This window comes from Podarcis tiliguerta (assembly GCF_965153285.1).
Source record: "Podarcis tiliguerta genome assembly, chromosome: 7".
Lineage (NCBI taxonomy): Eukaryota > Metazoa > Chordata > Lepidosauria > Squamata > Lacertidae > Podarcis > Podarcis tiliguerta.
In genome coordinates this window covers 22,638,388-23,747,625 of record NC_139540.1, presented here as the reverse complement: position 1 = coordinate 23,747,625, position 1,109,238 = coordinate 22,638,388, and the positions used below count along the sequence as shown (strand labels likewise).

At 42.0% G+C, this 1,109,238-nt stretch overlaps 16 protein-coding genes and 11 long non-coding RNA genes across 71 annotated transcripts in view; 12 read left to right on the top strand and 15 right to left on the bottom strand.

Annotated features, from left to right (window-relative positions):
• The window catches only part of NIPAL2 (NIPA like domain containing 2), a 37,206-nt gene extending 5,698 nt beyond the window's left edge, over nucleotides 1–31,508 (bottom strand). The window contains exons 1-8 of the mRNA XM_083450306.1: nucleotides 31,044–31,508; nucleotides 25,813–25,881; nucleotides 23,089–23,260; nucleotides 20,573–20,632; nucleotides 15,754–15,875; nucleotides 11,472–11,568; nucleotides 5,482–5,617; nucleotides 6–30 (exon numbers count right to left, since the gene is read on the bottom strand). Coding sequence (XP_083306432.1) covers nucleotides 6–30; nucleotides 5,482–5,617; nucleotides 11,472–11,568; nucleotides 15,754–15,875; nucleotides 20,573–20,632; nucleotides 23,089–23,260; nucleotides 25,813–25,881; nucleotides 31,044–31,136 — 774 coding nt within the window. The 5' untranslated portion in view covers nucleotides 31,137–31,508. The remainder of the gene's footprint in view (nucleotides 1–5; nucleotides 31–5,481; nucleotides 5,618–11,471; nucleotides 11,569–15,753; nucleotides 15,876–20,572; nucleotides 20,633–23,088; nucleotides 23,261–25,812; nucleotides 25,882–31,043) is intronic.
• An 8,028-nt stretch (nucleotides 31,509–39,536) lies between these two features.
• Nucleotides 39,537–41,763, bottom strand: LOC310682673. The gene is made up of 2 exons (XR_014514093.1): nucleotides 41,624–41,763; nucleotides 39,537–39,895 (listed from the first exon to the last, which is right to left on the bottom strand). It is a non-coding gene; the product is annotated as an uncharacterized lncRNA (long non-coding RNA).
• A 54,394-nt stretch (nucleotides 41,764–96,157) lies between these two features.
• Nucleotides 96,158–99,492, top strand: KCNS2 (potassium voltage-gated channel modifier subfamily S member 2). Its single transcript, XM_083449878.1, has 2 exons — nucleotides 96,158–96,546; nucleotides 97,198–99,492. Exon 2 carries the CDS (start codon nucleotides 97,240–97,242, stop codon nucleotides 98,671–98,673), a length of 1,434 nt encoding a protein of 477 aa, XP_083306004.1. The 5' UTR covers nucleotides 96,158–96,546; nucleotides 97,198–97,239; the 3' UTR covers nucleotides 98,674–99,492.
• A 15,847-nt stretch (nucleotides 99,493–115,339) lies between these two features.
• Nucleotides 115,340–228,588, bottom strand: STK3 (serine/threonine kinase 3). 3 transcript variants are annotated; one of them, XM_083451215.1, is made up of 11 exons: nucleotides 228,204–228,588; nucleotides 220,932–221,012; nucleotides 219,594–219,722; nucleotides 214,835–214,949; nucleotides 211,963–212,127; nucleotides 210,688–210,855; nucleotides 189,271–189,408; nucleotides 185,553–185,678; nucleotides 175,636–175,834; nucleotides 164,194–164,369; nucleotides 115,340–120,137 (listed from the first exon to the last, which is right to left on the bottom strand). In XM_083451215.1, exons 1-11 carry the CDS (start codon nucleotides 228,224–228,226, stop codon nucleotides 119,979–119,981), a joined length of 1,479 nt encoding a protein of 492 aa, XP_083307341.1. In that variant the 5' UTR covers nucleotides 228,227–228,588; the 3' UTR covers nucleotides 115,340–119,978. The 3 variants fall into 3 exon arrangements, with proteins under 3 accessions (XP_083307341.1, XP_083307342.1, XP_083307343.1); XM_083451216.1 differs by lacking the exon at nucleotides 115,340–120,137 and adding an exon at nucleotides 154,834–154,872; XM_083451217.1 differs by lacking the exon at nucleotides 115,340–120,137 and adding an exon at nucleotides 155,216–155,248.
• A 5,689-nt stretch (nucleotides 228,589–234,277) lies between these two features.
• On the top strand, nucleotides 234,278–235,929 carry LOC310682585. Its single transcript, XR_014514024.1, has 3 exons — nucleotides 234,278–234,372; nucleotides 234,668–234,740; nucleotides 235,213–235,929. It is a non-coding gene; the product is annotated as an uncharacterized lncRNA (long non-coding RNA).
• Nucleotides 235,930–250,678: 14,749 nt separating this feature from the next.
• Nucleotides 250,679–262,180, top strand: OSR2 (odd-skipped related transciption factor 2). Of its 2 annotated transcripts, none has more exons than XM_083449764.1 (4): nucleotides 250,679–251,122; nucleotides 257,625–258,409; nucleotides 259,906–260,005; nucleotides 261,702–262,180. In XM_083449764.1, the coding sequence occupies exons 2-4, from the start codon at nucleotides 257,703–257,705 to the stop codon at nucleotides 261,774–261,776; spliced, it is 882 nt and encodes a 293-aa protein (XP_083305890.1). In that variant the 5' UTR covers nucleotides 250,679–251,122; nucleotides 257,625–257,702; the 3' UTR covers nucleotides 261,777–262,180. The 2 variants fall into 2 exon arrangements, with proteins under 2 accessions (XP_083305890.1, XP_083305889.1); XM_083449763.1 differs by having other exon boundaries at nucleotides 250,703–251,122; nucleotides 261,620–262,180.
• A 10,947-nt stretch (nucleotides 262,181–273,127) lies between these two features.
• On the bottom strand, nucleotides 273,128–279,199 carry LOC310682598. The gene is made up of 3 exons (XR_014514039.1): nucleotides 278,836–279,199; nucleotides 276,495–276,690; nucleotides 273,128–273,459 (listed from the first exon to the last, which is right to left on the bottom strand). It is a non-coding gene; the product is annotated as an uncharacterized lncRNA (long non-coding RNA).
• A 1,231-nt stretch (nucleotides 279,200–280,430) lies between these two features.
• On the top strand, nucleotides 280,431–662,948 carry VPS13B (vacuolar protein sorting 13 homolog B). 9 transcript variants are annotated; one of them, XM_083450859.1, is made up of 62 exons: nucleotides 280,431–280,508; nucleotides 317,644–317,810; nucleotides 325,736–325,879; nucleotides 351,321–351,438; nucleotides 351,649–351,816; nucleotides 352,232–352,413; nucleotides 355,096–355,270; nucleotides 359,844–360,100; nucleotides 362,407–362,502; nucleotides 363,359–363,481; nucleotides 363,951–364,088; nucleotides 366,931–367,018; nucleotides 369,652–369,849; nucleotides 371,457–371,626; nucleotides 371,892–372,086; nucleotides 373,173–373,297; nucleotides 384,250–384,431; nucleotides 421,528–421,662; nucleotides 424,414–424,587; nucleotides 455,841–455,950; nucleotides 468,062–468,206; nucleotides 474,512–474,642; nucleotides 482,553–482,787; nucleotides 490,262–490,482; nucleotides 497,307–497,513; nucleotides 504,157–504,328; nucleotides 505,396–505,510; nucleotides 508,429–508,570; nucleotides 511,112–511,520; nucleotides 515,287–515,398; nucleotides 531,853–532,056; nucleotides 536,622–536,748; nucleotides 538,411–538,554; nucleotides 555,304–556,006; nucleotides 562,873–563,010; nucleotides 568,452–568,856; nucleotides 584,765–584,967; nucleotides 588,150–588,357; nucleotides 588,660–588,844; nucleotides 597,862–598,058; nucleotides 602,407–602,588; nucleotides 605,658–606,007; nucleotides 617,175–617,336; nucleotides 625,179–625,334; nucleotides 626,242–626,505; nucleotides 627,134–627,217; nucleotides 627,381–627,556; nucleotides 628,017–628,187; nucleotides 628,812–629,013; nucleotides 630,719–630,907; nucleotides 631,704–631,850; nucleotides 633,934–634,217; nucleotides 635,962–636,089; nucleotides 636,404–636,603; nucleotides 641,511–641,626; nucleotides 642,732–643,555; nucleotides 647,414–647,590; nucleotides 648,360–648,530; nucleotides 655,040–655,216; nucleotides 659,447–659,549; nucleotides 660,169–660,418; nucleotides 660,511–662,948. In XM_083450859.1, exons 2-62 carry the CDS (start codon nucleotides 317,664–317,666, stop codon nucleotides 660,757–660,759), a joined length of 12,090 nt encoding a protein of 4,029 aa, XP_083306985.1. In that variant the 5' UTR covers nucleotides 280,431–280,508; nucleotides 317,644–317,663; the 3' UTR covers nucleotides 660,760–662,948. The 9 variants fall into 9 exon arrangements, 7 of the variants coding, with proteins under 7 accessions (XP_083306985.1, XP_083306986.1, XP_083306984.1 ...); XM_083450860.1 differs by lacking the exon at nucleotides 280,431–280,508 and adding an exon at nucleotides 316,030–316,315 and having other exon boundaries at nucleotides 628,815–629,013; XM_083450858.1 differs by lacking the exon at nucleotides 280,431–280,508 and adding an exon at nucleotides 316,030–316,315.
• LOC310682606 lies at nucleotides 426,279–435,115 on the top strand. Its single transcript, XR_014514047.1, has 2 exons — nucleotides 426,279–429,524; nucleotides 430,063–435,115. It is a non-coding gene; the product is annotated as an uncharacterized lncRNA (long non-coding RNA).
• Nucleotides 655,268–657,709, bottom strand: LOC310682547. The gene is made up of 2 exons (XR_014513978.1): nucleotides 656,549–657,709; nucleotides 655,268–656,516 (listed from the first exon to the last, which is right to left on the bottom strand). It is a non-coding gene; the product is annotated as an uncharacterized lncRNA (long non-coding RNA).
• A 2,369-nt stretch (nucleotides 662,949–665,317) lies between the features above and the next one.
• COX6C (cytochrome c oxidase subunit 6C) lies at nucleotides 665,318–672,194 on the bottom strand. Of its 3 annotated transcripts, none has more exons than XM_083451490.1 (4): nucleotides 672,045–672,194; nucleotides 666,396–666,523; nucleotides 666,083–666,208; nucleotides 665,318–665,436 (listed from the first exon to the last, which is right to left on the bottom strand). In XM_083451490.1, exons 2-3 carry the CDS (start codon nucleotides 666,507–666,509, stop codon nucleotides 666,089–666,091), a joined length of 234 nt encoding a protein of 77 aa, XP_083307616.1. In that variant the 5' UTR covers nucleotides 666,510–666,523; nucleotides 672,045–672,194; the 3' UTR covers nucleotides 665,318–665,436; nucleotides 666,083–666,088. The 3 variants fall into 3 exon arrangements, with proteins under 3 accessions (XP_083307616.1, XP_083307618.1, XP_083307617.1); XM_083451492.1 differs by having other exon boundaries at nucleotides 672,052–672,168; XM_083451491.1 differs by lacking the exon at nucleotides 672,045–672,194 and adding an exon at nucleotides 670,236–670,369.
• An 8,163-nt stretch (nucleotides 672,195–680,357) lies between these two features.
• Nucleotides 680,358–752,855, bottom strand: RGS22 (regulator of G protein signaling 22). Its single transcript, XM_083450802.1, has 28 exons — nucleotides 752,181–752,855; nucleotides 750,169–750,197; nucleotides 744,125–744,187; nucleotides 740,942–741,166; nucleotides 738,073–738,158; nucleotides 734,466–734,631; nucleotides 732,814–732,958; nucleotides 729,537–729,602; nucleotides 727,889–728,528; nucleotides 727,124–727,285; nucleotides 726,295–726,469; nucleotides 725,583–725,737; nucleotides 724,611–724,707; nucleotides 722,355–722,480; nucleotides 719,487–719,588; nucleotides 711,896–712,090; nucleotides 710,209–710,301; nucleotides 708,413–708,585; nucleotides 706,219–706,381; nucleotides 702,616–702,774; nucleotides 701,119–701,187; nucleotides 694,949–695,110; nucleotides 691,435–691,614; nucleotides 688,351–688,491; nucleotides 686,560–686,670; nucleotides 684,579–684,687; nucleotides 682,975–683,088; nucleotides 680,358–680,454 (listed from the first exon to the last, which is right to left on the bottom strand). The coding sequence occupies exons 1-28, from the start codon at nucleotides 752,203–752,205 to the stop codon at nucleotides 680,438–680,440; spliced, it is 3,948 nt and encodes a 1,315-aa protein (XP_083306928.1). The 5' UTR covers nucleotides 752,206–752,855; the 3' UTR covers nucleotides 680,358–680,437.
• A 4,959-nt stretch (nucleotides 752,856–757,814) lies between these two features.
• Nucleotides 757,815–767,118, bottom strand: FBXO43 (F-box protein 43). 2 transcript variants are annotated; one of them, XM_083450821.1, is made up of 6 exons: nucleotides 766,135–767,118; nucleotides 764,110–765,893; nucleotides 761,146–762,659; nucleotides 760,222–760,324; nucleotides 759,139–759,324; nucleotides 757,815–758,350 (listed from the first exon to the last, which is right to left on the bottom strand). In XM_083450821.1, exons 3-6 carry the CDS (start codon nucleotides 762,633–762,635, stop codon nucleotides 758,102–758,104), a joined length of 2,028 nt encoding a protein of 675 aa, XP_083306947.1. In that variant the 5' UTR covers nucleotides 762,636–762,659; nucleotides 764,110–765,893; nucleotides 766,135–767,118; the 3' UTR covers nucleotides 757,815–758,101. The 2 variants fall into 2 exon arrangements, with proteins under 2 accessions (XP_083306947.1, XP_083306948.1); XM_083450822.1 differs by lacking the exon at nucleotides 766,135–767,118 and having other exon boundaries at nucleotides 764,110–764,178; nucleotides 765,209–765,408.
• A 2,602-nt stretch (nucleotides 767,119–769,720) lies between these two features.
• POLR2K (RNA polymerase II, I and III subunit K) lies at nucleotides 769,721–772,793 on the top strand. Of its 2 annotated transcripts, none has more exons than XM_083450856.1 (4): nucleotides 769,721–769,808; nucleotides 770,227–770,290; nucleotides 771,731–771,823; nucleotides 772,633–772,793. In XM_083450856.1, exons 2-4 carry the CDS (start codon nucleotides 770,230–770,232, stop codon nucleotides 772,653–772,655), a joined length of 177 nt encoding a protein of 58 aa, XP_083306982.1. In that variant the 5' UTR covers nucleotides 769,721–769,808; nucleotides 770,227–770,229; the 3' UTR covers nucleotides 772,656–772,793. The 2 variants fall into 2 exon arrangements, with proteins under 2 accessions (XP_083306982.1, XP_083306981.1); XM_083450855.1 differs by having other exon boundaries at nucleotides 769,728–769,862.
• A 2,206-nt stretch (nucleotides 772,794–774,999) lies between these two features.
• On the top strand, nucleotides 775,000–803,300 carry SPAG1 (sperm associated antigen 1). 4 transcript variants are annotated; one of them, XM_083450805.1, is made up of 19 exons: nucleotides 775,000–775,273; nucleotides 777,586–777,727; nucleotides 778,400–778,559; nucleotides 778,686–778,811; nucleotides 779,560–779,627; nucleotides 780,409–780,521; nucleotides 781,305–781,410; nucleotides 782,794–782,924; nucleotides 784,816–784,922; nucleotides 786,401–786,563; nucleotides 788,038–788,457; nucleotides 788,819–788,918; nucleotides 791,947–792,099; nucleotides 796,522–796,697; nucleotides 797,053–797,194; nucleotides 797,838–797,964; nucleotides 798,255–798,419; nucleotides 801,396–801,755; nucleotides 801,899–803,300. In XM_083450805.1, the coding sequence occupies exons 2-19, from the start codon at nucleotides 777,588–777,590 to the stop codon at nucleotides 802,028–802,030; spliced, it is 2,889 nt and encodes a 962-aa protein (XP_083306931.1). In that variant the 5' UTR covers nucleotides 775,000–775,273; nucleotides 777,586–777,587; the 3' UTR covers nucleotides 802,031–803,300. The 4 variants fall into 4 exon arrangements, with proteins under 4 accessions (XP_083306931.1, XP_083306930.1, XP_083306929.1 ...); XM_083450804.1 differs by having other exon boundaries at nucleotides 801,387–801,755; XM_083450803.1 differs by having other exon boundaries at nucleotides 775,009–775,273; nucleotides 796,522–796,703; nucleotides 801,387–801,755.
• Nucleotides 786,739–842,025, bottom strand: RNF19A (ring finger protein 19A, RBR E3 ubiquitin protein ligase). 19 transcript variants are annotated; one of them, XR_014513844.1, is made up of 18 exons: nucleotides 841,760–841,906; nucleotides 841,097–841,176; nucleotides 837,826–837,975; nucleotides 824,086–824,866; nucleotides 818,722–818,930; nucleotides 816,642–816,786; nucleotides 815,462–815,624; nucleotides 814,930–815,044; nucleotides 813,445–813,606; nucleotides 812,722–812,935; nucleotides 811,792–811,935; nucleotides 810,132–810,331; nucleotides 806,524–806,602; nucleotides 805,225–805,414; nucleotides 799,861–800,095; nucleotides 796,157–797,036; nucleotides 795,846–796,048; nucleotides 786,739–786,851 (listed from the first exon to the last, which is right to left on the bottom strand). XR_014513844.1 is itself a non-coding variant. In XM_083450811.1 (14 exons), exons 4-13 carry the CDS (start codon nucleotides 824,679–824,681, stop codon nucleotides 806,568–806,570), a joined length of 1,983 nt encoding a protein of 660 aa, XP_083306937.1. In that variant the 5' UTR covers nucleotides 824,682–824,866; nucleotides 837,826–837,975; nucleotides 841,097–841,176; nucleotides 841,760–841,906; the 3' UTR covers nucleotides 786,739–786,851; nucleotides 806,524–806,567. The 19 variants fall into 19 exon arrangements, 14 of the variants coding, with proteins under 14 accessions (XP_083306937.1, XP_083306934.1, XP_083306936.1 ...); XR_014513845.1 differs by lacking the exon at nucleotides 786,739–786,851 and having other exon boundaries at nucleotides 795,788–796,048; XR_014513846.1 differs by lacking the exons at nucleotides 786,739–786,851; nucleotides 796,157–797,036 and having other exon boundaries at nucleotides 795,788–796,048.
• Nucleotides 842,026–848,548: 6,523 nt separating this feature from the next.
• LOC310682304 lies at nucleotides 848,549–852,075 on the top strand. Its single transcript, XR_014513854.1, has 2 exons — nucleotides 848,549–848,673; nucleotides 851,188–852,075. It is a non-coding gene; the product is annotated as an uncharacterized lncRNA (long non-coding RNA).
• Nucleotides 852,076–863,083: 11,008 nt separating this feature from the next.
• On the top strand, nucleotides 863,084–868,738 carry LOC310682302. The gene is made up of 2 exons (XR_014513852.1): nucleotides 863,084–863,825; nucleotides 867,950–868,738. It is a non-coding gene; the product is annotated as an uncharacterized lncRNA (long non-coding RNA).
• Nucleotides 868,739–895,751: 27,013 nt separating this feature from the next.
• On the bottom strand, nucleotides 895,752–911,829 carry ANKRD46 (ankyrin repeat domain 46). 3 transcript variants are annotated; one of them, XM_083450837.1, is made up of 6 exons: nucleotides 911,421–911,759; nucleotides 908,899–908,997; nucleotides 908,338–908,477; nucleotides 904,506–904,842; nucleotides 901,539–901,697; nucleotides 895,752–898,138 (listed from the first exon to the last, which is right to left on the bottom strand). In XM_083450837.1, exons 3-6 carry the CDS (start codon nucleotides 908,405–908,407, stop codon nucleotides 897,922–897,924), a joined length of 783 nt encoding a protein of 260 aa, XP_083306963.1. In that variant the 5' UTR covers nucleotides 908,408–908,477; nucleotides 908,899–908,997; nucleotides 911,421–911,759; the 3' UTR covers nucleotides 895,752–897,921. The 3 variants fall into 3 exon arrangements, with proteins under 3 accessions (XP_083306963.1, XP_083306964.1, XP_083306965.1); XM_083450838.1 differs by lacking the exon at nucleotides 908,338–908,477 and having other exon boundaries at nucleotides 911,421–911,829; XM_083450839.1 differs by lacking the exons at nucleotides 908,338–908,477; nucleotides 911,421–911,759 and adding an exon at nucleotides 911,059–911,413 and having other exon boundaries at nucleotides 908,899–909,043.
• LOC310682311 lies at nucleotides 898,145–900,393 on the top strand. The gene is made up of 2 exons (XR_014513863.1): nucleotides 898,145–898,416; nucleotides 898,459–900,393. It is a non-coding gene; the product is annotated as an uncharacterized lncRNA (long non-coding RNA).
• A 1,927-nt stretch (nucleotides 911,830–913,756) lies between the features above and the next one.
• SNX31 (sorting nexin 31) lies at nucleotides 913,757–935,415 on the bottom strand. 3 transcript variants are annotated; one of them, XM_083450829.1, is made up of 14 exons: nucleotides 935,234–935,415; nucleotides 933,764–933,838; nucleotides 930,394–930,508; nucleotides 927,836–927,900; nucleotides 922,762–922,872; nucleotides 922,197–922,287; nucleotides 921,681–921,768; nucleotides 921,105–921,174; nucleotides 919,335–919,427; nucleotides 917,684–917,887; nucleotides 917,039–917,137; nucleotides 916,082–916,159; nucleotides 915,208–915,264; nucleotides 913,757–914,602 (listed from the first exon to the last, which is right to left on the bottom strand). In XM_083450829.1, exons 1-14 carry the CDS (start codon nucleotides 935,297–935,299, stop codon nucleotides 914,504–914,506), a joined length of 1,311 nt encoding a protein of 436 aa, XP_083306955.1. In that variant the 5' UTR covers nucleotides 935,300–935,415; the 3' UTR covers nucleotides 913,757–914,503. The 3 variants fall into 3 exon arrangements, with proteins under 3 accessions (XP_083306955.1, XP_083306956.1, XP_083306957.1); XM_083450830.1 differs by having other exon boundaries at nucleotides 915,208–915,261; XM_083450831.1 differs by lacking the exon at nucleotides 935,234–935,415 and adding an exon at nucleotides 934,756–934,902.
• A 58-nt stretch (nucleotides 935,416–935,473) lies between these two features.
• Nucleotides 935,474–952,836, top strand: LOC310682303. Its single transcript, XR_014513853.1, has 5 exons — nucleotides 935,474–935,580; nucleotides 943,910–944,043; nucleotides 946,079–948,170; nucleotides 948,255–952,328; nucleotides 952,414–952,836. It is a non-coding gene; the product is annotated as an uncharacterized lncRNA (long non-coding RNA).
• PABPC1 (poly(A) binding protein cytoplasmic 1) lies at nucleotides 946,679–959,894 on the bottom strand. Of its 4 annotated transcripts, none has more exons than XM_083450823.1 (15): nucleotides 958,999–959,894; nucleotides 955,165–955,358; nucleotides 954,952–955,067; nucleotides 954,314–954,453; nucleotides 953,154–953,248; nucleotides 952,126–952,263; nucleotides 951,796–951,891; nucleotides 950,916–951,188; nucleotides 950,551–950,641; nucleotides 950,330–950,440; nucleotides 949,992–950,146; nucleotides 949,681–949,765; nucleotides 948,767–948,897; nucleotides 948,568–948,661; nucleotides 946,679–947,109 (listed from the first exon to the last, which is right to left on the bottom strand). In XM_083450823.1, exons 1-14 carry the CDS (start codon nucleotides 959,189–959,191, stop codon nucleotides 948,569–948,571), a joined length of 1,911 nt encoding a protein of 636 aa, XP_083306949.1. In that variant the 5' UTR covers nucleotides 959,192–959,894; the 3' UTR covers nucleotides 946,679–947,109; nucleotide 948,568. The 4 variants fall into 4 exon arrangements, with proteins under 4 accessions (XP_083306949.1, XP_083306950.1, XP_083306951.1 ...); XM_083450824.1 differs by having other exon boundaries at nucleotides 946,679–947,106; nucleotides 958,999–959,892; XM_083450825.1 differs by having other exon boundaries at nucleotides 954,323–954,453; nucleotides 958,999–959,892.
• Nucleotides 959,895–966,185: 6,291 nt separating this feature from the next.
• LOC310682309 lies at nucleotides 966,186–969,843 on the bottom strand. The gene is made up of 2 exons (XR_014513861.1): nucleotides 969,583–969,843; nucleotides 966,186–966,502 (listed from the first exon to the last, which is right to left on the bottom strand). It is a non-coding gene; the product is annotated as an uncharacterized lncRNA (long non-coding RNA).
• A 23,656-nt stretch (nucleotides 969,844–993,499) lies between these two features.
• Nucleotides 993,500–1,019,125, bottom strand: YWHAZ (tyrosine 3-monooxygenase/tryptophan 5-monooxygenase activation protein zeta). Of its 2 annotated transcripts, none has more exons than XM_083450841.1 (6): nucleotides 1,016,484–1,019,125; nucleotides 1,012,904–1,013,207; nucleotides 1,001,802–1,001,925; nucleotides 995,017–995,180; nucleotides 994,834–994,929; nucleotides 993,500–994,548 (listed from the first exon to the last, which is right to left on the bottom strand). In XM_083450841.1, the coding sequence occupies exons 2-6, from the start codon at nucleotides 1,013,195–1,013,197 to the stop codon at nucleotides 994,489–994,491; spliced, it is 738 nt and encodes a 245-aa protein (XP_083306967.1). In that variant the 5' UTR covers nucleotides 1,013,198–1,013,207; nucleotides 1,016,484–1,019,125; the 3' UTR covers nucleotides 993,500–994,488. The 2 variants fall into 2 exon arrangements, with proteins under 2 accessions (XP_083306967.1, XP_083306966.1); XM_083450840.1 differs by lacking the exon at nucleotides 1,016,484–1,019,125 and adding an exon at nucleotides 1,016,205–1,016,443.
• An 80,079-nt stretch (nucleotides 1,019,126–1,099,204) lies between these two features.
• LOC310682312 lies at nucleotides 1,099,205–1,107,592 on the top strand. Its single transcript, XR_014513864.1, has 2 exons — nucleotides 1,099,205–1,101,587; nucleotides 1,102,872–1,107,592. It is a non-coding gene; the product is annotated as an uncharacterized lncRNA (long non-coding RNA).
• The window catches only part of ZNF706 (zinc finger protein 706), an 11,493-nt gene continuing 9,500 nt past the window's right edge, over nucleotides 1,107,246–1,109,238 (bottom strand). Inside the window, exon 4 of the mRNA XM_083450854.1 lies at nucleotides 1,107,246–1,109,238. This exon is cut by the window's right edge and continues 194 nt beyond it. The gene's annotated coding sequence lies outside the window, so the exon portion shown is untranslated.

The following is a 1,109,238-nucleotide window of genomic DNA, read 5'->3' as shown; positions in this document are numbered from 1 at the left end:
CCATAGAGCTTCATTGCTTCATTTAAAAACCTATGAGAAGAAAGTCAATGCACTTTTAGAGTCACGTCAATAAGAATTCACAGGTCAGGGCAGCCAACATTTATCAACAACTGGGCAGTTGGCATTCCAACGCTCCAACGAGACGCAATGCATACTCTTGAGATCAGCTCTTCCTGGCTGCTTTTCCACCATTACTAAAAACCAGAAAAATCCAAAGTATCAGCATTCGTCATATATGCAACAACCAAGGTGACCAAGGGTCTGGAAACTAAGCCTTATGAGGAGCGCTTGAAGGAGCTGGATATGTTTAGCCTGGAAAAGAGGAATCATAGAATCATAGAGTTGGAAGAGACCACAAGGGCCATCGAGTCCAACCCCCTGCCAAGCAGGAAACACCATCAGAGCACTCCTGACATATGGTTGTCAAGCCTCTGCTTAAAGACCTCCAAAGAAGGAGACTCCACCACACTCCTTGGCAGCAAATTCCACTGTCGAACAGCTCTTACTGTCAGGAAGTTCTTCCTAATATTTAGGTGGAACCTTCTTTCTTGTAGTTTGGATCCATTGCTCCGTGTCCGCTTCTCTGGAGCAGCAGAAAACAACCTTTCTCCCTCCTCTATATGACATCCTTTTATATATTTGAACATGGCTATCATATCACCCCTTAACCTCCTCTTCTCCAGGCTAAACATGCCCAGCTCCCTTAGCCGTTCCTCATAAGGCATCGTTTCCAGGCTTTTGACCATTTTGGTTGCCCTCCTCTGGACACGTTCCAGTTTGTCAGTGTCCTTCTTGAACTGGACTGAGGGGAGATATAATAGCCATTTTCAAATATCTTAAGGGCTGTCACATGGAGGAGGGAGCATGCTTGTTTTTTCCTGCTCTGGAGGGTTGGACTTGAACCAATGGCTTCAAGTTGCAAGAAAGGAGATTCTGACTCAACATTCGAAAAACTTTCTGACAGTAAGAGCTGTTCAGGATGGAACAGACTCTCACAAGAGGTGGTGACTCTGCTTCCTTGGAGGTTTTTAAACAGAGGTTGGATGGTTATCTGTCATGGAGGCTTTAGCTGAGGTTCCCGCACTGCAAGGGGTTGGACTAGAATGACCATTGGTATCCCTTCCAACGCTAAGATTCTATGATTCTATTTCCATAGACCTCAGTCCCCCCCCTTTTTTTTTGTGCAGATGACATTCTGATCTTTTAAGTTTGACCTGGAACCAAAGCTCTTCATGTTGCATAGGCAGTGGTTCTCAACCTGTGGGTCCCTGAGGATGATGTTGTTGGACTACAACTCCCATCATCCTCAGGGACCTCAGGGATGATGGGAGTTGTAGTCCAACAACATCTGGGGACCCACAGGTTGAGAACCGCTGGCGTAGAGCACGGGTAGGCAAACTAAGGCCTGGGGGCCGGATCCGGCCCAATTGCCTTCTCAATCTGGCAATTGCATGGTCCGGGAATCAGCGTGTTTTTACATGAGGAGAATGTGTCCTTTTATTTAAAATCCATCTCTGGGTTTTTTGTGGGGCATAGGAATTCGTTCATTTCCCCCCAAAAAAATATAGTCCAGCCCCCCGCAAGTTCTGAGGGACAGTGGACCGGCCACCTGTTGAAAAAGTTTGCTGACCCCTGGCATAGAGAGTTGGGACACACTCCTCTGTACATCAACCAAGGTGGAAGTCCTTCTGTGCTCCTCAGAGCTTGCTCCTAGATAAATGTGCGCAGGATCGCAGCCTTGCAAAACTATGGGAAACTCTTAGGCTTTGAAGTTTATTTTAACAAGTCCTCAAAAAAAAAGGGGGGGGGATTAAATAAAAATGTTTTTAAATCCACAAACTACATTAGGTTAAAACCAAAATATCAAATACTGCAGCCAGGGGTCTAACAGGCTTGGGCAGCATGCTCAGTTGTTTTTAAAAATGTCTTTCTTTGAACAGCAAACCTCCAGGCTATATCATAAGCGACTCTTGAATGTTTCTAAAGTGATTTGCCTGGCAGTATCAGCTAGTATGGTATTATCAGTAGAATCTCAGCCTAGGAATGAGGAGACTCAGGTTCAAATCCATACTCAGAAGTGAAGCTCAGTAGGTAACTTTGGACCAGTAGGTAACTTTGGACTGCATATATACCATACACTTAAAGCACACACACACCCCCCCCCCCAAATCCTAGGATCTATAGTTTGTTAAGGGTACTGGAAATTGAAGCTCTGTGAGGAACTCTTTGGGTGCTCTTCAAATGACTGGTGTGTTTACAGCCACTATCTCTGTCAACGTTATTGACTTCACAGGGATCTTATGCTGATAAAAGGGCAGTGAGAGAAGCAAACAGAAGAACCAAGGCAGGATATGAATGTAATAAATAAATGCTGTTTAAAAACCCAAGCCAAAAGCCTCTTTGAGTATATGGAACTTGTTACAAAATACTCTGGTTCCTGGCAGGTACTTCAAAACATGAGCATTACTCAGTGCAGAATAACACAGAGGAACAAGCCTGTGAGCAAAATCACCACACCCTCCCACCCTTCCCATTACTTATCTTTCTAGGGAGGAAACTAAGGAAATCACCCACGTTCTTCAGCCTTGGGCACCTTTGGCCATGGACGGCACGGAAAAACTCATTTAGTGCAGTGGCTCAGGAAATTCCTGGCGAAGATTTCACTTCTGCCACAAACTCACCAGGCAGGCTCAAGTCAAGCCACTGTCTAGTACAGTGTTTCCCAACCTTGGGCCTCCAGCTGTTTTTCGAACTACAATTCCCATCATCCCTGACCACTGGTCTTGCTAGCTGAGGATTATGGGAGTTGTAGTCCAAAAACAGCTGGAGGCCCAAGGTTGGGAAATGCTGGTCTAGTAGACCCAATCTTACAGAATGGGGATCCTGCCTGAGATCTTGTGAGGTCTGCTATCGGTCAGAGTAGACAATGCTATGCTAGATGGACAAACAATCGTGTTATAGTGCAGCTACCTATGTTCCCAAGGTAATGTTTGGCCTACCTTAAAAGGCTGTTGTAAGAATTACTCTGTATATTATTATTATTATTTATTGAATTTATATACCATCCAATACCTGGGGGTCTCAGGGCAGTTCACAGAATAAAATCAAGATATAAAACCACAAAATACCTAATAAAAATAAAAGCAACCCAATATTTATATTTAATAAAAGTATTTCTGTACTGCCATTTCATAAAATAACAGAGGGTTGCACATCACCAAAACATAAAAATGTTGATGTATTTTAAGAACAGTAGTTATATTATATTATTATTTATTAGGGTAGGCACGGCTGCTCGTTTCAAAACCTGTTATTTAATATTTAGTCCTGAATTTAAATATTTTATTTTGTGAGGAAATGTCGAATCTTTTCTGACCATCAGAGCTTCCAACCATTTCTGCCTTATCAACTGACAAAAGAGCCGCTTAAAAAAAAAATTCACTGGGGGACACCCACCACATCCCCAAAAAGCTGGATCAGCAGCTGAATATAGAAGTCTTAATTTCATGTAGAAAATGTTGTGCATCCTTTAAAAAGAGCGATCCTCCAAATGGCCTATTGATACAACATTAAAGTCCAGCTTCTAATCTGTTTTAGACATTAGGAGTGACTGCAAGGTTATTTTAGCAACCGTTGAGCAGTCTCCATGGAGCTTTAAAAATAAAATAAAAAATCCTGCATATTCATGGCATAGTCAGGATTTCAAAATCACTGCAGACACCTCATTACTTTTGGCCAGTCATACCAATGACACTCCGGGAAAAAAAATCCAACATAAATGCATGAAGATGCTACCCCCTCTCCTAAAATAAAAAAGGCTGTTCAAATGAGTCACTAAAAGAGGGATGGCAGAACTTTGGCTCTCCAGCTATAGATAGATCACAAATCCCATCATCCCTAACCACTGGCCATGCTGGCTAGAACTGATGGGAGGTGTAGTTCAGTAACGTACCGAAGGCCACAGGTTAGTGACCCCTGCACTAAAATATGTTTTGAGTTATGTTTGGCTACAAGAGGAAAAGCTGTAAAAGTGTCAGCTGCAAAGTTCATGGTTTGAATCTTAATTCTGATATCAGTGCACCAGGTGGTCTTAGGCAAGCCACCATAAAGGCTGTATACGTACCATACATTTAAAGCACACACACACCCAAGAATCCTAGGAAGTGTAGTTTGTTAAGAGTGCTGGGAATTGCAGTTCTGCGAGGGGTAAGCCACATTTCCCAGGATACTTTCGAGAGACGGAGGTGGAATAGAGTTGGATTAGAGAGTTTAGAGTTTGGATTTGATATCCCGCTTTATCACTACCCAAAGGAGTCTCAAAGCAGCTAACATTCTCCTTTCCCTTCCTCCCCCACAACAAACACTCTGTGAGGTGAGTGTGGCTGAGAGACTTCAAAGAAGTGTGACTGGCCCAAGGTCACCCAGCAGCTGCATGTGGAGGAGCGGAGACACGAACCTGGTTCACCAGATTACGAGTCCACCACTCTTAACCACTACACCACACTGGCTCACATGCGGTTTAAGCCTAAGAACATTAGAAAATGCGGTTTAAGCCTAAGAACATTAGAAAAGCCCTGCTAGTTCAGACCAAAAGTCCATCTAGTTTGTTTATTAAATTTTGCGTTCCACTTTCCCATAGATATATGCTCAAAGCGTCTTATAACAGAAGAACAAAAATGCTAATAAATGCTATTATTAAAATAGCAACGTCAGGTTGTGTTCACATGGCCTGCAGTTGGTGAGAGTGGGGAAACACAGGGCATAATGATACCAAAGCATAGAGTGAGTAGTTTGACAGTCTAAAGGTTTGGGGGAGAACCAGACACGGAAATGCTATTATTGGCAGCAGCCCCCTGTCTTCTGTGAGAACTATCGTCACAGCCAGGTTAATCAATGAACAGACCTTGAAAAGACAGGAAGGAAATCCCAGTTGGAAGAAGAACACTTTTGAAGACATAATTATATGAGTATTCTGGGGAGATTAAGCCCCTTCCCCTTTAATAGTAATAGTAAAAAAAAAAAAAACAGACAAGGGAAATTGTGTTGCTACAACCTGCGAATACAAAGCAGCACGGGGGAACGAAATGGTGAAATTAGTGAAAGCAGAACAGGGTGTTAGTTTTATTAGTGACTGGCAGTGGGTGTAAAAGCTGTGGAAAATGTCAGAATGAAAAAGCAGCAGGAAACCAGCAAGGTTCATCTGGTCTGAAATCCTCAGCAAATGTAAAAGTGCATTTAGGAAAACCTGCATGGCTAGTTAACAGCAAAATAAAGCATCGCGCTCATAAATCAAAACTAGAAGTGAGAGCATAATAATGCATCTGGCCTGAAACCATCAGCGCTGAGTTGGGCCAAGAGGGCCTGTTAGAAGTTGGCTGTATAAGCTACGCTATGACACGAAGCATTAACTAGAGGAACAGAAATTAGCAAATGGCTGTTAATAGGGTAATAAGATGGTAGGTGAATATGTTAGAAACTTACTTGACTTGGAAAGCACATGTTACTGCCATCAGAATGAGCATGATATAGAAAACAGGGTAGGTTAGCTGCATGTTCCCTCTCACAGAAAGTGTAATCATGGTTGCCACGGCTTTTACTGAAACGACGTTCAGAGATGCTGGAAAACAAAACAGGCTGATTCATGCATGCACATTATCTGAATATCTTCTCTCTCAGTGACTCCTGCCTCAATGTCTTGAATAGGTACTGCTGAAAAGTGTTGTGTTTTAAGTGAGCGGAACCAATTGTGTTTGAATTCATTTCTGGTTGCTTTCATTTGTATTTATTGTTTACTTGGAAATGTTAGAAACTGCTTGATAAAAAAAGTGGTGTGCAAATAAAATTATAGATAGAACACAGCTAAAATCCACAAACCAGTTAAAAAAACCATAATCAAAATTGAATATAAAAAATTAAAAATCAATATAGGTAGCTAAATCACGTTTCTGGCTAGGCTGGGCATCCCACCCCCATCCCAGGTTGACAGCAGGCATCTAAAACAATATAGTGAGGGTACCTGCCAATAGGATGTTTTTAAAATATCTATCAATGGGCAGGCATATATTATTCATTGGTTTCTTGGCCTAATTTCTCTGGATTGGATCCAGACTTAGGCTGTGTGCACATTACCACTTACTCTGGCTCCAGCATGCTCCCAACACTGGTGTCTAAAGCTAAATGCACATGACATTAGCCACAATTCATTCATATCCTGTAGTTTCTTGAGAAATATTCCCCTGAGACCAGCTTCCATCCAATTATAAAACAGAAGCCTCAGTTAAGGCAAGATGTGTACATTTCAAGCAGCCATTGCACATGTGCAGGTGACAGTACATGCGCAGATGACAGCTATGGTGAACTGGAATTTGGTGTGGGGAAACAAATCAAGTATTGGGCATTGGGTGAAGACATCTCTGCCCCCTCTCTAGTGTGTACAGGAATCCAAGAAAGCAGTGTTAAACTTGGGGGAATGATCTCACCGTGTTTCAAGCTGCTAATGTATACACACCCTAAGGCTGGCATAACCTACACACACTTATATAAGAGCAAGTCCCACTGAATTCAGAGGGATTGATTTCTGAGCAGACAAGTACAGGATTTCCACATGTTAGCTGCACTTCACTACCACTGAAATCAATGGAACTTATGTATGGCTAACCTGTTCCATTGACTCCAATGGGAACTGGATCCAGTGCTATATAGTTACCCATAAACCTCTGGATATCTTATTTTTTGAATGACTTGAAATTCACCCACCTGATCTTGATATTTTGCCTTAAGAAAGTCTCCCATGTTACCAGTCAGCCTTTCACATTTCCCTGTACAACATGGTATAGCTCACTGGAAATATTTTACTAAGCCTAAATTCATCCTTCACCAATGGTGCACACAGGAAAACAAGTAACTTGCTTGGATCCTAAGGGTTTGTCTGAATCAGAACAAAAAGCAGACGTTGCCCCACTGTTGTTCTGAACCTTTCCCCCTGTAAATGCGGAGTTTCTTGATCCTGGACACTTTGGACTTTCCAAGGATCAGCACACACACACACACACACACACACACACACACACACCTGCATTTAAAGAAGGAAAAGTCCAAGACAAAACTACAATGGGGAGGATGTCTTGTGGACCCTCCTGTATCAATGGGGAGACTGGTGGGTGCAAATCCACATTTTGCTCTAGTGTGGACAAGCCTTATGTCTTCTAGGGACTATCACAAATACATGGTGAGAAGTAAGTGACATTGTTAATATATGTGACGTGGGCAGATACGATGGGCATATCTGGGTAAAGAGGAGAACAAACCTCTTAGCAACACAGCTCTATGGCTGCTCTATGATTTTGTCATCTACAATTACCCTTTTTTTTCACAGAGGCAATTACACTGTTCTGTACCTCATCTGTCCAACACAAGCGCCAAGGTAAAACAATGGGAGATAAACTCGGCAAGTTCAGTGCTGGCACGAAGCTATGTGGAAACGGAGTCAAATGGTGTAAAATAAAAGTTTTCCAATAAAACCCGCCATTTCCGTCCTTCCTGCTGACAGCTATATTGCTGGAAGGTGAATATATTAAAGCTGACAGTATTATCAGAGATGGCGGGACTCTTTCCACCCAGATTCTATATAAGTTTAACAATCAGGCATAGGAAGCCCCTAAGAGCCTCTTTAAATATTAAATGCAGAAATTGTTCTTCTGGTTAACGCAGCACCAAAGAGGGACAAACGGCTTTTGCTGACTCCGATAACAGATCCCCTTTAGCTAGCAATGCAGCAGCTGAAAAGTGACATCATCTGCAACAGCAGGAAACGCAGAAATCCTGCTCAGTCTCTCCCATTTCACCCCTCCAGTCTACCATACTGTAAATTCCAGATTAGGCATGAAGCAAGGTGCTTCTCGATGAGTCAGTTTCCAGAGCTGCATCGCCCAAAGCGTTTGCAGATTTATACCAACACTTCCCTGCTCCTATTCCGGGGGAAATAAAAGTGAACCCAAATGTATGAAACACAGATCTCTCTGCTTATTAAGACCGATGTGACAAATATATGAAAGTATCCACACACCACACCACACCTCTAGTGAGTTGTACATATGGGTAACGGAGGACAGACACTAAAACAACACTTTCACGATAAAATATTATAGCATAGTTCCTTGCTGGTTTACACATCATGCCCTGATGGGAGGCGGAATGTAGGAAAGTGTGTTGGTCTTAAATGGCTCTAAAGGGTGATTAGATAAATCCGTGGAGGTTTATCTATGGCTACACTGAAACTTACATGTTCTATATCCCAATGAACTCCAGCTGCAGGGTATCAACAGCAGAGGGAGGCTATTGATTCCATGCACTGCATATGGGCTTCCCAAAGGATGCTAGACTAGATGGAGTTGGTCTGGTTCAACAGGACTCTCCTTAAATTCCATTTTAAAAGATATCCAAATGGGGACATCATCTTAACACATTTAAAAGGACTAATTCCCAGCTCTGGGGTTTTTAGCTGCTCATATTAAAGATACTATTCTTGAACGACTGGGAAAGAGATTCACCCTTCCTTTGATGGTTTACAAAGCAAAGTGCTCTTTGACTGGCAATCAGAAAACAAGTTGGAAATGTCAGAAATTGCAGTCAATGACTTTGTCAAGTGGTTCTATCTCCTCACCCTCCAACCTAGAACAATGATTATCCTCAGTGCTATTTTTCCTGAGGTGCCAGAACTGAATTCCGGCAAGTTCCGGCTGGAAAAAAAAAAGCCCTGATTATTCTACTGCTTCAGTTGCTCCTGGCAGCTACTGAATGACACCCTGGTCCAAGCAAACTAGCAACAACACCATACAGATATCATATTTATCATGATTGGTACATATTTGGCTAGCTGTGACATCAGAAAGCAAACTGAATTTGCTTGTGAAGCTGTGGCAGGCAACTCCAGCCTGTACTTTATGCAACAATCATGTCTGCCACAGATCAGGTCCTCTCTTAAAGCGAGCACGTGTTGCGGTGGGGCCTGGCAACCTAACCCTGTGTTGTGGGTGGGTACATTTGGATAGCAACACAACCAACAATTGGTAGGTCCCTTGATGCAGGGTTCAATCAGGCCAATGGGACGCAGGCTAAATGGATCAAGGGACCTATATATACCTATGCACGTGGCCCAGAGCTTCCTCTTTCGGTGCTTGCATCGGAACACCCACCCGTCTCTCCCTATATTTAGGGCTTGTTGCGCTTGACCTTGCTATGCCGTCGTGTGTCGTCTGTCATTGGGGTGGGGCCCGGCAGGAATTTTCCCCATTTGGCTGAATGGCTGTTGCCATTTGGGTTTCGCCTGCCGCGTAGCAAATCGTCACAACTTGTAAGGTTGCGGATAGGCTCTGGTTCAGGTGACAGGGATGGGAGAATGCTCTCGCCATCCCTATGTGAAGGGTATTCTGTTTAAGGAATCAGGGACTCAATGGTTTGGTCAACCCCTGTGAGGGGGTTGTGCCTGTGCATGACTCCAGGGGGGCACTTGGGTGGCGGAGATAGCCTGTTCCGGGATTTCCGCTTATCCAGGTGTTCACCCTTGGCTGACCTATGCTGGTCAGCGTTACCTGCAACGGTGCAGGGAGCTAGTTGAACCAGAGCATATGCAACCATTCACTTGCTGTAATCAATAAAGTTGTGGCCTAAATTCTGCCAAAAACCAAACCAAAATTTGAGTCTTGTCTGAATTTATTTAGGGGGGGAGGTTTAAAGGTCTCAACACGCAAATGCAGTGATGTTTCTTGTAGCAAAGTGCAAAAGACAGGACATGTGCTCTTAAAAGCTGCTCTACATGTTTTGGCAACAGACCTATCAGAGCTCTCACACATGGGTGCTTATGAACACGTGGCTGTTGTTCACACTCTGCGCATGTGTTTTGCAGGAAACAGCAGCACACCAGTTAATTTCTAGGCATGAAATTCTGTGTAAACTGGAGCTATTCTGAGATCGTGATGTCTTGCTCTGGCTGAATTCATCAGGAGAGGATTAATTCAGCATAAAAGATACAGATCAATATTGGAATCCTATGCATAACTACTTAAAAATCCCTTAGAGTTCGATGGGACTTATTCCGGGGTAGAGATGTACAGTGTAAGGCCCTTAAATGTCTTCAAGCACTTTCCAAACTGGGTATCATTATAAAGGGGGAAGAAGCAAACCCAGAGTCTCCAAGAAAATACTGAGACATGAGAACTTCTAATGCACACATAAATGTTGTGTGAAATGTACTGCACTGAGTCACCTAAATCCAAGCTGGTAATTGCAATGTGTGAACATCATTAATACGACCAGTTTTTTAAAAAACCCTGTAGCCCATGACCATAGCCCACCAAGTCCAATCTCCTCCAGAAGGCATAGTGTATAACTTGTATTCCATTAAATTCAATGGTTTTTACTAAGGAATGTTCTCCAGGGACTGTGGCATATATCCATAATTTTTATTCTTCTAGGTTGAAGACTGTTTTACTGTGCAAACAATGGAATATGTTTCAGCTTGAGTGCACCATGAAGAAACGCAAACAAATGTACAATACTAAATTTTTTATTTGCTTTGACTCCATCTCTAAGGGGAAAATATGTATGCAAATGAGAGACGAAAACTGAATAGGTCTCCTGTTGCCCATCTCGACACACAGCTTATATACACTTCCACAAAGTGCTTGGATAGGCTTGGGTTTTTATGCTTGAGTTATTGGTTTGTTTACTTCAGCTAGTGCTGGTCGAAATCTCTTTTCAAGCAACAAGGAATTTCAGACAGACTCTCTAATTCACTCTCTCTGGGATCAAGTGGTCCAGAACAGCCATAACTGTCTTACCAACTAAAGCTGATAAAAGGTATCCCTAGCCACTGTGCCCCTATGTGCTTCAAGTGACAAAGATGGATCAAGGAGCATCCCCAGAAATGCTCAGTGGGGCAAATGTTCATGACATGTCATAGCTCAGAGAAGGCAACAGTGGAGTCTTGGCACCTATGTTCCATGAACTGACTTGCCCTACGTATAATCTCTCCCCAAGTGTATATTTGCAGCAGAAAGATGTGGACAGAGTTCCGATTTGACTGAATGGTCTGCACTCTTCAGACTGCAAGCTGGACATACAATTTATGGATGTTCATCTGTGTTTAAAATTTCCCTGCAAATAGAAAGCCAGCAGGAACCTGTCCCCTTCTGTGCTCTAGCTTTCTACTCACAAAGAGATTGTGATGTGGCATAGGATTCAACAGCGGTATTCTCCACCTGTAGCCTAACGTAGAACCAATATCTAATGTGGCATTCTGCTGCATGGATACTCGAGACCCACATAAGTTAGCATGAAGAAGTGGGGCAAGGGGGGCAAAATTCTGGAGCCCTGCAAGAGGTTTCGGGATCAGCCACCACAAAATAAAAGAGAACAAAGGAACAATGTGCACAAAATCAGCACAAAACATTGCAGACGAGCCGTGTTCTTACCTAGCACTGCTACCATTGTTAGCAAAATCACAATGTGATTCACTTTCTTTCTTTTATGGAAATACAAAAGAATGCAGAATGCTATTACTGCCAGGATCTGAAAAGAAAAAGCGTAAAAGGCTTAAGTTGCTAAAATGCAGAATAAAAGCTTCAGACAAAATCTTTAACAAGATGTCACATACTTATCTCCCCCTTTAAAGGGATGAGTAAGAGGGGTAAACTCACCACCATTTATCAAACAATTATTCCTATAAACCTTTCCTAAGAAATGTTCACATTTTGCTGTCTAGTTCTCTTACCCTTTCAAGTGCCTACTTTATTTTTACAGCCTTGAAAAGATTTAAAACAAAGGAGAGAGGAGAGAGAGTTCTTGCAGTAATAATCTGGCAAGCAAAGGCATCCAATTTTAACTATGTATAATCACGTTGAGCCACCACTGTACGTAGCAGTGCCTGCCATCCTCCAGTTGCAACGAGACTACTCTGGTGTAGGTGACTTGAAGATTGCAGCCCAATCTATGGCTTATCTTACTTACCGCTTGCATTAATTACCTTCACTTACTCTTCTGTTCCTCCACCCTCATCAATAAAACTTGGACTGAACGCGCAGTTCTGCTCAGAACACCTGCAATGCATTTGTAACTCTGCACTGGTTTTCAATCACTGCCTAGCCAACTACCTGTCAAAAGGTTGCATAAAATAAAAATATACCAGCAGAGTTAATGGTACGCGAGGAGAGGCTGCTTTGCAAGACATTCTGCAGATGGGATTTCCTTAACGCTGCACGCAGACTGGGCTTGCTGCTTCATAATCGCCAGCGACACCCCCACATGCATTGCAGCCCCGCTCCAAAGCGGCTTCCATATGGGCCAGAGATTGCTGCTTAGTAGACACATTCCATGGGGTGAATTTCCACTTTCCAGTGCAGATGTTGGGATGTGGTGGGTGCTTCTTTGACCTGGAAGCGGTGGGTATGCATACATAAAACTCTTTTGCGCTGGCCCTGACCTAATATAGTATTACCTAGTATTCCCTTCTGCTAGGTAATACTATTCACCCGTCAAGCCCTTTTACATAGGAACACAGGAAACTTTTTTATATAGAGTGAGGCTATTGGTCCATCTTCTTTTTCTTCTTTGGCGATCCCTCGTAGCCAAGTAAGATTGACTTCCATAAACATGGTTTTAACAGTGGGTCCCTAAGTGACTGTGGAGGCCAATTCTGGATCCACACGTCCTTCCACGGTGGGAACATAGGTTTCCGGGCGGGAGTTGATCATGGTGAGGGTTTGCCAAGCATGCCTTCCTCTTAGCACATCTCTCCCTTTCATCCTGAGTTGGAGCGTCTTCAAAGCCCACAACACCTTCGGTAAAGGCTGTTCTCCAGTTGGAGCGCTCGCAGGTCAGTATTTCCTGGTTGTCAGTGTTTATACTACATTTTTTAAGATTTGCCTTGAGAGAGTCTTTAAACCTCTTTTGTTGACCACCAGCATTATGCTTTCCATTTTTAAGTAGTTGCTTTGGAAGACGATAATCAGGCATCTGCACATCTAACTTGATATTGTCCACCTAACTTGATATTGTCCATCTAACTTGATATTGTCTACACTGACTGGCAGCAGATCTCCAAGAGTTTCAGACAAGGGTCACTGCAGCCCTACCTGAAGATGCCGAGGAAAACTGAACCTTGGATCTTTTGCAGGCAAAAGAGTTGTTCTATATCGCTGAGCTGTTTTGAGTAAGAATATTTGTCCACCAAGCCCTGTTGCACTCTTACGAGCAGCGGCTCTCTGATCCTTTTAGCTGGAGATGCATAGGGACCCAGTACTGAGTCAGACCATTGGTCCTACACTGACAGTGGATCTCCAGGGTATCAGGCAGGGGAACATTCCCAGCCCCACTTAGAGATGCTGGGGATTAAACCAAGGATCTGCATGCAAAGAGATGTTCTAGCATTCAGCTATGGGAAAATACAGTACTACCAATTAGGTTTCTTCTACAACAGCAGATGGCACAGGCTTCCTGGCCTCATCTGCCTTCCCTCCCAGCACACAAGTCTTTCTTAAGGAACCCCAGGGAAGGTGGAGAACAGCCCCCACTATGTAAGGGGGGGGGAATCGTGCTTTTCAACTTTTATTACTGATATTTATTTCTGAAGCCTTTTTTTATTTCCTGTGAGTAAGGAGAGTTTGGTAACTGAAAAAGTTGCCTCTTCCTCATTTGCACAGAAAAGCATGTGGTTAGATTCATTTCTTTAAAAAAACAGTTGATTTTAATCATCTGTGTTTTGTTATATGATTACTCTGTTCCATTATGATTTTAGACATCTGTGCTGCATATTCAGTTTTGTTATGGCTTATGGTCAAACTATAAAACCTAAAGAAAATACATAAATAAAACAGCCAATCAGGTATGGGCATTCCTTGGTTTCCCAGCTTCCAAATCTGGAACTGTAGGTTTAAAATTCTAAAATTGCCCTCAATCTGTTCAAGTCAATAAAGAGCAGCAAGTTACATTTGGAAACTCCCCTTTTTACTTCTCGCAGAAAAAAAATAGGTCGCCAGTAAATGTTCTGAAAACATGTTCAAATGGGTGTTCTAAGTGCTTCCCTGGACTGCAGCCTAAAGCTTTAGAAGGTGAGGAAAGGTATTTATCCCCAACAAGTCCATGATTTTAAGAAAGTTTTTTTATTCATTGAGAAAGAAACGACACTGGACATGTTGGCTGGGCACGGCGCTTGCTTAAAATAATGGGGAAACAAAAGCAGAATAGTGGATATTTTGGCTCCAGGCTTTTAATGACGGCTAGGAAATTGTTGAGTGGGCTTGCTGGCTTCCTTCTTCTGATATGCAAATTTCCCTTCCCTTCCCTTTATAGAACTAACCAAGAAGTTGCAGAGTTGTGCTTTCACCAATCGTATTTTCAAGCCAGACTATGCAACTGAAGTTTGAAACGTTGCATGCTGTTGATCACAGAAGCGATTCTGATACTGCTTTAAAATGCCATTGCATGTTTATGAATGGGAAGCATTTTGTGACAGCGCCCACCACACTTTATCAAAATTCCAGATGCGTTCACCAGTCCCCAAAGATTAAGGACCTCTGAACAGATGTGAGTAAAGAAACAGTTTTGAGCTACATTTAATCCATCCACCTAGAACAGTCTTTCTCCCACAAAAAAAACTAAAAACAACCTCCTCTTGTCTTTCAGGGGTGGATTACAAGACATGAAGGGTCTCTGCTGAACTGTACCCTGAATCCTATGCATTCCTGACTCATAAATCATGTTTTCCACTCTGTCAAGATTCCCATAAACAGGCATTTCCACTCAAAGGCCACCTCAAGCAGAGCCTCCCTCTCTGACATCTAGCACATCATGCCATGCTTCTAAAAGTATGGATTTACTCTCACCCTTTCTTGAATGCCAGAAAGTCCAAGGCAGCCTTTGCAGAGTCAGTTTCTGCAGCTAGTGCAGAATGCTGCAGCATCTTTGGGCCAGCTCTCTCATTTGAGAGCATTTTACATAAAACGTATCAAACCCAAACTTACACTACATGCAAAAAAAAACTAGCCTTTAGCTAACTGCGGAGGCGGCCTTGCCTTTTTTTCTATGCTCATTTCCCTATAGTTTGGAAAGGCACTCTTAAATTCACACTCCGTTTGACCCAAGGAATGTGGAAGGAGTAGAAGCTGAAGTAAGCAAACAGAAACATCCTTGACCGAAAGAACAATCGGTTCCCACACGAGAAATACCTGTTGACTCTGCAAACCAAGAGTGCCTGAATTACCCTGTACAGTGGATGCTCGGGTTGCGAATGAGATCCATATGGGATGCACGTTCGCAACCCGCAGCGTTCGCAACCCACGTCTGCGCATGCGCAGGTTGCGATTCGGTGCTTCTGCGCATGCATGACCGCTGAAACCCGGAAGTAACCCATTCCGGTATTTCCGGGTTTCAGCGGTCCGTAACCCGAAAAAAGGCAGCCTGAAGCGTCTGTAACCTGAGGTATGACTATACTGAGAGGGAACTCATTCTCTGAGTGCTGATCGTTATGTGGTCGAAAATGGTACCTTCCATGCACAACAGGAAAGTAGCAGTGGACTTGTGGAAACGGCAATGGCCACAGAATGCCAAATGACTGTTGCGCAGAGGGGAAGGTGGGCTATATTGGAGGATGCTGGAAGGAGGCACAACTGGCTGGGTTCCAGAATCACAGCACTTCTCGCTGTGACGTTGTGTTCTAGACCCCACTTGCAAACAGCGACTTTTGCATACTGTACTCACCACATAAATCAGGAACTGCCAGTTAACTAAATCATTCTGTATCTTTCTTGCCGTGACTTCCTGGGTAACGCGGGGAGCAAAGGTCACCACCAAAAATGTTCCTGCCATCGTCACAGTTCCACCTTTCAAAATAAATACATGTAGACAAACATGTTGTTCTTATTATTATTTTTTACAAAACACGTAACTGGAAGTCTCCAGAGCAAACCTTCTAAACAGCAGCAGTTTGATCAAATTTAGGAAACCATGATTATGCACAAACTCCATTTATCTCCTATGACCTGGTCACATTCCAACCACAGAGGCAGCACAATTCTATGCATGTCTACTCAGAAGTCCGCCAAGTTCAATGGACTTTACTACCAGGACTGCAGAAATGAGAGCATTTGTTTTCCTGACTATGATTCGGCTGCATATACATCCAAACTGTCTTAGGCAGTTTTACTCCCCAAGTTTACCCATGATATACTAAGTAATATAATCAATGAACTTCCCTTTCCTCTAATTTGGTGGTCTTTCCGTTCTGCTTTGCATGTTTTTGATTCTTGTTGCTTGCATTTTAACTTTATTTCAGAACACAATTCCACAGAATTATAGAGTTGGAAGGAACCTTAAGGGTCGAGCCCCCTGCAATGCAGGAATCCTGTCCACAGCCATCCCTGGGTGGGCTCGAACCACCAACCTTCTGCTTAACAGCAAGACACACTGACTCATTGAACCATCCTCCTTCTGACATGCTGGTAGTCTCATTGTCCAGTATTTGTATCTACCTGGTGCAAACTGGTTAGCATCATCAGGTATGCTAACCCTCTGTCATAATACTGCCTCTAGACGCCAGGATGATGTGAAACATTGACACATGCCGGGCCAGGTATCTTAATTGTGGGCTGAGGGTCATTTGGATTTGGGGGAAAGTAAATATCACTGAAATCAGGGATGCAACCGCATATGTAGCAGTTGTTTGAATGCAGAGCTGGTAGTTGCATAGCACAGCTCTGATGCCTTGGGATAGTTACATTGCCCTCCTACCTCTCACCACTAATAGCTACTGCTTCTACAAGTGGCCAGAACTCTTCCTTAAGCCTGCGGACTCTGGGGAATTCCCCAGGCAGCAAGATGTATGCACAGAGCCTTCAGAAAGCACTCTGATATCTCAAGATCACTTCCAAGGGAAGCGGGGAGCAGTGTGAAAATTAATGATCGCAGCACAGGAAAGTGAGGAATTCTGCTCCCCTTCCTTCGGTAGCAGTTTCTTTCTTTACATCACTTGTGGAAGGGCTGTGTGGTAACTGCAGTCATTGAAAAGAGGATGTGGGCTTGTGACAGAGTGTTCTTGAACGTGCAAGCGCATACAGACATGTGCTTTTCTTCATGAGTATGTCTTGTGTTCTTCGGTGCTGCCAAATGCCAATTTTAAATTGGTCTATGCGGTTTCTAGGCTGCTTTTTAATTTTATTTTAGAGGTCCCATCCCATAAAAATAAAATAAAGCAAATCAATAAATCAATGTGGAACGTGAGTTTCTGGGGCACAGACTACTGCAAAGAACATCAATGGGACATAATAGCACACTCGCAATTTAGAGGTGGGGGGGGGGGAACAATCCCCACAGTGTTCTATATTTATGTATTTGCACAAACCTCCCAACAATCACCGTATCTGCCATGGTACAGCTAACTCCAATGGAATGCAGCAACATTGTTAAAAAACCTCCATGGCAAGACAAACTCGCAGAAATAAAATAAATCAGCCCAGAACTCTAGTTAAAACATTGTGCAGCGTACAAGACTGAAGGGGAACATGATCAGCTGAGGGATGAATTCTCCATGTATCACTTGGACCAAATAACTAAATATTATAGGGCTATTGGAGCAGCACTGAATTTCTTTCTCCAAACGCCCACAACAGCTGTGCAATTACCGTACAATCATTACACTAACAGCCTGCATCATCTGCCTGCTTATTTGCGCAGGGAGCCCAGTCATCCTCTTCATTTTGCACGAATGACAGGCACTCCAAACAAGATAGACATTCCCACACAGATAGCACTTTTGGGTAGGCAAAAAGTATGCAAATCGTCACTAGGGATGGGTGAATTCTGTCAGTTTTGGTTATTCCCTGTTTCCTGTTTTTCTAATTTGTTCACAATTAAAACGAAAACAAAAACCAGCCTCATGAAAACCCACCAGCCTTTTAGTGCAAATATCCCCTACTATACACAATTTTTGTCTGACATACACATTTTTTGCAAAGAGTTATATGCAATATAGTGCATTTTGTATGCTATTTTTACTAATATATATCATATAGAGGTCAAGCTTGGTCGTAAACTGATCTGGCTGGTTTGAACCCTCCACACCAACAAATTACCTCTGTGGCACTTGTTCACAAGCAGTTGATGGGAAGACCTTGTCTAACAGCAAGTGGACAGGTATCACTGCTAGACATTGCTATGGAATTTGAAATTGATCCTTCACCCACCAAACTCCCAGTTAGAGAGCCTCTTGCTTCACTGAGTGACAATGTCATAAGGGATCTGTCTACAGATCAAGCATATGGGTACTGGATCATACAGGCCGTAAGGACAGGGAAACCTTCCCATGGATTTGGCCCTTCTTGAAATTGGTCCAGTGAGCCATTCAAGGTGGTTAACAACAGCAAACAGGTTTTACAGCATATGGGCTCCAATGGCTTTAAAGGCAAATCCCACAACAGCTTAAAGGCTGTTAATAGAATACATCATTTGTGTGTAGTACCCCTGCTGGTTCAACAGCAAAGTAAAACGCTCCTTGAGTAGAAGGCCCACACCACTTCTTGTTTCAGCTGTGGTGTGTTAGGCTGCAAAAGAAGACTGTGGTAGATGCTGTTTTGACAACTGCCTGGCGCTCAGCATGGTATGCATTCAGTGAAATAATCCATACACTCTCATGCTCCTATGACAATGAGAAGAGGAGAGCTGGTGCTCAGAAGATCATTGACCTGAGGAGCAGAGATGATGAAACACTGGGAGATCTTTCTGTATGTCTAGAAAGACACCTTTCACCAGTGCTTTGTCCCTGTTGGAGCTGATAGACTGGTCTAACAGGATATATGAACCTCCTTTGACATGTAAACTTACTACAGAGGAAGTAGAGAAGTTCACTGATGAGCCCATGCAAATTCCACAGTGGCCCTAACATGTTCAGTCTATAGAGAGATGTGTGAAACAAGTTGCAGAGGCAACGGCCAGGGTATATGGACATAAGAAATGTGAGGGCTAAATCAGGCCAAGAAGCAAGTCAGAGGCTGATGTCCAAGAGCAAATCAAAGCAAGACTTAATGAAACTTATTTAAATTTCTTATTAGCTGAAGTCATTAGTTTCTAATGTTGTTTTATGATTACAGTGTATCCTTAGTAGCATGTGCTTTCTGCAGAAAAACTAAAAATTTTACAGCATTACCCAACATTTTCAGAAGGTAAAATTAAAATTATTTGGTTTTCCAAGAGTAGTTGATGTGCTTTTTAATCAAATGAAGATTTGCCATGCTAAATGTTGTCCAGTCACAAAAATAATAGCATATTTGAATTCCTCACGCCCCAAAACCCCCCTCACTGAATAAATTTGCAAAAACCAAGTTTCACCCCTTGAAATGACACATCCCATTGTGGTAGACCCATCCATAATCTTAGTGGAGACCAAGACCAGAATGGGCTGACTTGTCTGCCCAGCTGGTTTCCTGAATTTGGTGCCAAAGCTTTTTGTTGGGTGAAGGTTAGTGAGTGAAAACAATACTTTTCTCAGGAATACATCCTAGTGTTCTGGTTGAGTTTTAGAGCACAGGAGCAGAACTATGACTATGGACAGTTGCTGTGGGAATAAGCATTGTGACAAAGTTTGAGAATCACAGCCATCTCAAATATGTCAACAACATTTATGCAGCAATTGGCCAGAGTAATCTCAAATGCCAAAAATAGCTATAGACTCATTGTCTTACATAAAGCAACCAAAATATCCACTGGAACTAGTCACATATCTAATAAACGAACCGTAGAGCAAGGCAGATTTAATTTGCAAAAATGTTTTTGAGGCAGACATAAAGTCCAATGTTTTGTGCAACTGAGATCATGTGTGCCAGCAAAACATTGCTGAAATGCTCTTGGAAATAACCAAATTACTATAAAAGGAACAAACAGTTACTATTTTTTAATGTTATAAAAAAGAGCTTGTGTGCAAATATCAACATTAAAAGAGCTGTGAGCAGAATGATCAAGCAATTAGATGCCTTGTTTTTGATAGGACTCCTACTGTTGTCAAACATATCAAAATATGTAAAATACTGAAGTATTATCTCCCGATTTAAAAACTGGAAGCAAAAACATGAGCATAAACAGAAAATGCCCATTTAATTGATACAGATAAAAGTCTACCTAGGACAGTTCAGTCAAGAATGAGACTCTTAATCTCAGGGTCGTGTGTTTAAGCCTCACATTGGGCAAAAGATTCCTGCATTGCAGGGGGTTGGACTAGATGACCCTTGTGGCCCCTTCCAAATCTACAATTCTATGAGTCTATGATTGGAACAGGAAGAAAACTTACCAGAAAAAAATAGATTCAATGGACTTTGGGGTTTAAAATCCAGGCTTGCATAACATTTTTTGGAGCAAAACTGGATGACCCTGCCTATTATTAAAACTATGTTCCAACCTATTTTAAAATAAGCATATTTATCTCCAGCTGACAAATGTTGGGGGCATAAATATATCTTGCTATTAATGCGGCATTATTTCCCCTATCAAAACAGCACTCCAAGTATTAGACTGGCAGCAAGCATTTACTTACCTAATATACCTTCGGATCTTATGTACTCTTTTAGGAATAAGACAGAAATAACTGCACTACCTGGGGAACAAACAGCCATTGTTAAATGTTACGTAATAAGAGAATATATTAAAGATGATGAAGTCGCCTGCGATAACATTGCTTAACAATAATAACAAGAAAAGCACCCATTTGCCTCCACATCAGCAATATAATCCTGGCAAATCCTGGTGCTGGAACTAGACTCCTAGTTTACTTCCACACACTTAAAAAAAATAAATTCCATGGAAAATTGGCTACAATCCAAGAGACAGGGCTTGTGAAAGGAGTGCTCTGCATAGCACATCCCTCAAACACTGTTATTTGGGGGCTCTTAAACTGCCACTAATACTACCCACTTCTCCTTGTGTATACATAACTTGGGCACCCTCCTGGCAACAATTGGTTGTGGAGTTTCAACAGTGCCTTCCACATGACTTTACAGGCTTTGATATGTGCCATTCCCACCATGATTTCTGCTTCTTTCCAACTCTAATCCCTGCCATACATGAACAGGGGCATTGTGGTTCCCATTGCTCAATAGAATTTAATTCCCTTTTACAGTGGTACCTCAGGTTACACACGCTTCAGGTTAAAGACTCCGCTAACCCAGAAATAGGGACGCGGGTGGCGCTGTGGGTTAAAGCCTCAGCGCCTAGGGCTTGCCGATCAAAAGGTCGGCGGTTCGAATCCCTGCGGTGGGGTGCGCTCCCGTCGTTCGGTCCCAGCGCCTGCCAACCTAGCAGTTCGAAAGCACCTTCGGGTGCAAGTAGATAAATAGGGACCGCTTACCAGCGGGAAGGTAAACAGCGTTTCCGTGTGCGGCTCTGGCTTGCCAGAGCAGCGATGTCACGCTGGCCACGTGACCCGGAAGTGTCTTCGGACAGCGCTGGCCCCCGGCCTCTTTGAGTGAGATGGGCGCACAACCCTAGAGTCTGGCAAGACTGGCCCGTACGGGCAGGGGTACCTTTACCTTTACCTAACCCAGAAATAGTGCTTCAGGTTAAGAACTTTGCTTCAGGATGAGAACAGAAATCGGGCTCCAGCGGCGCGGCAGCAGCAAGAGGCCCAATTAGCTAAAGTGGTGCTTCAGGTTAAGAACAGTTTCAGGTTAAGAACGGACCTCCGGAACGAATTAAGTACTTAACCTGAGGTACCACTGTATTGTGGTCACGCCTCAAGAATATTCTTACGAGACCTTGTTAGGTGGTACATATACATGTCACAACAGGGATGTGAATAATGCACCATGGGAAATTCCTTTCAGGCAGTATCTCAGCCCCACAGAGACTTGCTTAATTTACAAATGCAGCAAAATGAAGTGGTTAAAATCCTGAAGTAGTTCAAATAAACAGCACAGATATTCTGGTGCAACCCACTACCCAGTATTTGTAGCGAGTTTTTTGTCTAATGGCACATTTTTAAAAGTTTCTCTTTTCAAAAAAATAAAAGTAAATCTAGCATATTTCCACTTTGTCAATGACCCATAGAAACAGCCAATGAAGAAAATGGCATTTGCAGCAGAAAACACACATATGGTTCTTCCAAGCATTGCAAAACATTTGTTAAAATCAGTGTCCTGTTTCAAATGCTGTCAAGGGATTAAAAAGAGATAAACAGCAGTGTGTACACTTGCTTCATCAGCAGGAAACCTCCCCCTGAGGACTCATAACTTTCTTCTCCCTAGAAATAATTTAAGTATAATTGCTATAACGAGCTACTGGGGGCTGTATAAATTATGACGAAGATAATAATAGCAAAGGCCTTTTTAAAAAGGAGTTACTTGAAATGCACTTAAGAAACCCATCAACTTAAGATTACCATTTCATGTGAAATATTAGGATGACAGCTTTTGTGAGCAGAAAGTGCTAGTATCCAAGCAACATCTTGTAACACTGCAGCTCTCTGACTGAAAAATAGCATGTGTGTGTTGAGGCAGGGGGAAATGAACCCACCTAGAATATAAATTACTTCTCTCAATGATGCCTCATGGTGGTAGACTTCTGTCTCACTGGTACCACTTCAGACTGTGGTTGGGGAGGGATGGGGAACACATGACTGAATGCTCTGGTATGAAAAACAGACCCCACACTGGGAGAAAGGGACAAACTTTCACCCTGAAATTCTTATACTCTGTGTGGAAAAACTAGGCCTGAAACTGACGCTGGGTCTTTCAAATATCACCAAGGTACCAAGACAGTTGCTATAACGATTATCTAACTGACACAGCGTTTATTTGCTCAAGCATTTCTGTCCCCAACACAAAAAGTACCCTGTCGATATTGAGCCAGTCATTTGCACCCTTTGACTTAACTGTGACATAGCAAAAAGCTACCACGGATGAGCTGCTTTGCTCATTAGACCTGACACTTAGCTGAGTCTATGAAGTCATGTTTTTGGTAATAAAGAGTTAACTCCAACTTTGAACTGTGTGAATTATTTCTGGCTCATTCTTTGACAATGAATAAGGGATGGGGTCAGGGGTCGGGTCATCTTACCTATGACAGCCACATTTCCTAATGGAGCAATGAGCATGACTGAAGCAAATCCGTAGGCAGCGAAATTCCCAATTTCTCCAGTCCCCATGAGTATAATGCCGAACCACCAAAGCTTGCTTCTGTAAAAGGGCTTCTGACTGCCTTGACGCATGAGTCGAAGATGACAGTATTTCTAAAAGGTAGATGTGATGGAGAACATGTGAATGAAAGACATGGCTTTGCATGCATGTAACAGATATTCTACTTGACATCAATATGGCACTGCAGAAGGTTTGTGCATTCTGCTATCAGTGCTGAAGAAATTATATAAATCTCCAGTCCCTAAATAAACACTCCTGGAATAAAAATGACAGCATGAGCTGAAGTTAGCATTCTGTGTAGGTGGTTTGCAATGCATGACTTTGGAGCTACTTTCAAAATAATGAATTTTTCAGAAGACTCTTCGAATTCTTAGGGACATCCAGGTGTCAATGCCAAGAAACCCAAAAGAATGAAAGACCCAGCCAGGTGCCAGTCTGAATAAGACTGATAAGACATTAGCTTCACTTAAGTGGGGAAGGTGGGAAACTGCATGTAACCAGAAATACAAAGAGACCACCAAATGACCAAAATTAATATTTGATTTCTTCGGCAGCAAGCTCTAGGAATTATTTAGATTTGTATTTAGATCTGGACAGAGGAAACTCGGTTGACACAATCAGTAATTAGAATTGTCTGTGATTCGTTGAGGGTTTTCCCAGACTTTTCTTTTGCCCTGTGGCTTTCACAGTGAAAATCTACTCTTTAAAGCTCAATTGGAGGAAACATTCATTTGCAGAAAACCTGAATTGGCATTTGCTCCCATTTAGCTTTAAAGAGTAGGTTTTCACAGGGAAAGCTTGGGGCAAAAAACCCCACCCCAAATCGCTCAGACACAAAGCTTTTAAGTGTGGACCTGTACCTGCAAAGAGTGGGGCAAAAGGTAAGTCTGGATAAGCTCTGAAATAGTGCTTTCAAAAATTATATTACTCATGAAAAGCAATAATCAGCTACTATACTAAACTGCTACAGAAGGGGCACAGCTTCTTGACAGACACAGTGGGCCCCATGCAGTTCTCTGTTTTACCCTCCATTTCATACACATAAAGGTAAAGGTACCCTGCCCGTACGGGCCAGTCTTGACAGACTCTAGGGTTGTGCGCCCATCTCACTCAAAGAGGCCAAGGGCCAGCGCTGTCCGAAGACACTTCCGGGTCACGTGGCCAGCGTGACATCGCTGCTCTGGCAAGCCAGAGCCGCACACGGAAACGCCGTTTACCTTCCCGCTAGTAAGCGGTCCCTATTTATCTACTTGCACCCGAGAGTGCTTTCGAACTGCTAGGTTGGCAGGCGCTGGGACCGAACAGCGGGAGCGCACCCCGCCACGGGGATTCGAACCGCCGACCTTTCGATCGGCAAGCCCTAGGCGCTGAGGCTTTTACCCACAGCGCCACCCGCGTCCTTCATACACATACCTGGCCCTAAATGGGCAGAATGATGGCAACATGAGAACACACCTTGTCAGTGGTGGCTTCCCCACACTCCACAAGGAGACACGTCCTGAGACATTTTTGGTTTTTAGCTGCCAGGCAAAACACTTCCTTTTTACCCAGGATTTTGGTCCTTAATTTGAATGGCTTCAGATATTTGAACCTGGAATAGCTCAGTCGGTACAGCATGAGACTCTGAATCTCGGGGTTGTGGGTTCTAGCCCCATGTTGGGCAAAAGATTTCTGCATTGTGAGGACTTGAAATGGCCCTTGTGGTCCCTTCCAACCCTACAATTCTATGTTTTGTGGCTTCTTTTAGTGGTGCAGGATCTGTAAGACCTGACTTATATTTGCATACATGTGTTTTTTGGGCTTTTATTGGTTGTGTTTTGTTATAATTGGTTATAGTGTTTATGCTATTTTGGTAAGTTGCTTTGGGTCGCCTTGGTGAGGAACGCACCACCATCATCATCATCATAACAACAACAATCTGAAGACTGGAAAGAGAGGGGATGGTGGCAATATGAAAAGCTGCTTTCAAATGGTAGAGCGATTAAGCCAAGCGCTCGCATACAGAATCAATTTCCATTGGCTTCCACATGGGAGCTGTAACATTCAAATTGGTAGTCAAAAGATCTTTACTGCGGGACAAGGATTACTGAGTGCGTGGTGAGCATTGATTTCATGGAAGGGTGGTAATCCGATCACTGCTCTGCGCTGCAAGCCAATGCTCAGCTCACTTTCAGACGTTTTGCCTTAATATGGGCAAAGTATACGGACCGAAGACAAGGAAATGTGGCAACTGTTAAGGAGGCACAGGGATGTGGCTCTTGTTTATACGGAAATTTGATATGGTGGCTCCTATGCTTAGGAACTTTTGCCTAGCATACAAAAAAAAAACTCCCAAATAAATCACAATACTAAATACGATTCACAGTAAAAAGGTTGAAAATAAGTTGTGTAGTCAAATATCAACGAATTAAATATAAATTAAATTAAATATAAATATAAAAGTCGCAGAACTTTAAGTGTGCTTTTATGCCTGAACAGAGGAATAAAACTCAAAGCATATTGTAAGGTAATCAGTAGCTCGGTGCTGTGTTATGTAAGTGCGCTATTAACCAACAAACATTAAATATTATGGCTGGAAGCCTGTGCACACAGTTTGCTGCTTAGATCTCATTACCAATCACCATTCAAAGGAGATTTTTCTTACCTGCAGATTCAAAGAGATGCTAATGAGAATGTTTCCTGCGATTGCCAACAAGACGCCTAAGAGCAAAGTCTGCAGAAACAAAACATTTGTGTACAGTAATACAGATAATTAGTGGAACAGCAGGCAAATATGAACACAGTTTCATTCATTTATAGAACAATTTGCTGGGGATTGGGGCTGCAATACTTCCTGCTCTTTCAAGGGTAGGGCTGAGCTATGTTGCCTGCTATTTACAAACACTCTTCCGTATCCTAACAGCAGAGCCTAAATGGTAAAAGTACCCGAGACATGCTGAATATTCATCTACAGTACGCATCTTGCATACCAGCCGCCCAATTTCCCCATCTTGCCCACAAAGAAAATTATTGAAAAAGAAGAAAAAAGACTGAGAATCCTAAGGAGCTGCCAACATTGATTCCCACCCCACGCCCGAATCACACAGAAAGTAGAATTGGTTGTTCATGTGAGACAATGCCAACATACTGGAGCAGTTCAGCAATGGAACCAATTGGGGTGCGGTCGTCTCTCATTGGAAGCTCCCCATTGGCTAGGTCTTCTCAGAGGTGCTTCCCCATTTGTAGAATCCCCTCCCTGGTGAGATGTGTCTCGCTCTCTCATTGCTAACTTTCAGGAGGAATTTTAAAACATCCCTGTTAACCCCCAGGTATTCAGTGGCTGAAAGATACAGCTCCTAGCAACTTGAAATTATTGGGTGTGAAAATCTGTGACTGTTTCACATATTTTTATTTGCTTTAAGTATTTTATTTTTAAAAAATGATTTTTAATTGTATTATTTTATCTGTGGTTTGCCACCCTGGACTCCTTTGGGAGAAAGTGCATGATGTGAATTCAATAAGTAAATAAAAGAGTTCTGGATTTCTAGCAAATACTAAATTGGAAAAAAATATAAAAATTATGCAAATCTGACTAAAAGTATGCAAAACCAGCGTAAGCTTAAGATTCTGAATCAACTTGGCAAAACACAGTGTTCTCTCTATAGAATGTTATTATCTCATCAATTACTTTATTGCCAAAGGAAAATGTGCAGTTTTTGCAACTATATACAAATCTGTTCCAGGTATTGCTTTCTCAAAGAAATATATAAAGGACAGTATATAACAACATGTAGAAAGTTTTCGATTTGGTTAAAATTACAAGGAGAGATACATTCAAAGTACAGTTGTGCCTTGGTTGCCGAACGCCTTGGAACTTGTACGTTTCGGCTCCCGAATGACCAAAAACCGGAAGTGAGTGTTTTGGTTTTCGAACAATTTTTGGAAGCCGAACATCTGTCACAGCTTCCGATTGGCTGCAGAACACTCCTGCAACTGTACGGCACATTTCTATACCTTCCTTCTAATGCAGCTTAAGTCAACAGATCTAACCAGGCTGCTTTGTAACAGCCATCCTCTCGCTCTCTTTCTCTAAGTCCTTAAAATCACAAGGCAGCAGAGTAGAAATATTTATACAATGGTGCTACTTTAGATGCTGATATACTATAGTTACTCTGTCCATCTAAAGAGATGCATTAGACAACCTCTGCTTCAAGAGGGTGGATTTTTTTCTAGCATGCTCCATTCCTAAACTTCTAACATACTGTTCAGATAAACTTAGCTTCACTGCTTAAGCTTGAAACAAAACCTTTCCAAGATTGACTGCTCATTTCCTCTAAGGCTACTCAAACAGCTCCCTAAAGATAGTTTTATAGCCAAAGGTTCTATAGCAATAGGGATGAAGAACCAGAGAAAGGGCATGACTCAATGAAATCACTTACAGCATTTTGTTTCAGATCCCACTTGTTTCTCACCAACAGCACACTCAATATTTTTATGCTATATGCGGTCATCAAAAAACTAAAAGAACATGCCGTTGACTCTCACGGTGTTACCCAAATAGCCACATTTCCGTAATGTCAATACAAAGTGATATAGATAGCGCAGGCATGGGAAACCTGTGGCCTTCCAAATGTTGTTGAACTACAGTTCCCATCATCCTGAGTAACTGGCCATGAGGCTGTGGCTATTGAAAGTTGGAGGCCAACAACATCTAGAGAGCCACAGGTTTCCCACTCCTGGCATGGCAGAGTAACAGGCCTTTCTCATCGCACCAACATTATACATATACAATGGTATCTCAGGTTAAGAACCTGAAACTGTTCTTAACCTGAGGTACCACTTTAGCTAATGGGGCCTCCTGCTACCGCCACGCCGCCGCCACACAATTTCTGTTCTCATCCTGAAGCAAAGTTCTTAACCTGAAGCACTGTTTCTGGGTTAGCAGAGTCTGTAACCTGAAGCGTCTGTAACCTAAAGCATCTGTAACCCAAGGTACCACTGTACACAAGAGATGATTTAGGCAGTATATATCCTGCTGCTCAGATATGCTTCCAGTCTGATGGAAGAGACACTGCCACAGGATAAACCCAGTAGGCTCTGATGTAATGGATAGGGTCCACCAGTTCAGTGCAGCTGAGCCTACACTCCAGATGAACGTCAGCCCACAATGGTGTGCCACTGGACAGTACTGAATCAGAATTGGCTGTACAATCCAAGAATGGTTCACCTGTCATGGAAGTGACCCCTGAGAAAAGGTAAATTCTCCTTTGACACCACATCACACCAGTGACACAGGAAACTTGCTACTTTGGGGTTTTAATCCTGTTATGGATATTTATTTCTGCTGGCGGAAATGGGCTTAAGCATGACTGAATATAAAGTGAATATTCTCTTCTAGAGAGAATATGAAGGTTCCGTGCCAAATATCTGTGTTCTGTCACACTTCCTAGGCTCCTAACTATATTTCAAAAGCAACAGATCAGTTTAAATCCAAGCACCACCTAAAAGGAAAAACAACAACAACCCTGGATTAATTCCAGCTTTAGTTTTGTATTGCTTAAGTCTTCCAGCTTTTGCTGAATACAGTGGTACCTCGGGTTACATACGCTTCAGGTTACATATGCTTCAGGTTACAGACTCCGCTAACCCAGAAACAGTGCTTCAGGTTAAGAACTTTGCTTCAGGATAAGAACAGAAATTGGGCTCCGGCAGTGCGGGGGCAGCAGGAGGCCCCATTAGCTAAAGTGGTGCTTCAGGTTAAGAACAGTTTCAGGTTAAGAACGGACCTCCGGAACGAATTAAGTACTTAACCCGAGGTAGCACTGTATAAGGTACCTTACTAGATTTGACACGTAAAAATATCAAGGCTGAAACCTTTCCGAATGAACCTTTCCGAATTTTTATAGAAGTTTGGAGGAAAAAAATTAGCTGGCTTGAACTAAACCAAGGTTAGAATATTCGAAATGCCAACAAGATCTACTTATATCCAACGATACTTGGAACAGACCCACTGAAATCAATCAACTGGAGTGATTTCAGTTTCAATGGGTCTACTCTGAGTATTACTAATGTTGAGGATCACCTATAGTTAACAAAGCAACAGCATACAAGAAAAATTTAGGGCAGTACCATGCTGTGTTATCATAAAAAGGGAAACATCTCATCAGGTGTGGTTTGGTTAAGTCCACAACATCATTTTCAATAATAAAAAGGACAAGGCACCTAAAAAAACTTATGTAACTAACAGTGGCACCTTTGAGGATCATGGAAGATAAATAATAAATACACACATAATAAGATCTGGTGTAATAAATATTGCAATTAAGCTTTCGCACGAATTCTTTACAAATAATGTGAGATCTAAAGGGAGGTTGTTTCTTGTTTCTGCTTTGCATTAACAGAAATACCAACGGGATAATGTATGTATACTAAATGCAAGCATTTCCTAGCTCCTCTGGCAACACAATAGTCACCAAATGTGCATTTAAACAACCTCTCTAGACCATCACAAAAAAATTATTTCATGTATATTACACCCCATCCCAATGGACTGAAGTTCAGAATAATAACATCTGTCACAATAATTACAAAGGAACAATAAAAACAAGATAAAGCCAAGAAGATAAAATGCCAATTTCGATTTAAAAAATAATACTGTGGGCATAATCCAGCCAAATTTAAGTACATTTACATCCTGCTGATTTTAATGAGCAAGGGTTAAGCATGTGCTGAACTCCCATGCAAAGCAATGTGACCTCAGTCTGGGTGGAACTAGATCTCAGACTTTTGATAAGTCCCCAAGATGGAGGGGTTAGCCATCAAAAAACCTCTCTCTTGGAGCCCTTGTTCACATTTTGGGTCCAGAGAAAGTTGATCTCAAAATGCTAATGCTGTTTACTCACATTCTACAGTTTGATTAGCATTTGGTAATAATCCAAGGTTCTACTGTCCTAAAAAAGGCTTAACTAGACATTACTGAGTAGACGTAGCTATGGCCAACAGCATAGTCCCCGTGCATCACCATGGTAACATCCGGTAAAACAAAAGTGGTGTGACCTGACATCATAACACTCAACATTTCCCCCACCTCAGCTCACTGTCTGCCCCTTGCAAGAGAATGAGGGACACGGTTTGCAATGATGCCACACCATGTGTTTCATTTCTGAAGGATACAGCTGCCACCGTCACCTCCACGTATGTACTTTATGTTGTTAGGGTGGCAAAACCACTTTTGCCTGGGGAACGAAGAGGAGAAATGTTTTTCTCATTGGCTAAGTCATTTTGAACTAGTCACTGCCTCAGGGAAGGGCTGTAGCTCAGTGGTAGGCCAGCCTTGCAAGCAGAACGTTACCACCCATAGAAAGGGAAGGTGAGGAGAAGTTCTTTGCCTTCCTGCACTCTTTCCCACAATTCCAAAGGGCGCAGCATCTGACACCACTGGTTCCACATTTCGGGTATTCCTATCACTCCACAGAAGACCTACCGCAGCCACCCAGATTTTGAAACATTTCCACTAGCCAAATCGCTCTCTGAAAACAGCCTCTGGTTGTTTCTGGTGTCCCAGTGGTTGGTTGGTTTTTGCACACTGCCCACAAGGTTTGCACACTTAGCGCACCCCTCCTCCAAAGAATTAATGGTTCTCCTTTGCCCTATAGCATCGTCACAACCACCTCTCTGATGTAAGAGTCCTGTATGTAACGTTGACTATACATTTATGGTGCTGGGTGCAAAGAGAGGGACAAAACGAGGCTATCTTGCAGTAGGGAATTGCGGAGGTCTTGTTGTTGCTTTACTGGCCAACATTAAACATTATCGGTGTGCCAGATGCACACTTCTGGCCCTAAAAGTCGCTTATTTAGGGCAGAGGTGAAGACTTCTGTGTAACATTTTGCTTACCTGGTTTGAGTAGTACCACCCGCTGGAAAGAAACCCGCTGCTGCTCTCTTTACGCGCGAGGGTGGCGTTTTGCGCCAAGCGCGCCTTCGCCATTGTCAAGGCGACCTTTTGGAAGCTATCTCCGGGGTCTTCAGCTGCGCGCCTCGGACAACCGGGTCGCCCCAAGCAACGCCATCAGCGATCGCAGCAAAGGAAACCGGATTTCAGACGTTTCGCCCACTTCCTGGTCTAGGATTGTTTGGGGAGGAGGAGGAAGAAGAAAGGACTGTTTGTTTTTTGAGAGAAGTGGTTACTGTTTTCTTTTGCCCGGAAGTTCACAGGTGCTTTAAGGAGCTCTTGGCAAAAGAGAGAACCTTTGCTGAGATTTGGGGGGCGCGTTATTTGTTTGTTTGGGTGATTTCCTTTTATTCTTTTTGCGCGAGGGAGGAAAATATTGCAAGTAGCTGTGGACAGTTCTGCAGCAGCGCAAGAGTAGATTTGAAGGCTGCTTGTGTGTTTCGTATATCCCAGCCCCACCTACCTCCTGTTTGAGCTGCGGCAGCCTGCCATTTAACTCTTTCAATACTAACGGAGGACACAATAGAAAAGAATCACACCGAAAGGCCGTTGGATCAGAGGGAAGGGGGCATGTTCAAATAAACAACCAATGAAATGCATCGGTTCCTTGCGAACGGCCATAGGGTTGCAATGGATTTCCCAATGGTCATGGGAACGCAAGCGCCCAAGACGTTCCTTCTGAATGGGGGCATATTGGACTGCATTAAGGCTAAGCCAAGGGACAATGCACTGTTTGTAAGTCCTCAGCAAAAAAAGAAGAAGAAAAAAAGGAGAGATCCTGCAGACTGGGAGCAGAAAAGCAGCGATATGTAGACTAAATCCAGAAAGTATTATCAAAGTATTGTGTTTTGGCAATGGATGAGTTTAAGTTACTATGCTGAATTCTGCTTTCTTGTTAGTTCATAGTGCCTTGGGCAAAAATATTTTTCCCTGGACAGTGTCGGATTAATAATAATAATAATAATTTATTTATACCCTGCCCATCTGGCTGGGTTTCCCAAGCCACTCTGGGCAGCTCCCAGCAGAATTAAAAGCACAACAAAACATCAAACATTAACTTCCCTAAACATGGCTGCCTTCAGATGTCTTCTAAAAGTCAGATAGTTGTTTATTTCCTTGACATCTGAAGGGAGGGCATTCCACAGGGTGGCTGCCACTACCAAGAAGGCCCTCTGCCTATAACCTCACTTCTTGCATGGAGCGAAGCACCAGAAGGCCCTCGGTGCTGGACCTCAGTGTCTGGGCTGAACGATGGGGGTGGAGACGCTACTGGGCCAAGGCCATTTAGGGCTTTAAAGGTCAGTACCAACACTTTGACACTCATTTGAGCATGAAGACCACATGTTCATCATCATATGTAAAAATCCAATTGGATCTGGCACATGGGGCAATCTGGCCAGCACCACTGAGTTGTTTCACATGAAATGCCTTTAGTTTCACTCATCGTGCCTCTTGTATGGTTATTGAAAAGATCATGCTGCAACACCCGCATGATGTTGTACAAATCCCACCAATGGGCCAGTCCGATGGGAGTCTTTTCAGCTGAAAAGCAGGTAAGAAAGTTCTAAATAAGTAAGAAGTTGCTGTATGTGCACTCACATGTGCACACAAGTGCCAAACAGCAAGCTGGTTGATAAGGTGAACTGGACACACTGGTATCCAATCAGTATAAGCCCAATGTCATTGACCGGTTGGACGCAGAGGAATGGTGGGAGGAAACAGCTGGGGGGGGTCCCCCTCCTGCTGCACAAATCCCCCCCAGGGTTGGATTTCCAAGTTATCTCTAAGAACTGAAACCCGTGGAAGGGCCATGGCTCAGTAGCTGAGCATCCATTTTGCATGTAGGAGGTCCCACAGCATCTGCAGTAGGAGTGGCAAAGACTCCTGGTCTGAAATGTTGGAAGACCACTGCCAGTCAGTGTAGACAATTAGATAGATCAACGCTCTAACCCAGTCAGCTTCCTATGTTGCGCATTTAATTACTGGGAGAGATCTGATGCTCTGTTTTGCATGCGGCAGAGAAGTGTGAAATGGGGAAGTATGGAGAATTTCACTTTCTGTACACCCACCTAAACGTGTCAATCATGTCCAAAGCTTCTCCAACTGTTCTATAAATGGAGCCTTAATATTTAAAGGGACACCAAGGGGATGTGGTTACAAGTAGGGAAACCTGTGTTCTGAGATTGCTGGACTCCAGTTCCCATCAGCCCCAGCCAGCAACGTCAATAGTCAAGCAGGATGGGAACTGTAGTCCAACAACATCTGGAGGACCAGAGATGCCCTACCCCTAGGTTACAGCATAATGAAGGCAGCCATTGGCGTGCTTACTGGGAATGGCAGGTTTATATTTAGGTATATTAATATTTCTCTCTTTTTTGTTTGTTTGTGGGAAAGCTGCCTGAAAAGGGTATGAAACCTTCTGAAGAAGTGCCCATTTTCTTTGGCCCTTAATGTTTAATACCGCCCACCTGTAAGCCTTCTGCGGCTCCAAAGCCAGAACGCTGCTGCCATTTCCTTAAACTGGCACAGGAGGGAGACCATATTTTCAAGCAAAACTCTTTGATTGAATAATTAGGTTGGCAGCCTGCACTCTTTCTCTGCTCCACTCCAGGTTTGCTTATTATTATTACTGGGCAATAGTCCAAGAAACACAAGCCATTCAGCCGTAATAATAGCAGCATGCCCTTCTAGTACATCTCTGCTCATTTACTGTGAGAAAAGACTCATGGCTCCACTGGCAATGAAGGCACATATTACTATTGAGGAATCGCCGCGAGAGCAATTTGGATGGGAAACAGAGAGGAAGGAGAACAGAAGAGAACAAACAAAAGGAAGTGCTTTCGTTAGGCAGTAGATGATAATTGCGCTAGCTTAGAAGGGTTTTTAAAGGATTAGACAAATTCAGGAGAGGCAGGCCTGTCAATAACTGATAGCAAGTGGAACAGACTATAGGGAATTGTTACCTCTCACACACTCACTACCTGAGCTTCCCAGAGCTACCTGGTTGGTTGTGGCCAGTGTTGGAGACCTGTGCTCACATTAAGCTAGGCAGAGAGCCAGTGTGGTGTAGTGGTTTAGAGCGGTAGATTCGTAATCTGGGGAACCAGGTTTGCGTCTCCGCTCCTCCACATGCAGCTGCTGGGTGACCTTGGGCTAGTCACACTTCTTTGAAGTCTCTCAGCCCCACTTACCTCACAGAGTGTTTGTTGTGGGGAAGGAAGGGAAAGGAGAATGTTAGCCGCTTTGAGACTCCTTTGGGTAGTGATAAAGCGGGATATCAAATCCAAACTCTTCATAGGCAAACTCGCCCCTCCAGATGTCTTGGGACTACAACTCCCATCATCCCTAGCTAACAGGACCAGTGGTCAGGGATGATGGGAGTTGTAGTCCCAAAACATCTGGAGGGCCGTGTTTGCCTATGCCTGCATTAAGCCAAGTTTCAGTCTCAGACATGACCCAAGAAACCATGACTTGTTCTGGCTAATCCCGGCTCCTTTTTCTCGCACTCTCAGTCCCCTCTGACAATGCCCTTAATGCTTTTGAGGTTTTCCTGTATTGAAGCGTCCTCAATGCATCATCACCTTGCTCATCGTTGGCTGCACAAATTGGGTGCTGAATTCTCAGCGATTTGTGGCACTCAAGCAATAAATAAATGCAATACATTTAAAAAAATACACAAAGGTTAATTCCCTGCCAGAAAATGCCAGTACATTTCTTGGATATGAAAGGCAAAGAATATAATCCTGACCCAGCAGTGTTTTGTAGGGGTTTGAAATCCAATGCATTCAAGGAACTTCTCTACCTGCAAAGGATTTCTCAGTTGCTTCAACAGCCCCAGATGTGCAAAGGGATGTTTGTATAGGGCTGCTCCCTTCATTAAAGTGCATGGGGAGATCCACTTGTGAAAAGGACCCTTATTTGCAAGACTGCACATTGACCTCTGGATTGGAGAAGGACAGTACTGTACTTTTTAAAAACTTGGTATATTCACAGGGAATATTTGTTTTTAGGGTGGCAAGTCAGAAGAAAAGTTACTTCTGGTGTAACAATGGTGGCTCCCACCCTGGCTACAATTCCATTGTGTGAATACCTTTGAAGTTTATATTTCTGTTTACACATTTTTTTAAAACATCAAAAAATGCATTTCGGTGCTCTTTTAAATTAAATAAAAAGTCAGTGAAAGGTTATTCAAAATCAAGAAACACAGAGCCACTTCTAATATGTTAATACTGACCGACTCGAAATACTGGTTAGGTTGAATTTTCCACCAGTCATACAGTGGTACCTCGGGTTAAGAACCTAATTCGTTCTGCAGGTCCATTCTTAACCTGAAACTGTTCTTAACCTGAGGTGCCACTTTAGCTAATGGGGCCTTCCGCTGCTGCCGCTCTACTGCCGCGTGATTTCTGTTCTCATCTTGAAGTAAAGTTCTTAACCCGAGGTACTATTTCTGTATTAGCAGAGTCTGTAACCTGAAGCATCTGTAACCCGAGGTACCACTGTACTGTGAAAATAGTAGAAAGTGTGTAAACAAGGAGTGTACACACACACACACACACACACACACACACACACACACAATTATATGTAGTAGAAAGCTCTGTAAAATCGCAACTTTAATGCAGATAATGTTGTTCTGAAACAGAATATTCCTTTTGCCTTGATCTACCAAAACCACCAACATTTGTGTTGTGGGGTTGGAAGTCCAAAATCAAAAGGGAAAGACAAAAACAGCAATACTGTATTGCCCCCTTAGACTGCAGTCCTTTACACGGTTAACTTGGAGTAAGTCTCATTGAATAGGGTGGTGAGATCTGATAGAAATGGTCAGTGGTAGGTCATGCAGCTGGGACTGGAGGCGACAAACTAAAAGTCCCCAATGTCAACTATATATTACAAGTTGCCAGATTCATCAGACAACATTTTGCTTTCAGTGAGATATCACTAATGAAGTTGACTTCAAACCATTAGTGTAACCTGAGTTCAGGTACTTCAGTCCCAGCCTCCTCGCTGCTAAAACCTTGAAGGTATTCTGACACTTTTAAATTGAATCTGGCACCTTATGCAGATTAGTTTCAAAACTGTGTTAATATATTCTTAAGAGAACCAGCTTATGACCCCAGAGGAGGGTCACATTAACTTTAATAAACCGCAGGCTATTTGGCTCCAGTCATGGCTGCCCTTCCCTGCAGCATTTTCTACTGCCCAGGCATATTAAAAGGTTTGCCTTCTTGTGCCTTATCTTATGCTGAGCATAACAATAGCCCATTAAATGATCAAGCCTTGACCGGGATATTGTATTCTCATTTTCATTTGTACAGCTTGCCGTGTCTTCCTACCCAGGGCAGCCAATGTCACTCCACAGTGCCTGCTGAACAGAGAGGATATTAACCACCCCTTGCACTGCTAAACTGTGTACACCTTCTAAACATGGAGGCAGTGATACTCTCTGTCCAATACATTTGCATAGCTAAACTAGGTGCCCCTGAAATTTGACACCTCAGGCAAAGTCCTACCTTGGACCAGTTCTGTCAGCTTTTATTAAACTCCTGTCCTTGCAGCTGCTGTATCTAAAGCGCCTCGTTGTTTTAAATACCCTTCTTCTCCTTTTGGAAAATCAAGCCAAACTTAGAGGTTAAAAACATAAAGAATGTGAGAAAAGGATGAAAGGGTTTTTCATTTGCATCCTCCTTTTTACCATTTCATTGAAGCACATTGATGCCACCAAAAACAGTATTTCTGTTGACGGTGGTCCCTGCCCATCCCATGAGGTGCAATCAATTACCTGGTCTTTTCCACACCTGCATTGATTAGAATGCATCAGAAGATTGACTCTTATCTAGTTAATCTGTGCGGTCAGGAGTGCCAAATTGGCCCCACGACTGTGGGTGCCCAGAGCCATGAGTGCCATGCAGCATGGATGGCCCTGGTACTGGAATTTGTGGATGCCCGGACCCTTCATGGGGAATTATGTGGGTGCTCAGGTACCCAACGCTCCAGGGAGTTGGCAGCTATGCTGCAGGTAGTATCAGGAACCTGGCCAACAGATTCCAGTTAACTTAGTACAGTGGTGCCCCGCAAGACGAATGCCTCGCAAGACGGAAAACCCGCTAGACGAAAGGGTTTTCCGTTTTGGAGGTGCTTCGCAAGACAAATTTGCTATGGGCTTGCTTCGCAAGACGAAAATGCCTTGCGATTCCTGGGGTTTTTTTCCCCTCCCCCCCTTTTTCCCAAGCCCCTAAGCCGCTTAACAGCTGTTCACTAAGCCGCTTAACAGCTGATCGCTAAGCCGCTTAACAGCTGATCTAAGCCGCTTATCAGCTGATCTAAGCCGCTAATAGCCTTTTAGCAGCTAATCCGCTAATCCCTTAAGCCTTTAATAGCCTTTAATAGCCGCTAATAGCGCTAATAGCGCTAATAGCGCTAATCCGCTAATGGGCTTGCTTTGCAAGATGAAAAAAACCGCAAAACGAAGAGACTCGCGGAACGGATTCTTTTCGTCTTGCGAGGCACCACTGTACCTGAGTCTAGTAGCTGAGTCAGATTTGTGAGATCTTTTCTTTAGCCAATTGGAAACTGAAGTCACAGCTAGGGAGGGAATCTACATCAAAAGTAAATGGAAGGGAAGGTCACAAGGGACACAAAGATGGAACGGTTGCACAGGCTTAGGCAAGGAAGTTCTGTTTTCTTTGCAAGGAGATGCAGAGAGAACATTCAGAACTGAAGCTGACCCAGAAGGGTTCCTGCAGGGCTTCTTCTGACCAACCAAAAGGTCAGGATGGACATGAGAGAACTTGAGCTTGGTAAAGCACAGATAGCTAACCAAGATCAGCTTGACTTTCAAGTTCAAGGATGGTGACCTTCCAGATGTTGTTGGCCTTCAATATCCATCAGTCCAAGCCAGCATGGCCAAAGGTCAGGGGTTATGGGAGCTGTAATCCATCTAGAAGACCACAGGTTCCGCATCCTGCTCAAGGTGCATCTAAAACAAGGAATGAGAAAAGACCGTTCTTCAAGAGCTGATTATATTAGATTTCAAAGCTCTTTGTTTCTGGCTAGTCCTTGCATTGTTTTCCTCCTTTGGCTAATGCCAACAGCAACAGATCTCAATGACAAACAAATGAAGCAGATTATAGTTCTCAAGCATCCCGCCATCAAGCGACTAAGGCTTACCTGATAGTAAGGCTTATCAAGCTAAATGGGATTTACTTCTGTGCAAATATGCATATGGTTGAGTTCTAAGGCTGAAATGTCACATGCAGTTGGATGGAAGTAAACCGCATTGTACTCGATACAGTGGAACTTACTTCTGAGTAATCTTAGGTTCTGACTGTATGAAAATGATCTTTCTCTCCCTAACAGTCATGTAGCATTTCCCCCCCAAATGTGTATGCTACCTGTGAAGCTGAACAGCTATTATGTGGTTTTTATTATTCCTGTAGTAGACTACAGTATCCAAAGTATACACCATGCATACTTCTTCACTTAGAAGCCAAACACAGCTATGTAAAGTGAGCAGCTTGTTTACAGTAGACCCTTATACTGGTAGGGACCTATGCTATCAAATTAGTGGGAAATCAGTATTCTAGTAAACAGAGGTCAGAGATCAAACCCACAATTTCATATAAAATTCCAGTCCATGTACACAAAATATTAAAATTTAAAAAATCCAAGTCACAAGACCATCAGCTACTCTTAAAGCTAATCAAAAGCAGGGTAGGAGTGAAGGAAGTGATATTTAAATGTAACGTTAATCCAAAATTTAATGCAAGAAACAGTCCTATAATGGATCTCTTGTAAACCTTGACAACTGATTGTCAAACAAGCAAAATGGTTAGGTTCCTTCTTATTCAGATGGTGTCTTAAAACGTCAGTTTGAATAGTATTATAAATATATTCCTCAAACTGTACTGCTTCTTATCTGATAATTATTTGGGCTTTGTTGGGAGGTTTTTGTTTTGCCATTAATTTTATGTAAACTTGAGAAATTGTAACCTCCTTGATGTCTTTGGTTGCCTTGTTTTATCAATGCACGTTCAGGGCTCCACTTTTCCAGAATGGTTTCACAAGCAACACCTCTTCCAAGGGAACGTTAGGAACTTTGTCTGCAAGGGATACAGGGGCCACCTGACAACTCACAGCATCCTTAGCAAGCTACCATTCCCAGCATCCTTTGTCTCACTTTAGATTGCAGGTGTGCAGTCCTTTCATATATACCGTAACTGAATGCTCCTTCCCAGCAAAAATTCTGTTCTAACCGATGTCATGCATTCAGCTGAAGCTAGTTGGATTTGGGGCAATTTACTCTGTACTATCATTAAGCTAGTTCACTGCTTCTAAGCACAATGCAGTTAACATCGCAGCACTAAGTTCTGAAATCAATAACAAAAAAAAGGAACTGCTGAATAATAAATGAGAAACGGATGAAGAACAGGAGCCTCTGAAAGCCTATCGTGCTCTTTTCTTTACCAAAGACCTGGTTCCCCAGTGCCACCAGATGTCAGCATACACTACTTGACTAAAAACAAACATGGGACTTTCTCACAGTGAAATCCTAAAAGCAAAGCAGGTTCCATCCATGCAGAGTTGTGCAAATTTGTCCCTCTTTTTGGACAAACTGGATTGTTTCTGTGCTGCCCCACAGAGAGAAGATTGCCTCAGTCCCATATATCAAATGCCACACATTATGTAGCCTGAATACATATGCAAAACAGTCCAGGTAGATTTCAAACCAATGCTCTCCCAACCTAAGCTTTCTCAGCTGATGCCTTCATGTTTTCCGGCGAAACTCCAATCTGCAAAACATATTCGGAAGTTCTACGCTTCTGCTGAAGAATACGGAGATGATAAAATAAGAATAGCTTTGCAGAAGGAGCTATAGAGCCATATGGCAGGCATATAAATACAAGCCATATTGTCTATCCTGGTGGTTTTCAAACAATCTGCACTCAGAGAATATTTTTCTACATTTATTTGTCTACTGAGGAACCCCTGCATGTTTGCCACTGCGCTGGCAAGGATTCTCAGCTGTTTTCTAGAATGGTGAAAGTTCTAGGACTGAGCTCTCCATTTGCCTCACAGAGTGAAGACCAGGGATGTTGCATCCAACTCTTCATCTGCTCAGATCCCTAGTGCACCCTAGAACATGCCCAGCTCTCTTCTGTGGATCTGCTATTGCTAAGGAAACTTGGCTAATGGCAAGTGATTTCCCTTTCAGGACGCTGCTAATTAATGAGCCCCAGTAATGGGCTTGGGCGGAACATGGGTGGCGCCGTGGGTTAAACCACAGAGCCTAGGACTTGCCGATCAGAAGGTTGGCGGTTCGAATCCCCGCAATGGGGTGACCTTCCGTTCCTCGATCCCTGCTCCTGCCAACCTAGCAGTTCGAAAGCACGTCGAAGTGCAAGTAGATAAATAGGTACCACTCTGGCAGGAAGGTAAACGGCGTTTACATGCGCTACTCTGGTTTGCCAGAAGCGGCTTAGTCATGCTGGCCACATGATCTGGAAGCTGTACACTGGCTCCCTCAGCCAATAAAGCGAGATGAGCACCACAACCCCAGAGTCGGTCACGACTGGACCTAATGGTCAGGGGTCCCTTTACCTTTAATGGGCTTGGGCAGCCTGAAGGGAGTGGGCCAGATTAATTTAGGAGTCCAGCTATAAGAAGCCTGTGCAAGGACTTCCCTAGCTCAATGGGGCTTTCCCCTCCTCCCTGTGTGCCCCCTATGAGCCCCAGGTTGGCTTGCAGGGGTCAGGAGAACCCACAATGCAGTGCACAGTGGGAAGAGAGGGGGAATTGTTCCATCTGGCAAGCTGATATGCATGCACTGATGGAGCAATTGCCATAGCATGCCATTGTACTCCACCCACTGCGCAGGCAAAGTAGCAAGAGTTTAGCTGCCTTGAGAGATGGTAAACACTGTCGATCTACCTTGATCACTTCTCGGTGAAACCAAAATGCTTAAATGCTTCCTGAAAATACACAATTCTTCAGCAACTCAGTCTTTTTTAACTCTGATTCAGCAGTTAAACCTGGTGGAATGTGCTTAAACGTAGTCCAGAGCTAACTTTTAAAAGGGTAAAGCTTTGAAATATAGAACACAGAAAGCTGCCTTATACATGGCAGATCTTTGGTCCATCTAGCTCAAAACTGGCCACACCAGCCTCCCCCAGCTTGGGGCCCTCCAGAAATTTTGGGTTACAACCCTGATCAGCCCCAGGTACATGGCCAACGGTCAGGGATGATGAAATCTGTAGTCCATAATATCTGGAAGGGAAAGCCTGGCCTACTTTGACTGGCAGAGACATGGCATTAGCTCTGTTTAGACATAACACCAAACCATAGTTCGACATTACTTGAATAAGCCTTGGGCTCACAAAATTCCTTCTCCTCTCTCACATACACACCAATTTGCTCTTGCACTTTTACTTTTGTGGCCAACAATAGCTTGCCGTTACATCCAAATAATTTGACTAGCGTTTCCAGTGTTGGTTTACAGGCAAACTATTGTTTGTACAAACCATGGTTTACATCTGTAGATTATTATTTTTTGCATCCGTTGTTGGCTCTGGTTCCATCTACTTTTGGTCTCCTTGGCTTCTGGCCCACCAGCCCCAATGGGCAGTAGCCTCTTAGGGAGGCTGTAACATTCTGCTGCCTCCGCAGGCTACTCATTTCTTAAGCTTTGGTTACCCCTCTGTTATGTCCTGCTTGCCACATCCCTTTGTGACATTTGAGTGGTTCAACCAATTACTGCCAGGGGGATTTATCATGTCACTGACACTACCATAATATTTGTTAGTACACGGCAATCAAAATGTAGATACATACTTCAGGTTATACTGTCTGCTCCCTTAAGGCAGAGTACTTTCTGATCAGCCCACTGTAAGAAACCAAATGAAATGACTTGGATAGGTGCATAATTTGCTTACTTCACGCACACATGTGCAGACACACACGCACTCAGACACACAACCCACACACCAGTTTTCTGTTAACAATGTTACTGAACCCTTTTTGAAAACAATTGGTATGTAAAATATGTTTTGCAGAAATGCCACGCAAGATTTACCTTCCTTCAGGGGAGGTAAATCTTTTCTTGTCATGAATTTGATTCTGTGTTTAGAATCTGCAGAACATTCCTTATCATATTTATTATGTTTCCACCATATTATAACAATTTTAAAGTTAAAAGGTCAGTGGTTTATTCCATATTTCATGGCTGTGTCCCCTTTCTGGCTTGTTCTGGCATCAGGAACTGATCTTTCTTTTGAAAATAACTTTTTGTGTGTGTGTATTAAAGGTCGTTTGATATACAGTATTTAGAGATTGGCTTTTTACTGTGGGTATAAACATGATGGAAAGAATAATGTAAAAGAGAGAGAGAGAGAGAGAGCGCTAAATTGAAATCAAGCTGTACCAGACAAGGAAGTTGATTATAGATGGAAAAGATTTATGGGGATTTCAATCAGAGAGGCTTATGGGCGTAACACATAGAGCTGGTTGTTGTGGATCATCTTGTTCCATGTCCAGTTTTCACACATATGGAATAAATGGAATCTACCCAAATTCCAAGCCCCCAAGGCTTTCTTTAGCTTTGTAATTTATTCTTACAAGAAAAAGTTTTTGTGTGTTTTTTGAAGGACAGTAATCCCACCACATATGCATAGTGGGGTGGGGCGGGGGAGGCAACTTCACTTTCTAGTTGATTGAGAATTTTTGGGTCGGGCTTTAAAAACAATAATAACAACGCAGAGCAGTTTGGAGAAATACATGACGAATCTATATAATCCAGTGCAATAGTTTCTCTTCCATAAAACAGGCACAGCTTGGCGAGTTCAAGAATTTCTCATTTGATTATCATAGGTTATAAAATCACTATTGAAGTATGGAGTATATATAAAGTAAAGTTATTAAAGTTGGTTTTGTTTCAACATTAGGGGTGAGTGCTGCCCTCTGGAAATGGGATGGCTATCAACTCTAGTCTTGCTGGAGAACACACAAAGAGAGCGCGCCGTGTGGGAGTCTTTGCAAAAAGACAATTGTGAATTGGACTTTTCCTTATTCGTTTGCAGAAAGCGTTCGTGCTCCCAGTTGGTGGATGACCTTGTGTTTTGCAGTCTTCCTCTTCCATTTGGGATTTTGACTGATGGAGAACCAAACTAAATGTCTTGAGGCAGTTGTTGACATTTCTATCACATTCACATATGAAGCACATGAGGTTCTGTTTATAAAGAGGTGGGGAAACACTGTTCCTCCAGCTGTTGTTGGACTCCAACTTTCAGCAGCAGCCAGTGAGTATGTTCGGGGTTGGTGGAAGTTGTTGTCGTTGTTGTTTAGTCGTTTAGTCGTGTCCGACTCTTCGTGACAGTTGTAGTCCAACTGGTCCACTAGCAGAAGGGAGGGAGAGGTGATTCCATTCTTACCTCACGCTACTTCATTATTGTAAGCAATGGAGCAATGTAAGCTCAGTTCTTCTATTTATTTTCTTTATTTACTATATTTAAATAGAGCCACCCAATAAAAAATTTCCCTGGGTGGCTCACAGCATGAAATAATAACATCCAATTAAAAGCACAATATCATAAAATAACAATTTGCAGGATAAACGTTTCCATCACAGAGAAGAATAAAAGCAGATAATTAATGAAATAAACAGCACATAAACAGTGGTTCAGAATGCCAAAGTCAGAGCCCTGTGAGGATTTTATTTTTAAAACGCCTCAGCAGAATCACCAGCTTTGGGTGAAAGAAAATCAATCAGAGGCTTCAGGATTCTGTCTAGTTCTACATATCTCAGGAGGCAAACCACCTGAAGTGGTTCCCCATCCCTCCTGTGCAGGGCTGTCTTAAGCATATGCGGTGCTGGGGTGCAAAGATCTGCCTGCCCCCCCCCCCCAGGTTGCCCAACCCCAGGCACGCAGGAGGGTGGAGCTGGCCAACCGCCTCAGTGTCTCGCTGGCTGAGTCACCTCCAAACTCACAGTGCAGAGCTGCCCGCAGCAGAAGAGCCCGCCGCGGCACTCTGACTGACGGACGGGCTCTTCCCCGGCCTCAACTCTCAGGCCCCAGACTTAATAATAATAATAATAATAATAATAATAATAATAATAATAATAATTTATTTGTACCCCGCCCATCTGGCTGGGTTTCCCCAGCCACTCTGGGCGGCTTCCAACAAAGATGAAAAATACACTAAAATGTCACATATTAAAAACTTCCCTGAACAGGGCTGCCTTAAGATGTATTCTGAATGTCAGGTAGTTGTTTATCGCTTTGACATCTGATGGGAGGGCGTTCCACTGGGCGGGGGCCACTACCGAGAAGGCCCTCTGCCTGGTTCCCTGTAACTTGGCCTCTCGCAGTGAAGGAACCGCCAGAAGGCCCTCGGAGCTGGACCTTAGTGTCCGGGCAGAACGATGGGGGTGGAGACGCTCCTTCAGGTATACTGGGTCAAGGCCGTTTAGGGCTTTAAAGGTCAGCACCAACACTTTGAATTGTGCTCGGAAATGTACCGGGAGCCAATGTAGGTCTTTCAAGACCGGTGTTATATGGTCTCGGCGGCCGCTCCCAGTCACCAGTCTAGCTGCTGCATTCTGGATTAGTTGTAGACTCTTGGCCTGGTGCCCCTGAGAGCCCGGCGCACAGGTGCCCCTCACCCCTAGTGCCTATGGGTAAGACGGCCCTGCTCCTGTGAGGGGACAGGGAATAGGAAACTGCTGTCATAAGCCAAAACGTTACCAGATAGTGCTTTGGCCAAGGCAAGGGGATGTGCTTTATCCTTCCAATAGCCAGACCACCCTCCCACTTTCTCTGAAGTGAAGACCAAATCAAGTGTGTGCTCCTCCCTATGTGTGGTCTACTGACAACATGGGACAGCCATGAAGTCCCGAGCTGCTCCAGACAAGGCAGGCTCAGCATGAACGTTGCCAGTTCTACAACACTGACTTGGGGTTATACAACACTGCACTCAAGTTGACCTCTGCCAGCTCAGTAAAGGAGACCATTGGGTAGCACCAACAGTATCCCCAATCTTTCCCACAACAGGTAAAGGTATTCACAGCCAACTCCAAGACAAAGGGGCTTTCTGGTAAGCAGAATAGATGTCTTATGGGCCACAGCAGCCTTCTAGCACCAAGTACCCTGGGGGTAGCTGGAGGCAGAACTGAGTAAAATCTGCTCCACCCAATTCACCCACCCAGGTCTCAGCTATGCAAGTCGGGTGAGCTCCCTCATTCATAGCTAAACTATGGCCTTATTATGTACTGATGTGGCACATTATAAGAATTGCAGCAGCACCGGACCAGGAGCCTCTGTAGCCAAGTCACCAAGTTACCTGCAAGCCACTGCTGCCCCCTCTGCTTTTCTGAAGGCTATAATTTACCATAGTATACCGTATTTTTTGCTCCATAAGACGCACCAGACCACAAGACGCACTTAGTTTTGGGAGGAGGAAAACAAAACAAAAAAATATTCTGAATCTCAGAAGCCAGAACAGCAAGAGGGATCGCTGCGCAGTGAAAGCAGCAATCCCTCTTGCTGTTCTGGCTTCTGGGATAGCTGCACAGCCTGCATTCACTCCATAAGACGCACACACATTTCCCCTTACTTTTTAGGAGGGAAAAGGTGAGTCTTATAGAGCAAAAAATACAGTACCTTCTCCTCCCAGAAAAATATTGCAGAAGGATACCTCTATAGCACACCCTTTACTCCAGCATCTCCCATCCCTTCCATCCTGCACTTGCAAACAAGTGAATGCTTCCCACTTACCCCATTTTAATTTTTAAAACCCCTGGGAATCGACAGCCTCATAGCGGACCATGGTAATCTTGGTGCTTAAAACCATGGGGACATAACTTCAGTACTGAGAGCTGCAGCAATATTTGCATCTGGCTGCTCCCTTGGAATCCTGTCCACCACTCCCAGGCCTTGAAAGCATTTGCAATCACGGACTTTCAGTTTGGTTTTGATGCCTTTTAAGGACTCCCTCCGTGATGCATTGTTTCCTCTGCTCTCCTACCCCACCCCTCCCATCACACATAGATGTTTTCCAGTGCATGCGAGCGCTGCTGAAGCATGAGAGATGATGTTACCATTGTAAAAAAGGGGGGAACTGTCTTTGAAGTGGCTTTTGATGAGATTCCTCTTGATGAGATTGTGCATGACACTAACCACAAAGGAAAAAAGCAGATTGAAAAGAGAGAGTGGTTTTAAGTCAGAAGCAGCAGCCATATGAGCTCAGGGGTAGAACAGCATCATTAAAAACTTAAAGCGCTGATCACAGCTGTGCAGATGCGAGGAAGGGGCTTGCTCCCATGTTTTTAAGCTGCTGGGAATTATTCTTGGAGGCCCTAAATCCAGATTTTCAATGTAAATGTAGCTCCCATGAATCCACCCCCACAAAAACAAAGGCCCCATTTATCTTTTAAAAAAAACAAAACCCCAAAACTTGGCTTCTACAGCTATTGCGTAGGTGGAACTTAGCAAAATGTCTTTTTTATTTTTAATAAATTAATTGCCTTAAGGAGATCTAAAGGTACTTTGAGAATCTACCACTTATGGTAAGGGAATATATTCCCTAAAATTGTGAGGTGATGATTTAAAAAGTCATTTCTTTGGAGTCAGTGCCCAGAAGCAAAAGGGGCGACATGTTTTTAGATCTTATCACAAACCAGCCGCCAATTAGCTGTGGCTTCTCAGACGTCCATATGTGTTTAAAAGAGACAATCTGCACAATGGCATCACAGTATTTCCTGCACAAGAATGTTTCCCCTGGGTAATGTGGAACACTTGAAGTGGCCCATAGTTGTGTATGTTACATGTAAAGATGTCCTCTTGACATCTTGGACATAATCTTTTATGGGTTCCTCACAGCCATGTATTCTTTCTACACCCCAAATTTAATTTGTGGGTGGGTACTTTGCAGATATCCATTGGAATTGGCCGTATCTGTCTAATGCAACCTGGTGCTCTTCAAATATTTAGGACTCCAATTCCCATCATCCCTGATCATTGACCATGTTGGCAGGGGCTGATGGGTGCAATATGGCGGATATCTCTTTCCCCCATACTGAAATGTCACAGCAGTCTCTATGATCTGTGCCTTAGTCATGCTAAACATCTTGATACCCATATTCCCTCTATTTCACCTTGTAATCTATTCTCAACATAACATCCATCTAGAGAACAATGCCTTTCCCCCTGAAATCTGTTCCTCTTAATCTTTTTACTATCTGGATGGATGGAGTTGTACCTACATTTGTCTTAGCGTCTGTTCATTTATCTGTTCATTTAAAGCATCTATGCTAACTACTCTTGGTCTCATCAAACAAGCGAAGCACATTTGTAATCTTTACAAATATATACATGGCAGTCATTTTTTATCTGATCTACATCTTTCTGCATCTGATGGAACCTTGGACTTGAAGAGAACTACACATGTGCTTTGCTGTACCCAAGCCATATTTCTGAGCTGTCTTCCGAGCTCACAACTACTTTCATCTTTCCCCTTAAAACCTTTGCTGTGCACCTTTTAAATTATGCACATGTTGAGGGGCTAGGAAAAGAAAAGGTGCTATTTCACGATCTTTCATGACGGTAGTATGAAAAAATGTGCATACACAAGCACATTCAAGCTCTATTATGTATATTGATGCTGTGATAATAACTTCCCTGTTGGAACAAAACAAGGCCCATCTATCCTAGTATTTCTGCTTCCAAAAGCAGCCAGCCAGATGCATCCAGAAACCCACAAGCAGGGTGTGAAGGCCATCTCTGGGTGTTTCTCCCATCATCTGGTGCAGGGAAGAGCCAATCTCAGTGGTAGAGCATCTGTTTCCCATGCAGAAGGTCCCAGATAGATCTTGCTGAGCAACTTCCAGGCCACTGTTCTTGTGATTCTTTATCATGGGCAAACCAGACTTGGACAAAGAGGGGAGCCCTTCAAATCTCTGACATCTCCAGGTAGGGCTCAGACAGGCTTCCTGTCTGAAGAGCCACTGCAAGTCAGGGTAGACAATGCTAAAATCTAATGGGTCTGACTCAGTACAAAGTAGCTTCATATGTTCCAGTGGTATAGAAACACTGCTTCTGTACTTCTGTGTTTAATTTAGCTATCATCACAACTAGTTGTTAATGATTTCTGCTCTGTGAAAAAAAACTATCTAAACATCCTGTTATGATGTACTATGTCAAGAAGTATTTTCTGTGGTTTGTCTTCTCCTGCCTTCTCCAAGATCCTGCATAAGTCCTCCATGTCCTTTACAGTTCTTGATTTGAAGGACTGTCAGGAGGGCAGTCCTCTGTTTGAAGGGCTGCCCTCTTTGCCCCAAGTCTGGTATATATTTAAGCACAGGAACTTGGTTAGAACATGTTCACCAACTATTAGCACGCGAGAAGGCCCACATGTCACCTACAAGAGAATGATAATAATAATTTCAAATCTGCATTCATTAGCATGTGGAAATATTTATGCAAATCTGCATTCCTTTTGCCTTTATCATTTTTGGGTGATGTATTCCCTCTTTTTCCCCCGGCAGTCCATTAGCGGCAACCCTGATGGCCTCATCCCCATTTCATCTTGATGCTCTCATTGGTTAGGGAATACAGGAGCTGTAGTTCAAGATCTGAGTGGGGGGACGACGACACAATATCCCAATCCCTATTGTAAAGAACTATTCAGATTGAGGGTGCCTAATAAAATGAACAAACACAAAAATAAATGGGCATTCTGTCCAATGTGGGCTTGCATTTCAATCACACATCTGACTGGAGGGATTTAATGCTCGTTTGTGAAAACAACCTGTTTGCCTACTTCTGTATTTCTAAACCAAATGAAAAGTAGGAAGGGCTGTGGCTCACGAGCAGAGCATGTGATTTGTAGGCCAAAGATCCCAGGTTCAGTCCCAAGTATTCCCATGTAGAGCTAGGAGAAACTTATCTCTGAAATCCTGGAATGCTGCTGGAGAGCTGGAGACCAAACTGATCTAGATGGACTAATGCAGGCATAGGCAAACTCAGCCCTCCAGATGTTTTGGGACTACAACTCCCATCATCCCTGACCACTGGTCCTGTTAGCTAGGGATGATGGGAGTTGCAGTCCCAAAACATCTGGAGGGCTGAGATTGTCTATGCCTGGACTAATGGTACGACTCAGTCTAAGACAGCTTCCAATGTTCCTGTGTTCCTAACTAAAAAGCTTAAATTGATTAACCTTTCCTCATAGAGAAAGCTAATTGGGATAAAGGATCAGTGTTCGCCTCCCATGATACATATGAGACGTAATTAACCTAATATAAACAGATCTCTTGTTACCCAACTTTGTTGTTTGTTTTTTTAACCATACATAAGAACCCCATTTAAATTGTAAATTGACAGTACTTGTACATGCAATTTTATTTTCTTCACAGCTGCCAGATGGTGTAGAGCAGATGATGCTTTGCCACTAAAGAGGGTCTGAATTTTAAACAGTCGAGATCATAGCAGGCTGCTTCACAGTATCCCCCGCCCCACCCACTTTAATCCTTGACTAAAAGGACTGGGTGCCCTTTTGATCCCAGCACTGAGCAGCCAAAACCCAGACACCACTTCTTCTTTGTTTTAATCAGCGCCAGACAAAGAGCGGAAAGGACCAAATGATCTTCTCTCATTTGTCTTCGCTTTGGGAGACAAACAAGCAAAGGTTGTTCCATTTCAGATATAAATTGACTTGGTATTGTGTGGTCACAAATCACAGGACATTTTCCTTCTGGAAAGTTTGCTGACCATCTCTACTGGTGTCCTTGGTCTGGTGTCACCTGCTGCAAGATGACGTAGTGGTTCTGGCCCAGAAGAATAAGGTATTTCAAGATAGTATGGAAAGTGAGCACACTGCCCATATGTAATTTGTGTACATGCTGTTGCTGACATTGCCTACCATTCAGTGTTTGATAACCACATAAACCTACCATGTCTTATTCTCCACTCCTCGCTTTTCCAAACTGGACACTATCCTCTTCCCAACTGCACAATTTTCCCCACAACTCTGCATTTCATGTCCAAGTGGACACTAAAAGAAAATATTTATTTCATGATAAGTGCTTTTGTACAGCTGTCTGTCTTTCGGAGCTTCAAAAGAGTGTGCTTCAGTGTAGATTGTTTAGGGTTTGGTTCTCCATTCAAATAATAGTTCAGTCATAGTAAGAATCCATCATCTCAGCTACATCTTCAGTAGAAAGGGATCGATAATAAAGTTCATCTGAGGAACAGAATTGGGAGAAGGATGAAATTCATAAACTTTGAACACCATTCTGAGAACTTTTCTTACAGTGGTTTATGGGGTTTTTAAGAAAGAAAAAATGAATGGTCTCCCGTAGAGTTATGGAAGGGCTATAGCTCAGCATTAGAAGGAAAGATTCAAGCCCTGCCATCTTCAGGTAGGGCTGGGAATGCTCTCCCCCCCACACACATCTGAAACCCTAGATAGCAAACAATGCTGAGCTAGATGAAGCATTGGCCTGACTTACCCAGGCCCACTCAGTCCTACGTAAGTTCTCGATGTACCTGTACAATATGTTGGTGTCAGTTTTATCCCTCAGATCAACAATTGCCAAGGTATTTCAGTGAAATTAGAGCCTACACTCACCTGAAGGAAAATCTTCCCTACGAATATTAAACCTCCCTAAAGTTAAATAACCAAAGCAAAGGACTTATTTAATAGTTAAAACAGGTTCTCTGTTCAAAAACCAAAAGTCACTAAATAGCAATATTAGGTCACCTCCATGCCATACATTTAAAGTATTTGGTTTACCCCAATGAATTCTGGGAGCTGTAGTTTGCTAAGGATGCTGGGAATTGTAGCTCTGTGGGGGTAAACTACATTCCCATTATTCTTTGGGAGGAGCCATATGCTTTAAATGTATGATATGGACTGACAATGAAATTTCACAAAGAATCTCACAGGATTTTTCTTTTCACATTATTGACATAAAAAGCCTCTGCTTCCTCTCCCATAATGTAGGTGGTTCCATGCAACCGAAAGCCCTAACTTCCTCCTAGCTTTTTGTTCCTTTTTGAAGAACAAACAGAAAAACCTTCAAGGTCATACTTTCATTTGTACATTTCTACAGGAGTCCTGAGCCCTCATAATCCCAGAGGTGCCCTACAGATATTGTTGGACTACAACTCTCATAATTTTCGACCATTCACCATGTTGGCTGGGGCTGGTGGGTGTTAGAAGGCACCACATGAACTCCCCTTGTACTAGACTGTCTGTTGCTTTCACTACAGAAGATTAACGTGACCACCTCTGTAGAGTTTGGCTTACAAGCTTGGGAGTTGAACACAATGACCCATCTTCCAGAAGAGTAATGGCAGAAGCTGGTCCCACTGGAATCCAGTGATTATTATGATTATTTTCATGGTCTCTTCCAACTCTACAATTCGATGATTCTATGAAGTATAAAAGTCAAATGAGTTGTTGGTGGCAGAGACCTCTTCCCAAGATGTAATAATGGAAAATTCCCTTCAAGAACTGGTGTTTAGACCTCACAAAAATGCGCAGCAAATTGCACTGTGATTTATTTGTCAATGTCTTTATAGGCTGGGCGTTACTTTACCCCACAGCTGGAGTCAATTTTTAATATTTAAAAGTGGAAAGAAAGCAAAACCTAAACACATACAGATTTGTCTGTTTTAGATTGTGCTTTCCCCAAACATTACCGTTTAGAGCTGAACCCTGAATATATTTCACTGGGGGAGGGGACAGCTGGCATCCTAACTCTAGCTGGGCAGATTATATAGAACGGCCTCCTAAACTGCACTTTATCTGATCTGGGATCCGTAACCACTTCAAGGGTCAGGAAATTGCTTTTGCATTATGCCCCTTTTCCCTGATAAAGAACAACAGTCTGTGTGTACGTTTGCCTTCAGTATCCAGTCTCTTGTGGGGCAAACACTAACGGCATCAGTGTCACCCAGGAGATTGCAGCCACAGAGATAAGAAAAGAAGAGTCATTCCGTTGTCTGGAGAGATCACTTATCAGTTCATATGGCGAAGGCGTTTTCAATGAAGCACACAGCTAGATTGAGGCAGCACCTGGGGCTGAAATCTTGCACCCTTACGATTTTTGTATATTATTTTCACTAACATGTGCATTTTTATGGGCACTTTACCTACTATATGCATTTCTCTCCATGTTATTTGGCTGAAGAACTGCATTGCAAAATTCAGAAAAGTGTGAATTTTGAAGGATGGTTGTGTTTCAGTTCTTGAATTGTACCAGATAGTGGAGATTTGACAGGCTCACCTTTAAACAGGAAGTGAATCAAATTTCTACCCTGTCCCTACTTTGCAGAGCAGGTGCACATAGATCCAGCAACTCCTCTCTTCTCAAAGAACCCGTGGGGCACCCACTTTGGATTGGGACTGTGGTGAACGGATGGTCTAACCCTTTTCTCTCCCTCCTCATGGCCTCCGCTACCCAAATAGTCCCTTGCCTAGAGTTTTTATTAGCCGCAGAGGGGGAAACACACAGGCCCTTGCACCTGTATGTTTCCTGCTCTGTGGCTAATAATTGTTTTCAAGGAAAGGTTTGAATTATGGTTGTGGCATGCACACACTGTAGCTGCTTTTAGAAAAAAGAATGGCACATTTGGGAGTTCCAGTCATGGCTGTCACATGTCCTGAAGTGGGAGAAGGAGTAGCTTGAGGTGCTCCATCTACTGCTGGGCTGCAACTCCCTTCATCTCTGACAATTGTTCATTCTGGCTGGGGCTGATGGGATTTGGAGTCCAACAACATCTGGAGGGCCACAGATTCTTCATCCCTGTTGTAAAGGTCTCTGCAAGTCTATTTCCAGCCCTTTCTTTAATGCCAACAATGTGCATGGACCTTTATTGAGTACAAAAGGAAACGTCCCTGCCTCAAGCAGCTTACAGTCTGAAATTCTGTGGTAAAAAGGTAAAAGGTAAAGGACCCCTGGACTGTTAAGTCCAGTCAAAGGCGACTATGTGGTTGCGGCATTCATCTTGATTTCAGGCCAAGGGAGCCAGCGTTTGTCCACAGACAGCTTTCTGGGTCATGTGGCCAGCATGACTAAACCACTTCTGGCACAATGGAACTCTGTGAGGGAAACCAGAGCGTATGGAAATGCCATTTACCTTCCCGCCACAGCGGCACCTATTTATCTACTTGCACAGGCATGCTTTCGAACTGCTAGGTTGGCAGGAGCTGAGACAGAGCAACGGGAGCTCACTCCGTCGTTGGGATTTGAACCGCCGACCTTCTGATCAGCAAAACCAAGAGGCTCAGTGGTTTAGACCACAGCGCCACCAGCTTACAGTCTGCAGTTCTGTACAGGGAATATGACAGAGGAAGGGTGCAGGGGGGAGTAGCAGAAATGAGTGAAGTATGGGTAAACAGAGAAACAACATGAAGATATTTCAGTTGCATGTGCTCAGTCTTAGTTACAGTAGAGAGCAGAAGGAGTCAGTGAGTTATATCCTGCTTTTCAGCCAAGATTAGCTTACAAAGTCACTTGCAATTAAAATCCACACAGATGTACAATAAAATCATGGATATGTTGGTATGTGTATGGCAGTCTCTTCTAGCTCCTGGCGGTTGATGACATAGTCCAGGATCCAGCCTCTTCACCCCTGAGCGGGAAGGCGGAAGGAGCTGGAGCTGGACTCGAGGGCTGCCTGGTGGTAAAGAGGCCAGCCCACAGAAGCAACTGTTTAGTTAAGCTGCAGAGTATTTTGGCCCCTGGCTCTGCGTGACACAGTCCAGGTTCCAGACTCTTCCCTTCAGAGGGAGGGGACTGGAAATGGACTTGGGAGCTGGTTTACGGCGAAGAGGCTAAGCCACAAAAGCAGCCCTTATCTGTGTGTTTAGCCCATAAATACTGTGGGCTTAGAGCCGACCCAATACACCTTGCAGCCTGAGGCAAAGGAGAAGATCATGCCTTCCCCTGTTCTGTATACAAAAGTCAACAGTTGAATCTCATTTCTACACTGGCAGTGGAACTGTGTGCCCTCTGCTACAGCTGAGGTAAGCAAGCTAGCTTAGTGGCTAGCAAGGGATACCTCATTGTACATACAATTCTTCTCTTCAACACCTTTCCAGCATCTGTTGCCTAAGGCAGTCACCTCACTCTGCCTAATGGTAGGGCTGGGCCAAAGTGGAACACATATCCTCAACCAATCTTCTTCATTTGCCCTGTCCTAGCTATAGTATCTACTCCCCCATCAACCTACAATCAGCAAGTGCACAGAGTTGTTCCCCAGGGATTTTCCTCTGGCTGCCTCCACTATCTGAGATAAGACTGGGTGCTGGCTGGGGAAGGGCCTTCGGAATAACGATGTCCTACATATGGAATTCTTTTTCCAGGGAGGCTTCCCTATCACCTACATGAATTTCTAATGGCACCAGACCTTTCCATTTTCCCAGACCTTTTAAACTGATGTTATATTTTATGCTGTTTTGTTGTTGCTGTTGTTCTGCTCTTTTATTTATTGTGGTTGCTTTATTGTATATTTATTGTTTTCTGACTTTTAATGTCAATCAACCTGGAAATACTTATTGTTACAGGATGCTAAATGTTTTTGGTTTTTTAAAACATTAAAAAACCATATATACTCGATTTCTGAGCTGAAAAACAAGGATCAATCTTTCAGGTTTTTGTCCAACCTGGAAGGATCTGAGCATTTCCAGCACTTCATTCCCAACAGCCGTCTTTTTGAAAGGACTTTAATGAAGTGAAAAGGAAAAGGGACGGCAGCCTACTGTATTTAAGAGTGTGACATTATGATATTACTTCACACTGAATGCTAATCGAGAACTTTGCATTAAAATTTGTTGTTGTTTAGTACACACATTTTACTATTGTGCTGAATAAAAGTAATTAAAACAACAACAGCCATCAAACATATGCATATGGCAACAAACCATCCCAGATGGTAACCACAGGAGAAATTACTGAAAATGCATGATCCTGAATAGGGTATGTAAGTGGCATGTGGCCTCTGGAAATAATTCATGAAGGAATGCAGCTCTTTCCCAACTCCTGTGCTAGAAAATAGCCATCACACAGGAAGCTGCTGCATAGAAGAGGCCAAGGTGAGGAACTGTCTCCAAATTACCACAAGACATCAGCCCTCACATCAGTTCCTATAAAAATATACTGTAGGAAATGGAAATCGACCCATCAGGCTAATGCTAGAATCATAGAATCATAGAGTTGGAAGAGACCACAAGGGCCATTGAGTCCAACCCCCTGCCAAGCAGGAAACACCATCAGAGCACTCCTGACATATCTGCTTAAAGACCTCCAAAGAAGGAGACTCCACCATACTCCTTGGCAGCAAATTCCACTGTTGAACAGCTCTTACTGTCAGGGAATAGCTCTTACTGTCTTACTGCTACCTGACCACTTGTTTCTTGTGTAACACAACTTAGCTGATATGTTGATTCTGTCAGTATTAAACCTAATTGTGTAACAGACATTAGCTGATGTGATAAGAGCTGCCTCACCCACTTTCAGGTCATTGGTTGCCTGAAACAACAGAACTCTGTGTGAAAATTGCAACTCACGTCTGAACATGCCTTGTGTCTCTAAAGCCTGTCTATATATGGTGCAGAATGAAGCAGGAATAGAACCCCAAGGCAATATCATTGGTTGTACCACTCCAGATCACGGGTGGTCAATCGCATTCTTTAATTTGCCCTCCTATTTTATTGATTTGTTTTTTAAAAGAAAAAAATTTCTACAGATAGAAAGCCAGAAGAGCAGCAACTTGGCGAGGTTACATCCTTTCTCCTGACATGTTATAATTTACTTAGAGGAAGCTGCTGCTTTTTCACACACACAACAGCATGAAAACGGACACCCAGTGACTGTGGCCTGAAGTTGTATGGCATTCTACCACCTCATTCTGCTGCATGACTAGACCAGGCCTCAGATCAGGGATGGTGAACCTGCATCCTTCCACATGTTAGGAACATGAGGAGAGTTCTGCCAAAGACCCATCTAGCCTAACCTCCTCTTTTTGCAGTGACCAACCAGTTGCCTCTGGGGAAACCCACAAGCAGCAACAGGTCCCATCATCCTTGGTCATTAGCCCATGCTTACAGAGGCAGGTGGGGCTGTAGTCCAGCAACATCTGGAGAGACTCAGGTTCTTCATCCTTGTGGTAACTTGATGTGTGCCAACTTAGTGTATGTTTGAACAGGTCCTTGCTTCCAATGCATAAAATGTGAAGCACTGTATTTCCATCTTAGGTCTCTGCCCCCTCTGCTTCACACACTTCCCTAACCCTTTCCAAATCAAAAGCAAATATGTGTCCCACAAACATGTTTTGAGGGATTCTAGCATCCGCAAAGAGCCTTGAAAAACCTTCCGCTGGGAGGGAACAGAGTGTTAGTTATTATTGTCATGGAGATGATAGCATGCAAAGAAACACAAAGCATTACACTCATTCTCAGGCTTCCTCTTTTCCCAGACTGATGCTCTGTTTGGTAGAAGGCTCTTGGCAAATGACAGCCGCTTCCAGCTCCACAGAGACGCTCTGTGTTTTAGTAAACTGCATATGGAAACATGAACACATTTGGAAAAACAAAGGCATGCGCCTCTGCATGGCATATCACACTTCATGGCCAATTTCAGCCTCAGAGCTCTATTGTTCTGCTGGTGATTGGCACCAGTCCCCCTGAAGGCTGCCATGGGTGTGTTTACCAACATAGCTCTCGTCTTTAACATACACCATATGTAGGAATCACAAAGAAGAAGAAGAAGAAGAAGGATCCCATTTGGTAATGCTGATTGGACCTTTTAGCTTTTCTGGTCTGCATATTGTCTTTCCCCCTATGGAGTCGAAATGGATGCCAAATGGAGCCAAGGATACATAAGGAAAGCTGCCCGCTAGCCATAAATTTGTCTTGCTTGAGCTGGGGAGAACTGCAGAGAGCAGCTCTTTTTTCAAAGTTTTATACATACTATTGGAAGACAGAGGTTTAACTTCCTACTGGCCTGGCCAAAATATTGCTCTTTCCTGCCTCAGTCTGGCAGAGCTGTTGACCACGGACCACACAATTTGGTGGCCTTGGAAGCAAATGCAAATAGGTGGCTCACAGAATCCAAGATGGTGGCACTATGTTTTGTCTGTCTCCTGGGTCTGCAGGCCTCTCAAAAGCAGCCATGAGGTTTCAAGTCCCAGCCACTTCTATACCTGGCCATTCTTAATTAATATGTCTAATCACTTTTATACAGGGTGGTCAGGTGTCCTATTTTATAGAGGAGAGTTCATTATTCAAAGGTCTGTCGAGTTCCAGTTCAATTTAAAGATAAATGCTATAGGTAGGGGAGAGCAGAGGTCCTGAATTCCCCCAGTTAGCACCTGGGAAAATTCAGCACATTGAGCAGGCACACAGGCCACCTGGTCACAGACTTCCCCAATACGGTGAGATGTAGTACATTTCTATTTTAATATTATATCTTATGTCTCAAATGAGTAGAGAGGAAAGTAAAGCATTTACATAGTGCCACAGTCTTAAGAGGACATGCCAGACAAGAAGCCAAGACAATAACTTTATTGCCTCTGTCTAACAAGTACAGAAATAAGAAAGTTTTTGCGCCGGACAGTTACACCAATGCCACCTAGTGACTAAACCATATAATGACACTATCCACCCACCCACCCACATGGCTTGAGTTTTCAAGGCAAATAGCAGTTTGGGGGAGGGGGCAATTCTTGTCAGCAGCATAGCAGAGGAAAAAGACTTCCACTTCCTCACTCCACCCTACTGTCTTGATGCTACCCCCCAGGACTGCTATTTGCATCCCCCCCCAAAAAAAGAGCTTATTGCATTCATGCAGTCAAGGGCACATCTAGTGTCAAGCAAAGCACGGCAGCCACTAGTTTGTGCAAGCTCTTCCTCCTCACCACACCCTGCCCCAGGGTGCCAGTGTGGTGTAGTGGTTAAGAGCGGTAGTCTCATAATCTGGGGAACCGGGTTCGAGTCTCCGCTCCTCCACATGCAGCTGCTGGGTGACCTTGGGCTAGTCACACTTCCCTGAAGTCTCTCAGCCCCACTCACCTCACAGAGTGTTTGTTGTGGGGGAGGAAGGGAAAGGAGAATGTTAGCCGCTTTGAGACTCCTTAAAGGGAGTGAAAGGCGGGATATCAAATCCAAACTCTTCTTCTTCTTCTTAGTCATCTCCATGCCTCAATCCAGAAAGAATGTAAAGATAATCATTTTGAGGTGGAAAGAATCACTTGATATTTTTCCTACAGCTTTTGCCTAGGAGTAACTTGAGTTATGAGGTGTATATCTTATGAGTCTGCAGGGATGTATAGTTTAGAATGCATTTAAATGCCTTCCACTTTCCTTACCCAGTGAGATATTTGCTGACAGCTTAGGCGGGATGAGGTGCTCAGCAGCTCTCTCGCTCTGGGAGGGCTTTAGGTATATTTCATTTCTGCTGCTCCATTTCATTCTTGCAGCTGTAATTGTTATCTTTTTCCCCAGCATCCATCCCTTGGATATCATCATCGCCGACCTGATCTGAAGGTCTTAAAATACTACCAGTCACATTGACCTCAGTCATGTTCCTGCAATCAATGCACGAAGGAAGAACTCTCTTTCCCTCAAAAGGTCTCTGGTCTTTCTTTCTTTCCCCTCTTCTATTATAAAGAGAAATTAGGGTTGTTGTATGTACTTGTGGTTATTTTACCTTAGCCTGGAAGACATCCAAGGTTCAGAATGAGAATTGTGGATTGAAGGGATTTAAAGCACTCCCAAAATGCACCAGGAGAGCAGTAGAAGGACTTGTATAGGGCAGGATTATTTGAGGAAAGCCACAACTGTTTAAAGTGGCGTGATACTGCTTTTAATATTGAAATATACTCAGAGTCGCAAAGTGATTTCATGCTCTTTATTCAGCTCATAGTGGTGAGGAGGAATGAATCAAAGTCCCCTCAAAGTACCTGCCTTATATACATTATTTACACAATGGGCTGCACATGATTGGCTAATTCCGGAATTCTACTGTAAGCCAATCAGGTTGTGGATTCACTTCTATATGGAGCATGATTGGGTGGTTCCTGCCAACCAATCATACTGCTGCATTGTTCTAGGACCAATCAGACTGCTGCAGTTTGGATCCTATTCAGCTCAGTACATAACAAATATATAGTTTGAATGAGACCTAAGGATGCTTCTGAGGTGACGATCTTACCAATGGTTCCCTGACTTCTATAAGAAAACAATTAGGGAAGCGTTTTATAAAACTTCCATTTGCAAAATATGCTTCAAAACAAATCTGGATGGCTGGAGCTGGAACAGAGGGAGCTTTGCTTACGCAGCCTCATTTTATGCAGTTCCTGACATCTTCTGAAGCCCCTCCATTCTTCCATCTGATCAAAGTTATTTCCTTCTTGTTTGTTTCAGACTTCTTTTTTCCGGATATTTCAAAAGTATTTCCCTTTATTTCTGCGTAATTTCAGAACAACTGCCAGGGGCAGAATTTTATTTGATAAAAAAAAAATACATTAAATAGGGTTCTTTTGTCTGTTTTTACTTTCTTTACCTGGTTTTATGTCTTGGGGAAAATTAGTTTTTTCTCCAGATGTGCGTGAACAAATTGGTACGTTTCTGTTACGTGCGTGTACATCACACTAAAGTCAGAAAATAATTACTTCCACTTGTTTTGCAGAGCAGTAGTTGTACAGGCCTGTTGTTAAAAACAAAACAAGTAATCCCTCTGTATAATTTGAAGAGTTGCCCCTTCTAAAACAGCACGACCTGTATATGATGGGGAATTCTAATTCAAGGTAGCAATGGTGAAAATTAAAGCATGGTGGGCTTTGTTTTCATATTGAACAACTCAAGACACTGGCTTTGCCCATCATAACTTTTGAACCACCCACTGCTGGGATTTCTCCCAAAGAAATATAAATCTCGACAGAAAACATGTTGCCAACCCTGGCATATATGAAAACAGAATTAACTCATGGAAACGAGAAATCTTTTTTTTCCCCCACTGAAATTTTAGATGTGGAGTGGGGGCGGAAGAGAGACTTTTGCATTGTTCCTATTTTTGCAAAACCCCAAAATTTTGACCTAATACAACTTGACAGTGTCCCTTTAAGCTTTTCATGATGTGGATTCTTTGAGTTATTGTTCACTTGTCTGCTTTTCATTTATATACGTTTTCCTTCAATGCAACAACTGGCTGGTTTACTTTTAATATCACTGTAGCACGCAAGCAATAAAAGAATGACATCGCTTTCAAACCTACAAATCTTTTTAGTAAGAAAAGGGAAAGGAAAAGGAACGGGACTTGCAAGAATGTAGCAGGAACGGTTGCACCTGTGGGTTTTCTGCAGTTTAAAAAGAGTGACAGAGCATCACGTTCTGAAGAATCAGACATAAAGCTACCTGCTAATTTATTTTGGCAAAATACCAGGGTGGATAGTGGATGAGATTGCCTTGAAGTTGCTTGTCTATTTTTTTCAGAGAGTAGCTCAACTTTCAAGGGACTCAGCTATACAGCTGCAAAGAATACAGCGCAATATACAAATGGGACACTAGATGGCGATGGTGAGCTAAGGCAAATTCAATATATTTTTCAAAACTTTTTTTAAAAAATAATTTTCACAGCATTTTTTTAATATGTGTGTAGATTCCACCAAGGAGATCTAAATGAATCCCCACTATAGCAAAGGTACAAGGGAAAGTACAGGAGAAAGAGTGTTATGTTTTTTCTTTTCTTTGAGCAGCACTTTTGTGGAGGGGGAAAGTGAGATATGAATTGAAATAAATAAAATAATTTGAAATATTAAAAAAAACCAAGAAGGATGTTACCCAATTAACTAATTTTGTTAGCATAAGGATTTGGACTATGGCCCAAAGAACGAAGCAGTTTAATTTGGCACAGTCTCACTTGCCTGAGAGACCAATAGCTTCTACAGGCTGTTGTAGAAATAACCATTTGTGTATATACCTCTCTCCCGGTTTAAATGTAGAAAATGTCAAGGCCATCTTTATCATGAAACAAAGTGAAATAACTGCTTTAGGTGACAGAGTGGAGGCCCTTTTCATGACTCTAGTTTTCTTTCTGCATCTTTAAAACACACACAGTAAATTTAAAAAAAAATCCAGGTGCAAAAAAAAAAAAGGCTCTGACTGCTGCTGGAGAAAGAATGTGACATATTTCTCCCTTCTACACACCATATGCTGTCTTGAACTTCGCAGGCACGTGTGGAAAAACCCAACATGAGGCATAGGTGCCAACTCTATAGGGCTGAGGAGTCTTCAGCACCCCCGACCCAAGTCTGTTGGGATGGGGCTGAGCCCCATAATCTTGAGGGGCTGAGTCTCACAGTGGTGGGCTTTCTCAGGCCTCACGACATGACACGTGCGAGATGCCCTCCCCCCGCCAGTGTTGGGGGGGAACTTGGCCCCTCTTGCATGAGGACACCTTGGAAGTATTCTGTTCATCTTGGTTCTCAGTCCTGTCGAGATTCAGGAGTGTTCAGTCATGTGAGTCCTACCTGCAGTCTATGGCACATCCCTGACACAGATTTACAACATTCACAATGACAATGTGGGCATATGACCTATAAAGCTGCCTTATGCAAGGTTAGACCATTGATTCATCTAGCCCAATATTATCTACTTTGACTGGCAGAGTGAAATATACTCGGAGTCGAGTGTGGATTTCATGCTCTTTATTCAGCTCATAGTAGTGAGGAATGAAGGTTTCCCCAAAATATCTGCTTTATATACATTATTTACACAATGGGCCACACGTGATTGGCTAATTCCGGGATTCTCCCATGGGCCAATCAGGTTGCAGATTCACTTCCACCTGGAGCTGGATTGGGTGGCTCCTGTGGACCAATCATACTGCTGCATTGTTCTAGGACCAATCAGACTGCTGCATTCTGAATCCTATTGTTCTAGGACCAATCAGACTGCTGCCTTTTGGATCCTATTGAACTCAGTACATAACACAGAGCTTCTCCATAGTCTCAGGCAAAGAGTCCCCCCCTCCCCATTACTTGCTGCCTGGTCTTTTGAAGGAAAGGCCATATGCCAAGATCAATTCCCAACACCTCCAGGTAAGGCTGGGAGAGAACCATGCCTGAAATCCTAGAACGTCCCTGTCAGTCACTGTAGACAACACAAGCTAGATGGACCAATAGTATGACTCAATATAGTTCAGCTTCCTAATTTCCCACGTGCTCCTGAACTGGCAATATCAGGAACTGAACTTGGGACTTTCCTCAAGAAAAGCAGGCACTCTACCACTGAGCTATGGCCTATCTAACTGCAGGCTTGACTTATTATTAATACACGTTTTGGTTTTAGATTTTTTTAAAAGGAATTGAGAAAGCATTGGCAATGCAATTTGCAGAAAGTGTCGCACGTACGTTAGCATCCTCTGCAAAATGCATTATGCATTTTTGGTGTAACAGCTCTCAGGTCTGAATATTTCTCAGCTGAACGCAGTTGTGTGCTTCATTGCATAGGGGAAGGGGAAGAGGAGGGGAAAGTATCTCTCCCCCCCTTTGCGTAGCAGCTGATGGAAACCACATTGATGGCAGTAGGTAACTTTTTGATTCCGAAATGCATACCATTTTACTTGCTTGGAGATTATGGTCAGCTGCCATTTTCTTGTTATTTTTAAGTTACAGATATATATATATATATATATATATATATATATATATATATATGATTTCTATGTTGATTTTATTTCAAGACCAGTGTGATTGCATGTTCACTGCACACAGCTTTCTTTGATTGGAGGGGCTCGCGTCTGCATTATATCACTGACAGCTACGGCATTTACTGCGCAATGGTATGGAAAGGGTCATGATTACCCAGAGAGAAACATAAATGTGTATGCACTTACTGGCTTATTTGACTTGGAAGCCCACTGCTAGGTAAGGGTACCCTGAGCGTTATAATTGGTATAGGGAAAGCTGCTCGAGGAGTGCAATCAATTTAAAATATTTAAAGAGAAACATGCATGAGTAGGCAATCCATCGCTCTTGCCTTCAACAGGCTGGCTGTTCCACATTACATCGCTAGAAGCAGTAACAGCCTCTTACAGGATTTACTGGGGCCCATCATTGCACAAAGGGCAGGGAGTTTCGTGTAAAACAGGGTCAGTAATAGTAAAACCATTGACCTTTCTGCTCTCTCCTGGAGTTCATATTTATTAAGATAGAGTAAGCGAAAGCCATGGTCTTGGTTCCCCCATCACATTTGTTTGTGTGTGAGCCTTTCATCTGCAAGCAACCGATGTTATGGACAGGGTTTTGCATTTGTGTTTTCAGTGTGTGTGCATGTGTTCTTGCAGCTTTTGTAATATGTTGGGGCTGTTGAAAGGGAGGAATTATTGATGGTAGAAATGCTTAAAAATAAGTTAGAAATTTAAACTTTTCTGGAATATGAGGTGTTGTTCATCATCTAAGATGTTCAGTACTGAGTGTATATAATACAGTGGCACCTCAGGTTAAGTACTTAATTCGTTCTGGAGGTGTGTACTTAACCTGGAACTGTTCTTAACCTGAAGCACCACTTTAGCTAATGGGGCCTCCTGCTGCTGCCGCACCGCTGGAGCACAATTTCTGTTCTCATCCTGAAGCAAAGTTCTTAACCCGGGGTACTATTTCTGGGTTAGCGGAGTCTGTAACCTGAAGCGTATGTAACCCAAGGTACCACTGTATACTGTATTTGAGTCCTCTAAGGAGCAGACTTAAAACACGATAGGAAAACTGATACAACAAAAAGCAAGGAAAAACAAAAAATAATCGTAACATTCCTGAGATTATTGCCACTCTACTTTCTAATGCAGAGTAGTGAAAAGGATAGCAGTCTATATAGCAACTTCAGTCACTGTTTTATTGAATTATGCTAAATTTTTGGGTTAAGCCTACAGTTCACTCTGTACAACTGTACACATTTACACCCCCACATAGAATTTCTGTGTTTTTGAAGTCTGATGACCATCAGTGAAGTATTCTCAGCTGTTATGAGCTACTAGAAGAAACCTTTCGTTTTGCAGCAGAACTGCTCAGGGGTGAGTACAGTGATGTAGGCAGGCTTATGGATGACAAAAAATTATTTGGAATTTCTGGGTGGTGAAAATGAAGACCTCAGAAAGGAATCTCTTTGGTTTGGGTGAATGAGCAACAGGCCTGCAACTGTGGCAAAGGCTCCGTACACACCATACATTTAAAAAAACAGTTAAAGCACATGAGTTTCCCCCAAAGAATTATGGGAACTATTGTTTGTTAAGGTTGCTGAGCTCTATGGGGGGCAAACTACAATTTGGTCTAATATACACATTTTCGCAAAGCATATTTTCCCTAATATTTATGTTATCCACACACACACACACACACACACACACTTTTATGCACACTTGTCTGTAGAGCTGAACTGAACTGCAAGATTCAGAGAAGTGCAAATTTCAGTCTGCCTTGTGCTTCAGAAAGTGCACACTAGGTAGATTCACCTGTAAACGTGAACTGAATCCTATTTCTTCCCTCAGCCCAAATTGAGGGACCTCCTTTGCACATGTTTCTCTGCAGACCCAACATTAGTTTAAATACAAATAAGCACCCACACAGTCCAACAGCGAAAAAACGAAACAAAATGAAAACCTACTGTTTATGTTTTCAAAACTACTGCCACAGCTTTATTTGAAATGCCTTGCACTCCAGCTGGGCAAAAAGACTGCCTTTCTTAATAGAACCTGACATTGCTTTTGAAATCATCCTTGCTCTGTGCTCTGTGAGCTTTTGCACAGCCCAGCAGCACAGAAATAGCCTCTGAGTTGAAGCATGATCAAAAGGGGACTTCTATTATTTAATGCATCATTGTGTACGTGTAACACACCCTGGGACCTTATGGTGAAGGGCGGGTAAGAAATCTTATAAATAATCAATCAGTCAGTCAGTCAGTCAGTCTAGACAAGGTACTTGCCAGATTATGCCAGTCTTAGCTGATGAAAGCGTTATGCATTACCATCTTGGAACATATCTACGGTGAAAGCTTTTAACAGAAATAATAGCAACTATAATGGAACTGGAAATATTTCTCTATTTCCATGTATGTACACACATAGAATCACAAAGCTTTATAAGTCAGGTGTGGGGAGCTTTGGGCCATCTAGTTGTAGCTGAACTACCAGTGGCGTAGCGTGGGGGGTGCAGAAGGGGCCGGCCGCACTGGGCGCAACATCTGGGGGGGGGCGTGCTCGCACTCACAGCTCTCTGTCCCTACCTGGCTCACTCACTTTCTCTCACTGCAGTGCTGGCTGTGCGAATCCGATCCGAGCCGCCGGGTCGCCGCCCACTATGGAGGGGAGGGTGCCAGGCGTGCGGTGCGGTGCGGTGTGGAGAGAGAGCGAGGGACTATCTGGGGGAGGGGCAGTGCAGCGGGGGGGGGGCAAATTACTTGCCTTGCCCCGGGTGCTGACAACCCACGCTACGCCACTGTGAACTACAAATCCCATCATCCCTGGCTCCTCCTCCTCCTCCTCCTCCTTCTCCTTTTGAGCCCAGCCCAGTTCTTTTTCTTCTTCTGCACTGACTCCCATCACTTAGCTCTGGAGATACGGAGGGATGGGAGGAGGGGAAACCTTCTGGAGAATCTATGCAATAATTTGCAGAGACTGGTGTTAACTGGGAGAGGGGAGGAGGACAGCCCCTCCCTCCCCTGAGAGTCTTTGCAATAATTTGCAGTTGGCTCCCAGCAAGCTTGCAAGCTGCACACAGAGCACAATATTCTTAATAACAATAAAAACCAATTTTAAATGGTGCTTTTGCCCACCTGGAGATTCAAGAACTTCACCTACCAGCTAGAGCACACCCTCCAACATTTCTTCAATGAAAATAGGGACATCCTATTCCATAATGATAATTTTACTATTTATACTCCACACGTCTTACTGGGTTGCCCCAGTCACTCTGGGCAGCTTCCAACATATATAAAAACATAATGAAACATTAAACATTTTAAAAACTTCCCTATACAGGAATGCCTTCAGACGGCTTGGGGGTCGGATAACTCCATACCCTCCAACATTTCCCCAGTGAAAATAGGAAAATCCTACCATACCCTCCAATATTTCTCCAATGAAATAGGGACATCCAGTGGTGTAGCGTGGGTTGTCAGCACCCGGGGCAAGGCAAGTAATTTGCGGCCCCCCCCCACTGCACTGTCCCTCCCCCAGATAGTCCCTCGCTCTCTCTCCGCACCGCACCGCACGCCTGGCACCCTCCCCTCCACAGTGGGCGGCGACCCGGCGGCTCAGATCGGATTCGCACAGCCAGCACTGCAGTGAGAGAGAGTGAGTGAGCCAGGTAGGGGCAGAGAGCTGCAAGTGCGAGTGCGCCCCCCCCCAGATGTTGCGCACGGTGCGGCCGCCCCCCCCCCTGCACCCCCGATGCTACGCCACTGGGGACATCCAAAGAAAAGTGGGACATTCCGGGATCAAATCAGAAACCAGGACATTTCTCTAAATCAGGGATGTCCCTGGAAAATAGGGATACTTGGAGGGTCTGCTGCTAGGGGCCAAGGTCCCTTCGCCTCTCCCCAATAAAATATTTAAGGGGCCCAGCACTGCCATTCAAGTGGTGTGTGCATCGTGTGATCTATTATATGGGGCAGGGCTTATCTCCCTCCCCACCCCCAATATTTTATTCAATTTGGCACCCCTGCCTAGAGGCAAACGTGGAGACTCCAGGTCAGACCTCGAGATCTAGCAACCCTGGTGATCGCAGCAACAGCAATGATGAGACACCACAGGAGGCTCTTCTATGGGGCATTCCTTCTTTCCTTTTATCTCAAACACTGAAACAGTAGCATCATAGACAGCAGGGATCGGGGGAAATATAGGTCTCCAGGGTGCTTGAGGCCTTGTATGGATTGTAGACACCCTACCATTAATCTATGACCCAGATGCAAGGAGTAACTGGAGCATATAGCCATACTTAGAACTTGGGCATCAAGAGGAAATACAAATCCCAGGATCCCTGATGCTTGGGATGTTGTTTCAGCATCCAAGGTCCAGGGAGGACCTTTCCATTGCCACAAACACAACCAGTTTAAGCTTAGGAGGAAGAAACTGGGGCAACTGCAGTAGCAGGAACTCAAGACCTTGCTGGCAAACCCACTGCCAACAAAGCCTGAACACCATTTATGTTCAGCCTAAGCTGGGGGAAAGCAAACTCTTATCATGATGGAACCCACCTGTTTCCAAACCACCACTAACCTTCATGCCAGGGTCAACATGGGGTCCACTAAGTCGGGTGCAGCCAAAGCAGATGCTACAACCAAGGTCAGTATTATATCTCATCATATTTTGGTGCAATCCACAAAGCTTTTCATGATATGGGGAGCCACGGTCTTGATATGTGTAAAAATGGGCAAGCCATACAGACTTTGTCTCAGCATCGCCTCCAAAACCGCTATGTGGATTGACTCTCCGCCATTTGAGCTTTGGCTAATGGGAGCTCTAGCTCTATTTATTCTCTCAAGTCTTTGAGGAATGGAATTTACAATATGTATTGCAAGTTAATGCTCATGGACACAGGGGGATAGCTTTGTATCAATTACCCAAGATTTCAGATATTGCTACACCATTTAATGGTGCATAATAAGTATGTAGCATTAATTATATAAGTTAATAGTCAGAAGGCCACATGAATTTTTTATGGTGGAGTTGTGTCTATCTGGAAACTTAATGATTATGTCCTCCTATTTTTTAATTAATCACATCAGTTCCACAACTAAACACCTCAAGGCAAGAGGCCTAATTGTTATGCTTATTTTGGAAGGGTCCTGGTTTTTCTGGAAAGGTAACAGTATAAATACTTTAATAGCCATGAATAAAACATTTTCTAAATACATGCAATGGGAGATGCAGCTGTTCATGGCAGAAGCAACAATGCAGTTTTGTCTTCAGGAATGCAAAAGGATTATAGAGCCCCTGTGCTCAGCTTCCAGAGGTGTAACAGCCCTGTTAGTTTGTCACAACAGTATAGAATATTTTGACACTTTAAGGGCTAACAGATTAATTTTAACTTAAGCTTTTATGGTCTTGAGTTCACGTCATCTTATGTGTCGGATAAAGTGGACTCTAATCCACCAAAGCTTATGTGACCACAAATCTGTTAATTTTTAAGGTGCCAGAAAACTCTTCTCTCTTTCTAGCTCAGTTAGTAGCAAAAAATGAAGTAGGGCTGCATTGTGGTTAAGAGAATCAGCTATGAGCCAGACATCTCTCGGCACATTCATGAATTCATTGTGTGCAAATCCCTATAATTTTATCCTCAATGTGTAATATAAAAATGCTGACCATCTTTGCAGGGTTGTAGTAAACATTCCCAAAATACTGACTTTGAAATGGTTCGATCACTTAGGGGAAATGTTGTTGAAACAGTAGTAGTAATTTCTTATCTGGGGATTTCCCCCCCAGCTCTTGTCTTTCCTGTTAAATTAAGATCCAATGACCTGCTTTACACTCAGTCACACCAAGGGCTGTAGCTCACTGGATCTGTTTTGCATGCAAAAGGTCCCAGGTTCATTCCCAGCATCGCCAGGTAGGGCTAGGAGAGTACCCTGTAGTGAACATTGGAGAGCTGCTGCATGTAGACAATACTGAAGCAGATAGACAAATGGCCTGACTCACTATGAGGCAACGTCTTGTGTCTTAGGTTAATGGGCCATGGATTAAACCCACTGCTGCTTGTGATCTACAACTCATGGACCTGAACCTCCCCCAATTACTGCAAGGCATGAAGCCTATATTCCTGATATAACATTATAGCATGTAGCTGAACAGATATAAACTGGTTTTGTACTTCATCACTCAGGAACTCCCCTGAGATGGCAACAGGAAGATGATTGTGCAGAATGCATAGCTTCTACTGACCCATGGATAAATACTGAAACCAATGAGGGCAGAATAATATAAGGACTCTGGAGATCAGGTTTGGTTATAGGTTACATTGGGTTGCCTTGGGCAATGTAAAGTGACTAACGAATTTTAATAATAATAGTAATAGTAATAATCTGCATGCATAGAATAAGCAAGGCAGACTTCTCCTAAAGTCCAAACAACAACACCCACTTGTACACATGGTGGCATGCCAGGGTTGGCTCAGTTGTGACACAATGCATTGCACTTCATGTTGCTGCTACTGGGGCTTTCTGATGAATGAAGATGTGTTGCTGTCTGTCACTTGATCGAGCTCCTTCCTAAACTCAGGATTCCTTGTTTTGAAAAGCAAGTGAGAGTCTATTAAACCAGGAGGCCATGTCACCCTCACCTCTGCATAACCTTTGTGAAATTATTCCTAATACACTGCTCAAACCAGGGAGAAGCCATTACCTCCCTCCAAACAAAAATTCAATCTGCAAACAAACGAGGGAACTCAACCTATGGAAATTGGTTCAAACTGAACAGGCAGCTTGGCATTCCTTACCAAAGAGGTGATTTGTTTTCATAACCTCTTTAACTAAACAGCCCTTAACCCTTAAGGCATGAAAGCATCCATCAACCTGCAGGGAAGAGTTAGCTTAAAACAATTACTCACACAGATTTCTCCCTCGTCTCTGGAGCGTAATGCTTATCATTTGGCATTTGCTACATCCTTAACCTTTGGAAAGGCTGCCAAACTGCACGAGAAGCCTACAGAGGCTACCCGCCCCCCTCCAACCCACCTCCCTTTCAATAGGGGGCCTCCTTTGTTTGTGTTTATGGTGACTCCACGTTGCTCCAAAAAGGTATCGAAAATTCCACACGGGCTTCCCCAGAGCAAAGGCCTGCTATTGCCGGGCATTGTACAGGTGCAAAGTTATTCTAAAGCCTCCCTTTAGAATGGGGAAGAGAAAGAGCAGAGCTCTCCAGCTCAGCTGTCATTACCGCAGCTGTGGTTACAACACAACCAGAGGTTTCTGGGAGCAACACAACAGGCCTCTTTTAAAGGCAGCAGCCTGTGCTCACAGTCCCTGAGAGGATAAAGTCACTGAGACTGGCCTGAGCACAAGTCTTTTAATAGCATTTGCAGGTCAGGCTTGTTCAAACAGCTTTTAACAGTTGGGTAATTTTACATTTTTAAAGACGAAAACGTCAACAATCCGATCCTCTGTGAGCTGACCCTTGGACTCTTCATAAATTCGGTCGGAGAGCATACTCTTATTTATCCGCGTAAGAGGATGGTTTCTCTGCCGCAGCTGACTTCCCACTTGGAAAGGCAGGGAATGGGTCTGTCAGTGATCTGGTTACAGTTCCCTGATTGTTTGCCCAGGCTGAGCAGGGCTGGCGTCAGTAAATGTAGCCTCTCATACATAAGAATGCCATAAGAATGGCAGCAACAGAGCTCAAGGGACCAGTGGGAATCCATTATCTGTAACAACAACAACAGAGCATCTACAGTTCCTCTTGCCCTCAACTTTCAGGGAAGGAATGGGGATCCAGCTCCACGAACCTGACACCATACTGTGTAAATGGTATCACCTTCTAGGAGGCTTCATGCATCCATGGGTGTCAAGCAAGGCTTGTAGGACAAGAACTTTATTGCACCTCTCCAACAAGAATGAAATAGTAACGGGAAACTCTCGACTCTCCTCAGCCACAACTAAATCCAGTGCCACTAAGGAGCAAATGATGCACAGTAGATATCTTTAGGCTAGTGGTAGCCAATGTGTTGCCCTCCAGGTGTCGTTGGACAGCAACTCCCATCATCCTTGACCATTGGCAGTGCTGACTGGGGTATTGGGAGCTGTAGTCCAACAACTGGAGGGTTACCCCTTCTTTAGGCTGCGGTGAGTACTGCCTTCAAAAGGCAGTAAAACCACTACTGCCACATTTTCCCACAGCTCCCCTCTACTGAAACTCACTACCCATGCAAGCCCCTCTTACAGTCTCCAATAATAAATATAGCATTCATCTTCTGAGGGCAGGGTGCCTGTGAACTTCAGGTGCTGGAGACAAGTTGCCTTTCTACTAAGCTTCTCAGAAGGTTTTGATTGGACACAGTAGGATACAGGCTGCTGGACTAGATGACAGCAAGTGTCTTGCCAAAGCCCCAAACTAAGGACTAGGCAGAAATAAGCGTGACCTTGTATTATAGTTAGGAGAGGGGGGATTATTATCTATGATGATGATGATGATGAAGCCAAATGAATCAAATTTGCACTTTCCGAAGCAATACGAGAACCGAAACACAGCAGTGTACAAAATTCACACTTGTCCAAATTTTGTGATGCAGTTCTCCAGCCAAACAATGAGTACAAAATTGCATATATTGGGGTTAAGTGTGCATAAAAATGTGTATATATTGGTTGAAATAGCACACAAATGTATTGGGGGAGCGGTAAATACATTTTGCAAAATTGTGTGTGTTATGCAAAATTGCATACAAATGTATGTATTCAGAGAAATTCATACTAATATGCTGATGAATTGTCATGAAGACTTTTTAAAAATGCAAAGTGATGTGGAAATATGGAGAACTGAAGAGTGGGGAAATGAGAAACTGAGAGAAATTGAAACCAACAGCTCTGCCCACCCCTATGCAGGGATGCCAGTGTTTGTGGCAACCCTGTGCCCACCATAACTTCTAGCTCCCTCCTGAGTGCATCCCATACCAAGGTGTGTTTGTGCTACTCTGGCTGTTAATACAGTAGAGAGAAAATACCCTTATTTTCACATGTGTCCAATGTGAGACAGAACAACACACAAAAACAATGCACCAAAGTGTGCACCAAACTGGCACAATGAAAGGCAAGGAAAGCTATGCAGAGGTCCTGTTGCCATCTCATCCTTGACTGCACCGTTGTGCAGCAAAGGCTCGCTTACTTGAAGGTTTAACATTCCACAATTAACATTCTTACAAGTCAAGCAGCAGCTTGAAAGGGGATCTGTCAGCTAGTTATATTCTTGTTTGTCTTCCTCCACATGGCCACAGAAGAAACGGTATTAAACCTGATACGCCAAAACTATTCCCAACAGAGATACGGCTGAACTCCTGGAATAACAATGTAACATAAACACAGTCAAGTACAGAAGGAGAAGGGAATGGGAGCCCCGACCTTTTCTCTTCCCTTTGCTTTAGTGCAGCTTTCCAAGTTGAAATCTGGCACAGCCAAACCTGTTACTAGCTACGTTTACTGTCACAATGGGATAGAACGTAATATGCTCTGCTGGAATTTAGCTATGCGCGCCAGGCCAAGAGCTGTTCCCGTGAGAGTCACCATACCTCACCTTGTCCTGGAGACAGCTGCGGGTCAAATCAATCCCTGTTGGAAGCCAGAGCAGCTGACACAGAACACATTCGCCGCATGTTGATTGACGTGCAGAAACTGCAGGCCCTGACCCAGAATCTGCACTTTTTGTTGGTAATAATGCTCACCCTTCAAATGACCAAGCCACAGAAATATGGCCTGAAGGAAACAGACAGAGAGCCTCAAGTCTCAAGGGAACAGTCGTTAGGCCTGCCAATTGAAGAGAGTGCTTGGCTGTGGCCACGTTGCATCTTGAAAGTCTAAAGCGGTGAGGATTCGAAACCTGCGGGGCCAGAGATTGGAAGAAATATATGGACTATTTGAAGAGCAGCTGTAAGCGACAAATTCCGCTAGTAGGACTACAATAAGTTTTGTAAGGAGAAATATATGAAATATTGCAAAGAAGAGAAAGAAGAGAGACATTAATTGTAATATTTCAATGTAATAGTGAAAGTAAGAAATGTAAATTAAGTGATAAGATTGGAAAATGTTCAGATGTGATTAATGGAAGTAAAAAAAAGTGCATAAGATATAAAAGTATGTTTAATAATGGTTGAAAATGTTATGTTTTGTGTGTGTGTGTGTGTGTGTGTGTGTGTGTGTAAAGTGGTGGTTCTCAAACTTTTTTTCTCTAGGCCACACTTTAGAATAAAAATTTGCTCACACCAAACCAAATATTGTATCGATAAGAAATACACTGGAAAACAAAAAGAAGCAACACCCAGCAGTGCTTGATTTATAACACAGAACAAAACTACTTTGTAATATGATCATGAGACACCCAGAAAGTGTAAAACAATGCAGCTGCATAAGAACATGAATCATTCCCGAAATATTTTTATAAACAATCCTTTTACGTATGTACCTTAAGTGAGCTCAAAATTTTCTGTAGACATTGATGGGAGGTCAATATTTTCTACCAGCGTCGCTAGATGTTCCTGAATGAGGCCATAGAATTCATTGCTCATCTTAAAACTATATACCAGTGGGAACATTTTGAGGTTATGTTGCATCACTCTTCTGCACCAGCACTGAAGCCTTTTTAAAAATGCAATTAATTTGTGTGTAGTTGTGAGGATATTATCATCGGGGCCTTGCATACAGGACTTGAGCTTGTTCAACTAGGTTGAATATTGGCCAAATTTGCCAACTTTGCACAACAGTCATTGTCATCCAGTTGATTGTAAAATGGGTTCCCTTGATTCGTTCTTCAGTTCCAACACCATATTATTTCGCCCCCATGGGACAGCCAATGAATCTCCAAGTGCCGGATTAGGTATTGATGTTTTGATTCCATGTATTTGCAGAGCTGAGCAAATAGCAGTGTCTTCTAGTGCTTTTGCTTTGATGAAATTCACAATGCGCATAGTCTGAGCTACAAGGCTCTTGGTCAGGGGTCAGCAAACTTTTTCAGCAGGGGGCCGGTCTACTGTCCCTCAGACCTTGGGAGGGGGAAATGAATGAATTCCTATCCCCCACAAATAACCCAGAGATGCATTTTAAATAAAAGGGCACGTTCTACGCTGATTCCCGGACTGTCCGCAGGCCAGATTTAGAAGGTGATTGGGTCGGATCCAGCCACCAGGCCTTAGTTTGCCTACCCGTTCTTGGTGATTAAGGCCTCTCTGTGTAAAAAGCAGTGAGTTGATATAACATCTGGATTTTTCTGTTTGATGAGTGCCACCAAGCATCACACATTCCCTGTCATACATGGTGCTCTGTCTGTAAAGATTCCAGTACAAGAATCCCATGAAATCTCACATTTTCCCAAATACTCAGATATGGTTTGGAAAACATCTTGTCCTCTGGTATGCTTAATTAGTTCATTGAAAAGTAGAACTGTGTAATAATTTTATCATTGTGAATGAATCTGCTTTGGGCAGGGAACTGTGCTTTTCCACTAATGTTGGTGGATTCATCAACTTGAATGGCAAATTTAGAATTCTTCATACTTTCGGAAACATGCTTCCCAATATTAGCTGACAAAACTATTCTTCTGTGAGTTGTATCATCAGACAAAGGAATTTCCATGACTTGTCACTCAGCATCATTGCCAAACAATTTGTTCACAATCAAGCCACAGGCAGGCTTAATCAATTTTTCAGCTATCATATGTGATTTTCTTCTGTTGAGCAATCACTTCACCCATTTGGTAAGATATAATTTGCCTCTTATCTGAGAATTTTGCTCATTTTTTGAAATATTATTGTTGGCATTTCTGCTGTTCCAAAAGCCTTTCAAAATATTGAACATTCTTGTTTGCCAGATTTCCATGTTCTGACAACAGATGTCTTTTCCTCTTGTTTGGTGCCATATTGGAATGCTTCTCACCACACATTAAGCACATAGACTGAGGAACGTTGTCATTTTCAGTCTGTGTGAAACCAAGACTCAGATGGCTGTCCACATATTGTTGACAAACTTTCATTTTTGGAGGTTTGCTTGGGCCTGCTACTGGTGCCGAATTAAATGAGACTTCTCCAGCACTCTGTTCAAACGACGATTCTGGATCGCAACTAGGATTGTCCTCAGTATCATTTGCTGCTCTTGCTCTCATTTTGAAAAGCTATCTATCCATATTCTACAAATAATAAAAAATATGCTATGCTATTCTGAAATGTTTCTTTGATTGCCTGTGATTCTTCCTGTCACACTTGCCATCCTCTCCTGTCGCACCGGTGTGGTACGCTACACCCTTTGAGAACCACTGATCTAAAGGCTTGTATAAGCTTCACCAGCTTTTCCATAGAACAGAGATGAGGAACCTGAATCCCTCTAACTATTGCTGGATTACAACTCCCATCACTCCTGACCATTGATCTGGCTGGCTGGCTGGGGCTGATGGGAGTTACAACATCTGAAAGGCCACTGGAAAGTGGCATCCCCTTTATACCTTTTTACCTTTTCCCAGTCCTTCCCCTGTCTTGCTTATTTCCAAGTCCTAATCTCTGCTGCTTAGTTTGGAGTATGTCAAGGATGGAGGAAGTGGTAGACTCCAGGCAAGATCCTCTTTTTGTCATTCAGTGAGATCATCAAGAGAACAACTAAGTTTGAGTGATAGTCAATTAAGTTTTACTCAGCATAGATCCATTGAAATGAATGAACATGACAGAGTTAGGTCCAATATTTTTGTGTGTGTGTGTACTCTGAGTAACACCTAGTTGAATACCACCCAGTAGATCACTCAGAAAATTCTGAATCTCCCAAAGCAGACTAGCATACATAAAACTATCTGACATCCATAGAGGAGCACAGGAAGGTAGGAACCAAAACTCTCCAAACAAAATGATCAGAGCATGCAAATGTCTTCTCAAACCCCAAATGCCCACCCTAATAACCGAAAACACCCTTTTCCAAACCAGCAAAATTTCAGACATAGCAACTGCTTCCTGGCATATGGCTATGATATATCCTGGTGAATAATTGTCTTGAAGTCCACGAAAATCTGTGCCAGCCTAGATACCATACGTATTGGTGAAATTACATAAGCCACTAATCTGTGTCCCACCTCTGAGGTTTCAACTCTGCAAACATGGTCAGGCAGCTCTCATGAAGCAAGGGCATTGGAGCATCAAAAGAATCTTCCACCTTGAAACTGATACACTTAAAAAAAAATACAGAAAAGAATATGGCACACTAACTAGAGATCCCCACACATTTCTGGCTAAGAAGTTGAGTCCTTTTTGTAAGCTATTGTGAGAATCTCTGTGCTGAGCATGACTAACCTTTGCCTGTATGGTTCCTACCTTAGCTGGAATAAAATTTAGAACTGTAATTATACAGGATGATAGGGTAAATAACCACAGAGCACTAAATGCACAAGTGACTTGTTTAAAACAAGAACAATGCAACAGTGCCTTTGAATCCAAAGAAAATTAGACAACTACTGCTTGCAAACTTTGTAGTGAGTCAGTCCAAATACACCTCTAATTCGCCAAGACAATGTGAGGAGAGAGTGTTTCATGCCACTCCTCATATTAGAAGCTTGGTGGGAGGGGCAGGAAAACTTGTTGACTTCCATCTAGTTCAGACCTTCTTGCCCTGCTCCTGACCTCCTGAACGGTGACTTCTGAGCACTGTGTCTGCTGCCGAGTCTGTGCCGTTACTTGCCTGAATAAAGATTTCTTTCTTTCTCGTAAGTAAGATCCTTTATCTGCATGTTTTGGACAGGAGCCAGAACAAGCCACTCATAGCTACTATTTTAATTTCCAACAATTCCCACGATATAGTGCCACTTTGGGGTCACTGTGAGAAATCAAAATGGTGGCTCCAAACTTCGCGGCATGTGGGCCCAGGGCAGGCATCAGCTTGGGCCCCAACAGCTGCCCAAAAGTAACCCAAGTTGACATCGGGCATGCTGTTCAGATCCACTGAATTAACGGAACTGATAGGTAACTAGAACTTAGCAGATACAACACAGGGAAAACTGAATGGAGCTTCTGGGACAAATGGTCCTCTATAAAAATTAATGCAAATTGGCTGAAAGGCAAGTACTGTCATATAGATTGAAAACAGGCTGAGGTGCATAAACAAAGAGTAATGAATGATAAGCAGCCAGGCACAGAGTTCACCAGGAAGTATCCAGTGGGATACCAGAGGGATCTGGATTGGATCTGGTTTTATTTAACATCCATATTAATGATCTGGACGAGATGAATAAACAGCATGCTAACTCGGTTTATATACATTGTAGAAGATTATAACAAATTGGAGGTGTTGCAAAAAAAGTAAGAAAGAAAGGAAATAAAACTAAAATCCATACACACCACCACAGTGCGGAGAATCACTACCAAGCAACTGGTGAGACTTAGCAAATCTGAGCTGAAAGTGGCAGGATGTGAATGATGCTGAATGTAATTTGGAAACAGGGACATCTGAAAAACGGTTACCCACTGGGAAAGAGAGATTTGGCAGATGTTGGTGCAAAGAGTTCCAGTCCCACTGTGATGGGCAGCAAGCTTGCTATGGAAATTCAGAACAAGGCACATCTCAGGGTGATAAGCCAGAAGGATTCACTGATGAGGAATGGAGAGAATTGACCGGTGAGTGATGCAGTGAATTGATTTATGAAGTACTTGCATCTACAGCAACAGCAGAGGCAGGCCACGTGGCCGTATTCTTTCCTTTGCTTTGCTAGGCCTCAGACACTGATGGAAAGCACTGCCAAGAGAACTTTGCATGGCGCAGTTCATGCACAACAGTACCCACCACAGTGAGCTGGGCTGTGACTATGACCATATGAACAAAGTAACATATAAACTAACAAGACTATTAGCCTAAGACAAACCTGGCTGCATTAGACCTAGTCCAACTTTGTGCTTCCCAAGAGTGTCATAGGTTTTCAGGAAGCCAATGTTCCTCTCCAGCAACTAATATCCAGTGGCTTGCTGTCTCCGAACTTTGAGGTTCATATTCTCAGTGAGTGTGCATATTTGTGTGCATGTGCACATACTAATTGTCATAGTCTAATACAGGGGTCAGCAAATGTTTTCAGCAGGGGTCCAGTCCACTGTCCCTCAGACTATATTTTTTTTGAGGGGGGGTGAACGAATTCTTATGGCCACAAATAACTCAGAGATGCATTTTAAATAAAAGCACACATTCTACTCATGTAAAAACACGCTGATTGCCGGACCATCTGTGGGCTGGATTTAGAAGGCGATTGGGCCGGATCTGGCCCCCAGGCCTTAGTTTGCCTACCCATGGTCTAATAGCTATCACAATACTCTTGAGTGTCAGTCAATATGCACTCAAAGCAGTAGCATCCACAAGGTGGAGGTATCGGCATTGGGGGAAACCCTATGGGGGGTGGGAGACAAAACACAACCCAGTGAGGACTGAGCATGCTCAGAGACCACAGAATGCTGACTGACAGTGGGTAGGGAAAGAAAAACCAAGGAGGAATGGAATGTCCTGAACCAATCATCATCTTGAACCAATCAAAATCATTAAGTTCTTCAGCTCTCATTGTAATGCCATGTGGTTACATATAATCATTTTTCAGTGTCTTTATAAAGACTTTGACTAATTTTCCTATTCATTAAATGCCACTCAATATCCTCTTTCTTCTACTTACAAAATAATTCAAGATTAATCGCAATTGCTATGCCAAGCCGATTGTCTTTTCATGCATACAATGGCCGCCATAGAGTCTATTCTTTTCAGCGTTCTGGAATGAATGTTTGCTATGTACAGTACCTAAAAGCAGCTAGTTCAGTAATGTAAAAGGTAGGAAGACACAGGCTCAAGAGGAAATGGAATAATCAAAACCATAGTTTTATGGAATTATTATTTTCTCCCTCAGCATCTTACTGAAAACCACCCAAAGAAAAAGCTTGTGTTATGGGGCAGCATATAAATGCCCAAAATGTAACAAATTTAATTTAATTAAAAAGATGTTGTTGTATAACTGCTGATCGGAAGTGAGTCATCCTAACATGTTTTTATATCTAGATATATGGGCTTGTATGTGTTCAGCTGAATTCAGACAGTGTAAGAAGAGATTTGTTGTAGCTGTGCTCCCAGATATAGCACCCTGGGACCAGCTTTGCAGCTACACCAAAGAGATAAGGAAGTCAGGGACAAGTGAGGCTCCTTCTAATCTTGTTGCTTTTTATGGAAATGCTTTATTTCAGAAATGGCCAGGCTGCTTCTTAAAGCGACAGCCGTCGGCTAATTGAAACAATATGCAAAGAACTCTTAACAGTTTTGAAGAAGCAGTGTTAATTAACATGCTTTGCTGCCATATGCCACAGTGTGGGTGAAGCAGCACAACAACAGATGTTTGGCAAGGCAAGCCTGGAAGGGCAGAAAATAATATGGGTTTCTATTGTTGGTAGCCACGCCATCTGAAAGTGCAAGTCCCAAGAAGACAGTAGCTGCCTCTACGCGCACATTCAGGTACTTTAACTTAGTGGGGCTTTAAAATAAGAAAGTCAACAATACCTCACAGCTCAAATCATGCGGGTGCACAATGGAGTTGGTCCAATGTGGGCAAAGCTCGATTGGGTCAGAACCACCAGATTCTATGGTTAAATGCATTTGCAATTGATTTCTGTCTGTACCATCGAGACCAGAGCCTAAAGTTATTTAATTGCATTATTGTACTACTGCAGTCTCCTTTTCCTTCTATGCAAGTTAGAGTGGCTGTATACTCAATATAAGGAAATCAGCCCTGAGTGCTCACTGGAAGGACAGATCATGAAGCTGAGACTCCAATACTTTGGCCACTTCATGAGAAGAGAAGACTCACTGGAAAAGACCCTGACGTTGGGAAAGATGGAGGGCACAAGAGAAGGGGACGACAGAGGACGAGATGGCTGGACAGTGTTCTCGAAGCTACCAGCATGAGTTTGACCAAACTGCGGGAGGCAGTGGAAGACAGGAGTGCCTGGCGTGCTCTGGCCCATGGGGTCACGAAGAGTCGGACACGACTAAACAACTAAACAACAACAACAAATATTCAATATGGAAGGTTTCTTTTCAAGAGGGAGAGAGAAGGAACCATTTCAGCACATGCTAATTTCCCCGCAAAGGCAACTCTATTATGACAGTGGCATCTGTGGTGGCGGGGAAGGTAGAAACTTCCTTTTTGTGCAATTAATAAAGCATCAAGAATCCTGTTCTGTATTAAAATTGACCATAAAAGAACCTGACATTCTAAAGCTGTATGTGAGGTTTGCATATAAGCCGCCTAATCCTGTGAAGTTAGCTACCACACACCTAATCCCATTGATTTCCATGGACTTAGGCATTTATTAATTGATTTACTTATTTGTTTATTTGGGCAATTTATATATGACTTATATTTGAACAAAATTCAAAGCCATTTACAGCATAGCTTGAACTGTCTTACACAAACAGCATATACAAAAAGTATCAGGAAATTTCCGCGTTCTATAAAACACAATTAACAACCGTCATGGAAACTTTTGTTGAGATTTCTGCATTGCAGGGGGTTGGTATAGATGACCCGCAAGGTCCCTTCCAGCTCTACAGTTCTGTGATTCTATATGAAACAGAGAATTCTCTGCGGTATCAAAATTAACATGGCACATAGAAACCAGTTACAAAAATACAAGGAAGATTCCTAATAAACAATCAAGTAAGATATTACAAATGAAAAGCAACTAAAAAGCATAAGTTCAGCTTTTTAAAACAATATGATAGATAATTGGGGGGCAGATTCAACGCATTTCCCAACCACCATACATCAATGTGTCAAACCAATCCAATTTAATTCCCAGCCCACTGTGTAGCAATAAACACAATATAATCTAGGCTAGGTTAATATTTCTACATACGCAGCAGTTCTTGACAACAGATTGCAGTGAGATACAAGGGGCCTGATCCACAAACAGCGTATTGGGTGCAGGTTGACTACTTCTGGAGCAGGGTGGTGTTGGTTGCTGCTGCCTATGGTTATGGCTTTGTTAATTCTAGTGCTTTTAAAAGATGTAATTCATTTTTAACATTGCTTTTCTCTCTTTTTAACGCTGCTCTTTTTAACGCTGCTCATCTTAACTTCATAAGTTCCTTTCCAAAGTGATCATTGTGGATTGGAAGAGCATTGTAGAAATATTAGATAGACCGATAGATGATAGATCGGTGATAGATGATTAGATATAGATAGATAGATAGATGATAGATAGATAGATGATAGATAGATATAGATAGATAGATAGATAGATAGATAGATAGATAGATAGATAGATAGATAGATATAGATAGATAGATGATAGATAGATAGATGATAGATAGATATGCTCCAGGGGTTAAAATGAAGAGCCCGGTCTTCAGGAAAGCAATGCCTTTATCCCTGAGTTTACTCATCTGCAGTTCAGCTACAGCTGAATGCCTATCTGCAAGGTGTTTACTGTTGCTAACGGATGGAATTGTTGCTTGGAATGTTTAATTCATAGCAGAACGTGCAGCGTTTGCTCTGTGCAACCCAGCTTTCATCCAATGATGATCGTATAAATAAACAAAGAAATACTCAGAGAAAACAAATCACCAGTCCATCAAAATGCCTGATAAATTAGTTCAACAGTCTGGACTACAGACATATTCAGTGAATCATCATCTTCACCCAGAGTAAATAAATTCAGATTAAGCCAAACTTGATTGAACCCTGCTGAAGTTTGGCACTGGGAACACAATGGATCAGTCTGAAATCTCACATTAGGAACACATAATCTCATAAGATTTATGACTGTTATTGCTCACCACATATGTTTCTAGGTTACTGTTTGCTGTGTTAAGAGTGGGATGCTCAGAGTTTATAAAGGTTTCCTGGTTGTTATATGCTTTAATCGTGTTAAAAGTGTGTGTACTTTGCTTAAGCTCACACACTTTCAAAGGTGGAAAGCAAACTTTAACCTTTGTCACATACTTGAGTCCCACTCTTTCTCTTGTTTATATCATCGGCTTCTAATCCACAGGACTTTTGGATCAGAATTCTTGTAAACTGGTTTTGGAGCAATGAAAATGTGCAATTATCCTGTATACCTGAAGTTTCTCCTGAGGGGAGAGCTAAATTCAGAGACTTGGAGATAATCTTTTAGAACTTGATTGCCCATGAGGAAAGTGTGTGTGTGTGTCCCACAACAGTCTCTGGTTAAATCTGTGTTTCAGGAAAACAGGAACAAACATTGGTGTTCACAGGACATGTTCATTTTGCTGTGGCTAGTACGAGAACCTTTGGGAAAGGCCTAAAATCAGTTGCTTAAACAAAAATGTTTTTATGGGGCCCTGAAAACAGTACAGCGAAGGCACTGGCCAACTATCAATGAGCAGTGAGTTCCAAAGTGTAGGATCAATTCCTTGCAAGTGCAGAGCAAATAGTATGTGGCATTTCCCACAAATTAAAGTGGTTGGGTGAGTATAGATGGGGAAAGGTGATCCTTCAGGTAAACAGGTCCCAAGCTGTTAATGCTGGAGGATATTCATTACTCACAAGGGATAATTCATGGCTGAATTATAAGTGTCACCTGCATTAGATATGGCATTGATTCTAGAGGATTATGTAGGCTTGCATATAAATGTTGTGGTCAAGGAGGAGGTTCAGTTCTAGGTCATTGCAATCGCTATGCAGTCACTACTATGGAGAGGCTTCTCCCCTAATAAAATGATACAAGGCTTCAGCTTATACTTTGTTTGAACGTCCTTTGATTACATGCACTATCGCCATTCTCACTGCTCACAGCAAAACCAAACTAAACACCTTGGAGCATGCGCAGAGTCCTAGTCAAACCTAGCTTCTCATATGCACCTGGGCTTTCTGGCCCATGGCTATTGAGAGCTGAGGTGGTGTAGGTGGCTAGAGTGCTGGGAGTTGTTGTTGTTTAGTCATTTAGTCGTGTCCGACTCTTTGTGACCTCATGGACCAGAGCACGCCAGGCACTCCTGTCTTCCACTGCCTCCTGCAGTTTGGTCAAACTCATGCTGGTAGCTTCGAGGACACTGTCCAACCATCTCGTCCTCTGTCGTCCCCTTCTCCTTGTGCCCTCCATCTTTCCCAACATCAGGACCTGGGAGACCAGGGTTCAAATCCCCTCTCAGCCATGAAGTTCACTGGGTAACGTTGGGCGAGTCACTCAGTCTTAATCTAACCTACCATGCAGGATTCTTCTGAGTATAAAATGGGAAGGAGGAAAACTATGATATTGAAAGGTGGGATGTAAATGTAAAACAAACCAACACTGTTTTTATTGAGCTCAGTGGTGGAACATCTGCTTTGCATGCAGAAGGTGTCCGGTTCAGTCCCAAGCATCTCCAGGCTGGGCTGGGAATCCTCCTCTGCCTGAAAGATCTACTGCCACTCAGGGTAGGTAGTACTGAACTAATGAACCATTGGTTTGGCTCAGTATAAAGTGACTTCCTTTGTTCCCATCCATATGGATTGTGCATTATTTACTGGTGGGTTTTTTTTTAATGGTCAACCTTTTAAAGTTCAATACTATATGCTGTAACTTGCTAGTATGAGATATCCCCAGAAATATGACTTACAGGTATATCGCCAGCCAAAAACGAGATATACTGACCTTTTAAAAAATACTCTGCAAAACAAAAGCTGCTCAGTTATGGCCTTCCAGGATTTGCTCCAGCCATGAGCCTTGGCTTGACTTTTCGGCTTCCATTGTGTTTCTGCCTGCCAGTCCTGTTTCTGTTGCAAGGCCTTGAGAAGGTCTTAGAGGACTTGGCAGCACAGCAACATCCCACAAAGTCAACACTACAGCTCTCTTTCTCTCCAGCTGCAAGGAGAGCTGAAACCATTTCTAAAGGGGGGGGGGGAGCCCCTTTTTAAAAAAAAAAAAAAAAAAACATCCATGATCTCGCTCTTTCAATGCTTGAGCAACAAGTTCACAGCAATCAATTTTTTTCAACATTTGGTTGCGTTTCCTCTCCTAACCCTATCTTAGTTTTCAAGTAAAAGCTGCAGATTCCAGTGAAAGCAGTCTCCAAGGAAGGGTCCTTAGATTAGAGCTGACTTTGTGTGTGCACAAAGGGATGAAATGCAGCCTGCACAACTTCACTAATACTGCTTTACCCTGGTGGGAGACTGTGCCAACCCGCCAACCCCCAAATGAAGATGGGAGTGAGAGGATGTGACTGGATTTTGGTGTGACTTTAAAAGCTCAGACTCTCCCTGTCAGAATACTTAAAGGTCTCTTATTATCTGTACGTAGTAGCATTTCTTGATAACCAGCACCAAGGTATTGCAATTATGTGATCAAAGTAAGAATGAGGCACTTTTGGAACAAAACTAGAACTTTATTTACACTTGATGAGGGTTACAGCTTAATGGCTACCCTATTAAGGTTCGTTTTAGACAAACACTATTTACAGAGATGGGACACGGGTGGCACTGTGGGTAAAACCTCAGCGCCTAGGACTTGCCGATCGCATGGTCGGCGGTTCGAATCCCCACGGCGGGGTGCGCTCCCATCGTTCGGTCCCAGCGCCTGCCAACCTAGCAGTTCGAAAGCTCCTCCAGGTGCAAGTAGATAAATAGGGACCGCTTACCAGTGTGAAGGTAAACGGTGTTCCGTGTGCGGCTCTGGCTTGCCAGAGCAGCGATGTCACGCTGGCCACGTGACCCAGAAGTGTCTTCGGACAGCACTGGCTCCGGGCCTATAGAGTGAGATGAGCGCACAACCCTAGAGTCTGGCAAGACTGGCCCGTACGGGCAGGGGTACCTTTACCTTTATTTACAGAGATAATCAAGAACTTTCTTAAACTCCTAACTTTGAACCTGTCTCTGAATAGAATAATTCCTCCTACAATGACTATAATTTGTGTCCATGCTGCCCCTGACATTGCCTGTCACTGAAGTGATTAATAAACACATATGCCTAACAGGTTTAATTTCCCCACCCACCCATTTGTTAAACTGCACATTATCAGCTTTCCCACTGCACCATTTCCCTGCAACTCCACATTTTGTATCTGAAAAAAACAACAGCCAATAATATCCTTGCTGCTGCATTAAATATATCAGAGGATGTTGCACTGTTGCAGACCCTCCACGTGTCCCTATTTTCCAGGGACAGTCCTAGATTTACAGAAGCCTTCCCAGTTTCTGATTTGATCCTGGAATGCCCTGCTTTCCCTTAGGAAGTCCCTATTTTCATTGGAGAAATGTTGGAGGGTATGGTAGGATGTCCCTGTTTCAATGTTGGAAGGTATGGAGTTATGCAACCCCCGAGCCGAGGAGATAAGCAACTATGCAACCTTGAAAAAACATCTGAAGACAGCCCTGTATAGTGATTTTTTTGACTGTTTAATGTTTTATTATGTTTTTTCTCAGTGCTATTTTTCTAGAAAAAGAGGTGCTTTTCACTCACCATGAACTCACTCTTGTTGTCTTAAAACGGCCCTCACCTGAGAGGTGCTGGAACTGAGGTCCAGTGAGTTCCAGTTGGAAAAAAAGCTCGTGAAGTCTCAGAAACACTGTTTTTTAATTATTATTACTGTTACACTACTGCTGCTTCTGCAGCTGCGGGATTAGGGATAGTACAATATCATCTGAGAACAGCAATGCTCTTCTGGTTTCTTTTTCAATTAGTAATGAGATGCTGCTGCATTAAAATAATATACAATGTGACTGTAGGATGGAGATGTAGAATCTGCAGCTCTCCAAATGTTGTTGGGCTACAACTCCCATCATATCTGACCATTGGCCAGGCTGACCGGGGCTGATGGGAGTTGTAGTCCAACATCATCTGAAGGGACATAATTTCCCTATCCCTGTTGTAAGATAAGGGACTGATTGCATCAGGGACGGTTCTGCTGAAATAGGAATCCATCTGTGCACCTAGCCAGCTTTTGGGGAAGCCACAAATAATGTTATGTGATGGGTCGTCCTGCTAACCTTCTTACAGGCATTATTTATGTTATATGGCATTAAGCATCCCCTCGGAGGCATGCATTAGGACCAAGCTAATTGATATTTATAAAGCTCTTTGGAGATCTTGAGCAGGGAGCCACGAGCATTTTGATTCACCCCGGGACCACCTGCCTCGAAAAAGGATGCATTAATTTAAATGCTGCCTGGCCCAGTGCAGCCACCAATCTGATATCACTCCAGGAAATCCACAGAACAGATGCAGCTGTCACATTCAATTTCTCTCTCCCCCCCAAACACAGAGGACAAGGAACTCCTTGAGGTGGAGCAAAATAAAACAAATGAAAAAGGAGCACATTCAAAGCAGGAGCAGAAGGAAACCCCATTGTTTCACTCTAGCAGCTTATGAAGGTACCACCCGTGTTGCGAGAGAGAGAGAGTGAGTCATTTTTCCTCCCACAGAGCAAAAAAGACCTGGACTCAGCCCCCTCTTCCTCCTCCTTTTTAGCATGTGCATTGGATAGCAGCGTGGCGTGGTGTTTTCACCTTCCCCACACATGCCTGCATTTTGAAGCAGGGAAACCATTGTCAGATATTCCTTGTCGCAGCTTTTAGAGCTCCCTCACCTTTCCCAATCAATCAGTATCAATCAGTGGGCGCCATGCAGCAGCGCCATACATTCATTCCACTGCCCACCCATTCAGTTATCAGATTGCCTCTTCTTATTCTGTAACTAGAGGCGGGTTTAGGGGAACACAACCAGTTCGGTCGCACTGGGTGTGAAGCCTTGGGGGCACCACAGGGGACGCCACAACAACGATGTGGAATGGAAGGTGGGGGGGTCAGGGGGCACCAAATTTTAGTGTCACGCAGGATGCCCCTAAAATTTGAGATGCCCATGGACTACCACTGTGTGCTTTTTATCATATGTTTCAGGCATCTTTCTCAGCATGGGTCACAGTATTCTCCTCAGCATTTCATTTCAATTGAAAAAGAACTATGAAAGTTACTAGTCCTCATTGTTGCTTAAAATAAACAAATGGAGGATGATAGATGCAATCAACCTCTCCGTAGGGAAAAACCTACTGACATGCCTTGTTTGATTATTTCCACTTGTATCCTCGCCAGTCCCTTGGGGTTTAAGCAGGAATGTTATTAAAATTAAATAGAAAAGAGGGATTTTAAATTTAACATACAGATGTCCTGGTTATAAACAACAAGGAAGTATTGAGTGGTATCCAACTAACTCATTCCATTGGTGATTGTGGAATGGAAATCCCCCCTCTCCACCCTCCATGTGCCTCCTAAACCTGTTCTGGGGGTTCCCTTATCACTTTGGAGCAGAACTTAGGAAGCTATACATACAGGGAGTGGATGGTGAATTTCATTGCACAATGAGAAATCCTTGCACTGAATAAAAGATTTGGTTGGATGCCATCCATTCTTTCTAAAACATCAGAAGCTTTGGTGAAAGTTCCACAAGAGGGTATTGCTGGGAGTAAAGCAACAACACGTGCACTAAGTTACCAGAACCAGGGGGTGGTATCTCAAATTTCAGTGGTGCCCTGTTCAACGCCAAAATTCTGCACCCCTGCCTCTCGCCGTCCAACCTGCATCATATTTGCAGTGCCCTCTAAGGCATCCCTGAGGCTCTGTACCCATTGCAACCAATCTGGTGGCACTGCCCCAAATCCACCTGTGGGTATGTTATAGGCAGAAGGACAACCTCTTGTTTCTCCTTACTGATTCTATCTTGAGTAACACTACCTGTAGGTTGCTTTTCTCTTCCTTCCTGGTACTTCATCAGTATTAGTGTCAGACTTTTCTTTTGTTAACATCATAACCTCTGCAATGGCCAGATGTGCTCAGAATTGCTTTGATTGCCAGGAGTAATAAATCTTAAATTCATTTACTCTTGCAACTAGCAGTCTTACGAGACTCTTTGCTTTTGCACCCCGTTGCTATATACACCAGCAGGAATTTCATTTTAGTATTCAGCTGATCAGTGGAACTCACAGCTGCGAGAGGTGGATAAACCCATTTTCAGATCAAACAAGCTAGGGAAAGGGAAATTGCTGTACGATTGATGATGAGCAAGTTTCAAACTTAGGGCCTGCAGTAATGGAGTATTCTGAAACACACTCCACAGCTCAGCTGGAAAAAACAAGGAGATCACATTGCAGGGATGAGAAACAATTGCTTTGTTCGAGACTGCAGTAAAGAATAACTCTCTGAAGTTGCCTTTATTGTGCTCGCGCTGTGTTAGCATTTCTATAGCAACTGCATGCTTCCTTCCTCCTCAAAGAAAGCAAAAGGTGAATTCAGCAGCAAAGTTTACTGCTTAATTAGAAAGATGTGTCTGAACCAACAGGTGTGCACTGAAGTCTGACTCCAAGGACCGGTTACGTGGACATTATGATGCAAAGCATACGAGATTTGTGCTATCGGGAGAAGAAGGCAGATTGCAGCAAGGTTTAGAGACCTATTCTTGAATGTAATTCAGGTTTACAGTGCAAAAAGCACTGTGTTGTAAAAGCATTGTGGATAATGTAGTGTCCGCACTGACTGCCAGTGGCTCTGCAGGATTTCAGACAGGATTAACTTCCAGCCCTGCCTGGAGTTGCTTGGGATTGAACCTGAAACCTTCTGCACGTGAAGCAGGTGCTCTCACTGAACTCTCACTGAACTATTTTACAGGAAGTGCAAGACAACCTCTAGTGCATTGTGGATTTCTGAGCGGATACTTAAAGAGGCCTTTCATGGGCATCACAGGAGGTATTAGCAGGTCCATTGGCACCTGAAGGCACCACCTTAGTGACCTAGGAGCTAGAGCGAGCATCAGCACAGAGTGTGCCTGGTTGCTCTGCTCAATGCCATCAGATTATACAATATGATTCTCTCCCCCACGGATAATTAGGATAGAATATTCTTCATCACCACGCCTTCTTCTTTTTCCATCGCCAGCTAGAATTATCTCGCTATGGATCGAAATAGATTGAAACTAGAAAACAAAGCTGTCATATCCACAATACGCAATTAAGACATTTCTAGGTAAAGACCAAAAATTCCCTCTGCTATTTAACACTCTTCTGAATTTAGAAACTGATGCTCATGTCAAAAATATGAAGAGAGAAATGAGAAGTCAGCTCAGCTATTCCGCCCGGAGTGAAGGGTGTGAATTAGCTGGGGTATTTTTTTCACAGTTACAGAGAACAACTTGCACGTCCCAATCTTCCCTCTGCCCCCACAACTGCATTTTTTGAGAGACAGAGGCGTGTTAAGCGCACAATAGCAAAAAGAGAATCCCGGTGAAGAATCTTCATGCTTTATAGACTTTATTGTAATGTAGATTGTAATCTCCTTGCTGGAAGGGACCTATAATGAAATTTTTAAAAGCATAAATGGTGCTGTAGTAGTGCTGTAGTAATAACATGCCACCACAGTGATTATTGCTGCTCCTATTTGATTCCACCCCGAAAGGAATTTCAGTGGCTGTACACTAATAAATTATTTGATGTTACCATGATCCTATTGGCTAAAATCAACAACCCCACACAGCAGTAATGGGGGAATCTGTGGTCCTCCAGATGTTGCTGGACTCCAGCTCCTGTTGTCTGTCCATGGTGAGTGATGCAACATCTGGAGGGCCGTTACTGCTCTGTGGGGTTGTTGAGCCCTATCATAGAGGATGCAATACAGGCCCAGGTATTGAGTATGTTTAGCAGTACCAGAGTCACCATCTTCTTGATGTTGCCTGCACAACGTCATGAGGAGCAAGGGGGTGTTGCCAAAAGCCCTCTGAGCTTTGAGGGGGTCTAGTCCCCTAAAAAATAATAATGCCTTGGGCCCTAGGAGCTGGCACATATGAACAGCACATGTGTTATAGTGTTGCTTGCAGACGTCTCTGTGGAAGCATATTATTATGATGGTGATGATGATGATGACAAACGTATAAAGGTAAAGGTAAAGGGACCCCTGACCATTAGGTCCAGTCGTGACCGACTGGGGTTGCGGCGCTCATCTCGCTTTATTTGCTGAGGGAGCCGGCGTGCAGGTTCCGGGTCATGTGGCCAGCATGACTAAGCCACTTCTGGTGAACCAGAGCAGCGCACGAAAACGCCGTTTACCTTCCTGCTGGAGCGGTACCTATTTATTGACTTGCACTTTGACGTGCTTTCGAACTGCTAGGTTGGCAGGAGCAGGGACTGAGCAACGGGAGCTCACCCCGTCGGGGGGATTCGAACCGCTGACCTTCTGATCGGCAAGTCCTAGGCTCTGTGGTTTAACCCACAGCACCACCCGTGTCCCTTCAAATGTATAATGGTCCCCAAATCAGGATGGTGACTGCAAGAAGGAGCTCATGTCTAGACCTATCCAGTAACCCTTTCAGAAGAAGAAATTCTGCTCCTGTAAAGAGGGCCTGTCAATTGTTTTCTCTCTGGGAGCAGCTCAGCAATCATCATTGCTGGTCTGCTGCACTTGTGGGCATTCTACCAGCTACAGATTGGATTGTCCTTGTGGAGGGCATGCCTGGCCTATTCTCTCATATGCTGGTAAGTGCCTCTTGGGGGGATGTTTGCAATTCAGGTCCAAATCCTCAGCAAAGTTTCTATTGACGATAGTAAGGCATACTGCATATATAAAAACCCAAAATGTCAATGCTGATGTCAAACTTGTCATCGTCCCCTGTCAAAGTGCGCTGGATGTCTAAGGTCTAGTCTAGTGATTCAAATGCTACATCTGATCAGAATAAAGAAGAAGAAAAAGTAGGCAGAGGCCTTAGACACAGTAATGAATAATAGAGTTTTAATGCCCTGTATACAGTAGCACTTTAAGGCTATTAAAAGTATTTCGAACCCTGGCTACCTGTAGCGATGGAAGGACCTCCACCCGTTCTCTCCGTTTCTCATTTATCCAATCTTAAATTTAGTTATTCACACTTCTACATCAATGTGAAAATTTCTTTTTTAAATCCTCCTGAAATTTCTCCAGCATTTTAGTGTGAATTTCTGTTTGTACAGTTTTGACTAATACACACGGTTTTGCAAGCAATTTCTCTAAATATAATGCATTTTTGCTTGCTATTTTCACACACACATTTCACTCCTTCCCCAAATATGTGCATTTTTTGTGAACAATGGTTGGTTGGCGAGCAGCAAATTTCAGATAAGTGAAAATTTTGAAGGATGGCTGCATTTCGGTTCTCATATAGTGTCAGAAAGTGTGAATCTGATAAATTCAGCTTTAAGTGTGAACCAAATCAGTTTTCTCCCGCATCCCCTATCACCCGCAACTCCCATCAACCCTGCCCATTAGTCTGTGTGGCCAGGGCTGATGGGAGTTGGAGTCCAGCAACATCTGGAAGGTTGGCTGCCACTGGACTAGCGAGACCTGGGTTCGAATTCTGACTCAGCCATAAAACTAACATACAGGGCGACCAACAGCCAGCAACTATCTTTCAGCCTAGTCTAGCTCATAGGTTTGTTGTTTAGATAAAAGCAGGGACTATTTATGTTGCTCTGACCTCGGAAGAGGGGCAGATTAAAAATGCAATCAATAAATGCAAAATGCTCTGCTGAAGATCGTTGCTTTTTTTCCCCCAGCAGGTGTTCTCAGACTACCCCAGTGAGCTCTAAGATGAGAAACATTTGTTCCGTCCTCTCCAATTGCACAAACACAAACACTTTGATTGCCAGAACTTTCAACGGTGAGCCCAGGAAGGGACCTGCCAAGGCAAATGCATCTGGATTGTAACCACATGGGCTCACGGAGCGCTTACAGCTCAGGGGCTCTTAGGTAGGAGTATTGGCATAGTAATGAACCTGTTTTCCAAAAAGAAAGCCGTGAAGCTAGCTGGGGGCAAGCTCCATTGAAGTCAATGGGACTTGCTTCTGAGCAGACTGTAAGAGATTAGCCCAGTGGACCACAGCATTATTGGTCAGGGTAAGGAGAATAGGAAAGTGTGGGGAGGGGAGAAGGGGGCAGACTACTGAGCAATTTCCAGTGTAAGTATGACTGTTGAATGTAAGCTTTGCCATTCCTGCTGCACCATCAGTGCAGTCTGATCTCCCTAATGTGTATTCCGCTTGTGAAGGACAGAAAAGAGATATGACTCATGGCAGGAGGGGATGCACAAAGAAAGGTCACTGTACGTCTAGATAATTTACGAAGAAGATATGAGTCTGCTCTGATACATGCAAACAATTTCACCAACTTTATCCGAATAAACACAAGGCCCCAGGGTGATTGCAGACAGGACTGAATCACATGCATTGCTTGCCCAACCCACTGTTTGTTTGTTTGTTTGTTTGTTTGTTTGTTTGTTTGTTTGTTTGTTTGTTTAGGGAGTGCTGCCCCACCCCTCAGAGAACTTCCCAGGATAGCTTACAAAAATCTCTTAACAGAATAAAATAAATTAAAACATACGGAAATGTACAAAAGCCACAGTGTACAAGCCAAGATAAAATGAATCAGTCTGCATTGAAAAGCTTGAGAAAGTGAAAAATGAAGTATTTTCCTGGTGGTGAAATGACAGGCAGTCAGGTTGTGTATCCACAGCAGTGACCAGAGGAGGAATGACCACTGGGAGGAGTGCAGAGAGAAGAAACGCCATGGTGCATCTGCAGCAGCACAACCAGACACCTTCATCTGCCCCAGCTGCAACAAAACATGTCTCTCCTGTATCAGTCTCTACAGCCACAGCAGGTGCTGCAACCTTCCAACAGTTTACCTTTACCCCCATAGGCACATCCAACAACAAACTTTCCTAGGGAGAGCATTCCACAACCAGGGTGCCACCACTGAGAAGGTCACCTTCTTCCTATGGTAGAGGACTGAGTATGCTCACTTCTTCCTCTGTACACGTAACATATGGGGTATGGGCACTCAGATATCATACTAAAGAGGTGACATTCCGGACTATATCTGTATTGGGGTTGTGGAGGGAGATTATGGGTGCTTTTATTGTTAAATCGTGCCAGGATGTTTTAGGGGAAATGACTCATAAATAAATAGTGTGCGTGTTTTTTAAAGGAATGCACACACCTCTACCTCCAGCATGAAATGTTTCCAGAGGGGTAGCCCCACAAGTCTCTTGCAGCAAAAACAACAAAGGCGGTGTACTTGATCCAGCTGTGCACTTTTTATGTTCTATTGTGCGCCTGGTGAGATGTTAAACCAAGGTGACATCCACACCAGACATTTAAAGAACATAACTTCCCTCTCAAAGAATTTCGGGAACTGTTGTTTATTAAGGCCACCAGATATTGTAGCTTTGCAAGGGATAAACTACAGTTCCCAAAATTATTGGGGGTGAGCCATGCGCTTCAATTGTCTGGTATGTAACTAGCCAAACAATCTTGTCTCACCTTCAAAGCTAGCACTATGTTTATAGCATAAGCCTCCACTAACTACACCCCTCTTCCTGCAAGGCATCGGGTAGGGTCCTCCTTTGTCAGACAGATGGGCAGAAATTGTGTGGCAGGCAGAAATTGAACTGATTAAGCCTTTTCTGGTATGGAAATACAGTGATGGAAAACTCTTCACCTGTTGATATTTTGACTGTCAGACATCTTATGACACATGTGTAGTCCCCAATCTATTTTGGGATCTTACATCCCACCTGTAAAAAAAGAACACAAATGCACACATGACCTGAAGTATATGCACATTTAATGCAAATTTATACCCTCTTTTGCAACTGAGGCAGAGAAACTAATCCATATGCTAGGTCCAGAAAATCCTGCTGAACCCCCTCTCCTGCTCCTCTCATTTTGGAGAGGGGGAGACCTTGACTTTTACCCCAAAATCCTGCCCTAGCAACACTGCTGATCCTGGTCCATGATACTTTCTACTAAAATTACTCTCTTCTGCCTGGTTTTTTTTGGGGGGGGGGGAGGTATGACAGCTGTTTCTCCAAAATAAAGGTTATGCACTCATGTTTAAACAGGTTTGCCCCTCATTTATACCACTTGTGAACAATATTCATCCTGTTACAGCAAGAAAGGCCAAAGAACTATCAAATTCTAGGCAACAAAATATTACCATTAATGATCTGTGTAAGCCGACTCTGTGAAAATGCCATATTAATGTGAAAAGCAGTCGTTAGCAACTACTACTATTAACATACCAATGAGCGTGGAGACTTGCTTTCTCAAGTAAGGGACATAGAACTAGATGGTGGGCATGGCCCAACATGTTCTGCTGAATCAAGGAACAGAGTACTTTAGCCTTCTCCCCCAACCTGGTACTGTACAGATGTTGAACTACAACTCCCACCAACCCTGATCATTGGTCATGCTACTGGGGCTGATGGGAATTGGAGTCCAAAACATCTGAATGGTGTCAAGCAGAGGAAAGGTGGTCTAGTCCAACCTTTGTCAACCTGGCACCCTCCAGATGTTTGGGAGAACAGCTCCCATCATGCTGGCTGTGGTTGATCCGAGCTGTAATTGTGATGATGATGATGATGATGGAGCAGTTGAATCTCACTTTTCAGCCAAAAAGGTGACCAGAGTGGCTTAAGGGTAAAGGTAAAGGGGACCCCTGACCATTAGGTCCAGTCGTGACCGATTCTGGGGTTGCAGCGCTCATCTCGCTTTATTGGCCGAGGGAGCCGGTGTACAGCTTCCGGGTCATGTGGCCAGCATGACTGAGCCACTTCTAGCGAACCAGAGCAGCGCATGGAAACGCCGTTTACCTTCCCTCTGGAGCGGTACCTATTTATCTACTTGCACTTTCGAACTGCTTTCGAACTGCTAGGTTGGCAGGAGCGGGGATTCGAACCACCCACCTTCTGATCGGCAAGTCCTAGGCTCTGTGGTTTAACCCACAGCACCACCCATGTCCCCCAGAGTGGCATACATACCACCAATTAAAGCAAGACAGTTCCTGCCCACAGGCTTACAAGCTAAAACAAATGACACACGTGGGGAAAGGGGCAGGAAGGAAAGAGTGGGATGGAATAAGAACTCAAACACCAATTGAGAGTTCAGAGTGCCTGATGGAGCTGGTCTGTCACAGCAGAACTGCTGGAGTGAGCCCTGCTTCCCACCTCTCCCACTAAGGGAGAGATGTGGTGGCATTTTCTAAGGAATGTTTCTGTAATCCAAAGCATCCTGAGGCCACCAGATAGGCAATGAGTGGTCTAATGCAACACCCTTGCAACAGTGACCAGACAGGTATCTCTGAGAAGCTTAAACCTTCCCAGTTGTGTGTCTCGAAAACATCTGTGATTGGCATAGGCTGCCTCTGAACCTGGAGGTCAGACACTTTCCCCCTTGATATGCAGCATCACCACCTACCCACAGACACCTGAACATCTGGCTGAACATCTGGTGGTAGTGTGATGGCTTACACACAGAGAGAGAGACAGAGAAGTGAATAGGAAAGGTGGCCAGCCGGTGTCCCGAGTGTGCGGACTACCTCTGAATGCACAAGGATTGTGAGAGCAGCGAACTCACTGGAGACGGAGGGAGAACCATGAGCCGTTGTGAACCAGCTGCCAATCCGTTTCGGCAAGGGTCCATTTCTGAAAACGGACGAGACGCTCGCGGATCTCCCTGCTAAGACGGGAAAGCATTACAAAGCAGGCAATTTCTGGACACGGAAGCGTGACTCGCTGGCTCTGGGGCGTCAGCGCGATGGGCTCGATCGCCACTGAGGGCAAGAGAGCTTCACGCTGTGATGAAAGCATTGCTCATGACAGATACTCTTATCTATACAGAAGGAGGCTGGCATCTGTGGCAGAGCTGTGTGTAGGTGGGGAAGAGGAAAGGCACCCCCCCTCCCCACACTCAGGCAGGAATCAGTTCCCCTCGCACACGTACGGACTGGCTGCCTTGCCTGCCCGCGCCCTATTTTCCCCCACCATCGATGCCCGCAGGCGACGGGTCTTCTGTCGGTCAGCTCGCCAGCACAACACGCCCATTCCCTGCCTGCGCGCAGATCGAGTGAGCGCCCATCAGATAGTGTCGCCTCGTTGCCAGCGGTGCCAATCGCAGCCCCGTCCCTTCCTGTGGCCCAAGAGCACGATGTCTTTGCGAACTTCGACCTTTAAGAGCAAAAAAGGTGTAGGGGGAGATGTTGACTGTAGGTATTGTGGATTATGATTATGATGACTATTAGCAATCTGCACGGGGATGTGGGGTTAGGGGAGACAGGTGGGTAGGTGGGTGGTGGCTGCAGTCGCTCTAGAGCGATCGGTCCCATTCAGTCCCAAGACACGGAGCCAGGCTAGTTTTTGTGCACGCGGAGCCCCTGCAAAACCTGCCTTCCCTAAGAAAAGGTGTGCATGGAGCGCATCCCTCTGTGGATCCCCTCCTCAGGTACCTCTCAGCTGCAGCCCGATCGGAGGAAGAAGCAGGCGGCGCCAACCTTGGGTCGGGGTGCGGGGAGGCGTTCAATCCTCAGGCAGGGCTTGCCTGGAAAGTGGGGGGATGCCGGTGGTCGCCATGACTGCTGCTGCTGCAGCAGCCGCCGCCGCCGCCGCCTTCAACTGAGTCGGGAGGCGCGGCTGGAGAGGAGCTGTCCATTCAGCACCACGGCGCCGCGGCTTAGCTCTTGGTAGTAGCTCAACTCTCGGGCGTTGTAGGCGCTCCAGGATGTGAGCAACGCCCGCTGACACCTTCTCCGGGAAAGGGGCTGTCTGCCTACTTCCATCACACAAAAGGTTAGGCGGCGGATCGGTTCCTGGCGCCAAGACATCTTCAGCCTGGATGAAGGACCCCGCCCCAGCGATGCTCGATTGGTGCTGGGGGAAGTTTCACGCTCCCAAACGGGGTCGCAACAGCAAAAGCAACAGCAGCTCTTGAGGTAAACGGGGGTATGAGTATTTAAACGGCGGGGGTTCCTATTTTGGTCGAACCTAGGGAGTTGGCCGTCGGAAACCACTGTCTCTCCTCGCCCTTTGTTATGATGGAGAGCGAGAGAGACCCACACGCTTACTGAGAGGTACCTGGGAGGTAGAGAGAAGGCAGCAAGAGAGGCTTGCCTTCACTCCACTCGCCAGCGCTACAGACTTTGGGGGAAGACGCCTGCTAGTCTGTCACCTGGAGCTGTTTTGGCTGCCCATCCAACCATTAAAATCCATGCCCTATTTCCAGCAGCTCCACTCTTGCTAAAGGAGGGGCTGTGGCAGTCAAGGGCTATGCATGGTATTGTGCCAGTTACAGCACTGCCAGAGGATGTGCACGGAAAGAAAAAGAGGGGAAAGGGCCAAGGAAGCACAGGGTGTCCATTTGTGGATTTAGCACACACTAAGCGATCCCCTCATCTGTAGTGGAGAACAAAAGCTACACCTTAAAGAACGGAGCCTCTTTGTGGTAATCTGTTAATATGTGTGGGGTGCTTTGGGTGTAAGACTATTTTTTGACCCAAATTAAACACAAAAGAGTGGGGGTAGGAAGAATTAAGATTCCCCTCACTACTGGATAACACTGAATGCCTCCTTTAATTATTCCATAGGTCTTCTCTCCCTGCCCCATATAGATTTGGAAGACACTCACTATGACAGGGCTGAGTCTGAGGGATTTATCAGAGGCTGATTTTGAAGACAGTGAAATCAGCATCAATGTCGGAGGCTTTAAGAAAAAGATGAGATCCAACACACTGTTGAGATTCCCTGAAACGAGGCTGGGTAAGCTGCTGAGCTGCAATTCAAAGGAGTCGATTCTAGAGCTTTGTGATGATTACGACGACACTAAGAACGAGTTCTACTTTGACAGGAACCCTGAACTTTTCCCTTATGTGTTGCATTTTTATAACACTGGAAAGCTGCATGTGATGGGTGAGCTCTGCGTGTTTTCCTTCAGCCAGGAAATCGAATATTGGGGAATCAATGAATTCTTTATTGATTCTTGCTGCAGTTACAGCTACCATGGGAGGAAAATGGAACCAGACCAAGAAAAATGGGAAGATCACAGTGATCAGGAAAGTACCACCTCTTCCTTTGATGAGATCTTGGCCTTCTACAATGATGCTGCTAAGTTTGACAAGCAACCCTTTGGGAAAGTCAGGCGGCAGCTGTGGTTAGCTTTAGACAACCCTGGCTACTCTGTCTTGAGCCGAATATTCAGTGTCCTCTCCATTGTGGTTGTTCTTGGATCCATAGTAACCATGTGCCTCAACAGCCTCTCAGACTTTCAGATTGTTAATAGCAATGGGAACTCTGAGGAAGACCCTCGATTTGAAATTGTGGAACATTTCGGTATTGCGTGGTTCACTTTTGAGCTGGTGGCAAGGTTTGCCGTGGCCCCAGACTTCTTGAAGTTTTTTAAGCATGCACTCAATCTAATTGACCTAATGTCCATCCTTCCATTTTACATCACTTTAATTGTTAACTTGGTGGTGGAAAGTAGCCCTGCTTTAGCTAATTTGGGTAGAGTAGCCCAAGTGCTGAGACTGATGAGGATATTCCGTATCTTAAAACTTGCACGGCACTCAACAGGCCTTAGATCTCTTGGAGCCACCCTCAAGTATAGTTACAAGGAGGTAGGGCTTCTCCTGCTATACCTGTCTGTTGGAATCTCTATATTCTCTGTAGTGGCTTACACAATTGAAAAAGAGGAAAACAGGGCCCTGGAGACCATCCCTGCTTGCTGGTGGTGGGCTACAGTTAGCATGACCACAGTTGGTTATGGAGATGTTGTCCCAGTGACCACGGCAGGCAGGCTGACAGCTTCTGCATGCATCCTTGCTGGCATCTTGGTAGTGGTCCTCCCTATCACACTCATTTTCAACAAGTTCTCCCACTTTTACAGGCGCCAAAAGCAGCTAGAAAGTGCCATGAGGAGCTGTGATTTTGGGGATGGGATGAAAGTTGTCCCTTCAGTCAACTTAAGGGACTACTATGCCTACAAAGTTAAATCTCTTATGGCCAGTCTCACAAACATGAGCAGGAGCACCCCAAGTGAACTAAGTCTGAATGATTCACTGCATTAGTCTCTGGTTCTAAGACCAGTTTGCATGATGGAAAGCCAAGAGCTGTATTTATGTGTGTTGTTTTTCCTCACCCCGGCATCTAATATCATCAATTAAGCACCATGGGCAGGTCCACATAACCATTCTTCCTCCACCACCATCCTTTTTTTGGCAGTAATCTTTCAGTAGCAATTCATATGCACTTGAGTCTTGTGAATGGTTCATCGTACATTCGGATTTAGAGACAACATGCATTTTGAAGTTTGTTCAGCTTGTGCTAGCTTGCAATTGGAAGTGTGTTGAACCCATCACAAAGCCATGGTGCACATAAATACCAACACATGCAAAGGGCCACCTAATGGGAAAAATGGTTGTGGGAATACACGTACTTTGGCAATTGTGAAGAATATAAAGTTTACTTACAGAACGATACGTGGTGCATTTTCATCTAGCTACATAGAAACAGCCTCCTGGTTTTTTCTATGCAGCTGTATTTGTCTCCATGACATTTAGTGCTGGTGATGTTGAGCTTCTTTGTCACATGCATATTTTGCTTTGGAAGTCCTTGTGAGAGAACCGAAAAGAATATTTCCAGGAAGACTACAGAAACAAATCACCTGCAAAGCTGGAAATGTGGCTATCCCAGTTCCATGCACGCTTGTGATACAGTAAAAAGGCCACACAGTTAAATCACTCCTTTGTTTAAGGCCATTATAAAGCAGCTATAACACCCAGATTGCATTTCCAAAACCACTTGCTGCTATCATACTTTACTAGTTAATTGAGAATTCACTTGGGGAATCACTGCCCGTTTATGAGAAGTAAAGCTGTTGTAGCCATAATTGTGCAGCTTCAATTGAGTTTGATTATTCTGAAGAAATGGGAAGCAATTGTCAGCAACCCCTACCCTAAAGTGTGATAGAATATTGGGAGAGAGTGACAGAATGTTGGGGATCGATCAATAAATAGACAGACAGAATGATTTCCAAGACCATCCAGTAAGTGCATATTTTTATTTCTTCTGGGTGTCATTGATAAGACTCTCATTCACAGGAACTGATCTGTGATGACAGATTTCAAAAAGTTATCTCCCATCAGCTCCTTCTCCTGAAACATGCATTAGGCCACCCTCTCAAAAAGAGCCTTAAAAAGAAATAAAATACCCACTTTTGTGCTGAAGGAAATATTTAAGGCCTAATCTTCCTAGACATCAGAAACTGATACCAACTCTTAACTTCAGTATAATCTTTCATGCTCAGAATTTACATCACACACACACACACACACACACACACACACACACACACACACAATGTCTGAGCTAAGGGATCAACATTAGAAGATATTCTTACAGCTGACTAGTAAAAAGAAATACACCAAATCCAGTGGTAAAGGCAGCAATGTGATATGCAAGCTGACAACTTGAATGGCTTTAAAGTAGATTAGACAAATTCATGGAGGATAATGTTATCAGTGGCTACTAGCTATACTCTGCCTCCACAGAGTATTGTGGACACAATTCTCTGCTTTCACAGTGGGAGGCATATACTTCTGAATGCCAGTTCCTAGAAACCACAGAAGCAGAGAGTGCTCTTGAACTGAGGTCCTGCTTGCTGGTTTCCCACAGGTGTTTGGTGGTCAAGCATTGTGAGAGCAGGATGCTGGACTAGATGGGCAATTGCCCTGATTCAGCAGGCTTTTCTTATGCTCTTTGTTTCTGAGAGGGAGCCACAGGTTGCAATGAGAAGGATGGAGAGGACACATTATATTTTAACATTTGAATGGGAGGCCATTTCCTAAGGGGACCTAAATTCATGTTCAGGAGGCTTACTATGAAACAAATAAACCATACCCATAAAGAGAGCACAGTTCTATAAATCTCTACTCATATGTAACACCCACTGAGTTCAATGCGACTTGTTTCCAGGTAAGTGGTTATAGGACTGTAGCCTCAAACAATTATCTCAAGCAACGGTTCCCAAACTGTTGTCTATGGACCACCACTGGTCCACAAAGTTCATTCAGGTGATCCACAGTAAAAAGACAATAAAAAAATCATACAGCATCTAACACAGAACATTACAATTGCTACAACTGGCAGAAAAACAATTGACTGGTCGTCAAAGACCCTCAGCATTTTACAAGTGGTCAGAGGGGAATTTGGGAAACCACTGATCTAAAAATTCTGGTTGAAGGAACCTAACTGATCTCTTAGGGGAGGCGGTTCCACACTACAATGTCATAATATATATGTTAGCCAGTCCTACCATTAGACAAAGTGAGTCATGCTCCCAGCCATTTTCCTCTGCTAGAGGTCAAAGCGGCATATGCTCCATGATTTGTCTTGCCACTGCCACCATCCTCTTGGAGGATATGGAGGATGCTATAAGCTTACCAATGATGAAACAAGATTCAAGCGCCTGTCGAGTCAGCTTTTGTACAAGGAAAGGAGAGGGGAAACCATCTTGTCCTTTACCTCAGGCGGCAAAATACTTCGGGCCAGCCCTGCACACACACACCTTCTCAGCTGGTGGTCCTCTCTCAGCTTGCGACAGCGTTCAAACCATATTAGATCAGCATTCAACTAGATTGAAAGTTGTTTGCATTGTATCCTGGAATCTGGATGGTCTCAGAGAATGTTTAATGCTAAATACTCCAACACCATACATTGCGTGGAAATAAGTCTCACTGATTTCAGCAAGACTTATTTCTACATCATGGACACATCCCCAATCTGGGGAATAAATTCTTCTGCACACACACACTTCCAAAACATCCCCCAACTCTGAAGTGACTCTTACCAATATGTGTAATTCTGGGTGCTTATCAGGATCCTTGCAGAGCTTTGGATCATGGTGCAAGATTAGGCAGCTTTCCTATTTAAGAACTTGTGTTAAAAGGACTGAGTCACTACTCCTGATTACTCCTATTTCTGATCAGGTGCAGGAGCGTGGTGTGATTTACCCTCCGATGTGGCAGGACCATAGAGTCTGCCGGTTTACATGAACATTATGGTAAGGCTACTACTTGTTAAATGATTGTGTGTATTCACGCAAATAAATGGTTCTGCTTGTGATTTGTTGGATTTAGTGTTTTGATAGGTAGCACATAGAGAGCTGCCTTGGACCATGTCAAACCACATGCCCTTCCAGCTCAGTTATTTGTCTATTCTGGCAGTGGTTCTCCAGGGTCTCAGGGAAAGTATTTCCATCAGGTGCTGCCTGATTCTCCTAAAAATGGAAATGCCAGAGATTGAGCCTGGGACTCTCTGCATGCCAATTGTGTGCTCTACCCACTAGGGTAGGATCTCTCCTTATTTATGCCTCTGTATTAAAAGTCAATACGTTCATCAAACTAGAAGGACTTGCATTATTTACAAATTAAATCTTTCTCAAACCATGTCCTCAGAAGAAAAATGTGAGTGAGAGATCGGGGTGAAATCATTGAGGGTGTTGGGAATTATCCTGATGCAGCTGGAGGTTAAATGAGAAGTTTGTGTTTCTGATTTCCGCCCCCCTAAGAAACCCTACTCCCATTTTACCACTGAAGGGTTGAATTCAAAGTGTATATAAATAGTACAGCAGGTAGAGTTTTAGTACAGTATATATGGGTTATATACTGACCAAGCCATCCTAGTATGTAACCCGTATATACTGGGATAGGTTGGTCAGTGGAGTATGAGACTCTTATATATATAAATAATAATAATAATAATAATAATAATAATAATAATAATAATAATAATAATAATAATAATAATTTTTTATTTATACCCCAGCTCCCAACAAAATATTAAAAACATGATAAAACATCAAATATTAAAAACTTCCCTAAACAGGGCTGCCTTTAGATGTCTTCTAAAAGTCAGACAGTTGCTTATTTCCTTGACATCTGATAGGAAGGCATTCCACAGGGTGGCTGCCACTACCGAGAAGGCCCTGTGCCTAGTTCCCTGTAGCTTCACTTCTCGCAGTGAGGGAACCGCCAGAAGGCCCTCGGAGCTGGACCTCAGTGTCCAGGCTGAACAATGGGTTGGAGATGCTCCTCTTAATCTCAGGGTCATGGGTTTGGGCCCCACATAGGGCAAAAGATTCTTACATTGCAGGGGGTTGGGCTAGATGACCCTCAGGGTCCCTTCCAATGCTATAGTTCTGAGATTCTAAATGATACATACTTGGATTATCTGATCTAGATGTGTGGAAATTGCCAAAATCCTTGTGGCAAAAATAAGGACCACTTACCGGCTTGAACCCAGGAGCGGCAACTGCGATGCGGTTCAGCAGTCAGGAGTCAGGGGTGGTTCCCTGGTCTTCCCACACGATTGATGGATGATGTCTAATGCAAGCCTCATTCCAAAGGCAGTTAAAAAAATTAAAACCCCTTAGATTTTTCCTCACTGCTCTTTTGGCCAATGGCAAGAATTAATTTCTTTGGTATTAAAACAAAAAACTCCCTGGATTCTTAAACCAACTATCCTTTTAACTTCTAGCCCAAAGGAGTTGCAAGTTCCCTCCGGCTCACAGATTCCTGCAGCTTTAGTCAGGAACACAGGGAAGCTGCCATCTGCTGAGTCAGACCATTGCTCCACCTAGTTCTACATTTTTGGAATGGGTTGGCAGAGGCTTCACGGGCATCTGTAGGAATTTTTATGGGGTGCGGGAGTGACTAAAACACTGAAAGTTTCTCCTTTTTAAAAACCCGAGAAGAATAATGGCTGTACATTTTCCTCGTATCTCAGGTTCTACAGGTGCTAGAAACTTCCTTTTTTAAATAAATGAAAGCTTGAACTATTGAGATTATGGTTCATCAAGAAGGGGTATAACAACTGCCCCACCCCCTCTTTGCAGACACCCATAAGTGGCTCATCAGAGTTTCAGACAGGATTGACCCCTGGGCACACAGGACACATGCCCTGATGCTGAGATATGACTATTCCCCATTAGTCACATTTCGGTCACATAAATTAGTTTCAGATTATTCCCTGTTATAGTTTGATTATTGACTGAGGCTAGGCTTCGTTGAAACTGCAGAAATGGGTTGAAATATTATCAACGTTGCATTTTACTACGAAAACTGAATGGCTCAACAGAGACCAGTGTCTGTTTTTATTGCATTGTTTGGAAGAGATTTTCATTAATGCTTTTAAACGCATTCAAGTGCTTTGATTAATATGGACTTAACAAATAAAACATGTTGCAGTTTAGCATGAAGTCACTGTCCCAGTTCAATAGAATAACAATGCTACAGTGAAACTTCTCACACCATGAGTTTAGAAAGTGATGACTCATTAAGACTTTATTTTGCCAGTGGAACTGTTGGGTTGAAATATGGAAACTATTTTAAAAGAACAAGCCAAGCACACATCTATCAAAACTGTAGCAAACTGGACGCCCTGAATGCAAAATTCCCCAAACCTGGAGAATGACAGAAGAAAATAAACCACAGGCCAGTCTATGTTTTCTGAGAAGACCAAAGTGAAGACTTAGCCAAGTAAATGATCCCATTCCTTTACAAGTAGTAACTGATGAAGCAGGAAAATAACAGGGGGTGGGGAGATAGATACTTGTGTCACATCCATACCATACTGTCAGGGAACTGCCATCAGTGCCGGAGGGAGAGAGCAAAATCCAGAGGGATTCCGGAGAGCGTCCCGGGATTGGGAGAGGCAGCCCATCTTCTGGGGAAGAGAATCAGCGTAGCACCAGTGGAGAAGGGGGGCAGATGGGGGAAGCGGCGAGGCGGTCCCATGACTCCTTGCCGGGGACCAGCGGGGAGAGTAGAGGTCCTCCGCTGCCTATGCCCTCCTTGCACAGAAGGCTTTCGCGCAGAGAGAGTAGGAGGAGACTAGGCGTCAGAGCTTCTTTGCTGGAAGAAGTTTAAGAAACGCCCACTGACGGATTCGGCCAGCGATTGAGACAGCCACGGGTGAGTGGCTGTCTGGACAGAAAAGGTTCACTCAGGCAATCCAGCCAGGTGTTTGCACCGGCTTACGCACAAGCAACCCCCTAGAACCATTACACATACATTTAAAGAACATTTATACCACCTTAACAGTCATGGCTTCCCCCAAACTTGGTACCTCAGGTTAAGAACTTAATTCATTCTGGAGATCTGTTCTTAACCTGAAACTGTTCTTAACCTGAGGTACCACTTTAGCTAACGGGGCCTCCGGCTGCCGCCGCACGATTTCTGTTGTCATCCTGAGGTAAAGTTTTTAACCCAAGGTACTATTTCTGGGTTAGTGGAGTCTGTAACCTGAATTGTCTGTAACCTGAAGCGTCTGTAAACCGAGGTACCACTGTAGTCCCCAGGTTTTAGTCCACTAGAGCAGGCTGGGTCTAGCATCAGATGCAACCGAGAGGAGCTATAAGTCGACAGAGCGGGAGACAAGAAAGGCAAAGGAGGATTTCTACCATTTTGGCCAGTCCTGTGTGAGGCACCGTTTCCATGTAGCAATCGCTGACAGAGTCAAACTACCCTATGTATAAACAGGGATCCTTCTCGTGCTCGTTGGACATGGCTGGGGCGGTGCTGCTGCCTGTTACATCTTTGCAGTGTAATCGCTGATCCGCTCATTGGTGTGTGCATGCTTGCCCTCTCCCTGTGTGTGCCATTTAAAGGACACATATCTGGCCTCAGTGGAAAACACTGAGCACATGTGACTATGACTGAATCTGTATAGAAATAGGATCTTTAGCATATAAGTGTATTCAGATCAAGGCATTTCCAGCTGAGCAACTTACTTTGTAAAAAGGATTACAATTTGTTATGGAACTGAGGTTTCTAATATAAAGTCAACTTGTGCCACTGGGGGGAAAAACATATCATACATCCCTTTTGGCAGCCTAGGAATTATTTTAGAATTTGCAGTGAAGTAATTAATACTTGCTCAGGTTTAGTGAGAGTCAACATTAATTATATTAGCTGCTAATTGTACTTTTCAGCATACTTAAGGATTTATTTTTTTTTTTTTGTAGTGGCTTAACAATGTGTTTTCACTGATTAATTGATAAAGCAATTTGCAAATTCAATTCTATACCACCTTAATGCACTTCCTGGAAGTTCTTGTAGTTTCAAATATCAAGAAATTGATCACAGATTAACCCCCATACAATGTCTCCTGAATCCAATTACATGAGTCTATAGCCAGTACTAAATGGGTGCTTTCCTCTGGAAAAAGGAAGAGTTAAATCAGTTGTGACTCATGAGTCTTTATTTATTATTGCACTTATTATTTGCGTTTCCATTACAAAATGCACCCCAAAGCAACTTACTCAATGCATTCTTACCTCATTCTTCAGCAGAAAAGGCTTCCAGAGTAGTTTACACCAGATCAGTAACTAACAAGACAGCCCTTGCAGGCTTACAGTCTAAAAGACACAACACAAAAGGAAAAGAAGAGAAACAAGCAACCTCAGGCAACAGTTCTTAAAGTTACAAGGTTCTATATAAACCAGCTGAAATGGTAATAGTTCAGGGAGAGGAGAGCTGGTCTCTCAACACAGCCAATGGAATGCCTCGCTTTTCCATCCCTCCTTCTGACGGCTGATCCTAGATGACCACTGAGATTTTACATGCCTTAAAACTGGCCTTTGGAGCTAGTTTGCTAGCAGATTGGTTGGGAGGCAAGTCTGAGTTATAGCAGAGGTGGACAAATTGTGGCCTTCCAGATGTTGCTGCACTACAACTGCTCCCATCCCTCCCTATTGGCCAAGCAGGTAGGAGCTCATGGGAAATGGAGTCCAACAACATTGTTTTGTGTGTGTTACTATGTTGTGTGTTCTTTCCCAGCCAGCCAGATGGGCGGGGTAGAAATAAATAATAATATTAATAATAATAATAATTTCTGTTTATATTGTAAAATGCCCTGTGATCCTTGGATGAAGGGCAGCACCTCAAGGACCAACATCTGCCCACCCCTGAGATTCATGGAGCTTTCTGTCTTTCTGTATATGCAAGTTTGGTTTTTCCCTTTTCCTCCAGTACTGGAAATACTTATTACCTTATTTAAGGGACCTGGGCCTGACACTGAATAGAAGCAACAAACTCCTTCATACTTGCAGGAAACTACTGTAATGAAGCAAACACTAGAAATGTGTTCTCTATAATCAGTTATGGCGGACCGTGGGCTCCACAGTCGCAGAATAAAGTCTTACCCAGGCCCAGATATAGTCACAAGGGGCAGACAGTATGCACACTTTCCTATCCAAAGAATCCCATACCTTGAAATCTGCTATTGTCTAGAGAGTGAAGTAGTTGGATAATGGTTCAGAGGAGACGAATTCCTGGTGGAACAACCCAATGCTACTGAAAGTGACATGTAGCAATCCAAAATTGTAATAGATACAAAAATAAAAATAATTATCACCACCCACCCCTCACTTGCACATCCCAGGGCAGGTTAAAACAATTTAAAATTCAGTACAGTGGTACTTCGGGTTAAGAACTTAATTCATTCTGGAGGTCCGTTCTTAACCTGAAACTGTTCTTAACCTGAAGACCACTTTAGCTAATGGGGCCTCCCACTGCCTGAGCACCGCTGCCACACGATTTCTGTTCTTATCCTGAACAAAATTCTTAACCCAAGGTACTATTTCTGGATTAGCAGAGTCTATAACCTGAAGCATCTGTAACCCAAGGTACCACTGTATTATAACAGTTAAAACAGATTACATTAACGAGAATAGGGTGGGCCCTGAACATACTAGTATACTAACATATATTAATGTTCAATAAACATGCTAATTTGCCAGGATGTGGACAGGAGGAGCCAACAATGGGGGGGAAAACCAAGTTTTATACATGGATATAGCCAGGATTAGGGACGCGGGTGGCGTTGTGGGTTAAACCACAGAGCCTAGGACTTGCTGATCATAAGGTTGGCGGTTCAAATTCCCGCGACGGGGTGAACTCCCTTTGCTCGGTCCCTGCTCCTGCCAACCTAGCAGTTTGAAAGCACGTCAAAGTGCAAGTAGATAAATAGGTACCGCTCCGGCAGGAAGGTAAACGGCGTTTCCGTGTGCTGCTCTGGTGTCGATGTTCTGTTGCGCCAGAAGCGGCTTAGTCATGCTGGCCACATGACCCGGAAGCTGTACGCCGGCTCCCTTGGCCAATAAAGCAAGATGAGCGCTGCAACCCCAGATTCGGTCACAACTGGACCTCATGGTCAGGGGTCCCTTTACCTTTATAGACAGGATTTATTGGGGGGGACAGAACCGAGTTGTCTGTGATGCAGTTGGTCAGTTAAGCTGGCATTTCCATTTATTTACTTGATTTGGGGGGGGGGGCAGCTACGGCCATGGCACTTCCTGATTGCTGATGGATAACAGTGTGAATGAGCTGATAGCCTCATGTCCAGCTTGTGGACTTCCCGTAGGCATTTGGTCAACCAATGTGAGAACAGAATGCTAGACTCATTTACTGACAACAGCAAAGAACTCCAGCAGAATCTTAACTAAATTGTCTTTCTGGAGGGGGGTTGTATTTTATTAAGCTGAGTATTAATGAAAAGTGGCCCCTTCTGTTCCACACCCTCCCCCCTTGCCAGTAAACAGAAGGCACAGAGTTCTCATTTTCTCTTTGGCAGATTGGGGACTAGGCAAAGCAGCAATAATACTCAGAGGTGCTAAATCAATATGACATGACCTTTCGGCTCTTGCACAACAAGTCCTCTCCCCCCAGGCCCAGCTGTGCAATTGTTCCTAGTGACGTGCTTCTCAAACTGACTGTCCTTTACTGTATCGGTTATTTACTTTCATTCACAACAGGCTTTGTGGTCGTTGTTGTTTTAAGTTTCCTAACTTTGTCTAACGGCACTTGGATAGCATTCATCCTGCTGTCACCATTTCTGTTCCTTGGAAAGCTCTCACACCACAGCTCTTCCTTTGGTTAGCTTGCCTGACTTTCAACAGAATTTCACCTGGGGCGAATTTGGTCCAGTGTTTCTACTTTCCAGCTGTGTGCAAGGAGGCAGGGATGTAATGACATCCCCTCCAGGCTTTTAGAAGTATCTTAAGCAAAATGTATCGTAAAGAGAGAACAAGTATTTTCCATCAGAGAATAATAAGGTACTGTATTAAGAAAAGAGACAGCACATAAAGAATTATATAGAACAAATTGCTGGCTTCTTTTCTATCTAAGAGTCTCCCCTAAGCCTTCTATTGTTTTGTTTTAAACACTGGATTCTGTGCTGGTCCAGAAGAAAATTTTCATAATCCACAGACAGGCAAGACCAACCAAAATATCACAAAAATAGTGAGCCAGCTTTTGAGTTCTCTGCAAACCTTATGTTAAGCAAAATGGGGGAGGTGTTGGGTTGATGTTGAAACCTCAAAGGCTTCACTTAATGCAAGGCTGAAGGTGGCATATGAGAGGAGAGTAAACCCATGAAACTCCATAGAACTTACAGCTAGGCAGACACCAAAAGATCTGCACTGTTAATTGAACTACAGTGGAACCTTGGTTGTCAAACGTAATCCGTTCTGGAAGACTGTTCGACTTCCGAAATGTTCAACAACCGAGTCGCAAAGTGCTGTCAGCAATTTCCATTGAGAAAATTGAGGAAAGCGCCTCGGAAGCCATTCGACGTCCGAGCGCGTTCAAAAACGGAAGCAATTACTTCCGGATTTTCAGCATTCGGGTTCCAAAACGTTCAGCTTTCAAGATGCTCAAAAACTGAGGTTCCATTGTAGTTTCTACTATAAGAATGGGGAACCTGTGGTGTTCTGGAAGCTGTTGGGCATTGACCACGATCATATAGAATCAAATTCTATTTCAGCCAGGAAGCTCACACAGGAGCATGGTTGAAACAGCCACTTTTGCACCACATTGAGGTGCCTCTTTGGAGCTCAGTGTTGTCTGGCTTTCAATTTCATCTGGATATTAAAAAAAAAAAAGTTTCCTGAATATATTTACAAACAGAAGCATTCTGCTGGGTAACAGCTTGTAATACAGTCCTTGTGGCCTGGATGAGATATATATCAACTAAGCTACATATACTCAAATCCCTAAATAGTTTGGTTATAAATTCTGCAGTTTTAAGGAGGAATAATACCCTCTATATCTATTACACAAACACTCATATACACATTCCTGTTAACATTCCTGATTATTTCCCCTCCACATTTGACCATGGAACACCTGACAGCTTTGGGTATATAAACAGAGCTGATCATTTCATTTACCAGTCGAACAAGGTTTAGGTTCAGCAAATCCTTGCACAGAACAATCGAGTAGCTACCAGTAACTTAAGGAATATTGCATTATGGAAGATAAACAAACCTGGATGCCATCGGATTTCCCTTAAAGTAGAGCAATCAAGTCTTCAATATCCTTGACTAATAGAAGGGACCACTACGAAAACAGCCTATGGTTACATTCAGTCAACAATTTGTATCATATGTGCACAACCACAATCATCACACTTAAAACTTTTCCCCTGTTCAGAAGGATTTTCTACCAACAGGGCAGACATTTCTCATGCCCAAGGACAAATGAAAGCTTATAGTCACAACAAGATATTCAATTTTTATTGATTACTAATTAATTATGACTATTGTTTTTTATTTGCTAAGCAGCAGATCCTCAGCAAGCATTGCATTGGGCCTCCTGTTACCCTTCACACTAGCATAAAGGCAGGTATCTGAAAGAATTACCATCAAATGGCATTAAGTTGTTTCAACTTTACAAATGTATCCTGAGAAGTATATGGTGCACAGTGGCTCTTTCCCATCTCTACATAAAGGTAAAGGTAAAGGGACCCCTGACCATTAGGTCCAGTCGTGACTGACTCTGGGGTTGCGGCGCTCATCTCGCTTTATTGGCCGAGGGAGCCGGCATACAGCTTCCAGGTCATGTGGCCAGCATGACTAAGCTGCTTCTGGCGAACCAGAGCAGCGCACGGAAATGCCGTTTACCTTCCCGCCGGAGCGGTACCTATTTATCTACTTGCACTTTGACGTGCTTTCGAACTGCTAGGTTGGCAGGAGCAGGGACCGAGCAATGGGAGCTCAGCCTGTCGCGGGGATTCAAACCACCAACCTTCTGATCAGCAAGTCCTAGGATCTTGTGGTTTAACCCACAGCGCCACCGTTATAGAAATGCTCAGTTCAGCATTCCTTGCTGAGCTAGGAAACGGAAAACAGTTTAAGGAAATCCAAGAAGCACTGCAAGTATGTGGTGGGAATCTACAAAAAGCCATACAAAAGAATGGTACCCTTTGGCTGTATCATTTTATACCCCTTGAGTGTTTAAAATAACAAACAGAAGGCTGTAGATACAGTGCAACAATGGTGTACAGTCGTACCTTGGAAGTTGAACAGAATCTGTTCCGGAAGTCAATGTATGTGGTGGACATGTGGGAAAGGGCTCCATTCTGAGAGGAAATATTTGTTGAAATGAAAATAAGTACCAGACAAAACCTTTTTACATGTGCAGATATGGCTCTGCTCAACCTTTTTACAGGAGATAACACTAACTTGCCTTTCAAAGCCCTAATAAGTTCTCTTTCACTAGCGGCCAGGCTTGTACTAATGAGATACTGGGAGGGTGCTTCTTTGACAAATTGGTGTAATAAAGGATGGCAAATAGCACTTGAAGAAAAATGGACTAATAAATAAAATTAGCACAAGGTTTGAACCATAAAGACTCTTGAACTAGATTAGAACAGCTTTATTACATTCATGGCTAAAAATGGAGGACTCCCCATTATAAAAAAATTGTTTAGCATAAACTTTATATTACCTGCTCTACAAATGGTTGTCTGGGATAGGAACTTACTACCTTGGATGTCGTTTTTGATGTATTGCCAAAACTTCATCTTCTGCATCAGTATGGGGTATTTTATTGTATGTTTGTACAATGTTGTAATATGATGTCATAATTTAACAACACCATTTATGTATGTAAAAAAAAAAAAAAGACGCTATTTCAGGGATGATCGAATTGTAAAGCAAGAATGTTTGGAAGGCCACAGATTCCCCACCCCCAACCTATCGTTGACTAAAGTGAAAATGGGCCTGCTTTTTGAGAGCACTTCAGAAAAGGAACATTTCGTTCCCTGTTTTACTTCCTTTTTTAAAAAAAATGATGTTCCAAATTACCATTTCCCTGCTTTTACGTTTAGCTGTTAACTGGTATACAAATAAGCACCAACAATTCTGTTTTATACTAGGGGGGTGAAGAGAAAAGGCAACACAAATTATCTCTGAAAGAAAAATGTAGGCTCTCAAACTTCCAACATGTATACTGTTAAAATGTCACAGTATTCTCGATGGCAGATTGCATTTTTAATACAGGCAGTCTTGTGCAAAAAGGTATAATAGTTATCTGAAGGGAACAGGCACACCAAATAAACTATAAATCATCCACCTACTTCTACATGTTGCAATGTAATTTAACCACTAAAATCATCATAAAAACTTGATCAGACAATGTAATCACAGCTTCTTTCACTTTGCAGAATAGGCTTTTGGAATAGGTGCTTCTGACTTGATTTTGCTTCAAATTCAGGATAGAAAATTTGTTATACCTTCTAATGAGCTTCAGAAGTAGTTGTTGGGGGGTGGTTTTGAGGCCACACAAATTCCCTGCATATTGTAGCATGCAGTTCTACTGTGCAGTTACACCTAAGGAAATTATTCTCAAACAATACTTTAAAAACAGGGCAGTAACCCAAATTCATAAGCTTTAATAGCAACTGAGTGAGATCCAACAGAGCACAAGGTGGTGTCCACTCATCCAACACAGCTTCTTCTTACTCTCTGCCCCCACCCACCCACCTGCAGCTCCCTGCAGGCCCCAAAGGGGTGGGGCTAGAGGATTTCCGTTTGATGTTACCCATTGTGTGATAGAACTCATGATCACACCTGAACTCCACTATCAATTTCCCTCCTCCTCAAGTTGAATGGAATTGACTTTCTCACCAGTATGTTTTCCAAGTCATATTTTGGCTTTGTATTACCAAGCCTCTGCCTTTTGTAAGATGGGCAAACTAAGAATAGAGGAAATGTGTTATTTTTCTGATCATTATAGTCTCACTTTTTGCATAGGTCTATTTAAGGGACTTAAGCAAGGTAGCAGAACATTCCTATCCAGAGAGAAAATAAATATTTCTAATTTCCAGCCGCTATGTACAAATTACAAGGGATGGCTCTACTGGGCCCTACCTGTAGGCTCTGGTCTGAAGGCACAGTATATCACCTTGAGTTCTACTGAAGAAAAGGGTAACACATACATATGAGCTTCCCAGGAACATTTCATTGACTGTGGCAGATGTTGGAATAAATGTTGGAATAGATGTTTGATCTGATCCACCAAAGCCATTCCTATGTTTTTAGGCTGGGACATCCCCTTACTCAAGACAAGCCTTCACTTCCAGGGTTGTGTTATGAATTCAGAACCAAAATCAACTACCCAGTGATAGTCCATCCTTCTGGCTTGTCCAATGTGTCTGACAACTTTAGATAAATAAGGCTTTATTACAGAATACACAAAACAATGAGTACATCATTTTAAGCATTTTTCAAAAGAAAGTCCTTATGTCCAGTGTTGTTTTAGACTTTGTGCAAACTATTCAAGGTCTTTGTGACTGAAAATTATTACAGGGTAGGGTGGTTTTGTTCACAAGACTAGGCTAGATTCCTCTATTCAGCAGATATCTCCCTGATGAGTGGTTAGATAAATGACTGTGGAAGAAGTTTTAAATGGCTACAACACATTTTGTAAGATAATCCATCATGCATCCATATTGTGTTAGCAGCCTATAATTATGTTTTCCATTGTTAATCAAGTCAGTCTTATTCTGGGATCTGTTTTCATCAGCTTAATAAATAATCATGTTATTGAAACTAGTGTGTGTAAGAATAAAACTGCATTGTTGTACAAAGTAGTTAGTTGGCAAGCAAGATATATGTCTGGAAATGCAGTAGTCTCTTGTTCTTCTAAATGACTTGCCGATGTTGAACAACAAATTGGGACATAGGCAGCTGCCATATGCTGAGTCAGACCAATGGATCCATCTAGCTGAATATTGTGTAAATCAACAGTAGCCAACATGCCACTCTCCAGCTGTTGTTGGTATACAACTCCCATACAATCTTTCCACAAGGGGAGACATTGATGCTGAAATCCAGCATCGCCTGAGCTCTGCGAGTGCAGCTTTCTCCTGATTGAAGCACAAAGTGTTTGAGGACAGGGACATTCACAGGGAAACCAAAACACTTGTTTACAAAGCTATTGTACTTACCAACCTTACTGTATGCTTGTGAAACATGGACCATCTCCAACTCCTTGCAAGATTCCATCAATGGTGTCTCTGAAAATTTTTACATATCACTTGGGAAGACAGGCAAACTAATGCCAGTGTACTGGAAGAAGCAAAGATCAGTGTCAAAGCAATGATTCTTCCACATCAACTTCATTGGACTGGTCTTGTTGTTCAGCTGCCTGATGATCATCGTCCAAAGCAACTACACTATTCCAAACTTTAAAATGGAAAGCATAATGCTGGTGGACAACAAAAGAGGTTTAAAGGCTCTCTCAAGGCAAATCTTTAAAAATGTTGACAATTGGGAAACACTGGCCTGCAAGTGCTCCAATTGAAGAACAGCCTTCACCATATGTTTCATGGAATTTGAAGACACTCGAACTCAGGACGAAAGGGAGAAACATTCTAAATCCTCACCATGATCAACTCCTGACTGGAAAACTATGTCCCCACTGTGGAAGGACGTGTGGATCCAGAATTGGCCTCCACAGTCACTTACAGGCTCACTTCTAAGACCGTTTTCATGGAATCTTACTCGGCTACGTGTAATCACCAAAGAAGAAGACAACCACCATTATTCCTGATCATTGGCTGCAGCAGATGAGAGTTGGGAGTACAACAACATCTAGAGAGTACTCATAAGCTACTCCTGGGTATACTGACTGGTAGCAGTTTTTCAGGGATTCTGGCAAGAAACAGCCCTGCCCGGAGACTATGATGACTGAACCAGCAAATTTTTGCATGTGGAGTATGAACTCTACCTCTAAGCTATACTCTTCCCCTTGAACATGCATTTATTTTGCCCGTTCACTGTGTAATTTCCCTCTTTCAACTTTTTGTTTGAAGGGGTCTTTCAGCTCATGTATCTTTTCTACACAACATTCTTCAAAAATGTTGTGAAGTGTGTCCAAGAAATATCACAGCCTACTAAATGGCCAAGGGAGAATTTCTGGAAGCCTCAGATGGACATCTACCTCCAGGCTGATCTGTCCAGTACTTGGTATGGGATAAATGGACACCATAAGAGCAATTTCAGGGATAAATGGACACCATAAGAGCAATTTCTAGGCTACTAAAAAATAAGCCATACTCTGATTAATCTGGAAGAGAATTCTTAATCTGATTTTCAGAATAGCAGCTAAACAGGCCTTCCACTGATGTCTATTAGAGAAAACTTTTAATTCAAGCCTTAACAGTCAAGCAAATAAAGAAAACAGAGACAACAGAGTGTGTTAATTCCAAGACACACACACACAAACACACACATACATGAGTGGAAGACTGCTGAAGACTGTAGCCACAATCCTAAGCATAGTTACTCAAAAGTAAACCCCCTCAAAGTTCAGTAGGACATGATCTAGTAAGTGAGTTTAGAAATGCAACCTAGCAAAGCTAGAATGAATAGTATGACAAATTGAGGCATAGATGGAAAATAACTTTTATTCAAAATGTTTGGTAACAAACAATTTTTTTTCCAGAGTTTGGGGCAATTGTACTTTAAAACTTTTATATACAAGACAGGAAACAAACCATAAACCAAGCTGGGTTAAAATTTCACTAAGGTTAATAATAATCAACTCTACTAGATTTATTGCAAGTTTTAGTAAAATAAATACTTTACCAAATATGTATGTCTTCAGTGGAAATAAAAGTTAAGGACATTAATAGTATATGATTCAGTAAATATTAATAAATATGAACTAATAAAAGGCCAATTGCATATAAATTCTAACCCCAAATTCAGTTTGTAGCATATAGCTTGTTGTTTGATCCAATAAACAACTTTTCAAAGTTGCTATATTCATTTCTGTACATATACAATTCCAATGGCATGTTTTGTGTGCCACTTTGCAGTCTGATTTAAAGGTGTATTAACTGTAGTTTAGTTTAACAAAATAAAATAAAACTGAGAGATTCAATTCAGTTCCATCTTTCTGGAGGAAAAGGCTATTGTGAAACTGAGTGGTTGAGTGTGGACATATATATCCTCGCTTCATAAACTGTGATATATACACAAGCCCTATGCTTGCATATTCCATCTTCATATCTCCCATTCCTTCTTTGGTACACCATGATTAACCTGAGGAGTCTTCCATGAAACTCAGTCCCATTATTTCCAAACTGAGAATCTATAGTTAACTGGCTTGGAACAAGTCATGATCTGAAACCACAGTTTGTAGTTGATTTAACATACTGGCTTGTTCCAAGCCTGGAAATCATATGTTCTCAAACTGGACAGAGCAAGAAACTATGGTTAACTTCCTGGACTAATCAAGGAATGCTGAAAAGCGAGGAACAAAGGGGCAATATAAGGCAGGACTATGTTTGTTTATTATGCAGATCTTTGTACATTCAAAATGGGCCAGTATGTGAACATAGATTTTACAGATTCTTTGCATGTGTATTGACCTGCTCACTGGTTCTTTAATACTGTCTTTCCGGGTTACAATGTGCAACAGTAATCAAAGCAACATCAAGCGAGGAAGTCAGAGAATGTCCTATTGGTCAAAGTCAATTATGCATAAGGCACACCAGAGGAAGAAAAGGCTGATCTTTTTAGTAATTCACTTTGCTTAATTGAAAAAGGTGTGACTTATAAATTCATTAAAAACTTTAAGACTTTGGTGCTGCTCTGAAAAACTGATGGGGGCCTCTCTTGACACCCCTTGATATAATGATGCCGAGTAACAGAGGCACTCACCTTTTTAGTAAACCCAGTGGAGGACAAGTGACTTGCTGTTAGTGGCTGGCGGGGGTTCTCACTGAACTAAAGCAGAAGCAATAAATAGTGCTGCTATTTCAGTATGGAAAAGCCTTTCTCAGGGCAGAAGCACAATTGGACCCATGCATTCCATTCCCAATGCCCACAGCCTCCTAGCTTTTGTACGGCCATGCATTAGCTAGGATCTGCATCAAGGAATTATTCTTTACTGTAAATATATCTGTGCAGCTCTGCACTGTTCATCTCATACAGGATGTTGCAAACACATGCTAGCTGCTATTGTGGAGGATGATCATACTGCCAATGAAGCAGTGTGCATGATTCTTCTGTACTGTAGATTATTATAAAGCGTATAAAAAGAACGGTTCTGGAAGTCATGCCGTAATTACCTATAATTAACAACAAATCTGTATTTTATTTAACAAAAGGTTTTAGAAATCTGATTTACAACTAAATGACCAACTATACTTTCACAGAACATCACAACAACTCTGATGTGATGAAAAATAGTGGCATACCAGGAGCGCACATTTCCAATCAAGGTATCTATTCCAATCAAGGTTTGCAACCACAACTTTCCCCGCCTCCTTCACAAAAGCAATTCAGGGTTTGCAAGAGCATTTCAGGAGAATATAAATTATATTATATTATTTTAAGGACAGGTACACAGAGCATGTGCTAAGATCATACTCAGCTGAAACTTAAAGATATGGTCTCTCTCTCTCTCTGCTGATCAAGTCTTTTGATTGCTTAAAGGCTTTTCGGAATGTGTGCTGTATGGTTTGCACGGTACATATGGAGTATCTGGTGTAAAGCCCAGAAATATTTGCAGAATAATATCTACATAGTGGTCACTATTAAAATCTTTACCAGCACTGTGTACGAGTCATTGTCAATTATAGCAAATGTTCCGGGAGGTATAGAAACACTACAGCTACATTAATTGTTAGTCAGGGGGGAAAGTCAAGATGAAATAAACCTGTGATCAATATGAAAGTAATTGTACAATGACTTATGAAATGGATTGCACAGTTGTACAGAAGGAGCTTACTCTACTGATTGCAATAGGATACTTCTCCCCTACCATATATAAGCAGAAATCAAGGACTGAAAAAAGTAATAGCAACTTATTAAGAGGCAAACAGCCTGGTTTCCTGGCTGGCTAAGAAAAGCTCCTGCTGCCACAGGGAAAACTCTAGCTGCCATGGGACCTCACACATGTGGGTTACATGAGAAGTGCTTCTTCACACAGCCCATGGTTAAACTATGGAAATCGCCAGCTACAAGATGTGGTGATGCTACCACCTTAGATGGCTTCAAAAGGAGCTTTGACAAACTGATGGGAGGGTAAGGCTGTCAATGGCTACCAATCACGATGGCTAGATGCTGTCTCCAGGATCAGAGGCAGAGAAGCCAGTTGCAGCTGACCTTGCGTCCTCTTGTGGGTGTCTCATGGGCATCTGATTGGCCACTGAGAGAAACAGGATGTTGGACTAGGGCTCTACTTGCACTAAGCAAAACCCGTTGAGGTTGCACTGTTCCAAGAAAACCCCAGACAACAAGGCTGCAGTACCTGTGCTGGTAGCAAACCTGTTACTTTGCAAAAGCCAGATTGCCTAACAGTTACAGGAATTTTGCTGTGCTTTTTATCGTCACACACACACTGTTATGCAAGGCTACCTGTCTCTTAGGATACTGCATTTTTCTCGCAGTGGTACTTCCCTACAGAAAATGTATTTCCTATAAGAAAATACAACTGCAAATATGCAGTTAGGATATTTAAAAGGTACTGATATGCTCTGTCTCCTTAGGGGGGTTATTAAATTAGGATTCCTATTTATTGCTCACAATGCAGCAAGGTAATTAAGGCCACAAACCTATGACCACTTACATGGGAATAAGACCCACTGAACTCAATGGGACTTACTTCTGAGTAGACATGGATAGGATTGCGCTGTAAGACACATACTTGCCCACAGCTATTTCCTTTGCTTGAACAGCAAAATGCAAAATGCATTTTAAAACTCAGCAGTTGTTGTTTTTTTAATGGCTTTGGCATTTGTCGTGAAAAGCTGCCAAAAAGGAGAAATACTAAGGGGAGGAAGCCACCTGTGCATGCTTGTAGCTATGGACCAGAATAATTTTCTTTGGCTTTTCAATTAGTGTTTCTTAACGTATGTTTATAATAAAAATATTTCCAATACGAGGAGGAAAAAATGAGTGAGGGTATTGAAAAAATAAGAAAGGGTTCAAAATGGTCCATTCAGTGTAACAGTTTAAAAAAAAAAAACAAAAACTGTGGAACCAAGTAGAATATTAAAATAGAGTTTATAAATGAAAAGCAAAGGCAGGCAAAAATGTGAAACAAGAATGAGTGACCTGAATTTTTCCTGCATAATGTGGGGGGGGGGGGGGAGAGAGAGACAGAGAGAGAGAAAAAACTACCTAGGCACTTGTCCCTTATTTTGTAGGATCCTTTTCAACAAAAAGCGAAAGTGGCAAGCTTAGGGGGAAACCTGCTGGGGACGTTTCATATTCAAATCTTTGGGTGATGAATGGAAGTTGTTTAAGAGTGCATAAGTCCCATTCATATAAAAAAAAAATTGCACAGGAAAACCTTTTAGTGGATTGTGCCCTATGTCCCTATGTGAGCATTTTCTCTAGCACTGCCAGTGTTATCACTAACCCCCCCAAATCTCCACAGTGCTTAAAACGCATGAACTTCAAGCTCAAAGAAAAGAAGAAGCAAAAACAAAACCAGGAATCCCAAGTGTGCACTTACAAGCCAAGGAGAGCTAACACTCGAAACCTGAGCCTGATCTTAATATATAGCTGTAACTTTTGTTTAGAGTGTGGCCGCACACATACATTTTACTTACTCTATCACGGCTTCCACTATTAGTATCTGCAATCACTATTTATAGCTAAGAAGCACCAAGCATAAAAATAAATAAGATCACCTACGTGTACACAATAAATATGCTTTTAAATGGAGGAAAATATATTGCAACTTAAGGCCCTGCATTATTGTGCAATTAGGAGATAGTTTTAGGTCTTAACAGGAACTAGACACTACTCCTTATTGTACAACACACATCATTACTGCAACATAGCCAAGTAAAATATCAGGAAGTGGAATGTGAAATTTCTATTGTATTAAAACATAAAAATAGGACAGGGTTTTCATTCAGGCTGCCAAACATACAATGTGCCTTCTTTAAGGACTTCAGCTTAAGTTGTTGTGGAGCTCAAAGTCGCAAATTTTCAAGACTTGTAGTTATGTACAGTTTTCACCAGTGTCCACTTCGCTTTGCTGCATTATCTTGCAATGTAGGAAGATCAGAAGTTCTGTTGCCTTCGTTTTTTTGCATCCATAGCATCCAGAATCGGCTGCCTCTTGGCTGTGTATCTTTGACGAAGTTCTTCAATTTCTCGTTCCATCATTGGATCCAAAGCTTTTAACCTCATCTGCAGCTCTTCCAAACTCAGGTTTTTCAGCTATCCAGATAGGAAAACAAAAACAAAAGTCATAAAGCTTATTTAAAATAAGAGTAAGACTGAGCAATAAATAAAATAAGGGTAAGACTGAGCAATAGCTGTGCACAATGCAGCAAAATGCATAACAAAAAACCTAAAACTTGACAACATATGAGCATATGAGGTTCCCCTGTATCTTAGCTTGTTTTTAGCTCCAGTTTTCATATAGTTTAATGGTTAACAAACCATGAGTTAACCACAAGTTGTCCTACAGTAGATCAAACAAACCATGGCTTTTTTGCCATTTGGTTTGGTTTGCAGTTTCTCTCACCTCGAGCCTTTGTAGTTTCATGAGTATATGGCAGGGACATCCAACTCCCAAGAGACTGCGATCTACTCCCAGGGAGGGGGAAATGGCAGTGGGGGGGGGCAGGTCAAAGTTGTGAGCTTTTTTTAAGGGGGCACATCAAAGTTATTTACCGTTTGGGGGGTGCCGAATTTGCAGTCCTAATTTGATAATGGGAACACCGAATAATGCTCACCAAAAAAAGAGCAGGGCAGCAATTTTTGTGATTCTGCACGAATGAACGACACAGCAAGGGGGCAGGGCTGGAAATGAGCAGCGGTTGACCACGATCAACCAATATCACCCGGGGATCGACCTGTCGATCGCAGTCGACTGGTTGGACATCCCTGGTATATGGGATGGGGTGCTCAAACAAGGCATGGTTAAGTAAGGGTTTTGAGTTTACCCTAAATCTCAGTTGGAACAAACCAAGGTTTGTTAACCAACAACAAACCATGGTTTCATACTGTGGTTTGTTGATAGTGTACAAACAACAGTTCAGCTTCTGGGTTAGGTTCACATGCTATCTAAAAATTTGGGAGCTTGTCATGCCTAGTTTGGCCCTAAGGCAGCTCCGTATGTTAGGAGGCAGAAACTTCTAACTTTATTGTGATGCAAAAAGCAACTATTTACTCTTGCCTTACTCCTAATTTGTTTCCTATTATCTTTGTTAGCAGGGAATGGTCTACTCACTGCTATACAGAAACAGCAAGCTATTTTCAACATGCTCATATGGGCCTTCTGACAAAAATTCAGATCCTTCACTGGATCACTGTTGCACCTACTCAAGGCAAGTGGCCTTGGATGATCAACACTGCCTAAAAACAATGGTCTGGATTCAGAAAAAGGAGACTGTTAAAATCAACTTCCTTACTCTCAGGGCAGTAGTATATTAGCATTTTTGCAAAAGGAGTGTTTGATTAATTTCTCAGGAGCTATCCAAACATTAATAATAATGAGGGCTATTTACAAAGAAAATGGCTCATTTGCATGTCGGCTAGCTGCAGTGAACGATGAAGCTGGATTCTTGCCAGCAAGGGGGGGGTGCTTTAAGTGGGGGCTCCTCCACCTGTACTCGCAGGAAATAGTACAGTTTCAAAACGGGAAATGAACCCTGGGGTTCATATTTATTACATCATCCATCAGAGCTGCTGCTGTGTGTGCAGGCATACCAATCAGGTTTCACTGATGGTAAAATTTTGCCTATTTTATGGGAAACAAACCATCTAAAAGAATCAAGACAAAATCATACCATTATATGGGGGGGAAACAACAAAAGTTTGATTTTGTAGTAAATTCCCTGACATTTTGAACACATGGGCCTAAGAAAGAAGCAAATGAATAAAAGCATGGTATCTGAATCGACCTGGTTGTGAATCAATACTAAATTCAGTGTACTTTTCCATCATCAAAGTTGGACCTCTTTCCGTTGAGGATATAAATATTATCTTCAACCTTTACTTCTATTGTCATCTGCAGCATACAGATTCGCAAGAACCACGAGTGTTGGGCAAGCAAAATACCACGTGGTCCTGTAGTACAGCAATGTACACAAGAGTGCTTTAGGATTGGGTACAAGTACCCTACCCAGTAGATCTCGGAAATTTGCCACTGGCAGGCACTCCTGGCGAAATTCCAGAGATTCACCGTCTATGCCTACTACAATGAAAAGGGCCAAAACGAGCCGTGTCAGGGACATGTCAAGAGAGGAGGGGTAGCAACATGACAAGAACAACTGTAGTACACAATGATTAAAATATTTTAAAACAGAACAGCTAAAGTAATAACATTATGCAGAGGTTTGACAATAACGCTAGTTAGGACCCAGGGCAAAACTCATGTCCCCAAAGTCAGGGTGAACAAAAATGTTTTCAGTTGACACCTGAAACTTAGCAGCATGTAGAATAATACCCTTCCCCAGGGACTGCAGTACTGGTTTTAACCTCTGAGAAGGTCCTGTCTTTAGTCACCACATCATGGGCCACTCCTGTTGGTAGGAGCACATGTGGGACCTCCCCAGTCAATCACAAAGCACAGGCTGGGATGGTGATCGTTCAAGTTCTTGGATCCTGAGCCATGAAGGGCTTTGTGTACTAATACCTACACCATGAACACTGATCACAGACTGGGAGCCAGTGCAGTGTTTTAAGGATCAGTGTTATACAACCCCATTTAGCTGCTTTACTTAATAGTCAATAAGCGGCATTCGGCATAAGCTGCAACTTCTAGATATTCTTCAAGGGTTGCCCAACATAGAGGGCATTGCAGGAACTGAGCATAGGCATTCCTCACCACCAAGGACAGTTGTGTTTCCTTTTAAGAACCCCCAAGCTATGTATAACCTGTTCCTTCAGGGGAAGTAAAACACCACCCAGGATAGGCCATCTTCCTAATTCCTGGACATGAGAACCACCCACCCACATTAGGTAGATAGAAATAAAAAATAGCTAATGTTCACGCTGTCAACCATGATTTGTGCATACCTCATTTCAAAGGGCCAGTCAAAATATGTGCTTTGCCTCAATAGAATGTTTTTTGGCTTGATGTGCACATGTGTGTGTGCATACATGTGTGTGTACACCTGAAACAATGTTATTGTTAACAGGCACTCTCAGAAACGACAACCTTCCATGAATGAAGGATTGAGCAGAATGCACGAACAAATCGACTTTACTAAAGGCTCTCATGCAGAAAATGTACAAACATTTATTAAAACATTCAAGCTCATAGCTCATTCGCTTCCACTTTCCGTTTGCTATTAATTAAGTAAAAGCTACAAATAAAAACCCATAAAACCCTTGGTTCAGCTTGGGAAGGGTAAGCTAAAGCTATTGATTTGATTATTTTCGTCATGATTACTTAGGAAGGATTAAACAGAAACTCTGTTTCCTGCTGAACAAAACTCTCTGGCATCGAATACGCCATTGCTTCATCAGATAAAAACAATTTCCTGGTGAAGCTACTCTGTAGTCCAAAAATATCCTTTGTCTACAAAATTGAAAACACATATCATACTTTAATTATGTTGTTACACTAGAAAACAATTCTGGAATGCCAAAAAGTCCTTTGTTTTTGTAAAATATCAATTGAAACAATGAAATTGCTGTTGAGAATCTCCTAGGGCAATCAACTTCTGCTACAAGAAGAGAGTGTAGAAGCATTCTCTTCCTGTGAAGGCCGCGGGAATAGGAAAGTTCTTTAAATGACATTTTTATAGCTTTTTTAAAAACCCGACTAACCACAACAACTCACACAGACCCATGTATCTTTCCTAAATCAGACAACAGCACTTGGTGCTACCTATCCCAGCTATGAAACCATTTTCCCTTTCAATATTTTTCAGGACTGAAAGTCCACAATCCAATAATCCAGTGGCTGGGCAATGTAAACTACTGGCCAATGTGAAGAAAACAGCAAACACAGCACAGAGCAATGTTCAGTACTATTCTGTAAAAAGACATGTAAATCTTGCACATAGGCCTGCAAGGCTTTTGTGTACCTCCCATCAGAACTTTTTTTTGGTCTTATCTCCAGACAGCACACTAAATTTAGGCAGCGGTCTTCCCCCACATGCATGTTCTTTGGGTTACAGCGACCAAGTCCACCTAGTTAAGGTTCATCTCATTTTGCCTTCAATGGCAGTCCCTAGAAGATCATTATATTACATGCTTATTTGCTCCCCTTTTTCAAAATCTGCAGAAGAACAGACATTACTATTTTCTGGTTAAAATGGTCCGTGGCCTAAATAGGTAACTTCCCTTGATATAGCTGATGGCCGTTTCTGGTCTCTCTCCTGCTGCTATCTATCTATCTATCTATATATATATATATATATATATATAAGCACTTAAGAAGGGCCACTACTGTTTCTCCTTCTTCTGCATTAAAGGGTAGAGAAAGGGGAAATTACATACACATTCATTTGTCATTTGTTTCTGGAAGCTAACTAGTGTAGTTCATAATATTAATGCCGCACGTTTTGAAAGTAAATGCTAGCTGGGAAGAGACAGAATTGTGGAAATGAGTCATTTTCCTATTTGGAATCAGCAATATGTGTTTTCAAAAAACCCTCCAAAGCAACGCTTGTAGCATTCAAGTGCCAGGGAGGTGGGCAGAACCAAAACACAAGGGAAGCCAACATTTGAGTGAAAAGTGGCACAATGTGATGCACACAGATAGACTGTTTTGTTAACAGCAGCAATGGATTTATGAAATTAAACATGGAGCTCCACAGCCAAGAGCAGATTGTTAAAAATGACATTTAAAAAATGTTAGATTCCAAGTAGAGCAATATACCCCAACTCATCCTGACATGGTTTGAAAATTTCCCAAGATACTGCTCATGAAAAATTTACCCATCCCCAGTAATGCATTTTTTTCTTGTGATAACGAGCACAGGGTTCTAAAATTTAAAATGAACAGAATAATCCACAGTTGAGAGGTTGGCTGAATATTGTATTTAAGAATAGCACTGTGATCCCCATTTTCACCATCTATTTTGCATCTTGCAACAATCCTGCCTTCTATATGTAGCCCCTTCCAGCACAATGAGACAGTAGTTACTTACATGAAACAAACCAAGTTATGAATTAAATATTGCGTCTTATATGCAAACTATTTAAAGACATTTCCATGCCTGGAACCCCAATGGAAGAGTTGAATGATATTAAAATTACAATATACTTAACAGTAATAACCTTTGCTTATAAGCAGAAATCTCTTCATTATCTAAATGATCCAATTTGCCCTGCCTTCAAGAGCCAACTTGTTTCTTCTGCAAAACACTATTAGGAAGGTGATACCAACTAGCATCTCCCTGGTAGCCTCTAGCAGAGAAAGCACGTGAAGTTACATCAACACATTCTTAATTTATCTGCCATCTGCAAGCAACAGCCAATGAACTGGGAAGATGATAGGGAAATGCTGGAACATAATGATGTTTTTGTCATGATTTTATATTGATAGACATTACTAGGTAGATGTGGGATTTGGTAGTAGTCATGGCTAGCACAACATCCCATTAGGCCTTCATTTCATCCAACGCGGGTAGCGCTATGGTCTAAACCACAGAGCCTAGGGCTTGCCGATCAGAAGGACGCCGGTTCGAGTCCCCGCAACGGGGTGAGCTCCCGTTGCTCAGCCCCTCTGCTCCTGCCAACCTAGCAGTTCGAAAGCACGTCAAAGTGCAAGTAGATAAATAGGTACCGCTCTGGCGGGAAGGTAAACGGTGTTTCCGTGCGCTGCTCTGGGTCGCCAGAAGCGGCTTAGTCATGCTGGCCACATGACCGGAAGCTGTACGCTGGCTCCCTTGGCCAATAAAGCAAGATGAGCGCTGCAACCCCAGAGTCGGTCACGACTGGACCTAACAGTCAGGGGTCCCTTTACCTTTACCTCATCCTCAAAACTATCCTGAAAGGTATGTTAAGGCCAAGACACTAAGTGAGTTTCATGGCTGAACGGGGATTGGAACCCACAGTTCCCTTGTTCAGCACATAATGGTTGCCAAAGCTGCCATGTCTGAAAAACATTCAAAAACTTGAACAAATTATTCAAGTTTAGGACATTTGTCTAGGTAGTTAGAAAATGTGACAGTTGTATACCATCTCAGCAAATCAGAATAGTTTTCTACTTACCATCATAACTTTAGTCAAACAAAGCTGAAGTCATCCAGAATTCAGCTAGGATTGGGTTTTAAAGTTTTATATACAAGGTGGTTAGCATGGTCTCATAGGAAAAAAGGGGGGGGGCTGTATTAACTAGTCAGTGATAAATTAAGTAGACTCTGATTGGAGTTGTATACTATTTGCCTCTATTCATCCATGTTACAGCAAATTTCCAGGGAAAGAAAGCAAAAATAAATGAATAAATAGTGAGTTGAAGAGGCGGTTCACTCTTCCAGAGATTAGTAAAATGTACTGAAGAAAAATTGGTGCAACTCCTATTTTTGGATCAGCTTGGATCAGATCAGGAAATAAAATGTCCATATATATCTATATATCTATATTATTTTGAACCCACTTATGAATGTCTTGTTAAAGAATGTTCTTTAACTCTAGGGTGACATTTCTTTCTGGTCAGTTAGGCAGAAGGTTGGCTATTCACCCTTCCCAGCATGCAAACAAGTACTGAGGTCTTTTGCACTCCGTCTTTATTACAAAACTTTTGATAAATTTCTTCTTAAAATCTGAGTATGTCATACTTTCACTTCAAAGGAAGTAAGGCATTCTCTATGATATAAAACCTTTTGATTAGATGTGGCTAGTTATCAAGTAAGAAATCAGATCAATTTTGAGTTAGACAGCTATGAATCAAAGCAAAGCAGCTGCCATCTCCAGCAACACAAATACTGGTTAATTCTTGTCAATCCTACAACTTTTTGATTTGATTTATTCAGTCCCACCAGCATAAAGTTACTGGGAGGCAGAGCACAGAAATTGTTTGAACCTCTTTGTTTGCAGTCTTGAAACACACTTACTTGGAAGTAAGCCTCAGTGAATCCAGTGAGATTGATCTCTGAGTAACCATGCAGAGGATCACACTGGCAATCAATACACCAATTGTCACTGAGGAATTTCAAGATGCTTATGAATCTCCAAATAGTTTTTTAAATGTTGCTCGCTTATTGTTTAAAACAACAATGGCAGGAATGCACAGAAGCTCCAGTCCATTTCAGCAACATTCACAAATAATCGATGTTCTGATTTTAGATTAGATACTGTTATTAAATGGAAGACATGGAAGGCATCAGTTCACATTTCCAAAATAACTGGTGCTTAAATTTTTAAACAAAACAGACATTCACTAAGAAACAAATTATATAGACAGTGTTTTGTTTGCTTCAAACACAATTTCTTCCTAGCAACTGTTTAAATGAATCTCACAGATGCTACGGGCTTTATTAGAGGCCTTTGATTTAAAAAATATGGATAGCTAATACTGTATTTCTGAGTCATCTATTTCCCCATCTGCTAGTAATTCCAACAATGTGAACTATCAACATAACGACTAACAATAATTTTCTATGGCAATTGCAATGGTGGGTTGCCTGTAGCACTTTCTAAGATTTAACTAGTGCATGCCTCAGATTGTTTTGAGTTGTTAATAGATTCAAGTAACAGGCAGCCTTTTCTTTCTTTCCAAATCTCCATTCTAGTTCATTCCTTTGCTGCTTGTAAGAAGAATATGGTTTTATTTTATGGAGTTTAGTCCATCAAGGAGCTCATTTTATTAAAAACTGTGCTTGAAACAAGAAAAAGCAGGTTAAAGGTCAAGCAGTTTATTTCTTGATCTGAGGTCAAAAGCCTACAGCCAGAACCTGCTTACTTATAATGCCATTAGTCTCATCCAGCCAAGGACATTTCTACAAGAGTTCACACGATAACAGCTAACTGTGGCGGAGGTGACAGGGATAATGATGTAAATAAAAGCAAGGCGCTATTAGATCTTCTAAAAAGCAGTATGATCTAAAGATTTGCTGACAATAGGGAAGCACAGTACTAGCATTAACTACAGCTTCAACCCAGAAACACAGGCACCCCACAAAGAAGCCGCCCACACAATTCTGCCAGGATGTGTCCAAGTGGACCTATTCACCTGAAAGATGTTTAAGGCTGTCTATCTGCATTGATAACAACTATTTCCTGTTAGGAACTGATGGAAGGCTGACCTCTGTCAATGGTGCACAGTAGGGGCAAGGGATAAATTTAGTTAATCCTCATATATACAGTGGTACCTCGGGTTACAGACGCTTCAGGTTACAGACTCCGCTAACTCAGAAAAAGTACCTCGGGTTAAGAACTTTGCTTCAGGATAAGAACAGAAATCGGGCTCCGGCGGCAGCAGGAGACCCCATTAGCTAAAGTGGTACCTCATCTTAAGAACAGTTTCAGGTTAAGAACGGACCTCCGGAACGAATTAAGTTCTTAACCCGAGGTGCCACTGTAAGATTTACACTGATCTGTTACTTTCCTCAGTACCGTATATTGTGCATGGTTCCTAATCTGCTATCAGGAACTCCATCCAGCCTCAAGTGTTGGTTACAGATCTAGTATTGCAAACCCTGCACATTACTTTTTGGACCATGCATAGGGCACATCTTCCATGCATTCTAATATGTAAAATGGCTTTAACTGCAACCAGGAATGAAGCTGCAACTATGGCAGGAAAACCATGTGAATTCTGGAGGAGTGCAGTAAATTGGTGAGAAAAGCAAAGGTATTCGACTTCCAAGTGACTTCAAGATGAATTAGTAGAGCAAGTTGCTGCAATAAAAATATTTTCATTAGCAAATTGAGCATATTAATCTGCAAGCTAAATCAACATGAGTCTCTGTGATGGCCTTATTACAAAGGCCACCGATCCCAAAATCACATTATAATAGACATTGCTCTTTCTAAATCCTTCCCACGTTCAATAAATATACTGAGTAGTGTAAGATATTCAACTGGATTATATGAATCCTAATATAAATTAAGGCTAAGCTTTCAGTCCAAATCTATAGCAAAAAGAAGAGAGACTTGCCTAAGGCCACTTAATAAAGAGAGATTCAAATCAGTGATTTCTAGATTCACAGCTCAGTTAGCACACACTTAGGAGATTAATAGTTAGAAATAACTAAGCAAGCAAGCCTTGCATTATGGAGACTGTATTTCAATGCATCATCAAGTTAGCTTGCAGCTTGGCTCAGCATAAAGTTGTCACTGTATAATTTTCAAAATTATAGTTTACTACTATACTGTTATTTCTCCAAGTAGAAATTCAAGAGTTGTTAAGTTTCTCAAACATAAAATGGAGGGTTGTCAATAATATTACAGATCAACAGAGAAATAGTAATGCTTACGGAACGGAGTATTCTGAAATAGGTGGCTAAAATTCCTGTTCTATGTTGCATTTCTTAATACTGTTAAAGTTTGTTTGAAATTCCAGACCAGTTGCTACCTCAGCATTCAGCTGTCAACACCTGAAGTTGAGCTGAAAGCAAATAATTTTGTCTCAGATATGTTAAAAATGTCTAATAAGGCTTTCTTCAAAGAAAGCTTTAGGGCAGGGATGAGTCACCTTTTGCAGTCCAAGAGCATCATTCCCTCCTGGGTGACCTTCCAAAAGCCATGTGGTGGGCAGGGCCAGAGAAACAAAACGGGCAGAGAAACATGTAAATTTTGCTATTGTCAGCAGGTTAGTTTCCTCACACACTCATACAGCCCTCTCTATCCTCCATCCAGGAGTCCAGCAGAGAAACATGCCCAACTGGCATGTTTTCTCCCTCCTGGTTGGTCATTCAGGAGATTCAAAATCTTTCTCCACATTCTGAATGTGGAATAAGTGAACCAACAACCATAGATGAGCATTAGGTTACATCAGTGCTTTAGCTGTGAACAACAGAAGTTTGATTTTAAAAGCACAAAATGCTCATCTCCAAAAATGGATAAAAAAAATTGTTACAGTAAATCTACCTCATCCTAACTAGGAATGCTTGCTGGAGATCTCTCTCAAGTTCTTCTGAAAACTATTTGAATATACAAATGTATCTTAGTTACTATGACAAATCTTGACTTATAAGGAAGTAGGAAAAATCAGCACAGTTTAAAATCTGCCAATTTCAGAAGGGTCTAGGAAAACAAAACTTAATTTAGGCAATGTTATCTACATATTGTTTGTTAACTGCACTTTATACAGAAAGCCACTGGTGGTCCCTTAGAATATGATCTTCTGTAATAAATATTCCAGATGCCTACACAAGTCAGTCTACGACTCCTGGATCTTTTTAAGCACAAAAGATGAGGGAGAAGGATAGAGGGAAATGAACAGATGAGATGGAGGGTTGAGTACAGCAGCAAAGACAGTTAAATGGAAGGAGTAGGAAGGATGAAAGAAAGGCAAGGGATGAGATGAGAGGGGATGGTGAGCAGGCCAAGACATGGAGAGGACAGGAGTAATAGTGATGGTGACAAGTGTATGGACTCCATAAGCAGAACAGGGAACAAGCTAGTCAACTACAAAGCTAAGCTATGCTAGGGAATACAACATAGCTGCAAGCATTACACTTCAGTGGGACAAGGTCTATGGCTTCTGGTGACTTCTGTTTCTATCGTATCTTGTTGCATTTTTATTGACTTGATTATATGTTTTTAGATTATAGTCTTATTCTCTATTTTGTTCACCACCCAGAGAGCTCAGAGGCTGAAAGAATAATAAATAAACCCATTTTCCTTCAGAAAAAAAAGCTTATGGGTAGAGGGGAAATTCAAATCCAGATATGCAGTCATTGTGCACAGCCCAAGTTCATCCTCCAACTACCTAAGGAGCCCAATCTTTCTTTGGCCTCACTAATTTTCATGGGTGCCTACTTATAAATGACTCACTTGATGCTGATTTCCAAATGACTTCAGGATGGCAAAATGCCCCCAGTCCTGTACCTGGTATGCCTCTTCCCTTCCCAATTCTGTGCTGTTACATTCTCATCACACACTGGTATGTTACAAATCTTAATTGTGCCTATGGTCAGCAGAATGGCACCTATTAATCTTGGTGCACACTGCACATTTGATTGCTTATTTGGTATTTTAATGGACAACAAGAACAGAAGATGCATAAGGTGAAGAAAATGCTAAACTATGGTTTTGAATTAAGAATTAAAACTGTTGTTATAAAATAACCCCTCAACCACTTTATACAATAATTTCCATGGGACAAGGTAAGAAGGCACTGCTTGCAACTGTTGCTAAATGAAAACAATAGTATTTAACATTTTAGCACAATTCTTTCATTAAAATATAATATATGTTGGGATAGCCATTTACATATAGGGTTGTGGGGCAAGGGTTCCAAATCCAGAATTATAATACCATTATTATCTGTTATATTTGTCTCTGACTTAAACCCAAATGAGCAATCCATTCACAAGCTCTCATCAGCTGGCAATTGTGATGCTTTATTTAGAATTAATTCTTTGAACGCGGCATATTCTATCTGACAACTTATTCAATGAAGTACAAAATAACATCACTTTGTTTGATTAGCTCCTTTAGATTAAATTCTGTAGATACATTAGTTACTTGGAAGGATGGGGCAGGAATCATACTCAGCTGAAACAAATGTAATACAGGCAAAGCCAGTTTTTGTTTTTCTACATAAAAGCATGAATCGTAAGAATATAAAAATGAAGAGAACATAAATATCTTCATTTTCCTGTAGCATTATTGCTCATGAATTGATATACTGATAAAGTTATAAAGGTTTACTGCAAGTATATAAAACTGAACAGGAGGTAGGTTTGAGCCCTACCTAGATAACTGACTGCAACACCCCTCTCATATGCACCCAGTCATTTCATTCATTCTCTCTCTCTCTCTGTGTGTGTGTGTGTGTGTACACACACTATTCTTTCAAAATGATCGTGGATGTTTTAAAGGAAGAAGAAGAATAAATATTCCTCTCCTGCCACTTTTCGATCTTGCACAAAAGCAAGCAATTAGGGGTCTCCCAACTCAGGGACAGAATGCATTTCTCCCCAAGAAGCCACCAAAGCCACCATACAGCAAGTGATGGGGGGGGGGAATCATCAACATATACAGATTACTTGCAGCTAGGGATGAAAAAGAATTTGATTTGGTTGACACTTTTAAGCAATCTAATTCACGCCTCCCACACTCTTACATGGCTCAAAACATAATAATCTTTTGGATTTCACAGTTCTCTGAATTTTAGGATATAATGCTTAGCTCAAAAAAGTACCAAAATGCATATTTTAGGGTAAAATGTGTTTACAAATGCATATACTGAGATGAAATAAATATCTAAATAAGTATTTTGTATTAAAATAACATTTAAATGGGAATTTTGAATAGATTAATATGGAAATGGGATGGATAGGGCTTATGAATGTGAAATTGACATAGACAGGAAGGAGACTGACCTGTCCATCCCTAGCCTGATGATGAACTTAATGTGGACACAGCTCAGTGGATGACAAGGGGACAGTTTGTGGTTCCATCTCAGGCATATCAAGTCAAAAGGCTCTCAGGTAGCAGGCTAGGAAAGGTTTTGTCTGAGACCTTGAGAAGCCATTTATAGTTGGCCATTGCCCAATAGTCTGACTTGTTATTAGGCATTCATATGGCCTGCAGTGATGACTCTGCTAGCAAATGCCTTAGTTGGAGGTATTTAAGCAAAGGCTGGGGGGGGGGTCATCTGTATGAGATGCTGCAGTTCCAAGATTTCTGGACTGAGCAGAGGATTGGACTAGATCACTTCCATTGTCCCCTTTCAACTCTAGCATGGTATGATAATGTTCTTAAGTAGGTATTGTAGGGGAAAGCTGGGAACAAGGATCATGTCACAGCAGTGACTTAAACTTGGATCTCCCCTGTTCAACATTTTCAATACTATACTACAGATGAGCAACACTGGAGGGGGGACCCAATTCTCCTCTTCAAGTAATTTTCTCTTTTAAAATTTTAATCTGGCAAAACTCATACCTTCCTGACTTAACAGTTTCATGCCCCCGCCCCAGGGCATGAAACGTGCAGAAAACAGCTCATGTCTACCTTTTGGAGAAATAGGCCCAAAGCTTTCAGAACTGACAAACAAAAGGAAAAGAAAAGGAAAGAAGCTCTGCTTCTACACTAAGAATTACCTTTGCCTCTATTTTTAGCTTTCAAGCACCTGATTAAGGATGACTCATCTTTCACCTTCCTAAAACAGCCATAGAGAACCTCAAAGCTCCAAAACAAAAAGCAAACCCTCTCCACCTTTTCATCCAGAGGGACCACCGTATCCATCTTCATCACAAACTCAGGCTATCTAGATCTTGGGTATGTCACAGGATCAAACCCTTCCTCAGGCAAAATACAGCTCATGTTCAAGCACCATTGCATCAAGTAACCAAACTGTGTCTACCACTTGGGAAACTTCAAACAGCTGTCTGGGGGAAACGGAGGCATCTTCTGAGATGTACGTCCTTGGGAATAGGGCAAGTACGCACCCACTCCTCTGGTTTTCAGCTTTAATTATTCAACTCCACAGTGTGTGAGGCAAACTGAGCATCATTCACCAGTCTGAAAATGATATTAGAACCTGAGGAGTGATTTAGCCTATTTACAGTTGCTATAGAAACAAAAAGGCAGCTATCTGTCTATGGCAATAAAGCAGCAAAAGGAGCTTGACACAGCAGTTAAAATGACAGGAACAGAACAGGTTGAACCAGGAGCCTCTTCAGTTCTGCATCAAAATGTTGTGTAGAAATACATCGTGAATTACAGATCTTACAACAACTGCATATATTAAACCAAGAGTGTTGTTTATGTGTCTGTTTCTGTCTGTGCTGGGGGATATCGACACTGGGAGCACATAGAAAACTGCACCAAGGAACAGCTTCCAAGCACATTCTTTTTCTTCAGTTCTAGACCTTGTTTAATCTAGATGTCCCAAGGGTAGAATATTGGCACAATCCAAGTAGTCAGAAGTTGGATGGTATGGAGGAGGAGAAGCTCCAATGTACATGACTCCTATAACAACAAGGCCAGGTCTACACAAACCCAGAAACAAGCAAATTCCTTCCTCACCAGTCATCCCCAGTATGGGTGATGGCAGCAGAACAGTCATGAACTGGTGTCATCGGAGATGAGGAAAGAAAACAAATCAAATATAAAATGCATAAATTGAAAAACACAAAGAAAGAATGCTGTGAGAACAGGGCCTTTGGCAGAATACTATGTACTATCTTCCCCTGTTGAATGCCACTGTAAACAAAAACGGCTTACTCAGCCTAGTTCACAGTCCATCTTGGTAAATCTTGTTTCCTATAAACTCATAAGAGAGCTGTTCTTTGGAATCCATTTCTCCTCCAATTTAATTTGTTCATCTGCTTTTCTGAGGCTGTGCCTGTACATTTAGTTAAGACATCAAGTAATCTGCTTACGCCTGGCTCAGAGATTCACAAGTCCCTGCTGACCTGCACATATCCTACTGCTGTGTATTTCAAATGACAATGATCATATGTAAAAATTACCGTTGAACGTGAACCAACATAGTTTGGGATGAGTGTCAAGGTTGTATAGTTCTTTCACACCTCTGCGTATTGTGTATAGAAAGAGAGAGATCCCACATTTATTTGAATGCAGAATTTTACTTGCAATATACACAGAACCTTCTAATAAGGTAAATACTGAGATCTGACAACTGTTATGTTTTCTATGTGCCATCACACTCTGCCCTCATATGATGCAGAGGGAGAAACAATTTGCGAGGCGCCAATACAGCTTGTTCCTCCCTCTGCATCTTTAAACTGCTATACTGAGGAGTGTGCAGCTGCCCTTACCTCAGCCAAGCAGTTAAAGGAGCCCACAGATTGGTTTTGGCTCCTGTGAGCCAGTGGGGGCTCTGTGAAACTGCTAAGCAGAGGGGAATGTTGTTGGCACTCCCCGCAGCGAGCAGTTAAAGGAGCCCTGGTGCTCTGCCCATGAGCAGGGGGAGCACTGGGGCTGAATCAGCTGGGGAGGGGGAACCTTCCCGATCCCCAACTGAGCTGCGCAAACAAGCTGCGCTGTCCCAGCCCATGAGCGCATGGGTGGAACTGCCTCAGTTCCCGAGGTGAGAGCTGAGGCAGTTTCACCAGGTGCAGAGGCCAATGCAGCTTGTTTTTTCAACATCGCGGCATATCACCAAACCGCGATGTTTGGCTGGCGATGCAGTGTGATGTTGAAAAACTGATATCTCCCAGCCCTAGCAAGTGGAGGCCACAGAGGTGTGTGCAGTTCCAGCATTGTGGCCGTCTACAAGAAAAAAGGTGACTGCCATGGCTGGAACAACTTCCATGGAATGCCAAGAGCAGAAATGCTTGGACATTGGACATTGCCTTCATAGACCTGACAAAGGCCTTTGACTTCATCGGGCAAAAAACAGCCTAACTGTATTAGAAATCAATTTATCTGTATGCAAAACAAATAAGATATACCCTAATAATCTTTCTCTGAGTTCTTTTGTTAGAGCAAACTCTCAAACTCTCTGAAGAGTAAAATGCAGGTCTCAACACTTGAGGTGGCAATGTAGCTCAATGATACAGCGCATGACTGACATACAGAAAGTCCCAAGTTTAACTGCTGGCATCTCCACTTTAAAGGACAAACAGCAACTGATAGGAAAGACTTTGGCCCAATACCCTTCAAAGCTCCTACAAGCTGCTAATAGGCTAGATGGACAATTAGTCATAAGGCAGCTTCCTAAGCTCCACATTATGCATTCATCATCTTTTTTATAATCACCTGACTTGATTCATATGTGACATATTGTTGCTGAGTCTTTCTTAGCTCTCTTTCATAGGCTAATTCCATCACAAACTGCATAGGACAACTGCTCCACGTGGCTAACCATTTGTGTTCATGTTGCCATACCATTGCTCTTGAGTCGAGATGCCAGCTTGCGAAGATGATGAGGGGAGAGAGACAACATGTCCGGGACATTGGGAGGAGCTGGGGTCAGAACTGAGCATGGCGGCTGTGCGGCTCAAGGGCTGGCAGCTCCTCCTCCACCTCCTCTTGGCGCCACCACTGACAGGAGGCTGCTTCAACCCTCCTTCCCCTCCATGGCAGGAGGAGGAGAAGGAGCTGGGCCCTGGAAGCACGCCACACTGCTTTGCTCTTTGGCTCCATGCTTTTGGGGCATGGGGAGCCTAGCCCCTACCCCAAAAATATAGGGGGCCCCAATAGGGCTTGGACCCTAGGAGCCAGGGTCCAAGGATTGCTGCAAAGGATTCCTCTGGATACTAATGCAATATCTATGGAGAAATATATGTATTACAGACTGAGGTGTGGCAAAACTGCCATGTGGAATTAATGCAAAGCAGCCTCCATGCTGATTGTTGTTTGTGTGAAATGAGACTCACCCTATGAAATCATAAGTTTCTCCTTGTGTTTCACCTTCACTTTCCATCTCAGACTTCACAAACTTCCTTCCATGTGAGGCCTACCAAATTGACAAATGCAGCTAGAGCGCTTCATTCAGCCAATCAAGATTATTAATGGCAAAGATCACCAGCTGGTTGTTATTTGACACAACTGTAGCAAAACAGGAAACTTCTCTGAATAAATGGTGCTACAGAATGATTCTATAACAGAAAATTATTTCTTATGATCCTTAAACTTGCTTGCAACAGCATAAAACGGGAGCTAGCCAACCGTTGCTGAAGAAAGCAGAATTGTGATACAGCAAGTCATGGAAATCCCAGGCAAGAATCAGCTCTGAACTTATTTTTTCCTAAAAAAACAAAAACCCACTGTATTTTGTCTTCAGCAACATCGTTCTTGCTACAGAATGATACATATAGTTAATGGCATTCAAAAACACAGCAAAGGAATAAACTGCTGACAGTTCAGCATGGTTCTCTACAATTCCCTCCAGCTGAACGAACCAACAAGTGGCTTAGGAAGTTATGAGGAAATCCAAATGAAGTGATTTTTCCAGGTTGCCCCACTACTAACACTGTATAATAAATGTAAACATGAAGAGCGATATCATTTCATCTCTGCTGTTCACCTTTCCATTGACCTTTAAGAAAATACCCTGCAGCCAAATTTGGAAGGGAAAAAAAGCATACGAATCATGCAGGCTGGATAATATTACATCCTTACCTACCAGCGAAACACCTTTAATACATTAATCTCTCCTGAAATAAAAATAAATATAGTAATATGTGAAAGATGGAACTAACACATAGCCATGTTAATTAAAACAGAACTTGTGCATGCAAGCATTTTGAATTCTATTTATTTAAGCATCTTTGCTGAGGCAATTATAATCTATTAGAAGGATCATTTTTAATTTCATTGCATTTATTAGTAGCTAGAGATGGGTAGAACATTTTGAAAAGAATGGTGAAATCAAAACTAAATGGGTAGCATCCAAAACTCTGAAGATAAGTGTCAGGGGTTCAGGAGCAGAGTCACTGGAGAGGGAAGAAACAGAGAGCGAGGGGGAGGAGTCGGAAGGAAATGTCAGCGGCGACAGTAGTCCAAGATCTCTGAGTCTCTCCAGTGACTCGGAGGATTCACAGAAAGGGGCCCCCATGGTCAGGGCAAGGGGAGTGCCCAGGGGGACACCTCGGGAAGAAGGGGACTCAGAGAGTAGCAGCTGGAAATCCGGACCAGCGTCCCCCCCAGGGTGCAGTAGGGGGGAGGAGTCCAAGGCATCGGGATCAGGGAGCGCGCAGGCAGAGGGAGAACGTGAGGCAGGAGTGGCCACACCCTCGTCAGGGAGCGAGGAAACGGTCATCCGGAAAGTAAAACGCGCGCGCGCGCCAAGTTCAAATGTACAGGAGGGCGGCAAGGTGGGCAGCCCGGGTAAGGAGCCAGGTCCTAAAGCCCGCCGAAGAGAGGGGGAGGAGTCAGAGGGGTCTAGCTCCGCGTCGGAAGAGTCCAGGAGGAATGAGACCCCGGGGGGTAGTAAGACCCAGAGGAAGAGAGAGAGAAGGAAGAGGTGGAGTAAGATTAGAGTCTTGAACTGGTGCACGGGGGGTGGAGATCCAGACAGAGCTTCGCCGGTCTAAAGTCCAGACGTAGGGCTGGGACGCTGAGACTTGTAAATGGAGACTATTCTTCAATAAAGACTTTGATACTGTTCTATCGGCTAGCGTTGGTCCTTGGTGAGCTGGGACCCGGAGCCAGCCCTGACAGTAAGCTCTGTCTCCAATTTTAAAGTTTTGGCACCAAGAACCTCGCCACGTGAGTCGGCGCAGCGAGGACAGAGGAGGGGTGCTTACAGAGCTCACAAAACTCAGGCAAGATGACGACGGAAGAGCAGATAAAAGCCCTGCAAGAAGCGGTGACACAACTCAGCACTGAGGTAATTGCATCCAGGAAGAGAGAGGAGGAGATGGTTACCTCCTGCCGGGATCTCCAGGCCAGGTTGGACGTGCTTTCCAAAGAGGGGCAAACGGGAGCCAAGGCAGAAGGCATAGGTTTGGGGAGAAGGGGAGGAAGCCTTGTATCGCATTTCGACGGGAGTTTGCAGCAGTACCCCAACTTCAGAGCAGACCTGCTGTTTGCGCTGGATTTACTTGACAAAGACTTTAGAGATGAGAGAGAGAGAGTGGGGTTTATCTTGTCCCATTTGCATGGGGAAGCCAAAACGTGGCTGCGGAATCTATGGAGGGACAATGATCCAGCGCTCCAAGATGCGAAGGCTTTTATTAAAGCAATGGACTCCTGCTTTTTATCAAAGGTAGACGTCGATATTGCCAGGAGGGACATACATGGACTTAAACAAGGCAAAGCCAGCGTGCGGCAGTACCATACTCGATTTTTCGGACTGGTTCATGCCCTGGGGTGGGAAAAAGATTCTGCGCCAGTCAGAGACCTCTTTTGGGAGGGGTTGAATGCAGATGTAAAAGCGGAGATTGGAAGAGGGGAGAGACCAAGGAGCACCCAGCAGGTAGTCCAGAGGGCTCTGGAGATCGGGGTGCATCTGGAAGAACGTCCTTGCAACAGGGAAGAAGGGCGTTGGGGAAGGGCACCAGCCAGAGCACCTCCCTTCTTTCCCAGAGAAGCAGCGCGTGCGCACTCCACACCCTCGCAGGGAGGGGGAGAAGAGCCGATGGAGATAGGAGGTGCCAGGGCTCAGTCAGCTAACAGAGCCCTAACACCGGGAGCAGCCAAAACGAAGCCTCCTAGAGGGAACAGGAAGTGCTACATCTGCGACAGTGCTCAACACATGGCGAAAGAGTGTCCCCAGAGGCTCCACAAGCACACTGCAGCCTCCGCAACAGTCGCTGAAGCAGCTCAATTGAAAACGCAGCAACAGTTAAACGACAGAGTCTGGCTGGAGGAAGAGGCACTGGGGTCCAGTCAGACAAGTCAATGAAACAATCCCCAGCACTTTTGCAACCCACAGACCCCCTCCCACCCAAACCAGTGGTGCAGCTTACAGCGTCTCTCCAACTGCCCAATGGACGCACTCTGGAGGTGCCGATCACCATTGACTCCGGCAGCAACGCTGACTTTATAGGACTGGAATTCATTCAGCAGCACAATATACCACTGCTACCAGCCACGCTGCCCCTGAACGTTGTCACGGTGGATGGCAGAGACTTGTTAGGGGGGCAGGTGGTGCAACAAACGCAACCAATGGTGATGCGGATTGGAAATCACCGAGAAGTCATCAGCTTTAATGTCACACACCTGTCGGACACGCCTGTAGTCCTCGGCATGAGTTGGCTGCACAGGCACAGCCCAGCATTGGCGTGGTACCAACGCCAACTGACCTTCGGCTCCTCCTATTGCGCGGAACATTGCATCCTTCCTAGCCCGGAAGAAGGAGGGGACGACCCGCAGCTACAATTAGGCACGCTGCAAGCAGTGCCTCGCAAGTATGCAGCGTTTTTGGAGGTTTTCTGCGAGAAGGAAGCGGACAAGCTGCCCCCCCACAGGCCCTATGACTGCAAGATTGACCTCCTGCCAGGAGCGACGCTGCCAGCCGGGAAACTGTATTCCATGTCTGAGGATGAGCTGCAGGAGCTCAAGGAGTTCATAGACCTCAACTTGAAGCGCGGTTTCATCCGGGAGTCGAAGGCAGCGGGGGGCAGTCCTGTATTCTTTGTGAAGAAGAGGGACACGCCCCAAAAAAGACTTGTGGTAGACTTCAGAATTTTAAATTCCAGAACCAAGCCCGCGGCCTTTCCCATGCCCAAGATAGATGACCTGCTGGCGACGGCGAGGAAAGGACGCGTTTTTACAAAGTTGGATCTGCGAGGGGCGTACAACCTGATTCGCATACGGGAAGGAGACGAGTGGAAGACTGCCATGTTCACGCCCCTGGGCACATATGAATACAGAGTTATGCCCTTCGGTTTACAAAATGGCGCCCACTGTTTTCAAGCTTTCATGCATCACGTCCTGGCGGGTCTCCTCTACAAGACATGCGTCTGCTTCTTGGACGACATCCTGATATTCTCAGAATCTGAGGAGGCCCACGAAGGTGACGTCAAGGAAGTTCTGCAGAGACTGCAGGAGCATCGGCTGTATGCCAAGCTGGAGAAGTGCCAGTTCGACAGGACGGAGGTGGATTTCCTAGGCTACAAGCTGTCGGACAAGGGGCTTGCCATGGACAGCGCCAAGGTTCGCGCAGTGTTGGACTGGAAGAGCCCGCGCAATCGGAAGGAGGTCCAGCGGTTTGTGGGGTTCGCCAACTTTTACCGCAAGTTCATCAAGGGGTTCGCGATGCAGACGGCGGCCATTACTGACACGCTCAGCTCTAAGAAGAAGAAGTTCATCTGGACGGAGCAAGCGGAGCAGTCCTTTCAGAACCTTAAGCGTCTCTTCTCGTCCGAAGGGCAGCTACTGCATGTGAATCCCAGCAAACCGATGAGGGTTGAAACAGACGCCTCAGACAGAGCCGTGGGCGCCGTACTGTTGCAGGAGGACCCGCATGGGGACTGGAGACCGTGTGCCTTCTACTCTAGGAAGCTCAGCAAGTCGGAGCAAAACTACACCATCTGGGACAGGGAGTTGCTGGCCATTCATGCAGCATTCAAGGCGTGGCGACACTTCCTCGTCGGGGCCAAGCACACCGTGCAGGTCCGCACGGATCATAAGAACCTGGAGTACTGGCGCACGGCAAGATTCCTAAACCAGCGGCACATCAGATGGGCGGAATTTTTCGCGGATTTCGACTTCAGGATAGAATACATCCCAGGCGACAACAACATCATGGCGGATGCACTGTCCAGGAAGCCGCAATACCTCGAAGAGACGGCACCAGCAGCGGCCAAGCACATTTTCGCTCCGAAAGCGTGGGCGTGCGCTGCAGCAACCGTGGACTTGGAGGCGGTCCGTCGAGCACTGCAGAGGGACCCCTTTGCACAAGCCAAGATGGAGGAGGTGCACAAGGGCACGGTGAAGGACGACGAGTTCCAAGTACGAGACGGATTGCTCATCCGCAGAGGGGCCCTCTACGTACCGGGAGACGACCTCCGGGCGAAAGTACTGCAGCAGTTACACGACGCACCCACCGCCGGGCACTTTGGCAAGGAGAAGACGGCAGAACTCGTTGCCAGAGATTTTTGGTGGCCCAAGATGCGGGGGGAAGTCGCGGAGTACGTCTCGAGGTGCGACACCTGCCAAAGGGCCAAGTCAGTCCACAAACCTCCGGCGGGACTGCTCGAACCGCTGCAGACTCCGAGCGAACCGTGGGAGAGGGTGGCCCTGGACTTTGTCACGGATTTACCCAGCTCAAGGGGTAAAACGGCAGTGCTAGTGGTGGTGGACATGTTCACTAAAATGGCCCACTTCATTCCGTGCGCGAAGGTCGCCACGGCAGAACAGACCGCCAAACTGTTCATAGACCACGTCTTCAGAGTGCATGGACTGCCACGGTCTATCTTGTCCGACAGGGGGCGCCAGTTCATTTCGAGCTTCTGGCAGAAGCTGATGGGTTTCCTGAACGTCAAGATCAACCTAGCGTCGGCGAGACACCCGCAGACCAATGGACAAGCGGAACGCGTCAACGCCGTCATGCAGCAGTACCTGAGATGCTACGCAAATCAACAGCCGACGACATGGGTGGACTACCTGCCGCTCGCTGAGTTCGCTTACAACAACACGAAGCACGTGTCCACAGGGGTGACGCCGTTCTTCGCCAACAACGGGAGGCATCCCAGAACCTTCCCGGGATTAGAGAGACTGGGGGAGGGGGAGCCACAGGCAGCGGAAGTCTTGGCGGCGGAATTGCAGGAAGTCCACGAGCAGCTTAGGAGGCAGTTAGAGCTGGCAAAGCACGCATACAAACTGCAGGCTGACAAGCACAGGAGGGTTGGTGAAGACATACAGGTGGGAGACTGGGTGTGGTTAGCGGCCCACGCAGTGCCGACCAGAACCTTAGCTAAGAAGAAACTCGGACATAAGCAGCTAGGACCTTACCTAGTTGAGGCACAGATCAATCCGGTGGCCTTCCGGTTGACACTTCCGGAAGGATCCAGAATGCACCCAGTATTCCATAGGTCGGTGCTCACGCCCTACAAAGCACCTCACCGATTTCAGGCGCAGGGCACGGCACCAGACCAGTATAAGGAGATCCCCCCAAGGAGGGAGTCGCCAAGAAGGGAACCCATCAACCAGGTCACAGAGATTTTGGACTCGAGATGGGGGGAAGAGGGAGTAGAATATTTTCTCGCAAGGGAAGGTACCCCGGCCAGCGCCAACAGTTGGGTGCCGGACTATGCCCTGGACGAGCCTCTCCTCAAAGAGGAGTTTCATGCCTTGTTCCCACACAGGCCCATGCCAGCCGAGTATTTCGACGACTGGCTTTTCACACCCACGCTTTCTACCAGCACGTTCCAGGGATTCACCTCGGACGAAGAACCACCATTAGACACACGTTCACCGGAGGGCTCGCCCTCGGGGTTTGCCTCAGACCGCTCGTTTTGGTGGGACAATCGAGGAGAGGAGAGGTGGCTGAGGGGCCCTTGGCAGGCAACGGACCCAGAGGGGAACGAGGGTGAGAGGGACATGGACGTGATGGGGGAGGACGTTGGGTTCGAGCATGGCGGCACGGAGATGGAAGCAGAGGAGAACGAGGTCGGCGAAGACATGGAGGACGAGCCGGATTTCTCTAACTGGATGCACGCCACGGGGGACGAACTGTATCCACCATTCACCCCCACAACGACGGAGCACCCAGCACCCCCGCCGGAGGAAGGGGAGGGGGGAAGGGGGGGCTTCGAGGGGGGGATGGATGTCAGGGGTTCAGGAGCAGAGTCACTGGAGAGGGAAGAAACAGAGAGCGAGGGGGAGGAGTCGGAAGGAAATGTCAGCGGCGACAGTAGTCCAAGATCTCTGAGTCTCTCCAGTGACTCGGAGGATTCACAGAAAGGGGCCCCCATGGTCAGGGCAAGGGGAGTGCCCAGGGGGACACCTCGGGAAGAAGGGGACTCAGAGAGTAGCAGCTGGAAATCCGGACCAGCGTCCCCCCCAGGGTGCAGTAGGGGGGAGGAGTCCAAGGCATCGGGATCAGGGAGCGCGCAGGCAGAGGGAGAACGTGAGGCAGGAGTGGCCACACCCTCGTCAGGGAGCGAGGAAACGGTCATCCGGAAAGTAAAACGCGCGCGCGCGCCAAGTTCAAATGTACAGGAGGGCGGCAAGGTGGGCAGCCCGGGTAAGGAGCCAGGTCCTAAAGCCCGCCGAAGAGAGGGGGAGGAGTCAGAGGGGTCTAGCTCCGCGTCGGAAGAGTCCAGGAGGAATGAGACCCCGGGGGGTAGTAAGACCCAGAGGAAGAGAGAGAGAAGGAAGAGGTGGAGTAAGATTAGAGTCTTGAACTGGTGCACGGGGGGTGGAGATCCAGACAGAGCTTCGCCGGTCTAAAGTCCAGACGTAGGGCTGGGACGCTGAGACTTGTAAATGGAGACTATTCTTCAATAAAGACTTTGATACTGTTCTATCGGCTAGCGTTGGTCCTTGGTGAGCTGGGACCCGGAGCCAGCCCTGACAATAAGCAACTGTAATTCAAAGATAAGCAATTGTAGCTACAAAAAATAGGACTGATAATCCAAGAGGCTAAACAAGCTAGTACTATGGAAACAAAGAAAGACACGCTTTGCCAGTATCAAGCAAGAGAAGCAAACTATATCAGAGAGATAATACAGCTTTCGATCCTACCCCCCCCCACCAACAGCATTTAGACATCCTCTCCAAAAGTAGTGCTGTTATGTAGCTCCAAGGACGAAAAACAGTCTACAAAGAAATTTGTATATTATTCATAGCAGAAGTGACAGCTAAGAAGGGACAGAGCAGCAGACCACTCACCTATAACCACAGTTTGCAGACAATCTTTATGCATTATTTTCATTCATGATTTTTAAAATAATTTTATAAAGCAAAATATTTTCTAAAGGTGCTGCCTACTATCCTGACATAACTGTTTCTTATTTCTGAAACTATTAAATTTTTTTTGCAAAATTGGTCACAGCTATGTCTTATCTACCTATCATTTGCTGATAATGTTTTTATGTGTTGCTTATGTGTATCTTAAGTATTATAACACTTACAACACTGTCTGTAATGTTGGCGGGCACAACATCTGTTTTACATGAGTGTACATGAAGTACACTCTGAGTATTTTCTTTTTTATCATTTTTGATGCTGTTAAATCAAATAAGGGGGGATGAAGGTTTTATGGCCATATTTGCAGGGGTTGGAGTAGATGACCTTTGGGGTCCCTTCCAACTCTACCATTCTATGGTTCTGTGGTTCTATAATATTTGGGGGGGGGGTTAATCCTGGTGTTTATTTTGCTCTAGGAGGCTTAGTTTGGTCAAAATAGAGTATAAACTTCCAGAGTTAATGCAAATTACATTGTTGTTGTTTAGTTGTTTAGTCGTGTCCGACTCTTTGTGACCCCATGGACCAGAGCACGCCAGGCACTCCTGTCTTCCACTGCCACCCGCAGTTGGTCAGACTCATGTTAGTAGCTTCGAGAACACTGTCCAACCAGCAAATTACATTACTTTTGTTAAATGAGTCACCATAGCTGCTAGAGGGCTGTGAAAATTTGTGTCCCAGGCTTTTTAGACTTGTCTACCCATGTACTATCTGGAACCAAAGTGTTGCATTGGTTTCCAGATGTGAAATATTTTGGCATTATTTTCAGCTCTCCCACCCCACTAAAGTACCTGCTGAGAGAACTAGTCACAAAGTGGGAGCTCTCCAAGGTCCTGCAGGTACTTTGGGTGCCAGGAACACATGATGGGACACAGCTGGGCTTCTGCTGTAAGCCTTAGAGCAGGGCAATAGCAGATGTTCTTGCACAAACTTTGCAGTTTCCTCATTTGTCAAGGTCAAACTTTCATATCTCTCAGTCATAAAAAATGGTTTTGTTATTGTCTCTATTCCAAACCGGAATCCACCTGGCAGTGTGCTACTAATCATCCTTGTCTCTGATCCCACTCAGATACAACTTTGTTTGAAATAAAATATTGTCAATCTTTGTTTACACATAAACTTATATCCATACATTTAAAAAGCATGTGATACCCCTTCTAGAACAAATTCTCAGAGCGCTATATACTATTGAAGTTATTATCATTTTGCTAAAGATGAAATCTAAAAAACTATAGGGCCAAAGCATGGTTGTGGAAGCTAGCCAATGACAAAAATCTGACAAGTTAATCAACTCACATTACCCCAATGTATACACACCATGGCTGCTTTTATGTCAGATGACTTTTGCCACTCTTAAAGGTCAAGCTACAATTGACAAATATTTATAGCTTCAAAAGGAATATGGTTTCACTAGAAGGGAGTTAACAAGTCTGTTTCTTACTTTGTAGACTTGTTACACTTTTTCAAATTCATTTTATTATTTTCAAATGGCACACATATGTCTTGATTAAAATTTTAACAAATTGTGACACACACTGATATTATATACATTTAACGAGCGACCCAACAAGATGATGTGCCAAAAGTTTTATCTGTTACAGATTTGCTATTTGTGGCCTGAAACTAATTGAGCTTTTAGAACTGAACTGTCAATTTTTGAACTTTAACTGGGTTGTTCTTGTTCTCTGAGACGTTATTAATATAGCAACATATAACAGAGGCCATGTTCTCAAGCAATGTGCTAGTAAAGGTAAAGGGACCCCTGACCATTAGGTCCAGTCGTGGCCGACTCTGGGGTTGCGGCGCTCATCTCGCTTTATTGGCCGAGGGAGCCGGTGTACAGCTTCCGGGTCATGTGGCCAGCATGACTAAGCCGCTTCTGGCGAACCAGAGCAGCGCACGGAAATGCCATTTACCTTCCCGCCGGAGCAGTACCTATTTATCTACTTGCACTCTGACGTACTTTCGAACTGCTAGGTTGGCAGGAGCAAGGACCGAGCAACGGGAGCTCACCCTGTCACAGGGATTTGAACCGCCAACCTTCTGATCGGCATGTCCTAGGCTCTGTGGTTTAACCCACAGCGCCACCCGCGTCCCTCAAGTAATGTGCTAGAACTAAATTATTTGGGATGAACTTACTGCACTGTCATTTCCATGTCAAAGTTATACTCAATTATATCAATTTAAACATTGCTTTAAATTAGTTCATTCACCTAACTTGAATGAACTAAAATTTCAAAGATTATTCGTTGAAGGCAGAGGGTGGGAATTACAGCATCTTATCTGAAAGAATGTTTTAATGCAATACAAGTGCATGTTTTAGTAAACTGCTATTATGATTATTACCCATTTAGATATGGCTGAAAACTACATGGTCTCCAGCTTATGTTCAGGAAGAGATACAAGAACATCATTTTTACAGGTATGCTTATAAAAATCTGTGAGTAGTTTAATTTGGAAGTCCTGGACAGTAACTCCAAGCAATCCTTGACCATGTAAAATGTATTATAAATAGTTCCATGTGCAACATTCATTTGGAAGCTCACTGGAGACGAATAATGACCTTGTATTTTGTTCTCATTTACTCTGAATTAGCCAAACCTCCTGTTTCCAATACACCTGGCATGGTTTAATTACAGCAAACAAAACATCATTTAAACAAAAGGTGACCTTGAACATAATCTATCAAAACACTAGTTAGCTTTAAAAGTTCGCAGTTTTTAACAAACTGCCAAGACATGCAAGAGCAATTTTCTATATAAGTTCATACATCTTTTAAAGCAACAGATTTACCACATTTAAGAAACATCTGTATATGCTTTTTAAAACTGCAAGGGTTTCTTCTTTATTAATTCAAACCCTTAGATTTCAATAGCCATATAAAATACAGCTTGTGTGTAAATATTAAGGTCATACTAAATACGGTTCAAAATGTTGTAGAGTGATGGTTTGTTAACCTTGGTAACCCCTTAAATAGCTTTAGGGTTTTTGTTTTTTATAAAAAGGCAGTCATGCCCCTTACCCACATACTGGAATCCCTGTTCTCCAATGAGACATTAAAACTTAAAGGAAGTAACCAACATTATTTCGGGAATATATCTACTTTGGTTCAATGCATAAGCAACAAACAGTGATGTTAACAATGTATCAGCCCTTAACAAAAGTAAACAAAACAGATCCCTGCTGAAAGTTTGTATATGGAACCTAGACAAGGAAAACACAACAGAGGGGAATGGGGGTCAGAGAAGCAGAGGGAAATTTGCACAGGGTTATGACAATGCAGTTGTACCACCTGAAGGTAAGTTTACAGTGAACAAAGATCAGTACTTCTGTAATAGCTACCTCACTTGAGTACTGCGTACATGTTCTAAATTACATCAATAATATCATGGCAATCCATGGCGAGCTATTTATTTCCATGGTGGGCTATTTATTTGCATCTGCACAATAGGAAACTACTCATGCATGTCTACACCTTAATTCTGCATATTCTGACAGATGCATATAGGATTTGTCCATATGTGGCCAGTTTAAATCAGTGGGAAGTGCAGCAGCCAATCTGAATGTAAATGGCTCATTAACTGTAAATCCTAGGCAGGAGATGGCCGTGGCCTCCAGCAGTCTGATTTGCTTGGTTGAGCTTTTGTCATTGCTTAAGGGTGCAGACAAGGCCCTTAGGATTTGATCAACTACCTGTTCACTTGATCTTTACCTTTTGTGGCTGGTTCATGCTAGGCTAGGAAGCTTGCCTGAGATGGTACACAGGTAAACATCTCTCCAAGATCAAAGGAATGGCAATACCGCTACTGAAAAGATCACTGTTAAACCCTGACCCAAAATAACTATCAGTAAATTTCCAACCTACTTTTTAAAATCAAGGTAGTGAAGTTTTCATAGTCAATCCTTCTCCTCTCCTCCCTCCACCTCATAATTGTTCACAGCACTTTAACTATGTGGTCTTTATTACTGCTACATGGAAATCCATTGGTGCTGGCATAGACTAGTTGGTTTATTCTGCACATATATTTGTCTCCAAGTTTGGCTCAAAGTATTACTTGGAGCTGCAAAGACTAAAATTCAAGCTAAATTATGAGAGACAGTTTCAAGGCAGCTCTTAGATTCTGCTATTCCAGGCACTACCAGCAGCTGCCAATCTCAAACAGTTCCCAGGAGCAGTTGGAGGGGGGCTTTCTGTCCATTGAAGTCCTGGGACAATTGCTGTTTACATGCTATTGGGCTCTCATGTTTACGGTTAATTAGTACAGCAGATTTGAAGCATTAAAGCTTCTAAACAACCACGGGTATGTTTCCGTGGGAAATCTACCCATATGCCGTGTGACTTGCAGGGATCAGGTACACATCTAATCCTCACACATGACATGGTGCCCATTTCCTAGCCATGGTAGAGCCAATATGGATAGTAGAAGCATCATGGGACTTTGTCAGGCACAGCAACCTCCTCCTCTACCTGAAGTGCTTGAACACGCAAGAAAAGTACTCTACGCATGCTAAGCATCAATATACCACCTTTGCTTCTTCCCTTCTAATAAATGGGACTTCTACCGCATTTCCTGTGGAGTACTGGAGTGCAACCTGGGAACCCACAATTCTTCTATGTAGATGATTGTTAGAAATGCAACAAAGCCACATGCCCCACAGCAGGAAGCTGTGAAAGGGGTTCAAACAGATTGCAGCAATATGGCAGAAGGGCTAAGAGCTGTTATTCAGTTCCTCGCTCTCCCCACCCTACACCGCCCCCGCGAAAAAAAGCAGGCTTCAACTTGGTTTCCAACTTCTAACAGTTAAATGTTATGAAAATAATTCTGAGCTGGAATCATTAGGAAATATGATAGAGCAAGATTTGGACTGGGCATTACTCAGACAGGACATTACTATCTCACTATAGAAAAACTAATTGCCCCACTGTAGGTGTTCACTGCTTTCTATCTCACTGCTCTAATCTGTCACCAGTAATCACCGGTTGGAGAATGAAAGTAAGCCACGCCCACTCCAAGTGAGTGGCCAAACAAATCATAGTTTTAAAGCAAAGCTGCTGGGTTCGGGCATAATGCCAACCCATAGTTCATAAGCCTAACAACAACCCATGTCTTCACATCATGGTTTTGTTTCCAGAAAACAAACTATGGCTTAGCATTATGTGTAAACTAGGCCAATGTACACAAATTCATGAGGTTAAGAAGAAGAGAGGGGGGAATTCAACAGGCTCACAAAAGGATATTCACATACGGATTCTCCTCCTCTCTCTGGAAATGTTAACACATTTTATAAAATGCAACTCATTGGTTACCTAATAAATTAAAATGTGACAGAAAAGGTAGGTCACTGATATTTTAATTAATGTTGTGAATACCATTTGATTAGCTGCCTCTTCAAACAGTAATCAGCCTGGCAGGTTTGAAAGCGATATTTTTGACAAGCGATTATACAACACTAATAGAAGACAATTACCTGTCACAGAACAGAGTACCAGGGTGCTGTCGAGAAGTACCTGCAAGCCTTCAGGTACATTTCAGATTAAGGAACTTATGGTCCTTAAAAATACTAGCAGAAAAAGTAGCTCAGTGCTATCAAGACTTTGTTTCCATTGAAGAATTTAGAATCCTTGGGGAAGTCATTTAATTAGAAATACTGAAAACAGTTTTCAGCTGATGGCTTATTAGCAAGCTACCTGAGCCTGGATTAGAAAGCAAAGATCTTTCTAGTGGAACTTGTTTAAATAGTTTTCTTACTCTCAAGCATGAAAGCAAAGGAGCCAATTTAAAATTTTATTTATTATAGAATTTATATCTATACAGCATGTCCTTATACCTTATTGTCACTAAGCCAAAGTACATGTAATTGAAATAATTGTATATTCTTCTCCTGCCTCCCCATTCCTCCATTTCCCCCTTTTTCTGTTTTGTTTCCTTATAGCTATTTTAATCTGTAAACACAGGCCTGTCATAACTGTTATTTGTAAAGCACCAGGCACATGGGTGGCCCTGAATAAATAAATAAATGCAATTTTCAATCATTCCCCAACTTAAGAGAAAAAGGCAGCTAAATTTGACAAGTAATTTAAACAAAGACAAGGTCTAAGAAAGGATCCACATTGCAGTCTTTATTTCAGGTTTAATGCTACAATTTCTTTTTGTGCAGTACAACAGATGGATAATGTAATTACTTCTCTCAATCAGTGCAGATTATCACAGCAAATCATTGCAGCGGTTAGTAATTTTTGCCCAATCAGCATCTGCTGCAATCACACCAAAATTCACCGTTTCATGAAGTGCCTTGTATTAGGGCTTGCTTACACCTCCATTTTCAAATCAGCTGCCATTTGCAATTCAGGACAAGTAGATTGATCTTCAAGGTTCTTCCTATACAGTGGTACCTCGGGTTAAGTACTTAATTCGTTCCGGAGGTCTGTTCTTAACCTGAAACTGTTCTTAACCTGAAGCACCACTTTAGCTAATGGGGCCTCCTGCTGCCGCCACGCCACTGGAGCACAATTTCCGTTCTCATCTAAAGCAAAGTTCTTAACCCGAGGTACTATTTCTGGGTTAGTGGAGTCTGTAACCTGAAGCGTATGTAACCTGAAGTGTATGTAACCCGAGGTACCAGTGTACTGGACCTTTTTCTTTAAATTCTTAATATGGTGTGAGAAGCTTTACTCCAAAGGCGGGTAACCTCCACTCTGCAGGCCTAATTAGGCGCTGATCCCAAAGGCCATTTCCCCCAAACCACACCTACTTTTCCCTCACCAGGTGTCACATGGGAAATCGAATGTGGACCAGGTAAACTCATGACTCTGAAGGATAAATCAAGAGCTTAAAGCAAGCTCCCAATTGTTCATTGTTGCAAGTGACAATCTCAAACAACTAACAATGAGCCCCACTGGGATTGGCTGCAGAAGCAAATTCCCTGCCCAGTTCATTCTGGGCCAATTATTCAACTGGTGCTGACAGTGTGCCTTCAAAGGGGCCCCTTCGAAGTTGTCACCTGGTTGTTGTCCCTGGGGTGTTAGAGGAAAGGATCCTGCCCACCCACCCACTGGATCCCATTCCCCTCCCTGCTTCACACATTGGGCTTCTGCACAGGAAGAGTGAAAACCAATATAGCTCAGCCCAAAACAAACAACCGAGCTTGCCTGCGACGTGGCTCCAAACTGCCATGCCACATAGATTCCCTGACATGGCTGATACACACACACACACACACACACACACACACACAAGCTAGAATTTTACTATGGCAAGCAAATAGGCTGACAGAGCTACTGAATAATGTGTTTCAGATATTCTGCTAAGCAAGAATTAAACTGAATCAGGTACAAAATATTGGTAAAGGGAGCTAGAAAGAAAACAGCCTAGCAGTGGGCACCACTTCGAAATCAACTCCCTTCTTATCTCTGCTAACCAAGAAGATGAGTCCAGAAACTTCATTCTCTTTGCTCTGCTGGAAATGGAAAATAGAAAACCCTGTTAAATTCTGCTAAATTTTAAAACGGCAAACTCACTCTTAATCTCTGTACTCAACAAGAACACAGATAGAAAAAATTTGCCCTGCCTCCCCCTGGATTAGGCACACCACCCCAGGTGCTGCTGGTTTCCAGAAGCTTTAAGGCTCAATCAGTACCAGACATATGCAAATCACCAGTCAAAGGCACAGCAGGCCATACACATCTCTTCTCAAAGGCATAGGTATACAAGGGCACAAGCAAAGAAGCTGATCCAGCAACACATCCCTTGCTTTCCTGTTAGGCACAACTTAGCACAGCAATTTAGCACTGCCCTTGAAAGCTGTTCTGTTCATGTCTGCACTAGTGTCGCCGGGAACTGGGTGATGGGGGCGCTGTTCCCACTTCCAGAGAGACAGCATTCCCCTCCGAAGAGACAGGGGCAGACCCTGTATCTGACTCCAAAGGTAGGGTGGTCGGGGCAATAGGCACAGTAAGAGCTTCAGAACCATGGAGCTCGCAGCTCTCCACTCTGATTGACAGGGCAGGACAGCAAGTTGAGGGAAATCCCCCCCCCACACACACACACTTTGGGCCTCCCTAGGACCCTCAGCATTGAGCGCCTCTGGGTCAGAACACAACCTCCCAAGCCCACTGGAGCTGTCCCTGGGGTCCACAGCAAACCACCCCTTTGCGATATCCTGACTTGACCACCCTGTGAGGTCTTATGTTCTGTTTGGTGAAAAGACTTTCACAAATTGCTCCTGGGCTACCACTCCGTGGTATAAGAGTCTACAAAAATAAACCCCAAAGCACCCAAAATACTTGGAGTTCCTTTAAAAAAAAGTTTGTGTGCTTTTCTTTTCTTAAAAAACCCAAAACTTTATAAGGGTTATAAGCATGATGAGATATGTATATATATAAAGTACAGTAACTGTGATGGAGTTTGCAAAACAAACTTTTTTCCTAGCTGTCCAGTTTAGAAATGAATTTAAACAGATTTTTAAATAGATTTTGAGTTATTCTTCTTTGAAAGGCCTCCAGCAAAAAAGCAGCTCTAGGTGTATGGATTTGAGATAAAACAGTTCTGAAAATTCCTGGCAACGGCAAAAATATATGCACAAGGAAGTTTTATCCTTTATCCCCCAACTTTTGAAAAGAATACATTTTAAGTGCTTGATCATAAGTATTTTAATAAGAAAGCTGTTCACCTACACTATAGTAGAATTCAGGAAGACATAGTAATCAGCATTTTTCCCTCTCTCTGACAGGAGTGAATGAAGAAATAAGACTACTGTTGTGCACAAATTCCAAAGGAGCGAGAGGCTGAAACAGTTACTTGGGTGCAGGACCAGTTATTTTGCTAATCAGGGATTCCAGGCTAAAGAGGAAGGTGTTGAGAAAGTGACCAAGAAAATACTTGTATACCACAATTTCATAAAAATATCAAAGCAGTTTACAACAAGCATATATATACACAATAAAACCACATAAAAATCTTACAGGGCTGGATATCTCTTCCCTTCCTTTGATGGTAGCTCCTTCAGCTTGTTTACAGCAATTCAAAGGATGCACTGCAGCTAGTAAAAGAGCTTTTCTTAAGTAAATGTCCACTGTGCTTTACATCCTAGCCAGAAGTAAGCCCCGGAGTTCAAAAGAGCTTACTCCCATGGAAGTGTGCATAGGATAGCAGTCTTAGAGGAATATGGTAAAGAGCCAAAATTTGTAATCAATCAGTACTAATGCAGCAACTTTCTCCACTCTTCAAAAACAGGCTTTTAATCATTTTAATTGAATTTTTGGAGTATTCTTAAAACCCTAAATGAACCCTAAATGAAAGATTTTACATGCCAAAGGGTTAACCATAAATTCTGATTTTTTAAAAAGTCTAGAACAGCTTTTACAAGCACTGTGTAAGCAGAGTTTCACAGTGATCTAACTTTAAAAGCTGCAGCTATAGACTATAGCATAGCCTGTGAAAATTCACAAGTTTTTCTTTAAAGTGTCACAGGACTTTCACTTCTTCAAAAACTCATCATTAGCTGGTCCAGAACAGAGGCACAAGATTATTAATGGGGACAGGGCAGTTATACATTGGGAATATTATTGCCTGAGTTTTGTCAGCTACTCCAGCTCTTAGTCCATCTCCTGGTCCAATTTAAAATGTTGGTTTTAACTTTAAGAGCCCTCAATGGCTTGGAATTTAGTTACCAGAAGGGCACCTACTCAGTCCTGATCATCATCTTTTCAAACACAGCTCTGAATGTCGCCATCAAACGATTTTTGGTGGTGGCACTCTGCTTTCCGGAATGGTTGCCTGGCACCATCTTTGTGGTCTTCCGAGCCTTTTAAATAACATGCATCTCATTGTCTGACCTCATTTTAAAATATGTTATGTTTTTGTTTACTTTTAATAAAGTTTATTGATTTATGTTGTATTTTTATTGTTGTATCTGTTTTGTGAGCCACCTATAAAACATATTTAAATATAAGACATAAATATTTGAGCCTAATATGATATATTTGCAAGAGCCACAAAAAGCCATAAAAATAGAAATAACACAGTTAAAAGCTTAAAAAATGAATCATGGTTTCAAAGTTTTAAGAAAGTCATATGCTCATTAACACAGATAAAGCCTATGTTATTAATATATCCATACAGTCAGAAGAAACTGGAATCTATTCTGAAAATGCATATAAATGTTTTGGCAGTGTCATGGTGGAATTGGACATCACAGATAATAAATGTTGACTACCAGGGGCAGCCAGTATTTTCTGGAATGCTGTAGATATAGCTATATAGATGCTGTGCATTGTTTCTCTTGATAGACATGATTAGGACAGTCAAGCAAAAATTCAAAATAAATCTCGACTTGCAGTGCCAATTAATGTGGCAACTCCCCTATGACTCTGCAAAGCCTGTGAAAACTTAAACTAGCATTCTGTTCTCTTCTGGCTGCTGTTCCCATGACAACAGCTCTCTAAATCACAGAAAACAGGTCAGGTTTTTAAAACTACCCACAGTTTCCCCCACTAGTTTTATACTAACCAACCTGTTTAAGATCATCAGAGGACTTGTTGCCATAGCAGCTGCGGGAGACAGTGGAAAAAAGAAGACCATTATGTATTCAGAGGGACAAAAGAGAGAGGCAGCTGCCTATATATTTGCCACTTCCTCCCTCATCATCTTTTCCCCCGCCCTCATCTGTAAACCTCTCTAGGCTCTTCATTACTTTTCAATTTTAAATCCAGTATCCAAAGCACGCCAAGGAAAGGTGTAGACTCCCATGCCCTAAATTTAGCCTGGAGATGAGGATCCCAGTGCTATTAAAACAAATTTACAAGCCATGGTCCCTCACGAATCCTTTTTGTGCATATATACTGAAGAATGCTAAATATAAGTTACTTTCCATACCATTTGCACTAGAGCTGGTCTACTTTCTCACTGTCAGTTGGTTTTGGAACCCTAAAATGGGAGAAGGGTGGCAGCAAAATGTGAATTCTTCCATTTCATTTTGGGAGCAGAGGGGTGGGAAGGGAAGCTTCTTAATCTACTTCACTTAAAATCTGCAGATTGTGCAGCACAGCAGCAGATAAGCTCTGGTCCACCACAGTCACAGTCTTTCCTTCTCAGAGTGTCACCTAATGATATATAAATTATTTTAAAGGTGAAATAAATAAAGTGTTATTCCTTTAGCATCTTTCCCAGAGGCACCCGAGGAAGACAAGATGGCAAGCAGTTCTAACTGCTACTGCCATAGTACCAAAGTTGCCAGTATAGTGACACCTTTTATTTAAAGACAGAGAGAAATATAAGCATCCTCCCCACACCTTGAAACTATTTTAAGCTCAATTTATGCTCTCCAAAATGCCCACCACCAGTTAACTACCTGTAAGTAAGAGTGGCAAAGGGGGGCAACCATTTTGATCCATCCAAAATACTTCAACACAGAGAATGGGATTCGCCTCTCACCTGAATAACTTAAAAAAGATCTGGAGCCATAATCTTTTACATTTGGTGGCAGAGTATGGTCTGAAGGTACATGAGGATAGCACCTTGATGAAGCTAAGCAGGCCAGGGTCTGGGTAGTTCTACTTTGGGTTCCATGACAGAAGAAAGGTGAGATATTAATGTAATACAATACAAATCAAGTGGGGACTACTAGCTTCTGGGAGCCAAGAGGAGGGAAGCAAATTCAGGCAAATACCGAGGGCCTTCTGGGTAGGGGCGCCCGCCCTGTGGAGCGGCCTCCCATCAGATGTCAAGGAAATAAACAATACCTGACTTTTAGAAAACATCTGAAGACAGCCCTGTTTAGGGAAGCTTTTACTGTTTGATGTTTTATCGTGTTTTTAATATTCTATTGGGAGCTACCCAAAGTGGCTGAGAAAACCCAGTTAGATGGCCGGGTTTAAATAATAATAAATTGTTGTTGTTGTTTGCAAAGCTACATTAAAGAATGGTTAGAGAATAATGTTGCTTCCAAGCTCCTAATGCATTCTTATGTAAGACATGGTGATTCTGGTCCGAGCCTTTAACGGTGTAAGAACTATGTATTAGCAACCACTAAACTGGTACTATACTGGTATAGTAATTCATATTATTATAAACCTTTTAAACTGGGGTGGTATTGTTTTTGTTTGTTACTATGTATTAATATTTTTGTGTTTTTATATTGTAAACCGCCCTGTGATCCTCAGATGAAGGGTGGTGAATGAATGAATGAATGGTTGGGCTACAGATTCTATGCTACGTGGATTCATAATATGTTTTTAAATGTGAAAATATATATATATAAACTTGAAGACAACAAAGTAACACACGCACAGCAACAATTAAAAAAAGCAAAACTAATTCAGCTAGAACACATCCAATGATGTACATAATTCAACTTAAAAAGCACAAGTTCATTTAAGATGTAAATTATCTCAGAACTAGGCTCATGATAGTCAAATTGCCTGAAGTCCAAAACCCAAATCACACTGGTGTGTAGGGGGCGGGGGCGGCTATGAAATATCTAGTCTGGTCTAGTTACTAACATTTCAAAGCTGTCCCTGAACTCAGAAGGCTACTGAGCTATGTGCATGAGATGTATTAATATGAACAATTAGTTACCAAGGCAACGAAGACAAATATAACTGCTGCTTCATCACACTATTCTCACCATTTTATTTTATTCATTAGAGTCCTCAAACTATTCATGAATTATGAACCTGTTATGCAACTAAACAGATGTTAACAGAGCTGGCCAGCAACCTTCACAACCTACCGATTCTCCTAAGAGTTAATTCACTACAAAAACCATTCTAGCTTGTCTTATGCGCCCAAGGCCTTGTTTTCATTTAATCTTGATGTTCTAGGAAAGATAGCATTTCTGAACTTTGTGTTGAATCTTAAAAGAAGCAGGAAAGGACTGTGAAATTTGTTGCAGGAAAACCTGCCTTATCTCATAAGTGAGGAAGGAAACACATGAGATGGAGTGAAAAAGGAATCCAAAGTTTATTTCTGAGCAGAAACACATGAGATGGAGTGAAAAAGGAATCCAAAGTTTATTTCTGAGCAGAAGATCCAGCGGGATCACTCCTCGAAGACTGGACCCTGAACACACCTACAAGCCATCTTTTATAAACATCCCAATCAGAACGCATGAGTCCTGTCTTTCCCTTATACAGTAAGCAAGCTTAGGCTATGCTGTCAGCCTGTGATTGGTTCCCTTTTGCCACATAGCAAAGCGTGCGCACTGAGTCGTGGCCTCTATGTCTACATATCAAATGCCTAGCTTTCCTGTACTTTCAAGCTATGGTGCAAACAAATCATCACCTATAGGAAAGCTTTTATACATCAAAAGCAATTTTCTAGACATTGTAGCTTCTACGGTAGATTCTATCATGAGCCTAAGGGCCTGCAGAAACAAAGGTATAATACATGGCAGAATCAACAACAACAAAAACATAACCAATAATCCTCCTATCAAGGTTTTAGGCCTCCCATCTGGGGAAGCCATGAAGACAACCAATCCAGATTCCAATTCTCCCAAGTCTGTACTGGAACATGGGCTACTGCTTCCATATGATCAGCTAGAGTACAAATAGCCACACCATTATCAGATACGTTGAAACAACAAACATCTTTTGTTAAATTCAGTGCGTTACACATCCTGCCCTGTTTGACCAGGACATAATCCAGGCCCATTTTGAGTTGCAGAATGGCAGTTCTACTTTCATCTAATTGTGGAGCCACCACCCGCAGAGCCTGAGCGGTTGTGTTGGTGACTATTTCCATTACAGCCTGCAGCCTAATGATGCAGTTCAGATTATAAATAGGCTCCTGGAGCCCCGCCACCAATTCATGAGGGTTTCATGTAACTAGGCCATAATGTTGTATTATCCTTTCTGGAAGCCAACCATTAGTCCCATACCAACTTTGAGCCGAGCCTCCAGCTACCATCTCTATAGCCCCTGCCACATTCTGGATAGTTCTCCTCCTTCGGTGGGTCAGATAAGGGAGAACCCACATGGGGGGGAAGAAGGGTGGCTAGATAACAATCCCCGTGCCAACTGGGGGGAACTTCCTTATATGTTCACTGTCTGCACACCCACCACAGAAAGGAGGCATTCCCTCGGAAGATAACTCTGGCTTCAAATATGACCTTGTGGGTGACGTTGCCTCTTGGGCAAGTCCTGGAAGTGCTATTGATATCTCCACTAGGATTCCAACAGATTTTCCAAATGTAGCTCAATAATTTTGAACATCTACAATAATCAAATGTCTTTTGGGTCTGGTTCCCACATGTCCAGTCGTTAACATCATGGTGCCACCAATTGTGGGTGCATGACAAAACTCCCACCCCAATGCTGTTTTAGCCCACCTTTTAAAGGCGCTACTTTAATTCTTTGCCTTGTTACACATTGGGGGCCATTCTTTGAGGTTCCCTGTGGTGAATTCCACATCCAATACTAATCCAGTGGCATTTAAAGGATATAGTAGGAGAGGCACACCTCCCGACAAATCATAGAGTCCTAGGGAGAAAACTAGACACTTTCCCCCATTCGTTGCTTCCTCTTCTGCATTGCTGCCCATTTGTGATCTTTTGCCAACTTTCCCACTGCTAATCTTCTCTACCTCCTTCCTTCCACCTTATAGAGAAGAATAAAACTACAATACAGAGTAAAATGAAAATGAGGAGACAAGCATCTTGCTTCCAATCTTCCCCTGTGCGTTGATAGCCAGTGTCCGGAGTGGCTATTGCAGAGGGTCGTCGCCCATGACCCAGTCAGCTCCCGGTGTGACTAGGTACAAGGAGTTTCATTCCTTGTCAAGATTACCTTTAAATCAGTTTCTGGATGTTGGGCACATGACCACATGCCTTCAGCTCTCTTGATACGTGTGTGGTGGATCAAGGGCACAATCCCACTACCCTTACTGCAGTTGGTGAGGTCAATAAGGCAACGCATGGGCCACACCAACATGGTTCAAGTGGGTTTTCTCTCCACTCTTTGACCCACACTTCGTCACCAGGCTGGAACGGGTGCACAGGCTCCGTTAGGCTAATGGGGGTGTGCTCAATGGTCCACCTGTGGAGAGAATACATGACATGGAAGAGAGACTACACTTGCTTCTTTAGCACATGGTCACCCCATTCCATTGATCCATGGTATAAGGGCTGAATAACAGGTGGCGGTCCGCCATACATCAATTCAAGTGGTGAGACTTTTAATTTTCCCTTAGGGGAACACCTAATGCAGAATAGGGCAAAGGACAACACTTCAGTCCATTTTAAATGAGTTTCTTTGCACAGTTAGGCTAGTTGAGTCTTTATAGTCTGATTCATATATTCGCTTTTTCTCGAACTCTGGGAACTCCAGGCCAATCACATCTCCCAGTGGGCTCCCATCCACCTTCTCTCTAGTTGGTTAGTATCCAACTTCCACGCCACTGGCCTTGTCCTCTTCTTCTTCCTCTCACTACAATTCCTCTATCTCTCACTGAGCCACGTCCTCCTCTTCCTCCGCATTCCACTCTCGGGCATTCATTCTTCCAGTGTCCTTCTTCTTGGCATATAGTGCTTTGGTTCGGGCCTAAGCCCCCACTTCGCCAACCTCCTTTTGCTCCCCAGCCTCACTGGTATGTGGGAAGTCTGGCTGCTATGGCCGCTGTCAATAAATCCATTTCCCTTTTAAACTTCCTTTTTGCTTCCCTTTTCTCTTCCAAATCTCTATTCGTATATACTTTCCTAGCTACTGCCACCAACTGTTCTGGATTCATTCCAGCGAATCCTTCCAGTTTCTGAAGCTTCCTTCTAATGTCTGGTGCACTTTGCTCCACAAAACTCATATTCACCATTCTGCAGTTTTCAGGAGCCTCTGGGTCTAATGGCCTTTAGTTCCTATAGACTTCATGAAGTTTCTCCAGGAAGGTGCCCGGAGACTCATCTGTTCTCTGTATGATTGCCTTCACCTTGCTCCAGCTTTCAAGCCTTCTATTATGGCCTGGTGGTGTCACTCAAGCTTCCTTCTTCCCCCCCCCCCTTCATTGGGGTCCCAATGGGGGTCTTGATCTGGATAATTCTCCGCCACCCAGGCCTGTGTGTTGGCTGCCCCATGCCTCTCTGCTTCTCGCCTGAGCCATTCCTGTGCTTGTTGATCGACCCTTTGCCTTTCCTCAGTACTGAGAAAGGTCATCAGTAATTGCCTGCAGACCGCCCAAGTGGGATAATGTATTTCCATAATTGAACTAATCAAACCCGTTATGGCTTTGGGCTTTTCAGAATAGAGTGGGCTATGTGTTTTCCAGTTCAATAGATCCATGTATGAGAATGGCACATATGTCCATATCCTAGGGTTATATTTTTCCTTATCATCTAGAGGAGTTGTTAGATTAGGCACTTCCTTTAAGGGGAAGATTCTTGCCCCTGGTATCTTGTTGCATGGACTGCCCAAGGATTCCAGTGCCACAGCACTTGGATGGGATCTGGGTGGAGACCATATTCTGAATTTTCTCGTCGCCCTTCCTTTTCAGTTTGCTCTGCCGCCCCTGTAGTCCCAGCCTCTTTTTGTTCGTTATCGCCCGATCCTTCCTTTCCTTTACATAGTTTTGGATAAATGAGGGCATAGGGAAATAGCCATTAGGAAAACTTCCAGTGTTCCTGGTCAGGGTGAGCTAGGATAGCAGGGGCTATAGGCTGTAAGAAGGATTAAGGATTAAGCACATAGCAGGTAACTTCAGAAATGTGTGTTGCTAAATAGCCATCAAACCCTGTGCAGCTTACTTCTGAATATATCTGCATAGAACTGGGAATATGGCCCGACAAGGGAAGGCAACTATCAACAGAAAAAGTTGCCCACCCCTTGTATAGTGTTAGGTGTGTAAGCCTATATATGCCCTGGATCTGCACACACACGCGTACACACACACACACACACACACACACAAGCACACACAGAGTGCAACATGGCTATAAGATCAGAAGCTTTTGCTTCTGCTTTTAAACTAAATTTATCTACCACAGATTTTTTTTTTTAAGTTGTGCAGAAACGTGCTTACAGAAATCATTGCATTTTTAAATTCATTAGGGTAACGGCAGCTAAGCTATAATACAGTAAGACTCTAATAAAATACCAATTTACATTGTTTCTGAGATTTCTATCTAAATGCTGTATATTATCCTTAATCATTTTAATGATTAAATCATGTTATTCTATTACCTAATCAGCTGTCACATTTAACGTTTGTAGCACTAATTAAATACTTGCTATTTGCAATGTCATCGTTTTGCAGTGATTGTTATGTTTTAATGTATTTGTTGTTCTAAGAATACATTAAAGAATCATGCCTTTTAGTAACAGATGGCTTTAAAAAAAAATGCTCAAGGCATCAAAAGTGTACTTAAACAACAGCGTAATGCCGACACATGATATGCACGTTCTGTGTTTAATGTTAAACAATCTGGATACCAGACCTGTTTCGTAGTAAGTTTAGCAAAGGCAGGAATCTTTCCTTTGGCACTGATGTAAAATGCATTTGCCTTCTCTATTTGAATTATTCTACCCAGGGAGAAAAAGAGGCACTTCACTTAACATGTAGATGCAGTTAAGATAATTGATTCAATCAGCACTGATGAGACTTTTAACAGTTATCTTTCTAAATTAAATCAATTCCTAATACTAATGCCTGCATTTTGAGCCATTAGAAAAACTTATCTCTTTTGGGGAATGTAGACTCTCATTCATCTGTTAGAAAAATAATGCAAAATTTAATAACTTTTATTAAATAATGTGCTTTTAAAATAATACTATACTAATTCATGATCTAGCTAGCATGTTGACTGTTTTATTTTTCAGCAGCTTTTAGATTATAGATTAGGTGGTATTCTTTTATCATTTTAAAGCAGTAAGCAGATGGGGAGACGATCTCTGCTAGCCAACTACAATCCTAAAAGGCAGGCAAAAGAACATCAAGATACTTGCAATTAAGTTTTCTTTCAACCTCCGTACTGCTATCACTGATGTCCAATCCTCTGAACTGACTCTTATGCTTGCACTCAGAGGTGCCAGCTTCTCTGGATGATTGTGGGGGCCCAATGCAATGTCCTGATGTCACATGCACGGCATTGTGTGACATTGCAAGGAGCCAGGGGGCAGAGCCCAACACCCTCTGAACACTGAGGGGGCCCAGCACCCTAAAATAATAATAATAATAATGAGGTCCCCAAGTGTCTTGACCGTCAGGAGCTGGTGCCTATTCTTTCACTTAGGTGATCCTGGGTGAAACTCAATCCTTCATTTTTAGAAAGAATGAGGATATTGACCCCTGTAATGGTCTGACAAGAATTAAACTTGTATCTTGCTAAGAGCAGCTACATTGTCCTAAAATAACACTGGATGCTGATTCATTTTTTACATTTTGGAATTTAAACTACTACCCTATTCTTTTAGAACACACAAAATTAGTCATTCCTGATTGCATTCACTGATAAAATCCTTAACTAGATCCCATTAAGGCAAAATCCAACAGAGATAGAACAGAGTTCCTTAGAACTGAAAGTTATCCATTATTTACAATTTTCATGAATTACTTAAAGACTGTATGTCAGCAATCTAAAAAATTGATGTCAATATTAGAAAAGCATGAAATGCATGCTCCACAATGAGTTATCCTTTAACAAGTGTCAGTACCTATAGCCAATAATATGAGTAACGCAAACAACTAGAGTAAAGCAATGAGTAAAGCAAACAACTAGAGAAAATAATTGAATTTTCCACATACTGTACTACTCAGAACACCTACAACGATTATTACAATCTGTCAGCTCATAGGAAGAGCTACAAAGTGTGATGGTTAAAATAACTGATAACAAAATCTATATACTTAATGCATGACTACTGCTATCACAAAAAATAGATAATACTTCTTACACAAGTTTAACTCAATTTTCTAATGGGTGGCCTTAATGTATACTCCCATACAGTTAAGGTGGACAATACAAGTAAAATGTTGATCAATTAAGTTAGCTTAAAGATGTATATACAACAAACATTTGCCTGGTTAACACACTGAAAAGTGGGCGTTTGTTTTTACACTACAAAGTGTGTACAGAAAACATTCAGCAGGATAGAAGGAACAGACCTATGATTGAGTACAAGTGAAACTGAAACAGGGTCTAATAAGCAACTAGTCATAGTATGTTCACAAACTTCCTAAATGGCTGAGAATGTAGAGTCAGATTCATTAGTTATTTCAGTGGTGATAGAGAGAGAAAAAACTGATGGATCACAAAGGTTTCACATGCCAAATAAAGAATTTTATCAAAAAACTGCAGTTTGCTATTCAGAGAAGATGGGAGATGCTGTCAGAGACAAGAAACCAAAAAGATAAACTAGGCCACTTCTACATTGCTAGGTTCAAGTTCATTTGATAATATGTAATTTTGCATGCAAATTGGGAGAATGCACACAGTGGCTGAGACAAGTCTCTAATAGTACAGAAAACGATGAAGAGCAGGGACCACTAAACTGCAGAACACGGAATTCACAGTCTGAAAAACCCTACAATGCATCCTGGATCAGTGTTTGAAACTCCCATTGTTCTAAGCACATTTTGCAACAGGGAATTTCATTAGGGAAACAGTTTCTGAGCTCTGGGCACAGTACTGCACCTAAGATTTCAGATTAAAACAGCAGAGTGGAAGGAAAGGTGGACTTTTTTCTGCCTCCCCACTTCCAGCTACTCTCTGAAGACTGGAGAAGAGACCCTCTGATACTGTCCTGGATTATGCTATGTAGGTGGCCATATTCCTAAGCGATTGCTACACTGCTAAGAATTCTGTATAGTGTTCATGTTCGATGAACCTCAGTTAGAATTACTACACCATGCAAAGATACCAGGAAAGCAAACCATACAGCAGTACTTACAAAATCAAAATCGCCATCTTGAGGAACCTTCCAGTTATCGGGAAAGACATTCTTCGATATATGGTAAGATTCATGCATATTCTGGTTGCAGTTTTCATGGCTTTTATTCTTGGAATCCTGTTTATCAAAGTAGTCCATAAAAGAAGGTCGTTGAGCCTGTGGTGATGTTGCATTTCCTAGTATGAAAATTAGAAGGCTGTGGTTAAAATTTAAAAGAGAAAAGCAGTAAGTTCCAAGTAAATTGTGTTTATAACGGAGCTGCTCAAAAGATACCAATAGGCAGAGTTAATGTTTGTTTCCTAGCAATTGGGTTCCCAGGATAGGGTGACAGGGCAAACAAGAAAGAGGCATGTAATCAGAGCGACTGAAGCCTAATGAAATACCACTGTGATGCAAATGAGTGCAAAAAGTGGCTTATGGCTCAGTTAACTCAGGATACATCTACAGAATTAAACAAAGTTGAACTACAGTGGTACCTCTGGATACAAATGGGATCCATTCAGGAGCCCCGTTCACATCCAGAAGCGAATGCAACCCGCGACTGCACGTCTCGCGATTCGCCGCTTCTGCGCATGCACGTGATGTCATTTTGACCGTCTGCGCATGCGCAAGTGGCGAAACCCAGAAGTAACACACTCCATTACTTCCAGGTCGCCACGGAGCACAACCCAAAAGCACTCAACCTGAAGCACATTTAACCCAAGGTATGACTGTAATATAACTCTTGCAAATCCTGCAATTGGAGTCCAATATTTCTTTTCAGTTTTTCACATTGACACTGATATAAATGTTCCTCACATGAACAGAAACACTCCAGCTTCACCCACAGCATATAAAGATTCTGGCAAAACAGTGCCTCCAACTCCCATCCCAGCAAGGGTAGTACAGAAGGATACCATGGTTGATTATATCAAAAACTGCTGAGAGGTCCAGGAGAACCAACAGGGACATACTCCCCTAGTCCAGTTCCTGGCACAAGTCACCCACCAAGGTGACCAAATCCATCTCTGTCCCATAATCAGGCCTGAAACAAGATTGAAATGGATCTAGATAATCAGTCTCCTCTAGAAACCCTTGGAGCTGAAATACCACCACCATGCTTCAGTACCTTGCCCAAAAATGGGATATTGAAGACTGGCTGATAATTATTCAATACGGTGGGATTCAGGGATGGTATTTTCCATGGTGGTCTTATAACTGCCTCCTTTAGGCATGCCTTGTTGTAAGGAGAGGCAATGACCTCTCCCTTCTCCCACTCAACCAGTCCCCTGCTGACTCTTTTGATGAGCCAGAAAGGGCAAGGATCAAGCACACATGTGGTAGCTCTCACATTTCCAAGGTTCCTGTCCACATCCTCAGGCTGTACAAATTGAAAAGTATCCATTAACTCCGGACTAAGGTTGTATCCAACAGCGTGTGAGGGAAGTTCCATTCATGCAATGGGTCTTCTATTTCCTTTACTCTACTCCATATGCCCCCCCCAAATCTGCTCTAGAGGGGCTCCCAATCCCCCGGAGCAGATTTTAAGGGCATGTCTGGAGCATGGAGAGTGGAGGTGGCTTTCTCATCATTCCCAGAAGTATGTTGCATTAGCAGAGCTGCAGCATTGGATACACCCCTAATATTCCCTCTTACAAGTGGGACAACTCAATGAGAACATTCTAAGAAATGCAGAGGTGCAGATCAATCACATTCCATCTATGCTGAAAATTTACAATTCAGTCTTTGTAAATAACTGCATTGCCAGGATTTTTGCTTCTCATAGTTAAGTTTATGGCTTTACAAGCTGATCTTTAAGAAACTATTCACGGGACAAAAAAAATGTCTACTTTACCTTAAAGAAAAAGAACCAACTAAGAATCTCAAATTTGTGTATCAAACCGTATAGCAGTCAAGAAGACCATAGAAAGCAAGAACTAATAGCAGCATCCTCCATATGTTGTGAACTACAACTTCCATAATTCCTGATCTTTGACTGTGTTGCCAGAGCATGATGGGAGCTGATAGCCGACAACAGCTGTAGGACACTACGTTGCTACCCTTCCATAGAGTAAGGACAATTATCTCTTAAAGAAAGGGAATCATAGGCTCATGAGGAAACTGTAATAAATTGGTCTGACACATGTTATAAGGTAATCTTACAAACTATTTAAGCGATCGTTTGGAATACAGCTTTGGTAGGAACAGCTAAACATTGCTGCAGGAAAGGAAAGTCATGCCTCACTAACTTCTTGATATTCATTCCTATTACTACAATAATCCACAAGAGAATTGCACTGACATCACTTGATTAGATGCTCAGAAAATGCAGAAGTTCCACATTAAAGGATAATCTCTAACTTGCAGAGTTTCACAATCATTTGCAGAATTGGCTGATTACTATCTTAAGCATAGCTTGGGAGAAAGATTAAGCATTTTCAACTCCAAAGAAGCTTCCAGATACAAAGTTTTTCAGAAAGAAAGAAAGAAAGAAAGAAAGAAAGAAAGAAAGAAGACCAACATTTACAGAGAGTTCCCTACCTGCACCCTGAAACTGTATTGCTAATTTCCCCAAAATGTGTTAAATTGTTGCTACACTTTGCTAGATATAATGGTTTAGGTTCTCTCTCTAGCACAGGGGTTGTCAACCTGGTCCCTACCGCCCACTAGTGGGCATTTCAGGATTCTAGGTGGGTGGTAGGGGGTTCTACGGCACAAGTTGAATCCTCCTTCCATCAAGCACTGGTGGGCGGTAAGGAAATTTTACCATAAAGAAAGATGCATTAGTGGGCGATAGGTATAAAAAGGTTGACAACCCATGCTCTAGCATTTCCATTTAAAAGGACTGCAGGGATGGGAAAGATCACCACTGGAGACCTTAGAGAGCCACTCAAGGTCAGAATAGTCTGTACTGTGCTAGATGGGCAAATGGATGGACTCAAAATAAAAATGCAAAATCAACTAACACAATTCTGGTTGCCAGAGATGTCACCTTGACATGACCTTAATCCTATGCCCTTGAAGAAGGCCATCATCAACTGAAAACACACTGGATATTTTATCAAGACTATCTTAATTTTATAAAGGTTTGCCTTTTAGTGCTGTTGTGAGATTTCCCCTCAATTTTCTCTCGCACACAAAAGCAGTCACTTTGGGGGAAACTGGGGGGGGGGGGGCAGAAAAAGACCCTAACCCTAAAAGGTGGGAGAATGAAAACCATTGTGGAAAAATGCCTTATGAAAACATAAACTTGCATAAGCGAACTAGCAAGCGTATTTAGTAAGGATGTGGGCTTTCCAAATTAAAGCCAGATGAAACTGTAGAAAAGCAAGTGCAGGTCAGTCAAACTGTACCACCATAGAAGGACTCTAGTGCCTACTTGATTTTCCAGTCTTCCAGGTTCTGTTTTCTTGTATTGATATAGTGCATCCCTTTCTCACCAACAGCTTACCCACACAAGCCCCTACTCCTGAAAAAATATAAGGCCAGAAAACACAATGCTATTTATTGCTAGGCTGTGTATTAAAATGTTAGGTTAGAATGTCAAGCTTTGTTTTGTTCCAGATCTCAGCTTTATTTGGGCACAAGTCCCTATTTGTTGGGGGGAAATATGTTTTTACTTATTTTTTGTCATAGCGCCCAGGGGCCTCCAAGCATGGGCGCCTATAAATAAAAAACTTATTATTGTTACTTATTTTGTCCTTGAGCAGGAAAATAGAAAGTTGAGGGAAATATATATACAAAATCTAATGTTAGCAAAGTTTTAAAAGATGTCCAATAGTTTTGCATTGCTAGGAGAGGAAGAAAATTCCCCCTCTGTCTAAACACATTTATTTCTGCAGTTGTGTGGCTTGCTGCAAAAAAACCATCTGAGAATGCGTCACCCAAAAATCTACACATTTTAAGCAATCTGAAAGGGAGATCTGACCCAAACTAAATCCCAGTATGTCTGGGGCTACTCCTCCCTTAGTAACATTGGAAACCATTGTTGTAAAGCTCTCTGATAATTTTTATGATACAGCAGTATACAAAGACCACCAGATCATAGGTCCGTCCAAATGCATCATCTATAGGTCGCCTTTTGCTTCTACTAGAATACAATTAATTCCAACATGAGGAATAAAAATGCTTTCCCCCACTCATTTCTGAACCCACCCTATTCCTGTGATTGTGGTTTGTTTTAATGTTGCATTTTTTATTATTTCACCATGCCCAGGGACCTGCTGGTGAAGGGTGGAAAATAGGTTTAACAACAACAACAACACACAGTACTGGGCTGAGAAAAAGCAATCCTGCATCACTGGTGGAGTAGAATGAATGATTTTTAGGAATATTTAGGGTTAGCGACTCTGCAGATTTATCAGTCACAGCGTTTCACATCTTCATTGCATCCTAAAAGAGCTACATTAAGAGACAGAGAACAAACAGATACAGAGGGCTGCCAGTGAAGGGATCACAGCAACTTTGCTTCTACCCAGTCGTTTTTCACCTCAAGCCAGACCTCATGGCTTTGTTCTCTCCAGACTAACTATGAGCCATAGCCAATAACAAACCTTGTTCACAACATGATTAGTCTGGAGAGAGCTAAACCATGAGCCTGGTTCAGAGGAGACAGTGAGCCAAGCAAACTATGAGGGAGAAATGAAGAAGCTGCATGAAACAGGCCAATGAAATCATCTAAAAACATCCTGGGGTTCTCATCTCATGCTCTGATTTCCAGAAAGGGAATAGTCTTTCAGCTTACGGTGGGCAGACACCATAGGGACGGGAAAGTTCCTTCCTCGTAACATGCACAAGACCAAACAGATCACATGTTAAGAGACTGTATGAATTCCTCTCTCAAACTCAATTCACACATAACTCATGAGCCATGCTTACAACCAAGACCCAAACTGCATGAATGCAGGAGGCAATGCCCACATGGGCTGGTATAATTTTTAACGTATTTAAGAGAACCATCTGAAAATAAGATATTTCACAGTCATTAAAAAAAACAAAACTGCACCAAACCAATCCTAAGAGCTGCTTTACTGAACTGCTTCCCCGGCCTTTTAGCATCTAAATCATATTTCAGCATCATTATTAATATTTTAGCCTCTACTTCTATGGCAGCTGGGATAAATTTTAGCCCTTATGGGGTTGTTTTTGTTCTCTCTTGATTAAGACATGTTTGTGGCTCGTATTGTGTTTATTTTCTATTTTGGTACTGGCCTTTGTCTTAATGGACTTGAGTGTTGAACTCTGATTGTTTTATGTGGATTTTATGCTTTTAAATTTTTTTAATAACTGTCATCTTGAGAACTTGGGTTTTGGAGTGACTGATAAATACGTTAAATAAATAAATAAGTTCCAATATAACACAACTTAAAATGTGGTGGCTTCAAAACAGAACACATGTCAAAAGATGCATCAATAATTTGTGAAGTTGAAGTAACATCCACGTTCCTTGGACACAATTTGTTATTAGGGGCAGATCATTTCTTTCCAGTGCAATGACATAGTTTAATGATTAACACAGAAACCAAGTATACTGCTGAAACAGCACAAAACTATTAAAGAATTTCACATATGACCACACTGCATTATGTGGAAGAAATTTATCACATACTGGGAGGAGATGAAACGGTAACACTAATTGAGGACACACCAAAATCACAACGATGACTCATTCCAGTTTTTCTACACAGAACAGAGTCCTCTTTTCAAATAGGCAGAACAAAATCATATTTCCAAAAGCTGGAGAACTACCTCATCAAGTTTCATTATTAAAGCTAAGCAGTTTTGAGCCTGGTCAATACCTGACTGGGAGAATGTCTAGCAACAAGATGTTGGTAGCTTCAAGTTCAGTGTAGGAAGTGAAAGATGCATATGTAAATAATAGGAAAATTAAATAATTCCTTATACTATATAATAGTGAAATTAAGCATTTTATGACAAAGCTGCATGATCAGTCCAGTTCACTACTTTTTATACTTTCAACAGAATCTGGTGTCACCTCTTAACTGAGGAGGCAACAGTCCTCCATAAAGTATGGTTGGTAGCTATCTGAAGGGTAGATTTCCTTTGGCTTAGGCAGGGATGGTATGTTGGGTTATGGCTGCACATTCTGGGCAAGGCAGGAAGTAGGAGGATGCTCCCATGATGCTCTAGTTTGCAGACTCACCAAGCTTGATACAAGAATCATGAGCCCATGAACTTAAAGAGAAACCTAAGAAAAACAAGCACCAGAAAATAAACAGTAGTGGAAAACCTGCTTCCAATACTATCAGCAAAATAGCTTAACAGATCAGTGGATGTATGGTCCCTATAAAAATATGTGTAGTCAAATATGACAGGGTGCAGCCATACCATCCGTGCTAAAGCGAAGGAAATCTACTGTTCAGGTAGGTACCAATCAAACTATTTATCTTCAGCTATCAGGGATGGTATGTTGGGATACACCAAAGCTAATCTTCTTCTTTGGAGATCAATCGTAGTCGAGTAAAATTGTCTTCCATGAAAAATAGGGCAGGTCCCTGGACTGCATCCAGCTGTGCAATGTTCTATGGAAGGACCTGCTGAATGGCATATGAAATTATTTGGCGAAGCCCATGCAGTCACTTCACAAACATCAGGAAGAGGCCTATTAGCAGTGAAAGCTGAAGAAGAAGAAGCAGCTTCTTCAGTCTCAAAGGCGCTGGTATCTTTAACACCTCATAAGCCATCCATTTAGACAAAGTGTGCACACAAACCTTTCTACCCAGAGGTGCTGGATGGAAAGACACAAAAAGAGAATCTGCTTGTATGAGCAATTGGTTCTGGCTATGTACATTTTAATGGCTCTCCGTACATCCAAGAGATGTACCATGATCAATTAGATCCATTAGATCCTCAAAGATGAAGCTGAGAGAGGAGAGGAAAAACACTCAAGATGAAAGTCTGAATACAAGACAGAAGAAAGATCAATAGCAACTAGCCTGAGAAGATCACACAGGTGCCAACAGTGATCATAATTGAATTCATCATAACAAAGGCAGGAAATGAACTAGAGCATCATAGGAGCCTCAGTCTGCTTCCAAAACCTTCTTTCCTGCCCTGAGGCATAATCCAACACACATTCCCTGCTATTTGGAGGGAACTTTTCCAGCCTAAATAATATAAACAGAGTACCGATTAAAGAAGGGCTCTGTGTTCAGTGAAATGTAGTGATGATCTACAGGATAACTAGTAAGTGACACTCAGTGCAAAAGGGGGGCTGTTTTAAAGCCTGTTTCAACAAAATGTAAGTGTGGGCAGGTTTGAGGCATCCAAGTGGCAGGCTCTGTTCCTGACTTCATTAAAACACTTACAGAGAGCATCCGCTTACACTGTTATATGTGCAGAATCTTCTATCTAGGCCAGAGGTCAGTAATATGGCACCCATAGGGGCACCTGCACCCATAGAGACCTTCCCTGGTGCCCACAGGACCCTCTCCCCCCAATGAAATTCAGCTTGAAATACGCTTTCTATTGTAGCAAATAAAATAGGTTGTAGTGTGCAAATATGCACATGGGTCCAAAGGACTGCTGAACCCTGGTCTATGCTATCAGGAACACTGCTTTTCAATTATGCCCAAATGCCCAGAGAGAATCCTAAGACTTCCTAAGATGTACAGCTACATGCAGGGCAGCATTCTACAGAAATCTCATGAAAGTGCAGAAGTTCAGAGGTAGACGGACTACTTGAAAAGTATTTGTGAAGATCAGACAACATTTGTAGGTTTGCAAGAAGTTTTGTGAGGAGTATTATTGGAAGTACTGCAAAAATGGAGAAGGGGAAGGATGATTTGTTAAGAGATGTAAAAGCAATATAAAGTTAAGAAATGCATAAGAAGTGGTTAAAACGGTGGATCATGAGAGGTGCTGATGGAAGTCTAAAAAGATTGTATAAGTGATAAGTTTTGTGGTACGTTTTATAGTGTGTGTGTGTGTGTGTGTGTGTGTACATACATACACACACACACACACATACACACACACACACATATATATATATATATATATTTGCTTTCGTAGATTTTCACGGGTACAGGAATGCAGGTTTTGGTGTCCTCGGGTGTCTTCCCGTGTAAAAGTTGGGGTGTCTAGGCGACGTTTCGACGAGGTCTCACTCGTCATCTTCAGGCTGGTGCTTTCGGCTTCTTGTTACTGGAACAGAGCAGGATCTCAGTGTTTGAGTTCCTATAAATACTGTTGAGGAGGTGTGGTGTATAGCCTCCAATGTTCTGGGCAGAGAGGAGGTTCCCAGGCTAGTGTGCCTTTTCTTCTTTTGTTCCTTAATTACTTGAGGGATATCTTGAGTGATTTCTTGAGTGATTTCCTGAATCCCACTTAGCCAAACCAGGGTGGCACCTCCGGATGCTGCACTCCCCTGCAATCCCTACACAGATCTGGCTGGCACAGGCCACAAAACCACAGCTCGCCCCTATACACGAAGCCAAGCCAGAGCACAACCAAGTGCAGTACAGCCATCTTCTCAGAAAAACTCTTCACAAAGTTCAAGAGTTCAAGACACGAAGGCTTTAGCAACTAATCCACACCTAATGACCCACCTAAGTGGGATTCAGGAAATCACTCAAGAAATCACTCAAGATATCCCTCAAGTAATTAAGGAACAAAAGAAGAAAAGGCACACTAGCCTGGGAACCTCCTCTCTGCCCAGAACATTGGAGGCTATACACCACACCTCCTCAACAGTATTTATAGGAACTCAAACACTGAGATCCTGCTCTGTTCCAGTAACAAGAAGCCGAAAGCACCAGCCTGAAGATGACGAGTGAGACCTCGTCGAAACGTCGCCTAGACACCCCAACTTTTACACGGGAAGACACCCGAGGACACCAAAACCTGCATATATATATATATATATATATGAAGTTCAGAGGTAGAACCTGCCACCACAATACCACACTTTACAGACTTTTACAAGTCTGTAAAAGGTTATAATGGACCACAAACCCATGGAGTTGTGTATATTTCCAAAAAATGAGAGAAGCTAGAGTATGTATGGGAAACTTAACATTAAAAGAGGGTACTCATTCTGCAATTAAAAGAAATGTTTTCTTAAGAGTTGCACAGCGCATCTTGCACATAAAAGACTCCAGTCAACGGTGACTATGGAGTGCAGCGCTCATCTCGTTTCAGGCCAAGGGAGCTGGCGTTCGTCCGCAGACAGCATTTGCGGGTCATGTGGCCAACATGACTAAACCGCTACTGGCACACGGAAGACCATGACGAGTGCCAGAGCACACAGAAACAGTGTTTACCTTCCTGTTGCAGCAGGAGCTATTTATCTACTTGCACTGGTATGCTTTCAAACTGCTAGGTTGGCAGAAGCTGGGATACTGCAATGGGAGCTCACCCTGACATGCGGATTCAAACCGCCAACCTTCCAACTGGCAAGCTCAAGAGGCTCAGTGGTTTAGACCACAGCGCCACCCGCATCCCTTCTCTTTCACATATACCATGGACTGGAAAGTTGTGCCTATCTCTTTGTGAATATATTTCCATCCAGAATAATTCATCCATTATTCTTCTTGGAACTCTTACATTTGCTTTACATAACATTATCTTCATGATGTTTTATAATACCCTTCTACCATATGTTAAATATTAGTTCAAGATTTTGATAATAAATCTCTCCATTATCCACAGAAGTTTATAAAGCAAATACCTATTCCAGCATCGTACACAAATTAAAACATGTATTAAGTGTTTTATGGATTGAATCATTCTACTCAAGAGTCATCACTCATCAACAGAACTGTTTATTATCTTTTAGCTGGAGATAAAAATCCCTGGTCTACTGTACATAAGCACTGCAAAATAAACAAAATCCTGTCTTAAATTGCCAGCTCCACTTCTACAAGTCACAACAAGCATGTTTCTAACATTCAAAGAAGTTAAATCTTTTCAGACTTTAATATGGCACATAAAGCTGCTTCAGTTCATCCTAGCAATAGATTATATTAGGCTAACTTTGTCATATGTGTATGGCAAGATAGCCATCAGATGGGCAACTGATGTTTCTTCTGCATTTCTGGAGAGAAAATATTAAGACACTTTACATTGCCAGGAGTTATGACTGAACAGTCATACCACCAATGTTTTAACTAACTTCCAGCAGTGCTTTTGCAAAACTTAATTCATTCAGCTGAATGTGTTGGGAGAGACGAAATGCTTTTGGAAACCTCAGTTAATATTTGAAGGCACTGGGCAAAAGGCAAGCAGTTATAATAGCAAAAGACAGAAAGTTTGTGACAAGGAGTTAGACTAATGCCAAAATTGTGCATTTACCTTTTGAACAGATAGTGAACACATTAGACATCTCACGACACATTAAGCCATAAGCTATAATAAAATGTGTTTTTTCACCAACTGGCAGCATGCTAATGCATACTGCTCCATTCTAAGTTTTAATTTATATATTTTTTAACTGTTGCTATATCTCTATTGTCCCCGTTATACCTAACTGCAAATTCAAATGTATCCCTATTGTGATTTATGACTTCCTTGATACTGTATGTAGGCTGGAACTACATACTGCTCCATTGTGCCTCTTTTGCTCCTCCCCGCACCTCCTTTTCCTCAGCCAGACTCCTTCCCTTATTTCTTCTCAGCATTGCAAGACAACCAGCACTTGTGGTTTGTTTCTCTTCAAACAAATCACAAGCGGAAACCAAAGTGGCCAAGCCAACATCCTGGTTTGTTTCCCCCCAAGTGCAGAAAAGGAGGGAAAGGGGAGGATTGAAGCGAGCATGATTGAGCAGCGTGCACCAACACACTTTTTCGCTTGCGGTAAACCATAGTTTATTTTTAACCATGGCATAACAAGATGTGCAAACCAGGCCAATGCTTTATGACATCATTTTTAAAAATATACCCTTTACAACCATTAACTCCTGGCTATAAATCTATATGACTATCATAGAACTGGCTCCAAATGGCTCTGGGTTTGACTCATGTGCCCTTAATGAAAAGTGTTCTATAGTTCTAAAATATATTTTGATTTTTCCAGTTATCCTACGTGAAATGTTATGTGAATGACTTAAATAAAAATGAAATCACACTTAAAACTTACATTTAGTTCCATAATATAGCATGAAGTAAGCACAGTATTTATAACTAATATTACTAATAAAGGCAATCCAGAGGTTGTAAGCCGTCTTGCAGAAGAGATCTGTGAGTTCATGAAATTTTCTGCCCAAGGGCAGACATGTTGTCAGGGAAAACTAGCTCAAGTACACATGTGAATCTCATCTGCACAAACCACAAGAATGTAGCCAATATCTACATGGACAACTTCCTTTCCCAAGGTTTTAACTCCAACATTCTTTTGTAGAATCCATAACATAACTGATTTTAAGTGCGTATTTATTGATAACAATTTATATATCTAGAGGGAAAACAGAACATGCTTTAAACAGAAAGGAAAATTAAACATACTTTTCATAGTTCCGTCTTCATCTTCATCATCATCATCATCACTGTTTATCACCATGGTCCCCAAATCGGATTCAAGCATGGTGCTATTATGTTCAATCATTGTCTGAGCACTGTCACTCATAGTACTTGTGGCTCTCATTGTGCCGGCACTTTCTGAATTTGTCTTCACCATGGTATGGGAGTCCAGCTCATCCTCATCCTGTAAAAACGTTTAAATAGAAATTACTTCCAAAGAATTTCCAATCACACACTCTGAATGCCTTAGTTCTTTCTTCACATTATGGCTTGTCACATTTAAATTCTGGGTGATACCCAACTAAGTCCTGCTTAGAATAGAGTCATGGAAATCAATGGACTTGTGCTCTATAACACTGTGAAACACTGTAACATTTCTTGTTTCTCATATTGAATTTTGGGGCATGACAGATTTAAGATTTATGGTCATTTTCATGGATAGGAGAAGGGCTGTAGCTCAGTGGTAGAGCATCTGCTTTGCATGCAGATGGTCCCAGGTCCAAACCCCAGGAGAGAATGCCGTCTAGAATCCTAGAGAGATGTTGCCTATAACTGTAGACAGTGCTGAGCTAGATGGACCAATGCTTTGACTTGGTATGTGGCAGATTCCAATGTTCATCATTTCCATTCTTCTCCTTCCCCATCCCCACTCCACAACTTGAAGCCAAATAAATGTTTAGTTGTTTTGCTTGGTACACCTTTTAATTCTCACTTTCTCTCTCTCAAATATTAAAGGAGCTCAGAGCAGCAAACACACAAGCAGTAAAAAACCTAAAAACCATTCCAGTACAGATGCAGTAGGGAAAGATCTCTACTTAAAAGGCTTGTCGCTTCTCCAACATTGTTGTTCCTTCCTCATTGCTCCTCGATAAATTAGGCTTGGTTAAATGTTACACGGGACACGGGTGGCGCTGTGGGTTAAACCACAGAGCCTAGGACTTGCCGAGCGGAAGGTCGGCGGTTCAAATCCCCGCGATGGGGTGAGCTCCCGTTGCTCAGTCCCTGCTCCTGCCAACCTAGCAGGTCGAAAGCACGTCAAAGTGCAAATAGATAAATAGGTACTGCTCCAGCAGGAAGGTAAACGGCGTTTCTGTGCGCTGCTCTGGTTTGCCAGAAGCGGCTTAGTCATGCTGGCCACATGACCTGGAAGCTATAAGCCGGCTCCCTCGGCCAATAAAGCGACATGAGTGCCGCAACCCCAGAGTCGGCTACGACTGGACCTAATGGTCAGGAGTCCCTTTACCTTTACTTTAAATGTTACACAGAGAGAACTAACATGGTAATTGGGGACAACGAGCAACGTTAAGGAAAAATTTAACGCTTTCCCCTTTTTTGTAATAGCTACCTGAAATATAACCTACAAGGATTTTTTAAAAATATGTCATGTTTTCCACTGTATTTTATTGTCCTATCTACCTAGATAATTCTTCAAAACTTTCCCTAGTAAGCACCAAAGCACACTTGGTTATGCCCCACACTGCCCTGCAGCCCCAAGTGCATCCTCAAAAGGGGGAACCCCCAGGTGCAGATCGGGGGGAGTACAGTGGTACCTCGGGTTACATACGCTTCAGGTTACACACTCCGCTAACACAGAAATAGTGCTTCAGGTTAAGAACTTTGCTTCAGGATAAGAACAGAAATCGGGCTCCGGCGGCGCGGCAGCAGCATGAGGCCCCATTAGCTAAAGTGGTGCTTCAGGTTAAGAACAGTTTCAGGTTAAGAACGGACCTCCGGAACGAATTAAATACTAAACCCGAGGTACCACTGTACTTGATACAACCCAGTTTTTACACATCACCAGCAACACGACAAAAACAACTGGAAAGCATTCTGTGAAAGAAGAATCTCAAAAACAGAAAGAGGATATATGCATCCCCCTTACTGTTAATTCACATGACTTGCCCACCTTGCCTGTTGTTTACTCTCACTAATACTAGCTCTTCAATGCCTCAGGCAGCAGCCTGTTACACAATGTAGTTTTAACAGAAATTTAACAAGAACTTAGAAAGCTGCCTTATAGAGTCAGGATGTTGCTTCATCTAGCTCAGCACTGCCTTCACTGAGTGGTAGCAGCTCTGCAGGATTTCAGACAGGGGTCTGCCCCACTCCTATCTGAAGATGCCAGGGTCTCAACTGCAGCCTTCTCCATGATAAGCAGTTGCTCTACAAGTGACCTAAGGCTCCACCCCTAGGGACATGTATAAAAACCTCAATAGAAATCAGTCCAGGAGATCAAAAGGGCATTGCATATCATGTAAAAAAAATTTAAAAAAAAAAAATCTCAATGGGCAAAGGCAATTCCTTTCATTTGTATGTACTTAAAGGGTTTGTTAAGCTATGATAAAAGGGGGAAGAAGAAAACCCGTTGATACTTTGTAGAGAAGTATCTGCTGAGCAGATGCTTCGGGACCGTGGAACAGAGTTAATTCCAGCAAAGGATACAAAAGCATTTCCAATCAGTGGCAGTAATGTGCCAGGAATGTAAAACAGAGAACTGATGATAATCCAGTTCATGAATCATAAAACCCATATGGAATAGAAGTATTTGAAAACATTATTAGGAAATCCTACTCTCTTTCTGAAGTCAGATTTAGAGGATGTGCACAATATCCCAGCTATTTAAGGACTAACATGCTGTTCTGTGCCTCAAGTCCTGTTACAAGGGCACATTCTACAACCCACAAAAAAACATCAGAATGCAAAAGAGCTGCTTGTTGATTGTATAAAAGCTTCCAATTAAGTGTTTAATTTTAGGTGACTCAATAAAAAGCAAATTCTTTGATTTGTAGCCCTCTTTGAGGGCCAAATAAAACCAGCCAAATATGCTTCGAAAGTCTATCCTAACATCGAGTTTACAAAATAGCCCTACGGATTTCAATGGCTAATGAAAAAGCCACGTACCACTAATCAGTGCCATCATGAAGAAAACAATCCTGCTGTCCTGGGGGGAGTAAACTTATGAAGCACTGACTGTGTCTGATGATACCCATGACACAGACTAAAACTATAAAAATCAGGGTTGCTGGCATTATTGTATTTATTTTTTTTAAGTTGCAAGTTAGTAAGATAAATTCAGCTTAAAGTGCACTGGCTGTCTTTCAGGAATAGATATTTTTCTCTAGCCTATTTGCAGAAAGATAGACTAATATTTTCATATGCAAAAATATATGTGGAATGTAATTCAAATGCCTAAATGTGTGTTCTACTGATTTATAAATCAATAAAATCACGACCTTGTTTCCGGGGGGGGGGGGGACCCCTAAATACCACATTGTTAACAAAGTTTCTTTTGAAATAAGTGATTAAGTGAGCCACAGCTTCAGAGATAAGTCTCAGTTTATGGGCCATAATGAAAATCAGCAATTAACAACAGCAGCACAAGAAGAAAGTCATGGTAACAATTTGCTACTATTCACAATTCCTTGCTGAGTTTGTCTTATAAATCAAATTTCTACCATTTCCTTTTCCCCCTTGCTGTACATGTCAGTCCTCTAACATAAGATCTCTTTCAAATGTCTCCTTCCACACTTTTTAATATCTCTACCGCCATTTCTTCAGATTCAAATACCTTCAGGACTTGTATACTCTCCTTTATATAAACAATAATCAGAGTTTTCTATTTCACGTCCACGGAATAGAATTAATACAATTTGTTGAATTTGGATCTAAATCCATAAATTCAAGCAAATTTATTTACAGGTAATTAAAAAGAACTGTTCAGGACTATTGTAACCACTGGAAATCCCTAAATTTCTCTCATTTCATGTTTCACTATAGAAAGATTTGCAGAACCCTCTAGGTCAGGGGTCAGCAACCTTTTTCAGCTGTGGGCCGGTCCACCATCCCTCAGACCATGTGGTGGGACAGACAATATTTTTTGGGGAGGGGATGAACAAATTCCTATGCCCCACAAATAACCCAGAGGTGCATTTTAAACAAAAGGACACATTCTACTCATGTAAAAACATGCCGATTCCCAGACCATCCACAGGCCAGATTGAGAAGGCGACTGGGCCACATCCGGCCCACGGGCCTTAGGTTGCCTACCCCTGCTCCAGGTTTTCGCTCCATCATGAATGGAAGGGGCTTCTGTTCAGTGGCTGTATCACTCACAAAGGGGGCCTTCAATGAATGCAACTCTCCTTCAGTGAAAGCTGTATTACTGAACTATGCTAAATTATATTAATCTTGCTTATCCTCTCCAAAAGAAACATGGAATCAACAAGAAATATTGGTTGAGTGAGCAAGAAAGCAATGGGTTTTACGGGCCTCCTTGCTGATGGATGATTTCTGTTGAGTGCTCCAAAAACAAAACTTTTTGTTTCCAATTTGTTTCTACTCAAAATAAATATGTTCACAAGCCTATGTGTTTGTGCTCTTCCCAAGGGCAAGTCTGCAAGACTGGCAAGCCAGAAAATTACATGGAACCATGCACACTCCATAATGCACTGTTAATCGCACGGTGAAATCCATGCCTTGTCAACCAGAATACCTACATTTCAGACGAAGTGAAGAAGGTAAGGAGGACAACAATACCACCTACAGAAAGCAATTAAGTCTCCCATTTATCCTAACATAGCTCCTCATTACAGCATCAACATGCTGCACCCCTTAGTATTGGATTTCCTTCCATTTTAAGCAGGAAACGCATAGCATTTCTAAAAGAAAATTCAGTTGCTTCAGATGTTTTGGAGAAGCCTTGTCTTTTTGTCCAGGCTTTCCCTGACCCATAAGGTTGGTACATGTTTGAGTCCTCTGAATTTCTGTTTTATTTGCTTTCATCTACTTTTATGTGTTTTTATACTCCTGCTTTATTGGTTTTAGGTTGTGTTTTTGTTTTAATAATACAGTGTTTGTTTTTTAGACTGTACACAGCTTATAGATTTTTGAAATATGTAGCAGCCTATAAATGCTTTCAAATGAATTAATGAATCAATATGAAACTCTTTACATACTAATAAACAGAATATCATGTCATAAAAAAACAAGTTTGGACATTCCCTCAAGACATGTTTAATGCCTCAGTACTACACCAGGTAGGGCCACTATTTTCCTTATACAAGGAATGTATATGCACTCCTCCTGATGGGAGAAAAATTAAAAATATAATTGTAAGTTCCCTTATTTATAAATTGCAGTATTTCTAAAATTATATCTGTTCTAGCATGTTAGAGACAATTATTTGGTTGGGATTTTTTTAAAGCAGTATGCCCACCACATCTACAGCAGTCACATTAAATTTAATATTAATTATATGTGACAATCTTTTCCCATTAATTTTCATATTAATTATATATTAAAAAAACCTTTTCCCATTCAGATGCCATGTCTTTTATGCTGTACAGCTGGGAGAAAGTTTGCTGATTTTTAAGTTTTCTGCAATTCGTCTCTCTACTCTTTATTTCTGATCTGAAGTATTCAAAATTTTCTATAAAAGCAATGATAGCATCTGCCAAGGAATTTGGAAATGCTTTTCTAGATCACTGGGCCAAAAGGGCAACATAATTTGAGTGCCTTGATGTAAAGCTGGAATCTTGTTGAATAAACAGCACAGAAAAAAAGTGAAAACAGATTGTAGAATTAATTACTCTACCCGATACGGTTGTAAGCAGTCAAGATGGCCGATATATGCAGTGCAACTCACAGAATTGTAGAGTTGGAAGGTACCCCAAGTGTCATCTAGTCCAACACCCTCCAAGGCCGGAAACTTTTGCCCAGCGTGGGGCTCATGACCCTGAGATTAAGAGTCTCACTGGAGAGTTGCTGCCAGTCAAAGTAGACCATACTGAGTTAGATTGGCCAGTGGTGAAACTCTGTACAGCGGTACCTTGGGTTACATACACTTCAGGTTACATATGCTTCAGGTTACAGACTCCACTAACCCAGAAACAGTGCTTCAAGTTAAGAGCTTTGCTTCAGGATGAGAACAGAAATCGTGCTCCGGCGGCGCAGCGGCAGCAGGAGGCCCCATTAGCTAAAGTGGTGCTTCAGGTTAAGAATCATTTCAGGTTAAGAAAGGACCTCCAGAATGAATTAAGTACTTAACCCAAGGTAGCACTGTATAAGGCAGCTTCCTATGTTCTTCCTGCACATTCTTTTAAAACAATTGTGTTCTGTAACTTAAAGTAATTAACAGTTAATGGACTGGATGAACTTGTGCTTTTTAAAAATACACACATACACAGACATGTATTCTAGGAGAGATTTCAAGAAATTTGTACTGTGTTCATTATTAGGGTCAGGCATTTTTTTCTAGTCAGGAAAACGTTTGAATAGGTTAGCTTGGCTACCGATAGCCTTTATCTTCCCCTACAGTATGTTCATTCTATTAGTTCAACAGGCAGAACCTTGCTTTGTAAATATCTGAAGGTTCTCGGAAGATGTAATGCACAGCACAATTTAACAAAACGTATCTCTCCCCACCCACCCCTTATCGTTAGTAAAGAGAAAAGAATTTGAGATCCATCTTGGATCTCAGTATCAATTTTAACTAATCTCTGTCTTATATACGCAAGATCACTAGAGGGCAGCAAAGACAAGTAGAGTGTAACACACAACTTTGCGGACTTAAAAGAACTAAATTTAATACTCTATACAATAAACACCTCATCACTGCTTTGGGGTGGGGAAAATGTGAATATAATTACAGTTTGCTTTTTGAAAAATTACTGGAGTAGCCTATGATCGCATAAAAGATGAGGAAATTCAGGAGCTCTAAAAACTGAGCATTTGAGCAAGTTTTTCAACAAATATGACAACATGTACAAATACTGTAAAGTGAAAGAGAACTATATATCAGATTCACTACTTCCGTGGGTTAATCATTATTGTCAATTAGCACATAAAAAGTTATTGTGCTATTTTACAAGCTATCGTAATAATGGGCACACTTCAGTGCTAGCTAAAATCGTACTGATTTCTCTTCCTCAAGAAGTCATAGGGATCCAATTATTTGATTAACATTTAGAAAAACTTAAATGAATGGAGCCATAAAATGTATATGGCACTACAGCAAAGGTGTGGAGGAGGGGGACTCCTGCTCTTTATTAAAAATAAAAATTAATTACTGGCCATAAGAAAATATTTCATAAGAAAAGGTTGCCTTAAGCAACAACTGGACAGCATATTTACTCACATCTTTTGAAAGGCACACAAAATTCAAAGAATCCTGGCCTGACTTAAAAATAAGTAGGTTTCCAGCTATAATAGTTTCAGAAACACTTTTGAAAAACATGATGGCAAAACAAGAAGGCTTGAAACAGGAAGATGATTCAGCTCTTTTTAAACTTTCCTGATTTCTAACTCTCTCAAGAGTTAATATCAAGTAATTAGATAGATAAGGAAGTTGAACTGTAGGAATTAGTAACATGGAAGCAAGCATACTACACCAATAAAGCGTACTGTTTTTTTGTTCTTTGTTATTACCATACAAAGCACAACATTTTATTTTTGTCATTAGGAAGTGTTTTCAAACAATGTGGTAATGTAGATATTGAAATGTGAAGCAAAAAGATACACTAAGAGTTGACTATTAGTTCATTTCTTTAAAGATCCTTTGAAATAAATATTTGGACATGTTTCTTGGGCGCTGCCAGGCAACGAGTTGCTTTACGTTTCCATAATACAGCTGCCTGACATCAGAATCAAATTTGCATCACACTTCAAAAATGCATAAAAGAAGAGATAGATCATGTTTAGTAATGCTTAAACCAACATTTAAACTTTGATATTGGGATTAACCTTCTGTAGAGTACTCAGCTTGGACTTTTTACTTAATTAAAAAAATCTGTAAAGTTACCTCAACACCTATCAAAACATGTCAGTTTGTCAGAATACATTCTCATCAGACAAGCTATTCTTGTAACATGCCTAAACTCAACTTCATGAGCTCTATTATTGACCATATTCCACATAGCTTTCAAGGAAGGTAGACACTGCTACTTGTTTATAAAAGTTGCCCAGACTACAGGTGTGCCAGTTGAACTTTTGAGGATATACGATATGCTGAAAACAACAGGCTTGTGGCACTAACAAATGAAGTGTTATCTGATGAAGTGGATTGCAGTCCCAGAAATAATATGCCATAATGAATGTGTTACTCTGTAAGGTCTGCAAAACTGTTGTTTTTGCTGCAAGAAACTAATGCAGCTACACCTCTGGGTAAATAATTACCACGGGTTATTTTTCTGTAATAAAATTCTAAAGGGCAATAGATCATTTCATTTTATTTATGAAACCTGACATCAAGCAGCTCAAAATTTTGCAGCCTTTTCTTCAATCAAAGTACTAGTTTTAAATAACTTTGCAGCTGGTTTGTCATAACTGTTTCTTTAAAGGTATCTAATAAGAGAAGCACCGCAAGCTAACTTTTCATAAAATTCAGTATCTCAATAGCTCAGTTTTCTCAGTATTACATGAATGGAAGTGCTAAGAAAGATTTAGCGTGTCTGATAGATGAAGAGATGGTTCTAAACACTGTCCTCAAGGAAAAGATGTCCAGCGAAAGAAAAAATGACCACTGATCATGCTACTTGAATTTCTCTTTCTAGATAGAACGACAACTGGTGAGAATGCTGTGTGTCACAATAAATGCTCTTGTCTATATAAGCAGTCCAACGAGGGCCAGATTTGGTGAAGTGAAGGGCCGTGAGGGCCGACCAAAGGGCCAACCAAAGTTGTTGAGCTTTTTTTTTAGGATTTTACCCTAGGAAATGAACTGCCACAGAGGCCAGATTAAACCGACCGGCAGGCCCGATTAGGCCCCCGAAACAAACTTTGGACATGCTTGGGATATAGGAACAGGTAAGCAAATCCCTTTTACTTGACAAATTGAAGAATGCACACATTTTCAATTTTTTGCAGAAGTCTCTGTCAAGCCAAAGGGGAAAGCAGATACCAGGAGAAAACTATTTACTAATGTAAATGCTTTGAGTCACCTCTGATAAGATTAGTCACCTAGTCACAAAAGACACAGCACAAAACACTGATAGACAGACATTCACAGACTGCTGCTATACTCCCATTAGCCCTTAGATATCTACTCAAATTGTTGCTTGTATTTGGCAAGGTTATAAATTTAATTCTCTAACATGTTCTTTAAAGGTTGTATAGCCAATTATTATTAAAACAAGGGCCAGAACAGGTAAGATGGTCATACTAGAGTTACTAAATGTCCACACACACCATGCCTTTGTTTATAGTAGTTTTTCTATGAGAAAGAATATATTTACAATCTCAAGCACGTTTATGTTTTGGCCATGAGAAACTGAGCAATCACTTTTCCCCCATAGTCTTGATTCTATCTGCTCCCGAATGCAGGTAAAATATCAAGACTGCATTCCCACTAAAATGGAGACAGACTGCTTTTGAGCCAACTGCCCACCCCTTTCTAATAATTAAAAACTTACAACAAACCTACAAACTGCTTTTGCAATCTGGGGTTTTACATGGCACTTGCCAGGAATAAAACTCAGAAAAACCCAGGGGCAACTCTCCTGATCACAACTGATCATTTAAATATGTAGATACTGGCTGGTTCATATGCATCACTAAACCATGGTTTAGCGTGGCATGACCAACCTCAGCAAGCCTGAGCAAGCATCAGCTTGTGTATTCCTCCTCCTGAACAGCTGGGAGGAGTGCTGGTGAGATTATTTTCATTTTGGAAGAAAAAATTGAAATGGTTTTTTAAAATAAGCTAGCTTCATAAACCATGGCTTGAAGATGGCTCATTTAGCAACCACTGGCTTGTTTTAAAGCAGGATTCCCAATGCTAAGCCACAAGGGGGGAAAGCAAGAGGGCGGAACACAATGCTTCGCTAGCATTAAACCATGGTTTAGTACCGCGTGCAAACCAGCTCCATGGAACTGGCTATAAAATACACAATTAAATTCTCACACACCGAGTTTTCGTCTTCTTCTTCAAGTTCCCTCTGCTGTTCTTCATGTCTTTTCGCCTTAATTTCCATAGCTTCAGTAATCAAGTCTCTCAGGATTGAAACTGGTTTTGCATTCTTAATAAAAGGATGCTAGAAAATAAAACTATATAGTTATACAAAACGGAGCCCACAGACACTGCACATATAGTATAAATATGGTGTAACATGTTAAAACAACATGTCAATCAACTTCACAGACCAGTGCATGAAAGAACATTTCCCTTTGGACAGCAATTAAAATTTGGAATAAAAGAACATATGATCTGTTTAACCGCTTTGCAGCTAAATAGGATTTTCCATTTTGTTTGTTTAGGTAAACAGCAACCATGAGAAGAATGTTACTACAAATCACAACTGCTTTACAGTTAAGGATATAATTGTCCAAAGGAAATGTGAATTAGGTGGTAAATAAACAAAGAGAAGATAGCCTGACATAGAAAAATAAACTTTTTAATGCATTCAGTTACAGTATTTAATTCATCTTAACAAGCTGACAATGCAAGTTAGTGGCCATAAGCAGAGCAGGCAATATAATGATCCACATAAATTGAATCACTGAGCCACTGAACTGGTTCACACCAGCCATGGTTTGGCTTAGCATTCCATTAAAACCCAGGCTAGTGGCTTGTCTTGCTCCAGGCAAACCATAAGCTGTAACCAAAGTTTGTTCCTGGTTTACCACCTGTGATTTGTCTGGGGAAAACAAACTACAAGTCAAGGTTAAGTTGTGACATTACACCAAACCATGGTTAGCCATGGGTAGCAGAACTGGAGGGAAAGTGCTACAGCCACAATGTGTAATCTGGGAACCTCCATGTTTTATCATTCTTGCTAAGCCACAGTTACATGAGCGCTGGGCCACCTACAATGATGAAATAAAAATGAAGTAAAATTAAAACCCTCAGGCTGTCCAAATGATATTGAAGAAATCAAGAAAACCCACCTATTTTGATATAATTTACACTCCCGTTTAAGAACTGGCATGTATTCTGTCACTAATGTGAATATGGCTGTTTACAGATCACCTGCTTTCCTATTCTTTCTATTAACATTTGTACATTAAAATTCCAACTGGAATTTTAAACCAATTTATCTAACAAAAACCCAAGAGAGAAATTCAGTGTTGCATTATGTCAATTATACCACCCATCAGGGCAAGCATGTCACCTTGCCAGATTGAATGGTCCCCCTCTCCTACCCCCGCACACTGTTCTGGGGTTTTTCCCAACCCCCAACAGCCAATTTCAGGAGCATGCAGAGAGAAGATGGAGGAAGTCCCCTTGTGCTAGTTTCCACTGATGGGACTTTATTAGTGGACTCCTGCCCCATAGGGTTTGGTGCTTGTTTGTTTTCTGGTGTGTGTTTTTTAAAGGAGAAAGCTCATAAATTGTGCTTGATATGTCCTAATAGTCCTTGATATGTCCTAATAGGCTGTGCTCTCAAAAATATATTTTGCTTCGCTATTAAAAGTTGCTAAAAATATTGCTGATTTTTTTTCTTACAAAAGTCAGAGCAAACTCTTTTTGTAACTTCAGCACAGGAACTTCCCACACAATCACATTTTAGTGCAAGTAATGCACCATTATCCATTTTCTGCACAAAGCCTGGATGTCTCTCCTCAAGGCTGTGTTTTTATTGCACAGATATCACCTTATTCCCAGCATCAGATTTGTAAACTATAAAATGAAGTTCTTCTCCCATATCCCATGCCACATAGAACATGGTTCCAGGACTATTGTGGTCACAGGGTGGTAATAAGAGAGATGACCATTTTCAGTGGCGGCATCTCTCCTCTTTTCCCAGGCATTTTTCAACTGCTGGTTTTTATTGCTATGGTTGAAGGGGGGGGTGAATTTTAGCTGAATAATTTATAGCAAGCATGTCTGTGTCGTTGGGAAGAGGATTTGGATCAATGAATTGTGACTTATTTATACATATGATCATTGAGGTTATTTTAATCTGTTTTAGTATTTTAACCTTTGTATGTTTTAAAGTCTAAACCACAGAGACTAGGGCTTGCCAATTGGAAGGTCGGCAGTTCAAATCCCCACGACGGGGTGAGCTCCCGTTGTCTGGTCCCTGCTCCTGCCCACCTAGCAGTTCGAAAGCACGTCAAGTGCAAGTAGATAAATAGGTACCGCTCCGGCAGAAAGGCAAATGGCGTTTCCGTGCGCTGCTCTGGCTCGCCAGAAGCGGCTTAGTCATGCCGGCCACATCATGAGCCAGTGTGGTGTAGTGGTTAAGAGTGGTAGTCTCGTAATCTGGGGAACCGGGTTCGCGTCTCCGCTCCTCCACATGCAGCTGCTGGGTGACCTTGGGCTAGTCACACTTATTTGAAGTCTCTCAGCCCCACTCACCTCACAGAGTGTTTGTTGTGGGGGAGGAAGGGAAAGGAGAATGTTAGCCGCTTTGAGACTCCTTAAAGGGAGTGAAAGGCGGGATATCAAATCCAAACTCTTCTTCTTCTTCTTCTTCTTCTTCACCTGGAAGCTGTCTGTGGACAAATGCCAGCTCCCTCGGCCTATAGAGCAAGATGAGCGTGCAACCCCAGAGTCGTCTGCAACTGGACCTAACGGTCAGAGGTACTTTACCTATGTTTTAAAGTACTGTTGTAATTTTTTCTTGATTATCTTGTTTTATCTTTAAATAAGTTTCTAGTGGATTGTTGTAATTGTGTTTTTAATCTTTTATATGTGATTTTGTGTGTTGGTTTTATTATCTCTCTCACTGTAAATCAACTTGAGACTTCTTGTAGAAGGCAATTAATAACAAAAATAGTAATAATTATGGCTTTCATCTTGTTTTAGCTTTTTATGATTTTACTGTCTGGTTTTACTTATTTTTGCTGCTGCTGCTGCACCACTGTGATAATATTTTTATGATACAATTGTATATAAATATTTTTACAAATAAGTATAAATAAAAAGAAAAACAGTACAGGGATATTAATTCAGTTCCATCTAGAATAAAAAGAGTTACAGCGCTATCCTAACTATATCCTAACCATAAGCAGGGGTTGGATGGCCATCTGTCAGGGATGCTTTAGCTGCAATGCAGGGGGTTGGACCTTGAGGTCCCTTCCAAATCTACAATTCTATGATATCTACCCAGAACTGAATTTAATGAAGCTTACTCCCAGGTAAGCATGGTTACAATTACAGTCTTAATATCCATCTACAAAGCTGCATGAGGACAGGACAGTGTGCTTGCTCCCTGTGCAGAAACAAAGTACTAAAATGAAGTTGGGCCACACTTGGATTTGTATTTTTTCACCCGCTATCACAAAAGAAAAGAACTAAAACCCAAAATTATACTGCAGCAAAAGTATTCAAGAATGATAAAATTAGGAAAGATGGAAAGCAGAGGGTTGGAGAGGACAAGGAGGGAGAAACAGTTCAAATAAAGCAGACTCAGATTTGCTAGCTGATAGAAATGGTTTGGGGAGTTCCAGAATGAAGGCAAGGAAGAATGAAGGAGGCAGCAGCATGCAAAATTCAACAGTGACTAAAACCAATACCAAATTTTTTAAGTTTTTAAGAAAGCTGGGTAAGTGGAAAAGGTTTCCCAGAACTGTCTCTCTGGATCAGGGAATAGCCAATATAGTGCCACCCGGACTCTGTTGGATTACCTCTGCTGGGGGCATAAATCCAAGCTTCCCTAGGGGACACAGCTGAATACTAACCTGCAAAAGTTGGGTTGCAGTTGCTCTCTGCTCAGGATTCTTCACCAAACATTTTTTCACGAAATCAGTGAATTCATCAGACCAAAGCTCTGGCTTCCGGAATGTTGGAGGGGGGTTCGTAGGAATCATAAAAATTGCCTGGTTTTTTTAAGGGTGAAAGAAAAGGTAAGGATATCAGTATTTCAGCAAATTAAAACAACTTTGTTCCTTTTATCTTTATTTTTCAAGCTGAAACTGGAAGGGGGTGAGGGGAGTTTAGCTAGTCTTGAATTTCCAGTATCACCAAGATAAAGGAACCAAATCCATCTGCTACCAATGTAGCTACTTCCCATTACAATTTCCTCTATTTAAACCGTACCTCATTGTGCACATCATTCTTTATTTTATCTATTATTGCTAATCAGTCTCAAGAGAAGATTTTGTATTTCACAGTCTTTTGGCTAAGAAGCAAAAGCACTTCCTGGTTAAGCACATAAAATGTGATCTTGCAGCTATTATATGCCACTTTCATACATACAAAACAGTAAACTGGGTAAATCAAATGGGTAATATTTTAGAGCACATAACAAATCGATTAGGTTTCTGTTAATCTGCCATTGCAATAAAAACCTCACTACATAAAAATAGATAAAGAATGAGAGGTTAATTGTAAGGTAAGCAGGTAAGCTTGGAACCAAACTACATATTAATCAGAATAAAGTGGTATGCCAAGTCCCTCTATCTTACATTATATTGTGGGAGCTCCTTTTGCATGACTCCTTCAGAGGCTAAAAAAGAAGGTAGCACAGGGCCATTTCCCCCACAAGTTTTGTCTTTCCTGGAAACAGAAATAACAATGGGAGGGGAGAAGCCACAACCTGGATTCCTCCAACATATCTAGGGCTCCTCAGTTTATTCCAAAGGCAGAGGAAGGAATTGTGATAATACTGCAGCTTCCACATCACCACCATAATGGGTGTGGGGGAATGGGGGAATGATGCAATAATAAAATGACTGTAATATGCAAAATTGCAGGGTGTGTGCTTTTACTACTTCCCAATGTAAGAATCTCCCAGAAGCTGCCAAACTTTCCTAGAGATAAAGATTTAGCAAAACACTCTCCCTAAAGTGCAAGTTTATTGAACTTCTATGTGGGCATGCATAGAAAACACACATTCACTGCAAAAAAGGGAAAAAGAAAGTACTTATTTGTGAAGTGCACAGTTATGGAACTTTCTCCTATAGTAGGCAGTGACGGTCACCAACTCAGATGACTTTAAAAGAGGATTGGATAAATTCATGGAGGACAGTACTGAAAGCCAGTAGTCATTATGGCTATTGCTCTGACCCCACAGCTGGAGGCAGTAATGCTTCCTAATACCAGCTGCTGGAAACCACAGGAGTGGAGAGGGCTCTTGCGCTTGGATTCCGCTTGCAGGTTTCCCACAGGCATAAGGACTGTCTCTCCCCATATGTACCAACCCAGACTCTGCAATCATCATCTGAGGCCCTTCTTCGTGTGCCACCACCACAAGAGGTCCAGAGGGTGGCAACATGAGAACAGGTCTTTTCTGCAGTGGCTCCCCATTTGTGGAATGCTCTCCCCAGGAAAACTCGCCTGGCACCTTCATTACGTATCTTTAGGTGCCAGGTGAAAACATTTCTCTTGAAGCCAGGCTTTGGGGGGCTCATTAACATTCCATGGCCTTTCAAATGTGTTTGTGGGAGGGGGGTTATTGGATTGTTCTTGTTTTTATTGTGTATTCTATTTTGTGTTCTCATTTTGTATTTTTATCTTGTGAACCACCCTGTGATCTTTGGAGGAAGGGCTATATACAAATTTAATTAATATAGTCATCGTCATCATCTGGTGGGACACTGTGAGAACAGGATGCTGGCCTAGATCTGGCAGGTTCTTCTTGTGTTCTGATGTTACACCCAAAATGTACAAACGTTGTGCACAGTATGTAGCGCAACCCTGAGCCTTAAGCATAACAACTGTGAAAAGGTCTCAGAAAAATTGTGACTATTATAACAGTCACAACATTTTCACAAATGGGAAAAGCTGCCATCAACATAAAATGTAACTCCATTCAAGTATTTATTTTTCATGAATAATTCAGATAAACTATTAACTTGAGAGAAATCTGGCAACAAGCCAAGCTGTCCATCTGGTATAACATAATAATCCCTTCTACAATGATTTTCTTTATCATGTTTAATAAAGATACTCTAATTTAAGGCATAGTATCTTCCAGTCAGAATTTCAGAACGGGCTTAGCAATGATCAACAGATTCATCTTAGAAAGTCTGCAAATCTAAACAAATTGTTTAGCAGCATACTTGAATTTAAAATTAAGGACATGCCAAGATAAAGTATTTGCTTGTGACCTTGACAATAACCAACATTTGAACCTGGAAAGTTGGAAAATTGTCATATAATGTTCAAGTTAGAATGGCAGCTTTGCAGTAGCTTAAAAAAAAACCTAAAGGGGGGAAATGGTCTAACTACTGTTTTCTTTAGTATCATCATCATCACAGAGTCAGCTGAAGTTCCATATAGTAATTAACAGTGACCTATGACACAACGACTCACTATAAAACTTATTATATAAACCACTATATACAGGATAATTAGAGTATATTCCAACCCTTCAGAGTTTATTTCACTTTACAAGGTTGTTTGAGAATCAGCTCCAAAGCAGCTCAGAACCACACTACAAAATTGCTTTGGCCATGTGAAGGAAACAAACATTCATTACAGTTAAATGCTCAATATACATTGCTCAGTTTACTACAGAAGATAGCTGAGTTACTAAGCTCGCACATAAAAGTTGATAAAAACAAATCCCGTTGCTAGACTGGAAGCGGAGTTGGGGCCAAAGCTTTCCTCTCGCCGTAAATAACCAGTGTGGGGTAAGAAGGAAGATTCTGAACAGGAATGCAGCAGGCTCAAAGGATTAAAAAGCCCACCTCTCTCCACACCAGTGATGATCCCACTTATCCCCCAGCCCACATAAAGAGTGTGTGTGTGTGTGTGTGTGTGAGAGAGAGAGAGAGAGAGAGAGAGAGAGAAACACATACAGTGGTACCTCAGGTTAAGTACTTAATTCGTTCCGGAGGTCCGTTCTTAACCTGAAATGGTTCTTAACCTGAAGCACCACTTTAGCTAAGGGGGCCTCCTGCTGCCGCTGCGCTGCCGGAGCATGATTTCTGTTCTCATCCTGAAGCAAAGTTCTTAACCTGAAGCACTATTTCTGGGTTAGCGGAGTGTGTAACCTGAAGCGTATGTAACCTGAAGCGTATGTAACCCGAGGTACCACTGTATATACACACGCTATAAGACGAGGGGCTGTAGCTCTGCATGCAAAATGTCCCAAAATGAATTCCTAGCAATTCCAGATAGGTTGGGGGGGGATCCTTGTATGAAAACATGGGAGAGCTGCTGCCAGTCAATGTACACCAGAGAAAGCTAACACTGTGCCTCCAAATGTTGCTTAACTCCCAACCCCCATTAGCCCGTCAGCATACCCAATTATCGGGGATGATGGGAGTTGTAATCTACCAACATCGAGGTGGATAACTTATTGGCTATCTATGCTGCAGACAGTACTGAAGCAAGAGACATCTCTCAGTCTGGCTCACAAGGCAGCTTCCTTGTACAGTGGTACCTCGGGTTACATACGCTTCAGGTTACAGACTCCGCTAACCCAGAAATAGTACCTCGGGTTAAGAACTTTGCTTCAGGATGAGAACAGAAATCGTGCTCTGGCGGCGCGGCAGCAGCAAGAGGCCCCATTAGCTAAAGTGGTGCTTCAGGTTAAGAACAGTTTCAGGTTAAGAATGGACCTCCGGAATGAATTAAGTACTTAACCCGTGGTACCACTGTACATCTCTTTTGACCCTTAGCAACCTGGCCATCCCAACAAGTGTGGAACATGTATTATGTGGCACCTGTGACAGCAAGAGTTCTGCCAATCAAAGTGGCTGAAAGGGCTTATATAGGGTAAGTAAGGCAATCTCATATGTTAAACTGGTCCCAAGTTGTTATGGCCTTTATATACTAATAGTAACACCTTGAACTTGGCCCGGTAGTAAATCGGCAACCACTGCAGATCTCTGAGAACAGGTGTTATATGCTGACAAGGCCTCACTCCTATCATTGCACCAGTAGTTTAGCTGTCCATAATTTGCACCCATAAACTGCAAATACTCTTAAAATTATGACCTTTGGATATTATTTAATGCAAACTATGATAGGATGGTACAGCAGAAAATGTCACAGGAGGAGGAAAAAGATAAGGGAACAATTGTCACATGATTAAGAGCAAAGATTACCAAAGGATAGGCATTTTATCTTCAACTACAAGATTATTCTGCAGTTTTGCACATGCTATGATAACAATTCAAGAGGTCAAATGTGTAAAAGTAGCTTTCTAGCACTTTTCAAGCACGATACTTTCAAAGAAGCTCAATTTGATTAACTTTAGTTATACATGCTAGCCACAATGGACATGTTCTACGTCTGTGTGCTAATTGTTGGTAATTACCTGAGACCACAGGATATAGGGTGGTATATAAATTCTAACAACAACAACAAGTGGGGAGAGTGTAAGATGCACTCAGGTACATATTGCAGATGTCCTATAGAAATCTGGTTGGCCACTATGAGAACAGGATGCTAGACTACATGGGCCTCTGGTGTGAGCCAGAACGACTTTTTTAAAGTTTACACTAATGAAGCTGTCTAGAGACGGGTTTGAATCAAACTATATGTGAAGGCAAAAGAGCCATTCTCTGAGAATGGATTTCCCCTGATCATATGTAAAGCAGAGGGTAAGAGTACAGAAAGGGCTCACAGGTTGAGGGTGTTGAATTTTTGCCACTTTTTCATATCTGGCTCACTCACCTGCCCAACCCCTGGGACATCTATTCTGCAACTAGACTCCAATACCAGAAATGAGCCTGCAATAAAGGAAGTGCTATGGGGAAGAACAGTGTGTGGGGTCTGTCACAATCACACATTGTCTGGCCCACAGTTTCTGCATTATTTCTTGCATATCAAGAACAACAGTTTTCTTTTCTCTCTCTTTTATTCTTAACTGAATGATCTAGCTTCCATAACTACAAATAGAAACCTAAGCACCTGTGTGTAAATATTCCCCATGTGATCTTTAATAACGCCTAAACAAGCCTGTCGCATGTTGGCTACAACACACAAAAGAAATCTCACTGATCTCCCTAGGGATCAGTGTACTTAACTTTTTGTGGATTGTACATGGATCAATTGCTATTAGTGGGTTTCAAATAATTACAGAATTACAACATTCTATCCCGGATCTCTGCAGAGATTCCCTGCACCAGTGACTGTTCAGGCTTCATATAACCAGAACTATAGAACCAAAAAGCCAGAAAAAGACACTGTTTCCCTATCTCTTCTGCCCCTACCTTCTTCTGGCAAAGTCAATATAAACTGCACATGAAGATAAAACATGCCACTTGTATTTGTACTAGTCTTCTTAAAACTACTAACAGTATTCACCTGGCTCTGGTCTAATTTATCTCTCAAATTGACCATTTCTTGATCACCTGCCTATCGCTCCTAGGGGGGGCACTGCCTAGGACTGAGCCTCTTGCATAGGTAACAGACCCTTCTTGCAGGTGTTTGCCACACTCCAACCTACAAGTCCCTTTTTAAAAAGGATTAAATTGGCTAAAATAACCCTATACTGATGTGAGACAGTCAAGTAAGTTTGAGGGAGGAAATGTTTTTTTCCAATAGTGAAGAATAAAAAGTAAAAATTTAGTATTTTAAAGAGTCCAAAACAGGTAAAACAGATGTCTAAACCTGTTTCATATCTCAGATTTTATTTATCAAACAGGGAATTTTTTCCAACTTTCTCCTTTCCTGTATGAGACCCAAACTATGTGATATTTTGTTTGTGTTACAATTATACTAATTCAATGCAGGTCATTTGCTTTTTACTGAGTCCAGATGACATTTAGTAAACTAAACATGGAACAATTAGCTTTGAAAAAGTAAGGATTGCAATTGCCGTTGGGTAGGTCATACAGTGGCTACAGAACACTTGCCTTGGAGAACACCAAAACAGAAGAATTAAGAGCAACTAATATTTCTGCATTGTTTTCCTGTTTCTCATCTTCAAACTGACATTTAAACTGAAATTGCTTAATCGCTTGACAGGCAAGAACAGTAGCTTTATACAATATTTTCTTTTATATATCTTGGCTTAAACATGGATTGTTGGTACCTCTAGGACACGAATAATGTAATTTGCACTTCTGTTTAAATGTCAGGTGACTACCTAATTTTCAAGCTACTCTAATAAAAGGGGGGGTCAGATTCAGTGACCATTAAGAACAACAATAGTCTAAAGCTTGCGCCCTGCTTTTCCAATAACATTTGTACTTTTAAGTCAACCTAAACAACTGTATTAAATAATTAGGAATCTAGTCAGTTTTACTGACATCACTGGCTATCAACGTGGGAGGGTGATATTCAAGCTTATAAGCTTTGAATGAAATGATGTAAGTAGCCTGGAAGTTGAAACTTAAAATAACACCAGCAAAGGCTAGCACGCTAGCTTAGGAGGCACACAGAAGGTTGGGTGACACACCGTTCTGTCTGCTGCCATTCTTCCCACATCTGCTGTCTGAGGCAGCTGCCTCACTTTACCTAACAGTAAGGTAAGGCACTTTGAGGCAGCAGCAGTAATCATAATTTTACATATAATCTAAAGTAACTCTTGGTCATTCAAATAAAAATTGGTCAGCTGTGAAGGAAGATAGTCACAGCGTATTTTGATTTGAATACACAAATCAACTTTCAGGTTGTGCTACAATTACAATTACAATTACATATATAATCTTGCAGGAAAGCATCAACACAGATAGCAACTATTTGGAAACAATTAAGAAGCATGTTCTTGACCAAGAAGCCTTCCTGCTGACCAACACCTTTACATACCAACTTAAGATCCAGGTAAAGAGCTATCTACTCTAAATAAGTTTAGCAAAAATCACCTAGTCTCCATTACTTTCCAAATATATATTTAACCAGTACAAAGTCTTTTCACTTCTGAAAAAAAGTTAGAAAAACCACTCTTATCTTTATAATCAAACACAATAGGAAATAGTGTGTTTTATATAAACACCAATTTCTTAAGAACAACTGTTTCAGCATCCTGCAAGTCTTGTGCCAGCTTTTGAATAAGGTTGAAGCCATCCAAGTTCAGAAATAAGACTTTCACTATCAAACAACATACGCAGTATAGCAAAGAATTTTAAATCTAGAGCCACCCATCATATGCAGTTTTTAAAAATGTGTTAAATACAAATCTATATCACAGAAAGAAGATTTCAAAATGTGTTTAACTGAACTCCCTCAGCAAAGTTGCATTAAATTATAAATTGAATAAAATTAAATTTAACCTTAATGCTAAATTCAAGGAGCACTCATTTTACAATTCTGCTGGTTATATTTCAGTATGTCTTACTGGCAGATCTCTGCCATTTGGACTTAATAACATCTCATAAATGATCCTCAAAAAAGGAAGGAAAAGACATCTTTAGTTGACTGTCATTGAAATGGTTATTTAAACCTAAGCAATCACACAGTTCTTTCAAATTCTTATCATATTACCAAAATTTCATCAGAAGCATATGTTAGCAGCACAATTTAGCTAGAATTATTGAACAACTTTTCTTTCACTTTCATAACAAATTAGGCAATGCATAGTTGATGCATCTGAAAAAAGTTACAGAATCACAGCCGTAAGGCAAAGCACTGGGTGTCATAATCTAAACCATCTCTGGCTAAAATTCAAAGGGAAAGAAAATCAACATATTACTTCGTACACTAAATTACTTTTATTGATTATCTTCTTTATTTGCTAATCCCCAATGGGAAACCATAGGCTGCCATTGAAGCATTAAAAGCTTAAAGGAATTCTGAAAATCTAATGCAAGACTCAGTAAGATTCATAAGCAAAGGGAAAACCAGAATCTACATAGCAGCTCAGTTTACACACAGTGTTAACCCAAACCGTGGGTAAATGTGAATGTGTCAATGTACAGGTACTCTCAGCAAAAAAAAAAAAAAAAATCACAGCCACTTCACTCTTCTCTGCTGCTGTTGTACCACCCAGAATTAAGCCATGGCTTAATGTGCCACAAGAACACTGAGTATGTTGTTATTCCATTAAATTTCAAAGCAAAGCTTATGGGTCAACCAAGAAATTCCAACACCCATCATATGACACCTTGTATACACACAAATAAATGCAATGCCTGACCAGACCAGAGACAAAATGAATACAAGTTTTGATTTAGATGCCTGAACACCACTTTACCACCTCAGCAAGGGAATTTTGTAACTGATGCAAAGCTTTGAAGAGGCTTGCAGCACTCTTAACAACTCTCATAATTAACCCAAAGTAGAAGCAGATACTATATGTATGTTGCAATGAGATGCTGATCAGTTTGAAACAAATGGGTATACTTTTCAAGTTAAGGCATCCTACAGAAAACATAACTTTCTATCAAAATACAAGAGCAGTCTCTCATACAAATGTGGTTTTAAGACTAGTATCAAATTTATGTTTTGAGAATGTGATTATGCTTGAAGGTAGGTGCAACATTCCCCATAGAAAACCTTTTTATGTGTGTCCAGTGCAAAAATTATGGGCAATTAGTATTGCTACTGCTAAAACCCTGCTTTTCAAAGCAAAAGCCTTACAATATAAATAAAATAAATGCAGACCTACTACAAGCTAAGAGCATAACCCAGCCAAATGTTGGCTGGATGACACACAATATGAGATCTAGTTGGAGAAACTATTTGAATTGTTTTGCTTGTTTCCAACAGATAAAATTAGATATATAATATAATTAGGTGGGCCTGGCTATCAATGCATTTATTTACCATTTAATATTTCTAAACTTTCCCCATTGCAAAGGAAAACAAATGCTACAAAAATGTAACAGCAGCAGATACAATGTGACATACTTTACCAATATTTTATTTAATGCAAAATAACCTGCTAGAAATTTTTTAGACACTGATGCAGCACAAACTCTGCTCCAAGTACTACACATCAGAAATAGACCATTAGGATATCAGCAGAATTCAGAAAGGTGGTCAAACCACTCTTTGTGACATAGGAACCTTTTATTCAGAGTTAGGGCTAGCAACTGGAAAAACAACTCCGTGGCAGTATCTTCCTTTGTCTCGAAATTAGAAAATGGGTAGAAAAAAATTGGAAAACACTGGCTGCCAGTTTACTACCGTGCTGAGTTCAATGTGGTATTATTGAATTAGGACCAGTTTACTTAAGGGATCACCTTAAGCCAACATGCTGACTCGATCACTTAAATCTGCAGAACTGGCACTTCTATAAGTGCCACACATTGTCCATCCCGCAATTTGGAACTCTCTACCTATTTACATTAGGGAGGCACCACAACTGTATTCCTTTGTAGTCCTTTATTGATGTTTCTATGGATACTTTTTGCTGATTTTATTCTTCTGTGTTATATACTGCCTTGACATGTTCTTTTACGAAAGTGTGGGTTATAAATATGCAAATAAACAAAATAGATGCCTGCTGAAAACTTTTGCTCTTTTGCTGCAAGTATCCAGACTATTTGGTTGCATCAGTCTTTAAATTCGCTTCAGGTGTTTTATTGTTTTTATCAGTTTTTAAATGTTCTAAGTATGTGGGGGTTTTTTATTCTTAATTGTATTTTTATCACCAAGTACTTACTGCCCTGGGCTCCCTTAGGACAGAGGGCAGGATATGAATTAAATAAATAAATTATGTAGCCAAGCAAGACCATATGCCCTCTGCCTTCAATATGCAGATTGTAGGGGCTGGATCGTGCCCAAAATTCTACTGGGCCAGGCTTCCCCAACATGGTGCCTTCCAGTTGTTTTAGACTGTAACTCTCACCAGCCCCATCTGGCATGACCAAGGGTCAGGAATTGTAATAGGTAACATCTGGAGTGCACCAGGACAGGGAAGGCTGTTCTGGGCCAAGTAATGCCTGAAAATACTTGCTCCTTAATATAACTGGGTAGCCTGGAACAAAACTGGAGAGCAAAAATGGCCCTGAGCCAGGCGCAGCAAGTGTTTTACACATGATGGAATCAGAGCAGATCTGCTCCAGACCAAGCAAGGGAGTAGCTAACTTGGCTGATTTGGGAAAGTAGCAAGAGCAAATTACATTAGCAGAGAACTATTCTTCCCAAAGGGAAGGGAAAAACCCAACACATACTATATAAGAGATCAGTTCACCCATGACTGCTATTTTTTAAGGGACAATTCTGGTGTTATTTAATACTGCAGAAGAGTAATTATTATTTTTAAAAGGAATAATCCCCTGTCCAATTTCCCTTTGGCCACCAGCATACACTTAGATACCATTTTTAAGGAGGGGAAGCATATGCTATACAAAATCCGTGTGGCCTTTAAGACAACGTGGCATTTTCCATTTTACTAGTTTATCACCGTCGTTGCAAAGAGAATTCTTCAACAACAACAACAAAAATGGTACCTGGAATGGCAGCCAAGGTTTTCCAGGTTTTACTGTCCTTCCCTGCCCCTGCCTTTTCTAACATACCACCCAAAAAACAAAGCTAGGGACTCATAATGCTTAAAATTCCATACACATCTTTAAACATTTTAACCCATGCTCATAGTCAATGTAAACTTACTGACACTGTCAAAAAGGCACAAGAGCAAAACTCTGGAGGTAACATTTGTGTTGGCTCTCTCTCTTTCCCATGGGAACCTCAATAATGAAAACTAACTCACATCTGGAAGCAACCTTGGATTCATACAATGTTAAAAATAGACCATGCAAGCTAAAAATATGAACTTTTAGGTCTATTTCTCAGGACAAGAGCTGCTTATTGCTTTAAAACACACATTCTTACTTCTTGCCTTGTAAAATGTAAATCATAGTTTAATTCTCTTTTCATTTAGAGTGCTAAACATGAAGACAATTTTAAGATTAATCTGTGTTTAAAAAAAATTGCAAATTATGCACCACAAAGTCTTGCTCTACAGCTATGTCACAAACTATAACAGATGTGTTATACCTCTGTTTAAATATTTAGTCAGCAAACTAAAGGAATAAAAAGAAAAGGCCAGAGTGATTTCATCCTTTGCTTAAACCAGGGTGGTCTGCTGGTAACTTTTGGTACCAGTGGTGTTGCTGGGGGAACAAAAATGAAACCAGGTGCCATCAAATTCAAATTAAAGATTTTGTGTTCTTTTAAACAATCCTAAACCAAGTTTCCATAAACTCCTTAACTGATACTACTACAAAATTTGACTATTTTATAACAAGAAAGGAATGATAAGTTATCCTTAGACCATCAAATTCTAGCTACAACAAATTTAGATTGATTGGCACCTCTTTTTAAATAAGACTCTTACATTTAATATGCATCATATCCAACAAAACATAACTTGGAATTATGTTGTCTTTGAATGAGCACAGACATTACATGTGTACAAATTTTAAATAGACTTTATCCCAGTCTTATATTTTAACCAACTTGCAGTCCAAATAACCTTAACATTTCAGAAAAGTCAATCATTATATTAAGTTTCGTAAAGAAAATGTGGTATGGAAGCTTTAGATACTCTTTTGACTATAGTTTTTTCTCCTTTGAAATTTTACAATCTTAGGGGGTAAATAAGTGTACTGCTACATTTTAAAAGCATAGTGTTTTGAATGTGGATGTTTGCTAGTCAAGTCTCTGTACTTTGCTTTCCCAAATAATCAGTTATTCTGACAGAAATACTTAAAATGCATAATGAAAACACTGAAGAATCTCACTTTTGATCTACGTTTTCTATGATATTGACCACAGAAATCTCGGCACTCTATCTCCTAACAATGAAATGCCATATTGTTCAACAGAGTTCATATAACAAGAGTACCTGGGCAATTCATAGAATCATAGAATTGGAAGAGACCACAAGGGCCATCGAGTCCAACCCCCTGCCAAGCAGGAAACACCATCAGAGCACTCCTGACATATGGTTGTCAAGCCTCTGCTTAAAGACCTCCAAAGAAGGAGACTCCACCACACTCCTTGGCAGCAAATTCCACTATGGAACAGCTCTTACTGTCAGGAAGTTCTTCCTAATGTTTAGGTGGAATATTCTTTCTTGTAGTTTGGATCAATTGTAGTTTGGATCAATTGTGAATCAATGAAAGGTTATTAACAAAACACATATATAAAAGGTTACAGAGAGTAAATACACATAAACACTAGCTGGGAGAGCAATCCTATAAACAAGAAGATGGCATAAAGCAAGCCAAGGTAAGCTGGCATAAATTTACAGTGGATCCAAACCAAATTCAGGAGGATAGAGGGAAATCAAGCCTTTAAAAATAATGTTCTGCGCTGGATTGTCAGGTGACATAATCAAGCTTAGCATCCAACCACTCTGGTCCCCCATGCCACACCCCTGGAATGCCCCTTTTGCTGGCTGGGCAAGTTGTGCCAGCATATCATTGGCTGAGCCACAGTTAAGAGACTTAACACCAGCTGAGTCAGGAATCATCTGGCTAAGCTGGAGATCAGCTGCATTCTAAGCTGCTCATCCTGGTGAATCTTGCCATAGGATTTCACAGTCTATCACAGAACAGTCTACTCCAGAACAATAGGCAGCAGAGTCCTCAACTGTGAGTTGAAAGAGGGGCAAACAGCTGATTCACACATGTATATATGTGCATGCACACCTGCTGTTTCTTAATGATCTTCAGAGAATTCCGTGTTCCATGTTGGTCCCTTTCCATGAAAATAATAAAAGATCTTGTGCCATCTTAAAGACCAACACATTTATTACAGCATAACTGTTTTGTGGACTCAAGCCCACTTTGTCAGATGAATGAAGTGGAAACTTAGCTGGCATGTACGTAAAGGAGAAACTTGTAAAGGTGCAAGTATACTGGCAATGAGATGCAAAAACTGAAGTCAGTGATTATTACAGCTGAAACTTATGTTAAATATCACATCTTTTATGGTCTCAGATTAGCAATAATTTATTCAGCTGAGTAAACTGCCATGTTGCAATGAGCAAAGTGTGCTTGAGTCCACAAATGCTTATGCTATTATAAATATTTTAGCCTTTAAGGTGCCACAATGGCTAAATGTTTCAGCCAACAGGGGTGATATAGAATCTTTATCTGTAGTGTTTTTTTGCAATGACTATTTTACAATTGCAAGTAATAATAGGATAGGGAGGGGTCTCTACTGACTACTGACGGAAACAGAATGAACTGCATCTTTGCGCCAGAAATCAAGGAAAGCAACCCACCTTTCAATCATCTTAAAGGCATGCCAATCACACCAGAAGAAGAAGAAATTGAAATGCAAGTTAATGGGACTCCCTATCAGTACTGCAGGGTGAGCAATGGACTGTTTGCTTTCTTGATTTTCCAGTTGGCCTCCAACCCCCAGCCCAGTCAGATTTTCTGCACCATCAGGAGTTCCCAAGATTACAGATTACCTTGAAGGTGTAAGCAAGCAGGCAAGGACATCTGCTATAGCCTTACCAATCCATGAGATCAAAAAGTTACACTTTGTAAATGGCCAAGCTGAAGAGCACAATGTGGCAGAAGATCCTGGTCACAAGCACCTGTGGCCCATTTTGACCTTCATGTTGCAGAAGAGTTTTGTCTTGCACTTTGATCCAAAGGGAGACTTAACTCTTTCTCATTACAAGCAATTATGCTCTGTAGCAGTTTTAAATTCTTTCAGCTTGTTCAGAGTTTTATTTATAACTTTTCTCCTGGGAAAAGGAAACTAGTGCATTACCATACAATAATAATTCACAATGAGCAAGATTTGTTGAATACTTTAACCACAATGACTGTTCCATCAAATATATCTTCAACAAAGCTTAAAAGTTGTAGGTCCTGATCCAATGTGTATAGAAGACCAAAGCAGACATCTATCGACATCAATGGAGGTTGAATAAGCTCTTAACTATTGCTGCAGTGCCTTTGAAATTAATATTCCCATCTCAAACAATTTCCTATTAAAACATCCTGAAAATAAATGAATAGAACCATGGAACTGCTCTTTTTTCAGATTAGCACTTGTAAGTATTTGAATTATGTAACAAAAATATACAGCATCACATGAAACTAACCAACATCATACTTCCTTTACAGTTATTTTAGTTAAGGTTTCAAGTTAACTCACTGGCGTGTAATTATGAAATTATTGTTCTGATCCTCTGCTTACTTTGAAAGTGATTAATCAAAGTCAGAGAAAGCCAACCATCAAGTCAAGTATGTTTCAAATTTCCTATTCAAGGATAAAACTAAAAAGATGAGCTAATTTTACTTTAATTAAATCCTCATTTAGATGTCTGAAATAAATGTTTTCTATTTAAGTTTCAATTAGACTCAAGCTGTAGTCCAAATTTCATATATTCTTTCCTTCTGCTACTTTATTACACATTCCCAATTAAGTTTTCCTACTTATGCACTCAACGACATAAAAGGTTTAAAATATTTTTCCTTGACTTTGTAACAATACAGAAACACATTTTGAAATCCTGCAATAAGGTCTTTTTTCTATTCTACTCACTACCTGTGGATGGTTGCATGAAGTCTCCTCTAAAGGAATTCAATGGGAAATTCCTGCCCATAGTCTGTCATACCCTAGTTCAGCCTAGCAGGCACTTCCCCACTATGGACAGGAAATGGGGAGGGGAGCATAGTAGTGAATGGAACCCCAAACAAATCAAGAGTTACAGATTCAGGAGAGAAAATGGTCACTTGTTGGTAAGTCTGATTTTTCAGAACAATCTTCCTTGAAGGTGTTACAAGTATAATACACTAGTATAATACACTAGAGAAAGACTGCACTTTAGAGAATGGGATTCTTTCATCCTTTTTCCAGTGTCATTTGTTAAAAGAAAAAAACACTCTGCATGGAATCTGGGAGAAAGACCATGGGTGAAAAAAACATAATCTCGTGTTAAACAATTTCTGCAAAACTGTAGAAAAAGAAATGTTGGAACATTAATATGGGAATGTTCACTATACTTACTAGACTACAAGCACAAACTGTATGTCTGTATTGGCCCAATTGGCTAGTTGTATTAAGCCAGGGGTAGGCAACCTAAGGCCAGGGGGCCAGATGTGGCCCAATCGCCATCTCAATCCGTCCCACAGACGGTCCGGGAATCAGCGTGTTTTTACATGAGTAGAATGTGTGCTTTTATTTAAAAGCTTTTATTTATGCATCTCTGGGTTATTTGTGGGGCATAGGAATTCGTTCATATTTCCCCCCCCCCAAAAAAAAAATATATAGTCCAGCCCACCCCATGGTCTGAGGGGCGGTGGACCAGCCCACGGCTGGAAAAGGTTGCTGACCCCTGTATTAAGCAATAGATAAAAACAGTGATTTAATGTGAATGAAAAGTTCTTGCTCTGCTATTCTCCCACTTCTGCTGCTGCTGCACTGCCAGGAAACAAGCCAGCATCTGGCTTGCTGGGATGTTCAAACCCAGGCTTGTGATTTGTTTCTCTCCAAACAAACCATGAACAGCAAGCCAAGAGCAAACCTTGGTTTCTGCTCATAATTTGTTGGGGTTTGTTCTTCAGTGCCATGGCAATTGCCTGTGTTGCACCTTCTTGTAAGCTGTCTACTTACATATATCAGGCACCTACTCTTTGGAATTCTTTTCCTTTAAAAATCAAACAGGTGCTTTTTCTGTTCTTTTTGTCACCTACTGAAGGCCTTTATCTTCCATCAAGCTTCAGGGGGTCTTTCCCAGCCAGAAGTGAGACATTTATTTATATAGAATAGAATAGAATAGAATAGAATAGAATAGAATAGAATAGAATAGAATGTTGAATTTTGTAACATGGTGGTAACTGTTCCTAATCAATTCAGCAACACTTACATCTCACACCAGCTCATGGGCACCACTTAACATTAAGTCCAGGGTTGCTGCCTTTGGTCGGTTCCATGCCCAGCTTTTCGTGGGCACAGTCATTTAGGGTTTCAAGACATGTTACCTCTTTGTCACAATTGGAAGATATACCCAACTAGCCTATGTGAGGGTAACTGAAGGCACTCATAACCAAGAAACTTTCTCCTTTGGATGCCTGCTTTATTTTGTTCTTCATCTCAAGAACACCCTGGATGTTTTGGCCAGAGGGGCAATAGTGTATCACCAATACAAAATTACTTTGGGGACCTGGTATTGCCACTAACAGTGTTTCCATGGAGGAGTATGCCCTGTTTGGGATTTCTAGCTACTTGGGCTGTGCACTCTATAATGTAGAGTTGCACACCACCTCCAGAGTACATTCTTCTCTATATTTCCTATAGAGTTTGCATCCAGAGATAACTGTGTCCAACTTAATTTCTCCATTCCACCAGGTTTCCATTATGCTCACTATATATCCGCACTCCAGCTTACCCATCTTGGTATGAAAGCTTCTAGTGTTAGTATATCAACAGCCTCTAATCAAGGGAATGTGGCCATGAGAGAAGAACATTTGTCCACCCTTGTTTTAGGCAATCATGTAACAGACATGATCCAAAACCACCTTGGGGATGTTGAAGTGTATTTAGTTGCCAGGTGCTGTCTTGCTTGTTGAAAAAAGGAAAGGGTAACATTCAATGGCTAATAATGTTCAAAGTAAAAAAAAAAAAAAATGTTAACTTTTCAGTTTATACAGACACTGATCCCCAGCAGAATGCCCAAATCTAGACTAAGGCTATATGGCAATATAAACAGCATCAAGAGTTCTGTGGCAAAAGGCAGCTGCTTGTAAGATACATTGGAAAGAAACTGATCACAAGCAGATTAGTCCATGGTGGCAGTCACACAAGCTAAGCAGGAGGTATGGATAATCTGGGTAAGTGCCATGGAAAAATAAATATCATGATTGGACTTAAGGCAAATGGAAACATTTCAAATTGGCTTCCTACGGTATTTTGTGGAACATATGATGTCCACATGTCCATTACCAACAACTTCAGCATAGAAAACAATAAAGGCAAACGCTGGATATGTTTTCAAGAGCTTACATTACTAGCCTCTCCCAAGACAAAACAGCATAAATTAGAAGGGGGGGGACAAATTTGCAATGCTAGATTGCTTATACAAAAGGTTGGCAATGTTTTCTTGGAGTGCCACCAGGGCTGAAGCCTTCTTGGAAAGCTTATGTGGGTGTATTCTAAAGGATAAAGGAAGGAAAAGGAAAGTAAGCCCAGGGTTAGGTTCCAGCTGGGCTTCAGAGGCCTCCACGGTGTTCCTCACTTTCCAAAAGATTTGTTGGGTGACACTAGGTAAAGCACAAATGCTCTAGACAATATATGTGAAGTACCTACTTCAAAGTATAAGATATACAGATATAATTATCTTGGGGCCATATACATAGAATCACCAAGGCTTCAAAAGAGGATTTAGAGATCATGTTTTATATTTTTATTGCAAATTTGTCTATCAGATCTAATCCCCCAAACCATGAAAAGCAAGTACTCATCATGAAAAGGCATAAACTATAAGAAAAGTGAGAGCTAAGTAAAATACTAAGGAAGCAGTTCTGGGTGTAGAAACATAGAACTGGCCGAAGCACTGAAGAAGAGTAGGAAGGGGGTTCAATTTTAAAAGCAAAATGTGGGTACTGCAGAAAGAGTGAACTGACTGTGGAAATGTTGGAAGTTTTTTCGCTCTATCACAAGTTTTGACACAGTGGACATTTCCACATACTACAAGTCACAGAACCATACAATTGGAGGGAGGCATTGGAGGCCATCCAACAGCCTGCTTGATACTAGAAATTCAGAGCTAGAGAGCATCCCCAACAGAAGGCTGTCTAACTTCAGCCTGAAGACCTCCAGTGAAGGATAACCCAACAGTCCTTTAGGTAACTGGTTACACTGTTGAGCTGATATAACTACAAAGAAGTTCTCCCAATATTCATTCATTCATTCATCCTGCCCTTCCTCTCAAAGAAGCCCAGTGTGGCAAACACATCAATATATATTTAAGTATTCTAAAAAGAGTTTAAAACATTATCTCAATCAGTGATCTGAGGTTTGCCAGGAACAGTGTATTTCAGACATCAAGTGCCTAGGGTAAACAGGAATGTTTTTTAATTCCTCTTGAAAGTTAATGAAGAGGGAGACAGAAACACCTCACCAAGGATGGCATTCTGTGAATGGGGAACTGCCACTGAAAAGGCCCTGTCACAGGTCAATTCCAACTGGGCAGCCCCCATTGGTGACAGCACCAACAATATTCAACCAATGTAATTAAAGCAATCCAAGTTGGCAGCTATCAAGAATAAGACAAATTCTTAGACTATAAAGCTGTCAACAGCTACTAGACACAATGGTTATGTTCTCCCCTCCACTGTATATGTGTATGTCTGAATACCAGTTTCTCAGAATAACAAACATAGAGAGTGCTATGGCACTCAGGTCCTGCTTGTGGGCTTCTCATAAGCATGTGGTTGGCCAGTGTGAGAGCAGGATGCTGACCTAAATGGCCCTTTGATCTGATCCAACAGGCTCTTCTTATGAAACGGACCGTCTTGTAACTGAAGTCTTGATAGATCTAGTTTTGCCCTATAAGGCAGCAGAGAATGAGACTTTGCCCTCTTCTGTGTGAGAGGCCTTCAGATATATGAAAATAACCGTCTTCTCCAGGCTAAAAAGATCCTTCAGTCTTTCCTCACAGAGTTTGTTTTCCATACTGCAGACCATCTTCATTGTCCTGCTCTGACCCATTCCTATTAATCTATAATTTTATTAAAGTGTAGGGACCAGAACTCATAACACTATCTCAAATTTAATAGCACAAATTTACCCTGCCCTATTTCATTGGCTATGATTTGCGGGAGCAGGGGAAATTGCAGTCTGGTGATGTCAAGCTGTATGTTTGGTCATACTAAACCATGCTGATGAACCTGTGAGGCTCTTCAGATGCTGTTGAGCTCCCAAACAGCATGGCCAATGGACAAGAACGATGTAAACCATAGTCCAACCATATCTGGAAGGCCGCAAGTTCCCTACCCCTGTACAAGAGATGCTGGTTTTTGGTGGCAGCCCACCACATAGAGTTGCCACAATACTGGAACAGAAACATTTATACAATGTCCCCATTATAGCCATCTTTCATATTTCAATCTGCTTCACCATTACTTCAACTCTGATATATGAACAGGAACTCTGAAGCACTTCCACTAGAGATTGCAATCTACTACTTACACCAAGTAAATCTTTTCCCCTTTGAGACTTCCTGCCACAAAAAGTTGATACTTTAAAGGTTTTAAACATCTAAAAAGAACATTCACTGATGCCAACAAAGCAGGTGGCCCTTACATCTGACATTCCTAAAACTACTAGTAACATTAGATCAAGTGTGGAAAGTAGCCCCAGGCATACTGCACAGATTTTAAAATATAGTAAATAGCCTACTGCATTGGCTGATTGTCAACACCTTTCCAACCGCAGCAAGAATGGGTTGGTTTTTGACAAAGATCTGATATATATTCCCAAATACTGAGCCCTAAAGTACTTTTATTGCCATCTTTCAACCTGAAATCCTTTCCTTACCTTCGCACTCTCACAAGATTTAGTACAACTCCTTGAGTAGCTAGTGTGTGGTTAGGGAGAGGAAGCTATGCTTGTTTGCTTGGAATCTGCCATTTCCGCCCCTGCCAAAACACTTGTTTAAAAAGTCATGTAATATCTCTATTAGATTGTAAATGCAATTGACAAGGAAATGGCCTACTGGCAATGCATTACCTTTGTGGCAGTGCCAACCAGCCTACAGCAAAATAGCATAAGGAATAACTTCAGCATGCATTCCCAAGTAACAAAACAGTGTTTTACATAAATACCACAGAATCTAAGCAAGATCCAGAAAAAGCAATGAAAATTTGCCCGAGCTTTCATGCTTGCCTATATCAATTGAATGTCTTAACGAAAACAAAATAGAAAAGCATCTACATATGTCCAGGAATCTTGTGAAGTTGGATCATATAACACTGGGAAAACTATCACAACTGAAATCTGTGTATTTCTTCTCAACCACTGTAACAACTCCCTAATAAAAATTAAGAAGAACTGTAGGGTATCAAATATACAAAAGAGTATTAACTGCTTACAAGCCCTTAAAAACCAGAACACAAATTATTAACAAGAACATGTGCACCATGTAAGCCAGAATTGTTATTTTTAAAATGAATTTGCCCTTTTGATTTAATACGACTGATTACAAGCATTACAAATATTCACGTTCTGTCAAGTTAAAACACTAACCCTTAGTTTAAAAGCAGCTATTATGCTTAGAAAATATTCTCCAATAATTTAAGCTCCTACCTTTCATTACCAAGTGCAACTACAAGCAATTATGTCAAAGTTATCCCAGATGTAAAGAGGATGATATCATTAAATTTTAAGAAACCATTGTAGTCATCACTAATCATTATGTCTCCAAGAATAAGGGTACATATTTCTTTAAGATTCAAAAAATCATTAAAAAAATATGTTTCCTTTTCACCCTAAACATAAGACCAAAATAGCTTCATTATATAAGAAAAATCAGCTGCTTCTGTAAGATAATTAATAGTTCAAGTTCCAAACTCAGTTCACGCACTACAAAATACACACCATTACCCTTTAACAAGACACATGAGTGAGGGAATAACCTTTTTCACAGCTGATCCCTTGACAAGCCGGAATGATCAAAGGTATCACCAAAAAGCCAGAAATACAGATTGCCTATGCATTTTCAGTGCCATCAAAAGTAGCAGCTGCACTGCCTTTTTCACATTCCGTGCACACATAAATAATAACAGACAATAAATAAAGGTTTACAATTAATTATATCATGCATAGTATGTCCATAGTTACAACTTTGTTTGTTTCCTATTGGAACAAAAGAGGTGACATCGCATAGATATACCTAATCCAACAACATCTGGAGAGAAACAGGTTCTCCACCCCTGTGCAAAGTGATTAACTCCTAAAATGCCCAAAAGAGCAGAATCATTAGATAAGCAAACATCAAAATATCCTTGGTGACAGTAGCTGTCTTTTTGGGGGAAATCAAAGCAGCAGGTGTAATTAAACTTAAGATTTTAAACCATGTCATTAACAGCAACAGCTGCCTATTAAACGACATGAAGTAAAGGATCACTTTTGGGCTATATTAACTGTTGTGTAGCATATTTTAGTGCCTTCGACCACTATAAAATTTACACTTTACTCGCAGCAGTTTAGTTTTAAATCTCCAATCAAAGTAGCAACTGGACATTCAACTCAAGATGACCAATGTAACCACTTGTCCCACTTTTCCAATGAGCAACATTATACAGCGTGTAATTAATAACAAAGTCACAGTGTATGATTCTTACCCGCATTGGGTGTATATCAGCGTACGGAGGCTTTCCTTCTGCCATTTCTATTGAGGTAATGCCAAGGGACCAGATGTCTGCCACACAATTATAACCAATCTCTTGTATTACCTCTGGAGCCATCCAAAATGGAGTACCTATGACAGTGTTGCGTTTTGCCATTGTATCCTGTAATGACATTATTAAGAAGCTTAACATCTCTCAATGTATTTTCATCTCTCTCTCCCATTATAATATCACATGGAATCTGTGCAACTGAACTTTAACACTTGTGCCTCAAGAAAGCTCAGCAATGCGCTTTCTCCTAAAAGGCATATTTCCAAGAAAAACAGCCTTATTTTAGATAGGTACAAAAAAGTCTAATACAATGTTCTGGAGGGCATGTTTGTGCCTTCAATAATTAAACAATATTTGAAGCCGCAAACACGTGCATAGTTTTTTCATACATTACACATGTTTGTTTGTGTGTGTGTATAAATGTGTATATATATATATACAAGAAGCCGAAAGCACCAACCTGAAGATGACGAGTGAGACCTCGTCGAAACGTCGCCTAGACACCCCAACTTTTACACGGGAAGACACCCGAGGACACCAAAACCTGCATTCCTGTACCCGTGAAAATCTACGAAAGCAGATATATATATATATATATACACACACACACACACACACACACACACACACACACACAAATACACAACCTCTGTGTGTAATTGCAATATGTGCTTACAGAAAATGTGCATCTAAGCACCAAAAAATTACAGTCATATGCACCAGGGCATTGGGACCGGCCACAGCTCTCTACACAAATACATCTGCCACCATATAATGTATGAAGCACCCTAAATATCTGATCCCACATTCAACTTCAACAGTCCATAATCCAGTGTATTTTCCAGTACATGGTCTATTTGCAACTTGGATAGAGAAAGTATTGTCAGAAGTTAGGCCTCCATCTCTAAAGGCAAACCATTGTTCACATTACTTTCCCAGCCAAGTGACACATGCGGGACTGGTTCTGTGAATGGTTCAACACATGCTCTGAGCATAACAAAAAGTCTGGGCTCAACTCACTGTTCAAAAGCTCTGCAGGACACTGTTTGGACAAGATTCAAAAGGCACACACAAGAAAAGCTGACTTCAGTAAGCAAAGACTGCCAAATTAACTGCACCTTTCAAATGGGAAAAAGCTCCATCTCTACCTACAACAGACTGTAGGAAGTGAAGTGCATATATATAAAATATGACTCTACCCATACACTTTATACTTACAGTTAACTGTCCAGCCACTCCAAAGTCAGCTAATTTAGCATGCCCTTCGGTGTTTAAGAGAATGTTTCCAGCCTTTATATCTCTATGTATTTTTCTCATGAAATGCAAATATTCAAGTCCTTTAAGCGTAGATTTAAGAATGGTTGCAATTTCATCTTCTGTAAGCTATGGAGAAACATAAATAACATTTTCTTCTTCTGTGTGTACACACACTGATTACACACTTACGTAAACAATTTGAAAGACTGAGAAACTGTAACACAAAATTATGCAAACTGCCTTATAATTATTATTTATATGGCACGCATAAGGTTATGCAAAATGTTTTACAAATGCAGAAAGCAAGACCCCCAATCAAAGTCCCACTCCTGCAATCCAATCCACATGGCTTGACCTCCTCGAACATGAATTAGAGCCCACAAAAATCAACAAGCATCAAACAGGAGCAGAGGTCCCACAAAAAAAGACTGTGGACGGAGGACCTAAACAAACAGGACATGAAAAGTGAGTGTAAGAGTTTGTAATGTACTCAAAGCCTGGCTTGTGTTTTATTTTGTTATAGATACAATTCTCTCTGTCTTCCCAATTTATCAAAACAGGATTGTATTACAAACTTTTCTGACAATATGCCCTTTGGGTTGTGTATTTACTGACTGCAGTAGAGTTTGAATTGCTGGTTTTGATCTTTAAGGTCCTTTATTGCTTAGGGCTGGGGTACCTGAAGGATCAGCTTGTTCTATACACCTGCCTAAACTTTAGGATCTACTTAAGGTAGATAATAAGAGCCTTGAACACATTCAGTACCAAGCAAGTAATTTTTTATTCCCACCCACCCCAAAAATTTAAATATATTGCTGCTTTAAGTTTCACATGGCCCGTGTTTTTTATGCATTTTTAATGTGTTTTGTTGATTTATTGTACATAGCTTTAATATTTTTATCTCTGTTGTAAACTGCCCTGAGAATATGGTTACAGGGCAGCAAACGAATAGATAAAACAGGGCCCAAATACGCAAATTCATGTGCATCATTAAAATACAAGTAATGCCATTTTCATCAGTCTAGATTGTTGAACTACTCCATCTCTGATTACAGAATTCATGGTCTAACTATGACGGCCCACATTTTCAGGACATCTTACTTCAGCCTTAGGATGCTTCCACCAGAAGTCAGACTGTGAAAATCTAAGTAAATGCTATGTTGCTGGGATTCTGACTAACACACAGCCTCCAAGACACAGGAGCACAGGACTGAGCTCACAACCACACTGATTCTGGTGACTGCACTTAGGAAACACTAGTCTGTGAGGACATATCCATGGACAGCTCTATAGAAGAAATATGACTGGAAATGTGAGAAGAGGCTCAGTCCTTCCTAGTCATATGTATGCTGCAAGGCTAGTCTGACTTCTAAGCTCCAATTCCTTGTGATGGATATAATACATGTGCTTCTAAAGATGAAATCATAAACCAGTCAGTCCATCATTTTCTCTCTTTCTTCCCACAACACTCAAGCATGTCTCAAGCGGACTCTCCATCCTTATAGGATTTTAAACAGAGGTTGCGGGGGCATCTATCATGGATGCTTTAGTTGAGATTCCTGCATTGCATTGCATTGTTGGACTAGATGACCCTCAGGACCCCTTCCAACTCTATGATTCTATAAAATTCTTGACTAAACTAAAATTGTTGATACTGAGTTTACTTCTACTAGGTATTTTCTAGTGGTTTCATTATTTCCTTCATGGATAATTAGCAACAGGAAAGAAAGGAGGACAAACTGATTTTGTATTTTACCATATCAAATAATTTTAAAGAGAATAAAGAGAGGAGAAAAGGTAAAACTATCATTCTGAACCAGATACAGGTCTGATTTATGTATAATAATAAGTCACTGTTTTAAATAAACCATGGTTTAATGGTAGATAGCAGGTCCTGACAGAGGAACCTACGCCGGTGGTTTGTTTTCCTCCAAACTGTGACTGGAACTCAAGAACAAGCACTGACATCCAAATGTAATGTGTGTGTGTTTTCCAGTGAATTTTACATTTAAAAACAAAGGTCTAAGAGCCAAATAGCTTATGAACTACAGTCAGAATCTGTTCAATGAAAGTTTATGATCTTTAAACTTTTAAACTATCAGCCTGGCAATAAATATAAATATTAATGTTAATAATGAACATCAGCTTATAAATACAACTGAATTTGCACCCTCATCCTAGCAGCCAATTCTTGCAGCTCCTTGCCAGCAAAGGGTTTCCTCTCTTGCCAGTCTGCCCCTTCCATGACCCAATGATCCTGTGAGTCAGGATCACAACCACTGACTGAGCATCAGCTTCTCAGACTCAAATTCCTACTTTATGCATCCCAGTTCATGTTCCTACCAGCCCACAAATATGGTTTTTTACTTTAATGTCCTCTACAGCTTGAACACCACATAAAAGAGAGAGAATATCTTCTTCCTTATAAACAGCCATGAAGATTGGTTGATGCAGGCCTGCTTGACATTCCAGCAACCCAAGACTTACTCCTCTGACATGTTGGTATATACTAGTAATATGATTTGCCAAGGTTAAGTCTGTGGTTCTCTGAAAAAACAGTGGACAAATCATATTTCCCTTTCATAAAATTCTTACATTTTTATTAGACATGGTCTGAAAAGATTATTAGACTCTGTCATGGCATGTTATTGTACTTTAAACAGCAGCAGGAGAATCACTATCACTAACAACTAATATAAAAGTAAACAGGGAAAGAATGGGGCCCTTATGAACATCCTCCTCAAGTAACCAAATCTTTGTTGGGAACACTTTTTTATGCATGCAAACAACTGCAAGGGTAATAATATTTTATAAAAAATAATTAAAGACTTACCGTTTTATTACGTAATCTAATTATGTCTGAGACAGAACCAGCTCCACAGTACTCCATAACAATCCACAGGTCTGTGTTCTTAAAATAGCTGCCATAGTACTTGACAACGTAAGGGCTGAACACAAAAAAATGGGTTATCAACATACAGATGTGAACCTTCAAGAATATTAAGAAGCAGTCGTGTCCAGGATAAATTTAGCTAGAATCAGAGCTTGGTATCATTTTTCCAAGCAGCTGCCTGAGTTTTATGATAGGATTTTATTAAAACTTCAGCAAGATAGAAAACAGAACTAAAGATGTTGGTGCACGTGCTAATAATTAAGAGTGCAAAATAGATAGGTAAAGGTAAAGGGACCCCTGACCATTAGGTCCAGTCGTGGCCGACTCTGGGGTTGCAGCACTCATCTCGCTTTATTGGCCGAGGGAGCCAGCGTACAGCTTCTGGGTCATGTGGCCAGCATGACTAAGCCGCTTCTGGCGAACCAGAGCAGCGCACGGAAACGCTATTTACCTTCCCGCCGGAGCGGTACCTATTTATCTACTTGCACTTTGACGTGCTTTCGAACTGCTAGGTTGGCAGGAGCAGGGACCGTCGCGGGGATTCGAACCGCCGACCTTCTGATCGGCAAGTCCTAGGCTCTGTGGTTTAGACCACAGTGCCACCTGCGTGCCTTGCAAAATAGATAACCACACACCATTTTTGTATATGAATGAAAAAGTCACACACAGGCCCAGTGGCCAAATTAGGCCTCCTAGGCCTCTCTATAAGCATTTCTCGAGGCCACACACCTCACCAGCCTCCTTCAGTGTTTCTGCCTAGCCAGAATGAATCCTTGAATTCTGATAATGTTGCCTACTTGCCTGCCTGCCTAGATGACGAACAGAGAGGGTCATGTGACTGTAGAAACTAGCCTATGGTAGAAGCAGTGCTTTTTTTTCTTTAAAAATGTTTAGGGGTACTCTCATTTTGACTCAAGAAAATCACCATTTTATAGTTCAAATCAGGAAAAATAAATACTGGACAAAGGACAAAGATTCAATAAATGTTTAGGGGTATGCGTACACCTGCTTACCCCCAGAAAAAAGCACTGGGTAAGAGGTACAAATCGTATTCACTTTTTCCCCCAGCTCCATTCTCCAAGGCCCCCAGAAGGGAATGTGGCCCTCAAGCTGAAAAATGTTCCCCACCCATGTCACATACCAAACTAGAAGAGAAGAAAAAGAATCCTAATTCGGTTTCCCCAGCAGATCCCAGAAATATCTGTTCTGGTTACTCCCCCAACCCTTCATAACAAATTTTCAGGGACAATGGAGGCTACAAGGGGAGGGGGAAATTAGCAAAAATCACCTCCCAAGCCTCTTCCATTAATGGCCACCTTCACTGGATCAAAAGCCCTTGAGCTCACAAAACACCAACGGTTAGATACAAGCCAGTATGTTCCTGCCCCCAATCTAAAAATCTACATCTTACTGCTCATGCTTGCCAGCCAAATTGTTGGTTAAAAGCATGAGCATGGATAATGGCAACCATTTGCTTGGCACTACTTATTCATTCCCAGGGGAACGTCGTATGTAACCCCTCTTTTTTATTCATACTCCCAAGCAGCAAGCGATCCACTTACAGACACCTGCTTCTGCACTATATTAAATGTCACCTGATTAAGGTAACTGTATCTTAAAAAGCCCCATAAAATATGTATTTGAACATACAAGACAATATTGCAATCTATTCATAGGGAAATTATCTCCACTAATTAGGAATTTTAAATACATAGTGCCACCACGCTACATTAGTCTCTTTGCTTAAGAGAGTTTAAGACTTCCTTTTCTCCCTAGGTCAAGGAGCTCTCGTTGCCTCTAGATTTTAGTGCTTAACTTTTATCTCTCACCACTACTGAGTTAAGCACAACTACTACTACTGACATATCAGTGTCAACAGGACATCTCCATCCAAATCCAACCCGGAGATCTACCAAATTCTGAATAAATACATCATAAAATCCCATTTCATCCTTATCAGCGATATATGACGGACTTTAAACCTTGCCCCTTACAATTGTGCTATTCCTAGGATACAATATTTTGGGACAATCTCCATAACAAATTCTGAAGACCTTACACTAAAGATTAACAAACTGCAATAAAAACAAATGATAAAAGCTTGCCGAAGTATATATGATATTTAAATATTTAGAGCTGAGCAACATTCTTGCAGTCTTCTAATTCAGGTCAGTTAGTCTTACTTTAACTACTGTGTGTTTTGGGGCATTTGCATTTGTCCATAAAGATCTTCGCTGATAAGAAAGCAAGCCTCTAAAGAAAGGGAGGTATTCTCCACACAAATATTTTACAAGGGAGTGATTCACAAATATTTTACTAAGGGCACACCCTTATCTACCTATCACTGCCAACCTTCTGCATGGATGGAAACCCCACTTAATCCCTCTTACTGCCTCATCTGAAGAACCAAGGCTCTCATCACCAGTGAATAACTGCAGTATAGTTTAAAGGAGTTCCAGCATCTTGATGCTTGGCTCCTCTGCCTTGCCCTTGCTAGCTAAATAGAATCCCCAAAGCAGCTGAAGAAAAATTCAAGCACATGAGCCTACACCAAGATACGACCTGCTCTCAATCCATGAGATAGGGCAGACTGTAAATATTTATTTGAAGGAGGATATCCTCTCTGCTCAAACTACTCCAGACATATTTCCAGCTTCTTAGTCCAAGGAAATCTATTCAATGCCATCTCAAAAACAGAAACACCCAAGCACCACTACTAAGGAAGACCACAAATGAGGCGTAGTGGACCCCACTATATCACTGATGAATGGAAAGGGAGATTGGGATTTTTTGTTGACCACCCTACATGCAAGTTTCCTAGACAGCATTTACCGTACTTTTCGCACCATAGGATGCACTTTTTCCGTCTTAAAAACTAAGGGGGAAAGTCTGTGTGTCCTATGAAGCGAATGCAGGGGGGAGGCAGGCAGGAAAAGCCCCCAAGAGCCCCACACAAGCTTTGCGTGGCTCTTGCGGGCTTTTCCCGCCAGTCAGTCCCTTCTCCCTCCTCTAGAAAAGCCTTGCACAACCTCTCCAGCCGGGGGGAGGCTGCGCAAGGCTAAAGAGGAAGCCAGGGCAGCGAGCGCAATCCATCCCACACGCTGCCGTGGCTTCCTCTTTAGCCTTGCGCGCCCCTCCAGCTGGGGGGGGGGGGGGAGAGGCTGCGCAAGGCTAAAGAGGAAGCCAGGGCAGCAAGCACGATCCATCCCGTTCGTTCGCTGCTCTGGCTTCCTCTTTAGCCTTGCGCGCCCCTCCAGCGGGCGGGGGTGGGAGGCTGCGAACGCGATCCACCAGAGGTAGATCTTAACCCTTGCCTCACCTGGGAGCTTCTCTGGGCAGGAATTCCCTCAGCTTAAGTGGGGTGGGGGAAGTGTGGCAGGTAGGGGGGTACCTACCTAGACACTGAAGCCACCTGTCTCTCCAATGAAAATTGGGAGTGGGCATTGTGTGAAGTGGCTGTGGATCTCCTGCCGCAGAACTGTAGGACTGTATAGAGTTGGGAGGGGCCCCCGAGGGTCATCTAGCCCAGCCCCCTCACAATGTAGGAATCACAGCTAAAGAATGCCAGGCAGATGGTCCCCCAACCGCTGCTTAAAAGCCTCCAGTGGTGGAAACCCCCAACACCTTCCGAGGTCATAGAATTGCAGGGTTGGAAGGGAACCCCAGGAGTCATCTAGTCCAGCCCCGGTGGACAGCGGGCACGATCCATCCCATTGCGCAAGGCTAAAGATGCTGCGCAAGGCTAAAGAGGAAGCCAAGGCAGTGAGCGGGATAGATCGCGCTCGCTGCCTTGTCTTCTTCTTTAGCCGCGCTGGAGAGGTTGCGCAGCTATGGATCCTGCTCGCTGTCTTGGCTTCTTTGCTCTTTGGGGCTGGGGGGGGGAACCCGGGCTTCCCCCGCACCCCCGAGAAGCTCTGGGAGAAGCGCAGCCTGTCCACTGCTCTTTGGGGCTGGGGGGAATAATATTTTTTTCCTTGATTTCCCCCTCTAAAAACTAGATAGAGCGAAAAATACGGTATGTATTCATACATCACCTTATTTGCTGTGCTAAACAGCATTCTTCAAGGAAACCTTTCTTTAAATAAAAACAAATTGGTCCACTATTCGTTTCATTCCAATATTTACCTTGCATCTAACCTGAACTGTAACTACCTGGTGTCAATTCTGAGATGAACTGTGGAATTCATTGCTTTTGTATATTAGACAGGGGTCCTCTGTGTTCAGCCTTAGAAGTCAGCTTAAAACAATTTTGTTTACACAGTACTACCCTACCGTGCAACCTTGTTCTATGTTCTTTTGATCTTTGCACTTTTGTGCATATAGCCTTTGAGAATATTTTTCCTTCATTCAGCAGTAATTTATGCATAAATAAATAACGAACATGAAACATGATCAAGCTTTGTCAGAGCACCAGAGTCAGTACCAAGGCATAAAAAATACTTCAAAGAAAGAAGAAAGGATGCATCAGTCCTCTTCCACTCACCCAACTGCATTAGCCAGTAGGTAGAAAAGGCGTGTAGCAAGATTAAAAACCAAATAAAACATCCACATTTCTCATAACTGAACTGTGAAGACTTTAAAAGAGACTTTGAACTTCAGCTTGAAATTCTCAGCAGATTCAAACTTACACTATCAAATATTTTAGGCAGTTTTTAAAAAAAAGACAGAAGAGCTCTCACAATAAGTATGTACTTCATACCTGTCACATTGTTGCATTATAGAAATTTCCTTAATAATTTCCTGAAGATCTGATTCAACAGGGACTTGCTTAATTGCCACTACTTGACCAGATTCCTTATGAATGGCTTTAAATACACTCCCATAAGACCTAGAAAAGAAAACAGTTTCCAACTGATTTAAGCTCTGAATAATAAAATTGCAGTTCATTCAAACCAACCTATAAATAGTTAATGCAAAAGCCACGGTTGCTCATTGTAGAGGCTTCATTTTCACATGCCTCTAAAACAGGATGCCCTGGCTTTAAATGTTTGTTTGTTTGTTTGTTTGTTTACTGCCTTTTTTTATCTGAGGATCACAGGGTGGCTTCAATATAAAAACATAAAAACGCACAGCATAGTAACAAACAAAAGTAATAACCCCCCCACCCCACCCCACACACAGTTTAAGAGGCCGTATATTGTTTAATTAGCCAAAGGAGAAGAGGCATGTTTTCGCCTGGCGCCTTACGGTGCCTCCATAGGGAGAGGACTCCACAAATGGAGAGCAACCACAGAAATAGGCAATAGAAGTAATGAATATAAAGATCTCAATAGTATTCCCTGATTTTAGGAAGTACCTCATTTTCTTAGATGGAACCGATACCCAAACAGCAAATTGCTGCCAGTGAAACAGGCCTCAGTCAATGCTTTTTCAGTAGAGCAGGCTTCCTCAAACTTGGCCCTCCAGCTGTTTTGGGACTACAACTCCCATCATCCCTACCTAACAGGACCAGTGGTCAGAGATGATGGGAACTGTAGTCTCAAAATATCTGGAGGGCAGAGTTTGCCTATGCCTGTAGAGTGTGAGCATTAACACATTCCCTTGCTCTGTGAGAAATGCTAGTTAACCTGCAATAGGTCTTGTTGATGTTTCAAGGAGAAAGGAGGATAGGGAGGTCACATAGTGACAGCTTCAGCTATGACAGCAACAGAAGCTGACTTGAGGGGCAAAACACCTGTTTGGAAGCATGCAAAGGAAAAGAGTTGTGGAGATGGAGGAAGAAGAAATGCAATCTGGAACATAAGCATAGCTAACAGGAGAAAAGATAACCACCCCCTTCTCCACTCAAAATCACCAAATCGTGTTTTCATTTTATTTTTTATTTTTAAATCCCTATCAGAGCATTGTTACACTCACATGGGTAATATGGAGCTTTCCCACAGCTCCAAAATATTTCTTGGCTGTGGGCACTACTCCAAATAAAGAAGCATTTCCAGCTCTAGGTCAGTTGTACTATTCTTGTCTGTGTTTGTGCGATGTTTTGTTTAGAGTCTTCCCAACCATCCCACCTCTCTGCAGCACATAAAGTAATACATACCCTTCACCGAGCTTCTCCAATACATCAAATACTTCTTCAGGCTGTTTAGTCAAGCTATCTTCACTTAGCTTTTTCAGTTTGCTATCAAAAATATTTTAAATAAACAAAAATTAGTGATTTGCTATTTCTTATTGTAGAGTCATTGGGTTGTATTCAACAAAGCACTGTGCAAATGTGCAAGGATTTTTCCTTGTGCAACAGAACATTTTCTCCTTCTCCTCCCCTGCACACCCCCTAGATCCATGTTTCCCAACGTGGGGCAAACAGGAATGTGTGGGTGGGTTGGGGGAGTGTATAGGCTAGTGAGATGTTGGAACTTGCTTGCAATGCTGCTTAATGATTTGATTCCTACTGTTTAATTCTAAGTTCTTATCAGCACACCAATGCATGCCAGCCTCATGAGCACATGTATGACATGTGCTCCTGTTGATGACTAGACAACAGTTAAGAACCACAATACAGTCATAACTCATGTTATGTCCGCTTCCTGTTATGTTCTTTCAGGATACGTCCTGCGGTGATGTACCAGAAGTACCAGAAAGGGTTACTTCCGGGTTTCGCGGCTCGCGCATGCGCAGATGCGCAAAATGGCATCCTCGCATGCGCAGAAGCGGCGAATCGTAACCTGCGCATGCGCAGATGTGCCGCTCCGGGTTGCGTTCTGCTCATGTTATGAACGGGCCTCCAGAACGGATCCCGTTCGCAAACAGAGGTACCACTGTATCCCCTACAGAAAGGCATTATACTGAGTCTGTCTAACCTCATACCCAGAAGTTCTAGACCCTCCTCTGCTCTTCAATTCTTACAAAAGATTCATGTTCTGGACACGCAGGACAGAACAGTGCAATCTCAATATTTTATACTTCCAGTCCCAGAAAAGGTGAGAGCCTATTTTGTAAAATGATTAAACTGAACACTTGAAGCAGCTGCCAGATGAGTCTTAGTTGCCACCAGAAATTCAAATTCAAATGTTTGGAGTGGGGAGACCCTCCCAGTCGAAGATGAGGAAATTGTAGTCTGCTTTCGTGCTTCATAAGAGCGGGGGGGGGGGGAGATGACAACTAAAAAACTAGTACAATAATAGTACAGAGCTACAGAGTAGCACCACAACTTTGTTTACTGATGACCAGAAACTAGCTAGCTCTAAACGTGTATATCCAGTTAATCTTTTATGTTGGTTTTAAAATGAGAACTAGGGTTTTCAAGTGTTAAGGAGTTGAATGAGGGCCAAACATGGAAAGGGGAACTGTACAGTAGAGGTCTTGGTTTGAGGAGGCAGCAGTGGAGGAAGAAACATCTGTCCAAGGAAAAAGCAAGGACAGAAGAACAGTCATCCCATTGGTATCATTTCCCTTTCATGTACATGCACCACTAAGTCCCCAACACAGATATTTGTCTTCTGTATTGCAAGTTCCCTCATGAAATCAGGAAGCTAAGTTGATCAAAAACGAAGCTAATTGAAGAAATCAACCAATGAAAAGTTTGCCCGAAATCCCCTTGCAAGTTGTATAAGATGTATGAACATTCAGAAAAAGTACAAAGAGCTGAGATGCTTCTTCTATAATACTACCCAGTCCTGCCCACATAACAATGCAATCTTATCACAACATGGTGCTTTGATTTTAAAAAAGAAAAAGGATGGCATTTACTTTGCCGTTTTATTTAAGGAACACTATTTCCGTTCATTCACATGTAACGGACATAAAAATTAAAATAATTCATGAGAGCCTGTGTAGTCTAGTGGACATCAGATCAAGGCTTCACAATTAACTTCACAATTAAGTTGGTGATAAATAGAGCTCTTCACCAAAGCACATGCTTTGCATGCATCAAGTCAATCCCTGCCATTTCCAGGTGGTGATGGAAGAGTCACTACCATGCATAGTACAGTGGTACCGCAGGTTACATATGCTTCAGGTTACATACGCTTCAGGTTACAGACTCCACTAACCCAGAAATAGTACCTCGGGTTAAGAACTTTGCTTCAGGATGAGAACAGAAATCGTGCGGCGGCGGCACAGCGGCTGCGGGAGGCGCCATTAGCTAAAGTGGTACCTCAGGTTAAGAACAGTTTCAGATTAAGAACGGACCTCAGGAACGAATTAAGTACGTAACCAGAGGTACCACTGTACAAGGGCTATGTGGACAAATAAACTGGACCTCATATAAGGCAGCTTCCTAAAAACCATGGTTGTCCTCAGTTTTATACTTTTTGGGGGCTGCAAAAACCAATCACAGCTCTTTAATCAGTATGCCGTATAACACATTTCACAAACAAATCTTTGCTATATTCACATATTAATATTCTATAGGCGTATGCAGAGGATTTTACATGTAAAAAAGTAACATGATCAGGGCCCAAATCCCACATCTGGGTGCTTTTATAATTGTTACTGAACTGAATTTCTGCATTCTTTAATAAATTTTATTGTGTTTTGTTGTATTATATATATCGTAAATAGCTTTGGGACTTTTAATATACAAAATTATATACAGGTCTGGAAAATCAACCTAACACTCACTATATTGACTATATTCCTTTGTCACAGATTAAATACCTCCTCTCTTCAAAAAAAAGAAAATACAGTGGTGCCTCGCAAGACGAAAAGAATCCGTTCCGGGAGTCTTTTCGTCTTGCGGTTTTTTCGTCTTGCGAAGCAAGCCCATTGACGGAGTAGCGCTATTAGCGCTATTGGCTAAAAAAGGGCTAAAAACAGCTTTTTTTAGGGGGGGGATTAGCGGTTTTGCTGCTAAAATGCTTTTAGCAGCTTAGCGATTCAGAATAAGGGGTTTTGGAGCAAAAAAAAAATTCGATTTTTTCCCGTCATTTTTTGTCTTGCGAAACAAGCCCATAGGGAAATTCGTCCTGCGAAGCGCCTCTGCAGACGGAAAACCCTTTCGTCTTGCGGGTTTTCCGTCTTGCGAGGCATTCGTCTTGCGGGGCACCACTGTATACTTATCTCTTACTACAAAAGCACCACACATAGGGACTATACGGCACTATACCTATTTTAACAATCTACATTATTTTACCAGTGGAAGTGGTGGTTCTGAAACCTTGCACCTCTTGGGAAGCAGCAGATTCAAATTCACACACAAAAAAATCCAGCTGAGTTACAGTGGTACCTTGGTTCCCAAATGGCTTAGTTGATGAACAAATCGGCTCCCAAATGCCGCAAACCCAGAAGTAAGTGTTCCGGTTTACAAACGTTTTTTGGAAGCCGAACATCCATTTTGGCTGTTAGCATTGTTTCTGGGGCCAATCAGCTAATGAGAAGCCGTGCCTTGGTTTTTTAATGTTTTGGAAGTCGAACGTACTTACAGAATGAATTGAGTTCGAGAACCAAGGTAAAAAGGTAAAGGTAAAGGACCCTTGACAGTTAAGTCCAGTCGCGAACAACTCTGGAGTTGTGTCGCTCATCTCGCTTTACTGGCCAAGGGAGCCGACGTTTGTCCGCAGAGTTTTTCTGGTTCATGTGGCCAGCATGACTAAGCAGTTTACCTTCTCGCTGGAGCAGTACCTATTTATCTACTTGCACTTTGATGTGCTTTCAAACTGCTAGGTTGGCAGGAGCTGGGACAGAGCAACAGGAGCTCACCCCGTTGCGGGGATTCGAACCGTCGACCTTCCGATCGGCAAGACCTAGGCTCTGTGGTTTAGACCACAGCGCCACCCACGTCTATTCTATGAAGATGCAATACATTTGATGCAGTTCATACAGAACTGGGTCCAATGTAGCATTGATTTCCCCATTTTTCTGTCAGGCTTACGGAATGACTTGCCAGATGACTAGTGCCCAAGGAATCATTCTAGACCTCTTCTTACAACCCAACTTCATTCTTCTTACTTGCTTGGGGGAATCATTTTGTATATTTGATCCTTTGAATCTGCTTTGGCCAAACTGTGTTTTATACAGCACACGAAAGTATGCAAACCGGGAGAAGTTTTTAACATAGCCTACATGCCAAAGTTAGCTAAAATAAACTGTATTTAGTTTCTAAATGAAGCTGGGGAATTTCCATTAATTGCTGTGCTGTCTATATGCTCACTACAAGGATCTGTTGCAGACATTTGTTGGCCCATGTTCATTTTAAATTAAAAGTGGCATCTGACCCAAGAAATGGAGTTAAGAAAACTAGTCTACAGCAGAACAAATTGCTTATGAATACTTGAATATTTATAACCACATGTAAAAACAAACAACTTCCTTAATTTAAAAACATAGGAAGAGAAGAGAATATATATGGAAATCATAGGCAGTTCTCATGTTTACAAAAGCCAGGAATGAATATTTTCTTCCTAAATGTAAAAAAACAAACCTTGAATCGAAGTTTATATAAGCTTATGGATGAAAAAAGGCATGAACTACAAAAAAACCTCTTGATGATTAATAATTTAAGCATTGCAATTGTAAAATAACACAACACATTGAAAAGTAAAGACAAGTTAAAGAGGTGCAATCTCAAAAAAGCATATTATGTTTTGCCATTGTTAGAAATGCTCAAATTCTACCCCAAATAAAATTAAAATACTTTATACTGCATATAATTCTAACCACATCTACCATTCCTATGTAAGCCAGTAACAAATCTTGGATACAGTGCATGGTTTCTTTACAGAGAGACAAACCACAAGCCCAGGTTCAGACATAATGCTATGCCTAGCCATGGCTTAGCACAGGAGTGGGAGAGAAGCAGCTGTGATTTCTCCCCATGCACCAGCATGCTGCTCATTTAACTTTTAAACCATAGCAAGCTTAACTGCCAAGAGGCTAGTAATATTCCAGGAAAGGGTTTTTCTTCTTCCATGGCTAGCACAGAAACCAAGTACAGTGGTACCTCAGGTTAAGAACTTAATTTGTTCCGGAGGTCCGTTCTTAACCTGAAACTGTTCTTAACCTGAGGTACCACTTTAGCTGATGGGGCCTCCCACTGCAGCCGCGCCACGCCGCTGCCGCACGATTTCTGTTCTCATCCTGAAACAAAGTTCTTAACCTGAGATACTATTTCTGGGTTAGCGGAGTCTGTAACCTGAAGCGTCTGTAACCCATGATACCATTGTATGAAAAGGGAAGGGGAAACAAAGTCTTCCATCTCTCCTCTGTCAGGCTGCTCCTCGCCTGCATAAAACTTCTAGTCACCAATGGCTACCAAGCAAGTTGTTGCTAAATAAAAGGCTGCCATCTCACAATAACAGCATCAATGCTGGCAGCCCTAACATACCTTACTATGATTGCAAAGTGGGTTTGCTAGCCATGTGTGGATCACAGCACCAGCCATCACTGAACCTCTTTCCGCTGCAAGTTACTTTAAGCTTGCAGCTGTTACTTTAATGTTGGGGAAAGAACATAGCTCAATAGTAGAGCACATACTTTACATGCAGAAGGTTCTAGCGCCAATCCCTAGCATTAAAGAGATCAGGAAGCAGGTGATGGGAAATACTATCTGTGGACAGCAACCAGCCATCCATGTAGCCAATATTGGACTAAAAAACAGCTAGGAAATTGTCTGAATACGGTTTAAAATCAGCATCTCCCCAACCCAAAAATACGGCAGACGTTTATTATGTATCAATTACAGGAAAAAATACATAATCTGTTTTTTAGTCCTGGTCAACTTGAAGATTCAATACATCCTAAGAAAGTGCACATAACAGGGCATTCAGAACACCTACAGTCTGCTTCCTATGTAGATGCTGGAAAGGGAAGCTTGAGATCACTATCTACCCAACCCAACAGATCACCACAGATACAATGAGGTAAAATATACAGTAATATACCAATAAACATAGCTTTTAGGGTATGTATGTTTTTACCTCCTATAATCTTTCAAATATAAAATAAGTTGTGTGTATTACAAGATTCCCAAAATCGTGTTGTTTTTTTTAAAATAGATGCTGTCCCTTCAGGGATTTCATTTCTCACAATTTAGCACTCTCTCCTAAATCCATAATTTGAGTAAACGAAATCCAATAGCCTAAATTGAAGCATGTTCTTGACAATGAGCCAGAACCTACTGTCGTTGTCTGTTTCAAACATACACTTCCAGAAGGATTTGTAATAATGCAGACAGGCCGTAATTCCCCAAACTTCTATTCCCACACCCCTTCACTAAGATACAGGTCAGATGTTTCAGCAGACCTCTTCCAAGGGGACCAAAGGAAGGACATTCAGAAAAATGCAACATTCTCTCTGCCCCATGGGAAGAACCGGCAGGGAGGTCTAAAGTGGGTGGCGTACATGCAAGTATGAGAGAGAAATTAATTTCTGCCCCACTCCCACACAAACTACAGATGGGACCACGTGTGGGGTCTTTATCCCTCTATTGGGACTATGAAGACTATATACACCGAGGGGGCATGTCATCAGACTGACCCAATGCAAACCAGTCATGTCTTAATGTCCTCTAACAAAACTGTCAAACCCACAAGCATCATAGTACAGTGGTACCTCGGGTTACATACGCTTCAGGTTACAGACTCCGCTAACCCAGAAATATTACCTCAGGTTAAGAACTTTGCTTTCAGGATGAGAACAGAAATTGTGCTCCGGCGGTGCGGCGGCAGCAGGAGGCCCCATTAGCTAAAGTGGTGCTTCAGGTTAAGAACAGTTTCAGGTTAAGAATGGACCTTACAGTGAGGTACCACTGTAAAAGAATGGCAAAGGGGGGAGATGCCACAATTCCTGCTATGAAAGGCAAGCAGTACACATCCCACGTTACTAGTGCCTACCTGGAAATATTAGCCCAAACCTGTGCCACTCTGAGGCACAGAGATCTGGGGAAGGCATGATCCAGGCCATCATGTCTGTGTGTGTCTGTGTGTGTTTAACAGACATGATGGGGCATCCCCTGCTTTCCCACATGGGGCATCGGCTTGGGGGAGGGGGAAATGTACACGTGTATTTACACGCATTCACACAGCAAAACTGTGACAATGATGGGGCGTCCATCGACGCTTAGCTAATGCTATAATAGATGTCTTTAAGAGATGGGAAGTGTACATTTGAAACACACACACACTCAGGATCCCTCCTCAGAGGGAGGCCTGGAGCAGGGGGATGCGGGGAGGAAATGGTGGCCAGAGGGGACGAATCCACCGGGAAGCCTCCCCGGGAACCCGGAGCCGGAGCGTCAAGGGAGGCGCCCGGGAGCTGCGCGGTGCGGCCTAGCCTGGCCTCCTCCTCCTCCTCCTCCTCCCTTGCGCCCAAAATAAACCTCGCCCCCGCCCGCTCCCGCGGCCTCTCGGGAACCGGGGAGGCCCTCGGCCGTTACCTTTTGGGCGCTGCCTGCTCCATGGCTGCGGCCGGCGGCTCCTGGGATTATTCCCGCCCCCCTTCCCCACAGCCCACCAAAGGCAAGGCGCCGTTTAAATACCCCTCTGACAGGACCTAACAGAAACTCTCCGCACAACTTTCCTTCCACAGCTGGCCCTTTAAAAGCGACCCTCCCCTCGCGCCGCGTCCGCTGCCTGACTTCAGCGCTACGCACAGGACGGGGCCTTTGCTGCTTGGGACGGAACGCGCCGCCCACCCAGCCTCTCTATTGGCTGAGGCATAGGAGATGCGAAGCGGCCATTGGTCTCCCCGAAAATCAATCGGGAAACCCAGAAGACGGAAGAGAAAGTTACACTTTACGTCGGCTGGAAGCGAAGCGGGAGCGTTTGCTATAGTGGCACGCAAGGGGAGTGGGCGGGGGGGTGGCGAGCAGAGTGCGTCATGACGGAGGCACGCAAGTGGGGAACGTCCCCTTTGCGTCGCTAGGGTCCCTGCGTGAACCAGTGCATGTTGGATTATGTAGTATTCTGGGCCACATGTGTTCCACTGCCTCCCGCAGTTTGGTCAGACGCTTGCTGGTAGCTTCGAGAAGACTGTCCAACCATCTCGTCCTCTGTCGTCCCCTTCTCCTTGTGCCTTCCATCTTTCCCAACACCAGGGTATTTTCCAGGGAGTCTGGAAAGTATTGGAGCCTCAGCTTCAGGATCTGTCCTTCCAGTGAGCACTCAGGGCTGATTTCCTTAAGAATGGATAGGTTTGATCTTATTGCAGTCCATGGGACTCTCAAGAGTCTCCTTTGCTGTTGTTTAGTCGTCTCCGACTCTTCATGACCCCATGGACCAGAGCACACCAGGCACTCCTGTCTTCCACAGTTTAGTCAAACTCATGCTGGTAGCTTTGAGAACACTGTCCAACCATCTCGTCCTCTGTCGTCCCCTTCTCCTTGTGCCCTCCATCTTTCCCAACATCAGGGTCTTTTCCAGTGAGTCTTCTCTTCTCATGAGGTGGCCAAAGTATTGGAGCCTCAGCTTCAGGATCTGTCTTTCCAGTGAGCACTCAGGGCTGATTCCTTAAGAATGGATAGGTTTGATCTTCTTGCAGTCCATGGGACTCTCAAGAGTCTCCTCCAGCACCATAATTCAAAAGCATCAATTCTTCGGTGATCAGCCTTCTTTATCGTCCAGCTCTCACTTCCATACATCACTACTGGGAAAACCATAACTTTAGCTATACAGACCTTTGTCAACAAGGTGATGTTTCTGCTTTTTAATATGCTGTCTAGGTTTGTCATCACTTTTCTCCCAAGAAGCAGGCATCTTTTAATTTCATGACTGCTGTCACCATCTGCAGTGATCATGGAACCCAAGAAAGTAAAATCTCTCACTGCCTCCATTTCTTCCCCTTCTATTTGCCAGGAGGTGATGGGACCACTGGCCATGATCTTATTGGTGGGTTAATCCTTAGTTATGGCTACCATCGGACACTTGCTGGAAAGTTAAGCTTCATTGAATGTAGTGGCCCTTCTGCGAGTAAATAAGACTTAGGATAGTGCTAGAAAGATTCTGTTTCATAAAGGTGCTAGACCAGCAGGCATGGCCAAACTCGGCCCTCCAGATGTTTTGGGAGTACAACTCCCATCATCCCTAGCTAACAGGACCAGTGGTCAGGGATGATGGGGATTGTAGTCCCAAAACATCTGGCTGGCCAAGTTTGGCCATGCCTGTAAGAGCAAAGGGGTCTTCCACTTTTTCTCCGGGGGGAATTTGGCACAGAACTTTTCCTAGCATCTTGTGTAAACAGTGCAATGCTATACTTCTACTCCAATGTAAGCCCCACTGAGTTCAGTGCATGTATAGCTGCTGCCTAAGTGATGAAATGAGCTTCTGCTTGCCAACAGGGAACTTACTCTGAAGTTGTGTCCTACCTTTAAACAAAAGAATCCCTAAGCATCTTAACGATTTGTACAGTACAACATATGATCAGTTTTTTGCATTTCTTCTTCATTTTTTAATGCCTGTGCCAATTTCATCCTGTTTTAGGGCTCCATGGTTGCAATCTGGAAAACCTTGCTTTTCCAAGAGGAATAATGGAAGCAAGTGTGCCTTCCTCCCCACCTCATTCCTCACCCCACTGCACCCGTATAGCAAAATTATATTCAGCTTGATTTTCAGGAAATGGGATGGGAGGATGAGCAAAGAAAACTGGTCAAGAAGTTACTGCCACATCCTCTTGCAGGGTTGCAGGGCTATTTGACAAAAGCATTCTTCCTATCTTCGCAGATATTGCAGTGACTCCAAGTATCACACTGGAAAACTTAATTATTTGGGGGGGGGGTTAATCTCGCCAGGGGATTGGAGTGTGTATGGAAACCTCTGTTACAGGAGTCATCTGAAATACTCTGAAGCAAAACTTTGACAATATACAAGTGCTGACATCAATTTTAAATATCACGTGAAAAGCTGTGATCCTGAACACTTGACATAAATGGATGGGCTAGAGAGGGTTGTCAAAACTAGCCTACTGAGCCTGAAGGATAAATTTTACATTCATTGTTTTGCCTCTGGCATCATGTGCTACTGACACATAGCCCTCAGAAGGGAATGCAGTGTTGGGAATCTGAGGTGAGATACCCATGTAGCAAAAGTTGCCCCAAGTTCCAATCACCACACAAAGGCAGCTTAAGGTCCAAAATAGTTTACTGCTATAGAAGATACAGTTCCAGACACGCAGAGAGAGAGAGAGAGAGAGAGGGAGAGCTTGTCGACTTTTGACTTTGGCAGATGCAACAGAAAGTATTTCTGTTGCTCCAGCTTTAAGACGTAACACAGACTCAGACTCCCAGGGGGAGGGGGCTCACTGACTGACCCCAACACACAGCGCAAGACCACAGATGCTATTGAAATGACATGCCTTAATTACTTATATAGACAACACTAGGTTGTTACTACAGTGGTACCTCTAGTTACGATCTTAATTCGTTCTGCAGGTCCATTCTTAACCTGGAAATGTTCTTAACTAGAGGCGTGCTTTTGCTAAGGGGGCCTCCTGCTGCCACTGCGCCGCGGGCAAACGATTTCCGTTCTCATCCTGGGGCAAAGTTCTCAACTCGAGGTAACTCTTCCAGGTTAGCAGGGTTTGTAACCTGGAGCATTTGTAACTCAAGGTACCACTGTATAGCAACTGACTAGGCTGATCTTGCACCTGTTGACTTATCTCAGACCATGGGGTGAGTTATGCTCATTAAGGAAATTAACCCCTTCCTCCATGTCCAGTTCCTCCAACATGCAGCCCTCGGTTTGAAAAGGTTACTCCACCCCTACAGGAAATACTGCCAAGAAGAAAATTAGCAGTTATAATATGAGATAGGTAACCACAGGAGGGAAGAGTAATCTTGCACTCAGGTCTTGCCTACACTGTTCCCATAGGCCTGTGGTTGGCCCCAGTGAGAACATGATGCTGGAATAGATGGGCTACCTGCCTGATTCATCAGGCTCTTCTTATGTTCTTAACTGCCTTTAAATTATATTTAATCTATACAGATTGTGAATTATACATGGTTTGATGTCAAGTTAATATTTCAGGTTCTTGTATTTCCAAATAGTCAGTAATGCTGAAGATAAGCTGTTGGCATTTTATTCAAGGTTTTATCTTGGAGATAAGAGAAGCATATTTCTTCCTCTCTTTTGTATTTCTCCTCAGAGGGGGTAAATTCCAACCATCCTGTCAAACACAAAATAACCTTGCAAGCTTATCTTAGCATGTACATCCTTAACCCTGGTTATAAATATTACTGTTGCAATCAGAATCTGAAGGCTCTTCAGGGAAGAGATTGCCCTTCAATATTTCACACAAAAATTAGGTTTGATTGAAACAAACTGTTGAAGAACCTTAGGATTATATTGAAACTGATCCATATAATTTGTACCTGGCTGTCCCTTACTTTCACATTGGCCATTATGACTGATAGAATGGCTGCTGATTCAGGATTAATCCAGCTCTAAAGCAATAACAGCCACAGGTTGCATATAACACACACTGATTTGCAGTGTACAAGCAGCCTGCAATCCATGGGGAGAAACAAGTTTTCTTTTAAAATATTTTTAAAATTATACGCTTTTTTTAGTCCCATCATGGATATGTTGTGCAGATTTTTGTTCTTAATTATCACACATTAATGGTGGTTGGACTATTAAGGTAAGTGTAAAATTTGGAGGAGAGGGAATCCTAATTTAGAATGCAGACCTAACCCCAGTTAGCTGAGAGCAGAGAAGAGAAGACAGCTTGACCTATGACTAGCCATTCTATTCCAACTTGTTGTTACAAGAACTCTGTAACTAAGAGCTAGTGTCTGAGCTTGCTGTTTTACTCCTTCTCCCTCACAATTCCCTTTCCTTCTGAGTTGTGTCTTTTATATTGTAAGCCTATGAGAAGGGATTGTCTCACCACTGACATTCGTAAGGTGCTCTGGCAGCTTTGCTTGGCTAAAGACCAGAGTTAAAATGTTTGAAATAAATTAAGAGCTATGGTGGAAAGCTCAGCTAAAATGCTGTCCAGAGTGCAATACATGTGGAAAAGATTAATTCCATCCTGGGAGCCTTTAGGAAAGGGAACAAATATGTAACTGCTGATATAATGTTTTCATACAAATCTGTGGTGTGGCCACATTTAACAAAAACTATGTCCAGTTAGATGCCTCTTTTCAAAAAGGTTATTGTAGAGCTAGGAAAAGTGCATAAAAAGTCAGCCAGTGTTATCAGGGACCAGAGCATCTTCCACAAGAGGAAAAGCTAAATCATGGGAGGCTTTTTAGTCTATTTAAGAAAATGCAACAAAGTAGAGACATTATAAATTTATGCATAGTGAAAGTGGAGAAAGAGAGAGGTCTTTCGGACCTTCTCATTATAATAGAACTGGGTGTTGGGAGTGTCAGGTGTGCAACTCTGCTTGCACTGTTGGGTGATATACCTGCTTGGGGAGGGCAGAAGAGAGAAACCTCCTCGCTTCTTAGACTGTCCTTCCCATGCTGACCTCTTGATCTTCCTTCAGTGTTAAACTGGCACTCTTAGGGTTGCTGATCTGACCTCCCTTCTTCACTTCCTCTTTCTTCTTCATCATGCCTTCCTCATGAGAGGAGACATACTTGAATCTCTTCAGCCTAATGCACAAGAGCAAGCATGGCTTTAGGCATCTCCAAGAACTGGATAACTTTCCTATCAACAGTGGTACCTCAGGTTAAGTACTTAATTCATTCTGGAGGTCTGTTCTTAACCTGCAACTGTTTTTAACCTGAAGCACCACTTCAGCTAATGGGGCCTCCTGCTGCCGCTGCACGATTTCTGTTCTCATCCTGAAGCAAAGTTCTTAACCCGAGGTAATATTTCTGGGTTAGCAGAGTCTGTAACCTGAAGTGTATGTAACCGGAGGTACTACTGTATTTCCGGTAATAAACATTGCTTTCTTATTTAACAAACTCAGAGTTCCAGTGTGATTGTATGTAGCGTACGGTGTGTTCTTTCTGCAGGGATTTCGTAGCAAGTTTATGTCTGCTGATAATGTAAACTCAAAATGCCATCACTGGGATCATCCAGTTAATCTGACTGTGTTTCATGACATGGCACATAATTCGTTTATGGAACGCTGTGCCACAAGATGTCACATCCAAGATGTACATCACTACATCTTAAAAGGGGAATAGACAAATTAATGGAGAATCAGGGCATCAGTAACTATTTGTCATGATAGCTGTAGAGCACCTCCTTGTTCAGAGGCACTGTGTGGTGTAGAGCCAGTGTGGTGTAGTGGTTGAGAGCGGTAGTCTTGTAATCTGGGGAACCGGGTTCGCGTCCCCGCTCCTCCACAAGCAGCTGCTGGGTGACCTTGGGCCAGTCACACTTCTCTGAAGTCTCTCAGCCCCACTCACCTCACAGAGTGTTTGTTGTGGGGGAGGAAGGGAAAGGAGAATGTTAGTCGCTTTGAGACTCCTTAAAGGGAGTGAAAGGTGGGATATCAAATCCAAACTCTTCTTCTTCACTGTCTTGTTTGGTTGGTCACTGCAGAAAAGAGGATGCTGGACTAGATAGACCTTGGGTCTGATGGTGTTGCAGGGCTCCCCTTACACTCTTAAGCCTGTGGATCATCCATACAAGGAATTCAGGAAGAAGAAGCAGGTGGGAAATGGTGTCCAAAAAGTTAATATTTGTGTGCAATCTATGTATGCAGGAAGTGGGGTGCTGGTTACATGTCTTTAAGTAATTCCTGATCAATTATGTTGCTGATTGTGCATCTTCCTTTCATCCCAGTTCTGTGTTCCTTCCAGTTTTATTCTTCTTTGTATTTCTTTGTACAAGCAGGCTGGAATAACTAGCCACAGTTATTTTCAGTTTAAATCAAGACACTGCTGTAATGATTGGTCCGCTCTCCTTTCATACAAAATATTTAAACTTCTTCTTCTTCTTCTTTAAGGGGATGGAGTTAGTTTATCTGAGAACTGGAGTTTGACTTCAATGTCAGAAACCTGCAGCTGCAACAATAAGAGGTAGAAATTTGACCCCCTCCAGGTTGAAGGTGATGTGGATTAGAAAAATAGTGTTAGAGAACCTTGCCCTGTGAAATTGTAGCCACCGCATAAATCAGCCAATAGCCTTGGCTAGCTTTTCCACAAATAACATGAAGATCTGCAGTCTCCCTGCTACTATCAGTACTGGTCATCTTGTTCACTCATACTGAGACACCAGATGTAACTAAGGGGCCCAGAGGGAAAGTAGGAGATGAGTTAAAATTAATAATTGCAGTGGCAACAAACATGTGCTATTCTGATATGAAACGGAAACCTCTGTGATATTTGGGGGCACATTAAAAGCTCCGATAGTGCAGAAAACCTGCTGCCGACTTCAAAACAACCCCACTTTCAAACACTGCTGATAACAAGAGAGCAGATGAAACTTTGACTGGATTTATGTTTTCTTCTGCTCGTTCATTCCTAGATCACTTTTTCTTTTTTCTTGCAGCCGCTTTGATCTACACTTCAGAAGTCCTTGTACATCTAACGGGGGGAGGGGGGGAGAGAAGAGTTAGCAATACATATCAGCCCCATTCGCTTCCTAGATGTGGTGTTTCTGTCACTGTGAGGTGGATGGCATTTTAATGAATGAAAAGGACGGGGGTTTTCTTACATTTCAGTGTTAAGCCAGTTCAGGTTGTTGTGAGAGGTTTCATTTCCTGCTTCTGCATACTGAATGAAAGAGCCAGGTAGACCAGAGGGGAAATTATAATCCTCACCACCACCAGCATGTGTTACTCGGGATACCGCCTTGTGCATCTGATGAAATCTGTTCCACAAAAGTTTATGCCATAATGTGTTTGTTGCTCTTTAAAGAGCCAAAAGACTCTGCTGTTTATGCATTTATAAATATATCCCTGCATCCAGAAGAAACAAGACTGAAACATATGATAAAGTGGATTCTAGCCCATGAAAGCTTATGCCATGGTAAATTTACTAGTCTTTAAACTAGTGCCCCAAGATTCTGTTGGTTTTGCTGAAACAAGCTAACAGTGCAATCCACAGGAGCCAACTCCTAGGGCCAAGGTCCCTTTGCCCCCCCATAAAATATTTGAGGGGGCCTGGGGCCCCCAAAGTTAATGGGCATTGGCATTCAAATGGTGTTTGTGTGCCGAATCTTGTGACTGATTACCTGCCTCCTCCTAAAATATATTATTCAAGTTGACACTCCTGGTGCAGTCCTAATCCCATCTACTCAGAAGTAAGTCCTTTTGAATTCAGTGAGGCTTGCTCCCACGTAAGTGAGGCTAGGATTGCAGCCTAATGGGGCTGCCCCTCTGGAAACGAAGGTTGAAAGGCATACTTAGCCTCCACTGAGAAATCAATAAGTATTCATGACCCACTAAGGCTTAGTCCTGCTAATATTACTTTTAGACTGAAAGCTTAGAAGGAATAACTGTGCTGTTAGAGCTATTAAAAATGCTCACTCATAAACAACAGTAGGGTAATACTTTCATTAGGACCAACCAAAATGTCACAGCAAGGTTTCACCTTTTCCATAACTTTACTTCAGCCTTGGATGTTAAGCAAAAGTTTCAGCCCTTATACACCCAGTCAATCACAGTAACTCTGTGGGTGAGGGCCTCTTGCAGATATCACCTTATTAGGAGGTCTATTCTGATGATACAGGGATTAGGAGTTGAGTGTGGAGACACCTACACTTTACATACTGGAATTCCCTCCTGTTATATATTAGACAGGTGCCGTCTCTGTGGTCTTTTCAATGTCTAGTGAAAACCTTCCTCTTTCAGCAAGCCTTTCAAGTGGAGATCTTTATCCCATACCTTATTCATATTGGAACTATTTTTAACTTTTTTAATGTGGAAGTGGTTTTAAGGATTTTTTTTTATATATGGATTGTTCTTAATTGTTATATATATGGATTTTAAATTATTTTAACACTTGGTTTTATGGTTGTATATGTTTTCATTTCATCTTATTATACATCTGTGTATTCTGTTTATTGTTTAAACCTGTCCAGGAACCTTATGGTAGAAGGCAGGTAAGAAATCTAATAAATAAAGATAAAAATAAAAGTTTGTTCACCATTCCACAACATTTGGATCAGCTCTAAATACTTAATAATGGACCAACATGACTACTTTTGTTGACCATACCTACTCTTCATGATAATCCTGTTTCTCTTCAACTGAGGAGATTTCAAACCTTTCTCTCCTGGAATGTAAATTCACAGTATGACCATGGCTGCTCTCAGGAGGTGCATAGCACAGCAGAATCAGAGTCTGGGAACTAGGAAATAAGAACTAGGAAAACTTGGGAATACCATGTGGGAAGCTACTCTAGGTGATCATATAAGAATAAACAGTAGGTGGAGACAGTAGTGTCACCAAGGCAGGACTTTGAGGCAGATGTTGAGGACCTCTCAAAAAAAAAAAAAACCCCAAGAAGAAAGGCCCTCAAATTTAGTACTGGATTATTTTATTTTATTATATTATTTTATTATATTTTATTATTTTTTAAATTTTATACACTGTTTGATTGTACAAAAGCCTCAAAGAGGTTTACAAAGAAGATGAAATTATCAATTAAAAATTACAATAATTTAAAGCCAATGCATGCAGAAAATGAACAGCTGCTTTCAGAGTAATTTCTGAAGTAAGTGGAATAATAGACACTATCATTAAAAGAGGCCCCTCCCGTAAATGCATTAGGTGTAAAAGTAGTCCATAGTAGTCTAATTGCACCACTGGGTGGAGGAAGCAACCCTGTCTACTTCAATTCCCCTTTCTTAAAGCTTCATTCTCGAAGGAAAAGCAATCATTAGTCCATCACAGTGGGAGAGAAGTACTGAGTTCCCTCTTCAGATGTTATTATATGCACACACACAAAAGCAATTTCATATGTTAGCCACTCATATATTTGCTTTCCCCCATAACATTTAAAGTCACTTAAAATACCATAGTTACACTTGCACAGCACTTATAAATTTCCTACATTGGAATCACTACCCTCTAGAAGAGAAGCACGCAAAACATATGTAGGTTGTCATGTATGATTATCACACAAGCACAGAGTTTGCAAGATGCACATGGAGGGCACACATGCTGCAAAGCTGAGACCAAAGGTGGTTTCTGGTGTGTGCTTATTCAGAAAAAATAGATGTGAGTGGAGGTGATTGTACGCAGGGAGCAGAAAACTTGTAACATATGAGTGGCCCTTGGATGCAGTTGCTTCGGGGGGGGGGATGATGCTTAAAAAATAATAATTAAGCCACATCCTATGCACCAGCTATCCGACTTCTGAGGATTTTTTAAAAATAATTTAGGAAATGTAGCTTTGAAATGTCTCCAGCACCTCAATCTTTTTACATCTTTACTTGACATTGCTTGAAATTGGCATTGATTGAAGTTACTTCCAAGAGGACATGATAAAAGTGACATAAAAACTATTCCACCGTATAACCAATCAAACGGTAAACCTAACAAATCAAGTGCCTAAGCAAACAAATAAACAGAGCCTTCCACGCTGCATGATGTTACCCAACTTTTCTTTTTGTTTAATTCTAGTACAGTATGTTGAATTGTGGGGGGTGGGGGGTGGCATAAATTCAGACAGGGCGCGCGCTGAAACTTGCAACGATTTCCTTTTGCTGAGCGATTCCACTTCCCGCTACAGAATGAAGAACTTTAACCCAAATGGCAACAGTGGAGAGGCTCGCTTTGCCCCAGCCATGTGCTGTGGAACATGGAACAAGCGGTATCCCCTACGCTGATATACTGTTCAAAACAATATTTGTGCGCAACGCGGACAAAATTCTACCGGATCTCCTCGTCGTGGGTAAGAGCTGGATTCAGGAGGACCAGGGAATGTGGACTTTTTGCATGGCAATGCATCTCCCTGCTGGAGTTGTGGTCTTTGCACATCCGAATATAATAACCAAAGCACGGGTGCATAAGGTGTACAATGATCAGCGTTGCCTCCTGCAACATCTCTGCAACCCCAAGAGCAGAAGCCAGGAAGCCTGGAGAATTTGAGACGTCTCACGCGATTGGCTGCGCGCCCCTTTCTATACGTCCAATGCTACGTCCTCAACTTGTTTCTCTCGGTGAAAGTCGCTTAAGCGAATAACAGGAGGCGTGCAGAGACTCGCAGGGCTTCCATCAGATAAGGTGCCCAAATACTTCGCTCCTCATCATCCCATACACGCATAAGGTTCATCTCGGCTCGTTTGTCCTGGGATAGATCCGTAGCCGCCCAGCTGATTATGGGCCGAGATTAAGATGGCATTAATCAGCTGATCGGTTAAGAGTCATATAGCGTATCTGAAGTGATTTAGCAACGTGTGGAGCAAAGGAAGGTCGTGGCTACCAAATGCCGATCGTTTTTATTGTCTCCATAATTCATAAACGCTGGGGAGGTGGAGCATCAATCCAGTGATTGGAAGCATTGATTCCTTAACGCCTAAATTAACATTTTGATCTGAACTGTTTTGCCCCATTTAGAAAGTTTTGCTACTTTCGCTCTCTTTTTCTCCTCTACAGATCGGATTCCTCTTTCCCCTGCTGTTGTTGTGGACTCCGTAATAAAAAAAAATTGAAATAGTCAGGTGCTTTGGCGTCCCGTGGCCATTTTAATTGACTAATCCACCAGGCAAAAACTAGATCCTTAATCTCCGAACATTTTAAGGGATAGGTAGAACTGTAATAATAATAATAATAATAATAATAATAATAATAATAATAATAATAATAGCAGCAGCAAATCAGCAGCCTAACAAAGTTAAATAGTTGCATCGCCTTGTTTTTGCATAAAACAAGTATTTGTCCATCAATGATTTTTATCTTCTTCTTTTCTTAGTTCTGCGCACAGACCACTTTAGGGCAACTACACTTTGGGTTTCAGCTCTCTCAAATCCCAGCCGTCCCGTTTAACTACCTGGTGGCTCTGTCTTCAGGGGTGTTGAAAGATTCAATTCCTAGTGCTCTCCGTATTCAACCTGCTTTGCAGAGTCTCTTTTCCTCGACTCTTAAAGGAGAGAAAATAGAAGGTGAGATCGGACGGGATAAAACTGCGGAGCTTCGGTTCGCTTTCCCCATTTCCCACATCGACTTGTTTCCAGGCTGGGCCTTTCTGAAGTCCAGACCCAGGCAAATTCCTACCTGAGCGCAAAAAGCGCAAGGCTCCTGGAGCCCAATTCTCGTAAAGCAATGCTACCAGAATGTATGGATTATGATTCTTAAACGGATCTCACATTCGCCCTCGGCTGTGTTTTCCCCCTGAGCCAAGACGCAGCTGCAGGTTCGGGAGGGCTGCGCTCCTGGAACTCTGCCCTAAATCTACTCGCAGGTCGCTCCCTGCTAAGTTTACTCAAGAGAAATCCCATGGATTTCCATGGGACTTGCTTAGGTTTGCAGTATATTTAGGAAACAAATCCCACTGAACTCGGTGAAAATCTATTTAGGAATGGTCTGTGGGTGATCTTGGTCCGAATGGTACATTCAGAAGGATTAACAGCGCACAGCTATCCAAATGGTTAGCGTAGAATTAGGGGCGCGGAGGGGGTGCTAATCAGATCCATGCCTTTTGCGAGTATGGGGGGCGGGGGGGCTGGCGGAGGAGTTAGGAGAGACTTGCTTCGAATTCATGGTTCACGGTAAAAGAAAGCAGCCCTTTCCATGTCTTCCTTTCCCAATAGGAATAAATAAACCTAAAATATTTTCATGCTTCTGGGACGAGGTCCAGAGATTATACAAATGTTGTTGTTTTGAAAACTCAATAAATTGAATTAAAGTAGCAAAGCTCTCTTGCAGCCTGCAATGCACGTTTCGCAATGTAAAGGCTGCATTCTTAGTTGTGCTCTCGAAGGACGCGGGAAGCAACTTAAAGGCAAGCGATTCGATTTAACGGGGTCTGACGTCGATCTGGATTGTTCAGTAGAGTGGTACGTTAGGAGCAACAAGCGCGGAAAGGCAAGTAACTACAAAGTTCCCGGGATTTGACTTCACCAGAAACTCGAACGCAGGAAATACGTGTAAATCCAGATACTCCGCCTGGACTCATTTGGGGATCAAAGGATGAGTTATATAGGGAAGCTGCGGGCTGTTCCGGGAGCCTTTTTCCTCTCGGGAAGGAGGCGGCCAGGTGGGCGAGGATTTTAGCTGTAGTGACAGATTCTGCGGCGCAGGAGCTTATTTACATTCGCCATAACCACGCCCCTTCTAAGACTATATAGAGCAAAAGTTAATCTCCAGCCACGTAGACATGAAGGCTTCAATATCAAGCCAAACTTTTTCTCATCGCCATCCCTCCTCCAGCTTTACTGAACATCATCCCACCTGGCGAAGAGTTCTGATAGTCTCGGAAGCTTGCTCCCTGTTTTGTTACATTTTCATTGGTGGTAATAAAGGCGCTGGGGATTTCCCAAAGTAAAAGTAGCAGTTTAGCTGGGGACCAAGAGCAATCTGCAGTCGCTCCTCTTCATTTTGAATATCCCGGGGGAAACTGTGGTCTCCTTTCTGGGTGAAGAAGGTGTTAGTCCTGCTTGTTCCTAACTCAATCCCATCCCGAGACCACATAATACCGGTCTTGAAAGACCTACACTGGCTCCCAGTACGTTTCCAAGCACAATTCAAAGTGTTGGTGCTGACCTTTAAAGCCCTAAACGGCCTCGGTCCAGTATATCTGAAGGAGCGTCTCCACCCCCATCGTTCTGCCGGACACTGAGGTCCAGTGCCGAGGGCCTTCTGGCGGTTCCCTTGCTACGAGAAGCCAAGTTACAGGGAACCAGGCAGAGGGCCTTCTCGGTTGTGGCACCCGCCCTGTGGAACGCCTTCCCACCAGATGTCAAAGAGAACAACAAATACCAGACTTTTAGAAGACATCTGAAGGCAGCCTTGTTTAGGGAAGCTTTTAATGTTTGATGCATTACTGTATTTTAATATTTTGTTGGAAGCCGCCCAGAGTGGCTGGGGAAGCCCAGCCAGATGGGCGGGGTATAAATACAGAAGAAGAAGAAGAAGAAGAAGAAGAAGAAGAAGAAGAAGAAGAAGAAGAAGGGACCCTACAGACCGTGGAAGGTCCGCTGCTGCACCTCGGGACCAAGAATGGCAGGTGATGGGAGCAGGCAAACAGGCCGGACCTCAACATCTGGTCCACTGGCCTGATGTTATCACAGCGCCATCTTTTATTTCTTCACCGTCAGGGATGGAGACGCTCCTTGTGTTATATTTTTTTTTACTTTGAAAACGTTTTATTATTTTCTACAACAGATTGGTGCTGCCACCTAAGAGACCCAGGTTCAAATTCCCCACTCAGCCATAAAGCTCTCTAGGCGGCCTTGGGCCAGACACAGTCTCTCTCCGCTTCGCCTTCCTGGCAGGGCTGTTGTTGTGAGGATAAAACTGGAGAGCGGGCATTCCGTGTGTCGGCCACCTTTGAGCTCCTGGGAGGAAAGACGGGAGTATTAAGAGAAATCATAAATGTGCTTAGCCTCGGGGCAGCAGAAGCAACTCAGTTCTATTCCTCTAGTCTACAGAGTGCGATGATTTATGCGAGAGCAAAAGGAGAAGCTGTGTGCGCGCTCAGAGTGCGCTTTTTTTGCAATTTCGGGAACGAAGAAGCAGTGGAACGGCTGGGGAGAAGATAAATGTTAACGGTGTGCTTCGCCAGTGAAGTAATGCGCGTGGGTCACCTTTAAGGGAGGAGCCGTCAAACCACTAAACCCAGAATTACCTATATGCGCCACGGATGGGATTGGGTCCCGTTGTGCTAAGGACCGCAGCCTGCATCAGACACGCCTCTCGGTTTTTTGCTCTCTCATCTCTGAATCGCCGACGCTTCTGCAAGCTAAATGTGTGAACCTTCCCCCTGAAAAGCACAGCAATGATTTCATGAAAAAGGCTACACGTGGTGTTTGACCCTTAAGAGGTATTTCGCCCTGTATCACCGGGCGACTTGGCAAGCCGTCTGGGCATGTGTGAATAATCAGCTGTCGCCCTCGTGTAAGTTGAAAGAACGGCACCGCTTCTCACAAGCTCTGAATCCCTCGTTTCCTTTTGATTTCACGACACACACAGGTCTATGAGAACTGTAATGCACTTAAGTAATTTTAGATTGGGAACTTAAAAGTCTAAAAGCCCCCTCCCATCTTAATATGGCAACGGATATTGTTTCTCTTGCTTCAAAACGTAACCAGACAGCCCTGCTGCGGGGCAGAGACCTGAGACGCAAATCGAGTTCCTTCAGAAAAGTCTCAGTTGGGTAAATGAAGCTGCCTCAAAAATTATTAGGTGTCAAAGTGCTTGATTTGTACCAGCGCCCAACCACATAATCTGCTTTCCGCACGAGAGCCCAGTTCTGGGATATAGGAAGAGCGTATCTGAGCATGGGCAGAGAGCACTTGTGACCACCATACTGGCTTAAAATCATCTAACTTTGCGCAAGTCCTGATGGGAAAATCTAAACCCTATTTAGAGACCCAACACGGGTGTTTAAGCCACGAGCAAATGTGGTTGAATGTTGTTTTTCCTTGGGCAAGTAGTTTGAGAGTTTTTATTCAAACGCAGCTTGGCAGCGCTATGAAATCGAAAGCGTGGAGGTTCTTCTAAGAATCTCTGTTTGAGTTGCAGCAGAAGCCGGGAATCTGGATTCAATGGACCAGAAGCAGGTTAGGGAGCAGATGGGACCTCTGCAGCTTGTTGGTTCCCAGGCTGTCGCGCTGGGAGTTTTTGCCGGAAGCGCGAACTTTTGAGGTCTGCGCAGGAGAGGCTTCAGCGGAGCTCCACGCGCTGAGACCTAGATCCAACCTCCCAAGCAGAAACGCATCTGGGAAACGCGCAAAGCTTCAGCGGAGACAACAGGTCCATTCAAAAGACAACGTGGGATGAACTGAGCTGCAGTCCACGGGTGTCCCTCTGGGCAAATGAGCCGAGGCCATTTTGCCTTCAGTCATTACAGCTTTATACATTTTGACACTTATTCAAACCCACGCATAAACTAGCCCTGAATCATGTTGCTATAGGGAAAAATTGGTAGCAAGAAACGGGATAACAGACGCCAGAGCTTCTATACTGTATTGGATTGTTGCTACAGCGCCATCAAAGTAGGACAGGGCAGTCAGATTAATTTGTTTGCTTTCACACGTGTATATGTAATGGTTATTTCTTCACAGTTCTTTTCTATGCGTGTTTATTTCGAATTCAGGTCGCTGTGTATAATGGGATTAATTCCTAAGGGAGTAAGCCTTGTGTGGCGACTTTTATTTCTACGGGTATTTACTTGGGAGTAAGCCCTCTCGAGCTCAGTAGGGCCTGCTTCTGAGTAGGCACGTTTAGCGTAAGTCATTTTCAGAGTAGGCCCATTGAAATCAGTTGCCTTAATTTAGTCATGGCTAACTTGATTTCAGTGGGTATGAGTATGGCTTAGTCGGATACCACACTATATGTGGAACGGTCCTGCTCCTGTTGTACTGAAAAACAGCCACGTGTGTTTATCATATTTAACCGTTTCCAAATATTTTAAAAATACATTTTTATTTGTATTATAAAGAGAGTAAAAGAGCTGTCACGACACCCCTTTTAGAAAGGAACTCAGGGGGGTTAATAAGACCCAACTCGGAAAGTGAAGTTCAGGTCACCAGAGTTTGGTTTTAAAACTGAAGGGGACTGGAGTTCAGCCAGAGGTGCGACCTTGCTCTTCATTCCAGGTGTCTGAGGAGGACCGGGTTTGTAGAAAGAGAGAAGCACTCTGCACATGCCTGGATGCACGCCCATCTTTCTTAGGCCCTCACGTCTCCCTCCAACTCAAAAGGCGGTCTAATCTGAGGGCTGTGCTCTGGGTCCTTACCTGGAGACGAGTTCACCTGCTGTAGGAATTGCCACACCTTTGTCCCGGGTTGGCTAGCGAGAAATAGCATTTGCGTCATTGGCTGCAGGGCAAGGAGCTACTACAGTACTGTATATAACCGGGCACACCCAGTTGGTGCCCTCGCTCTGTCCTTAGGGCTTGTTTCCCCCCCCCCCCATCTGTCCTTCAATCCGCTCATCAGTCCCCATGGAAAGTCTTGTGGTACCTTAAGAACGTGGAACAGAAGAAAAGCCCGTTGGATCCGGCCAATGGCCCTCCTCCTCCAGCGTCGTGGTAGCGCAGTGGTCAAGCAGATGCCGGTGGGAAAACCCGCAAGACGACTTCGAGCACAAGAGCCCTCTCTCCTCCTGTGGTTTCCATTTTATTTATTAGATTTATATACCGCTGTTCATCATAAGATCTCAGGGCATTGCTGCCTCCCAGCTAATAGTAATCGATAGCCCCCCTCTTCCTTGGATGTACCTAAGCATCTTGTAAAGTCGTTTAGGTTGGGGGCCATCACTGCCTCCCATATACCGTAGTTTAACTATGAGCTGCCCTGAAGAAATATACTGTACCGCCTTTTACGAGTTCTAGGGTTATGAGAGAGGGAATAAAGCTTTTCTCTAACCGCTTTCTCCATGCAATGCATACTTTTGCAAGCTTCTATCCCTTCACCTATTTCACAGTAGGCGTCGATCCTTGCAGAGCATCCTTTCGGGGCTGCTTCAGAACAGCGTTTTTGTCTTGCTCAGATATGCCATCCTATTGTCTATTCAGAAGTAAGCCACTCCGAACTCAATGGCTGCAATCCTAACCCCACTCTACCAGAGAGTAAGCACCATTGAATTCGGTAGGATTAACTTCTGAGTAGACATGTCTAGGATTTTGCGCTTGGCACATCAACTCTATGCCCTGCCAGCGTCCAAACGAAGAAGTGTTTACTCAAGAAGTAATTAAGTGGCACTGAAATCAATGGGCCTTATTGCTCCAGGAGAAGCAAGCACAGCAAAGCAAGGCGCACTCAGCTCAGTCTGCAACCCCAAATGCACTTTATTGGGAGTAAGATCCAGCGAGCTCTGTGGGGCTTACTTCTGAGTAGGCATTTATTGGAGCGCGCTGTCCGAGTCAGCCCTTTTGAATTCCATAGGATTTATTTCGGAGGGGATCGCGCTGTCCCATAGTCCTGCGAAATGCTGGTCCCGCGCCCTTCTTTATCAATATCTATGTAGATAAAAGTCTCTATAGAGTGGCTCGATTCTCTCTGCTTTGGATCCTTAGTCTTTCGTGCCGTGGTTTTAAATGCACACAACTCCCCGCGCCGCAAGGGGCACAAAATAACCTAAATACAGTGACCGGGGATCCTCAATCATAGTATCATTTAGCGTGGAAGTGCAAGAGTGAGTCGGAGCTCCGCCCAGCCGCTTCTTTCTCGCGCGTTAGGGAAGCATCCTGAGCCTTTTCTGCCCCTTCCGCGAGCCGCAAAGCAAACAGATGCCTCCAGGGGGCGCTGGAGCTCTTCGTTTCCCTGCTGCTGCCGCTGCTTCCTAAGCAGACCTCGACGGCCGCTCACCTCCCCGCTTCCCTGCCTTGGCCCCCCAGCCGAGCTCCCCGCAGGCATTTCGTGTCCCCCAGCCCACCCTGCGGGCTCCGTCCCCGGTGCTCAGGAGTCGTCCTGCTCCCCTCGCCGGCTTCCTCGGGTCCTGCCTGGACCCCTGCAGAGGAGGGCAGGGGCGAGAGGAAGGGGGCGCGCGCGCCGGCTCTGCGCAAAGCAGGCAAGTAAGTGGCCGCGTTGCGCGCGCCCGCCGCACCAGGCAGCTTGGCAAGCCGGGGAAACCACGCACCGGGAAACTGCCCAGGCGCCGGGTGATTCCGCCTGAGACTTTTTTATTTTATTTTATTTTATTTTATTTTATTTTATTTTATTTTATTTTTTTATTTTGTCGGAGGCTGATGTCCCTAGCCACGATTTATTTGGGCCTAACCACCTTGGGCAGCTGCCTACTCGCAGCCTGCCTCTACAGCCGTCCTCCTCTCCCTAACTGGTGTCCCACTCACCCGGCTCAGCCAGCGTGCCTAGTGGTCAGGGATAATCGTCGTCAGTGGAGCCCAGCAGAAAAGGTCTTGGAAGGTCACGCAGGTTTCCCCACGGCTGGTCTTGCAAACGGTGAGCCTTCCAAGGCCTAGAGCGCGTCGCTCCGACCCAGTGTCTCCTAGCTTTTAAGAAAAGCGTAGCGGCGAGAGAGCTTCCGAGCATGGGCAGAGCGCCTTCCGCTCGTCGGGGTGCGAATCCCACACCGCACGCCCCATCTAGGAGATCAGGGCAGAAAGTGGAGCGAGGAAAAGGGCCCAGCGCGCGCCTTCTTGATCTTGCAAAACGAAGCAGGGCGCTTTTCGGTTTGAAACCCCCCTCCCTCCCTCCCTGCTTCCCTGCAGGACTCCGGATCGGGCTTCCTGGGTGGCATCACCAAAGGGGGAAACACCGGCTCGGCGAGAAGGGGGTCCCGCTGCGCTTGCATTGCTGCCCCCAGGCTCGCGGGGGGGAGGGAGGGAGGGAGAAGAGGGCTGGAGGCGAGCAAGGGGTGTGCGCGCTGCTTGGATGGGAAAAGTCAGCCCCAGCGAGCGAAAGCGGCGGGTTTAGAATGGGATGCCCTTCCCACCCCTTGGAAAGGAACGCAGCCAAGGCCAGATCCGCTCCCGGCGGGTCTCATCCGGCTCCTGATTCCCTGACAGCGGCCACCGGTGAGGACTTGCAGCCGCTTCCGCAGCGCGCGGACTCGGCTTCGGGAGCGCCTTCTTGCTTGGAAGTAGAAAGCTCTGCTGCAGCCAGAGCGAGCAGTTGATTCCTGGTCCTGGGTTCCAATCCTGGGCACATGAAGTTCCTCGGGTGGCCAGGGGCCTCTCTCTCTCTCTCTCTCCCACCCCCGCCGCAATCCCCTCGGCCTAACCTACCTCACAAACTTGTTGTGAAGATAAAACAGAGACACACACCGCTCCCTCTGCCATCACCCGCAGCTCCCTTGCGCACTCAAATGCCCCGCAGAGATTGCGCACCGAGAGAGTGCGGAGTCTTCCTCCCAAGGTGTAGGATGCCGCCGGTCTCGACTGCGCCCAATGGGGCTTCCTCGCAAGTAAGTGTGCGGGCTCAAGCTTCGTCCATTCAGAACCAACAGGACAGGTCCCAAATCAACTCTACAGTATTGAGGGACTGGGAGGCCGAAGCAGTCGTGCATTTGTTTGCGTGTTTGTATATTTGCTTGTGTTTGTCTGTTGTCGTTGCTATTCAGCGGCAGGCCGTAGGAAGCACACATCCAACACCATTTTAAACGTGGAATGGATTCGACCCGACTTTGCACCAGATGCTGGGAATCGCTTTTAGGGTCTGAAAGAGTGAGCGGAAAGTCTCTGGGAAACCAGAGAGAAGAAAAAGCAAAATTTGCTAGCTCTCACCCAGCTTCTGCCCCGCGGAGGCACCTGTTGTGCCTTGTAAATGAAAACAGTCTCAACCCAAGGATTGGGGCCCAAAACATTGTGCTCTCATCGTCGCCGTTGCTCTCTACTACTTGCGACTTTGATAGTGGCATAGAGGCAACGGCAGATTATTATTATTATTATTATTATTAGCCTCAGCAGCAGCAGCAGGAGCAACCTCGTGAATTGTTTTGCAGATTCCTTCTTTTACTCCAGTGCCAATACCTTACCCAGCCACTGTAATCCGTGGGTGATTTTGTTTTCTATTATTGCTGAACCTGCATAATATGGAATCTAGAAAGAACAACGGGGAATATGTTTCCTCTCAATATGTTTCCTCTCTCTTTTCATTTGGGGGGGGGGACCCAACCAGCATGGAGCGCCGATGGGAATTTAATTTATTATGGATAAGGGAGTCAATATTGCGCGGGGTGCGGGGCAGAGACATTTGCCGGCGACGGGAATTTCGCTCAGATCCTGCTGCTCTCCGGACATGGGTCATATTTTTAAGATGATAAAAGGTAGGGATTGTTCTTCCTAACTTACGTAGCCATGCCAACACGTTGCAGCTATGGCCACGCATGCATTTATCGAATAAATATAGCCTCGCCGGTGGGTCGCTCCTGTTTCTCCGCGCCGTCCTCCATTCACCTTTGGAGTCAGCCGTCGAGGGAAGAAGTCTCACTCTGCGCCCATGGTGCTTTTGCTAAAGGCCGCTGGCGCGCAGGAGCAGAGCCACCGAGTCCCACTGCTCTCCATGGAACTGAATTAGAAGGTTCCTTAGGACTGCAGCCATTGGGGTCAAGGGGCCAAGATGATGGCCAGGGAGTCCCTTTAACCCCGAAGTTGGGGACGAGAAAATTGTCTCGCTGCCTGCCCTGATCGTGCATTCACATCCATTATTATTTTTCTTCCCACCCCTTATTTTCCTGCTCATTGCCATTCTCCCCCTACCGCCCCTGCTCCCTCCGCCCTCTGCATCTTCCTTCTCAGTTTCTAATCATCTCCTGTTTTCTTTTCTGTGCAGGGAAATTCAGGAATCCTAACTGCTCTAGGACAGGAACGAATCCTTCACTGCCCACTCAGTTTCTTATCAATAGGAGGCTGGAAACAGAGAGATCTGGCTTTTTTTCGTTGCCTCACTCAGCATCTCACATTTTCCAAAGTTTCCATCGCTTGGCGTGTTTGTTGAGAGTATTTGTTTCGCGCTCATCGTTTGAACCAAACGCGCTTTCGCATCTGGCCCATTTGCCGAGATCTCCCTTTCTCTCTCTCTCCCCTAGCTCTTAAGCAGCACGATCTTGCTCCAAGTCCCGGAGAGGTGGAGGGTGATGCGGGTGTGTGTGTGTGTGTGCCTTTTAACGTCATTTCGCCATGTGGATTGTTTTAGGTTTCAGGGAGCCGGTCCTGCACGGTTCCGTCTGGGGGGCATAATCAGCCCTCCGCGCTGCGCTCCGTGCCATTAATGAGTAGTTAACAAATATTCGTCTAAAACGCCGCTTGCATGCAGGGGAAAAGGAGCCCGACCGCAACTTAACCACGAACAGTAATGTGTTTCTATTTATCCAGGGGCTCAAGTTAAACAACCTGTGATTGGTCACTTGGGATAAGTAAAAACAACAACAACATTAAAAATCCCTCTTAAACTGAAAAGGAGGAAAAGTGGTAGCAAAAGCCCCCGAGGTCCCTATAATCTGCATGCATATGCTTCCAACAATTAAATGTATATAAAATATATTTTTATGTATATATATTTGGGGGAACTTTCTCATCTAACAGAGCAAAAGCATTTCCGAATTATAGTCACTCAGGAAGTTTAAAAACTACCTTTCAATATTTTCCTAGATGCCAGATATTTTTATTTATTTCGCCCGGGTAATGTTGGCGGTTCCTTGGGATTCACCTGTTTCGGGTAGAAGAAAATCGTTTGCTCACGAAAGTCAGGTTTTGAGAGAGGATTTCTTCAGCTGGGAGATGATGATGATGATGATGACACTAATACTTTGAAATGGCTATGACAAAGTGGCGCCCTATAATTTTGTTTTAAAAACACGATTCTCTTGGGAACCTTACAGTCTAACAAATTAAATAAAGAAGAGGCAAAGGAATGGGGGGGGGGAGAGAAAAGAGGGGAGGGAAAATATAGGATTAGATAATTCAAAGAAGCCTTCTAAACTATCGCGTTCACATAGATCTGCTTCACATGAAGCAGGAAAAAAACGTTAATGGTCTGAAGGTATTACTCGGAGTGTATAGAGAACATATAGCTAGCATATTTAGTCCATGAAAACGGTGTGTTGGACACGTTCAACTTCTGGGGCTTAGCCTGAGAGAGAGCTACCGAAGTTTCTGCAGTTGGAGTAGCCAGAAGCATTAAGGAAGGAAGATCTTGATTTATGCACTGATCGTGTTTTCTCAAAGGGGAAAAAGTCACCTTAGGTAACGTTGGGGGTGGGGAGCGAAAGTGTGGAGCGGGGGGGGGGTGCAGGGGGAGAGAAAGGAGCTCTTCCCCTTTAAAGCCAAGTTGCTATCCAAACAGAAGTAAACAGTGGTGGTGGTGGAACAGGGAGGCGGGGCTTCGAGGGGCGGCCCTCGGAACGTTCGCAACCTCTCGAGCGTTCGGAGGGGGGCGTGGCTTCGAACGCTGGGGCGGCGAGCGTTCGAATTGCTGGGGCTCGGGGAGGGACTGCGGGCGGGGACAGAGCCCGCGCCGCGGCGAGCGCTGAAATGCGATGGACCCGCGAGGGGGAGGTCCAGACTCGCGCCGAGCTCCGCCGGAGCCGAAGGCAGGACGGGGCTCCCGGGGAAGCTCTATGCCGGCACTTGACTCGCCGCCTCCCAGCCGCCGGAGGAGCCTGAAAGCCCGGGCCGGAGGCCTCGTGGAGCCGCCCCTCTGACTCCTCGGAAGCCGCCCCTCGGAACATGCCCGGAGCCCCCGGGACTCGACGGCTCCACTGAGCGAGCTCCTCTCCCGAGTGGATCTAATGACGCCGCGAAGGCACTTGCTGGCCTGAGGAGCGCCGGGAGGACGTGGGTCCGGGGACGAGGCGGAGGCCCCGTCGGAAGAAATTGGCAAGGGGCAGGTAGGTAGTAGAGTGACAGCTCCGGAATGGTCGCCCTGCTTGGGAACGGGGCACCTGCGGGTGGGGAGTGAGGGATCTGGGCAGGAAGGGGCTTTAGCCGGGCAGAACAGGGGAAGGACCCGATTTTAAGCTCCGCAGGGAACCCCAACCCGGAGAATTGCCCTCGGAACCGTCCAGGAACGGGCTTCCCCAACAACCAGAACCTTCTTGCACTTAGTAATGTGACTGTTGGGATCCTTTGCGCGTTTTACCTGGGAGTAAGGCTCGCTGAGCGCAGGGAGACTTCCTTCCGAGTAAGCGCGCGTGTAGACCTCGGGCTGGCCGCAGAGGGCTTTGTCAGCCAGCTCGGTCTCTAGCTGAGGAGGAGCGAGCAACTCTTCGCCTTTACTTTCGGTTTGAATCCCGGCGGCTCACACCAGAACAGGGGCAGACCTGTCTTTCGGTGCACAGAGCCGGCTGTGTTCTGCGCGCTCCATAACGCAAGTGGAAGGGCCTCCAGACCCCCCCTTAGAAAGTTCGCACTCCAAAGGCTTCCAGGAAAGCCAGGTGAAGTCGCAATGCTCGTTCAACAAATCTTGGGCGAAAGATTTCCTTTCCTCCTCTTGATTTGTTCGAGGTAGCCTTTGGGAACGCCGGAGCGGGACGGAGGTCTTGGTTTTGGCGAGGATAAACAAATGCAAATCCGTAGGATCTGGCAGGGATAGTTTCCCCCAACTTCAGCCGGCGTTTGCCTACCTGATAGCTGAGACCCTCGGCGGGCTCTTAGCCTTCTCCCACCAAGAGCGGTTATTTATTTCCCTCTGACATCCAAGCAAAAACTCCTTTCAAGTCCTTAGCCGTCGGAAGCCCTTGAAAAAGCAAGGCAGAGCCAGCCAAAGATCACGCCGGGAAGACTCTTGTTTCTGCAGACACTGGCCTTAATTAAATTAAGGATTCGGAGTGAAAAGGGAAGTGACAGTGTGTCTAAATAACATCCGTGTTTGATTCGCACCCTGACTACTAGTGGGCTCTCAAAGGAAAACACTGCACTTTCTGGCCTAATTTATCCCCCCATCCCACCCCCACACTTTCTCATTGTCAAGTTTGGCACCTAAACGTATTTACTTTGTACTGCGCTGCTTGCTTTCCGTGGAAGGAAGGTTGTGAATATAGGACTGCAGCCTGCAAGATGGCTCAGAGAGCAGTAAAGTCTATATCTAACGTTGTTCGGGGTGCAGTCCTACGCCTTGTTTTCATTCGATTCTGTGAAATACTGCCTTATGCAGGTTCAAATAATTACATCAGTATGGATACAGCAGGTAGAGAAATTCTGATATGTCTTATTTTAAAAAGACACCACCTTTGGGTTGTGCTGAAGCAAAAACAAGATCGTTGTGAATATTACACAACTTAAACACGTGGTTTTGAAAGTAAACTTTAGCATTTTTAAAAAAACTTATAGGCTGTAATGGATATCCCATTGAATCAAAGAGCAAACGTGGGCAAAATCTTGTAGTAGAGAGGCGATCCCATGTAAATGAGCAAGTTCTCCTAAAACCTGCGCTATTATTTTTCACGTAAATTTATAAAATGTACGCCTAAAGATCATACTTGGATGAACTCTTACTAGGGAATGAAGTTGCAGTGGTTTAACTAGATCAAGCCCCATTGAATTCAACAGAACTCATTTCTGAGTAGCAATGTTTAGGATTGTGCTGAAATAAATGGAACCTACTTCCAAATAAACATTAATCGAATTGTCTTTTTTTCTTGCAATGGGAAGCTCTGAATATATTTCCTTTTTTAAAATAAAAAACTAAAATTATATTCGAAAAGTGACGTATTTTTTCATCATATGCCTTTAATCAGAAACGAAAATGTCGGTGTTAAACAAAAAACCCTCAACTTTGTTGAGAACAATTAATATAAAATAAACCATAACTGGATTTTTATGTGAGCGGCCTAATCTCCGAGTCCTGGCCCTCGGTCTTAAAACAGGTTAACATTAAAAGTAGCTCTCGCTTGATTCGTTGGGATTGTTTCACTTAATGTGTATTAAGCAGCACAGCAGCAGGAAGTAAACTCTAATTAGATCAGTAGCACTTAAGTTTCTGATGGATGTGTTTTTAGGATCTGTGAGGGAATCATTTAAACCGACTCAAATTTTCAAGCCGCTTGGAAGGAAAATGCCAAAACGAAATTGGAGTCTCTAGCCTTAGCACATTTGCATGGATGTACACAAGGACCATCGAAATCCGCAGGACTTCTAGAAAATGTGTGCGGTGAAAGTGTTTGGGGACAAATTGCATCGTGGGCGTGTAAAAGCTGCACTCTGAAATATAAATATCAAGGCATAATACTAGTACTTTGGTGCTATGCATTACAGCTATTTTAATACAGAAGAGAAAGAGTTTTTTAAAATTAAAAAATCACGTGCTTTCTGAGTGTCCCCCCCCCATTAATCTCCAAGAAAACATCTTTTTTTTTTTGTCAAGCGTACATTTCAATTTATTGTGTCAAGGTCCTGCTGCATGATGTTTTATCTAAATCAAGCAGTCCAGCCCAGATGGAGAGGGGATCCCCTCCCCCCCCTCGTTAGGAAAGGACCCCCTTGAGTAATTCTGGAAGCCCCTTGACCCTGGCACGATGGGAACTCCAGAGGAAAAAATAAACGAACCTCTTTCCTTTTTGCTTCCCATCTCTGCGTGGCGATGTCTCTTATCAGGATAGCCAGCCCTTGTGCAGTCGCGTTGCAGTGTCGAGGGGTGGGGGTGGTGTGGGCGCCATGATTTGTGCATTTATTTATTTATTTGCAAAAGGGAAAGTGATGAGTGGTGGGAAAGTCGTCGGGGGGAACGGGAGTTAATAGTTTCGGTTGAACGGGCTGAGTGAAACCCTCTGACTGTCACACACCTCTCATTAACTCCCTTCCCTGCGCACTCGGATCGCATACCAGAGGCAAGGAAGAGGCTGCGTGTTTTGTTTGGGGGTTTTTTTTTTGCTACCCCTTTTTAGCGCTGCATTAATTTAGAAATGGTCCGTCCCCTCCTCCAACCCCCAGAAGCAAAGCTCTGCTCGGCCCGGGCGCGAGCGGGAAACCGGGCCGAAGGCAACCAGGGCACTTCGGCCCCTTTGGCCCATCAGATGTTGATGCAAGAGAGGAAAATAATGCACGATCAAGTGCGCTTTACGTTGGCACACGAATAAGACCCTGATGGTCTCTCCTCCTCCTTCCTTCTTTGCAAACTGGCGGTGCAGAGGCCTACAGCTGCCATTGGAGAAATCAACGAAGGCTTTTGCGCCCAGGAGCGCTTCTATCCAAACTGGTTACCCCTGCAGACTCATAACCCAGCCTCACGATCCTCTATTTTTTTAAATACAAAAACAAAAGACGATGCCTTTAAAGAAGGGGGGGGGGGTCAGATTATTTCCACTTCCCGCCCCGGGTTTGTTAATGGGTCGCAAGGCGCAATTCAGGGATAGAGAATCGGTAGCTTTTTTCCAACCAGGCATTTGAAAGAAAGCTCAGTTAAGCTCCTGTGACCATCTTCCAACCGGATTATTATTGTGTTTTTTTTTAGGGGAAAGTATCTGGGGATGCCTAGAAAGGAGCATCTGAAGGCTTTATTTCTTTTCTTTCGAAAATGGCCTTGTGAGAGCGAGCGGGACTAACAGATGTGGCCGAGCCCAGCCCGTCCCAGAAGCCCGTTTAAATGCTTAACTCCCAATTGGATTTTAGGGCCGCTTTTATTTTTCTCGAAGTATCACATTTCCCACACTCCTTTCGGGAGGCTGCAGGGACGTTCCAAATGCAATAAGAAAGCGGAGCAAGGAAGAGCCGCCAAGATCCTGGGGCAGGAATGGCCGCGAAACTGCAGTGCTGGATGAGAGAAGGGCGGGGGGCGAAAGAGTAAGCCTCGCCCGCCTCCTCGAGCGAGCAGGGCAGCGCTTGCCAATGCTGCTTCTGCGGGGCTACAGCACCCCCCCAAAATAACCTCGACCCCAGATTAAGGTCCGGCTGCCTGCTGGAAGCCTGGGAGCTGAATCCCATGTGGGAGATCCTCGGGGCAGCGCCCTGGTGCGCTTGCCTGTCGCAGAAAACCATCTCCGAGCGAGGTGGCTCTTCCTAAGGGCTCTCAATGGAGGGGGCGGGTGTTTCCCCTTGCAAAAAGCGGCCAGCTGGGCCCTTGGCCAGGGCGCGCGGCTACCACTCGCCTTTCCCTGAAGGCCGTTTGGAAGAGTCCCTGGGGGTGTCCCTCTTGGGTGGCGCCTTGGCCAGCTGAAAGGGATCTGCGAGAGAGGAGGAGGAGGGAGGGGGGTATTCCGAGCCTGGAGCGCTTGGCGTCGAGGGGCGACGGGGGAAGTGTTGCTTTTCTCTCTTTCAATTATCTTGATTAATGAGTTGTCGCTGAGGGAAGAAAAATAAGCGCAGCAGCACCGGGGAGGGCCAAGGCGGGCAGCCCCACCGCGGAGAGCCACCAGCCCCTCCTCTCCAAACGCCCCCGCCTTTCCTCGCCTCCAGCATCGGACCTTTGCTTCCCCGCCCATGGAGACCCCTCTGCTCCCCTCCCCCTGACTTAACCCCGCCAGGCCAACCTCAGCCGACGACTTCCAAGGCCTGGGAAAAGGCGCTATATCAGTTCAGGGCCCCTGATGCTCGCCACTGAAACCTCGTGGACACTTCCGACGGAGCCGGTGGAACCGACTTCCAATGGGGAGGAGGATCCCAGGCGCTGACCCCCCCCCTATATAATCTGTAGATGCAACGAAAGAAACAGCCCCCAACGTGAGAAGCGCGTTGCAATTGTTCCCGCCCTTTCATTCAGCACCGACCGGCCCTGATCGGTTGGCGTTTTCTATCGCCTTTGCTCTCCTGAGATGACGGGTGTCTCGGGCAAGCGCGCCAATTCGAGGCCCAGGCTGCGATCCTGGGCCCACCTGCTTAAAAGCAAGCTCCGCCAAGGCGAACAAGCCTTCCACCTATGTTTCCTCGGAAGTCACGTCCATTCATTTGAACCGGATTTCTCTTCCATGAAAGCATGGGCCAGGTCATCGGCCTTACCCGTAGGTGGAGTTGCTTACTTGGGAGCAAGCCCCCTTGTAGTCAATGAGACCCCTATTTATTACATAATAGGATCCTTTGGTGGGAAATGCACTGGATCGGGCTGCGCGCGTTTGGAAGTGTTTCAAGGTGGGGCATCGGCGCCTTCATTCAGTCTTACAACCCAGGCCAGCTTCCCAAAGGATTGCTGGTAGTAGGTAGCTGTGATCCATAATACAGCCAAATTCAAAGCAGCTGCCATCGTGCCGGTTGGACCTAGTGTGCCCTTCGCATGGTGGAAGGAAGTTAAATCGACCCAACTGAGCCTTACTCTCGTGTAATGTGTTTGGGATCGGGGCCTCCTCCGTTTTCACTGGTTAAATGAGTCGGGAGCCATGTTAGATGCACTGTGCTCGCCCTTATTTCCCTGTGAAGCGAGGGAATCAGCAAGTATTTATCACTTTCCCCTCTCCGCCCCCTCCCCCGCAAGCCCCTGACATGACTTATCGCTTCTTCAGACATCATGAGCTCTTAAAGAGCCTCCTGCTCCCCACCTAGGCGCATAAAAAGTCCATTCGAACAAGCAGGATTGCAGCCAAACGCCTTAAAAAAAATCTATTTGTGAAGCTCGCTCATGTTGGACGGGAGTCAGTAGCTCGCTTGTAAGGGCGCGCGAACTTCCCTGCTTACACCACCACTGTGTGCGCTATGGCAAGGACGCAGAAACCGCACACCAAAGCAGCCCCCGCTTCCAAACGGCTCCTGTCCTGAGCCTCCAGCCTTGCAGGACACCCGCTTCGAGGGTTAAGTGGCCGGCACATCGCGCTCCTCCTGGGTCGTTTCAAAAATATGGACTTTGTAGTCAGTTCTGCCATCAGTACAACTCGCATTCAGAAGTCGATGAAATGCTGGATCTGGAATCCCCCCGCCACCGCCGTTTTCAAAGATTCTAGTCTTCGTGACCTTGCCCGCAGACGCAGCCCTTGCCAGGGAACGCGGCTTTGATTTCTTGATCCATCCACGATATTGGAAAGAAAGAGTCACTCTGCCTAAACGAATTGCTGAGTGTGTGTGTTGCAGGGATCCGTGCGCTTAATTGATATTTGATATTTTCAAGTGATATTTTATTTGGGTCGGCCTCTTCCAGGTAATGCCCTTCGCTCCCAACTTTCCTTGCATCTCTCAACTTTATATATGATTCCGCCGGTTTGGGGCCCGCTTCACCAGCGAGCTCAATTCGGAGTCTGAATTATTCGCCGCTCTAACGACAGCCCTCTCATTCGGGTCCCCCAATTATTTATCCTGGTTGCGCATTATTATTGCTGTGAAGGTTGTTTAATTCTACTGTGCTTCGTCTTAAGGGGACCTGCAACTGTATTAAAACCAGGCCCCTCTTGTCAAAGCCACGTGTAGACGCTGCCCTTGCAATAACCTGCCTCTTGTTTTGTTTCTGTTCCCCTCCCTCCCTCTGTCCCTGCTCAGGACCTGCGCCCGTGCGTGCGCCCCGAGGAGCCGCGGGTCGCCTCCGGCCCTCCACGGCCAGGCCCGGCCGCTGGGACGATGGGGAGCAAAGCCCTGCCGGCGCCGATCCCGCTGCACCCGTCTCTGCAGCTGACCAACTACTCCTTCCTGCAGGCCGTCAACACCTTCCCGGCCGCCGTGGACCACCTGCAAGGCCTGTACGGCCTGAGCGCCGTGCACACGATGCACATGAACCACTGGACGCTGGGCTGCTACGCCGCGGCCGCCGCCACGGCCGGAGGCGGCGGCCCGGCCGAGATCAGCCGCTGCTCGGCGCTGAGCGAGATGGCGGCGGCGCAGGGCCTGGTGGAGCGCTTCCCCTTCCCGGCGCTGCCCTTCGCCACGCACCTCTTCCACCCCAAGCAGGCAGCCGCCATCGCGCACGTCCTGCCGGCGCTGCGCAAGGAGCGCCCGCGCTTTGACTTCGCCAACCTGGCGGCGGCGGCCACGCAGGAGGACCCGCCCAAGGCGCACCAGGCCGCGGCGGCGGCGGCGCACGGCGAGCTGGCCAAGCTGAGCGGCCCCCTGTCGGCGGCTCTGGGCAAGCTCTCCCCGGACCGGAAGCCGGCGCGCGGCAGGCTGCCTTCCAAGACCAAGAAGGAGTTCATCTGCAAGTTCTGCGGGCGCCACTTCACCAAGTCCTACAACCTGCTCATCCACGAGAGGACCCACACGGACGAGCGGCCCTACACGTGCGACATCTGCCACAAGGCCTTCCGGAGGCAGGACCACCTCCGCGACCACAGGTCAGCTCCGCTGGAGATGCAAAAGGGGCACTGTTGGGCTACTGCCCTCACTCCAGCCTCTTTGGAGAAAAGGGTGCCCATGGGGTTATGCCATGCAGGATCCAGCCCCTCCCCGACCCTCCATTTCCCTTGGAAATTAAGCATTATGATAGATGGCCTAGTAGTGGTTCTGAGGTTGAGCCGCATAGCTGTCAACTTTTCCCTTTCCTTGCGAGGAATCCTATTTGGAATAAGGGAATTTCCTTTAAAAAAAAGGGAAACGTTGACAGCTATGGGTTGAGGTGCCAGCCAGCAAGTCCTGGGCTCCAGTTTCCCCCTAAACCCACTTAGATAGGCCTAGAGGAGAAAGGGCTGTGTTTCTCAGCCTCTTGTCTGCAATAGGGAGGTGGTTGGTGTTATTAGTATACTGCCCTAGATAACAGGGCTGTTCTCAATATGTAGGAGGGGCGCTGGTAGCATTTATTTCCAAGGGGTGGCTTCAAGGTGGTTGGCTTTCATGACACTTATTTCCAGGGCTCTGCATCTGATCCGTACCTTCCGATGGGCTTTCCAATCTTTTCCCTTTTGCTTTCTTTTCTAGTCTGTAGGATTTGATAAAGGCTTGGTGATCCCAGCAAAAAAGCAACAACAAACTACTTTGCCTCTGTAGAAATAGCATTTGATAGAAGTCCAGTTAGGAAGCTGCAGAAAAAATTCAGTAGATTTATAGCCTAGCAAATGTGGATCAAAACTCAAAGGGGAGGGGCAGAGAGAAGGCAGTATGTTCCTTGAAATCAAGATTTCCTAACACTAATGGGATGTTTGTTCTTTTCTGTCCCATACATGCCAGAGAAACAACATTTACAATGTGTTTGTAACAATGTACAAATGGCCCTTTTCCTCTGTTGCTTGCTCTGAGAAGCTCAAGGGCTTTCTGCCTTTTCTCATCCCATCAAATGATAATGAACTGTGGGCCAGATCCTGTGGGGCTCTATAAACTTAGTAAGGCAAAATTCCAGCTGACCTCAGCTGGAACAAGTGGGACCACAGCCTTTACATGTTCACCTGAAAGCAAGTCCCAGTGCATGCATGTGAAAGATTGCATACTTACATAGGACTTTTGCGCATTGCTACTCAGAAGTAAGTTCCACTGTTCTCAGTAGAACATACACTGTAGTAAGAGTGTCTAGGATTGTCTCCTTAATTTGTTAGCAGAAAAGGGCAATGAAGCCCTTTGGAGAAACTACTGTCAAGTGGCTGCGGAAAAAACCTATGAAAAGAAAATTGGAAAAGTAGATTTCAGTGTTGAGTTAGGCTTAGGCTGCAACCGTGTACCCTTACCTGGAAGCAAGCTTCATTGACCTCAGTGAGACTTACTTCTGAGTCAACATTTATAGCATTGTCCCATTAGTATAATTTCACCCCAGATACTTGAGCTACATAGAGACTACTGTTAACTGTTATGGCTCTTTCTGTGTCTACACATACTGATTCCAAATGCCTGTATTGGCTTTTAGGTATATCCATTCCAAAGAAAAACCGTTCAAATGTCAGGAATGTGGGAAAGGATTTTGCCAGTCCAGGACTCTAGCAGTTCATAAAACTTTACACATGCAGGTAAGGTTAGATCCATTTTTCTTTGGACAGTTTATTTTTATCTTAATTCTGTTTCAACTCTTTATACATAGCAATATTCATTATGAATAAGTAAAGACATGTAACTGTACCAGAGGAGTGGTGTTGATGGTTATTTAAATTAGATAATTTATCCACTACTGACCTCCACTTTGCTTCATTGTGCAGAAACTATGACACAGTCTGAACTTTTATTTCAGTTGTTCAGAGTCATTTAATTCATTTTGGGGGAGGTGTAAATTGTCTTGACTCATTCTTTATGGTAAAGAAAATAAGCACACTGGGATCTTAGAAGGATTAAAGAAGCCTGCAGAAGTTGTTTATGGTTGTGATCCAATGCACAATTACTTGAGAGTAAGTCACATTGAATTTAACAGGATTTTATTCCGAGTAAACGTGTGTTGGCTTGAACATCAGTTCATTTAAAACTTGCATATTCCATAGCTGGAAAAGATTCATTGGGAAGCCTGACACTTCTGAAGCAGATGAAATGTATGCTCTGTTTTTAACAGCTCAGATTAAAAAAGACTTGCTTTGTGGAAAGCTTTTCACTGATAGAGATGATGCAAGTATCCCTGGGAAGCTGGGTGGATTAGCAAGAAGCATTTTTCAGTAGATCCTAGAGATGGGGAAATGTGATGAAGTGAGGATTGTCCTTGACAGGCAAGAAGATATATCCGTGCTGTTAAGGCTGTAATCTTAAGCACACTTACCGGGGAGTTAGTTCCAGTCAGCTCAGCTGGACTGACTTCCGACTAAATGTCTATAAGGATCAGACTGCAAAGAATTGTGATCTTGTACCTACAGCAGATACATGAGCTACCCCTGCCCCCCCCAATGCATTTACTGGGAAGTAAACTGTTAATAAGTTTAGTAGAACTTGTCTTCAAGTAGGGCTGAACTCCTAAGCATACTTGTTTCCTCCCTCTTTGTTTATTTTTATCTTCATAACAACCTTGTGCTGTAGGTTAGCTAGAGATATAGGGGATTGGCAGAAGTTCACCTGGTGAGCTTTCTGGCCGAAGAAGAATACGAATCCACATCTCCCTGGTCCAATCCAAGCTTATATGTATTATCCCTGCAAGCTCTCTATTTTATTTTTAGGGACTTACTCCCAGTTAAATGTGCTTATGACTGGGCAGCAAGCATGCTAGGATCCTCACCTTACTTTCAGGACTCTAATAATCTTCAAACTTATGGATATTTACTTTGGAGTAAATCCCACCGAATGCCATAGGATTTACCTCTAAGTAAACACACATAGGATCAGGCTACAAATGCACATACAGCCTAATCCTGTTTTGGGTTTATTTGTTGTTGTTTTTTAAGAAGTAAACATTGTTTTCCGTGGTGTTTACTGCCCATTTAAATGTGCCTAGATTTGCAGCCTTATGTGGAAACCACTTCCATGGCATTTAGGCCTGAGAAGGGGCACTTAAAATTTGTGAAGATTTATTTCCCGCTATGGCATTGGTGTTTTGAGGGGTAACGAAACTGGGGAGGGTGTGTGCATATAACGAGAGAAGTTTCGAGAAACTCAGTAAACCAGGTAGTTTGTAAAGGGTTTAATCCTTTGCTTGCTTCAAATCTGAACAGGAATCTCCACACAAATGCCCCACATGTGGAAGAACCTTTAATCAAAGAAGTAACCTGAAAACTCACCTTCTCACCCATACAGACATCAAGCCCTACAACTGTGAGCAGTGCGGCAAAGTGTTCAGGCGAAACTGTGATCTGCGGAGGCACAGTCTAACTCACACCCCGCGGCAGGACTTCTAGAACCCTCCACAGGGAGCTAACTCTGGCTCAAAGGACTTGAACTGTAGAGAAATCTTTAAGCCCATGCACATGTGGACAGATGTATGCAGGGCCCCATCCTCTCTCCCTTGGCTCCTGCCAAAAGCAGCTGGGGTGGGCAGCACAGGGCAAGTGACAGTAGCCCCAAGCTGCTTTCCTCGGCCCAAGAGCACCTCTTGTAGATAATAACATCGCAGCTCATTTTAGAGCTCTGTACAGAAACTGTGGCGTCGTGTGTTTGTGTACTTCCTTTTTTTTTTTTTTTTTTGTCTTACCAAATGCACATTGGTAACAAGGACAACGAGAGTGAAAAAATATTTTTAAAAAGTGTATTGCAAAGTAAACCAGTTTTCCCCCCAACTCTCTCACGCTTGATAATTAATGATTCCACGGACAGTGTGGTTATTCAGTCCTTCTTTCTGTGTCAGTTAAAAAGAAGGAGAGTACAGTAACTGAAAGGTAAATGGCGTTTCTACTTAAGCTGGGTTGTTGGTTTCTTTTTTTTCTTCTAAAAAACGGTTTTGATTTCTAAATATCGTCTGTATGTTTGTAAAAGGGATTTACATTTTCAAGTGTTTTAATGGTGCAATCCTTTGCATGTTTATTCAGAAGTGAACTATTATTAAGAACAGTTAGACCTCAAGATCAGTTTAACAGTACACCTCAAGACATGACTCCTCTTGAGTAAGCTCACTTGTGTTATATAGGATTTACTTTTAGGTAATGGATTTAAAGGTGCATATTGGGCACTAAGCCTCATTGAGCAAATATACAGGGGAAAATGCTGCAGAACTGCTGTTTCTTTACTTGAGAAGACATTTTACAAGCATGCATACGCACAGAACATTTAAAGTACACCCCAAAGAATTCTGGGGACTGTAGCTTTTAAGGGTGCTGGACTTTGTAGCCCTGTGAAGGGCTAAACTACAGTTCCCATGAGTCTTAATTTTTTTTGGGGGGGGGGGCGTTAAATGTATGGTATGAATGGCACGCATAGGGCCAGGCTGCATTAAATCTGTAATGCAAAAAGCAAGCAAGCCGGGTATCTTTCCTTAAAACATTAGCACGTTTACCTATATATTTCCTCTCCTACGATTCCCCATGCAAAGCTTTGAAAGAAAGAGAAACGGCAGGACGGGTGGTGGGCTGGCTGGGAAAGGCTTCAGAATCCTAAACCCTGAAGTTATTTATTAGTAACCTATTGGCAATCGAGCCTCAGAAGCAATAATCAGCTCTTCTCTACAGATTGCCTGAGATAGCGCCCCTGCTTAGACTTTGAACGCGGGCGGCGATTTGCCCGGTTTGAGACAGGGACTTTACACCGCCCAAGACGAGGCTGCGGGCCTGGCAGCTCCCTCGAAAACAAATACAGCGCGGTGGGGTGGGGAGGAAGGACCCTGCCCCCTCCTACCCTCCCGGCAGCCGAGCGGGGCTCCGCGGGGCCGCATCCGACGAGGCTGCCCAGGGGGAGCGCGCGGGAGCCACACGATCGCCAAGGCGCAGCAGCGGTGCTCACGCAGATCGCACGGGGCTGCCGTGGGGAAGGGGAGCCCATTTCCAAAAACGAGGATCGGGGCGGAGGGAATCGGCGATCACGAAGCGGAGGAAGGGATGCAAAGCGAGCACAGCGGCAGCTGCCGAGGGAAGCCAAGCTGACAGCTCCGGGCAAACGCCTCTAGGCGGAAGGCTGCCAAGACGCGCTCTGGCCGGCTTCCCGCGCTGGGAAACACGCGGCGGGGGCGGAGAGCGAGCTCGAGGGAGCCTCGGCTCTGCCCGGGAACGGCGGAGAGGTGGAGGGTTTGGTTGCTATTGGGTAGAACTGGGTTGTTATCGAAGGTGAGTTTTCTGAGGTGGGTCCTTCTATATTCTTAAGAATAGATTCGGTTGCACTGCATACCATTTCCCCCTAAAACATGTGCTGCGGTTACTTGTTTCAGCAACTATAGTATAGCAAAGTTATCAATGCAGGCCTAGACATGGGCGCAGCCAGGATTTTTGTAAGGGGGAGCAGTCTTTTTGTTAGAGGGGGAGAGCCTCAGTTAGCTATTTATTTTTTAATATATATATTGGGGGGGGGGAGCTGCTCCTCCCTGCCTCCCCCCCCCCTTTGGTTACACTTATGGGCCTAGAAGCCCCCTGTGGAAGGGAGGGGTAACCAAAACAGCTGTGTGCCAAATTTAATGGCCTCACAGCCTGGGTGTCCCCAAATGACCGCCCAGAGAGCGACCAATGTTGGGGGCAGAAGCATCCAGGCCCCACATAAGTACCTGGACTGGCATCTGGGCACATGGGATCCAGCAGGGCCTACGCTGATTGGCGCAGCATCTTTTTTATAAAAAATAAATAAATCCCACATTTTATAGTTCGGTGGGGTTGATGGCCATGTCTCACTCTGACCAGGCACATACATGCTAATGGATGCCTATTTTATAATTTTTACTTTAAATCCGCACTATCATTTTCTACAAAGTGGTTATTACTCCCAAGTGGTTTTTACCAGATGCAGAAGCAAACCCCATTTTGTTCAGGATGGTGCTATGATTTAAGCGAGTTTAAAATGAGAAACTCCATGTGTTCAGAGTATTTCCCCCCCCCCCCATCACGGCTGGCAAACTTTTTTATTTGCTCTAATGTATCAGGAATGCAGAAGCAGCTGTAAAACATGAAGTGATGGAGGAAGTAGAGTCATGTTAATTTTGTGCTTCACAACCAAAACAATACACGTAAAGGAGGGAAAGGCTGTAAGACCACTGAGTCTGGGGACTAAAATTTCTGAGCTGTATGGGAGGGTGGGAGAAGACCAGAGGGATTTGGGCCTTTGACATGCATATGTAAACTCATCTGACATATGTATAACCATATAGGTCTACTCTACGCATTCTGAAGTGGTAGCAAGAAGGGATTGCTACCTATATATATGAAGCTGCCTCATATTGAGTCATTCTGAATTGTCTACACTGAAAATTGAAACTGGAGTTTTTTCCAATCCCACCTGAACATGCTGGCTAAAAAACCAGGGACCTTCTGCACATAAATTATGCATTCTCCCACTCAGCTAATGCTTATCTGTTTTTTTCCTTAAATTTTTTTTTCTCTGAAACTCGAAATCTCACACAACAAAGAAGCAGGATAGAATACATGTCTCCCTAGTCTGATATGTTTTTGCTTTCAGATTTTTAGTGTGTGGTGGTGGTCATGTAAAGTATGGGAGCATATAAAAATGGCACACACACACACACACAACTGCAGTCTCAAAAAGTGGTAACAGTGTTCTGCCACCTCATTCTGCTGCAGGTGTAGACCAGGGCCCAGTGTGAAGAACCATTAAGTTGTCCCAAAATCTAGATGCTTCTGTGAAACGATGCCATGAGATCTGAAAGACACCTGTGTGTGACATTGCTGCAAATCGGTGAGGACAAGATGTGGTTACTCAGTAATGAGGGGGCAGGCTATTCACGTGCTCAGAATACTGTATTATGACTTCACATTAGTGAAAGCTGAGCCATAGTGTGGAAAGAAGAAAGATTATCTTGGAGCCCTGTCTCAGATTAAGTATAATAGTCACAGGGTCAGTAAAATATTACAAGCCAATGTTCCCAAAGTCAGCTTTGGCGTGACAAACTCAGAAGCTCATATACTAGCTACATAACTGACACTGCTTTGTCCCTGTAAGTGCATTATTTTACAGAGTGACCCTGCAAACACTACCATGGTTGCCAGTGAAGATGTTTGCCATATCTCCATATTATAGATTTAACACAAACGTGTGAAGCATTTTACATTTACACTTTAAAAACTTAAGCAGGAACCGCAAGGCAACTCTTTCCCTCCACACCCAACATTTCAAACCACACTTACTTATTTCTTGGGTACTATATATAAGACATTAAAGGTAAGCACAACAATATCACTTAAAATGCAATATTTTGGGACTGTTTAATCCTGGGTATAGTCAGCCTTTGAACGCTGGCCATTGAAATCTCTTCTTCGCCCATCAAAACATCAAAGAATATCGTTGCATCCAAACTAATCTGCTCTGTAGTTCCACTGAAATCAACAGAATAAAGACTCTGTGACAGCTAAATTGTCAGAAAGCGTGATGAACAATCTGGATCCAACAGATTTCTCCTCCTTCACTAATCTAGTTCTCTCCCTCTCTGTAGATACTGATTCCTATGTTCAGCCTGCATTTGAGGAGTTAATAAATATAATGGTATAAAAGAGAAGGAACATTTGTGCTCAATATCTTCTTTAGCGTGGGTATTATGTAATAGCCTCGAGGACAGACTTGTATACTTGGCAAAGCACCTTGACACGAGCGGAATGGAGCTGTCTTCTCTGTGTAGTTTGCTGTTTCATTTACAACACTAGGTTTACAAGGCTTATGTTTGCAATGCTGACCTAAACATTTAAACCTCACATAAGACCATTCAAGTGCCCTTTGCTAAAAATATTCACACAGCTGGGAGCAGCAGTTCTATGAAGTGCGAAGAATAAGCCACTCATCCCCCTGTAAAATAATTTTTTTGCGTAATCCTAAAATATGGACCTTTAGGATAAAAGGTAAAGGGACCCTTGACCATTAGGTCCAGTCGTGGCCGACTCTGGGGTTATTTATCTATTCGCAGTACCTATTTATCTATTCGCACTTTGACGTGTTTTCGAACTGCTAGGTTGGCAGGAGCAGGGACTGAGCAACGGGAGCTCACCCCGTTACGGGGATTCAAACCACCAACCTTCTGATCGGCAAGTCCTAGGCTCTGTGGTTTAAGCCACAGCGCCACCCACGTCCCTTATGGACCTTTATGATACATGTTACCAATTTTAATCACAAATGTGTGCTATATGGGGAGACAGATAGCAGAGCATTCAGCATCCCTGGTAAAAATGGAGGGCAGGACCCAAATCTGATGATTGAAAATTATTACTGTTATTTTCCCACACTTTACACTAAGATCCCTGGATAGGTTACAACATCTGGGGGGGGGGATATTTTTAGCCCCCAGAAATGGGTGAGAAATGTTGGTTGGACCTGGAATGTTTTGAATTTGGAAGAGGGAAGGAGAGTCTTTCTACGGGAACGAACAGCAGTGGTTTCCTCTCTCCGCCTAAAAAAATGTATAAAATATATATTTGTTGCTCCCTGTGACAGTGGCAGCTGAAGAGTTCTTCTCAGCAGTCACCAAGAAAAGCTATGCAAAAAATGCATTTTAATATTTTTTTTCAAGAAAGGAAAGCACTGTCGCCTGCTGCTAAAATTTCCCACAAAACTAGGGGGGTAGTCCCATTCCTTGACAATCTACAAATCCCACCCCTCCAGTCTGCCACTTTTTAGCATAGTGGTGTGATGGAGTAATTCATTTCAGCCCTAGTACAGTCAGGGGGATTCCAGAGGAGTATTGGTACAGATTATGAAACATTTCAAGGTGCTCCCTCTTTCTATTCTAATGTTCCATAAAAGTAACACATAGGGGAGCAGCTAGAACTCTTTAAGAAAAAGCAATCTGAAACTGACAAGTTTTAAAGGCATCCTTAAATGCTTATAAATAAGAGGCTAGGCACAATTAAGTGGAGAGGGGATTCCATAGCTATGGGGCCACCACAGGGAAGCTCCTGTCTCTCAGGCCTGCAAACTTCATCGATCTTACTAAATGTTGCATTGTCTTCAACAGGCAAGGAAGAGCAGATATTTCACAGCACATATGACAATGGAATCCTCATATATTCACTCAAGGTTCAGTCTAAACCACTTTAGAATGTAGGTAGGATGGCTGTCTTCCATGGAAGAAAACATCCTTGCACATAGAAAACTAATGTGTCACAGAGAGGGCTGGAGGGGGAGAGTGACTCAAACCTCTCTAGTTGATGTTTTGTGTTCTGAGGAGTTAGTCAGTTATAGGAAACAGTATTCCATCAGGGAGCCACCACCTTCAATCTGAAATAGTGCAGCCTAGACCCACGTTTGCTATTTCAATGGGCTCAAGGATAGGACTGCACCAAGTCATGCTGTTTGAAAAATGCAGAGCAATTTGTCCTTGACAATCACTCCATAACCATGGAGAGCAGTCATCCGGGATGAATAGTGCAACCCGCCTTAACAAGTGCTTCCAGCTAATGGATGAAGCTAATTTTCTGTGTCCTGAAAGAGAGAGGTTAAAAATTAAGAACCAGAACAGCAGGCTTTATCACACCGAAGTGAAAAAGAATAGCAGTGACACAGGCTATCTCATAGAGTGCCTAAACAGTGCAACTACACATGACAAGGAACCAAATCAGTCTCAAAAAGAATATATTGAACCAGTGGGCTATTGAATGAATTATCCAAACAGAGAAGCAGCATATCCACTTCAAATGTGAATTCAATACTATGGATTCTAAAGTGAGAAAGATTAGCAGCTGTAGCAGAATCACACTTCTGCCAAATTATAAAAAAATTAAAGGTATGAGTATCAAGGACCTTTAAAGCCTCCTGCTGCTACAATTACAGCCCTACTAGACAATTTTCAAAAGAGATGTAGTTGGCCTCAAATCTGCTATCGGGCAAGTCAAGATTTCTTGCAGCAGATCTGGGGCACAATTAAAGGAGATAATGGTTCTGTGTGTGGAGTTGGTTAGATTTTCTGTCCCTGGAGTTGAAGCACCTCCTGCTTGGCCCTTTTGGAATGTCACAGTCTTTGAGCTGGAAGCCTTTCTCTGTCATCTGAAGCGTTCTGCAAGCTGTGGTTGCTCAGTGATGACAGGAAATGCTTTCTGCCCATGTTTAGAAACACACTTTTCTGAACTACCGCTGTGTAGTCTGGTATCTAGTTTTCAGCCTAAAAGTTTCTCCTCTTCCTGCTCCACTGAAACACACATTTAACAGCAGGCAATTCTGAACCAGCAGGCCAAGTGAAGTTATATTTTTTCCTCCAAATTCTTCACATCTCTTTGGACCAAACTCTCTTACAATTCAGTGGATCAAAACATGAGTTTGATAGCTTACTCAGCATGATGCCTGTGTCATTTTAGATCGCTTCTCACACTGTGGGCAATATAAATGACATGAATTTGTTAGGACAGTGGTTTTCAGTCTCTGGTCAATGGATCAGGGCCAGCCCACAGACTGCTTGTTGCTGGCAGTAGAGGACTCACAGTTTTTTGCTGCCAGATGGAAACTTCACTTCTCTCTCATTTCTGTATTCTAGTACCAGAGATCAAGCACTCAATATCCTAGCACTGGGAATCTGAACCAGCCTCTATTGATTGGCTGGACTGAAGCAACACGTTTTCTCTCATTAAAGAGGACCACTGCTGTATGGGGAGAGTGTCTAAGATAGGGATGGTTGACTATGTCAATTTCAGTTTCTCGTTATTCTACACTTAAGTTCAGAATAATTTTTGCATCAGTTTGTGATTTTTATACCAAAAAAAGAGAACTGGCACAAAAGTTCATATACATTTTCCTGTGCATTTCTCAGCAGACCAATAAGCGCGGGAAGGATTCACTGAGGCCAGGAAGTCTTAAAAACACAGTCATATTTCCATGCCAATGAAGAATCATATCCAGTCCTCGTCCTACTCAGACTAGACCCATTGAAATGAATGAACATGACTACCTTAGCTCAATTAATCTTAGTAAGTCTACTCTAAGTGAAACTTAGTTGGATGCAATCCAAAGTCATTATGGCTGCAACCCTATCCTTTACCTGGGAGAAAGTCCCACTGAACTCAATGGGGATTGCTTCCAAGTAGCCATTATAGGATTAGACTGTTTAAGGCTTACAATCAATGGAACTTGGCTGTCCTGCCCCCCCATCCTTAAATTTCCCCAACCACAAACATAAAACAAAGGGAAATATTTTAATTAAAAATCAATAGAATACTGGAATAGGATACTAACACCTTTTGCCTACCATCATTTTACACTGAGACCTCAATAAAACTCCACTGCTTAAGCTCCACCATTTAGAGCAATGCTTTTTTGACATTGAATGCACTGGGTTGCAATAATATGGTAATATCCTTGTTGCTCATTTAGAGAAAATGGCTTCTGTCTCAAGCTTCAGTAGCTCTTAATTATGAGGTTAAAAGGTCTCGTCATTTTCCAGTAGTGGGAAACCTTTAATGTTTTGTATGTACACATAAGTGAATGGGGCTGAGTGATTTTATTAAAAAAAGAGAGGAAAGGTAGCATTTTTCTTAAGAAAAAATAATCTGCAGTGGTTTACAAGGTGCAATCACTTGACTTGTCAACCGACATCCTTTGGAGCATTACTCGCTTGGTGAAAGGGTCAGGATCATTGCCCGAGGTGTTCGGAAGGTGCTTCAAGGTGTGTCAGCATATTCATGTCAATTCTGCACCTCTCTGGCATGGATTGAAAAGTACAGTTTCGAAATCTTCCCGTGACCCATTATCTATGGATCACTGATAAGAGAGAATGCAATTGCTCTTGTCTGTCATATTCATACAAGTTTGCCTCTGTGCAAAGCAATGCAGCTGCATTTCAACCTTGTATCTGGAGCTTCAAAGCCAAGGCAGAAACGTGTGAATTTATTTACAGACTGTGCATTAAGCAGTTTCACTTACATTATGCAATGTTTAGACTAGCTGTTGCATAAGTAAGTAAAACAGACTCCAGCTCTAATCCTAAACATATAATTTATTTCTCACATGTGCCTCTGCCGTTTTTCCAGTGAACTCTGGGTGCTGCACACTTCGTTAATTTGTCTTATACTCTCAACACCTCAGGGAAATAGGTTAACGAGAAAAAGTAATAGTCACGTGCCCAAGGCAATCTAGATTGCTCACAGTGTAGTAGGGATTTCCCAACTTCCTGGTTTCCAGGTTTACCCCTTCCTGGTCTAATGCTTTAACCTAAGGTTGGCCATATGTTGTTGGTTCCAGATGCTGCAGAACTACAACTCCCATCATTCCCCATCATTGGCCATGCTGTGTTAGGCTAAAGGGAACTGGAGTCCGATGAATCTGGAGGGTGCCATGTTGGTTATCCCTGCTGTCACCAGTACTGTACACCACACCAGCATCAAATACTCACTTACTTGAAAATCTTATTCAATGGAATTGGGGCTGAATCACATGACCACCTCTAGCATGGTTACTACCTGTGTACGCTCACTGGTACCATGTGCTAAGATGGTCATGTAACTCCATGGATTTTTGCACATGCTTACAAGAGCTTTTAAAGTCTTGTTCAACAGTACAGGTGTCAACAGGATTTTCTGGACCTAGCACACTCTATTATACGGATTAGGCCTTGAAACCCACTTGCAAACAAGGACACACATTTGCATTTGTTTTGTACAGTATTCAAATTTATGTCCTCTTCGGCAGGTGGATTGGAGGAGCAAAAGATAAATCAGGGGCAACACATGTAATATATTGTCTGACAGACAGAATGTGAAGCTTTTCCTATAACATGTTAAACTTTTGCCTGCCACATACCGGTACGTACTGTAGGTGTTAGAGGCATAAGAACCCTGCTTTCCCCCAATGCCAACCCTAAACTAAAGTTTAGGTTGCAATCTTGTGGCTGCTTACCTGGAACTAATCCTCATTAAACACAAAGAAACTTACTTCTAGGTAAACATGTTTAACAGTGTACTATATTAACTATACAGTGAATTCTTAATGAGTGTTTGATCTTTAGCTCCTACCTGGGAACTATAATAGCAGGAAATATGCCTGAGCCTTATTGCAAAGTTTTCATATTTTGCACTTTCTGTTGGAGGGGAAAATTCTTTAACATCCCCCCACAGTTGCTGTATAGCAGTATTTGAAGAAAATAACTTTTCCCTTTTTAATATATTTTTATTGATTTTCCAATATAAAATTATAAAAAGAAAAACATCCACATTATCACCAACATCATCGTTTTTAGACTTCCATCAGCTCATCTGATAATTCTCCGTCTTAATCACTTCTTTCACATTCCCTAATTGATATTGCAATATAATAATAACTTGACCTGTCAAGTTCAAGTTCATCCGAGATCTCCATAAAAGTTATTTTCTTCAAGACAGGACAGAAGAAAATAACTTTTATGGAGATCTCGGATGAACTCACCACGAGAAAGAGGTATATTGGTTGCTATAAAAAAGGAACTGCAAATTATGCAGCTTCCAATGGCTAGAAAATAAGACAGAAGCAGGAAACATTCACGAAAGGAAAGGTGGGAAAAGACATCTCTTTGGATCCCAGGGATTCCTGCTGGGTAGCTGATGGTTCTCAAACCCTCTGGTGGATTGAGATGATGAGACCAATAGTGGATCCAATGGTCAAAAAGGGGGTTTTCTGCACATGCTATAGAGGGAAGTGAGGGGCAGATGGGACTCGTCAACCTGGGAAGATAGCCCCTCTAGGAAAAGGAAAACTCTGATCCTAAGCCTCCACTGCCTTGCAGGACATATTTGGGAAAAGAAAAGGCTAAGGAATAAACCCTACAGAAATCTGGAGCAGAGTTCCTAAGATGTTTGGATGGCGCCTTGTACAGTGGTACCTTGGGTTACAGATGCTTCAGGTTACAGACGCTTCAGGTTACAGTCGCTTCAGGTTACAGACGCTTCAGGTTACAGACCAGAAATAGTACCGCTAAACCAGAACTAGTACCTCAGGTTAAGAACTTTGCTTCAGGATGAGAACAGAAATCGTGCGGCGGCGGCACGAGGCCCATTAGCTAAAGTGGTACCTCAGGTTAAGAACGGACCCCCAGAACGAATTAAGTTCTTAACCCGAGGTACCATTGTATGCCTCCTTCCAGCGATTCCTGCAGCCGAGCTAGTGCCAAACATCTTGCTCTGCTTGCTTTCATTTGGACCACATCAGCGAGGCTGAGGGGGGGGGGGTATTGTTCTCTGGGCAGCCCAGGACCTCTACACACACTGCCTGGGTTTGTGCTCTGAAGAGGTCACTTTGGTGCTGCGAATGCAGTGGTTTAACTTCACTCCCAAAGGCGCACTCCATTTTCTCTAGAGAAAGATGGACGCCAATAACAACTGGTGTCCAAACAACTCACTTATCATTGACAGCTCTGCCTTCTCTCATTGGCTAAAAACGCAGACAGGTGACAGCAGTCAGACTGGCTCATCTCGCAGTAATCACTTAGAATAGTATCTACATTATACCCGCCTTTCAGCAGCCCTGCTCAATAGTAGCATTAAGAAGGCTTTTCCGTGGGAATTCCTGGGCCACCTCCCTGCGTAGTACCAGGAAATATATTCAGTGCTTACCATGCCAATGATGTTTTTGTGTGACCCATCTCTTCTTCCCATGCAGTTAGTTAGGATCTAGCTATTGCTCCAGAGTCCTTTGAGAGATTGAACCACTGATAAGCTGCACTTGTTACAGTAGTGTTGACAAGCATCTTCCTTCAGCCCCATGCTAGTAGTGAACAAAATTCAAGCCCACTTTTGACCAACTTGTTTGGTGGCTCCACCTCTTCAAGACTGCTGATATGAGCATTTTTCTTTTACCTGGCTTTTTTTCCACACTTTCCATGACTTTGAAAGGTCTTGTTTTATTTGTTGCTACTCCTTTTGCTGCACACTGCTATTTTGCATTTTGCCTCATAGTGACACATCTTGATTTATTGCTCTTGATTGTCGTCAGGCACCTTGTGCACCTCTGACTGGAATAACAGCCTCTAGACATGTAAGAAAAATAAAAAATAAAAAGTTGTATAAGGATGAAATGGCACCAACGGCAGGTAATTGCCTTCAAGCTTCATATCCGGAACACTTCTACTCTGGATAAAAAGTCATATCACTGAATACCTTGCTCTTCTGACAGTGCATATAGAAACTCTGGCCACATCTAAGCAAGGTCCGTTGAATCACTCAGCTTCTTTGTCTCTCCACTACAAGGTGCCAAGTTGCCCCACTCTGGCTGCAATCCTGTGCACACTTACCTGGGAGTAAGCACCACTGAACACCCAGTGGCACTTACTTTCAAGTAAGCATTCAAAATAATTGGACTGCACAACTTGATTGCTGGTAGCATTAAAGAGCCATTATGTCAGTGTACAGATCTATGTAAACAGCTGCCTTTTAAAAGTCAGACTCCTTGTCGATTTCCCCATATTGTGTGCTTTCTTTGTGTGCCTCCTCTGCGAGAGGTCAGGAGGACGGCAGCATGAGAACAGGCCTTTTCTGCAGTGGCACCCTGCTTGTGGAATGCTCTCCCCAGGGAGGCTTGCCTGGTGCCTTTCGTTCATATCTTTAGGCGCCAAGTGAAAACATTCCTCTTCTCCGAGATCTTTGGCTATTTAAACAATCGATGGCTTTTTGAAGAATGGCAGATGAAGGTGATGGACTATATGGAACTGGCCAAAATGACTGGCAGAATCAGAGACCAGGGAGAAGAGACGGTGGAGGAAGATTGGAAGAAATTTAAAGACTACTTACAGAAATATTATAAAATTAATGAATGTTAGAATGACGTCGGATGGAGGTTAAGGGGTTATTAGCAATAATGTGGTGAAGGAGTACGGAAAATTCGAAGGTTAAAAATGAAGAATTAAAAATATAACATATTAAGTTAAAGATAAAGATAAGACAGAGGGAAGGGATTTGCTGAATAAATATCTGATTTGGAATACAGAGAGGGGAGGGGAGGGGAAGTCGGGGAAACAAGCAAATGTAAGAAATATTATGAAAATGGAACTGTTTTTACCTGTTTTTCTTTTTCTTTTTGTATTTTTCTTTTTCTTTTTCTATGTGAAACTCTTAATAAAATATTATATATATAAAAAATAAACAATCAATGGCTTTTTAAAGTGTGTGTGTGTGAGGGGTATTGTTTTTGTTTGTTACTATGGTATGTATTTTTGCATTTTTATATTGTAAATTGTCCTGTGATCCTCGGAATAAGGGTGGTATAGAAATTTAAACAACAACGATGATGATGCTTACTCTGACAGGCAGCATGTCTCTGTTGCAACCGTATCCTTTTAACTGGAGACACATGAAAGGGTATGCTCTACCACAAAGCAATGGTCTCTCCTCAGCTTAACACAGGGCTGAGAATCCTCATTGTATTTGTTCTACCTGCCCCGCATGGCAATCCTTGCTCTGATCCAGTACGATTCCTCATGGTGGGTGAATAGAGGTGGAACACTCACAGATATGTTGAGACCTGTGCTTTCAAAGCAATGTGTCTTGTATCAAAGGTGAAGTAGCTGAGGGCTAGACAGCAAACCTGGTGGGCCTCTTCTGTCAAGCCCTTGCTGCAGGTGGATGAAACACGGCCCCGTGCTTCCATTCTCACCTTTTTACCTATTGTTTTTCATCCTATCTCTGCAGATCAGCTTTGATCAAATGTCCTAACATATTACTATAACACCTGCCTCTTCCTCATCTCTTTTTACATATTTCGCTGTGATTTGCCCCCCGCTCACTAGAATGAAAGCATTTAATTTTTAGCAGATACTAATGAATGCACAGTGTGATTAACAGTGCAATCCTATGTGTGTTTACTCAGAAGTAAGTCCCATTGTTTTCAGTGCAGCTTGCTTCCCGGTTAAGTGTTCAATTTACAGGAGGTCAATTTGCAATCTTGCAGATGTTTATCAGGGAATAAACCTCAGTGAAAATAGCAGAAATTGCTTCCAAGCATCGGTCATACTGTGTGGAGGCTTTTTCTAGCAATGATTTTCTTTTCTTTTAAAGCACTTTTAGGGCTGATTTTTATCATCTGAGGTCCATCTCTTTGTGCCCTCACCAAGGGAAATGTGGAGGGTGGCAACAAGAGAATGGGCCTTTTCAGTGGTGGCTCCCTGCTTAAGAAATGTTCTCCCCAGGGAGGCATGTTTGGTGCCATCACTGGCTACTTTTAGACACCATAACAACAACGACAACGATTTTATTATTTGTACACTGCCCATCTGGGTTTCCCTAGCCACTCTGGGCGGCTTCCAACAGAATATAAAACCACAGTAAAACATCAAACATGAAAAGCTTCCCTTCAGGTGTCTTTTGAGGCAAAAACATTTATCTAGGCAAAAGCATTCTCTTCAGCCAGGCTTTTGGCCTTTCACATAGAGGGTTTTAGATATTATGATTCCTTTAATATGTAGGATGTGTTAGATAGCCTGTATGAATTGTTGTAGTTTTTATTTCGTTTTATGTTTTATATTATAACTCACTTTCAGTTTACTCTTTGAAAATATGTGACTAATACTATATGAAAGAGAAGTAAGCATAACTGTCAACGTTTCCCTTTTCTTGCGAGGAATCCTATTCGGAATAAGGGAATTCCCCTTAAGAAAAGGGAAATGTTGACAGCTATGGAAGTAAACGAGATGGATTGAATTGTGGCAGCGCTAGTGGTGGACCACCAGGGACAGGTCTGGACCCCCCGCAAACCCTGAGAGCCAATGACATTATAATAACCAGCAACATTTGGGGTTGGCTATTCTGCTTCAGTTAGAGGAAAGCTTCTGGCAGTCATGTCTGCCATATTTTATTCCCCAGGGAGCTCCTGGGTCCCATTTGGGTCCACTGGCACTCTGAGAAAGGAACATAGAGGTGGCAAAGAATCTAGAGCTTGGCTCCACTTGATACAGCAAATCTACTCTCTAAAGGACTTTTTAAAAAGGAAAATGAGTTGTGGGGGCCCCCCTTCATCACCACTGCCATCGCCTGATAAACAGGAGGGGAAAGAGAGACTAGGGAGACCGACCAGGCAAGTTTTGAGGTCAAGTGAGGTAATGAGCAGGTCATCTGGGACATCCAGGAATTTGGAGTCAACATGTAGACCACACCCAATTCTATCTCTTTGTTCTATTGGAGCTGGGAGAGGCATGGCTGAGGCTCTTGGAGGCAGTCCTTGGAGATGGTGATGGGCTGCATGTGGGCCAATAAATTGAAGCTGAATCCTGAAACGACAGAGGTGTTATATTTCCTGAATTCTCAAGTCAGGGAGGTGGGGAGATGGCCTGTCCTGGAAGAATCAGGTCTGCAGATTGGGAGAGGTTCTGGATTCACTGGAGTCTCTGGTGTCCTCGGTGGCTAAGAGTGCCTTTTTCAGCTGTGTCCAGTTTGCCAGTTACAGTCCCTTTTGGACAAAAATGACTTCAAGTGGTCCAAAACGCAGCAGCTAGGTTACTGCCTGGGGGTTCTGTTTAGTACAGTACTAGCATAACCTCTGGCTCCATTGGTTGCCAATTAGTTTCTGGAGCCCAAATTAGTGTTTAAAGCCCTAAGCATCTGAAAAACCACTTACTTCCCTACAGAACCCCTCAGGTGTTAAGATAGAGAGAGGTGGCCCTCTTAGTAGTTCCACCATGCTCAGAAGCTCAAGGTGTGTAGCCTAGGAGAGGACATCACTGGCAGACATTGGGCTCTCAAATTTCAGCATTGCCCCATAACAACAACAACAACAACAAAAATAAATTTTATTTATACCCCACCCTCCCCAGCCAAGACTGGGCTCAGGGCAGCTAATACCAGATATAAAAACAATTGATTAAAATACAACTTAAAGACAAGATTAAAATACAACATTAAAATGCAGCCTCATTTCAGTAGAAACTCAAATCAAAAACTTTTTGGGGATGAAAACGTCAAATCTTCACCAAGGCCAACAGACTGGTCCTACGTGGGCCAGAAAAAAGCCAGGGAAGTCCCCAATTAGGAGTTCCATCACAGAAGGAGAAAGGAGAAAGGAAAGAGGGGGAGGGGGAGGGGGATCAAGTTGATCCAAGCCAAAGGCCAGGCAGAACAACTCTGTCTTACAGGCTCTGCAGAAAGAAATCAGATCCTGCAGGGCCCTGGTCTCATGAGGCAGAGCGTTCCACCAGGCCGGAGCCAGTGTTGAAAAGGCCCTGGCTCTGGTTGAGGCTAATGTAACCTCCTTAGGTCCCGGGACCTCTAGGGTGTGACTATTTATGGACCTTAAGGTCCTCCGCGGGGCATACCGGGAGAGGTGGTCTCGTAGGTACGAGGATCCTAGGCCATGAAGGGCTTTAAAGGTCAAAACCAGCACCTTAAATCTGACCCTGTACTCCACCGGGAGCCAGTGCAGCTGGAAAAGCACTGGATGAATATGCTCCCATGGCAGAGACCCCGTGAGGAGTCTCGCTGCAGCATTCTGCACCCGGGGAAGTTTCTGGGACAGCTTCAAGGGCAGCCCCGTGTAGAGCGAATTACAGTAGTCAAGCCTGGAGGTGACTGTCGCATGAATCACTGTGGCCAGGTCGGGGCGGGAAAGGTAAGGGACCAACTGCAATACTGAAATTACTTCCCCCACCCCGGCTTCCACTCGTGCTCCATTCTACAGCATTGTTTACTGCCCCTTGCAGTGTGGTGCCCTGTGTAACCACACTAGTCACATTAGCCTAAAACCACTTCTGAGGGTATTCCCTGTGGGAGCCCCTAAATTGTGAGACTCCCTCTGTATGGTTGTACATCTGGCACCTTCACGAAACAACTTTTACCTTCGCCTTCCTGCCATTTGCTCTCACAAAATAACCCCTCCTGAACTGTATTGCCCCCATAGGAGAAGAAATTACGAGGTTTCAGTCAGGTAAGTAGAAAGTTATAAAGGGGGGGGGTGAGAGAAGGGTACATTTTGAATGAACAAGGAAATGGTTAAACAAATCCTTACCTCTACCATTATGAATTCAGCATCCCACAAGTGATTTCAATTTTTATTTTTATTTTTACTTAAAAAACAAATCTTGACAGGAGGAAAAACCACTGAACTGCCCATCACATGAAGTTCAGCCCTACATTTTTAGTTTTTATTGGCTTGTTCCATGTGCGTTTGTGTGGAACTTCAATTCCAGATAATCATGATACAAATAAAACATTTCCTCACTGGAGTGAGGAAAATGAGTCAACTGAGATTTGAGGCAGCCTGTCTAACGTTATTTTGATATGCAGCAGGCCCAGAGTCCCTGTTTTTATTACCTGCAAAAGACTATCAGAGAAAGCATCAGCTATTCTTACACTTCTGAGGTTTGGCCCGTTCATTTGCTATTCCAGAAAAAGCAGTTAGATTGCAATTTCTCAATCACTACCTTCACAAGATGCTGCTTCAGAGGACTGAGCAGTTTCGTATGGGCTCCATCTTGGAAACATCTACACACACTTTGCTGATGGGACCAAGGAAATACAAAGGAAAAATTTGCATGACAAACAGTAGCTAGACAGGTGTACATGGGACCAGGAAAAGACCATGTCAAAATTCTAATGCATTTTTAAGAACAGGTGGTTGGGCTCCTACCTAAATCATTACAAGACCAAACTAGGCAGAACTTTAGCTCCATATTTGTGCCCTAAAGCCAGTGCTTTTGTTTCCTCTCTAAAAAAATGTTTAGGGGTGCTCTCATTTTCCTACTCATATTGAAATACTGCCCCTCAATGAGGCCAAGCTTAGATTCACAAAATGTTTAGGGGTACACGTACCCCTGTGTCCCCCCAGGGAAAAGCCCTAAAGTGCAGAATTTTTAAAAACATAGATTGCACCTCTCTCTGTGTGTGTGTGTGTGTGTGTGTGAGAGAGAGAGAGAGAGAGAGAGAGAGAGAGATCTGGATTAGGGGGGACTCTAGTGTATGGCTCTAGTGTATGGCTATGTAGTCCAATCTAGATCACACCTCTTGCACAGAAGAATAAAGGTAAAGGACCCCTGACAGTTAAGTCCAGTCGCAAATGACTCTGGGGTTGCAGCGCTCATCTTGCTTTACTGGCCGAGGGAGCCGACGTTTGTCCGCAGACAGTTTTTCCGGGTCATGTGGCCAGCATGACTAAGCCGCTTCTGGTGAAACCAGAGCAGCGCACGGAAACGCCATTTACCTTCCTGCCGGAGTGGTACCTATTTATCTGCTTGCACTTGACGTGCTTTCGAACTGCTAGGTGGGCAGAAGCTGGGAATGAGCAACGGGAGCTCACGCCATGCGGGGATTCGAACCACCGACCTTCCGATCAGCAAGTCCTAGGCTCAGTGGTTTAGACCACAGTGCCACCCGCGTCCCTTGCACAGAAGAATAAGCTCCTGTTAAAGAGAATGGGGCTTCCCCTCCTCCGTGCTTGCCAGTATTTGAAGTACAGTGGTACCTTGGTTTTTGAACGTAATCCGTTCCGGAAGACTGTTTGACTTCCGAAACATTTGAAAACCGAGGTGCAAAGGGTGGTCTGCAGAAAACTGAAAAAAATAACAGGTGCATTCGAAAACAGAAGCATTTCCTTCTGGGTTTTCTGTATTCGAAAACTGAAACGTTCAGCTTCCGATATGTTTGAAAACTGAGGTACCATTGTATTCTGAACTAATATTAAAGGGGGGCAAAGGATTAAAGTCCCACTACCGACATCCAGATAAGGCATCCTGTGCAGCCAAATTGTGTGTTTTAGAAACCAAACAATCCCTGTAGTTAAGAAGCTAACATTATCAGCTAGTGTAGCCCTTCGCTTCGGGGCCCTGATTTTAAAAATTTTAATGCTGACGAGCACAACTTAATAATTAGATAATAAGGCAGCACACCATGTTGTTATCGTTGGGTATAAGCAACCTTTCATACCCCCGGCCAGTAGAGGGCAGGCTTGAGACTAACAGATAGTCAGGTGAGAATACACTGTGGTTTCCCATTAGCTCCGCCCCTTCCTCCCATCTCTCTGCTTGATGAAGCAGCCAAGAAACTCGCTCCCACTTGTAGGCTTAGAATATGAACTCATCCTTGTAAATATGAAGAAACGGTAAGTAAAGAACCTGTTTTCTTCTTCTTCAGTGGGACCTCTATGTGTTTTATTTTACTTTTCTAAGCAGTGCTGGTGAATTAAATAGAATGTGAGATACACTGCCATTTTGGCAGCAAAACAGCTGCCATATCTTATACCTAAAAAAGCGGGGGAAATGGCAGATATCCTCACAGCATCCATGGGAACACAACCAAAGCCCACCAGTCAGGGACTGTGTTGGTGACAACACCCACACATAGCGAGAGCCAATGAACCCGCAAGAGCAAGGGACACGCCCACTAGCCCAAACTACAAAATGACACCACTGCATCACGAATCCATCAACCCCAACAGTATGAGAGCGAGAGAGCCAGTGTAGTGTAGTGGTTAAGAGCGGTGGACTCGTAATCTGGTGAACCGGGTTCGTGTCTCTGCTCCTCCACATGCAGCTGCTGGGTGACCTTGGGCCAGTCACATTTCTTTGAAGTCTCTCAGCCCCACTCACCTCACAGAGTGTTTGTTGTGGGGGAGGAAGGGAAAGGAGATTGTTGGCCGATTTGAGACTCCTTAGGGTAGTGATAAAGCGGGATATGAAATCCAAATTCCTCCTCTTCTTCTTCTTCTTCTTCTACCAGCCACAAGCTAGCTACATCTGAAGGCAACCCTGTATCTGGAAATTTTTAATGTCTAATGTTTTACCATTTTTTATGTGCTCTAAGCCTCCCAGAGTGGCTGGGGAGTGGCAGGTGTGCTTCTTCCCTGGGCCAAACCTATCTCACCCACAGCTCCACCCTATTTTAGCTGTGTCACCAGCACATCTTTGCCAGTAGAATCACTATCTTTTTAGAGCGTTCCACCAATGCATCTGTCATGGTGTCCAGGGATAAATGTGATGGCCACCAGATTTTGTTGGACTACAACTCCCATCAGTCCCAACCAACATTGCCAATGAGCAGACATGATCCAGCAACATCTGGAGGCCTCCACACTGCCTTGGCATATTTGTGTTCTGTCGGCATAGCGGACGTTCTGCCAAATCGTAGAGCCCTTTAACCAGCAGAATTTGAGCATAGGACTGTAAACCTAATTCATTTTTGTGGATTCTGAACATGCCTTATCGCTGATTGCTCATCAAAGACCAGTATAATTTTTCCACAACTATAGCTACTCATGACACCAGAAAATTAATCCTGAGAATATGACACATTTTCACAAAACTAAGTAAAAGCAAATAAATGGATTTATATTTATATTTTTTAACTCTGATGTCTCCTGTGGGTTAAATTATCAGGGCTTGATCTGGCTCCCATTGGAAAGAAAGGCAAAGCTCACATACATTTTCAATGTTTTGCTCATAGAACTATGAACAACTTTGCCTACGGTCTCAGGAAGGCAGGGATTACACATGATTGGAATGCTGTTGTTTATACTTCCACATGAACATAACAGGAATGTGAGGAATGCATGGTTTCATTAATCATGCCCAATCAAACCTATCACTTTTTTAGCATTTTAATTGCAGAATTATTCCAACCACAGAGTTATTTTGTTTTTATCTACTGAGAATACACATTTCTTTTCTAACAGTCTGCCTCTTTTTATTGGCTCTGACCTAAAAGCCTGTCAGTGAAAATAGAAACTACTGTGAGGGTGTGATCCTATGGGATGGATTAGTTTGCTGAGCGGCAGAAGGACGCTTGGGAAGGCCTCGAGATGCCCAGGTTTTGAAACCACGTAGTCTGCTTGTGGGGCAGCTGTGGGGCAGGAAATGCCTTGCTGTCTAGCTAGTGGATACATAAGGCCCAGAATTTGAGTATGCCATGGGCGTGGTGGGGGCAGATGTCCATAGTGGATACATGGCTGTTGGGGGGTTGAATTCAATGCTAGTACTACCCAGCATAGACCCACTGAAATTCATGACCATGGCTAACTCCGTTCCATTAATTTCAGTGAGTCTGCTCTGAGTAGCACTTAGCTACAACCATAGGCAGTGCAGTACTACTCAGGGAAAGTTTTACAAACAAGAAACAGGGATCCTGTGTCAAAAAGAGAAAACCAAATTGCTATCATTTTATTGCTGTCATTTGATTTAATTTATACGTCGCCTCTTTCCCTACTGTAAGCTGCTCAACACCTTACTAAAATAACAGCATTATAAACCCCACAGTTATCTGAATCCAACATAAAATTGATAAGCGTGGATAAATAACACTGCATGGATCCTGCTGTGATGCTTCCATAGAATTACAGGGGGAAATGTTTCAGGGCAGCTTCTCCTGTTCTTGTCAATGGAACATATCTTGGGAATTTCCCTCTGGATTGTGTTCCAGAACTTCCTGCCTATATATCTGGGTGCTGAAAATGCACCATTTGCTGTATGCTGGACGTCTATCGTCACAGGCAACAGTTACTGTAAATTTGCATTGGCATAATAAATAATGTTATCCTTTACTTCGTTGACTCCAAACTCTCCCCTGCTACACAAGCACATACACACTTTCACACACCTCTGTTAATATCAGATAGGATCCTAGGTCAGTTCTTTTTTATCACAATGTGTCTGTTGGGGCCACTTTCCCACCCTTTCCAGTTTGGTGTACAGAGAGGATTTGTCAATGTATGTATATTTTAAAACAGGGGTCAGCAAACTTTTTCACCAGGGGTCCTTCAGACCTTGTGGGGGGCCGGTCTATATTTTGGGGGGTGGGAAAGAACAAATTCCTATGCCCCACAAATAACTCAGAGATGAATTTTAAATAAAAGAACACATTCTACTCATGTAAAAGCACACTGATTCCCAGACCGTCCGTGGGCCGGATTTAGAAGCCGATTGGGCCGGATCTGGACCCTGGGCCTTAGTTTGCCTACCCATGTTTTAAAATAACAACAACAGTACAGGATCTTACTTTCATTAAGCTAAGCTTCCTGCTGATGTCATTCTTACATTACAAAGGTCTTAATTTAAACCATGACATAAATGCTTTTCATCAGTTTAATTCTTTCTTCCTTTCCTTCCCCCCCCCCCCGTCCCCTTTTTGGTTCTTTGTGCCAAAGTCTTGCATTTTTAAAAATAAAGGGTATGCTGTGTAATAATTGCTGCAGAACAGGCGGCTTTATCCTTAAATATGAAAGACAAATGGGGTGTGACATGCATGTGTTTCAACATGCAGAAGTTATTTCTACAGGACCTCACGTTTTTCCATTCTTTCCCCCCCATAGAATATTCAGCTTCCTTTGAATTTGACCTAATAATAACACTAGATTTCAAGCACAATTCCCAGAAATGATTGGGCCGGGAGGTGAAAACTAATTTGCCTTTTGAATTCTCCGTCTCACTGTCACACATACACATGCACACACTTCCACACAGGTACTTGTGGATTATATTTAATGACAGCCTTTTAAAAGAAGAGATGAGATGTTTCATTACACACACATATTCTGCTTTGTGTGATGCCAATAAAGGCCCTTTTCAGCAATGTCAGGAATAATATAAGTGGTTTCTTTTGCTTTGTTTGACGTACGACAGACATACAGCACTGATTACCGCCTTTCAAAGGTAATATTCCCCAACCCCCACAGAATGGACCCTAATTCAGCTTATCTACTGCAACACTTTATGGATGTTTCCCAGGAGTTTTAGAACTCATGAATATAAATTATGAAATGTACTTTGCGTTAACACCCAGATGAGGACACCATTCAGCACTCTCATTTTAAACCAATCTTTATGTTTCTTTTTAGACAAAAATTGATAGCAGTGGAGTTAGATTTATATTAGATACTGATTTAAAATTTATCTGAGATAGTGATTTTATCCTAATTTATTATATTGTCTTTCTTTTTGTCTGTGTACACACGCATGCAAACATATAATGGTTTTAATCGCTTTTTGTTCTTCTGCATATTAGTGATCTACTGTGTTTCCGTGAATCTTTAACATTTTTAATCGTATTAGTTATTTTATTATCTTAAAAGCTTAGATTGCCTTGGGAATGTGTGCATACAAATGGACTCACAATCATAATATGCCAGGGCTTGTCATGACTTTTAGTCTTTGTAAGGGACCTGGCTTTGCCATGCCGTAACTTTCTAACTTTAGAACCGTAACTTTAGGGACGGGGGTGGCGCTGTGGGTTAAAGCCTCAGTGCCTAGGGCTTGCTGATCGAAAGGTCGGCGGTTCGAATCCCCGTGGCGGGGTGCGCTCCCGTTGCTCGGTCCCAGCGCCTGCCAACCTAGCAGTTCGAAAGCACCCCCGGGTGCAAGTAGATAAATAGGGACCGCTTACTAGCGGGAAGGTAAACGACGTTTCCGTGTGCGGCTCTGGCTCGCCAGAGCAGTGATGTCACGCTGGCCACGTGACCCGGAAGTGTCTTCGGACAGCGCTGGCCCTCGGCCTCTTTGAGTGAGATGGGCGCACAACCCTAGAGTCTGTCAAGACTGGCCCGTACAGGCAGGGGTACCTTTACCTTTACTTTAACTTTCTAAGAATGTTTCTCAGATTGTTTTGTCTCTGTCCTTCCTTCACTCCACTGAATTTGGAATCTTGTAGCCTTCCCTTGGAAGCAACCAGGTCTGAAAAGAATAGCAGATTATTAATGCACTTATAAAAACAAATAAGGCGGAATTAAAGCACAAAATACAGATATGCTGAGAAGCAGGCTTTTTTGCATTATTATTTTTTTTAAATACATTTTTACAAAAGGGCAAAACTTGTTTCTACCCAACCAAAGGGATGTTAACTCCATTCATTGGTGGGAAGGCGCAGCTTGAACATATATCCCTTTCCTGACCCATAACACATAGCACTGCCTCTGGGGCCCCATCTGCAGCATACAATTAAAGTGGGATCATACCACTTTAAACAGTCATGGTTTCCCCCAAGGAATCCTGGGAAGTGTTGTTTGTTAAGCATGCTGGGAGTTGTTAGGAGACCCTATTCTCTGCATAGAGCTACAAATTTCAGAGTTCTCTGGAAAGAGGGATTGACTGTTAAACCACTGGAAATTGTAGGGCAGGGCATGGGGTATCCAAATCACTCTCAGCACTCTCCACAAACCACAACCCATGATTCTCTGGAGGCTGTTTAGAGTGCTATGATATTGCTTTTAAAAAATGGTGCAGATGGGACCTGGGACAGACTGGAGAGGGAACTTTGCTCTTTGTACCTAATCTCCAGCCTTTTCCTGCAGAGGAGGAGACTGAATGCTTGCCTCAAGACAGAGCAGGATGGGAGACAAGTTGCTTGTGCTGACAGTTCTCTTTGGCAAATAGGGATGATTAGGGCAGCAGTGACTCAGTTGGTTCCATTTAACTCAGAATTGTAGAGTTGGAAGGGGAGCTAAGGATCATCTAGTCCAATGCAATGAAGCAATCACAGCTCAACAATCCCGAGGGAGTGTGTTCCACTGTCAAGCAGCTCTTACCATCAGAAAGTTCTTCCCGATGTTTAGTTGGAATCTCCCTTCTTGTAACTTGAATCCATTGGCTTGGGTCCTACCCTCCGGAGCGGGAGAAAGCAAACTTGCTCCAACCTCCATGTGACAGCCCTTTAGAGATTTGAACATGGCTATCATATCTCCTCTTCGTGTCTCCTCTTATCCAGGCCAAACATACCCAGCTCCCTCAACCATTCCTCATAAGGCTTGGTTTCCAGACCCTTGATCATTTTGGTTGCCTTCCTCTGCACACCTTCCAGCATCTCAATGCACATCTTAAACTGTGGTGCCGTTAATGGACAGGCAAAGAGAGACAAATGTTTAGCCACGTGGTCTTAGTTTACTGACCACATCAATAAGTCAGCACAGTTATTGCAAACTCCTATAACATATGTACCCCGTATCTTTATGGAGACCACTAATTAATGTCAGGGACTGGCAGGGCTCCAAGAAAGGGCCTGAAGAGGCAGGCACTGCGACCACTTCCATTTAAGAGAAGTCACAGGTTGTTTGCATGCGCCCCATCAGATGAGGTTACTTAAGCTTGGGGGTGGGGAGACGTAGTGATGCTGTTACTCCAACAGTCCAGCTTGGAGTGCAAACCTGGGGGCGGAATGCCAGATACTTTGTCGCCCGGAATGTGTGTGCATGTTCTGTGCACCTTTGGAGCTATTGTAAATGCATGCTTTGCCAATGAAGAAGCAAACTACCGGCTGTTTGTCCTCCCTGGGCTGGGTGGCCTCAGGACAATTAATCAGTGAACCTACTATGTATGTACCTTACTGTTACTTTTTGTAACTGACAATCAAATAATATGTACGTTACGTTTATGGTGTTGCTGCTGAAAAATTTAATACAAGTTAAAAACAAAACAAAACTGTGGAGCCCAGACTAGAAATAGTACTCCAGTTGGGGTCTGACCAAAGGAGAATAGAATGATACTATTATTTCTTCTGATCTGGACACCATCTTCCTGTTGATACAGCCTAGAATTGCATTAGTTTTTTTTGCAGCTGCATCACACTGCTGACTCACATTCAGTTTGTGGTCTGCTAGGATCCTTTTCACATGTAATGTTGTCAAGCCAGGTGTTCCCCATCTTATATTTGTGCATCTGATTATTCCTGCCTAAGGATAGAAGCTTATATTTGTCCCTGCCGAAATTCATTTTCTTAGTTTTGGCTCCGTTCTCCAATCTGTTCTCCCATCACCCTTGATTTATGATGGTGATCTAATTCATTATTTAAATTGATTTTAACAATAGTGAAATTTCCAGTTTCACCGTTTTTGCTTTGAGCAACTTGTATTTGTACTCTTGCTGCTCCCTTTAGGAAGAAGCAAAGCATAGAAAAATTCAAATTATTTCCCTCTTTTTAGGGGGGGGGGGGGAGATTCTCTCCACAAAATAAAAGTGGCATCAAAGTCTTCTACCGTGAGGTTTATCTCTTGAGGTTTAAATAGGGTAAGTAGGAACCTGTGTGGAATACTTAGCAGGTACTGGAGAGTCTTATGTTTAAGATACAACCTTATATTGTTCCAGAAAAGGAAACAACCACAATGCTCCTGAATACCACAGATTATTAAGTTTCTATCTCACTCACAACATAATGAAATCCACATCTCCTATCGCTGGATGGCAAAAGAGGACAACAATTGCCCTAACAGTCACAAGTTGATCTTGTTTGGGCAGATATTTCTTCATGATCTCAGGGATGGCAGAGGAAAGGAAATTTCAGGAATGCATCCCTATAGTGAATTACTCTTGGGTAAAGCTATTCCACACATTACAACAGTGGCCCTCGGTCTGGGCCTCTTGGGAGTGTAGGGCACTTGGATGGGGGCATCAGCTTCTAGGAATAGATACAAATGAGGTAGACTGAGCCTTTGTTTGCCCCAATGCCTAGAGCTGGGTGGTTAAATGCCCTTGCCAGAGAACCTACACTAATCAGTGTTGGACTTCAAGGGATGACTACACCTGTGTAGCCCCATCATGCCATGGGAAGAAGAGAAACTTGCAATGTATTCCTGGGCATAATTTTAAGGGGGGTGTCAGAGAGACAGAACCTCTTTTATTCCTTTTCTTATGCCAGTGTTTGTTGGTGCCCCAGTCTGAACACAGCAGCAAACTGGATATACTGCCCTTTGCAGATACACACAGCCTCTCAGTATTCAGGTACTCTGTCATGCAGCCAAATCTTTTGTTTATGTCTTGTGGTTATCAGAAAATACATTTCTCGTCTTTATTTTGAGCAAGATCTTGACTCTGTGTTCATTAGATCTTACCACAGATCTCTGGCAGACACTCTTAAGTCACAATAAGATATAGAGAGTGTGGTGGGGTGGGGGCTGATCCCTGACAGTTAAGTATCTTCTATGAATGCCCTCATAATACTGGCATTCTCATGTTTCAAAGAAGCGCTAATTTTCATGGTTCTTGACAAGCCATCTCTTTAGATCCACTATCACATTCTGATAGGAAGCTACGGGGTGTAATGTCATAAGAGAGATAATAATTCAAAGGCCTTTTCTCCCGTTATGAAGGGAAAGGAAGAAGCCCATAAATCTAAGAAGCAGGCATGTACATGCAAAGTATCTGTAACTGCACCGATGCTTGTGTGATGTCAGCCACTCCACTCATTCAAGTGTAGAAACTATAAGCTCAGTTGAGCAGCATTTGTTTACATTACTGAGGTGCAAGGGAAGGGCTGGAGCCGGTTTTACTCCTCTGTCAAAACCAGAAGAGGCCTAATTTGGTTCGTAATAACAGAAGAGCGGTGCGGCATCAGGCTCAAGGACTTACCTAGTCCAGCTCCTATTTCCCACAGTGGCCAGTCAGAAGTTTATGGGAAACCCAAAGCAAAGCAAATATTTAATAAAAACTAATTAAAAACAAAAGAGATCCCAGCAACTGGTATTTGGAGGCAGGCTGCCTCTGATCCTGGAGGCAGGATATAACCATCATGACTAGTAGACGTTGACGGCCTTATCCTTTATGGGTTTGTTTGATCTCCCTGTAAAGCCATATAATCAGCAGAAGTGTGTCTGCATTCTCAGTGTCTACCCAGTCTCCAGTCTAAGCGACTTGTCTTGAAAACCAGTACACAAACTTATGCAAATAAATAAATAAATAAATACACTCAACAAGTCACTCTGGGTAAAAGGTGCTGTTTCCTGTTTCTATCCAATACTGTAGGCTTAGATTACTTAGGTGAGGAATTCCGCCTGCAGACCAGAAGGTCGGCCTTTTAAGAGACTGTAGTTCTCAAGGAGGTCGAACCCAGGAGAGCTGGTTTGGAGGCAGAGGCTCAAAAGGCCTCTAGACTTCATTGGAGCAAGTTGCTCACTCCATGGTGCTGCCATGTCTTGTGGGCTTCTCTGCATGGCAGAACAGGGTACTGGTTATTTATTCTCTGGTCCTGCTTTTGGGTTTGCCTTGGATTTCCCCTGGCTCACTCCAGACCTCTGCCCATTACTGAGTCCTGGTAAACACCCAGCAGACTAGCAATACAACTTAAGAGTTCCCTTGTGTCTGACCATTTGCTGAAGAAACATCTGCCTTCATTAGGAGCTCTCCTTGGTCCTGAAAATCCTGACCATGACCTTCTACATGGAAACCACTCCCTACTATTTGATTATTCAAGGTTAAAGGCCTGCTCTCTTGCTGAGTGTCATGGAGGATGTTATGGGCCAACAGTTGGCTTCACCTGCAGAACAGCAGCCTGAAGGAGCAGAGGCAGGAGATCAGTAGGGGGAAAACGCCTCCCTCTTCACTTTCCCAGGGCCTTCTGTTGTTCCACAGTCTGAAAAACAGCCACTAGGTTGTTCTACGGTGTCTGGACTGGATCCAGACAGTATTCTGCCTACTTTTTTATTCTGCTGTTGGTTTCTGTCCATCATTCCTCTATCTGTCCTTGCCTTGCTGAGTCAATGGCACTGAGTCCACGAGAGTCCCTGACTTCTTCACAGCACAGGTTCTGTGCATTCTACATTTTCTAAGAGATTGAGCCGTGAACCAGAAAGTCCCTGCTTCAGACCTCATCTGTATCAGGGATTAAGTGGAAGTCTTAGGCAAGCCACTATCTCTGTCACACTTTCCATCAGCAATATGGCAATAATAATAATAACCTACCTTGTAGGTGTGGTGTAAGGGCTATTGAGAAAACTTATGTGGAACACTCTGAAAATAGCTGCTACCATCATCATCTCATCTACATAACTGTGTTGCAAGCTCTCATATTTATCTAGGTGGTGTTTTTTTAAAATTAGTCAATGTGTCTGGAACCCAGTCCTTTAAAATGCCACAAATCCGAGAACCAGAATGCTGAAATAACTAAAATACATTTTGTCAATTAATCAAACTTCCATTTGCTTTCGAAATTTGGAGTTTATTTACATGTAAGCTTTAGAATATGGTGGAAATGAGGCTTTGTATGTAGCAGAGCAATTTCCACAGTTGTGATGTATTGAAAGTTAGCCCCCTAGTCCTAAGGCAGCATTCTTCAGATAGGTAATTGCATTTTTAATATTCTATGGGGATGGATCCTGCAAGTAGAAAACTAGCAGAACAGGGAGTTGGTACAGTAAGAATCTTGCTTTTAGATGGGCTAGTGTTTTTAGGGAGTTTAAAAATAAAAATAAAGAGAAAATTATTCAGAAGTAGCTTCCAATACCTGCAGACTGAAATTAGAGACCACTCTAGCACTAAAGGATGCTACCATCTCTTTCTGCTGGGATAATGTTGTATTTTCCAACTCATTGAAAACTTTTTTTTAAAAAAAGTGGTTTCAGAAACAGAGAGACTTAAGTGGAGAGCCTCAACAAAACACCACAAGTTACTGTATTCAGATTCATCAATAGTAGAGGAAACACCAATCTGTGCCTTATTCATGTTAGTTGTGAGAAACTTGTGTGGGGAGAAAGGCTTAAAGATCTGTTGCATGCAGAAGCTGAATCCCTCAATGCTTCTAAACTTTTAAGAAAAACACCACGTACATTTTTAGTATTAATAATCAGGACTAGAAACTTGCTTTTTAAAAACCTGATGTTCCCCGAATTCTTCAGGAGCTGTTTTGTGATATGCCACTTTTAGGGGCATGTCTGTATGGGAGCGTCCCTCACTAGAAGTTTGGTAAACACCACAGTGCTTGAAGCATGGGAATGAATCCCTGAGAAAAGTAGGGTAGGCTGTGGCGTGGGGATTAATATGCCAACTCTGCTCCTTCCTATTTGTGAATTATGATTAATGTTACTGAAACGGAACAACCCACCCCCATGTGGGGACATGTCACCAGACACTTTGATGTGAAGATACCCTGAGGCTCATCAGTCCTGATTCATAGATGGTTTTCTGTATTCCAAGTTACAATATGTGCATCTGATAAGGCTGTATCTTGGAGATGTTTGTCCCTAACATTGGAAGCTGTCAATACCCAGGGCAAAATAAACAATTTAAAACATGAACAGACTACGGTGTTTAGTAATCATGGAATGTTTCTAGTTCATGCAGGGATTGTCCTCAGGCAATTCAATCATCATAATTGCAGTTTCACATTGTCTTCTGACATATACTTCTCTGTGTACTCCAGAATCTGGGATACTTTATTTTGAATAATCATGGTTGTCTCCTTCAGGGTCTAAAGAAGCAAAAAAACCCATCAACTACATTCCAAAATAAACTCTCATAAATGAAAAATGACTGCTTGCAGCACTGCTTCTCAACATCTTCTCTTTTTTTAAAGTGTTTACAAAATTTCCTCCTCTTCAGAAGCAGTGAAGCACAAAGGTGATCATAGTCAATTTTATATTTGGATATTTCCTAGTGTTGCTGAAGTCAATGGGAGATTTCCCATTCAATGTCACAGAAAGTAGCTTTTCACCATTAATGTGCTGATTTAGCAATTTATTATGACGCACAGGCCAGTTAGTTGCAGCAGGCTGCAGGTAAACAGAGACATTTAAAGATTGGGTTACAGGAGCAGGCATTAGTGTCTGCTTGTCAACACGCTCAACAATTGAAAGCTCCCTGGCAGCCAATAAATTGTTAGGAAAGTGGCCACAGGAAAACTGATGGCTGGGGGCTGCTGCTGACATTATTATTTTCCTAGGGAGTAGAGGGAATAAAACATCCAAAATGTGCAAGCTACTTTGCTGATTGCGTTCAGTTAAACTACAAAATTCTCTAGCACCACAAGGTGCAGTAATGGCTGTCAAGATGGATGGTTTTAAAAGAGGATTAGACATGTTCATGGAAGACAAAGATATATGCCATCTGTAGGGTTAGAGGTAGCATGTTTCTGAATACGAATTGCAGGGGAATAGCAGCACCTGTGTCCTGTTTCTGGGTTTCCCCATAGGCATAGGTATGAACTTCCTGGACTTGGGTGGACTTTTGGTATAACTGGGCAGGGCTGTACTTATGGAAGATTAACAGGATATAGTATATCACTTCAGATACATACCAATAGCTTGAAAAGTACACAGGTAAGCATTGAGTGTTTCCTCCCAATTTATTTTTTACTCACATGTGTGAGACCTCACGTGTATAACTCACGTAGCAAGCAGCCCCCAGCTGACTTTAGAACAGTGTTTCCCAAATGGTGGGTCCTGGTGGGTACCTGGGTATGTTGCACAATGTGGAACCCCTACCCGCATTTCCAGCGGCTTTTCAGACTCTGGACACACATGCTTTGGTCTAGAAAGGATTTTTGAATTATACAAATAGAAAGACTGGAATTGTCCCAGCGCAAGCATCATCCTGGATTCAAACAACTGCACAGCAGTTCCACATGCCCAAGGGGCCCCTGAGCTTAGGTCTGGCTGCATGCCAAAGCTTTTTTTTAAACTACTGAGAGAAGTTTCTCAAAAGCAGCTTGTGATAGGGCATGAAAGTCTGTCATTCAAAGAGCAGGGGAGTCAAAAGTCCCACAGGGGATGCCGAAAACCATGGGCGCACCCAAAATCCAAAACAGATTGTTGGCCATACAATGCAGGAATACTAGGCCTACATCTTCTGCCCCTTCTATTTTCCTTCTTATCTCACAACTATTCAGTTTTTAGGGCATAAGGATTATCTACTTACTTTTCTTTCTCAGCTCTCTCGTTACATCTGTTTTTTTGTCGTTCTCATGACTGGGCCAGTGGACTAGGAAGAGTTGAGTACAGTGGTACCTCAGGTTAAGTACTTAATTCGTTCCGGAGGTCCGTTCTTAACCTGAAACTGTTCTTAACTTGGAGCACCACTTTAGCTAATGGGGCCTCCTGCTGCTGCCGCACTGCCGGAGGACGATTTCTGTTCTTATCCTGAAACAAAGTTCTTAACCTGAAGCACTATTTCTGGGTTAGTGGAGTCTGTAACCTGAAGCGTATGTAACCTGAAGCGTATGTAACCCGAGGTACCACTGTAATTCATTCCTTGTTGGCAGTAAGCCTTCTTTTGTATGATATTGCTGAAAAATAAAATAAGATTACAGATATGTGGCCCAGGACCTTAATACCTCAAGGACCACCATTCCTCACGTAAACCAACCCAGACACTGAATTCATCATCTGAGGGAGATGCAGAGGGAGGTAACACAAGAACAGACCTTTTTAGGGATGACTTCCCATTTGTGGAATGAATTCCCCAGGAAATAACACCTGGCACAATCACTGCCTGCTTTTAGGCAACAGGCAAAAACACCAGTATTTACTCAGGCTTATGTTTTTTAATTGAGAAGGTGGTTGCATAATGTCAGTGGATTTTGTTATGACCGTCCTTTAAGTGGGGTGGGTAAGAATTGTTCCTTTAAAATATGTTGTTGGAAGAGTACTTTAGTTTATGTTTATTGTTGTTTTTGTCTGATTTTAATGCCGTCGTTATTTTATTTTTACTATGCGCAAGTCATTTTGAGGCACTTGAGTGCAAAAATGCAACTAATAAAAACAAACAATTTGGACTGAGCAACAGCAGCACACATACAATCACAGCAGGTTTTAGCCACAAGTTCATGTGGGTTAGACTAAAAAAACAACCCACACAATTCTGTGCCATAAGCCTAGAAGTTTGTGCAAATTGGCATTGAAATTATATGTCACATGTACAGGATATCTACAATGTATACTGGAATAGATAAAGATAGAAGCTTCTCCATGATGCTAATTTGCTCATTGCACCCCTGCAATTCCCATTAACCACATCTGCAGATTATAGGTTGCCAGTCTTCTTAGTCATTTTTGTCCCTTCCAAGGGAGTGTCCTTGGCAGATAGCATGAATACATACTACCAACACACAAACATGATGGGTGGATCTGTTTACCTTATTATTGAGGACAAACAGATGAGCTTGAATAACAGCCCCAATGCCCAAGACATATTTTTATTTAAAAGTGAAGTGAAACTAAGGAGCTTTGCAATATTTAAAGATGCTAGGAACCTAGGTTTCAACCTTGAGCTTCAGGTTTTGCCAATGAGATCACGTATTGAATAGCATTGAAGCTGAAAGTACAGTAAAATGTTGACAGACAAAGAATGGGTGGGAACTGATTATATACATACCTACCTACCCCCCCCCCAAAAAATTATAATATAATGTTGCAGTTTCTGTACAATTGGACTTTGTAGGAAGCAAAAAAGGGACTGACAGCTAAAATGATAAAAGTGCAGTACAGGCAGAAGCCACACGTATTTGCAAAGAGAGAGACTCGATATCTGAGTTGGTTACAGCGTGGTGCTGGTAATGGCAAGGTTGCAGGTTTGATCCCTGTATAGGACAGCTGTATATTCCTGCATTTCAGGGGGTTGGACTAGATGATTCTCAGGGTTCCTTCCAATTCTATGAACTTCTCTTTTTTTGCAGTTATGGAATATATATTTTTAAATAATAATTTTTATTAATTTTAACATATAAATTATAATACATACCACAAAACTTCATCACTTAAATAATCTTTTTTTGTTTGGACTTCCATCAGCACCTCTGATGATCTACCATTTTGACCACTTCTTATGCATTTCTTAAATTCATATTGCCTTTAATTATTTTGATTAATGATTCTATGAACTTCTAGTGGTATCTGTTCCCTGGTAGGCTATTGAATAAACTCAGCATTTGGTCCTGGAGTTACATTCTCTGCTGATGCTCTTAGGCCTTCATTCAATCAAAATGTTCAGAAGTGTAGGAGAAAATCTTGAGCTTCAAGGGGTACTAAAATTATTTGGGAGCTGGAGCAACTGCCCTGTGAGGAAAGGCTGCAAAACTTGGGACTTTTTAGTTTAGAAAAAATGTGAGTTTTGGGAGGACATGATAGAGGTATACAAAATTACACATGGGATGGAGAATTTGGGGTCTTCCAACATTCAGCTTCATTGAATGATTCACTAGTCTTCTTCACCCCTAATCTTTAGCACTGCTGAGAAGATATACATGCACTTGGGCTGTTAGTACTTCTTTTTGTCTGTCCTGAATCATCCAATGAAGCCCCATTGGGATGAATGGGCTTACTCCAAGGTAAATTCTTATAAGATTGCAGCATAAATGATTCAAAGATGTCTCATATACAAAATCTAGCATACGTATATCTATTCATTAAGTCCATCTATGGCAGTGTATTCAGACAGCTTAAGCAGAAGAAAGAATAATAATTTTGTATTATATTTGTTCATCGCTATTTATGAAACATCTCAAAGTGAGTTACAAGACAATTAAAATACAGTACAACTTGCAATTGTTCCTTATCAAAACTTGCACTAAGTATGGAAGTAAAATCCAGACCCAATTTGAGACACATGGCTCTACACCTGCCAGAGTTTGCACAGAGGACAGTGACTGCTCTCGTTCCTTGTGTCCTGCTGCCTAATGAGACTGGTGCTGGTTCCTAGTTCTCAGTTCTTTATTCGACACAAGCTGCATAAACTGCCTGAATAGGAAACTCAAGCTTCCACAACTTTGCATCTCAAAATCCTTGGGGACATACCAAATTATATATCCCTATTTCTGGAAAAAGTCCCCTTAAAGAATTCCCAGCATTATTTTTTAGCTTTTATATGTCCAAGCCACTGGGTTTGCGCCACAAATCCAGCTTCAACATCATCCCATCCTAGCACCGTTATTATAACTGTTTGGGTGAGTCTCCCTCCTTCCATGCCACCACTGCAGTTTTACAGCTCTGGGCTGTGAAAGGTGCCTGTTCTGTGCCTAATGTCAAGATGACAAAGTTAACTCTCCAGTTCCTTGGGGGTGAAGGGAGTTTTGGTTCTGCATAAATCAACCTGCCCCCCTGTGTGTCTGCATGCGCTTCCTGTTCATCTGGGGAAACTGTGCATTTCCCAGCCTTGGGGTTTACTTGTGCTGCCTTTGACAAGCGCTTTCATCAGTCTTGTGGTTCTGTTTTCTGACCTGTTCAGTGGGAACAATGGAATCCTCTTGCGATGAATTTGTGATGTTTGTGCGGCTCTCCTGGGAATGCATCGCTAAGCATGGCACAGGGTGGCATTTAGGTCTTTTTACCTCATCATTATTTGCCTGAAATCAAATAATATTGGCAAGGAAACAAAGAAACAGATCGGGCGGGGTGAAGACAGTGCAGCGATTTGCTTTTCACAAACCAGAGAAGCTCTTGAGAAGCCCTTGTAATTTCTCTCTCTCATCATTCATTCATTCATTCATTCAGCCTGCCTCTTAAAGTCAAGCACCACCATTCCATACCTGTATTTACACTTCTCAAGTATCCTTTACCCTCAGCTTTTCATCACTTTACAACATTATGTAAGATGGAACAGTGAGTACTCATTTCTCTTATTATTAGGGAAGGACATCATACTCAAACGTTACAGGCATAATTGCAAAGCTGTTATAAATCATGGGCTGTCACTGAATCTTAGCCTCCCATGGTGCCATATCCCTTTTGTGTGCTTGTTACTTTAGTGCCTTCTTCTGTGTTTGAAAACGAAAAAGCTCTCTTTGCTCTTCTTTTCCACATTAACGAAATGCATTTCTCCCATTTGTACAACACAACAGCATTGCTGACAGCTGTGAACCCGTCCTGATTCACGCCCACACACTTGTCAATCAGGCGTAATATTGCAAAAAAGGAAAAAAGCTTGTGTTGCAACATTAATCAACATTAATCAATGGTGAATGCAGTCATGGTATGACGTTAATGTTATAATATATTTACTTTTAATTGGCTTTGATTAGGCAGCAGCTACAAGCGGAACACAAAGTATGTTGCCACTCCTGTTTGATATGCTGTAGAAACGGGGCTTTGAATATGACCTATCTTGAATAGACAACATAAGAAGAGTGTGCTGGATCAGGCCAGTGGCCCATCTAGTCCAGCAGCCTTTTCTCACAGTGGCCAATCAGATGCCTAGGGGAAGACCAAATACAGGACTTGTGTACAAAGGCACTTTCCCCACATGTGATTCACGGTAAGTGTTATTGAGGGGCATAGTTTTGAGATACCTTCTGGTTCTCTAAGCCAGGGTTAGACATCTTGGTGCCCTCCAGATGTTTTGGACTCTACCTCTCATTAGGTCCAGCCAGCATGGCCAATGAACAGGGAAGAATTGGAGCCCATGACATCTGCTCTAAGCTATCATTTCACACCCATCCTCATCTTCCTTTGCATTTACACAATATATGCACCATAGCAGACATCTAGGCATCTTTCCCCTTTGCTGTTGAACATTCCAGTGCCATGCCAGGCTATGCCTGGTCATTTGCTACCAGTGTTTTAAATTTCTGCAGAACTGGGGACTTGGCACAGCCCTCCATCATGCAGTTAAGGAGCAGCTGAAGTTTTAAATGAGCTTGGTTTTAAGCTTCACTTTTTTTGTTTTAAGTATCTCTCACAAATACAGGCATGGAAATGAATTGATTGGGATGAAGAAGGAACAGATCTATAATCTGTTTCCTAGCCCAGTGCGGATATATATACATCTTGAGTTTGAGATAAAGAGGTTTCAGAAGAAGCTGGTATATTTCCCTAACACAGCTAGGGAGATGCATATCCAACTTTTGGAACTGTGGAGTTTTTAGTGCCTGCATAACTGTTAGCTTGCGTAATGATTTTATTCAAGGCAATTAGCTCTTAACATTCCTCAAAATAGAAGCAGAATTATAAAATGTGCAACCTTACGAAGGTAGAATGATTTACCTGGACAATTCACAATGCAGGTATGTCTTTGGAGGACTGAACCCGATGAAGGAAAAGGCATACTGGACAAATGCACTTTACTTAAAAAACAGTATTTTGTTTTAGCTTTTAAAAAAGTCATCTTAATTAAGCATAGCTCAGAGATAGTTAAGCTTGTTATCAGGAAGAAAATATGAAATAAATGGGAACGGAACTCCCAAGTTGAACTGTCACCTGTGTGATAACTTCATGTACGGTATTCACACCTTGATCTTTGCACAATATTATTGCATTCCTGGCACAGATAATACATGGTTTTTAGGATATATATTATAAATTGATTCAAGATAAACTCAGCCTATGGACAAGGACTGATAGAGTAAGCAAATACTGTGTGTGTGTGTGTGTGTGTGTGTGTGTGTGTGTTGTTACATTTCTTACTAGTCAAAGTTGACTAATCTCATGCCTTTGTAAAATGCTATCTTCACTTAGATCTTCTTTAGTAGACCATCCATCAATCATAGAACAACAGGGTTCCAACTAAACTTTTTAAATCAACAACACTCTTATGTCAACGCACCACTGGATTCTGTGTTCATTAGTGACTTCATCTGAGTTACAGGAATATATGATCTTGTGCAAACAGGAAGTAAAGGAAATCATCAGCATAAGTACTTCCCCTTTTCATACGGCAGTCCTTCCTTCCTTCCTTCCTTCCTTCCTTCCTTCCTTCCTTCCTTCCTTCCTTCGTGCCACTTGCCACTTTTACCTTTCCTCTTAGTGAAATTGACAACCTGCTTCAAGGTACTTCCTCAATCTGTTTTCCATCATTTGAATATATTCATACGAGGGACTTGCAGGAGAACTGTACGAAAGGGGAAATGTTATGCAGGCAACTTGCAACTTCAACTTAAACACATTAAACCTGTGTGTATTCAGCTTTACATGCATGACAAGATTTTTTTAACTATTAAAAAGAGGGTGGAAAGGGACGGGGCATACCCTAGGAGAGGACTTTGGCAACCCCACACACCATTGCACCTAATGTGTTTTGACTATATGCAATTTTGGGTTTATGTGCTATCTCCAGAACATAATCACCTGCCTACACTGAGTCGCCTGTATGCAGAATCGCAGAGTGATTCTGCAAAGACCAAAATGTAGTAAAGCCATACTTTCAAGTTATCTTCTGGATAAGCTACCGAGGTAGATAGTACTAGGCCAGATGAAACACTGATTTTTTCAGTATAAGACAGCCTATAACATCTGGTTATCAGTATATATTTTAGCTACTGCACAGACTTCCTTGGTGTTGATCAATGTTTGTTGGCATAACATCTGAGCGAGTCCTGGAAATGGGGAATGGTGTCACTGTGGATGTTGTTGGGCTCAAACTCCCATCAGCTTCAGACAGCAAATCCAATGGCCAGGGAAAATGGGTTTGTAGATCAACAATATTTGAAGGGCCACATTCCTTATTTCTGCTTTAAGCACAATACAGCCTATGCAGTAAGTGGCATCTTGCACATGCAAAACTATATTAATGGGGTTTAATGCAATAGAAACAGCTGTATGGAACTTTACTTCCATTCTAGCACGGGCAGCGATTTGTCTTCTCTTTTTTGTTTGTTTCATTCTCTTTTGCTTGGTTGGTACTCTCTTTTTCTCCCCCCCCCCCCCCGTAGTTCATATTTATGGCACATAAAGTAGATTGCTTAAAACGCTTACAAGAGCAAGTCAGGCAACAGTTTAACCTTTGACAAGGGGAGCATTTTTAGATTTAACTGAAAGCACTTAGTTAAGAAAAATCTGTTTCCACTTTGCTGATGAGATATTTTTAAACAAATGGCAGGTTACAGCTACATGTGGCAAAGCTATGGTTTTTCTAAAAGCCTGAACTTCCATTCTTTATTCCTGAGAAGTCCAGGGATGTAATCAGAGTCATATGACCAAGGGTACAGATTACACTTCCAAACAAGTTCAGAAATGGTACTTCATCACAATGCATGCCCTACAAACCCATTAAGTGTCCTCTGATTCTTTCCCAGTGAGACTATGAATGCAATCCTATGCATACCTAAACAGAAGTATATTCCATTAAGTTCAACAAGACTTTTGCCCAGGTACGTTAAGTGTGCCTAAGGCAGCAATCCTTTACCCACTTACATGGAAGAAAGCACCACTGAACTCAATTTGGACTTTTGAGTAGACAGTAACAAGATTGGGCTATAACTCTCATAAGATTGATGCTTAGTAATCCAGCGCATGAGTCATAATGCAGACTTAATATACTAATATAAAACCCTGCATGGTGGATTATATGTATATTTGATGTAGGTGTTCTTGTAAACCTGTTGAAAAGCCAAGAAAATAAAGATATTACCTGTCAAACAGGTCAGATCTGGAGAATGCAGCACATCCAATTTGCATGCCCAGATCACTCTCAAAGCTGGAGAAACAGAAGTAACTCATTGTTTCTGCTAGCTATGTTACATCTGAGTTAAGGCACAGGTTTTCCTGAGTATGAAGGCTTCTGGGATTTTTATTTCTTACCCACCATTGGTTTTTTTTAGAGATACAGCACTGCTATAACATAGATATCTTCAGAATTTTTATCCACATTGTTCTGAATTCCTGTGCAGTTTCTGCTCTACATAAGAATGCAGTCAGATTTGGCATTTGGAAGGCATATGTTCTAGGTTATTTGAGAAGCACCAGCTTACTCCATTGGAAGACAACATGGCCACCACCCTGGTTAAACCAACATGCTCTGGCATATCTGCCTTGTAGGAAGTGTGGGAGGGGGTAGGGGGGTTATTGGTTTTGTTCGTTCGTTTATTATGTATTATGTATTTTTACCTTGCATTTTTATGCTGTGAACTGCCCTGAGATTTTTGGATGGTGATAATAATAGTAATAATAGAAGCATTATTTACAGTGGTGCTGTAAGGGGATAGCTGGGGTGGGGGGTGCTGAGCCATGGATCTCTTGCAGTGGGTCCCAAAACTACTGCAGGAGATTTGCTTTCTCACATTGTCCCAGTCCATGGATTTTCCTTGTAAAATCCAACTACAGTGGTACCTCGGGTTAAGAACTTAATTCATTCTGGAGGTCTGTTCTTAACCTGAAACTGTTCTTAACCTGAGGTACCATTTTAGCTAATGGGGCTTCCTGCCGCCGCCGCACAATTTCTGTTCTCATCCTGAAGCAAAGTTCTTAACCTGATTTACTATTTCTGGGTTAGCGGAGTCTGTAACCTGAAGCGTCTGTAACCCGAGGTACCACTGTAACATGGAAACACATGTGCAGTGTTGTTGATGTTGTTTTTAACTTGCAATGATCTTTCAATGAATATGACTTCTACTGAGGGAAAACATTACATCAGAATCTATTCTGAGCTGCTGATTCCCTTTGAAACATTTCATCGTTGTGTCTCCATTTGCACATGCAGCATAAGCAGCTGAAGACGCAACTCTTAACACAGAAATGTTTCAAAAGATGCTGGGAGCGGAATGGAAGGAAAATCTGTGTTACTGTCATGCTAAGCTGGAGTGTGCAACGAATGATCCCATCCTTATTGGTATTTGGGATTCAGAACAGGCAGAGCCAGCTGTTTAGGAGTGTTGACTTTTTGAGTGTTAAAAGACACATTATGCCTTCTTCTGTGACCTCCTTTCAAAATTGTTCTTACTGTTCTTAATATATCCAAACCGATAGCGCTTAGGGAATTTGAGGAAACTATTTTACTGCTTTGCATCATCAAGCAAAAATGTATTACAGTGCAATCCAGTGTGTGCCTATGCAGAAGTAAACTTCTAGGTGTGTGTTTATTTATTTTTTAATTTTTTTATTTAAAAAAACCACATTTCTAAACTGCACCTTCATCCAAAACATTGATTGCAATACAGTAGCAAATGTACAATACATTAAAGAAAAAATCAAAACAATATATCTGAGAAATAATAGGATGTACAGAATTGCAACTTTAGTTTAATTGTTGTGGAATCTTTATTCTGAATGCTGACAAGAACTAGAAAAAGGTTACTGGGCATGAAGTTAGAGAATTAAGTGGTATATAAATGATTAAAGCAAAACAAGTAAAAATATGGGAAGTTCTGGCCTTTGCGTTCAAGCCTCTGCCTGCCGTGCAGCTCACTGCCTTGCAATTGGATTTCAGCCCAACCTGCCTCGAACGGTTGCTTTTGCGATGAGAAAATGAGATAAATATGACAAAGTGCTTTAAAAGGATTATAGAAGCAATTAATAATAATCCCCCCAAAGTTAGATTATATTCACAAACCTATAGAGCAATTCTATGAATGTTTTCTCAAAAAGTAAGCAGAAGTAATTCACTTCAGTTAAATAATACACTGTAAACCAGACATAAAACATGCACTGAATTCTTCATACTCTTAAGGTGAGGATTGGGGCAGCGAGGTGGGGGTTCTGTTGCCAAGAGCAGTGGTGAAAATGACAGCCGCTTGTCATTTGGATGGTGGCAGAAGTCACCTGCCTTTTCACAAGAGCTAAATGTTACTAGGAAAATTACCTGTGGGATGTAGTAAACCAGACTTTTCTGCATAAATTTAAAACTGGAGACCATTAAATAAATGCATATCCAAACTAGCAGAAAACTGAGTCTGTGGTGTCTGGTGGTGTATAATTATGTTGTTCTCTTTTAACAGGAAATTGTCTTTTTAAATAATGAAGAGTAAACCTGAACAAAATCTAGATTTCCTGTTCAGTGCCGCTGACTTTAAAATGGTTTAAATAAAAATTACAGATTGTAGCCAAGTAAATTTTACTCAGAGTACACTTATTGAAATCAATTAACCTAATGTACTCCTTCATTGTCTCCTGAGGTGGACGGATGTCAATAACAACAAGTAAATCATGTCCAGTAATTTCAAGGGGCCCACTTTGAGTAGGACTAACACTAGATACAGCTGTGTATTCCTCCACATTAACCTATATATTGGTCCTCATGATGCTTACATTAATGCAACTTCAGCTATTAAAGCTTCAAAAATAACCAAATATAAAAAGGATATTAACACATCAGACCAGCTTAAAAAAAAAAAGAAGAGAAGAGAAGAAAGAAAGAAAGAAAGAAAGTAAGTAAGTGGGGGGAGGGAAGAGGGGGGAAAGCTCTACCAAACAGAACTATCTTTGCCCAAGAATTGACCAAGCAGGTCTCCCTTGGCAGGGAATTCCACAAAAGTCTCTACAACTTGAGGGGCCTTGCCACCAAACATATACTGTACCTTACATGCAAAAAGTCCCAGCAACTCCAAGTAAGGCCGAGCCTAGGAAAGACTCTCTTAGACCCTGGGAGAGCTGTTGCCGGTCAGTGTGGGCAGCACAACAGCTGATGAACCATGTTCTGACTCAGTATAAGGCAGCCTCCTATGTTCTTAACTGACTTAGAGACTGTTCACATTCTTCTGTTTTTCCTAATGTAAGAAGTCATTGGCTGTGTGCATGTGGTCACAGGGAGAAATGTTAAGTGTGATACAGGGAGAACGTGGATGCAGTCAAGACTTTTATCCAGCTGCATTGATCACAGGAAATGCTACTGGCTGTGTTCATGCAGATCAAAGACCATCTAGCTGTGAGACCTGCTCCCTGTTTTCAGTCCGACTCATCTTCCACCTGGCCTGGAAGGGCCCTCACTGACTCCAGCTACGAAGTCTCCTCCTGCTGCTGAAGTTCCTTAAGGACCATCTAGCTGTCAACCCTTCAAGATCTGGTCCCTGCTCTCTGGCTCATTTCCTTCCAACCTAGCCACGTGGGGCCCCAATTTGATGGAGGTGTTGTTGCTTGAGGCAATGTTTACTTTTGTTCTAAGGTTTATGGTTTTTGTTGCTATTTAGATTTCATTTTTGTATTTCTGTTATTGAGTCTTAGTATGAATGATCAGTGGGTTTCATTGTGTAACAGCTCCGTCAATAGAACATGAGACTCTTAATTTCAAGGTTGTGGATTTGAGCCCCACACCGGTTGAAAGATTCCTGCATTGCAGGGGATTGGACTAGATGATCCTCACCATCCCTTCCAACTCTACAATTACCGTATTTTTTGCTCTATAAGACTCACTTTTTCCCTCCTAAAAAGTAAGGGGAAATGTGTGTGCGTCTTATGGAGCGAATGCAGGCTGCACAGCTATCCCAGAAGCCAAAACAGCAAGCTTTCACTGCTGCTTTCACTGCGCAGTGATCCCTTTTGCTGTTCCGGCTTCTGAGATTCAGAATATTTTTTTTCTGGTTTTCCTCCTCCAAAAACTAGGTGCGTCTTGTGGTCTGGTGCATCTTATAGAGCGAAAAATACGGTATATGATTTTATGATCTTAGTGCACATTTGTTAACATGAGACTGTTTTTGTAACGGTTAGTGAATTATCTTGAAATATTGCTAGGTTTTATTATGTGAGCTTTTCTAATGCTGTGAACTGCTTTGAGCATGTTTTACCCTGGAAAACTAGTATACAGTACACTGGTGGTAGTGATGTGTTGTTGGTTTTAGTGATGATTTGCTCATAAATATAAAAAATGTCACAAGACACTGGAGTTTCTGCTGCAGTTAGTCTCATGCTGTATCATCCAATGCCACTTGACATGAAGACATATTAAGGTTCATGTTTGGTTTAAGATTAAAATCTGCTGATACTGGTATCCAGTACACAGCACTCTCTTCCCAGTCTACCACAGACCTTACGTAATCCTATCTTCAGGTAAGCAGAAATCAGCAAATAATTAGCATCAATATTCCCAGCTTTGTAACACACAGAGACCTGTGTCCCTTTCACAGGATTTCCTTACCTCTACACACAACAAATAAAAACTACTCGGAGCACAGTTGTAATATTATTTATATATAAACCAGAAACTTAACTTTCCATCCAGGACAGAAGCAATGAAAGCAAGCAGACATCTTACTTGCTACTAGTGTTAAACAAGAGCAAGTCCCCAGCTGCCACATTGCATTGTATGGGGATATTTTTGGAGTTTGTTTTGTATGGGAACCCAGGTTTTATAGCCAGATTTCCTGGCAGCACGCTGTGCAGGTTGCATGTGAAATCTGATTGAGGTGAGTGAATTAATGTGGTGGCGGTTTGGAATGTCGTCCAGCTGCCAGTTAGAATTATGTTTGTTTGCCTTTGGCATAAGTGTGAACGGAGCAGCCATACATTTCAGAAGTGTGAGCGTACATTTTTACATCTCACACTAATGAATACATTTTTTTGTATCCTTCTCACTTGGGAGAATGCATTTGTGGCTGTTGTTTACCACTTGTGTGGTACGGGGTGGGGGACTTTGACCTCAGATTTAATGCGGCAAATCCAGCACTAGATAGATGAACAAACTTAATTATGTCTGCAATTAAAAACATAAACGAGGCCATAAGATTTAGGGCAAATTTTGGATGGCTGAAAGGCAGTGTTATAAGAATAACAAATCTTTAGAGACAAGGTTATTGAAAGATTTATTTATTTATTTAGCGCAAAAAATGTATTTTCTTTAGAGGGATTTTAAAAAATAAAATAAAAAATCGCCAGTTTCACATGCACACCCTATGTCTCATCCTCATGCACAACCTCTTTTATCAACAAGCTGATGGTAATGAAATTTACAACGTGTTTTTCATGTGGAAGGTACCATATAAAATTAAATTGCTGTTACTGCTGATATGGTCAGAATTTACCCCCCAACCAAAGCTGTCAATAACTGACACTAAACCAATAAGTTACAAAGTACACTGCAATAGTGTCAGACACCATTGGCTTCGCTCTTTATCCTAGATAAACTATTTTCTTCCTTTCTTTAAACAGATTGGAGGTTCAGTAGGAGAGGTTACATTTATATACGGTGTAACCCATTTTTATCACCTTCTAATTAATGCATACAAAATCCCCTCTTTTTATTTGTTTTGTTGACATGATTTTTCTAATATAATGTAGATGTGTCTGCCTGGCCCTGTCTAAATTACTTCAGGACATGAACTTGGGGATTTGAATATGTAACTTACTTTCACAACAGCTGACACGCCAAATTGTGCAATAACAATTACAATTGGAAATAAACTCTCTTTGCTTGCAGTTCTTTACGCTGAGCAATTAGAGAGAGCCAGTGTGGTGTAGTGGTTAAGAGCGGTGGACTCGTAATCTGGTGAACCGGGTTCGTGTCTCCGCTCCTCCATGTGCAGCTGCTGGGTGACCTTGGGCTAGTCACACTTCTTTGAAGTCTCTCAGCCCCACTCACCTCACAGAGTGTTTGTTGTGGGGGAGGAAGGGAAAGGAGAATGTTAGCCACTTTGAGACTCCTTAAAGGGAGTGAAAGGCGGGATATCAAATCCAAACTCCTCTTCTTCTTCTTCTTCTTCTATATGCAGTGTTTTCTTTATTTGTTTTTAATCAGGATATTTCCTGTGTACAGAGTGTCAAGTACTTGTAATCTAATCAGTTGTGAAGGACACATTAATGCGTAAATCAGCAGGAGAGGATCATGCCCTGGCCTTCATACATTTTGATTTTAGAGAATGTACAAATCTTCAGATATTACAAAGGGCACATGTGTTTTGGTACTCAGACTTGTAGTACAAGACTATAAAATGTAGAAAGTCCCGTTCAGACTGTTGCAGTATGAATGCTTTCCAAGATGAAAAGAGGGTTTGCAATGGTAAAATATACTGCATTCAGTTTAAAACAAAATGTGTTCAGTACCTACTAGAAGAATGGGTAAATCAATCACAACAGATGTAAACAGAGGCAATTTTGACAAACATGTTCTATAAAATACGTACAAAGTTCATTGCTTCTCCGATGTAACTATAGTTCTGGAATTTTTGGCATTTTACCCATCATTCTGTTTTCATACACAGAATAAGTCGGGGGGGGGGGGGAATTATCTCCAGATATTTGTCTTTGACCATCTCCCCACCCCCACCCCAATCCATTTTGGACCAAATGTGGACTGCTGACCTATGAAAGAAAGTTAAAGTTGCTTTAATATGAAGATAGGGACATTTGATTGATTTGGAACAGAATGTCTTCATTTTCATGCAGTGTTGGAGAGTATGTGATTGAGTGATAGCCAAGAGGTATATATGCAGATCCTGTTAATTCACAGGCTTGTGAAAACACAATTTAAGGACTGTAGGATCACATGATAATAGATTCCTCTTTCCACAATGAGCTCGATCCAAGTCCCAGGTATGAAAGCACTTGGAACTGAGGTTCAAAATCAGAATGCAATGTTTCCAAAAATTTGTGGTATATAGTACTGAGATTTGATAGGTAAGTCTCAAAATGCTAACACTGTGGATTCCATTTCCCCCCTTTTCACTTTTCCCCTTGTAAGTTCAAGAACATTGCGATTATAGTGTGTCTCATGAACATGGGAGCTCCTCCTACATATCTTTTCTTTAAATTTAAACTTAGACCAATCCACCTCTCCTTGGGTGCTTCCTTGTTTTTGCCAAAATGGCTGCATTTGTCAGCAGCAAAACCTGAACAGAATTTTTAGCTGACCTGCTCCCTCTTCTGGCTGGCATCTAGCTTTGCAGCACCAGAAGGAAAAATAAACAGACTACACGTTAATAGGTTTATTTAAAATAATGTTTTGTGTTTATTTCTTCTGATTATCCGCAAGTTTAGTGGTTTTATTTTTTTTTAATGAGAGATATTAATCTTGAGTGTGACAAGAGAGGACACTGGTGTATAGGTTGGAGTAGCTCAATGTACCGTTGGGTATATGATCTTTAGTTTCATTTTTTGAAACAGTGAATAAGTTGAGGTGTAGTGTGATAGCACCACAGGAGTGCAAGATGAGCAGTCACAACTACTGAGGACCTGTGACCAGTAGTGGCCAATTTATCCTTGTTCTTTGCGGGTCTCTGTTTGGGTTCCCTCATAAAAAACTCCCTTTCAAAGATGGCAGATTTCAGTCCCACTGTGTTTTAAGGACACAATAGATGCTGCAGTGTCAGGCTTCCTGGACATCCAGTCAGCTGGCCCCCAAGGACCATTCTCAGGACACCAGGCCCTATACACCCCCTGCTTCAAAGCTAGCTCCTCAGTCCAAGGAACTAAGCTCTGGAATTGGACTTTTGGCTAGCCCATGCTCCGTATTCCGGGTTGCTGCTCTGTCTGAGCCCACTCCTGCTTCTGGTCCATTTGGGTGGATAGTCAACTCCTGAAACCTGATGGGCCAGATCCAACTGAGGCCAGAAACACATCAGACCATGTACGCTTTTTACTCAGCTTGAGATTAAATGATCAATATTTCACAGCTGATTCAATTCTGTCAATAGAGCTAATAGAGAGTAGGTACCTGTGCCCATGTTGGTGAACCACCAAGCCTGCAATCCTTAGGCAGAAGATGAGGAAGAAAAGACTGTCTTGCCTCTTCCAGTGCTCTCCTGGAAGTAAGGGAGAATGAGCATACTTGTGCTTCTCTGTAGTTTCCCTGGTTTTTATATATATAATTATTCTCTACTGTTGGGAAGACTCAATATACTCAATGCCCAGCTATTTGAATATATTGAACACTTTTCATACAATTTATATTGTTTAATTATGCAGTGACTGAATACTTAGGATTTCTTCCCACCCCTTCATCCTCACTAATATTTTGGAGCTAAACAGTAAATTCTTGGAAGTCAGCATAACAGTAAGTTAAAAAAACACACCAGAAGTTGAACAATACATGCAAACCAATGTACTGAATCTGCATAACTCGAAGAACAAATTAATACAATTGCACTCAGACAGAAGTGTATTTTGTGTATATATGGGCCAAATTAGGACCCCTGTTCATATTAAGCATATTAAGGCAACAGGAAAATACTTACTGCTGGTCACTGTGGTTTTCCATAATTATTGTATTTCTAACAGTGTGCTAAGTTTGCAGATTACTAGGATCAGTCCCAACCCAACTAAAAACTCTTCCCATGTATTTGACTGTAGCCTCCATATTTTACGGTTTTAGTGAAATAACATTTATTGAAACTGTCCATGTTCCAATGGGATTCTTCACAATGTAAAACAAAGTTCTGTCATTAGAAGCGCACAATTAAGCAGATGGAAAACAAAGGTATTGCTGTTGTGTCAGCATGAAATAAATCTGCTTAACTTCTTCACCACTCTTGTGAGATGTAAGTAGCCCTTTACTTCTGCTTTCCAGGGTGTCAAATGCACTTACTGCCTTTTTCAAAGAAGCCTGATGTTTCTCCACAAAGCTCATTACATTGTTTTTGGATAAACCTGGGTGGCATCAGTCATACTACAAAAAGACATTAAGTACCTCCCTGGAAAGCAACAGAATCATGCATATCATGGAGTAAAAACTCTTTTCAGATATTTGTATTGCAGTAGGAGATGAGGAGGAGGAGGTGCTGCTATGATTAGAAAGGAGTAGGAGGAGAGCAAACCATCAGGATGTCAAGTCCATTGAAGAAGAAAAGGGAAAAAAGAACACATCTGTTCTCTATTCTCCTTCTCCCAGTGTCTGGAAACACACAGATCTAATTTCTCATTGCAGCTGGCCACAGGGAGGTCAATTTGAGTGTATTCCTATTCTCTGAAGATTATCTCTAGAATTATTTGGTTCCAGTCCCAATTTCTAGCTGTCTTCTGCTTTCAGCCCGGTTTGCAGAGTGCATTTTGCTCAAATGCACTTTGTTGAAATTTGTATGTGATTCTTGAATCCACTACAAAGTTGACTCCTGAGTTCCGCAGAGAGGAATCCAGTTCCCCCTTGTTGGTTCACATGTGGCTGTTGTTTCGTATGATTGCCTTTAAGCTCTCATCCCATGTGATTCTCCATGAATCACTGCCCACTTAGTTGCTCTCAACTTCCTCTGCTTTATGTTTAGATTTTAATCATTTTCCTTAGAATGTTACAAGGGGTTCATCTGTGCTCCTGAAAAGGAACTCTCCAAGGCTATTGACAGGATGTTTTGGTATTTGGTCAATAGGTTGCATTTCAGAAACAGGCAGAAAGAACTCTTGTCCAAATAGCACATGCTCTGAGCTGATTGGGTAATGTCCCAAAGCTCCCCTTGTTGAGGGGGAGAAGGTTCAGCAACGGGCCAAATGAATTTAGCGTGCATGTATTGGTCCTTTGGTGTTCCGATTATTTTTAGACTTTCAGGTTCAGATTAGGCATACTGGAAAAAGATTAATGAAACTTTGGAAGGATGGAATAGAAGAAGATTTGCACCCTAAATACTCGTTGGAATTATGTGGCCTCAATAGTTATTTCCAGAGTGATTTCTATATATTCGGCTGCTTATATTCCAAAAGTAGTTGAATAGACATTTCCTGGTTGAAAGGATAGCCCCACCCAGCACAACCAAACACTCTGCTGCCCCAGCCAGTATGGCCAATGATCAGGGATGATGTCAGTTGTAGCGCAGCAACATCTGGAGGGCATCATATTGGCTTACCCCTGCTCTCTACCCATGGGCTCTAAGTAGTAGAAATGCATGCTGAAAAATCATTAAAAAATAAATAAATTCTGGAACACCAAAGTGGAAATTCTTCCTTTTTGAGATTCTAGTTGGATCAATCATATGTAGCCAGAGCCTCTTGGCTCTACTATAATCCATTTAAAAACAATGTAACCTATCAATTGAGTCAGCTGGATAAAGAATGGCTGGGTGGTGGGGAGACAAAATGTGTTAATGGATGGATTTGTCTAGTTTAAACAATATTTTTGAATTGTTTGGCATTAGGGTGAAAGAATAAGAGCCGGTAGATGTACGGTGGGAATAAAGGTTTTAATTCTTTTTGGGTATCAATTTATGATACTGTCAGGCTGTTCTTAGCACTTTTGGCTCAGGAGAGGAAATGGACTTTAGTCTAACCTTAAAGACTTGAGATTTGGAAAAGTCAGCAGTTCCTTAATGTTTGCTGCTCACACGGGAGTTTTAACTGTTTGCCAAATTAGTGAAGCAACCTTTCCATCTCCTTCTCTAAAGATGGCAGAAAGTGTTTTGTTTCTGGAAGAAGGAAATGAGGATGTTGACTCTACGCATTGGAAGCATTTTCCTTCATCTCCTCTTGAGACATACACTTACATATGAGCAGGATTTACACAGCATTGTAGGAGGAAATGGTCATGCAAAAGCAGCATTTTTGAATAAACACAAATAAAAATGTGAGATCACTGCATATGTAGTATTTCAATAAGAAATCTACTATTTCTAACATCTATGTGATACTCTTTGAAAACAAATGGTTTCTCAGAAAGAAGTTGTCATTCATGTTTCACTCTGCAATAACGTTGTCCAACTTTGAAAAACAGAATGAATATTTAATACTGGTAGAAATGTTTCATTCAAAATGCCAATTTCCATTTGGGAATAATATTCATTTGTTGTAGCTCAAATCTTCCCAGAGTATCTAAATGAGTATGTATTTGATTAAAAACAGGGTAAAGCTGCTTTTGCAAGTTCACAGATTTTATTTCTTGTAAGACCAACGCCATAAATCTGAGGACATCTGGAGGTTACAATAAATCATGGACTGTTTCTTTAAAAACATTTTTTAAGGCTATTTATCATATTTGTACATCATATACTGCAACCAGAAACACGTTTGGGTGGATGCTTCTTGGTTTCAGAAGTATTCACTCATGAGATGTTCAAGTGAAAGATGTTTTGTCCAACAGAACAATAAAACACAAAATGGAAAATTGCAAAATGACTTCAAACATTTTGGTCACAAATCTGATAAGAAGGTTGAGAATTACTGTGCATATCCTTAATCTTCACAGTCAGTTTTATGTTCAGGATTATTTTGCCAGCAACACATTGAAGCATAGCCCCTGGAATACTTTTTTTTTTTTTAATGTTTGATTAAGGATAAAGATGTTTATGATGTTTGTTATAACATCATAAAGCACCCCAGTAGAATTGTGGTTTCCCCTTCTCTTTCTACTACATACATGGATAGAAGACTGAAGGTTGTAAAGACATTATCAATAAGTTTCCAAGTTTAATGCTTCAAATGTCTGTCAAAGGGAGTCATATCTGATAATAACTTTAGTCTCATACATGTTTTAATAGTCTGTTATGATGTCCAGATGTCCAATGTAGTTTGAAGATAATCTCCCTGTCCGTCATATTAGGTGCAGAAAATAAAGGACCACCATCTTGTGTGAAATGTCTCTGGTTTTTCTTTTCCATGGGAAACCTTAATATTATGGGTAATTTGGAATCCTTTACTGCATTTCTAATCAAAGGCGCTATATAAGAAATGACTCTTTATTGCTGGCAAGACATAGCAAAATCTAAAAGATTGAAGTTCAAGATACACAGCATAAATTATGTTATGTACTACTTTTTTGGAGTGTAGAGGAATCATATTATTTCCTCCACATTAATAATGTTTTTTTATTCTGCGTAGAATGTAAGGATTAACAGTTCTGTAAGATGTCTTGTGTTCCTGTTAGGAAATGTGGAGTACATTTTGTCAGCAGGAGGCCAGCAAGTTGCCTCAGTGACACTTAATTTGCCATTGCTTACATTGTTTTATCTCCTTATTCCTTTTGCTCAAGTTACAATGGTGTTTCAAGGCCAAAAGAAGATACCCTATTATTGCCACCTACTGGCTATAACATAATACTTCTCAATTATAATTGCCCATAAACTATTATCTTCTAAGAACTTCCACAAAATTGCCAGCACTTGACCCTAAAGATTTTTGTCCTGAAAGATATGACCCAAAGCTAAATTTAAATGCTGAAGTTATTCATCTTGCGGAAAAGAAGCTCCCTCTCATCCCTGCATCTTAAATAACCCTATACTGTACTTGATTATCAACTCATTCTTCTACCCTGAAAACTTCACAAAGTGCCAACCTATCCAACAGTGAGATAGCTATATGAGGTTATATAAAGGCACCAAGACATCAGAAGCTGGTAAATTCTAGTTGGCCAGTTGGTATACATCCTATTGGATCATAGTTCTAGGCCAATGATGTGACAGAATCCAACCAAAATTGAAATGATTGGCTGCGGGGACCATGGCTGGAGACAATAAAAGAGCAAGCCTTGGGCAAGGAAAAAGTGCTACTGGTGTGTGGCTTTTGGGTAGCTGAAGGAAGAGTTGGAAGTCAGGTAGTGGGTCTTGAGGAACTTCAGAAGTGGCTTGGACAGGCTTGGGAACCAAGAGCTATCGTCACTAGACTAGGACTTAGAATGTTCATAGGGAAGAGTTTGTGTCTGTAGAGACAAATCTCAGAAGAATTCTGTAGCCAATTGTCAGCAAGATTGCTGAAATATTGAGACAGAAGTGTTGGCTGGATCAGGGTAGAGATTGAAGCAGAAGTCCTATGAGAAGTATGAGAGACTCTGGAAGGAATAGGGCATTAATCAGACTGAAGACTTCATAGTCCTGAGTTCAGGACTGTTATAGGGAAACTGGCTTATGTTTAGATAAGGGGAGGAAATGAAGTGCAAGTGGCAGGAACCCTATATTGTGTTGGTTATACTGCTTAAAGTTATAGTAACATATTACTGTAGTGTATACATACTTATTTAAAGTAATTGTAGCAAAGTAAAGTTTATTACTAGCTTATTAAGTAACCAAACACACATACATTACAATCTGTTTATGTTAACAATTTTAAATAAAATGTAGCATACTCTGTATTTATATTTGGATAGCTGTGCCGTTTTGCCCTATGCTTAACCATAGCTACTGATGGATAAACATTTTAAAGTGCTAAATGGTAGTGAGATAACATGGTGGGTAGCAATAACAAAGGGCGAAGAAAGAAATTGATGGGTCATAGCAGGGAAAACTAAAAGTGTGAAATAACCCCCTCAGTAATAAATGAGTGAGGTATTTTCCACGGGGACAAGTACATGGATTGGTTTAAAACTATAAAGTGAATAATATTCCAAATTCCTTTGTCTCAGAACCCAGAAAAGGATTTTCATCATAATTTTTTGTTACATTAAAATTAAATGTATGCTATGCAGTTTCTTGTAATCCTTGCATTTGGCCCTGAACATTGTTGCATCTGCACATCTATACTTCAGCCCAGGATTTCTATCCCCCCCCCCGAGAGATTTTAACCTTTTTCAACAGTTTCCTAGGGCAGCTTACAAAAAAAGTTTAAATTACAATAAGATTAAATCAAAACAAAACATAGCAGTATAAATGAAAATATACCCACACACCAGCATAAAAGCAGTGTACAAATTATAAACCCTGGGAATATAAAAAGGTCTCTGCATAGTGCCAAATTTACATCAAGGTATTTGCCAGGTGAGCCACCCTGGGAAAAGCTTTCGACAGCCAGAATGCCATTCCACTGAAGCTACCTGCCACACCTTAGAATCTTACGTAACTGTAGATTACACGAATACTGAAACACAGTTGTAGTTAATGACACAATAAAAACTGACAAATCACCAGGTCTGGATGGCATCCAGGTGAAAATTCTTAAAATGAACCGACCTGGACTCTGCAATCGTCATCTGAGGCCTTTCTTTGTGTGCCTTTTCCATGAGAGGTCCAGAGGTTGGCAACGTAAGAACAGGCCTTTTCTGTGGTGGCTCCATTTGTGGAATGCTCTCCCCCCAGAGTGCCTTAATTACATATCTTTAGGCATCAGGTGAAAATGTTTCTCTTTAACCAGGCCTTTGGCTATGTCCTAAATGTGTTTGTGCCAGGGAGGTTATTGGTTTGTTTTTGTTATGTATTTTGTGTTCTCACTTTGTATTTTTATGTTGTGAACTGGCCTGTGATCTTCAGATGAAGGGCAGGATACAAATTTAATTAATAATAGTAATAAAATTAAAAGAATGTGAATGTGAGAATATTCAAAAATATGCAACTTGCTTCTAAGACCAGGCTCCATACCATAGAACTGGAAAGTGGCCAACACCAATGATAAAAGGCAGATTTACTGGGATTCATGAAAGTGAGACCAATTTGCTTAATATCTATATTGGGGAAAATCTCATTTTGTTTTAACTACCTGGTATTGGGGCCTGTGCTTTTTAACTTGTCAATGTATTCATTATGATCTAGAGTTAGGGGTGAGTAGTGAGGAAGCCAAATTTGCCTATGATATTAAATGGTTCAGGGTAGTTTAAACAAAATGGGATTTTTCACACCAAGTGAATAGATAGCACAAAGGCAAACACAATTTAATAAACACAAATGTAAAGTGATGCACCTTGGGGATCTTTAGGCAAAAGGTGCACAAGGAGGAACATGAGTGAGGTGTATAGAACTATGTATGTTGCGGAGACTCCTAAACTTCCTTCCTTCCTAAAACCCTCATCAGCGAACAAGCCAAAAGCCAGCGCAAAACTGCATAAAATCAAGATAAACAAACCAGCACATGGAAAAGTAATGCGGGTCAATTACTTAATAATAATAATAATAATAATAATAATAATTTATTTATATCCTGCCCTCCCCAGCCGAAGCCAGGTTCAGTGCGGCTAACAACAGTAAAAATAACACAATTTATATAAAAGCACAATCAATTAATTGAAATACATTCTAAAATCAATTCAGGATCAAATTAATGGCAACCATTGGGCTAGAGTTCGATGAGGATTACCAAAAGGAGGTATTTAAATGCGCGTAATCAAAAAGGACTGGGTGTGTGTATTTCAAAAGTCTTCCCGCGGCTCTAGGTAGACCACAGTGCAGGGGCCAGGAGAGCCTCTTTAGGAAGGTCTTTCCACCACCGGAGCCTTTTATGTTCCCCGAGGCTGTGCGGGCAGCGCGTGGGAAAAGCCGACAAAAGGCGCCAGCGAGGGAGCCCAGGGCACATCCAAGAGATAGGAAGTAGTAATTAAGAGAGGTGGCCAACGAATACAGCACTTTCCCCTCCTTTCCCCTCTCCCTCCCGCCTTGCACAGCCTCAGGTCCGGGCAGGAAGCCGTCGCCGGGAGCTCCGCGCGCCTCTTCTCCCTTCCTCCCTCTCTTTCTCCAGCAGCCCTTCGCGTCCCAGCTGAAGCCTCTCTCGGAAGCTTCCCGCCGGATGGTGTCACCGCCAAATGCGTCCGGCGAAACGGAGGCGGCGGCGGTTGTTGTGAGGCTGGAACCCGGAACTGCCTCGGCGGCCGACCAAACAAACCAACCTCAGGCTCTCTTGGCCCTTGGCGACGCCTTCTGGGCTGCTGAGCATGAAGGGCCGGGCTGCGGACGACGGGGCGCCTCGCGGGGAGTGAACCACCGCCGGCGAGCCGCGAGCTGCGTTCCGGGCAGGAGAAGAAGAAGCCCCATGAGGACGCCGAGGCCGCGGTAGGGTGAGGGGCGTCTCGGTGGGGGGCGGCGAAGGGCGGCGCGCGCGCTCAGCTTGAGGGGGGTCTCGGGGTGCCTCGAGGGGGGCGTTGAAGCAGGAGGAAGGCGGCGGGGAGAAGTTGTTGAAGAGGCGTGTTGGAGAGAGTCAAGGGTCCTGAGCCTGGGGGACATGAGAATCAAGGGTTGGGTTCCCCGTGGCAGAATACGCGCAGGGCGACTTGCCCTCCCGGAGCCCACGTGGAAGAAACTGCTAAAAGTTTGCACCTGGTTGGTTGGTTGGACGCTTCCTTGGTTTGGGTCGCGTTTCAACTAGGACGAAGTTTGTGTGGTGGCGTTGGCCTTAAGAGAGAATAGCAAAATAGCTTACAGCTGTCACCTGTGACGCTGTGTGCCGAATGCATTTGGTTGTGCATTTGGACATTACAATAATCCCATATGTTCTTCATCCTAAACAGAACCAACGCATTATTATTGTAATAACCTGCAGTTTGAAAAGAGTATTTATTTAAAGTTGGTGAATAAATGAGGAAATTAAGTTGTTTTGGATATGCAGAAGATATTAAAAATAAATTTAAGGAACCTCAGAAAGGGGGGGGGAGGAAGTCAAGTTTTGAAATGTTAAAATGATTGTGAAATTGGTGAAATGTATAAACCTGAAAAGCATAAATATTTTAAAAAAGAAAAAGAACATTTGGGACAGAAATGCCACCTCCCACAGCAAAAACCCATATATGTTTGCATGTGTTGCTTCAGATTTGTTCCCTCCTACTAGGCACTTTAAAAGGAGTTGTTTCAAATTGATACAATAGATGCTTTGGTTTTTTTATTATGGGTCGCATACAAAACTTATTATTATATTATATTTGGGCTGCAAATTGTCATTGGAAGTGATACACAACCTGGTGGTGAGATTACATGAGCTACAAAATTTACAGCTTTTGAATTGCTGCTTTACAGCCTGTGCTACAAACCAGTTAAGAGAGAGTATAAAATTATTTAAGTGAATATTGTGTTCAGTCATCTGTAGGTATACTTTAGTGCTGAGATACAAAGTTTAAAGGGGCCTGCTACGATAGTCTAAGCCTGTGAATGCTTACTGGAAGTCTCCTGTATTTGCTCTTCTTAGTATAAACCTTACTGAATTCAGTGGGACTTCTCAGTTGAAATGCATATGATTTGAATGATGCATGGCTGTTAAACTGCATCAGTTTAAATCCAAGTACAGTACTCTGATTTGAAAGTTTCTGGCAGTGGCAGTAGGTTTGCTTTCTACAGTATTTTTATGCATACTAGGAAAATATAACATGAGTTTCTTTTCTTTTTTAAAGGTTCCATCAACAAAGACACAATGCTTGAGTCGTATGTGACTCCTATTCTAATGAGCTATGTGAATCGCTACATTAAGAACTTGAAGCCTTCTGATCTACAGCTATCACTCTGGGGTGGAGATGTCGTTCTTAGCAAGCTTGAGTTAAAACTTGATGTACTTGAACAGGTATGTTGTTTGTTGTGCTTAACTCAAATAAATTAATGTAACATTAAATAAGCTGTCCTGAATTTACTTTGGGTGAATGATACCCTTTTTTAGCATTATTGAGACGTGTATATTCCATGTTTCTCAGGAGTAAAATCATGTGAATTTAGGGTGCAAACGGTGCCTTACTACTCTGGCATACTTTTCTATGTTAATGCATGAAGGTATTTTATATATATTTTTCTTCCATGCTTGTGAAGCCTGGCCTCCATTCCTCCCTCAAGGCCCTCCGTTGCTCAGCTCAGGCTGCCTAATTCTATATTGGTGGCATTTATTTCCCACAAACATCAAGCACCTTTGTACTTACATCTTCTGTTGCTCAGTATGCAAGAAGCCTTGCGGTACAGCACTACAGGCCAATTGAAGTTGTCTTCCTTGCAGTGAGTTGTTTGAAAAGACACACTTTATATTCCGCTGCATATTTCCAGCTGAATCTTGCTAATTTAAGCTGTTTCTCTTCTGAATATTGTGTTGAAAAGATAAAATGGATTTTCTACAGAAAAGACTTGCACAATGTAACAACAGTCTTGTGTTGAATGCCAGCAACATCTTGTTTCTGTAACTGATGTTGCATGTTGTTGACTTGGGGAAAATAACTTTGGTTGGGATCCAGTGATGCAATGTATGTATACCATAGCTGTTAACTGTACCCTTTTTTTAAGGGAAATTCCTTTATTCCAAATAGGATTCCTCACAAGAAAAGGGAAAAGTTGACAGCTATGATGTATACAGGAGAGAACCATACCTGCACCTGTTGCTTGCTTTGGTACAGCAGTTCTATTGCTGAAGAGACAAGTTGCAAATCCTCAGATATGGGAATTGTTGCATCATAGCACAGAAATGTAGGGATGACCGTGTGTGGTTCTCCTGCTATGTGTGCAAATCTTGAACATTATGTCTTTCCTCTGGAGCAGTGTTAGAAACTGATATATGAAAGTTAGGAGCTAAATGGCATCTTAAACCTAGGTTATGGGCGCAACAATGGATTGTCTAGGCACACTTTTTTATAACAAGAATACAAAGCTGACAATGAATGAACTGCAGCTAAAAATGTATGTTCATTTTTCACATGGTCTAGTCCTTATCTGAAGCCTGCAAAAAACAAAGCCATGCTTCCCTTGCCCATCTCCCTAATAGGGTCTCTTCTCCAGTATTCAGAGAGTGGCTAGAAGTGGGGAGGAAAAAAATGGTCCTCCTTTTCTCCCACTCTGCAGACAAACCCTGGATTCTCCATATGCTCCCTTTCCTTCATATAAATATATCTTTTTTTGGCACCACAAACAACACATATTAAAAGCTTATACAACTGATGGCAGAGACACCCACCTTGAGAGTCCAGTTCACAAACCTAAGACCTATCATATTTTTCCGTGTATAAGACGACCCCTAGATCTATCAGAAGCCTAGCAAGGAGGAATTTCTCCTCCCACACCCTCAGCGCCAACAGTGGCAGTTTTGATCTGAAATCTTAGGTGCAGTACTGCGCCCAGAGCTCAGAAATTCCCTGACACAAAACGTGCCTAGAACAATGGGAGTGTTGAACACTGCTCTGGAGAATAAACTCTGTTCGTCAGTGGATATTACTTCTGCCTCACTGTGCATTTTTCTAATTGTCCTTTATAATATAAAAACACTTGCTTTGGCATACTTTCCTTGTACATTTATCTAATTACTGTTAGGTTTTTTTCCCTGTTGCCAAGTGTTTTTTTTTTGAGAATTAATTTGATTCAGTGTTGTTGGTCATGTGTTCTGTGTTTTATGATTTTTAGAATTTTATGATTTTTAATTATCTTTTAATACAGAACCATGATAGATAGATAATTTATTACGGTCGGAGACCAGCTTATAAAACACACTTGGGGGGTACAATCCCAGAAGGAAAACAAACATTTAAAACAATGTACAACAGTAAATTTAAAATTTATAAATGTGATAAGCGTATAGATACTTATAAACTATAAGATAAGCTACCGCCGAGAAATGACCCAGAATCACCCATGGAACCGAGTTTGGGGATTTTCTTAACAAACTAGTTTGAATCAGGGGATGGTCTGCGCCTATAGATCTGTACACAGAATCTGGTGGCCATCCGGGTCGTCTTATGATCTTTGCCTAACAGGAAAAGGTCAAATTTTTGCTTTTCCAGGAGGTCAGTGAGCCTCACCAGCAGGGGATCAATGGTCTCACTACGTACCTCTTCATAAAAGGGACATCCAAAAAATAAGTGCTCTGGACTTCCTATATTCCCCAATATAGGCGCAAAGTCTCTGAGCATATGGGACTTTTTTAAAGGATCCTTCCAGGACCAGTGAGGGCAGAACCGAGCTTCTGGCGAATGTAAAAGCCCTACTTGGATTTTTGGATATGAGAAAGAAGAGATATGCTGCTGGTGCGGCTATATATCTCTCGATTTATCTAATTTTATAGTCTGTGCACCTTGAGCAGTCCTGTTGTCTCTCGGTGTCTATGATTCTTTGCCTAACTGTAGCTTTTGCTTGGTCCAACGCCAGTCTTAGAAAGGCTTGAGGGGCAAAACCCACTTTCTGAAGGGTGTTCAGGACTGTTGTCTGCCAGCCTGACTGGAACTGGTTGCAGAGGATCAGTGGGGCTATTCCTCAGGGGAGCAGATTCAATGACAGCCATTTGTAGATTGATGTTAGGCAGATGTAAGCCTCCACTCTCATCATCCCCGTTTCTAGTCTGACCCATGCGTTTGAAACACATCTAGGGACTTGTAGGAGAGCTCTAACAGAACCACGATACATTTTTATGAGGTAGAAGTTTAGAAATGGTCTTATAAATAATATATATATGTCTACGTCATATTCATGTGATTAAAATGAGGAATTTTTTTATCTCATATGGAAGTAAAAAAGATTAGTAGATGAAAATTACCTTTGTTGATCAATGTTTATGAAGTTTAAAATTGCCACACATTGGTGTATCTGAAACACAATATAAAGAGCTGCAGTAGAGCTACATTATAGAAAGGCTTTTGAAATTGAGAAAAGATTCAAGATCAAGTGTCACACATGGTGTGGAGGAGGCTAAGGAGGAGGCTGCTTTTTGAGGAATATGTTCTGTGTTCTAGCATAAACATTAAAATAATAACTTCTGAAGGATTTTCAAATTGCTTGGCTAAATTGAACATATTTCTAGACCTAGAAATGAGTTTTAGAAAGAATGTGGGTATGATGTATCTGTTTAAATTTGCTTGTCATTAAAATGGATGTACACATTTGTTCTATGTAGCATCAATCAACATACTTAATAAAGATAAATTCTAGTGTAAGATGTTGGACTATATTCTTTTTTGACATATGTATTCTTGGCAATCTTGCACTTTCGGTCAGCATATTAAAGAAGCTCTCTTCATCTAAACAAAACAGAGCATACAAAACAGATGTTTACTCAGGAGTAAGTTGTTGTTCAGTGGACTTGCTCTCAAAAAAGTGCATTGGATTGCAGCTTTAAGTGGTGTCTCCAGGGTTGTCAGCTTTTGACATCTGACTTGATTCTACATTTTGACAACTTCACTTTGTTTTGACAACTTCACTTTGTTAAGTTGAAAACGTTTGTTGGAAAAAACACCAACCTGTATTTATACAACAAAGAGTGAGTCAGGCAGCTGTCATAAAAGGCAAACAAGTTGTTTTCAAACTTTCAGCAACTTTCTATTATCCACTTTTATGTTTTCTTCACTTCTATTCTCTACCCTGATGAAGGCTGAGCTCCTGTGTTTCCTCTTGAAGCTTTAGGACAGTGGCATTGAATCTTCTATCTTTTCAAAAGTTGTGAAATCGCTGTACACAATAGGAGTAGTTCATGGGAACCTGTATACCTTAAAACCTAGCTTATAAACACAGTGGACCTGAACCTGATCTCGAGAAACAGTTGCACATCTTTCCATAAAAACAGAATTGAACAGTAGCCCCTAAAGTAAATTCTGTCCCCTGCACCATGGTGCTATCTCACAAACTGCTGCTGTAATATTGTGCAAGGGAGTTGGTGTGTGTTTGTGTATGTGTGTACACACACACACACTGGCTTGTGCATGTGTGCACTTACACCCTTGCCTGAATGGTTGCAAGTCTATGTGTAAGAACACATGACCTTGATGGATTATCAGGCAGGTTCCTTCGATATACTCTTTTTGGTGCCTGCTTAAATCATTTTTGTTTAGGCAAGCCTGCCCAGTCCCTGACATATAGATGTTAACGTGTTTTTAATTATTTTAACTGGTTTTATGTAGAAGTGGATCCCATTTCTCATTGGCATTGCATCTTGATGATTCCTTGTTCATTCAGCTTCTTGTTACTGAATTCAACAAACAGCAGTTCATGTATATGCCAGAGCGCTTATGGATCAAGGCAATTTTATGTAGGATCAGAATATAATGTTTCCCCTAGGCTTGGCTAAACAGTAGCTTCTAATGTCTGTTGTTAGTGACTTGTCTGGAGTTCCTTTTATATGTCAAAAGTGAACTGCAAATGTCCCATGCAATTCACAGTTCAGCATCCCTTATTCATGACACAGTTGTGGAATAAGGGGCTGACTTGTTATACATTATTGAAACCTATTGGGTGAGCTATATGGGCCTCACCTGACTCAGATTGTCCTGCCTGAGTATTTGGTGTGGCACCAATCCAGCGGATGGAGGGTGGTTGCACCTGGGGGGTGGTCTTTAATATTCAATCTGAGTCCACCTTGTTAGGACCACCTCAGAACTTTATGGCCACCTTAACAATTGTGGGGCTGTCTCAGTATACCATTGACCCAGCACATATTGCATGTCTGACAACTGATCTGGAATTTGCTACAGAGTGAATTTGGAATGATCCGGTGGCTGTGCAGAGTTTGACCCTATTGTGGGTGGAATCACTCACTGGTGAGGTTTGGATTGGCTGTGGCTGCCTCCCCCTATGGAGGTGCGGGACCCATTAAGATGGATCTTTGAGCAAGAAATCAGCCCAGTTCATGGCTAGGTCTCAGGTGGTACACATCTCAGAGCAGCTACAGCCAGGCAGAGGTAAAGGTGTATAATCATGCCTACCATGTGGCAACATTGAAAACACCTTTTCCTCAACTGTTGCCTCCTCAGTGAACTTTTTTTGGTGGCAAATGGTCTGGTTAAATCATGTTTGGTAATAAGTAAAGGTAAAGGGACCCCTGACCATTAGGTCCAGTCGTGACCGACTCTGGGGTTGCGGCACTCATCTCGCTTTTTTGGCCGAGGGAGCCGGCATACAGCTTCTGGGTCATGTGGCCAGCATGACTAAGTCGCTTCTGGCAAACCAGAGCAGCGCATGTAAACGCCGTTTACCTTCCTGCCGGAGTGGTACCTATTTATCTACTTGCACTTTGACGTGCTTTCGAACTGCTAGGTTGGCAGGAGCTGGGACCGAGCAACGGGGGCTCACCACATCGCGGGGATTCAAACCACCGACCTTCTGATCGGCAAGTCCTAGGCTCAGTGGTTTAACCCACAGCGCCACCCGCGTCCCTCCATGTTTGGTAGTAAAGACAGATAATTATGGAGGATGCTGAATGCTGTTTGTGCTAACTAGTAAGGAGGAGACAGACTACTGCCGAAGCCATAGGTATATTGTATGAAGCTTTCCAAGGAGGAGCATGATGGAAAGTTGGATTTAATTACCTCTGAAGTTTTATTTTAGTCACTGGAGAGTAGAGCATACAGGAAAAGGTTGCCTCCTCTTCTGGAAGGCAGGGTTAAAACTGGAACAAACTGTTAAAGGTGGCAAGGCTGACAAAGAGGAAATCTTAGCAGCCTTACAGGCTTCAAGGCCTGTGAGTTTTGTCAGGACCTCGGAATGAGGAGAGAAACACCAGCTGTGGCATATTGCCACCTTTCTCTTTTGTGTGTGTTCTGTTTCTACTATGGAAAAAGAGTGGGAGATCTTTGCTGTTTATACTTGTGGGCGATGATTCATACCACTCAGGATAAGGTCCTGGATGAGTTGGAGAGAGGGGTGAAAGTTGTTAAGTTGCGCAAAGGTCACAAAGTAGAGTGGGGACTTCTTGCTGGGTTTACCCAAGTTATTTTATTCAATTGACATTTGTAATTGCTGCCCTTATTGCAGTTGGTTGGTTGGATTATCATGGAACTGTTTTGTTTTTTACTGGGCCTATTGATATGATTTTGTAATTGCTGTACATGGTTATATTTTTCTGTATGTCCCTCCTACTTTATTCTTTTGTTTCCGCACTCTTGAATTGAAAATATTCAATGAATAAAAAGGTAAAGGTACCCCTGCCCGTACGGGCCAGTCTTGACAGACTCTAGGGTTGTGCGCCCATCTCACTCAAAGAGGCCGAGGGCCAGTGCTGTCCGAAGACACTTCCGGGTCACGTGGCCAGCGTGACATCGCTGCTCTGGCGAGCCAGAGCCGCACACGGAAACGCCGTTTACCTTCCCGCTAGTCAGCGGTCCCTATTTATCTACTTGCACCCGAGAGTGCTTTCGAACTGCTAGGTTGGCAGGCGCTGGGACCGAACAGCGGGAGCGCACCCCGCCGCGGGGATTCGAACCGCCGACCTTTCGATCGGCAAGCCCTAGGCGCTGAGGCTTTAACCCACAGCGCCACCCGCGTCCCCAATTCAATGAATAGCAGGTTATAAATATTTCTAATAAAAAGTAAGTCACTCAGAAGCTCATTGTGGTTTATGTAGCACTTTGAAGGCAAAATTGCTCATATTTGCTTCAAACTTGGTGTCATAATTGTAGCAAGCCCATGCTTTTAAAATCTGGAAGGAAGACCCTGCTTTTCCCGTTGATGGGGATGAAGCCATGTGCTGATTATACAGGGCAAGGACTACTCTGTGGCAAACGCCCTTTATGTGGAACTCCTTTCCTGGGGATGTTTCGTTGTTCCCTTCCCTTGATGGCTTTCAAATGCCAATGAAAGATGTGCATCTCATCTTTAGCACATGGTTGAGGAAGTGGTGTTATGCTTTTATATTTATACTTTGATACAAAATTTTAATTGATCTTCTAATTATGGTTTTGAGTATATTTTTGAATTCTGTTAAGAATTCTGAGCTCCTTCTGGAGGAAGGGTGGCATAGAAATTTGATAATAAGTGTTTATTTGAAGGCAACCTCAGGATCCACTTCCTAGCTTGAGAATTCCTATTCAAGTTTACTGTAAGCCTTTGAGTGTCATGTGTTTGTGTGTGTGTGTGGTGGATTAGCAGTGTAAGACCATTTCATTCATTCATTTATTTTTGTTGGATTTTAGTGGCCATTGATAATTAGGCAGAGGGTCTTCTCAGTGGTGGCGCCTGCCCTGTGGAATGCCCTCCGATCAGATGTCAAGGAAATAAATAACTATCTGACTTTTAGAAGACATCTGAAGGCAGCTCTGTTTAGGGAAGTTTTTAATGTTTGATGTTTTATTCTGTTTTTAATCTGTTGGGAGCTGCCCAGAGTGGCTGGGGAAACTTAGCCGGATGGGCGGGATATAAATAATAAATTATTATTAGAAGTTTGAATTAACTGTATATAGTTTATGGATTTTATGTTTTATAAGTTGTGCTTGTTTTTTCAATGAGTCTTCAAGCTTAGAACTGAATTAAAGCCAAATGAATAAATGCAGTGTGTGTGTGCGCGTGTGTGTGTGATGTGTCAGAATAGATACAACTTGACACACATTGGTTATTTCTTGGTTTATTTATATGAATGAGGTAGTTCCCCATTATCTGGGAAACTATTTTGAAATGCACCAAAATTTATGTCACATAGCTTGCAGCAGAAAAATTTGTTAAATTGCATTTGGATAACTGTAACTACATGCTCAAGCCGTTCATTTTATTTCATTTTGTTTTTAATAGCTAGCTTGGTAATTTGATGTGACTTTTGTTTTCAAGGAGCTGAAACTACCATTTACATTTTTAAGCGGACACATTCATGAACTGCGCATCCACGTACCATGGACAAAGCTTGGTTCCGAGCCAGTTGTGATTACAATAAATACAATGGAGTGCATTTTGAAGCTGAAGGATGGAGTCCAGGTAAGAAAACAACATGCAATCTTTAAAAAGACAATATATATGAACTTACTGGATTTTACAGGAACTTGGATACATGGTTAGTTTCCCTAGCAAAAGACTACCTTGATCTTATCCTTATGGGGTTTCCTCCTGAAAGTCACTTTTTATTGCTGTCAAGTTGTGATTGGAAGCTCAGATTCTTCTTGATTCCACTGAATCTTTGAAGAAGGTGAAATGTGTTTCTTGCTGTAGCGATCTTTTGGACTAGCTATAATTGTTCCAGTTTTCTACTAACTAAAAATCTGGATCTCATTCCTGGAGTTGAGTACTGGCATCCTTCCAAAATGAGGAAGTGATGTAGGGAAAAACTAGCAGTTTTTTATTATTGTGCTTCAGTATTTTCATACCAGTGCACTTACCACATTTAAATTTTGCTTTTAATTTTTATTTCAGTTTTCTTCTTTGTCATCCTGGTATTGATCTTTGTAGTTGAGTTTTTTCTTTTTTTTTTAAAAAAAAAAACCCTTTCCCATCAATAAGTTGTTGAATGTGCAGAAGGGATGTGAGGGATGTTGAGATGGAACAACAACAAGAACTTTATTATTTGTACCCCGCCCATCCGTCTGGGTTGCCCCAGCCACTCAGGGTGGCTTCCAGTACAGTGGTACCTTGGGTTAAGAACTTAATTCGTTCTGGAGGTCTGTTCTTAACCTGAAACTGTTCTTAACCTGAAGCACCACTTTAGCTAATGGGGCCTCCCACTGCTGCTGCACCGCCACCGCACAATTTCTGTTCTCATCCTGAAGCAAAGTTCTTAACCCGAGGTACTATTTCTGGGTTAGCGGAGTCTGTAACCTGAAGTGTCTGTAACCTGAAGCGTCTGTTACCTGAGGTACCACTGTATAGTGAAATAGATTCCGGTGTTGTGTAGTAGCCCAAGTTTTACTTTCTCCTAGCTGCTAAACTTTTGAACATGTGCTTTGGCACAATGCTAAATAATTATTAAAGAGTTTAAAAAATAAAATTAATACTGATTATGAAAGAAGGTGGCCAAGGAGTGGAGCAACATGTGAGCTTGGTTTAAACCAGTAATGCACAAAATTGTGTTTATTTAATGAAGTTTAAGATAGAGGTCTCTGGTACATTCCAAAAGTGGGAAAGTACCTTTCCCCTAATATCTTTCTTCAGTTCTGCTATGCAAAGCTCCTTCTACCTGCTCTGCCCACACAATCCATTTTTGTAACCCACAATAGTAAAGGGAAACTTAGTGTTGAGACGCAGTACATCTCTGAATGCAAGACATGGAGTGGGGCTGTGGAGGGAAGACTCTTGGCTTCATTCCCTTCTTGTAAGCATCCCAGAGATGCTGGGTGGTATCCAACTAACTTGTCCCATCTGCAGAAGGAATTATGCGCATGCAATGGAACGTCTACCCTCTCCTCCCGCACCTCTCATTTCCCCCCTGCGCAGACTTGCCAATAATCTCTGGAATTCACCATCATAAGGTGTAACAGTGGCCATTAGCTTTGATTACATTAATTATCTCCCCACCCCCTGATTTATGGAAGATAAAAAACCGCTAACAGGGAGTTTCAAGGTGGTACACCACTAAAAAACAGATGCTAGGAACCTAATGGAGAAAGACCATTGCTTTCATGCTCTGCCTTTGAGCTTCCACCAGCCAGACACTGTTGGGAGCAGAACCCCAAATCACTCTTATGACTCATACGCACTGAAAAATACTTTTTTCTTTGAAGATTAGCTTTCCACACAGATTTACTTAGAACATGTTTACTCTGCCTTTCAATGCAATAGTCTCAAGACAGATAATAAAAACTAAAATAAATGTTCATTCACTTGTAGTGGTGGTTCTCCACCCCAAGGGAGTTTTGAGTATATTCTGAAATGGATGCAGTGATAAGGCAAAAAGTGGAAGCATTCAGGTGCTTAAAGTCTTGCACAAAGACTTGCATTCCTTCCATGCAGCAAGCTCTACAATAGCAACCAACTGGAAAGGCTTATAAAATTCCAGTATTTCCGGGAAGTTTAAACACCTCTGGAGCCACTTAATGTGGAAATTTGGCTAATCAAACAGTTTGAATCCTTTTTTCTAGATTATGCTATTCACTTATACATTCTGGCACATAGAAAAACACCGTTAGGTTGTTGCAGTATCCTGAAGGACATATGCATTGCTTACTGGATTGATATAATTGTGTCCAAGTTTGTTTTATAGCTGTTTCTGTGTTAGATACATATATATTGCAAAAAAACAAAACAACCCCCAGTGAAATAAAAAGTAACCATTTGAAGCAGCAATGACAAGCAGTGATTGCAGCTATAACTGGTATATTTAGTGGTCAAAAGTTAATCTGAATGAAAATATTTTAAGTCCCTGAAATGGACTGTGCTGCTAGATTTGGCAATTTCTTGTGGGAGATGGTTCTATAATCTCAGGGCAACATTCTCAGCTGTTGCCACTAATTTTTAGAAGGCAGTTGAAATACTATTCTTCAAATATTCTACACCTAGGCTTTAAAACTAACTCTCAGCATCTAGAATCAACCTGGCATCTAGTTGATTGTGTACTTAAATAATTGGTTTATTAAATCTCTTTACTCCATTATATTCTCTATTCTTCAGTCTCTGGTTTGTACAGTGGATGCTCGGGTTGTGAATGTGATCCGTGCGGGAGGCACGTTCGCAACCCGCTGCGTCCGCAACCCGCAGCGCCACGTCTGTGCACACGCGAGTTGTGATTCAACGCTTGTTCGCATGAGCAAAGCGTGCTTAGCTGCTTCTGCGCGAGCGCCGAAACCCAGAAGTAACCCTTCCGGTACTTCCGGGTTTTGGTGCGTCCGTAACCCGAAAACACGCAACCTGAAACATCTGTAACCCGAGGTATGACTGTATATGAGGCTGGAAATTGCCCACATTTGTATGCTGTGCGAGAACTGGTACTTCTTTTGGTTGGGTTGCCACACTGTGTACATTGATTAAGAAATTGCTACCACGTTCCCTCTTGAACAGTAAAACCAAAATGATCACATGAATAGGAAGGGAATTTCTCCAGTTAAAGTTCTCCTCTATTGCACAAGTTTAGGGTATAAAATTGCTATGTGCTGTCCTTCATACTGAGAACTGTAAAAGTGCAGAAAGTTCTGCATAGAGTTGCTATTATTTCTCCTAGAGATGAATCGATTTCAGAAATTATATTCATACTTGGACAAAAATATCTATTGTGTGTCCATCTTTTAGCAAATAAGTTATTTGCTCTTGTAGCAAATAGGTTCTTCTCACCTTCTGCAGAATAACTTATGTAGGTAGATGATATGAAAGGTATGAAGATGTATCACCATAAAACTCTACTACAAATGGCTGATGATACCTGATGTGCTTGCGATGGCTCTGAAATGCTTTGATATGCTTATGATTTGTGCTGAGATACAGGAAAGCACTTATCTTCATCTAAGTGCTTAGGCACTAGTATATTTGGAGCAGATAGCACAGTGCCTTCATTTTCTTACAGTGAAAAATGTATTGCGCTACTAGGCACAACAGCATTTTGCTCTCTGTTTTAAAAATTAGGAGCGCTACTAAATAAATACATCTATATGTACTATATATGTGTACATTTTATTCATTTTTTATTATCTGCAAAGTACCAGTGCTGCTGCATACAATGCTCTAATCTCCTTAACAGGCTCCTGTTTAATAATTAGCCTGGAAAAAATCTGACTACCTCTGAAACATTATTTGCATACATTTAGATTATTTAATATTTCTGCATAATGATATAAATCTCTGTTTAAGAAGTCTGGTCCTAGTTATGCCACCCATGCAGTGACACAAACACACGTATATGTATGTATTTAAAATATTCAGAACACTAAGTATTTTTTTCAATGCAAAAGGTAGACGTTTCAAGGCCAGATGTCCCATAAGAAACACATTTTAGAAGCAGCAAATTACAACTAATTATAGAAGCTGCAGAAACAGATTTGTAACACATGACTTTGTGCAACCCAGAACTAATATTTGATATTGGACCATGCAGATGGCTACTGCTGGAATGATCATATTTCCTGCTTGCATGGTATTTGAAACTTGAATTTTGTGGTGCATACGGCAAAAGGTCAAATGTCACAAATGTAAAGCACTCTCAAAACAAGTATTTGTTACAGATGTTTAAGAATCTATAGTAAGAGGGGGATTTTGAAAATTACAACTGACATTTGGACAAATTATTCCATGGTATGTACAACCTTAGAGAATAACATTTGGATTTATGCCAATGATAGGATTTATCTTTGTAATAATAAGAATGTAAATGAAAGCAATCTCTTCTCTTTTTTGAACATGTATTTAGGAAGTTATAAATTCACTTCATTTCATGACAAATAACTCCTTTTGGATTTCTGGTTCCCAAGCTCCCCCCGCCCCACCCCCACCCCAAGCTGCCTTTAAGAACATCAGGTACCAGCTTAACCCCTTCTTTGTATTTTATAATATAATATATCTTAAATTTGTAAAGGTTTTGTAAAAGTTGATTTATGCATCTGGCTTCCATGTAGCCCTTTACCCTGATAAGAGATGTAATATCTCCAAATCCACTTCCATATTATTTATTTATTGTATTTCCCTGTTGGAGAATAAATCTGATTAGTTCATAGGTTTAAACATCTGCACCAACAGATTTTTTAAAACCTGCACTTCTGTTTTATAGTTAATCGACATTTGACTTTAAGTCACCTTTTGACTATAAATCAACTTTTGAGTATATAATATAGCAAATAGCATTGTGTCAAGAACCTTGTGGAAAATTACAGTAAATAGTTAATTGGCATGAACTTAGTTCAAATTTGGCTAATTTTGAATAAGGCTATCATATCATAATAGTTTATTCTGCATTTTTCTAGTTGTTCATGAAGCATATTGTTGTCATGGAAGAAAGAAGATAATAATAGTATAACTAGATCAGAGGTGGAGAACTGGGTCTGGTCTGTGTCACAGAGGTTTATTTTCCCCAGCACTCACAGGCCATGGTTGACAGGTGGAAAGGGCCATCCACTTCTTAATCACATGATGTCACAGTGTCATCAGATGACTTGGTTTTGACCAATCAGTCATCTGATTGTAAAGTGCTGCAGATCCTGATTGATTGTTGGCAAAGTGCTGTGCACAGAGTTTTTCAGGTGTCATTGATCACCTTCAAACCCCATTTGACACTGCCATGTCTTTACCTGCTTCACACTTGCAGGGCAGGTAGGTGTGGCTTGGCCAAAATGGCACCCCTGGCCAAATTGGGAGGTGTGGAGGGACTATGTGGACTGAAGGTTCTTGTGATCTATATATCAATATAGATCAGGACCATATGGACAAGCAGTGAGAGTGTGTACTTGTTTTCTGAATAGATGGCTTCTTGTCTCTTTATTTTTCAAGCCTAATGTTTTGCAGAAAAATACTCAAGGGTTGGGGGAAATAATATTTAAAAATGGGTTGGGATCACACATGCTCTGTGACCTGTAGATATGACAGTGGTTTGCTTTGGTCTTCAGTTGCCTGCAGGTCATCCCATTATTGTTAGTGACAGTTCCTCAACCACGAAGTTTAGGGTGGGTATCTTGGGAACAAATGGAAGAGAGCTGAAATCTTCATAGTGTCATTTATTAATGTGTACACACACCCTTACTTCAGACCATTTCCCCAGGGTTTGAGTGGGGTCATGTGTGTACTTTCACCAGTTTTATTGATGACCTTTTTGCTGGGAAGTAGAATAGGAAAGAGAGTGAAGGAGTGTTCACAATCAAGGTGGACCTGCAGAAACCTTACAGATTTCAGCTAACTAGCATGCCAGTCATTGCAATCCAACCTTAAAACCTTCTCCTGTATACAGTATACCTACTATGATTATACTTCCTGCATCTGAAGAAGTGGGCATGTCCAGAAGAACTTATGCCACATTAGTGCAATAAGACTCCTTGATTGTATATGTGTTGTGAGTAATAAATGTGACATTTCTCAAGTCCTCATTTCTCTGTTCTATTACTAAACTTACTAAATTGCGTGCAGTTATGATGTTGGAGCACAGACTTGGTTCAAGTTCCAAATGAAATGAGTACTTCTGTAGCATCCATCTCCAGTTGTTCAATTTCCTTTGAAATTGTTTTAATATGTTGACCTAGTAAACAGTGATGAAAGTTGTTGTAGACATTGTAATAATAATCAAAATGCATACTTTATGGCAAAACACTGATTCCTTCTCCCAAGTTCTTTGGTAAAAGCTTTCAGAGTAAGCAGTGCTGTCAGGAGAGGACAGGAGGAGCAACCATTTAAAAAGCAATCAGCTAAACTAGTATGTCCATTTGCAGCAACGTAGATGTTTTGGAAGAGAAAGTAACCTGCATGTTGCAAAACACATTTATCAGTTCCTAACACATGAAGGGTGTGTGGTTCCCATTTATGGGGAGGGGAATGCTATCTCTGCCTACAGCTCTGGAACCAGTCTGCCTCAAGCCATTACACCAGAAAGCTGAATTCCTTCACCCCTGTTTCTTTTCTCCTCTGCCCCAGCCAGCTTTTAAAATGCTATTTTTTTCCTGTTTAGTTTCAGAGTGGCAGGAGCAACCAAGTTAGATAGGTGGGGTACAAATGATAAAATTATTAAAATTATTATTATAAGAATGTAAGAAGGGCAATGTTTTAGTTGCTAAGATAAAGGGTAATACCCAGTGATGTCATACTCCAGGTAGACTCCTTGAAATCAGTGGATTTGTCTTTGAATTTCATTGAGTGTACTCTTGAGTATGACTCAGTTGGATATAATCTAAATCAATGCTTTATAGAATTTTATTCTGGTTGTGTTGCTTAGGGGCAAAGAAAGTCACTTGCTGAAGTGGGCACTGTCACTACCAAGTTGGGAGATGGTTTGGGAACCCCTTGTATGCTGTTTTGAGCTTCATGAGTGAAGAAAGGACGGGAACATGAATGTAAATAAGTAAATAAGTACATCTAAGTCGTCATATCTGCATAGCTAATAAGAGCAAGAAATGTAATGCCCCCAATACGTTGGCATGTTACAATGTATAATACTAGGACTGAGTCTTGCCCATCCTTTTGCTGTGTGAAAACTCATACATGAACATATGTTATCAATGATTTAAGGCTATATTTAAGTGAGTGCACAAAGTGACATCAGAAGCAAGCCTATTCCTTTTCTTATCAATATAGTCAGGTTACTAGAAGTAATGGGAGGACTGTTCAGAATTAGACCTAATCCTTTTCAAGCTTAAACTTCTAAGATGACTCTCCTTTTTTTAGCATGCTACGAGGCATGAAAGTAGGAAGATGCTTCCAGAGGAAAAAAGAGAACTTCATTAGGAGTTCAACTATAAAGGAAAAGAATTAATTCGCTACAGTAATAAAAGAAAAAAGATTGCCTCAAATAATTATTGTAAATTTGCAATGGGTAACTCAGAGGGGAACAAAATATGGTCCAAGAAAAGAAAAACAAACAAAATCAGCAGCAGAAAGTGAACAAAATTAAGGAAGGAGGAGGGAACAATTCAGAGTATAATTACATGCTTAAGTCTTTACAAACAAACAAAATCTGAAACACATGTAAAAAATGAATTTTGCAAGAATATAACTTGGCTTGAAGAAGTGAGGGAATTGTGTATCATAAAAGCAATGTGAAAGAAAAAAGTCCCAAGGACCCTTAAAACATTAACACACTTTGGTTATGTAATTTTTCCAAGTAATCTTAAACGTCAACCAGAATGGGATGCACCAATTTAAACTACACATTTAGCCTTCATTTGCATGTAAAAGTTAAGCAAAGTTAGTATGACTGTAGTGCTAAGATTGATAGCATTTTAATAATACTTACATATATATTTCTTTATTTTTGAGGTACTATTGTATTTTGTAATCATGTTCAATTAAGAAGGATTATGTACTATTTCTTTCTCTTTGGGTCTGTGCAGACAAAATGCTGCTGATTGCTTTTGGTCATGGCTAAACACTAAATACATGGATTGAATGTATGGGAATGGTTCAAACTCTCTCTCCTTGTTTGCTTTTGATCCTAATAGTGAATTCCCATTACTTTGGCAGCAGTGTTAACCACAGTAAGGGCAATCAGGAGCACTATTCAGGTGTTAACTACAATTGCACCTAAGCAGATCTGGGATGGGGAGTATATTATCAAGTCTCGCTCCTCTGGCATATTGTCCCCATTCTGTGTACAGCTGCCCACAAGCCTTAGGGTGAATGTCTGCAGTGGTGAGCTGCCTCTGTGCAGGAACATTCCATGTGTGATTTAGATCAGGGTTTAAAATTGTGTGGAGTCTGATGTAGGTCTTCATCTGCAAACATGGAACCAAAATAATGTGACAGAGTAGGGGGTTGGCAGTGCACCCCCTTGTGTTATTGCTCACATGCAAGTGCAGTCAACGCTTGAATCGGCTAGGATTTCCTCTTACAATGAATTCAAAAACCCAGGTTAAAGCTGCTTTTAAAAAACCCACTGTTCAGTGGAAATCTGGGTTAGAGCTAGGTGGGATTTCAGTTTCACTGAGGACAATGTTACTACAAATGTGGTGGTTAACCCAAGTTAGGTCTGGTAGGAGGGCATTCGCATCCAAAGGGGAGAGAATGGGAGAAAGAAGGGCATATGTTTTTGTAGCTTGCTTCCCATTCCTTAAACATGAGTTGGCCCTTTCCATTTTGCTGGTTCAATAAGTTCCCATTAAAGGGACTGATGTGGTCCACCCCTCCTTAGCTTCAGTAGTTCTCTGCATCAAGGATTCCCATTTGGCTCTTCTTAATCACATACCAGCAATCTATCATTTTACTTCTTTCCTGTGCCATAGACTCTGCTGTCCAAAAAAACATAACATTCTAAAACGATGAATTTACCAATAAACCTGTGGTATTTTATAGCAGTTCAGCCAAAAATATATATACTGCATTGCTTTATTTTTTGAAAAAATGTTCTTCTAAAGAAGTATAATTTTTTTTGCCCAATATGCATTTGAGAAGGAAGACTATTAAAAGGAAAAAAATTAATTCTAAATAAAGTTTCCTTGACTTGATAGCTTCATTTTCTTGTCACTTGCCTAGCCATAACTTTATGCAGTTGTTCCGTACATTAAAAGCTGAATCATGTCAATCTGTTATTTCCTGCAGTGCTTACATAGTTCAATTTCCACGTATTTACTTGCTTTGTAGGCTCTACTAAATCTTGGGTGTATTTCCTTTTATTGGTTTTAGGAAGCCGCCCTTGGGAAAGAATGTATAGAATCTTCTTAAAATTTAAATTTATTTCTCTTGCTGGAGAACATTTTATCAAAGAGGAAGGTTTTGCCATATGCCCTAAAGTTGCTTAAATTCCAAGTGTTTGAGTTCCTAGGGGAGAGCATTCTGTAGCTAGATCCTCTCAACCGATAATGCTTTAGCTCCGGATCGCATGCATTTGTCAGGAATTCATAAATGTCATTGTCCCACAAAAGTGCAGCTGTCTTGATGGGTCATGGGGATGTATTTGCAGATGTATTGGAGCCCTAATTAGTGTGTGTTATTTTATGTAGCAATTTTAAATCTTAAATGGAATACATTGCAAACTGTTTATGCTGAGCTGATTTGTTCATGAAATAATGATTGCACTAAAGGGAATGTATTTAATGTTGGCATTAGTTTTAGCAGTTCAGTGGAAAGCAACATAATGCATCTTATTTAAATAACTGATTGGTGATTAATAGCATAATGACTTTTTTTTTAAAAAAAAAGGAGCATGACAACCTCCTTATATGGATCAGGTTCTTAACAATTTTGTTGATTGTTAAAATAACCTTATTTGCAGTCCCATTGATTTTCAGTAGGACTTAAGGCTGCAGTCCTAAACATAATTGCTAATGAATAGTTCTCATTGAACAAAGTGGAACTTAAATGTTTACTCAGAAATATGGAATTGCACTGTAAGCATTCCAACTTCTGCGCTGAACTGAGTCTGCACTGTCCTTTCAGCTTTGTGTCTGATCCGACCAGTTGCAGGTTTTTATGCCCTTGCTATGGGAGACAGGTGTTCCCAGATCCTTTCTCTTGTAATAAATTTTATTAGTTTCCAATTACAGTCCAATAATAGCCTCATTATAACAATACCAATTTATAATACAATTATTAATACCAAACATTCAAATACTGAATTACATAATTTAGTTAAAGTGCCTGCTAGATTTGATGGTTTGATGATTTTCTTTATTTCTGCGTTCCAAAATCTTACTAGTTTCAATTACATTCCGGTCATAATAATAATCCCTTATACAGCAACTGCAAAACTAATAGCTTCTATTTGTATTGACACATTAAATGGTTTATAAAACTGCAAGTGAATAACTCAAACTATATCCTTGTTCATCCTATGTGTGGCAATTATTCTGTCCGTGGTGTTTCTTCCTGTCCTTGTAAGATGTTATGTCTTTCTTTCCCCTGATTGTTGCTGTTATCTGTCATGCCTTGGGCAGAGCTGGTATCCCATTGCCGTTCCGGAAATTTATCCATGTTCCTAGATCCTTTCTGCCGTTTTCCTGCCTTTCCACCTTATCAAAGCCCACTATCCACAAATGAGCTAGCGGGACCTACTCACAAACAGGAGGGAGAGGGAGGCAGATATGTTATCACTGTGGACAAGAGGAATTGGAAACAAGTGGTGGCATCTTCAAGTAGGAAGGGCAGCAGCAAGGAGACAGGGCTGGGCTTGCCTATGACACAGTTCTGTGTTTGCCACATATTACTTCAGCCCATAGCTATCAACTTTTTCCTTTTTTAAAGGGAAATTCCCTTATTCCGAATAGGATTCCTCGCAAGAAAAGGGAAAAGTTGACAGCTATGCTTTAGCCGGTTAATGTTCATGGTGCTCTAGAGCCTGTTTCTTCCAAGTTTAATTAGTGCCAGATGCAGGGAGCATGGAGACAGCAGTGAAGGGAATCCAAGGGCATTGTCTGCTATCCAGCTTTTTACTTTGAACCACTTTGGGTGGATAGTTGGAAGCGGAGGGCCAGATCTACCCACTTTTGTTGCCCTCGTATGCTAAGTTATGCGGCCTAACTACTAATACATTGTGCTGGAAAAATATATGACACCAGATGCTGAAAGTTGGTATCAATGTATTTCTCCCTATGTGTTACAATATAATAGATTGTCTTTAAAGTAAACAAATCAATTGATAGCAGTCAAAAGAGTTAGTGAATCTGCTTTGCATGCTGAAGGCTTCTGGTTCAATTCCTGGTATCTCCACGTAGGGCTAGGAAATCCCCCTGCTTCAAACCTTAGAGAGCCACTGCCAGTCTTTGCTCTGACTTGGTATAAAGCAGCTTCCTGTGCTACTAAATCCTTGTGCTTGCTTAACTTACACCAGGCATCCCCAAACTTGGCCCTCCATCTGTTTTTGGACTACAACTCCCATCATCCCCTAGCTAACAGGACCAGTGGTCAGGGCTGATGGGAACTGTAGTCCCAAAACAGCTGGAGGGCCAAGTTTGGGGGTGCCTGACTTACACAAAGGAGAAAGGAGAACTATGCCAGAGGTTTCATATTTGGTAGTTGGAACAAAAGCTGCAACTAAACATTTGCATCTTAACCAAAAATTTAAGTGTTTCGGTAAATATGAGTGCTTATGGGCAAATTGTAAAATGTTCTGAAAAGGAGAGCTGACATTCTGCTTTGATTGAATGTAATCTACATAATATATTTCCAGGCTGAACATTTTTTTTGGCATGCCAATCATCAAAAAGTAGGTGGGATAAAATAAGAATTTGAAAAGGCAAAATAACAGCACTTTAGTCCTTCACAAAGTAGGTTGGCAACAGCAGGAGCCACATTTTTCATTTATTTTCTACTTTGAAGAGCCAATAAAGTACACATTGCTGCCCCTTCAGCCTTGCAATCTCTTTAGAGACATTGCCATTTGTCCCCACTGATTTTCTTCCCTTTTTTTGGCTGGGTATAGAACTTGCAGAGGTGAAGTTTGCAGAGGATGGTAGAACTAGGGGCCCTTCTTGACTGAATCCTAGTTTCATGCGTGATTTTGAGGACCCCATTAATCATGTAACTTTGGAAATTGCTTTATTTGTATGTGTTTTTGAATGATAGTATATCTTAAGATCACTCCAAGGAAAGAAGTGAGTGTCTATTTACTGGCAGATTTTGAAAGGGCTAATTTACTCTCTTGGCATGCTTACAAGAATTTCATTCCAAGATTAATGCCTATTATTCCTGTGTATATCTTCAGTGATTTATACTGGAATTATTCCAGATTTACATTAGTTCAGAACAGATCAAATTCTGGCCCTTAGTGTCCCATTATATTTTGCAAAGGCCTTAGATTGGTGCAGTTTAACATTGAAAAGGTGAGGTAATGCATTTAAAATTTTACCTCTGAGAGGAAGTGGGTTTTCCTTATTTGATGATAGATTAAAGAAGAGTTAAATTTCTGGGAGTATGTTTTTAACATGTTTCTATAGCAGAAGTGGTAGTTGTGCATTAGGTATAACCACAGATTTTTGTAGTGGGGAAAAAGTGTAATGTGCCTTAGTTTAATTCTTTAAGTGCCTTCTACAGGTCTTGTTACAGGTCTAAATATAATTTCCTTATACTTGAGAATAAAGTGGGTAATGACTCATTTCTATACCAGGCCAATATGATTCCCTCTTTCAATTATAGTCTCTTAAGACAGTAGGGTGGTGTTCTCTTAACCATTGTTAAGAGATTGGGTGGAAGGAAGTGCTTATATTGTATTTGGTTTAATTTCCTATTAGACCTATTTCAGGGCATGCAACTGGTGCTCATGGAAGAGCTTTTGATTCAGTGGATGCTTTCGCTAACAGAAGTGGAGTGCAGGTCATTTTTGCTGATGCACCCTCCCACCAAGTGCCCCTTGAAAATCAGCTCGGGATAGAACAGTGGGGAGGGTGGTGTGGGGCTTCAGAACCAAGGGAAACAAGCAAAAATTGGCACCCATCTTCTGTTCATGGATCAGAGCCTTTCAGTGAATAGAAGGGCATCAGTTGTAGTCCACTGTCATTGTATTTTTCCTTGTTGGGAGAGGGTAGCCTGGCTAATAATTTATACTGTATTGGCCTGAATATAAGCCACACCTTTAAAATTCAGGGGGGGGGGGGGAGAAGACAAAATTCTGCAGGCACTCACACCCGTTACATTTTACCATATGTCTGTTTTAGCAGCGATAATGTAAAAGCCAATTTTTGTAAGGTCATGAATTTAAGCCACACGTTAACTCTTCACGGTCAGAAATTTTTTTTGGGGGGGGGGAGTGAGGCTTATATTCAGGCCAATACGGTAATTTGTTTACTGGCAACGCTTTGGTAGGTACTTGGTGGAGCACAGTAGATCATAGAATTGTAGAGTTAGAAGGGACCATGACGGTCATCTAGTGTAATCCCCTGCAATGTAGGAATCTTATGCTCAACGCAGGGCTCAAACCCACAAGCCCGAGATTAAGAGTCCCATGCTCTACTGACTGAGTTATTCCAGCTCCAGTCTGTCCCAGTCAGTCATAACATTTAAAGTAGAAAGGTCATGGGATGTGGAATAAACACAAAAATGAATCCCACTCTCTCCATAAGCATGCATTGAAAGGGTGAGGGGAAAGTTCAAAAAATAGTAAAACAACAGGAAAGTTTTATTTCCTAGTCTTAGAATGGTATGGCTAATTCATGGTCCTTGTCCGCCGCTGCCCTCGCGCGCTCTCCTCAGCCAGCGTTGCAGCCAGAGTCGCGCTCCTGACCCCCGCCGCCCTCCAGCAGCCGCATCGCGCGGTGGCCACAACGCGCGGGTGAGTCTGAGGTACCGGCTGCGGCAGCTGTCCTGCTTCTCTCCCCCCTCCCCGCCATTGTTAGTGTTTAAATGCAGTGGTGCTTCGCAAGACGAAAAACCTCGCACAACGGAAAAACTTGCGGAACGAATTAATTTCGTCTTGCAAGGCACCACTGTATATATATACCCACTATACATTTTTCACTGTATGCTGAAGATGCACCTCTTTACCCTGGCCCATGACACTTGAAATGTATATATATTTTTAATGACCCGCCCAGTTATTGTGATTACAATTTGTTTTTAATTGCTTTTCATCTTGAATTTTAAATTTTTGTGACCTGCCCTGGAACCTTAAGTCAGGTAATAAATAAAGAAATAATGCCGGTTAGGTGACTGTGGAATTTGAATCCCTGGCAGACCTGGTTTAGCCTGTGGGCCAGAACGTGTTGGTTTGCAAGCCCCCTCCACAGAGGCTGGCCCCTCTCATTACTTGGAGCTTGCTTACCGGTAACCTCCTCTGGCTGATATCCAGACAGACCAGGGAGATTTTGATAGGCGACATTTTCCCAAGCGTGGGTAAAATGCACAACCCCTCCCTCCTGCTTCCGCAGGGGAAAGAAAAGTAAGTCAGAAATCTATTTACATGATGTTTATTTCTGACATTACAGCACTAGAGAAAAACACGTCCTTTCAGTTCAGTTCTTCTAGCAGGTCTGACAAACTTCCTGAACATGCGCAGTCGGAAGGCTTCAAGTTACACTCTTCACAAAGACTTATCCAGCCTGTGAACGTCCTAGGAAATTCTTCTTTCCCACAGATAGGCACATCATGTGATGTCAACAATCTGGGTGTCTGCAGCGGTGATGTTTCCATATACTAACAGAACACCCCCCACCTCTGGTTTATTGGAAGGGAAACAAGCCTTGTTCCTGCATGCTTCCTTTTTGGCATGCCAAGATTCAGCATTGATATAGGCAGGCACGTCCTACAGGTAGATCGTGATCTACCGGTAGATCACTGGATGTCTGTGGTAGATCACTGGTAGATCACCTCCAGTTTTTAACTCTGTTTTTGACCTGAACCCCAAAAAAGGGGTAGATCACTGCTAGTTTTTAACTCTGTGAGTAGATCGCAGTCTCTTGGGAGTTGGCCACCCCTGATAGTGGTTTATTAACCATAGTTCTCCATGATACCCAAACCAGGAAACTTTGTTTTAACCGCTCCTCACAGAGCAAGATAACTGCCAGATAATACTGTAATAATAATAACTTTTACTTCTGTTATAGTCTAGCTGCTTCATGAATGTTGCACATACGCATGCATACACAGTCTTCTATTCTGGACTACACCTGTGATAGACTTAGACTTATTATCAGGACTTAATGCAGGAACTTGTCTCCATTGCTGGAAATTGACTTTAGAACACTGTAGGAAAGAAAAAACAAGTTTGTAGCTGGTTGTGTGCAGAATATTCTAATTTTATTACTGAGTAAAAGTAACTATTCACGTAAGACATTTTAAATTACTGGTTCCTTTGAGAGTGAACAATTTACGCTTCTTAATATGTTCTGCTTGCTTAGAAAACTGTGGTTTAACAAACCACCATATGTGGGCAAAAGCTAGGTGTGAAAGACAGCACATGAGAACAAGGCTTGTTCTGTATTCCGTGGTGAAATTTAAGAGCTATTTAAGTAGCACTTCAGTGCTAGCAAAAGATGTAAAACAACAGAGGTGTAACATACTAAGGGAATTTTCTCTTTGCAACTGAATTGGCTAAGAATTTTAAGAATCAATGTAGATAGATGCAAAAAAATGTTAGGGAACAGTGATTTTCCTTGAGATTAAGTGTATACGGCTTTGGAAAATGTTTCAGCAAACGTAATAGTATTTTCTATGCTGTTTAAACATTGTGGAATCTATTTTTCATGAGCCTAATAAACTTTAGTTTTATTTGCCACACAGAAATTATTGTAACCACTGCTTTGTCCTCAATAAATCAAAAACCAAAAACTCTGCATTCTTTTTGAGGCTGTGGTAACTAACAGAGACCCACATCATTGTGAATAACATGGTAATGGCCTAATTCAAACCAACTTTTGAGAAAGAAGCCAGTGTGTGCTAAGTGAGGTATTTGGAGACAGTAAATGAAGTGACTTAATGATTCACTGCTTTAGAAAATGAATCCTTTCCCACCAGTAGTGTCAGGATTCAATTAATATATTGCTAAAGTGGGCCTGTGGTGTTCATAGAAGCATGTGATTTATTCAGACTCAGATATGTTACTTTAACGTTTCTAGTTTCGACGCGTGGGTTCCATTCCTGATAAACACAGAAGATTAATTCTATGGGCAAGGAGAAACCCTTGAATCCCATGGCGTTTTGGCAGGTGGAGTGCAGCTCATCAAGGATTTTCGAAATGAAGAATTCCAGCCCAAACTGGATGACTCACTGAAGATCTGCAATGGGAACTCCTGTCTCTCTTACGCTGAGGGCTGATAATGAGCTGAAAAGCAGGATAGAGATGATAAAATTAAAATAAAATTGAAGCAATGCCATGTCTTAACAATTTTTTAGAAATCTAATGTAATTACTCTTTCTGTGGCTATTGGTGGTTCTACGTCTTAACTTTCTAGCAGTGTTAGCCTTATGCGTTCTCAGATTATTTTTCTGCCTTTACTGGTAACAATCTTTGCTGGTAATAGTGATCAGCAAGCATTGTACAAAATTTAACCTTTTTACAGAGAAGAATGAGAGGCTAAATCTGCTCTGCGCTATGGGGGCCTAGGAGATCTTGCAGCTCTGGAGTTCACAAGGCCTAGAGCAGGGGTCAGCAACCTTTTTCAACCATGGGTTGGTCCACTGTCCCTCAGACCATGTGGGGGGATGAAGGAATTCCTATGCCCCAGAAATAACCCAGAGATGCGTTTTAAATAAAAGGACACATACTCATGTAAAAACACGCTGTTTCCTGGACTGTCCGTGGGCTGGGTTGAGAAGGTGATTGGGCCACATCCAGCCCATGGGCCTTAGGTTGCCTACCCATGGCCTAAAGTCTAAAAGGAATTTAAAGAGAGAGAAAATATATGGAAAAAGAACAGTTACCAGAATCCAAATTTTGTAGAAATTTTACACTTTTCCGGCAAGGAGTCTGAACCCACACACACTAACCATAATTTGAGGCCATTCATTTTCATGGTAGTACAGATCTTCAGGCCAAAGCAATGTCCTTATATAGTCCCTGTGAATCCACTTGGGAATCATTAGGACCTGCTTGGTGATAAAAGGGGTTAAGGCTGCAGTCTAGATCTTCCTTATGCTCTCTGCTCACTTCAGCTGGCTTCCTGCTGGCTGATCATATCTTACTGAGATGTGGACACAGAAGCAGATAGCATATTCCAAAGGGATATTTGCAAATATATGGGAATTGCTCATGAAATAAGAATAGCGCATGAAATAACTTGCTCTCCAGGAAAGGATACTGTCAATGCTAACTGAAATAAGCAAGGTATATTACATCCTTTAGCTTTAAAGTTGAGACTTTCGATATTTTGGCAATTATTTGATGTGTAGGAGAATAATTCATTAATGTTTGTTCCTGCCTTTGATTTAGAGATCTGCCAATGGAACTATTTGATTTCTGGCAACTCGGCAATAGAGTTGAGCTTTACAGCGCTGCATATATAATTGACTGAAATGCTGCCACGGGATGCCTGTGGGAGTTCTTTTCATACTAGTTGGTTTGGCTGTCGCTCAGGGAGTTGCTTTCAAAACTGTTTCAAAACTATTTTGGTAAACTTAAGGATCATATGAATAATGAGTCACATTGTAAAACAGAGAGCCCTGAGCTCTTGCAGTCAGGGGATCACTTCAAAAGTGGACAGGAGAGCATTAAAGGATTCGAGATCACTTGTATTCTTGAATCCAATGTTTTGATTACCTTCATAAAACTAATTTTCCTAACTGAACAAAAGCTGCTTTAAGTGGTGAGCACTGGCTTGGCCTTCTAATTGTAAACTTGTTTATATTTCTCTGGTTTTTTGTGAGACGCTGAATGCCACAGTCCCTCTCACAAAGTAGTTGCGAAAGGTTATCATTTATATTTTTTTTTTAGGAGTTTGGTGACTGTATATTAAAACATAGGGTTGCAGTCCTTCTCACACATTGAATTCAATAGGACTTACTTCTGAATAGATGTGCAGGCTAGCACTAATAGCTACAAAAATTCCCAGATATTGCAATTCTTACATGTACACATTTTAGATCATCAGTTAATTTTATAACAATAGAATTTAGCATGTCTTTGCTACATGTTGCTGTTACAGTAGATCATAGAAAACTGTCAAGCAAAAATATTTTGCACCATACGTAATGCTACTATTATTGTTATTTTGTTTATAAATTGCTTCCCATGAAGTATTCTGAAGCAATTTACAATATAATAAAACACAAACACACACACTGTGTGCAAACCTTGGTTATAGCTCATGGATTGTTTGGAGTGAGACAAACCACGAGCCTGGTTTGGATAGTGTGTTAAGACAAATCATGACTTTGCTCATGGCAGCGAAGCAGCAACAGGACAGGAGGAAGAGCAAAACCGCTGCAGTCTCCCATCAGGGAGTCTGTATGTTTGCATGTTCACACCAAGACATAGGTTGACTTAGCATTCTGTGCCAATCAGCTCACTGTGTTCTATCATTTAAGGCTTTCCCCTCTCAAATTATATTTTTATAAACTAGAAGAAACAGGTTCCTAAATCTTTACTCCACACTTAATGTGCTGTTATATCCTGCAGTATCTTCACATAGTCTCCCTGCAGATGTAAGCACTATTAACTTAAAATTCTTTTGATCCAAATCATCCTCCAGAGTCATTTTTAAAGCACATTTTTACTACTCGCCGTTGCTAAATCTAGCAAAATATTTATTTTTGGGTAGAGAAACATGATCCAGCATATCCAGGAATAGTTTGGATTTATCAAGATTTGCAGAATTTGCTTTTTTTTGGGGGGGGGGGAGTTCTCCATACCTATACACTACTGATTAATTTTCCATAGCATTAAAGATATTCCTGACTATGACAACCTAGAAATATAGAGAGCCCAAAGCTGAGGTTCAATAACCCATAATTGTGTAAAGTGATATAGATTTTAAATGATTTTGGTATCCAATTAAGTTAGGAGTAGACCCATTGAAGTAAATAGACTTAAGACATATCACCCTTTGTTTGGGCTTTTGTCATCTTTTGATACTGCATGTTCTCATTTAAAATATCCTGGTAAATGTTCTAGGCTTATGTTATTTCTGTAGTAGCTGTTATAGCCATCCTAATTCCAAAGCCCATGATCTTAATTTCTCCATTTTGTTGCTCCAGTATCAATACCTCTAATTGGTCCCCCTTAAACCATACCAGTACTTATTATTTTAAACTCCATGAGCCATGACTTACCTGTTAAGACCCAAAATATTTTATTATTATTATTCAATGTGTTTGTTTCCACTCCAAATTATTTTAAAGCTCTCCTGAGGTACATTATGAAGACTTCCATAGACATTTCACCTTGCTTTTAATTAGGTGTGCTGTATTCCTTTCCAACATAGCTCGGGATCTGTGTAGTCTACATGCCTATCAAATTGCACTTGGTTTTCATACATCATTATCTCCTTCCGACTTGTGAGAATATTACTTCTTAAGGTCATGCCATTGAGTTTGTGGCCTTATCCTTCCATTTTTACATCAACTGTATTTGTCTGAGGAATTAAGTGACACCAAAGGATATGAGCCATGCATTTGCATGCTCAGCAGAATGTTTGCTTTTCTTTTGTTTCTTCCTTTAAACATGTGGCTCTGTTGTTGCCTTGTAGAACCTAGAAAGCAGGAAGCTATTTCTCCCCTTGATTTACATACAATGGGAAATCTAAATTAGATTCTTAATCTGGACCATGGAGAACTTTGTGGTACCCCTAAAAAGATGTATGTGGGAGGAGTCAGTCATGCGGCGGAATGTCAGTATATAACATGAATTAAAGCAATTTTAACATATATAATGACAGAATAATACTATAATAGTAAAATTTGACTCTACCTTTGCTATAGACTATTACCATGGTTTGCTTTAATTTGAAACATTATATTCTCTGTAAACACTCAATACTCCCCAAGCTGCTTCTATCTGGAATTATGTACGAAAACTGGAAGATGCATCCAAAATTTTACTTTCCCACACTTCCCTTTCCCCCTATGTTACTTGTAAATCTTTCTTACTCCATTCTGTTCACCCTGCTTTCCATATTTTTAGTAAACCTAGTTGAATACTGGAAAGCAACTCTTTGTTTTTTCCTTTTCCTAAAGTCTGAAGATCCCCCCCACACCCATTCTTCTTCTTGGTTCATCTGAAATAAGTACTTAATAAAAGAATTTTATTTATTTGCTGTAATTGTGGCAAAATAATCCAGATAATTCAGAAGCAGAGAGAGAGACATGTGAATGTTGCTTTTCATGTAGGCTGTAAAATCTTGCAACCTTGTGCATAACTTTTCGAATGAAATTATTTACACTTAATGGATGATTATGTATCTATTCAAATTATGTAGCATCCAAAAATAAATATTGTAACTTTTAACAATTTAGAGTGCAGTAATCAAGACTGGGTTGGATCCAGAGAAGAAGAAGCAAACTTATCTAATGCAACTGTGTTTTCCTGGCTCCTCCTCCCCAGTGAACCCCAGTGAACCCTCCCCAAACTCCTATTTTGCTTGACTGACACAATTCCAGAGGTATATCGGCAAACCAAAACATATTCAGAGAAAGGTTATAAGGATGGCTAAATATCTGACCATCAACTTATATCAGAAAAGTCTGAGGGAATTGGCTCAGGTTCTTATCTCAGTGCTTTGCCACACCTCAAAAAACTGAACAAGCACAGCACAGTAAGCTTTCAGCAGGTGGCTACAAATGTTGGCTAGGCTTGGTAAGCAAGTGTTGGCTTCTGCAGGTCAGCTTGTAACGTCCAGTCCCACCATAATAGCACAACATTACATGAATTTATTAACACAGATATTCATTGAATGAAGTGATGTAACTGTTAATATTTTTAAACAAAACTTTTTTATCTAAGATTATTTCCACCGCTTTTGATATGGTTTTCCCCTTTCCGATTGTACAACTATTTTTCCTTCTGCCCCCACCACCAAATAAGCCCTCCACATGTTTTACTCAAATTAAAATACTGAACAACATTTTTGTTCCTTTTTTTGATACAGTCACAAGTAACGTGGGGAAAGTGTAGCATGAATTAAGGTAGAATACAGAGGATTTCTCCCATTCACCCCTTTTTGAACTGAGCTCTACAGTGATTTGTTTTAAATAAAAATGTTTGCTGTTATGAATGTTAATAAATGGAAATATAGTGGATTCAAGCTACAATGCAATATAGCTTTTCTAAGTTGCATGGACAGAGAGTTTCACTGATACAATCAGGGAAAATCTGCATCTAGAAGTAAACTCTAGCCTTAGCCTGTGAACATTCATGCTATAAAAGTGTTTGTTTGGCAATTCTAAACACAACTGCTAAGAAGTAAGCTACACTGGAGAAATTAGAACTTACTTCCAAATAAACATGCACAGGACTCCTTTTTCAAATGCAGCTCATTCTAATGGTGAAGCATTGCCAGGATTACAGGATTGGACTTGCTTCCCTTTACTTTTTTAATAAACAAAACCTAGGTGCACTTATTGCACTAGTAAAAACTGCTTGTAACCAGTTTGAAACCAGAGTTTCAGATATTAAATGGGGTGTGCATCCCCTGGGTTTGTATTAAACATGGTTCATGCTGGTGCAAACCATGATGAACCATGGCTAAGGACAGTGGGAGGAAATTCCTGCAGGGGTGGATAGGGGTTGCAGAAGTGAATTCATGACCCTGGGACCAGCTTCTAAACTTTAATGACATTACATCTTTATTTCACTCGATGCTGATCTGTATTCATGGGACAGTGCTATTTGAAATTGGTGTGTTTAATGTGCCTCCTTGTGATTTATATTTTTTAGCATAGCATCAAAATGTTTAAGCCTTTTAAAGTACTGATGATTATTTTTCCAAATGTCTATGTTTTCATTAGTGTGCCTTAGCTTTTGGTGTTATTTTTGGCAGCAACTGAGCAGAAATAATCTTGTTTTCAGTTATTTGATTTGTATGTAATCCAGGACATTTTATTTAATGTTAAGCCACTTAAAAATGCTACTTGTCTCTGCTTACGACTTATGAAGGAAGTACCAAGGCCTGGCTCTATCAACTTGGGATTGAGGCCCTTTGGATCTTAGGCCAAATCGATCCACTGAGGATACAGCCCATTGGTTGCCCTTCCCTTATTGAAACCACTTTCTGTCTCAGGAAACATGGAGGAGGGGAATAATCATAGGTAAAGTTAAAGGGACCCCTGACCATTAGGTCCAGTTGTGACTGACTCTGGGGTTGCAGCGCTCATCTCGTTTTACTGGCTGAGGGAGCCGGCGTACAGCTTCCGGGTCATGTGGCCAGCGTGACTAAGCCGCTTCTGGCGAAGCAGAGCAGCGTACGGAAACGTCGATTACCTTCCCGTCGGAGCGGTACCTATTTATCTACTTGCACTTTGATGTGCTTTCGAACTGCTAGGTTGGCAGGAGCTGGGACCGAGCAACAGGAGCTCACCCCGTTGCAGGGATTCGAACCGCCGACCTTCTGATCGGCAAGTCCTAGGCTCTGTGGTTTAACCCTCAGCGCCACCCGTGTCATGTATGGACATAACACTAAGTTAGCTGGCATATTGTCATCAGATCAACTTGCAGACCCCGACTCTTATTCACTGACATCTGTCTCAGGAGAGCACTTTGGAGATGCAGAAACAAATAAATGTATAAAAATATACAGTGTTACCATATTTTTTATAAGACACCCCCATGTATAAGACAACCCCTGTTTTTTTAAACCCAAAATTAAGAAATTAAGTTGTTTAGCTTTTTTGGGGAGTGGGGGAGGTCACTTCTACTAATTGCTCACCTGCCTGCCTGCCACTGCCAGTCGCATACCTCGCTGCAGCTGCCAAATGTCTGCTTGCTCACCGCCACCAACAGCCCCCCGCTCATTTGCCACAGCCACCAATCGCCTCCCCGCCTTGCCACAGCTGCCAATCACCTGCCCAATTGCTGCAGCCACAGCCAGTCACCAGCAGGCCTTGCTGCAGCCACCAATCACCTGCCCAATCGCCGCTGCCAATCTCCTGCTTGCTGCTGCTGTTAATCACACGTTCCCCCCCTCTGCATTCATTATCCGAGTATAAGATGACACCCAATTTTTGCCTATTTTTTTTTAGCAAAATACGGTATATTGTGTGTTTATGTGTAAATATATACAAGCGTAATATATGAAAATAAATAGTGGGCAAAGTAGCATTATTCACCTCAGAAACCAGCTTTTCTCCTTCGTGAGCTGTCCCTCAAATACTGGAAGCACTGACATCCCCTTTATCTTTTCTATATTTCCAATAATAGTCATGCAGACAGAGAAACCTTCCAATTTACTTACTAGCCACCTTTCATCAGGTGGCAGTCCCAGAAGTGTCAACGCAAAAAGACTCTTAAATGTTTATAAAATTAAAGTTTGTCTTTTTTTAAAAAAAACCTGCTTCATCACGAATGCCATAGTTACAGGGGTAAACTCGGCAAAAGTAAATATGAGAGAGGTGGATTGTGAAACGATTATAGGGAAAAGTATTTAGAGTTCTTTCAGATTTAGGCACCTACAATCACAACTAAAGTTTTTTTGGAATAATTCCTACAGTTATTGAAACCTTTTCTTTTATGAAATCCTCTATTTGAATTCAAGCTAATAAAATGGGAAAATATCATTTACATTTCTTAAACTTTAAAATGTTTGTCATATGCTGTGACCTAGATTTATTAGACTGTAGTAGTTTTAGTGCATTTTGGCTGGGAAGTGTGTCATGACATCAGTGTAATCTATGCAGTATGTGATTTCAGTTGGTCCCAGTGTTAAATATTTTCATAATTATGCTGGTTTTGGCAGTTAACTTGGAACTTTTAATGAACATGTTTTATTTCTGGGCTTGTGAGCAGCCACATATGTTTCAAAAATTAATTGTGTGTTTTCAGAGTTAACATTGAGCAGAAATATGTATGACTGCAGATTGCTTTGACATAAAAGGTCTAAATAGCAAAATAGTTCTTATAAGGTCATGGCCACATGAGTTGTCTTGTAATAATTAGGGTTTACTTATTGTGTTAAAGATATCATTATCTGTTGTTCACTTTAAAAATAATATTTTGAGAGCTTCGCTTTGGGGTGATTCCCCCCCCCCCCATGTTGATAAGAACAAGCATAACTTGGTCTGCATGTCACATGAGCCAACATATCAAACAGGTGGGAAAGTAGACCTGGCTAGTGGGTCCCCTTTTGCCAGGTGGCAAGCTGTGCTATAGAAGAAAAGCCAAGCCAAGCAAGGCTTGAAGTTACCGCCTGCTTTCTACAGGGATCAGCTGTGCGACTGAGTTCTTCATGGGACTCTTGGTTGCACGGCTGACCCAGGGGGCTTGGAATCGCTGCCTCTTAGCTGATAGTTGGTGACTTCAAGCCCTCTTTGGGCAGAGGTCAGCAGTCTTGTTCTCAATGCCAGTCAGCCGATCAGCCGTGACAGCAAGTCTTCTTTGCCAGTGAACCATCAGGAATATGGCTTGAGGCTTTTGATTTTCTGTTGACAGCCACATCTGTGCTTGCCCCACATATGACATCCAGTTTGGGGCAGATGTGCATGGTTTGTGGGAAGACTGTCTCACATATTAAATTGGGATCCGTGCTGCGCCTTATTAGGTCTGTGGGTCAGAGTGCTACTACAGCATTCCGTAGAAGCCAGTACTTTTGATTTCTTTCTCTCCCAAATAAACCACAGAAGGAGGCCAAGGACAAACCTTAGCTGCCTCTCATGGATTGCTTTGAGAGAAACAAAGCGCAAATGCTTTTTTGCACAGAACGCTAAGCTAGTTCTGCGGTTAGTTTTCTCCTGGTTTGGCAAAAGTAGGTGTGGCGTGGCTACACTTTGAGCAGCAGGCACTTGTGTGCTGCTCTTCCATGGTAAACTATAACACATTTTAGGCTATGGCTTCTTATGATGCGCAAAGAGGGCCAGAATTTGATAACCTTAAGATACTCCTTTTGAATCCCACATTATTCAAATATTAATTAAATAGAGATAAACATAAATGCAGGGCTAATATTTAATTCAAATATTAATTAAATAGAGATAAACATAAATGCAGAGTTTTTTAACTCAGTTCTGGCACCTCTCAGGTGGGCACCATTGACATTCTAAGAGAACGAGGGAGTCATTCATGGTGAGTTCTGAGCTCCTCTTTTTCTAGAAAAATAGCACTGCATAAATGACTTTTTCGCATCAACAAATACAAAGAATTGAAAGAGATGTCAAAATACCAAGCTTCTTTGTTTATTACACTAAATAATTTTATATTAAAAAGAGGTATTCTTTATTTTCTTTTTAAAAAATTAAATTATTATTTTTTACTATTTTTTTTGGCCGTTGTGGATTCAGTATGAACATTTGTTAACTTTTATAGGATGATCATGAGAGCTGTGGTTCAAGTTCAACAAATCGTAGTACCACGGAAAGTGCAAAAGCAGCAGTGAAACCAAGAAGAATTCAACAGGCTACTCCTGACCCAGATTTACCACCAGGTACTTTGTGATAAAAAATAATATAGTTATTTTTAGGACTCTGTTCTTTTGGCGGTTGTTAGTTTGCTTGAAGCGCAGGAAACCTGATGTTTTGTTTTATTTAAACACTTGATAGCTCTTCAACCGGCAATTTTATTTTTTTCTGTATTTGGTAACTTGTTAGTAAGGTTCCCAAACAAAGGGTTTAATAAAACCATGATTTCTTTTTAGGCTATGTACAGAGTTTGATCTGGCGGGTTATAAACAATGTCAACATTGTCATCAATAATCTCATACTCAAATACGTGGAGGATGACATCGTTCTGTCAGTCAATATCACTTCAGCAGAATGTTACACCGTGGATGAATTTTGGGATCGAGCATTCATGGACATATCTGGTAAGCAGACTATTGAGTTTTTAAATGACATTGTACATTTTTTTAAAAGATAATGTTCTAAAATAATTTTGCAGAAATAGTGATCAGAGAGACAAATATTGATCTATTTTAGAGGTGAGCTTTGTTCTCTGAGTTTCCCCATTGAGTTCTTACAACACGATGCATTGTACAGCTTCAGGCTTTTCAGATTCTGCACAGACTTGAAGCAGATACCAAGTAGGAAGCATTTGAAACTTCCTCACTCCTGCAGTCTCTCCAGTGTTTTGAATAAAACTTTGGATATGTTAAACTTGTGAAGGATCCTTTAAAAATGTTTCTATGTATTAAGTAGTGCGAAATAAATATGAGTGTTTGCATAGTATTTACTTTGCTTTATCTGCTAAGAACTGAGCAACATTTTTCTTTCTTTTGAAAGCAACTGATTTGGTCCTAAGGAAGGTGATAAATTTTTCTGACTGCACGGTTTGCCTAGACAAAAGGAACGCTAGCGGCAAGATTGAATTTTATCAAGATCCCCTGCTTTACAAGTGTTCGTTCAGAACTCGTCTACATTTCACTTATGATAATCTTAATTCTAAGATGCCATCCACTATTAAAGTAAGTACTTTTCTAGATCTTTTAAATTGGATGTATGAATTGTTTTTCACCATGTACTCCTAAGAAAAATGAAAATCGACCACCTAAAACAGATTAATTTCTGCTCTACCTTTGGGGACCACTAATTTCTGAGCCTCCAGATGTGAACATTGGGTGACTATAGCCATACCAGGACTTTGTGTCCCAGGAATAGTAGTTTGGCTGTTAGCGGGTTACTTCAACCATTCCATACATTTTTTGAGATACAACTTCTAGCCTCAGTATGGCTAATTCATCTTAATTTAGCTACTTCTTCATAGTGTCAGCTTAAGGATACTTAATTCTGGTACTTGTATGGATAATAAAAAGGCTGACTGGGGTAATAGATAAGTGAGAATTCAAAAATATTATGATGTAATTCAAGGTACTTAATAGTCTTTAATGAGATTGTGTATTCTAATCTACTTCAAGAGAGGATGCACATACTGTATGTGGGAACAGTGGTGCCAGAGCAATCTGAAAGCCTGTAACAGCATGTACTGTGGGTGTTTTGTGAATTTTTGAAATTAGATTGAGAAAGCGAAGTATTGTCTGTTCTGAACATGTTTCCAGATGTGTCCATGAGTACTGTAGTTTATCTGTCCCTGTGTGCAGCTAATTATCCTGATACTATTGATGCCAGATGCCGCATAGGAGTTGTTTTGCACATACATTTATCCAGTAGCATGTGGCTGTAGGGTCTTAATTCAGACTAACAATTCATTATTAGGTACTTAAAGCTATTCAGTTTAGTTTCAGTTTGTTTAACTGTAACAAACTTTCTCCTGTTTCTAAGCCAAGGATTGGAAGCAGATATCCAGAGCTTTCAGGATCTATATGGCTCTTTCTAATCAATACACTTATCAATCTGGCATTCTCTGTGGCATTTATCCGAGCTTAATGTTCTCTTAGATCAGGCATAGGCAAACTCTGGCCCTCCAGATGTTTGGGACTGCAATTCCCATCATCCCTGACCACTGGTCCTATTAGCTAGGGGATGATGGGACTTGTAGTCCCAAACATCTGGAGGGCCAGAGTTTGCCTATGCCTGTTTTAGATCTTCACAGTTTGCACTGCATGCTTTAGTTTCTAAATACAGTGGTACCTCGGGTTAAGAACTTAATTCGTTCTGGAGGTCCGTTCTTAACCTGAAACTGTTCTTAACCTGAAGCACCACTTTGGCTAATGGGGCCTCCCGCTGCCACCGCGCCGCTGCTGCACAATTTCTGTTCTCATCCTGAAGCAAAGTTCTTAACCCGAGGTACTATTTCTGGGTTAGCGGAGTCTGTAACCTGAAGCGTCTGTAACCCGAGGTACCACTGTACTAAAACGGCAATAGGGAACCTTGTGCAGTCCAAGGGCTGCATTGCCTCAAGAGCAACTTTCTGGGGCTTCATCTTGGCAGGCAAGAACCATTATCACAGCTCAGTGACACATTCCAGCCTGGCAAAAACACTCAAGGAGGGAATTAAGCTGGCCTAGGGAGCAGTGTTGACTGGTGAGAGTATCAAGGACCAGGCACTCAGCCTCCAGCCTGAGTTCCCCACACCTGTCCTAAAGTCTATGACAAGCACTGTAGACAAAATTACTTGTCAGATTCTGGAATTGATATTTTCTCAACTTGTCTACAACTTTGCTATGCATACTGTAACACTAGATGGAAAGAGATGACAGCTAAAGTCATTTTGAGATATTTGTGCTCAGCAGCTTCTGAAACATAAACAGGTTCTTGTCTTCTATTAATCATAATAAACTCTGACATGCTAAATGCACTTCACTGCAGTACTATGTGGCTATTGTAGGTAAGCAGAATAGTAAATCTTGGCCTTCTCTCTCTCTGAATCTTAAAGTTTGCCAAATTTTTGTTTTTGATCGAGGAATGAAGTTCAGTTGTGGGCTTGATCATTAACTTTCATGCCAGGTTTTAGCAGAGGGGATATTTTAATGGCAGAATCACAAACTTCTGACAGCATATAATGGAAATTTTGACACAGTCTTCACTAATGTCAGTTGGTGCTGTGGTTCTAATAAGGAATTCTGTGTTTTCTATTCCTTCATTACTTATATAGATGGTTTTAATGAATTCTGAGTTACCATAAAAAGCATGCCAGGGAACATAGATTAGTGTGAGCATAATTATCATTACATTTATAAATAACTTGCCTGGTTATCTCTGTTGGTGGCCACAGTTCCTCATCAGGGTACCCTGGAATATCTGTCATTAAAAATGAAATTAACCCAATGTTTAACATACTTCATAATTACAATCTTCATTTGCCTTAGATGTATGTTAACATTTACTTTTAAAATCTGAATTTTGTCTCTTGTTGCTTATGTGGAGCCTGGTCCTATATGCATGTTTAAGTCTGACTGTGTTCAACAGAATTTATCCCTTATTATGCACAGGTCGCCATCTAAGACTGCAGGAGAAAGGCACTACTGCTTATGCAAGGCAGTTCAGCTGAATTCTTATAATTTCCCTGTCCTACTGAAACTCTGGTAGCCCACTTATGCTGTTCCAGAGGATCCATTGTTGCACAATTGGAGTTCCATTCGTTCTTCCTTTCACGTATTGTAGGGGATTGGGCCAGATGACCCTAGCGCCCCCCCTCCCAGCTCTACATTTCTTCAGATCCAACTCAATGCTTTTCTCTGTACTTGCAGATCCACACTTTAGTAGAAACCCTGAAGCTCTCCATTACTGATCAACAACTTCCTATGTTTATTCGAATAATGCAACTTGGAATTTCACTCTACTATGGAGAAATAGGCAACTTTAAAGATGGAGAAAATGAAGACTTGGTTTGTCACACTAAGGATGTTTTGGGGAACATCTCAGGTAAGACAGACTGAATTTGTTCACAATCCTCCAAAAGCATCAGAGAAATTACAGTTCAAGTGCAGATAATGCAAAACTAGTTGTTACCTAGGTTCTTGGGCAATATTGTAGATTGGTTTGAGACGATTTAAAGACATAATCACAACTTCATGTTTAATTCTCCTATTGTGGTTTAAATAACAAGTAATTATTCTGTTAGCTTCCTAAGGAAGCTATATGTAAGATTGTGAAGGCAGGTCTTCTATGGAACAATTTTTCCAAGGTTAAATTGGAACTTTGTAATCCATTCAAAGGGACTCGGGTGGCGCTGTGGGTAAAACCTCAGCGCCTAGGACTTGCTGATCGCATGGTCGGCGGTTCGAATCCCCGTGGCGGGGTGAGCTCCCGTCGTTCGGTCCCAGCTCCTGCCCACCTAGCAGTTCGAAAGCACAATTAAGTGCAAGTAGATAAATAGGTACCGCTTTATAGCGGGAAGGTAAACGGCGTTCCGTGTGCTGCTCTGGTGCCGGTTCGCCGGAGCAGCTTCGTCACACTGGCCACGTGACCCGGAAGTGTCTGCGGACAGCGCTGGCTCCCGGCCTATAGAGTGAGATGAGCGCACAACCCTAGAGTTTGTCAAGACTGGCCTGTACGGGCAGGGGTACCGTTACCTTTAATCCATTCAAACAATAACATTGTGTATTATTTTTAGGGCAATGACAAATATTTCAAATTGATTGCAATCTGTGTTGTATTAAGGGCTTGATTCTTTTCTTGGGTTGGTTAAAAGAGCTCTGTAACTGAGTTTGAGGGCCTCTCTACTAAAGGATTGCCACCAGTCATTTTCAAAATATGTACCAAAACATGAAGTAAACAGTTCAAAATTCTTTCTTATTCTTACCTTAAAAGTACCTGGAATAATTTTACTCTGATACTCTAGATTATTCTGTAAATCCCATATTTTAATTTATTTAGAAGTAGTCAGTCCTCAAGTCACATCAACTAACTTTATTAAAGAATTTATTTAATAAGTCAATAGAGCAGTTTGCATCAGAAACTATGTACTAAGTATTCTTTTTCATTATTTATGGCACCTCATTAGTATTAATTATCTAAAACGCAACATGACTATTTAGGCATAGTTGTTTGCCGCAACCTGCCATTTTGTGTGTGAAAAAATAGATATTTGCAAGAAATAACGTAGTTACAGATTGGTGTGGTATCCCATGGTGCTGCTTCTGCTAACAGAAAGCATCTCTCAATGGAATGGGGAAGGAGGTGGTTTTTGATGACGATCCCTGCAGCCCCATACAGAAGCCCAAATTTATTTAACAAAGCTTATATACCCTTTGGTCGTAGTAAAACCTCTTAAGTAGTTTACACGAAATGTCAAGATTATTAATAAAAAACAATTCAAAACATTTTGAAATAATTAAAATTAACAGTAAAAGAGATTAAAACACATCAGCAGCTACATGCCTGGATAGGTTTGCCTAAACAAAAATGTTTTAAGCAGGTGCCAAAAAGAGTACAGTTGTACCTTGGTTGTCAAACACCTTGCAACTTGAACGTTTTGGCTCCTGAACTCCGCAAGTGAGTGTTCTGGTTTGTGAACGTTCTTTGGAACCCTAACGTCCGATGTTGCCTCCGTGGCTTCCGATTAAGTGAAGGAAGCTCCTGCAGCCAATTGGAAGCCGCATCTTAGTTTTCAAACATTTTTGGAAGTCGAACGGACTTCCGGAACGGATTCCGTTTGAGAACCAAGGTACGACTGTACAAAGAAAATGCCTGTCTGATGTCAAGAAGCTGTGAGTTCTAAAGTGTAGGTGTCATCACACTAAAATATTGATTTTATACAACAGTGGAATGAGTATTATGTGATACATGTATCAGTTCTGCAGATCAAAGCAGCTGAGAGAGCACATATTGGGGTAAAGTTATCCTGTAAGTAAACTGGTCCCAAGCTACTCAGGGGTTACTGAAGAGGGCTGAGGAAATCCCTTGGGACAGATTCTTGAGGCACTACCAGTCAGAGAACACAATCCTGACCTCGATGGTCTGACTCGCTGTAAGGAGCCCTTATATGTTTGATTTCATTTTCCTAGTAACTAGGTTAGGCTGGCTGCTTTCACAGTTTACATTGCCTTTATTTTCATTGGTCTTTCTTATAGGCTCTTTAAAAAGCACAAGATTCTGGAGGCACAGTACTTTTAAAGGGTTTACACATCTTGCAGAAAAATTATGGCCTGAGGCATCACTTTGTCCGATTAATATTCCATGTCACTCTTGACATAGGAATCAAAAATAATCCCTACAGTTCCTATCATGTTCGGCTATGAGACCACCAGCTAATTCAGACTAATATAGCGATGTTTTATTTGCGGGGAAAGGCCATTTATAATAATGTGAGCTTTTTCCTTTTAAAAATATGCATCTGGACCATAGCTCTGAGCAATGCTTTCACTGCAGTGGTAGAAAAGCCAAAAGCATCTACTTTGGTTGCTACTCATGTAGGAATATGTTGTTGAAGACTTTGTCTCCTTTTATTATGACCTACATTATAATATTAAATCCAATATAAATATGTATAGACAGGACCTGTGCCTAGGCAACATATCACATACCATTCAGTCTGTACAGCCTCTACTTTTTGCATTGTTTGTACTGCCTTTCTCATGAAATAGAATAATGAGTAGAACAAAAATGATAACAAAGGAGATATTAAGATGCATAACTGATTGTGCCATTTGTTCCAAATTAATAAAGTGTGCAAAAAAGTTGCTGCATGTATCTGTATGGTGGTGGTTAGTAGATATTTTCTTGTTGTGCTACATATTCTATGTTTACTCAAGTGTTTCATTTTCATATTAATTATAATTGTCTAATTTGATAAGCTTTGTGGTGTCTGGTTTGTATTGGTTAATGTTAGGGGGAAGAAGCCAACTCTACTTCACTCTCACTCAAGTGGAACTACTGGTATCTGTGGTTTGTGTATATGCTGGTTCAGGCTCAAATGCAAGCAGGACCCCCTACCCAAGCCATCTCCTGTTCTAAAATGTTCAGGATAAACTCTGCCTTTTATGTAAATGATGGGGAAGATATTACAACATTCAGATGGTACTGCTGACTGTCCCATCTCAAAATGCGCAGTCCCAAAGTGTCTGCATTAAATTCCCACCATCCCCTTCCTGACCTACTTCCAGATGAAAAAGATACCCCAACTGTGGTGAATTTGGGAAAATGGCACCCACTACCCACAGTTTTCCAGGCTCTTCTGCATCATCTCTGCTACAAACCATAGTTAATTAAAAGTTCACACAGGTTTCTGAAGGTATGGATTTGATAACTTTATCCATCAGCAAAAGGTGACATATATGAAACCTAGCATTTTCCTGCCAGTCACAGATGTCAATACCTTTAAAGGGATAAATATTGGGAACATTTCTGCTGTTGAAGGAGGCCTGTTTGGACATAATATACTTGAAATTGTTCAAGAACAGTTAATCCTTGCGTTAAGACTGTGCTGGTGATGCTGCCAAGGCCGGGGTCCAGCTTGTGTTAACAGCCATCTAAGCACTGATTGCATAAGTTTAGGGATTTTGCCTGATGTTTGATATCAAAGAACCTTTTAAGCATTTGCAGCTCATTTGTTTACTTTTTCTGTTCATCAGCTCTGGAAACTGAGTAAACGTTATCAGCTAAATTAGGCAGGGATTTTAAAAAATATTTCTAAATTGGTATAAAACACAGTATTTTTTGCCGTGTCTCCTCTGAAGAGAGTTTAATGTGAATCGCTCAAGTTCACTATGAGAATTTTGACAAGGAATGCATTTCATGACTTACGGAAGAGTGTATAGGGTGTCTTGTAATTTGCTGCTAATTTAATTGTGCAGTTTTTCATTATCCTGGTTATTGCGTTCAGTAGTACATTTCTTTTTTGTAGTCCATACCCTCCAACATTTCTCCGATGAAAATAGGGACATTTTATTCCATAATGATAATTTTACTGTTTATACCCTGCACACATTACTCTGGGCAGCTCCCAACATATACAAAAACATTAAATATTAAACATTAAAAAAACTTCCCTATACAGGATTGCCTTCAGACAGCTTGGGGGGGGGGTTGGATAACTCCATACCCTCCAATATTTCTCCAATGAAAACAGGGATACCCTAAGGAAAAGTGGGACATTCTGGGATCAAATTAGAAACTGAGGCAGCTTCCCTAAATCAGGTGTACCTTTATAGTTTGGATCAAAACAGATGATTTAGGACAAAATGAAAGCCAGATTTCATAATTTTAATTAGAGTTTTAAATGCAAATTATTTAGTGTTCATCAAATATGACTTGGCTTTAAATGATTCCAGGAATGTAATATAAAAAATATATTATAAATGCAGGGCGCCCAATCCACATACAGTGTACTGGGCCCAGGAAATCTTGTTGGCATTCCTGTTCATACCACAAGGTGTAGTATATATTGTTTAAAATACATGTTGTATGTAAGTATAAAATAAAATGCCTCTTGTTTCTAGTTTGTGGCTAATACTGTATTTCAAGCTGAATAATCCTTGCTTTCATTTTTTTAAAGGTGCAGAAGATGAAATAGGCCATGATATGCAATATATTTCTCCAGAATCTTATGTTCAACAAGATGATGATCAACAGCAGGGATGGGTGTCGTGGGCCTGGTCGTTTGTACCTGCTATTGTGGGTAATGATGATGAAGAGGGAGACTTTCTTGGAATAGATGATGGAACAACAATGAATCAGCATAAATCGCCAGCAGTTAAAGATCCCATTGTTTCTATAGGATTTTACTGTACAAAGGCTACTATTACCTTCAAGGTAACATTAACCCCCCCCCCCAAAAAAAAACCCATAAGTATATTTCTAGTTATTTTTGCAAAGTGCTCGGATAACAAAAATAGATGGCAATATATAGTCATTCATTCTCATTGAGGAAAACAATGTATGCTGGTTCACATATAGTTGAATACCTTTAACAGTGCAATCCTACATATGTCTATCCCCCTGTCCCCCATGATTCCTACACATGTGTGGATCATCTGAAAGCTAAATTGGTTAGTTTTCAGATGATCCAAATGTGTAGGCATCAACTTTAATGCTTCCAGTCAAGGAAGCTGATTGATCATTGGGTGCTCACAGCAGATCTATGTTCTACTCGGGGGATATGAAGAAGGGAGCAAGTATATTTTCTCCCAGAGTACCAGTCTCAAAGCAATGATTCTTCAACATCAACTTTGTTGGACTGTTCATGTTGCGCGGATGCCTGATCATCGTCTTCCAAAGCAACTACTCTATTCCAAACTTAAAAATAGAAAGTGTAATGCTGGTGGTCAACAAAAGAAGTTTAAAGACTCTCTCAAGGCAAATTTTAAAAAATGTAGTATAAACACCAACAATTGGGAAACACTTGCCTATGAGAGCTCCAATTGGAGAAAAGCCTTTACCAAAGGTGTCATGCGCTTTGAAGACACTTGAACTCAGGACGCAAGGGACAAATGTGCTAAGAGGAAGGCACGCTTGGCAAATCTACACTGTGATTAGCTCCCGCCCGGAAACCTATGTCTCCACTGTGGAAGAATGTGTGGATTCAGAATTGGCCTCCACAGTCATTGTTAAAACCGTGTTTATGGAAGACAGTCTTACTCGACTGCGAATGATCACCAGAGAAAGAAGAAGAATGTTCTACTGTGGGGCTTTGAAGAAAGGAGGGAGTATATTTTCTCCCAGAGCACTCACATTCTTCACTATCCATGCATTTGTTCATACCTTTGTTATTTTGTACAGTAGTTGCCTGATCCTGTCAGTCACTTCTTACAGCAGACTTGTAGGATGAGCCTGCCCAGTTCAAGAGGAAAAGGGCACTGCAGCACTGTAAAAATATGTTTTATTTGTAATCTAACATGGAACCCAGTGGCCTCAACTCTAGTTCGGATATTATTCCCACTAAATCTCATAATAAACTGCTAGTGTATACAGCGTCCTTTGCTGAAGTAGGTAAAACCCATTAAAGGAGACTTTGTTTTTATTCTTGTGCATTTAGCATTATACATTAAAATAATTTTACCACATCCTAACATCTTGAATGTTATATTTTTTACACTATAAAATGGTATGCATAAGAGAATTATGCTGGCACTTAGAAGGAAAACATTAGAATTCATTGTTCTGCCTGAATGCTAAGAATGTATGGAATTAATTTGTGGTTCATATTTTGGTCAAAAACAAGCTCAGGTTTCTGCATTAGCATTCTGAATAGCTGATACCACTCCAGCTTAAAAAAAAAACCCATGCCAAATTAAATGTTGCATTTTCCTAATAATGTCGAAAATTGTTCTTGCAATGTTTGAGTTCTTTTAATCAATTAATTGCTTTTCCTCTACAATGATTGCAGACAGCTGAAGGGCGGGTTTTTAAATCCTGTTTTCCTTGAGCATTTGCTTTATAGAACTTAGCTTCAAAACAGCAACCATGTGTACACCCAGTTGGAAATAGCTAAGTAATGAGAGCTTCTAGGAATTTTATGTTATAAGAAAATTAGAAGGAATTATTTCAGCAGTTAAAGATGCCAGAGTTAGGAGCTGTTAGGGCTAAACATTTAAATGTTTCATTATTTTGCCCTTGTTTAATGAATGATGTTGAATAGTCAAAAGTACGCTATTGATCTCTTTTTGCTGCTTTATTCATGGTGATCAGAGCATAGACAAAAAGGTAGTATATTTACTTATGATTGAGGTTTGCAAGGGTTGCTTAAGTACATCCATCTTGTGAATTACTTCCTATGCTATTATAATAAACTGTCAAGTTTATTCTGTCAAGTTCATAAACTGAGTTGCACCTGCGTATCTGTTAGATTACCTTTTTATTCATTGTTTATGTAACCGAGAAACTAAAAATGTTTCAGTGTTGTTGTTTTTTTTAAATTGTGCCAGTACATAGATTAAAGTTGTTATTTTCTAGTGTGGATAATATATTGCAGCTGTTTTAGTGCACCTGTTTCCTGCCCAATCATAATCACCAATAGTAAAATTTAATTTGTCATCATCTTTTCTACACAGTAATAATAACTTATATGCAGCTAATACTAATGTTGACTAATGGTAGGTGTTTGGCATATTGTTACACAGCTCACAGAAATGCAAGCTGAAAGTAGCTATTACAGCCCACAGAAAGTAAAATCCAAAGAAGTAATATGCTGGGAGCAAGAAGGAACTACAGTAGAGGTAATTTTCCATTACTTCTGTATATTTATAGTAGATTTCTTGGCATCAGTATTTATTTCATCAGAACCATTACTTTGTACTGGCAGTTGCAGTATTGATTTTATATTCACTCATTATTGGATGGCTATAATAAAAACATAACTGAAATAGAGCCATTCTTGGACTTTAGCTGTAGTACACTAGGCAGTAAATAATAAGCTCTCAAATCTGGTGTACATTATTATTGTGCTTTTACTTCATTTGTTTCTTAATTAAGTGCAAAAAATGACCACAATATTCCTGCTTATACATTCATCCACATAAATATTAATTTTGGATAGATAGGTGTGCATTTATTTATGTATTAGATTCAGACCCTGCCTTTCGTTCCAGAGGTGCCTAGGGTGGCAAACAAGGCATAAGACGATAAAAACATATTTTAAAAATCTTAAAAAACAATTTCAGACTGGGAAAATCTCAACTTAGAAGCTTTGTTGATAGATGAGAATCTTCAGTAGGGGCCGGAGAGACCACTTAGACAGTGCCTGTCTAATATTCAAGGGGAGAGAATTCCAAAGGATAGGCTTGGAATAGCCTTGATTCTCATTTTTCTCTTCTGTCCTTGTCCCTTGTCCTGTTTGTTTTCTTTTCGTTTAGATTGTAAGCCTGTGGGTAGGAAATGTCTTGTTTTGATGTTATGTAAGGCTTTCTTGGAGTGGAGTGCAAATGCTATAAAAAAATTAAAAAAATAAGAATAAAGTTATTCTAACATAAAGTTAGATAGGTGAACCCAACAATGTGTTGGTTCTTGGCTAGAAGCTTAACTCTCTTCCAGTTTCTTTATACACACTCAGCATGTTAACATTTTTTCCCCCAGGTCCTCATGAGTGGAGAACCTTTCTTTGATTGCCAAATAGGCTTTGTTGGTTGCCAAGCTCTTTGTCTCAAAGGAATTATGGGAATTAAAGATTTTGAGGAGAATATGAATAGAAGTGATGCGGTAAGTACAAGTTACGCTTTGCTAGCTTGCAGACATGCTTTGTTAAAAGAGGGCATAAAATGTTTTTACAATTTTTCAGAAGAAGCCCAAAAGCCGCATGACTGGCTCACACAAAAAAGACAGGTAGCCGTGTTAGCCGAATTAGACAAATCATGAGCCTCGGCTCACATGTAATACTAAGCCAAATCATGGCTTAGCCCTTGGTAGTGTGGCAACAGCAGAAGCGGGGCGGTGTGGTAAGGAGTGAAGAAGCTGCAATTTCCAGCTGTCTACCAGCAAACTTGCTTGTTCATGCTTAGCTCCGGTTTGGCTTATCATTGTGCAAAGAAGACCATGGTGGGGAGGGGGGAACAGTTTCTTCAAGTACCATGTTTATAAAGAAGAAATCAAATAACATGTTCTTTTGTTTGTTATGTTTTGTTACTATCTTTCTATTCCCACTGATATATTTTTCCCCCTTTTATAAAAGGAGGCCTACTTTTTCAACTGTGGTGAAAATCTGAGCACAAAAGGGATGACATACCTCACCAATTCACTATTTGATTACAGAAGCCCTGAGAACAATGGTGTCCATGCAGAATTCATTTTGGATTCAGCCGCTCATAAGGTCTTAAATAAGTTTTCTTTTAAAATTTTGGATTTGTGCTCAGTGTTCATATCCTGTTGCTTATTTTGTCCACATCTATGTTCAGCAGCTCTGATTATGGAGTCAGTTATTTCTACTAAAGTATTTTGTCACTTAATGAGTAGATGAGTTATGTCACAATGAGCTGCTTGAATTTACTTTTCTTGCACATTTTACTTGAATGCCTAGAGGCCATAACTAATTTAGACCTTAGTCTTCTTAGATTAAGCCTTATTGAGCTAAGTTTGAAAATGATTATTTGATAGCTGGGATAGCTCAGTTTGTAGAGCATGAGACCCTTAATCTTAGGGTCATGGGTTTTGAGCCCCACGTTGGGCAAAAGATTCCTTCATTGCGGGGGGTTGGACTAGATGGCCCTCGTAGTCCCTTCCAACTCTAAAATTCTATGATTCTATGAATGAACCACTTTTAGGGCTTCCGCTGCGATAGAAATTTGAAGAGTAAATAGATAAGAGTCAGTCTTTAGTAGTGGGCAAAGGCACAGAGTGTTCAGTCTGGAGAAGAGAGACCATGGTTCTAATCTCCTTCAGCTATGAAGCTCACTGGCTAATTATTGAAGAGTTTATCTCTTTCAGCATACGCTACCTTTAAAAAGTTGTTGTGAGTAAAAATAAAAGAACTGTGAAAGCTGCCTTGAGCTTCTTGTAAGCAGGGCAGGCACCTGATAAAAATGAACATAGCCTTAAGGCTTATTCCCCCCTATAAGTTTTTGTACTCAGGCATGTGTATCAGAGTACAAATTGCTCAGGGTCGTATTCAGCTATGTTTTACTCAGAGTAAACCCATTGAAATGTATTAATATTGACTAAGGTCCATAAATTTCAATGGACTCTGAGTAAAACAGCCTCCAAGTTTTCACTCAAATATAAAGAGGTAGCAGAGGTAAAATTAGATACCTCTTCTTTTAAAATATTCAGTAGTATGGCTCAGATCCATTCCTAGTTGCCGCTTGCAAGTACTTTAGAGAGCTGCAGTTGATAGGAAACTGTGAATCTATACTCAAGTCTAAAATGCTGAAATTAATACATTAAAAAGAGATCAACTCTTTAATCCTTAGTGTGTCTGCACGTTGAACTGGATTGTCCTTCATATTTGGTTTCTCTGTTTTTGTTTTTTAATGAGATGTGCCCTTGTGAATTGGACTAAAGGTCCATTAAGTCTAGCTTCATTCAGTGGTAAACCACAACAGCACAAGCAGGGCAAAAGCTTGTAAACCACAGCCTTCTTTTGCTGTGGATCCCCAGCAACTAGAATTCAGTAGCATACTTCCTTTGAACATGAAAGTTCTATAAAGCCACTGATAGATTTATCCTCTGTGAATTTGTCTAATCCCTTTTTCAAGCCCTCTAAGCTTGTGACCATTACCACATCTAATTGAAGTGAATTCCATAAATGAATGATGTGAATAAATACATTATTTTGTCTGACTTGAATCTATCAATTTCATTGGATGATCCTGAGTTATAGTACTGTGAAAGGGAGAAAGACTAAACTTTTCCCACACCATACATCACAACATTATGCTGTCCCTTTAATTGCTTTCTCCTGAAACAAAAAAGCTCAATCTTGTAATAAAAGTGTTCAGCTCCTGAGTATTCTGGTTGCCTTTTCTGTGCCTTTTATAGCTCTATGATGCCTTCTTTGAGTTGCGGCAGTCAAAACCACACACAATTTTCCAAATGTGGCTGCACCATAGATTTCTACAAGGGCATTATGATATGGGCACTTTTATTTTTAACCCCTTCCTAATGACATCTAACACAAAATGTACCCTTTTCACAGGTGTTGTAGTGGTTGATGTTTTGACTGAGCTGCCTGCCACACAGCTCAAATTGTTTGCTGGTTAGTCATCACCTATTTGCGAAGTTAGGATTTTTTTGCTGCCTTGTTCATCGCTTTACACTTTTTCATATTGAGCTGCAATTCCCATTTTGCTGCCCATTCACCTAGTTCACATAGATTCTTTCAGAGCTCTTTATAGTCTGGTTGGGATAAATTGGTATTATTCATTAATCTGGCCTCAACTCACTGCTCATTCTTAAATCCAAACCATTTCTGAGCAAGTTAAAAAGCACTGGTCCCAATACACATCCTTGTGGGGCATCACTCTGTGTTTTTTTTTAATGTGTTTATATTATATACTTCTTTTTAGTTTCCTCATCCTTCATAGAGCAGGAGAACAGAGAAACACTGAGAATTCCATGTATCTCATTACTGCCCAATAAACTCATTTTGTTAAAGCTGCAAATTCTCCTTTTATTGGTAGTAATAATAGATTCCATTTACTTAAATGTCAACCTTCATGTCTAATGACGTGATTAGAATGTTACTTACGACTCACTGCTTCCTATGGAGACAAGAGCAAACAAATACCTACTGAGTCCAAATAAATCTGATTGTTTTCTAGCTAGATGTCCTAAAATGTTTCGGAAGTAGCAAATGTTAGATATGAAGTTTGCCCTAGTCAGCTGGTTTACTAGTGAGTGAGAGGTCAAGCTGAAATAATTGACTCCGCTAAAGATACTAATTAACTAGCTGCTTTGGAAAAGTGGACAAAACATCCAGAAGAGTTATAGATGTCCTTTTGTGTGGTCTAGTCTAGATGTTGCATTAGCTATCTGAAGGATGAATTCTTTGGCTAACCTCTGTCCTTTGTTTTGATAAGGTTTACCAAGTATTCATGCACAAACCCAAACAAGTATATATCTCTAGTACTTGACTATAGCCCTGATACCATTGGGTTGTAATCTCAAGATTCTTTCTTAAGAGAACATTAGTTGTATGTACTTTGCTTTGTTGGTAGGAGATGTACACAGAGATAGCTGGAATGCAGAGGTTTGGGGCTTTCTACATGGATTATCTGTACACAATGGAAAGCACCAGTGGCAAAGGTACTTCATTGCTTTGTTTGCTTACTTTTTGAATAACAGAAACAAAGGCTTCTTCAGAGGCACCTGACAGTCCTTGACCGACTGTCCTCAGATTTACCTTTTTGACCTATTTTTAAATCTGGATAGACTTGCTGAAAATTTTGAATTCTAGCGTGCTTGTCTGCTTATATACCCTTTTTCCTGACTTTGCCCTAAGAAATACAGCAATGTGCAATTTGATATGACTGCTTTGCCCATGTGCTTTGTTATCGTACAACGATTTAGCTTGAGAAAATCTGGGTTCAAATTGCTGTTCAGCAGGGTTGTTATGAAGGCAAATCTGGAGGTGGGCAGAAGAAGATCCTTGCTGATTCCCTTAACCCCTGTGCTACACCTTACTGTTCAGCAAATGTATTTCAAGGCAGCTTTGCAAGCTTTATGCTGGCTTAAAGGAAATAATCCAGCCTGCAAAGGAATAAACTGTGATGATTATGGTGATGATCAATTAAATTTGTATACTGTCCATTTAAGATGATAGGGCAGTTTACAACGTTAAAATGCAGAATGAGAACGCAAAATACCTAACAAAAACAAACCAGTAACTGTCTGGGAGAGCATTCCATAAACAGGTGATGATCAGAGAGTTTGGGTTGGTTCATATGGGGAGATTACATTAAAGAAAGACAAAAGCTTCTCTTCTGTGTGTTTATATTATAGTTACAACCAGTGCTTTTTTTCTAGAAAAATAGGTGTCGGTACTCACCGTGAAGTTGTTACAGTGAGTGCCACACTTTTTAACAACAAAAAAGAGGTGCGAGTACTGCGTACCCTTGAGTACCCCCTGAAAAAAAGCACGGGTTACAATATTACTTATAGTGGCATTCTATGCATGTGTAAGCAGCAATAAATAATAGATGCCTTCACAGTATTAGGGCAGATGAATATGATCTGCTTTATATTAAGGGCAGGAGTCTAATAATCTCTCCAAAGTCAAGGTCCTTCAAAGTGAAGGACATGAACAAGCCTTGGGCTTCCTTGCTTGCTTTCCGCTTCCCTCTATGAGGAGGAGACTGGAAGCTCCCATTTCTGTTTTAGGTTAACCAGAATTTAGAGCCCTATCTGAACTATGCTCTTAGTCCACCTCAGTGTGCAAGGGCTCTGCGTGATCAGAGCACTCATGCTTATGGGTGTTCTAGTTATGTGGAGTCCCTGCACATGAACAGGGGTTTGCATGCTGGGTCTTCTTTGTAGACAACTGTGTTCAACGTGAAGCTGAAGGAGGAGACTTGATATGTTTGGGGCAGTACTAAAGGCATGGCCCTGCTTTCAATTAAGTACAGCATTGCCGTATATCTGAGTAACATAAATAGGGTGGGAACATACAGTGGTGGGAAACTTTTCCTAGCTCAAGGGCTGCATTTCTTCCAGGGGTTGCATGCCACTGGTGTGCAGAGCAAGTCCTTCCAGGGGCAGAGCAACAGATGTGTCTTCTAACTTTGTACTGTAGGATACATTCCACCCATGCAGAAGTTAGAGATTTCTGTGCCGCCCCCATTTCTTTGTCTTCCAACAAAGCAAACGAGGCATTTTCACAGCTTGAGAGCACATTCCGGCCAGGCAGAAGCACCAAGGAAGGTACTGAGCAGAGCCTGGAGACAGCCTCAAGAGTTAGAGGTAGAGGCCTGGAGGATCTACATTTGACTCCCAAGCCTGAGGTTTCCCAACCCTGACTTAAACATGTTGTAAATTGTGGTTAATCTTGACTGTGACCAAAGTTCTAATGAACTTGAAATCAAAGCAGCTTTCTCATCCCATTAAGTGGTTATTTAAAAACACAGCTGAGTTGGAGTTGGCAAAAAAGCATGTGCACTATGGATATGGGTGGTTTAAAACCCTGTCTCCAATTTTGAGTATATAGTGTAGTACAGTTGTTGAGAGCATGTGATTTGAGCTTTAAGCCTCCGGTTTAGTTTTCAGCTCAATATTGCTATTCACCACCTACTTCATCTTTCCTTCTGTAATGGACATGAAGAAGGAAAAGTGGGCCTCCCTGTGAAAATGCATTGGTGATCTTGCTTGCATTAGTTTATCCTGAAGAAACAAAGTGCAGTTAAGGCTATTGTGTGAGTGTTTATAGCTAACCACTGATAATTGCAAGAAATGGTTTTTCATAGGTAGTTTTTTCTGTTTCTACCATTGTCCTAATCAGTGTTAGAACAGATATGAAAGCTAGGAGTTAAATTACCTTAAACCTATATTATGGGTGCAACAACGGAATGTCTGGGCACACTTTTTTAAAATAGCAATAATACAAAGCTGAAAATGAATGAACTGCTGCTAAAATCTTATATTCATTTTTCACGTGGTCTAGTTCTCATCTGAAGTCTGCAAAAAGCAAAGCCATGCTTCCCCTGCCCACCCTGCTAATGTTCTTAGAGAGTGTCTAGAAGTGGGAAGGCAGAAGAAGGTCCTCCTTTCCTTCCACTCTGCAGTTTTTATCTGAAATCTTAGGCACAGTACTGAGGCCAGACCTCAGAAACTGCTTGCGTTAATGAAATTCCATGTAGCAAAACACACCTAGAACAATGGGAGTTTCAAACGCTGGTCCTAATGCACGTATTAACTATCTGTAAATATATATATATATATTGTAGTTTTAGTGTCTGGAAACCAGCCAGATGTGACTTCAGTAAAGAGTGAAGACTTTGGCCACGTTCAGGAGATGTCTACAAAAACCCTTATTGTGGGCCCTCTCAGTCTTCGGCTTGATAGCAGTGCAGTGCACAGGATTATGAAAATGATTGTTTGTGCTCTGGAACATGAATATGAACCATATAGCAAGTCTAAGCAAGGTATGTCGTGATTTAATTCTTTATTCTTTACTTTTTTTACAAATAAAGTAGGAGAGCTTCAGTGGAAAAATGTTAACTGCAAATAATGTGTCTGTGAAAAAAGGAAAGTTTGGTAGTGGTTTATTAGAATCTTTTCATTGTTGTCTGTGGTAAGAGCCCAAACAGAATGTTTATGGCACTGCTGATCTGACCAATGCGGTGTTCAATTATAGTAGCCATTTGCAGCATTTTTGAGAGGGAAACTTGGCATGGGGTCAGCGGATTGGGCTCCGACTCCACTCTGATCAAGTGCAAAGACTTCTTGGGAAAGTGGGTGGCTCCCAATCAGATTTTTGCTCCTGCCTGATTGAAGCAGTCATGTCACCTTTAGCTCCCATTTCCCCCACTCCCACTCAGGCTAGTTTCCCGAATCATTTCTTTATCTGTTTCCTGTTTGCCTTCCCTCCCTCCCTCCCTCGTTAGCTATCCCTACTAAAAAATACTTTACATAAAAAGGTTTCCTTTTCCACCCACCCCACTCCTCTGTTAGTTCTGTTAGTTTTCTTAGTTCCATTGGTTGTTACTATATTTGGGGAAAGTGGATTCCTGTTATTTCCTTAATTATGCTGTCTCCATGGGCTGTTTGAACTTGGCAAGTCTGCAAAACTTTCTCAAAGAATCTTTGTTCCTGCCTCATGATCATGGTGGAGTCAGAGCCCAATCGGGTGACCCCCATGATGCCATTCATGATCTGCACTTCAGATGAGTACCAGTTGTACTTTTTTAGGAAACTGGAGAACAAGCAATCTCTAACCTAGGAATATCTTATTTACTTATTTAGCTAGTGCTATCACACTTTACAATAAATAAGAGGTCCTTTCCCCAAGAGCTTGCAGTCAATCTAAGAACTGTCACACAGGGGATAACCAAAAAGCAAACAACAACAACAACAACCCAGAACATCTGAAGAAGTGTGCATGCACACAAAAGCTCATACCAATAACAAACTTAGTTGATCTCTAAGGTGCTACTGGAAGGAATTTTGTTTCGACTACGGCAGACCAACACAGCTACCTACCTGTATCTAACCCAGAACTAAGACAGTCTCACAGTCTAAAAGGATGTGGCACATGAGGAAAAATGGTGGTAGAAGGGAAAAGCAAGCTCAAGCAGAAGTTCTTCCAAGTTATAGTTCTTATAACACAGTTATGGAGTTCTGTCCATGGGGAGTCTGGCTGTCTAGAAGGGCAGCAACTCCTCACCAATAGCAATGGCAATTCTGTCTGTCCTGCCCATTCTTCTTCCAGATCAGATTTAGGAACAGAGCAGGTGACAATGTCCAGGCCAGAAGGACAGGAGAGCTCCTGCCGCACAGTTCTTCCCTCATACAGGTGACTTGAAGGCAGTTAAAATGAACTGTGGTGACAATTTAAAGGCAAATATGTAAAGAGAGCCAGTTTGATATTCCTTGTGAGAAATGCAACAATGGAAATCTTTTTGCCCTTTTGACATTTAGAGGAGCACAGAGTGATCAAAAAAATAATTATAGTTATAGTAGTAATTATGGAAGACTATGTACATTCCCATTGATAATTATGTTAAATTTGAGTAATTATAATTTATTTCAGATTCTGTAGATGGTACTAAAGCTATGCCAAGCCCAGAAGAAGTAGCAGCTTTGGAAGAATATATTCCAACTCGGATCACAAACTTCACAATTCTGAAATGCACTGTGACAATACCTATGGCTGAATTCAACTTGCTGGGCCACTTGTTGCCTGTTATTATGGGTCAAAAGGTATTATAATGTAGTCTGTCATGAACTATATTTGGAATGAAAACATATGCACCCAGTAAATTACGTATGCTTATTTCATATAGGTTAATTTAGTGTGTATATATTTGCATACATGATAGACTGATTTTAAAAAAACCAGACTGTGCAAACATTTAGAATAAAACTTTTTAAAAAGTTAGATTTGGAAATGTTGGGCTATATTTTTAAATGTATAGGGTGTTACATTAATTTGGCTTGTATTTTTCCCCTACTATATTCCCTGAAGAGTTCAAGCAGCCTCTTAAATACTACAAATCTTCAGCCTTTACGTCCTCTGCCTTGTATCCAAATACTGGTGGACAAAATGGCCCTGGAACACTCCATGCCAATGTATGCTGAACAGCTTGTGCAGACCGTCAGCAGCCTTAGCCAGCCATCTGATAACTTACTTCACTATTGTTACTCACACTGCTATCTTAAGGTAAAACATTTCCAATACTTCTTTTTAGTTCATTGAAAATTGTTAAGACTTCTCAGAAACATTATTACAGAGCTATCCTAATTCTGGCAGGGAAGCAGCAGAGTGGGAAGGAGTGGCAGATCATCCACCACATTCCAAGTCCTGATGGACGGGTGGTTCTGGTTTTCTGTTCACTGTTCGCCGTACCATTTCTAAGCTTGTGCAACCGAGGACCCAAGGATCAGGCCTCTCGGGTTAACAGCAGGGCTTTGGATAAAGTAAATTCAAAGGCTCTGGCATCCGAGACCTGACCTTAGGATGCCCTTCTTTGTGTGCCCCTTCCACTAGAGGTCTGGAGGGAAGTACTAAACACTAAACACACTAAAAAGCCTTTTCCGCAGTGGCTCCGTTTGTGGAATGCCTCTCCCCAGGTAGACTTACCTGGTGCCTTCATTACATAACTTTAGGCACCATGCAAAAACTTTCCTCTTCTCTCAGGCCTTTGGCTAATTAAGCAATCTATTTGGGGGAGGGGGTTATTTTTGTTTTGTTACTATGGTATATACTTTTGTGTTTTTATATTGCAAACTGCCCTGTGATCTTCGGATGAAGGGTGGTGTAGAAAATGATGATGATGATGATGATGATGATGACCATCATCATCATCCCAGGCAGAAGCCCCCCTGTTTTGCAGCTACTATTGGCAGTAGCCCTCTGTCTGCTAGGACAAACCTGGTGCCTCCACTATGGTGGAAAACTGCCATGGCACTCCTTTCTACCAACAGAGGTTTATACTGCTGCCCCCCACAAGCCATCAATGTGGGTTGTTAGGATTGTGCTGTTATACTGACACCATGATAATCTCATGTAATTGTAATACTCATTGGTTTAGATTTGTTAATGTTTAGTCAGTTGTTTTAAGTCAGTAGGACATACTGTTCCTGTGATATAAATTGTGTGTGTTTTTATAGAAACATGATTTTCTATCTTACATTTTTCTTGGGGATAAAAAAAAATGGCTTAAAATTGACTGGTTTATATTAAAGTAAAATAATTTGTACTGATATTTTTTGTTACTGTACAGCTTGATGTTTTGGTTTGTTTCAGATATTTGGTTTTCAGGCAGGGCTGTCATCACTGGATATTAATGGATCTTACAACTCACCAGCTTCAGTTGTTTCTCCATTCAGTACTGCTGTTTATGGCAAAATGCTTAAGCTTCCTAACTACTGGTGAGTATTAAATGCTTTATATTCACAAGCACTCTATGTGTGGGTGCATCATGGGTACATTTTTATTTTTACTGTATTGTTCTGCATTATATTATACACCTCTCCCTTTCTCTAGATACTGATACATGCACACATACACATATACAATTTCTGTTTATTAATTTTCTGCGTTAATATGTTTTAAATATTGCTGTCTCTGACCATACTGCTTAGACTGCCATTACCAAAAGTATTCTTTTTCTTCTTGGAATTTTAGACCAAAATGTTTGCTACTAATGCATGGATATTGCTATAGATTTGTTTTCATTTGTTCTGAAATGAATACCATAACTTGTAGGTTGACACCAAGAAAAATGTGTTGAAGATGTCTCTTCTCATTCAACAGAGTATCCCTTAGCCCTGAGGGCTGATGCCAGCTGCAGCAATATCTTAAGTAATCTAGAGAGATGAGATGTGTGTGTTCCTTACTCACAGCATCTGTGAATGATATTTTAATCCAGATATTAGTAGTACTTTGCCCTATTTTCATAACTCTCACAAAAATCTTGCAATGTACTCATTGGCCGCAACCTCATTTTCTTCATATTTTTTATGAGTCTTGTCATATTTTGCTTCATTGGATAGTTCTTCTTGTTTTATTGAGTAAAACCTTTGTCCATTCAGGTCTGTGGACAAATTCTGCTGTAAGTTCTGTTACAATGTCAGATATCCAATGGACTATTTCTGTATAATGATTAATAATCACATTTGAACTTGAACAAATGGTAGCAGTTTACACTTGAACAAATACTGCCTATTTAATTTTCTTGCTCATCTGTTTCATTGGAAACAATTAATTAATTCAAAGTGATTGCTTTCCATTCAGCTACTTTTCTTAGTAAAGGAAATGCTTCATGCATTCAAGTTTTTGAAATTATGTCAAAGCTGAAAATAGTATTTATCTTTCTTGTGATGTGTATGAATACTAAAACTACTTTCCAGTGGATTTCAGATCACTGCACATACATGGATCTGTGTGTGCATGTATCATCTTTGTTTGCCCAGCTGTTTATAGATTGCTAGCTTGTTTTGCCAATCTTTACTGTGCTAAGTGATTTCTTACTTCTATTTTGATTGTTTTAATATAATAGTGTTTTAGTCATGTTGTACACTGCTTTGGTATGCACATGAAAAGCCACATAGAAATCTGTTTTTATAAATCAATAATATATGTATATGAATGATTAATTCATATTGGTTACTGGTATTTTAAAGTTAGTAAGAGCAGTTCAATGGAGAAAAACATTCCCAAGCTGTAACAGATACATTAGTTAAGCAGAGGGAGAAATTAATATAAAAAAGGTTTAACCTGACGTTTGTAGCTAGTGCAGTGATCAAACTGGATTAAATCATTAAATCAAATGTGTGTGTGCATGCACACAAACACACATACAAACATTAAATTGTACTAAGACCAAAATATAATAATTTGAGGATAATGAAGTAGAAACAAATGAATACTGCAGCCACATTGTTAAATGAAGTGCAGTATGAAGTGAATAAAACACCAGATGAAATACATCAAATAGCACTTGAACTAAATCGAAATCAGCATGCGGACTGAGAGCTTCATTGAAGTCATGAAATGAGTGGGAACTAGTCTGGTAGAATAACCTGGTAATGTCATTAAACTTCCACTCTTTTTTTCCTCCCAAAAAATTATAGCACCTGCTTTATTTGGATTTTGAGATTTCGCATTCCAGAGTTGCCTAAAGTGCACACATCTGATGATACATATGTTCTATATACACAACAGGTCATAGTTTTTAAAAACAAAGACACTTTATGAACTGTTATGGAATCCCCTAGGTAGTATGTTTTGAATTAGCAGTGAAAATCTCAACTTTATTTCTGACATAAATCTGCAAAATAGCTTTCATTTTTCTTGTTTAAAAATAATTCCAAGCGATATACATCCAATATATGGTATTACTGTAATATTTGCGCTTTTCAAACTGTATTTGAAAAACTTGGATAACATACTTCATTGCCTGGATGAAATGGCGTCATTAGAAAGGAGCAATATTAACTTGTTTTTAAAATCAGCAAAGAAAAAAATAGTTCTGTAAAGTGTACAGCTTGCTTCTATAGCTTTCAGTGCTAAGATATACTGAATATCTCAGAACAATAAATAATGTTTACAGATATGACTTCATTGTCAGAATGATAACACTTGCCTTACTAATTCCACATTTTATATATTTGAATTTTCAAACACTAAGTTCGTATGTGGCAGGCAAGAGAGTTGCTCCCCCATAAGCCACTTGAGTGCTGCTGCTTAAGAGAAGTAAAGTACCACCATGAGAATTGTTTTCCCAGAGAGAACTAATTTTCAAGATACTGTATTGTTCCATGTATAAGACTATATTTCCCCCAAAATTTTTTAAGGTTAAAATTGGGGGCTGTTTTATACATGGAATGTTTAAAATATTTACTTCTTAATTTTGGGCTAAAAAAATAGGAGTCGTCTTATACATGGGGGGTCTTATACATGGAAAAATATGGTACATTACACTTACCAATACATAATGGCAAGGGAACATGTGAGTAAAAAATTGGATTATTTTTTGTTTCTCCAAGGAAACATTCTCAATTCTCCCAGGGAAGAGACATGTCCAGGATGCTTAATAGGCCATTGGCTCTCTTGAAATGAAGCTTGGGTCTTTCCAAAATAGAACGCCTTTTGACTAAACTTTTAAAAGATGCAGCCTAGGTTCATCGCAGTGATGCCAACTGCGGTTGAGAAGTGATCCCCACACCTTATTACATATCAGTCTTATTCAGCTTTAGTTCCACATGCTGAGGAATGCTGGATTAAACATTCCAGGGCCAGAAGCATTTGGACTTTCAAGACGCTACTTCATTCCTATGTCACATTAAAGACTCCATTACTATTCAGTATCATATAATTAATCAAATACATTTTTTCATTCCATTCCAGGCTCTCTCACTGATCTGAGGAATTGTTTGGTAGTATACCTTCCATAAAGAAATTACCATAAATTTATATTTATTATTTTATTCGTTTTTAACACTTATAAATACTTCTACACCATTTTCTACTGCAAATTCAATATTGATAAACAATATATCAACACACTTAAAGTAACTATGGAATCCTCCAAAATCAGTAAGGACCATCAGTTAAAATTTAGTTGGTCTTATGTTATTTTTCTTAACGTTTGGAAAGCTAAGAGTGCATGTTTCTTAGGTTCATTCACAAATTTTAGCTCAGTGAGTAGTCATCTTCTGCTTGCTGTTGCTGGACTGAAGCCCAGAAAAGAGAGACTACTTCCTCATCCTCAGATTCCAGGTTTTTGTTTTTCTGTGCAGCCTTGAACATTTTCTCCTGGTCTCACATAGCAGATAGAGTTACAGTAATTTTTCCTCTGAGACTACAGCTTCTGGCTTTACTGTGCATTGTTATTGTGTAGTATTATTCTTTGAAATAAGGAATCTGAATGTCAAGGTCTGATAATTTGAATATTTTTGACAAAACCAAATATTCCAGTTGTTATAGCCAAAGGATCATATCATCTCTTAGGATTATGCCGTATGTTAGGTTTTTAATGTTTAGTTTGTAAGGTAAAACATGCTTGGCATTGCAAAATATATTTTTTGTACTGGTGTACACAGTTGGAAGGTCAGCAGTTCGAATCCATGTGACGGGTTGAGCTCCTGTTGATCTGTCCCAGCTCCTGCCAACCTAGCCGTTTGAAAGCATGCCAGTGCGAGTAGATAAATAGGTACCACTGTGGCAGAAAGGTAAATGGCATTTCCATGTGCTCTGGTTTCCATCATGGTGTTCTGTTGTGCCAGAAGTGGTTTAGTCATGCTGACCACATGACCCAGAAAGCTGTATGTGGACAAATGCCAGCTCCCTTGGCCTGAAGCGAGATGAGTGCCTCACCCTATAGTCGCCATTGACTGGACTTATCCATCCAGGAGTCATTTACCTTTTAACCTTTTATGTTTACACAGTTGGAAAAATGTTTTTTGGTCTCCCTGAGATGTCTCCCCATGTTAAACGTGAAGCTGCTCTCACACCAGATTCCTAAAACCGTTTTTATTTCATAGTGGTAGTATAATATAAATCAGTATATTCATAGTGGCACACAGTTTTTCATAAAACTAATTGGTTGAATGATAGCATATTCTACTGCATTCCCTTTTTTAGTTTGAGTTGCTTCCTTATCCTAAATATATTTAGTTAGAAATGTGCCTCACTGATGTTTTTGCTGATCTTGTCTAATCCTCTTTTAAAGCCCTTCAAGTTGGTGGCCATCACTGCCTCTTTTGGGATTGAATTTCATAGCTTAATTTTATACTGTGTGAAGAAGTATTTTCTATTGTCTCTCCTGAATCTTCCAACATGCAGCTTCACTGAATGCCCCTGAGCTTTACTACTGTGAGAGAGGGATAAAAATTCCGTATTTACCTTCTCTGCTTCATGTATAATTTTACACCTTCATCATGTATTTTCCTCTTTTAAACCAAAAAGCAACCAAACTTTGCAGCCTTTCCTAATAGGGGAGTTGCTACATCCCCTTTATTATTTTGGTTGCCCTTTTCTGAACCTTTTCCAGCTTTATAATATCTCTTTTTCAGGTGAGGCAACCAGAACCATGCACAAAATTTCATGTACAGTTGCACCATAGATTTCTATAGCAGCATTATCATAATGTTTTCAGTCGTTTTCTGAATGATCCCTAGCATTGAATTTACCTTTTTCACAGCTGCCACATACTGGGTAGACATCTTAATCAAGCTATACATTACAATCCCAAGGTCTTGTTCCAGGTCAGATACCATTAGCTTCAGACCCCATGGGGGTATATGTGAAATTTATATAGTTTTGCCCCAGTGTGTATCATATTACATTTCCTTTCTTTGAACTGCTTTTGCCATTTTCTTATTTCATTAAAAATGCTGCCCATTCACTCAATTTTGAGAGATCCTTTCAGAGCTCTTCACAATCTATTTTTGTTTTAACTATGCCAAACAATTTGGTATCATAGGCAAGCTTCTTACTTCTCAGCCCTAACTCTAGATCATTAATAAACAAGTTAAAAAGCACAGGTTGCAATACTGATCCTTGAGGGACTCCACTTTCTACACCATTGTCTTGGGAGAACTGTAATATATAATAGATTTGTGAGCCAGAAGCAATAGCCCCTTTCATGAAATATCCATGTGGATTTTCAATTGTGGACATGTATTTTAGTTAACTTACCCATGAAGCTCCTCTAAAAGCCAAACCATATTAGTTCCTCATGAAACAGCATTAGAAATGGTGTTGTGCCTGCCTTTAACAACAAGAGAAATATGTTGGGAAGTGTTCAGCATCTTTTCCCCACCTTAAGTGTTTGCCTCCCTAGAGCATCTCTGCCTGAATGCTTTTATCCTCAGCCAGGCTGAGCCACTAAAAGACTGGGCCTAAACCATTTGGGATATTTGCTGTGGAATGAAATTGGCACTATGCACCCCTCTTTTACACATGCCTTCTGCTGTTAAAATTTGATCTCTTCCTGCTCTTTCTATATTAGCCTTTGCTAAACTGAGGGCCTCCACATATTTTGTACTACAGTTCCCATCAGCCCTAGCCAGCACAGTCTAGGACTAATGCAAGTTGTAATCCAAAACATGCAGAGGGCACCAGCTGGTGAAGGCTGTTCTGAATGGTTGGGGAAGTTCTTTGTTTAAATGAATTGAACTGTTCCCACCACACCTAGTTGACACCATTCAGTAAGTATTCTTGCGAACAAATATTTCGTCTAGGGAGCACTGCACCCTCTCTCTTACAACACTGGAGTACTACTAATAACGATACAATGTTATAATTTTATTAATTGGCATTGGTATTTAATAGTTGGATCTTACATCAGCCAATAATCAATCAATCCATCTCCTTAATTGGAATAGAAAAAGTGCATCGTATACATGGATCAGTCTTTAATACCAATTTGTTACCCGGAATGAACAGATTAATATGGAAAGTAGATAAAAAGTGCATATATACATGTATATTTAATTTAAGGACATGGTGTTCTGTCCATAATTTCTATGTTACAAAATCATGAGCATGTTTCTTCTTGTAACAAAAGAACCTGTTCACTAGTGATCCTTGAAAACTGTAAGGCACCTGATGTTTGAAAGTGGTAAGGGAAATTGTGGTTGGATTTACAAAGTTAAGTGTGACATTCATATTCCAAAGTGTTGGTCTATCCATATGTGCTTGGGTAAAAGTAAAAAATGGCAGACCTGCATATCTCTCTTTATCATCACCACCAATACCATTATTAAATTTAAATTAATATTATTTCAAAGATGGCAAGGAAAAACAAACGGCCTTGTGACTGTAATGCACATTATTTGGCTGCTGACATGTGTAACTGACTGGTTAAATGAAGTTGGTGTTTTAACTAAATGATCAATACCACTATCAGTATACTTGCAAATATTTCTTTTTCCAAAGAGCTAAGCACGTTAAAAAAATTTTTTAATCAATTGTGTAAGTGCCAACTGAAATGTATCCATTTTTTTAAAAAAAAAGCAACACACACACACACCCTGGCCCCAAGTCATCACTAGGTTCTGGTAGCAGGTTACTGGTCTTGTGTTGGAAAAAATGAACTAATCTTATTTTACTGTACAGGATATGAGTAATAAAAAAAATTAATTTTTGGAAATACTTGGCAGGTTCCAGTCTTACATTTAGGGACTCTGTATAAACTTTTGGAGCCAGCTGTTCGCTGCTATGTTCATTCAATCACTATGAGGTGTTGATTTTAAAGGAATGGGTTGCTGTTTCTAAAGGTACACATTGCTAATATTTCACAGCGAGCCTGTGGACTTGCATGGATTGGTTACATTAGTCCCTTCACATAGAGGGTCAATTCATTTTCACATTCAAGAACAGGGATTAGAATTGCTTTAGCAATATGTCAGATTTATCTAAACTCTTTAAGGCAACTTGCATCAGGGTAAGCAAGTTAGAGAGAAAAACAAGTGAATTTTAAAGTAATTCACTTAGGACAGAATCTTTTTAAAAAAGAAATTCCATGCCAAAGCATGGCAAACATTGCGTGTTCTTCTTTCCTTAAATTTATACTGGAAATGTTCCAACTTCAGCTTTAATGAGTGGCAGATTCCCTTAGCTCTACTAAGGTTTATTTCACCCTAAAGAATAATAATTGGATTGATAGTTTTTTAATCTGTTCTGCTAAATAGGCATATGTTGAAGGTCCATTTTTAAGGACAGAAGTTGTGAAACAGATGCTTTATAGACAATAAATGGAAATACCTTTTAAAACAATTTGGTGTTACAACAAATTCATCGCAAAACATTACCAAAACTAAAGATAAAAAGACGAGAGATCTGTTTGACATGATGATGATCATTCTTACATTCATTTGCGTTTTACTCTGACTACAGGAAAATGTTTTCAAAACTTTATATTTCAAAACAGTTATAATAAAATTATAAAATAGCTTTTCATCTAAAGGCAGTTGAAGCTAAAAAAAAAATCCTCTCAGAAACATTTGCTGCACATATGGTACAGTAGAATGTACTGATTTTTTTTTGTGTGTCCTGCTTTTGAGTGTGTAATATTTTCTTTAAGTTCTCCCCATTCACTGAAAATCAGTATCTTTCTCCCAAAGGCAGTATTAAAAATGCAGTAAGTTTTAAAATTTGCATATTGTTAATTTTTTTTATTTAATACAGTGTTACTAGCCATCAGGGAACTTTTTATGTGAAAGCTGTAAGTTTAAACGTCACTGTAGTTCAGTACAGTAGCTGTATTTCACATCAAACCACAGGCTTGTTCTAAAATAAAGTTACTCAAAGATTCTGCATTATGAATAGTTGTTATTGCTACTGATGTTAAAACCCACATGCGTTTATTTTCATGAAAATGCTTCCTTGGAATTTGGAGATTCTCTGTCAATGCTTACGTCCATGCTTAGTTCATGACACTTTACATTCCCACTATGTGGTCTGCTCACAAATTACATGTAGTATTCAATATTCAGAAGAGCAATTTGGTCCAATAAAACACAACTACGTAAAATATTTGAATTAGAATAATAGATTAGAATCAAATAATTGTAGAGTTGGAAGGAATCCTGCCTTGCAGGAATCTTTTGCCCAACGTGGAGCTCGAACTGACAACCCTGAGATTAGGAATCTCAAGTTGTTACACTTCAGATATGGTATTGTTGTTGTTGTTTAGTCATGTCCGACTCTTCGTGACCCCATGGACCAGAGCACGCCAGGCACTTCTGTCTTCCACTGCCTCCTGCAGTTTAGTCAAACTCATGCTGGTAGCCTCGAGAACACTATCCAACCATCTCATCCTCTGTCGTCCCCTTCTCCTTGTGCCCTCCATCTTTCCCAACATCAGGGTCTTTTCCAGGGAGTCTTCTCTTCTCATGAGGTGGCCAAAGTATTGGAGCCTCAGCTTCACGATCTGTCCTTCCAGTGAGCACTCAGGGCTGATTTCCTTAAGAATGGATACGTTTGATCTTCTTGCAGTCCATGGGACTCTCAAGAGTCTCCTTCAGCACCATAATTCAAACAGATACGGTATAGATTCTTAATAACAACAACAAAAATCTGCCCTTCAGCAGCAGCTGCCAGGGCAAGTTACAACAATATAAAAATTTAAACAGTCCAAACAGAACAGAATCACAGGAATAAGGTGGAACCTGAAAACACGTGTCAGGTGTCAAAGTGCACGGTAAGGGCTGCGTCTTTAACATTTGCCGAAAGCTCTATAGCGACGAAGCCACACTTCTGCGATCAGTTTATACCAAGATCTGCTTGTTCCAGAAGTAATAATTGATAAATAAATAGCATTTGTATGACTTTCAAGTATTCAAAGCACTTCACATACTTTATCTCTTTGTATAGGAATCCTTGCAAAACGTCGTAAGGCAAGTCAGTATTATTACTGACAAGTTAAAAGAGACTGGCCACCTAGGGAGTTCATGGCAGATGCAAGATTCATTCTAGGACTTCCTGATTTGGAGTTCAGCCTCTTAGCAATCAGCTCTCTGTTTCATGACTTTGGCATGGGCCTTCTAAAATCCTCACTAACTTACCTTAAAACAAGCTTTTTGCAGACAGGCCCCGAAGCAACTAATAACATGGTGGCTAGGTTTTAGTCCATGCAAATTGGCATCTTGGGGCCAATTTTCTGAGAACTTCTGATGAACTAGAGGTAGAAGTACACATTTTGATAAATACAAACACGCTGGAGGAAAGGGCAGCCCTCTGTTGAGCTGTACCTTTCCCTTCTCTCTCTCCATAATGTATCATAACACTTAATACTTCTCATTGGGCCAGTTCGGATGTAACCACCCCATGGTTTAGCAAACCGGGAATAAACACCAAGTTGGACCCACATTCTCTTGCCTCAGTTCTCTCATCCTCCCATTGCAAGCTGGCTTCAACTCCATGATCTTAGTTTGTTTAGAACAGAGTTCCCTGTTAGATCTCAGTGGGGATACCTGGCTTTAACATCACTTTACAGAGTTCTCAACCAGAATTTATTCCTGTCTCTCTCAGTGAACAATCTATATCAGTGGCTGTTGGGGCCAGAGAAGGCACAAAATGAGAACACAGTAAGTTTAATATGTGTTACAGAGAGGGAGAACTTGACTTGATGTCACATAGAGGAGGGAGAAAGGTTGTTTTCTGCTGCTCCAGAGAAGCGGACATGGAGCAATGGATCCAAACTACAAGAAAGAAGATTCCACCTAAACATTAGGAAGAACTTCCTGACAGTAAGAGCTGTTCGACAGTGGAATTTGCTGCCAAGGAGTGTGGTGGAGTCTCCTTCTTTGGAGGTCTTTAAGCAGAGGCTTGACAACCATATGTCAGGAGTGCTCTGATGGTGTTTCCTGCTTGGCAGGGGGTTGGACTCGATGGCCCTTGTGGTCTCTTCCAACTCTATGATTCTATGATTCTATGACTTAGGTTTATGCTTTTTGGCAACAGCTCCATGTTGCTTGTAGTGTGAACCCTTGTACAAGTTGACGTCCTTCTGCCTTAGTACGTGTTATTGTCTTAGTATGTGTAGAACTTTTGAATTGTTGAAGAAGTGTCTAAGTTGTTATATGCTGTTCCCCTTGTCTACATCAGGGGAAGAGGTGAATATTGTAAAAAGGTAAAGGGACCCCTGACCGTTAGGTCCAGTTGTGGACGACTCTGGGTTGCGGTGCTCATCTCGCTTTACTGGCCAAGGGAGCCGGTGTACAGCTTCCGGGTCATGTGGCCAGCATGACTAAACTGCTTCTGGCGAACCAGAGCAGCGCACGGAAACGCCGTTTACCTTCCCGCCAGAGCGGTACCTATTTATCTACTTGCACTTTGATGTGCTTTTGAATTGCTAGGTTGGCAGGAGCTGGGACCAAGCAATGGGAGCTCACCCCGTTGTGGGGATTCAAACCGCTGACCTTCTGATCGGCAAGTCCTAGGCTCAGTGGTTTAACCCACAGCGCCACCCGCGTCCCTCCATGTTTCTGATCGGCAAGCCCTAGGCTCTGTGGTTTAGACCACAGCGCCACCCGCATCCCTGTGAATATTGTAGACTGGTTATAAACATGGAAGTTCTGTGGAATTCAAATACAAACTAGCTATAGGTTTTGCGAGAATGTGAGGTTCAGAGATTCATTTTTGGAACATGTTCACATTCAGTGTATAATCTTTAGCAAAATAATTGTACTATTGCCTTATGTTTGTTGTAAACCACTAATTTTTTTAAGTTCACATAAAATGAACATGAACTAGCCACGTTTTCAGTGAGCTTTTCCAGTGTTGCCTCTTCTAGGGATTTGCCATTTGGCATTTCTGCCAATAAGCCTGTATACAGATTTAATCATATTTTTGTTTCTGTTGTATTTTCTAGGTCCAAGCGTTCTCATGTTGCAGTTAAAGAATGTATATTTGAGCTTCCAAGTCTGACAATTCAAGCAACAAGAGCCCAGACCTTCCTAATGCAAGCTATTTGGCAGAGTTGGGCTTATACTGGAAATGTTAGTTCACCAGTTGTGAATGAAGCTTTAGTGAATGAAGTCTTTCAACCATCAGGTAAATACTATTTTTTTTTCTTACCAGTATACTTAACTGATATCTCTGCCCCACTACAGTATTGCTTTTAGTTTTCATATATTGAACTTTATCTTTAGAATCTAGCATTTAAATACATTTTAGTTGGAAAATCAGTTTGAATGTAGTATCAACGAAACTTTCTGCTTATAGATTTTGCAAAAGCTTCTACATGCTTTTAAAATTGCTTTTCTTCATTTTGGATCTGTCATAATATAGTAACCTAAGGAAATTTACATGTAAACCTTTGGAATAAAACGTATAGATCTTGGTTCAGTGTGTTTCAACCAGGAGTGACTTGAACCAGGACAGAGTATATATTTTACTGTATTATATTGGTTGCAGAATTGTAAATGTTTAGAGGTTGCAATGTTTGGAGGGAGGGTAGGATGTTTTGTCTTTAAAGTATGAAGATAGGCTTCTGTAACAGCTTTATATGCTGTAGTGAATGTTTATTTCTGTCTTATAAATGTGTTTCTATCTTGCTCTGTTGTTATGCCTGGGGAAAATGCAAAACAACTTTTAGTGTAAAGAAAAATATGGAAGATACTCTGTTTCTTTCACTGCATGCGCCATTGCACCCACTCTACCTTGGACTTTTCTGGGTTGTGAATGGTGGTTGGGGCAGGTATTAAATTGAATGAATGAGTAAATAAATAAATACAGGCACCCCCCCCCCACTTACGTGTGATCGTGTATACGCATGGCACCAGGAATAGAATCATATCAGGAAATGGCGGGAGCTGGAGACCCCTTGTGGCTTACGGGGAGAACCTCTGCAGAGCCCAAAGGGGACCCTAGTGAGGGCATAGGAAGCCCCAGATAGACCTCAGGAGCACCAGAACTTTATTTAGGCTGCTCAGCCTCCCTGCCTAACAGCTGACACGCAAGTTAGCACAGCAGCAGCAGCAGCAGCATTCCTGCACATCCTCAGCTGACTTTAGAGCTTCAACTCTAGATATTTTAGTCTGGATTGGAGAGAGAGCTGGAGAGCAGGGGAAAATATGCATTTTCAGGCTTTTTAGAGGGTGCTGCCCACTTTATGTGATTTCACTTATGCACACGGGATGCAGAATGTAACCTCCACATAAGTGGGGAGTACACTTTAAAAGCGTGAGAAGAAAACAGCATTCATCAGGAGAGATTACCTTCTGCCCCGTGGCTTACCTGGCTTGGTTTTGCGCACTTGTGTGCAGAGCAGAAATACACCCATTGTGCTGAATCAAAGAGGCTAGTTAGAACCATTGGGGGGGGGGCTGTGCATAATTACTGTTCTTTATTAATTTATATACTGTTTAATGCCAAAATAGGTTTCAAAGCAGTTTACTTCAGAGGTTTATTTTTTCCTCTCTGCTTTCCACCTGCTTGGGAGTAAGTGTTAAGTTGTGGGTGAACATATCAGACGACACAGCGATTCTTCAAACAGCTCTTGTTTATTCACAGACCAGAACAGAACTGACCTGAAGGGTTCAGTCAGCCTGCGTATATAGAGCTCCAGTACAATGTAACTGTAACAATTTTCTAAAACTATCCAATCACTGAATGTCACTTTCGATCCCTTATTTGCATAACTATCTACAGTATCCCCCTGCTAGCCCAGGGTGAGAACTTCAGTACATAGCAGTCAGGGCTGAGCAATAGAGCAGCATCACGGCACCTCCCTCCTTTGGGGGAGGGAGATGAAGGGACCACCCAAGATCCATGGCTGTGGTGTGACCCACCCAGCTGCCACGCTCCCACAAGCGTGCTCCAAGATTCCCTGTGGTTGAGGAAGGAGAGTTGGCATGCCAATTCTGGCCCAGCGGCTTCCAGAAGCCTTAAAGTGGCACCCAGCAGCAGCAACTAGAGCTCACAGATGCCAAGAGAAGCAGTAAAGGTGCTGCAATTAAGACCCCCCAAAATAATACTCCTGGGAATATCTCCTATTTTCTCACCCTTTTTAACCTCAAGAATTTTACCAACAGCATTGTGGTTGCTCCAGTCTGTTTTTTCCCTTTCAGTGTCTCAGAGCAGGCATATGGGAGAAGCATTGCTCCTATTAGCGTTTTCTCTTTTGAAGCAGTTGCTCCCCCTTCCCCTCATCTGTGGGGAAAGTGCCTAACTGCAGTACTGAGGCCTAGCAAATTTGATGGGAAATGGGTAAGCAGTACTGTTCTGTTAGTGAATTGAGGGTTAGTATCTTTCTTAGTGGAGTGTAGGCTGCAGCACCTTGTGGTGGGTGCTTAAAATGGCTGCTGGATTTAAGTGTCATGAGAAGCTCAGGGAAGTTTCCCATCCAGGACAGGCAGGATGTTGCCAGAAAGCTGGTGTCTCTCCTTCGGTGGAAGCTTGGCAACCCTCTTAAACTCCATTGCAGCTTTGTGCGGAAACGAATGGGTCATCTCGCTCCTTATTCGCTTGAGAAAACAGTACATTTTTCCTTTCAATCTTGAGACACAGAGGTAAGAACAGCATGTAACAGAAGGTAGCTCTTTGTTACTCCTCTCATGAGCAGATAAACCGCCCCCACTGCCTTTTTGTCCTTATGTAGTGCAGGGTGTAGTACAAAAAGGGGGGAAATGGCAACTCTGAGGGGATAGCCTCTGAGGAAAGGAATGGTGGGTCCTAGACTTAGACTCCCTCCTTCCCTCAGCAAAGCTGACCACCTCCCTCTGAAAAATTAGCACAATGTTGTCAAGGAGCTCAGGCACGCGCTGGAAACAGGCGCTGGAAACAGGCACACAAAAGGGACATCTCTCATTCTCTCTCTCCCCCCTCCCTCTCCCTTCTCCCCCCCCCTCTCTGTGTGTGCAGGGTAAACTACTCCCCCTGCAGACTCCCATGTCCCCTATTTGTGTTGCTTTTCCATGTTCAGGCATAATGCTATAGGGCGATTGTTGTGTTGTGAATGGAATAGAATGCTAAAAAGAAAGTTCCTTCAGAATGGTGGGATGCTCGTGGGGATGGTCTTATTTGTTTAAAGTTAGGCTAGCCCTCTCCAGATAGGAGGAGCGTAACTGGGCCACCAGCCGAGGCTAGTGTGCCCGAGAGGCCACTTGAGCCTCAAGTGACGCTGGTGGAGCCGTAAGTATTCCCAGCCTAGTTACCTTCTCCTTCAGAGGGAGTGTAACTCCATCAAGAACAGGATACTTCCCACCCATCTGGTCTAGGAAACCACTCTAAACAGTGCCTTAGTCTTGTCTGGATTAAGTTTCAGTTTATTGGCTCTCATTCAGTTTTCCCCCAACCAATTTATTCTAAAGAAAAATTAAAAGTAGTTGAATTCTCTTTAATACTCTTTCTAAGGACCATTCAAAATCCATGAATGATTTTTGCCCAGGAAATGCTGATTGGCTGTTGAAGGACATACGTTTCAGAAATAAATAAATACAATGGGATATAAATATATTGCCAGAGTTACAAGAACTGCTCATGAACATTTATGTTTCATAATCAACTGTTATTGTTAAAATACGTTTGGGTAGAAAATGGAAATTTATTTTTTTGCCTAAGTAAAAATCAATTTATCCCGGGAAAGTTATTAAAGTATATTGAATTAGTAGAGTGTGAAGTGGTCAAGCTTTTGTTTCAGCCCTGAACTTCTTAGGTGACTTTAGGCAAGACACTATATTTTGGTTTGCCTGTAATAATTATATTAGTAGCATAATTTTATTTGTATAACTGGGAAGAAAGCTTAGCAAAAAAATACTTGCTGCATACATTGCACAACAGAATGAGTTTACCAGCGAAAGATTACCAGTGGCAATTCAAGACCTTTCAGTATGCATTATGCATTATGTTTTCAAATTTCTGTTTATCACAAACCTACTTTACTTTTTATATGTATCCTAGAACAATCTGTACTAGAAAGGTACTAGATAAAGATGTCTGAAGTGAAGATCTATGTTTAATATTATTTGTTTTAACCTGAATAACTACATTAATAAAAGCTATCATCTCCTGTTTTAGAGTTCTCATTAAATGGTTATATTTAGTGCACCTAAAATGTCTGGCAATAGGCCTGCTAGAATGCTAGAAAAGCATAGATGCAGTTGTACATGCTTTGGTTTTCTCAGGAAACTGGAATTGCTGCTGCACTCGCCTTGTACTGCTCAGGTAGTTCATAATTTTGTTGACAGTCCAGTTCCATTAATCTGGTATTTTTAGGAAAATTGCTTGCAGACCTTAAATTTCTCTGCTTAAGGTGATCAAATAGGCATTTGCATCCTTCATGTAAATGATGTATTAAAGTTAAAATAAAATCTACTTTCCAGAAAGTAACTGCAAAACTATTTTATGCAAGACTTCATGTGGGATACCTTAATGGTTGAATAATAAATTTTACCTCATAAAAATGAAATTCAATAATACAGTAGCTTTCTCAGCGCAGTAGCATCTGGTTAAATCTCAGGAGAGCCAATATTTTCCAACTCATTAGGATCATGTCATTCTGTATGTCGTCAACATTGACTTAGCCAAGCTACCTTTACTTACATAACCACCAAACTATTAAATAGGTCTCTTGTGGAGTGAAGTCAAATATTCCTCTTATTTTCCTTTTGCCTTAGAAGAAGAGAAGAAAATGTACATGTTGTAACATTTAAACATCTGGTCGAAACCACATCAGGGTAATGCTGAGGAAAGTAACAGGATTCAGAATTCTTCCCAGGTGTGCATATAAAAAGGGTTTTGGAGTTGCTGCATAGTTCTTTAACCACTTAGGAAAAAGATTGAAATATAGTGATTTGCTGTTCTAATGCCCCTGTTTGAAATCTGCTTTCCCCCTCTTTCTCCTCTTTTTAAAAAACATTTCTGAGTTCAGTTGTAATGCAGGTTGTTGAGCTTTAATCATTTCCTTCCAATGTACTGGTTGGAATGTGTGTTCCACATAATACAGCCAAGACTGGTGCTTATTTTGGGCGCTGCAAGTTTTGATTTTAAGCGGTGTGCAATCTGTGTTCAGGGTTGTGTTTTCATGAGTAATTGCTTGGTTGTGTTCAGAGCACATATGGAAGAGCCTTGCAATGTGTAAATGTTTCGTTGTCTCCTGTAGATCATTGTACTTCCAAGACTTTTGATCCCCGAATAGGCTCCTGTGCTCAGAGCTATTGTGCTGTCTTAAATCTGCGTTTCACTGATGGGTTTAGCATGCCATTCCAGAGAAACTCATGTTTTGCCTGTGGCTTGCTAGAAGTTGGTATGGGTCGATATCTGTCACCATAAGGACTCTTGGCATTCCCTAGCCTCTTAGAAGCAGATTTTTTGCTGCTGGCTGAGCAGCAAAGAGGTGATCAGAATAGTTTGTAGCAGGGGGGCCAACTTGAATAAAATATTGTGGGGTTCCCAGGTAAGCCCTGCCCCACATACTTGATCACATGACGCAGTGCACACGCACCATTTGAATGGGAATGCCTATCAACTTTGCGGGGGCCCAGCCCCTCAAATATTTTATTGGGGGGGGGCAAAGCCCTCACGCCCCCTAGGCGTTGGCTGCTATGGTTTGTAGGGATACCTCAGAGTGATTTAAATAGATCTTCTACCTGGTCATGAACTTGGATGCACACTTCAGGTATTTTTTCAGAATTGGGTTGCAGGTAGGGGAGGAAGTGGGAGAGATAGGCAACACTGCACAAGCAAGATAGGTTCAGAAAGAAATATAGGGAATTACAGTGGTACCTCTGGTTACATATTCTTCAGTTTACATACTTTTCAGGTTGCAGACTCTGCTAACCTTGGGTTAGTACCTTGGGTTAAGAACTTTGCTTCAGGATGAGAACAGAAATCGTGCTCCGGCGGCGCGGCAGCAGTGGGAGGCCCCATTAGCTAAAGTGGTGCTTCAGGTTAAGAACAGTTTCAGGTTAAGAATGGACCTCCAGAACGAATTAAGTACTTAATCCGAGTTACCACTGTACATAGAATACGTGTGGTAAGCCTGCTCAGTTTTGCTGTTGGATGAGACCATGTCTCATGTAACCTAGTTCTTAAGCATTTAAAGGGCTTATGCTTAAAAAGTTTTCTTCAGTTTCTGTAGAAGAAAGGCAGGATATAAATTTTAAAAAATTAAATTAAATTTCATTATTGAGAACCTGTAAAGCCATTGTAAATGTTGTTTATTTCATTTAGTTCTTGGAAGTCTAGGTGTTTTGTTAGCTATCCAGGATATTAATGCCCCAGAAAAGTGAAGTGTAAATATTGTAATTAGCAATCTGAAGATAGCACAGCTGATTTAAGATGACTGCAACAAGAAAATGACAGTCAAGCACAACTTCCTTGCAAATCTGTGCAAGAAATACACACTGTGTAGTCTTGAGCCAAGATAGATGCTGACAGCTGAGATAGCTTCAAAGAGTTGCTGTTCCAAATGCTCGCAGTAGAAAGAGCTTCAAAGGCAAACTGACTCAGCTGTTTCCCCCCCCCCAAAGTATTCTCACACTCTTAATCCTGTGCTTTCATTACCTGTCACCTTTTCCCATGCAAAGTTGAGTCCTTAGTGTGTGCTATCACTTAAATTGGTAGAAGTAAGCACTGAGATTGTTGAATTGTGTGGTACATTGTGGTGAAAGAGAGAAACAGGGTGCTTTGTTAAGCAAATAGATCTGCAGTTCTGCTCATTCTACCAGGTATGGGGAGCAGTGCCCCACTGGTTATGTAGCATTGTGTGTTTTCCTGTCCTCCTTGAACCATTAATTCATTTTGCTGTTTCCTGGCATCCCCTACCACAGTGGATTTTTGATTGCCTCATGTTAAGAATTGGATGAGAGCAGCAGTGGGTCTCGTACACAGGAGGCATAGAAGGCAACAGAGAGAGGCCATCCTAGCCTTCATTGAAACTGCTCTGAGAGCCAGTGTGGTGTAGTGGTTAAGAGCGGTAGTCTTGTAATCTTGGGAACCGGGTTCTAGTCTCCGCTCCTCCACATGCAGCTGCTGGGTGACCTTGGGCTAGTCACACTTCTTTGAAGTCTCTCAGCCCCACTTACCTCACAGAGTATTTGTTGTGGGGGAGGAAGGGAAAGGAGAATGTTAGCCGCTTTGAGACTCCTGAAGGGGAGTGAAAGGCGGGATATCAAATCCAAACTCTTCTTCTTCTCTACTTGGTGCTTTTCATGGGCAGTGGGCAGGATTCCCTCTCAAAGTTATAATCCTAAGTTTAGTTATGTATGTGTAGCTCCTAATTTTTGGCCACCTCATGAGAAGAGAAGACTCTGTGGAAAAAACTGATGTTGGATAAGATTGAGGGCACAAGGAGAAGGGGACGACAGAGGACAAGATGGTTGGACAGTGTTATAGAAGTGACCAGCATGAATTTGACAAAACTCCGGGAGGCAACGGAAGACAGGAGTGTCTGGCGTGCTCTGGTCCATGGGGTCACGAAGAGTCAGACACGACTAATCGACTAAACAACAAAAGCTCCTAATTTAAATTCATTAGCTTCATACCTGTAAGCAGGAATACTGTTGTTGTGATGATGATAATGCAATATTCAAAGCATCAGTGATCAAATCACATCAATAAATACAAGTAAGCTTGCCTGAATTTCAGCAGTGCATGATTCCACAGTTAAAAGTATTGTTATTATAGGCGACCAACTTGATTATGAGTCCTGGAATACCTGCTCCCTGCCTTGCAGGCCTTTTTCCACCTGGCTTGGGAGGGTGGGGTTCTGGCTGACTCCAGCTACAAAAGCAGAAGCAGCTGAACAGAATCTTGGGCTGGGGTATTGTTCAGCAGTTTTTGTTGGAGGTGAGCAGTTGTTGCCTATGTCAATGTTTTGTAGCTTCACTTTGGATCTTAAGATTTATGTGTAAATTGTTCAGTGTGGCTGTGTACATTTTATGTTTTGTTTATTATTTATGACTCCTGTTGTTATGCTTGTAGCCAGTGCTTTCTTTCTAAAAAAATAATGTTTAGAGGTGCTCTCATTTTGACTCAAGAAAATCACCATTTTATAGTTCAAATTGGGAAAAATAAATACAGTAAATGGATAAAAGTACAAAAATTCACAAAATGTTTAGGCATATGCATACCCCTGTGTCCCCCCAGAAAAAAAGCACTGCTTGTAGCTATGTAATTTTTTAATGCTAGAAGCTGCCTTGAAGATGGTTTTAACTTTGGCAAGATGGCATACAAATAAAATGATTGATTCTTTTGTGTGTAACTCCAAATATCCAAACCTCAAAAAGTTTGTACCTCCAAATACTTGGGTTAATGTCAGTCTGGATCTGTGTATTTTGTTGTTGAGTTGTAAACATAAATAACCCCAGCTTTCTGATAGATAGTTTATATTGAATTTGCTGGCTTCAACAAAGATAATTTGGGCCAGGCCTTCGAAACTTGCTAACAGTACTCTCTATAAAGGAATGGATGACTAAAACTTGAGATAGGTTGGTTTTTACAGCCAGTGTAGGAATCAAAATGCAGGATCTGTTGCTCATCAGAATTTTCAGGCTCTTACTACCAAAACACTTTAAGTTTATTCTTGAACCCGAGTTTCATCAGTATTGCTAAGGGCTGTTTAATGCTGTTACTTTGTACATTTCGGCACCTGTTTCACAGAAAAGAGTCTTCTTTCTAGGATTTATGTGCACAATAGAGTTGTCTTCTAGATTGTTTTCATCTGTGTTAGGAACTGTTTGATATTTAAGTTGCACAACTGTTTCCCAACAAAAGTCATGTGACATCAGCACTGAGGTGCAATAAGAGCTCTCTTAGGATTACATTAAACAGAATGGAAGACTTTGAGTATGTAAGGTTGTGTGGCCTTGAGTACAGTTTATATTTGATATATGAGCTGTCACATAGCTGTTGCATGACTGAGATGTGCCTGTAAGCAATGTACTATGCAGATGGGTTTTCTCTGAAACAAAGCCAGAGACTAAATCTGAATGTGTTCATTTGGAGGGTAGAGAAGACTTCATAAAACATATGGAAGCATTTCTATGTTTTTATTAAATAGGCCTTTTAGTATTTAAGTGGTTTTGATAATAAGGTTGATGCCAGTTACCTGAAATTTCAATGTCTGAATCTAGATGTGGGAGATATAGTTAGAATAATATGGTGAGGAATTAATTTCTTTAAGTTATCAGTTTTTTAAAAAGTAGGTTAGTTATTAAGTATTACAGTTAGTAAATGCCTCAAACGAGTTATTTTTTGTCTTCACTAAGCATATTTAGCCAAGGACTCTTCCTACTCATTAAATAATAATCTATTTTTGCTTTGGATGTAATCCTTTGGGGTCCTATGTAATTTATGGACCAAATTCCGCCCATGCATTGTGTTTCACTGTGGTTCCCAAGACTGACTGGACAGGCTTCCTTTCATGTTTCTTAACTGTTTTAATCTGTAATCTGATCTCTGATAAATTTCCACTCTGACTTGCATAAGCCCTTCAAGCTTCCACATGTCCTCACCCCCTTTCCTCTTTATTTTCTAATTGTATCGGTGGCTTGCTCATATTCTTTATACTTTTAATTTCCCTTCAGTGTTATATTGGACTAGTCCTCAGTTTCCTAGAATGTGCTCTATCATACATGATGGCCTCTTCTTTACATTTGGCACCAGTCCTCATCCCTTTCCTGCTTCATCCAATATTTATTGGTTAGTTTTCCTTTCTCAACTCACTTTACACATTTTTCTCTAGCACCTCCATCCTTCTTCCCTTTTTGGGTTTTCCCCTAAAGCTTAAGTTATTTCTCTTTTCCACATAGATTGATTTTTAATGTCTTTTACCATACATACTCTGTTTTTGATTTCTGCTCTATATCTTCCAACCTCTGTTAAAGTGAGCCCCAGGTATATCCATTGCAGCATGCAATTTCTTATCTTTTATTTCCTATTTATTTCTGTTTAATAGATCATGCAGCTTTTCTTCTGTGTCTACCATTACCTTTTGTTTGAATGTTAAATATTCAAACCATTATGAGATCTTGATTAGTTGCGGCTCCCATTTTTATAGCAGTGCTTTTCACTGAAGAGAGTTCTCTAGGGCTGCTCACCTAACATCTTATGGATGTCAGTGAAGGTGTGGAGCATGCAGGAAAGGGTTAACTCCTCTTCTGGACGCCAGGGTCAAAACTGGCCAGTCTGAAGAGGAGCAAACCAGCCTGGACTTTGCCTTTGTTGGAAGAACAGAGTTAATTCGTGGCTTCTACATGCCATTTCTGAGGGTGCAGGGCAGCTGCTTTTTCTTGAAAGATGTAGGGAAAGGGGTTTTTTTTGTTTGTGGTTTGTCCTATTGCGTCCTTCACTTCTGGTACTCCAGTTACTGATGTTGTTAGGAAAGGCAAAGAAGGGTGTTTGAGTGGGAATAGCAGGTATTTATGTGTGGAAAATGGGGCCCACAAAGTCACAGAGGTAGACAGCAGCATGTGTCTAGAAAGTGGCATGCTGCAAACCAGCACCACAAAGCAGGTCCAAGGAGGAGAACAGTAGAGCGGCTTGGCACCCTTACTGCTCACATGGCAGCAATTATTTTCCCAAAGCAAGCAAGGTAGCAGGAAAACAGCTTAACACACTTCTTGCTACCCTGCCAATGCTTGTTTCCCAATCACTCCTTGGAGGGGGTTGATCTCCTCCTGCTTCTGTAGCCCACCCTCATGCTCACTGGGATTCAGGTGGGGGTTTCTGAGGAGAATCAGGCAGGAGGACAGTCTCTCTCATCTCTTCCTCCACTTTAAAGGCTTCTATTACCTGCACACCCCTGTTTTGTCTAAAACGTTGGGCTGCTACAACTTCTTGCCAAGTTATGTCCATGAGGGAGAGAGTAGGCTATGGGTGGGAGGCATGTGTCATACTCTGGCTTTTGTCATGGGCACCATTTTGCTTCCCACTTCAGGGAATGAAGGAGGCATGGACAAGGACTGAGAGTCCTCAAATAGGATGTAATCTCCAGCTTGAGGCAGAGCTTTAGGAAAGAAAACAAAATTCTCTTCAGATACGTTAGGCTGGATTAATAGGGAGGTAGTTTTCATGTAATACCTCAGGCCCCAGTAAGTGATATAGAAATAAAAGGTGTAGAGGTCATGGCTCCATTTCATCCTTCGTACTCTTCCAATTTCTCATCTAGGAGTGTCGCAGTAACACAAAGGGGTAAAGGTAGGTGGCACAGAAGTCATAGAAACAGCTGTTCCATGGGGACTGGGAATAGGAGTTCTTCTCCTTCCAAGTCCAGATGTTGTCTTCATGCCAAGGACTTAAACACTAATTCACAAGGAGAGGATATTTTTCCATTCCCTGAACAGCCACTATCAGCTCCAGTTCCACCCTCTATCTCAGGAGGGGGTGAGGAAGAGACTTCTCCGTAAAAGTTTGCTTCAGGGAGAGAAGGGTGCAAACTGTCAAGTGAACCATTATCTCCCCCTGCCATTACAAAAGCATCTTTTCCACACTGAATTTTATCTATTTCTACTCAGTAAACTTATAAAGGGCTTGCTGATAGAGCCATATAAGTAGGCTACCAGTATTCCTGAAGGCAGAGGAGATAAGGCTTGGGGAATCACTCAAGGTTTTTCTTAGAACAAGTCTTTTAGACCCAGTAGTTTATTAACGACCTCAACTCATTCATAGCACTTTGTCTCAGGAATGGGGAGAACCAGACAAACCCAATATGCCTGCCACTTTCACAGAAACTTTGTGTATCTTACCCAAAGCAGTTATGGGCATTCTGAATGCACTTCCTGTTTCAATTCCTAAATCTGTGATTTCACAAAATGGTGTCGAATTTCTATTTGCTAGGCCATAGAATGAACAATGCTGTTTGTAGATATCTTCATGACTGGCCATTAGGCCAATTTCATCATGACAAGGACTTCTTTCCTCTGTGAACTGCTGTTCTACTGAAAGTGCCAGCTGAAGCATCTCTCAAACTCATGTCTGCAACACCTCAACTAGCTTCATCCATGGGGCAGCTGCCACAGGCAACCCACACACTGGTGCTTCTATAAAGCACTGTATGGCACCTATTTTGACTCACCAGTCTACCAGTCAATGTTTGTCAAACACTGTATTCCTTCGCTTTTGGCAGAAGGGTCCTTCAATAGGTAACAGAAAGTTCTCCCTTTCTTCTGGGTATCCCTTTCTTTTATCATCTTCCTGTTCCACTGACCAAGAATGGCAACTTGGATTTACTATGAAGTGTTTTTCCTGTCAGTGGAGAGTGGATAGTTAGGAGCAGCAACAGCAAACCTCCTGTTTAGTTCTGTCTACTTTTTTGTAATTAAATTGGTCTGAGTTACAAGGTTCTTTGAATTGCAACTATGTTCTTTGGCGAGGCTTAATCTGGAGACTGGTGGAAGGTTGCTACCTCTTCAGGCTGGTCACCATGCTTAAGATGATAGATGATTTTGTCTGCCTGGATTCCTCTATAACCAACAACCTCTCCATTGATGCTGAGCTGGATAAGCATATTGGCAGGGCAGCTACGGCAATGTCCAATACCAAGATGGAAATCTACCAGACTTGCATGCTAAACATGTTACTTTATGGAAGTGAGTTGCGAGCAGCTTACAACTGCTAGGAGCAGCACCTCAATGCCTTCCAAATACACTGCGTCAGGAGGATTTTGGCCATCACATGGCAGGAGAGTCTCAAACAAAGAAGTGCTCTCCCAAGCCCACATTCCCAGCATGTTTGCACTCCTGTCTCAGCGACATCTACGCTGGCTTGCTCATGTCCACAGAATGGAAGATGGCAGGATCCCCAATGACTTGCTCTATAGGAAGTTGGCTTCAGGAACGAGGCCAATTGGCAGACCAACTCTGCATTACAAAGATAATCTGCAAACGTGACACAAGGGCTGGCATCATGAAACCTGCTGTGTAGAAATCCCTTGCAGACAACTGCAGTGCCTGGAGACAGGCAGCCTGGTCATGTATCCATAGCAGTGAGCAGAGGAGGAATGACAGCTGGGAGAAGTGCAGCGAAACACCATGGTGCATCTGCATCAGCACAACCACACACCTTCATCTGCCCCTGCTGCAACAAAACATGTCTCTCCTGTAGGTGCTATAACCTTCCAACAGTTTGACTTCACCCTGAAAGGCGCACTGTTCCATTGTCTTCCAAGACAGACAGATGTCAACCAAGTACAAATTCAAGTTCTCCCAGACCATTCACAGATGGCCTGGCATTTTGCACCTGGGAAGCGCATTTGTTGCTCTTTGTAAAAAGAAAAAGAAAAGAAAAGAATTCTATCTGTTCTGAAATGAGCTGGGAATGATGTTATGATTCTCTTAATCCCCTATTTTTCTTTCAATGTAAGAATCATCATATTTCCTTCTGTATGAAATGAACATCTTTGTAATAATTGGTGTGTGGTATAGATTTGTAAATAAAGTGTATTTGTGTAAGTAAAGGTAATTCCCCCAGCTCTCAATCAGCTCTAACTCCCCCAGTGCTTAAACCTCTCATACTGCTGTTGTTGGGGCTCTGGGGGCTTTCTTTGTAATACATACTTTAGTCAGTTTTGGGGGTGTTGAGCCAAACAGATTTTTTCTCTTTGTTTGATTTCCACTTTTAATTTCCCCTGATATTTTTTATTTCCTATGGCAGGGTTAACCTTTATTTCAAATGCTTGCATATTTAGATTTCCCACATACTGTGTAGTCACTGGGGTGGAACAGCAACAACTGTTTTCTATTGTTCCCATCGCCTCCTCCTCTCCCCCGCCCCCTCCTCTCTACAGTCAGTGTGGGCACCACAATGGAGTGTCTAGGCATACTTTTTAAATAGCAAGAATACAAAGCTGAAAATGAATGAACTGCAACTAAAAATGTATGTTCATTTTTCACATGGTCCACTCCCGTAATATTCTTGTGAGGGTCCCTTTTCCAGTCTTCAGAGAGTGGCTGGAAGTGAGGAGGCAGAAAAAGGTCCTCATTTTCTTCCAGAAGTGGCAGTTTTAATTTGAAATCTTAGGCTCAGTACTGCGCCCAGAGCTCAGAAACTGCTTGCATGAATGAAATTCCCTGTCGCAAAACACGCCTAGAACAATGGGAGTTACGAACGCTGTCTATAGTATATCTTTTAATTTATAGATCCTGGTATGCTCATTTTAAAATACCAAGATAATGGCACAAAACTTATAGCTCAGGTTGTAAAAATAGACACAATGCCTGTTATATCTTAAGCACATTTTCTCTAAATTCTTTTGTCATATGTTCTGGTCCTGTTTAACAAAACTGCTTTCTGTTTCTTTGAAAAGTTAGAAGAACTGCACACTCTTGATTTTTATGTTGCTTATTGATCAACATGTCACCTAAAGATGAAATATTTGGAATAAGTGTTAGTATCTAGGCCTCCATGGTTGCAGTCCTGTACACACTTAGATGCTAATAAGTCTCATTCAAATTAGTATATCAAAGAGGACATAGTGTCCAACAAGTTAAAATCTTCAAACAGAGCATACTCTTCCACATAATCACTGTGGGTGTTAATATCAGACCTCAGTAGTAATTTAGTACTGGGGACTTACTGTTGTTCCCCTAAACAAAATCTCTAGGGTAATATTTCTATTTTTGATAGAATTATATGCCTGATGGATCAGAGGGATGCTGTGGCTGTAGTGTATCTTGATGTCAGTATGGTGTTTGACAAAGCAAAGTCCCTCATATTCTTGTGGAGAATCTGGAAAATGTGGGCTTGATGATGTTGCTGTTGGTGTATTTGTAGCTGGACAACTGACTGAATCCTGCATCATCCTGGAAAAAAGGAACAAGTGGAGTGCTTCAGGGTTCTGTCCTGTGCCTATAGTTGTTTAATGTCTTTATAAATGTATTGGATGTAGGAATTGAGGGGATTCAAATGGCCGTAACAGATTGGAGAACTAAGCCAAAACTAACAAAATGAATTTCAATAGGGACAGATGTAAGGTTCTACACTTTGACAGGAATAATCAGTTACAAAAATGTAAAACGAAGGGCACCTGGCTTGCCAGTGGTACATGTGAGAAGAATCTTAACATGAGTCAGCAGTGTGATGCAGCAGCAAAAAAAGCTAATGCAATTCTAGGTTTCATCAACAGAAGTATAGTGTCCAGATCAAGGGAAGTCATAGTACTGCTGTATTCTGCCTTAGTCATACCAACTGCTGGAGTAGGATATCGACAATCTGGAACATGTGCAGAGGAGGGCAACCAAGATGATCAAGGGTCTGGGAACTAAGCCTTATGAGGACGCTTGAAGAAGCTGGGTATGTTTAGCCTGGAAAAGAGGAGACTGAGAGGAAATAAGATAGCCATCTTCTAATATCTAAAGGGCTGTCACATGGGAGATGGAGCAAGCTTGTTTACTCCTACTCCAGAAGGTAGGACCCGAACCAATGGATTCAAGGTACAAGGAAGGAGATTCCAACTAAACATCAGAAAGAAATTTCTGACAGTAAGAGCTGATTGACAGTGGAACTGAATCCCTCAGGAGGTGGTGGACTCTCCTTTATTGGAGGTTTTTAAGCAGAGGTTAGATGGCCATCTGCCATGGATTCTTTAGTTGAGATTCCTGCATTGCAGGGGGTTGGACTAGATGACCCTTGGAGTCCCAACTCTATCATTCTGTGATTCTATACTGTGTTTAAACTTCGTCGTTGCCTACCTGGGTTACAGTAAACCTGCATACCGTACTAAATGCTCTTGATAACTGGATTCTAAATGCAAGTTTAGATGTGTAACATTCTGCTCAGTATTTTTGCTTTGAGGAATTCGTATGTGAACGGGCTCATACAAATAGCCCTAGTTTTAAGAAGTGGTACAGTTGCATGTTTTAAGATAGTAAAGTTATGCACTGGTTGTGCATCACTCAAATTGTAGGCCTCTTTTTGCCAGACAGAATGGAGACCTTGGAAGTGATACTACGAATGTAGTGGTCTCATTGCAAGTGTTCCTGAGAGAAATGTGGGTAAAACTCTTAGTGTGATGCATTTCAATATTGAATTAATTTCTAAAAGAATGTCTGCTTCTTATTTTGAAGATAATGCCATATTAATGTATGCTTGGCATATGAAAATGATTATGGAAATAAGGGTGTGAGATCTGAGCTGCATTTTCAGTTGGAATGTAATACAGCTTCTGTTAAAGACCCATGTAATTCAACACCTCTGCTAATAGAAATATTAATGTTTCTTGTTAAGGGTAATGATCTCTTCCATCTTTATATGTCTCTCTTGTTGTTGCTGGGAGAGGTATTATCGTACATAGGCATAGATAAATTGCAATTTGATTTTGACACATTTCCTCCATTTATTGTAATTAGGATAAAATGGATTCAATTTTGCTTCCCTTTGAAATGTATCTTGTAGACCTTCCTTTGAATGGAGAACTGGTGGCTCTTTCTACAAAGCAAGATATTAAAAGCATTATATATCATAAAAATTTCACTTCCCCCAGTATACTGAAGCGCAAAAAAAGTACAGTGATTAGGTTTAACTGGGTGACCTTGAGCCAGTAGTAGTCTCTCAGCCTAACTTACATCACAGGGTGGTTGTGAAGATAAAATGTACACCACCTTGAGCTCTTTGGAGGAAAAGGTGATATATAAATGTAAGAAAGAAAGAAAAATTGAGATTGCTACTTCTTTTTCAACTCACTAAATGATCCAGGGTGGCATGTATGTACCTTTGCACTAGAAAAGCATTATGAAAGTTTACATTGTTTGGCAGCTACAGCTTTAGGAATGGAAAAATAGAAGACATCCGCCCATATATTTATCTATAAATATATCTTAGACCTGTGTCTCAAGTGACAGGATCCCAGTGCTAAAAGAGGAAGGGAGTCTACCAAGTCTCAATCCTGAATCTGCAGCTTTTCCCCTTGTACCTACCTATGTAGCGAAATACTGGCGTTGCCCCCCCCCTTATGTGTGATTGACTTGCATGTGACCTCATGTGCACATGGTGCTGGGATAAAAATAAATAGATTCAAAACAGGAAATGGAGAGGAAGAGAGTTCTTGTGGCTCGTGAGGAGACCCTTCCCGGAGCCCAAAGAGGACTTTATTGTAGGCGGAGGGAGCCCCAAAGAGACCGGAGGCACAGTGGGGCTTTGTTTAAGCTGCTCAGCTTCCTGCCTGGCAGCTGACACGTATGGTAGCGCAGAAGCTGATGCTGCTTTTCCATGCATCCTCCAGCCTCTAGCCAGCCCCAGAGCTTCAACTCTAGTTGAAGAGGGAGTGTGAGACCAGGATAAAACTGGTGTCTATTGGCTTTTTAGAGAGTGCTCCCCACTTACGTGATTTTTGTTTATGGGGGTGTGACTGCATAAGTGCGGGGGGACACCTGTAATGTGCTCTTGTTTATGAGGCAGAGCAAGGGTCAGGGTGTCTCAGACCCTTTCACATTCAAGCTCAAGGAGTATCAGAGTAATACAAGAGCGCCAGCTGCTGCATAAAATTTCCCAACATAGTGCCCTCCAGATGATTTTAACTATAGTTCCCAGCAGACCCAACTGGGTTGGGAAGGCTGATTTAGGAAGTGGAGGCAATACGTGTTAGCCTCTAGTGTAGCTGAGGGCAGGAAGGGGGCAAAGGTGTAGTGGGAGTAAGTGTCTGTAGCTAACACGACCAGATCTTCTCATTGCCCAGATTAGGATGCATCCTAGAAATTTTTACAGGAGGTTGGGGAATATTTCCTGAGCTGCTCTTGTCTGTTGGTGTGTGAAAGCGTCCTTGTCAGCACAAATGGTATTGGGTGGTTGTTGTTGTTGTTTAGTCATTTAGTCGTGTCCGACTCTTCGTGACCCCATGGACCAGAACACGCCAGGCACTCCTGTCTTCCACTGCCTCACACAGTTTGGTCAGACTCACGTTTGTAGCTTCGAGAACACTGTCCAACCATCTTGTCCTCTGTTGTCCCCTTCTCCTTGTGCCCTCCATCTTTCCCAGCATCAATGTCTTTTCCAGGGAGTCTTCTCTTTTTATGAGGTGGCCAAAGTATTGGAGCCTCAGCTTCAGGATCTTTCCTTCCAGTGAGCACTCAGGGCTGATTTCCTTCAGAATAGATAGGTTTGATCTTCTTGCAGTCCATGGGTCTCTCCAGAGTCTCCTCAAGCACCATAATTCAAAAGCATCAATTCTTCGGCGACCAGCCTTCTTGATGGTCCAGCTCTCACTTCCATACATCACTACTGGGAAAACCATGGCTTTAACTATACGGACCTTTGTTGGTAAGGTGATGTCTCTGCTTTTTAAGAGACAGAGTGGGTGGTGGTACACAGGCTAAATTCCCACCTGAGTGATTTATGTCACCAGTTCAAGACCTGCTACGTGCTTGAGTCCTGAAGATAGGTTGGGTTTAGGTGACAGTAATCAGAGGTGAAACATAATTACATCACCTCACTCTGTAGTTCTCTGTGTGTGATTTACCCTTAAATTAAGTTCAGACCTGAGAGCTTGAGATCAGGCCTATAATAAGGTAGTTACTTTAATTAAATTCACTGTGTTCACTTTTGTCTCTTGGATGAATTCTGCTGATATAATCCTGGAGTGGAAACAAATACTCAACACATAATTTTGCATACCAACAGGCAAGAGCAGCACTATTTCCTGAACACCTGTAAAATTTTCTGTGATGTTGCTTGCTGATCTGGGCAATGAGGAAATCTGATCCTTTGCGATATATTATAGGAAGCCAGAAATGGAATGAATGAATGAATGAATGAATGAATGAATAAAAATGTGCTAGAGAAAATGAGGTTTGAGCCATGTTTTAGGTTTCACCAAGTCTGAAAACCATAGTTATGACTAAAGTTATTTAAATCGTACCTAAATTTAGAACTAAAGGTGTTTCAAAGAGCTCATCTCTTAGTTTTTAAGTATTTCAGTATATGCATGAGAAATTCCATGGGTGAGAGCCCCCTAACTAGCCCCATTAGTGGAAGCCCTAGTCCAGGCATAGGCAAACTCGGCTCTCCAGCTGTTTTGGGACTACCAACTCCCATCATCCCTAGCTAACCGGGCCAGTGGTCATGGATGATGGGAGTTGTAGTCCCAAAACAGCTGGAGAGCCGAGTTTGCCTATGCCTGCCCTAGTCAATAACTTTTCCCTGTGTAACAGGACTTTCTGCTGTCTGCTTCTCCTACAAAGCCCCCTGCACACCCCAAAATTGACTCTGAGGGTCTGTACTGTATGCAGGGGGAGGAGAGGGAGGATGTTCTGTCTGGCAAGCTGAAATGCTTGTGCATATGGGATGGTTGTACGAGCATAGCATTGAATTTCATCCTGTCTGACTAGTATTGGTAGATAATGTATTAACATGGACATTTCATATATATTTTTAGTGACAACAGACAATTGGAGATTTTCAGCAAAGTGATAAGTGCAAATTGAGTCACAGTGTCTGCTGAAAGAATATACTGCACTTGGATGTGAGACTGCATACCAGTTTCTGCTGTATCCAGCAGAATCTGTATCCAGATTTTCAAAAAAAGAAAAGATAACCATTTTATATCTCATTGATCTTCCCTCCACATCCATGAACCTATTCAAGACAGATCCATGAATATATAAACTAAGTCTGTAGAAACAAAAAAAACCCTCAACCCATTTGTATTGTTCTTTCACATTAAAATAATGCAAACTCAAAACAGTGGTAGTCCACTGATTTAATTATGAAGAGATGCAAGAGATAGTATTTACTGGAGGCGAAGGAGTTCTTGAAGATTAGGCAGTTGTGTAGGTTCCAAACAAGTAACAGAGCACACATTTTGCTAACTTAAGACATGGCTTAATTTCATTAACTGTGGTCTAATATGTTGTGCATCCCACTCTTGGTAAACCACAGTGGCATTTACTGGCTATTGCTTCAAAGCACTACTGTTTTTCATCCATTTTCATTGACGAAATGTGTCATAGCAACATTAACTAAAGTCTGGAAAATAGTTCTCAAGGCTTTTGCTTTAATGAAAAATCTAACATGTACTGCACTTGCTGATATAATCAAGTCAATGGAATTTCCAAAATCTTGACTTAATGTCTTCTGAGTATGAAGCAATAATGTTTTTATGAAGTAGCTTTTAAAAAGCATTTGTTGAAGCAGAGAGCAGATGGATTAGAAGGGTCTGTTTGTAACAGCAATCAGCAATGATCATGGTATACTATTACAATCACCCTATAAAATAGCCCGTATTAAAAAAAAAAGTGGAAAAGGAAAAGAGAGGTTGTGGGAGAAGGGGAAACATCCATATATGTGAAGCCTGTGAGGGATCTGGAGCTCCTTATATTTTGAGATTGTTTCTCCAGCTGTCTTGATGAACATTAGTTTTCGGTCTGCAAACTTCTATGACTTTAGCTTTCATTTTAACTTTGTTTATAGTAATTATGGTTATGGTGACTAGAGAGATATTTAATTATAATGTTTCCCAGACCCCTGTTCTCAAAGAAAAAATGCAAAAGCTAAGTTGTGTTTTAAAATGCTTCCATTTTTTTGCCTACACGGTCATGACAGGGTAAAATATGTTTGCCCATTTCTGACTCTATAGCTACTGCTAGTTTCTAGAATCATCGGGCCCTTTCTGAATTGTCTGGTCTGTTTAGCTCAGGTTTGCATACTGCCTTTCCTCTGTTATTTCTTCTGTTGTGTCTAATAAGATAATCAAGCAATCCTATGCTCTATTTAAGCTGTGGGGGCACCTATTCCAGTGCTGTGTGTGTGTGTGTGTGTGTGTGTGTGTGTGTGAGTGAGAGAGAGAGAGAGAGAGAGAGAGAGAGAGAGATGCCACAGCAGAAAACGATGTTAAGGAACATTATCAGCCACACTTGGTGTTGGCACAAACCACTGTCCCACACCAGTTATGGGGTTCATGAGTGACAGTACCCCATGTCATTCTATCAAGGAAGGAACTAGTCAACTCACAGAGATAGAGACACACTCTCCAACACCTCTCTATTTCACCTCACACACAACCCAGCTTGCATGACTAGGTCTCTGGCACAAGGAAGAGTGACCCATTCTGTCAGAGTTCCTGGCAAGCCCTGAACGCAGTGGCTCAAATGCACAGGTGCATTTGACACGTGTACACTCCTCAGAAATATCTTTTTGACAGATGGATTTAGGGCAGCACAACCTGTTTCCCTGCACAGGGCTCAGAGCCAAGAGGGGTGCCTTCATGCCTTCTTCCCAAAGCCTAGTATGGGCCTGCTTCAGGAAGGAGGTGTGAAGGCTCTGACAGGGTCCTAGAGTCCTTCCCAATGGGGAAACTGTGGTCCCCAAGAGGTTGTTGCTCCCACATAATCCAGCTAGTCCCTTTGGCTCACCCCTCACCTAGCAAGCCATGTGACCATTCCCTTCCCTACTATTTTGTCTGACAGGCCACTGTATTATCAGTGCAATTGTGCTGTCCTTGGAATGTGGTTGGCTTCTGAAGGGATATAGGATCTGACATGTCTGCTTCTTCCCTATTACATCCATGTATGTACCCCATTTTGGGATTCAGACAGGTAGAGCAAACACTCCATGTATTGCTGTGGTTGTGTTGGCATAATTTATTTCTGCTGGCACAATGGGGCTTCCGCTATATCCTTTTGTATCTGACTCTCTTATTTCTGTTTAGGCAAATGGATCTTTTCTGTCATGCCAGTACTAATTTAAATGGCCTCTTTCTAATTTATTCAGACAGTAATGAATGCCTATTAGGTTGCAATTTTAGGGGTAATTTCCAGTGTTCTTTCTTAGATTGCCACATTCATTTTATTGAAATGTTTTTAGTTTCTGTCTACTAAATAATATCAGGTCCCCCCTCCCAAAATTTGAATTTTCATGAACACATTTTGTACAGATGAAATGTGATCTCTGAAGAGCAATTGTATTAAAGTGTGTATTAAAAGCGCCAATGCAGACATAATCCTAAATTACTGGGGTGGGTGGAGAATCTCAAGTTACTTTATTGGGCCTTCTTTTAATTAGGATTTATTTGTATGTGATGAAATCACTGATGCAGTTAGAAAATGCACAGCAAAAAGGTTCACTGTTTCAAAAACTCACACAGAAAAAAACCTGAAAACTCAAATAGTAAGAAAGCAGTATAGTTTGGGAGAGACATCTCAAGTGATTGTAGCTGTGAATGTTGAGTTTTGCATCTTTTAAAATTAATAATTAAGCAGACTGAATGTAAGAGAAAGCAAATATAGGCTCTGAAATGTTACAAATAACAGCACAAAATAAAATTAGTATTTCATTGTGTAGTGCATTTAGCCTTACAGAGGAACAGTAAAACTAAGTGGGAGGTAAAGCTCTTGTAAATAACTTAACATTTGTAGTTGTGATCACCATACACCCCTCTAACTTAGCCTAGGATCGCTTGTGCTGGGCACATTCCTAAAAATGTTTCCTACTCAGTAGAAATAATGATTTGATTGAAATACCAGAAAGCAGGATCCAACTATAGTGACTCACTAGCAGACTTGCTTGCTAACTTTTATTTCCAAGAAAGGCCACTAACCCCATTGCTTCAATAATCCTCTGTGTATGTTCTGGCAGGAAGGTGAGCCCCACAGCTGTTTAGCCCTCCGTAGGGCAGTCCTGCTCTGAACAAGCTGCTACTTACACATTCCGGTTGGGCATTTGTCTTGCATTTTCACACATCACACCCTTAAAGGATCTTATGACTTAGATTGGGGAAGGTTGGCTTTCATATTCTTAATAGATTTGTTCAGAGTGGTGGAAAACAACACAAGGTTATGTAGACGCAAGGAAACATATTTCACCCAGATGACCTCACCCTTTACAGAAATGTGGTGGTCTAATGATAAATGGATAGACAGATAAATACATAGTGGTGTTTACTTCTTGGTAAGTGTGTTTTGGATTGCTGCTAAATGGGAGTTAGTTCTACTGAGCACAGTGAAGATTACAGTATTGCTGAATACCGAATTTGGCTCTTTATTATTGTATTGCTACATTTCTTCTATTCTGGATACACTGGGTTCAGGTTCCATCTTTAGAAGGACATTTGAAGAAGTAACACACCCCACCTCCCCTGTGTAGCTTAATTTATATGATAGAATAAAGCAAAGATTCAGAGAACTTGCTCAACAACATCCTTTTATGTTGTCTCCTTAGAAAACATTTAAGTAAAATCATTTCCCTTAAAAAAATTCAGATTATATTTTCAAAGTAAAGTATGTTAAAAGCCTAACTCCAGGGAGAGTTTTCACAGTACAACTTAATATATTATTAACTAAGCCTTTAAGTCTCCACATAAGGATCACAATATTTAAAACATGCTTGCAATTGAGCTCCATCACACAGAGAGATTCACATTGCCAAGCATGATCAGTGCTGTCTTGGGATTTCATCTCTATGCATCTTGTTATGGCGTCCTATGAAATCGTCATTGTCATACAGATATGTTCTTGACAGGCGCCTCATGACAGTTTTAATGTGTGAAGCAACCCAGTGTCTCCCTATGTCATTCTCTGGAGATGGTATAGCCTATTATGGTGATTTGTTAGAGATCAAGGACATCAGATTCTAAAGCTGTTCTGACTTCACTGTCCTTCTCTTCATATGGTAAGCAAGCTATATTCCACCAGTTAAGGAGAAACCTGTTGACTCAGCTGCCTACCCTTAAAATGTATCCTTAATTTTTGGCCTTGGACGCTGGAAATTTTTGGGTGATTTTGTAATTGCCAGATTCAAGCCAAAATCAAAGCTGTCAAAAAATTTGCATAAACACATGATACTAATATGACATTTTACAAGAGAAATCTTTTCTCCATAATTTTATGTCAGGCTCAGAACTCCGAAATATTTCTGCTCACCAAAAATATGTACAAACCTCTGAAGTCGGTTGATCTTAAAAATCCATAGAGCAGAAAACGTTGTATAATTATGGCAAAATAAAATATATAACCAACAGGAAGTTTCACAATATACTAATTTGAGTTGATTCCAATGATCCTGCTAAAGCCAATGCAAACAATTGTAACATCTGTCAGAAACCACCTCTAGCGTAAAACCCTTTTAACATTTTACACATAATAAACTATTTTATATATAAACTACCTTATTGTTTATATTGCAAACTAAAAAATAGCCACTCTTTTTCCAGCATTCAAACAAAAACTTTAATAAGTCGACATTGCATAAAAATGACACAATCCAGCAGTTATTTTGTAAGGCCGGCATAATCATAAATTTGCCATCCATGCTTTTCCAAAAATACTAACCCATATTGTTCTCTCTGGACCTGTTGCAGAGATGATTAATCCAGCTGCTGAGGTCTCCCTTTATGCGTTTGATGGAACACTTGGCTTGCTAGGCTACAGCTGTGTGTTTATGTGCAGTGCACACCTGCAGGGGCCTGACAAATAGCTGTAGTATGCGCAGTATACAAAATTACCCTGGCAGTGCTGCAAATAAGGAAGTTTCTGTTTTGAAGTCCATATGTGTGAGAGCTTGAGATGCCAGCTGGGGTATTTTTGTTGCGTTGCACAGATGTAAAACTGCCAACTGATTTTATACCAAATAAAGGCTAATCTTTTTATACATACTTGGTGTCAGAGTTATGAAGTGGTACGTAAGAATGTTCTCACGACTTAAGCGTCTTTTAAAATAAAAGCTGATGTTTAAAAAGGCTCTAACTTAGAATGTGAGTAGAAAAATAGAAACAAAAATAGACTGCATTTGTTTAGATAAATGCTACATTAAAGTTCCCTAAAGGGGTTATTATCAATGATGTATAGTTATTAGGTGCAAATCATGATAAGGATTTGATTTATTGTATGCATATCCACTATATTACAGAACCTTTTTTCCTGTAGGTCACTTCATCTCTGTGTTGAATCCATTTTATGGGCTCTGAAATGTGAAAGCCAAATGTATATTGCTACTTAACTTGAAAGCTTTGCCTTCCTGTTTTCAGGAGTATAATTTGTAACAGACTGAAATGTATAAAACCAGACACTGTGTACATGTTTAGCATTTATTTTAGTAAATCAAACTTATTAAATATATTTTATTTTTCACAGAATAGAACCTGGCGCATTTCTTTTGAATGTGTGCTTAAAACAAATAAGTGTAAAGGTAGTAAATATTAGTCAAGCTTCTGTAGATGTTAACAGCCAAATCCTTGTTAGATATATGATTAGGGCATATAGCAATAAAGAAGATAAAATATATCAAGTGGCTTGTTAAATGGGGGTGGGGGGGGGGGACTTGCCTCTTGTAAATGGTTCTGTGCTGAATCTTGAGAGCATGTGCTCTAAGGTTCTGACTTCAGTGGAGAAGTTAAAAGTTTGAGGTCATATGAATTCCAGTGGAAGGCAAGGTACATATACAACCCAAAAGGTTCTATTGAGCAACAGAAGAAGAGTGCACCATTTTTCTATGCAGAAACAGAAACTAGGGAGTAAGGATCAGAGCAAAGTTTGAAAAAAGGGGAAGCAAGTCTGGAAAGCAAGAAAACTAAGTCTAATGTGGCTTTGATGGGTTGTTCAGATAGAGAGGGTAGTATTCAGCTAACACAGGATTCTCATTTCCTGTTGGCTGGTGGTGTGCAAATAGGGAGAAAGGCAGCTTGGATAGGAACTAACCCCTTATTACAGCCATCTACTGTGATCTACATAGGACGCGGGTGGCGCTGTGGGTTAAAGCCTCAGCGCCTAGGGCTTGCCGATCAAGAGGTCGGCGGTTCGAATCCCCGCAGCGGGGTGCGCTCCCGTTGTTCGGTCCCAGCGCCTGCCAACCTAGCAGTTCGAAAGCACTCCCGGGTGCAAGTAGATAAATAGGGACCGCTTACTAGCGGGAAGGTAAACAGCGTTTCCGTGTGCGGCTCTGGCTCGCCAGAGCAGCGATGTCACGCTGGCCACGTGACCCGGAAGTGTCTTCGGACAGCGCTGGCCCTCGGCCTCTTTGAGTGAGATGGGTGCACAACCCTAGAATCTGTCAAGACTGGCCCGTACGGGCAGGGGTACCTTTACCTTTACTGTGATCTACAACCTGTCCCCCAACTGTTTCCCCCACCTACCGCTACGGGACATGCATAAGTGGGGATTTCCCTATTTGGCCCTGCCCCCTTTCAGTGACATTTTGGGCGAGTGTGTGAGTGCATGTGTCAATGGGAACTCAAGTAATGCCACTGCTCTGCAGGGCCAACCTAAGGCACTCCACATGGGCGCCCCCGCTCCTGAATCTAGTGTGTGCATGGTGGGCAGGGGGTGGAGAGGGCAAAACAAGATTAAGATCAGAAGCAGAAATATTTCATTATTATGGGGAAGGAAAGTAGAAACACAGCACAGGACACACATGCAGACATGGTCCTTTCCTGCAACATTCTCCCTGTCCCCATAAAGCTGGATGACTGTTAAGGAAGAGGAAGGTTGCCAGCAGGGAGAGGTAGTGAAGAAGAGGGTAGACGGATGTTGGGGGTAGAAGGAGAGAAAAACACAGAAAACACTGCTCACTTTCAGAGTTATTTTTAAATCCCTACTTATAGCGCCCACATATATCCAGGTACACACACTATCAAGCCGCTTTGCTATTTTCTTGCATTTCTCAATCCCTTTGTGTAAAACTATGGAACTGTTAGTTACTGAAGCTGGGAGGATTTTTGATTGTGTGTGGGGAAGAAGATTTTAAGAAAATGCAGAAGTGTTTCCCCACTTTTTTGCCACTGTTTTATTTCGGGAAGATGATGGGCTGCAAGTTTAAGCTGCTGGTTCCCCTGAATTTTCTCGGAGAGAAAAGAGAGATAGATAATCCAGAAAGATGTGGTCTGCAAGTTAATGAAAGGACAGCCCCACTCCCCCGGGGCTCCCCTGAACGGTCGTCAAGTCACCCCAAGGTGCCACAACACTCTGCTTGAAAACCAATGTCTTAGTTATTTTGATAGTTACTTGAACAAAACCCACCTTTTAGCATATTTTGTTTTCTCATTATCGGCAGATTTAGAAAGCAAATATTTGTATTTGATACACAGCATGGGGCTCACTTAAAAGTCAGGAGACTGAGGGTAGATGGCGAGTTTAAAAATTGTGAAATGAAGTTCTGTTGGACTGTGATGCTAGACTCAGTTAGGCATTATTTCCTTTATTGAGAATACTTTATTAATCCATTTAACATAGGTTATTTAAACAGAATAGTGGACCTCCTGTGAGAGGCAATACTACAAAGATGGCCATTTTACTTAGTGACAACTTCAACACTTCTAAGAAGGTTTTCACTTCAAACAGCTTGCCGCCACTGCAGGTTGCATGTATACAGTTGAGAGTTTCTAGTTCTTGGCTCATGCACAGATGTCTTTCAATAATGCTGGCCTGTAATTTCGTCAAATTGCTCGGTTTATCAGCAGCACATGTCATCAATCCTAGAGTGCTTGCTCAAGTCAAGCCTCAGAATTCTTAGCTTACAGATGCAGCTGCAAACAGGTGAACTGGCAGAAAGTAATTTGTGCAGCTTGGTGGCTGTCAGACAAAAGACAGACAATCTGTGTTTTAAACAGATTGCAGGCCTTGCATGAGCCAGACAAAAGGGATTTCTACAACTGCAAATAATTCCAAGGTTGACATATTTTCCTTTCTGCCATTAGGTGATTTGTTAAAATTGGAAACAATGAATGTAATAAATCTACACAGAAACCGGAGATAAGATGAAAGAAAAAAGGAGATCACTAAATAAGTTTACATTGCTTTGTTGAAAAGGATACAACTGACATTCATATAGCTTATTCTCTTGCCAAGTTACGGAGTTAGTCTTTGTAACTCACAAAGCTACTTATAGGCACATGCAGATGTTACACAAAGGCAAAACATCAAATAACAAGAATTATTTGTGCATTATATTTATGAGACACCTCATAAAATAAATTCTCTCAGCATCATACAAATAAAAACCACACACCTTACAACAAAGGTGGTTATCTTATATCCATTTACCTTGTAGCAAACCTATTGAACTCATTAGGTCTTCCTTTAAAGTAGACACATATGGGATTACACAGTAAATGAGTTTAAACAACAACAACTAATAACAGGTGATAAAAAATTAAAGAGCTTTTGTGAGGCAAATAGTGAGCTTCTCTATTTTCCAAGCTGCAAAAAGAAAAAGGAAGAAGGAAGGGGGGGAGGGATTTACTTCCGAACTTTATTTAGATATTATTTCTTCTGATAGCTAATTGTGTCAGATGAACATTTTATACCCATGGGTATGATACAGTGTGCTGTGTGATCTGTGCCCAAAGGCTTGCATTGCATACATTTGCAGAGAAGGTGAGATCATCATCTAATAAAGAATGGTTTCAATTTGTCTTAGTGAATCAAATGGATACCGTATTTAAAGGGGGGGGGGAATGCACTCCTACAGGTTGCTGTCTGCAGTCCAAATCACTGATCAGAGAGTCTTTATACACATTGGTAATGTGCTGTGCAACATAAGCTGAAATATATTCCACAAGGGAGGAAAACGGAATAGTTTACATACACTGTTCCTAAGTGTAATGAATATAAAACTCCATTACTCACTTTAAGCAGGTGCTTTTTATATGAGGCTTAAAAAAAAAAAAAAAGACTTCTGGTGAAATTATTGGTTTCTACAGGCACTTAACTTCCAGTGGTCTGACCAGATAAAGAGGCTAAAAATACTATCAAAAACATTTGTTTAATGCTTTATAGGATGAAAGGTTAATATCCTTTTGATAGAAGGAATTGTCATTTTGGACAGTAAAGTCAAAAATCCAAAAACACTACTGTTGTGTAGTTCTGCGGATCAGCAGGTGTATAGATCTCTGATAGGATGGGGTAAACGGAAACATTTCAAGCTTTTTAAAGATTAAATTCTAGTTGTGATTTCAGATACTCCTTTATATTAACATCCATTCAATGACTGAGGAACAGGGATAATCTGTATGTGTTTTACTTGTTTTCATAAGTGTATATTATATTGTTGTGTTGTGCTGTGGGATCTTATGGTGAAGGCCATGGAAGAAGTCGTAACCAAATTAGAGCTGCTGAAGTAATAGAGCAGCTATGACCCTGTTTAATGGCATCTTGGACCATTTGCTCACTCCTCTTTTCCTTACCTTCCACAGAAGATCATGTGTTTCTGTGGGGGTAGCAGGGGAAGAGTGCTTCCCCCTTTGGGTGGGTATGTATTTAATGCCTTTACATCTGCATACCTTGGGGTTCCCTCTTGTTTATGGGTGGAACAATTTTGACTGCAGTGTTGTAGGTACAGCCAACCTGAATTCAGTATTAGAGGGAGTTTGTTCCTGTTTCCTATTACCTGTATTAACAAAAACACTGCACAGGAATCATAGAATCATAGAGTTGGAAGAGACCACAAGGGTCATCGAGTCCAACCCCCTGCCAAGCAGGAAACACCATCAGAGCACTCCTGACATATGGTTGTCAAGCCTCTGCTTAAAGACCTCCAAAGAAGGAGACTCCACCACACTCCTTGGCAGCAAATTCCACTGTCGAACAGCTCTTACTGTCAGGAAGTTCTTCCTAATGTTTAGGTGGAATCTTCTTTCTTGTAGTTTGTATCCATTGCTCCGTGTCCGCTTCTCTGGAGCAGCAGAAAACAACCTTTCTCCCTCCTCTATGTGACATCCTTTTATATATTTGAACATGGCTATCATATCACCCCTTAACCTCCTCTTCTCCAGGCTAAACATGCCCAGCTCCCTTAGCCGATCCTCATAAGGCATTGTTTCCAGGCCTTTGACCATTTTGGTTGCCCTCCTCTGTACACGTTCTAGTTTGTCAGTGTCCTTCTTGAACTGTGGTGCCCAGAACTGGACACAGTACTCCAGGTGAGGTCTGACCAGAGCAGAATACAGTGGCACTATAACTTCCCTTGATCTAGATGCTATACTCCTATTGATGCAGCCCAGAATTGCATTGGCTTTTTTAGCTGCCGCGTCACACTGTTGGCTCATGTTAAGTTTGTGGTCAACCAAGACTCCTAGATCCTTTTCACATGTACTGCTCTCAAGCCAGGTGTCACCCATCTTGTATTTGTGCCTCTCATTTTTTTTGCCCAAGTGCAATACTTTACATTTCTCCCTGTTAAAATTCATCTTGTTTGTTTTGGCCCAGTTCTCTAATCTGTCAAGGTCGTTTTGAAGTGTGATCCTGTCTTCTGGGGTGTTAGCCACCCCTCCCAGTTTGGTGTCATCTGCAAATTTGATCAGGATGCCCTTGAGTCCATCATCCAAGTCGTTGATAAAGATGTTGAATAAGACCGGGCCCAAGACAGAACCCTGTGGCACCCCACTAGTCACTCTTCTCCAGGATGAAGAGGAACCATTGATGAGCACCCTTTGGGTCCGGTCAGTCAGCCAGTTACAAATCCACTGAGTGGTAGCATAGTCAAGACCGCATTTTACCAGCTTCTTTACAAGAATATCATGGGGCACCTTGTCAAATGCCTTGCTGAAATCAAGGTAGACTACATCCACTGCGTTCCCTTCATCTACCAGGCTTGTAATTCTGTCAAAAAATGAGATCAGGTTAGTCTGACATGACTTATTTTTCAGAAATCCATGCTGACTATTGGTGATCACAGCATTCCTTTCTAGGTGCTCACAGATTGTTTGCTTAATGATCTGCTCCAGAATCTTCCCTGGTATTGATGTTAGACTGACTGGGCGGTAATTATTTGGGTCCTCTCTTTTCCCCTTTTTGAAAATAGGGACAACATTTGCCCTCCTCCAGTCTGCCGGGACTTCGCCTGTTCTCCAGGAATTCTCAAAAATGACTGCCAGTGGTTCTGAGATCACATCTGCCAGTTCTTTTAATACTCTTGGATGCAGTTCATCTGGCCCTGGAGACTTGAATACATCTAAACTAGCCAAGTATTCTTGTACTATCTCCTTAGTTATTCTGGGCTGTGTTTCCTCTGCTGAATCATTTCCTCCAAATTCTTCAGGTCGGGCATTGTTTTCTTTATCGGAGAAGACTGAGGCAAAGAAGGCATTGAGGAGTTCAGCCCTTTCTGTGTCCCCTGTTTGCATTTCACCATCTTCTCCTCTGAGTGACCCCACTGTTTCTTTGTTCTTCCTTTTGCTACGAACATACCCATAGAAGCCTTTTTTGTTGCTTTTAACCTCTCTAGCAAGCCTGAGTTCATTCTGTGCTTTAGCTTTTCTGACTTTGTGTCTACACGTGCTGGCTATTTGTTTGAATTCCTCTTTGGTGGTTTCCCCCCTTTTCCATTTTTTGTACACATCCTTTTTTAATCTTAACTCAGTTAAAAGTTCTTTAGATAGCCACCCTGGCTTCTTTAGGCACCTTCCATGTTTCCGTCTCATTGGTATTGCCTGAAGTTGTGCTTTTACTATCTCCCTCTTAACAAACTCCCAGCCATCATGAACTCCCTTTCCTTTTAGTATTACTGTCCATGGGATCTCACCCAGCACTTCCCTAAGTTTTATGAAGTCGGCTTTCTTAAAGTCAAGAAATTGAGTCCTAGTATGCTTGGCTGCTCCTTTCCGTTGTATAGTAAACTTCAGAAGAGCATGATCACTTGCGCCTAATGATCCTTCCACTTCTACCCCATTAACCAGGTCATCGACATTGGTTAGGACCAGATCTAAAATGGCTGTTCCTCTTGTTGCTTCTCCCACTTTCTGGACAATGAAGTTGTCTGCAAGGCCAGTGAGGAATCTGTTTGACCTTATGCTCTTGGCTGAGTTTGACATCCAACAAATATCTGGGTAATTGAAGTCCCCCATTACTACTATCTCCCTTCCTTTTGCATGCTTGGCCATCTGTTCCAGGAAGGCATCATCTATGTCCTCCGTTTGGCTTGGGGATCTATAGTAAACTCCCACAATGAGGTCACTATTATTCTTCTCTCCCTTAATTTTGACCCAAATGCTCTCACTTTGGCTTTGAGGTTCTAAATCTTGGATCTCTTCACAGGTATACACATCCCTGACATATAACGCCACTCCTCCTCCTTTCTTGTCTGGTCTGTTTCTCTGAAATAGATTGTATCCCTCCATTTTTACATTCCAATCGTGGGACTTATCCCACCAGGTTTCAGTGATGCCTATTATGTCATATTTAGTTTGCTGTACCAAGAGCTCAAGCTCATCTTGTTTATTTCCCATGCTTTGTGCATTAGTGTACAGACATTGAAGTCCATTAGTCATTCCCCTGTGTCTCTTATTTAAGGATTTTTTCCTCCCACCACTAGGTCTGCTTGCTGTTTGCTCCATTTGGTCTATGACATTTGGATGATCATCTTCATCAATTAATAGACTCCTACCTTCAGGAGCACTGTCTCCCTCCCCCGCATTAGTCAGTTTAAAGCCCTCCTGATGAGGTTTCTTAGTTTTTTGGCAAAAACATTCCTCCCAACCGTTGTGAGGTGCAGCCCATCGCTTGCCAGAAGTCCATCCTCAAGAAACTGCAGTCCGTGATCTAAGAATCCAAACCGTTCCTGTTTACACCATTTGCGAAGCCAGCTGTTTACTTCCACTATTTTCCTCTCTCTCCCTGGGCCCCGTCGTTCAACTGGGAGGACAGATGAAAGGGCCAGTACTAGGTAGATAAGGACTCCTTTGGGTCTCAGTGCTCCTGTTCGGCTTCTGTGTGACTGCCTATGTAGGTTGCAATCAAAGGCATAGCCGAGGCATAAAACTCTATCATTTCCTTATACTCTGAAAGATCAAGGACGTATTTAGTCTTTGTTCATTATTTTCCCCATTTATTTTCTCCTGTATGAGCAATTAGATGAGCATTTGCCCTCATTGGAGGAAAGCAAAGCACTGGACATAGCACTGTAGTGGGGGCAAACTTTTTCCACCACCCTTTTCTATTGTGTGGTTCACAGACACATCACCACTCCTAAATGAACATCTTACTAGAGCCAGTATGGTGTAGTGGGTAGAGTGTTGTGCCTAGGACCTCAGAGACAAGGGTTCAAATCCCCTCCCAGCCATGCAGCTCATTGTGTGACTTTGAAAAAGAATAAGACAGATTCAGGGAGAACCCCTGTGGCTATTAGTTGTGATGAGTAGAAACAAAAACTCACAGGCAAGTGCGACGAGCTGTTCCCATCATGACTCATTTCTGAGCTTACTTGATGCATTTGTTGAGGATACTATTCTACGTCATACTTTTTGATTGACCGAATGTTATTATGATAGAATCCTTTAAAGTAATAGAGATGACAGAGTCAAAGCAAACCTACCCTGCCAGCAGGGCGTTTTAATATAGGATTCTGAAAGCTAATTTTGTGTCCTGGCCCTCATCCCTGGGTTTGCATTTCTTTTCTTTGACCCAACTCTTTCTAATTTGTGAAAGTGTTCAATTCTCCAAGAAGTCCATAAATAATTATAGAAATTTATAACTGCTGTAACAGGGTGTGGTGTGTTGTTAGGTATTTCTACTAAATCAGTATTTTTTTCTGTTATTTTTGATTGCAAATTCAGCAATCCACTCTCCACTATAATTATTCATTTTTGTAGACCTTCTTTGATCTATTTTTTCTTATATTTTCAGTATCAACATACTCCATTGAATTCATAGGGTAGAATTCAACACTGAACTATGACAGACGTTATGTTGGTGCAAGCATTTCAGATTGTTAGATGGAATGACATCCACTCCCACTCCTGCTCCTGTGCAGTGTTCTGTGGGATCTCCTGACATCCTCCACAATCAATTTTGGGGGTTGTAGGAGGAGAGTGAGGAGAATGAGAGGGGGAAAGCTGTGTTGCTCAAGCTGAAGTTTTTCTATTGATGGGGCTCATTAGATTAATCCCACCCATAATTATTACTATCTTATGGTTTTGTTATACTAATTCCACTAGGGTCTAAAATACATGCCCAGACATCTCAGGGAATCCAGACTTCTATTCAGCAAAGCACTATTGTATTATACATACATGTAAGCCAGTTGTGGGATTTTGTCACCATCTAGGTCAGCCTTTCTCAATCTTAGCTCCCTAGATGTTGTTGGACTACGACTTCCATCATTCATAGCAAGTACAGCTGATGGTGAGGGATCATGTGAGTTGTACTTCAAGAACATCTGGGGACCTAGGGTTGAGAAGGCTGAGTTAGGTCCTAGATCAGGCATCCCCGAACTCAGCCCTCCAGATGTTTTGGCACTACAATTCCCATCATCCCTGATCACTGGTCCTGTTAGGGATGATGGGAGTTGTAGTCCCAAAACATCTGGAGGGCTGAGTTTGGGGATGCCTGTCCTAAATGCTGGGATGGTCAAGATCTGGAGCACAGAGCTGAAGACAGGGAGATGAGGTGCGCTTTGTTCTCAGTGTCATATCAAGTCTTATGGGACAAACTAAGCAACCTCCAATCACTAAGCATATATGTGATTGTATATGGGAGAATATTCACAAAAGGCAAGGGCAGATTCCTCTTCCATCCTTGAGAACACCAGAAGAGTCGCACCCTTTTGATGTACAAATAAATGGTTGCTATTCATTCCAAGTAAAGCCTTGAGCTTGAGGATTCTGGAGCAGTGGAAGCAGCATATGGACATGCTTGACATTAGATGGCCCATCCTCCATTGAGAAAGGGGACTTGACTCAGTGGTAGAACACATATGTTCAGCTTGCAGAAGTTCCAAAATGAAGTCCACAGCATCTCCAGAATGGCTTGGAGAAACCCTAGTCTGAAACCCTGGAAGGCTGTTGTCAGTCAGTCTAGATAATACTGAGCGAAATGAACCGGTGGTCTCACTCAGTATAAGGTAGCTTCCTGTGTGCTTTTTATCCAGTCCTTGGGAGGCTTTAGAATGTTTTTTGTGTGCAGAGCTTTACACACACATGGGCATTTTACTTCTGCTTGGTGTTGAGATCAAGTTTTATTCTGGTTACGGCATTTGTATGTTGCTGTTCCACAGAGGAGCTCAAAGAATGCCAAATAGTTCTCTCACCTCTCCCAGTTTATCCTACCCTATGAGGTAGGCAAGGCTGAGAGATAGTGACTCACCTAAGATCACTCATGGTCAAGTGGAAATTTGAACCTGCGTCTCTCTGCATGGGCTCTAAATACAGTCATACTTCGGAACTTGAACGCCCTGGTACACATATTTTTCGGCTCCCAAACAATAAAAACCCGGAAGTGATCTGGTTTCCGAACATTTTTCAGAAGCTGAACGTCCGACGCGGCTTCCGCTTGACTGCAGGAAGCTCCTGCAGCCATTTGGAAGCCACGCCTTGGTTTCTGAATGTTTCGGAAGTCAAATGGACTTCCGGAACGGATTCCGTTTCAGTTTCGAGGTACAACTGTTTTAGTTTCCATGATGATGTCCCCTCCACCTTCTGAAAGCATTGAATTGCAAACAAAAACTGATCACCTAATTTTTTTTGGTCTCTGCTACTGAAATGGGATTTGATTCATAAAAATGGTATCTGTACAGTAGTGCAGCCTTATAACTGCTCCCTTGGGCCTTGTAACAGTGTTTGATTACATTGTCTCATGCTATTTTTCCACAGCAGGGATGGCTCTCTTGAAAAAGCACTGTTCTCATCTTTCGGTATGTGGCCCCATAGCTTTTAAATACCAGCTGGCCACAAGAGTTTATAGTGGAAAGAGGCCCACTCATTTATTATATAGCAATCAGTGCAAACTCACCAGATTTGGTGTGCATGAATCTGCTACAACAACAATTAAGCAATTGGGAAGATATGGCCTGGAGAACCATGTGAAAGGAAAACCAACATTTGGTATTAGTGGTGTTGACCAAGTAGTAAGTTGGTGTGTGTTAATGCAAAAAGTGTTGCGCACTGTGCAAATACTGCAGCCTACTTTAGCTAATGTGAGGGGTGTAGGCTTCTCTAACGGGTTTCATCTATGCTCTGCAGTATGCAGCTGGAGACTTTGTATCTAAATTTTAAAAGGCGTACTTTCCGGTTAGGGAATCTGTTCCTGTCCAGCATGCAGCTTAACAGAGCAATTATTTTATGTGGTTAATGGATGATAAGGTGCATCATTTGAATATAACAGTCAGCCGTGACGACTTCAAAGGGTCAAGCAGATTTCATTCATTTGGATTTTTGAACGTTATTCAACAACCTTCTTTTGTTTTGTTTTCCTGGTACATAACACGGAATATGATCTGCACCCCTTATTTCAGACAATGCACAACTTGTGGATCGTATTCAGTGGGTGGATGAGCAGAAGGCTACCTGTGCAATCAGTCTCTCTCTCCTACCACTGCAACCTCCTGTACTCCCAAAAAGCGAGTCCAGAGGGTGTGGGAACCCGCTGTGCCATGTCATAAGGGGCTGCAGAAAGAAGGGGGCATTGCTCAAGATTGGGCTTTGCTGTGTTTGGAATTCCCACTTTTGTACAAGGGAGATTTTCCCTCCTTCCCTCAACTCACTTTTTCTCACAGGTGCCCAAGCTAACTTTTCCAGATACTGTGAGTTAATGCAGCTTTCCTGAATATTGCAGTTTATGAAATAATAGCAATGGATACAGCCAAATGTAATGTGGGTGGGTGTTCAGTTAGCTTTCCTGTGCGACTGCCAGAGTTGTGCACTCGTGACCTGTTACATCCCCCACCGTTGCAGTTCTAGGTCTCTCTTCAGAAACAGCTGCCAGTAAGTGCTGAGTTGTGCCAAACTGTGTGGTAGCCTCCTTCAGTGTACAAATGGAGACAGAAGAGACCACCAAACCGATTTCCACTTCTGACCTGAAGCAAAGTTTGAACTTTGGTTTCCGTAAAAAGATGACACGTGTAGTTACCTGCTGTGCAACTCAGCTGCATAAGTTTAATTTTTATTTTGCTACTGAACCAAATAGTTTTAAGTGAAATCTTAGACTTTTTTTTTAAAAAAAACCTCGTTTTAACACTTTGAAATTACAGGATTAAAAAGAGGAGCTAGAGGAGCCTGCTTGCCTTTATATGACAATGAAAGCAAAGTTTAATGCATATATGAATATGACTAGCTAATTAATTTAATGCAACGTTCTGTGTTTTTATGTATAATAAAGAACTGTATTCTTGTGTAGAAGAGATATTTGTATAGATCTAAGCATATAATAATTGTATACTATAAATAAATTATCTTTAGAATCCAAACAAAAATATTGTAAAGCAGATAATTAAAGTATAATTAAATTTAAATGTCTTGGTGAAAGAATATAAAAATATTTAAATTCAGCAGGCTAGTACATTTGCAGTTTTCTTTTATTAGGTGTGAAATCTAAGAATCCCCTGCCAACTCTTGAGGGCTCAATCCAGAATGTTGAATTGAAGTACTGCAGCACATCATTGGTCAAATGTGCCTCTGGGACCATGGGATCAATAAAAATTTGTGCCAAAGCCCCAGGTATGTGCAGCTGGACCATGTAAAAGTTTATAGCCTGTGTAGGAGAATTGGCCTTGCTTTTTACAAGGAGAGTTACTGAAACAAGAATTTATTCATTGTTCCTATGAATCAGATGTATTTTTAATTTTTTTGTTTTTAGAAACAGGATAGGATGATGTAGCATGGCATCGTCAAAGGTAAAAAATAAGAAACTATGTTAAGGTGTTTTGGTCACTACAATTTTAAAGGCATTCAAAATCAACACAGGTCAAAATCAAGAGTCTGTTTGATAATACTGTGAATGTGAGTGTAGAAACTGAATTCTGCATCTCCATAATGATTATGTTTTTGGGGGAAGAAATGAAACATTGTTTCCTCGAACGTTAAGTAATGCCAGATACATGAAGTGTAGAACATTTAAACTGTTTTGCATATGAATGTAAGATCTTTGCTGAGTATTACCTATATCTAAAATTGGATGGATTCTGTACCTGTGCTTAAATATATTGAATGCTGGTTTTCCTGTGGTTTTTTGGACTAAGAATCACAAAATGTCAGGTAAGAGCTTCCAATTTATGCATCTGGAGAAAATGACAACTAGATAAATATAAGTGCCCTAACAGAATATGATTGTAGTCTTAGAATTAATGATCCATAAATAAGATTCAGTTAAATAATATAAAAAATAGGGGCAGGGAACCAATTGCTAAAGCCTATTTTGGATCCAGTTAAGAGAAAACAACATGGCTACTTGAAAGTGTACCACCTGCTATAATTTACTCCTTAGGTAGATTTGTTGCTGCTGGACAAAAAAGGAAAGAAAAAGCCCTGCTTCTGATTTCTCCCTAAGGCCCCTATAAATGAGGCCAGTACGATAATTGCAACCAGAAGGAGTGGAACACCACACAGCAGAAAGATGACAAAAAGGCCAAAGCCAATTTGTGCAAAAGGAGATAATTGAAGTATTAAGCTTCAGTCTTTTATGGCAAATCAAGAAAACTGATTTATAGCATATTAACAAATGTTCCTGTAAATTCGCAACAATATATTTGATTTACCCACATTTCAACTATTAATCAAGTATAATAATTATTCCTTCAGACTAATAACTTATTATTCACCATTTGTGATCAAAACTAAGTTGCACCCACTGCAAATAATACTACCTTATAAGTCGCTATATTATTAATATCATGCAGACAAAACCAGTATAAATTTTGTTTCTTATCTCACCATTTTGATTCAATACACATTAAATAAGGAGCCCTAATTTTGGCAGCTCATTTTCACCTGCTGGCTAGTCATGCCAGCGTCCTTTGGCTATTCAATGGCTATAGTAATTCCATATTTAATAAAGAGGATACAACCAGCCTGGCCATCTATTCCCTAGGGATATCCATGCTAAATTATACATACAGCATCTCTTAAACAAGTGAGGTACAGACAATTCTGTATTAGCAGCCCAAAAAGTGAGTGGTAAAATCTACAAATAATCACTGTTTCATACTGAAAACATATGCCAAAGAGAGAACAATGTATTCAGATTTTATGTCTTTGACCTCAGTTTGACCATATTGATAAATCAGATTTATGTCAGAAAATTGAAAAACTGGTTTTAAAATGTTCAGCATTCCTATGTTCTTCCTCAGGACACTGGATATAGAGTAGTTTAGTCATGGAAAAAGCTGTTTTCTTCTAGTTAGTTTATGTTGCCATGGTTACACACCGTGTCAACCCTCACGGTTTGCCGCTTACCACCCAGTTACAATATTGAAATGGCAAAACTGCAAAATCAGCCTAAGTTGGGGAGAACAGTGTTTTCTATGACCTGTCACTGTGAAACAGCAGTACAGTGTCCTCTGAGGAAGGCATTTCAAATGTGTTGGGAATTCAGATACATTTTAAAGCTAATCTTTCAATAAATCTGGAGCCTTTGCGCTGATTGGCCTTGCCCCTTCTCTTGTTTTCCGTATTGTTCAGGTATGTAGCTGCTCAGGAGAGCAATGTATTGGACAGTCTCTCAGTCCTCTCAAAATATTTTTCTCCTGGTTTTGGGGCAGTTTCTCTAGTTTTTGACAAGTGGGTGTGGCAGCCAGCAGCTGTCTTATCCAGTTTGTCCCATATGCAGAAGAAGCATTCATAATAATTATTTGGCGCAAGTGAATATTTTCTCTCTGATCTTTCAAGAGAAATTGCCTTTCACCTTACAAAGTCAGTAAGGCTGAGGTATGCCCAACCTACCACAGCATAGTGGACGGTTGGCAGATTAGTCCTAAACTTGATTCACTTATCTTTGTCCTTTAGTCTTCATAATAGGGAGGCAGTAACCTCCTCACAAACTTTTGCTCTCTTTCCAAAAACTGATTTTGAGGAGGCTTCTATTATAAGTGAGCATATGTATGACTGGAGCTCATATGTTCAAGTAACACCGAGACGTAAACATTTAAAGATGTTTATTTTATATGTTGAAGCTCTGAAATGTAATGAATTTAATGCTTCTGTAGAACATAGCCCTGAAATACTTTGAATATACTTAAAATGTTTGCAGGTAAACTACTGATATCAACTTTTAACTTATGCAAATTATTTAATACATTCTGACCATTTTTTTGGAAATTATTATTTGCAGATTATTTCTGTCCTTAGTAATAGAAAAGGCAGTGTTATCTGGCTTCTTCAATACAATAAATGTCATTGTGATTATATAGTTCTCTGAGGTTCACTTGAACATCTATTCACTAAACCACAATGATGTTGTTATAATACACTTAGGAGATGGTGGAAAGGAGAAGCTGATCCCTTTAATTCAAGGCCCATCTGATACCAGAGACTTATACAGCAGCAAATGGCTTAATGAAAGCAGAAAGCCAGAGTCAATCCTTGCTCCAGATTTGTTTGCCTTCACAATTCAGATCCCTCAACATAAAGACTACAGCTACAGTTCTGGTGAGTGCAGAAATTATCAGAAATATATGTTATGTTATGTTATGTTCCTGTGTCTAATATAGTATTCAGAAGGGTGGTAAAGAGTGTTAAGGGAACCGATGGAAATACATTGAGAGGCACTGCAATCTCATTTGGAAAGATTAAATTCAAGCCAGCTATTGGAATCTTCTTGTGTTCTTCTAAGGCAGGGGTGTCAAACTCAAATTCATCGGGGGCCGCATCAGCAGTTTGGTCACCCTCAAAGGGCCAGTTGTATCTGTAGGACTATGTGTCCGCCGCCGCTCCTCGGCTTCCTCCGGCTAAGCTTCCCCTGGTGCACGGGTTTTGCTTTCGTGCTCTCTTTATTTATTTTTTTGCAGCAGCGACCCGTCGCGCGTGGGTTTCTTGGAGGGGGGCGCGCACAGAGCGACCCGCGCGGCTTTCCGAGCCAACCCTCCTCCAGCCCACCTTAACAAGGGCCTAGGCTTGCTAACTTTGCGGCTAGACCTCGGTGTTTGTACACACAGCAGAAAATGTGCAGCACTTTAAAGGTGCAGCGACCCTCCCGCATCCAGCCTGCCTTTCTGGGAGGAGAGGAGGAGGAGGAGGCGGCGGCGGGGGCGGGGGCGGGCGAGTCACCCATGCAGGAGGGAAGAGCGAGCAATGGCCCGGGATCAGGCCTCTCCGATCAGGGCCAAAGGTGAACTGAGGGAGGGAGAGAGAGAAGGATCCCTAGCCTCGTGTGCAGCGGCGGTTCTTACGCGCGCGGACCCCGTGATGGCGCAGCCGGTGTCGTGTGCTTTGCTCCGTCCAAGCGGGCAAAGCGAGGGCGGAGAGCCGGGAAGCAGTCCACATTTCCCAGAAGCAAGCGCCGCAATGGGTACTGCGAGCCAGACAGGCCTTGACAGCGGAGGGCGGTCTCGATTCGGGGCTCGGCGAGGAGAGGGAGAAATCCGAAAGGGCACCGCGCGGCTGAGTTGGGTTGCAAATCAAGTGCGTGAAAGAGTTGCCTTTTGCAGAGCTGGACAGGCTTGGAAGGAGCGTTCCTGCCTTTGTCATTGATAAAAGGGCTTGCGGGGGAAGGGGGGCGGCCCTTACGGACACCAGGAATTGCTGGCTACACGGGCCACATGACGAGGTCTGGCGGGCCGGATTTGGCCCGCGGGCCTTGTGTTTGACACCCGTGTTCTAAGGTATAGTATCTTAACACGGTCCAGGGTTGCTTTGCATATACATTGTCCTTGTGTTACTTTTATTTTTTAAAGGCATATGATTCATGCTTTACTGTAGGGGTTGCCAGCCCATTGCCTGGCAGGTTCCAATGTGCCTTCCAGTCCCTTTTATGAAGCCTGTGAAATGTTTGAATAAATCTCCTTTGAAACCCATAATGCACATGAGTTTCTGTTTGCACTGGTTGACCTCTCCTATGCTGACCCCTAAACATGCCCGCATTTCATTGGATGCCAGGATTGGGCACTTACCCTCCTTCTTTTCTGAACTGAGTAGGGATACAAAAAGCTTCTATCTGTCAGTGAGCACAGCAGTGGCTGACCTACAGGTAGGTGCCTTTTTTCCTTTTCTTTTTGTGGCCATTCCCATGCAATTTTGTGTTTCTCTCTTTCTGCTCTCTTAAATGTGGCAGAAACTCCTGCAACAGCTGTTTTGTGTCTGCTGCCTATGACACTTTCACAAAATTCTAGGTGGACCTACTGGCCCCTAAAGGTTGGCAGCTACTTTAGTGCTATGTGGACAAACCTGAGCCAAATGTTGAGCTCTCAGGCTGCCCCTTCTTCTCTAATAGATTTCATAGCAAGTCAACTTCAAACCATAGGTCGTAACGATGACTTGTTAAACTAACCAGGATTTCTGGTTCAGACATGACATTAAGAAAGTGATTTGTAACAGTCAGAAAAAAACAGAATAAGTCCTCCTCCCAACTGGGGGGGGGGGAGGTGAAAGAGGAATGGGGAGCAAGTTAGCTTGATATTTCACTTAGGCTTGCTCAGGCAGTGCTAAACAATGGTTTAGCATAAAATGTGAACACAGTCTACGTGTTTGCTACATTAAATGACTGAAATGTTATTAGGAGCTCTTTAGAATTCTGTGCAAACTAGGTATTTAGCTTTTAGTCTTGCTTTTAGCTGTACACATTTTGAATGTTGTGTGGCAACACTGAGAAATTCCTTGTCGCTTTCCATCATTTTGTTTATTTATTTAACACAATTTATATACCGCTTGATTGCAATGAAACCTCTAAGCAGTTTACAAGAAATCATACCCGTTTGCAGGATGTCATGGAGACCCCTTAATTGGGCAAGCATGAAAAATGAGGATGGAATCCAAGAATTTTAATTGGCTGAAAAAAGCCAGGCTTTGGTTTTAACTCTCATGCTCAGCATATTTTGTTAGTAATTCAATATATTCTTTAAACATTGAGAGCTGCCTCCAGTTTTTGAAAGAAGCCCCCCCCCCTTTAGATCAGACCAAGATGCATGATGAGAGGAAGTGCTCCCTTGTCATTTCATTTAACCATCTGAAGTGGTTTCAGGCTAGTGATATGCAGTATACATACTCAGACATAATGCTGCATTTCATATTTGCAAATTAGCCTGATTTGTCCACCTGTTTTCAGAGGGCAAATGCAATCAGGAAGGTTGTAACAAGTTTTGAATGTGAAGACTCAGAAACTGTTTTACTTGCCGAAAGAATGAGACAGTAAAAGTAATAAATGAGTTGGGAAAGCAGATTGAAATAAACCAAATCAAACCATAAGATACTAAAACGCAAGTTTCTTATTTTTACTTACGTAGTTTGGAAAATTTGTTAACCACCCCGAGGTGGCTATTGTTCCTAGTTACTGGAGTCCATTGCATGGGAATCTCCCAATTGTGCATATATAATGTAATAAGAAATCACTTGATTTTGCATTAATATTAAACTATATGCCATATTTCCTTAGTAATGTTGAAGTTTGATCTTGTTTGCTTTTGTTAATCCTGTAGAAGTCATGCAAAAAACAACACTATAAATTTGTTTCAAGTATTTGCAATGCAGCAGGTCACACTTTTCAAAGCAATAACTTCTTTTTCTTTCTTTTATGGGAAAATCTAGGCCTTTTTGCATCCTAATAATGTTTGGTGTGGTAGGATATTTCACATATTACCATTTTTACTTCTCCCCCAAAGTATAAGGAACAAGTCCCATACTGCAATCTGCAGAAACACAAATTATAGCAGCAACAACAATGTTACTTGATACTTCCATACTTTGTAAAGGTTAATTTTGTTCAGTGGGGTTAATTGGAAAGGAAGGGATGGGCATAAAATCCAGGTTTGCTGCCTCACTTTTTTTTTCCATTCAGGAGAGGGCAAAATGAAGTTGCCCATATTTCTCATTCGTAATTCAGGTCCAAGATGCCATCAACTCTAAAAGGGTCTAGACTTCAAACAGTGTGGCTTAAAAATATATATATATTACGTAAACACACATGATCAAAATATTTAATACATTAACTGATGGGCTTTTAAAATGTATAATAAATGCATTAAAACATTGTAATTAAAGACAATTCACGTTTATGATTTGGGCATAAAAGCATAAAATGGATACCCATCTATCTTGTTACATTTCCTCTTCTCTCCCTGAGGACTTAACTATGTACTTTATCTGTAATTGTTGCCAGTTTTCTATCACGTTCCCACTGGATTTCTGGTGCAAAAAAAATCTTATCCTCCTGCTGACAGAGCTTGCTTGAATGATTTCATGCTCTTAGCATTTTTGTTCACGGGAATTAGGAGCAAAATGTAACTGCAGCTGAACATAGCATCTATTTTTGTAATTTTGAAGTTTATATGCCATTATTGGAACTAAATGAAGAGATACAGGTGTTCTCCAGCTCTAGTCTGTTGGGATTTCTTGATGGCCGAAGCTTGAAAAGAAAATGCATGTGTTTTCAGAGTCAAACAGCAGCTGTGAGACAAGGATTTATGCTTTTCTCAGAACTTTGGGATTTCAAAATGTTACATTTAATCACAGGCACAGAAAGAGAGCAAATGTTAAAGATGTTACATCTGAAAGTCGGGATTGATCTCTTTACCATACCAGTCAGTTGTGGGAATAGAGGAACAAAATAGTCTTTAATCTTAATATGAATAATTTCAAAAGTATTATGATAGCTGCCAGTACTCCGTAGTCAAGGTGCTTTCACTGGGGCACGGAATAATTTAATCTTTCCCACAGAATTTGATATATTTTCATTACTTTATCTTTGAATGCTTGGTAAGAGTCCTGTAAAGTTTGATGAAGCCAACAGTAATTATTTTAAAGTCTTGTTGAATTTAAGTCCCTCGGAAATCAGTTGGACTTAAAAATGTCCTTTTGTAATTTTGAAGAGCAGATTTAAAATAGTTTAAATTCTTACATAGGGTTTGCTTAGGTAAAAATAATATCAAGATGAGTATTTGATAGTTCGTTGTCCATAATCTCCATGAGGAATGAGAGCCATCTACAATTTCTAAATTGCTTCTGTCTCTCTTAGGGAGATTTCCAGATGGCACTATGTGGAAATATATCATAATATTTTGTGTGAAAGTAATAATAAAAAAATGTACATAATATAACAGAATACACTGGCAATAACAGAAAGTTGACCACATAAATGCTAAATAAAATGGCTGTGGCACCATTTACTTTCCTTGGAGGTGTGGCAGAACAGATAGAGTTTAACCTGCGTTCTATTATTGATGGTGTTTCTTGATAGGCTTTTTTTTGGAAAAGAAATTTCACAGCTTTGTCAACCAATGTGCATGCACACACATGCAGCCCAGCTCCGGACCAATACAGAATGAGTCTGTCTGGAGCAGAGTTTAGGAAAAGAGCCCCATCTGATTATGTCAGTTGCCCAAGGGGAAGTAATCTCTAAGGTACTTGGTGTCCAGGCCATTTCACACTATACAGTGGTGCCCCGCAAGACGAATGCCTCGGAAGACGAAAAACTCGCTAGACGAAAGGGTTTTTCGTTTTCTGAGGTACTTCGCAAGATGGATTTTCCTAAGGGCTTGCTTCGCTAGACGAAACAGCCCTGCCTCTCCTGTCATGGCGACGGTCACTGCACACACACACGCTCGCTTCCCCGCTCCTCCGGCTCCCTCCCACCTTCCTGCTGACGGCTCCTCCGGCTCCCTCCCACCTTCTGGCTGACCTTCCAGCTGCCTCGCGCCGCTGCCCACCGCCCTCGCGCGCTCCCCTCAGAAGCCGTTGCCGCCAGCAGCCAGCGTTGCAGCCGGAGTCGCGCTCCTGAGCCCCGCCGCCCTCCAGCAGCCGTGTCGCACGGTGTCCACAAGGCGTGGGTGAGTCCAAGGACCGGCTGTGGCAGCTGCCCTGCTTCTCCCCACCCCTCCCCGCCGTGGTGCTTCGCAAGACGAAAAAACTCGCTCTACGAAAAAACTCACAGAACGAATTAATTTCGTCTTGCGAGGCACCACTGTATAGCACTAGCACCTGATGATAGTAATACACACACACACACACACACGCTTAACCTTTTTAAAGGGACAACAACATTCCAACAGCAGTCATTGACTTAGTACATGCTTTGCTGTGGTATGTTTCTGAATTAGGGTCTGTGTTTCATAGTTGCTATTAGATACTTTTATGGGTTGAAGAAATTGTTTTTTCTGATGCTATGCAGGTTCTCCTCCTGCCAGATCCTGTGGTGAGGTCATAGTTCTGTATTTATGATGTAATGTTCTGTTCCTATGGAAATTGTGATACAGCAAATTCAGCATTTCAGATTTATAAAGATTAAATAGGAGAAACAGAAGGGATATGAGCAAATGCAGTACTTTAAAAATGAAATCTTGCTGATTTAGAAACAATAGCAGCCATAAGAATTAAATTATAGCTATTCGAAAGGTTTAGCTAATGTAAATAGCTATAATCTCCTTTAAGTTGTTTCTACAAGTGTAAGTGATTTCTTTTGTACTCTGTAAAGGGGCTTTGGATACTTCAGAGAACCTTGTTCAGCCCCAAATCACTTCTGCATCTGCTAGCTTATAAAAATCTGTGACAGTTTTAGGGTTATTAAATGTTGTGATCTAGCTACCTATAGCAAGTGAGAAACAATGCATTTCCTGTGTTGCTCCTGATGCAATTTCAGATTATGTTAGGGGCATATTGTTGCTGTTGTTTCGTCGTTTAGTCGTGTCCGACTCTTCGTGACCCCATGGACCAGAGCACGCCATGCACTTCTGTCTTCCTCTGCCTCCCACAGTTTGGTCAAACTCATGCTGGTAGCTTCGAGAACACTGTCCAACCATCTCGTCCTCTGTCGTCCCCTTCTCCTTGTGCCCTAAATCTTTCCCAACACCACGGTCTTTTCCAGGGAGTCTTCTCTTCTCATGAGGTGGCCAAAGTATTGGAGCCTCAGCTTTAGGATCTGTCCTTCCATTGAGCACTCAGGGCTGATTTCCTTAAGAATGGAGAGGTTTGATCTTCTTGCAGTCCATGGGACTCTCAAGAGTTTCCTCCAGCACCATAATTCAAAAGCATCAATTCTTCGGTGATCAGCCTTCTTTATGGTCCAGCTCTCACTTCCATACATCACTACTGGGAAAACCATAGCTTTAACTATACGGACCTTTGTCGGCAAGGTCATGTCTCTGCTTTTTAAGATGCTGTCTAGGTTTGTAATTGCTTTTCTCCCAAGAAGCAGGCGTCTTTTAATTTCGTGACTGCTGTCACCATCTGCAGTGATCATGGAGCCCAAGAAAGTAAAATCTCTCACTGCCTCCATTTCTTCCCCTTCTCTTTGCCAGGAGGTGGTGGGATGATCTTAGTTTTTTTGATGTTGAGCTTCAGACCATATTTTGCGCTCTCCTCTTTCACCCTCATTAAAAGGTTGTTTTAATTCCTCCTCACTTTCTGCCATTAAGGTTGTGTCATCTTCATATCTGAGGTTGTTGATATTTCTTCTGGCAATCTTAATTCCGGCTTGGGATTCATCCAGCCAAGCCTTTCTCATGATGAATTCTGCATATGTTAAATAAACAGGGAGACAATATACAGCATTGTCGTACTACTTTCCCAATTTTGAACCAATCAGTTGTTCCTGTAGTATCCAGTTCTAACTGTAGCTTCTTGTCCCACATAGAGATTTCTCAGGAGACAGATGAGGTGATCAGGCACTTCCATTTCTTTAAGAACTTGTCATAGTTTGCTGTGGTCAACACAGTCAAAGGCTTTTGCATAGTCAATCAAGCAGTAGAAGATGCTATTCTGAAACTCTCTAGCTTTTTTGCAATTTGGTCTTTGGTTCCCCTGCCCCTTCGAAATCCACCTTGCACTTCTGAGAGTTCTCGGTCCACATACTGCCTAAGCCTGCCTTTTAGAATTTTAAGCATAACCATGCTAGCGTGTGAAATGAGTGCAATTGTGCAGTAGTTGGAGCATTCTTTGGCACTGCCCTTTTTTGTAATTGGAATGTAGACTGATCTTCTCCAATCCTCTGGCCACTGCTGAGTTTTCCAAACTTGCTGGCATATTGAGTGTAGCACCTTATGCTAGGGGCATATTATAGTGCAAATCCAAAGCTTTCTGCATAGGCACAGCTGTTGGTTAATCAGGGAATAGTGGTGGTTTTATAGACAAAGGAAGTTAGTTCCATGCACTACAGTTCTGTGTAGGTAGTTTTATGCTTTATGGAATGTACCTGTATTTTTGTCCCTGTTCAGTGTAGTACTAGGCTGTAGCCTCAATAATCTGCCAGGACCAGGTCTACTACCCATACACTGAAATGTACAAACCCTTCCCTCGTTGTGCTTTTTATTTATTTGATTTATTTATCAAATTTCTATCCTGCTTCATGATACATAAGGACCCACAGGGCACTTTATATATGAAATAATACAGTGCAATTACACTAAGGCAATTTTTACCATCTCTAACAAATAGCATAGCTCTGAGGTAGCATATCCTCTCCACCTCACCCCACCCCATGCAGCTTTCATTAGGTCATTGAGGCTTTTTCCACTGCTATTTCATTCCCTCAATTGCTGGCAATGGCTGTGTGTTCCTTACTGCCTTCCCCTGTGGACTGCTGGTCTTTTTGCTATCTAAGTGCAGGGAAGGAGAAGTCCTATGCAACCACTGTGAACTGCAGAATGATGGCAGCTAGAAGTTCTCTTGCCTTTCGGTTTCTTCGTTAGTCCCTTCCTGAAGGATTTCAGGTCCTTTTGCCATTCAAGTGTAGAGGACAATTTTAGCTTGACTCCATGAGCTAGTAGTGGTGACAGGGAGGGAACTACAGTCATACCTTGGTTTACAAATGCCTTGGGAGTCCAACGTTTTGGCTCCCAAACGATCAAAAACCAGAAGTGATTGTTCCATTTTTTGAATGTTCTTTGGAACTCGAACGTCCACCACGACTTCCACGGCTTCCAATTGGCTACAGCAGCTTTCTGCAGCCAATTAGAAGCTGTGCCTTGGTTCCCAAACGTTTTGGAATCCGTTCGACTTCCAAAGTACCACTGTAGTTTGGACTGGTGGGAAATTTAGGACAAGAGTGTGGAACCTGATAAAATGTTAGCAGTGGTCTCTCCAGTTCCGTATCAGCTATTAAATATATTGTGTCCTCCACATCTGGATTCTCAGTGCTGTTTGGATACATTCCCTTGTCTGCTTTTTGGTCAGTGCTACACAAAGTACTTCACTAAGGGTAGCTCCTATCTTTTGGTTAGTTTACACCAGATCTCTTTTGATATAGACTTCCTACTACAGAAGTGAGATGGTGGCAACAAGAAACAGGCACATTCATTCCTTACGCATATGAATTGGAGTGGCAGATAAATAGCTCACATTCCAAACATTGCACATGTTTACTACTTTCAGGAAGAAGGTCAGGTGGACTAAAACTCAGAATGAGCTCAGGGAGAATGACCCTCAAGGAGGGAGAGAGTTGGCTATGTTTAGCTTGGAGTAGACTGAGAGGTGATGTGATGGCCATCTTCAAATATCTGAAGGGCTGTCACATGGAAGATGGAGCAAGCTTGTTTTCTTCTGCTCCAGAGTGTCATACCTGAATCAATGGATTCAAATTATCAGAAAAGAGTTTCCGACTAAACATGTTTGGACCCATGTTTGGTTATAATGAAGGTTCTTACACCCTTAATGCCAAACCTACTGGGACTGCACAGCTGCTTTTTCTCTAAAATAAAAATGGCCAGATTGGACTCCTCTTGTGAAGCAAGAGTTTATTCAGCTCAGGCTGTGGAAGTGACAAAGCAGGGATGAACACTTAACACACTGCTCATTCACAGTAAACTACAATAAGGCACAAAGTCTGGCTAATTTTTGCATGTAAACACAGTGGCTGCATTCAGGCATATCAATGTGCTATGACCTAGTGTTAGGGTCCAGCCTTAGCAAGCCTTGGTATTGTGGACTCTCCCCTCCACTAGCATGGCTGTGATTGGGAATTCAGAAGTTTTCATTTCCTTTTCCCAATTAATCAGTGTTTGCCATTCTATCCAAACACTAACTCTGAATGGTCTTAATGATAGTTTATTGAAACAAACCAGCTTTTTAAACCTAGGGTTGAAGATAGCTTGTTTTAATAATCTATAGTTAAGACTAACCAAAGTTGGTCTAGGTTTGCATGAAATGTAAAACTTGGTTAGTCAACAGCAGATGTGAAAGCTTCTGCCCGGGTGGGGGGTATATGAGCCTTAGACTCATTCCTGTAATGATAAACTCTCATTATTATGTCCAAATGCAGGTATTGGCACAGTTACTTTTTGGTGTTACTCTCCAGCCCTTGGGTTCTTTTGGCTTTGAACCTCCAGTAAGGCAAAGTAAAATATATGTGAGAGGCAGAAATATTTGAGAGGGAGCTGAGGATGTAGGTTCTTTCAAATTCCCTTTCCTCTCTCTCCTTGTTAATAATTACTGCTAAATTTGGGTATTAATGATTGTTTTAGTACATATTTGTACGTGAACTGGTATCCAAGCAGCTGCATATGAATTGTATGTGTTATAATTTGCCTTCCAGCTGTGATTGTATAATAGATACTTGATTATTTCCATTGAGAGAACTGGGAAGTCCTCAAGGCTAACTGCTGAGAGTATGAAAATTTTATATCCCTCTAACCGAAACATTTTCTAGTCATTGGACAGACGGGGGAAGCCCTCTGTTCCACCTTTTTCACTCATTTTGAGGACCTCAAAAAGCACATTAAGTGCTGATGTCCATGCTGGTTATTAATGCTTCTCATTTACTTAAATGGTGAATATTTTGTCAATGTAGCCCAGCAATAATACATTCCTTTTTTACACTGCTGACTGAAATGTAGTAACTTGTTTGCATGCAACAAGTAATTTAGCACATATTTGGCAACTTGCATACTAATTTTTGATGGTTTATATATTGGGCAATATTTGCAGAAGAAAATGGTACTCTTGTTATGTGTTTTGGATTTTTTGGTAATGCATTCTAACATATGAAATTATCAAATAATTTTAAATCTTAAGTCTAAACTTAATAAAGAATTAAAAATAATTTATCTTAATTTCTCCCACTATTAGTAAAATATGGTATAAGGCAAACAGACCCTCCGACAGGGATGGCTAAACACAAATGTTAATGTATTTGGAGTGAAACATCTTTATTAAGTTAATACAAGATGTAGTCGTGCCCTACTTGAATTACTCATTTATAATAGCTGAGCAGCAGCCTGCATGTGGACTTTGAAATCCTGGGAAAATAAGATGCATGCATGCATTCTGAAGTCTTTGCTTTAAACAGCTGGAAAATGTTCCAGTGAGTAGTCAGCTACTAGCTGGTGTCTATTGTTTCTGTCTTCAGGGAGACATGATCAGTTTAATTACTGACTAGCTTCATTATTCCTTAGTCACATTCTGAGTTGTGAACTTGGTCAGTTTATATAACTTCAAGGTTTAATTGGCCGTATTACATAATTATTCTTCTCCTTTGTCTCTTCTTTGTGACTGTCTACAAACATAAGCAACTCGTTCAGTAACTTGAACTCAATTACAGTTAAGTTTGACAAGTGAGTTGTCATTTTTGACATGTGCAACCAAGATAATATCCAGAGCCAATGTTTTGGCAGCTAGAAAGCCAAATAAAAGAGCAAAAAAGGTTGTTCAATGTTTTTTATTGTACTATGGCACATAATTTTAATAATTATACAAGTTGAGGAAAATATGTACCTATTCTATATCCAACAGTGTGCTTCGTGTGGTTCAAAATACAATCTTTTCCCCAAAGGGATTTATTTAAGAAAATTGGCCCTAAAGTGGGAAAGCAGAAGAAGGAAAAACAATTCAAAGAAGTTATCCAAATAGTCGTTGGCCAACTGTTTGGTCTTTGCTTCAGAAGCAAATTTTCTTCCTCCTTTTGCATCTCCAGAGAGCCAGTGTCATGGAATTTGACTGGAAGTATTCAGGCTATTCCAAGTCTGTCAATTTCCTCAAGCAAAGCAGAATGAGAATATTTGATTTGTTGTTTTGAGTTGTAGAGCAATTTGGTGTTTTGTGAGGTAGAACAATGTGTTTGGTTCCATGACATACCACAGTGATTTCCATTCCTGATATTTATTATCTATTATTTTTGGCGTTTTCTACCTGAGGGAGAGCCCTGAAGGAAACTGAATGTGATGGTTTAGTTTCTCTGTGCTTATTCTTTTTACACCATACAAAATAATTTCAGCCTTTAAAGGCGCTAGAGTTAGAGCTTTATGGATATCATAGTACACATAGTGGATGCAGAAAGACAGAAGCAACTGTGTTACGTTCAAGGATTTCTAGACAGATAAGGATTTTTAGACTTCAGCTGTTCATATGTATTCTGTATTCTCATCTGTTCAAAGTGGGGCTAAAGCTCAATGAATGAGCATCTGCTTATCACACTTAAGGTCCTTCTCACTGTTCTCTAGGCAGCAATAATGGAATTTTTGAGACTAAGGGTTATCTACAGTGGGAATATTTCGTCTCTGCAAGGATAGGCTTGTGCAACATAATGTTTTCTCTCTCTTCTTTGCCCGTGTGCCCCCTAATTCTGTTCTAGGGGTTTCCCCTGGAGCAGATTTGGGCTGCACATGTAGGGGATGGGGAGGTTCAGTAGTGCAAAAGGAGGTCCTTGCACTGATGGAATTGATTAGTTGAATAATTTACTTAGAGCTTTTTGAAGTGGTGCTGTGATTGTTACTGTGTTATCAAACAATTAAGTATGAGTGGTTAGGTCTCTGCTTCAAGAGAGTTACGATATACAATTCAGACAAATAGAAAGAAGAGGGAAATAGAGGAAAGCGTAAATGGGAAGAGATGTTGCCACTACAGCTCAAGTTTCCAAGGTGCCAACATTAAAAAACAAACACACACCAGTCCTTACTCACATGCTTACAGTTAAATAGATGTGGTACCAAAGGGAAAAGGAACAGTGAGGAAACAGGAAAACAAGCAAATTCAGGAGCTAATTCTTCATAAAGTTTCATACTACATATAAATATTAAAAAGTATTGATGAAAGCTCTCAGTGATGAAAAAGGTACATTTTGAAGCCTTAGATGTGGTTGAAGCAGCTGCTATGGCCGTTCCAGTGTTTGCTCATTGATGGTCCCGTGGTCAAGAATATATAGTTATTTCAATTAAATGCACTTAGGCTTATTTACATTAGGGTGAGGGCACTGTGATCACCTCAGTTCACTGCCCATTAACTACAGAACACCTTGTATCCAATTATAGGAATTAAAATGAGGTTATCCAAGGGTACTAAAAGAATTTGTAATCTCAGAGCCTCTGTCTACAATCTTTGAGAATTCTTGAAGAACAGGTAAGGTCCCTACACACTGGAGATGGGCAAATTTTGTCTCCATCTTCAAAAAGGGTAAAAAGGAAGACCCAGGCAAGTACTGACCTGTCAGCTTGATGTCTATATCAGGAAAGGTCCTAAAACCTATAATAAAACAGTTGGTCTATGACCATTCAGAAAAGAATGCTGTGATTTCTAAGAGCTATATGGGTTTCTCAAAAAGAAGTCTGGCCAAACAAATATCATTTCTTTTTATATATATATAGAATTGCAAGCTTGATGGACCAGGGGAATTCTGTGGATATAGTGTATCTTGATTTCAGTAAGGCTTTTGACAAAATCCCCTGTGATACTCTTGTGGAGAAGCTGGTAAAATGTGTTCTGGATGAGGTAACTTTTTGGTGGATTTGTAGCTGGTTGACTTGCCGAACCCAAAGAATACTCGTTAATGGTTCCTCATCATCCTGGAAAAAGGTGTAAGTGCGGTGCTGCAGGTTCTGTCTTAGGCCCATTGTTGTTCAACATCTTTATAAACAACTTGGATGAAGAAATTGAGGGGGTGCTCATCAAATCTGCAGATGAATATAAGATGAGGGGCACCTGGCTTGCAGGTAAAAAGGATAATGTGAAAAGGATCTAAGGGTCTTAGTAGACCACAAGTGTAACACAAGTCAGCAGTGTGATACAGTAGCAAAAAAAAAAAAAAAAAAAAAAAAAGGGAATTCAATCCTAGGGTGCCGCAACAGAACTATGGTGTCCAGATCAAGGGAAATAATAGTACCACTCTATTCTGCCTTGGTCAGATCCCACCTGGAGTACTGTCTCCAGTTCTGGACACCACACATTAAGAAGCTTATGGACAACCTGGAATGTGTGTAGAGGAGGGCTGCCAAGATGATAGAATCTGGAAACTAAGCCTTATGGGGGTGGGCTGAGGGAATTAGCTTTGTTTAGCTTGGAGAAGTCTTGAGAGGTGATATGATAGCCACCTTTAAATATCTGAAGGGCTGTCACATGGAAGATGGAGCAAACTTGTTTTCTCCTGCTCCCGAGGGTCTGACCTGAACCAATGGATTGAAATTACAAGAAAGGAGTTTCCTACAAAACATTAGCAATAACTTTCCAATGGTAAGAGCTGTTTAAAAGTGGAATAGGCTACCTCAGAAGGTGGTGCACCATAAGCAGGAGTTGGATGGCCATCTGGCATGAATGCTTTAGTTGAGATTCCTGCATTTCAGAGGGGTTGGCCTGCATAATACTCGGGGTCCCTTCCAACTCTTCAGTTCTGCTTCATGACACTTCAAATAGAGGACTGTCCTCTGTAAAGTGGCAGACCTGGCAACACAAATGAATGAGCTAGCACAAAAACCAAATGAATGAGCTAGCCACAAAAACCAAACTCCTTTTCTGGCTCAGCAGGGAAACCTCAAACACACCAACAGACAAGTATCTGAAGCAGCTCTTTAGTCACCAATCTAGCTAAAACAGAGTAGGACCTTATTCTCGTATTCCCCAGTAGTTTCTCTCCCCTCACAAGGGATTGTGGCAGCAAATAGCAGGATAATTCAGAGATGTCCCGCTATTATTGTCTTTTATATGTGAGTTTTAAGGGCAGTTAGACACTGCCTGGGCATGGTAGGTATGCATCTTCTCTGGATGTTAATCTTTTTTTTCATTATTGGATGCCACTGAGTAGAGCAAGCTCCTCCATGGAATTTCTATACATAAGAAAGATTATGAAGACCTTTACGAATTTAGAAAAGACTGCAGGAAAGTGATCAGCATTCCTGCCTAAAATTTCAGAGAATGCAGAAGGGGAAAACAATTTATTGCCAGCAGCTGAACCCCATTTTCCTCTTGAATTATTCTAGCTGTTTGTTCAAGTAGCACGTATACAAGTTGACCCTATAAAATAGCCTGCCACAGTGTCAAGGAAATTACTAACAGCCTGATCATATCTAGAGCTTAAAGTGATGTGCCCAAAATATACAAAGGAAAGTGGCACATCTGTACAGAGCTTTGTTCCACTTGACTCCCCAAATTGTTTTTATTTCTGCTACAACTATGACAGCATTAGATGGACGGAAATATCCCCAGGCCTTTCTGGAACCAACCAATGGGCAACGTGTGACCCTTGTTTTGACCGGGATCCCTCTCCATGTTACTGCTAATTATGACTGCTGTCTTCTTGGTACAAGGGAAGGGGACAGCTCCCAGTTCACGTGGCAGATTTTTAACTTTGCTAAAAATCTTAGCATATGCAGCATTCTGTTATGGGGAAAAATGCTTTTAATGAGCGCCATTCAGGGCTTATTTTCAGCCATAACTCACTGGAACTGAGTTCCGGCACCTCTACAGCATTGCGGCACGTTGGCACATCGCTCAGTGCTGCACGACGGAGGCTGCTGGTGGCACTGCGATAAGTTCAGTGTGGCAGGTGGTGGTGGTGGCATAAGCAGAGAAGCTTTTGAAGGGGAGATCTCCAAAGCTCAACAGCTTCAGCTGGGTGCTCGCTCCCCCAAGTTTTGGCACCTCTTTTTCTAGGAAAAAAGCCCTGGTGCCACTTATATCTCTTCCAAATTTCTGTACGCTAGCGATTACAGAAAACAAACATGCAACTTTGCAACTAACAGAAAATACCCCAACTTAAAATATTCTCTTAATTGGATACATGGAAAAATAAGCATTCAAGACTCAATTGTGTTGAGTGATACATTTTAAAAGGACATTTGCTACTATAAGTTTAATTTACTATTATATTCCATTTGCCATATACGTTCATTTGAATGCACTTAGATCTGATACACATGGTATACCTAATGTTTTGTTTGCTCAAGATCAACATTTAAATATACGTTACCACTTTAGAAATTAAAAAATATATAAAAAGGCTTTATATATTTTGAGTCCAAGGAGATACTAGTTTCTTTCAATGCGTTTTGCGTATCGTAATTGTTTTTGCTAGTAGGTGCAATTCAATCTGAGTTATCTGTAGTGCTCATTATATTTGTTATGCTTTGGATCAAAAGAAAGATAAAACAGATTCAGTTACCAAGCACAGAATGATTTAGGATTTTGTCCGTACGATAGAAGGGAGCTGAAGTTTAGACTTACAGTGAATAATTCTGAGTAGTTTTCTGTGCCATTAGCGGAACAAATTAAACTTTCACTGGTTGACTGCATATACCTAAACAGTGCAGTGTGGGAGGATTATCAGCCAGTTAGTCTTATTGGTTTATTGGCAGCAGAGCAGATTTAAACCAAATTTTCCCATGGCAGAGGTACTGTACTCAAAATTCCAAAAGTTGTACTAAGAAATTTATGAAGTGGTATGAAAGTAAATTACTGAAGAGCCATCAAAGTAAGCATGTTATTAATTGACAATTTATTGACTTCATCCTCAGTGCCAGTTTTTTTTTTTAAAAAAAGAGGATTAGCTTACAGACTCTGCTTTGAAAGCTGTGTGAGGTCTTCAGTTTAAAATACTTCAGTTAAGCTGTAATTAATTAACTTAATTAAACAAATATTAGTAAAAAAACAAAAGCACACTTATTCTTATAGATCTGGAAAAGCAGTAGTCACGAAATCAGCATAAATACCTAATCGAAAGTGTGAATCTGGATCTGGTTAGGATTGAATGCAACACTGGCTATCTTTGATCTTCTGAGAAACTTGGGACTCACTCAAGTGAATCTTTTGCTGACAGCACTTGACTAATTGCCTTAAATTGGGTGATACGTAGCCCCCTAGTTGCTTATGGTTAATAATGTATAACTTGTTCAAACTGCTGAGCTTGCAATTTATATTGGCAAATTGTTGGAACATGTATAGCAGTAAAAATACAAAATCTGCTTTCCCAGCTAAGAGGCTTGTATGACTTCATTGTGGCATACGTTTTGGTAGGCAATAGTTTACTTGGTCGGTAAGACTGAGCTGCCAGCTGAGACCGTTAGCATGCAATGATAAGCTTCATGTTGTGAAGGAGCTACAACATCTCCACCATACATCCTCTCTACCATACACCTGAAGTAGCACATTGTGCAGGTGCTGTATATGGAGGCTAATATGTGCAGCCACATAGCATATTAATTTGCTAGGGGAAGGATTGTGCAAATTGGGCAACAACACCTTGAGACCTTCATGGTGGGCACATCATATGTTATGTCAGGTGCCTGCTGAAGAAGAGGGCTGTCATTACCATTTATCCACCACACAAAATTCTGTTGCTACTTTTTAAACATCAAAACATCACCTATGTTGAAATGAGTTCATTAGATGCAAGTAGCAGTCTTCATAGAAGCATAGAATTCTGGAGTTGGAAGGGATCCCTGCAGTGCAGGAATCTCAGCTAAACTATCCATGACAGATGCTCATCCAACCTCTGCTTAAAAACCTCAAAGGAAGGAGAGTCCACCACCTTCTGAGGGAGTCGGTTCCACTGCATACCTGAAGGAGCGTCTCCATCCCCATTGTTCAGCCCGGACACTGAGATCCAGCTCTGAGGGCCTTCTGGTGGGTCCCTCATTGCGGGAAGTGAGGTTACAGGGAACCCGGCAGAGGGCCTTCTCGATAGTCAGGCCCACCCTGTGGAACGCCCTCCCATTAGATGTCAAGGAAACAAACACCAGACTTTTAGAAGACATCTGAAGGCAGCCCTGTTTAGGGAGGTTTCTAATGTTTGAGTTTTGTGTGTGTGTTTTAATATTTTGTTGGAAGCCACCCAGAGTGGCTGAGGCAACCCAGTCAGATTTTCGGCATATAAATAATAAAAATATCATCATCATCACAATCACTGTCAAAGAGTTCTTACTGTCAGAAAGTTCTTCATGTTGTTTAGTTGGAATCTCCTTTCATGAAACTTGAAGCCAGTAGTTCAGGTCCTACCCTCCAGAGCAGGAGACAAAACTTGCTCCATCTTCCTTGCGACTTTTCATAGTTCAAGTACTTAGTTCCTTATTACAGTATAGGTTGGATGTCTCAGCATATACTGGCCTGTTATGTATTTTATTAATAGTATTTATAATCCTCCCTTCACTCAAAAGTCCCAGGATAGAAATATGTGCAGTCTAAACCAAGATTAAAGGGACGCAGGTGGCGCTGTGGGTTAAACCATAGACCCTAGGGTTTGCCGATCAGAAGGTTGGTGGTTCGAATCCCCGTGACGGGGTGAGCTCCCGTTGCTCGGTGCCAGCTCCTGCCAACCTAGCAGTTCGAAAGCACATCAAAATGCAAGTAGATAAATAGGTACCGCTCCGGCGGGAAGGTAAACGGCGTTTCCGTGTGCTGCTCTGGTTCGCCAGAAGCGGCTTAGTCATGCTGGCCACATGGCCCGGAAGCTGTATGCTGGCTCCCTCGGCCAATAAAGCGAGATGAGTGCCACAATGCCAGAGTCGGCCACGACTGGACCGAATGGTCAGGGGTCCCGTTTACCTTAAACCAAGATTAAACAATGAGATCAAAACAGCTTTACACAAAATTCATACTTCAGTTACATATAAAACCAGCAGTACAATCATCATCATCATCATCATCATCAAACAGCTCCCCCTCTCCAGAAGTGTGGCCAAAGAGGTATATCTCCACTTTCCACCAAAATCACTTTCTAATGTATTCAAGTGATATTGTGACACCTCCACCAGATCATTATGTGTTTTTCCTTTCTTTTTAATACTTCTTCTTCTTCTTTGGCGATCACTCGTAGCCAAGTAAGTTTGTCTTCCATGAACATGGTCTTAACAGTGTGTCCATAAGTGACTGTGGAGGCCAATTCTATTTCATTTGGGGCTGATGATAATCTCCTCAAGTTCTAGGCAATTTCATATTAATGGGAAATGCATTAAAATGATATGCCTTTTTCTGTAACATCAGACTACATGAAATGATTTGAGAGGTCATTGCAGTCATTACTTAGGAAAACTATGATAGTGTGGGTTAGGTTTTTCTTTTGGAGTTTTGCGATCAAGAAGTTTTCCAAAATATTGCAATAAATAAAAACTAAAAATGGAAGAAATCACTAACTAGACAAAAGTAAAAGAAAGCTGGCAGACTCTAAATGTATTTAGAAAGAACTGGACTTATTTTGTTGAGTTTTGTAATAAATAAACTGTTGCATTCAGGGTGGGGTTAGTTTTTAATAAAAATAAATCTTGAAAGATATTTTCAAAATCTATAGTTTTCCAAAATTTCTACATGGCTAGATATAGATACAGATATAGAAGATTATCCACCCAGTTTTCTAATCATCAGCAAGCAATTGGGAATGATCCTCATTATCTGTTCTTATTCTCTACCTTCTAGAGTGAAATGTTATGTTGTCAGAAGTATTAGGAATGATTAAAGATAATTGCTGGTCCCATATTTAGCATTTGAAATCAAGTTTGAAGGTACTTGTAAGTGCTGATCAACTGTGGCCGCCGTTTAGCCTGATTTGTGGTTAACATTGTTGCTGGTATAATGTTTAACCATGATTGAGGCCTTTAGTGGGAATTTGTGCTCCAGAAGATAACCTGTAGAAAAGGAGGTGTATTATCCCATGCCCTACTCACATGGTGCACTGTGAAGAAAGACCCAGAAATGTCCAGAGAAGCAAAACAAGGGGTTAATTGGTTCTTGGCCTTGTATTTCACTGTATATGTGTACAACTTACAGCACAATTCTATATATGTTTATTACCGTATACTCAAAAGGAAGTCCCATGGAGTTTACTCCTAAGAAAGTGTACACAGAATTACAGCCTTGGTCTTTCAAGCTGTGTTGAGGTTAACAGGTCTTGATCCTTTCAACTTTTATACCAAAGGAAACATTCAGCAGCGTAAACTTACTACCTATTTAATTTCAAGGAATTGGATATTTTATAGGATACAGAGATCCACTTTGGTTTCTGAATCAAATATTAAAATGTTCACACTCCTAAGCAGTTTCAATCTTTAGAGTTATCGAAGCATGCCTTAAACTTAGAAGCAGATGACCGTGGCTAATTTTTCTGCCTTACAGAACTTTTGAGAAACAAAAATCATCAAAAGGGGAAACTAGCCCACCATTTTTAAATGGACTACCAAGGTTCTCCTTTGAAGTTACAGAGCAAGTAAAAAATACACTTTTCTCAGTAATTATGTTAAAGAAAGGTTGGTAGGATACAGTTTAAACTGTTTATCAATTCCACTTTCGACAACAAGTTGCTGAAAGCAATTCCTACAGCTTGACTTAATGATTTTCTGATGTTCACAGCGCTGTTTTGTTTCAGAGCCTGGGTCGCAGCAAAAAACGTCCCCCTGCTTTTATCTGTTAATGAAGCTACTGTGTACTATGTGCCCTTCTCCCTCTTTATGACAGTCTATTCTATCGCACCCACCCCAGATTCATTACTTCACCCCATTAACAATCCGTGCAGAGTCCTCTGCTAGTTTTATGAGGCAAAACCACAAAATGTCAGGTTAAGAAAACCCTCTCCCAAACTTCTCTCATAAAATACTGACACATAATACATTACCTGTCAAGTATCTGTTTACACAGATTCTCACCGAACTAGTAACATGAAGTTTAATATTAGAAAAGGTAAATAATGAATTGCCTACTACTTTTTTTTTTTAAAAAAAGGCAACTGGATGTAAAATATTTGGTAACTTTCTAATCATAATGCTGCAGCGATCCTTACTTTAATTAAAGGAAATAAAAAACACCCTCAACACACAGCAGCATGATATGGTCTAGGATTGTGTTCTTCCGTTTGGATTCCTAGGTAGTGTTGGAATTATCCTTGACCATTGAGATAAGCTGGCTAGAGATGATAGTTGCAGTCCAACAAATCTAGGGACCCATGGCTGAAGAACACTAGCCTAGGACACTTTATTCAGGAACAGATGTCTTGTAGTAAGATACTTTAATCATCAGCATTATTCTGAGGAAAAACAATCCCAAATGAATTTCATTTTCTTTTGGAAAGCAGCTTTGCCACATGTAAGTGAGAAGAGAATCGTAAGTCACATATGTACACTTTTAATGGATTGGCTGGATGAAAATATTGATATCCCACCGCTTGGGCCTGAAGAAACATTTGAAGTGGTTCACGGTATAAATGAAAAACAATACTAAGTACATGTACAGGTATACCCTTATATAAGATATAAAACTAAAATGTCTGGTGTTCTGTGTGGCTATGATACATCAAGAGATGCAGAAAGGTTGTACTGAAGATGATGTGATGTGTGTGCAGATTAAATTTTTTAAAAATAAAGTTGGAAAGATGTAAAATGAATCTTCATTTTTAGTTGCTTGAGGCATTACCTGTGCAAGTGAGGCATACAAAGCAGCGTCACTCACTCGGAACAACCTGCTGTCTAAAGGCACCTAAGGCCATCAGCTTGCTGAATCCGAGTCTGTCTGTCTCTGAATGGGTGACTCTGCCTAGGAAACACCTGTGAGCTGCCTTGGGTTCTATGATGGAAGAAAGGTGGGACAGAAACACACTTCAGCTTTGGTTAAATCTGTGAGACTGGAGAATTCTAGGAGTCATTTCTCAAGCCAGTTACTGCCCTGGTTCCAGAATTTAGTACTCCCCCCCCCCCCTTTTTTTTTTTTTTGCAAAAGGTACTAAAAAAAGTATTTGCCTTTACTTCTCCAGGCAGTCATATGGTCCAGAATTTATTAATTCCTCAATGTCCATTTCAGTAGAGCAGAATGTGACTGACCTGGGAGTAACACAGTGGTCTCCCTGTAGGTGTGAAGCATGCCAACAAATTGTCTCAGATCCCCCCCTATGAGGGGAGTGGAGGGGAATAAAGGCAGTGGTTGCCATGGGACAGAGCAAGGTTGCAGGAGAAACTGACGGATCTGAAAGTGTTCTCTAAACAGGGTTTAAAAAGGCTCAATCGTGAGAGTGGAGCATTCAGCCATATGATGCCAGGAAATTTCAGTAGATGCTAGAAGGTGTCTTCTGAGGTGTGTGTCTTAGAGGGTGGGGCTGTGCTTGCTAGCCTTAGCTTCTGTTGCACCTTCTGCTCCCCTCCACCAGGTATTGTGTGGGAAAGTCCAAAGAGGGCACCTTGCTCTACATGCATAGGCTCCGCATGTGATTTTGAATGTTGGTTGCGTATGGAGCCCATGGATGAATATGGGAGCCTATTCCTGCTTCAGACTTCACCCACCCACTACCCATGCATAGATGGGGATGGGGACTGGGCTGGCTGGCAAAAGCAGCAAGAGGAACATTGGAAGTTGTCTTCTATGGAGTCAGATCCATCTAGGTCAGTATTGTCTACTCTGACTGACCATAGCCCTCCAGGGTTTCAGACAGGGTTCTCTCCCAGCCCTTCCTGGAGAATCCAAGGATTGAACCTGGAGCCTTCTGTATGCAAATCAGATGCTCTACTACAGAGCCAAGGCCCCTCTCCATCTCAGGGATAGGCTAGCAAGCATGGCCCTGCTTTTCTTGCCATACGATTGTAACCACATGGGACATGTTTGCAAATCTGTTTAACCAGTTAAAGCCGGCAGTGGAAATTTACAATCCAGAAGGGAGGGCCTGAAAAGAAGGGAAATTTTATCTTATGTCTCACTCCCAATTAACTTAATGAAAAACAAAAACAAACAAAACAGCAACTTTTACAACCATCTTATCTCTGGTCATCAAAAATTGACATAATTTTAAAAATGTCCTTCTGTATTTTAGGAGTGCCACAAACAATTTATGTACAATCCCATAACATTTTGGAGAAATTATATGAGAGGATGGCTAGGCAGCATTTATTTCTAATGGTGGCCCTGATGAAAGGCCTTCTCCAAAATGTGTCAGTCTTTGAAATACATTATTTGTGGCATTCATGAGAACTTTTCTCTCTTTGTTTTGCTGGCTGGTGTAGTTTCCTCCCCACCCCCCTTTTTGATTTCTTCTGTATTTAAAAAACAGCAACCATGCTTCCAGTTTTTTCCCTGGAACAAAAGAGAGGAAAGGCTCTTGCAAAAACAAAAAACACCTGATCCTAGTTACATATGTTTAATCTTGCTTTAATGTAATTTGTAACTGTGAGCAGGATTATAATAAAAATTTGCAAAGGTTGCAAATATGGAACAACAGGTTCATGGAACAGAGGGTTGTGAATGTCTGAGTTGATCTTACTGGTTATTTTGATATTCTAGATTATTCCTGGATCAGATTTGCAATTGAGAGAATTGTCAGCTTTCTGTTTCTGTAACCATACTTAGCTTCAACTGTTAAGGTCCTGCTCCAGTAGGCAGAGAAAATCCATCTGCCATAGAGGAAACTCCTTATTAGTTCCAAATTATGAAGAAAACTGATATCTTTTCAGTCTTTAAGGCAACTTCCATCTGTAATGAACCCTACAGTTCCTTCTGGCAGTCAGCTGGAGTTATAGCTATCAGCTTAATCACCAGATATGCTCCATAGCTTTGACCCTCTTCAGCCCTGGATAGGGCAGTGTCTGTTCTTTGAGCTAACAACCTGACACAGATAAACTTTTCCTTTCTCTGCACCGGAAATCTGCATTAGTCTTAGTCTTAGCCAAGTCAGGTTGTGATTTAGTCATAGTACTCTTCTGTGACTTAGAGCAAACAAATCTTTCCCATCTTTGACTTGCGTGCAAACCAAACTTTTTGCGCCATACCTTTTTAAAAAACAAAAACACAACAAAATTTCTGTGGTTGACTCCTAGTTATAAAGCTTCCTGGCTTTTTGTGCACCCCAATAAATTTGACTAGTGGGTCTTTTTAATACATAATACATTTTCATCACATCCATGAGTAAACTTTCTTTCTTTCTTTCTTTCTTTCTTTCTTTCTTTCTTTCTTTCTTTCCATTCTAGGTACAGTGATCATCACAACTTAATGCAAAGATTGCAGATTTGATCCCCTTAAGGGACAGCTGCATATTCTTGCATTGTAGAGCGTTTGACTAGATGATCCTCAGGGTTCCTTCTAACAGTACGATTCTATGACTTAGAAGCTTTGCGTGTGGAATTGACATAGGTCCTGAGTTAAGATTGTGAAGTAATATGGAAATATCTCACCATCTCTGTGCTAATGGACCTTTGAACTCTTGAGAATCCAAACAGGGAGATTTGAGCACTGTCTCCTGATTTTGAATTCCCCTGATCCTACTAACTGACCCATCAGTGTATATAATGACATAAACAGCAGGCCTCCATTTGCAAATTACAGATGGGAACTTAACTTACCTGGTGGCAAGGATTATTAATATGGTTAAGAAAGGAAAAAAATATTATCTTAGAATAAAGTGTGCATACCTAGCCATTTTAGCTGTTAAATTGTATGTATGGAAAATGAAAAACAGCTCTGTACGTGATTTGTGTAAAAATAATTTGTATGCATTATTCTCAGGTTCCATCGCTGCCCCTATTCCAGCCATCCATTAATGGTATCTTGTCAGTTTGGGATGCAGCACTCAGATAACTGGGACTTGCTTAGTCTTGTTGATAAGGCATGCATTATATCTTACCATGACCAATCAATACAGGTTCATATACTTGGCAGTATTTCATGGTGGAAAAGTAGAGAGATCTGGGGAAAAAGATGGTAGAATCTCTTAACCATCTACTGTGATGTTTTTATGTTGCCTTATAGATCAGTTGCAAACACACACAGCAGTGGCTAATCCCAGGAACATACTTCATCAGGATAACATCATGACATTAAGATGTGAAACTGCCAATATATTTTGTTGAGAGGAAAATCCTATACACACTGGAGACATAGCTGGACACTGGGTGGTCTTAAATATAATTCTTCAGCGGCATTTTAAAAGAGGGCTGTTTGGTAGGCCATAACCTTAATGTTTTATATTTACTTCTTTCTGATGAGCAGCTTTATGTATTTTTTTCATTGAGAAAACCCAAGGCAGTTTTCTGAACAAATAATTAAGGTAACTATAGTACAGTTATTATTTTTCTTAAACGTTACTGCCCCCATATGGACACAATGATGAACATACGCTAGCAATGTAGGTAAAGCTGCTCCCTAGGTTGCATGGCTTTAAAATGTCTACTTTAAAGTTTTAATCCAGACAGATATAAATTAAGTTTGGGTGATTAATGGTTAAATCAAGTTGATCATGTCTCCAGACTTTGAATTCGTGTTTGCCGTAATTACTTGTTTTCTGACATACCAAATATACTTCAGTACTCACCTAAACTGATTGCACCTGCAATTGCTTAGTGTAGTTTACTTTCCATAAAACTTACTCATTTTTGTGTACTGACCATCTTTCCTTTCTGAGGATAAATTTATAATGGGTTTTGAGGTGTTTAAGGTTTGGTAAATGCTTTTCATGGTAACTTGGACCCACAATAACTACTGCGTTACTTTCATAACCTGTAAAGCCCAATTAGAGGTGGCTTCATAAACCCCTGAAATTGCAAAGTCTACCCATCCTTATCTTTAAAAACATTTGTAGCTGCATCCATAGAATAGAATTGCTGACAGTTGCCAGACATTTCTGAATGAGGCACATGCAGTTTGCACCTCCCATTATTTTCTGGGATTCACTAGATTGTTATAAAATTTCCAGGCTTGAAATAGGTGGGGTTTAAAGATTTTTAACAAGCTATGTGTGCGTGCAGGGATTATAAGGTTTTAATAACATTAAAATTTACTGCTACTACCACAGCATTTTTAAAGTGGAAAGCTACAGAACAGTCATACTTATTTTTAATCAGTTAGAAGTACTGCATGCCAAGTCAAGTGTTCTTTATTTATTTCAAGTAGTTCATTCACTGAATTCTTTGACTGTCCCAGAGGGCTCAGTGTGGAAAGGATGTTTACAAGTACAAAGTCAGAGTTATACACACTGCCTGCTCAACTCCGGTTTGTTTCATGTGCTGTGGAATTGGCTGTTCTTTTCAACTTCATAGCTGCATTTTCGAAGACAAAAAGCACAGCTGTATTTCAGAATAGGCAAATAGTTACAAATTCTATATTTTCTCATACTTTTTGCTGTGATCAATACATTTCAGTACAGAAATATGGCATTAACAAATGTAGCCTATATGTTCAGTCTTGGCAGAAAAGAGTTTGCTCCATCTCTAGCTGTGTCTATTAATGCACCAGAACTATAATCTTCTTAAAGCTCACTTGGAAATGATAATGTGTGTGCCACCTTCTACATTTATAATGTTTAATGACAGTAGAATTCTGTTTGTACCACTGTTTAGAAATTTGTCCATAATCATCCAGCATAGGAGGTATTCACATTGATAGGTGCATACATGCATCTAGATTTATGTGTATCACATTGATGTCTCCGTTTGGTCATGGCCAGCTTTAGGTCTGGTGCCTAAAGGTATACAATGAAGGTGCCAGTCAAACCTCATTGGGCAGAGCATTCCACAAACAGAGAGCTACTGAGATCTTGTGAACTGCCCTGAGATCTTTTAATGAATGGCGGTTCATAAATATAACACATAAATAACAAGTAGTAAATAAATACTTGTGTTGCCACCATCCAGACCTCTCATGTAGGAGGCACATGAATAAGGCCCTCAGATTATGAGGGTCCAAGTGTGAGTAGGTTTATATGGAGAGAGGTGGTCCTTAAGGGTATGGTGGCCCTGAGCCATTTAGGGCTTTATAGGTCAAAGCCAGCACCTTGAATTGGACCCAGCAACTAATTGGCAGGGAGTGCAGTTGGGCCACGATTGGTGTAATAGGCTCAAACTGTCTTGCCCCAATGAACAACCTAGCTGCTGAATTCTGCACCAGCTGAAGTTTCCGAAACGTCTTCAGAGGCAGCCATACGTATAACACATTGCAGTAATTTAACACCGAGGTTACCAGAGCATAGACAACACTAGTTAGGCTGTCCCTGTCCAGATAGGGGCACAGCTGGGTCACCAGCTGAAGATGGTGGGAAGCACTTTGCATCACTGGGGCCACCTGAGCTCAAGTGACAGCAAAGGATCCAGAAGTATCCCCAAGCTGCATACATCTCCTTCAGTGTAACCCCATTGAGAGCAGGTAGATGGTAAGGAGTGATTTGTGTGTCATCCATATACTGGTGAAACTGCACTCCAAACCTTCCAATAGTTTCATATACAGTGGTACCTCAGGTTAAGTACTTAATTTGTTCCGGAAGTCCGTACTTAACCTGAAACTGTTCTTAACCTGAAGCACCACTTTAGCTAATGGGGCCTCCTGCCGCCGCCGTGCCGCCGGGGCACTATTTCTGTTCTCATCCTGAAGCAAGGTTCTTAACCTGAAGCACTATTTCTGGGTTAGTGGAGTCTGTAACCTGAAGCGTATGTAACCTGAGGTACCACTGTAAATGTTTAAAAGCAAGGGAGACAAATAGAACCTTGTGTGGACCCTACAGCATAGCCACTATGGGGCCTGCAGAAGTCCCCCAGTGTTACTCTCTAGTAGTGGCTCTGCAACCAAGACTGAAGCCAGGCTGAAATGGGTTTAGATAACCCATTTCATCCAGGAGAATTTCACTGAGCTAGCACCACTCTTTCATGGATGATATGTCTAAAACCATTTGGACTTGTCAAAGACATTTTGATGTCTGAAGTGAAGCAACAGACGATGTCCCCTAGCCAGTCAAGGTGCATAGTAACTGGAACATGACATTTTCTGTAAGTTAGAGCAAACATAATCTACATTACGCTGCCTCTTGCTTTTCTTTCCAAAGGACTGAAAGCATGGCTTTACAAAACCAACATATAAAAAAGTTCCACCTATCACTGTGTCTGGCCAGCTTGTGCAAGGCAGCCCATGAGGGAAGGTGGTCATTGGGCTGAAAAGGTTTTAACCACCCTTGATTTAAAGCATTTATACTCTTATCTTTTCTTAATAGAGCGCAAGGCAGATAACAATAATTAAAATAACGAAAAACTAAAAAGCAGCACACTTAACGAAAAAGATAGGAAGTGCAAACAGCCATACAAAGCAAATTAACCAAATTTGTTAGGTAAGGTAAAGGTAAAGGTACCCCTGCCCGTACGGGCCAGTCTTGACAGACTCTAGGGTTGTGCGCCCATCTCACTCAAAGAGGCCAAGGGCCAGTGCTGTCTGAAGACACTTCCGGGTCACGTGGCCAGCGTGACATCACTGCTCTGGCGAGCCAGAGCCGCACACGGAAACGCCGTTTACCTTCCCACTAGTAAGCGGTCCCTATTTATCTACTTGCACCCAGGGGTGCTTTCGAACTGCTAGGTTGGCAGGCGCTGGGACCAAACAGCAGGAGCGCACCCCGCCGCGGGGATTTGAACCGCCGACCTTTCGATCGGCAAGCCCTAGGCACTGAGGCTTTAACCCACAGCGCCACCCGCGTCCCTCTATAGCCAAATTTGTTACAGTAAGTTAAAAGCAGTTCAGTGAGAAAGCTGTTATTGCTCATGGCCCAAAGCCCAAAAAGGAAGGTTTCTACAATCCATCTGAAGGACATGAAAGAGGGGACAAGATGAGTGCCTTTGTAGGGGAGTTCCAAAGCCTGAGTACAACCAGTGGAAAGGCCTTATTGGTCCAACTTGACATATTGGTATGCCAGTACCTACAGCGCAAGGGCATCCTTGAAAGTAGTCTTTAGAGAGCAGCAGGGATATCAGATTTCTTTTTTCACAGAAAACTTTATTATTGCAGAAAATAATTTAGTTTCTTATATTACGCATAGATGCTTAACAGGAGAATTGTTGATTTCTGGGAGTGGGGGTGCATTTCATGGTTTCAGAATGAAATGCAGGCACATTCCATTGAAGTCTATGGCAAAACCTCATGGAATTTTGATTCTTACGTGATAAAACTTGTGTGTGTGTGTTTGAATTTTCATGCTGTATAAGAGACTCTTTAGCCTCTGCTTCAGCTTCAGCTATAACTGAAAATTATCACAGTACTCTGGAGTATCCAATTGGAAAAGTATGCTTGGAATGTCAGTGTTTTGGCAGTATGCAGTAGCATCAAAACACCAAATGTTGTCTGCTATACTAAAATTAGAGACAGTTGGATATTTCCTTTTAGTGATTTATAGATCTGTTATGTACCAGATTGTCTTGTATACAAAATGAATTTTGTTTGCTCACATTCATACGGGATAAGTTGTGCTATTTATAGGCTCATGTGCATTAAAATCACACTCAGACATGCACCCACCCATACCCTTTCTGCGTTACATAGAGAGCCACCTTAGTTTTTCCATTGGATATTACAGGCATGGGCAAACTTGGCCCTCCAGAAGTTTTGGGACTACTACTCCCATCATCCCTAGCTAACAGGACTGATGGTCAGGGATGATGGGAGTTGTAGTCCCAAAACATCTGGAGGGCCGAGTTTGCCTATGCCTGAATTGTATTCACCTCTCCTCCAGTGGATCAAGGTTCCTTCCAGTTTGACCATGCCAAGGATATTAGAAGCTGAATATTTTGATTAGCCATATCAACTTGTGTAATACTAATAGACTATGATTGTTTAGAATGCTTCTTATTAGTTTACTGGAGTCTCTTGCTGCCACTTCCATTACTAAAATATATGCTTGCCAGAATCATATTCTTAGCTACAGAAACCTTTCACGTTATTAGAACGGCAAAGTTTGCTATGCTGTGTCGAAGACAAATGCCATGTAGTTACATACTGAATATTTATACTGAGTATTAGATTACAAAAAAATGCATTACTATTTTAGCTTTAAGAAGGTTAAATGCTTGGGAGTCATTTAAACTCTAATTAATTTCTCTTAATAGCTGTCTACTTGCAAAGGACAGTGGTATGATAATTGTTTTATGATGGTTAGGGTTTTACTTAGAAGCCTCCTCCCCTGGATCACGTGAGCATGAAAGAATATGACACTTCATATGAGAAAAACCCAGGACTTCTGTATACATGAAATAGATAAACATTTGCAAAAAATATTTTCAAGTCTTAATATTTTTTTAAGTAAATGGGTTTTTTATTCACATGTATATTTATATACTGCCTTATTCAACACATTATGGATTTTGTGGTTGCAATAATGTTTCCAATATCTCTTTAATAAAAAATGTGGAAGGTTTCTGAGCTGGTATATGTATGGCTACTTCTGTGTTAATATACATTGCACAGAGGCAAGTGGTTTTAGCCCTGTATATTCCATTATTTGCCAGATACAAGAGTGGCCAAAAAATCGACAACAAAGGCTGACTTGCTACTTGTTCGGAAACTGCAGTAAATTAAGGGCCATTGCACTCATACTACAATCATACATTGGTTTATTGCGAAAAAATCCTATTGAAATCCATGTAAGATTTATTAATAATTAAATATCCTTAAGACATTTTGGAATGCATTTCAATAAATTTGAGTTACTATAATTATTTCTAAAAAAGAAAAGGCATTTGTCTAACACCTGTCTCTAAAAATCTTCTGCAAATTTATGATGAGACCCTGATACCAGTAGAGCTGATAGAATTTTTTTCTTCTTCTTTTACTAACTTTTAGGAGAACAAGATCAACTCTTCAGTTTTTGGTATTTTAATTGAATTAGATACTATGTAACCATGACCTAGAAGTCTTTTATGTTTTAATCTTTTGATGTAGTATTCCCATGGCAATGTATAAGGGCTCTCACTATGTGTTGCTCTCACTAACACACACACACACACAGAGAGAGAGAGAGAGAGAGAGAGAGAGAGAGAGAGAAGCCAGTGCTGTTGTAAAATAAACTTGCCAGCTCATTATTATAGGAAGTACCTTACTTTTCCATCTATAAGACACCCCCATGTATAAGACGCCCCCTATTTTTAGGGACTCAAATTTAAGAAAATTGGGGGAGATGGCACAGAGTTGTTGAGCTTGGGGGGGGGGGATTGCTCACCCGCACACATCACAAAATCTGTGTCCCATCACTGGCAGAAGCTGCCTATCGCCCGCCCAACTGCCAGAGCGTCAGCCAATCAACACCACCCACTGATGCAGCAACCAATAACACGCACAATAGCTACTGACAGCCGCAGCAGCAACTAATCAAATGTCTACCCAATGCACTACCCATGTATAAGACGACCTCCACTTTTTAGCATGATTTTTAAAGAAAGAAACATAGTCTTATACACGTAAAAATATGGTGACTGGTGTGCATGTAAAACCACCTGATGCTCTAACTTAGTAGTTCAGTTTTCAAAGTGTATTCTGCCTGTGGCTACTCAATGGAAAATAATTGCAATTTTTGAAGTCAAAACCATGGAATGGGTCCCTCCAAAACGTACTATGTAATGAGAGAGTACCCTGCATGGCAGCTGCCACTCCCCAACCTTCCTTCTAATGTTGACTTTTATGCTGTTTGTTTTGTATTGTAAACTGGCCCAGAGTTATATATGGGGTTCTGTAGAAAATAACGAGTATAGGTGTTTAGGATATTGCTACGCATGGTGTGTCCGAGATGAGAGGGATTTTTTTTTAAAAAAAAAATTCCCCATGTGTGTAATCTGTACATCTTTGTTATTTCTGTTGTTATGTAGGAGCCGTGCTTTTGGCCAGCATGCAGGGATTAACAGTCAATATCGATCCGATTTTATATACTTGGCTCACGTACCAGCCTCAGAAGCGAAGCAGCAGACCGATGCAGCAGGTAAGAAATACTGAAATGCCTTCTCTTTGTGTGTACTTAAGTAGCATGTCTTGTCTACATTAGTGGGAGAGAAAACGAATGCCATCATCCTGCATCTCTTATAAGTATCTTGCTGTTATTCAATAGTAGAAGCACAGCTGTGCTTATTGTTAAAAATAGGAGTCTTCTGTTTTGTTAGTTGTTGCCTTATTTTATGTTCACTGTATAAGTGCCTGTCTATCTATCTATCTATCTATCTATCTATCTATCTATCTATTATCTATTATCTATCTATTTTAGTTTACCCCCTTTGAGGACAACATCATTGAAAATGTAACTATCCCCTCTAATGTAAAAAATGTATCTTTAAACAGGTAATTTATGTGAAAACTGACTTCATTTTAATGATTTATGCCCAGATTAAAAGAAAAGGTTACATTATTTTTAGAGCTGTACGTAATAATATACTGTATAGGTAGCAGGAGAGGCTAACCTGTGGCTGTCCATACGTTGTTGAACTCCAATTCCTATCAGCCTTAGAGAGAATGGCCAATAGCCAGGGAAGATGAGAGCTACACTTCAGCAACATCTGAATGATATATTTGCAAATAGGATTAATAAGAGTTTTAAATTAAAATGTTAATATGTTAAGCTGCTTCTTTAACGGCTAGCTAAAAGTTGAACATGGCATTGTATTGTTCATGAACGTTCTTCTTTAAATGTAACTTTAGTTAGGAGCCTTATGCTTTCAGAATATAGCAACATATGTCATATTTGTGCTTTTCCCACTGCAAATGAAAACGCAAGCCAAATCGTAGCGGCTGTTACATATTTGAATAAGGATCTATGTAGTTCCTGTTGCAACTATGTGGTTAGTGCTTTAGGGGCAAAAGAGGATGTTTTCCCATATCTGCATTTGGCTTCCGCATGTATCTGAACATTTCTCCCCATTTTGAATAGTGAACAATGTGGACATTCAGGTTTAAAAAAAAAATAGTAAAGGTCCATGAAAAAATTTATGAATGCCTGCATAAATATGCATAATACCTTCTGACTTTCTTTACTGATCACTAGTAAAATACAGTATTTCTTTCTTTTTTTAAAAGGAAAAACAGATAACTTAAGCTCAGCTAAAAGTGTTGATTTATGGAAAACCAAGTTCATAATCATCCAGTATATCATCCAGTTATGATTATCACCCAGGCTGTCCAGAGTCTAAGCTGTGCACCCGATCTTTAAACAGGATATGCAATAACAAAGGGGAAGATTCAAGGGGAATATAAAGGTAGTGGGAAAAGTTTGGACGTTGATGTCATTGCACAAACTTAACTGTCACAGAATGTAACAATAGTAACTGCTACCCTAGTGGCTGTGCAGCATCTGTCACAAGCACAAAACACTCGATAGATACGGCTGTTGCACTGTGCTGAGAGCAATTTTCCCAATAGCGGAATGGTTGTTGTGCTTGTGGGCGGCAAAAACAGGAGATGACCCAGTGTGTAATGGGGTGGCCAGTGCCCACTAGACTTAGTGGGGCTGCTAGGAGGTCATGGACGCATGGGCAGTGAGTGGCCAAGTTGTTCTGGTTCACTACCCAACCCCCTTGCAAATTACTGTGGACACTTCAAGCATTGCAGTTTGACTAAAAGCACCTAACTAAAAGTGTCTTACTTTGATTCAGAAGGGGTCTCTGTTGTCACAATTTCTGAGTAATGTACAAGGAAAATGTGTAGGCAATATTCCAATATTCCACCCAATCAAAATGCTGTCTAAGTGGTTTAACAATTAGCACCACTCATTCCTCCTCTTCTCAAACCACATCTTCTTCTCCCAGAGGAGACAGCATTTGGAAGTATAAGTTCCAAAAATAAATGCCATGAACATGTACAGAATTCACCAGCATCACCAGTGAGGAACCTCTGCTGCTATGTAATAAGATGATTCCACAACAGGTATCCTTTGCATACATCATATAAGCACCACAGTATAACATCCTGCAGGATCAGACAAAAAGCCCCTCTAGTCCAGCATCCAGCAAATGGTCAAAGGCCTAGAAACGATGCCTTATGAGGAACGGCTAAGGGAGCTGGGCATGTTTAGCCTGGAGAAGAGGAGGTTAAGGGGTGATATGATAGCCATGTTCAAATATATAAAAGGATGTCACATAGAGGAGGGAGAAAGGTTGTTTTCTGCTGCTCCAGAGAAGCGGACACGGAGCAATGGATCCAAACTACAAGAAAGAAGATTCCACCTAAACATTAGGAAGAACTTCCTGACAGTAAGAGCTGTTCGACAGTGGAATTTGCTGCCAAGGAGTGTGGTGGAGTCTCCTTCTTTGGAGGTCTTTAAGCAGAGGCTTGACAACCATATGTCAGGAGTGCTCTGATGGTGTTTCCTGCTTGGCAGGGAGTTGGACTCGATGGCCCTTGTGGTCTCTTCCAACTCTATGATTCTATGATCCTGTTCTTACAGTAGCTAAATAAACAACCCCCTTGTAGCATTTTTTAAACCTAAAACACAGGAATGCAGAACCTCAGAACTTATCTCAAACCTAAACACACATGGACAAAACCTGTAGTTCCAATTACCCACAAGTCTTAAAAATTGCAACACACACAGAATCCACCCACCATTTCTTCTCCATATCCTTTCCCCCCCGTCACAAAATATTTACAAAGTATAAAGTGAAAAGTTGATAATATTGAAAGATATTCACACCCCCCACCATTGTTCTCTTCCTAACAAATACTAACGAAAAGCTAGCTGCTCTAAACTAGCAACCACACCGTTCGCCATGCTAGGTAAAACGAATGTGCTTTGAAGTCTGGGCATTGCCCTAGGGCAGCCATGAGCATGCTTGGACTGCCCTTCAAGGTAGCCCTCCTAGGCTAATACTGAGACTGCTAGTTAGCCTCATAACAACAGATAGAATATAGTGTGGCTGCCTTTCAGACCATCCAGTCACATGGTTTCCTGTTTAGAGACACAGGGGAGGGACCTGTGTGCCCTCTCTGTATTTTTACAGAGACCTGATTGGCTAGAGAACTGTAGATTGACAGAAATGCTTGCAGAGCTTCTCCACGTCCAAACAGAAGTATAAAATGTGTCTGGGACAGGAAAGAGTGTGTAACGTTGACATTTTGTGGGGGAATATATCTTTTTAATTGCTTGACATTTTCCCTGGGAGGCCTGTACCATAGTGGACCTGCCTCCACCGAATGTTTTTGATATTGCTTTTGTTATATAATTAATAACATCCATTTTTCTAATATACTCCTTTATAAATCCACTTGGTTACTTTTGTACTTTTACATGCTGATTGCAGCATCTGGGCTTGATGAGGCATGTGGCCCTCACCTGTTCTGTACCTCCTCCAGTTGAGGAAACACACACCTCCTCCCACAGCTAGCGAGCCTCACCTGGCCAGCTAGAGAGCTGGGCCATGGGCCTTTGCCTGCCTTAGCCAACTAAAGCACCCCTCCTGCTGTTCCCTATGCCTCAGAGCCTGCCGTGTTTGTGGGGACAGGGGCCCCTCTGGTGATGGGTCCTGCTACTCTGGTTTCTGTGAACTGACCCCCATTGCCTCGCCATCCTCTATCACCCTGTGAGTACTTCCTTCCCAATCCCCAGCTTGCTCCGGTATGTCGTAGTCCCGGCTGCACCCCTCGTGGGATCCTCTTCCTCCTTCCCATCATCCTACCAATTCATGACAGATATTGGAGTTGAAAAGAAATAATAATTACTTTAAATGCCGTTGCTGAGGTATAAAGAAGCTTTTTTTAAAAAAAAATGAAGGAAACCATCAATAGTATTGCGTTAATTTTATACCATGTGGTGAACCACGAGGTAGGAAAATACTATTTTTATTCATACCAGTCTTCAAGGAGCTTAGAATGGCAAATTTGTCTTCTATCCAAAGTACCAGCAAGGCCCAGACTTCATTAATTCCCTTTAAACATCCTTAGACTGGTCTCTGATCTGCTATGTGTAATATACAATCTGTATACCAGACACTAACTAACTAACTAACTAACTAACTAACTAACTAACATATGGCACATGTTTCCTCCAAGGAGCTCAAGGTGGCACATGTCTCTCCTATGCATTTCCCCCCCTCAAAACAACTGTTTGAGGCAAATAAGGCCAGAGATGGTAGCAGGCCCAAGTTCACCAAATAGCCTTCACAGCTCTGTTGAGATTTGAAATTTGGTCCTCCTAGTCCTGTGGTGACACTCTAGCCACCACACCAGCTCTCTCTCAGCATATGTCTTTTTTAGCATAAGTAAATAGTTTATTGATCTATGGCTGGATACTTTAATTTAGGACTTAAAATAGTTAACATTCATTCAGGGGAAATGTCAAATTGAGTACCCTTGATAAAGCTCACTTTTGAGGGTCAGTCTACTATTTGCTACATTTTAGTTAAAAAAAACACATGTGGGTTTGGCCGCATTAATCCCATTGACTTCAACAAATAGAAAGCCTCTTCCACAGCTTTGAAAATATACCCCGTAATGCTTGCTCTGTGGCTTTAGATATTTTCCACAGTGATGCATTAAAAGGTTAGGTAAAAGCCATGTAATTATTGTGCATTCTATACAATCTTGTGACTGTTCAAGAGAGGGGGGAAAGCATATGTCCACATGTGTTCTCCTCTAACCATCTGGTCTACATCAAGACAATATCTGCATTAAAAATAACTGTAGTGTTCTATATTTGTCAGCCTTCCTTGAAATACAGTTTTCTAGTGGAGATCAATTTAGACACAAAATTAAGACACGTGTGCATTGCGTGAAGGGGAATTGTGAGTGGAATGAGGCTGCAGGGCTGTGCAGCGTTAGGTGTAGATGTCTGCTAGAGAAAGGCTTTCCTTTGCAAATGTCTGTGCCTGACGCGTTGCTGTCAGAAACAGAGTCAGACACACCTCATTACCTTGGGGCAGACCAGAGTTCTCCACTCACATCCCTTTGTTTGTGCGATTCCTCTTCATGCAGCATACAGTGTTCTCCTATCGCTGGGATTTGGTAATAATGGTGGACTTGGCCCCTTGGCTCCAACTTGAGGCACCAAATAAATATGTAAAAATATGCAATTTCATTCTGAAATAAATGCTAATTCGTGCTCCGGTGGATGTTGTACAAAGGATACGTGCAGAATCAAAACAGAAAACGTGAAAAGCTGTTCTTATAATAAACATGCTATTGGATATTTTGCTGCTTCTTTATTGCTGTTTACTTTGCTATTAATTAGGTGAGTCACCCAATTATATTCTCTCTCTCCCCCCCTCCCTCCCATTTATATTCCATCTCCCTTCTATAGAACTCAGAGTGGTATAAATAGGATTTCTTTTTGGTCTCCCATTCAGGCATTGACCAAACCGGTCCTGCTTAGCATTAACAAAGTTGCTGTATCGTGTGTCTTCAGATCATGTCCATTATAGTGGCTGAGTCTAGATTTCTAATGTAAAAAACCCGTAAATTGCCTTTGAAGAAAATGTAGCATCAGTAACTGCAGCTTGATAGTTGGCACGCATCCATTTCTTTGTATACCAGGAAATGGCTGTGACTTTATATTGAAAAGTATAAGGTTTTATTTTTATTGTTGTGTGACTCTCTTTTATTGCCGTCATGTCAGTTCCAAAGTGGTAATGTAATAAAGGTAACAGTGTATTATTCTATGTAAGTAGAACTGTTTTTGAAATATGGAGCTATTCATTATATTTTGCTCAGTTGTAGTAGCCTCCAGTAGAAAAGTGTTTCCAATAATGATGTTGAATAAGTAAGCTGAAATCTCACTTCTTTCATTGCTTTTGTTTTTATTCAGTTCATTTTGGATTTCAGAAATAGTGCACTAGTCTTTGTTATTTTAACTCATTTGCAACTACTCATTCTACATGCATATTTTATGGCTTTGTTTTTCATCTGGTAATTTTTGCCTGCTGTAATTGTTACCTCTGTTTAAATACATTATAAAATGAAAGAATAATACAAAAATACAAAAAAGAAATAATGCATTAGTAAAACACACTGCATTGTTCAGGAGCCTAATTCAATTCTCTCCCTTCTGGGGAACAAAATAGCATAAATCCGTCATCACAACCCTTTCTGAGCCATGAAATTAGTTTTTTTTTTCATGTGGGTCATACATCCTTAGCATTCCAGAGATGAGAATTTGAAATTTTTAATACTTCATACACGGTGCCATGGCACAGATGTTTTCAGAGCCCTAAAAATAACCGAGCACTTCTTTTAAATGATGCATTCTTTCAGAAAGCTCATGTGGCTTATTGAAGCAGAATGTTGTGACTGAGTCAGTCCAAAGTGCACATGCCAGATCTTCCTGTGTCCTCTGGCTTTTCCTTTCCTTTTGTTTCACAGCTCCTGTTGTTGAACTCGCAGAACCTACTTTCCAAACTTGGAGAATTTTAAAAACAGTTTGTGGTGGGGTGTGGTGAGGAGAGCTGCTGAAGAAAATGAACGCATGCACAAGCCATTGCATGCTTCCCCTCCATTTCACATTGTGTTATTGGCTTGCCAGAATAGCAGTCTAATATGTTTGTGTTTTAATGTGGATTTAGATTTTGTTTTTATGGGCCTTTGCCCCGCCCCCCATTTCAATGCTGATCCTAAAGTTTCTGCATGGAACTAAGTCAGGGACAGCCCACCCATGAAGTAGGGTGAAGCAGCTGCCTCAGGCAACACCCATGTGGGGCCCACCCCCAGCCTGCTGCTTCCACCACTGGCACCAGCATTGATTTCCGGAGAGAATTTCCAAAATATTGCAGCAACAACAACAACAACAACAACAACAATTTATTATTTGTACCCCGCCCATCTGGCTGGGTTTCCCCAGCCACTCTGGGCGGCTTCCACAGAAACCAAAAATATACTAAAATCATACATTAAAAACTTCCCTGAACAGGGCTGCCTTAAGATGTCTTCTGAATGTCAGGTAGTTGTTTATCACTTTGACATCTGATGGGAGGGCGTTCCACAGGGCGGGCGCCACTACCGAGAAGGCCCTCTGCCTGGTTCCCTGTAGCTTTGCTTCTCGCAATGAGGGAACCGCCAGAAGACCCTTGGTGCTGGATCTCAGCGTCTGGGCAGAACGATGGGGGTGGAGACGCTCCTTCAGGTATACTGGGCCGAGGCCGTTTAGGGCTTTAAAGGTCAACACCATCACTTTGAATTGTGCTTGGAAACGTACTGGGAGCCAATGTAGGTCTTTCAAGACTGGTGTTATGTGGTCTCGGCGGCCGCCCCCAGTCACCAGTCTAGCTGCCACATTCTGGATTAGTTGTAGTTTCCGAGTCACCTTCAAAGGTAGCCCCACGTAGAGCGCATTGCAGTAGTCCAAGCGGGAGATAACCAGAGCATCCACCACTCTGGCGAGACAGGTAGGGTCTCAGCCTGCGTACCAGGTGGAGTTGGTAGACAGCTGCCCTGGATACAGAATTGACCTGCGCCTCCATGGACAGCTGTGAGTCCAAAATGACTCCCAGGGGCACAATTACCCCATTCAGGACCAGGGAGTCCTCCACACCAGCCCGCCCCCTGTCCCCCAAAAACAGTACTTCTGTCTTGTCAGGATTCAACCTCAATCCATTAGCCGCCATCCATCCTCCAACCGCCTCCAGGCACTCACACAGGACCTTCACCGCCTTCACTGGTTCTGATTTGAAAGAGAGGTAGAGCTGGGTATCATCTGCATATTGATGGCCACCCAGCCCAAACCCCCTGATGATCTCTCCCAGCAGCTTCATATAGATGTTAAAAAGCATGGGGGAGAGGACGGAACCCTGAGGCACCCCACAAGTGAGGGTCCAGGGGTCTGAACACTCATCCCCCCACCACTTTCTGAACACGGCCCAGGAGGAAGGAGCGAAACCACTGTATAACAGTGCCCCCAGCTCCCAGCCCCTCTAGACGGTCCAGAAGGATGTTATGGTTGATTGTATCAAAGGCCGCTGAGAGATCCAGCAGAACTAGGAAACAGCTCTCACCTTTGTCCCTAGCTCGCCGGAGATCATCAACCAGCACGACCAAGGCAGTTTCAGTCCCATGATGAGGCCTGAATCCCGATTGGAAGGGATCCAAATGGTCCGCATCCTCCAGGTGTGCCTGGAGTTGTTCAGCAACCACGCGCTCAATCACCTTGCCCAAGAATGGAAGATTTGAGACCGGGCGATAGTTGGCCATACTGGCTGGGTCTAAAGATGGTTTTTTAAGAAGCAGTTTAATGACCGCCTCTTTCAGCAGATCTGGGAATGTTCCCTCACAGAGGGAAACATTCACCACCCCGCAGAGCCCATCGCCCAGCCCTTCCCGGCTTGCTTTTATTAGCCAGGACGGACAAGGATCAAGGAGACAGGTGGTTGGTTTCATGCGTCCAAGCAGCCTGTCCACATCCTCGGAGGTAACAGATTGAAATTGATTCCATGCAACTTGACCAGACAGGGCTCTAGCACTCTCCCGCCCCAGCCCTGCTCCCACGGTGGTGTCTAGCTCCTTCTGAATATGAGTGATTTTATCTGCAAAAAACTTTGCAAAATCGTTGCAGGAGATCTTGGGGTCTTTACAAGGCCCCGGTGGTAAAGGTGGTTCCGTTAAATTGCGGACCACGTGAAAGAGTCTCCTGCTACTATTTTCTGCAGATGCAATAGAGGCGGTGAAGAAAGTCTTATTCGCCGTCGCTATCGCCACTTGGTAGGCTCAGCGTTGAGGTCGGTACACCAGTAGGAATCCTGTACTGCCCCTATTGCCCAACTTCCAGAACATGCACTCAGAAAACTGGGTCTTCCCAATAGGACGCCTGGCGCAAGCTAATGACTCCCTAAAAATCACTGCAACCCCCCCTCCCCGCCCACATGACCTGGGTTGCTGTTCGTAAGAGAAATCTGGTGGGCAAGCAGCGGCAAGGACAGGCCCATCTGCTTCTTCCAGCCAGGTCTCTGTCACACATGCCAGGTCAAATCCTCCATCCACAATCAGGTCGTGGATGGCAGTAGTTTTATTCATCATTGACCTGGCATTACACAGCAATACCTTCAGGTCATGTGGGTTTCCCCTGTTGATTCCAGTATCCATCCGGTCAAGGCCAGACCCGGAGGCAGGGATAGTCTTCAAACAACGACTAAACCTGCTTCCTCGGTAATGACATGGTCTGGTCTTAGCGTAACTCCTCCTCCTGCCCATGATCACCGAGATCGGATGTCCCAGTGCTTCCCCCCCTGTGGAACTTGTCCCAGCCATCTCACTGATGCCGCTTCTCTGTGGTTGGTGTTGTTGGCAGAGGAGGGGGCAGAGGTGGCTCCGCGGCAGAGTAGGAACAGTACTTTGCAGCAAAATGGGATGTGCCATCCCTTAAGTAAGTGTCATTTATTCCACCTGATCTTGCTCTATTCACATTCAATAGTCTTGTAGCAAAATTACTAATTTTCTTCTTTTTACAGAAAAGAGACATGTAAAAGTAGGTGGACTAAAAAGACCCAACTATTTCTCAGTATTGAAAAACAGGGAATTGTCGCTGAAGCAACTGCTAGGCAACTGTAGTGTATATTTTGTTCAAAGGACACTAGCAGCCTCGTACCTGGTGTTGCTAGGGGATTCTAAGAAACAAAAAAAAAAAGGTTTGAAATCAGATTGTCCTGCCATGTGGATGCGAAAGATGGATCCTGATCTAGTTCACTTGATCCAGTGAAGTAGATCAGGATCTACTTTGGGTGTTTGTTTGTCTGGCAGTTTTATGTGATGCAACTAACCAAAGAGGGGACAAGATTTAAACAGTAACTTAAAATTTAAAATGAAACCCTATTGATCATATCAGTGAAATGAGATGTTGTTAATTTTGTAAGACATTTCTGGCATCAATTAAATGTATATCAATACAGTTGAGTATCTTCATATGTTTATCAATTATTGTCAGATACGGTACATCATTTTCAAAATTAGCAGGAACTTTGGTGTGGATCTTTTTATTTGCCACATGCAAATTGCCATATTACCTCCTCATAATGCAGAACAATTCTGACTGAATGTATTTTCTCATTATTAAGCAGTTTTCTAGAGATAGTTGACATAATTAGCATAGTTATATTTGAATAATTGAAATCTTTAATTCTCATAAATACATTCCAGTTGCTTAGTTTTCTGTTAACTGGTGAGTGTTTTCTTCTTCTAATGTTAAGGTGGCTGTACAGAAGTGATAGAGATAACAAATCAATGTTGTATCACTTGCATAAGAATCCTTCTCATGTTCTCCAGCTGTGGTGCAGTTGTCATTTGCTATTTTTTCCAACTGCAATTTCCTTGCTGGTTTGTGGCTAAAACCCAACATCTTGATCATTTTCCACCCAGTTTAAGATTGATCTTTCATTTACTTTATAGTTACAGCCAGCAGTGCCAAAAAGCTGGCAAAATTGTATTGGGTGTCATCAGCTTCAGCTTCAAGCCTGAGTGCAGTGAGCAAAGATGAAACAGCTGTTTCATTGTCCAGATCAGCACCCAGTACATGGCCATAATTTTTTCCATCTTTCTCTGGCTGTGATCATTTTTATTTCTCCCTCATTTCAAATAGCATAGTGTACAATATTTACCCTTCTCTACTGTTATACCAAACTGACTATATTTTCAAGTCATATTTTTGCATCAAACTAGTTGTACTGTCTCCAGCTTTTGTTTTGCCAGGTTTTCACCTTTCTTTTATATTTGACATAGTAGCATCTTGGCAACGGTATGGTCAGTAGTTGAGAAAAGAGGAGGGAAACGCCTTGTTTCGTACTTTTTTTTAAGAGGACAGTTGTATGTGGGGTTTTTTAGAATTGTAACTCAGAATTAAAATGACATGTAGCAGTCCTATCTTCTGTATATTGGCATCCAATCATAGAATTAGGAGCTAGACTTCAGGTGTCTCTCCAATCCTCTAGTCTCAGTATGAAGAACTGGCTGCATGCATAACTGCCCAAGAGGAGAGCTACTGTTATGGATCAGGAAATGGTTAAGCAAGTGGGAAGCAGACAGTAGGAGTAAATTGACATCTTTCCAAACAGAGGGATGTACAGCGTTGAGTTCGCCAAGGATCGGTATTGGGAACTGTGCTTTTTAACTTGTTCACAAATGATCTAGAGTTAGGGGTGAGCATGAGGTGGCCAGGTCTGCTGATGATACTAAATTGTTCAGGATCATTAAAACAAAAAGAGATCGTGAAATGCTCTAAAAGGACTTCTCCAAACTAAGAGAATGAGTGGTAAAATGGCAAATGCAATTCAATGTAAACAAATGTAAAGTGATGTGTGTTGGGTCAAAAAATAAAAATCTTAATTTCACATTTATGCTAGTGAGGTTTGAAGCGGTAGTGAATAAGAGCTTGGGATCATAGCGAGTATCTTGAGGAAGATGTTGATCCTGTGTTTGGCAGCTGTGAAAAAGGAAAATTTTGTGCTAGGGATTATTAGTAAAGTTTTTCTTCCTCTCTCATAATGTTAGAACATCCAATGAATATGAATGCTGGAAGATTCAGGACAGATAAAAGGAAGTATGGAAAACTGTGGGACTTGCTCAGATAGCTGCCATCTTGAATGGCTGTACAAATGCATTAGATAAACACATGGATAAACACTGTTTATCTGGGAGACTGTAGGCTTATACATTTGCACTAAGCCATTGTTTGTCTTAGCATCTTAGCATGATGTGCAAACCAGGTTTCTGACTCCCATAGCTGTAACTCTGCTCTACAATATGGGGATAATAATCCTTTGGGACAAATTCTTAGACTGGCATCCAAAACAACTGCAGGGCTACCAAAACTGTTGACAGTGGTTAACATTACAATGATGTGTAATGTTAGGGCTCTTTCAGTGGAAACTTAGTAAAAGCTTGTTTTCTGTAATTGTTAGGAAGAACAAATGGAGTGGAGTTGTATACAAGAATGTAACTATTAAAGCTTTTCATCATTCCATTTTCACAATTTGCTTTGGCATTCTATATGCTTTAGTTATTAAGTCAAAGCTTTTCCCTAGGAACTTATGGTGATAAAAGTACTGCTTATAGTGCCCTTCCTATGATATGAAGTATCTTTTCCTATGTACTGCTCATAGTTTCTGAGTAAGTCACTGTACTTTTCTTCTTTTTCTAGCAGTCTGGATCTGTTTCTCTGGGGACACCAGTGACTAGGAAAAAAGAGGATGAGGTATCAGTTGGAAGTACGCCTTTGGCTAAACAGCAATCAAATCAGGCCTCTGAATATGCCAGCAGCCCTGTCAAAACAAAAACTGTAACAGGTATGTTTTGTTTTCAGTTAAATCAACCCATTCTCCAGGAACTCCCCCCCCCCCCTTGACATGTGTACATTCCTGCAGGGTCAGGTGTACGTATCGGGACACATTTCTGCAGTTAATGTAGAAAGCTTCATATACAATTTCTGCAGTTTTAATGGATATATTTTCAGTTCAGTTCTACAATGTTAGATTGCATTTTCTAACTTTAATCCCAAATTATTTTTATAGTACTTCATTTTAATACATCATTGGGTCAGCTCAAGTTTGCTGGCCTCTCCAAAAAGATAGCTGTTCAGAGAATGCTTTAGTGAACATAGTGTATCTTAATTTTTTCAATGCTGTTGTATAAACAAGACACAATGTGGTATAATGGCAAAGGTTGCAGGAAACTTGAGCTGAAATCCACACTTTGCACTGAGGCTTGCAAGATGGGTTGTTTTTTTTGCAAGTGTAGAGGGAGATAACATATTGTAAATAATAGGTCACCTGGTACATAATGCAGGAGGGTTATTATATAGCATGCCATTCTTTTGGGCTTCTTGGAGGCACCTCTGGGAAATAGGATGTTGGACTAGATAGACCTTTGGTCTAAAACCAATGAGGGACCAACTCCCTTCTCTTGCGGGGGCCCAGTTAGTGCCATTGCCTTCCGTTAAGAGTTTGGGTGTAATCCTTGACGCCTCCCTTTCCATGGAGGCACAAGTTACAGCAACAGCCAAGGCGACATTTTTCCACCTTCGCCGCATCAAGCAGTTGGTCCCTTACCTTTCCCGCCCCGACCTGGCCACAGTGATCCATGCGACGGTCATCTCCAGGCTTGACTACTGTAATTCGCTCTACGCAGGGCTGCCCTTGAAGCTGTCCCAGAAACTCCAGCGAGTACAGAATGCTGCAGCGAGGCTCCTCACGGGGTCTCTGCCATGGGAGCATATTCACCCAGTGCTTTTCAAGCTGCACTGGCTCCCGGTGGAGTACAGGGTCAGATTTAAGGTGCTGCTTCTGACCTTTAAAGCCCTTCACGGCCTAGGACCCTCGTACCTACGGGACCGCCTCTCCTGGTATGCCCCACGGAGAGCCTCAAGGTCCATAAATAACAACACCCTAGTGGTCCCAGGCCCTAAGGAAGTTAGATTGGCTTCAACCAGAGCCAGGGCCTTTTCAGCTCTGGCTCCGGCCTGGTGGAACGCTCTGCCTCATGAGACCAGGGCCCTGCAGGATCTGATTTCTTTCCGCAGGGCCTGTAAGACAGAGTTGTTCCGCCTGGCCTTTGGCTTGGAGCCAATTTGATTCCCTCCCTCCCTCTCTTTCTTTTTTCTTTTCCTTCTCCTCCTGCGATGAGGCTACATTTTAATATTTTAATGTTACATTATTTTCATGTTGTATTTTACTTTTGTTTTTAAGTTGTAATCATCCATCTTGTTTTTATTATTGCTTGTAAGCCGCTCTGAGCCCGGCCTTGGCTGGGGAGGGCGGGGTATAAATAAAAATTATTATTATTATTATTATTAAAACAACAGGGCTGCTTTATTTCCTTTCCATTTACATTGACATCCCTTGCAGTGGAGGCTTCTCTGTTGGACAAAGTGGAGCATAGCCCGCCTGAGATTCTGAGCCACCCCAAACTCCAAAGCCATAGTCCAGTCTTTCTCCTGTCTCCCACAATCATTATTAATGTGTTATCTACTGATTTAGAGGCTTCCTATATACTTTTGCCCATCTCTTCTGCTTTGTCAATCAAAACAATCACCACCAGCAGGTTCCATCCCTTCCCTAGCAGCTCTTTCCCACAGAAATGACTTCAGTAGGGCAGTTGATTCTTTTGATGCTACTTAAGGAGTGGTCAGTGACTTAATTTCTCTTTATTTCTCAAGGACCGTCTCAGAGAACCAAAGTGTTGATGGCTGCCTTAGCGGAAGGGAATGCCCTGGGTTTTATGCCCTGCTGCTGTATTTTAGCACAGCTGAGGGTTTGGCCACTCATCCCTTTTAATTCAGCTATGAAGAGAAAAGGCCACAACAAGTGTCTTTAATTTGCTGTCTCATCTTTTGAGGAAAAGCTGTATCTTAAATCAACCCTAGAGATGGATGGAATCAGTTTCAAATTATTTAATGAAATTAATATTTGCTCATGAAGAAGGAAACTTTTCGTGGTGGGACTGATACATTTTAAAAACGTTTCCGTTATAATAACATACTTTCTTTTACCAGCTCAACTTAAATCTGTTTCTTTTTCTGTTAATTGGATCTTTAGTTTTATTGTAAAATAATTCTGTGGAACTGAAACTTGCAATTAATGAACAACATATGGTAGATTTTATTCTCTTAGGAGATTGTTTGGTTTGATAGCTGTTAGACTTTATTGTAATTTTTTGGACTGTTTGCATTTGTTGATTTAAAAGTCTGCTGCTACCTATCAAACCTTAAAATTAAGGTAGCAAAGATTTTTGGAGCCCATTTTTATGCATGCTAACTTGAAAGCCCCAGTGAGTTCAGTGGGGAAATATTCCCAAGTGAGTGGGCATAAATTGCAGCCTTAATTTCACAAAAATTGTATATTTTAGAAAACTTTTGAGTGATTAACAAAATGTCCTGTGCACTGTCTTAAAAGTCCTTTATGACTTTCAATTACAACATGAGTCTTAGGGAGCTGTCTTGAGAACTGCTAGAAACTGATATTGTATATTGTGCTCTGTGATGGCAACTTTGGTCGCAGCTGGTAAATAGCTTAAACTCCTGTTCTTTGATTCTAGTAGTTTGGGAAGTAATGGCAACTGAAACCTTGTTAGAAATAAAGGGTGGGAAAATATGATTTACTTGGGAAATAATAATGCAAAGCCCAATGTTTTACAAACACACAGAGACACACAGCTCTTGCCCTTGCTCTCAAAATAAATGGCCTTGTCTCTTCTGAATTCCCAATAATTTTCTCAGCTGACATTTTCTTGTCCCTCTGCTGTTTGGAGACAAACAAAGGTTATGTCATCTTGAGGTCAAGACTTGCCACTTTGAAAATATTCCCTAGTTCCATGTTTCCATTACTGAGCATTCAGCAGAGAGCCTTCCATCCAGACATATATCACTTTTTAAATATGGTAGAGCTTTTTATAAGTTCAGCTAAAGTTTTTGTGCCCGTAAACTATTTTTATTGTTTGATCAGTATACAACAAGAGTTGAACATTTTCACAAAAAGGAGTTTTAACAGAATGACTCACTATAATCCTTAGGTATCTAAACATATTTTGACATTTTTGCAATGTGATTTCTCAGAATGAAAAATGTATAAGGATAAGAAAAAGGGAAACTACTTCCCTTCATTTCAAGAGATACTAGAAATGACCACCACCTCCAGTATGCAGTTTTCAGTCCATGGCTAGAATTTGTCAGTGGCTGAACAGAATATGTGAATTATTATCTTCTTCTTTTTAATTTTGCTGGACTTCTGCCATCCTTCTCCATTGGCCATGCAGGCTGGGGCTGATGGGGGATGTAATCCAGTATCTGGATCATCATGTTGGCTGTTCCTTGGATTAGAAAATTGGCTATGGAGAGGGACCCTTTAACTCTTTCCCTTGCCTGCTCTGCCCTGAATCCTTTAGCGTGCACGAGGACATCCTAACTGGAAGCTATTTGAGAAAATTTAAAAAGTGCTTCTGGCATTTTAACCTCCATATCTTATGTATCATTAACTATGTGCTATCATGGTCATGAGGGAATAACACGTGGACACTTCAGGAGGCTAATTAGGTGGTGAGACTTTTATAGTCTTTCTGCAACACTTAGTGGGGTTTGAGGTGTCTTAGAGTATGGTGTGTATTGTGTAAGTGTATGAGTTAAGTCTGAGCCCTGAAAGTGACATGTTCAGTCCAGCCCTGACCGATGGAGGCAGTGATATATTGAAATAATTCAAAGTTTCATCCATGCTTTGTAATGCGATATTTAATGTTATTTTTCTGTACGATAAAATGTATTCATGATAAAATTGCACCGTTATGTTAAGCTCCTCCTTTAAGCTTTTTTTATAAATCACAATTGATTTATATTCCCTCTCCTGTTTCACCTTTGTGAGTGACATTCCCACACCTCCACTTCACCTCTGTGACTAAATCCTACCCACCTCTTTCTTTCCTTGCTGGGTTTGTCACAATCTTAAAAGGATTTCACATCCTAATTAAGAGGAAAGCCTAGTTTGTGTTAGGTTTGTTTAACATTGGGGTTGATGTAATACTTAATTGCAGAAGTGAACAGTACATGCAGTCCTGTGACCCTCTAGCAACTGAAAGACCCCTAGCCATTACATCTACACCACGTCTTTGAATGGAGGAAGGGTGTTGCAGAAGTAAATAGAGTGAGCACTAATAAGTTGGGGCAACTGGAGCATTAAAACTAGCTGGAAAATACCCAGAAAATTCGGGGATTCAGTGTTGGGCATTTGATCCTTCATAATTATTTTTTCTTGGTTTTGTTTTGTATAAACCTAGCAAGCAGACACGATTTGAATACAAAACTGGATTCATTCTTAAACTTAAATGGTAAGACTTTGGTAGGCTGTGAAATCTTTTGGCAGAAGGGAAGCACTTAAATTAGGAGATCACACATTTCCGTTTAGTTAACTGAAGGGCTGTTGTTTGTGTGTGCCTGCTGTGCAGTGGATGCTTGAACAAGGATGCTTTAGGTGGGTGAAGAATGTTAACTAGACATGAAAGAGCGCAATATTTTTATTTAAATCTGATATTTCCCACAAGATTTGGAGTGGGGGAAGAACTTTTTTCGGTGTATTTTTCACATGCTGGCAGTAATCCATCAAAACAAGCCCAACCATGCTGTTTTGTAAAGATTCTGTTTTTGTCCTGCATACTGGTGACCACAAGTTTTTATTCATATTGATGCGGAGCACATTGTACTGCTTTCTCTTTTGTGTATCAACATCTTCATCCTTGGGAGCTGGTGAAAGGCACCATCAGTGATTAAAAGCAGAAGTATTTCTCTTACACAAAACTTATGCAAAATAACTTTTAGCAAAGGCAGCTTTTACAACTCAATAAAGTATGGAAATCACAAGATGCTTGGTTCAGGGGGAAAAGGGGGGAAGTGTACCAGAAATTCAGGGATCTTGTTGGGGTTGTTGTGTCAGCCGTTTGCATACCTAATAAAATCTACCCATTCACCACAGAAAAGGTCTAGTTTGCTCCCAAGGCAGTCAGACCTTTTGTGCTGTCTTTTCATACATTGTGAAGACACAGAGCTTATCATACCATCTATCATTGTGCCTTCCAAGGTTTTCCAGAACCATATGATTACAAGTCTGCCATCAGCATGAACCCAATCAGCTCCTTACTTTTAAGATTTTTGTTTTGTCCATCTGAGATGTTTAGCAAAGTCAGCGTGGAAACAGAAAAAGAGCTGGTTTAGTGATCATGTTAATTTGCAATAACTCTTTCCCCACAAGTTTGCCACACAAGGGTATTCCAATCCCAACAAAGTTAGTAATATGGCAACACTAGCAAATCGGAAACAGGTTTTTATTTATGTAAGATAACTTACATAATTACTGGGGTGTAATGCCAATGATACACAGATTTTTACAACGTTCCCTTTAGTTACATGGAGATCAATGTTAACTGCTTACTACCCCAAGCTTGTTCCACGCTGAGAAAGTTAAGCAATTGATTTAAACATAGTGCACAGTTACTCTGTCATTGTAATTTATGTTGATATTTATTGAAATTTCCTATTGTCTTTTAATTTTGTTGTCCTCATTCTTTGATAAAAGATACTTGGAAGATATGATGTCGTAATTGTAGAGGATCTGTAAATGTGATATCCTGCTTGTTATGTGCTTGAAAGAGCGATGCTATTTATAAATAAGCAAATAATAAAATTATGGATAAAATGCGTGTACAGATAGCATCAATTTTTAAGGAATTTGGTATAAATTGAAGATACTTCCTAGATTTGATAACCAAACTGCTGAATTGCTAATTCAGGTTCTTTGGCACAATCGAAGCCAAAATCTCCCTCTTATTTGCCAAATGTTTTTGTACTAAATTATTTGAATGTAACCACTAGCTTTATGAAATGGTGGAATTCTATTGGAATATTTTAAAAATCTGACTTTTCCCCAATTTCTCATTTAGTTCAATTCAACTAAGGCCTGTTGAAACTAATGGAATAAGTTACTTCTGATTAATTAAAGTTACATAGGTTTCAGTAGAACTTGTGGTGACTAACTTTGGTTAGATTATGCTACTATGCACCATGTAAAACAAACTTAAGTTCTCAAATGTATTCTATTGTCCTTTTATTTTTAAGAATCACGACCTTTATCAGTTCCAGTGAAAGCCATGCTGAGCTCATCTGAAAGCTGCAGCAGAAGTCCTGAGGAAAAGATGAAAGAATTTATTGGGGTATTGTGGAATGCAGTCAAGCGCCTTACACTTCAGGTAAGATGCTGGTTGGGGGGCGGTGTGAGAGAGAGAATGGAATATTTGAAATACTTGATACTTTCTAGGATTTTAGCTTATTTTGAAACTCTTGTAAGATAAGTTCCCAGCGTTTGTTTATATAAGAAATGATGAAGCCAGTCTTAAGCACTTTAAGCCCCTTTGGTTGAAACAAGAGAAGAGTTAAGTATGGTCTTCTGCACATTGTCTTGTGTGTGGTCACATGTAGCAATAGTGATGCATTGACTGTGAGCTTTCTGCAGTGCCTTGTTTGTTTGTATATTTTGCACAATATCTCACGGTCATTTACAAGCAGCAGATTAGCGCTGCTTTTAAGAACTCCCATCACCCAAATATCCAGTCAGACTGCAACCTGTGACTATCTTTTGATTTAAAAAAGGAAATTAAACTTACAGGTTGTTGTGGGAACCAGGCAAACAGTGCTCCAACTCCAGTGTATGACAGACTTTTGCTCCATTGCATTTCCTGTTCACTTGTATTTGAAAAGCACAGATTTCCAACTACTACAGATTGCCTTGTTTATCTGTATGCTGTTTGAATGGGATGACTTGGACATTTAAGTCATAGGTTCCTCTATTCTCAGCAGAAATTCTTGTCAAGTGATAACAGGGTGCTTTCCCCCCCTGTTGGGATTGTTGGTCATTTGAGCTCATGGCACTTGGATGCCTTTTATCATTAATTTCAATTTGAAACTAACAATGCATTTGTACTTGGGGCAATAAAGTTATAAATCTAGCTCCTGGTAAAGCAAATTGGTAGTCAGCCTCAGGAATGCATCCCTCCTTAGGCTTAAAATCTAGAGGACAGGATGCATGAGGAAAAAGGAATGGGAGGAGAGAAAAAGCCAGCTGAGGCACCAATTATTAAAGTTTTACATTCCTATAGCACAGCTATACAGTTCTGCCTATGCAACTTCTGGCTGTCTTGGAGAGCAACCCCTTCCCTAGAAGAACTCCCTGCCCCACAACCAGATCTATGAGCAAAGCATGTAACAGCACCCAGGCCAGGAGTTCAGGGCTGCTCGTGCTACACAATTCTTTCCTCCAACTGCTGAATGGTTGCTAGTTGGGATCATCAGCAGAGCGGGCTTGATAAAGTCCTCCTCTCTCATTGATGTCTACGGCAGTTCATTGTTTTAAATACGGTTTTAAGGGACTCCATTGCTAACCATGTTTCAGGCTAACAGCAGTACTGTCAAAGTGCTTAACTGCAATTGAGGAGGGATTTGCTTGAGGGCAGTGGGATGCAGTTGAGGTGTGTATGTACCCAATGTTCCTGATGTGCTAATCATGTTTGCAGTGTGGTTGTGGAGCCAGTGTTGCATCTGTTCTGGCCCTTATTATAATGCCCAAGGTATCTTTTCTATTCCAACAATGGTATAGCATTCTTGGAGTTCCACCATCACTAAATATAGAACAACAATCTGAGAAAACTTGAAAGCTGCCCTTCTCATTGTAGTCAGCCAGGGCTTATGTGGATGTATTTTGGCAGTATGGTTTGGGGATAGTGATTTACAGGAGATTGATTTTATAGGATGACAAATATAGACTGAAAAGGAGTCCTGAGTTGCCAGCAGACTGTTGTCTTCATAATTTGAAAGCATGAAAGGGTTGTTCTTTGTATTTATAAATAAATACATAAATGCTTAGAACAGAAACACCTGGAAAATTTACTTTGGATCCAAGGCTGGTGTCTGCTTGGCTGTTTTGCTCACAGTAGTGTCCAGCATGACAACTCCGTGAACTAGGCTTGTTGTAAGAAGTTATGATGTAATTTTAAAAATGCTGTTATGCAAGGGCTTTTTTCTATAGCTTCTAACAATTTCAGCATAAACTTTGCAGTGTCTTTTGGCAACTATAGCATGAGGGAGGGAAGTGTTCACTTTGCATGTGTTCCTGGTACTAATAGCTGCTCAACTTATGAAGTAATGTAAACACAATTATTTTTAAATGGTTGTTAATGCTTGATTTCATTGAGAATAACAAGGGTTCCACATTTTGGCATGAGTTAATAATGAGTAATAGTATGTTGAGCACTGACCAAATAACTCCGCATTTTTACTATGTTTCACATAAATACACTATTATCAAAATGTTCCTTAAGTACTTTATAAAATGAATCCTTAGTTACTTGAAAATATTTGAATCAGTATTTTAAGTCAACATGATTTGTATTAAATGACATATTGAAAACAAAATGAATTGGAGTTGGAAATATGTTGATGGTGTGGTGAGTGCAGTATGGAAGGCTCTTAGCATCGAATGAAAAGATAGCCAGAACTGGTGCACACAGAGTCCTGTACTCTTAAGTGCTGTTTCCTGAACTGTCCATGTGTGAGTAGAATAGACTGCTGCTCATGCAAAGGGACTTCCCCTTCCCCTCACCCCTTGCAGCGCTCCCCCTACAGTCTTAAAATCAATTCTGAAAGTTGGGAGTCCCTCTTGAGCAGATTTTGGTAGTACACAGGAGGCTGCAGGTGGAAGAAAGGAAGGTGAAATTCTGTGGCATAAGCAGAAGTTCACTTGTGCAGTTAGACTCCATTTTAACTGGCTATTCTATACACTTTGATAAATTATTCTCTTGGGTTCCCTCACCTGCTTTCTGATTGTGACACAATTCCTACTTCATTTGCACTCATAGTTGTTCTAGTAGAATGTCTAAACCCATGAAGTCAACCTGACAGGGATCTTTGCTGCAGTACAGTATAATATTTCCAAAGGAAACATTCCCATTTCCTCTGTGTGTGTTCATAAGATCACCACAGAAAGCAAAAACATATGCACAAAAGGTGACCTTGGAATCAACTCTTTGCTTCACCCTTTGGCCTCCTTCCTTCCTTCCTTCTGCCTTGCATTACTTGCTGCTTACCTTGGTCCTTCCATACCTGCGTTCATTGATCTCCAGACTTTTGATAACTGGTGCTGAATTCTTCTTGTTGGAGTTGCTGAAGATTGTGGTGTGGATCATCTTAGAATCTCTTGTGAACACCATCCAGCAACTAGTTGCTGCTAATTTCTAGGCTGTACAGTGTCATAAAATCATAGAGTCGTAGAATTGTAGAGTCAGAAGAGGACCCCAAGGTTCAACTGGTTCAACCCCCTGAAATGCAGGAATCTCAACCAAAGCAGATGGTCATCCAACCTCTGCTTAAAAACATCTAATGAAGGAGAATCCACAACTACCCAATAATACTCCTGGGTCCTCCCTCACCCCCACCCCCCAAAAGCCCCAGCATAGATTTGTTTGAGGCTGAAAGCTTAGACGTTAAGGTGTCGGAGTTGATGATGGGGTTGTATAATAGATTGGAATGGGGGGAATTGGTCCAAGGACCATGTTCCTTTACAGCCAATCTTCCAGGAGCCATATACCAGGGGTGGGTGTGGCCAGAGGCAAAAAAGTGGGAGGAGCAACAGATGTGTCTCTTACCTTTTTAGTGAAGGATGTATTGAAGCCATGCACCATTCAGAGGTTTCTATGCATACATCTCTCCATCCTGGCAAGTCAAACATATTATCACTGTTGATGGACGCATCCCATCCAGGCAAAGACACTTAAGCAAGAGATGTAGTAGGGCTGATGAGGAGTGTGGTGTAGTCAGAGGGGGTGGAGCCTGGTGAAGGGAGCATGGCTGGGGCAGGTCGACTGAGGGCCAGACAGGGATCCCTGCAAGGCTGCATTTGGCCCCCAGGTGTGAAGTTTCCCACCCCTGTTATAGATGTTACCTATCTCCCTCAATCTCACCTCCAGTATTTCACAAATTTTAAATAGTCTATTTGTCATAGATTAATATATACAGTCATTACAATTCAAAGTGTTTGAGAACATCCCTATTTTACAGTACACAATTTAACATTTAAATCATGTGGACATATGAAGTACAATTCTTATAAATATGAACCAGTGCAATAATTTTCTGGAAAGATCTTGTTCAAATCTTCGATGAGAGATGACTCATAAAATTACTGTGTTTTTAATATTCTGTTGGGAGCTGCCCAGAGTGGCTGGCTCTACCCAGTCAGATGGGCAGCATACAAATAATAATATTACTATTACTATATTAAAATTATTAGTGAGGGCACTTTTTCTCAAACTGTATATGAATTATGGAGACTGTAATTCTAGTCTCCTTTGCAGGTTTGCTGTAAAGATTGCTTAGAAAATGTAAGTGAAATATTTTGAAAACGTTCCATATCAATATGGATATTACCATTTTACTATATTGTTCTTTTCTCTAATAGAAAACTAAAACTTCCCTGTTGTGTAGCTTACAATTCTTATTTGGTTCAATTTGAAGTTATACATCAGGAGAATTTTAGTTTCTTACTTAAGACTGATTTTATTAGTGTGGAAATTGACACATATTGAGACTTATGCATTTATTTTGTGTTCTTGATAAAATGCATATTTTAAACGCATATTAGCTGCCCTTTGTTGTTCTGTTATTAGGGAGTGTTGCGTAGCAAGCACAATCCTTAACATAATCAAAAAGGAGGTGATTTTGTTTCAAGAATTTGTAATAATTCCTTGTCTTTAACACACAAGTATGTTCGGTATTGGCAAAAGAACACGTTGCTACCAAAACTGAAATACGATCCTTGAAACAGAAAGGATGTTGCCATGGAAAAATGAAGTAACACTCAGTGCAGCTGTGATGCATTAATGAATAGGATATTTTTTTTAAAGATCATTTGTGTTTGGTGTGGCTTAGAGGGTCCCAACCAGATGGTTTCCATGAATAGGATCTGACCCCCAGCTTGAGGACTTCTTACTGGCAGATTACTTCATTTTCTTTCCCTTGGATTGTCAGATCCTTACATTAATGTAAGATTTACTGCTGCAGATTTATATTCAGTTATATAAATCAGTCACATTTCACATTAAATTCACAATTTTAGACACACAGTTTAATAGTTATTTTTAAAGTGTAAAAAGATTTATTTGATAGCTTTAATATAAGCTATTGATGTAACTTTAAGAGTACAGGAATTTAAAGATATTTGGATTACATATATTTTTAAGCACTATTTCTATCAATAAAGTGATACGTGATACATTCTTGTTTAATCAAACAACTAATAAATTTTTAGAAGTACTCTTCCTTTTCTTTTCTTTTCTTTTACTCTCTCTCTCTCTCTCTCTCTATGTATGTGCAAGGCACACACAGTTACACATCTGTGGTATCTGAAGAAGCTTTCATGCACATGAAAGCTCATACCAATAGCAAACTTAGTCGGTCTCTAAGATGCTACTGGAAGGATTTTTTTAAAATTTTGTTTCGACTACAGCAGACCAACACAGCTACCTACCTGTATCTACATACACATGCACGTGCAGTTAGTTGGTGTCCCCAACATAGAAATTTGTCCAGGTGTGAGCTGTCCAGGTGTGCATCAAGATCTTACATATTCATATATTTTGGAGGAGTGCACATGCCAGCTGATTCTTTTTCATACGAATACCAATTTATTGTGAATAAATTGGTTTTTTTTGAGGGGCAGCAGTTCCGTAATGTCAAAGCATGGGCTTATACATATGCACAAAGAAATGAACACTAATTGGGGACGAGATTCTAATTTGCATATGCCCCTGTCTTATTCTTTGACAGAACTGGTTAAAAAGCCGTCACGGCTTCAATTTCTGTTGAGATGGCCAACTTCTAAAGTATGCAGAGAAATGTTGTTGCTGTTTTTTTGCGTATTCTTATAAGGGACGATTGAGTTGTCCTGGAGTAAGAGCCTGGCAGAAGGAGGGGAGTTTCCTTAATATGGGTCTGAAAGTAGTTTCCCTAATATGGGTTTGAGAACTTAAAAGTATCAAGCCTTAAAACCAACCAACAAACAAGAAAAAATGTGAGGATGTCTGTGATTCAGCCATCTAACAACATTCTAACAATGCATCCTTATGGTAGCAGCATATGGTACAGTATGGTTAGGTAGAATGAAATGCAGCTGAATGCTATGCAAAGATTATAGCTTGTGACTTTCTAGTGCTTGCCTCCCTTGGTGAAGTACAGCAGTACCAGAGGACATGCAAAGTTCACTTCGTCTTCGCCATTCGATTGCCAGTAGAGATCCTTCTGATCGCTCATCACCCAATAGCCATCCTTAAGCTGTAACTTTGGTGATGCTAACACAGTGATTTGACTTCAACTCCAGAGGCGCACTCCATTGTTTCTCGAGACAGACGTATGCCAACAATTGTTTCCCTATACATACCTATGTAATATCTAGATTCATTTAGGCTGAATTCTTAGCCCACTTAAAAAGGTAAAGGTGAAGGACCCCTGACAGTTAAGTCCAGTCGCGAACGATTCTGGGGTTGCGGCGCTCATTCTCACTTTACTGGCCGTGGGAGCCATTGTTTGTCCACAGACAGTTTTTCCGGGTCATGTGGCCAGCATGACTAAGCCGCTTCTGGCGAACCAGAGCAGAGCACAGAAACACCATCTACTTTCCCGCCGGAGCGGTACCTATTTATCTACTTGCACTTTGACGTGCTTTCGAACTGCTAGGTTGGCAAGAACAGGGACTGAGCAACGGGAGCTCACCCCATCGCGGGGATTCGAACCGCCGACCTTCTGATTGGAAAGCCCTAGGCTCAGTGGTTTAGACCACAGCGCCACCAGTGTCCACTTACCTCGGAGTAAATCCATTGAATTCAGTAGGGCTTCTCAGACATGTAAGGAATGCAGCCTTACTATATCTTACTAGTTTTTGTGTAAATAGTATATATAAAAATTGATTTCAAACATTAGTATTATTTCTAGAAAATGTTACTGATTGACAAGTTTATATTTCAACTGGTTTTTTGTCATGTAATTTTCTGCGTATACACACAGAGAAATTATTGTATTGACTATATATATATAAGTTCCCTTACCAACACAAATTATAACGATCGGTTACATGAATAGTTTGCCTTTTTTGTGTACAAAACTACTTAAATTGTGATCTTTTATTCTAAATGTGATGATTTCAGTTATGCAATAGATAGTTTTTATTTCATGGGGGGTGCAAAGGAGAACTATATTTGTAATGGCAGATAAGGTAAGACGCAGCGAATGAGTAAGGTTTGCATGACTGATAGTACAGGGAAGGAGCATCTGGTCATAATTGAAGCCTATGAATACTATATTCTTTTTGGCACACTGTGTGCACACTTTCCCTTCTAAACATGGACAACATGCACATTTTCAGACCTATTTCTTGTGCAATGAAGGCAAGAAACCTTTTGATCCCCCCCCCCCCGAACATAAACACAAAGGCTAAATTTCCCAAGTTTCTGTGCCAGTTATCACATTCCATGTACACATAACTGCAGAAGACAGATCATACTAGTAGTATGTGGTTTTGGCAATAATGAGCAATATTTGGCGAAATAATGAAAGTTGTACTTTCATTACATTTGTTGAGAACCATGCAGGCTTCACAGAGCACGAGCGTCTCAAACTACAAAGAAAACAAAAAGTAGCAATATATGAGCTACTAGTCAAATCTGAAGCTTTAGCTAGTGCTAACAAAAAGGTAATAAATGGCAAATGGAGCAGGATTTTCTTCCTCTCTCTTTTGTGAGTTCACTTTCCAAATCAATCACCTCTCTTGGAAAGAGGTGTGGAAAGGTAGATATATATTCAGCTTTTTGTACAAACGGTTTTCTGAACAAGTTTATAGGCTAAAAAGACACCTCTTTAGGTGTGACTTCTTTCTAAAAGATTTCCAAAATACAAACCACCTGCAGCTTGGGGGCCTTCACTTGAAATTCAGTTCATAAGTTGTAGAAATATTTGTAGCTGATTTTGATTCTTGCTATTGTGCGATGCTTAGATACAGTAAACACATCTTAAGGTCTGTTTATGAGATTCCCTTTATGGATTTGTTTTTGTTTTTCAGCTTGAAGTTCAGTCCTGCTGTGTGTTCATTCCAAATGACAGCCTGCCATCTCCTAGTACAATTGTGTCTGGAGATATTCCTGGGACAGTCCGCAGCTGGTATCATGGGCAGGCTAGCATGCCGGGAACTCTTATTCTGTGCTTGCCTCAGATAAAGGTTATGAGTGCCGGCCACAAGTACATGGAGCCCTTGCAAGAAATTCCCTTTGTTGTGCAAAGACCTATTCTCGAAGAAGGTAGAGTATAACATATTCTAAAAGAGAAAAGTTCATTCTATGGTCATCATTTTCCCTGTGTACATTTTCAACGTGCTGAAACCTTTATGTTGAAAAATGTCCTTCAAAATGCTTACATACGACAAAAAAATAAATAAAAAATTCTGTGATTTTGCTCCTGAAATTGTGTTACTTGTTCTTCTCACTTCTCAATCTTTAATATTTTTGAAGGCCATCATTCTTTCTATTGCTGTGGTTAAGTTGCCTGTAACATCCAGGCTTATCTTGTTTATTGCAACAATTTATTTATATTTATTTATTTATTCTTTCATACATTCTCTTCCTCTTGCAAACTTTTCCCATCAGACTCATTTGTTTAATATTTGATCATATTGTACCCTCTTTTATAGTTATCTTAACTTGATGTTCCTTTTAGTGATACAATTTGAATGATTCTCTTGAAACCCTGCATGAATGAGGTGGTTGCTGTTGAGAGCTCCTCTTTATTGACTTTTTGTAGCCTGAGGACCTTCTGTTCCGTTACATGTGCTTGCCCTGTTTTCATTGGCTTGAAATGCCCTTCTAAGATGCATTGAATCTCTTTGTAGAAAATGTAAAGCTTGTTCCTTATTCTCTTTCTACTACTGGCAGTCCCCCCCCCCCAAATATATGGAGGGGTTTTGTTCTGTACACACTGGTGAAATCAAGTATAAGTGAAATCCACTGAGCCTGCAAACGTCCTTCCCCGCCCTGCTCCACCCCTGCCCTGCCCCGCCCTTTTAGCGACATTTCAGTAACATCTTTATGATGTTTCCAGGTCATTTCTGGGTTCGGTGTGATGCGTATATACACGGTCACACACATATTAGATGCACATAAATGTGGGGCTGCCTGTACTTGTTCTTTAACACATGAAATTACCGTATTTTTCGCCCTATTGGACGCACCGGCCCATAGGACGCACCTAGTTTTCAGGGGGGGAAATCAAGGAAAAAAATATGTTTTCCCCCCCGCAGCTCTGGGAGCAGCGGACAGGCTGCACGCAGCCTGTGCGCTACTCCAAGAACTTTTCCCTGCTTTTGCGGGAGGTGGAGGAATTCCCCCACCTCCCCCAAAAGCCCACAGGAGCCCTGCGTGACTCCTACGGGCTTTTTGACCAGGAGGGAAAAGGGACTGAAACGGCCAGTCAGTCCCTGCTCCCTCCTGGGGAAAAGCCCCCAAGAGGGGCGCACTCTTCAAAGGGTGCGCGGCTCCTGCGGGCTTTTCTACGAGGTGCGGGAATTCCCCCACCTCCTAGAAAAGCCAGCAGAAGCCACGGAGCCCCTTTAAAGAGCGCGCGGCTTTTGCCTGCTTTTGCGGGAGGTGGGGGAATTCCCCCGTCTCCTGCAAAAGCCCACAGGAGGGAGAAGGGACGGACTCGGCCAGTCAGTCCCTTCTCCCTCCTCGGGAAAAGCCCCCAAGAGCGGCGCGCTCTTCAAAGGGTTCGTGGCTCCTGCTGGCTTTTCTCCTAGAGGAGAAAAGAGCCCGCGGCTCTTTAAAGAGCCCGCGGCTTTTGCCTGCTTTTGCGGGAGGTGGGGGAATTCCCCCATCTCCCGCAAAAGCCCACAGGAGGGTTGGAGAGTAGGGGGAAGGCGTCGCGCGCCTTCCTGCTGCCCCCCATCCTCTGGGGCTGACGATGGGGGAAGCGCTCCTTTCCCCCCCGCCAGCCTCCAAGCCGGGTTGGAGGGTAGCGGGAAGGCGTCGCGCGCCTTCCTGCTGCCCCCCATCCTCTGGGGCTGACGATGGGGGAGGCGCTCCTTTCCCCCCCGCCAGCCTCCAAGCCGGGTTGGAGGGTAGCGGGAAGGCGTCATGTGCCTTCCTGCTGCCCCCCATCCTCTGGGGCTGACGATGGGGGAAGCGCTCCTTTCCCCCCCCCGCCAGCCTCCAAGCCGGGTTGGAGGGTAGCAGGAAGGCGTCGCGCACCTTCCTGCTGCCCCCCATCCTCTGGGGCTGACGATGGGGGAAGCGCTCCTTTCCCCCCCGCCAGCCTCCAAGCCGGGTTGGAGGGTAGCAGGAAGGCGATGTGCGCCTTCCTGCTGCCCCCCATCCTCTGGGGCTGATGATGGGGGAAGCGCTCCTTTCCCCCCCGCCAGCCTCCAAGCCGGGTTGGAGGGTAGCGGGAAGGCGTCGCGCGCCTTCCTGCTGCCCCCCATCCTCTGGGGCTGACGATGGGGGAGGCGCTCCTTTCCCCCCCGCCAGCCTCCAAGCCGGGTTGGAGGGTAGCGGGAAGGCGTCGTGTGCCTTCCTGCTGCCCCCCATCCTCTGGGGCTGACGATGGGGGAAGCGCTCCTTTCCCCCCCCCGCCAGCCTCCAAGCCGGGTTGGAGGGTAGCAGGAAGGCGTCGCGCGCCTTCCTGCTGCCCCCCATCCTCTGGGGCTGACGATGGGGGAAGCGCTCCTTTCCCCCCCGCCAGCCTCCAAGCCGGGTTGGAGGGTAGCAGGAAGGCGATGTGCGCCTTCCCGCTGCCCCCCATCCTCTGGGGCTGACGATGGGGGAAGCGCTCCTTTCCCCCCCGCCAGCCTCCAAGCCGGGTTGGAGGGTAGCAGGAAGGCGTCGCGCGCCTTCCCGCTGCCCCCCATCCTCTGGGGCTAGCCATGGGGGAAGCGCTCCTTTCCCCCCCCCGCCAGCCTCCAAGCCGGGTTGGAGGGTAGCGGGAAGGCGTCGCGCGGCTTCCCGCTGCCCCCCATCCTCTGGGGCTGACGATGGGGGAAGCGCTGCTTTCCCCCCGCCAGCCTCCAAGCCGGGTTGGAGGGTAGTGGGAAGGCGTCGCGCGGCTTCCCGCTGCCCCCCATCCTCTGGGGCTGACAATGGGGGAAGCGCTGCTTTCCCCCCCGCCAGCCTCAAAGAGCAGACTCTCCTGGCTTCAGCGGAAGCAACGCAAAGCCTCTGGAGCGCAGGCTTTGGAGGCTTCGCGTTGCTATCGCTGAAGCCAAGGAGCCTGCATTCGCCCCATAAGACGCACACACATTTCCCCTTCATTTTTGGAGGGGGAAAAGTGCGTCTTATAGGGCGAAAAATACGGTATTCATGAAAACTTGTGTTTAAGTAAACCTGTTTCAGAGGGACGCGGGTGGCGCTGTGGGTTAAACCACAGAGCCTAGGACTTGCTGATCAGAAGGTTGGCGGGTCGAATCCCCACGACGGGGTGAGCTCCCGTTGCTCAGTCCCTGCTCCTGCCCACCTAGCAGTTCAAAAGCACACCAAAAAGTGCAAGTAGATAAATAGGTACCTCTCTGGCGGGAAGGTAAACGGCGTTTCCGTGCGCTGCTCTGGTTCGCCAGAAGTGGCTCAGTCATGCTGGCCACATGACCCGGAAGCTGTACACCGGCTCCCTCGGCCAATAAAGCGAGATGAGCACCGCAACCCCAGAGTCGGCCACAACTGGACCTAATAGTCAGGGGTCCCTTTACCTTTACCCTTAAGCCTGTTTCTATCTATTGGTTCATCCAGCCAATAATCATTTATCAAACAGTCAATTATGGATGCTTTCAGCTGAATATATATGGGAGGGGGGGAAGGTGTGAGTGAGTTCATGGCAGCCAGTATTAGGTATCTTCATGATTTTCATCTTCATCTGTTAGAGGAATAAAATACAGTGGTCATGTTTAAGCAGCTATGAAAATTGCCACTGATAATTGTCATTCAAGTATGCTTCATATACATTATCATAGTAATCCTCAGAGTTAGGCCAATGCTAATATTTTCATATTGCAGCAGTGGGTCTGAGACAACAAGGGTGATGGGGGGGGGGTGTTATGTTTTTTAACTGAGATTTGAGCCAGGACTTCCCAGTACATAGCTCATGGTTTAGTGGTTCCCAGTAGCCATCTGTTTAGTTTGTAACTGAGGTAAGACTTCCCCCATGTCCTTTACAGGCCTTGCACTTGGCCTCTCTACTAGACAGTAGTTGTGAGAACAGTCAACATTTATAGTTGCTGTTTTTCAAATGTGTAGTTTGCCAATTTCATGTCATAACATGGCAACATTTGGGAAAGAGCTATGTTTGCTATTAAGCTCTGAATGGAACGTTCCTGACAATTGTGGTAGGTTTAAAGAATGGCATGTGTAGATTATTTATTTTTGTTAGAATAGGAAATACATGCTATCCATATTTTAGGCCGTACACTATATGAATTTCTTAAACCAGCTTATATTAACCATAGACATAAGTTTCATCTGTATTTGTTCAGTGTTGTTTAAAATGATAGTTTAGGCTGCAGTCCTAATCTCATTTACCTGGGAGTAAGATCTATCTTAAGTGCAAGCTGGATTTAGAAGAGGCAGAGGAACCAGAGACCAAATTGCAAACATGCGCTGGATTATGGAGAAAGCTAGAGAGTTCCAGAAAGACATCTACTTCTGCTTCATTGACTATGCAAAAGCCTTTGACTGTGTCGATCACAGCAAACTATGGCAAGTTCTTAAAGAAATGGGAGTGCCTGATCACCTCATCTGTCTCCTGAGAAATCTCTATGTGGGACAAGAAGCTACAGTTAGAACTGGAGATGGAACAACTGATTGGTTCAAAATTGGGAAAGGAGTACGACAAGGCTGTATTTTGTCTCCCTGCTTATTTAACTTATATGCAGAATTCATCATGCGAAAGGCTGGACTGGATGAATCCCTAGCCGGAATTAAGATTGCTGGAAGAAATATCAACAACCTCAGATATGCAGATGACACAACCTTGATGGCAGAAAGTGAGGAGGAATTAAAAAACCTTTTATTGAGGGTGAAAGAGGAGAGCGCAAAATATGGTCTTAAGCTCAACATCAAAAAAACGAAGATCATGGCCACTGGTCCCATCACCTCCTGGCAAATAGAAGGGGAGGAAATGGAGGCAGTGAGAGATTTTACTTTCTTGGGCTCCATGATCACTGCAGATGGTGACAGCAGCCACGAAATTAAGAGACGCCTGCTTCTTGGGAGGAAAGCAATGGCAAACCTAGAGAGCATTTTAAAAAGTAGAGACATCACCTTGCCAACAAAGGTCCGTATAGTAAAAGCTATGGTTTTCCCAGTAGTGATGTATGGAAGTGAGAGCTGGACCATAAAGAAGGCTGATCACTGAAGAATTGATGCTTTTGAATTATGGTGCTGGAGGAGACTCTTGAGAGTCCCATGGACTGCAAGAAGATCAAACGCATCCATTCTTATGGAAATCAGCCCTGAGTGCTCACTGGAAGGACAGATCGTGAAGCTGAGGCTCCAATACTTTGGCCACCTCATGAGAAAAGAAGACTCACTGGAAAAGACCCTGATGTTGGGAAAGATGGAGGGCACAAGGAGAAGGGGACGACAGAGGACGAGATGGTTAGACAGTGTTCTCGAAGCTACAAACATGAATCTGACCAAACTGCGGGTAGCAGTGGAAGACAGGAGTGCCTGGCGTGCTCTGGTCCATGGGGTCACGAAGAGTCGGACACGACTGAACGACTAAACAACAACAAGATCTATCAAATTCAGATTTACTCAGATTTAGGTAGGGACATAGGTAGGGCTTGAACTGCCATGCCTATTTTACTGCCATTGGCCTTTCTTAGAGCACAAAATCTCATACAACGTTTCCATTCTATGACTTTCCTTAAAATGTGGATTGGATGTATCAGAAGGTACAGTATATTAAAAGATGCATTCAATATTCATGAAATCCAGTGTTTTTGCAAATAAATAAATAAAATGCTTCACATGTTCTTTCTAAACTCTCAAGTAAAACTAGCTGTGTCCATTTAATTCTATCTCTACCCCTGCCTTTTGTATTATGAAGTATTATTCACCAAACCACAGTAAATGTTACCTATGTTAAGCTAGTGCTAATCTGTGTACATGGATCAAAACAAAAGTTGAACCCAACTGTGGCCATACACCTCATCATTTGAAACACTACTACCTAATGTTCTCGGAACTCGCTCAGCTGAATTTGTACAAATACCCGTAAGTCTGGATGAAAGCAAAACCATTTGGCTAGGTAGACTTTCAGCACAGGAACTCCCCATAGGTTACATTTTGGATGAAGCTACAGTGCACATGTTTGTAATGAGTGGAATCTTCATTCAGCACAGTTCCCAATGAAAAACCTCAGTGTTCTTCTGATAAACATAATTTTTTGCTTTTCAATGCTGATGCCACCCTGCCTGATATAAATAGAAGCATGTGTAGGCATATATATCTGTATGTGTATTATAGACATAATGGGTGACATCCAATGCTGGCTGTGCAGCGCACTGCCCCTCATGCATTGGGGCTTCTCTTTCCTGTTCTCTCCCCTCAGCATCCTGCATCCCCCACAAAAATATATTCTCTGGAGGCTTAGGGGATCCTCCAGAGGCAATCAGCATTTTTAAAACAGATTCTAGGTCATTAAAGCATTAGAAATATATTTGTCTTTTTACTTACCCATATGAAGAAGCATAAACATTCCTTTAACAGAGTTCTTGCTCTCAGCAGTTTCCATTGTTGGTAGGGAGGGAAATATTTAATTCATGGTACATTTGTAACCATGTAAATGATAGTGTTGATCAAGATTTCAGCTCTTTAGAACAGGCTGTAAAATGTTAAGAAGGTTTTGCCAAGAGCCAAACAAAGTAAATGGAGTGAAATACTACTTGGGGACTACTGAGAGTGTTCTTAGCCCACAGCTACCACTGTTATTGGTCTGGAAGGTTGCCATGCTTGGGCTCTCCATGTTAGGGAAATACATTTCCCAAACTTGAGGTAGGTGGATAGCAAACACATTTGCGCTGATAGAATCATCTCCTTAGTGGTATGCCAACTTCTGCTTAATGGAACTAAGTTAGTTATATCCATTAATTCCAATCGGTCTACTCTGAGGAGGATTATAATTGCTACACCCCTAAAATCTGTTCAGTTATCTCAAATTGAATGATTACCCAGAACTGCCATGCCCTCTTCTCATATTCCTTTAAAAACTTTGCTGTCAATGATGTGGCATTTTAAGCAATTTTTAGATGTTTTATCTATTTCTGAACCCCAGTAATCAGAATTCTTCACTGCAGGAGATGTTTTAAATTGGAGAATAATCCAAATTATTCTAAGTCCCATTGAAGGGGAGAGCATAGTCTTAAATCTATCCTACTGAAATCAATAGAAATTAAAAGTACCTATGTTGGCAGAGTCATGGGTAATTGCTATAAAAACAATATGACAATATGGGGGTTCATTACGTGGACAGGTGCAAAATATGGAATATAATAACAGATATTATTGATATGTGTATTATATGTAACAGGAGATGATAAGGGCTTTGTTAATTCTAAGTTCCACACAACACAATGTGGTTGCTGGTGATCATTATTTGATTTGAGCGTTTGTTTGTTTTTTATTAATTTGGTACAGGAATCGTCCAGTCATGAGGTGGGTTAATTTATTTAATGTATTAAGCTTTTGATATTTTCTTTATGTATTGAATATTTTGCTTTTTTTCTTGATCCACTAGGTGATGCCTTTCCTTGGACAATTAATCTGAATCATTTCAGCATATATACTCTTCTTGGGCAGCAAATGACCCTGAATATAATAGAACCAATGGGCTGCACTTCTACTCTAGCAGTTACGTCACAGGCGCTACCTGCTGCAGGATCTGAATCCAGGCACTCATTCGTTGTGTGTCTTCATGTTGACCTTGAATCTCTTGAAGTAAAATGCTCAAATCCTCAGGTTGGTGCATTTATTTGATTTATTGGGGCAAATCAAAAATGGTTGATTTAAGAATTACTATTCTGGGGTTGGTAAAAGAAATACCTTTTTTTAAAGCTCTCTCTCCCCCTCCCCCCAGCCTCAGAAAAAAGGAGCCATCAAGATCACTGTACTTAGATTAGATTACAATTTGCTTTGAAGCTCTTTTAACTTTCGTAATTTAAATTCGTCTCAAAGTGTAATAGCTACGGCACATAAATGCATCTTTTGGCTGATGGAGTGAAATGACTTGCAGATGTACTGTTCAGTGTTGGGGCCCAGCTTTGCTGTCACTGTGGATGCATCTGTTGAAATGATCTAATGTAGTCTTTGTGCAAATTAGCACATACCTGTTCTCGTTCAGCATAACATACCGTCCATTAAGGCAAAAGGCTATTTATTCCTTTATGTATTTATATACTTTCACTCTGGCTTTCCATCCATGCAGACCCCAAGGTGACTAACCACAACTGGAGCATAAAACAGATTTAAAATATACGTAATTATTACATTTTTTAAAAGCCAGTAAAATTCAAAAAGGGAAGCAGGAAAATAAGTCTCCAGTCACTGCCCACACCAAAAGCACATTGAAATAACAGCATCATCATCTTTTGTCTGAAGCAGGGATGGAAGGAGGAAACAAAAACAAAACAGGCCCCAATCTGGCTGTTGTATTCTGTATTCTGCACCAACTCAAATTCTAAGTGCTCTTCAAAGACAGTTCCTTGTAGAGCAGATTGCAATAATCTAATCTGGATGTAATCAAGGCGTGTCTAACAGCGACCAGATCCAGGCTTGTGTATTAATTGTATTTGATTGCATGGGTGGAGCACAACACCTCCTCCCTGTTCTTCACCTCATTAGCAAGGTGCTGAGTTGGAGACTGTCATGTCAGGGATTGCAGTTCAATCCCAAAATGGTTTTGGTAAAGAGGGTTTCTAACTGTAGTAGCATGCTGCCCCCCCCCTTCTTCCTCTTATTTTTTTTTTTCCCTTCTTTAGCTAATAAAAGCTGTCAGCTTGGGCAACATAGCAGAGCTCTGGCCACTGTTCTTCTCATGCAAAACCAGCTCCTTTTAAAAAGAAAGAGGGAGAAAATGATCAAGGAATATATGATGATGCAATTAATGCATGCCTGCAGAGGACAGACATGTAATTAAATTCCTATGAATAATTATTTGCTAAATTATGATATGCATAATAGCTATTTTAAAGGGTTACTCCCTTGCATTTACATCACTTCTCTGTCATCTATTTGCAACCACCTGTGCCACATCACATATGCTTCTGGAGGGTTACCTAAACTTCAGAAACATCTCTGCGGTAGCTGGCGTGGAAGGCAGGGAAATGTTACTGTTACGTTTTCAAGAGGTTGCTCGAGAGCAAGCAGGCAAATACCTCCCTGCTCAGCTGTGAAGCCTTGGTTTTGCTGCAAAAATAAACTTTATCTGTCCGGAGCGCCACTCTCCCGTGGCTGACTCATTCACTGGCAGAATCCGTGAGTGGGCGGGGCTTAAACTTTCCCCAGCAAAGTAATTTCTTGACACCCAGTCTGCGCCTCCCCTCTCTGTGCGGAAACTTACTGCACAAGTAGGGCGTGGGTAAAGGTGGACTTCTCCCCTCCCCGCTTTGCCCAGGCAACGCCTCGCCTCCTCCGAACCCTGCAGCTCCTCTCCACTGGAGGCGGGGTTACTCTCCCCCGCCGAGGAGGGGCTGCTTTCCACGACCTTTGGGGGCTCTCTGTAATCCATCCGGCTTTTCCTCTCTCCCTCCTGCACTGATGGCAGTTCCCTGACAGTTACAAATTCAGATACAAATTGATGAGATTTTTCCTATGTATTTTTATATGTAAAGAGCACAGTTTATAGCAAAATAGTACAGTCCAGAAAACTGCTAATTGCACATCTGTGGGTCTGGTGTGCGATGTGATTTCCCCTCTTTCATCAGCCTGGTACTATGTGACTTTCTCCGGATGCTTTTCCCTCTTGCATTGCCTCATGCATCTCTCTCTGTCTATTGATGACACATTGCCAACAACTCACTGTACCGAGAACCTGCTCTAGTGGATAACCTCCATCGCCGAAGAAGACACTGCCACCCTCAAGCTTCTCAGACAGAGGCAGTGAGGCAAAAGCCAGATATTCGTCTGGCCTGTATTTCACAGATCAACTTACTGTTTCTTGCATGGAACCGTTACTCTGCTTGTTGCTAAGCAGTACACCTGAAAATGCCCTCCAGGATAGGATAACCTGTATCTTGAACATTCTGTGGAAAGGCAGGACTTAAATAACCTAAATGCCTGCTCTTCCTAATTTTCCCATTCCCAGGTCAGCAGGGTGGGTTGTTGGCTCCGCCTCTTTGGTTGAAGGCAGGGCTCCCACCGTGCATATTTTCATCAGTTCCTGAGTGTTTTCATCAGTTCCCTTTGAGCACCCACTTTGATGGCAAAGGGTTTAACATGGGTTAGTGTTGCTGTCACAAGCCTGGTCGGTCCCCGGCAATTCCTGTTGGTAGTGGGAGGCACGATAGATTACTCTGAATGACAGCTCATAGAAAGACCCAACAGCTGCTAGTCTCCTTAGCTTGAGAACGCCTTGTTTTTCTGGGGTAGAGGCAGTAGTCTCTTTCTGTCTTCAAAAGTGAGAGTGACACATAGAGCAGGGGACTTAAGCCTGTTCCCCAGCTCAGAACATTTAGGTTCTAGGTTTAGCTGGTGTAGGTTGCCTCAGTTGCCACAGGAGAGCTGTGTGCTCAGGCTAGCGCAAGCATGCACTAATTCGTGATTTGGAGCTAATAGGATCTGCACTGTGTCTAGCATGATTCTCAAAACAGCGCTCTCTCTTGTGCTGAGGTCCCTATCATAAGATTTGAATAGGGTGTGTACATTGTTAAAAAGAGAGTTGCTCATCTCTGGATTGTCAGTCTTGCTTTTAATTATACTATACTTCTAATTTTGAAGATAAGTTTCCAAAGCTACCACAACATTTAAGTAGTATTGCCAGAGTTGGGAATGAAAGGGACCTCACACCAGTACTGTCTCTCTTTAAATTATTATCTGCATATATGGGAATGATCAAACAGCTCACTTCAGAGTTGCACCAACATGCTAAATAGAAACCACCACCCTCTTTATAATCAAATGCAGTTAATAAAATATAATCAGATACATTTATAATCAGCAAGTGAAACCTTAGTTCTTCTGCAGGGTTGTTTAGTGTTCCTTTCATATTACAGAAATGGTATATTTCCGTGTCTTGTGTGCAAACGACACATAGGGTATTTTAGTTTTTTGTGTTCTTCCCATGGGAAAGTAGGCCATTCATACATCCATGGTGTACGTTATAGATTTAGGTTCAATACAGCTTGCAAAAGCTTGCTTGCAGATAGGCATCTCAGGCACAACTATTCTGAATCATAGAATCATAAAATTGTAGAGTTGGAAGGGATCCCGAGTGTCATCTAGACCAACCCCCTGCAATTCAGTAATCTCAACACGTGTTGGTGACATCTCTGTTTCAGAATACATTTCTCAGCAGGGGTGTGAGATCTCGAATTTAACACCACCTTCAGGCTTCACAACAAGATAAAAAGGAGCCAGGAGCCAGAGTGATGTGTATATTTTCTTGATTGCTTATTTATTTGTGCCTTAAGAAAGTGTTATGAAAAAGCACCATCAAAAGCTGCCATAATACAATAACAAGGCACAGAAATGGACAGATGCTGCAACTGAAAGACAATTGATGGTTTTTATCTTCTTTTACTTTGCCTTGCAAATATTTGGCTAAACCCTGAAGAAGAATTGTTAGGTATATGGTTTTACTGTTACATTGTTTTTTTGTTTTAGAAAAAGCACTCTGCTACGGCCTCTACAAGTGTAACACTGGCTCCTTGTTATTCAATCTAATTTATTAATTGTGATGTTTAATGCTGTTCTTGGTTAGGGTACTTTTGAAACATTTGTATTGAGTTTCATTATATTGATTTGTCTTGCAAGCTGGCTTGAATGCCCTATGTAAACAGAAAGGCAGAATAGAAATATTTTGATAAATATATACATAAATCTGGAGCCTGCTTTGGATACTTGTATTCCCTCCTCGTCCCTCCACTCACTTTCCTTCTCTCTTCTTCTGTAACCACAATTAAGCAGTTTATTGGCAGATGGTTTCAGATTCTCTTTAAAATGTTTTCTTACCAAAAATGTGGTTGAAAACCTCCAAGTATACTTTCCATTGAAGAGCTTAGCACAGAAATAAATGTATGCCATAGCTCTTCTAGGATAGTGTCACTTCCATAGTTACAGTGTTCCCAAATTTTGGCCACAATTTTCTTTCTGTAAAGAAAAGTGTCTGGGGCAAGATAGATCCCACAAAATAATAATAATAAATTATACCCCGCCCTCCCCAGCCAAGGCCAGGCTCAGGGCGGCTAACAAGCAATAATAAAAACAATTTGAATGAATACAACTTAAAAACAAGATTAAAATACAACATTAAAATATTGAAACATTAAAATATTGAAATGCAGCCTCATCACAGGAGGAGAAAGGAAAAAGAAAAGAGGGGGAGGGAATCAAATTGGCTCCGAGCCAAAGGCCAGGCAGAAGAACTCTGTCTTACAGGCCCTGCAGAAAGAAATCAGATCCTGCAGGGCCCTGGTTTCATGAGGCAGAGCGTTCCACCAGGCCGGAGCCAGAGTTGAAAAGGCCCTGGCTCTGGTTGAAGCTAATCTAACATCCTTAGGGCCTGGGACCACTAGGGTGTTGCTATTTATGGACCTTGAGGCTCTCTGTGGGGCATACCCGGAGAGGCGGTCCCATAGGTACGAGGGTCCTAGGCTGTGAAGGGCTTTAAAGGTGAAAACCAGCACCTTAAATCTGACCCTGTACTCCACCGGGAGCCAGTGGAGCTGGAAAAGCACTGGGTGAATACGCTCCCATGGCAGAGACCCCGTGAGGAGCCTCGCTGCAGGATTCTGCACCCGCTGGAGTTTCTGGGACAGCTTCAAGGGCAGCTCCGTGTAGAGCGAATTACCGTTCGCTCTAGAGGTGACCGTTACATGGAGTCTCACATCGTTTATCATGCAAAAACTGATCAAGGGAACAGGTTATATATAGTTTTGTCTTCTCCTGACACAACTCACATGGTTTTGTTTGGGACAGTCTTGTGCTCCAAGGTACATTGGAATTTGGCTTGAGGTAACAAAATCCTCCACAAAATCATCTCTGTCAGTTTCTAAGTTTTTGTCAGCGAAGGTTAGGAAACCATTACTTGCAGTAACATTGGTGCTGAAAGAGGATTTTTACCAGGACGGAGCTTTCATTCTTCAGGCTAGGATCCTATTTGTTAGTAGCTTTCAGCAGCAAGTCCTTGCATTATGTGATATTCACATTGCCATAATACAGTGAAGATTTTAAGAAGGACAGTGGTACCTTGGTTCTCGAACGGCTTAGTTGATGAACAAATTGGCTCCCGAATGCCTAAAACCTGGAAGTAAGTGTTCCGGTTTTCGAACATCTTTCAGAAGCCAAACATCCGACCCAGCTTCCGCTTGAGTGAAGCCAATTGGAAGCCATGCCTTGGTTTTTGAACGTTTTGAGAGTTGAACAGACTTCTGGAACAGGTTAAATTCGAGAACCAAGGTATCACTGTATCTTTTCTGTGGCCTAATAATGAAATTTCAGGAAGTATTTTCACTCCACAGGGACTGGGAGAGAGGGCTTGCATGAATCATTGACACTTGATCAGCTTATCAAAGTATACTAGAAATAAGTCAGATATTTTTCAGTGTTAACAATATTAGATTTATGCTGTACTGCCATCCATATGTGCCATAATCAATTTACTTATGACAGTTACCTATGTAAATACTGAAAGTGTTAAATGTATAAATTTAAAAAGTACCCCTCTTGACAAAAAGCTGTATGACAAATTGCATGAGGACTGCTTTCTATCAATGTTTGATTTAAATATTAAACATTAAAATATTAATTGAGAGGAATTTTGGGCTCTTACAAAAAACAAATACCTCCAGTGCTGTAGCTATATAAAGACAGTGAAACCAAAACCTGAGGATAAATCATATTCTCAGATGTACAAAATTAAGTCCTGTTTTCTATCAAATTTAAACTGACAACAGTGTTTTTCTGCATCTGTTCTGCCCACATTAGAAGCCAACGTCATTCTCTGGATATGTCCCGAGGCTGAAGCTTCTTTATAATATATGAACATTTTGATTCCCCTCACCCTCAAATAATGGCAGGCTGGGTATGGTGTCCAGCTGTGCATCTGCTTATGTATTGTGTTTGCAGATTCCCTGTTCTTTTTAAAATACAGTATGTGGCAAACTGTTGTCATACAGATTCTATGATTAATGCTTATTTGTGAAGCCTTGTGTAAATACCTTAGAACTGAGTCAGACAATGCACAGTTATACAGAGTGTTTTGTGAGTACTGAAAAGACACATTCCAAGAGACTTTTTCCCCTGCATACTGAGAACAGCTTCATATCTACCATGAACAAATAATTTCACATTTTGCAATCTATATTGCCTTTGTTTTTAGAATTTGAGATTGTTGTGAGTCCACTGAATGGGATGATCATTTGTAAGAGCTTGTGAAAAAGTGTATTTTTTTAAAAAAAGTATTTATTAAAACTCTACCTTGCATAGGGCTTGCATTTTTATACTGTACTTTTACATTTGTTACATGCTTTTTACCATAACAAAAATGCTGAGGTTGGGATTTTTACATTATAAAATCTTGAAGTTTTAATGATTTGCTGAACCTTATTACCTTTTTCCCGTTTAAGGTGCAACTTCTGTATGAACTAGCAGATATAATGAACAAAGTCTGGAATAAGATTCAGAAGAAGGGTATTTTGCACCACCCTCCAGCCTATACAGAATCCGCTTCGGGACCTGCGCCTCCAGGCTCCCCTGTCAAAAGCAGTGTTGGGACAGCTCCACCAGATACCAGCACATGTAGCCCATCTGCTGACATTGGGACAACTACAGAGGTAATTAAAAATTATATTGACATGCTATGGTAATTGGCAAAGAGGCTGAACAAGTGACCAAATAGGAATCAATAGGATAAAAGATGTAAATAAATGAACATGGATAAATATTCATTGAGGTTTAATGAATCATGCTCAACATCAAACCTTCACAAGACATAAAGAAGTGATACAAATAAGAACATTATGAATGCGTTCATAGTTTATTGTCACTTAAATGAGCTGCAGTGAGCCTTAGGCTTGCCCTTCCCCACCTCCTTACTCTCCAGGTGCAGCAGCGAGGAGGAGATTGGAAGCTGTTGCGTCTGCCTTTGATTAACCACAGTTCTCCTCTTGGTATCATAAGGTCACTGGTTTGGTCACGAGGCAAGAGAAGAAGCTCTTTGGGAATGTGGGCAGCTCCCAATCAGCTTTTTGCTCCTGCCTGAAAGAAGCAGCCACGTTGCTCTTGGCTCCCACTGTCTAGTGGAGCATGCTTTTAGTTTGCACTTTCTGGATAGAGTTGCAAATTATATTGACTATCATCCTGAAACATGAAGAGCCATCTTGGGCTGCTGCAGATAGAATGCCATTCCCTGTCTCTTTTAGGTGGCTCTATATATAACCATCTCATTTGTTTTCATATTAACTCAACCAAGTCCAATCTAACTATCCTACTTAAGCCAATGGCAAAACCTATATGTGATTTGTAAGCTTTGCCCACAGGGGAAACAAAGCAAAATTCTAAAGGAATGCCTGTCCGATAATGATTTTCCTTTTCCTTTTCCTTTTCCTTTTCCTTTTCCTTTTCCTTTTTTCCTTTTCCTTTTCCTTTTCCCCTTCCTTCCTTCCTTCCTTCCTTCCTTCCTTCCTTCCTTCTCCTTCCTTCCTTCTTTCCTTGAAACACTTTCGGCCGAGATTGGGGGATCTGTGGCCCTCCTAGATGTTGTTGAACTCCAGTTCCCATCATTTCTGACCCACAGGATTGAAGAGAGTTGGAGTTCAACAACATCTGGAGGGTCATAGGTTCAGCAAAACTGCTTTAGGCAATTTCTACTTTAAGTAAAAAACCCACCCAACAACCTCGATTTTTATTGTATTTTGGTAGTTATCCATTATACTTTGTTACTCATAAATTACCTCATTTTAGCTTCAGCTAGCTTTCTTCCAACATCAGATCTGACTCAATAGGTTTCCATGAACACCTAGCCAATTGCTCTGCAAATTGATAGTAAAAATATACTATGTTTTGTAATGATTTGTTTGAGTAGGCCATATTAGCAAGCTATGTTTCAGTCTCTCTCATGGCATTCTAATTCCAGGGTGCTTCAGCATGTGGTAGCTTTATTTAAAAAGGGAGCAAGGAATAAACGTTTCCCCTGCTTCCTTAGAGAAGCATTTTCCTGGTTACATTAGAGCAACTATATTAGTTGATAGCTGATGGGAAAACCAAACAAGGGATAAGGTCTTTCTTGACTCCGCCAAAAGTTCCTTTTGGGTTATCTTTTGGTATGGACCAGGATTTACTTTCAAAGGATTCACTTGGTGGAGAATAGTGCTAGGGACACCAATAGATTCTGCCCCCTTGAAGAGGCTGCGATGGTGCTTGACTGGGACTGTACCACCTACCTGAGGTGTTTATAGCACCTACATCGCTCTTAGACTGGGGAGGCAACAAGAGCAACAACAGCAGAGGTTCAGAATTTGATTGCAGAAATTATTAAAGAAAATGAGTCCATGAGAAAATAGGTTAGATTTAGAGACCATAAATCTCTGAATCAGGGATCATCTGAGATCTGAATATAGTTTCTCAGATATTATTAACTTCTTCTTTTACTCTGTATTGTGAACAATAGTAGTATAGTAAACTCATTAAGTTCAAAAGAGTTTGTTTCATCAGGGTTTATAATATTTTAGCTATGTTTCAATTACTGGAACATGGTACGGTGTAACATTTCCTGGATATATTTAGATTATTGTTGGAAGGGGGACTGCTCTGAAATTTGTTACTGTTTTGTTTATACATCCAGTACAATTTATGTTTAAAGCCTTGAACGTTGTCAAATAAAAATACGCTTGCATCCTTTGTATGAATTTTTGACTTCAGACATTTCACAGTTAAAGCATACTACTTCTCTTCTGGACCAGAATGATTATTTTGAAATGTTTCACCCCTCAAAGTTCTTTCAAGTATACAAGTCTTTCCATAAATGAACTGGGGCGGGGGGGGGGGGAGTTGGGGTGGTATGACCCACTCCAACAATTGTTTGTATTAAATAGCATATGAAGTATTTATTTATACTATCCATAGATGATTTATACATTTAAGCTGTGAGTAATTCTTTTCATGCTGACAGGTTGATAGGGAGTGCTGCTCTCTTATGTGTGCAAAGCTATCAGGATTCCTGACTTTCAAACTGGGTGGTGGCTAAGATGGAAACATGAGTGAGAGGCTTAAGCACCAGAGCTTAGAAACAGTTAATCATTTTTACCACCCCTGTATTGGAGCGAAGGTAGTATAGAGTACAACAGGCCACTTGTTACTGTTTACTTAAGTACAAACAGTTGAGGAAGTGTTTAGTCCTTGGGGAAGCTGTATGATTGAACAGAAACACAGAAGTTATTTTGATAAGGCAGAGCAGTAATTTGCCCAAAACTCTGATCATCCCTGAGCTTTAATGCGGGCCAAGGATGAAGGTCCTATATGTTTGGTTCCTCCAGATGAATAAAGATAAATTCTCCTAGAAAAATAAACGCACTATTTTGGGTCAATTTGCAAGAACCGGCAAAAGAATTAAACTGTGTACTTTAGGGCTTGGCATGAGGAGGGGTGGGAAAATAGTTCAGCCTTCTAGATTCTGGCATTTTTATGGATTTGGATGCAAAGTGGAAAATTGAGGCATAGATTTACTTAAGTATGCATGTGAGGGATTAGAAATTCAAAATAAAGTGGAATGAGAAATAAAAATGTTTCTTGTCATTATTCCTAACATTTTGATTGGAACCTAATATTTCAAAAATAAAAAATGAAATTTATTTTAAAAAATAGTATTAGAATTTATAGCAAGAAATTATTCCCCAGTCTGTCCAAAAGTGTCTAGACAGCTTTCAATTTTGTGGTTGGAAGAGCTAGTTTGGCGCCCATCATGGGACCCATCGTTATGATGGCCTCCGAAAACACGAACTGCATGCAAAGCTGTTTGTGTGAAACATGATTTTAGACAGTTCTAATCAGGACATTAAAATCCTTCTCTGTGCAGTTTTTCTTGTGTTGTCTTAATTGCACAACCAGTTTTCTATGCAGTTTACATTCTCAGCTAAAGTCACACCAGCAGTTGCTCATTTCTTCCCGCAACTTGGATTAAGCCATAAAATGGGAGATGTTTTGAGCAATCATCTTTGAGCATTTTTCCCTTTTCTTATATTTGACAAGGAATGAGAAAAACATTGAACAATTTACATTTCTGTATACTTCAGAAGCAAGGGCATGATGACCCATGCATCTGTGATAGATTTTCTGTAATGTTTGGTTCATACAATGAGATATTATGTGATATTTTCATGCAGTTATTACCTAAGAAGTGTTGTCGGCTCAGATAACATTTGTAGTGTACTTCTGAGAATTTGCTAGGTTTGCTATTGTATTCACTGGAACACAGATTTGAGTCCTTGAAAGTTAAACATGTGGTAGATAATTACATACTCATTCCTTCTGTAGAGAATGATTGAATATTTCTGAAATGCTTAATTTATGTTAGGCTCCATGGATTTAATTAATGCTACCACAGGTGAAGTTATGTCCTAATTAATAACCAGTTGATTATCTGTGGAGAGTGATTGAATTTCTAATATATTCAGAATATATTTTGAAGCCTTTTCCCACACTTGTTTTTTTTCTTCAAACATTGCAAAGAGATCTGTAACTTCCAACTGCTAAACACAAAACAGATTTCTCTGGAAGGAAGTCCTACATCTCAGATTAAAGTCTGAAACAGCTGAATGCAAAAGGTTTTTTAAAATCCAATTTATAAATATCAAATCTTGCCATGACCTTGTTATTTTCTTCTTTCTATAACTTTTTGTTTACTATTGTTAGGATAGATCTTTTGTCATGAAAATGAATCATTTTTGCAATTAGGTCAGTAAAAAAATCATATATATGCGATGAGGGTAGGAGCCTCCTCAGCTGCTGCCATATATATATATATATATATATATATGCAGGTTTTGGTGTCCTCGGGTGTCTTCCCGTGTAAAAGTTGGGGTGTCTAGGCGACGTTTCGACGAGGTCTCACTCGTCATCTTCAGGCTGGTGCTTTCGGCTTCTTGTTACTGGAACAGAGCAGGATCTCAGTGTTTGAGTTCCTATAAATACTGTTGAGGAGGTGTGGTGTATAGCCTCCAATGTTCTGGGCAGAGGGGAGGTTCCCAGGCTAGTGTGCCTTTTCTTCTTTTGTTCCTTAATTACTTGAGGGATATCTTGAGTGATTTCTTGAGTGATTTCCTGAATCCCACTTAGGTGGGTCATTAGGTGTGGATTAGTTGCTAAAGCCTTCGTGTCTTGAACTCTTGAACTTTGTGAAGAGTTTTTCTGAGAAGATGGCTGTACAGCACTTGGTTGTGCTCTGGCTTGGCTTCGTGTATAGGGGCGAGCTGGACAAAACCACAGCTCGCCCCTATACACGAAGCCAAGCCAGAGCACAACCAAGTGCTGTACAGCCATCTTCTCAGAAAAACTCTTCACAAAGTTCAAGAGTTCAAGACACGAAGGCTTTAGCAACTAATCCACACCTAATGACCCACCTAAGTGGGATTCAGGAAATCACTCAAGAAATCACTCAAGATATCCCTCAAGTAATTAAGGAACAAAAGAAGAAAAGGCACACTAGCCTGGGAACCTCCCCTCTGCCCAGAACATTGGAGGCTATACACCACACCTCCTCAACAGTATTTATAGGAACTCAAACACTGAGATCCTGCTCTGTTCCAGTAACAAGAAGCCGAAAGCACCAGCCTGAAGATGACGAGTGAGACCTCGTCGAAACGTCGCCTAGACACCCCAACTTTTACACGGGAAGACACCCGAGGACACCAAAACCTGCATTCCTGTACCCGTGAAAATCTACGAAAGCATATATATATATATATATATATATATATAGTCTATAAACTATAGTTTGGCAGACATAACTCTGAAAATGATCAACAAAGAAGTTCTGCAATGCTGCTGCTTTCAAGCACATGGAAAAGTATTCTTTTATTAAAATTAAATCACTTGGGAGCAGCAAACCTATCCAGAGAACATCAAAACTGACTTGAACTTCACTTTTGGACCAACCGAGAACACGTTTTCATGTTCTAAACAAGTAATACTTTGACTCCTAATAAGATACATTTGTTTACTTCTGTCATGGTAAATCCATACATTCCTCTTGCAGGAGGGAGATTCTGACTCTTCGTCACTTTTAATTTTTAGTGTTCACCCCAACTTATTTGTCTGTTACGTGCTTTTGTGCCTGACCAAGTCAAATGCATTGTAACTGGTTTTCAAAAGTTTGTATGAAATTTAGATGAATTTTTTGAGGAAAAACTTGATGCAAGAAGGTGAAAATATAATGATGGATGTAGGTTGTTTAGTTACAAAATAGTGGTGGGAAGGAGGGGGGGGACTTGTTAAGTAGCACTATATCAGGGATGTCCAACTCCCAAGAGACTGTGATCTACTCCCGGGGGGGGGGGGAGTGGCAGTGATCTACCCATTTTTGAGGGGAAGGGAGTTCAGAGTTGTTGAGCTATTTTTAGAGGAGCAGGTCTAAGTTGTTGAGCTTTTTTTAGGGGGGAGTTTCCCAAAGTTGGGTACCTTTTTTTAAATCGCTCACCAACAGTACAGACACTAACAGACGGACGTAGCATTGCAGCAGACAAGGATCTCTCACTAAACAACCGTTTGGACATCCCTGCACTATATCTTGAATTGGGCTCAGTAGCATGTAGGCAGCCCGTACAAGCTCTTCAGAAGTAGTATTATATTGTTCTGGACAACTGAACCTGACAATATTCTAGCAGTTGCATTTTGCACCAACAGCATCTTCAAGGGCAGCTCAGTTTAGAGTGCATTATAGTAATCTTGCCAGGAGGTCACCAATGCATGGGTTACTGTGGCCAGAGTTTCTCCATCTAGGAATGGCAGTAGCTGATGAACCAGAATAGGCACTCCATGACACTGACACTACTTCAAACTCCGTTGACAAAATAGGATCAGGGGGTACCCTGAAGCTAAGTACCTGTTGTCTCAAAAGAAATACAACCCCATCCAAAACAGGCCACTTACTCAATTATTAGACCTGAGAACCATCAACTCACAACACCTTTGCCTTGTTGGGATTCAACTTCAGTGTCTTGTGTCTCATCCAGCCCATTACCACCACCAGGCATACTCAGCCAAAATCCCACTCTTTTCTGCCTCTGCATTGTAATTCTGTTGAATCTTCCATGGTCTTTTTTTATATCTAAGGGAGCGGGAGAAAGAGATATAAACACAACAAAAATGAACAAGATCATACAGAAAAGCATATTACAGATGTATTTTATATAGATTGGATTTGAATATGATACATTTATGTTAGGTTTCTACTAATGTTTTGGGGTTTGGGTTTCTTGGCAGGGTGAATCTCTACAAGGTGGCGATGATTCTCCGTTCTCAGATTCTGTTACCTTAGAACAAACAACAAGCAATATTGGCGTATCAAGTGGACGTGTTAGCTTATGGATGCAATGGATGTTGCCAAAACTCACTGTAAAGTTATTTGCACCAGATCCAGAAAGTAAAGGAACAGGTATTGCATACAGAATTTATAAAACAGAACTAGTAATTTGAAGTTAACTGGCAGTTTTGCTCCAACAAGTCTTCTAGTATTAACAGAGATGGCATTTGGGAGTCCTAAATCTACAGTCTTCAGACTTATTTATTTGAATATTTAAGTCAAACTCAACAAGAAAAGCTCAGGGTACATTATGGTTAAAATGACAAGACAAATATAGAATCCCATCCACTTAAATATTAAGATAAGCTCAGAAAGATTAAAATCTTAACTTGCTACTCTCCATTCCCAGTGCATCTGTGACTAACTTCTTTTTCCAGCCAATACATCCAACCTTTGCAACAGATTACTATTTGGCAAATGCTGCTTTTTTATGTCTGATTGGAGATTGCTTATATATTTGGGGTTGGATCCAGAATTGCCTGTCTACAAATGGAAGGGCTCCTTGTGTTCACAGAAAGATCTGAGATCAATCAGGGACTCCTATCAGAATAAGGACTTTTAAGATTCCACTTTTCCATTACAGCCCCCCTGCCTCCAGTGTCACCTCCCATAATGCTCCACTGAATTCCATAACCACCTGGAGTAGTTTTTCAGAGGGCAGAAGGCACTGCAGAGAGAAGGAGGCCTCAAAGTATGGTCTCAGTTGTTCCTTGACAAGCAGGGCTTGTATTTGACGCCCTTCAAACTTGGTACCAAATGCAAGCTCCCCTCGTGTTGGTCTCACTCAGAAACTCCAGAGTTCAGTCTATCCCTGGCAAAAGCTTATCAGCACTGACTGCAATCCCTGCATGGATCAGCTGCACTTTGGAATTCCCAGTTGAAAGCCCCCAAATGAACTGATCCCTGCTAAATGCAGGGTGTGCAGTCAAGCGCCAAGCAGCCAGAATTAGCTGCAGAGCTATTCCTTTGCAATCCAACTTGCCGCCTTTTATGGAATACCTACAATAGCTGTATAGGAAGCCTTCATTTTTGGGGTAGAGAACTTCGAATAAAATGTGGCCGATGCATATATAAAATGACAACTTCTTAAGGGTTCAAACTCATGGCTTATTTTCATTGGATATTTATTTATATTGCAGAAATATGTGTTGTTGGTGAATTAGAAGACCTCAGTGCCTCAGTAGATGTACAAGATGTCTACACTAAAGTCAAATGCAAAATAGAAAGCTTCAATATTGATCACTACAGAAACAGGTAGCAACCACACCTTATGTGCATTATTATTATTATTATTATTATTATTATTATTTGTTAGTGCTCATGTAGAAACATTTTACTCTTCTTTTTTATCGGGGTGGTGAACCTCTTTTAGGCATTGACTCATGATTAACATTTCAGGGGCTGCATCTTAAAGTGGGCAGGGCTGAAGTGTGAAAGTGGGTGTGAGGATAACTGCAACTCTGAGTTGAGAATTAGAGGTGTCAATGGGTTCCTTCTACCACTTAGAAAGCAGAGAATGAGATTAACTCCTTTTTGCCAGCAGCTCCTCCCTCTGCTGAACCTCCGTTTCATTTCCTGCATTGCCTGGAATAGTACCCACTTGCCCCTTTCCAATGCATACCTCAGTGTCACTATCCAACAGCACATTCCACTAGAGCAGCCACATCCTCACCTGCCTTTTCTACCATACATCTCTGGGAGACAATTGCTGTAGTAGACCATACACGGCCACCTATCAGAGGTTTGCTGGGGTATATCTCACTGAGGCACCTCCCATGCTCATCTTAGAACACAGCGTTGGGAACTTACCATGAACATTATTCTGAGCTGAGTCCCTTGGTGGTGTCCAGGGCCACACTCTGCAAGGTGGTTGCGACTAATCACATATAGATGCTACTCTTCTCTTAACTGGGTCTCCGCACTCCCCCCCCCCCCCGCACTCCCCCCTTCCTTACAGAGTCTGTGTTCTGGGGTGTTCTGTTGAATAGTGGGTAGACATGGCAGACGACACAGCGATTTCTCCAAAGCAGCTCTTTATTTTGTAAGCTGGAACAGAACTGAGCAGCAAACAGCTCAGCCGGCCTGCTTTTATAGGCAGCCGGCTGTCAACATTGTAGCAACAACAACCCAGGGTTTCCTGCCTAAAATAACTGACGTGGACCTGAGTGAAAACTATCTACAGTATCCCCCTGCTGGCCCAGGGTGAGAACTTCAGTACATAACATGTTCTTTGTTTCTTTCATTCTCCTTCCCTTTATTGTACATTATGCTCAGCATTGGCATGAAACACAACTGAGGTTCAGCAGAGGGAGAGGCTGTCAGCAATGGTGATCTAATTTCCTGCCTTCTGAAAAGTTAAGAGGAATTACAACTCACTTAGAAGCAGTAAGCTTCCATCTTCCCATTCTCAAAGCTTCCAAAGGTCTTTCCCATCAGCTATTCTACACAATTTTAAATAAAATATTTTTATCACTCCATTACTCATCCAGCAAATAAAATAAAAAATAATGGAAAATTTTTAGATGGGGAGGCATGGGGTGCCCCACAAAAAGCCTATTGGCACCATGGCATTGTGTGTGTGTGTGTGTAAATAGAAATCTTTAATATTTTTAACGTGCTTTTTGAAATTACACATTTTGGCAGGCTACAAAAACAGATTGGATTCTCAAATGTGGCCAGTGGGCTACTGATTAGTCACCTGTTTTTAGTGGTAGTAATAATAATACAAATAAAAAAGAGATGATTTGAAGTGATATTGCTTTGCCGCAATTTGCACTTGGAAGAAAGCAGCATTAGTTGTAATAAGAAGAATATACTCCGTGTGACAAAGAACATGCCTCTGCTAATATCTGTAGGTTTGATACAAATGTTTACCTTCATAGTCTCTGGAGAGCAATATGTAGTCTTATGGTACAATCTGAAGATATTTAAGGTTACCTTTCTAATCATTTTATAATGGTGGTTAGCTTAAGACACGAAGCTGGATTTCATAACTATGAAACCAGAAGCTGATGTTTTGTATTTCACATTAATTATACTTTAACTATCACCTTCTGGAGTTATTGTGTTTATGACAATACTTGTGTGAAATTTTGCAGCAATAACAAGCAGCCTGTGGAATTAGGAAATATCTGTGCACCGAAACCTTAGCATGCTCTAGTGAAAAAAGGCTTGCAATCTGACAGTAAACAATTTTCTTAGTTTTTTCTTCTTATTCTTCCAATAGTGTAACTTTTTTTAAAAAAAATGCCCCACATGTATTATAGTAATTAATTCAGCATGCTTTTCATATATCTATCCAAATTATTAAAATACTCTTTCTGTCTACAGATTTAGTGCATATGCTGAGGGGTTTCAGTTGGCTAAATTCCGTATTAAAAATAGTAGTATTCTTTTCTTGATGCTAATCTTTCGATGTAAAATGGTTTAACACTGGTAGGTTTGTACAGTTTGGTTTGCAAATCAGAATGATTACTATATTTTTTTAAAAAAAATATTCAAAATATAGTTTCATGTAGTTTAAATGTATAGATTCTGACCAGCTGCAGAGAACAGATAAGGTGAATGTTATGTTTTCCAGACCAGGAGAAGGTTGGCAGTCTGGACTTTTTGAAGGCATATTCCTACAATGCAAGGAAAAACTTGTGGTGAGATTTTTGTAGCAGAATAAGATATTTAACCAAATAACTATCCTAAAATCTAAACATTTTTTTTTCTCATGCAGAAGGATGAAGGACTGCAAGAATTATGGTATAAACCACCAATAGCTTTTAAAAAGTCAATTTGTTCTTGTGGCAAAGGAGAAAATACAATTTCCAACTTTTAAAAAGTCCATTAGTACTTGCACTCCATCTCCTTCCATTCTAATAAAGCTTCTGTTCCCTTTTTATAATTAATTGCAAATCAAATTACACTTAGTCATTACCTAGGGAGAGTCCTGCTCTACTTTAATTCCTGATAATTTTTTATTCTCCTGCCAAATAATTAGACTGTGGCAAGTTTCAAGTTTATGATTTCCTTCTTTTGATTAAATTGAATTGTGAATTTTGAGGTGAAGGACTTGAAAGCCTGCAATGGATATTGGCCGAATTCAGCTTAGTTTTGAAAGATATGATTTCCCCCCCTTATGGCTTTATATTTGTTTTTTGCTTTTTTGCCTGCATCACCTCAAGCTTTGGGGAAGACTCTTGGTCTCTGGGGAAATGTGGAGGTGTCTTCCTTTCCTGTACTGACAAGCTGAACAGACGTACATTGTTGGTTCGACCCGTCAGCAAGCAGGACCCTTTCAGTAACTTCTCTGGCTTCTTTCCCTCTGTAAGAAATCAATGCAATATGTATATTACAGAACTTCCATTAACAAACAGTAGTTTAGAACGATGAACAGCTACTCATGCAAAAGCTGGTGTTTTTATTTTGTTCTAAAATAGCCTCTCTCCCCCAGTAATGTTCTGGCAACAAGTGTGGTCTTATCTACACAGTTGGGAAAAAGGATGGCTGCAGAGCAAAGGAAGAATATTCACTTGAGCATCTTTGTATGTTACAAATGTGACCCTAAAGGAGAGGTCACTTTGATGTTTTACGCTATCATGCATAGGTTCTGGATAACTCCTGAAATATTTGAGTCCATTGATTTTGGTGGCTCTGCTCTGAGCATGGCTTAAGCAAACATATTACTAAAATTCAAAGCTGCAGATAATTGGTTTTATTAGGTCCAGCTAAAATGCCACAAACTAGTGATGAGGCTTTAAAGTTGTCCAGAACTCTTCTTCAGACACTGTGGATTAAGCAGCCAAAAAAAGTGACGTGGGTGGAGAGAACTACTCTCAGCTTTAAAGATACATAGACTACCAAATTTTTGTGACTTTGGATACCAACAATTGGTCTGGGAAAAATGGGTTATTCTACTGTAGCCAGCGCTTTCCCCCTTAAAAATAATAATAATAAAATGTTTACTCTCATTTTGCCTCAAGAAAATCACCATTTTATAGTTCAAATCTGGAAAAATAAATACAGTAAATGGACAAAAGTACAAAGATTCACAAAATGTTTAGGGGTATGCGTACTCCTGTGTCCCCCCCCCCCGAAAAAAAACACTAACTGTGGCTTTAGGGGTTTTTTCCCTAACGGACCAGTGCATCTACGTATGCCATGTAGATTTTTACAAAGGGTCCAGATTTCAGACATCCACATATGCATTCTTTATATTTGTATATTTAAGATGTGAATCTTAAGATGTTCCATTTATTGGGGGTAAATCACGTGTTACTTTCCAGTGAGAAATTTCAACTTGGTGTCAACCTGTGGTGTGTGATCACACCTTCCTCTCCCATGGCAGAAAAAAAAAATCTGACTATTTGATTACAGCGTCTCCCTGACCACCTAACTGAAAATGTACTTATCATTCAGCAGATCAAATGGCCAGGGAGACACTGCATTCAGATAAACCCAGTACAGTCTGGTCCCCTTGTTACTTTTTCAAGGGTTCGAGATGAGAAAGAGCCTGAGATTTTAACTAAGTTGAGATCCCCCCCCCCATGGAGAGTAATGAATGAACAGACCCAGCATCAGTTAAGAAACCCATCAAGGGAGGTTATTATTATTATTATTATTATTAGTTGGTGGAAGTTCTGTTCTCCATGATTATTTTCTGTCAAGAACATGTACATGCAAAATTACTGTTGCTACTTATATCCGAGTAACTTCATTCTAACACAAATGAAGCTAATTTACTAATTCTTTACCATTTAAAAAAAATTGCATAAATGTAACTAAATAATCAAGTGTATCTGAATGACATTGTTTGAAAATGTATAAAGAGCCATTTGTGCTATTAGCTAAATTGGGCTGAGATACATGTGTCTTAGTAGAACATTAAAAGAATATGTCCAAATTCACTGAACGTAGAGGAACATTATTGTATTTGCAAAGCTCCTGTTTAAACAAGGATTTCCCCATTGATTTCACACAAAGGGTTGCACATTCTCATTTCCATTGTATGAATGGAAATTCCACTGTTCATGAAATGAATGGGGTTCCTGAAGAAATTTGGATTAGACCTCATAGAGTCAATTCGTTGACTATTCTGCTGTTGGCTTTGGCGGGATTTTGGCTGTGTTGGGGTCCAGTGTGCAAGCACAGAAAGTCAAACTTCCCACCATTGCCATTTCCAGTAAGATTAGCACTACTCTGTTTTGCACCAAAATAGATGCATTTTTCACATTTGTCTTTTCAAACTAGTAGGAACATAATAGATAGATATTAGGTCAAATCTTCATTCAGAAGGTCTGGTTCAGACAAAATGCTATGACAGTGACTTGTAGTGAGCTCTGCCTCCTTCTTTGTGTGCAAAGGGGAAATCAAAGCTTCGATTCTTGGTTTTGAATACCTCCATACTTCCAAGTCCAGTTTATTTTAACTGTGGCTTGTTGGCAAATCAAGATTAAACCATAGTTTTCAGAGTTTGGATGTAATAGAAAACAGCTGTATATTGAAAACTAAAAGGGGAAACTTTCATTCTGCTCTTGCACACAAATGAGGTCAATGAGGCATGTGAGCCTGAAGCTTGCTATAGTTCATTGCATCTGAACAGAAAGATGTCAAAGTCCGCATTCCCTGATCTGAAAAAAATGCATTTTAAAATATCAATTGTATGATTTAGAATTGAATCAGTTCTAAGAGTAGCCATGGCAGTTAACATGTACTACATATTCACAGAAACCTTTTCATCTGATGTTCAGGGAAGTGTATAGCTGAAAAGAAATAAAAAATGAAAGGGTTGTTTGACAAAAGTTCTCATAATTTTTACACAGTGCAAATGGATTACTTATTTCTCACAATTTCTGTTTCCTGATACAGGCAACTGCAAAACTTTTGGATGGTTCTCATCAGCAACATGGATTTCTGTCACTGACTTACACAAAGGCAGTTACAAAAAATGTCCGTCACAAATTGATTTCAAGAAATGAGCGAAGAACTTTGCATAAATTATCTGAAAGTTTCACTGATGGTTCTCCTCATTTCCTTCATGAGATTCTTCTCTCGGCTCAGGCATTTGATGTTGTCCTCTGTTTTCCTTTTCTCAATGCAATTGCAAGTATATTTCAGGCAAAACTGCCAAGAAGCCAAAAAGAAAAAAGAAAATCACCAGGCCAACCCATGAGGACTCATATTCTCACATCTCGGAACTTGCCGCTTATTTATATCAATACTGGGGTAATCAGAATCTTTTCCCCCAAAATGGAGGAATTGCAGCACAATATTGAAGGTACTATATTCTCCACCTTATATTAATACAATAAACTTATTTTTCTTGGATACTGTTGTTCATGAAAATGCTGTCTCCACTATATATATATATGAAGGGTCCTCATTGGCTTGTTCTCCAGTCTTACTGATTTGCAAATTTTAGAGAAAATCCTTTAGAAGTCCAAAAAAGCTTTGCCTGCCTTTCCGGTCATAGAATACATGTAAGCGCAGGGTAGCTACCTCTGCAGTGACCTCTCCAGGTTTCTTCTAGTTAACCTTTCCAGGGAAACACTTGTGGCAAAGGACTACTGTGCTTTTGTTATATGTGCATATTTTTGGCCTTTCGCTCAGTGCTCAGCTCTACTGTGTCAAATCAGTGGTTGAAGTGGATTCATACACTGTCTATATCTACATAACATACGAGTTTCAGGCATGCATAAAGATGCAAGCAGTTGTTAAAGGATGTACAGTGGAACTTCAGTTTTCGAGCATCTCAGAAGCCAAACGTTTCAGAACCTGAATGCCGAAAACCCAGAAGTCATTGCTTCCGTTTTCGAACGCGCCTCGGAAGTCGAACGGCTTCCGAGGCGCGTTTCTCAATTTTCACCATTGAAATTGCTGACAGCCCTTTGCGCCTCAGCTGTCGAATGTTTCTTAAGTTGAACGGTCTTCCGGAACAGATTATGTTTGACAACCAAGGTTCCACTGTACAATTGCTTTCTAGAGTGCTCAACTATCCCTCCCCTTCCCAGGGCTCTGTCTTGATTGCTCCGGGGAGTTTTTTGTTGTCAGAGATTGAAGTGGGAGAAGAAAGCTAGTGAGATGGCTTCGTTTCAAATTCGCTTAGTTATGTCCATTGAAAAGTAACAGGAAGGCATCCCATACCATTTTGAGTGCTGCCCACTTCTCATTTTTTTACCTGGCAGCCACCTGCGTTCTCACTTCCTGTCTTGATGGAACACGTTGAAAGACAGCAAACAAGCATTCTAATAGGAAACTTGTGGCCCTCCAGAAATTGCTAGACTCCAATTTCAGCACAGCCAGTGGTCAGAAATAGATAGGATCTGTCGCCCCTCGTCTTATGGAAGGCCAAAGATGTCTCCCCCTTGCAAGCTCTATTACCTACAGAGAATATATTGAGCTCTTCCAGCCCTAACCCCTTTTCTGTTAGGGACCTAGAAGACTAGCTTGTTTTCTCCATCTTCTTCCAAGGATTTACTTAGTCTTCTGTGTGGGTAAAATTGTTTTTTGCCAAGTAATTAATAATTGATTCTTTTTGGACAAATCAATTCATTGTGTTTTGATCTAGAGTAGTTTCCTGTGATCTTGAAAGTGGCTTCACACAGAGCAAAAGATCCTAAATGGAAATTTCATTTGAAATTTCCCCAAAAGGAAATCATGTCAGACTCGTTTGTTAAATGTGACAAATGTGCTAATGCCTATTTTGTGATGGGAGGCAGAGAAATAGACAGATGTCCACTTCATTGATATAAAGTGATGTTCAAAATTCATATAGATTTGCTTGGTGTCCCTACTGTCAAAGCTCAAATTAGTCAGTTTGCTTATTGTTGGGCTACATACTACAGGATTATCATTTTGCACATTCTTCTTCACAAGGGCTCTAGCAATGTTAGTTCATTTGGGTGTTGCTGAATGATACTTTTTTTGATCAAAAGTGAAAGTATGCATGACATATGATGCTTAGAGCTACATTTATATAACAGACTTACTTTAAAAGTCTACAGATGAATTAGAGGGAGCCCCAGGAGTCAAATCAGCACCACTAAGAAGCTAAGTTTGATGATTTAGAAGTTATGTAAAGTTGATAGCATAAATGTCCTGTAGTTTAAAAAGAAAAAATGTTCTTGAGGTTAGCTTAGACATATACCAAAGTATTTGTAACTGGGGAAAAAATTAGTATCTATTTAGCCTGATTAAAATACAAATGCTTTGTCCACTTAACTTCCCACATAACCATGGCTTTCCAACCCTATTTTCCCAAATAGTTTATTATAACTTATCTTCAGTGCAGTTCCTTAATTATTTTTGATGTATTTCATAAGTATTTGATAGCATTGCCTGACACACCCACACCCCTGCCTTGGTTTATTCATTAGCTGTGTGTCCAGATTGTTAATCATAGCCTCAGTATGACTGCCTGATTCATCCTGGACGCATCTCAGTGGTGTTGCAGAAGCCAGCTTTTATATACACAACACACATACACATGAGTCTTCTGAGCTGCATGTGAAGTTTGCTTGTTCTTTCCACATCAAGCAACGTGTTATTTAGTAAAGTACTTAGCACTCACCACGCTCTTAGCATCTGTAGCTGAAAGCTTAGCTTTCAAAACAAGTTGTCTGGGATATCTCACTGGGTGGCCACAGATGGGGAAAGGGGATTGAAAGCTTACGTACATCCTCAAAGCATAGGCTTGTGGAGAACACTAGGCCCAACTGCATGTATATATATCGGATGTCACCGTCAGCTTCTAAAATGTCATAAAATCCTTCATGGGCAAAAAGAAATGTTACAGGAGTGCAGGTCTCTGTACTGAAATACATGTTCATTTCTTTATTTATTCACAGTATACCTTGTATTTTTTTAGTAGCTGTGTTAAAAGTAATTGCAACGATGGCATAGGCACAATATTTAATAGGAGCTAAAACTGTTAAGAGCACTAAAAAACAATTAAACTCTTACTAGGTAATCAGTAAGCTTTCATATCTCAGTACCCAACATTCTTTCAGCAGCCAGTCCAAGAATCAGGACTTAGGGCATAGCTTTTCCAATAGGGAAATACTTCTTTGTTGCCCATTAAGCTTTGTGGGGGGAAAGTATATAGACTGTAGATTAGGACACCATTGGAGAAAAATACTGTTTCTTACTCCAGACACTGAGATAGGTGTAGGGAGCAGTTTTAGCTGCCCCCCCCCCCAGCATAGTGTACCTGAGTCCATCTCTTTCCTTTCCTTTCATATAAATGGGTGCCCCACACAAAGGCTGCATACACACTATATATTTAAAGCACAACACCCCCCCCCCTAATCATAGGAACTGTAGTTTACCCCCCACAGAGTTACAGTTCCCAGAACCCTTCACTACAGTTCCCATGATTCTTTTGGGGAAGTCATATGCTTTAAACATACAGTACGCAAAACCAAAGATGCACGAAGAAGCATTCATTCGCCCTTTTCTCTCTCTGTCAGAAACAGATACATAAACACACACATTTCTCTGTCCCTATAATATCCCCAGGGACACTGCACTTATAATAATTACAGGCATTTCACTAGTCAATACTAGTCAATTTAAATATATTCTCATGTTATCCTGATAGGGTTAGGAATGAGGGAAGCTACATCAGCCAAAATAGCATGAATACCAGGCCTAGGGATGGGCAGGGGAACTATATCTGTCTATCTGCCTGCCTGTCTGACCGTCATATCTGTCTATTTTGTTTGGTATTAATTGGTTTACCAGTAATTTGATTTGAATTAATTTTATAATGAAATGATTTTAGAATGTTGTATTATTTTATTGTTGTTAGCCGCCCTGAGCCCAGCTTCGGCTGGGGAGGGCGGGATATAAATAAAAAATATTATTATTATTATTATTATTCATTGCAGAAGTTAATAATAATGATGATGATGATGATGATGATGATGATGATATGGTTGCTCCACTGAAAAGTCACCTCACTCATTGCATTGGAAATACCTTCATTAATACATCTGGCTCTGTATGTTTCCACAAATGTTGTTTGTTTCCTACTTCAATTGCAGATAATAAGACGAATAAGGAAGATACTTTGGTACTTAAAATTGGCTCTGTGTCGATGGCTCCTCAGGCTGACAATCCTCTTAGTAGAGCTGTGCTGAGGAAAGACATTTACCAGTAAGTGTTTATTATTTGACAAATTAGAATGAGAAAAATGTTTGAAAAATCCAGAAATGTTTTCAAAAATCAAAACAAGATATTATCTTGAGAGAGAAGATATGAAATCATTGATCTGGCATTCATGGTTGACGACTGGGATTGCATTGTTTTATCCTTGCCTGCACATTGCACATTGAATAGTATTTGCCTAGCCCAGTGTGCCGAGTTCTATCAACACAATCTGTACTCTTGATTTTGTATTCAAGACATAGTGTTCATGTAGTTTGAGCAGTGCATGTTGGGTTCTGCATATATAAGCTCACATGCAAAAATAAAGTTGAATACACAAAGAACTGGCAGGCAAAGTAAACTGGCATGATCCTGAGCCCCTCGCTAATTACACAGTTTAAATCATCACAGGGCTGGAATAAAAGTTATCCAGTAAAACATGTATTCTGATGAAAATCTTTTTGTATAAAATTTTCCTTTTTTACATTGATTACTGAATTATCGTGCGTGCTTTCATATTTTTTCAGACACTTCAACAGTCTGTGAAGCACTGATGAACGATAAATTAATTTTCAGTTACGTTATCATGATCTTAAGGGCTCCCCCAGCCCTGCAAGGAAAAAAAATCAGACAGGAAAGGGATCTCTCTTTTTTTGCAAATACCTTCTCTCTCAGTAGCTGCCTAGTGTGAAAGTGATTTTCATAATGTTAAATGGTTAGCAGACATTCAAAATGCTGGACTGTTGATGTCATGTGGATCAAAGCTGTGAAAGAAAGCAAACTTCTAAGGCAAAGTTTCACAGTAAACACATTCTTTGTGTGAATGTCGTGCTCTGGATTGTGTCACTGACTTTCTGCAAACCACACTAATCATATGTAGGCAGCAAAACTGGAGAACATATGTAATCAACATGATAAAAATAATATATGATTCTTAGTAGAGTTGGCACTGCTGAGAAACATGAAAGTATAGTTGCAAATAATACCAAGTGAGAAAAGTCACAGAAATACAGATGAACAAGTGTCTTATGCTTCCTGTTGGTCTGTTTCTCAGATGTGGCATTTTCGAACTGTACTTCAATAGAAGTATGTTACAAACATCAAAATCCTTTCCCAGCAGTAAAATGTTTTACGGCTTTAAAAATGACAGATATTACTTTGTCAAGCATAGGAATTCCTCAACTGGTTCAGGCTCCTTGCAACTTACCAGTTTCTATCCAAGGGGGTGGGGTGGGGGGAGAAACTTTGTCATAGTGCACTTAAAGGTGGGTTTGCCTCTGAATACCATTTTCACATATTCAGGAAAATGTGATATATGAAGTGGTGTCATGGGTTTGACTTGGAAATAGACCCATAAAAATCAGGAATGTTTTCCTTGAGCATGCAAGCACACCAAGAAAGAAATTGTGTCATCTTCTTTAGGAAAACGAAGATTAGATGTAGTGATAGGATTGAAAGGTTTTCTAGGAAGCTTACAGATGAGAAAGTAAGAATAAACACCCAGGGTACCAGAAGTGCATATCCCCCCAATATACCTTAACGGGCTTGAGAAAGGTGTGCCAGGGTAGGGCAAAATGTGTGTCCATGTGAGGTTGTATTCTGTGAATGTCCTGTTTGGCAAAAGTGTTTGGGATGCATGGCTTTTGAAACAGTGGTACCTCGAGTTACATACGCTTCAGGTAACATATGCTTCAGGTTACAGACTCCGCTAACCCAGAAATAGTACCTCGGATTAAGAACTTTACCTCAGGATGAGAACAGAAATTGCATGCCAATGGCATGGCGGCAGCGGGAGGCCCCGTTAGCTAAAGTGGTCCTTCAGGTCAAGAACAGTTTCAGGTTAAGAACGGACTTCCGGAACGAATTAAGTACTTAACCCGAGGTACCACTATACTGTGAAAGCTGTGAGGTTGTACAAAGAATCTTGTGAAATCTTAAGAGACCTCTCTGGAAACTGAGGTTATGATAGTACTGTTGTAATCAAAACACTATGTAGGGTATTTTATATTGTGTACTGTTCAGAGGTACATTGTGCAGTTTGGGGATGGAAGCATTATAGACTAACTTCCTTCATCAGTTCAAGCTTAATTTATTTTTAAGAGACCTAGTTCCATGTGAATTTCAGTGTGTAATGTGTGGAGCAGCCCTCAATACATGATTATAGTGCTGCATTGTGGTATGAAATTCTATAACCTTTCTGTAAAGAAGACTAGATGGCTTCATGCATTTGTGGCAGGGGATGGGGAACCTGCGCCTCAGACATTGCTGGACTATAGATCCCATTATTCCTGACAATTGGCTATGCTGGCTGAGGGTGATAGGAGTTGGAGTCCAGTAACATCTACAGGGCTACAAATTTCCATCTCTGCTTTATTGTCTCTCAGTTAACACAGTTTATCATTCTCACTTTGATACAGCAATCACTTACAGCTGTACTTGACTTCCATTTTTTCACTGGGACATATTTCTATCAGATGAAAAGCTGAAGGGCTGCACAGAACTTTGTTCCATAGAAGCCAAGAAACAAGAACTAAATGTATTTTCGTCTGAAACAGGCAGATGAACCTATTCTTAGTTGCTTGAATATTTATTGTACTACTCTTTGGTGCCCCAAAATTCTTCCAGGATAGTTTACAACAAGGTGCAAAAACACAATGCACAATTAAAAACAAAACAACAAACATAAAACAGCAGTATTTACCAAATAAAGATGGGGATAAAAGCTAACAAGTCACAAATCGAAGAGGTCTGTGCAAATAAAAAGGACTTTGCTCAGGTGTCAAAAACATGCCAGACTCTGCACCAGGCAGAGGAGAGTCCCAGAGCTGGGGTGTCACAGCAGAAAAGACCCAATTCCTGATTCATACCTGCCTTACTTCCAAAGGCATCAAAAACAGGGGAAAGCTTCTCAGGAAGATCTTTGTGAAGTTCATATGAAATAAAGGGATCCTTTTGGGGGCAAGCCATTCAGGGTTTTGACTGTTAATTAATTAAACAACGAATTGTGCTCAGAAGCAGTATAGAAGCTGATACTGCTGTTTTAAGACTAGAAAGATACATTCTGTATTTCCAGAATGTATTCTAGTCTGTTTTGGCCCAAATACATTCTTAACAATGTTCAACAACAGCCCAATGTACGTATCATGCAGGATGGTGTTTAAAACAGCTCCTTCCCTGTGTCTCCATATGATAAAATGTGGTCAGGGTGTATAACATGGTATACGTGGGGTGTTATTGTTGGGATCAGAGGATATAGTGGAGGCTAGATGGAAACCTTTGAGGTGTTGACCTGCGTGCATCCAGCTGCTCACCCTTAACTATTAATAAGCCGTTTCCTTTGTAAGAATACTTGAAGTTTGTTAGAATGTGGAAGCAGTTTGTAGGGAACCAAATTCTCAGCGTAACGTACTTGAAAGGTGACTGAAAACATGAAGTTGGAAGTTGGAAGAATATCCCACTATATTGTCTTTCTTGAATTTCGAAGCACTTATTTCACCTTGTCTAAAAGCAGCAGGCATGTCACCATTTAAGTACATTGAGCTGCCCTTTTCACCTCCTGTTACATCATGACTGGTGGTCATGGAGGCTACTTTATCTTTAATGGCTGGTAGAAGAATCTGTACTCTAAGATGAGGCTCCCCTTAACTTCACCTAGGTTGGAAATCCTGCCTGGTAGTAGTGTGCCTGGTTCAATTTAGCAGATAATGTGAGTCTCCTTTGTGCACAAGCACTGTTAGTATTAATCACAATTAAATCCATATTTAACATGTCAGATCATTTACTCAAGTTTTCTGCAGCCTCTATGGTTTTGCTGCTGAACCTTGATATTCACAACATCATACTGTTTTTGTATGCTTGACAGGAAAAAAGATTTGTACAGAGCACTAGAAAACGAAGTCAGGGTTCATAATGATCTAGGGCAGGCTTCCTCAGCCTTGACCCTCCAGATGTTTTGAGACTACAGTTCCCATCATCCCTGACCACTGGTCCTGCTAGCTAGGGATCATGGGAGTTGTAGGCCAAAAACATTGGAGGGCCCAGGTTGAGGAAGCCTGGTCTAGGGAGATTATTCTTAGGTGCATAACCATAGGTATCAGGGCGGAAAAATATATTTGGGAATAGTGGTGAACTATTGGCTCTCAAATTTCAGCAGTGGCCTGTGCAACACTAAAATCCGATGCCCCTTGCCTCTCACGCTCTGTTTTACAGCACTGTTGTGCCCCCCGCCCCCAGCAGCACGGCACCCAGGGCAGCTGAACCAGTTGTGCTATCCTAAAACCGCCTCTTTGGGGAAGATTATTACACCAGAGCACTGTCATAACTAAGTAGCTTCATGATATTAATAAATTATGAAAATGTGGAGAGCTGTTTTCTAAAAAATTTCCAGACTCTGTGATTTGGATCTGAGAACTGGTCTTTAGGATTTGGAAGAACAGTTTTCTACTGGTAATTAAATTATATGATTTCAGGTCTTTTCTCCTGTATATCAAGCTTTAGAGAGCCTGACATGCATTCTTTTTTGAACCAAAGCAGTAAAATGCCCTAGTGTGCATTTTGCTGATGTTGCCCGTTAGCATGCGATTGTATTTGTATTTAAATCAAATTCCAGTTGGGCAAATAGTTGACTTTCCACAAAACGTTTCATTGTCCCTTGGGCTCTTCCTGCTGATTTCAAAAATATGTTTTTGAACAGTCATTTCAAGGATACTTTGCTGCCATATATGTTTAACATTGACATATAAAATCCTTGGTTGTGGTAAACAGTGTTACTGTAAAATAATTCAGAAAAGCTTCAGAAAGCTTACTGTTACCATTCTTTATTAATGGCTTGTGAGTAAATATAATTTACATTGTATTTGGTTTCAACAAATGTTTTGTTTGTTTGGAAAGTATTCTCTAGTAATATTTAAAACAGATTATTTTCTTTCTTTTAATTATGGTGGAATTTTAAGTTGAATATAATGTGAAGGCTATGCTTCTGTTACTAAGGTAACCATATCCTTGTTGTAATGAGACATTTGTTAACTTCTGTATACAGCTTGTGGTTCATTCCATAAATACTTGTGGGTTCTCTGATGTCCTTCACAAGGTTTTATCTATGACAAATTTTTACCACAGCTCTTGAAGTGCTTTGTGAAAATGGGTGTGGGTTTCTTTCTTCTTAAAATTATTCTCTAAAATCTTAGCACATTTAAAAAAAAAATCTCCCTCTTCAGCTTTGTTGCTATTTAACGTATTCCATCCTTTTTTTTTACTGTGTGGAATCTTCACCTATTGAAATAGATTTATCAGTAGCCCTTCATTAAGGGGAAACGACTTCTGTTTATTCATTAGGTAAATTTATTTTACACCAGTATTGTGGGACCAATACCTTATCCCAGGTTTACTTTTTATTGCAAAATTTACGCTAAGGATGGGGAACTTGTTGCCTTCTAGGCTACATCTTCTATTCTTCTTGACTATTGGCCATCTTGGCGGGGACTGATTGGAATTGTACTTCAGCGACATCTAGAGGAGCATAAGTCCCCACCTTTCACAATCCTTTTAGTATTAGCTAACATGGTGTCCTTTGACTCCCAATTTCCTTCAGCCACAGCTGGCATGGCCAGTGGTTCAGAATGATAGGGGTCGAATTTCAACACCATCTGAAGACTTTAACTCCTCCTGTTCTAGGGCTGGGTGCTGTTTTCCCAGTGAGTTCCATGTGTGGAAGACACTGGCAGAGCAGACCCCGGCTGCCTTCAGGACAGAATCCTCTGGAAGATCCAATCCTGCTGGGGTCTGCTTCCAGCTAGGGAGCAAATGTCTCAGCCCTCTGAATTTGACTGTACATGTGTGCTCCCCTGCAGAACAGGCATGTGCAGGAAAACTTCTTTTACTCTATTTTACCTATCGCCATGCCCCAGATCACTTTGGCCACCTCATGAGAAGAGAAGACTCACTGGAAAAGACCCTGGTGTTGGGAAAGATGGAGGGCACAAGGAGAAAGGGACGACAGAGGACGAGATGGTTAGACAGTGTTCTCAAAGCTACAAACATGAATCTGACCAAACTGCGGGTGGCAGTGGAAGACAGGAGTGCCTGGCGTGCTCTGGTCCATGGGGTCACGAAGAGTCGGACACAACTGAACGACTAAACAACAACAACAACAACAACAAATGCCCCAGATCACATGGGATGCCCATCCCAGTGCAATCTGGGGCTGTCTCCATCTGACTAGCCTGGTTCTGCCCAAACCAGCCCAATACGATTGGGGCTTCAACTGAATCCAGCGTGCTGCTCTATCAGATACATTAACTGATGGGAGTGCCAACATTGGTATTAATATAAAGTAATCCGGCAACTCACTAGCAGACACCTAAAAACAAATCTCTTATTTAATGATAACTGATTTGATATAAATAACATTTTCTCACAAGTGGAAACTAGTGCGACAGTGCGAAGAACTGTAGCTGGCATAAAACCACCATTCAAAAATGTCTTTGGCATATGTCTCCTGTATATTGTGTGCATTGATGTTTAGCTGATTTAACTTGAAGGCTTTGTGTTTGGCTTTGGCAGTCACAAAAGCAATGGTGTACACTGTGGCTTCCTGCAGCAGGAAATAAGTTTCAAGGAATACTTTCCCTCTTGCTGCCAAAATTTACCATAACAATACGGTTGGAAATGACTGAATAGTTTACTGTTTGCCATTTTACTACATTTTAACTCTTACAGTTTAAAAAGTTTGTTTTCTATATGTTTTCTTGTTTTGCTTGATATTTCATGGGAATCTGTCCTCCTGTTTTACTCGTTAAAAAAGCTCTTCTTCATTCAGGTGGTATCTGCTACTTTTCAAATAGTTGCATATTTGCAACCAGGGCTGTAGTCCTAAGCACAGTTACCAAGAACTCTGTCTAATTGAACGCAGTAGGGCTTAAAGGTAAAGGTAAAGGGACCCCTGACCATTAGGTCCAGTCGTGGCCGACTGGGGTTGCGGTGCTCATCTCGCTCTATAGGCCAAGGGAGCCAGCGTACAGCTTCCAGGTCATGTGGCTAGCGTAACTAAGCTGCTTCTGGCGAACCAGAGCAGCGCACGGAAATGCCGTTTACCTTCCCGCTGGAGTGGTACCTATTTATCGACTTGCACTTTGGCGTGCTTTCAAACTGCTAGATTGGCAGGAACAGGGACCAAGCAATGGGAGCTCACCCTGTCACAGGGATTCGAACCACCGACCTTCTGATCGGCAAGTCCTAGGCTCTGTGGTTTAACCCACAATACCACCCACGTCCCAGTAGGGCTTAAATTTGAGCAAATATGCATTGAATCACACTGAGTTCTTTGGTCCCCTTGATATCAATGGAATTTTAATCATGCTTTACTGTCAATAATGCCTGACCCAGTAGCAGCTGGGAGGGTGAGTAGGACTGTGTTGCTCTCCCATCTTCTCAACAACTTGTGTCACTGCTGGTACTAACGGGGAGAAGGTGAGAGGTAAGGCAGCAAGGAGTTTAGCATTGTATGGGCACAGTGTCACATAGGCACCACTGCTGCACCTGCATCACACTGAGCTCTGTGCTGCCTTGCCGCTCCTTCTTGATACTAGCAGAGATGAGAGAACAACAGAGACCCACCCATCTCATCCCACTGGCCAGTCCAGTTTATGTTTACAGAGAAAACATCCCTATGCATATTCTTTGCTGGATAGGAATTTTATATATATGCATGATGCCTGTATCTAGAATTCCTTTTCCTTATCAAGGTGCTGAGTCTTTGCATGTATAGCCTGATAAACAGAGTTGAAATCCTGTCTATAGATATTCAAACAATTAGAAGTGGGTGTAGTGTCCCAGTTTTCTTGCTTCTGCTAAACAGCCAAGTGGCATAATCTCTTGGGTCACAGCCATTATCTGTCAGAAATTTAAACAACTGATGTCAAGGGTATTTAAGTATTATGCATGCATGTTACAAATTAGGAAAGAACAAATGGCTATAGGAATGATGTAAAATTGGTTGGGGAAACCACTTCCATGAGCCTCTTTGCAAGTGAGACCAGGCCTCCTGAGGCATGAGGATAATGCATCCTTAGAGCCCTGGAAAATAGCATTGGGTCTCGTCAAGGATCAGAGTGAAGAGCTTGCCTTCCTCTTCAGCCCAATGCCATTGCAAAGACATGCATGACCTCAGGATAAATGCAGCAAGCTACAGTCATCTCCTAAACTGAAGGCTCTTCAAGGCTGTATGTGCAAGGGATGAGCAACTTAACTTTCTGCTTTGACCTAAAACACATTGCTGCAGTTTTGCTGGTTTGAAAGAAAGCCTAAACACTGAGCCCCAGAAGCCAAGAGCTGAACTTGTGGGCTGCTTTTTTTGCTGCTAGATACTTAATCTGGCAACAAATGTGCAGTAATTACTCAGTAGTAATTTTGGAGGGATTGGTGGACAGCAGCGGGATAGTCATACTAAGATTGGTGTTGACAAATACAACCAAAGCGATCACTTCAGTTTCCTCTCCTTCACCCATGCGGCCCCAGAGAGTCCCCAGTCCTCTGGAGCTGATTTTGAGGGGGCTGCAGATGAAAGGAGAGAAGGGGGACATTCCATTCCACTAGTACAGTGGAACCTCGGGTTGCGGACGTAATCCGTGACGGAGGCGCGTCCGCAACCCGCAGCGTTCGCATCCTGAAGCGCTGCACCTGTGCGCGAGTGGCAAAACCCAGAAGTAACCTGTTCTTGCACTTCCGGGTTTCCCTCAGTCCACAACCCGAAAACACGTAACCTGAAGCGTCCATAACATGAGGTATGACTGTACAAGTCTCTTGTGTTAGCAGAATTGGAGCTTTGGATACCATCCAATTAAATTATATAGCAATATTTCTAAACATGTAATATTTCTAAATGCAATCTGATTATCAAAAGCTGCAGTTGATATGAGTTTAAGAACTCTCAAGAAATTTTAAACAGCTCTGAAAGGCACAAAAACTGCTTAGTTATGCATAGCAAATCTTGACAACTAAAAGTTTTAAATATGATTCAAACACCTACATGAGCTCTCCGCCAGACCCCATCAGCAATATTGAAATGTAATGAGGTAAAAATTAAAAATGCAGATCACAAGTTCAAAGGCAAGTATATATACCATATTCAAGAGACTTAAAAAAAAACTAACTGCCCAAATTTGTAGTTTATTACACATAAATTTAGGGTAACTTGCCACAATGCATTGATTTCATAATCGCTTTAAAGAGCTTTATCCATGATTGTAAAAAGAGGAATTCAATAGACAGTATAAATTTGTCTTATTTTGTTTCTTAACTTGAGAAGCAAGGGGCAGTTGGGAGGGGCACTTTGTGGAAAATTAATAATTCTGACCTGCTTTGCAGGTTTCTTGTAAGCTGTACTGAAATAATATATGAACAGTTCTTCAAGTACTCAGAAAGGCTGAGATGAATGACTATTGCCTTCTGGTTTCTTGCCTCAGGCTCTTTATTGCCAGTTCACTCACTCATCATAAGGAAGATTTTTGGCTTTCATTTCTTTCTCCCTGCCTTCTCTTCTAGACTAACCCAATTGCCCATACCTTTTCAGAGAATATTAATGTGCAGATTTCATTGAGGGCCTATATCCCTAAACCTTTGCAGTCCTTCCCAGGGCTTGGTAACTTTTAATATTTTTATTACTGATTGTTTGTCTCTGAAAGCAGACAGCTTTTACTCGAAATCAAAGGAATATAATGTTTTACAGATGTATATCAAATGCTTTACATACATTATTTCTCTGAAATGACTGTGATTCTGTACACCTTGGCACCCACCTGGCTTCTTTGGGTATATTATAATTTCCCACAGATTTTTACATTTAATAGTCAAAAGCACAGCATTTGCATTCTACTGAATTCTGACACTAAGGCTAGCATACCAGTATAGAACTCGCAAAACAAACATACACTTCTATCTTACTAAAAGTTATCATCTCTAAAACATGTGAATTAGAAGAAGAATAGAGTATCTTACTTAGTTACTGTTACTTCTTTGTCAATGCAGTCTTCCGTGGTTAATATTTCACTGATTCATTAGAACAAGCATTAGCTGAAGACAAGACTTTGAAGAAAGAGCAAATGTTAGTTTTGTTAATGTAGCAGAGTATTGCATTTCAACTTTGGGAAAGGATAGTTGATTGATGCAGCTTGGCAGGAGGGTAAGGCCCCACATGCTGCTGAAGCAGGGTGAAAAAACTGTAGATTATAATATACCTCAGGATGGGTGTTTTAATATGTTTACATTTTTCTGCTTTATTTGAGATGCTGATGACACTAGGTAAAATTCCACATTTGTTATTAACCTGGCTTGTATCACATTTAATATCGAAATACCACATTGGGTATTTCTATGGAAACTCTGACATGCATGCTGTTCAACAGATAATACAATAAAAGTGTGAAACTATAGCAACTTGGGTTTCCCCCCCCCCTCCGAATATAGTTCACATCATAAACTCCGGTCCTCCTTATGATTGCAGTTATTATGAATGCAGTTATTAACTAATGTGGACCCCCCCCTTACATTAATTTTTCCCACTATATACTGTATAAACAATTGCATAAGAAATTGGAATGGTACAGATATAATGTGTGTAACAATTTTTTTTTCTGTTTCTATAGACAGCACAGTACATATCATATGTATAAGTTATCTATTCAAATAATTTCCGTGTGGTCATTAGAGGATTTGACCGATATCCACGTATGGGTTTGATAAACTGACACAACAGCGAAAAAAGAACTCCTGTCCCATGTCAGCTTATCAAACACACTATGGATGTTCTGTCTTTCATCCGACATCAAAATAACATCCACAGAGTAAGTAGGAAGCTTGTGTTCAGTGAAACTCAACCTCAGTACTTCCAGGTGAATATATACAGCACCTGATAAGGCTGAGGTATTGTACCACTAAACAAAGAGAACCTTGAGCAACCAATGAGTACCAGGTATGACAAAATGAAAATGGGTGTAGAATCCGAAAGAGGTTGCTTGCCTCAGTTTAGTGTTAAGCCAAATATTTATGTAATATTTTAGAAAGCCAAAACCTAGTGTCCTGTTACAGACAAGCAATGTTGAGTTTTGAGCTAAAATTATTTAACCCGTAAAACAAATCAATAAAGAATGTGTTATGTTCTTACATCTGGTTTTAGCACCAGTTATTTCTTCTTGCTGCTGACATTACTCCCTGTTCTTTGTCATCCTTTCTGAGTCTATTTAGAAAAGTTATGTTCCTCTTGTGACTGGTGGAAATGTTTTATCATCCAAACATATCACGAAACCTCCATTTAGAATTATGCATCTGCATCATTTGCACAGCTATCAAATCAACATTTAGAATAAGTCCTGCAGTAAAAGTAAATCAACATTATTCTCTCTGAGCACAAAAAAGGATTAAAATGTTCACCCTCGCTTTAATTTTTTTGTTGGAGTGTTTAAACAAGAAACAGATACTTTTTAAAATTGCCAGGCAGAATACACATTAACACAGTAAAGCTGAAACTTAGTTGACTTTTACATTTCCCCGCATTTAGCCTGAAAAGATATAGTTGCCATACTTTACCTTTTTCCCCTCCCTATTGTGCTCCAGATATACGTGTAAGAGACAACTGCAGTGGGAAACGGTCCTCTGCTTATTTGTGGTAAATTACTGTGCACAGAGCTTTTTGGAACAAGGCACTACTTTTAAATGTCTGGTCACCTCACGGGATATGTAGTGCATTTCCTGCCACTAGGATAAGAGGAAGGAAGCACAAGGCCAAAACGTTTGATGTGTGGTCTACTGTAATTCCTTTCATGTGTTCAGTGGCTTTTGTAGGATCCATGTACTACAATCAATTCTGACCATGCTGTGGTCCATTTCATTAAAGCTGACCTTCCTAAATGGAAAACAAATTCACATTATAGTGGCATTCACCTGCCATCATTACAGGGGAAAGAGTTATCATATTTTGCCCTCAAGCTGATTCTTTTATAAGTTTTATGAGAAGATTTCCTTATAAAGTTCATTTGAGTGTGGAGATAAAAATGCAAAGAAGGGGCTCAATATTATTTTTCAAAGATTAATATATTAATATCCTAAGTAAACTGAAAGTGAGAGGCCTCTTAGACTAGTACAGCTGCCATGTGCAACCCTTTTAGAACTCTCTGTGTTTTGGTTGCTGCCAGCTTCCATTCATTTAATGTAAATCAACCAGCCATGAAGATCAGTTCCCATCACAAGAATTTAGATCAATCTGTTTTTGCTCCATGTCAATTTCACATAGTGTGCTTATTCATAATGCCCTTTCTGTCACATTTCTGCATTACTCTGTGGGGTGGGGTGGTTTTTGTTTTTTAAAAGAATCTATGAAAAGTATTTTAAATAATACTTAAATATTTATTTGATTATTTTGTCACAAAATGTACCTTTACCTCCCCCCCCCCTCAACATACACATTTCTAAATGGACGTTCATACGCATTTTGGTACAATTTTTGAGCTGAGCACTATATTGCAAAATTCAGGAAAGCGCAAAATGTAAAAGATAATTACGTCCTAATTCATGCATTAATCTGGGAGGTGCAAATTTAGGTCAGTTAAAAACATGGATCAGATAAAATTCTCCACCCCTAATCGGATGCTGCATGGACACAGACTGTGTAGTGTGGGCTAGTCTATACGTTGAATAGATACACATAATATTGACTTGTGGCACGAGGCAGCTGCTGTGTAGACTCAGATGAATGAGACCTCCATGCCAAAACTGTATCATGAGAGGTGGCTTGGAATATGGCTTTATACCCAACAATAACAATTGTGTACCATTTCCACTTCTGTGTAAAATGCTGATGCAAATTCAGTTGGTGGCTCATTTGCCTCTCCCTGTTTAGGGAAGCTTTTCATATTTGATGAATCATCGTATTTCAATATTCTGCTGGAAGCCGCCCAGAGTGGCTGGGGAAACCCCTCCAGATGGGCAGGGTATAAATGATAAATGATTATTATTTGCCAGACAAGATGCAACCTAGGCCATCTATGAATAAGACGTTTCATTTTTCAGTAGTGTTAACAAGTAGCAGGAGGTGCGCCTAATTTGTATCAATACTGTAACACTAGGATAAGATCTTAAAGATGTCGTCGTCATCCCCTCACCATTTTCCTGATTAAAATTACTTCACCACCATAACTCACACACCCTAATTTTTTCCATGGAAGAAATTCAAATATCAAAGTGGTACCTCTATCTGTTGTTTCCCTGACTGAGAAAATAGCAAGTGGTAGAGGGGGAAATGGGTGACAAACCCTCCCCAGTGCCATGGACCTTATTCAAAGGGGCTGCTAATGCAACTTTAAAATGACTACTAATGTACGGTATTTAAAAGGAAAGGGGGGGGGGAGTCAAATTACTATTAATAGTACTTTTACCTCATGTCCAGTTCTGTCCAAAGTATAGCACTGACACTCTTTGATGGTTGAATGAAATTTTCTTTCATTTACAATTTTACAAATGGAAACTGAGAACAAAAGTTGATGTCTCAGCTTGTTCCTTGATTATTATCTTTTTTAAAGTAATTATTAACATGTAGACCTATACACAGGGCAAAGCAAGTCCACAATTTTGACAACTGCACCAAAATAAATTATTTTGCTAAAGCGACAGTTGTTGATTAACTTAACCAGTGGTGGTCTTCCACTAAATTTCACTTGTTTTTGGTGGAAGATGGCAGAGTGCTCCATGTGTACTTCTCAAGAGTATGGGAAATGTTGTCATGTATAGAATAAGCATATGACATTTTTGTTGAAAAGTAATTGGTTTTAGTGAACATTATAAAAATGTATAATTCTTTAATCTGCCCCCCCCCAAACAGCCAGAATACAAAAGGCAGTTTGTGCAGTTAATACTTTTAAAGGGCTTGCCGATCAGAAGGTCGGCGGTTCGAATCCCCACGACGGGGTCAGCTCCAGTTGCTCGGTCCCTGCTCCTGCCAAGCTAGCAGTTCGAAAGCACGTAAAGTGCAAGTAAGGTCATGCAAGTAGCATTTCCATGCACTGCTCTGGTTCGCCAGAAGCAGCATAGTCATGCTGGCCACATGACCCGGAAGCTGTACACCGGCTCCATCGGCCAGTAAAGCGCGATGAGCGCTGCAACCCCAGAGTCGGACACGACTGGACCTAATGGTCAGGGGTCCCTTTACCTTATTGCCATAGACACCTTCTCAAGCTTCTGAATTGCTCTTCAAATTGCCCTGAGTTCATTTTGGTTCTTGGGCACAAGCAAGAACATTTCAAATACAGGATGGGAAACACAGCACATGGAAGCTAGCATTTGTCCTCTTTTTGAAAAGTGCTTGCACCAGATTATTTTTTGCTTTTTGAATTTGAGGGCAGTAATCCATTGGGGAGAGGAAAAGCACATGACCCTAAAGAATGTGCGTACACGGTCTCTGGAGCCCGGTTAAGGGCAGGTTACAGTGCATCCAAATTCCATGTTTTAGCTTTACAACCCTGTGTAAAGTATGCTGACTGAGGCAGGTGGGAGTGTGGCTTTCCCAGTCACCCAGGAAACCAAAGCTTCTGAACAATAACCTTCAGAGCCAGACATTCCCAATATATAATATGAATATTCCCCTAGATTTGGGGTGAAGAGAAATGTGTGAAAGTAAGGCTTCCTTTAATAAATACGATTAAGCCATACATCACTATTATTTATATCCTTTTTCAAAACTTCTATTTTTTATTTTTGGTTTCTGCAGTCTTTTATAAGTCTCAACTGACCTGTAAGGGAATACATTTGACTTTCTTACAATGAACCTCTGAATTATGCCTATTCAGCAGTGAGTAATAACTGATTCAACATGAGCTGTGTCTTATATAAACATACAAAATGCCTGACCCAGACTAAATCAATTTAAAAAGGAAAACATCAAAGTTATGTTTCCTGTTACATGCTTAAGGTCTTCTTTGGGTGTATTACATTAGTATATTATTTACCAACTATAGTAGGCTTTTAGTTTATTCTCTGATGCCACCTGCAAAGAGAACAGTAGAGAACGTATTCGATACAATAAATTGTACGTCTAATGTAATATGTCACAGTGATTAAGAGAAGCTTTTACAACAGGGATCAGGAAGTCTTTAGCATACCTTACAGTCCAGTTTCTAGTTTCTATAATGTTCTTATGCTGCAGAATGTGACCAGGGTAAAGTTCAGAGGGGCCACTGATTGCCTTGGGTCATGCCTCACCTGGATTTTAAAGTCTCAAGAAAATCTCCAGGGTCTTGGAACAGGGGTGAGAGACAGAAACATCTACGCTTGTACCCCTGAGAACATTAGCTCAATTCTCTGAGCTGTCCCGGTGTGTTTATGGCCTGAACTGTGTAGCAGAAGGAAAATGAACTTGTACATCATCTACGAACATCATCATAGGCCCTAATCTGTTTCACTGCCAAGGGGAGTGTGTTGGTAATATGAGATGGGGATCTGTAACCCCCCCCCCCCCACAAGAGATTTGACTGGACTGTTCCATTATGCTTTTAAAATGAGCAGTCAAGCACTTTTATTTTTCACCAGGCTTTTAATTTATTTTAATTGTAAATTAATTTTGCTGTTGGTTGGGTTATTTAACTCTGTTTTGGGGTGGTCATCTGATGTTTAGAGGTGAGCTCCCCACTTCAATTCCGCCCCCTCTTACTCAACATTCTCTGTTACACTGGGTACAAATGGGGCATCTGTTTCATTCTACTCTGATACTGGGCTGGGCATTGCCTGTGGCTAACATGTAAAGGGCGGTCCAGATAGCAATTTCCCCTCATTAATTTTGAGATGTGTCAGAGTAGAGGGTTAGCATGCAAACTCTGGATCCAAGTATTTGTTCTCATGCACATACTGACCTCAACACAGGCAAGATGAGGCAGATAAGGCAAAACAAGGGTACTCTAGCTGTGCAGGACTCAGGCTGAATGCTACATGAGAGCAGAGCTCACACAATGTTTCTACAGCAATTGCTCTCCAGCTGAGCCTTTTCTAGAGCTGCAGATTTGTCTCGGTAGCTGGCTCCACCTTCACTAGATGCTTCTTCATTTAAAGGGATGCGGTGGAACAGAGGAGAATTTGGTTGTACTGCGGCTTCTGAGATGAGTCAGAGAAGACCATATGACATCCTTAGTCCAGAAGCCTTTTCAATAGAGAAGGTGCTTCTGAGGGTGACCTTAAAGCCATTTACACCTCCCACTCTGAATCACCAACCTCATCCTCCAAAGAAGGAGAGTCTAGCCCCAGGGCCATAACATCCATTGACCTAATAATTAACCCTATTGTTAAGTTACTGTTTGTTTAGACTTTCTGCCCACACTATGGCCTTGAGACTTGCTCCAGTCCATAATCTCAGAGATGAAAACAATGCAACCTCTCTCTATTATATTGATTGATTGATTGATTGATTGATTGATTGATTGTCATTATAGGAGAGCACTGAATCTGGGGATTCTTCGTGATCCTGGATCAGAGGTGGAAGACAGACAGTACCAAATAGACCTCCAGTCCATCAACATTGGTACTGCTCAATGGGATCAACTGAAGCCAGAGAAGGAGAATGGTAAAGGGAGGACAGTGCCAGAGAATGAAAGGAATTCTCAGAATCCAGCCCTTGAGTGGAATATGGCTAGTAGGTAAGAAAGCAGTGCGAAAATAGCGCCTCGTATTCTTTAGCAAAAAAAACTTTATGATAATAACATCCCACATATTTCAGCTGAGCATGCTGCTGTTTGTACATTCAAGTGTGTTTGCATTCCCTAGCAAGCATGTTTCCCGTGAGCTAGAGATCTGGACAGTACACTTAAAGTTTTTGTTTTGTAGCACTGTTGCACTGTAATTTCCGTGCAGATAAAGTTATGTCTATATTTCCATAATAGTTTATAATATGGCCATAAAATATAACTCCAGGCTGAAACCTGGCATTCACATTTCCAGTCTATGAACAACAGAGTTGTTACCCTTTTGTTCTTTTACAAAGTTTGAACAAAACCAGTTTAGACATTTTTAAGCCGGCAGAGGACAAAAAGAGTCCCCCCCCTTTGTTGGCTGCAAACCAGTTTCTGTGCTTCTGTAAATGAAAACAGCTGCAATTTCTGAAATGACAAATTTCTGCTGATTTGTTGATATGCAAAAGAGGGCTTCCAGCTCAAGTCTACTTATAAATGTTACTTTGACATCTTCCATTTTTAGTGTTCCATTTTGATTATATTGCTACAGTAGACTTTGATGCTTTTTTCCAGTTAGAGGTCACAGTAGCCCTGTGCAGCTAACATGCTTTTCAGAATGAGTACAGGGGGAGGGAGTTGGGATTGTGCCTGGTGAACACAGTTTATGCCAGGCCTGTCTGTCTGCACAATCTCTACCCTGCAAAAATGTACAGTATGGATAACACCAACATAACCTGCATGTTTACATTCACAGCAGAATACTAAATTGTTGTGCTAAGGTTTAAGGGTGAAGCTTTGCTCCCAAATCCATTCATTGTACAAGTATATGGTACACCCAGGGCTATAGTGTGACAAATCGATGGTGACATTTTGTTACATCTGCATGGGAGATATAACATGGTAGACTTGGGATAAATGTTGTTTTTGTTGTTGTTTTTTTTGCATTAAACTAAAGCACTACATTTTGATTCCTGAATTATAGTTAGTGTTGTTTAGTTATGTTTCTGTTTTCTTTATCATGGCTATCCAAGCTGTTCACACTGTCTTGAACAATCTCCTACATATTCAGGATTCTGAGTTAGCCCAGCAATATAAATATGCAGAGATAAGGCAACAGAGTAGATGTTAGAAGACATGAAGGATCCAACCCAGTGGAAGCATACATTAGGAAACTACAAGATGTCTAACACCCTATTTAACAGACTTTAGAATATCACACTGACTCTTATAAATCATAAATGTTAACTGTAATTTTGTTTTAAAATGATATAATTTTTAATGACTTTTTAGAGCTGGAGACTTTGTTTCAACTTTCAGTCTGCAACGAGTCTTTCTATAAACCCCAAAAAGTGCAGTTTTCAAAGGAAATGCTGATTCCACAGTAACTTTAGCTATGATCATGATAACTGTATAGCATGTACGTTTGTAAAAACAAACCACAGGTGGGGCCCCTATCAGATGTTCTGAAAAATTAAAGAGCCTTTAAAAGCTTTGCAAATGATTCACTGCTCTTATCTATTAGATGAAGTAAAATGTGCTGATATTTATAACTGAAACTCTTGATGTAAAACATCAAAAACTCCTTTGGTGCCTACAGTTGAAGCACTTAAGGACTGGATCAGTGACAGTAGTTTAAATGATTTAGGCAGATTTGAGCTTTTAGCTGTTATCAGAAAGACTAGATAATGGTCAAAATGTAAGAAAATTAGAACACGGTGTATTCCTCTATACACATTTCTTAAAGGGAGGGGAACATGGATCACCTTTCCTTCTTTGCAGAATGCCATTGTCTTTGTTTCAAGTTTAAAAACACAGTGTATGGGTTTTACTAAGGTCCCTGTGTGCCTTATTTCAATGGGTGCCAAATTTATAATGGAGCGTTCTAAATATTCCTCTGGGATGTAGTGGTAGAGAACCTATTCAAACATGCTCCCCCACCCCACCCCCATGGGAATGTGCAACATGTGGAAAACATATGGCTGGAATGGAAAATCCAAGTGGATTTCATGGGACAGCTATGATAAAAGGATAGCATCAGCTCCTGTGCCCTGATATTTCCTGCAAAATCCATGTGGATGTTTAATTGTGCAGGTCTTCATGGGATTCAGCATAGAGGCTTGAATGTACTAAGATAAGGTAATCAACAGGAAACATGTATTTCATTTCTCTTACTGTAAAAGTGTTTGTCAGACTTCTCTGATAATTCCCCCCCCCCCCCGCATTAGTGCTTCCCAATAACAAAAATGATTGTTGCATTGATGATATTAGGAGAGATATAGTTTCCATTCTCCTTTTTTAGAATGGCTGTATGGCTAAGTGACCTGTATCTTTTGCAGCACAGTAGTCAGCTGCACTGTTATAGTGTGCATGAATGGAAAGGCCCAACTAATATACTTATGTAACCCAACTTGTGATTGCTGGTATTTCTCCATTATTTCTCCTTATAATTATTTTGTGTGGACATGCAACAGCTTTCTTGTTTTCTCTATTACTCTAAACAGATGTTCTTTAAGGTATACTAAGATGGTCAGCTACTTTAATATTTCTGAAAGTCTTGTCTTTGAAAAAGGTATAAATATGTAACAGATGCCTAAGTGGATCCTGGAGTGAACATAGTGTGGTCATAGTACCATCATTACACCGTTCCTTATTGAGGATGCTCATATGGTACCCAGCTGTGTCAAGTTAGCAGAACACTTAAGGATAGTACAGTGTGGAAGACTTAATAAAGAAAGTGCAGGTTTATTTCATATTATTTCCTTGGGATCACTGAAATGGACACGTCACTTTTGAACACAACGTTGTCCTCAGTTTCTCTTTATAGTTGCATTAATTCTAATACCTGCTTCTGCCATCTTCCTAGATTAAACCATTAAAAAAACCTTAAAAGACCATTTTAATGATTAGGAAATTGGTACTGATGTGTAGTAAAATAGTGAACGATCTTTCCTTTCTCCAATGTGACGATACTAGAGGGCTGAAAATGTCAACTTTATAATAGATTTATGCAAAGATGATATTAATCCTTATGTTATTATATTTTCTTCCACTATTATTTTTTTCATAAACCATTAATTGCCTCATGACTTCATTTTTAACCTGGGAATTTGTTTAAAAAGTCCTTAAATGATAGCCTAATAGCTATTATATTCCAATTGATTTTGCATCTCATTAACGGTAAGCGGTAGTCCATTTTTGTAAACCTCTTTCAAATAATACAGTTGTTTTTCTTTCCAAACATCTATATTTAAGGCTCTATATTTATTTTTGAAAACCCAGTGGAACTGTAATGGAATAATGGGTGAGAGGCCGTTGGACCATTTTGTCCAAATTTTGAAAGTTTGTAAATGTGAATGGATTTGTAAGCCACCGTAAAGAGCATAATTTGCTTTTTGAAAGTTATTACTTTTATAGGGACACCATCTATTACCAAGTTCTCTAATGTGCTCCATATATTTCTCTTATTGCCAGACATTAGGTCGGTCATGTTGCTGAGTTGGTATGCATTGTAATAGCTGTTTAGATTTGGGGGCCCCGATCGCCCAACAGTTGGGTGATGGTACAAGCAAAGATTTTTAATTGTGTGGTCTGTCAGATTGAAATATGAATTTGTTTTAATTGCAGGCGCTTGGTCCATAATAGAACGTTTCATTTTGTTCAAGCGTTGCATGTCCATATTTATTATATTCCAGACTTTGCTATAATTTGTCCGATAAAATTTGTTTAATCAGTTATGGGCAACCTGAATGCCGAAGTATCTGAAGCTTTTTTCGTAGCTATTGGGCTTTGTAATATTTTGGAGAAGGTTGCAGGGGAATATGAAAGAACATTACTTCCAATTTTTGAAATTTTACCTTAAGTCCAGAGACATTTAAAAAGGTATCCAACTGTATACTCAATAACCTTCCAGCATTAATTGAGTCCTATAAGCAATACATAAAACAGTATCATCAGCATGGAGTCCCAGAATGTATTCCATTCCATTGATAGTTACAACCTTTCCTGCTAGAATTTGGTGTAATCTCATTGCCAGGGGTTCTATAATTAGAGGAAATAATACAAGTGATAATGGGCAACTTGGTTTTGTCCTGAGGCTAAGTTAACATTTTTGTGAATTTGGATTACTTATCCTAATTGTAGCAGATGTAATATCATAAATATTTTCCAATATTCTTACCAGATTAGGGCCAAATCCAAAAAATGTTATCACTCCGATTAAGTGCTTTAGTTCTACACAGTCAAATGCTTTAAATATATCTAATGATAAACACACTACTGGTGAGGCAGTCTGTTTAGTATGGTATGTTATGTTTAATAATTTCCTACTTGGGTCTGCAATTTTATGCCCCAGGACAAACTGAGCTTCATTCAGATGAATATATTTCCCAATAAAAGTTTTTATTCTGTAACCCTCACTGTTGTGAAAATCGTGTAATCTAAGTTGAGTAGAGAAATTGGGTGATAGGATTCCACTAATGAAAGTTCTTTTTTAAGGTTTGGGAATTACTATAAATTTTCTTTTTTTTTTTTAGCATCAAGCGGCATCAAGAACGAAGAGCTATTTTAACTCCAATTTTAACAGACTTTACAGTGCGAATAACTGCAGCTCCTGCCATCATTTTCACAAAAGTAATCTCACCAGAGAATTTGCATACAGAGGTTGGTATTTGACTTGAGATGCACTCACATGGCTTTCAGATTCATGTATCTTTCTGAATGCAGATATTTGCAATAGTTAAAATGCTACATTAAATTGAGTTTAATTATAAAACGAAAACCCAGCATTAAAATGTTTTTCGAAAGGCTGTCTTCTGTAAATCCTTGTGTGTAGGTCAGAAATAGTGATTATTGCATGTATGCTAAGAAGAGCAATAGATGGCAATTGTATGCATGTTAGCCTGTGTTTCTGTGTTTCTTAATTACATTTATAACACACATGAACACTGTTTAAGCAACAGAGAAACCCTGTGAGGTGGATTAGGCTGGCAGCAGGGATGGACAAATTAGTTTATTTCTGCTCCATGTCAGTTTCACATGTGTCTAGTCATATGCCTGCTTCATCCTTTCCAACACACACACACACACACACACACACACACACACACTTACACTTGCATTTGAATTCTATACATTTCTCCCTAAAATACATGTCTTTGATTTAAGACACAGCTCCAGACCAGAATGCCACCTCTACATTTCCTTGCAGCTTTCTTGATTTTTGCTTCATCCAGTTGCTTACTTCCTTTCCATTCACATCAGTTCCTTACAGACATCACACAACACCTCTTTGCTCTCAGCCCAGTTGGAAGAGGAACCTGTCCTTGATATCCTTGCTATCCTTGCTATTCTTTCACTGTAAATGCCAGGGATTAAATATGGGGGTTGTGGGGCATTCTATGTTCAAGGGACATTGTGTATTGATGAGCTGTGGCCCATCCTCACAATGCTGACTTGCTACTGCAAATGTGCTGGAAATGAAATCTAAAGGAAAATGTTAAATGACCTAGGGAATTGCTGTGCTGTAGAGAAGGCATTCCATGAAAAGTAACAGATGAATTTTACTGTAGCTCTTGTTAAAGAATGTAAATGTTTCGGTTATTTATTTATTTTTGAATCAATTCCCTTGATGAAATTCAGTGAGGAAGGGAGAGGCCTACTACAGATTACTAATAAATACTTATGCACATGTCATGATAAGGGTTATGAGCATCTGCTTAGTAAGCAAACCTGCTCATTTTCTTCTTTCCGTCTCGGAAGTAATTTGCCAGAAATGGTCAAAAGCTTTTCCTATGTGTTTAACAACAGCCATAAAATAATGGTCATCTAACTATAATTCTGCCAAGATGTCAACAGTAGTTTCCAGGCAGCTACAAATCAATTAAGTCGGTTATTTGTGGGTTGCAATGTACAATTTCATTATAAACCAAGATGTGTTTGTATTCCACAATGTATATCTGTCATTGAGAGCAAGGAAAGGGGAAGTGTAGTCCTCTGCCAAGAACATGAATAGAGTCTCTGACAGCCCAGAATTTGATGCAACAAAGAAACAGGACCTCACACATGAAACAAACAAAATGTATCTTAATCATCAAATATCCTGTTGGAAGCCTAGTGGTATGCTATTCCACCACTCCTCCACCTGATTTCCTTTTACAGATGGTGCACAGTGCTTTTCTGCCTGAAGAGATAAGAAAATGTTAATAGTCCCAATTTGGAGAGTATAAATAGTCTACATTGTGTTTGGTTAGAAAAGAAAATTACATAATTGCCTTGAAACAGCTGGTATCCATTGACTTTGTTTTACAAACTTGTTTTTCACAGGAAATTTTAGTATGTGGCCATTCTTTGGAAGTGAATATGACAACAAGCCTGGACTTCTTCCTCAGTGTGGCTCAAGTACAACTCCTACAGCAGTTAATACAGACTAATATGGTTGGACTGGAACCATCCAATAAAGCTGCAGAGGTAACTTCATTCTTTCAGAGTTACTATGGTTCATATACTGCTATCCCCCCCACCCCCATGTACTCTTAAGCATGTTTTGGCTGGGAATGTGTGTTACCATTTCACTGCTACTGAAAACATCGCCTCAGTGTTGGGGTCTCTCCTTCATGCTATCTATGCAGGGACAAAACCCTGTGACATCTTCGTGGTACATATTTCCTTGGTCTCCTTATGGTGTCCAGATCATTTGAGGGGGGAGGGTATACCTTTTCTCTTCTTCCAATTATTGGCAACAGTAAAACTGCCAAAATCACATTGACACAATCCTTCTGATGGGCCTGCTGGGTGATCCGTACCTCTGGTGTTCAGATAGACAGGCTTGCATGTCTAGTCCTTGAAGTCTTTAGTTTTAACCCCAGTCCCTAAACACATGAACGAATTAATGTTTATTATTGCGGCCAAACAGCCAGCATAAGTCTCTAAACACATCTCTTAGGTATTTCATTTATTGTATTATTTATCTTCCTTTTAAGATACTTAAGAGTAGTTTACCTGGTGTTCCAAGTGGTTTCCCATCTAGGTCTGGTCTACGCTGGCTTTAGCTACAGTAATAACAAAATAAATACTAAAAAGCTACAGTATTCACCGGAATTTCAAGAGAAATTAGTCCCTGCCCTATGCCATGGGATTGATTGGGGGTTGTGGGCTTAATCTTAATCACACAGTGACGTTGGTTCACTTTGCTGAATATAAATTTGACATGTATTTATTTATTTCATAAAGTGTATACACCGCTTGATTGTAAAAAAAAAAAACCCTCAAAGCAGTTTAGAAAGCATAAAACAGTAAAATCAAGAAAAAATAACAAGCTTACTTTAAAACATACGAAAGTTAGAATACAAAATACCAAATAAAAAAATTACCTCAACTTTCTAACCATCAGGGTAGGCTTCCCTAAACAGGCAAGTTTTTAGCGGTGTCTATTAGAAGCATGGTAAGTGTCAAGAGAAAAGGGCAATTGTGACACTTGACTTGCCACAATTGTCCAGCAGAGGAGGCCAGTTGCGCAGTATCATTCTTATCCTTTCTACTATTACCTTCTACCTCTGGCCAGTAATGGATTCCAGAACTATGAATCAGTTATCTGCCTTGGTAAGGTAGCACCTTCCCATCTCCATGCATTTTCTTTTTGGAAAGGCAGATCATTCAGTGGATGGTCGAATGTGGTGACAAAGGGATATGTGCATCATTTTACCATATTCATGTTTGCATCCAGGTGGCCTTGATTGACTGGCTGTTTGACACAGTCAATGGACTGAGTTGTTCATAAGCAACACCTTTCTTGGGGGCCAGGAGAATTAGCTGGAGAAGTGTTAATTGAAAAGTGGACTGCCCTGTCTGCTTCCTATATACAGGATATATCAAATGATGTAACATTTACTAGAGTTGCATGACTTGGTTGCTTGGAAGGGATGAGGACCGGAGAGGCTGTATGTGAGAAAGAGACATACCCTGGCATGGCAGGTCTGTGTCACAGCAATGTTTCTATTTTTGTTGAAATGCTGAATACAAGACATACCGTTTTGCCTTTTCTTGGATACTTTGCAATCATGGGGCCTCTTTTGGAAGTTAGCTTTCAGAGGAAGCATACTATGGGAATATTTGCAATAAATAACTTACAAGGCAATGTTTCCCATCTTGGTGGAATGGATAGAATCATAAAGTTGAGTGTGTGCCCAGAATTTTAATTTAGGGACGGTGCTGCTCAGAAATCCGGCACTTTGTCCATAGACCGTACAAACTTTGACAATGAAAACCACTTAAAAAATATATAGCACTTTTATCATGTCCAGAGAATGACACACCCTCTCTAGTTCATGCACTTCTTAATTAACGTAGGCCTTTTCAGGTAAAACACTTATAATTTTGAATTCTGCTATAGAAACAACTGGTCAGTCAGGACATAGCTATATAATGCCTTTGCATGAAGTGATTCATTCCATACCCGCTTCCACAACCCACCCACTATAAGGATTTCAAAATATTCACCCCAGTTTTACTGTGGTTGGTGTCTGCTGAGATTCTGTTCTGAGAGGGAGGAGCTTAGCCAACACAGCACTTCAGAGACTGGATGGGAAGCAGCAGAAAGAGCAGAAAGTTGTGTTGCTTTAAATTAGGGAACCATGTCAAGGTTGTTTGATTTCTCTGCTGTCAAGAAAGGAGAGGACTTATTTTCTTGTAACTTGTCACAGAAAAAGTAATCCCACGCCCCTTAGATTCTATATCTACTCTTCCTAGCCTTGCTATTTCTTCCCTTTCTCACCATTTAACCTTTCTGTTTATTCCCCCGCCCAGACCCTTGCCCTTGCTGTTTCTTCCCATCAGTTCCAGATTTACATAAAGGCTGAGTAGGCTACAGCCCAGGGCCTTGTGATCTTGGGGGGGCGGGGCTCAGTCTCTTGCCAAAAAACAAAGAAGGCAGATTTTACTATCTAGGGCCCGTTGCTGAGTAACATTAAACATGTGATGTATGAGTCTGTGACTGTATAACAGTTACACAAGTGCGTACTTACGGTTTAGTAAAGTCCATGGGGGCTTTAAAGCTACTCAGAACCAACTGATAATGTCAGCTATGAAGCGATACAAGTGTTCAGATCATGGTATATAATTATAAGGTGCATTTTGAGAACAAGTGAGGATTCTTTTATGTCATTGTGAATCACAATAAAATTTAATTTTGACTTTTCGTGAAAATAATGAGTAAATGATAATAGAATGGTGCTACCCCTAGCTTCAGCTGTTCCTAGCTATCCTGACCTTTGCTCCTTCAGCTGCAGTGGGCTGCTGCTGACCCTGCTGTTGATGGATCTATAACTGGAACTTTGCTTTGTTTCCTCTCTAATCCTCAAGTGTCAGACTTGAAGTCTCAAACTTCTCTGTCACATATGAGGCAGAATTACACTTGTCCAGCACTTCTAATGGGGCTGACTTCTGACCACATGGCATGCCGAACAGTGTAGGGGTGGAGAGATGTGGGTACTGTATTTTTTGGTGGTGTCATCTGCCAAAGTGGTGTTTGCCAGCATTCTTAATATGTGTTATTGAAGGAAAGGTCTAGCTTGGCACATGATCTCTTTATCTGGAAGGCTTCGCTCAGAAAGTCACTCAGTAAAGCTTCATGGCTTATCAAGGATGTGAGCCCAGGTCTCTGCAGCCAAAGTTTCACATGCTATACACCACAGCACCCTTTTGACTCTTTGTGTGCCTGGGGAGTGGCAGTGGGAAAGGTCCTGAACTTCACAATTTACCACTGTATTCCTGCAAATGTCCTGACACAGCTATTCTTTTACAAGAGATCCAGGAGCAAACACAATGATGTGTGTTTATTGGAAGCTTCCTGGCAGTGCCCATTTAAAAACCCTCCATGCCTAACTAACCCTCAGACTGCATTTTAAACTTTCATATCAGCATACAGACTGTGTAATAGCTCCAGCCTTTAGGAATTTTGATCGTTTCTTTTATCTTTCTCTGGGAGTTGTTATAAATTATTTTATGGCAGAGGGCTTTTGTTTTCCCTTGCCTCCCTCTCACAACCATGTTTTTCTTCTCTGAGGAATGAACAGCCAGAAGAAGAAATAAAGAGCCAAACATTTGTTCCCCTTGCTATATGCTTTCCAGCTCCCGCTAGAAGCTCTCTCACATTTCCTTCACCAGTAAAGGAAGGCCATCTTCTGTTATCTAAGCTGCAAACACCTCCTCCAGCAGGCAGCCCTTTGAAGCATCTACAAACTAAAAGTTCAAAGAAAACCAACAAAAAATATCCAACTTTAGGCTGATTTATTATCAAGGTTTCTGAAGCTAAATATATATAGTTTGACTAAGAAATGACAAATGGAAAAGAAAAGCCATAAATCTGCAAATATTTGCAGGATGTAAACACAAGGGAAAGGGGGAAATGTTAGTGTTTCGCAAGAGATCACTACTAGAAATCAGATGTTGACATTCAGAATGGAATTGTTTTAGAGGGAGACCAGGAAGCCTATTGCCTGTGTTAATGCATAATGCCATAAAATTATTTTGCAAGGAATCATGTTGAATTGTTTAAATTAAACTGAATTAAACACTAGAAACACCAGGCCAACCTATCTTTCCCTCCTCCAGCAACTGTTCTTCACTCTCCAATCCTGCAACTTCTCTTGCCTCTGCCTCTCGTTTCCTGGCTGTTACAGGTTCTCCCCGTTCACTGATCACTTCTTCCAAGTCAGTCTCCAACCCCTCTATCCTTTGCTGCCCAGAATCCAGCCACCACTCCTCAGTGTCCAGCCAGTCCCTAACACTTCTCTGTGGTCACCCCCAGGTTGTGGAATGACCACACCTCTGAAATGCATCTTGCTGCATCACAGTATGTTTTTCTGTGATTGTCGCAACTGTACCTCTTAACCCAGAACTTTTTTTGAAGCAATGTCTTCCCTTCCTCTGTATTAATATCCACTGCTATTCTGTTATTTTGTGGGTATGATTTTAAGGTAATCCTTATTTGTTTTTAAATTATATGTTTATTATCCATCTTGAGACCATTTGGTGAAGGGTTGGCTTATAGGTTCAGGTTATCACTGAATGCCTAGCTGTAGTTACAGGTAGGTAGCCATGTTGGTCTGCCATAGTCGAAAGAAAATAAAAAAATTCTTTCTAGTAGCACCTTAGAGACTAACTAAGTTTGTTATTGGTATGAGCTTTCATGTGCATGCAGGGACAGTGTTCTCAAAGCTACCAACATGAGTTTGACCAAACTGTGGGAGGCAGTGGAAGACAGGAGTGCCTGGTGTACTCTGGTCCATGGGGTCATAAAGAGTCGGACACAACAAACGACTAAACAACAAAGTCTCTATCTTGAGAATTTTCCCTGTTTTTAAACTTTGCTTAAGGCCCAAACTCACTTGCAGTGATGCAAAGTTCTCTAGGGGTAGCCTCCCAGCCCGTGCTGGCCATGATTCCTGGGATGATTTAACACAAGTTAAATTCACCATTTGGTTGAAGTTAAACACAGGTAGGGTTGGGATGGAGAGGAGAGGAGACAGATGTTTGTGGAGGTTAATTCTAAACTAAAGCCTCAACATCTTCTGTCTCCTATCACCTACACACACTGAAGGGGACAAAGGAGGCATCAAGAGGGTTCTTTTGCTCTGAGGGAAGCGTCAGGGACTGACATGCTTTGTTGGCTTCCTCTACTCCTCTGATGCAGCTGTACATGTATAGCCCTTTGAGGATCGGCAGAAGCTAGCATGGTGCATTGTAGCTGGAAACAGGGCACTGTAAGTCCAGCATGCTCCACGGGAGATGGGTGGATTCGCAGGAGGTGGCAGGACTTTATGCAGTTCAGGCCCAGAGCAGCCATACCATTCTTACCACCCTACCCCCACCCCTTCAGCAGCCATGCTTCTTCTATGTAATTGTGTTTTTGTCTGAATTTTAAATATTGACTTGGAGGCTATATGATATAAAAGGAACCCTCCAAAAGTACAAAAGCAAAATGCTACTGCTACATTACAATAATTGAATAACAAGGTGGTTTTAGAATGTGGGCAGCAAAAGCTGAGTGTATCAAGACTGCGTGGACTAGATGGATTTGGAAGCAGTAATTACTTCGTTCACAAATATCAAGTAATCATCAAATTAAACCCACTTCCAAAAGAACCATATGTAAGGAATAACATATGTATACTTCTGAAACCAGTGTTATAGAGTAAATTAAATGTTTATATTTTAACAAAACAAAAAACATATTGTGTAGAGGCTAAAGAGGAACCACATAATTAAGGCCAAAAATGGTTGCTCTTTGATCTAGGTAGGTGCTAAAGGACAAGGCATTATTTTATGCTAATGTCACATTCTGAATTTGTTGATACCTCATACTACAGTTCTCAGATCCTAATTCATACACAGTTGCCTTATTCTGGTAGAACTTGCTTCCTTAACATTGCCATTCTTTTTAGAGTTTTCATTTTACTTGTTTATCTGTCGTTGAGATTAAAGCATTTAAGACAAATATAGAAGCTTCTGTGGGATTCTTTAGTTTCGGTTAACATAACAAAGATCTCGCAGCTCTTTTTTGTTAAAACTTGTTTTGCAAAAGTTAACCTTACATTACTTAAGGTAATGGAGAAGCAACCTAAATCATCTGGCATGTTACTTCACAGAAGAAATATTTGTGGACAATGCACTGTTGAAGGAATCAGGCACATTTGCTAGTGTAGAAAAAAAAATCTTAATTTTGAAAGAAGAATGAAGCTGAAACTTTTCTGTAGTTCTGTAGTTCAAGATACTTGATGACCTCCAATAGTGGTCACCTACCAATGGAAGACTTCTTCTTGAGTGACCAGACAGCCTCTCCTCCATACTTCAGTGCCTTATGCACTCCCAAAATATGTTCCAAAGGGTTGTGAGACCCTTTGGAACATATTTTGCTCCAAAAGCTCCAATCTGAAGAAGATTTGGTGAACACACAGGGGGTGAACACAAAGCCCCACTGCGTGAATGAAAGTCCACTCACATAACATTGAATGTTGCCTTATCCTTTCTTGGGAGTCTTCTGTGTATAAATCTGCAAACAAGTGAGTAAGATTTCTTTCATGTTCATCAAAATTCTTTATCAGGCTGGAAGCAAAAAAGCAATGGAGAGACAATCAAATGTTGCTGTGTCTGACGGAAACCCCAAGCAGGCAGTTCATATTCATAACAAATGAAGTAGCAGGTTAGGTTGTTCGTTGTGCAAAAGGATCTAATTTTGTGCCAAGCACTTCAGAGAAAATAAAAATGATGGCATTTATATAGATACGTATTTGCAGTAGGGGTAGGTCTGAATAACTTCTAACTTTTATATTTTAAAAGGGACATTCTTTTGAATCACATTTTCTCCTGTAATTACTACTCCATTTGCTTTCTTATTATTTACAAGCACTTCTGTCCCCTTTTCCATTAAACATAACCAAGATGGATGACAGCATCAACAATAGTATAGTCCACAATAAACATATGAACAGAAAACAACAATCGACATTGAAAGGAGTTTAAAAGAATGGCAGCAACTAAATAGTGGGTTAAAATGTTTTTAAATGGTAAGTTCTTAAAGGTCAGATAAAAATAAAAGGTAGACATGTTGAAAATAAGATTTTGTATGGGTACATTGGACAGACACAAGTCCAGTGTCAAATTCTGTTGCTGGATAAGCATATAAATATTTGTTTCTGAGAGTGCAGATAACCATTAATAACTATCAGGGAGGATTGACCCAGGGCTTCATTTCATTTCATTTATTCGTCAATTTAAGGAATTTATACTCTACCCTTCATCAGGGCAGATTACAAAAAAGTTATGAATTGAAGTTGTACTCAGATTAGACCCACTGAAATGAATCTCATCCCATAATTATAATAAAGCAAGAATATCAAAATACAAGATCAATATAAAAACACATCAATATTTGGGGGGGCAAGGCCTCCAATGTTCAGAATGATTAGGGGTGGAGGAGGCTGAGTGTGGAGCCAAGCGTGGCACAGCTTCAGTGACCGGCTCCTGCTGCTGCTGCTGCTGGGAAGGAGCGGGGAAAACAGCCCCTAGCTGGTGATGGCAGAAAGAAGAGGAGGCCTAGCAACGTTCCCTTCTCACAATTCTCCACCATGTGGAGGCCACATGAAGCTATCTCAGCTGAGTGGCTGCTCCGTGCAGCAAATTGTTTATGTTTACTGGCTCCCACCCATGTGTCTTATTTCTACACTGTCAGAAACAGCTTGGAAATTGTGTGGACAGAAGCCATGTGGTTAGCGAGTGCTGAGGGCCACTGAGTACAATATAGCCACCACATAGACACTGTTCGAAACAGTGAAACTACTTGGCAACTGTTCCCACGTAGGACACCATGATCTATAAAATGGCTTGCCATGCAGAGTGTGTTTGAAGCAGGAATGTTTGGGGCCGCGTGCAGAGAAACCACACGGCAAGGTACATACCACACAATGAGTTGGCATATACACATGAAGCATCACCACCACATGGAGACAGTTTCAGGCAACCACCCTAATAGGTCTATATCATGAGAAGCAGCTCACACAGATATCTGCCCACCCTGCGGTCCAGGCTACCATACAGAGGTAGTTTCTGGCAGCCTCCATGTGCCAACTGTGTGGAAAGAAGCCGTTTCTTAGTAACTAAGGTGTCAGAGTTTGTTGTAATGCGTATTAGTGTGTGCATTAGTATGAAACAAATGATAACATCATGGGACCAGACAGCACAAATGGCAGCTTTTCCTATCTTAATCCCTGTTTATCCAGTGTAGCATATAGATTTTTCAAAAACCCCAAGAATTGGAGTAACAATTACTGGTTTATGGTTTCAAAGTATGCTACGTTTTCTTCTTTTTGTATTAACAAATGCTTATCTAATTAGCTTTTAGGAAAGTTTCATTGGAAACATTGCCTCCCTTAATAAAGAAATGGAAATATATTTGTAAGCCAATGCTCTCCTTGACACTAGTGGTGCATTCACATGCCATGTGATTTTTTTTTTAGTACTTGTACAAGAATTAGTATGTAATTCATGTATTGCTTACAGTTAGAAGAGCACACACATTCATGGGCAAAGGAACTGGGATTTAATCATCCTCTAAAAATGATTATGGATTGGGGCAGCATGCAAGCAGTTCTGGGTTTTTCTCACTTTAAATAGCAGCCTGAGCAAGCAAGGTCAGTGTGATGCTTCTTGGCAGTCTGCTGTGATTGAATTCACAGGTAGCCAACATGGCACCCCCTAGATGTTTTTGGACTGCAACTTCCACCAGCCCCAGCAAATATAGCCAACAGTCAATGGTGATAGGAGTTGTAGTCCAGTGACATCTGGAGTGCACCACATTGGTTCCCCTTGATTTAAACAAATTTCTGAGAACTCTAGAGATGTGATGCTGGGCTTCCTCAGAGTCCTCTCACAGAGTTTTGCACTCTTTTGGTAGCAGGTAGTACAGTCAAGGTGGCACTTGCAGTTGATCTCAACCATTGTTCTAGTACAAAGGAGTAGAAGCCGTTTTTGAGGTTTCTGGGGCCCAGGTTGTTCATCTGCCCTGCCATCTTAAATATCTAGCATACTGCATCCTAAGCATTTTTTTGCTGGCAGAGAAGGTAATGGGAGTTTAACATGGTCTCTTTATTTTTCTTTTATTTATTGTAAAAATCAAATGTGATTCTATCCTTAGCATACAGTTTCCAGAATATAAGTGCCCCACTCACATAACCTTAACTTCGTATGTTATTCCAAAGGATAAACATTTGTTGCAATGGATTATGTAATCCTCTGTTGATCCTAGTAAAATTCAGCATGCTGGCCCATTACCAAGATGATAATTGCCCCCAAGAAGTTGATTTTCCCTAAGAAAAATCATGAAAAAATTGTGCAATCAAAAACATAAAAGATAAATTATGTACTTGAACCAAAATAGATTTCTGCCCTCGTTTTTTTTTTAAAAAAGTTAATCTGAATTATTTTTATTTATTTTTCAATGTGTTTGAGAACTAACCCTTATGGATCAAGCAGATTAACCTGAGTGTTAAGTGCAAGATTGGGTTCAGTCCAGATTTTAAGGTCTATGTTATTTGGTTATCTGAAACAGACCTCTTTGTTATTGGGATTATATTTCTTTTTTCTTTGTTTTACCTTATTTTAGTGGTCTAAAAGAGATGAATGTTCTAGCTAGTCCCTTTCAAGGTCTATCAAAATATTGGATAAAATGTGTCAAACCTTTTTTAATGTCTCATGTATAGCTTAAATAAATTTTACTAAAACTTCACAAACCTAGCTTGGTAGCGAAATGGATTGTTATTTTGTTTTAACTGTTTAAATTTTAAATTGTTATTTAGACCTTGAACAGCTAACTATTCTCCTGTTTTATATTGCAAAGCACAAAATACTACATCTTAGCTATTTATTCCAAATATGTTTTTAAAAGCTTCTCCTTATCTAAATAGAATGCTGTCACCTTAAGAAATTTGTTTAAAAGTGTTACACCAAACTGGCTTTCACATTAAATCACAGTATGTTGAGAGTGCTGGATTAGGACTTTGGAGCTCTTGGCACAAATCCCCATTTAGCTATGAAACTCACTTTCTTATCGTGAATTTCTTAATGCCAATCACCCCCTCCCCTTCTTAACCTATTCTATCTCATAGGATTAGTAGGAGGATAAAATGAGGTGACCACAATTTTCCTCCACTTATGTTCAAGCTGTCTCCCAGCTTGTTCTCTCGCCCTAAGCTCTGGGCAATCGTGTTAGCAGCCCAAGCCATTTGGATGTTCAAGAGTTTGGCCAGGGCTTCAACAGGAGTGCCAGTCACGGCAGCTAAAAAAATTCCCCAGAGCTGTCAAGAAACCCATCAACCTCTGAGGGCAAATCATCCTAATTGGTCCCCTACCTCTGCAGAGGGGGAAAGTTTTTGAAACCCTCAATCCCAACAGAAAATGATCTAACCATGACAAAGGACTGATGCCAGTATCTCCTACTTTCTTATCACCCTCTTCCTGCCCTGTTGAGAAAACAAAGTCCAGTGTGTGGCCTGCCACATGCATTGGGCCAGTGATATGTTGGGACAACCCCATGGTTGTCATGGCAGCCATGAAGTCTTGAGCCACCCCAGAACCAGTCACCCCAGAACCAGTCACCTCTTCCAAAACCAGCAGTCTGGGAATCCGTGGCCTACGACACCAGTTCTGTCAGCTCAGGCAGGGAGACTGCTGGGCAGCGAGGCAGGCAGTAAACCACCAGAATTCCTAATCTGTCTCTACTGCTCAATGCCAGGAACACCACCACCACTGTGCGTTAGGTTAGACGAGAATTGCTCTTAATGGCTGAATAAGAATTTAAACCTGGGTCTCATAGGTCCTATTCCAACACACTTAATGACTCCACAACACTGGCTCCATAATCCCCACACTGGACTGTAATTATTTATGGGTGGGGTTTTTTTTTCATATTTTGAGCTGAAGTGGACTCGAAAGGATTTCCATTTCCATAGGAATAGAAAAAAATGAACCCCCTTTCTAAAATTCTGATAGAAGGAATCAGAATTAATGTTCATGCTCTAGTCATGATATTCTTGCCCACAAAAAACATTTAACTTTTAGCTGGAGCACAAAATTGGGTCAGACGTCATAATGAAGAAGAAGATATGATTGGCACGTTTACTCTGTGGTTTCACGCTTGCAATTTGTTCCATATTTTATGTGATGTGAAAAATGAGCTCATGATTGGCTAAAGATGTTTAGATGAGAGTTTGAAAATGACTATGATGCAAGTTGGAAAGAGGACTTAAATAGTCCTGTTACATAATCATAACTAAAATAAAATGGAATTGCTTCATGCAGATGTATAACATTCTTCATTCAACGCACCCACTTCAGAAGTATATTCTGTCTTGACTATGTGACCTAAGGAGTTTTCTCTGTTGTTGAAATATAGTACCAGAGCCAGTAAATCCCTGAAATATATTTCTGCCACCACTACATATATATTTTCACACAATTTAATCAAGCATTTCAAACATTAAAACAAGCTTTGTATTAATTCAATGTTTCCAATTGGTTAAATGATATATTAAACTACCGGTAGCAGGAAACACACTCATTATTTTAAGTTGTTCATTTTTGGAGCAATCTTTTTGACAATCAAGGAGAGATGATGGCTCAAGCAAGGGGAAGGTCAATAGTTCCTGATTCCCTTGGCAGAGCAGATGAGCAAGGCAAAAATCAGCACCTGGCTAGGAGACCAGGGTGTGGGTCTAAGACCATGGATACCACTCCTGCAGCTGAGGCAAAGCAGATAAGTTGTCTTAGTAAAATACTGGAGTAAATAGTTGAGTTGTGTAACAGGAGTATGTAGTCATTAGTGGCCCCATCTCCAGAGTGTTGCATCGTGGCTAGTTAAAGTACGGATGCTGCCTTCTTCAGCTTTTGGCTCATTCAAGATTGTGCAGTTTGCAACTATGGGTTCAGTGTTGTGGAGGTGGTCTCCAGTGCCAACAAACCCACAGGGGATGAGCAAAGGCATGGATCCATCTCTTCCTTAAAATTGCAGTTGTTGGAAGGCGTTGCCTCTAAGGAATCCTAGTCTGGGACTTCCCTGCCACAAATAAGCATATTACAATTGTGTGTGTGTGTTCATAAAGCAAGAAATGATATGCAGGAGAACTGGATTTTCTTCCAGGCTATGTGTTTAAGAAAGTTCTTCGGTTAAAGCAGGAAAGAATAGCCGAATAATTTTATACCAAACCTATTTGTGATTGTAAAGAAGTCAGGTCTGTTTCAGTCATCATTTCAAAGTTGCCAACTGATTTTTAATCTATATACTATAAAGGAAGCGACCCACTGCAATGTTAACAAACTGTAATCGCAAGCCTCTCACTTAAACAGCTTGAACCATGAGGTTTTACAGAAAATAGTCCACGATCCAAAGAACCATGTCACGGGGCTAGTGTTAGCCTACTATGATTTTTAAACTTGAATAACTACCGTAGTACCATGCCAAATTACAAAATGCTTTTGAAACACTCCTCCATTTAAAAAAGAAGAGTTTAACATGCAACACAGGGAGCTTCTGTTAGTAAGACAGGTCTAACCTTAATGGGGTCACTGTAATTGTCCCAAATCCTGTCTGGCATAAAATGATTTTGAGGCTGGCTTTTCATTTCCTTTATTTCCTTGGAGATTTTAGTTTCCATATTAATACATTAGACTGACAGTCCTTGCCAACTATTAAGGCAATACGGCTGCTTAAACAGGAAGATTCATGACATATCATGGCTTTAGTAATAAAAAGCACCTGAGCATATTTACAACGATGCTTGAGGATGCCCAGCAACAGCAGCGTGTGTCCGTGAAGTGGACACGTCCTGTAGCAGCTATAGTTAAGCCTTATCTCTATATCTTCCCTAAATGCTTTTGAATTCAAGGGGTTAAGCTAGTAAAGTCACTTATCTCAACACATGACAAGGAAGAATTTGCCACAGTTCCCTAGCTACTAGCATAGCTTTCATCACCTTCTCTATAGAGACTGCCGTGAAGTGAAAGGATGGAGAAAATGCACTGAAGCAATCTAATAAGTAAACTATCAACTTGACATTTTTCAGCGATTGAAAACTTTTTCACGTAGCAATTCATTCAGACAGAGAAACTGTAGAATCCCTCTGATTTAAGGCCCATCTGGTTATGCTCAAAGTTTTAAAGCTATTCTATCAACATAAAAAAAAAATCCAAGTTGTATACTACTTTTCTTCGCCAAACTATCCATTTTTAAGCCACAAATATTTTCCCAGTACTTTTAGATTTTATCTAAAAAGTATATTTTAACAGTATTTTAAATAGTTTTTAAAACAATAACAATTTATCTTGATAGATGACATGCTGTGTTTTTTCATTTTATTTTAATTAGCCATTGTGAAACCAAATTCCCCTTTGTTTTATTCCTTTGAATACTGTTTAATTACGGTTATCATGCCAGATATCTTAAAGGTTATTTTACCAATACAGTTTCATTTAACATAAGCCATATGGAATCAATAGTGCTGTTTCCTAAAGTAAATGCTTGGAAAATCTTACATTCATATGTTAAGAGTGCACATCCTTTCCTCATTAGTTGGAAAGTACAGGGATTTTGGCACAGGTTCTGTGTGGAAGCATTGTGCAGCTTTTATATGGATTTTGTTTTTAGCCTTTGATGACACTGTTTAGAATAGGAAGTATCTAATAAGTAAAGCATTTTGTCTAATGTGCTGCCAGTGTGTTTAATATATGCCTGGAGGTCTGAAACATTATCTTCTCCACTGCAGTAATATGCATTTAATTCTCTGAAAGCAGAAGGTCGAACTTTTAAAAGGGACTCAAAGTACATTTTCAACTAAAATAATTTAAAACACATGTGATAGGGGACCTGAGTAATGTACAGTTGGTTTTTATGGTTTAATCATGATCATGTTAATGCACACCAGTAGCTAATTAAAGAAAACTTTTATTGTTCGTTTTAAATGGGTTATGTAAAGAGTAAGTGAACTGATATAAATGCAGCTCAACGATAAACGTTGCCATTACATTTGCTATCAGGAAGCCGATATTGGTGCTTTTGACATCTTTAAAATATTGGCCCATTTCTTCCATAACAAAGCATGGAACGTTTTTAGAGTTCTTGCATTTGGAATTGTTCACCAGTATAAAAGGATATTCCATTTGATGCCCAGATTTATTGCCAAGCTTGCCTTTTAAAGTTAATAGCTGCAAATCCCAACTCAGTAACTGGCTAAGTGACATATAACGATATATATCCTCCCAGAGATCATCCCTAGCAGATCTGTGTGTCTTGCCATAGCCCTTAAGGTCTGCTGGATATACTTTCCTGGAGGCATTGCCTGTGTGCCAAGTCAGAACATCAAAAGGTGATAATGCTGGTGTACTTTCTAGCTATGCAATCCCTCCCCTCAGAAGCCTGTTTAATTCCAAGTCTGGCTGCTTTCTAGAGACAGTACTGGCCTGTTGTGACTAGTGATTGATGACTTTATCAAGCTTTTCTTATATATTGCTTTATTGGGGGTTTTCTTTGGGGGAGTGGATTTTATGGTTTGGTTTAATATATTCTACTTTTTTGTGCGACAGCTTGCACTTCTGGATTCGCATGATAAAAAAAATTGTATACAACGCTTCAGTACAATTCTTTCTAATTTATTAGTGAGACACATATTCAAATCAATGTTCTGTTTTGCATAATATTTTGAAAAATCAGGCTGCTGTTCTGTTTTGTACAATACTTTTTTTAGAAGCAAAAACCATGCGACAATGCGTTGATAGAAAATGCCTGTTCAAGATAGAACCAGGGATTTCAGCATTAAAAAGCAGGGTGGGGAATCATGCTTCCCTGTCATTAATTGATGGTACCTGCTGTATACTGTGCAGTATCAGTACAGGACTCACCACTCCTACTCAGTTCAGCCTGTGTCTAATATAAATACTTTTCTAGCCTGCTTCAAAAGCCATTCCAGGATATTTAAATATAATGGGTTTGTCAGGGTTACGGTAATCAGTGCAGAAGTTTAAGAAATAGGTATTGAATTCAAGTTGGAAAATCTGTAACTAGAAAACAAAAATTTATAGTATTAATGTTTCTCTTTGCAAAGCTATGCTTCAGTAAATTGATAGGTCTAAGGAAATAGTTGTTTCCTTTGACTCATAAAAAGTCACTACGTGGACACATTTCAGTGGGAATTTTTTCTTATATACTTTATGCTGAACATCTTCTAAGTGGACCATATTGCCTTTTCTTTAGCAACAGGCCTATTGGGAAGACAGTGGCATTAGTCCCAATTCTTTGCTTAACCACTCAACAGTTCTTGTGGTACAAAGCAATGCATTGAGTGGGAACAAAGTCAGCAGGACTTGTTTGTCGTCATGACTTCAACACACAACATCCTGTTAGCGACCAAGATGGTTTAAAGATGTGAAAGGCAAACAAGTGGCTTGCTGAAGGAACTGGTCATATTTTCTCTACAGCCAGGGGTGACTAAACTTTTTCAGGCTGAGGACCATACTGACTCATCCTCCACTCTCTCCTCCTGGGGCCAAACTGGGTGTGGCAGAAATGTATAAGTGGGCATAGAATCATAAAATGGTGGAGCTGGAAGGAACCTTCAGGGTCATCTAGTCCAAACTGCAATGCAGGGATCTCAACATGTGGCCTCCTCCAATCTACTTTGAAACCATACTGGACCCTGCATGGCCTTGCAAATGTGCTAGCAGAACAGCCAGTGTTAATTTTGTTAAGAATGAGTTTTCAGGAGTGGGGCTCAGAAGAGTCTTTTGGCTCCACAGAATCACGGCTGCGGGGCAGGGAGGCTATGAAGCGGTCAGTGACAAATATTGTTTTATTTTTATTTATTTTTATAATAATTGACAAATTTGGAAGCTTTGGGAGATGCAATCTCCTGTTGGGAGATGGCATCACAACAGGGGCCTATAGCAACAATTGAGTTATAGAAGTTCTAATAATATTTTTTTTTAAAAAAAAAGGAAGAATTTTTTGGGTCATCATGGTGTCACAGCAGCAGATCAGTAATCCAGCCAGCAATTTTAAATACTATATACTACTGGTAAGCCAGGTGCCCCCCCCCCATCTTATATTTGTGCAGCTGGTTCTTCCTGCCTAAGTGTAGACCCTTACCTTTGTCCCTATTGAAATTCATTCTATTAGTTTGGGGCCAGTTTTCCAATCTGTTAAGATCATCATGAATCCTGATTCTGTCTTCTATGGCAATAACTACCCCTCCCAGTTTGATGTCCTCTGCAAATTTGATGAGCACCCCCTCAATACCTTCACCCAGATCTGTTATTTAAATATAATTAATTACTTGAAAGGCAGCTGATCAGTTAAAACATCTTTAATTGGCTGACACACTATCTTTTGAATTCCTAAATGGTCTGAAAAACAAATTAGTTTGAACGTAGGAAACATGTATTCCTCCTGCCACATCTTTCACTAGCATGTCATTAAATATGAGTCACCATTTCTCTGGAACAGACACCTGCTGAGTTTTCATGAGTGATTCCTATTTTAAAAGTTAACTTGGCAAGTTTCTTTTTTTATAGAATCCTCTCTCTCTTGACCTCATGTTTATATAGCAATTGTTTTATGTTGTGAAATGGAAATACTTAGGATATGACTATTTTAAGTTAATATGCTATTTTTCTTCCCAGGTTTCCAAACAGGAACAGAAAAAAATGGATACGTCTGATGGAGGCATGACTGAAACATCTTCACGTTACAGTGGAGCCCAAGACAGTGGCATTGGCAGTGACAGTGTTAAAATCAGAATAGTCCAAATAGAACAACACAGTGGTACCAGCCATCACCGCATTGCCCGTCCTTCTCGGCAATCTTCTATCGTGAAGAACCTGAACTTCATTCCCTTTGATATTTTTATTACAGCAAGCCGAATATCCTTTATGACTTACTCATGTGCCACCATACCTAAATCAAAATCGCAGGAAGATCAGAAAGATGGAGAGAAAGCAGCCAAAACTTCATTAACCCTTCCTGAAGCAAACTTGAGAGTTGAGCACGATTTCAAGAAGCCCAGCGGAGCGGGCATTTCATCTGTAACAGCAGATGACCTATTGAATGCTAACAGTTCACTGCCTTCTGGGAAAAAAGCAGGTCTTCTATCTCTTGAAAGTCTTCATGCTTCCACAAGATCATCCGCTAGGCAAGCCTTGGGCATAACTATCGTTCGACAGCCTGGTCGCAGGGGAACTAGTGACTTGCAGTTAGAACCATTTTTGCACCTTGTCGTATCTCAACCTTCTTTGATCTTAAGCTGTCATCATAGAAAGCAGAGAGTGGAAATATCTGTGTTTGATGCGGTCCTTAAAGGTGTAGCTTCAGACTACAAGTGCACAGGTAAGACCTTTTAATGTCTGGCAGAATAATAATTCTTTTGTTCAGAGATTACCTTGATGTACTATGGACAGCTTTCCTTCATGACCACATAATCTGGCCTCTGCTCAAGTTCAGAAACATTTTTTAAAAAAAATATTAAGAAAGCAGAACTGTATAGCTAAACGTTTTAGTTTGAAGTGTTTTCCCCTTTTCTCGCACAAACCAGTACATGAATGTCATTGTTGTTTAGTCGTGTCCGACTCTTCGTGACCCCATGGATCAGAGCACGCCAGGCACTCCTGTCTTCCACTGCCTCCCGCAGTTTGGTCAAACTCATGCTGGTAGCTTCAAGAACACTTTCCAACCATCGCGTCCTCTGTCGTCCCCTTCTCCTGGTGCCCTCCATCTTTCCCAACATCAGGGTCTTTTCCAGGGAGTCTTCTCTTCTCATGAGGTGGCCAAAGTACTGGAGCCTCAGCTTCACGATCTATCCTTCCAGTGAGCACTCAGGGCTGATTTCCTTAAGAATGGATAGGTTTGATCTTCTTGCAGTCCATGGGACTCTCAAGAGTCTCCTCCAGCACCAGAATTCAAAAGCATCAATTCTTCGGCGATCAGCCTTCTTTATGGTCCAGCTCCCATACATCACTACTGGGAAAACCATCGCTTTAACTATGTCATTATTAACCTTTAAAACATCTAAATTGCTCCATATAAAATGGAGTGCTTGCTGTGGAGCAGCACTGTTGTTCCTATGACATCTTTCTTTTAAGCAGCACTGCCTTAAGAGTACTGCCTTTGTAAGTACTGCTTTAAAAACCTTTGGGCCCATGAAAAGCCTTCTAGTCGGCTTATCAGATCCAAGTATTAAATGGAATCTGAATCTGCTGGTTTTTCTCTGGGGGCTCTACTTGAGCAATGCACATTTGGCTGGGATTCCCCAATGATTTTTAAAAAGATATGATTGCATATCAGTGTTGTTTTGAAGGGTCTGTTCCATGCTGCTATCTCAACCCCATTTTCACTCCTGAAAATGTCATGTCAGCCACTTGTCCACTTGGTAACATCAGGGTGATATGAATACTGCACAGACATTTGTGGGGAAGTGGCCACAACTAAGAGGACCTTTGCACAGAAGGGAAGGACCGTGCAGGAACTATCAGCCACCCTGCTGCCTGGGACCTTTAGAAGGAGCTGCTACCTAAGGATTTTCTCCTGCTCTCTGAGTGGAGTGGGGAGATCCCTTGCCTTTTTGGCAGAAACCTGAGTGCGTTTGGATGTTACTGGTTTTCAAAATGTATTAGAATTTTGCAATTTGTGTGGCATCCTTTCTGAGCCACTTTGGCGGCCCTTTTAGGTGGCACTTAAATAAGCAAGAACAAAGGATCCCAGGTTCCATCCCCAACCTAAAACACTGGAGAGTCAGCCAGCATAGACAATACTAGGCTAGATGGACTAGCTAGCTTCCTAGCTTATTGTGGCTGATCATGTACAGAAGTAAGGACTACCATATTGGTATGTATGTGCATCAGTTGCAGAAAAGGATGAAAAGGAAATGACCTGAAACAGAATGATTTTCTACTTTAGTCCATTGCCAGTAACAAGCATTAAATAGGAAAGAAAAGACTAATCTTTTCACTGACAAAACTGACAAATAGCAGAATTTTGATCCGGGATACTGTTTCTCTATCGCTCCAAAATATGGATATTCATATTTGAAATTGTTGGCCTAGATTTACTTTAACTTCTTCAGCATGTGATGGCTTTAAGATTAACAGCAGCAATCCTTCTCCTCTTGCCAAACTTTGGGCAATCCATTTCATTTTCAGAAAAGAAATACATTGTTAGATTTAGATGTAATACACCACATTTTTATTCTCCAAATTTCTGCCTAAAGATATTAACAAGTTTGTTAAATGTTTTGAGCAAAAAGGAGAGTAAAATCATAGTGAGAATAAATGCCATCTGCACTAAAGCTGTCTAGAATAAAATACTGAAGAAACTGAACTGATACCTTGGCCAGGATTCAAAGAGCTACTTTAGATGTACCCAGCAAGTGCAAAGTTTTCACCTTGCCTCTAAAATCCCCTCTCTTCTTGTGTAGTTTAGATTTTGAACATGTGGGCAGGGCCTGTGAGCTGTATTAGTGTATAGCACCAAGTACATTTTTAATACTTTTATAAGGAATAAATGGTGATGACAACAATAGGGACCATACACACTTTTACTTCTCTGTTCTGAGATGTAACAGGAGCATTTTAAAGCAGCATCACTAGTATATGTAATAGCATGTGCTCCTCAGATGGGTCTAGTGTGTGGTCATCAGGTAGGTCATTTTCCCTGTTTGCAGGACTTTACTGGCATCTAGAATCTAGATTAATGAATGAATTGAATGCTTCAGCCATGAACTACAGTGGTACCTCAGGTTACATACGCTTCAGGTTACACACTCCGCTAACCTAGAAATAGTGCTTCAGGTTAAGAACTTTGCTTCAGGATAAGAACAGAAATTAGGCTCCGACAGCGCAGCGGCAGCAGGAGGCCCCATTAGCTAAAGTGGTACTTCAGGTTAAGAACAGTTTCAGGTGAAGTACGGACCTCCGGAACGAATTAAGTACTTAACCCGAGGTACCACTGTATTCCATTTTGGAATACTTTCTGTTCACGAAGGTTTCTGAATTCTGAGTTCCACTGTAAAGAGGGGTACTGGTAATTCTAGCAACCAGACACAGACACTTACTTATCGTGCTACTGTTTGGCCACTTGCTTGAATGGTGTCAGCTTTGTATCTAGTCCATCTGCCCATTGCCATCTCTCTCCTGTTTGTGCCCGTGTCTGTGGTGCCTCTTAACTATTTGAACCTATAAACAAACAACCAGATTTAATTAAATTAAGGTATTTTTTCAAGTAACCAGTATCGCATCAAAGCCGTTGTTGTGGTGGCTTATTTAGCAGTATTTCATTGGCTTTATTTTCGAAACTTCGACCCTTAAAGCACAGACTACTAAGAAAAATAAATGTGGCTTTACTTTGACCAAACAAAGCAACGATGTGGCTTCAAGAAGTTTTAATTGTCTCATAATTGTCAGGATTTGTGGTCAAAACTCACTATTCCATCACTCCTGAGGAATGTGGTCATCCTATCGTGTCAGCGTCATCGTTTGGCGGTTAAAAAAAAAAAAAGATTTGCCACACACATCTCAGGGATATTTGGCATGTATCATTTATTACCAGAAAATATGTCATTGGGAACTGTGCATGACATTGTTTAAACCATTTAATTCAGTTAGTAGCATTAATATTCCAGCCAATTCCTGCAGCTCGGGTCTGATGGATCATCTGTTAGTACTTTGTGGGGGAAAGTGGTATCTTCCAAAGAAAATGTAGGGTTCTAAAAGAAGAAAATTAGTGTGTGTGCCTCTCTAGCTTGTGGGCAGAGCTGTCCTGAAGCTGAAGACAGCAAGGAAGCTCCTCATATGGAAGTGTGATAATACATACACCACAGATGTTCTATAAAGAAGCCCTTGCAGCTTGTTCCTGATCTGGTGTGATAGGTTGGGACACTGGAGGAGGAAGCTACTATTTCTTTCTCTCTGCTAATATGATAGGAAATGCTACCTTTCTCCATTGTCAATTTATTCCCAATCTCTGCTTCTTAATTCTGTCGTACCAATAATGCATCAGCATGTCTTCCTGCCTTTATGAGTGCTAATATTTCCCCCCCTTAAGAATCTGAATGACTTTTGTCAAAAGCTTTTTGAAAGTTTAAGTATAGAATATCTACTTATTTATAGACTGCACCCGCTGCATAGAAAGGTGCCTTATATCGGGTTGGACTTCTCCCATCTGCCCCAGTTTTGTCTATTCTGACTGGCAGTGGATCTCTCCCAGCGGTGAACTTTCCTGAAACCTGCTACCTGATCCTGTTAACTTAGGTGTGCCAGGGATTGAACCCGGGATCTTCTGTATACAGAACATGAGCTGTACTACTAAGATGCCATTCCTCCTCTATATTACATTTTGAATTTTTTGATACAACAATTCTAAGTGGTTGGTGAGCAAGACTTCCCTGTGCTGAAATCACAGCACATCGACATGTTCTGTAATTCTAGTTTTAATCGTGCTTTTCACTAGTTTATCCATGATTCATTAGGATGATGGTTTTTATATAACACAAATCATCAGGTTATTCAGAAAATGTGCCCTCCCAGTAATCTTTTTCTTTGTCTAAATTTACAAAATTGTGAAGCATGTTCCATTAGAAAATAAATGACAGAATCAGTGAACGTATGCAATTTCTCCTTCAGACATAGTTCGTTAAGTATCCATTTTAGCAATCTCAAAATTTTTGATAGGGATTGACAGGTCTAATGGATACTCTCCTTTAATTAATGTTACATCTGTTGTATTCTATAGGGTTGTGGGGTTGTTGTTGTTTTACAAAAACGCAAATTTTTGATTGATCCAGGACAAAGCGCCACCTTTCGGAAATTCCCCCAGGAAATCAATTCTGCCTTTGAAATCCCAATAATATCTGGGAAAATCTGGGTGTATGGCAGCCCTATTTTAAGGCAGTACTGCTTAAAAGAAAGATGCCCTAAGAACAATTTTGCTGCTCCACAGCAAGCACGCCATTTTACATGGAGCAATTCAGGTGTTTTAAAGGTTAAGAACAACATGCATGTACTATTATGAAACATACATTTGTTGAAAAATCAATAGTTTCAGTTTGAGTTATTTAAGAACTCTCAGGTGAATATTAATGAGTTGCTATTTTTTAATTGTCAGTTAAACAGATACACTTGGTTTTATAGGCACACACAGAGAGAATGAGAATTTGAATTTAAGACTCATAAAAAGTAACCTAGCATAATTGGATTGCAGTATGACAAATTTAATTTTAGTGCATGAGAATCTATAGTATCTGATGATCAATTATAATCTCATTGACACCTTTAAAAAGGCAAAAGTAGTTGGATATTTTATATATTAATTCTGGATTTTTAAGTTTTCAATACAGTGCTGTTTTACATATGCATTTTTGCTTTTTCTTTGCTTTGTGATCTATCCTGATGAAAATTGTATACAAATATTGGAAATAAATAAAATGAAGGGTTGATTTTACAAAACAAAACACCCAATCTTGGTGCTGAAGGGCATTCTATGCAGAAAATGCCTTTAAGCTATCCAGTATTGTATTCTTTTGTAATTACCAGTGGAGCAGGCAGTAATTTTAAGTGAAAGAAAAGGAAGAGCTCATTGTAAAATATATAGTGGAAGCTTGCACAGTGCTGTAAAATCAAGACCTGAATATTGATCAAATAATGATATTGAAAAACCGACAATGTGCTAACTTTTAGTTTAACCTTTGACTTCCCATGTAGAACTAAAATCACAATTACTTGGTTTCAGTATGTTATTTGAAATTACACAAGGTTCAATATCTGCCAGGTTATATAGCAATCCTGTGATTAAGTCAAGAAATGCATTCCAAAACAGACTTTTATATGTCCATACCACACTGCCATATGTTGACTATAAGCAAAAGTATGAAACTACCGTACTTGAAAAGAAAGCACCGCATCCTACTTCTTAATAAAACCATTGGTAACATATTTAAATTATCTAACTATCAGGGAGCAGTATTCTCTGCAAGCATCACTATAGAACAAAAGAGGATTAAGGGTCATGGTGGTAATGCAGTGTGGGATTAAGCCAGAATGAAACAATTTTGTGGCTAAAATTCTTAAAGCGGTTCTTTTTAATGCTTAAGCACTGCAGCTACTTAAGAACAGAAAACAAAACACCCAATAGAAATATTATAACAAAGACTGTGGGTTGCCATAGATTTTAAAAGTTTTATGCAGTGCTGATTTCTCATATACATTGTCCAGGACATGAAGAAAGACAGAGAACTGAAAAGTACCAAATGTGAACTTTTAGTCACAATTGGGAATATTAAGGATTGAGCAAAGGGGTTTCATTAAAGAGGGCCAAGAGGAAAAGCTACTGAAGTTAACTTCAAAAGCCTAGTAGTAAAAGGGGATTGCAATGTCAGTGAAACTGCAAACTGTATCAAATAACCCATAAGTAGAACCACTCTACTGCATTTCCAAACATGTGGTTTTCTGATCTCTAAGGCTTGTTTATAGTTTATTCCTTTTCTTATTTGCTTGCTTTTACTTTTGTGCTTATCGTTTGAAAAGAATGCTGCAAAATTTTGAATGCATTGCTAATAGAGTTAGAAATTAGATCATAGACCTATTTTGAATGCACGGTTAATGGGTACCTATTAGTTACACTGAACTTAACTGTTTATACATGGCACCTTTAAACATTTGATGGTAGTATCTGATGATTTGCAGCCATTTCTATAATTATCATATTATAGTATTTATATGAGATATATGTGTACACTGTGGCCCGGTTTGCAAGACAAAGTAAGCCAAACCATGGTTTACCAGGGCTGGGTGAATGTGTGGGCTCAAAGACAGCCCCCATACTCCTGGTTTAGTTCTCTCCTCCCTAACCATGAGTTGTTGTAAAGGTTTGTTCTTGGCTACAGTTTGTTGTTGGTGAGTAGATACCATAATAACAAGCCTGGTTTGGACACTTAGTGTTGCATAGGAGCAGAAAGGACTAGGGAGGAGAAAAGCAGTTGTAAGTTCCTTTCCAGGAGGCCACCACTTCTCACTCTCCCATCAACCTGCAATTTTCCTTACTGTGTCACATGAACCAGGACTTTATCTATGTAAACTAGATGGTATATGAACCAGCCATAGATATTTAAAAGCTATGAATGCACATTACTTCCCTTCACTACTTTATTACATTGTTGGCTGTCGTATTAGCAACATGTCATAACCAGACTCTTCTCACTGTGGTAGACCCTGGAAAAACTCTCCCAGAAACTCTGGACTATTGCAAGACATGGTTACAGACAGTGGCAGGGGAAATTGATGCTAAAAGCGGCATCCCACCTCCTCTCATCTCATTGCAGATTAAAGACTTCCTCAATGGACCAGGTAAGCATACCGTTATTATTACTCTTGCAAAGCAAGAGGCACAAGCAACAGTTAGGCAAGGTTCAAAGTCTCCCTCTTTCTCTTAACCGTTAGGGTTCACTGGGTAACCAAGTCTGTGCTTCCCAGTTTCATGTCCAATTGTGGGCTTTTTGTCCATCAGTTTTCCCAAGGATTGCTGTTTGTTCCAATTCTGCAGTAAACAGCGAGTTTTCCCAGAGAAAGTGGCAGGAGGAGAGAAAAAAAGCCCCACTCAGACACGAACATGGAAATCACAGACCTGTGCTTGGAAAGCAGATTGCAAAAGGAAGTCTAGATAAGCCCTTAGTGTAGTTTTTGACAAAATGGTATCAGTAGTAATTCACAGTCAACAGGTATGGGACCCTCAGCCAGGAGTTGATCTGGGCTGTTTGAAAACCCATACGCATGGAGCAAGTTTCAAATGACCTAAACAGAATAATCCAGGTGGCACTCTACACATAGGGCAACATGACCATATGAATAGTCCATAAAGAGAGTCAATACATCCCTACAGATGCTGGTATTTAAGTTGTGTGCCATTCTATAAATATGTGGGCTAATGGTTTATGTTAAATAATTCCTTAAAATTATATCACAACTATAAATATCCCAAGCTGTATACATTATTATTGATTACCGTAGGGACAGCTAAACTAAATTTGTTTTACAGCACTTTTATTTCAACGCTTACAAATGCTAGCAAAATAAATTCCAATTATCTCAAAATTTATAGAGTGATATACTAAACAAGCTATACTGTGTTTTGTAAACCAGCTCTTTCCATTCATTTGCAAAATACTTAGGAGAAAATTATTCAAGATTTCAGTTTTTATACTGTAGGCTAGCATGTAACTCAATTTATGTGACATTTTATACTAATAAATGCAAATGTGTCTACGAAAGATTTGCCTCCTTAAATTTACACTACCTGTTTGTAATGAGAGAGAGAACTTCCCTGAGGTCTCTTTCCCCCTCCCCCCCCTCTCCACACCTATACTAAGTACATTTGTGCACACTGAGAAGGGACTTGCATTTAAATTTAGCACATCCACAAGTGTTGTTCTTTTGTACATGAGCTGGTAGCTTTTAAAATTCTACTTTAACATGCACCATCTTGTTCTCTGTTTGCAGAGTAATAGCGGTGAACTGCATTTGAAAAGATGCAGTGTTATATTAAGCCCTTGTTAGCTAATTGTTACTGGCCATGATGGAGATTATCATACTGTTTTATTACCTCACTGTTCTTTCTAATGGATAACTTAGTATTTTTCAAAGATGAAAACATCAAATTTGGGAATGTTTTGGCTTCCTGACATACTTTATCACAGTCTTTGTGAAAATATATTACAAAAACTCTCAGCAATTCATAAAGTTTAATGTACCTAATAGTTACTAATTCCAAGTCTAAGAAAAATGCAAGCTTTCTTCTGCCAAAATCCATGCCCTTGTCGTTTTCTTGGAATGACCTGTATGTATGAAATTATTAAGTTCATCAAATTTTAGCTGTATGAGTTAGCTGTATGAGTTTATGTACAACATTTTATCCAGTCAAATTAAGGAATATGGTAGACTCTGTTTTATCTTTCAGCAAAGAGGCTGCAAGAGGTTTGTTTGTCTAGGTTTTCCCCTCCCCCACTTCTGTTGGTCGCATGTTGTGATGAATAACATACCTCTCGCCATACATAAAAAAGCACTTTGTAGGGTTCCCTCCCCCTTTACCTCCAAAGGCAACAATTGTACCCATTAGCAAGGTCAGTGGTTTGGAGAAACCTGGAAAATAGCAGCTACCAGAAACCCACTACAATAATATCTCCAGCAGGTGATAGATTAGTTGGAACAAATTGGAACCATTGCACTTCGACAATCCTGGTTTCTTTCAAGCTGTTTTAAAATGTCGTCATTTTAATACACAGCCTCAGCCCTGCGGAACAGTCCACAGCAGGTTAATTTGAATCGTATGATGTGTCACTGCCCTCAGTTGACATGAGCTCCATTCCATGTGTGAAGCCATAATAAATCCATTCCCAACCGAGGCAAATTCCCTGTGAGAAGGTGAACTAATCCAGGCCTCACACTGGCATGTTAGCCCTCCATAATTGAAAGCAGGGCCACCTGTTCCCAGCACAGTTAGCCTATAGAGAGAGAATTAGCATTAGATCAGATACTTACTATATTGAAAAATCATTCATATTTTTGCGAGTTCAGCTGTGGGCTGCTTAGCATGACATCATATATAAACCTAGGAATGTGCCCACTTGATCCCAGTTTAACAGTTTTGTTAACCATGGTGTTGGTTAACTTTGAAATGAGAATTTTTTGATTTAATGAGAGCTGACATGTGAGAAGGGGAACTGACCGGGGTGCAGACTTTTCTAATTAACTTAGGGTCATTTGCAAAAACACTCGAACACTCCGGTAGGGTTTTTTTTCCATTGCTTTGTTACAAATAGGTTTTTGAAATAGTGACGTAATTGGATAGCTGCATTTCTTAATAGAATGAAGAAAACTGTGCCAGATAGTAAATATTCATTAACACAGGTATGGTTTTAGTTGTTGCAAAGCATAGTTCTAGGAAATGCTTCAAACAGCAAGAAATAGTACCTTTTCCATCCATATGAGATATCACAATCTTTATAGTCTTGCTTTTGTTTTCATCAAGTATCTCTCTTCACACCCCAAAAGCCCTTGAGCTTTTAGGTTTTCACTTTATGTCTTAATTTTGGATAGATTAATTGTTGCTGAATTATGGATGAGGGTCTTAATTGTATTCCTTGGGTGTTTCAGTCTGTGAACTGAAGGGCTTTTGATCCAGTGGATGACTCAGCTGACAGAGGGAAAGGGAGATAGTTTTCACCAATTCATATTCCACCGCTACAGCTACCTTAGCCCCCAGAATATCTATCCAAGAAGGAGCAAATCATGATTGTAATGGATCATGATTGTGATGGAAATGGTACACACTACTTTTTCCATATATACTTTCTAAGTAGGATAGTGAAAATAGCAACAGTGGGAAGCAAAAAGAATGAGCTTCTGTCCTCTTCTGTTCCCTTCCTCCTCTGCCATTCTGATAGATTCCACAATGACCTGGATATGCTAAACTAAATCATGGCTAATAATGAACCTCTGGTGTAAAGTGGTATATAAATTATATTCAATAAATAAATGAACACAAGAGTATACAGCTTCCTGAAGAGGAGTTAGAGGCTGCTTCAGTCTCTCCTGGTAATTTTGCTGCTGCACCATGCTGAATGTAGACACTGCTTGGCTTAGCATGTCATCAAAGCCAAGGCTTGTGGTTTAGCTCTCTCCAGATTAAGCACATGCTGCAACCAAGGTTTGTCCTACAGTTTATGGCTTGAGGTTGGTCTGGGAGAGCTAAACCCCAGTATGGGGGACTCTTAAGTGAAACTATGGATTAACTCAGTGCAGCACAGCTGCAAAAAGATCTCAGTCTCCTTACCCTGAGCCTGCATCGTGCTAAGCAATGGTTTGGCTTAGTGCAGTGTTCCTCAAACTTGGGTCCCCAGGTGTTGTTGGACTACAACTCCCATCATTCCTAGCTAGCAGGACAGTGGTCAGGGATGGTGGGAGCTGTAGTCCAACAATAGCTGGGGACCCAAGTTTGAGAAATATTGAATTTGAGAAATATTTGAGAAATACTGACATATGACTTGAGCAATGGAGGAAGCTGAACTAAAATGAACAGAGAAATTATTTTAATGAATGGGAGCATCAAGAACTGGACAATTAAAGTGGAGATTCAGGGCTTGGAGAAGAATAATAGCCAAGAAAAAAAATGAAATAAAAGTATAGGGTAGGTCGTTTGTTCATTGTATCATTATTCTGGCATCATGTACAAGCAATAGGAAAGGCTGGGCAAGATTGTTAGCTTTAACATTTGGATCAAGAAGAAAAGGAGAATAGTGGCAAGCTTTTCACATTACACACTTTTAAAGATATCGTTAAGGAACATACCTCTCAGATAGCATCAGGTGAACAACTAGAACGACCTACCTACAGACACTACATTGGAAGCAAGTTCAGTTGGCATCAGATAAACTTCCAAGTATGCATGTTCCAGTTCCAATTTGGCAAAAACATTATGAAGAACTGAGATTTTGAATTCAATAGTTAAATGGGAACAATGTCTACAATCCAGTAAGGAGCACGAGCACACTGAAGACTTTCAGAAGTCCCTCAGGAAAGCTTAAAAAGCTGTTTGGCTGTTTAGTAACATGAACTGCCAGAAAGGAAACCTTTGGTCCAGACTGTGGTCCAGTTCACACATAAAGTTAAACTAAACCATGGCTAAGTGTGACTATGGGGGCGTGTGGATAGTCCTAGGAAAAACTTGTGCTGTGATGCTTCTCTGGTCCTGTTGTTGCCATGTTACCTGGGACTAAGGCATAGTTTGGTTTAGCATTACAGCTGAGCTCAGGTTCATGGTTCCTCTCCCCTACCACAAGCCATACATCAAGAACCAACTTTGGCTAAAGCTCATGGGTTGTTTGAAGCAGGTGTGGGGAACCCTTGGCTCTGCAAATGTAGCTGAACTACAACTCCAGTCAGCCCCAGCAAGCATGTCCAATGGCAAGAGTTGTTGTTCATCACCATCTGGAGGGCCAAAGCTTCTCCACACTTGGTCTAAAGTGAAACAAACCATGAACTCAGGTTTAGATGTACAGTGGTACCTCAGGTTACGTATGCTTCAGGTTACAGACTCCGCTAACCCAGAAATAGTGCTTCAGGTTAAGAACTTTGCTTCAGGATAAGAACAGAAATCGTGCTCCGGCGGCACAGCGGCAGCAGGAGGCCCCACTAGCTAAAATGGTGCTTCAGGTTAAGAACAGTTTCAGGTTAAGAACGGACCTCCGGAATGAATTAAGTACTTAACCCGAGGTACCACTGTAATGCAAAGCCAAGCCATGGCTTACCTCTGGGTAGCAGGACTGCAGCAGGACTGGAGGAGAAGCAGCATAACCACAATTTTTCCTTTGCATAGTTTTACTTTAAGGATTCCCAACACTTTTACTACATAATCCCCCCCCCCATCTGTAAAACAATGTTCTTCTCATTATGTGTTTTGTTAAAACATTTGCTGGAAGGGCTGCACTTTGAATATTTATGAAATTATAAATGCAATTAGCCAAGAACAGATTGCTGAAGGATTTGGGTTGTATTCAACTATGTTTTACTCAGAGTAGGTCCATTGAAATTAATAAACATGACGAAGTTAAGTCCACTAATTAATTAACTTTGAAGTAGGAAGCCAGGTGATTGCCGTCTTTGAAAAGCAGCTGGATTGAACTTTCATTTTACAGTAAATTAAGTAATTGTTTGAGGATGCATAATTTTTATAGGGGGAAAAATGGTTAAGACAGATTTCTCTCTCCACCCCTGCTTTCCTATTTGTCCCACAGCGGAGATAAATGTGGATATATCAAAGCCTCTGAAAGCAAATTTGAGCTTCGTCAAGTTGGATCAAATAAAACAATTTCTGAAAAAGATCAGAAGCAAAAGTGATGATGAGACTCAGGAGGAAAATGCTTCAGCAGCTGATAGCCTTCCAAAGAAGGACGACACATTAACATCCCAGTGTTACAAAAGCCAGATTTCTGACTCTGAAGACCATGGTGATGGAGGACAAAAGGCATCCCAAGAAAACTTATGGATGGGCATTTCCTTTTGTCAGAAGGTTTCTATCCACACCACTCAGATTGTCATTTCTATGGAAACTCGTCCAGATCCTAGGAAACCCTGCCTATTAACATCTTTATCAAATCTCAGTGGAAATTTGAGTGTCAAAGCTAGCTCGAAGAGCAAAGGTAAGAACATTTTAAGTCCTACTTGTTTATCACAATGGTATCATGAGAACACTGAAATAGAAACAACTTGAATTAGACACAAGGCACTGGTAGTACCAGTGGATTGACATGCCTGTCTGTTGCTCCCATTTCCAGTACTTAAATGCAAGAGATCTCTAGAAACAATTATATTCCATGGCTCACCTGTGGTTTATGTAATTTTGCTTAGATTTGATCCCTGAAAACAGAACTTTAATTCTGCTTATTATTGAATTTGCATGTCAGAATATGTGTGAATTTGCATGTCAGAATATGTGTATGGTTTAGTTAAATTGAGGTAACTGCTAAAATAATTTAAGTTAAAATAATATATGTGCTTGAAACAAAAATAATGCAACACTTATAATATGCTTTGGACTCTGAACTAGAATACAATTTGTTTATATTGATTAATTTGCAAGCTATCAACTAGAGTAAAGCATTGGCTCCATAAGATGAAATAGCATATAAAGTACCAAATGATTTATTGAATATGCTCCTGCATTATATGTGTATGAATGACACCCATGACTGTGTTCTAAGAAACTTTGTGGTATCTACTATGTGCTCAGAGGATCAGTACAATTCGCCATCATAGGCCCAGTTCAGATAAACCAAGGTTTAGAACTCAGAAGATTGGTCCATGTGATCTTGTGCCCCCCCCCCTTGCACATAGTAATTGTTACCACCACCACCTTTCTACCTAGGTTTGGCATTAGTTGTTAGTACTAACCCAGTGCAAAAATTAACCAGATAATTTAAGTGAGTTTCTGGATCAGTTCAGACAAAATGTGAAACCATGGTTTAGCATTTCAAGAACAATAGGAACATTTCAATGTTGAATAAAGCAGTTTCTTGTGATGCCCAGACACAGGAAACCACAATCTATTCTATCTGTGGTTATTTAAACCAACTAGTTCAAATCCTCTAGCTGTAGTTTCAGAGCCTGAATTATTCAGACTAACCACAGCTAAAATAAGCATGTGTGCCCCCAGATTCAGATATAATGGTAAACTGTGCTTAGTTCAAAACTAAACGTGGAAGCTTTCAATTGTCCCCCTTGATGCATAAAGAGAAGAATGAAGAGATGAACATGTATGCCTGAGGCTCACTGCAGGATGTTCTCACAGTGTTAAGCCATGAGGGCTGGGGAATTTGTGACCCTCCAGAGGTTGTTAGACTCCATCTCTCAACAGTCAGTATTGCCAATCATCAGATTTGATGATAGTTTTTATCTGGAAGGCCTCATTTCCTTCATTCTAGCGTTACACGATTACACATGAATTGGGCTTATGAGTGTACTAGGTTTCATTCTGATCTAGTTCGCTGATGTCAAATATACAAGAGTGAGTGCGGAGTGCTTTGAGGAGTGTGCACAATTCTGTGGTCTTTCCCTTTTTTCTGTGACCTGGTTTTCCTGGAGCCTAATGGGTGGCTTGTGAATATCACCCAACAGAATTTGAGACATCTGTCCCTTTTGTTCGATAAAACAATGGACTATGATTGCCATTATGGGAACAACACTAGGCAAACCTTGAGCTCATATACTCCGCTGCCACTTCTCCTATTGTGGCACAACCACAAAGAGAAGATCAGAGAGCTTTGGCTTCCAATTTTGACTAATAGTAGCTTGTCATTTTGTCCAAACCAGGACAAACTATGGTTAAGCTTAACTATAGTTTATTAAGGCAAGCTGGCTGTGTAAGCAAAGGTTCGGTGTTGACTTGTTTACATAAAACACAGATAAGACAAATTGAAGTTTGTCTTTATTCCAACAAAACAACAAACTGCAGTTAGTTAAAAGCAGAAGCAAAAACTTCCAGTTCCTTTGCAAAAATGCTCAAAGGGGGGGGGGGGAGGTCACATGAGATGGAGACTCATCAAGGGTCATTCCCGTAATAATAAACCATAGCTGTTAAGTCCGAACAACCGTAGAACATTTGGTGTTTTATTGAAATATTGGAAGCATACTGAACTGGGGATGAAATACTACTTAGCATATACTAAATCAATATGCCATAGATTTATTTTTTTAAAAAAAGATAATTTAACCATCCTTTGGTTTGAAGTGGGGGGGGGGGCACGGAATCCATGATGAAATTATGAAATCAAGTTCCAGATTTTCTCCACTAATTCCATTAATTATTGGAAGAACACAAAGTTTAACTGAAAAGCATGGATTATAAGTGGTTTATCATTCAGCGTTTGGATTTAGTGCTATTTTTTAATGCTATGTTGGGGAATCTCATAATAAAAGTCATTTAAATTGTACATTTTCCTCACTGGATATTGGCCAGGTTTTAGTGAGTTGGCATAAGTAGCTTAAGAGATAAAGATAGCGATTTGTAGCTGAGAAATATAAGTTCCAGGCCAAGCGAGGTGATTTATAGCTTTTTCATCAGGAATCTTCTTTCTCGGGCCAATAAATCTTAGCACTTTTTATTGTTTTAAAAGTTAAAAATGAAAAATTTAAGGTTCATAGAACATGAAAGACTGTGGAAGTGCTAGAGGCCAAAATAATTTTTATGCATTAATAAACTGCTGTACAGACAAGACCAGCTAAGGCATTCCCACCCTTTTCCAGTTGTGTCTCAATTGTAGCATGAAAGACCACCGGCAGGAAAGAATACACGGCATTCTTAACATATTTACGTACTTATGAGCCCATCTTGTCAGTTCCGATCGTCCTTTTCAAAAGCTTTCCCTCAGCTTCTCTTGCATTATTGCTCGTCTGGTATGTTTCAATTTCTACAAGAAGTCCCTATATCTCCAACCTAAGGTCCTTCCTGTTCTATATGAGGCTGTAAAGAGCAATTTGGCAGGCTGAACAGTAGGTATCACTGTTTCTTGAACTTCATCCATCTGTTTCAGCAAGATAATCTTAGTGGGTGGGTGGGTTATACCCAGACCTGGTTCCAGGTCTTGAAGGCATATCCTCATCTGCAAGACTTGTGCTTGACTGCAGCTTGACAGTCACCTTCACTCATGTGCCCACTCACCTAAGTTGGCAGGTGGCAGTAGTGACCAAGAGCAACAGGCGTGGCTCAGAGAATCAGACAGATGAGCACGAGGCGGCTTCTTTTCCTCGCCACCATTACCACTCGCTCAGTGGCTTGCTTGGGAAAGCAAACAAACTGTGCCCCTTTCCTCATGAGTTGTGGTGGCTGCTCCTAACAGATGTTGCCACTCACCATTTCATTTCTTTGGGCAGGCAAAAGAAGATCAATGACAAGTAGCAGCCACCATCTGCCTTCTGCCCCTGCCTGGAAGAGAACTGTGAGGTGGTGGTGGTGCTATGCAGTGTGGGGAAAGGATTGATAGCGCTCGCTCCTGTGGCTGTAGTGGGACTTCACACTAGCTCACAAACCATTGATTCCCATTGATGATGGCATATTCCTCCATTCTAGAAATCTCCTCCACATAGTTTTCTGATTTGCAAGGGAGAAGCATTATAATCTGCCCTTCTCCCTGACATGCTAGGTATTTTTTTGCAGATGGGGAAGGGTCCAGGTGGGAGGAACCCATCATGTGAGTGACTGCCCACCTGCCGTCTGAAGTGGCACGGCCCAAATGCAGGTTGAACATTTCAATGAGAACTAGCACATTCTTCTGCAGTCAGTTATGCTCATACACATACATGGTATGAGGGAGGAGAGCAAGACTGTGAATTTAAAAGCACACTGCATGCAAATCTCAAGAATGTTTTTAATTCAGTAAGAACGCATAATAAAGTCATAGCAGTGTCAGACCTAATTAAAATGAAAATTAATCATTGAAGGGGAAGAACATCACTAACCAGATTGTGAAGAGGGAAAGGCAAAGTGATTTCATATTTCTCTTACGGTAGCAATAATGAATCTCAAGTTGATCAAAAAACAAACAAATAAGCCCAAAAATCTCCCAGCAGTTTCTTGATCTGGCTGTAATAATTAATGAAATAAATACATTCTTGTTTTTAATCAGTAGCAAAACATGTTTCATGTGTTTTAATCTTAGGCATTTCGTGTAATTTCAAAAATAGAAAATATTCATAGGAACAATGGGATAAATGCATTGATTTTCATTCAGTTATACATTAGCTGATAAAAAAATCAGATAGGACTGCCATACAATATATATTTTTTATTAAAGTTTTACTGTGGAAATATATAGTTCCACAGGTAAGCGTAGTTTGCCTGAACATAAAATTGCAGTAGCTACATCTAAAAAAAGAGAGAGTATAATATTAAAAATATGTCAGTCGGCCCCTTTTTATTTTTCAAGTTTTATGGATATACCTTTTGAGCTGAATAGAGCTGATGTTGGCATATGAAACTAATACACAAATACTTCACTGTGTTTCGGGTTTTTACAATCGCATAACTATGGTGACCATCTGCAGCAGCTGCATTTTACGAATTATTTGCTGAAGCAAATGGCGTACAATGACAAAAAGTAGTCATCTCAGATGGACTGTTAAAACAGACAAAATAGCATTGCTTGCCTTTTATACAGAATGGCCATCTGCTGTACAGATGTTATAATAAGGAATGACTTCAGATTCAATAATTGTAGAAAATGTTCATTAAAACCTCAACAATTTGCACTTGTTTACTTGAATCTGCATAATTCTCCCATGAGACAACACAACACACTTGGTTTTTTATTTTAGTTCTCACTAGCATTGGCTTTGATCCTTTTTGATGTGCTGACTTTAATAAACATAGTCAAAAGGCACTGTTCAGAAAACATCATGGAAAAAACTACAAAGGAACAATTATAGCAGCAGAAACTACTCTAATCCCTTACTTACGCAAGCTATTTTTAGTGAAATATGTTTTTTTACAAATTTTATTTGACAGTATTTTATAAACAGTGTAAAAGGCCTCTTTTCCAGATGAGTCTTTGTGTAAGAGATGGAAGTTGGTTTGTAATGTAAGAGGAATCTTATGTGCCGAGAACCATTTTTAAAACCCTCGCTTGGGAATGTGTTGTAGGCATGTTTCCTCCTTCGTGGAGGCAAAAACAAGAGCTTATGACCTCGACTAATGACTTTAAAAGAGTTTTGATTAACTGATAACCTTGCATTAAAATGTTTTCCCCCAGATATTACTAATTAGGACCTTTTAATCAGGAATTTTAATAGCTAGGTTTTGGTCCTACTTTGTACTTTCATAATTCTGAAAAATGTGGTTTCCTTTTACTAGCTGTAACTTATATATTTTTTCTTTAAAAACGACAACAACGCCTCGATCCATGTAGAGAAATTCCACCCGCAGAACATACTCTGAGGGATCCTGCTTGCAGAGCCACTGCTTGAGTTTTCTGTGTGCAGAAACTCGAGCTAGCAGAATTCCACATGTTCAAACAGACACATTGGTGATGCATGCCTTGTGGTTAGGTAGTCTGTTCTTCCGCTTGGAGCTAATCACGTTTCATATTTATGTGTGAAATGTTTATAATGCGTAATGTAATAATAAAAAATAAGTGGTTTACATAAAAACAATAACATTCCTAAAAGCTAGATGAAAATAAGATTAAAAACAACACAACTGTATATTTCAAACTGAGCAACTCACAAAACAAAAAGCAAAATGTTAGAAGGTGCTCCGCTAAGCACCCTAGCATTTTGCACAGGCTGTAACTTTCAAGCTAGGTGCAAGTGGAGCTCCACAGACAGCACATTAAAGTAATCTAATCATAATGCTCCCAATGCATGGGCCACCATGGCAAGACAGTCCCTGTCCAGGAACAGTCATAGTTGGTGTTGTGCACTCTGAACCACTGAGGTCACCTGAGTCCCTAGAGACAGCAATAACTGGCTATAGGAGTGTCCTCAGACTATGCACCTATAGAGGAAATGCAACGCCATTCAGAGCTGGTGCACAATGAACTCCTGGACCTGGAACTAACTACCCATCCATAGGATATTTGCCTTGTCTAGATTCAGCCCACGACTGCATCCAGGCAGCAGGTTAGCACCTGCTCAGCCTCTTCTGAATTCAGATGTTACTGAGCAAAAGAGTTGGAATCATCAGTATGCTGGTAACACCTCACCCCAAATCTCCTTGAGATCTCCCCCGGAGACCTCATACAGATATTTAATAAGATTGGAGTTATTAAATGGAATTGGGTCTTGAGTTCTATACCAGGCTTTTAAAAATGTATATTCTGTTTAAAATTAGTATTTAACTTTTGAACGCAAAGAAGGGGTATCTGCATCAAATAGATGTGTGTATTGTATGGCTCCAACTTACAATGCATTAGTATTATTATCTCATTTTCTAATATTCTTCAAAAACTCCTCTTATCCTTTTCCCTCAGAGGAGGGAGATCTCCCCCTCCTCCACCCCCCCCTAAAAACTGTAATCCAACCAGCTTTACTCAGCATGCAAGCAGTAGCTGGTACTGGCAGTGGTCTAACCAAAAATACCATGGCACAGCTAGGAGATGGGGCAGGCTAGTGAAGAAGAAGCCCATGACGGGCTGCGACACTGAAGCCCATAGCCCACTGGTGGGTCCTAGGCCACTTCCACTATGAGGAAAGGTTGTAGCATTTTGGAACTTTTCCCTTTGTAGTTTAGAGTAAAGGCAAGTAAGATGCGTCACGATAAAAGAAAATTAAGGTGTTGCTTATAACCAGTTTGTGGTTAAAGTTAGGTGTTTGTTTATAAAAATATTTATACGGTATAAACCTTCTAAAAATGGCGGGGGGGGGTTAGTTTCCTTTGGTGCACCTCAAAATTATGCAAGCAAAGCTATAAATACATTTTGCAAACAGTTAGTCGCTAAATGGTCTTGAGGTGGAAGGAAAGAGTAGTGATATATGCATTCTGCAAAGTGAAAGGATCCATTTAAAACAACTAACCTCTTTAGCTAGAAAGGACTTAAGTGCCTTGGGCTAGAGAAGGAAATGCAGTGAACTGTATAGCTGCACTTCAGAATAACATCTGTTGTGGTTTTTATTGTGTGTGATATTTTATCTTTAAATATTCAGCAACACCAACAAAAAAAATAGTCTGAATTTCTTCAAAATTCTTCAAAATGTAGTGTAGTCAAAATATTTGCAAAATATTAGAAATCAGAGTGGTTAATGATGAGCATTGAGCAGAAAACATTCTTCCCCAACTGAGAATTAACTGGTTCTCATGAGAGAACTCTACTAAGATGTTGCAATGGCCCTTGGATGCTTCAGATCTATAAGTTAGCCTAAGGAGAAATAAAACATCAAATTAATTTTGACTACCTAAAATAATATGCTAGAGTAACAATCCATTTACAGCACCCAGAAGACCTTTGTTACTTTTAGAAAGAACTGTAAACTCTTTCCAACACTTGAACAATAGGAAATGAATTCTTTGTCAGTAAAAGCCAGAGGACAAACTAAACATTTTAATGGCCACCGAGGATTGAAGTGGAAGTTCAGCCTGTAGACAGCTATACAAATCACTAACGAACCGTAATGAATATTGGGTGTAGGCATCAGGGTCCTGTCAGTTTTGACACTGTGTCCCAAGTAGCTTAAACACAACACTCAAGGAAAGGTGGAGACCTCATCAGGTCTCTAACATCTGGGATTTTATTTGTCATTTTGGCATACCCTACAAGCGCAAAAGAAAGAGTAAAAGGGGATTATCCTGACAATGAAATGAGTTACTGAATCTTGTGATAATGAAAAGCAGAACAATTCTAATTCCTTTCTATAGTCCCTGAGGTAGAGGTGCGTTTATAGTTCTGCAGAACTAAATGTAGGAGGGAAGAACAGATGGCCTAAAATCCATGAAATCAGACACCACCTAATCCCAGGACTGAGTACCACTATTAATCCTGGTCAGGTTCCCTACTGTTACTTTATAATAGAGTTCAGAGTTGCTACTGATGAACTGGCATGTCCTATCCCCCCCCCAAATAAATACAAATTAACTGTAGCTTGCTGATTTTGGGAAAGAAAACGCTCAAAAGATATATGCCCATTAAAGCTGTAGTTCCACCTGCCAGTTCACTTAGGAAAGTGCAAAGCAGGGATGACATTCAGATGGACTGATCTTAAACTATTTTGTTCCTTTCAAAACGTTTCCCCCCCCTTACTGTTACATTCATAATGGATGTAATCGCATATCCTCTGAGAAAGGAACATTTTGTTTATTAAATTGATGTATGTGCTGTGCATGACATCGGTACGTTGGAGTCCTGGACCTGACACATTATATTTTACTATTATAAAACTACTATCAGAATATTGTTAGCTGTAAAGTTATACTTTGCTGGAACAGCTGGGATCTAGTAAATAGAAGATGGAAGGGAGACTCCCGAGATTAGGGACACAATCTTCCAGAAACTTTTTCTGCACATGCTTTAAGAGGGGTTTGCCCTACAGAAAAATGGAAAGTGTACTTAGGAGTATTGCTACTTTAAAATGTTCTGTCTGAACTGAATTTATTTTAACAGCCACTCCCATATTGTCATTTCCTTACTTCCCTTACTTACTATTTTCAAGCATAAGGCTTAATTGTTTTGAACTGCATTCTTGTAGTCATTTATTTAGTAGATCATTCTATGCATAAAATAGTAGTTGACTGAAGGTGGAAAAGTGTCCAGAATTAGGGTAGTATTTGCTGTGAACCAAGTTGCTGAAACAATAAATAAATCAAAAATTATCAAATCACTGGCTATCTTGTGATTTCCAGGCTGTTTAGCGTTCAGTATTGAACATGATGTACCTGCTTAGCCTTGCTTAAATGGAGATGAGCTCATTTCATAAAGATAACCATCTTTGACTTTGCTTCTGATTCATCACTGGCCTGAACTCCACTTGAACCTTGTTAGACACAAAACAAGCAGGACTCCTGGCCCAGGCTATAAAATATAATTAAGCCCTTTTGAAAAGATGCGTAAGAGAGCATTGCTGTCTGCCCCTCAATATATATCCCACTACCGCCAGCACAGCCAATAAAGTTAAATCAAGCACTGCCTGCAATGGATTAAAGTAATAGATGTTCCTGAATTCTTTGTGTTTGAAGTACTTGAAGAAAATACATGCTCAAGCTGCCAGAGCTGCTGTAATGCAGGAGGGACATACATTAATGATGAATTCAAGGATTTGGTCTGTTCAAGGTCATTAATTTCTGTTTACCATTGGTAACACATCTTGTGTTTTTACAGAGCCCACATGTGGCCATATACAATGCTGAAAAACTCTCTCGGTGAAGAATGGTTAATTGGTAATGCAGAAATATAGTACTCTTGGGGAGAATGAACCATCACAAGACTCTGTTTCACACTAATGAGAAATCCAGTAGTCTAATTCATTGTACTCGATCATTGCTAGCATTTTCACTTAACTTGATGTCTTCTGTTTCTTTGCTGATGGTGTTGGTCTGGTCATTCCATTTAGCACACAATTTCTGTTAACTGGTGTACCTGCTCAACAGCTCTGTTCTTTCATCTTTTAATATTCAAGTGTGTGAGTCTCTGCATAATCTTTTGAAACCCCATTGACCATTTAAAATTGGACAGTGGGAGGATCTGAGAAAGAACACATCTATATGGGGACAGTGCTTCCTTTGAGCACTTGCAGTGGCCAGAGACCCTTTCAGGGAGTAAATAACTGCATCGGAAGGTCGGCGGTTCGAATCCCACGATGGGGTGAGCTCCCGTTGCTTGGTCCCTGCTCCTGCCAACCTAGCAGTTTGAAAGCACGGCAAAGTGCAAGTCAGTAAATAGGTACCGCTCCAGCAGGAAGGTAAACGGCGTTTCCGTGCGCTGCTCTGGTTCGCCAGAAGCGGCTTAGTCATGCTGGCCACATGACCCGGAAGCTGTACGCCGGCTCCCTCGGCCAATAAAGCGAGATGAGCGCCACAACCCCAGAGCTGGCCATGACTGGACCTAATGGTCAGGGGGTACCTTTACCTTTACCTTACCCCTCATTAGTTTTAAGAGCATAAGCCCATTAGAGATGTCCTGCTGGGTCAGGTCAATGGCCAATGTAGTCCCTGTTCTTATAGTGGCCAACTATGGAAAGCCTGCAAGCAGGAATTGAACACAACAGCAATTTCCCCATGTGGTTCCCATTAACTGGGATTCACAGGCAGTGGTGGCTAGTATTGGCTGTGGAATGGGAATGAAGCAGGCTTACTTTTCGTCTTGCTTGTGGACCAAAAACAAGCAGGATGTAGCTTGAAGGCATTATAGATTTTGTGGAAGAGTTGCAAGAGAATGAAATGAAAAGGCGAAAGGCTGCTCTAAGATTTCCTCCTCCTTACAGTATAGCATACAAATATAATTATGTATGTATGTATGTATGTATGTATACTCAAATACCCTGGGGAAAATACAAAATATATGAACCACTGGAATTTTGCTGTTTGCAAATTGAAGACCCTTGCCCTTACTTATTTGCTCCTCTCAACTATCACTGTACAACATGTTTTAGTATCTCATTTTCAACAAAGATAAATAAGTCAAATGGTGGAGGGCAGCCTTTGGTTTTATAGGATTTTAATAATTCAGTCTTGATGTAATTGTCATGCAAATCAGCTTCTGGATAGTATCCATCCACAGACTTGCGGATTTGTCAAGTGGTCCTAAATCATTTCCAGCTGTATAAAGAATACCTGGATATTCTTTGCTAACATATGTCATCCCAGACTAATCTTTATAATGACATACAGAAGCCTCGTTGTAAAGAAGCCCGATTGTCTCTTGCTCCATCAGCACGGTGGTACATCCGAGTGCTATTATAGATCAAAGCAGAGCCTGACAATGTAAGGCTGGCAGCATTTTGTAAACATCATCCAAACCAAGTGCTTCATTTTTATTAGTCTCCTGAAGGGCTATTTTTAAAAGTCGTGAAACTGCTTGCTCCTCGTGCTAAATTATTGCGCTCCCTGAAAAGTATGCGAGGGCACAGCGAGCGGAGATGCGAGCCGAGCGTGTTAACTTCTGGATATCACAACAGTCGTTTGTGAAGATACATTGATTCAGTGAGCTGCCATATCAGGTTGAGTTGAAATTGTTGCCATGATTTAAAGGGAAGGACAAATTCTACGGTCGGTTTTTGAGGGAGGCTGGAGGAAGCTGTATAAAGTCCTTTGGGTGAGTGGGAAGGGGAATTTCACTTCATTTCATCTTTTCAAGTGGAGCTATTCAGTCATAGGAAAGTAACCTTATAAGTTCAGCTCATACTTTGTAATTCGGCCAGGTGCTTAGAAATCCTAAAATAAGACTCTGGGCACACTGATATATGTTCCATTGGTGCTTCTGCGCTTCTTTCCTTTAGGATGCAAATTCTGTTTGTCCACACATGGCAACCTATTGAGATTTCTCTGAATGTGATGCTCCACTGAAAGAAGCTTTACTAAAGCCCATGCCTTATTTCACTCACCATTATTCTTGTTGTATGTTCATAGCTGTCTGTCTTCAGCTGTTTTTAAAGTACTTACTCCGTTAACCCTCTCATGATTGCACTTTGTGTGACTTCTGACTGAATATTCCCCTTCATTAGGTGCGCTGTGATTTATATAGCAAGATTTATTTCACCTCAAAGACGGAACAGAACAGCTGAAGAAGAAAGTTATAATGTCCTTGAGGAAAATTCTGGCTCTTAGTAAGATTAAAATAAAAGAATACATTTCAAAATTGTCCTGCATCCCAATGCAGTTCTTTTGCACAATGTAAATCATCATCGGTTGAAATTCATAGAGCCTTTTTCTTTTATAGATCATTGGGGCTTGAATGAAATTCATACCACTTGGAATGTCTCTCTATCACTATCCCACCTAATTGAAAATACAGTATACTCCAGCACTGATGCTGTTGTAGGCTTCTAGATATGCCCTTTGGTGCAAAGTATACAAGGCTTTTCTTGGATCAGGCTTTGTGGTATAATATTTTTACAGGGCCAAGCAAGCCAAGTGACAATTTAAGCTATGCCAAGGAAGCAGAATGTGCCCTGGGATCCCTTTCAACATCAGAGAACAGTTTGGGAACATCACAAGGGATTGTGGGCACACCCATCTGGTCATACTTGTTGATGTTTAGGGCAGTAGAAAAGTTTTGGGGTGGTTCTGTGGCTCAACAGTGATTTAAATAATAGGTAATAGGCCTCAGCTTTTATGGCCCACTCCCATTTATGTTTAGTGATGGTAGGACTTGGTTAACCAGGATCCCTGGATAGCCATAGCTGCATTTATTACAAGCAGTGAAACTAACTTTGGAGATGTTAGCTCAGTGAAAGGGTGCTTGGGTTGCATTACGTAATTCTGCATTGCAATAAATGCTTCTGGTCCTCAGAAATAAACCTTTCAGAAGTAGATGTGGACCAAAAGGGGCTGAAGAGGAAGGTCCTTATCTCTGGAACATTGCACTGCTCTATCTTAGTAGCTTTCTGCTATTAGCTAAAGACACATGCAGGTTGCATCTTGATATTAAAGGGTTGCATGTTCATGGGCAACAGCCGAACGACCTGGTATCAATTTTGTTGCAATGGGTACTGCACCTAGGGAAGGAAATGGGGGTAATTTCCCTCTCTCATTTCTCTTCCTTCAGATACCTCATTAGAGTCCTAATGAGATCTTAAAAGGGGAAGTACTGAGGGAGGAAGCTTTATTAGAAGCAAGGAACAAAGGATATATGTATCCCTTTGTGACATGATTTTAAGAGGGCAATGGCATAGAAGAGCAGGGAAGTGAGGGAGCATGGCTCCAGTACTTTTTTCATTGCAGGAGTGGTTATGTCCCTTGCAGGAGCACTAGTTGCCAGAGCTGAAAACTTGTGAGTTTCATTCATTTACCCGGCAAAAGCCTCTTCCAGACTATTTTAAAAGACCTAAAGGTTTATTGGTTCTTTACTTTTAGAAAGTAGCATTTTTAGTCCCTCTTTGGTGGTGTTTTCATGGAAGTTGTCACCATGAGCTCCTGCACTTCAAAATTTACCACTAGCCCAGTGTGCGGAGAAATCCATTCAGGTGAGAGTGACTAGGCAGCAATAGGTTGGCATAATAGAATTCTCACCTCCTGCCTGCTTCCTTCCCTGAACATGCATAGTCAAGAGCCTGCTTCCAAATCTTTTTTATGACAGAGGACCTGAGTGAGTCGTGCATGTACTGCACTTGTGCACAGTTGTGTTTTAGCTGTGGGTAGAGGAAGGTAGCTTCCATTGCATTTCCTACTATTTTTATTTATATCAGCCTCTTACACGTTGGTGGTGCTGTTTTCCCTACACGAGAATTGGCACTCACACCTGTACAGCGGAGGGATGATCGCACTGGCCAATGGTCAGTTAGAGTATAGGGCAACTTCTTGTGTTATGTGAACCTGTGGTCCACTGTGGGTCTCTTAACCGCGGTTTAAAAGAAGTCCCATATTAGGATTGCACTGTCTCTGTGAAGAGTGTGAATCCGGTGCCTGTGTGGCTTTGCTTTGGCATGTGCGCCATTTTGTAACCCATGTACAGATGTTCTTTGACAGAGGCACCTGAGCAACACTTGGTTTGGGGCCTGAGATTTTTCCATTCTTGCTATCAAATTCAATAAAAGCTTTGTGCAAATATTCATTGCCAAAAAATAAAAAAAAATGGCTTGTGCACATTATTGTTCTGTAACATAAACCTTATTCTTAAGGAGCAATAACTCAATACATTTATGAAATTATTCTTGGCATGATAGTTACATTTGGAAATTTACATTAAGGAAGCAGACCCATTTTTCCTAATTTCTAAAAAAGATTCATAAGCAAATCCTTCTGCTTCTTCCTCCCCCAGCACATATTTGACACAGGTGTGTCTACATTATACATGGGATAGAGTTTTGACTTATTAGAGTTCATTTTTTTAGCAGACATTTGAAAATCCCATTCTCTAAAACAGCTGTCTGTTGTAGGCCCTAGGTGTTTTCTTAATCTTTCATCTTTTATAAATATTAAATTACGTTAGAAAAATAAGCCTTAAGCGTTACAAATTAAGTATGCCGAAATTTAATATTCACAATGATAATTCAAAATATGAATAGCAAAGTTGGTAGTGGAGGGGAAGACTCCCTGATCCTTAAGTCCAGGGTTACACAATTTAATCTCCTAAAGTGTGGATGGATGGATGGATGGGTGGGAAATAGGTACGGGACCTTCAAACTACAATAGAAGTATATGGAATTATAGGCAATCTTTTGCTCAGATAAAATAATTTTGGGACATTATATCTAGCAGTGTAATCACTTCAAGGTGTTATAAACATTAACTGAAAATAGTTATGTTACTTTTTTACAAATAGCAATTTATTTTGATAGTAGAAATATGCAAAAGTGGCAAAATATATACAGTGAAGAGAAGGTAGAGAATGGTCTATTAGCTTATGTAAATTGTATGCAACTGTATGTTCTCTTTCATTTTCTTTCTTTCTTTCTTGACAATGCGAAAGTGCCTAGGTAATGAAAGCATCCGTTTTCTGCTTTAAACTAGTTAATGTCGATGGCTATGTAGAAATTGGGAGGAACTCTGGTTAAGAATTTCAAGATATGGTTTGTTGAAAGAAGGCAGGATCGTGCTATTGTTTGTGATCCTGGTTGTTACTGAAGTTAGTAAACACACGGTTTAAATGAAGCTGAGTTTGCTCTGGTTTGTTTTTAAACCAGAAGTTGCTTCACTGAGGGCAGAGAGCAAGGAGCATTTGAGCCTTCTTCTTACCTTCTTGCTTGTTCATGTTTTTGGACGAGGAATAAGAACTTGAATTCACATTATTGTTCTAAGGTACTTTAATCACTGAGTAATAATTTACAGAACAATCCACATCGCAGCTGCTGCCCAGCAATGTGCGATGGAGCAGCAGAGCCGCCATCACATCTGTAGCCCAGAAAGAATATATGGGGCAGGCAGATTGCTGTGACAGCCTAGTTTGGGCCCAGTGCCATCAAATGACAGCCGTGGGGTTGGCTTGGGATCCAGTGGGATCCAAGAACAAAGCTTTGTACAGCTTGTGGTTTGTCTAGAGTGAAACAAATGGCAAGCCTGGCTTCAGATATAAGATAAAGTCAAACCATGGCTTTGCTCCGGGTAGTTGCAGCAACAGTAGAGCAGGGGAGAAGCTAAGTGGCTGAGAATTTACTCTGAGGACCCACATTCTCCTGCTTTCATGCTTAACCATGGTTTTGGCTTAGGGTTGTTACATGTGAACTGGCCTGTCTTTCAAACTGTAGCATTATGCACTGTATTAATAATTTGGCAGACAAAATCACATTTCTAAAGCTCCCTCTCAGCTGGAAAGGCTGAATCCTTAGCTCTTTCTAGTCACAGTTCAAGGACATACAGTAGATGACTTGAGTATGTAAGTGCCTGAAAAACCTTTCAAGATAAGTGAAGTGGTTTTGCCGCAGAATCGTTTACATTTGATGCCTAGTTTTTTCTCCAGTCAAGTAATATTTTCATAAATATTACACTTGTGTTTTTAAATATACAGAATGAGAAGTTCTCTTTGTAAGTTGCCTTATGTTTTCATATAATATGAATTAGTTGCTCATGGAATAAAACAAATGGTAAAAATTACTGTTTTGTGCACAGCTATGGATGGACCTACAGTGATACCTTGGTTTACGAACTTAATCCATTACGGAAGTCCGTTCTTAAACCGAAACCATTCTTAAACCGAGGCACTCTTTCCCTAATGAGGCCTCCTGCCGCCGGTGCCCTTCCACTGTTCAGATTCCATTCTTTGACCAAGGTAAAGTTCTCAAACCAGGACACTGCTTCCGGTTTTGTGGAGTTCGTAAACCAAATCGTTCGTAAACAGGACTGTTCTTAAACCGAGGTACCACTGTATATTGACCTTTCTTTCTATGAAGGAAAATGATACCAATGTATTTAAGAAATGGGTTTGTACACACAACGAACTGTAATGATATATTTTTTTGTCCATTTGAACATTAGGAATAATTAATGGATCGTCATTTATGCTTGACATCAGTGATATCCTGATTAAGACAAGTGTCCAAGAAAAAAGCAGAACTCTGGTTGGACCTGTTTGCTGCTCTGTCGCTGTAGAAGCCAAATGGTGTAAACACAGTGGTAATCCTGGTCCAGAGCTGTCAGTTCCAAAAGTCTATGTTGATGTGAGAGGTGGACTGATGCAGGTTTGTATATGGATCATGTTGAGTAATTCTTATTTGTTTAACTATGAGCAGTGTTAAGTTGAGGAGCATGAAGAAACTCCCCCCCCCCCAGATTACAAAACATTTTAAACCATGTGTATCCCCCCCAAATGTGTGTGTGTGTGTGTGTGTGTGTGTGTGTGAAAACTGGCATTCAGCTTTGAGTGCCCCTTAGGAAGTATCCAATTGCTAGCAAAACCCTCTTCAGCACTCTGTGCTATGCAAGCATGATCCTGGTTTGCAGCTCTAATAAGTAAACACCAGTCTTATGGCAATATTGGAAACATTCACAGGAATCACTTCGTAGTGTTGATTGTGACAGGTTTTTAATATTCATTTTACAAAACCTCCCCTAACTTGAAAAGAATCCAATGTTTAGTGACTAAACATGGCAGATTGGCAGATGTTCCAGAGCCTAGTTGCTGTCTGTTTGCTGTTAAAAAGTGCCAACCACCAGAAGCAGACGTTCCATTGAACTTAAGAGCCTCCTGGTATCTGGCATTTGATAGAACCTGAACCACAGATCAATCTCCAGAGAAAATGGGCAGGAGCTGCAGAGGGGCAGAGGCTGGGTGTTGGTAAAGATGTCAACCCACAGAAGCAGCCCTTTGAGGGAGATTACATGACCTATTTGCTCAAACACTTTCTGCAACCTGTAGCTACCTTAGGTATTTTGGGAGAGAGCAGGAGGAACACGAAGGCTATCAGTTGCTAGACAGCGGCCTGGTTTCTACCACATGCTCAAGCAAACCTTGGCTTAGCAGGACTGTGCAAGTATGCTGCCTCCTGCCTTGCTCTTTGCTGGTCCTTTTAACTGCTGCCAAGTTGGAACATGCTTATGCTCTCAACGCCACTAACCACAAGATGCAGCCAAGTGAAGAGAGAGTTTTGCCACGAGCCTCAGTTTGAATGTCGCTGCTGGGGGGAGAAAAGCAGGGGGTAGAATTGGTGTAATGTGGCAGCTAAGACTCTGAGCCTAGAAGTCTCCTGTTCAATTCTTACCTCAGCCATGTATTCTTAAGGGGACCTCACTCTCTGCTCCCCATTCCTTTGCTATATTGGAGGTAAAAGTGACTTTCTTTGCAGGATTGTTGGTGTGTGGGTTGTTTGTTTCTTTATATAGCGCCATCTGTTGTAGATGGTGCTTTACAAAAAAATGAGAAAGCAAATCCATGTGCCAATGAGTTTGCAGTCTAAGAATAGACACAAGAGAAATAAACAGAGGGCAATAAACCTCTCCCTCTGTTGACCTCCGATAGCTGATTTTTCAGAGGCCTGCTCCCTATGAACCTGGAGGCAGCATATAGTCATCATGGCATATAGCCATAGGATGCAGAGTAAAAGAGAAGTAGGATGTATGATTTGCTGGGATTATTATACACAGTACGACTGATGTAAGGATTACTGAAAGAATTTACGTGATGAGCTTTGAACACTAGAAAAGTCATTACATTTCTGTAATGCCTTCTGTCCTCTTGCTCCTCATCTTCAGAGGCCTTGAAGCAAATTGCAGGTGCTAGTTTTAGCAACTGTATATGACCTTGATAAATTGGGCATGTTCTCTGTCTCATATGGAAGGTTTTCTTATTAATTACAGCAGGTTTTCTTATTACACCACCCTAATTCCCACAGGCATCTGGGCGGCCACTGTGAGAACAGGATGCTGGTCCAGAAAGACCTTTGGTCTGATCCAGCAGGCTCTTCCTGAATTCTTAATCTTATTCCTTTCAATTTCCTTTTCTTACCCACCGTTTCTAAAAAGTGGCCAATGTCAGCAACCATACCCCTAGGCCAGACCCCACTATCCTCCTGTAGATTTACCTGTGCAATCTAAGCCACAGAGTGTCATGTACAGAGCAGGGGTGCCTACTTGAATAATATATTGGGGTAGCAGGTAAGCCCCAATCCTCATAATCAATCACATGATTGCACACACACCATTTGAATGACAATGCCCATCAACTTAGGGGGGGGGTCCTCCTCAAATACTTTGGGGGGGGACAAAGGGACCTCGGCCCCTAGGAGTTGGCTCCTATGATGCAGAGTATGTATACAGTCGTACCTTGGTTTTCAAACAGCTTAGTTCTCAAATGTTTTGGTTCTTGAACGCTGCAAACCCGGAAGTGAGTGTTCTGGTTTGTGAACATTTTTTGGAAGCCGAACGTCCAACTCAGCTTCCACGGCTTTGGAAGCTGCGTCTTGGTTTTTGAATGTTTTCGGAAATCCAATTGTCCTTTTGGAACAGATTCCGTTTGAGAACCAAGGTATGACTGTATTGCTGAAAGTTGCTTGCAGGTCAAATAACAAGCCAAGTTGGGTTTTTCAAGAGAAAACAGGAAAGCTTCTGGTTTAAGACAGGGCCAGGCAAACAGTTTGAGTATCTCACATTCTCTGGAAACATTTTTTGAACTGAAATTTTATTGATAGATAATATTTGCTGCATCTAGTTGTCTTGTGAAAACCATATTAGATCTAGGTGTCATTTAACAAGAACTGTTAGAGCAATAATCCATGGCTCAAAAAATAAAGTGATGATAATTTCACTAAACAGCAGAGGTATTACTACTATGGTACAAGTTTTCCTGAATTCCCCAACATCCCATCTTCTTCCTTTTTTGTACATAGCAGAGGATCAGCTTGCCCCAAGCATATACCATAAGGAAGATCCCAGTGTCTTCTCTGTATCTGTATTCCATTAAGCTGATTGACAAACGGCTATGCCTATTTTATTTTTCTTATTCTCCGGGGGTTCTCTGATTAATTTTAAAGGGTATTACATCCCATCTTAGACCTCTGTCTCTTTTTACTTGACCTCTGCCTTGTGCAGAGGAGCAAAGCCAAGAATCCTATCTTTTCTGCTTGCTACTACTGGAGGGTATAAGTTTTATTTTTCTTTGATTTAAGGAAGTTCACTGTGAGCTGTCATAAGAAACCCTGCTGCTAGTTCCTTGCACTCAAAATCTTTGCCACTATAAATAGCTTCTGCTTTTTTAAATATTTCAGGGCCAGGGTCTAAACTTCTAAACCCTTCAAGATGCTCAAGCCTGTTTATCTGATAAGTCTGGAGAATTCCTAGAATAAACTTGCTAGCAATTAAGCTGGCTTCATGAATGGCTGAACACAAAGTGCTTAAATGTTGCTAAATTTAGCTTTCTTTTTATAAGGTTTTTTGGGGACAAGAGCATTTGAACTGCTTACTTCTTCTGCATGAACTTCTGCAAAGTTACCTTGTCCAAGAAGGCAAGATGCACGGGCAGAGCACCGATCAAGCACATTTGGTGCAGAGTCCTACAGACAGGAGCCAGAGTTCTAAAACAGAGCATACGTCAGACGATCTGCGAACAGGCCTGTTTCAATACATACAAGATACAGGTACAAATAGCATTTTGAAAACGCACATCAATAACAAAATAATTTCAGTAGTAGGCTATTAAGGATCACTTTCCTTTAACAGCATTTTTTTGGTAATTAAAGAAGCATCTGGTAGAAAACTACCTTTTTGATTTCTTTCCATTTTACTATGACCTTTTAAAACTCAGGGAAACTGCTTTTTTATTTTCCCTCTGTTTGATCCTAAGAGATTTGTTTTTAACTGTTTTGGTCTCGTAAACCAGCATGCCCCCTTTTTAGAAATTATATAACCAATTACGGCTTTCCCCCTCCTAATTTGATAGATGCACAGAAACTACCCGGTGCCTATGAAGTTGTGTTTTACAATGAAACAGAGGATAACCCAGGAATGATGTTATGGAGATACCCAGAACCCAGAGTGCTCACGCTTGTGAGAATCACTCCTGTTCCCTTTAACACCACTGAAGATCCTGATATCAGTACTGCAGACCTGGGAGATGTTCTTCAGGTGGGTAGGGTTTTTGTTATTTTGGAAAGTATATTTTCACAGTGCTGGTGGGAGGTCATTTATTATATATATTTTAACACGTCTTTGGTTTATAAGGGTACAAGGGACTTAGGATGAGTGAAACTGTTGATTCTCGATTGCTTAAAGTTTACTTTAAGCTTCTGATTTGAATAGACCTGAGAAAATAATAAGAAAAACTCTAGCTCTCTACAGACATAATGTTACAGGGATCACATACTTCCCACCCCATGGCCTGGACCAGATTTGTTATTCAACCTGCTTACAATTAACCTAGAGACAATCGTAAACACCTGTGCAGAATCCTGGATTAAAGCCTGAGTTCCAAAGGGTTGCTTGCTAACAAATATTAATGTATTTATTTCATCTGTTCATACATATGAAATATTTCCATGGAGATTGGGGGTCCACATAGATCCACCGTTGTCACTCTGCTTAGGGTCTTTTGGGGCCATCAGCCTATCTAGACAGAAAAAACCTGGCTGCAGTAATCTATGCTCTGGAAACCTCATGAATGGGTTAGTGCAAGACTGTTTGGAAACTGCAGCTAGTGCAGAATGCAGCTGCTGATCGTTGCAGACGTGAAGCAGGCTAATCATATAACATCAATTCTGCCACAGCTTCACAGGCTACTTGTATGTTTCCAAACCAAGTCAAAGCCCTAAGCTTTGGAAACCAGTTCAAAACCCTAATATATTGGAGCCCAGGATCTTTTGGAGCCTCTCACCCTTGGGCCCTTTGGTCTTTGTCTGAGGCCCACCTCCAAATGCCCCCTCTGAGGAAGGTTCAGTGGATGACAAGGGCTCTTTCAGTTGTGGAAAGGTCTTCCCAGTGAGGTTCACTTACACTATCATTAACATCCTTTTGGCATCAGGTAGAAATATATCTCTTCTCCCAGGCATTTGATGGATTATTATGTCTTTGCTGCTGTTTTATTGAGTCTGTTCTGTGAATTGGCATCTGTCTGTCTTCAGAGACAATGGAGTGCGCCTCTGGGGGTGTGGTCAAACTGCTGTGTTAGCAGCACTGAAGTTATCTCCGGGGGCAAGCCTGGGCCGTGTGTATAGCAGTCTTGGGCTGCCCAGACAACAAAGTTCTTGTATGGCTTTTATTGAAGAATATTGTTTTTTTATTCTTTTATGTTATGCTTTATTCTCTTACAATTTTGTAAGTCACTTAGAGACTCATTGTGAGTCACTTAGAGCATCAAACAACTGATAAATCTAGTAATCACAATAGTAGCGTTTCCTGAGAGGTCCAGGGTTGTTCCCATTTCAGCAAGGACAAAGAAGCCCATGCTCCTCCAGTATTAGGTGGGCTGTCTTAGCAAGAAGCAAGGAACTGCTATGGAAAATATCAGTTTTTATTTGTTCTCACATAGGCAACTCCATGTATGAAATGGCTGGACCCAGATTTGCGGGGGGGGGTCCTGTTCAGAATGTTGCAAATGAAATATAAAAACCAGAAAACATTTTAAACTTTTTTTTGTCCAATGTAGGTTTAACATTAAAGTTGCAAGCTTAGGCTGCAACTTAGTCACATGACATGTAAATTGCTTTTGTTGGTCCCAAGTCAGTTCTTTCCAGCTAGACCATCTTTGAGTTTTTATATTTGAAATGGCTTGAACTTTTTCTCCCTTTTTGGGGGACTGTTCATTTTAACAAATGTCAGGAACTCTTTGATTTAGCCAGATTTCATCAATTCGAAAAAGTGTCTGTTAGGAAGAAGAAAAAAGCAAAACATTATCAGAAGAGCATAAGAGTTTTGCTGAGACTCAGTAGAGGGAAAACCTAGTTAATCAGCCCAAACTTTGGAAGTAAATGCAAGAATCCAGCAATATTTGTTTTCTTCTTTATATTTGATTCCAGCAATATGTATAATACAGAACAGTAGGGTAGTTGCTTACCTTGAAGAGCTTATGGTCTAAAATTCAACACAGGGGAATCTAGAGGAAGGGGAGGGGAAAGGAAACTTGGTAAACAAAAGTTAAATGTGTCAGAGCTATAAAATAAAGAGTTTGGATCCCAATGTGGTTTTGCATGAGCAGAAAATGATCTACCATTTCCCACCCTTCCACAGTATAAATCCATGCTGTTTTGAAAGGTTACCTGATCTCAAGTGGTTTGAGGGGGGCGGTGTAGAATGGAAAGCCTCACTGGATCTTCAGGTCCAACCAAATATGTGCTACATTTCATTATATGTATCACTGGAATTTTTAGGTTTAAATGAATGGATCACATTTAGGGCAGATTTCATGTCTAAGTGCATCAATAAGCCTGTGCTTGTCTAAAGTATTCTTGCACTAAGAGTTTATGAGTTCGGTATTTTCAACACTATGTTACCCTATAAATAGACCGCTTTTTAAATACTTAGTTCTCCTTAAAACAGTGGCTAAAGGAAGTATGGGCTTTAGAGCAATTGGCTTGAGATTTACTATAAGTCATAACTTCAGGAAATATTTGACATGGCAGTCAACAGGAAACTAATTATGATCAACGTCAAAGGCATTAATTTTTCCTTTTAACAGAGAATACCTCATATTTGGCTGATTCCATTTCCTTTTTGTTTTGCATTCCCCATTGAGACTGCAAGGTTGAGCTGGCATTTGAGAGGCTGGGAAAAGGGCTTTTTGAAAAACCACAATTTTTACTGATGTTTGACTCATTTCTCAAATTTCAGAAGCAAGTATTTGGGAAATCCAAATAATTTGGGCGTGACAAGGTAGTGAGTTAAGTTCATAGCATTAGCAAGGGAAGATACAAAAGTTCTGCCACAATTATCGACAGCAAAGAGTAACACTAGCCTGTTCTAAATGCTAGTTATAGCAAACTGGTTGAACAGAGATTTTTTTGACTATGTATTCTCTTTCTCTTGGCATTTTAATTGGTAAATAAAATGACCACAGCTTCTTATAGGTAAATGAAATGAACACAGCTTTTTCGATCTTAAGGGTGTGATCCCATGGCCTTTGGGTTGGCATCTCAGGGACCATAGAATATATTAGGTCTCCCTCTTTAGTATCCAAGAAGGAGCTCTGATGTCACCTTAAAAACCTCCTAACACCCCAGCACAACTGCTGTCAGATCTCCAGTGTCGCTGGGCCCCCAAAGGGGGTACTCTGTGGGAAGAGTGAGAATTGCTTGGATCCAAGACCTTCTCAGTCCCCTAATGCCCCCCCAGACAGTGATTTCCCTCCTACAGTATTGTTCCCAATGGGGGTGGGGAGGTGGTAAGAGTGACCTCCAAGCCCAACAGAGCTTAGGGTATGGATGTTAAAACTGCCTTCATTTCTCACCAACATAACCACCTTAGGACTGCGGCCTAAGTTCTGTCTGCTGCAAGGTCCCCAACCTCTGATGTCCAAACATCAAGATGTTTTCTTAGATGAATTTGTGATTTTTTCCATACATGGAGATGGAATTCAGGCAGTATTTGTATGTCTGTGGGAGCTCTCAAGCTTGCAAGCAACTGCCGAATCGGAGTATCTGCCAATGATAATTAGAGCTATGTGCTTGAAGCCCCTGTGGTTATATCTTGAATGCTATCATTTTAGCCTCAAAGTGCTAAAATTATAATTTAGCAGCACTGTTATTGCTGGGTGCAATCCCAGAACCACTAGTTAAAGGATCTCTGGTAGCAGGGCTGGGAAAGAGGAAACTCTTGCCTGATATGATGGAGAACTGCTGCCTGTCAGAGGACTAGGCTAGATGGAGCAATGGACTGATTTGCTATAGAGCAATTTATAGAGATAGAGGCAGAGATAGAGATAGAGATAAAATATCCATACAGAGAGTCCACAAAGCACTACTGCTGTCTGACCTCAATCCATTATGTACCAATTTGTCTTTCTTAAAGTGCCTTTCTTATTTGTTTGCACAGCACGTGATGTTCTCTTCCCCAAAGTTAGTGGAGAGCTAAATAAACAGGCAAATGCCTACTAGCATGTTGAATCTACATTTCAAGGTGATATGTAGAGTACCTATGAAAGCAGTTCAGTATGAGATGTGCTTCCATAGCTCTGTATGATACATAGCTCTGCATCCATCAGTTGCAAAGCCAAGCAGTACCTATTAAGAGCAGAATACTTGTACATCGCCTTTCTGTCTGTCTTTGCAGTCAAACTTTTAAATGACCTCCAAGGGTATTTGTACAACAAAAGACAAGAGAGGCATTCCTCATATGAAATTGGTTTGAGTCTTATCAGCATGTTATCATATATATATATATATATATATATATATATATATATATGCACACATGTTTCATGCATTGTTCTCTCTGTGTTTTCATGAAACCAATATTTTAAATATCTGTTTGTTTGTTTCCTTTTTAATGAGAATAAATCCAGTCTTTGTAGCACATTGCAGTCCACAGCACACCTGCATTTGCTCTAAAACCTAGTAGCTTGATGAATTGATAAGATAAGCCGGCCACATGCTTTCCCTAAAAATAAAGGAATGCCGCATATTTCTTCATAAAGGTTAAAAAAGTATTTCTCAGGGCTCTTGAATTACCATATTCTGATACCAAGGGAAAATAAAACCTCAGCTTAGAGTCTTGTTTGTACTTAGAGGGCTTTCCGGACAGGAAGGCAATCTTGATGCAATGCAGCAAAGCCACAATACCAGTGGGGCATTACAGGTGAAAAGCGTGCAGCTGTACCCCGTACCACAATGTATTACAACTGTACAGTGGAATATTTCCTGAACAGAAATAGGGCTTGGTTAACTTTGTTTCCCAAGAGTAGATCACATTAAAATGTTATAAAATCATGATTTCCTGCATTTGAATACTTGTGGTTTCTCAACTGGTTCCAATATTACAAAGGGGGTTTTATGGCTTCTATTAGTTGAAGATGTATAGAAGCCTCTTTCTAAAGTCATCTGAAGGCGGGGAGATAATGTAAAAAGAGAACTATATTTTCCCCCCATGCAAACATGACTTCTCTGGCATTTCAACTATATAACTGAGTGTCTATGGTTTATTTTATAGAACATAATATGTGCTCAAGTGTAGTGGAATGGGTATAGAGTATATACTAGCTGCTTGATGCATGTAACGGCCATGACTTGGAAGCAAAATGCAGGAGGTGGTTGTTGTTTTATTTTAATTTTTAACATTAGAGGAGAACATTTTTAACATTAGAGTTTATTTCAGGCAGAGGTCCTGTTCTTAATTATATGTGAACAACTCCCACTGAAGCCAAGTTCACCAAGGCGTCTAGTTTGTAGGAACGTATCATGTCTTCCATTGGGTCATGTCACCTCCATAACTAGAATAAAGAAATGCATGGCAATATATACTTTTACATGGGTTTTTTTCATTGAGTCTCAGAATTTGATGGAGAAATTTAGTGGCTTTGCATTGTGTCATAAATTATGCTGAGTGCGCTCTCTCTCTCTCTCTCTTTCTCTCTCTCTCTCAACCAAACATGCATATTCAAGGATTAAAGAGTAAAGCTTTCAGATAAGAGACAGACAGTCATGGAACTAGGCACCTCTCATTTTACAAATTAATCACTGACTGTGAGGTATGTTAGTTGAACTCAAGTGATGTTCAGATGGCACATTCACTTGAGGGAAATACTGTGGATTTTTTTAAAAAGAACATTGGCTTCTAGGGGACACACAAAATGACACTTATGAAATGTAGATCAAATAGTTTCCTTTACATTTATGTACATGTATGTGTGTATGCGAAAGGGGGGGGGAGAGAAATGTATAAGGGAATTGGCAATAAACGGGGGGGGGGGGCATTCTGATATCATTATTACCAGCAGCTTTCTCTTTCCAGCAAGAAGCTTGGGTTAAAACAAAATTGTAGTTTGACTTCTTGCAGATAATACTCCCCCCCAAACCCCTAAATTCAGCCATCAGTCCAAGAGGCATGACGGGGAAGTGAAGCTGGCCAGCAGCTGGAGGCCAGAGCTTTCCTTTGCAGTGCAGGTGACAACTGGAAATACACTATGGCTGATGATATCAAAAGCTGTGAAGAGATCCAGCAAAATAAAAAGGGTCTCAGACCTCCTATTCTCCTAGCCTCCATCAGGATGACCAGAGCTGTTTTGGTGCCAAACTCAGGCACTGAGGGCTCATCCACACAAAAGGTGGCCTGTTTAGCATTCCAGGGAGCTACATACAGTCAGGACTCTCAGGCCACCCAACTTACTTAGACTTTAGCACTCACTGTCCCCTCATGCAAGAGCATGTAGGCTTCCGTAGCAGCTGCTTGGCCCACTTTTGTAGTAGGAGCCCAAGTCATTGTTGTCATTGCCCTGCCCTGCCTTTGACTACTTCTGTTCAGCTTCATTCATAATCTTGGGTCCCATGCAACACATGGAGAACTGAGGTGTGTGAAATTCAGAGAGCTGCTCTGTTCTGGCCGTGTGTGTGTGTGTGTTAATGGCACAATGCCAGGGTACTTTCCTTGCTTTTATTGTGGAAATGGTAGGAGCAACATCCCAGGAGGTGAGCATTATTTGAAATGTAGGTAGAGTATTAATCATTTTGAAGACAAAAGGAATACAATTTTATTTTTCTTATGGGACACTTTCTAGTGCAACTAATATCCTCACTTCCCTTGCCCATGAGTCATTTTGTGGGATATACTTGATATCCAAGTTTCAAACTATTATTTTTGGCAGCTGCTACTGCACAAAGCAGTCATCTTCCTTTATATTTACCAAGCCGGGCCATTAGTAATAGCCCCCATCCACCCACAAGGACAAATAATGTGATATGCTTAGAAATGTAGAGTTTAAATCAGTTTAAATTGCCAAATCCAGTTTCCAAAGCTCTGAGCCACTGTAAACCCCATGCATTTCAGTGGGACTTTCCTCCTTGCTAGGCCTTTGGGTGTCAAGCTATAAATCACTCTTAAATATTTCACACTGCAAAGTTTGATATTTTTCCGACTCCCAGAATCTAACTAGCATTCCTAAAGGGGATCACTAAAGGATGAATGTGCAGTTTTTATTTTACAGCATATTACATTTTCACTGTATCTTGTATATTTGTTAACATATGAGGGCTTTTATGTTTCACACTTATTAAAATTAAAGATTATGTGAAAATAAATCTTTGCTTTGCTTTTTTAATAGCTGTGTGTTTGGGTTGGGGTTGTTTTTTTAAGGCCTTCTTCTAGTTAGCCTTCCATAAAGACATTAGAAGAGCTCTGCTGGAACAGACCAAAGTCTCGTCTAGTTCAGCATTCTGTTCTCAGCAGGGGCGCCAGGTCCAGAAGACCAAGCTCTTTTGCACACCCCTATATATTCAGAGTTGGGGCTGCCCCCTATCCCAAAAGTGCAGAGGTGAATAACAGAGCCAACCGTGTTACAGCCGTGGAGGGGAATGAGAGTCGAAGCAGCGGCCTCCAGCTAGTGGCAACATTAGAAGGAGGAGCTACCAGCCATTGAAGCTGTGCAGATGCAGCGTTTGGCTCTAACCCAGCTCCTCCCAACGTCCTGACGTCATGCGTGTGCCCCCTAATCGCCCTTTGGTTTTCACAGTGGCTAACTAGACGCTTATGGGAGGCCCAAAAGCAGAGCCTGAGTGCAGTAACAGTCTGCCCAATTGTTATTTGACTGATTTCTCGTGTGTGTAATCACATGAGCTTGAGAGACGAAGGTGGTGTTCCAGGTAATGCCCTGGCTTGGTAGGAAGCTTAAAGGTAAAGGTACCCCTGACCGTTAGGTCCAGTCACAGACGACTCTGGGGTTGCGGCACTCATCTCGCTCTGTGGGCCAAGGGAGCCAGCATTTGTCCGCAGACAGCTTCCAGGTCATGTGGCCAGCATCACTAAGCCGCTTCTGGCGAACCATAGCAGCGCATGGAAACGGTGTTTCCCTTCCCACCGGAGCGGTACCTATTTATCTACTTGCGCTTTTTGGCATGCTTTTGAACTGCTAGGTGGGCAAGAGCTGGGACCGAGCAACAGGAGCTCACCCCGTCGCAGGGATTCGAACCGCCGACCTTCTGATCGGCAAGCCCTAGGCTCTGTGGTTTAGACCACAGAGCCACCTGTGTTCCCGGTAGGAAGCTTAGCCTGTACTTTTTCACTGGCCTCCAGTCTTCCAGTCAAGTAATCAAAATTTTACAATTTATTAATTTATAGTGTTTAGGGGGAGGGAAATCCCCTGCAAATCTATAACAATATTGGATCACTTGGTGAAATATTTGGTGGGTGATATTTGCCCTTTCCATAGGATTGAATATGTAGAGCTTAACAGGACTGTGTTTTGTCACTTCCCTTGCTTAATAGCAATTTTGAAATTGGTGGAGTTTTGGAGTTTAGTGTTGTCAATATGTTCTACTTTTCATAATCTGCATTGGTAGTAGCTGTGACATTTCTAAACTGGTGCTTAGATACAGTAGGGGGCTGTACAGTTAACAAGATGATGCTGTATCTAGATAAGAACAAACTTTTGATGGTTGGTTTCCACTGTGGCTTAAGAGAGGTGGAATATCCTTTCTTGGATGGATCACACCCTTTCTGAAAAGGGCCCAAGTGGATAATTAGCTGCTTACTGTAATAGGTTCTGATCACTAACATATGTACATTGGGAAATAATACTTTCTGTCTCCAACTGTATTTATACTATACAGAAAATTTAAGTCACTTAATCAATGTCTTAGGAAAATATATTCTTGATCCATGGTGGAATTCACAATTCAGTTGTGTTTTAGAGTGTTTAATATCTGTTCATAATGTGTTTTTGTGTGATCCTGGGGTGTTTGTACAAATTGTCTGGTAGTAACTGGAGATGTATCCTAACCCCATTCAATTGAATAAAAACCTATATCAATGCCAGCTATATTAACATGAAACTTCTAAAAGAAATCTGTTAAGGATATGACTGAAGAGATGGCAGCAAACAAAATATCTTGGCTATTTACCATAAAAATAAAAATTAAAATAAAGCAGCAGTATAGCTACAAACGCATGTTTTTATATTTGTCAAGAAATGTCAAGCAACTAAGATTGGTTTGCTAACTTTACAGATTCCCTGCAGTTTGGAATACTGGGATGAGCTCCAGAAGTCATTTGTTGCTTTCAGAGAATTCAGCCTATCAGAAAGCAAAGTTTGTGAGCTGCCACTGCCTAATATCAACTTAATGGTTGACCAAAAAGAGCTTGTCGCCTCAGATCTTTGGAGGATTGTCCTGAACAGCAGCCAGAATGCAGGGGATGACCAAAGGTAATCAAAACTGCAGTTGTTTGATGGAAATGCATAACTTATGGTATCAGGTCACAGAAGTAGGTCACCAAAGCAAAGAAAGCCATTGACTCTTCCCACAGTATATTATTTGTGGCAAGAAAGCTTGCTAGCCTGACAGTTGACTAATACACCAAACACTTCAGTATGCCGGTTTGCAAGACTAGAAGAATGCTAAAATCTGCATGGTCAAAACACATAACTGGGCAAAGATATCCCAAAATACCAATTTAGACATAGAATCATAGAATTGTAGAGTTGGAAGCAACCCTTAGGATCATCTAGTCCAAACCCCTGCAATGAGAGCCAGTGTGGTGTAGTGGTTAAGAGCGGTAGACTCGTAATCTGGGGAACCAGGTTCGCGTCTCTGCTCCTCCACATGCAGCTGCTGGGTGACCTTGGGCCTGTCACACTTCTTTGAAGTCTCTCAGCCCCACTCACCTCACAGAGCGTTTGTTGTGGGGGAGGAAGGGAAAGGAGAATGTTAGCTGTTTTGAGACTCCTTTGGGTAGTGATAAAGCGGGATGTCAAATCCAAACTCTTCAATGCAGGAATATGCAACTGTCCCATACGGGGACTGAACCTCACAACAGAGCAGCCACACAGAAAACACCCCTGATAAATACCTGTCCAACCTAATTACTTTGTTTCTGGTACTTATTTGTTTGCTTGCTTGTTATAATTTAATCTTGTTCTTTTTCCAGTGACTTCAGGGTTCTTCCCCCCCCCCTGCTTTTATCCCCAAAACAACTTGGTTAGTCTGAAAGCACAGGCTCATCCTACATGCCCTAAGGAGGATTTAAACCCAGGTCTCCCCAGGCTTGGCTGACATTTTAACCACTACACCACATTAGATCTTAGAATGGACACAGAAACACAGAAGTTGTGTTTTTTTATTATTCTCTCCCACTGAAGTGTCATGAATACCTTTAAAGTCCTAAATGTGTTGGGCACAGGATACATTAGGGGCTGCCACCTCCTGTACCAGCCTACCTGTATCCTTTTCTGTGTCCTGACTATGGCAACAAAGGTCTTTTCGGTGGTTGCACTGAAATTATATTATTCTTTGCTCCACAAGGCTTGATTGATCCTCCCTTATGCTGTTTTTTGTGTGAAATGGTGAATACTTTTTAATTCCAGCATACCCTTTTTTTACTAGTAGGTAATTTCCTGTTCTATGTCTTTATTTTATTTGCTGAATCTCTCTCTCTCTCTGTAGGTGTGTCATATTTTTACTTCTATAAAATATTGTACTTTCTAAATGTTTCTAAGTGTAAGCCTCCTTGAATGGTGTGTAGAAGGGGGGATATAAATCATTACATATAAGTAAATATACATACATACATACATACATACATATCTATCTGTTCATCCATCCACACATTTTCACACAAAAAATAACAAAGCAGTTGAATTAGGAGAGTGGAGTTTGCATATTTTTTTGTCTGTCTGTGTGTGTGTGTGTGTGAATAATTCAGGGAAGAAAACGGATAACAAATCAATAAAAAGTATTAAACATCTGGTTTCCATTGATCATACTAGGTTGAAATGATTTCTTGATGTTAATTGTGAAGGAATGCATTTTCATCACTGAGAAGTTAAGTGTTTCAGACAAGGTTAATTCCTCTGAATGTGGGACCTTCGCAAAATTACCTTCGTGGTCAGCTTAGTACCACAGAAATGTGAACTCTGTGAGAATTGAGCAAAAAGCTTGTGGAATTCAGTAGTGCTCCCCCAACCCCTTGCCCTTATCAAAGCAGTTAGAATTGCAGTCACAATTCTTGTTCATTTGGGATTTAACACTGTGCCTGAGATTTCATTAAAAAGTGTTATCTGAAAGGGTTTTTTGACAGTGCTATAATTTCTTATTTCTAGGTGGAATATTATGATGTGGAAAATATTCATTGTTCCCTAAATTGTAAAATAAAAGCATAAATGTTTACTTCCATCGACAAAAGAATAATATGACTCAGAAGGTATATTCAAGGCATTAGGAGATGGTGCTGGATAAGTATAGGGACTCTGGAGTGTGACTATAATTTTAGTCCCTAAACAGCTATACCGGTGTTTGTAATGTAAGAAAGCCAGTGTGATTTAACCAGCAAGAAGACAGGCTGATAAATAGTAAGGGAGGGGAGCAGCAAGGAAACTGAGGGTAGCTTCTGCATGAGGTGGAGGGGAGGGGATTTCATTGTAGCTCTGGGGAGAGGGATTTCAGGTTAGACTTGCTTAGAACTATGAAAAGAGATATTTCATGTGGTTTTGCTAACTTAAAATTGGAAAGAGGAAATGCAGCGTATCAATTTATGAGGTTAGCTGTACTATACTTGCAGGCCTAGGAATTAGGAAGCCAGTTACGGGTATCCTTTTATGCCTTCGCAAAGTGTCAAAAATTTCCTCTTGCCTCTCCATGTATACTTTGATATATTCTGAAGTCCCCCAATACTGTAGCCCTCCATATGTTATTGAACTGCAACTTCAATCTTCACTGAGCATTGGCCATGTTAATGAAAGTTGAATTGTAACAGCATCTGGAGGGCCACAGACTCCCCATCCCTGACCTAGCACAAGTAAAAGGTAAATACGGATGCCCTAAGACAAAGATAATTAGATACTGGGTCTACCGTTTAGATGCCACTCCTGCTGGTAGTCAACCACTAATGCTATTCCTCTGGGTTTTCTTTCTACTGTCAAAAGTAAACTAGCTCCAAGTGGAGCTGAGCTACTGGGCTTTGCACTGTGAAAGTTCATCCTATCCTACTCTCTGCAGTTGAAAGGAAAGGGTTAAGGTAGCATTCACACCATTAAAGCATTTGTATGCGACTTTCATAGTCATGGCATCCTCCAAAGAACCCACAAAACCCAAATTTATGGGTAGTATGAGTGCTTTAAGTTTATGGTGTCAATGTGACCCAGGTTTTACCAGACTTCTTTTCATTTTGCCCCTAAAAGCCAAAAGGTTTCTAAGATGCCACATAGCGTATCAATAACCCTACCTCTGTCTGTCCTTATGCATAAATGCCCTTGTATGGCATTGCTCTTCTTTATTGTATACTGTAATGGTGTTCCAGTTGTGCACATCCTTGGCAGTCCTAAGGCGCTGTGGTCTAAAACACCGAGCCTCTTGGGCTTGCCGATCGGAAGGTCAGCGGTTCGAATCCGTATGACGGGGTGAGCTTCTGTTGCTCTGTCCCAGCTTCTGCCAACCTAGCAGTTTGAAAGGACACCAGTGCAAGTAGATAAATAGGTATCGCTGTGGCGAGAAGGTAAACAGCATTTTCATGCACTCTAGCACACGTCACAGTGTCCCATTGTGCCAGAACCGCACATACTGGCCACATGACCTGGAAAGCTGCCTGTGGACAAATGTTGGCTCTCTTGGCCTGAAGCGAGATGAGCGCCTTTGACTGGACTTAACTGTCCAGGAGTCATTTACCTTTACCTTATCCTTGCTTTTATTAAGTCACAAATTTAAATCTCCAAACAAAAAGAACAGGGATGATTGCTACCAATTAGAATGAATTAATATGTGTGTGTGTGTCACACCATGATGTCAACCTATATAACAGATGATGGTGTTGAACTCCAACTCCCATCAGCCTCAGCCAGCATTGCTAATCATGAGCATTGATAGGATTTGTAGTCCAAAAACATCTGGAGAGCCACAGGTTAGCTACCCTGCTATATAACATTTACAGTGGAATCCTATACCTGACTACTTAGAAATAAGCCCCATTGAGGGGATTTGTGGATGTTTGAAAATGATTGCTGAATAATTTTTGGAAGCATTTCATGGCACTGCAAATAGTTACTGAGAGGCAATGTAATGGGATAGTATGTTAATGGTAAAATTACAGCTTTAGATTTCTATCTTAAAATCTAGGTCTTTCCACATTTGGGAAGTCATTTTTAGAGGACAATTTAAGTGCAAATAGGAAGGAGAGCAGTATTGCTTGAGAAGTGTTCAGTGCGTTTGTACTTAAGTGATAGGCTCTGGTTACATTTTTAAAACTCCTGTATTGTGGTGTTGAAATAAATGTTCAGACATTTATGAAAAAGTGTTTAATAATTGCTGAAAGGTTGTTCCCCTCACCCTTTTCTCCTCAAGAGTACTTTCCTTGTTCAGATACGCTAGCATTTTAGAAAACTTTGCAAACTGTTCCCTAGAAATGATGCGTGCCCCAGTTGTGTTGCTGTGGTTGTCCAAAATAATCACGGTCTGCTCAGTGTTTGTGCTCCAAACACAGCATTGCAAATGGTCAGTCCCATGATAAGCACCAGGATATATTGAAATAATACTCTTGCATGTTTTGTTTTGCTTTTGCCACAGCTCCGAAAGCGAATCGGGCTCTCAAAGTGCTTGTGATCAGCTTGTAACTCCTACTGCACTAGCAGCCTGTACCAGGGTGGACTCCTGTTTCACCCCTTGGTTTGTTCCTGCCCTTGGCGTTTCAATTCAGTTTGCTCATTTGGAACTTCACCTTTGCCACCATCTGGATCAGTTGGGCACAGGTACGTATAGTACACTCACAAGAAGAAAACTGTAACTGTTGTTTTTACATTTCCTCATCATCACCCCACCTGCTTTATATTTGCAGTTTCTTAGTTCCTGGAACCATATGCTCAGATAACTTGCAACCATTTATTGGAAGCAAGAATGCGTAGGAAAGAGTGTTTTGGGATCCAGTATCTGCAGAAGGCACTGCTGCCTTTTCGAAGTCCTGGCTAATGGTCACAAGTGCCCCCTTCACTTTATTTTGGGCCATCTGATAGAACAAATTCAGCCGCTTGCCAGCATACTTGCACTGATGCTGGAAGTTTTTACATCCACCTTTATCAAAGAAATTATGAAGCAAACGCCAAGCAATGGAAGCTCATTTGTTACTCTAAAAAGAAGGGGAAGGGGAGTCCCATCTGTTTTTGTTCAGTAACTATGTGCTGCTGTGTTAATGTCAAATTTATTCCAAGAAATTTGGTTAGATTGTCTGATATCAAATAATGCTTTCCAGGAAAGATGAGCAAATAACTAAGCACACTTCAAAAATAGACTTTCTTACTGAAGTTGTTGAGCCTTTTAAAAAGAAAAACACAACCTAACAACTCAATATTGGAAAAACAAGTTTTGCTAATGTTAATATGTACAGTCTTGAAGATAGTAATGTATGCCTTCTTCCCCTTATCAGCTGGGCACGCACTTCCATATTTTTGACTTTTCAAATGGTAAATAATAAAAAGGCAGAAGCTGCTTGAACCAAATACAGTTCCTGTCAGTATATAAATTTTCCTTTTTCAGAAAGAACTTTCCTTAGGCTTAGCTATTATCATTGTATTCTCTGCTTGTTTATTCATAGTGGGACAATTAAATATACAAAGCTGTGGTTATTTCAGACTTGCTATAGGACACATAATTTCTAGGATGTTGGCTTTGTGCAAGTTAAAATCCCATTGTTCTGGATTGGTGACATCCATTTACTTAAAATAGCATCTACATTTTTAAAATACTGTATGATTTCATTTACCTAGGATAGTTCTGTTTCCTTTCTACTTTGCTAATTGTAGATATTTTAACCAGTTTTACTTTTCTGTGTCCCTTATGTGTTCACCAGATGTTGAGGCCATTACTGTTAATAGTTGCATTTTTTCTCCAAAGTGCACATCAGCGCTGTATCAAAACAGATAATCATATGAGTTTATCTGCATTAATCTCTCAATCCTAATTTGGTCTCCAGTTTTTACTTTCCAACATCTTTTGTTGGCTCTGATCTGTAGTACATATTTCTATTACTATTGGGCTAATTCTTGATTAGCTCAATTTGTTGTGTAGGGGAATTACCGTATTTTTCGTCCCATAGGACGCTCCGTCCCATAGGACGCACCTACTTTTTGGGGGGGGAAATAAAGGAAAAAAATTTTTCCCTTTATTTCCCCCCCAAAACCAGGTCGGGGAACAGTGGGATGGCGGCGCTGCGCCTCCCCGCTGTCCCCCGACCTTGTGGGGCTGGCCGATGTCTGCCTGGCGCCAGGGCGCTCTGCTGCAGGGCGCCCCATGCGCCGGGCGGCAGGCTGCCGCCCGCAAGCCTTGCGCGCCGGGGGGAGTTCTCCCCCGGTGCGCAAGGCTTGCTGACACTTACGCGAAGCATGGGGCGTCCTCCGAAGGGCGCCCCGTGTTCCGCGCTGCAGGCTGCCGTCCGCAAGCCTTGCGCGCCGGGGGGGGAGTTCTCCCCCGGTGCGGAAGGCTTGCGGACACTTGCGCGAAGCACGGGGCGTCCTCCGAAGGGCGCCCCGTGTTCCGCGCTGCAGGCTGCCGCCCGCAAGCCTTGCGCGCCGGGGGGGGAGTTCTCCCCCGGTGCGCGAGGCTTGCCGACACTTGCGCGAAGCACGGGGCGTCCTCCGAAGGGCGCCCCGTGTTCCGCGCTGCAGGCTGCCGCCCGCAAGCCTTGCGCGCCGGGGGGGAGTTCTCCCCCGGTGCGCGAGGCTTGCCGACACTTGCGCGAAGCACGGGGAGTCCTCCGAAGGGCGCCCCGTGTTCCGCGCTGCAGGCTGCCGCCCGCAAGCCTTGCGCGCCGGGGGGGGAGTTCTCCCCCGGTGCGCGAGGCTTGCCGACACTTGCGCGAAGCACGGGGCGTCCTCCGAAGCGCGCCCCGTGTTCCGCGCTGCAGGCTGCCGCCCGCAAGCCTTGCGCGCCCAGGGGAACTCCCCCCAGGTGCGCAAGGCTTGCGGATAGCTTCCTGGAGCCTGGAGAGCAAGAGGTGTCGGTGCGCACCGACGCCTCTCACTCTCCAGGCTTCCGCGAAAGCCTGCATTCGCCCCATAGGACGCACACACATTTCCCCTTCATTTTTGGAGGGGAAAAAGTGCGTCCTATAGGGCGAAAAATACGGTATTTCTGCTGATTCTGTTATTGTTGTCATCGTAATTGCAATGGTAGTTAGGGATAACTAGTGTTTCTACTTAGTGTGGGGCCTTAGTGTACTAAATTTTGCCCAACACAAAAAAGACTTCATTGTATTACATTTATATCCCACCTTTTTCCATTGTGGAACTCAAAGGAGTTGTATGTGGGATTCCCAGGCTGTTTCCCATTCAAGCAGTGGCCCAACTCAGATTTGGTTAGCTCCCGCAAGAATTCTATAATGTGCCTTTAGACCATGTTTCAAGCCTATGCTTAAATATGCACATACAGAGCAGAAACCACAAGCTTTTGAAAAAATAAATATGGCTCAGCTCAGATCCAATCCAGTCAGATAGGTAAATGTACATGTACATACTTAACTGTTTTGATTTAGAAGAAAGTAAATAATATAAAGTTCCTGACAGCACTGAGTCTTTGAATAACAAATTTTTTATTCTTTATTATTTGTCAGTATTTAAATTTAAGGTTTCATTTTCATCCCCTGTGTGCTTATTCTGGTTTCAAATAAGATGGGATTTCTATATAATAGTGGCTACTTAACTGAGCTGAACAAATACATAGATTTTTTCCCTTGTAAAGTGTTCTGCATATATTGATCTACTGAACACACTCATTCCCAGTCTGCATTTGCAACATTGTACTATTGATTTCCCCCCTTTATTTCACAGTGCCACCAAAGTTCCTTCATCCATTTATCTCTGATAAAAATGTGCCATCCGAACTAGAATATTTGATCATTTCTTTCAAAGAACCACACATCTATCTAAGGCAATGGAGTGATGGGGCCATCTTCAAGGAGATCCAGTTTTCTACTAGGATTGACTGCAAACTGTTGGAATACCGAAATGTAACAATGCAGGCTGTTGTGAAGCCCTTTGGTGTCCTTGGACAGATTGCTATTTCTGGCAATTTAGCGGAAAAGATACTGGATGGAAATGTGATGGTGGATCCCATATTTATAAGCTTCGGGCAACATGCTATTCACTCCCTGCATAAAACCATCCAAGCTTGGCAACAGGTAAGGCCAACAGCTAAACGTTAAATGAAAATGTTAATCTGGATACCCTTATTCAGGATTTCTGAAAATGGGGGTTACCAATAGGCTAGTAGGGTGAAGGGAGACGGAAGATAGGGCACACTGTTACCTGCCCTTTTTGCAGAACCAGAAACTTGATTGAAAGTAAATGAAATTAATAGGCAAAGTGATAGCATACAACATCATAAACACATAGAACCAGTTCACATATAATGCCAAACCAAGTTTCAGTATATTTTACATGAGTTGGCAGAACATAAACACTTCTAGAAATGAATAAAATACATTTGCAAGCATCAGACTCATTTGCACCTTCCTCCTTCGCACAGTCAGATTCAGTTGTTACTTCCTTTTTAGCAGAAACCATACTTTGCCATTATAACCAAATTGGCAAGTAATGGTTCGCACCTGCTGTTTGCATCAGCAGTGCAAGCTATTCTTTAATGGTGGTTTGCATTCTGACAAGCCATAATTTGCTGGTTTGGTGTAACGTCCATGTATGGTTTACTGCAAACAGGAAGCAACTAACTGATCCTCAGCATATGGGAAGAAAAGCAAAGGGACCTTGTGGGCCCACAGCTAGTTCCTGATTTTCCAAACCATTGGGATAATTCAAAGCTGCCATGCATGACTAAATGGCACTTCCACTCTCACAGAGTGGTGTCCCCTAAATTCTGCCAACTCTCTGCTTCCACTACAGCCCCTCATGCCCATCTTATGCCATTTCAGAGGGCGCACTGACCCTCCAAAATATCATTTTCTGTGGTGGAGAAGGTTTCATTGGTTTGGGGCAGAAGCCCCATTGCATTAGCAGAAATCCACTCGCAACTCCCTGGATGCAATTCAGTGGAGTGGAGCAGTACCATTACTCACCATGGTTGTTACAGCAAGTGCCATACTTTTAACCAGTGCTTTTCTTCTAGGAAAAAAAGGTGCCGGTACTTCGGGGTGGGGGAGCACGGGTTTGGAGGATCAAAATCTTACATCTGAGTTGAGCCATGTCATAATGGGCAGGGGCTGTGATACTGAGTTTCTGTCTCTTCAGTTAGCAGAGAGCTAACTGTGCAGGGCATGTGTGAACTTCTGAAGGTTTGGCAAAAGCTTTGGGAAATCTAGCCTGTCGCTTTATTGTCAGATTTCCCCACACTTTAAAGTAAAAGTCTTTTTATTATCACATAAAACATGTTTTCAAAGGAAATTAAAGCTCCTTGGGCCATTTTGGGTGGGTTTAAGTCTATGCCAGTGAGATCAGGATCTGACCTGGTGAATTGTAATATGTAGTATTTCATAGTACAGTGGTACCTCAGGTTACATACGCTTCAGGTTACGTACACTTCAGGTTACAGACTCCGCTAACCCAGAAATAGTACCTCAGGTTAAGAACTTTGCTTCAGGATGAGAACAGAAATCACACAGTGGCAGCGCAGCGGCAGCAGGAGGCCCCATTAGCTAAAGTGGTGCTTCAGGTTAAGAACAGTTTCAGGTTAAGAATGGGCCTCCTGAACAAATTAAGTACTTAATCTGAGGTACCACTGTTTGTGTTTTAGAAAGTCAGTGATGTTGGGATAAGCAACTATGAGGACCAAAAGCCATGTGAGATGGAGATGTGGTCACAGATCTTCTGGGTTGTTTTCAGTATTAAGCCTACAAAGAGTAAATTTATTGAAATTATTTTACATGACTTATTTAGATTCATTAATTTCAGTAGGGCAACTTGGAGTAAAACTTAGTCGAATAAAGCCCTCTGTCAGGTATCACTAGCTATTTCCCCCTCGTTATATCATTGAAAGCATTTGCTACATCTTGCATCCTATTCTGTTCATACAAAAATAATGGTACAAGGCAATCCAAATATATATGTAGATTATTTTCCCCTGCAATTGTTCAAAATGCCTTGAGTTGTCCTAAGTTATCCGGGCCTGCAAGAAAATAATTTTCTTTACCAATCTAAATACCAAAACAAAGTACTGTGCATTAATTACCCATCGCAGAACTACAATAGCAAAGCTAGAAAAGATAAAAACATCTGTTTCGTATCAAGAGTTTCTTTTTTTCAAGCCATTCCATGGTTTTCTTATTGTAAAAGGACGTTCATAAAACAAGAGCTAGTGTGATTTAAATCTTTACAGCTGGTTCAAATATCACTGTGAAAAAAGAGTCTTTGTAGCTCCAATTTCTGCTTTTTGTCATATTTTGAGCAATGTGCTTAACAGAAAACAAGCAAACAGAGTTTTGGATGAGGCCCGTTACGCATGGGCTGGCAGGGCAGCAACTACTGCAAAATGGCCTTCAGAAAGGTCAGTTGCTTTGTGCTGTTAAGGAGTATCAGACATCGTATACACATAAATAAAATGTAGTGTATAAATATTTAAATGTCTGAGACCACATCAGAGTGCGAATGACTGACTTGGACTACAGGGTGCCTTACAGGAATACTCTTGAGTTGAAAATAACAGAATTGTATATTTGATTAAGTAGAGCCATATGTTGCAGAGCAGCATACTCCTGACAGGTACATTCTAGGAATAGTTGGGTCTGATTTATACACGGGGGTGGCAATGTTCAAATGACCCACAGGAGGATATGCTTCTGTAATTGTTGTTGTAATTTTCTCGTTTCCTCTCATGTCAAGGGTTCTTGCCACCATCTTCTGATGTGGTGGGTGGGTCTCCAACCCAGGGTGCACTTGATTAAAAACCCAGCCTGCTTTTAAATTAGGGGACATCAGACACAGAAGTGGACCCAGAGCTGCTTATTAACGTTAATTGTTAACAACATGTTCCTTATGTGGCTTCTCCTCTTCCACATACCGAAAATTAGCTTCCCACTAAGTGTTGTTTGGTGTGCAGCGCTCACAATCAACACATTATTCTGCTGGACAAAGTCAAGAGCACCACCGTTAGTTGAGTTTTTCACATTTTCTAGCTGAATTATTAGAGACAAGTAATTTTGTACACATTGTAGATGGGAGCTGACATATGAAGCATAAAGCAATTTGGCCTTGCACCTTTAGGTCAAGAGTTCAAGATTAACAGAAGCCTCTGTCAGTATTTGTTTCTGCCAATATGCAGACTAATTTCCCCCCCTAAATAATGATGGTAGTTTTAGAAGTAGAATTAGGCTTTAAAGACATCATCGGCCTCTTTGCTTGTAATTCTAGGTCACATGTTCAAATCCCAAGATGATGAATCTTTCCCTCCCCCCCCCCCCCAGCATTGTTTCTCTTTTGTAGGTAACAGTCTTAAGAGTCTAATATCTTGCAGTGGAAAATGCCTTCTAAAAGACCACGGGCACAATTTAGCCAAAACGATTTAGCTTAATTTTAAGCACCTGCATAACTCTCCCATTGAAATTAAGGGAACAGAAACGTTTTTAACTTCACTCAGCTGATTGATCAACTGATTGTTAATAAGGTACATTTAAATGCCAGACTTGAATCGTTTATTGTTGAAAGCAGTTCTAGAAGTCTTGAAAATGTGCACTTTCTTGGCAACAGAAGATTGGCCCAATAAAATCTATCCCCTCATCAGATTTGTGTTTGAACTGTAGTAAGATTTCATTTAAAAATAACCAATTTATAGAGCATATAGGTGGTTTTTAATTCAGCAAGATTGTATAAGTAAAATGAAAATATGTGAAAATGTATTATTTGCTTCAATTGCATAATTCTTTATTGCTTTAAAAATAGTTCTTTGAAATGAAATATAGTGGAGAAGCTCCACATATTCCATAGTATTTCATTATTGCAAAGGGCTACATATATAGGGATAATGAATTCTGTGGTGAATGGGTCAGTTAAGTAAGAAAGCCCGGATATTTCATTAGGGAAATGTAAACCATCCCACCAGACACATTCTTGTTAAAATAATTTCTAAAGTGACACAGAATTTATTACAGGCTACTTTTTAAATATGAGAAATCCGTGTGTTTAAATCCGACAAGTTTCATTTGATGGTTTACCCTGGAAGACAGTGATTGGGAAGGCTCACCCAATGAGCTTATTGCATGTGCAATATAAGACACAGATGGGATTGTGGTGAGTGGTATATTTTACCATGCTCTGCAACCTCTTGAACCAGCAGACAAATCCTACAATGATATACAGTGGTACCTCGGTTTAAGAACAGCCCTGTTTATGAAAGATTCGGTTTACGAACTCCGCAAAACCGGAAGTAGTGTCCCAGTTTGCGAACTTTACCTCAGTCTAAGAACAGAATCCAAACCGTGGAAGGGCACCGGCGGTGGGAGGCCTCATTAGGGAAAGCGTGCCTTGATTTAAGAACGGTTTCGGTTTAAGAACGAACTTCCGGAATGGATTAAGTTCGGAAACCGAGGTACCACTGTACATGTGGCCATCAGGACATTTCCTATCTTCTAGGAAGTTCCAAAATATAGCTGCTTAATCAGCCCTGCCTTAAAATTAGATCAGACAAAAGTGCAGCCTCAACTACACATACATAGTTTTTACAGAGTTTTTACACAATGGGTGAGTGGGCGTTCATAAGCAAGAAAGAAAGCAGGTAGTATGAAGAGATATGCTGTTTTCTCTCTGGGCTCAGAGAAAGGAGGAAGCAGGAAGAGAAAGTTAACACAATGGATATACTGCAGAGGAACAAACCATGTATCTGTCCTTCTAATTGGGTAAAAGCCTATATTGTGGCACTTCCCCATTTGAAAGGAAATATATTTATTCCTATTCTTCTTGTCTGATATAGTAATTGACAAGTACAAATAAAAGGGTTATAGATTGAAGGAGGCTGTGATAGGTCTAAGTCCTCCAAAACTACATACATGGATAGCTCTAATACTCATTCCAAGAAACTGACGGGTGGTATACATAGAATTATTTATTTACAGTAGCCCTGTAAGATAGATAGACTGGAAGACAGTGGACTCACCCAATGAGCTTTGTGACAGAAGGTGGCCTTGAATATGGGTTTCTCATTGCATTGCACTGCACCACATTACCAGGAAAATTTCTTTAACTGGAAACAGATAAATGAGCAGAGAGCTATATGTTGGTGAAAGTCTGTAGTTCAGGAGTATATTAGGCTTGTTTTTCTCCTTTTTTTTTTTTCATGATACTCCCCAGATCTCCCAAAGGGAAAATAGAGGTCTAGGAATCTAGTCTAGATGACATTGGTGCCTTTTCTCTTTAAAGTGATCTGCCCATAGACAGCTTGGGGTGTTGAATTGCTGTTGAATATTTTGCTTTTTAAAGCCCCCCCCCCCATGTCTTATTCTATAAATGTTATGTTTTGTTCTTGTGCATCTAATCACTTGGCCCAGTTTGGTTAAGTTTAGCCTCTTTGCACTCCTGACTGAGAGTCAGTGTACACATGCAACTACCTTACTGTGGCCATACTAAACATGTTCCCATACCTATCTTTTTCCTTCTGTTTTTTAAAATTGCAATCCAGTTATGCCTAATTAAACACATCAGACTCAATCAGCCTAAGCTGATGTGTTAAAATCATGGAATGCTGGGATTTCTAGTGACCATCACCATGCCTAAAAATTTCAGTGAATGTCTCATGGGCTGTGAACACCAAAATTCTTCTGAGACTTTTCATACTTCTCTTTTCCAAGAGCTCAGAAATACATGCTGAGAATATATCAGGCTTAGCCTGCCCCACTTCCTTCAATGTCAGACGTCTCATTCTCATTGCTAAAGGGATACACCTTGGTCACAATTTCTCTTGAACTGGATGTAGATGGAACAAAGTGGTGAAATCCTTGTGTTCCATTGATCGCTTTCATTCTTTCAAAGTGTCATTTTAGGAACATTTCTTCTTTTCTATACTCCTCATTTGTTGAAAATAATAACTAGATAGAAAGGATGTTATCGTGGCACCAGTTAAAGAGTTCCAGCAGTGTCATAATTTTGTTTGATATGTATTTTGTTATAATGTTCATGAAATGAAGTACTAACAACAATTATTTCAAAGCATTAATTCTATCATTCAACAGCAAGCTATCACTGTTTTGGAATACATTTTTAAAAGAAAAGCCTGACTAGCTTTTCAGATATCTTTTAATTGAATAACTTTCTAAAGAAATCCCTGAAATAGCTGATGTTATAGTTTGAAGTCTTGTTTATTCTATTATATTTTACTCCAAGAAAGCCCATTACTCCTAAATAGAACCCAATAAGGCAGACATGTATGTACAAAATATTTTTGTTTAATGTGATCCCATTGAGATCCCAAGATGAGATTTTGCAAGTAGCTCTTAGAAATATTACATAATCACTACAATTTTGGACATATCATTTGACATATCATATTAAGGCCCATGAAGATTGGTATTTTTAGTTTTGAAATATCTTAATTCTGGGCTGAGCTTTTATGGTTTTTGTGTAATCAGGCAAGGCCAAAAGTGTCAATTTTTTGAAATTTCAAACCCTCATAACTCTAAAACGGGATGAGATAAAAGAAATTAAAATTTAAAATTTAAACTTGATTCTGATCATTCCACAAGTGTACAAAATATTAAGAAAATTGGATGACATGAGGTAAAAAATGGATCACTAGATTTGGAATGACCCTTCAATCCTTCAGTTAAAATAACCAGTAAATACAAGAATTCTTGTATGGAAAAAGTAGCTCTATTTTAGCTGGTCCTATTTGAATATTACATTATATCTTAAGTCTCAACTGGACAAATATATATCTATAACTTTATAGTGCATAAAGTGATATTTAATCGCTTCAAATGCAGTTTCTAAATCTATGGAGCTTATTCTGGGCTGCTGTATCTATGCTAGTAACTAGAAGATAAATATACTGACATTACAGTGTAGACTAGAACTTTGATTTGCACAGTGATGATCCAGTCTGTTGCAGCCCCCTCCCAAACAGATGCTTAGCTTCTTGGAGACCATCCTGTTTCCATTCTTTTAGATTAGGGATGGCCAACTGCTGTATATCTGGAACCACTCTTTTCTCCAGGTGGTGGTCCTGGGCCAGAAGTGTATTATGCTTTATGTACTGACCCCCTCATAAGTGGGCGGGCTCCATATACCATTTGGCACCATCTAGCAGTAAGGGCTTTGCAGACATGCAACCAATGCACTGGGGCATAGTATTACATATAAATGTGTACATTTATGTATTACATACATATTAATACAAATAGAATGCACAAACATTTATATCAGCTACACAGGTTTTAAAAGTATGATTGTTTCTCTTGGACTCCACTGAAGGTAATAACTGAGTGCATAGATTTACAATAACAAGCAAATTCATTAACAAAAACTGCATATCTATTTGGGGGTAAATCCCATTCAATTCAGCGGAACTTAGTTTGAAGAATGCATGCATATGATTGTCCTGTAAATCTGGGCTGATTGTTAGAGTGGAAGCCAAACCTGTTACCTCTAACCCCATGAGGTTTTACATCCGAGTATGGTAAGATGTCACTGACAATTTCATGCATAAGGAAAAGAAAAACGCTTTCAAATAGTATAAGGAGTTTGATATTACTCATCTGTTCTCTACATGGGTTTTCTGCTCATAGGCTTAAGCTCATAACCATGCAAAAATATTCACTTCAGTAAACTGACAATAAAACTTCAAATTATCTTATTCCACTAAGATGAATTTTAAACATGTTGCAGTGCTAAGCTTTCAGTCTTTCTGGGTACAGATTTAACAAGAAAATCCAGTAGATACTTCCTTGAGGGGGAAATGCTTTATATATTCCTATCTGTACTTGATAGCAACATACTCAGTTCTTTAGATTTTAAATCCTTCCTTTAAAGAAGAACATTTTATAAATCTGTAACAAGGAAATCCATGTTTGTGGGTAGATTTCTGAGCATGTGGGTATGGCAGCTTGACAGTATAAAGTAATAGATCCACCATTGTAGAGTGCCAAAACAAACTGTGTGCTCTGAAGTGGCACCAGGAATGTCGGCCTTACTTTCCTCAGATACACTGTACATCCAGATGCTCTGTAGTAGTCTTCCCTGCTTACAAAATGCGAGTCTTTGGCTGTTCTGCTGACCTTTTCTGTATAGAATATGTTGGTGAGAACAGGGCCAAATTAAACACCGAGATTTATACTGTAGCATGGAGCCCATGGCTTTGGAACTCCCAAAGGAAAATCCCCTTAAATCTAGTTCTATCCCAGCTACCTCTGGTACCCTTCCCTGCATTCACCCATTTTTTGCCCTACTTAACTGGTTACACCTCTTTCACCTGCCACCTTGGGGGACAGCATTTAAACCAGCATCCCCATATTCTCTAGAATTGGATAGTATTTTTGTTATCTTTTGCTGGATGTCAGCATGTTTTAATCAATACGTGTGCGGATGGACGTACATCTACAGATAAATTTTGGAGAAAGTAAAAGGTGGGTATATAAGCAGCCTATATAGAGTGAGCACTTACACATGGCCAAAAAGAGGAAGTGTATCATCCAAAATGAGAATATGGATTTGAATAAAATTTGTATATGCATAGATGCGTATTTAGTAACATTATAATTTAAATAGATACACAATGCATCTCACTATAGCAGGAAAGACTGTAAACAGGTGACCCGTGTGCTTTCTCATTCCGTTTTCTAGGCGCTGCTATCTGTTGATGGGCAACTTCTCTCTTAGGATTCTTGAATTTTAAACAGCACTTTTAACTGCACAGCCCTTCACATAGAGTATTGTTCTCTGTAAAATAGGATGCCTTGTCACCCTAGACTTACGTGGGAAGGGTGCAAGAAATATGTCTTAACATGACTCCTGCCATTCCTCCAATATTTTATTCCTTCTCTAGAAAAGAAAGCACTAAAGCCAAGGGGAGATGTTTTTGAAATGCAGGAATGCAGTAAGAACATAGTTACTCATAACGGAAAATGAAGTACTGTATACACATTTGAATATCTGGTCACCATAGAAACCAAGTTCTGCTTTGTGTGTGATGATGGGGGGGGCGTTCATTTAATGTGTGGAAATTTTGTACACCCAAGAACTCAAAATTTCTCTTTCTTTTTTCTTTTGGTCAAAATGAGGTGTTGACAACAGCAGCTACCAGACTGAGCTCTGTGAAAAACTAGTGGCCAAAAAGGAGTTGGCTGGCTAGAGAGACCTGGCTATCTTCCTTGTTTTTATATGCTTCTACGCATTCTCTGGCATTTTGCTGACAGAATCTTGAAGCAGCTGTAATCAGCAAGGGAAGAGCCTGTGTTGGTACGGGTGCCAGGAGAAGATGCTACTATGGAAGAAAAGGACAATGGGAAATCCAGCTCTCTAACAGACTGAAGGCCATCTTGAAGCTGCCAAGCCAACCCAGGGGTGGGGCGGTGGTGGAGGAATGGTTAGGGAAAGTCAAAATGGTTGAGGGGAAAGGCAACAAAAAGGGAAAGAAAACATTGCTTGGATTATATTGACTCAAACGGAATGTGTGAAACCAAAATAGAGTTCTTCATAATGTGGTATACAGTATTACATTGTTGGAAAAGAGACTGCTGTGAGTTGGAAGGTAGCTTCAAGCTGATGGAAGGACTGGATAGGAATATTTTAAGTCAATGATACAGATCTCCTTGAAGGACTTATATTGCCATATTCTGCTGGCATCAAATCATTCCCATAATGCAGTGAGTTACAGGGATTAATGAACCCCTGAGACATTGGTAATTTATATCAACCGTCAAGTAAGCCTATCATTCATACAATATTACCAGCGGAAAATGCCCAGTTTGCTCATAGCTCAAGTCTGATCACTCAGAGCATCAGAGGATACACGTGGATGTTCAGGAAGGATGATCACTATACTGAGGGAGGACCATGAGATATTTTCTACAATCTAAAACAAACTTTGAAAGTACACTGAGGAGTGTAATACTTCAAATGCCAGAAGCTGTCTGTGTGCATTAAAAAAAAAAAAAAAAATTCAAAGTGGATTTGCCATGTTGTGTTTCATGTCCGCACCTGCCCTTCTGTATATACATATTAATACAGGAACCTTGCTCTAGAATACTGAAACATTTCAGAGTGAATACTGAAGCATATCAGGACACTTGTGAGTTGATATGGCATCAAATTACTCTTTTACTCCACAGACCCTTTGCACAAAGTGGACTTGAGTAAGTTGTATTTGCTTAAGTCAACGCAACAGAGCATTCTGGAAGCTAAATGTGAACAGTGGGGCTAAGACCAGTTTAGAGAACTGAAGTAAATTTAAAAACAAAAAATCCAATCTCGGTATTTTGATATTTGTCATTTCTGCTTTAAAAAAGGAGAGCTTGTTTGAGGGTGTATATGCAATCAAACATCAATTGTAGGAAAATGCAGACTTTGATGCTATTTTACTTTTTGCTCCAGAAAGTATTAAAAATACATTTTATTTTTCAGAAACCTTACACCAAATCCTAAATATCAGTTCAGATGTCTTTGAACTAGTGGTTTTATTGTCAAACCCAGGCATCTGAAATACGTGTGGATGCAGAGGGTTATTTGATAATCTAAGAAACTGTAATGGGTCCCACAGGATATGCATTTCACAAAAGAAAGAAAGGCAGTGCTCAGAAACACTCCACCCCTGCAAATACAAAACACTACGGCCCCCAAAATGGATAAAAATCAAGTAACACCTTCCCACACAAAACAAGCAACTCCCTCCCAACCAAACAACCATCTCAAAAGCACAAAACTATCCCTTAATTATAAAGAAATACAGAAAGTTGGAACAGGCAGGGGGGTCTTAGCAAGCACTGTGGGGGGTGTCTGAGGACACCAAGTTGCCCATAGGCAGTACGTTGGGAACCCCAAGCATAATGGCTCATGAGTAGGTTTTGTATTGTTATATAGAATCTCCTCAGGCTGTTCTGTACGCTTCTCTGCAGTAGTCTCTGGTGTTAATTTGGCTCAGATAATCTTTTAAAAGTTGTTATTTCATTGTCTTTTTGCTTGTGGTTTACAGTTCAATGAATATAAATATATTTGGGGGGTACCCATAAAAATATATTTTGGGGTACCCATAAATTGCTTTGTGATTTTATGATATAGAAATAAAGTTTTGTAGGAAAAGCTTGTGACAAGGGAGGGGTTTTTTTTGTGTGTAGAAACATTCGCCACTGGGCAGGCAGCTGCCAAACATATTGCAATTAATCTGACCCTTGTTTGGCTTTCATATTCTTTTCCTTTCAGAACCAGTGCCCTGAGGCAGAAGAGTTGGTCTTCAGCCATTTTGTAATCTGTAATGACACACAGGAGACACTGCGGTTTGGCCAGGTGGATACTGATGAAAATGTTTTGCTGGCTAGCCTCCACAGTCACCAGTACAGCTGGCGCTCTCACAAGTCCCCGCAGGTATGAAAGAAAAAAGCATTACAAGTGCAGCGATTGTTAAAATTGGGTGGTGTTTTAATCATTGATTCTGGTTTTTTATTCAAGCATTCAGCTATCTTTAGCTTTCCAGATTCCAGCTGGAGTCACACGCTTTAGCTGCAAGAGACACAAGAGATAAACAAAATGGATGAGGAAACCCAGAAGTGTTTAGATTTCATTCAAGTTTGGAACTGAACACCCACACCCTTTCCAAATGAAACGAGAGAGAGAGAGAGAGAAACAGAGAAAACTGCAAGCTTCTGAACCCAAAGTACAGCAGTAATTTGTCAGGTTTAAGAGAGAGAATTTAGTCTTCAGGTTTTGGTATTTTAATCCTAACTGTGTGGACACATAGCTCCCATTGAAAATAAAATTGCCGCTGTCATAATGCCTTCATGCAAATCTATGGTGTTGACCACACTTGGAATACATGCTGTGTGTGGTTTTGGTCTCTGCATGTCCAAAGGAGCAGAAAAAAAGGACACTAAAATGATCAAGGGGCTGGAGCAATTCCCATGTGAGGGAAATTTATAATACTTCTGGCTTTTTAGTTTAGAAAAATGGTAAAAAAGACAGGGTAGAGGTGTGTAAAAGTATGCATGGTGTTGAGAAAGTTGATAGAGAAAGGTTTTTTCTCCCTAATTTAATAGTTTCAGGGATCATTCAGTGTAACTGGGTGTTGGGAGATTCAGGAGAGACAAAAGGAAGTTCTTCACATAGCTAAACTGATGTGATGGCCACCAGCTTGGATGGCTTTAGAAGGCCACAAATTGATGGAGGATAAGGCTATACCTTTTATATGCCACCTCCAGTACCAGAGACAGTATGCTTCAGTTGCTGTGGAACAACTGCAGGAGAGCACTATCATATTCATGTTCTGCTTGTGGGTTTTTCATAGACATCTGGTTGGCCACTGAGAGAAGAGAATGCTGAACATGATAGGATTTTTCTCTGATTCATCTTATGTTTTAATGGTTACCAGTCCCTCAGTCTCATATTGTATTGCTGCTGCTGTTGCTGCTTCTTCTGCTGTTTTCACAGAATAACCTGCAGCCCCTAATGAGGAAGGATTGCAGCTTGCAGGCAACTTATCAGGCAAAATCAGCTTGCAGGCAACTTATTTAAGTGCTTGAAGTTATTCAACATTTCTTTAAAAGTCTTCATTTTAATTGCCCTTTATTCCTTTGGCAACTGGTGCGTGCTTTTTTATTTTTCAACTTTTCTCCAGCAGTGGAATGTTCATAAGAAACGTACATGGAAATCATTGTGAGGATACAAAACTATATTCTACCATGAAGGAAAACTGCTACATCAGAATTAGTTTTAATGGAAGTTGCATCTAAGAAGGGAGGGCTCCTTGCTTCACCTTTTAGCTATGCTTTACCTCTGGTCAAGCCAAATAGAGAGGCAGTGAGATGCTATGGAAGCTTGCTTCATTTGCCATTTGTCTCCCAGCTGTAAATTTTGCAAGCATTTACAAGCAATTGAATCAGAATAAGGAACATTCAGTTATGACAAAATCCTACACAAAATATATTTCTTTGCTGAATATAGCAGGTAGCCTGCTTGTGATTTTTGACCCTGTGTTATTTCAGTGTAAGCATGATGGCAGGCTGCCGCCCAGCGTTTATATCTGTGATACAATGCACATACCTGTTAAGTATATGTATTGTGACCTGCTCTTTCCTGCAAAGAAGTGCCTTCTAGGTAAATGATGATGTGAATATCAGCCCACAGTGCTGTAGCATATGATAACTCATTTGTGAATATTCATGAAGATAGTTATCGGATTCTCTCTCTCTCTCTCTCACACACACACACACGCACGCACACACACACACACACACACAAAACCCATAGCACCTAAAAACAGCCAGGGTCACAATTTGTTCTGGGTTTTTGTGGGAACTGAAAGTAGAATACTTGTTCCATAACTAATGTAATTTATACTGCGACAAGAGTGATGGCTACTGGTTTATAGGTGGCTGTAAGAGACAATTGGGAAACAATGTAAAAAGTCAGAAATGATATATTATAGGGCTTTTTTTCTCAGTTTGCTTACACGTATTTTATGTTTATGTGTAAGCAAATTGAGATTTCAAAATGGTCTTTTAAATATAAAGATTATTTACACAATTGTATCCTTACTGCAAGACAGTTACAGATACAAATTTGTCAGTAATGATGCTGGGAAGCAGGATGATGTACTCAGTGGGCATATACTCTGATCCAAGATGTTCTTAGGCCACATTAATGTATAGGTAGATGAGTCCTTTACCTGCAGGAGTACCAGTTTTGCTTTATGCTAAGATGTGAATTCTTCTACTTCTAATCACACGGTTGCCTATGAGATGCAACTACAATATCTGGATGAAAGTGTTATCCTGTATATTAAGGAGTAGGATCTAGGAGCCTTGAAGTCCGTTTCTGTTCTAGACTTGTTTATGTGTCCTCCATTCCCAAACTACAAGAATAATCAACCTGCCTCACAGGGTTGCTCTGAAGTTACAAGTGATAGCTCAGAAAAAAAGAATAAAAATGAAATACACACAATTTACGTTTGAGGGTTTTTTCCCTTGTATTGTTAGTTATCAGGTCTGTGAAATTCAGGTTGCTGTGCTATTCTTTGGAAGGGGACAGAACAAGTCAGCTGACTACATTGGCTCTTGTTATATGAGGAATGAATGGTGTGCCAGAACTAATGGGCATACAGTGTGAAGCAGAGCAAGGGAGAGACATGGAAAGCAGGTCAGCCGTGGAGCAGCTTATCCTACCACTGGCTGGAGAGCAGTTCTTGATTCTCTCAAAAGTTAGATTATTGGGACGTTTTCTGGCAAGAACTGAACTAAATGAGTAACTCTGTTGAATGGCCCCCAAGCCTTGTAATATTTTCTGTGTTATTATTGTTCTGCTGACACTTTATCGCCTCTCCCAAGTCACCAGAATGTTGAGATCTCAGAAATGAACCATTTGGGTAATTTAACATACCAGGAGCGTGGGGCGCTTGTCGTGCATAAGTTGATTCCGTTCGTTAAATGCTGCAAAATCCCCACACCCAGATCTGGGTGTAGTTTGTATTGTGAATTTTAAACAAGAACTCACGATGCTATGTTCTCTGGAAAGAACTCTGGACATCTTGATACCTTGTCACCTCAGATAAGCAAAGTTTTTTTTTTTTTCACACCGTGTCCTAATTTTTCAAAGTGGGGTGTGTAACTCTACAAAATTAATAATGCAACTTAATTAAGACTTCAGATTGTTGTGCATATTTTATTGTGGCACATTCCAAATTTCTTTATTGCTGGAGACGTTCTTGAGGAACTCATTATCCAGAGGTCAGAACGGTGCCCAAGCATGGACAAGCCACTCGAGTGTCAGATTAATGGAATGCTAGATTACTTCATAGTTTTGAAGTTATTTCATTCCTCATGATAATTCTCATCTTGCCAAGTTAGTGAATTTTAAGAACTCTGAGAGCAGATTGTGAGATAAATGTGAAATATGAAATAATCCATACTTTTGGAGTCAGGGACTTTCCTCTAGGCATTAGTTCATACTTGACTTTCTTGACTCACACTTGGGGATAAAAATGAGTTAGGACAAGGTCTCAGATACCACATTCCCTTACTGGGAAAGAAAATCCACTTGCACAACTTTGGACAGCTCATGTTTCTTGTTATACAGGCACTAAGCAGCAGCGGTTGCCATAAAATACTTTATTTAACCTTTGCAAAAATGTTTTTTTTAGTATGGCAAGGCAGCTCAGTTAAATGAAAATAAATAGTTTTCAAAGGATTGGGTTTCATTAAAATTCATATCATTTAAAGTATTAATTTTTCTTTCACTGATTAAAGTTGAGGAGAGGTGTTGTAATTGACTGTTTAGAATAGATAATATAAATAAATGAAAGGAGCTTTAAGATTCCTTTGGTTTTGCTGTGGCGGTACAAAGCTAAAATCTCAAAACACATTTGCTTCAGAAGTAAATGCATATAAATAATTGAATCATTGGATTTAAAGTAAACAATTTATTTAATAGTCACTATGCACAGGCAATATATATATTCTATTTTATTTTCTCATATTTTGAAAAACCTCTGCAAATCCCAGTGAGTATGAGGGACTTCTCTTTTTTTAACCTGGAATTTCTCAAAATTATCCACTCCCCAGCATTCTTCCAGCTCCATAAAAGTTCATTTTTTTTAATGCTTCATTGATGTAATGTAGTTAAGATTTTACTTCATTGGGAGACACTAGATCTCTCTCTCTCTCACACACACACATATATATATTAGATTTGAATTGTGCATTTGCTCTAAAGTTCTTGACCTTGCATTGGGTTCAAGGCATTTCTGATACGGTTCTGCACAACTTTGTATGTAGGAAACTGGTGAAATGTCTTTACTTTAACAATAACTTAGTGGCAGTATTTGCATGCAACAATAAGCCAATAACCTTGGTTTAATAACCCATAATGTACACACAGCCCAATTGCTTCCTCTTCCCTCCTCCTCTGGCACAAGTAGGTAAACAAATAGTTAAGCATAACAACCGAACCCAGGATTGTGGTTTGCTTCTCACTCATAGGCCAATATTTGTAAGCCAGCAACAAACCTTGGGTTAAGTCTTGCCAGAGATCTCTGTTTATTAGAGAAAAAAGCCATAATCCCAGAATTGGAATGTTATGCTAGGTTGTTTTGTTTAGCTGCTCATGCCAAAAGAGGGGCAAAGAGGTAGTGATCAAACTGCATGCACTAGCTGGCAGCTTTTACACACTATGGTTTATTAAAGGTTCTTGGCTTCTTGTTAAGGGAAATGCAACTAATGGTCTCATGAAAATCTTAACATTAAAGTTTAGAAAAGTAAGAGGTCTTTTGAAGGCCTATTTTTCTAGATTGATAGCAACATGAGCTGCTGAATGTCATAGTAAGCAGCAGCCCATCATTAGAGCTATTCCTTTAATTGTGATTCAAGCTACGGCAGAAGCCATACTGCTCTGCAAAACGACAAGATGTTTGGGCCCCATGGAACTTAAGTGAAACTCTTCTGTTCAGAGGTATCTTTTCAGTAGCTGCTTCACAACCATAGAGTCTATTACTGTGGCACAGTAGTGTGTCCAGAGGTCTTCAAGAATAAACCTAGTTTATTCTTGAAAAATAATGTGGAAATGAATCTAGGAAACTGCCTTACAGTACATGAGACAGGATAGTGACTGTCCAAAATTTCAAACTAGGAGCTTTGTACTGTTGTGCTCATGAACTGCTTGTGGGCATCTCATTGGCCACTGTGAGAACAGGATGCTGACTTTTGGTTCTGAATAGGTCCAGTAATTTTTGTAAAGCAACTCTACAGAAGATCCATTGTATATAGTGAAGATCTTATCCCTGTTCTTTATACTATTTATGACTTCTTGATGTAAAATACAATAGTGGTCAAATCACTTTTCACTTAAATCCTCTCCTGTCTGTTATCACCAGTCTACATATCCCAGACTGGCTTTCCCTTTTCCAGCTTTATCACTCTGCAACCAGAAGTTTTATTTAGCAGCACCTCGTGGCATTAATGCCTGGTTCCTTAGCCATCCTCCTTTGTTGCAGCATCATGAATTGCTTGTCTGTGCCAGCCTTGCTAGAACTCACAAACTTTCCCACTTCTGATGACTGGTGTACAACGTTGATGACTTAATGATTCTGAACGGCAACGAATAAACAGTTTGGCTCAAAACTAAATTTAGTAGCTGAAAATAGAAATCATGCAGGCAATTCAGATTAAATATTGAAGGAGAACAAATCACAGTGGACTCTGTAACCAAGGCCAAAAATGATATGTGAGTCTTAAATGTTCCCCGTTCCTTTTTGTCTCTCAGTCTTGTAAGCCAATTTAAACATTTCCATGAAGCCCTTGTGGCGCCTACATCTGTAAATTAGGTGGGTGGTTCTGAATTGGGTTGCGCAACCACTAGATGAAGAGGTAAATAGTCTGGGGATGCTCCATCATCCATCATTGTTGCTGGAGGCACAAGCAGCCAAGGCATCTTAGCAAGCACCTTTCACCAGCTTGGCCAAATTGTTCTGTTTCATTACCTTCCAACACAACGCAGCCCAAATCTGGCATGCCTTCTTCCAGGTCTGCTCTTCCGCACCAGTCACGTGACCCGTGTGAGCTAAATTCCCAACAGTTCTCAAAATGTGTGTGTGGGGGGGGGGGACTTAAAAGGCAGCAAAGGTAGCCCCTAAAGCAGTGGTTTAACTTAATTGGCTGAGTATGATGTTTGCTTATGTGTGCTCAGGCTGCTCATTCTGACTGCCATCTTGGAGTCCTTAGGATGCCCATTTAAATCATAAGGCACCCAACGAGGTGGTAGTAGAATCAGTGCTCGAATTTTGTGGGGGGAAATAAGGAACCCTTTATGAAATTCTTAACCCTGGCCGTTGAATAGTACCCATGCCCCAGGAGAAGCAAGGTTCCATTGGACACCTGGTGATATTTGAAGCAGCATTGGGAGCATGGAGTCGTGAATCTCCCACAAATCAGTGAGATATAAATAGGAATTCTTTCCGTAGTACAGAGCTTACAATGTTATCAGATACTCGCTCCCAAGAGTACTGTTTTCCTAGCCTTTTCATACATTTAACATGAAATGCGCATCAATCTCCGTGGTGCATTGTTAGAAAATAATCAGCCAATGTTTGTAAAACTTTCGATGTAAACTGATAGCATATTCCTGGGTTGATATGAGCTGGCTGTTCATACAAGATGGGAGGAGATGCTCCAGAAGGGAAGTTCTGTGTTCAGACTCATCATTATCTATCACAGAGCATTTGTTTTCAATAATTTTTGAGCACATAGGGCCAGCTTTTGTATAGCATACCTCCATTTGTTTGTTGGTTGTTTGTTTGTTTTCCCCGCTACCATTCTCTCTCAACAGTCAGCAGCCTTCTCATTTCTTTCATTTTGGGTATGCGGCTTCTCCTCCATCCCCACCACCACACACACAGGAGGCTGTGAGCAACTTGGTTTCAGCCACAGCAGTTGTTTCTCTTTATTCTGTGACTAAGATTTAAATATCAAAGCCATTAGGAGCTTTTATGTCCCAGAGTACATTTTCCCCTTAGGGTATACTTATTATCTTGTATATTTGTGTTAGTAGTCAAGGCCTAACTTTTGTAATTCAAAAGCCACCCACTGTATTGAATGTGTTTGTTTTACAAGCAGTTTTGTGCTGAGGGGACCAAAAATTGCCAGCAGGCTACTGAGTTGTAACATCTTAGCCGTTTGTTATTGTGGCTCCTTCTTAAAGGTCAAAGTCAAACTTCACTGGAAAAAGCATAATTTCAGTCCATTAGCCTTGATTCATTGCCCTTGATGTGTGGGGGCCTTCATTATCTCCTTTTTCTAGACCTTGATGTAACTTTTTTTTAGTACTGTATTCATAAATCAGAAAATTTGTGACTTTTTTTTTCCTGGGCAGCAGTTTCATACTGAATAACTGTATGATAAACCGGCTTCATTTGGCCTCTATTAAAATAGAGAAATGTACTTAGAAATTCACCTTTAAAGACTGGAAGTTTATTTATTTAGTTTATTAAATATAAAGCACATGATTACCAAGGCCTATGTTGCTTTAGTACACTGGGTAACAAGGGTCATACGGCTTTGTTTGTTTTTAAAGAAAGGTATTAAACATGTTCAAATCTTATAATGAGAACTTTTGCAGTGATGGGACTTGGGTTTTGCTGTAATGTTAGCTGATTAGTACAGGTCATCAATTAATGTGCTGCTTGTTTGCTTTTGGTTAGTTATTATTATTTTTTATCTTTTTCAGCTGCTACATATCTGCATTGAAGGTTGGGGAAACTGGCGGTGGTCTGAGCCATTCAGTGTAGATAATGCAGGAACATTTATCAGGACTATTCAGTACAAGGGAAGGACTGCATCACTTATTATCAAGGTCCTGCAGCTCAATGGAGTACAAAAACAAGTGAGTGTTCTTATGCATGTGCATTTTGCTGAGGAATTCTTTTTCCAACAAACATTAAGTTGTCCAAGAGGATGCCACTAATGAAGTAATTAAGTATTACTTACTGTATTTTTTGCTCCATAAGACACACTTTTTTCCTCCTAAAAAGTAAGGGGAAATGTGAGTGTGTCTTATGGAGCAAATGGCGCTGCGCAGAGAGGGAGAGCTGCGCAGCGCCCCTTCAGCGAAGTGCCTCTCCTGCGAAGCGGGAGGAAGAACAGAGCCCCTTCTGTTCCCTTCTGTTCCTCCTCCCGCTTCGCTGAAGGGGCTTCGCAGCTCTCACTCTCTGTGAAGGAGAGGCGCTGCGCAGAGAAGGAGAGCTGTGCAGTGCCACTTCAGCGAAGTGCCTCTCCTGCGAAGCGGGAGGAGGAACAGAAGGGGCTCCGTTCCTCCTCCTGCTTTGCAGGAGAGGCACTTCACAGGAGAGGCGCTGCGCAGAGACAGTGACCCCAGAGTCGGTCACGACTGGACCTGATGGTCAGGGGTACCTTTACCTTTAAATTCTTGTATCTCCAAAATTGCTTAAATTGAAAGCATTCACTGTGACGATGCAATTGAATTTAGTATTTAGTTGAATATTAAATTATTGGTATCTGGTCAAAATAATATTTTACTGATGATACTTTTTCATTAAAACTTTATTATCTAGATGGTTACATTTGTGAATTTGTGCCAGCAGCAGTTCAGTAATATACTGGTTCAAATGTAACGTGAAAACATGATTTGGTGGACCAAGATTGTTATAGCTGAACTAGTATTATGTCTCTTTATCTCCATAAAATAGACATTTTTCAACTTAAACTTTATTGTAAAAATCAATTCATATAAACTATTTATTTGTGTTTGTGTCTCATTGTCCCTGATTTAGATAATTATTTCTGGAAGACAGATTGTGTGTAGTTACCTCTCTGAAAGCATTGAAATGAAAGTTGTTCAGCATTACACTGGGCAGGATGGACAAGCAGTTGTAAAGGAACATTTTGACTGCCTTACACCCAAGCAGAAGCTGCCATCGTATGTCCTAGAAAACCATGAACTAACAGAGCTGAGTGTGAAGGCTAAAGGAGATGAAGACTGGTCAAGAGATGTCTCTCTTGAGTCTAAAGACACTGAATATAGCACAGTCATCCAGGTACACAGACAAATAGTTTGCAGATCAGAAGTTTGCAATTTTCTAAAAAAAAACAATGTGTTTTCCAAGATAACGATTCACTTAATATGAATGTGGATTTTGGATGAGCATAAGGATACTAATCACCCTCAAACCCATCTGCTAGAAAGAGTGCTTGTTTTCAGGATCAGGTGGGGGGAGTAGGATTAACCCTTTGTCTCCTGCTACAGTCCATATTGGACCTATTGACCCACCCACTGGGAATTTGCATTGGGGAAAACTCTCATTGATGTCAATAGGAACTTTACTCCTGGTGTCAGTAGGTGGGTGTAGAACCCCTGATCCAGAATGGAACCACAGTTGAAGCCATAGGGCAAAAGCCCCCCTATAACTGCTGTCTAGGTCCTTATCCAGACTTGGGCACCTTCTGTTTATTTTAAAAAAAAATGTGAAATTGCTAAGTGTGCAAATGGTTTCATGCATAGTTTAGCCCTATCTAAAATAATGTGCAAAAAAGAGAGATGGATTTTCTTTGAAAACTGGTCTTCTTTTGACTTGCAGTGTGTTGCTACATCAGATGATACAAAATATTTAGATCCACAAGGCTACCGTAACCTCCGGCAATACCTATCTTTTTTCTTGTCTGCAGGTGCCATCATCAAACAATTCCATTATTTATGTATGGTGCATGGTTTTGACATTAGAGGCCAATTCTCAAGTACAACAACGACTTGTGAGTACATTCCCCATTGCCCAAATTAATATGACCTCACATGTTCTGAAACAAATTAAGGTCAAACTGACCCACAGCAGAGATTTAGTGACAGTCTGTTAGAGCTGGAATGCTGGATCCACCGTTAAAAAGCTGAAACTGTTCTACTGCTTTGATTTTGTAGATTGTTTTCAGCCCTCTTTTTATCATGAGGAGCCATCTTCCGGATCCCATCATCATACATTTGGAGAAAAGGAGCCTGGGACTAAATGAAATGCAAATTATTCCTGGGAAAGGGCAAGAAAAACCATTGCAAAATATAGAACCTGATTTAACCCATCACCTCACCTTCCAAGCCAGGTATAGTATCTATACCTAAGCATGCTGGGCTGCAGGATGAGTTTAGCATCGGAACAAAAGTTTACTAAAACCACCCGTTTCTCTGGTGGGTAATGGAAATGCCATTGTGCAGTGTAGACTCGAGACTGATTTTTGTGTGTGAATGGACTGTGAGCTCCACCATGGTGCTGAAAGCATGTGCTCAGATGTCCTCTTTTCCTGAAATTTTCTTACAGATATTATTTTATGTATACCACTTAGAGAGCTTTTTTAATTAAGTGGCATATAAACGTTAATAAGCAAATAGGCTAAACAAATTCCAGTTGTGTCTACCACCACGTCTGCAGCTGGCTTCTGTTGGTGGGTCCACATGTCTATTTAAAAAAAATCCCACAAGCCTGAAGTCTGGTGTAGAGCACACACTCAGTTTCTCTGATTAACCCATGCAATTAATTACATCCTTGCTTTATTCTCGTGGCAGGGAAGAAGATGATCCTTCTGAATGTGCAGTCCCCATCTCGACAGCACTCATTAAGCAGATTGCCACCAAATCAAATGCAGGAGGCACTGCAAATGAAATACTTGCCGATTTCTATGGGTGCTGCAGCTTCCCCCAGTCTGTGTGGCCTTATACTAAGAAGGATTTTGTCAGGTACTGGTGTCTTGCTATTTTCCTTTGGAGTTGCACTACTTGCAATGAAATAAATACATTTGCAAATGGTAGGATCCTAAAACAACTTTTATTTCATTGGAAGAGCATCATATTTTCAGCATTTATCAATAACTTTTCTAGGTATATCAGCTCCACCTGCCTCCTGGATAGAAAAGACACATCTTATTTTGTTAGCTCCTTAGCTGAAGCAAATTCCAAAGCAGAGAGTGGCTTTTCATATTGCAACATATTGAAAATATTTTTAAAAATCAGAATCATATTTTCAGGGGATAATTTGCTATCATATTTGTAGGACTAAGAAACTGCCAAGGAGACTGAATGCCAGGTGTTGTCCTGAGACTACTTTTAATTCAATTATTTCAAAATGTGACTTGCTTTTTGATCCTTGAATAAAAGCCTATTTCAATCAAAGAAGAAAACCAGCCTAAATCAGGGACAGATTTGCCCTGGCAGAATCTCTTTGTATTTCAGAATCATATCTGTTATCAGGAGGCACTCCAGTGTAACAAAAGCTTTATGAATGGCTAGGATGATAAACTGCAAATCTTACCAATGAATTAACCATTTTCTTTTATCTCTCCTTTGATACGTTACTTGGAAAAGCAGCGAACAGCTCACTCAGTGGGATAGCCCAATGCGAGTGAAACTGTCAGTGTGGAAGCCATGTGTGAAAACGCTGCTGATAGAACTCCTGCCATGGGCTCTGCTGATCAATCACTCCAAGTGGGATCTTTGGCTGTTTGAAGGCGAGAAGATTGTCCTGCAGATACCTTCTGGGAAAACAATGATACCTCCAAACTTTCAGGCAGGCATACTATCCAAAACAATATGCATTGTTTTATTTTAACCATTCGCTTTTCATTTGTGTACAGGGACAGATCAAAGGTTGCAAGGCCCACAACACATCCTACACAATATGTTTTTTATTTGTCAGTACGTGCAAACATAGACAAACATGCAAACAGTGGCAGGCTTCTTCCCCATATGGAGTCTGGGTACATCTGGTCAGTTGTTTTGTTCCTAATGTGGGGCAAGCAGTGAATATTGCAAATTCCTCCTTGGATCATAGTCATCATTGCTGTGAGAAATGAGAATAGCTACCACTTTTTAGGCTATGAAGAATTGTAAAGGGAGTCTTTAATCAGGAAACGGAAAATATGGTCATTGCATTTGGAGCCCTTAAATAAACTGCACCAAGACCCTTTGAAGCAGCTTACCCATTTCCTAGTTTATAGTAATAAATGGCAGCCATCTACTGTGGATTATTTCAGTGTCTTAATTTTTTTCCTATGAACCATTTGACCACAGGACCTCAAGATGGGCAATTCATGTACAGATTGAATTTTATACTGTACTACCTTGAATATATGTACTACCTTGAATATGAGGGATGCAGGTGGCGCTGTGGGTTAAACCACAGAGCCTAGGACTTGCCGATCAGAAGGTCGGCAGTTCAAATCCCCACGACTGGGTGAGCTCCCGTTGCTCAGTCCCTGCTCCTGCCAACCTAGCAGTTCGAAAGCACGTCAAAGTGCAAGTAGATAAATGGGAACCACTCTGGCGGGAAGGTAAATGGCATTTCCGTGCGCTGCTCTGGTTCGCCAGAAGTGGCTTAGTCACGCTGGCCACATGACCCAGAAGCTGTACGCCGGCTCCCTCGGCCAATAAAGTGAGATGAGCGCCGCAACCCCAGAGTCGTCCGCGACTGGACCTAATGGTCAGGGGTCCCTTTACCTTTACCTTGAATATACGAAAAGTAATCTCAGCCTTGGCTTATACATTTAGCCAGTTCGGCACTAAGGTCTCTGGTGTCAACTAGGACCTGATAACCAAATGCACTCAGGCCAAGTCTGGGCCTCCCCCTGTGTTTTTTTAAGAGTGTGTATGAATAGAATGCCTACATCCAGTCTGTTCTTAGCCTTGAGTACAAGTGCAAACCTGCAGGGTGCCAGGAGAGTTTTGTATGCAGAAACTGAATGTGATAGCCGTTGAAAACTAGCTCAGGTGCAGAGTAGGTCATTTGCAAACATCAGAAGTGCTTGCTCCTCCCCAACAATGGAAATAAGTTTATCTTCTGTGAATGATCTTACCAAATGTATGTCTGTTGTGCTTGCAAGAGCGCATCCTCTGTGCAGTCACCTATAGAGTGAACCTAAAGGAGTTAAAGGTCATGCTTAGGGCACCAGCTAAACTGGGTACTTGGGTAACACAGTTGTTCTACCACATTACTGCTGCACGACCCACTAAATATAGACAGACTGTGGCTTAAGGATACGGAATAGGAATATGGAACATAGAATAGGACCATGAAATCTTGTGATGAAATGCAATTCAGCATACACATTTGGCAACACTGCTTGATATCGCACAAGCAAGTTGCTGGGGAAAATATATAGAATTTAAATGTGATCAGATTTATGTTTGTGATCTCCTCTTGTCTTATATTGAGTGGAAGTATTGACAACAGGAAGTACTGAACATGGCCCCCAATTTATTTATTTTTGTTTTAGGAAGCTTTTCAAATTGGCATATACTGGGCAAACACTAACACTGTGCACAAGTCAGCAGCAGTCAAGCTGGTCCACAATATGACATCACCCAAGTGGAAGGATGGAGACAACGAGGAGGTGGTGACACTGGATGAGGAAGGATTTGTTGAAGCTGAGATAAGACTTGGAGCCTTTCCAGGACACCAAAAGGTTAGAAATATTTGAGAGATTATTTCCTAATGTTGAAAGGAGAAAAAATATTATGTCATTCAGAAATATGGTAAAATAAGAACATTTACATGATGAACTGATCAAGCATACCCAGAAGAAAACTGTAATTGGGAATGGTCTGTTCATATGGATTTGTTTTAAAAGGTAGAATAACCTTAGCTGCCTTCCCCTGGACAGAGTGATTGCAAAAAGAACATCAAAATCATGCCATTCAGGTGTCTTTTCAGACTCAGGACCCACTTTTAACATTTGGGAACTCATTTCCGAATCCTTTACCATATATTTGCATGGCAGTAGTGCTCTTGTTACAACCCACTAGTGGATCCCAAGCCATCGGTGATGTAGTTCAGCTGCCTGCCAATGACAAAAATCCACTCTTGCCACATGCCTGAAAGGTAACCATCCAGTCTCTGCTGCAGAACCTCTAACAAAGGGAAGCCTGCCACCTTCCAGGATAGTTTGTTCCACTTCCAAGCAGCTTGTACCATCCTAATGTATGGTTTAAATTCTTTATTTATAAAATAAATAAAGAAATATAAAATAAATATAATAATTAGAAAATAAATATAAAATTCTTTAACTGAGGGTTAAAGTAGCAGCAGACAGTGATTTGCTAATAGATTTTCTTCCTTGAAATAGTGCTTAAGGTGGTGTACATAATAGGGTTCCTATATTTTTGAGCATCAAAATGAATTATTTATTTAGCGGTTCTTACGTTGTTGGAAAATATTTGTCCTTTACCTACTAATTTTCTGTTCCTGATATTATCCTGCAGCTGTGTCAGTTCTGCATTTCTTCTATTGTTCAACGTGGTATTCAGATCCTGCAGATTGAAGACAAGAGCATCATCATCAATAACACCCCATACCAAATATACTATAAGCCACAGCTATCTATTATGAAGTCTCAACTAAGAGAGGAGGTAAAATATTAACACTGTATTTTTTGTTTTAGCTTCTACAGTGGGTATAAATTACTATTTATATAAAGGCTAAACTTCTTATTGAAAGGAAAACACTGGATCAGGACTTAATAAAAGTCACTCATTTTAGATTGTTTTAATTGAGAACATAGATGCCACAATACAGTTGACCATGGTAATTAACTTGTGATCTCTGCATAGTTGCGGATCTTGATACTGTGTAGAATTAGTTCTGCTTGGTCCCCATATGTTCAGAAGCTGAAGGCTGCTGTTGAAACAGAGGCAGCATAATCCATCATAGCTATTGAAACAGTTCTAAGAATTCCCAGATAGAAAAGGTGTATCTGGTTTATAAGCACTGGGGGGAAAGCCTCATTGAATTCACTGGGTCTTACTTCTGAGTAGGCAGTGTACTGTCAGGGACTTAAATCAACTGTACTTGCTGATAATAGCAAAAATGAATAATAGCTTTATTTATTTACTTACTTATTTATTTACTTACTTACTTAAATTATTTTATAATCCAGTCTTCATTGTTCACCCAATCCCAGAACCAGGAAAAACATAAAAAATCAGTAAGGCAATATTTCATTTAAATACAAAATGTAACATCAAAATATGTTGTTGCTGCTGCTGCTATAGTTGTTGTTAACTTTTTATACTACAATGTAGCCAAGAGAGGGGCACCACTTTAACCAAATGCTCGGATGAGTAACTACATTTTTACCTGACGGCGAAACTCCCTTCACATTGTTGGGAAATGCCCCTGAAAGCAATGCCATTAACTATTGAGAATGCCCTCTCACAAGTTGTCGCAGGCCATATCGCAGAGAGCTGAGGCACCTGGGCAGGTGTATAAGGGGATAAGGGTGTTTCATGTATACGTACAAGAAATGCATGTATAAAATAAACTAATCAGATGATATTCACGAACAGATACCACTGCAATTGTAAAATGCTGTAATTTCAGAAATCTAAAAAGCAAGTAATGTAAAGTTCATGGTAGTTTGCAAGCGTGAGTATAAAAACCGGAAGCAGCAGTCATGTGTGTGACTCTAGCAGGACAGTCTACTGGGAGCATTTGCTGATCCACTTTAGGTAGCAGAATATCTTGGCGCAGCCCTGCATAGGTCTATCAGGGAGAAAAATGCACATCCTATATTGCAGTTGTTCACAACTCTTTAGAGATGCTTCACAGTTCTTTGAGTACTATTGCCCTGGATTATCTGGGAAATACATCTTTCATTAGTGTATTAAATGGCAGGCAGACAGACTGTTTTGGCTTTAATTAAAAAAAAAAATCAATGCAAACTTATTTAAAACGTACGTTATAAAAGCTCACATTACTTCCTTTTTTGTATTTATGAAACTACAGTGGTGCCTCGCAAGACGAAAAGAATCCGTTCCGCGAGTCTCTTCGTCTAGCGGTTTTTTCGCCTTGCGAAGCAACCCTATTAGCGGATTAGCGCTATTAGCGGTTTAGCGGCTATTAAAGGCTTAAGGGATTAGCGGATTAGCTGCTAAAAGGCTATTAGCAGCTTAGTGCCTTAGAAAAAGGGGGTGGGGAGCGGAAAAAAAATTGCAAGAATCGCAAGACATTTTTGTCTTGCGAAGCAAGCCCATAGAGAAATTCGTCCTGCAAAGCGCATTGAAAAACGGAAAACCCTTTCGTCTAGTGGGTTTTCCGTCTTGCGAGGCGTTCGTCTTGCGGGGCACCACTGTACTGTTTTACACTGCTTCTCCTACAAGTTTTTGGCATTACCACTCAGTGCCTGACTATAAGGATATCCTAGTATACCAGTGCTTTTTTCTGGGTGGGGGGGGGACACAGGGGGGCGCATACCCCTAAACATTTTGTGAATCTAAGTTTGCCCTCGTTGAGGGGCACTATTTCAGTATGAGTAGGAAAACGAGAGTACTCCTAAACATTTTTTTAAGAAAAAAAAGCATTGTACCATACCAAAGAGAAGTGGATACAGGCAAGATGTTTATGAATATTCTGAATTGTGCCCCTTACAAATTCTGCAGAAACTGAAGACTTGCATTAAATAGCTATGTACTCCCTTCCTTGTTTCCTTCCTAGTACTTGCAAGTTCCAGACAGCAGTACATTCAGCATCTGCTCAGCTACAGAGACTGACACTGCCAAAGCAAGTTCTGTTGTTTTTTGGGATTTGATGCCTGATATTACCCAGCCAGTTTCTGATATGCTCCCTCTTCAAAAGTACATGTTGCTAAGCTTCAAACATAGCATTAATTGCCACGCCATTTCATGTTGGAGCTCGCCAGCTGTCATCCGGCAGGAATTCCCAAGGCAGAGTATAGCTGTACCCCTTGGAGGTAGAGCTGAAAATGGATTCTGCACCAGGTATGTAGAATGCATGTGAAGGAGCTTTATATTGACAGGCAGAGGGCAATGCCAGTCTTCAAAAATGCAAGGGGTTTATTTAAAAGTTAAAATAGTGAGGCTGGTCCTCTGTAATGTTATAGGCCAGGCACCCCCAAACTCGGCCCTCCAGATGTTTTGGGACTACAATTCCCATCATCCCTGACCACTGTTCCTGTTAACTAGGGACGATGGGAATTGTAGTTCCAAAACATCTGAAGGGCCGAGTTTGGGGATGCCTGTTATAGGCTCTTAAATACAAATACAATGTTCTGCTTTTAATTGCTTAAACTTTGCAATTTTTGATATGAAAAATGATTTTGTTCTCTGTTCATCTACTTTAGTAACACTTTAGTAGCATCTTGATAGCTTGAGAAATAAATGTGCTCTCAAACAGCTTGTGAACAATTATACTTTTAATAATCCAATTGTATGTGTCTCTGTCTTCTACAGCAGTTTGGGAAGAAAGTTAGCTATTTAAAATGGCACAGTGTATGTTAAAAGAAGAGGGGGCGGGGAAACTTGTCTGGGAACAATACTGAGAAGACAGAAGGAAATACAGAAAACTTTCCAAGTCTAAAAGGCTGCCCATATCTAAAATTGCATCCCCTTTTGAAAATAAGCCACTCCGTGTAGTAAAAATTCCACTGCTTCATAGAAGAGATGATTTCCGTTTCCTGCCTCCAAAACTGATGTTGTTCTTACTGTATGATGCAGATCTAAATAAAGAGCTATACAGAGCCACGTAAGATCAGAATCAGCCATATGGTATTGCCCTTGCTGTGAGCTGTGTGGGAGATGCTTTGAAGACAATGTGTGCTTCAATCTCTGAGCATTGAGGAGGGAATACCTATATCAATTCAATTACTCAGCAGTGACTCTTCTGGGTGATTTATGAATGATGTGGCTGGACTCAAAGAGATTCCAATATGGGCCTTAGAAGAAAGGATGCTGACAAAATACAGTGATCCTAACAGGCGAGAGCAGGAGTCAAAAGCAGGATTATGAGAAAGAAGAAACTGTTCCCTCTTCCAAACGGACACATTTTTATCTTTACATATTCTTGGGGGGGGGGGGGAATCACTCTAATAGAATAAAGGTGAACAGGCAGCTTTAAAAAGAATATGTGCGAACAGGAATTTGTCTGTGAACCCAATGGTGTAGGCATCACTGTCAATGGGCATGATGCATGATGCAGTGGCCATCAACCCCAACCAGGTTCAGGGATGTTGGGAGTTGTAGTCCCACATCCAGAAGAGACCCATTGGCGGGAGGTATCTTTCTGCTTCCTTGGATTTTTATTGCGTTTCTTTCGTACCAGCAGCATTCGAGTTGCTTTACAGTGTATGCTGGTTTTCTATGCAAGAAGGCTATTTAATAGAATTACCATCAAAGTTACTTAGAAAATAAAGTTTCTTTTAAAATCCATGAAAACCGAGGCCACCATCATGCAAACTTTTGTATGTGAACTTAAATATGTTCGTAGGAAGTTTGATCCTTTGTTGACATAGTTCCCTTCTCTTTCTTTCTTTTGAACTTCGTGTTGCTGGACACACAGCCACTTTTTTTTTTAAGTGGGCAAGTATTCATGAAATCTTGGTTTTAAGAGTGGAGAAACTTCCCATAACTGGTTGTTCTTTCATACATTACTAGGTTGGTATGAAATTTGTAACAGTAAATTAAGTTGACTTTCAGATGTCTAATGTTACAATCTTGTTCGCTTTAGAGCTATTGCGCTGACTTATCAGGAACATCTTGGGGTGACGTACTTAACTCTATCAGAAGATCCTAGTCCTCGCATAATTATCCACAACAGGTGTCCTGTCTCATTGCTTATGAAAGAGAACATCAAAGGTATGTGATTTTTCCTGCTTCGACATAAAGTTTAAGCCTTTGAATTAATTGGCTTGCTTGCCTCTTAAATTCTTAATTTAAGAAGTGTGCTCAGAATTAACATATTTAATTCAAGAGGCAGTTTGTGTATGAAGAGGGTATGAAAGGGGGGTCTGGAAAATAAGCAAAAAGCAATAATTGTATTTCCTGATAATTTTTTGGGCAGAGCTTGTTACAGTCTGGCTTGTGTGTGTGCATTGAAATCAGATGAAACTGTGTTATAAATACAAACATCTTTCCTTAAAGAGCTTTCTGGGTCTTTTATTAAATTCCAGACACGCCAAAGTTTGATATTTACTGCAAGCACGTTCCAGCTGAAAGCTCAGTACACCATGAACTTTATCATCAAGTTTCCGGCTATCCAGATTGCAAAACCAAAGACCTGGTGCCCAGCATCCTTTTGAAAGTTGTATCATCAGAGGAATTAACAAATGAATGGAGTGATTTTGTGGATATTAATAACCAAGGCACACAGGTTAGTTCTTTGTTTTAATCCTGCATTTCCAGTGTGGCAAAATGATAATGTGAGCATAGAGTGAAATAAATTTAACATCCTCATCTTAAAACACAGGAGTTGGTTGGAAGTAAATGTGTTTTAGAATTAGGGTCCAAACACAACCATAATTAGTAAATGGGGAAAATTTCATGTGCAACACCCATTAAAATGATTAGAAATTGAGCTTAAGATGTTTGTGGGGGACTCCCACTCATTTCCTTGGTGGTTTGTGCAAGGAGGAAATGTAATACCTAATGGAATTTTTGTTTCCCTTGCACCATAAATTTGTTGCCATTGTTGTGACCATTGCTTTGGCTCCGAATGTACACAGCTCTAATCTCACAAGATCACAGGACATTTGCTTTTTCAGTCTAGGCATTAATTTAAGTCAGTGGTTTCAACCAGTGTGCTGGGGTGCCTTGAATGACGATCGGGGGTGCCATGGGCAACACTGGCCACTGTCCCTCTTTCTTTCCTTCCCTCCTCTGATGCCTTCTCGCATCTCTGCCTCCCAAAGGCTTGCACAGCTGTTTATTGCAGCAGCCCTGGCTACAAGCTCCCCGGGCGAATGGTGCCTCTGGCAGGCAACTGTCTTTGGGGCGGGGGCGCAGCTCAGAGACCAGGGTTGGCAGCTGTGGCTGCACAGAGGACTCCCAAGGAGAGAGAAGTTGAGAGGAGACTGAGGGAACACTCCACAAGGAAGGGTGTTTGAAAAAAGGTGAGAGGCTGCCAGCGCTGCAGGCAAAAGGGGTGACATAACTGGGTTCCAGGGCTCCACAGGGCTACCACAGAAATAATATAGTTGGTTAAGGGAGCTATAGACTCAAGAAGGTTGAAAACCTCTGATTTAAGCTAAGTGCTCTTTCTTTGTCTAGTAAGAAAGCTATGTATGTATTTACTGAAATTCACATCTGCCATCCACGATCAGAGGCAGCTCTGGCTCAGATTCCAAAGTTATTTGATTGAAGTGTTCAGAAAGAGGCAAGAGTTGCAAGGGGTGGGGGAGCACTTTCCACAACGCGAGATTAAAAGGATACTTGGTGAAAAGAATGTCTCTAAATGTAAAGAAACGAAAGGGAAATACTTCCTCCGCTGTGTTTATTTGACCTGTAGAATTAATTGCCATCAGGAAATCTTCAAAGAAATAATTTAGCAAGCTGTTATTTCATATATCACAGCAGTGCTGTGGCCGCTAATAACATTTGTAATCCAAGATAAGGGTAGTACGGAAACAAAAACTAATTTATCTAGCTTTTAATAACATGGTTGGTTTTGGAATGGGTCCTTCCTCTCTGCTGTGAAGTGAGTGCATTCCAGGGCTATTCACCTGACTCGAAAGCAAATGAACATGGGTCACTGGGAGGGATATTGTTAGATGGCTCCAGCCAATGGCGTTATGATGCAGTTACAGTAAATGAATTCTGGACCAATTAATTATTAAGATACAGCATTTAGATATAGCAATGCTTCTACTATCAATAAACCTAGGAAATAGAAAGTGGGTCTGACTGCTGTAATTTTTCTTTAAGAAATGCACATTCCTTTGGTGGAATGTGTAGATTCTTCAGTTTCCAAAGCCAACTAGACTGCCCAATTTTTCTTCTGCCTTAATCAGTCAGGGATTCAGATGATTACTTATTACTGAGATTATGCGTTCTCCCCATCTCTTCTGCAGCTTTGGCTTTATCAGTGCCTTGCCAATAAACCACCTCAGTAGGAGCACCATATTTGTACTGGTGTTTGTTACTGTGGGTGGCAACTGGTGTCCCCCCCCCCCCATTGCATAGTCAGATTTTTTTCTGCCCTGTCCTGTTCCGTTCAAGGTGGTTCTCTCTCACCAGATCATCTCTACCCTTCTCTTATTCTCACTTAGCAGAAGCAGACGGGATGGCTTTACAACTGCATTTTAAACTATGCTAAGAGTCCCAGTCTACATTCACATGGTACCAGGAGTGTTGCATGACTACTTGTGCTGCTAATAGAGTAGAAATCATCACTGCTTTTCCATCAAGGCATTTGAGGGAAAGCTTGGCCAGGGTTCCTAAACTGACCCCACTATACACACACAAATGCACACAGCCCAGGAGCAAATGTTTGCCTCCCATTTCCCTTAGTCCCCCCGCCCCCTTGTTCTTTGCCTACATTCTTTGATCCAAGCGAAGGAGGGAAGACCGAACAGGCATAGGAGAGATGTGCTCAGGCCTTCCATTTTCCATATATCCATAATGATTTGGTTTTCTGAGAATATTATTACATAATCCTCTTGAAGAAGAGAACTTGTTTGGTTGTCAAGCTTTGTAATGCCACATGTCGGGCATGAAGTCCCTCCAGATGTTGTTGGATTCCAACTCCCATCAGCTCCATCCATCTTGGTCAGTGGGCAAGGATAATGGGGGTTGTAGTCCAGCAGCATCTGGAAAGCCACACTCTGCCATATGAAGATACCTCCACATGTGGGTGCTGTGTCCATGGTGGGCTGGATTGGGACCATAATATTTTGCGCCTGGAAAAATGTATATTTCCCAGATAAATGTATTCATAAACATTGTGGTTGTTCATCTGTTGGGCGTAGCTTATTTCTGAGAGGGGTTAGTGTCATTCCTCTTCTGTGCTCAGTTACATTCTGTTAGCTGCTCAATCTTGCCATGGCATACTGTAAACATTTTTTTCATAGGTAGTGCATATGAAAGTTGGCATTGATTTTCTGCATTCTTAACAGAGACTTGCATTTTATTGCTATTGCACCATTTAGCTCTTGGCTTTCCTTTAGATATTTTCTATTTCATAAATAGAACCTTCTTGGCTTGTGTGTTCAACCTGCCTTGGTGTAGCTCCATAAAATCCACTCTGCATGCTGCCGTTTGGTTTCTTCTTCCATAAAAAAACAAAAACCCAAGCATTGCACTCTTGACTATGGAAAAAGTAGATCAGGCTACAGCTATAACAACATTTCCAAGTTGTCAGAGCTGTTTAAACCAAGAGAGCTACCCCCAAAACTGTATGTCTTGCAAACCACTGCATGTTACATAATGTTCCTGCTGATACAGATTCTGCACTCCCCTTTGATTGGCTCCTTTGATTTCTCAAAAATAGCATTGGAAAAAAATGAAAATCGTTCTATATTTAATGTTGCCTCTATGTAATTTCCTGAGAAATAAGCTTTTCTAAGTGTTAATCCAACAACCCCATACTTGAGGTGCTTGGAATCATGCTGAGTTCTTCCTTTCCAAAGCGGCATCAACAGCAATAAAATTCTCTAGGGCAGATTATTGCTTCATGAACAAATATGCTACTGCCCAAACTATGCTGTCTTCTCTGCTTTTATTTTCACCTGAAATAAAGAGATGGTGTTACCTTCACCATAACAAACGATAGAAAGAAATGTTGGTGTTCTGGAAAAAATTGTTAATACAAGAGCCTGAAAGAGAAGCTACTGGCTCAAATACACTGCCCCCCCCAAAAAAACCCCTACCTTCGTCAGGGACAATTGTTTCTCCTATTTAATTTTTTTAAATGATTCCTCAGAATGCTCTTTAACATAAGATGTTCTCCTGGAACATTTCTTTAGACTCCTTTTTTAAAGGATTACCTCCCTTCTTGCTTCACTACCCATTTAGACCCACAGCCTAAATTTGAATGTCTGCCCATCTGAGTCTTTATTTTGGTAGGCCAGGGGACCTGCTCCACAGTAAAGCCAGAGATCAGGGGTAGGGAATCTTTTTCAGCCCAAGGGGCCACATTCCCCCATAGGCAACTTTTCAGGAGCCACATGCTACTGATGGGCAGGGGTCAGAAACAAAAGTGGGTGGCAGAACGATGGATATGGCTCTCCTGTAGTAGGCCCCATGGCTAGCTGCACCTCAGTGGGGAGAACCTTTCACAGACGTTGAAGTGCCACTGAAACTTACTTTTCCATGGGCCCCAGTGCTGTGCACTCAGTCATGTATAGGGTTGACCAGTTTGGCTGTGAAGTAGACACTGTGCTAAAATGTCCATAACAAGCATGCCAGAGCTGGAAGAGCTGCCAGACGGGAGTGCCTGTGTAACTTAATCCAATATTGTGCTAACTTCTGAGGTATTCCCGTCTTCACGCCAGTTTTATGTGAAACGTGAAATAGTTATGAAAAGTTACATATGAAACATCAAAAATGAATCACGTTGGGAGCATTTTTACACTGATGACTTTTAAACACTTCTCCACGCTACCAGGCCATAGTAGTCCTGACATTATGAACGTCTTGGTGGCATGATGAAGTAAATGATACTTCAAATAGCAGCCTGCAAATGGATATCAGTGGTCAAAGTACAAGATATTTTAGGCCATAGTTTCAAATAAAGGTTAGTCAAATTATGTAGGACTCTGTCATTAGCCGCCTGTTTCTCCCCTCTCTCCCCTACTGCTAATAGGAAATTCTGCTGTTTTGAGGAGTGTGGTAATGTATGTTTATATGCTGCCTTGCTTGTGCAGTAATATACATACTACAAGCCTTTTTTGAGTTTCTGCCTCACAGAAATGATTGCAGGACTGTGTGGCATACAACATGTGGCAGTGTGCACAAGCAAGCAAAACAAATGGCAAGAGTGAGGTAAAGAAAAAACGTCTTGTGCCATGTCCAGTTCTGGTGGCTTTTAAAGAAACCAGATGTTTGAATTGTTGGATCTTTGTGTCTGATGCCGTAGGAAATCTGCTTTTATTATTTCACTTGAAACAGAAAGTTAAAACTAAAAGCTGCAATTTCCAAACAAGTTGTGTCACTATATTTGTACAGATGTCTATAGAACTACGTTGGAGTAAGTGTTTTTAGCCCAAAGAGTATTAACATTAATTGGCTCAAGGTGTGGCTGTATTTCATAAATTTCTAAGTAAGCGTTTTCTCCGCTTCTAGATTGTGTTCTTAACTGGCTTTGGCTACGTTTATGTGGATATTGCTCATCAGTGTGGAACAATAATTGTCACTTTGGCGCCTGAAGGAAGACCAGGACAACAGATCAGTTTGAACAGGTATGCTAAAACTGCTTTAGAAGGTCATAAAAGAGAATTTTCCCGTGTTCAGTCCTTTAGGTGTGAAGTGACTTATTAAATCTAGCACAACTGTTTGTTTTGTCTAGTGTTGCTGCGTATGTGTTGCGTATGTTTAGACCACATGTTAACTTTTTGTATATCACAGTAAAACATGACAATCTTAACATCTGAGGTCATGTCACCCTAGGATAAACACGAAATGCCTGGTACAATAAACAAGGCTAAGAGAGGACACACAAGTTTAAAGTTTATTTGGCCAGATTGGCAGTCCTTACTTGCATAGAACTCCCATTGAGATCTGTGGGAGTTCTCACTCATGATGCAGGGCAGAAGAATGGTCCTAGGCAAACTAGGTAGTCGATCATCTTTATTACAGCTCCTTATGCCCCAAAGTTACAAAACCTTTGTTGCAAGCCACACTCAGCTTGAATTATAACATCACCTTTTTATAACAGTTGAAGTTCTTGGCTTCCAGAGGTGCATCACAGAAAGAGCAGGGTGCGTTTTTGTGGATTTTGCTTATATGCCCTATAATGGAAGTATTAATACCCATGAAATTAGTGATTCCCCGTGCTTAGTAGCCCACTTATTAGTTAAGTTTTGCCAAGAGTAGTTAACGCTATAAAGCAAGCAACCCATCATCAGTTTAAAATAGTTACAGTGATTTAATAAGGGAATATATTGCTTCCATAATGTGAAGTTAATGATCCATATTAGAAACGCTCTGTTTTGTCTGCTGCAAAAGAGCCAAAAACGTAACATGTGACAACGTGTGAGGATATTTTACGTTGTCTGCTTTAGCTTCATGCTACATTGCAAGTACGACCAAGAACTACTGTGCATAAAATGTTATAGTGAAGGTCAAATATATCTTTATGTTAAATGGGTGGGGAGGATGTAACTTGGCATAGACAAGCAATAATACCTCTTTGTATGCTTTGGCTGTAGGTATTTTGATCTCTAAATCTGGTTCCTATTTATAACATTTGCACATTGACGTACCCGATTATCATTTTTTCCCTTGGCTAATTTCATTTGAAATTGGAGGAAACTAGTTGCTGTTGTTTCTCCCCACCCCCCACAGAACTCAAGAGCAGAGCCTCCTTCTTAAAATGTTCATCTGCCAGCTGAGCCTCACTGTATATGATGACATCACAAGCCCAAAAACATCGTCTGAACTTTTGCGGTTCACAGTCGACCACATTTACCTTCATATGGTTCCAGTTGCCAGCTACCTTAGGCCTCTCTCTCATGAATTTCACGGAGAGGCCACCAGTGGCCTTCAGCAGTTTTATACTCTCCATATCTATTGTGGAGACCTGCAGCTGGACAATCAGCTTTACAGCAAATCCAATTTCCATTTTCCTGTCTTGCTGTGCCAGGGAGAGAAAAACGAAACCACACAGTGGACCAAAGTGCACAACCTCATGGTATCCAACAAAGATCTGGAAGAATATAATGAAAATTCCTTCATCAAACTCTGCCTCACTCTGTCGGAAGAGCAGAATTTGCTGTTTCATGTGAATGACCTCAGCTTTGAAATGAAACCAGCCAGGTTATATGTAGAAGACACATTTGTTTATTACATCAAAACTTTATTTGAGACCTACCTGCCAGACAGCAAAGGCATTTGCCATTCTGCAGAAGCCTCGGCTATTAGCCGGATACTTCCTGAACCAGTAAGGCAGCATGCAAATGCTTTAGCCAATCCAGTGAAATTAAGGAAGTTAGCAATCCAGCCAGTGAGCCTCTTGGTCAGCGTCCATGCTTCCCTGAAGCTCTATATTGCTTCAGATCACACTCCTCTCTCCTTCTCTGTGTTTGAACGAGGACCCATTTTTACAACTGCCAGGCAGCTCATTCATGCGTTGGCCATGCATTATGCTGCAGGAGCATTATTCAGAGCAGGTATGTTTGTTCCATAACATATTTGTACCTTTTTGACATAGCCCAATGTTTGCAACATGTGACTAAGTGTGTGAAAGCAGACAATTCAGGGTACACTTGATTACACACTGATGATGATCAACAAGCTTAAATCCACATAACTATGATCAGGCTCCCTGTTGGTTTTTGTTGGGGAAATCAAAGATGACCAAGGCTTGGACATCACATTGAGTAAAATGATAGATCTAAAAATGCTATGAATGCGAAATAGTAGAGATCAACATTCTTTTGCAGGCTATTTTCAAAGCCCGTGAGAAATATGGGAATAGTATTCTGATTTTCTTTCTTTTGTCCTAGCCAGCCTGCACAACTCAGAATTCATAGCAACTAATTCCTAACATGAACCCAACAAAAGGAATTTCTTTCATGAAATTATTCAATCTGTCTCGATACATTTGAGGCAAATTATGCCATTGAACACTGTTTTCTTGTTCAATCTCCTTTTGGCTGCCGTTTATGATTAGCAATCTGTCTTTCTTCACAGAATCCTCATGCTAGACTGGCACACAGATGTTTATTGTCCTTTGATCTGAAGAGTGTGTTTGTTTTACTGATTCTTTCCCATACAAGATCAATAGTGAGCAAACAGTCTATTAGATTAATGGATACCTTGTCTCACTTCCATACATGTGCATTCATAAAGTGACTCCATCTCTGCTGTACCTTTGCTATATAGGAACATGTACGTTGCAGTGGAAAAGGAGACTAGCCTTTGATCACCCACAGCCAATGCACAATTGCTTTTGCTGAAACATGATCATTATCTTTCTCCATGCCAATTGCTGTTGGGCCCTGTACCATTCAACAGTCTGTGAACCTCTTTTATTGTGTGTTATGTGCAATTAAGAAAGTCCTGCTTATTCAACAGTCACATGCACATTACAACACCATAGCCGGATAGGCTACTTGTAGGAACTTGGAGTGCTCTTTGATCATACCTGATTCTCTTATAGTGCAAGCCCATGCAGGAGCACATTCATCTACATCAGGGTTTCCTAAACTTGGGTCTCCAGCTGTTTTTGGACTACAGTTCCCATCATCCTTGACCAGCAGTCCTGCTAGCTAGGGATGATGGGAGTTGTAGTCCAAAAACAGCTGGAGACCCAAGTTTAGGAAACCCTGGTCTACATGGACTGGCACACAAGTGACATGCTATGCATAAAGAAGATTCTGGCTTGAGTTCCTGGCATCTCCCAGAGCTCTAAGAAAGACCTATGCCTGAGACCATGGAAAGCTACTATCAGAGTTGAAAATACTGGGCTACAATAGCATATAGGACGAATAGACTGACTTGGTATAAAGCAGTGCTATATGTTCATTTGTCATTCATTCATTTATTTATTTAAGTTGTATAATCAATAATGATAGCTTTCCTCATGACAGTCCCATCACTTGGTTGTACAAATTGGATACAGGGTCAATTCAAACAGTCTAACAGATCAGACTTCTTAGGATAACAGTGAAGTGGTATCCAATCTGAAAGGTGAGCTTCAGAATCCCTTACGGCAGGGATGATTCACCTGTGACCCTCCATCATCCCTGATCATAGGCCATACTGGCTGGGGCTAATGAGAGCTGGAGTCTCATACCAACCAGAGGGCCACAGGTAAACTACACCTGCCTTACAATGTGACAGGGGATGTTAGGGCACAAAGCTTGCTGTAAATGTGATTTGTATATTGCACTCAAGTATCTTCTGCAACATTTGCATCCTGGTGTGCATATGCAGCTATTTGGGACGGTGCCTGATGAGACACTGCCATTTGGCTGAGTCCCAAGAGCGAAGAAAACTCTTCAAGTGGTTTTTGTAGTTTCACATATTTGCAGCAGGATCAGATAAACCCCAAAGGCACAAGTCTTGCTATATATGCACATGTTGGCAGAAGCAGCAGCAAGTCCCTATGGAATGTACCCACACATATTTTTTTAATGTAAATCCTAGTATTTAATAGACAGGTTTGTGATGATGATGATGATGATGATAATTTGAATTGATACACCGCCCTATACCTTGAGCCCTTACTAGCGTTTGGTTGCATTCATTTGTATCTTTCCTCCACTTGTCTCCCAGCTTGTTTCCTCGCCCTAAGCTCTGGAGTATACAAACTTGAGCTATGCTACTCAAACCACTGAAACCAAACTCCATAAGCATTGACCGTTTTTCTAAAGAGGACTATCTCTTGGACTCCTCCATTCTAGGGCTCTGAACAAACTGCACATCACAGAGGAACTGATTTTGCCCTCAAACAGGCGCCAGCTTAGGCCTTAGGGTGCCAGGACGAAGGAGAGGAGCAGGTTTTTGGGGGGAGGGGGTGTTTGGTAGCCTGTTTGCGAATTAGCTATTCAGACTCACTGTAGAGTCAGTGAAAAGGCATAGCTCTTAGTATATGAGACTCTGAAAAAGGAGAAGTCAAAAGGAGACTTTTAAGTTTCAGTATATGCAGAATCAAAGTTTCTGCTATTGAGGGGTCTGATTCATGTAAGTGCATGCTTAACAATGTATTTATTAGTTTGCAAAATTTAATTCGGAGAACAATTCCTTGTGATGAACATCATCAATAGAAGTAGTTTTGCCCACCTGCTTACGAATCAGGCAGCGTACCAAGTTACTCCTGGATTTTCCACATAACCTTGTTTGACTCATTAATTAATAGATATAAATTCCTCTCACATTGTGGTTTGTTACAGAAGTACGTTACTGAGTCATACCATTGACCAAAAAGTACAGATGTGGGAAGGGGAATTGTCTGTCTGCTATAATTGGCAGCTCAGTTGATCATTAGCTGCATGATTAAATGTCTTTGTTTTACTTGTACAGCCAATGCACAACCAAACCTGCAGGCAGAGACCACTCCTGTAGTTTTCTGAGGTCACAGGCTCTCTCCAGGTTGCCTCATGGGGCTATGGTGTTGGGTGCTGCAAACATCCAACAGTTGTGTGACCTTACAATCCCTTTTGACAGTTCTTTTCTGGCTTCCAAGTCAGCATAGCAGCACAGCTTGTAGCAAACAAAGGACAATGCGCTTGGACATCAGGCTACCTGCCAGCAACTGCAATTTTATGGAGGAAACTAAATCCTAGGAATCCTCCATACTCATCCCCTTGTGGGGAACTCATAAGGGATCCTCCTTCTGAGTAACATAATCAGCATGCAAATGTCATTGATGTTTACACAACTGCACTGAGCAAAAAGCCATTTATCTGGCTATAACTAGACTCTGCAAGAAAGTGATCAGCACAGAGCTGTTGGGGTGGATTAAAATAATTCCTTGCGCACTTGTCAAAAATCTGCATCCCCTTTCCCAACACCCCATCAAGCAGTTTGACCTTCACACTCCCCCAAGGCTGTACACTGCATCACTGTAAACTAGCTGTCATGATTCTTTCACTGTGAGGACGTGAAATAACAAAGTTGCTTTACAAGATGTAAAGCCTTCTAAGCAAAATAAGCCTCTGCTCCTATTACTTCGAGCTATTTGAATGCAGCATCCATCTCTCCACACGCAGTTTTAGCAGAAATACGGGAGGCTCATGGAAGGAAGTCATTTTAAAGCTATTTGTGTTTTTGCCAAAGGGATTTCTTTGATTTAGAAAGCATGAAAGATTGCCATTGCTGAATCCGTAGTGGATGAGCTATTTCCCGTGTTTTTCTCAAAGGAAGTTCGTGATGTGATAAATTTTTGTGTAAAAGTGGGGTGGAGGGAGGGAGAGTAGAGGGGGTTCCCCTCCCTTCCTTTTTGGTTAAACTGCTTTTTCTGTAGTTTTTGTGAGCATCAACTCCCCCCCCCCCCTTTCTCTCTCTCCTTTCTCCTTATGTAGGATGGGTTGTTGGATCTCTGGAGATTCTTGGCAGCCCAGCAAGCTTGGTAAGAAGCATAGGGAATGGAATCGCCGATTTCTTCAGGCTCCCATACGAAGGGCTGACCCGTGGTCCTGGAGCCTTTGTTAGCGGAGTATCCAGAGGAACAACATCGTTTGTAAAACACATTTCCAAAGGTAGATACCCTGCTGCATTTTTTCTAAGGGTTTTCAAAGATAGTGCTGAAGCTCTCAGATTCGCCATCCTCATCTTAGTTCTAGCTTGTTGGGTTTCAGCAAAATGCTGGGAGGGTAAGAAACCTCACCAGCCCTCTGTGTTTTTAAAGCAAGCCGTTCCCTTTAACATTATCCTAGAAACACTCGCGGTTTAAGCTTTCCCGCATGGCCACTTTGTCATGCAGCAACTGAACGGAGATGTTAAAGAAGTTCAGTACTTTTGCTGCACCTTGGAAATCCTACACCACATTGCCTCATCATACGTAGCCTTTTAAAGAAGGAAAGTAGGCACCATCGCGAAGTATTTCTGAACATGTTTTTGGAGAAAGCGTACATCTGGATTTTCCTGGGCTTCGACACAGACATAGTGCCATCTTGTGGCTTCAAAACCCAGCTGCAAAATGCAGAGGATTCAAAGCAAGAACTGTTGCTCTTCCAGCATTGCAGAGCAATATAAAAGGTCCCTATGTGGACTCATTTCTGTATCTGTGTGGCATTAGATTAGCTGAACAATTATTGCTGGAAGGCTTGGCGGGTTACAGTTATGCCAGGCCTCATAAGAAGGAAGACTGAAGCGCTGTGGTAAAACCTGCACTGTACACCAATAAAATGCATTATTGATCCTTAACATAACAGAACTACTGCATAGATTTTGTGCCTTGATTGAATGGACAAAATGCCATGGTTTCAGCAATTTGTTGATTTGACTTCCTAATCTGTTTGCACTTAGGTACACTGACATCAATTACGAACCTGGCAACAAGCCTTGCTCGGAATATGGATCGGCTGTCCCTGGATGAGGAGCATTACAACCGGCAAGAAGAATGGAGAAGGCAACTCCCTGAGAATCTGGGAGAAGGACTGAGACAAGGCCTCTCTCGGTTAGGCATCAGCCTTCTAGGTAACAGTTGTATGATTTCCTGATCACTATACCCAGTCTTGGGGAGGATGGGCTCCAAAAATAGTTACAAAAAATATTTTCTTATTTTTAGGATGTTCATTTGGGGATAGTGTCCCCCCCTCCCCCGATTCTTGTGGGTTGAAAGACAAGAGTGAGACAGGCTTTCACAGTATATTTGGTCTCATGGGGCAATAGGTGCATAGCTGTTGGAGCTGTTGGAGGCAAGGGTGGGAAGAGAGCAGACTGCACTGAGCAAAGCACACGTCCTCAGCTGCAGTTAGCTTTGCTGCTTTTTTCCCCTTAGCAGAAACTGACTGGTATGTTCTTAGGTTTTGTTCTCCACATTCAAGCAGACCAAAGACTGTTGAAATGAATGCTTATGTCAGATCCAGCCAACTGCCAAGTGAAGGGCATGGGGTCTAGGGAAGAATCCAGTCAATGCTGACAAGGCAAAGGCAGAAGGTCCATCTGTTATGGGGTAACAGCAAGCTGAGTTCTCAAACTGTGGGGTAGCTGCTGCTGGTGGTTGTGATGTCCCAATGAAAGTTATAATTCTGAAGAAGATGGAGCCTTCCTCTTTCTAATCAGGGGGTAGGTAGATAGATTGTCTTCAGCAGAAAGCTCTCCTCAAACAGAAAGGAAGCTCAAGGATATGAGCTGCTTTGTTTATTTGTGCACAGCTTTACTTACAGGAGGAGACCGGGGTTCCTTGTTCCGGTCCTCTTGTTATGCCAGTGTTGAGTTAGTGTTTCACATAAAGCCTGTAATCAGTTGCATATGAAAATTGTCTTTACCTGTGGAACAGGTAGTTAGAGGCTGAGCATCGCAGGGTAGAGTAAATTCAGAAGGAGGAGGCAATTTCATGAGAAACAGTGGTTCAGATCAAGTCTGACCTGGAACCTTCTGTGGAAGTGAGGTTTTGCAACATGGCCTGCCTTTGCTTATCAGTGTTGCAAATTCAGATCGGTATGTTGTAGCTCCCTGCCTGTGGTTAGCCTGTGTATACAGCATGGGGATAAATCCCTGGCCATATATATCCTGATGAGGAACTGCTGCAGTCTCGAGTTCCCGACTGAACAGGTTATCCTGCTCTTTAATCCAGCATTAAATATTAGATTCAGTGTTCTGTTCCCTTGCAGCTAGACAGGTTACAAAACATTTTCTGATGACCCTGTTAGATGAGAAGGGAGTTTAATGCACATTTAAAAAACAAGCAAAAGCCAGCTGCATTTAAAATAGTGGCTGCAAGGGGATACATTTTTATTGTTAATAGTAATTGTGGATATTTAGAAGTACAGTTATCCTTTAATTTAGATGTGGCAAAAGATGCAGGGCGGAATGAATGTCATCACGTAAACAATATAGATACAAAGACATGCTCATTCCAGTGTTTCCTTTTAATGAGCTACAGGAAAACCTTTCAGACTGGTTATTTCCTTTGCATCATAGATAACTTAGATGCTTGTTTTTGTTTGAAAAACACTTGAGTATAGTTCGAATGTCAAGCAAATGTTGACAAAAAATATTTCTGCAGCAGAAACAGTCACATCGCATCAACGTTGTATAATAATATTGAAACTCCAGCCAAAGGGCTTAGCTAGGGGAGAAGATCACCATGGGTGTTTTAAACTATTACTTACAAGTTTAAAAATTAACCACTTCATAGTAATTTGTGAAATGAAAGTAGGATTTAAAACTGAACTGTTTAGAAGCATGTGCATTGCAGAGGGTGCATGCATCCATTTCTTAAAAAGAACACAATTTATATTGCTCAGTAAAATGGTTTTGTGCATACTTGGGAGTATGTATCACCCTAAAAGATCAAAATGCTTAGAAATCAGCAGACTTAGAAAGTTAGAGGCTAACTTCAAAAAAAAAAACCACTTTTAAAATTTTCAGTTGCTATACAATTCAACCTAACAGCAGAACTTTACATAAGAAACTATCAGGCTGTCATAAACAACAGCAGCACCATCTCAAGCTCTCTTTGCTTCTTTCCAGTAATCTATACTACAATTTAGCTCCTTTCTGACATTGTCGTGCCATGTATTTCACTGTCCACACCAACAATATTTATTTACTTCTAGGCTACCTTTTAGGGAAAGCCCTCTAAGCAGCTTGCATGAAAACAATTGAAGAAATGAATAGCCTGCCCCAACCTGGTACCTTCTGGTGTTATTATAGCCAGGTCCCATGTTCCCTGGCCATTGGCTCTGCTGGGAATTGTAGTCCAGAATATTCAGAGGGCTCCAGGTTGGAGAAGATTACAGTATCATGTTTCAAGGCAAATGGGCAGCATCTGGACACAAAGTAGGTTTAAGTAGCTATTATATAGAGAGAGATTCAACACAGAGCTGCCAGCTTCAGTGGTAGATTCATATTTCTTTTAATGTATTGCCAAGGAATTGGTGAAATGTTGGAAATTAGGTTAGGGCTGCTGGAAATTATTTCATAGCATGACATAACAGGGGCTTTGAAAAATGCAGGATGATGCAACAAGACTTTTTAAAAATTCCCTCCTAACAGCGGGTGAGTGGCATTTCCTTCAGGTGCAAAATATCAGAGTCTATTAATAAAAATGTCCATGCAGCAGAAAGCAGGTTTCCTGAGAGTGGGGAATGCAGATATAAAAGAAGTATACCTACAGTAGTTAGGATCTAAAATACTGGAGAGCAGAATCTTCAACAAAGATCTCCACTAAAATGAACCGGAGCAATTGAAGATGTGTCACATTGTCCTGCTAAGTTGCCTGTTGTATACTCAGCTCACAACAGCGAAGAAATGTTGATCTAAAGGGTGTCAGTTTTAAAGAAGCATTGTTTTCTGTTTTAGCTATGAGAGGAAGCAGAAGCTGGAGTGTTCGTAATACACATCCAGAGTGTCCACCACTTAGTGGGGCTACTGGAATCTATACCACCATATAACTCTGCAAAAATGTTCCTCAGCAGTTCTTCTAATTTTTTGGAAGTTAGTAAAGTCCACATTGGGACGCGGGTGGCGCTGTGGGTAAAACCTCAGCGCCTAGGACTTGCCGATCGCATGGTCGGCGGTTCGAATCCCCGCGGCGGGGTGCGCTCCCGTTGTTCGGTCCCAGCGCCTGCCAACCTAGCAGTTCGAAAGCACCCCCGGGTGCAAGTAGATAAATAGGGACCGCTTACCGGCGGGAAGGTAAACGGCGTTCCGTGTGCTGCGCTGGCTCGCCAGATGCAGCTTGTCACGCTGGCCACGTGACCCGGAAGTGTCTGCAGACAGCGCTGGCTCCCGGCCTATAGAGTGAGATGAGCGCACAACCCTAGAGGCTGGCAAGACCGGCCCGTACAGGCAGGGGTACCTTTACCTTTACCTTTAAAGTTCACAGGCTGGTAGAAGTCATGGCATCAGCAAATTGCTCTTAGCTTAAGCATATATGAGATCTACTTAATTTATCTTTCTCTAAAGATTTCCACTCTTGACTTTGTCTGGTTGAGGAAGTGACAGTTGTTGTTGTTGTTGTTGTTGTTGTTTGTTGCTGCTGCTGCTATTGTTATTGTTATTTTTAACCCTACACCAACAGGTCTCAGGGTGGGTTACTAAAATTTAAGATTCAATATTAAAAACAATTAAAACACAGGTAGGTAGCCATGTTGGTCTGACACAGTTGAAATAATAAAAAAATAAAAAAAATTGTCCGGTAGCACCTTAGAGACCAACTAAATTTGTTCTGGTATAAGCTTTCGTGTGCATGCGCACTTCTTCAGTGCTTCTTAAAACTGCACATGAATGCTTATACCAGAACTGAGTTGGTCTATAAGGTGCTACTGGACATTTAAAAAAAATAAAATTATTTCAATTAAAACACAGTCACAGGGTGAGCCCTGAAAACACATCTCAGGTGTCAAAGGCCAGGATAAACTGGTACATCTTCAGCATTTGCCAAAAGCTTTATGGTGAAGGTGCCAGGCTTTGACAAGAGAGTTGCACAATTTAGGAGCTGCCACAAAGAATGCCCTCTCCTGGGCCACAACCACCCAAAACCTCTTAGGGCAGTGGAACTCACAAAAGAGCCCCTCTGCTGATCTTAATACCCAAGAGGGTCTTTAGGGTAGCAGGTGGTCTCCCAGATATTTGGGACCTAAATTGTTTAGGATTTTAAACACTAGTGTCAGCTCCTTAAATTTTGGCCCAGTTAGGGACTAGCAGCCAGTGCAGCTGTTTTCAAACAGGGGTTATACGAGTTCTAAAGGCAACATCAGCCAGTAATTTTGGCCAGTTGAGTTGAATTGGAACAGTAGAACCCCTGTTTTTCAAGCAGGTTAGACATTGTGCTGGAAATCTGAAGTTATTGCTGTTATATTTAAGCATACCAGACTGCTTCTTTTTCTTTGTTGCTGCCTTTACTCAAAATATGGACGACAAACTTTAGTTTATAAATTGGCTTAGACTGCAGTTGCCTGCACTGTTTTACTTACACAGAACAAGGAACTTAACCCGTCTCTCTGATTCTGTTTACAAATTCTTTATTGCTGAAATAATGCCCACTGTTCTTAGTCACAGAAGAAATTAACCACCCAAATAAATATATGCACGTGCATTGTAATGTGAACAAGCAAGTGCCCAGATTGTATCTTACAAGTGAGAGATTAGCAGGCACAGTTGTTCACGGGGCATCAAATTTCATAGTTTGCTGTGCAATCCAGCATGCTTGTATAGTTCTGTAAACAATTGGCCCATCAGCACACCAGGCCATTAGTGTCATTCTTGCAATCTCTGCTTTGTCTCTCGATAGGCTGATAGGTTGTGATATGTCATGGCTCTTCTAGCTTCCACTGGTTTATCTGATGTCATAAACAGGTTTTCCTAAGGGGTCTCAAAAAGTCCCAGTGCAGCTATAATTTGAATGCAAAGCACCCACAATGAGAAATATTCGGAAGCATTGCAGAACATAACCATATTGACTAGTAGCCATCAAGAGCCCTCTCCTCCATGAATTTGTCTAATCCTCTCTTAAAGCCATCGAAGCTAGTGGCCATCAGGAACAACAACATTTTAATGAGACTGGATTAACTGAAAAGCAAGATTCTTTCCTCAAAAAAATAGAAAGCAATGAGGGGCAAACTGCATGTTGCATGATGGCTGCATGTCGTGAAACACTGATGGCCCCTTCTGTTATCCCTTACACATTAGGGAACTTCACCCACCTTCACCATTCTGTGTTTTTGGGGGCAGCCAAAATCGCTGAACAGTAACATTTGATTTCATGTGCACATAGTGAACTGCAATTGACCAAGGTGCCCATTTTTGTTCTCCACATGGAACTAAATAGATGTCCCTTCCAGGGCAGCTGTTTGATCTCTCTGTTTGTACAAAGAGGCCTAAAGACTTTACGCAGTGATTTCCTCTGTTCTGAACAACCGTGGTCTTTTGCTCAGGCAGCCAAGCTTCAAATTGTTGTCACGTAACACCTTGTCACTTTGTTCAATCATTGTCCTTTTAGTGAGTTCCAAATAGCTTATCCATCAAAGTTACAACAACTAGAGACATCTCTGTGGTAAGTGGCTTGAGTAAACTCGAGATCAAAGAGAGATCCCACCTTACATACCTGTTTACATTTAAGAAGATTTAAACTGCAGTCTTCTGTTGATACTAAAAGCCGGAGGGGTCATTAAGGCACTTGTAAAAGTTTGACCCATGTACATTAAAGTAAAATATGGTTGTGTTCACAAAGATAGTAACAAAAAGTCCCAAAGCCTAATTCTACTAAGCTTGGTAATATATCAGAGGTTGCATTAGTTTATGAGCATTTCTGGCAATAGAAGGGGATATTAAAATGATATATGGAATGCAGGTCTTTTTTTCTTATGAAGTCCATCTTAGGCTTACGTGAAAATCTCATTTCCATAGCAGCTAAAAAACTCTGAATGTTAGCAGACATTTATTCCAATCTTATATATATATATATATATATATATATATATATATATATATATAAACAGTATCCTAAATCCTTTCCAGTCAACAAATGCACTTGGAAAGAAAACACCTAGAATAAATGCATTATGAAGCCACCAAGTGGCCTGGTTTGCACAAACCTCAGCTTAGTCAGAACATACTAGCTTCCAGGAGTTTCTTCTTAGTTATAGCTCATGGTTAGTTGGAAAGAGCTTAACCAGGAGTCCAGGTCTGGACAACATGCTCAGCCAAACCTTGGCTCAGCTCCACTCAGCGTAGCAGGGAGAAAGGGCTGGGAAGGAGCAAATTGTGTAAGCTCCTCTCTGGAAGCCCACACATTTATGCTCTGCCAGGGTTTGGCTTCGCATGAAGTATGAACCAGGCCAATGTAAATGTTTATATGAAAAAGAGAAACACAAGAAGGGACAAGCGGAGAACTGAATTCAGTGTATTCCTCAGGTTAATTGGTATTCCTTATTGCTATATTAGGCAGGTGATAACTCAGATTCTCAGTCCAATATACTCTGTTAATATTTATTCTTGTTCTAGGAGTTTATCCTTCTGTCATACTCTCGTTACAGGTGCGATTGCTGGTATTGTAGACCAGCCAATGCAGAACTTCCAAAAAACGTCAGAGGCCCAGGGTTCAGCTGGACTCAAGGCCAAAGGTGTTATCTCTGGTGTGGGGAAGGGAATCATGGGAGTTTTCGCTAAACCCATTGGGGGAGCAGCTGAGCTAGTGTCACAGACCGGCTATGGTAGGTTTCAATGAATCTGTGAAACTCTTTGTGTTCTTTATTAATTGCCAGTTTTTTTCTTCCATAATAGGTTTTTATTGGTATAATACACACACACAAAAAGATAAGAGATTACAACAAAGCCCCAAGTCCCCATGCCCCCAGTCATCATCCTTATACCCCCAGTGATATCTGGTTGGATAGCCGCATGATTGCCTTTTTGATCAGTGGAGGATAAATATATGTATAAAGTTTAATGTCCAGGGCGCTAATTGGAAACAGATCCTATGAACCATTCTAGCCAAGGAAGTTGACAACACTCTAAGTCACAAGGTCATCGTCAGTTTTCAATTTTTGTTTTAATTGTAGCATGTTGTGTTCCTGCAGATTTAAAATAGTATGTGTTTTCATAGAATCCTAGAGTTAGAGAAGACACAGAGTCATCTAATCCTATCCCCTACAATGCGGGAAAGGTGGCCATCCAACCTCTGGTTAAAAACCTCCAAGGAAGGAGAGTCCACTTCCTCTCTTGGGAGTCCATTCCACTGTCAAACAGCTCTAACTTTCAGAAAGTTCTTCCTGATGTTCAGTCAGAATCTGCTTTCTTGTCACTTGAAGCTAAGGGTTTGGGTCCTACATTCCAGATCAGGAGAAAACAAGTTTGCTCCATCCTCCATGTGTAACAGCCCTTGAGATATGCGAAGATGGCTATCGTATCTCCTCTCAGTCTCTTTACCAGACTAAACATACCCAAATCCCTCAACTATTCCTCATGGGATTGTTTCCAGACCCTGTATAATATTGGTTGCCCTCCTTTGCACATTCCTGCTTGTCAGTATCTTTCTTAAATTGTGGTGCCCAAAACTGGACACAGTATTCCAGGTGTGGTCTCACCAAGGCAGAATAGTATGGTATTATATGCTGTGAGCTAACAGGGGAGGACATGGGATGCGGGTGGCGCTGTGGGTTAAACCACAGAGCCTAGGACTTGCCAATTAGGTTGGCTTTTCGAATCCCCGCGATGTGGTGAGCTCCCGTTGCTCGGTCCCAGCTCCTGCCAACCTAGCAGTTCGAAAGCATGTCAAAGTGCAAGTAGATAAATAGGTACCGCTCCAGCGGGAAGGTAAACGGTGTTTCCGTGCGCTGCTCTGGTTCGCCAGAAGCAGCTTAGTCATGCTGGCCACATGCCCCGGAAGCTGTACACTGGCTCCCTCGGCCAATAAAGCGACATGAGCACCACAACCCCAGAGTCAGTCACGACTGGACCTAATAATGGTCAGGGGTCCCTTTACCTTTACCTTTTAACAGGGGAGGACAGCCCCTACACACACACACACACACACACACACACACACACACACACACACACATTTCTGGATAGCCCAGTTGGTTAGATCATGGTGCTAACCATGCCGAGGTTTCAGGTTCGATCCTTGTATGGAATAGCTGCATATTCCTACATTGCAGGGAGTTGGATTAGATGGTCCTCAGGGTCCTTCCAACTCTAAAATTCTATGATTCAAGATACATCTGGCTACATTGCTCAGACTCTGCCTGGCAATTCTTATGCTGGCACTGCATTGTGCAAACTTCCATTTACCAAACTGAGTGAGGATGCTTCCTGCTGTTTTTGATCAAGAGGACCAGTACTGGGGAGAGTGGAGAATAACTGCCAAAGATAATGTGAGTCCTGCTATAGCATGTTAACCACTTACTCCAGCACAACCCCACAGGTACAGTTGTTCCATTAATTGTTAAATCAAAAAAACTAAGGACTTGCAAATACTTTACTTTTTACTCATATAATGTGAAAGTCCCTTTTTCTTTAATGGGCTCAAGGTTTCCCTTCATAAAAGATGAATCACTGACCACTTACACTGGCAAAGCCCCACTGAAGCTTTTAGATTTCCATTAACTAAATCTGTGGACATCATTTTTCGCCCAAAAGGTTGCCGAAAGTCTGACCGCGAAGTCTCTCTGTTAGGCTCTCCAATGCTCTTTCAAACATTTTGAGGTAACAATCATGTCTGTGAAAGACCTAAAATGAAAGGCTCGTGGGCTCTGTTTATTTGCAAAAAAATAAATTTGTGTTTGTGTCCAGCAGTTATGCCTGTGGAATGGGACTTTCTGGTCCCAACCACCTCCCTCCTGTGACACCCCCCCCCCAAAGCATCTCCTGGAGGATGGGAGACCATCAGGAAAGGCTGGACTGTGACAAAGGGGGGGATTTGGATGCAACTATTGCCTCTGTGTATTTGTACTTGTCTTTAGACTGCTGGGCAATTAGAAGTCTGGTGTACAGCTTATTTTCCCATCATGACCATATAAGCTTGGGATAGCTTGTTTTTAATGAAAACTAAGCCTTTGTGGGATGGGCGGTGGCACAGAAAATAAAAATATAGGTTAGTTCAATTCTTTTGAAACCCACAAGGAAGCAGTACAAAGCTGGGAGATGCTGTGCGTAATAGGCTTCCCATGTATTATTTTTAAAATGTTAGCAAGTGGTAAACAACCCAAAATGTCTCTTTGAGCATCCCGTCTTGCGCCTGAGGCCTCTTGAGACTGCATCATCAGGGATTGGGGGGGGGGGGCACTGATGACACACAGACACCCCAGCAATTTGGGACCCAGGGGCTGAGGGGGCGGCCTGGCAGGTGTGGAGGGAGAGTCCTTTGGTGGGAGAATTTCATTGTTCTGTATGGGACAATGACAATAAAGATATTGTATTGTATTGTATTGTATTGTATTGTATTGTATTGTATTGTATTGTATTGTATTGTGAGATGCAAACAGTGGCTTGGATCCAGAGAGTTACTTTAAGGGAGGTCCACAAGGTTACAAGCACCCAGTAGGATTCATCCTTCCCTGCTTTTGCAGAGTGGCCACACACACACACACACACACACACACACGGTGGCTGCTGTCCAGAAAGCACAAATTCAGAGTTACCTTGGGTGCACAGAGCGAGTTCCTCCCCCCCCCCCGCCCTTTTTCTGGATGCTAGCCAGTGTCTGTAACATATTTTACTTTCTATATCCTTTGAACAATAGTGCTAGGAGAGGATACACAAGTGGCTTCAGATAATAATCGATGGTACTGCATGGCTGAGTACCCTCATCCCATCTAGACTGCAAACAGGATTGTGCCCAATAAAGAGAATTAGAGGACAGGAGACCACACAGAAGTCAACACATGTTCTTTCTTTCTCCACTGCAAATGACATTTTCATTCGCATAACACTGTAAAACCTCAATCAGCTAATTGTTACAACTGGAATGCATCTTTTAAGCATTTCCATAAGCAGTTAAATATTAAACTATACCACCCCCCTTGCCCAACATAACCAGTGCATTACTTAATCTGGGCATTAGTTATTAGTTTTATGAAATGGACTCTTGAGTTGCTTACACCCCAGTGCAAAAACGTCTGCTTTGCCATGGAGTTACTTGACTGGTCCAAGTCATTCCTGCTTCCCCTCCCCAAATGCTTACATCTTAGTGCTCAGTTCTTTGCTGCATCAGGCTTAGCCTAGCTTCGATCAGCCTTGTAAAACTTTTATTATATCTGTGAAGTTTTTACACCCCGCTAATTCTCCGTCTAATGACCATGCCTTCATTTATAAAAATTTACAAGCCATCAGAAACCGCACATGCCAGGTCACCCCTTAGCTCTGGCAGTTCTGCTCAGAACAAACAGGAAAAGAAGCTGCTCCGCAGAGCTCTACCTTGGCACAATGAAGCACTCCTCATATTTTGGATGCCCCAGGAGAACCCATAAACGTTTGGGATCCATGTTTAACAGCTGGATTAAGTAACCTCTATTGAAACGCAGTATCTATGGGCAAGCTTGCCTTCTAATGTTTACTAATCATGACATATACATGGAAGAATCTGAATATGAAGCAAGAAAGTTAACAGTGGCCTTGACTTTTTATGCATACATTGTTAAATGACGTTTTCAGTCCCATTCTGGACTGATGGCTCTCAAGAGCATTATGTTTCCCCTAATTGCTCGTATGTGACTGACATTCTGTCTTTTGTTTATTTCTAGCTAATGCTAAAATCCACCAGGGTTAAGTGCACGATTATTGTATTCTAATGTTGAATGAATTATCTCCGCTAGAGTGTCCAAAGATGTGACATCACTTTGGATCTGCACTGTTTTATGGACTACTCTAAGATGACATCACTACAACATGTTCCTGTTTTCCGAAAAAACAACTAGTAAAAATCTTAACTTCTCTTACCACAGGTATTTTGCATGGAGCTGGACTTTCTCAGCATCCCAAACAGCGTTATCCTCCAAGCGATCAACATGCTGAGCAGGCACCAAACAGCCACGTCAAATACGTCTGGTAAAATTATTGAGACACTTGCTCATTTTTCTGTCCACATTGTTGATTAATAGATTTTGGCCCGTGGTCAAGTTAACAGGCTATTGGCCTAGGAAGAGGTTGAGTTACAACAGTTTATTTAGGAACGCTAAGCAGAGTTACTGCACAGAGGCCCATTTTGCAAATGATAAGCGGTTGATCTCCTTTGAGCTTTGTAACTCCGATGCTACTCTGTGTTTGTTTATCTAAGCTTTTACTTAGTTGCCTTTGCAGTGGACCCAAGTTCTGCACATTTCCAGAAATAGCTGCTGGTTTCTGCTCTGTGTTTGGTTCCAGCTTCTTGGGGTGGATTCTCCACGGGGAAAAGAAATGAGTTGGAAAAAGAGAATGCAATTATGAGCATCGATTAGGTCAGCTTTGCTGCAGATGATTAAGGAGTTTTGATAATGTTACAAAATAAGCATGACATCCTTTTGATTTAAAACTGAAATGGGATTTGCAAAAACTGTGGTGCTTAGTATCCTTCCAGCTTGCTGTGATTCTTTTTATATATTTTTTAATGGCAGCTTCACTGAGAAACGATGCAATTGACCGTATCCTTTGAGCACAAGTTCCTAATCTTGAATTATTCTTTTAACAGGAAAATGCTTCAGTCTCTAGGGAGGCCAGAGGCCCACATGGCCTTGGATGTGGTCATTGTGAGTGGATCAGGCCAAGAACACGAAGGATGTTTGCTGCTTACCTCAGAGGTGCTGTTTGTGGTTAGTGTCAGTGAAGACACACAGCAACAGGCATTTCCAGTGACAGAAATCGAATGTCTACAAGACAGCGAACAAAGCAACCTGCTGAAGGTGCAGCTCAAGCAGCAAAGAGTCCCTTCTGATTTGGAGGTAAAGCTTCCTAAACACCGATTTGTAGCCTTTATTTAAATTTGCAGCATGAGTGCTGTACATTTCAATAAATCTGCGTTGTCTCATTTCAGGCAGATGGAGTAAGAGAGAGATTGTCTGAACAGCAGTACAACAGACTTTTGGACTACATCACAAAATCATCGTATCACTTTGTTCCCAGCACTTTATCTGCGCAAACCACAGCACAAGTGGTAGCTGCCGAACCCATTCCGACAACAGTTAAGACTTACCAGTACCTTGTTGATCCTGTTTTTGCCCAAGTATTCATCAGTAAATTTACTATGGTAAAAAATAAAGCCTTGAGAAAGGGATTTAATTGAGAACACCCAGTGGCAAGACTTGTTTTCAATTTTTAAAGTAACATCTATGCAGTTGCCTAATGTGAACTTTTAATTTCACATTGTGTCAAACACATGTGTTTAAACTTTGTGGGCTGGTGTAGTAAAGTAGCACTTAAAAAACAAACAAACCCACAATAGTCTTATTTTTTGCCCAGCCTATATGAAATGTGCTGATTCTCGATCTCTGTGCATGAGGCAAAAATTCAGGAAATATTAGTGATGCAAACCTTGTTATAAGCTAAGCTGTCTAGTAAAGGGAAATGTAGCAGCCCTATAGAATGACAGTGAACACATTCAGTCCATTCTTTTAACTGGAAATCAGACAGGCAAGGGTAAGCAAAACTCTGCATGTTGCAGTGTTCTTGTCCCAGAATGAATATCCGTGTTCTCTGTGTCCTATTTTAGGGTCTGCCAGTTTCTATTATAAGCAGAGTTTATAACTCAGCTGTAAAAACTAGCTCAGGGCTGAAACTTTTACCCTAAGTTTTCCATCCAATAGCAAAACATTTCCTCCCACTCCAACTGAAAGCATTGAAGTGGCTGTTTTAAGTTACTAGTGACAGCTGGGTTTTAGCACTGCTCTAACCTTATAATAGCCTTCTTTATTTGACTGAAATTCTGCAGGACTTTGGTCCTTAATATAAACTAGTGCCTTTGTGTAGTTTGGAGAGCAAAATGGTAACTACGGCATTAATTTATTTTTGAAACTTCCTGTCTGTAGTAATCTTATTCCCCAGTCAGATTTTTCTTAAGACTTTTGAATGTATATGATGTTGTGGATTGTTGGGCAATACATAATTATGCAAGGTACGTCATCTCTTATTATTGTGGGACCAGTAATATGCATCGTATCAATTTTAGGAGTGGTGTTCAGTCAAGTGTACCAAAAAAAACTAGACAAAACTCAGTCTCCAATCCAAGCTGCATTACTCAGAGGTCAGTCCCACTGTAAGTAGTATGATTTACTGCCAAGGATATTGTTTAGGGTTGTTCTGTCAGTCTTGTTACACATTTCAACCTAAATGCTAATTGTATGCATTAACTAATCCTGAGGCCTATATCTGTGCTCTTCAAAGAGTTTATGTAATTTGAATATTTTATTCTTGGTCTCAAACTTACCTATCCAATATTTAAAGGTTAAGAAATGGAGATTTAAAACTAACAAATGTTAGTTTTACTATATCTCTGTGGATACGATTTAATGAAGATAGATGAATCTTGTACTAAAACGATCTAGGAACTGAACAATCTGGAAGCAAATAGATCATTCCTTTCAACATCTTTGTCACTACTTTCTACACTGAAAAACTCACTTTAATTGGGAAGGACTTGTTAAACCATAAAACTAAATTCCAGTAGTTTGGGGTTCTGCTCCTAATACTGTCCCTATTGTGTTTGAGAAGCCTTATCTAAACCACTGCATAGAGAACAATTAAAATTATGACTGATGGGGACTCAATCCCATATTGGGGCTATGAGTCACATCACATTTACATTTAGCCTGATTTGATGGCCTCCCACACCCTTAAAGGAGCTCCCATTTGATTGTCTGTGGAGTTCTCCTTGCACATTTAGGATTTTAGTGTTTTGATTGAGTTTTGTTATAGGCAATTCAAATTCTGTTTTCCTCTTTTATTTTAGAAAAATCACTGTTGCCATAAGAGCTATTATATTTGTGGATTGCAATGGGATCAGCAGACTTAGGTTTGAGAAAATCTATTTAATGTGGGTTCTTAGCTATTATCTGTTTCTGCTTCAAAACTTTTGTTCCAAATGATACTCCTGGCTCAACCTCTCAGGGCAAGAACTCAACATTATTCTGTGGAGATTCTTCCTATACAGCAAAACTATGCCCAAGACAGGAACTAAAATGAAACCAAGTCATTACCGTAATAATGATCTATTTTTGTTGTTGTTGACATCTCCTTTGCATTCTTGGTACAAACTACAAGAACATTTTGATTTAAATGCTTCTCTTGTAACCCACTTTGCTATGAGTTACTTCTGGAAGCCATTTTTCTTATTTATTGATCACGATGAGCGTGAAGTGAACACAGCCATTGTTAACATCTCATATGTTGACTTGTCAAACTGGTCATTGTTTACCTTTGAAAATGTATACATTTTATTCTTGAATCTTTTATGGGAAATAAAGAGTTATATTGCCAGTGTTGCATGCTGACTGCATATATTAGAACAAATTTATTCAAGGAAAACAATTTTTGTGACCCACACACAGATAGCTGAGGCAGGCAGGCAAGCCACCATATTGGTTTACAGGACTTTTTACGACTCATCTTTGAGTGAACTGAACTATTCAAATTATTTTAGCACGTTCCCTCCAAAAACACCTTTCTTCCTGTCGCCCAATTCCTGCAGACACAAAGGAATGGTGGGAGGCACCAACAGGGCAACCTCTCAAGGGAAGATGGCTGGGAGGCAGGGTCAGAAGCTGAAAAGGTAACAGAGTTTAGTGAGCAGGCAGAGGCTGTAGCAGAGAGTCAGCCTGGTGAAGAAGTTATACTGTCTCTTCCTCCTGCTGCAGCAAGCTCCCCTCCCCACTGGGTTCCCAGGACCCGAAACCTGGGAGAGGAGACTTAAGTCACCTGTGGACTTTCAGTCTGTACAACTGCCTCATAGAGGCAAGACCTACTGAGAAGAGTTGCTGTGCTCATTAAGCCTGGTGCTCCTGAGCAGGCCTTATTTCTTCTAATAAAGAGTTAACTTCACTAACAGTGACTTACTGCTAGCTGGCTCACTGACACACGCAGTCCTTGCTTACGATGACAGCATAATTTTGCTGCAGCTACACTACTTCTATCAAGAAGCTGCTTGAAATGAATAGTGCCTTTCCATGGTCCCTGCACAACCCTGAAGCAAAACACAACTTTTATAGGAATTTTCCAAAATCTATCTACGCTGCCCCAAATGTTCAGTGAAGCGACAAATTAATCCCCACAATTCTGCAAGCATTTTGGTCCATCCTCTGTAGACCAGTTTAAAGTAGTACCTCATATGCTCTCACTGATGGCAAAACTACTCTTTAGAATAGAGTTTCATTAGTTTTAATGGTTTCAACCTAGTCCTGCAGTTTATCTATATGAATAACACAATCACCCATCAAAAGGTTGCTGCTTGTGATCTTTTGAGCTGCCTATAAAATCTTCACATAAAGTAGGATGCCAAATTAAGCCATCTGTATTGTATTTTCAAGCTTGTAAATTCAAATCCCGATAGCAAAACATCTACTTCAAATGGACCATTAACATCAACACTTTGTATATATACACATTCTCCAAAACCATTCACTCTAGTAAGCTACTTAGTAACTTCTTCGTTGATTCAAAACACAAAGTTGCAGTAACAAGGGACTTTCAGAATTTCCAGGCACTAGACTCTTGCCTTAAATTAGGGAATACATTTTTACTGGCATTTTTACATCAGTATTTGGAAGACCTCTAATGGACAAACTCACTCACACACTGTTCCATTAAACATCAGCTGGAGAGCTGTGTACCGCTGGAAGCAACACTATAGGATGCTAGCGGACAAAGTTCAAGAGTGTGCAAGAATACAAGAACTAAGGAAAGCTAAATGATCATTAAGCCAGTCACGATGAGATGTTTTAAGGACTTACTGGGAATATCTGAAAATACAATTACAGAAGTTGGCTGCTAGTTGTACAAACTAGACAGATATTAGGGGGAACATAAAGGCTGGCATGCCTGTGAAAACAGATGTCAAGCCTGCACAATACAGATACTGCTATGTCTGCAGATGTGCATCCTTATCCACAACTAATCACACAACTACGTATATCCTCCCTTATAGTAAGGCAAATTGTTAACTGATCTTTGCTGAAGCATGTTCTAGTACCCCCTGGGTATTTAATCAGCTTTTTTAGAGGCAGGTGTGCCCATTATGGACCTAGCAATCATCCAACACAGCCCGGCCTAGACCTCTCTTCCTGCCTGGCTCCTTTAGAGCAGTGGTGGCCAAACTTGACCCTCCACTGTTTTTGGACTACAACTCCCATTATCCCTAGCTAACAGGACCAGTGGCCAGGGATGATGGGAACTGTAGTCCCCAAACAGCTGGAGGGCTAAGTTTGGCCACCACTGCTTTAGAGCAACAATGACCTGCAGCCCTATAAAGTTGCCGAACTACAGCTCCTATCTTCCTATCAACGATGCTGGCTGAAGTCCAACATCTGGAAGGCCGCATACTCCCCACACCTTAGAGAGACAAGTGTTAATAAACAAAAGACCAGGATAAACCAGATAGAAGGCTTTTGTTCTCAATCTCCCTACCCAGTTTCAGTGAAAGGAAGATGTAATTAATCAAACATCGAATCCAGCAGATTTTTCCTCTCATTCATTCTCCAAAAGCTTTCTAAGAAAACTTGAAATGATGACTGGCAGCTAGTACCTCAACAATAGTACATAAGGGGAGGGGGGAGAAACAATAGTACATAAGCATTCTGGAACAGATATTACTACCTCCTCGCTATCCAGTTTGAAATAAGTCCAAACGTCACTTAACTGAAGTACTTAATTTAATGATCAACGTTACAGCATGATCAACACCAAAGTGGATCACAAGGAATAGTTCACTGAAACAGTGATGTTCAGTTGTCAGGTATCCGGAGAGGAGAGTCTGAAAAGGAAGAAACAACCAGTTATAAAATGAATCTGTTTTTAATCTCAAGGCCACTTATGCAAAGGTTTTTGTCTAAAATGAGCAACAGGATGCTTTCACCTATATATTTACGCCCCATGAAAACCAGTATTGTGTAACAGATATAGGAGTTTACAGACCAAGTTGGACAAACCAATGTGAACAGAGACAAACATGTAATACACATATGCAGATAAACACCTCACTGCAGGCATGGTTAACAGTTCTACCACTAGGGGGCTTTGAATAAAACAGGTTTTGAAAAGTGGGTAAGAAGGCAAAAGCAGCAATACAGCATAGGTATTCCAGAAAAGAGGTCAAATATTTAAAAAAGTAAGGGGGCTAGGCTAAGGGACAGGGAAAGATAGCAGGCCCCATCACGGGGACTGAAAAGACAATATATAAATGTTTCTATAAATAAATAGGTTCAGATGAGTAAGTCTTTAGTAGAGATGCAATCAAACACAAAAGCTAAAAAGTAGAACATTGCAGGGCTATCAATTGATAATAAGTACATAAGATGGGTCTGGTGGATACAGAGCTAAGACAAAACATCCACCATACCTAGTCAAAAAGTAATATTCTTCTGCCAAGGTTAGACAACGGAAGGTTTTCAGATACCTACTCATGATCATTTGGGTGGTGCACTTTCAAACACCCCAGCTTTTCTCATGGCCTCAAACTCCTTCATGGCATCATAGGTTTTATAGAACTCAGCATATGCTCTTTTCCTTGGTTCAGCCACACCAAACTAAAGAGAAAGAGATAAGACCGCAAGTTATTACTGGAAAAAGTTGCATCCTCTCACTAAGACAGTCTTAATAAAAGAACTAACTCACAAGCAAGTTATTACTGGAAAAAGTTGCATCCTCTCACTAAGACAGTCTTAATAAAAGAACTAACTCACAAACTAACTTCTTAATGCACCACATTCTGACCTTGTATCCAGCTGCACATCCCATCGAAAAAAGGAAAGCCACTACAATGTGTTTTCTTAGACGACTGGCCAGGAGGCCTCTCATCTGGGGCTTGGGTAGCAAAGCAGCAGACATGGTGATGTTTTCTCCTAAAAAAGGCAAATCAAAGAAAATTTAGCAAGGGCGTGCTGTCACAAAAGCATCTCTACGACCAACAGTGAAAAGCAGCAGCAACAAAGATGTGGTTATTCAAATCTCTAAACCCTATGCAGCTGAGCCAAGCTTCATAGGCAAGGAAGTCACTTATATAGCTCCCCAAATTACTCAGAAATTCCTGTTTCTTAGATTTTCAATAAATATCTAATGAGGCATCCATAGAAGCTCTACAACCTTTATCACTTCAATAATATGTCTTACCTGTAGACTTAATTTTAGCCTTACACTTTTGGATGCAAGGCATCATTTGCCCACACAATAGGAACAAATGGGTGTGTCGTGCAGGGGGAAGACCAAGGGCGATTAAGCAGCCTTTTTTATTTATTTATAGGATTTATAACCCTTTTCAGCCAAAAAGACTCCCAGAGTGGCTTACATACAGTCAGTTAAAATAAGACAGTCCATGCCCACAGGCTTGCAATGTAAAAAAACACAATATACAAGGGGAAAGGGACAGTGACAGAAGGAACTCAAACTCAGGCACCAATTATTAAACATTTGTTGTTATAGTGACCACTAGGCTCCATTCGGGTAGGATGGTGCCTGATGGAGCTAAGCTCTTGACCAAACTGATGGAACAAACTGCGCTTCCTATTTCCCCCCCAGAGGCAGTCTGATGGAGTGCCTTCCCACGTAAGTAACAGTTGAGAGATGCAGCCTAACAGAGCTGGCCAATCACAGCAGAGCTTATGGGAGAGCTCTGCTTCCCATCTCTCCCACTAATAGAATGACTGCTTCCAAATGAGAGTTGAGGGAGGAGGCCTGATGGAGCTGGCTATATACAAGCTATCCCAGTTATGGTTCATAGAGGACAAAAAGTTACCGTGTCTGCCCTGTTTAACCATCATTTTGCATCTGGTTCCACCCCCAAAGACATTACAGATACCTTGGTTTTCAAACAGCTTAGTTCTTGAACATTTTAGCTCCCAAACGCTGCAAACCCGGAAGTGACTGTTCCGGTTTGTGAACTATTTTTGGAAGCTGAACATCTGATGGGGCTTCCACAGCTTCCAATTGACTACAGGAGCTTCCTGGAGTCAATCAGAACCAACGCTTTGGTTTCCAAACATTTTGGAAGTCGAACAGACTTCCAGAACAGATTCTGTTTGACTTCCAAGGTACGACTGTATTTTATGCTCTGTTGCTAAAGGTGCCTTCAGTATCCTAATTCTGGACACATTTTCTTACAATATTGTACATGCTGTGTCATATGGAAACATAACACCTGAGAGCAGCACTCGAAATTAACCACTCGCCAGCTGTTTTCTGTAACACAGGAGCACCACCTAGTGACCAAGTTTAGATTTCCAGTCACATAGTTTGTAACCGGCTGTGCGGGAGAACCACAGCATCAGTTTTCCCTTTCTGCCTGACCCCAGGAAGCCTTTTGATACGCTAAAAGGTTGTGGTTTGCAAGCAAACAGATAAACAATTGGGGGGGGGAGCAGCAGGAGAGATCCAGCTGTTTTGCCTCTGGTCACAGAAAAACAGATAAATTGGTGCAAATTCTATAAATTAGAATCTTTTAGAAACGGAAGTGGAGCCCATTTGTATGAACTTTTAAGTGCAAGTGATGCCAGTAAATCCTAGTTATCAATATGGAACGGTTATCTCTTTTTTTCTTTTTAAGTGCAAACATTCCCCACAGACTTCCTCTCATCCACACTCAGTTCATACACTACGGCTGCAATGGTAATTTGGGATGGGGGCAAAGCAACAAAGAAACTAATGGTCTTGAAAGAGTGGAGCATCACCTACTTTTTAAAGATTTGCATGAGTGCTCCTGTACCATTTACAGGGAAGTGCTTTACAGAAATTAAAACATTAGAACTTTGAAAATAATCACATTACATGAGCACGAATGGAGAAAATGTCCCTCACTGGTAGCTCTATCTATCACAGAAACTGTGGCTTTGCAAACTGAAAAATAGAGTTTCAACCCAGTGAGAGCAAGTGTGTGTAGTAGATTGTCTGTAGGACCAGGACCTGGGAGAGCTGGGTTCAAATCCCCACACTATGTTACTGTCCTATACATGTCTAAACTTAAGTCTCACTGTTAACCTCTGTATGACTTGTTTTGCTGTGGCTAGTTATAACCCTCCAAACACCACAAATTACAAAAAAAGACCAAATAAATTATCTATGAAAAAATAAATAGAAAGTGCTGTTGCACTGAGGGGAAGGGTGATTAGCCATTGTTTTTGCACCTGTAACCCAGGTTCCACAAGCCGTGTAGGCAGTTTCTAACACTGCTAGGAGTGATGTGCCAACGTGAGGAGCAGGTGCATAGAAAATGCAGTCACACCTCAGAGCTGCCAACTCTGAATAACGTAAACCTAATGTCTTGGATGCTAACGAAGAGCTCTTTCCTCTCCTACTTTTGGGGCCCATGCAAGTTTCTTTTGCCAGTCTTGACTTTTCTACTTGACTCACTCATGGTTCACAGTGGATCAATATTCCACTGATAATAGCTTTCCTCTGAGTAGATGAAAGGAATGTTTGCAAACATTTCATAGCATCACAGCAGCTTAGTCAATGACAGTCTACAGATGAGTTTGGCTTCAGCCAACCAGATACAAAACTATTCAGTGGGCTATATCCGTAAATATGGAACCTGATGAGCTCTACATTTTAGTAAGCAAACTAAACCTCTTCCAACAGTTCCAATTCACATAATATTTACTTATTTTTATCCACACATCTTTGCCCAATAAATAAGATTCTCAAGGGTTGAAAGAACTTAGACCAACCCAGCCTCCAACAAGAACCCGTGTAAAACACGATCAGGTTTTTGCCAAGTTCTTTCAGCTACTACAGATCAGCTTACCTCAATGAAGCTAGCTATGTTTAAAGACTCCTCCATGCCAGAGATATCAAGCTGGATCATCTGCAGGTCTTTGCATTTGATAACGATGGTGCCAACAAAACATTTTTCAATGGAAAAACCATTGAAAACCTTTACCCTATGCCCTGCCAGGCTTATGCTGGCAGGGTGGGAGAATGGTCCATTTTCTGTTTTAACTTTTTTCCTTTTACGCTTAAGTTTCCACTCCCATTAAAAACAGTGGTAGGGAAAGCAGAGGGAGAGATTTAGTCACACTCAAAAGCATCTCTAAGTTTCTCGCTGGGCTGCAGATTGAAGCCACTTGCTGGAATGCCCCATTTTTAGCTCTTCTGATGTCACAGTTTTGACAATAGTTGGGCCAGGACTTTGGAAGAGCCAAAGGTGGCTGGGAGGCAAACTCCAACTTCTGACATCAGAGGAATAGATCTGATGTATCTGACGCCCTCACATATAACTGCATCCTAACTATCACATGATCATATAATTACATTACACAATTGTGCCCTAGAAGAGTTGGTCATGGAACCGACCAATCCTTGACCTGGTGCAAGATGTAACTGTTGTCTAACCAATTGGGAGCAGTGGCCATAGTACCATTAAATTAAATATACATGGATATGGCCAAGAAAATCCAACATGGCCACATCAGACTTCAACAGAGGAAACTTCCCAAAAATGAGAGGTGTGGTAAAAAGGAAGTTGAAAGGCAGACTCAAGGTCAAACCACTTCAACATGCTTGAAAGTTAAAATTACTTAAATATGACTGTAGCAGAAGAGTGGCTAGAGAGGCAGTTGATACCTTGGATGACAACTGAGCCAAAGGTATGCTAAAGGAGATTGCAGAGAAGTGGAATGTCTTCACAGCAGAAGTTATAGGGCAGAACTCTGTTCCTCAGGTAACTTTTGCAGGAAGGAAGTATGAGGAACTGAGGCATATAGTAGTGATGAGGGATGAAGTTCTAGGCCTAATAATAATACAAAAACTGACTAATAACCAGGTCTGGATAGCATCAACCTGAGAGCTCTCAAAGGTGAGCAGCAGTTGCAGCCTTGGTGGCTTTTTAGTTTAGAGAAAATGTGCACGAGAGGTGGTATGACTAATGAAAACAGTGGATAGAGAAAGGTTTCTGTCTCTCATAACACAAAAAACACAAAAAATCATGGATATTCAATGAGGCTGAATTCATTCAGGGCAGATAAAGGGAAGTACTTCACACAGTACACAGTAAAACTGTAGAATTCACTCCCACAGGAGGTAGTGATGGCCATCAACTTGAATGGATTTAAATGAGGATAGGGAAGTTCATAGAGGTAAGGGCTCTCAGGAAACTGCAGGATGAGAGTGCATAGGCATCATGTTGGTCACACTGAGAATGGGATACTGAAATAGGCCAGTGGCCTGATCCAGAAGGCTCTTAAGTGCAATTTTAACCTGCTCTTCCTGTTTCATTCAATGTGGTGTACATGGTCCCACTCCCCTTTATCCTCAATGTTCACCCTAGGAAATAAGGTGGGCTAACTTAAAAAGACTGGCCAGGCCCAAGGTCACCCAGTAAACTTTGTGGTTCAGGGTGGAACTAAAGTCAAGTCTCCCAACGTTATCTACCACACCGTATGGACAATTTATATATATATACTCAGTTTTACGCACAAGCCTAAAAAATGGAGGGCCCCGACAAACTACCAGTTAGCTACTCAAAGATTAGTTTCATGCTTTGGGGAACCAGCACAGCTCAACACAATTCTTTTCCATTCACAATTTTGTTAAAGGGATTTGCGACCGCAAGTGCCCATGTTCCAGCAGACGGCGACTAAGAATTTACTCCTACAGCTTTCAGCATTTTCCTAGGCTACAGAATTGTGAGGGCGTGATACATACATACATACACACCCACACCCACACCCCATGAAGGCCTGCAGCCTCCTCTTTCTTTTTAAAAATGTAACACTGTCTCTCCATGCACACACATGCTGCACACATGTATGGAGAGGGGAACAAAAGCGACGAGGAGCCGATTTCTCGCCTTGGGCCTCCTAAGGGCAAGTGTGCGCGCGCCTGTTCAGGTGATAAATTAAGTCCCCGAAGGCCTTCAGAGGCTCCGCCCCGCCTGGGCGTCTGGTAGCCAAGCAGCTGGCCTCCCGTCCACCTGAGGAGCCTAATTTCGAGCAGTTCACCACTGACGCGACTCCAGCACGTCCATTGCGAGGAAGTGGGAGGGCGGCGAACAACTCCTGCCCGGGCCAGGGGCAGCTTCCTTGCCTGGTGGAGGGGTGGGCGCAGCTGCCCTCACAAGCACCTCCCGTTAGCGCCATTGCGACGGGACGCCCCCCCCCCCCAGGGCAACAAGGCCGAGGAGAGAGGAGACGGGCCTGGCCGCAGGGAAGCCAAGGACCAAGGCCCAAGCCTCCCCCTCAGGCGCTTCTTCGTCCCTTCCCCTCCTCCGAATCCAAGACAGCCAAGTCCTCCGCGCCCCCCCCCCCACCACCAACGGCCTAACGGTCGCACCGAGAACGCGCCGCTCTCTGGAACGCGCGGGAGGAGGGGGAGGGCTGAGGAAACAGGCACGGGCGGGCGGGCCCACCAACCAACCCCCTGCAAAGCACTCACGTCTCACGGAAAGCGCTGGAACCGCAAGGTCCTCCTCGCACACGCAAGTATCCTGCGCTGTCCTTCCTCGTTCACCTTCCGAACCGCAGCTCCCGCCTGCGCACGCGCGTTACGATAGACGGCTACGGGAAGGAGCACGGGTCAAATTTAATAGGGCGCGGAAGGCGCGAAGGTCTCTCCTCCCGCAGTCTGATTCTGCGTGTTTATATTTGACTTCCTTCAGTAATGTTTTGTTCTGGGTTGTTTTATTTGATGTTTTAATGTGTTGTAAACCAGGTTGAGATTTTTTTTTTTTTTAAGGCATAGAAATGAAATGAATAATAATAATCACAGAATCGTAGAATTGCGGCGTTGGGATTCCCCGGACTCATCTATTCCAACCCCCAGCCTTCTGTGTAATAGCCACACACAGTGACCCAGAAAGACTTGGGCTAGCAACTCTTCCATCGTGTTTGTTATAATAGCCACTGCTTCATATTAAATTGAAAAATAAATCTAGCTGTGAATGTGTCACAATCAAAATCAGATTTCTTCTTCTTACTGTCTGAGCCCAACTCTTGCTTTAGGACCAACGGATGTCAGGCCCAAGACAGTATACCACCATTATGAATCTGGGATGTTAAAGTGGCCATTAAATAAAATTATCAAAATTGTATCAAAGTTAGAGACATATCTGTTAAGATTTGTTGATTCAACACCACAAATACTATGCAGTAATACAGTTCTAGTAACAGCACACTACAAATCTGCCATCTCACATTTGTGTGATTCTTCTTATTTTCCAGTGATACCAATTAATTTTTCTATTACTAAACTTGTGTGCTATATCCACAACATTTTTGGGTCACTTCTAGACTAATAGTATATTGCGCAAACCTCCTGATTTGTTTACACAACATTTGTGCAGAGGTTATACGATATGGCCATCACATGGTTGTTATCCTCTTATTTTTTAACTGCCTAAAGTTCATTTTCTTCCTTTTTTTCCTTTTTCTTGGAAGCAATTGCACGAAAGCACTATTTAGCTGTTCCCATTTATTGCAGGCTGCCCACTTTGTGGTAGGTTATGAAGATGCACTCTTTATTGTGCATACAGCATGTACCTGGATGTGCAAAAGTGAGACAGTCTGAAAGCACCCCTGGTGCCATGGTTCAGTTTTAAGATTTAGATAACTCTTATCTAAATCTAGACAAGGTTCCAATTTACAAACCTCCAGTGAATCAAGCTTTTTAAAGCTTAGACTATACTTGGCATCAGTGTTTTCATTGCAAAATGGCCTGTTTCTACTTTATTGTTTCGTTAGAAAAGAATCTAATTAAGAAATAGGGGATCTCATGTTTCTTCTGCGTTGACATGTTTGAGCTTAGTGATTAACAGAACTGGCAATAGATAGCAGCGTAAACAATCCCACTTAAACGTATTTTGATTAAATGAATTTGGTGCACATTTTCGCAAAGCACATTTGGCCATGTTCAGCATGGTACGCTCTGTATCCATAATGGAAAAAATTGTGGCGGCCTCCAATTCCCACCCCCAAGCAGAAGGTATGCAATTGCTACAATTCATAGCCTCCCATCCCGGTATTAATTAGCTTGTCTCACCAACCCGAGCTGTAATATATATAAATGAAATTCTAGAAAGGCATCGGCAAGAACAAGATGTTGAAGCCAAATGGAAAACATGAACCAATAAAAAGGCTGAGCTAGTAGAGGGGCAAGCTTAGCCTTTGAAGTTGTTTCAAGTACTGCATGCTTTAATTTTGGGGTAATCGTATGACGATAGATACAAACAAGAAATGCAGGAACAGCTTTTGTAACTTTGGGGCCAACTGGAGACAAATCAATGTGTTGAAGGTTACCAACAATTGCCACAGCCATTGAAAGCATTAGTTATTGTTTAGTTGGATTTTTAATCACTGGCTTGAAAAAGATTTGTGAAGGTGGCGTGAGCACAAATTTCCAGTGCCAGCACTTTTTAAAAATAGGGGTAAAGCACCACAGTTCTTAAGAACCTAGAGAAAGAGATGATCTTAGTAGTTTGGCAAACAATAAGAAGCCTGCATTTCTTCATATCTGATGTTTACATTGACTTGTTCAACTTAATGGACCTGTTTGGGGTTAATTTACCATGGCAATAAATTAATGATGAGTGCTCAAGAAACATGTAAGTTGCTTGCCATCATTATTTTAGGTCACACTCTTTTGGGTTATGGTTATGTGGTTTTAAAACATTATTATTATTATTATTATTATTATTATTATTATTATTATTACTTTTTAAAGAAAAATGGTGCTGGTACTCACCATGAAATTGTTACAGTAAGTGCCACATTTTTAACATTTGGGGGGGGGGGAGGTGCTGGTACTGTGTACCCTTGAGGACCCCCAGAAAAAAACACTGATGATGATGATCATCCCCCCCAAGCTTCACCCTAAGGTGAAGGGGCAGGTTGCATCAAGTGAAACAAAATATTAAAAACAGTATTAAACAACTTAACAATCACAGAAATTAGGTGGATTATTGTTGTTGCTGCTGTTACTATTAAATGCTATATCACCTGGTGTCCCCATGGCCACTCACTGAGCCCCACTGAGTTGTGGGTGTAATAACTCTTCCCAAGCATCCCCAAATTCGGTCAACTGGGAGTGGGAGACTGGCTTGGCATGATGTGTTTTTTACGTTTACACAGGGCACCAGAAAAACAAGTCAAAGCTATCCCCTTCCCAGAAGAAAATCCTTTATATATAAAAAATGCTGTTCATCTTCTTAGATTAGCCAGTGCCAACCTGATGCCCACCAGATGTTTTGAGCTACAACTCCCATCAGCTCCAGCCAGCACAGCTTTTAGAGCAAAGATGGTAAACCTTTGGCCCTTCAATTGTTAGACTACAGCTCTCATCAGCCCCAGCTAGCATGGCCAACAGCCAGAGATTAGAGGAGTCCAACATCTGGAGGGCCCCAGGTCTACCATCCTTGCCTCAGAGGCTCAGCACTCTTTTGCTGTACTGATCCAGTATTGGGCCCTTGTCTAGTCCCCCCCCCCTTTATTTTTCCACATACAAAGCACTCTCCAGCCTCCTTCTCAACCTCTGCATCCTGCTCTGGCAGCAACAGCGGATTGCTTAATGAAGTTTTTGCTTTCACTCGGTTTAATTATTTGAGGGCTGTGTGCTCCCTGATCTATCCCAGTTTCCCCCAAATATATGTTTTTATTAATAGTGGGGGGTGTCCCTCCCCATTTTAACAACATTATAAAAGAAGAGTGAATGAGAACAGCTTTAAAAAGTGTTTATAGGGTTAGAAAATACAAGGTTTGCCAGGTGTGTAAGCTTCAAAGCATACTACTGTGGTATGTTTTTACATAAGATCAGACTAGAATGATTTAGGCCTACCTAACAGAAGGTTCTCCATTTACAGAATAAATGAAAGGGTGCCATTTTGCATTTAAAAAGGATCTGGTTGGCCAAATCTCTGGATGAGTGTACTTTGTGAGTCAGTTTTTCCATTTGAAGAGAGGACTCCTAGATAGCGTTGATAGTATAAATGTAAAGGGAAAGTGCCATGCCTTTCCAGTGCCTCAGAAATTTCCAAATGTGCAGCAAGGATGAGCCAATGTGATAAAGATCTGTAGGAAGCATATTTTTTAGCTCTTCTGGGAAGATGCCCAGTTGAGATGGCCTAGGAACTGGGCAAATGGTTTGGCCTGCTGTTTTGTTGATTGCTTGATACGCCTAATCCAAGAATTTAAAGATTACCTCACGAGCCCACATGTGATAGAAGAATCTTTCAGTTCTTCTGCAACCCCACCAAGCATAGTGAAGAATGAATGGTGGAGTTTAACAGTGAAATGACAAGAACAAAGCATGAGTTTTAAAAACATTTCTGAATTTCTACCCAGCTTTTTTAAACAAAGGGATAAAGAGCAATGTTTATTCCCACACCCCGATATATTACTTGAAGATTACATTAGGTTAGGATCCTTATCTCTCCCTGATCATGCACTAAACTCTTAGCTAGATGCCATCTTGGCTTCCCTGTTAATAATTTACCTTGGACACCCAAAAATCACTCCTGTCTGGGGGCAGAGGTTCCCAAGGAGGTGTCATGGCAGCCTATATAGCTTTGGATATGACTGAGCTACCTCAAGAGGCAGTTATGGGGGGAAGGGGGGAAGCAGGTTTTTTGCCTCCCTCTCCCACCATATTTGAAAGTACCAGATACGAAAAAAGAATTTGTTCTAATAAACAGTATAAACACCAAACAAGCCACATGCTAGCGCTTTCTGTTAATATAACATTCTAAAATGGGCTTAACGTTGCATCAGAGAAATTGAAAAGCTTGTTAGAACTGCATTCTGTTATTGCAGCTGCAGAAGTATTTGATCCATGCTAGGGATCATTTGGTAAGGGACTGAAAATAAAAGTGCCAATATAATAACTCCACTATATAAATCTATGGTGCGACTGCATTTGAAATACTGTATACAGCTCTGCTCACCTCACTTCAAAAGGGATACAGTGGTACCTTGGTAGTCGAACAGTTTGGCTCCCGAACAAATCAGTTCCCAAATGCCACAAACCCAGAAGTCAGTGTCCTGGGTTGCAAACGTTTTCCAGAAGCCAAACATCCAACGCGGCTTCCGCTTGAGTGCAGGAAGCTCCTGCAGCCAATCGGAAGCCACGCCTTGGTTTTCGAACCGTTTCGGACTCCCGGAACGGCTTAAATTCGAGAACCAAAGTACCACTGTATTGTGGAGTTGGAAATGGTTCAGAAAAGAGCAACGAAAATGGTCAAGGGGATGGAGCAACTTTCCTTTAATGAAAGGTTACAACATTTGGCACTTTTCAGTTTGGAGAAAAGGTGAGTAAGGACTTGAACACAATTTATTGACAGCTGCACGAATTATGATAGCTAGGAAGTGGAAGGGGCAAGCAGAATATGAAACGGAAGAATGGTATAAAGAGGTGTGGGATATATCAATGATAAATTAACACGTGCCATTAAGGTTAGACGGGGTATATACAGGAGAAATGATTTTGAGGAGATCTGCAAGGTGTTTTGTAGAATTTGTATTGTTAAAACGGAAACGGATCAAACCACTGCATGAGGTGTTGAAATTTTGGGAGGTTGGATAGTTACAATGGAATGGTCTCAGTCGTCGGGTGCACATTTTTATTCTTATTTATTTATGATTATTACTTTGTCAAAATAAACTAATTAAATTTAATAAAAAAATTTAAAAGGTGATTAAGAGGAGCTATGATAGAAGTACCCAGTTACTTAAATGTACTGTGTATCCCACATGTAATCTTACCCCACTAACAAAGTCACGGAAAGGATGAAGTGAAGATATTGCTAATACTGGATCTAAAGGGGAAAAGAATCATTGTTCATTCAAATGCACATTAAAGACAATGCAAAATTTTGCAGATGTGGGAAATGCAAATAGCAATTTAAGAGCTGCTTGTAGAAACTGCTTAGGTAAACAGACAACTTAGATTAGCAGAATGACCTAGCATCAGGTATCATTGAGAGAACTGTCAGCAAAGTGCAATGCATTAAGAACATTTAATAAGAAAGAACTGATTACCAAACGTTTGATTCTTCTCGACATCCACCTCTGCTCCTGCAAACACTTTTTAAAAAAACCAGTGCATCAAAACACATAAAAAATACAACTAGGTAATAGTAATATTTCATGGCATTAACATAAAACCATTTCTTTAAATAGTCACAAAGAGTGAGATCAAATGGTGTCCGTTCACTGATCTCTGGAATTAGTGCAGAGTGCAATCAGTGCAGAGTAAGAGGGAAGTTTCAGCAGTACCCCCTGCAGCTGTGCACCCACCAGAAACTGCACCACGGGGCCCCCAGTCTTCTGAAGCAGATTTGGGGAGGCACAGAGGGCTGCATGGGGGAAGAATGAATTGTCCAAGGAGGGGCTGGTAACTCGGTGGTAAAGAATCTGCTTTGCATGCAAAAGACCCCAGGTTCAATCCCTGGCATCTCCAGGCAGGGGTGGGAGAGAATCCCATCTGAAACTCTAGACAGCTGCTGCCTGTCAGTGTAGGTACCGTATTTTTCGCTCTATAGGATGCACCGGACCAAAAGACACACCTAGTTTTTAGAGGGGAAAATCAAGGGGGGGGGAATATTTCCCCACACCCCAAAGAGCAAAGACGCCAAGACAGCCAGCGGGATCCATCCCGCTGGCTGTCTTGGCTTCTGCCATAGCCGCGCAACCTCTCCAGCCGGGAGCTAAACCTCTCCAGCGAGGCTAAAGAAGCCGAGGCAGTGAGTGCGATCCATCCCGCTCGCTGCCTTGGCTTCTTCTTTAGCCTTGCGCAGCCTCTCCTGGCTGGAGAGGCTGCGCACAGCTATGGCAATTCCTCCACCTCCCACAAAAGCCCACAGGAGCCGCACACCCTTTAAGGAGCGCGTGGCTGCTGCAGGCTTTTCTACGAGGAGGGAGAAGGGACTGACTGGCCTGTGGGAAAAGCCCACAAGAGTCACGTGAAGCTTGTTTGCGGCTCTTGGGGGCTTTTCCTGCTTGCCTCCTCCCAGCATTCGCTCCATAGGACGCACAGACTTTTCCCCTTAGTTTTTAAGAGGGAAAAGTGCGTCCTATGAAGCGAAAAATAGAGTAATTCTGAGCTAGTTGGACCAGTGGCCAGACTCAGTATAATGGAGCTTCCAATGATCCTCTGTACCAAACATTGCCATTCAATAAATCTGTTAGTCTTTAGGTGCAATAATGCTGTTTTTTATTTTAAATAGCCACTTGGGAACAAATAAATGGGGCAGGATCAGAAGTAGAACACTTTTTCAAGTTCAATTGATTTGCAGGGAAGAGACTTGAGGTCATGATAAACTTTCTCATTAAAATCAATTGTATTCAAAAGTGTTTAACTTGGCTGGATCATAACTTGGCCCAACTGTTAGCTGGATATATGAACATCAACATCAATTTGTGAAGTATTCTGGAAGACTTAATGTTGGTAAAGGAATGAATGAATTACAGTCAGTCGTGCAAAATTCTACCTATGCAGCAAAGCAATCCCAGCTCCTTTATGACAGGCAAATAAGACATTCAGTTACACCACCTCCATCAAGACCACAAGGGAAACAAGTCATTTAACTGAATGGGTGGATATAATTCTGAAAGGCTGGATAGCATTCATATGACATTTTATCCTCTCTGACATGTATCTGGATAATATCCTTCATACAACAAGTCCACCTAGTATGACTCAGAACAGAGCTACCAATTAATATATACAGCAGGATCTTTAGTTATTAAGTTCTTCAAAATACAGTAGACAACATGGAAGAATGAACTGGTGGACATTTGGACATGGGTAAACCAAACGCTGGGAGTGTAGATAATTTTAGATTGTACTTTTTTATTGTAAAAATAAAAAAAGGAAGCTACCTAGAAGGCTCTTTAATATATGATGTTGACCCATTGCTACTGTAATTTCTACTGAGAAAGGAAATGATCCTGATTGCAGTTGTTTATCACATGCCTAAGGAAGCAGTCTGCCAAGAGATGGATCTGAACCAAATTATCAGTAGCAAAATTGTTCATCATTTAACTGGAATGGTGAAAAGGGAAGGAATATCTAATACGTGTGGGTCCTCCCACCCCACCTCACATCACCTGTAACCTATAGAAAGAATAGGCTGTAGCTTTAAAACCAGTATGATAAACACCAGCACAGACCTTACAAGGAATTACAGTCCCTCAGGAATCTTCACATAGTGAGTTTTTCATATATTTCTAGCATTTGCTGAGCAACGGCCTCTGTCCTTAGGATAGCTCTTTCTACTGATACTCCAACATGCCAGAAAGCAATAGTAAGTGCCTTGATTTTGCTTGTATCTTGATAATCAGATTAAGAATAGTACTAACAGACCCTCTTGCTAATATCATTCCCAACCATCAGCAGACTCACAAGCCATCTGGATCCCTCCCCCTTTGGCTCTGAGCTGCACCAAGATTTATATTTCAAAGGGAACTTGAGCATGGATAGTTATCTTTAACCAAGGCTGTTAGTCCATATAATTTAGTATTGTCTACACTGACTAGCAATGAGCATTTCCCTACCTGGAAATACCAGGGATCTAATCAAGGAACTTTTCCATGCAAAGCATCTGTTGAACTATAGCCATTCCCTTACACATACTTCATACAGTTGTGTTGATGGACAAAATCTCCATCCCAAAAGGGGGGGGGGGGACTGTAGTACATAATAGACAATAAATAAGGCCAGTGCCCCCCTTGCCACTGAAGGAACCGGGGTACAAGCAAGTTGCCCACAATAGTTTATTTCTGCACTGGACTGCTCCCAGAGTAGCAGCAAATCCATCATGTCTTCATCACATTCCACACTTAAAGTTTTGGAGTTCCTGGGCAGGGGGAAACAAACCAGAGCATTAATACAACGTGAAATAAAAGGTGACTCAAACCTGTAAGGAAGAAAAGTAGCAAATAATTTAGGAGCTTATGCACTTGTGATTAAAAAAAACTCTAGGCAAAAAATGTTTATACCTATTTTGATCCCTTAGCTAATGCTAAGAAGTGCATTCTTTCCATCAAATACCGGTGGCAGAGACTGAATGTGAGACCCTGGAATACCATTGAGCTTTATTTCCTAATCCTACAATAACGCCACATATTGGCCTTGAAAAGTTACATTGCACTTTTTGCACTGGGGAATCTATGGCCCACTCAAAGCTGCTGGATTCTAAATCCCATCAGCCCCAACCAGCATTGGTCAGTGGTCAGGGGTGATGGGAACTCCAGTCAAGCAAAACATATGGAGGGTCACAGGTCCCCCAATTTAGGTAATTCACAACTCAGTACTATAGAGATGATCTTATTTGAATTATAGAGCTTAGAAATATGTCTACTCAAACTGGAATGAGTTTGCATGTTTTCATGTTTATTGTGCACAGATATGGTGAAAGATATTATAAATTGCTGATTGCCATCTTTAGCACAGAGAAAAATAACACCTCTCAAGAACATGGTCTATCTGGTGGAAGAAAACTGATTTTCTGCAACAGCTTGATCCTATGTGTGATTACTTAGAATAAGTACCACTTTTAAACAAACAAAGAAAGAAAGAAACTGACTTAAGTAAACATTTGTACACTGAACCAAGGGGGTTTAAATATCGAATAGAAGAATATGCATTGTAGCAGAGAAAGCAATCTGATTCAACACGTGTTCACTCTCAAGAAAGCCCCACTGAATTCCATTTGACTTTCTCCCCAGTTAATGTGCACAATATTGCAGTCCTACAGCCTAATGCAATGCATGTCTATTTGGGATTGTCCTATTCTGCTCAGTGGGGTTTACTTGCAGGTGGGTGTTCACAGGGATGCAGCCAAAGAGCCCAAAGGGGTAAATGAAATCAGTGGAAATGCTAAGTGCATGCCTAAGTACACCCCACTGAGACCAATGGGGGCTTAACTTTGGGCTGGGTAACACCCTCAGAGTGTGAAAATACTAATATTTGTGAACAGGAACCCTGCTGTGTTGGCATGACGCCACTGTGCAGAAGACAGACTAAATCCCCAATGCCAGTGTTTCTTGTGAAAGTGGACTTTGGCAAAGCAAAAGGTGAAGGAAGCAAGCACAGCAGGAGCAGCTTCTCCACAGGGCAGGCAGAATGACAAGAGCATGAAGTCAGAGCAGCACAGATAATGATGGCGATGATGATGATAATGATAATAAATTATTATTATTATTATTATTATTATTATTATTATTATTATTATTATTATTATTATTATTATTATTTTATACCCTGCCCATCTGGCTACGTTTTCCCACCCACTCTTGGTGGATTCCAACAAAATGTTAAAATACAATAGTCCGTCAAACATTAACAGCTTCCCTAAACAGGGCTGCCTTCAGATGTCTTCTAAAAGTCTGGTAGTTGTTTTTCTCTTTGACATCTGGTGGGATGGTGTTCCACAGGGTGGGTGCCACTATTGAAAAGGCCCTCTGCCTGGTTCCCTGTAACTTGGTTTCTAGCAGCGAGGGAATTGCCAGAAGGCACACGGCACTGGACCTCAGTGTCTGGGCTAAACGATGGAGGTGGAGACGCTCCTTCTGGACCGAGGCCGTTTAGGGCTTTAAAGGTCAGCACCAACACTTTGAATTGTGCTTGGAAACGTACTGGGAGCCAATGTAGGTCTTTCAAGACTAGTGTTATGTGGTCTCAACAGCCGTTCCCAGTCGCCAGTCTAGCTGTCACATTCTGGATTAGTTGTAGTTTCCGGGTCACCTTCAAAGGTAGCCCCACATAGAGCGCATTGCAGTAGTCCAAGCGAGAGTTAACTAGAACATGCACCACTCTGGCGAGACAGATGGAGGCACAGAAAGTGTTGGTGGACAGGCTGCAGCTGTACCTGGGCTTTCATTGCCAGTCTGCAAATACAACTTAAGGCTGCATCAAGCTATTGCTCCATCAAGCTCAGCGCTGTGTAGCAGCTCTCCATGGTTTTGGACAGAGGGACCCTCACAGCCCCAGTGAGATGTCAGAGATTGAACCTAGGATGTTCTGCATGCAAACCAGCTGCTCTACCACTAAACTATGGCCCTTCCCATAACTTGGGCAAGTCACGTATGCAACAAGACAAAGGTAACTTAATGAAACACCAAGGCGATTAGCAAGGTATTGGTCCATAAAGCATGCAAAACAGCTACAACATTTGAGATATATATCTACTTCCTACAACAGCCTTCCCTAGTCTGAGGCCTTCCAGATGACATCTCTGGCTTGAGTATCACCTAAGAGCATCAACAGTATTTCAGTTTGTTTAAAGTAGCATTAGCAAAACACAGTTTACTGAGCATCTGATGATATCACACAGTTCAAACAGGAGAATTACGACCCCACCCCCCTTGAAACCTACTTTCACTGTCTTTGGGATTTAATGGACGATGTTTCACAAAAGCAGAGCTGTAAGTTGTTGTGATCATGGGTTTTTCTGACGGATCGCTCTTCAGCGTGAGAAGGTTTGAGAGCTCTGAATGCCAAAGAAAGAAAGAAAGAAAATCCGAAAACTGCAGGAAAAGCACATAACGTTTCAAGCAATGCAGCATTGAGAAATGCTGCTCTGTTTTATAGCTAGCCCAGCAGAATACATGGAAGGCAACTGTTGTCGTGATCTGTAGGACAAACAGTGAGATACTCTAGCAAAATTACAAATGGGGTGGGTGGGTATAAGCTGGGAGTACTAGACTGTACTTGGGTACAGTACCAGAATAACATCTGTACTTTCTTGCACGATATATGCTACATCTTGACCCTCTCTTGTACAAGCAGTCCTTGGATGGAAATTCTCCTTGTCTCAGTTATATGCAGGAATGGATTACAACTGACTAGGAGAGCTGGGCCCATAAAAGGAAAAAGGGGGAGCAAACCACCAACAGCAGCCAGTTCCCCCACCCAGTGGCCCCTCTCCCTCTGCCCTTCTCCTGAATTACAGTCGTATTCTGCCTGTCTTCCTGCTTTGTCTCTGCATTGCTATGTTCTGGTCCCCTCCCATAGCTCTCCAGGAAAGAGGGGGAAACACACATTTCCCTGTGCCCAAGCTATTCTCTTGAGAAAATGGAGATCAAGCACTTCAGAAGCATGTCAAGGGCAGATGACTGTTCTCAGGCTTCTAAGCCCTCTCATCTCCCCACACTCCCAAAGGGACCCTAAACTTTGACAACCCTAGAACTGGTGTAGTTAATTCCCTTCCACTGGCTACAATGTGGGTTGGGAAAAAAAAGCTTCCGAAACCAAAAAGGGGAGGGAAGCTTCCTTCTCCTGCTAAGCAACAGCAAGTCTTTGTTATGCTGTTGAAATATACTCAGAGTCGAGAGTGGATTTCATGCTCTTTATTCAGCTCATAGTTGTTAGGAGGAATGGAAGTTCCCCCACAATATCTGCTTTATATACATTATTTACACAATGGGCTGCACGGGATTGGCTAATTCCGGGATTCTCCTGTAGGCCAATCAGGTTGTGGATTCACTTCCACCTGGAGCTGGATTGGGTGGCTCCTGCGGACCAATCATACTGCTGCATTCTGAATCCCATTGTTCTAGGACCAATCAGACTGCTGCATTTTGGATCCTATTCAACTCAGTACATAACACCTGTGTAAGATAATGTCAATGCTTTTGCAAGCAAAACAGGGTTTTGTTTTGTTTTCAATGAAGCTGTAAAAGAGATTAAAGTGCTGTAGCACTATAGGCAAAAGGGTCAACCAAAACCTCTATTGCAGCTCTCTAATAACCACCTGTGACCAGCAAGGCATATCTTTGAGATTCATGCAGTTGCTCCACCATGAAATCTTACTGCTACCACCAACAACCACCCTGCTCTGCCCAGGAAGCTCCATGAAAAGTATTCCATAGAAGTGACTGTGGATATGCAGCTGTGTTTCATACATTTAAGTGAGAAAATGAGTCATAACTGGATCCACAGCAACCTCTCTCTAGCAACAGAACCTGATGAAAAGCTGACCTGTATACGCTGATGACGCTATTGATTTTTTATCCAGGTCATCTTGGATTTTCAGAAGAACTCTTTCCTGCTGGAGAGCTTCTATGTACTTTGAATAAGACCAGGAAACCTACATTAAAAAATAAACAACACCAAGAAATTAATTGTGGCACAATGGTTTAGTGGGCCTTTGTTTTGCTGTGTAAGATAATGTTAATGTTTTTGGATGCAAAACAGGGTTTTGTTTTTAATGAAGCTCTAAAAAGGTTTATCATGCTGTAGCCCCATAGGCAAAACGGACAACCAGTTAATCTACTGCAGGTCTCTAATAACCACCTGTGACCAGCAAGGCATATCTTTGAGTTTCATGCATATCCCCCAACCACAATTTCAGCCTGTATTGGACCTCTCCTGATTTATTTTGCACAATGGGTTAAGTAGGAAAATCACAGCAGGCTGCACTTTGGAGATGCAGTCAGATGGAACACTGACATGGAGTTGTCCCATATGGTGCTGTATGTTCTCCAAATTCGCACTTTGGAGATAAGGAGCTGAAACTCAAGCAAGAGACGGTCCCATATAGATGTATCTCACATGCCTATTGAACCTACAATTCCACCAGGCAGTTCTGTTAAGCAATCCCCAGTGAAATACATAAGAACCAGCCTTGTTCATTTCAGTGGGGCTCACCTCTGAGGGCTTGTATATTTTGACTCAGATCTATGTCCCTCTAAGAGGTGAAAATACATACTTTCCTTCTGCAGCTACCGTGAATGTAACTAGGAAGAAAACATAAGAGAGAGGTCTCTAGACAGGGTGCCCGAGTAAATATGTTGGAAAGGCAAATTCCCTATATACACTGGGCCCAAACCTGTAATTTTTCATTAAAATATGTCAATTTGGATTTGACATTGAACTATCATTCCTACTTCAGTCCCATATTATGTAAACTGCTCAGAAATTTTTATTAAGTGGTATATAAATCTTGTTAAATAAATAACAATAATAAAGGAGAAATCAGAAGTCATTTCTACAGCTCTGACTTCTCCTTAATAGATTAAATATAATAAGAAGTACCATATAAATGATCATAATACCTTGCTATGGCATATTAATGGCTACTGGAGGATCAGTCCCTTTGCTTATCAGCTGAAAATATCTCAGTATGTGTGGAATATGCTAAGCCACATTTTGGGCTTTCTTAGGGATCTGAAAAAAAGGATTCATGTCCCTTACACAGGACTCGTGATCCTGTGTTTGATCTCTTATTTTCAAAGGACTATTTGTGTCTCCTCCTTCATCAAGCATAAGGACCATATGCAATAGAACAAAGTGCATATGTTTTGGTATTACTGTCACAACACTCAAGGGGTACGGCTTGCACTGGGTGTCCCTCCCTTTAGTTTTGCCTGTGGGGAAGTTCTGGATTTTTGTGTGTGTGTTTGTGTTTTTAATTAAGAAGGTGAAAACATTTGGGGTTTATCCATCTGTTTGCACATGTACCCCTTCAAAACAGTAAAATGCCCCTCCTTTTTGCAGTGCCCAGCATTTAAAAACATTTAGGGTATCACTGTTAGTGTAAACAGAGCTACAACTAAAGATGTGTCCTTGCCCCAAAGAGCTTACAATCTATATATTGACAAAGTGGAAGACAAAGGTGGAAGGCGGGAAGGAAGGACAGAAACTACCGAGTAGCAAGGGGGAGAAAGAATATTAGCAAGTGCAGTTACGTGTGGGCAAACTTAATTTCAGTTCCATGTACTGTACGAATGAAATCAGTTGGATCAGAAACTGCTTGCAACCCACTCTAAACAATGTCACTGATCTGTAATGGACTGTGATAAATGCAATTAGAAATTGAAGAACTAATAGGCATGTCCGCCTCTTTAGCCTTTCTACAAATATCAAGCAACCAATTCAGATATGGGGCCAGTAACGGCAGCAGCTTCAACCTCCCGTTGACACATAAAGGAACAACTTTACATAGTTTATCACCAATCACCTGCTTGCCATATTCAGTAAAGCTTGGCGTAGATGAAAGCTCACTTTTACTCATTTTACTCTCAAGAACAGAACCCATCTTAACAGACATGGGAGTTCTCTTCCCAGATACCTAGCAATAAAAAGAAAACTTGATTAATCTCAGTTTAAGGTGAGTTAAAGCACTGTACTTTATATGCTTCATGAGATTTTTAAAGCTTTGCTCTACACCCTTTTATACTTTCATATTTTTTTTCAAATCCCCAAAAGCCAGTTAGAGCACCCTCTCAGTAATACCACCTGACTGGACAGCTAGAGGAGTTACAGAAGTGTCTTTGGCTGCTACCCTTCAGTGAGATATCTCTTTCCTTACGAATCAAAGGAGACCCGTTTTATGCAACTCTTGAGACACCACCAACAGAAGAATCAAGAGCTTGGAAAGGAACTTCAAATTAACATTCACATGATGTGAACACAGATCAGACACAACACACAAATGTTGATTAATTTATATTTCGGGTGAGGGTTTTATCTTTCCTCCTTCTCAGGTGCTCAGCCTCCACCTTCAGGGTGACTACTATGGGGAGAGATTGGGCTCAGAGACAGCACACTGCCACTGTCTGAACCTATTTCCCACCCCTTCTGCAATCACTTGAGGGTGTTCAGCCTCCTTTCCGCCCTCAGCAACCTTTGGGGGAGCATTTGCTGGTCCTTGTGCCTCAGCCCAGTATACCTGAAGGAGCATCTCCACCCCCATCGTTCTGCCCAGACACTGAGGTCCAGCGCCGAGGGCCTTCTGGCGGTTCCCTCATTGTGGGAAGCAAAGTTTCAGGGAACCAGGCAGAAGGCCTTCTCGGTAGTGGCGCCCGCCCTGTGGAACGCCCTCCCATCAGATGTCAAAGAGATAAACAACTACCTGACATTTAGAAGACATCTAAAGGCAGCCCTGTTTAGGGAAGTTTTTAATGTGTGACATTTCAATGTATTTTTAATCTTTGTTGGAAGCTGCCCAGAGTGGGTGGGATACAAATAATAAATTATTAATTAATTCTAATTCTTCTTCTTCTTATTATTATTATGTAGGCTGAAGGAAGCTACCAAAATTAACCCCCCAACCTAATCCTGGTTCCTGGTCAGAACTAGCATCTGCATGTTGCCTCCTGCTGCACAGGGGTATTCCAAGGGTACATGCACCACCCATGGCTGCAGCTTGAATAATCTCTACTGCTGGTAGATTTCCTATTCTAATCTGCCTTTCCATCCAGTATGGGTAAGGTGTTTATCTGCTATTGCTAAAGACTCTGCCTGGATACCTCCCCTACCTCCCCTTCCGCTGGGACTCCCAGCATTCCAGATGTGGCAGAGCTACTTTGCTACTACATGTATATTTAGATGAGTGGGCCCATGTTCATATGGAAGCAACTCTCTGAAATGATGGAACACCTTTTCTCTGGAGATGCTTGAAAGCCCAGGGTTTTCTGGCATCGCTAAAAGCTGCTTTCATTTAGACTAAGCTTTAGCTTGCAATGTTACATTTCAGCAACATTTCAATGTATGCTTTATATTAAAATATTGTACCTGCTTCAAGTTCCAAGGAGGGCTGAAAACAAACGTAATGAATGAATTAGATTAGCATTTATGGGAGGGGGAGGGAGAGAAACAGAGTGGAAGAAACACTATTTTTTTAAAATCTGGACAGTGATGTCCTTCCATTGACTTCAGCAGAACTTCAGTCAGATCCATATCAAAATTGTTTTTAGTGTCCCGCCTGTCTAAACTTGGTGATGTTCTTTTGTTTCTTAGCTTTTCTCACCACGCCATCTGTTTCTCTTGTTTTTCTCAGCTTCTTTTCTCTTCGCTTCTCCAGAAGAGGCAAAATCTTCTCATCAGCCAAATTGCTTCGGAACTCACAAAATTGTGGCCAAAATTTAAACAGAAGAGCAAAAATAGTCATCTGGAGCAGGAAAAAGAAGAGAGGACTTTTATTTGTTTTAACAGCATATAGAAGAAGTACGCAGAAGGTGGATCAAAATCTACTAGAAGATCTCCAACTGATCTGAAGCAGATTGACCGGGGTTCTGACTTCCAACTGTTCAATAACAGCAAATGCAAAACAGCTTTCCCCACCTAAGTTGGGCTGCTGAAATGGAGAAAGCTAAGAAGGGTTTCTTCCTGATGAACTGTGTTAAATGATGTTTCATCAAGCATTATCCCACCTTTGCAGTATGTTTCCCCATCAATTTCCTTCTCACAAAAAATTCAATTTGGGAGTGGATTTATTGAGCAAAATCTCCAAATCATCTCTAAACCTGAATTTGCTAGTACGTAATAAGAATCCCACCTAAGAATAGGAACAGCCTGGAAGTGTGAAAGGACTTGGAGTTCAGATCAGCTCCAGTTCCTAGCCTTACAATGTGCTCAGAGACACCCTGTACCTAAATTCTAGCTGTCTCTCTTTTACGCTTGGCTCTGGTTAGTGGATCTTGGGAGTTCTAGTAAAAACCAAAGTAGCTCCAACAAGCCTGGTGTCTGCTCAACCCTCGTATAGAGAGAAACTGATGGTGCTGCAGACAATTGGGATATTTGACATAAAAACAAAGCACATCTCTCTTTCCTAATGCCCAGCACAAACCACCACCTCCCTCCATATTGTTGCCCAGTATTTTGCTTCAGACCTGCACATACTTCTTATCAGTATGTGTTTATTGCTGATGAGAAACCTACCTAAAACCACAATAAATAAGCATTTCATTAAAAGAATGTCCTAAATAATTGCTTGCATTAATAAAAGCACAGAATGTCAGGTTTTGGTTTTTAAAAAAATGTTTTGTTTTTGTGTGTGTGTGTGTGAGTGTGTGTGTGTGTGTGTGAGAGAGAGAGAGAGAGAGAGAGAGAGAATAAATCACAATGGTTGCTTTTAACCCAACTATTTTCCAGAATATTCTATTTACAAAGGGAAGGGAGCTTTTTAAAAAACAACACATTGCTCTTTAAGAGAAAGGGATTTCATCACTGAATAAGTTCTGAAAGAACAGAGCTGGCAGGAAATGTTTCAAGCGATATAATCTTTTTGCAATGTATGTTTTAAACTAGGTAGAAAAAACCCACACAAATCTGAATGCAAAGACCAATACTGTATTCAAAGGCTGGTCTCAATTAAAGCATTAATGCATGAACCTATGTTGCATGGATACTACCATTATATAGTTTAGCCAATAGGCGGCACTGGACTTAGTTGTATCGGGGTGAAGTTGGAAGTCACTGTCCATCTAGCTCACTGACAGGTGTGCCCTTTAAGCTTCTATGACAAATGAGAGTTCCCAGGATTCTTTGGGAGAAGCTATGTCATTGTTAGCATTGTAAGCAGCCATTGTTATGAAGTTTTGTGGCCTACTTCAACAGCTCTCTCCAAGGCCTCTTTCCAGAACGCAGGGAAAATCTCTTCACATGCAGATTGCATCTGATGATGTTAATGGCATATGATCCACTAGAATATTGTTGGTTCTCACAATAAACACATTGAGTCCCATTTTAAAGAGGGAGATCTGAGGCAAAGCGCTAGGGAACACATTGTGCCTGGTGCTGTCCATGAATTCTTGGCTGAGGTGACATCTGAATCCAGGTCTCTTGGACTCAAGGCCACCCACTATCCATATCAGCCTGGTGAAAGTATCCACCATCTCTGGGTTCAGCTGCATTTTCCATTCATACATTGGAGCCCTTTATCTACCCCACAATCTGTTCCGACTCTTGCGATCAGGGATGTTTTATGGATTCATATTAATATTTGTTTAAAAGGTGAGGGATGTTGGTAGGGAAGAACTGTTGGTGGTATTTTGTGGAAGTGAAGAATTAGCTAAATGGCCTTTCAAAACAGAAGCATAAAAGGTAGTAACTGCTGGTGGTCAACAGTACTAGTTTGTACAGATGACCCTATTTGGTCAGCACAGCAGAGTAGGCATACTCTTTTTATTTTAAAAAAAAGTGGGGAGGAGGGAGAAGAGCCTACAACCGCATCCAATAACATCACTCATCTAAAGAAAAAGGGCAGCGCATCTGATCAAGTTAAGCTGCCCTTGTGCATTGCTGACATTTGCAAAATCCCTAGCACAGATCCAAAAATCCTTAGGCGTCTGCACTCACACAGTGGGATACACTGATTTTTCAGCTTTTATGAACTACATTGGAGGTTGAGAGAGAGAGAGAGAGAGTCCCCTGACTTTCTGGAGTAGTTTTACAAGGATCAAAAGAAGCTGCGATGGAAAGGAGGCTTCAGCAGTGCCAGAACATGGGCAGAGTTTTCTGTGCATAGCTAGAAGGTCAGTCTATGAGCGATTACTTCAGTCTGAATCTTTCATATTTGTTACTTAATACAGTCGTACCTCGGGTTGAAGTAGCTTCAAGTTAAGTATTTTCGGGTTGCGCTCCGCGGCGACCCAGAAGTAATGGGGCGTGTTACTTCCGGGTTTCGCCGCTCGCGCAGACGCTCAAAATGATGTCGCGCGCATGCGCGGAAGCGGTGAAACACAACCCATGCATGCGCAGACGCACAGTCGCGTGTTACGTTTACTTCAGGATGTGAACGGGGCTCCAGAAAGGATCCCGTTCGTATCCAGAGGTACCAGTGTACACTAAATTCTGATCCTGCCCATGAGTAAAGGTATTGCCCTATGGCTCCTTAAATCCAGTTTCATACACTAAAAATCTGATGAGACTTAGAGGTAGGTTCCGGTTTTCTGGGCTGAGATTTGTGCTGGTAACTGTGGTGGAAACAGCTTTTCATCCACCACAGTTATTTACCAGCACAAATCTCAGCCCAGAAAACCAGAACCTACCTCTAAGTCTCTATCTCAACACCTCCTAACTAAACCCAGGGTTTTCATCCTTCTTATGATACCTGTGCCTCCCTAAACACGTAAGGGCCTAGCTCTTTCCTGTGCTCCATGATCTTCTGGGCCTGCTCCTCAGGTATGTCAATCTGAAGAGCTGGTGGAATGGCAGAATTTATGAAGCAGTTGATGATGGTCGTGATCTTATTCTGGATGATAGCACTGTCACAGTGGGAATGGCACAAGTCCTGGTAGGGAGAAGTACAATAGGCAGGGTAAAGACTCTCTGTAATGTAAATATTTTATTTCAGGTAAAGACTCTCAGAGCAACGAACAAAAATGAAAAATAACACAATACAATAAATACATTAACACAACATAAAACAGCAGCAGCAACAACAACAAGAAGAGAAACAGCTTAAAGCAATATAGAAGCCAATTTCTTAAAAAGCTGGGGCAAATAAGGCTCTAGGTAAAGGTAAAAGGACCCCTGACCATTAGGTCCAGTTGTGACCGACTCTGGGGTTGCAGCGCTCATCTCGCTTTATTGGCCGGGGAGCCGGTGTACAGCTTCCGGGTCATGTGACCAGCATGACTAAGCCGCTTCTGGCAAACCAGAGCAGCACATGGAAACGCCATTTACCTTCCCGTCGGAGCAGTACCTAGTTATCTTTGACGTGCTTTCGAACTGCTAGATTGGCAGGAGCTGGGATTGAGCAACGGGAGCTCACCCCATTGCAGGAATTCGAACCGCCAACCTTCTGATCAGCAAGTCCTAGGCTCTGTGGTTTAACCCACAGCGCCACCCGCATCCCTAAATAAGGCTCTACTTGATGTTAAAAATACATTGGACTCAGTGCCAGATAAGGTGCCTTGGGAAGAGTATTCCATCATTGGCACAACACAACTGGAAGACAATCTCCCTGGTCACTGCTGCCTTGTTTCAGCATGCAGAGGGACCTGAAGGATGGTCTCAAATAAATATTTCAATAACGGGGCAGGTTGGAGGAGAGTGAGGTGGTATTCCTTAACCTAATAAAACCCACCCTTTAAAAAGGAAGATCTTATTCCTTACCCTTTTATTACCACTCCTGTAATAGTTATAAAAAGAATTTCTATTCTCTGAAGACCTTTTTAAGGCTTGTTCAAATACATAGCTTAGCCATATCATGTCACTTATGCATTAGCATTGTTCCAGACATCCACTTAATCACCAAAGTGGCAAAGTAAGGTAGCTTGTAGGCAGGTTAATAGCCACAGCCACATTAATTTTCTACCACCTCAGTTCCATGATTATCCAGCTGTTTGGATACACATCCGCCCTAGTCCAGTGCCTCTACAGCACATGCAGGGGGTCTTCACTATACAGATCAGCCTACGTACAACTTTCAGGTCAATGTTGGAAAAATACTCCATCTATTCAGTTCCACTGCATGTACAGAGCATTTCCCAACACTGAGAGAGATGTGGCAATCCTATACTGTATACTAAAGAACATGGCTTCCCCCAAAGAACTGTGAGAACTGTAGTTTGCTGTAGAGCTAGAATTCCCAGCACCCTTTGCACACTACTTTTTAGGCGAAGCCATGCACATTAAATGTATCGTGTAGTTGTATTAAACACTAACCACACCCAAGAGTGAGGTCTATAGCAGCTGGATAGCTCAGCTGGTTAGAGTGTGTTACTGACAATGCCAAGGTTGCAGGTTTGATTCCTGTAACGGACAGCTGCATAGTCCTACATTTACAGGGAGCTGGACTAGATGATCCTCAGGGTCCCGTCCAATTCTGTGATTCTATTAGATTTCTTTGAGATATCTATGAGATAAGCAGACTTGGTGGATGCCCCAAGGGTTGAGGAAATGCATGCATATGCGCGCGCGCGCGCGCACACACACACACACACACATATATATATATATATATATAAAAATACAAAGTAGGGAAAACTCAAAATAGTCCAACAATGGCTGACTCTTTTCTGGTTTTGAGCATGCTCAAAATGATGGGCGTCTGTTGGGTGGTGAAACAGGGGTTGGGGCATAGAATGGAGTATCACGGAAAGAGGCCTGCCAGGCTGGCTGGAACTCTGAACAGAAGCACTCCACACACTGCAATATTCTGTTGCAGGTCCCACTTGCCTACTTGAATTATCAGACAAGCCTTCTGCATATATACGTCTGGCTACCAGAAAGATGGATTCTGAAAATAGAACAATTTTTCAAGTCTTATAGTTGCATGATGAGCCTCCAAATGGATTTCAAACATGCTTCATCTCTATGGCTGTGTACAAAGTATACCTTTACAGCACACTGGAAGCACATTCTCATTTCCCTCAAATCATTCCAGGCTCTACAGTTTAACCCTCACCAATGCACAATTCCCAAGCTGCCCTTAACAAACTATTGTGTGGGCACAGACTTATGTTGAATATTTGTGGTCATCCAGACAAGGGCTCCTTGTTCCCTACAACTGGAGGGATGTGTCTCATTAAGAACCATGCGGCTGTCATCACAGAAGAATTCAACATCTTTGACACAGTCGCCTGAGTCTTATACGAACAATGTGAGGCGTTTTTTGTGTACAAAATGTGAAAATGAGCTTCAAGCCCTCTGGTCTTCCGGCCACATACTTGCTGCCTCAACTCTGCTGGAGGAATGATATTTTGGGGGGAGAAAAGGAGGACTTCACAATGGGTTGCATCGATAGTCTCAGCAGAAATAAAGCAATGGCCCATCAGCAACCATAAGCTGAATTGGGCCTCCTGAAATCCAGCCAGTCTACCAGCTCAACGGACTGTGTCACCAACCTACAGTTGCTGTCCCTGCCTCCCACACTACCAGTCCTGATGAGCACTAGTCACCACTAGACCCTTGTACCGTGTCAAATTCTTCCATCTATTTGGCTACTAAATTATTATTATTATTATTATTATTATTATTATTATTATTATCATCATCATCATCTGTTAGTACCTTTTTTAAAAAAAAAAAGACTCAAGGCAACTTAAAAAACAATAAAATGAGTGACAAGTTATCCACATACAGTGGTACCTCGGGTTAAGTACTTAATTCGTTCCGGAGGTCCATACTTAACCTGAAACTGTGCTTAACCTGAAGCACCACTTTAGCTAATGGGGCCTCCTGTTGCTGCTGCGCCGCAGGAACATGATTTCTGTTCTCATCCTGAAGCAAAGTTCTTAACCTGAAGCACTATTTCTGGGTTAGCAGAGTCTGTAACCTGAAGCGTATGTAACCCGAGGTACCACTGTAATGTAAAAAAACCAAAAACCAAAAACCCAGCCCTACAAAAACAACACAAAACATTAGCTAAAGCCACACTAGCCTGTTCCATACTGAATCTGGCAAGCTCAGAGTGATAAAGTGTGTTCTGATATCCAGCTCCAAATCAGAGGATCCGTAACTATCATCCGCCTGGTGTGGGGAGCCTCTTACTCCAACAAGCCTCAAGGAATCAAGTGGTTAGCCCCAGCTTTCCCCTATCCCAAAGAAATACCATTGCAGACATAAATGCCACAGTTTATGAGAAACTGAGTTGTTTCCATTCCTTGATAGCCCTGTACCTTATATTTCTGCACTTCCTGCCAGAAGATCACTCCATTCTCCAGTAAATCTCCTTTCAGAGACACATAGCGTTGAAACTGATAGGCTGTGATTGGATTCAACAGGGCTTTGCGGAAAGTAATTATTTCCCGAGATGAAGAAACCCACTTACTGTCCAAATGCTGTCAAAAGGAAAGGGAGAAAGCACGGTGAGTAAACTCTGTTTTGAAAAGCAATACTACAAGCATTAGTTAGGGTAAACTGCCTGATGCTTATCTTTGCAATGACCCCCAACTTTCAGTAGTTTATTACAGAGACACAATAAGAACTTGGCAACCATTTTCTCCCTCCTATTTCTTTTGTTTGATTTGGGCAACATTTCTTTGGAAGGGACGAAAGGGAAAAGGAAATGACTAACAGTGATTTAGAACATATGACTCCATAATGTAAGTATGGAAACAGCCATCATTGTTGATTATGGCAAGAAACTCTTTTTTACTTTTTCTTTTGCAGGCGGGGTGGAAGGGGTTATGAAGAGAAGGGGAAGAAGATCAGTTTGAGATCTTGTGGAAACAAACAAGAGCTGGGAAGAAGCAGGCAAACCCTACAGCCTACACATCTAAAACTCCCCTTGACAGCAACCTCACTAATAAAAGCCGCTTTGAAATCCGCTGCCACAAGCACAACGGAAGCTGGAGATTTGTTGTTTCTGGAACTCAGTTTCACCAACAGTGAAACGCGATTTAATGTCATCAAGACATTTGGAGGATCTTCACACTGAGAAAAAAGGAGCGTGTAAAGCAGGTGCAAACAAGGAGAAAGCTCAGAAATAAAACTTGAAAGAAATGGAGAGAATCTATGGGGATTAAACAAAAGACACAAATGACTGCAGAATCAAAAAGGTTCCCTTCCCCCAGTCCAACAAATCACCTTTAGCTCACTCATCACCAGCAGCAGTAGTTTGCAGCGCAAATCTTACAGCAAGGTGTAAACCACTTAGGGGTTTATTTACAATTAAGCGGTATATGAATTCTGTTAAACAAATAAATAAATTACATTTGAACGTGGAGCCCTCACAAATACAGTGGTACCTCGGGTTAAGAACTTAACTCGTTCTGGAGGTCTGTTCTTAACCTGAAACTGTTCTTAACCTGAAGCACCACTTTAGCTAATGGGACTTCCCGCTGCCGCCATGCCGCTGCCGCACAATTTCTGTTCTCATCCTGAAGCAAAGTTCTTAACCCGAGGTAATATTTCTGGGTTAGCGGAGTCTGTAACCTGAAGCGTAAGTAACCTGAAGTGTCTGTAACCCGAGGTACCACTGTATAGCATAAGCACTTGCAATTCCTCTTGCCCTCCTCCATCAGCAATTATAAGACAGGAAGTTACTACAGGGAATAGAAGTCTCGGTTCCCTGTTTCCAGGCTATTCTTTACCTCCCATATCAAGTCTTGACTTGAGCCCACCTTTTAAAGAAACTTCCTACCTTTCTGAAACAGCCCAGACAGCTGGGAAACGAAGTAAGCAGAGATAACTGAGCAGTTGCAATGAGAGGGGGCTTCACATGGTTCACCTGCCTCAGCCCTCTTTATAATTCATGCACACACATTTTCCTTTATTTCTCAGGCTCAAGGTGTGAATCCCAATGCTTATGCAGTCAAAACAGCAGCACCCATGTAGAAGATAAAGGTTTGGGGGAACACCAGATTTTGCAGAAGTATCTTTTTAAAAGATCATTGGGGGGGGGGGACCCTGAAAAGGGGAATCTGAAAAGCAGCCCGGTGAGAAATGAGCATAATCAGTGGTCTCAGAGTGCTGCCCAACTGTTTCACGGCAGGAGGGATGCAAAAAGAGGGGAAGGGGGCAGAAGGATTGGAACAATTAGCAGGAGCACTCCACACTGCAAATGCTTTAGCAAGCACTATCGTCCCTCAGCATTATGCGACACACTAGAATTCCATCATTATGCTAGAGGAGATATCTATCACACTTCCATTGGGCACTCTTGGAGCAATGTGCAAACTTACACATCTCACCCATTAGCATGGGTGAGGTGTGCCTGCCTCCAGGGGTCCCATACCTCCTACGAGGGGACGGGACATGAATAGGTTTCCCTGTTGCAGGGGTGCTATCTTGGATAAAATATTGTGGTGGTCCAGGTAAGCCCCACCCTGCGTAATCAATCACATGACACAGTACACACACCCCATTTGAACAGGAATGTCCATCAACTTTGTTCCTCAAATATTTTCTGTGGGGGGCAAAACCCCCATGGCACCTAGGAGTTAGTTCCTATGCCCCATTGCCCATGATGCTGAAAGTGGAAAATGAAGAAAAACAACTTGCATATTAGGGCACATAGTGTGTGCATTTTGGGATGTAGCCCACTGACTGTAAGAAGTTACTGCTCAGCTCAGCTCCTACAGTAGGAAGCAGAAAGAGCTTCTGTTTGTAGGTTGGTTCTTGCTGAGAGCACACTGGCTTTGCATTTTACCAAGGATGGGGGAGCTGTGGTCCTCCTGATGTTTCTGGAGCATCATCCCATCATCCCTAACCATTGACCATCAAGCTGAGGCTGACAGCTGTTGAAGTCCAACAACATCCAGAGGTCCAGGAGACACCAAGCTTTGCTTCCTTGAATTTGCCTGGTACTTCTTGGACCCTGCAAAACCTGGCTCTTGGCTCTTGCTATGACGTACTTCCCAGTCCTGTCTCTGCCTGTATTCCCTGGTTTTCCTACACCTGACCCTGCCAAGATATACCTCTCTGTTTCTGATCTAGCAAATTGCATTCATATCTCAGCTGGCTCCTGGCACTGGCAATATGGAGCCCAGACAAAAAAGAAAAAAGTCCCCCACCCCTTGCATAATGTATACAACATGTGTTATACAGGGCTTGCTGCTCTTTGACAAAGAAAGGAAAAATAGAACAGAAAGGCAAAAAGCCCTCCTGAGATGACATGTTACAGTGCTTTAAGATGTTTAACAATTGATATGATCTTTGCATTAGAATGCAGTTCTAAATGAAACAGATACTGTGAGATATGATTAATCCTGCCCACTTTGCTACATGCTTCGGATTCTTTTTTGGTGACTGCATTTAATCGCTCTCAATAATAAATTATCTTCCAGATGCTGGAGCGAACAGCTTGTCCCAATGAGCCTAGTGAATGCAAAGCACTGAAAATGTGCATTAAGGTTACCACTAATCCCTGACCTTACAGTCATGGCAAACAATTACATTTCACGGAAGTCCAAAAAATAATGATGTTATGGCAGCAGTGGAGTTGTCCGGAACCCAGTTGTCTTCTTGCGCATGCAAGAGCTTCCTCATGTACTGCAGCTTTGCTGGCATGAAATGGTGGTCCAGATCCAAACCCCAGTCTGCCAACTGCCCGCATCTGCCTCAGAAGGCAATGGAATGAAGCAAAGAACTAAACACGCCTTTGCAAGAGTCTGCCCTTGCTCAAGAGGTAACACTGTGGCTTGCACAGAAAGGGACATGTCTAGCTCCCCTGGAATTAAAAATGTGTGCCTATCTCCCCAGGAAGCATTTACATGCCCAGTTACGCCATGAGCAGTTTCCTGTGTTGGATAATACAATGAATGCATCTGCAAGTCGCTTCCACATTTATTATAAATCACCTTCTAAACAACTGTCTCAAGTCAAGAAGATAAATAAAAACAGTTAAAAACAGCGAATACATTGAAAGCAAAACAGAAAACATGCAAAGTAAATATTTGTGATAAAGACCCATTTATCCAGCTGGGAAAACCAGTTGGAACAAAAATGTATTTGATTGTTCCTGGAAAGTGCAGTTAGCAGGCACCTGTCATATGTCAACAGGGATGCTATTCCACAGAACAGCGGCAGCTACACTAAAAGCCCTGCTCCAAGTTACTGCTTCTGGTATCTCTGAAGAAACGTGCAGGGAAAACTCTCCCACCGACTGCAGCATTCTAAAAAATGCATACATCTAAATCATATATACTTGTAGTGAACTCAGTTGTCTGGCTGCTGCTCCCTCTGTAGCCAAAGTACCATCCATGCAGAAGAGGGAGGTTATCGCCAGGCTCAGAGGAACCCTAAGGCTTGCAGAGTACAAAAAAAGAACTTGGTCACAGGAGGAGGGACTCCTAAGGGCAGGGCACCTGAAAATAGCCTAGTGAGCATGCTCAGTAGCCACAGAATGCTGGCCAACTGCTAGTGGAGCCAGAAATAAGCAAATAGAAAACTGCAAGAGTGGGTGTGCTGGAATGGAGTTTCCTGGAAGAGAGCACGACTAGCTGGCTAGAAACCTGAATAGGAGCAATCTGCTATCCTGCTGCAGGTACCACTTGACTTATTTATATATTTGTAGCCATGTTTGCAGCTCATGGCAAAACATGCATATGGTACCCAAGTAGTCTCCCATCCAGGCATAATCAGACCAAGGCTTCCTTAGCTTCAGCGGCGGTTACTGTAGGTTATGCTTTCAGATCATGTCCCCTGGGCTCACTTACATCCTTCTTAAGTTACTATTTCAGATGTAGGAGTGATGTAAGAGAGTACTGCTATGCCACAGGAATGACTGACCGGAAGACTGGCATCCAAACCATGACCTCCTGTCCACATTTTGTGGTGCTCCATTATCAAACTGTACCGCATTATCAAACACAAGGCTCGCGTGGCAGGGGCTGGCAAACCAGGCAGCAAAGGGCAAACAAGGAACTTCGGCAAAGAGCTTTGCAGCCATTCAGGAACTAGCCTTGGAGCTCCATGCTGACCAGACAGGAGCCACCTTCAAGGTATGTTAATGTGTGAAGCAGAGCTTCTACATGGTGACTGCACAAGCTGAGGTAGGTGGCAATTCTGGTTCAGTTGATGGTGGGGGGAAGTGATCTTGTCTATTTGATTTATTTGCCTGCCGTGGGTTCCAAGCAATACACTGCAGCTCAGGTTGTTTTGAGATATAAGTGCCTGTAGATATCAGCAGCGTGGGAAAACAGGGTTTCGGCATAAGGAAAACGTTTGAGGACAAGATGACTAATTTAGAAGGCAACAATTACTTTGAAGGATGACACCACTATGGCTTCCCCATGATCTGAAGGCCATAAGAGTTTAAGATGGAATAACCACAGACTGATAAATTAGACAATGCTGGATTCTGGGAATTATTCATCACTCAGTATGGTGCTGAAAGTAATAATTCCTCCTCACCTCCCTTTTTCCTTCTCACAGCCCCTCCCCTTTCCATGTTGCCTGCACTGCCTTTTGTTCCAGATACTCTCCCACTGAATGCCTGCTATACTGTCTTGTTTTCTGGGTGCATACTGGTAAACATAAGCATGTATCCAGGTTAGGGAAGGGGGAGGAATTCAGTTTGGTTAGGATTTTAATGTGAACCTAACCAATTCCCACTCCCCCCCCCCAAAAAAAATCAACACTATTCTCACTATCCTTCAAAATTCTTACTCCTCCAAATTTTGTGAGGTCGTTCTCCAACCAAATTATGTGAAGAAAAACATAGTTATTAGGGGAAGGTTTCTGTGCAAATGCATATACAATGGGCGCTCAGATTGCGAACATGATCCATGCGGGAGGCACGTTCACAACCCGCAGTGCCGCATCTGCGCATGCGCAGATCACAATTAGGCGCTTCTGTGCATGCGCAAAGCGCAATTTAGCATTTCTGCACATGCGCAAGCGCTGAAACCTGGAAGTAACCCATCCCGGTACTTCTGGGTTTGGCATGCTGTGCAACCCGAAAACGCGCAACCTGAAGCGTCTGTAACCCGAGGTATGTCTGTATTAGCGAAAATTACATGAAATGCATTTTATTGGGCAGAATTGTTTTTTAATGATTTCTATATTAGGAGAATCTCTCACAATAACTTTTTTTAAAAATTGCAAACTGACATGCAAACGTGAACATGGAAGTGTTAATCTAGTGGCATCTGGATGGCTGCGAGTTAGCCAACCCTGGTTCACAGCATCACGAAAAGAATAATGATTGCATGTGCCCAGCACCAAGTCTTTGTGCCCAAATGTGCAAGGATTTACACTGAAAGTACTGAGCATTCTTACTAAGAAGTAAATCCCACAGAGTTCAATGGGTTTTACTCACTAGAAAGTGCCCTTAGTACTGCAGTCTTAGAGGTACGTAAACCCAGAATACAATCAAGTACAAGAGGTAAGAAACATAGCTTGCCTTCCATGCTTCTGCTCTCTTCTCAAGTCTTTGAATTAAGATATCTTCTGCTGCATCTTGGAAGTGTGGCTGCAAGGAGGGAGTAGGAAGCAACACAGTAGTTATTGTGGATGTGCACCTTCATAATTTATTGGAGTTCTCATTATAACAATGTAGACTGGTGGACAACGAATTCCGTGGGCAAGGAGAGGATTGGTAAAAATTAAGATTGATTGTTCGTCCCTAGGAAAGCAGGTGACAAGTTTCCATTGAAGTTAGGAAAATGTAACATTGCGTGCGCAGATTGCTTGTGTTTGTCATCTGAAAAAGAACCTTTTCTAACCTGAGGACAACACTGCCTTGTAGCTAACCTCATGTGAATTGTGGGCAGATGTGTATAGCAAAAGCCTACAGGGCCAGCTCACAATCTCTCTCACAAATGCACATGAACACACTTTGCAGATATACAACACACATACGCACTCTCCCACATAAGCTGTCTTGTAATGGCAGGAGGTTGTGTGGGAGTCATCCTTAAAATATGACAGGTATGTGGGAAAACCACAAGGATTTGTTTCCTGAAATAATCTGAATCTGGTCGCTTTCAGAGAGAGAATACTGAACTGAACAGACCACTGCTGAAAAAGTACAGCTGCCCATATAGCTGCAGATGCTCTCGCCAAAAGTGATTATCTTTCCCGGTCAAAAACCCCCAACTATATAAAAGAAGTCCTGGAAAACAAAAACAAAACCAGGTTTCGCTCGTTCCTTTCTCTGGCAAGTGTGTGAACAGCCAGCAGCACTACCATAAAAATCAGTGAAGTGAAGACTATGCAAACTCACTAGTTTTTCCTCTCTGATGTGGCACCGGGCTCCAAAGCTCATCCCACCCAGTAGACTCGTTGTGCAATGTAGCAAATAATAATTCTTTCGCAGTCTGTCAAAGGCCTGGCTGATAGCCAGTCACTGACACTGCCTTCCTTAACAATTGTGCAGGAGAAGAAGGGATCAGAACCATTCTTAAAATAATAGACAGGCCCAGATGGGAGGATGAGGAGGGAGCAGTGTGAGAAACAGACGGGGCGGGGTGTGGGGAAGCCAGCTCATTTTCTTCGGGCTCATGTTCCTCTGTGCTACTCAGCAACTTCCAGCTTCCAATGTGTGGCTGGACTGCATTTGTGTGCTCTAGAGAGGGAGGAACCGTGTATAGAGGCTGGAATTCTACAGCAAAATTCAAGCTCTCTGCACACGCAGAGCACTCCCCAATACACACTTCAAAAGTTGCCAGATGTGGAGCCAGACTTCAACATGTCTTTAGTTGCTAATGGGAATACCTGCTAGATGGGGTGCATGAGAAGCAAAACTGCATACAAAGCTATGAGTCTTATTTGGCTTTCTTCACATATCCTCCTGTTTGCAACTGATTCCGAGCTAATTGGCCATTCTGTTGTGTGTCTGCCTCACCCACAAGTAAATGACAGGCACAAAGAAATAATAACGAGGCGGGCGAAGCCTTACCTTTACCCTTGTCTGTGGTCCTGATTCTTCGCTTGTATAAAATAGTGGCAGCCACTGCTTCTCTAGTCTCCTCTGAACGCACTTTTGAACCTCCAGCAGGATCACAGGGACGACTTGTTCGTGAAGCAAATAACCCCAGCCTCCGCCTGATTTCATTATCTACGGAAAACGCGGATATATCAGCAAAATATATTGCCCTGTACCTTCAAAGCACATTCAAAGCACATTTCCCCTCTCAAAGCAGTGGTGTATTTATTGTGTCTGACACCTCTGGGCAGAAAGATTTGCTGCCCTTGAGAAGAGAGAGCTGCACACAAAACTGTCTGCGTTGTTGAGGTGGCAGCCTTCCCAAGAGCCACTTCAGGGAAGGCACGCAGCTGGTATCTATCAAAGGGCTTTGTGGTGGGGAGGCTCTTTTGAAGAAAGGACCTCAATTGAGGCGCACTACCCTTCGAGTGTCATTGCCAGTGCAACACCCTTGGCATGGCCTTCAGCTGCAGTGGCACAGAAAACACCATCTCGCTAGTGTCTCTTGAAGGGAGCAGGGGGTGGTGCTCTGAGGAGAGCTGGAAGGCTCTGATGCTGCTGCAGCTGTTGGGGACAGAGCAAGGAGTTGGAATAGGCACCCGCATCCTGGCACCTCTTCTCTCCCCCCCCAACCGTGACGCAACGCCTCCTCAAATTCGCAAGTGCCCCAGTTTGCCCACCTCAAGGGCACTGTAATTTGTGTCTCTGTAAGGGCTAAACTACAATGCCCAGAATGCTTTGAGGGAGAGAATGTGCTTCGAATGTGCTTTAAAGGTATAGTGGGTACACAGCCATAGTCCAAAAAACAACAAGAAAAGCATGAATAATTTCTATGAAAAACGAAGCCTGGCTACTGTGCAAAGTACAATCTAGAAATTCTCTTTCCTATCAAATAATTGTTTATGCAGACATAGCTAAACTCAGTGACACCAGGATGGTGGTACGGTGGAACAGGAACACCAATATGACACCCGTGGGTGTCTGTGTGCTCACTAGTCCTCCCATGGCAGCTGTGAAATTATCTTAGGAAATATCTCCTGAAAAATCCAAAATGCATAAGGGACTGTATGCTCGCCCTGCTCATTCCCTGATTTTCAGCCTATTGCTGTTCTGTGTCAGCTTCATTTCTGTTCAATCCAGATCATTCTGTACTGGGTTTTTAAAAATTAAAAAACACCCAAGAGCTGCATATAGATTGTGTGCACCTTTCGTATGCAGCCAGATGGGTGGGGTATAAATAATAAATTATTGTTATTATTACTATTATTCCCCTAATTTTATTTATTTAGTTCCATTTTTAAACCACCCTTCACTGGTGAAGATCCCAGGGTGATTTAGAAAACACAGCAAAGTCATTCAACTAAAAACAACAGAAAACCTTAATCTTTACTTTGAAACAATATTCACACATCAGCAGAAGGCAATATCAGTGTATCTGCCCTAAAACACATTTCTCTCTTAAAAGCTTGAATGAAGAGATTTATATGCTTTTCAAGGCATTCATTCCCTCATATGTATGTTTTTATAAGTATTTTCCATGCAAAGCAAGGGATTTTAGTGCGGTTGGGTGTGGTTTTTTTAAATTTTAACAGTGATTAGATTGCAAAATTCGGACGCACACATAACTGGATTAATTGCTATGTCCCAATCCACATATAAATCCAGGTGAATTACATTGGTGAATTATGCTGGGATTGAAATGCAGACGGAACAAATTTCACCCCTAGTGGAAGAATACTTTTGTATATATCTTGTCACCTTCAATGATTTTATACCAGGGATTTTATATATAACAGAAGCCACACAGAGTAAGTCCTCAGTTCTTTATGGTTCATACATTATGGGTTTGAACTTCTCTCTCTTTTTTTATGTTGATTGAAGGTCTTGGCTCATTAGGCAGTGGGAAAATTCTTGGCTGTTTTCACATAATATCTTGGCTAGTTTTTCTTCAATTCCCTTCGTCTCAAGGCTAATCTTAGAGTTCCCTGACTCCAAGACACACCATAAAGTCTAATCTCTTTCTGCACTGTGGTAAAGCCATTGAGGGATTATTTCAACATATCAATTTCTTACCAATGCAGAAATCTTCTGCATTTCTTACCCCTCTCCCCACTGCCACCACCGAAATGCGTGCACACAAACAGTGGCAGCTGATGATACGAACCACGCTATAAATTAAACCTGAGAAAGCAGCACATCCTTGGGAATGTAAATACCAGCAGTCCACCAGATGGAGGTCAGTTTTATGTCATGGAGTTCCAGGAGTTTCCAGTCATGGGGACACAGCCAAACTCTCCACACACACCAAGCATGGAATGTTGCTTTAGCTGCAGAACAACAGGTCACTGCAGCACAGTTTGGATGCTGTAACTAGTACAGATGGGGGAGAATCGCTTTGCATTTAAAGCTGAACCTACCTACATTCACACACTCCAAAACAATACACGACCCAAAGCACAGTAATCCTTTGACATGCACACTTCTCCAAGTTTTGCAGCAAGCTGGGCAAGGGGCAGGTGGCACAGGCTGTTAGTGAGTGTGCCATGTGCCAGCTCCTCCTCCAACCTGGGGAACTGCTGTTGTCCTATCAGCCAGGCCTCGGGGCCTGCGGCTGCTGAACACCAGGTTGGCTCTGAGTAAGACTTCCTTCATCCATGATATGATTGTGGGTGAGAGGGCTTATCTGGTCTGCATCACTAAGACCTGGGTGGGTGAACTTGGTCTCGCCCACCTTGTGCCCACCTGGGTGCAGCATCAGGGCAGACTTGTGAGATGGTCTATAGAAGTTCTTTCTCCCTTTACAGGCTCTGTCCAGTTTATGGGGGGAGGGGAATCTAGTGCATGTGTTCCTGGCGTTGGGCAATCGGGACAGTTTAGTGATTCTGCTGGTTTCCCACCTGCCTCGCTGCCCAGTAGTCTCGCTGCCTGAGCTGGTCCTAGAGACAGTGTTAAGGACTCTGAGATTGCTGGTTTCTGGTGACTTCAACATCCATGGGGCTGTTTTCTCAGCTGGATAGGAAGAGAGTGATCTGAAAGTGAGGGACATTGACCTCAGTCCTTTGTCATCGTCAGGTCACTTCCTGTTGAGATTGAGGCTTTCAGAACCTTTTCCCTTCTGCAAAGGCAAGGGACCTATTACAACGGTCTGCCCTAGGAGGCTGATGGATCCAGTGGGCTTCTAGATGGCTCTGGGGGATTTTCTGGCTGATTTGACTGACGGTCCTGTCAAAGCCCTGGCCAAACTCTGGAACCTGCAAATGGCTCAGGCTGTTGACACCACCATCCAGGGCTTGGGAGTACATTTTCAGCAATATGTCAATGACACACAGCTCTACTTCTCTTTTACATCTGGAGGTAAAGCAGTGGATATGCTGGACCAATGTCATGCCTTGGTAATGGACTGGATGAGAGCCAGTAAACTGAAGCTCAGTCCAGATAAGACTGAGACACTGTTAGTGGGCAGTTCCCTGGATGGATGAGAGATGGCCTGCTCTAGAGAAAGTAAATGTTAATGCAATGTGAGAACTGATCTGTCCAACACTGTCAAATCTTAAGCTCTTAATACCAGCTGATTACCTGCTCTTGCTCCATCTTTGTAGCTGGACTGTCAGGCCCAAAGAAGTATTTCCTATTCAAATATTTATTCTTAATGTCCTTAGATTTTGCTTCTCTCAGTTCTTTATTTCTGTGAAGCATCCTACGGAACTGTTCAATGTCTAGCCAGCACGTGAGGTCGATGCTGAAAATAAGGTAAAATAGTACTTATTTCCATCGCATTGCAGTTTCCATTGACCAGTTAACAAATGAGGTCCTTAACAATCAAATATCCATTATCATATGAAGGCTACAATCTTCAACAGAAAAACCAATCGCTCCTGAGTAAACACACATAGGATTACACCAGGGAGTCACTGTACGCCACAAGTAGTTTACCAGCCAGACAAAATTATTTCCCCACACCTTCACAGCAGTCATGAAGAAAGTCTGGCAACAGCATGGTAAGAGCAACAAAGAATCTTCTAGCGCCTTGATGTTTAACAACTCAGACACTATCTTCGCTACACATTTAAGGCTGTATAATACCACAGTAAACAGTCGTGGCTTCCCCCAAAGAATTCTGGGAAGTTTGTTAAAAGAGCTGGGGGTTTTTAGGAGACCCCTGTTGCTCTCACAGTCATACAATCCCCAGAGGTCCCCGGGGAAGAGGAACTGACTGTTAAATCACTCTGAGAATTGTTTTATCTGATAGTTAGATGTCATTTGTATATGTATATTGTTTTGTTGCATATTTTAGAGTGTCTAACTCTTTGACTTCATCTGTAAGGTAAAGGTAAAGGTACCCCTGCCCGTACGGGCCAGTCTTGCCAGACTCTAGGGTTGTGCGCTCATCTCACTCTAATGGCCGGGAGCCAGCGCTGTCCGGAGACACTTCCGGGTCACGTGGCCAGCGTGACAAGCTGCATCTGGCGAGCCAGCGCAGCACACGGAACGCCGTTTACCTTCCCGCTGGTAAGCGGTCCCTATTTATCTACTTGCACCCGGGAGTGCTTTCGAACTGCTAGGTTGGCAGGCACTGGGACTGAACGACGGGAGCGCACCCCGCCGCGGGGATTCGAACCGCCGACCTTTCGATCGGCAAGTCCTAGGTGCTGAGGCTTTAACCCACAGCGCCACCCGCGTCCCACATGACTCCATCTGTACCTTACATTTAAAGCACCTTTATATAGTGGTACCTCTAGTTGTGGACTTCATCCGTTTCGGGGTGCCGTTCACACCCCGAAAAGTCCACAACTAGAGCGCCTCTTCTGCGCATCTGCGCGGCGAGATCAAGCGCATGTGCACATGTGCGCAGATCGCTTTTGCGCATGCACATGTGGCAAACCTGGAAGTAAACACTTCCAGGTTTGCCACGTTCATAAGCTGAAAGACTGTAACAAGAGTGGAACGCAACTAGAGGTACCACTGTACCATTTTGACAGCCATGGGTTCCCACAAAGAATGCAGAGAACCACAGTTTGTTAAGGGCCCTTCACAGAATCCCAAGAGTTCCCTGGGAAGAAGGATTGAGCATCCTTAACCCCTTAACCAACCATGGAATCCCGGGATTTTTCGGAGGAAGCCATTCAGACAGTAGTACTTTAAATGTATGGCTATAATCCCAGAATCTCCTGTGAAAAGCCAGCCAGGGGAAGGGATTCTGGATGGAAAGCTTCAGCTGAGTAAGACAGCAAAATGTCTTGGACCAGCCTTGCACAGCTTTTATATTTCCTTTCAGTTATATTTTCCTTTCTGGCGAGAAATTACATCTGCGGATATAAACGCCATGTGCCTCCCCCACTGACATGAATGAGGAAGACCTGATGAGCAGGCCAGAGGAGGGTGGAAGGTGCCCCACGTGTACCTGGGAGCATACATAAGGCTCTGGATTGGAACACATGTGCGTCTGTGATACACCTGCACCACCACATACCCATAAAACCCATTCCTGAGATGGAAGTCTGAGAAACAGCTGAGAGGCTCATTCCTTCTGGGTGCATGAAGGCAAGGACTTTTTTCATTGCAAAAAATCTAGCTCAGCCTTCCCTAACCCAGATGTTTCAGACTACACCACCTATGTTCCCCAGCCATATCTGGAGGGCATTACATTGGAGAAGGCTGATCTAGACACTGCAGCAGTAATTTTATCATGAGACAAGATACCAAATATCACAGCCTCCAGTCAAGAAGACACACTTTCATTGCAAGGACGTACTAGCACAGGAAAAAATACCTTGCAGACTGCTGTTCAAGGAAGGTCCGGAAAGCTTCCAGCTCCAGTTTCTTCTTTAACAGATCGTGAATGCTATATGTCGTAGCTTCTTCAGGAAGTGCTTGACTTGGGGGTACTGCGACTACGGTAGGTTCAGGTTGCAATGGGATCTCCTCTTCTTTGACAGCCGAAACCTAATGAAAGAATTGTACCAAGCACTCTAGTTAATCTAATTAACGACCCATTTTCATAAGCCTTATAGGTTTTCCTCTGCCTTCCTACTTTCTACAGATTGCTGTTGCTTTCTGCTTCTCCATGGAATTGCATTTCAGGACCAAACATTAAGGGGCAATTACATGTATCAAGATATGAGACAGGGTGCACTCCACCAAGGATGACTGCCAAGCGACCGACAATTATTACAAAATGGCTTCTATGGGAGCCAAGCGCTGATGAAGAGGAGATGGAGATGTGCGCTGAAATCAATGTTTCCTTATCTCTGAGGTGAGGCTTATAATGTGGCTGTAGAAAGCCTTTGGATCACATTTCTGGCCCAAGGGCCACATCCATGTTTGGTCAACCCTATGGGACTGCATGCCGGCAATGGATGTGGCTGAAAGTAGATGCTGAGGTAGAAAAATAAAAGTTGGTAGGACCAGTTTAATTGCTGCCCTCAGAATACTACTGATTAAAATGGGGGCCCTGATGTAAGGAAGGATTGTCAGATCAATCAATCTTTATAACAGTCCAGAGACCCAACAAATCGTTACAAAGCAATACACAATTCAGACAGCCTCCGATTTTCCCGGGAAAGGTACCAGCAAGGGTAGTAGGATTGCCAGATCAGCTAACTAAGGCCACATTCACTCAGTATATTTCGAGCACTAAGATGCCACTTCAAACAGTTATGGCTTCCCCCAAATAATTCTGGTAACTGTAGTTTGTTAAGGGTGCTGAAAGATGTTGGGAGACCCCTATTCCCCCTCAAAGAGCTACAATTCCCAGTTCCCTGGGAAGAGGGGTTGTTAAACCACTCTGCGAATTGTAGCTCTTGAAGCGGTATCATGGTGCTCTAAATGAATGGAGTGAAAGTGGCCTAAAAAAACATGTGCTGTACAAACTAAAGCTAACTGGAGGCTACAATCAAGTATGGCCTATTGATTAAAATATTCAGAGCAGATGCGGCACTGTCCTTTAAGGCACCCTTTCTCAACCTGGTGTCCTCCAGATGGACTACAACTCCCATCAGTCCCATCCATTATGGTCAGAGATGATGGAAGCTGTAGTCCAAAACATCTGGAGGGCAGATGTTTAAGGAACCCTGTTTTGAGGCAACACCCCATGGATTAATCCTCACCACCTAGACAATTCGATGTAAAAGTGATGTGCATTCTCCTAGTGTAAAGACTTTGGGCCTATCCACACCACTTGAAATGCAAGCAAATGGAGGCTGTCCCATGTGTCACTTGGGTCTCATGACTTTTCATAGACCTTGTTTCTGTCTTTCTTCTCCTCCTCCTTTTGTAGTTTGCATGATGACTATTACTGATAGTCAGAAGTGGCCAGAAGTGGCTGGCCACTTCTCATGAAACATTTCCTATCTAAGTTTTCCAAGGAGATGACATGCTGTAGCTTGTTGCCACGAGCTGGACCTTAGCGTGGGTAGTGTGTCCCTCAAAAGCCAGTGATGCCGAGCCACGGTGTGTAAAAGTCTACAAGTGTCTACAAGTTATCCCACCCGAGAAATACAAAGAGTTAACCTCCTGGTGCTAGGCAAAAATAAAGAGCTTGTTTTTGTTAATAGGTGCTTGTCTTACCTCATCCTTCTTGGAAATGCTGTCTCCATGCAAAGCCTGCAGCTTTCTAAAGTACACTGAGTCCAGCTGTCGAGTTTCTTCCACCAGCTCCACCTAATAAAAATAATATCTTATGTCATCCACACAGTACACATTATAGAAAGGAAGATGAAGGGGTTGGAGAGGCAGCCTGCCAGTGACAGTGGGTAGAAAAGAGCCACATTTGCCAATAACAAGACAGATGTTTAGGAGGCATATCTCTGGAAGTTGCATCCTCTGGAGCAGATGGTTCAAGGAGAGGATTCGCTGAAACAGCTAAAAGGAAATTCCCTCCCAGTGGCAGTGGTGTAGCGTGGGTTGTCAGCACCCGGGGCAAGGCAAGTAATTTGCGCCCCCTACAGTGAGTGAGCCAGGTAGGGGCAGAGAGCTGCAAGTGCGAGCGCGCCCCCCCCAGATGTTGCGCCCGGTGCGGCCGGCCCCCCCTGCACCCCCCACGCTACGCCACTGCCCAGTGGTGCTGATGCTTCTCCCTTGGGGGTGAATGCACCAGCGAAAAAGGAAGCATGATAAAGTTGTTGCGAGCTTTGTGCAAGGACAGGTTTTTTAAATTTTATTTTAAAAATGCATTCAGAAGGAAAACAAACCAATTTTATTTAAACTCATCCAGGGTACTGTTTTAACTTTCAGATAAATAACAAATACATATATGTACAGAGGAGTTATCTTGATGCTGGAGTCACAGAGAACGCCACTCCTTTTAACAGCGAGCTCAGGCAGCTGGTGCTGCTAGGATTATAGCCAAAACAGGAAACTAGGAAAGCAAAGGTAGGTATTAGCATCCTTGGGGAAACCCTGAGATTTGCAAATACCCAGAATGATAACAAAAACAAACAAAGGGGGCAAGAAAATCTAAAATGCAGCCCAACATGGACTGAGCACGCTCAGAAGCAACAAGTCCCACCTGTGATGACCGAACATTCAAGCAGCTGTTATTATATAACAAAAACTGGACAGTGTAGCATCCTGTTAGCCACGATGACCTGGATTTCCTTCTTTCTTTAATAATGTTTTTATTTGTTCTTCATGGTACAAAAGATACATTTTAGAAAACAATTATTAAACCAATAAACAGCGAACTACTTGTCCCGATAGAACTAGAGATTTTTGCCATGCTATGTAATAAAGTTTCACTTTATTACTCTAAAATATCACGCTAGATCTGGATGTCTTGTCTTGGAGAATTTTGTCTAGCCCTCTCTGTGTACAATTGGGAAGGGCGTGATGACCATTCTCTCCCGGACAAACAACAACATCTATGACCCACAGGCCTCGACATTATAGGCAAGGGATCCGAGGCAAGAAGATGAACAGGCTTAAGGTTAAATCCTATTTTATTAGTCGCTTAGAGCCCTCAAAAAGCCAATGAACACCCAGTATGCTAGAAAATACCAGGGTTTTAAGGGCACAGACAATAAATTAAGAGTCGGCACTCAATTAGGGGGGAAAAGAGGATGAAGTTCTATTAATTATTTTGTAGCTTAAGGGTTGCTAGCCTCCTTACACAAGCCAACAACCAGTTCAACACTGCATGACTCCAAATGCAGGGATTTCAGATGCAACAGTTTAGCAATTCAAACAAAAGGGGCCAATGAGGAGTTAAAAACAATGCCACTTCTTTCTCACTTCGTATAATATATCCTTAAATTACCTGCCCATAAGTTTTTCTGTCTTGTTCTACCATCTTCATCCATGGATCTAAAAGAAGGATGAGGATGTATTCTTCTGCTGAGTCGAAGAGATCCTCAAATGGTGGCTCAATTTTCTGGTAAATCTCATTTTTTGTGATCTGTTGTAGTCCAATATCCATGCTAGCAGAAGGAGCAATGTAATTGGCATAAAGAAACTGTGTCAAGTGGAAAGAGAAGCAAACAGTTAGATGGCCACCCTAACAGACACAATAAATTCATTTGTCTAACTGCTTTGAGGTTGTTGTTGTTGTTTTTAAATAATCAAGTGGTGTATACATTTCGTGAAATAAAAAAGGGGGAAATATAAAAAAACCATATTTGTAATTTGTGTTTTCTGCAACATTAGCTCTCGTTTCCTATTCTCATTCTGCTATTAATTATTCCAAAATTCAGTATCTGCTGTCAGTTGTTATGCTGTTTATCAAAAATATTTGGTTTCCTCTCCAGGTTTGTTAAAACTGCTAGAAATGGAAGATCTGTGAAGGGGAAACTACCGGTCCCCAGGATACTCTGTGCTAAGTCATGTGCTTTAAATGTGCATTGAATATGCTTTAAATGTACAATGTGGATTTGCTCTTTTGTGATACACACTATTTTAGCACAACACAGGAACTCTGCAGTTTAAACACTAAAAGATTTGTTTTAACAAATTAAAACTAAGTAGAGCTAACAGAAAGCAAAATGGAATGATATATCCCACCTCTTATTGTGTTCTGCCTGGTTGCAAAATAAAATGCAATTTTCAGATACACAACAATACTACCAAAACTTGGAAACTTCATGGAAAACTAATGCTACAGTTACATCAAATTTTAATATGATCTACACTGTTCAAATGTAAAAAAAGCTACATTAGCAAAGAACAGAAAAAGATTTTAAACAATGCAACATCTATAAACGTTTTTTCTTAGAAGGGGATTAGCTATTTTATTCAGACTGAGCTGGCTAAATTGATTGCCCTCCTATGACTCATAAATTAACACATAGGAGCTGAGAATAGGAAAGGATGAAAGAAAGAAAGAAAGTTTTCCTTGCCTCGCTGGAAATGTTCTCTCACCAATGTGTGCGTTTTTAGAAGCTCAAATGTCATCTTTTTGTTTCACTCATTGGAAAAGTGGTGGAAGCTGTGTGTCCATTATTTACAAAGCCATTCTGCAGGCATTCATGTGCACTTTACAGAACAGTAATCCTTACATTTTGTTACGTTACGAACATTACCTTTTGCATAGCAGTTGATACAAACAAGGCTTGCTTGAAAAGCTTAAATTTAGAGGGCTTTTAGGCTGTTGCTGGGACGGCTGGGTTGGGATTCAGTTGCACTCCAGAAAATTCAGGTTGCACAATTAACACTGAATTGGAGCGCTTGCGCCACAAACCTACTTCCCCCCAAATATTATACTTTTACCAATAAGTAAAGTGAGGGGAATCATAGAATCACAGAATTGTGGGATTGCAAGGTAACCCTGAGGGTCATCTAGTCCAACCCCCTGCAATGCAAGAATCTCAACTAAAGCATCCATGACAGTTGGCCATCCAACTCTTGCTTAAAAACCTCCAATGAAGGGGACTCCACCACTGGAAAGTTTGGGGTAGCATTCGTTAGGCACAACATCATCCAACACTCCCACAAACAAATCAGAATGAATGCTCAATAAATAGCTGGCCTCATCTGATCTCCCTGGAAACAAATCAATAAGCATGTTCAATAAACTGGCCATTTGGAAGCGACCCATATTCGTACTTCATTCTGATGCAGAAAAACATAGGGACATGGGAAGCTGCCTTATACCAAACAGCTCTCCAAGGATTCAAAGAAGGGTCCCGCTCTCCTCTATTTGGAGATGGCAGGGATTGAACTTGGGACTTTCTGCATGCAAAGCCCATGTTCTACCACTGAGCCACAGCTCTTCCTGAAAGGCTTGTCTGACAAATGTCTGAGTGGCAGAAACATAGGAATCAGCTTTACTCGATGTCAGATCACTATCTAGTTCAGTACTGTTTATACTGACTGGAAAATGACAGTATGTAGGGCAGGGCTGGGAACCTGTGACCCTCCAGATCATGTTGGCCTCCAACCCCTATTAGCAACAGACCAATGGTCAGGAATGATAGCAGTTGTAGTCCATCAACATCTGGAGGGCCAAATGGTCTCCCAGCCTGTTTTAAGGGATCATTGTCATCATTAGCATCCCACTTTTCTGTTAAAAGCAGAAGCGATTAAAACAGTACCGTCAAAGCCATACAAAACAAAAATCAGCCTATGCATAAAAGGTGGTATGCCTCTCTATCGCTTCCCCTGGTATACACATTCATTTCTGTGGTCCCACAGACATCTATGGTCCAACAAGAGTTGCAGCACCACACAAAGCCAGAGGTGATCACGGGATACAATATGAAGTAATATGGTTACTTCAGGTAACCATATTTCTACCACACAACTTTCAATTTCAACTCACACACACACAAAAAATCCATGTAGTTTATCTCCAGTTTAATAATGCAGCCTTTTTCTGGTGCAAACCTACGTTTGAACATATGATGGCAACATTTGCCAATGTTGTTCTCACTCTCATTGGTGAAGATTCTCCTTTAAAGATCACTTTATTTCCCACTCCATCTGTGCTTTCCAGACTTTTTCTGGGGTAGTCAAACTTCTAAATGCCCCTTATACATAATAGGGCTCTGAACAATTAGAGTATGATACCGTCCATTACATGGGGGAAAATGTTTTAATGGGGTATCTATAAACACCTGAAAAGTTCAGAGAAAAGTCACAGTACATATAACAGCATATCAGACTTCATTTATTCAGTGATTTTTTTTTCTTCAGTAAAAAGAAGAATGCATTTCCCTATATTGCCTCTATATAATTTCTCAATAATATAAAAGCAAATTCCAGATGTGGACTGTGTTCAGTGTTTGCATCTTTACACTATTTATAAAGATCAAATCTGGAGGCAGTAAATTTATCCAGCACCTCCCTCTATTCCCAAATCAGGTCAGCATTCAGGTATAAAACCCTGACCCCAGGAAAGTAAATTGGCCATTGTCTTGGCTTAGTAGAGACAAAACTTGTCCTCAAGTCTTTATTTCTAAACTCCCAAGTATCCTGGTTGAACCAGAATTAAGTATTAAATCCCTTTGAAGTAAATGAGAAAGTTAAGCATGTAATATAATGAAATGTCCAAAAGTTAGGAGATATATTCGCGAGCACACAAACACACACACAATTCAAGTTGTCAACATTGTTTTCAAGCAATTTAATTTCTGTACATAAAACAGTGATAGCTCTTTTCATCTAAAATTGTCCCTGGCATAACAGCAGCATATTTCCTATAACAGCATTACATTTTTCTACCTCTAAATAGCATTTCTTCCTCCGGCCCCAAGCAGATTTCCACATGTGTTTGTCGTTTTCCTTTTCCAATTCATTTTACACTTTACTATATGTACTTTTAGCAAAATAACCACAGTGCATTCCATTCGCTGTGCATACAGTGGCGCGCGTGCACGCACACACACACACACACACTAAACCCCCTGGAATGCACTGTCGTTTCTTTAATATATCACAAAGCTTGAACAGAAATAATCAACGAAATTATAAATGCTTTTTATATTTTTTTAAAAATCAAATTTAGTGCTTATTTTCAGTGGCATAACAAGCACACCCACATAGCACATATGAAAGGCTTTGGGCACAGTTCATGCAGAAGTTGTCCTATGCAGGCCTTGAAGGAAGGAATGAGTTTTACAATGTCAAGCCTTGTGAAGCATTCAATTCGCTTGTACAAGAAAATCAATCCCATTCATAGGGCTCAAGGAAAGTTACAGCACCAAAGCATCCATTTAACAATAGGATAAAACCTTGTGCCCAATTATAAACAAAAAACCCTGACCACCAAAAGCCAAACCAAATAGAAAGTCTTTAATGCTTTTCGTGGAGGTGTGTGAGATAGGGCTTATGGCAGGGGCAGTCAATATAGTATCCTTCATGATGTTGGAATCCAGCTCCCATCAGACCCAGCCAACATGGCCAGTTGCAGAAAAAGCAGCCGTTGTCATCCTTAACATGTGGAGGGCACCAGGCTGATTCTCCTTGTTCTATAGTGGGGTGGAGTGGGGAATTGATCCAGCCAGTGGGCCAGATCCCTTTTGGCTCTGACATGAGTGGGTAAGTTCGTCCACCTGTCAAGCACGATGGCATAATGACATCAGGAGACAGCTTCCAAGGAGCAATGTCAGTCCCAATCAGACAACATATTCAAAAGGGCATGCTATAACCACCAATCAGCTGAATCCAAACCACACCGACAAATTGCCATTTTCCCTCTGTAGGCAAATGCCATTCCATTTCTACATTTCTTTAAAATGTATTAAAATACATAATTAAACACTTTTAAAAATAAGCATTTAAATGTGGATTTGGTCTCAAGGCATGTATTTACATGCGTGGTTTGATACCTTTAAGCTACTGCAAATTATTTTGCCACTTTCAGGGAAGTGCAAAAACCGATGGATTAGCTAAGTTTCGTTCCACACATGAGGTGTGGATCAGATTGTTTTGCACAGGCGTTCACAGATAATCAAGTTCCTCAAACATCCCTTTTTGAGTGGCATAATGCCTAAAAATCTGGATCGGCCTCTGTGTTGTTGCCTAGCAGGGCTACCTTTCTTGCAAACATCCTCTGAACACTCAAACATGACTAGCTTTATTGACGTACAGCAGACAGGGAGTCCTGCCTACTCCTAGGCTCAGACTGGCTTCCTTCTCCCACTCATATCTACAGGAAGTTCTGTCCTCAAGTACTTCACCTTGACCCAGAACTAGTTATATACATAGCCTCCAGGTTGGCATGCTTTGCCCCAGCACTTCTTGCTTTTCATAGTCAATATTGTTTGGCTTCAGTGGGCTCTTTCAAATATCACTATTAACATAGCTTTTTGGAGCTTTTGGTTATTTCATTTTACAATATTTTGATACAGGTTATATTTTAAAATTTTAAAGTGGTGTACAGAGACAACAAACGCCTAAAATAAAAGCACTGTGGAACTATAATGCACGATTCACAAAAATGTAAAATTCACAGTGACCACAGTAACTGCCAAAATAGCCAAGAAAAGCCTGGATAAACACAAAGGTTTTCAGCATGCACTGGAAGCACAGCAGAGTCAGTGCATACCTTTTATCTGTGCCTTATTTATTTACTTTTTGCTATGCTGGTTTTTATATTAATTGTAATTATTGTATTGTGATATCTTTATTGATTGTTGTTAGCTGTTGGCAGTACGTGGAAAAATAAAATAAAAATAAGTTAAGTCAGTCTCTTAAGATATCTCCAGGGCACAAGTCACATAATTTGTTCTAGTTTACAGCTTTCAAACTAAAATAATAACAAACAGGATTGTGCATACTCTCCATTAAATATATACCAACTACACCAAGGTAACCCAAATTCTATGCCAATTTGAGCTGGTATACATATATTTTATGTGAATTGGGCTACTTTGCATGCATTTGGTTAGTTTGTACAATTTATTCTGCTTCTGCTTTTCAAGGGGAGGGCTAAGAAGCTTGCAGAACATTGAAGCCCACTTCTGATAACCATTTTCAAGCTTATCTTTGAACAGAGTTGAGGTAGAAACTTGCTCAGCGAAGTGGGAATTCTCAAGATTGATGAATTCTGCCTCCAGTGTCATTTACTGTATCATCAGAAAACTGCAGAATACACATAGCACTGAGCAGTAATAAATGTTTGAAATAGAAGCAAAGAGAACACAACATGCTTTTCAAATCTCCCCTCATCTGTTCATGGGCATAATCAGAATAAGCATATTAATTTCCATGCCAATGGTGAGGGCAGAGTTTGGAAAAGCAGAGTGACCAAAAGCAGCCTCTTTTCTTGATTGGATGCAGCTTGAGACTCATCTGCGTTCCAATCGCGTTATTTATATATATATATGATCATGCTGCCATAAAAAGCAAACTCAAGAATGATACCAAATGTTGCCGCACATGTGTTGATTTGCTATGTTACATTTGGGTTGTTAGTTATGCTAATGGAACAGTTTCACATATTGCATTTTGATGTATTTGCTTTTAATGATCATGCGGATATCGCTTTCTGCAATTTCCTAGTTACACTCTTTGTGCAATGTTCTGCTGTCACCACCAGGCCCAGCATGGAAATGAGATTAAGAAGGACAAAAAGAGTCAGAGGAAAGTCACAGCTTAAACATATATTCATGCACTGCCGGGCATATGCTCCAAAAGCCCAAGTTTAAAGCAGTATTGAAATTATACTAACACAATTTCTTTTTCTTTCTTTCTTTCTTTCTTTCTTTCTTTCTTTGAACTAAGGTTAACAGGTCTAATTTACACAACATTAAAAAAATAAATCAAAAAGCATGATGGCTAAATGGAATGTTCCTTCAGAGAGGCAGACTAGGGTTGTAGTTCAGCGACAGAACACCTGCTTTGCATGCAGAAGGTTCCAAGTTAATTGTCAGCATCATGTCTGGTGTTGACCTATAAAGCCTTAAACGGCTCAAGACCACTTGCATGTTAAGCACAGTACATTGTGGAAGCGAGGCGTGAAAGTGAGAAATGGAAGTGAGCACAGAAAGAAGAAAACCATGGTACACTTGCATTGACACGACTGGATACCTTCATCTGTCCCATATTTCTTGATCAATGACCAGCATGCTGGCTGGGGCTAGGATCATGGAGTTCAACCACACAGGGGACCAAGCTTTTGGGAAGGCTGGTTTAAATCATGATCACCACCCCCTTTGAATTACTGTGCTTGTGATTGACAACATTCTCATTCAAAATACAATGGGTGCAATTAATGGCTACTGAGGCTCCATTTCAACTGGGACTAACTAAGTCCGTACTTCCAAGGCATAAATTTAACTGGTGAAGCCTGTGCTACAGAAATGGGGGAGGTCTTGTTGGACCTAATAACCAGTATTCCTGAAGGAGCGTCTCCACCCCCATCATTCACTGAGGTCCAGTGCCAAGGGCCTTCTGGCGGTTCCCTCGCTGCGAGAAGCCAAGTTACAGGGAACCAGGCAGAGGGCCTTCTCGGTAGTGGCACCCGCCCAGTGGAATGCCCTCCCACCAGATGTCCAAGAGAAAAACAACTACCAGACTTTTAGAAGACATCTGAAGGCAGCCCTGTTTAGGGAAGCTTTTAATGTTTAATATTCTGTTGGAAGCCACCCAGCGTTGCTGGGGAAATCCAGCCAGATGGACAGGGTATAAATAATAAATTATTATAATATTATTATTCAGCCACTCTAACCTTTTCATTGATGCAAAAATATAAGAGTGTGCTATTTCCAAATAACAAGCAGCACAGCGACTGCACAAGGATTACACAAAATGCCTGGAGCCCAGATACATATCTGAGCAAACACCATGCCCAACTAATGTTTAGATCATCTACAGAAACCATTTAAAGCATCTTTTGCTGATAGAGACTCCAGAATAATTTCCTTGGGGACAGACATACTTGGAAGCAGCCTTACTCTATATTTATGACTTACTTGAGCTTGCTGGCCCACTTTGAAAGGATGGATGGTTTCTTGATAGAAAAGCCGGTGATAATCCTGCAGGTCAAACCAAAAATACGTGCTGTTCTTCCACAGCTACAGATGGAGGGGGGAAATAGAAGTTATTGCTACCCAATTTTTGTGAAGTTTTCCAAAAAAAGAAAAGAAGAAGTTTACATTTCCAGGGTTAGTTGATTGCACAGCTCCTTGGGGTTCACCATAAATCACACTTAATTGAGAAGAGCTTGAGTCATGTGTTCCATGCTGGCAGAAGGAGAGCTCACGTAAAAGCGCTGCCACTGTGATACATGTATTTCCAATACGTGCTCTATCTTTTATTGTATCTTCTTGCAAATAATTGGCTATTAAAATTGTTAGTGTGGTGGTTAACATTTGAAGATTAACCCACTTTTGAATGGAATTAAGCCATCAGTTCATAATGCACATCTGAAACTTACACTGTGCTGGGACAGCATTTTTCTGCAATTGCTGAGATCATGAAATGTTTTTATCCTGACCATCTTACATTTTTTAATTATGCGCCTTTCATCCGCCCCTCACTAAAACTTGGTGCTGTTGCGCAGAGCCAAGTATTTCCATAGGGACAAAGCACTTAATGAACTCCATTACCTCAGAGGCTCTTGTCATTTTGAAACAAAATCAAGGGAATTTTTTCCTGAAATGTTACAACAGGCATCAGTGCCCCAAGTTTTGACACTTAGGTTTGACGATTTTGGCCAGCCGGAGCCAAGACAAATGTAAATTTTGACTATGAAGTCTGCACTGTATGTGAAATGATAGAGAATATTTTAGTAAGTCTGCTAGTTTGCTGAATTGTGTTTTTAATTTATTTCCCTTTTTAAAAATTTGATTTATAACCTTTTCTGAGTAATGAACAAGCAACCATAACATATTATCATCTTAATAATTACACATCATTAAAGTATATATAAAAGTCAATATTACATAGTTCATACGTGGCACCCGGGGCGGTTCTGATTCTTAATTATTATATATGTTCTGAAGAATTAAAAGTTAACACTACTCTCTGAATTGTGTCTGTTAACTGGATAATAAATCCAAATGACTACAATGAAGAGTACTTCCAAGTAAACCTGTTCAGGGTCTATAGGTAAGTCCCACTGATATCAGTGGAGTCTAGGGCTTGATTACGTTTAAAAGCATCACCTGGTAATATTGTAAGAGGTATTTCTACTTAATAGTAAACACAGGGGCTGCTTTGAATTGGAATCACAACATCCAGACAGAAGTTTAACATTTATCTTCCCCACCACAATGCAGACAAAAATCACTCCTTGGGGCAGCAATTAGCAACATGAAAGAAGGCCTCCATTGGTGCCAATGGAAGCGTCTTCCTGTTGCTATTTGTAGAATGGGGAATATTCTTTCCCCAAGTAAATTGGAGGTAAAAGTCCAACCTCCCATCCATTTGTGCTGTGTTTCCAATTCAAAACAGACTCTGGCCTTACTATTAAACACACACACACACAGAGAGAGAGAGAGAGAGAGAGAGCGCTATAGACAATGCATTTTATGTCCCCTGTTGTTAGGCCCTAATTCCCAGGTGTGCATTAAGATTCTAATTTTAGAATGAAATTTTAAAACACACCTACTTGGAAGTAGGGATGAAGGAGAAATTCAATTCAGCTTTCATGCAAAGACAAAACCCTATTTGCTCTTTTTGAAACAATATGTGAGCTGAAACAAAGATATCCTTCTGAATTTACAATCTGAATTTTGCAATGCTCTTCTCCGGTCAAGAAATGCGTACAAAAATGCTTATGCTAAGGGAAAGCATGAAGAAGAATGCATATATTTATGAAAATGGTCTACAAAAAAATGCTTTGTAAAAATGAGTAAATTGCATATAAAAAGGTGTATAATACAATTTTCATGAATGGTTTAAAAAAACAAAACCCAAACTGATGTGGAAACATGGAGAATTGAAGTTAAGTTTGGAAAAATATGAAACCGAGAAAAAACAACATTGATAGATTTGCCGACCCCTACTTTAAAATAAGATCCCAGAAATCAATGGGGCACACTTCCAAGTAAGCAAGTTCAGGATAGAACTTCTCAGATGGCAATTCTCTTGTCTTTACTCACATTCAGTCTGCCCTAAACAGAATATCCTACATAAGGTTTGGAGGACTGGAGTGGGTGGGATACTTCAAATGCTTGATTCTCTCACCTGTCCTCCACGGATACATCCTGCTTTTAAAATCCTCCAATGTGGTTGATCCCTGACATCTCAGGTAGCAAGTGACAGGAAAGACCTCTGCCTGAGACCTTGGAGAGCCACTGATAGTCAGTGTAGACCAGACTTCCCCAACACAATGCCTTCCAGATGAGTTCCAGACTACAACTCCTGTCATCCATGACCATTGGCCATGCTGGCTGGGTCTGATGGGAGTCACAGTGCAGAGCATCTGGAAGGCACAGGATTGGGGACGGCTTGTGTAGACAATACCAACCTAGATGGAGCAAAATAAGGCAGCTACATTTGTCCATATTTTTAATCAGGGACTATTTAGAAATACCTTCTCTAGCATCTTCCTTTACCAGTCAGCTATTTCCCAATCCCCAGCCCAATCTAGCATCACCTTATTTAAAGGGAGATTATAAATATTTAGGCACGATAAGAATAGCCAATGTGTCTCTGGGCCTCTGAGGTTCAAAACCATCCTTAGCTGCTCAGTTCAATGAGTTGCCAACGTTTTCTAGCCTAGCCATCTTCACTGGGCTGGAGAGAGGCCAAAATGCTTCTGCATATTCCTAAGAAGAAGGTGCAAAGTGCCCATCGTAAGAATAAAATACCTTGATTTTAAAAAATCCTTATACCTTATTTTCCGACTTCTCACAGAATTCAGTAAAGATGTAGCCTGATCTGCTCTCCACATTAAGGGACTGAAGCATTCTTTCCATTACAGAACTTCCCAGTTCTGAAACGGCTGCGGTCGTTGTGCCCTAGGATCACAGAAAGCACAGTTCAGCAAGGCATGAAAGCCTCATTCTGTCTCAGATTTAAATAGCGGCAGCCAAATAAGCCAGCTGAATGGTCTCACCTGTTTTCTAATCTCAAGTTTCTTGAATGTGGTACAGTGGTGCCCCGCAAGACGAATGCCTCGCAAGACGGAAAACCCGCTAGACGAAAGGGTTTTCCGTTTTGGAGGTGCTTCGCAAAACGAATTTGCTATGGGCTTGCTTCGCAAGACGAAAATGTCTTGCGATTCCTGGGTTTTTTTTCCCCTCCCCCCCTTTTTCCCAAGCCCCTAAGTCGCTTTACAGCTGTTCGCTAAGCCGCTTAACAGCTGATCGTTAAGCCGCTTAACAGCTGATCTAAGCCTCTTATCAGCTGATCTAAGCCGCTAATAGCCTTTTAGCAGCTAATCCGCTAATCCGTTAAGCCTTTAATAGCCGCTAATAGCCTTTTAGCAGCTAATCCGCTAATCCCTTAAGCTTTTAATAGCCGCTAATAGCCGCTAATAGCCGCTAATAGCCGCTAAACCGCTAATAGCGCTAATCCGCTAATGGGCTTGCTTCGCAAGACGAAAAAAACCGCAAGACGAAAAGACTCGCGGAACGGATTCTTTTCGTCTTGCGAGGCACCACTGTACTTTTATCTCTATAGTGACACAATGCAACACTTGCCTCTCTCATGTGTCCCCTTCTTCAGTTCTTGCCGTACTATCAAATTTTAGGAAAGAATAGTTTAATCCTCCCCTATGTGCCTGTGAAGCACTTTGGAACATGGTGGCATTTCATAAATATATACTAATAATGAAATGGATGTTGCAGACTTAAACATTTGTGTGTTTTTACTGCTTTGTGATAGGACTGACAGGGTCCTTAGTGGTGGAGAGCCAGTGTGGTGTAGTGGTTAAGAGCAATAGACTCGTAATCTGGGGAACCGGGTTCGTGTCTCCGCTCTGCCACATGCAGCTGCTGGGTGACCTTGGCCTAGTCACACTTCTGTGAAGTCTCTAAGCCCCACTCACCTCACAGAGTGTTTGTTTTGGGGGAATAAGGGAAAGGAGATTGTTAGCTGCTTTGAGACTCCTTCGGGTAGTGATAAAGCAGGATATCAAATCCAAACTCTTAGGGGCATCTAGAACCTGGGAAATCTTGGGTGAGATTTGGTTAAAAGGAAGTAGCATCACATCAACTGTCTTCCCTCCTATGGGATTCTCAATATGCATTTAGAAGGGAAATTAACTGAGTATGCACCTGGGAGCTTGTAGGGTGGGGGGGTGGGGAGTTGACAGGAGGGAAAAGGAAGAGAAAATGACTTGTTGGGAAGGCTTAAATATCCCTAAAGCTCCCCAACAGCTTCCTAAGCCAAAACGACAACTTTCTGAGACTGCTTTTCATTATTTTTTTTCTTTTATTTTTTTAAAAAAACTGTTGGGGCTTTGTTTTCTGCAGTTTGCCCCTTAAGCAAGCTTGGCACTGGTTTACATTTGTAGTGCCTAAACATCAAGGTTTTGGCCTGAAACAGAAATGGCCAATAGGACAATTCTGGCCCCTGTAGGAACTTCATGTGACTGCTGGTAGCTCTGCCAGTTTTTAATCGAGGCATGGTAAAAAGGTTTGCCTCAGGTTCACTTCTAAGGAAAACAAAACAGAACAAAATAAAAAGGAGGTTTTGAAATTGTGGAAATAAGATATTTCACAGTTTGATGCCATCTCTCCCTCTCTCCTTTTTATTTTGCATGTAACATAAATAATAGGCAAGTGTACTCATTTGTGTGGTCAATGCTGTGCCTGGTCACATGTGGTCCATTATAGTGAAGCCCTTATAGTGTGACAAATTCATTATGCAGCTTGTCTGATCATGGTAGTTATGGGGTGAGTTTTATGCAGCACAATATACAATTCAGACCTCAGACCACGGTCTGGAGAACAAAGTAGGCTGCCTCTTGCCTTTTGTAGCCAGATTTGATGTTATCAAGAGGGTGGGGACTCAAGAGGTGGCTACCACAGGGTAAGCCCAAACAAGAAGCAATCATACCTCCACTCTGGTATGGAGGGCAGTATCATAGACACTTGGCCACCAAACCAATTTCAGCAGATCCACGAATTCCAAATGCTACTCACAGGGATCATTTCCACGTAGGTGTATTTTCTATCCAGCTTTGGCATCAGATAATCTGTTTTGTCAGGAATTGTTGTCATATGAGCAGCTGTTGCTGGCCTGGACCCATGAAGAAGAAATAGGTTCAAAAGATGCTTGAGGATCATTGGAGACTATGTCATGTGTTACAAAGGAGATAAAATAAGTGAGTTCACAGTTAGGGTTATTGAGTTCTATTCCTAGAGACAGTGTCCTTACCTTTAAATGTTCCAAGCAAAGAGAAGATGCAGACAGTGTACCTCCAAACTTATTCCTCCTCCAGCTCTTGCCCTACATCCCAGGTGTGGGGAACCTTTGACCCTCCAGATATTGCTGAACTACAGCTCCCACCAGCCCCAGCAAATGTGGCCAATGGAAAATAGCCAGGGATGATGGGAGTTGTAGTCCAGTTACATTGGAAGGAACAGAATTTCCCCACACTTGCCTAACCCTTTCCCAACACTTGTTGGGGGGCATAATTAGAGCCCTGCCGGCAACAGCAGGTTGAAGTAGAGGACAGGCAGTGGGGCTGGTGAAGGAAGAGAATGAGAGCCACCAAAATGGTGTCCTTTCTCGGTGCCTCTGAACATTAAAAGACAGACACATTCACCATTTCCAAGCAAGGGTCTTCGACAGGTGCTTATGACAAAATATTAAACGAAGATGCTGTCAGCGGAAGAATAAGCAGGCAATGAATGAAACTAAAATGTGGTGGGACATGTTATGAATGAAAAGAATAAACGCTTTTTGCATATAGGCAACTCCCTGTTTGCGCAGCTGTTGCATTCTGGGTCACTGCACGCGTCGGCGGTCATGCGTAAGTCCGTTCCGCCCCCGCCCAGTTCTGCCCCCTGATAGGGCTGAAGATGACACGCATGCCAGCGGTCACACATCAATTAGACACATTCAAAATGGTGCATGCAAAATCCTTTATATGTGGAGATCTAAGTGCTTACCGCTTCTTGTCAACATCCATTGAACTCAAGAGGAGGGCAGGAGCTTCCTGAATAGCACTTTGGCTCCGGGGCAGGACTGCTGATAACAGTCTGGAAGGCATCTGCTGATCTACCGTAGCTCCTTTTGGTGGTGGTGATGATCCCGTTTCTCCTCTCTAGAGAGAAAGAACTTCTCAGAATTAACTTGTCCTGTTCCATCTACTGCATGTCTGTTTTCAATAGATACAGTCTAGATATAGTAAAAAAATTAAAATCTTTTGTAATAACCAAAAATTCTTTGTACTACAGGTAACTACAGCATCAGACCGAAACCATGAACTGCTTTTTCAATTCAGGACAATTTTGAAGATCAGTTTGGTGGTTCTGTAGCAGGGACAGCTCTTGAAAAGACACATTTAAGTACACATACCCAACTCACATGGCTTATGAATGCCATATATCTACTTGATAAAACCATCCAAACAATGTAGTGGTTCCAGGGCCAGCTTTTGTAGGCCAAGGGAGCTGCATTTGATCCACTAGCCGAGTCAAATTTCCCATTAGCTGCATTTCCCACCAGCATGTTACGAGTTACAGCACCGTCTTTCTTGACCAGGCCTCCACTACCACAGTTCTTGCAGATCAAGTTATATAATGGGGTTCTGCCCTCTTCACCACCTGGTACAGGCATCATATATTATGGATGAAAGCCCAAGAGTGACAGTAGCAGTACCTGGGGCTGTGCTATTTTTGGCATGCAAGATTTAGCTCTCAGTGGCAAGAGTGATACCATCTGTGGGAACGGATCCACATCCATACGTGGCTTCTGTTGCCGAGAATGCCAGATTTTTAGTTTGGTGCTGGCAGCCTGTGTGGCTCCTGTATGGATAACACAAAACCGGGGACCCCTGGAGAGGATATAAAGAAACAAGTAGTGAGATGGGCACTGTAAGTGGGCTCAGGTGAACAAAGAGAAACAATACTGACTTTTGTTTCTCTTTGTGTCAGAGTGAGCCCTTCACCCATTCCTCTTGTTGCCCCCAACTGGCAGTGGTAGCAGAAAAATGGGAAGGATGACAGGAAATATGTCCTGCTGCAGAAACTGAGACATTTTAAAATAGAATAGAAAAGGAGGAAAATCATATAAACATTGACATACCATATATCTACATCTATGTACAGCCCCCTTCCTAACAGTAATAACAACAAGCAAGAATCTTCACTCGCTCGTTAACTTTTAGGCTACCTTTGAGGGCGAAAGTCACAAGGCAGCTTGCATAAAAATGTATGAATAACAAAAATCAGTGCACCAAAAGCCACCAATGAAGCAGCAATATATAGCATCACCCCATTAAAAGGAGCATAAAATACTAGTATAATTTCAAGCCAACAGACCGTGACATCTTAAGAGAAAGCAGTTTGGTTCTTCCCATGTTCAGCATTTAGCTGCTGATGTAGCAAACGTTTAGAGGCATAATTTTATCTTTCCTCCCCTCAACTCCCCACAAAGTGTTGAGACAAAACAGGATTTGATTGAATGGCTTTGATTTTCATCCTCTTACCAGTAAAGAAGCAAAGGTTTCACTACTTCAGGTTGAGCACGTCTTAAGTTATACATGTTCCACTGGTCCCCATCAATCAGGTTTAGCTTTATCAAAACTTCAGTGGTAAGGAAATAATCTCCATTGCTCACTAAGTAGGTTTTTTTCATTTTATCAAGCTGTCTTGAATGAAGGAAAACATTCACACAGAATATGCACAAATGCACTGCAGCTAACAACTGAGAAGAAGCTAACTATATTTTCAGATAAAATTCCACACAGCAGAAGATAGAATAGTTCTCTTCCCCAAAAGAAAATAAAAAATTAGGTGTTTCAAATAGTTCAGTATAGGGCAGTGCTGGGCAACCTGCAACCTTATAGATGTTGTTGGACCCCCAATCCCCATTAGCTACACACAGTCAGCATGACCGATCATGGGGATGGCTGGAGCTATAGCCCGTCATGACATAGGGACCAATCAAGCAAACAAACAAGATGTGTATTAGCTAGGATGTTTACTACTAACTCAAAAGTAATTCTTCCACTGATCTTCTTAGGTGCTAACTAAATCCAGTCTTCGTTAATCTGGTGCTCTCCTAAGCTGGTTGGACCCCAACTCTCATCAGCCCCAACCAGCACAAGCATGATGGGCAATTGAGTATAGCCCCATCCAGAGGGTACCAGGCTGACGAAGACTGGATAAACTGATTCAACATCCCCAGCCTCTTTTGGAACAGCCGAAAGGCTCAAGTTATAAATATTCAAAACAGGAAATAAGGGAAATACCTTCTCTGTCTTTTAGGATCCCGCAGAACCTTTAGTCTTTCAATGTCCATCCAAAGCCGCAAGTACCTTTCTCCTAAAGTTCCTTTGATGAACTTCTTGAACCTTTCGAATTCATGCCTGTTGCCAATATCATAAGTCTTGTGGCTAAGACACCAGGCAGCCCTGGTTTCAGTGTTATCCTTTTCAGATTTCGTACTAGCGCTTATTTCGCTCCCCTTATCTGGTATATCATCCGCAGGAAGTGGAGGTTTTGGTTCGAGTGGCTCCATGAAAGGCTGAATGTTTGATATCTCAACTATAAACACTCTAGACGTTCTGTCAAAGTCGACAGCAGTCGGGTTGACTATGGGCGGCTGCCCAGTAACCTGTGCTACAGAGCTTCTAAGTATATACTGAGCATAGGCTAATGAAAACTCATCTACTGTTTGAAAATACATGGGTGGTTGGTCAAGTTCCTTGCTCTTTGCTGCTTGGAGGGCATGATCCCAGTCCTGCCCTACGTATGCTCTTAAGACAGTGCTTGAAGGAGTATCAGGAAGAGACACAGAGTGGCCCTCATCTATGCTTCTTCTAGCTACTACCCTCTGAAGAAGTGATGTCCCAGATTGGGTGCGCTTCTTCCTCATCCTGGTTTCCGGTTCTGCATTAAAAACAAAAGGCTTTATTGAGAACTTAACTGACTCACCACCACCCCCTTTTTTAATATGCAATAGTTGAATGCTGTATTGCATTCTCAATTGCTTTCAGGTCCCCCCCCCCCATTGTATCTGTCTTTTATTTTATTTTTCTACTTCTGCATTCATTTGCATTATTTGTATTACTACTTTTACTGTGTTTTGTAAAAAAGAGAGAGAGAAGGTCAGTTTTGCAAAGCCCCCCGCCCCAGGTCTTTGTATAACCTAGCACTTGATCATGAATAGAATTGTTATTTCTGGATTTTGGGGCTACTGCAAGCCACTAGAATTTGTGCCACCTCTCACTTACCTGGGATGTTGTTGTTTTCCCCCTCAGCGCCTACGTGTGCACAAAAGAGAGTCACAATGCTGAAGTTCCTCAAACAGATTGCCATGAAGTTTCTGGCAATCCCAAACAGCTTGCTTAAGACACTGGTGTGAGGGGCCAATATTGCTTGGAAACTAGTGCTGCAATGCCTTTCTGTTTGCCTGCTTGCTTACCCTCTGCTCCTTCTGTATAAGTTTTTATTTATTATTTTTATTGTATTTATATCCCACAATTTATCTAAAGAACTGAACGCGGCATGCATGGCTCTCCCCCCTTCTCATATCATCCTTAGAATAACTCTGCAAGAGAAGTCAGGCTGATATACTGCAACAGGCCCAAGGTCATTCATGGCTGGTTTAGGGTTTGATCCCTCGTCCCCCAGGTCCTAGTCCAGCACGCTAACTATTATATCACTCTGGCTTTCTTCTTCATTAAAAAGAAGCCATCTATTACACACACACAAATGTTTTTGAGTATTCGGTAATATTCCACTATTGCTAGGGGTCTGATGCTACAAGCCACTTTCCTCTCAAAATTCCTCACACTCAGGGAAGTGAGGAGCATGGCACTTCCTTTTTTTTCTCCATTTCTGCTTTATCCCAGGTCTATATGCAAAGGCGGCTCCTACACGATAAATGCCACTTACCTCCAAGGGCAACAGCATGGAGAATGGTGGATGAAACACTAGGCATCCCTTGTACTCCTCTGAAATCTAAAGCAATGGAAATTAAACATTAAAACAATCACAAGGTGAATTTCAAAACTCTTAGCATCCACCTTGGTATTTCCACTCAGTTATTTGAACTGACGGACATCTAAAACCTGCCCACGGTGAGAACAGGATAAAAGACTAGATTGGCCTTTGACTTGATATATTTTATATTCCTATTATTTTTTGCCAGCCCTTCAGACCCCTCTTCCTCTTCTTGGAATTCCTGTGAGGTAGAAGTTTTCTATTGTAAGATTATTTAGACAGTAGACTGGTTTTGTTTCTTTTGATGGTACTTTCTGATTCCTCCTCTACCCCCATTTAACAACCCAATTAAATTTGGAACAAGAGGTTTGACTATATGTTTTGATGTCCCAAAGATAAACTCTTCCATGTGCTAGCTCACTCTTTCCATACTAAGCATTTTCTTAAAGGGGAGGTAGATGACACCAGTGGAAACTGGAAGTGTTTGCTAAGTTCCCCCACCTCGACCTGACTAGGCTTCAAGATAATCTCAGATGCTCTCCCCTTCTGAGATGAGTCAGACCACTATAAATGTCAGACAATTCCATTGAGATAAGAAATAGTACCGGAAACTGCATAAGTTCAAGTGTCTGTCTACAAACAGGAAAGGAAATCAGGCAGGCAATACGATTGGTATTTGCTATCACTATTTTCCCCTCAGTCTGCAGTTCAGTTTTTATTTTTTCACTCTGTCATTATGTTTTCGTTCCCTACCCCCGCTGAAATTGTGTAATAATAAGGTAATGAATTCTGTAATCAAATTTGGCAACAGCAAACAGTGAGCTGAATATCAGACCCTGCAGAATCCAAACTGTAGCAGAACGAAACCAACACTGCATGCAACAGGTATGGGGTGGAATGGAAAACAATGTCTTTTTACAACCCTACACGCCGCATCTGAGAAGACCAGCCTTTGTACTGGAGGTCTGCTTATGGAACTCCCTCTACAAGGAGTTTCATCTGGCAGCACCAAACAAAGCCATTTTTACAGCACAAGCCTCTACATGTCGACTTGAAAGTGAAGCCCCATTGAGTTCGGTGGGATTTACTCCCAAGTAAATCCCACGTAGGATTGCAACCTTATTTTCCCAGGCTGTTTCTGGTTTTTAAGTTCTGCATTTGAACTTCTTTGAACTTCTGCTTTCAATTGACGGGTTTTATTGTGATGCTATCTTATTCTGTTCTATTCTTGAGATTTTTATTGTTTTTATGTTTTGTTTGTAAACTGTCTTGGGAACCATTTTTGCTGAGGGCAGTACAGAAGTGTTCCAGATAAATAAATATTGCTTCAGCTGGTTCCACTTCCACTTTTGGGAAGCTGTGTTGTCATTACTGTTTGTTTTAACTGTTCTGCTGCTGTTAACTAGTGCGTGTTTTTGAACTACAGGTGGCGGCCATTTTAGGAGAGTTCAATGGATGCACAACCACTGATACGTGGGTCCTTTTGGACCTGGAAGAGGGAGGATTGGGGGTGGAATGGGGGGTTGGAACAGAACCCCCACGCAAAATGGTTGCTACCTGTATTGGTTTTTATTATGATTGGTTTATACTAGCCCCAGGAGTGGCATTACTGAAGGGCAAAACACATCATTCTGACATCAGGTGAAGTGACAGGTGAGTGGCCTCACCCACCTGTCAAACTTGACCCATGGCGGTGGGGAGATAAGAATCTGGCTCCTTGGCCAGATCCTGTTCCCCACCCAATATAGATCTTAAAAGCTGCAATCCTCTGCACACTTTCTTATAAGCTAGTCCCACTGAAGACAGAGCAACTTAATTCTGAGTAAGCGTGTATAGGGTTGTGCTGCAAATAAAAACAGGCAAACATAAATACACAAACAGGCATTAATTAACAAATGGTGATCTGCAGGGTTTTGACAGGATCCAATATGCATCCAAGGCGCTATTGACCACAGTAGCCTAAAGCCATTTTGATTTTCAGCCAATGCTAGTCTTCTGTCATGGTTCCAATAAAAGTGTCAGACGCTGACAGTGTACATATTTAGCCCCGCTCAAAGAATCCCAAAGGCTCTGGAGGAGTAATAGTGATTACCCAACATCTTATTTTTGTATCAGTTCCCATCCCTGAGTGGCTCACTAACCCATAATCTAAAGCAATTTGTGGGCCGGGGGGGCGTGTAGAGAAGACAGGGAAGAAAGAATTAAGAAATAGAATGTTAACACCATGTCTTACAAAGGGGATCAAATATGACTTTAAAGACATATCAACCCTTTACCAAAATAAAAAATGTTCCATATGGAGCAGCTCAACCATACAGGAGGGACCATAGCTTAATGGTATATAGGGAATTGAGAGAAATTTGATTCAGCAAGCATTTAAAACCAGATCATTCAAACTCAGTTTCCAAGACAATATGGAAACCAAACACAAGTACCCTTCGAAATTGCAAAGCAATTCTCCAACCAAACGGCATTTCCAAAAATGCTCATATTAGGTGGAAGTGAGCACACTAAAATGACATTAGTGAAAATAACATACAAAATGCATTATATTAGGAGAAACCGCTTGCAAAAATGTGCACAATAGTCAAAAGTGCATAGAAAAATATATTTATTAGGAGAAAATTGCATTAAAATGCTGATGAATTTTCATGCGAACTTTCTTTAAGAGAAATTCACAAATGTGGAAGGCTGAACTTAATACTGGAAAAATGGGAAATGGAGAAAACAAAAATGGACAGCTCCTTCCATCCCTAGCTGCAACATGCAGAAGATCCCAGATATGCCCCAACCTTCCCAGTTTAAAAAGCAACAAGTAGCAAGAGATGAGAAAGGTCTCTTATCTGATACCTAGCAGAGAGGCTACCGGTCATGGTGGATATCAGGTTAGGCGGACAAATAGTATGACAGCTTCCTATGTAGTCAGGAATGCAGATAGGTGTAGGAAGTAAATTCCAAGGATATACAATTCTATTGAAACTTTTGGTATTATATGATTCTCACCATAGAGATGCATGGATAGGATGATGCCCTATATGGTCACGATCATAATGGTGTCCAATTTACTACCAGAAACTCAGGATGTGCAGCAGTCTATTTTTTAAGACTATGGTATCTTTTGACTCTCCGCATCCCCCCCCCCCCAGTTGCTAATGCCTGGGGGATGGGGGAGTTCACCTGAGTGCGGCTGCATGTTTTGCTTAATACTTATCTATGTTGATGACATTACCTAGGATTGAAGAAGATGACTCTGAAGGCCAAGGAGAAAAATGAACGTGGGAAGATGCCACTGGATGAGTAAAAGAATCCGTAGTAATCATGCGCTGACTTAGCTTGGCTAAAGTAAACCAATCCCGTGTCTGGGTGACAGTAGCCTATAAAGTAGAACATTCAATGGTTTAAGTTTATTTCAGTGCAAACCTTTATAGGTTCAAAAAGAGGAAGAGATTTGCAAAATCTTCATTCCTTTGACACTTGTGTGAATAATCAAAGCAGAGGTCTATAAAGCTGAGATGACACATTGTAGAGCCCGATAACACAACACAATACAGTGGTACCTCGGTTTAAGAACAGTCCTGTTTACAAACGATTCGGTTTATGAACTCTGCAAACCCGGAAGTAGTGTCCCAGTTTGCGAACTTTACCTTGGTCTAAGAATGGAATCTGAATGGTGGAAGAGCACCAGCGGTGGGAGGCCTCATTAGGGAAAGCATGCCTCAGTTTAAGAACGGTTTCAGTTTAACAACAAACTTCCGGAACGGAATAAGTTTGTAAACCAAGGTATCACTGTATGTGAATGTTTAAGCAGTTAAAGTCATGTATATGCAGTGTACGCCAATTAAACCATACAGAAAGTGATCACTGATAGCAACAGGTTGCAATAAATAACACGCCTGAGATGTCTATCTGACAAAAATACATAGATCTGAATTGTGATGAAAGGGACATGAATATTTGTACTCATCTTCTTAACTGTACCTCAGCATGTTGTATATGTACCAGTGAAGGGCATTCAGTTCCATGACCTTAAATATGCATTAGGCATGACACAATTGTATCCTTCCATAGATCTTGTGCCTTTAACATCATCGCGGCTAGAAAACGTTCATGCTTTTCCAGCATCTCAATGGTGAGAAAACATAATCTAGTTACATTCCCCTGACAGAGTTGAAATTCCAAGAGTTCCCTAGGAGGAGGGATTGATTGTTAAACTACTCAGAGAACTGTAGCCCAGTGCGGGGAACACCTCTCAGCACCTTTAACAAACAACACTTCTCAGGATTTTTTTTGGAGAAATCACAATGGTTTAAAGTGGTTATAATACTGCTTTAAATGTAGAGTGCGGGTGGAACCAAAGTCAAAGACTCTAAAATAAGGAACAGAACAATACACATATACAAATGACAAATAATCAGCAAATGAAACTATTTTTAAAGGGGGGGGGAATCAAATAGAAGAAGAAGAAGAAGAAGAGTTTGGATTTGATATCCCGCCTTTCACTCCCCTTCAGGAGTCTCAAAGCGGCTAACATTCTCCTTTCCCTTCCTCCCCCACAACAAACACTCTGTGAGGTGAGTGGGGCTGAGAGACTTCAAAGAAGTGTGACTGGCCCAAGGTCACCCAGCAGCTGCATGTGGAGGAGCGGAGACGCGAACCCGGTTCCCCAGATTACGAGACTACCGCTCTTAACCACTACACCACACCGGCTCTCAATAGATTACACAATTCTAAAATCAATAAATGCAACATAGTAAGGCACAGATAATCAACCTGTGGTCCAAAGTCTTAGCCAAATTTCATGTGAACTCAAGGAGAGATACAGCTGTAAACAGAAAAAAAGGCTATCTTGAACCTGTTTAAGTCACACGGCATCTATTTTACCTGGCCAAGAGAGACGTAGAACTTTCTCATAATTAAGTCATTTTCATTCTCTTCAGAGGTTTCTGAAGGTGGTAGGCTTTTGGTGAACCAAGGATAATACGTTTTATCTATAACAACATTGACACCAGTTCTGCTCCACTCCACCTGCGATATCAGCTTAGCTAACCTACAGTGAGGTGACAAATATCATACGGTCACTTAGATTATCTAACCGGTTTTAGCAGCAGCAATACTGTTCTCTTAAAGAAACCAAAATGTTGGAAGACACTTTATGAATCTACCGCTCTTATCCTTTAATCCTATTCCAAGTTTAAAGCGTTTTGAAGGGTGCTTTAGCAAATGGCCTTGTCAGGATGCAACCCAGAGAACTCCTTCCCCAGTGCTCATTTCAGTCTACTGCCCGGTCGCTCATTCCTCCTATCTGCTAGGGAAAGCAGGGGATATTGTTTTTCACTATCGCAGACTAAGAAGAAGAGGTGTTAGGTGCAAAGACATGGAGGGTTGCTGGGCTGGAAAAGCAGCAGATGCACATTAATTTGCATCTCTGGAAAGTTGTTAAAAGTGACAGAAGGATACCCTGTAAATACAGCATGACATTAGCCTCAGGTCATTCTGGAGATAGACAGATTACAAGTTGGCAGATTCCATCTGGGCTCTAATTGGTTTACAAACAAAATTACAGGTAGCACAGACTAAACCAGGATCAGTCAGTATGTATGGCCAGCTGGAACCCCATTGGCTCATGTCACCTGATCCCCCCTGGCCTGAAAGCTGCAGTACATCCTCCAGTCCTCTGCTGGAGCTGTAGTGCCAGAGTATAGGCCTATGCTTCCCTCTGCTTGTCAGCTGCCCTGCTGATGATGCACTGAGTCAGGCACTTGGACCCTGCCTGCCAGAGTTCCCATTTAGAAACCTTTGGAGCACTAAACTGCCGCAATTAATTATTTTTTATCTTATTTACAATAAAATTGGACAACCCACTCTTTCCCTTCAATGGAGATGTTCAAAGCAAAATAAAACAAATCCAATAAATTAAAACAAGTAAAAACATTAAAAATAACAGCTCCTCCACACTAAAAACAGCTTTAGAAATCAAGGCGGGCAGAACCAACGCCAAACCACATGGAAGCAGCTGTTCCGTTTGCCTTGATCTCCTTGTACTTATTGTAAAACAAATATATGTATTTTCTGCCATCAATCACTTCCATTTCCTCTATAGTTTTCTTGACACCCGGGGCTACAGACTGTGTTTTTGTAAACTACCCTGGAAGCTCTCTGCCGAAGGGCAGTATAGAAATATTTTTAAACAACTAAACAAACAGTGGCTAGATTCCCCCCCCCCCCAAAAAAAAATAGTAGGTTAGAGGCATTGCTGCCCCTGGTACGTGTACACAATTGCTGATCATCTGCGTTGTAGGTTCTATATTCATATTACTGCCTGTTTTAAATCAAAGCCAAAGCCAATTTAAGCTTCGTATATGAAAACACTCTGAGTTCATATAGATGTGTCGCTCCCAATACCTTAACGGAGAAGAAGGTCTGGAGAAGGAGGAGTTGGTGGTGGGGCTCCTTCACCAGTGCTTTCTGTCTCTTGGACAAATGTCCTAGCCATCTCCCTACCAGAGTTAATCAGGGCTCCTTCCACACTGGGCACTTCCCATAGAATAGCTACATTTTTTTGCTCTTTTCTCTTTTCAAAAGAGCATCTGCATATCATGAACAAAACATCCCTCTACTTCCATATTTTCCCTCCCGCCCCACAACAGCTCAGAAAATCCACCTTTTTAATACAGTGGAGCAGTTCTGCAATTTCCTCAACACAACTCTTGAGTAGGTTCTGGGGCTGATTTCAGCCTGTACAGATATTGCTCTACCCATTTCCTTCCCTATAGTCCATCACTCTTCCCTAGGAAACAACTTGGGTCGCTTCCAGAAGACCTGTTCGTTCAGCATTCAGACTGATTTGTTTGCAGAGTGTTTGAAAGGAAGTTATATTACATTCAGTGTTTACTGAGCATTCATTTCCTTTGTTTGCGGGGAGGTATATGACATCTCATCAAGCAACTGATATTCTAACTTTGCAGTACATTTTCCTGCTATTTTCCTGACCACAAACGGTGTTGGTGGGGAATGGGTTTGCTGCAGAAGAGTGACAAATCAACTTTAATTGTGCAATCTGAATTTGCAGGTATGCAACTGAAAACCACCTGCAAAATAGCCTGGAATCAGTCTCTATCACTTTAATCCGACCCTTTCCTTTATATCCATTTCTTCTTCTCCCTCCACAGACCACCACCAAACTGCAACTGGGGGAATCATGATCATGGGTGAGAGTATTTAATGTCTCCCCACGATGGTACAAATACCACCACCACCACCACCACCACACACGCATTTGGAGGAGGAGAAAGGAGGAGTGCCCACCTGGGTGCAGAATGTTATCTGGATTTCTAAAGTCTGGGATCAGAGTTGCTATTCCTCTTGGAGCTTAAAGCAGAATGTCAATGATCGGGTGCTGCTAAACCATCCAAACCTTGAATCACCCCAGGGATTAAGACTAAACAGGGTTAGCACTTAATTAAGCTTTGAAACCTGAAGTTGAATTTGGTTTCAAATTAGGAGCAGCCTCTGCCCACAATGGTTAACTTTGGTGCAGACGGAACAATTAAGCATCAGTAAACCATGCAAAGAGGATCTGCCACAAAATGAAGGAGGCTGAGGGAGGAAGCCCAGGACCCAATGGTATACTCTTAACCATGGTTAAGGAAGCTGCCTTATAGTAAATCAGACTACTGGTCCACCTAGCTCAGTCCTACCAACATTGACTGATAGCAGCTCTGCAGGGATTCAGACAGGAGTCTTCTCCAGTCTTACTTGGAGATGCCAGAGTCTGAAGCTGGGACTTTCTGCATGATAGAACACATGCCCTACTGCTGAGCTACAGCAGCCTCCCTCCCCGGATTATGTCTACACCTCTTAGATCAGGGACGGGGAAACCTGCGGCCTGCCATAAATTGCTAGATTCCAGAGTATGCCTCTAAATGCCCGTTGCTGGAAACTACAGGAGGGGAGGATGCTGCTGTGTTCATATCCTTCTTGCATAGGCATCTGGGTGTCCACTGTGAAAACAGGATGCTGGACAAGATGGTCCTTTGCCTTGATCCAGCAGCATCTTCTCACGCCCCAGACGACATCAGTGAAGATGGAAGCTGCAATCAAATAACATCTGGAGGACCACAGGTTCCCCATCTCTGACTCAGATGCAGTTGCAATTTGTGTTTTAAAGAAAGGCACAGAGATATACGGAGCAGATCAGGCAAAATGAGCCACAATGGGAATGCTGTGGGAGAGATCTATTGATTAAACACATGCATACCAGTAAAGCTCGGTAATGATTAAATGTGGAACATCGTGTACAGGCGATAAATTAGGACTGCCTGTAAAAATTACAGAATGAGAGGCCATAAAAATAGCATCAGTTTCATTATCCACATAAGTCATTAAACTTATATAAGCTAGGCCAAAAGTATCTGAGAATTATTATCATATTTGTTCAAGAGAAATGTACAGCTTTAAAAACCTGCGTTCCAATTAGAAGTTCCAGTACCTGTATTCAAAGTAACAGTCGCTCTCTAAAAACGATGGGAATCTTTCCTTCTTAATCCACGCAATAGCCTGCTCTCGGTCCAGACACTAACACACATACACACACACATAAAAACCTTTGTAAATTATCTTTTACTTCAGGTATTATATTATATTAGATTTGCTTACAGACTAAGGGAGCAATCCTAACTCCAGCAGTCTGGCAGGACTTTATGAAACGGTGAAGCCATGGTGGAAGAGGCGGCAAGTCATAATTTGGCAGCAGTTGAGACAGCTTGAGATCCAAAGATATAATTTGAAAATCACTGGATTTCAGAGGAATCCATACCCCACATTGTGATGGTCTGGGGAGATTAGAATGGGGAGAAGTGGACCTCTGCTCCACCCTGCTAGCCATACCTGCCCCCCCCCCCACTGGCACAGAGCTCCCTCTCTTTCACCTGCCAAAAGCTCTGAAACAGCAGTCTAACTGAATGCATCTTCTGTTTGACAGCTGTCCAGTCCAAGACTGATTTAAGAATAAAGAGAAATTAAAAAAGGAGAGCAGGAGCTTTAAAGTTGCCCATTGACAGTTAGCAACACCAGGACAGCAGACTGAGCAGCAACACAAGTCACAAGTCTCCCCCCTCCGAGTGAGATAGAGCACATTCCTATTTGAATTACAGTAATCATTTCTAAATTTGCATCTCTATATGTAAATCACCACATTCAAATTGGTGGAGTATATTGTCCTCTCTTTTGTGATGTTGCAGTTAATCATGCATGCCTTATTTGAAATGCAGGGTGAGCTGAATACATGTTAGAGCAGGGACATCTTCTGGCTGGTGGACCAGATCCTTATCTTCCCAACTCTGGCAGGCCAAATATGACAGGTGCTTGGGCCCACCTACCTGTCAGTCATCTAATGCAGGCATAGGCAAACTCGGCCCTCCAGATGTTTTGGGACTACAACTCCCACCATCCCTAGCTAACAGGACCAGTGGTCAGGGATGATGGGAGTTGTAGTCCCAAAACATCTGGAGGGCCGAGTTTGCCTATGCCTGATCTAATGTCACCATGATACCAGATGATACTTCACTTTGAAGCCCTGGTTGTCAAGACTTCGAAGCGCAGCACAGGGCTGTTTGAAAGCCCTTTTGGAAACAGCTCCATGCTGCTTTTTGAATCTCTGAAAGCCAGACTTTTAAACAGCAATGAAGGGATATTTGCAAAATGGCTTTCAAACAGCCCCACACTGATTCTGAAGCAGTACCCAGCAGGACTTGAAGTCTCAATTCATCAGCTGATGAATGAAGGCTTTGAATCTGCTCTCTGCAAGGGTTTGAGCAGGATTTCATTTCCACTCTTCAGCTGAGCGTTTATTTATTTTTATTTAATGAAGCATTTCTAATTTGCACTTTCATAAAAGTATAACAATACGGCATATAACTTACAATATATATAATGAAACCAGTAAAAGCTTAACTAAAAATATCAACAAAACATCAGTGAATATGGGTTAGTTAAAAATAAAAAAGGCCTGTCTAAACAATAAAGTTTTCAGAAGATATCTAAAATAAGGCAGGGCTGATTCCCGAACTTCTACTGACAGGGAGAACCACAGGGCAGAAGGTCTGTCACATTAAAGGCTCCATCCATAGTAAAGGCCAACAAAACCTCGGGGGTGTGGGGGAACCACCAGACGTGCCCCATCAGAGCATCACAGTGATCAAGGTGGAGCATAAGGAATCAGACAGTGTTTAAGGTACTTTGGTAGGTTGTCTAGGACCTTGTAAGTAAACGCAAACACCACAAGCACTTTTACATGTTCATTAATAGTCACCGCATTGGCCTGAAATTCCTTCTTTGTGTCTATTCTAAGTGGCAAGGAATTGTTCCCAAAGGAAATGGTGAAATCCAAGAACCCTGCTACTTGGCAACCTTCATTTGGTTCTATAGGGTTGTGTGGGAAGCATGCTCCCTGGTGCCCCTGAACATCTGCAGAGAAGAGGGGGAAGCCTCACTCTAAACAACGTCCCAGAATAATGAATGCTGATGTTGGCCATGGATCACATAATACTTTTTGCAGAGGCAAAGGATGGCTGTTCTTCTCCTGTTAGAATATGCCTCCTATGGTTTACTGATAATGGTTTCTGGAAAGACTGAAGACCGCTTCTTTATTTTGGCCAATTTTTCTGGATGTAAGAAAATAAATTTGTAATTATTTATGTTCAGCTGAAACAAATTCCAGCCTTTTGTCTGCAGTGTTCCTGAGAAAAGATGATATGCCAAAGTCAGATTTATCATGCTAAGGGAAAACAAACGTCCAAAGTTATGTTCTAAATTTAATAATGCGGCAATACTATGCATGTTTATGTGTTCACTGGGGTCTATTCCTTTGTAAGTGTATTTGGCATTGCACTGAAAGTATTTTGCTGTTGTTGTTGTTAAGCAGATTATAAGGGCAGCCATCCTATTGAAGAAATCTTAAGCCCTTATCACGCAGCAAATGTATATGAAAGCTTGAAAGGAGGGGGCGAGATCATGTCCACCAGTGCCAATTTTCATTTCCATGCATTCCTCCAGTGGTGTGTGCAAAGCTTAATACATAAAACTGTAAACATAATATGGTCAGGAAAAGGCAGGCTCTATGATCATGCCAGGGGCAGCCCTTGGTAATATGGCACCCTGTGCAAGGCCAAAATTTGATGCCCCAGCCCCAGCCCCAGCCCCAGGCCTGCCTTCCTAAAGCCACCAATTGGCTAAACACGGGACCCCACCAATTGGATAAAGATTTTGGAATTGCTAATATATAGCACATCATATTGGGTTAATACCTCTTAAATGCATAAGAACAATAATAAAAATAACAGTACCAATCATCAACTTACCATTGTTGAATAAGTTGGGTCAAAATTTAACACTGGTGGGGGAGGGGGAACAGGTCTGAGGTCTGGAATTTCTTGCTTTGTTGGCCTTATGACATCGTAAATGGGATTCCGGGGTTTCTTTTCACGCAACATCTTTTTCAGCTGGTTTTCCAGACGCTGTGGGGCATCAGTAGCAACTTCAAAAACGCCAAAGTCAGGATTAAACTTAATTGGCTCTGCAAAGGTCTACGACAACAAAACGTAAAGATTAAAATATAATAATTATCACAGCACTGATAGGTTACAGTACAGCTGTGTATTGGTGGATGTTCCGGAAGCTGGAAGTCCAGCTGCTTACTTACCTGGTTGCAAGTTCTCTGGAGTTCAGTGGGACTTACATTTGAGTAGGCTTGTATAGGATCGGACTTTCTTTCTATTCCTTTCAAACCATGTGATGTAATAATTTGCATTCTGGATGGGTTTCTCGTTGAATTTTTGTTGATGGCATTAGGTTTTGCTTTAGAACATTCTGAGATTGTGACCTTTCACCAGGGATATGGAATCTGTGGGCCTCCAGATGTTGCTGGACACCCGCAGTTCCCAAAATCCCTGACCCTTCACCATGATGGCTGGTGCTGAGGGGAGCTGGAGCCTGGCTACACCTGGAGACCCACAGATTCCACATCCCCCTGCCTTTCACCTTCTAAACTTACTAGGAAGATCTTCCATGCACTTTCAATATAGAAACCTTACTGGTTATGGGCATCTGGTGGCTGGTGGCTCTGCCTCCTCCACCTCCTGGTTCTGCCACCAGTAGGAGGCTGCTTCGAGCCTCCTTCCCCTCCCTTCTTGTTTATGTTATTTTGACATTTCTTAACTTTGGGTCAGCAGGAACCTAATTATACAGTCTTTGCAACGTAAGAATTTAAAGTTTCCTGCAGTTATTTAAAGAGGAGGGAAACACAAATAATAACAATAAAGGATTAACTTCTAATTCCAAATCCTTGAACCCTTGCTAGTTTATATGAGCATGCAAATGAAGCACGTAAATTCCATAATCTGGAGCTATTTGAATAGACACTAGATAATTTTAGTTGTACAATATTTACATAGAAAACTAACCAAGGATAACATTAATTAATCACTTGTATCTATTTTTAATTCAGTCCCTAGCTGTAGAGCCCAAGGGCCCATTTTCCAACATGCATTCCAATTAGCTAAATTGAAAACATCTGGTTCCTTTAATGTAGTAAAAAAGATGCCAATAACAATGTTTTAAATATAAATCGTATTGTCATTTTGGATGCTTCACCACCAATCATTTACACGATATATACAGGAATGGAATGAAACAACCAATTGCCTTCGCCAGTATGATTAGCACCAAAGTACTAAGTTAATCAAAGGCACATTCTCGAATTCAACAACTGACTTCACTCTTCTGAACTGGGCCTCACACATGCAAAAGGGTTCAGTGGTATTGAAGGAGGCGACTCACACTTTGCATCCCAAAGCATTGCACAAGCACGGCTGAACATATGAGTAGAACAGTGCGGATCACTTGGTTGACAGTTGGGGGGAACTAAATCCATATCTGCCCCCTGGTGTATGGCTTACTGTGACTACATGAATATGCTGGCTCCCAAAGAGGAGCTCACATTCACTTTCCTCCTGCCCGGGCTTTTTAGGTCAGTGTGGGATGCCAGCTAAGCCAAGCTTTGGCTCACTGTATCATCTACACATGGGATCATGGTTAAGGTCTCCCTTTCTTAATAATGACCAGTAAACATATGGGGAACCTTGGGTACAGATTGTGGCTAAGGAAGAGAGACTTCAACCATAATCCCAGGTTTAGACAACACACTAAGACAAACCTTGGCTTAGTTGACATGCCCCAATGAACCAAAAACCAAGGGATGAGCAAAAGGGCTGTGATCTCCTCCCCAGTTAAGCCACCTGGCTAAACAAACCCTGTCTTAGCATTATGCTCAAGCCACGCTTATGAATAAACTTACTAAAAAGATCTATATGTATACCTGAAGGAGCGTCTCCACCCCCATCGTTCAGCGCAGACACTGAGATCCAGCACTGAGGGCCTTCTGGCAGTTCCCTCATTGCGAGAAGTGAGGTTACAGGGAACCAGACAGAGGGCCTTCTCGGTAGTGGCACCCGCCCTGTGGAACGCCCTCCCTTCAGATGTGAAGGAAATAAGCAGCTATCTTATCTTAAAAAGACATCTGAAGGCAGCCCTGTTTAGGGAAGTTTTTAATATTTAATACTGTATTGTTTTTAACACTTGATTGGAAGCCGCCCAGAGTGGCTGGGGAAACTCAGCAAAATGGGTGGGGTATAAATTATTATTATTATTATTATTATTATTATTATTATTATTATTTACATTCTGATGTAATTTCTATGCAAGAAGTGTCATTCTTCTGCCCCTTAGAAATAGGCCACCCAACGACCACCATACCACTGAAATCCCCCATTTTACAAAAACCACAATGTAATGGTTAATTTTGTCAGATGAACACTTCTAGCATCTATGTAGGCTAGCACCAATTCTTTCCCCTTAAGCACATGCTTCCTGGGGTAGATGACATTCAGCCCAATGCTATTCTTTAACCTCTTGCCTACATAGTAATGCTTACACCTGGGCCCTGTTTCTAGGCAACGGCTGCATAAGCACAACAAAGATAAAAGGCCAAATTGTAATGGTGTTTTAACAGGGGCGTCACATTCTTCCCGAGTAACTTGTGTGATGAGCTGCAGGAGAGTCAAACTGGAAATATAAAAATGTTCACATTAACCACATTAATGTTGACAAGAGAAAACTCTCCTGAGAAAATCAAATTATGATGAGGTCAGGGTTTCTCAACAGCCACTTTCCATTTTGTTGCTTTGACATGCATTGTAGCATTGTTCTCTCGACCTCGAAACCCACTGGGGTTTCCCGCATGAGATAATTCTTACAAAGTCAACATTCTCTCTGCGATATTTTCATGGGCAACCAACTATGTGTGCTCACACTTCGGAAATGCAGTTTAGAATCTGCTGTGACCTGGAGGCAAGCGGGAGGGGCTATTCCACTTCACCTAGTCCACTTCAAGAATACAGACGTCACCCTATTACCCTATATTATCTCATAAACCACTTAATATTCACAGTAAGTGTTTAAGGAAAAGTTTATATCAACATACTTACGGGGAGATTCAAGAATTCATTAAAGAAGTCTACAAGCATATCATCGGTTGCTAAATAATCCTCCTGCAAGAGCCAAAAAGAACAAAACTATGTGATGTGATGTGATGAAGCAAGAGCAGTTTACATCTAACAGGAGTAGGGATGTTAGAGAATTAAAAGGTAGCAGAAATTGCTGCAGCGTGCATGTTCTTCTGTGGTCAGGAATGGAAATCAGTTAAATATGATTTGCATTTGTTCACATTGTTGTTTGAAATCTGCAAACTACATGCGGTTAATTATTTTTATAAAACTGCTTTTACATTTCCTTTACACTGAATAATAACAATAATTTATTTTTGTACCCCGCCCATCTCACTGTGTTGCCCCAGTCCCACTCGGCATCTTCCAACAAAATATAAAAGAGCACAACAAAACATCAACTATTAAAAGCTTCCGGAAACAGGGCTGCTTTCAGATGTTTCCGAAACAAATGTAAGTTATATAATTTACATTCAGCAGTTGGCAGCAAAACTAATAATGTTAAATTTGGTTCAACAGAAAGTGCCGACTGTGATGAATGTAGGTTGGAGTGGAAATTGCTGCCTTCTTAGAGGGGTTGGCAGTTTCCATACTGTCAGTTTGCTGTTTGTGAATTGTTTTCAACTCTCTTTACAGGTACATAGGAGGCTGCCACACCAGGTGAGCCTGTTTGTCCATTCAGTATTGTCAGACTAAACCATACTAGATTAGAAGGATAAATTATCTGGCCTAATATAAGGCCAGCAGCTCCTTACTGGACATTTACTACGGAACATTTACTACTACCTTGTTCGCTCACATTTTATGAAAGATTCTCCTCTCATGGTTTCTTTTTTATTATTTAATTATTTTATGATTTTCAATTCTATACATTTCAATAATTTTATAGTCATTTCAACATTTCAAAACTTGACTTCCTTCCCCCTCTTTCTGTGGTTCCTTAAATTTATTTTTAATATTTACTGCATATTCAAATTAGCTTAATATGCTCATTTATTCATCTACTTTAAATATATATTCATAAAACTGCAGGTTATTACAATAATCCTGCCAATGTTCTTAAATGTTTACAGATCTTTTTGTAAATATTCAATAAACCATTTCCATTCCTTTATAAAAAGTTTGTTATCTTGAGTTCTTATTTTCCCGGTAAGTTTTGCCATTTCTGCAGATTCCATAAGCTTTTGCATCCATTCTTCTTTCGCTGTGACTTCTCCTTTCCATTTGTGGCCTCTCCTTTCATGGTTTCCATTTTCTGTTTCCATTTTTAACTCAAAGCAGTAGCTGTGCAATTCCCTCACACGGCTGTTGCATAGATTGCTCTAGCCATTTTCATTCTCTGTGGTCTGCCTCTCCTCTCTAGGAATCAGCTCCATCACTTTAGCTCTTCACTCTTCAAACAGAATTGTCCTGATACCTTCCTCCTCTGCCCCTCTGAAGTAGGGGGCAATTGTGAAGGGGAATGCAGTGAGGGAGACAGGTGTATTTAAATACCCTTTCCCCACACACAATGGTCTCAATGAAAATCATGCCTCCCTCAAACATTTGGGGTTGAGGAAATGGGGGGGGGGGCTACACACTTGGTGACTATTAGAAGTGTTACAGAACAGTTCCTATTCCAGCTAAAAGAAGAAAAGCCAGAAACGGCTTGATCATTAGGTTAGGGTTGCTTGGGAGGGGAGCAGCAGCAGCCCCTATCCCTTTTGAGCCCCTCAGCTGTTCCGCTCTCTTAGCACCATTTTGTCCTCTGCCTCAGGCAGCAAAATGCCTTGGACTGGCTAGCCCTAATGATAATAATGATAATGATAATAATTTATTATTTGTACCCCGCCCATCTGGCTGGGTTTCCCCAGCTACTCTGGACGGCTTCCAACAAAGATTAAAAATAGATTAAAATGTCACACATTAAAAACATCCCTAAACAGGACTGCCTTCAAATGACTTCTACGTGTCAGGTAGTTGTTTATCTCTTTGACATCTGATGGGAGGGCATTCCACAGGGCGGGCGCCACTACCGAGAAGGCCCTCTGCCTGGTTCCCTGTAGCTTTGCTTCTCGCAGTGAGTGAACCGCCAGAAGGTCCTTGGCGCTGGACCTCAGCGTCCGGGCAGAACGATGGGGGTATACTTCAGGTATACTGGGCCGAGGCCATTTAGGGCTTTAAAGGTCAGCACCAACACTTTGAATTGTGCTCGGAAACGTACTGGGAGCCAGAGTAGGTCTTCCAGGACCGGTGTTATATGATTGAGGGCTCCTAAACTGTCCACATCTGGAAGTACTCGGAATCTCTAGCACAGGTCTGTCCTTGCTACCTGATCCTTATAACAAAAGGAAGCAGGGCTCTCTAGGGGCCTTCTACATTCAAAGCATGTGTTCTACCACCCAACCAACAGTCTTTCTCCCAATGACTAGAATTAAGGCATGTTTCTCCGGACAATCCGTTCAGAGAAATGACCCACCTCCACCTGAAAATAACTACAGTACCTTTAAAATAAAAGGCATTGGAATTCTTATCAGAAGGCAACTATATTCATCTTCCTATTTCAATTTCTCATACCTACCTAAAAACATCTGGACCACAATGGTGCCAGATGCTGGGATTTAGAGGTTTGCACAGGGAGTTCCCAAACTAGAAATCTTAAGATTGAGGATAGGGCCTACCCTGGTCAGAGGCAGATTTAGGGGAGTGCCACTGGTTTGGTCACACTGGGTGTCAAGCCTTGGGGGTACCGCACCTATAATTTAGTATGTAGAGCATGTAGTATGTAGAACCAAATTTTGGCATCACACAGGCACTGCTGAAATGTGAGTGCCCAAAGTCTGCCACTGCCCTGGTGAGCTACTATGAGCTGCATATGTGTAGCTCTCAACACTCTCTTTCAATTTCAGAAGGAAACAGGAGCCTCTGTGAAGCATAAGCCTGTGATTGGCAGCAAGTAAAAAGCCAGGCTCAGCCAGGTCTAGTCTTGAGATCAAGCCTGGTAGAAGACAGAGCAGCACATTGTGTTTGATGCTTTTCAGCATGCAGTTTCCCGCTCAGGCCACTGACTTCAGAATGTCAAGAACTGGATTTAGGTACAATCGCCAGGGCTCCATCCTGGCCTTGACATCCCCATTGCAAACACAGTTTCTCACATCTCAAAGCGTAACAATCTCTGTGTAAACCTCTGAGATTAATGGGGTTCACACAGCAGCACACTGACACAGGCAATGATCTGAGTCTTAAATGTTTAGTTGTGCTTTGCATGAAAAATTATTAGAAACAGGCCACAGTCAATAAACTGCCATATTTCACATTTATTCGGTCATCATGCAGATAGTTTTGAAATCACCCCATTGCAGATGACTGGATTTGAAAAATTAACAAGAATTGCAGATTTTTCTGTCCCCAGGGAACTGTATAAAACAAATCACTTCTTAATAGAGGAATTAGAAACCCTTTAGAAATATGCAGGTGTGTGCTTTTATTTGACCATAACCATGTTATTTCGGGGACATAACCATGTTATATGGGTAAGAAATATATACAAATTGTATCAATTAAGATATTTTACTACATTATTTACACACTTAGCATATTAATGGAATTATCTTTTTTTTTAATATAAACAAAACTTACCCATAGACTGTTAATTGTTATTCCCCTTTTAAAAATCCACCTTTATTCCCCTTGCAACAATGGCAGCATCAGAGGGAGAAAATAGAGAGAAGGGGAGAGAAGGAATAAAGTAGATTTTGGAGGGAGCCAGTCCCAATTCACATCTTACAGTTTCAGGCTTAATCTTCTCAGATGAAAACAGCTGTAGATATCACGTTAATGTGTTTCACAAGTTACTCTGAATTCCATAAGAATTAGATTTGAGCAATTATGTTTTGAATTGAAGCCTTGAAACTTCTAATTTAAGATTCTGTTTATCTTTGGATTTAGTTGTTGTCCCTTGGTGCTGGTAGAAACACAAATCTTTTTTTCTGACTAAAGAACAATCCTGGGAAACCTTGATCCATCTTGTAGGAGTACGTTTGCTTTTAACAATTGTATGACAGAAATTCAACAGGAGGTTGAAGTTATTGCTAACACTTTATGTTACAAGGATGGGAAACGTCCCTGGGAAGTCTTGTGCAACAAATCCATTTCCTTAAAAGACTGGAGTCTTACAGTAAGAAAAGCGATGAGGAAATACATTTGGAATTGTGAGTAGCACTTGCTTTGACATAAGGTCCTCTAATCTTTCTGCAAATCAGAATGGATGCTTAATAAACAGGTCATTTGGAAGTGACTGCATTTTGGGATACTGTTACTTCCCTTCTCTTCCCTATTGCCTAAAAACCCATCCAAGGGTCTTTGTGTCCTCATCTCAGGCAGATTGAATAACAGAGTGCTTTGAGCCCTTTGATAATACAGCACTTAGTACATTCTGGATCAGTCCTTGCTGTGCCTACAGGGAACCATCCCAACTTTCTAGAACCGAGGCAAAATGTACCAAGTATTTCATCAACATTGGGGGTGAACCAACCACTTGTTCCCAAATAATTATCCTATTTTTTGCCTGAACCCTGAGTTTGAGCTAGCAGCCAAGACAAATAAAAGCACTAGAAATGGACTGTGTCTTCTGCTAGCTTCAGGGATGTAAGATAGCAGAGACTTCCATTCTGACCTGTATTCATCTTAATCAGTACTGCTTCCTCTCCACTGCAGTTGGGTTAGTGCCAAACCCTATCATACTCATCTCACTGTCTGCTATTTAACATAAATTATATGTGTTACATAACTATTCAGGTAACATATTCATTTCCATGTAAAGGGAACATCAAAACAACATAAAAATGACTTAATCGTTAATTATGCATCGTTTGCAGACTTCAGAAAAACCACAACAACCATGTGAGTGAATACTGATCGTATTCACTTGACTGATTTCCACTCCTTACCATAGACGAGCTTCTTAACTGTAGATATTTCCATGTCCTTTTCCAGTTTCATTGGAATTCTCCGACATCCCTAGCTAACTGGGGAAAGGGCTCAAAGAACAGGGAAGTCAATTTTCATGGGGCCTTGGTCACCTTGTGATGCCATCTATGCCTTGCAAAGATAAAGGGGCAAGAAAAACCTTACTATAATTGGATAGTGTTGACTTGGCCAAGCTCCTAAAGCCACAATGTAATAACAGTATGAGAGCTACATGTTTCAGGGAAATGATGGATGATGTTAACATGCAGCATTCCAGCGGCAGTTACAACCTAAACCTTTGTTATCTTATCTTATTTCAGGGCCCACCTTATTCCTGTGATTGTAATCTGTTTTAACTCTTTTTAATTTTGAACTTTAAACTGCTGTAACCTGCCCTGGGACCTGCTGGTGAAGGGCAGGTAAAATTAAAAATTAAAAAAAATGTGTGCCAAAGGTTGCAATCCTATACATGTTCACTGGAAATAAGTCCCACTGAAAGTCTGAATAGACAAGCATATGAATGCACTGCAGGTATGTGTCTAGAAATTAAATGCATATCTGGCAAACCTTTAATTAATAAAAATTAGTATGCCTTTGTTAGTTTAATTAGTCCATAATGCAATTTATCCTATTGTCCTAATTTTGAAATTTGTCCTAATTTTGAAATTAATATCCCCTCTGCTTTGTAATTTGAATTTTCTTACGTCTGGGGTCTAATCCTATACAAATTTACTAAGGAGTAAGTTCTATTGGGCACAATGTGACTTACTTCTAGGAAAATATGCATAGGAAAACATGCACCATTGTAAAGAAAATAAAAATAATTTTGAAATAATATGTTTAAAAAATCTTTTCCAATTTCTATCCCTGTCTTGTGATATAAGAAGTTAATTTTCTTGGTTGAGTGGATGACAACTAATAGGGAGTGGAGTGTGAGGCATTGTTGCTCCTCTGTTTCATTCTTGTTTCAGTTAAGAAATTTCATGACATATAGCAATTATATTTATAACATATTTATATTTATAATAACTACCTGATTCATCTATAAACTGAGGGCAGGAGAAAAAAAGTTTACTTACAAACTCATCATCTCTTATGCTGGGGGGCACTGAAACACAACATAAAAAGAGAAAGGGAATAAAATTCAGCCAAAGCCAAAGCATTTTTCATTTGTTTTTAATTTTACCAGAAATCAGTGATCACTAACTATGCAAATGTAGTTGTAAATATTGAGAACAATGTACATTTTAGAACCAAGAACCCATTTGCATATCCAAAAAAAAAGCAGCTATTTCACAATAAAATAAATATATTCCAGATAATATTATTTGCAAGATACAGACTGATATACTTGTTTGTAAAGGACAGTAAGGAGGAGATGGAGATATAGATCATTGGAGGGGGGGGGCTAATCCCATATTGGGGACCTAACTGGGCCCTTTTCAGGATGTTTGGGTGTGTAAGTTTAGCCTTGGTAACTTTGTCATCAGCTCATTTCTTGCATATGTAAGAGCAGCTTGTTTTGCAAATATTAACATATCATCTGCTTATTATATACCACTCTATATACCACCCACGAAAAAAGTTTCACCTGCTGATTCCTGCATATGAAGCTACTGCTAAAAGCAAAGGAACTATTTTGGAATGAGTTTGTTTTCTAGCCAGTGGCCAATTCTAATGAATTATTCTAAAAATTGATGTACAGAAGTGAAAACATGTAGTGGGCCAAAGCAATAAAAAAAACCTGGGATTTTAAAAACAATAGTTTCCTGAAATATACTTTAAGGAAATGACAACTGAATCGGCCAACTTATGAGTTTGCAGGATCCACCTATAAGATGCACAGACACTCGAGAATTTGAGTTGTTGCATCAAAATTATAAGCAGAAGACTTTTAAGAACATTTGCCAATGCACGTTGAATGATCGTCATTTCAAACGCCATAGATTATGAACTCACTAAATCCTTGTCTAGGACTTAGTGCATTAAAAATCTAGTGGGTTCAACTCCTGGATGAATCCTGCTAACAGAAGCAATCCTGAATGGCTGATACAATGGATACAGAACTGGACTCTAATCCAGGAACTTTTAAGACAGACACCTGTCACAGGTGCAGCTAACCTGTGGGCCACAACTTCCAACATCCCTGAGGATTGGCCATGACGACTGAGATGATGAGAGTGGGTGCAACAACACCTGTAGGGCCTTAGTTACGCCTGGTAACTAGGCTTTTCCTTGCACAGCCTCAGTATCTGACCCTGTGCAATAAGTCCCTATCTCTACAACTCAGTTTACCCTGTAGATTAGAAAATGAAGGCTACATAATTTAGGAGTTTGTCAGGAGAGAGAACACGCTAGCACTTGTAAATAAATACATTACTGTGCACCTTTATAAAAAGATAGGCCTATGTTACCAAATTTGTGTACAACAATCCCAGAATTTGGGACACACAAAATCTACTGATTTCAGTTACCTTAAGCGCACCGCTCTGTGTTAAAGAGTGAACAGGGTATTTCCCCTATAGAATAGTGTACAGTGGTACCTCAGGTTACATACGCTTCAGGTTACAGACTCCGCTAAACCAGAAATAGTGCTTCAGGTTAAGAACTTTTCTTCAGCATGCGAACAGAAATCATGCTCCGGCGACGCAGCAGCAGCAGGAGGCCCCATTAGCTAAAGTGGTGCTTTACGTTAAGAACAGTTTCAGGTTCAGAACGGACCTCCGGAACGAATTAAGTACTTAACCTGAGGTACCACTGTATTGGAATAGTATGTGGAACAGTAATTGGACAATACATACAACCAAGTCCTCTGTCGTTTGCATGAGCTTTTGGAACATGGGAGCAGATTGCTCTTTCCACCCGGGCCTGCATGTTCACACGTGACGCATTCCAATCTAAGAAGCGCTTCTGAGCGTCACTTGTGAACATGCCCTTTAGGGCTGTGGGGCTTGGCTGGCTGACAATGTATTTTCCTTTCAGCGTTCACCATCCCTCTCCCTCCCACTGAAACATGAACTGTGACGGGATGAAAGCGGAGCACATCCGATCCTCTTCATTGCCTGCTATGCTCTCCGGCCGCAGTACATACCCGTGGTGAGCTTCTTCTCCCGCATGGTGAGGATGGGCGCACTGCCTCTGTATAGCTCGTGATCCCGCCTAAGCGCCTGAGCTAAAGCCTCATGGTCCTCAGGGGAGCCCGGGGAAATAACTTCTGCCGGGCCCGGGGCAAAGAGACTGCAGCGGGCCTAAGCCTAGGCACGCACGAATTGCTCGGCGTTTACAACTTGTCCTAGTTATTGCGCGCTATCACAGCCGAGCTGGGTTGCTATGGAGCTGCTGCAGACCGTGCACAGGGGAAACAAGGCTCCTTGACTCCATGAACAAACATTTGTCTTCTTGGGGGCGAAGGCTTTCTCTCGGCTTGGCTAGCCAGCCGGATAAAGCGGGGCGCGCGGAAGCAACGAGCACACAAGTGGTTTAACCTGGGGGAGAAAAATCTCCCCGTCGGTGGACAGGCGACCGGTTCCTTCCAATACGCCTTGCCTTCACTTTCAGCCTCGAGGGGGCGCAGGACCGCCCTGCCGGGTCTGCAAACGACAGCGCCCTCTCCAGTCCTAGCCGGTTAGGAAATAGCTTAAGGGTCTCTCCCTCTCTCCCCCCCCCCCCGCGCCCCCAAAAGCCCGCTGCGTTTAGACGGCTGCAAAGATTTGCGTTGGTGATAGGATCCTTCGGGTGTTGCCCACGCTGCTTGCAGCTCCTATCACCTGCAAGAGGAGGGGGTTGGTTCGCCAATATTGTGATGCATTTAGCAACGCGTAATGCTGCCTTGGTGACGATTGTGCTGTGTAGAATTCTTATCTGCCCTTCCTGGCAAGCCTGCCCCCTCTCTCCTTTAAGCAAACAACTCTTTGGCATGACCCCCTCGGCTTCAAAATAACGTCGACCAGTCTGGCAGGGGCACGTACATTCCATTTCCATGGAGGAGTTGCTCTTTGAACAGCCTTTTCTTAACTATCCTGGTGCAGATTCCAGCAGGTTTAGGGCTCAACAGGGGCAAAAGGTTTTCTCCATAACTTGAAGAGGCACGCCATAATTTGAAAGCAAAAAGGGTGTGTGGCCTTTAGTTGCCCTGGATTTGACTGATTCAGAATAAATACCTCCAACAATTCGGCCTAGTACAGCCGAGATTCAAAATATCTCTGCAAAAGAAACGGTGCTGATGACATTCGTAATCAGAGTTAATTTCTCTTTTGTTGTTGTTTAGTCGTTTAGTCGTGTCCGACTCTTTGTGACCCCATGGACCAGAGCACGCCAGGCACTTCTGTCTTCCACTGCCTCCCGCAGTTTGGTCAGACTCATGTTTGTAGCTTCGAAGACAGTATCCAACCATCTCATCCTCTGTCGTCCCCTTCTCCTTGTGCCCTCCATCTTTCCCAACATCAGGGTCTTTTCCAGGGAGTCTTCTCTTCTCATGAGGTGGCCAAAGTATTGGAGCCTCAGCTTCACGATCTGTCCTTCCAGTGAGCACTCAGGGCTGATTTCCTTCAGAATGGATAGGTTTGGTCTTCTTGCAGTCCATGGGACTCTCAAGAGTCTCCTCCAGCACCATAATTCAAAAGCATAAATTCTTCGGCGATCAGCCTTCTTTATGGTCCAGCTCTCACTTCCATACATCACTACTGGGAAAACCATGGCTTTTACTATACGGACCTTTGTTGGCAAGGTGATGTCTCTACTTTTTAAGATGCTGTCTAGGTTGGTCATTGCTTTCCTCCCAAGAAGCAGGCGTCTCTTAATTTCGTGGCTGCTATGTCATCAACTTTGAGAGTTAATTTTAAGGATTTCCAGGCTCCCCCCCCCCCCCTTAGAGATATGTGAAAATACGGATGGTTTAAAAGCTGATAATTTAATCCTGCGGAAACTTACTTTAGGCTATGGAAAAGTGAGAGGTGAATTGTAAGTCGTATCAAAGGGTTCCACTGTCTCACTAAAGTATTAATTCTGAATCCCTGCTCCTGATTATGCCCTTATTTCTATCTCTGCTCATGGGTTGGTTGTCTGCCATTTATTTTCTTAATTCATGCAGTCTCCTTTGCGCCAAGAATAGTAGATTTGCTTCAAGTTAATTTTCATAGTGGCCATAATAGCCTATAATTCACCGTATATTTATTTCTCCATATAAAATGGAAATTGAACGTCCAAGATCCCCATGGATTTGTACATGTTAACACTTTGGTAGTAAACAATAAAATCAGAATTTATTTTATTGTTAGCAGAGGCTGACAGTGCAGTCCTTTCATGTTTATTCAGAAGTAGCCGAACTCCATTCAAGGGGGCTTGCTCTCTCAGAGGAAAAAATAAGCCCTTCATCCAGTCTGGCATTCTTCTTGCCCACCCTTCTTCCCTACCTGTGGGGGATTATGATGAAATTCATCAACATAAGTGAACAGTACTGAGCCTCTAGATGCCTCAAATCCCAGCTTCAGATTCAAAAAACCAGACAACTAGAGTCAACCCAAATAAAACAATCACTGCAATCAAGATACAGCTCAGGTTAAGTACCGTAGCCCATTTACTTCCTATGCTAGCTCTGTTGAATAAAAAGGTAAAGGTACCCCTGCCCGTATGGGCCAGTCTTGACAGACTCTAGGGTTGTGCGCCCATCTCACTCAAGAGGCCGGGGGCCAGCGTTGTCCGCAGACACTTCCGGGTCACGTGGCCAGCATGACATCGCTGCTCTGGCGAGCCAGAGCCGCACACGGAAACGCCGTTTACCTTCCCGCTAGTAAGCGGTCCCTATTTATCTACTTGCACCCGGGAGTGCTTTCGAACTGCTAGGTTGGCAGGCGCTGGGACCGAACAACGGGAGCGCACCCCGCCGCGGGGATTCGAACCACCGACCTTTCGATCGGCCAGCCCTAGGCGCTGAGGCTTTTACCCACAGCGCCACCCGTGTCCCCCAGCTCTGTTGAATAGCACTTTACAAATGTAATGATTCCAACAAAGACAAATCTTTTGACGCTACAATGAAACTGATATTGAAACCTGACTTTACTGATGACCAAAGTGTATTATTATTTTATAATTCTAAGAGACCAACAAAACACCCACTAAATGAGAGGATATATTCCACAGAGTTCTGGAGGCCCATGGTTCTAATCATCCTATCACCACAAGGAAGCAACAAGCCTGGGATTTGTCAGCAACCTAATGACACCCCAACTTATTGGAATACTTGTGTTTCCAGAGCTATGCTGAATATTCTTTTTTCCAGCAAATGTCCTCCTATGTGCGCTAAGCCAGCTGAGCTGCTAGGGAGACCAAGAAAGAAGTCATAACTTAGTCCTGATGAGCCAGCTTCTTCTTGCCTTCCAGGTCTTTAACATGATCTCACTGAAACAAGCAAAGACTTCTCAGAGCCGTAAGTTATAACTGATAGTCAAAGGAAACACATTTTAAATATTAAATACTCATTGGCTATAGTTGGCAGGCAAGGCTGAAGCATGAACCTACAATGCTAAGTTTACAGATGCACTGAATAGCCTAAAAGCATTAGTTCAGGTTCCCTTCCCCCCCCCCCCCCAGCTTTTGTGAAGTATTTTTCGAAGATGAATCTTTGATGTCCCCTGGCGGTGAAATTGAGTATATTTCAATGAACAATGCACAGAAGAGCTTCAGATATCAAACACCAAGGGAATAGAAAGATGTTTGGTACTCTTAACCTACTCACTCCAAACCCTCCTACACGCCTCTTAGCCCAGGCTCCCCTGAAGATCCAAATTCAACAAAGAAAGAATGCCCTCCGTTTCTCACAAGATCATCTGGCAGCAACTGAAAGTACTCAGAAGGGGGGAGAGTAGGCGTTTTAGTGTCTGGTTTATATCACTTGAGTTCGTATGGCATGGATACTGCTGTAATTAATTTCATTCTAGTAATGGAAAAGCACAGGCAATTTGGAACCATACTTCCATGCTGTGACAGAACTTTTTTTTGGAAAAGATTTCTTCTGGCTTGTTCTCTTTGCCCCTTTCTTATGAAATCTCGTATTAACTTTATCATTATCTGCTTCAACATACTTCATGTTGAAAGAGTTAACGTTGCCATCTTCTATGTATTTTAGAAACACTGTGCCCTTATTTATGCCCATTACAAATTGCCATCTATGCTGCTGATCCATAATTTCTTTAGGTAAACATTCTTGCGCTCTCTCTCTCTTACACACACCAAGGCATTTCCACGTGCAACAACTGGTTTGTGGACAAATTGCCACCAACTATGTGACTGTAGAAGAGGAAACACACACGTCAAGGGCTTTGAAGAAACACAAACTCAGGACAAAAGGGAGAAAGACACATTTGGCAAACCCTCACCATTAATCAACTTCTGCTCTGATACCTGTGTCCCCACTGTGGAAGGACGTGTGGATCCAGAATTGGCCTCCACAGTCACTTACAGACAAGACTGTGTTCATGGAAGACAATCTTACTCAGCTACGAGTGATTGCCAGAGAAAGAAGACTGTGTCCAATTCTGGGCACCACAATTTAAGGAAGATGCTGACGAGCTGGAACATGTGCAGAGGAAGGCAATCAAGAAGTTCAAGGGACTGGAAACCTTGTGAAGAATGGTTGAAGGAGCTGGGCCAAGAGGAAACTGAAAGGAGATATGATAGCCATCTTCAAATATTTCAAGAGCTGTCACATGGAAGATGGAACAAGCTTGTTTTTGCCTGCTTCAGATGGTAGGATGTGAACCAATGGATTCAAACTACAAGAAAGGATACTCCAACTAAACATATTAGGAAGAGCTTTCTGACAGAGTTGTTCAACAGTGGAATGGACTCCCTCCAAAGGTGGTGGACTTGCCTTTCTTAAAGGTTTTTAAGCACAGGTTGGATGGTGTTTCCCGCATTGCAAGGGATTGGACTGGATGATCCTTGAGATAACTTCTAACTCTACAATTCTATGATTCTATTATCACTTGTAGAGCTTCACTTGCATTCACAGCACAGTTGATTAGGAGGAAATGCGTATTATCAATCAATTTCTGTTCCTTGTTAGGAGGAGGATGTATTATAAACACAGCTTGGAATTAAAGCAGTCGTGAGTGAAGAAATTATATTTGTTTATTCTGAACTGATTATTTTAATGTATTTGTATATCTTCCAGATTGCCTTATGTTTGATCTCTTGTGACTTTATTATTCAGCTGCAACTGCCAGTTGCCTTGGAACTGTGGAAGGGGGTGAAATGATGGTCTAGCAATAGCCATCAATCAGAAGGCCCTGGACTGCCTACATGCTTCTGCATACTTAGAAGCAGGGAGTGTTGCACCTCTGTCCAGCTCAGATGATACTGCTGAGATTATCAATTTAAGGAGTAATGAATTTTATTAACTTGCAAGAACTGTTACCTAAATTTACTTGGTTTTCTCTTCCTTACCCACACCTTTTTCATTTTGCAGTGTGTCTATTAGATTGTTAACTTGGGCAAGCAGGGAGTCTTATCTTTTGATGTCTGTATAAGACTTCAAAAATAATAATAGTGATGCTTGATATTAAATAAAATAATTTTGGCTTGAACTATGCAGTATGTTTTAATGTACTATTATGGCAATATCTTATCACATTTATCATAAAAAACTCCTTAAAATTTAACGAATATTTAATTATTTTTAATTTACCATTGTGACAAGAACTGTATTTAAAATCTCAGAACACGGTTGTAAGATGTAGTAAAAACTACATTGAAAGTACTTTATTGAAATCTCATTGAATGTGTCTGGCAAAGTGACAAACACCAAGACAAAGAGTTTAAAATGTTTTCACTTTTTTCTGAAATGTATCAAAAGTCAAGTTTAGGATATTTACAAAGAGAATTAAATTATCAACTTGATTAATGGTCAAAATTACAATATGTAATACTTTCAAAATGCATAATTATTTAAAAGTGCTACCTATACAAAATAGAATTGAGGGGGAGGGGAAATACGTTCCATTCATTTGAAGATATTTAGAGACGTTTTAAGTTTCTCTTGCTTTTTGCACTTCCTGGCAGAGCATCTTTTCTGTTTTGTCGTTTAGCAGATGGACTGCTACAGTCTCTTGATCCGTGGAAGGCATAAAGACATAAAGTGCAGAAGTCAAATGCACAGTCTTCCCGGCTACAGAGTCCTCTTTTTTGAAAGGCTTGGTATTTTGCAGGACACCGACATCTTGGACAAGGTTTTAAAGCTTCATCACTGAAGAGGGATTGGGCAACCTACATCAGGGGAAGAGATATTTAAGATTTGATCATGCATTCATTTTTTATAAGACTGCTAACTACCCCATCCTGTTTCTTTAATTTCTAGAGAGTTGCAACAGAATGAGTAAATTAATTTTCACTATAGAAATATATCAAGATAGAAGAGTCAACAAAATTTTATCCCAGATGACAAGATACAGCAAAAGATACAAATGGTAAATGTTACTAATATGGGCCTACGGGCAGTATCCAACTAAACAGGGGTCAGCAAGCTTTTTCAGCAGGGCACCGGTCTACTGTCCCTCAGACCTTTTGGGGGGCCAGCCTATATTTTGGGGGAAAATGTGAACGAATTCCTATGCCCCACAAATAACCCAGAGATGCATTTTAAATAAAAGCACACATTCTACTCATGTAAAAAACACGCTGATTCCCGGACCGTGCGTGGGCTAGATTGAGAAGGCGATTGGGCCGGATCTGGCCCCCGGGCCTTAGTTTGCCTACCCATGCTCTACTGCAAGGACTTTTAGCTGCAAAATGGAACTTCCCCATCATCTCCTCTCTCCCTGTGCAACCCCTGAATCTGTTATGAGGTTTTCCCCAGGCCTCTGGGGCCAACTTAGGGGGTCACATAGGAAAGGACAGAGTGAGGAAGGTCCAGCTAAAAGTCCTTGCACTAGGAGAACGATTTAGATAGCCCCGTCACTTTCCCCTCATACTTCTTGTGGCAGCCTTCGCTTAACTTGTATCTGGCAACATTCATTACTGAAAGAATCTTTCTCACACATACTGCAGTTTCCTACCTTTACACACACTTCTTCTTTGCTAGCTGACTGAAGAACAGGGCTGCATCCACGAGGTGTCAAAGACTCGTCACAAGAGGGCTGCATTTGTAATACAGCAGGTTTTGCTTGAGCCTGGACTGATCGTAGTGCAAATCTGGTCATCAGAAGTCTAGTGGCAGCATCTTCAGTATCTGGCAGGTGTCTCTGGTAAAACAACCAAACACCACAAATCACTTCCTCAAAGAACAAACTAAATGTGCTGTTTACTATTTAATGCCAGCCACTTCCCATACTGGGAAGGGGATGCCATGCGGTCAGAACCATCTTGGGTGCTGGCTGGAGAGGTGGTAACACAGAGACAGGGGAGCATGGCAGGCTGCTCTGGACTCAAGCTGCCTGAAGCCATGAGAGAAGCAGGGAGAGACACTCTTGAGAGGACAATGCTGTAAGATCTACAGCTCCCTCCAGCTACACTCAGGTTGTATATATGTGAATAAATTCACTAGTCTACACCACACCTTGACTCTCAATGGAAGCACAACTCTGGGTGAGGGGCTGGAACCCCCCAGAATTTTGTGCAGTGCTTGGCAGAGATTGGGGGTTTGTGTGTCACCTTTGTTACAACACAGCTTGAAAAAATAGTTTGGCACAGAAAGGAAATAAAGATGATTCGAGTACGAGGCAAAGGGAGACGACTACGGAAAGGACCAGGTTTAATCCAAAACTGATCTGCCAGAAGCATTTAAAAAAATCAAAACAAACCCCCAAGAGGTCTTGAAAGAACTATTTAAAAATAAATGTGCTAAATGTGTGGCTAGACACTAAAGACAGTGGGTTATATCCAACTAAGTTATACTGAGTAGGCCCACTGAAATCAATAAACTATGAATCTGCTTTATAGACACATTTCTATTCTCAGTATGAATTTGTTGGTTATCACCCTAAATCTTTTAATCAATAAGTAGCACAGGTAAGCAGTGCAACAAATTTAATCTGATGAAATGTCTATTAGATACGGAGTTTTACTTCTGCTTTTCCTCCTCTTCAACCCATACTGCCTCACCAAACACCCTCAATAATGCCCGTCCAGTGGTATATTACCTTAGCTTCAACTGCCAGCTGTTTTATGTACAACTTTCTCCTCCGATTCGCATGTCTATCTTGTATAACAATTTCTCGCCAGTTCTTGCTTACTTTCCACATACTAAAATAAAGAATCGCTATCAGCCACAATTCAAACATTTTGCTAGAATTCAGAATGGGGCTGCTTTGTCCTCAAGGAACCTGATCTGCATTAATGTCTTCACCAAGAACGAATAAATCAGCTTCAATGATAGCTGCAGCACAGGATCAAGGGGACAAGTGCTCTGAAGCTGATATACATCAAAGTATAGGGGTATTTACATATATATTGGTCATTTTTAATCATCATACCCTCTTGTCACAGAGGGACAGACAACAATATTATTTTATTTGCTAATGTTTACCATTAATACATAGCATTTTAAAATATTATTTATGCTTCAACCTTGCTATGCTTAATAGTTATATGCCAAAGTCCCAAACCTTAATTAATTGAGGAATCCGAAAGATTTGTCATTTTGTAAAAGGTTATCATAATACAAAAACAGGGTATCCAAATGGGAAAACTGGAATGAAGTTGTAACTGCAACAAAACATGGAGTGCTTCAGGTTTATAGCCACTCCCTTCCATTTTTCCTTCCTTCCCCGTTTTTCATCCCCCACCCCAGGCACCTGTGCCCACTAAGGACGATCAGTCTTCTGTGGCCTGCTCTGGGTTTTGCTTAGATTTTTCTCCAAATAATTTTTGTTCTTCTGCAAATTATGGTGCTCTCACAAGCCTCATGGTGCCTTCCATGTGTGTAGATGGTGCCATTTTGGCTACATAAGCATAAGCACTCAGATAACTGATTTCACTACTAGTATACAGAATTTCAATTATGTTACACTTGTACAATGTCATTAGGGGGCACCCAGTGAAAGTCCCAAAGTTGTTTCTTTTACCTGCATAGGCTTTCCACAGTCAGGATATCTAAAATCAAAGTAAGAACATGTCTTAAGTCTCTGATTCTTAATTCTGTTAATATATCTAGTTTCTCAATGCCCATTTTCCTGCCAATGAGTTGAGCCACAATACACTTCAGCGCAGATATGTCAGCTCCATCAATTTTCTTCAGCAGGTCATCTTGTTTTGTTCTTTTACTTCTGTTTTGCATAAATAGCACACGCACTATCTGCAAAGCAGGGGTTCTTGACAGACTGCCAAAATCTGGAGCCATGCATTTGTCATCCTCATGAAAAACCAATTCATTGCTTTCGGTGATAGAGCCAGCTATCTTTAGTATGCATTTTGAATGAGCAACAGTGGTATCACAGTCTTCCTCTTTTTCTGATTGGGAACCACATTCTGAAAGTGTGGATAATCTTCTTGAGCGTTGTAGCTTTCTTACCTTTCTTTTAGAGTTTAGAGTGCTAGATGATTCTGTACGTTTTTGAAGTAGTTCTTGGAAAGATCCCTCATGTTCTGACAAGGACTCCTCCGATTTATCTAAACTAAGTGAATTATAGCTGCTGCTACCAGGGGTTGATAGGCTCAAGTCACTTATTTCTTTAACTGGAGGGGTATTTATTTCAGATATATTAAGACTAAATCCTTCTACAAGACTATTGATGGGTGTGATAAATCTATCATCATTTGTCTCAGACAATGTACAGTTAGGAGTTTCAATCAATTCAGGACAAGTGCTTTGATCATTAAAACTATTAAGAACATTGTCAATAAAAATATTAGGTGTATTTGTAGATGATTTAGGCTGGATTGGAGATAAACAACCTGGCTCGGACAAGCAGCCACCTTTAGATTTTGAATCATCTATTGTAGATGTCCTCTGCTGAGAGAAAACAAGCCTGAGTTTCTGACAACCAGAAATAGGGTCCTCACTTTTTAAAGTACTAGTAGCCAAAGGCTTGTAGCTCTTCTCTCTTGGAGAATCCAAGGCACCTTTTGAAATTATTTCATCAAGACTAAGAAAGTGAGCTAAACATGCTTTTTTCTGACGGCTCCCTGAAGATACTTGTTTTTCAGAACACCCTAAAGAACCAACAGAAGCTGATTTAGACACAAGCAATCTTCTGCGGAGTGACAAGTCTTTTTTAACAATTTTTGGTGTTTCATATAAGTCTGTATGTGTAATTGGTTCCTTTCTTTCTGATAAAAAGATAACGTTTTCATGGTCAATGGGAGACAATGAAGTGCTTAAACTAGAATGTGCATGTTTTGAATATTCAGGCAGGCCTGTTTCATTCTGTTCGCCTTTATGTTCTGCATCATTATAATCAAAGCTTGGGTCTTTTAATGATCCATTGTATCCACTGTCATGAAATATGGAAGGGGAGCAAGAATCTTTAAAGCTGAAGTATCTTGCACTGTTGCCGGGAGAGGTCAGTCTGCCTCTTTTAAGAATACTGGATAGAATTGAGTGGCTTTCTGACATCTTGTGCTTGGAACTGGTTATGATCTGTAAAGTGGAAACAGCATTTTACAATTAATAACATCATACCTGGAATCTCTGGGAACCAAACAAAACACTTATATGAAGCTATTTCATCAGAGAAGGAAGCCAGTCACCACAGTTGAATGCTGCTAGAATGAGGATTGCCTATGTACCTATTATAAAGTTGTAGGAAAAATGCTCCACTATGTTCGTAGTAAGAGGTCACTCAAGTTATTTACCATTCAGTTGCCTCCTTTAAAAATATCATGACATTACATATTCACAAATAAGGGTTATAGTTTTTCAAAAAGCTCGTATTGAAGTAACCGGAAGCCCCCGCCATGCAATCTCAACCATATCTAATCAGAAGTCCTATTTAATAGGGCTTCCCCCTCTGGTAAGTACAGTTAGAAATGCAGTCGTAGCCTTCATTTGAGTGATATGGCTTAGAAACCTTGCATATATAGACAGAGCAAAACAAAAATCTGTCTTTCAATAAGCAGTAAAATGTTGTACTGCAAATAGCACGAAGGACATTAGAGAGATTTCGGATTATGCTCCTATGTGGTATGAAGGCTCTCCTTAACCACAAGCAAATGTGTCTTGATTTTTATAGCAGTCAGTTAGTAAAAATGATTTTAAACATTAGCTTAAATTGGTCTCTGTTCTTAGTGATTTAAAATCAATCCACTCCGGGGGCGGTGCATTCTGTTTTGCTGCTTGCTGCTGCCTCGCCATACCACACTTACCTGTGTTGTGCAGCGGCACCCACAAAGCGCCACCAGCAGCGCTGGCTTCCATGAGATCTCGTGAGATTTCGGAGAGATCTCATTGGATACCGGCACCACTGCCAGTGGAGGCAGAGAGACAGGCAGTGGAGGAGAGGTGGGTGCTGCCTATTGGTATTCTGCCGCTCAAAGTGGGCATCTCACCCTGCCTTGCCAATAGGCTGGGCCTGAAACCCTCCGCTCTCTCCCTAAGGCTTGCTAGTCTAATGGAATTGTTCGTTTTATTTAAACCGCTGACTCTCATGACAGATCACAAATTATTTTTGCAAATCCACCCAGTCTTACAAGTGGTTTGCCATGCACATTTCAGGAGCTGTTCAAATAACAAACAAATCCCGTTCTCATGGTATAATAGAACTAGCTGCTCAGTTCTTTGGATCCTGGCCAGTACAGTGGTACCTCGGTTTAATTACTTAATTCGTTCCGGAGGTCCGTTCTTAACCTGAAACTGTTCTTAACCTAAAGCACCACTTTAGCTAATGGGTCTTCCTGCTGCTGCCGCGCCTCTGGAGCACAATTTCTCTTCTCATCCTGAAGCAAAGTTCTTAACCCGAGGTAGTATTTCTGGGATAGCAGAGTCTGTAACCTGAAGAGTATGTAACCTGAAGCGTATGTAACCTGAATTATAAGTAACCTGAGGTACCACTGTATTTGCAATGACTCTTCAACAAAGATTTTGTACTTACCCTGATGGAGTCACAAGGAGGCTGAAGTTAAATAAATACTCCACAACTGTATAGGCATCACCTAGGATGCTGAGGGACAAAAACATTTGCTATTACAAAACATAGCATAGCTTTCTTAGACTTTAGTATATGGTGGGCCAAAGTTTCTTATGATTGTATGAGAATCACAGGTTGTGCAGAACACAGCAACCTATCCCATGATAGTTTATCAGCTGACAGTATAAATGAGGTCTCCCAAGTCCTGCACTGCCTTCCAATTATAATCCAAGGTAGACCTATACAGTCTTAAAATGCATTTGTAATACAGTTACTATCTCCACCCTCCAGTTAAGTTTGTACTGTGTGCTTGGGATAACATTTCATGTGTTTGATGAAGTGGACTCTACAAAGGTATTGTGAATTATAAATGTTTCACTCTTTAAGGCACAAGACTAACACAACAACGCAGAGAACAAACTGACATTTTTAGTGTCTTGTAAAAAAAAGAGAGGCTTAAGTAGCTGAGTTTTTAGGTTAAAGACAGCTGAAGGAACATGACACAGGATTATAAAAACCATGAACAATATAAAGAAAGTAACTAGAAGTGTTATTCACGCTCTCAACACAGGAGAATCAAGGTTCATCTAACAAAACGGATTGTTCTGAACTTGCTACTAGGGAGATGGAAGTACTTCAAACAATACAAACATTTACCTAGAGAATCAACTGTCACAGTTGTTGCTATAGCCACTTGCACAGATGGCTTTAGGGTTGTCAAATCACAACCTGGAGGTTCCCCCTGTACTTTTAATCTAACACTGAATCAAAGGACTAGGTTAATTTCTCTCTCCCCATTTCCCTGTCTTTTTGCTTGTGTTGTCCCTCTGTGGTAGTAAGCACTCCTGATCAGCTGCAAATTATGCATGATTAGTCTCATTCAGTGGTAGACTTAAAAGTACAGAGGAGCTTTTCAAATGAGACCTGGAAAGTGGAAACTGACTATTTTTTAAAGGCTTAGATATACACACACTGTTTATTGCTTAGGAAAATTGTAAAATGGAACCTCCATTGGTGGCAAGTTGTAATTACCAGCTATCTGGAGCAAACAGGAAATTATCACCTGTACACAAGATACCAGTGTCATCTTCCTCACTTGCTTGGAAGATGTTTAGAATTTAGAACTATGATCCTCTGCTTTAAGTAAGTAAGAAAAGAAACAGTTATTCGTATAAATGCAGAGCCAGTAGAAGACACATAAGGCAATAATGTGTGTTTCTGAAAACAACTAGGTTGGGATCATAATTTCTTAAGGCACCATCCACAGTAAAGCAAAAAAAGAATAATTGTGCCTAAAAAGAAAACTACAAATGTAAAGTCTTAACATTATAGTTTACTCTATAGTGACTTTTTAAAATATTGAATATAAAAAACTATTTGTCAATGTGTCTGTTTTAAGCAAGAGCATTAGAAAAGCAGGATTTTCTGGTGCAAATGTGTATTTTCTTCACCCTCATCATTTCATCACCTATACCACAGTAACAATACAATCCTACAAGTGTCTACTCAGAAGTATGGTAACTCCCATTGTTATTCCCAGATAATTGTGTACAGCCTCTACAGAACACTTTCTCTTCCAGCTAGGATTTCATTAACTCCATCATTCAGGACTGATTTAAGGGAGAACAGTGGCTGTGTGAGATCTCACTCAAAACACACAACAGCCCTACTTACCTTGTGAATTTGAAAGGCAGGAGTCGCTTCTCATGAAGGTTTGCTTATTGTTAAAATCAGAATACCTTTTTAACCTGGGGAGGAGGGAACGGTGAAATGGAGGAAAGGCATCCAAGGTTGAAAAAAAGAAACAGAACAAGCCAAGCACTCTACCAAACATACAATCTTAATCATGAAACTGATAGATATGGTTAGAGTCAAAGAATGTTCAAATGAATGGATTAACATTAAATTTAATTAACTGTACTCTGTTTTCTTTTAGTAAATGGCCTAAAATAACAGGGACAGAAACGGGACTTTGAGGGGTTCAGTCACCTTGAGTGCAAAACACCAGCAGCAGCAGTTCCACACACCCCAAATCCTCGCACAAATCAATGGAGACGGTGAAAAGGGCTCTGCTCCCAACATGTGAAGCAAGAGATGGGTGCGGGGCGGCGGCTGGGAAGAGTGATTAAAGAGGGCTTTTAAAAGGGAACGAATTCGCACCCATCCTAAGAACTGGCAGGGGCTGCGCGCAAGATCTATGCAGAAAGAGCACGGCTCTCTGCCTGTTGGAGAAAAAGCAGCAGCAGCAGCTCTGGGCTTCCCCCGCTCCAGCTCGCCTCAGCCCCAGAGCGTTGCCCTAAGCGAGAAAGAGAAACGCCTCCCGCTGCACTGCCCGCGTGCGCCTGCCGTGGTTTTCCCTCGCTCAGTTTTGAACTACCCGCCTTTTCCCAACTGCTGCAGCTTCTCTCCTCCGCTCCCTCTTCCTCCGCGTTGCCTCCTAGGAGAGGAGCTCAGAACGGACGCCACGCGCAAGACCGGCAGAGAGAGGGAGGGAGGGAAGCAGAGGGGAGAAGTTGCAGTTGTGCCTTAATTGCAAAGGACAGAAAGTTTCGTGAACTGAGGCTGGGCAAGGAGCAAGTTGCAGAGCTTTTCTCTGAAGGCGTGCTAGCTAACACGCGTCGATGCGTGTGCATTTTTATAACCTGGGGGCGTGTGAAGGAGGGCTTTCGCCTGTCAATTTCCTATAGTTGACTTCCTTACCCCATGACCCACTTCCTTTCACAAGAACTGGATTTCTCTGACCGTCTTCGGTGTTTTTCAACCACACATGAACACATTTTATACCCCGTATTATTTGAGGTGGATGTACACCTTCTCTTTCCTCCCCTTCCCTATGGTAGATTAGAATTTCCACTTCCCCCGCTATTAAGGAGAAGAGAAATGTCATCTTTCACAGCAGACAGAACTAATGTTAAGAATGAGCCAGGAAATCGAAGGTCCAAATCCTGTAAGGACCACAAATTGCAGTTCCCTCACTCCACCTGCAATGTTGACTAGTGTTGACTAAGTGTAGCGTGGGCTAGCTGTGAGTGTATTTTTTAATTATAAGTTTTTAAAAAGTGTATTTTAAATGGCAATCTGCCCTGGGACATTAGGGTGAAGGGCAATCAATATATTAAAAATTAAAATAATAATAGATATTATTACAAAACATTGCAAGATAATGGAAGTGAATTGCTTTGAACGGTAATAAACAGAAATCTGCCCTTATTCCCATATGGGGTACACAAGAGCCCTTGTAGAGTCCTTTGCAGGTTCTCCATCGGCCGGAGAAAAATAACAGGCCAACCAGAGAATATTGAGAAGCAAAGCAGCTAGTAAGCCTGATCTTTATTGATCTGTTGCAGCAGGGTGCTCCCCTCACACGCAGGGAAGGAGGAGGACCCAGAACCCAGCTGTGTCCACCCTTATATAGACATCTTAAATTGCCCTCTCTGGAGTTCAAAACCACCCCCCAAAACATCATAAATACATCACAGAAAGGGCGGTCTACAGCAGAAATCTGAGTGCGTTGTTTATCTCCTGTCGTTTATCTCCTGTCTGGCAGGTTACCTATTAATGCTTACTTGATTGGATACCCTGGGGAGCCTGGCCAATCTTTTGTAATGATAAATACTTAGTTCCTGAGTCAGGTCACAGGCTCACACCCTATTCATATCTTAAATATGCCCTTAAGACAGGATTTGTGAGGAAAGACACAATGGGGAGGTTTCCCACTTTGACCTTGCAGAGAAATATTTGAGGTCAATTTGTTCAGGCCTTTTTTTCTGTGAGGTTTCAGACATGTGGTTTATATATTTATGTACGTGTTTGCTTGGTACATTTTTGAACAGAACAGTCTAAAATACTACTGTATACTACTTAAAAGCTTAGTACTGTTGAACAACTGATTGGTTCAAAATTGGGAAAGGAGTACGACAAGGCTGTATTTTGTCTCCCTGCTTATTTAACTTATATGCAGAATTCATCATGCGAAAGGCTGGGCTGGATGAATCCCTAGCCGGAATTAAGATTGCTGGAAGAAATATCAACAACCTCAGATATGCAGATGACACAACCTTGATGGCAGAAAGTGAGGAGGAATTAAAGAACCTTTTATTGAGGGTGAAAGAGGAGAGCGCAAAATATGGTCTGAAGCTCAACATCAAAAAAACGAAGATCATGGCCACTGGTCCCATCACCTCCTGGCAAATAGAAGGGTAAGAAATGGAGGCAGTGAGAGATTTTACTTTCTTGGGCTCCATGATCACTGCAGATGGTGACAGCAGCCACGAAATTAAGAGACGCCTGCTTCTCGGGAGGAAAGCAATGACAAACCTAGACAGCATTTTAAAAAGTATAGACATCACCTTGCCAACAAAGGTCCGTATAGTAAAAGCTATGGTTTTCCCAGTATGGAAGTGAGAGCTGGACCATAAAGAAGGCTGATCGCCGAAGAATTGACGCTTTTGAATTATGGTGCTGGAGGAGACTCTTGAGAGTCCCATGGACTGCAAGAAGATCAAACGCATCCATTCTTAAGGAAATCAGCCCTGAGTGCTCACTGGAAGGACAGATTGTGAAGCTGAGGCTCCAATACTTTGGTCACCTCATGAGAAGAGAAGACTCCCTGGAAAAGACCCTGATGCTGGGAAAGATGGAGGGCACAAGGAGAAGGGGACGACAGAGGACAAGATGGTTAGACAGTGTTCTCGAAGCTACAAACATGAGTCTGACCAAACTGCGGGAGGCAGTGGAAGACAGGAGTGCCTGGCGTGCTCTGGTCCATGGGGTCACGAAGAGTCGGACACGACTGAACGACTAAACAACACTGTTGTAGTATTCTTACTACTTGCTTCTCTGTTTTTTGGTTTGCTCCTACTGTATTTGGTTTACCCCAAGTGAGTCTAATTCTGTGTATACGGTAACTACTCAGAAACAAGCCCTACTACGTTCAGTGGGGCTTACAGGAAAGTGTTTATTATAGCCTTAAGGGCACCCAACCTATCTGAAAAGATACAGAACTATTTTGCATTAAAAGACACCTTGTGACAGGACACGCTGCCTCCTAACTCGTTTTTCTTGGTGGAGGTGGGAATTGGCGTGGCTACTTGACATGAGAAAAATACACGTTGCAAACGCTCAGATCCATTTTTAATCATAACCAGCCTATAAACTTTTAAGAGAGAGAAAAGGAGGGGCGGGAAGTAGACTACAGAAGGAAGTAGACACAACCCCTGATAAAGATTTTGGGTCTGAGCTCCGAGCCACAGTTCAAGTTTTACCTATGATAAATGTTCAAAACGTACGTTGCAGTGCAGTGTAATACTGGAAGCTAATATACTGAAGTTAAAACCGGAACAAGTTCTTATAAGTAAAAACTGCTCCTTTGAATTCCTATAACAAAGTATTTGCTGTGCAAACCATTAAGAGCGCAATCCTAAAACATGTCTACTCATGTCTAAGCCCCACTGAATTCAATGGGATTTACTCCCAGATAAAAGCGATTAGGATTGCAGCCTCTTAGTTTACTGAGTAATTACGAAAGCTCTTTAACAACACGCCTGAACTAGCGGGGCGGGACTTGGGGGCTTGTTGTGTGTGCTTCTTACGTCATCAGTCTGCGCCCAAGAGTAGTGCTCATTAGGCTGCGCCCTAGAGCCGTGCATGGGAGATACGAACTGGTAACGGAGCTGGTTTTTAAAAACCTGTTTTGGGGGGATTGTTTCTGTTGAAAGGTGAGGTGATAAATTCCCTAATCAGGTCCTTCCCCAAAAGTTGTAGCTCATTCGTGCAGTTTCCTGCCTCCCGGGGTGAGACTATAGATCGACCCGCGAGGGTTGAGTCATGGGTTGGTTGGGGGAGCGGGTAAATAATGTAGCGTCTTCCTCGTGTCGCGTGCTCTTTTTTTTGGCAATACTCTTGCTTGGTTTTAAAAGTAAAAAACCAACGTAATTAAGAAATCAGGTAGAAACCTTCCCTTTTCCAGCCTGTAACACCATCACCCGGTTTTATTTAACAACAAGCCTGAAGTGGACTTTTAAGAGAACTATGCGTACGAAACTCATAACAGATGTGCATGATTTGTCTTTTTACTGACAGAATATGGACACCCAGAAAGACGCTCCTCCTCCAAAGCAGCAACCTATGATATACATCTGTGGAGGTAAGATCCTTTCATGCCTAACTGTTAGGAGTTGTGTGATGTATAGCCTCTTGGTAAGGTGACCGTGCCACAGAGTGTTGCTGAAATTGAGTTTTGTCTCACGTTCATGAAGCCTGTCATTAATTGCATCTCAGAATTCTGTAGGTTTAAATGAGAGGGAGCGGAAGATGACGCAAAGTGCCTGTTGCTGCTTTGTTTGGGGTCTCTGCTCCGCACCACAGGGCCATTTGCTACCAACTGCCCTGTGGAAAGGAGTATCAGATCCCAGCTTGTGCTCCAGTGGAATTTGTTTTATTTTGACTGGGTGGTTCTTGGTGTATTTGTTGTACTTTATAAATGCTCTAGGCCACTTTGAAGACTGATGAAAAATCAAAATATAAATTGTCTATATAAGTATTGAACTCAGATGCCATTCTAATTTGACAAATCCCAATATAAAACGTTAAGAACCTTTCATAATTCTAGTGTAAACTAATTTATAAAATACAGTGTGAATATAGGTTTTCTGGCCTCACAATCTAAAGCATAACTGAGGAGTAGAGGGGTTTAACAGAGAGGCAGGGCTGGAGCGACAACTGATTTAGGGAGCAACCCTATGCACACAAAACTGGCATAAAATAAGCTGTTGTAGTTATACCAGATCCAAACCCTGTTCAGTAGCAGGGCTGTTTTTGCTCTGTCAAAAACAGAGGGGAAACAAACCTTTAAAATGGTGTTCTACACTGGATTGCTAGGTCACATGACCAAGCTGGGCAAGTTTAGAATCCAGCTTAACCCCCCTTTTCTGGTTGCAGACCTGGAACACCCCTGTTTTTGAACCTACATGGGCCTTGGCTCAGCTCCAGCTCAACCAAGATGAGCAAGTTACACTGTTGTATCTTCAGCTGAGCTAGGAATTAGCTAGCTGAACCAGGAATGTGCATTGTAAACTGCTAATTGCAGCATGTCTTGCCATAGGATTGCCCCCTAAATCTGGATCGTGTCAGTGCCGTAATATGATGATAGTAGGGTCAGTCTGGGATTCAGAGGATCCTAGGCCAGCTCAGCCTAGGAACCATTCCTACCTGGAATGGTCTAATTCAGGGTTTTCTGCCAGCTGCTGGTGGCAGAATCCCCCCATTAGCACCTCCACCTGCATGTTCAGTGGGTGGAATGGAGAGTTGTATGCCAGCAGTGATGCATCACTCCACAAGTACAGGCCAGTAGGGCTGGGCGGAGGGCCACCTCCACTCAATCCAACTTTCTCCTCAGCCCCTCAGGACTTGGATTGCAGCCTAACTTCTCTAACATTTTAGTAAAATGAGTTAGCCAGACTCAGTTCTTTTCAATAAAATGTGACATTGTTTGTAATATTTTGTGTGTTATAATAAAAGGACAGTTTTTCTCTCACATTGCTAAGCTTTGTTCTCATTTTTAATATACTTTTTAATATATTTTCAGAATGTCACACAGAAAATGAAATAAAAGCAAGAGATCCCATCAGATGCAGAGAATGTGGATACAGAATAATGTACAAAAAAAGAACAAAAAGATGTATCCTTCTATGTGTGCCTGTTCATTGCTTGATTATTGCATGCTGATCCTAACTCCCTGAACTTTTATAATTTGTTTAGAGTTGCTGTAATGTGATGGCATAATTTTACACTAATAAAGGTCTACAAATCTCATCAGTACTGAAAATACTTGTGCTGCAGTACTTTGATCCACTTTATATATTACATTTCATATACAGATACTCTGGTTGGTGTGTTCTTTGCCTGCCTTTCATTATACTCAGCTTGGATGGATTAGTCATATTGTGAAATGTAATGTGTAAACTGGTCAGCCATAAATAGTTTCAACTAAGGTTGTTACAACACATAGCACCATACTTGTGCATATGTATATACTGTATCCTATTGGCTTTTAATTGCATGTCAGTGCCACTGCATTCAGTGGTGTTTAAATAGATCAGGGGTTGTGAACCTGGTCCCTACCGCCCACTAGTGGGTGTTTCAGGATTCTAGGTGGACATTAGGGGGTTCTATGGCACAAGCTGAATCCTCCTTCTATTGAGCACTGGTGGGCAGTAAGAAAATTTTACCATCGAGAAAGATGCATTAGTGGGCGGTAAGTATAAAAAGGTTGACTACCCCTGAAATAGATAGAACAGCTGACTGCAGAGGGAGATGTGAAAGTTATATCTTGAACATTGGAAAGAAGCACAAAACAAACTTTCTGCTTCTTGCTTATGCCTCTTGTTGAAATGTGTTAGGAGCGTGAAATAATTGCTTGCATAATTCTTATAACTAACCGGGGTTTTTTCTCATGCTCTCCAGCTTTTTTCTTTAACTCTACTATAGTGGTTGTGTTTGATGCCCGATGAAGAAAACAGAAGATGCATCTGGCTTATTGCAATGTACTTTATTCATGTTAGACTTTGATTTTCTTATGGGCAAATGCATTCTTCCATTCTGATAGTGTGTAAATTATTCTGTTATGACAATAAAGTTTTATTCCAGTACTTGGTTGACATTTTTGCCAGTAATGAGAAAACTTTTTAAAATCTTTTAAAGTTCTATAATATCACCCACTACCATAAAATCTAATTCTCTTCCTAAGTGGGAATGAAAGGGATATTATTTGATGTTAATAATGATCCCATCCCATTTCTTTGGAGCAGCTGGCAACTAATACAGGAAATCTGAATTTCGAGTGGTTCCAGATACACCAATGACAACATTTGTTATTAGATGAAGGATTGAAAACACAGGCTAGCCAGCCATTAACATGGTTAGAGAATTTAATATCACATAATTTAATATCTGTGACCATGTAAGGGTATGGTGTCATTAATTTATGGAGGATTTGTAAGCAATTTGATAGGCCCTCTAGAGGGATTATGGGAGGGTATGAGAGACAGTTGTGAATGTGACTGGACACCACTTTAGACAAACCAGTTAAATCTGTCTCAGCATATGTTTGAGAAAATTCTATCAAGATAATCCATGGATGGTATAGGACACTGGTGCAATTACCCCATATGACATATGGATTTGCACCTTCATTTTGGGAGGGATGCAATCACAGGGAAACATGTCCCCTTTGGTTGTCTTTCCCTATAGGTAAAGGGACCACTGACCGATAGGTCCAGTCGCGGACAACTCGGGGGTTGCGACGCTCATCTTGCTTTACTGGCCGAGGAAGCCAGCGTACAGCTTCCGGTTCATGTGGCCAGCATGACTAAGCCACTTCTGGCAAACCAGAGCAGCGCATGGAAACGCTATTTACCTTCCCGCCAGAGCGGTACCTATTTATCTACTTGCACTACGTGCTTTCAAATTGCTAGGTTGGCAGGAAATGGGACGGAGCAACAGGAGCTTTCCCTATAACCCAGGATTATTGATGGACAATACATTTGGAAGTACCACAAATTATCCAGGAGCATGTGGATTTCACTGATTAGTGTAGTGGTTATGAAAAGGAAAAAGAAACCACACACATTTTATGCTGTTTGATGGCCAACAAATCAGGCTTACAAAACAACTTATCACCAGCATCATCACAAATTTGGATGTCATATTTCTGCTCTGAAATTTATCCTCGGATATCTCAATCTCTTCTGGCTGAAGGAAACTTTGACATTATCTTGGCAATATACTCTGTAAGAAGAACACAGGCAAGAGTGACTATGTATAAGAATGAATGTGATTACTTACCCGGCTTCTGACACGGGGGGGGGGGGGCGTTATTTCTTGTTATAGTCAATTTCTATTTTGTGACTTTGTACAATATGTATATCATTGAAAAACAAAATAGTTAAAAATTCATTTAAGGTATAATGTGATTGTAGCATCTACGGTAAGTCAAACAAGTGGCTAAATCTAATTGATAGATCTCTTATGTCTGAGGGGATGGAAAGAAGCATGGGGTGATGATAGTGGGTTCAGAACCAGGTTAGTATAATAGTTAAAAGTGTAATCATGGAGCTCAAGGTTCAAATGCTTGCTTGGCCTTGAAGCCCTCTGAGGGCATCAGACCTATTTTTCTTTAGCTTTGTGTACTTTGCAGAGGCCTAATAACTTGTCCTAAATGCCCTGCCATCTGAAGTTGCAGAAATAATACAAATTGCTAGCTACCAGCTGAGTGAAGAACCAAGGATTGTCTCCATTTACTATTCCTATGCCATCAATTTCCAGCAAGTAGATGGAAGAAAGCTGGATCTCTTTTTTTCTATTTTGTGTTAAATTGCAGCGTAACCCTGACATCTACTCAGAAATAAATCCTGTTGAATTTAATTGAGGGTTAGGCTAAGGCTGCAACTCTTAACTCCACCCAGTAGTGTGAGGCCCCATTGATTTAAATAGGATTTGCATCTATGTGTACAGGGTTAGAATTGTGCTACCACTTGTGTATTTATTCCATTGTGCAGGTATCTTGTTTGCCTCCTTGAGCCTACTAATGAAAAGCCACCTTTAAGGCGGCTGAACTTCATGGTTTTTATTGCCCGCTGATTTTGTTCGGCGAGTGTAAAACATGGTGGGATTGGGATATATTTAAAACAAATTCAATAGACAAGAAGACGAAACATTAAACCGTTTTTAGATGTACGCTTTAATGAAGTGCGGGAGGAGGGGAACGAGCGCCTGCCTTCACAACGTTGGCAAGCCGCCCTTTCCAGAGCGGCGGCGACGGCGCTGGCGAAGCAACGTCTCCTTAGCAACTGCCCCGCGCGGCCCTCGTTGGAGACTGTCTTCCTCGGGCGACGGCGCTGAGGTGGTGGCGGGCCGCTCGCCTTCTGCGCATGCGCTGGGGGGGATGTTCTGTTGCTCGAGCGAATTCTATTTAAAAAGTGGCTCTCGGCTGGGCCACCTGTAGGGTTTCCCTCAGCGGCGCCGGTTCAAGGCCGCTCCGAGCGGCGAGGGGCGGCGGCAAAGCGTTACTGGGGTCTCTCTCCTGTAGAAAGGACGTTGGAGTGGCGGCGTTCGCTGGGGAAGGAAGCAGGTAGGAGCGTCAGGTGCCGGGCAGGGGATGCTTGTGTGGCCGTTTGAGGATAACGGCAGGAGGAAGAGGGAGGGCGAGGAATCGCGGAGGATGGATGGGGAGGGCTGTGGGAGATCGGGGGGGGGGGCGAGTAGGGTGATGCAAACGGGGAAGGTGCGATCATGCCGAGAGACAGCTATAATTGGTAGAACAGGCTTCATTAGGGGGGCAAACAGGTGGTGTGCCAGTGTATGTTTTTCTTTCTTAAAAAAATAATAATTCTGATTTTTCTCTCCAGTAAGTTCAGGGTATGCTTATCTCTGACTGTCTTCGCAGCAACCCTGTAAGGTAGGATAGATTGTGGTGGTAACTGGCCTGAAGTCACTCAGCTACATGGGTGTAGCCAGATACCCCCCCCCCCCAATCAAGTAAATAAATAAAAATGCTCAAGTAACTGACCAATCGTGTCACGTGGAGCTCAGTTTTGCCCCCCAACATAAATCCTGCCCCCCCACAACATAACTCCTGGCTATGCCCGTGCTCAACCACATGGGCATTTGAAACTGCAAAAAGCCTCAACGGTATATATTACATGGGCAGCATACATGCACAGCTGTTATCTTTCATGCTCCTTTTCCTACCCCCCATGGGCGCAGCTGCCCCCCAATCAATTAAAATCAATACAAATTTGAGGTTCTGCCCCCCTAACAAAAGCCCGCCCCCTAACCAAAATCCTGTCTATGCCCATTCCTCCCACCACCACCCTCATTGCTCTAAGGGTGAACAAAGGGGTGTGACTGCTGTTGCTAAGGTCAGTTGTTGATTTTTGTGGGAACTGGGGCTAAGGCTGTAGAAATTACTTTGATAAAGGGGTGCTGGCTAGGCCCTTAAAATACTCATGGTACAGGTCCCTACCACAAATTCGTATGTGCTGCTTTATACAGATAGGTACAAATTTAGACCTCTGGGCACATTTAGATGGTTGGTGCCAGCTCTGTGCTTTAAATCTATGCCCAGATGCCCTGTAAGCAAATCAAAGCATTATTTTTTTATTTTTTTATTTAAAAAAAAGGAGAGGGAAGGAGATCGGGGCCCCAGCACAAATGATCCAATCATTTCAGACTTTCATATAGAATAAAGCAGAATACCTTCAAAATGTTGTTATTTTGGGAGCTTGCTGCATGTACTGAAAAAGTGAGGCTTGTTTCCATGGTGTTGTGAAACTGCGTAGGGCAGGGCCTAATTTCAGGAGATGGTGATCTCCTGAAATTTCTGAGCTTTGTGGCTCACTTCAGTACATAGCAACAGTTGCTAGTGGATTATTTATTTATTTGCTGCAACCTGTTCCTTTTTTTTAACTGTAGAGGGCATTGTCCTTGAATTATTCTTTATAAAAAACGTATTTCCCCATTACAGTGCTGAAATTGTGTTTTGATGCTACGTTGTAGGCTTAAATGATTCTTGTTTTATTTTTTATGTTTCAAAATGGGGAAGGGTCAAAATTTTCTGGCATTCCATTTTAATGGGAAATTAGAGGGTTTGTTTTTTAATTGATGCTGACATTTTGCACTTGATAACCTGTACACAGTAAAATACTCAGTTTTCTTATAAACTGTAGCATTATAAACCATGTTCAAGAAATGAGCTTGTAGGTATTCTGTATGATTTGCATAAGGAGAACAGAAGGTACCAGTAAATAATGTGGAAGATCTCTCACAGCAGATAATTCACAAATACACAATGTTCTCTGAACCTATGATTCTCTAAGATCATTAGTCACATAATTTGCAGACAAAATTCAATCAATGGATTTATTTATATGCAAAAGGATCTGAGAATAATTCTCACAAATAGGATTATGTTCAGTTAGTCTGTGTTATGGAAAAAAGTTTGACATTCAGATGGCTGCCAAATCTGAATGAACATAAACGTTATGAAGTCTGCACTTGGCATGTTGTAATAAAAAGCAACTGTTATTGCAAATACAAATAAGAAAACAGTGGCTGCAAAGATTTAGAAACAAAAGCAGAATTATACATGTGAAAAATTCTGCTGAGGAAATTCTTTTCACTTAATCATGTTTTTTTTCCCTAGCAGTAGCTATTTATACATATAAGCATTCATGGTGCATAAAGTACTACCCACACAAAAAGTCCTGGTCCTATAAATTGTTCCATTTCAATGGACTGAAGCTAGACGGATTTAAAACAGGTGCATATGTACATAAGAGATTATAACATAAGAGATTATAACACATTATTCAGTGAGCTTATGCAGTTTCAAAATATATATGAACACTGGGAAAATTTAAATATTACCTTTTATATTTCTAGTTATGAGTGCTGACCAAGTTTCAGGCTTGTTAAGCCAAGGAACAACAAAAACATATCAAATTCCTATTGAGCATCTGGACTACAAATTCATTGAAACATGCAAAGATGTTAAGCATTTGGAAAAGATTCTTAAGATATTAAGGTAAACATTTAAATCACATATTTATTTTATTATGGTTTGCATATTTTTATTCATATTAACTAAACATTAACTAGAAACTAACAAGGCCATCACTTCTTTTAGAACCTTGTCAGAAAATTTGTTTAAAAGCTAAATATTGTCATAATTTAAAATAAGTGAAAATAGTTTAGTCTTGCTAGCATGGCATTAGTATAACATAAATTGGTTGTTTGGACTGAGGAGGTGATATATTTATACTAGCTAAGGCTGGGATATTTTACAGACCTTTTGGTCATGCAGAATTGAGCCATTGAATGGTTATTGAGCTTAAAAAAGCAATACAAAAACAATACAAAATGTAGCAATGTCAGCTGTAAACTACTTACAAGTCTAGAGCAAATCAAACAAAAATAGTGGAAGTCTTTATCTCAGAAAGGGGGGGGGGGTGTTATAACAACTCCTGAAGTTAATATTTATGATTTATGCTTTAAAAATTGCTATTGGTGATATCTATTGTTGTATGTGCGGAGATCCACTCATCCAGGAGGACTTATTCTTTCTCTGCACTCTCTCTTGAGTTTTCCCTAACCTGTCATAGTATATTTTGAGGATGCATAGGGGCTACAGGGGACAGAAGAGAATTCCTGTTGTGCTTACAGAAGTTCGTATAATGTCACATTTATTAATTTTTAGATCTGGTGAAGAAGGCTTCTATCCTGATCTTGTATTATTTTGTGAAAAACGCATTGAGTCTTTGGCTCCAAATAGCAGAGCTCTGCGAAGAGATAAACCTGCAGCCACTGCTTCTGATTTTACTACTGAGGAATGGAAAGAAATAGAGAATGAAATGAAGGTATTGCACTTCTTCATTCTGTAGCATGCTAATTTTGCATGTGACTCTTAAATAACAAATAGTTGTTGCCTGGTAAAAAAACAATTTCAGATTTTGAAATATGTTTATGTTTTCGATTTCTTTCAGAGCTGGATTACCGAAATGAAAGAAGACGAGTATAAAATGCGGTATGCTACAACGGACGTGTTCAAGGAGAAAATGGAAAATTTGCCACCAGTTCGTAGTTCAGATAGCTCTCTTCCTTCTAGACAGGTGGGAATCTGTGTTTCTATACCATATTCAATATCTATATATGATTTTTTAAAATGTGTTGTTGGCATCTGACTAAGTCATACCTTAAGGAGACCCATTGAAACATGGCCAACTTGTCCCTGTTTCAGTAGGTCTACTCTGAGTATGACTTGGTCATATGTCAAATGGGAGGGGGGAAACATCTAATAACCCTGGAGAGAAGTACTCCACAATGGAACATTTGTCACAGGACCCTACTACATTCAAATTCTGTGAGTGCCAGTCGTGTAAAAGGAAGCTATCAGTAGGTTCAGGGCATCTCAAAGGTTTGCAGAAATAGGGAAAAAGTACAAACAAACCCCAATCAGCCCAGTGATGGTAGAGCCTTCCATGCCCACTAACTGGAGGTGAGGAATGGAAAGGGGGAGGGGCTGGATTCTTGATGAGACAGCACTCTGTGCTGCAATGTTTAATTGCAAGTCCCACTTGGTTATGTATGTTTGCAGATGATATGTTTGCAATTCTCATTTTTTCCCATATGAGAATTTTAAATATCGAAATACTGACATTTATTCTTAGTTGATAAGCACATGATTGTAGATAGGATAGCAAGTGATTGAGTTCCTTACTGAACATATGTGAACTCCAAAACCTCAGTTTGAGGTAGCTAAAACATGTTATAATGCTCATATTATATGAAATGAAAAGTAATAAAACAAATTCTTTGATGAAGCTTATTTTTTATATCTTGTGTGACTTCTCATTCTAGAGCAAAACTTCAAGAAATGGTGTAATAAAGAATAAAAATGTACCAAGGGACTACAGAGAGTGGGATAAGTATGTCAGATACCTTCTGTATATTGTTTAATTTAGTTATTTTCTAATGTTCTATCTAGGTTGGTTTTGAAAAAGGGAGGGTTGTTTCTATGTTAACATGCCCTTGAAATTCTCAAAATCTCACAGGGCTAACTATAGACAAATGATATTCAAAGTCTAGTATTAATGGAGAACTTTACACAAAAATTGCATGTTGGGAGAAAGTGCTCTAAATATGATGAGTTGTATTCAACATCATGATAAGGCAAGTATTTGATCTGTGCAATAATTTTTCCTTGCACAACATCTTGCTTGCCCTGCCAATATCCTCCTTAAATTGTGGTGCCCAGACCAGGGGACAGTACTCCAGGTATGGTCTTTCCAAGGCAGAATAGAGCAGTACTCTTACTTCATTTGATAGGGGCACTATATACCCTAGAGTAGCATTAGCCTTTTTTTGCTGCTGCATCACACTTTTGACTCACATTAAATGTGTGGTCTACTAAAACACCTAGATCCTTTCCCACATCTTATATTTGTACAGCTGGTTCTTCCTACTTAAGAGTAGAACGTGCCCACTGCTGCAGCTCAGTTGGTTAGAGTGAGGTGCTGCTAATGCCAAGATCATGGGTTTGATCCCCGTATGGGCCACCTTCATATTCCTACATTGCAGATTAATGGTCCATCATACCCTTAAACTATGTAAGTGTGAAGTCTTGTTATAGTTAAACACACATTTGTATAATTTATGGATGTTTATTATTACAATGTAAATATATTAAATGCTTTTCCATTTTTTAAGGTTTGATGTGGAAAAAGAATGTTCCAAAATTGATGGTTATGAGGAAAATAAGAGTAAACCCAGCTTTAGAACTACTAACAAAGGGTTACCAAAATCTGATATAGACACAACAGGTAGGTTTTCATTCAATACTACAGTGATTTTGGTTGCTGTTGCCTTTTATTGAAAAATAAGAAATTTACTACTCATAGGAATCCCTGTTTTCAAAAATACTGTGACGTGATGCTCATATAGAATTATGACAATTTTATATGAATTTGTTTATCAGTGTTGTATGCATTGTCAGTAACTCCTGTATATATCCAATATCTGCCTATCCTTTCCCAGAAACATTTCCCCCCATTTTACCACATTACTTCAAAATTCAGTAATGCAGTCAGTACTGCTGAATTACAGCATTTAAAAATCCTGTGTTTTTGATTGCATAATTCTGCTAAGGTAGTAGATAAATCAGCAATATAGCTAGAAAACATTTTTTTGGAAACAGGGTTTTAAAATGTTATAACCCTTACCTTGAAAAAATAGCATACCCTTAAACAATAAAGCAAAAAATTCCAAAGTGTAGTTTCAACCACTGTATAATTGCCTACTTTGACTACTACTAGCATTTCAGGATCTCAGAGGTGCTTCCCAGCCTTGTTACAGGAGTTCCTTTTAACTGGACAGGCTGTTAATTAAATTTGTTACCTTCTGTATACAAAGTATGTGTTCAACTATTGAGCTATAGCGTGTTGCCTGAAGTGGGTAGAGGCTCAAATCAACACAATAGAGCACTTGTAGATTATGTCTTTTACAATATTCTCTCTCTCATATTCTTTCTCTGTAGCATTAAAGAGAAATGTTTTTGGTTTTGCCTGCAATTTTTCTTGCTTTAATATGTAATAGATATTTTCTAGGTTTGACTACAAAGGAAAAAATCTTCATTGCTAATCGTGAAAAAGAAAAAGGAAATGAAGCATTTGTTACAGGAGACTACAAAGAAGCAGTTATCTACTATACTCGGTGAGTCATCCATAGTAATTATTAGCCTGCTGCAGTAGTAGTAGTAGTAATAATAATAATAATAATAATAATAATAATAATAATAATTTATTTATTTATACCCCGCCCATCTGGCTGGGCTGGGGAAGCTCTGGACGGTTTCCAACAAAATATTAAAATACAGTAGCAACCTGGATGCAAGGCGGGCATTAATATGTAGTCTTAAAAGTTACAACTTCCATTTAAAAAATAATTTAGCTGCTTCACTATCAACTTCATTGTTTAAAAGTGGTTTAAACAAAATTTGTACTAGTATACATATATCAATTTTATGGTGTGCATTTTTCTGTGCATGTTGTTTAGCCACAGAGCAACCCTCACAATAAGGCATTCTAGACTGAGACTGTGTATTGACAAAAACCTCAAGAACTTGAAAGTGCAACATGACACTATTTTTTTGCCTTCTTATCCTGTCCTAATGGCTTGGACTGATCCTGATTGTATTGAATATGGTATATATAGATGCCTTCTTCCTGTTGGTTTTTGCAGTTGTGCTGGGCTTTGTTGGAGGTTTGAAACCCGGCATAACTGTGGGGATGACTCCCACCCTCCTCCAGTTCCAAATTTGTAGGTGGAGAACGAGAATTTATTTTGGCACTGGACAGCTGATGTACTTGATGTACCCCTGCTGCCCATTACCCAAATGAGCCTATGCCAACCTTCACCTCCAAAGCCAGAGAGAAAACTTGTGCTTGTTTTGGTACTAGGCAGCAGAGGCACTTTGTGAATCTTTAACTGCCCAATGCCAACATGGCAGGCCACAGCCTTCGTCTTCCGCTTGGAGTTGGTGCAACTTAGTTTGCTCTGTAACTCAGTGCAGTTGCAGGGGATTATCCCAGCTCTACCTTCACTTCTAAGCTGGAGAGTTCATCATCATTGACATATGCAACTTTTGCCATGACAAGGGTGACAGGCAGAATTGTAGATCACTTGGCCTTTCTTACATGCTTTATCATATAGTCTTTATATTATAGCATTATGACTTGTAGTCAATTTTCTGCATTGAGTTGCATGGGATCAATAGAGAATGAAAATGGTTAGGTAACTACAGAAAATAATTTGTCCCTCTTTAGGCCTTTATGTGTATTCTTTATCTTCCTTTGCCATTTTCATTAGCAGATGGGAGGCCACACCCACTCTGATTGGATCTTTTACTCTTTTGACCTGTACTTGTTTTCATTTGTACTCTGTACAGTACTGTAACACTCCTATCTTTTTCATTCTTGGGTCTTCTGGCTTTACTTTGTAACAACATTCCCGCACCTTAGGCTTTAAGGGTCACCTGACTCTTTTCTGAAGTGTCTGTGTTCATTTCAACCTGCCTAATGCCTCAGTATTTTGCAGGAGCATATCTGCCTTTCCCACTGTGGCTGCATACAATAATAAAGCTCAGGCAGAAATAAAACTTCAGAATTGGCATGTTGCTCATCAGGATTGTGAGACAGTGTTAAAAATGGACCCTGAAAACATAAAAGGTAAAATTAAAGAAATCACTTTTGAGAAATTAATGCTAGCAACAAATCTTTTTAAATTACCGGTAATGGAGCAAAATCAGCATAGGTGACAAACACTGGTTTTTGAAATTTGTGGATTGCATTCTGTGGAGTAACAACTCTCAAATTTTTCTTTTTCCACTTCTGCTATAGTGGGAGATGAATTGTTCAGCACATAGTGTCTTAGTACCCATGCTAAGTGCTTTACATGGTTTAGTGGAAGGGAATTTATGGGGGTACAGTATCTGTGCTTTGCCATTAGAACCCTGAATATTTTCCCACTCATCTCCAATATTCACTGTAAAAGCTTGTATCCCTTCAATTCAAGGTAAATTCCGAGACAGGGCTAGCCAGGCGATGGTGGGAAAAATTTATTCCAAGCAACAAGAGTTCCCCTTCCAACTATTAATCAGCTGAAGTTCAGTCTACTTTGTCTACAGCAATTTATTGCAATCCTGACAGATGAAAAGTTGGCTTTTTCTAGACAGTGTAAAAGGGAAGTCCCACATGTCTAGGTACCACCTTTTCCTAGTACCAAACTAAGTAAATAAAAAGGGAGAATAACAGAGCAATCATACAGAGAATCCAGGGAAGCACAAGAGTCTAAGCACAAAATAGGACATAAAGTGGTGCTGGTGGACTTATTTCCCTTATTCCTATCCCCAGTTGGTTTCAGTAGGAGGAAAGGTATGCCAGTTCCAGTGTTGGCATAGTTTGTATAAAACTTGCCACTACTGCAATGAAGAGGCATCCAGGAGTGGAACTCCTCCACCTGGTGAGGAAGGGCTTCAGGGTTCCACAGCTGCCTTTCCTGGGAGTGTAGAATTCCTCCTTGAATAATGCTTGCACCTTTAAGAGATAGTAGGCCTCTCCCACTCACAGCCACTGTTATCTCTTTTGCTCTGTTTTCCCATGACAAGTGATTGTGTACAGATACTACATCTTGAATTTATGTGTACATGTCTTGCAATTCTCATACATACATATACCATGTGGGAGACTATAAAAATAGTGTGGTTGTTGGACTAGGACCAGGGAAACCTGGCTTCAAGGTTAGCCCACTTTACAGATCGTTTTGACAATAAAACTGGGGAGTAACATAAGCCACCCCAAGGTCCTTGGAGAAAGAACAGCATAAAAATATAATGAATAAATAATAAATAATGCCATGTTACATTATATAGGTTATTGCAGCTGTAATCACATCTCTTCTAGTGGGTTAATTTTTGGTAACAGATTATACTTTGATGGGAGACTGGGACAGACCAGAAATTTAGCGGAATAATTACAGTATTAAAATAAGGGTTGAGGATCTCATTCGCTTTTGGGCAGCCTTATAGGACCTTGTGCCATTGATGGGCAAGACCAGAGGCAAAAGTGGGCTAAGCAACTACTGCCATTTTTGCCTTGTGTACTGTAGGTTGGCTTCTTCACACTCGCACATCTCTCTGTATTCTCCATTGCGGAAGCAAGAAGCCTTATTGGAGTTAAGGACACATTCCAGCCAGGCAAAAACACTAGAGTGGGGTGTAAAGAAGGACTGGTGATGGGTGTGGTTCAGAAGGGAGTGTGGCCTGGGGAAAACTTCAGGGGCCAGATGGAGTGGCCTGGAGGGCTGCATTTGGCCCCTCGGCCCCTCGGTTCTGCATCCCTGCACTAAAATGGATCCTTATATGTGAAGATGGTTTGTCTGCGTCAAATTGAAATTATTTTTAAACCATTCCTCTTTATTACAAAGCTATATTGCAATAGTTGCAAGTTATTATATAATTCAGAATTATTTTAGATTTCCACAATTTCACATTATATTGATGTATTTATTATGTAACTTAGAATATTGCAATAAAATAATGCATTCTTTATTGATCTGCAGCTTTTATGCGCCGTGCCACTGTTTATACTAATCTACATAATTTCAAAGCAGCTGCAGAAGATTTGAAGAAAGTGTTACATATTGAGCCAGAAAATGCTATTGCTAAGGTAAGTATTAATTGTTGACTTCATGGACGTATTGTAAACTATGGATACCGTTTGTATTAGACATATTTACTATTGAAAGATGGTACACAATTAAATATATCTAATACAAATACTGTATTTGATACAAATACTGCCATCCCACAGATGGCGGCAGGTTAAACTGGTTTTTCAAAAGGGAAAAAAGCAATAAGTTTCCATCAGCTGATCCATAGTGGAGAGCCCACCATTCACCCAACTATTACAATACCATATTTCTCCCAATTTTTATGCTGCTCTGCAAGCTAAGTTTTCTGATTTGGAGGGAAGGTCACACACAAATAATCTGCACATTCTGAGGGTTCAAGAGAGATCTGAGCAATTGAATACCTCTGTGGTTGTAGCCACTCTGTTGTGGATATTGCTATGGTTCTGTACACTGAGTGGGCCAATTGCAGCCCAGTTCCTTCCAGAATGGGTATCTCAAGTTCCAGTGGCATAGCATGGCTTTCAACAAATCCTGTAGCCCTCAACCAGTGGAGTACAAGATTGTTAGCTAAGCCATTGCAGCAGATTGAGTGGGGCACTCTGGTATTGTGTATGCTGGGGATGTGGTATTGTGAGTTCATTGGCTCCCTATGTGGGTGTTGTCACTGGCACTGTCCCTGATTGGTGGGCTTTGGTAGTGTTTCTCTTGACATGTCAGCCTGCAGCTTATTTTCCCCACTCTGGTTTGGCAGGTTACCTAAGTGGCACATACATGTCAGGAGAAGTATGGTAATGTATAATTGCTCCACACAATCTATTTATTAAATTTCTATACCACCCCTTGTCTGAGGATCACAGGGTGGTTTACCAATTACACATGATGAATTTAATATAGAAGATATTCTAAATGGCAAAAACAGAGTCTAGTTTTTCTTGCCCTTTCAGTAACTTAAGTTGGTGAATAAGTCTTTCTAATACGTACAGCAGTATTCAACAGATCTTTGGGCCAAATTGAGAGAGAAATCCTGAGCTGATTTCTAATGATGACCTATAGCCAGTCTGGTTCCAAAGGCCATCTTGATAGACTGATAGTAATGAAAGCATCAAACAAACTGTATTCAGTAATATCAATTGTGGTACTAAAACAGCTGTCTCATTCAGGATTTTAGACATTTCTACTTTAACAATCTCCCACTACAATACCACTACAGATAATTTAAAGCACAACTCCCAATATAATATTCCTACATTTACAACTGTATTACCTGAATTTATTAGAGAACTACTACTGTACTGAACAGGTTCTTTTTAAATAGAATTTCCTATAGAGGTTTATGTACTTTTCAGTTCTAAGTACTTTGGTTCTGATCTCACTTCTGACACTAGGTTCTCTAATTTTCTCCTTTTGCAATTACAGTATTATGTAATGTTGAAAATGTTGAGTGTATCTTTTAGCGGTGGAATAATTTGTGTATTTAAAATAATAATAAATAAATATTGCTATATTACTACAGAAAAACTTGTTGGATATTGAGAAGAAGCTGAAAGAGTTGGAACCTATTTCTCAAAATAATAGCAAGGGGAAAAAAATACTTATTCAAGATATAGAAGACTCAGATGGTGATGAAGAACTAGGAGGAAAGGAAGCAGAATGTGAAAATGGCAGTGGAGATAAAAGTAATTTTAACTTGTTAATTGCTAATGGAAGGACATGGAGCTGACTGTAGTGTCACCTCACTGGAAGATAGTACTGCACATCATCCCAGTCTTGAGCAGTGTGAGATTCCAGGGGTTCTGGGCACTTACTTAGGGTTCGTGTTTCCTTCGGAATGAGGCACAGTGGAGACTGAGGTGTCTTTATGATATATGGTTTATTTACACATATATATGTATACCTGAGCCTACGATGGAGGGGTTCACAGCATTAACATCCCAAGAGGGTCTTGCTTCCCCGATAGCTGTGGCCTGGAATTCAAACAGAAATCAAATATCTCTCTGATTCACCAGCTTCCCAACTTGTTTGTGTACAGTACTTAGACATACTTTCGATCTGTAATATTGCACATTATTCCCCACCCACTCCAATTTTCCTTTAAAAAGTTTTCATAGCATAACCTTGAACAGTTGTTTTTCATATGTCTTTTAACAGTAGATTTGCAGACACTGGAGCTATTTTAAGAGGGAAACTCTCATAAAGTTGTGGTCTTCTATTTTTGGTTTAAGGTGGTATTAAACAATTTTGTTTAATATTTTGTGTTTAGATAAGTAAGAAATAAACATGTTCAATATTGCAAGTTTTACTTTTAAAATCTGGAATTATTTGTTTTAGGAAGATGCTGCAAAATGATTATTTCACCTTTTTATAATCTCTTTAAAATATCATTCTCTTTAAGATGATTATTTCATACTATTATAGGGGCTAACTGAGATAAAGCATATGGTAAATCTGTTTATCTGCTATACATTTTATATATTAAATATTCACAAAGTTTCTAAAACTGATCTCCAAATTGTTCACTTTAAGCAATCTATTCCTTTTTTCAGAGAATAGCAAGTGAATACAGCTCTACTAGTATAAAAACTGTTAATTGATTGATCCAGTACCATTTTGGCCCCTGCTATCTATTCTAGACCATTTGGATATGAATAGAAAGCCTTTTTGAAATAAAGGGTAGAAGAATTTATCCTTACCTTTTAGTGGACCTGAAACTGTATGTGAAACTTCACAATACAGAACATGGCTTAATCTTTTTATATGTTTGATATAGTCTCAAAAAGGTAGGTTGCAACTGTGACTTGAAATGCAGTTGTGATTTGCTGTCTAATTTGCTTGTCAGGCCAAATTTTAAGTTGAGCATCTAGTATTTAAAAGGTTAATTTCAAGGTGATTGTAAACCATTCAGAAGAGAGTAGTGCCAGTTCTTAAAAAATACTGATTTGACAGTGTTAAATTCCCATGATGGCAAACCGTTTATACTTAGCTGTGCAGTCTAAAAAGACTGCAGAAAATGTTATCTTTCATTTAATTCATTTCAGTAAGCTAATATGTGTGATATACCGGTACATGCTTTTAATCCACCCCTCCTGTGCTTTTACAAATGGTTCCTTCTGATGATGCAGCGTCTAACCTAGCCGATTAACTTCCTTGTAGAAACTGCTGTGCTAGTGGGAGGAGAGATCACAACTGAGAAGACAGAAATGGGGAATGCACAAAAGAAGTTTCCCAGCAAAGGAGATGGCTGTAAATGGGAACCCAAGGAAGCTCAGAAGCTCAGAGACCCTTTGGACAATAGTGTTAAAAAAGGCACACCTGAGAAAAAGACAGCCAAGGTTTTACGAGATTCTGAAAATGAAGTAAATGGCTATCTGGGCAGTGACAAAAATAATAGTGAAAACAAGGAAGTAATACAGAAAAATGCAGAATCTTCAGCAGCTGGAAAAAACAGTTCTACTTTGCTCCCTTCCACTGCAGCAAAACTGAAAGCTGAAGGAAATGAATTATTTAAAAATGGACAATTTGGAGAGGCCGTCCTCAGATACTCAGAAGCAATTGAAAATGTAATTAGTTCTGGTGAGTTATATCTTTATGCAATTCTTATGGTGATTTTAAAATGTATCCTTTCTTCAATTAATATTTTTCTAGGGGAAAGCTGAATTTATCTGTACTAATTATATAGTTGTGAAAATATTCATATACAGTTGCCATGAGAATCAGATTTATCATGTAGAATTTCATTGTAACTGAGTTATGGCTGCATATTAAAGCAGTAGGATGTATTTATAGGTAATCCACTAAAAAAAAGATCCTTGAAGCTTAGCTTCATCAGCACAATTGCACTACTGCAATGCAACTTACAATCTACTGAAGTATTTCATACTAATAAAACTTGATTTCAGTGATCATAATCCACTGTAATTTTTTGTAATTTAAGGAATCCAAAGTCCAGAGGATCTAAGTATTTTGTATTCAAACAGAGCAGCATGTTACCTAAAAGAAGGAAACTGTGTTGACTGCATTCAAGACTGTAACAGGTAAATACCAATCTTACGCAGATAAACAATCCACCCCATGATTAAAAGAGCATTTAACCTTCCTTTAAAGAGTTTAAACAGTTTGAAATGTGTAACCCCTATGAATATGATAGTATGTGTTTCGTCAGAATGTGTTGGAAATCACTTCCTTGCTAAAAGGGAGGAAGATGAGAAAGACAGTTAATATTTCTCCAAGTTATATAAACATGTAAGGTTGGTTTGAATGTAAAAGTAAAGCAAGTTCATTACAGAATTGTATGTAAATTCCTATAGCTATTAATGCATTTTCCATTTGATTCCGGAGCCTAGAATTATGTTTGATATTATCCAGAACGTTTTAAGTAGTTGCATCATAATTGCAACATGATTGCAATTGTGTTGCAGTGGTTCCCAGAAAACACATTCTTGGTCTCTTAAGTATGGTGCAGTATAGGGTATAGTTCTGAAGGCAAATGTCTTGAATCCCTTCTCTCATCTAGAACATGAGGGGAAGGGTGTAGCTCACTGGTAGAGTATCTGCTTTTGCATGCTGAAAGTCCCAGGTGCGGTTCTTGGCACCTGCAGATCGGAGTGGGAATGTTCGCAGTTTGAAACCTAGGGAAGTCGTCACCAGTCTGTGTATACAGTACTGACCTAGATTGACTAATGATCTTACTCAATACAAGGCAGCTTCATATATTCCTAACTTGCTGCTGGCTTTTCTAAAATGTATCCTCTTATACAGTGAATGTATTTAATCAGTATCTAATGAGTTAGACATAGCAGCAGAACTATAGCTGTCCAGGCCTGGCCTTGTTAAATGCAGACATTAGACAGTCAATGTATTTTATACAGGGGTAGCCAGTGTGATGCCTTCCAGGTGTTATTAGACTGCACTGCCTGCAGCATGGTCATGATGAGGAATGATTGGAGTTGTAATCCAATAACGCCTGGACTCTGGAAGATGCCATGTAGGCTACCTTGTGTTAGGATTTCTGATTTAATTTCTGTTTTAATATAGTTAAATTTCTGAATTTCTGATTTCATAAACATTTTTGGATCACAATTTTGTTTAATAGCTCTTGAATCTCACAGGTGACATATAATTCATAATTGTTAGACAACTCACACAAGCTTTCAGGTGTCAGAGTTGTCTGAGACAACTAATCATTGTTATGTAAAAATAAGTACAAAATAGGTTGGCATCTTTAATTGCACCAGCTTTTGTTGGTTTAGAAATTTGAGAGTTTTAGAAGTTACAAAGAACTTGTAGTAATGGGTAGTGATAACATTGGAGACAGTGCTTAACTCTGTCATTACTCACTGCTCAGAACTCTGCCTTGAAAATAATGGACATATAGTGTAATCATAAAATTCTTTTCTGAGAAATTTTTGTTACTTAATGCTAAATGAGCTAAGAAGGATGAGCGGTAGGAGTAGGGACCAGTTTTAAATATTAAAACTGTATCCCAAATTACTGAATGGTGAGATTGGTGAGACTATTTTCTAAAAACTCTCTAGGGGAGGAATGGAATTATCTGTTGCTTCAGGAGGGGCTCAGAAAAGGAAATCACCAGAAAATTATTTGAGAAATTTCAGCTGAGCCCCTCACCCACCCGCTGAAGTTCCTCACCACTGAAACTATGAAGATAGGCTTGAAAGTTGTGTGCAGTGCTTTAAGTCTTAGAAGGCAGAGAGTGGGCACAGCAGGATTTCCAGAGCTAAGAACCTTGGTTTGGTGTTTTGCATAACTCTTGTCCCTCCCTATGATTACCTGACACATAATAAATTATGCAGACAGAGGAAATATTTCTAAACAGTCTTAATTTGCATAATTTATATAAGCCACAGAATTCAGCTTTTCTGGATTCAAAATGTTTATTTGAATTCAAGTCCTACCTAGCATTGTTCATATTATTACATAAATGCTTAGAATTCTCAGAACAAGTGCTTCTCCCTCCGTTATAAAAATACCAAAATGTTGGATGTTACTCTTTTATGATATCTTTATTAAAACTACAGTTCACCATATAATGGGATGAATGGGATGAATTTGTCACTCCTACATGAAGATACACAATACTGCTATATACAGAATTTACCTACAAATGATGTAGGGGTGACAAATTCAGGTAATATTACTTGTAAAGATAATTTGGACCAAGTAATTGGCAGTTGTGTATATTGCAAGGAGACAGTAATAAATAAATACTTTTTTCAGCTATTAGGCTCTGGGTGTACAGTGGTAGCTCTAGTTGTGGACTTAATCCGTTTCAGGGTGCCGTTCACACCCCAAAAAATCTGCAACTAGAGCGCCTCTTCCGCGCATGTGCGCGGCACGATCAAGCACTTCTGTGCATGCACATGTGGTGAACCCGGAGTAAACACTTCTGGGTTTACCACATTTGTAAGCTGAAAGTCCGTAACAAGAGTGGAACGCAACAAGAGGTACCACTGTATTTTGTACTTGTACATTACTGAACGTTCTGCAACTATAACAATCTGCAAGCTATATAGATAAAGATACAGATGACAACAACAACAACTAATAATAATAATACAATTTATTATTTATACCCCGCCCAGCTGGCTGGGTTTCCAGGGATGGGGAATCTGTGGCCCTCCAGAAGTTGTTGAACTCCAGCTCCCACCAGCCTCAGCCAACATGGCCAGTGGTCAGGGATGATAGGAGCTGTAGTCCAGTGGCATCTGGAGGGCCATAAATTCCCTACTCCTGACCTAGATACTACTTTAAGCGCGATAACCATTAATCCTCTGAGTTGCTTCTCTGCTAATAAGTATCACTCAGTTTAAATCTATCTCTTATCTATATGATTAATAGACTTTCCTTTATATTGTCCCAACATAAAAAATAATATAATAAAATAGCAATAGACCGTTTGGTACATTATTTCCTTTCCCTTCGATTTATTTTAGGATAGGCCCATATCTGAAATATACATGTTTATAAGCATATCGAAATTCTGCATGTTTTTTTCTGTGTTTTTCTTTCAATTATTTGTAATAACTTCTGTCCATTTGTCCTTAGTGCACTAGAACTTCATCCATATTCTCTGAAACCTCTTCTGCGTCGAGCAATGGCCTATGAGTCTATGGAACGATATCGGCAGGCATATGTTGATTATAAAACAGTACTACAAATAGACAGTGGAATCCAGGTAGCAAATGACAGTGTTAACAGGTAAAACCATTTATAACATGAACATAAAATTGTAGCATGCCAATGTGGAACGACTACAAGCTTCAGTGTCAGTTCATCTAAATGGACTTCATATACTGATCTGTTGAATGGGGACCAAAATCTTTTGTGGCCAGGTGCCTGTTTAGTGATAATCTAATTCTGGATATATATAGCCACATGATGGGTTAAACTAATTAAAAATGGGGGCTGTATACTGCCTCCTTTACTGCATACCCTCCTTTTAAAATTCATCTATTATTTTTTGTGCTGTTTTTAGTTGCTTTTATTCTGTTCTGTACGTTACCTTGAGATATATATGTGGAAGGTGATTTAGTAAATATGCTCACCACCATCAGTTTCTCTGCCTTATTTAGCAATAGTGGCTTTGATATAAAATGGTTTGGAGTCACCCAGGTTGGTGAACCTGAGGGAATTAATTATAAATTTGTCTGGAGAATTTAAGGATTTCATGGCTGCATGACCACCATGGGTCAGTCTCAATCATTATTGAGCTTCATGCTTCTGGCAGGTTATAATATTGATACGGTGTTTTGTACTTGACAGAATGATGGGTTCTAGGGAACTTGATGTGGTCCCCTTATAAGGAACAGATTGCTGCCTCACAGTGTGAAGGTTCACTGGGACCTCTAATCTCTGCAGGGGTGGGGAACCAATTTAGAACAGTTTGCCTGGGAATGGATTCATCCAAATGGATTCCTGATGCTTCTTTGGAGTTTCCTATTGCCATGTCTAGCAGTGCTGCTTCTAGAATGGGGAAATGACTAGGGCAGTTGACATGATTGCTTCTAAATCTCTACTTCACTTTTTAAAGCCCAGCTCCACAGTTTCTGGGATGATTGAAACAGTGAAATAGCAGGTACATCAGCTAGACACACACACAGTGGTGAAATATTCAAAGTGAATCCAACCCAACATGGACTAGAGCCCATTTTCAGACTCTTTGGTGGTACTCAGTGGTAGTAGTGATGGTGGCTATTAAATGTTACTGTTCCATCATAATTTGGTCCGTGTGATTTTGGCAAGTGTAGCTTTTCCGAGTGGTGAGAGGGCATTTACCCTTACTGTAACTGATTTCATAGAATATTATAAACATATAATTGTAAAGTTTGAAGGGACCACAAGAGACATCTCATCCAACACCCCCTTCAATACAGGAATCTTTTTGCCTAATGGGCTGAAACCCACAACCCTGAGATTAAGAGTCTCATGCTCTACCCAACTGATCTGTTGTCTACACTTGTTTACAAGACATTTCCTGCGTGAAGTCGCTCACGTCCACTCTGTCTTGAATGCCATAGTAATTGCAGAATCATTATGTGCATTTAGAACTCTTGCTCACCCTGTTATTATGGATACACTTCAGCTTGTGCATCATTGGATGTTTGAAGCCTACAACAGGCAAGGATCGATTGTACACATAATAGCCTTATACCTCGAAGGATCTTGCAACAAGAGGTGGAATGCTTGGTTAGGTGATTCAGTAAATGCTTCTTTGAGAGAAGGCAGGAAAGGAGGTTATGGTGAAAAGGTGACTTGCAATGTTTCTTGGATGCCACCAATCTGGGCAATTAGTCATCTGTGTCCTGCATACCATTTTTGGACAAAGTGCTTAAGCATCTAGTGATGGCACCCAGCAGCAACAAATATTTATTATGGTCGTAAACCAGCATAAATGACACCCAAATTCTTTATATTTCTAGATAGAGGGTATTTAGATCCTTTTCAGTCTGGTTTGGATTTGGGACAGAGACTACCGTATTTTTTGCTCTATAAGACTCACTTTTTCCCTCCTAAAAAGTAAGGGGAAATGTGTGCGCGTCTTATGGGGTGAATGCAGGCTGCACAGCTATCCAGAAGCCAGAACAGCAAGAGGGATCGCTGCTTTCACTGCGCAGCGATCCCTCTTGCTGTTCTGGCTTCTGAGATTCAGAATATTTTTTTTCTTGTTTTCCTCCTCCAAAAACTAGGTGCGTCTTGTGGTCTGGTGCGTCTTATAGAACGAAAAATACGGTACTTTGGTTGTCCTGGTAGGTGACATTCAGAGAGAACTGAACAAGCAAATAGTGTCCCTCTTGGACAGATGCTTTCAATGTCTGCTGAAGACTTATGTTTTTGCCCAGACTTTCCCTGACTCATAAAGTTTTACAAGTTTGAAATCACCCAGATTTCTGCTTTATTTGCTTTTATGTGTTTTACCATTTCTTGCGGGTCTTAGGTTGTGTTTTTGTTTTAATGAAATATTGTTCCTTTTTAGACTGTATACCATTTGTTTTTTAAAAATACTAAGTGATATATACGTACATGTTTTTAAATAAAACATGCATATAATCTTGTGCAACATCCTTTTCTGTGGATGTAACTCCCACGTTGCTGGGGATATTTGTACAAAGAAGCCTGCATGTATTGGAGCAGAAAACCATTGCAGAGGTTTGCTATGAATGCAGCTTTCAAAATGAAACCATTTGGCCTAAACATCTTGATTAATGTACTAATAAGTTCGCTTTATTGCTGTGATAACTGTATTGGCACAATAAATTTAGTGCAGTTTTAGTTTCCCCGTAAATTGATCTCTAGTGTACTGCCAGATTTAATCCTAAGATCTGTACAGTACATTACTGTATTAATAGGGAGCCTTTAAGAAAAGTGGTTTGTTGTTGACCACTCAGTTAAGTGTTTCTTGCACTAAAGGCCAATTATTAATGTACATAATATACCTATATGTCTGTCACCACTGAAAGTCTAATATTAGTTTGAGGAACCATAATAATAACCCCACTTCACTTTTGGGATACACTACTTGAAAACTGAACTGACATGCCAATTAGGGAGCTATCTACCAAGATCTGCTACTATAAAGTTTTTTTTCCTTTCCTAGCACACTTTGGATGTTATTAAAAAGGGGGTAATCATTAAAAATAATAATTTTCAAGTTATAAAACTGCTTATATATAATAAATAATTCCCTTTTATTTTTGTCACCCGAGATGATTATACATGTCTCTTAAGTGCTATCAATTTTAGTTCATGTTTTAAGTTTTATTAAATATGGCTCTTGTGATTTCTCAATATACTATTTTTCCATCATTTGTCCAAACAAGAGCTTAGGTTCATAACCCTGGAATTTTAATGAGTTTACAGTTGGAGCTTTGTAAGAGTTTAACATTCCAACACTAAGTCATATGTGCAATATTTCCATTTTATCTTGTAGTCATCACACTGAATAACATTTTTTAATGTTCAATCCACAAAACATTGTAGGCCATACAATGTATTTTAGACTAGCTTGGATAGCCTTTTGTACTGTGGTGGTCTGGTGCAGATGTAAACTATTTGAAACTAAACCCTGTGATATTTAAAGAAATAAACAGTGTTCATGGCATGTCCATCAGTCTTTGAAAAGTGCTTGAGAGATTTGTGTCTTGCTTTGGTTAAACAGAAAATGTTTTATTCCATATTTGCTTTGAGAAATGGTGGGAAGCACCCAGTGTTAATAGACCCACTGAAAACCTTGGGCTTAACATAACTTGCCCATTGATTTCAGTTGTCCTGCTCTGAATATGACTGACATCAAATATCACTGAATATATTTAATTGGTGCTATGTATATTCAGGTGTTTTCTGTCATGTGAAATAGATGAAGTAGAAATTGGAGGTCATAAACTTAGGATTTCCATTCTTTTCATCTTATATTTGCATTTAGATGTTTTAAGAATCACTCCAAATACCTTCTACTTTCTTGCTTCTTATGATGGCTTCTCCTGCGTTATTCTGAACACATGGACTCCCCAGCCCCTCTCTAGGTCTTTCTTATGCTTTTGCTTCACTGCTTATTGCTCTGCTCTCTTCCTGGCAACCCATCTCCTTATTTCAGCTGCTTCCTTCTCCTTCTGGTAATTCATTTTCAGCTTGCAAAGTATTTGTTTCTGCACTATGTGAAATAGAATTAAACTAAGTTGACATAGTATTATAAAACCTGAGGTTTGAAAAAATACTCTTTTGGTTTGAATTTGATTCCTATGAAGTAATTATTGAATACCTCAAAATATATTAGTGGAATGCTCCTAGCAATACAAAATAAACAGAATCTGATTATCTTGGGGCTGATTTGTGTGTACTATATGCAAGTGGTCCTCACTGGGTCTGAAAGAGATAAAACAGTTCAATGTGGCTTTCATGCTTGTACTTAGTTGACATATTCAATAGATGTTATTGTAACTAGCATTCTAAAGATAACATGGGTGTGGATAATAAATAAAAACAGCTTAATGTGATTTTTAAAAAAGATTTTTAAAAACTTGAATGCATACCATTTAAATTGTTGCAGTATTTTAATTACCGTACCTAATTAGTTTACTGCATTTTATTGCCGTCGATAAAAAAAACAAACTTGTTTTTCTCCAGGATAACAAGAACTTTAATAGAGGAGGATGGCCCAAATTGGAGGGAGAAGCTGTCCCCGATTCCTGTTGTTCCAGTTTCTGCTCAGTTACATTGGTGGGATGGAGGAAGTGTTACTGCAGAGCCAAAGCAGAAGAAAAATGCAGCCAGGCATGGAGATCAACAGTCACATTTCCCTAGTATGTGTAACATGATTGCTGATAAATGTTTTATTTGAGAAAGCTTAATACCTGGGAAATTCCTGCTAGTAACAAAAGAGCTGCATATATAGCTTTCATACTCTCACTGCAGTGTCCTTGCAGGGGCTGGGGGAGGGAGTTCTTAACTTTTGCTTCCTCTAAAGCTTTCTTGTTTCCCCCAAAGCCTGGATTATCCAGTGAAAAGCGTGATGGTATGAACTTGCTCTTAAGAAATAGATCCATACTCTATGAATTCCAGCCTTGCTTTCTGAATGCCGCAAAACTAGTGCATGAATGTTCTTCCTATTCAAGTTTGCCGATGACTGACAATCTGTTTATCTGCTTGGGAAAATAGATGAAAACCCAGAAGAAATGTTCAAATCACTTAAGAATAAAGGAAATGAATTTGTGAAAAAGGGTAACTATGAAGAAGCATTAATAAAGTACAATGAATGCATCAAATTAAATTCCCAGGAACAGACTATCTACACTAACAGGTAAGGAGAATTTTAAAACACTATCAGATGCAACCCAGCTTATTCAAATCAGCAGGCATTTGTCATTCATTTTAGTGGGAAATTGATTTTGTCCAACTTTAATTTTGTAATTGAAAGCTAGTTTCATTGCAGTTCTGTTATATGAAAGTCTATGCCTTTATATTAAGACGTTTATACTCTGCTATGCAGGGAGGACCATAAACATCTGGGCACACAATTCTCATATTGCCTTTCCAACTAGTACAGTCGTACCTCGGTTTTTGAACAGCTTAGTTCACGAACAACTTGGAACTCAAATGCTGCCAACCCGGAAGTAGATGTTCCGGTTTGCGAACTTTGCCTTGGAAGCCGAACGTCTGGCGCGGCTTCCGATTAGCTGCAGAACACTCCTACAGCCAACTGGAAGCTGCACCTTAGTTTCCGAATGTTTTGGAAGTCGGACAGACTTCCGGAACGCATTCTTTTTGAAGACCAAGGTACGACTGTATATCAGAGTCAAACTTAGGTTGGCCATTTAGCCATTCTTATAACAACAACTATACACATTTCTTAATATACAAATAATGGGACTTTGAGAATTGGCCTCAGGGTTCTGTGGGTGCTACCCTATGTTCTTACAGTGCTTTTTCTTTTTACTCTATAGGGCCCTTTGTTACTTGAAGCTGTTTCAATATGAAGAAGCCAAAAAGGATTGTGATCATGTTCTTCAGATTGATGACTCTAACATAAAAGCTTTATACAGAAGAGCTCTAGCATACAAAGGATTACAGGTAAGAAAAGAATTTTAGCTCTTAACTTGCTCAGTGTTAGTTATAACATTTAAATTATCAAAAGTTTGAAGGAGGGCGAATTCCTGTTGTTTGAAGAAACAGAAATGGAAAAATGCTGACTGCTGATTTGGAGGAACACTGTGTGGTAGTCACAGCATCACTTGACCTAGTCTTAATGCCAGTTCTTACTTTGTTTTGCGATATTTCATATTTCTGCGTATTTGTAAATTTTGTGATATTTCCAGCTATTCAGTTTATAAGGCCAATAATTGACTTTTTAAACATTTCAGAACTACAAAGCCAGTATTGATGATTTGAAGAAAGTTCTTCTAATAGATTCAAATATTGATGAAGCAAAGAAGGAGCTGCAGGAAACAACACAGTTGTTAAAACTGAAAAATGAGCATACAGTCAACAGGCAACAAAAGCAAAGGAAAAAAATTGAAATCCAAGAGGTATTCAGTTAAAAAAATAATCATGTACTGGGCCTATAAGTGTGTAAGATTCAGACCTCCTTATGAAATGTCTGGATTGAACTGCTGAGTTCTCAAGCACTTTGTGGTAACTGGCAAGCTAAGTAAGTTGTGCAAGGCAGTTGTAGACCTGCTGGTTGTGGGGACTCTTTTCTGAGAAAATAGTGGAAGGCTAGGACCAGCTAGTCTATACCTTTGCAAACAATGCTTAGGGTCTTCTGGACTTGTATTTTATTAACAGGATCCTGTTTTGTTTGATGTTATAAACAAATGTGGCTAGCCACCAGCTGATTACCACATAGTAAACACCACATTAAAGTAAATAGTTTTGGCTTACTTATTGCTTATTATATAGCAGTCATAAAGAGAATCCCATTACAGTACTAAGGTAAGGTAGTTTAGAATGTTACTTATTACAGCCAAAGTATTTGTAATGCTTAAAATCTTGATGCTATATTTAAATTTAAAATGCCCTCTTAGTCCCATTGCTTCCTTTTCTATATTACAGGTAACTCACAACTTGTTTGCATTCAGCTTTATGTGCTTGGCAAATTTTCTTTAAAAAAACTATAAATGTGAAAATTGAACCACCCTGAGATTTTATGATGAAGAGTGGTATATTAGCTTTTATTAGCCAGGATGGGCAAGGAGCAAGGAGACAGGTGGTTGGTTTCACACGTCCAGGCAGCCTGTCCACATCCTCGGGGGTAACGGATTGAAATTGATTCCATGCAGCTTGACCAGACAGAGCTCTAGCACTCTCCCACCCCGGCCCTGCTCCCACGGTGGTGTATAGATCCTTCCGAATATGAGTGATTTTATCTGCAAAAAACTTTGCAAAATCTTTACAAGGCCCCGGTGGTAAAGGTGGTTCCGTTAAATTGCGAACCACCTGAAAGAGTCTCCTGCTACTATTTTCTGCAGATGCAATAGAGGCGGTGAAGAAAGTCTTCTTCGCCGTCGCTATCGCCACTTGGTAGGCTCGACGTTGAGCTCTAACCTGTGTCCGATCAGATTCGGAGTGAGTTTTCTGCCACCCGACGCTCTAGCCGTCTCAGCGATTGTTTCATCGCCCTCAGCTCCGAAGGAAACCATGGGGCTGTCCGGGCTCCATGCAATCGGAGAGGGCACTTCGGAGCCAGACAGTCGATAGCCCTGGTTAACTCCGCATTCCAGCGGGCCACCAGGGAATCAGCTGAAAGGCCATCAACATGGGATAAAGCATCCCCTACCACTCTCTGGAAACCATTTGGATCCATTAAGTGGCGGGGGCGGACCATCCGAATTGGTCCCAGAGATTTAATTGCTTTATCCCTGGGATCACTCCAAGTCATAGGTCAAATTCTTTCTCTCTCAATTCCACCGATGAAAGATTATCCAGATCTCTCTTCATTTATGTCATTTTTGTTTTCCAAAATCTTACCTTCATTTCTCCAAACACTTGTATAGTGGGTACTTCCATTTCATCAGTTGTTCCTTCCAGTTTTGCCATAGTTTCATCTCTCAGTCCTGCCAGTTCTCTGTCATCTTTGCCTGTATATAATTTCTGATCCTAATTTCCATTTCATTAATCTCTGGTTTAATTTCATTCCCCATTTTCATTTTCTGTGAAGCTTTATTTATTATTTACTTTTATAATGTATCTAAAACAGAGAATCCTAACAGATGAAAAGATGAAAAACATAATTATAAAATAGGAATGAGTATCACGTTAGTGTTTACTTGGACTTTATTTTAACTATCAATGTTGTTATGCACTTGCCGTTGAGTCAAGATTATTGTCGAGTGATTGAGGGACAGCAAAAGCCCAAATCAGCAAGTGGGCAGGGTGCAAGCAAGAGGGAAATGCCCTGGATCAAGGGCCACCAACATTGCATTGCAGGTGCACATGTGATCACCAAGGGCTTCCCTGGCATCTGCAGGGCCTCCTCTCCTCCACTGAAATTACCGTATTGGCCCGAATATAAGCCACACCTTTGAAATTGGAGGGAGGGAGAAAAGAACCCAAATATAAGGTGTTCCTGGCTGCATACTGGGTGGCAGTGGAGCCGTGCTGCTTTGCCAGCGGCCTTTCCCCTTTCTCGCTCTCTCCCTTCCCAGCCTTGGGGGAGAGGACGGGGGACTGCACACGGGGCGGGTGCTGCTTTGCCGCTCTCCTGGATGCATACTGTAAGGTCGTGAATATAAGCCGCACTTTTAACTTTTCATGGTCAAAATTTTGAGGGAAAGTGAGGCTTACCGTATATCCAGGCCAATATGGTAGGTATGAAAGTAGCTTTCTGTTGTAGCTAGTAGAATGTGTTACAGTGTGGGTGTGATGCCCATGGCAGTTTCCCTGGTTTGCAGATGTGCCCACAGGCCGCCAAAGGTTGGTAACTCTTATCCTAGACTCAGCCCAGTCTCTTGGTTCTGAACAAAGTTTTTTTGATGCTGGAGTTAATAGTCCCTCCCTCACACAACCTCTCTGATTTTGTAAGTGCACCAGTTCGTTTACTGCTTTTAGTATACGCTGCTCTGATTGCAGACACCCCATCACATGTGCAGCCAGCTATGTGGAGGTCAGTTAAACATATGAGAGACCTGCACGGCATGGGCGTGCAGAGGATGAACATGAGCAAATGGGTGGAGGCAGGCATAATTTTTTACATCCTTTTTTACCATGCAGTCAGCACCCCACTGAGAGGGATGGAGCCACCACAATCAAGCTCATCTATGTTATAATCTGGCAGCTGCACATGTGAATAGGGTCAGACATTGAATATATCATTTTGATGGTGTCTAGGACCGAATTAACTTATGAAAATCTTTCTCCCAAGAGCCATTTTAAGTTTTACTGAGGTGGCAATAATAATTTCTCTGACTGTGCTCCTGCTTATCACAATTATGAAATGTTACATGTTGCATACATATATAAAAACCAACTGGGCATGTGGTTATTTCTTTGTGAAGGTGAATGAGGAAGAGGAAGCTAGAGAGACCTGTGCTTCAGAGAAGGCTACATCAAATCATGACAGCGCTAAAGGAGAGACTGACGCAGTGCCAATGAATAGTTCAGAAAAACTCCTTATTTCAAAGCCATCTAATGCCTATGAATTTGGTCAGATTATAAATGTTGTGAATGCCAATAAGGACATCGCTGCTTGTGCAGAGCTCTTGACAGCGATTGAGCCAAAAGATTTACCAGCCCTTTTAAGCAACAAACTAGAAGGAGACATTTTCCTGCTCTTTATCCAAGCCCTGCAGTCGGATGTATTTTGCCAAGACCCTGGACTGGTGTACCAGCATCTTGTCCACCTGAGTAGAGCAGAAAGGTTTAAGGTAAGGAATTATGGCATTTGCTGTCAATTATTTCTGAAAATGTACATGTTTATGAAATGCTAGCATTTACTAGGCATTTAAACAAATACCATTTGCAGATACCATTTATAAATGCTAACCAAACATTTTTTTTTTCTTTTCAGATGGTGCTAACACTACTTAGTAAGAATGAAGTAGAACAGGTTCAACAACTGTTTGATTCTCTTTCCAAAGAGGAAAACCAACAATTTTCTTTAGATGATCTGAAGAGCCTTAAGAGAGACTTTGAACTTTAAACAACTTCATTTTGGAACTGCCTCTAGCATGCATTCCCTTAATGCTTGTAGGACGGGCATATAAACTATGCAGGCTTGCATGAGGTAAAGTCAGTCTTTTACCTGGACTGTTCAATATGCTGTACATTTTTTTTTACAGTACTTGCACACTGAAAAATCTGCTCTTCCGTCTTGTATATATTTTATCCTACAGAGTACACACGCATGGCTTTATAAGTAATGGGCCTATTCACTTACCATTTTGTTCCTGCAATTATACAATGAGATCGGGAGCACAGAACTCAGGCTTGCACATTCTCTTCAGAGGGGAGAGAACACATGAGCCAGTGAGGACATGGTTCTCTCAGACAAATCAACAGTTTCTAAAATGTGGGTCCCATATATAACAGTATATTTATCTAATAATCAGAATGTATTCAACATCAAGCTGTATTAATGGGGCTGAATATAGCCGCCACCTATGTTGTATTCCCTTTCTTGTAATACAGGAGAGTCTTCTAAAGATGCTACTATTTCAGAAATGTCTTTGGACATGTAGCAGAATTGATGGAGAACATCTTGTACAAAAGTTCCACTGACAGAATGGAAATTGTGCATCATTATCTTTCAGTGGGGCTTATGCCGAAAAATAATCCTAGTGCATTTGTGCCTATAGCCTTCATTTTCTTCCTGCTAGTCACATCTAACTGCAGTGCAGCTGAAACCTACCTTTCTTTCCATCAGTCGCCGATGCACTTGGACAAACACTTGCATCTAGCTCCAATTCTGTGTGGCTTCAAAGGAAAGCACTGGCACACTTCTTAAAATCCAATGCTAACTTAAATATATGCAGTAAAATGCTTTATGGCACTGAATGTGTAAAGTTACATCCGCACTTTGGTAAGCAGGTTCCAAGAAGGGACAGTTTGGTTGTCTTCTACTTTGTGTCTTCTAGGTATGCAAAAATCATTTCATATGGCTTGTGGACTACTGGTGAACAGCAAAACGGGAGCAGGATAGACTATGTTGTTAAATGTTTTAAAGCAATAGAACTGTTATATTTTTAAACCAGAGATTCGTAATTTATTGTTAGTGTGCATATCAAATTTTATTATGGGAGGGACTGCTCAGGTACTTGCACTATTTTGAAGGTGATGTTAGTCAGTGACTTTCCCCATTATTAAATAACCTATGTATGACATTTCTGTTACCTTAAGACTTTAAACTGGTTGAAAGTTGTTTTCTTGAAGAACCCTTACAAGAAAATATTTAAAAATAAATATATTTGGCATATTTGTGTTTTTGCCTTTTCATTGCCCTAGCGTAGCAAGGCAACAGTTTTAGGATGCTTTCCACACTGACAGGATACTTTCTAGAAGACTGCAATAATTTAGATATCGTTAGTAAATATGAAATGGGGACTTTTATGCTCCTAATTTAACTCCTGTTAATTGCCCAGTCCAAATGTAGGAATGTCCTCTGTAATAATTTGGTATCCTCTGATAACTGGCTACCTCAGTTCTGTTCTCTGTCACATGTAAGTTTCTAGCTCAATTTTAGAGGTCAATTCAAGTAATAACAAAGAATAGATATTACATTTCAGTTGCATTCTTAAGTAGGAAGAGGCATAAACTCTCTAAAGACAGCTCTCTTGCATAACAGCTTCTATAGGCAGATTCACATTAGAAACCTATTTGGGAGGTGAAGCAAGGCTGTCCTATAAGCCCATATACACCAAAAATTCAGGGTAAGCGGTTCATCTGTTCCAAGTAAATCATGCTTCAGGCAGATTTTCACTGCCATTTATTACAAGCAGTATTTTCTTGTTTTCCTTGTATATGTTTTCTGGGGCCTAGGCTTAGCTTAGCAACCTGAACCATGGTTTCAGCTGATGTTAGTTAATAAAATACTGTCCACTGTTAGTTCAAACCAAAATTAAGTGTTTTGCTTATAACAGACAACAGCAGAAGTCTACCTACAGGTTTAATTTGAAGAGTATCTGTACCTGAATGATTTGTAACTTAATGTATAGTGTTGAACATTATCCTAGTACCGTGAAATTAGTTCTTTTCCCTATTAGGTTTCATTTATTCATATTATATATTGTCTATATCCTTATGTGTGGGGTAGATTAGTATTAAACATTACTCTTTTTAACGGAAACAAAAAGCTGCATTGTCCATGTCTCATCTCTTGGACAAATCAAAGCCTACACAAGACACGTGCACACACAGCTTGCATTTTACCTACTTAATAGCCTTGATAGATCTGATTACAAAATTCTCAGGGTATTGACAGCTATTAGCCATTGATAGCCCTATAAGTCATATTATTTCGTTCAGTCAAAGGTTGACAATACTGAGGACAGAAAAGACAAGAGTTTACCAGGATCATATTCATATGAAACTTTTTAAAAGTACTTCAAAATCATTTTCCATCTTCAGTGTTTTGGTAGTTGTCACTTGACCACCTTGTCAACCCTAAGCTAGTTTTGTTCAGGGCTCTTCCATGGACACCGATTTGCAGATAGGTGCAGCGTACCTAAATGGTATGGTTTGCTTCCTGGAATGCTAATAGGTTTACATTAAAATGCTACTAGTGTTCTTAATTTAGAACTTAAGTAATTTTAGCTTACTCATCCGTTGATCTCTTGTTCATTTTTATCTTAAACTGAATTAACCTCATTATTGCAGTCTTATAGTTAAGATGTGCTTTTTAATTAACACAAACACTCACTTGATTTATTTAAAAGCCTTTATGTATCACAATATTTCAAAAATATGTAAGTTATGGTTCTTAAAAGTATAGAGATTAATATTTCATGTACAGCCTAAAGAAATATCTATTTCACCATATAGAGAACCTCTTAGAAAGTCAAAGAGTAACATTTCATTTCAGTATTTTCTTCTAACTCAATCATTAGACTAAGACAAGGAGCCTACTTCCTTTGCTCAACAAGTTATCCTGACTTGCAGCAACACAGTCATCTAAACATCGTGCAACTTGCTCAAGGTTGGACTGAATTGTCCACTCTGAAGTCAAGATTCATGTGATGGCTAGCACACAGAGTTGTTACAAAATTGCTATATGTAGAATAAAAGTTGCTACTGGTGTGCATGAATTGCTACTTATATATTTAGCATAGCATGTATATGAATACCTATAGCAATTAGAGTAGATATCAACAAGTGAGACCTATTGCAGTATATCCTTACCCAGTAACAGAAGTGCTCCTTTTCAGGAATCCAGGCAGATGTCCATGCCTTCCTCCAGAACACAGTACTGTAAACAGCTAAAGGAAGCCAGCCAAATTCCTGACCTTCAACTTTGTTTGGCTTTTCCAACTTATATAGCATTTAAGAGGCTCCTTCCAATGATCACTGAGGAAGCTCAACTCTCATTGGGCTGTTTAAGGAAGATGATCCCATTAGGGCATTTGCTTTTTAGATGTTTTGTACTTCTGGAACCTCTGGCTTCCCCAAGCGTGCTAATTTCTCATTTCTCAGTAGCCCCCGTTTTGATTGTGAGTTCACTATTAAGAAGAATAAGTCCTATATTTAGATGTCATCTACACAGGAATGTTGTAGAAGGCTAAAAAGCCCTAACTCCAGAGAAGACCCACTCTCTGAAAGCTTGTTTAGAAGTCTTCCACAAAGTAACAGAAATAAAACAAGGTCAGTAGAAATAGCCTCAAGGAGCTGGCAAAGACTGTGAGAAAGGGCTTACAGTATTAAAAGCTCAGCGTTGATCTAATATTCTATGGAATCGTAAAGGCAATGCATATTCCAGTTTTCCATGGGCTTGTTCCACAACGTCTGGCAGGTGACTCTCCTAAAATTTTAAAAATCTTTAAATCCTGCTGCCAATAGAGAACATGAATTTAGAGATGGCTACTAATTAGTCCAGTGTCAGTCACAGATCCTTGCTTCATGCTTCCAGTCCCTATCTGTCCACCTATTCCCCATTGCTATATCCTTCACCAGTATGCAAATATAGACAAAGGTGCACACGTACATAACTTACTGATTCTGTCAACATATTTAAATGCCAAAAAGGGGCATGCATATGCTGGTTTCTGGAAGTACTGCGCCCATGGTTCTTGCGGCATAGCCCATCCACCTTCCTGCAGATATTCAGCTAACCTCCCATGTGAGGTGAACAAACAGCACTGCTTGAAATTCAGCCACTGCTACCGATTGGTTGAAAGTGAGTTTGGAGAAAAGATAGCAACAATTACACTCTACAGAGAAGAGGGTGTATTTAAATGGGCTTTTCAAGCAGAGCTTAAATGGAGACATAGACACTGGAAGCCAAAAGGTATGCAAATCAACCCTGTATTAACACTGTCTTCCCATTTGAGGAAGGATGATTCACAACCACAGTTTTAATTGTACAGGTATGAAAATCGAGTAATAGAAATACTGAGCTTTCATAGTTGCTTAAAAAGAATCCAAACCAAGAACTGAAAGACTCAAAACTTAGTGCACTCCAAAGGAAATTCCATAACTCCTTACATTTAGTCAGGTGTGGAGTACGAAGAGAACGCATGAGCTTTTTTCTATCTTGGCAGCAGCTTCTTTCCTAGCCTGGGCCCTGCAGTCACACAGAAGTATGAGTGAATTAAAAAGATTAAAAAATGATGACATCTACACATTACAAACCTTGTTGTGCAAGTTTCTTCCACTATAGTGGTTCATAAAGCTAATTCTTTATAATATGTGGAACCTGTGATCTTACTTAACAGCACTGACAGATCAGAGCAAAAGACTGTTTCCAACAGTGGTCAATCAGATGTTTCTTAGATACCTTCAAGTATGGCCCCAGCCCTCAGGTGCTTGTCACCAGCAGCTGGGATTCAGTAGTACACTACTTCTGACCAAGTAGACTCCCATTTAGTTTGTTGGCTAATCGACATTGACTGATAGACAAGATTCTTGGAGATATTATTTATTTCTCCTTCAAGTCGGTGGCCATCACATCCTGCAGCAGTGAATTCCTTAATTATGTGGTATGTGAAGTACTTGTCTATCCTGAATCTACTTTTAGTGGATGACTCCAAGGTCTTTGTGCTTTGCAAAAGGAAATAATTTGTTTACCTACCCTCACCATACATACTATAAACATCTATCGTGTCCCCCTCCCCTCTTAGGAACTTACTTAGTTTAGGGAAAAAATACTAACAGTTCAGTCTTTTATTTTTCATAAGCTACTGCATAATAGTTGGTCAGTAAATATATGGTTGCTGCAGCAAAGGAAATAACTGGGAGCACATATAGACCATTATAGCAAACCTGACTTATGCCATCACCACTCATATGCCATCAGAAGTGAAACTACCCATTAGGAACTCCTACATCAAGCACTTTTAAGGATGTTTTGACCATTTTGCAGTATCTGACTAGGAAGCAAAGGAATTTTACAAAATTCCTACCATATTATGATTTTTATTAAGTCTTCTTACCCATCCATCATAAGATCCCAGGGGGTGCTACACAAACTGAATATACAATTAGGAAAACAAATAAAACAAAATTATAAAACATTATTTAAATAAAATGTTCAGGTCAGGTTTCCAATTAAAGTTAAAAAAAATGGCAAAACATGCCAAACCTTCGTTTCCAAGTTTACATTTATCTGTAGGATAAGACATACAAAATTATATTACACACTGTGTGCTATAAAACAGTTTTAATGTAGTAAAAATTACTGGAAATAAAAATAAGATGCTATATTGAATATTTTCTGTGAAACGTCACAGGAGAGATTATTTGCCCATGTAGCCCCGTATTGTGTACCCTGGCTGGCAGTAGCTCCCCAAGGTCTGACAGACAGACCAACTTCATATTCCCTGCTACTAGATCTTTTTAACTGGAAATGCCAGAGATTGAACATGACATTCTCCATGCAAGGCATGTATGTGCTCCACAGCTGAGCTATGCTTCTTGTCCTATATTCACCACAATAAACTATTTCTGATGGCCTCAGCCCAACTTGATTAAGTAGCTGAGGAAGGAGAGGTGAAAAGGAAGACACACTACTTTTGGGGGCCATTCTTTGAAACAGCTATTTCATCCCACACCAATAGTGTATATGCTTGATCTCCAGGCTAAAGGTTCTTTGTTCAAATGGACAGAAGACAACCAAAATAGTACTCAGACATTTATTTCAGGTATGCAGTTTACACACATCATTGAGCAAAAGAAAAGAGCAAATATACAAATATTGTAACAAGCGTTACCAAATGACGTATCTGGCACTAGTGTTATAAGCCGATTAAAGAAACTGGTGAAGGGAAGTCATGGAAGAGGGCTGCAGCTCACAGCAGCCGTCTTCTCATACAACCAAACTTTCAGTAGCACCATAATGGCAATACTTACAAAAAACACAGAACAAAAATTGGAGGCGATTATGCCAAGGATAATCATTTTTTTTTTCTTTTGGGGGAGGGGCAGAGGGCACATATCATTATGGATTGTGTAGCAAACATCTAACAGTGCAGACGCCTGAGCTAGCTTCAGCTTATGTTTAGCTGAATATCTTCCATAAGGAGGATAATGTGGGAAAGCCCCAAAAGCCAGCCAAATTTGAAGCCCAAATTTTGTATATGTGCAAGCTCTGCACTGTGCTTTATTTCTGTGCATGTGACTTGCAAAAGGGATGTCAGAAAAGTTATCCACTAAAAGCCTGAGTGAGTCTTTGGTAGGCTAATACTTCAGTATTATGATACCCATTAATCTACCACAGTCAGTTGATTTTCTGAAGTTTTCCTTTTGCTTCCAAAAAGGTGGCAAGAGAAAACATTCTGGAAAACTGTACAGTGAAAGCATCAACAGACCAGGCACTTAAACCCCCAGTCTTTTCCAAAGGCACCAAGAATTAAACAGCATAACTGAAGTCCCCTGGGTGAAAGGCGACTATATCAGCTTCACTATAATGGATTACAAATTAAAATGATCTTAAATTTTACAAAAACTTTTATACAGCATATCATAACCTTACTTTCTGCTGTCAGTTGCAAATATAATTAAATTACCCCCACTTGCTTGATAAGGAGACGTCACCTTGCTACCTATCATATATCAAGTACCAGTTTTTCATACTTAAAAGTTATATTAAATGCCATAACCTTGCTCAAGGAACATTGTGTGTCTCAGCATTGCCTAGAACAGATTACATTCTGTCCCAGACAATATTAACAGCACTGAAATATTTGGTATGGTTAATGCAACTTATTTTTGCTAGGTGCTATTCACCAGAGCTTGAAGTTAAGTTACTGCTGGGGACTTGAAACCACTTACTGAGTTTTTAGATGATATCTATTAACAAGTGGTCACTTCCGCAATTGACACGAGCCAGCTTTTGCCCCTAACGAAATGCAGACCTTCAGCAAAGTTATGGCAATAATACAAAACATCAACATATTCATTTCGTTGTAATGCACTTGTTTACACCTTCATGTCACTTCACATAGTTCTGCAACAGAGTTCCACGCAAAGCATTCTGCCTTAATAGAGATATATAAAATGTAAATTGCATTGAAGCTTTGCTTCTGATGGCCGCTGAAAGTTACCTGACCAGCTAACAGAAAAGGGCTCTTTAGTGGTAAATACATTTCTGCAGCACTTACAGGTTTAAATCTCAGTCTGAATTGCAGCATTTAACTCCACAGAGTGCTGTGAATGGTTGTTGTTTGCTTCTTTCAGTGTTTCACCAGTACCCATATCTGCAACACTTGAAGTCCCATTATAAACACATTCTTCAGCAATATAACTCAGCTGTGGAGCCTCTGAGTTTGGAGCAGCTGGAATCAGCAACGAATTGCCACTTTGGTGTGGAGAGTTTTCTAAACGGTCATTTTCTACCTCTGGGAGAATGTTAACCGTGGTAAACCGGGTATGATAATCGCTGGAACCATGGCTACATGAGGTTTTCATACTCTCCATATCAGAGCAACTAAACTCAGAAAAATGACTTGAGTGGGAATCAGCTACAGATGGGATACTGTCACTGAGGGAGGGAGAGTCAAATTCACTGGAGTTTGTGCTTTGTTGCTCTAATAACTGAGCATCCATGTCCTCTCTGGTCTCATTTATCTTCATGCTACTCTTTTTTCTTAGTTTACCTTTGCATTTTTTCCCTGCCGATGCATCTTTGGACCACTTGGTGGCACTAGATTTGTTTTCTGACAAGCAGGCTGCCGAACAACCAGCGTTACTTTGACCTGCAGAACTACCATCGTCAACACTACTGCTGCCACTGTTGTGTCTGAATTTTGTGGGCTTTGATTCGATGTCTACTTGTACCTCCATACTGCTGCTATCTCTAGAAGGGGGAGAAGAGAGAAGTATTCATTAAAAAAATGTTTCAATTTGTGAAATTAAAAATGGAAAAATGCAATTTAAAAGCATTTTAACACAATGCAGTATAGCTTTAGGAAAAAAGGGCACTAAAAGCCTGGTGACTCATTCTGCTAATATTGTCTTTAATAAAATGATGTAATACAATACAAACACAACTATTTCAGGTGCTGAAACATTGCCTCTATTTATCTCTACCCATCCCTTTAAGGAAAAATGTGCCACTATTATTCAAATATTAGTTTCTTCTTTTTTTAGAACTGCAGATATAAAGCCTTGTGTACTGCAACTGATTTATGTGTTGAAACTCTGCTTTAAGAAAATAATTAACATATCAGATTTCTCACTAGACCTATGCACATAATCCATTATCTTCACTGTTCACTTCATGGATCAGTTGCAGTAGGGTTTTGCCTTGGATGTTCTTGTCACAATCCATTTTAGTCCTTGAAGTGTCATAGGACTTTCCACTGTTTTTAGTACACCTATCTAAAAGCACATTATGAGAACTTCTTCCTAACTTTAATGTGCCACGGATCCACAAGCATACATTCCAGAGGCCCATCAACCATTTGTAAAAGATATCCAGAAAGAAACCCATACAGGGTTGGATCCAGACATGCCAAATGGAAAAGGGTGAGAGGCAGTTTTCAGCAATTCCTCCTTCCTCCTGCAGCCTGCCAAAAGCAGTTGAAGAGTCAGAGGACTACCTAGAGGCATTGGGGGGGGGGTGCAGAAAGAATTAGCAGAAATCACTGCTCCCATCCAGCAGGAAGTCTCTACAAGACCTCAGCCCTTTCTGTGAATGGAATAAGTCTGAAATTCACAGGATAGCCAAGCTGGATCTACCTTTACCAAGCTTTGCATACTGTGGGAGGTAGGGAGATATAAAGACATCTCACACCAGTTTGTCAATAAAAAAGAAATGTGCAAATATAATTTTTAAAACCAAGCCAGGAAAAAAATTCTGCCAAGAGCTTTTATTTCAAGGCAAAACAGATGCACTAAGTGGACAGTGAGGATTTTGGATAGTTCTAGCAAGAAATCTGATTGACAAAGTTACTTCATAAAAGCAGAGATCCAAAGTTTTTTTTAAAAAAAATGAATTTAACAAGGTTTTGTATCTGCAGGTCAAGAAAATTATATTTGAGTAACAGCAGCTCAAACCAAGAAGAAACTAAAAATCCCACCACCTCCCTGGCTCTGAAGGACTGAACTTCAGAAGGGTGGGGCAGAAATTTAATAATAGATAAAAAATATTGTTACATCCAACAACAATCATACCAGAAATTTCAAAGAAGGGGAATTCACTAATATTTTTTTTTGCAGACTACTACAAGGTATGCATATTGAATACTACATCGTTCAATTAACAGAGTTGAATAAGCTGCATTTCTATTCACATTTCCACTACTTAATTCTTACCTGTCCAATGGGATATATGAATTTAAAATGGATCCAGCCATCGCTTTGGTGCTGGCATTGTCACTAACTGTTCCTAAACTAACGGTGCCCGACTCTCCACTCAAACTGCACCTTTCCTTCTGCACGTCTGCTTGAACTTCCAACCTTGGGGAGAAATTCAATTTTAGTTCTGTTATTATCTTTCAGCTTTCATATCACTTGGGAGTCTTTTAGAAGCTTCTGCTTGCAAGCTACTCACAGGCATGTACTAGAGAATGAGACTCTTAATCTCAGGGTTGTGGGTTTGAGCCCCATAATGGGTTGGACGATATGAACCTCATGGTCCTTTCCAACTCAACAATACTATGATTCTATTATCTAGTTGGCTACTGTCAGAACAAAAGCTTCCCAGACTACAAAAGACCCATGTTTAGACAATATTTTCCTGTTGCCCCTGAAGCCATACACATGGTAGAAGGTAGAACTCCTTATGCTATTTTGGTACATTGCTCACTGTAGTTGAGACAGAAAACCAGCTACAGAAGAATAGCACTATTTGGCCAAAAAAAAAAAGAGGGGCAGAAAATATCATTTATTACGAGCCCAACTCATTTCAGAAAAAAATCTCTCAAAGCCCCCCTTTTTAGCAACAGTTCTGACGCACCAAACACACTGCGCTAAATTCTGTTGCCAGAAACTTTCAAAGTGGCCTATGTAATTTGAGGCACCTGAACTTCCTTCCCTTCCTTTAACTGCAATTGTGTAATCAGGGATCAGAAATCTTCTTTAATCCATGTAAACAAAGTAACTGTTTTTAGACTACACAAGATCAAAATAAAAAAGTATCACATCAGAATGTACAACATGAAAAAGTTCATCCTCTCAGAGCTAACTGTAGTTTGTTTACAAAAGCAGACACAAAAGCTGAACTTTGGACACAAATTATCTTACCTGTTAAAGCAGTTGACCATTGCACTTCCCGACAGACTCCCTGTTATACTGGCTCCAGCCAGGGCCATAGTGCTGGCAGTTTCGCTCAGATTGTCTCGAATTGCTCCCATTCTGTCCATATGGCTACCACTTGCACTCAGGCTTCCAGTCAAACCTCCAACACTTTCTTCCCCTATGCTGGGGTTATTACGTGCCTCTGCTACTGATGTGGTATCTAAATATGAAAGGTAAAGACACTTAAACTCAGGACGCAAGGGAGAAACGTGCTAAGAGGAAAGCACGCTTGGCAAATCCACACCGTGATCAACTCCCACCCGGAAACCAATGTCCCCACTGTGGAAGGACATGTGGATCCAGAACTGGCCTTCACAGTCACTTACAGACTCATTGTTAAAACCGTGTTTATGGAAGACAATCTTACTCGCTACGAGTGATTGCCAAAGAAGAAGATTTAAAAATGAAAAGGGTGGTACTTAAAATTAATATGAAAAGCATTTCACTGAAACTCCTTCAATGTAGAGAAAGACATTGCTCTTGGAAAAGCTGGAACAGCGACTACTAGGGTTGCTGCTATGCTTTTCCATGTGTCCCAAGAATCTGGGTTCGTGCTGGTCCTAGACCGATATAACTACAATGTCTGCAAAAAGAGAGCGTGTATATCATCTATCAACTCCAGCCATCAACTGAAGACATTGAGAAGAGACTGGAACAGACTTTCCTTACCTACTGCTGCATTTGTTCCACCAACAGTTATATCATTTTCATCATCAAATTCTATTCTGACACCCTTTCCATTGCCAGCCGATACACCGCAACCTCCGCTTCGGCAGAGAGAGATAGGAACTACTCCATACACATAGGCCAACATAATCGGGACACCAATTCCTGCAATGAAAATGTAGAACACTATAATCAGTACAGAGTTGTCATGTTGTGTGATATCTCTATCTGTCTGTTTGTCTGTCTCTCTCTCTCACACACACACACACGAGAGAGAGAGAGAGAGAGAGAGAGAGATCACTATATATCTCCTTATTATACAATTTAATAGGCTATCACAAAAAGTTGCAAAGAAAATAAAAGCTGAATTACTACTATAAATGAAAAAGACACCCCCCTCAATCCTATAAACACCTCCTGGTGCCAGGAGTTTCTATGTGACACTGAGATCCTCTGCTTCTAATACCTCTTCCATTCATTTCAACTGATGAATCAGGTCTGTATGAACACTGTTTTGTACCACTGGGTGTGGTTCTTCCCTTGGAATTGATGGGGCTTGACCATATCTGAACGCACACAGGTATCTTGTACTGAGGCCCTGGTTTTCAGAGAGAATCTTACCAAACCTACAATAATTGGGATGAGTGCTTAGGCACAGGGATTGTTTCAGCTCCACATACTTTTATAAGCTAGTAATGCATTTTTGAAAAATAGGGTTCAGAGCTGTAAAATGAATGGCTAGCAGCATCGATAATATCAATTGTCTGCCGATACGTGTTTTCGAGGACAATCAACCATGCCTTCGTTTGGCCGAGACGGGTCAATTCAAGGCCAGAACTAAACACCTAGACATTCGTTTCCAGAATGTGTGCCAGAGTGTTCAGGAGAGATTAGTTGCGCTGAAGTACTGTCCCTCTGCCAAGAACCTAGCTGATGGGTTCACGAAGCCACTCTCCTTCCAAAGACATGGGGAGTTTTGCGAAGGTCTGGGTTTGGGACGACTAAGGGTCGATTCTCCCCTCAGGCGCGAGACAAGAGGGGGTGTTGGGTGTAGTGAAGGGTTAACCTTCTATGCCTCGAGCCTGAAGGGACGGGCTTACAAGGGAAGTAAGCCAGGACGTGACGAAAGCAGTTTGGTATGCTGTGTACTGAGTGGAAATCGAAAGCATTCAGTACAGCCGCTGCAAGGAGAGAGAGAAGATGCAGCTTAACACAGATGGCTGTTGGAGATTGTAAATACGCTATTTGTTTCCAATAAAGAGATATTAGGATAGAAGAAACGTCTGGACTTATTTACTGCCCTTTCGACACACAGACGCTGTGCAATTCTGCTAATTGCTTTATGACGCTCCGAAGCTACACTGTGTAAACAGGAGCAGCAGAGATTCGCAAGGGAAGAGTAGCTGGGCGCCAAACAATAAAGCAATAAAACTATCTGAAAACTATTCTGAAAGGGTTTTCCTGATTTTTACCTGCACTTTTACTTACCAACAGTTACTGCAGCTACAACCGGTGAAACAATTACAGACAAGGTTACGCCACCTGCAATGGCCAAGTTCCTCTTGTGCTTTGAAATGTCTTTACCTTCATAGCGATTGTGAATCTTTAAGAAAAAGAGCATTTTAGAATGCATTGCACATCACAAAACTGAGAAGTATTTCCTGCAAATATATATATATATTATTTTGAGCTGCCTTTTCTTAAATGAAGCGTCTTAATGCCACACATTTACAGACAGAAACTGTTTGCAAATATTACTAGCTTATTTAATTCTATGCTGCTGCATTATACTTTTTTTTAAAAAAGTGTGTTTTTTAAAAAATTATACTTTTTTCCTGGCTCTAGGTACATTTCTTTATGTAAGTTGACTAAAGGCAGTCTCTCTCTATATATATACTGTATATATATTACTACAATATCTTAAAGTACAACATGTTGCTGTTTGAACAAGCCTTAAACATGTATACAAAATTATCCAAGTCCTATGTAACTGAAGACTCTAAACACACAGACACCTTACCTTACGTCCCACATATACAGGTATTCCAATAATCATTGCTGGAATAGCAATGCCTGCTATTAAGGCGATTCCCACAGGTGCACCCACAAGCGTCCCTAGTTGCCACAGTATTTTCTTCTTCCGACTCCATGGTTTTTTCCCCCAGAATGTACAACCTGATGGACTATTTGAAGAAATTTTCCGTAAGTAAGGCGAATTTATGACGCATAGTAAATAGTCTTAACTAACCATCAGTTTTATAATAACATTCTCTAACAGAGAGAGCAAGAATGCTTGAATCTGCAATCCTGCTAAGTGTGTTAACGTAATGTAACGTTTCAGGTTGTGGAGACAGTAATCTGAAACTAATATAGTACCAGACCAGCAGTACAACATTTATATCCAGTGCATTTTCTTTCTGGTTCCATCAGATCATGGCTCTTTCCCAGGGCTGATGCTAAAATGTGCAACTCGGGATTTGGAACAAAGTTTCTCCACCTACGTTTTAAATGAACCTCTTTACTATGAATGGGGAAAATTTACCTTCCTCAACTTTAACTGAAACATCTGACAAGTTTTGTCTTTCTCTAGCAATTGTGTGTTTTACTTAGGCAAAAGCTCTAAGGCCTGTTGATGAAGTGTTATAGCAGCAGCTGTTCCACTTGTTCTGAACACAGCTAGACACAGTAACAAACAGAACGTCCTCTTTGCAAAAGGCTTCTCCAAGCATGTAGGACATATGATGGGAGGCGGGGATTGTTGTGATAAGATTTGATTCCATTGCTATCTTTCCTAGTGAAATTTACTGCAGGAAGTCCATTTTCTAATCTCCCACAGTAAGTCCTGGGGTTTCCCCCTGTCACTTTATCATATTCTGAAGAGAGCTTCAGTGTTCACCAAGCTATAGAAAGCAGGGCACTTCCTGTAGATCATGCAATGGAAAGTCCTGCCTTATCTAATGTCAGTAAACTCCCTCTCAAACCAGTTTTATATATATAAAAAATCTAACCAGGTATGAAAATAGAATTCCACCTCAAACTAAAGACTACATCAAATGTGCATGATCGAAACATGTGCATCAAATGTGCATGTCACTTGTTCCTTCCTTCCTTCCTTCCTTTTAAAGGATTTATAGCCTAGCCTGCTGTTAATTATTGGGGTACAACATGAAGTGAGGTACATGAACTCTTTCAATACATACCTTAAATAATGCAAGTCTGAAATCTCCTTCATGCATAGCCAACAGAATTCACATCCACAGACCGCACATGTCATATGATTGCAGCTTCCATCATTCATCTTTATTATATAAGCAGCACAGCGTGGGCATGGCTTTATGTCATCAGCTGTTTAAAAAGAAACCCAATGAACCCATGCTGCTTATGAGAACAACCAACACTGAAAATCATGTCTGGAAATGTTTGTAAATTTTAACTGGGTGCAACCAATTCCAAGTTCAGCTTAACTTAATAAAGAATTAACCTAAAGGCAGAAAAATTTAACTGGAGGACCGGGAGATCTGTGGATGCATATAAAATTAATAAATAATAACAGGTACATGCAGGTACCCTTTACGCAATTTTTGTGCAGTGAGCTAGCTCGGTTGCTTCAGCCTGTCGTTCGCAGTCAGCAAGGAAAGTCAGCGCTGTTTGAACACCTGGGATTCTAAAGATCTGTTTTCTTCTCCCTTTTAGTGAATTATTCCTGCATCTGTCTTATTTCAAGTAGTCCTTGGAATCTCCATAGTTTGCCCCTTTTCCCCATGGCAACCAGGACACATATATCCTATGGATAGTTCATTTGCGACCAGGTACTCTCCAGAAGTTATTTTCTGCAACTACTACTACACAGTAAGCGTGGGTGGAAGCTAAATAATCCCTTTCCCATATGGCAAATGCAAAACATGAACACCTTGGAAAGTGGCTTAGGCGTGTCTCTTGCAGTGCAGGAGCACTCCAGGCACTCATTAAGAATTCAATGTATACTTAACTTACAGTTCAACAATACCCATACCTCCTTCAGAAGTAGTCTCTGTGCTTAATGGGACTTACTCCCAGGTAAGTGGGTACAAAATAGCAGCCTTGGCTTTGGTTTAGAATTGGGGGAAATGGGGGTTTTGTGCCTTTAACAGTTGCATCTCCACAATCAAGACCAGCAGGACACAGATCTTCCCATGATAAACATGAGGTTGAGGAGGCTGACCATGTTCTCTTATTTTGTGTTATACCATGTTCCTATGGCAGCCATTTTGTGGCAAAACATGTTCACTGGCATGGGTGTAGCCAGGATTTTTCTTAGGAGGGGCAGGCCTTCTGTTAGGGAGGCAGAACCTGTTAGCTATGTATTTTTATTTACGGGGGGGGGGCAGCTGTCCCTCCCTGCCCCCCCCCCGGCTATGCCCATGTCTACTGGTCCCAAAAGGTTAGCAACCCCTGCTCTAAGTCAACATCTGTGACTCAGTATAACAAAGAAGCACCTGGGTCAGATGTTCTGACTATCCATATCCAAATAAAAATCCAACAGAGAGTACAGTGAAGTTTTTCACTCTAAATCAAGTCAGTAATTATACTCTAAAGCGATGCCAACTCCTCCCCCTTGCCCAAGATTCTGATGAGGTTTCTGGCTGTCCAGTGTAAAATAAGTTCACTGACAAAGCAAGGCATTATATGCAGTCAGTCCTCTTGCACAGGTTACCAAGGAGCTTATCATAGGTGAGTCAACAGATAGCCTGTTTTCTCTTCATATTGTATAAATCTTTTGCCTTTAAAACAGGTGGATAGGCATGGTTATCAGCTGCAGAAGTATAAGCACAAGGGTAGTTTTTTAAAATAAAAAAAATCTAGTATAGTAAGCTCTGTCCTTCACTTTCTACTTAAGTCATTGCTTATATTTTGAAGGTCTCCCCAAAAGTAATCATAAAAACAAAGTAATTCATGAATGGAATCTCAAACCAAGACAATCATGAAAGTGTCTAGTTTCACTGAACTGTGATCCTTGGATGAAGTATGGTAAAGAAATTTAATAAATAATAGTAGTAGTAGTAGTAGTAGTAGTAGTAACAACAACAACAATGATATTGGTTAACCTCTATTAAGTCAACCATTATCAGTCGACTTCTGGATCATCTGTTTATGAAAGTTTGCACCATTTACATAATGCTAAAATAAGGGCTACTGGACTCAGCTCTCCTTTCTTAATAAACATCAATAATCAGTGAACAAAACAGTTATCTGATAGTTTAAAATGTTTTAAAGACACCTAGTATTTCAATTAATAAATACCTGCTGCTCCAGACTCCTGGCTGTAGCTAATGGACGAAGAACGAATTGTTCGCAAGCGTAGACTCTGGGCTCTCTCCTGGCGAGCAGCATCACAAGTCTGGTTGGGATGCCAAATTTGTTTACAATGATAGCAAAATTCAGTTCCACAGCCTTCACGTCCACATGTAAGTTTAGGACAGCTTGCACAGCCAAAAGCGATTACAGCATACCTTAAAATGTTCAAGAATAAGTAGGAGGAAGATTGTTATTCTCAGTACTGCAAAGTGGCAAGCAGAAAAGCTGACTTTCAGGGATAAATTAAGAAATATCCCTTATTCTGAAAACAAAACTCCATTGTCATTGTGATCTAGCTAACAAAACTCTGAAGATCTGAACCTAACAATCTAAGTCCTTGTATTTCACAGTCTGTGTAGCATGTACTCTTTGATCTAAGTCCCAAGTTTAACAATGAGAATGGTACATTCCAGATTCCCACATTTCTAAATGCTTGGTGCTGACCTCAAGCTATCTATAATAATTGTGTTATTTTTTAAGGTCTTTCAAAGTTGCACACATTTTAGTGGTTAAGAGTTAGCCCAAATAGACTATGTAATTGCAGTTGCTTGTGTTCAGTGAAGCCCACAGTAGACACTACAAATGACAAATAAGTAATCAATAGGTCTAATCTTAAATTCCCCAAACCACCTCATCAAACTAAGGCAAAAAGGAGTATCTACCAGTTGCTTGCAGCCATTTTATATAGTAACTTGAGTTGTGAGAATAAAATTAGTTATTCTCAAAACCTCTTAAAGCCAAACTATAGGGAACTACTATCCTCAACAAAAGGTCAATGTTGTGTAGCATGAACTAATATAACTTTTAAAAAAACTACTTCCAATCCTGTGACTTGTCTACTATATAAAATACGATTAACCATCTCAGGCTTCTTCATCATCACAGTGGCAGCCAATGACTGGAACAGAAGATCCCACTAAAATGCAGTCTCTGGTCCTGCATTCAAAATGTAATCTCCTGGTTCACCCTTTACGTTCCCTCCATGGTGTGGAAGCATTGGGAGGAATGTGGAAGCCTAAGGTTTGCTCTGAATTTCACAATCTGTAAAATCCCAGGGGCCCAGGTCCAGGTGAAAACAAGCTTAGATTCAAATAATATTTCTGAGAACACAAAGTTGATGGCAATCTTAATTTTCATATTCCAACCCAACAATTACCAGAGAGAAGTGGGACACATTGTATCAAACAGACATAGTGCATATGTGACAGAAAATCAGTGAGCAGTGGAGAGTTAACTGTGTCTCTTATAATACACAAGAGGTTTGACTCTGAAATTAAGCTGTTAATCCCAGCTTTTCCCCATGAACATTCTCTAATCAATAATAGTAATGCAATAATGCCATTTGTAGATGCGAAGGCATGTTCAATAGACCAACAGGGATTCTGCCCTTTTGTGTAGAAATAGGGGCTTTGCTGGCAGAATCAGAGAACAGAGGTATAAAACATTAGGCGTCTGCATTTCAGTCTTCTCACATGCTTAGAAACTAATCCTCAGTATCTAGAAGCATCAAGCCTCAGGCTGTTTAAAGATATATTGGGGGGGGGGGTGAATAAGAGAAAGGAGGAGGGACAGCGGCACTTTTGTACTATAGGCTACATTCCAGCTACACAGACACTTCAGGATTCCACAGACACACACACATACCCCATCCTCCAGCCAGGCTACAGCAATCAAGGAGGATGCAGAGCAGGGCTGATGAAAACTTTAACTTGGAGAGGAGGCATAGCCTAGGGAGAGTCCCAAGGGCCAATGGGAGAGGTCTATGGGGATGTGTCATTTCCAAATTCAACATACTAAGCAACAGCACAGCACAGCAACAATGGGGAGGAGCAAAGTTCTCTGATCTTTGCCCTGGGAGCCTGTGCAATTGTGCCAAGCCATGGTTTGGCTTAGCATGACATATAAACCAGGCCACTCACAGAACTTGCTAGTCAGCAAAAGAGAACTCATGTACTGTATATTAAAAATCAGCACACTTCTGGGTGCAGACTATCAGGAGTAACCTCAGGTTCAGGAGCTAAATGCAGCCCTCCAAACATTTCTATCTGACACTTGGGACTAAGCCCAGCTCATGCCTCCTCCCCAGTCTACACCAGCCCTACTCTATGCCTACCTTGATACCTTTTGGCTGGCTGTTTTTTGTGTGGTTGGAATGTAGCTGACCTCAAAGAAGTAAGGGTCATCCATAGCCACATCCATGTTTTGTCTCTGGCCCACCAATTACATGCTTCCCTCAGAAGGTCACCGTATAGTGGCCCTCACGATGCAAAATGCTCCCCATCCCTGGTTTATATTATTGCTTTATTTGTCATCTAATATCTTGCTTTATATCTTAAAATATTTTTAGACTGGGCAGTTTTTTGTTTTTAATGCATGTATTGTCTTTTCGGCATTCCTCTTTCAAGAAGGAAAGTGGATATTTTTATCCCAATCTGTATTGGATATGTAATTGTTCTTATATGTGCAAGTGTTTTATATATGTTTTTATTGTATTGTGAAATAGCTTTGGGATGTTTCACAGGAAGTGGCTTAATAACAACAACAATGATGATGCAGAGCCCTTTAATTACAGGCTTGACCAGAGTGACATGCAATCCAGCCATGCAAAAGCAGCTCCCTCACCACTCTTGTAACACATGAATCATCTCTAACAAAGGAATCTATATGCAAGGTCACCGAGAAGTAAATCCAAGTGTGTTCAATGAAGCTACCTACCAGAAAAGTGTATGTAAGATTGAAGCCCCAACCTAGGTCACAAAACTGAATCTGAACATTACACAGGACTCAGTAGATTAAAAAATAAAATAAAAGGTACAATCAACAAAAAATCATTTAAAATGAAAAATCACTCAAATAAATCCATAGCATTGTGAATCAAGGAAAGGGGTGGTGAACAAAAACCTACTGTATGGTACTGACTAAATAATCAGGTAACTGGTTCCATGGTCAATCAATTCTATTTCTCAAGAAGTTCCTCTTACTGTTTAACCAAAATCTAACCTCCTATAATTTTAGTATTTTCTTGAAAATGTGTAGTCTTCTCTTGGAACATGTTCCAACACATGGCTTGGAATCTATATGTTTCCAAGTTCATAAATGCTGTAGTGGGGCAGAGGACGACATTCAAAATAGCTGCAATGTTGTCCAGAAAACTGGCAACATCTCAAATTAAAATAATTTTATGCTCCATTCTTTTGATCTAGGATTGGACTGATAAGAACAAGATGCTAAGCGCAAACAAGAAAAGCAAACCATGCTTCTGCAATGTTTCTTTCTAAATATAAATAGGACCACAACCCAAATTTGATTCAAAGCCAATACTGGAGAACATGCAATTACTGCCATTTGAACTACTGAAGAACTGGGGAAAAAATTAGTTATTTAATCAATACATATTTAGTAATTACTATCCAACATATGCAGAAGTGAAAAAACATACTCATCTGTTATTCTCCATGGAAAACCAATTACTTCCCTACTACCAGCTCATTTTCCATGCTATTTTATTTACAACATCACTATACTTTTTCGCACCAGCCACCTGTTCCTAGCTACACACAATCTTCTTGCTAACATGATAATGCAGCACTTCAGGTCACAGAATAAGTATATACTTTTAATGTAAAAAGTGCTTGGCTTAATGACTTCATGGATACTAATGCCATGTATACGATAAACACGAACACATAAATTGATATAACCACAGAGCCTAGGGCTTGCCGATCAGACGATTGGTGGTTCGAAACCCCGCAACTGGGTGAGCTCCTGTTGTTCAGTCCCTGCTCCTGCCAACCTAGCAGTTCAAAAGCATGTCAAAGTGCAAGTAAATAAATAGGTACCGCTCTGGTGGGAAGGTAAACGGCGTTTCCGTAAGCTGCTTTGGTTTGCCTGAAGCGGCTTAGTCATGCTGGCCACATGACCAGGAAGCTGTCTGTGGACAAATGCCAGCTCCCTCGGCTAGTAAAGCGAGTCGTCCGCGACTGGACTTAACAGTCAGGGGTCCCTTTACCTTTACCTTTAAGCTGAAGTTATTGTTTTGCTAAGGATTAAAATCATCTAAAAATCAGCAGAGAAGGACATATTTGTATCTAATTTGTGCTGGTTGGCATACCGTTGTGTAAATTTTGTGTAGGAAGGTTTGTATGATTTAAGATAAGGCAAGTTCAGGGGGGAGTGAAAGAGGGATGGAATGTTTGTGTGTGTTGTGTGCTGAATGACAGGGTAGCTTATGACAGAATAGGTATGTGTCTGGGGAGTGACAGTTGGGTTTTGGAGGAAGTGAGAGTAGCTGGTGTGGGTGCTGAGGAGTAAGGGGTAGAGTAGGTTGGATAGGATAGTTAGGAATAGAGGTATAAGCACATGTTAAAACATAAAATAAATGAACACCGTTATTAAAGCAAATCCCATAAAAACCTGTTATATTCAGCTTTTACTATACTAATGAAGTTTTGTTTGTTCCAATCACATTTCATATTTGGCCAAGTTATCACAGCTATGACAAAATAAGTCAGAGATAGATGTTTATATGATAGCAGCAGAATAACAGCAGTTAGGAGATTGCTTGAAGTTTGAGAAACCAGAGCAGGGAACCGAACAAGGCAACCGAAGGCGGGGAGAGTGGTGAGAGTAGCTTTACCAAGCAAAACAGTGATTAGAATGAAAAGTACCCTCTTGCTCCTCCCAAGTCGTGGGCTTGGAAAGGGAAGAATATGACAAAGGGTACACTTGTTCTGGCTTAATGATGACAATCAAATGTGTTTCCTTGAATATTAAAACATTTGCAGCTTAGGAAAAAGTATTCTGGCATCAAGCAGCAACAACAAACTGGTTTATGCTGTCTTATACTGAATTTCTACTGACAGCCAATATTTGGGGTTTCTGGCATTAAAACTGCCAATGCCAGGATGTGCAACTACAAAGTTAACTTCTTTATTTTATAAAAACTTTCACAATTTACACTCAAGAAACTGCTAGGTTTCTTTTCAAAGTGTATTAAAATATTTCTATTTTATTTTAAAGGAAGTAAAGTCACTCCTTTAAACACTCTACAGTGTGAAATAACAGCGTTTACCAGAATAAATCTGCCTGTCTGTTCTTTTACTTTGTTTCATCTATGCCATGAAGCAATAAGGACTACTTAGCACAACCTGAGCAATATGAGGAAGGCACAAAACTTCAAATGTTAAAATAGTTACAAATTAGTAGACAATTAGAGCAATTTAATGAGCTGAATAATATATTTCAGGATGACGACAAGATCCATGTGCTTCATTAGAATGGGTAGGAAGGGGAATGGAGATAATAACTTACCCACAATCAGGAGCAGGACACCACCTACAATCAGGGTCTGCCACAAGCCATCTTCTAAGCATAAATTCTTCATATTTTTCCATCAATATGTCATCATTTAATATCAATCGAATATCATGGGGATTGAATCGCTCAGAGCACTCTGGACAGCTGATATTAACTCTGCTCTCAGAGATTTCTATCCGGAGATACTGACGTAAGCAATCCACACAAGATCTATGGTGACAAGTCATTATTTCCGGAAACCTCTCCTTGGAGTGTCGCAAAAGGCACAAGGGACACTCCATGAAGTCTCCGCTCTGTTTGCTGATGATGGTTGTTCCATTGTCAGAAGACATATAGGCAGAGAAAATAGAGTTCTTGTCCATACACATTTCTGAATGTATGCTTTCAATACTTGCAATGCCATCCACACCTCCGTTTATATCTCTGGACTTGCGTTTTGTATCCCTTTTTCTTCGAAAGAGAGACCCCAGTGAAATCCTTCTTTTCTTTGGTGCCTTTTTAATCGAAGGCAAGCTTACAGAGGAGGCAGAAGATTGCAAGTCTCTATCAGATCCCATTTGCCGATGTAAACTCATGGCTAAAACATTCATCAGAAATGGATCAAAGCATGTGTACAACACTGATCACTTTAAGGAAAAAATGCCTATTGAGAAGCAGCAAACTTAGAGGTCATGTTGGGGAGGGGGCTAAGTCATGTTATACATGGTCGGGCCTGTCTTCTTCACATACAAAATTCTTCACGACATAGAATTCCAGGAAACTCTTCACAGCAATTCTACAAATGAAAGGGAAAGACAAGAGACAGATTAGCATCACATATATTCAGGTTCTTTGTTGTTTTCAGAGGACTTGTATTACTCTGCTAACTCCTATTACAGCTACCTCATCAACTAAACCTCCACCTTGTTTGCTTCAGCCACCTGTGCACTTCTGTCAATTAGCAAGTTGATATAATCAAGGGGTGGACCTTTTTTTTGTTACAGTTTAATGATTATACTATATAAGATGTATACAACAAAAAGAAATAATCTAACAAGGAGAATTGCTTGGGAGTTTTCCATTCTGGTGAAATTGATGCATTATTTAAGAACTAAGGAAAAAAAGCAACATGATAACTTCATGGCAAGCTAGAATCCTTTTATTATCGTAGCAGCTTAATATGCTTTGAGTTGGGGGGGGGGATGTAAGACAAAGGGACACAAATGCTGAATATGCCAAAAGGCGATATCCTATATAGGTGGCAGAAGTGCACAAAACGGGGGGGGGGGGGGGGGAGAGAACTGGAAAATGATTGTTAATCACACTGACAATCCTCCCAAGTTATAGATGCATTTAAATCCAGTATTTTATTGAACTCTTACAAGGGAGACACTGTTATTGATAAAGCTGATAAAGAGCAAAGGAGAAAGATAAGAACCATACTCCCCAGTTAGATAGCCCAACTGACCCTGAGTGTCATCTTGTTCAGGCAGGACCATGGAGAAAGTGAGTATAACCAGCGGTAGCTAATAATGGACATCCAGTTACAAAACTAGCACAGGCAAGCTGCAGTGGGTGTCACTGGCAGGGCACCCCTGATAGGGAGACACCGAAAGAGAACTCTCCCCTTTGGCCTGTGCATTCGGGGTTGCAACAAGGCTACCCTCCTGCTGGTTGGGTTTCTATTTTCTGTGGTGTGTCTGTGATGTGGGAAGAAAATGTCTGAGTACCAGGTGAGAGGAAGGAGTACCAGGGAAGGGTGTGTGCAGTTCCACCTATCCTTGGGTGAGAAATAACAAAATGGGTGAGAGCCAGATTGCTAAGCATTTCTTTTGTTAGTTTACAGTTCTGACAGTGAATAGTTTCATTAACTCCTGGTGATTTTGCATACATTTTTAGCAGAAACAGTAGAATGATTGGTCACAGCAATGTGGCGAATGAGAGGGAGATATTGGAGTAACGGAGTGGATAATGTATTTTTAATGATGGATGTGTGTGAGTTGTGGAAGTGAAATGGGACGAGTGATACGGATGGGTAGATGGTAGTACATTATTTGTATTTATGTAGAAGGGAAATTGAGAATACATTTAAAATAGAATCTGGAGTAATATGCATGTACTGTATTACTGGAATGAGTTTTGCTTATTATGAGTAAACATGTCCCTTGGTAATAAGAGTGAAATTGTTTCCAAAAGAAGTACTACTATATTTTGCTTTAAGGGGAAAAGTTATTACTTTATTTTGTATTGCAGTTCTTCAGTTTCATTGTTTATATATTTGATACTTTTGTAACCCCCCTTAAGACACTTTCTTGGTATAAAATGGTATATAACTCTATCAAATAAAAACTTGCAATCCAAAAAGCAGGAGATACACAGCTTCATATTTTCTAGTACTTCCCTCTTAAATATTACCGTTTTGGCCACATAAGCAACAGCACTCACATAACTAAACTGGAATCAGAAGACAAAATGCTGGTTATTAGGAAAGAATGGAGGCATTTGTTTACAACAGCTATGACCAGGGCTTTTTTGAGTCAGAACTCACCAGAACTCAGTTCTGCCACCTCTCAGGTAAACACCGTTGCCATTGAAAGAGCAAAAGAGGCGTTCATGGTGAGTTCCAGCACCTCTTTTTCCAAAAAATAGCACTGGCTATGACCATAATAGAACATCAAGATCATAGAATCTTAAGGGTTGGAAGGGACCCCAAGGGTCAGTTAGTCCAATCCCCTGCAATGAATGATGATAAGGCTTCTTTCCTGATGTAGGACTAAGCAATGGACTTCTGAGAGCATATTGACAGTTGGAATGCAACAGAAGATTCAGTTTAGGGCACAGCTTTCCAAACTGTGTGTTGTGACATGTTAGTGTGTTGGCTGCAGTGTTAGGTGTATAGTATGAACGTTCCCCATACTCCTCCCAGGGCTGGAAAAGGGGTTAGTTTAACCTTCAGTTTGCTAGTAAAACTAAATTACTGTGTCGCAAAATGAGGCATGTCTAAAAAGTGTGTCACCAACATGTAAAGTTTGGAAAGTTCTGGTTTAGGGGGTTGAAGGAAAAGGGGGACATCCTAGGAAAGAAACACTCCTGTAACTAAAGTGACTAAGGTCTAGCAGTTCAGCATAAGAATACAGTGGTACCTCTGGATGTGAACGGGATCTGTTCCGGAGCCCCGTTCGCATCCTGAAGCGAACGCAACCCACGTGCGCGGGTTGCCACTTCCGCGCATGCACCTGATGTCATTTTGAGTGTCTGCGCATGTGCGAGCGGTGAAACCCGGAAGTAACACGCTCAGTTACTTCCGGGTCGCTGCAGAGCGCAACCCGAAAATATTCATCCCAAAGCATATTTAACCTGAGGTATGACTGTAATGCAAAATTAAATACCATAAACTTAGAGTACGGTGTTTCGTTGTTTTGATTATCTCTTTAGCTTGGTTGACTTTGTGCACAATGATACAAATTTGTAATTGTTAGTTAAAAAGGAGAATTTATGCCTTGGACAAATGCAGTTCCCACGTTTTTATTCTCAAGGCTAACAGCTGCCATAGCAACAACCCAAGTTACCTTTGTATATTTGAGAAATACATGGTAATAGAAAGAAATTCTTCAAGCAGTCGAGGTGGGCTGGTAATACCAGAAAGACTGTACTCAAACCCACATGGTGTGTTGTCATACATATTTTAAAATTCTGTTAAATCATTGGAAAGTAATGTTTAAAATCTGAAGAAAATTGAGTTTCTTATTAAGAGATCAGCTGTCACTAACAAATGGTCTGGTAGTGGCATTTTCCAAATAAAAGTGCTGCAGTGGGAAAGGCCCAGAGAAATCCAAATTGGGACTTTGCCCAAATTCTCTCTCTCAAATCATTCTATGGTTCACCAATGTGCTATATATTCCTCAGGCAACAGCTACAAAGGAGCTGAGAAGTTGCTGTTAGACTAGTTCATTTGCCAGCCATCACTAATTATTCGGCAACTTCACACTTCCTCACCTAGAGGTCATTCCCAGCTGATACAGAAACATACTTTACTTAAAGCAGAAGCATATATTTAAAACTTTTTATTAGCTGGCTGTACATTTAAAGTCTGACATTCATTCTTTCTTTCTGTAAACACAGTTGAACAGGCGTGTTGTAAATTACTTTAATAGGGCACAGGCCTGGAACGTATTTTTTTAAAAAAGAAGCCCCTCTTAAGTATTGATATTTCCTTTCCCAAGTTATTCCATCTAACTGTCCACCCCCATATCTAGTAATGGAGCTGAAATGAATAAATGTGGCTATTTAATTTAGCTGGAAATGTATGGTAAACGATGTACAAAATTAGTAAAGTAAATGTATGTATCAAAGTTATTGTTGGCATTAGCATTACTACAGATACAGCATTTGTTTTCACTTTTAATGCTTCAGCAAAAATGAAATGTTTTACAATGCATGCAAATATGAAACATGATTTAAATGAACTTTGATTAACAATCCTTCAAGGCACTTAGCAGAAAAAGTTCCACTATTTATGCATCATCAACTAGAAGTTGTTGTTGTTAGCAATTCCAATAGGTTCACTTTTATTTATTACTTCATACAATATAGTATGAACTAGCACATATTAAAATTTAATTTGCACCTATTTCCATGATGTGAAATATGAATCTCCCTCCCCCCACGCCATCATATATCCTGCAGAAATAGGCCACAGCTCCGAAACCTAGAAGCTTTTAAATGCTGCCCAACTATAACAACACTGGCATGAACAATAAAAACATTAAGAGTCAGGGTACCATAAAGAGTAGCAAATTTTAGTGCAGTGTAACAAAAGCTTTTACAATCTGGATTCCACTTTGGCTGATGCATGAAGTGATCTCTTAAAATTGACATGTGGGCACCTGGGTACAGATGGGGGGTGGGGAGAACAAAAATAGTGTTTACAGAGGGTCAAAAGGCCCAGAAAAGGCAGGGGCAGCAGTAGATATTAGGGTGTGTGCAAGGGCTTCAAATATGCCCTATATATCCGCATCTCTGCATTTGTAGTCTGATCTTTTTTTGAGTCATACTTTGTTCTGTAGTTCAGTTCCTGAGCCACTCTGAATGAAATGAAGTTCTGTGTTTTCCCATTCATTCACTATAATGTGGAATCTATAAAATGGCCATAATCCCCCCTTTTGGCTGAAGTGGATGAAATTTATATACAAAGGAGCCCCTCCACAGTGGATTAAGACTTCCAAATTGCAGACAAACTGCTACAGAGCCTCAAAGGAATGTAGGATTTTGGGGGGTGGGGTGGAACTTAACTGAAACTTTTAACCTTGCTAGTTTCAGCATCTGCATATTCCAGGCAGGAAACTAGGACTCCAAAACAATTTAAGCATCAGGGAATACAAGAGTACAGGAGACAAAAGGCATTATCCAACTTCATACAGAAAAGAAATTTAGCACAGAAAGGGGAAGAGAAACTGACAAAACAGCCCCACCTAATTTGCACTCTACAGGTCTGTGAAATATACATTTTAAACCCAAGGATGGGGAAAGATAGAAGAACGCCTTGTTGATATTTAACTGAGCTAAATAGTAGATATCACATTGTAGCTGATTTGTTGAAAATTTTTAAAATATAAACTAAGCAGCACTAGAAAATGGATAAATGAAAACAGTTTTTCAGCATGGAAAATTTTGAACAATCTTCAGAAGTTACTACATATTTGGAAGTCAATACTGTAATCACCACACCCTTAGCTTATATTTTCTATACTATGTTTGCTGAATTTAATCTTTACCCTGAACAGTATTTTTATAGGTTTTAACTGAGAGGCCATAAACTCAGAGTACAAAAGACAATGTGTGTGTTAACTTATGATGTATTAAAGAATGAGCACAGGATTTCAAATGTTGTCAAGCACTTTCATTAGGATTCCATGTATGACCAAACACTGATTGATGTGAACACTGCCACTGTTGTCTGGTAATGCATACACCTCTGGTCATTACTACTGTAGGTAGTATACAATCAATAGCTACAATTAATTTATTTTGGGGGGTCTCTCCTGCTGAGTAATGTGAGCTGAATAAAGCTTGGGTAAAGAAAGTTTGTTTTTGCTAACCCTGCAGGAGACAGAGCCAGTGAATTGCCCAACTCTCAGGAGCCTACAATTTCTTCCATTCACTTTGTAATAATATATTCTCTCTCACACACAGTTAATGTAGTCTTCTACAGTTACAATTAATTTTGTTTGTCAAACACATAATGCTGGTGTTGGTGCATCCCTTGGATAACTAGCATTTGCTGGGCAACTATCACTCTGCATTGTGGCAGGCACATTGTTACTCCCCTGCCATTGCATAGTCTCCCTTGATGGGTCTGTACCCATGCTGTCCTTGGAGTCATGCTTGGTGCAAAGATCATATTTACTGTATTTCAAAGTGAAAGATGTTGAGTCAACAGAAGAGTCAGTCCTCGTCACATTTCCACATTTCCAAAAAGATGCGAGTGCCTAACAGCTTTTAAGGTTTTGGAAGAACCTGCCAATTGTTCATGTTTGAAAGATACAGCAAGTCTTACCAAGAAAATATGTGTTATTGAGAAATTACTTCCAGTAAACGGGTAAAATGTAGGCCATATTAGCAATCTTGTCTTCAAATTGCTTGCATTTCATATAACTATCTCAATAGAGAGGGGAAATAGCAAGCATACATATTTTTAAAACAATAAAATTAAATGCAGTCTCATAAAAAGAAAGGGATAAAGTGCCCTTTTTCAGTGGATAAATCATAAATAAAACTTTAACTTAAGGCTTTTGTTGTTAAAAAAAAAAAGCAAAGAAGAGGAGAAAGCATCTAAATGAAGTTGTGTGTGAAGAACTGGTTTTTCCACAATTGCAGCATGTCCTGTTTTGGATTTCCTATTTTCCTGGGGAATTATATATAAGAACCTACAACACTATAGGTAAAAACTGGTTATCATTCATCTTGATTGCAAGCTTTAAACCACTTGAAGGTAAAGGTAAAGGGACCCCTGACCATTAGGTCCAGTCGTGACCGACTCTGGGGTTGCGGCGCTCATCTCGCATTATTGGCCGAGGGAGTTGGCATACAGCTTCCAGGTCATGTGGCCAGCATGACTAAGCCGCTTCTGGAGAACTAGGGCAGCGCACAGAAATGCCGTTTACCTTCCCGCCGGAGCGCTATCCATTTGTCTACTTGCACTTTGACGTGCTTTCGAACTGCTAGGTTGGCAGGAGCTGGGACCGAGCAACGGGAGCTCACCCCATTGCAGGGATTCGAACCACCGACCTTCCGATTGGCAAGTCCTAGGCTCTGTGGTTTAACCCACAACGCCACCCGCGTCCCTGTTTTTCAGCATACCTAAATGGTTTAAAGGGACGCAGGTGGCGCTGTGGGTTAAACCACAGAGCCTAGGACTTGCCGATCAGAAGGTCGGCGGTTCAAATCCTAATGAGCCTTATTTAATAGTCTTCTTTAAAGTTTGATGCAAATTGTTAGAATTCTTACTCACCCTTCAACATGAGGTTCTAAGGTTGGTTGCAATAATTTAAAGATACAATATTTTAAAATAACGAACTACAGTTCAGAGAGAGGGTGTCAAGGGCCAAGGTAAAGAGATGTCTGGGAGTTGTGGCAGTGGTCTTTTGACCATCCATAATCAGTTTAAATCTCCAGAGCACAAAACAAATCTGTTAACACTATCAGAAAACAGTATTAGATTAAAATAGAAATAATCTACCATAAAACATTATAAGATGCTTTGTAAGTATTTATTTATTACTAAAGCCAAACAATTGTGCTAAGGCTCTCTGAGAAAAAGGACAGTCTGAAACATGAAATGGGATCACAACACAAAGAGATAATTATCAACCAGGATATTTTAAACTGCTACTTTGTTCTTATATATTATCTGGTGCATGACTTTTGAAGCAGGTGAGTAATATCCTGTTCTCTTCTAATCTCATACAGGACTAATGCCTGAATCCAGAGATAGCCTGTTGTTGCCTGTGACTATGTACAAAAAACTATGCAACTATTCACGTATGAATAGCTTCTAGAAGAAAGCATCTAAAATTTGACACACACTGCTGCAGAACCAATAAGGGAGAAATCATAGCCCAGGAGTTAAATGAATACTTAAGGATGAACAAAGACCAGGCCTCCTTACTTGCACTCATCTCACCATTTTCAGAGTGGTAGGTTCATAGCTCCAGTGCTTTTAGAATTTGAAAATTGGAAAACAAAAAAGGTACAGAAATTTCTTCCACAATCAATAGACCTTTATAACTACTTGTAATATATTTAAAAATGGCTGAAAAATAGCTGGTTTCTGCTTTTGGCAGTGTAATAGCTGAATAACAGGAAATGGTTCAGACTACAAAAACAACTGTTAAAGTTAAAACACATGCATTGGAAAGCATGTGATTCAGCCATGAAAAGAAATGATTTTATTATGGGAAGTGCTATAAATTTCATCTTCAAGTGTTGAACATGAGAAAGAATATAAGCAAGTCAGTAGAACAGAATTACTTCTAGAGTCAAATATATGCTGCTAAGCTAACAACTAAAAATATCTAGTTGCTAATATGGAAAAGATAAGGAAGAAGTAGCCAATACTAGTTTGCCCAAAGTGAATAAAAGTTTGCTACAGTTCAATTTCTATTACTGGAAGATATACATTTCCTTTTTTATATTTTTGCTGTGAAGTTAAATCTTTTTAAATAAGTGGATTCCAGTTTATCTGGAAACAATTGGTGCCACTCTGGAAAGTCCTAAGGAATAGGAAGGGAAAGTCATCCACCAGCTCATACAAATTCCTTTAATCTTTTAAGAAGTGTATATTGGGTTATGTGTGATCGCTGAACTTTCAACACTATTTTAGTACCTACTTAAATCCTCACATGTATAACACTAGTAATTACAATGCACTATTGACATTATAAAGTGACTACCATTGAGGCAGTCAATGGGTGCATCAGCTCCATGGATGTTGGCAACATGGCAGGAGACAGAGCCAAGGAAGCTATAAATACATAGATTTCCTAAGAATACTAGACCAAATGATACAAAACATCATTCATTTATTCCAAAGACTTCGAGTTCACCAAAAGCCCCCAAAGTAGCTACACAACCTGCATAGAAGGTAACCTCCTAGATAACACAGATGCTCCTTGATAGGGGTAGGGAACCTTTTTCAGCTTAAGGGCAGCACTGTTCTAGGCAACTTTCCAGTGCCTATATGACAGTGGTGGATGGGGCCAGAGGTGAATGTGGGTGGACAACAAGTGTAAATTTTACCTCTGTACAGTAGGCTAGTTTCTACACACAACTTATGCCCTTCGCTATTGTCCACCTTGAGAGGGAATCACTTGCGGGTATTAAGTAGGGATAGTAAAAGGTGTGGCCTGGGGAGATTCCCAAGTGCAAACAAACAGAGGCTAGGGGGCTGCATTTGACTCCTGAGCCTGAGGTTCCCTACCCCTGTTCTAGAAATATTACTCTTATGGCTCTCTGTTATGATTGCTGCTGAAGTTGTGTTAACTTCTGATTTGATATGACAGTTGTGTTTTATGGTGTATTTGTGTTGCTATTGACTGGTTTTAAATTTTGAACTGAATGTTTCAAATATATACAACACCCAAGAGAAAGTTTGTTATCAAGCAGCTGATAAATGGAGTAAATTTAATGGCTAAAGGCTCAAACCCTTCAGAAGGGTTAAATGGCCTATGGGGGGATTAGAGCAAAGCAAAAGACACATGCAATTCTGAAGCCCCAAATACCTTGGCACCTATGACCAACATGTAGTAATATGGGGTGAAAAATTTTCCGCAGGAAGTTTTCTACCACTATATTTTTCCATTTTAAAAATGTTCCTTTTCTAAAAGTACATTTTCCCCATAAAATTGTTTTAACATAATGAACTGATACAATAACAGTAAAGTTGCAGTTTCAAACATGCAGTTTAATATTTTAGGTTCCTAGGAATCACAGCTTGCCTACCCTTGTGCATGCCTGCATACCCATATCTCCAGCCCATTTCTGGAAATGGGATGGGATAGTAAAACTAAACGTCTAAATAATCCAACTATGCCAAGTCAGATCCCAGTCTATTCAAGGCATTTGAAATTTTTTGAACTAAAGTGCCCTAAAAAACGTTTTGCAATTTTTTTGCAGGGCAACAGCAACACAGTATCAATTATTGTAAGGATATATGCTTCTTACAGTTAAATATTTTATTCATGATTTTCCTAGAGGCTTTAGGGGACTTTCTGGGTTTTGATAATATAAACACACTGATACTAAATGTGTTAAAAACCTCAAGTGAAAAGAGATATTGATGAAAATCTAAAATTTGCTTAATATTTAGACTCAGTAAGCCCTTGGAGATTCAAGTTTGGAACTCCCATTTCCAAAACCTTTGAACATACGGCATCATGGGTAAATATTTAAATCAACAATTGACAGAACCACACTAGCACATGCATAAATGAGCCAAATTTTTGTATGGTATTACTGTGGGCTTCATATAGGACCCACTGACTAGCAAATAGTAACAGGTGCTGGGATCCAGGAGATACCATCCATATATTTCTAGAATAATCCATTGAACAACTGTATTCTTATTTTAGGTCCTTCAACTAGCTGATCTCTGCAATTTGTTGTTTGATTCTACTAACCAGAAAGAATGAACATTTACTTCCCAGCTCATGACGTAATGGCAGTTTGTACAGTAACTGATATGGCTTATGAAAAAGTTCTGGGCCCAATCTAACTAAATAATCTTGCCTAATATTCCTGCACAAAGACAGCCAACCCAAAATCTGCCTGCCTCTAAGCAAATATAATTCTGCAGTGTGCGCAAACTACATGACTGAAGGTTTGGGTTATGTTCCTAGGTTGTATAAAAGCTCTATATATTTTAATTGCTATAGCAACCATATTTATTAACTTGCTATATTTGTTTGACTGCCCAACATGTTCTCTAGAGGCTCCAAAAATTAAATAAAATGCCATATCAAGAACACAAGCTAACCAAGATGTTTGTTCAGGAAATGTTACAATTTCAAAATGGAAAACTTGATTTAAAAACCAATCTACCCTTTTTCCAGAATGTGCAGTGTCCTCCATGCAACATTTCATTTATGTAGAGCTTCCACCCAAAGTTGCTTCTTCCTTCCTCAAATGATCCCCCTGCCCCCACATAAGCACATTATATTCCAAGATAAGATGGTACAGAAACAGTACTACACACATGGCCATTAGAAGCATACATGTAATTTTACAATTCATTACAGGGTCATTAGGGAACTTCCACATGAATGCCAAGGTCTTTGTACAACATCTGGAAAAAATAACCTCTATGACATTAAGGACTTGCCAATGAGTCCTTATGGATACCAATTAGCCAAGCAAGTTTGCATGACAACCCTATACATGTCTACTCGAAATTTAAGTCCCACTGAGTTACTCCCAGGTAAGTGTATAGGATTACAGCCTTCAGTGTCTATAAAAAGAGAATAACACCATTCCAGAGACTTCCCTCAATAATAGCAGCTCATATGTAAATACAAGCATAATAAAACTAAACAACTGAAGCATCCTTACGGGGTTAGGGAAAGGCAAAATATTTCACTTAAAGTGCAGTGACTCTCAAGAGCATGAACAATGAAATACAAAGCCATTTTTACTGTGAGAGTTAGTGATAATTGTTAAAGCAAAACTGAATAATATAACTGGATGCAAGAAACAAATTTTTAATAAGCTAAGATAATTACTGATATGCTAAAAAGCATAGATTAAAACTGCAGAGTGGGAGGAAAGGAGGACCTTTTTCTGCCTCCCCACTTCCAGCTACTCTCTGAAGACTGGAGACCCTCTAAAGAATATCAGGGGGGCAGGGCAGGGGAAGGACCAGAGTCCAGACCATGTGAAAAATGACATAATATTTAAGCTGCAGTTTATTCATTTTCAGCTTCATATTCTTGTTATTAAAAAAGTGTGCTTAGACATTCCATTGTTGCACCCATAACTTAGGTTTAAGGTGCCATTTAGCCCCTAGCTTTCATATCTGTTTCTAACACTGCTTTGTTCTTGAAACAAAAAGGTGAACTTGATCCAAAATAAGTTTATTTTAAAAAATTCTAGACAATTTTGTCTGTTGGCTAGAGTAATTTTTAAATATCTGAATGCCTCAGTTTTTTCTAGTGTAAAATAAATGACGTTACTGTACTTCTATTGTTGTGATAAAATGGAGGTAGGAATTTATATCATCTAAACTGGATGCATTCAACTCAAAATATTGCCATCACATTTCTACTGTGACATGTAGCTTTTACTGTGCAGTGTCTTTCAGAAAAGCAACCCCTTTTCTCTCCAAAGCAGCCTCCAGGGCACATCCTCAAAATGTACAATTACTGAAGGGATGGAACAGGAGCAAGGTGGCCATAATAATGAGTTTTTAAAAAGGCAAGCTTAAGTTGTGTTATACCTGCCAAAAAGGTAGGAAGAATTTGGTAGAATAGCTCTATGCTATGTAGATAAAATAAGCTGCTATCTAGGAATTTTCCCTATGGAAATGTACACAAAAGTTAAATATGATTAACAGGTAAAGGTAAAGGGACCCCTAACCATTAGGTCCAGTTGTGGCCGACTCTGCGGTTGCAGTGCTCATCTCGCTTTATTGGCTGAGGGAGCCGGCGTACAGCTTCTGGTCATGCGGCAAACCAGAGCAGCACACGGAAACGCCGTTTACCTTCCCGCCGGAGCGGTACCTATTTATCTACTTGCACTTTGACGTGCTTTCAAACTGCTAGGTTGGCAGGAGCAGGGACCAAGCAACAGGAGCTCACCCCGTCACGGGGATTCGAACTGCCGACCTTCTGATTGGCAACTCCTAGGCTCTGCTGCCATTTCCCAATTCCTAAAGGAAGTCATCCAGTCTTTTTGCTGAGGATCTCCTCAGGACAGTATCTTTTCTCCAGGGAAGGAAGTTATACAAACACAAGGAAGCAAATAAATCCACCATATGAAAAGGTGTTACTATTGCCCCTACTAAGTCACTTACAAGACAGAATTGTGTATTTAAATATTTTTATTAAAGATCAGTCTGATTTGCAAGCATCTTACATTTCCAAGGTTGTGGCTACACAAGGGTAAGAGTGAGTTCAGTTTTGTTTTCTTTCACCTATGTGCACAGGACTTTCCGCCTTCTACAGCAGAATCTGACACTGCCTTAAGTAAGGACACAGAATACTGGATGGGAGAGACTTCTATATCCATACAATATTTCCTTTTGGTGATATATGCCACATGGTTTTGCTTCATGTTAAGAATGTTCCATTTGTAGGTCCTAAAATAATTCTATGCCAGGTCAGATTGCCTAATGACAGATTTAGCAAAAGTCTTGAAAAGGTAGCAGCTTACATATTTATCTTGCAACATGCAATTTAAGGAATTATGTTTATTGCATTAATGCTGTGCAAAAACTGAGCTATAAAGACATAAGTGGTTTTTGGTCTTGAGAAGTTAAAAGTGAAAGAAAGCAGAACAGCTAGAAAAAGAACAAAATGCAGGTAAGCTTAGGGATCATATCTTAAATAGGAACTGTATCTCAAAAGGATGATACATGTCAAGATATAGCTGCAAAGCTTGGAGTTTATTTAACACAGCTTATGTGTTTTCAATACAGAAAATAAATGATTTATTAATTTATGGAAAAATGGAGTGCTATATACAATGCAACTCAAGAGTCATTACCTTCTTGGAGGAAATCAACCTCCATGTGCCAGTCAGATGTACATATTAAGCCGGGGAACCTTAAAGATCATGCTCAATCTTGTAATGCTTTCATCTGTTGAATTAGTCCATTATATATTTTGCCAACTAAGTGAAAGTGGAACTTAAGAGCTGAAATACAAACAAAAGGAGAAAGCAGCATTAAGCCATGAACAATAGAAGGAATCCCCTCTAACAATACACAAAAAAATGTCTCAAGCAGTTGATGCAATTTCCATAGGAAGGAAGGGAAATGTGGACTGGAGATGGTGTAATTTTATACATCAAGGAGACCAAGCTAGATATTCCCAAAAGGGTAGCCACCTTCACAGAACCAATATGGGTAGCAATACCAAGGCTGAAAGTGTGATTCAATACTGGGGAAGTACTATGATAACCCTGACCAATATGCCCACAATGATCTTCAGGTGGCTAATAAATCAAGAACGTCCCTAAAAGACGACCTTGCTGTAGTAACAGGAAACTTCAATTACCCTTCTAAAGACTGGATACATGCATGTTCCACTTATGACAAAGAGGTAGAATTTCTAGATCCCTAAATGTCTGTGTATAGGTATAATGTGGGGTGTATGGGGTGTCAGCAGAAGAGTACCACCTTTGTGGCTCCCAGAAGCTGTCAGCATGTGACACAGCCACAATGCTGAGAGGGGGCCCTGTAGAGGTCACTAGTGCAGCAAAAACGTGTGAGGCAGCAGTTTTAAGTTACCAGTCTCTGCAGCCGTAGCAGGTGCGGTGATTGTCCAGAAGTTTGACTTTACCCCTGGAGACACACTCCATTGTCAAAAATGACTGTACCTAAAATAGTTGGTCATCGAATGAACCAGAGGGGCAACAAGCCTGGACTTTTACGTAGTGCTCAAGACTTGATGCAATATGTGTTGCCAAACCAACTGGCCACAGCAACTACACAGTGCTTTCAAATTCTATATATATGTAAGTTGACAATTGCCAAAAAAATCCAACAGTCACACCTGATTTCAAAAGAGGAAACTTCTTAAAAAAAGAGGATTGGTAAAAAGGAAGTTGAAAGTTAAAGTGAAGACCATCACATCTTTCCAGAGCACCTAGGGTTATTCAAGCCACAAGTAGCTGGAACGTATGTGGTACGGCAAACAAGGAAAGGCACCATCAAGGCCAAAGGGATGTCACCATAATTAATGAGCAGAGTCAAGGAAGCTTTTAAGAGGCAAGAAGACTTTCTTCATAAAATGGAAGCCCTCTCCAAATGAGAACAAAAGGGAACATGAACTTTGACAAAAGAAATGCAAGCAGACAATAGTGATGCAAAAAATAATTCGAGGAGTACAGTGAATAGCTAATGAGAACACTTTGTTCTTTCACTGTTTAAGTAAATCTATCTTAACAGGCTTAGTTCAGAATGCTAACTTTACTTTTATGAATTTGAACTGATGACCAGTGATCATAGACCGATCTCTGTTTTCAACCTAGTAATTAAAAGAGAAAAGTTATAGATCAGTGGTCGAGCATCTTATTTGCATGCAGCAGGCCCCAGGTTCAATCACTAGCATCTCCAGGCAGAGCTATTAAAACTGCTGCCTAAAACCTCAGGATGTAGACAATACTGAGCCGCCTTTTATTATGTCAAACTTTGGTATATCTAGCTCTATTATCCACACTGACTGGCTGCAGCTCTTCTGCATTTTAGGCAGAGGTCTCCCCTAACCCTACCTGGAGATGCAGGAATTGAACCTGGGGCCTTCTATATGCAAATCAGGTGCTCTACTACTGAGCTATATCCCTTCCCCTTCAAATGCCAGTACCTATGATCATTCATTTTAATCAATTTCAAATTCATAAGACTAAAGCTGGACTTCTAAACTAAGCCTGTTAGTTTGGACAAATTCACTGAAATAGTGACTGAATGAAGTGTTCTCATTCACTATTCCATCTTTAACATGTTAATTAAGACAGTTAATCTGTTTAGTCAGAATCTGCTTATCATGAACACTAAATACTTTATAGCGGGTAAAAGTAAGAACTCAAATACCAGTCCTTCTACTTGCACTTTTTAAAAACAACAGTTTTTATTTTAAAGAAAGACTAACAGAACTTCAATAAGGTTCTGGGGCTATGTATGATTAGCACATTTAGTCCTACAATTCCACAGTCCCCTCCACAAGCACCCTCTGACCTTTGTGCAACTCTCAGTGACTTTAACTGCACCGATGTGACCAACCAGTGCCTACAAAAATGTTTTACATTAGCAAATTCTGTGTCCACCAAGTGGAAATAAAGGTGGATTGTGGTAGAAGTTATACTATTGTCAGTCCTCCCCCACACTTTTACAATCAGCAGCATTCCAATCTGGGCACTGAAAGCACACTCTGAAGTTTTGGTTTCAAACCAAGAAACTAGCAAAAAGATCCCTCAGGCAGTACAGTTGTGGTTGCTGGTGAAATACTATGGGGAAATTCCACATTACTTCATATTGAACTCTCGGTGCAGTTCATTTGATCAGCAACAGCTCTCCTTTCATTAGACCTAAGCTTTTTAGATGTACTTCTGATGCCTATGTAGCTCTCAGGGCTTAATGTTAAAGCTCCCATGTCCACTTGTATAAAAAGGATCCCACTTCCGCAAGCTACTAAGCTGTGCTGTTATTCATTAAAAACTCTTCAGACAATGGTATCACCCAAGTCAGCCTCACAGGAGTTCCAGGCATAAGTAGTGAAATGCCAGTGACCACCTACAGGGTGAGTTGCATTGTAGTTGCCTTTTTCGTTTTTTAAATTCAATACTCCTCCACTGAGAAATACTGTACAGTTCAATAAAGTATTTAAATATATCAGACTGCCCTTTGAACACAAGCTTCTTTAAAGAGATTACATTTAAGGCTACCCAGCTTATTCAACCTCCCCAAAAGGCAGGGTAGGGGAGGACGACGGAATATCCACATTCCCAATAAATTGTAATCCGAGGGGAAAGGGAAGTAGCAGCAGCAGCACTGCAGCCTTTATAGGACAAAAGTTAGCTAGTCTCGCCCCAATTTGGAGTGGATGTGGAAAATTTCCCCCTCCCCTGGGAGTCAACTTCCTCGTAGTTTCGGCTGTGCGTGTGTTAGTGGGTCTTTCTAACGCTTTCGGTTTTACAGAAAGCCCCATTTCTGACAGAAAACGGTTCTATGTCACAACTTCTAAAAGGGGTCTTTAATAAAAATTACTATTTTTTTCAGATTCCACCCCCCCACCCCACCCCAAGGCGGAGAATGTACCTTTGTTTTACAAGAAGGAAGTGCAAACAGAGACGCTCCGAAGCTGTATGAGAGAAAGGAGAGGGCGTTTTTCCAAAGTCCTTCCCTCAGAAAAAAATTAATAAAACTTATTGGGGTGTGGAAGCGATCGAATATGGAGTTTCCACCCCCCTCACCCCACCCCGAGTTTCTCCTCGGACTTTGCCCCGCGGAGTGGATGAGGGTTTCAAAGTCTTTCCAGTGTTGCCCCCCCCCCGGGGGCGGGGTGGGAAAGAGAATTTACCCGGCGGCTTCGGAGAACAAGGCGGGCCCCACGGCTGGTTGCTGGCCTCCCCCCTCTGGCGGCCCAGCAGGGAGCTGAGGGGAGACAATGGCCACGATGACTTCACCCTCCAGCAATGCGAGGAGCAGCAGCAGCAGCAACGGCCGCCGCCGACTAATCCCCTCTGAGCGCCCGTGAGCGGCGGCCTGGGAGGGACCCCTCAGTGGAAGCCTCCCCCCCACCTTCAGGCGCCAGTTCGCTCGGGGAGCCACTCCCGCCCGCCCGTCTCCCTGACGGGCGGCTTCTTCGGGGACCCCTCCGCCCCCCCCCCCCCGCGACCAACTGCCGACACCTCGAGCCCTCACGGCAGAGGCCCTCGGAACGTCAACGGACGCCCGCCTGTCCCTTGCCTTCCCCAATACCTTTTTAACTCCGCCGAGACGGCGGCAGTAGCAGCAGTCTCCACCCGACTGGGCCCGGCCCGGCCCCGCGCAGGAAGTGCCTGTGAGGAGGAAAAAGAAAGCGGAGCGTGTGAGGGAGGCGGGCGGGCGGACGAGCGGGGGAGGCGCAAGGCGAAGCGAAGCTACCAGGCCCCAGGCAGGGCTCGGGTTGGGCTTTGCCCGGCCGGGAGGAGGCTTCTTTCCGCCTCTCTTTCTCCCCCTGCTGAGATCACAGACGAGGCGGGGCCGCCGAGCGGTTGAACCCGGTGTCCGTCCCGCGCGGGAGGAGGGAAGTCTCGGGGATGTGGGGGGAGAAAGGGGCAGGAGAAGGCGGCATTTTTATCCCCGCGCCTTAGAGGGCGGAAGCTGCTCCTGGTTCCTTTACCTTGCCGACACCTGAGAGGTAGCAGCCGCGCTGCTCTGCCAGGGAATTAAGCTCACCTGACGCTCGCACACCCGGAGTCTCAAGGACTAGGGCTGCAAGCTCCGCCACGTATCTGCGAGTAAGCTCCATTGAATTCAGTGGGGTTTACTTCTGAGTAGGATTGCTCTACAAGAGGGTTTATTGCGGCGTGTGGCCCACCCACCCCCTTTTTTTGGCACTGGAACCCACTCCTGTCACAGTCTTTTAGCCTTGACGGTAGGTGCCCCCCAATTATTATTTTTAGTTATTTACATAGTAATACCTGTTCTTTATTTAGGCTTTATTTATTGCCTCCGGCATTATGTCAGCCGAAAATTAGTGCACTTTTAAAAACATGGGGAGGGGGGAGTGCTCTCCTAAACATGTTTATGCAGAGTTAGATGTCTTCCCCTAATAAGTGTGCTTAGGCATCCAAGGGAAAAGCTGGATTTTTGCTTGGTATGCAACTTTTATAGTATTCCTGGGGAAGGAGGGTTTAGCAATCTAATCCAATGTAAAACAACCTAGTAAAGTATAAAATGCCCTATAATACATTGAATTGGAAGAATAAAAGAAAACCTATCTTACTGAAGAATGATGTGTAGTTTCTTTTAGAAACTTCATACTGTAGGGTTTGTTAACTGTTTTCTAGTAAAAAAGTTGAATTGGACATTTCTTTAAACATCTAAAAAGAAATAGGCGCTTCCCTACTCCACTGGTTTATACCCAGATTATAGTGTGTTCCAGGACGCAGATAGGTGTTCCTATGTTTCAATACAGCTCCACAAAGAAAAAGATAACATGCCAGGGAGAAAGCTGAACTGAGGCATTCTCCACACAAGGGAGTTTTGTTTTAAAGAAGAACATTCAAGCAAGTCAACTTCTACCTGTTTTTCCCAGCAAGTACTAGTCACTGGATTCTACTGGATGGATTTTACTGGACCTTACAACTTTTGGAAAATGCCCTTCAGTTTTCTTGAATGGTGTTCCATGGTTGCTATGGGGAAACTGGAAATGCTGGTATGCATGTGTTGTTGTGTCCAACCTTTTTCAGCAAAGACATATAGTTTGAAATACTGTATATGTCTCTTTTCCTTCTCACTCACGCAACTACAATTAGTTACTCTCCTCTCTGCAAGGCTGAGTGTCGATGTGGGTGAGACAACAGAAAACCCAGTAGTTCCATCATCCATAAACCACCTCCTCACACCCACATTTTCTCAGAAGTGCACTTTAATTAGTTTTTAAACCAGTAGTAAGTGTATTTATTATTGGTCTCCACACTCATAATTTATGAGTAAATCTCAGAATAATTTTCTTTTATACTTCCAAACAGGCCATGCTACTTCACACCCACACTGAAAGTGTCTCAAAAATATTTTGTAAAGTTGTTCCACTTGTTGATTTTAGTTCACACACATTGTGTTTCCTCAGTAAATGCATGATGGAGAATTTCCATTATAAATTAAAGTCAGCTTCCAGTAGAGAAGACTAAATATTAAAATTACACACATACCCAACTATATTATTTATGAACAGCTAATCCTAACTGACTCTTAGCACACATCCTTGTAAGGTGTGTGAAGCTTCCCCAGTGAAGCTGGACTCTTGGTAAACCAGCCTGTGTTCATTGCTTTTTGTATTTCCTGCATGCGCACAATGACACCATACAGTGACCCTGTTTAATACATGTTCAAATCTTAATGCTTTTGTTCTTTGACAACTGCCTTTCCATAATTTCCTCCTATAGGAAAAGCTACATTTATACTGTATGCCTATGCATTTCTAAGTAACATATAGAGTGATATGTGACTGATAATGCATAACTTTAATAATAACTGGTTGAGAGCAACAGGAAATAATGTAATCACTGTATCATTGAATTAGTCATTTTTCTTAGAACTACCCTTTGAATTAAATTTACTTTCCTTTGTTACATGTGGCATTAACCATATGTTCATACCGAAAACTGTATGACCCTCCACAGGCCTTCAGTTGTTCCTTATCAATCAATACACCAGAAGTAAGTTTGCATATATGGAATGCAGCCTTAAACAATAGTTGGGGATGCAACTGTGTAATGAAAACACAGGCTGTATAGCCATGCCATATGTATAACTGTGCAGTCAGATTTATATTTTTCTTGTATCATATTGACTTTTTAAGGATTACAACAGTAATTCAAAGTAGTTAAATTACTTTTGGACCTCATGTTCACTGATAAGTAAAAGTACAGAAGAAAAATTGATACTTGAATAAAGCAATATTGTTATGAACTTGTTGACCTGCTAATTGGATTTTTATTACATTTAATTTATTTCATAGCATTTATACACTGCTTGATGGTAAAAAACCTCAGAGTGGTTTACAAAGAGATAAAACAAAACAACAGAGAAAAATTTACAACCATACATGCCAAAACACAATTTTCCTTAGTTTTCATGCCACACCTTTTGCTTCACAAATAACTGTATCATGCTTCAAAATGTAGCTTGAAAGTTTGTTCCTCTAAGTTTTTTCTTGGGCATGATGAAGTACAGAAACAGATCACCAGCAAGGACCAAGGTTGATGAAATATTTTTCCTCCAAGGGAGAACACTCCATTGAAGGAACAGGCCTCATACTGAGTCAGACTACTGGTCCATCAGAGTATTGTCTACTCTGACTGGCAGTTGCTCTCCAGAATTTCAGATGGTACTGCTCCCAACACTAGCATGGGGACTCAACCTGAAACAAATTGTGTGCAAAAGATTCACTTTGTCACTGGGCCATTGCCTTTCTGTTACCTTTTACTAGCTAGTAGTAAGACTAGTATGAACTGCTTGCAATGAAAGCAAAAACTAGAACTAATGTAGAGGAACTGTTGGTCTAATGCGGGGGTAGGCAACCTAAGGCCCAGGGGCCAGATGCAGCCCAATCGCCTTCTCAATCTGGCCCGCAGACGGTCCAGGAATCAGCATGTTTTTACATGAGTAGAATATGTGCTTTTATTTAAAATGCATCTCTGGGTTATTTGTGGGGCATAGGAATTTGTTCATTCTCCCCCCCCCCCTCAAATAGTGTAGCCCACCAAATGGTCTGAGGGACGGTGGACCGGCCCACAGCTGAAAAAGGTTGCTGACTCCTGGTCTAATGGTACCAAACATGGAAATCCTGGCACTGTTAAGGGCTTGTGCTGGTTTTATAACCACTGAAGTTAGAATGGGCTCTGCTTATTGTCTCAACTGTTAACAATTGTTAACAACAAACTGCTAATTTCAGACACACACAAATCTATAAGCTATATGTTTTATCCACCTGCTGCTTCAGCTTTGTCATTCAGCTCCACAAATTTGTGTTGTAGCAAGCGCAAGCAGAAAAATAAGTAACTCAGAAGAATTCAGATATTTCTTCTATTAATAAATGTATTTTTTAAAAAAAGAATTCAGATAGTTCATTACCAGAGATTTCATCCTTCTGGCTGCTTTTTACCCCTAGAGATGAAAGCTCCTAAAAAGAATGATTTCTAGATTAACTCAACTTACTAAAGATATAAAAGGCAGAAATCTTGAAGACTATAAGGAACTTATTAATAATCCAACAAAGGCAATGGAACTTGCTTGACATTCCCATGAATTGTGAAGCCAGATTTAGACCTGAACTGTGCTGTTGTAAAGAGAGAAATGAAATTTAAATTGCCAGGGTTTGCTGTGCACAAACTTGGGTTTGTATTCCCAATTTACCCACAATTGCATTAAAGTTGGTTTCAGCTGCTATGGTGATTCTTCATCTGAAAACTTTCCAAAATGAAATGTAATAATAGCCTAAGTTGCTGAGCTAAATATTGTCAAATTATTGTTTTGGCTGAGTGATGCCCTTTAGAGCAGATTTTTCTGGTCGCTTCTCTATAAAACAGGGGTGGAGAACTTCTGGCTTGCAAACAAATCCTGGCCCACCAAGAGGTATGATTTGGCCCATGAAGCCACGTTTCCCATAGAGTATAAAAGGTGCCAATTTCCTGATCCAGCTTCTACACACGTGTTAAAACATTTCTACACAAGAGTTAAAACAACTTTGCATCAAAAACAATCAGCTGAAACTATTAGTATCTCCCCTTTGTTCAGTTTGGAACTTTGAACTTCATTGGAAAATACATTTTTGAAGCTTTCTAAAAATGGTAATGTAAAAATGAGAGAGATGAAGGAGGAGACTGGCACTCAAGGATAATTTATGCCATCTGCTTATTGCAGTCTGTCAGAGGTTGCCATGAGAGTTTGCTGTGCTTAATGGCATGGCTTAATCGCCTACCCTGGGATGCCCAGTCTTTCTGACCTGAAATGTTCAAAAAAATTGGGTCAACATATAAAGACTATAATGAGATGGAGTCTGAAGTAGGTTTTGTCTAGATCATTTCTTTTCTGTAGTTCACATTGCTTGTTTCCAACTGCCCCATCGGGTCCAGGGTCTAGTAGTAAGTTGTCTGTTCTGTTCCTTTTAAATGCACTTTAAACAAATTTTGTTGCAAGGAAATGCCAAAACAATCCTGCTGGCAGAAGAGAGTAAGGACTTATTCTTCTTCCTTTTAAGCACAAAAGGAGAAGTACAGAACTGTCACTAAAGGTAACGGTAAGTTTGGTAACAGGGCTGTAATTAAGAGAGCAAAGAACAATACAAGTTCTGTGGTGGTGGGGATTCTGTAGGAAGGAGCCTTGAGGGTGGTGACAGCTTTGACTCCTCTACAACAGCTCTTGCTGTGAACAACATGGATTAGTGCTCTTGGGCTCTGTCTGCGCCCGCTTAAAAATGCTGGAAGGAATTGTTAAATACTGGCCGAATGCCAGCGCTCAGCCAACCTTCATAAGCTGCACCAAATCATGAGACAATTGCGTGTTGGCTATGTGCTGATGTACAGCTAAGCCAAGATGTCTAGATTCCAGCCTGATGTGATTAAGAATGCCGTCATGCCACTGGGGCCCAGTTAATTTATTTTGTGATGCAGTAGCTAACAAGAAGATGCCTTCCCATGGCCAGGCTCCTACATCACTGATAAAATGTGAAAGCACTAATCATGTGGATTGTCTGCGTCATGTGGTTACTCCTATGCCAGCTTCAGGACCCCCCCCCCCCCATTTTGGGTCGTAACCCTGATCCTAGCACATGATTCACATTTACAGAATTTTACACCTATTTGCTACTAGCCTGTTTCTCACTTGGAGATTCTTGGACCTCAAATGAGTGAGAAAATCAGCTGTGCCGCGGAATACAAAACACGTTTGTTTATCATCTGTTATTTCAAACATTTTAGAAATGTGCAGTATTATGCAATTGTCTATTATCAACACCTTTGAGAGGCATTTTATGTTAGCCCTACTCAGAGTAGATCAACTGGTGGTTTCAATAACTCTAGCATTGCTGTTTCCCCCCAGAGTTCCTAAGCCTGCAGTACTCTATGGATCTGTTAGGCAAGACAAGGGTGGGGAATTCCTGACTGCTGGTCAAAGCTGGCCTGCCAGGCCTCACTAATCTGAATCTGGACTGCCAGCTATGAGCACCCACAGGATCTCTCCCCCCCCCCGTGTGTGTGGGATATATTGCAAATAGATAAATATCCAGACATCCATACATTAATAATAAGCACCAGAGAGCAGTGTATCTGGTGAATGGGCAGTGCCAAGGCCTGGCTAAACATGGCCTTTGAGAAACTTGTATTCCAGATCTACCCTTACATAGTTTCTTAGTAGGTAGACCTGCTGCTCATCTATGCATAGCTCTGGCATCTAGACATCTTTCCAATCACAACTGAAACCCTCAGTTGTTTTCTGTGGGGTGGCAATCACTTCTCCACCAGCACAAAAAGCTTAAAAACAAACCAAGAAGTTCCTTCTCTAGAGTCTGGGTGTTCCACTCTAGCCTTTTCTTTGTCTAATTAGCTGCTTTCCTAAATGTCAGCCATTCCTCAGACTTCACTCATTGACTAAAAATGCAGACAGGCAGGTATAGCCTAGTTTTTCCCAAAACAAATTTGGTGAATAGTACCTGCACAATGTGTGTCTCATAACTTGCATTCTACAAGGGCTAGAGACTTAGGTTGGGGTTTTTCCTCCAAATAAAAGCTGAGAATTGGGGAGGGTGTGTGTCTCATCTGGAGTGTGTGTGTGTGTGTGTGTGTGTGTGTGTGTGTGTGTTTGCGCACGCAACTGTTCCTCCTTCTCACTTTACATGTATGCTGCCAGCCTCTTCATAAGCACCATCTCCTCTGCTGCTCTGCTTCTGCTTTTCAGCTGAGAACAGTCCTATGGAAGGAGTGGAGCTTGGTGGTGATACAGTAAGAGGACCATTTCTTCCATCATCACCAGCCAAGGATGGTGGCCCATGTAGTTCAGCTTGTTCTCACAGTGGCCAGCCAGATGCCTGGGAAAACCCACAAGAAGAATCTGAGCACAAGAGCCCTCTCCCTTCCTGTGGTTTCCAGCAAGTGAATTTTGTTAGCATTACTGGAAAGGCAGCCGGAAAGGTAGACCATAGCCATCATAGCTAGTAGCCACTGATAGCTCTCTCCTCCATGGATTTGTTTAATCCTCCTTTGAAGCCTTCTAAGTTGGTGGCAATCACTGCTTCCTGTGGGCTTCTAGTTGCAGTTTCCTCTCTGTGCACTAGAAAAGCGTTCTCATTTCTCAGCATGCTGCAGAGAGAGAGGGAGAGAAAATATGTGAAAGGAAAGAGCATGTGGTTCTCTGGTGCATCTCTGGTTATGTCACTGCAGTATGCACTGGGGTCAGGACAGCACCGGTGGAGGATGCCTCTGTAGCATACTGTTTGTTCGAGTTAGTATAAGCCAGAAGAAGATGAGAGGGAGAGTTTCCAAGGGCACGTTGTTATTGCATAAGCATATCTCATATTGGCACCTGCCACCGGGGTAGGAGACTTCCTGGAAGCCCCACACAAGCTGCTCTTGAGCTTCTTGAAAGAGATCGAGAAATGCTCTGTATTAAAAACAGCACCCGTGATCAATAAATGATAAGGCCAGCAGGAGCAGGACCTTGGCTCAGATGCCTCTGTTCCAAATGGCTCCATTGCTGAGTGCTTTGTTGTATCGAATAACATCTTTTAAGAAATAAGGCAACTAGAATAAAAAGTACTCCCTAATAGCAATGCAGTATTATAATGTGCGGGACGTGGGTGGCACTGTGGGTTAAAGCCTCAGTGCCTAGGGCTTGCCGATCGAAAGGTCGGCGGTTCGAATCCCTGCGGCGGGGTGCGCTCCCGCTGTTCGGTCCCAGCGCCTGCCAACCTAGCAGTTCGAAAGCACCCCTGGGTGCAAGTAGATAAATAGGGACTGCTTACTAGCGGGAAGGTAAACGGCGTTTCCGTGTGCGGCTCTGGCTCGCCAGAGCAGCGATGTCACACTGGCCACGTGACCCGGAAGTGTCTCCGGACAGCGCTGGCCCCCGGCCTCTTTGAGTGAGATGGGCGCACAACCCTAGAGTCTGTCAAGACTGGCCTGTACGGGCAGGGGTACCTTTACCTTTACCTATTATAATGTGCAGGTGCACCCCGCCCCCGCTCACACCGCCACATAAAGATGTGTGGTATGGACTGCGCATGTGCGGCATTCCATATGGAGTGCGCCGCCCCGGGTATGGAGACAGTTCCTCTTCCACTGCTCACATCATCCTTGACCAATGGCCCTGTTGGCTTCGTTGAGTTGATGGGAGGTGTAATCCAGCAGCAGGTGGAGAGTTACAGGCTCCCCACCCTGACTCCCAACATATATAATGAAGTTCTACTCATCTCATGTCGTATTGGGTGGCAACTTGATAGAGGACCATTGTGGGAACACCCTCTTTGAGCAAGTGCATCAGGCATCAGAGAAGTGAGATTGCAGGTAGATGTGCATACATACCAGGGTAGCTTTATAAGGTATATGTCTATCAAGACATACAAGGTGTATTTATATCCTATTAGTGCTCCAAGGAACTCAAAAGTGTTTTGCATACTGTTTATTTATTTAATTTATTTCTACCCAACTGTTCAGACAGCTCACAAAAAATGTTAGAAGACAACGGACGAACATACTAGAGAAAACTTTATCAAATATATATATGTGCTTAGCAGGATCAGCCATTCTTTCAGGTCCACTTAAAGCCTGAAAGAGAGGGAGCTAAGCAGAATTCTCAGTGGATGGAATTCCACAAGTGTGGGGGCCACCACTGAAAAAGGCCTTATTCCTGGTAACTGCTAAGCTGATCGCTTTATCAGAGGCGCACAACAGATAGCAGGGCACTCTTAAGCCCAATCTGAGGACCTGGGCAGATTCATACAGGTGTAGGGAAATGTTAAAATAACGTGGTTCCCAAACATTCAGGGTTTTAAAGGTTAGTTACTAGTACTTTAAACTAAGCCCAGAAATGAATGGGTGACCAATGAAGGTGATGCAAAATTGGGGTGATATAATCAAACAGGCTTGCATTTTGCACCAGCTCAAGTTTGCAGACTGTCTTTTAAGGCAGCCCCACATAGAGATTATGACAGTAATGTAGGCTGGGTATTTAAGAGAGTGCGTATAAGAAAGAAGCCCATTTTCCTCAGACAGTAGCCCTTGGAGTGCTCTTAGTTGGGCAGCCCTCTTCAAAATATTTACTGAACTCCCCACCCCCCACGCACAGCAAAGGGGCTGGTAAATTAGATGCTAACACCCACTATCAGTTCTTGCAAAGCACATGCAGGTGGAAGCAGAATGTATCCCCATATTTAGAGCAGAAACACGGGCCTGGCGTCTTCTCCTTCATTACTGGTGAGGATGAGACACCTTTTACATGTGTCTCAAGGCCATTTACAAACACACTATCAAAACAGATAAAATAAGTTTTTTAAACAGTGCAGATGCAACAACCAAATATAGGTCTTAAAACAGTACAAAAATAACACCCAAGGCCATTTCATCCAGCTTGGGAAGTGTGTCCAAACAAAAAGGCCTTCAGTAATTCTCAGAAAGGACAAATAGCGAGTGTCTGTCGTATCTCAACAGGGACACTGTTTCGCAAAATGGGGCCAGCTACTCTGAAAGCCCTGCTCCAAGTTACTGTAGAACAGTGGAGAGAAAGGGAGAAGATGACTTCTGGAGAGCGTTGACCTGGAAAAGTAATGCAAGAAGAGTATCACCCGGGTATAATAACCGCTGGTGGTTGCATCAGAGCCTCTCTCTTTAAACAAATGCTCCCCATGCCAGCAGCTTCCAAGCAGAGTGCTTGAAATAATAGCCACATGGGGCACGTCACTAGATTTTCCGAGTTCTTCGTGCATAGCGAGAAGAAATATGCATTTGCTCAAAGCTTCCCCTCTATTAATTGCTGTGTGAACTTCCTCTATAAAAATCACCCGCGTCTCAACAGTAAAATGTTCCAAAAATAAATACAACAAACCATGTTCACATTACAGGTCTAATTTAAATGTAAAAGCAAGCCAACGGCAAAAGCAAGCCAACGTCCAATAACAACAGCAAACAGAAAAAGCACTCAGCAACCACAGAAAGCAGCAGAAATGCATTTCTAAAGCAGACGCAGATGGCAGAAGGGACACTCTTTCAACCACCTGGGAGCATTTACCTCTCTTGAAGGAGTTAACATACTCAAAAACCATGTTGGTTATATATGACACAGGTCCGAATAATCTGCTTATCACAGATGTTTTCATGGATTTCCCCCCTCTCTCTTTCTAATGTCGAGGGAGCTGAAGCACTGAAATTCTGATAATCCTCACTGTACCTGCTGCTGCTGATCCTTCGTGGGGAGGTTATCACTCCACAGATGAGAGCCTTTTTGAAATGCTAGTTCAGTAGGCTGCTGCATTCTCCTACAATTATTTCAAAGTTCACTAGATTCTCTCTCAATGAATAAATGATACCGTTGCTCTTGTATAGATGCTTACAGCGGCAAAAAAAGGGGGGGCACCTGGGAAGGTCAGCAATTCTGTTACACACAGTGTGTGTTGTAGTATCTGGCGGGCAGCACAGTCCAACCCCCCTTCCCTTAGCTTGGGATGCCGTGTGTGTTGAAATACAGTGGTACCTCAGGTTAAGTACCGTATTTTTCACTCTATAAAATGCACCGGATCATAAGACGCAGCTAGTTTTTGGAGGAGGAAAACGGGGGGGGGGGGGGATTCTGAATCTCAGAAGCCAGAACAACAAGAGGGATCGCTGCGCAGCGAAAGCAGCGATCCTTCTTGCTGTTCTGGCTTCTGGGAGAGCTGCGCAGCCTGCATTCACTCCATAAGACGCACACACATTTCCCCTTACTTTTTAGGAGAGAAAAAGTGAGTCTTATAGAGCAAAAAATATGGTACTTAATTAGTTCCAGAGGTCCGTTCTTAACCTGAAACTGTTCTTAACCTGAAGCACCACTTTAGCTAATGGGGCCTCCCACTGCCACCGTGCCGCCGGAGCACAATTTCTGTTCTCATCCTGAAGCAAAGTTCTTAACCCAAGATACTATTTCTGGGTTAGCGGAGTCTGTAACCTGAAGCATATGTAACCTGAGGTACCACTGTAGGTGGTGGTATCCCTCTGCCAAGCCCTTCCAGCCTCATGACTCTCCCTGAATACAGGAATAGGTGTTATCAGAAAGAAGTCCTGCAATGGGGTGATTTGAGGGAGGACAGGGTGGGCCTGAGGTGGCCCAGGATTTGCAGGATCCCAGTTTCACAGCTGCCCTACAATGGCATCCGGTCCAATCTAACTGATTGGGTACAGATCAGGCCTGATCGTCCTGCACCTTCTATTGCAGCCACTGTGAGCAAAAGGGCTACAGATGTGGCAGTGGTCCAACTGCCCCACCACCCCCTGTTGGTGGCAGGTAGGAGTTAGGGTTGCACCCTGAGTCGTGCTCAGAATCGACCCATTGAAATCCGTGATTTTCAAAGCAACCTACTGGGCACACGTGACCAGTCTGATGCAGTTTTTGAGGGCTTGCAAAAGCACGCTACAAACTCAGTCCTTTCTGTGGCAGGTCCACAGAAGTTAAATTCCTTTCAACCATACAGTTTCAGAGATGTAACTGCATCGTGGTAATTTTCCAGGTGTCCATTTTATTCCACTGATGGCAACTCATGGGTGTTGTTTTCTTCTTCTTCTTCTTAGGAAGGGGACATCAAATGTCAAGCTGGAAGTTATATACCTTATTCACTATCACCCTTTTAAGAGAGTGGCAAAAAGCAGCAACACATGCAGGCAGGATCAGGTGTGCTTAACACGGGGAGCACATTAAAATATTTCTGCGAGCCTAGGGATGTGGACAAGGGGCCACATTTGGCTGATTGCATCCTTTGGTTAGGTAAACTACAGGTGATACATCACCACTGGATCCAAACAGTTAGTCAACTGCCTCTTGATACAGGATCTTTTGGGGAATGTTTTGAATATTCAAAATGAACAGACATTTCCACTTTCCAGGAAAGGTTGATGCAGTCCACGTGTCTGTGTGCAAAGGACAGGCTGTGTGTGTGGTATGAGTCAGAAACAAAGAGACAGGGAGCTGAGCAGGGATCTGTAAGGGTCTGGCTGGAATCCTATATGGGTGCAATGTCCAGTTGTTTGTGTCCAGAGGTGTGTACGCTTTGCCTCTACCTATAGTCAACCTGTCTATTTGAAAGTAAGTAAGTACTGCAGACCTGGAATTTCTCATTGCTCACCAAAGAAGGGGTACGTAAGTATTCTTCAGGCCTGTGCCACCAACCCTCTGCTGCCAAGCCTTCAGCCCACTCAGTGCGCCTCCCATTGGCCTCAGGGCCCCAACATCTGCGCCACCATGTCATCCTCTTTAGCCGGCAATGAAAGAGGATATCCCATGTCACAGAACGCATATAGCAGTACTATGTCAAAAAGCTGAAGAAGCTAAAGAGGCATTTTCAAAATGTGGCCTAACATAGTTTGGTTTGCCATATAAGAATTGAAATGTCTTTCGTCAGCTGCGTACGATGCAAGAGATGAATCTGCAGCAGCTACACTTGCGGCCATCTTTACGGCCTAGCTCTCATGGAGGGCGTAAAGCTGCGTCTGGTCTCTGCCACTTTAGACTGCTGGTCGGAGGTCGCAAGACCAAATGAGCTTCTGCCACAAGCCCAGCATCAAAGGAGCAGCCAGGATTCAACCAGCATGATGGACGTGAAGGAGCTGGATGAGCTGGTGGGATCTTAAGTCAGACCTGGGGGATCGGATGCAAAAAATAAAAATAAAAATGACAGGGCTCCTGCACCTCTAATTGTTGCATTAAAAATTCTGTTAAAATTGCAGGAGCCCTGCCATCTTTTACATCTGGTTATCCTATCTGCAATAGCCATACATTAGTGCAAAGAGCCACCAGGTGGGAAGCAGCAAAGAGGCGAGAGAATCTAGAGCAGGGGTCAGCAAACTTTTTCAGCAGGGGGCCAGTCCCCTTGTGGGGGGCCGGACTATATTTTGAAAAATAATAATGAACAAATTCCTATGCCCCACAAATAACCCAGAGATGCATTTCAAATAAAAGGACACGTTCTACTTATGTAAAAACACACTGGTTCCTGGACCATCCACGTGCCAGATTTAGAAGGTGATTGGGCTGGATCTGGCCCCCGGGCCTTAGTTTGCCTACCCATGGTCTGACTATGCTCTCAAGGAACTCCATTTCTCAGCAAGGGTGTCATCCCTGGCATGGCAGTCTGGGGCAAGAGAGATGAAAGGCCTCAATTGGAACAACTCACTTCCCGTTATCTGTGCGTGATCCTGCAAGTGTTATGTCTGATCATCCTTATTTTCCAGGCCCTGGACATGCCTGCCTGCTTGCTACCCTTGCCTTTGTAAGTACTGGACTGGACTGTCTGGTTTGCTAATCCCAGTTTTCTCCAGCACCCAGTCGACTGACCAACCCTCCTTCCACCCTGGTTGTGTCTGAGTTCTGGCTTCCTCAAGACGGACAACAAGCCCCCTGTATAGAAAACTAGCTGTCAGGGATATTTATTTCTCCCCCCCCCCCCCCACATCCAAGCCCTCTTCATGTGAAAATCATGCATGCAGCTAACATGTGGAGCAGGGAGGGGATCAGGGTGATGCCCCGAATTTCATCCACCCATAGCCTCCACATGTTCAGCTACAGATGTGCATAAAGCCCTACAGACATACAGTTATTAACTGTATGTCTCACACTATTAAAGAGCAAATAATGTGTGTTTAAAAATATATATTAATAAGTGAAACAAGTGAAAACAATTTTGGGGAAATGATTTTGGGCAGGAAAATGACTGAAAGGGGGAAAGGGTTAAGTGCACTTTCTCTTTCAGAATCTCAAACTCCCCAATCTGCTTTTCATTCTTTTAAATATCAGGGCTTTGTTGCTCATATTTCTATATAATGTAGTTTGCCATTCAAGCATTCATTTCCTCAGGCTTCCACCCAATATTCACATTGCCTTCTTTCGCCACCTCTTCCCAGTCCGACAGTCAGTTCCCATATTATCCCTATTTGGGCATTCTCCCTCTCACAATTAAAAAACATGTAAGCAGAGGGGGCGAGAGCGGAGGCAGCACCCGCCGGCCCTGATGTGTGCAGAAACATCATGTCCCTGCTACTCACACTGGAAGGACACACCTGCTGTACGGCACACAGGCTCTCTGTGATTTACAACCTTGTGATTTACAATCCTGTTAGTCATATGAGGGAGGACACCCACATAGGGCTTTGCTTTACAGTTTTCTGCTGACTCTTTAGAGGAAACAGACCAGGAATAATGACTTTGGCCGTGCTCTGAAACAGCTCAGATGTGAAAGTGAGCATATGGAAACCACATGGTTGACTTAATCACATGCCACTCACTGCACAATCCACCCAGAGATTTGGGATAACAGGTCACCATCAGTCTACCTAAGAAGAGGATCATATGGCTTGTGATTACATGTTCACCACCACATTTCACAGACGAAAAAAGGTTAGCCATGTATGTCTGTAACATCCCTGTGTCCAAACCACCACTTAACTCCGCACACCCAGCTATGAATTGCTGAATGTTCTTCCCTGTATTTATTGATTCTGAAATAACCCATCTTTCGCTGGATTCTGAAGCATAACAGTTTCCTTTTATTTAAAAAACCCAACCACCTAGGAATTTTCAATTGCCTATTTAATCACAAAGCAGATCCGGTTGTATTGATTGCAGAATGGCAGCGACACCCAACACATTTACTACCTCAATTGCTAGTTATGGGGAGATCGAAGCAAAACGACCACAAGCTGATGTGCCAGTGTGCATTCTAACAAAAGTTTTAACAAGGACCCCAAAAAACATCCCTGGAAAGGCAAAACAGAGACAAAAGAGACACCAGAATCAAGACAGCAGGGAAACAGGGGCCACTTCTGGAAAATCGGAACAGCTGGGTCATATGTAACTGTGCTATTAGCATTATTGTGAAAACCTCACTTGACCATTTTTTAATCCAAAACTAGAGACTGCTTCTTCTAACAGGAAGAGGCCATAGCTCAATGGCACATCACATGCTTTGCACACTGAAGACCCCAAATTCAATCCCAGGCATCTCCAGTCAGTGCTGGGGGAGACTCCTGCCTCAAACATTGAAGAGCTGCTGCCAACCAGTGCAGGCAATTCTAAACTAGATAGATGGACCTATGGCAGCTTCCAAGTCAGATGTCGCTCAGAGGGAAATGATGTGAAGTAAGCCTAAGCCAAATGCTGTTTTGCACGTACAAGATGTTAGCACATGATGAGGTCTACAGAAAGAGAAATTAATGATTGCATATCCCCCCCCCCCTCCCCGGAACAGGAAAAGCTTATTTGATGTGCTTTGTAGCAAAAAATAGCAGAGGGGAGGAAAAGCTCTTTGCTTCAGATTTAAAACAGAGGCTTTAAAGACGACGCAAGTGCTTTACTCTCAGCAGCCAGGAGCAAGCAGTTCATGTAAATACTTTTAACAGCATTAATGCAAAATCTGCAAAGGACGAAACAAGCATACAGGCCGAAAGATAATCCACAGTTTTCGGGGCAATAACTGGCAGTATGGGTGGAGGGAGCAACAGCATGCACAAACCAAGAGAAGAATGTAAGTAGGATTCAGGCATTCCTGGGACAATTTACCCTTTATTACTTAAATCTAACTTTGTTACTCTCCTGAATTTTAATCATGTTGCAGACTTTGGTGTTGAAAACACAAAACGGAAGCACATACTGTATGTGGCAAAAGGAAGATCATTCCAGACAGAAAAATCCTTGCCCTGGAGCTGAATCTTATAGGAATGTATCTCTCTCCCGTTACAAATTTATTGTGAAATCAGAGAAAATGAAATGCAGAAAGCAGAGAGAATGATAATTAAGTTATTAACAGTAGCCATTCACAAAACAGTTGTTGGTGATAACACAGGCACCTTAGCATTTAATTAACACATGTGGTGCAATGGAAAAAAATCCTTCTCCAGTGTCAAGCCAAAAAAAGTACAACTGAGCCTTTTGATGAATTGTGATTCAGTGGTTTCCCAGGGCAGACTCTCTTTGAAGTTCCATTGTTCATTAGAATATAAGAGGATCTCTGCTGGATCAGACCAAAGACCCCTGTAGCACAGCATTTATTTTCTCCCAGTTACCACCCCAATGCCTATGGGATGCAAGGACATGAGCCCAATAGCACTCAACCTGGTTGCGATCCCAAGCGAGGGTATTCAGAAGCACATTACTTCCACTACTGGGGGTAATATAGCCATCATGGTCAATGGCCATTGGCAGCCTTACCCAAGATGAATCCTCGCTAATCCTCTTTTAAAGCCATCCACGTTGTGGGGGGCCAAGTCCACAGCTGTGTGAAGAAGCACTCTTCCTTTTGTCTGCCCGGAATCTCCCATCTTTCAGCTTAATTGGCTGAAGCCTGGTTTCAGTATTACGAGAAAGGGAGAAGAAACTCTCTCTAGTGACTCTCTTCATACCATGGATAATCTTATAACCTCTTCCATGTCCCTTCTTACTTGCGTTTCCTCCCCCCCTCCCCTTGAACTAATAGAGATTCTCTATCTTCGGGATCCTTTTGGTTGCCCTTTGAGAATAGTGGCTTGAAAGGAAATCACAGGCTGCATTCACACAGCAATTTATTCCATCTCCCTGACTTCCCCCCAATTGTTAATTCCCACAGGGTATTTGAGCCACAGGATGTAAACACCACTTCCAGGTAGATGCCAATCGCTCCCCCCTCCAAAAAACCCCCCAACCCAATAGTGCAACTTTAGAGCTCATTTCCATGTTATTTGCAAATGAACTTTTTCTGGAAGCAAATAAAGAGCAATAAACTTGTGCTACATTTCTGGAAGGGCTTTTTACCAGTGTTAGAAACTGAGATATGAAAGCTAGGAGCCAAATGACACCACAACGGAATGTCTAGGCACACTTTTTTTAATAACAAGAATACAAAGCTGATAATGAGTGAACTGCAGCTCAAATATTATGTTCATTTTTCACATGGTCTAGTCCAAGCATAGGCAAACTCCAGCCCTCCAGATGTTTGGGACTACAACTCCCATCATCCCTAGCTAACAGGACCAGTGGTCAGGGATGATGGGAATTGTAGTTCCAAACATCTGGAGGGCCGGAGTTTGCCTATGCCTGATCTAGTCCTTCCACTGCCCACCCCCTACCACTCTTTAGGGTCTCTTCTCCAGTTTTCAAAGAGTAGCTGGAAGTGGGAAGGCATAAAAAGGTCCTCCTTTCCTTCCACTCTGCAGTTTTAATCTGAAATCTTAGACTAGTACTGCGCCCAGAGCTCAGAAACTGCTTGCTCTAATGAAATTCCTCGTCACAAAATGCACCTAGTACAAGGAGAGTTTCGAACACTGGTTTTTACACTGTGTGAAATATAATGGAAAAATTAAAAGTTAGGGAAATGGAATTAACTGTCACGTGAATGTAGCCACAGAGTGATCTAGGAGGCTAAAATGTTTCCCCTCCAGTTTTCAGAACCTCCCATTTCTGATGCTATATTTTTATTTGTTTGTCTTCAATTCTCCTAAGAGCAGTTTACAAAATATTAAAAATTACACTGCAACACATTAAAATGGCCTGGAATCCACATAACACCACATGGGCAGCACCTCTTCCCATTCCAGACCACCTGTGCCTCAAGATCTTCCACAGAGCCCCTTCTCAAAGTACTTTCTCTAACAAAGGTACATTATGTAGTCACAAAAGAAAAGGGATTGTGGGTCAGTTACAGAGTACATGCCTTGCATGCAAAAGGTCCCGGTTTCATTTCTTATTATCTTTGAATACAGCTGGGAAGGACTCCAGCCCCAAACCTGTTATCTGTCACTGTAAAAGAATATAGGGCTAGATCATGGGTAGGCAAACTAAGGCCCGGGGGCCAGATCCGGCCCAATCGCCTCTCAATCTGGCCCGCGGACAGTCCGGGAATCAGCGTGTTTTTACACGAGTAGAATGTGTCCTTTCATTTAAAACACATCTCTGGGTTATTTGTGGGGCATAGGAATTTGTTCATATTTCCCCCCAAAAAAATAGTCCGGCCCCCCCAAAAGGTCTAAGGGACAGTGGACCGGCCCCCTGCTGAAAACGTTTGCTGACCTCTGGGCTAGACAGACCAATGGCCTGATGAAGGAGGATACTCCCGGACAGGGGCTTAATGTCGCAAATGGGAAATTTCGATTCCTGATAAGATTAACTTTTGATGCTGATGTCATGTGAACATTGCAAAAAGAAGAAGAAAAGAAACACCTTCATGCATGAACACATCCCATCATAAGCACACCTCTGAAAGTACTCTCAGCAGAGACCTTGAGAGTTCCCTTCTCCCCGCATGGGATCAGGAGTAGCTCACATCTCCGACCATTAGGTATGCTGTCACCAGCCCTTCCCAGGGCAATTCTCAAGGCTACAAAACATTTATATTAGTCAGGGAGATGAGGAGCATCCAGCCTGTTCCTCTTCCTCTTCTGGGACACAAGGCAGCATGCTTTCCTCCAATTCTCCCTAGACACAAATGTGCAGTGTGAGTTCAAGGGATCTAAGCACAGCGGGGAGAACACAATCTCCCATGAGGAGTCACAAATGTGCAGCAAACCCCAGCAGCCCGTTTTAAGAGTGTTTATTAAGAGCATGGTTTTAAGAGAGCAAAGGGGGAAAGGCAGAACAGTGCATGAAAGCAAATAAACTTTTCAAGTTTACCTGCCCTCTGCAGCTGCTTTTACACACACACACACACACTCATAAGTCACACAGCATCCTGGATGATCAGAGGGATGAGGGATGGGTGAAGAAATGCTGGCAACATTCCATTTTTCAGTGCTCTTGACCCAGATAATTGACAGGTGGCTCTGAGCAGCCAATCACAGTATAAAAGCACACACAAAGCAGTATAAATGCATCAGCAGAATTAAAAGCAAACACTAAAACTCGAATTACAGCACCGAGGCAATGTACATATTATTAAAAAGTCTGAGAAAATACCTGCAAGCCTCTTGCGGGGAAAGCATTTCACAGACAGATGCCACTAGCTGGGAGACTCTTTTGCCTGTAGCCTTCAATGCTTAAGGGGTGGGTTGTTTATTTCTTATTACTGTTTTAAGCCTGGGAGGTTGGATTGGATGAAGACCAGGGTCCTTCCAATTCATTTATTCTGATTCTAAACATAGGATGCTGCCTTATGTTAAGGCAGGCCACTGGTCCACCTGGCTCAGTGTTGTCTACTATGCCAATGGGCAGCTTTCTAGGATTTTAGACTGGGAATCTGTCCCGGGCCTACCTGGAGATTGAACTTTTGGCCTTCTGTTTGCTTCCGAAAGATTGGAGCTGATAAAATTGGGGCTTGGAAGGAAAATGTTAATGGGCATGTTGTAAACAAAATCTGCCCTTATTCCCTTATGGGGTACACAAGAGCCCTTATAGAGTCCTTTGTAGGTTTCTCTATCGGTAGGAGAAAATAACAGAGGCCAACCAGAGAGTATTGAGAAGCAAAGCAGCTAGTAAGCCTGATCTTTATTAAATTGTTGCAACAGGGTGCTCCCCGCACATGCAGGAGAGAGGAGGAGGACCACGAACCATGTGTGCTTGCCCTTATACTGTACATATAGCCATTTTGAAATTCCCTGCCCTGGAGCTCAAGACCACCCCTCCGTACATCATACATACATCACAGAAGGGAAGGGGTGCAGCCCAAGACCCCACAAACATCATACCTACATCACAGAAAAGGCGGTCTACAACAGAAATTTGAATGTTGTTTTTTCCTGTCTGCCAGGTTATCTGATAATGCCTTTCCTGGTAGTCTGGCCATTCCTTTGAGATGGTCATTACTTAATTCCTGAGACAATGGGAAGGTTTTTTTCACCTCCTCCCTCCTTGCAGAGAAAACATTTGGTCAGTTTGGGAGTCAAAACGGCTTGAGGACTGTCTTCCTGTTCTGCTTCAGACATGTGGTTTATATATTTATGTACGTGTTTGCTTGGTACATTTATGAACATTTTTTATATATCTAAGACCTTAAAATTCTTATAACAGGCAAAACCAGCCCCCTCCATTGGGTTTGCATGGCGGCCATTTTGGGTGCCGTGACCTCACTTCATCTCATGTGGGTCATGTGATGAATCCCCACAAAGTGGCATCCCGTTTTTTGCCTTGATATGCGGAAAGGTATGTGATCAGACATCAGACTTGCAATCTTTTTTTTTAAAAGCCCTGCCACTGTGCTTTATGCAAACCAATGTATGTATTTATTATTTAACAAAATTTATAGATTGCTCCAAGCAGTTTATGATAATGATAGAGGAAATGCTTTTGAGGCATAAAGATAAAACAAGAAAGATCTCACCTGCATCCTGTGTCTTGGTAGCAGAAGCTGTGAAGTGAGGTCTTACCACTTGCTAATCACCGCACTTTGCAAAATGGCTGCTCTTAAAGGCAAAGGGCTGAGGCTGTAACAAAAAGATGACAACCCTTAAACTACAGACATTCCTCCTGGAATTAACTGAATTTATTTTTTGCTTTTGTTAAAAAAGAAAAAAGTCAAGCCAAGCTGGATTGCATACTCTTGAGTTTATTTCTTGCTAAGAAAGAATACACTTCAAAAACTTTTTAGCAGGGGTCTTTAAAAAAGATATCTATATCTATCTGTCTATACATCTATATATATGTTTGTTCTGTATTTGACAGTGTACATCACAAACATTCTTCCTGAGAATACTGAGGCACGAGAAGCCAGCTGATCTTGTAGAAACAAGCAAAGAAAAAGAGCAGTCATTTTTGACTCCTGGCCAATCTGCTTTGTATATACTAAATCAACAAACTGGACAAGTACTTTCCTGGTTTTTCCCTTTTAGGTACCTTAACTGGCCGCATCTAATCTAGATGCGCATTTCCAATGACTATTAAATTCTTTGCTAAGACTTTCTAAAAGCTGGAGCAGACGCAAGGCTATCTCGCAAGCAATAAATGCTGCCAGGCCTTAGCAACAGCAGTTTATATAGGTGTTTTGGATACCATCCAAAGATTACATCAAAACCGCTCTGCTTATTGAGCGATTGAGAAGGTGCTAATCACTATATTTATATATATATATATCAAGCAGCCTGTGGTTTTTCCAATGGTTGTAAAGTTAAAAAGAAAAGAAAAACCCATGTATTCTTTGAATCTGAACTTCAGGACATTCGTTATCAGTTAATATGTTTGGTGCAATGCATTGTACGCTGACTGCCAGTGGCTCTCCAGGGTGTTTTGAAAGGAGTCTTACCCAGAATTATTTGGAGATGCCAGGGATTGAACCAGGAATATTTTGCATGCAGAGCATGTGCTATACAGTGGTACATCTGGTTAAGAACTTAATTCGTTCCGGAGGTCTGTTCTTAACCTGAAACTGTTCTTAACCTGAGGTACCACTTTAGCTAATGGGGCTGAAGGGGTACAGTTAGGGTTACCCCAGAAAGCCCTAAAAACTGTTTGTGAATTCCCCCCCCCCAGCCAGGCCTCGGCGTACGCATTTTAAAAAACTGCAATTTCCTCTAAGACAAAAGGCACAAGCTAAGCAGTCCTCTTTGTAACAAAAACGCTGTAACAAACCCAGAGCTGAGAACAGAAAACCTTTCGGTTCCCAGATCTAAGCAACCTTGTCCTGGTACATTGATTTGCAACATACTTCCGGGAACAGAGGCAGGGGACGAAAAGCAACATTCTATGTAAGAATCTGTGAAGGGGGACAGGGAAAAAGGGGTTTGAAAAAAAGGATAAAACCTGCTTGTAAAATGTTTTCGGTGCGGCCTGTCTTTTGTGAACTGAATCACACAGGTGCCTCTGCCCTTCCGGATGGCAGAATAAAACGCTCTTTCTCTGGATTAACCCCTTGGTGTCGTTTGGCTCCTTTTGTCTCTGCTCGGGTGCAACAATTATTCCTACCCATGGATTAAAAAGGCTACATATTTCTGGTGCATTGGCCGGGAATAACCACGTTCCCCGAGATCGAGGGACAAAGAGGTCCAGGGCGTCACTGCAAGGCGAGCAGCTCAGGATCCTGGGTCAACAGTTCCAGCGCGCATCCTGCCAACTTCGTGGGAGGGACTGGCCACCCGTTCCTGAGTGGACACGCGACAAGTGACGGAGAGAAAGAGCAACGGCCGTGCAGAAAGAAGGTACCTCGAGAAACAAGGTAGGCTCCACAGGGTATAGGTGGGAGCAATAAGAGAGTCTGATCAACTCCGCCAGCAGGGTAGAAGAAGTGCCACTGGTTTTGGTATTGCCCAGAAAAGCAGCAAAAAGGGTGCTGCAGGGCGCCGGTCGAAGTCTAAGCGCTGCCGGTTATGGTTGGTTTTGTGCCCAGAAGAAGCAGTAGAGTGCTCTTGGGCCCCGGTCGAAGTCTAAGCGCTGCCGGTTATGGTTCTTTTTGTGTCCAAAAGAAGCAGTAGAGTGCTCTTGGGCCCCGGTCGAAGTCTAAGCGCTGCCGGTTATGGTTCTTTTTGTGCCCAGAAGAAGCAGTAGAGTGCTCTTGGGCCCCGGTCGAAGTCTAAGCGCTGCCGGTTGTGGTTATTTTTTTGGGGGGGAAAGGGGATTGGGGGAGGTGCATGGGTTTTTGTTTTTTTTTCTGAATGTGCGTGTGGGGACACTCCAGTGAATGTTTTGAGTGTGTGAGACGTTGAAAGCAACGTCCGGCCTGTGACTGAGTGAGAGAAAATAACGTTAGGAGGGCTGAGTGTCCCAGTGTCCCAGTGTCCCCAGGATCCCAGAGTCATGGGAAATAAAAGCAGTAAAACAATTCTTGAGACACCACTACAGAGCTTTCTGGAAAACTGGAAAAGTGCCATGAAAGCAGAAGAGTGGGGATGTAAACTCAAAAAAAGCAGTCTCCAACATTTATGTGAAGTTGACTGGCCTTCGTATTTACCAGAATGGCCTCCTGGAGGATCCTTTGATCCAAACTTGGTCAACATTTTATGGAGTAACATTTTCAAGGCCCACACAGATCAGATTCCCTATATTTCTATCTGGAAAGCCAATGTGGATCAAAATCCCTCATGGCTTCAGAAAAATAGAATTGTGACTGCCCAAGTCAAACTGTGTTCAGTACAATTACAAGTTAAAAAGCCACCAGTTTTGCCAGTCCTGGAAGAGGAGATAATTACCCCACCACCACCATATGCAGCAACTGCGCCAAGGCAACCAAATAGGGCTACTTCTCCGCCCAATGCCCAGACTGAGGACCCAAATGAGAAGATTCCCCCCTCTGCCCCTCCCCAACCCCCTTTTGATGCAAGCAAGGAAGGTGAAGAGGAAGGTGATGATGATTGTGATAATGATGACTTCAGAAAAACTCTAGATAAAGAGATAAGATGGACTAGTAAGCAGTCTGACAGAGTGTTCCAGTATGTAGAACCGTTTAAAAGAGTGAGCTGGATGTGGCTTCTTGGTTCTAGAAGCAGCACAATGCAAGGATGTGAAAGAAAGAAACAGAGCAGGCAGAAAGAAACAGAGCAGAAGGCTTTGAGAGCCGCATGGGACAGAACTGTTAAAAAAGAGACAATTAAACCCAAGGGATTGAAAACCCTGGGATTACAATACTGACCATTGAGGAAATCCGCAAGATACATGCCCTCAGGGCAGCGGACAATACTGATGTTGCAATTGAGGCAGCTAAAACTCTACTTTGATGGCCCCACCCCACCGAGTGTACGACCCCCTGGAGTCATCTGATGTCCAGGACCACAGACCTCCAAGCACCCTAAATCAGAATCCTTCTTTCGAAGAGGACCCAGCCAAAATAATTAGGGGTTTGTCTTCAAGCAGCCAGAAAGCCAAAAATGCAAGAGGGTGTCCACGGGAGGGAAAGAAGACGCCTAGGGAAGAAACCAAGGAATTATACCAGAAAGATATGGATGTCTCGTACACCCCAGGTAGTGTGGTTGCTGACCTTGAGCCAGACATCCTGGAGAGTGAAGTCAAATGGGCCTTAGAAAGCATTGCAAATAACAAGGCCAGCGGAAGTGATGGTATTCCAGCTGAACTATTTAAAATTTTAAAAGATGATGCTGTTAAGGTGCTACACTCAATATGCCAGCAAGTTTGGAAAACTCAGCAGTGGCCAGAAGATTGGAGAAGGTCAGTCTACATCCCAATCCCAAAGAAGGGCAGTGCTAAAGAATGCTCCAACTACCGCACAATTGCACTCATTTCACACGCTAGCAAGGTTATGCTTAAAATTCTTCAAGGAAGGCTCAAGCAGTATGTGGACCGAGAACTCCCAGAAGTGCAAACTGGATTTAGAAGAGGCAGGGGAACCAGAGACCAAATTGCAAACATGCGCTGGATTATGGAGAAAGCTAGAGAGTTCCAGAAAGACATCTACTTCTGCTTCATCGACTATGCAAAAGCCTTTGACTGTGTCGATCACAGCAAACTATGGCAAGTTCTTAAAGAAATGGGAGTGCCTGATCACCTCATCTGTCTCCTGAGAAATCTCTATGTGGGACAAGAAGCTACAGTTAGAACTGGATATGGAACAACTGATTGGTTCAAAATTGGGAAAGGAGTACGACAAGGCTGTATTTTGTCTCCCTCCTTATTTAACTTATATGCAGAATTCATCATGCGAAAGGCTGGGCTGGATGAATCCCTAGCCGGAATTAAGATTGCTGGAAGAAATATCAACAACCTCAGATATGCAGATGACACAACCTTGATGGCAGAAAGTGAGGAGGAATTAAAAAACCTTTTATTGAGGGTGAAAGAGGAGAGCACAAAATATGGTCTGAAGCTCAACATCAAAAAAACGAAGATCATGGCCACTGGTCCCATCACCTCCTGGCAAATAGAAGGGGAGGAAATGGAGGCAGTGAGAGATTTTACTTTCTTGGGTTCCATGATCACTGCAGATGGTGACAGCAGCCACGAAATTAAGAGACGCCTGCTTCTAGGGAGGAAGGCAATGGCAAACCTAGATAGCATTCTAAAAAGTAGAGACATCACCTTGCCAACAAAGGTCCGTATAGTAAAAGCTATGGTTTTCCCAGTAGTGATGTATGGAAGTGAGAGCTGGACCATAAAGAAGGCTGATCGCCGAAGAATTGACGCTTTTGAATTATGGTGCTGGAGGAGACTCTTGAGAGTCCCATGGACTGCAAGAAGATCAAATGCATCCATTCTTCAGGAAATCAGCCCTGAGTGCTCACTGGAAGGACAGATTGTGAAGCTGAGGCTCCAATACTTTGGCCACCTCATGAGAAGAGAAGACTCACTGGAAAAGACCTTGATGTTGGGAAAGATGGAGGGCACAAGGAGAAGGGGACGACAGAGGACGAGATGGTTAGACAGTGTTCTCGAAGCTACAAACATGAATCTGACCAAACTGCGGGTGGCAGTGGAAGACAGGAGTGCCTGGCGTGCTCTGGTCCATGGGGTCACGAAGAGTCGGACACGACTGAACGACTAAACAACAACAACAAGGGAAGAAACCAGTGCACCATCTGCAGGCAAGAGGGTCATTGGGAAATGGAATGCCCATAGGCCCCACGCCCGACACACCCCACCCCCACAGGCTGGGAACAATAAGATTTCTCAAAAATGATTTCTTCTCATCTCTGTTCTTGCTAAAAGACTGTTGCAGCTAGAAGCAAGTGAACAGACTGTTTCTCATTCATGCAAGTAACAGGACATCAGCTTTTTTTCCCCTTGTGCCAGGCACTTGGAGGTAGCTTCAGAGCGTTATCTCTTGGCTGCTATCCCAAGAGGAAAATGCTGCATTCTCACCAACCAGCTTCCCTGAACCTCACACTGTCTGGATTTACGGTTCAGCCACAAAAAACCCAGAAGGCCAAGGGTTACCCACCCCCCTTGCCCCAAGCACTAACCTGAGGAAAGTGACTTTCTTAAAAGCAAGTGAATGCTTTCTGTGAACTTTGTCAAGTTTTTCTTTTTAAGGTGCAATTTTACTCTGAAAAAGGAGCTGCAGCATAACATAGGAATTTTAAAACTTTGATACTTTGCCAGAAGCAAGGGAACACATTGGACACTAGCAAACTTGGCAGATGAAAACTGAAATTTGCAACATGGCTTACAGGCCACGAGAGCTCTGAAACTTAGAGCACACGAATGAGACTTTTTAAAAAAAATCTCAGCTGGCAAAACTAAACCCAAGGAACAGAACTGTTAACCCCTTGCGAAGTTTCCTGCCAAGCATACCCTTTTGAATTAATGTTTGCTAGGCCTATACCTTAGGTGCAAATGCTATCTGTCAATGTACAGTCGTTCTGCCGTGTGTTTCTTTTTCTCTTCTCTTGACAGGTAAACCGGCCAGAGGCTGTCCTGTTTCTCTACAGCTGTTAAAGTCACCAGCATCTGTGACACCTGATCTGCACTGGCCCCTTCGACTCACCCCAGACGTCCAGACATCGCTCCAGCCTTGTTGGAAGAGACCCAAGATGTCCAACGCCCACCAGACGCCCAGACGCCCCCAGACTACAGCCCTGCTCATGTCACTCCGGAAGCTGACGTTTTGCACGGCTCAAGAATCCAGCATGGATTGAAAGGGGACATTTTCTTTCCTTTCCTTTTGCATAACTGAACTTTATTGAAGGTACCTGCGCCTGGTTTGCTTTACGCCACCCCTGCAGAGGAGGGTGTCTAGTGGGTCTTTTCTTTCAGCGTAATTACACCCCAGCCCACTCTCTAGCACTTACCTAAGCCCCTCCACTTGCATACAATGGCTCAAATACGACTGTGGGTCCCCGTGCTGGTATTTCTGCTGCCTTTGACCTTTGATATGCCAATACCACTCACAGTGACCAGACAACTGCTGCAATCGTGGGGGGCCCACCACACATATAATAAGTGGATTCAGGTTGCTGAGATGGTTGCGTTCTCTGCAAATCGGACCAATTGTGCCGTTTGCACTCTGGCCCCTGTAGATGCTCTGGGAGGAATGCCACTCCTCCCTGTGCCTTGGAATGAATCCTTGGTTACAACTCCACTTGTTGCCTTCCAGCCTCTGGGCAACCATTCTTCTTTATGGAATCATTCCGTCCCTTTCCAGGTTCACAGGATCACTGGCTGCCTTTGTGTCAACAAATCAAATGACGCCAGTGACGCTCAGACCTATGTGGGCACTTCCCACTGTGATCGTACCTTCCCAGCCCCAACTAACATGCCTGAGTCCAAGACAGGAACTTTTTCTGGTTCCAAATTGACTGCATGCCTGGCCTGCTTGCTGACAGGCACCATATCTGCCCATGGTCAGGACGTTTACTGGGTGTGTGGCAGACAGGCCTATCATGCCCTCCCAAGAGGATGGTATGGGGTCTGTTTTCCAGCCTACTTAATACCCCCCATGTGGATTCCTGACCAGATACCCTCTGCACCCCCTAGAAGGAGGCGTTCAGCTGACCTGGCAACACTTGCAGGTGGCAGCTCCCAGGATTGGGGCCAAAATCAGTGGCCTCCGGAAAGGATATTGGCCCATTATGCTCCAGCCTCCTGGAATCGGGGAGAGAAAATCTCTGGGGCAAGGGGGCCAATCTATAACTTGAACCGCATAATCAGACTCCAGGCAGTGGTAGAGATTGTTGCTAACACAACAGCCACGGCCCTTAGGCTAATTGCCACGCAATTGGATGAGACACACAATGCGTTTCTCTCAGTCCGATTAGCGTTGGACTTTCTCCTGGCGCAACATGGCGGCTTTTGTGCAGCATTAAATCTCACAGGTGGGGCCTGTTGCTTTAACATCTCTGATCATGGTGAGGCCATTCGCAATTTGGCAGCAGGACTTGAAACGGTGGCCCATATTCCTACCCAAACCTGGGAGGGATGGGACATGTCATGGCTTGACTGGTTGCCAAAACTAGGATGGGTTAAAGGCCTGTTTTTGCTGCTGCTTGGCCCACTTTTCATTTTGCTAATTTTTTGCTTTTCTGTACCTTGCTTGCTGCAATGCTTGCATACAATGACACGCAATATGATTTCTCGCATGCTTCGCCCCCAGATTATAGCTCTGACCCGAGAATATCAGCCTGTGCCTTCCTGGGACGAGCCTTTTTGAGAAAAAGGCTGTCCAAAATTGAGAGGTATGGAATGAAGGGGTACAGTTAGGGTTACCCCAGAAAGCCCTAAAAACTGTTTGTGAATTCCCCCCCCCCAGCCAGGCCTCGGCGTACGCATTTTAAAAAACTGCAATTTCCTCTAAGACAAAAAGCACAAGCTAAGCAGTCCTCTTTGTAACAAAAACGCTGTAACAAACCCAGAGCTGAGAACAGAAAACCTTTCGGTTCCCAGATCTAAGCAACCTTGTCCTGGTACATTGATTTGCAACATACTTCCGGGAACAGAGGCAGGGGACGAAAAGCAACATTCTATGTAAGAATCTGTGAAGGGGGACAGGGAAAAAGGGGTTTGAAAAAAAGGATAAAACCTGCTTGTAAAATGTTTTCGGTGCGGCCTGTCTTTTGTGAACTGAATCACACAGGTGCCTCTGCCCTTCCGGATGGCAGAATAAAACGCTCTTTCTCTGGATTAACCCCTTGGTGTCGTTTGGCTCCTTTTGTCTCTGCTCGGGTGCAACAATTATTCCTACCCATGGATTAAAAAGGCTACAGGGCCTCCTGCTGCTGCCGCGCCACCGCCACACGATTTCTGTTTTCATCCTGAAGCAAAGTTCTTAACCCAAGGTACTACTTCCGAGTTAACGGAGTCTGTAACCTGAAGCGTTTGTAACCCGAGGTACCACTGTACTACCATTGAGCTATAGTCCTTTCCCAAAGGTCAAGCCTGACACTGTTCTTTGATACAAAGAGACGCCCATTATCTTAGCCGATGTGTGAAGTGAAGGACAAAAATGGGTTTGAAGGAAATGGGATGGTTTCAAAGCGGGAGAAAGAAAGTGGGGTGATCAGGCTACTGTCCCCAACTCCTGCTGCGCCATGGTTGAAACAAGCCTGAATTGAAATTGATGTTTCATCTGAACCCAGGGCCCATGGTTTGTTTCCTCCAGACAAATCACAACCAGCAGCCAAGGTTTGTTCTTGCTTTGTTTTGGGGAGGCAAATCAAAACCTGGATTCAGATGACACAATAAGCCAAACTCTGGCTTGTTTCATCAACAGTGCAGCTGCAGAGCAAGGAGAAGCAGAAAAAGATCACTGCATAATCTTTTGTCAGGGTGCACTGTGCTGCTTGTTCACATTAAAACCATCATTTGTTTGAAATTGGTTTATTGTGGCATGCGCATTGGACCAGTGTATGCATTCTGAAGCACTTTGTGCACCGTAAATGTGAAATACAAATGCTAAGTGCTTCTATATATTTTTCTTTTTTTTTTTTTCTAGCACACTGCCAGCTGTGTACTTTTTTATATTTTGTTTGGCTTTGGGCTACAGCGGGCAACCTTTCTTCCTGGTGTACACAGTTCCTTTGCTGAGAATGAATGAAATGGCTTGCAGCGCTTTCCCTTCTCTGTCTCTTCCCTCTGAAAAAGGCACCTCAACGCCTCTGCCTTTCATCTGTCAGCACAATGCAGACCCCAGTCTGGCGTATTTAACAGGGACCCATCAGAATGTTTCCTTGCAGGTTATTAGGGAACTATGTATTGACAGAGATGACAATGGGAACATTTTACTCTCTGCCAATCCACCAGGCACAGGCAAGGTGGCAGACCCTCATCATAGAGTGACAATTAGCTCCCTTTGAAAGAGTTCTCTTACAGATGAAGTAAGGAGAGATGAGTCAGCCTGAGAATGCAGAAGTGTTTCACTGGAGATGAAAATAAGCCTGCTGTTCTGGGAGGGCCATCTTTCATCTGTTAGCGACTGATGGATATTTCAAAGATTGATGAGCTGCTCTGGGGTGATTTTAATAAGAGAATATGCATATCTACAGTGGAGACTTTAAGTGGTTTAATACAAGGGCTGCACTGCATTCCCTTATGGCTAACTTTCCTGGGGCTGTATGCCAGCGGTGTGCAGGAGGAGCCAATGCAAAATGCATGGCGCTGTGGGTTAAACCACAGAGCCTAGGGCTTGTCGATCAGAAGGTCGGTGGTTCGAATCCCCGCGACGGGGTGAGCTCCCGGGGTGAGCTCCCGTTGCTCGGTCCCTGCTCCTGCCAACCCAGCAGTTTGAAAGCACGTCAAAGTGCAAGTAGATAAATAGGTACCGCTCCTGTGGGAAGGTGTGATAGGAATTTCCATGCGCTGCTCTGGTTCGCCAGAAGCAGCTTAGTCATGCTGGCCACATGACCTGGAAAATGTACGCTGGCTCCCTCGGCCAATAAAGTGAGATGAGCACCGCAACCCCAGAGTCATCCGCAACTGGACCTAATGGTCAGGGGCCCCTTTACCTTTATGCCCTGCACACAACATCCACATGCACCTATTCAGATAGATGGAAGATAAGCCTTTTAAAGCCATCCAAGTTGATCACTACTTCCTGTGGGAGGGAATTCCAGAGTTGTTTATTATTATTATTATTATTATTATTATTATTATTATTATTATTTCAATTTATATACCACCCTTCATCAAAAGATATCAAGGCAGTGTACAACTTTTAAAACAATTCAGATCAAAGCTAGTTTTTTGAGGGGGGGGGTGCGGGATTGCATAAGAAATAACATTATAGATATGGATTGCAGCTAATGTTATATATACACCACTTCTCAAACGAGTGATGGGAGTGCAATGCATTCAGAGTAAATGGGTGTATATACACAGCCTATGTCCAGTCTTTATTGAGCATGCATTCTGATTTGTTTACTGGGTGGTTCTATGACAATGAGCTTAGAATCACAGAATTGTAGACTTGGAAGGGAGCACAAAGGGTTATCTAGCCCAACCCTGTGAAATGCAGAAAGCTTTTGCCCTAAGTGGGGCTCAAACTCGCAACCCTGAGGCTAAGAGTCTTGTGTTCTACCGATTGAGCTACCTGCCTGTGGGAAGCTTGCAAGCAGAAACTTCTAAAAGACTCCAACTGCAAAGCAATTTGAAAGCAGAAATATAATTACAGAACTAAAATTGAATTTCATCCTGAAATACTTGCAGGGTGTTTACACATCTCCCCATTAATCAGTCATTCATCCCACACGTACCCCTATCACTTTCCAAACTGCAAAAAAAGTCTTTTCAAAAAGTAGGTTCATTTTTGTGCTAAGGCAACAGAGCACTTTAAACATTAAATCCTAAAGTTGTGGAATGTGCTTGAATCCCTCTTGCAAAATAGTGACAGTCTGGAGCCACCCTCATAACTTTTAGTGCGGAGGGAAAGTACGGTACTTCCCTTTGTCAGCTCAGAACCTATTGCCAAACAGCTCTCCCCTGGATCTGAACATGAGAGAGAGAGCTATCATTGACTTGAGCATTCATTTTAGAAAGAATAAGAGTGCCTCTTTGCCGAACTAGCCTGCTAATATTTCCACAGTATGATAATTAAGAAAATATGTGACAGGTTGTTCTGGTTTCTAATAGGAGACTAGAATGTGACCTTCTGTTCCAAAGTTCCCCACTTTATCACTTCCTTCTCCAAAATATCTGGTTTCACTCTGGTTAACTAAGAACTCTTCTTAGTTAGAATACCAAAGACACGTCTCCAGTCTGCAGGACTGGTTTAACAAGGGCTGCTTTTCACAGTTGGCTGTAAGCCAGGGGGATTCTCTTGCAAGTAACTCACATGATTAAAAATCAAACCAAGGAAAGGGTGCATCGTACATGTGTCTACTCATAATAAAGTTTGATGAGAAACCCAGACAAGCTCATTACAGGATAGATCTTCGGTGAGATTTGGAAGGGTACTGTAAACATCAGAGAGAGATTGTGTGCATTATCTGATTAAATACATTAACAGAGATTGCATGAATTAACTTTTTACAGCTTAACATTTCCCCAGCTCTCAGCATCTGAAAATATTTGCCACAGTTGTATCTCACCCTTTCTCCAAGGACAAAGGAGCCCTGTTTTAGCCTGATAACAACCCTGTGAGATTGGTTAGGTTGAGAGCCAGCCTCACCCCAGCTAAGCAAGGTTTGTTTATTTTTTAAATGCTTTTAAACCTTTTCTCTCAGGAGCTCATGGCAATGTTCATGCAATGTTCTCCCCTGCCCCCATCATTACAGCAACTCTGTGAACCTGGATTGCCCATTTATCTCTGGATGTTGCTAGACTACAACTTCCATCATTCTAGTTGCAGGTAGGTAGCTGTGTTGCTCTGCTGTAGTCGAAACAAACTAAAAAAATTCCTTCCAGTAGCACCCTAGAGCCCAACTAAGTTTGTTCTTGGTATGAGCTCATACCAAGCTCATGGGACACGGGTGGCGCTGTGGGTAAAACCTCAGTGCCTAGGACTTGCCGATCGAAAGGTCGGCGGTTCGAATCCCCGCGGCGGGGTGCGCTCCCGTTGTTCGGTCCCAGCGCCTGCCAACCTAGCAGTTCGAAAGCACTCCCGGGTGCAAGTAGATAAATAGGGACCGCTTACTAGCGGGAAGGTAAACGGCGATTCCGTGTGCGGCTCTGGCTCGCCAGAGCAGCGATGTCACGCTGGCCACGTGACCTGGAAGTGTCTCCGGACAGCGCTGGCCCCCGGCCTCTTGAGTGAGATGGGCGCACAACCCTAGAGTCTGTCAAGACTGGCCCGTATGGGCAGGGGAGCCTTTACCTTTAAGGTGCTACTGGAAGGAATTTTTTTAGTTTGTTTCAACTTCCCTCATGTTGACATGTCCATAGAATGGAAGACAGTTTGCTCTTTGGGGAGCTGGCTTCAAGCACCAGGTCCCTTGGCAGACCAACTCTATGTTGCAATGATGTCTGCAAACAAGACATGAAGGCTGGCAACATTAGCTGTGCTATGTGGGAAGCCCTTGGAGCCGGCTGCAGTGCCTGGAGACAGACAGTCGAGTCATTCTTCCATAGCAGTGACCAGAAGAGGAACGACCGCTGGGAGGAGCACAGAGAGAAGAAAGGCCATGGAGCATCTGCAGCGGCACAACCAGACGTCTTCATCTGCCCCAGCTGCAACAAAACATGTCTCTCCTGTATCAGTACCTACAGCCACAGGTGTAACTCTCCAGCCAAAGGTGCACTCCTCTTTTGTCTCCTAAGACAGACGGATGCCAACAGTGACAACTTCCATCATCAACCACCATTGGCCATGCTGGTTGGGCTGATGGCATCTGAAGTGTAACATGTGTCTCCTAGTGCTGCTCTACATTCTAACTCAGGGGTGGCTAATCACAGGCCTGAGAGCCAAATGTGAGTGTTTTCTGTCTGGTCCTCAGGACTCTCCCTAGGCCAGACTTCTCACCGGCCCTGCTTCACACAGTCCTTGGGTGTCTATGTCTGGCTGGAATATGTCCCCGAGTTCTGGTACTGCTTCTCGCTTGTCTTAGAGGGAGGATACAGAGAGTGGGAGGTGTGGGCATGTATAGTGAAGCCCTGACTAGGGATGTTTTTAATGTTTGATGTTTTAGTGTGTTTTTGCTATTTTGCTGGGAGCTGCCCAGAGTGGCTGGGGCAACACAGTCAGATGGGCAGCATATAAATTATAAAGTTGTTGTTGTTGTTTGCTTCTGTTGTTCTGTCGGTTTTGGCTGCTGGCCCTGCTCACCATTGGCACATGACCCTTCAGTGGTTGCCCTGAAGGCATTGCAAAAGGCGAGCCACACCTGTTCTAGTAGCTTCACCACTCAGGCTCTCTCTGTTGCTAAAAATGATGGGTAAATTCCACACATATCCAATCCTCCCCTCCAGGGTAAAACAAAGCCTAAGTGTGCATAACACAGGCAGCAATAAAGGTCACTGGGTGACCTTGGGCCAGTCATGCACTCTCGGCTTAACTTACCTCACAGGGTTGTGGTGAGAATACAATGGGGAGAAGAACTCTGTACACCACCTTGCCTTCCTTTGACGACAAAAGGCAGAATATAAACATAATTAAATTTTAAAAATATTTTCTTACTGCTACCATTGCTTCTCTTTCATCTCCCAAATTTCTGATTGCTTGCTCCTAGGGGCAAGTGTCCTGCTTTGTGGGGGGAAACCTCCATATGTACTGAAGGCACTATATGAAGTCAACTATTCAGCCTCTACTCGCCGTTTGAGATTGTACGGCCTGGCTGGGCTCAAGCTGAGATTTCTGCATTGCAGGGAGTTGGACTAGATGACCCCAGGGCCCCTTCCAACTCGGCAATTTGATGATTCTGTAAGGAGAGCATTTCCCAAAATGCAGAGCTGCTATAGGCTGCTTCCCATGTCACTTGTTTTACTATTTAAAGACGATATTGAGCGTTTCTCCTTCAAGAATCTAAGAAGTCGATGCTGTGACAGCTGCGGAGGATTTGTTCTCATTGGGAAATTGATTGGTGGAGGAAGGGACAACAATTATGCAGGGACAATTTCTAGCTATCTATCTAAGTACCCAGACGCAAACAAGGCCGCCCAGAATTTCCTATATCCGGATCCTCTTTCTCTTTGATCCCCATTGAGTAAACTATCAGGCATGCTTGTCCTCAATCCATAGCCCATCAAAAGTGCCCTGGTTTTGTAAAACACCCCTGATTTCTCAAACTAATGGCAAGTCATTGAAGAAAGGGCTTGCTAAAGGAAGACAGCACAGCAGGAAGCAAAGCGCAAGCAATGAGCCATTCCTCATGGCATTGCCAGGACTGGGAATAATAGAAATGGAGCTGCTCTAGCAAGATGTAGCTATATTCAGCACGTCCATGTTAGGCACTGGTGTGTGAAAAAACGGACAAGTTGATGTTTACTTCCTTTACATAAACAACTTAATTTTTATCAAATTTTCTTCTTGTGTTAGGGACAGGACTAAACTCTGGACTGTAACCCCTTGGAGGCCCAAGGGGGGTCGGTCCCGTAGCTCAGCCCACCCTCTGTGAATTTTCAGTTTTCATTTAGAAAACAAAAAGAAAACTTCTGTCTCTTGGCGTTTTTGTTGCGCCTAAACTTGCTCACAGTATTTTGCCCAGTGAGTACAAATGAGGCAGTGTGATTACTCACAAAGCGCTAGGCCCTTATTCTTAACTTTTAGGACATTTGACGTTATTTTATTTAATGTTTAATACCATATAAGCGTTCCTTTATTTGGGTTCTGGCTGTTCAGCATCGGTTCCCAACCTCATCAGGCTTGTCAGGCAACAGAAGGACTCTGATCAGTTGAATCTGAGAGCTGCCATTTAAATTTCCCACGATGCCTTGGGAAAAGCTGTATCGTGGGCAGGTCTCACAACTCACCAAGGGCCATCATGGCCTGGAGAAGCATTGCGAGGAATCCTTTCATGTTACAGAGGATTCTAGGAATTGGGAAGTACAGTGGTACCTCAGGTTAAGAACTTAATTCGTTCTGGAGGTCTGTTCTTAACCTGAAACCGTTCTTAACCTGAGGTACCACTTTAGCTAATGGGGCCTCCCGCTGCTGCCGTGCTGCCGCTGCACAATTTCTGTTACCTGAGGTAAATTTCTTAACCCGAGGTACAGTGGTACCTCGGATTACATACACTTCAAGTTACATACGCTTCAGGTTACATACACTTCAGGTTACATACGCTTCAGGTTACAGACTCCGCTAACCCAGAAATAGTACCTCGGGTTAAGAACTTTGCTTCAGGATGAGAACAGAAATCGTGCTCCGGCGGCACGGCAGCAGCAGGAGGTCCCATTAGCTAAAGTGGTGTTTCAGGTTAAGAACAGTTTCAGGTTAAGAACGGACCCTCGGAATGAATTAAGTACTTAACCCGAGATACCACTGTATTTCTGGGTTAGCGGAGTCTGTAACCTGAAGCGTCTGTAACCTGAGGTACCACTGTACTGTAACAAAGGGCATAATGGGGCCTGAACAGACAGGCTGGGCCTTATTGTTGCTTTGTATGCCTTGCACCCAACACTTCCCTGCACAGGAGATGAGTCAGTCCTGGTGGGCAGCTTTGACCTGCGTTCTTGGCCTTATCACTGCATGGAGGGAGTCAAAGCAGTGTTTGCTGTACTATTATCTCCTTCATTTTCACAATGTGGAGATATGGGGTGTCAGTCGTGGTCAACAGGAGGCTTATCTATGGCTTGACGAGTCAGTGTTATGTTGACCTTCTATCTGTTGTAGCTTGACTACAGAGACATGGGCTATCAACAAGCACACTCCTCGTCAACATTTCTGCACAATTCAACCTTTTTACCCTACAAGCAGGCAGACAACCCACACCAGCCAGCACAGCAAAACAGTTTGCCTAGGACAGGGGTCTGCAACCCGCGGCTCCGGAGCCGCATGTGGCTCTTTTACACCTTTGCCGCGGCTCCAGGGCGGATACTAGCGAGGGGAGGAGGCGCATTGTGAGCCCCGACACTCCCCACTGTGGTGGGCATTGTACTGGCTGTGATGTCGCATGGGGTGGTGCGTGCGTTAGTCACGCACTGTCCCGACGTCACCTTCCCGCCCGCTGTCAGATCGGAGGGCAGCGCGCGCATGCTTTAAATGTCGCAATGGTTTTGCGGCTCCCAGGTGTTTTTTTCTTCAGAAACGGGTCCAAGTGGCTCTTTTTGTCTTAAAGGTTGCAGACCCCTGGCCTAGGAAATCCTCATGTATCTTGAAATTCGGTTTGGATAGGAGGCTTGAGTCCACTGAGCCAGCTGATGTGAGTTTTCTGGAGATGGGAGTGTATTTGGTAGCCCAAAACGTAGTTTAGAATTTGCACCCCACCCCTCAGTTCCTTCTTTGCAATGGTCAAGAGCATTGTGAAACAACAAACACGCCAAGCCTAGCTGTTTGGATTGGAGAGAATTCTTGCGGATCTTGAAGGAAACTGTTTCTCAGTCAAGGAAGCTCATTAGACTGCCTAAAGCTCATTCTGCAGCCCAGGGACACATATGTATCAACTCCAGTTCTTTATTCAGGTTGCCCATTCAGCCTTGTTTTGAACTTTTATGGGAATAAGGAACTGGAAACGAGAACTCAGTTTTAGCCTGGCAGATATTCTCATGTGCTTTTTTGGATTGCAGCCCCAGCCCATGATAAAGTAGGAACAGTAGAATGATTTGTCAGGGTCTTAAAAAAAAGGTAAAAGGTAAAGGACCCCTGGATGGTTAAGTCCAGTCAAAGGTGACTATGGGGTTGTGGCGCTCATCTTGCTTTCAGGCCGAGGAAACCGGTGTTTGTCCACAGACAGCTTTCTGGGTCATGTGGCCATGACTAAACCGCTTCTGGCACAATGAAACACTGTGACGGAAACCAGAACACACAGAAACACCGTTTACCTTCCCGCCACAGCGGTACCTATTTATCTACTTGCACTGGTGTGCTTTCAAACTGCTACGTTGGCAGGAGCTGGGGCAGAGCAATGAGAGCTCACCCCGTCGCAGGGATTCGAACCACTGACCTTCCGATAGGAAAGCCCAAGTGGCTCAGAAAGCTCCCCTTCACCTTTTCTTTATCAAAATAGTGAGTGTGTGTGTGTGTGTGTATATATGATTATCAGTTGAAGCAACATTTCTGCAATAAACACCACTTGCCTACTGGAGCTTTTTTTAACACCTATACAAATAGGACTGGGGCAGAATTGAGTAAAAGCTGAATCACTTAACCAACTGCATTTCACATTCATGTTTAGATCCTTGTAGCCTCCTATTGCTTTAAGCTTTTGATTCCCTTGCTTGAAAGAATGCCCCTTGTGCCCCTGTGCCATCCCAACCAGAACCCTATGGGTGCATGTCCCCAGGGTGCTCTAATGCCAGGGTTAAAGTGTTCCTGTAGTCACCACCCTGCTGGGGCTGGGTGGCCACACAGTTAATTGCAAATATCCTTTCCAGGCTGTGGAACGGGTTCAGCGCCTTGCAGTGACTCAACTCGTGGTGGAATGTAAGGCTGAGGATAGTTCCCCAAATATGTACTGTGTGTCTCATGAATAGCTTGGCCACACACAAGCTCATAAAACTTAGTAATAACAGATCACAGGGCTGTGTAAACTGCAAAATGTGAGTTTCATTAGATAAATACAATGGGAAGTTTGATTCAGGTCCAAAATGAGTTGGCAGTCTTTCCCATCTTCTGCCCACAGTGGACATTCAAGAATATTACCTGCTGAACAAGTGAAGGCATGTAGCCTTCGCAATGCTGTGGGTGTATGCTGCGATTCTACACAAGAACAAAAGTCATGTGGAACTTGGCAAGGAGTGCAAAACCCGAAGTTCTGAGAAATCTCAGTGGTTTTTGATTTTTTTAAAAAGAATGTTTCCAGCCTTCGTCACTGGAAGGTGGATTGAAATGGGTTTAGCAACATCTGATGAAATAGTCAAAACTAGAAGTGACTTCAGCAGGAATTCTAGACATTCAGGCCCAAGGCTGCCGTCTTCTTGCCCTTTTCCTTAGTTATCAGAAGTGAGAAATCTCACAAGGTGGAGAATAAGCAAAATAGAGAACATGCCTCATTTGCACCATTTATATACATTCAGAACTCACTTATTATTCATTCAGTCACAAATTGGGTTTCCTTGGTGTGTAGTTTTAATTTCTTCAGGGTGCACACAAATGAGGGTTGTTGTTGTTTTACTACCGGCTCTGTGTTTCAGATGATGTATAAGCTTGACATTTTTGTTGTCCCCCCCCCCCCCCTCTACTTCTTGCTGCATCACATAATCCTTAGATCCGTAGGCCCTTATCATACTGGGTAAAAGTTGCTAAACATACCACAGGACATTATTGCGTTCAGCTCAGTTTACAACTTAATATTCACTGTAGTTGCCCAGCAACAATAGACTATTTTTAACATTTCCGTTAACATTCAAGCTCCAGCTTGACAAGATTTCCAAATAAGCGGAATGGAGGGCACCAATGTATGCATTCGTTGTGAGGGAGGGGGGAAATCATAACCCCTCACTGCATATGTAAGCAATCTAACAAACCCATTCGTGTCTAGCTATGGTAAGAAACACCACATGCCAAGGGTAGACTCAAGAGTCTCCCAACTCTAACCATGTTTTAAAAAGTCAAAATCATATAACCGTTAAGAAGAGTCCGGCTGGATCAGACAAAAAGGCCTCTCTAGCCTGGCATTCTGTTCTCGCAATGGCTAGTGCGGTGTAGTGGTTAAGAGCGGTAGTCATGTAATCTGGGGAACCGGGTTCACGTCCCTGCTCCTTCACATGCAGCTGATGGGTGACCTTGGGCTAGTCACACTTCTCTGAAGTCTCTCAGCCCCACTCACCTCACAGAGTGTTTGTTGTGGGGGGAGGAAGGGAAAGGAGATTGTTAGCCGCTTTGAGACTCCTGAAAGGGAGTGAAAGGCGGGATATCAAATCCAAACTCTTCCTCTTCTTCTTCTAACCACAGGCCTCTGAGAAGCCTGTACTTTCCCCATGTGTGACTCCCAGCAACTGGGATTCAGAGACATACTGCCTTCAACACTGGAAGGATGCAAATCACTACCCACCAACTTCCCTGTTTTAAGCAGGACACCCCAGAATCATAGAAGCCAATCCCAGCTTCTGTTCAATTCCTGGGTGTCCCATTTTTTTGGTCCGGCGCTCTGGTGTGAGTCCTTGCACCATGGGACCAAAAGACTCTCACTCTGGCACTCGTGAGCAGGGTCGTGCTGCAAATACAGCAGTCCGGCTGGCACAACCCTCTGACAAACCCAGAGTACCAGTGCTGTGCTCTCTCGGCCCATGCCTTGCTCTCACCCCGAAAAAAGCGGGGCATGTGACCCGATGTGTGTCCCAATTTCAGGTAAGAAAAAGTTGGACAGTATGAAATCCTAATTACCTTATTCACCCTTTCTTTCCCATAATAGGAACTCAGAATCCATATATGGGAAAATCAGGAATAATTAAGAGACATGAATGAGAAACAAGAAACAGGAGGGTAGTATGGTGGTTGTTTTTTTCCATTGCCAAGATGCAAACTAGGTTTAAAAGCAACTGACACTTTTGTAATTCAGCACTGGCTAGGTTTCACACCATTTTTACGGGGCTTTTTAACAAAGGCATAAAGTATTTGCATCCAAAACTGCTCTGCTGGTTGCTAAGAGGTTGCTCTTTGGGGAAAGGAAATGTCCATACTACATTCCAGCAGCTCAAGAGTGGCTACTGCAAATAGCTGGTTTATCAGTAAAGAAAGAACAGTTTATAGAAAACAAGACAAACTCAATAAGCATGGACAAATTTGGACGTTTTTCTCTTCATAGTGTTTTGGAAGCAGTTCAGGTTTGGCTTTGGTCTAATCTTGGAGGATGTTTTTTTGGTTGTTTTTTTTCCTGTTTGTTTTTCTTATTTTCCCTAATAATAAAATTATTTTGAAGACAATTTTTAATGTCTTCCCACACATTCCTGCTGGCTCTTCTCTGCTCATAGAAATCCTTACCCAGCACAAATAATATCCTCCCTTCTACCGCCCAGAAAGCCTCCCAGAGTGGTTGGGGCAACCCAGTCAGATGGATGGGGTGCAAACAATAAATTACTACTACTACTACTATTGGGAAGGGTCACAGAGCAACTGCTTTGTATGCAGATGGTATTGGGTTCAACCCCTGGCATCTCCAGGTAGGGCTGGGAATGTCCCTTGCCTGAAACCCTGGATAGCTGCTGCCAGTCAGGGCAGACAATACTACAGTCATACCTCGGGATGAATACGTTTCAGGTTGAGCATTTTCGGGTTGTGCTCCGTGGCGACCCGGAAGTAACAGAACGCGTTACTTCCGGGTTTTGTCACTCGCAGATGCACTCAAAATGACGTCACACACATGTGCAGAAGTGGCAAAATGCGACCCGCACAGACGCGTGTTACGTTTGCTTCAGGATGCGAACGGGGCTCCAGAATGGATCCCATTCGCATCCAGAGGTACCACTGTAATCTAGATGGACCACTGGTCTCAGTTGGTATAAGGAACTGTGTTCCTGTGGTCCCTTGTGAATTAAGAATGTTGTTGTCGTTTAGTCGCGTCCGGCTCTTCGTGACCCCATGGGCCAGAGCATGCCAGGCACTCCTGTCTTTTACTGCCTCCCGCAGTTTGGTCAAACTCATGCTGGTAGTTTCGAGAACACTGTCCAACCATCTTGTCCTCTGCTGTCCCCTCTTACTTGTGCCCTCCATCTTTCCCAACATCAGGGTCTTTTCCAGGGAGTCTTCTCTTCTCACGAGATGGCCAAAGTATTGGAGCCTCAGCTTCAAGATCGTCCTTCCAGTGAGCACTCAGGGCTGATTTCCTTAAGAATGGATAGGTTTGATCTTCTTGCAGTCCATGGGACTCTCAAGAGTCTTCTCCAGCACCATAATTCAAAAGCATCAATTCTTCGGCAATCAGCTTTCTTTATGGTCCAGCTCTCAGTTCCATACATCATTACTGGGAAAACCATAGCTTTAACTATACGGACCTTTGTTGGCAAGGTGATGTCTCTGCTTTTTAGGATGCTGTCTAGGTTTGTCATCGCCTTTCTCCCAAGGAGCAGGTGTCTTTTAATTTCGTGACTGCTGTCCCCATCTGCCGTGATCATGGAGCCCAAGAAAGTAAAATCTATCACTGCCTCCATTTCTTCCCCTTCTATTTGCCAGGAGGTGATGGGCCCAGTGGCCATGATCTTCGTTTTTTTGATGTTGAGCTTCAGACCATATTTTGCGCTCTCCTCTTTCACCCTCATTAAAAGGTTCTTTAATTCCTCCTCATTTTCTGCCATCAAGGTTGTGTCATCTGCATATCTAAGGTTGTTGATATTTCTTCCGGCGATCTTAATTCCGGCTTGGGATTCATCCAGCCCAGCCTTTTGCATGATGAATTCTGCATATAAGTTAAATAAGCAGGGAGACAAGCCAGGAAGGGTAGACAATACTAATCTAGATGGACCACTGGTCTGAGTTGGTATAAGGAACTGTGTTCCTGTGGTCCCTTGTGAAGTAGGAATAAGGAACTGGAAACTAGCAACTGATGCCAGTCTCATCATGGGCACATAACATAAGAAGAGGCCTGCTGGATCAGGCCAAAGGCCCATCTAGTCCTGTATTCTGTACTGAGGGTGGCCCACTCTTCCGTGTATGTGCCCTGGTGACTGTATGGCTCTCTATAAATGCCTAGCTTTTGGTGCCTGCTTGAGACTTAAAACCAGAGGGACTGGCCGCGACATGGCAGACTGCGGACATAGCCGGCTGACTTCATTCTTCTTGGTGGGTCACAAGTTGCAGAGTCCCGGAGTGGCTCCTGTGGATGTTTATTTGTCTGCATTTTGCAATGTGGGTCCACTTAATCCTGCTGCTCCTTTAGGAGGCCCGGAGGTCTGCATTCCATTCTTTGCAGCGCAGATGATCTGACACACATCCTATCTGGAACGCCTTTTTTTTTTTGAAGAGAGTTTTCTCTGGCCACATGCCCAACCCTGCAAGTGCAGGATCAGGATCTCGTTTCATCAGTAGCTCTGGAAATAAAATAGCTATTTTAACATGTGCCTTCCATGAAGAGACGGCTGCCAGTTTAGCCCGGAGCCTGGTTTCTGATTTGTCTTTCATTTTGGAGCATGCCCAACATTACACAAAGTTAAACCAATTTTCCTAAAACATTCTGCGTGTGTTCTTATGCGGCAGGAGTTCTTAACCGTTTAAAATCATCCTTTTTTAAAAATAAAAATAAAAATTGTGTTTGAGGTTTTTTTGATGTTTATTGTGACTTTTATGAGATTAGTACTGTTGTTTTTAAGTCTTTGGTTGTAAGTCATTTTGAGCACTGGTTTGGATGGCAAGGTTATTTTGTTTACAAATATGTACGCCAATAAATCTTGCGTCTTGACAAAGTTTTGCCTTCATTTTGTCCAATCTTCTTTTAATATGCATTTTGACTGACAGATACAAGACAAAGCATAATATTCAGTCCTTTTTGAGGAAATGTAGGCTGAGTACACACCATACATTTTAAAGCACATGAAAGCATGCAACTTCCCCCAAAGAATACTGGAAGCTGTAGCAGAGCTACAGTTACCAAAGTCCTGGAGAGGAATGGCAGCTTCAAATATCTGGGCCAGTGCTGACCTCAGAAAGCAGCACTCCTCAGAGGCGACCATTTTAACGTAGGCAGGAATCATGTTGTGCACTCATGGGGTTGGGGAACTCACTGTATGACAGCTTCACTCCACATAGTAAGAGTTTTGTAATAGGCTACAATATGAGAAATGGGTAATTTACCAAACCATGCTGTTTTTGGCAGCACCCTGTGGTAAAATAATGTGAGCTCCAAGTCTCAGTGATGATTTCTTTCTTTCCTTTTTTGTGATGATTTCTGAGGCCATTAAAGCTCTTCCAACTTGGTTACTTCTCTATTCAGTTTTGTGTGGGAAAATGTTTGCCTCACGCAGGCATGAAATAATGGCTCATCGTGACAGAGAGGCTGATCGTTCTCTCTAGTTGCCGGAAACTTCCGGCTGCTGCATGTGGCACTGGGGTGCCCTGCTCCACACAAGCACACGGAAATTGAAGAGGTAAAGACCGTAAACTCATTTCACCCGCTCGGAAATAAGATGTCTGAAAACCAGCCCATTATTTGTTTAAATACACAGGGGACTCAATTTTCTGTCAAAGTTAAAGGGAAACAGAGCTGGAAGAACACAGATTCAATTGCAGGTCATTCAGCTGAAACTATAAATAAGAACAATAGATAAGAATCATTCCAGAACAGGATGCTCCAGGATTTTTTCCGAATAAACAAATGCAAGTGGAGAGCAGATCAAGACGGCATAAAATGGGTGCCTAAGTTTCTATTACACTTTTGAAGGTAGTCCAAATTCTCCCCCTTCTCATTAGTATGCTGTTAATCGATTTATGAAGCTTCCTGAACACTGTGTGTGCGTGTGCATGTGTAAATCACACACAGCAACTTGAAGGTAAAAGAGAAATTACAAAAAGGGCCGTGTTGGTAATTCTCTGCTCTCTTCCCCAAAGCCTCTGAATACCCTCCCCCAGCAGAGGCCAGCTTGTTGCATAAAATCATAACTTGTTATACACACACACACGCTTACCACCCAGTTTTTGTTTCCTGGAATGAAGAAAGTAGGAATTCAATCTCTGGCTACTTCCAAACATTACATCTACAGTTCTCCCTCATCACTGAACAGAATTTGAGTTGGTTTGGTTTTTTAAAAAACCACCTTCTGCTTGATCATGTGAATGATATAACGAGCGTATCGATTTAAGGAAGTACTGGATCCCAGAAGGAGTGTACTTCATTTGTGAACGTTACTATTAAATTATTTGTTCGTTATTATTGTTATTAACAGGAAGGCTGTAGGTCCAGCTTAGCATCCACTGATGGTTGACACGGATCATCACTCCACATTGCTCAGCCTGTTTCTGCAGGGAGGTGACAACCATGACTCAGCAGAGAAGGGACTCCACAAGCTGGAAGCCCTGGCTGCTGTCTGGGCATAGACCCAGTATGATGAGGTTTCTTTATAGAAGACGTGGCGGGATGCAGAGAGGCAAGGAGAGAGACAGAAAGCACAGAGAGAGAGAGACAGAAAGCATAATCAGATAATATGCTTCCAGATTTGCAACTGAGAGAGTACCTCCAGATAATTTATTTGTTGAGCATTCAACCCGATTTGGTTGCACAAAGCTTACATGGAGGTTAGATTATAATCTGGAGTTTAACTAAGCATTTATTATGGTTTGCTTGTGGGGTGTTCACACATCTTCCGATTAGTGATTCGTTGATCACACACTTTCCAATGCATTTCCCCATCAGTTTCCAAGCTGGGGGAAAGAAAAGATCTATTTTTAAGTGGATTTGTTGCGCTAGGTCAATAGAGCCCTTTAATCCACTTTACATGTAGAAACCTAACAGTCTACTAGGGGCCAGAATTCCACCCACAAAATAGTGACAGTCTGGAGGCATTTTCAGACATGCCAATTCATAATATCTGGTATGGTCAAGCCACAAAGAGACTGTGATGATCCCTGAACTGATGGTCAGTACAAAAACCAGCCAGCAGAATAAATAGTGCCCAGCCAGCCATCACCCTGCTGACACTTTCCTTACTAGGAAGCTCTAACATCCAGAATGGCTCAGTCACCCATCATCAGCCAAAAAGACAGAACTGCTAAATTAACAGCTGAGACCGATTCAACCGTTTATTGCTGCCTCACCATGACCCTCTGATGGATCCCATCCTGCATTTGAGAATTAATGGTTTGGCAAGCATACTATGTACACCAAAATCCCCATATTTGCATGCACAAGCTTAAAAGAGGCCGAAGGAAATCGCTCTCTCTCTTTCTTTAAGCAAGAGAGGTCACATTTCCTTCACGTGATTCACGACATCAGTTCTAGTTGGCTTTGTTAAATGTTTTGTGATTACTTTAATCCTAATCATTTACACCAAAAACAGAGGCTTTGACCATGTTATAAACTGCCACCCAGTTCAGAAGCAGGTGAGAGTTCATGCATGGCTTAAAAAATAGTCAGAGGAGGCAACATGCCATGTTCTGCTCTTTCCAAGAAGCAAAGACTTCCGCATATTTTGTAGCTTTTATGCTCTAAAACCAATGCCACTGGCACCACCCAGAACAAAGTCTCCTGTATTTATCAGACGTCCTGGGAACTGCGCAGACATCTTGGTAACGTTCCAGCATTTTAGCTCAAAATATACCTAGACCTGGTTGTTTGCAAGGAACTGCCTGCTCTGTTCAATATAATGAACCCTGAAGGAAACTGTGCCAGAGCTGACATTATCCCGTATTACTGTGATCTTCTTTAATAATACTGCCAAGGCCACAAAGGGATGAGATGCCCTTATTATTATTATTTTTGTTGTTGTTTAGTTGATAATTAAAGAAGTGTCCTCAGTGAGAACTAGTAGCTTGAATAGGTTTCTTTAGTGGGCTTTTATGGCTGATAGCTAGCTGTTGCTGTACACATCTACTAGGCTGAGTATACATTACCATTTACTCTGACTCCAATGTGCTCCCACTGGTAGTGTTTGAAGCTTTGTACAGTACATTGGAGCCACAAGCCATAGTGTTATGAATTTTTTCTGGGCAAGGGTAGTCTGGATGATACCCTGCATGCCTTCCAAAACTGTGATCCTGCATGTGTGTGTGTGTGTGTGTGTGTGTGTGTAGGGGAGAAATCTACTGGTATAAGGGCAAGCTTGCCAAACCAGTTCCTTTGTCCAGGTCAGTGGTTTTCAACACTGGCCTCTGGCCCTCTTTCTTTTTCTCCCTCCTCTGCTGCCCTCTCACCAGTGGCGAAGCTACCTGCTCCAGCACCGGGAGCAGCATACATCCTGGGGCATAGCTGGCGCGCGTCCCAGGGGGTCTGGTGCGCATGGGGGGTGTGCAGCAAGCGGCGTGCATCAGGGGGTGAGGCTTGAGCGTCAAGCATCCCGGTGGGCGAGGGCAGGGTTGGCTGTGATGTCACCCCCCTCCTGGATGGCACCTGCTGTTTCTGGCAGCAGCCCTGGCTACAAGCTCCCCAGGTAAATGGTACCTCTGGGGCTAGCCAGGGGGTGTTTCCCAGGCTCCTGTGGGGCATGGTGAGGAGGCACCTCTCTTTGGGGCAGGGGGAGCAGCTCAGAGATCAGGGGGTGGCAGCTGTGGTTGCCCAGAGGACTCCCAAGGAGAGAGAAGTTGAGAGGACTGAGGGAACACTCCACAAGGGAGGGTGTTTGAAAAAAGGTGAGAGGCTGCCAGCTCTGCAGGCAGGCAGGGGGTGACATAACTGAGCTCCTGGGCCCCACAGGAGTGTCACAGAAAGAATGTAATTGGTCAAGGGAGCTGTAGACTCAAAAAGGTTGAAAGCCTCTGGTCTCGGTAATGGCTTTGGCTGACTAGTTAAGTAACATGATTTACACGTCCAAAGAGGTCGCAATAACTACAACTGAGTGATGGAAAACAATAGGTCCAAGGCGAACTGGTCTAGAGAGCTGTGTGAGTGAGTGAGCTGGAAAAGCTGAATGCAAGAAGTGTCAGAGACACATATTTAGCTTTGTGCTGCTCTGTGCTAGGGCTCTGCTGGGAACTGAATGGGGAAGCAAGATCTGTTGGGGCTGCCAATGCTGTGAGCCCTTCCATCCTATGCTCAGGTTGTATATATGTCTAAATAAAACCATATATCCTAAAGACACCACAGTCTCTACTGAGTGAGTCTGACCGCTCAGAGATTGGGGTGGTGTGCAACAGCATCTGTCCTGTAGCTTCTTGAGAAACACTGCTGTTTCATGTGTTTTCTCTCAAACCAGCTGCCTTGCAGTTTGGAAATTTAACCCACAGTTAAGCTGAGGTGGGTGCGTTGGAGACGGCCATTTCACATGTTGTGGTCATGAAGATCATCTGTCCATCAGAAATATATGCATAAAATGGAAGAGAGGTTTCTGGTAGAGTCTCACCTGCTCTTGCAGCATCCATAAGCAAGTTTGCCTGACAATGTGAGAATCCTGGACCTACCAGAAGTCTTTCTAGAAGAAGTGCATGTTGCAGAATTGGCTCCAGGTTGTTAGATCAACTGTGGACTCTTGTCAGTGCCATCCCCATGAATCTAGCTTTGTACACTGTACTCATTGTTCTTTACACTTCACCTGCACTAACAGAAAAGCATGGCATTTTTAGACTGGGGTGCGGGTGGGGATGCTTTCCTGGTCTAGAAACAAGCAATTTGAGCCTTTCCCAAGAGTAGCTCAGAGAAAACAAGCATGACTCAGCGAGCAGAACTTGCTCTTATCCCAGGCAGAGAGCCAGGTAGATCAATGGCAAGTGGAAGGAATTTGGCTAGCCTTTAAGGTCTGTTAGTGTTCAAGGAGGGAAAACTTTTGCAAAATGTAGGCAGCCCTTCTAATTCTAGTCTTGAGCGCATTAACCCGGTAAGCAGCGAGGAACAAAATGAATTATTCTTATTGCTCCCAACATTCTCCCCTCTGCCTCTTTACCCAAGCAAGACCTTTGCAAAGTGATCAAGCTGTTGCAGGCTAGATTTCATTTCAGCAGGAATGGAAATGGGAATAATGCACACTCTTGAGTCAATGGTGGAGACGTCCCATGCAAAATGATTTGTACGATATAGGATGGAAAATGAGGGCTTTGGTCTATTCGTCTGTACTTCTTTGAAGACAATGCAGCAGATGAAGAAATCTGCATGTCTTGCATTCCTACTGCTCTCATACTAGATGAAATCCCATTGATACAGTTGGTTCTAATGGCACATGGTCTATCCATTTCGCTTTCAGTGTTTGTGCAATTTTTAAAATAAAATTAAGTCACTCACAAATAGTTGGGTTCGACATGGAGGTTCTGTGCAGTGCCTGCAAAGCCCTGTGCACAGTGCTTTATAAGACCCAGCCATCAGCTAACTATCAGGTCAGGTGGAGTGTTTTGCAAGGGACATTGCAAGTGATAATCAGCACTTTGTGGGCTGTACCTTTGCCTGCATGGTTCGAGTTCAAATAGCACGCAGGCAAAAAAGGGTCACCTGATCTCATTATGATGCCAGATGTTTTGACAGGTTGGTGGTCCTGCCTTCTGGGATGGTCGTTTATCGTGCCTCTTGTAATTTCTGGGAAAGCATTTTAAGTCAGTAGCGTATTAGTCAACCTTTGATTCCAACTACAGCTCCTGCCCCCTTCATTTAGAGGGGAGAACCTCTGGATTTCCAGATTAACTATTTATTGAGGATCCATCCTCATTTATTTGCACAAGGCTTCTGGGAAGGTTAGACAACATCAGCTTTCTATAGAGTATCCATTCTGATGTGTTTTCAGGGAGATTACAGAGGTTAGACGGCATCAAGCAAATGTTATCCCACACTTCCGAGTGTATTTTCTGATCATTGTCTTTATCCAAGTCCATTTTTTTTAAAGGAAGCTGGTCTCCTTGGAAGAGCTCCAAATCAACTAAAATCTGCCAATAAAAGATTGAATCCTACTCCAAAATAGTAACAGCCTATGTAATCAATTGCAAGATGTCAAAAAAGACTGCCGGTCACCCTCACCCCTAATATAATGCATTCCAGATGTAAAATCCTTTGTGCGGGTTTTAACTATAAGTCACATCAGGGGCAAATCTTGTCTGAAGATCAAACAGGATCTATATAAATTCCATCTCTAAAAGAGGCTCACATGTCATCAGCTTTGAGACTGATATTCAAAATCGATTCACACAAGTTAAAGGCATAAGGGAATTCTTTTTACAGCTATAAGGGTGGATGATTTGAGGTCCTGAACTGCAAAAACAGCTGTTACTGAGATAAGAGATGCCACCTGAAGTCTCAAAACTGTATTGATCCCACAATTACTGCCTCCCCACATTCAGGAACAGAAAAAAGCAGCATTGCGTTTAGATTGCAGGAGGCAGGCTGTGATACATGAAGGATGAACGTTGTTACATAAAACTGATTTCTCGTTTGGCCCCAAAATAGAAGCAAACATGAGTATAGTTGGATGGCCTACTTTTCTGATGAAAAACACAGCTTGGAAACACAGCATGTCACACCAAAAACCTGTTCCCTAAAGTCATTTGAACCTCGATTTCTAGCTTATGCTTCTGAGTGGGAGAGAGTGGGAATTTATTTCTCAAATTGCTTCTTAAAGCTTTGGTGAACAGAATGATTCTTGTACTTTGCTTGGATTGTAAGGCTATGAATGGGTACCTGAGGGTCTTTTTGCAGGTGGATTCTTCAACATGTCCTTGATGCAATAATCATGCAACAGTGGTGGATTTATGCTGGAGCATCCACACATCATTCCATATGCTTCTCCAATGATACTGCTTTGTTGCTGTCCGGAGGGGCTCTCTTGTGCTGTAGCTCAACAAAACTGGAACAAAAGACAAACAAAACCAGAACATTTGCGGCATAAAAAGGACTTGTCCACACCAGAGTGTTTGCAGCTTTTTGCATTCCCATTTAATCAACATATTCCACATGGTGCTACCCTTAACACCAATCTTGATGCCCATCTCCTGTAAATTTGAATTTATCTGATATGGGAATATTCCAGTAAATTGGGGGAAATTAGGTGGGGGGAGGGAGACTCCTGTTCTATACTTTGGCCATTGGCCTAGGGCAGGACTTGCTAACCCACTGCCTTCCAGATGTTGGACTACAATTCCCATCATCCATGACCATTGGCTATGCTGGTTGGGACAGATGGAAGCTGGAGTCCATTAACACCTGGAGGGCCACATCCTATAGTGTCCTGCAGGAATTCTACCTGGTTCCCCCATGCCAATTAACAGCTGTATGAAACCTCTGGGCAAGATAAATAATACAAGATGATGATGATGATGATGATGCAGTGCATCACATTTCCTTTCCTTCCCCCGTCCCAAAGCTAGAACAGATTTCCCTGCTTTCCAGAAGAAAGGAAATTTGACACATTTATGTGATGGCGGTGAATTCCTGGAAAGTCCCTGGATATTTATCAGTGGTGACTAAAACAAAGAGTTTGACATGAATTTTGTTTCACACTGTCACTATTGGCTCAAAACACATAGGGTGGGCAGACTAAGAACAAAGTCTATTGGTTTGTACAGTGCTGATTATTACTTCTCCCTTACAAAAAGGAGCTGCTAGCTTTACTGAGAGATTTCTCAGGCTGTGTTGCTAAGCTCCTCTCTGAGCCAAGTAAGAGAGTGAACTGCAGCTACTTGTCTCCCAGCCCTAAGTTGAACAAAGGACAGTGGGGAGAGAGGGCAGGGGGAAGAATCACAACAGAAATACTGGCTGACCATGTGCATTCTTGCCCCTGGCTCAGGACTGGGCAATTCAAGAAAGATGCAAGAAAGGCAAATAACTTTGTGAGCTTCTGTCCTCCATGGGACAACTGATGCCCCTCACAAGACAGAGTACAGATATTTTTTTTTTCCCCCTTGGAGCCCCTTACTCAATTTACCACAGAGGCCTCAGCCAACTAGCTAGCTACATACACAGGCAAGACAGACAACTGTCTGTTCTTCATCACCAGATGGCCATTGACCATCCCTACCAAGTGCTGATGAAATATTTCTTACTACACATCTGCACCTGATCAGAAATCTGGGGAAGCAGGGGTGACAAAATTCTCCTTACGACTTGGTGGGCCATTACAGACAACAATAGCAGTAGCATTTGTATCTGTATAGGGCTTTTAAGCAAGTATTTGAGGTGTTTTGCATGCATTATGGAGAGTTACAGTCCTTACGACAAAGGCAGTAACTCCCATTCTGCAGATGTAGAGAACGAGGCTGAGAAAAAGAGAGGCTCACCTAACGCTATCTACTGAGTTCAGAGCAGAGTTCAGACTTCTTTGTTCTTTTTTTACATACACGTGTCCTTCCACCATGGAGCCCAAGGTAGTGCAGTTGTGGGTCCCAGGTTGTTTCCCATCCAGACCACTGACTGGACTCTGACCAGCTTAGCTTCAGAGGGGTTATGGCCTCACGTGTCCCTTCACACCATGCCCTGGGACTGGAGATTTCCTGAAGGACAACCTGGACTCTTAGAAGTTCCTCCAGACTTGTGTTTTATTGCAGGTGGGTTCTCCAACAACTTCTTAACACAATAATAGTGCGCTAGTGATGGATTTATTCTGCTTTATTGGTCGTTCTGCGATGAAAGCTCATTAGAATGACTAGAGAATGACTGTAGAACAGTTGCAGAGCCTATGCTTCACATGTTTAGCTGAGGGATCAACAGATCAAAAGAAGATCTAATGGATTCTGCCTTCCCTTCAAAAGAAAAGGGAAGGCAGAATTTAAGAAGCATCAGCTGACATTATTTGAATATGGCACTATTTCAAAACAAACAGCTGTAAATAAAGTTCAAGTTCTAACAAATACCTTAGTATTAAAATGGAAAACACACACTGGGACACATATTTATAAACGTATTTAATCTATTCCCCTAGCAGCAATTCAGATCTCATGCACGTTTTCCTCGTCCAGGTACAAGGAATCTGTGACCACAAGACTTGGTTCTGACTAACTGCTTTTTTCATCCTCCTCCACTCCACCCCAATCCATCCGCTGTTCCAGGGATTCGTACCAAGCACCATAAATGGGAAAAGGATTAGGAGTTGAATGAGGAATGGGATTGGCAAGGCTGAGTGGTCCAAGTCAAAACCCTGGTCAAAGTGTGCTCTCCATTGTCCGCTCCCATTTCTGTATAAGATTTCTCCCTCTCCTTCTTCCAGCTTCCACCTTGCCGAACTCTCAGCCTCTACTCTAAGAACATCTGTTTTCCGAGTGTGTGTTCTGAAAACATTTCACAATGATAACTGCCAGGCAGGTCAGCTGCTGTGGAGAGCTATACAGGGACGTCCTCTGCCAAAGACATTAACTCTTATCCTGGAAGGAATGAACCCACTAGCCTTCCTTAGCAGCACCAAAACATCTTTCAGAAAGCTATGTGGTAGAGAGGCACTTGGAGGAGTGTAACTTCATTTGAAAAACACCTCCAAGAAAGAAAACTAGTGTTTGGATTCCCTGACTCAAAGCAGGAATTTATTTTGGAAAGAGTTTTCTCATTTCCTTTGAAAACAAAAAGAACACACACACACACACGTGACATAAATGTGCTGCTAACGTAAGAAATGCAAGAGACTGCCGTTTCCTTGGAAAGTATTGTACAACAAAACAAGTATTATAATGCGACAGCAAGAGGCTTTTCTTAGGAATCTGAAAGATATAAATACCTCTTAAAGCAGCACGAAGAAAAAAAAAATACAAGGCCAGGCAACATCTTCCAGGGTTTCAAGGAAACCAAATTAGTATTATAGGAACCACAAATCAACACTTACATGGGAAGAACCTGAATCCAGCAGCTCTTGGCACTCCTGCTTCTATGAATGATTAAAGCCCAATATAGTTATGACATGACAAAGGTATGCCTGAGTTGCTTAATTCTTCGTTGTCATAGTAACAAACAGCTCTTCTAAAGCTTTAAGATGGATGCAAATCAAGCTCCTGCATTGGGAATACTTTGCATGGACAGAGATCAGAACAGTGACCAAGTGTGGCTGTAATCTCCACTTGGCTTCCTCGAGGCAGGGATTCCTTACAACCCGGTCTCAATCTTCAGCAAAAAGAATGCTAAATGTTCTCTTCCCTCCCACCATGCTGGCTGTGCAGGAAAAAAATGCAGAAGAGGAAGGACCCATAGGATGTAGTGGATTAAATTCAGTGGACTGAAGGCGATGGAAACCTTTGAGAACTTGGGAAAGGTAGCCAATTATTTGCATTATATTAAATGGGGTGGGAATAAAAGCACATTTTTTTATTTGAATGATTCAACAGGCAGTGTTAAAACCAGCTAGCTATCACTGACTGCAAATATTTATAGTAAGCCCACAACTTACACAGGGGTTACGTTCTGGGGATCGTGCCTGAAACCAAAATTGCATATAGTCAAAATTGCCCAAGTCTTTCTTCCTGGACGCCCACCCCCTTTTTAATTCATTCTTTTTTGCAAGGTGCTTAAAGCTGAATTTGCACAAGTTAAATGTGCGTAAGTTTCGGGCTAACTATATTAGCTTAAGCCAAATATATACTACCCAGTGCCAGTTACAGATTGGAGGTAGGGCTTGAGAAGGGCAGCCTCTCTTTTCCAGATCTTACAACCATGAAGCATAGAAAGTTGCATTTCTATTTAAGTAACACCAAAAGTTCTCAGGGTTTAAGAGCCAAAGGTTCCCAGGGAAGTCCCTCAGTCTGATACAAATAATGGGCGAAACTTACTGTCCATCTCCTCATTTGTGATAAGGCAAACATGCCTCATATTATATGTCAAAAGGGTTATACCGTAGCAAATAAACTCATTTTTCCATCCTTCCCTATCAATGGGTGGATTACTTGCAGATTAGTGCACTCGCTTGAAAAATAAGGTGGGGTGGGGGAGGACTACTCACACTGCTGGTACTTCCATACGGGTCTCAAATATCATAACTGGTGCATTAAAAGAATCCATTGCCTCTCTAGGATTTGCCTGGTATATTTGATCCAAGTTCTTTGTTGCCCACTGTGTCAGCCAGGCAGTCTCATTTCATCTGTATTCAGGACATACTCTGGAAGCATTATGGATTCCTCCAGATTAGAAGCTGCTATATTCATTTCTAACTGCATTAACATAATAAAGCCATAAGAATAAAACCTCATTAAAAAGTCAAAACAACCATGTTCTAATAACCTATTTATTAGAGTTAGGAACGCTACAGATATCTGTGTCTGCAATACATACTTCAAAACATCCAGTGTGCAGAACTGATCCAGAGACAGTACATAGATTGCATGGTTATTATGGTCTAAAACAGTACAGGAAAATATACATGCACACAGCTGGATTATACACATTTATGAAGAGCGTCTAATCATGCTTAAAATACAATTAAAGCTTATTACAGAAGCATAAAAAGAGAATCTGTAGTGAAACAATACTGATGACTACATCAAATTAACTGCTGAGAAGTTACTTTGTACCCCAGTATTGGAGCCTTCCCAATTTGTTGTATATTATCTAAAAATGATCCAGTGATTTTTCCATGAAAGAATTAAACGCAAGCTGAATTTTCTCTTCAAACTCAAATGGAGTCTTTAAAAGCAATTAACTGTGGCTGGATCATTTTCAGATCAGGTACAGTACACCAAGAAGATTCCAAAACTGGCATGCATGTGCAGAGCGCTTACCCTTTATGCTACCTTTAACTGAAGAATCCTTCAAGAAAACATTTAGATTAGATGCCTATACGTTGCCAGGGGGCAGGGGGAACCACTGTCTTCAGACTTCTGCCAAAGAAAACAACAACACAGAGAATGCACTTATCCCTGAATATACTCACCTAGTATTTCCTTCCATTTCTGAGTTTAAAAATGTTTATTTTATGTTCACTCATGTGGATTTACATGGATTGCAGCTTACCAAGCAGAGAAATGAACCATTATTCTCCCTCTTATAATTGTGTGTGTAAGAGCACATGCCCCATTCTGTTTAGTAGAAAACTCTTGCCAAATTGCCTTTAAAATATCTGCACTACTTACTAAATAGTTACACAATTTTTCTAAGAGTGTATTAATGAAATCTCATATAAATTAGTAAAAGGACCTCAAAACTGTAGTACTGAGACAGCTTTCAGGTGATCCCATATATTAAAATGTTAAAACACTTGAGTGTCTCTCTGTTGTGTTAGCTCTCTATCATGTTAGCAGAGAAGGCATCCCATTAGCTTTTAAGTGCTATCTGAAAAACTATAAACCTTTTCACATTCCTGCCTTCTAATGGAACTTCAATGAGATAAATATTACTTTCTAGCTCCTAACGAGAATGTAACAGACTAACATCTCACACACAAATATGCTTCGAATTATACAGCAAATGAATGCCATATTAAAAATTATTTGTGTGCTTTTGAGAGAAAAAATGGCTTCCCCTACAGGGAAAAAACCCCCACTCAACATATTTAAAGTCAGAAGATGTTTTCATCCACAACCAACAAAACAAGTTAATGTCATTAATATTAATATTGTGCACTCTAAATAAACTAGCTGATTGCCTTGAACCAATAAACAGAAAGACTGGCAACATTTCAAATAGAATGTAAGGAAATGATGTTATGGAAGTGAGCCTACTTTACAAAAAAGCACCCTTAGATGAAAGAAGTGCCCTTGCAGTATTATGCTATGCATATTTCTGATGGAAAGTTAACACTATTAAGCACCCACAAGGACAGATGTGGTCCAATAAAATAGTGATGACTTGCTCTGATATCCGTCATCCTATCCAGTTTGTCATACTGTTCAGGGGCATTTAATACCTTTGTGTGTTATCAGTAGAGACTGCTAGTAACGACATTTTACTCAAAGCCAAGACTCGTTAGAGGTAGCTTAAGGCAGCCTTCGGTAACCTTTAATGCACCCACACCATACATTTAAAGCACACTTACACCACCATCACAGTCACTGGCTCCCCCAAAGAATCATGGGAACTATAATTTGTCTCCCCCAGAGCTACAATTTCCAGCACCTTTAGCCCAGTTCCCAGGGTTCTATGGGGGAAGCCATGTGCCTTCAGCGCATAGTGTGAATGGTACCCTGTTGCCCTCAAGCTGGTTTGGACATCAATGCCCATCAGCCTCAGCCAGCACTGATGTGGAGGGTGCCAAGTTGGTGAAAGCTGATTTAGGATTACCTTTAGTCGAAATGAATGCATCCCTGCTCAAAAGGAGTTCTCTACAAAGGAACATATGTATATATGTCAAGGACAACAATACATGCAGCCGCTGCCACCTGCACCAAAGAAAACAGACTGAGAAGATAAAAAGAATGGAAAGGGCACTCTTTGTCTGCGTCGCCTCTAATGCAGGAGTTCGGGCTGGTTTTCTACAAAAGGAAGAACTCCACTAACATAGTATGCAATCCCCAGAGAGAGCAAAGCAATGACCACCAACAAGAGCAGCACCCTCCAGACGCCAAGGTCCTCCACAAATTCTTGCCAGGTGGTTCGGAAGCTGGAGAGGACTCCCTCACCTTGCTGCAGGTTGGGGTTGAGAAGCGAGTGGCTTTCCATTGCGCTATAAAAGGAGCACAGGTGAATTAAGGTTAATGCACCAAGCAAAAACTCCAAACCACAGAACATTAATATTGACTTAACTGTGCAAGCAACATGCCAAGGGCTTACTGAGCTAAGATTGGGTTTCGGATGTGGAAAGCCCAGATTAAAATGACCAGGCTGCTTCACACTTTGGTTGGCTGCCTTTGCCAAAACTACAAGAGTGTTACAGTGGTATTTCCCACCAAAAAACCCACACCAAGTGAATTCTGTTTATGGTTTAACCAAAAGTACATAACCGTTTTTACAAAATATATGCTATTACACAATACACTGCACAAGGAGCCTTGGTCTCTGACACAGACCTGCTGCATGTTAAATGGAAACATGTTTGATATTCCCTTCACAGATGCAGCCCTGTACCAAATGTCGTAAACACTGGTTGTGTAAAGAGACTCTCAGCAATTAAACTGAGGGACATCATTGCAAGAGAAAGAAGTGAATGTAACAGGACCAATGAGGAGGGATGAAAAAAACTGGGGGTGGGAATAATGTACAAGTGGAGAGTCAAAGGAGAATGGGAGTAGATATTTCAAGAGATGGGCAATGAAGCATGCGATGGTGTGGGAAGGAAAACATATAAAAGAAAAAGCTTTCTGCACTTAGATGCTCTAGGTCTACACATTCTGCCTAAAATGGGGAGTCTGAGTCACAATGCCTGCACAGCAAATGCCTGTACTTAGTTTGAGGAAAGCTGAGTTATGGAACTCCTTGTCACAAGGAAAATGATGTGGCAAAGAAATTTCCAAAGATAGATTAGATGGCAGTAAAATCATTATGAATAATTGCCAGCCGAGTATGACAAACTCTGCCTCCATGTGCCACCATTTTGTGAAGAGTGGGCCCCAGTAATCTTTGGCCATCTCAAGTGGATGGGGGCGGGGGGGGGAGTTTGAGAGGGCACTGCAACCTCATCACATTCAGTGACCTGATTTCTGATTGGCTGGGATCACCACTAAAGATGGTCCCAAGGAACAGCAGGGGAGGAGGAATAGTGGTTGCAATCAGCCATAAAAGATACACAAAAAAGGTACTAATTACACCTCCTGAATTTTAAAGAAAGTTGAATGAGAATATTTGGCTATCCACTGGCCAAAAGGTGGGAGTACATAAACTGCTTGCCAGGTAACTGGGTAGAGTCTGGGTTTTTCTTTACACTTCTGAAAGGAAAAAGGTTAGAAACTTAAATGCACACAGACACTTCTAAAAAATTGGTAAAGGATCATGGAGTGAGGGGACTAGGCCTCCTCCTGCCACTATGCAGTCTACACGACTGCTCCATGGCAGAACACATGCACAGGATCTCAGAGGAGAAACAGACAGAAAGCACCTGCTAATTGTAATATAATTCCCTACTTTTGTTTTTAAACATTTACTTCCCTGGAAAGAACCTTGGTGTGTTTGCTACTGCAGAATCCAAGCCATTTCACCCTTGTTATCAACTTCTCTAACACACAACAGGAATGCTTACTAATTAAGACTCAACCTGTTAATCTATAACCACAATAGAGGTTAAATAAAGGTATGATGTATTTTAAGTGGAAAGATCACATGGCTACTGAAAACAAACTAGGCCTCTTTCTTTGAAAACAGAAAAAGGCTCACCGAGAAACCACCTGTGTTATTTTCCATTACCACCAAATTAAACTCTCGGCACTAAAATGGTAGGAAGTGCTGGAATACCAGCTATTTTGGAAGGACTTGGGAAGTGACGTGAATCCCAGATGTTGTTTCTGCTGCTAAGAAAAGCAGGCTGCATTTTTGTTAGATGTTGCTACCAACACAGTGGTTGGCCGTTAGTTACGGGTCTGGCTAAGGCTAAGTACACAAGGAGAACACATCCTCAGAGTTAAAATGCCTCCAATCATACTCCACACTAGAGGAAAAGGGTGAGAGTAGTTGGGAATCCAAGCTTCAACTGCTAACAGAACGAGAAAGAGGAACAATTAATTTGGCGAAATAAGAAAGCAGGAAGGAGATAAGGCAAAGAATCAAACCCTAATTGCAGTCTTCTGTTTATATTTTCCTATTCAACCACAAAGGGTACAAATGTAAATGCACCTTTGAGCCCTAAGTATACCTATTGTTGCCATGAAAAGTCCTGTATAAAAAGATGGTACTTAAAAGACTGTAGAGCAATTCAAGGGACACTGGGCAGCACATTGTTCAGATATTTGCAGCTCAATAAGGCACTTTTCTTTGCCAAGTTATTTCATGGGGGGGGGGGGGAATAGGGGATAAGGAAGCAATGGATTACGTTTAAATGCATTAGATGCACAATGCTGATTTGCAAACGAAAGCTCGATTAGAATTCAAGGTACTTCTTAAATGGAAGAGGTGGGCTGCATCTCCTATAGAACGGGCAAAGAAAACCACCGTTTTGATTTACTTAATGCGTAAGAGGATCTTGAAAAAACCCATAAAATGTTTAAGGAATAAATATCTTGTTCCCCTTTCCCAATGTGCTGATAAGGATTGGAGGACGGGCATTAAAAAGTCTAGCCTTGTTTCTACTTGAAAATAATTTTCAGGATGAAAACCTGATCATATCAATATTCCAGCTGCTTCACTGTAAATATGAAGCACATACATTTCCAAGGCAGATAGTATTTTCATCTTGCCCCCCGCCCCGGCAGCTGGGAAGGGGCCTATCTGCATAAAACAGCAGGGATGGTGGAAGTGAGAGCTCCCTTGCTCCCTTGCCTACCACAGAAATGCTATGGAATGTGTGTAGCACCAGTCAGCAACCTGCAGCCAGTGCCTGAGGCTTCCTGTGTATATCTCCCTTTCCAGTAACACAGCATTCATTGAAAGACACACAATGGACACACTGAAAGCAGGTCTGTCACATAGAACACAAAAGACTTTCTACTGCTGAAGCCACTCACTACAGCCTAGTTTGGGCTGGTTTGGCTGGTTTGGGCATGACAGAATGCTCCTCCGTACAAAAATCACTATCTGCCCGTTTTCCAACATGTCAGGGAGAAAGTTAAGCTAGAACCTTTCTCCCTGACATCTAGTTTTCTACATCTAGGGTTTTCGCTTTTTGGTATGGAGGAGAAGTCAGATCATGTGAGCCTCCTCTGGCGATCCGAGATGGTACAGGCTCATTGAGAACTAACCATATGTGATTTTGGCTGACTCCCAAAGTTCATGAGTCACATAAGACACAGGCAGTCCAGCTTTCGAAGAACCTGAAAGATCAACTTGGAAACCAAACCCCAAACATAGAGTAAAGGTTCTATGGAAACGCTGACAATAAGCCCTGACCTTCTTGAATACGCAGAACAAGCTCCAAACATGAGAACTCATTCAGCTATGTTGAACCAGTAAACAATACTGATTTGATTTTTTTGCAATACCTTTCACTCTCAGCAGTCTGCATTGTTTCCAGCTTCGAGTGAGTTCCTCTGTTGAATCCTTTCACTTCTTGCTCCTCCAAAGATTCTAGCAACCGGATCACATCTTTATTTACACCTCTTCGTTTTGCCAGAACAAGAGGTGTAGCACCTTGGTGATTGCTATATTAAGCATAGAGAGAAAGAGCTCACAGAACTGTTTCTACTTGAAACATGGATAGATGCAATAAAACTGTTGCCACATTTGCAAAGCTAAGTATGGTTTCAAATTAGATGAGGGACCGCGTGTTGAGATTCTTGCATTGCAAGAGGTTTGACTAGATGACCCCCGGGCTCTCTTCCAATGCTACAATTCTATGCCTTCTTTATCACAATTTTTAGGGACAGTCCTTGCATTATGAGGGAGATGTGTAATATTTCAGAACCATTTACCATGCGATTCCATCCAATAACACAAAGGTGCAGCATGGCAGTCATCTGGATGATGCAGCATCAACACTATCTGTCCAATTTAGACAGGTGAAACAGGTGGAAAGCAATTTCCCAATGTTATAACTGCCATATGAAAGCAATTTTTGGAGGCGTAAGCATGCAAGGGTAAAGCATTTCAAGTGGCCTTCAAGTAGCCCATTACTGCAGTGTTTTTATTACTACTTGAGTTTTTTTTCTAAACGAGCACCAATGTAGACAAGATAAATAGCTCCTTAATTTTATTATTCATTAAAAACTCTTTTGAATTTAATACTGACAATGGATGGAGAAAAGGGGAAATGAAAGCAACTTTTCCTAAACAACTGTTAAGAGATTGTTTGGGATTGCAAGATCCAGGTTTATTTTATTTTATTTTAAGTCTGCATAATTGCATTTGATCACATTTTTCTCTGCCCATTATCTTTCCTCTTGCATTTTTGTTGTCCAGTTGTGACCGACTCTGGGGTTGTGGCGCTCATCTCGCTTTATTGGCCGAGGGAGCTGGCGTACAGCTTCCGGGTCATGTGGCCAGCATGACTAAGCTGCTTCTGGCGAACCAGAGCAGTGCACAGAAACGCCGTATACCTTCCTGCCGGAGCGGTACCTATTTATCTACTTGCACTTGGATGTGCTTTTGAACTGCTAGGTTGGCAGGAGCAGGGACTGAGCAATGGGAGCTCACCCCGTCACGGGGATTTGAACCGCCAACCTTCTGATCGGCAAGTCCTAGGCTCTGTGGTTTAACCCACAGCGCCACCCGCGTCCCTCACGTCAGTACCATATCTGGCACCAATTCTTTTTCAGAGCTTCCTGTTGCATTATCAGAGGATCTATCCCAAAGTTAATTATGATGATTTTTGTTGAATTCATGCAAAGTACAGGTGAACTTACTAAGATTGCGCTGTCTCTAGATCTCTTAGCCAAATACAAGTCAATACGATAAAATGTCAAAATATAGCTCAAAAAGATAAAAACAACAGACTTAAGCCTGACTGCAGTTTTCCGACAATAAGGATATGTGAGCAGATAGTTCAAACAAGAAACCATTCTGGGACAATTGTTAAATGTGTTTATTTATTCAGTACATTAAGTGTTTCTGTCCGGGCACTGATATTGACAGATGCTGGGAGCCTGGCAGAGCAAATATGCAGTATTTCAGAGAAAAGACTGAATCACAAGCTCTGGGAGCAGGTAAGGTGAATGCTGGAAAACAATGTTATCCACAGCAATGAAAAAGAACTGGGGGACACATTTTTCTTTACACTGAAACCAGCAAGTCGTGAAATGAGACCAGTTATTTTGAGATGACTCCGTCCTTCATCTCCACATTAAGGATCTGTATCAGAATACCAACACCACCTATGACCATAGACATTATTCCTTTGTCAGGTGCGCAAGTGCTCATCTGACAGTATCACATGGAAGGCACTGGAAATAATCTCTGCCTGATACTGCTTCCATGGTGCCACCACCACAATGTGCAGTACAGATGGTCCTTTTACCTTCCATGGAAGGGGCTTATGACAGTGGCAACAACCATCAAGAAGAGGCAGTGGTACTGAGGAAACCATCCTCATAACCAGCGTTCAAAATTCCCCAGATGCCAGGCACGTTTTGTTACTGGCGGTGGTCCAATTGTGACTACATGGAGATCTCGGGGCGCCAGGTTGGCAAATGACATCTCCATCAAGCCAGTTGACTCATGCGCAGCAAAAGATGCGTGTTCTATGTTTCTGCACTGCCATGCAAATCATGGACCCCTTGCTGGGCATCTTAGTCCCCCATCATCACATCAGATAAAGTAAGAGCAGGGCTGGGTACACATATATTTGACTGAGCTGCAGCCTTTCCACAGGCCAGCCAAATGAAACTCACAAACCAGAGTTTATAAGCTTCTGCCTTAGTCCATAGATAATACCCATGTCCATTTCCACCATATGTGTTTCTCCTTCTTGCATACTGGGGCAAGTGAATTGTTGTAAGAGTCAACAGTCAAGAAATGTAGTTGAGATCATAGAATTGTAGTGTTGGAAGGGACCCAGAGGGTCATCTAGTCTAACCCCCTTGTGAACAGACATTCCGTTGTGTCGACTGTAATCTAGGTTTAGGGTGCCATTTGGTGCCTAGCTTATATATCTAACACCGCTATATATCTGTGTTATATATCTACACTGCTCATAATGTGGGAGAATCACAGTTCTTCGTGCTACAGTCTCATTGGGGAGGAAAAGCAAATCCATTATAAGTTATAATAATGGACCTGAAGACCTTTCCAGTTTCTCCTGTGCCAGCTCTGAAACAGCTTTTGTTTTTTGTGCAGCTCATTAGCTCAGAACTATGCTGAATTTCTATTCCGGCAAGGCTGAAGAATAAACTGACATGTCTGAAATCCCTCGCATGTTCCTTTGCGTGGCCCAAACTGCCTATTACGGTAGATTATCAAGCAACAAGTATTATTTTTTTAAAAAAATTCAAGACACAGGGTTCCAGTATACTTACCAAATATCTATTTTGAGCCCGTTGGACACGAGGAATTGAATGGTATCCACATGCCCACACAGGTGAAGGGCTGTGTTACCTTGATAATCGGTGGCCAGCAGATCAGCACCAAATTTATGCAACAACTGACAGATGTCTACGTTTCCTCTGGCCGCTGCTAGGTGGAGGCCTGTTCGGCCACGGCTGTCGCGAATGTTTGGGTCAAAGCCACTCTCCAAGAGCCTCTTGGAATAGTTAAAATCTCCATCAATGCAAGCCTGCAGCAGAGGCACATTTGTCTGTGAAGAATCGTTTACAAACACATAGGACATGTCTGTTTCTGGGAAATGCAGCAAGCCTGTAGTTGAAAATGAAATGAAATGAAACCAACGGTGAGACTATGCTGGTGAAAACAATGCTAACACTTCAAGCAAGCAATTATTTTCCTGAATGAGAAAAACCGTCACATGGAAGTCAGATCCAAACTACTGTACTGTATACATATAGTGCAGGATTCAACTTACATGTCACCTCAGCAGAAGCCCTGAATAAGGATTTCTGCTTATGCAACAAGGTCCAACTCCACTCCCCTCAAAATTGGCTCTTGGGGGGAATTGGGAGAACCCCCCTGGCAAGCTGCAGTGCTTATGCAGACAGAAAGTTCATAATAGTACAACATTGAATTTCACCCATAGTGCTTCATATTTCATTCTGAACAGAGAACACTTTTACTCCTTTTTCTCCCCTACAAGGATTAGTAACTCTCTCGCTTCTGAGGGTTGGTTCAGGTCACTATGATGAATGTCAGACAGTTGGTAAATCCTTACTAAGAAGAGATCTCCCTGACCTCTGCAGCTTAATTTCAGAATATAAAGGGTGATCAGGAGGGAAGGAAAGATCCCCTGCAAAGAGGCTTGCCCGACTCCCATATTATGCCCCTTCTGGCAACTTTTTATTTTCCCAGGCATTTTAATTTTAAAATTTGTTGCTGCTTTTCAATCTGCCATATTAAATAGCTTGAGTATTGCTGATTTTACCTATTTCAGTTTTTGTGGTAAGTTTTATTCTGATTTTGCTTCATGTTTTAATATTTTACCGTTCACTTCCCAGAGATCATTGATAACTGGGTGATATACAAATATTGCTAATGATTATAAATTTGAAAAGCCTAGTTTTCTCCAACTGAAGGAGTGTACATGGATATACATTATGCAGTCTCCAGATAAGAGACAGTGATGCAGATGAGACATTCTTATACGGGCTATAAATAAAACCTCTCTTAATGCGATTTCATTTCTCATTTATCCGTTCCTTATTTACATTTGAACTTCAGCACATAAGCAGCGGTGGTGTGTTTTAGCTTAAAATACCATCCTCCCTGAATACATCAGCCCCCTCAGACTAACTTTAAATGGTACCTTCTCTACTGTACATTTCATTTACACAAAGATTTCATTCAACTCATGTGCATCAAATGCCCAATGTAGAGACAGAGAAACAAAAGCAAACCATTAAAGATGTATGCTATGTAACCGCCATTCCTTTTCAAAGGGAGTTCTACAATTGTACAGTCTGTTGTTGTAACCTACCCTGGGACCTTATAACAAAGGACAGGTACGGAATCTCATAAATAAATAAAAATCTGTTGGAATTCATGGAAGTTATGTAACAATAGTGCTTGGTGGACCACATCCATGGCCACCAAGTATCCTGAACTGGGTATCAGTAAAGGAAAAGCAGTAAAACACAACCCGAAGTGGAAAAATACAGGTTGAAGCTGTGGAAATGTGAGAGGTAATTAAACAACCAGAATAAGAATCAAGTGAACAACTGAATGTGTTTAATGTGTTGTTCCACTATCTAAATATTTATCTTGAGGCTTAAAAATTGGATTATGGAAAGGAAAATATGGATTTTGGATACTCAAGACTGAGTATTTTCCAAACAGATTCCCAGTATATTTAACACAATAATTCTGAATAAACATTTGGATCATTCTGATTGTACACAAAGACTCTGATCCTAAGCACTCTTGTATGAAACCAAGTTCCTTTGAAATTAACTGGGCTTATTTCTTCTAAGCAAATATAGTGAAGAGTTGGTGTTTGTTTTTTTAATATTCTATAACTTGGGTCTTCCCACCCCTTGTTCTTTTATGTTTACTTTTCAAGTTTACAATAGCAACAATCTTTTTTTCCTTTTTAAAAAAAGCTGTTTCAGAAGCATTGGTATTTTAGCAGTTATTCCACAGAGCTATGATGCCCTGATCTAATCTTCAACAACTGCAGTATGGCACTGCCCTCTGGCGACCATGTTGAGTGACAACAAGTTTCCTTCCAACTTTGAAGCTGCAGAGATGGGTGGGAGTTGACCTGGTAGCTTTGTGGCAATTCTATTTCCAGCTGCAAGACTGGGAGAAAAGCTGGCCATGCTCCCCACGCCCCGGGTCAAGCCAGCAAGCCCACCACCCTTTCCTGCTATAGGGACTTCTTGGCTGCTGCCCAATGGCATTGTTCTGAGCATCACCACTCAGTGCGCTCTGCCTCTCTATCTTACAGGAGAGAGGGGCAAGGTGAGGTGGGCAAGCTCTACAGCTGTTGCCCAGCAGAGAAGCTGTGAGTCTTGCTACCAAGCAGCGGCTGAAGCCCTCACACACCTGTCTCTACAACCTCGGGTTGTACCTTGGGTTACATACGCTTCAGGTTACATACGCTTCAGGTTACAGACTCCGCTAACCCAGAAATCGTACCTTGGGTTAAGAACTTTGCTTCAGGATGAGAACAGAAATCGTGCTTCGGCGGTGCAGTGGCGTCAGGAGGCCCCATTAGCTAAAGTGGTGCTTCAGGTTAAGAACAGTTTCAGGTTAAGAACAGACCTCCGGAACGAATTAAGTACTTAACCCGAGGTACCAATGTATTTCCTAAATGATAAGGGGGGGGGGGTGCATTCAGAGAAACACAGTCAAGCAGCAGCTGAAGCCTTCTGCTTCTTGTTTCTGAGAAAACAGGCTTCTGAGCAAGGCCAGTCAAAAATGGCAGACTCCTGCCTATGACCCTTAACTGCAACCTGAAAAATAGGGCCTACTCTCAACTTTTTAACCACATACATCCAGGTTCCTGCTTTTCTATCAGGACCAACCAGGTGTAAAGAAGGCGGTCAGGGTTCCCTATTCAATATGGCAGATTGAATTCTGATTGGCACAGCTTATCAGGCAGGGAGATAAGAAACACTCCACCTTCTAAAAAAAACAGCTGCCACCCCCTTGGAGGTTCTGACCCACTGACTGAAGATCAATGTCCTGCAGCAGCTGAAAGTTAAATTCTCTATACAATAAAACCAGCTCGGCAATGGAAAGCCTGAATACAGAGTGATGGTAGTTGAAATTGTTCCAACTGACTGTGTTTCCAGCATCATGTTGCTTTGCATTTTATACCTTGATAAATTACAAAAAGCGTTTATCCAAACCCTTCTAGATAGTTATGGCTTACTACAAATACAGAAAACAAACCCTGAAATGAAAGATGTGAAAAGTACAGTTCTAAAGGATGCTATTACTGCATAATTTGTGATAAACTTCTTTGAGGGATTTCCCCCAAATCAAGCAGTGTATAAATTTTATTAAATAAATAAATGTCAAATGAACATATTTATTCTGTAAGTGCTATTCATCTATAGAAATAGTTTGTGGTCTATTCAGCCTCCTTTGAAAACAAAACAGTTTTCAGGGACTAGACAGAATTCGTAAGAGATCACCAGTGCCTTCTAGAGTAGCAGCTGCTTCAATTATATCTGGAAGAACAAAAACTAAGCACATAAAGCTGCTTTCATTTCCAGTCTGTGATGTTGGGCTCACCCATGTTGTCATTTAATGTGGATGGTAAGCTTCCTGTACTTTCACAGATTCTCCATTGTCCAGATGACATTCTCCTCCAAATTACTGCCTTCCCACACTTTCCGCTTCCTCAATCCAGATTTTCTCATACCAAGGATACTCTGAAAAGGAGAAGGTATGAGAACATCTGGAGGGGGGAGGAAGTCTGGGAAGGGAGTGTTTTAGAGGAGAATGTCATGCTGGCAACGGAGAATTAATGGAGGTACAGAAAGCTTACTATCCACTTTAAACTACAGTATGACTGAGCCCACTGTTAAGAACTCTAATGAGCTACACAACTGGGGGTACTCATTCAAAGCCAGTCAGGCTTTCTGGCCTAATTCCCAGCCAAAATCTGAAGAAGCCCAACTCTGGCTTCATCACATCTTTGCAAAACAAGCATTTCTAGATGCTTACAGGCTCACCCTGCTGAAGATGAACTTTCCCCCCTTCAGAGCTCAGTCTCATGTTTGCTGCAAACTAGAATTACAGATTGAGATACTGAAGTGATCAAGTAGTAAAGATCATATCTTAAATACTCACTTATTAAGAAAGTATCCGGTCTTCAGTAGGTAGGTGTGGTCTACTCACAAGGTTGTTGACATTCGTTCTAATCACATATTTTTGTGGTCCAGTACAAACCTGTAATAGAACAGAAGAGTCTTACCAAGTAGAGCTCAGTATTCCCCTGTAAGTTTTAAACTGAGTACAATACACCTAGAAATGTAATGTTATTTTACATTTCTCCAATATCAGAATTTCTAGCAAAATGTAATCTACTAATCAGAGATGCTATTTCAGATGCATATTATGCTAATCTAAAGAACATATTAGCACAAATATGTGGGTGTTCTGAGAGAGGAAATCAAGGACACTGCACTCCTCCCAAATTCCTGCACTGCTACAAGTGAAGACATGGTTTGGTTCAGCATGTTGTCTGAACCTAGGCTTGTCTCTAGACACTCTCGGCAAAGCGCTGAAGTCCCTCACTAAACAAATGTGTGTGGAAAAGGGTTTAACAATGGTAGGGAGTCTGAAATCCATTGCTTTCCAAGTAAGGTACTAACGTGTGTGTGTATAGGATAACACACCAAACTGCCTCTATATACCGGTAGATCTCATGTTGAATAAAGATACGCTGTTTACTCGTGTAATTATTCTGCTTCTGAAAACAGTGAGTTTAGTAATCTGCACATACTCTGAGCTCAGACTGAGTGCTTACTAATAATGAGGACTTGAAGCTGCTTATGTCTATATTTTATTTTAGTGGTATCTGCATTATATTCTCCTCATCCAGGTGCAAGTACACTCCACCTTGCACAAAATTTGAATTTTCCTGTTCCATAGATAATTTGATAAGGGAAAAAAATCCAATATAAAATTGCATGTTACTCTGACTGTGGATGTGCGGAAGCACAATGTGTGGGTGGATTTTTTTTTTTAGTAATGTTAAATTCTCGAGAATAATCTTTTGGAGAATATTCTCGATTAATGAGATTAGAGAATTTTCATTTAAAACAGGAGAATATTCATTTTAATGCATTGTAAGGTGAGGCCGCCAGTAACTGTCATGTTAAGGTTTGGTATAAGGAAACTCAGTAGTTAAATCATATTTTATTCTTCCATTGGAACATGTACATGTTATAGGACAAGTCAAAAAATACAATTGGCATGTTAAGGTTTAATACAAGTACATTCAATAATAGGCTATCTTGTGCTTCTGATATCCTTAACACTTAATAACTGTTTTGGTGACTAAAACACAGCTTGATAAACAAAACTATATGCATACATATAAAAAAGAAGCCATTTGAGCGCCACAACCCCAGAGATGTCCGCAACTGGACCTAATGGTCAGGGGTCCCTTTACCTTTACCTAACATTAAATATATTATCATTTTTGATAATATAGTTCAATATGTCAGTCTCTAGTAAATGGCACCTTGTACCATTGAATGGGACTGCAAAAACCAGTTACTGGCACTAAATAAAAATACAGAAACATCAACTGTTTAAATCAAGGCCACCTCACATGCTGTTACACATAATTGTATAGGCCCCTAGGTACTTAAGTGTACAAAGCATTAAAGCTACTTTCTGTAAAAAATAATAATAATCACACTGTATGGCCAAGGGTATAGAATTGCTAAAAACAGGGTCACACCAAAATAGAAAAAATGCTATTACGTATAGTTGAAATACATATGAATTCAAATGTTCATCAAATTAAATAAATAGCATTTTTAAAACTAAAAAAAAAAAAAAGTTTTCTATAGCTCACATTGCAGAACTGCCAATGGTCAATGACAGAATGCCCAGTAATGTAACTGGATCAAAAAAACCATTATTCATTACTTACACTGGCAATATCACAGCTTGACTTATTATTTACTAGATTTTTTAAAATGTGGGTTGTAAAACTGCTTCTTACATTAGAATTTACAGTTTGCGGAGAATATTTTCCAGACAATTTTCTAGCAGAGAATATTCTCAAGAAAATTCTCATTCTCGAGAATACTCTCCGGAGAATATTCTCACCTCACATCACTAGGTTTTTTAGACGTGACATTTGGCTGAGTGCCATCTATTGCCACAAACCCCTACTTTCATTTTGTTTACATCAGCCCAAAAGAAAGGATGCAGCCTGCCCTTTTCCCACCAGTTAGTTGTTGCTGAAAGCACATCTAAATTTCTTTTTTTAACAAGCCTGGGGGGGGGGGGAGAGAGACAGCTTCACCTGTTTAATTCCCGCGCGTCGCTGCAAACTCTAAAAGGGGCGGGGCCTGGGTTGGGCCACGCCCCGAACCCGCCACCTGTAGTGATGACACGAGACAGCCCATCCCCACAATACCTCTTTCCGCAGAGGCGGCTCCGTTTGCTCCCCGCCCCCCCCCCAGGCTAGAGCCCCTCAGCAATTCTGTGGCAATTCTTCCCCGCCTTCCCCTCACGGCCACCGACGCTCAAGGGCCGGGCAACAAAGCACCGCTTCCTTCCTTCGCCCCCGGCTGCGGCCCACCGAGAAGGCCGGCGCTGCCTCGCCCCAGCCCCGGCTCCTTCGCCCCTACCTCGCTCTCGACGGGCGTCGTCAGCTGCTGCTGCTGCCGCCTGCGCCCAACCGCCAGAAACCAGGCCCCGCTTGCGACAAAGAGGTAGAGATGCCCTCGCGCAAGGAAGCCCGACCTCGCTTCTCTCTTCCGGTTCCCGGTTGCAGTTCACGAAACTCTCCTCTCGGGAGGGGAGGCAAGCGCTTTGGGATCAAATGCTGGCGCTGGAAGGAAGGAAAGCCTTTCTGATGCAATGCTTTGAAGAAGAGGAACAGAAGTGCAGAGTTGGAAAGGGCCTCGAGGGTCATCTAGTCTTTGCAAGGCAGGAATCTCAGCTAAAGCATCCGTGCAGGATGGCCTGTCTCTGCTTAAAAACCTCCACCGCCTTCCATTGTCGGAACAGGAGAAAACAAGCTTTTCCTGTGAAGGTTCTTTCTATATAGGGCAGGCACACCCTCAAACTCGGCCCTGTTTTGGGACTACAACTCCCATCATCCCTAGCTAACAGGACCAGTGGTCAGGGATGATGGGAATTGTAGTCTGAAAAAAACATCTGGAGGGACGAGTTTGGGGATGCCTGATATGGGGAGATGGCTACCCTATCTCCTCTCCGTCTCTTCTTTTCCAGGCTAAACATACACAGCTTCTTCAAGCACTCATAATACTTGCTTTCCAGACCCTTTATCATCTTGCTGGCTCTCCTCTGCACATGTTCTGGCTTGTCAATACCATAGCTGTCAACTTTTTTAACCAGCCTGCCTTATTCTGGGTATCACATTGGTTTCTGTGTACTGTAGTCCCAATGACTCTCGCTCTGCAGTTTACGTGGATTCTTGGAGCGTCGATTGCGGACCATTGCTATACATGCAAAAGCAGTTAAGACTATAGCCGCTTTGGGTTTTCAGCGCTGCCTGACTCAAGGAGCGAAACGACGTGGAGCAGAGATGATAGAGCGCCGTGCAAAGCGAGAGCGATCCAGCAGCGCCCCTCGCGGGCTGGCTGATGTAGAAACGTTATGCATCAGAAGAACACGCCCCCCGCCCTTCGCTTTGTCTAGCGAGAGGCAAGATTAGCTCGGTGATAGATAACATGCTTCGCATATACAGCCATACCTTGGGTTACAGACGCTTCAGGTTGCGTTTTTTCGGGTTAAAGGTAAAGGTACCCCTTAACCATTAGGTCCAGTCGCGGACGACTTGGGGGTTGCGGCGCTCATCTCGCTTTACTGGCCGAGGGAGCTGGCATACAGCTTCCAGGTCATGTGGCCAGCATGGCTGAGCCGCTTCTGGCGAACCAGAGCAATGCATGGAAACACCATTTACCTTCCTGCCGGAGTGGCACCTATTTATCTACTTGCACTTTGACGTGCTTTCAAACTGCTAGATTGGCAGGAGCAGGAACCGAGCAACAGGAGCTCACCCCGTCGCGGGGATTCGAACCACCAACCTTCTGATCGGCAAGTCCTAGGCTCTGTGGTTTAACCCACAGCGCCACCTGCATCCCTCTTTTTCGGGTTACAGACCGCCAAAACCTGGAAGTACCGGAACAGGTTACTTCTGGGTTTCGGCGGTCACGCATGCGCAGAAACGCTAAATCACATTTTGCGATTGCGCAGAAGCACCAAATCGCAACCCATGTGTGTGCAGACGCGCCACTGTGGGTTGCAAACATGCATCCTGCATGGATCATGTTCACAACCCGCACGTCCACTGTATTGCAGGTTCGATCTCCAGGTAGGATTGCAAAAGGGGTGTTTGCCAGTGTAGATGGACCAGTGCCTGACTCCGTACATCTTCTAGCACTTCCCAAAGGATGTTTCACCTGCCCCTAGAATCCACACTGGCTGTCTATCACAAGACCATGTTGCCTCAGCAGGGGCCAATATGATTTCAAAAATTGGATAGAATCATGTAATTTTAGAGTTTGAAGGGACTCTGAGTGTCATCCAGCCCAGCCCCCAGAAATGCAGGAATATGCAGCTGCCCCATACGGGGATCAAACCTGCAACCTTGGCGTTAGCACCACACTAACAAACTGAGCCACCCAGGCCACGTGTTGAGATGCCTCCGTTGCAGGGGAGTGGACTAGATGCCGTTGGGTCCTATTCAACTCCACAATTCTATGATTAGCCCATAAGGCAACTTTTCCAACTTTGCATCTCCACTAGTTGACAAACTCGGGCGACTATTAAGCAGTGGAGGGACAAAGGATGATCTAATGTAGCCTTCCCCAATCTGGTGCCAATAACCAGGTGTTATGGGAGTTGTAGTAGTGACACCTGGTGTCCACAGTATTTTCAGCTTTTTAAGAAGTGTATTCTTTGGAGGGTGGGGGAAGAAATAACAACATTTATAATAATTTCACAGTGCTTATATTTAACATAATCACAGGTTGTTTACCACAAGTTATCTCCCACCTTGCATATTTTTTTTTAAAAAAAACACTCATACAAAACATAGAAGGTTAACAACAACAAAAAGAGACCAAAATTGTATTATGTTGGAGTAATTAAAACTGGAGCATTCCTAACAGTCCTGAGGGTAATTATTCCAGTAGTCAGTGCACAGCTGGGATGCAGGAACGGGTGGAGATAATCAAAGACATGTCTGTATTTAAACAGGTACTGGAGGGAAGTAGGGATCATTGTAAGATGATGTACTTTGTACATAGGAAGACCTTGCTGCAAATTCAGTGGCATTGTGTAATTTATCATTAAGCTGAAGACCTGTAGGGAGACAGTTTGTATCCCGTGGAACAGAACAATGGTAAACATTCCAGAGGCCAAAGATTAACAGCTTAATGTCAAAGACTGTAAAAGGTGTTACTTTGATCCAAGATATGCAATGTTTCCCATTTTTTTAAAGGTCCTGTACATTTTTTTATAATAAAATGAAATATATGTGCAAAATATTTACAGTCTTCCCCGTTATAACAAATTCTGGTTCCCAGGAGCAGCTGATGTTTTTTTAAAAAAAACCTCAAGAACAAAAATACATGAGGAGTTAGAAAATGTAGACTGCTATTAAACAGAGGACAACTGCTGTGATAAGTTTGCTATTCCTCATTTTAAAAAACCCCAGAGGCAGCAGCAGCTGAAGTGCAGGTCACAAGTCTTCTTCGCGTATTTTCTCAAACACACAGTCATCCTCATTTGGTCTACTAGCGTTCGGTTTTTTTCTTGGCTTAAAACCAGAATGAAATATCTGCACAGAATCAAATACAGGATATGTTAAACCAAGAGATCAGAAAAACCTCTAGTCAATAATACATGAAACACACACCAGTAGAACACCACCTAATTGTGTGTTGGGGAATACCACCAGCAGCTATGCTAATGATATGTAACAGGAAAGAAAAGATTTGTGAAAGCCAGCAACTATCAAGGTTTTTGATCCTGCTTTCTCCAACCTAGTGCTTGCAGATGTTTTGGCAGCCTATCCTGGCTGGGGCAGATGTGAGTCATAGTCCAAAACATCTGGAGGGCACCAGGTTGCAGAAGGCAGTTATCATACTGCAGCAATTGTATTGAAGCGACATAAGCAGTGGCAGGCTCTATGACACAGTGATAATAACTGTTTATATAGCACTATGACGTGAAGCACACTTCCAATAATAAGCTCCGTAATCCTGACAACCACCAGGAAAGGCATGTCAGCGTCACCATCCCCTTATTACAGATTGTGTGCGTGTGTGTGTCAAGGTTAGGAGGAGAGAACAGCAACTTGCATTAGGGACCCTAGTCATCTCCTTTCCCATCCCAGCCCCTCTCCGATTCTCCACCCAAGTTTATGTCATTTAATTCACAAACCTGACTTGGATGGATGCTTGGTTTCTTAGCTTTACCTGGTTCAGGAAGTTCAATCTGCTAAAACAGATTGATAAAATGTAAAGATCACTGCTAGGCAGAAAGATAAACACACAGAGGCAGGCAACATGTAACTCAAGTGTATTCACACAGGGGAGACACTGGCAAATGCACTATAGTATCAGCAATTTTAATCACATTTCTCTTTGACCTTGTGAACATGATTTCCATTGACCAGTGGCATTTATATGTGGAGAAGTGAGTGAAAGCAATGGGTTTGTTTTTTGGTCTTTTCCTTTAAGCAATGAACCAATTTCTGTGGTGAGCCTAGAATCTACAGATACCAGACAATACTCACCCCTACTGAAAAAGAAATCATTGCTAAAGTTGCCCTGAATATGATTTATGAACCTTACCCAAGAGGATGTGTCGTTCTATAGGCTGATGATCAAATGTTGAGCAAACTTCCCTCTCACTAGGTGCCTCGGCCTCCCATTTACAAAATGGAAAGTATGCATCTTGATTCCATATGCATGTTTACTTGGAAGTACTTTCTAGTTCCATTGAACTCAGTAGGATTTGCTCTTAAGCCTGTATATGATTTCAGCCATAGGGTGGGTCAAGTGAGAATCTCTGGAGCCAGTATTGCCCACTGAGGCTGGCAAGACAAAAGGCAGGGGGACCAACAGCAGACCCAAGCCAACAACAGGCAGAGCAACTTTCTGATTGGCTGTAAGTAAGGCTGGTAGGGGCTGGCTGAGTTTGGTGAGGCAACGTCCCCGTTGCTCTAATCACCCGGCCTCCACCGTGCAGGAGCAATGGAGCCAAGAACCCCACATCAACAGTCAGGCAAACGCGATTGTCAAACTTTGCTCACCATTTCTTGATCACCTTTGGTTGTTGTCATCAGCTGCTCCGATATTATCTTTTTTAAGCAGCTGCTTAGGAGAAATGCCTAGACGTGGGATAAATATTACATTTTGATTTTAAGTAAGAAAATACTTTATATGCAGAATTGCTGCTTTCCAGAGTACATCAGCTTTGCTCTGTGATTCGAATGTTTTTTTACCTCCAGCTTAATCTATCCGATTGCAGTCCACTAGCCATATCATTCAATTTACTCAGGACTTACATATGAAAGTAAACCTGAAGAAGCCTTTCCTGATGTGAACCTAAACATAGAACAGTAACACCTGGGGGATATTGTCTCTTGTGAACTGTCATACATAAGTAACAGATATAAGGCAACTTCTTTTCCTTTATATTTAATACTAGGTGGAAGAAAGCAGGGGGGTGAACACAGCTTAGCTGTAAAAGCACATCCTTTGCATCTATAGTGTCCCAACTTCAACCCCTGACATTAGCAAAATGAAGGAAGATGTCCGGGGAAGGCCTTGTTGAGCTGTTGCCTGCAAGGGTTAGGGTCAGGGGTGGGGAACTTCTGGCCCACAGACCTAATTAGGCCTTATACGAGTACCAATTTGCCCTGTAAGGCTATTATTACCCACAAACCCACACCCACCTGCCATACCTGATGTCATATGTGAAGCCAGGTGTGAGGGAGGTATGGATATGGCTACAAATAAATGGTCAGGAGCTTGAAGTGGGCTCCAGATTATTCCACTGCAAGCAGGGCAATCTGGGATCAGATGGACTAGGGATTTCCTCCATTGGGAAATGCACCTTCAAAGAAGGTCTCTAACTGCTAAAAAATCATCCCTTCTGAACTTTGGTGCTGCCATTTCAGCAGACACACAGAACATGGTTTTTCACTCTTCAGGCTTCCCCTTTTATGTACTTTATGTACGTTACATTTGTATTATGTAATACAAACCTGCTTTGTGTTAAAGGCAATCCATCTCCAGGTGTCAGAATCGTTGTACTCAAACCTGAGCTCCAGGAACTGGTCAAGGCCTTGGCCTGTAACAGATCCCTAAGTAGTTTTGAAAAAACGATGCAGTAATATTAGTCAAGAGGTCCTCCAGTCTATACTGATGCCTAGTCACTACACTACACTAGTATTCAGAGTATATCTCCAAAGGTTTTTTTAAAGAGAAGACTAACTAAAATTGTTGTATGCAAGTTAGAAATGCCCACTAACTTCAATGGGTTCACTCTCAGCAGAACTTTCATCCCTCGTTTTCTATATGCAGCTATCGCTTTCTCCTAGGTCAGAGGAGAGTGTTAAGAGGAATCTGAGGTGAGGCAAGACTGCAGAAGTATCAACTTAGTCTACCGTTGATGATATTTGGAACACAGAATGTTAACAATGAACAACTTCTTCCTAGCATGTGTATATGCAGCAAGAAAGGCGCATAAAGGCAATCTAAACTAAGAATTTGTGTTATTGCTTACAAAGCAGGCCCTCTCATTTAGGAATTTTTTTTCTCATGAGACTCAATTTTAAAGGAAATCTAGTACAAGAAAGTTAGCATTAAACAATGTGGTTAAGTCGTGAAGTTGCTCACAAGGTACTTACTAGAAATGTGACCTGCCAGCACCTCACCCTGTTGATCTTGAAGCTGACCTCTTTGATCTGGTTGCTAGGCAACTTTATGCAGCAGCTAATCTCATTATTCCCCACATGAATAGCAGCAGTACAGCCTGCTTCAGGATAGTCACAGGAGCAAGGAGCGAGCTTAATGTATCCGTAGTGCTGGACCTCCCGAGCCAGCTCTAAAAACTGTGCAAGAGAAACAGAAACTGGAGGACAACAGTGGGTTATATACTGTACCACATGAAGGTACTGAGGGCTAGCAACTTCAGCAAGGGACCGAAAGCCAAGGACTCTGCTGTTATCTGGATAAGCCCCCACCCCCTCAAACATACTGCGGGCCACGTCTCCCATATAAAATCAATGCAGGAATTATCCCAGTGCTCATTTGAGAATATACATGTCAATGTCAGGTGGGGATGATTAACACACTGGGAAAAATGTGTATGGCAGTGCAGATGGAATACCCAACACTATTAGCTTTTATCAGTAATTCCTTTCCAAAGTCTTCGGGCACAGCAGCAGCTTAAAGAAACTGGAACATGAGAAGAAAGGCAGAACTCAACACTGTTGTTCTGCTAGCACTATGGAACTTCTGCAGCCAGCTGTGCACCCTCAAAATCTGCTCCAGGGGGTTGGAAGATCCCCCAGAGCGCATTTTGAGGTGCACAGGGAGAAGAGGAGGAAGGGGAAGTCTACTTGTGCGAGAAAAATTCCACATGAGCAGTGTTGATTGCAGCAAGTCTCGAGGCCTCATCCATTTAAATCTGGAGCACTCTATAGGAGTTGTTCTAATCTTGTACCAAGTGATCTGCAGGCTATACTCCTGCTTTGTATGTCTAGAAGTTTGTCATTGTACAAATGCTACAGGAAATTCTGCAGAACTGAATTATTATTTCTCTGTTGCCTCTCTTTGTATGCTTATAACAAACTGCATTTTCACCCATGAAATAATTTAATACCGCAGCAGGCATTCTGTCTATGGAGGTAGAGCTGGAGGTGCTAATATAGAGTATTCTGGGGTTGAAAGATCAGAAGGGAAGGGAGAAGGGGTTTGGGTCTCTAGGTCTGCTCTTTCCCCTCTCTAAGCCAATCTCACATTTCATCTCCTGGCTCTGCAGGAAGAGCTTAAAGGAAAAGCCAGATGGGTAGAAGCCGGTCTGGGTTTGCCAGAGGGCAACCTTTGCAATAGCTTTGATGCAGGCAAGAGACTCATCTTCCTTCCTTCCCTCCTAACACATGATTTGTAGCATGCATGGGAAGTTAATGCTCATCCAAACTTTAGATGGGCCTCAGCTAATTTTCATGAACAACGTCAGCAGAATCTAACACACCTGGACAAATTTTGTGAAATGGGGACTAATTTTTTGTGCAGCTGGGCTTAGATTAATAGAAAGAGAGTTTCCCATCCTCATCTCTCCCTGAGACCCCTGACGAACCGCTCTGTTGGGGTCCAGTTGAGCAAACTGGGGTGGGATGGGACACAAGGAGAGGACAGAAGATTCTTCTGCTTACAAAATAAAATAAAAAATCCTTGGCAGATCTGAAGAACACTGCAAGCCTTTATAAGCAGATGCTCTCTCTGGTGTCTTTGCATAACAGCATGCACACTGAAAAGGTTAAAACACTGTGTTACCTTCATTTTGTTAGGTGCTTTCTGTAGCATCTGAAGCTTCTGCATCTGTCCATCTGTAGGCTTGATCCAGTTCTTCTCCATTTCCTGCAGAACCTTAAAAAGAGAAAAAAGGTATGTATTAAAGTCCCCAATGCATTGTTCTCTCTGACTTAAGAGTCCAGCAGCCAAACCACCAGACCAATGAGCTCCTCAAATTGCCTGTCCTGCTGATCCATGTGGGATCAGGTCCCTCTGACACGGCAGAAGGGGAACAGGAATGGTGGAGAACAGTTCTCTGAAGCAGCACAATCAACATGACTTTGCAAAGAATTTGGGGCAATAGCAGCCTGCAACACTAGAGTCCCACCATGCCCACCAGGTACTACTAGGCTGCAAGCAGCTACCCAGTTGCTAGTTCAACTGTCTGCATTACTGCAGCTCAAATAGCTCTCATGATAGAACTGTGATATTAAAAAAAAACAGCTGTAACATGCATTGCAATGAGAGGGAGCCAAGCACCAATTTATTTAATTTCAACCTAACATGGTGGCATATCATGACTCTCACACAACTATTAAGCAAGCATTTAAAAAGGTAAAGGTACCCCTGCCAGTACGGGCCAGTCTGGACAGACTCTAGGGTTGTGCGCCCATCTCACTCAAGAGGCCGGGGGCCAGCGCTGTCCGGAGACACTTCCAGGTCACATGGCCAGCGTGACATCGCTGCTCTGGCGAGCCAGAGCCGCACACGGAAACGCTGTTTACCTTCCCGCTAGTAAGCGGTCCCTATTTATCTACTTGCACCCGGGAGTGCTTTCGAACTGCTAGGTTGGCAGGCGCTGAGACCGAACGACGAGAGCGCACCCCGCCGCGGGGATTCAAACTGCCAACCTTTTGATCGGCAAGCCCTAGGCGCTGAGGCTTTTACCCACAGCGCCACCCGCGTCCCTTTTAAGCAAGCATTTAGGATGGTGCTAAAAACCCTTACCTTTTTTGGGGGGGGGCAAGTATTAGAGTGCTAATCTCTAAACCAGTTACTGCTGGATTACCCATTTCCTCCCTTCCCCACATTATGGGCAGAACTTGAAGTGACCTGTGGCAAAGTTCACTTGGGCTTAAGCCATAGATGATGGCAGCAGATTCAGCTGATGCTTAAACTCAGATCTGTGGCAACTGTATGATTTTAAACAACAAACGGGGTACACACAGGTGATGAGTGGTTCAAGTCTTCCACCACCCACTGCTTATCTCCCTGAGGTTGCTCTCCTCATGAGCAATGGGCTCATGAGGTAGAGCACATGTTTTGCACACCAAAGGTCATGGGTTCAATCCACAGTGTTCTCCAGGCAGGGCTATGGTGAATTCCTGCCTGAAAACCTTAGAGCAGCTGCCAGTCAGTGTTGGCCATGCTGAGCTAGATGGACTTGGTAGAAGGAGGTTTCTTAAATTCCTACATTTCCTCCCAGCTAAGCTCATGTCGGTTTCAGTAATATCCTAATGCCTGGGAGGGAGAGAAAGAAGCCACAAGTAAGTAATCTTTTGCTATGAACAACCCCCTGTGATGTGTTTTAAACCCAGATCTATCACTCTTACATCTAGTTGGGCCAGCCTACTCTTTGGGAACACCTATTTGTTATTATACATCAGGTAGTGTTGATGGATGGGAATTAAGAAGCTCTGCTTGTTCATGAACGCCTACTTTTAAACACAAGAAGTCAGTTTCTTTTCATAATAGTATTTCAGGAGTATTGCTTTTCTAGAAGGAACTCACCTGCACATGAAAAAACCTTACCTGTATATAAAGTAAGTTCACTGAAGTTCTGCAATTCATAAGCATTTTATCAAGGGAGGGGTCCATGTACCTGTCCAAGAGGGAGAGGGAAATGGAAAGTTTAAACGAAACAAAGTGAAATATCCAGTGAAATATCTACAATGAGAGCTACTACTGAAATACAGTGGTGCCTTGCAAGACGAAAAGAATCTGTTCCGCGAGTCTCTTCGTCTAGCGTTTTTTTCGTCTTGCGAAGCAACCCTATTAGCAGTTTAGTGGCTATTAGCGGCTATTAAAGGCTTAAGGGATTAGCGGATTAGCTGCTAAAAGGCTATTAGCAGCTTAGCGCCTTAGAAAAAGGGGGTGGGGAGCGAAAAAAAATCGCAAGACATTTTCGTCTTGCGAAGCAAGCCCATAGAGAAATTCGTCCTGCGAAGCGCATTGAAAAACAGAAAACCCTTTCGTCTAGCGGGTTTTCTGTCTTGCGAGGCATTCGTCTTGCGGGGCACCACTGTACTGTATTTCTGCCCTTCCTCCAGCATATATATACATTTTAATGCATCTTGCTAAATCCGCTTCTTCATCTTCCTTGCTTACCACTTTCTGATGCCAATCTTATAAGGCGATTCTTTCATGCTCTGAAGACTCACATAGGGAAGTTCAAATTCTGCCAGTTTTTTCAATACTAGAGGTGAGGGGGAAGGAAGGGGGAAGGTAATTTTTGAAAAAAGTTGACTTTTTAAATATACATCTTTTAAAGCACACATTTGTCTCCTTCATGCAATGCATTTTAACATGTGCTTGCGAAACACATAACTTGTGAAGTAACCCCAATCTCTTCCAACTTAAAAAGGAGAGAAATAAAAGGGATATTTTTCCAGCAAAGGCAAACCAAAAGTTCTTGCATTTTTATGATATGATAAAAGGTTTCTCTCCATGCAACATACAGGCTTTGCTTTAGGTTTTAAAGTCAACCAAAAACAAAGAGGAAAAACCAGAGTTCAGCCAAAACGTTGCTTCTACACAGCCGTCACCCATAAAGCTTTCCCACATTGCACAAATAGAAAGGAATGTGAAAGCAATGTCTAGTATACCAAACAATGCACCTCTTACCAGACAGCTCCCCATTGTTGTGATCTTGAATAAGGAACAAGCTGAAATAGCCTATTAATTCTCTTGAAAGCTCAATCTTGTACGATACAACCTGGAAGGGGGGTGGGGAGAAAAGAGAGGTACTTTCCCATTAAGATTATGAATGAGTCACGTTGTTTAAGACAATATTTTGAAATGGCTTTTGTATCAGGGTGGATTAGAAAAATGCAACAAATAAATCTGTTTCTGTTTCCCCACAGAGGTTTAGAGAGATGAAATAGAAATATTGCAAGTTTTCACATTCTTCATAACCGTTCATCGTGAAAAATGAGTTTTAAAAGGCTCTTACATATCTGCCACACTGATTCTATCTATGGGTGTTGTTTGTACTGGTTCTTTCTGCCAGAAATCACTGGTTCAGTCCAAATTGCTCCATTTCGTTTGGGCTTGGCCACCAAGAAATGTGTCTTTTTAAGCTAGTACTTTGCTTGAGATATCTGGACAGACACAACAGCAACATATTGCTTAACATGCTTGTGAATTGGTCCATATGAGATACTGTAAAGAACATTTAAAAATTACTTGCCTCTAGCACTCTTTCAGCGGTATCCGATGTCTGAATATCAATTCTGAGATACCGTCCATCAGCAAGATAAACATCCAGAAAAGATTGTTGGGTTTGGATTTTAAATGTATCCTGCAAGACATGAAAACATGGGATTGGAGTACCTATATATGTGGTCCTTGCATCTGAAACCAAAGATTTCAGCTTCTTCACTGCAGGAAAAAAATACGGTGGATCGTTAAGCAAACTAGGTCAGAAATGGATGGTCAGTGGTCAGGGCTGAAGGGAGTTGTAGTCCAAAATATCTGAAGGGCAACATGTTTTCTATCCCTGTTTTTGATCCCCAAAATAGTAAAAATGGGCAGCTGGCTTTGGTAAGATTAAAAAAGCAGATGTTGAAGTCTGCAGCACTTAGTTGATTGATTTTGTAAAATTGATTTTTTTGATCAATTAAAGAAGTGCACCAATTAAATTGTTTATTTTTAATCTAGATGCTTATAGATCCAAGTCTTTCTGAGAACAGAGGGAATACCTCTGGTGTTATGGTCCACTGTGACACAGCAATGCAAGCATCTGAAAAACACTATTTTCTTCTGAATTGCAGCTGCTCATATACAAGTTTATGCAGATTTGATTAATTATAACTAATTGATTAAAGTTATACCTTAAATCAAGCGACAGTGCTGCAATAAAATATAGTTGTGGACCCTAGGCATTTAGTTACAAACACACACACAAACTTCTTATCTCTCTTCATGATGAGAAGAAGCAACAACTATTTTTAGAACTAATTATGAGCATTAAGGAGTGAAAGGTGGCAGCTTCTCCTTCATCTATCTCATTGCTTTCAAAGTAGTTTACTTTCTACAAGATGTGCTTTGGATTACAGCCTTAGTCTGTACCAAAGGGTTGTATCTAATGCTAGTCCTATTCAGGTCTAGCCAACAAGGTGGCGTCATCACGACCCTCACGCATCCATTAAACAAGCATTTAGCACACTGCTAAAAAAGAACCTTACTTTTTTGCAATGTTAAGAGTGTTAATCTCCAAGCCAGTTACTGCTGGATTATTCATTTTCCCCTTCTCCCCATTATGGGCAGAACTTGAATTAACCTGTCGCAAAGTGCACTTGGGGTTAAACCAGAAATGATGACAGCAGATTCAGTTGATGCTTAAACTCAGAACTGTGACAATGGCGTCCAATTTCTAACAAAAATGGGGTCTGAGTCTTCCACCATCCACTGCTTATCTCCCTGAGTTTGCTCTGCTCATGGGGAATGTGTTGTAGCTTAGTGGTAGAGCACATGATTTGCATGCAAAATGCCATGAATTCAATCCAATGCATGTGTTTATAGAACATGGGACTCTTAATCTCTGGGTTGTGGGTCTGAGCCCCACACTGGGCAAAAGAGTCCTATGTTGCAGGACGTTGGGCTAGAGCCCTGTTTCACTGCCAAAGATGTCCTCAACCCATACAGAGTGGGCACGTGAAATGAGGAATGCTTGAATCTGTGTTGCCATGCTCACAGCCCATTTCACCAGCAAACCTCTTCACCAAGCTCTGTGCTTAGAATATCACAGTATATTCTTGTTTCGCCCTTCCACCACACCATCTTTTCACACCAAATAGTCACTTCTACTGTACAGTCTCACTTACAAGGATTTTTCATATAAGTGTTAATACTGAAAAATCCTAGGAGGGAAATCATGTGCTAAATATCGCCACTGCATTTATGCAGCAACTTAAAACAAATAAATTAGAGGATGTTCTCGGGTCATGCTGTACCAGTAGAAATTCTACAGAGGGGAGGAAAAGGTTTGCTCAGCCGTTTTACAGCTCCTCTTGTTTACAGGCCATTGCAGAAAGGCCCTAGATCCTCTATAAAATGTTGTGCAAGAAAACAGCACCGAGTATCAGAACATCTCTATTAAAAGCTATTTGCTTAGAACCTTTCATGCTTGGACAATGTTTACTTAGCCTTCAATTGCTGTTTTATAAATGCACTTACAAGTACATAGTAAAATACAATGGACACTTGCTGTTCACACATAATTTATGATCCTTCCCATAAATCATCTCTCCTATTGAAAAAAATGACATATTGAAATTTAGGCTATGTGTCTGGCATCATAATGCAGCACCAGCTAACCCACAGACATTTGGTGGAAGGAATGCTAACTAGGCATTCTATTGCATGGCTCTTCTCATGCACGGATCACATTCCCGGACCAAAGCTCTGGGTTGGGCATGCGAACAGCTTGAGTAAAGTACAATCTGACATTATTTGTGATGTTCATGAAGTACGCAGAGAAATGAAAGTAGTAAAAACCTGAGAGTTACTTTATTTGGAAACCATATACAACATGGGTACACTGCGGCAGGCCTGAAATGTGCTCTCTCCTACAGAATATTAAAATGTGTTGGGGGGGGGCCTCCAGTACAAAACTGCTAAGCTGAAACCAATAATGAAATTTGATTCTGTTTGTTTGGACATGAACGAGGTAAGGACACAGTTTTCATCTCCTACTACATTTAATTAAATCTTAGGGGACTTAGGCTATCACTTATGTCATCAATTCAAGTGCATACCAAAACTTTGGGTTTGTGCACTTAAAGGAGATTAAATGACTGCCCCCTTAAAGCAGGAATGAGGAACTATGGATCTCCAGATCTTATTTGACTCCAAATCCCATCAGCCCTAGCCAACATGGCCTATGGTTAGGGATATAGTTGGTATTGTATTCCCAATGACATCTGGAGGGCTGCAGGTCTCTGTTATGCAACAAATGCATCTTAAAAAACAACCACCACCTGGCTTTTTGCAGTTTGGAAAGTGATGGGGAAATGCATTGAATGTATGGAATGAAAAAATTATTAACGAGAAGACATAAGGACAGCTTGCAAGCAAATTAGAATGAATGCTGAACGAAGACTGGACATAATTTTAAGTTTTGTACAAGCAAACCAAGATGAATACTTAATAAGTAGGTGATCTGGAGCTGCCCTGTATATAACACTTCATGCATCTGATTGAAGTGGGCTCTAGTTCACGAAAGCTTATGCCATACTAATAAAACGAACTCTTGTCACATCATTTAAATGTCCTTGCTGTCTGTGTTACTTAAATGGTATGATTTTAACTGAAGGCCAGAAAATATTGATAAAATTAAAGGTAAAGGTAAAGGTAAAGGGACCCCTGACCATTAGGTCCAATCGTGACCGACTCTGGGATTGTGGCACTCATCTCGCTTTATTGGCCGAGGGAGCCGGCGTACAGCTTCCAGGTCATGTGGCCAGCAGGACTAAGGCGCTTCTGGAGAATCAGAGCAGCACACAGAAACACCGTTTACCTTCCCATCGGAGCGGTACCTATTTATCTACTTGCACTTTGACGTGCTTTCGAACTGCTAGGTTGGCAGGAGCAGGGACCGAGCAAGGGGAGCTCACTCCGTCGCGGGGATTCGAACTGCCGACCTAGGGTCCTAGGCTCTGTGGTTTAACCCACAGCGCCACCCACGTCCCACATTGATAAAATTACTGAAACTAAACTCTGCTATCATCATTCCAACCTTGCAAGGCCTTGGGACACTGCACCTCCATGATCATACACCATATTTACACTGTTTCTACTAAGGAGAATATAGGCAGAGAGGCTAGAAGTTCAAGTTGCAACACTCTGGAAGTACGTGCCAGACTGCAGCTGTCGCCACCATTACAAGATAAAGAGATGTTGACATTTTCACGTCAACACACTTATCGTTTCTTGTCCTGACATAACCCAAAGCTATTTTCTTGAAGCTAAGTCCCAAGGAGCATGCTTTCTTTTTTTAAAAAGTGCTCAGAGAGTTTTCTGGGAATCGTGTAGTGACCGTAAATAAATAAATGCCGTATTTTTCGCTCTATAAGACGCACCCGACCATAAGACGCATCTAGTTTTTAGGGGAGGAAAACAAGAAACAAGAAGCCTCCTGAGCAAAGAGGGAGCGCTCCTCCCTCTTCGCTCTGGAGGCTTTGCAGGGCTATCCCTGAAGCCAGGAGAGAAAGCAGGATCGGTGCGCACCGATCCCACTTGCTCTCCTGGCTTCAGTGAAAGCAAGCCTCCTGGCTTTCCCCCGACCTCCCGCAAGAGCCACGTGCTCTTGGGGGCTTTTCTGGGAGGTGGGGGAAGGGATAGAGCCACACGCTCTGTCCCTTCCCCCACCTCCCGCAAAAGCCAGGCATGGGTGTGCGAAGCCTCCGCAGGGCAGCAGGATGAAGACTCCCCACTGCCCTGCAGGGGCTTCACGCAGCTAAGCCAGAAGCTGGAACAGCTAGAGGGAGCGCTGCGCAGAGCTCCCTCTCACTGTTCTGGCTTTTGGGATAGCCTGCATTCGCTCCATAAGACGCACACACATTCCCCCTTACTTTTTAGGCGGGGGAAGTGCGTCTTATAGAGTGGAAAATACGGTAAATAAATAAATAAATAACATATGCAAACCCTTTTGGCACACTTTAAAAAAAAACAACCAAAAACATTCGGGGCATGAGAACAGCATTAGCTTTTAAACAGATCAGCTTATATCAGATTGCAACTATTGCCAACTTGGTAGCTAATGCAGCAAAGTAGGCAAAGTTAAGCAGTAAGGATCTAGTTATCCTGCACACTAATATCAAACTCCAAGCGCAGGCCAAAACACCGCCATCCAAGCATGAGGAGGAGGCGGGAGCAGCCTTGGGGGAACCCTTAAGGTTTGCAGAAGTACCAAAAAAAAGGGGGGGGGAGTGGGGGGTGGGCCCTAAGGGGAAGGGGGTGGAACCAAAACATTGGAAGGAGAACTGAGCATGCTCATTGGGCATGGAATGGTGCCAATTGTTGGAAGGGGGAAGGAGAGGAAGGAAAACTCAGAGGGAAGGACGAAGGGAACGGAGTCCCCAGGATATGGTCATGGCTTCCTAACAAAGAGAAGCTCACACTATGGTATTTTGTCCCAGGGCCCATTTGTTACTTTCTAAAAACAAGCTTATTTTTCAGTCCGTTTTAAGACAGAATAAGGTGCAGGGAGCACAAGGCAAGCACTTTTTCCAATAGGTTTTCTGTGAAAGACTAGAGCTTACCTGCTGCAGTTTCCTAAAGAAACTAATAAAGACATCGCTGTTCGTAATACTAGGATCAATCGACACTGAAAAACAAAAGGACAAAAATCAGGACTGACAGCTTAAAGGATTATCTATATATGTAAGCTTTCAGTTTTATGACTGAAAGGGAAACTAACAATATAGAAGAAAGTACATGCATATTCAAGACAAACATGGTAGAAAATAATTATTAGGTTTGTATAATTGAATGTGGATTTTTTTTAATAGCACATTGGAGGATCCAGAAAGCATTGTGTAGAGTGGCTTTCAGGAGTAATGATCATCACATTTCATAAGCTCCTGATGAGAGGCCTTATAAATCAATATACACAGTGATGCTTTAGATGACCACATTTTCTCCTCACCCTTTCATTTATGCCACCTGGAGCTCCTTGGAGAAAAAGATGGGATCTATACATAAAAAACCCAATACATAAATTAAATCTGTTTTCCTGAATCCTTACTTAACTGATGACTATAATGGGTGAGGAAAAAACAGGGGGGTCTTCTTTCTTGTGCACCGCATCAGATGCAACTCATTATATATATATATATATATATATATATATATTTGCTTTCGTAGATTTTCACGGGTACAGGAATGCAGGTTTTGGTGTCCTCGGGTGTCTTCCCGTGTAAAAGTTGGGGTGTCTAGGCGACGTTTCGACGAGGTCTCACTCGTCATCTTCAGGCTGGTGCTTTCGGCTTCTTGTTACTGGAACAGAGCAGGATCTCAGTGTTTGAGTTCCTATAAATACTGTTGAGGAGGTGTGGTGTATAGCCTCCAATGTTCTGGGCAGAGAGGAGGTTCCCAGGCTAGTGTGCCTATTCTTCTTTTGTTCCTTAATTACTTGAGGGATATCTTGAGTGATTTCTTGAGTGATTTCCTGAATCCCACTTAGGTGGGTCATTAGGTGTGGATTAGTTGCTAAAGCCTTCGTGTCTTGAACTCTTGAACTTTGTGAAGAGTTTTTCTGAGAAGATGGCTGTACTGCACTTGGTTGTGCTCTGGCTTGGCTTCGTGTATAGGGGCGAGCTGTGGTTTTGTGGCCTGTGCCAGCCAGATCTGTGTAGGGATTGCAGGGGGGTGCAGCATCCGGAGGTGCCACCCTGGTTTGGCTACTGGATGGTGTCTGTAATTTATCTGTGGAGAGGGTCTGGGTTTGGGTCTGGTGTGGTTGATTGGTGATGGCGTTCTGTGTGCCTCTGGATCTGGTGTCAGATTTTGTGGGGAGGGCTAATTTCCAGATGTCTGGCAAGCGGGATGTGTCGTCACGCTTGTTCATGTTGTGAGGGTGTTTCTCTATCTCGATGGCTTCCATGATTATTCTCTTGTGGTGATGTTCCATGTTAAAGAGCAATTTGGAATCTGCAAAATTAATTTCGTGTCCTGTTTCTTTCATGTGTTCCAACACATGAAAGAAACAGGACACGAAATTAATTTTGCAGATTCCAAATTGCTCTTTAACATGGAACATCACCACAAGAGAATAATCATGGAAGCCATCGAGATAGAGAAACACCCTCACAACATGAACAAGCGTGACGACACATCCCGCTTGCCAGACATCTGGAAATTAGCCCTCCCCACAAAATCTGACACCAGATCCAGAGGCACACAGAACGCCATCACCAATCAACCACACCAGACCCAAACCCAGACCCTCTCCACAGATAAATTACAGACACCATCCAGTAGCCAAACCAGGGTGGCACCTCCGGATGCTGCACCCCCCTGCAATCCCTACACAGATCTGGCTGGCACAGGCCACAAAACCACAGCTCGCCCCTATACACGAAGCCAAGCCAGAGCACAACCAAGTGCAGTACAGCCATCTTCTCAGAAAAACTCTTCACAAAGTTCAAGAGTTCAAGACACGAAGGCTTTAGCAACTAATCCACACCTAATGACCCACCTAAGTGGGATTCAGGAAATCACTCAAGAAATCACTCAAGATATCCCTCAAGTAATTAAGGAACAAAAGAAGAAAAGGCACACTAGCCTGGGAACCTCCTCTCTGCCCAGAACATTGGAGGCTATACACCACACCTCCTCAACAGTATTTATAGGAACTCAAACACTGAGATCCTGCTCTGTTCCAGTAACAAGAAGCCGAAAGCACCAGCCTGAAGATGACGAGTGAGACCTCGTCGAAACGTCGCCTAGACACCCCAACTTTTACACGGGAAGACACCCGAGGACACCAAAACCTGCATATATATATATATATATATATAGCAATTTGAATTGTAGTGGTGGTGCTTTTGGAAAGTTGGCCTGAAGGCCATTGGCTAATATGAGGAAATAACAATACTGTGCAGCCTTTATTTAGTGGAGGTTTTATAGAACAAGATAAAGCAGCATCTGTAATAAATAGTTTGGGGCTAAATAAACATGCTCAGCCCATGAGAACAGATGAGATACCATCTAACAGTTTCTGATCCAATGAAATCATGCATAAAATTTACATTTGCACCATGTGTCATGAACCACTATTGACACATGTGTGTGTGTGTGTATTAAGGATTTGCTGTACCATTCTGTAGATATTGTTCAAGTTGAGCTCTCCTTTCATCAGCCATCGACTTCGTCATTGCGAGGTAGAATTTTGGAGGGAACGCAGGCACACCTTTCCCAAAGACCCGCCTTAACTGAAAAGACAGGGCAACTGGATAGAGCACTTTACTTGTTAGAGAGAAGAAGGACAGACTTGCTGGACTGGAAGAGCAAAGCAATTCTTATATTATTGAAATACAAGGGGCTGTATGTCCCCTATTGTCAACCTAAATGTTCCTGTGAATCTGGAGAGGTAGAATCAACAACTCATCTTCTTACGCGTTCCTCTTTTTATCATGATATATGTACGATTTTTACTGAACCCTTTTAATGGAAATCTCCAGGATAATCAGATGCATTTCATGTTTTCTTTCTTCCTTTCAGTTCAGAATACATCCAACTCTTACAGGGTGGCTTAATAATGAGCTGCTGCGTGTAAAACTTGTCAGGGACTACTAATTTTAGTAAAATTGTAACTTATGCCTGGTGTTCCACATTACCATACACTTACTAGTAATTCACTGTTATGGTTCTCCATTTCAATCAATCAATATCAGTTTACTGTTCTAGCCAAAGGCCATAACAACCCCTTAGCAACCATACCAATTAAAACAATACAGATCATAATATGACCCAACATCCATGATGCAAGAGAGGTTGCCAGAAACACCAAGGAATGCAAATCCAGCTTGATTTCAAATTAAACCTCCAAATCACAACAATTTATAGTGATTTTATCTAACTCCTTTTTCCTGATTTTGTTTGTTTGTTTTTGCAACCAGTGTATAGAGGGCCACTCTGGAAGCTTTTACTAGAGGCAGAGTATAACAGCAGCAGAATGCTGATGCCTCACATGGTTCAAATGGAAGAAGGCTGTTGTAATAATGTTCATGGACATGATGCAATATGGTTACCTGGATCTTTCTGAAGAGGGTACACTAGGAATCTGTATCAGTGATAGCATCTTTCTGACAAGAACATTGAAGCTGGGTTCTGGTGGCTAACGCAATCTGATTTTTCTGACAGATAAACACTGAGAGGCCATTGTCTCTCATGCCCAAGGAAGTTATTTGACATAGTTTATTTCATATTGCTTGTTACACGGTGTTGCCACCTGTTAAAGGCACCTGAAAAATGAGAGAAACCTGTTCTTCTCAATGTTACTCAGTTCTCCTTTCATAGCTTTTTGGAAGAAGAAGAAGAAGAGTTTGGATTTGATATCCCGCCTTTCACTCCCTTTAAGGAGTCTCAAAGCGGCTAACATTCTCCTTTCCCTTCCTCCCCCACAACAAACACTCTGTGAGGTGAGTGGGGCTGAGAGACTGTGACTGGCCCAAGGTCACCCAGCAGCTGCATGTGGAGGAGCGGAGACGCGAACCCGGTTACCCAGATTACGTGACTACCGCTCTTAACCACTACACCACACTGGCTCTCTACACTTGGATATTCACTAATGCCAGTTGGGATTAAAAGAAGAAACTTTAAGCCTTTAATGGGGAATCTGAGTAAGCAAAAAATCAGCAAGGAGGAACAAGAGAAAAAAGAAACTTTACTTCAACTCTACATGCCTTTCCCCCTTGCCTTTTTACTTTGACTTTCCCTAAAACATATACCCGCCATCCTGACATTAAGCCTGAGAGATCCACCACAGTTCAGTCCATGTTATGTCACTGAAGTCACTCTGGTCCAAACCCTGGACATATTGTGATGCATCCAATGTAAGTTCTACTCAAGAGTATACCCAATGAAGTTAATGGCTATGATTAGGTCCATTAGTTTCTATGGATCTAATCTAAGTGGAACTTTCCTCTCCATCCTTACATTCTATTCAAAACCACCATGTCCCTAAGCTCTGCCAATATTTAGTCAGTTGAAGTAGGATGCTGCCTATTATCTTAAATTACAGTCATATCTTAGAAGTCGAACGGAATCCATTCCGGAAGTTCGTTCGACTTCCAAAACGTTCGGAAACCAAGGCGCAGAAAGCTCCTGCAGCCAATCGGAAGCCGCAGAACCCATGTCAGACTTTCAGGCTCCAAAGAACGTTCGCAAACCAAAACTTCTGGGTTTGCGGTGTTCAGGAGCCAAAATGTTCAACTTACAAAGGTATGACTGTAAATGTTTTCCTTTAGCTATAAATTACCAAATATGTCCAAATTGTTCCAGCCTCAGATATGTATTATGAATATTATTTATATGCCACCTTTGGGGATATAGCCCAGACAAGTCATCTTGATTGTAATATTGCAATAAAGGCAATGGGCAGTATTCAACTAATGCATTCCGTCAGTGCAAGGATTTACACTTGTGCAATAGGCATTTCTCCTCCTCTCCCATTCCCACATGCACCCCACACCCTTTCCAGATCTGCTCGAGAGGCTTTGGGGAACCCCTAGAACAGGTTGGAGGGCACAGAAGGAGGATCTCTTAGCGCTACTTTGGATTCAACCCAATGACCCAAAATAATTAAAATTAACAATGGCAGAAATGATTAGCAAGACCCTTTAAAACAATGACAGAGAGTAATAAAGCAACTAAACAGAGCTATATTTTGGAACATATCTCTGTAGCTGTTTGTGTGAAAAGAAGTTATTAAAAAGAAAAACACACAAAGGACAATGCCCATTACATATCCATACCCTCTCACATAAACTACAGTAAGGTAGTTTATTCTTGCATATACCTCACTTATCTAAACCCTAAAAGTGATAACTCATACATTTGTGTAAAAATTCAAATGGATATCAAGTGCTCTGAATAAAGAGAACATTTACATAGCTACCTATCGAACCTAAACATTAGACCCATATGTTCCTAAATTTAGGTGACACTCTCCACTCACAAATCAATGAATGTCAGAGAACAAGGATGGGCGGAAGGCATATCATGATCTACTGGAAGATCTCTGGGTGATTTGTGGTAGACCTCAATGATTTCTGACTCCCAATTGCGTAGCTATAGCAATAACATAATGAACACATTAAAAAAAATTAAGTCTGCAGGAATGAACAAAACTTGGAATAAACCAGGGATTGATTTTTACATGGGAAAACTGAGTGAATCTCAGTTCTGGAAGTCAGAAAAACCCCTGTACTCAGCAGTAGCTGAGAGGCACCATATTCTTTCGTTCTAAGTGCAAATCTTTTGTACCTTGCTCCAGCTGACAGATCTCAGGACTTTAGTAAAATACAAAGTAGATTCAACAAGGGCTGGAGTCTGACCTTCCCCCGCTGTAGAATGTACCACACTTCCATGTAAAACATATCCTCCAAAATGTTTTCTGGCAGAACATGAAAAAGGAGCAGCAATAAGTGAAAGGGGAAGGTGACCAATGAACCGGAACATCTTACCTGTTCATTCCAGTGGTGCAACTGACTGTAACGCACCTTGCAGAAAAGGAAGCCTTCAAGATACACAGAGTACAGCTGAAAATACACAGATTCTCTAAATAAATCCTCTTGGGAGAGTTAGGGGAATTTATCACTTCCTATTATCTGCATTTCAAACTTTCTTGCATAGAGCCCCACAATTCTTCTCATGCAGATCCTGCAAATTCCCCAAACCAGGGCATCCTCCTATATGACGGCACACCCATCATGCCTCCTCACCCTACAATCAACTCACAATTCCCATCACACTGCTATTCATTCCCATGCCTTCCCCAAGTACATTGCGTCCCCCAAAGAACCCCTTAACAGACCTGCAATCCCCAGCAACATCAACCAACTACAGCTCCCAGGATTCTTTTGGGGGAAATAATGCACTTTGAGAGCGCATTAAAGGGTGTACATGCAGCTCTCTGCCTACCCTAGGCTTGCCAGATATTTCTTATTTGAAAAGACTGTCGCTCCAGATCATTTGATCATTTCGGGTATTGCAATGGGGTGCTTAATACGAATGAACAAGGGCAACCGTGATTTCTTCAAATATAGGGCGAGAATCTTTGCAGTTTACTTGAGAAGCAGGGCACAGCAGCAGCAGATTTCCCTTCTTTTGGCCATTGTATAGTCTGAGCCCCCCCCCCCTTACACACACTCTTCCCCCAACCCCGTGAAACCACGTGCCAACCACATTCTACTCTCTCAAATGCTCCTCGTTCCTGGCGCATCAGTACAAATCTGTGCCATCCAGGCACAGACCCCTCCATATCTTGACTCCCGCAAAGCCCACCCTCCTTCCCTACAGACACTATTCAAGTTATTTGCCTCTGGCAAGCACTCCCCACTCCCAACCTCCCCATTCCTTTCACACAGAGGCTGTGCTTCCCACCCACCCCCACCCCACATGCCACGCAACCCTCCTCCTCCTCCCCTCGCATACACACACGCCCCATTTCCCCCACCTCAGCTGCGCATAAAGCATCCCCCAAGCTCAGCGCCACACGACGCGGACGGATCCCTCAACCAATTGCCCGCAACGGGAAGCCAAATCCACGCTCTCCTTCCCTGTGGGAAACCCCCCCCCCACTTCCATCTCCCCTGCTCAGACCCTCCCCACCGCGCCCCACAACAAGCAGCCCTGGAGGGAAAGGCGAAGGATGCAAGGCGGCTCTTAACCCGCGTCAGGTGCGCGCCTCTCGCCCTCCTGGGGTTGCGTTTCTTCAGTGCGCGCAGCGCTGGGCAAAAAAAAAAGGCGCGGCTCCTGCCAACTTGCGGGCAAAGTGGCGCTTGCAGCGTCTGGTGCAGACGCCTCGCTACTTCCACACACACGCACAGGCGCGCGCCTCTCTCTCTAACCCGCCTTCCTCACCGCCAGCGCGGCTACTACGGTCGCCCATCCGCCCTCCATCCCTCCCTCCCGCTTCCTCCTGGCTACTTCACCACATAGCGGCCGCCAAACTTCTCCAGCAGCTCTTCGGAGAGAGGGATGCTGAAGTGCATCTTCATGGTGGAGGCGGAGAGCAGACGCGCGCGCCGCCTCGCCAGCCCAGACCCCGCCGCGTGCCTGGCCAGGCTGTGCTAATGGGGCAGGGCGGCCGCGGGAGCATTTGTTTTCCCCACGTGATGGCGGAGCCGGGACGCGGCTGTCTCCTCCCTCCGGAGGGTGGGGAGCAGCAGCAGGCCAGGCGAGGCGTAGCAACAGCAGCAGCAGGTGGAGGTCGCGGGGCGGCCGCGCCAGGGAAATCTCTTGGCTGGCTTGGCTTCCTTCCTTGAGAAAGACAAACCGGGTAGGGAGCCCTCACCATTACTCAAAAGGTGTATTTCCCACCATGTGGCAGATAAGGTACTACAGTACACGGTGTATATTGAATTTTAGGGGGGTAAAGGAGAGTAGCCTGAGCAAGTGATGCCCCCCTCCTTGCAGGGCCAGATTTAAGTTTGACGAGGCCCTAAGCTACTGGTCAGAAGGTCAGTAGCCCTAAGCTACTTGCCTATCAGAAGGTTGGCGGTTCGAATCCCCGCGACGGGGTGACGTCCTGTTGCTCAGTCTCTGCTCCTGCCAACCTAGCAGTTCGAAAGCACGTCAAAGTGCAAGTAGATAAATAGGTACCGCTCCGGCAGGAAGGTAAACGGCGTTTCCGTGTGCTGCCCTGGTTCGCCAGAAGCGGCTTAGTCATGCTAGCCACATGACCTGGAAGCTGTACACCGGCTCCCTTGGCCAATAAAGCGAGATGAGCGCTGCAACCCCAGAGTCGGCCACGACTGGACCTAACAGTTGGGTGTCCCTTTACCTTTACCTTAAGCTACTGAATGTAACAGGGCCCTTTCTATGTGCAGCTGTCCTTAGTCAACAACAAATTGTCGCTGTTTTTTGTGCTGAATATTTTAGGGAGCAGGCAGGGCCCATTACTTACATCATAAGAGCCTACACAACTTGTATGTAGGTTTTATTTTATTTGTTTTTTTATCTTATATTTTGGAAATGTACATCCATTTTTTCCCTTTAAATTTTTTGGGGGCCCCCAAGAGAGTGGGGCCCTAAGCTGTAGCTTGTTTAGTTTATACATAAATCTGGCACTGCCTCATTGTATGAAGCCTCCCACAGAAGAATTTGCTAATCTATCCATTTTATCCATTTAGTACATTTATAGCCTGCTTTCCTCCAAGGTGCCAGGGCTGTGTTAGCCATTAAGCCAGTGGTTCCCAACTTTTTTGTGGCCATGCCCCACCTAAGCATCTCTGAAATCCTGATGCCCGCCCCACTGTGACATATACTGTAAATTTAATTATTCAAAAAGTGAATTATTCACGTGGAGGAAGCCTAAAAGGCCATTAACTGTTAATAACTCAATTCTTAAATTGCCCCCCTTAAAAATCAAATTGCTCCCCTGTGGTGCGTGTGCCCCACGTTGGGAACCACAGCATTAAGCAAAATAATGAAGCACGTGCTTAGGGCATCAAGGGAAGGGGAAAATTTCTGCTGGAAAATTTCCAAAGACCATAAGGTACAGCTGAACAGGTTCCACATAAAAAGGCTCCCACAATATGTGCATCATAGGTTCAGTGCAGCAAAAAATGCAAAAACAAGATTCATTCATGCTGAACTTTATAAAGTGCAGAAGACAATATTTTACAGTTTATTATTGTTTATATTTTGAATTAGATCTACATGGGTGCACCAAAATCTTTTAAGTGCTATGGGCCTCTAAAGGTCTTAATCCAGCCCTGTGAGTTGCTCATAGAATCATAGAATTGGAAGGGACACTGAGTATCATCTATTTCAATGCAGGAGTCCCATGCGGGAACAGAACCTGCTCAAGGCATGGCGCTGTGGTTCTGCCCCCTCCATTTTATACTCACAACAGCAGCCTTGTGTCTGCGGCAGGTCCAGTTGAGAAACAGTGGGTGCTTCAAGACTGTCCCTATTTTCTGGGTGGAATTCAATCAGATACCAGCAAATACAGGACACACAAATTGGGTTGGGAGGAGGACTTGCACAACAAACCTGCTTGCTCCCCCCCACCACCAAAATTGGACTTTTTTTGCAATGAAAGCAATGGGAAATTGCACTGGGAAATGTGGATTAGCACTTGCTTTGATGCAACATCATCTATTGACCCCGCAACCAAATCAGCATGAATGGTCATTAAACAGCCAACATCATCTAATCTCTGCACACAAGGATGAATGCGCAGTAAGCAAGTTGTCTGAAAGCACTCAGTGATTGGCACAAGGACAAGCAGAGAAAAAATATGAGATAAAATAAAGGGGGGAAGTATCATTTCATTTTCTTACTGAACTGTTATTTTAACTTCATAATAAAGTCCTGGGGGAATTTTCTTTTTCAAAGGACACCCAGAGAGCTTCATGGCTGAGTCGGGATTTTATGCTGAGAATTGCTCTTCTCTCTCATCTAACACTCCAGCCTTGGGCATGGAACCTGTGACCCTCCAGATATTTTAGAATATAAGTTTCATCATCCCTGACCAGGCAGACTTGGACTGATGAGAGCTGGAGTCCCGCAGCAAAGTTTCCCTTGGGCAGTAAAATGTCTTGGGTCAGCCTTGACTTCTGAGAAACTAGTAATGAGGTGCAAGGACCAATAACAGTCTGTGCTGTCAGTATAAAGCAGCTTCCTACATTCCTAGGCTCATTTAGATTATATAGAGATAGTAAGGTTATCACCTTTTGTTCCTGGGTCTTTAAAAGCTGCATGATGGAAATTCAGCAAGGGAACAAAAAAAAGAGAGTTGAGACTCTGGTACACAGGGAGGTGGTTTAAATATGCCCAACACATCTTGAGAAAGGACTTCTTCAGCGGAAGCATGAGACAAAATTGTAGACAGACGTGACACCAGTGTACTTTCTGTATCCTGTTTTCAGCTGGATATTGATTCTTCTGTCTACCATTTTGTTTCACAAAGTGCCCCTGAAGACTTTTGTCAACATGCATTTGGCCTAATAAACCACTTCCCTGCATACATGTCTGTTATTTTAACTCTTTTTCTGAATTGATGTTCTTCCACCATTTATTCTTCTGTCTGCTGTCCTGAACATGCTGTTGTCGTCCTGAGCATCCATAGTGGATGAAGTGACCATTTTACCGTATTTTTCGGTCTATAAGATGCACCAGACCATAAGACGCCCCTAGTTTTTGGAGGAGGAAAACAAGAAAAAAAATATTCTGAATCCCAGAAGCCAGGACAGCAAGCAGGATCGCAGCTCAGCGATCCCGCTTGCTGTCCTGGCTTATGGGATAGCCGTGCACAGCCTCTCCTAGGCAGCGGCATGAAGGCCCCCAAGAGCCGCACACACGTTCCACGCAGCTCTTTAAAGGGAGCGCTGAGCAGAGCCTCCCGTCTGTATTCGCTCCATAAGACGCACACACATTTCCCCTTAATTTTTGGGAGAGGAAAAGTGCATCTTATAGAGCGAAAAATATGGTAATTTCTGTGTAAGGTGGCTGTTAAAGGCCTGTAAAACACAACCATTGAACCCCTCACCAGCTGCAGTACATGTCCATCATATTTGTTAAATGAAACATGGATTGTGGTTGCAGGAGTGGCATCCCTGAGACTTTGTGAATATAGCTTGCACCATTGTTTGTGATGAGGATGCGAGACTCTTCCCCCCTTGCTTAACCACATTCCATTACTTGTCCAAGCAGGCTGTGCAGTTTTGTGGTATATATATATATAGAGAGAGAGAGAGTTGTTGGACGTTGTACACACCCTCATTGCCTGTCCGGGTTTGATCTCTATTTGATGCACGGTGGGGTACAATGCCAATCACACAGGCATTGTTAGGACATGCTTTTTTTTTGTTCTCACCTTGTAAGCATTGAAAATTTCCCTTCCTCTAAAATTCTGTATTTCTTTCTGAATTTTAAACTACATTCAGCCTGGTAGCATCAGAGATGTCTCCTTCTTCTTTACTTGTTGGGCTATGTGCACATTAGCGGTTTGAAACACAGCAAGGTCATTTCCCTCCACTCAAGTTTCAAGTGGCATTTGCATGTTGCTGTACACACCAGAGGGGTTGGGAATGTCTTCGCCTGGTGCATATTACCCATTTGCTTTCCCCACTCCTGAACCCACCCCCAAAGCAGCTTTTGTTCATGCAGCTGTGATCTGCACATGCGCAGTGGCTACCTCAAATATACACACCTCAGCCAAACTGCAGTGAATGTGGCTGACATTTTCAAATCAGATGGAAGCTGGTTTGAGGAGGGACACATCAAACAGCACTGTGTCTCAAGAAACTATGCATTGTGGCTAACCCAGAGGTGGATATAGGGCTGGGTGACTGGTGCACCTGCACTGAGCTGAGGCAGCACCATCTCAAAGCCCAGGAAGTGCAGAGCTTTGGGAAGGAGGTGTAAGGGCTCTGACAGGGTCATAGAGGTCTTCTGCCTCCTTTCCAAAGCCTAGTTAGTGATTTTCCAGCTTTGGGAATGGGGTGGGAGGGCTCTAGCATCCTGCCAGAGCCCTTCTACCTCCTTTCCTGCCATTGGGAAGGCAGCACAAGGGCTGGGGGGGGGGTTGCCTCTCACAGAGCATCATAGTACCCAACTCTGCCACATGGCTTCAGACCCCTTCAGTGGGAGCACACTGGAACCAGAGTAAATAGCAGCGCATAGACAACCTTAGTTAATTCCTCAGCTTAGGTCTGTGTATATTCTGCAGTTCCATGTAGTCATAAGAAATGTGGAATGCAGCATTGGGTACAAAACTCAAGAGGCTCAGCAGGTAGGCTTCCAAGTTTATGAGGAATTCTTGGTGAAACTGCCATAATTAGAGAGAGGCTTAGCACAATTTCTAACTTCCAAGGTCCAATGGGACCAGATAGTGCAGCTATCTGAATGAAAAAAAGCTACATTGCATTATTTTTTATGGTGCTTTACACTTTATCGTTGAACACCAACCACCCTGATATTTTATTATATGGTGGTACAGAAATACTTTATAAACAAACGATGTAAATTAAGGCTAGACTAGAAGGCGCTTGTGGTCCCTTCCAACGCTATGATCCCTTCCCATTCTATGATTCTATATGAGAAATACGCATAATTTGTTTTGGTTTTTGAATGAAACTTTCTTGGTACAGAATTTCAGGTAGATTTTGTTACTCTTGTTTTTTTGCTGCAGTGTACCACTGTAACAGAGTTAGTGTGTTGTGCTCCAATTACAATGACATCCTTCAGACTGATGCAGCTCTCTATTTTTGAACAGAGTTCTTAAATTATCATTGTTCAGCCGGTTTAATTTGAGTTGGCTACATTTCCCCATCCCTTTAGTACATGGAAGAAATGCCCAGCAGGTTGTAAAATGAGACCGATAGACCGATGCTAGTTTATTTTCAGCGCAGCTTTCGATTATCTGAAACCATTTCACAATTTGTGGAGAGTGGGCAAAGAGGCAGGAAACAGAACCTCTCACTGCCTCTGAGTGTGTAGACAAAGGGCTGTTTTACAAATAACAAGGATTAATCCAGAATATCAGGGAGAAGAGCTTCCAAATTATGCATGCAGTTGTGGGCTGGTGTGCCCATTGGCACTGTTAGGGCAGAAAGTTGGAAGACCAACAGTGGGTGGAGCCAGAGCCAATGACAAGCAGCCCCCCCCATTGGTTGTAAGTAAGATGGCAGGCTGGCTGAATCCAGACTGAGGTTGGTGGGGCAGTGGCCCACTTGCCCCCAGTGGACCGGCCTCCACTATATGCAAATGAAACTTCCAGGTATAGTTTAACTCTAGCATATCTCTTAAAAATTATGCACTGTGGTCAAAGGACCAGACGACTAGTAAAGCAAGCATAATTGGTGTAAGTGCACATACTAGTAAGTGGGTCAAGCTCTCTTCCAGCTGGGCTAATATGAGCCTTAGAAAAATCTATTGATTTAAAGATGTATCCCACTAAAAAAGGTTCCCAAAGTGGCTTACAGATACATATTTTTAAAAAGAGCCTACCCTCAGGGCTACAGTGTTAGACGGCAAAGGAAAATGGATTGGGAGGAAGGAGGAAATAAGCAAACTCAGGCACAAGTTTTCACTTAGGAATGAAATGTACGTTAGTAAGACACGAGACAGAAGAGAACCGCTGAGCAAGCAGGATAACACCCAGAAAAGAAAATGCTGACTGTTATACACAAGCAGCAGTGAGGGGAGCTGCAGCAGATTTTTCACAAGCTCTCTGTAAAAAACAAGACATTCATAGACAAGGAGAAAACCTTAATGCAAGGTGGTCTTGATTTGACATTGTGAATGCGAGAACACAAATGTCCCGTTTGTTGGTGTTTACTGTTGTAACAGAAAATAAAAAATACTTTTTTAAATGAAAGTGAGGCTGATACATCAACATAATTCTGTTTGTAAGGTGGGCACCCTGCCTTACCATACTAGGTACCAAACCAGAGGAAAGGACAGGGATAGATGGAGGAACTCCTGTTATATGCAACATATCTCTTATTTAAAAAGACCTGCCCCTGCAGCAGCATGGACTCACATGCTGCCAGAGAAGGTTTGCAGATGGCTGATGTAAGGTTACATGTTCTCTCGCTTCCTTGACTAGGAGTTTAGTAAGAAGGGGGTTGTGCATAGAGAATTGCATGTCCTTGCGCGGATGTCTGAACCCAATTTCTCCCTCGTGCAAAAGATTATTTAAGGTAGAAAGGGCAACACCACCTTGAATGGTGAAGGACTGGAGAGTTGAATCAGAAGCCTCACTGAATGCACAACAACTGAAGATGCATCTCATTAGTTACAGCATGGTGCCGATAATGCAAAGGTTGAGAGTTTGATCTGTTTGGGGCAGCTGCATATTCCTGCCTTGCAGGGGGCTGGACTAGATGATCCTCAGGGTCCCTTCCAACTCTAAAATTCTATGTTTCTACCATTCATCTTAATGTGCATTCATCGCTTTTGCAATGCGATGTGCCAATAAACAGCATCTACACTGGGGTGCAAGCCAAGAACCCATATACTGTATGTGACTGCAGAGATGATGGGAAATGAGTAGGACATTTTTTTTTTAAAGCTGCAAAGCAAATTATGGTTTGCTGGACCTCCAAGTAGAATTCAAAACTATTATCTTAAAAAATGTGTCTTAGTTCTTCAGACGTCCCCCTTTGTTGTCTTTCCCCTCTCCTGTTGGCCGTAAAACCTTAAGAAAATCTCCCCACCTTTACATTGTAAGTCCATCCGCTCCTGCTTCAAAATCCTTAGTTATAATTGGAGAAAGAAGTATTTCTGAAGAGAAACACTGTTAGTCACTTCTGTTTATTAGCAGGATTTATATACTGGATTTAAAGACCTCTGGGTTGGATCCAGAGGAGCTTTTCTATATGTCAGTGTCTTTGAATCACAGAGGGACTTAAGTTTTTTTTTTTAGTTTTTTTTTTTAAATTTAAGTGTTGTATGATGAAAGGGAAACTAAGGCTGTGTACACACACATTTCCCTCAATGAATTCTGGGCATTGTAGTTTACGCCTCACAAAATTGCAATCTCCCTGCAAACAACGATCAGAATTTTTAGAGGCAAAGAATGCACCTTAAATACATGGTGTGTGCACAGCCTAAATCCAAAATATATTATTGCATTTCTGAAAAGCATGTGCAAGGGGAAGCATGAGAGCTGCCAGAGCTTGCCTACTCCAACATTGCATGAACTGTTCTACTATTGCTTACACAAGCATTTGTAGAATACTATCGCTGGCTATTTTCCTTATACTCCATTCTTTGGATCGAGCAATCTGCCCTGCAAATTATGCACGGCTCCCGGCCAGCCCAAGGGCCAAGTCTTGGCACATTTTCTTATCTGAACTCCCTGCCAAACCACATCCATTGACCTCAAAGTCTGATTTCTACTTGCAACAAGCAAGGCTACATAATTCTTTCTCAGCTCAGCATTCTCACACCTTGGTGAAGGAAGAAAACAAAGGAGAAAGGAAAACCACAAAGATACCCATTGCATAGGGCAAACTGCCCATGTGCAGGCATATGAAATGAACTCAGCTCAGACAGATTCAAAATTGAGCAAGTTTCATGTGTAGCTAGATCTTGTCAATGAGTTTCTGACTTCCAGACAGCTCGGGATAGTTCTGCGCTATAAATTAAAAAGCACATCTCAAGTGTAGAAGCATACAGGTGACAAAGCAGCAGGTTTTTTTAAAAATCTCCAAGTATACCTATATGGAAATTTCTGGGATAGCACCACCCAGTGGCAGATAGACTCTCGCACAAGGCACTGCGTGTCAACCCGGGACCTTCAAATTTGCACTACATTGTGTGTTTGTTCATGTGACTAATTCCAAGGAATTATTGTGAAGGCTTGATCAGCACCCTTGTTCCTTGACATACAAATGACTTACAAGAATACTCCTGTGAGTCAGCTACTCTTAAGCTAGGAAACGATCTCATATCCATGGTTTACCCGAGCCCTGCAAACTGATCTAGAAAACATTGAAGGTTCACCAGAAAAGCAGCCTTATTTTATTTGCAGGGCACCGGGAAGGGGGGTGGGTACAGACCCAGAGAGGCATTCACCTCTAACTGGGATTGGCTTTTACAGCAGCACAAGCCAAAAACCCAGGGTTTAACTGCAATCATTCTACTCCCTACAGTTCTCTAACGGTAGCCTGTGCCCAAATGGAATCCTGATCCTGAGCTTGCTCTGAACAGTAATTGTACACATTCAGATGAAAAAAGACGCAGGATAGAACCCTACAGCAAAATGGATCGAACTTGAAGTTATAAGGTACATATTCCAACAGGTTGTATAGAAGATAGTGTTGCAAAAACTTTTTTCTTCTTTGGCGATCACTCACTACAGGACGAATGGTATATTACAGTACAGTGGAACCTCAGATCCTTTCCCTTACAGTTGATTTTAATCTCGAAGGTCATTTTGAGATGCTCCCAGTCTCCAGTTCAAAATATAATATATATTTTATGTGCACTTACCTGGGAGCTAAGTCCATTTGAACTCAATGAGGATTGCTTCCTAACAAACGTGGTCTGCATTGATGGCATTGTTAGCCATTGTTGAAGGGTAAAATGTCCGTGCCTACTGCCTAGAATTCTAAGAGCATGCACTTATCCTGTGTATTTTAATTACGGACATTTATACTGTAATGTTTGTGTAAATGGTTTTTATCCCTGTAAACACTTAGAAGTCCATTTTAGGTTTCAGTGTTATATAATTTCTTCTCAATCTGCTAACTACATACTGTGCTGCTGAAATGAGCAGCCCTTTTGTATTTTATCATTCCTCACCACGCCCAACACACATGCTCCATCCGTCACTGGGCTCTTTTTTTGGCAGGGTCCCCTATTAATCTGCAAGCCTTGGGGGCTCCCTCTCAAACCTATCTTAGGCATGGATGGTGTCACACTATTTCAGCAATGGAACTCGCTTCTGATCATTGAAAATTGAGGTGGTGGGTAAGAAAAACCATCCGGGCATGTGGTAGCAACTAAAGTAATGTCTGCAGAGGTTAGTCACGTGCAGGACTGCACTTTTATGCCAATGGTGACCATTTAGAGCACTCAGGCCTGGAAGCCAAATGAATCTTGTCTCTCTCTCTCTCCCCCCTTGGAAATCCTTTGAGTCACACTCCTTCAGGAACAGCACATAATAGGATCACCAAACATCACTCCTTCCTCATCCTCCGTTATCAGGGTTGGGTTTTTTAAAACGACTGATAGCACTAGTTTCAGGTATCAAAATATCTTATCTGTACCAATGAACTTTCCTGTAAGCTCCTCCCCTTCCTTGTTCAATAGGTACTCTCACCTCTAACACACTCAACCCCAGGCTTCCAGAATAAGGTACAGTAAGCCCCCAAGTTATGCGAGGGTTATGTTGCAGGGATCACACCCAAAGCCAAAATTACACATGGTCAAAACACGCTGGCAGTCCCACCCGCCAATGAAATCAAGGTTCCCCCCAAACACCCTTTTTATTTTTTGGGCAAGCATATAAAGCTGAATGTGTGCAAGTTACAGGCTTATTGTATTACACTTGCTCTCAGGTCCAGCTGTCCAACATCCGCAACTTCTTTGAAACCCAATCAGAGGTCCTTCTTTCTTGGGAGACTCATTTATTCCTGTTTTCTCACCTCAAAATCACAGATCTCCCTAACCTCATTACTTTCAACCATTGCCCCAAAGTTTCCGCCTTTGATTTTCAGCTAAAAACTTCCCCCAAAGCCCACTAACCAGACCTTACTTTACAAGAGTTGGGTTGCAACTCAGCTTGCATTGTAGAGATATACTTGCAAGCGAAGGGAAGAGAAACCGCCAAGCTTCCTAGCAGTGATTCAGAGTTGTCAGCATTTTAACTCCATATGCCAATGCATGGCCAAACTTGGCCCCCCAGCTGTTTTGGGACTACAGCAGGACCAATGGTCAGGGATGATGGGAATTTTAGTCCCAAAACGCCTGGAGAGCCAAGTATGGTCATGTATGCCATATGCCAACACCTTACTCCTCAAATTCTTTTTAAAAACAACCAGTTCTTATCAGCATCCATTTTTCTCTTGGAATACCACTTCCTGCCCTTCAGCCAAACCTCCTTCCACCCCATTCAATTACACTCTCCCTTTCCCTGACAACATTCTGTTTTTTCCCCATGTGTTCCTAGGAATGCTTCTAACAATTACCTGTATTGGTTTTAACTCTAAGATCAGACTATATAGTGTCCTGTTTTATTGCTTAATATTTTTTTTAGTAAATGTGCTACTCCCCAAGCTTAATTCCCTTCTAATTTCTGCTGCCTGTTAATTCTATAGGTGATGAACACTGGAGGATGTCGTTCTCTATCAAAAGATCCCTAGAACTGAGTGTCAGGATTGCATGTGGGTCCTGAAGCGTACATGTAAACTGCATACCTAATAGTAATATATGACAGCTGGACCATGTTGATTTGCAACAAAACGCAAGCACGGTTCTATTCACTCCATTACTGATTGTTAACATATCTTGTCCGCCTACTCCCCAAATCTACTCTGCTCCTTTTTTGTTGGGCCTTTGAATGTACCATTAAAATTATGTATTTTGATTTCCAAGCTTAATCCAAGCCTATCCATATTTAATTAACTTCATTTTGCCCCCAGCTCAACAGAAAGATGCATACAAACACAATACTTCTATTTAAATTTCACTACAATAAAAAAACCTTTGCATATTCAGCTCTAGAAAGTGCTGCCAAGAATTTTAAGCTACAAAAGAGATGAATCCAGTGGTTCATCCATTTTAGTGCTTACAGATACCCCATTAACAGGTGGCTCAATGTAGGTTAATCTCATCCACAACTGCATTTGCTGTAGATCTACATCCAAACTCTATTGTTGACATCTCATTAGAAGTATAGAAATAAAATGGCAATTAGATCAGTGTTTAAGGAATTTTTATTAAAGCAAGAATCTTATAATCCAAATTATGGTTCTTTGCTCAGCTATCAATTCCTACTGTTAACTACAACAGTAGTGATATTCTGAGCGTTTTCCACAGTAAATTACAAAATTAAAGAAAGGAATGCTTTAAATTTTTGTACTGTGCTGAAAATTCTTTTCCTGGGTTTATAAAACATTAATTTGTTTTTTTAACTTTTGCTATTTTTTTGTATTTTAAATCAATAGGTAATCTAGGACCAACAGTTTTGCTAGTCCTGGCATTTGTTGTGTACATAAGCTTCAAAGTTTCCTTTCCTTTTTTTATTTATTTTATATTTTGCAATGTTTTTCTCAATATTTAGTAGTTTTTCCATGTTTAGATATTTTTCTTCGGTGAAGCGAAATTATAATGCGTAGTCCCGGATCTTCTGTAACCAAAAGAATTAAAATATTAATACTGAAATATATTTCCTTTAGAAAAACAGATTTGTATTATATTAAATATTATTAAAACCAAACAGCATACTTTGACCAGGATCAGGTGTAATATGGGAATGTGCGATGAGCTTGCTTTATCTTTTTATCAAGATGGAACTGATAAAACTGTGTCAGCCTACAGAAATCATGCATTAGAATTGCATTTTTGCACCAAATTATTGGACAAAGATATGAAAATTGAAATAAATTCCTTTACTTCTTTTTTGCATGCTAGGTAACTTCCACAGTCCTGTTTGTTTGTACAGTATGGTGAGAAGTGTCACTAGGATAGTTGCCAAAATGTCATACTCGAGGCCTGCTGAAATCAACAGACTTAAGGTTCATGGATTTTAGTGGTTTACACTCGGTATGGTTATCACCCAACCTATAGTCGATAACGCTGCACAAGGGCAAAAATTCAGCTAACATCTTTTCCATTTGCTAAGTTACCAGTCCCTTCGACTGTCACAGATAGCCCTAGTTTTGGTTAAAATTCAATGCAAGTTGAATACTAATCTTTGATCTAGAACAGTGGTTCCCTCCTGGGGTCCATAGAACCCACTTGATGGATATGTGCCATAGACCCAGAGGTCCAGGACATCCCATTTGGGGGGGACTGTGCCCCCAAACATGCAGGATCATGGCCAGACATGTATCTCGTGTGAGATCACAGCACCCAAAACTACACGTTTTAGGGCACCATACTCTCATGTGGGGTCGTGTGACTTGCGTACAAGCATAGCCTGGAAGACATGCAACCCAGTTTTGCACTGGGACATGTTGGAGGGTATGGTGGCACCATAATAAAAAGTACCACAGAAATATCAAGGTTTTCAAAAGCAGAGGGTCCGTGGCTTGGCTTTTGAAAAACAGGGGGTTTGCAGTACTTACCTAATTGGGAACCTCTGATCTACAAGCTCTAATTTTAAAAAAACCTGTACTCCCTGACAATTAATGCTTCCCCACACTTTGAAACTGGGGATATGGTAGTAACAGTGGCGTAGCGTGGGGGGTGCAGGGGGGGGCAGCCGCAACGGGCGCAACATCGGGGGGGGGGGGCGCTCGCACTCGCAGCTCTCTGCCCCTACCGGGTTAGGGGGCACAAATTACTTGCCTTGCCCCGGGTGCTGACAACCCACGCTACGCCACTGGGTAGTAATGTATTTAAGGGCACACACAGCAAGTTAAGGAAAACAGCCCACAGTTCAGCATGGCAATCTCCGCAACAGAGGTGGGACTGTTAGTAATTATGTTGCTCCAGTACCAACAAACATTAGATAGGAATCACTGTGAGCAGAACTTTGGTACATCGCCTATAGCTTGTCATCCTCCCCAGACAGAAGATTTATTTCACACACACACAGGTGCATCTATCCCTGCATTTGAAGCCATTTCTCCAGAATACTTACATTAGACACTTGGAACACCCGCTGGGTTGTTAACTGCTTTTTGAGCAGCTTCCTTAGCTTGGTGGGCTTGCAGTACGGCTACAGCTTCATCAACCTAGTTAAGATAAAAACAATGTTATTAACATTGCCGTAAAGGCAACCTAGTTTAATAAATAAGCTGCACTTAAAAGAAATACAGTTGACCAAAGAATCCACCTACCTTCGAACGAAGAGATTCAGGAGACTCAAGCATATGAAGGAGTTCAGAATTGTCAATCTCTAACAACATACCAGTGATTTTACCCGCCAGAGTAGGGTGCATGGCGTGAATAAGAGGGAAAAGACGTTCACCTAGAAAACAGTTGACAAGTTTGCAAGGTTTATATTTGACTCTTAATACTATTCCAAATAGATTTCCTTTTAACATGCCTGAAAATGAATATTTTAACCATCTACATATTATTTTTTTACCCCTTTAGCAGAATGGCAGAAGTTTTTTTAAAAGAATAAACCCAACTAAGTTACTAGAACTGGAAAACTATAATCATTAGCCAAGCAGACATTCATGGTTAAAACACAGATCCTAATAGTAGATGCCCATTATCAACTTAATTTGTAAGGTTATGAAATCACATCCCTTTCTCCAATTATACCTTCTTCCACCCTAACACACTCCGGGAGTTCGCTCACCCAGCTTCTAAACTCTTCAGATTTATTCTTTCCCCCAGTCCCTGGATCCTCCATACCCTCTTTTCTCCTTCCTTCAGAGTTAACTGGGCCCTCAGTAGTGGACCCACTTTTCCCAGAGCTACATTTCTAGAAATCCTGGCCCTGCAGAGTTGCATCAAAAAGCACACTTACATTGGGGTAAATACATAAAAAAACACTATAACCAAAGATGATTTCTGAACTGCTGAACAGCCCACCTATCACTGCATGTGCTACTGCACAATTATTTGGAGGAAGCAGCAACAGTAATTCCCCAGCCCTCATTGGTCATTGGACTCAGCCCTAACTTTTTGGACTTCTCAGGAAGACATGCCTAATGGTGCTGCTGCTATCTGTCCTCCCCCATGCATGGACACCCCAACACTTACAACATGAGCCCCACCTCTCCGCCAAATACGGACTTACCCAACATCTGCTTTTGTTCCTGTGGAGGGGCAGAAGCCAACATGGAAGCAGTCAAAGGTTCTTGACCTTGGACATGGACAGCAGGCTAGAATTTGAAAAGATTTAACAGGATTAAAATGGAGTACATAATTTGTGTAGTATGTTCCAAGTTACATTTGCATTAATGTCACTCAGAAAAACTATTTCTAACCCCATACAAGTCCACCTAACCCTATTGTTTTCAATAGGCTTGGGCATGTCCAATTCTGCAAGTGCTGGTTATTAATATAACCGACTCCATACTTAAGTGCTGCTATAACTGTTACACTTACCTGCTGCATAGCAACCTGAGGTTGTGTATTAAGGTGTTGCTGAGGATTGCGAACACCTGCCGCATATTTGTACTGAGGAACCGTGCGTACGGCTGGAGTAGCAGCGGCGGCAGCAGCAGCTGGACGTGGACCCATTGTCTGTGTTGATGTGTTTGCTGGAAAAAAAGACTGTTTTCAGGCCAAGCAGCATATTCTATTCAAACTCTTTCGGCAGACCTCCTTTCACAGTCTAGCTTAAGACACTCTTTTAAAAACACATTACATTTCAATTTTCAGACAATTAACAGCAGGCCAAACCAAGCCAGTATACTTAAAAATAACTGATCTCCAGAACTCACCAACACGCTGTGTTGACATTACTCGTGGAACCTGTGATGAAGCTGGCCTCATGGTACTGAATGGTGGTCTGGGAGCTGCTGGGCGGATGGCACTTGGCATGTTCTGGAAAGCTGCATTTGAAATTAATTCACAGTAAGTATGCATTTCTGAACCAACACAAATCAAGCTTTGGTCAAATCCAAACTCCCCCCCAAATCCCTAAGAAAAGCAAGTCACTTACGATGAGGTCTGGCACCCTGAGTAGTCCAGCGAGGACTTGGTCTGAGCGGAGCAATTTGGCTAGTAGGATAGTATGCAGCACGATTTTGCATCTGTCAAAAAATTAATAATGTATTTGTTTCATTTGTCAGCTTCAGTGCTTTGCTGTACCAGAAAAAAATGCTTTAGGAAATTAACAGTTATTCCATTCAAATTAAAATGCCTCATTATTCTTTATTATAGAAGAAGAATCTGGGCTTTTTAAATCTTTACACTCAAAGCTCATTTAATACACACCATGTGTCTAGTAAGTCCACTGCAACTGTACGCATTTGTACTCAGTAAATATAAGAGTAAATGTAATAGGGAACACAGTGTAAGTAATACCTGTGGAATAGCTGCCATGACATAACCTGAAGGAGGCGCTGGCTGGTACGGGTTGATGACTGGATTCGGCACTGCTCTCACACTTGCCATTCTCTGCATGTACTGGTTGGTGAGGTGAGCTTGGCGTTCTTCTTTACGTTGTGCTAAGGCTACATAAAGTGGTTTGGTGGCCACAATTCTACCATTCATTTCTGTGACTGCTTTGGTTGCTTCTTCTGGTGAAGAAAAGCAGACAAACCCAAATCCTTTACTGCGCCCCCCTTCCATCATAACCTGTAAAAATAAAATAAAAATGCAACCGTAAAAATGCAACGTAGAGAACACTGAACAATGTTGTTTCATTATATTCTATTGCAGCTTGTGACTGAACATAATCTAACTAATTAATCATGTGTTAGGTTTCTTTTTGCTGCCAGAAGCATACCTAGGAATTTTCATTCAGGGGATGCCTCTCTCAGCAGAATTAAGGAAACTTTTGCAGATTCCCCCCGCTTTGGAGGGTTAAGGTGTAGGATATGGTGCTGAGAGAGGAGGGAAGAATCAATAAAACTCACTTCCCACTTTTCCACAGTGGAATAATCAAAAGCCTCCTGTAGACAGAATGTGCCTTTTTGTTCACAACAGTGAAACCTGGCTCTACATTCATTTCTCTGAAGTTTTAAAATAAAAGCCGATCAACCGCCTTTGAAAATCTAACAGAATAGATTTTGTTCTGCTGCAGACAAATCTGGATGTATATATAGAATTTATTGGATCTACTGCATTGCATCTACTTTCAAGTAGATGCAATGAGAAGAAGCTTCTAATTTTAAAGTACCACTAAAAACAGTTCTTACTCTCCCTACAAGTCAGTCTAAAAGCTGATTAAAATGCCATTTACCTTTGCACTAGTGATGGTGCCAAATGGAGAAAATTCTTTGCGTAGGCGCTCATCATCAATTCCATCATCGAGGTTTTTCACATAAAGGTTTACACCCTGAAATATTGAGTAGGTGAAGCAATCAGTATGCAGAACATATAACCCAGTGATTTAATTTTTTTTAAAAAAATTGTGTTTATTTAATTTGTATACCACTCCTTACCAATAGATTTCAGGGCAGTTCACAACATAAAAATGCCATATAAAAACCACAAAATACTTAATAAAAACAAGAACCCCCCACCACACCAATAAACCTCTCCTCCCCCAAATATTCAATTAACATCCTACCTGGTATCTGGTGATCCTGTCCTGCTTCATTTGTTCAAATTTGCGCTTCAGCTCTGTTTGTCTTTCTACTTTTTTCTGAGCTCGACCAACATATATTTGTTTTCCATTGAGTTCCTTTCCGTTCATCTCATCTACAGCCTTCACAAATAAAAAAGGTACTTTAACTTGTTTGTCATAGTTGATTCCACATAGCATTAAGTCAGGTCCCCCAATCAAAAAGCTAGAGCAAGTAAAAAAACAAGGAATCTAAACACACATAAACTAGGTGGATGGAATGTACAGACTGAGGCAGTGTGCTTCTATCTTCCTAGCACATGAGAGGGAATAATACACTGCAAGAACACTATATGAAGAAGTAACTTGGCAACAGATTTTACAGCAGGACTGGGGAGATGTTTTGGTCCAGTAGGCCAGATCTGCACCTCACTCACCCTGTGAGCCAACTCTGACAGGTGGGCGGGACTATTTATCTATCATCTGATGTCATAATGCCCAAATTTGACCCAAATGAGTGGTCGGACCTGCTGATGCACATGGAGTTCCATCCAGCTTTCTGTTAGGTTCAAGGGAATCAGCAGGTTCCAGAGAACTCATTTGAGTTCCTGAACTAAGCAAGAGTGAACCCTTTATGCTGCAGTTGAAACAAAGGGAGTTCAGTCCTGCTTTCCAATCACTGGATCCAGCTCCGTCTCTACCTATCCTACACCTGACATCACATTTGACATCAGGTGTGGGGTAGATGGGCAGTTTGGGAAAGGTCTGTTTGGTCGAATGAGGAAACTTGGCAAACCAAATTTAGTCCATGGGCCAAAGGCTTCCTCGCTTGATTTAGAGGACAGATTAATATTCCTTGGATCACTATTAGACCTATTTTAGAAAACCTACTATCTATAAGAGAATCAATTAATATAAAGATATATAAAAATTAAAATTAGGCACCATCTGTTTAAGAGTGTCCAAAACCATTCGTTTTAGTTTAGTGACCACTCACAACACTTGACAAATTCTTATAAAATGTATAGACTTACTTTTTGAGCATCCTCATGTCTTTCAAAACTGACAAAGCCAAAGCCTTTGGATTTCCCACTCTCATCGGTCATAACTTTCACACTTAAGGCAGGCCCTAAAAAGTACAAAAAAATTATTTTACATTTTCTTTATAATACTTTTATAATATATTTTCTTTATAATACTTATATATACTTAATATACCACATCATTAAAAGGTATCATGGCAGTGTATAATAAAAGCTTTAAATAATAAAATACAGCACAAATGACCAACGATTCAAATTAATTCTCTAAAAAGGCTTGTTTTCAGCAGACAACACTTTAACTTAGAATATTTATAAACTGACAACTGTAGCCAAGGCAACCCATTTGGGAGACTAATTTCCCAACTAGTTATAAATTAGTAGTCTGACAAATTACATGGCCATGTCAGACTCTGGTTGGCCTTGTTGATCTCATTTTATAATGAATGCCTTGATTTCTTGGACATACTACAATATTAACTCCTTAAAGAAAATTAACATTGCAATCATGGACTGAACAGACTATAATTTACAATTATTACTAACCCAACAGTAAACTTGCTTTTGGTATTGTGCTAGATGAAAGTACACACATTAGAGATTTTATTCTGCCCTGCATTAAATCATTTGGCTATTTTCAGTGTAGAAGAATGTAATGATTTTTCTTGTTTTAACTTACCAATTGTTAAGATGACAACAAACAAGCAGCTGTGTTATCACACGTATTCCCCTTCATACTTCTGTTCTTGAGAGCAAACTATTGTTTTTAGCCTTATCAGAGCTTACATGTTACATTGCCAAGACCTTCAGATTTCCAAGGATCTGAAGCCAGTTTGGAACCTTGGTTTCAAATCCTTAAGTGGAAGCTCTGGTTGGTTCCAACGGCAATCAATAGTGCTGCCAACCTAACACATATAGGTTGAAATCAATGGCAGGAATCTGCACTCCTGAAGGGCACAAACAAGTGGTTGCAGACGGTGCCTGTCTCAGTTCCTGCCATCTACAGCTAAAAGGTTAATACCGTAATAGCCCGACTCTGTATAAAGCAGGTTATTATCAGGAGTTGGGGTAGGCAAGCTGCAGTTGGGTGCAAGCACTATGATCACACCAGGTCCTAAATCACTTTCAAATACATGGAAAGGAAATGACATTACCAAACTTGCCAAAGAGTTCCTTAAGTCTCTCATCATCCATGTCCTCTCCAAAATTCTTGATGTAAACATTAGTGAACTCCTTGGCACGAGCTCCAAGCTCTGCTTCACGTTCTTTACGAGATTTAAACCTTCCAACAAACCTAGTTAAAAAAGCAAGGTGAAAAGCTGCTTAAATCTGAAAAGATTCAGGGCATTATTTTCTTTCTATTAAGGAGGTACTTTAGATAGTCAAAGCCTGGTGCTTACCCATACCCTGTGTCAGCTCCTGGCAAGCGAGCTGCTGCCATAGTACACTGCAATATTCCCCCGGTAAGGGAAACAGCAGAGTAAGCTACTCCCAGCCTCTCTATCTGTCATGGAAGACAGATTGTTCAGAATGGGGCAGCCATACTACTCTGCTGTGCTTCCCCAGCCAGAAAAAACATGGCAATGTGCTATGACTGCCCCCAATTGTGACATACTGTCGCTCTCACAGTTCCTGTGCAATGAATGAAATAATTCCCCCCCCTTTTGTTTTCTGAACATATATTTCCAATTACTGAACCAACACAACAAGCAAGAAACTATAATTGATAAAATCTCTCTTCTAAATTCATTTCGGCATTAAAAAAATTTTTTTAAGCGTTAAGGAAACTCACACTTTACGATCATTAAGCAGCATTCCATTCATTTTTTCAATAGCTCTTTCTGCAGCTTCTTGTGTCTCGAAGTGTACAAACCCATAGCCTTTGGATCCATTTTCATCACATACAACCTATGAAAATTATTAGGATACATCAGATGACTGGAATGTAATTATGCTAATTTCAAGGCTGAATCACTGTTCTAGGTTCTTTTTCCTTTCAACTCACCTTACAAGAGAGGATGTTTCCAAAAGCAGAAAATGTATCATACAAAGCTTTATTATCAATTGACTTATCCAAGTTTTTAATGAAGATGTTTCCGACACCACTCTTACGTAGAGATGGATCACGCTGAGACCACATGATACGCACTGGCTTGCCTTTAATGACATCGAAATTCATAGTATCTAAGGCTCTCTCAGCTGCAAAAGAAATTAGTAAGTGTTAAATTATTTAAATCTTTAAGGCAACACAAATATCACAGAGATATCACTAAGAAAATTAATTGTTAATGTCTTTGCACCCACTTACAATATACAATATCTTGGCTTCTGGATCACCACCAAAATCAAACACTGTTCTAATTTCTGATGTTCAGGAAAGGCAGTGCAATTCCAATGAATGGGGTAAAAATTGGAGCCAGGGTAAGCATTCCAAGGAGAAGACAATAGGCAATATTCAGTAAAGCAGTTTTGCCAGTGCAAGGATTTTTGGTTGTACAATAGAACCTCTCTCCCGCAAGCTTTCACTTTTAAATGTATTTCAAATGTGAATTTCAGCACTATTTTAGCACAGTCCCATAAACACAGCCATCAAACCTCTTTTTCTATTCTTGTGCCTCTAGGCTTTCTGCAGTTCTGTTGCATGGTCCCAAAATGATGTTAGCAGAGAAATCCTCAACCCTCAAGTGTGTTACTTCTCCCAATCCCAAATGATACTGCACTTTTCAGAGTGAAAGCTCAACATTTCGACTTATCCATGAGAATGTTCCTGAGACAGAGTACTATGATGAAAAGCCATAGAAAAGAGAAGTTCCCAAGTTCAAGCCCCAGCTACAACTGGGAATGGCCCCAGCTTGAGTTGCTGCTAGTCAATGTAGACAGCACCACCCTATGGTCCTATTCAGTATAATGCCGCTTCCCAAGTCTGTTAATGGCATGAAGATTGCCAACAAGCAATAGGGTTACATATCAGATGCATGCCCCCCAAACTCAGAAATTGACCTGGCAAGGAAGGGGCAAACTGTCAGGAAAAGGAAAACTATGTCTGGTTAGGCTCTATGAACCAAGTGGCACCTTTCTTCCCTACCCACCCATGTCCCTCCTCAGAGTAATGAAACAACTGGAGAAGCAGCTCATTCAAGCATTACCAGGAGCTTTTGGCAGCCTTAGGAACTGGATGTGCTAAGATTTAAAGAGGAGCTATCTGTAGAAGTCCATGCTGTTACAACCTTTTCTCTGTATTTACTGACCTTCCACAATTACTGCAAGCAGTTAAATCACAAATCCTGTGTCATGATTCCTGGATATGATCCTGTAAATCAACTGTCTCTAGGTAAGCATCTGAATGGCAAACTACCCAAGCTATGAATTCAGTTAGCCAAGCAGTGCAACCAAATACCTGTGCAGATTGAAAAAGCTTGAGTGGAGACTCCCAGTTAAAAGTTGCATTTCTGCCTAAGAATCTTATTGCTCTGTAAAGAGGCAGAATCTTCAACTCAGATAGCAAGCCCCAGCTAACAACCCGCTGGAAAAAAATAGCCAGTCTCTGACAGTTGGCTATTCCTCTGGCGGAGAGAGGGATGCAAAGGTAATGGCTCTGCAAAGCTTTCTGTACACCTTAGGACACGGAGCCAGCCAAGGCTGTCATCTCTGTTTTGTACAAAGCAGCGCTGAGACAACAGCTCTGCTTGTCTCTCTCTAGGCACAGATTGCACTGTGAGAACTGCCAGCTCAGCACAGCCCCTTTCCATGCTTACATCCCGTAATGAAGGGATAAGGAGCTAGAATTCAGCAAAGAGCAAAGCATGGATGGCTATTCCTTGTGATCCTGTTTGCAACATTGCTTTAAGTGTGTAGTCACTATAAAAGTGTAAATCCCTCCCACTGGAATGCTTATTCAAATTATTAAAAAGCATAAAAGACAGTGTCCTTGTTCATTCTAGCATTTATGTTGGAATAAAGTGACAATTGTTGAAGAGCTCTCCCCTCCAAAGGAGGTTTATTTTGCTTAAACAAGTTTTCTGTGAACTCAGAAATATTGGTCATTGAAAACATGTTTCTTCGCATCACTTGAAGAATTTACAAATGTCTTTTTTTTTTTTTTACTAGAGTCTACACAAAGAAAACATGCTGTTCCATCTCAGTAGAATACTTCTTACACTGAGTTTACTAGAACTCTGGTTGAATGGATCACCCAGAAGAAGAAAGGACAAATTATTTTGAAGCTGGTAGGAAAAAAATAGCAAAATACTTTAGAGAAAAATACCTACAGGTAAGCTCACTCCTGGTCACAGTTTAGATGCATGTATGTGAATTGGCTTACTCTTGTCAAGTGTGTAAACTTAGGACCAAAGTACGCACTCTCCCATTTTTCTCACTTAAAGATAAGAGCTCTAATGCAATAAGCTGTCAAGACAGACATTATTTAGTGTAGGACCAATGTGTCCTCAAAAAATTATCACAACTGTCTGACATTTAATAGAAACTAAGCTGATTCAAGTCATCAAAGGTAAATTAAAAAAGCAATTCTTTTCTACGTATCACTGCAGGCCACCTGCTCTCAAAGTGTTGGCCTTAAGGTAAGACTAGCAGATGGGCTTAGGAAAGAGCGTCTTAAAGACCCCACTCCCTTCCCATTTCTGGTGTCTTGACTGGGCAAATGCTCACCTTCCCCTCATCATCAGCAATGGTCAACAATATTGGGCTCTTAAAACTCCTTTTACCAGCAAGAGGGATGGGTGTTGCAACTTCCTGTCCTGTCTGTGGACAATCGACTCCCCCCCCCCCCCCACCAATTTGTTGGATTTTTCATTACATGCAAGGTTGATAAATTAGTACCCGCGACCAAAGGGCACCAAGTAGCCCAATTCAGAAACTTCTAATTAAGCGTGGCTTGCCCTAGTTTTATTTCGCGCGGGCACACGACCCACTTGCGCCCGTTCCTCCGTCGCCATTTAAGGCCCTAATTATCCAGGCATTTCCTTCAAGGCGCCTCTCATCTCGAACTTCCTCATTGAGCCGGCGGAAGCGAGGCGACAGGCCCGCCCTGGTCGCTGACTCCCCCCCCCCCCACTCCGCCCGCGCCAACTTAAGGGCCCTGCCTCGTGATCCGAGAAACTAGGGCCGGGTCCGAGATGCCGACCCAGGCCTTTTCGCGGAAGGAGGCCCCGTGGCAAAAAAAGCAGGCCCAGCCGATGACGAGGCCTCCTTTTCTCCCTCCCGCTCGGGTGCCGCGGGGGCTCCTCCCCGCCACGAGGCCTCTCCCGGCTCCTCCAACAACGCGGTGGAGAAGCTGGCCTCACACGAGTGTTTCTCCCCCCCCCCCAACCCTCAGTTATTTCCCCCTCTGGACAGAAATGTTCGATAATTTCACATGAAGGAGGGCGAGTCCTTGCGGGGTCGGGGGCTCTGAGAGAAAAGACTGGTGGGGAAGCGCCGCCGCGAGGCAGGCCCAGGACTCTCCGAGGGGCCGCGTTTAATCCGTAAAATGGATGCTCCGGGGATGACTCGCGTGGAGGAGGCGGGGAGAAGCGGAAGGGGAGGAATGCGCGGCGGCCCTCGTGGGGGTGCGAGAATATGGCTCCGGGAACAGGAAGCCGGAGGCCGGGAGGGCAGCCTCCCCCAAGCCCCCACCCCCAAGACCGGTCAAATTCCGCCCGGAAAGTCCCTGGAAATGCCTCGCCGCCGTCCCTCCCCGCACGTGTCCCCGTCCCACCCGCTCCTTCCCCATGTGCCCGCTCCTCGAAGTGTGGGGGTAAAATAAGGGAATCAACCGCCCGACCAGCTACGGCAGCTTCTCTGTCCTCCCCCGTCCGTCCCCCCGCTTCTCCCCATTCCTCACCGTCGGCGGGCTGCTGGAAGTTGACATAGGCGTAGCCCAGGGAGCGCCGGGTGATCATGTCCCTGCAGACGCGGATGGAGAGGATGGGCCCGGCGGGGCTGAACTTCTCGTAGAGCATGGCCTCGGTGACATCGGGGTGCAGGTCCCCCACGTAGAGCGAGGCCATCGGGTAGCTGGGGGCGCTGGGGTTCATGCTGGCGGGGGGACGGGGAGGGGGGGCGAGGAGGCAGGGCAGACTCGCGAGCGCCGAGGAGGCCGCGACGGGCCGCCGGGTTCGAAACTCAACGGCTCCGCGGAGGCGGTTGGCGACGGTTGGCGGGCCGCTCGAGCGCTCGTTGCTGCCGGCGGGAGGAGGAGGAGGAGCGGGTTGTTGCTGCTGCTGCTCCTGGAAGCGGCGGCGGCGGCTGTTCTTTTTCTTCTTCCTGCTGCTCTTGGTAGTGGCTTGGGCGGGTCTCCTCTCGGCTGCGCCGGGTCTGGGACTTCGCTTCGCTTCACCGGGTTATTTTATACCAAACCGGCCGGTTTCAGATAGGGGCGGGTGGTAGTCGAGGGGGGTTTTTTTTAATGGTTTTTTCGGGCTTTTAAGATTTTTTTTGGATTTTTAAAGGTTTTTTTTTCTTTTAGTAATAAATGGTGCGGCGGAGCTGGTGTGCCCGGGGAAGGCCGGAGCACACACACTACGCACAACAGCACCTTCAGCGGCCGGGGGACAAGGGGGAGGCCGCCGCCCCGGCCGCGCACTATATATAGAAGCCCCGCCCCCAGCCGCCTCTACCATACAGCTCGCCACGCACTGAAAGGGCTCGGCGCGCACGCGCCGCCACAAAAGGGAGAAAAAGGGAAGGAGGAAAGGGGCGGAGCAGAAGCGCGTGGCGGTTGCGTCTGACGCCATGGCTTACGAAAAGGTGCCCGGGGTTGGGCAATAGGTTGCGCATGAGCAGTTGGAAGGCGCACGAGAGAATAGGCGGCTAGATCGCAGGCCTATTGTGGCGGTGGGGAGGGCAGCGGTAAGGAGGAAAGAAGGAGCGCATGCGCTGCTGGCTTCCTTGCGGTTAAAAAACAGGCCCTTAACCTTTGTACAAGACGCATGCGCAAGGGGAGTGGCAGGCTATTACAGGTCTACGAATAGCAAGCGTTTTCGTAAAGAACGCTTCAGACGGGCGCATGACAGTCAGGTTTCATGAACGCATGCGCAGGGATGTGTGTGTGTGTGTTTTTTAACAGAAAAGAATTGTTTAGTTGGTAGGGAGAGGGAAGAACTGGTGGTTGTTTACTGTGCTGCTGGTAAAAAAGTAAACTCAAGGAGGGGGGAATCTTTCAATAGTTTAGACTCTGACATTGTTTCCACCATTAAAATGTAGATCATTTGTCCTTGTTGCTGTCATAGTTAAGCTTTTCAGCTAAGGTTGGCTACCAAAATGACTTTGCAGCAGTTAAAATTCAGAATGAAAGACTGTTCTGTTGAAAATACCATTTCTGGGATAGCCCTACCCCACAAAGGTTCAATCTCCTTTGTCTTCTGAGACAGACGGGTGCCAGGATAGCGCAGTTGGTTAGAGTGTGCTGCTAATAGCACCAAGGTTGCAGGTTCAATCTCCATATGGGACAGGGTAGGTTTGTGGTTGTTTCTGCCCCCCACCTCCAATATCAGCTCCAAATCTTTCTGCCCTGAAGTAGGAAATTCTGTGTAGTTTACCATCACCGACAGATGCTTGTGATGGGATCCTGACATGGCCGGATGAGACACTGGATGAACACCTGTTAATTCATTACATTTGTATCCCAATAATTCAATATGGTACAGTAAACAGAGAGCTCCCATCTAGCTGCTGACCAAACCTTGATCTGTTTGGCTTCAGCATAATTCTACTTTCTTAAAATAGATGAGTTATTTATTTATTTATTTATCTATTTATTTATTCCATATCCTGCCTATCTCCTATCGTGAAATTATAAATTAGACATATTAAAGCTAAAAGCACACCGATCAATATAAAAAAATTAAAACACACACAAATAAGTTCTCTATTAAAACATCAAACACTTAAAACCATTTAAAAACAAACCAAAAAGGAAATATACATCACCCACACTCAGAATACTCTGCCACAATAGCCTGTTAGGCGTGTCCTAAACAAAATAGTCATCAGCTAGTGAAAGAAAAACAGAGGGGGCCAGCCTAGCCTCTTGTGGAAAGGAGTTCCACAATCTGGGAGCAGTAGCTGAGAAGGCCTTATCTCATATCCTTAACAAGTGTGCATGTGAAGGTGACTGGACCGAGAGAGAGTCTCGCCCAAAAAATCCCAGAGCCCAGGCAGGCTCATATAGGGAGATACAAACTTTCAGATTTGCATGGCTCTTGTAAAGAGCAGTAGAATTCCTGCCCACCCTTGTAGCACATGCTTATGGGCAAGGTGGAGGTTATCATTCCTTTGTGAATAAAGTGGGCATGCTGCTTCTGGTTTCGGGGTGCAAAGACAGGAGGTGATCGAACAGAAGCAGATCCCCCAAAGTAGAGGGAAGATTCTTGAGGTATGAGCATTTTTTACATGTCCCACCTCCCCCTTTACTTCCACCTTCAACAAGGAGCAGGCTGAGGGGCCTAAGCAAGTTTGCTGCCACAAAACATTTATTTAAATGCTTGTTTATTTTATATTATTATTATTATTATTATTATTATTCGTCTGTACCTCACCTTTCTTCCCACAAAAGCCCAGGATAGCAAACACATAAACAATAAAACAATTTAAAACATCTGAAAACAATTCCAGTGTATATGCAGACTGAGAAAGAGCTCCACTGTCTAATATTTAATGGGAGGGAATTCCAATGGGTAGATGCCACAACACTAAAGGCCCAATTCCTTCATTGTTAAAATACCGTACATCTATTATGCTCTTTCTGCCCCAACAACAGAACCTGCAAGGCATCTTGGCAGAGTACACAAGCAGTAAATCCCATTTAGAATCATTGAGTTGGAAGGAACCTCAGAGGTCATTTATTCCAACCCCCTACCAATGCAGGGGACCCACTATGCCAGTATTCGTGCTAGGTGACTGTCCAGCCTCTGTTTAAAAACCTTTAGTGAGAGTCAACCAGCCTTTCAAGACAGCCTGTTCGACTTGCAATTTCACTGTGAACTAGGAGTTATTTTGTCATTTCAGATGTATTAACACGAAAAGCCCAAAATTCACATCTGACTGGGATGAGGGACAAAGAAAGCAGTGCTAGGAACACCCTGCCTAAAAAAGTCCACCTCACCCCTTTCCTTATGTTCTTCTGTGGGAGTGCAGAAACTTTCCTTTCCAGCATGGCTTTTGGCTTTTAATGGTTGAGAATCTTCACTGAAGACTTGCTGTGTTAAACTGCTAATCTCATTGTTTTGATCTGCTGGGCTTCCACCTCTTTCTTTTCAACAATGGTACTTTTCAGTGGGTTGTTTTTTTAAAAAAAGTTGTAACTTTTTATATTTTTTATACTGTTTGTATATTCCTTTATTTTTCAGATGCCTTGATTCCCCCCCCCCCAAAGGGAGGGAGTTAAATGTTTTAAATAAATAAATGCAACAATGTGAACCTGTGTTTGTGGTGTTAATGTGATTTGTGTTGCCTCCCGCTTGTCAAACATTATTTCTGTATCATGTGAAGAACTCACATACTCTGAGCTTGCTTTTCCTTCATCCTTCTGTCATTTCTCTTGCATGAGGAAGCCTCATTCACCTTTTCCTCCTCTGGCTTGAACTTTGCCTTCTGCCTCTCATTACTAATCCTGAAGAAACTGCTGAAGTCATCAGTCCTGTTTGCCAGTTACTTCTGTTTCTTCTTCTCACTGAATCATAAAATCATAGGATTGTAAATTGGGACGTGACCCCAAGGATCACCTAGTCCAGCCTCTTTGCAATGCAGGAATCTCAGCCCAAACATCCATGGCAGGCTGCCATCCAACCAACCTCTTCTTTAAAATCTCCACAACCTCTTGAGGGAGTCCATTCCACTCTCAAACAGCTCTGACTGTCATAAAGTTCAGCATCTCCTTTCTTGTAACTTAACGCCATTGGTTTGGGTCTTACCCTCTGTAGCAGGAGAAAACTTGTTCCATCTTCCATGTGACAGCCCTTTAAATATTTGAAGATGGCTACCATAACTCAATTGCCTCCAGGCTAAACATACCCAGCTCCCTCAACGGTTCCTCATAAGGCTTGATTTCCAGACCCTCCTCTGCACACGTCCCAGTTTGTCAATATTCTTCTTAAGCTGTGGTGCAAAGAAGGCATACTTTGTTACCTCCATTGCATCCTCATGTTGCCGTCCGGCACTTTTTCTGGGGAGTGCAGGGCCTTCTACAGTTCGCCTCCACCTCTGCTCAGCTTATATTCCTGCAAATAAGCCCAAATATTGCAAATGTGCCATACATTGCTTCCAAAGGATATTTAGCTTCCTCTGGAACATCTCACCACTTGGAGAAGTGGGGAGCGTGTTAGTAGGTACTTCATAGTAAGCAAAAAGGGTTGATCCAGTATATTATTATAAAGTATTATACACGGCACTTTACAAAGAACAGGTGTGGCAGGTCTCTTCCCTGAGGGGCTTCCAGTCTAAAACAGACACAGGGAAACAAGAGAGGGAGTGGGGAAATAGAAGCTGAGAAGGCAGGAGAAGAATATGTGGTGATTTTAATTACATGTACTTCGGCTTAATTGCAATAAAGTGCAGGAACTAGGCCACGGGCCTGGAGCTGGGAGCCCAGCAGATGTTTTCCAACTCCCGACTCTCATCGTCTCTGATCATTGTCCATGCTGGCTGAAGGGAGTGAGTTCCACCATTTGGAAGGCCACAGGATCCTCACCCCTAAACAATTGAAAGATTTTACAGAGACGCACATTCTCCCCCTAGCTCTCCTTGTGCTCTGCCTCACCCAATTGTATCTTCCCTCAAGCCCTCTTGGGCTCCATCTGGAGTCAGTGGCGAGAAGAAGCAATGCTGTGACGACACATTAAATTGGCTTGTGTCTCTGAGGTTCTACAGCAGCATGCTGAGAGCAAGGATTTCTCTTTCATTTGGCTTCGTCTAGCAAAATAACCAGCTATGGTTTATGATTTTATTCATCCAGATTCTGTCTGATATAGCAGCAGAATACCCAAGGGTTTTTTGTTTTGTTTTTTTTACATCTTAGCAAACCCCAGATCACACTTTCTCCTCTAACGATGATAACTCTTCACCATGGTAACTAGCAATTCATGCCGCAGAAAATTAACAGAAGGAAAATGAAGGGGTTTTTTTTGTTTTTGTTTTCAGTGGTCTTTAATAGAAGGAAGTTAGGTGGTGCTGTGGAGAAGTCTTTGCAAACTCTGAACTGCAGATGGAAGCTGTAACCCTAGGGTGCAAGTAAGGCCACAGCAGGAAGTCTAGTCCAGCAGGGAAAAATCAAGGTCCAGCAGAAACAAGAACTAGCCCTGGAATGCAAGACACTTTCAACAATAAACACAAGCAGGTTTCTGTGGCTGCTTGAATAGTCTGTAAGTGGAAGTATTTATAAGTGGCAGGCACATGCCCCTGCCCCCATCACCCCATGCAAAGGCATATTCACCACACTCTGGTGTCAACCAGGTAACCCAGCCAAGAAGGGCACCCACTCATCGTCAGCAGGTTGCAAAAACTGCAATTGATTCCAACAAAACATGGCTTGATGGAGCATTGGAGTCTTCAGTTGGAACTGCATCAGTTGCGGCATCCAGCCCACTATGGAGACAAGCAACTTTGTCCTCAAAGTGTCCAGCAAGCTACTCACAGAAGGTCTCTGAGGTGTTCTAAGATTTGTCCACTAAGACAGGTGTGAATAGCCTGTACACCAACTTGAAGAGCTCTGCTGGGTGATTACTCAAATACATGCAGTGGCGTAGCGTGGGGGGTGCAGGGGGGGCCGGCCGCACCGGGCGCAACATCTGGGGGTTAGGGTTAGGGGGCGCAAATCCACGGGTTAGGGGGCGCAAATTACTTGCCTTGCCCCGGGTGCTGACAACCCACGCTACGCCACTGAATACATGAAGGAAGCAGCAAAGCAGGCTCTTTTTGCTGCTTTCACCACCATGCAGTAGACCCAGTTATGAATGCTAGGCATATGCCCTTGCAGTGGGACTTTCATAGTTACTCCAGAGCTGAATTAACTATGACGCTAACTATAGTATAGAGAAGGGCACTTACCACACTAAGTGGGTTGCCAATAACAAGTAGTGGCCAGTCTGGTGGATCTGTGATTCGTGGCTCACCACGGCTGCAAACCCGCTACTCGGTGAAGTGATTAAATAATCTTTAGTAAAACTTGGCAGAAACTGCAAACTCAGCATTTGAAATATAAAGTGGAAGTATACAACATCAACATTCTTTTCCACCCTGCTGTAGGTTTTGTTTCATTTTGAAAGATTTTTTTTTAAATTTTATGGTTTATTATTGTTTATATTTTGAATAAAGGCCTTCATCTGGCCCTGCTTCTGAGAGCCCAAACAGACAGACTTGTGTTTGCTAAACATATGCTTGTTGATCCCGTGCCTTATCTCCCCACATCTCCCCATAGCTCTGCTTATTGAAGACTCTATACCCCCAAAACCAATTCATTTCTGGCACCAGAGCCACGCTTGTGGGGGGTAATCAAAGCTGTGCAGCCCAGGGAGGTAAGGCAAGATGGAGATGAGTTTTACTCCCCTTCACCCATAAGTTCCATTTAGTAATAAGAGTAGCACTCCCTCACACCTAAGTTAGATCCAAAGTACACATTTTGCAAACGTGTGTGTGTGTGTGTGTGTGTAGTCCAGCATTGCAGGGGGTTGAACAAGATGACCCTCAGGGTCTCTTCCAACTCTACAATTTTATGATCTTAGAGTTTGTAGCAAGGCTGCAACAAACTGAGGATAGTGAGCAGCCTATTTGAAGCTAGCAAATAAATATTGAAACTTTGTTTTATTATCTAGCTTCATGTCCATTTTTCAATAAGGCTTTTCAAATCAAATCAAATTGTTTAGTTAATTAAAATCTGCAGAGCCCCCCTCTCCACCGCACCCAATAATCCATTTTCTGCACTGATAAGATCTGCAAATGTTCAATTTCATTATCCAGAAACTTGTTTGGTTGCTGTCAAAGCGTGTGGATTTCTTTTGTGCTATTGAAGATTTTGCAGTATTATGCTCACTCCCCCCCCTTTTGCTAGGCTGTTCAGTTTGCTTAGCAATTGATCCAGTTTCAAATGCTTGCTGTCCCACGGAGTGTTCATTATCGCCATTAACTGCGGTTCTGAAGATGTGGGTCATGAGTCGTTTTGTCTCACCTTGAAAAGTCCAGGCTTTATCTTCGCTTTTCTATTAGACTTTTGTCACAGATCTACAGCAAGCACATGAGGATCCCACTAGTCAGGAAGGGGGAGAAGAAAAGAAGTAATAGATCTGAACATTTTGTGCAGTTCATGCAGGCAGCATGACAGTGTTGCTTGGCTTAGTTATCTCACATTTCTGCACCTAAAATGAAGCATATTTAAAGGGTAGGAGTTTAGATTTTATTCTTTCTTTCTCTCAAAATGTATAATTGTGTTATGTGGGTAGCAATTTAACTGAAGAACATTTCAGATCATTTTGATTTAAAATAAGTTTATGTGTTCATAGTACAAAGAATGCCATATTGAGACTCTGGACAAAAGCTAGGAAATTTATGGAGAGCTTATCTACCTTCTGTCCTGGGAACTCCTACATTGGGCTGCCCTTCATTAATGTTTAGATAAGAGGTGGCAAACCTCTTTGGACCAGTGGACAAATTTGGATTTTTGAGAAGGCATAATGGGTGGCAGCCACAAAATGCCAGCTGCCATGAGGGAATGACATAACACAAAATGGCTGCCATGGGGTATGAACAAAATGGCGGCCATATCTACAAGAACAGAAAAAGAGATGAGGCCAAAATGCTGTGAGCATCCCCAGCCACAATTGATGCAGGAAAAAGCAAATATATCAGTCACCATCATTCGTAGAGAGAAGCTCTTTGCATTTCTACTCTGTTCAGAACAGGTGAAAGGGTGTCTGATCCTGGCATCCAATGAAATGTGGGCATGTTTAAGGGGACATATTCAATGTAGGAGAGGCTGAGCCTGTACAAAGAGGAGCTGAACAGCAAGAGTAAACAGTCTCTTGTTCACTGCAGATTTTTGAGGGGAGATTTACTGAGGTCTGTCTCAGTGACATCTATGCTGGCATCATCATGTCCACAGAATGGAAGATTGCAGGATCCCCAAAGACATGCTGTATGGGAGGGGTAGGCAACCTAAGGCCTGGGGGCCGGATCCGGCCCAATCGCCTTCTCAATCTGGCCCACAGACGGTCTGGGAATCAGCGTGTTTTTACATGAGTAGAATGTGCCCTTTTATTTAAAATGCATCTCTGGGTTATTTGTAGGGCATAGGAATTCGTTCATTCCCCCTCCCCCCAAAAAAATAGTCCAGCCCACCACATGGTCTGAGGGATGGTGGACTGGCCCACGGCTGAAAAAGGCTGCTGACCCCTGCTCTATGGGGAGCTGGCTTCAGGTACCTGGTCAACTGTAAGCTACAAATATGTCTGCAAACATAACGTAAAGGCTGACAACATCAACCCTACCGTGTGGGAATCCCTTGCAGACAACTGAAGTGCCTAGAGACTGGCAGTCAAGTTGTGTACCCATAGGAGTGAACAGAGGAGAAATGACTGCTGGGAAGAGCGCAGAGATAAGAAACGCCACGGTGCATCTGCAACAGCACAACCAGATGCCTTCCTCTGCCCCAGCTGCAACAAAACATGTCTCTCCCACATTGGTATCTACAGCCACAGCAGCTTGATCTTGCCTCCAAAAGTGCACTTCTCCATTGTCTCTTGAAGCAGATGCCAGCAACAATTTGCAGGCACCATAGAAAGTTCCGGCAGGCACACTGCTGCCTCCAGGTATCACGCTGGCAACCCCTGGTTTAAAAGCTGCAGCTAGTGCAGAATGTGGCCCTAGAGTTTGGCTGCTGCAAGCACATGGGTTTTGTGCTGTTCTGTTCTGTTGTTGTTCTCTGTCTTTGTTTGATCAGTGTGCTGGCGGTATTCTATAAAGCATTAAATGCCTAATATGCTAAAATGGCTAGCTTCCTCACCTGTGGCCCAGACATCTCACCATGCCACCCGTGAGCTGCCCAAATGTTGAGGATACACAGAGAAGTATTATTGGGAGCACCCCACAATTATGGAAACCTTAGAGGCTTGCCAGAGTTGAGCATCTTGTGGAAGCATTGCCAGACTTTTTAGTTTGGGTCTGGCAGTCAGTACCTGGGGAGGGTTGCACAGTATGTCCAATGATGAGGATGGTGGATTGTAAGTTGGTGGACAAACATGGTAACTTTTTTGAAGCATGTTGTAAACCACCTGGAGTCCTGGGAATTGGGTATGGTAGATTCTCTGTCCACATACTGATATACTTTAGCAACAGCAAATTCTGGTGTTCATGTGTAGCAAAATTGCCTTGTTCTTGAACTCCAGTACATCAGAATCCTTCTTGCCCTGTTTTCCCCACCCTATTTCTAAACTATCCACAGGGCTGTGACATGTACTTAAATGTCATTGTGAAAACTAAAAAGCCTGAGATCTGTACCAGCAAGATAAGAAAGGAACACGTAGCTTTCACAAGGGAGTGCCAATTTCTTCAGACTGATATAGTGTGCTCTTGATAGCACTCCATGTTTTACTCAGTTTGGACATATAGTTCTGTGATACTCTTTGGCAGTACAAACTCCAAGTAAATTTTGAAGAAGGAATATTAAGAAACAAAGGACATAGTGTGAATTCTTTCTTTCTTTTTCGGAGGTGGGAAAATCACTCTTTGCCCTTGTGATGAAATATATGGGTGTGTATTTTTCCAGTTCTTCAGCTGATCTGGGAAAGGATGCAAGGAAGTCCTTTTGCAACAAATAAGACAATTCCCACTTTGCATAACGTCTAAACAGTCAGGTTGGAAGCAAACAAGTTGGTTTATAATGGAACACAGAACAAAGAAAAGGCAATAATTCCACAGGAACCAAGTGTAAGAAATTAATGAAGCATATCTCCCGTCTGGACAAAAGGAAAGGCTAAACTAGCCATGATATTAATTCCGTGAATACAAAACTTTTTAACTTGTGTATCTATTTGCCTCCCTGGGCTCCTCGAAGGAGGGAAGGCAAGATATAAACTCAGTAAATAAATAATACTTCAGCAGGTGTACGTCACCAAATTCCTTGTTGCCCACAGCTGATAACAATAGCTTGGTCATTTGACGTGTTTGCTCATGTTCAGCAGCTCAAAGTCACAATCCTTTCTGGGCAACATTTCAGGATCTACATCCCATTTGGAGGTGGCAGAGGCAAACGCTGGCACAGCAACCAACGTTTCATTTTTACTTTTCCTTACCCATTGTCCACTATACTTTTAAATCCGAAATGTTAGCCCTCTGCTCTGGTGCTAAGGTGGCTGGTGTCTCATCCATTGCCTTGTCAGGTTAGGCGATCTCCTGTCTTCCCACATCGACCGGAGGTTAGATTAAGAGAAAGTTAGTCTACCTGCAATTCCACATCAAGATCAGAAGTCGCAATAGGCATTTCTGGGCAGCTGCCTAGGCCCATTGCTGATGGGGGCCCTTCTTTTGTGACACTCTGAGCGGTATGGCACCATTTACCTTTCCTACAATGCTCTGGAGTCTTTCCCCAATGTAGCGTCACCCCAGGGCATTGTGGGAAATGTAAAAGGTAACTCCAAAATGCCACAGTACTGATGGGGCTGCTACTGTGGCTGCTTGCTGGCAAGAAGGCCCACGTGGTGTGTGCATTCATGTCCGCTGACTGACATAGGAGAGGCCCCACCAGAGGGCACCATACCAGAGGTTTTATCTCATAGCTGCAACTGGTCCTGACCCCAGCAAACCATTTCTATCAAAGAAACTCCTTTTGCAACGGAATGCAAACAATATTTCCATGAAGTTCACCCACGACGAACAAGTGTTCTGCTGGGTGCGCTAGGCTGACACCACAATCCTCTAGAAGCTGCCAGCAGGCTGTGAGGACAAAAGGTTTTGATCATTCCTTTTTTGGTTCAGTTTGTACTTTCTCATTTAAAAGACATAGCTCTTTCGATTTGTGAGAGTACTTCAAAGCCAGTCTTTGTAAAGTGAGCCGGCAAGCGGCGACAGTCACTGACATGTCCAGGCGTCCTTTATTTTTTTTTTTAAAGAAAGGAGCCAGCTTCCATGTTATGTTAGAACAAAGTGGGTTCCCCCCCCCCACTGCCTCTGTGATCACCGAAGTAGCATTAAAATTTGGAAGGTGAACAGTGACAGGTGTGTCATGGCAAAGATCTGAGGTAAACGAATGCCACTGCTCCCCTGAAGGAAATCCCTGTCTGGGGAAGAAGGATTCACACCAAACGCAAGCCACAAGAGGACCTCAGTATTCTTTTCAACTTTTTCTCCACACTTAATTTAAGAGAGGACTGGGGAACTGAGTCAGGCTGGCGACCCCCCCCCCCGCCAACCTCCTGATGTCAGATGACCTGGTTTTGTCTGCCAGGCTTCGAATCAGACACAGTGCTTTGTAAGGCCCACTGATCAAGCTGATTGCCAGTGCTTTGCTGGCACCACTGATCATAGGAGCCAACTCCTAGGGCCATGGAAGCTTTGGCTCCCACAATAAAATATTTGGGGGGAGGAGGCCCCACAAAGTTGATGGGCACTGGATCATGTGATCGATTATGTGGCCCCCACAATACAGTATTTTATTCAGGTTGGCACCCCTGCCACTGATAGTATATGACGGCATATATGATGTCAGGTGACACTATATTGATGTCAGAAGTAGGGCAGGTAGGCGTGGCTTCGCCAAAATTGTCTTGAGGGCCAAATGTGGAGGCCTGGGAAGCCGAATAACAACAACAACAACAACAACAACAACAACAACAACAACAACAACAACAATATAATATTATTTATACCCCGCCCATCTGGCTGGGTTTCCCCAGCCACTCTGGGCAGCTTCCAACAGAACACTAAAATATAATAACCTATTAAACATTAAAAGCTTCCCTAAACAGGGCTGACTTCAGATGTCTTCTAAAATTTGGTAGTTATTTTTCTCTTTGACATCTGGTGGGAGGGCGTTCCACAGGGCGGGTGCCACGACCGAGAAGGCCCTCTGCCTGGTTCCCTGTAACTTGGCTTCTCACAGCGAGGGAACCGCCAGAAGGCCCTCGGTGCTGGACCTCAGTGTCCAGGCAGAATGATGGAGGTGGAGACGCTTCTTCTAGTATACTGGACCGAGGCCGTTTAGGGCTTTAAAGGTCCACACCAACACTCTGAACTGTGCTCGGAAACGTACTGGGAGCCAGTGTAGCCTAATCAGGCCTGTGGGGCTGTGAGTTTCCTACCACCACCGATTTAAGAAATTCTTTGCCCTGTAGCTGCAGCCTATTGGCTGCTTGTGTGTAGATGGTGTGCTAATGTCTGTTGCTTCATCAGAAGAGGGAAGGATGTCAACAGAAGGAAGGAAATCTCAATATGGAAGGGAGAATTCCCAGGCTTAAACATGTAGATGTTTGCTGTAGGGCTTGATGGTTTGCTGCGAAAAGCTTCGTGGTCATCAGCAAACAGATTTTGCTCTTCTGCAGTTTAAATGTATGCTTGGCATTCAGAAGGTCTCCAGTTCAGTCCGTCACATCTCTAGCTAAGGAATTTCAGAGAGCTGGACTGGTAAGGACCACTGCCCGAAAAATGGACAACGGAGCCAACTGAAGCAGGCAGGACTCGGTTAGATGGACCAACAGAATGAGACAGCACTCCATGTGTTCACATTTCATGTATGCATTATGTATAGTATAGCCTTGCAATGTTGCATCAGCACCTGAAATTTTATTACAGTGATGCAACATTACAGAAACTACAGCATTGCAGCATCATGCTGAATTGGCTTGGAATTACTCAGTTAGTGAAACCTTCTGCTTGCACAACTTTACAGCCTTTAAAGCAGGAATGGATGAGGAGTGTCACTGTACACAAGGCTTTGGGGGAGAACATGGCTGGACTGCTGATAAGTATGGCTGTCGCTGCTCGGAGCAGCCGCCAAGCGACCCTTTACAATAAAGGCTGCCTCAATAACACCCCTGTATGTTCCTCAGGTTTTTTTTACCTCTTCCCCATGAAATATTTGACATTTCCCCCCTCCCTTTGGTCCCCAACATTCTTGGGTTCTTTGGTGGGGGGTTGGGGTGGTTTCAAGATGAAACTTTCAGTTCAGTGTTAACCCACCTAGAGTGGATTACTGTAATGCACTCTATGAACCCCCAGGGAGTTTCAGCTGACAAAGTGTCATGGTGAAAAAGTTAAGCAGGCAAGTGAGTCATGCACCTCTTAAGCTGCCCCCCTGCCTCCCACCGAGAACATAGTAGACAAGGGAAAAACCAGCCTAGTCCAATGCGCTGGCCAGAGAAGCAGCCACTGCAGGGAATTTGCTTCTCTAATGCACAAAGGACTTTATTCGTCAGCTGCTTATACCATACATTTAAAGCAGAGTCTACCATGTGAACTGTAGTTTAAGTATGCTGGGAACTGTAGCTCTGTGAAGGGTAAACGACAGTTCTTGGAATGCTTTGAAGAGAGGGAATGTATGCTGGGTGCATAGCCAGAATGCTTGCTTCCCTCCCCATTCCCTTTTCCTTTTGTGTCTGGCCTATGATGCCTCACTCGGACAGCAACAATTCCCAGAGTGGTTTAACGATAAACCCCTCTTCCCATGGAACTCTGGGAATTGTAGCTCACTGAAAGGGAATTGAGGTCTCTTAACAACTCCCATCACCCCTTAGCAAACTACAGTTCCCAGGATTCATTGGGGGAAGCCATGACTGGTATGTCACTGCATTAAATGTACACATAGTGCAGATAGGACCTTCCTTAAAATGCTGGCAACAGGACAGCATCCTCCACAATATCTCAGAGCAGCAGCGTAGCTTTGGAGATATGGAGTGGGCTGTGTCATTCGACACGTCTTCCCTCACCACCTGCCCCCTTTTGTTACTTAGTGGTAAGGCTAGCCCTAAGAGAGGGGTAGGAACGTAGGAGCCAACTCCTAGGGGCTGAGGTCTTTTTGGGGCCCCAATAAAATATTTGAGGGGGCTTCCACTCCCCAAGTTGATGGGCACTGCCATTCAAATGGTGTGTGCATGCTGTGTTTTGTGAGAGATTATGTGGGGTGTGGCCCCCCAATATTTTATTTAAGTTGGCACCCCTGGGTAGGAAGAATCATGTAGAAGTGGGGCAGATATACCAGGATCCTCAGGAGATAAAAGACCTGTTCGCACATGACACTGAACGAGCATTCACACTGTATGGTCCACACATTCAGGAGGCTGTAATAATTAGTGCTATTCCAGCATGTTAAATTAACATATAAGGGGCCTGTGAGAATGAAGCAAGTTCTAGCGTTTCTTCTTTATTGGGGTTGCAGATTTACCAAAAGCATGTTTAAAAATGCAGGATGCGTTTAATTATGACAACAATCCTTGGAAACGAATTCTACCAATTAACCTGTAGCACCGCAGTTAGTAACATTTGGGCTGAAATAGAAATGTCAAAAAGGTGGTTTTCTTTTAAAACATAGTGATAATGAAGACAGAGCCACGTGTATTTCCAGGTAGCGGGTCAAGTGAAAAAGATGACAGGGGCTTCTGCACCTTTAATAGTTATGAAGAAAACAACGAAAGGTGCAGGAGCCCTGACCTATTTTGCATTCAGCTGTCCACATTGGAGGGTTTGTGGAGGAACGAGGAGGCTGAAAGGAGGATTCTAAGAGCGGAAAGGGGCACTGCGTGAGGATCTGCAAAAGAAGGCATTTTATACGAGGTAACAAACCCAGTCTCTGGCTGCTTGCAGGCCTTTAGCTTTCTGTGGTGAGGCTAAGAGGAAGTTAAAAACCAAACCTCCTTCCCCAGCGCACAGCCCCACAGTTAACGTTGCATGTCCCTCACTTGGCCACCAGAGAGCAGCCCTCTAGTTCAGAGCTGATGAACACAAAGAAGAAAAGCAGCAAAATAAAATGTTGTCATTCCTCGAATTCTCAGACTGTTCTCTTGTTGCCAGTCCCACAGGGGGATCTGTGAGGACTGCATAATTCACCGAGTAATGCCTTGAACATTAAGCACTTCTGTAGAAACATTACATTTCCCATACATTTGGGTGCAGAGACGAGTGGGCCTCTAGAATCGTGCTCTGCTCTTTGTGTGACGTCCGCTGTAATTTATTTTGTTTAAAAAATTGATTAGGAACCTTCTCCATGTTTTTTTTTTTATCGACTGCTCTGCTCTGTACATATCGACAGGCAGTCCTCTTTCCTCCTGTTGATGAAACCAGAGCGTTCCGCTTGCATTTTGGAAAAACCCTCTCCCTAGGCAGCCTGCTAAAATATTCTTATTGGGCTATGTTTTTCTTGACAAGCTGCCAAAGTTAACTACTGCGTTTCAAGCCAAAGGCTATTTAGAGCCATTAAGTCACTGGGTTGGCTGCCTTTTCTGCATTGGCTTGAAGAAATACTGTACCTGTGCAATTTTCTTCTGCAGGGCACACCATACAGACCAGAAAGGAACTGGGGCAAGTCTTCAAAAATGTCTTGATAGCTGTAGGGTTTCCCCCTCACCCCCTGAATTGCAGGACTCCACACTTTTACAGGGATGTGGGTGGCGCTGTGGGTAAAAGCCTCAGCGTCTAGGGCTTGCCGATCGAAAGGTCGGCGGTTCGAATCCCCGCAGTGGGGTGCGCTCCCGTTGTTCGGTCCCAGCGCCTGCCAACCTAGCAGTTCGAAAGCACACTCGGGTGCAAGTAGATAAATAGGAACCGCTTACTAGCGGGAAGGTAAACGGCGTTTCCGTGTGCGGCTCTGGCTCGCCAGAGCAGCGATGTCACGCTGGCCACGTGACCCGGAAGTGTCTCCGGACAGCGCTGGCCCCCGGCCTCTTGAGTGAGATGGGTGCACAACCCTAGAGTCTGTCAAGACTGGCCCGTACGGGCAGGGGTACCTTTACCTTTACACTTTTACAAGCAAAAAGATGTACATCCAGTGCAGAGACAAAGCAAAATCTTCAGATCAGCAGAGGGGGCCCTCTTCCTACTTCCATCATTTTCAGAGATTTGGAGTATGTGTGTGACCTAGGAAAAAGCGTTCTCTGGGGGCATACCTGGCAAAATTTTGAAGCCAAAATCTGGGACACCATCTTCCAATTTTTATTGTTTATTTTTGCAAGAGTATGACGGACCATTACAGGTGCCACATAATTCCCATTCTGCCTTTGAGACAAAGCAATCTTTTCGTGTGGCAGCATGTAAACTTTGGAACTCCCTGCCTAATGACAGAAAGCAGGTGCCTTTGCTGTGCTGTTTTCAGTACCTGCTAAAAACATTTTTGTTTAGACAATCCTCCCCAGATACGTAGAATGCTGGTGTGTGTTTTAATTCGTTTTTAGTTTACTGCTGATTTTTTAAAAAAATGTTTAAAATCGTTGCTTTTAACTGTTTTTACTGCCAATTTTATTGTTTCATTCCCTCTGTTAGACGCTTCGAGGTTTTTACACTCGTGGAATATTTTTATGAAATATAATTAAATAAATAAGTAGACTGGGTGAACATCTCAAGTGCTTATCAGAGAAAAATAATTTGTAAAAACTTGTAAAAAAATATATCAGCCAGATTTATTTAGGCCTCTGATCAAAGCAATAGCAGGGGCCAAAGGGTCATTCTAGGGGCCAAAGTCCATCATAAAAACATCCAACAGCTTGTTTTCTTAATGCATTTATACAGGTGGCTCCCATAAAGAACACCTTAGATTTTAACCTCTTGCCTACTGCTTATCTAACTGTGACATTCTGAAGAGTGTATCTTGTTGTCCCTTTCCCTTCCAGCAGGGAATCTTTAACATTTTTACAAGTGACAGTAAAAACAGGCTTTTAGTCTGGACCATCCTGTTAAATCAAGCAAGGAAGCATGTGGCAACCGGTGTGTGGAATAGCCAGAACGCTGGATTTGGAGTAGAGAATTCTGAGTTAAAATCCCTGCTCTGCCACAAAACACCAAAGATTTGCAGCAGACAAACACAAGCTCCTAGCCTTCATGAACTGTAAAAGGTAAAGGTAAAGGGAACCCTGACCATTAGGTCCAGTCGTGGCCGACTCTGGGGTTGCGGCGCTCATCTCGCTTTATTGGCTGAGGTAGTTGGTGTACAGCTTCCGGGTCATGTGGCCAGCATGACTAAGCCACTTCTGGCGAACCAGAGCAGCGCACGGACACGCCATTTACCTTCCCGCCGGAGCGGTACCTATTTATCTACTTGCACTTTGACGTGCTTTTGAACTGCTAGGTTGGCAGGAGCAGGGACCGAGCAACGGGAGCTCACCCCGCTGCGGGGATTCGAATCGCTGACCTTCTGATCGGCAAGTCCTAGGCTCTGTGGTTTAACCCACGGCACCACCCGCATCCCTCATGAACTGTAGTGCCATGAAAAACTCATGGTGACTTGGGGACAGCTATTGTTAGCCTAACCTCACAGGATCACTTAGCCTGAATTTAGCAATAAAAGTGGGGGCGCTTTGTTGTTTGATGCGCTGCCTCTTTCCCTGCGCTTCCATGTAGGGCTCTGCACCGCCCCATATAGATCCTGTTACAGCTGTTGGCAAACTATTCATTTCGTTATGCAAACTACTGATGAATGGTCTAGGAATGAGATAGGGTTTAGGTCATGTTATGCTTTTAATAAGTCATGTTATATTCTGGATTATGTATGTTTTATAGATTATGTCTGAATGGGATGAGAGTGTTGGAGGTACGTGCAAATGTGTATGTGAAGCCGGTCTTTGGGTGGGTGTTTGATTTTCGTTGTTGTGTATACTGTGTATATACGGACAATGACAAATAAATTTCTATTCTATTCTATTCTAGGTTGGTTGGTAGATGCTTTCTCAACTGGAGCTAATGGTTAGGCAATAGTCGGCAGATCTCTCTTGAGTATTTGAATGGGTGAGCTTTCAAAGTTTGGAGAGTGACACACCCTTTCCTCTACAACTAAGGAAACAGACTGATATGTGTGCTGCTTTACTCAGACCTCTGCTGTTGTTTAAAACAGCTATTTTCCTCTCAATTTCCCCCACCCCTGCTTTACTCTGCCATAGTTTTAAACCACCACTTTCCCCTCTCATCGCTCCCTCCTTCTCAGTTCAATGTCTTAGTCTCTGCTGCTGTTTAACCTGCCTTTGCTTTTTCTCCCCTGGCTTCGTGCAAATCCAGGACTGTGATGCAGCACCACAAATCCTCCAATGGGAGCTACACGACGACATCCTGGCATTTTTATTATATACACAGAAATAAACCAAATATGACATACCTTCCAACATTTCTCCAATGAAAATAGGGGCATCCTATTCAATAATAATAATAATAGCAATAAATAATTTTATTATTATTATTATTATTACTACTACTTCTCTCTCTCTCTCCCTCTCTAACGGTTAGGGGTCCCTTTGTTGTTGTTTAGTTGTTTAGTCATGTCCGACTCTTCATGACCCCATGGACCAGAGCACGCCAGGCACTCCTGTCTTCCTCTGTCTCCCACAGTTTAGTCAAACTCATGCTTTGAGAACACTGTCCAACCATCTTGTCCTCTGTCATCCCCTTCTCCTTGTGCCCTCCATCTTTCCCAACATCAGGGTCTTTTCCAAGGAGTCTTCTCTTCTCATGAGGTGGCCAAAGTATTGGAGCCTCAGCTTCAGAATCTGTCCTTCCAGTGAGCACTCAGGGCTGATTTCCTTAAGAATGGATGTGTTTGATCTTCTTGCAGTCCATGGGACTCTCAAGAGTCTCCTCCAGCACCATAATTCAAAAGCATCAATTCTTTGGCGATCAGCCTTCTTTATGGTCCAGCTCTCTATAAAAACATAATAAAACATTAAACATTAAGAAACCTCCCCTATACAGGGCTGCCTTCAGATGTCTTGTAAATATTTTATAGTTACTTATCTCCTTGGCTAGGGGGTCGCATAACTCCATACCCTCTAACATTTCACAGAAGAAAATAGGGACGTCCTAAGGAAAAGTGGGACATTCCGGGATTGACTCAGAAACTAAGATGACTTCTGTGAATCTGGGACTGTCCCTCGAAAATAGGGACACTTGGAGGGTCTGCTATTACAAAAAGACAACATTTATGTATTACATTTGTATCTTTCACTGAAAGAGCTTGAGGCCACATACAAGGTTCTGCTCTCTCTCCCCCCCAGTACACACACATTATATTCTTACAACAACCTTGTGAGGTAGGTTAGACTGAGAGAAAGTGACCAGCCCAAGGTTACCCAGTGAGCTTCATGGCTGAATAGGAATCTCTGCAGTCTTATTCCTGACACACCAGCGCAGGAATAGAGTCTAGGGCAGGGGTCAGCAAACTTTTCAGCAGGGGGCCGGTCCACTGTCCTTCAGACCTTGTGGGGGGCCAGACTATATTTTGAAGAAGAAAAAAAAATGAACGAATTCCTATGCCCCCAAAATAACCCAGAGATGCATTTTAAATAAAAGAACACATTTTACTTATGTAAAAACACGCTGATTCCCGGATCGTCTGTGGGCCAGATTTAAAAGGCGATTGGGACGGATCCGGCCCCCGGGCCTTAGTTTGCCTACCCATGGTCTAGGCTACCATACGTCTGGAATTTCCCAGATATATCTGGGATTCATCTGTTGAAAACAGTGTCTGGGCGGAAATTCCTTTAACTGGTTAAAATGTTTAGGAAAGCCCATATCGAAAGTGGAAGCCCATATTGGAAGTGTTGATTTCTTGGCAATTTTCCTTAAAAAAAGCTCAAAAAATTTCTTTTTTGTTGGAGATTTTGGGGAAAAAGAGTTCAATAACTTTGGGCAAATGAGATGGAGCTTTAGGGACTAATCAATTTGACAATGATATATACCTTTCGCCTCCTGTATGTATTGTTTAGGGTACTTGGGCCCTTCTTATGTTGATCCCCTCCCTTTTCAGTTTGAAACCAGCTTACAAGAATCAAAGTGCAGACGAAATGGAACAATGTACAAAGAACATTGGCGGCCCAGCTTTGGTTTCTGGCTTTTGCCTCCAGGATAGGATAGGAGCTGCAGATAGACTGAGAGGCCTGCTGATGGTAAAAGGTCTCATTCTGCCCAGGGAGTCCTTTCACGGATCTGCAGACAGATTTATCTAACCCAGAGGTGGGGGACCTGTGGCCTCTCACACGTCTTTGGACTTCGAATCCCATCACCCACAACAAATGTCTCTGCTGGCTGGGGCTGATGGGAGTTGGAGTTCAACTGCATCTGGAAGGCTACAAGTTCCCCACTCCTGCTCTTGCCCTTGGCAGTTTGTCTTCCCTGTCCCCATCTTCCTTATGCTTTCTTTAGAAAGCAATGCAATAGAACAAATATATTAGCTGATCCCCAGTCAATCGGATTGTTCGTTTTAGGTGTGATGCTCGCCAGTCTGCATCCCATGCGACAGGAGCAAGAGAATCAATGAACTGATGGATATTTTCCGTTGCTGGCTGGCTGGCTGGCTGGCTGGCCGGCTGGTGTGATCCCAGCCCTTTTTTACAGCTCCTTGAACAAGAGCCAGAGCGAAGTGGCCGGCAGCGGCACTGCCAAGTTGCAACTCCCAAGCATTACTGCTGCTGCTATTTATAATTCTGCCTCAGCCTGTGCTATGCTGATGAGATAATAGCATTGCTCTTTGGCTATGCAAAGCTAATATCCCTCCTCCCCCTCTTCTGCTGTGTGGTAATTGTTTCCCAATTTAATTGGCTTTAGTGGGTTTTTTTAATTGCTTAAATTTTGGATTGGGTTTTTGTATTTTTAACTGTCTGTAAACCATCCAGAGTCCTGAGTTATGTGGGCAGTGTGCAAATGTAAAACAAATAAATCATTAACATGTATTCATTTCTTTCTTTTTTTAAAAAAAACCACTTTAGTTATATAACAAAAGGAGGTTATGGCTAGGAAAGGATTGTGAGTTAGGTTGTTAAGTGGGAATTTTTTCTAAGTGAACTAGAGAGCAACTGCAGTTGCACATTGGGTTGTATGCAGTGCAATGCAAGAGGCATTCTACTCAGACAACAGGGATCCCCTCCCTCTCCTCCCCTGTTCTCTGTGCCCCCCCCACCTGTTCCAGAAGGCCCCCATAACACTTGGGGAGGGGGGAGAAAAGGGAAGCCCCACTGAGCAAGCAGAATTGCACAGTGGCAGCATTTGATACAACCCTGTTAGTCCCAATTAGTGATGGGTGAGAAATTCGATTCGGTTCACATTCAAAGGCAAATTTATCAAGTTTGTGGTTTCTGAAACAATGTGAGAGCTGAAACGCAGCCATCGGTTTGAACTTTGCTCTTATCTGAATTTTGCGATGCAGTTCACCAACCATCCAGTGTTTACAAAAATGCACATATTAGCGGAAAGTGTGCGTAAAAACGAGTATTTTAGTGAAAATAGCATACAAAAGCACATTATGTTAGGGGAAATTTCTTGCAAAAATGTGTACTTTGGTCAAAACTGCATACACACATGTGTTTACTTGGAGAAATTCTCATTGCCAATCAATGTAATTTGGATTTTTTAAAAATTGCAAATTGCTGCAGAAAGGTGGAGAGCTGAATTTAAGATTGGAAGAAGAAGAAACGGAGATAACCAAAACTGACAGATTATTCTATCCCTAGTCCCTATACAGTGGTACCTCTGGTTGCGAACGGGATCCGTTCCGGAGGCCCATTCGCAACATGAAACGAGCGCAACCCACAGAGGTGTGTCTACACACATGCGGGTTGTGATTCATCGCTTCTGCACGAGAGTGTGACATCATTTTGCGCTTCTGCGCATGCGTGAGCGGCGAAACCTAGAAGTAACCCTTTCCGGTACTTCTGGGTCGCCGCGGGATGTAACCTGAAGGAACATAACATGAAGCGGACATAACATGAGGTATGACTGTGTATCTCATCGTAACCAGCAATTATGTGGCTGTCACCCAACAGGCTCAGTCTTGTGCTCAGCGATTCCAGTGGGCACCTTGACACTCAAAGTGCGGGTTCACTTGTACCATTCAGTTTCACATAAACTGATGATTCACAGCCAAATGTGTGAATTGTAATGACTCTTCTGAAAAGCAATTCTGCCTGTGGTATTTTCACACATGCAAACCTTCATTTGATGTTGTGCCCAGCTAGTGAGGGAAGAGACGTGCAAACCAGTTCGGTAGCCAGGGATGAGGAGAGTTGGTAATCCCAACAACATCTGCAGGGCCGCAGGTTCTGCATCTGTGCCTTAGACTGAAGTAGGTATGTAGGAACTTTTTTGGCTTTTAAAAAATTATACATTAGTAGTAGTCCACATCCTTAACCTCCTGAACCTCTTCTGGGTGTAATGGACAGATTTCGACTCAGGGAAACGAGGGTACAAAATCTTCACTCAGCTATGAAACTTCCTTGGCGATTCTCAGCACAGCCCAGTCCGCCCTGCCTCACAAGTTTGCTGTGAAGATAAACAAAAACCTCACCCAGGCCTCTTTGAGCCTCCTTTGGAGGAAATGCAAGAAGCGAGTGTTATAGACAGATAGACCTAGGAGAATTTAAAGTGGTTTAGGCATTCCACAAATGTATCTGCCGAAAGGGAAAACTCTCTCACAAAAAAAAAAACTAGTGGGCAGGCAATTTGTTGTGCTGAAGCAACTTGTGATCCATCAAGCCCAATACAGCCTGACAGTCAAGTACTCTAGCTTGCTAGATGTTTGATGGGACCCACTATTGCAATTCCTGGCAGGCAAAACAACAACAACACCAACCCCTAGGGGACCATAGTGGGACCATGTTTGGCTCGGTGGGTCACAAGTTGTGATTGTGACCCTGGAGCAGGGTCAGAATGACATTTAATTCAGAATTAAAGAGCAGCTCCATTGGGTTTTTTGCTGGGTTGTGTGTCTTTGTATACACCAACCCTTTTACTTTTCATAACAAATATTTGTGTGTGCGCTTTTATCAGTTCTTGCATGAATTTCTTTCCCTCTTGTTGGTTTTTATAGTGATTGTATACTGCTGGTCCCTATTCTGGCTTTTAGAATGAGATCTTTTGTGCTGCTCTGATTTATACTAATTTTTTTTTTAAAAAAGGATTGCATTTTGAATTTTAAAAATAAGTTTGTAAACCATCCAGCATACATATCTACACATATATATGAATGATGAAGGCAATAGATGCACAGCGACTGAGGCTGAAGATTATTGCTGCTGGTTTTGATGCGAAAGCATGGCTATAGAGCTGACAGGATGTCACCAACCATCACATCCTTCCTGAGATGCTGGTCACTCAGCTTCAGGTGGGAGTATGCATGACCTGAGGGGAGGAAAAGAAGATGCTGATTGGATAGAGAAGCACAAGCGAGTAATGGAACGGGAGCACCAGAGAAGATCAGCTCCCTAACCCATAGGCTCATGAAAAAATATAGCTGTAAGCTGTAAGCTATAATGTAGTACTGCTACACGTGGCATAAAGTTAGGAGAAGGAATCTCCTGTAGGTATTGTCTGGTCTTTCTAAAAACAGAGGGCTCCAGCGCTCTGGAATCAGTCACCAACACAAATTAGACAAGCCCCTCATATCTTGATATTTAGGCAGCTGCTAAATAAGTTTTTGTTTCAGGCTTTCCCTGAAGCATGACCCAGTTATTTTATGGAATGTTGACTATGTAATTGTACAAATAGTTTTACTAATCTGAGTGTCTGTATCTTTCGTGCTTTACCTTATGGCACACTGCTTCGATAGCTCTTGGCTGATCAATCTGTGAAAACAAATAAATAAATGTCACACACACACACACACACACACACACACACTTTTGACCATGGCCATTTAGCTTCATCACTCCCTTCTATGACCTCACCTCTTCTTTTAAAGATATGGCCATCAAATAAAATAGTACCAGTGAGAACATACAGTGAGTGCTTTCCTCTCATATATGAGGAACGGAAGCTTTTGCTAACATATTTCTGGAATTAAGCTTTCTGTGCAGATGTCACTGTTGGGTTGGTTGTGCAGCGAGGTAACTTTAGACCAGGTGTGGACCAGGTTGTTCCTCCAACTCCCATCCATTCTAGCCACCAGCTGCAATTGCTGGGGCTGATGGGACCCAACAGTTCAGCAGCAACTGGAAGGCCAGAGCTTTCCCCTACCTTCTTCAGACTCTGGAATTAATGGTGTAAGATCTCCCTGCCCCTGCTTCAGATGGTAATTCCATTATGTCCCTTCAAAATATGTTCAGCCAGCCTTGTCATGCATACGCTCCAATATTTCTCTGATGAAAATAGGGATGTCTTATTTAATAGACACTTGGAGGGTCTGGGTAGTTTTAGGTCCTCTTGTTTATTTTCCTCAGTGGAGAGCTGCCCTAATGGTGGCTGTCTCTTTTTGAAAAAAGTGAGTATTGTTCCCACCTCCATTGACCGCATTCTGAGAACACAGTCCTCTCCTAAAAAAAGGGTTCTGAAATTTTTAAAGCATGTTAACGCATGGTGGTATTCGTTCTTCTCCACCACTAAAATGTGTGCTGGCACTCTGCTCCAGACGGTGGTGGTAAAATGAGTGGGTGCAATTGAGTGCAATTAAACTATCACTTGGCTCGGCGAGCCAGGGTCTCAGAATCGACTGATTGGAGAAGTTAGAAATGAAATGAAATGGCAGTGGTGGAGCCAGATTGCTTGCTCATGTGGGGCAAACACACGCAGCAGGTTCCTAAGGCTCTAACTGCACCACTTCAGATTGTGGGTGGGGCTGCAAATGCAATTTCTGAGGCTCTCTTAAAAAAACCTAACAACTTCCTGTCAGTTTAAACAACAACCAGCACCCTGAGGAGAGGGCTGGGCCAGAGACTTCCTCCTTGATGTGGCAGATTTCTGCTTGTTGAGAGAGCTTATATATGGGAGAGCGTTCAAAAATATAACCTCACACACACCTGCAGTCTGAAGTCATAGAGTCCACTCAAACCAGCCTTCAGTGTTGTGTGACCTCAGACTAGACTTCAGCCTAAAGGGATCGGGGGGGGGGGGGCAGATAAGGTGCAAGTAAAGGACAAGGAAACCCTTTGTTAAAAAACAGATTTGGGGTCCTAACTTGATTGCCGGGGGGAAGGAGGAGACAAGGGCTGTACACACTGTACATTTAAAGCAGCCCTCCCAAATAAAAAAAACCCTGGGAGCTTTAGTTTGCTAACAGTGCTGGGAATTGTAGCTCTGAGGGATAAGCTACAGTTCCCAGGATTTATTTTTTTTAGGGTTTGCGTGCATGCTTTAAAAGTGTGGTGTGCATGTGGCCTAGGAGGGTTGGGACTAGCCAATGCTGGTCCTACTCAGAGTAGACCCATTGAAATGAATGAACCCAAGGTCATCATGGTCATTAATTTTAGTGGGTCTGCTCTGAGAAGGACCGGCATCAGCTACTAGTACTATGTCAATTTTCTGGTGGTCATGGCAGAAGATGGGAGCATCTTAGTGGAAAGGGAATCAAGTATCTGACTCAGCAGTGAAAGAGTGCCAGGGCATCTCTAACTGGAGAATTTCCTGTTATTTCCCTGTGGGCTTCTTGTAGGCAGTGAGGGGCGGAGGAGCCTGGAATTTTATTTTTCTGTCTCCTGCTGATTTTCTTTAATGGAAGCCATGAGCCCAAAGCTGTGCGGCGCATTTGAAAATTTGGGAGTGGGGAGGCTGCAGACTGCGGCATGGCACACGTCAGGGTACAGAAATGGAAATGCTAATAGTTCAGGCACAGTATGGGGGCAAAGCTGAATAACAAAGATTCCTTTCTAACAGCTGTAATTTAGCACTGGAGTTTGGGTGTGACATGCAAAGCCAAAAAAAAAGCAGCTTTTCCTTTTTTGTCAGGGGGAGGGGGTACAGAAAACATATTCAATAAATCTGGAAGGTTTCTTTTCCTAACTTTCTTAAAATTATGTGCGGGAAGCTGCGCTGCAGAATAAACGAAGAGAGACAGCAATTTGCTTCCCAAATCTGAAAGCTCTCTTAGTATCAGGAACAGGCTAAGCAATGGTAATCGTAATAGCTCTTGGGTGCTAGCCAGAATTTTGGGTGAAATTGTTCTAACAATTAGCTGCAACTGTCAAGGACATATCAGGTCCCTCTCTTGCTTCTTTCAAAGGAGGTAACTTACATAAAAGTGTTAGCAGTAGCATGCTGGATTTAGTTCAAACATGACTCATGGAGGCCTTTTCAGTTAGGAAGTCTGAAAGGGGATGGGTGAAATTGCACACCAACCAGGACTTTTTTTCCAGCCGGAACTCACCGGAACTCAGTTCTGACACCTCTTCAAGTGGACGCCATTGCCATTATAAGAGAACAAGGGAGGCATTCATGGTGAATTCCAGCACCTCTTTTTCTAGAAAAGGTAGTACTGATTTCTATGCTAGGAGTTGGGATAAAAAGGGGAGGGGTGACATTGTTTGTGTGTGGTGGGTGCTTGTGGGACACACCTACTAAATAAGTACCTTGCTTATATTTTCATCCTTACCATTCACAATCCACTTTATGCCATTGTTTTGCCTTCTGAAGTGTTCAGGGTTCTTGCGAATTCTGTTACAAAACCTCCTTCCTCACAAGAACCAGTCCAGTTTCCACTTGGCCAAGTGGATTTGAGCTACACAATCAGATGACCCGTTTCCTTGAAATAAGAGGCCTTTGTAATATCTGCTTACTCACACATATCCAAGTAGAGCACAGCAAAAAGCAAATATGCTATCTATGAAAGGCAGCGTAAGCCCGCCCCCTCATAGATTTGAGGGCAAATCACTTTGGGTGTGTGGCTATGTGTGGGATTTTATGCAGAAAGCCATGTGGCTGGGAGGAGGAAGAAATAATTAAGAGCTTTAAGCCTGAGAGGGCTTTACAGTTAACCAGATGCTGAGAATGCTTTTGAAATAGTGTAGGCTCTAGTGGGCATTCCTTGGGCATCAGGTGGAGCACTCTGGGAAACAGGATACTGGCCTAGATAGGTCTTTGGTCTGGTCCAGCAGGGCATGGTTGCCAATTCCAGGATATCTTCACACCAAGCATGTTCTGCGCAGAAGGCAAAGAGGTAGATGTACTTTTGACACCGCTTACTTTGTGCCAACCTTCCCATATTTATGCAAGAATTTGTACTGAACTTTTCACGCTGCTTTGCCACTCTAGGCGGACATTGCCTGTCTTGCCTACTGAGTGGTATCCAAGTCATACTCAAGGTCAATTGAAACGACTGAGTTAAGTCAAACTTATTGTGTTCATTGATTTCAAGGGTCCTGTGTATGACCAACCATTGTCAGGAATTTTGCTGATGCGATGTTGTGGATGAGTAGTCTGAGCCTTTTGGCAAAAGGCTGCCAATGTTCCTTAATTGTTGTGGTGGAGTTTTGTGGAGTGGGGTCTCTCAAACCAGTAGGGTGCTGCTGGATGTGTGCATGTGAATGCATGCACAAAGCAAATTTGGAATTTTTAATTGATGGACACAGGCAGAGAGAAAACTGTTCCTATCTGGATTGTAGGGTCAAAGCAGGAAATGTATTTAAATTCTCATTTCAAGCTGTGAGAGCCTTGATCTAGATTTAGATGGAGAATTGGTTTATTCTCATGAGATCATTGTTCATAGTTTGGGCAGAATGAGGGGCTCCTAGATCACCATGAGCTGCAAGTATCAGCCGTGGTTGGCTTATTATTTCCCTGGCTTCCTGGAGGTAGAAGAGACCTCAGCACTTTGGACTGCAGGAGGCGAGCAATTTCATTTCTTTCAGCAAAAGAGTGGACATACTGTGGAATGGGACAAAGCCTTTCCCCACCCAGTAGGTGCCCTAAATTGTTCCTAGATTATACCACTCCAGGAGGGAGTTTAATTTTGCTCACTTGAATGCTCCTCTCAAAATCTCCCCATACACAGACAACGAGCATGTCAGAAAGAAGACGGTAGTAGAATTCTTATTGCCTGACACACAAACTTTCCATGTGCAGGTATGCTTTTAATAGGAAGGGAATATTCAATCATGTGATTTCCCCAGCGGTACAGTGGTACAGACTAGGAATAGCTTTTCCTGTGTGAGCTACTGTTTATATAGACTAGCTCTTAGGGTGGAGGTACCCACTTCAAATTCTCAGAATCTGCTGTCAGAAGATTAATGGATGCCATGGAATTCACAATAACCTAACCACGCAAAAGCAGATTTCTTCCACTCCTTCCCTCTCGAATCCAGCTTCACTTATGGCTAATAGTTTCCAACGTGCATATAAGGACTGTACAAGCCTTGTCAAATTACCTAATGAAACATTTGTGAGGCTTGATGGAAATAACAAAACATAGTATTGCTCAGAGCTATTGAGGGACAATTATGTAACTCTTAATTGCTGGAAGGAACTGAACACCAGCTACTATTTTCAGTATGAATATAGAAGTGAATATTTGCCTTTTGAACTAAACAATTATGCAGACTTTCAGTGGAGTAAAAATGCAATCCTGTACATGTCTACTCAGAAGTAAGTCTCATTTTAATTGGGGCTCACTCTCTGGTAGAACTGCAGCCTTAGTTTTCCCTAAACATTAGCTCCAAGCAGGGCTTGTTGCAAATACAGTACCATTTCTTTCATCCAATAGTCTGTGAGAGCAGTAAGGGTAAACTGAGTTGTATGAAGCTGCATGGGGGATGCAAACTGAAGTTAGAGATTTATATTTTCAACCCTCCCGAGACAGCTAACAACAGATTTAAAATGCCCCTTAACATTAGATTAAGAACACGAAAATTAAACTACATGTCAACCTCCCCATTTTCAAAGCATTACTTGTGAGGAATGCTTAGAACCACTTCAGAAATGCAAGAGTAGATGATGCTGTCCTTGCTCTACAGCAGACTATAGATAGGTTGTTGCACATTTTAATAGCCCTTGCCCTCACATTAAAGTAATTCTCTGGACATTTGCAGATGGTTTGTCACATTAATGAGGTAATCTGGACTGGGGGGCAGATGGAGAAGCAGACATGCAGAGTGGTTATGTGAACTGATGTCATCTCTTTTAAAGACATGGCAGTGACTGTGGCATCCAGATCTGACAATGTAATGGCAAAGATAAATTGCATGTATATCAAAGACGAGATATGTGCAAGGAAAAAGCCACAAGTAGACTTCCATCCATCTGAATCAGGCCTGTGGCCCATCTAGTCCAGCATTCTGCCTTCAGCCACACCATTGTCTTGTCCAAAATGACTTTCAGACAACAACACGGGAAATTCACATCAGTCTAGATAGTATGAATGATTCTGGCAGCCCAGGCTTGTCCAAAATCTGCTGCTTCTTAAAATGAGCTCTAAATTAATTGCCACAGCTGAAACCTGAAGCCTACTTCACAATCAAGCCATCCTTGGTGCCAGGACAGGTGTGATTTTCTAGGTTCAGTAGAGAAAACTTGGCACGTGAAGCTTCTCTCACCGTTGCGTAGTGATGAAAAAAGATGCCAATAGCAGGTGTAAAGCCTTTTCAGATGATTCCCCTTCCTTGGCCACTAGCTTTGGTGTGATTGCGCTAACCCCAGGACTGTTACACTCAACTCCATCCTGTTTCCTTACATCTTTTATTAGCCTCTTAACAAGGCCAATTAGGTCACCATATTTTCTTCCCCCATCTCCTTACGATGATCAAACCAGAGTACAAAACCAAGGGGGGAATTATGAGTAATTGGCTTGGAGATTTCACATTTTGTTAGCATTTTATATTCCTCCCGTGTAAGGGAGTTGGAAACGTGCCTTGCTGGCGGCAAATGGCTGTTTCACTGCTGGGGGGGATGGTATAAATAGATTGCAAGGACGTTGGTACAAGGTAGCAGTCTTTTTTGTAAAGTTTATGAAATGTAAATGTTTATAAACGGTATGGTGGGCAGATTATATCACTCAACACTTGCCAAGTCATGGGTGCCTAAATAGCAGGGCACTGCAGTGGATGGGACAGCTGGCAAGCAAATGTATTTCTGCAGTTGCAAAACTATTGCTGCTTGCCCATAAATACTGTATTTCTCCAGGACTTGAGATGTTACCATCCATCGCAAACAGCATTTAGAGCTCTCATTAAAGAGAAATTACTGTAACTGGACAACTGCTGTGTAATAAATGCAGTTTTGAAAGGCCCTAAGAACAGGAGTCCTGTACAAAATACGATCAGATCAGCAGCGGATGGTGTTGTGGGGTGGCAGCGCTCAGATGACCTCTGGCTGGTTGCATTGCTGCTGTTTATGGGTAGATGGGGCAGAGGACAGGTTGGCGTTATGCAAATGCACCAACGGGAATGTTGTATTGGCTTCACAAATGCATTTGCACTGCGTTGACTTTCTTTTGCCTCGTCCCTCTCCCTCTACTCTCAGTAAGCAGCAGCGCCATGATCAGCTGGAGGTTAGGGGAGCGGCACCACCCCACAATGCTGTCTGCTACTGCTAATCTGGATTTACATGCAAACCCATTCCTACAGAAGGGACTAAACAAACATAGGGCTCCAACAGGACACAACCTGCCTTTTAGCAGCTCTTCCGGCCAAGAGCACAGAGTAAATGCCACATAGTCAAACCTATCATAGGAACTTTTCTTGGCCGCAGAGGCTACTTAACATGCAGGACCTATGCCATTGTCTTTTATACAGCAAGACTGCAACTTATGCAGGGTTAAGTTCCAGGGATCGTGCCTAAAAGCCAAAATTGCATTTACTTAAAAGCACACTTGGTGCAACGGCAGGTGGGATTGCCCAAGTATTCCCCCCCCCCCCACGCTCATTCTCTTTCTGCTCTTTTTAAATTCTTTTTTCTGCCAAGTACGTAAAGCTGAATTAAATGTGTGTAAATCGTGGGCTTACTGTACAGAACACTTTGTTTGAAAGGTAGCTGTACTGTTCTAACTGGGTTAAAAAAATATGCCATCACCCTTCCTAAAATGTATACTTACCCGCATCCAAGATGTGCACCCATGTGATTTTCACTCCCTTGAGACTATTTGACCTAGATGCAGGCTGGGATGTCTTAAGTTGGAAGTAATGTGTTTTTTCTTTGACAGACACTTGTACATTTGATCATATTTTCCTTGAGCTTGTAGGCTCTGCTACAAATGAAGCATCACTGGAAGTTTACAAAAATGTTTCTGAGATACACTCAAAGGTAAGCCTTTCCTTAAGCCAACAATATAATGCTCACCACACCATTCCCCATCTCCACCCTCTCCCAACTCCAAAAGTATACCAGAACACCTTTTGGCCTTTGTTCAGCTGATTTTACAAGTGGCCTGCAAGTGTGTCTTGCTTACCCCTCCTTCCTGAAGCACGCTTTTACTCTTTTAAAGTATGTAATTATTTCCCCTTTTAAAGTGCGTAGCAAGCCCTGTGTCTACATGCCATTTTCTCTCTACAAAGGATTTGAGACACTTCAGGCTCCTTAGAGGTGGTCTCTGAGACTTTATGCCAACAGATTCCTTTGCATAAACATACTATATTTGCCAGTGAGGAGGAAGGGATAAATGTGAAAATTCAGATTAGATGCATACAATGTTAGCTCTACTCAAGAGTAGACCCATTTATATTAATGGTTATGACTAACTTAGGTTCATCAAAGGGTCTGAGTAGAACTTAAGTTGAATACAGCCCAAAGACTTTTTGGAAGTATCCTTCAGGATGTTGCTCAGGGCTGAGCCAAGAGCAGTGTGTCGGACCTTTGAGACCAAGGAAGGCGGCACTTATTTCTTTTGTTCCATTGTGGGAAATCTTTCCACACGGTCTCATAAATCCTGTTTGTGGAGGCATGACAGAAGGTCAAAACGATCTGGAGCACTGCAGAGAAACAAGCCCGTTTCCACCAGTTGCTGTTCAGTCTCCAGGCATTCAACTGTAGCTATGATGGATTTGGATGAGTAACAGGTCAGCTCCGGGAAGAAGAGGCCAGCATTTGTTGACACCGAGCTCTGTAAAACTGGGGAAGTACCATCTCTGCGGCTAGCATCAACCCGTTACAATCACCTCCATCTCAAATTACCTCACCTTGCACAAGACCCAGAGGAGAAAGAACATTTTTTTAGCATTGGACTGATGGAATTGGTTGCTGGTCTCCAGTGCTCCCCCCCCCCTCAAAATGTGTTTAGGGGTACTCTCAATTTTGACTCAAGAAAATCACCATTTTATAGTTCAAATTGGGAAAAATAAATACAGTAAATGGACAAAAGTACAAAGATTCACAACATGTTTAGGGGTATGCGTCCCCCCAGGAAAAAAAAGCACTGCTGGTCTTTGGTTCTTGATGCAGGTGTTCAAAGATGCATAAGGTCAGTGACCAGACACTCCCATAATCATGAAGAGAGTCTGTTCATAATCATGTTGAAAACTCCAGAGTGGAAAGCCTACTCTCCTTAATCTTAACTTTTAAGCAGCTAAGCCAGTCCACTTGACTAGGCGATAGAAAGCAAAATCTCATTTGCTCAGGGTAGAAACAGTGAATCCTTGAGCCTTAAGTGTGACCTGATTCTCCCAGACCTTCAGAGCAGACCTGGAGGCACATCTTGAACAGCTAGCCCAATGGCCCTACCGCAAACTAGGAAGTTGTGGATTAAACTCTTGGCTCCAGAAGTGGCAAAAGAATGAGTACTACACCCTTCCTTCACTGGACCTGATGTGAGCTCATAGGAGGGATTTGTACCAAGGAGAAAACAGACAGCAACATTATTGGGCCTTACACCTGAAAGACTATAAATAGGTATCAAGGACCAAGGTGGCCGATGGGCCTTGAGGTAAATTCCTCCAACTTATCCCTTTCCCATCTAGTATCACTAGGAAAGGATGACATGGGCAGGAAGAGGTAAAAAGCAAAGGGGTGGGAGTTACTTCTTTTAAGGCTTGCAGGCAAAAAAGAAGAGAAGAAGTACAATAGATCCCATTCTCTTTCCAAAAGCAGTGTCAGAACTGGCAACTCTGGAGAGTTCACCTCTAGCCAGGTTATCAAATCTTTGACCCTTGAGCGGCTTCCGTCCAGAATTAACCTTTGCTGCTTGCTCTCTTACAGTTTAAATGTGAACAGGCTCAAATTGCAGCTGGAAGTATTTAGGTTAGAGGTTAGGCATTCTAACAGTGGAGGTGCAGAACATATTGCCTAGGGGTTTAATGGCATCTCCAATTACAATCAGATGTGCAAAATTCAAAAAAATGTTGACAAAGGTGACACATTTAGTGCCTCTCCTATTCTATAATATTCAGTGCCAGAGCAATTTCTAATTACAAAGAAACATGACAATTCCGGGGGGTGGGGGGGAATGACACTTATCACTATTGCTAATTTGGCAAATAGATAGGCTTTGCACATGCATTTTGCTCTTCTCATCTCACAGGAAACCACCCAAGTTTGTGATCTCTCATTTCCCATGGGGAAGCATATATTGTGGGTAAGGAATGGCACAGTGTGCATGCAAATCTTGGCACTGGGCAAGCCCTAGTCAAACACAGTTGCTTAAGAGGCAGTGCTGACAGTTGCCAGGGCAGTATGCTACTTTCAGCTGATGGCCCTACAACCAAAAAACTGAAAGAGATACTGCTGGCTGGAGAAAAGCAGTGTATTCGTGCACTGATTTGGATTGGATGGCAACTGCTTGGAGAACAGGGCTAGCATTTTCAAGCTAATTTGCTCAGGAAAAGGTGAAAAGAGGCTACCTCACTCCCTAGTCAAAGCTGGCCACTCCTGCCTTACAGATGGAAATGATTATATTCTGTCTCCTTCTCAATATGCTTCATGCCCTTCTGGGTGGCTCCAAGGAAAAGGGGAAGCGGACAGCTGTTTCATCTATTTAATACCTATTAAATCCTATTGCATTTCAGGTCAGTGCTCTATGCTTCTTATGAGTTTATTGTTCAAATAATTGTAGTCGCTAAAAAGGAACTATTTTAAGAATTATGCTAATCAGCGATTGCCCAGAAAAATGCACGCCCAATGGAAGGAATGTGCATGGGCCAGTTTGTCTGGTTGTTGCTTGCTTCTGTATGCTTGGATTCACTCTTGACTCATTTACTTCCAAGCCCCAGTGTAAGGCATGTGGTTTGCTAAGGCATGCAAAGAGACCTACATTTAGCATGGTGGCTAATGCATACAAAGCACAGTGCATGTGTGTAGCAATGAAAAGTTGCACATTCTACAAACACTGTATTTAACTTTCTCTCTCTATCTCCCTCAACATGTGCCAGCAAAACAATTTAGAAGGCAGCAGCCTCTCAGGCATGCGAGACGTTAATTTTTTCTTTTTTGGAGGGGGGAGACACTGGATACAGACAACTTCAGAAATAATCTTACACTATTGATTCTAATACAGCAAAATATTTTGAAAAGGAGTCCAGATGTACAGGAAAGCTACAGAGAAGGTAGTTGAAAAGTCCATTCATAAAACTTTTATTCCACTTACATCAACTTAATACACATGTTCTTAACAGTTATGCTTAGATTGTTCATGAAAATTTTCAGGAGACATTAAACAAAGCTAGCCATCATCTCAAGTTATTTCCCTGTTAACTATTTTTACAGCACATGCATGTTAGGCAAAGTATCAAAAAAAAAAATCACAAAAGCAAAACCCTAAAAAAGTTAAATACATGGGTTTTTGTTTTACTGCTGTGCTCGATATACAGTGTAATTATGGATATCAAGCATTTCATTTTTACTGCATCTTTACTTGTACATTTGTTCTTAGGTTGCCTAAACCATTTAAATACAAATAAATTGTGTAGCAAAAATAATGAAAGCAACAGCAGGTAACTTTACAAGTAATGGAATGTGAACCGTTTCTGCCCTTCCCTAGAGAAAGTTCATTGGGTTAGCAAACCACCTTAAGGAACACTTTTCAGATGCAATCAGAGATGTATACTTGGACTGTATAGATTCCACAGATTCACATGATTGACATGTAATATCCATGGGACATTAATTTTCCTCGGCTATGTGTTCCACCTTTGAAGTACCCACATTCTCTACACCTGCGTGGTTGCAACCAACCATCCCTTTTTTACCACTGTGACAGACCAATATGCAAGCAGTTTTTTCTTTGCTCAACATAGGAAGCTGTTTAACACTGGCTTTTGTGGGAAGCCACAAAGTACCAAGAGTACTATGCCAAACATGTAAAACTTTTATAAAAATTCCACATCCCTATATTGGCCACCTTGGATGAACAAAAATTCCCCAAATGTTAACTGGCTCTATTCCCCTAATATTAAACATAAAACCACATGGGAAATATAGAAATCCAAATAGAAGTAACATAAACCTGTCATAAATCGTAAACAAAAACTATTTGTGGGACAGCATGGATGACAAATGGTCTACTGTGTAAATTTTAGAATGAGGCAGACAAAAATTGGAAGGCTGGTTAATTCTCCCCTCCTTCTCCTGCTTCAGCTTCATCTCCTTGGGTATCCGATGTCCACAACTGTTTAAGAAAAATGCAGTCATGTGTTACCGATTAAAGCATCAGTAGTGTGAATAAGAAAGCACTCATCAGGATAATCTCCAAGAAAGCTATTCCTCATCTTTAAAAAGGCACTCTTTCCAAGAGCCGCACAACTGAGCAAAGCATTCGTATTATGCATTTCATTCCATAATTAGATTTTTTTTTATTTAACCCTTGGCTACCTGGTGATTTAGGAGACCCACAAGATTGTTTTCTGCTTGTTTGTATATAACTTGGCTTAATAAAAGCTGTACAAGTACTTACTGTCAAATTGTCTCTCAGTAACTGCATTATTAGTGTGCTGTCTTTGTATGATTCTTCGCTTAACGTATCAAGTTCAGCAATGGCTTCATCAAAAGCCTATGTAAGAAATGAAAAAAGGACATTTGTACATGCAACACTGGCAAAAATATTTTATTTACTGCAGTAATTAGACTATTAACTCACAGTCTTTGCAAGGGAACAGGCTTTCTCCGGAGAATTCAGGATCTCATAATAGAACACGGAGAAGTTTAGAGCCAGACCTAATCTGATAGGATGTGTTGGCTGCATCTCTTTTTTGCTGATTTCGAAAGCTTCCTGATATGCCTGTTGCGACTGCTCCACTATCCCTTTAAAACCAAAGAAGTAAACACAAAGTTAGCAATTGCACTTTGGAGTATGTTAAAACAAACATAGACTAGATGCCTTAATATATAGGACAAGAATTGTACACAGTTTCAGAAGGTAGCATTTTTGAAGCTGTTAATAAAATCCATAAAGAATAATTAGAAATAAGGAAGCATATGCCCATGTGTACTGAATCCAGGTATCCAGTAGACCCTGTTCTATAAAATCTTATACTCAATCCTAACCATGTCTCAGTCCTGGCCATGAATACTCGGAAGTAAATTCCACTGAATTCAGTGTGGTTTACTTCCAGGGTTGCACTGTTATGCAAACAAATTAAAGGCCAATTTGATGGGGTTTTGTCTTTCCATACACTCTAGATTCAATTAAGATTTCTAGCATATCACAGTTTTCAGGTTCAAATCTTGGCCAGAAAGAGCTATGCTAGCTATCCAACTGACTGATGAGCAGATTTCAGAGTAACAACAATGCTAGCCAAACTGTAGAATGCTAAAAATCCCACTCTCCCACAAATTCTGACTAGTAGGAGATCTCCTAGTAGCTGGTTCTTGCCTTCACAACAGCAATGTTTTTAAGCAACATGGATAATGTTAAGCATTGCATTTAGTTTTCAAAATTTAAGACAAATGTGACCTGTAACACTGAAGTACATAAAGGTAAATTGGCCGGCAACAGTACTGCTGAAGAGGATTTGAATGACAACCACACTACTGCAAAGAAGTGGAACACTATACTGTAATTCATCAAGAGGAAGATAGCATCCAAACCACAAGAAGTGCTAATGCTTCTGCCCATTAGCTAAAGAAAGATGCCCACTGATATGAGAATGTGTTTGGATAACCTGCAGCAAGGTTAGTAAGGCGTTTGAACACCCCTTTTCAAAACAGGCATATCTAGCCTAAGTCAGAGAGAGCTGGCAATAGTAATTCAGTATTTCAGAGGATGGCATAATGGTGGGGAAACAAAGGATAATTTTTAAAAAGTGAAACTCTCTTTGTCTGTACAGAAAACTAAAGCAGCAATAGCCTTCTGCCACAGGCAACAGAAGATGTATGTGGACTAGACACTAAAAATGTGCCACATTTGCTGCATATTTATCTACAATTGATCCTGGGCATGGTTGGAATGGATTACCTATATATCCAACCACCTTTATTTAAGAGGCCCTAAGAAGATGCTATTACCAATGCTAGTAATTCAAATACTAATACTGCAAACATTCAGAACAGTCTCTGTTTGCTGCTCACAGAAGTGATACTTCCCTTCCTGCCTACACCCAGCACTAATCTCCAAACCTGCCCTTATCATTTAAAGCAAAGAAACCAAAAACATTGGGAGAACCACTCACGGCATTACAAAAACCTGCAATACTCAGAACAAAAACCAGAATGATGGGTATTTTCTTTCATTTCCTGAAAGCGCACAAACCCCAACTGATACTAGCAGAAATAAAGAGAAAGTTTAATTTGGGAATGACAGACCGGCCTCATGAACTAGAGTAATAGTCGTCTTGCAAAAAGTTGAATGCCTTAGCTACAGAGAATTCTAAATGCATAATTTTGCCATTAGTATTACTGTTTCATTCATGACTCCTTTTTGCAAAAAGGGCAAGTTTACTTTGGGGAAATACAGTGAGTTGTTTCCAGAAGTGGCAGAAGTAATTGGTATGCTGTACAAAAGCACTGAGGTCAATTCAAATACTGTGCAGACTTTCCTGCACCAATTCAGAGGACTTAGAAGTGAAACAGGTACAAAGAAGAGCAACTAAGCTATCCCTTTTTGGAGATCTTATGAATTATGATGAAAACATCAGCAGTGAAAGCATGTAACAGCATTTCTGAAGGAGGAACAACCATACACAGAAGCCTTAGAATATTTTTTGGGAAACTCTACCCTTGAATTATGCTTAGTTGGAGCATAAGATTGCCCTCAATCCCCTTTAGTCAGCATAACCTGACATTATATCATTGTAGGCTGTTTAGTGCATCTACGACACTAGATTTAGCTATGAAAGTATAAGAGTGGACAGTGTTGGGAGGTAACCATACACGTGCCCAGTTTATTTGGATCTCCTACATGTCTTGGCAGCAGCAAAGTGGTCAATTCCCTCAAAGGAGTCAGTGTAGAGCCCATGACAGCTGCCCCGCCACATCTGCCACGAAAGAGAATGAGATGCCAACTTACTCTGTAACCAAATCAGGACACAATACCAGGAGTATATAAGCCCCGGCAAGGGAACAGAGAGCCCAAATATATATAACTACATTTCTTTGCCCTGTTTTAGAGAGAATGGGGCACATAATTGGCAACAGAGCACTTTTTTGTTTGTTTTTGAGTACTCCTTGTGAATAAAAGGATGTCTAGACATAAAAAATATTAAGTCAGAGAAAAGAGGTGTCCAAACTTTTTTCAAAGAGGGCCAGATTTGATGAAGTGAAGGGCCGTGGGGGCCAACCAAAGTTGTTGGCCTTTTTAAAGGATTGTTGTTGTTGAGCTTTTTTATGATTTTACCCAAAGTTGTTGAGCTTCTTTTAGGATTGAAGTTGTTGAGGGTTTTTTAGGCTTTTACCCCAGGAAATAAACTGCCACAGGGGCCGGATTAAACCGATTGGTGGGCCAGATTAGGCCCCCGAAATGGACTTTGGACATGCCTGCCTGCTAAACCCTTCCCTTTTTGACATGTTAGTTTCCTATTTGTTGGACTGAGAAAATATTCCACCATGGCGCAGCCTGGAAGAAGCTTACCACTTCAATGAGAACTAAGACATATTATTCCAGGCAAAAAAAGAGCCAGAAGATAAGTACCGGAACAAATCAACTACAAATGGAGCCATATGCAGCTCTGTCTAAAGGATAGCAGTGTGCTGTCCTGAAAGCAAAAGATTTCATTTCTACCCTTTGACCTCTGCCTTAGTAGGCAGCAGAGCCTACTGAGGTCCTCCGAGGCAAAGAAAACGGGCTAAGTAGCTGGAATTTGCTCAAGCTATGATTGAGACAACTCATGCATAGACAATACTGTACTGTACTATTTGGCAGAGACATAATCAAATCATTTAATCTGAAATCACTGGCTTATCTTACATACTCCTCCCATACATGGCATAAGCACACAGCCTGGAAAATAATCTCCAGCAAAACTAATTCCATAGCTCAGTAATTAAGAGGGAAACACCCTGCATCTGGAATCAGTCAACTTCAGGGGTCTGCTCAGTTCAGTTCTCTTGACAGTCCAAACAGTAGGCTTTTTGCCAGGCTCACAGAAGGAAACAGCAAAGGGTAGCAAGGCAGAGGCCAGAAAATGCTACTGGCATGATCCTGGCACCATAGAGACATCATTTCATTTCTGTTCTTTACACCAAACATTATTTGAATGTGATTTTTTGTAAGCTGTTTTGAGAGTTTCTTGGAGCTATAAAGTAGGGTAAGCATTCTACATAATTAAATACTAAAAAACTGTGGAGGCAATCACTGGGATTGGTGAATGGCAGTTATTAGGCACTCTGTGGGAGCCACTGGCACTGTTGCAATGCTGCTTCTTTTCTCCACTGCAATTGTGCTTTTGACCCAGGATCCCAGCTCCTTATGCTCATGTAATAGGTGTAGCAATAACTGTCTTAGCTGGAGCATAGGACTGAGAGTCTATGAGACAGTCAGGGAGGAAATAAGCAGCCTGGATTGATTCTATGAGCTAGAGATTTGCAGGTTTTTTATGGGAAACTGACTGTTACAAATATGCAGTGCAACCACCTAGAACAGGCACGTCCAACAGGTAGATCGCTGGACACCTGTGATAGATCACAGGCTCCCCCCAAAAAGGTCAACATCGCCCTGAACCCTTAAAACGGGGCTTTCCTCCTCCCTAAAAAAGCTCAACAACTTTGTCCTGAAACCCTAAAAAGGGGGTAGATCACTGCCAGTTTTTAAGTCTGTGAGTAGACTGCAGTCTCTTGGGAGTTGGCCATCCCTGACCTAGAATAAAAATGAATACAGACAGAAACCATTTCACATGGTGGTTCTATTTCTGGCCCCCATGTGTGTATCAGCAGAGCTTGTTTAAGTGCTCCCCCCCCCCCGGGTCCAAAAGAACCTACACATCAGTGATCACATGTTAACTAGACACGCCAAAAATGGTTTTCGCCTGTACTACAAAGTTATCACTGCTCTATAATCCACCAGACTACCTGTTTTCTGATACAAGAGCAAGTTTAGCAGATAGCTAGATAATAAACCATTAGAAACTACTCCAAGTTTTTACACAATAGCTAAATCTGTTTATTACTACAGAGGCCACTGCTGTAAGGAAGCATCCAGTGGAGTTTTTTTAAAATGAATGACTAGAATAAGGGAGTGAACATTACAAGCATTAAGTTACCAAGTTTGTCTGGGATCAATTGACACTGCAAGCTGTGGTTAATCAAAAAGGAAGTAAAAGCTTCCGAACACCTTTGCAGGGAACCTAAGATTTTACTAGACTGGTTTGCTTTGAAGTACCTACTTTTCAACTCCACACATTTTGCAAAACTTGAAGAGATTCAGAAGCCAGCTGTAGTGAGGATACAAAGGGTAATCCTGGGGTTTTTTTTATCCTAAACTGAAGACAACTATCCTAAACGGAAGACAACTAGAGCTGAGGAGTGGTGATCCAGCCTTCACATTTTTAAAAAGCTACAGGGAGATAAAGGATAGTTTGAAAGCTTTCCATACATGTATTACGGTAGCTCAGTAAACAAGCTGCCTAGAAGTTTTGGAAATTTTGAGGTTTTCGGGAGAGGATTTGATTGGCAACCTGTCAGGGATGTTTTAAGTATAAGGAATTCTGTCATTGGGCAAGGGATTGACTAGTTGAAACTTGAATACATTAAGACTGGAATTAAAAGTCTCTCACTTTTACATGCAGCATGTAGAGAATAGTGGTTTTCAAAATTCAAAATTTGAGTAACAACATTACTTGTGGGAATCTAGAAATGCCTGAACATTATGCCATAAAAGGTATCAGAAAAAAATAGCAACAGTCCAGATTTGTATTTTAAAGGAAAATTACCTGGAGTAGCGTTAGAGTACAGTGGTACCTTGGTTTACAAACTTCCACAAGTCTGTTCTTAAACCAAAGCGTGCTTTCTCATAGCAGTGAGGGACTCAATTTACAAATGGAACACACTCAACAGGAAGTGCAACATGTTCTTATTACAAGGCAAAGTTCACAAACCAAAACAGCTACTTCTGGGTTTGCAGCGTTCTTAATCCAAGTTGTTCATAAACTAAGCTGTTCTTAAACCAAGGTACCACTGTACACTTTTTGTCACACCATAAACAAGAATTTAAGAATGGTTTTTTAAAAAGGTGTTGTATAGGCTATTCTTTACTTTCTAAGCACATGCTATTGGCTGAGCCAAGAGTGGCACCTCAAACTCCCAATGTTTCATCCCTGCAGAAATGGAGACACTGTGAAATCACCAATGGTTTATTACAGCCATGACTCAGATGCATTTGTGGCTTATGGCAGGGAGCTCCTTTGCCTGGTACCCAAGGGGGAAGTGACCTTTGCTCCCATTCAGGGTTTTGTAAGAGGCTTTTAAAAAAAACACTAACTTGGCTGAGTCTGGAATCCTCACCTGCCACCTCAATGCACTGGAGTATTCCTTCCATATGGGGCAGTTCCCCCATGAACCCCAGTGTTGTATCTTGCTCCAGCTTCCAACCACAGGGTCCCAAGCATGGCTTAAATATTTACCTATTATCCTCTAATTTGGCCTTCTGCCAGAATCTTCTGATATGCTCTTCTTTCTACTTCCAGCCATTCTCAGTTATAGCTTCCTCCCTGCACTGATAACAGTGATCTAGCTTTGTTCATTCCAGCTCAACATTAGGTCTTTCTCTTCTCTGTGTTGTACCTCTCTGACTCTCCTGACCAGCTTGCCTCTTATCCTGCCTTCTCACCAGACCCCACCCTCCTAACACCTGGTCTTTAATAATGGCCCACTTTGTAGCTCTGTTTCCTCACCCTTGCTGGCGAGTTGTTCATCACTGCTCATTCCTAAGACTGGCTTGCAGATCCTCAATAAGTGAGCATTAGAGCCTGTAGCTGACCCTACTGTGTCCCTTCAGGAGGGGACAACCATGCTAAACACCAACAGCAGACAGCCATGAAATATTAGATGCCAACTGTTCTGACACACTTTGAGTAAACTATTAATGCTGCATTTTTTCACTACTGCTAAGAACTTCAATTCTACAATTCCACCTTGCAAAATCTACTTTAACACTAGAGTACACTTATTGGGCAGAGGACACAGAGAATGTCAAAAGAGCTCTCCTGCAGTCAGCCACGAATGCATACAATAGCAAAAATGAACAATGCACGTATTTTGAGACCCTGTTGATTAACATTAATAGTCACTTGCGAAAACTTTTAAACTGCTGATTATGTTTACTCACGTGTCACTCTGAAAGTCAATTCTTTAGATCAACATCTTAAAAATATTACAATACTGCAATGCTCAGCACTTGTTTCCTTTATTGACGTGTAACATTCCAGCAGTAAATACCCGACTGTTGGAAAATTTCATGGGAACTTTTGACACTAAGAAGCCAACACACTGTACCTTTCTTGTCATCACCAGCAGCAACTTCAGCCAAATAACGGTAGTAGTCGCCTTTCATTTTCAAATAGAAAACTTTGCTTTCCGCTTGCGAAGCATTAGGAATCAAGAACTTTTCCAACAGAGACTGCAATTGAAAACAAAGAATAATCAGAAGGCTATACACATCGACAACTAGAAAATTGTACACACTGGTTGGCCTGTGGCCATTGAAGTTTCCCCATTAGTGGTAATATCAGAAATCAAGCCACTGTAAATGGCCTATTACTATATCATTGAAAATACCCCCCCCCCCAAATTACTAGCCCCCGGTTGTCTTTTTACTATCTGGTCAACCATATGGACCTAAGTCTAAAAAAATGAAATCTTATCTGTAATGCTTCCCTGATGGATTGCCCAGAGGCAATTCTTACCCTGGAGATAAGGAAGTAAAGTAGGTTTTTACAAAGGTGTTGTGCCACACACCAAGCTCTACAGACAAGCGGAAGTCTACCTTTCACAAGTTTTTGAAGTAACAGAATGGGCAGCAACTCATGCCAGCCTGATCCTATGCTACTGCTTTAGCGTCAGCCAGATGTGCATGTAAGGAGGACCTTGGCTTCATCTGATTTTAATGCCACAGAAGACCAGGGTTTACTACATGCTTTAATAGTTTATCACTGCACTGGAGAATCTGAAAGTATTCTGAAAGGAGAATCATGGTATTATGCATACCATGGGCCTAAAAAGCTTTTACCCAACTGGGTTAGTACACAAGAAAAAGCCCACCACTCCCTTTGTGTTAAAGAACCAAGAAGACTTAAGTATTATTGCACATGTGCATGCAATGCTTTATTCTACTCATAACCCGGTGATAACCCATGGGCTCCTGCTCCAAGTCTCCTCTCAGTCCTATTGTTTAGGATAAGGAAAAATTCACTCCTCAGAAGGAAGCCACTTGGGGGCCCTTTAAGACTGCCCTAGTTTACTTTTCCATGACTGGTTCCCACGTGAATGGGCTAATATTTAAGTGACCCAATCACATGGAAGATGCTCACGGAAAAGTAGATACCTATTTGTTCCTGAGAAGGCCTTTAAATGCCCTACTAGCCAAGATAAAAATTTGGGAAGCACTAAAATATTCACCTAACTCACATTTAAATTTGTTACTACAGCATCAATGACAAACTGCAATAATGATGTCTGAAGATGTTTTACCTTAACTGAACTGAGTTAAGATCTCATGGGTGGCTATCAAGAGTCAAAACTAGTATGCATATTGCCAGCTTTCAACATGTGACACCAGGAGCATTTCCCCTTAAGATATGAAACTTAAAATTCACCATGAGGTCCCAGGGTGGGGTGCAATTTAAAAACACAAAATTAAAATCAGTTACAATTAACTATAATCAAGAGAATAGGCTAGATCCTAAAATGTACACTTCAGGTGTAAAAGAGGTATATCTTCAGCATATAAGGAGAACTACACTATGAAGGTGACAAGATACACCTCTGTGAGGAGGGAATTACCTAGCTTAGGGGCTGCCACAGAGAATACCCTCTCTCACACTTCTGTATTACTTTAATTAAGGCAGAATAATACAGTGATTGTAAGAGGAGGCTGTCCAATCCTAAATTATGTGATGTGTAGTTATTACTAATGGCAATCCAATGCATTTTCACTCAAACCAGGAGCTTATTTCAGTAGTTACTCTGAGGAACTTTCAAACTGTTTGAGGGGCTGTAAGAGGAGAAACTGCTGAAAGGGAAACTGCTGCTGGTGCAGGAGGAGGAGATAATCAAGCTGTTTCTCTATATGAAGTCTGGTGCTGGTAACACCCATTAATCCTTTTAATACGATCACCAACCTTCCATTCAAGAGACAGCCACACTTTTAAGGTGAGGCAATCTAATCCTATTCAACTTGCATTCCCTCCCAAGACAAGTAATTGCAACTTTTGTTCTTAGTCAGCTGTATTTGTAATTTGCCAGGATAACCATGGTCCCTATTATTAGATACTACTTCAATACTACACAGATGAGAAGCTATAGTCTACCCTTTTGCAAAATGAGTACATTCAGGGTTAACTGTCTATGAGACATCTTATAAAATATGTGGCCTTAAAAATAAAACATCTTCAGCTACTTGAAGAGCAAGTGACATTAGACAAAAATCAAGCAAGCCTAATGAAACAGAGATATTTGAAAGCAAGCATATGAAAAAGCAGAATAGCAAACCACTCAATATACATGCAACCGTGTTCTGACAACTTGTGCCAAATTCATAAGTGGGTACCAAAAGCAATCAAACAATTGTTCAGTTAAGTAAAGCTGCGGATGATGCAAAATGCAAAACACCACACCAGTTGTGATTCACATTCATTTGGGTTTCTGATTTAAGCCAATTTAATATAATTATATATCCTATTTTTGACTGCATGGTCCTCTAACACCAGAACGTAGCAGAATAAAGTGGAAGTGTTCAGTAGGGACAGATGACATAAATGATACAATTAGTTCTGTATCAGGAAAAAGTGACAGAAAAGTCTGGGCTATGTAATTGAACTGACAATGAAACCCAGCATGCATACCACTGACAAAGCATTGCACAGGTACGCTCTCTATTATTATTATCAGCAACAGCAGTTCTACAGGCTTTTCCTAGTTACCCTAGTCACAGCATCACAACTCATGAGGTTGTTAGGTAGATGAGCTTCTAGATTTAAGTGGATCAGCACCAACTACTAGGGGACAGCACTCCATGCTGCTTGCTGCCACTGCAAATAAATAAATTAAGTGTCACACCAGTTTTTTTGCCTAGCCACAAGACAAGACTAAGAACTACACAGCAGACATCAAATTCCCATCCATGTTTGTTACTAACATATGAAACAGCAGCAGCATTTGTAAAGGAAGGAGCATGGCTGTGCACACATTAACCCTCCTCTTGCTTGCATGTCACTTTTATTCTACGACCCCTTCTTGAGCCAGCTTCCTTTAACGTGACAGGTGAACATGCCTCAAACCCTGGCTCAGGCATAGCAGCTAAGGAGAGCAGTTGCAGAGGCAAGTGGTAGGCTTGGGAGGGGTATTTCTCTCCCCCTCCTAGACCTGCATGCTTGAAATTCCACTTGCCAGATACTCAGCTCTTGCCTAAGTTACATTCTTGTGAGTCTACGCAAGCACACATGCACTTGCAGGGTGGATTCAGCTGATGAGCCACATTTCCAAGAAGCAAGCAGCATAGGCTGTTCATGATTGTCAAATAAGCCAGACTGAATCCTGGCCCTTTTATTTATGACAGCAGCTCAGTCATCTTCCAGTATTCTCCAACTTAAGTCTGAAACAAACTATGAAAGAGCGTATGTCTGCAACATGGGATTTCCCTTCTAGAAATATAGTAGTACCTCTGGTTATGAATGCTTCTGGTTATCAGGTTACGAGCTCTGCTAACCCAGAAGTAGCTGCTCCTAGTTGCCAACTTTGTCCCAGGATGCAAACAGAAATTGTGTGCTATAGGCGCACCTCAGGATAAGAACGGTTGCAGCTTAAGAACGGACCTCCGGAATGAATTAAGTTCATAACCAGAGGTACCACTGTAAAGGCTTTATAGCATTTTTCTCCTTATACAGTGGTACCTTTGGATAAGAACTTAATTCATTCCAGAGGTCCGTTCTTAACCTGAAACTGTTCTTAACCTGAAGCACCATTTTAGCTAATGGGGCCTCCCGCTGCCGGAGCACGATTTCTGTTCTCACCCTGAAGCAAAATTCTTAATCCGAGGTACTATTTCTGGGTTAGCGGAGTCTGTAACCTGAAGCATCTGTAACCCGAGGTACCACTGTACATGTTTAAGAACTACAGACCAACTCACCAAGAAGTCTAAAACCATGCAAGCATGACAACTACAGAAGTGAACCATTTCCCTTTCACATCTTTTAAAAGGTGGCACATCACCTTCAGTATGATGGAGAAATGGAGTGCCCTTCTACAGGCATGTGCCCTGACATCCAATCTGTTGGCACACTTGGACTTTCAGAACAGCCAAGGATATTGGTTCACAGCCCTAAGCTTTTACACCCTAGTCTCTTTAGTGTTCTAGCAGGTGTGAACTCCCAGCTCCTAAACTTCATGCTAACCACACCATAAATAACTCCTCTGCAGTCAGTGACTTCATGGTTTCCCCTCAATAACTAAGTGGTCTGGATTCTGAAAAGATAGAACATAAAGGCAGAGAGACAGAAGTGTTGCCCAATCACAATGTACTATGTTGCATCCTTGACTTTAGATAGGTATTCAAAATTTGAGATACTGTAGCTCAGTAGCTCATCATAGGGCTACAAGTCTAGAGCTCTATATACTGTAGATACAGTTGAAAACAGCCTTTTCTAACAAGCTAACTTTCTGTAAGGGGTATCCAACCTAACTGGCCTGTTAGAATGATGGGAGCTACATGAAAATCTATTCCGCATTCAATTTCCCAAATGCAGATGCTGATAATGCATTAAGAGAAGTTACCTGGGGATTTCAGTTAATTATACTATTGGTGAATTGCAGTATTAATGTTCTATTTCCCCTCTGACAAAGTAGAACAGTTCACTTGTCCCACAAGAGATCAGATGCTCATTAACAGCAATACAGCCAAAAATAAAAATGCATGGGTTTGTTCTTTAAAGGTTATTGCTCCTTCCAAATACACCAAAACAATAATTCGGTAAATTGGCTGAAATATTTTATTTTCTTGATATGCTGAAAAAGAGGGGGCTCCACTTGACCTGAATTAGTTTTGAATGAGATAAACAGAAGCGTTTACATTTTTTTTCTGCCAGGAAGTTAACAGATGGGAAAGTATAACATCTATGGTTATCTACAGTTCCTATAAATGTGCAGTTAAGAGTTCACAAACATGTTTGAGAGCTCACCACTTTGTTTTGGCAAGAGCCACTGACCTTTTCTAGACACATCTTGCTGACTTCTAAACCTTGGCATGAGAAGCAGCTCCTATTCATTGTGCTAAATCACAGGTGGCTTGCCTCTGCAGTTACGCTGGGCTTTACAAGTGTACTGAGCACATCAAAAGCTCATGGTAATGCCACAATTATGTCTGAACATGTTTTTCTCAGAACTATACAAAACTAATGCTAGAACCTACAGTAGTTGCTACATAGCCTGTAGTCACATCCTGCCACAGCAGACGATTAATTTTTTTTTGCATTTTATTCCAGTTTAAGTATGTTGTTTTGAAACTGCAAGGCCATCACAAAATATTGAGTGTCAGCCAATTACTTCTCAATCAATAACTGATACTAACTGCCTTTAGTAGTCAGGAAAATCTTCTGTTAGTAAAAAACCTGCTATATTTTTCAAAAAGCAATTTTTTCCTCTGGTTCACAATACAGGTTTACCATGCTAGCAATTACAAGTTATATTACAAGAAACGCCAGTAGTGTGAAAAAAATCCAAGTGTATTGGGATTTGAATAACTAATTTTACAGACTGTCTATATAAGGCAGCACACCTGTAGTATATCAAGAAACAGAATCTATACTTATTTTACCATACTATGGTTTGGCAAAACTGCAGCTTACCAAAAGATTTTTAAGCTGTTTCTAGCACTAATTCTCTGTGCCAACAGCCACACCAGTGTGCCTCAAATAAAAAAAGCCCCGATGCCTTGGTACATTAATTTTAGTATAAATTACACTTGGCATCTCTCCCCCCCCCCAGGCCAAATCTGACATCATTATGACATCAGGTGACTACTTCAAAGGGGCTTCCTCTTAACGCTTATCAGCTGATCGGCACCAAGAGTCAGCTCCTTTGAAGGCGTGCTAACAGCACCAGTGAGCTGACAAATCATCAAAAGAGCTCCTCTGCTTGGTGCCAACCAGCTGATGGGTGCTGTGAGCAGCCCCTTTGAAGGTGTGCTGTCAGCACCAATCAATGGCGCTGACAGGAGCTTGCTCTCAGCTGATTGGTACTGCATCTTCAAAGAAGCTCCTCTCAGTGCTTATCAGCAGATGAACACTTGAGAGCAGCCACACTGGAGGCACCATGGAGTTCCCAATGGGAACCCCTGCAACAAGTGCAGCTGATCCGATCTGAGACACTCAGGTGTTTGGCAGATGGGTAGAGTTTGGGGAAAATGGCCTCATGGGTCTAATTAGGTCTGAGGCTAGAGGTTCCCCACCACTGCCTTAGTACTCACTCACATGAATTCCCTTGCAAATAGTAAGTAGCCTGCAAGTGACAAAAGTATAAGCATAGGGGCAGGTGCAAGAAATTCCAAAGTGGCTCCATGCATAGTGTCTAAACCTTTTTTAGACTTTATGACTTTCAAGGAAAGAACCTGACCTCAACTTAAGCAACCTGGCACAATGGTACTCAAAGCTAAGTGGCTAGATCTCAACCCTTCCGAAGAGTTGAAATCAACACAGGCAGGCAATTTGTTCTCACCTAAAATAAGTATAGAATTTTTTGGATACATTTTAATTGATGAATAGAACAAACCTACCAGGGAACAGTAAAAACATTCCTTTATCCAAAAAGAACCCTTTTGAAGTTTGGGTTTAGAATCCTTACCCAAGCCTATTAAAACATTACCCAGAAAAAGACCTATTAAGTTGGCCAAGTATGAAACTGAGGCAATTTTATTTCAACAGGCTTATGTTTCACTTAACAGAGGAATAGATGCACACTAACATGCTTTAATACTATAGTCTTCTATCCAATTGGTAGTTCATCTAAAACCCCAATATATATGAAGGGGGGAAAGCAAGCATGTTGAAAAGCCTACATTTAATATTTCATTTGAATGCAAACTTGCTTGTTCTCATAATCCCAGAAAATAACTATTCTCAGATGGATATATATTTAAAATAAACTTTAAAAGCTGTATTTCAGGCTGTCTTTTTGTTTGCTTTTATGATGCTTGTATTTTTTTAAAAAAGTGAACAGACCTGGGATTTATTTTATAAATAGCAGAATTAAAGTTTCCTATATAGCTAAAATATATTTTAGTACGTAAAATATGCTGATTTAGAACAAGATGTATCAATTTAAATACCGTCCAATACTTTAATACACACAGCAGATTTGAGCCTACTTTGCCATGTAAAAGATTAATGAATACAGAATTACAGGTACAGTATGTCTCTGTAGACCACAAATTTATCCTGGTAAATTATAACTACTTCTGGTTCCTAAACCACTGAACCTGAACACATTCCATCTCATGACCAAAACACTTCTGCCCAGTAATTATCAGCCCCTGCTCCTATGTAGGTGTGGACACTTAGTCCACAAGTGAGTTCAGAAAGATATTAAAACTTATTATTTCACTGGGCAGGACATACAAACTAAAAATGTCCTTTCAAATACACCAACCCAGCCCAACAGAAACCCATTCTTGCACAACCAGCTCCAATTCCTAAGTATACTTACAATTTATAATCCAAAGCAATGTGGCCTACGGGGCCAAAGGTTCTGAATTATTGGCCAATATAGTCGGTATAAAGATTTATTTCCACTGCAAACTGATAGGTTGTCATAAAAGGGAAAACACATTATTTATGCTTGCTCAGGAATCAAAATGGAAATTAGATTTTAAATCAATTTAAAATTGATTAAATCATCCAGTGTGGAAAATCCATCTACCCAACTACTTTCCTCTGCCATCTCTTCAGGAGGATTTTAGTTTAATTTGCATTTTATAGCTGTGCCTTGATAGCCAGGTCAAAATTGGTGGCCACCAAGATCTTGCCCCCATAAAGGTAACTCCATTTGTGCTTCATTTAAACCCAAGGAGGCTTACTTCCATGATGTCAATGGAATGCAATTACCTTGAGCAAGATAGCCCTCTGCTCAGCTCCAAATTTATAAAGTCGAGAGAAAATAGGGACTTAATTACTTTGGTCCTGGCTAGCATAGAGCTAAGACTTGGGGAGCGGGCACCTTGCACTGAACCATCCAAACTCTGTATAACTGCAAGGATGATCCCTGCTCTCCCCATGTCCAAATAAGAGGAAAAGGTTCAAGTGCCTCACTGCCCTTGCTATGACAAAGGTGGTCGGTGGAAAACTGGACCCCTGAGCTAGTGCCAGCGTGCAAGGCCTATACGTGCAACTGTCACAAACTTTATTTAACTTCTAAACTACTCAGTGCCCAGTGGATCCTAGAAAAGTTTACAAAGAGCAAAATTCAAATAATAAAAATGCAACTTCAAACACAGGCAAAATACAATTTCTGCAATCACATGGCTTCTCTTCTGAACATGGGTGATACAAGGATGAGATCCCAAGTGCTATGTTCCATGCATGCAGAAGGGATTTTCCGCTCTTCCCATTTCCAAGGGGAATGAAACATTCACACAAGTCAGAGGCTGCCCAAATATCACCTGCTTCTCTATGGGCATGCATAAGAGCTGCCTCCTTACACATGGGGTGTGAATTTTTGCTACTGCAAACAGGCTGCAAGCTAGGGCAGAGGAGGAAAACCTGGCCCAGATAATAGTCTTAGGGCACATGATATGGTCCAACTGTTTAAGCCAAAAGTATGTATTGCAGAAACAACAGGATATTAATATAACAAATTTAAAAAACACATACGAGGAGCAGACTTCTTCCACATCACTCAATGTACTTGACTGTACATTTTATTTTTCCCTTTAGGTGATAGTAATTCATTTATGAGGAAGTAATGTGCCATACTTGGAGACAACACTGCCTGTCTGTCCCCCATTCCTATAGAAAGGGGCAGTATGTTGACACCTTATCCTTTAAACACAAAACAAAACACTGAAGCTTGACAAGACTTTTACACCTTACTCAGAGCCAAGAAATTGTGCCCGACTTGGATGGAGAGCAGAACTAGGCTTGGAAAATACTTCTGAGCAAAGGGCTCAGTGGGGAATAGGAGAGAATGCACATCGGCTTGGAATAAAAGGGCTAAAACCTTCTTCCCCCCTCTCAATTTTCCAAGCCCAAAGTTTGCACTTTATTAAAAAGCCTGTTCCTGGCTTCTGTTTGTCATGTTAAGTCCAATAAAGAAACCAGAAATGAGGAAGTAAATGGGTTGCAATATCTAGATGAGGGGTAGCCAACGTTATAACCTCTGGAAGTTGAACTCCCAACTCCTCTCCACCTCAGCCAGCATGCCCAATGGTCAGGGATGGTGGGAGTTGTAGTTTAACAGCATCTGGATGCCACCATGCTAGCCACCCAGATTTAAATGTAGCTTTCTAACCCAGTAAGTTTTTATGTATCACTTTTTATCTTCCCCCAATACCTAACAGTTTCTATCCAAGAGCCAGTGCTCCCACCTACAGGAATATAATAGAAAGGTCTGATTTGGACTCAGGTAAAGACAAATCCTGCCTCCTTTCCATCATTAGAAAGGCTCCACTAGTCCACCAGTCTCTTAAAATATAGGAGCTTCTCTAGCTGAGATTCTTTTTAGTATGCTATTAGAGAATGCAAGGGAGCAAGGAATTTTTTAACATCTGTGTTACAAGCTACTTTTCTAGGTTTCCTAATTTTATAGAGTATTTCCCTTTACCACAGCAACATATAAAGCTCCAAATGAGCACTTTTTCAAGTTTTACAAATAAAGCTATAGATTTAATCTCCTGAAGTATAGGCGTCAACTAGTATAAGCCAAGCGGGGCTTTTATCCAATATAGACAGAAATTGAAACCAAGTGATTTAAATATTTAGCTTTCCAGCAACGAATGCAATGAGGTTTTTAAAAAAGAATTCAGACATGCATTGGATATGGGCTTTAAAGAAAGTATTGCTAACATTAACCGGAGTTCTTTGAAACTTTTCTGGATGGGAAAAACCTAGTTAAACACACTGTGAAGATAATGGAGCCAACTATTTGATATTGTAAGGGGTCAATGTCAACTGAGAATGTCAGGTAAGCATCAAATTTTTATCTGATGAAATTAATGGACTTAAACATCTGATTTATCACATGTCTCTTACACATAATACATACATACATACATATATATATATAAATATAAATATATAAATATAAATAAATTTAATGGAAGATGTGACAGATAAGGTATGGGCTCCTTTCCCACACCCATGCTTCAGACAGAATAATGGTGTTTGCCTAGTCTGAAATGAAGGTTTATGTAGTTATCAGCAAAAACTGCATTTCATATACAACATGCATCTGATTATCCCTCTACTTTCCTCAATGCTTTTATATGGCAAGAATCCAAGATAAACGAATGACCTTCAAGTAAGTGTATCTAAAATTTGAGCTCAACTATACATGATGGCCTTTGAACTCACCAAGGTATTTGTACAGCTGGTTTTACAAAATAGATGGAAAAACCATGGTAATTATGCTCATATGACTTGACTCAGTGCATCAAAGTATTTTTTTCTCAAGTTCTTGTGGAAATGAAATTGTCTTCATCTTTAGCAAAAACAAATACTAACAATTAGTTGAGTGGCACATCAATAAAATAGTAACGCTACCAAGGGGAAAAAAGTACACAACTGTGTTTTCTTCATTTAAAAGATTTTATGAGGTAAAAAGAAATGTTGCCAACAGCATAGAGTCAGCTTGCTTTGAAGTTGCTATGGCTTTGCTTGAGGTAGGCCCATAGCACTGTTGCTACCTCCTCCTCCCTCTTGCAGAGTGTTCTGCATGGGTGAGTCATAGCTAACATTACATCATCTTATTCAGGGAGGGGCCTGATTTCTATAGTGAGAATTACAACTTCTCACAGAAAGCATACACAGCACCCTCTAGGTTATGAAGAAAGCACACTTATTTTAATTAAACTAGGCTGAAAAGTCCTTTACTCCTCCCAGTTTCTAACTGGTAAGTGGGATCTATGAGACAACTTAATGGAAAGTGTCAATAGGGCAGATTGTGTCACTATTATACAAGTGTTTTGCTACAAGCATCCAGCTGCAAAGTTTTAGGAAGAAGCAAGTTAAGACCACTGTTTGGTTTTCTATAGGTGGCAGGGGAAGATATTTAGAAGCTTTTTATATAAACAGCTTTATACTTTGATTAAACAATACTGAGTGTTACTAGAGGGTTATCTGCCCTTGAAGGTTTACTTAGGGTGGGGGGGAAGTAGTTAGAGCCTTAATTCTCACCAGCACATCATTGCAGATGTCCCTTAGTTCAGTCTCAATTTTCTCTCTGTATTCTCGGGCCATTTGCTGCTTTTTCTCAGCACCTTCCGTCTTTTGTTCAATGCTTGACACAACCCTCCAAGATGACCTACGTGCTCCTACAACATTTTTGTAAGCGACAGAGAGAAGATTCCTCTCCTCATTTGACAATTCTGCTCCTTGCTCAGTCACAGACTTCATGCAGGCTGCCATGTCATCATATCTCTCAGCCTGCTCAGCCAGTTTGGCCTTCTGCACCAGCTCGTTTTTATCCATGCTGATTTCTCTGGAGAATGAAAAATATCAAATGATTATTTAGACATTTATCAGGCAAAATCATTTGTAACTCAGCTATCTCTTAGCAATGTAAAGAGCACATTGCAACTGACACACATTTATTGGATGCAAAAACCACTGATTTCAATGGCCCATTCCAAAGTTCTATATCAGGCACGTCCAACTCCCAAGAGACCGCGATCTACTCCCAGTATAAAAAAACTGGCAGTGATCTACCCATTGTCATTGGAGGGAGGAACGTTCATGGAGTGGGTGGATTGCCCAGAGCTGTTGAGCTTTTTTTTTGCCAAGGATTGCCCAGAGTCATTGAGCTTTTTGGGGGTAGGATTGTCCAGAGTTCTTTAGCTTTTATTTGTTAACTTTTGGTAAACTTTATTTAATCCCATGATCGATAAGGGCCCCACAATCTACCAGGATCAGCTGGGGATCTACCAGTAGATCGCAATCTACTGGTTGGACATGCCTGTTCTATATTATTGTTGAGATATGGGTCAAATTAATCTTCATTTTTATTAAATTCATGAAATCTTGGGAAGGATATGGCCTCTGCAATCTTAAAAAAATAAAACCTTTCAAGCATGGAATGTGAACTATTCCCTCAGATGCTTCTGCTATCTGTCCCCTAGATGCTCCTAGCCTTTTGTTTGAAGGGGCTACTATCAGTACATTGCTATTTTGAGAAACACCAAACCCTTTGGAAGGTTTGCAATCTTAAGAATTTCACCACAATGTGTTGTGAGAGCCATTCCTTCATTTCTCAAAAGTTACTCAAGTATACCTCCGTACCCTCTTTTCTCAAACTACATTCTTGTACATGGTTAAAAAAATCCTGATTGGTATCAGGGCCATTGGGCCCAAAAGCAAATGAATTTAGCTACTACACAGCTCAATCAATATTAGGGTTGGAAGCAAATAACTCTTGCGTAGCTTAATCAATGAAACTTAATTCAAAGTGCATCTGTTAAGGTCATGATGCAAGTCACTTATTATAACAGAACTTAGTTTAGGATCAGGATGCCAAGCTGCAACTGTCAAGCTACTTTATTGAAGCAGCCGAGGCGTGAAGGTTTTGCACTATGTTGTCTACTTTGGTGACCTTACCCTCATAAAGACGGAGAAACATCTTGGTCAAGCACCATTTTGCTACTCAGAAATGGCAATTTAATGCAACTATGACGCTACTCAGGAATGGCAATTTAATATATGGAAATAAAGCCAGGGAACGTTAGCTGCTTAGCAACCCAACCTCTCCCCTTGCAAACCTGGTGGCATCTGGGAAGAGTGCGGAGGAGAAGGAACCTTGCTTTTTGACCCGAAAGGAAAGATTCGTGTGGTGATTTCCTGTACACAGTGCAGCTAGGACTCGGCTGTCTAAAATGGTGCTGCTGGGTGCACTCCCTGGCACAGGCGGCCGAGAGTATGCCGCTGCAGCTGGCACGGCTTAGAAACATGGCTGGGGCGGGTACAAAAAGCGAAAGGTGTGGGCGAGAGGGATGGCGGGGCGAGGGAAGAGGACAAGTCAGGCCAGGCTGCTGCCGCCGCCGCCGCCCCTCCCAGCGCCGCAACCGCCCGGCTCCGAGACATGAAGCGCCTTGTCTGGGCTCTTTGTCATGGCGGATCCGAGTCAGAGCCCAGCCCACTTGTGTGCGCGCTGATCCCCCTCCACCTCCGCCCCGCGCCGGGAGGGGAGATTGCTGCATCTCCTCCGCCCAGACCCAGGCCGGAGATGAAGGAAAAAAGGGGAAGCCCAGGCGGCGCCTCGCCGAGGGAAGGAAGGAGAAGGAACACGCCCGCCCACCTGCCCCTCCGCTGCTGCCTCTCCCCTCGCCCTGCGGCGCCGCTGCCGTCCCCGCCCCGAGGGAGCCTCCACGGCCGCAGCCCACACTCGCCCCCTCGCCTTTCTTTCTTCGCTTCCTCCTTCTCTCCCGCTCCCTTCCTCCGCCTCGATCGCCCGCCGCTCCTTTTCAAGGCGGCCCCCTCCGATGCGGCGGCAGATCGCACCGGCTGGATGTGCCGCTCCCGGCAGGAGGCCACACCCTAACCAGCCGCCCGACGAGAGAGAGAGAGAGAGAGAGAGAGAGAGAAGGCCGCCGCGGGAAGGGAGGGAGGCGGAGAGATGGAAGAAGGGAAAGGAGCGAGAGCGAATGGGGAGGGGGGGGAGAGAAAGGAGAGAGAGGGAAGGAAGCCATCCTACTCCCCAACATGGCGCCCCTCCTTCCTCCTTCCCTCGCTCACATGGAACCCCGCATTTCGAGGAGGAGCAGCAGCAGCTCCCACCCCAACAAAGATAATATGAATATGGGTGGCGGAGAGAGAAGGGAGGCTGGAGGGCGGCGGCGGCGACCCTTCCCTTTCATCATTTCTGCCTCACAGGTAGAGGCGCTCGCCTCCCAAGAATGGGGGGGGGATCAGCTCCCCCCGGTCCGAGTAGCCAAGGGGCACCGCCCCGGACCTTCACCTGCCATAGCCTCGCCCGAGGCAGAGAAAGGGGCGCCGCCGCCCAGCTCAGCCCTCCGCCTTTGCCCTCCATTCTCGCCCCCTTTCGCAGGGCGAGGCGCGAGGAGCGGCTGCCTGAGCAGGTGGGGCCGCCGCCGCACCTGTGGGGGGGGGGTCTGAAGCGCGCGCAGAGATGGGGAGGGGGGAAGAAGAGGAGGAGGAGAGACACCCGCCGCCGCCGCAGGGAGGGAATGAATGGCTTCCCCTCCACCAGGCCGCGGCAGTGGGTGTCGCCCAGCACCGCGGCAAGGAGGAGCCGCCCTTCTGTGCGGGGAAGAAGGGGGCCGCCAACCCGCTGCCGCCGCCTCGCCCGCTCCTCTTCCCCTTTCAGCCGCCGCCGCCGCACCCCACCCCCCCGCCGGTCTCTTCTGCCGCCGCCGCCCCTGAACCGCAGCAGATCCCGCCGCCGGAGCGCCTACCCGGAAAGGAAGGGGAAGGTGCGGGGGGGGGAGAGAAAAGGCGGCGAGGCGAAGCCTAGCGAGGCCGTTACCTGCGGGCTCGACGGGACGGGAGTCTCTAGGCGGGTGACCGGCGCGGACTGTGCCTATATCGCGGCTCGCTCCGCTGCAGCCTCGCTCTCGCTCTCCCAGCGCCACACACGGGGTCTCCGCCAATCACCGCGTCGCAACGCACGGGCAACACAGAGCCCGTGACGTCAAGCGGCGCCATGGCAACCGCGCGCGAGCACGCGCTTGCGCCTACACTTTCCCTCCCCTCCTTCCCCCCCCCCGCCCCGTCTCTCCTCAGTCAGTCTCTCTCTCACACTTACCAACCCGGTGGCTGCATCAACCGCCTCAAGCGCGCGCCCGGCTGCCCTTCCTGCCTCCGCGCGGCGGCAGCGGACACGCCTTAGCCCCGCTGTTACACCCTCTGCCCCCCCTCCCTCTCCTTCCGACGACGGGCACGCGCGCCGCCTTGCCGCCCTCCCACTACTGCAGAGCATGTTCGCTCGCGCATGCGGGAGAGCCGCGCCTCTCTCCTTGGCGGCGCGCAGCCAGCGGCTCGGCTGTTAGGAGCAGCGCAGGGTGAGGCTGCGCGCCACCCCGACGCTTCCGTTCCTCTGCCCCACATCCTCATAAGGGACTGAGGAAGAGGAGGGCGGCGCGCGCGCGGCCGCTGCTCCTTCCCCCATCTATGCAGCCTTTTCTCGACCGGGGTGGGTGGGTGAGTGGGGGCAAGGGGGTTGAGACACGCCAACAGGCAAGCCCACCGCTCCAACAGATCTCTTCAGACGGAGCGGGCCGAAGTAACGCCCTCCCCCCGCTCCCCCACAGACACATGCCCACTATCCGAATCGCCTTTCCGGTTCCCAGCCCCTCGGCCTCTCCGTCAGTCAAGGCCACACAGAGGGTAGATCTTGTTTCGGGTTCCTTTGGTCGATTTTCTAGTGCTTTTTATTTTATATTTTATTAGGGACACACGTGTCGTCGTCCCCCGCCCCCACAAGCCTTACTGTCGGTTTCATGTTCAATTTCAGCCGTGGAGCCATCTTGGAAAAAAGCACAGAGGCCACTGTAAGGTGCTGACCGCACACAAAAAAGGTGTATACAGTACAGTATTCCTTTCTATCATGTCTTTGGTATTGCTTCTGTGGTACATTTTCAGGTCGAAGGAACCCTTTGTGAAGGTAAAAGTGAGGTGTTTTAAAAACAAAAATGCTTCAGCTTTGTGAAATGTATATTCTTAGCATGTAAGTTTCACGGTTTTTCCGATGTGATCGGGGATGGCATAGTCCTGGAAACTGGAAGGAAAGAATGCTGTCCTAAACTTGTTAGTAAATCAACTCTGGAGGAGAACTCCTGAGAAAGAATTTAGCATCTGGTTTCTGTTCATCTTGTGTCAAGATTCAAGTAATAGTGATGTGTGCTGTTTTTCAAATCACACTAATGAGAGATCACATAATGCAGGCCGTGTAACTTTTGCCAACTATCTCAGAAAATGCAAAAGTCTTAAGTGCTATCCGTAGCAAAGTCCACAACGGGACAGTAAGAGAAAAGGAAACGGCAAAAGAGGAAGTTCAAACAGTTGATTTCAACAAGCCACCCTTAGTGAAATCTACACACAATAATGAAATTGCCTATTTGTTCTGCAAACGTTCTACCTCATGATTCATTATTTAATGTTGCAATGTATGTTTAATTGAACAACAAAGCAGCAAGCTAAATTCTGGTTATACAGTAAAGTCACATATGATGTCAAGCATGGTGCAGGTAACTTTCCAAGCTAAGTTCTGGTGACATAATAGCACTAGAAACTAAGCAACATTTTCTTGTTTGACATTACAGAAGTAAGCTTGGTAAGAAGATTAGCATTGTTCAGCTTTGCATGGTGACAGGTTTTGTTGAATTAATATATAGAATACATTTTTAAAAGAAAGGGGGGAAATACACTTAGTACAGAACGGATTAAGTTCTTAACCTGAGGTACCACTGTATTCAAAGTGGGAGGCTTACAGGAGGTGTAGTGGTTCAAATACTGGACTAAAACCACAGAGACCCAGGTTCAAAACGCCATGCTGTCATGATCATTTGATGATTATGGACTAGTCATAATCTCGCATTTTATCTACGTCACAGGGTTGGGGGGGGGAAATGGGTGAGGGAGAAGAACTATGTAGCCTCATTGGAGGAAGTGTGGGATAAAAATGTAAAATAATAATAAAGCGTGGTTTATACAACTACTGAATTGGATATTGTATATACACATTTCCAGACTGTGAAGGAATTGTATACTTTCCATTGATGGTGGTGACATTTTGAGGAAGGCAGTGTTTATTGGTTTATGACAAACAAGCTTTTAGAGAAGATTAGGATGAAGATGCACCAGTTTGCAAGAAAGATTGGACATGAAATAGTGGGCCTTATCAGCACTTTTAATTGGCTGTTTGTGAAGAATTGTCAGATAAAATCTTTACCCCAAGCACTGCTGGCTGCAGTGAAAATGATTATGAGTTGTGTAAAAAATGATGGATTATCATACCACAGTTTATTGGGTGTTTGTGGGGGGCAAACACCAGTCATAAGCCAACTGAAAGTATAGTGAGATCTGCAGGGAATCTCTGTGTACTTGGGACTTCCAATATATGGAAAAACAGAAATAAATTGTGGGGACGTTACATAACCTTTGCCTGTCAATATAATCATTGTGTGTTTTGGAAATCTCATCTGTGCCAGTGTGAAAACTCAGAAGGAAGAAATTATCTAGTGAAATGACCCTGACTGCTTGTATATGACAATATTGACCATAAATCAAGCGGGAGAAAGGTTTCTTCCATGTTCCATAGCCCTATCATATCCATACTATTATAAGCAACATCTGGATTTTCTGAGGTTGAAAGATCAGTATTACACTACTGATCAACCAACCACCAATGAATGAGCATGTTGATGATTTTTTTAATTTTATTTTTTTGCAGTCCAGCAAAGAATCTACTTTTTCTGAATGGTCAACAAATACAGAAAGAATGCTAAGACCCGCAAATTATCTCAAGGTAAAAGAGCACACAGAAATAGCTTGCCTCCAAGGTGTTCATAGTATGTGCACCAATATTAGTAGATATTTCATGAACAGGTACAGTGTCAATACCTTGTAGGTGCTGGATTGGATCCAGAGTTCCATAAGTAGAATTCCGCTCTCAGGTTTTGACTCACCCTTTTTGCATATTCCAAAAACCTCCAGAGGGTTGTAGCAGGCCTTGAAAAGTATGGTAGGTGGTATGAGTTGCAAGGGGAGTAGATAAGCAAAAACTCCTTTTTATTGGTCTCAAGCTCCTTTTGTTCATGGAAGCGGCTTTTGAGGGCCGTATTTGAATCCAATTCATTGTCCCAACTGACTTTGTTTTATGCAAACTGTTCTTCAGTGACTGCTTAGACATGCAGCGGGCTTTTAAAAACTTATATAGCACTGAACAGTGACCATCTTTGGGGATTGGGTAGATAAATGCACTTAATGTGTTCTCTTCTACCAGTGAATGGGGATGGTATCTCTTGAAAACCAAAGTAGTCACAAATTCCAGAAATATTGGGTACGCGTTGTGAATTCTGAGTAAACATGCATAAGACTGCACTGCAAATGAGTTGTGGTTAGTTCCAAGTGGGTCTTGTTAAGACCTGAGTAGTTTTTCACATTGATTTCAATGAGGCCTAAATGCAACTAACTTGCAGTGTAATCCTATATATGTCTACTTAGAAATAAGTCCCATTAAGCTCAATGGTGTTTACTCCCAGTTAAGTGAGTATCGGATGGCAGGCAACGTCTTGATCCATCCCAGTATGCCCACCATCCTATGGAAGACAAGGTCCTGCCTCCTATTTAAGGGCTAGATCCAACACGTGTCTATAAATAACTGCACCTTATAGCCTAACATATGAAGTTGTATTTCACAGCTATTTCCAAGCCTTATGAGGAACAGTTGAGGGAACAGGGTATGTTTAGCCTGGTAGAGAGGAGATATAATAGGCATATTCAAATATCGTAAGGGCTGTTACATAGAGGATGGAGAAAGCTTGTTTTTTCCTGCTCTGCAGCGCAGGACCCTAACCTACGGGTTCAAGTTACAATAAAGGAGATTCCAACTAAACACCAGGAAGAGCCACCTTACAATAAGAGCTGTTTGACAGTGGAACAAACAGACTCCCTTGGAAGGTGGCGGACTCTTCTTCCTTGGAGGTTTTCAAGCAGAGTTTGGATGGGCATTGGCTTGGATGCTTTAGTTGAGATTCCTGCATTGCAGGGGGTTGAACTAGATGATCCTTGGGAACGTAATGATCACAGATTCCTCGATTTACACTTCAATCCTAAACAAATTATTTGGAAGAAAAGCCCATTGATTCAGTGGAATTTGCTGCCGACATAAGACGTGTGTGTTTGTGTGTGGCAGATTTGGGACCAGATCGCTAAGGCTGAATTTCTCAAAACAGTTTGCTTGGCAGTAGGTAGGTAGCATCAAAATGATATTTCGCTTAAGGCTTTCCAGACTTTTCTCTTGTTTGTTTGTTTTGCATGAGAAACACACAGTGGTTCTTTGTTGCAGGGAATTGAGACGTATTTGCCAGGGAAAGTGCTTCTGTTACGGGATCTTGTATTTTCTAGCAAAGCAAAGGTAGAGGCGGGCTGTAAGCTGGTGCTAGAAAGCTCTAGTTTATCTGTACTGCATGTACACCATACACTTAAAGTGCATTTCCCACATACAATAATGCTGGGAATTGTAGTTTGTTAAGTGTGGTGCTGGGTGTTGTAGCTCTGTTGGGTTAAACTACAGTTCACGGGAGTCTTGCAGTGAAGAGGCAGATGTGCTTTAATTGTCTGAAGCATATACAGCCTTTATAAAGAGTGCCCAACCATGCGCCTTCCTCAGAGACAAAGGGATCTCATTCATGTTTCTTTTTCTGGTATAGCAAAAGCACCTAAGGCAAGAATATACTTTTAAAATATATTAGAAATGAGGCTCATTGCCTCCAGAGAGCACCAGTGGTTGAAAAACCATGGGCACTCTTCAAATTTACCACTTCCTTGAATCGACTTGGGGTTTCCTGTTTCCTTAATTTTTTGAAGAAAGAATTCCTTAATTCTGCTATGCTGTGAGTTTCTTTTTGTGTGCGCACTCTTCTCCCTTTGGTGGTTTCCTGGGTCCCAGTACACATTGTTGAATTTATGAGAAATACTGATTCCCCCAAGAAATAGCACCATTCGCTCACTGACTGCCATTTTGATTCTGGCTCCCACTAGAAAGGGCCAGCAATCTTTCAGTTGGCTGTGTGTTGCTTTTGGGCTGCCTTAGGCAAGATAAAGTGACTAACAAACTTAATAAATATACTATAAGTAAATCTTACCTCTTGTCTTATTTCCACCATTTCTTCCAGCATTTTTTTATATCCTTCTTTTCTTTTCTGCACAACATGCCAGCTTCATCAAAAGAGAGAAATTCTAGCACTATCTTAAATATATTTTTCCACACAGTCCTGCTTATCTTTAAGGTAGATGCTGGGGAGAGCAGAATGAGGGATGACTCCTGCAACACTTCTCCAAGGCTCCTAAAAAGTAGCATAGGAACTGTTCAGTTTGGAGGTGTGCCTAAGTTAGGAGCATAGGAGCTTTATATGAGGTCAGGCTATTTGTCCACCCAGCCCAGTACTATGTACTCTGACTGGCAACAGCTCAGGCAGAATTGCCCCCCATTGCTTATTATCTGATAGTTTTAAACTGGAGAAGCCAGGGATTGGACCTAGGGCTCCCTGTATGCAATGTCCTGTCACTGACGTGAGGTTCCTTGAACTTCCTCTCCACACACGTCCCCAGTTAAAAAGCAGTCAGCAGCTATTTGCCAACTATAGCCAGTCATCTAGTGGGTAGCATGGTCAATGAACTAATGCAGACAATTCTCCACCAAAAATAGCATCATGCCTCCTAGAGCGTCTGCATTACACTTGCAGGAAGGGATAAGCATTTTTAGATGCAATTCTATACCCACCTGGGAGTAAGTCCTATTGTCATGTATAGGATTGTACTGTTTTTCTTTACCTCCAAGGTTGAAGACATCACACAACCTATGGTCACATAGTACCTGCTTGAGGCCTCTTGGGATTTCTGATGCCACTAACAAATTATTTTACCCTTGTCTCGTTCAAGTCAGTGGAGTGCACTTCCTCCATTGATTCTTACGAGACAAGAAAGGATGCTGAAATCTTGTCCCATACACCAGGACAGTGTTTCTTGATCTTTTAAACCCATTTCAGCTGATGTAAAATTCCCACATCCCCTTTCAAACCTGGCCCCTCTAATTATTTTATTTGGATTTTCAACAGGTTTGAAATATTGTGACTCTTAATGATATTGTGACTTGCTTAATGATCAAAATGAATCAATGTATTTATAATTTTAAAAATATATACTTTATTCAGATCTTCAAAAAATCTACATTGAATTTAAACATTCTAAGAGTCTATTTCAGTCATTTTGAATGTGAACACTGATGTTGCGTGCTTGTCACAAGATTTTGGATGCTGGGCATCACTAAAGAAATCCTAGGTCACTTTTAATACCCAGGCTGTTTCACTGCTTTGTTTGAATAGCCAGAATAGCAGAAAAACCAGTTTCGCAAAGGGATATGGAGGAAAATGGCATAGTGATGTCCAGCGCCTACTCTCCTGTTCTGGAGTATACAGGGAGATATTCCAACCAAAACTTTACCAGAGTGAATTGGTTGATATCATCTTTGGCAATTTGAATTGTATTTGAGCTCCAAAAACTCCTCTTGGGGAAGCTCTGGCAAGGACTGAACATCAATAATAAAAGGGTTCCTCACAATATGCTTTGCAATCAATAGGATGGTCTTCTCAGTTCCTTCTGCCAGAGTATTTTGTATTGTCTGCAGAATCAAGTTGCCAACCAGTGAAGCTTTTCAGAGGGTTTCTAGATGGTCTGTTTCAGACTCAGTCCAGGCCTATGGACAGTCTGGTCACTTGGGAAAACCTGACTAGGAGAGGGAGGCGATTAGTGAGCACATACAAAAAGAATTAATAAATTAGTAGAAGTTCCCTAGACTGGCTTACTAACTGAATCTCTTCTGCCTCTTATATCCAGCTGAAGTTCTCTCTTCATCTCTCGTATTTGTGTGTTGAGGAGGGGGAAGAAGGAAAATGGTGAGTGTAGCACTCCTCCAAGAAAGCAAAAATTAAAATCTGCTTTCATTGATGAAATGTTGGGCCAGCATTGTGCTCCAAAGTAAAGCAGGAGCTGGCTATCTCCAGAAACAGAAAACTTTTGTCTTTACTCTATTATAATATACCACCATTGGCTAAGGTGGACATCAGCCTCAGAAGACAAAACAAAGGCTATGAGACAGGCCTAAAGCACAAAACCCGGAGTACTTTAAGGGTATTTACAAAGATGTGATGATGCATACCTGCCCCAAGATGAAGGTGGAGTGGAGGAGGTTCTGACCATAAAGAATAAGGTGTTTTAGTATGGTTTGGGCAATGTAAGCATGGAAATTGAGTTCATCTAATTTGCGTACATACTGCCCAACATTGCCTGCCATTTAAGTGCTTAATAAACACACGTAACGTGCCTAGTTTTCTCCCCCTTTTTCCAGCTGCACATTTTGTGCCCAGCTACATGCTACAGAACCCCCCACTCGACTTAAATTGAGCAGTAGTGTATGGCTTGTTCAAAGTTCGCAAAAGGAATGAAAATAGATGGCACAAATAAGCACGCAACCATTTAACCACTCCGCATGACAAACTGCTGCGCTGTGTATATTGTACACCACAGCACTTGAGAGATAAAGCTGACTGTCCACCCGTGGTGGCGTGCTGATCACAGAATAAGCGGCATATGATCTCACCTTCCAAACATAACACTTCACGCTTTTTATACCAGTGAGGAATAATGGTTAGGGTATCGGACTAGGATCTCAAAGACCAAGGTTCAAATCTCTACTTGGCTATGAAGCTCACTGTGTGACCTTGGGCCAGTCACTGCCTCTCAGCCTAACCTACCTCACAGGGTTCTTGTGGTGAGTAAATGAGGGGACAAGTGTGTCCCACATGGTTTCCCCAATTGCGAAGAAGCGAACTGCTTTCAAAACCAGCGGCTACCATGCATGTTCTCTTGCCACAGTTAAATATCAGTTGAAGAACCATTGCTATGGAGGTTTTATTTTTATTTATTATTTGCTTATATAAAATATGTAGTGTTCCAAGTGAGTTTTGGTTCTCCTGAGCCAAATGGATAATTGTATACTAAAGACCGCATTGAGGCAGGGTTGCTGCAGAGGATGCTGAAGAGGCCAGAGACCATCTTGGCTGTGAGTCCTGGAAGACTTGCTCCCTGCCTTGCTGGCTTTTCCCACCAGGCCTGGGAGGGCGGGGCCTTGACTGACTCCAACTACAAAAGCTGAGGCTGCTGAACAGAATCTTGAGCTGGGGTATTTCTAGGGGGGGGCATGTTGAGGGGGGTAGTTTGCTGCTGCTATTGATATTAACTTTTTGCATCCTTATTTTGTATCTTTATTATGATTTCTGAGGAAATTGTTCACTTTGGTTGTGTGCTTTTTGATGTTTTATTTATTGTTTATTACTGTTTTTGTTGTGTTTTGAACTGTGTATTTCCCCCCATATTGTAAGCCACCTTGAGCATGTTTTTAACTGTGGAAAGGCGGCATACAAATAAAACAATGCATTTATGTATGTACAGAAAACACAGAAATGCAGTGCAGGATCTCTCCTTGTCATTCTCACACCTGCAAATGGATTAATAGTACTTAGGTCAGTTGTACTCCCAATATATCCCTGCTGCATTTTCCAAAGAAGTGAAAGTGACTCGCACTTAACCACTTATAAACCATTGCTTCCATAAAACTCAGTGGCGTGGATCTTTAGATGAGTTACCTTAATGAAGTCTGTGGAAGGAAAAATTATTGTCCCCTTCTCCCCATGGCAGACACCGGCACCTCAAAAAAACATTTATTTGGTGTCTCCATAACATGATACTTAAACCACTTAATATTTAAAAATCTGCAAGTGATTTACAGTGATATAGGCAGAAAAACAGTAGAACAGTATTGTAAAAACAAGTAACGGCCCAGTCTTAAGGGCTTATCCCAGAGTCAGGAAACTGAAGGAAGGCAAGAGCGCTCTTGTGCTTAGGTCCTCCTTGCTGGTTTCACCCAGATATCGCCACAGTGAGAGCAGGATGTTGGACTAGATGGGCCATTGGCCTGACCCAGCAAGCATCCTCTTATGCTCTTACAGGTCAGCGAAAGCCTGGGCAAAAGGATAGGTAATAGCAGAGGGAAGGGCACTGCAGACCAGCACAGGGGCAATTTGAGATGGGGCATGGGGAGGTTGTTTGGGGAGGGAGGCAATTGGACCCTAAGATAACAGAAGCTAAGTTTCCTATCCCCTTTTCTCCTGTGCAGCCTCCTTCCATATTGCTCAGGAGTCTGCCACCACCCTCCAGAGAAGCTTTTCAGGAGGTTCAGGTGACTTCCGAGGGGAGATAGGAATGGAAAATTTTCCTTCTCTAATTTTGGGCAGATCCAAGCTATACATTTATAAGCATATTCAATGCACATTTAAAGAGAACAACTTCTCCCAAAAAACCCCTCAAGGGAACTGTAATTTGTTAAGGGTTCTAGAAATGGTAGCTCTTTGAGGGGGAAACTACAATTCCCAAAACACTTTGACAGAAAGAAAGTGCTTCAGATGTGAATGGAATGTGCTTAAATGTGTGGATCAGTCCACATTAGGCTCCAAGCTGATGCTTGAAGTGGCTGTTACACCTTTCTCCTCTTACAGAGGACCAAATAATTCCTGAGTTTGGTAAAAGAAAACATTTGCTTTTTAACTCTTGCCCCAATTTTTTTTAAAAGGGGAGGATTAAAATAGTCTTTAGAAAATGCAGTAGTCCATTGCAGACATTTAAATCCCACTGAAACAAACTGTTCTCAAGGCACCCATGTTCTGGAATTTGGCCAAAAGTGGCAACGAAAGTTATCGTTCATCAAATGGTTAATGTTTCACTTGCTGGTTAAACATTTACACTTATTTTATTGTTCCAAAATCTTGATAAATCTGCCAGGATTCTAGCTATGATCATTAGCGTACAGATTGATAGTTAACATATATGCACTTCTGCTGATAAGAGTAGTAGCACACAGCAGACAATGCGACCAGAAAACATGGTATCGAAGTTACCATGAATTATCCTTCTCACGCTGTCAGACGATAATTGAGAAGTGTCTGAAGTATGTGGAGGAGCTGTTGTGGCATAAGGCACACACCAAAGGGTTTGCCTAATGGTTCATAGCAAATAGCGTGGCACATATGCAAATACAAGCAAATTTTACAGGTAACAATGTAACAGAGCTAAGCACAGGGCAAAGACCAAGGTTCAGAGCAGATAGTTGATCCCAAGGAAGCTAGAAGGCTTAAAGAACAGTTGGCTATTTTTGCTGAAGCTAGCTTGGAGTTGCAGTGAGTTATCACCACTACTTGTGCCCTCACAACCATATGTGATGTAATCAGATATAATTTAAATGCAGCCTCTACATAAAATTGCAACACAAAGTAATCCTTGGTACAGATTTCTAAAGGCATCATTTTCCATTCTGCCCTGTATCTGCTACAAGCCATGCCGTTTCCATTCTACTGCAGTTCAGATTCTGCAAAAACAACTTTATTGAACTGGCCAAATCAAACAACTTAATTAACTGCATTATTGTTAAGTGATTCCATGCTATTCTTTTCTGTTGGTGGTGGGAAATCATCATCAATAACATACTAAAAACAAACAGTGAATTGCAGACTGGGGAAAAAATAATGTGAGATAATGTGACACCCGTGAGAACTCAAAAGATATCTTGGCTATAATAAGATGCACCAGAAATTGCAGTCACTTACGTTGGCCTTGATCTGCACCCAAATTTTGCCTTAGCCATTGGAGATTTAATTCATAATATTTACCTTAGGGTTCAGAAATCTAAGGTCACATCCACGCCATGCATTTAAAATACTCTTATTCCACTTTAAAAGTCATGGCTTCACCGCCCTCCAAAGAATCCTGGACATGGTAGTTTGTTAAGGGTGCTGAGAACTGAAGCTCTGTGGAGTAAACCACTGTCCTCAGGTGTGCTGACTGATGGGAGTTGTAGTCCAAACACATTGGAAGACCACCAGGTTGGCAAAGGCTGTCCTGGGAACAGAATAGCACTCACCAAAGAAAGGTGCTTGATGAAATATGAAGCCATTGAAAGGATCATGCCTCTCTGAATTCTTCAAAATTAGGTGGTTGCCTTTCAACTTCATGGAGACTTCTGTGCATGGGTGCATGGGGGGGTGTGTAGTGTCTCCCCCCCGCAACAAGTAAGCAAAAATACTTAACCAAAAGTAGGAATAATCAGAATATTTGAAATTGACATGCTTGCTGACATGACTTGGATGATGTCGTGGTGCAGTCTAATGACACAAGTGGCAACCTGAGTGAGCAATAGAGCCAGAGGATGAGAACAGGAGGGAGTCTCGTCCCCACCTAACAGAAATCCAGGCTACACCCATGCTTCTGAGTAGACATCTATAGGGTTGCGTATATACAGGCACATGTAGCACAATTGCATCTTGTGCCCATTCAATTTGTGTGATTTCAGCTGTGTGCAGTTGAAGGCTGACCAGTCAAAATGGCACAAATTAAATGCATGTAAGGTTATCCCGGAGTGAAAAGAGCTTTGAAGAAGAAGAAGAGGAAGAGGAAGTAGTAGTAGAAGAAGAAGAGTTTTTTATACCCCGCCCATCTGGCTGGTTTTCCCCAGCCACTCTGGGCGGCTCCCCAACAGAATATTAAAAACACAATAAAACATCAAACATTAAAAGCTTCCCTAAGCACTCTGTCTTGCTTATCTGGCAAGGCCTGCTCAGCGCGCTGACACTGGAAAGGTGCTACAGATACTTGTATGGGGGCAGTTCCAAGGGGGCAGTTGGAAAATACGGGGTTTTGTGTATGCGTGAAAAACCCTTGGAACCTCCATGCAAGATGCAATTGTACTGTAGTTTAACGCATTTCCAGCACTGGAATTTGTTCAGCTACGATTGCTCCTAAGGCCACACACTTCTTGGTATCCCTCTGCTAATGCCTCTAACACAAGTATGTGTTTAGATGGTCTCCCCTTTACTTTTTGCCAATTCCAGTAAGGAGGTTCAACGAGTAACAAGGAAAAGAAGCAAGAAAGTCTTAGAAGAGTGCCAGCGGCAATCAAAGTCAGGTTGTGGGGGATAAAGGAAAAACAACCCGAAGGCGATCAACACTGAAATCTAGAATTAAGTCAAAAGTGAAATGCCAAATAGTGCATACTTTTAAAATGTAAGGTAAGAAGCAGAACTGAGTGAAGGGGTGTTCACTTGACTCACTTGTTTTTTAAATTTCTGGTGCTTATATATCTCAAACAGCCAAGTCTGCTAACAATGTTGAAACTCATCTAACCTCCACAAAAAACCACACTCAGCTCCTGGCAAGGTTGGAAAATGTTATCATTTCTTCAGGAAAGTTTGGCTTCTTGCTTTTCCAGGCTCGATGGCCTTCCAAACGGTGTTGAGTCTGCTGTATGTTTTGGAGCCCAAACACAAAGCTATGGGGATTGAAACCTTTCCTCTGGGCAGACCCGTTATGGAGAAGTTCAGCACCAAATAATTGGCATTGCAAAACTGGGTACTGGAATTATAGCCAATAAGCATAAGATCCAAGCTGTGCAAGGGCCCAGTGGGAAATAAAGATGAGCAATCTCAAATATTGAGCTTTTTGTGTCTCGTCTAATATTTCCATTCCTTGATGGAGCCTTTCGGCGAGTTGCTCGCTCTCCGAGTTGTGTCTAAGGTGTATGCAGAGGGCAAGTCAGAAACCATAGAGACCCAGAAAGAGGCAAAGGTGCACTGAGAGAACTTAGCTAATAAGTCCTTCAGGGAGCACACATGGAGTGTGTGAATAATAGCAGCAAACAAGAAGTAGCGCTCTAATCGGAAAATGCATTAAATGCTTCTTTGAGTGGATGGGGGGAAAGAGCATCAAAAGGGGCACTGCATTTGATTCAAGAGGCACATGAAGGTATAGGTGTAGGATAACAGCCTTGTGGGAAAGCATACCTGGTTGCTTCCTGGAAGGAACTCATCTCAGAGGAGCTGTATTCTCGCCTCAGGGCGAAACATTCACCTTGGTATACAGAGACGGGAAAACTCCTAGGAGGACCTTCCTGGACCTTTGCTACTGGAGTTCTCTAGGGGAGGGAGGGAGGAGAACCTGTGGTCTGTGGTCCGAATCTGAACAGAAGAAGATTAGACCAAAAGGATAATCTAATCCAGTTTCCTGGTATCACATTGGCCAACCGGATGCCTACGAAAAGCCCACAAGGAGGTCAAATACCCTCTGACATTGCTCAGATGAAAATAGCGACATTTATCACTCATTGTCAACTGACCCTCCTCTACCGCCCCATTTCCCCCTCCCCCTGAACATTTCCTATCAGAAGAAGCCACCATCGCCACCACAACAGGACACAACAACAACAGGACACACGCTGTCCACCGTCCTGAGGAAACTCCTTAATCCCGGTTTTATTTAATTTTATTCTTTGGTAGATTTACGAAAAGAAAAACACATACCAATAAATAAATTTTAGAAAGGGGCAAGGATAGATATGGACACACAAAGCATTTTTTTAAAAAACCAAGACACCTTTTGTAGTCTCTCCTCCTCCTCCTCACCCTTTACTCCAGCAGCCACTCTGAGCTGCCCAAGGGAGGAGGCTGGCAGTGGCAGCCATGGAAGAAGAAGAAGAGTTTGGCTTTGATATCCCGCTTTATCAATACCCGAAGGAGTCTCAAAGCAGCTAACATTCTCCTTTCCCTTCCTCCCCCACAACAAACACTCTGTGAGGTGAGCGGGGCTGAGAGACTTCAGAGAAGTGTGACTAGCCCAAGGTCACCCAGCAGCTGCATGTGGAGGAGTGGAGATGCGAACCTGGTTCACCAGATTATGAGTCTACCACTCTTAACCACTACACCACACTGGAGAGGCCATGGAGAGGCAACAGGGTGCTCCCTCACGTCTGCCACCACCACTGCCGCTTGGGACGAGTGCCTGCTCATCTTCCCCCCTGAGCTTGGCGGTGGCAGCACTGGTTGGGGGAAATAGGTATGTTCTGGGATCAAATCAGAAGCCAGGATGACTCTTGTAATTCTGGGACCATCCCTGGAAAATTGGGACACTAGGAGGGTATGAGATCATGAGTGCAAAATATCACCTCTGATACTCAAGGTAGGATCATGACTAGTCATCATGACTAGCAGCCAGTGATGGTCTTATCCTCCAGCATCAACTTCTTTTAAAGCCACCCAAGCAGTCATGACTACTGGCCTGTCAGGTCTCTGAATCTATCGTATTCCAATTTGTGCCAGGGCCCTGTGTCCCCATTGTCCTCTAAACTACCTAACCGATGCTCCTGGCTCAGCGGGAATAACGTATTGCCTTAAGTGTGAAAGGATCCTTACAGGAGCAGAAACACCCTGTGGCTGCAGCGACTGTGCAGAACCCCTCTGGGCTGGGAGCGTGCCAAGTGGTGGCACGTGGCTGGGCAGCTTGCGCAAAAGCCATTTCATGGCACAAGTAGTTTCTAATCAAGACAGACTGCTGCAGGTTGTTCTGGCAGGCGCGTTTGCTTGCTGGCCAGCTGATGCTTCTCAATGCAGCTATTGAGAGAAGCCTTTCTCACTTGCTGAGGCTTTAGAGTGGCTGGCAACTTTTCCAGCTCGATCAGGGCACTTCATCATCAAAGAAGCTCCTTGTCCCAAAGTGTACAATGCAACGTAGTGATGGTGGTGAAACACACACACACGCACACCCAATGCTTAGGCTCAAGAAGGATTTGCTCCTTTGAACGAGTCATAAACGTATTTCACTTGATAAGTATCCAGCACATTTCATTCATAAAGATTTCCAAGGGCATCGGGGCCAAGAGAGGAATGGGATTTGAAAAGGGAAACAAAGAAACTATGTATCAGAGCTTGGAAAGTTCATTTTAAAAAGGAACTAGTTCTAGTTCGGCATGTCCCAAAAGGATGCGATTTCAGTTCAGGTTTGTCCTCTTACAAAATGAGCTAGTTTGGTTCACGTTCCTTTCGCAGTTCATGCACCTTGGCACTTCCCTCCCAGCATTGATAATGTTACGAGTTGCAGTGCTGAAGTATAAGATATACTTAAGAAGATTAAGAAAGTATCCCACACGCACAGAGATGTATATTGTGTAATTTATTTTCCAACATCATCATGATCTTTAAGCTTAAATGCCCAGAGAGTTTAAAGCATAAAAAAATGTAAGAGAGTGAACTTGAAGATGAACTAGAAACAGTTCAAAGCCTTGGCATATTGGACGAACTCATGAACACCCCATGGTACAATCCAGCACCCTATTCCCCACCCCCAAAGCCAAAACGGGCATGCTGTTAGCAATTGCATCTTGGGCCCTGCAGTGGCTTGATCCAGAGTTGCCAGACTGTGGTGATACGGTTAAATTCTTCCCCTTCAGTCACAGATAACCCCAGCCAATATGTTGGTTAAAGGTAAAGGACCCCTGGACAGTTAAGTGCAGTCAAATGCGCAGTGGTGTCCAAACTTTTTTCAAAGAGGGCCAGATTTGATGAAGTGAAGGGCCATGAGGGCCGACCAAAGTTGTTAACCTTTTTACAATGAAGTTGTTGAGCTTGTTTATGATTTTACCCCAAAATTATTGAGCTTTTTTAAGGGTTTTATCCCAGGAAGTAAACTGACACAGGGTCTGGATTAAACCATCTGGATGGACTTTGGACATGCCTGAACTATCGGGTTGTGGAGCTCATCTCAATTTCAGGCCGAGGGAGCCAGCATTCGTCCACAGACAGCTTTCTGGGTCACATGGCCAGCATAACTAAACCACTTCTGGCGCAACGGAAACACTGTGATGGAAACCAGAGCAGTGCACAGAAATTCTGTTTACTCTCCCGCCGCAATGGTACCTATTTATCTACTTGCACTGGCCTGCTTTCAAACTGCTAGCTAGGTTGGTAGGAGCTGGGACAGAGCAACGGGATCTCACTCTGTCATGGGGATTCGAACCGCCAACCTTCCGATCAGCAAGCCCAAGAGGCTCAGTGGTTTGGACCACAGCACCACCTTGGATACCCTACCACCCATGGGATCTGACTTCCCCATGATTTGCTCTGGCATGAGGACCAGCCCACAGATGGCAACTGCATAATAATATCACAAAACTAGGACCTGCAACAAAATCCGGTAGTGTGAAGTACTCCTTTTTAGGGTGTCAGCTACCAGCCGAACTATCTTCCAGAGTACTCCATTCCACCCCATTTTCCTCTTTCTTCCCATGCATTTGTTGGCCAGTAAGCATGTTCAGGCATAGAATCACAGAATCATTGAATTGTACAGTTGGAAGGGACCCTGACAATCTTCTGATCCAACCCCCTTCAATACAGGAACATGCAGTTGTCCCATATGGGGATCAACCCCCCTCCCTATTATTATTATTTGCTACTTTTGCAAACCTCCAGGGACCTCTGATCACTATTCTCAGTAGTCTCATTTTGGCTTCAATCCTGTTGGCACTCGCCAGCTAATTTTACTATTAGAAGGAGGGGCGTGGACTATTTGCTTCTTTCAGAGGCAACAGTAAGATCACAATGCATCTAAAACAGGTCAGGCCCAAATGTGAGGAACATGCTTTACATACCAACTAGTGAGATTCCACCATCGGCCAGTGAGAAATGTGCAGTTTCACTGACTTGAAATCCTGCACAGATTTATTCTTGCAGGCTAGTCCTCTTTGCATAGTGTGACATTTAAGTCTTTCAGAACCTCTAAGCACAACAGCTGGGCAATTACCAACTCTGTTTGTTGTGTCGTTTTAAGAAATGAAACTGTAATCTTCCAGCGTTTGCCCGGATAACTGTGGCTGCTTCTTCTCCCATTGCTGTTCAGGAGGTTTTAGAGTGATGCCTTAACAGATTTCAGTCAAGAGAGGCAAATGAGATTTAACCATAGTCCACCTCCAAGTATTTTCCCCATAAAATAATAACAAATGACAGGAATATCCAAAGAAAATTCCCACTATTTATTTTAGGCTTCCTGAGAATAGACGGACATTATATACAAAAGTTAGGCCTTGTTGACACAAGATCTTTCTTCAGGCAATAGCTCCCAAAACTGCTTCGTCCTTGAATTTGTTTGCACTAAGCTTGCCAGGCCATAATCCAGAGAACAGCCTTGTGTTCTTAGCAGTTCTGCACCTGCAAAAGAGGAACACATTTCTCTCTTATCCACACACACATCTGATTCAATTACTCATCCTCTTTCCCACTTTCTGATACACTTGTGGACAGAACAGGAAAAATGAGTTTTTAAATATCATATCAACACAAATAATTTTCTATTGCGTGATCGGTCAGTTAATGATGTAATTATTACTGTCTGTGCTTTTCTTTATAATCTCCTGCCACCATGTAGTTGCATATTGGGGTGGAAAAGCTTTGGGGTTTGGTGGGACAGATCTTTATCTTCCTCACCCTGGTAGGCCAACTCATAGCTGTCAACTTCCAGATTTGAAAATAAGGGACCAGCAGCCTCACCTGTCCCGGGGACAGTCTGCGGGATATCTAACAATCCAGGATAGCAGCGGGAAGATGCGGGAAACAGCACTGGAATAAGGGAATTTCCCGCAAAAAAAAGGGAAGGTTGACAGCTATGGGCCAACTTTGTCAGGAGCACAGGGCCACCCACCTGTCAATCATCTGAGGTCATAACAGCAGATATGCAGGGAGTTCAAGCCTGTTTTCTGTGGGATGTAATCCACTGGAGCAGTCAAATACAACATTCCTTGTTTCCCTAGAGTGGGCACAGGCAGGGAGATGTTAATCCAGTCAGTATAACTTCCTGTTCCACTGGTCTGGAGCGTCCTCCCCCTGCATGTGACCAGGCAGATGGGCATGACCCTGACTGACTCCATAAAAGAGCTGAGTCACTCAGCCATCTCTCTCTTGATGCCATGCTGCGCTCTTGCAGTCATTTTGCTCTCTTGATGCAGTTCTCTTAATGTATTTTGCTGTCTGCTGTCTCTCAGCTAGCAACACTTGGGCTCAATCCCCATAAGGGATGAACTCACACTAAGTTCTGTAACTACAAGCTAAAATCTGCTTTCAGGGATCATACTGGGAACTGAATGTGAGTAAACGTCTTGTTACTTTTAAGGAAAGACTCTTGTGTCTTTATTCTTTTAAGAGGGATCAAAGGGGACACCAGGAATAATCCAGTCTGATCAAGCCAGACTGGATTGCTTAACTAAAGAGATTCAAACAAATCTGCAAACTAGCTTCCTGCTGTATTGAGGGGAATCTGCTCTGCTACATGACTCACTAGCATGAGTGAAGGAGGATAATATTTAATCGATACAGTGGTACCTCGGGTTACATACGCTTCAGGTTACAGACTCTGCTAACCCAGAAATAGTGCTTCAGGTTAAGAACTTTGCTTCAGGATGAGAACAGAAATCATGTTCCGGCGGCGCAGCAGCAACAGGAGGCCCCATTCGCTAAAGTGGTGCTTCAGCTTAAGAACAGTTTCAGGTTAAGTACAGACCTCCGGAACGAATTAAGTACTTAACCTGAGGTACCACTCTTTCCCATTTCAACAGCACCCTGTGTGACACCAAAATTTGGCGCCCCTGCCTCTCGCCGTCCATTCTAAGTCAATGTTGTGGCACCCTCTCGGCTCGAAGTCCATTGCAGGCAAACCGGTGACACTCCCCTCAATCTGCCTCTGCTTTCTGCTGCTGTTTAGGCTACTTACCCCAGCCCTGAAAACATCAGGTGTGGAGCTGGTGGGCGTGATTTCAGAAAAACAGCCTGGTTGGCCAAATAGAAAGGCCTGGTGGGTCACGTTTGGCCTGAAGGCTGTAGGTTCTCCACTCTTGATGTCTGTACTTATTGCTGTCTGTACTTTTTTTGTGTTTCCTTCTGACCTCATTGTTTACAAGCCGCTCTCCCCAGTGGTATAGCGTAGGTTGCCAATGCCCGGGGCCGCATGGAGGGGTGGGTTGGTGGGTGGGAAATGGACGGACTACGCATGCGACTTCAACTGCCTAATGGTGTCCGCATCACCCAGAAAATGGCACCTACAGAGATAAGAAAAGAAGAGTCATTCTGGAGAGGCTAGTTCCTGGTTCGCATGGAGAAGCCGTTTTCAATGGAGCCCAGCGATGGAAGCGCACAGCTGTATTGAGGCAGCACCAAGTGTTGAAATTTTGCATCTCTAACAATTTTGCACCTGGGGCAACTGCCCCCTGTGCCTCCCATGGTACATCACTATCTTCCCCCCAACACAAACACACACACACACACACACACACACACACACACACACACACAGTCTTGCACTCAGGATAATGCTTCCTGTATCTGATGAAGTGAACTGTAGTCCAGGAAACCTCACGACCTCATAAATTCATTAGAGGTTAAGGTGCCAGAAGACGCCCTGCTGTTGTTGGTACAAAGAGGATTCCTGGTTTGTACTCCAGTGGGTGAAAAGAAGTTGTGAGCATTAGGACAGCAGAGGGATTAGAGCGGGAGAAGCTGCTTCTTTTAATGCAGAATAGGAATGATGCTTTTTACCAGTGAAGGAGGAGAGAGAGCAAATAAGCCCATTGAAAATAGATATCAAGCAAGAGTGAATCTGAAGACTTGTATGGGAGGTTGGAGCTGCTTCAAGTGCTATTTTTATCCATAGACATTAAGTTCTTATGGGAAGCAAAACTTTAAAGGACAGTTATAATTAGGTTACATACTGAGAAACTTATTACACTTTTGCTAAACTTTATCCCATGAGAACATAACCTAAGTGATTTTCGTATCCTGATTCAGCCACGGTCTTCACTGTTCCACACCGAATTGTTTTGTTTTTTTACATGTAACCTAAAGTAGGATAAAGATTATGTTGGAACTGCTAAGCACTTTAGTCACAAAGCTTCATAGGAAGTTTTGGGAGGTTGCGGACTCCCTTTCCTTGGAAGTTTTTAAACAGAGGTTGGACGGCCATCTGTCATGGATGCTTTAGCTGAGATTACTGCATTGCAGGGGGTTGGACTAGATGACCCTTGGGTCCCTTCCAACTCTATTGATTCTCTGAAATCTGTCTTGTGCCAAGCCAGACCATTGGTCCATCCAGCTCAGTATTGTCAACACTGACCGGAAGCAGATCTCCATTGTTTCAGACGAAAGAGTTTCCTCTCAGCTGAACCTGGAGATGGCAGGAATTGAACCTGGAGCCCTTTGCATTGAAGAAAGATGCTCTGATATCCCTCATGAAAGGCAGGAGGCATGGTCCTTTAAAATGAAAGTGTTTACAGCCAGACAGGGACATAGGATTCTCCTTTATATTACAGTGGTACCTCGGGTTACATATGCTTCAGGTTACAGACACTTCAGGTAACAGACTTTGCTAACCCAGAAATATTACCTCGGGTTAAGAACTTTGCTTCAGGATGAGAACAGAAATCGTGCTCCGGCGGCGCAGCAGCAGCGGGAGGCCCCATTAACTAAAGTGGTGCTTCGGGTTAAGAACAGTTTCAGGTTAAGAACGGACCTCCAGAACGAATTAAGTACTTAACCCGAGGTACCACTGTATACCAGATTATTCATTCCTCTAGCCTAGTACTCTCTGCTTTGACTGGCAACAGCTCTCTGCAATTTAACTGGAGATAGCAAGGACTGAAGCTGCAGGTGCTCCATTAATAACCCTCCCTATAAATGTTTACACCAAAATCACTCCTAATACGTTCAGCGGGGCTCGCTTCCAAATAAGCACGCAGAGGACTGCAGCCTTAAATTTTGTTTTGTGCAAAATGATCCAGTGTTGTATGAGCATCTACTCTGTGTTGCTCACTAGAAAATACTCAGCACTTTATGGAATATGCAGAAATGGCAAAACGTACCGGAAGAATAAGAAATCAAGACAACAAACTTTTTTTTTATAAAAGAATGGAAATGGTTTATTGAATATTGACAGATAAATTGTAAACAGATAAGAACATGGGCAGGATTATTGTAATAACCTGCAGTTTTATGAGTATATATTTAAAGTAGATGAATAAATGAGCAAATTAAGTTAATTTGGCTTTGCAGAAGATATTAAGAATAAATTTAAGGAAACGCAGAAAGAGGGGGAAGGAAGTCAAGTTTTGAAATGTTAAAATGATTGTAAAATTAGTGAAGTGTATAAACCTGCAAAGCATAAATAAAATTAAAGAAGAAAGGAAAAAAGAAATTCTCGACACTGGTAAAATGCTTTGGGTTCACTGTCATTCATTAATTCCTACCCTGAACGCCTGGAGTGTTTAAACAACCAGATGAACAGAGTGAAATGTTTGCATGATGATGCCCTGTATTTCCACTCACCTCCATACATGGATCCCTAATGAATGAACTGACGTATGGATAGAACACTCTGCCAATGAAAGATGTGAGTTCACAGGCCACCCGCAGGTTTTTCAACCTGGAAGCATGTTCAGAAGAGAGAAGACGCTGTTGCTGGGAGTGTGGCCAAACAGCTTATATAAGAAACATCATTATAGAGAGAGACTGGGCCAAGCTAGTGGCCATCCCAGAGAGCCCTAGTCTTACAGGCAACGTTTAGAGACAAACCACAACATGAGGAGCCTGGTAGAGGAAGCAGCTAGGCAGAATTCAGGGAGCGTCATCTCCAGGCAAATAAACGAATCTGAAAGCCCTCTCTAGCCACAGCCAAGGTGCTCTGAGCACTTATATAGGAGCTAATGGGAGTCTGCAGCCAAACCTACCTCGCAGGATTGATGCAAGAATAAAATAGAGAGGCAGAGAACCATATATGCCATCTTGAGCTCCTTGTGAGAGAGTGTGGTGTAGTGGTTAAGAGTGGTAGCCTCGTAATCTGGGGAACCGGGTTCGCGTCTCCGCTCCTCCACATGCAGCTGCTGGGTGACCTTGGGCCAGTCACACTTCTTTGAAATCTCTCAGCCCCACTCACCTCACAGAGTGATTGTTGTGGGGGAGGAAGGGAAAGGAGAATGTTAGCCACTTTGAGACTCCTTAAAGGGAGTGAAAGGCGGGATATCAAATCCAAACTCTTCTTTTTCTTCTGGGAGGAAAGTTGGGATAGCAATGTAATATAATAATAATATTAATAATAATAATAATAATAATAAACTGCAAGAGGCATGAGCTGGAACATTTCTACGCAAAATTCAATCTTGAGATTTCAGCCATTAGGGTATGTGGCTGTTTTGCATGTTTTTAAATGTTTAGAAACGTTTTATTTTTAATTGTATTGTTTTATCACTTTGGTGTTTGGTGCCCTGGGCTGTTTTTGGAGGGATGGTGGGCTATAATTTTAATAAATAAACGAACCAGGCTTTTAAAATGGGCTCATATTGGCGTTCCATAAGGGTGGTACTAAGAGGAGGAGAGAGAGCTTCCTGCCTCCTTTGTCTGGAGTGGCCCTGAGAGGTCCTCCCTTTCAAACAATTATTTCACAGCCTTTAGGTGGGGCCCCTGCCCTTGAGAGCTGGTTGCAAGGCTGAGTGATGCCTCCAGCCCAGCTCCCTGAGGCTGAGTATACATGACAAATTAGTAAGCTTATCCTCCATTTTTTACACCAATAAGGGCATCGACCCGGAGCAAAAGGAACATCATAGCCTCTTCGTTCCCGATGTAAATTAGGTTAGCATTGAGTTGGCGAAAGGATTTTTCAATTGCCCTTCCTACCCCTTGCAGTATTTGCATCAGGCATAATGAAGACAGTGAAGTTAATTCTGCCAGGCTCCCCGGTCTTATATTATTGCTTCGCCTAAGGGGCACACACTGCAAACACACACATCAGAGACTAATCCCCAGGCTAAGGTTGCCAGATCAAATTTCAGTAACAAGGGATGCTCGAGAGCTTTGGACTCAGAAGAAGTAAGGGACAGCTATTGTATTTGATGCTGGTACCAAAGTGTGGAACACCCAGGGAGGTCTGGTAGGAAGCGCTATAGCTCAGTGGGAAAGCAAAACAGAAAGTCCCGGATTCAGGCACTGACACCTCCTGTTGAAAAGGATCAGGTAGCAAGTGATGGGGAAGCAGGAAGAGATGCTGCCAGTCCAAGCACACAATACGAGGCAAGGTTAGATAGGCAAACAGTCTGACCTGGCATAAGCAGATCCCCATGATCAGCAGGGCCAAGATGTTTTGAAGCAAGAGACATCCGGCAGCTCTGAACTAAAGCTAGGCACTGGGTTGTAGATTGGCCAAGGAGAAAAGCATAGGGTCATGGGTAGGCAGAGTTCAGGGAGTTAGCTTACAGGAGGAGGGCTCTGCACCCACACAATATAAGGTAAAGGGACCCCTGACCATTAGGTCCAGTCGTGGCCGACTCTGGGGTTGCGGCGCTCATCTCGCTTTACTGGCCGAGGGAGCCGGTGTACAGCTTCCGGGTCATGTGGCCAGCATGACTAACCAGAGCAGCGCACGGAAACACCTTTTACCTTCCTGCCGGAGCGGTACCTATTTATCTGCTGCACTTTGATGTGATTTTGAACTGCTAGGTTGGCAGGAGCAGGGACTGAGCAATGGGAGCTCACCCCGTCGCGGGGATTTGAACTGCCGACCTTCTGACCGGCAAGTTCTAGGCTCTGTGGTTTAACCCACAGTGCCACCTGCGTCCCTTACCCACACAATATATTTGCTGATAAAAATGGACCTACTTCCCCTTTGTGTGTCAATGGGACCCAAATCTATTGTTGCATTTAGTCTTGCCTTAAGAGTTACTAACTTTTGCATCTTGGTCCTCTTAGTCAGTGTGTTGCATGGCAGTTCTAGGCTGGGACTAGGGAGCTCCAGGCCTGAGCCTTGGCTTTGCTACAAAGCTCATTACATCACCTGGTTGTCATGAGGATAAAATGGCGGGGGAGGAATCGTGTTCCTTGCCCTGGCATCCTTTGAGCAGAGATGAGAGAGAGATATAAAAGTAAATAAATAAATTAGGCTAAATTGCTGAGACTGTAACTGCAGGGGATGGGAGCTGAAAACGTTTTGCCTGGTCTCTGAGCGGTATTTGGTAAGGAAGACACAGAGAGAGAGAGAGAGAGAGAGAACTAGTTGGATTCTGCAGTGCTCTTAACTGAATTGATTTTTTTTTATTCTTAAAATATGTTAATGGGAAGGAGAACTTGCCTGTGTGCTTGCTGTTGTGCCTTTGTAATGCCAGTAAAGTGATACAGAGATGATTTACAAAGATGACCCAAATCTTCCCATGCTCCAAAGGCAACAGACCTTGGCAAGTCCAGCCTGACCTTCAGGGAAGGTGGCCATGAAGCAAGGAAAATGGTAATGGTTGCCAAATAGCAAAAAATAATCCTGGGTTGTTACTTAAACTGGACATCTAGCTGAAGGGAAGGATGCACATGTGATAAATAGCAGGACTCAGTTATGGAGGACACAAGTCTCCCTCAGTATGTTAAAGAAGCAAACAAACCACTGATCAACCCTCAGCAAGGGTTATCCCCACACCATCCTCTGGAAGATGGCATGCAATTTGCGCCACTGGGCAAGTGTCGAGGGAGTCAAGTGTGGACCCCTCCATAGACAAAGCCTGGAAGGTTTTGTGCAGTTTACAAATCGATCTGCAATCTGCGAAAAGATGTTCATTTATGACCAGGGAGCTGAAAAGCTCCCTTAAGTGTGAATGTTGTGAATGCAGGAGAGATCATGGAAGAGAAATCCATTTCTCCTAATCTAGCACCCAACCTGCAGCATGCAGTCACATCGTGGCACAGGGTCAGACCTAGACTGCTGCCTAGACCAAGCATGAAACTGCGCCAGGGCACCAGGGGATGTGTATCGCAGTGGGCACTGGAATGGCACCATCTCACACTTGAGTCGTAGCTCATGGCATACTTGGCCAAAGGTTGAGTTCCACTCTTCTAGGCAGCTTGGAGAATTCATTACAGATGGATTTAAGGAAAAGCCCATTTATGATTCATGTATATATATTTTTTAAAGCCCCAAAGGTAGCTTTGTCTTACAGCCAACTTGAAAAAGTGACAGATTCAGTAGTTTGGGGATCACAACAATATTAACATTTACAGTCCACTCAGCAGTAAGCCCCATTGAGTTCCATGGGACTTCTAGGTACAGTACATGACTGCAGGGCTGTAAGGACCCTTTAATATTCATTTTCTATTTCCTCTTCTTGATGACTGTAGAGCTGGGATGGGGAACTTGTGACCTTCCAGATGATGTTGGACTCCAACTCCCATAAGCCTCAGCTGCATTGCCAATGGTCAGGGATGATGGGAGTTGTAGTCCAGTAACATCTGGAAGGCACAGGTTTATCCCTGCTAATGTGCTCTGCCAAGTTTCCTAGACTCTTTTAAACGGGATCTTCTGTTACTGTTTTGTCTGTTCCACAGAATATTACAGAGCTGGAATTTCCTGCAATAAGGGAAATGTTATATCCTCCCAAATTCTCACCTTCCTTTTTGCTAAAATCAGGCCCACAAAACAACCCCCTGATGCTCAGAGAATGTAGTCTCCTTTTGCTTGCCCAGAACGTCTCTCTTCCTCAAGCCTGCCTGTTCTAATCTTTCCAGCTAATTAGCTCTTTGTTTCTGATATCTAGCACGTTTGCCTCCTTTTCGATTATTACAGTGATGTCAGCAAATCTAATCAATCAGTGATTGATTTGAGGCAGAAGCAGCTGAGCTTTGCCTTTGGTTCAGCAAATCTAGCGATAGCAGAAGGTTACTGGCAATCCTGATTATCTAAATCTCTACCAGCTTGAATCTGAGGATCAGAGAGCATCATTTTCAAAGTGGAATAGGATCAGTGCCAGCACAAGGGTACCACTCACATACGCTCAAGTGCTTCACATGGAGACATTCTCGTACACAACAGGGGCCTTTTCATAACAACAAACTCCACTACCCCACTCCCCAAATGCCACATTGCCGGAGTCTCTTATCTCTGCCGGCTGCGTGCTAAATGGACTGAAATAGTTTACTTATAAATCATGTTTTAATAGAACGTTTACATCTCACAAAGGATCTTGTTATTTGGAGATATCCTTTTGGAGCTCCTTGCAATCCCCCCTTTTTTAATCACTGGCACAACAACAATGTGACACAGATGTAGCACACAAGACAACTTTTGCCATTTATTGCTCCAGACCCTCCAGGTGTCCCTATTTTCCAGGGACGGTCCCACATTTACAGAAGCCATCCCGGTTTCTGATTTGATCCCAGAATGGCCAGCTTTTCCTTAGGACATCCCTATTTTCATCAGAGAAATGTTGGAGGGTCTGGAGTTATGCAACCCCTGAGCCAAGGAGATAAGTAACTATACAACCTTTAGAAGACATCTGAAGATAGTCCTGTATAGGGAAGTTTTTTTTAAAAAAATGTTTAATGTTTTATTAGTTTTTATATGTATATGTTGGAAGCTGCCCAGAGTGGCTGGTGCAACCCAGTCAGATGGGTGAAGTATAAATAATAAAAGTATAATAATTATTATTATGGAATAGGAGAAATGTTGTGGGGTATGTAGCTCCACGATCAAGCACTTTATAACTCTAACCCAATCCGTAACCCAGCCATATCTGGTTCTGCTTCTGGATGTGACAGATGTGTGATAGAATGCAGATTTTGCTGGGAAAACGTGCCTTTAATGACACAGAAACTGTTCCTGAAGGCCAGGCCTAAGAATCAGAACAAGCAGGCCTTGGATGTATTTATATAGACTTCGTTAAAGTGTCACTGTCACCTACCCTAGCAAGAACTAGTCAGCTGTCAAGCTTAAGTACCGCTGTAGCCTTTTCCTCACGCTCAGCGATTAAAGTGCAATTCAAACTAAGCTTAAAGGACTATTGTAGCCTGTTAACCACAGTGTACGAATAAAGTGTAGCATGATAATGATCACATTGCTTCCCCCCCCCCCCCGCCAGTCTTCCCTCAGACATGCATCAGCTATGAATAAAAGTGATGCTTGCTTGCTTGCTTTGCTAATATACTTGGAAGAAGCCCTTTGTGATCTCTGGGCTGACATTTGCAGAGCCTAGAGACAGCACACGCTACTTAACATGGCTTGCATGAATGTACCAGGACAGAATAATCTGCAGGAGCAGCTCGATAGCATGTTAATGAAGGATCTGACAGAATAAGGAGCAGGGAGGGTTGATTTAAATCATGATTTAAATCACCAAGAAAGAAGGCCAATTTAAATAATGCATTCAAATCAACTTTTCCTTTCTGTAACTCACGTATTTCTCAAACAAGCACACGTGCTAATTGGTTGCTATAACAATTAAAAGATATCTCTGTGCAACTTCGTAGAGCTTTTATGCTACCCATGAGCATAATACAAAATCTCTGGTTGTGCAGAATTTGTAAGCTTTAAGGGGGAAAGGGGGAAAGAAAGCGTTTCTGTTTGGCCCTCTGTATCTGCAGTGAATGGGTAAGGACTCTAAGCAAGATCGCTTGGGGCCAAACTAAATGTGAGGATAGGGGTTTGAGAGACCAAAACAGGTGTATTGCTGCTCCATGTTCCTCCCTTACAACATCTAGATATGACGCCATCACACTGTAAGTTGCGATGTACTACCAAAGGTTCTCCTGGTGTTGATGGACTACAACTCCCATCATGCCTGATCAATCAATGGCCATGCTGGCTGGGGCTGATGGGAGTTGTCCAACAACACAGGACCCCTGAAATAGACAGTTCTGAGTTTGTTGTACCACCTTCAGGCACATTTAGCAGCAACAACACTGAAAAGAGTTGGAGGAGACTCTCTGCATTCCTGTGTTATTGATTCCAATAGCAGCTGCTACTGTCACTCAGAAGCCTCTAAAGAGGTGGTGGCTGTTTCACAGGTTGCTGGGTGAGCCAGATCTACCTCTCCTTGTGGAAAATAGGGCAGGGATCAGACTCAGGTAGCTTAATTAAGACATGGAGCATTTTTCAAGGCTAGAAGAACAGTCTGTTACCATAGCTGTCAACCTTCCCTTTTTTTGCGGGAAATTCCCTTATTCCAGCGCCGTTTCCTGCTGCTTCCTGCTGCTATCCTGGATTGTTAGATATCCCGTAGACTGTCCCCAGGACAGGTGAGGCTGCTGATCCCTTCTTTTTGAGGCTCCCTGGGACAGGTGAGGCTGCTGATCCCTTATTTTCGAGGTTGCTGATCCCTTATTTTCAAATCTGAAAGTTGACAGCTATGGTCTGTTACAGTTCTTCTTTCACTATATAACCAGCTTTGGGCAGCCTAGTTCTTGCCAGAGTAGTGGTAAGAGCAGCTTTTGCTATTGCAGTGATGTATGTGTAGTTCTTTAGATTGTTTTGTGTTCAGTCAGCATTTTGGTGTGTGCTGCTGTTTGCCAAGTCAAAAGTTCAATAATAAATGATGCCGTGAAGCTCAAGAATCTTTCCCTGTGGCTCCTGGTCCAGCAGGCATGCAGTTTTGTTGGAAATGGTATTTTTCTACAAGCACAGGCTGTTGGGCAGCCTCAGCGCACAGGCCTGTTCTCCTTTTCACAGTTACCTCTTTCATCTTGACTCTAAAGTTCTGATCTTTCTTTCTTTCTTTCTTCTCTCAAAATGGTAAATTAGCCAAGCTGTCTAAAGCCCTGGCTTTTGCGAAGACAATGCAGCAATCTGCTGTTTTTAGGTTTCTGCAGCATCAGCATGCCATTTATCATAGACAAAACACAGAGCTCCAAATTCAGATTTGGCAGGTATGGTCATCCTTCTGCTCTAGTTAAAAATACCACTTTACTCCAGTAGCTCCCAGGGCACCCTCTAAAATACATCTTCTACCTTTTTTTTAAAAAAAAAATGCTCTCGCTGCAGCAGAGAAATGCATAACATGGTCTTGAGACTGAGCCAATTCCAGCTTCATGTAGTCCTTTTGCATCCAAGGTAAATAGCAAGGCTGAAAGAGACATGGAATGCTTGCAGCTGCTGGTTAAGGCTGACGTAGGCTTAATTTATGTGAATATAGGCAAGGCACGTTGCATGTGTATTGGAGAGAAAGAGAGATTGTCCTCTTGTCAATTGTTTTTCCCCTCTCTATTTAGATCAGGAGTGGCTGGATCCTGACTTCCCTGACCATTTGGACAGGTAAGTGGAGCCTCCCACTTCTCAGTCACCTGCCGGGAAACTCCATATAAAGCACATTGTAGATTTTCCTTGGTTCCCAGGTACATAACTGCACAGTGCACAATTCACAGGATTCATTCCTCACACTTGCCGCAGGCTCCTGCTCACAGGTTCACAGGGACAACAAGGGTGATTGAAAGTCAGAGTGGCCAGACAGGTACAAGGTATTTTGCTGCCTGAGGCAGGGCAACAAATGATATCCCTCCACACACATATACATACAGGTCAAGGTGTGTAGTAGGTCAAGGTCAGTCAAATTGTGGTGGCTCCTGAGGCAGAAAACCGCACAAGGGCCTCTTCCCATCCCTGGCAGTAAACATAGAATATTAATAAATGAAACAGCTAACCATTTGTTCCCCACACAAAATCAGCTGCCTGAGCCAGACATCTCACTCTGTTAAATGATAGGGCCAGCTCCAATAAGTATGCCTAACCACTTCCCCATTGTCTTCCATGCTCTTCTGGTATTGCACTAGGAGTACCTGCAAAGATAGCCTTACTCTGAATTTTTCATAGCTGGATATTCAGGTATATTGGGAGAAAAATCTGCATTCTACTCCAGTTGGGTGATGATGAAGTTTCATGATAGCATGTAGCTCAGTGCACCTTTTTTTTAATAAAAAAACCCCAACAAGGATTCTGGTCTCATTGTAGCCCTGCAGTCCCCATGCTTTCTTAGTGGAAGTTTGTGGCCGTGAAAGAGGTTTCCAGCTGGTTTAAATTCCTGCAGATACATGGGATCCTTTCATAAAGTATATTGGCAAACATATCCTGGTATTGATCCTGCCTGTTGTGAATGGGAAGCTATGGAGAAATGCATGTGTGCAGATTCGTTACTGCCTTAATGTCTTGCAACACAAGGGTGAACTGAAAGAGGAAATTGGGTAATGTGACTCCAAAGTTTGCTGTGATAGTTTATCATTGTAAGAGAAAATGGTAAAAATATGTGTGTGTTTTAGCACGCTGTGGGTTAAACCACAGAACCTAGGACTTGCCGATCAGAAGGTCGGCGGTTCGAATCCCCGCGACGGGGTGAGCTCCCGTTGCTCAGTCCCTGCTCCTGCCCACCTAGCAGTTTGAAAGCACGTCAAAGTGCAAGTAGATAAATAGGTACCACTGCGGCGGGAAGGTAAATGGCGTTTCCATGTGCTGCTCTGGTTCGCCAGAAGCGGCTTAGTCACCTTTTGTGCACTGGAGGAACAAAGGCTGTGCTCACACCTTCCGTCAGGAAGATGGCCGTTAAGTCAGTCAGGAAAGGGATCTAAGAAGCAGAGAACCCATGACAATTCCCACAGATCGTTCAGTAATTATATACTTACAGTTGGTGTGGGGGAGGCATAAAATCATTAACGTGGAAGAAAGTTCGTTTAGCTGCAGATTGGTTTCAGACTCTGATATATACTGTGCACATAACCCTTGTTTCCTTATTCAGTATGAACCACCCGTCTGCTAGGCGGGCCTGAACTCAGAACTCTGATTGTCTCATGGCCTGGAACAAATAGAGAAAGGTCCGAGACTCCAATAAAATATAATGGAGCTTGACAGCATTTACAACCTCAAGGAATTTCCTAGCCTTTATGGGAATGGAATAGGAACTGCTAGGGTAGGGGCCTTGGAGGCCCTAGAAGCAAAGGCAACCTGACAAGGCCTGTCATTCCCTCCTTCTTCATTCTTTCCTGTGGCAGTTGCTTTGCTAACCCTGGGGTTGTCGAGGGTTGACCCTACCAATGGTCACCAGCCCACAATGAGATTATGAAGACCTGAAACAACTGGGGAGAGTTCCAAAAGGAGCTCTCCAAACCGGATGAACTGGCAACAAATCGGCAAATGTAGAGCATGAGACTCTTACTCTTCGGGTCATGGGTTCGAGCCTCATGTTGGGTAAAAGATTCCCACATTGCAGGGGGTTGGAATAGATGACTCTCCTGGTCCCTTCCAACTCTATAATTCGATGATTCCACACCATATATTTGAAGCACATCCAACATACATTTAAAGCACGTGACATCCCTCAGGAATCCTGGGAACTGTAATGTGTTAAGGGTGCTGGGAATTGTAGCTCTGTGAGGGGGAAACTACAGGTCCCATGATTCCTAGGGGGGAAATGATGTGCTTTCAGTGCCCTTGAGTCACGCACAACAGCGGCAAAACCTACCAGCTTCAAATACTCACTCTGAGCTAGGAATAAGCAAAAGAGAAAATCTCAGGGGTCAATAACTCAATGAAAACATTGACCCTGTGTGCAGCGGCTGTGAAAAAGCAAATTCCATGCTAGGGATCATTAGGAAAGGGACCAGATATAAAACTGCCATGCTGTAATGTCTTTATATAAATCTATGGAGCAGCAACCCAGGGAGCACGGTGTATAGTTCCAAACACACCATCTAAAATAAAAATATTGCAGAGCTGGAAAATGGTTTAGAAAAGCATAGGAGCAGCCCCTTCAAGAGGGACAGCAAACATTTTTTAGGCTTTTTAGTTCAGAAAATAGATTGCAGAGTAGTGGGGATATCAAATGTCAAGGGGCTTAGAAGCCTCTTTTAGGACAGAAGAAAAGGAGCCTGTCACATCAGCCCTTGTGATTGGCATACAGTATGAAGCCTGGTGATTGGTCAGGTCTTGTGTATATATTGACTGGCCAGCCTATTGGCTCAACTTCAGGGTCAGCCTCAAGTTTCAATCTCCACCACCAAGTGACCTCAGGGTTCCATCTAGGTCAATATTTGGGGAGAGTCACTAATGGCCTTGATTTGGCCCTTACACAGGGCCAGGGTATGTATGGAAACCTGAAAGGTGGAAAAGCCATGCTACAGCCACGCAAGTCTCATTTCAGTTTCTCAGAATAGTTGTGTTGAAAGTGAATTCCCACATGCAATTCATCGCTTGCTGGCTGTAATCGGAGCAGGAGGCCATGTATGGTGATGCCATTGCAGATCAATCGCCATGGGCAGAAAATGCAATTCCATTTCATACCTTCTGTGATGAGTCATTGAGTGACGAGATATTGAATGATGTCTGTGCTTGTATAAATCATCCCTGACTCATGCCTCAGAGATAAAGAAGCAGTCCTTGCTGATTTTGCCACTCCCTGCCCTCCATCAGATACATTTTTGCCCTTGTGTACAAGTTATGAGTTAAGAAAGGGTCCAATATCTTTGTGTTTTGAGCGAATAAACTAGCTGTGTTTCTTCTAGAAGGGAAACTTCATGCGGCCCTCCACTTCATTCTCTCTGGCCCTCAGAGCTCTCACCAGGCCACACCCACTCACCCATCCTTTTTTCTCAGGCCACACCTCTCACTGGCTCTGCTTTGCACTATCATTGGTGCTTTTGCCTGTCCTTCAGCTCTGATAACGCTTCCAGCCTGCCCGGTGGCAAGATGGGTGTGAGTAAATGGTCATTTGTTGCTCCACCCACTTTTGCTTATGGTGCCGCCCACTGTTGGCATGTGAACCCAGGAAGGTTGCCTAGAATGCAGTTTCCTTATCCCTGCTTTAGACCCACCACTTGTTTGCCAAGAGCAGAAATGGGATTTGGAGGACCCTTGAGTAAGATGTTCCTGGTGAGGCCTCCTCCAGGGCCTGGGCCCACCTGCTGCACACTGTCATCAGCATTGCCCATTGGCCTTTGCACTCTTCTTGGTCCATTCCATGCCATTACTCAAGGGCAGAGCGGGGCGAGATGAGCAGAGCTAGCTGTTGCTTCTCCTTGCTCCTGTTACTGCTTGTGTGCTGAGAGGAGCAGGTGTCTAGGCTGAACAGTGGGGGTGGAGACGCTCCTTCAGGTATACTGGGCCAAAGCCATTTAGGGCTTTAAAGGTCAGCACCAGCACTTTGAATTGTGCTCAGAAATGTACTGGGAGCCAATGAAGATAAACAAATAAGACAAATAAATAAGTAACGTTGACTAAATTGCTGGTGGTAGATACTTATTCCCCCAGCATAGCTTCTGAGACTGGGTTAAAATTTGACACTGGAATTATAAACACATGCACACACAGTTCCATGATGAAATCCCAGTCTCTATTTAAATGTAATTATTTCCCCCCTGGGGGATTAAATCTAGGCCAGCTTTAGAGTGAAAATGGATTTTCTCTCCAGTTCGCAAACACCTACTGCCCTGGCAGCTTGCATGGCGAAGGTGCCGCTAGGACAGCATTTCTGTGATTAACCAAGGCAGATGGAACTAGAAACAACACCACAAACATGTTGCTCCTAAATGAAAAAGCAGATGAGCAAAACTAAATTGGAGGAGGAGCTGGTATAAGCAGTACAGCAATGATAGAAACTGCCTGCCAGGACCATACAGGAAGGGCCATTCTCATTTACATAAGACAATCAACAGCCTTGCTGAATCAAGGTAAAAGCCCATCCTGGGACCAACTCAGTACCTATGCAGGGCTGGAGCACAACAGTTTCCCTTTGCCCGAGCTACACTTCCCAGCACCCTTAACAAACTACAGTTCCCAGGATTCTTGGGAGTGGAGGAATGTCCTTTAAATGTACGATGTGTGCGCAGCCTATACGGACTGTCCATTGGAGTATTTAAGCCACATTCACACCGATGCTCAACATGCAAATGTGAAAAGAAACACCAATATCACAAGATGTTAAGAAGCCTCTAGTGACTTCCTTCCAAAGCAAGGATGGGAAACCTTTTTCAACCTGAATCTAAAAGGAATGAAAGCTGGGAAAGTGTCAGATGCCTGGGATGTCTTATCACTTGGGTAAATGTGGGGAGTGCAGCTTGGAAAGTGGGGGGAAACGGACAAAAAAGTCAAGGAAAAAATGCAGACCTTTGGGAAATGACTACTGGTAGATTTGGTAGCCCCCAACTTACTTAAGGGATAAAGGATGCAGCATTTTATAGGACTTTGTATCCATAGCTTTTTTTCTCCTACTGTTTAGTGACGCAGTTGCCTTAGGGGCTCATAATTTCCAACTTCTGTCAAAAGTTGTATGTTGTATGCAGATTCTTGGTCTGCCTACCTCATTAATTCTTCCTCACAGGCAGAGATAATTCCAAACCTTAAATGCTTAGCAGGCAGTTGAGTGTTATATAACTCTCAAGATGCCCCTAAAGTTCCTGCCTGTGGTAAAATCAACTGTTCCATATTTACCACTTGGCCCAAAGTGAAGTGAAGTGTGTATTTGGAACTCTTGTTTACACCAGCTCAGGCAATTTGTCTAACTTCCCCAGTTCTGTCCACTCTGAATGGCAGCCGTGCCCGAGGGGCTCAGCCAGAGAGGTATTTACATTACCTACTGCTTGGTTGTTATTATTTTTTACAAAAACAAATTGGAGAGGTCAAGTATCAAACTGAAAATTTCTAACACAGAGCTGCAGATTCTTTCCTGAAATGCAAGTGAGACAGAATGGCTTACAACACGGTGATGCATGTATTTATTCCCTGTTCTGCTATCAGACCAGAATCCTCTCTAGTCCATCATGTGGTCTATCGCAGTGGTCAACAAGATGGTTTGAGAAGGTTCACCAATCAGGCAAGGAGGAAATAGCCGCCGCCATTGTTGTTTGAGCCTAGCATTTTTCATAATCAGATACACAAGTGAGAGCTGCAGCAAAATGTTGTCATGCCCCCTACCATGTAACAGGAACTCTGGTCCAGGGTTCCAGCAACTCATTCCCTCCAAGCAGGAAAGCCTACTCCCCCACTTCAAGTTTTCTGATTTCTTTTCCAATGGACACTCCGTATTTCATGGCCACAGAGTTTGTCCAGCCCTCATTGGGCTGTTTCCCCCCAAAAGAAACAAAAACAACCCCCCCAAAAGTTTTCTGGGGTGCTTCGACAAACCAAAGGTTTCCCCAGAGCTTGCTGATACCCCTCCTTATTCCAGTTTTGATCCTGTGTTTCTGTTGGCGCCTGAGTTCACTGTTAGAGAGACGGATACTGCCTTTGAACATGAAGGTTCTGTTTACCTTTCATGGTTAGAACCCATGAATACAGCTGTGGCCTAATCACTTTAGAAGGTATTCTAACCAGTAGAGGCTGGCAGCTTGGTCCAGATGGGTTGTAGTGTTGACATGCCTTCCTAACCCCACACCACTGCTGCTTACGGAGAGGGAGAAAGGGAGGGGCAAGGCAGTGGCAGCCCCAAGCAGTGCAGTGGCTGCAGTCTGATGCATCCGTCCTGCTGCTGCTTCATGCCTTGCCTTTCTCTGTTTCAGTAAGCGGCAGTGATGCACAGCATGGGGAAGGCAACACAGCAATGCAGCCCCACCTGCCCTGCCCTCCACTACAGCATCTGTAGTAAATTCCATCAGTATCCTTTATGAGAGGGAATCCTTCCTTCTGCCATTCTGCAGCCTAGTACACGTTGGCTTCATTCGGTGTGTCGCGTGTCATAGCAGTGTGAGGCAGGGCAAAACTGTTCTCTCTTTCTAAAATTCTTCACATCACTCACCATGTTATAAATCTCTTATCCTGTCGCCATTAGTTGAGTTTCCTTCCCCCAATCCCTAAAAAGGCAATTTTAGATTTTACCTGCAGGAAGATGTTCCACCTTTTGATCATTTCAGCTGCCCTTATTTTAATGTTTCTGGCATTATAACACCTCACCATTGTAGTATATTAGCAGCTTCCCCCTCTAATGCATTCTAAAGATGTAAAAAATATGTGTAATGTAAAAGGCCCCTTTCCTCTTTAATGCAGCACAATGTTCTTTCTTTTATAGCTGAAAACAGCACTATATGGCATCACCAAGCAGCAATTGTTGGTTTCCTCAGAAGGCGGGTTTGTGAAGGCTCCACCTATCTGGTGTATAGTGAGAGCTGATCTTTTTAGTTCACAGTCCTGCACACCCCACTGAAAACCGTGGAACTTACTTCTGTGGAACTTATACAGAGGATTGCACTGTCAACTGAACAGAACAGTTTTGCCTGTCCTATTCAGATGTGATTTCAAGAACATCTTGGCCATGTTGCAACCCGGCTGCTCTGCTTAGAGCTTGCTTAAGAAGGCCGAAGCCTCTCAAAACCAGCCATTCTCTCACCCGTTCTGACTGTAGTTGAAATTTCCTAATTTTCTTCTGGAAGGATATTCCAAGCAGGAAACCTCTCTTCTATACAGTGGTACTTCCGGTTACAAACTTAATTCGTTCTTAAGCTGAGGTGCGCTTTCACTAATGGGGCCTTCTGCTGCCACCGTGCGACTTCGCTCACATCCCAGGGCAAAGTTCACTACTAGGAGCATCTACTTCCAGATTACTGGAGCTCGTTACCCAATGCATTCGTAAGGAGGACGGTACGTAACCCAAGGTTCCACTCTATTTTGTTCAGCTGGTTACACCCTTTGTTATGACTGGCAGAAGAAGCCACTGTAGTGACGTCCTGAACACCCCTCTCCAGTACACGGGGCTAGCCAGGCTAGCTTTGGAATTAAGGAGCTTCCTTACACCATCACCACATAGGTGGCATTCTGTAATAATGAATGGAATGGGGGGAGTGGGCAGCATCAAGAGAAGCAGGAGCCCCCAAACTGGTGCTGGATGCAGAATCTGCTAGTCTGAACACAAATGCCAAAGTGTTTTGACAACTCTCTTCTTCAGGGACAATATCTTCTCCTTCTTCAATAAGGGGCTTTTTCAAGAGAGGTGTCTCTTGAGGATAAACCATTAAACCTGACAATGAGATATTGCAATATGTGCATTAACGACCGAAAACAACAACAGCTGAAGAACAAACGCACCGCTTGGAATCTGGAGGTGTTTCCCTCCCTCCACTTCTTTGTATGCATGTCAGTGATTTTACACCTTCACGAACAAGATGGAACAAAAATAGCGTGGAGTTCATAGCGAGGGATATTTCCCTGCTGAGCCAATTGGAGGTGTGGGCATGGCTGCAGGGGGCAATTTTCTCTGAGGAGACACCCAAGCTGACTTCACGTCTGTCCAGCTCCAACTAAAGTGAGCTTCCGTAGGGTGCTGGGTAAGGTCCAATGGGAACCAGTAACAGGGATCTGAAAGCAAAGATGAGATTTCAAGCAGCAGCTCAGAGCCAGTTCCTTCAGGACCCAGGACAGCTCCCAAGGGGAAGATAAGTTGTTCCAATTAGGCTCTTCTATTTTGATGCATACCTGATGATTGCCAGCGTCCCACCAGTATTAAGAAACTTAAGACAGGTGATATACCAGCCTGAAGCCATGTGCTGCTGCACCATTTAATGGTGTCAGGTTGTACCATCTGACTCCTCCAACGGAGGCACTTTAGAGAAGCAAACTGCTTTTATCCGTTGGTAGGTCCATCTGAATTGCCATGGTTCAACCCTTCCCAGGAGATTGAGTCTCCTTGGAGAAGGAGGAAAAGCAGGACTCATTGAGCTGATTTCTGCACCATCAGTGAGGAGCCGTTGGACCCAAACATCCCTAGGACTGGATGTCTCCACCCAAGTTGCCTGAGTTCTTGGTCCACTCCTCACCCTCAGGGTCCTAGGAGCCAGGCAGGAACTTCAGGGCTGTAGCAAAGCACCCAACTAGGTGTGTGTGATGCCTTGGAAGAAGAGGGTCATGCATGGAAGTACAGTGGTACCTCAAAGTAGTAGATTGAGGAACTGACAAAGGGCATAATTTCTGGAATTCAAGTACAGTGGTACCTCGAGTTATAAACGCTTCAGGTTGCAAACACTTCAGGTTACAGACTCCGCTAACCTGGAAGTAGTACCTTGGGTTAAGAACTTTACCTCAGGGTGAGAACAGAAATCACATGGAGACAGCAGCAGGAGGCCCCATTAGCTAAAGTGGTACCTCAGGTTAAGAACAGTTTCAGGTTAAGAAAGGACCTCCAGAACGAATTAAGTTCTTAACCCGAGGTACCACTGTACAGGTTTTTCTTTTATTATTCCATCCATCTAACAAAAATAAACTAATAACACAGAAACTGCCCATAAGTACAGGTTAGCAATAACACAAACACACCAATGAAAAAACAAACAAACCAGTAGGATGGCACTGGATGCAAATATATGTACTGATCATGAAGCTGGCTGGGAGCCAGGAAGGGGTGGAGCCTCCAGATCTTATCTAATCTCTTACTCTGAGCTGCTTCACTGCTGAAACAACAGTCCCTAAGAGCTCCAAGCTTCTGTCCAAAGCCTTGAGAACTGGAGAAATGGACATGGATGCCTGGTCTGTAGTTTGGAGTAGTGGGTGGGTCCAGTATGGGTGTGTGTGTGTGATATTCCATATGCATCTTGCATATGTCCTTCGTTGAGGACAATGTATGCATCCCTTTAGAATACATTTTGCTCTATAGCACTTTAGTATGTGCAAATTATATGTTTCACCCACCTCACAATTGCACCATATCTTGAGGTTACTTAACTTAAGGTTACTTCTTGCAGTATGGGGGAAAGACAGCAAATGTCTTTGCACTGAGATGCACTAGAACAAACAAATAAATCACAGCCAAATTCTAGAGAACACACAATAAGTTAACTTCACAAGCCTAAACTACATATAAAAGCATGCAATAAACCACCCTCGCATGACATAATAATTATTCATTACATGATTGTGGTGCAGCTAAAAGACTAACCGAGAACAGGGCTTCTTTGTGCTAGGCAGTGGGAAAATGCAGAGTGATATAGAGTCCCAGGCCCCCAAATGAACAAGACGGATTCAGGGGAAGGGAAAAACATAATGAGGGATTTCATGATTAACGGACACAATGTTCATTTAGCAAGTTGTTTTCCCTTGAGGAAAACAAACATTTCCTTGAGGAAAGGGGAAACAGACAAGGATGATGGTGGGAACGGGGATATACTTCAGACTCTTCTTTCTTACACCACCATACACCATTTTAAACATACTTACTCTGAAGCAAGTCCCATTCATTTCAGTAGTGCTTACTTTCTAATGACTGGGGCTGTGAACCTGTCACCAGCTTAACACGCAGCTAGGTGGTTCTTTTTCTCAGTTTGGGATTGATGGGAGGGGAACACATTAAAACACAGCATTTCATAAGACAGGACAGGACAGGCACAGGATAGATATGGGCTGATGCTAAAGTTGTTTGTACCTGCTTCTCAATCCAGGCATTGGAGTGCCCTGGATGCAGAATAAACAGGTGTGCGTACACAGCCTAGATTTAAGGGCAAACTAGAGTGCCATGCAGATGTGCCCTACCCTCTTTTGATATGGCAAAAGCTGTTTTGGGAGGGTCAGAGAGGGAGGAGTTCAGCATGTGATGTAACTTCTCTCTGATGTCAACAAGCCTTCTTCTGGCCTGAGAACTGCAGTTCAGGACACATGCTGCTTCTCAGTGTAGTCATCAGCTATGGCGAGGATGAATAATGTATTGACAGCGCCTTTCTCTTTCTCTCTCACATATGACAAACGAGACAGTGCAACGCACGGAGCCGTTTGGGTTTGTTTCACAAATGCCCCTCAAGAGTCAGTCGCTAACTATCCCTATTTTTTCCTTGTGAACAAAAGGCCATTGTGAAATAGCAAACTGTGCTGCTACTTTGTTGGCTGAAAATAAATAAATAAATCTATCCACTTAGTCTGTTTCGTACTCAGTGCTCATATAACCTTCAATTAGCACCAGGGAAAGAATTTCCTTTCTTGCAGAGTACATAATTTAATTAAAACATATATCACACACATGCACGCACACACACGCACACACACACACACACACACACACACAATGTACGACAGAGGGCCTATTATATATTGCATGATTTACAACACAGTTAATGTTAAAGCAATGTTAAAGAATTTTGTGGTCAATGTGAACATGATTTGCAAAATGAGGGCAGGAGCAGCTGGGAGTGGCAGAAGCGACATTTGTTAAAACAGATGAAGAGACTAGGTTATGGATTCCAAGAAAGGAAGTGGGAAGGGAAGATTGATGGGGGCAGGGAGGGGAACCACTGAACAAATGCAAATCTATATATACATACTCAGGAGTAAGTCCCGTTAAGTTCAGTGGGGCTCACTTCCAAGCAGGTGAGAATAGGATTTCGGCCTGAAGGGTTTGTAAGAGCAAAGCCGTAACAATCTATCATAACATTTGTAAACAGCCCTGGGAATGTGGTAAAAGGTTGGTATAAAAATATAGCAAATATGCTGTATGAAGATATATAGCTCCAGCTTCTCCTTCTGTGCTGGGACAGGGGAACCTGTGGTTCTCTAGATGTTGCTGAACTACAACTCTCATCATCCCTGATCATTGGGCTGGGGCTGATGGGAGTTGGAGTCCAGCAACAACAAGAAGGCCACAGGTTGCCCATTCCTGTTCTTTGGTGTGCCACACATTGCTGACAAAAACTACTAGCACGATATCATTAAAACATTGTTGCTCTCCACATGGCTCTCACAAGTTCCTATGTCAATAGTTTAGGAACTTTTACCACTCTGTAACTAAGCTACATCCTACTGCCTGTGCATCTTTTCTGACTGATATAAGGGAAAACACATGAATCTGACCTTTGGGGAGTTTGTAAGTAAACCATTTTAAACTCACCAAAGTTTATGCTGGGGAAAGAGGGAAACTTTGGAAGGAACTTTTAACAGGGACTACTTTTGAATTCACTTGCAATGGCCTATGTTAAATGTTTTATAACCTATATTTCCATGCTTTACTTTGCTGCATCTTTTGTGGTTTTAAATCTCTGTTGGAGTTCTCTCACCAAATAGTACTTGCCCCAAACTTGGATCTTGGCATCCAAGTAAATTTCCATTTTCCCTCTTTGAACCAACAACATATCCTACCATGTGGGAACATCAACAGGCCATGTGGGTGCTGCCACACTGAAGAACTGATTCCTGGCAAGTGTGGAACAAATGTTATGTGGCACTTATGTGAAGTGCTGTGGTGGGAATCTTATCTTCTTCACTATACATCAAATTTCTGTTATACAGCATCAGTTTGATTTCTTCCTGTTGGGCATGTTAAAGAAGGGCTAACTTCATGAAGACAGTCAGATTTTCCTCCCAACTTACCCAACTCTTGGAAAGCAAGTTTTCAGAACTGGCCTTACTAAGACAAAACTATTGTTTCTGCTAAGGAAATATTGATCATACGGTGACAATACATTTCCACGAACATGTAGAAAACTATTTTGGTATGTTTAACAAATGTATCCAAAGGTTCTGGCTTTAACGATCCTTTCTTTGCTTTCCTTCCAACAAAAGATCGCTATGATCTGGCAAATGGTTCTGTTACTTTGTCAGCTTAAAATAAAAATAAAAATCTATATCTATTGTGTTTCCCACCCAGAGTGCGGTACCCTGAAAATAGAATCTGGGAAAGAATGTCATATCTTAGCAGGCTACATAATTTAATTAGGAAAAAAGGGGGGAGCCCAGAGAAGGTGTTGCAGAAAGCATAATTCTGCAAAAGAACAGTCAGGATAAAAAGAATAAGATCTTTTTTGTGGGTTAAAACCAGTCAATTGCAGATGACTTGTACAATACTTATTATGGCTTCGGGGAAACAAGCGTTTCACTCTCACAATTTGCAGAACATTAAAAGAAATCCTTTTTTCCAAACGCATTATTAGGCATGAACTTTGAAGTTAACTATCATGTATCCCCGTTTTGAAGACAGAAAGCTATTACATTTAACCTCCTGTGGCCATATTTAATGCATTTAAACTCCCATCTTTGGAAACATTGTTTATAGAGTGATGTAATGGCTGCATGAATAGCTCTGGCACCTTCTAACTGGAGTTTTGCTTAACACATGTGGCCCTCGGATGAATGATGGCAACTACAAACTGATTCCATGGGATGCTTTATCTGAGAGCAGGGGTATTTCCTAACTACAGTGGTACCTCGGGTTAAGTACTTAATTCATTCCGGAGGTCTGTACTTAACCTGAAATTGTTCTTAACCTGAAGCACCACTTTAGCTAATGGGGCCTACCACTGCTGCCGCGCTGCCGGAGCACGATTTCTGTTCTCATCCTGAAGCAAAGTTCTTAACCTGAAGCACTATTTCTGGGTTAGCGGAGTCTGTACCCTGAAGCGTATGTAACCTAAAGCATATGTAACCCAAGGTACCACTGTATTCTGATTGTCAGTCCCCTGGAAGGCACAACAATAAGTTCAGAAACTGCATCCACCCACAAACATTCAGGGCTTAGCCTGGGGTGTATTTTTCTCTAACCTTTTGGGGCTTGTGGCCACGTTTGCAAACCAGAGCAACTGTTGCAGGGAACAAAATATAGCTCAGTGAGGAGGAAAGAGCATACTTTGTGGGCACAGGATGCTAACTGACTGTTGCTGTGTTACGGGGTGGGAGGACTGGGGATGGGTAGGGGGGAGGAAACAGAATGTCCTGCAAAGGGACATGGTTCATATCCCACAAGTGTCTTGGAAAAAACGGGACATCCCATTTTTTATTGCGAGAGAACGGCGGCCATTTTGGTTGCCATGACCTTATGTGATTTCCCGCCTTTTTTAAGGGCCGTGATCTTGCACGGAGCCCCAAAACACTCATATTTGGGTGGTGTGCCTGAAAAAAAAATGCTTTTGGTGGGGTGAGGAACCGCGGCACAAAATCCTAGCAACCGAAATGGCCACCATGGTATCGCAATTTTAAAAAAGCAGGAAGATGGTATCCTGGATTTTGGCTTCTGATTGTTGGAGCGTATGGATTGTTGAGTGGCTGGCTGGCTGGAACCCTGAACAGAAGCATCCTCTATACTGCCCCCCCAAGTTGCTGGTCTCCCTTGTTGCCTGTAAATGAGTATGTATGTGTGTTTCTTTCTCCCCATAGAGCTCAGGGGAATTCCTATGGTGGTGTTGCTCCAAGTCTAAGAACAGCTTGCCTGGTGCTTGAAGATATAACTCATGTCAGAATGAAAGACATATTGATGTGTAATGCTCTCAGGTGACTCCTCCGCAGCAGTCCTTTCTCGTGTACTGTTGTAGAATCCTTGCTGATTTCTTTTTGATGGTCTCCTGTCTCTACTTGTCACTGAGATACGTACATTCCCCGCTCCCCATGTTTGTCACTGGGTTTTGTAAGCCCAAAGTGTTTGTGCCTGGATATTCCCTGCTCCCCTGAGTCATTGTGTGCATAGTATATTGTCTGCAGGTTTACTCCCTCACTGTTTATACTGGCTGCCCCTAGAGACAGAGTCTTGGGGCCAATTCATACTTCAGCATGCAGCGCTCCATGTTTCATCCCTTTGACTTGTCACTCTGTGATTTGTAGCCAAAAGCATGAGCTGCATCGATTAGAAACTACATTTTTGGGATGATGTGAGCCGATGGTGCTGTGGTACTGGGCAGGAGAGGGTTCATGTAGCCAGGAGCACCGCTGCTGATTCCCTTTGTGATCCTAGGAGAGTTCCTTTTGCTGTGGACTTTGCTCTCAGTAGCTGACCTTCTAAATCAGGGGTGGTGAACCTGTGGTCTCCCCGATGTTGCTGGACTAAAACTCTTATCAGCCCCAGTAAGCATGACTCCTGCAGAGGAGCACCAGAATACACCAGGGGTTGTGTTATATGGTACAGCCCCATCTGCACTACCTTTAAAGCAGTACCACTTGAAACCATCATGGCTTCCCCCAAAGAATTCTGGGAACTGCAGTTAATGGTGCTGAGAGTTGTTAGGAGACGCCTCTCCTATTTCCCTCACAGAGCTACAATTCCCAGAGTTCCCTGGGAAAAAGGACTGACTGTTAAACCCACTTTAAGAATTTTGTAGCTCTGTGAGGGGGCGTCTCCTAACAGCATCCTTCACAAATTATAGTTCCCACTTGATTCTTTGAGGGAAGCCATGACTGTTAAAGTGCTGTCATGCTGCTTAATATTGCAGATAAAAGAAACATGAAGGAAAATGCAGCTTGTAGACTATCAACTGCAGTGGGTCATCAGAAGATCTTGAAAAGAACTTTTGCCAATGGAAGAACGTCTAGTGTTAGGTTTCTCACACATTACTGCTTGGTCCGAAACTGCCCTTCTGCAGCAGAAAGAAACTTCCCACTCATGGAAATATCCACCAATGTGGATATTGCTTTGGCCATCTTAACATCCGATTCTCAGACATCTTTCCGACTTAATGCTGGAAATTATAAGGCGAATCTTATTGCCTCCCAGATGAACGTCGTGGGTTGCTGACAGTAAACAAGATTAAATACTCCTGACAGGCTGAATTCATAGAACATTCCTATTAAAGATGAAAGAATGTTGCTGAGATCAGACAGTATAGGATTGAATCTATGATTCTATGGAGTGATGTAAAGAAAGGAAAATAGGGGAGGAATTTCATAGAAGTTCTTGGTTTGCTTTTGTTCTTGTTAGTAGTACAGTACTGGTGGCGACAATTTCACATTCAGTTCTTGGCCCCTGCACACATCAGTGGAATGCATCTAAGCATGCCACGTCCAGTTCTACCCTGCCCCTATTCCATCCCGTCCCCCCCTGCCCCTTTCCCCTGTCCCCCCCTCGTTTTGCCTTCTTCTGGGTTCAAAAGGACATGTGCATTGGTGACCGCGTGTCGGTTGGACATGCCTGAAATGGTCATGGCCTGTATTTAGTAAGCAGGGGCCTACAATTCTGGAAGGAAAAAAGAGCAACCTTTAGTCTTCCCTCTTGAACTTGAATATAATTATTTAGTTTAAACTGTAAATCTAAAAATCAAGACCCCTTTGGCGAAGGGTGCTGATATACCAGCATCATAAAAATATGCCATTAGAAATATGCTAACTCTGGATATGCCAAGTAGAGCCAATTCATTTCACTTGTGGTGTAGGGTCAAATCCTGGGAGCTCCTCCTCTTTGGCCATAATTTCATGGGTTGTGGGGTTTGTTTTTTTTTGTTTGTTTTGCCAGGGATCCAAAAGGTGAATGGGACCACCCAGTGTAACTGAACCGATCACGCTCCCCTAAATCCGCCTCTGTCTCCTCCATCCCTACTGGTTGTGAGACATATAAGGGGATCCGGCTCCTGCCTGGAGCTGGCTGTAGCAGAGTTGTTGCTGGCTGAACTGCTTTTGCTGATCACTGCACATCACCTTGCATGTTGTGTGTGATGACACAGAGGCATGTGCTAGAAGCATGTCCCTGCCATACGTTTTCCTGGGTGAAGGTGGCATACAGGTGTTTTTGCCAACAAAGTCTCTGGCTAGTTGCTACAGGAAGTATTTCTAGGAAGACTAGGGGGTGTGTCTCTATCCTTTGAGCCCAATCCCCCCCCCCCATTGTATGTGTGTGGCTGTTCTTCCAGCTTACGTAGCAACAGCCAATCTCTGGTCCCAGCATAACACGAGTAAAGGATTGTTCTAGCTGGCACATTGGCATAATCTAATAGGTGTGTCCTGCACTCTTTAATACAATCCACGTTTTCAGTTGTGAAAATCTCCCCATCTCTTTCAGGCCACTGCCTCTTTGGTACTATAAACTCATCCCCAGTGCCCCCCATCCCACTCTACCCTATTAAAAGCATTATTCAGAGTAGCAGTTTGCACAACCCACTAAGAAGATAAAAACACAACAAAATTCAAAACAGTAACGACTAATTGCACACTTATTCAAAACTATTTAGTGTAATTAATTCAACATAATGGATGAACTTGACCCGGAGATGCCAACTTTTCAAAGTTTGATTGTCATTAACGCCTCCAGCGCCCCTCCAGGTCATCCCAACGTCCCCCAGAGGGCAGTACCACCCACTTGGAGAACCACCAATGTCAATGAACAACTGGCCCTATTCTGTTGCTTCCGAGGGGGCCTTAGGCAACAAAATGAGGAGTCTGGGCTGCAGTCTACCAAGCACTGTCTTTGCATGGCTTCCATTGCGATGGGACTTGCATGGGCTCCTCAGGCACAGCGTACTGAAATGGATCCAGGTGGCTCAGCAGGGGTGTTTGGGGTCTGGCTCCCACCTCTTCCAGAAGCAAGAACCGAAGGGCGCAAGTGAGCTTTTCTTGCAACAACAAGCTTTACATTTGGATTCTCTCTCTTTCTCTCTTTTGCTGTGTGCAGGAATCAGCTAATTATATTACACAGATAGGGCAGCCTGACCTAATTTCTGTTGCATCTTCCAGTGAAAGAGTTGTTTTGCGAGGGAGCTGTGTGGATATGCTTGGAAGGAGGGGTAGGGGAGAGAGAATGTGCACCAGGGTGCCTACAGATGCCTTGCCAAAACAGAGGAGACACACTGCCAGGAAAAAAGGGGGCAAAGAGTGACACAGATCTGCATAAAATGTATCAGAGATTCATAGAATCATAGGGTTGGAAGGGAAACCAAGGGTCATCTAGTCCAGCCCCCTGCAATGCAGGAATCTTAGCTAAGGCATACATGACAGATGGCCATCCAACCTCTGCTTAAAAACCTCCAAGGAAGGAGAGTCCACTGCTGGATAGCTCAGTAGGCTAGAGTATAAAAAAATTCATTCCAGTAGCACCTTAGAGACCAACTAAGTTTGTTATTGGTATGAGCTTTCATGTGCAAGTTTGATTTAAAGCTTCACTTGCAGAACTTTCTTCAAAACAGAACAAAAAACAGTAAACGATACATCCAAACAGTGTAAAGTGGTACCTCGGGTTAAGTACTTAATTCGTTCCGGAGGTCTGTTTTTAACCTGAAACTGTTCTTAACCTGAAGCACCACTTTAGCTAATGGGGCCTTCCTGCTGCTGCCGCGCCGCCCAATTTCTGTTCTTATCCTGAAGCAAAGTTCTTAACCTGAAGCACTATTTCTGGGTTAGTGGAGTGTGTAACCTGAAGCATATGTAACCTGAAGCGTATGTAACCCGAGGTACCACTGTACAATATCCTGTATGCATCCAGCACAGGCTCAGCATCTTAAAAATAACTTTACTTCTTCCGGATATCAAAATTGTGTCTCTCTTCCATTCCAGCCTACATTAGCCTTCATCCTACCTAAGGGTGTGGAGAGCCATTGTCACATCTTACTCTAACTCTGGCTGGGAATGAAAGACCAAAGGCAACTCCCTTCAAAATGATGACTTGTAATTCAATACCTTAATCACCTGATCTAAGGTTAAACACCACAGGTGAGCTAGCAGAGAACAATAACAGTAAATTATCAACCCATCTAGCAGCTTAGAGAGCTCTTCTTGCTCTTCTTCAGCTTCAACAGAATCTTAAACCCGTTCAACAATATACACAGACATTTTCTATTTCAGTGTGAATTAAACAATTATACATAACACTGTTTGTTAAGAGTGCTAGGACCCCTGTTCTCCTCCCAAAGCTACAGTTCCTAGAGTTCCCTGTGAAGAGAACCACTCTGAGAATTGCAGCCGTATCAGTCATGTTCTGAGAAAGTGTCACCAGGCCTTTGAGTGGAAATGGACGGTGGCCAAAGCCAAAGTAGGGGAGCTTTGCATGACCTCTATTCTGAAGGAACATGTGTCTGGCAGAAACAGCTTTTTCACACACACACATGCACGAGAGAGAGAGAGAGAGAGAGAGAGAGAGAGACGCTCTCCTAAGTAAATTTCAGTGCAGAGCAAACTTCGAATAGCCAGACACAAATCCCCGAAAAACAGGATTTCTAGCACAATTGCAGGGAGGTGTTATTTCATTTGCTAGATATGCTCCTCACCAAAGGCAATGTCATTCCGAATCTGACCTGTACCACTCAGTGCCAGCCCAACCATTGGACAAAGTGAGGCAACTGCCTCAGGCAGCAGATTTGAGGTGTCACACAAAAGCAATAAATCCTTATTTATTTTATTGTTGTTGTGCTATTGCTGCTTGTGAGGGGGAGATGTGCTTGTGGGATTTTCTGCCTTGAGTGCCCAAATAAAAGGTTTGGTTTGGGGCATTCCCATACACCTTTCCTGAGGGTGGGTAGGTAGCTTTTACTCCTGTACCTCAGGCAGAAAAATGTATTGGACCGTATAAATATTAATTAACAATTGTCATGGATAATGGCAGCACATATTACTCAGGGCAGGCTTGAAAGCCTGACGAATCCATCCCTCAAGTCAATAACAGCAGCTCTCAGAGGTAAAAGGAAAAAAGAAGAAGAAAAGCACTCCAGTTCAGACTGTCACTCAGGATGCTCTCCCTGCAGAGATATAAGCAAACAAGCACTTAATGTGCAGTGCATACATAATTGCATTGGGAGGGAGAGGGAGGAGGAGAATAATGTGGCACCCTCTGGCATGAAATATGCAAGAAGCAGCAATTCCACATGGCAAGCAGCACACAATGCTGCACAGGCTTCCTCTTATCTGCAAAAAGCTGCAAATGAATTCAGAGCTGGTTCAGAGGAAAAGGAGGCCTTGAGAAGACGCAGGAGCAAATCACACTCTCCTCCTTGCTCATCGGTGCCCTCTGCAAGGCATGTGTGCGTGTGAGCAAGCTGTCTAATGGGTGCAAGAGAGAGAGAGAGAGAGAGAGAGAGAGAGACCCATTTAAATTCAGAACCATGTGCAAGGGCCACCTCTAATAGAAGCTCAGTTGCTGGGGAGATTCTGTGCTTCTCCACTGGAAACCTTCATCACGCAGAGCCAAAAGCATCACTGTCACAACTTTGATTAAGAATTAATGAGATAGAAGGCCAGTTTGAACTGAGTTGGGTTTCTTTGTTTGTAATATTCCCACCAGCATTTCTGAGTTCCTGGATTGGCAATATGAATCAACTGCAGGGTTAGGACTGGAGTAGAAAGGGATCGGTGACTTTGGCACTTAGCACCAAGGGTTTCAATGATCTGACATGTGTTTGGGTTAAGAATGTCATTTGGCCTGGAAAACCTTTGAAACATGGGGTGCACCAGAATGAGCTCTGTCATGGTCTGAACACCCCCCGAAGGCAGAATAGTCAGTGTGCCAAGTCAGCCAGTCAACGGCTGTTGGTTTTAGCTAGTAGGAAATGGTGGTGGGAACTGACTCTTAGGTAGCATACACATCATACATTTAAAGCACGTGACTCTTGGGAACTGTAGTTTTCCCTACATCAGCAGTGTAGTGGCAAATTCAGAAGCACGGGTTCCCTTCCTTATAGTCACAGCCATGACCCTTCACAGCCACTCTCCCTTCTAAGATTATACAATATTCTAAGATCATACAATAATCTTATAATTGTACAATAATAATAATAATAATAATAATTAATGATATCTGCAAGTTGCCTTTCAGCTAGATCTACTGCTTTCTGTGCACATGGGCAAATGTTTTGGAGTGCTCCAATATCTTCTTCCTAAGCAACTTTAGTTGTGTTCTTCTTGAAGCTCCATCATACGTAACAGTACTTGCACACTGTTGTCTTGAACCTGAATCACTTTTATTCTCAGTGTTCCTGGATGCGTAGTCTTTGCAGCCTATGGAACCACAACTCCTTGTGCAACGTTTGGCTTCCAGCTCTGAGGCTGCATGCACACGATACATTCAAGAGCACACGACTTCTCCCAAAGAATCCTAGGAACTAAGAGGGCCCACCTCACGTATCCTAGAGGTACCCAAGCAGTATAAAAGGATATATTTTCAGCCATTGAGAAAGAGTTTTCTCATTCTTTATGATGATTGGAGCCAATCAAAGGAGTAAAAGGTGATGAGTCAGCCAATGAGGATTGGCTCCTAGGGTCACTCTGGAGAAGGCATCTGAAGAACACCAAGGATTTATTGTTTTTCTAGCGGCAGCTAGACTGGTGACTGGGAGCGGCCACCGAGACCACATAACACCAGTCTTGAAAGACCTACATTGGCTCCCAGTACATTTCCGAGCACAATTCTAAGTGTTGGTGCTGACCTTTAAAGCCCTAAATGGCCTTGGTCCAGTATATCTGAAGGAGCGTCTCCACCCCTATCATTCTACCTGGATACTGAGGTCCAGCACTGAGGGCCTTCTGGTGGTTCCCTCACTGCAAGAAGCCAAGTTACAGGGAACCAGGCAGAGGGCCTTCTCGGTAGTGGCGCTCTCCCTGTGGAACACCCTCCCACCAGATGTCAAAGAGAACAATAACTACCAGACTTTTAGAAGACATCTGAAGGCAGCCCTGTTTAGGAAAGCTTTTAATGTTTGATGTATTATAGTATTTTAATTTATTTATTTTTTGGAAGCTGCCCAGAGTGGCTGGGGAAGCCCAGCCAGATGGGCGGGGTATAAATAAATTATTATTATTATTATTATTATTATTATTATTATTATTATTATTATAGATTGGCCTCAACCTCAGCTGCAACAAATTTCTTATAAATTATTAGTGGCAGCTTCAAGACCTGCTTCCTAGTTTTCTGTGATCTACAGATAGGAAGCTTGCTCACCATTTGGAAGGGAACACATTAGAAGCTAAGGAACCAGCCACTATCTTTTCTTCTTCCCTAATTTGCATGGTGCTGTTTTATTGGTCCGAGAGCATCATTGGTACAATAAGGGAGCAAAAGTGAGGTTGGAAGCACTCCCATGGGTGGGTGGCATATTTCTAATTTTCACTGAAGTCAATAGAAAGCAGACAAGTGATGACTGCAGCATTCCCTGTTTTTTAAAAACTTATTTATTGAGGAATTGATTCGATGTGGATTGCAGAAATGATATTGTTACCATCAAAACTGCCAGCCAGCAGATAAATATTAGCAAGTTAAGCAGAGGGATTGCCCTTACCTGGGCAATAATAAGCAACATAGCTTTATTCCTGCTGTATGCTGCTATGAGGTTCAGTGGTGGGTTGCTCACCTCCATGGGCTGAAGAATGAATGCAAATTTTGACAATTGAAATCCCACCCTCCTTAAAAAAATAATAAACTGCACACTAGACAGGCATTAGGAAAGGAAGCATTTTAAAGCTTCTCTCAGTATTATTGGCACAGTGAAAGGGAAATGTAGGAGAAGAGCTCCACTACTTTTTTCAGAGCAGGAGTAATGATGTCATTTACCAGCGTCCTTTGCTCTGCAAAGCAAATGAGGTAATAATTTTACGTTCATTTGTCATTTATGAGTCCAGAGGAAGTCAGAGAAGGATGAACCCAATCAAGCAAAGGCTGGATACTTCTTCCTTTTTCTTTGATTGGATTCCTACTTAATGCTCGCTATTGAATGGCCATACTTCTTTTCAAGACTGAGAGCATTCCTGCTTAAAAGCTCAAAGCTGCTTTTAAGCTGGGGAAGATCTTTCATTAAAGCTGAATGCATTTCCCAAGCTGAACCTCTGCAGTCAGAAGTGACTCAGTCAAGGCAGCTCCATATCCTCGTCCCTACATTTCGTCAATAATAATAAAAACAAGAACAAAGCAAACTTCACCTGATGCCATCTGCCACCAAAGACTCTGCAGTTGTGCTCAAGAAAGTTGCTATCTTTTAATAGGGATCTCAAGCCTACAAACAAATGTTCTTTCCATTAATTGGATAGAATCCTGCCGTTATAATATTAGAGTGACTAAAGAAATACAGAACTGAAGTGTACCATGTCTTGTCAAGAGCAGACTCTGGACCCTCATACAGAAGTGGCTTGCTGGAGTGGGGGGCGGAGCAGCTGCGCAAGCTTTCTGACAGGTGGGTCACCATTGCTTACCAGGAGGGGGAGAGGAGGTTGGCATGGTGCAAACACATCAGCAGAGCCAATCTGACACACCAGTTTGCACCATGCTGACCACCCTGCCTTTCTGTCCCTCTTCCTGCTGGTAATCAACAACGGCCCACCTGATGTGAAATTAGCGTAGTGGCTCTGCCCCAGTTGACAAGCTGCTTCTGCCCTCACAGCAACCAAGTAATAATAATAATAATAACCAACAGGGAGCACTGCAAGGGTCATCTGTCAGCAGGCAAAGTGAGGCAGGCACCTCAAGCAATAGGATCAGATCCTCCTGGCATTCCTCCTGGGTCTCTCACCCAGTGATTCCCCTCTGTCTGGTGGCCACACAACCTTCTCTGCACCGCCTAACAAACCTACTGCCCTCAGTAGCAGTGCAAGGCACTGTCCTATCACCAGTGTCGAAGTATAAGAGTAAATTGCCAATGGAATGGGAGGGGGAGTCATCCTTTCCTTTGGCTCAGGCGGCAAGATGTCCTGGGCCAGCCCTGATGTAGTCTAGCCATGATGGAGACTTTGCCCTGCCTCCACAGTCAAAGACAGAATGCTTTTGATACCTGTCGCTGGAAGTTGCAGGAAGGGAGAATGTGATGCTCAGGTCTGCCTTGTGGGTTTTCCACAGGCATCTGGTTAACTATTTTGAGAACAGGAGACTGGACTAGATGGGCCAGCAGGCTCTTATGTACTGGCCTTGCTTAGATGTGGCAGAAAATGGTCCGTGAGACAAAAATTCTTTTATCTAACCCAGGGTTTCCCAAACTTGGGTCTCCAGGTGTTTTTGGACTACAGTTCTCACCATCCCTGACCACTGGTCCTGCTAGCTGGGAATGATGGGATTTGTAGTCCAAAAGCAGCTGGAGATCTCACCTAAGGTAGCAACCCTTTTCTTTTTTCTACTGAGGGCCATATTTCCTCAAGAGCAATGTGTTGGGGGCCACATGCGATTGGGAGATGGGGCTGGAGCCTAGTATGGCTTGGACTACCTACTTTTCTTTCTTTCTTTCTGCTGCTCCCCATCTTTCTGATGTTTGGAGGTTGTGCAGTCAGCAGGACCAGCTGGGGACCAGAGGGCTCAGTCCTGCTCAGTTTGACTGCGTACATGCGTTTCCCAGATGTGAACAGACACACACAGAGCAAAATTGGCGTGTGGGGCTGTTTGAAAGCCCTATTGCAAACAACCACATGCTGTTCTTTGTAGATGCTGTCTGCCCCTCCTTCTTCCCACCCAATGTCCTGCTCTCCTGACAATCTCAGATTGTTCCAGGCAGCTTAACCCTGAACAATCCAGGGTTGTCTTTACTGACTCAGTCAACACCTGGACCTTCCAGAATTGGCCTGATTTGGTTTGGGATTCAGGCTTTGACTGAATTCAGTGTACAGCCCTATTACTTTCCTGTCAATGTTGGTTTAAATCTGTGATTTTTGAAAGGTTCAGTCTGCCATCTTGAAGCAAAATGGCACCCAGTGGTTTCCAAACATAGACCAAAACCCACTCCTTCATCTCGGGAACCATAATTCCAAATTGGGCCCCCAGTTCGGAATGGTTCACTCCACCATTTTGTTTCGAAGTGGCACCAAGTTGCTTCAAAATATATACAAAACCTGGTTCCTCCATCCTCCAGACTGAATGATGAAATCTCAATAAGTGTCCATATGTATAATGGACAGACAGATGGACAGACAAAACATTTTCCACAGTAGTGGGTCACTGTGTTACCATATGTTTGGTGTTGCTCTGTGATTTTTAGACCTGTGAGTTGATAAGATAGAATGAGCCCATGGAAGAAACTGTCTCCATCTGTCTCCTTCTAATTCTAAATCTCATTCTGCTTAAGCTCTTTACTCATGATTTCCACATTCAAGTTCAGACAGATACACAAGGGAACAATTGCACCAAAGTATTTTCTGCCAAGTCCATTCTGACAGGCAAGACTACTGATAAAGGTCAGGAAAATATGACTGGAATATAAAGGACATCAAGCAGTCTTACTCAGAATGTGAAACCTTATGATTCCATTAAACACGCAGACACCAGAATATGTGTGCATCTTTTTAAACGCCAAACACAACCTGCTTCTTCTTAAAAAAAGAAGAAGCTGTTTATGACAAACAAAAGGGAAAAAACAATAATTTGTTAAACAAGATTTCAGTATGTTGTGCATTATACTTTTGGATTTGACAGTGTTGGTTAAAAATAATGCCCTTAGTAAACTTTCCTTCTTTACCCCATCAGGTCACCCCATTCTTTGCCATGTGCAGAGGGGTGTGAGAGAGTAAACACAATATGCTTCTACATCGGTTTAGCAATCCCTACCAGGACCAGTCCCACCATTAGGCAAAGAGGTGGCTGCTTCAGGCACTGATTTTGGTTCCCATGAAAAGGGGAGAAAATTATTATCCTTTTAACATGTTATTGTTATCATTGTTAATGCATTTCTATTACGAGGGGGAAGTGCTTGTGGAGTTTTCCGTCTCAGGTGTCCAAATAACTTGGCAGCCTTGGGTACAGTTGTTGTTAATTCAACTTATACACTGCCCTATACTCAGAGGTCTCAGGGCAGTTCACAACAAGATGATGGGTGGGTGCTGGGGACCAATGTCTTTTGGACCAGTCCTTTCCCCTGGATTAGGACCTTTTGACTCATGTGGCTTCTAGGCCCTTGAACATCTGCATGATGGAAGGTTCCTGGATTTCCAGTGGCCAAGGATTGAAGGGGCCAGAACCTTGAGTAGGGTTGCCAAATTTTGAAGAGCAAAAAAGAGGAGGAGACATTTACCAACTTCTACTTTTAACTATGGATTGCTATGACAACTCTACCCATGAAAAAGAGGATGTGTACCTGGAAAAAGAGGACATATGGCAACCCTATGAGTGTTCACCCCTCCTCAAGGTGAAGAGAACCAGAACAAGTTGTGAAAAAGGAAGTGCATCCCTTATTTCTAAAGGAAGTCTATTTTTATGATGATAAACAGACTAAAGATCTTCAGGTAGATACCACTACGGTACTGTTTCAGTCAGATCTTACTGGACATCATGTTAATGGTCTCAAGGATGGACTTTTGACCTGGCCATACCTTAGTTTCAGTGAAGAGAGCCAGTGTGGTGTAGTGGTTAAGAGCGGTAGTCTCGTAATCTGGGGAACCGGGTTCGCGTCTCCGCTCCTCCACATGCAGCTGCTGGGTGACCTTGGGCCAGTCACACTTCTTTGAAGTCTCTCAGCCTCACTCACCTCACAGAGTGTTTATTGTGGGGGAGGAAGGGAAAGGAGGAGAATGTTAGCCGCTTTGAGACTCCTTAAAGGGAGTGAAAGGCGGGATATCAAATCCAAACTCTTCTTCTTCTTCCCTGTTTCCTATCCCCTGGTTGGTGTTTGGATTCTTTTTCTCAGACATCCTTGTACGCTTTCAAATTGTCACTCCTCTTTCTGCTTATGGCAAAGTCTTGAGGCACGGACAGCTTTGAAAAAGCACCCAGAGATACTTTCATAAGTGAATAAGAGTGGTGCATTTAGCTTATTGCAGATGTTCTGTTCTATCAAGCTGTCAGTTCCTTTTTAAAACCTCGAGAACACAACGACTTTCTCTCGTCTTCAGCTCTCTCCTATTAGAATTGCCCCAAAGTGTAAAAAATTCTCTGACACGTTTTCCAAGAATAGGGATGTTAGTGTCGGTGTCCTGACTAATTTCCAGCTGATTAAGCTTCTCACTCCAGTTAATTCGTGGCAGGGGCAATTTGCCTTTTCTGCAATGCTTCATACAGTTGCCGTGTGCCCTTCAAAGGGTTTGCTCCTTTCTCTCCAGAAGTTGCTGCATTTTAGTGATGGCTCAAGCGATGCCTGAAATTTTAGACCGTGTTAAGGTCTGTGTGATCTCTGGGTGGAGGTTCTCCAACCATGCTATAGTTAGGGGGCTCAGCAACACATGCAACGGTATCTGTTCAAATAGGTATGAATAGAGGTGGAATCTAGAGAAAGCAAGGCAGACCTCCACCCCGTTGGAAAGCTATGGGGCTTAAGCCTGCCACTGTATGCTTCAAAGTGTGAGCCTAGGCAGGTTGGTCAACTGCTAGCAAGGGAAGGCGACAGGAGAGAGCCTGCAGTCAATCACACAAAGTAAGTGACGTTAACTCTTTATTAGAAAAAAACAGGACCCCCACAGGAGTGCCAGGTCTAATGAGAGCACAGAAGCTCTTGCCCCTATGAAGCAGTTGCAGAGATGGAAGGTCCCGGCCTTCCCACAGCTGCCTAAGTCCCCTCATCACCAGGATTTCTCCGAAGCAATCTGAGACCAGAGTCAGCGCTATGAAGACCGCTGAATGCATGGAACCGAGTGTACAACACACTACAGATTGCACAGCTCAACCTGGCCATGTGTTTTGTGCTTTGCCAATCCACAGATGCAGACACAGCATAACACAGCATCTAACGGCATGCACAGAATCCTGAGAAAATCTGCTTTGCTTTTTTTAAAAAAAGAAAAAGGCAAAGTTCTAGTCCTCATTGTTTAAAAACAAACAAAACATCAAGAAGAAGAAGAAGAGAAGAGTTTGGATTTGATATCCCACTTTATCACCACCCGAAGGAGTCTCAAAGCAGCTAACATTCTCCTTTCCCTTCCTCCCCCACAACAAACACTCTGTGAGGTGAGTGGGGCTGAGAGACTTCAGAGAAGTGTGACTAGCCCAAGGTCACCCAGCAGCTGCATGTGGAGGAGTGGGGAAGCGAACCAAGTTCACCAGATTACGAATCTACCGCTCTTAACCACTACACAAAACATCAAGGTATATGCACATATATTTGTTTATATCAGTGCTGTTCCTGGCTAGCTGCTGTGCTAAGTATATTTTTTAAACCAATGGAGGACTTTGGGTTTTCTAATATCAGTGGTGCCCTGAGCAACCCCAAAATTTGGCTCCCCCTGCTTCTTGCATTCCATTCAACATCATAGTTGTGGAGCCCCCAGGGCCACCTCTGAGGGTCCGTGCCCCTAAATCTGCCTCTGCTGATACCAGGGCATACAATGCAGCCAATCTGTTAACTGGCAAGATCTCAAACCAAATATGCAGAAATTCAAGTAATTCAAAAATCCATGTTAAAGCATAGCTGGTTAGAAACCGCTGCCTTCTTAAATTTGCAAACAGATTGAATTCCAGCAAATGTTTGTGTGATAGCAGAGGGCTGCTGAAGATTCCTAGGTTAGTATTAGCTAAGCAATTCCAGCATGGGGGTGGGTGGAGAGAAAATGGGTAGAGGAACACTCCCTGAAACAGCGCAACAGATCCATTAGTATATATGATAGTGGTAATGAGTAGCTCCCTTCGCCTCTACACACACACATACAAAAGAACCATGTAGGTGTATGACAAATGTCTCAGCACAGGTCTGAATTATATTGTGTTGAGAAGGAGAAAAAATTGGCAGGCAGCTCCCCTTAGGAACTCTCAGGAGGCTTGGATTACAAGGATGGAAAGCTGTAATGCTTTAGGTACACAGTGTATCTGAAAGGAATGATCCAGAGATGTCACAACGGGGAGGGGGGGGGAGGGATTTGTCTCCTTTCAAACCTACTTGAAACAGCTGGAGCATCATGTCATAAGCTGCTGTGATTCAGACATTTATTTAGGACAGGGGTGGAGGACCGATTGGCCTCCAGATGTTATTGGACTGTGATTCTGAGCATCCCACAACCTTGGCCTATGTTGGCTGAGGCTGATGGGAGTCCAACAACATCTAGAGGGTCACAGGTTCCCTATCCCTATTTTATTTATTTATAAAATTTGTATATCACCCTTCATCTGAAGATCACTGGGCAGTCCACAACAGAAAAATACAAAACGAGGACCCCCCCCCCCAAAAAACCAGAACCAAAAAACAAACCAATGTCCCTCCTCCCATAAACACTAATTTTTATTATTATTCATTTCTACATCGTTGATTTAGGAAATGGAAGAAGCTGTACCAGTTCCCACCTGATTCTGCTCTAGCATTATCTCCTGATGGATTTAGGACACAAGAAGGCAAAGAAAACACTCCCAGGAATGCTCCTCTTTGTACTCTGGCTCCAGTCGATGATTATTTGTTTGACATCAGTTCATTCTGGAGTATGGCTGAAGGGGAGTGAAAAGAGACCCGGTTGTTCCAAAGAGACGCTCACCAGCCCTCTCTGCCTCTTCTCAGGGTCCAAAGCCACCCTTTGTTGGTATCAGTGGGCATTCATTCAATCACTTTGTGTTGCTTTGGCTTTCTCTAGAGCAGAGGCCCCTGATGTGGTACCCGTGGGCAGGAAGGCATCCTTGAGGTCCTACCATGACACCCACAAAACCTCTGAGCCTCCTCTACTCACTGCCCTCTTTGTCACGAGGTGGAAGGAGGAAGTGGGAAGGAGGAAGTGGGAAGAGGGACACTCTTTCCCATTTCCTCTTTCAGTTCTATGGTGCTTTTCAAGGCTCAGATAAATTCTATTGGATCAAATGCTTGGAAAAGCAAAGTGTGTGTGTTTCTGTCTTTGGGAGTGGGTGGCTGATTCAAGGGAGCGGGGAGAAAAATGGTGAGAGGTTGTGGCATCCATACCACTGTCGCTTGCTCAAAAATCAAAATATGTCAATGCCAGGAGCCTGAACTGATTGGCAACCCCTGACTAAGAGCATGAAATCACAAGCTGTGTGCTGTGTGGCACAAGAGAACCATTAGTATACTGTGGGAAATAAAATTAACCAAATGATTCAGAGCTCCTGCTAGCTCAGCATGTCCTCTGTCTGCTGACATGCACATCCCAGCGATCCCACGAAGAGTGTGTACATTTTACAAGCTCAAAATGCAGCTAGGTTGTTCTTTTTTATCAATTCAGATCAAAGCGGCTTGGGAGAAAACTGCATCAGAACGCAGTATTTCCCAGAGAATGGCAGGAAAAGTAGATGCGAGCTAGATATGGATTAAGGTTAACTTGTGCTGGAGGAGACTCTTGAGAGTCCCATGGACTGCAAGAAGATCAAACCTACCCATTCTTAAGGAAATCAGCCCTGAGTGCTCACTGGAAGGACAGATCCTGAAGCTGAGGCTCCAGCACATTGGCCACCTCATGAGAAGAGAAGACTCCCTGGAAAAGACCCTGATGTTGGGATAGATGGAGGGCACAAGGAGAAGGGGACGACAGAGAACGAGATGGTTGGACCGTGTTCTCGAAGCTACCAGCATGAGTTTGACCAAACTGCGGGAGGCAGTGGAAGACAGGAGTGCCTGGCGTGCTCTGGTCCATGGGGTCACGAAGAGTCGGGCACGACTAAACGACTAAACAACAGCAACTAGTGCATACACCACTTCTCAAAGCAGTGATGAGAGAGCATTGGATGTAAATGGGAGTGTGCACACTGCCTTAGAATCATATACAGTGGGGTGGTTGTTGTTTTTAAGCAGGCAGTGCTAGAATGACATAGAGGAGAATATATTCCATTCTGTCAGTCAGACAAAAAGGTGCAGCATCTTTATTGTTTCCTGTATTCCTTCCTGATATGTCTTCCTTCCTTCCTTCCTTCCTTCCTTCCTTCCTTCCTTCCTTCCTTCCTTCCTTCCTTCCTGTAAGTACTCAAGCAATTTGCAGTGAGTTACTTATGTTTGATCACTGTTAAGTGAGAAACTGGGCCGGCACAGAACTCTGGACCTCTCTAGCATTTTTCTGTAACCAAATCAGATCCCACCATGAGGCTCCTTTTCCTGAAAGACACTTTGAATGAGATTCAGGTAGGGAGCCATGTTGGTCTGACGCAGGAGAAATATAATACAAAATTTAAAAATTGTTCAGTAGCACCTCAGAGACCAAGTTTGTTCTTGGTATAAGCTTTCTTGTGCATGCACACTTCTTCATATACTTTGAATGAGGTCCACTTTGCACGCCTCAGAAAGCTGACACTTACAAAGCAGATGGGTTCCTCCAGCTGATCTGTTTATTGAGCATTTGTCCTGGTTTGTTTGCACCAAGTTTACATGGAAGTTCAATTACGCCCAATTTTTATTTAGCATTTATTCTGATTTGTTTGCGGAAAGGCTATATGGCAATGAGCACTCAACCTACTGCCTTCATCGGGATTTGGTTGCAGGGTGTCTTCCTGTGAATCGCCTGTTTGTTCCAGACTTTTCTTTGCCTCTCCCCATCACTTTCCTAACTGCAAAAAAGTCTGTTTTGTTTTTAAAGTGGATTTGTTGCACTAGGGCGACAGAGCCCACTAATTTAATTGTACAAACATAAGGATTTCTTCAGTTTGATTGTACATTTGTGATGATTTGTGCTTATGGTGGTTTCAAGGTAATTATACGTGATCCCATTTTCGAAGCTGTTTGCACCTGAAAAAGTTTCAGGATGGACATACAGCTTCATTTCCATTCGGGGCTGAAATCCCGTAACTTTTCATACTACAAATATTCTGGGTTGTTCTCAGTTTTTTTGTTCTCTTATAGCACACAAGTGCCTCTCCAGACACAGCAATAATGTTGCAACATTGGGGAAGCATTGTCAAACAACTAATCAAGTGTGGACAGTATAAACCTGCCTGCTGATGCATTTATGCATTTTGCAGAGTGTATTGCAAAAAAAAGGAAGAAGTTTGAGTGTGGAGGGACCCCCAATTTCCAAATAGTCCCTCCCCCACAAAATACCGGTCACAAAACACTGACAGTCTGGAGGCGCCCAGACAAATGCTAGAGCCAGACCAAAACAAAGATGGAGTCAAATTAATACACACATTCGGGGAGTTTCAAGGGAACACAGGGAGACACAGACCTTGCTGTGGGTCTGAGGTGGTCTTTTGTTTACTCCTGGTAAACAGGAGGGGGAGCGGGAAGCAAACTGGAGACATTTAAAGTTTCCTTCTCCTGGCACAGCAAGCAAATGCTAATTGCAGCCTGGCGTCTGAAAGATTGTTTAGGATCCACCACTCCTTGGGGTGGGTTTGCTTCACAACACAGTTTTGGACAACTTGGAAATGCATCCCTGGCCTCCTGATACACATGTGTGGCATTAGGTACAAAACATGCCTGTGTGTGTGTGTGTGTGTGTGTGTGTCCCACTTCAAAACACGCATGAGCAACACCTCAGCCTTTTTGCCTGTCATTCTTTCAAATCTGCATTTTGAAGGAGACAACTGTGAGATCCGTCCTTCCTCTCTACGTGGTGTGTGCGTTTTTGACGCCTAGGAATCAGCTCCCGGTTCGCAGCAAAAAAACCTATTGTGTGTGCAGCGGAATGGCTGGGACCACCATCTGACACCCTGCCTGAGCCTTTAAGTTTCCCTGCATCTCTCTCTCTCTCTGTGCAGTGTGGATGTCATGTGGTTCTCCTGTTGCCATGGTAACAAGCCTTGCTTGGTGAGCGGCACAGCTGAGTGCAAAATCCCACATTGGGACCATCCCTGTCAGATCTTTGCACAAGCATTCTCTCTCTGTGCATGTGTGTGCATGGCCACCTGGGGGATTCATGCTGGTACATGGCCCCTCCTTGAATGGAAAACTTGGTTCCTTTTTTATGAAGCTGCTCCAGGGATGAGTCTCTCTCTCTCTCTCTCGCTCGCTCTTCCTGTGTGCAGATTTTAACAATATTAAAGATTCTGTACGATGTTGATTCCGGTTTGGAATTAAAATATGGAAATAAGAGAGGGGGTGGGCAGGGAAGGCTTTCAATGCAGTCGAGAATGTTAGCAATACACACACACACACACACACACACACACACACACATATATACAGTGGTACCTCAGGTTACAGACTCTTCAGGTTACAGACTCCGCTAACTCGGAAATAGTACCTCTGGTTAAGAACTTTACCTCAGGATGAGAACAGAAATCGCATGCCAGTGGCACGGCGGCAGCCCCATTAGCTAAAGTGGTACCTCAGGTTAAGAACAGTTTCAGGTTAAGAACGGACCACCGGAACGAATTAAGTACTTAACCCGAGGTACCACTGTATATATATTTCTCTTTGATGGATAAAAGGATGTAAGATGGAAAGGCACCTTTCTCCTGTTAATCAGACCCTGTCTCATTTCTGGAAACATTTGCCACAGGAGAACACCAATAGGAAGCTGCAACTGCTTCTAATAGACAGCTTTTGTGCCATACGAAACAAGACAGAAGAGCTTTGTGTTTCACACAGACACAGTTCTGTCGGGAGAATACAAGAGCCTGGTCATTCAGGAGCGCCACTTGGTTCCTGCCTACACTGATAGGAAGCGGACCTATCTGGGAAGAGGTGGACATCAGGCCTAGTGGGGAAAGCACGTACCTTGAATGTGAAAGGCCCCAGGCTTGATCCCCAACAAAACTCCCCATCTAAAACTTCTAGAGAGAGCTGTGGCCCACCAGTGTAGGCCTTAGGGAGCTAGGTGGACCAATATAGCGCAGCTTCCTGATAGAAAAAGGTTATTAATGCTACTAGTCATGGTGGCTACGCTCTGCGTCCAGAGACAGAGGCGGTACAGCGGTACCTCAGGTTACATATGCTTCAGGTTAAATATGCTTCAGGTTGCAGACTCCACTAACCCAGAAATATTACCTCGGGTTAAGAACTTTGCTTCGGGATGAGAACAGAAATCGTGCGGCGGTGGCGCAGCGGCAGCAGGAGGCCCCATTAGCTAAAGTGGTGCTTCAGGTTAAGAACAGTTTCAGGTTAAGAACAGACCTCCAGAATGAATTAAGTTCTTAACCCGAGGTACCGCTGTAATTCTTCTGTATACCAGTTTCTGGAAACTACAGGGCTCTTGTGCTCAGGTCCTACCTGCAAGTTTTCCACAGGTATCTGGTTGGCCACCGACAAAACAGGATGCTTATCCAGTTGGCTCCTCTTACATTCCTGTGGAAGAGCATTTGGTGAAATGCAATTAAGTGGGACGCGGGTGGCGCTGTGGGTTAAAGCCTCAGTGCCTAGGGCTTGCCGATCGAAAGGTCGGCGGTTCGAATCCCCGCGGCAGGGTGCGCTCCCGCTGTTCGGTCCCAGCGCCTGCCAACCTAGCAGTTCGAAAGCACCCCAGGGTGCAAGTAGATAAATAGGGACCGCTTACTAGCGGAAAGGTAAACGGCGTTTCCGTGTGCGGCTCTGGCTCGCCAGAGCAGCGATGTCACGCTGGCCATGTGACCCGGAAGTGTCTTCGGACAGCGCTGGCCCCCGGCCTCTTTGAGTGAGATGGGCGCACAACCCTAGAGTCTGTCAAGACTGGCCCGTACGGGCAGGGGTACCTTTACCTTTTACCTTTAATTAAGTGGGCACAGTATATTGTGGCTTAAGCTGTTCATCGAGGGCTTTGCAGGATTTGAAGGCCTCTTCACAATGTCACACCTCTGTTATGGGAAACCAGATTTTGTGCGGCTGCAGTTCAGATGCAGCAACACACACAACGGAGGGGCCTGATGCAGAATTTGTGACGCGTCTATCCAGCGCTTCAAGAAAAATAGGTGCCGGAACTCACCGTGAAGTTGTTACAGTAAGTGGCTGGCCGACACAGGGCAGCCCTGAGCAGATGCTGGCTTGACAACAGCCGTGTTCGCTGCCTGTGGAGGTGTTAAAAACTACAGCAAGTTGTCTCCCTAGCTGGTTTGGGAGTTGCCCCTGGTTCTGGTGGAAGTAAAATAAATGTGCTCCCGCCTCCCTTGTTCTCTTAGATTCAGGCAGATGGCTAGGAGAGCTTGGAAGGGCTGTAGTTTTTAAGGGGTGCTGGGAATTGTAGCTCTGTGAGGGGTAAACTACAGTTCCCAGGATTCTTTGGGGGAAGCCATGCTCTTTGAATGCATAGTGCAGATATGACCTTAGCAACCTTGTGAGCAAATGATTTGTCACCTGGTGGTTTCAATCTCATTGTGCTAGGCCGGTGAGTCATCTTAACTGCCGCTTAAACGATCTATTTCCTATCCCCTCTGGCTGCTGCAGCTATCGCTGCTGCTGCTCCTCCGCCTCTTAAAACTTACGGATTTGTCAGAGGAGTACCCAACGTGATATACATTCTATAATCGAAAGGCACCGAAGAGCCAAAGCATCATGAAACCAAGGGATTCCAAAGCTCTGGTGCCACCACCAAGCATGCCCTGCCTGGGGGTCCTGCAGCTTCTTCCTGCCCCCGGGCCCCCAAGCAAGGCCCAGCAGATCTCAGCCAATGGGGAGGAGGGGCATTCCCACCCAGAAAGCCCTTATTGTGGATGCAGTATATTTAGCAGAGAAATGCTTCCATATTTCCCTTGATGTGTGCTCTAGTTTTGCTGCCTGTCAGGACAAAGATAGCTTTCCTGGCGGTGCATCAATGTGCAAGCTGCCGAGAAATAAATAAAGTGGAATGCTCATCAGCTTGCAGTGAGTCGAGAGTTGGAGCTGGCCTCACTCCCTTCACCGTTTGCCCTGTGAGGACTATCAAGAGGCAGGAACAGCCCTGCCAGGCAGCAGGTTGAAGCAGCCCGATTTAGGCAGCACTTGGAAGGAAGGAAGGAGGAGATAATGGTGGGATCTGGTGACTGAATGATGCAGCAAGGCAGTGAAATATATCAGCTCCAGTGTAAAAGGTAAAGGTAAAGGTACCCCTGCCAGTACGGGCCAGTCTTGACAGACTCTAGGGTTGTGCGCCCATCTCACTCAAGAGGCTGGGGGCCAGCGCTGTCCAGAGACACTTCCGGGTCACGTGGCCAGCGTGACATCGCTGCTCTGGCGAGCCAGAGCCGCACACGGAAACACCATTTACCTTCCCGCTAGTAAGCGGTCCCTATTTATCTACTTGCCCCCGGGAGTGCTTTCGAACTGCTAGGTTGGCAGGCGCTGGGACCGAACACGGGAGCGCACCCCGCCGCGGGGATTCGAACCGCCGACCTTTCGATCGGCAAGCCCTAGGCGCTGAGGCTTTTACCCACAGCGCCACCCGCGTCCCTCATCAGCTCCAGTGAGTCCCAGCAAATTCCCCATTTTGTTGGGGGCTCATGTTGCCCACCTGATCTTGTTGGACTCGAACTCCTATCAGCCCCAGGCAGCATGGTTAGGGATGATGGGAGTTGTAGTTCAACAACATATGGAGGGCGCCACGTAGGATATCCTTGCTCTAAGGTAACCATGGTTTCAGAGGAAAGCCTGAGCTCATGACTTCAATGAATTCTGAAAGACTCAAAGAACCCAGTGACTCATCAACATAAATGTGCTTTTATGTCATGATTTCAAAACGCAGTTCAGATTGTCTGCGAGTTGGCAAATTATTTTGTGTTGTTTGAGCTTGCTGCACTTCAAGTACCCCAAAACAGCAGTGGAAGAAACAACGTCAAGGCAAGAGATTTATTTGTTTGCTTACAAATATTCTAGAACGTTAACCTGACCACAGGTTTACATGTGGTTTACAGCGATAGAAAAATGAATTATCATTAAAATAAGGGTGGGGAACCTGTGGCCTCACTGTTCACCACATTGTCACATCAGTCTGTGGATTTGTTTTTCATTTCTTAAACAAGCTTTCACAAGGATTCCTCAGTGTTTTAGTGTGATTTTCTCCTAATTTTAGTGTGAATTTTGAAGGAGGGCTGTGGGAAGTGAAAACGAAGTAGGTTCAACCTTTAAATGTATCAATCAATCTCCTTTATTGGCATAAAAAAGTGCATCGTATACACAACACAGTTAACAAAACATAGTAGGAGATACTTTAGGATAAAACTGTCCAGACATGATGAGGTATGAAGATGGTTCTTAAGACCTATGATGACGTAATTTCATAGCGACACTCAAAAATCTTGCCACATTTTCCACAACGTTGTTACTACAGTTGTTCAGCAGATAAGACACCCTGGAAGAGTCAGTGTGATAAATGCCCTCCTTCAATAAGGGGGCCAAATACTCATCATATATTTTTGCATAAAATGGGCAACAAAATAAAACGTATGTGAGGGATTCAGCCTGTTTTGTGCCACAGGGGCAGCATCTTTCAGAGTATGGGATTTTTGAGAATCTACTTTGCAAAACTGCAGACGTTAAATCTTGCAAGGGAAAGAGCTCTGCGTAGGTGGGGACCGTAAAGTTGAGGTAAATTTGGAGTGTCCTGGCCAAACGAGGGTGGAATTCCCAACCCCAAAGGTTCCCCATAGAATTGCTGTGTTCTGCACTGTCTACAGCAGAAGATGGTTCTAGAAGGCTGTACATGTTACTTGTAGTGTCAAATTTTCCTTTCAAGTTGAGAACCGTGGCCTTCCATCAGCCAAAAATCAGGTCTCGTTAACTGAGACTTAAAACAAGAAGAACCAGCTAATTGGTCTCTTTTAAAAATAAAAATGTGAAGACAGGGTGTGGACGACTGTCTCTGCCAGGAGATGAAACAAGATCCATATGGTGCAGATTGGGTACCTGCCTGGCTGTAAAGAAAAGTCTGGCAGCAGGCATCTAAAAAGGTGAAAATGCAGGAGCGATGTGGGCTTAACAATTATGAAGAATACCGCATAACAACAACACCACACCACACACATACACACATTCCCTCTCTCGTACGGGGCATCTGCCTTCAGTATGGATCACATGGCCAATCTTTGGTTAACTTCCTGCCTGCAAGAGCTTCCTGGATATATGCGATCTAAATGCTCTGAAAATAAATAACTGGGTAGGTAAATTCCTGGCCTTATTGTACAATTGCTGTTTCGAGGCCATATTGCATCAAATTGTGGGTGCTTCCAGATGGCTGCTATTTTCAGGTTGGATTCAGTCACATATCAGGAAATTCAGGCTGCACAATTAAGATAGAAAACAATTGAGAACGAATGTGCAAGAAATGGCCGGAGTTGTTTAACCTCCTCGTCGCAAACTTTCTGCAAACAAATGGAGACAAGCATTCAATAAGCAGGCCGGCTGGAAGCAACCTGCAGGATATCTTTAAATGCTGATGTGTGTGAATCACATGGCAGGACCACACCTTGGTTCAGCTCCTGCCTGCCATGCTTGCGGGTTGTATTTGACTATGATCCAGGGAGTGGTTTTGAGCTGGCTCACAACAGAGACACGGCCAAAGAAGACTTTCCTATCACTAAACTTTGAGGCTGCATTTGATGAAGAGGAGTTTGGATTTGATATCCCGCTTTATCACTACCCGAAGGAGTCTCAAAGCGGCTAACATTCTCCTTTCCCTTCCTCCCCCACAACAAACACTCTGTGAGGTGAGTGGGGCTGAGAGACTTCAAAGAAGTGTGACTGGCCCAAGGTCACCCAGCAGCTGCATGTGGAGGAGCAGGGAAGCGAACCCGGTTCACCAGATTACGAGACTACCGCTCTTAACCACTACACCACACTGGCTCTGAGAGGATCAGAATTGTGCTTGCCTGTCCAGTGTGTAACGAAGACTGTTCCACCAACCCCAGTCTATCCTCAACCAGCCCCACTTCCCTGTCTTGCTGGGAGCTGGCACTGCAGGGAGGAGAATGGGAGCAAAACTAGAACTAGGTGGCTCTGCCTGTCATGGGCTCTGGCTCCACTTCCCTGCACCCCCCACCTGCCCCAATGGACACCAGCCACCACTGCTAATATGCTTCCCAGGGGCTACACATGAAGGTCCAAACTGTGTGGTCTCAGGCCTGGACCATGACATTTTGCTGTCTGGGGCAATGCAGGACAAGATCTAGTCCACCCCCTGCAACACAGGAATCCCAGCGAAAACATCCAAGACAGATGGCCATCTGCTTAAGAACCTCCAAGGAAGGAGAGCTCACCACCTCTCTGTTCCACTACCAAACAGCTCTTACTGTCAGAAAGTTCTTCCTGATGTATAGCTGGAATCTCCTTTCTTGTAACTTGAAGCCACTGGTTTGAGTCCTATACTCCAGTGCAGGGGAAAACAAGCATGCTCCCTCTTCCATGTGACAATAAGATATTTGAAGATGGCTGTCTTATCTCCTCTCAGTCTCCTCTTTTCCAGGCTAAACATACCCAGCTCCTTCAAGCGTTTCTCGTAAGGCTTAGTTTCTAGACCCTTGATCATCTTGGTTGCCCTCCTCTGCACGTGTTAACAGTTCGTCAACATCCTTCTTAAATTGTGGTATCCAGAGCTGGACACAGTATTCCAGGTGAGGTCTGACCAAGGCAGAATAGAATGGTACTATTGCTTCCTTTGGCCTGGACACTATACTTGTGTTGACCCAAGAGCTAAATCTTATCATTTGTATAGTGTATATCATGTTGTGCACTGCTGTGTTATATTGTATGAATTGGTAGCCTATATTTTTATAAATAAAACAAGCTTCCCGCCACTCCAGATTAGACAGCTGAAATGAGCAAAATGTGGGGTAACTGGAAATGGATTCTTATGCGGCAGAACTTTGAGCTCAGCTCAGATTTGGTTCTTAGAACTAATTCCTGTACAGTGGTACCTCGGGTTACATACGCTTCAGGTTACATACGCTTCAGGTTACATACTAACCTAGAAATAGTGATTCAGGTTAAGAACTTTGCTTCAGGATAAGTAAAGAAATTGGTCTCTGGCGGTGCGGCAGCAGGAGGAGGCCCCATTAGCTAAAGTGGTGCTTCAGGTTAAGAACAGTTTCAGGTTAAGAACAGACTTCCGAAACGAATTAAGGACTTAACCCGAGGTACCACTGTACTTAACAGCAGCTGAAGGCTCCTTCAGACTTACAGAATTGAAGAAGTGGAAGGGACCCTGAGGGTCACAAATCCAACCCTCTGCAATGCTTATACTGCCTCTTTTCCCCAGGGAAAGCTGTTCTTTAGCTCTGAATAGGAGCAAACGACAACCAGGTTTTCAGTGGAATGACGTTTGCTTCCATTTAGTGTGAAACAGTGAGTTTCAGTGAGTTTGCCAACAAAGGTCCGTATAGTAAAAGCTATGGTTTTCCCAGTAGTGATGTATGGAAGTGAGAGCTGGACCATAAAGAAGGCTGATCACCGAAGAATTGATGCTTTTGAATTATGGTGCTGGAGGAGACTCTTGAGAGTCCCATGGACTGCAAGAAGATCAAACCTATCCATTCTGAAGGAAATCAGCCCTGAGTGCTCACTGGAAGGGCAGATCCTGAAGCTGAGGCTCCAATACTGTGGCCACCTCATGAGAAGAGAAGACTCCCTGGAAAAGACCCTGATGTTGGGAAAGATGGAGGGCACAAGGAGAAGGGGACGACAGAGGACGAGATGGTTGGATAGTGTCTTCGAAGCTACAAACATGAGTCTGACCAAACTGCAGGAGGCAGTGGAAGACAGAAGTGCCTGGCGTGCTCTAGTCCATGGGGTCACGAAGAGTCGGACACGACTAAACGACTAAACAACAACAAGTGTGAAACAGTGAGTTTTCCCTAGGGCAATGGCGGAACCATCAGAAAACCTCTTGGATCCATGTCTGGAAAGCATGGGACAAGCAAAAAACTATCTTGGAACAAGTGGAAGGTTGGACAAGCTCTCAACATAAACACTAGGTTCTTTCAGTTGGGTTCTTTGGGTTCCAGTAAAGCATATACCCACAAGGTTGAAGTCTCCTGCCCTCCCCTGATGTAAATGAGCATTTATCACGGCACCTGACAGCAATGATTCTCATAAGTTAATGATGCATTGTGCCAAGGCATACTTTGTTTTGTCTGTCCTGAGCCTTCTGCCAACCCAGCAGGGAATCACAGATAATCAGCAGCGGGAACTAGAGGGATGAACCGAGTGATGTTTCAGAAGCCCCTTTATTTGCTCAAGAAGGCAATAATTTAACAACGCCTGGAGATGGACTGAACGGAGAACAGAACAATTAGTGCGTTAAGGAGAAATCCGAGTGGAGAAATCTAGGTCATGGAATGCCACCTCATATGAATGAGCAGCCAGAGGGCTTGGTGTAACGTTTCATGGAAGAGGTGGGATTTCAAGTGTTTTTTAATAGCTCCAAAATTAAAGGTGGGTCCTGGCATTTGTTCGGTGGAAAAGAATAATCCCACAGCACTGTGCAAGAATGCTTGAGACAAGCAAGAGAGTTTTGGCAATAAATGGAGGAGGTAGGTATGAAGGTGCAGAAAGCAAAAGCTTTACTAAACGCAAGAACCCGAGAGCACGCTGGATCAGGCAATGGTCCATATAATTCAGCAGAGGCCAACCAGATGCCTGTGGGACCTGAGCACAACAGCACTCTTCCCCTCCTGCAGTTCCCAGCAACGGGTAAACGTAAGGATGGAAGAGGGAATTGGCAAAATTGACTTCTGAAACAGATTTACTGTGAATTTCTCTTCGTAGGCACATTTTTACATGCAGTCTTGACGAATGCACCCATTTTTGCAAGCAACATAATCCTAATCTCATGTTATCTTCACTAGTATACTTATTTTCGTGCACACACTTTCCCCTAATAAAAGCATTTCTAGGTTGGCGAAGTGCAACACAGGATTTGGGAAAGTGAATTCCGAAGGATGTCTGTGTTTCGGTTCTCACGCTGTTTTGGAAAGCGTGAATTTGATAGAATCATAGAATCATAGAGTGGGAAGAGACCACAAGGGCCATCGAGTCCAACCCCCTGCCAAGCAGGAAGCACCATCAGAGCACTCCTGACATATGGTTGTCAAGCCTCTGCTTAAAGACCTCCAAAGAAGGAGACTCCACCACACTCCTTGGCAGCAAATTCCACTGTCGAACAGCTCTTACTGTCAGGAAGTTCTTCCTAATGTTTAGGTGGAATCTTCTTTCTTGTAGTTTGGATCCATTGCTCCGTGTCCGCTTCTCTGGAGCAGCAGAAAACAACCTTTCTCCCTCCTCTATATGACATCCTTTTATATATTTGAACATGGCTATCATATGATAGATTCATCTTAAAATGCAAACTGGACTGAATTCCCCCCTCCCTGTCCTTACCCTCAAAATATTCCAGTGGGAACTGAACATGATCTGTGTGCATGGCATTCCAACTGACCATTGGGGTGGTGGAGTGGGGGGGGGGAATGGAGCTTGAGGGAATGGATCCTGTACTCGGGAAAAGGACATTGTTGTCTGATACCCCAAACAGTAAACACTCTTACACAGCAACTTTTTCTTGCAGCAGGCCCCATTTGTACATTATTATTAGCCAGTCTGCTAAGGCTACGTAGATGTGACCATCTACTTCGGCTCCCATGCGCTCCCACCTCTGGTGTTTGAAGCCAAGCACACAGGACATTAGCCCCAACCCATAGCTATCCCTGATAAATGCTGCCATTAGATCTGCTTTCCCCCAAACCAGCTTCCATCTGATTTGAAAACGCAAATCATGGTTAAGTAGAGGTACGTATGTTTGAGATGTCCATTGCGCATGCGCAGATGATAATTTAATTTGGGAGGGGAGGGGGTTGCACATGTGAGGAAAATATATCAGGTAATGTGCACCTGCCCCCCTTTCATAGGTAAAGGTAAAGGTACCCTTGCCCGTACGGGCCAGTCGTGTCCGACTCTGGGGTTGTGTGCTCATCTCACTTAAGAGGCCGGGAGTCAGCGCTGTCCGCAGACACTTCCGGGTCACGTGGCCAGCGTGACGAAGCTGCTCTGGCGAGCCAGCGCAGCAAATGGAAACGCCGTTTACCTTCCCGCTATAAAGCGGTACCTATTTATCTACTTGGACCCAGGGGTGCTTTCAAACTGCTAGGTGGGCAGGAGCTGGGACCGAGTGACGGGAGCTCACCCCGCCGCGGGGATTCGAACCGCCAACCATACGATCGGCAAGTCCTAGGCACTGAGGTTTTACCCACAGTGCCACCCGCGTTCCCCCTTTCATGTGTACAGCAGCATAAAATTTTACCCACAGTGCCACCCGCGTTCCCCCTTTCATGTGTACAGCAGCATAAAATTGGAACTTGGTACACTTGGGGGGCTGGCATGACAACCTCGCCGTGTTTTAAGCCTCTAATGTGTACAGTATATGACACTCAGTACTGTGTACTGAGGCCATGTTTCCCTGGTCTTAAAAACAACCCCTAAGAGAATAGAGAAAACTGGATTATGTTAATATGAAAAGCATTTACATAGAGGGGAGCAAATTATAATTCTGGCTGCAATCGTAGAGGTGTTGCTAGAGACTCCTGCTCTTTTAGGCTGCTTCAACAGAAGTTTACTGTCCAGGTCAAAGTAAGTAATAGTACCACTCTATTCTGCCTTGTCAGGCCACACGTAGAATACTGTGTCAAGTTCTGGGCACCACAATTTAAGAAGGATGTTGACAAGCTGGAGGAGGAGGGCAACCAAGATGATCAAGGGTCTGGAAACCAAGCCTTATGAGGAACAGTTGAAGGAGCTGGATATGTTTAGCCTAAAAAAGAGGAGACTGAGAGGAGATATGACAGCTGTCTTCAAACATGTAAAGGGCTGTCACATGGAAGATGGAGCAAGCTTGTTTTCTTCTGCTCTGGAGGGTGGACATCAACCAATGGCTTCAAGTTACAAGAAAGGAGATTCCAGCTAAACATCAGGAAGAACTTTCTGATGGTAAGCGCTGTTCTACAGTGGAACAATCAGGAGGTGGTGGACTCTCCTGCCTTGGAGGTTCTTAAGCAGAGGTTGGATGGCCATCTGTCTTGGATGCTTTAGCTGAGATTCCTACATTTCAGGGGGTTGGACTAGATGACCCTCGGGTTCCCTTCCAACTCTACAATTCTTTTTCTTCAGGCTGGTGGCTTTTCCATACCATTTGGCACTCAGAGGTAGGATTTGATCCATGTGAGTGTGTGTCCTGCACTTGTTTTTCCGTTAAGCTGTCACAGACATTTTCAATTCAAGGAGGAGGAAGCCGGAGCCTCTTTACCTCCCCCCCCCCCCCCATTCTGCAGCATTGGTCTTATGAATAATACAGCACGTTTTAAGTCGAGCCTTTACATTATGAATTTCTTGTCTGCATGAATTAGGAGAGGTGGCCTACATGAACCATATAAAAATACCTGCCTTTTAGGAATTGCTGGCCTACTTCAAATGCCTGTCAGAAGTTGTTGGACTCTGCTGTGTGAGCCAAGCCTGCGCGGTCACATGACGGGACATTGTCTAAGAGAGCAGCATGACGAGGCCTTTCGGTGCTTTGCAGGAGCAGCCCAGACCTCAAAGGCTTCCTTTCTTTGCAGTTTGACTCAGTGGCTCCCAGACAATGAAGGGCACCGGTTCTCGGAGCCTCCGAACTGTTCTGCCGAGTCATTCCATGACACATTCTCCCCGGTTTGGTGTCTGGGCTTTAGGTGTCAGAGCAAAACACACGTTATCCGCAATCCTCCCAACACATGGACTTATAACCAGTGGCTGCTACAGTTCCCCCTCCTTTTGTCACTTTTTTTTTTTTTTTTGTCTTTGTGGGTAATGTCAGAGAGAGAAATGAGTGTTGCTGCTCTTTGGATAGAGCAGGGAGCTGAGGGAATGCAGACCCTCCTATTGTCCCTGTTTTCCAGTGACAGTCCCAGATTTACAGACGCTGTCCTGGTTTCTGATTTGATGCCAGAATATCCCACTTTCCCTTAGGATATCCCTATTTTCATTGGAGAAATGTTGGAGGGTATAATAATAATAATAATAATAATAATGTTTTATTTATACCCTGCCCTTCCCACTTCAAAAACCGGGCTCAGGGCAGCTAACAACAAATTTAAAACACTTAATTATAAAAGCAGCATAAAATACAATATAAAAACATGAATAACAATACAATTCAAAATTCAAAAATCAGTTTAGGGGAAATAAGCATTAGATAATCCCCAGGGCTAGCTGGCTGAATTGGTCCTACTTGGGCCAGTGAGGAGGCCAGGGGAGAATTAGCGGTGGGGTCTCAGAGCAGGTAATCTTCATAAAAGGGGAGGGGGAGGGAAGAGAAGGGAGGGGAAGAATGCCCCTACTTTCATCAGGAGGTATGGAGCTAGGTGACCCCCGAGCCAAGTAACTATACAACCTTTAGAAAGCAGCCCTGTATAGGGAAGGGTTTTTTTTAAATGTTTTGTTATATATGTTGGAAGCTGCCCAGAATGTCTGGGTCAACCCAGTCAGATGGGCGGCGTATAAATAATAAAATTATTATTATTATGGAACAGGGTGTCCTTATTTTCACTGGAGAAATGTCGATGTGCATAATTTTGCAGTGGGTGCAGGGAATGAGAGACAATGTTCCCTGGGGAAAGCAGGGGGCTTGTGTGTAATTTTGTCCCGCATTTTAGTTGGGGAGAGAGAGCAGCAGAAGTCAGAGGGCTGCAGCTGGCACTACCTATAAATACATGCTTGTATATTTGGTAAGAGGGGCTGGTTGTTTCCGCTGTATCTGGACCTGCTACTTGTTATTATGGTCCCCATGTGGTAGCTGTTTCAGTTTACAGTGATGCTTAAGAAGGGCATCGGATTTCATTGTTATCTGTCCTGCAGCTCTAACATGTGGAATTCTTTGTTGCTGAATTGTATTTTTTTGCATTTGATCTTTTTGCTGGTGATATTTTTAGGATGAAGTCAATTGCTTAGAGATTTTCTGTGAAATGTAGATGCACACACAGACACCATAAACTAGCTAACTAACTAACTAACTAACTAACTAACTAACTAACTAACTAACTAACTGCGATTATTTAGTTATTTAGTTATTAAAGATTTTCTTGTTTTACAGAAGTATGTGTAATGTCTCTTGTATTTTTCCATGTAACATTTATACAAATCAGTTTCATTTGTTTGTTGAGACATTAGGGGGAAAGAAGGGGTGGGGGGTGGGGAAGATGGGTGGGGGTGGGGTCGGGTGGCGATGTTTCTATTTTGCTTAATGTATGTAGGGTTTGGTGTCAGCGTTGCTCGTGCAGGTTCTCTGCTGTTCACTTGTGTTCCTTTGGTGGTGAGAGAGGTTGAGGTTGGCCTAGGGTGTGGTTATTCATTTGTGGTTGGCTGTGGTGATCTTTGTTTTCATCTGTGAGTGGGGTGGGTGGGTGTTTTGGATCAGATTAGCCATATTGATTTGTATGCTCTTGGTGGGTTATTGTCATTGTCTTGTTGGGCTGTGTATGCGATAAAGGGGAGCCATACCGGGGTAAAGGCGTCTTCTTCTGTTTGTCCCCGTGTCAGTTTCAGTTTATTGGATAATTTTTCTAGTAAGGCTGTTTCCCATACGATTTGGTACCATTGGTCCATGCTTACTCCTGACAGGTCTCTCCAGTGTCTGGTTATGGTGTTTCTGTCTGCTGAAAGTAGGTGGGTTATGAGTTCTTTGTGGTGTAAATAGGCATTGTTGTCTTGGAAAACTAACTAACTACGTAACTAACTATCGTGCCACTCTGTGCTGCAGAGTTCTTGCAGTTGGTGTGCATGTCATGATTACCTCCAAGGTGGCATAACAAAAGGGCATCCCTTTGGCAATTTTCGCACGCCCTCTCTTCTGCCATCTTAGTTTCAAGAGTGTGGATATATCTCATCACCGCATCCTGCAGCAATAACTTCCTCCACCGAATAACAGCAGGACTTTTATTTTCATTTTCTTGTATTGGTGGGTGCCTCTAGACGGGCGTTTGTTTTCTGTGGGTGTCTTCTGCCACATGTCATTGCCACAATAATAGTGCATTGATGGTGAGTTTATACTGGACCTTCCATGCATCCTTGTGCTTTCTTAATTGCTCTGTTTTGTAACCCCAATGTTTTCTGCATTGTTGCCACCTGGAGGGGCACTTTTGCACTACAGCGCAACAAAATTAGCGCTTAAAGGTTTTTTAAAAACCGTTTATAAATGCGTATAAATGCAGAAATCAATGTGGGGATGTCTCAGTGAGACGAGGGGCATTCTGGCAGCTGTGGAAGTGGTGTGGCAGTGGGCTGAACCATGGCAAGGGAGCAGGAAAAAGCAAGGCCGCGCCTGGTTTTAACTCACTGCGAGAAACACCACCACCACCAACAACAGCAACTAAACAAGCAGATTCAGGTGAGAGGTTGTAGCTTCAGCTCTTTGCTCAAGCTGTGCTGCTTTTAGATTTACAGACGGCATCCCCCCATGTCTGATGCAATAGACTCTATTCCACCCTCTCAGCATTCTGCCACCTCCGTCAGTTTTATATTTAGATCCTTTATCAGTCACACCCAAAAGCATTCCTCCTCCCAGAGGAACTCCTGTTTTGCGACTTCTTCACGGTGTGGCAGCCTGATGCATTTGCGCAGCAGAAACCAGGGGTCAACATTATATTTCCCCCTGCTATGGTTCTTTCTCCTCCTTCCTCTTTGATGACGTGCAGAGCTGGAGATGAAGGCAGGAAAGAATCAGAGCCCTCTGTGGAATCTGCTGCCCATAGCAGCTGCTTCACATTCCGTTTACGCAGTGTAGGAAGCGGCCTCATTCCACGGAGGTGAGGGCTACTGATGGCGACTAGACATCATGGCTATGCTCTGCCTCCACAGTTGGAGGCAAGCAATGCTTCTAAATACCAGGAGAGGAAGATGCTCCTGCGCTCAGATCCAACTCCCATCAGCCCTAGCTAGCATGACCAACGATCTGAGATGATGGGAATTGGAGTCCCACAATATCTGTGCCAATTCATGCAGGAGTGGGAGCCATTTTGCACATACAGTGGTACTTCAAGTTACAGATACTTCAGGTTACAGACACTTCAGGTTACAGACTCCGCTTACCCAGAAATATCACCTCAGGTTAAGAACTTTGCTTCAGGATGAGAACAGAAATCGTGCTCTGGCGGTGCAGCGGCAGTGGGAGGCCCCATTAGCTAAAGTGGTACCTCAGGTTAAGAACAGTTTCAGGTTAAGAACGGACCTCCAGAACGAATTAAGTTCTTAACCCGAGGTACCACTGTATTGGAATAACAAACAAGATTTAATTAGAGGAAACCCATTTCCTTTATGGCAATATAAAGCACAATATAAAACACCAGAAGCAAGTTCCATTGAGTCCACCAGAGCTTACTCCCAAGTAAAATGGTTATAGGATTGCAACCTTAAACTGGTTTCCCAAACTTAACTTGCCTCAGTTGCTGAAATGTTTTAAAGATTTGCACGTCTAAGTTTTGTTCTGCTTTGTATAAGGAAGAATAGGTTTTTTGAAAAGGCGTGTGTGTGGTATGTTTTCATTCTTATGTGAGGTAACCTTAATGTTTCACACCCCCCCCCCCAATGCCTTTAATCTAATTGCATATATTATGGATATAGAATTATAAAAATAAAGCTTGAGTGGTGGTAGAAGGAAGGAAGCATTTCCGTGTGAGCATCCAGGAAACACCTGGTAAGAAAAAGCATGATGGGATGGATCCTGTAGACTTCTGGTGTGGTCTGGCAAGGCCCTTTTTATGTTGCAAATACTAGTTAGATAGCTTTATGAGATCCAGTGGGGTTATAGTGGATACAGGGTTAGATTAAGACCAGGATTCAAATCTGTGGCCTGTATTTGTTATGTAAATTTGCACATGTGCCATTTTAAAAATTAAATCTCTCTCTCTTTTTTTGCATGGTTTTGTTTCTTCCAGTCACAAGGAGAGACCCAGGCAAAAAGCTGCAGATGTTACCAACACTCCTTCTCCTCGCCTCTGGAAAGCCTGCCCAGTTTCCTCCATTACTATGTTGGCCCTTGGAGAATACCCTGGTAGCTATCGTGCACTATGAGGACTTATGTTCACAGCCCGGAGGACTAGAAGCTTATTTGTTTAAAAAAAGAAAGAAAAGACAAATGAATTTGGGGCTGCAGCCCTGTACACACTTATCTGCAAGTACGTCCCACTGAACTAAAGTATACAGTGGTGCCTCGCAAGACGAAAATAATCCGTTCCGTGAGTCTCTTCGTCTAGCGGTTTTTTCGTCTTGCGAAGCAAGCCCATTAGCGGATTAGCCTATTAGCGCTATTAGCGGTTTAGCGGCTATTAGCAGCTATTAAAGGCTTAAGGGATTAGCGGATTAGCTGCTAAAAGGCTATTAGCAGTTTAGTGCCTTAGAAAAAGGGGGTGGGGAGCGAAAAAAAATGGCAAGAATCGCAAGACATTTTCGTCTTGCGAAGCAAGCCCATAGCAAATTCGTCCTGCGAAGCACCTCCAAAACGGAAAACCCCCTAGACGAAAGGGGCCTTTCGTCTAGCGGGTTTTCCGTCTTACGAGGCTTTCGTCTTGCGGGGCACCACTGTACTTGTGGTAGTGTCAGGCTTTGGGGGATCAGATCCCTCCCACGGCGGCAGCCAAGAAGCAGGGAAATGATACAACTTCTTACCAATCAATTTATTCAATAATTCAAAGAGAGCAACAAAGGAATGCAGCCTTCCCTGAATAATGGTGTTGTTCCAAGTTGAGTTCCACCCACCTACGTCTCCCCTATTCTACGTTACCCCTGCGTTGGCTAATCTGAGCTTTCTGCCTCTGAGCGCTCTGTTCTACTACCCTCAATGCATGCCTGGTCCTGGGAGGGGGTGGTCAGGAATGTTTTCCAAGGACACTGAGTCTGTCAGCTGCCTGTCCCCTGTGCTTCTTCCTGCTGTTCCTCTTCCAATATTTCCCAGCCCTCTGCAGCCTCTGAACTATGCCCTTCTGCAAACCACTGTTCTAAATCTATATCGTCCTCCTGTTCTTGGGAAGGTTCAGAAGAAGGGTCCCCACCATTTCTCCTCCATCCAGCCCCTGACAGCTAGAGTCCTAGTTGTGTGCTTCTCCATAGGCATCTGGTTAGCCACTGTGAGAACAGGATGCTGGACTAGATGGCTCTTCTTATGTTCTGATGTATAGAACTGCACTATAAGAATATTAGGAGATTTTTGCACCTGGTACCAAACTCCAATCTTGCTCTATGTGGTTGAAAAGTACACACAGGCCTGCCAGAAACCTATGGCCCACCTCCCGGCTTTCTGGTTAAGAATCTGATCTTGGACCAAACTCTTAAAAAACACCTCTCCAGGCCTAAGATTAAATCCCTAAATCCACTTTAGGCTTTAGAGATTAAAAAGTAGTTTTGGATTCAGGGAGGCTGAGTGCATTCAGCAACCAATGGTTTTACGGGGATCTCCCAGTGCTCAGTCTCTCTGGAATTTGGGCTCCTTTGATTTCAGTGCCATGAAGTGGGTTTTCATGAGGCTAACACTCTGCACGCCACTCTGACTGCCTTAATCTAATTGCTTCGGCAGGTACGGTAATCTGGAAGGTGACTGGCTGAGTGGGTGCTGCACCCATCTTTCCTTCTGTTCTTCTTCACCCTAAATGACACCTAAACCGTGCAAGCTCAAGCAAGCAAGGGAACTCGCGCAGGGGTTTATGAGTCAAAGCCTGACTTCCTGCAGAAGTGCTCCTCAATGGCTTCAAAGGAAAAGGATTTCCTCTGGAATACCTGCCCGCAGCTTTTACTGGTGATCCAGCTAATGGCGGGTGTGCCACTGGCAATTCACAGAAGTGCTAATGTGCCTCAACACGCCTCTGCAACAGACACTTCATGGCTCCGCAATTTTTGCATCAGTGCCTCTTGCTTACAACCCATCCCATTCCAATAAAAAATAGCAGCCTCATTAGAACAGGGTGGTCTAAAATGTAGCCCTTTGGAAGGTAGCCTGAGGGCTTCGGAGAGGGTGTCAAATTTTGGCTTCACTCCTCACCCTCACCCCTGTGTGACAAGGCAGCGTGCGACCCACAGATTCCGTGTCAAAGTACCGTATTTTTCGCCCCATAGGACGCACCGCCCCATAGGACGCACCTAGATTTGGGGGGGGGGGAAATAAAGAAAAAAATTATTTCCCCCCCCAGGCGCAGGGCTGGCGCGGAGGAAGCCCGAGCTTCCCCCGTGTTGGGTTGAAATAAGCGACAGACAAGTAGCTGGTGTTCATGTGGGAGGCATCTCCCACTCTTCTTTTTTATAACGAGAAGAGAGACCCCAGCCCCCAGAACAGACTGCTGCCTGGTTGCCCGTGCTCCGCGCTGCAGGCTGCCGCCCGCAAGCCTTGCGCGCCCGGGGGTTGTTCCCCCGGGCGCGCGAGGCTTGCGGACACCTGCGCGAAGCACGGGGCGTCCTCCGGAGGGCGCCCCATGCTCCGCGCTGCAGGCTGCCGCCCGCAAGCCTTGCGCACCTGGGGGAACTCCCGCCGGGCTTGCAAGGCTTGCGTATAGCTTCCTGAAGCCTGGAGAGCGAGAGGGGTCGGTGCGCACCGACGTCTCTCGCTCTCCAGGCTTCAGCGAAAGCCTGCATTCACCCCATAGGACGCACACACATTTCCCCTTCATTTTTGGAGGCGGAAAAGTGCGTCCTATAGGGCGAAAAATACGGTATACGGCCCACTTGGTATATGAAAGGTGTTATGTATTCAGTGGTCTGTGTTTGCCTGAGCTTGAGTCTGGACTAAGGATTCTGAGTCCCTGTGTTCTGATTCGATACATGATATCCAATCACAGAACATTTCAGGGTTTGGGCCTCTACCATTGGCTCTTAAACTCTGAGTCATGCAGCTTGGAAATTTAGTTTGCAGCTTGGAAATTTAGACAGCCAATCACGTTGGCCCAGGCCTTCAGAAATGTAAGCAGTTCAATAAAGGTTCTTGGTGTTATCACTGTGTCTTGCCTTGTGGGAACCCACTTACACTTCAAAAAGATTGACCGCCCTGCGGTTAGACAAAATACCAGAAGGCCATCAAGCTGAACCTGCCTGCCCCAAGAGAAGACCTTCACTTCCTCTGTCTTCCTCTGGTCTTCAGTATGCCCATCTGAAATCCTGGAGAGCTGCCACCAGTCAGCAAACACAGTAGACTAGATTGGTGGGCACTAGCTGCCAGTTAGCTATCAGGCTACATTCAAGGTGCTGGTCTTGGTCTGTAAAGTCTTCTACAGCTTGGGGTCTGTATACCTGAAAGCTTGCGTCACTCCTTATAGACCCAGTCAGCCACTCTGCTCTGCAGGTTAGGTACTCCAGCAGATGCCATCTCATCAGGAGGTCTGTTCCGCACAATGTAGGAATCAGGCCTCTAGTGTTGCATACCCATCACCTGTCCCAGAAAAAAACAGAACATCTTTTTTTTTTTGCAAGACGATGGAGGCCAAAATGGCCATTGCAATTTCGGGCTGCAGTCTTAACCCCCCCCAAAATTACCTTTTCGGAGCATTGATCTTGTGCAGCACTGCAAAACATGCATTTTTTGCCCAAAAAAGTTGGGGGTGGTGGCGTGATCTTGTGTGGGTCATGTGAGTTACACATACATACCCTCCAACATTCCTCTGACGAAAATAGGGGCGTCCCATTCCATAATAATAATTTTACTATTTAAACCCTACACGTCTTACTGGGTTGCCCCAGCCATTCTGGACAGCTTCCAGCATATATAAAAATATAATAAAACATTAAACACTAACAAAATCTTCCCTATACTGTACACAGGATTGCCTTCAGACAGCTTGGGGATTGGATAACTCCATACCCTCCAACATTTCTCCAATGAAAATAGGTACAGTCTAAGGAAAAGTGAGACATTCCGGGATCAAATCAGAAACTGGGATGGTTTCTCTAAATTAGGGACATCCCTGGAAAATAGGGACACTTGGAGGGTGTAGGAGTGAAGCCATAGAAGATGGTGTCCTGATTTGGGGCTACATCGTATTGGAGGGCACTTGCCCTTTGAATTCTCATCCATCAGATATTAGGCTCCATCTTGGTTGTCTTTTTGGCACCTGCTGAAGACCTTTCTCTTTCAGCAAGTCTTGTAAATTGGGCTCTTTCCCGGCCTGCATCTGTACGTATTGGATTATTATTATTATTATTAGTAGTAGTAGTAATTTTTTATTCCTTGTTTTTTGCTGCCCTGAGTTCCACTGGGTGGAATAAATTTTTTTATAGATGGACCAGTGATCTGATTCGGGATATGGCAGCTTCCCTTGGAGCAATGCCCCTTACTGAAGCAAATGAAGAGCGTGTTCAGGAACACAGCCTTAGAAGTACCTCTCTTCCCCCCTTCAAAATCATACCACGCCATAATCAGAAAGCTGCTCTATTAATAGCCTTTCCAAATGATTATTGGGGTATGGTAACTTTGCACTCTTGTCGGTTAGTAAAAAGAACAGTCCCTGGCAACCAGAGGCTGGAAGTTTGTTGCTCTTCAGCTTTGCACAGCCAAGTCAGAACCAAACTCGATGACCTTATGCCTCTTCGGAGCCCTAGCAGTATGGGAAAGGTAAGCTCATTAGCACTATCAATTCAAAGATAAAATAATTCTCCCAATGCAACACAACTATTTTGAGCCGTTTCTTTTGAAGCCTTAATTAAACAATCAAACAGGGCGTGTGTTCACAGGCTCGCTGTGCAACGCTGTTATGGCAACGTGTGTGTGTGTGTGTCATACCAGGTCCAGGAAGCCGCCAGCTGTTGCATTGCCTGGCAGCATCCTGTTGGCTGTTGTTGTTGTTTAAAAAAAGTCTCAGTGTAGGCTTATGCTGTTGCGCACCATCAACGGTGGCGAAGGGGAAGGAAACCTGCCAAGCGACTTTTGCAGCCTCATAAAAGGGTGTGGTTTAACGAAGCCTTCGCACAGGGGAAGGCAGCTGTAAGATGGAAAGTCCTGAATGAATCATTTGCTTGCAATAACTTCATTAGCTGGGGCAAGTTTCTGCAGGTGTAGCAGGGTGGACTTGCAACAATAACAATAAAAAAATTACAGGCCTTGCAGTTTTCCGAATGCTCGTTCTGTTGCAAAATCTGCCATTCATATTGTTCTGTCAAATGGCTGGGGTGGGTGGGTTAGGAACCGCCCCACTGTCTGGATCCTGTTTTCCAGCCCTGGTCTAGTACGTATGTATTCTTCCCCCATAGTTTTTAGTCAAAATATATTTCTCTGGTCAATATTAGTCAATGGACTTGCTTATTCTGCTGTCGCTGGGCAATGGGTCTAGCCAACTTTATTCCTCTGGAAGTACAGAGGCTTGCTGTTGGTGTGGGAGATTCTCAAAGATCAGGCCTCACCCTTGAAGAGTTTTCAGTTCAGGCAGACCAAGAGGTCAGAACTTAGGTGTGAAATAAGAGGGGCAGAAATCACAGGTGATGAGTAAAAATTGTTTGAGAGGCACTGGGAAGGGGGAAATATATCTTAGGCGCATGGTGGTTGGATTTCAGGTGGACAACTTTTGAAAGTACCAAAGAATCTTCAGGGAAAAAGAGAGAGAGAAGTAATGAGATTTCGTGGGCAATTATTTATTTAGTCATTGAATATATATACCACCGTATACCTGGAGGTCACAGAATAAAATCAAAATATAAAACCACATAATCAAAATAAAAACGACAATTCCACATGTTCTAGATTCAGGTAGGTAGCCGTGTTGGTCTGACTCACTCAAAATAAATTTAAAAAAATTTAAAATTGTCCAGTAGCACCTTAGAGACCAACTAAGTTTGTTCTGGGTATAGCTTATCCCCAGAACAAACTTAGTTGGTCTCTAAGGTGCTACTGGACAATTTTTTAATTTTATTTTTTTATTTCAATTCCATGTGTGTTATCTGCTGTTTTCCATTGCAACCTTGAAGGCTAGGCTTGCTAATTAACCTGAACGCCCCATTCCAGCTGGGGGCATTCTGCTGGTTTGCGCTTTCACAATGTGTAGAAATCACAATGTGTACATTATGGGAATCAACAGGACTCTGTGTTAATGTCACCTAATGAGCAATTTGTTATAGGCAGAGAAGCAGCAGCAAGCAGTAAATGTTGTCAACCCCATTAAAGATGCACGAGAGCCTGGTTAGGAAAATAAGTTGCAACGCTTCTTTGGTTTACTAAATTAGGCACATAATAGGTATAAGGTATGCTGCACGTGAATTCTTGCCCTTCAGAATAGAGTGTGCTTTCTTAATAATGAGGATATTCCTTCCTTACTTTTTTTCCACTGAGTTTCCTATTTCCAACTTCAAGTTTGCCTGATTAGAGAGTTGGAGGTATCGAAGTGTCAAAACATAAACCTTTTGGTTTAACAGGCAAGTCTGGCATTTAGGTCTACCAGACAGCTCCAAGATAGTGGTGAAGTTGGAACGAACCACAGGATAAGACACCATACTTGGTATCAACCGGTTGGGCAGGAAAGACTTCTGTCTGAAACTCTGAAGAGATGCATGTGGTCACTCTACACCGGGGTTCCCCAAATTTGGGTCTCCAGCTGTGTTTGGACTATAGTTCCTATCATCCCTGACCACTGGTCCTGCTAGCTAGGGATGATAGGAGTTGTAGTCCAAAAACAGCTGGAGACCCTGGTCTAGACAACAAGGTAGATGGACCAATGGCCTGAGTTGGTATAAAACAATTTCTCACGTTCCTGCTTATTCTCGCAGATCAGAGCCATTCCACTAAACATCACCACAATTCAAGTCTAACACAATGGAAGAAGTCCTTAAAGCCCTAGATCACAGGTATGGGTTGCAGCGCATAGATGAGGTTTGGTGGATGCATAAATGAGAGCTGAAATATGATACCTTTTCCATTCGTTTTCAGATATCCCCCTGTATTCCATTAGCACAATATTTTGCCTCCCTGAAGACTGTAATTTGAAGTTAAGGAATGAAAATAAAATACCAACAGCAAGCAATTGAAAGGAACCTAATACATCTGGAAGGAAATATTTTGAAAACTGCATCTCGGGATGCCACTGAGTAGCACTGAGGGTTCCAATCAGCTGTAAGCAACAGGATAGAAATAAGGATAGGTATAAGTTCAGATGCTGGCAGCCAATGTTTTATTTTAGTTAGAGGAATGAATTGTTACATGCAGCTTGAAAGAAGAGCCTCGCTGGATCTTGTTAGTTCAACATCCCTTTATTTTCAGTGGCCAGAAGCCAGATGTCTCAAGGAAGCCTGAAGGCAGGATAAGACTGTTCCTGCGACATGTCGCCCCAGCTTCTGAAGGTAGCATGTAGCCATCATGGTGGAGTCTGGGCCTTGGAACTGGGCTCAGGAAACCTTTGACCCAGGCTCCTGGCAGAGGTGCCAACTTGAATAAAATATTGGAGGGCGGGGAGGTAAGCCCTGCCACTCATAATCAGTCACATGATGTGGCACATTTACACCACTGAATGGCAATGCCCATCCAATATGGAGGGGCCTGGCCTCCTCAAATATTTTATTGAGAGGGCCAAAGGGATCTTGGTCCCTAGGAATTGGCTCCTATGGCTGCTGGACTTCTTCCTAACCAAGACGACTTCTCTTTGGCACTGTTTTGAACCATTCTCCCTATCCACACCTCTGGTCGGGGCAGAACCTTGTGCCCAAACGTCAGTTCAGGACTCTTTCTGGGCAAAGAGATCAAACTGTGGTTGAACCGTACTACTTCAGACTTCAAGGGAATGGGGCGGGCGGGTTATGCACAACAACATTCATCGATCTGGAAAACCAGCATGTCAGGGAGGCCAAAAGACAACAACACTTTGCCCTAACCTTCTAAAGAGTTTTGTTGCTGTTGCTTCATCAAGAGCTTCAGTCTGGTAATATTTCACCATGTGCTGTTTGTCTAGACCAGCTTATGGCCTGTGCTGGGCGGCAGCTAACAGGAGCTGACGTCCAAAATACCTTGAGGGCACCAAGTTGCGAAAGGTCGGTCTAGAACAGTGTTTCCCAAACTTGTGTCTCCACCTCTTTTTGGACTACAACTCCCATCATCCCTAGCTAGCAGGACCAGTGGCCAGGGATGATGGGAATTGTAGTCCCAAAACAGCTGGAGACCCAAGTTTGGGAGACCCTGGTCTAGGCCTAGCTTAAGCTCCATACATACGCAAGCCCTGTGATTTCTCCTGTACCTTCTTGTCTTGTATATTTACACCCAGGTATGCCCATTCATTTATTAGCAATTTGACAATAGCAGATGGCCCAGTGGAGCTGTGCCCTTCCTAACCTCCTGCTGGCCAAGTTGCTGCTGCATACAGGATGAGCAGTGAGGTGAGGCTGGTTAGGTGCAAACACGCCAGTGGAGCCAATCCCCTTCCCTCCATGACTCAAGAGGCCGTCTGGGTGGAGCAAGGAGCTTTCTGTATTCATGGAAGCTTCCTGTGCATTTGGGAATCCTGATGCTCCAGTTACTGCACAGGAGCTCCCAGAAATACAGGGCGCTTCTTGCTTCAGATAGTCGGCCTCTAGCTCAGTCAGAACGTCTGAAGGGGACTTACCTGGAATTTCCACATTCAGGGGTGCAATACCTCCGAGTACAGGGTGGTTTTAGGAAAGGACTCTTGGCTTTTCAGACCTGCTAGTGAGCGCTCAAAAGCATCCGGGGGCTAGTTCTGGAGGGGGCTGGTCTCTCTTTAGTCACCCATCTGATGGCTGGAGCCCAAGGCTCACTCTGCCTTAGACTGCACAGCAGCAAGACTACTGGTGAAATGATGGTGATGAGCAATGTGTTTATTGGGCGAGAGGCCCGAGATCTCAGAATGACTCAAAGTCAGAGCTCCCATTAACGAAGGAATCTAGGGCCACCTGCTGCAATACTGGCACAGGAAGGCAGAGCCTGAGAGGCAAAGGGATTAAGACACGGGTTTCTGCCTGTCCAAGCCACACACCCAAGCAGTCATCCTTCAGGGATGTGAGGGCGATCTGGCTGCGACATCTGTCACCCCATTGATCGCCAGGGTTGATTCGGCTGATCTGGCTGGCTAGGCAGGTGTCCCCTTCCTCCCTCACCGCTCCATGTGCGTCCCTCCCGAAGCTGCGCGCTCGGTGGAAGAGGACGACCATCCCAGATAGAAGGAGTGTACCGTTCTTCGGTCAAGGGTATACGATAGCTGCGCTCCCCTGCTAGAACCTCCAAACAAGCTCAAGCAGTCATCCTTCAGAAAACAGTAAATGACTATTACCATCCTTGACAAAGCATAGGGCAGAATTCCCATTCCCAGGCAAGTTGAAGTTTAATGCAGATTTGATATAAATCAAAGTTAAAACCAGAGTTTAAACCTGTACCTGCCAACAGGTACAACTTTCATTAAATCATTAAATATTCTGGAATATTTGGCACAGGAGGTGTTTTAGTTTTTGCATAATTTTTATTCAACATGATATTTAGAGCATGCAATAAGATTTGTTTTAAAACTGGAAGAAATGGAATTTTTTTGGGACAGATCATATGAATTCTTCCAAGCATGTGAGGTATTAACAGAACTATGGCATTAGACAGATTTATGATCCCACTTCCTGGCAAGGATAAAGTGGGAAAGTGATGTAAGAAGATGCTATTAGGAATCCGCATTGGCTCTTTGAACTACGGATCGGAATGTACTTTCATGCCTACAGTTTGTTTCATTAAACTTTGGTTCCCTACCTGTTCACTGCAGGGTGTTTCATTCCATCTCACTGAAAAGGGTACAGTCTGGCTGAGGCTATTCCCTTTCCTTTAATTCAAATATGTAGCTCCATCGCAACCAGGATGGGAAAAGAAAAGCAATTCTAATTCCGAAATCTTAAGGTCACTTTCCATGTTAAAAATACTTTGTATACTGATTTAGCACTTCGAGGTTAACAAAAGAATCAACAGTATGTAGGAAGGCGACTGGGAGCTTTATGGCAATAAGGAGGAAGATTTATAGCTCTACCTTGAGAGATATTGTAGAGCTGTACAAAAAGAAAAGAGAAAGGATGCAGGGAACAGACAAGCAAAATGATCACAGGACTGGAGCATCTTAAGTAAGAGGAAAGGTTATATTTGCGGCTTTGTGGTTTAGAAATGAGGCAAGGTGAGACAAGTTAGAGGGATACAGAATTAAGTACGATGTGGAGAAAACAAGACTTTCCTCTTTTCATAATACCAGAATCTGGAGTCATCCCATGAAACTGTTTAGAACAGAAGAAGAAGAAGTTTGGATTTGATATCCCGCTTTATCACTACCCGAAGGAGTCTCAAAGCGGCTAACATTCTCCTTTCCCTTCCTCCCCCGCAACAAACACTCTGTGAGGTGAGTGGGGCTGAGAGACTTCAGAGAAGTGTGACTAGCCCAAGGTCACCCAGCAGCTGCATGTGGAGGAGCGGGGACGCGAACCCGGTTCACCAGATTACGAGTCCACCGCTCTTAACCACTACACCACACTGGCTCCCAGACAAAAGATAGCACTTCTTCACGCTTCTTCGCACAAGTGCATAAGGAAGTGATGGCATCCCCTTGCAAAAGCTTAAACACCTTGGAAAGGGGGTTAGATAAATGAATGAAGGACACGGCTGCTAGTCCTCATGATGGCTGAATAGGCTACCTCTAAGGTCAGAGGTGCTATATGCCTCGGAATGCCAGTGTATTTGTATTTATTTCATAAAATTTACATACAGCAGCAGCAGTGGAGAACCTCCACCAGGGGTCCTAATTGGGACTGCTAGGGCTGTTTTTCCCAAGCCATCTGCACCTGACCTCATATGCCAACCTGGCATCAGGTGTGGCACAGGCAAAGATGCAGCTACAGAGGAACAACCAGGAACCTTACAAGGCACTCTTGGTTGTTCCTTGGCAAGCAGGGCTTGCATTCGGCTCCATGGTGAGAGGACCTGATCTCTGCTGAATGCAGTGCTAGAATGATAGTGGCGCTTGGTGCCCTTTAAGTACCTGGCAACACACCTGCAGGAGAGGAAGCAGCTGACTGAATGAGGGAAGGGTCTCATGTAGGAGTGTTAGCATTGCAAGACTCTACATGCATTTATATTAAACAATACAAAAGGAACTCTGGATGAGGCATGGGGAAAATGTTCACACCCAACAGGGGACAGTGACAGTGTTATACGCTGACCCCTTCTAGAAATGACTATTTCAGGCTATCTAATGGGAAATTTCCTTACATCATACCATTAACATGCTCTGAAAGCAAGTAACCAGATTAATTTTTTATAACTTCAATACAGAACATTAAGAAAACAACCAAATACAATCCAATTTAGTTAGAATGCACAGAATACAGCAACACAGAAATCTTCCAAGCTGAAACTATGCTTACGTCAGCAAAATCTTAAGTCTTGGGTGTGCAATTATCATAATCACAAAAAATTGGTTACATGTTGCGGAGTGGTCAGATGACACTTGGAACAGCAGTTCTGTTTATTCGTGGCATACATTATTGGACGCACTATTCACTCCTGGAAAACAGAACACTAATCTGAGTGCTATCCCTTATTGCGCCATGGTGGTCAGCTGCTTTATGAAATTGCTGTGACCCCCAATTATGTTTGCCAGAATTTTCTGTGTATTACGCATACATGCTCCAATCATACAGTAAGTTACAAATACAAACCCTGTGAAGCAGTCTTAGAAAAACATCTTTCTCGAGCTAAAGGAAGTTCTTCAAGGTCAGAACCAGTCTATCTCTGAATACCACGTGCTCTTGGGCCGGGGGAGCTGCCTTCATAAGCTGTTTATGTGCTTGCTGAAGACATCTTCTTTAAATATAATCCTGGACTAGATGGACTCTCAAACTGATGCTACAGGGTTTAAACCAGTTTAAACAGTGGAGATTTTACATAGAACCTCAAAGTCTGCCCAGGAACCTCAAAGTCTGCCCAGTCCAGTGATTCCCACTTTCCCCTCCTGATTTTCCTGCCTGTTATAATGTGCAGTGCAATATGCTGTCTGATTTTTGTATTGCTTTTTTTCTTACTGTCTTATAGGTTTTATTTCATTTCATACAATTCAAGTTGCATTGCAATACAAAAACAATATAAGAAATAAAAAAACAGCAAAAACAGTTTTAAAAAAATCTTTATGAATATTTAATAATGACACGCTGCAGACTATCTGAATAAAACTCATGGGCCACAAGAAGTCCAGAGACCATTTGGGGAACACCTGATCCTTCCAACCACATACACTCCACTCCTATAGCAGTTCCAAGAGATGGCATCCCCAATAAGGATGTCAACATTCTGCTCTTAGAGGCCAATCAGATGCCTGTGGGAATCCTGCAAGCAGAATGTGAACACAAGAACCCCCTGCCCATATTGTGGCTTCCAGCAACTGGTATTCAAGAGCATTACTCCCTCCAGTAACAGAGGTACAGCAGAGCCATCATGGCTAGTAGCCCTCGATAATCCTCTATTCATTTATTGAATCCTCTTTTAAAGCCACCTTGGTTGGTGGCCATCACTGCTTCCTCTAGTTGAACCCAGCCTCTTCGCTTAAGGACCTGTAATGGAGGAGAGCCCACCATCTCCCAAAGCAGTCTGTTCCACCATTTTAACTGTCTGTACTATCAGGAGGCGCTTCCTAATATTTATGGTGATGGTGTACTTGTGAAACATACAGCCCTCAAGGCGGCCAGTTCTCATTCACTGATTTAATCCACTCGACTCCACGTAATTTGAAATCGTTGGTTCAAATTCTCCCCTCCAGAGCAACAGAAAACAATGAGCTCTATCAACTTTGCAACAGTCCTCCAAAATAGATTCCAACACCTGGCAGCTTTCAGCCCTTTTGAAAAATATAGATGTTAGATTTTACCTTTGCAAACGTTATAAACTGTCGTGCATTAAGGAAGTCATAACCTGGTTGATGTGCAAATCGCTACCAGAATAACTCGAGCCACCCAATGAATGAGTGCATTAAGTCTGTATCTTCGAAGCATGCTGTGTAGTCATCCCCTGAAGATCTCTGCAGTGAGACATGCAATTTCATCTGAGTGCTGCAGCTGTACTGTTCTCCTCGCAAGGCAAAAAAAGAACCTAGATAGCACGTAGCTGGAGTGAAGAAAGAACCCAGTATTTGATATGACCTATAAAGCTCAGCTGGCCTGTTAAGAGACAAAACCTGCCTGACAGTGTAGTATTTGACACTATACATGTTTCACAAGGGTTCTTGCTAATGCCCAGAGTTCAAGGTTAGGCAGCATTCCAGAGACTAGGTATTCACACTCAAGAGAATGCTGTTTCAGCAAATCTACATGCAAATAATCCTGGGATCTTTGGTATGACTATGAGCAATTTTGTATGATGTGATTGAGTGACGGCAATAGCACATTTCCCCTAAGATTATGGGTTTGCCTCAAGTGCTACATGCGTAGAGTGACCTTGTGCAATGAAACCTGCTCTTCTCCTCTCTACGTACCCCGCAAATCTGTACCATAAGGTCCCCAAAACTTCTACAACAGATTTTGGGGGAGTGCAGGGGATTGTATGACAGAGGAGAGAGAAGTTCGAGAGTGCGTGCAGTAGTCTACTGCATAAGCATAATGGCAGTGCTGGATACAACCCTGTATCCTGTTTATTTCAAGTGTGACTTAACCAACAGACAAACATCTGTTCATCACAGCCAAGCACTTTTGGCAATTCACCAGGACTTTTGCTGAGATGTTTCTTCACCTTATCTTGGTGTTTCCAAACCCAAGTTACTCGTGCTTAGAGTTGAGTGAAGTACTTGCTGACATTTCCATTCCCTGTACTAAACAAATTGCTAAAGCTGCCCAGCTAGCATCAAAGCTTAATAAAATGACACTTGCTTTAAGTAGGCAGGAAATATCACATTTTACACTTTTGCTTTTTAAAAGATTTTAATCAGACACATTACACTGCACAATTGTGTCTTTATCCAGGATTAACAGGGTACCATCCACAAGATTTGGAAAGAATATTTCCCCCCCACATTTATCCCCATCTCTTTAATGCAGCACAGAGAATTCAAGGTTCCTACCACCTCAGTTTTCTCTCCCCGCACCCCGCATGTTAGCTCCCATGTGTGTTGACCTTCCAAGATTCTGTGGTGGCTTTTAACTGATTAGAAAACAAATTATCTGCTGGTAACAGCATTAGTATAGTGTACAAAATCAAGATCTAACTTGCTCAGTGCATAAACACAATGCTACTGATGACAACCATTTTTTTAAAAAAAAATGCAAATTCTGCATATAAATGGGTCAGTTGTCCTACAGCTAGTAGGAAACTTATGCTTAATTGTTCCCAAATAATTTAGAAGAAAACCCTCCTTTACTTACTGCTCTGAGGTCTGAAATAATACATGATAAGTATCAGCTTTAGGAATGAACTTATTTAAAGGTGGTGGTTTTTTTAAATTCCCCCCAAAAACAGACTACTAATAGTAAAAATTAGTGAACAAGTGTCTTTCAGTTTAAAAAGCACTCAGTTTCAACATTTAAGCATACCACAGCAGTTTGGAAGGCAGATTTCTTGCCTACTGGGACCTAGCTATCATATGATGAACAGGCTGTAATTATCAAGTGAGGAAACAAAACGAACCAAAAGGCTACATTCTAATGTCAGGGGTACAATGCAATGACAGCTACAAAACTGTGAAGATTCATTCCAGAATGACTATAGTAAAGGCAGATGAACTTAAATGGCATAGATCAGACGGGTTAACAAATGCACAAACTGCTATTTACCTTTCCGTATCAAATGTGCAACCTGCATGGGCATGCTTAAGTAAAGAATTAGCTGTTTAAAAGGTTAAATGACCCAGGCACAAAGCAAAGAGAAGTTGGTCAATATTTCCTTCCAAATATCCAATCAATGGGAAAGCAATAATGCCCATGCCAGTCATCTGCTACCAACATAAAATGGATTTGCAGTTCTTTCCAGTAAAAAGCAAGTAAGACAGAGCTCCAAAACATGGGCACTCTGCATCTGACATTAGAATCGAGTTCAAAATGAAATTTGGGTAGTCCAGACATAAACCAATGCTGCAAGATAGGAAAAAAGTAACACCTATCCTGCTACCATTCATCAGTTCCAACTAATCAAATCTCAGCTAGTTATTATTTCCATTTCGTTAGTTATTATCTCCATTTTGTGTGCCATCCTGTTCTTTGAAACAGATTTATTTAACAATTGCTTTCAAACAAGGAAACCGTTACAGTAGTCATTTTTTACACACTAATGTAGCCAGTGTGGCTGACTTCTCATAGGTGCATTTAAGAGTTTCCACAGTGGAACTTCACAACAGAGATAAATTATTTTAACTTGCTATAGCAAATATGATCATTCAGATCACACCAAAACAAAAGTTCAGTTCTACTATACTTCCACCAGCCTGCCACCTAGCATGAGGATTCACTGGTACTGCACTTGTCTCCAGTGCATAAATTTAAGGTAAAAGCTCATTTATATACAAGAATGAAATTTCATAAGGGTCAGTAGAGCAGGCACTCCAAACTAAACAGAGTTGAAAGAAAACACTACTTCGGTCAAAGACATTAACTGTTTTAGAAAATAACCAGGCTCAAAGCAAGTTGCATACCAAATGGAGAAAGATTTTTCTAGTTAATGTGGACTCAACAGTAATAAATGTTAAAGAGCAAATGACACCATTTAGTTTTTGGCTGTGGGAGAAGTCCACTTGTTAGGATTTCGTAAGGCAAATAAAACAGGTATTGAAAACAGAACTTCTACAAGTATTTTACCTGCGATATTGTAAAATCAAAGTACTATTTTATTAAATGAGTTATTTTACACAATATGAACATCAATATAATTACAACTGTAAAAAATTTAAGAATGAACCAATTTTC

Bases quoted from the DNA above. Each gene is read 5' to 3' on its own strand.
- RGS22 (XM_083450802.1), bottom strand. From the start codon at position 752,205: ATGCGGGAGAAGAAGCTCACCACGG. The intron at 726,470-727,123 runs GTAAGAGGATGA...TATCCTCTCCAG, and splicing joins AAACCTTTGCTTCTTTACTG to GGGTCCCCGGTTTTGTGTTA. The intron at 702,775-706,218 runs GTAATCAGCTGG...CGTTTTCCGTAG, and splicing joins CAAAGATGGAGCAAGAGCAG to ATAATGAAATCAGGCGGAGG.
- PABPC1 (XM_083450823.1), bottom strand. From the start codon at position 959,191: ATGAACCCCAGCGCCCCCAGCTACCCGATGGCCTCGCTCTACGTGGGG. The intron at 952,264-953,153 runs GTAAGTCTATAC...TTATTTGTGAAG, and splicing joins GACATGAGGATGCTCAAAAA to GCTGTAGATGAGATGAACGG. The intron at 948,898-949,680 runs GTAAGTCCGTAT...ACTGTTTTCTAG, and splicing joins GGAACAAAAGCAGATGTTGG to GTGAACGTCTTTTCCCTCTT.
- YWHAZ (XM_083450841.1), bottom strand. From the start codon at position 1,013,197: ATGGATAAAAACGAGCTGGTGCAGAAGGCCAAACTGGCTGAGCAGGCT. The intron at 1,001,926-1,012,903 runs GTGAGAATTAAG...TTTCAATTGCAG, and splicing joins ACATCTGCAATGATGTGCTG to TCTCTGTTGGAAAAGTTCTT. The intron at 995,181-1,001,801 runs GTACAGTGTGTT...TTGGTTTTAAAG, and splicing joins TGCTGGTGATGACAAGAAAG to GGATAGTGGAGCAGTCGCAA.
- SNX31 (XM_083450829.1), bottom strand. From the start codon at position 935,299: ATGAAGATGCACTTCAGCATCCCTCTCTCCGAAGAGCTGCTGGAGAAG. The intron at 927,901-930,393 runs GTACAGCAAATC...TTTGTTTTTCAG, and splicing joins TGAACAATATCTACAGAATG to TGTCGATTGATCCTAGTATT. The intron at 921,769-922,196 runs GTAAGAGGTGCA...CCTCACCTCTAG, and splicing joins CAACAATGGGGAGCTGTCTG to TATTGAAAAAACTGGCAGAA.
- STK3 (XM_083451215.1), bottom strand. From the start codon at position 228,226: ATGGAGCAGGCAGCGCCCAAAAG. The intron at 221,013-228,203 runs GTAACGGCCGAG...TATTTTTGATAG, and splicing joins GAGCAGGCAGCGCCCAAAAG to CAAACTGAAAAAGCTAAGTG. The intron at 214,950-219,593 runs GTATGAAGTACA...TTTTGTGTTCAG, and splicing joins ATAATGCAACAATGTGACAG to CCCTTACGTTGTCAAGTACT.
- VPS13B (XM_083450859.1), top strand. From the start codon at position 317,664: ATGCTTGAGTCGTATGTGACTCCTATTCTAATGAGCTATGTGAATCGC. The intron at 352,414-355,095 runs GTAAGTACTTTT...CTGTACTTGCAG, and splicing joins AGATGCCATCCACTATTAAA to ATCCACACTTTAGTAGAAAC. The intron at 588,845-597,861 runs GTGGGTAGGGTT...CTAACTTTACAG, and splicing joins ACCTGGGAGATGTTCTTCAG to ATTCCCTGCAGTTTGGAATA.
- OSR2 (XM_083449763.1), top strand. From the start codon at position 257,703: ATGGGGAGCAAAGCCCTGCCGGCGCCGATCCCGCTGCACCCGTCTCTG. The intron at 258,410-259,905 runs GTCAGCTCCGCT...ATTGGCTTTTAG, and splicing joins GACCACCTCCGCGACCACAG to GTATATCCATTCCAAAGAAA. The intron at 260,006-261,619 runs GTAAGGTTAGAT...AAATCTGAACAG, and splicing joins ATAAAACTTTACACATGCAG to GAATCTCCACACAAATGCCC.
- COX6C (XM_083451490.1), bottom strand. From the start codon at position 666,509: ATGTCTGCTGCTTTGCTACCCAAGCCCCAGATGAGAGGCCTCCTGGCC. The intron at 666,209-666,395 runs GTCAGAATGTGG...CTTTCTCTTTAG, and splicing joins GATGTGCAGCTGGATACAAG to TTTGGTGTGGCTGAACCAAG.
- ANKRD46 (XM_083450837.1), bottom strand. From the start codon at position 908,407: ATGTCATCTGGACAATGGAGAATCTGTGAAAGTACAGGAAGCTTACCA. The intron at 904,843-908,337 runs GTGAGCCCAACA...TTTCAACTACAG, and splicing joins CACATTAAATGACAACATGG to GCTTGCTGCATTTCCCAGAA. The intron at 898,139-901,538 runs GTATTGCAAAAA...CTCCTTTTATAG, and splicing joins CAGACTGCTGAGAGTGAAAG to CGCAATGGAAAGCCACTCGC.
- POLR2K (XM_083450856.1), top strand. From the start codon at position 770,230: ATGGACACCCAGAAAGACGCTCCTCCTCCAAAGCAGCAACCTATGATA. The intron at 770,291-771,730 runs GTAAGATCCTTT...ATATATTTTCAG, and splicing joins TATGATATACATCTGTGGAG to AATGTCACACAGAAAATGAA. The intron at 771,824-772,632 runs GTATCCTTCTAT...ACTCTACTATAG, and splicing joins CAAAAAAAGAACAAAAAGAT to TGGTTGTGTTTGATGCCCGA.
- SPAG1 (XM_083450803.1), top strand. From the start codon at position 777,588: ATGAGTGCTGACCAAGTTTCAGGCTTGTTAAGCCAAGGAACAACAAAA. The intron at 784,923-786,400 runs GTAAGTATTAAT...ATATTACTACAG, and splicing joins CAGAAAATGCTATTGCTAAG to AAAAACTTGTTGGATATTGA. The intron at 797,195-797,837 runs GTAAGGAGAATT...TTTACTCTATAG, and splicing joins CAGACTATCTACACTAACAG to GGCCCTTTGTTACTTGAAGC.
- RNF19A (XM_083450807.1), bottom strand. From the start codon at position 824,681: ATGAATGTTTTAGCCATGAGTTTACATCGGCAAATGGGATCTGATAGA. The intron at 816,787-818,721 runs GTATTTATTAAT...CTTTTTAAACAG, and splicing joins CCAGGAGTCTGGAGCAGCAG to CTGATGACATAAAGCCATGC. The intron at 811,936-812,721 runs GTAAGATAATTT...TTTCTCCCCAAG, and splicing joins ATGGTCAACTGCTTTAACAG to GTTGGAAGTTCAAGCAGACG.
- FBXO43 (XM_083450821.1), bottom strand. From the start codon at position 762,635: ATGTCAGAAAGCCACTCAATTCTATCCAGTATTCTTAAAAGAGGCAGA. The intron at 760,325-761,145 runs GTAAAAGAAACA...TCTTTATTTTAG, and splicing joins ACTGTGGAAAGCCTATGCAG to TATGTGGAAAGTAAGCAAGA. The intron at 758,351-759,138 runs GTAGGAAACTGC...CCCCTGATGTAG, and splicing joins AAGAAGAAGTGTGTGTAAAG to GTTGCCCAATCCCTCTTCAG.
- KCNS2 (XM_083449878.1), top strand. From the start codon at position 97,240: ATGACAGGGCTGAGTCTGAGGGATTTATCAGAGGCTGATTTTGAAGAC.